The 1153433-nt window shown below is 34.7% G+C and overlaps 15 protein-coding genes and 2 long non-coding RNA genes across 33 annotated transcripts; 8 read left to right on the forward strand and 9 right to left on the reverse strand.

Annotated features, from left to right (window-relative positions):
• The first annotated feature begins 3947 nt into the window (after window positions 1–3947).
• On the forward strand, window positions 3948–10779 carry Ube3a (ubiquitin protein ligase E3A). Of its 2 annotated transcripts, none has more exons than XM_065349546.1 (14): window positions 3948–4334; window positions 4396–4612; window positions 4689–4860; window positions 5001–5203; window positions 5262–5448; window positions 5524–5873; window positions 5953–6132; window positions 6224–6583; window positions 6655–6799; window positions 6885–7090; window positions 8790–8957; window positions 9027–9182; window positions 9307–9524; window positions 9601–10779. In XM_065349546.1, the coding sequence occupies exons 1-14, from the start codon at window positions 4288–4290 to the stop codon at window positions 9719–9721; spliced, it is 2730 nt and encodes a 909-aa protein (XP_065205618.1). In that variant the 5' UTR covers window positions 3948–4287; the 3' UTR covers window positions 9722–10779. The 2 variants fall into 2 exon arrangements, with proteins under 2 accessions (XP_065205618.1, XP_065205619.1); XM_065349547.1 differs by having other exon boundaries at window positions 3949–4334; window positions 4399–4612.
• A 2669-nt stretch (window positions 10780–13448) lies between these two features.
• metro (membrane palmitoylated protein 7-like protein metro) lies at window positions 13449–20333 on the reverse strand. 3 transcript variants are annotated; one of them, XM_065349549.1, is made up of 11 exons: window positions 19978–20333; window positions 19626–19909; window positions 19410–19541; window positions 19293–19322; window positions 19064–19231; window positions 18793–18989; window positions 18611–18720; window positions 17755–18117; window positions 17476–17678; window positions 17258–17398; window positions 13449–14610 (listed from the first exon to the last, which is right to left on the reverse strand). In XM_065349549.1, the coding sequence occupies exons 1-11, from the start codon at window positions 20015–20017 to the stop codon at window positions 14434–14436; spliced, it is 1845 nt and encodes a 614-aa protein (XP_065205621.1). In that variant the 5' UTR covers window positions 20018–20333; the 3' UTR covers window positions 13449–14433. The 3 variants fall into 3 exon arrangements, with proteins under 3 accessions (XP_065205621.1, XP_065205623.1, XP_065205622.1); XM_065349551.1 differs by having other exon boundaries at window positions 17755–17934; window positions 19978–20331; XM_065349550.1 differs by lacking the exon at window positions 19293–19322 and having other exon boundaries at window positions 19978–20332.
• Window positions 20334–22252: 1919 nt separating this feature from the next.
• Window positions 22253–23465, forward strand: LOC135835344 (autophagy protein 12-like). Its single transcript, XM_065349554.1, has 4 exons — window positions 22253–22522; window positions 22704–22862; window positions 22946–23082; window positions 23177–23465. The coding sequence occupies exons 2-4, from the start codon at window positions 22727–22729 to the stop codon at window positions 23297–23299; spliced, it is 396 nt and encodes a 131-aa protein (XP_065205626.1). The 5' UTR covers window positions 22253–22522; window positions 22704–22726; the 3' UTR covers window positions 23300–23465.
• An 881-nt stretch (window positions 23466–24346) lies between these two features.
• On the reverse strand, window positions 24347–27721 carry unc-119 (unc-119 lipid binding chaperone). 2 transcript variants are annotated; one of them, XM_065349552.1, is made up of 6 exons: window positions 27473–27721; window positions 27244–27324; window positions 27039–27155; window positions 26854–26965; window positions 26590–26762; window positions 24347–26502 (listed from the first exon to the last, which is right to left on the reverse strand). In XM_065349552.1, exons 1-6 carry the CDS (start codon window positions 27543–27545, stop codon window positions 26390–26392), a joined length of 669 nt encoding a protein of 222 aa, XP_065205624.1. In that variant the 5' UTR covers window positions 27546–27721; the 3' UTR covers window positions 24347–26389. The 2 variants fall into 2 exon arrangements, with proteins under 2 accessions (XP_065205624.1, XP_065205625.1); XM_065349553.1 differs by having other exon boundaries at window positions 26854–26962; window positions 27473–27720.
• Window positions 27722–33930: 6209 nt separating this feature from the next.
• LOC135835345 (uncharacterized) lies at window positions 33931–44523 on the forward strand. Its single transcript, XM_065349555.1, has 2 exons — window positions 33931–34941; window positions 41604–44523. Exons 1-2 carry the CDS (start codon window positions 34927–34929, stop codon window positions 43866–43868), a joined length of 2280 nt encoding a protein of 759 aa, XP_065205627.1. The 5' UTR covers window positions 33931–34926; the 3' UTR covers window positions 43869–44523.
• Window positions 44524–49687: 5164 nt separating this feature from the next.
• LOC135835348 (eye-specific diacylglycerol kinase-like) lies at window positions 49688–749791 on the forward strand. 6 transcript variants are annotated; one of them, XM_065349562.1, is made up of 19 exons: window positions 49688–50504; window positions 110554–110757; window positions 614800–614953; window positions 676897–677100; window positions 708361–708490; window positions 709203–709330; window positions 729342–729526; window positions 729634–729808; window positions 730245–730455; window positions 730553–730745; window positions 736980–737076; window positions 737445–737635; window positions 737744–737982; window positions 738056–738215; window positions 743130–743276; window positions 744522–744585; window positions 744698–744855; window positions 747571–747734; window positions 748342–749791. In XM_065349562.1, the coding sequence occupies exons 1-19, from the start codon at window positions 50452–50454 to the stop codon at window positions 748389–748391; spliced, it is 2907 nt and encodes a 968-aa protein (XP_065205634.1). In that variant the 5' UTR covers window positions 49688–50451; the 3' UTR covers window positions 748392–749791. The 6 variants fall into 6 exon arrangements, with proteins under 6 accessions (XP_065205634.1, XP_065205632.1, XP_065205629.1 ...); XM_065349560.1 differs by lacking the exons at window positions 49688–50504; window positions 110554–110757 and adding exons at window positions 128458–128728; window positions 237429–238003; XM_065349557.1 differs by lacking the exons at window positions 49688–50504; window positions 110554–110757 and adding exons at window positions 436069–436366; window positions 571817–573336 and having other exon boundaries at window positions 748227–749791.
• Window positions 287439–304740, reverse strand: LOC135835346 (uncharacterized). The gene is made up of 3 exons (XR_010556868.1): window positions 304479–304740; window positions 294118–294405; window positions 287439–287724 (listed from the first exon to the last, which is right to left on the reverse strand). It is a non-coding gene; the product is annotated as an uncharacterized LOC135835346 (long non-coding RNA).
• Window positions 602235–610594, reverse strand: LOC135835349 (trifunctional purine biosynthetic protein adenosine-3-like). Its single transcript, XM_065349563.1, has 17 exons — window positions 610220–610594; window positions 609010–609099; window positions 608668–608915; window positions 608400–608571; window positions 608109–608319; window positions 606465–606595; window positions 606262–606388; window positions 605957–606176; window positions 605638–605860; window positions 605358–605556; window positions 604966–605214; window positions 604243–604446; window positions 603956–604096; window positions 603117–603259; window positions 602909–603028; window positions 602546–602803; window positions 602235–602451 (listed from the first exon to the last, which is right to left on the reverse strand). Exons 1-17 carry the CDS (start codon window positions 610298–610300, stop codon window positions 602266–602268), a joined length of 3003 nt encoding a protein of 1000 aa, XP_065205635.1. The 5' UTR covers window positions 610301–610594; the 3' UTR covers window positions 602235–602265.
• A 17321-nt stretch (window positions 749792–767112) lies between the features above and the next one.
• On the reverse strand, window positions 767113–770417 carry LOC135835350 (uncharacterized). The gene is made up of 2 exons (XM_065349564.1): window positions 770148–770417; window positions 767113–769976 (listed from the first exon to the last, which is right to left on the reverse strand). Exons 1-2 carry the CDS (start codon window positions 770401–770403, stop codon window positions 767689–767691), a joined length of 2544 nt encoding a protein of 847 aa, XP_065205636.1. The 5' UTR covers window positions 770404–770417; the 3' UTR covers window positions 767113–767688.
• A 4-nt stretch (window positions 770418–770421) lies between these two features.
• LOC135834052 (uncharacterized) lies at window positions 770422–771827 on the reverse strand. Its single transcript, XM_065347890.1, has 5 exons — window positions 771757–771827; window positions 771520–771610; window positions 770820–771427; window positions 770502–770729; window positions 770422–770429 (listed from the first exon to the last, which is right to left on the reverse strand). The coding sequence occupies exons 2-5, from the start codon at window positions 771588–771590 to the stop codon at window positions 770422–770424; spliced, it is 915 nt and encodes a 304-aa protein (XP_065203962.1). The 5' UTR covers window positions 771591–771610; window positions 771757–771827.
• An 85086-nt stretch (window positions 771828–856913) lies between these two features.
• Window positions 856914–882745, forward strand: LOC135835352 (peroxidase). Of its 3 annotated transcripts, none has more exons than XM_065349566.1 (14): window positions 856914–857291; window positions 869451–869601; window positions 872255–872474; window positions 872582–872754; window positions 873192–873371; window positions 877640–877830; window positions 877961–878159; window positions 878247–878444; window positions 880919–881066; window positions 881148–881304; window positions 881406–881576; window positions 881659–881857; window positions 881936–882041; window positions 882132–882745. In XM_065349566.1, the coding sequence occupies exons 2-14, from the start codon at window positions 869463–869465 to the stop codon at window positions 882247–882249; spliced, it is 2199 nt and encodes a 732-aa protein (XP_065205638.1). In that variant the 5' UTR covers window positions 856914–857291; window positions 869451–869462; the 3' UTR covers window positions 882250–882745. The 3 variants fall into 3 exon arrangements, with proteins under 3 accessions (XP_065205638.1, XP_065205639.1, XP_065205640.1); XM_065349567.1 differs by lacking the exon at window positions 856914–857291 and adding an exon at window positions 857546–857579; XM_065349568.1 differs by lacking the exon at window positions 856914–857291 and adding an exon at window positions 863819–863841.
• LOC135835353 (septin-2-like) lies at window positions 882598–886021 on the reverse strand. The gene is made up of 9 exons (XM_065349569.1): window positions 885809–886021; window positions 885582–885699; window positions 885368–885510; window positions 885090–885283; window positions 884897–885008; window positions 884616–884808; window positions 884232–884359; window positions 883388–883561; window positions 882598–883291 (listed from the first exon to the last, which is right to left on the reverse strand). Exons 1-9 carry the CDS (start codon window positions 885836–885838, stop codon window positions 883121–883123), a joined length of 1263 nt encoding a protein of 420 aa, XP_065205641.1. The 5' UTR covers window positions 885839–886021; the 3' UTR covers window positions 882598–883120.
• Window positions 886022–886183: 162 nt separating this feature from the next.
• MED14 (mediator complex subunit 14) lies at window positions 886184–898787 on the forward strand. Its single transcript, XM_065349565.1, has 26 exons — window positions 886184–886315; window positions 886647–886810; window positions 886881–887013; window positions 887085–887258; window positions 887345–887470; window positions 887547–887679; window positions 887751–887991; window positions 888066–888183; window positions 888260–888401; window positions 888487–888700; window positions 888768–888927; window positions 889016–889226; window positions 889302–889462; window positions 889542–889794; window positions 889867–890010; window positions 890141–890287; window positions 890356–890543; window positions 890663–890860; window positions 893252–893494; window positions 893579–893840; window positions 893919–894080; window positions 894167–894375; window positions 894472–894774; window positions 894856–894990; window positions 897700–897960; window positions 898038–898787. Exons 2-26 carry the CDS (start codon window positions 886662–886664, stop codon window positions 898152–898154), a joined length of 4584 nt encoding a protein of 1527 aa, XP_065205637.1. The 5' UTR covers window positions 886184–886315; window positions 886647–886661; the 3' UTR covers window positions 898155–898787.
• Window positions 898788–922384: 23597 nt separating this feature from the next.
• On the reverse strand, window positions 922385–1042810 carry LOC135835356 (brain tumor protein-like). Of its 6 annotated transcripts, XM_065349571.1 has the most exons (7): window positions 1042521–1042810; window positions 1042020–1042042; window positions 990478–990537; window positions 981216–981272; window positions 963836–963900; window positions 948656–948674; window positions 922385–931060 (listed from the first exon to the last, which is right to left on the reverse strand). In XM_065349571.1, exons 5-7 carry the CDS (start codon window positions 963870–963872, stop codon window positions 928057–928059), a joined length of 3060 nt encoding a protein of 1019 aa, XP_065205643.1. In that variant the 5' UTR covers window positions 963873–963900; window positions 981216–981272; window positions 990478–990537; window positions 1042020–1042042; window positions 1042521–1042810; the 3' UTR covers window positions 922385–928056. The 6 variants fall into 6 exon arrangements, with proteins under 6 accessions (XP_065205643.1, XP_065205642.1, XP_065205644.1 ...); XM_065349570.1 differs by lacking the exon at window positions 990478–990537; XM_065349572.1 differs by lacking the exons at window positions 981216–981272; window positions 990478–990537.
• An 8394-nt stretch (window positions 1042811–1051204) lies between these two features.
• On the forward strand, window positions 1051205–1052638 carry LOC135834053 (platelet glycoprotein Ib alpha chain-like). Its single transcript, XM_065347891.1, has 5 exons — window positions 1051205–1051215; window positions 1051298–1051460; window positions 1051539–1052112; window positions 1052255–1052446; window positions 1052544–1052638. The coding sequence occupies exons 1-5, from the start codon at window positions 1051205–1051207 to the stop codon at window positions 1052636–1052638; spliced, it is 1035 nt and encodes a 344-aa protein (XP_065203963.1).
• A 40824-nt stretch (window positions 1052639–1093462) lies between these two features.
• On the forward strand, window positions 1093463–1094722 carry LOC135834054 (GATA zinc finger domain-containing protein 14-like). Its single transcript, XM_065347892.1, has one exon. It carries the CDS (start codon window positions 1093463–1093465, stop codon window positions 1094720–1094722), a length of 1260 nt encoding a protein of 419 aa, XP_065203964.1.
• Window positions 1094723–1095379: 657 nt separating this feature from the next.
• Window positions 1095380–1097105, reverse strand: LOC135833679 (uncharacterized). Its single transcript, XR_010556511.1, has 3 exons — window positions 1096736–1097105; window positions 1096529–1096644; window positions 1095380–1095577 (listed from the first exon to the last, which is right to left on the reverse strand). It is a non-coding gene; the product is annotated as an uncharacterized LOC135833679 (long non-coding RNA).
• Between the last annotated feature and the right edge of the window lie 56328 nt (window positions 1097106–1153433).

A 1153433-nucleotide genomic window follows, 5' to 3' on the forward strand; every position in this document is an offset into this window, starting at 1 on the left:
ATGATCAGTAAAAATGATCAAAATAAGTCCTAAAACTGATATTTATTCCCCAAATCCAAATTTCACCCTTTCCAGCCATTCTGGAGCCTCCAGCGCGATTTTTCAATTTCTCCAGAATTTTGAATAAGCTTCAGAAGGCATAAATATGAAGTTGGGCAGCTAAAAATCGAATTCTGTGTTATACTCCACCTGTTTAACGAGTTATCCACATTTGAGTCGATTTTGGGAGGGACACCTCAAGAGTGGTTTTTTGACCAGCTTTTTTTCATAATAAAAATATCTAAAAATTAAAAGTTTACCGTTTGCGAGGAAATTTTGGAAATTGGCACTAATCGCTTTTATCGAGTTCAGAATCAGCCACCCTCTGACCAAATTTCGCTGTTTCGAGCTCTTTTCGCAGCGTCCAGTGTGATTTTCTGAGTTTGTCCTGCTTTGAATATGATGGTATGGTCATTGTATGACATATAAAACAGGACAAATTCGGAAAATCACCATGTTTCCAAAAACGATTCGAAACAGTGAAATTCGAACTGAGGGGGTGGTTGGGTGGTTCTGAACTCTATACAGCGCGAGCGGTTCGTGCCAATTCTCAAAATTTCCTCGCAAACAGGAAACTTGATTTTTTGGATAGTTTTATTATGAATAAAGCTGCTCAAAAAATCCCTCTTTATTAGGTGTCACATCCAAAATCGGCTCAAATGTGAATAAATTCGTTAAACAGGTCGAGTATAGCACACAACTCGATTTTTAACTGCCCAATCTTCATATTCACGCCTTCCGAAGCATTCAAAATTCTGGAGAAATTGAAAAATTGCGCTGGAGGCTCCAGAATGGCTGAAAATAGCAGCATTCGCTCTCGTGGAGAGTTCTGGACGAAATACGGCGATTTGCGCAAATTTCGAAAATTTCCTCGCAAACGGGAAGCTTTTGATTTTTTGGATATATTTATCATGAAAAAAGGCTGGTCAAAAAACCACTCTTAACTGTTGAAGTGTGTCTTCCAAAATCGGTTCGTTTACTGATCAACTCACTCAGATCAAGTACGTACTTTTTTTTTAAAAAAGCATAAATCACCAAAAACAGTCAATTTTGATTTTTCAAACGTTCGCCAAAAATCTAAAAAGAGATAACTTGTCACTTTTGAGCTAATTTAAATTGACGAATTTTGATTTTTAGAGAACTTTTATTTATTTTTTGCTTTATTCCAAGCATAGGGCTCGTGTAATCAAAAAATGATAATGACAAAAGTTGTTTAGAATGCCGACGAGTACTACTGGAATGCAAAAGTTTTGAATGCTAATTTCTTACTTTCATTTACTTACTCAAGTTGAAAGGAAGTAGGTAGGCGAAAGTAGGTAGTTAGCATTTGAATTTTTGAAACCTCTGTATTCTACTAGTATAGTTGACATGATGTTGAACAACCTTTGTGATTATCATTTTTTCAATTAGATGTGTCCTATGTTCAACTTCAAGTCTTGAATAAAGAGCGTAGGCCTAAAGGAACTTTGAAGAAATCAAAATTCGCCAATTCAGTGAGAAAATTCCACAAAACAGTTGAAAAGGGACAAGTAATAATTGAGTCAAAACTAGAACAAAAATCAATTTCTTGGGCTGGCTGTAATGATGTTGATTATTTTTTTTTTTTGTTGTTGAAAGAATGGCAATTGTATACGTTACGTACCTACAAAGCAAGCTCCAGGATGTATTTGCAATTCGAATTCTGTATTCAAAAATAATAGGTATCTATGATATAAATATTCGAATACTTAGGTACTTCAGTTTCAAATATGCTAATTTCTTTTTTAAAATTTGATTGTTGAGAATTGAGATTGAGAATTCAGTGAAGTCATTGCTATAGTAAGTATGTAGGTATAGGTATGTACCTGAAAATTTTTCTATGTGATAAACTGAGGATAATAAATTTGGTACATTCTTCAAAATGCAAAAGTAACTGGCTCATACTCGTAGAATGCCTCGCATCAAAATAAATGTAATTAGGTATATGTTTTTCGTTTTCAATTAGAATTTAAAAAGCATTAAACAACGTAATTATTAATTCTCTTCAAAAACATCCAATAGGCTGATAGGTAACTTGAATAACAGAGATTCACTTCCGAAATATGGGTCCCACTCCCATTATTAATTATTAATAATGTATTTTTCTTTTTCTTCTTTTTTAATTTAAAAAATTTGAAAGTAATTCCAGTTCTCAACTAACGTAGGTTGGTAACATTACATTCAACAGACCATTCATTTCGTTCACTACATATGCACGTCCGCAATACCACCTATAGTAAAAGGCCTGAGCGCTGAATCGTTATCACCTTCTGACGTCACACCTTAAGGGGACTCGATTGTGTTTACCATTTGAATTTTAACGTATGATTAAATGGCGAATTCGTGAAATTGAGTAAAACTTTCGTTGAAAAAGTTATTAAAATGATGACTAATTAATTAAATTCGTTCTAAAATGTGGTACAGTGATGAAATATTGTTGTTTTTATCTACTGGTGGTGTTGGATTATCATTTATTTTTGTACAAAAGTGAATTTTTCGCGATCTGTTTGTGTTGTGACTGTTGTGTGATTTGGATGTGTAGATATCTTGTGAAGTGAATAAAAATGAAAACTGATGTGTACTAGTGCCTGTGTTTTACTTGAATAACGTTGCAGTGAAATGAATAGTGCACCATAAAATCTACAATGAGTTTTAAACCTGCATAGTGAATACAAGAATACAACCATCCAACTACAATGGATATCTGATCAAGAAACCATCAAAATCTCAAACCAATTTGCTGAAAGTGTTCGAATCATCAATTTTATCACTCAAGTTGGTCAGCAAAATCAGAGAAATTGTTTTTATCGATCATATCACTGCTGAAGAAACTAAACAGTTATCTGTCCTGTGGTTTTTTACCTGTAGTTGAAAATGGAAATGGAATACACACATTGGAATTAGAGTTGATATCATTTTAATTTAGTGGGATTTGGACAAATTCGACAATTATTCATTATATTTCACCAGTGAGTTTTGTAATATCTTCCAAAAGGTATAATTTTGTCATGTGTATGCATAACTTTCATCTTTAATGTTGAAAAACAGTGTTGTTTATCACCTCATTTTTTCATTTTGTTCATTTAAATCATTCCTTAGTGATCTTAAATTAATTATTAAATATCAGAATGTGATTTAAAACGCAAAATTAAATGTTCTTGGGATTTATTTCGTTCTAGTGCATTAATATTGCATTCATTTCTATAGTGTTATCGGAGTATGTACTCCCCAATAGTGATGACGTCACAAAACAGCGCTCAGGCCTTTTACTATAGGTGGTATTGACGTCCGCCGTTCTATTATGATTCTCGTTTCTCCGAGCGCAGCGTTGCCACAGGTTACACCATCCAGTTTGTTGGGGGTCCTTCGTCCTCATTCCCGAAAAATCTGTAAAAAGTGTAAACATTCGAACGAACGAAATGAACCTAAAAAGACAGAACACAGTTAAGCAAGAGCTGTTTCATTCTTACGAACAAGAAGTGGTAGTGGTATAGTCTGTCTCATTTAACTTGACCTCTCAAAAATTTCCTACGTTGCCAAAATGTGCAATGTTTTGATGTTTACAACTGCATAATTTCGTTACATAATACAACAAAGTCAAGCATTGCCCATGAAAAATAATATTTACTGGCTTCCAAAAATGAAAATACTGTAAATGTAATGTTATCAGTACCTATTTTCACAATTAAAATTACATTTTTCGTGTCATTTTCCATTATTATTATTAAAGATCGTGCTTATTACTTCAAATTATCTTCAAATAAGTACCTACCTAAGTTTCATTTTCATATTTTTCATTTAAAAAAAAAATCAGCATTGTTCATTTGCTTTAATTTGCCGCGTAAGGTGATGTTGACTTTTTGTTTTCTTTTGAAATTATTTGTGGCAACTGTGCCTTGTATTTACACAATGCGATAGAGTAGTGTGTAAGTATTGGTAATGGTCAAGTTAAATGAGACAGACTATAGTGGAAGTGGTAAAGCTTTCAGCTTTCTCAACTTATGTTCAAGTTGAACTTGAAAGTTCAAAGCACGCGTGAATATATGTGGCAATGTTGCTTTCAAACTTCGGCGATGAATTATGAAACGAAGTAATCTCATCTATCGGAATCGTAATAATAAATAATCAAAGAGTTTAGTTACAAGTAGAGGTAGAAATTCAACAATATGGATTTGAAGTTATGAAATTCGCAATTCCAGCACTTCGTCGTTAGACAGCTTATAGTTTTCTATGAGGGCAAATAAAAATCATATCAACAGTACGAATGGAAATTCTAGGTAAGAGACTGTAAAATTTAATGTTTACCGAGCTGATTACTAATCTTCTGCGTTTCGAAAGCAGGCAAAACTCGAACGAAAGTGAATCGCTGCAGTCATCGCTGTCAAATTTAAGATCGACTTCGACGGAATTATCCGATAATAAGCTCTCAGTTCCTACAGCCGATGTAATGAAGCGAGCCACAGTTGAAGAAGAAATCAAAAGCTATTTCTACATGCTTACTGATGGATGCGGTGATGAAAATTGTGATAATGAAAACTGCGTTTCCAGTGGCAAGGTAAGCACATCTAACTTGCTCTTGATCGATTTTCCCTTCTCTGTCGAGTAATTCGAGTGTTTTTCATTTCATTCAGATCACACCTCAATCTCCTAATCGAGCTGCTGCTTCTGCTCTTCATTTACAACGAAATCGAGCCAAATTATGCGATCGTCATGTGTCGAAGATTCCTCGTACCAAGTCACCTACACCGTCGCAAGCTTCTCAATCGACAAATAATGCCAGTAATGCAGAAAATGTAACGTTCGGTTAGTTTGTTCTCGCGCAGATTACAATGTTTACATTCGTTTTATCGGTTCGATAGCGGATACGATAAGAATAATGAAGAAAAATACGAGATGATTGTGTCCATTTCGTTTGTTTTAATATCACCGAATTAATATTTCAGCTTACATGTTCCTGACTGAAAATGTGGTCAGAGGGATTGTCAACACGTGCCAAAACGAATCAAGGTATTCGCAGTTGGTTGCTACCTTATTGGATGTATTTTCAAAAGCGGACACATTGGCTAAAAGTTTCCTCAAAGTTGAATGCCCTCTTAGGCTCGATAATTTCTCACCCGAAGATCTCGTTGGATTGGATAAAGAAAAAGTAAGCCGATTAATTTCCATTTGTTTGACTCTTGACTGATTTTTTTTTCAATTCGCAGCTCAGGGAACTTGAAGGTGAAATGGAAAAGGATATAGACTGTTCCCAAAGTTCTCGTAGTTTTGATTGGACTTCTGATGAAATTCGTATCGATTTTTTCGCCTTGAAGAAAGCTTACGAAAATGTTTTCGAACTTCCTAGTCATGTTTACGAAAGTGCATTGATTAAAGCTTTAGGTATTTTTGCAGGTAAGCCTTCTATATTCTTGTTCGATATTATCGTTAGATTTCGTTTCTAACTTTCGTTTTCTTTTTCGTATTCAGAGAACACAGAATTAGAACTAAATGTAGAACTGAAAGGTAAACTGAATAATCCGGAGGAGATGGAGAAATACGTTATCGCTTTTCTCATCGTATTCGAAATACCTGCTTTAAGCAGTCCTGAATTTCTACAGAAAGTGTTACCTCCGCTTTGTAAAGCTATGAATTACTTACCGGTGTCAGCTTTGGCCAGAATTTGTCGAGTGTGGGCTCGATATTGTCGTGACAGTTTTAAAAATATTTTGAATTTGTTACACCAGCTGATTACAATGAGAACTATCGAAAGTTGCAGTAACAAGAAGTATCTTTTGCAAGATAACGTTGACATTGTTTCAGCTACCAAAGTTATGAAAGTGAGTAATTCTATACCTATTTTTTAATCGTAGTTTTTTTAAAACTGATGATACATGATACCATTTTTTATCACGATAGGTTTTGTATTACGCTAATGCCCTCGCTGGACAAATGGAATCGCCTGAGACTACAAAAGATGAAGATTACGATAAATACGAATCAGAATTGAAAAATGGTCTTTTTGGCGATATCGACTTGAGATATTCGTATTACCAAAGCTTCACATTTACTGAAGATCCTTTAGCCAAAGAATTAAAAGTAAGCTGATTGATTTTATGAAATGGAATTTTTTTGCCTGAATATAAATTCCATAATGGCTAACGTTAATTTATGAATGATTTTATTCTAGCTTGATCTCATCGATTGTATTACACCTTTTCTACCATTTACCGAATTTTACAACGAACCACTCAGCGATGCCATTGAAATGGATAAAGATTACTCCAACTATAAAAATGCTTTGCGTAACGAAGGTGCGTCATCATCTCGTTCCGAAAGCAAAAGCATCGATCAGCTGTTCAGCTTCATGACTCATCCTTTTATCCTAACACCGGCCACGAAAACCCTCGGGTTATTTTACGATAACAGAATACGCATGTATAGTGAAAGGAAAATCTGCGTGCTTCAAGCTATGGCTGGTCATCCTCCTAATCCTTACTTGAAATTGAAAATTCGTAGAGATCATTTGATTGAAGATGCTCTTATGAGGGTGAGCGATATTTTGCATTCTTGAATAATGAAATTTTTTGAAAAATTTAAAATGTTTTTGCGTCACTATAGTTGGAATTATCGTGCCATGAGAGCCCTCAAGATTTCAAGAAACAGTTGATGGTTGAATTTGAAGGTGAACAGGGAATGGATGAAGGTGGAATATCCAAAGAATTTTTCCAACTCATTGTCGAAGAAATATTCAATCCGGATTATGGTATTAATCTAATTTAATATTCAAATCAAACCAAGTTTTGTTGGAGTTGCCTAGAAAAAATAACCATGTGTTTTATTCGTTCTAGGAATGTTTGTTTTCGATTCCGATACGCAAACTTGTTGGTTTAATTCGACATCTTTCGAAAACGAATCTCAATATAAGTTGATTGGCCTGGTGCTAGGATTGGCCATTTATAACAGTATTATTCTAGATGTTCGTTTCCCCATGGTCGTCTATAAAAAATTACTAGGAAAGAAAGGCATTTTTAGCGATCTAGAAGATTTTAATCCGGTAAGCGTTGTTTATTCCATAGAATCGGCGGTGTAATCGGGGAGCCTACTTCAGGATCTATTGCACCCCCCGTCGATCCTCCGGGACAGCTTTTTTCTTAAAGGGAGAGTCCTAAGGAACATTTCTAGCCCTTTCACTCAAAAAAAAAATGTGACCCTACTTACAAAATGGCGGCCATTTTGATTGACAGGTCAGCTGTAATCGCATATTTAGCGTTCCTACATAGGCCTTGCACAAAATTTTTCAAACCGTACAAAGGTAGATCGAAAGATCAGGCAAAAATTTATCACTTATCAAATTTTCAAGTGGTAAAGTGCGTTTTTAGATTTTTGGTGAATTTTTGAAAATCAAATTTGGGCCAAAAATGAGAGAAAAAAATCAAAATTTTATCAAATTGAACGATAAAGCTGAAATTTGGGATATACCATATTTTCGACATGCCAAATCGATTGGAAACTGTTTCAAGCCGTTTTGAGCAGTTCTGGAGCCTCCAGCAGATTTTTGGAACTCGAAATTTCCACAAAATTTCGTGAAATTTATTCTGCAAACTAATTTCAATGCGCTACGAAGTACCGCAGGTAAATTTAAAGCCGTTTTGGAGCCTCCAACGACTTCTTGAAAATTACTGGAGCCTCCAGCAGATTTCTGAAACTTTAAATTTTCACAAAATTTCATCAAATGGCGATGGAAAGCTGATATTTACTCTACACTCCAAATTTTAACACCCTGTGAAGACGACTTCAGGTGGGTTCAAGTCATTTTGGAGCCTCCAGCGACTTTTTGAAAATTACTGGAGCCTCTAGTAGATTTTTGAAACTTGAAATTTCCGGTTTAAAATGGTTTTAAAGCTTCCAGCTACTTTTTGGAAATTCCAATGTTCCAAAAAACGCCATACGACCTTTCAAAAAGTCGCTGGAGGCTCCAAAACGACTTGAAATCCACCAGTAGTCGACTTCGCAGCGTAGGGAAATTAGTTTGCAGAATGAATTTTGACTTTCCATCTACCTTTGAAAGTTTCAAAATTCTACTGGAGGCTCCAGTGATTTTCAAAAAATCGCTGGAGGCTCCAAAACGACTTGAAATCCCCTTGCAGTTGACTTCGTAGCGTATTGAAATTAGTTTGCAGAGTAAATTTCGGCTATCTAACTCCATTTGATGAAATTTTGTGGGAATTTCGAGTTCCAAACATCTGCTGGAGGCTCCGGAACTGCTCAAAACGGTTTGAAACAGTTTCTAATCGATTTGGCATGTCGAAAATAGGGTATATCCCAAATTTCAGCTTTCTTGGTCAATTTGGCAAACTTTTGATTTTTTCTCTCATTTTTGGCCTAAATTTGATTTTTAAAAATTCACCAAAAATCGAAAAACGCACTTCACCACTTGAAATTTTGTCAGGTGATGAATTTTTGCCTGCTCTTTCGACCTACCTCTGTACGGTTTAAAAAATGTTATGCTAGTCCTGTGTTGGAACGCAAAATCTGCAATTTCGGCTGACCTGTCAATCAAAATGGCCGCCATTTTGTAGGGCCACTTTTTTCTGAGTACAAGGGCCAGAAATGTTCCTTAGGACTCCCCCTTTAAGAAAAAAGTTGTCCCGGAGGATCGACGGGGAGGGGGGGGCTTGCAATAAATCCTTAAGCGGGCTCCTCGACTAGTATCATTGATTTTTTTTATAACAAAATTCTGTTTTTCTCTTCAGGTGATATATAATTCGTTGAAAAGTTTGCTCGATCATCAAGACGACGATGTTGAAGACGTATACATGCAAACTTTTCGTATAAGCTTTACGGATATTTTTGGCAACGTTGTGTACCACGATTTGCTCCCGGAGGGTGATAAAATTCCAGTATCGCTATACAATAAAAAGGTAATCGATTGAAAACGTAATAGGAATATTATCATCGAGTATCGCGGGTTCATTTTGACATTTTTTCAGCATTTTGTCGACTTGTACGCTGATTTTCTTCTCAATAAATCGATCTCCAAGCAATTCAATGCGTTTAGAAAAGGATTCCGTATGGTCACAGACGAATCTCCGATGAAGTATTTATTTAGACCGGATGAAATTGAAATACTGATTTGCGGTAGTAAGGTAAATTTCCTAATTCCTATTGATCAGTTCATCGTAGTTGGATTTCAAAAATTGTTTTTTGAAATGAATTTGAGTTACACTGTACTTCTGTTCACTAATTTTCTTCTGGTACTGTGTGTTTTAGAATTTCGATTTCAACGAATTACAAGAATCAACTCGTTACGACGGCGGTTACGATTCATCGACCCAAATCATCAAAAACTTCTGGGAGTTCGCTCACTCATTGTCGCTCGAAAACCAAAGAAAATTATTACAATTTACCACCGGTAGTGATCGAATTCCAGTTGGAGGTTTAGGCCAATTACACATGATTATCGCCCGAAACGGGCCAGATTCCGATCGGTAAGCTGACATCTAGTTTTTAATTTTTAATCGTCGTTTTTACTCGACCTTTTGCTAATTACATTTTCATTTTTAGGTTACCAACTGCTCACACATGCTTTAATGTACTTTTATTACCTGAATATAATACCAAAGAAAAACTCTGCGATAGGCTAATGAAAGCCATAAATTATTCCAAAGGTTTCGGAATGTTGTGAACAAATCGCTCGGATTTTCAATTCATTCCAAACTACTCGTTCTTTTGCTGCTATATGAACAAACAGAACAGGAACGATTTGTTAGAAAATATGTACGTACATCGAATTCGTAAATTTGATAATTATTTACTATATGTATGTAAAAGTTCGTGTGTACAACTCATGAACGAATTTATTTTTGAAGTTGAAACGAAACATTCGGTTAAAAATGAAGTTCAACTTTCACTGTATTCAAAAGTACAAAAGTTTTTGCTTATTACACATTTATGGTTAAAAAATTAATGTGGCACTATTACTTCATAAGCAAACTGTATCACATTTTAATAGTTAGGTATATTTTTATTATTCATCTGGCTGTGTTGATTCATCAAAACATTTTTATCATTAGGAGTTTACAGTCGCGTATAATGTTTTTTTTTATACGTTTAAACGCCAAAAGCGATTAAGTGTGATGTTATATTGTATAAAGCTTTTAAATGTCTGTTTTACTCATTATATATTTTATGATTTTTAATTTATATTACGATACCTGGTGACGGACTGTTTCTTTTTGCCAGTACCAAGTATAGCCTAAATGAACTGAAGTTTGTAAATTAATGTTGCGATTGCGAAAAATTGATAAGGAAAGAAAACAAAAACTCCTTCTTACGTCAGTTACGTTAGTGAATTTATTTTTAAAAATCTCAAAATATTTCTGTGTATTACACAGATATAGCCTCATGCAAAACGATGGCATTTAATTATTTATTATCTATCTAACTAACTAACTAACTAGGTAACTAATTAGTAATTAATTAAGGACGAAAATACGAAAGAAAAGAAGAGAAGGAAAATTTTTCTGTTATGTATTCTGTTCGCAACATTAACGTCATCTATGCAAAGTGCCCCTGATTGCCAGAGGTCCTGGTTTTTGCCTGAAGTCCCTCTCCCTTCCCTTTCCAGTATTGTTGTTTATTTCATGGAGTTCTCGAAAGTGCAGTCCGTTCCAGCGCCTCGTGTTTCGTTTTTGTGTTTGTAATAATTTGTGTAGCTAATATTGTAATAAATTTTAATAAATATTCGTGGTTTGATTCGTGGAAAGTATTCGCGATTTGTTAATTGTTAATGGTGAATTGATAGTTGAATGATCGGTAAGTAAGTATTTTTAATGTCATAGATACGTACCTACATACATATAAATGCAAACGTTTGTAATCGTTCATTTCAAAACGAAGGTGAGAAGAACGTACTTTTTTCTCACGTGTGGTGGATTGTTTAATTCATTTTATAATTTTATCAACAAATGCGAAGTAAAAACAATAACACTCATACTTGTCACTTGAATAAAAAACGACAAACTGCAACACACGTGGAAAAATGCAACTTCTGGAGTACTTTGTGCGTGGATGTTCGGTTATATTTCAACTTTTTTCTACATGAAGGCAAGAGGCAGTCCCATTTCTACGCAACTCCTGATCTCTCACTTTTTCTATGTTCGAGAAAGTAGTCTAATTGTTTCCAAAATTTTGATAATTCGATTTGTTAATGAAAGGATCCCCATTTCCATTTCCAACTTATGGTAGAAAACTTGTTGAATATTGTTGATCTGAAAAAAAGAGAAAAATACCCCACGTAAATTTTTGAACACTTTTTCCAAGTTTTGGAAAGTCAGCTGTCAGACATTCGTTTCTGAAAATTCAACATCGATAATTTCAGCAATTCATTAATTGAGGGGCATCGTGGAAAACGGGCCTTAATCAATTTTTTTTCACTGATTTTTACAAGTTCAAAAAGACTTAACCCCTTGAAATGCCACACTCCGATTTGAACGGGACCGCGATTTTTGGAAAGAGCATGGTCTAAAACCCCCAAAAACCAAATTTTCAGCTGCCCAAGTTCATTTTTCGATTTTTGGCGAATTTTTGAAAATTCAAAATTGACTGTTTTTGGCAATATAGGCTTCTTTTTAAAAGGACGTACTTGATTAGTAAAAATGGTCAAAATAAGTCCCAAAACTAATATTAATTACCCAAATCCAAATTTTACCATTTCTAACCATTCTGGAGCCTCCAGCGCGATTTTTCAATTTCTCCAGAGTTTTGAATTTGCTCCAGAAGGCGTGAATACGAAGTTGAGCAGCTAAAAATCGAGTTGTATATTACACTCGACCTGTTTAACGAGTTCATCAACATTTGAGCCGATTTTGAGAGTGACACCTCGAAAGTGGCTTTTTGACCAGCTTTTTTCAAAATTAAAAAATCAAAAGTTTCCCATTTGTGTGGAGATTTTTGAAATTTACGCGAATCGCTGTATTTTGTCCAAAAATTAACCCCCCAAATCCAAATTTCACAATTTCCAGCCATTCTGGAGCTTCCAGCGCGATTTTTCAATTTCTCCAGAATTTTGAATTTGCTCCAGAAGGCGTGAATATGCAGTTGGGCAGATAAAAATCGAGTTGTGTATTATACTCGACCTGTTTAACGAGTTCATTTACATTTGAGCCGATTTTGGGAGTGACACTTCAATTGTGGTTTTTTGACCAGTTTTTTTCAAAATTAAAAAATTCAAAAAATCAAAAGATGACCGTTTGTGAGGAAATTTTTGAACAGTTATCTTTTGATTTTTTGGATTTTTCAATTTTGAAAAAAACTGGTCAAAAAACCACAATTGAAGTGTCACTCCCAAAATCGGCTCAAATGTAAATGAACTCGTTAAACAGGTCGAGTATAATACACAACTCGATTTTTATCTGCCCAACTGCATATTCACGCCTTCTGGAGCAAATTCAAAATTCTGGAGAAATTGAAAAATCGCGCTGGAAGCTCCAGAATGGCTGGAAATTGTGAAATTTGGATTTGGGTAATTAATATTAGTTTTGAGACTTATTTTGATCATTTTTATTGATCAAGTACGCACTTTTTAAAAAAAAAGCATAAATCGCCAAAAACAGTCAATTTTGGATTTTCAAAAATTCGCCAAAAATCGAAAAATAAACTTGGGCAACTGAAAATTTGGTTTTGGGGGTTTTAGACTATGCTCTTTCCAAAAATCGCGATCCCGTTCAAATCGGAGAGTGACACCTCAAGAGGTTCCCTTGTTAGCAATTTTTCTGCAAGCAAACATTTTCCAATTTCTTTTTTTCATGGAAGAATGGAAGAACACTTCAATATCACTGAATATAGTGAAATTATTTTTAAAAAATTTTAATACATTCAAAATATTGTAAAAGAAGAAAAAAACAAAAAAAATGACTAAGGCCCTTTTTCCATGGATCCCCTCAATTTTTTTAAATTTTTGGCAAATTATTCATTAGTAACTTTTGGCGAATTTCCGGGCTCCATCATCAAAAATGTGAGCTGGTAGTTGGTGAAAATTCTGGGGGGGGGGGGGGGGGTTCAAATTCATACCCGGAATTGGAAATTTTTGAAAAATCACTGGTGATTAACATTTTTTTCTTTTGGCCTAAATCGTAAGAAAGGCGGTGAATTTTTTTAAACCGAAAAATGGTCTTGAACCTTCTTTCGACAAACCTCAATCAAAATTCAAACTAATTTCCTCTCAAGTCTTGAACCAATTTCTTTCAATATAACTCAGAAGTTGAGTATTGAATTTGAAATGATTAATTACGAAATGTACAAAGATGGATAATTCACCAGGAAAACTTGCTAAAAATTTTCAAGAAAATCAGTAGACCGAACAGATTCAGAATGCCCTCACAGAAATGAAATCGAAACTCAAAACACTCGACTAAAGAGATAAAACTTTGCGTATATTTATTCGCTTGTTATTAAATGCACAACAAATAAAATAATTAAATGAACAAAATGAAGAGGAAAAAAAAGGAGATTATCAACTAATATAACACGTAAAATATCTAAAATACAAATAGGTGGGAAGAGAGCTTGATTAAGAATACTGTTAATAACAACTCTTTGGCATAACTAATACTATGTACGTAGATACGATTAAGTAGCATTGATCAGAACAATGATATTACGAGGCAAAAGGGGGGAAAACACTCGGTTACATAGGTAAATTTTAACTCTAGGTTAATTTTAAGGTACCATTATTGTCATTTGAAACGACAACACACGTGCTTTTTTTCACCTATGCTGGACGGTTACTCTGACAAAAAAAAATATGCGGGAATGGGAGAAAAGGTAGTAGTAGAGAACAGTAAGTAAAACATGATAAGAAACCGCCACCAAGGAGAAGCTATCTAAGTAAAAATTTTCCTTTGAGGAAAAAAAAAAGGTACATAAGGATTGTAATTACAAGCAAAAATATACAATCACCGTACGGTACGAACGCTTTAAGCGCATTTTCTCTGTACTTTTACAACGAGCACATTTTAATAGTGATATCTTCTAAATGAAACGAGAAAAAAAAATAAATAAAGAAGGAGGGGGGGGGGTTATAAACTTACCGCGATAAAATGTGGTGTTTAAAAATAATAAAACTGATTTTTTTTTTAAATAAAGCTAATTTTTCGATGAGATGCGTCTTGCAGGGGCGAAAGAAACAAAATTACCTAAATTAAAAACATTTTTACTATCAGTCTTAGAACAAAAACAAAAAAAACGGTACTTTTTGCACCGGTGTGGGGGTACGACCGGTTCCACCTTTACTACAGGGTCATGGCAGCTATTTTTTTTTTTTTTTTTTTGAAAAGTATAACAAAATTTTCCCGCTCGCGGAAAGGTAGACGAATGGAAAAAGAGTGAGTTTTTTCCTTACTGGACCCATGTGGCTGGCACCCATAATGGTTCGTTTTCGATTTTATAGACGACTTGAAGTAGCTGTTCGAAAGCTGTGGGAAGGTCTGCGTTTACGATCGTTTCGTCGAACCAGTGTCCGTATAGGAATTCGATTCTGCGAGAGCTTCGGATTATTTCGTTAAATTCTTCGTCCTGTGTAAAACGAACATAACTTAGTTAGTGATCAGATCTGCAAAGTATAAGTGTAGGGGAAGGAGCTGGCACAGAGAATTGGTTATTACAACTCGAGCATATTTTTTTCAGATTTCAAAGGTTAGATTTTGGGAATTCTCAAATAAATTAAAATATTACAACGAAAAATTATGTCTTTGATTCAAATGAAAATATGTAGAAAATGTTGATTTTTATTCCTCAAAAATGGAGCTTTTTGTAATTTTTCGAAACAATTCTGAAGTTTGTGTTATTTATGAAACCCTTTTCTAGTGAACTAATGAGACTAAATACCTGCTGGGTCATTCCACGTAAATTCGACTAAGAAGCGGCAAGAGGGGTCGGCGATTTTGTCAACGTTTTTAGTGAGCTTGAATTTGAAATATCAGCGGTGGATTACTCGATAATCGCGATACCTACCAAAATGGAACTTTTTCCAATAGTTAGGGGTTGTGAAAAGCTTTTTGGGTATATCATAAAAATCAGCGTTGCCACTTTTTTTCGTACGAAAAATTAGCACGAAGAGTTTCAAAACGTAGTTTTCATATCATTCCGACTCTCAAAAATTCTGAAAAAAATATATTATGGACAACTTTTCATGATGAATAACATACCTAGTTAAAAAATTAGGATGGCATTATTTTGTAAAATCGATTTTATAAAATTGAAAGTTTGCGGAAAAATGTGATTTTTTGATTCAAAGCATGAAAAAAAGTTTTGATTGGTGAAGTTGACCCATTTGATCCCTATTTTTACGTACCTGTTGAACAAGTTGAAAAAACCCTTTCACTCAATGAAATAAACTCATCACCAAAAAATCAAAATTCGAACAAATTCAATTTTTAATTCCAAACATCAAAAAAAGTTTAAATTCATTCAGTTGTCTCACTTTGACTTCTTTCGGATGTATTTCATGAAAAAGTTAATAAAAAATACACTAACCGCAAAAAAATAAAAATTTGTTCACTTTCTCAATTCACTCAAAATTTTAATTTTTTTATGAGTTCATTTCATCGAGTGAAAGTTTTTTTTAAAACTTTTTCAACGGGTACGTAAAAATATGGGTCAAATGGGTCAACATCATCAATCAAAACTTTTTTTCATGTTTTAAATCAAAAAATCGCATTTTCTCGCGAACTTTCAATTTTTTAAAATCGACTTCACAAAATAATACCAACCCAATTTTTTAAAATATTGTTTAGCATGAAAAGTTGTCCATATCATAGTCGGGGAGCCCACTTAACGATCTATTGCACCCCCCCCCCCCGGTCGATGGAGTTGGATAGCCGAAATTTACTCAGAAAACTAATTTCAATACGCTACGAAGCCAACTGCAGGGAGATTTCCAGTCGTTTTGGAGCCTCCAGCGATTTTTTGAAAATGACTGGAGCCTCCAGTAGATTATTGAAACTTGGAAATTTCATCAAACGGAGATAGATAGTCGAAATTCATTCTGCAAACTAATTTCAATACACTACAAACTCGACTGCTGGTGGATTTCAAGTCGTTTTAGAGCCTCCAGCGACTTTTTGAAAGGTCTTATATTGAAATTAGTTTGCGAAGTAAATTTCAGCTTGCCAACTCCATTTGGTAAAATGTTGCGGGAATTTCAAGATTCAAAAATCTACTAAAGGCTCCAGTAATTTTCAAAAAGTCGCTGGAGGCTCCAAAACGACTCGAAATTCCCCTGCAGTTGACTTCGTAGCGTATTGAAATTGGTTTGATGAGTAAATTTCGGCTATCCAACTCCATTTGATGAAATTTTGTGGGAATTTCGAGTTCCAAAAATCTCCTGGAGGCTCCAGAACTGCTCAAAACGGTTTGAAACCATTTCCAATCGATTTGGCATGTCGAAAATTGGGTATATTCCAAATTTCTGCTTTCTTGGTCAATTGGGTAAAATTTTGATTTTCCCTCCTCATTTTTGGCGTAAATTTGATTTTCAAAAATTCACCAAAAATCGAAAAACGCACTTTAGCACTTGAAATTTTGACAGGTGATAAATTTTTGCCTGATCTTTCGATCTAGCCTTGTACGGTTTGAAAAATTTTGTGCAAGTCCTATGTTGGAACGCAAAACCTGCGATTTCGGCTGACTAGTCTATCAAAATGCCACTATTTTGTAAGTAGGGCCACCTTTTTTATTTTTGATTTTGAAACTTTTCGAGCTAATTTTTTGTACGGAAAAAAGGGGCAACCCTAATTTCTAGGATATCACCGAAAAACCTTCAAAACCCTTAACTATTGGAAAAAGTTCCATTTTGGTAGGTATCGCGGTTATCGAGTAATCCACTGCTGAAATGAATGATATTTCAAGTTCACTAAAAACTTTTGACACCCCCTAGCAGTTTTTAAAAAAGGGCCAGAGGTCTGCGATTTGCGCAATTGATCATCCCTTCGGTAAGTTTTTCCACAGGAAAAATTTCAAAAAAATCGTCGACTCCTCTTACCACTTCTTGGTCGAATTAACGTGGAATGACCCTGCTAGAATATTTATTGCATGGCCATTCTCCTATTTAAAGTAGATTAATGGGAAACCTTTCAGGGGCCGGTTCCCTCAAAAACCAAACCGGAGGACTCAAGGTAGATCACTGGATAATTCAAACAACTGATCAAATATCATCAATTACCGTAAAGCCTCGAGAATTTGATTCGTCAAAGGTCGATCGAGCGAAGGCTGCATTTCGGGTTTCTTTCAAAGCGTCGAATTCCGGCGGTTTAATGAACACTACGTATGGCTTGACGTCGCTAGTTCGTAACATTTTCAACGCCTACACAAGCAAAAAATCGAAACACAATCAGTACAAGATCATTTAACTAGAATAAACTCAAGTTGTGCATTATTTACTTGATAGTGAGGAGTTAGAACGCAGAAGGATCCTTCGCTGATTAAAGTTTTCACCGTTTCGGCCGACGTACCGTAAAGATTACCTTTGTATTCGCCGAATTCGATGAATTTACCATCGCTTATCTCTTCTTCCATTTTTTCCCTTGATACGAAGAAGTAATCTTTACCGTGCATTTCTCCAGTTCGAGGTGGTCGAGATGTATCTGCAGATTATTAAAATAATAATACAACGATAAATAAATGGAAACTGCAGACAAGGACTGTCAATGTACTACTTACAAGGAGTAGGTGTCTTGAACTTATCCGGATTAGTGATCATTAACCTTCTCTTGAGCTCATTACGTCCAATACCAGGAGGACCAATTAATACCAACGGTCTCAACATGCCAGGCCGCGGATACAACTTGACCACTTCCTCGTACGTTGGTATCTCTTCACGATCAAAATCATCGTTTTCAGCTGTGTCATAGATAATCTTTTTAGTTTTGATTTTAGGAATACATCTCGGTGACCCCCCAATTTCGCCCCGGTTTAATAAAGTACACATTTGCACGCGTTCTGTAACTTCCTCAATAACGGGAGCGACTTTTTCAGGTAAACAACTATCGGGTGTTTTTAGACAACTGGTAATGATCTTTTCTCCTGTTAACACACAAATCCGCGCTAATTTTAGTCACCTCGTGTAGAAATTTATTTGTAACAGCATGCTCTACCGCGCTCTTAAAAATTTCTTCTATAAAAAAACACACACAAGCGACATGCAACCTTGTGACCGAAAATTTCCTACAGAAGCTCGTTTTTTTTTACAAAATATTTCGCATGCTACTACGATATTTGTTTTTTAAATACATATTTTTCAGTTGGATTAATATCGGGGTTACCGTATGCTTCCGATCATACCAGCTCCGTTATTTAATTATCCTTAATTAGAACATACAATCGAGTTAAAAGACTTTTTTGTTTTAAACTAATAGAATTATTACGAAGTATGTATTAACTATATCCATTTAGCTTTTACTATGCATCAGCCGTTAAGAGATACGAATTCCGTCAAGCCAAAATGTTTCGAGGTTAGATTTACATAAATAAATTCGTATCTCGAACGATTGCAAAATAAACCATAAAACTGGCTGACCTTTGTTTTCAGAGTTGGCTCTTTCTAAGAGTATTCTACGTTCTTGCAGAAGTCTGCTTGGGATTAATCCAGCTCTTAAATTTTTATCGCCTTCTTTACGAGCTTGCCACCTGAAAATACCACAATCAAGGTTACAACAGAAGAAAAACATCGAAGTGGGTTCAAAACTCGACGAATTTTACCAGTATTTATCTTCTTTGCTAACAATATGAAGTATATCTCCTCTAACGAAATCTAATCCAGCCTCTTTGCAAGGAATATGAACATCGTTGGCGGCCTGGTAATCAAAATGAGCTCGAACTCTGACCCTGCTTTCTCTCAGACCGTATTTACCATCGGCTGGGATTAATTTGAAGGTAATGGTGCCTTCGGAGCTTTGCTACGTAAGAAATCGAGTCATTAGATCGAGTTATTCGAACGATAGCAGATAAATCAGGAGTCAGAAACACTCACTAGTATCTTGAGTACGTCGTTGGGTGTTTTGCCTTCGACGCAGATACCGTTTACTTCGACGACTTCATCGCCAACGTGAATTAATCCCGAACGATCGGCAGCACCGCCATGCATTACTCTCGCTATGACTATTTTACCAGTTTCTTCGTCGGTTTTAATGGTAGCACCCTGTAAAACGAATCAGAAACATTAGTTCGAGGTATTGTAACACTTCGAATCAAATACATACCACTATCGGTTCAGTAGACCTTTCGTCAGCCTTCGTAAGCATAACACAGAAATATTTTCGAAATATAATACCGATAATTAGTCTCTTAAAACACTGACTAGGAATCGCATCACTTACCAACGGTTCGTTACTTTTCACTAGCTGAACTATTTTCACAGTTTCTTCGTCTTCATCGACATCCTGAGGTATTTCGGGTAACCTTGGGTAATAATCTTTTTGAGCAACAGCATCGTGAGAACAAAGTAATCCCTAAAAAAGATACGCCGGAAACACACAAAAGTAAGCACAGATAGAGAAATAACTCGTACTACAAAATGATCGATATTCCATTACTTGTAAATGAGGTTTCTGTAAATGGAAAAATAATTCTTTACAATCGTCGCTTTCGCCTAAATACGGTATAATGGCATCCATAATTTCTAACACGATCTGCATCGAACTAGCCAACACAGGGCGGTACCTTTCGTTTCGTTCTTTCTCCAAGATCTTATTATGGACTTTAAACAAAGCGTGAAGTTCTTTACTATGAAGCATATTACTCAGGAAATTAAACTCTTCGTCTGAAGTGCAAACATTTCCTCGAGATTCTTCTAACGATGCCAAAAGGCCGGATAATGCTATAGATAAGAAAGACGAGATTAGTCATTGATTGGAATGCTCCATTTACGAATAAAAGCATACTTACATGGATCCCAGTTTCTTGAAGCCATCACTGCGGTGGTCATAATGATTTCAGAGGCACAAAGAGTGATGATGGTTTCAGCGAATTATAAATGGGATTATATCGATAATTATACTATTGGGATAATACTTGAATTAGTAGGGCACCGCTGATATCACTTTTGTGTCATGAAATTAACATTCTTACACGAACTAACGAGTGGAATTCAACAAGGTGTGAATGTAACGAGTGTTCGAGGGTAAATCTAACATATTATAATACTTTGAAACCTAATTAATAGCGAATAATTACTAGAAAATGTCTCGAACAAATTGAAAAAATTTTACTCAAAAGTTGAGTTTTGAAGAAATTCCATTGAAATCCAAGGTGTTTGTGATCAAGGTAACAAAGGATGTGTTTGCGGTGAGTATAGAGCTGTTTTCGTGATATCCAAAATTGAGAATGTTATGATTCTAATTTTTTTTTAATTCGCAGTTATTATTTTCGTTAAGAAGCGATCAATAATTTTAAAGAACATGAGTAATTGTTTAAAATTTGAAAAAATTCTATACGGTGAAGCATTGTTGAAAAAATTATCGGAAATTCACTTTCAGGAGTTTCAGTACTGTGACGTCATACTTGATTTCGAAATCAAATTTTTTTTTTGGAAATTCAATATATTTTTGAAATTTCAAATTTGAATTGATGTTTGTTTTATTGATTTTTTTGATTTTTTTGATTTGATATTGAATAGAAATAAATATATATTGGCATTATTGGCACGACAGAAAAAGTGATTTGAACGACAGGAAATTTGATGATTCGAACGACAAAATAGGGTATTTCGACGACAATATTGTTAATGTTAACGACAGTTCACTGTTCACTGTTCAGTGTTCAGCACGACAATTTAGGTAATAATAACTAATAAGAACGACAATTCGATTTCATATAACGACGAACCACGTCCAAACTCTAAATAAAATTTTGACCGCCAAAAAAATGCTTCAGAAAAATAACTCATTTTGTAATTGAAATAATTTTTCTAAAAATGAACAAATAAGTAAGTAAATTCTACGAATGGTTGGTAAGAACATTTTTTGAAAAAACTCCTTTTTAAAGTTGAATTTGAAAAAATGTTGCTTTTTGAAAAAATTTGATTTCTTGCAGAAATTGCTAAAAATTATGATAAAGTTGTGGTTTTTTTAGTTGCTAAAAATTGCGAAAAAATGTCATTTTTTTGGTTAAAATTTTCAAAAAATAAGTCTTTTTTTCTCTTAGAATTACCAAATAAATTTTTCTTTTTACAAAACTACCAAAAATCCTGCTTTTTTAAAAAAAATTGCCATAAGCTTTCTATTTTTTGAGAAAATAGTCCAAATCGCTAAAAATTGATGGAAAAACTTCAGCTACGTGGAAAGTTCTTGTTTTTTTTTTTTGAACAAGTTTTGCTTTTTTGGTTGAAACCTCCAAAAAGATCTTCTTTCTCATCGAAACTATCAAAAAATGTTTTTCCCTTCCAAAATAACTGTCAAAAAATCATAATTCTTCAAATTACTCCTTTCTCCTCTATGTATTAGCAAGAGCGAAACAAGGATGAAAGTTTTTGAAAATTTGATTTCGAGAGGCCTAAAAACGATGTTTTTTTAGGAATTCGATTTTGAATAAAAAAGAATATGTAGAACCTCGAGCGAAAATTTTTGAAAATTTGTATTTTAAGAGAACTAAAAACGATGTTTTTCTTATGCGAGGAGTTCATTTTTTGACTTTTAAACTTGTAGAATTTGAAAGATTTTTTTAGGATGTTTCTGTTGAAAAAGAAATAAGAGCCCATGTGGAAGCGAAAACTCTTGAAAATTTGTACTTGCTTCACTTCAAAATTTTAAAATTTGCATAATATTTTTTTTAGAAATTTCAATTTTGAAAAAGAAAAGAAAATATATAGCCGAGCGAAGCGAGAGCAAAAGCTTTCAAATATTATTTTGTGTTTTAAGAAGTAAAATGAAAAGTTTTTCTTTCATCACAGGCCCTTCTTTTACCGGGCTCTCCAGAAAGCGTGTGACGGGGCAAACTGCTCTCTTTGCCGCTTTCCTCCTCTCTCGACAGCCCTAAGTACAAGAATTTTAATTCAAATCCAAAATTAATTGCAAAAAGCAGTAAAAAATTGATATCAAAAGAGTTGGGATTCCTCCTGCAATTAACAATATCTGCAACTAAAGTGTCATTTTAGGTAAAGAGATTGCTCGAAACTCGAAAGAGAAAGGGGATTCTGTTATCATTCTGTTCTACGTTCTACTGATAAGAATTTTTCATAGCTTTGCATTGCATTTTAGACAATAGACATTTCGTTTGCAAATTTTATTTTTCAAATGTGTTGAAAAAGGAATTGTCTTTCTACACATTTTGTTGATTGTTTAAATTACGTAATTAACGATTTCGTTGTGATATTTGAAGTTCGACAATCCTACTCCATCTTTTTTCATGGTAGAAACTAGGAATCGAAAAGTGTAGTTCTTGATAACAAAATTCTGAAGCTTCATTAGTTCATTCTTCGCACTTCGAATAACTCGTAAGTGGATATTATTTCAAGTTCTCGATTTATTATCAATTTGCTTTGAAAGTAAGATGCAAGTTTCACTGACGAAGATATGTACCTAATTGATTGTATTTCACTTTACCATCTATGATTCAAGATCCTGACTTAGTCGTTATTTCACAATCAACTAATAATTATTGACTCTGTTGAATAGTTGCCATTTCTGCTGACACAATAATGGATGTTACCGAAACTAATTTGATCACTGGAATAAAGAATATCGAAGTTGAAGATAAAGGCGATGATAATTTCCAAGAGCCCAGTTCTCCTACTGATAAAGATGATACCAAATTTTCAAATTCCTCCGGAAAAGGTAGAATAATATCTCACAATAGTAAATTTGTTCATCGTCGTGTTTTATATTTTCATCTTCTAAGGAGTGTGTTTCGATTTCAGTGGACTTACTATTCAAAGCAACCGGCAATGCACCTATAATGAAGACAAAAAAATGGAAAGTTTCTTCTAGTAAAACTATCGGTGGCATAACTACTTTCTTGAGAAATTACCTAAAGTTGAGTCCTTCTGAGAGTTTAGTACGTATTATTCTGAATTCTTCCTCGTTATTTCCGTATTTGGTAAGCATATGTGGATAGGTATTCGCAACTAATTGCATTGTTGTATGTTTAGTTTTTGTACGTGAATCAGGCATTTGCTCCTGCACCTGACCAGATAATTAGAAATTTATACGAGTGTTATGGAGCAGAAGGTACACTAGTGATACATTATTGCAAATCACAAGCATGGGGATGAATCATCAAATTCGCAATTAAAGGACAGCTATTATTATTACTTATATAATTTGTTATGCGTTACACTTTTGTTACCTACGTGTTCATTTCAAAACATTTCCATCAACTTTTAAATCAGATGCAACGTATAATTGAGATCATTCATAATGACATTCTGAGAAATAAGTTTAATGAAAAACACATTTAATGATCGTGTACGTTTTGTTAAAACCTTACAGAGCTTTTTAAATGAAAGTAGAATGGGATTTCATTCAAAAGAAAGTCTTTCTTAAACAGAAAAACATATGTAAATATGTTCAGTTTTTCCAACTAAGAAATGTGTGTATGAAAATATTGATAAAAGTAATCCTAGTCAGTTCTGTTATCTACGAAATTGGTCAGTACGGTGTAAGTATTTTGACTGTTCAGAAAAACGAAATCAAGAAAAGATAAGATCAATTATTGTAATAATGAATATTTCCTAGGAAATTTTTTTTTCAAATGATTATATTTTTACCTAGTATATGTATTGTAATAAAATTTACGAATCATTAATGAAGATTTTTATTCAAATCATTTTTTAAAATCTGAATTATTTACAAAACACTTGAGTACACTTCATTGTTGAGAATGGAAATTTTTCGCTTAAAATTCCATATTATTGTAATATTTATAAAAAATGAAAAATTTTAGATATGTTTGGGTTGAAAAATGTTGACAGGAATGAAATTAAATTTGTATCCGCGTAAAGTTGAAAAGCTCAATTTTGAGCTGTCGTAGTTAATTTAACGATTTCTGGGGATTTTTAAAAAGTGAGCGTGAAACAAATTTTCAATTTGGGGCGTAACAGTTCGGGTAGTTTCCTTGTAAGGAAATCTGAGAATTGGGTTTCATACCAAAGTTGTGACCGCTTTTGAGCTGGTCTTCCAGAGCCTTCGACAAGATAGACTTCTCTCCATCGACCTATTTTTTTTTCGATGTAGAAGCTTTGGATCGTTTTCAAAACCATGTTTACCTAGCTATTTAAGTACTTCTCTTGTCACTCATACATTTAGCAAAAAAGTATGTCTAAGGATTAATCACAATTTATTTCACCTTAAAGCTATCATATAAAATGAACAAGAACATACACGTTATATTTGTGCTAAGTGAATATACAGGGTGTTCCAGAATAACCTTTCACATTTGTTTTTTTCATTACTCTGAGAGAAAAACGTTTACAAAAATTCTTTTACAACCAAAATGAAGTAGAAATATGCCGTTTTTAGACCATGTATTTGAGTTTTCATTAAAAATTAAGTTTTAAAAATTTTTCCATCGAGATATTTTCCATCATTTTTGACACATTCGATCAAACATTTTTTCGAATTATTGAACACTTCTCTTCCAATCAGTCTCAACTCACGAATAATATTACCTAGAAGATGTTTTAGAGTCCTAGATTCATCCTGATACACTTTTGACTTGAGGTAACTCCATAAAAAAAATCAGGGGGAAAAGTCAGGGAATCGAGGTGGCCATTAAATTTCTGTGTTCAACGAAATTATTCAATGACCAAAGTGCTCACACGCTAAACATAAATTGTGTTTGTCTCTGAATGACAGGTTGCTCCAACATACACCTAGTAAGTAACTCTAGATACATCGTCACGTCTGCCTTTCAGTTCAGGAACAAGAAACTCGTTTAACATTTTGCCTTACCCCTCACCGTTACTGTTTCATTAAACACACATGGTCCCACTACACCAAATTTAGCCACGCCCAACCAAACAGTCAACTTAGCAAAGTGTAGAGGTTTCTCGAGTATTATCAACTGATTCTCTGTACACTGGAAGCGCACATTCTGTATATTCACTTCACTGTTTGGATAAAAATGAGCTTTGTTACTGATGGGTAAAGAGTAAAGAGTTCCAGGACCCTATATTTTTAAAAAAGGCCTTCACAGTAAAAGCACACTGTACAGCCATATACTTCTCCAGGGCAAAAAATAACTATTGAAACATAATTCGGCATGCTTTGGCTACCTAGAACCGCCTTTACCATTCCCCTAGCTCCACTTGAACACAGATCAGTGGTTACCAAAATGTGAAAGGTTATTCTGGAACACCCTGTATGTGACGTTTAAAATCACCTAGTCACCTATTAAGTCTTTCAGAAAATTACTTATTCATAAGATATTCTATCACGATTTCACTCAAGATCTTCTATAGATTCATAATATTTATGTTCAATATGTAGATATTTTTTCAAATAGCTATTATTCTAATATTTTTAAGCTGATAGATAATCTAACAATATCTTTCTTCTTTTCCTACACAGCAACGAAAATTCTTAGTGTGTAATGTACATAGTACATACCTATACCTAGATCTACCGTAACAAAAAGCAAAATCCAACATTTGTGAGACAAAACGACTCTTACGCATATTTGATCAAATTGATGTAGTACAACTAACTATAAAAAAATGACTTTACAGTTCACAATAATACTCATTCGTTCCTTTTTTTAGCACTCAACAGGCTAATACAAATAACTGAACGAATTATTTTTCTCTAATTTCAACACAGACTTATTCATATAAATCGTTTCTATCGGTTTGAGCAGCGTTGATAAAAAAAAAGTAATTTTAAAAAGCTAATAACAATTACGTATAAAACACTATTGTCTGTAGATTTTCTTGAATGTAGCACATGGCAGCTTTGAGCGTTTTAATCTAATCACAAATATTGCGCATTTTAACACCTACTTAACATTACATCTAAGTACGTAATCAAATTGAGTATCTAATTTTTGGCATTGATCTGAATTAATCACATTGCATCGTATAGTAATATTGAATTCCACGATTACATACTGGATGTTCAAAAAAAATCGAAACACCCTTACCAGTCACGAGTTCGAAATAAAAATGAAATATCGCAGCAAAGGCAAATGAACTCGAACTGAAATTCAACTATGCTCCAAAAATTACAGCAAATACGAGTAAACCTTACGAAATTTAAAGTAGGCATGGAGTCTATAGATATCATTTTTCAGATGAGATAACTTCAAAAAAGTTAGCATTCACGAATGAATTTCCACATTAGCTTGTAGGTAATCATTTCAAACTTCATTACAAGCCACCATCGTAAGCATAATCCGCTTTATTATGCATCATCAAACGATTATCAACGAAGTAAAAGCTATCGGATCGTGTTTCAAATGGATTTTCTATCATTTCTTGCACTAAAACACACAGCAGTGAAATAACGTAGAATTAGGTATATCAAAAAACTTGAAATCTACTAGAGAGAAATCGATGGCAATATTTACTTTGTTTTTCTGAAAGAGCAGGGAACTCGTAGATATGTTCACATGTATTTTTACTATTAGGAATACAGTATCCGAATTCGAAATCGAACGTTTTCAATAGCTTATCACGAAAGAAATGCCTTTCAATCATGCGGAAGTTTTTGACAGGAACATTACCCACGGTAAATTCAACACTAGAAATGGAAAAAGAATTCAAATTAGACTAACGGGTATCTTTCTAATACATAGGCTACTACATTGATCATTCAAAAATGCATAACTTACGTTGCTCCAACTAATTTGAGCTTCAAGAATTGAGGAGTAAATTGATAACGAACAAATCGACCAGCGTTAGGGTTCGTATCACCGTTTTCTTCTTCTAGGCATCCATTTTCTACTACGTACATTGAACGATAATTTGTTTCATAATATTCAGAAAATATGAACATTCGAACAGATTCAATACTTACCAGAGGAAAATGTCGGTTTGGCAATTTCAAATAAAGTAATTCCGGTTTCGAGATCTCTTATTTTGAAGCGTACGAAATCAATATCATAAACATTCATATTCGGTGAGCACAAGTAATCTGTAAGCATGGATGAAAGTGTTAGCATTGTTTCAGATACAGTATATAAAAGTCTAAATCACATCAGTACTAAACCGTAGACATTTACTTTCAGTTATCTTATTCAATTTCATCACATCCTCTGGAGCAACAAATTTTTTCTGAAGGAGTGTTTCTTCAGTAATTTGACCTATATAAGAATGAAGTACAAATGAAATTCAGAATACAAATTTATTAGAGAAAACACACAGGTGCATGTAGTGTGGGTACGTAATGCGTGTAAGAAAAGCGAACAACTAATCTAGGTAAAATCAATTTGAAATTAAAAAGAAAATTACTTGTGTTATCAGAATTATTTTCATGCTTGAAGTTATCCAGTAGTGAGGTTTTCGAATTCGTTACGATGTTCATGTTTGAATCAAATGGTTACTTGGTTGAATAGAATGAGTTTGAATTAACACATCAATCATTCAGAATCATTTTTTCCTTCAATTTTTAATTATATTTCGCTAGATGTTCGAAAATTACGAAAATAATCAAGTGAAACAACTTCAAGAACAGTCATTATCATAAGTTTCGTGTTTGTTTATACAATTTCAGTGCTGCCAACCTATATCTGAAAATTCTCACAAGGATAGGGCACTCCTAACAAGGACAAGGGTTCTTGATCTAAAATTTCAAATTTTTTCCCAACTTTTCCGCAGATTCTCTCAAGTTTGTACATTTACCCCCAGATCCCCCTTCCAGGATTTATTCAGCTAATTAACCAGATTTGGTTTGAACAAATTTTGAAAGTGGGAGTTGATTGTAAACAAAAATGTCAAAAACGATGCCTTCATAGTTCATACTTCATACTAATGTAATAAAATAAAGAATCTTTTTCGTGTATTTTTTTTTAGACGTTTAACATTTTCTTTAGCTAAGCGAAGCAAGAGTTAGAAAATTCACAACTTGCGTGCTAAAAAAAAATTATAATTTCGCAATTTTTTTGCTATTTTCTCTGTTGATTTGGTCGTGTTTTTTTGATTTTTCATTCTTGAAAATTTTTTGAAAAATTGCGTAGTGGAATTTCAAATCTGACCGAGAGTGAAACCGGAGCAAAAACTTTGAAAAAATTTATAGTTTGAAAAGTTAAAATGAGTGATGCAAAAAGTTGATTTTCATGGCTTCAAAGTTCTAAAATTTCAACAATAGTCTTTGGGAGATCACAATATTTTCGAAAATTTGAATAAAGACCCGAGCGGAGCAGGGGCAAAAGCTCTCAAAAATTCACAATAATTCTTCATTTTTTTAAAGGCATTATTTTTTCATGCTCGTATTTTCAAAAAAACAAATTTTGGCAAAAAATTAGAAATTGTTTCCGAGCTTTTGTCGAAAAATAGGACATTTTTTGATATTTTTGCAAAAGTTTAGACTTTCTGGCAGCTTTGATTGGAATACGTCATTGTAGAGACCTTTTTTTGGAAAATTTTTGATGTGAGAAGTCAATTTTCTTACTCTATATAACTTTGGTTAATGGTTATGCAGGCATGAAATTCGGTCACTTGAAAAGTGACTTACAATTAGTCACTAATTTCACTTACAAATCACTGCTGTCACTATTTCGGCGAAAATGGCCAAAAAAAGTGTATTTGGTCACTTTTTTAAAAGAAAGTGCACAATTTTAGGAACTGATCAATATTTTTCATGAAAATCCATCAGAATCATATCTTTAAAAAAAATTAAAAATCAACTATTATATTCAACATTTGAAAAGTAAGACGATGTCGATGTGATTCGATAGATCCGATATTTTCTAAACCGTACAAAGGTAAATCGAAAGATCAGGCAAAAATTCACCACCTGCCAGAATTTCAAGTGCTAAAGTTCCTTTTTCGATTTTTGGTGAATTTTTGAAAATCAAATTCAGGCCAAAAATGAGGAAAAAATTCAAAATTTTACCAAATTAACCAATAAAGCTGAAATTTGGGATATGCCCTATTTTCGACGCGCCAAATCGATTGGAAACTGTTTCAAACAGTTTTGAGTAGTTATGGAGCCTCCAGCAGATTTTTGAAACTTGAAATTCTCACATTTCATCAAATTGAGATTGAAAGCCGAAATTCATTCTGCGAACTAATTTCAATACGCTCCGAAGTCAACTGCAGGGGAATTTCAAGTCATTTTGGAGCCTCCAGCAGATTTCTGAAACTTTGAATTTTCACAAAATTTCATCAAATGGCGATGGAAAGCTGATATTAACTCAACACTCCAATTTTAACACCCTCTGAAGATGACTTCAGGTGGGTTGAAGTCGTTTTGAAGCCTCCAGCGACTTTTTGAAATACACTGGAGTCACCAGATTTTTGAAACTTGAAATTCCCACATTTTATCAAATGGAGTTGGCAAGCTGAAATTTACTTCGCAAACCGATTTCAACACGATATGAAGTCGACTGCACGGTGGTTTCAAATGGTTTTGAAGCTTCCAGCTACTTTTTTGGGAATTTCAATTTTCCAAAAAACGCCATACAACCTTTCAAAAAGTCGCTGGAGGCAGCAGTCGACTTTGTTGGTATTGAAATTAGTTTGCAGAATGAATTTTGACTTTCCATCTCCATTTGATGAAATTTTGGGAAATTTGATCAAGTTTCAAAAATCTACTGGAGGCATAGTGAAGGCTCCAGTAATTTTCAAAAAGTTGCTGGAGGCTCCAATACGACTTGAAATCCACCTGCAGTCGACTTATTCGTAGTGTATTGAAATTAATTTGCAGAATGAACTTCGGCTTTCCAACTCCATTTATTGATGAAATTTTGTGGGGATTTCGGGTTTCAAAAATCTGCTGGCGGCTCCAGAACTGCTCAACCATTTCATCTTTCTAGGTCAATTTGGTAAAATTTTGATTTTTCTCCTTATTTTTGGCCTAAATTTGATTTTCAAAAACTCACCAAAAATCGAAAAAGGCACTTTAGCGCTTGAAATTTTTACAGGTGAAATTTTTGCCTGATCTTCCGATCTACCTTTGTACTGTTTAAAAAAATTTCATGCAAGTCCCATGTATAAGTAGGGCCACTTTTTTTTGAGGACAAGGGCTAGAAATGTTTTTCAGAACTCCCCCTTTAAGAAAAAGTTTGTCCAGGAGGATCGACGGGGGGGAGGGGTGCAATAGATCCTTATGCGGGCTCCCCGACCGACCAACATACGAGTAATAGTACCTACATATTTTTTATACTTTGATCTCATTTCTCAAAATTTTGGTCACTTTTTCTCAAATTTGTGGACACTTTTTTGCTACTTTTCAGTCACTATAAATGTCCCTAAAAAAAATTGAATAGTGGATTTCATACCTGGTTATGAGAAAGAACAAGTAAAATGATCTGGCTCGAACCCTCAAGCGAGACGAGGGCAAAAACCTTTAAAAAATTCTAATTCAAGGAGTACCTAATAAAAAACCATGGTTTTTGGAAATTCTTTGATTTTCCCAGCTTACACAACTTCTTCCCAACTTTTTCCAAATTTCTCCAACGTTTCCCAAAAGCCCGAAAATTCCCGACCTTTTGCCGACATTTTTCTGGGACGGGGGGGGGGAGATACCTCCCCCAGTTCGGCACGCCTCTGAATGTAATTATAAATACCTATTCTATTACCTATTGTTCAGATTTGACTTTTTTTTCAGTTTCAATTTTTCCTCGATGTTGATGATTTTAATACTAGAGCAGAAAAACTCAATTTTTTGGGAATTGACCCCCGTTTGAGGACTCATAATTATCATCTCTCCTGTTGGGTGGAACTCCGGAGTATGTATTCGTTTTATTTATTTTCAAGCTTATGTTATGTTAAATACGTAAGTCTAGGTACCTACTAATTTTCTAATTGCCGAAGAAGATCCTTTTTGAATTTTATGTCGCGTGTCGCATTGAAAACTCATGAACAGTGCTGCATGTACATATGACAACTTTTTTTTAATTCTCAAAGGAGCTCTGAGATTTGTGATTTTTAAAAATTTGAAAAAAAATTTAAGATTGCTCAAATTTGAAAATATTTACAAGGAAACACTTTGATTTGTTTATATGTACCTATACTGTTGTTACACTTACACCTCTACTTACCTATACTTATGTTATTCATGGTCAGTTTTTAATTACCTACCTCACTACAATATAAACCACTTCATTGCGATACATATGTAATATGTATGCCACTTATACGCATAATTAATGTCTTATGGTCGCCTTTTTCGAAAATATCCACGTATCCTCTTGTCCTTGTTTTTGGAAACTTTTAATTTCGACGTACTTGCGCACAAGTCTAGCTGATGATAAGCGGCGACCGGTAGTGCGATAATTTAAATGACACATTAAACTAGCCACTACCAGCCTGCCCAAGTATCGAGCAAAATTTTTCATTTCCGGTACGTAACTACTTCATATACATTTGCTCGTAATACATAAATGTATATTCGACAATGGTGACGACCAGCACGATACTTAATTGCGTTAGAAAAAAGTGAAAAAAAAAGAATAACAGCGAAACCGGTACAACATACGTGAAAATAAATATTTAAGGGTCTCCCTCTTCCCTCCATGTGGACTCGTGCGTGTTTTAAAACAATACCCATGGTGCGACGTACTTGTATACCTACCTATTATTTTATCGTATCGTGGGTACCTGTAGCTGTACGACGAGATCTTAATGCATGTTATGTTAATGTAGTGTGGCCAAGTGAGTATTGTCCTCACCTTCGTTTACATTTTATGTGTGTGCTGTCTGTGATTACTCGTACGGCTACCTGTTTTAAACCAGGGCATGCAAATTGCAAATGAATATAAGGTTTAGGTACAAATTTGCTATTCGAGTGACGAAGACGTCACCAACTTGGGCTGCATGGGGCTACTCAGAATAATTATTCTTCTTTCTTCATGATGATAGATAACCCTACCTGTGGCTGTGGCTCGTCGTGTGGTAAATGCGTATTTTTATTTATATACAGGGTGTCCCAGTTTTGGTGAAACCACGGTCTAGAAGCCAAAGTAGTCCTATCTGTGGTTCGAAATAGTAAATGTGATTTTTACCGGCTTTTCGAAGAAAAGTCAGGTACTGTATTTGTCTCAACTGTGACAGTTTCGGTCCGGAGTAAATTTTCTTTGCGTTTTGGGGTGTTGGGATCATTGTGGGACCATTAGTTTTTTTTCAGGTTTCCTTAAAGTTTATATATATATAGATTTAAACTTAGTCATTGTGGTGCCCGTTTTAAGTATACCTAGTCATTGTGGTGCCCGGTTTTGGGCTTGTGGCGCCCAAATCGGGCACCACAAGGTCTTTTTATATAAAACGATGTAGAATTTGATGAAATGCACTCTAAGGTGAAAAAAAATTTTTTGAGGCAGGCACCACAAGTACCAAGTTTATATAACGGGCACCACTACGACTAAAAAACTCAAAAAAAATAAACTGCTCCAAAACACCTTTATCATACATATATATGTGATCCTCTATGTACGCGGGCACCACAATTACCATAAAAGACCCGGGCACCACAAGGTACTAGGTACGTGTATTTATATATAGGTATTAGTATCCAGACTTGTCAACTAATCAATGGGTTAATTTTACTATACAAGTGGACTGACCTACTTGTCAACTATAGTTGACAAGTCATGGGTTAATTTTACTATACAAGTCAACTATGAGTTTTCAGAAACTTCCACCAGAGGGCGCATGGCTTAGAAATCAAGGCGCGAGGATGAACGCAGGGTCTAAAGTCAATTTGTAGTAAGTAGAATGTGATGCGCTGGTGGATATTGTAGTATAAGTACCCCTTGCTATCGTGGGATAGACTGTACTTATTACATGAATTCGAGGAGCTTACGTCAGAGAATAAATCTAGAGTGGGAAATGGAAAAGTTTATGACGCTAGGTACTTACCTACCTAGTGGCAGTATGTTTTTATTCGAGGTAATAGTAAGAACGTGTGATATATGTTCGACCGTTTTCTTTTTATCTTTTATTATTCAATTTGCAATGTAAAGTGTTTCTAATTCGAATGATTAATTAAACTATTTTTCAATGATCTAATATTCGTGTCGTGAAAGTTAATTTGCTCAAAGGAACATGTTTTTCTGATTGATTCGAGTATTGGATCTAATGGAGTAAGTCATATTTTCGAGTACACCGGCATGGTTGGGACTTGATCCCAAGCCAGTTCCGGTCAGAATATAGGTCTTATTTCATAGTTAGGTTTAGAGATAGCCAAGGTAAATGGCTCCGTTAAAATCTGAGTACGAAATATCCAAGGTAATGGTTTAGTGGTTAGATTCAATTAGATAGTCTAGTTAAAGACTTAATAGGACCTAATTAATAAAATGAGATGATCTCGGAGTAGATCTATTAAGACAGTACCATCTATTTTCTCCCTTGAGGTTGAAATGTACGTAATTCTTAGCTAATTACAATTCGAATTATATAATTAGGACAAGTCCGAAACATGATTGTCGTTTTGATAGGCTCTGCCTATTTTGTAAATAATGTGTAAATCTCCCCTCTCTTTTGGTTTCTTGCTTGTTAATTCGAATCATATTATCATTATTTTCGATAGAGCTTAATTTTATGTTGATAGGTAGGTTTCCTTTTATCCTAAATACCCATCCCAATAATCCAATGTGTGAATCCTTTTATACCTACAACACTCGCTACTCTCCCTAGTCTAAAAATATTCATCAATTTCCTAATACCTATCCAACATAAAATTAAAATGGCGCCCAACGTGGGGCTAGGGCTTAGTGTGTGTAAGTAGGCTTAATTACCTAATTAAAATTATTAATTTTCGATCTTCTCGTGTCAAAATTCCATTCGAACATGTGGTTCAAATTTTAACATGAAAATAGGATTCGAATAACAAGTAGGCCTAGATTAGTTTTATCTCGTTATCGCAATGTGCCATTCTCTCGCCTATAGGAAAGTTCGGTCAGTCTCGGATAGGTAGGTACTGAATTGGTAGGTACCTATCTTCCTAGGGGTATTTGCGTGTGAGAGAGAATGTTTTAACTCGTGCATAATTGTACTAGCCTTCTAACGCGATAAAATTGTAACAGAAAAGTACCAGACCATCGAATGCAACGAGTACCAACGAGAAACGAACGAGATAACGATTACTCTTCAGCTGCTACAAAGTACCAGAATTGCTTAGCATTAGAAATAAAACATGTTACAACTAGATTTACGTTCAAGTACGTTGTATTGCTATGGCAAGGCAGGGTTTGAGTAATAAAGGCCGCTAAATTATTTTCCCCTCTCCCGCATATGTTCGAACACCCGAGTGTTTGAAATATGCCTTAATATTAGTATGTGTTTTTATAATAAAATCATCAGAAAATCAAATAAAAAAATTACGTGTAGAAAAATCGACACTCGCGTCGACTAAATTCCAAGAATCGTAGGATATTTTTTCTAGGTATTGTTATTGTGATATCGAGTCGCCATTTTGTAATGCTTATCTCTATTGTCTATTTCCAAACGATCGCAGTGTTTTGATACAAGCTCTTTGAGTATTCTTTCTACTTTCATTCGATGAACATCGTTGATTTTGCGTCGCGTAATTTTTCATCTATTTATGCTTTGTTTTTTGCGATTTTTAATTCGAATAAATGATGCGATCGTGTAATTAATGAGTAATTGATTAACGTAAAGGATTTTGTGGAGTTAAGTGCGATTTATTCGTGTTATTGTTCGATTTCGGTATCTCATCAGATCCAGCCGAATACGTTATCTTTGTTTACCTTTTGGAATCGCTTGTTTTCGTATTGATATTTACTATGACTTCGATTGAGGTAAAGATTTTGGAATTTTGTCTAGAGATGTGTTGTATTTTTCTTTTGTGTGTATTTATGTAAGCTCAAAAGTATTTTACGTGCCAAAATTGGTTATGAGAATAACCTGGCGCCTGACGTGAGTATTTGTTTCCTTTTAGATTTGTTTCATGCACGTCAGGTATTTTTGAGCTGTTAGGTTAGTTTGTGTTAATGTTAGAGTAGAATTCGAATGTAAAACCATTACCTAAGGATTCGAATAGTTAGGGAACTAGGTTCAGTTAGGGATTTAGTTAGTTAGGAATATTCTGACCGGAACAAGCCATTGGTGTGCTTGAATCTCCATTAATTCGATTTGTATACAGTGAATAGAGAAGAAGAATTCAACGTTGCTGATATCGACGATTCGATTGTAGACATTCGATCATTCGATCCAGCTATCATCAACTTTACGATAAATAGTAGTGATATTAACCTCGAAATTTCGAATAACGAAGAAAGCGACGATTCTGTTAAAACGATAACCGAAGCAGACGATTCAATTGAACGAGAACTTCGCGGTATTCGAGACCAGTTTAACGAAACTCGATCCAATTTCTCCGACGACGAATTCGAATTACCTAAAAAGTCCAGAAAATCTCGCAGTTTGTCGAATTCATCATCATCATCGATTGCTTCTGCATTTCCGACTTCGATTACAAATAAATTTGAATTATTATCAACTGAAGAAAAGAAGAGCAAGCGTCAGTCTCGTCATCGTAGAAGAGCTAAACTTTTCTCTCCAGTTGGCCCACATTTACGTGCGATTTCACATCCGCCTGGTTTCTATAAAGAAACAAAACCAACATTTCGACCTCGTACAAAAAAGACGTACGATTCTAACGACAGTGATTATCACGAAGGTCGCGAAGAAATACCTGTTGAAGAAATTGCTGAAGTATTCGACGAAGTCATGCAAGCTGAACTCGAGGAGTTGAGAGCTAAGTACGCTGATTTGCAAGCGACTGAGAAGTCTCTTCGCGAGAGATTGAATACTCGAGAATCTCTCCAGAATGATCCAGTTCCAGGAACGTCAACTGGAACCGGAGGTGTCTCTGCCAAACAATTATGTGATATATTGGCTGTTAATAATAGTACTTTTGCCGAAGAAGTTGCTAAACAATTCTCTATCTACGTACCACAACCTCAACAACAAGGTGGACGTGGAGGTGGAGGTGGAGGTCGAAATCAAGACTTTGTTCCTCAACCTACTTGTTTGATAATACCGAAACGCAACTATAATTTAGCAGCTGATAGCGAAGAGCTTTCTTTCGGTATTCCTGGTACTAGATCGTTATTGAAAATTTCACCAGTTGTATTTTCCAGCGTCGATAATTCGAATCACAACAAAGCTACCAAGACAATTCTTCAAAATGCTCGTTTGAAATCTTGGACAGCTGGAAAAGACCATCGTTGTGTCGAAGAATTCATCGTAGAATTCGAAAACGAGATTCGTCAACTAGTTAAAACCAACCAAGAATACAATATTGGATTTGATCATTTTCTCGATTCTCCAGATTTATTGAATTTCAAGAAACAAATGAAAGTAGATACTCCATGGCATGAGAATGCGATCAAATTGATTCAAATGTATTCGAATGTTCGTGAGCATTCTAATGAATTAAAATGTTTCAATGAGAGTGTCAAAAAACCTCAACAGAGTGCTGTTGATTATGCCACTTTTTGGTTACGTCGTTTATATTGGAACTCCTCGGTAGAAGCGAAATACGTATCTGAAGTTTTATTGGAAGACAATAAAATTGGAATGAAATATCGAGAAATTTTCAAAGAGTGTTCACCAACCGACTCTATTGAAGATTTAATTGAAAAAATTACGAAACTTGAATTCTCCGGTACTTCTAAAGAAAAGAATATTGACGCATCTTCGTATTATCATCAAGTCACGAAACCTATGCTTGACAAAGAGAAGAAATCATATTCGAATAAAGATGGTTCAAGTTCCAGTAAAAGTTCCAGTGGTTCCAGTTCGAATAAAGAGCCACCAAAGCCATCTTCGAATAAGCCGAATCCTTTTGAAAAGTTTAAAAAGGGTCAGCTGCTCAAATACGTCAGTTCAAAAGATGGCAAATACCAATTGAAGAAAATCGAGAGCATAAAGGAAGTAGAAAATGAACCTAATGCTCAAATTTACATCATCGATCAAAATCATCAATTAGCCGATTACGTGAAGCCGAAAGAACATGAACCAGAACCTGAAGGTGAAGCTTTCGATTGCGAATTCGATCCAAATGATTTAAACTACTGAAAGGTGCTACCAAAGGTCGCAGTAGTACCTTCACTCGAGTCAAGCCGACCAAAAAGTTCACTTTACCGAATGCTTCCATTGTAAATACCAAAAATGCACCGATTGTACCACCAGTTATTCCAGAAATTCCAAAACAGAAAGAACCAGTTTATTTGTTTTGTGATGGAATACTTTACATCGGTAGCAACGTCATGTTCCGTTTCTTGCGTCAATATGATAAGAAACCCGCTTGTAATTTGGAAAATTACAAATTAGTTGGTGACAATTTAACTGCTAAAAAAGTCAATCAGTTATTCGATGAACACACCTTCGATATTCCGCCCGGCGTCGAACATGCAATTATCCATCTAGGATTGCAAGAATCAATATTCAAGAAGCTTGATAGTTCGATTTTCCAAATGGAATTGGAAAAATTGATCATGCGATTACGTGATAATTACCAACTTAAGCACATTGTTCTCGCTTTGATCGCTCCGACTAACTTTGCTGTTCCAACAGTAGAATATTGGGAAACTCTCGAAGAAGTAAATAAAACGATTTACTTTACAGCAGGCAAGCAAGATAAATGCCTGTTTTGGAACGCGTTTTCTCCATTTGTAAAACGTAACGAACTAATTCCAAATGAAAAGCGATGGTTTAAATACGTGGCTGAAGGAAATATCTTGTACGATATAAAACGAGAATTATATCAAGGTGGCGTTAATCCGAAGACCGCTAAAGCAGATTTGGCAGGTTGGAAAATATTCGAATTAAATAAACTACAATACGAAATGTGTAGCTTTATGAAGAAGTTTTGCCATATCAACATATTCGAATCTACAAAGCCACAACCGAAAGATGAAAATCTCGATCATCTTTATGGACGTACAGATGCTCCAGTGGTATTCAATTTGAATGACAGCATCATCGACGTATTACAACCAGTCGATATTGAGTATTCGAATAAAGACATTTCACCTAAAATCAAAGTTCAATTTGGCAAAATTGAGATCGATGCTCTGATTGATAACGGGTGTTCGCACGTTCTAATGAACGAAAACGCTTACGAGCGTATTTTAGCAGAATATCCAGAATACAAGAAAAGCGAAGTGAAAGCTGAAGGGATGGGCCAGAAGTTTACATTGGCTGCTACAAAATCACATCCTAAGATAAATAAAATGGCATATTTATCAATCAGCTTTCCTACTCAAAAGCCAAATAAGAGCGTCTATAACATTCAAGTATTCATTGTTAAAGACCTCAACGCTCAGCTTATCATCGGTCGCAACCTAATGCGAGCATTCGAAATGGTCATCTTTACGGCGAAAAATTATATCGAATTAACTGATCCTGCCAATACTTCCGGTAAAAATCGAACGTTCACGATTCCGTATCAAGAAGCTGAAAAAGTTCCAGTCAATTTCGAATTAAAACCTGATCCTAAACAACAGCCGTTAAAAGAGGTTCATTTCATCAACTTCATCAAACCAGAAGAAATATTTTCGATTAGCGAGAATCCTGAGTATGTCATCGAAACTGAGCTTCGTTACAAAATCGAAGAAGCTGTCGAAGGCACGGAATTATCTCAAAAACACAAAGGTACGTTGCGTAAGCACCTATATAACAATTATGAGCCATTTGAAAACAGGATAGGTCTATGTAATTGTTACGAGCATAGGTTTGCCTTTGTGGGAAATAAACTTCCCCCTCCTCATAAAGTTTGGTGTAAAACCAGGCCTATTCCACATCGATATGAAGATGGAGTTCACGAAATCATCCGAAAGTGGAAAGAAGAGGGAAAGGTAGTTGAAAGACAGTCTCCTTATAAATTAGGATTAGTATACGTTGACAAAGGAGGTGGTAAAGTTCGAATCTGTCTTGATGGTCGTCCATTGAATGAATTTATCTATCGTCATTCTACAGAACCTCCGAACATAAACCATATGCGTATGAAGTTCAAAGACGCAAACTACTTTACGATATTCGATTTCAACAATGGTTTTATGCAAATCAAAGTAGTCGATGACCAACAATGCGTTTTATCATTTACTGTCGATGGCATTCCATTAGTCATGACAGTAGTTGGTTTTGGTACGGAGGATTCCCTTGCAGCATTTGTCTACGCTTTGAGATTGGTACTCCGCGGATGTGAAGATTTCACAGGAGTTTACGTAGACGATGTAATTATCTATTCGAAGACAATAGAGGAGCATCTTGAGCATATTCGAATCTTTCTCGAAAAAGTCAAAGCTGCAGGAATGACTTTAAATCTCCGCAAGACACAGTGGTGTCGAAGAAAAATAAAATATTTGGGAATGATCTTTTCTGACGAAGGCGTACAGGTAGATCCGGAAAAGATAGAACCGATATTGAATTTTGAGCTTCCCAAAGATGTAAAGTGCCTCCAGCAGTTTCTCGGTATGTTTCAGTACTACCGAGAATATATGCCGAGAATCAGCCTGTTGTGTGAGCCTTTATATGCGATGATTGCTAAAAAAGGTGTTTTCATTTGGACTGAAGAGAACATCCAATGTTTCAATTTATTGAAACAAGAATTAGCCAATGAAACCCTTCTCACTTACCCTGACTTTTCCAAGCCCTTCTATGTGTATACTGATGCGTCTACGAAGGCAATTGGAGGTGTTGTTATGCAACCGAATAGAAAGAATGGGAAAGAGCTTATGATGCCGATAGCTTTTACTTCCAGAGTCTTAAAAGGATATGAAAAATCCTACTCTGTGATGGAGCTAGAATTATTAGCCGTTGTACATCTATTGGCTAAAAATTATTATTTGCTCGCTGGAAATGAGGTGAACTTGTATACTGACAACATAGCAGTCACCTATTTAAAGAAAAATCAATTACTTCCGAATAGAATTATAAAGTGGTTACTTTATCTGGATAATTTTCGTATCAATATTCGTCATATTGCTGGAGCTGATAATTCGATCGCAGATTTTTTGTCTCGCTATTCATTTAACATCACTGAAAACGATAAGAATTTCACCATATTTCTATTCGATTATGTAACACCGAAGTGTTTGTATACTGAATTTCGAAGACTTCGTTCGATTCAAAATAATGATACAGCAGTTCAAAATTGGATCGCAAAAGCACCAGAACGAGTTCGAATTGATGATGATTTAAAATTAATTGTTTTCCAAAATCAAAATGACCAAGAATGGAGAATTTTTATTCCAAGTAATCTCCAACTTGATATCATTAACCATTATCATTATGACTATGGACACGTTGGAATTACAAAATTAATTCGAATCATTCGAAGGCATTTTGACTGGCCTGGACTGACATCTCAAGTGCAACAATACGTTAATGGTTGTATATCTTGCCAGGTGTCAATGCGAACTACGTCAAGAATGTATGGTCCAATTCAATCGATAACATCTGACAATTTTAATCACATTCTTTGTCTGGATAATTTTGGCCCGATTCCATCGAGTACAGCTGGTGTTGACCATGTATTCGTAATAGAGGATCATTTCACCAAATACGTTAGACTTTACCCAATGAAAGTCGTGACCTCTACGAATATCATTGATCGAATGGAAAAATGGATGGCTGAATTTGGTTGCCCAAAGATCATTTTGAGCGATAATGGACCGCAATTTTCTTCAAAACTATGGAGAAAATATTGGCTCAAAAAGAATGTTCAAATACGTTATACATCGCGTTATACGCCAAATTCGAATCCTGCCGAACGTATAATGAGCACATTAGGTTCAAGTATTCGAAAATACCTCAGTGATAAGCAGAAAGCATGGTGTCGTATTATTCCTGATATTGAGCGAAAACTCAATTACACTGAGAGTGCTGTGACTGGATGTATTCCCTATGAAGCAGTTAAAGGTAGACTCGTTCCTGATCCACTCGTTGAAATTGTAAAGAAACGGAAATTACCTGAAAATCTCCATCAGAAGATATTCGATAATCAACGTAAAGAAATCGAGAAAAGAAGAGAATATTTTAGCAAAGTTCATCCTCCAGTTCGATTAAAAGAAGGGGATCGTGTCTTCGTAAAAAACCGAGTCCAATCTTCGAAAGAAAAAGGTGTCGCCGCTAAACTGTCTCATCAGTGGAAAGGTCCTTATAAAATAGTCAGTAAACCTTGGATCAACGTTTACGAGTTGGAAGACGAAAATAGACCCGGCTACATCATTCGTGAGAACATTAGACATCTGAAAAAATACGACAAGGCAACTGATGATCCAGAAACGCCTCCTATAGAGTAGTGTCTTAAGTCTCGTCTTGTCTTAGTCTTCTTTTCTCCCTCTCTCTTTTTTAATTATATTTTAGCGTTATGAAATAGTTTGTATTCGAATAAAAAAGTCTCGTAGAATTATTCTAATCTATGAAAAATGGTATTTTAATTTGTTCACAGAATAACATGTACGCGAGTTGTCTCGAGGGACACGTACATCCTCTAAAGAATCAACAAATGCAGAACATCGCTGCTCATACTTGCACAGCAGATGACCTTGATCTACGAGTAATGTACGTACGTGGAAAACAGCAGCGGACATTATTGATTGTTTTCCAAGAGGTCACCTGTCCGATTAAAACAACCATCCGCCGCTATATCGATCGTCTCAATCTTCATCCTGAACTGGCAGAGTACTACAGAGAGAGCGAATTTCAACGAATCGAGCTGTATATCAGAGAGTATCTCTTAACCATCTTGGCTGCTGATCTGATAAAAGGTTTCAAGCGCTGCGTCATACCCGATCCGGCTCCGAAGATATCTGAACAGGTGTCTTCCGTTGCGGTTGAAATCATCAATTTACGATCGTTCTTAGTTGACTCAATCACCTCGCTTTGGGTACCTTCGCCTCCTCTCGCTCGTCCGAATCTTTCGATAAATATCCGAAGAGCCTTCTCCGTCGACGATTTGAATCTGCCACCGTACGTACTTCCCGCCGTTCATGTCGAAAATGCTGAAGAAGTCATCGCTCCTATTCGAATTCCAGCAAACGATAACGTCGCAACTGCTCAGTCCGCCGAAGAGAACTCCGATAATGTCTTTGATACGACTGATGGTGACGATGACGATGTGTTCGAATCAAACTCCGAGAAACTAAATAAAACATTCCACGATCTCAACGTTACTCTTTCCGAAGACAATGTTCGAATGATCAATTCAACGAAACGAGAATTATTCGTCAGCCTTACCCGATGTGATACGAAGAAATCTGAGCTGAAAAGCCCAGATGAAAGTTTGCCAGAAGCCAAACGTCATGAGCCCGAAGTGTTGCCTAAGCCACCGAAATCAGTAACATTTCACTTTGCTGAAGGTGAACTACCATCTCATCGATTAGTCACGCCCGACGAACCGCTACCTTTCACTCTTGAAAGCATGTTGGCCCAATTGAAGGCAAATTCAGATAGCGCACCTTCAACTTCATATTTGGTACCTCCAGTGATTGCATCCTCAAGTGATCACATCTTCGTTCGACCGCCGCCTTCAGATGCTGAGAATGAAAAATGCAACGATAAATCCGAGAATTCATCTGATAACAAGAAGCCTGTCGATTCGAATGATGTTGAAAATGTAGTCACTGATAGATCTAGTAATTCGAATGTTCCAGCGGTGATTCCTGCAGCAATTCCAGTCATCCCTACCAACGATCGTGCTTATCTTCGAGTAACTTTTCCACGGTTCAATTACGCCGAAATCGATGGCAAACAATACTTCGCTCGTGATCTTATCGATTCGAACAAAATCCCAGAGCAGAGATTCAAGACATACGTTCCGCCTTTTTATCCGAGAAATTATGTACTTATGGCATTCGAATGGAACGGTCCAGATTTTTCTTCACTCTACTTACGTCTCTGGAATGGCCTCAATAGAGGGACCACCGTTAATTACCATATTGTGGTACCGATTTTTCTACGTTATGTGCGTAGACAGACGTTTGAATGGCCTCGTACCCGAGTTGAAGCTTTATGCTGGAGAAACCACTTGAACTTCGTGCGGAAAACGGTTTCTGAAGAAATTTTTCCTCACGAGTACGTCGATTTCCCGAGATGGAGCTACGAAGACAGGAACCTGGAGGTGAATCATCTTCTCACCATACTCGGTAATGTACGTGGCCAGGAATTGGAAATAATATTTGATGCGACGTTGCCAGTTTCATTAATCAGCCAAGACGCCGTCGACAATTTAACACCTTTTGTCGATTTTCAATTCACCGAGTTACAACATCCACGCGCCACATACGTACCGTGGAAAGATTTTGTTCGAGTGCTTTCTCACAAACGTACTACCGTTCCGATTCGATTAACCCCTAATATCAGATGGCATGTCGAAGAAGAACATTTGTTCAATTGTTACGTCGCCGATTTCCCTGTATCCAGAGGACGTGATCCAAAGTTAGGAACGATAATTCTCGGAAGACAATTGATTCCGCACATTAATCGATTTGACCCAGATAAATTGGATATGTCGATCATGGGTCCTGAGGAGAATCGAAGGTTGCGATCAATTCGTTGTAAAGAAAAGGTCCCAGAGATTCGAATTAGGGGATTAATGCGAACGTTACGGGAAGCGACTCCTGATGACATCAAGGCTGAATTCGAACCTGTTCAGAATTATTGCATCGAGAAGATCAAAGGTTGCCGTTATGACGAAGATTATGTCGACTCTTAATTCGATTTTAGTATTTCTTCTTCTCGTGTATTTTGTACGTGTTCCTCGTGAAAATTGTGAATTTTGTGTTCTGTTTATCGATTGCGACTAAATTTACCCGGATATGACTCTGTAAATATTTTATTTTTCTTTTTTCTTTTTTATTCGAATTATTGTTATTGGTGTTTAGTTCGATTTGTTTCGTTTTGTTTTTGTTTAAAAATCTGATCATTGAATAATTTTTCCTTATGAAGGTTTTGTAAAATAGTTTATTAGTTTTGTTTATTTGTCATTCGATTTATCATATCAGTAGAAAAATTATTGTATTTTTGTTTCTTACTTGTGTAGTCTAGCTTTTCCTTTTCCTACTCGGCGATTTCTTCCTTGTCGGGGGGAGAGTTTATGTAGTATAAGTACCCCTTGCTATCGTGGGATAGACTGTACTTATTACATGAATTCGAGGAGCTTACGTCAGAGAATAAATCTAGAGTGGGAAATGGAAAAGTTTATGACGCTAGGTACTTACCTACCTAGTGGCAGTATGTTTTTATTCGAGGTAATAGTAAGAACGTGTGATATATGTTCGACCGTTTTCTTTTTATCTTTTATTATTCAATTTGCAATGTAAAGTGTTTCTAATTCGAATGATTAATTAAACTATTTTTCAATGATCTAATATTCGTGTCGTGAAAGTTAATTTGCTCAAAGGAACATGTTTTTCTGATTGATTCGAGTATTGGATCTAATGGAGTAAGTCATATTTTCGAGTACACCGGCATGGTTGGGACTTGATCCCAAGCCAGTTCCGGTCAGAATATAGGTCTTATTTCATAGTTAGGTTTAGAGATAGCCAAGGTAAATGGCTCCGTTAAAATCTGAGTACGAAATATCCAAGGTAATGGTTTAGTGGTTAGATTCAATTAGATAGTCTAGTTAAAGACTTAATAGGACCTAATTAATAAAATGAGATGATCTCGGAGTAGATCTATTAAGACAGTACCATCTATTTTCTCCCTTGAGGTTGAAATGTACGTAATTCTTAGCTAATTACAATTCGAATTATATAATTAGGACAAGTCCGAAACATGATTGTCGTTTTGATAGGCTCTGCCTATTTTGTAAATAATGTGTAAATCTCCCCTCTCTTTTGGTTTCTTGCTTGTTAATTCGAATCATATTATCATTATTTTCGATAGAGCTTAATTTTATGTTGATAGGTAGGTTTCCTTTTATCCTAAATACCCATCCCAATAATCCAATGTGTGAATCCTTTTATACCTACAACACTCGCTACTCTCCCTAGTCTAAAAATATTCATCAATTTCCTAATACCTATCCAACAATATGTATGCAAATACATCAATCCTGAGTGTACACGACAACAAATTTGACTTGAAATTTTTCAGTATTTTATTGACCCATGGAAAAATTAAAAATATCAAAAATTTTTATGGTGTCCAAGCTTTCTTGTGGTGTCTTAACTTTTTTTAAATTCAAATTATTTCAACTCCATTTTCAAAATTTTTCTTCAAAATTTAGCCTAAAAATCTGAATACTTTTTTCAACACATAGATTTTTTAAATATTAGATTGAATCTGCAAATGAAATTTTGGTAAGTGATTTAGAACAGAAATTATGCCAATTTTAAAATTTTGTTCACTTTTCAGCATATATGCCATGCATAGTTGACATGTCTGGTCGCGAGCAAATATATATATATACATATATATGTGTTTATGTACCAATTTTGTGGCAGAGTCAACTCGAAACCTATGAAATTTTGAACAAAGTGCTTTATCCCTCCCGACTGGTGTATTGCCGAAATTTTGAGATTTCGATTTTTATTAAAATCGGTCCAGGCGTTCCCTCGATATTTCAGATTAAGTGATATTTTTTGTCATTTTTGCGTCCTTTTGCAGACTTCCTCATCAGTTTTGTTTTTGGTATACCTATTTTTTTCTAAGAATAAATATTTTGCTTAGCAATAATCAGTAACATCTGTCTTAATATACCCAAACGATTTCTCAGTTTATTTCTTGTTAGGAACTCGATGGAAAGTCGGTTCACGTGTTCCTCTGACAGTTCAGCTTAGGTAGGCCTAATTTATTTTTGGTGGCATTTTTGCAGACTTTTGCAGACTTCCTCATCAGTTTTGTTTTTGGTACACCTATTTTTTTTTAAAGCATAAATGTTTTGCTTAGCAAACACCAATGTCTGTCTTAATACCCAAACGATTTCTCAGTTTATTTCTTGTTTCGAAATATTTAGGTTTCGAGATGGGACTCTTTGACGAAGGGGGAGCACCCCCACCCCCAATTTTGGGTGAAACTTTCAAAAGAAAATCTGGGGCATGTGATATATCGAATTGTATGTTTTCGGTGACGCTGAACACGAATATGACGTCAGATTTTTGATTGGACCCCGTCCATGGCCCCCGGCACCTCCCCAAAGGGGGTAAAAATTAAATAAAGTGTTTTGTTTGTGCGACACATGAAATAGTACGTTTCTTGTAACGCTGAATACGAATATGACGTCAGATTTTCTATCTATTAAATTCTAAAAGCAATTTAATACTAAAATTTGCATATTGAAAGACATTGTTATGAATTCTATTTGAAAAGAACAATATGAAATCTCCAAATTTGCTTTATTGAGATTTTATTTGTTTTTTAAATTTATTTCAATGAATTGAAATATTATGCAAATTTAAAATTAATTACGCTATTGAAATACTTGAGAAACTAGTGAATAAATAACTGACCCGAAGTTGATTACGACGTGGTAATGTTTAAAATCACAATCAAAAATTAACCCAAGAAATTTTAAAATTTTCCAGTCATAATTGAATTATGAACACCCTCGAAAAAAAGAACAATATGAAATATCCAAATATGCTTTGTTGAGATTTTATTTGTTTTTTAAATTTATTTCAATGAATTGAAATATTATGCAAATTTAAAATTAATTACGCTATTGTAATACTTGAGAAACTAGTGAATAAATAACTGACCCGAAGTTGATTACGATGTAGATATTTTTTTTATATTTATAAAACTGTTATACTGATATAAATATAATTAATATGTTTTTAATACGTTTTTCAATTCTGAAAAGCCGGTTATCTCACGCTTTTTTGCGTGAGTGTTTTTTCATTTATATAGAGGGTGTCCCAATTCTGGTGAAACCAAGTCCTAGAAGCTAAAGAATTTGATAATGAACAGCGTTCTAATACTTCTGAAAGTGTTTTTTTTTTTTTTTTTTGGAAATGTTTTACTTGTTGAATCAGACGAATTCTTACCGAAAAGTTTAAATTATTCTCGAAAATCCGTTTTTAATGTATTTTTTTGGTGTTCCAAGTCGATTAGGTGTAATCAATGCAGTAGCAAAATGTCCAAAAATTACTCCAATACTAATTTTCATCATTTTTAGAAAACTTCCCAGTACCTACCTCCCCACTCCTTACTTTATCACGAGCTTCTGACATCTATAATATGATTAAGAAGCAAATTCAAGTTTTTTACTCTGAAGAATTCTTGAAGTGAGATTTATTGTTAGCTATCGAAGGCGATATAATTCGAACTTTCGCTGAAATTTGGAATAATATGGCATCACTCGTCCTGTCACTCATTTATTGTGTAGGTACCTAGCAGGCATCTCAATTGGTCCTTTTTATAAGGAACTTGTCCTTTTTTTCAATCATGGTCCTATCGGAACTGATGGTGAAAATTTGAAAAGTATATTTTCAACGTTGAATACGTCTGAACCCTTTTTTTTTACAAATTAGACTAATGTATTTTCAAAAACTTTCGCCCTCGCTTCGCACGTGCATCATTCATTTATTTTATAGGTTATTTTAAGTACCTACTTATGTACTTGAAAGTGAGATTTTTGACTTAACTTTCAGAATTATCAAAGATGGTCAAAAAAGTGGCTTTTCTCATAAAAATAACGTTGTTTTGCATCTCGAACCCCACCACACGTTTTCAAAGCTTTTGCCTCGCTTCGCTCCGGTCAATTTTATTTTCTATTCTAGAATTTAAATTTCTGAAAAATTATTGTTCCAATTTGAAAAAATGTCACAGGTGAGAAAAATGAATTTTCTACATCAAAAGTGATCTTAGATATTTTTTTTTGAATTATAAACATTCAAAATCGTTTGCCCTCGCTTCGCTCGGGCCAATGATTTTCTTTTCTGGACTTATTAAAAAATTACTGATTGAATTTAGGATATGTCAAGGACTCCCAAAATCGACATTCTTGCCTAAAAAATAATGCTATTCAATTTATCGATTATCGAATTTTTGAAAACTTTCTCCTTCGCTTTGTTGGGACCAATTTTCTATCTCTTGTTTAAAACTGAAATCTACAAAAAATTAGTTAAGTACCTACCTACTGTTCGAATTCTAAACGTGCCAAGGCCAAAGAATCAACTAGTGAATCAAAAATAATAGTAGTGTTGAGTTATTTATTTTTTGAATTGATATAAATTTTGGAAAACTTTTGCCCTTTCGGAGTTTGTGATTGCTTTGAAATTAACAAAAGTCACGCCAGTGTTCAAACGTAACGTTCTCTGAATAACACAAAAAAAGTTGGAGAAAAGAAGAGGGGGGGGGGGGGTTAAAATTGTGTAGAAATGTTTTTTAATGCTAGTGAAAATAGAGTGAAAAAAACACGATTTTCGCTTGAAAAATTATGTTAGATACCCTGTTTATAAAAATATTCCAAATAAAAGTAATTTCAAAGTTGTTTTTTTCAATTTTATATTGCAAATAAAATAATTGTATTAATATTGGGTCAAAATACCTACATAAGTAAAAATCGATAATATTAAGGTCCTTTTTTATTCCTTTTTTGGATGAAAAATGTTCCTTAAGTTCCTTAAATTCCTTTTTTTTTTTTTTTTTTTTTTTTTTTTTTTGAATTCAATTGAGATGCCTGTACCTAGTTGATCTTTGAAAAATTAGAAAAATTGGTGTAGAAATCTGTGCAGTGGCCCAGTTGGTGAAAATTGTTCCTCTAAAAAACTGCACCTATAGGTACCTTTGAAGTGTTCAAATTCTATTTTGTTGAGTATTTTTTCAAGCAAAAATTTGAAGCAAAATTTTACATTTTTTTCTCCAAATTTTTCGGTGTTTTTATTTTATTTTTATTTCGTGGTTTTTCATATTTTTTCTGTATTATTTTAATTGTGTTTGTGAAACTGATCAATTTTTTCAGACCCTCATGTATTTTCAAAAAAATTCTGTCGTTACTGTCTTTGAAACATTGTTGTATCCACGACAGTCTTCCCTCTTCCTTCCTCCTGTTTGCTCAATACCATGTCTTGGTACCTGTACCTATAAAATTGCATTTTTATTTCAGATTTTTTAATTCATTGCACTTTCAATTTCAAAACAAACACCTCATTAATGCACGAGTAATTAATTTTCTCGTTTAGTTGTTTCTCACTTTCTCGTTCAACCTGGTTGATGGTTTATTTGTATTCAAATCTGAGATATACTGACGATGATTTAATAAAATATTCGGTACTTTACGAGCAAAGGTTACGTACCTACTAATTATACCAGAATTAGATAATAACTTGTATAAGTGTGGCCGAAGTATCTGCCTTGGAATGCATTTACGTATATCCGATATATTAGTACCTAGACCTACACATTTCTTCATCTATTCCACAATTATTATATAGCGAATGCTGAATGCGAATTTCCTCTGAATATGTGTAGAAAATCCAGTTTTTTTCAATGTTTCAAGGTTAATAACTAATTGAAGGTTAGTTCGGTTTCACGTTATGTCGTGTTTCTCGTCATTTATACTGTTAGATAATAATGATGTACGGTGTGCTAGTTTTGGTTCGAAGTTATCCGAGTGAAATTGTGTCGAAGAGAGTCGAATTCGATCAGATTAATTTCCTCTGTGTCTGTCAGAGAGCTAAAAAGAAAATTTTTCACGAATGTGCCTGGCGCAGGAAGTGTATCGTATTGTGTTGTATCGTGTCGTGTAATTTGAGCATGCGCGTTAGTCGTAATATGCGGTCTTCGGCGTGCAATTGGTTTAGTTTGAGTGTCAAATAATTGTGCAAGTGGTTTTTCACGTTGTATTATGTGCAGTTTTATGTGTATTTTTAGACTTGCGGTGTGCTAGGTTCATTGTGTCGAAGCCTAGGTATATTGATAAGCTTCGAGCTTCGACTATCGAGTTCTGTTTTTCTAATTTTTACTTGCTAGTTCGTGAATTATGGTTCGTCGTTCGTACGTGTAGTGCCGGTTTTATCCAAAATAGATAACGAATAAACTAGTATCTTTAGTAAAATTTTGGGCTTGCCAGCTTTTGAATAATGTTCGTATTGGTTTTCAGTGTGTAGTTCGATCAGTGCGTGGCGAAGGATCGTATAGTTTGGTGTTTTTCGCGATATTTTGAGTGATGAACCGATGATTTTTCGTGTCCGGTGTTTAAATATGATACCGACTGGCGACTTGTGCGAAATTCGCGATCGCACGTGAGTTTGACGAGATAAATCTGATACAAATTGGAATTATTCGAGTAATTGGTCGAGAGTTTCGGTGTTTTTTTTTTCGTCATCTTCATCTTCAAGAATATCAGTATGTTTTCCCTCAATTGCTTCGGATATAAGAAGAAGCTCAGCATTACTAAAAGGTACGTTCTAGTGTTATTTGTTTTCTTCTGGTTTTTTACATACAAGTGGTGGAATTCATCCTTTGATGATTAGGTTCTTGTCGTGGAAAATGTTTCTGCTCGAGTCATCATGGTTTGAAACATGGTGGTTCTTCAACATCCAGAAATATACTGCGATGCAAATGATTCTAAGAAAAATGTGATTCGTAATTTGCGAAGCTATTATGAGAGATACGACAAGATGACGAAGGTTTAGGGCAGATGATACAGAATTATTTTCATTTTTGTTTTGTTCAGTTCAGTCTCATGGGTCAGGGAATTTCGCCTTTAAAGGGAAATGAAAAGAAATTGTGTAAGTGTAATTTTCACTTGAAAATTAATTAGCTGGCTTTTTACATGGTTACCTATACGTAATATAATAATTGCTACGAGCTTTCTCGCATTTTTCCTCATCCACTGCATTTCGAATAATGTAATGATTGGGATGAACAATTACATCGCGATGGTTAATTTTCGTATTTTTGTCGTTGAATCCTGTGCAACCCTCTGAGGCTCTGATGGCAGTTGGTCTTCGTAATTAAACGTTGCCATTCTAAATAACTTAATTACCAAGGGGTGGTGTTATAGCAATAGAACGAGTAAAAGAAATGCTTTGATTTGACAATAAACTAATTGCATTTGTGACGAGATATGTTTGTGATTTGAGTTGAGTAACTGTGCAAATACCTACCCAGTTTTTTGAGTAGAGTGTCTCTGATGAGCGAATCGATGCTGGTTCTGAATTGGGCGTCGTTGGAAACTATGTAATCGATATGTTGGACGATTTTTTATCAATTTTTCGAAATTCACCCCTTAACCCCTCCCCCTCCTCCTCCTTCTCCTTCACATTACAACAGTGTTTGTGTGACGTTTTTTATGAAGTTTTGGAGAAGATATCGTTTTTAGAGATAGTAAAATTATTGTCAAATGTTCTTGTTTGATTTTATAGTAGTTATGGGAATGGGAGGGGAGAAAAGGGGAGGGGAGGGGGATGGATATAAGGGGTTAAATTACTTGTGTGCTTTATTAAAATTATTATTTTATATTTTCAAATATTTTGTTTACGTTTTTAACTAACGAATTCAAATCGTTCGCGAATGATTCGCCAAAAATTAGGTAAATGATTCGGGTCGTTAGCGAACGAGTCACTTATACAAATCAATTTGTTCGCGAATGATTCACTAAAAAATTCAATTCGTTCCCAAATAATTCACTAAAAATTTCAAATCGATCGCAAATGAATAACTAATAAATTCAATTCGTTCGCGAATGATTCACCAACTACGCGAACAACTCACTTAACGTAGTCGCTCCGGTAATCGGATACTGCAAAAAGTGTACCCAATGATCGGCATACTTCTAATTTGGAAAATAAAATTTGTTGCATCAGCCACAGCATTGTGAGGAATATTGTAACTGAATCTACAACCTTTTTTTCATCAAATAAAACAAGCATGGATGATCCAGGATATGGGCAAGTCTTTCAAAATTACACTTTTTAATGGCTAGTGATGAAATATGATTTTGCTATGTGATTTCATGAGATTAGAAAATTTGATGCCCGCGCATTTTGAAGTTTTTAATTGGAAGTAAATTCATTTTCTAGCTGGAACTATGTTTTTACCTAATTATCATACCTTTCTCGACATATTTTACACTTGACGTATCATCATTAACACTTCATTTATTATTAATAATCGAAAAATGAAAAGCCGATTACTAGTACTTGAAACGAAATGCTTGGCCCAATGATCGGAATACTGCCGATTATTGGAGCATTGTTTTCATAATAGAAATTCATTTAATCGGAGTTAATTAAATGTTTTTCCAATGCTGTAAATTTAAAATGATTTGTATTTGTGAGATGAAATAGTATACCAGTGATCGGCACAAATTTACTCAACACTTACAATAATAAAGTTGATTAAATTTTTGCCGATGACTAGTACGCCGATTACTGGAACAGTAGTTTACATTGAAATTTGAAAAAAATGAAAAAAAAACTGCCTTCACAAGCCACTTCCAAAGAGTGGATTTTGTACAATAAAAAAAAAGAAGAATCAAAATTTTAAAAGCTCAAGAAATTGAAAATAATAACAGGACAGAATTGAGGCTAAAAAAAAAACACGGAAATAAAAAAAAAGATTAAAAAAAAAGGTGCTAATAAGCTGGAAGCAAAGAAGAAAAAATTAGAGGAAAACCTCAAATCGAAAGAAAATGTTGAACAAACAAAAAAAGCTAAAAAGGACACTCAGCTAATATCCCCCAGAAGTCTCAAAAGTTGCTCAAAAACTTCTTGAACATAAAATTCCCATGTCCGATTACTGGAGCAATTTTGCCGATCATAGGAACATTTTTGTCGATTATAGGTACAAGCACAATTTTTAGAAATGGAAAATAAAAATTCAATTATTCAATAGTTATTATCACAAAAACGTATTGGAATTTTTTTTTAGGAAACAGAAATGGTTACTCTACACAAAAAAAAATTCAAATTGTTAAAATATATTGTTCATTCTACATAATCTGCTGCCAAAGTCTGATTTTTACATTTCAAAGATTGCACTATGCCGATTATTGGGGCGACTACGTTATACAAATCAATTTGTTCGCGAATGATTCATCAAAAATTGAGTAAATGAATCGATTCGTTCGCGAACGAGTCACTTACACGAATCGATTCGTTCGCGAATGATTCACCAAAAGCAGAAATTAGGTAAATGAATCGGGTCGTTCGCGAACGAGTCACTTATACAAATCAATTCGTTCGCGAATGATTCACTAAAAAATTCAATTCGTTCGCAAGTGATTCACTAAAAATTTCAAATCGATCGCGAATGATGAATGAATAACTAAAGAATTCAATTCGTTCGCGAATGATTCACCATCACCAACACCAACTACGCGAACGAGTCACTTACACAAATCAATTCGTTCGCGAATGATTCATCAAAAATTGAGTAAATGAATCGATTTGTTCGCGAACGAGTCACTTATACGAATCAATTCGTTCGCGAATGTACTTCTGTAGTAATTCAAACAGATTTTACTCTGTTTATGAAACTAGGTGTAAAAATTGATATTTCCTCCATTTTCGAATAAGTAAAAGTATATCTTTTTCCGCGCTGAATTTGTTTTGCTCCCAAATTGAATGAGAAGTTATGTCCTCCTAAATGCAGAAACTCAACGTAGCTTTCAACTGGTTTCAAGTCCTAGTTTGATGGTAAGTTTTTTGTAATCAGTGTGTATATACCAAACTGACCTGGCAATATATCGTTGATCGTTACTTCATTACTTCATTAGTACGTTTTGACCAGTCTGCTGTCCCTACCCTCGATTGTCGAGGCACCAGCTCCCTGCCAGTCACACGAATTATGATGAATTGATTCCTTTATACCTAGTAACCTAACCACGAAATAAAAATAACCTACATTGCACCTATTGGTTACAGCTGTAAAAAAATTGATACGTATATTAGTTCCTTCGAATGGGGCTTTTATGATCAAAATAATTCTGAGAGAGTTTGTTTTATCACCTACCTAGGTGTATTATTTTTCACTTCTTTTGTGTCGAAAAAGTTGATACGATGCTTAAATGTGAAACTAGGTACTGCAATAATAACTCTCTGCCCTGTGGACATTCAACTTCTCCTCATTCCCTAGTTCGTGTCAAGATTCAAATACTCCCGATGCGATGACAGTTTGATGGTGTTCCTAGGATATATTGGGAGGGAAATTGGTCTCAGTGATAGCTTTTCCAGGCTCAAGTGCTACACCATTAACATTTTAGCCGCCAGTTGTACCTAAGTTTAGCTCTCATTGTTAAATTTTGAATTTTAAAATTATTGTCAAAAATCGCTACCCCGACGGTCAGGTTTTTTCCACGGTGTTGTCGTGGGAAAATTCTTACCCCTCGCGCTTGTCAGGGACTTGTTTCATTTTCCAATTCGACTAAAATTTTCATGCTACATCTTTCAAACATTATTCAAATTTTCATAAAAAATGAAGAATATGAACCATCGTTGAAAAATATTTCGAAAAATTTAGTTGAAAAGGAAAATAAAACATGCCACTTGGTCAAGCGCGTGGGTCAAAATTTTGCCACGATAACGCCGTGGGAAAAACCTGAGCGTCGGAACGGCGGTTTTTGAAAATTTGAAAATTCCAAATTTTACTATGGGAGTCAAACTCAAAACTGTCAGTTTGAATTTTAATGGCGATGGCGTGGTACTTGGGCTAAGGGCTACCACTGAGACCACTTTCTATCCAAATCCCTGAACTTGGAGGGACACTTCGTGAGATTCGCTGGTCAGTAAAAATCGTTCATCTGAAAGACTGATCACGTTGTTGTAAAAATAATTTAATGGATTTAATGCTTTACCATTCGAAAAAAATATCTAAATAATTTACTTCAGTATTAATGCGATTAAATCTTAGTATCAAAATAATTTTTTTTAATGTAATCTAGTTAGTATCAAAATAATTTAATCTATGTAGTTCAATATTAATTTTCACCGCTACGGTTGGTACGGTACCTCATCATTGCGAGGTGCAGTTTCGTCAAATATTTTCAGAATTATAGGAGACTAGGACAACATTTCTGAAAACTTCACTATATGGTACCCAATTATTGTTATACAGTCAATTTTTTTGCACCAACCAGTGGCGTAGCCAAGGGGGGGGGGGTGAAAGGGGCCATGGCCCCCCCCACTTGCGAGCGAAAATTTGAAAGAAAACATGCAAAAATGGATGTTTTTTTGTTGTTCGGACTCATTTTTTGTAAAAATTTTCGCTCTCGCTTCGCTCGAGCAGTAATTTTGCCTTCATTTTCTTGAAATCACCACACATCAGGACAGGTTTCCAGAAAATTACCCCTCATTTCGATTTTTTATGCCTGAAAATCTGGTTTTGCCCCCTCCTTGAGAAAATCCTGGCTACACGCCACTGGCACCAACTAATTCCATTCATTTGAAAATACATCGAATGAGGGTATTATGTGATTTTGGGATAAATTTTAGTTACCTACCTAATTTTCTGCAAAATTTTGAACCAATTTTTCAAATCTTTTTCAAACTAAACGTAAGTGCTTACTTCTCGATATTCTTCGAAAATGTCGATTTTCATCTTAAGCTTTCCCGTTTACTTTCAAATGTCTTATCGACGAATGAAGGAACAGGAAAAATAAGGATTTTTTGAGATTCGTCTTGTCGAGTGAATGACTAGTTGGTTTATGGAGTTTGAAATCGTTGAAATTTCAGTAACTGCTAGCTAGCCTGAATAATATGGTAGAAAATTGTTAAACTACCACGAATTACAATATGAGGCAATATTTTGAAAAAATAATCTTGTGATGTATTTTTTTTCATTTCTAAATTTAGCTTCGAAGTTTTTTATTTGGTTTTGCCAATTTTTTTTTTCTTCTGCTTCCTATACAAACCATGTTCCTAAAGCTACTTATAATTTTGTATGCCATGGACACTGATTCTAGTGGTAATAGGTAATCGTACTCCATGCCCAAACCCCAAAAACCGCAATAAATTTGACGATTTTCCTCATTAGCCGAGATGAATCAACAAAAGTGAGCTAACCAGTAAGCTGGCCTTTCCTGTGCTCAATGCTCATGAGTGTTTGAATGCGTATGATAATGAATTTTGGTAATTAGCTACTGTATGAAAATGTTTCAAAAAAAAAAAAATTACTTATTGGGACTTGATTTACCGCTGGACCTCAATATCAGGTATGATGGGATTTTAGGTATGATGGGATTTCAGTTTGAAGTGCTGGATTGATTCTGTACCAAGGATTTGATCGTCATTGTGTATAAAATAAAAATCCAGCAAATGAGGAAAACGTTCTGTAATTGAAAAAAAATAATTATTTGTCATTATCTTAATTTAGTTCAATTTTTATTACAAGTTATATTAATACAAATTATTTTCCGCTCCCAAAGTTCATTTTTGGATTCTTCTTATCATTTTACAATTTAAAAAATTCAAATCAGCTGTTTTAAAGGCGATTTTGTACTTTATGAAATATACTTGAGTGCATATGACTAAATTTTTTCAGCGAAGCGAACCAATGTGAGTAATTTTTTTAATTCAACTCGCCGCATTAATAATTAAATTATTAACCAAGTAATAGGTACCTATTACCTAACTTGAAATTTATATTGTAAAGGAAAACGAGAGTAAAATATTCACAACACTGATCAGTAAAAATCAAATAAACAAGAAAGTTGAGTTCTATTATCCTTTGCAGCTTACATGCTTATACCTATGTATGTTAATTTGAATGTATCTACTTCGTCCTCAATAGGGGTAGAAAGTAAATATAACGGTTTTTCGACTTCTCTTTTGCTCTCGTGGGTATGTCTTCTTTTTGAATTTTATGGTCTGCGGACCCTTCGGTATGATATACTTACCGGAGGGCGAATTATATCATCGACATTGAAATCTGCCCATGACTATAAGAAATTCAATACAACATCTGCTTCTGTAAAAAAAAAAAACAAAAATAATTCTATCGATGTTTAAACCTCCACTCAAATGAATGAATAAATAAAAAATTGCTTATTTTTCCACTGATTATTTAGTTACTTAGTGAAAAATAAATGTCGAATTAATGCAAAAACCAACCATTAGGTACATTACGTAATCAGTTTTTAAGTACTCAAAAATATCCTAAAATTGTCGCTATTCGCATCATAGTAATTAAGATGGTCAGCAATGGAGTGATATATTATACCTGAAAAATGCTCTAATTAGAATCGTTGTGACGCTGGCGATTATTTTTCAACGTCAATTTGATACACGTTATCCCCTCTTGCCCTTACTCAGCGAATATTTTCACTTCTAAAAGTGTACATTATGTCATATTTTCTTCGCCGGTTTAGCCCCTGCCTGCCGTCTCATCATCATGATCGATCGACGCCATAACTATACATATATGCAGTATAACTATACCGTGTGAAAATAAACCGCTCGTCGCTACAAAGCACGTATAATGAATTCGGTTTAAGAATAGTTGGAAACCATTTACGTCAATGTGGACTTATTTTTACCATTAACGAATTCGCTTGAAACAGAAACGACCGACTATGAAATTATTATTGACACGTGATAAGAAATATCCGCGGATTTCGAGCGATTTATCCTCGCCTCGACTTAGTCTTTTCCCACTGTCACCCTTGGGAGAATTCTCTATCTACTTATACGCGGTTGTATGGATGTTGTATCAGTTGTATGTATCTGCTGCAGATCTCATAGACATGTTATACTCGTAGTATCAGTGCAGCGAGTGTTTACAAGGAGATCGAGCTTGTATCGATGTTAAACAAACGCGTGATGATTTTTTTTCCAAGTATTTGGCATTAAACTTTAGGGCTATATGATAAGAGGTGGCTGGATGAGCAACCATCTTTATAGGTAATATGATGAGCAGATTCATACCAGTTGACCATCAAATCTACGTAATTATAGATTAGTATAAAAGTCAAAACAAGAAGAGAGTTGAGTTCTGTCCTTTGCGTCCTTTCGTTAATTGGTAGAAAGTAATTCCCTTTTGCTCTCTTTCTGAGTTTTATTATTTAAATGGGAGGTACAGTTCTAATTTAATTCCAACAGCATAACAAAATATGTATATTCAGTGGGTTTCATAACAGTGGCCCGAGCATCGTAGTACTGATATAACGTATGTACGATATACCTAACCTACCTATTCCAACTCATGAAATGCATCATTTCCTTAATCATTCCTCGATGTGATTCATCGTACATATACCTACATACAACGAACAAACCAAATGCTTCGCGAGATGAATACAGATGGTCACATTTGATTGACCATCGTCTCCATCGATCTCGTCTCGGACAGTTCGGATTTTTCAGGTACCTATCTACTTGATATTTTCTGGGTAGTCGTTTAGGTATTCATGTAATTCAATTTTATCCTCATACTTTGGCACTTCTGAAAGAGAGAGGACTCAGGACAGGATTAAATTACAAATAATATATATTGAATACGTTTCTGTGTTGATGAAAGTATACCCACTAACGATGAAAATGCAAGAATGAAAAAAATACGATTCTTAGTTCATTTTTCTCATTAGTGAATAATATACCAATAAACAAATCCTTTCAATTTATCGAAGCTTAATTCAACAAAAGTTTGAAATCTTTTGAAAAACACGAGGAACTTTTGTGTTACTCCTAGTAGTATCTAAAAAAGTCAACATGAACAGTTTAAATAGCTTACCTACTTACAGTTGTCTTTTTTGTACATATTTTAGTCTTGCGCTCGCTAGCTGATGACTCGCTGATGGCATCACTGCTTTGATGAAAATATGAATTTATTACTTAGCAATCATTTTTTAGTTATACGTACTTACTCTTCAACGGACTTTCCACAACAATATCTCCACATTTTAGCATAACAAAGACCCAATTTTGTAATTGATTTTTTATTAATTCGCAAAATCAGATTCGAAACACACAAATACTGAAAAGTGGTTTCTTTTATACTCATATGTACAATTGTATATCCTCAACAATTAATGATAGTGTAGTCCAATGAAATATGGGAAAGAAAATTGTGAGGGAATTGATAAAACATAAAACACTGAAACCGCATAAAACCATTCTCAACAGAGATTTTATTGTGATCAGGAGCCTGATTCAACTCCCTAATGGAGAAAGAATAATACTGTCGTATAATATGACTACCAAACACTCTGTGTGATAAAAGAATCGACATTTTTGTAGAGTTGTTCACCATCTCACCACAATAAAAGCAAAACGATCGGACGTCCCGATGTTGATATGTACCAAAAAAATAATGAGACATCGTATAAATTAGATTAATAAATTGAAATAGGACAATCTTGATTATTGAAGGAAGTTCTACAACTTCATTTTAGAAATTTTAAATTTTCAAAAATCTGCTGGAGCCTCCAGTAAATTTTGGAAAGTTGTAATTTCCGCAAAAAGTTTACCCAATGCAGTTGGCAAATTTAATTTGACTTCGTACCCTATAACTTCAACATGCTTAGTCGATTGAAAGTGTTTTCAAGCTGTTTTGGAGCCTCCAGGCATTTTTTTTTTGGTGCAATTTATCGTTACTTTAAAAAAGGGGGTTAGCACGATAAATAAGTATTCACGATGAAAAAGGGGATTGCACGATAAAAAAGTGTATTTCACAATAACAAAATGTATTGCGCCATTTCTTAAAAAATGAACGATAAATTAGGTGGTGTCCACGATGTATAAGATAGTAAGAACAATAAAAAATTGACAATTTCCACGAGAAGTTTTTGATGGAATAAAAGATAAATGATGCCCACGATAAATAAGGATAGTGTTCCAGTAGACACTGACTTCAATAAAGCTTAACGAGATAACGCCGGACGACCTCGTTTACATTTTTGACCCAATGGGATCGATTGTGCTGCCAACGGTGCCTGCACAATATTTAATCGAATTTGAAGGCCAAGCACATGCTTGCAAGTCAACTTCTTCATGTAGTATGGACAAGTACATTCTTTTGGACGCGAATCGGGGGTTTCAGTGCTCATTTGCCACACTCCTCTTGTCCATTTGCAAAATTCATCGACATTGTTCCACTTTCCTTGCTTGGAATTGGAAGTTTTGACGATTTTCAGCGTGATCGCTGATTTGAAGGTACTTGAAGTAGTGTAGAAGGTATCGTTTTGTAGAACCCATTTTGTCACAAAGTCAGTCAGTCCTCGAAGAAACTGTCCTACAGGTAATCTTTCCCTTAAAGTATGTTCCCTCTTTATAATTGCGTTTGTGGCTTCCAAGCCATTATTGGTTGACGGGTATCCTAACCCTGCGCCCCTTCAAACCATGAGGAATTTTTCTGTAGTACTAACTAATCTAACAGAGAAATTTGTAGTGCCAATGCTTTCTTTTGTCAATGAGAAACATCGTGCTAACAATGAAAAATATCGTGTTTATCAATGAAAATTATCGGGCTAACATCCTTTTTCAGTGATAGAAAAATGCTGTGCTTACCACCTAAACTATCGTTACTAAGCCTCGTTTCATCGTTCGATTATAATTTCCTTTTTTTTTTTTTTTTTTTTTTTTTTTTTTTGGAAATTCCAGCTCTCGAAAAAAAAAACGCTCTCAACTTGAGAAATTTTAAAAATATGGCTGGAGACCCAGAACGTCCTGAATTCACTTCTTAGGGACTCGGGATGCAAAAATTATGATAATGTTAGGGTTTCAACTCCTTGGGCTAACATTTCGTTGAAATTTTCAACTTGCAAAAATCTGCTGGAGCCTTTAGTAGATGTTTGAAAGTTATAATTCCCACAGAATTTTACCCAATGCAGCTGGAAAATTACAATTGGCTTTATACCATTTAATTTCAACATGCTGAGTCGATTGGAAGTGCTTTCAAGTTGTTTTGGACCCTCCAGAAATTTTTTTGAAAATTCCAGCTCTCGTAAAAACGCACTAAGTCGATCTTAGGTCTAATTCAACCCTGGGTCCACCTCTTTAACAGTCATAGCGCTTCTATTCTTATCAAAATTATCATCATTTTCAGATGAATCTGAAAGAAGAGATACTTCATCCATCAACTGTGTGAAACGTTGAATCTCTGACTTAATAAAAATTAACATTGAAAATCATTTTTAAAAATTTTGGAAATAAAATGTGATACTTAATTGATTAAGTATGTTATATACGCTCAGAAGTAAGAAAAAAGTTTTTGATTTTTTTCAACTGTCTTGGGGGTTTGCATAACGTGCGAAATTGAATTGATAGGTACGATTTTTGACATATTCAAAAAGGTGAAAAAATGTCAAAAACTGCGTTCTCGCTTCTAATTGAATAATATACTTAATCAATGAGTAACGAAATTTTTTGAAATCATTTTTTCAAAATTTTCAATGTAAATTTTGAAATTTGACCAGATAGAAAATTAATGGTTGAATCAAGTCAAGGACCCAAGATTTTTCATGCAGTTTTTTGAGACCCCCCTGCAACTTTTTATCGAATTTCCTCTCAAATTTTACATATAACAAAAAAAAATCAAAATCGACTCACCCTAGTACCCAATGGCGGAAGGTAGATATTGGTATTATGTATTCTATTATGTACTATGTACATAGATTAAAACTCGGATCTATTTTTAGCATGAGTTTGCTGAGCTTTAGAGTCAAGTATAAGATTTTTGGCCATCATTGTCGCCATTCGCCACACTTGACACTCGTCTGTAATCGATGAATGCCTTTGCAAAATATTCGAAAAAGGCTGCTACTGTCATCTAACCAGACCCTGTGACTTTTACAAACCAACTTTCTGGTAATGTTTTTTTTTTTGAAAAACTATTACTACCTATATGCAATTGAACCATATTATTTTGGTTCCCTAGGAATACAAAACTTCGAATAGTATGCAGCATGTACTGCTTTTATTATTTCGATTAAATTGTTCGAAGAAAATGTAAAATTATTTACTTACTTGAAATGATTTCTGTGCTTAGAAAAAGTTATTCGAAAAACCTTTCAATCACGTCGATAATGCTCTCCAATCGACGATACTTTCTAGTCATCCTGTACCCGAATATTGTATTTATTTATGTACTTATTAGATAAAGATTGAAGAGCACAATATTCAAAGTACCTCTACGTTTAACCATTTCGACGTCATATGACGCGACATCGCGTGTAAAATAATTTTCAATCGCGGTTCTTGCGTGGCTGTCTTATACCTAGGTACTTTTTTGCGAACACATTTGTTTGTACGTATAAATTTAACTCACATGTTTTCGTTGAAGGTAATTTTTTCCATGTAGTTTTGCTAGCAAAGTTATCACGATTTCTGGTACCTATGATATTTTTTGTGCTGGGTAATTTATCGCGAGTATAATTTGCGTATATATGGAAGGTATCACCGACGAACCAAGTCGAGATGTGTGGTGAGTCGTCGTTTTCTGTATGCACATTACGTTAGGTACATGTATGTACAATATATGCTTACTTGTATCGTATTATACGCGCGAAGAATGGGATCTAACGAACGTATAATTTAAGTAAATTTACTCGGCTATTGTGATTACGTGAGCACGTCATCCGTATAGTTTGTCGTCTCGTCAGTTCGACTTACCTACAGTGTATAATACGAGGCTAATTTACTCGAGGATTGTTTCGATGTATGGGATTTTAATCAGATGGAGATGTATCCGCAAATTTTGACGCAGGTGGCGTGAAGTGAATTGGTTTCTCGTGTCAGAATACGCGAGCGAGTTAAATTTTCAGCTTGTTTGGAGGTTTTTTTTTGACGTAATTGTGCTCGAGTGAGTTGATAAGTTTTGGTTTTAGAAAAGGTGGAGGAAAAAGAGGGTAAAAATATGGAGACAATGCGGATGATTGTTTGAGAATTACTTACTGAATTTATTATTTTTTCTGTGTATTTTCATCTGTATCTATATAGTTCATTCTTTCTCTTTGTGGATTTTCATTTCAGGAATTTTATTACCTAAGTTTGTTTTTAATTTACACGGATTTTGACTGCAGACTCTCGAGAATCTGAATTCTGGCAGATGTATAATCAACAAGAATCTACCGGGTAGTATAGCTTTTGAAAATGTATTTTGGATTTCACTGATTTTACTTAACCCTTAAAGGCCTGGACCAAACTGGAAGTGATTCAAAAAAATGCTTTCAATTTATTGAATAGGACTTATATGAATATCACTTTAATGTGTTGTATGCCCCCCTGCCCCTCAAAACTATTCCGTAAATGAGGGGTCAATTTTTTCATTTTTTTGTAAATTACGAAAAAGCAAAATACTTAATTGGCCCAAATTTGAGGTAATCTTATATAAATCGCATTCCACACACCTGATTATTGAAAGCGAATCCTTGATGAGTTCTATTCCATTTTTAGTGGGGCATAAATAGGAAAAAGTTGAGGTAACATATGCCCCAATATGCTCCATTTTTAAATTTATGAATTTGTTAATATGCTTTCATAAAATATAATCACAAAGGGTATACATAGGGGGTTACAGAGCGATTTTTCATTTTTTGATCAACTGGTTTGGTAAAAGTGGCTAAAACATGAGATACGAGTACATCAAGTACTGCATATAATGAGAATACACTTTACTTGAAGTAAAAAGTACAAAAATTATAAAATGTGTACATAAGCATGCCTCAGCTTACTCAGGACTTTTCACTTTTAGTTGCACAAATATCTAAAGCTCATCAAAATAAATTTCACACATCATTCGTAATTTGTGTGAAGTTTTTGTGTGATGATGCAGGTTACTCAACTGGAATCAATGATTAGTTATGAAAAATAATAACTCCTTACACATACAAGAATGCCTGAGCTTTTTCAGGACTTTCAGATGTCAGCTTCTCATATCTCTAAAGCACAAATGAATAAATTTCACACTTCATTCGTAACGTTCTGCTCATGCAATTTTCATGATGTAGAACTACATTATCTTTGATCAAGGAGGGATGATGACCTCTTCATGAATGCCTGAACGCTATGAAACGCCAGAGAGTGCTGCAATTTGACTATGCAAAGCTTTTCACAGCAGTAGATAAACCTATTTCGATATTTCTGCAGAAAAACAAGCCTGCTGCTAACCTTTGCAAGATGTTACTATTGGTTGACAAATATCGAGAAAGAATATCGACTTCAGCAGAAATTTCTCAAAACTGTCATAAGTTCAGAGTTGTGATTGAACAGCAGTTGAAAGCTTTTTACTGAAACTCAAATCCTCTGAATCCAGTAGGTAGTCATAAGCTAGACACAATCTCATGATTGTAAACGACGACTTCTGCTCGTGCAATTTTCATGGTGTAGAACTTCATTATCTATGATCGAGGAGGGATAGTGACCTCTTCATGAATGCTTGAACATTATGAAATGCCAGGGAGTGCTGCAATGTGACTGTGTAAAGCTTTCCAAAGTGGTAGATGAACCTATTTCGATATTTCTGCAGAAAAACAATCCTACTGCTAATTTTTGCGGGATGTAACTATTTGGTGACAAATATCGAGAAAGAATATCCATGGTGTGATAAACAGATTTGATGACTGGATTGCAGATTTTCTGAACATATGTATGTCCCGTTAAGAGCATTTTTTTTCCAAAACAAGTTTACCTATCAAATTTGTAAAAAAACGCTCTGGTCCGCCCTTACATACTTTTCGTGATTTCATTTTGTGAAAGCTCCACCATCAATATGTTCATCCAAAAATGGAGCATGGGTTCCTGTATTTTATACCAACTTTTATCAATGTGTACCCCCCCCCCCTCCAAGGGGGTGAGGTGTTCTGTGGAATTATGATTTCACTCATTCATTACATCTAATGAAACTATATCATTCAGTTCCAAGATTGACCCAGTTGGGTTTTTTGCTTCCTCGATTTTTGACGATAATCAAATAAATAAGTCTATCATTATCGAGGTGACTTCAAGGGGCTGGGGGGTGAACTGTGAGTGAAAGTGATACTTGTGATGATCCTATTCAGGAAATTGAAAGAATTTTTTCATTACATCTCAGGATTTGCTTGGGCCTTTAACGGTTAAGGGTTAAAGACAAAAGACATTGAGGTTTTGAAGGTTTGTGATTGGAATCTAAAGAGTGTTTTAAAAAAAGATTCAAAAAATGTCCAAAAACCAGATTTTTGAGAATCCGCGTAAAAATCATACTTATACCTACTCATTTCAGTTGGTCACTTCTTGATCTAAAAAATATTTTCTTTTTTGAAAAAGAAATGAGGTATGGTCATAAAAAAATTGAGAAATGAAAAAAAATGAAAATGTTCAAATTCCACGGGAGTCTCAAAAAAGAATGATGAAAGAATGAAATTTATTTTGTCCGAAGGATATTCAACAACGACTTCATACAATTTTTCAAGTGTACTTTTATCATCTTCTTCAGTTTAATCGCTGCATTTTATTTTTCCCTTTTGTACCTAGGTAATTCACTTGGAAATATTTTATTTTTTTCATGGAGGTTGCAGATTCATTAATGCTACCATTTCACTTTCTTCTCTCTCGCCATTTTCTCCCGATTCCGTCATTTTATCTATTTTGAATTTTAATGGAAGTTCTGTGAGGAAATGTTTTGAATTTCCAAGTTGTGAAGCTTATTAAATAATTTCCTTGTTGAAATAATGCGATAGGGCCCTTTTCAAAGCCGAAATAAACATTTCAGCATTGAGCAAAAACCTTCTTGCAATCAGAGAATAGCACACAACTTGGGTTTTATTTTTATACGTTATTGCATTTTAGGTTTTTTTTTTTCAAATTCACTATTTTTTTCTCAGTGTTCTACAGTGATTCGAAATTACTCAAAATATTACATCTAAGTATGTAATTTTTTGTGTTATTACTTTATACAATAGCAATAGCTATATTAGTACCTTTCAACCTTTGTGATAGAAGATTTTGGATTGAGTTAGTTGAAGAAGAAAGAAGGGGTAATAGGAATAAGGGACGATATTAATTTTTCTCGAAAGTTATCTCATTCAGAAAACAAAGTTCAAACCCTCGATTCTGTATTATTTTTACTACCCTTTGTTTTATGTAGCGTTCACATTATGCGATTGCGATGAAAATTTTCAGGGTGTCTACTGTCTACTGTGTCTACCAGGTCACGAAAGTTGCGATTTTTACCAAAAATCACAAAAAACTCGCTGAAAATCGTCGCAATTTTAAATTTTAAAAACCATTTTCACATTTTTTTTCATATTTTTTTAGTAGAGTAGGTACAGAGTAGGTATGTATTTCATACATTTTTTCATGTCACATGGGAACTATTGAAAGTTGGCCAAAAACTCCCTAAAGGAAACCAGTCTTTATTCGTTGAAAAAAGGGAGTACTGAAAAAAAAGGTCGCGGAAAAGGGTCGCGAAAAGTCGCGAATTTTTGAATATAAAATTTTGATAGACACCTTGATATTATCAAATTTTGTCACCCTGATCTCTTTTGGGCACGAGAGAGGAGCACGGTGCATCCTAATAGAATTTCGATGATATTTGTAATGGGAGACCTAGTGATAATAGAATGTCGTATTTGCTTTGGCATGAGGTGACTTCCGTGTTACCTAATCGGCGATGCGCCAACAGGTTTAGTATAAATTGAGCTGGTGTGCAAACAGATGGGCAGATTCAACGATGAATGGCCATATATCGCTGAAACAACAGTACAGTATAAGTATAGGTTGTTACCCCGACAAAGACCAGCGCAGCGACGAGTTATCCTTTACCTTGATTTCGCACGATGATTTCACCTTGACCTCGAATACTGGCCATTTTATGCGTCTCGCTGCCCCGCCGTCGCGCCATCCTCCCGTCATCGCTGCGTACGTCATCGACATGCGATCGCAGAGGAGAACAGCTGATGACCGACGCGATGCGAGATTTATCGCTATTCTTTTTCCTTTCTCTTCGTTTGCCGACGACGCTGATTTAGAAGAAAAAAAAAATTATATCGTTTACGCGAACTCGCAATTTATTCTTATAAGCCTTATTAATGCGTTTAGTCGCGGAAAAATTGGCCCAGAGATCGTCAATGATGGCGCATGAGGCATGATCGCGCAACTGCAGCTCGCCGGAATATTTATTTCGAATTATCTTACATTCTGTACATATACCGCGTAATTTTTTGGCAACGATATTAGACAGTGACAAAGAACCGAGTGTGGGAGAGAGAAAGATTGAGAGGAAGAGTCGAATAGTAGAATTTTTCTCTCTACTTTCCGTTGTCTGGTCGTCTAATCAGTTTGTTGTAGGATTTCGTAGTTGCATATTATGATTTTCATCGCGATTCGCGAGTTAATGACGATGTTTTTTTGAAGTGCATTATTAGATTGGTGCCTACGTTGACGTGATTTTTCTTCATTCTTCCTTCGAAGACGTTGGAATTGATTAATAATCTACGGTCGTTTAAGGTGCCTACGTATATTTTGTGCCCTTGGGAATCTTGTGCTGAGATTTCGATCGGTTGTGATAAGTGAGGTGAATTTGTGCGGAAATTTTTTAAAAGTGTTGTGTTGGTTTGGGTTTTTTGGTGGTATTTCAAAATCTGTTTTTAAAGAGAAAGAGTATTATTGCGGAATTTTGATCGGGTGTTCTTGTAACAGGAGATGAATTGAACACAGAAGAGCAAAAGCCTCTGGTATGTATTTATTTTCAAGCTAAGGGCACAATACTGTATATTGATAAGTATAATGTGAAATTTTAGTGAAGATTTCTCTTTTTCCCTAAAGTGCATGGTATACTTTGAATATTCCTTTCATTTTAATTACGTGCCATTCATTGATATCGAAAGAATAGTGTTTTTTTGAGGAGTGTGTGAGCTGTGAAGCTGACTGTTTCGTCACCTTGTTGAATAATAGAAAAAAAGTAGGTACCTAACTATAAAAAACGCAGGGGGTTATCAAAAAAAAGATGTTTTAAAAGGTGTTTTAGACAATTTCTATTTTACGTTTCCACTTTCCGGCTACAAAAAATAAAAAATACAATAGAAACTCGAGATTAGTTGGAAATTGTGACCATTCAGAAAATCATGTAGCAGCGGACTTGATAAAGTTTCTGCTCGATTCTCTGTGTTGATTTCATCTTTAAGTATTCTTCATTCAGTTGTCTTCAATCAAGTAAGAATAATCATCCTGGACAAATTTCGAATCACTACTGCGCTCATCCCGTATCAAAAATTACTTGCTCATGTCAGGCAAAGAATAATTCCATTAGTGTTGATGATATTATTAAAAACGGTTCTTCACTAGCTGGTTTCTAATCCTTTTAATCGTTGGTTGATGTAAAAGGTTCAAAGTATCTCCTAGCGTTTAGAATTTTTTTTTTTTGACTGATGTCAACAGGGGAGAAGCTATTGAAAAAACATGATTGTTCGATCATCTAAGACTTTTGAAAAATCCCCGTTTGTGAATTTTTTTCTACAGTGTGTCTCTAGAATATACTTATGATTACTATAATGAACTTGAATCGATCAATCAGTGTGAGGATCTTATTCGTGGCTAAAAATGCCATAGCTTTGGCAATCCGACGATTAAATATGAAATAACGTCGATTCGCTGAAATTATTTTCCACTGTATAAGAATAATTCCTTTATAATCAACAAATAACTCTGGGGACAGCATCCTCACACATTGATGATGATTATTCTTTCATAGTCGATTATTGTCCATACTGAGACCAGGGTCCGGCGCGGATCTCGATTTCTTGAACCGAATCAAGGTTTTCTATTTTAACGAGTCGGATCGTAAATAATGCATCCAGATCACTTAATCTCTCACAAAAGTGAAAAAAATATCCATGGTCCGTGAAATGATCCAAAAATGACTCAAACTAGTGATCTGGATCACAGATCAAGGTCAAGTTTTTTAAAAAATGAACCGGATCGAAGTGATGCGGATCTTACCGGGCCCTGACTAAGATATCGTGAAATCAAGCACCTATGCAAACTTCACAGTTCGCACCTGTGCTTCTGTGTGCCCTGGTCTGCATTGCAGCTTGAAAGCACGAAAATAGTACAGACAATTTCTTCAGAAAGCACGAAAATTTCTGAAAAAAATTGGCGCCATTTTCAAAACTTTACTGTCGTTGTTTTTAATTTTTATTCCATTTACTCTTGTTTTGTATTTCTTGAATTAGGTATAAATTTTCAAAAGCTTTTGCCCAGGGCTACAAGAGTATGAGTAAAGAGTAAGAAAGAGTATGTTTTTTGAGGGTTTTCGGAAGAGCAAAATAAGAGCAAGAGCAGTTTTTTTGTGGATTTGAGTAGCTCTGAAAGAATACTCTTTAAAAATCCATTTTTGAAGAGTATAAGAGTAGAGGCTTTGCTCCTTATCTTTTTGTGAAAAACGATTAATATTGTTCATTTTTCAACGTTAAAGATGATGTTTTTGACTTTTTACTTAAATTTTGGGTGTTTATAAAAGCCATTTCAAACGTTTCATTCAATTCTAACAGTTTTTTGGCCCAAGTTTCAAAAAAAGTGGAGGAGTAAGAATGATAGTAAAGAGTAGAGTAGGAATGGGAGTATGGCAGGAGAAGAGCATAGTAAGAGTATGCTAAAAAGAGTAAGGAAACCGAATTTCATGTCAAAAATTTTTTTAGAATCATTTTTCGACCGGTAGGTATTTGTATACCGAATAATATTTAAAGCAGAAATTTCAAAATCGCATAAGAAAATATAAACCACTTGAATAACAAAAAAAAAAAAAAAAAAAAAAAAAAAAGGTGCTTTACCCTAAGCTGTAACTTCGTCAACAATGAACATTAAACATCATGAACAAGGAAGGAGCAATGCAATATGCTTCACGTATACCGTATACGCTGCAATTCACTCCATTTTAATACCCGAAAAATTTTGGAATACCCGTACCCGATCCTCAGAAGAAAATCTGTACCCATTTCCGTTACCCGATACCCGTACCAGGAAACGTTTGGGTAGGAAGCCCTATGAAACTGTTTGCTTATCTATGTGTTGAGGAAAAATTATGCAATTGAGTAACGAAATGTAGATATATGTAAATACGTATTTTGTAATTTTAAAACCTAAAATTTTGCCAAGAATAGAAACAAATCCAGTTTGTTACGACACTTTCTTTTTAAATTGGATGTTTTTATGTATATGTATGTAGCCTACTTCAAAATGTAAGAAAATTATGTATGGGAAATTCGTAATTTTGAAAAAATTGTGCAATTCTAGCAACTAACTTTTGAAATTCAAAAGTTTTTTTTTACGAATTTAACAGTTTGTTGATTGCCAATGTTGTAAAAAAAAAATTCGCAATTCATTCGATATTTCGAATTTTTCTCAAATTTTTGTCACAAGAAAAATAAATGCTTACTTATATCTACCTACAGAAAAAACCATTTCATTAATCATTTTTTCGGAGATGGTTTTAAAAAATCTTGAGTAAGGGAAGAATAAATGAAAATTACTCTTCAAATTTGGATAAAACCGGGTACGACTACCTAAGAACGAAGGATACGTGAAGGTGTGGCCTATTTGTGGGAAATTTTAAGCAGATTTAAGTAAGGGAATTTTGATTCTCAAAATGAACATAATATTGGAGTATTTACTATTTACCTGGTAAAAACTAAACGAATTCTCTAGTTCAAATTAAATTTCTTCTGGTGAGTCAAATAATAAATAATCTTCTAAACTGATAGTTATCTTCTTCTAATAAAGTGGAGTAATTAACGAATTAATTACTACGGCGTCTGGAACCTGAAAGGGGGCAGGCAGAAAAAGAACACAGGGCCTAATTAGTTTCATTGAAACTAAGTGAGTAAAATTTAAACTGAAAAGGCAGAAGAATTTTGTGGAAGCGTTTTTGGGTCCTAAAGCAGTTTCAAAAAAGGACCAGAAGGGGGATCTTAACCCAGGGAGCCGGAAAAGACATCTCGTGAATTTGAATGCATCGTGTGCACAACTACCAAATCTATCAATTTACTAAAAATTTATAATAATTAATAACTCACTGTTGGCGTTGTTGATTTATCCTGCTCCATCTCTGCACTTTTTCCAGTCTCAGGCAGCTTATTCGATAAAATTTTAGTGAATTTTAATTTAAAAAAGGTCAAGTTCAAAAAGAGCACTATAATTATTACTAGTTTAAAAGGCTAAAGGCAAATGGCAGAGTTTCAAAGAGCAATAGTTTTTTATTGTGGGGGGGGGGGGCTGAGTCATTCCCAAAGAAGATTTTTGGTGGCCATTTTAATAGTTGACCAACTCATAGGGTGAGTCACCCTTCCAAAGAGGTCACTATCATTCTGAAATTGAGGTGGAGAAATTAGGGTAATTACCACTTAATTTACCTTCTCTAGATTTAGGATTCAAGTGGAGCGTCAGTGTAGCCATTGAAGTCAATTTTTCGGCACTATCTTCAAAATTGAAGGGGAGAAATACGTTTTCAAAATCCAAGAGCCAAACTTCAATTTTGATCATGGAGGTTTATGTGGATTTTTCGTTCCCAATTGCTTCGATTTCAAATTCAATTCTGTTCGTGCTCAACTCATCTGCCTTCGTCGTTCCTCGTTGTTTGCACTTTGCAGCGATCACGTTGAAAAGTGCATCATGTGTTTCAATCGGTTTCTCTGCGGTATTTTTCTGGTGAAATTTTTCAATTTTTTCGATTATCGTCGCAATTTGGTCGAGTTATTCTCGCGGATCGTTTGCTGAATATTTTTCGTGATTTTTCGAGCAGTTCGATGTAAATTTTGGGTAGAATTATACAAAAGATGGTTCGGTGCCGGTGGTAACTTTTGCCATAATGGTGAGTGGTTTTTTTTCAGTATTTAATCTAAATGTGAAATTATTAGTGAGCTTGATGAGGTCGTAATACGAACGACTAAATACTTCTGGGTTACGTGTTTTTGATGTAGGTACTCTTGGTTTTTTGGTCATTTACGTACTCGTATTTTGTAACGAATTTTCGCATTCATTGTGCATAGATTATGCCTTTACCTACTTATGACGTAGATATGTAGGTCTATTTACATTCTCACCCTCTTTCTTCAACCTTATTTTTATTTTAAATGGAAAAATTTCAGTCGATGAGTCGAAGGTTTCCTCTGCAAAACATTGTAATCCATAGCAGCCAGCTATTATCGTATCGTTTAATTCGTTTCGAGACATTTGAGACCAACAAAATAAACACGAAACTTTCGCGTAACATTATTCACTCTCTTCACCATCGCCATACCGTACCTTAAGGTCTTTCTCGCTCGCACTTAACAACACCAAAGTATTCGAAACTATACGTGCCTCTTCCCCAAATTTACACAATGTCCGGTCTTCGCATCTCACTGAATAATGTATCCGTAAACACGAACCCACCACCAATGACCAAAGGTCTAAAGGTGCGCATTAATTATTCATTTATGTATTTCGCCAAAAATATCGCGAGTTAATCGTCTCTAAAACGAACGAATTACATTATTTTGCGATGTGCCTTTCTCATTCATCGCGATATCTTGGAAATCGCTGTACGATAAGCTACGAGTAAATTACGGAAATGCGTTGAATTACACGTTGCGTACGTCTACGTACGTAAAATAAAAGATCGTATAAAAAACAAAATGATGTACGCCAATTACAACTTAATCCATTCCCGAATCGCTTCTTCTCTCTTGTTTTATTAGGTATATGGTTTTATGTATTCGAGCCAGCAATGCGCCAGACAAAATAACAACTTTGAATAATTCGCGACATTTTTAACGAGATCGTAACGTATATTTAATTATTTACGAGTATACGAGAGAGGTTTACGAAGAGAACGTCAGCCACAACCACGCTGATATAAAAATAAAGCCGATACGACGCGTGCGTTTATTTTTCCCTTCCTTAATATTTTTCTTGTTCGTTTTACGAGTATACGCACTTGTTGAATACTTACGTCGTCGTCGTCAGTTGTACGAAGAAGTGTTACGTAGAGGTATTTTATTGTGTCTGGAAAACCGCAGCGATGGAAAGTTCGATTGAAAAGCTCTCAGTTTCGTGAAATTTTTACGATTGTTATTCAATTTTTGAGATGGGAATTTCTGAAATTTAAATTCTGGTTTCGAATCGCATGATCTGTAGTCTGTACTTATACTGAAGGTATCAGTTCTGCAATTCTTCTTGTTGTTATGAAAAAAATTTAGTAGTTTGTCAAATGAGAATGGTACGAATTATTAATCAAGGGTATACATTACTTTGGTTTTGGAAAATATCAATTTACAAAAAAAAGTCTCGTAGACCAGTTTGAATACTCGGTCAGAAGGATTTTTTACTGCATTGTACATACAGGGTGTCCCGTACAACTTCCATTCGCCAGTAACATGAGCTGCAATTCATCCTACGCACACAAAGTAGGTATAATATGCAAGTTTTCCTATCATTGGATTTGAAGGAACTGAGTTAATGCTCTCGTCAAAAGTTATGCAAGATGAAGCGGAGACATTTGAAAAAATTGATTCAAAAGTTGATTATTTTCACCATTTTTTTGGAATACTTCTTTTTAAAAATGCTATCTTTACATATCATTATTATAAATGTTTCTTGAAGCTTGAATTACGCAAAGCCATCGTCACCAAGTCAACTCAGCCCCATTAAATCCTAGGGTAAGGCAGGCAATCTTACGTACTTGTGCATAGGATTGATTTTATGTGTTACTTCTGAAATATTGTACCTCTACCTACGGTGGGTTCGTCATTTTATTCAACTTGGATTATATGTACCTACACGATGAGGAAAATGAATATCAGATAAATGAGCTTACATAGGTTGGCTCAAAACATTTGCGACTGGTCTCGTAATTTTTGAACCATTTGACCTAGCAACTTCAACAAAAAAACAAATGAAAGCTCATTTAATTACGAACAACCTACTAAAATTTCAATTTTGTATCACGCGTGAAAAAAAAGTTTCCGCGAATCCCGCGCGGCATGTTACGGTACCCCCTCCAGGTTTTTATGAAGAAAAAAATGACGAAAAATTTCATAAGCAGAAAACTTTATTTTTGAATATTTACAGGTATGTTACACGTTGTTTATGCTTTCTCAAAGTACCTACCATCATTATTGAGACACTTGTCACATCTCTCCATCCATTTGTGGAAAGTTTTGCCAAATTCGGAGGGGGGTGTTTCATTGAAAACCTTTTGACATTTTTGCAGCACTTCTTCGTTTGAATGGAACTGGTTCCCACGAAGGTGTTTTTTTAGCATTGGAAAAAGCCAGAAATCACATGGTGCAAAGTCTGGAGAATATGGTGGATGCGGCATGAGCATGATTTTCCATTTTTTTAAAAAATTCTACAGTGAATTTTGCAGTGTGGCGGTGGGCGTTATCATGGTGAAGAACCCATGACGATTTGAGCTCCGGATGTTTCTTGGTGATATGCTCACTGCACAGTAGTAAGCCGCATTGACAGTTTGATGAGGAACTGCATGTTGGTAGATGACTCCCTTATGGTAAAAAAAATGCAATGAGCATGACTTTTCCAACGGACTTTGCTTGACAAATTTTTGCTTTTCTTGGGGAGCCACAACTTTTCCAATGGGCAGTTTCAATTTTGGTTAATGGGTCGTAATAATACACCCATGTTTCATCACAGGTTATCACACGTGATAAATAATTTGGATCATGTCCTATAAGTTTTTTCCATTCACAACACACTCATACACAGTCTTGCAACTGCTCTATAGTCAGATGATGAGGGACCCAGCAACAAGAAACCCGTCGCATCTGGAGCTCGTTTTTAAGGATTCTTTCAACGGATGATTTTGATATATCCATAATCTCAGCTATCTTTCGACAGGATTAAAAGTGATCTTCTAATATCAGTGCCTGAATAGTGTTGATGTTTACCTCTGAGGATGCTGTAGATGGTCTGCCACCATAGGGAATTGGCTATCGGTTCTATGGACTGGCATCCACCCTGCAACAGTGCATGCCAATGAAAGATCATGGGTCGATCCATTGTATTTTCACCATAAGCCAGCCGAATTAAATCGTATGTTTTTGTAGCACTTTACCGAGCAAAAAAACAAAACTGTACATTTGCTCTTTGGTTACATTTTCACTTGGAGGGGTTCATTTTGTCACGTTATCACACAAACACACTGAATCAACGTTGAAAAAAGACAATTCAACTTCACAACGGCGCCTACACTTGTCGCCATTATTCTGGTCAAACTGGTTCTACAGCCTTGAAATTTTAGCACGTGGTACATAGCTGAATGTGTGCTCTTTAAATTGGTTTAAAAAACAGTTGATACAGCACGTGGTTCTGGAGTTACAAGGGGCTGAAAAAGCCTGGAGGGGGTAGCGTAACACGCCGCATGGGATTTGCTGTAACTTTTTTTTCACGTGTGATATGAAATTGAAATTTTAGTATGTTGTTTGTAATTAAATGAGCTTTCATTTGGTTTTTTGTTGAAGTCGCTAGGTCAAGCGGTTCAAAAATTATGAGACCAGTGTTGCAAATGTTTTGGGCCATCCTATGTATTTTCAGCAAGAAAGGTGTAGGTATAGATAAGGTACTTAATTTGTGGAATGTTATTACATCTTTGAAGCTTATAAATTGCAATGATAAATATTTCAACTTGCTTACTTGGTACTTGAAACCAAACAAATCACTACATAACGTTGACTGTTATAATATTTTTTTTTCATAATATCAGCATCAGCTGGCATCTATTCGTGTTTTTCTTCAGAAATATCTGAGAATATGCATTACAATTTCAATAAACGTTTAGACAATTCTTTATCATCTCGTATGCTGGATTTTCTGGGAATAGTCACCAAAACTATCCTTCAGTCAACCTATCGTTGAATCTCTTTCTGCCAGGAACCATTAGTGTACTCTTGGATGTTTTTGTCAAAAGGCATTCAACGTAACAAATTCAATTTTTATTTGTGGGCGCTAGAGCGCCGTGCAATTGACTGCATTCTTGTTTGTTGAGGATTTTTTATAACCTACCTTTTTTCTCAGGATGTGTGGTTCGATTGTTTTTTTTTTTTTTTTTTTTTGTTACAGCAAGTGAATCGTGTCTCTTATCAACTTCGGCAGCATGTATCTACTGCTGATAATCCCAGCAGGTAGTAGGTACTTACTGTAATTGTCCGCTGAAAATTCATATTTGAAGTTCATAAGTGAATCTAAAGCAGCTTCGTTGTGATTTTTTTGTCTGAATGTTTCGCAATTAATTTCATCGTCGAAAACAACAAATTCAAATTTCTGCACTGGAGTTGAAATTAAGGGCGCAGTCTAGGTTCATATTATGTTGAATGACGAAACTTGAAACAGTGAACCTTCGAGGAAAACGATTCAAAAGAACTAATAATAAGCAAAGATTAGAAACTCTCCTGCAATCAGCAAATAATTAGAGTGATTCATTCAGTATCATTAAGATATAGTAACATTACTCTTAATATGAGAAGTCAATTTATTTACAATAAAAGTTCAAACCATGTGGTAATTTAGAAAAAAAAAACATTCAGCTTGAGCTAAAGGAAGGTAAAAAGCGTTTGAAAATTCATAATTCTAAAAGTAGAAGAAAATTGTTTTTTGATGTTGAAAAAATATGTACCAAAATTGTTTAGAATTTCGCTCAAATCGTCAAATTTTTGAATGAAATTATCCCCCCCCTTTGGTCCCTTTGTCAAGTCGCCTTTGGACATTTGAATCGACAATTCGGGTAGGTACTTCGATATGGAGATTTCAGCTGTATACATAGTAGCCTCTTTCAGTAACAATGCTGTGAATAAAAAGAAAAGAAGCTAAAGGTCTCTTGCAATCAGAATAGCTGATATTGGTGTTGTTTTTTGGAAGTCATGGAGATACGTTTCTGGCATAATTTTTTGAGACGAAAAGATATCCAAGCTCTTTCAAATTTCGATGTTAGACGATATACATTCTTTGTTTGTCTTGAAATATGAGGAAAATGAATATCAGATAAATGAGCTTAATATTTTCAACAAGAAAGGCGTAGGTCTAGGTATGGTGTACTTAATTTGTGGAATGTTAAATGTTGAAGCTTATAAATTGAAGTGATAAATATTTCAACTTGCTTACTTGGTACTTGAAACAAATCGAATCACTAAAAGATGGCTACTTACCAATTAAGTTGAAGTTTTCATCGACAATGATTACCATCAGCTGGCGAATATTCATGTTTTTCTTCAGAAATATCTTAATATTAATGCCTTACAATTTCGATAAACTTGAGACGCTTCTTTGTCATCTCGTACCTAATGCTGGATTTTCTGGGAATACAACTTACGAGTAGTTACCAAAACATTACCCCAGACTTCAGAAGAACTTTAATAACAAATAAATTCATCACAGCAGCTTCAACCAATCACTCTCACCCACTCCAATATTCAATTCATCTACCCAACCCTCAGCTTTTTGAACATTTAGAAGGACCTATCTGTGATTTCATTAGAACATTAACCAATCTTCAAATAGACCCCAAAACTCTCATTCAAAAACCAATATCCTACCCTCCATGACTGCAGCTTAAACCTCTCCAAATTGACTACTATTTAAATAATTATTCAAAGAAAAGTCATTCCGCATTAGTATAATTAAAAATAACTATCTGGGATTTTTATCAAAATATCCTGAATTCAACCTCTGTTTCACAGATGGATCAAAAATACCAAATCATCATTCTGGATATGCATACTCTATAAATGGTGCAATTTCAAACTCCCAAACTGTTCATCTATTTACCCTGCAGAACTCACTGCTATCTATCATTACCTCTGTGATATAATCACCTCTGAACCAGATAACAAACATTTTTTGATCCAGACTGATTCCTTAAGTTCATTGATTTCTATACGAAACCTATTTTCTGATCACCCTATAGTTCAAAATATTCTTAAAAAACTATTTGAGCTACAAAATTCCCACTTTATTATTCAGTTTATGTATGTTCCCAGCCACATTGGAATCACATGGAAACGAAATTGTTGATACTTATGCAAAATCTGCAACTACTCTTACCCCCCTTACCATCATCACAGCTGGCGACATCAAATCTTTTCTCACTCAAAATGCATAAATGAATTGGCAAAATTGCTGGTCCCAACAAACAGCCAACAAGCTCTTTCAACATAAAAAATCAGTTCATACTTGGAAAAATCTCTCCCACTTAAATAGACTTGAGGAAGTTGTTCTTGACAAGACTGAGAATTGGACACACCAAAATTAGGTACACATAACCATCTTCACCTAAAATCACCTAAGTCCTCATGTCAATTTTGCTCATCTGAAACCATATCTGTTCAAAACACCTACTATTCTACATGTTGTCCCCAATCACGCCAAGATCGATGAACTCTTCAAGTAGAAGAAAACTCTCTCCATTCCTGACAGCCCCTCCGAATAAATAGAAAAATTTATTACTCTTGTTAAAAAACACAACCTGACAAATTCAATCTATAATCTGGCGTAGGGTGTAATAATCTAGTAATTATAAACACCCCCAACAAAATTTAAAAAAAAATCCTTCAGTCACCGTACACTTTATTGAATTCTTGTTTGTTGAGGATTTTTTTATATCCTACCTTTTTTCTCAGGTGTGAGCGTCGATTGCTTTTTCTGTTACAGCAAGTTAATCGTATTTCTTATTACTTCGACGGCATGTATCTACTGCTGATGATTTCACTACCGTAATTTTCATCTGAAAATTCATATTTGAAGTTTGTAAGTGAATCTAAAGCAGCTTCATTGTGATTTTTTCGTCTGAATGTTTCGCAATTATAATTTCATTGTCGAAATCAACAAATTCAAATTTCTACGCTGGATTCAATATATTTGCATTCAGTTTCGTTCTAAGACTGAATCAAAAATGAAATTAATGGCGCAGTAGGTTCATTTGTTGAATGACGAAATTCGAAACATTGAACCTTTGAAAGTTTGAATAAGTAAATGAAGATTCAAAAGAACTGGTACGCAAACTCGCTAAGATCAAAAGCCCTCCTGCAATCAGCAAATAGCTGACAATTAGCATTTTAATTTAATACAATTTAACGGTTCAATTGCAGCACTAAATAAAATTTGAACGATAGTAATCTAGAAATTTATGTTTCCAAAAGAAAAAAAATTAAACAAATAAGCTCGAGTAAAGCGAGAATAACATACAACAATCCAAAAAATGTATAATTCAATTAGTAAAATAACATCAACATCACTCTTGGTATAAGAAGTCATTTTTTCTACAATGAAAACAATTCAGGTCAAGCTAAAGGAAGGTAAAACCTTTCGAAAATTTATTCGCAGTTCTAAAAATAGAAGAAAATTGTTTTTGATGTTGAAAAATTATCTACCTAAATTGTTTCGAATTTTGCTCAACTCGTTAAAGTTTGTCACGTCGTTTCTGGTAATTTGAATCGCCAATTTTGATACTTTGGTATGGAGTTTTCAGCTGTATTAATAACCTCATTCCGCAACAGTTCTATGAATGAAAAGAAAAGGAAGTTGAAAGTCTCTTGCAATCAATAGCTGATATTGGTGTTTTTTCTCGAAAGTTAATCGTGGATCTGTCGTGGTGACACTAATGTTGAAAACAAAATCGTCACTAGGTACCTATGTAATCAGTAGTTGTTGTCCTCTACAATATGTACGAATCTTGGTTTTTGGGCGGAAAATGGTGCTTTAGGTGCCTTTTTATTTTCAAAATTTAATTGAGATACTTTTTCCTGCAAAAAATGAACAATTGCTCTGGTTTTAAAAATGAATCATATCGAGTCGAGTGAATTGTTCATAAGTGGTTAGGTATATCTATAATACATATATGATATGTAATGTATACAATACATTGTAAGTACATCGGAAATGACTGGAAATGATGTAAGTTAATATCATTTTCTGAATCACAACGCTCTTGCTGTGCCTCATCACTCCTTCCTGAGCTCTTTTCTTCCATATAGAATATTTGCTGCGATACCGCAGTATGTTCCTAAAATCGTGAAGACCGGTAGGTATTCAACAGGTAACGATTTTGAGATGATTCGACCTGCTGGTGGACTTCTTTTCTAAGGTGCTTTCAATGTCGTTGATGTCGAGTCCATTCTCACATTCCAAGTATATGTTTCAAAAACCATAAAATGGTTGTTTTTTTCATCAAGAAAATCAGTATAAAAAGTGAGTTTCTCGACTGTCTTGTGCGGTTTTTTTTTTCAAATTAAGCATGAAGTAAACCAAGAAATCCTTTCGGTGATCTAGTCATCACTTGGCAGCTGGAAAGTTAATCAAATTGTTGTATTTTTGTTTCTCTTGCGTACATATTCTGTATTTCTGATTTATTTTCAATTTTAATAATTTTTAATCGATTGGGCATTTAACGAGAAGTCCTGTATGAAAGGTTACTTACTACTACAACGTATGTTTGGGAAATTTCGCTGACTGTGTGCTTCCGATATTTTCTGAGTGGGAGCTCAGCTAAAAATTATTACATCGAGTTCTTCCCCTCGAATTTCTCGGATTATTTTCTTAAATTTTTGGCCTCTCTGTGGGTGGGTTTTGAAATCAAAAGGAACCGGTTAGGACGTACAATACACAATATGGTATACCATACTGTGTCTACTCAAAAAATTATGTATGTACTTGAAACTTACGTCTGCGTTGATATTTTACACGTATTCTGCACTGTAAATGAAGAAAATAGAAGGGAAAAGTAAGCTGCATATAATTTTAGAATTCAAAATTTGCATTCGATTTTGATACGATCACGATCGACTATAGGTAAACGATTTTAACGAGTACACATATCACTACAGTAAACAAATTCGACGTTTATATTATACTCGTAAATCGACTCGCAAATCAGTGTAATACTATTTTTGCTTTCCTCGAGATGAAATAATATTACGTTCGAGGAAGGCCAGATCAGCGGGAGGGACGGGGATGCTGTATCTCTCTCTCTCGCACACACACACTTGATGTCGAGTTGGCTTCTCTCACTCTCTCTTCTGTGCTGTACCGTACCTTTTACGCGAACGTACGCCGAATTTTAATTCAGCCGATACGAAAAAGACACACAGATATCAAGTCCAAGTGTCTATAATTAGCATACACGTACGTACACACATACGTAGTAGTACTGTACTATCATATGCTAGTATGTTTAGTTCACCCAATGGTAATAGTGGTAGTACATACAACTCAACAAACGTGTCGTATCCATATGTATGTGGTGTTCTATAAGCGACGTATCTACCAGGAAAATATTACGTACGTGTAATGTTTAACGTACGAGGTATGTAAATGTACGTAGTACATTTGGTGCATAACACGGATATATACGTTTACGTATGCGAATATGTGGTGGGATTTTTCAACGTTACGCGGACTGTAGTTAGGTAGGTACGCGGAAAAAGGGCGTTTGAATGCAGCTTACAAAAGGTAGTAAGTAGAGGTGCTACAGGGTACTTCTACCTCAGTCTCTTCATAGTATGTATCGGGCTCGTCTCGAACACATGTCGCAGAATACGATAAAAATTTCACGCAGACGTTTGTTTACCTACATTAATTTCTACGTAATGGTACTTATTACGCATAAAATTTAGCGAAGATGATGGAAAAACACAAGTAGGTACTTATTTATTATGTGCAGAGAAAAGCAAGCTAAAATCGGATTATCGTTCAAAATGGTGACAGAAACGTTGGCCCAATTTTTTTCAATTTTCTTCCGTTTTGAAGGATTAGAAGTTATGTGGTCTCGGTTCATTTGTGGTCAAGTTTTTCCCCAAGTCAATATTTTGATACAATTATTCATTATTTCCTTTTCGGAAACTTTCTGTTGTAGACCAGCTAGTGGGTACTTGAGAAGTACTCCAGATTTTCCTTATTTTCTCCGGATCAGAAAATGAATTACCTACTTTATGTACCCCTGTCATGTCAAAAATTAGATGTAATTAGTTCGCCGTTTTGATGATTACTCAAGTATTTGAGTAGGTATTTTATTATCGAATTCGGCTAATGCCACGGTGAATAGATTTTTCTTGGGATAATTCATTTTGTAGTATAGTCTGAAACAATGATTCGTACGATTTTCAGTGGGTACTTGTGAAGTGCCCCAGAGTTTTGCCTCAGTTTCTACGCTATCAAGGGATCAGAAAATGAATGGGTTCGTAGATTTTCAAGTTCAACATTCTAATGATATTTGAGTAATGATTCAGACTATTTTCACTGGATACTTTGTAAAGTACTCCGGAGTTTTTCCTCATTTTCTTCCCTCTGAAGGGATCAGAAGATGAATGGGTTCATCCATTCATAATGTTCAGTGGGTACTTGTATAGTGCTCCGAAGTTTTTCTTCATTTTCTTCCCTCTCAAAGGAGGGAAAATATGCGTAGTTCATGCATAAGGTGATGGGAAGGCGAGGAGGTGGCAGAATTCATGGCGTACATGAATATAGATATTTAATTCGTGATCTGAATAAACAATATTAAAACCATTTCCAGTATTTTTTTTCTCTCTTATTACTTGTGAACTCTTTCCTCGACTCGATACAAGCCAAATTGTGCTCAAAAATTTTAATTCGACATTGTGTGGTGTGGATATGTTTTTGGGGCTCCATCGAAAGATGATAACTGAAGGTGGCTAGCGGAAATAATCTGTTTTTTCGAACCATCTCTGTAAAAGCTATGCTCATTTTCGGTATTTTTTTCAATTTCTCTAAAATTTTTGAACTGTTTTTTTCTGAAGGTTTTTTGGGTTTCAAATCCTCATGCTTACCTTGCTGCGCACATTAGATTGATCAGAAGAGTACAATTTATTAAGCAATTTTGAAACACGAGAAACGAATTTCCTTTGGAATTAGGCCTGTCTTGTTGGGCAGCGATATTAGGTATTCATTTTTCACGAAATTGATTTTGTTCGGTTTTTCTTCCCGATTTTCTTGTTTAATGTAATCTGAAATGGAATGTTTTCCTTCATTCGAGACTGATTTGGAATTTAAGTTTCAATGTTTTTCTATTCATGTAAGTTACGAATGATTTTCTGTATTTAGTTGAATGTTCGAATTTACAAGAAATTTATTCGACTTCATTTTAATAAAAGTAGTAGGTCTAGGTACATTCTAGGACTCTAGGTACTTTATAAATTATAAAAAATATGAAGAAATGAAAAATTAGCTTATTCATGGTTTATGGTTCAAGTTGATATTTAAAAGCAAATTTAGCAACCAATGCAACGATCAATCAACAAATAACTATGGTGAAAGCAAATGCAAAAACTATCTTGCAATAAGCGAATACGAGTAAGTAGCTGATGGCTTGTTTGTTGTTAACCCATGGGATTAATTTCCAAATTAAGGGGGTTTTTAAAGGTTTTGAAAAGCAGGTTGGGATTTTTCAGGGATTTTGTAATTTTCTGGGATTTTTCTTCATTTTTAGGGGATAAAATTGAAATTTTTGCATCTGTTTTGCTAATAACATGAAAATTTGAAGAAATAATCGTAAAATTGATAGTTTATCGAATTCAACACCTATTTTATGGTTGCGCATTACTGCCCCTTACTCACTTTTACATTTTACGATTTATCATTTCAATTTTAATTAATTTTTAGCGATTAGTCAGAAATTTGGATTTTTTCCAACATTTTTAATGGAGAAACTTTTGATAAGAACTAGCAGATTTTGTAAACATAATGAATCTGAACGTGAACAGGAAGGAGGAAGGGAAACAACGCCGTACTGGAATGATGAAAAAAAAGGAAAAAGTAATGATGTATTACATACCTACCTAAGTGAATAAAATAGAGAAAAAACCAAAAAATGCATTTATAATATCGAATTTCTAGTTCATTAATTTAATTTTTAAATGAATTAAAATGCTTGAAAAAGTGATTTTTTCATGATTCATGCACCAAATCATTTAAAAAACTTTGAAACGTGAAAAAAAATCTATGATTTTTTCTTAATTCTTGGATTTGTTTTTCATCAAAATTGAAGAAAATGAGGGATTTTTGAAAATTTGGCCAATAAATTCATTTTTTTCCACAATAAAAATTTATCACACTATCGTAATAACATATAACAGATTATATTTCTACTTCGTTCTCTACTTGAGATTACTTTGATTATTCCATCGAACGTTGTTCAGTTGGATCTTCTAATTTATGAGAGATTTCGATTTCATTTTTGATAAAAGTAGTAGGTACATTCTATCTTATAAATTATAAAAAAGGTCAAGAAATGAAAAATCAGCTTCAAGTTGATACTTACATATTTCAATGCGAACGGCAAACTTCGCAACCATTAATGCAACCATTAACAAACTAATGGTGAAAGCAAATGCAAAAACTATTTTGCAATCAGCGAATAGCTAATGGTTTGTTTTTTTTTTACTCTCGATTTTACTAAAACTCGCCTTGAAAGCAGTAGGTAAGTACATTCTACCTTATTGATTGATTACAAAAAAAGTCAATAAGAATAAGAAATGAAAAATCAGCTTCAAGTTGATATATAAAGCGAACTGCAAACTTGGCAACAAATGCAACCATTAACAAACACAAACTAATGGTGAATGCAAATGCAAAAACTATCTTGCAATCAGCGAATAGCTGCAGATGGCTTGTTTTTTAAAAGAACTTTGATTCTACTAGATGAAACTGGGCTACTTTGAAGGCGACTTTGAGCTTTGAATAAGCCCATCGCCGATTTCACTCGTACCTACTTGGTTGCAAATATGTATCCAATAATTTGTCCGCCACCTTTAGAATAAGGATCAGGGTGCGACCGGACAGTCTTAAAAAAATCCCTATATGCTTTTCGATAACACCTTACGCAAAAAAGTAATTTCTAATCGAATAGTCAGTAGAAAACTCGAATTCGTACGAATTTAACGATCTGATCGTCAAATGTGTTGAGAGCATAAATCAAAGTACTGAGCACATTTTGAAAATAATGCGTGGAGATTTGAACAGGCCCGCAATTCTTGAAAAGAGCATTGCTTGAAACCCCCAAACCAAAATTTCAGCCGCTTAAATTGAAAATTCAAAATTGACCATTTTTGGCGATTTAACCGGTTTTTTTAAAAACAAAAACATATACCTGTTTATCAAGTGAAAAAAAAGTCCTGAAGCTAATACGTATCAAATTTTCCTACCTGAATTGCTCCATTTCCGGACATTCTGCAGCTTCCAGCGCGATTATCAATTTCTCTGCTATTTTTAAAAAATTCTCTAGAAGGCGTTGAAGGCAGACACAGACACTTCACGAGTGCGAAGTTTTGACCAGCATATTTTTAAAGGTAAACTGCCGAAAACACTGGTCAAAAAACACGTCCTGGAAGAGTCCGTGTTGAAATTTTCGCACATACCAGGGGCGGGCATATACAAAACTCAAGTTCCCTATTTTACCACGGCAGCACTTGGTTTCAACCAAAATGAATGAGATTTGGAAGGTGTAAAGAGACATCCTTTGTGCTTCATTTAAGACCAATACCACGTTTCTAGCGTTTCAGCAACTCGTGTAGTGCGCGTTAAACCATGAGAACTTTGAAAAACCGCCGTCCAAAGGTGTGCCTCAGCTTATCACCCAAATTTTGAAATTTGACGGCAAACCCCCAACTGAAATTCATCCAGAGTTGACCCAGAGGTATGGATGTTAGGGTACAAGTGTTCAACATGTGCGTAAGTGGTGGTCTTTGGTCCGTGAAAGGGCCATAAAGTTAAAAGACAAAAAGGCTCCCAGGTCGCCTCTTTGGGCTGGCAGATGCACTTACGCTAAAATAGTCAGAAAGAGCTTCAAAATCACTGTATCTGATTTGGAGGGTGATTTACTGGTGAATTACATGCATTATTCGCACTTATTCAGCACATAGCGGGGAAAAATAGCAATATTAAAAATTGTGTGCCTTATGGGGTTGGACGCCAATTTTTGAAAGGAGGCATTTTAAAACTTACACCAAGGTGTGACGAAATGCATTAATCACTCGAGTAATCATGTCAAGAAATAGCTGAAAGAATGTAGTTTCTGAAAATATATTAGTTTTTTACTTTATCTTATTTCATCATTGAGAAAAAAAATAGAGAACCTTAATTTGTATACAACCCTCGTACGTATTCGAAAACGAACCACAAACTTCGCAACCAATGCAATCATTAACAAACTATAATGGTGGAAGCAAAATAACGCAAAAACTATCTTGCAATCAGCGAATAGCTGATGGTTTTTTTTTTGTTACGCCTGATTCTACTAATACTCGGCTACTTTGAAGTAGTCAAGTTAACGTTTGAACAGTCATTATTTCAATAAAAGCTGTAGGTACATTCTACCTTCTAAATTATAAAAAAGGCCAAAAAATGAAAAATCAGCTTCAAGTTGATATTTAAAAGCGAACTGCAAACTTGGCAACCAATGCAACCATCAACTAATATGGCGAAAGCAAATGCAAAAACTATCTTGCAATCAGCGAATAGCTAATGGTTTGTTTTTTTACTCTCGATATTTGTATACCTACTTCTTTCGCAGATCTGAGTGGTTAGAATTTTCAAACTACTTCCAATTTTTTCTTATTTTGACTCGTCGCTATGTTCAGAAGAATTGACCACTCACCTTGAATGTCTGATTTAATTTTTTGCAAATAAAGGCTTTTCTTTGTCTTACTTAATGTATAATGTACCTCCTTCTGCATCAGTGTATTGTAGAAGCTCGAAAACCATTATGTGTATGAGTAGTTGAACAAGATGATCTTGAAAATATTGAAGTTATACGAATATTACGCAATATAACTTTTCTTCTACGTTTCAAGATGGTTAATTTTGTACTGAAGACCATCTTCTTGATAAAAATATGTACTTTTTTCATCTTCGAGTACCTACATCAGCGAGGTGACTTTGAGCTTGAATAAGCCCATCGCCGATTTCATCTTGGTTGCAAATATCCAATAATTTGTCCGCCGCCTTTGAAATAAGGATCAGGTCTGATCGGACTATCTTAAAAAATTCCCCAAGCTTCTCTATAACACCTTACCCCAAAAAGTAATTGCGCATATGTACTAATAATCGGTTCTTTTTAGTAATATTTCAAGTATAACTTTTTTATAGCAAAACCATCTGTCTGCTTTGGCCAAACGTTTGCATTTTCATTATCATTACTACGCACATATGCGTAAAAAAAATATCCGCAAAAGTATAAGTACGTAAAGGTACCGCGAAGAAAGCACATTTTGTGCACTAATGTAGGTAGGTACACATCGCCCCCTCCACACCCTCTCATGACCTACACAACGCCGCCGCGATTTTCTACGTCTTATTTTTCGATTCAAATTTTATTCCATTTTTATCGTCGTCATCGACGATATTGTCCTATTACGTACACTACCATTACACATTCTAAACCTTCCACCACGCTACGTTCTCCGCATTCTACTGTATATTTTTTTTATTTCCTTCTTCAAAGTGAAGTTTACTCTATCTTTTACCCACCACGATCACGTCATTGTCGCTCGTGTCGAGGAAAAGAAGAGAAAAAAGACACGTTTTTTACGAGTTTTCTCAAATCGCCTTCGAAACAAAAAAAAATTTACGAGTTGATGAAAACAAATACACGATAAAAAAAAACACGAAACGGTCGTAATTTATATCGTTCATTTACTTTCGAAATGAAATATACAGAAGCTCAGCTCCGGCCGATCGAATTTCTATCGCCAGTTATTCGATACTTTTTCCATTTTGAAATTTGCGGGGGTTGTTATGTGTTGTTGCCTTGGATTCCGCCAAACCGAGGCAAAGTTGGTTAATGCTACAAAATTTTTGAAGCGATTAACTAAAATGCGAGTTTTTCTGGAACATTCCAAATGCGAAAGTAAACAGAAGAAATAACCAATCAGATGATTTTTTTTACCTATAAAAAAGATCAAGAAATGAAAAATCAGCTCCCAGTTGATATTTAAAAGCAAACTTCGCCATCAATGCAACCATCAACCAATATGGTGAAAGCAAATGCAAAAACTATCTTGCAATCAGCGAATAGCTAATGGCTTGGCGAGCTGTGCTGTGTTCTCGACCCGTTTGGATTTATACACATCACAACAAATTTCCACGTTGACACTTCGAGGACATGTTTTTTGACCAGTATTCTGGAGTTTATCATTAAAAATACGCTGGTCAAAAATTCGCATTCGAGGTTTCTGCTTTGAAATTTGCTCAAATATGAATAAACTTGTTCAATATCAATAGGACGAGAATATGCAAAAATTCGATTTTCAACAGCTCAAATCAATTTCCACATCTTCTGGAGAAGTTTTTAAAATAGCGGAGAAATCGAAAATCGCGCTAGAAGCTGCTGAATGTTCGGAAATGGAGTCATTTGGTTAGGAAAAGTTGATATTAGTTTCAGGACTGGTATATTTTTTCGTTTTTAAAAAAGTGGGTGAGGTATAAATCGCCGAAGATGGTTAATTTTGAGTTTTCGAAAATCTGCCATAAACTGAAAAATCAAATTTAGGCAGCTAAAATTTCGGGTTGGGGGTTTTATATCCATTATCAAATTTGACTTCATAGTGAATGTCTTCCAGCTTCCTAGTGATGCAGAATCTCTTTCCAGAGATGTTTTTTTTTGTTTTTTTTTTTAAGCCATCATGCAAACCAGTTTTATTTAGAATGGATTCATTCGAGATATGCATTCAATATGGCTCAAAACCCTAAAAAGGCTGTTAACTTTGAGAGATCATTAACGCAATTTGAAACCTATATTCGCTCATTCATTTTCCCTACCGTATCGTTTAACATTTTTATCGTCGCGCGAATATATACGTTCGTTGCCGAACCGAGAAAAAGCTCAGCCTTTTTAACGATGAAAAAGTGAGAAAAGTACTAGACGGATGAATTTCAAGGCTAATAACATCGTATAATCGTTGCGTATCGTACGATGTTGAAAAGGCTGTATACGGTGCATCGTCTCCTTAACGTCGGCACTTCACCCCCTCTTCGCCATCTTCTCGTTACCCTTTTCATCGTAATATGACGATAATTGGCTGAATTTATTTTCGAATCGAGAACGTTTATTCGTTTTGCCATAAAACTGGAAAACAGCGAAGGCAGACTTCCAATGACAGTTTTCTTTTCAAATTTAATTATACCTTTTGCTTCGTTTTCATGCTTTTATTTTTTAAAGACGAATATGATTGTGAAGCTGGTTCTATGCAAGTGTGAGAAATATGAAATACCCTTTCTCGTGGGAGTGTTCACTCCTCTCCCCTCATCAGTATTTTTCATGCTAATTAGCCAGATGTGGTTCTACCAAATTTTGGAAGGGAGAGTTGGAAACAAAAATGTTTATAAAGTTCAAAAACGATGCTTTTATAGGTATTTGATGAAATCCAAAATTCAAAATTTTTTGGCTTTGAGCCTCAGAAAATTTACATTTTTAGTACCTATAAGAAGTTTCAAACCTATAGAAAAATGAATGGTAACTTACTAATAGACAGATCCCCTCATCGATATGATCAGAGTTTCGGCCTGAATCCCGTTTTTACTGAAAATTATTAGTACGTACTTAATACGTACGTATGTAATGTACATTGTACATACATAAGAAAAGAAATGTTTTAGGGGAAAAGTGGCTACTTCCATCAAGTTGGAAGAAAATTATAGTATGTATACTCACGTCGGCGTCGCTGATAAGTGGGCGAATTCCTCGCAATATTGTAACTTTAAGTTTTATGAAGGATAGGTAGGATTCCAAGAATTCTTTCACTACCGCATCTGCAACAAAAAATTACATTCAAGGTCATGCAATTATCTACAAAATTGACGAAGCTAATTTTAGAGAAGGAGATGAAAAAATTCAATTTTACAAACCATCCTTTTGTGATTCCATTCGCTCTGGTTGAATTGTGATCGTATTTCGTTTGAAGGTGTGGGCGAATTTCTGCAACGGGTAATTGTATTTTTTAAAAATTATACCTAGGTAGTAGGCCTAGTGCAAAAATAAACGTCTCTGGATACTTACCACGTCTCCAGTTAGCAAAAGTTCGTGTGCTGTTAAAACTGACTTAAAACAGTCGGAATCTGACTTGGTTTTTTCTCTTTCATTACGTTCATCTTCAATTTTTAATTTTAATTCGTCGCATAACATTTGTACGGTGGTCTGGTTGGGCGCGTTTCGTATCCAGTCTTTCAAATTTTCCAAATTTTTTATATCTGGCGAATGCTTATCATTTATGGCCGCCGCCTTCAAATCAGCGATCCAGGCGGATTTGGTCCTGGTAGGCCTGCCCGTCATATCGTGCTGGAACAAAAAAAGTGCAACGTAAGACAACGACGACAAATCTCGAAATATGATACTCATGTACCTATAGGTTGTGGAAGTAATAGGAAGTAAATACGAGTACATATGTGAGGGCGCATACAAAAAGGGACCATACGACCAAAAGTAAAATTTCACAGGAGGGGGGTTTAAAGTTTTGCATTATTTCCCTTATTTTAAGGTAAGATTACGTATGGCTATTCCAACTTCGAAGGTCCTACATATGTACTACCACACATTCACCCACACCCTCCAATATGACATGTACTGGTCAAATTAGGCACTACAAAGTTAATACAGTGAGCAATTCAGTTGATATTATCAAGAATTTTAGAGTCTTACTAGGGAACCTCAAGAAGTGTACCCCGGAGATTTGAATAGAAAGTGGTCTCAGTATACCTTTAAAATTTTAGCCGCAAGTTGTGAGTTGAGCTTCCTCGGTAAAATTTTGAATATTGAAATTTTCAAAAATATTACCCTCATGCTTAGGTTTTCTCTTCGGCTTGTCTTGAAAAAATTTTGACCCTCGCGCTTGAAGAAGGGAATTCTTTTATTTTCTCTTCAACTAAATTTTTCAAATTACATCTTTTGAAAGTATTCAAATCATCTATTTTCAATGAAAATTTGAATAAACCTAGAAAAATATAAGACGAAAAATTTGGTTGGATGGGAGAATAAAACAAGCTCATTGGTCAAGCGCGTGTGTCCGAATTTTCCCATGACAACTCCGTGGAAAAAACTTGAGCGTCGGGATACTAATTTTTGAAAATTTTTAAATTCAAAATTTTTATGAGGGAGCTAAATTCAAAACTGGCTGCTAAAACTTTAATGGCATTGTACTTAAAACAAACTGCTACTAACTACTGGACCCTTTTTCCATTCAAACACCTGGGGGACATTTCATGAAGTTCCCTACTTACATTAGGTAACATTATTGCCTGTAGGTAAATGTATTATTTGTGTGATGGAATCTTCAAACAAGAACTGTCCACTGTTTACGGTATATAGGCCAGTGAGTTTTCTGTCTGAACTGAAGGTACTGGAGTGCCAGTTCTAATTCTCTTTCAAAACACTCCGATTGCTGGTGCGGCTCACCTTTTTTCTGTAACGATTCGATTAGATGACAGTAGGCTATTTGCTGAAAAATTAATTAAGGTATAGAGCGGCACATGTATAAATGTAGGTAGTAGGTATATGAGAAGGGTAGGTACTTACACCCTGACTTATTAGATAAACCCCTCCGGTAAATAATAAGCTGTGTCCCGTCAAATAACAATATACTTCCCCCACCAGGCAAGTCCGGACTGGGGCACCATAAAAAAAAAAAAAAAAAAAAAAGGTACTTACTTACAACGGAGTAACTGATTATTTTTTTTAGAATATCGTCTAATCTCTTATTCTGATTATTTTTTTAGAATATCGTCTAATCTCTTATTCTTCGGTCGATCCTTCGGTATGTATTCTTTCAGTTCACTTAACATTTGATTTGTGGTCTCTGTATTTCGCTTTTGCTTGTATTATCTGCCTGGAATCGTTTCTCACAGAAACTGTAAACATAAGTGTACCTTGTATGTAGAAAATTCGACTCAGGTAATACATGATGTGTAATATACTGTTAAATTGGGCCTATACTTACCAGCGGAGAAATTAGACAAATCTGGTACTGTTCCATTCATAGTACATATATGTCCAGCATGGAGCGTTTCGTCCACTGAAATGGACATCCGTATTTGCGTCACGTTCAAGCTGAATTCTTCATTTCTGGTCGACTCTAAATAAAAACTAAACATAGTTTTTTTTAATAAGAAACAATACAAAACACTCACGCAAGTAGCGTGAGAGAACCGACTTTTCACTTACCACACAATTTTGCGACCGGCGCGTTTACCAACAACTCGTGAAGAAAGTCTCTCGTTCGTTTGCTTGTATTGATTACTTCGGACATAAAATGCGCTTTCCTCAAAGCGGAATTTTTGACAGCTAAACAATAATTGAAAAAAAATCATTTCATACTTAGCAATAAGCATAATTTTTTGGCAAGTGTTCAAAAAGTGATATTTTTTTCTCAAAGGCTATAGGTGGATAAGTATGGCGAATTTGCCCCCGAGAGTCTCAGGGTTGATATTTGCATGAAAGGTGGGTAGTGTCCAGAGATCCAAAAATCAACTTCAGTTGCTAAAAATGGAGAACTGGAGGGAGTTTGGAAGTATTTTTTCATCATTTTTTTTTAGTTGCGTTGGCATTCCTTTATACATATTAATTTACAATTCACAATAAATTCTCACTTGTTCTGCTACAATGTGGAATGATTTCATTACATAATCTTGAAGAATCCTTCCACAATCGAGAGACTAAATACAGGATTAACTTTAAAATTTTGCGTAAAAAGACTACCTTCGTGAAAAAAAAATACAAAAATTTTGAGTACAAACAACGACCAAAAAAACACAGAAAAGCATCTGAGATACCTACTCATTGATGTTATAATAATGGGAGACACTTTCATCCTTGTATGGTAATTGCTTAAGGAGAATATTTTTTTTTTGTCTAGAATGAATGTTTGGGGCCCAGAAATTAATTTTTCCCAGATTACCGTAATTTATGTTACAGTGGATGAGGTCGTAATAATATAGGAGCATTACTGCAATCAATTTCAAATCCTTCTAAAAGTTCTTTTTGTGAAAGGTCATAAGTACATATGTATAATACTAAAATGTCTTCAAATATATAGGTATTTTAGAAATATATTTTGGATTTTTTCAAGTTCTTTTATAAATTTTTTAGTATGAGGGAACCAGATTAGTATCCCAAACTCGAGGATTGATCTTATGAACGAAAAGTATAGAATTTTGAGTGTACTTATCCTCCTGAAGTGCACAGAATTTCTAACCACAAAATATGCTATTCTTCTTGCCTTAGCCAACACAGTATTGACATGATCCTTGAAGGTAAGCCCTACATCAAGATTTACACCCAGGTCCCAAACCCTAGTTGAGTGACAAAGTTCTTCTCCACTAACTGTGTACACTACACACCTTGTAGAAAGCCTCTTTCCCGAGTAAAGGTCATTGTTGCACATTTGGAAACGTTTAAGGACAGCCTGTTAACAATACTCCGATCTATAAACCTATCCAAATCTGCTTGAAGTTTTTGGATATCATTTATATCTTGAATTTTTCTGTATATTTTTACATCATCTGCAAAGAGCAGCATTTCTGAATCTCTTATCACAGATGGGAGGTCATTTACAAACAAACGGAAGAAAAGGGGACCCAAATTGGAACCCTGAGGGACACCAGATGGACAGGGGTATATCTTGGATATTTTGCCTTTATAAGAAACATACAATTGCACCCTTCCATCAAGATAAGACCAGAACAAGCTACATAGGTTGTGGGAGAAATCAAGTTTACCTAGTTTTTGTATTAGTATCCTATGGTTGATACTATCAAACGCTTTTTTAAAGTCAGTATATTATATTGTATCTACTTGATCGCCACATTCAAGCGAGCTTACTTAGACAATACTTAACAAAGTTGATTAGATTTGTGCTCACTAATCTACCCCAACAAAGCCATGCTGGTTTGATGAAATAAGATTTTTTATTTTAGGATGTAATCTGCTATAATTATATTACCATTTCAAATAGTTTTGCAGGGATTGGGATGAATGATATTGGCCTATAGTTAGTAACTTTTTCCAGTGCTTCTTTTTTTGGAACAGGAATAACTTTTGAACATTTCCATCCAGTTGGGAATTTATTCTTCTGAATTATTAAATTCAATAAAAAAGTTAGGAGGTCATCGGGTCAATCAAGAATTCTCCCACACCCTTGTAAAAATAAGAGAGTACGTTATCTGGCTCTAGTGTACGCTTAGCCTTGAGCTTTGAGATGGCAAACTGACATGGTTGTAAATTACAAGAGTACTTACATTTTCTGTTTAACTTTCAAAATTCTAAAGTTCCATTGAATTTGAAAACCAGTCTGAAACGGGGTGACGAAGGTGACTATCATCAAGTATCAACCTTCTCCTATGATTTCTGAAAGGGAGAATAATCTGTTGGCTGGAGGATGAACTTGCTCTTCTCTGAAGGTTATTTTGTGTGCTGTTATTACAGCAAGCATTGGCGGCCTCTGTTGCTGTTGAGAATTAAGCTGATGAATGAATCACCATTTTTTTTTGCCAGTTCGTGTAAACGATATGCGATTACTCGATTAGAACGACGACTACATATAACGGTGCAACTGTGGTATGTACTTTATTCATTATTGTGGTCGGTACGATTAGAGCTCGAGAGTTTCGTGTAATTGGGCTCTGCTTTTATAGGAAAGTTGTGCGGTGGCGGTGTTCGCGAGTAGTTACACACGCGGTTATTTTTCTTATTGTTGTGTATATACGAGCTTTCGATAGTGCGGTGTGCTATAATATTATCAAGGTACATATTACAACTTATGCATAAAACTAGCTCCGGCGTTTGATCAATAGGGAGAAAATTTACCTTTTTATTTGCGTATACCTTGCTCTGTAATGCGAGCCAGACACGTTAGTGAACGATTTCATGTCTCTTGAAAGTTTAGCCGGCGCGATGTTGTCGGTGTGCTTTTTCGCTGACTGGCTGGTTGGCTTTTTTCGAACTTTGTGTACTCGTATATTATTCCGGAAAACTCGCGATTAATTTACCTAATTGACGTTTGTGTTCGGATCGAGAAGTACGCTCGACGTGTTGTCTAGTTCTCTATCTCGTACCATATATTTGTACGAGACGCGGTTGTGTTTGTGATGGAGGTGAATTGCCATTGGTCTTTCGGAAATCGTACATCTGCTGCTATTGTCACAATTTTTGGAAAATTGCATGAATTTAAAAAGGTAAATTTACCTGTATGTTTGAAAACCACGTTATATTTTAATATGTAGTTATGAATGCACAGTGTGTTTGATTTGAGACCATTGGAAAGAATGGTGATGTATGTCGCCGGTGTGACGAGCATGGAGATGGAATCGTGAGGTAAAGGGTTGGTTCCACTTACCCTGTGTTGATAATTAGTCGGTAAATATTGAAATGATAGTACGAGGAAATTACGAGATGGTTTTTTTTTTCGTTTTTTGAAGTCATATTTACTCGTTAGTAAGACTCATTCATGTGGTGTACATCTAGGTATCGATTAAAGTCGACGAGGAGCCACTACCGCTGTCGCGTCTCGTCGTACTGTATGCTCGCTCTTTCTCTCACTGGTTTTTTTTTCGTTCGTTTGTACTCGAATAAACGAGAACCTTTTAATCAATAATTGCATGATTTTTTATCGCTGTACGTAAACGTGTATATGGTATGTGCGTGTGTGTGTGTTGATTACTTAAATAGGTACGATACGTCTATGTACTGTACCTGTAAGGATAATAATAATGTTTCAGAAATAGCTTACTTACGTATACATACTTAACCTACCATGTCCATGGTGTGTTATTTTGGTGTGCTGATTATTATTTTACTCGTAAAGGATGTGCTATATACGAGTAAATTTAGTGTTTTTAGAAGGAACCTTGTCCCCCCCCCTTACCAAAAAAAACCTAGAAGGATGTATTTGTGGAAAATGATTGAAAATTGTCTCATTATCTAGAGATCCTTTACTCGATCGAGCCGAAATTTGGTTCACTGGAATAGTACGTCATCGACATCTCACTCTCAGAATCAGATTCTGCTGATGTTGATTTTTAAATTTTTATCGAATTTCTGAATAAACGCTTGCTTAGGATTTTTCCAGAAGTACAAATTGTCAACACTTGGCCAATCAGCGATTAGTATTTTCAAAAATCCCATTAACGAGGAGTATTTTTATCAAATCAAATCAAATCAACTTTATTTTTTGCAATAGACAGCGTTGCTGCATTTACAAAGTCGACTTATGTACTAACAGTATAGGAAATAATCAATACATAAAAGAATGAATAATGAAATTAAATAACATGAAATAAAATGAAATAAATGCGCCATGTACAGCACCATACAGGCATAGGATCAGCACAGATATCCAAATAGACGCATTCAATGAAAATAATAGAAACCAAATAAGAAATAAATAAAAAAGAAAAAAAAACAACATAATTACATGAATCAGAAAACAATACATTATAAAAAAAAGTGAGATTTCATGTACATTTATAAAGATTCTTAGAATTATTTACCACATAACATCCAAGAATTATCGGTTATACATAAAAATAAAAAAAGAAACAATGACGCTAGATGATAAATCAAAATTTCAAGTAGTTGCTGAAAGTTCAGTTGCTAATGTACTCAGTTATGTAACAGTGTCCATATACTCATCGATTGAATAAAATGCTTTTTTTAGTAGCCATTTTTTCAGAGTTTTAGAAAATAATTTTGTGCAATTGATAATTTTAATTTCAGTTGGGATTTTGTTATAAATTTTTGCAGCCATGAAGTCTATACTAACTTGGTGAAATTTAGTCCTGAATTGTGTGCTATGTAGTTGTTGGCTATTTCTAGTATAATGACTGTGTTGAGGGGTATGTAATTTCACTATGCCTTTCTTCACAATTTGGGATATCAGATATATGTATAAGCAGGGCAGGGTTAAAATTTCATTTGAAAGAAAGATAGTCTTGCATGATTCTGTGACTTGCATTCGATAGATGATTCTTATTGCTCGTTTTTGTATTACAAAAATTCTCTGCATAAGACTGACATTACCGCCCCAAAACACTAAGCCATATGACATATTAGACTGGAACATTCCATAATATGCCATTTTTAATGTTTGCACATTGGTGACACCTTTTAATTGCCAAAGGAGATAATTTATTGATGATAGCTTCCCAGCTAAATAGTCTATGTGATCAGTCCAAGTAAGAGTGGAGTTGATGTATACTCCTAAAAATTTTAGACATTCAACTTTGGTAATTGGCAGTGCCAAATTTAAATTTTGTGAGCTGTGACCAAAATATATCAGGTTTGTTTTCTCAACATTTAATTTCATTTTATTTATTCTGAACCACTCTACCAAATCATCCACTACCTGCTGTACTGAGATACCCATATTCATAGGAATCAGTGCTGTAGTGTCATCTGCGAATAGGATCAGATTACTCCTTACATTTTTTGGAAGGTCATTGACATAATAGATGGTTAGCAATAATATTTTGGCTCCAGAACTTAAAAAGATGATTTTTTTTTTGTTGAAAAAATTGATGCTACTCGTAGGTATGTAGATGTACATGTACAAGGTGAGATTACTTTGATTATTCCATCAAAAGTTGTTTAGTTGGATATTCTAATTATTTATGAGCAATTTTTTCAATTTCATTTTAACAAAAGTAGTAGGTACATTGACATTCTACTTTATAAATTATGAAAAATATAATTATCAAGAAATGAGAAATCAGCTTCAAGTTGATATTTAAAAGCAAATTTAGCAACCAAGGTATGATGAAAGCAAAATGCAAAAACTATCTTGCAATCAGCGAATAGCTGCGATGGCTTGTTTTTACTCGGTGTTTACTCGAGGTTGAAGTTATCTCGAGTCACTTTCAACGTTTGACCAAAGTTGGTTGCGACAGGACTTCAAAATCGAATATTTTGCAAAAATTTATGCTATCCTGCTTGCTATAACCGCGAATGTTGAGAATTGTAGTAGATAAATGCGACGATTTTCAAATTTTTATGTTAATAGCCGATTCTTAAAATTTTATGAGAAAATTAATTTTCAAAAATTAGATGGAAGCTTCACAGCTGCAGTTTCGAATCGATTTAGAATAAATGAGGAGTAGGGAAGTGTCAATAGAGAGAATGCACATCAATTTTCAGCTTCGAGCTCAATTGAATTAATTTTTTTTTCATCTTCAGTTCAAGTTTATTTTCGGAACATTTCGTAATATCCAATAGATGGGCTCAGAAATCTGAAATACTTACTGCCAAGGAGGATATTCTAGTACGTTTTGCTTAGACCCAACATTTTTACCAGTTTGGGTACCTCTCTTGTTTAGATACATATACCTGCAATGCTTGTCGAAAAATTGAAACACTTATTGACCGAAGTCAATAAATTGAAGAAGTTCATCTGGTAATTTCTTTCTGATGATTCGAATTGTCTAATAAACAGAAAAAATTGAAGAAAAAAAAAATACTTACTCACCGCACACTGGCGAAACATTCCCTCGAAATCTCGAATATCTAACATTAATTATATACCGAAGAATCACTTGGAACGTTTTTTTAATCCAATTTTTTTTTCAATTTTCAGCCTTTCCTTTTTTTTCTCGAATATTTCAATTTGTTTTAGTAGAGTGGGTTGAGATACTTGATTGATTTCTCTCAATTTTATAAACATCACCGAAGTTGAAAAATCAGAATATTTCAAAAGAAAGAGAAAGTGAACAGGAAATTTCTGAAATGGAAAATTAAGATAATTTTTTGGATTATTTCAATGCTTTTAAGGGGAGCCATACCAAAAAAAAATGAAGAAAAACCAGTCAACAGTTTTTTCAGATTTTTTTCCTGCAATTCTATACTTTTATCCCTCAAGAAACAAATTTTCGAAATTTGTAAAAAATTGAAAGAAACATGCTGTTTTAAACAAGCAGGACAACACAAAAAAGTTCTAAAAAGCAAAACTTTCAAAAGGAGATTTTTTTTCAAATATTTCAATTTTTGAGGAAACGGTAAAAGAGTAAAAAATTTTCATAACAATTTTTTACATAAATTTTTAAGAAGGAAAGAGTAACTGAAAATTTTGAAGTGTTATTGAAAAAATGATAAAAAACGAGACATTTTTTTTGAAAATGTTTCCCAGAAAAACTGGGCAAAAGCAAGATAGAGGAGAACACATAAGCAAAAAATTTGACAAAAACGAGATCAGCTGTACATGTTTGACACTTGGTGATCCCAGTTGTTCTCGAACGTTCAATTTGTAAAAAAATGCCTCCTAAGTTTTCCAATTTCCAAACTTTTTCATTGATTTTTTTGTCAGGTATGAAAAATAAGCAAAGAAACTTCAGTTTCATTTTCATCAGGGGTTTTGTGTGAATGTGAGAGAATCCCTATTTCAATGAAATATTCATCTTCATCACTTTCATCAGTGATTTCATTTTTTGTATGTGTAATGAGTCAATCATGCAGTAAACAGTGTATCATGGATTACATTTATTTAATCATAAAAAAATTTGAACTCTTTTAATTGAAAAATGGCGTTTTGAAATATTGTATTTTTTTCTATTTTAGATTTTACTGGTTCAATTTTATGTTGGTAAAAAGTAGCGCATATTTCAATTCATGAATGAAAATTTGAGAAATCATGATTTTTTTTAATAGGTATGTTAAATTTCTGCGGCTAAAGCAATAAAAGCTGCTGTACCTTTAATGCTGAAAATTGAAATCAATCTAAAAATAATATAGCCAATAAGCTACTAGCGAAGCAAAAACCTTCTTGTAATCAGCGAATAGATGATGGCTTGTTCTGCTAATCTTGAAGTTTCTCTATTTGATATTTGCTTATTCACTCGTAATACTTAAATGGATGGTTCATATTAAAGAAAAGATTTTCAGTGGAAGCTCTCCTCCTTCCCTAAACTGACTACTTTGAGGAAAAAACCATGAAAAAATCAGTTTTTCGCATTTCTGAAGGATCTTTTACCGAACCAGGTAGTTACTCACAAAAAAATGCTTACCCTTCGTGATTCTTGATGAGTTGCATAGCTTATGCACATATTTTAAATTGCTTCTACGAAAGAAATTACCAAAAATACCACCGAAAAAATAAAAATGATTTTAAAAAAATTTATTAAAATTTCAACAAATGGCCCGAGGTACTTGCTATTTAACATCCCTGCAAGTTTAAAAAAAATCCGGTAAATAGTTTTTGAAGATGGAAATTTCAACTAAAAATTGAAATTTTATTTCTTTTAGAGGAGTTGAGGTAATATTGAAATATTCAGATGGGATTTTGTACCATGAGCATTGAGCAACAACTTTAACTAGCGAGTTTGAAAATCCGAGGAGGGGGCCATTTCACTCTCCTCACTCGGTAATACGTTTTACTCTTTCTATTTTTGCCAGAAATTCGAGCTCCTTTTTGAAATTTTCATGTACCTGCTCGATGAGCGAAATGCTGGCTTTATTGGCAAGCATGAAGTATTACATGATAAATAAATAAAAGATTACCTACTCCTAGACTACTTTTTTAAACTTTGTTGTCTTATAGGTATAATAAACAAGAGAGAGTCAAAAATTTTCATAACAATTTTACATTATAATGATTCACTCAATTTTTAAGAAGGAAAGAGTGGGTAAATTGAAATTTTGAAATCATGTTGAAAAAATGGTAAAAATTGGGACATTTTTTTGAAAATTTTTTTCAAGAAAAAAACTGTGCAAAAGCAGGATAGAGGAGAACACATAAGCAAAAAATTAGACAAAAACAAGATCAGCATAACATGTTTGACACTTGATGATCCCAGTTGTTCCCTATTGTTCAACTTTTAAGAAAATGCCTCCCAAGCTTTTCAATTTCCAAAAATTGTTTACTGTTTTTTTGTCAAATATGAATAATAAGCAAAGAAATTGCATTTTAATTTTTATTAAGGGTTTCGCGTGAATGCGGAATTGCGGGAGAACCCATATTTCAATGAAATATTCATCTTCATCAGCAATTTTATTTTTTGTACACTGAGCCAATCATACAGTAAACACTAAACAGTGTACTTATCATGGATTGTTTAATCATAAATAAAATTTCCACTCTTTCAATTGAAAAATTGCATATTGAAATTGTATTTTTTTTACTATTTTATGTTTTACTGGTTCAATTTTATGGCAGTAAAAAATGAAAAGTGAACAAAAATAACCAAAATAAGCTGTATTAGCGAAGCAAAACCCCCCTTGTAATCAGCGAATAGATGTGGCTTGTTCTGCGTATCTTCGAAATTTATTTTGAGTTTTCAGTGAAAGAAGCTCTATTCCTTTCCTAAACTGACTACTTTGAGGAAAAAATCAGTTTTTTTTTTGTATATTCCGAAGGGTCTTTCACTGAACTAGGTACTCATGAAAAATTCTAAAAAAATGCTTACCCTTCGTGATTCTTGTGGGTTGCATAGCATTATGTACTTACTTACGATTTTATTTTAAATTGCTTCTACGAAAGAAATTACGGAAAATACCACCGAAAAACTAAAAATGCTTTTTAAAAATTTATTGAAATTTCAATAAATGGCCGGAGATACTTGGTATGTATTTAACATCCTTGCATGTTTGAAAAAAATCGGGTGAATAGTTTTGAAGATGGAAATTTTAAATCAAAATATTGCAATTTTATTACTTTTAGAGGAGTTGGGGTAATATTAAAATATTATGATGGGATTTTATACGATGAGCAACAACTTCTACTAGCGAGTTTGAAAATCTGAGAAGGGGGCCATTTCACTCTCCTTACTCGGTAATACTCTTTCTATTTTTGCTGAAATTTCGAGCTCCGTTTTGAAATTTTCATGTAGGTACCTGCTCGATGCTGTTTTTATTGATACGCGATACGCATGAAGCATTACATGTTGAAGAAACAAAAGATTACCTACTCCTTGGCTACTTTTTTGAAATTTGATATTATCGAGCCTTACGCGACTTTACATGAAATTTAACACATCTTGCATATTTCGAACGTTTGCTTAATATCTCTCAAATTGATAAGGAAAAACTCTGTTCTGTTGTACCTTGTAAGTAGGAGCCAAAATAAGGGAAGAAAAGTTACAGAAAATTGCTTGAAATTCCATGAAACGACATAAGTAATATCTTTACATTTCGTTATTTGTAATTTGAAGGGTCTGAGTTTCAGTAATCAAACGTAAATTTGATTACACGTTGGCTCCTATCGACGACGTTAACCTTGAAAAAAAGGGGGGAAATGGGCACTGAGACGAGGAAAAAAAGGATAGAAAAAATACTGCGAACGATGAAAAAACACCTCACCGTCGAGTACCAAACTAATAATTTGCGCGTTATGATCGTATCATTAATATCTATCGTTATTATAGACGGGACTCGTGTGCCTGCGCTTTTATTACCCTTTTTTTTCTCCCCCTCCCCCTCCCCTCCCTCTGCCTTCGCGTATCCTTTGCCTCGCGCCATATCGGTTTTCGCAGCCGAGTCCTTTTATTATACTCAAACTTTAAAATCCTTTTCGTCGAAGAGAAATTTCGTTTCAAATGATACGATTCGTTTAATTCGAACAGTTGCAAAGGGTATTCCTGGTTAAGATAGGTGAAATGGCCCTAATCTCAGATTTGGAAAATCATGATGGATTATTGTTGGGTACCTCCAATAAAAATTTTCGAGCGGAATTTCCGCCCCCCAACCCACCCCCCTTGGTCAGTATAGCCAAAAAACGTGTTTTTTGCGAGAAAAATTCTGTATTCATGAGTAGCGGGGAAAAAATTTTGGTACCACGCAGAATGTGTAGGGGAAGCCTGGGCCTTTCAACACGATTTTTTTCAAAAATTTTTATTGTAGTGGTGGGGGTCAAATTGACAAAAGAAAACTTTGAAGCGCCACAGCTCCGGAGTGAAGGGTGCTACACAAAAACTGTTTTGGCCAAAATATGTTGTTTTACAAGTACTTTCTTCCTACCGATCCGTAAAATTATAATTTTGTCTGCAAAAGGCTCGTATTTGCAAAAAACCCTGAAAAATACGCGTTTTTCGCGTTTTTTTTGCAAAATTATGCAAAATATGCGAAAAATGTATGGAACAAAAAATATTGAGCGTCGAATTTCACCCTAGAAAACGTGTTCATAAGGTTGTCAAAACGCTGATCTACTGAGCTAAGCGCGCGCACACATATCAGATCTTTGCAGCATGTCACGTTGGTCATGTCGCTACATAGTATGGGGCGAAAAATTGCTACTGCAAACTTGTCAAAAATTCCTACCTTCGCCAAAATTATCAAAAAAGTCACTTTTTGGTGAAATAAAAAAACCCTAACTTCTATCGAAATTATCAAAAAAGCAATGTTTTTGGTCATAATTGTCGAAAAATACGTTTTCTTCTGAATGACATTATCAAAAAATCCTAATATTTTTTGTAAAAATGAACGAAAAGACCTGTTGTTGTCCAAAATTTCAAAATTCCAATTTTTTTGCCATAATTATCAAAAAATCGTGACTTTTTGTAAAAATTGTCAAAAAAGTACATGTTTTACGCCAAAATGTTCAAAAAATCTCATCACCAGAATATGTAATTGTAAAAAAAAGTCTCATTTTCGCCAATATTGTAAAAAAAATTATTGAAAAATCACAACTTTTGACATTTCTAAAAAAAGTCCCGTTTTTTGCCAAAATTGTTAAAAAAATACCTTTTTTGACGTTATTAAGAAAGTCATAATACGTATTTTTGCAGAAATGACCAAAAAACTTTGTTAGTAGCCAAAATTTCAAAATTTCTCCTTCTTTTGCCAAAATGATCCTAAGAAGTCCGTGCTATGTTTTTTGCCAGAATTGTCTGCAAAGTTCTGTTCTTGCCTAAATTGTCAAAAAAATCTCGTTTGCGTCAGAATCGTAAATAAGTTCCTTTTTTGTCAAAATTATTAAAAAAACACCCAACTTTTGTAAAAATTGCCAAAAGAAAACTCCTGCTTTTTGACGAAATGTTCAAAAAATCTTGTTGCTTAAACTGGCAAGAATTCTTTATTTTCCCAAAATTATCCTAAAAAAATCCTGTTTTTTGCCAAATCATTCAAAATAAATAGGTAAATTACATGCCTAGGTGTTGTAAAAAGAAACTTTTTCCATTTTTAAAATCAATATTTTGTAATTTTATATTTTTTCTCTTGATTTCCTTTTCTATTCATTTTTTCTAGTTCTCTTTAAAAATAGAAAAATTCTGACCCGAAAAAAATATTCAATTATACCTACTTGTAAATGAAATGATAGGTAGGTACCTATGTTTATCACATCAATCTATGGGTAAGATACACAACGTATATTTTTTTTCAGAATATGTAGTAAGTATGGGTAAAGGATCTTCAAAAATGCTAAAAAATTGACGATTTGTCCCTCATGATGGGTCAATTTTGGTTGAAAATTGTTTTCCTCCAGTATAGGTAAAGGATCTTCAAAAATGCTAAAAAATTGATTTTTCAAACCATTTGTCCCTCATGATGGGTCAACTTTGGTTGAAAATTGTTTTACTCTCATTATCAAGCCTGGATTAAGTTTGTCAATTTTTTTATGGTTTGTAACTTACATTAAAAAGTATAAATACATAGTATAATTCATCATTCGGTCATTTTTGGAATAACTTTTTTTCATTCATTCATAAGACGTTGACCTGGTTTTTCTATAACCGGGTAAATTACCCCTTGATTTTGGGACATCAATCTGATTTTGAACCAATCCATTTTAGATGACCTTTTAGTACAATTTTGGGATGTTTTTCAAAGTTTTTGAATTTTGGTAAGATCGAAATTTGTACTCGTATTTTCTACAAATACTGATTTTGAGTTAGATTTCTGAACAATTTTTGGGTAATTTGCCCATTCTTGGTAACTTTTTGTAAGTTTGACTTGCGATATTTTCATTTTTAAGGATTTTTTTGACCAAGCATTGTGGAAACGTGTTTGAAATGAGAAGACTGAAAATTATAACTGAATCGCTCTTTCCTCAATTTGAATTTTTTTGGTATTTTTTTATTCAGAGTTCATGATTACAATCTAAGCTAACTTCAGTAGATGAGCGTTTTGACAACCTTATGAACACGTTTTCTAGGGTGAAATTCGACGCTCAACATTTTTTGTTCCATTCATTTTTCGCATATTTTGCATAATTTTGCAAAAAAAACGCGAAAAACGCGTATTTTTCAGGGTTTTTTGCAAATACGAGCCTTTTGCAGACAAAATTATAATTTTACGGATCGGTAGGAAGAAAGTACTTGTAAAACAACATATTTTGGCCAAAACAGTTTTTGTGTAGCACCCTTCACTCCGGAGCTGTGGCGCTTCAAAGTTTTCTTTTGTCAATTTGACCCCCACCACTACAATAAAAATTTTTGAAAAAAATCGTGTTGAAAGGCCCAGGCTTCCCCTACACATTCTGCGTGGTACCAAAATTTTTTCCCCACTACTCATGAATACAGAATTTTTCTCGCAAAAAACACGTTTTTTGGCTATACTGACCAAGGGGGGTGGGTTGGGGGGCGGAAATTCCGCTCGAAAATTTTTATTGGAGGTACCCAACAATAATCCATCATGATTTTCCAAATCTGAGATTAGGGCCATTTCACCTATCTTAACCAGGAATACCCTTTAATTTTACTACGTCCATATAATTCGGCGGCTCAGCGATCTCGTACAAACGTTCACGCCTTCTACCACGGTATCGTATACGAGTACTTTTACCCCTGCATTTTATTATGTTCGAAATCGAAAAACTTTTAATTTATATATCAAGCGACTTTGGTAAAATGTCATAGTATAAAAATGTCGACCTCTTCGAACCCATATTTTTTTCCTCTCTTTTTCGACTCTTCTTCCCATCCCTTGGCCATAAAATCGCCCACTTTTTGCGAGTCCTACGCGCCTTCCCTATCCCTATATAGTTGGCGTAGCATAAGTTATTTAAAATTACTCTCGGTTTCACGTCACACTTTCTTACTTGCGAGTGCCTTTTTTTTGAGGCGACAACAAGGTGTTCTTTCGGTGAAGAAGGGGTGAGCAAAGCACTAGACCGAAATAATTTGCGATAGGTATCGGATGCGGCCCAGTGGACAATTTTTTTACACGTGTTATTGTTTAAGAAACTGATGTGCTGCTTACGTAATAGGTACGATTCTTAAAAATGTACCTGTCTATGGCATTGGATATTTTTTTCGATGGTTTTATTTGTACCTGTTGTTTTTATGATCGTATTTCTTTTTGAATTTTCATTTTTACTGTCGCGAATTTTTGATAAATTTATGGTCTAGCCATCTTGAAAAATTGAAATTACTTACTGGTGGTATGTTGTTTTGCTGTGTTATGAGTTCGAATCTATAACGTTTTTGCACAGGCCCTCAAAATTTAGGTTGAAATTTGAGGAAAAAGAGATCCATGTGACGTATTATTTGTAACATTTTTGAAATCGCCGAGCTTAATTCTGTACTCCTGAGCAAAAAGGATGGAAGTCCATTTGGGGGGGGGGGGGAAGGAATTTTGCAATTTTTACGCCATTGGAAAGAGATTATGCGAGAGCTTTCCAATGATGTAAAAATCTCAAAATCCATGAAAGAAAATGGACTTCCATCATTTTTGCTCTGGAATAAAGAATTATGAATTGAGCCTTCTCCTCTGCACTTCCCCTCTACCTATAGCCAAAAATTTTGTAAAAAAAATTAGGTAAATCTGTGACATATAATTTGTAATATTTTAGAATATATTAAAGTTGTTTGAATATTCGCTGAATTTTGTGACAGAATCGTTGAACAGCTTCTCTATTTTTTTTCAACGTTTTAAGTTGTAGTGGTTTTTTCAAAATTTCAGACTGTGGTGGTCGGAGAAGACCTGCATAGTTGATACTCATTTAAACTCAGTATTATGCTAAATTCAAGTTTTAGATAGGTAGGTAGTACGTACGACTAATTTTTCTTTTTTTTCTGAATTTTGAGCATTATTTTGAGACTTGGTGCTCTTTTATGATGAGTACTCGAATTTTCTCAAAAAAACTTACCATTTCGATTTGGTTTGATTTTTGTAAATCGAGTTTACGATTTTGTGCCTGATGCAAAAATTTAAGTGATGACACTTTTTTATTCATATCTATTTCCCAACTTTCTTTTCAATTACTTATTCAGCCTTCATCGGGTTTCTGAGATAATCTTGCGTATTCTGTATCATTATTTTGATTACTTCGAGCTCTGTTAATTTAATTGAATTCATTATAAAAGTCCGATCTTCCTTCCTTCGTACGCCTGCATTGAGAACATTTTAGAGAGCGTTTCGCTTATTTTTTTCTGATGTTGTTTTGAACTGCTTTAAATAGTAGGCATAATTAAAATATCTCCAGTACTAATAAAGTAATTTTTTTCAAATTTAGGATTATTGCATCAAGAGCATTTTATGTTTTGCACTTCTTTACTTTCACTAAATGATTTTCTTTAAAAAAAACTGATAAGGGTCGTGAGTAAGTTCTCCAGACTTTTCTTCGAAATTTAGACCGACACTGAGATTTATTTCTGGTTTGCACTTCGAAGAACAGAACAAAATGAGGTGCGAACTGGCTGTGTTAGGAGGTCCTAGACTCCAGAAGGTTGTAAAAATTGGGACACTAATTAGTATTTTTGAAATTGATAAAAAATCAAAGTAAACAGTGATTTGTATCTTACTTGATTACTACAAATAGAAAATTGAATTCTTGAACGTTTTGTCTTTTGTATTTTTTTCGGTGAAACTCTTTGATTCTTAAATCAAGTGATTCGATAAATTTCATCAATCTAATCCAAGTTTACTATCGTCACTCTTCAATGCACATTTCATGCTTTGCAACTTCATTTCTCTTCATTTTTTCGCAGGTCTTTTCATTTCCCTCAGAATCGTTTTTTATGATGTTGCGAAAAGTTGAACTTTTTCATCATCATCACAATGAATCCATTTTTGAGATAAATTAAGGGAAAACAAAGTTGTAGAGAATGAAAATTCTGATTCGTAGAATTTGAATAATTTTCTGCTAAGAGGTTTTGTTGTTGTTGAAATTGTACGAGTATCTCAAACGAAGATTCAGAAGCTCAATTTGATTATTGAGAAATTTTATTTCCATTTTTGGACTTTTGAATGAATAGTGAGCCATTTTCTTTATTGATGAACAAATTTTTCAACTCATCGATCAAACAAAGAAGGTTGTATGGTGCACCTTACATTTGATTTTCCTAATGCGTATGTGCCTAAATCGGAAATTGGAGGAGCTAGAGTTCATGACTTTTCTAAAACTCAAGGTTTTAACCATGCTTCTGGTGCAACTTTTCAAGGCGAACAAAAAAGATCCTTTTATTTCAAAGTCGACAAATTTCAACTTTCAGAAGAAATTTGAAATTTTACAATTTACGTAGCCCTACTTACTCTTTCGATTTTATGAAAAAACTTGTACGACACGTGACCAAAATTCAAATTCAAAATTGAAATTGCTAGTCAGTTTTTCACGTAAAAATATTTTTCATTCGAGGTAATTATGCTCAAAATTCTGAAAAGATGCAATTTAATTGCCAAAAATTTTTTATCCAAGGCGATAAAAATCGCCATTTTGAAAAATCGGAATTTTGACAGGTCTTGTTTCATTGATTCCAAGAAGTTGAATAATTCAAAAATAAAAGTTTGTTCTTACCGCGAAGTACGTATCTACTTCGAACGTAGTTTACGTGTAAATACACTGATTACGTGTTTGGAAACATTTTTAAAATACGAAACATTAGATTTTACATCACAAATGCAACCTCATTTAGGACTTATTCTGGAATAATCAATTACCCTGCATTTGAAGATTGTTTATCAAAATTGTTATTAATGACTTTCCTCGTTGATGTTATCTGTGGATTTTGTACCATTTGAGGTACCCTTTTTCACCTCAGCTGCAAAAATAAGTGTCCAAATTGCTGACTTGAGACAAAATGATGCGATGCTTGTATTACTGCATTTTTACTAGCCTTCAAATTAATCTGTCGGCAACTATTTTAACCTCATAGTTGATCTGTTCAGGAATCGTTTCGTTTAAGGATATTCGTATCTAACTTTTCTTTACGAGAAGAATATTTGAATAATTTCAGATTAAGGAAAAATGATTTTTTTTTCCAAATCGCGGAATTGTCTCCAAAACACATTACTTACTAATTTCATCTTTAATTATTGCAAACAAGAATTAGATACATAATAATAGAAGTCGATTTTGAAATTTTTTAAAAATTTGATTTTTTCAAATCGCGAAATTAAGTCGCCTCAAAGCACATTATTTGTTGATTTCGTATTTAATCGTCGAAAGAATAAAAATAGGTACTCGAGTCTTGCGTACTTATTCCGTAGCCATTTTTTTAAACAGCACAACCCTCATTCTTCATAAAAACCTGCCCACGATATTGTCGAAGTGATCCGTAGATAAATTTCAACTTCTGAGAGAGTGAGAGCTTGGTTTTCGAAATCAATGTGAATATTTTTTCTTCATTTCAATTTTAAGAGATCTCATTTTATTTCTATGGGAGGCTCTCCACATCCACAAGTAGGTACTTGTCCCTGAAAATTCCTGATTTTGGAACCTCGAATTAGGGAATAAAATTTTGAATATTTTTTTCTGAAAATACGTAACATTTGACCTACATACGTAGATACATAAGTACCTCAAATCCATAATTAGAACCTTTTGGATCCTGTAAAGAGGAAAATATACTTACTCCAAAAAACCAAATTTTGGAATCATTATACCCCAACACAATTTTGGAAACGAATCATTTGTAACCATGACATCTCTCAAGCGTTTATGGTATCTTTAATATCGAAGCAAGTATACGAGGAAAGGGGCTCCTATTGAAATAATTAGCAAAGAGTACTTTACATATAAAAAGTATATAGAATCATGCACAAATGAGGAAGCTTTCTCTCTTTGAACTTCTCTTCTCTCCTTCTCGGTTGGATCATCTTCACGTTGTAGAAAATACGTCCTTTTTAACGACATCGAAGAAGATGGGAAAAAACAGATTAAGGGTAGAGGAGGATTTGTTATTTCGTTATATCTACAGATGCTGTGTTATTAAGAGAAAGGCAGCGGAGAGGAAGGATGAAAACTCGCGTTAGCTAGCTCGTCGCGTCTCGATGATAAAATTACGTATTAAACTTATCTGGTATACTACAAATATATAAGAGAGAAAAGGCGAAAAGAGAGAACGTGGTTCAATTGAATTTCAAGCGCTCGGGTGCGTTTTTATAAGCACACACACAAAGTTCGAGCGACCTTTTTTTTTCTCCTCCTTATACTTACTACTGTACACTGTATACATTTGCAAAGCTGCTGGAAAAAAAAGTCGATTACTCGGTACATACATATTATACTAAAGTCGTCGACGAATGGCGGACAGATAGAAGGAAAACCGGGAACCCAATATCGAATTGCATTTTTACTCGTATTTTAAAGAATGTTTTCTTCAACTCTCGTCTCTCTGCGTTCTTTGCGAACGGAACGTGATGATGACGATGGTTTTCAATTTCGGCGTATCTACAATTTGGCTAGTTTTTTTTTCTTACAGGGGTATGCCGAGTTTGAAACTGAAAAACCACCATCCATCGATGGTACCTGTGATAAAGGTCGACCATTATGCGGATGCGCCTCGTAGCGTAGACTCGATCAGGAGTTCTGCGTCCTTGGCGCATTTCGTCTTTCCTGGCAGGTCGTACAGTTTCGATACAGGTCGAACAGCTGCTGAAAATGGTCTACTGCCGATCAGCTACAGGTAAGGTGTTTGATGGATGATTTTTTTTTGGCCTGAGAAGGCGGCTTGCTTTCATTTTTATGCTTGATTTGGTTAAGAGCAGTGGTGCTCAGGTCCTCCAAAGAATCTCTCCCCTCCCTCAATTTTTGTAGTCTTGAATGATCAGTTCTTTAAGAAAATAATTATTTATTTACATTCAGGTGGCACATCAATATATCTGAGAGCTATCTCAAATTTCTTGTGAAGCGATCAATAATCTTATCATTATCTATCATTTTTTTAAATAATCGATTCAGCAGCAAGAATTAACATTGAGCTCATGTATGGATCTAACATAACACTACGTAAATAATTTTTAGTTATTTTATCCTTGCAACTAGTTACTGGTGAAGTTATCAAGATTTAAATGAGAGATTAAGATCTCTCAACAATTAAGAAAACGTCAAAAATTGATAAATTAGACTGAATGGTTTGCAACTGCTTATCCACAAAGGTTTAGAATTGAATGAATCTTTCTCCTCTGGTTCTGGCTCCTAGTTGTCATCCTCATTCTCATCATTCTAATTTTCTTTAGGTTTGGTACCTTGCATGCCTTCATTGTTATCGTAAAAGACTGCAACTAAAATGAGTTGAAACAACATTATTAGGTACACGATTTTGTTTTCTTCATCTTTTCCTTTGAATCATTGGGATGAAGATCAGAAACACCATAAATGTCGATATTTTATTCAAGAATCGAGTAATTTTTATAGTTAAAAGAATAATTAATTACTGCGGTGTCTGGAACCTGAAAGGAGGGGGCAGGCAGAAAAAGAACACAGGGCCGAATTAGTTTCATTGTAACTAAGTGAGTAAAATTTAAACTGAAAAGGCAGATGAATTTTGTGAAAGCGTTTTTGGGTCCTAAAGCAGTTTCAAAAAAGGGTCAGAAGGAGGATCTTCACCCAGGGAGCCGGAAAAGACCTCTGATGAATTTGGGTGCACCATGTGCACAACTATCAAATCTATCAATTTTACTAAAAATACAAATATCTAATAACTCACTGTTGGCGTTGTTGGTTTGTCCTTCTCCATGTCTGCATCTCCTCCAGTCTGAGACATCTTGTCAGATGAAATTTTGAGTGTTTTTAATTTTAAAAAGGTCAAATTCGAAAAGGAGCACTATTACTACTTTAAAAAGCAAAAGGTAAATGGCAGAGTTTCGAGGAGGAATAATTGTTTATTGTGGGGGCCCCGAGTCATTCCCAAAGAGGATTTTTGGTGGTCATTTTAATAGTTGACCAACTCATAGGGTGAGTCACCCTTCCAAAGAGGTCACTATCATTTCTGAGATTGAGGCGGAGAAATTACGGGTAATTACCACGTAATTTACCACCTCTTGATTTAGCAATTTTCAAGTGGAGCGTCAGTGTAGCCACTTGAAGTCGATTTTTTGACAAATGCTTAGCAATAATATTTTGGCGCCAAATTTGCTTCCCAAGATTAGAAATTTTAGCACTGTATGTATTCATCAGAAATTTCTACACCATTCTTAAATGGCAATAAATTTATGAATTTTCAGTTTATAACCAATCAAACAGTTTTTTCAATAAAGCCAATCTCTAATCAGCAATTACTATTTATTGAAATTCAAAACCAAATTCGAGACTGATTTGGAATTTAATTTTTAATGTTTTTTTATTCATGTACACGAATAATTTTATGTACTTATTTGGTTAGTTGAATGTTCTAATTTACAAAAAATTTATTCGACTTCATTTTGATAAAAGCAGTAGGTAAGGTACATTGACATTCTATAAATAATAAAAAAGGTCAAGAAATGAAAAATCAGCTTCGAGTTGATATTTAAAAGCGAACTGCAAACTTGGCAACCAATGCAACCATCAACTGATATGGCAAAAGCAAATGCAAAAACTATCTTGCAATCATCGACTAGCTGACCGCTTGGTTTTTCTTCGGAAAGCTTGAATTCTCCTAAAACTGAGCTACTTAGAAGCAGTTAATATTTGAACAGTCAAAAAAAATTTAACTCCCTATAAATTTGTACTTTATACTTACTTCTTTCACAGATCTGAGTGGTTAGAATTTTCAAAGTATACTTCCAATTTTTTCTCATTTTGACTCATCGCTATGTTCAGAATCGACTGCTCACCTTGAATGTCTGATTTCATTTTTTGCAAACTAAGGCTTTTCTTTGTCATACTTAATGTTCCTCATTCTGCATCAGTGTATTGTAGATGCTCGCAAACCATTATGTATGCGTAGTTGAACAAGATTATCTTGAAAATATTAAACTTCGCGCAATATAAGTTTTCTTCCACTTTTCAAGATGATTTATTTCATACTAAAGACCATCTTTCTTGATGATGAAAATATGTACTTCTTTCATCTTTGGGTGTCTGCAAGATGACTTTGAGCTTGAATAAGCCCATCACTGATTTCATTGATGAGATATGGCACTTGGTTGCAAATATCCAATAATTTGTCCACCGCCTTTGAACTAAGGATCAGGTCCGATCGGACCATCTTGAAAAATTCCCTAAGCTTCTCTATAACACCTTACCCGCAAAAAAGTAAATTCTAATCGAATTTATTATATGACTGTGAGAAGCTACTACATTATTTTGATGGTCTGATCGTCAAACATGATGAGAGCATAAATCAAAGTACCTAACACATTTTGAAAATAATCCGTGGAGATTTGAACAGGCCCGCAATTTTTGAAAAGAGCATTGCTTGAAACCCCCAAACCAAAATTTTAGTCGCTTAAAATTGATTTCTCAGTTTTTGACGGATTTTTGAATTCACAAAATTAACTACCTTCGGGCCAATTAGAGATTAGGATTTTATTCTTAATGCTCAGCAATAGGTATTTAGGCGCCAAATTCGAAGGAGTAACTAGCAGTTGTTTATGTCAGTGATGATTAGAAATTTTAGCTCTGCATTCATCAGAAATTTCTACTCAATCTTTAAATGGCAATAAATTTATGAATTTTCAGTTTATGGCCAATCAACAACCAGTATTTCGACATGAATGCTATCAGCAATTACTGTAGTGTTTCATCATAACCAAATTTAGGACTGACTTTAAATTTAATTTTCAATATTTTTTTATTCGTGAACGAATGATTTTATTTAGTTGAATGTTCTAATTTACAAGACATTTATCTGACTTCATTTTAATAAAATTCGTAGGTCTAGGTAAATTCTATGTACTTCATAAATTATAAAAAAAGACCAAGAAATGAAAAATCAGCTTCAAGTTGATATTTAAAAGCAAACTATGCAACCAATGCAACCATCAACCAATATGGCGAAAGTAAATACAAAAACTATCTTGCAATCAGCGAATAGCTGATGGCTTGTTTTTAAATCAATCGTGTCCTTTCTTGAGCGACTTCATTTAAATAAATTTTGTAGGTCTAGGTAAATTCTATGCACTAGGATGGTCCTAGATAATACATGAAAAAACAATTGCGATTTCTTCTGTTCCCAGCCCTCAAAATGGTGACCTCTGGTGAGAAAATAATTCCCTATTTTTAATGTTTTCCATTTTTGAAAAACTCGGCCTGTGACAAGCCTATCAATTTTCAAAAATTTTAAGTTCTAACACGTTTAAAAAGTCTCTTTTTGAGCACAGTGAACTCTCATGAGCATATTAACCTTATCCCTAGAAAACCAAGTCGGTCCTTGAGAATATAGCTGAAATTTGTATTTTACATTAAATTTCAGCTATTTTAGGGAGTCAGCTTGGTTTTCAATGGAGGGGGCTAAAATCGTCACGAGAGTTTATTTTACTCAAAAGGGACTTTTTAGAGATAACAGAACTTGAAATTTTGACATTTTAAAATTTTGCAGCAAATTTGTATTTTATTAAATCCATGAAAATTGAGGAACCCACACCGCAGCCCGAGTTTTTCAAAAATGGAAAAAATAAAAAATAAGGAATTATTTTCTCACCAGAGGTCACCACTTCTGGAGTTTGGAGGGAGGAAAATCCCAACTTCGAAAATAAGGACCACCATACTACTATGTAGGTACTTTATAAATTATAAAAAAAAGATCAAGAAAATATGAAAAATCAGCTTCAAGTTGATATTTAAAAGCAAACTATGCAACCAATGCAACCATCAACCAATATGGTGAAAGTACATAAATGTAAAAACTCTCTTGCAATCAGCGAATAGCTGATGACTTGTTTTCAAATTCTGTGTTTCCGGGGAATCATCTAGATAGAGACATTTTCTCTATCTAGTTAGATCTAACCATTTTATTGATCAATGTTAAGTTTTAATCATTTGCATAGAAGTGTTTTTTTCCAATTTGGATCCTCGCCCTTTGATATGTAATGTAGTTTGTCTCCAAAAAATGGGTAGATCGAATAATAATGGAAATTATAATTTTCAACAGAAGTATTTTTCGATCAATTTTACTACCTATAGATGGAACCATGAAAAGTTAATTTGGAAGTTTGAGCCTTAAACCCTATACTTTATAGGATTCTGCTCAAGACTTTATCTGTGAGTACTTAGCCAAAACGACACACTTTTCAAGCATTTTAGATCCAGGTTGATCTTCATAGATCTAACCAGATATAATGAGGCCCATTCAGATATAATTTTATCAAATTTGATCTGAACAGACATGTTCGCAAGAAATGCGTTTCAAACATTTTAGATCCAACTGGGTCTTCATCAGATCTAACGAGATATAATGAGATCAGTTCAGATATAATTTGATTAAATCTGATCTGAATAGATATGTTCGCAAGAAATATGATTTAAACATTTTAGATCCAACTGGATCTTCATAGATCTGACCAGATATAATGAGATCAATTCAGATATAATTTTATCAAATCTGATCTGAATAGATATGTTTGTTGGTAATACGATTCAAACATTTTAGATCCAACTGGATCTTCATAGATCTAATCAGATATAATGACATCAATTCAGATATAATTTGATCAAATCTGATCTGAGTAGATATGTTCGTAAGAAATACGATTCAAGCTTTTTAGATCCAATATGGCATTAAGTGCTTCCTGTACTTTCACTTAGGAACGTTGTTAACCAATAATCGGTACCTAGATTTTGTACCCAGACTTACCTACATTGTAGTACCTACGTATAAACACACAAACCCTACCTTCTCTCGTTCGTTAATCGCAGTTTCGCCGAAATTCTCGACGGGCCTGGAAATTAATTAAAATTCGATCGAAAGAGAAAGATTTTTTTCCATCGTGTACACATTGTGTTGTTTATTCAAGTTAAAATGAAAACTTTCGTCCGATACTCGGCGATTCGTGAAGGCAAAAACACAATAATGTCGCGAATATTTTCCTCTTCTTACTTCCACTCGCCTATAGTTGTTTTATATATAAAAAAATTTCCTTTCAATTTCGTAATTCTATTCGACCCCTCGTATCTCCTGACGGGTTCTTTTTCCCCTTTGTTCGTTCATTATCGTCGAGTAATTTAACATTTTAATACGACCGACGACTTTATGTACATCGAACGAGCTGACAAAGTTGTGTTTGGTTAACGTACACTACACACAAACACTCGTATATACCTACCTACATATAGATTGGGAACAGAGCAGGGTTGAAAACAACGCAAAAACTCGTCGAAAAACAATAACAAAAGCTCGAACGAGCGAGCGAATCTTCCATCGAGGCGCAAAAAAATTGGTCGATCAAAAGAAAAAAAAATCAGTTGTTTAATAAAAAGAAGTTCGTATAATTAATCAGATTTTCCGTCGCTTTGAATTCTCCCCGTGAACTGTGTATATTTGAATGGGAGATGACGCGAGGGGCGGGGGGCAGTTCTTCGCCGTAGGAAGAAAAACAAACAAAGAAATGTGGAATACGCGACGAAAAAAAGTTTAGCTGCTTATAGGGAAATTTCGAAACATTCGTTCGTGAGCCAGAAACTACCCTTAAACGAGGAAAAAAATACATCGCCGATGGTTGCATTTCATCGTTGTGGTGGTCGTCGTCGGTTTTCAATTATTGCCGCAGGTTATTAATGACGATCGTACGGCCAATGCGGTTTTGCGGCGTTGAAACGATAAAAATTGCGATGGCGGTGCGATTTCGATAATATAGTAACATACTACGGTTTGTATCGTCGTAATTTATGTACGTACGAGGTGAAAATTAAGGTATAAAGCGCAGAAAAGGCCGCAACGGATGTCACCGAAAGGGATATCCGGCGCACGATGAAATATTGCTCGCGATTCCTACGTATTAAAGGTCCGAGAGACATTATGCTGCTGGTTTTTGGTTTTGGCGACTGCAGTCGTCGTCGTTAGTTGAATTACTCGAGCGAGGTGAGAAAAATTCTCATCAGGTAAACAAAAAGTATGCATGTGTGTGGATTCTTGATTTGGTATCTCCATGAGCTTGCATGCCTGGTATCGCTCGCTCAGAATAAATACAGAATATACATGATTAAAATTTTCAAACTAATACATACAGCACATAGCCTATGCGCAGAGCGCGAGTGGCCAGTGACTCTCATTTTCAGAATACATAATGACATAACAGCGAATATAACACCCAATAGGTATACAGAGATATAGAGAATTAACTGAAACTATGAAATAAATGCAATAAAACAGCACAGAATTGACAACAATAGACTATCTTTAGAGACAAATAAATAAATAATAATGAAATGAAATGTATTTTTGGAGCAATAAACAAAATATTAATTACATGTATGCTTAACGACACCCCTATGCCAGTAGGCGAGCAGAGTGCCGGTGCAACTGTCACTTAAGAGGCAGGTCATACTCACACTGGATCAATGTTGTCTCCAAGCAACCACAGCCTTAGAGCCTTCCTAAACCTACACCTAGAGGACAACCTAATAGGCTCTGGCAAACTGAGATAAAATGAGACAGACTTGAAGCCAAACGCTGTATGTGGGAGTGATATTTTTTCCAATTAGGTGTTTGTTGAACACCCCTACCATACCTATGGAATCCACAGCCTAGCTCTAGAGAGTATAATTTTTCAAAATAATAATAATAATAATAATAATAATAATAGCCTTTATTTTACAACAGTATTAACAATCTTAAAATTATAACACTGCCATGGCCCTAAGTAAGAGCATAGGCCTCCCCCAACCATATCCATTCTCTTCTGTTCTCAACTTACTATTCTGTGGAAGTGGCTGCATTTTAGTCTGGATTTAATAAATTTTAGTTTCACCCTATCCCTCAATTTTAAGTTCAAAATAGATCATTCCATTCAATTTTGTGTGGTTCAAATTCTGTTTACAGATTTTTTATCAATTGCTTACCTTTGTGCTCCATAAGTCAGAACTGGTTCAATACATGAGTTAAAGATCATACTTTTTTGGTTTTCTGTAAAAGGTCCCTTAAATGATGTGTTTTAATGACCAAAATTCATTTCATGATAGTGCTATTCTTCTTTGAACCTCCCTCCCTTCATTAAAACCTTCATTAAAACCTCCTATGTTTACCTGTTGTCCTAAATAAATAGTTTCTTTTTCACCTTCAATTTATTGACCATCAATCTGTAAGGTAGTGTTATTTTTTGTATTGGTTATTAGTTTTGTTTTGCCAAAAATAAATAAATAGGTAAGTACATAATAAATAAATGAAGTAGATTATCGTGAGAGACAAATGGATAAATTAATAAATAGTAAACAAATGAATATTGCGAGACAAATAACAAGTGAATACACGATAAATAAATGAACACAATTGAAATAATTTAAAAATTAGCAGGAGATAATAGTCTGAAACAAGAAGCAGCAACACCAAATTGGCAACAATATTTAAATTCCAGCAAATTATATCACACAGAAATCAACAATTTATACACACCAGGCAAAACCCTCATTTCTATCATTCCTCCAGTGATTTATCTTTAAATTTTTTCCGGTAAGTCTCTAATTTGATTTTTTCTTTTATCTCTTTGGGTACAGCATTATATAGGCCAGGGAATCTGTTTGGGGCTTGCATGCCGGTTCTCGTAGTACTCTAGTTTGGTTTTTCAGCTACCAATTCTCTCCCCCTGAGGCCAGCTCTACAAATTTTCTCTACTCCAAATTTTTCCTTTCTTTTTTGAACATACGGGGCTGCAGTTAGGGTGTAAGCTTTTTTAAGAGGGAAGAATTCTCAATCTTTTAAATTCATTTTGGGCGGTGTCTCAACGCTCAAGTCCCACTATATCGTTACCTTAATGCCAAATCCGTGTAAGTATGTCCATCAAAAAAAAAATTGTTTTTTTGCATCATTGATAAGACTCTGGGATGCCCTGAATTGAAAATTTTGTATCCGAGTGCTGTAAAAGTGCACCATGAAAGATGCACAAAGCCAACTGATGTTCAATCTGAACTCAACGAACCCTTCCGAGCACATCTGAACCTTATCAGTGATGGGTAAAATCATTTTTTTTTTGATGGACATACACATGATTTGGCATTAAGGTAACGATATTTCGTATTGCCCATTTTTGAAGGTTGTTCAGCCGCACCTCCCCATGCCAAAATTCCACTTATTTTAAAACTGAGTCATATAAAGCAAAGTAGATTTTTTTCAAATGAGATTCTGTGAAAAAGCCTGATAGATAATGTAACAAATAAATTAAAACTGGATAATTTAGACCGCAAATACTCAGAATGACCACCACAAATCAATTTTTAATCAAAAATTATACTTACCCAAATATTTCACCCTGGTTATATAAAAGTGGTTTATTTTTGAATATTATATTATTTACATCTTATCTTATAATTATTTATCCCTGAGGTGAGGGGGCGGGGCCTCTTCCGCAGAAATAATACCAGTACAATCTTAAGTTTGAGGGGAGGGTGATGTAAATTCTAATACTAAATGACAAACTTAATACTAAAATTTAGCTATAAAAACTATGTACAACTTAAACTAAGCCAAGATTGAGAGTGTTTCAATTTTGCTTAAAACTAGGAGTAACCTGCTCAACAGGAGCTCAGTCACAATTATTTTTGCAGTTTACTTTTTTATGTAGAAAACATTGATTCTCCAAGTCTGGAACTTCACGTAGGCCATACTCCATAAATTTTGGTTTTACTGAGATTTGGAGTTAACTTATGGATGGAAAACCACCTCTTCAAAACTGTCATTGTTGCATTGATATTCTATATAATGATGTTAAGTGAATAAGACTGAAATAAGAGAAGCTGTCCTTCCGATCAAATTGAAATTGTCAGAATTCGAACCATTAGGTTCACCAGATGGAGGCATTACTGTGCCCATGAAAACTAAATTTGCGGATAGGGTTTTCAAGTTTAGTAACAAAGAAGTTGCAGAAAGGTGGTCTAATTTATATGTTGACTTTCTAGAAAATCATATAAAGTTTTGGAAAAGATCCGGTGCATGATTAATGTTGTAAACGTAAACAAAGGAAATATTGTGTTCAGTTTTTATTTATTTGTAATAGTTTGCTAAATAACCTGGAACCTGCTATATCGAGTTTAAAGATATCATTAATCAGTGGCGAGGCGTGAATTTTCCTGGTAGGGAAGCAAAAACTCAGTTGAAGTAAAAATTTTCGAGAAATGTGAGTAGGTATATGTACTGCAGAGACAGAATCACATTGAAAAAAACAATCGCAACAATTTCATTAATTATAATGAAATTAAAGCTTTCGTGATTTTTAAATCTAGGTACCTAATTCGTACATGTAACAAAAAAAACAACAAAGAAGTAAAAGTAACATTTACATATTTTAACATTTTGAGAAAATTAAACTTTGTATATTAGGTCAATGCGGCGATCTTTCAAATTTACAAAAATATCAATCACATCATCCATAAAATTGATTTTTTTTTTGGATTTGACTTACATATTCACTTTCAATGTTTATCATATTAATATACATACTATTTACAAGAAAAAGCAAGGGACCCAACACACTACCCTAGGGAACTCCCATTCTTATCTTCCTTTTCTTTCCCACATTTTTTGCTATCTTGACCATCTGTTCACGACCACTTAAATATGAACTTAACCATTTTTGTGTACAATACCACGAAGCCCACAGTTGTTCAATTTGCCCAAAAGTACTTCATGATTGACTGTATCAAATGCTTTTGCAAGGTCTATGTACGCAACAGCCACCCTTTTACCTTGATCTAAGCAGGTAGTTATTTCTTAGATTTTATCATAAAGCGCATCATCACTGTACTTTTATGCTTGAGAAACCCACACTGCCTTTCTCCAAAGTAGTTAAAGTTTCCAAGAAATTTTGTGAATCTTTCTTTCATAATTTTTTCAAATATCTTCGAGGCAACAGGCAACAGAGATATTGGTCGATAGTTTAGTAGTAATTCTGAACTTCCTGATTTATAAAAAATATTAGATAAATGGATGGGAGATAAGTGTCCTCAAAGAGATAACATTTTTGGAAAAATTGTTTTTTTTTCACTCTAACTCCTATATCCAACCTGTTTTATGAAAAATGGCCAGTTTCATTTGAGATTCTGCGTCGACTTACAGGACATTGCCATAAAAATCCAGAACCACTTCTATAGGATTCTACTCGGCGTTTGAAAATTTAAAAATCCCTTATTTCAAGAAAAAAATCGTGTTTCGAAAATATTTTCTTCTCAAATATTTTGCCTCAAAAAACATCGATGGGTAGCGTTTTTGAAACTGGGGAATATTTTGGAGTACAGGAATGCCAATTTTTTTGTCATGATTGCCAATTTCAAAAAATTAAAAAATTTTCTATGTTTTGGGTATTTTTCTTGAATTTTTGAATTTAGCAATAATGACTAGGACATTGGCATCTCTGTATTGGAGAATAATTATTATAAGCAATGCGAAATATGTATTTGGGAGGGAAATATTTTTTTCAAAACGTGAATTTGCCCTAAAATGAGCGAATTGTAAATTTTCAGCTGCTCAGTAGATCTTCTTTTGAAAGTGGTTTTGGATTGTGTTGGCATTGACCTGGACCGATGCAGAATCTCAAATAATATGTTTTGGAAGTGGACAGTTTTTCAAAACAGGATTGAGTAGGTGCTACAGGGAAAACCCACGGGGTTTTTCGAAAATGTCCCCTCTTCTAGGGTCAATATTTCCCTTCCAAGGGACATCCGGAGCCGACATTTTTTCGGAGTGACATCTATCTCAAAATGATGCTTCTAAGCCACATTGAAGTAGACTCTTAGACCTCAAGTCTGACTTCTCTAAGAAGCCGGAGAAAAAAATTGTCGGCCTTTTGGTAACTTGGAAAAAATGATATTTTTTCTGAAATTCACTGTTATAATGAAGTAGACTTTTAGAGATTATAGACCAACATAACGAGGATGTGGTGCTTGATGGAATTGGTGTGTATGGTTATGCACACGTCGTTGTGGTTTATGGGTTCTGAACTGGATCATCTGTAATGACTTCTTTGTCAGATGATTCAGAATCGTGGATAGGAGAAGGTTTACCCAATCCTGAAGGCACGGCTCTTGTTTGGATTGGATTCAGCTCCAGTTTGTGGTGTTCGAGCGCAGGAAAACTTGAAAGACATTGAATAGAAATTTTACAATCGAACCTTAGGCAACATCTCCATCAACAAGGAAAACATTTTTTGAAAATATGTATCTTGAATCCGGAAATCATAGACCTACATGATTTAGTGTTTGATCAAGCAAAATGAGCTGAAAATGTCATTTTCTAAAAATATTCTGGTGTACTTGATAATTACTCAAATATCTATTCAATTTTTCAACTACCTACCTCTAAGTATCGGTACGTCTAGTCGTCTAGTGTAGGTATCTCAATTTCAGTCTTTTGATAAGTTAATAAGACTAATGTGTAATGAGCCTATCAAACTGAAAAATAAAAATATAAGGTTACTTGCTTTTATACTTACCAAATCATATTAATATAACTGGTAAATGAATTTCAAAAGATCGTAACGTGTGATAATTATAAAGAGTGCCTCAAAAGTGAGGATTCCGATTTTCACAGTTCAGAAAGCTTTAGTTTTTTGTAAAAAAAAAAATCAAAAACCAAGCATCCTAGCAAAAAACTAATGACATCATGTCGATTGGAAATTTAATTCTCTACAGTTTTCCTCGACTCCATTTTTCCTTAGAATGCTTTGTTCCGCCTCCCGATCGATTTTTATGAAACTCAGTTTGCAAATTTTTCAAAGTTTCAAAAATTTCCAAACTGAGTTTCATAAACATTGATCTGAAAACGAAATGAAACGTCCTACGAGAAAATTACATCGAGGAGAATTGTAAGGAATTAAATTTCCGATCGACGTTATGTCGTTAGTTTTTGTTTTTTTTTCCTTACAAAAAACTAAAACTTTTTGAAATGTGAAAATCAAAATATTGACTTTTGAGTCATAGCCACTCTGTTTCATTACTGCTAGAGCAAAGCAAGAGCGAAAATTTTTCGAAGAAATGGGTCCAAAAAACAAAATAAAGTCCATATTTGCACTTTCATTTTAAATTTTCGCTCGCAAGGGCGAAGGGGGGTAATGGTCTCCTTCTTCCCCCTTGGCTATGTGATTGGGAGATGCTATAATTTTGGAAAAATAGAAATTCCGAATTCTAATGAAAAAAAAAAAAAAAACGTTGAATAACTCTGAATTTTCCAAAACTATGGTTTTATGCAGAAAATTTGAACTTTTTTTTATTGATTTTATAAATTGTCTGTAATGTTTTCCATTCTTGAAAATTTTTGGAAATTTGTACTCAAAATCAACGCAAGCGAAGCAATCCTTTTGAAAAATTGATAACTCGAAATAAGTAGAATGATGCATATTGCATATTCAATGCGAAAAGTTGATTTTTACGACCTTGCCATTTTCATTTTTTAGCAATACTTTTCAGGAAATGTTTACTTATATTTTCGGAAATATGAGTAGGTAGGTAATTTTGACTCTGAACGAATCGAGGGCAGAAGCTTTCGAAAACTCACATTTTTTCCAAACGCAGTCCTTTTGATTAGAAAAAGGAAAACGCTCTGACATACTCACATAAGTACATCGACCTCAAACAAAATTTATAACGGAACAAAAAATTCTCGTTATTCTCTTATCGTTTTTCGAAATTACGAATTCGATTAACGGTTCGCGAAAATACATACGAGTATAAAATTCGTCGTATCATTCGTAATTCGTAGAATTTCACGCTGAATGGATCGAGTGAGGCGAATAGTATCGAAATAAATGGAAGGCGCGTTTAAAATCGCATCATTCAAGAGGAAAAAACAAGCGAGGCGGTGAGGTAAAGGGAAGTACCTACGCTTATCGAGGACTCAAACCTATAGAGGGAGTGAGAAATGATTAATGTGTCGAATACAGAAATGGAATGGTGAAAAAACCATATCGTACACGTTGATAGATAAGATTGGGAATTTATATAATTATTGTGATACCTACCAACGTGTTGTACTTGTACTTGTACATGTATTATCCTAACGACGATAGTGACGTTTCGTAATTTTTATACGGTTTGAGTCCTTTTTTCTTCTTCGAAATTTTAGTTCAGTTGTGATCGATCATAAGCGACCGATACTTTGATTCGTTTTTCCCATTCGTTCGTGTCATTTTTGGTTTTCGTGGAAAATTTTTCCAGTGATGTTTTACATGATCGTAATCACTAAATGGAGACGTGGTCGAAGAGTAATACACAGTCATGTAACGAAATGCCTTCTTACTAGCAATTCGCGACGTGTACTTTAGCAATGCCATGTATAGAAGATTATCTGTGAAAGTTCGTACAAAGAGTAGAGGTTCGTCACTTAAACGGTAAGTACTTATGTACTGCGTTGGAATACTTACCGGTTCGTATTTATTTTATCATTGTTTCTCTAAAGGATTTTGAAGTTTTCTACGCGAAAGGTCTACTGTGTGTACATTACACTTGACAAATTTCTATTACGATGAGGAAATTAATTGATAAGCGTGGCTTTCTTGAGAACTTCTCACGATAGCTACTTGTATTATAAAAAGTCAGTAGCAGAAAATATACTAGCCAACTGGATATTTATTTTTTCCATTAAACATATGGAAATTTAGTCTTCCTAGTATGGGTGAAATTTGAAACATTTTAGTTTTATTCCCTAAAAAGTTTAGTTCTCTTTATAGCTCTCTGCTTTTTATGTATATTTAAGCAGGTGTATTCAATGGTAGTTTTCATGCTCAATGTGAATAATTCATTCGTATTTTCACATAGGTAGTTTCATCTTGCTTGACAACGATTACGGTGGGGACATTTTTTCAATCGTGATTCATAACCAGAGTGAGATAATATCATTCAGTGATGAATCCATTTCCACGACAAGCGTAAATAGTGACGTAGACAAATTCTTTGATGGATTTTATCAGTGAAATCATAATTTTTCAAAAACGTTTTCTGGTTTGCTATGTTAGAGAGTGATTTAGGTGCCATTTTTTCTCATCAGGTTGGTAACTTTGATGTATTCACGAAGAACGATATATCATTCTAGTTTCCAATGCAAAGTGATTGATAAAAATTGAAAGTGAAAGAAAAATGTAAAAATCTATAAGTGAATAAAAGGATTGAAATTATTACCGGAATTGATCGTTTACTGAGTATCAATCCATTCTTGCACCTTTGCAGGATTATGTTTAGCACTTAAGATGCCATAGTATTTCTCGCTTTTTTTTCCTTTCTGATTTACGAAAAAAATTTGGTATTCCTGATTTGTATTTTCATTTCCTGTTGGGATTAGAAGTTTTAAAATTTTGAAAAAATTCAAAAATGAAAATGAAGATTCACTGTATGTAATTTACAGTCATATATACAATATAGGTAGCAATAATTATAACGAAGAATTCCACTGCTGCTTCTCTTTTCAGAGGTTTCAAACTGCTTGGGTATTCTAAAGTTCTAAGGTGGCTCATTGGCTCGTGTTATGAAGAGTTTTATGAAATTAAAACAACTGGCTGAGTATTCATTGAAGAAAAATCATCACTTACATACAAACGATATATTGATTTCAATTCTGTTATACTGATTGCGTTTTATGCTGCTCGGTTTCACCTCAAAAACCAATGATGGTTCCTATTCAGAGGTACTTCGCTTTTGTTCTCAATTCACTGAAAAGGAAAACATCTCTGTTTTGGGAGCAAGGTCGTCCACAGCTTCCGAGCCCGAATCAGTCTTCCTATGTGGCTTCGTTTTGTGTGGCTAAGACAATGCTGTCTATTCTGCTCCCATATTTGACCCTCCAGTGAGAGACTATCCAGAGAAATGGCTAGCCATGAATGGGGCTGAGTCTAATGTTCTCAAAGTGTGACCATTTCCTAAAAAAAATTTTGTCACTCTTGGGTAGTGTAACCTGTGCTGTTCCTCGGTCACCCTACCCTCTTCTCAAAAGTCACATTTTGGATTTCTAAACTTACACATGAACCATTGACTAAAAATTCAAAACCACTTTTAGACCCTTGTCTGGCGCTTACATTAACGAATCGTGAAAATTATTACAATTTTTCGTCTATTTTATAGCATTTTTCCATCACGGATTTTTTTTTTTTCATGAAAAAATAACACCTCATTATGATAGTGCTCATCAAATTGAAATATCCCAATACACTTTTTTCGCGATCATTTTGATTAAGTACATTTTCAAAATTCGAACTTTTAGTTATTTTGACGAGTGCTCTATGTAGAAAAAAGTGAATTTGGTCAATTCGATCGAAACGACCGTAAACAGTGTGGTAATCGGGATATTTTGATCTGCTGAACACGAATTCAATATAAGATTTTTCGTAAAAAAGATTTTCCACGGTGAAAAATTGTCGAAAATTAGCTCAGAAGTCGTAATTTTTGCGGTCCGGTAATCTTCGAGTGTCATATGGAGGACTAAATGTCACATTGAATTTCAGAGTCAGTGGGTCAGGAAAATTTAGAAGCCTGATTCGCGTTTTTGAGATAGCAGACCGAGAACGTGCCCTGGTTACACTATACCGAAGTGACCAAATTTTTTCTCTAGAAATGACCCCTCGTTGAGACTGTTGAGGACCGTTGCTCTGCCCCCGCCCCCTGTACGGTTGAGAGGGCTCGACATTTTTCTGGGTAGTCTCCATCTCAAAATTCGTCAAAATCCAGAAGGGATATTTTTCTCACTCTACTCGATTGATTATTTCAGAAAATGATTTTAAAAGTGTCAAAATTTTAACCTGTACAAAATTAGGGGCTCTAATGTAAGATTCTACCTTTTTTTTCGAAGTCTTCTGATACCACTTTTCAACTTTTTTTTGTTCCTATCTCTCTAAAAAAAACGAAAATATTGCCAGTACCAAGGTCTTTGCTGTTTACATTTATTCATGCCTTGATTATGGGAAAAATTGTCGAGGAAGTCAACTTCGAGTACATAGGATACTCGAGACTACCCCCAAAAATGTTGGTTTTTTTCCCATAGGCGTACAAAAGACTAAACCAAGGGTTCTCAAATAGAATTCTTTTGAAAAAGTAGTGTTTTTTTGCACATTAGGGTAGTGTCACCAACGCTATAGTTTCGGTTTCAATATCTACGTATCCACCTCAAAGTTCGATTTGAGTTCTCAAACAACCCTCGCGGGTGGATCGCAAAACTTCCGATTTCTTATCAATTTTTTGGCACTTTTTACCATAAAAAATTCAATTTTTCAAAAACCAACGCCAGATCCGTTATAGTGAATTGAAGACGTCGGTTATGATTAATTGCTGGAAGAGCACTGAAAGTTGTATCAGATTTCAAAGTTGATGAGTGACGGGGGAGGGGTGGAGGGGGAGACTCGCATCGTGCTTTTTTGGCAACACGGGCAGGGAGGTGATCCTCTGTGCTACAGAGAAGCTCAACATTTTTCTGGGTAATGGGTATTCTACCCTTACTCAGATTTTATCAATTCTTTCTTCCAAAGTATGGGATTTTTTGCACCATCCTCGAATTTTCTCCTAACAGGGAGCCAAAAATTCGTCATAGGTAAATCATAATCAAACAGAGCGCAGTAAACTAATACCTTACTTACTGGGGTGAAGAAATCGAAGAATAAAAGTTGACTCCAATAGTTTTCCTATCGCGAGACAGAAGAGTGGGTCCTTAAAATAACCCATACGATTTGTCTATACACGTAATATACCATACTTACGTACATTTTACGTATGCTATACGCACAATTGGTAATAATTTCGACATAGCTCTACATCCAGCAGCGAGGATGCGAACTTTTGAGCGACGCCGACGCCAACGCCACCTCCACGCCGCCTCCCAATCGGGCGCATACGAGCCGAGACGAGACGGCGCGCGCGGCGAAAATCACAACTACAGCGTACGTATTTTCGGAAGAAATTTGCACGATAGTCGTACTTATACACTTGTTCTTCAGTCGCGGATTTTTCACGTCGACGGGCACATCGGGTAATTTTCGAGTATCGGTCGCCGACCGAAAATTTCGTCCGGACGCCGGTTTTTTTCTTTTGCGCCAATTTTTCAATTTCAAAAATCGCGGTTTTTTACCTTCGCCTGTGCGAATTTTTATAGTGTAAAGGCGATGAAAATACAATAATTGAGTTTTTCCTTCAATTTTTTCCTCTATTTTGAAAAAAAAATATGTCGTGAATTTTTTATAGCATACTCGTCAATGTCACGGCAGCGTTTACTCGTATAGTATAATCGATGATTGTGTGTGTTCGTGGTTTTCATGTTTTTCACGAGCTTTTACATCGTTGTATTGTATTGTTTTTTTTTTTTCATCCCTCTTCTATAGTCTTACCCTAGACAGTGTGGTGTTACGATAGTGTTGTTGGACGACGTCGGTGACGACATGACGTCGTAGTGACCTGCTGCACAATTTACTCCTCGATTTGTTCTACTACGTGTACGTGTAGTTTACACGACGACAACGATGATGATGTTAATGGTGTTATTATTGTTGCGTTCGGGTGCATTCAACAAGTTCGAACTTTTGTAACGTGGTTGTTTGAATCGACGATTTGGCCGTTGTAAGGTTAGTTGAACCTGTATTTTGGTAAATTATTTTTCAATTTTTTATTTTATTTTTTTGCGTCAATATCTCTCTCTCTCTTTCTCGTCGATGTGGGTGTATAATATCGTGTGTCTCGTGGGTGTCACAAATCGTGCTCTTGTTGCCATTATGTTTCTGCTCTCTCATCTCGGTTGATTATTATTTGGGGTTTCGTCAAAGGTACATATACGATATTTTGTAATATGCTATATGAATATTATTCCACGTTTACTATCGCGTCGACGACGTACTCGTGGATGGAAAAACTCGTCTAAAATGATTTTCCGCTGTCAAAGGAAAGACAAACAACAACGATGCTTTTGAATCATAAATGAGAAGACAATAAAATGTCTTTGAACAAGTCGATGTGAAGGAAGAAAAGGAAGCAGAAAAAAAACTACAGAAAAAATATACTGTACGTGAGATCGTGCAGCAGCAGTACAACGTCGTCGATGACGACAAAGAATACTATCTCTGGCGCGAGTACGAATATCAATTTGAATAAATTTTCGATATATTTTCACATCTTTATTATATGTACGTACGTAACTTACGTCTACGTACAAGTATGAGAGTAATATTCTCTTGTGATGTGTGGATACGTAACATTTCGCTTATTACTCCACCACGACGACGACGTTTCGCGAATCGTGTCGAGAAAACCACCAACACCATCCCCAATTCGCAGATATATATACGAGTAATATCGTTGCATGGATCATTTGCTTATTATGGTTTCGTGTCAAAGGAGCAGAAAGATATATGATAGGAGATGAAGACGAGAGAGGAAAGTGGTCCATTTTGAAAGAATCAGCTAGATACGAATTAAGATGATCTTCGAATGAGTAAGAAAGAACATTGCTCTAGGGAGCTCTTCATCCCCATACTGTAGCTCTTTCTAGGTCGAAATTAAACGTTCCGTAGATAAAATACACGAGTTGTACGTGTGTGTTTTCTCGTACGGTATCGCCAACCTATTTTCTTCTGTATACGCTCGTACTATATGGTACGTAATGCGTATTCGTATTGTTGCGGTAATTGTCTCGAAGTAAATTGTACTACTGTCGATGGTATCGGGTAATTTTTATTCTAGTTGGGAAAATTATCTCGAACTCGAGCCCGAGCCGATCTCATACTCTTCATATAGACAGCAACAACAACTTTGCGGCGGATAGTTTTAAACGGTGGTTTGTTTGGCCCGAAGCTCGCAGGTTAAAAGTTGATTTGGTCGAGTTGCTTTTATGTGTGTTTGACTAGTTACGTATGCTTGTAGATGAAGTCGATATGCTTGCAAATGATAGTTGTTGTTTGCAACTTTTTGAAACTTGTAGAATGCGCTGGCAGAGAGGAAATTGTCGAGCGTGGAGAGGATTAGAGGTGAGAGGAATCGATATCTCGATGTTATCGGAGTCGTGTATTGAGAGGAATGAAGGGAGAGGGGTGTTTTTGGAAATTGGTCTTGATGTGGAGGAACTGAAAAATACGCTGGAAGATGACGAATAATGGTGTGTGGGAAGTTGATTTTTCCGTGTGAATCGATTAGTTGATCGAAATGATCGAATCGACAGCTTCAAGAAGTTTTATACAAACTTGGAATGTTGAAGGAAAAAAAGCTTACTTACTTAGAAAATTTGCAGTGAGAATCTTTTTGCTCTGGCCTCATGTTTTATGCGTGCAGTAAGAAATTGGAAAGAACGAGTTTTCGATGTTGAATACTTTTTGAAAAAGAAAATACAAAATATCGGTCATTCAAGCTCTTGGCCTACCTGATGTCGAGAAAGAACGTCTAGTTTCACACTTTCTGATGTAAGTTTCTTGATATAAAAAATGTATTTATCACTTTGATAGTAAAGCACTAACTTCTACACACAAACAAAAGTGAACAAAATTATGAGACGTATTTACACTTCACAGTCTCCAAATAAATGAAAAAAAAAGTCTTCAAATAAATTTAAAAATTGACAAGTAAAGCACTAACTTCTACACACAAACAAAAATGAACAAAATTATGAGACGTATTTACACTTCACAGTCTCCAAATAAATGAAAAAAAAATCTTCAAATAAATTAAAAAATTGACAAGTAAAGTACTAACTTCTACACAAAAAAAAAGTGAACAAAATTATGAGACGTATTTACACTTCACAGTCTTCAAATAAATGAAAAAAAAAGTCTTCAAATAAATTAAAAAATTGACAAGTAAAGCACTAACTTCTACACACAAAAAAAAGTGAACAAAATTATGAGACGTATTTACCCTTCACAGTCTCCATAAATGAAAAAAAAAGTCTTTAAATAAATTGAAAAATTGACAAGTAAAGCACTAACGTCTACACACAAAAAAAAGTGAACAAAATTATGAAACATATTTAAAAAAACCAAAAACAAAATAAAAATCCATTTTGTGTAAAACTCAAAAACCAAAAATAAAAAATATTTAATCAAAACCAATTAACCAAAAACCAAATATAAAAAATTTAAAATTCAAATCATCAAAATATGTGTAATGTTTTTGACTTTTATGCATTAATTGATTAGTAGAAATGAATACAATAATTAATAATATTAATACTACCCAGAATTAATTGGCATAATGTGATAATTGGCAGAAAAAAACCTGAAAACTGACGTTCGTTACAGTTTCTGTGCAATTGACGATTTTTTTAGGTCCTCTAAAGAATAACAAACGCAACGCTCAGTCTTGGGATAGCCATGTCTCCAAACGTGAATCCAGAATTCGTCAATTTTCTTACATCGTCATTGACGTTCTTGAGATATTGGCACGCGAATTTGTTTTCGTTGCTGAAAATTAACGAATATTAAAAATGCAATTTATCTTTCGTAGGCTCTTTTAAATTAAAAAAAGAATCACATGCCTGTGAGGTTTCCTGATTTGCGATGTAAGAAACAATTTACTGATGAAATTTTTCATCTCAATCGGTGATAAATCAAATCTTTGTACGATGACGTACCTAATGAAAATCTTGACTTTGAATTGGGCGTATACCAGGGCGGATCTCGAAAAGAAAGTCGACAGATTTTGGCCAAATTGAATGAAGGCCTTTAATTTGAGTTGGAAGCCACTTTCGAAAATTTTCAGCTCTGGAGGTGCTCCATAAAGTGGAGATACATATATGAGTCCTCGAGGAGGCTGCATTTTTGAAAAGATCGTAGTTTTTTCGCTCTAGCACCTTACCCAACCTGTTTGGGGAAAGATGACTCAATTCCAGAAGATAGTATTTGAGATTCTGCGTCGACCTAGGTACTCCAAGACCACTTTTAGGATTCTACTGAGCAGTTGAAACTTTCCGAATTGAATTATTTTTAGGTGTAGATTCGTGTTTTGAAGATATTTTTTTTTTACAAAATATGATGCATTAATTATTATGTATTTAGAACATTGAAAAGTATCATTTCGGAAACTGAGGGAATGTATTTCTGAGTAGGTACAGTGTTGCGATAATGCCATTGTTTTGGTGATACTGTGTTCCAAAATATTGGTAAATATTTCCCGAATTTCAGAAAATATATTTTCCAATGTTTTGACATAATTAATGTGTAATATTCGAGAGGAAAATATTTTCAAAACAACACGTGAACTTTCTCAAAAATCATGCAATTTGTAAATTTTCAACAGCTCGGTATAGAATTCTAAAAACGGTCTTGGATTTTAACAGCAATGGCCTAGGTCGAAGCAGAATCTCTAGTGCCATCTTGTGGAACTGACGAACTGACGTGAGTTATTTTCTCGAAAATGCATTCTCTTTTAGGACCCGTATCTCGGATCCAGTGCCACCTCCCCACCTAAAATATTTCCAATGTGACTTTCTACTCGAAATAAATGTCTCCACTGAAGTTGGTCAAAAATCCTTCGTCATTTTTTTCGCGATTTATTCTACGAGCACTTTTAGTTGAAAATAATTCTTCACTATGATGGTATTTGGTACAATTAGATTGAGAAAGTCTACACCTTCGAATAATTGTTATAATAAAAATTTCAGTTCGTAAACGAATATTGTAAATTTCAATAAATCAACAAATTTGCCATTTTGATTCGGCATTCTTAACGTTGACAATCACGTTGCAATTTATTAAAAAAAAAAAACAAAAAACATAAATATGTAACACATTGACAAATTAAACTACAAAAAAAATTAGAAAAAATTCACCTGCACGAAAATTCGCAAAAAAACATATAAAGGAACTTTTGCAATTGTGGTTTGATATTCTTAACAGTGGTTTTTCAGGTGTTTGGACGGGAAATCTTTCGGCCATGTTGAGGTGAAGTGAGCGTTAAGTGATCTGAGGAGCGGCTGAGGTTAGTGTTTAGGGGATATGAGTTGAAGAGCAGTGATTGAAAGTTAGCGACACACAAAAAAAAAAAAAAAAAAAAAAAAAACATTCACAATCACGTTGCAAATTATTGAAAAAAAAAAAAAACACAAATAACACATTGACAAATTAAACTACAAAAATAATTGAAAAAAATTCACCTGGACTAGAACAGCAAATACGTAGAATAATGTGTACCATAATGATCTTGCTTACTCTACGACCTAGCTCTGTTACAAACCCCTCGTACCTTCTCTTAGTCAGTTGGGCGAAACAAGCGTAGGTATCTTTGAATGATGATGAAATCAAAATGTAGAAAATGATGCATCACCATGGATATTTCTTTTCCAATAATTTAATTATTGTACTGAGAAATACCGTAAAATTTGGTAAAAAGGATCAATTTTGATATATCTACGCGTTATTATGAGAATTGCTCCAAAACAAAAAATTGTGAAAAATTCGTTCAAAAGCATTTGGGTGTATCTTTATGTCTGTAGAATCGTAAACCATAATTACTTTTTACACTATTTTGAAGAGGATCGTCGTCGTCGTCGTCAACACGTATGTATTTATCCAATAAGTGATTAGTATTTCAGCTATAATCCAATCAGTGACTAGATATTTGAAATGCTAAGCAATATGCAAAAAAAAATCTATTTAGGAAGCCATTAGCGGATCGGTGATTGGAAGACAGTTTTAAATTTCAGTTTGAACAAGGGTCGGGAAGATTCGTTTTTTTAAATTGTGCAATTCCCCACGAACACATTTCTCCAAGTGCCACAATTGTTGTTAGGAATAGGAACTCGATGGGTTGGTAGTGATGTTTTTTTTGTTTCATGATTTCAAAAGGTTGTTTTTTCAGCAATTTTGAAATTTTTCAATTTTTTTAAAGATTTGATGAAAGAGACGAATATACGCCGATAAATTTATGTCTATTCGATGAAATAAATTATTGGCTATTGTTTTTATTCTTGTGCTTTGATTTATGTTTACATCAAACATTTTGGTGAATCCATATGGCTATTGTTTTTATTCTTGTAAAAACCGCAAAAACTCTCTTGTAATCAGCGATTAGCAGATTTCACCACGATGTAGTGGTGAGGTATAACGCAAATCAGTTTATCATCGGTGGCTTTGTTTCGAACGTCATCGACATGACAAACTTTTGAGGGGGGAGGTTCGTCTTCGGGTGTTTCTGTCGCGCCGAACGTCTTGAAAAAGTGGCATTCGATCGGCACTCGATCCCCGAGAATCTGAAAAAATAATAAATATAGGAACCCTAATTAGTCCGGCATACGACAATAAGAGTAATTGCCAGTTTCCAAAATCTACTGGAGGCTCCAGTAATTTTCAAAAAAGTCGCTGGAGGCTCTAATATGTATGACTTGAAAGTCGTCTTCAGAGGGTGTTAAAATTGGAGTGTAGAGTAAATTTCAGCTTTCCATCTCCATTTGATGAAATTTTGTGAAAATTTAAAAGTTTCAAAAATCTGCTGGAGGCTTCAGGAATTTCCAAAAAGTCGCCGGAGGCTCAATTTGATGGAATTTTGTGGGAATTTCGAGTTTCAAAAATCTGCTGGAGGCTCCAGGAGAACTGCTCAAAACGGGTTGAAACCGTTTCCAATCGATTTGGCATGTCGAAAATAGAGGTATATCCCAAATTTCAGCTTTCTTGGTCAATTTGGTATAATTTTGATTTTTTCCCCTCACTTTTGACCTAAATAATCAAAAATTCACCAAAAATCGAAAAACGCACTTTAGCACTTGAAATTTTGACAGGTGATATATTTTTGCGTGATCTTTCGATCTACCTTTGTAAGGTTTGAGAAATTTTGTGCAAGTTCTATGTTGAAACGCAAAATCTGCGATTTCGGCTGACCTGTCATTGGGCAGGTTTGCTTTAAAATGATATTCCTTAGGATGTCCCCTTTAAGAAAAAAGTTGTCTCAAGATTCTTACCTCGATCCATTCTGCCATCTAGATCGTCGGGTTGGTCAGCGTAAACGCAATCTAATACGTTTCTTCTTCCTACTTCTTTAGTGAATGTAATAAAAATCCTTTTTGTCTGAAAAAAAATTACAATTTAGTACCTAATGAGTCACACAAAACTAGGTAGGTAGGTAGGTATATATACATATATACTTACTCTAAATTTCACCGACAACTTTTTTATTGCCCAACTGCGGGAGGATGGCAAATGTAGCTGATTGATAAAGCTGTCGATTTCATCTTTCTGAAATAGTAAATTATAAAAATAAAATTCTGCTTTAATGTGGAGGTAGTCTCCAGTCGTTTTGAAACAGCGAGGATCACAACCCAATTTTTACAAAAAAACAACACAATAAACTAATGAGCGTTTATTTTAAAAAATAATGAAACAAGATTTTGTAAATTGAAAAAAAAACCAATAACTTCTTTTATATAAAAACTTACCTACCTAAATCTAAAACAAAAAATGAATTCGTTCTATATTCATAATCTTGAGTAACAAATTACTCCAAATGAGTCGGATCAGTGTGAAAGCGGTAGTTTCCTCTTTTGATGCTCAAAGGAGCTATTTTTCTTTCAAGGTATTTAAGAATATGAAGTACTCAATTTCACTGAACCAAAATCTACCATAGGGTCATTCCACGTCAATTGGACCAAGAAGTGGTAGGGGGGTTCGGCGATTTTTTTGAAGTTTTTCCTGTGGAAAGACCTTCCGATGGGATGACCAATGGCTCAAATCGCAGCCCTCTAGCCCATTTTTAAAGGCAGCCAGGCGGTGTCAAAGTTTTCAGTGAACCTAAAATATCATCCATTTCGGCAGTGGATTACTCAATAACCCCGAAACTTACCAAAATGGAACAATTTCCTATAGTTAGGGGTTTTGAAAGGCTTTTTGGCGATATCATAAAAATCAGTGTTGCCACTTTTTTTCGTACAAAAAATTATCTTAAAAAGTTTCAAAATGTAGTTTTCTTATCGTCCCGACTCTCAAAAAATCTGAAAAAAATGTAATATTATGGACAACTTTTCATGCTGAACAACATATTAAAAAATTGGGATGGCATTATGTCGCAAAGACGATTTAAAAAATTCAAAGTTTGCGAAAGAATGCGATTTTTTGATTTAAAACATGAAAAAAAGTTTTGATAGGTGAAGTTGACCCATTTGACCCCTATTTTTACGCATCTGTTGAAAAAGTTGAAAAAACCCAACCCTTTCACTCGATGAAATGAACTCCTCACAAAAAAATCAAAACTCGAAAAGATTCAAAAAATGAACGAATTTTTATTTTTTTGTTGTGAGTGTAATTTTTATCAACTTTTTCATGAAATACGTCAGAAAGAGGTCAAAATAAGACAACTGAATAAATTTAAACTTTCTTTGATGTTTGAAATTGAAAATTGAATTTTTTCGAATTTTGATTTTTTTGTGAGGAGTTTATCTCATCGAGTTAAAATGTTTCATTTCATGATGAATTGCCAATTTTCAAAAGAAAAGGTGAACATGTCTTGTATACTCAGATGTGTTTTCTTCTTCTTTTTAGCCCTTTTTATCAATCCACTGCTGGATGAAGGCCTCCCCAACTTCTTTCCACGAGCTTCGGTCTTGGGCTGTACTCCACCACTCTCCATCACATGTCCGTATCTCATCCTCCCACCTCCGTTTTGGTCTCCCCAGTGCCCGTTTTCTATCTGGTCTCCACTGAGTAGTCTTTACCACCCATCGTTGACCCCCACTTCTGGCAACATGACCAGACCAGCGCCACTTACTCCGCTTAGCTGTCTCCATAATGTCAGTCACCCCTGTGGTCTCCCGAATTTTCTCCACTGTCCATTTGTCTCGCAACGTTATCCCCAGCATTGACCTCTCCATACGCCTCTGCATCTTGATAATTCGATCTTCCAGCTTCTTTGTCAGTGCCCATGTCTCACTAGCATATGAGGCCACTGGGATGATGCATTGATTGGCTACCTTCCTTCTCAGACACATTGGTATTGATTTCTCTCTGATAATTCCTCGCAGTCTCGAGTATGCTGCCCATGATGCCTTTATTCTCCTGGATATCTCCCTGTTGAAATCATTATTCATAGTCATATCTTGGCCGAGGTACACAAATCCATCTACCATTTCAATTTCATCATCCCCCAGCTGGACACACTTTTTATCAGTTACAAACCCATTGCACATAGTCTTGGTCTTCCCTTTATTAATTTTCAGTCCTACTTCAAGGCATGCATCTCTCACCTTGTCCAGCATTCCCTGAAGTTCGTCCATATCCTGTGCTATCAGCACCACATCATCTGCATATGTGACGCGGTGAGCGATACCATACCATATGTCGGCAAAAATTTTTTTCGTTTTATTGTGGTTTCTGGTAGTGTTTTTCTTCCTCTTTTCAATGGTGCAAACAGATTTTCAAAATATTAAAATCTGACAAATTTTCAAAATTTCAAAGTTGCGTATTTTTTGGAATTCAAAAACCAAAATTCTGAGAAAAACGTGTTTGAAAGTTTGGGTTATTTTTGTAACATTTTTAAATTTTTTTTTTTTTTTTTTTGATTTTCTTCATCTTTTAATGGTTTTACATCATAATATTTTTTTTTTTTTTTTTTTTGACATTTTTTTATGAAAAGCACTTTTGTAAAACCGGTTTTTCACCACTAAAACGACGTGTTTGAGATCGGTGGGTACACCCATTCCAAAGTATAGGCTTCATAGTATATGAATCGACAAAAAAAATTTTTTTGATATTTTCTGACTTTTTCCATGAAAACGCGATTATCTCAAAAAAAAGTTTTCCGACATATGGTATGGTATCGCTCACCGCGTCACATATAGCAAATGGGTCAACTTTTCTCCAGAGATCTCCAGTCCTCCTTCTCCCCATAGTATATCTCTGATGCTGTTATAGAGTGTGGCTGTGAACAATTTAGGTGAAAGAGCATCTCCCTGTCAGATGTGTTTTACTGTTGGATAATAATTGATAAGTCTCGATTTTTTTTGCTATTGTCCATTTTTTGAAAAAAAAGACTTACCTATCTTATCAGTTGTGTTGACTTATTACATTACTAGACTTTTGTTACTACATATTTGTATTTTAATGTTGAAAAGGGAATCTGCTGATGGCATTTCTTTGGCATTTTCCATTATACGTTGCAAATTTGAACCCCTTTAATCGGCGTGGAGGGGGATGGACTTCAGACAATTTTAGAGGCTGAAAATTCGTCGAAAGACGTTAACAAACAAATAACAAATTTTCAAATGCCACCTGTAAACAATTAACAAAAAAACAAAAACCTTTTTGCAATCAGTGTTGGAGTAGTGGCTATCAGTACTTAAATAATTGTCATTCTAGAATAGGTTTTTGTGCGATATTTTTTTATTATTTATTTTTTAAAAAAATGCGATTCATGTTCTCCCACTTGATAAAATCTTATCACGAGAATTATATAGGAATACTTCACCATATTCGAGAAAATCCAACTCACAAAGCTAATTTTCAACTTGTAAGTTACGACAAAAATACTCGTACATCGCCTAAGATGGTTCTCGTGACTCAAAGGTGCGTAGGCGTAAATCAAAAATACGCTTCGTCGTGTCCACCCTCGCGTCCTCGTCCTCGTCGAGTATAATCACCTCGAATTTTCAACTTGATTAATTAGTCAAAATCGAGAAATTTAATAACTTCGAAGAAAGCACCCGCCCTCGTCCTTGTGCTATGCTTTTAAGTATATCGAAAAATTATGTGTACAAAACGTCGACGACGCGATGTAAAAATTATCGGAAAGGAAGCTTCCTTTACTTTTCGCTCATCGTTTAGCGTAACATGAAATTAGGGAAAAACTGGCGTCTAGAATCGACGTCGTCAGCGTAAATATGCACTGATTTTCTTCTTGTTTCTGTCCGAATTAATTGAAAAATGGAAATAGGGCGAATTTCTTATGAAAATTAAAATATATCTCGGTGTACAGTATGACGCGAAAGTATGGCGTCAGATATCAAGTAGACTGGATGATTTCGATATTGATCCTCGTGAGTGCTTTGAGTTGAGGATTAGGTGAATTTTTTGCATCATTTTTGAGTATTGGTGGAAGAGGTGGTAGGGTTTAAAGGGGTTTAATCGAATAAATGAGCCAATATTTGGACACTGAGTCTTTAAATTAGTACCATCAGTATTCTAATGTGTTTTTGATTGGGGGGGGGGGAGGAGGGGATGATTTTTCAGCAAAGCTTGAACTCTTGTGCCTCCTGAAGTGTTGAGATTCCATTTTGAAAATTATAGGATGTTGAAAAAAATATGCCTATTTCACAGGTGTATCTGAAATTACATTTCTAGTCTTGATATGTCTATCATCTTCTTGTGACCGTAATCACCTTTTTTGTCACCCACTTGGGCTATTCTTTCGAAGAATGAAAAAACGATACCTATATTTTGCCATTTTCAATTTTGAAATCCTATTCGTCGATGTCGATTTCGTATTAAGAAAATCATTCGACGATAATATATAATTTACCGAACTGTCTATCTTACTTAAGGACCCTCACACGTACCCTACATACGAGTAGGTAACTGGTAAATTCAACAAGTTGATGCACATAGCATACAACACGTCGCCTTGTTTTTATCGTATTGTTGTCTACTGAATATATAATACCTATCGTGAAGGGGTGCAGAGTGTTATTAACAAAGCTGTCGGAAAACGCTTAGCATTGTAAAGTGGTTGTCATCTCACGGTACTCGGCCTGCGAAAAGCTCTAGGTATTATTTAAAATTTAATTTAGACTCTTTAACGAAAAAGAATGCCACGGTTTTAATTTAGTATACCTACGTGCGTGCTGTTTGTAGGCTACGATACGAGTCGACGACGTAGAGATTAAAAAGGATAAAAATGCGAGTTATGAAAGCTGTTGCAGCTCTTCATCTCTTCGTACACGTATTACGTCTTTTTTCCCTTACTCTTACGTAACTGGGGATTTTTTTCTCGCTTGTACATACGTACGAAGATTTATACTAGCGTATGTTTTCTCGTTTTGTGTGAAACGTAGGTACCTACTCCTGCGTACGTACGTATTCTGACAACGTATGATGACGAAAATGATGATAATTTTCGTATAATTTACGCGCAGTTGTAGTCGGATTTTCTAAACCTCTTGCTACTTAGTTGCGTGGGTACGTATTACGTAATTCATGTACTGTACGAGTGCAGAAATATGGGTATATATCCTCGCGACTCACTCTGGTATCCTTTTTTTTTACGCTGCGAATTCCACCGGAATTAACGATGAAAAGGGCGAGGTTTTTCTCATAGTAACTTGATGGTGAATTTTATTTATTTTATGTTGCTTAAAGCTGTTTAATCTACGTATTTATACTGTGTGTTTTACTAGTTGTTTTATCCTTTTGATGACATTCGTCTTTGCTCATTACTTACTAGGTACTCATCATGTTAATGTTAATTGCTTTTGATGAATTTATTGGAGTACCTGGTTGGGCATTTATGGAGATTTATTTTACTCATATTACTCGTAGACGTACCTAATTGATCATTGAAGTCATTTGCGTTGGTTTCAGAGACAAATTGTCATAGACAGGCAAACTGTAGTTATACGTACTTATATAAAATTTATCAGAAGATTTGTTTGTTGAAGAGGAAATAAAGGACTAGCGAAATACGTGTGCACTCAAAGAAAGCTTAGCACTGACTGACGTCAGTTTTGGCTCGATTATGACGTCAGTACTTGTTTTTTTTCCAACTCCGGAATTTCTGTTCAATTTTATCAATTCTACGTGTTTCTTGATTTATTTCTCTTAAATGTTATGTTCGTTAGAATGATCACATATTTTTATTTCAAGAGAATGAAGAAATTAGTTTCAACCATTTAACTTGGATTTTTCTGATCGTGAGTGTCATTCATTTGTGAAAGTGTTCAAGCTCTAATAAATACACTACCTACTTGAACAGAATTTAATTTGCCAACCAACTTTCAGAAAAATTGAGATAATTGATAGAGTAATTAATTGAAAAGCTAATTTTTAAGATTAAAAACAGAAAAACACCAATCATAAATTAGGTATGAATTGAAATAACACCCTCTGAAATATTTTAATTTAAAAAAAAATAATAATAATAAGTCAGAACCATCAACCAATATGGTGAAAGCAAATGCAAAAACTATCTTGCAATCAGTCGTCCGTCGTCCCACCATTCGATTGACTCGGTCCGAATGGACGCTCTGGCATTCATCGTTTTCTGTATGAACTCCTTAACGAGTCTACTGTTTTCCTCAATTCGTGAAAATTCTTCAGCTTCTCTTAAAAGGGAATGTTCCGCCACTATATTTGATAACATTTGTTGCGTGGCCTTTACCGCAATTTCCCTTAAATCATGGCACAGAATGCCGAAAGCTGCATGATATACTGCTTCATTCATCAGTATGGGTGAAAATTGAAATGCAGTTATAGCTTCTAATTCCTGCAACACGTATGGTTTAACTGCTTCTCTCATGGGGGCTAGCAGATGTGGACCTCTGCGGCGATAAAAGGCAATTTTCACCTCCGAAGTATCGTTGTCGTGCTCCGACACATGCGGTACTTGTAAGGAATTAATACTAGGTCGAGTATTCATTTCGAAATGTTCTTCTTCTCGAACCGCTTCGTTTATTACAAGAGTCCTAATTTCCACTTGTGATAGGTCGTCCGTCGTCCCACCATTCTATGCAACTGTTGACTCGGTCCGAATGGACGCTCTGGCATTCATCGTTTTCTGTATGAACTCCTTAACGAGTTTACTGTTTTCCTCAATTCGTGAAAATTCTTCAGCTTCTCTTAAAAGGGAATGTTCCGCCACTATATTTGATAACATTTGTTGCGTGGCCTTTACCGCAATTTCCCTTAAATCATGGCACAGAATGCCGAAAGCTGCATGATATACTGCTTCATTCATCAGTATGGGTGAAAATTGAAACGCAGTTATAGCTTCTAATTCCTCCGTTGGATTTTGGTTGCTGAATGGGTCAGCATCTTTGCCTGCTTTTTGGTAAATATGATCCATGTATTTTTCTACGAATGTTTTTTTTTCTGATATCATTTTGTTCATTTAAAATGTATATATTCTTGAAAGTCTAAATCTATTTTTCTTTCAGAATGGTATTCCCACCTTGGTTAGATGGTCTGTAATGACTAATGAGTTACATCAAGCATCAAATGTTCTTTCAAAAAAAAAATGTTGAACTTCTAACTTCTTCAAGTGAAAGCTAATGTTTACCTCAACCCACTTCCTAATGCTGGTATCAATGTACATTACCCATAAGGTGATAAATTTCTTCAAAAAACCCATAAATATGTGCAGAAGAATTCAATGCTGAATTATTTTAAAAATAGAAAAAAAAAGTAGCTCATAAATGCTGCAATGTTTTCTATTTTTATTGAATGAATAATTATTCTAGTCATTAGTTTAAATATTTTATTCTCCTTTATTTCTCCTACTCATCAAATTATGGCACTACTAGAAACATAAATTCCAAAATATTTTAGATTTTTTATAATTTTTGTTTTCAAAAAAAAAAATTTTTAATTATTATTTCATATTATGCATTTTATGACATTAAGAATTTAATCATGTAAAAAAGTTTTTATCCTTAGAATTTTTTTTTGCACTTTTTTTTGTACCTAAGTAATTTTAATTTCAGTTGATTGAGCTTAGAAAGTGAGGTCACTTTCTTGAAAGGAAAGGGTCAATTTGTAATGAACAGAAACCTTCTCAATATGAAAATTCCTGTTCTCCTTTCAGGAGCCCCTTTTATTCTCACGTCACGAGCTCCGAATCATTGGCCTAGACGGACCATAACGTTGTTTCTCGCACTGGGAGCTTTTCTCAAAGTTCAACGATCTTTTGTCGCTCAGCAACTTCGTTTCTCGCTCAGCAACTAACGTTGTTTCTCGCTTGGCGAATAATCCTCACTCCACCTGAAAATTCCCTTTATAAAAAGCTCAAGCGACTGGCTACATTGATGAGAATGATCTTGTAGTTTTACAAGCTTTGTCAACTAGTGTTGAATTAAATAAAAGTTCGAAACGTTTATCCAAAGCTTATTTAATTCATCACAGTACTCATCATGTTAATGTTAATTGCTTTTGATGAATTTATTGGAGTACCTGGTTGGGCATTTATGGAGATTTATTTTACTCACATTACTCGGAGACGTACCTAATTGATCATTGAAGTCATTCGCGTTGGTTTCAGAGACAAATTGTCATAGACAGGCAAACTGTAGTTATACGTACTTATATAAAATTTATCTGAAGATTTGTTTGTTGAAGAGGAATAAGGGACTAGCGAAATACGCGTGCACTCAAAGAAAGCTTAGCACTGACTGACGTCAGTTTTGGCTCGATTATGACGTCAGTACTTGTTTTTTTTCCAAGTCCGGAATTTCTGTTCAATTTTATCAATTCTACGTGTTTCTCGATTTATTTCTCTTAAATGTTATGTTCGTTAGAATGATCACATATTTTTATTTCAAGAGAATGAAGAAATTAGTTTCAACCATTTAACACGGATTTTTCTGATCGTGTGTGTCATTCATTTGTGAAAGTGTTCAAGCTCTAATAAATACACTACCTACTTGAACAGAATTTAATTTGCCAACCAACTTTCAGAAAAATTGAGATAATTGATAGAGTAATTAATTGAAAAGCTAATTTTTAAGATTAAAAACAGAAAAACACCAATCATAAATTAGGTATGAATTGAAATAACATCCTCTGAAATATTTTAATTAAAATAATGAAATGAAATGAAATGAATTTATTAATTTTCCGAAATAGTACAATCTACACTAGTACTGACGACCCCTCTATGCCTGGTGGCGAGGCAAGGAGCCGGAATATTATTACTATACAACCCAATTGATACAATGACCAAATAAGAAATAAATAAAAACATAAAAAATGGCATAAAGAAGATAATAGAAAACAAAAGAACAAAAAGACAAACAGATATAAAAATTTCCCCATCCCCTCCAACCCCCTTCCCGTCCAACGAGATAACCGCTTAACATAAACTACAAAAGGAGAAAGATTTAAACAATGAACACGCAGGTGACTATTGGAGATATAGGGTAGCAAAAAAAAACAACAAATAAAAAAAACATAACAAGTACACAGTAAATGAGAAAATGTGAGCACAAAACCACATAACACCTAGACACGCACCATGACACTTACCAGGCACTGACCTTCCAGTGAAGTTGATCAGGGGGGCTCAAAAGTACCACCCAGCAACCATAGCCTCAGACACCTCCTAAACCTATGTCTTAGAACATTACGTAAATTAACTGGTAAGCCCAGCACAAACGCATGACCTACTCCCTTCCCAAGTTTCCAAAAAAATTCTATATCCCTCCAGTGGGTACCTATCCAGCTCATCTCTGGTAATCCAAGTCTCGGATAGTGCTATAACATCAAAACTGCTCGTATACTGGTCAAGGTGCCTGGTAAGGTCATCAAAATGTGCCCTAAGAGACCTCACATTCGATGAAAATAATAATAATAATAAGCCAGAACCATCAACCAATATGGTGAAAGCAAATGCAAAAACTATCTTGCAATCAGCGATTAACTGAATGGCTTAATGTTAAGCTATGATATCACATTTTTTGACACTGCACGAATTGCGTCCCAAAAGTACAAAAAGGCACGAATTGCGTCCCAAGAAATATTTTGCTAGGCACGAATTGCGTCCCAAAGCAACCCTTTCAAGATCATTAGAATTAGACACGAATTGCGTCCCAAGGTTGGTGTGTTGAATAGATTGGATGGTCGTTTTTAGAGAAATAGGAAGAATACGTACAAATTAACGTATACAAATATGCGTTGTCCTGACTTTTCTTTTTGAAGCTGAAATTTCTAAAAAAAAATCATTCAAATTATGAAAATTTTGAACCGAAAAAATCAACCTCCTCCCATGAAAAATCATTGTTCTTTTACTTATAAAAGTACAAATTTTCAAAAGCTGCATTTCTGCCTTTGAGCGACTTAGCAATATAGTAAATCTCTCTTCGCCTCTGTTGTTTCTTACACATTTTTTTGTTATTAGCGGGGATGTATTACTTATGTACTTAGTTTAAATCAGTGTGCATGACTATGCTGCTGATTTACTTGGTAATTTTTGTAAACATAGGGTAGGAAATTATCACATTGTCTTATGAATTAGAGTAAAAAAAAAAACAAAAAAGAGCGAACGCATTGTTTAGCCAGGAGTGTGGTCTTTCTTAATCTAACGAGTATCATATCAAACGTGAATGGCACTGATATGTATAGAGCGACTGAACACAACAAAACAAGATCAAAACCTGCAGGGGAAAAAATGCAAAAGAATACTGCACCCAGGCTTGTCAGACCGGACCAAAAAACCGGAACAATGACCGTGACCGGACCCAAATATGTTCACAAGGCCAAGCGGACCGGACCTTGGACCTCTAAAAAAAAATTATGTAAATATTAACCAAACATAATTATGACCTTTTCAGAACAAATAACAGGGACAGACTGAGACCAACGACCTTTCTAAAAAATCGGACCAATGACCGCAGTTTGGACCTCAGTTATGTCCAATTTTCAAATTTATAATGCCATTTTAGATGCCTATTTCAAATAAATTTCCATTGTGATTTAATTTCTTTCGAAGTTTCAATGTTTTGAAAGTAAAAATCCCATTTTTCAACTCATAGGTATCTTATGTGTTAGGAAGCTTTTTTCTTTCTGAGAAATGAAGACTGTTTTTTGGACCTGGGCTGACCCATGACCACGATGAAAATTTCTGGTCAGCACCAGACCAGACCAACCTGCAAAACCTGAGCGGTCCTACAAGCCTGAGTCTGCACTGCACCCTTGATTTCACTTCCGGGTTCTCGCAGTTGGAACTCTATGAAGAATCCAAACCATATACAGCCTTTATTGTCAATGGCCAAGTATACGAATTCAACCGGTTACCTTATTTCTCGTTCATTGGGTGGCTCTAAGGGCTTATCTGATGGGATTTCATCTTTTTCGTCTGTTTATGGTTGTTTATCATGGATGCTGACGTCATCAGTGTCATCTTGTGATTCACTTGACGAGTTGTTTATCATCGCATTTGATGAGACTTTCTCGACTGATGAAGACTGGGTGTTATACGCTGTTGTGTGAGCAACCATGATTTGGTTATTTTTGAGGAGGTTGTACCAGGAGTCTGAAATCAATTGGGAGCCATTGTGGTGGGAGACGGGAATCTGATGACGATGGTAATCAAAGTTACCGGAATATTGAAGGGTCTAGCCATGTCACCGCGATTCGGGGATTTTTGGACGTTGTACCTGTCTATGAAAAAAATTACATGTAGGTATGTTATTCAATTTTTTGAAATCAACTTACTTTTTCTGTTAACCTCCTAAGAGGACTGAACCTCACTATTTAAATTTTAAATCAATTTAAAGAAAAATTATCAATCTCATTAGTGGGAAAAGTAACTTAAGTAATTTAAAATTGAAATAAATTCTGTTCAAGTATCAACTGAACTAAAAAAATATCAACAAAATAAGATTACAATATAATCTTCACTTTCAAGGTGTTGGAGGAGGAATAGGTGGTGTAGGAGTATGTAACTCCGGAAGAATAAAAGTGAAGGAAATGATTTCAATACAACTTTTTTCTTTCTCAGGAAACTGAGGAATATCGTAGATCACATCCAATAAATACTCTATACTACAGTTACTTTTAATGAACGTGGTCGAAGCCGAGTTATTAAGTTTACAAGCCTTAATATAACTTGACTTAGAGTGTAAAATGAATTGCTCATTAATTTCCATGAGATACTTACATCATCAACGCAAAAGAGGCAACACCAACATAAAGGATGTTAGCCCAAATACCCAATTCGGCATAAGGGTAAGCGTTGATTTGTACGCAATACCACCTAGAGCAGTTATACAACTAGATGATGAAGACCATGATTACCAATAGATGTTTTTACCGTTTTAGCGCGATAGAGGCAACACCAACATAAAGGATGTTAGCCCAAATACCCACTTCGGCATAAGGGCAAGCGTTGATTTGTACGCGATACCATCTCGAGTGGTTATACAACTTGATGATGAAGACCATGATTACCAATAGATGTTTTTACCGTTTTAGCGTCAGAGTTGGAGTTGTCTTTTAAAAACAATTCATATAGAACGGTCATTTTTTCAGCAATGGATAAGTCTTTCTAGGGCACTATAACAGGGGGTACCTATGCTGGTCCACCATTTTCTTGCAAAAGCCAATTTTCTATATAAGTCAAAAACTATGACATTTGGAGAAATTTTACAAGAAAGCTTTTGTGTAGAGAATGAAAAAATATGACCAACTGTGCTAAAATCTTGAAATTTCATACAGTAGAACCTTTTAAATCTAACAAAATGAAAAAACAAAAAAATTATCTCAACTTTATTTTTTCAAAATTTTAAGTTCTACTGCATGAAATTTCAAGATTTTTGCACAGTTGGTCATATTTTTTCATTCTCTACACAAAAGCACGACTCTTGTAAAATTTCTCTAAATGTCAATAATGTCATTAAATATAGCACTAGGTGCTGGATGCCAAAGGGTGTGCGATAGTATTCAATTGAAATGTTACCCCAGTGAAAGTTCTAATCGCACTGATCCCAAATTTGGATTTGATTATTAAAGTTAACGACGTTTGTAGAGGGGGAAAATCCCACCTGCTAGGTCTTTCATGCTCTTTTCAACGTAGTATTTATTCAGACGTGTCTTCTTGAAGCGACCCATCATAATCTTTGTTTCTGCGTTGTCTCGTTTCCGAAAAAACTAGACAGAAGTCGTCCTTGCTACAAGTAGACAACAACTGAACCCCCCCCCCCAAAAAAAGTATGATTAAACATCAACGTATCGATTAGTTGTCGAGCTCGAACCAATTGCGAATTTTTGATGTCAATTGGGTATCAATTTTGATACTTCACTTACCAGTTACCCCAAACCTATTCGAATTCATTTTAATAAAAGTACTAGGTACAATCTATTTTATGTGTGAAAAGCACACCTTAGCAACTAATGCAACCACTAACCAATATGGTGAAAGCTAATGCAAAAACTATCTTGCAATCAGTGAATAGCTGATGGCTTGTTTTTTCTTGGCGTGACGATGCTGAGAGCCTACCTCTTCGGCGTTTAGGTAAAGAAAGGATGGAGTTTAATTTGCACAACAATGCTGCTACAGCAGCTATTTGAAGAGAGAATGATAATTATTCCTTACTTATACCTATTCGTATATCCCATGGGTTCGATATCGAGATGTTGAACAAATTTTGGGAAATGAAACAGTATAGATACAATTTTTGGCATAGTTGAATAAACTCGAGCTTTTTTACTTTACGTTTTAAAAAATAATAGTCGGCAGTTTTTTGTCAATATTAGTGTTTACTTAATCGTCCACTTAACAACATAATGTTCTACATATAGAAAGTTCTACCTTCTGGGGGTTGAGTGTTCCCCAGGAGGTTCGGAAGGCGGTTCCTTCACTCAAAAGCTTGTGATTTCACACAAAAATATCTTTCCAGCTGGTGTAGAGAACCTGTGGCGGTGCTTTTTATCACCTATGTACTTCTTTCCTCAAGGTGTGTGAGAATTTTTTGTTGAAAAAGTTCTGATTCATCTTTGCAACTTCTCAGGCAGAAGTTTTCAAGGAGAACAAAACGCGTTCTTTTACAAAATGTGTAGTCTATTTCTGAAACTGAAGCCGATATATGTGCAATCAACCAACCATTAAAAAAAACGTTTTGCTCGTCTCGACGAATTACACTATAATTGACCTTCAGAGTTGATGAAATTTCGATCTTGCGAAATTTTCTGGGACTTGAAACATACATTGAGGAACTTCCATCTTCCAATTGTACGAGATGCAGATGAAATTTAGAACTTCTTTGAGTAGTTTTGAAATGCTATTTGCCAAAATACAAACCTCTTTCGATTTTTGATATTAGATCATTGTGTAAGAGACGTTTTCTAAATTGACCTTGAGAAGTTGTGCCCTGAAAATTGTTCAAAAATTTGTTTTTTTTTTTGGAAATTTAGATGAGTTTTCAAAGACTTAACTTTTTCAGCAAAAACAATCTTTACACACCTTGCAAAATAAGTACTCGTACATAAGCGATAAACAGCCACTGCCTTAAGTTTCTTGCTCCAAGAGCATGATGGTCAATGAATTCCTCCCATTCGGTGCTTGCTTTTCGGGGGGGGGGGGGGGGAACTGCTTTTTGATTACAGCCGCTTTTTGAAGAGAGAATAATAATAATTCCTTACTTATATTCGGTGTCGTCTCGCGATATAAGTAGGTTATCACTGTGATATCCCATGAGTTCGATATCGAGATGTTTAACAAGTTTTGGGAAATGAAACAGTAGGTACAATTTTTGGAATAGTTCAATTTTGAAATAATTTTCGCATAAAATGTAAATTTAGAAGCGGATTCTGCACTTTGTGAATGGGGGGGGGGCGGGGGGCGGACGGCTTCAATCGATTTCTCAGGCATTTCCGGTCCCGAATCCGTCAAAAAACGTTTTTAGATTTATGTCACCCTTTTAGATCCTTTTTTTTTCCTGGATGATCTCATAATAATAATGACTCCAATTCAGCATCTATGTACATATTAATATGCATGATTGATAGCATTATTGAGCCTCTCAAGAAAATAATTAAATGAACAACCTTTTCGCGCAGTTGAAGACGTGTGTTGAACGTTGTTTAGATTTATATTTTTCTCGTCCAGCCTCTCGAGTAGGTTTTCAGGGAAAGAAAATCGCACAATACGACTCAAACAGCACTCTGCGGTACTCTATGAGCAATTTCGCGACTACAATAGTACGTCGTCACACTGATGGAATTAGCTGCTAGCTTTTGAAATGGGCCAACGCCAACACTCAACCGAGTGGTAAACGTTTCTCGTCTAGGATCTTTTTGTGTTCGTCTCATAAGCTAGGAATACATTATATGTACGACGACGACGTCTACAATGCATACTCGTACCCCTTACCTGTGCATCTTAAATATTCAACGCTGATCTGCTTTAGCTAATTTTAATAAAACGAGATACAGCGAACGAGTATACACTAAGGCCAAGAGCTTTAAGGATACGATGTGCTCTACTTATACATAGGTAGGTGTAGGTGTACTACGTTGTAAGAGGACGTGATTTTATGTAGTTATATATGGTACCCTTCTCTACATTGGGTGTCGCTGTGTACCTGATAGCATACCTAATACCCCTTCTACGTATCTAAGTGTACGTATTTCGTCTTGACAGCGGATAATTCTATTTACTACGAGTAACGCGCGTTAGATGAGGTGTCCTTTCTCGGCCATAATTGTGTTATAAATGAAAGGCACTCTCAGACAGATACACAGGGATTTAGTACGCGGACGAAGTGTGTGCCAAAATTTATAGCGGATTTAGAGAAATGCTTGCTTTTTATCTTATTTGGATTACGGAAGGGATAATTAATATCGATTTTTTTTTTCCTCGACGAGTATCACGAAGTGATGAAGGACGAGGTGATGCTGATGATGATGATGATGGGGTAGGGTATATAAGGTGTTTAATGTTTTTATGCAACGTTTTTGTAATAATTGAATTTCTGTAGCATGCAAGTTGTGGTGCCTCGTTTCGTTGATGAGGTTTCGTTGAGCTCACGTTTCATTGAGCATGGTTTCGTATGGCTCAGTTTGGTTGTGCTTTGGTTTATTGAGCTTAAAATCAGCATTTAAAATAGCGATTTTCTCCTACTATTTAGTTGTGCCTTAGTTTATTTCTTAAGATCGGAAATTACGATTTCTTCTCAAAATATTTATTACATCGTTAAAATAACGATTGCATTTCAGTTCACTGTCCCATTGTTTGAAAGTCAAACAAAATATTGTAGAATTTTTGTTTCTGAAAATCTCAACATCTACCTCTGTGTAATTCAACAATTTGTATTTTGGTTTATTAAAAAAAGTGTATCGTGTAAACAAATTAATTTACTTACTTATGCCACTAGCGCAATATTAGTATTCAGAAGGTTATGTAGGATAATTGTAATTCTCATCTATACTAAAATCCAGTAGCAAGAGGAACGCGAACTTGTTAGGTTCAGATATAGGTACATTACCTACCTGTATAATTGTGCGGAGGTGGTATTCGCGTGTAATAAATTTCCTCTGCTCCTTGAGCTAAAAGTGAAAGTTGTGTTGGTCGAAAAATATATACTGGATGACGAGAAGAGGCGCTGGAAAACTGACTGAATACGTACGATGGGAAACTTTTCTTAAATTGAAAAGGTGAAAAGTTTTTAATTAGGAAATTTACGTAGGTAACACGAAGATGAAACACAGCGTCTCATATAATTGAGAAGTAGGTTCAGATGTATTCGCGAATTCTACACAGAATCATCGCTCGAAATTTTAATTTTCGCAGAAAAGACGAATTTTTGAAATATTTTCATTTTTTTTTGTCCGTTATATTGTTTTACTCGTATTAATGTACACCTTCGCGGCACACCTAAGCGAGTGGGTATATAAAATCATGGGGGTTTATTTTTATTATTAAGTTTCGAAATTAATTGCTTCAATGATGTTGTCCTCGACCCTTCGGAGGGTCTCCTGGTTTCCATGTTGGGTAAACAAATTGCTTTGATTTTCATAAACACAGTTTATTTTTTAAAACTGACAGAATCATCGCTCGAAATTTTAATTTGCGAAGAAAAGACGAATTTTTGAAATATTTTCATTTTTTTGTCCGTTATGTTGTTTTATTAATGTACGCCTACGCGGGACACCTAAGCGAGTGAGTATAAAAAATCAGGGGTTTATTTTTATTATCTAATAATTTTCGAAATTAATTGCTTCAATAATGTTGTCCTCGACCCTTTGTAGGGTCTCCTGGTTTCCATGTTAATTAAACAAATTGCTTTCATTTTCAGAAATGTGATTTTCATAAACATCGTTCATTTTTTAAAAACCGAGTGGGCCAGCTTGAAGTAATTTTTTTTGGTAAATTTTGAGTAAGCTAGGTAGTTACTAAAATTTGCACATGGTGCTCTTTAAATTCAACACTTTGCCACAGTTTCATTTGTATACTTTTACATAGGGGCAGTTTTTTCCATGTGTGACTTTTGGAGATATGCCCTTCAATACGATGTAGCGATTTTTTGACGACTATCTTCGTATAGTGACGTTAACGAATCATATAATAGTCAACTCGCTATCCAGACACCAAAATAAAATTTCAAATCATCATTGACGGAAACAATTGCAGATAATTTTTTCGAATTTCGAGCAAAAACTCTGAAAACTCGTATTATGCTTCCGATTCGGAGTAAGTTTTCTTGGTTTTGGTTCTTGTAAATTAGGTACCTACATACAGGGTGCCCAGAAATATCGAGTACCCCTAAGAAAGTTTTTCATTGAAAATATAGGTTGGCAACGTGAAATAGATGCATATGATTGGTGGAATGTTACCTCTCCTGTCCAACAGCCAATCATGTGCTATCATTATTATCATTCACTGTGACCAACCGAAGTATTTTGGTAGAAAACTTTTTTAGGAGGTAGTCCAATAAAACGGCTCGTTGCAGATACAAGAATATCTGACAGATCGTCTGACGTCATCAAAATCAAAATCGAATAGTCGTCCTTAAAAGCGATTTTCATATTTTCGAAATCAAACTTGAAGAATGGAAAAATTCACCTTACCTTCATTCCAATAATTATGGAGAGTCATTGTATCCGTTGTAGCATTTTTGCAGCTTTCTTTGAACCAAGACATTCAAATACATACGTTTTTTTTGAAGAAGCAGTAAGTTACTCATAATGCCATGTACTTGAAAAAAAAATGAATCGCGAAAAAAATGTCGGTGGATTTTGTCCTAATTTAGTGAAGACCTTCATTTTGAGTTGAAAGTATCTCAGAAAAAATGTTAGCTCCGATAGTGCCGCTGGAGGGGAGATGTGGGTTTTCAAGAAGGAGATATTTTGAAAAAAAAATCGGATTTTTCGCTCGAGACCCTAATCAACCCTTTTTTGAAGGAAACAGTCCATCGACCTAGGTCATTCATTACCGTTCGAAAATCCAAGACCACTTTAATTCTATTCAGCAGTTGAAAATTTGCAAATCACTAATTTTTAAAAAAATGCACGTTTTACGGAAATTTTTACTTCAAAAGTGAGTTAAGTCATCGATTTTTCAAAGTGACTTTTTCAACAAGCAAGTGTTCTATGTCCAAAGAAAGGAAATGTGCACCGACCTTTCGAAACAAAACATATTTTAGCAACAAAAATTTTAAACGCATTTTTTGGTGAAAAAAATGATTTAATCCACTTTGGAATAGAGCTCTTCAATTATGCATTAATTAGGGCAGAACATGAAAAGATATCATTCCTTGAGCTAGTGAAATATTTTAGAATTTTTTTACTTCACTGTTGCCAATTTAAAAAATCGAGAATAATTAATTAATAGCCAAAAACTTTTCTTTTTCGAGTTTTTGGAATTGGCAACAGTGACCGAAAAATTGCTGTAATTTTACTCAAAAATATTTACCCAGTTTCAAGAATAATATCTTATGATATTTTGACCACATTAATGCGTAATATTCAAAAGGAAAATACATTTCAAGAAAACGAATTTACCTAAAAATTAGTGATTTGAACATTTTTAACCGCTCAAGAAGTGATCTTGGAATTCAACTGCAATGGCTAGGCCGACAAAGAATCTCAAATCCCATTTTTTGAAACTAATTTAATATTAGATAAAGCTATTGCAAAAAGAATTAACTACCTACATAGATAAAAATGGCAAATAAAAATACCTAGTTAAAATTCAGATTTTTTTTTAAATTGATAATTTTCAAACAAAATTTTAGAACCATTACCAATATGGTGAAAGCAAATGCAAAAACTATTTTGCAATCAGTGATTAGCTGATGGCAGTGATGTTTGACCGTTGTGGGTGCCCATCTAAAAATTCTGCATGGCCATTTCGTTTTTTAATTCGTTCGAAGGCAGTCTGGTTCAACGGAATGAACTCATTATAAATAAATTCCTTTATTGGCTTTATGAACAAACATTTGATATAAGTACAGTTGTCTTTCTATACTATAGTAAGCCAGGCCCAAATCTTGAGCAAAGGATACTTTTAGCATTATTATTGCCGAATCATTTCATGTTTTCAAAATCAGATGGCGAATTTGTCAAGAAGTTGCCTGATTAGTGAATAGATAACGATGAAGAAAATTTACCTTACCTTGATTCTAATAATTATGTAGATCCGTGTAACCATTATACTATTCTTTCAGCGTTGTTTGAGCCAAGACATTCACGTACTTATGTGTTTTTTAAAGGTGCAGTTACTCATAATGCCATGTAAAAATAGAATGAATCGCGAAAAATATGTCTCTGGATTTTGACCAAATTCAGCGAAGGCCTTCAGTTAGAGTTGAAAGTATCCCAGAAAAATGTTTAGCTCCGGTAATGCCGCTGAAGGGCAGGTGTGGGTTTTCAAGAAGGGGTATTGTGAAAAAAATTGTGGATTTTTCACTCGAGCCCCTAATCAACTCTTCTTTGAGGGATACAGGTTCATATAAATTGGGTAGTCCAATAAAACGGCTTGTTGCAGATACAAGAATATATCTGACAAAATCGTCTAACGCCATCAAAATCGAATAGTCGTCCTTTAAAAGCGATTCAAATCGGAAAACGAGTTTCATTACTGAAATATCACCATTTTGAGCAATGTTCGGCGGAATTTCAACGACAGACAACCCATAGGTACAATAATCGTCGAACAGACACGATAATAATATTATCTGATGCAATACTACATCTGGTAAGGCCGTTTCTTCAACGAGCTAACATCCGAGTTTTTTACACAAATTCGACATTAATGTACGAAGAGCGGGAAATTTTGTAAATTGGTTTCATGTTTTCAAAATCAAATGGCGAATTTGTCTAGAAGTTGCCTGATTAGATGACGATGAAGAATGGATAAATTCACCTTACCTTGACTCTAATAATTATGGAGATCCCTGAGTAACCGTTGTAGGGCCGGTTCCCGTTTGCGAACCATGAATAGGAAAATTGACAGCCGAAAAGCAACCCGTTTGCGAACCACAATAGGATAGAGATGGCGAAGAAAAAGAATCATTATGCTCATACATTTTAATTCAAAATGTACCAATTTGCGAACCAACCCCCAAAAGTAGGACTTTTGCGAACCACTCTGTTGTCCTTTTGCGTAAATATAATGAGAAGTAGGAGAATACCTATCATATTGCAATCGCAATTTTTGAATCTACGAATGCCCCAGGGGGACTTTCTTATACCCGAGACTCGGGAATAAAAACGCCCCGCTTGGCTTGGATGCGAATATTCCCCCGAGGAATTCGTAAACCCACGACTGGTATGAAAAAGTCCCCACAGAGCATTTCAGGCCCGAATTTCGAGTTCTTATTGCACGCTAGGACTCAAATTTTGAATTTTCACTCCCCTCCCTACAGTGATTTTTTGCCAATAGGTAGCATCTGTAAAGTGAGAGTGACCCAACTGCAAAATTGTGATTTTTGAGATACAAGCAGTTCAAGGCATGTAGGTACTATTTTTTTTTAAACTTCACTTTATCCAAGTACGTAATTGTGCATGGTGATTGAACCATTCCACTCAAGATAGATTCAATATCATATTTTCCTGCCACAGGATAGGGTCGTCTCATTTTTGCGGGGAAAAAATTTGCAATTTTAGGTCACTCTGCTGTTGAAATCTTAGTTTTGAAATGACCCTTTGAATATTCGTATAAGTTATGTAAAGTTTTGAAAAACAGTTCAGAGGTATTAAATTTTAGCTATTGGGGGACGGGGTGTTTCTGGACCACTGAGTTACGTGAGTTATTAGGTGAAGTTTTATTTTTAAGCCAAAAAGGCGTTGACATATTTACACCTAACTGGTTGGTATTGGTTCGCAAATGTCTTACATTGGCTTCAATATGAATCACTCGTTCGCTCGGAGTTCATTTTCAATTTGGATCTCGTTGGTTCGCAAATGTCTCAGTTTTAGATCATTAATCAACGCAACAAAAGAGGAATAATAACAATAGGGTGGTTCGCAAACGTCCTACGCCCCCGTTGTAGTATTTTTTCATATTTTCATCTTGTTCTGAGTCAAGACATTCAGTATGTGCTTTTTAAAGGAGCAAGTTACTCATAATGCCATGCGAAAATAGAATGAATCGCGAAAAAAATGTCGGTGTATTTCGACCCAATTCAGTAAAGGCCTTAATTTTCAGTTGAAAGTAACCCAGAAAATTTTTTAGCTCTGGTGGTGCCGCATGAAGGGGAGATGTGGGTTTCAAGGAGGGGGCATTTTGAGAAAAATTGTGGATTTTTCACTCGAGGAGCCCTTAATCAACTCTTCTTTGAGGGAAACAGTCCACCGACCTAGGTCATTCATTATCGTAAAAAATCCAAGACCACTTTAATTCTACTCAGCAGTTGAAAATTTGCTAATCACTTATTCTTGGGTAAATTCGTGTTTTGAAAATATTTTCATGTAGAATGTAGGTAATTATACATTAATCAAGGCAGAACATCAAAAGATATCATTCCCAAAACTGGTGAAATATTTTAGAATTTTTTTTAGCTCACTGTTGCCAATTTAAAAACTCGAGAATAGGTAATAATTAATAGCCAAAAACTTTTCTTTTTCGAGTTTTTGGAATTGGCAACTGTGGCCGAAAAATTGCTGTAATTTTATTCAAAAATATTTCCCCAGTTTCAAGAATGATATCTTATGATATTTTGACCACATTAATGCGTAATATTCAAAAGGAAAATATTACAAGAACACGAATTGACCGAAAAATTAGTGATTTGAACGTTTTTAACTGCTCAAGAAGTGATCTTGGAATTCAACTGCAATGGCTAGGTCGACAAAGAATCTCAAATCCCATTTTTAAAAACTAAATCTGTAATTGGTTCGTGGGCAGTCTAGTTCAAATTTCTTTGCGCGTAATAATTTAAGGTAGGATTGAGAAATTCAATAATAATGTTGTAGTGTAATTTTCCGACATTCGCAAATAGACGAGTAAAAAAATCTGTTGCATTTCAAACTCGAATCAAACATTGTTATCACTTGTATGCCATAAATAAGAAATAACTTGTTTGGTATTCGTGAAAATCTCGAATTGTTGAATTTTTTATTTAAATTTAATTATGACAGCAGAACTATTCGTGTCAACTGAATGTATTATGCGGCCCTGATACTCATTGCTACAAAGATCAAACTAGATTTTTCGTCAAAAAACTGGCCAAGTATTAGATAAAGTTTTGGTGACTGACACATATTGCAAAAAGAATTAGGTGAATACCAGAACTAGATGAAAAAGGTAAAGAAATAGTTATAATTCAGATTTTTTTTTTAATTGATAATTCTTTAACAAAATTTTAGAACCATCACCAATATGGTGAAAGCAAAAATGCAAAAACTATTTTGCAATCAGCGATTAGCTGATGGCAGTGTTGTTTAACCGTTGTTCGAGGCTCGTGGCTATCCAAAAATCCTGCATGGCCATTTCTTCTTTAATTACATTCGTAGGCAGTCTGGTTCGCCAACATATGTATCCGAAAAAATATCTCAAAGGAAGATAAAAAAAAAAAATTTCAAATGCAAACTGAAATTGTTAGGATAATTGGGAGTACGTTGTTCAAGAAGTGAGTGAAAGTTTTAACACATTCTGATTGGTGGAGTAAAATTAAAATTTTTTGTCCCAAACGACTTGTGAGATTTGTACCCAAATTCGACATTAACGTACGAAAAGCCGAAAATTTTGTAAATTGGAATGAACTAATTATTATTACCGAATTAACTATTTCATGTTTTCGAAATCAAATGGCGAATTCTTTCTTCATTTCCTTTACAGAGTCTAAGATATTCTTTTGGTGGGCATCCATAAGTTTGAATCCTCTGCGCTGTAAACTATCGGCTCTCTTCACGCGATTGATCTGTGTTAGAAAAAATAAAAACCAAATTTAGCAATTTCTACACATAAAAAAGCATTTATTTAGGACAAGCCAGCATGTAAAAGAATTTCGGAATTTGTCAAGGAAGTTGCTTGATTAGTGAATAGATGACGATGGAGAATGGATAAATTCATCTTACCTTGATTCTAATAATTATAGAGAGCCGTTACTAGTAGCCATTATACCACTGTTTAAGCTTTGTTTGAGTCAAGACATTCAAGTATGTGTTTTTTAAAGCAGCAGTTACTCATAATGCCATGTAAAAATAGAATGAATCGCAAAAATATATGTCGGTGGATTTTCACCAAATTCAGCGAAGACCTTCATATTGAGTTGAAAGTCACTCAGAAAAATGTTAGCTCCGGTAATGCCGCTGAAGGGGAGATGTGGGTTTTCAAGTAGGGGGAATTTTAAAAAAATTGTGGAATTTTCACTCGATGAGCCCTTAATCAACTCTTCCTTGAGGGAAACAGTCCACCGACCAAGGTCATTCAATATCGTAAAAAATCCAAGACCACATTAATTCTAGTGAGCAGTTGAAAATTTGCTAATCACTTATTCTTGGGTAAATTCGTGTTTTGAAAATATTTTTATGTCGAATTTAGGTAATTATGCATTAAAGGCAGAACATCGAAAGATATCATTCCCAAAACTGGGGAAATATTTCGGAATTTTTTTGGTACACTGTAGCCAATTTAAAAACGCGAGAATAATTAGTAGCCAAAAACTTTTCTTTTTCGAGTTTTTGGAATTGGCAACAGTGACCGAAAAATTGCAGTAATTTTATTCAAAAATATTTCCCAAGTTTCAAGAATGATATCTTATGATATTTTGAGCACATTAATGCGTAATGTTCAAAAAGAAAATATTTCAAGAACACGAATTTACCCAAAAATAAGCGATTTGAACATTTTTAACCGCGCAGTAAAAGAAGTGATCTTGAAATTTAACTGCAATGGCTAGGCCGACAAAGAATCTCAAATCTCATTTTTAAACTAAATCTTTAATTAGTAGATAGGATTGGAAAATTCAACAATAATATTGTAGTATAATTTTCCATCGTTCGGAAATAGACGATCGCCTGGTTGGCAAAACGGTATTTTTTAGACAGTGCATAATGACTGCGGATCTGACTGCCAAAAGGGCAATATCTGACTGTGGTTCCGAGTGTGGATCTGACTCTCCACTCAGTCTTCTGACAAATCAGTGCCACCTTGGAATATCAAAAAAGTACTTTTTGTGATTGGTTGATTGTACATAGTCAGACTGCAAATCTGGCTGTCAAAACGGCAATTTCTGACTGCACAAAATGAGTAGTCAGATATCACCAGAAATGTGCAAATCGGGCGAGTGACGAGTAAAAAAAAACTGTTGCATTTCAAACTCGAACCAAACATTGTTATCAGCCGTATGCTATAAATAAGAAAAAAACTTGTTTGGTATTCGTAAAAATCACGAATTGTTGAATTTTTTATTTAAATTTAATTACGACAGCAGACCTATTCGTGTCAACTGAAACTAGATTTTTCGTCTATAAATGACTGACCAAATATGTATTAGATATAGTTTTGGTAACAGATACCTATTGCAAAAAGAATTGGGTAGGTGAACCGGAACTAGATAAAAAAGGTAAATGAAGAGTTGAAATTCAGATGTTTAAAAAAAAAATTGATGCTCAACTTTTAAACAAAATTTTAGAACCATCACCAATATGGTGAAAGCAAATGCAAAAACTATCTTGCAATCAGCAATTAATTGATGGCAGTGCTGTTTGGCCTTTGTTGGTGCCTATCTAAAAATCCTGCATGCCATTTCGTCTTTAATTAGTTCGTAAGCAGCCTGGTTCAACATTTACTCATATTGTACCATTTAAAAATAACTTTGCAATTTTTACTGATCTCGACACAAAATCTGCAGATAACTTTTTTAAATTTGGCGCTAAAATATTATTGTTTAGCATTATAATAATGCTACAGGGTGCCCAGAAATATCGAGTACCCCTAAGAAAGTTTTTCATTAAAAATATAGGTTGGCAATGTGAAATATATAGGTACATACGATTGGTGGAATCTTATCTCTCCAGTCCAACAACCAATCATGTGCTATCATTATTATCATTCACTGTGACCAACCAAAGTATTTTAGTAGAAAACTTTTCTAGGGGTACTCGATATTTCTGGGCACCCTGTACTCGTTAATTGCCTATCTAAATCTTTGAAAAAACTACTCGCTGATTGGCTATGTGTTGCATCCCTGAAGAAAAAGCAATTAGGTACCTACAATAGAGTTTTTTCGTGCTTCGTGACCTATCCAACACATTCTGATTGGTTGGAATAAAATTACAATTTTTTGTCACAAACGACTTGTGAGATTTGTACCCAAATTCGACATTAACGTACGAAAAGCAGAAAATTTCGTATATTGGAATGAACTCATTATTATTACCGTACTGAATCATTTCATGTTTTCAAAATCAGATGGCGAATTTGTCAAGAAGTTGCCTGATTAGTGAATAGATAACGATGAAGAAAATTTACCTTACCTTTTGAATCTAATAATTACGGAGAGCCGTTACTGTAGACCCATGATGTGATGATACCATTGTTTAAGCTTTGTTTGAGCCAAGACATTCAAGTATGTGTTTTTTAAACCAGCAGTTACTCAATAATGCCATGTAAAAATAGAATGAATCGCGAAAAATATATGTCGGTGGATTTTGACCAAATTCAGCGAAGACCTTCATGTTATTGAGTTGAAAGTATTCCAGAAATTTTTTTAGCTCGGGTAGTGCCGCTGAAGGGGAGGTGTGGGTTTTCAAGAAGGGGTATTTTGAAAAAAATTGCGGATTTTTCACTCGAGCCCCTAATCAACTCTTCTTTGAGGGACACTGGTACTTGTAAATTAGATAGTGCAGTACGGCTCGTTGCAGATACAAGAATTATAAGTATCTGACAGATGAATAGTCGTCCTTTAAAAGCGATTCAAATCGGAAAACAAGTTTCAATACAGACATATCACCATTTTGAGCAATGTTCGGCGGAATTTCAACGTCAGACAACCCATAGGTATAATAATCGTCGAACAGACACGATAATAATATCTGATGCAATACTATAGATCTGGTAAGGCCGTTTTTTCAACGAGCTCACATCCGAGATTTGTATGCAAATTCGATAATTGGAATGAACCCATTATTATTGTCGAATCATTTCTTGTTTTTGAAATCAAATGGTGAATTTGTCAAGAAGTTGCCTGATTAGATGACGATGAAGAATGGATAAATTCACCTTACCTTGACTCTGATAATTATGGAGATTCTTGATATCCATTGTAGTATTTTTTTATTTCTTCTTGTTCTGAGCCAAGACATTTATGTGTTTTGTTGAAGGCCTTCATTTTGAGTTGAAAGTGACCCAGAATTTTTTTTAGCTCTGGTGGTGCCGCATGAAGAGGAGATGTGGGTTTCAAGGAAAGGGTATTTTGAAAAGAATTGTGAATTTTTCACTCGAACCCCTAATCAACTCTTCTATGAAGGAAACAGTCTACCGACTTAGGTCATTCACTACCGTCAAAAATCCAAGACAACCTTAATTCTATTGAGCAGTTGAAAATTTGCAAATTAGACTACTCATTTTTGCGAAAATTCTTCTTTTGAAAATATTTTTATGTCGAATATTATACATTAAATTAAGGCAGAACATGGAAAGATATCAATTCTGAAACTGGTTGAATATTTTAGAATTTTTTCCCCCACTGTTGCCAATTTAAAAAATCTAGAAAAATTAATAGCCAAAAACTTATCTTTTTCGAGTTTTTGGAATGGGCAACAGTGACCGAAAAATTGTCGTAATTTTATTCAAAAATATTTCCCTAGTTTCAGAAATGATATAATTACTGATCACATTATTGCGTAATATATTCAAAAAGAAAATATTTCAAGGACACGAATTTGCCCAAAAATAAGTGACTTGAATGTTTTTAACCGCTCAGTTAAATCCCAGAAGTGGTTTTGGAATTCAACTGTAGTTGCTGGGCCGATAAAGAATCTTGAATCCCATTTTTTAAACTAAATAATTTTTACCAAAACCGGTTTAATATGAGGTAGAACTAGAAAAACTTGGTTTTCTCCCAAAAATTTCCTATCTTTGAGGACCCATATTTTAGGGACTCTTTGGAATACCTTTGAAGCTAATTTTTTCTGAGTGACTCTCAACTTGTAAAGGCCCTCCCTGCATTTCAATGGTCAGAATTTTTGTAATTTTTTTCGCGATCCATCCTAATGTGAAACAGCTTCATTATCTATAGCTATACTTTTTAGGTTTTTTGTCTGTATTTTCAATCAGATGATTTGTGATCGATTACTTACAATTAACCACTTCTGTTATTACATTGATGATTACTGAGGTTTTTTGATTTACCTTTTACTGGGATAAACTGGCGGCGAATTTCGTGATCTATAGTTCGTCATTGTGCACTAAGGGGACTGCATCGATGTCAATATTTTTCACTTCGTTTGAAACACAATAGGAAAATTCTTAAAAAATTGACACATGATTATTGATTTAAAAAAAAAAAAAAATGCAAACTGTAATCATTAGGAATGAACTCATTATGATTGCCAAATTATTCCATGTTTTCGAAATGAAATGGCGACTTTGTTAAGAAGTGGCTTGATTAGTGAATAGATGGCGATGAAGAATAGAAACATTCACCTTACCTTGATTCTAATAATTATGGAGAGCCTTTGATCGTCGTTGTATCATTTGAAACTTTGTTTGAGCCAAGGCATTCAAGTAAGTATGTGTTTTTTAAAGGAGCAGTTACTCATAATGCCATGTAAAAATAGTGGAGTTTGACCAAATTCAGTGAAGACCTTCATTTTGAGTTGAAAGTATCCCAGAAATTTTTTTTATCTCCGGTAGTGTCGCTGAAGGGGTGATGTGGGTTTTCAAGAGGTGGCATTTTGAAAAAAATTGCGGACTTCGAGACCGTTTCTTCAACCAGCACACATACGTGATTTGTACATAAATTCGATAACTAACTTTGAAAAATCCGGAAATTTTGGAAAAAACTCATTATTATTATACCTAATCATTTTATGTTTTCGAAATCAAATGGCGAATTTGTTAAGAAGTGGCTCGATTAATGAATTATAAAAATTCACCTTACCTTTTTAACCGTTCAGTAAAATCCTAGAAGTGGTTTTGAAATTCATCTTTAATGGATAGGCCGACTATGAATCTGAAATCCCATTTTTTAAACTAAATAATTTTTACCATGACCGGTTTAATGTGGGCTAGAGCGAGAAAACCCCGGATTTTTTCCCCAAAAATTTCCTGTCTTTGAGCGATCCATATTTTAGGGACTCTTAGGGATACCTTTGAAGCAAATTTTTTTTCTGAGACACTCTAAACTTGTAAAAGCCTTCTCTGCATTTCATTGGTCAGAATTTTTGGGCTTTTTTTCGCGATTCATCCTAATGTGAAACAGCCTCATCATCTAGTTATACTTTTTAAAGTTTTTTGTCAGTATTTTCAATCAGATGATTTGTGATCGACTACTTACAAAGTTACAATTGACCAGTTCTGTTATTACTCATCAAGACTGGAGCTACAGGACCCTATTCATATGAGAGACTCGATCAAAACTAGGCGAGGTACACTTTAAAAAATTTGTAATTCTAATGATATTCTCGAAGTGCAGAGTGCAGACATTTTGGAAAAAAATGATTTTTATAAGTATCGAATATTCGAGCAGTTTATTCGAGAGCAAAAATGACTCTTCATTCGTTTAAAATTGAGCTGAAAAAATAGTCAAGTACTGTTTTGAAAGATTCCCATCTCAAGTTGGTAAAAAAAGTAAAATGTGAAACATCATCCATCGAAATCTATCATTCGTTTGATTTATTTTACTGTAATATTATTTTTGGCATCGTTGATGGTAAGTTAGGTGCACAACATCTGAACACTACGCTTACTTTTTTCACCAATGTTGAAAGGTGAAACGCAACTCGCTATGTTCCAATTATTTAAATGACGAATTTTCAAACAGCTCGTAGGTAGCTTTGGCTTGTGACGTTGAAAAATACAATACACATTTTGTGTTTCTGAAGAGAAGAGTGTAAAGTGTTTTACTGCATATTATGTAGAATACGTTTAGTCTATTCAAGTTCACGTATTAAAATTGTGTTTCGAGGTGAATACTTTATTTTTAAATTTTTAATCAAATTTTAACGAGAATATTAAATTGCAGTGTAGGTTGATCAAAAAACTGGAAGAGCATCTGCAAAATATTGCACTTCATCTTATGAAATTTTAGTTTCTTAATAATTCCTCCTCAATCCTCATGCTTGACTAAATTACTTTAATGTTCCAATAATTGGAAAGTTCAGGTCTTTTGCAATAATTGAAAATCGTAATTTGTGCAGGGATTTTCCTGTCGTTGAGATAATTCGGGAGTATGTACTTACATCATAATCTTTGAAAAAAATGGTCACGTATTGAAAATCGGCGGAATTGTTTGTTTTATGGTCTTCCACCTGTTTAATTTTTCAGGATGAGGAGAAGAGGATTTCGTAAGCAATCCATTCCGCCTTATTTTTCTCTCCTCAGTAACCAATTCTACTTCTTGCACCTATCAAACCGAAGAAGTTCGTGTATGAAATTCAACGATTCCAAATCAAGATCTATCCTCTCCATTCTCTCATATTTTTTTCACCACCGCAGAAAACTGTCCTGTAAAATGAATGAGAAGGCAGTTCTCTACCCTCGTATCTCCACGAAAGGACATGAAAAAATAAAAAATTATCCTCCATTCTGTCGAATACTACGTTACAGTCGCTTCGCGTAGGTCGTGAGAAAAAACACGATAAAGAGGAAGTGGGGGGGGGGAGGACGAGCAGAAAGGCGATCAGAAGAGGAAACAAGGAAAGAAGATGGAAAAGTACTACATAGAGAAGTTAAAAAACTGCCTTTAGATCGAATAAATAAGATACTAAAAGGACCGCAATGTTTTTGAGTTTTTTTTTCTCCTCTCCTCCCTGGGTCTTTTACGCGCGCCGGTTCAGAATAAGAGAGGCAATTCTATCGTACAATTTTACGCATTTTATTTTATTTTTTTTTCTAATGTATTTTGTTCGTTTCGATACCCAACGTATACGTAATACGTATTTCACCGAGTGTGTATGTCGGTTTCGTTTCTCGTCCGCCTACGATATTTTATAAAACTGGCATTTTATTATTTATTTCGCGTTTAGTCTTCTCTCTCGTCGGTTTTTTTCCTTTTCCTTTTCTTTTTATATGTGCGAAAACGTCTCCTGCGCTGGGTCCTAAGAGTATATTCTACTGTCTATCTTTTACATAGCTCGAAGCGCTTTTATCGTAGTGGCGATTTGCAAAAACGTTGCTATTTAAGCGAGGGTTTTGTTTCTGACTGAGATGAAGTGAGGAGTTCGGGGTCGAGGTACCGATTTTTTAATACTCCTCTATGTTTTTCAGCCTCGAGATAAGAAGCCGAATAGATTACGGTGTTTTTTTTCTCATTTCTTTGTCGCGTGATGTATTCTGCAGTCGAAAGCAATCGAGTAGAAGAACGTTTGTCGGCGTATGGATGGATTTTATGGAGATATGCGGGCGATTTTTTTGACTGCTTTTTCGCTGAAGGGGTACTTTGACGCTTGAATTTATGAATGGGTATTGGTGGCTGTGTGTTGGAATTTTTGTTCCATTGTGGAACTTTCACTTCTCACAACAGCTTTTTGTTATCCATTTGCACTGCCTCCTCCTCTTTTCCAATCATTTTTGGTGATTGGGGAATGGTGAAAATTTTACAAAGTGACGTCGTTTGAAAATTTAGGATGCGGATAGCTCCGGTTAGAATGCTGCTGTAGCCATGAAATTTTTCAATTCGCTTAATAAAGAGATATAGGTCCTTAAAAAAGATAAGATTTTTTTAAAAAGTATTTTTTATCGCTCTAATCTCTACCCACGCTGCTTTAGAAAAATTGCCCTGTTTCTAAAAATATTAGATAAATATGTATTTGAGATTTTATGTTGACTGTGGCCACTAGTCAAGTGGCCATTTATCATCCAAATCCAAAACAACATTTTGGGTTCTGCTATAAGCTGCTGAAAATTTGCAAATCGCTCATTTTTTGGATAAATTCTTGTTCTGAAAAAATATTTTCTTCCCAAATGCAATTATTATGTGTCAACTGTCAATCATCGAAAGACATCATTTCTGAAACTTGGAAAATATTTTGGAATACAGTGTAGCCAATTGTCTACTCATGATCGCTAATTTCTAAAAATAAAAAAAAAATGATTATGGTTTTTTTTCGATTTTCTGGAATTGACAATATGTGACCAAAAAATTGGCACCTCTGTTCCAAAATATTCCCAGCATTAGAGATGATACAATTGATGTGTAACAAGTATTCGAGATCAAAAAATTTTCAAAACACGAATCAACCCCAAAGCGAGCGATTTTTAAATTTTCAATCGCTCACTGAGTGAACAGAACTGTAAGTAAAAGTTGTCCTGGATTTTGATACCTGTATTAATGCTCTGTAATTTCAAGCATTTTATTCAAGTTTGGCCTCATGTCGATGTTTAAATTTTCGTGAGAAAGTATTGAATTTTTCATAGTACGTGTTAAATTTTGTTATTCAAGAAATGAAAAATCAGCTAATGTTGATATTTAAAATCCAGTTTAGCGACTAATGAAACAATCAACAGATAAGATGAAAGCAAATGCAAAAACTATCTTGCAATCAGCGAATAGCATGGCTTATTGGCGTAGAATATTATAGCATCTATCTCGTGTATGTCTTTGGCATATTCATAAAACTAAAAACACAAATAGATGTCTTTTTAAAAAACAACTTGAAATAAGGAAAATAACAAATACCTACTTAACAAATAACAAATTAAAAATATAACACATAATGAAATTAACAAAAAAGGAATTTAAAATCATAATTATGTACTTTCTAAGAATTTTCGTTTTCACTTTCATCATCTTCATCACTTATGCTTTTCTTCAATTCATCGCTATCTCGTAATAGTTTGCTTCAGGTGGTAAATCTTCAACTGTCTTTCTTGGCAAATCGATTTTCAAAATAACTGGATCAGATTGAAAAATTATGCCATGGAACACATCTTCAGTTATATGGTGCATGGATTCGAGTGCAATCTCACGTGTTGGTTTTTCAATTTCTTGTTCACAATGTGTTAAGGAGGTTATCACTTTTAGTGCTTTGCATAATGACGAAATAAAGATCACTTTTACTATGATTCGTTGATACGATTTTGACTTTATATTTGGATGTTGAATTTTTCTCTTCGAGCATTTTTCAAGATGTTTTTACGCATAATAAAAGGTAATACACAATTAACAGTTTTTTGTCATTTTATTCGATCTCGTATTTTGTCCTTAAAAATTAATATCACAGTTCGATTAATCTTCCATTAATTTTTCTAATACATAGTCGGCTGGGAATAACTGTACTTGGTGACGTGCTGGTAGCCATCTCGAAGATACTACGGTATGCGAACGATTAATTATCGTTATTGTGTTCACTTTTACTCGTGGAGTGATCACATGGACACGTACGAGATCTTGATCTGAAACAGACGAAGAAGAGAAATCTTTATTTCGTCATTCTTGTTCACCTTATTGCATGACTCCTGTGTCTCTTCTGAGAGCATACCAATAGGTAAAGTCAACGCATCTGCTGTTTCAGCTCCATGTATGAGGATTTTGTGGATGCTGGGTGGAAGTCTGTACCTACCAGTTGTATTTTTGCACGTATAGCTTCGCAGTTTCTTTTGTATAATTTTCAAACGGGGCAGTATCTAGTTCTTTACCACAAGATAATGTTATCATTATGATGTTAGAGGCGTTTAATAAATTCTTCATCTACCTATTCCAGTAATTCTTGAAAGTTGAAACTACTTCATTTTTTTGAAGGGACTTTTGGCCCACATTTCCAGTATTAGATGTACATACCTCTACCTTGAACTACGTTATCAATTGTACTTAGTCTAAGAGCCATAAATACTGACCCTATACTTTGAACACTTATAATACAAAAACAAAATTTTAAAAACGTAAAAGTGATTATATGTTTGGACACTAGATATGAAAAAAGCTGCAATTTGATTGAACTTAACTTCAACTTGCTAGTCAAGGGGCTTAACAAAACAAGAATGGCACATGAAACAATAGAAGACCCATGTATGCAAAAAACCAAAAAAAAATGTGCAGTAGAATTTTTTTTTGAAATTTTTTCATGTGCATCAATTTTGTTTTACTAAAATAGTAATTTGGTGATCTTGGAGCACAGAATTATTATTTTGGTTAAAAAAAATTAATGTGTCTTCAAAAATTTCAAAAAAAAAATTTTGCAATTTTTTTGACTTTTGACGTGCATGGGTGTTATTTTGTTTGCCTTTTTTGTTTTGTTCAACTCCTTCCCCTGCCATAATGTTGCAGCAAAGTACAGTCAAATTGTAGCGTTTTTCATTTACTTTTTGAATGTACAAATAATCCAGTCTACGTTTTTAAAATTTGGTTTTTGTGCTACACTCATTTAAAGTTGATAGCTGTATTTATGGCTAGACTAAGTAATTTCAAGTTCTTTCTGAAGCATTTTTATACTTGCCTAATATTGGAGGCTGGACAGTTTTTTGCTTTGTGGCTTTCAGGCTTTTGATCTGTTTTACTGAGTGTGAACAGTTTCACCTTTTGGAACTAAAATAGTATAATTGATTTTAGGGTGAAACTAAAAAAAAAAAAACAAGGATTATGATTTTCATCGATTATATACCCCGCTACAAATCTGTTTTGTCTCACATTTCAATCACGATTTTTGGACAGCAATACTGTCACATCACTAAAAAAATGAAAGGAAGCAAAAAGCAAAAACTTTCTTACAATCAGCGAACGCGCCGATACCCGTACCTATGATTTGGGGTTTCTCCAGTAGGTACAATTTTGCTTTTGAAAAATTGCGAGTTGGCACTTAAGTTTTTTGTTTGTTGGTACCGCATGTGATTCAGAATGGATCAAATAATGCTTTTTCCTTTTGATTTCAATGCGATGGATTCTTTTCTCAGCAAAGTTAGCTTGATATTTGCAAAATGACATGCGGTTTTGTGATCGGTTTCTTGGTAGAAAATCACAATTATTGAAAATACGACTTTGCTTTAAAACAAATATAAAATATCAGTAAGTTTTTATTTGGTCTTTTGAAAAGAAACTTGAAATGAGGAAAATAACAAATGAAATAGGTACCAAACAAAAAATGACAAATAATTTAGGATAACACATATGTAAGGAAATTAATAAGAAAGGAATTTATAAGGAAAATAACAAATAACAAATAACAAATACCTAATTTAAATTAACTCATAGTAAAATCATACGTTTTGAGAATTTTTGTTTTTGCCAGTATCATTTTCTTCATCGCGGTCTCGTTCAGCTGTGGTAGATCTTCAACTTTCTTTGGTAAATTGATGTTTGAAATAACTGGATCAGAATGAAGAATTATACATGGAACACATCTTCAGATATATGTATAGTGCATGGAGTCCAATCTCACCTGTTGGTTTTTTAATTTCTTGTGGTACCTTATTGCAGGACTCCTGCGTCTCTTCTAACAGCAGTGACAGCATACCAATAAGTAAAGTCAACACATATCTACAGTTTCAGCTCTGTGTATAAGGATTTTGTGGACACACTGGGCTACCAGTTACATATATATATTTTTGCACATACAACTTCACAGTTTCTTTTGTGTAATTTTTAAGCATGGCAGTAGGTATGTAATTCTTAACCACAAGATAATGTTACCATTATAATGTTAGAGACATTTGATAAGTTCTTCATCTATCCCATTAATTCTTGAAACTACTTCATACTTTTGAAGGAACTTTTGGTCCACATTTCCAGTATTAGATGCGCATGCCTCTACCTAGGATTACTTTATCAATTGCAATTTCAAGTGGAGGCTGGACAGTTTTCTGCATCATTGGCCTTCATGCTTTTGATCTGGTTTATTTGCATCTGCGCCATATACAAGATAGCTGGAAGTGTAATTAACGGTTTCACTATTTGGAACAAATGTAGTATCTGTTTACTGCATAATATCTTAGGTACATTTCAATCACAATTTTTAGACAGGAATACTGTCAAATTACTAAAAAATAAAAGGAAGCAAAAAGCCAAAACTTTATTACAATCAGCAAATGGCTGAAGACTGATTGTTCTTTTTATTGATACCTACCTAGGGTTTTTTTGATTCTAACAAAAATTCGAACATGTTTTCAAGTATAGGAGTACCTAATGTCATTGTTAATTCTTGAGTTGAGTCCACTGAGTTAGTCCTCAGTGTTATCATTAATCAGGGTGTCTGATGATGGTGGTCCTGCAAAAGTCCTGCATTTCATTTCAAACTCAAACTGAACAATTCATCACATTGTTCGCCGCTGCACTGCCGCGATCTTCAGGATGGGCGGAGCCGCTTGCAACAGTGGAATTGCCAGTGCATCAGTTTGAGTAGTTCGCCAGACAATTTATGGAAGATGAACTTGTTGATTGCCTTCATATCAGAGTCACCAATGGGTATTACTGATTGGCCCCAATGCGCTGATGTGTCTTCATGATGCTTGTAGTTTTCTATCCTTTCTCACAAGGTACTGTATACATTTTTTTCGTTATTGTATCACGAGATAAAAAAAATTATTAAAAATTACTGGTCAAATGGGTAATTTTCACTATTTCAGCGTAGTAACCTGATCCCATTCAAAAATATAGTGATTTTTACTCAGCCAAAAAATACATTTTACCTAGAATTAGGTAAAATTTATTACTCTCATAGTAACATTTATTAATCTCATAGTAAAAATCACTATATTTTTGAATGGGATCCGGTTACTATGCTGAAATGGTAAAAATTATCCATACTTTTTTTTTGTGTATATTTTCTACTTGATCGTGCATGTTGGATAACATGGGCTTGACATGTTGTTCACACCAATACATCAACGAAATGTTGAAAATCAAAAATTTAAGAAATATAAAGTTCACGGTAAAAATACACCAATATAAATGTTGAAAATTGAAAATAAACACAAATTTATCATATTGTAAAACTATACTATGCGTAAGTAGGTTTAGAAAATGCTTCAAAATATCACAAAATATTCAAAAAACAGCAACAAATACTTACTTCGTTCACATTTAGACAAGGGCGCTGTTATTAAGATTTATTAGTTGCAACCGTTGAAGATTCAGCAATTTGCATCATAGTACAACTTGAATCAAGTTGTTTCCGTTTACCTTGAAAGAATACATCATTGATTAATTTTTCTGCAAAAATTCGTTGATTTTCGTCGAGTTCGCTCAATTGAATTCTCCAATTTCTTCCAGTTGATTCATATCTGCTCTATTTTTCTTCCATTTTCTTCTTGATGTACGCATTTACTAGCTACTGTTGACTGGTTGTTTTGTGTTCGTAACACTGTAACTCGCCGTATGGTCTCTGGAACCTGAATCTATACTTCGACGTGCCTTTCGTGTGCTTCCATTTCTGGTATAATCGCTGTCGTCTAACCTCGTCTTTGTAGTTTTCTTGATTAATGGGGAATGTCGGGGACCACTTCTCATCATTTTCAGTACGAGATGTCTCTTCTACGTCACTCGGTTCCCATTCCATCGATTCTTGATTGAGCTGATCTTTATTCGGAACATGGACGATCAATTGTTCGGATATATCTACTGATCCGGTGTCCGCTTCCTTTTTGAGCTGCATTATCGCCCTTTTTTCCTCTTCGAGTTGGGCAAGTTTTTCTTTTCTATCTGCCGCGATTTCCTCCGCGCTTTTAACAACTGACTTAGATTTGAGTATCGATTTCAAGCCCGGATTTTGAAAGTCATTTTCGGTTTTCGCTTCATTACAGGCTTGCAGTATAGCGTGTTTTTTCTTTTCAGACAACTGCATTTTGGTTGTTTTGGTTGCTGGTTTCTTTATCGCAGATGGCAGCTTTCTGTTAATCGGAGATTGCTTCGTACTTTCATGCGTTTCATTGCTACTATTCCCAGCTGCGTTGAGTAGGTCGGTAGTACTGGCTTATGAACTGACCAGCTTTCCTCCACTTTTCCAACTTGTCGTTCTTGGCGGCTACCTGCACTTTCATTTTCTCCATCTGTTCTGTCAGGCTGTTGATTTGTGTCCTTATCAAACACATTCCATTCGATGGTTTCGAAGTCAACCCATATTTTATCTCTTTCGTTTACTTCCATTTGACAGTCAGTCTTTCTGCACTCGGAAATTTTACTCCTCCAATCCGCTTCCGGTGCTCTTGATCGAATGTGAGTCAGCAAAAAGTGGCATCTTCTATGGTACACGTGGCCGCACAATAATGACCGAACTGCTCCCGACGATACTTTTTCATCCGGAGACGGCTCCACGATAGATAGACGAGAAGACAACATTTCGGACAAATCGCGACCGCAAAATTCTCACCTTGAATTGAAGACATATTCGCACTAGTTAACACTAATTTGCTCGAAGTCAGAATCTTTTATGGACCAGTTGTGTTCGTGAAACTTGTAACAATCAATTGCTCTTATCTACAAAATTCTTCCCATTGTTAGATACAGTTTCAGTAAATTATATTGTAAAAGAATAGGTGACATCCGAAAGGATAAACGACTAAACGAGTCTTTTTATTAATTGTACATAACAAAATTAAATAAATAGGTAGGTAGTTTAAATTCAGTTTTTTTTTCAAATTGATAATTTCTTAGCAAAATTTCATAACCATCAATCAATATGGGGGGAAAGCAAATGCAAAAACTATCTTGCAATCAGCGATTAGTTGATGGCTTGTTCAAGTTTAATAGTGAAGTTTAATGGCGATCGTAGTCTATAACGTTCATTACTTGTTAAAATAAATTTTTAATATAATTTTATATTATAATTAATTTAAAAATTTCAGTTTCTAAAATATTCATTTCATGGGTAAGAAGCTCATTATTGCCATGAAATGGCCTCGTAGTTTTGGATCTGGGACCAATACTGGCAAATCACGAAGATGGCCATACCTCATTTTGCTGGTAGAAAGCACCCCCGCATATTTTTTTTGTTATTTATCGAATTCGCGATCAAATTACAATTCAATTACTCTCGTTTCAAACGCGTTGGTCGCGTTTCTTTCCATTTGTTTCGACAAATTGTACGCGATGTATAAGTATATACGAAGCGTATACTATAAATTGAAAATTAATTGAACTGTTGCCTTTTTCATCCCTTCCTTCCGCCTTCGGTCTTTATTTAATCAACGAGCACGAAGTCGCGTCTTCGCGTCGAGGACGATGGCGACATGGACGTGTTTTATCGTCGTCGCCACCGATGAAACTTTTAAAAGGCTTCTCGTTTACAGTAATTCTTGGTCTAAGGGCGGTGGCTGGTAGACTTTAAGCTCGAGTACAGGGCAACCAAGGGAACCCGAACATGGACAGCTCTGAGTATAAAAAATTTCCCCAAATCACGCCGTCGACTACGACGACGAAGACGACAATGAGCTGCGGAGGAGCAGCTATGCCTACGCACGTATCATAAAATCTCGTCGCCGAAATTATCTTTGCCTTCGATGCGAGCGACTCGGCTCAGCGGTAATTTCGTACCGCTAGCCTGCGAAATTCGATAAAAATATATTTTTTTAAATACCCACCCGGACCGCACGGAGCAATCGAATAATTGTTATCGAGCTTTCGCGCAAACGAATGAAAATGAGGCGAAAAGCTCTCCCGCGGCAGCGATGGTAAATACACTTTGCTATAGTTGGGGCGCTTTTTTTCGGGCGTTATTTGATTAAATCTCGGTTATTATTTTCTCTGCTTCTGCTTCTCTCTTGCGGCGTAGGACGAAAAACGCGACTCTTCCAGAACGAAAACGTTTTAGATTTAATCATTCGGGTAACGAAAAAAATACTAGCATGAAATACGTTTAACGACTTTATTACGACGTGTTTTCGTGCTGTATTTTCTCCTTCTTCTTCTTCATCATCTTTTTTTTTTTTGAAATGGAGTAATGTCTGTAACCGCTCCTCTCTCTCTCTTCCTTGAGTATAGTTTTCTTTGAACGAGAAACTCACTTAAGGGGAATTTGATGAAAATACTTACTCGTCAGACGAACGAGTCGAATTTTATTCGAATATTTTTGTTCATTTTATGTAGTTTTCTCTCTCTCTGTCGCTCTGTGACTGGATTTTTGTATGTATATCTACTGGTATTTCTTTCAAATGTGAAATTTCTCCCATCTTTCTGTACATCATACGTCTCGTTATTCAGATATACTCGTATGCTGTCCAAGGTGTGAACAAGGATTATGGAGCTTTTTTTTTTTGGTGAACTCGAATTATCTATGAGGATATTTTTATCGCATCGTTAACGTTGAAACAGTGAAGAGATAGCTTTCGAAGTAAAAGTGAGGTAACACGGTTTCGTGATGGATCAAAATCCACCGAAAAAGTTTATCCGTATAAAATAACGTGTCTGGTGAGAAGGAACAAAGAGGTTTTTTCTCATAATACCAAAAGGTACTGGCTTGAATTTATAAGAATAAGGTTCCGTCAAATTTTTATAAGCTGTATTTTTTTTATTTAGAAGATATCGAGTTGATTTTTTGTTGATGATGCCGGAATCGATGTTGTTCGTGGTCGTGTTTTTTTACTTAGGGAGATGTTCTGGAATATCTAGCGTTAGATGTTCCGGATATCGTTTGCCAAAATTCAATAGGCATTAGATAGCCTGGTACTCAAGGAGAGGAACAAAAAACCTTACTGTGACTGGTTGCCTATCTTGTGAATTATAGACGGAAATAATTCGCTGTGGATGTCGTAGGTTTATCTATTTCTGCATGCTCTTTCGATTTAGTTTTAACCAGTTTTAATCCATTGGTGGTTCTCAAGGTTCCCATGTTGTGGAAACAAATTGCCTTGAAGGGTGTAAAAGGATACCCTGCCCATTGCCCAATTGACAGAATCCCAAAAAAGTTGAGCTTTCAAAGAGAAATCATTCTGAAAAATGAAAGTGTTGAAAAAGCTCGAATCTTTCATTTCTAACAAAACACATTGAGTATATAAATTGGATTTTCGGACTTTTTGAAAACATTTTAAAGAAATTGATACGAAAAAAAACATCGTAAGAACGATGGTTTAGAAGATCATCTGGCATGTTTCCCCAGTTCAGCAAAAATGAAAATTTGGTTGATGAAAGAAGTGTCTATTGTCGAAAAAATGAAGAAAACAAAAATCTTGATCCCAAAGAGGGGATTTTTTCTTATCAAGTCGGATTGAAATATGACACAAAATTTTGCGAAATTGAGAGATTTGTAATTGTGGTAACTGGTAACTAATGATAAAGCCATTTTTGCTTTGAAGCCGGCTGTGGTCGATCCTTTACTTGTGATTGGATACTGTCTGATGAATCAGAGTCATCTGCTCTTAGGTTTAAGTTGAGACGCTCGATGAAATCAGCGCTGAAATAAAACAACAATTACAAACATAAAATGAAAAATTTAATTAAAAAAGAATGTAAACTTACCACTGAGTCATTGCAAACTGGACAGTTGTAGGAGACGTGTTGAGGTAGAAGAAAAAACATGGAGTCTAATGTGTCCTAGTCAAAGTCCTGGTCTTTAAGATCACTCGGGAGAGGGATTTGAAAAGTTGTATAGGTATGGAAAGTAAGATTTGCATGAAGATGAACACAGAAAGAAATGATAAACAAAAACACAAATCCATCGAAATTACAGACCGAACTCGCAGATAAATTTGTAGTTTGTACATATGTATTTTTGATTAAGATACTTTTTTACTATTCCTCTTTATGTTCATCTTCATATTCTAATAAGTATCTATTTCTTTCAATGAGTTTTTATTTTTGCTTAACTTGAGAAACGCCAGAAGATTTTTTGTTACTATCGTTATTATACGATTTTTTTCTTATCAATTTAAAAAAAATGATATACCAACCTATCCAAAAAGTGTTTTTGACTAATGTTTTTAATTTATGTTGTTGTATAATTATTTTTGAGAAAATTTCCAATTCATATTCATCTCTTTCGTTAGAAATAAATGATTTGAGCTTTTTCAAAACTTTCATTTTCCAAAATGATTTTTCTTTGAAAGCTCAACTTTTTCATGATTTGGCCAATTGGGCAAAACACCCTTTTACACTCTTCGAAGCAATTTGTTTCCTCAACATGGAAACCTAAAGAACCTTCAAAGGGTTAAATGTTTTCTGCTGGTTGAAATACCTCTCTTGCCATAGTGAAAGTGGTCATGAAAACGCGATAGTTTCTAGAATATATGTATAATCAAAGTAGAAGATGTTCAAAATCTAAGTAGCCTGTTCGCGATTTTGAAATTAAATGTTTCTTCTTTTTTTTTTGAGCACAAGTGAAGTCTTGTTCTTCTCTTGAAATTATTAAACTTTTGAGGAAAGAAAAGTGACAAAACCACGAAAATGCTGATCTCATTTCTATGTACTACCAAATACAGGTGATTAAATCGCGACGTTGAAAATTTTGAATTCATTTATATCTTAAGCTTATCATAATGAGAGAAAAGGGTGTCTTTCAAATGATCTACAAAATTCTCAATATTTTTAAAAAATACAAAAATACTTACTAATACAGGAGATTTAAAAGAAGTCATAATAAACGATTTTAATTTTAATCGGTAGTTATAGATGTGAAGGATTTTAAATTTTCTCCTGTGAAAACACAGATTCCGAGGTTTTGAAAAAAGGGGCTGAAAAATTCGTTGGTTTCGTTGGAAGGCTTAGTTTTCTGATAAAATCAATACCTATTTTATGCTAAAATATATGAAAAAATGTGAAAATTCAAAAAATAATGTTGTTCGGGAAGGAAAATGTTGAGCCCTAAGAGCCCTGTTCTATACATTTTTTCCCCCTGAAATGCTAAGTTTGACTATAGTTTTGAGTTTGATGTTGATAAACAAGAGGAACTGTGAAACATTTTCATTGTTAGTTGCTGTAATCCTGGATTTATGGAAGAATAAACCGAAATATTGCGTCATGTTTTCTGTTTTTTTGAGAATTTTTTTTTAAAGACTGCTACTTTCAGCTAGGTTGAAATAAAATATCATTAAAAATTCGAAGAAATGAACTTTTATACATTTTCAGCATTTTTTCATCATGCGTTGACAGAGAAGTGAAAAAAAATTCCCTCCACTTCTCATTAAATCATAGATGCACGAAAAATTCTATTGTTTCATGAATATTTGCAATCATGAGGGAAAATCATGAGGGAAAATCATGAATTTTCTGTAAGGTAGAGTGGGGTAATTGCAAAGCACTATTTGATTAGTGACACTTCGAGAGGGCGCTGTGAGAAGCCTATGCACGGATGAAGAATTTGTACCACTTATACTTCAGAGGGTTCTCCATCAATGGTAAAATTTTGGTACAATTTGGTCCACAAGTCGTGGAGAAAATTGCAATTTTAAAATTTGAAAATCGACTTTTGCATTTACCCTTTAAAAAAACACCTCGTTTACTTTATTTATGAGTGGTTTCAACATGCTTTGATAAAAGTGTTTGCTACGGAGCAACAAGTTGAACCCCGCGAGTTGTGACCAGGTGAATATGTTGGTAAAGGTTGTTGCTTCGACACCCTCTAGTTGGCACAACCAGAAAATTGATATTTTTTTGCATGAGGTCACAATTTTGCAATTACCCTATTTTTGCAACTACCCCACTCTACCTTAGTCAACAGCACTTTTTGAAAACATTGTAAAGAAATTGATACGAAAAAAAAATCGTAAGAACGAATAGTTGAGAAGATCATCCGGCATTTCCCCAATTCAGCAAAAATGAAAATTTGGTTGATGAAAGAAGTACCTATTGTCGAAAAAATGAAGAAAACAAAAATCTAGGTCGCAAAGAGGGAATTTTTTCATCAAATCGGATCGAAATATGACATAAAATTTTGCGAAATTGACGGATTTATTGTTGTGGTAACTTGTGGTAGTTGTGGTCGATCCTTTACTTGTGATTGGATACTATCTGATGAATCAGAGTCGTCTGCTCTTAGGTTTAAGTTGAGACGATCGACGAAATTAGCGCTGAAATAAAACAACAATTACAGACTTAAAATGAAAAATTTAATTGGAAAACAATGTAAACTTACCATTGATAGTCATTGCAAACTGGACAGTTCTGGAGAGGCTTGTCTTTTTTTTTCCAGTTTGATAGATTTGCATAAAAATATCGGTCACGAGGAAATCAGAGCTAGGAATTTATTTTATGTGTTGTGGATACCATAATGCATTATGTATGTATGTAGGGAGTAGAATAAAGAGAAATGGAGTCTGATGTGTCCTAGTCAAAGTCCTGGTCTTCAAGATCACTCGGGAGAGGAATTTGAAAAGTTGTATAGAAAGTAAGATTTGCATGAAAATGAACACAGAAAGAAATAATGAACAAAAACACAGATCCATGTAGCGCAGATAGGTAAACGAAATTACAGACCAAACTCGCAGATGAATTTGTATTTTTGATTGGATACTTTTTTACTATTCCTCTTTATGTTCATGTTCATAATTCCAATATCTATTTCTTTCAACGAGTTTTTATTTTTGCTCAACTTGAGAAATGCCAAATGAGTTTTTTTTACGTACTAAGTACGTTATTATACGATTTTTTTTCATCAATTTTTTAAAATAATATTCCTATTTGAAAAGTGCTTTTGACTAATGTTTTTTATTTATGTAGGTATGGTGTAATTATTTTTGAAAAAATTTCCAATTCATAATCGTCTCTTTTGTTGGGAATAAGATTTGAGATTTTTTAAAACTTTAATTTTCTAAAATGATTTTTCTTTGAAAGTTCAACTTTTTCGTGATTTGGCCAATTGGACAAAATACCCTTTTACACTCTTCTAAGCAATTTGTTTCCTCAATATGGTAACCTATAGAACCTTCAAAGGGTTGAATGTTTTCTGCTGGTTGAAATACCTCTCTTGTCATAGTGAAAGTGGTCATGAAAACGCGATAGTTTCTAGAATATATAATCAAAGTAGAAAATCCACAAAGTCTAACCAGCCTGTTCGAAATTTTGAAATTTAATGTTTCTGCCTCTATAAAAGAAGTACTTATGTATGTACAAAGAAATCTTGTTCTTCACTTGAAATTATCAAACTTTTGAGGAAAGAAAAGTGACAAAACCACGAGAATGCTGATGTCATCTCTATTGCTAAATACTGATGAGTGATGATTAAAACCCGACGTTGAAAATTTGAATTCGTTTATACCTTAAGCTTATCAGAATGGGAGAAAAGGGTGTCTCTCAAATTACCTACCAAATTCAATACCCATAACCGAATGCTATTTTTATAAAAATACAAAAATACTTACTAATATGGGAAATTTAAAAGAATGCGATTTACCTAAGTGTGGTGGATTGGTTTTCAGTAATTTGGCACCCCGAATGAGTCATAGTAAAGCTATTTTCATACAAAATTGACAGTGTTATAAGGATTTTAAATTTCAGCTTGTGAAAATATGGTATGCCGAGATTTTGAAAAAATTGACTGAAAAATTCGTCGTTGTTCCTAAATATTTTTTAAATTATACATCCTGCTCAAAAACTATAGATACCTGATCGTTGGTTGCGAAACAGAAAGGAAATTTTCTGCTGTGCGATTTCCGTTTCGTTGGAAGCATTATAATATTAGTTTTCTAGAAAATCAATAGGTACCTATTTTGTGCTAAAAAGTACAAAAATGTGAAAATTTGAAAAATAATATTGTTCGTGAAATAGTTTTAAAACTAAGAATTCGACAAAGGTTTCTAATTGGAGAATGTTGAGCTCTAAGATAGTCTTGCTCTATATATTCCCCGTTCACCCCCCCCCCTCAGAAATTCTTAGTTTGACTACAATTTCAAGATATGAATTTTTATACATTTTCAGTATGTTTTCATCATACGATTGTCCAAAAAATGTGATTGGGAAGCTATAACTTTGGAAATTGTTTTTTTTTTCTAGTTACAAGCACTTGTTTCTTGGAGTTCGGACGCAATTTCGAGTCTGCCCACTCAAAAAAATGTACTTTTAGGGATTTTTTTTGTTGAAAATTTTAGTTTCGAAAAAATACTCTTTCGTATGCGCAGGCTCGAAATCGTGCCCAAATTTCAAAAAACTCGTCGAATTTGTGGCTAGACAAAACGATTCCTAAAATTATAGCTGCCCGGATGCATTTTTCCACAATTTTTGGTCAATTTTTTGAAAATTTTGGGCTGAAAAGTTATCTTTATTGGATGGACAGACTCAGAATTGCGCCCAAATTCGAGGAAATTTCGTACATATTTTGATCTTATTTGTAATTACTACAGGAAAATTTAAGAACTGGTTTGAACCTTTGCATAGATTGTTTAATCTTAACTATTTCGGAAACGATATCTGAATTGCCTTTGATTCGGGTTCAACAGAAGAAGTGAATCCAAATATGCTCATTTGATGGAATTTTCATCAAAACGCTCATTTTTTATAGTTTTCTTATAAATTATTGTTTTCAATTTTTCATGAAGGTTTTCAATTCAGTAATTTTCAAGGTATAGCCAATCAGCGAATCGCGTTTCAAAGAAGCCAATCGGGATCAGCGAATTCGAAGTTCCAGTGTTTTTATTCATTTTTTGAAGCTACACGTCATCGTCATACATAATTTGTCAAAAAAAAATTTTTTTAAATAAGATTTATTTTTTCCACTTGAAAATAACAAAATTAAAATAATGATTAACAAAAAGGAGTTGGCGATCTATTAACCAACGGATACTGGGTTCATAACCCCCCCCCCTCCCTCCCAAAAAACCCAAACGCATAAACTATTTTGCAATCAGCGTTCAGCTATAGCTTTTGCTTATTTCAATTCTTTCTATCTCTAGTCCAGTCAATAAAGAGTTTGACCCAAACAAAATTGCGACAAAAGATTTTTTTGCTTTAAAAGGTCTATGATGATGTCCTAAACAACATATCCGGAGCCGCCCCCGATCCACCTGGTGCGTTCCCCCCCACAGTGGATTTTAGCCCCCCAAAACACGTTTTTCGCTATTTTCTCCCCCGCATTGCATTTTAGCGAAAAATGTGTGGATAAATTAAAAATCTACGTCAAATTTCCGATCTAATGATGTATCAACTTCCCTTGTTGGTACAAGGGGGGTGGGACTACAACCATTTAAAGAAGGGGGGTTTTCTGAAAAATGCCTAAAGGCAATAGCCGCCTAAGAGGGGTGAAATGGTCTCCGAGAGCGTTTAGATTGATATTATCATGGAAGGTGGGTACCATTGAGAAACTTCCGCGTGGAAAATTTCAGATCCACTGCTCCTCCCCTTTTTGGGGAACCCCCCTTTTCTAAAATTTCAAAACCATTTTTCTCAGCCCCATGTGGACCGATTTTGAAAATTTTTTAGTATGTTGTACACATCCTTAGGAGGTACACCCACAAAAATTGTCAGCCTCCTCCCCTCATATTTGCCCCTCAAAATGATGTAAAAATGTGTCGTAAGGAGGGTTGGGGTAAAATGGGAATTTTGCGGAAAATAACTAAGTATTAATAAATAGGGTGTCGTTTTCTTATGATTCGATACCGCTGAGCACGAATATGACGTCAGCATTTTTCCTACCCTCATCTAGACCTCTCCAGAGCACTTATAAATCATATATTGTTTCATGAATTTTTGCAACCATGAGAGAAAATCATGAATTTTCTGTATTCATCATTTTGTGGTTTATTTGGTGGTGAGGGGATTTTTTTCACTTTTCGATCAGCACATGATGAAAACACGTTGAAAATGTGAAAAACATAATGTTTCTTGGGCCTTTTAATCAAAATTGATTGGCTATAGTTCAAACTCTCCATAATGGTGACATTTCCAATCCAGCTGGAAGTTACATATAAACTCATGTCAATGTCATGTTGAATTGACCTGCCACGAAAACCACGATTAAGTATTACATGCGATCTTATCCTTGAATTAACGAATTGTTCCTCCATGGTCGATCTGCCTTTCGCTTACGAGTTCATAAATTTTAGTCTCAAAAAAGGCCTCTCGATTCTCAAACATCTTTCGGGTCTTTTTAGCCGCAATGGCCCTAATTTTGAGACGTTATAAAAGTTTTAATTACTGTTGACAAGATTCTTTTCAACGACTAAGTATCATGATTACGCCTTTCCTTCATAAAACCTTTCTAAAAAATTTGGCTCATATAGAAAAGCACTCATTGAAGTGCTTGCATTCGAGTGTTTCGTCTTTCTTTGGACCTTCAAAGTGATTGACAGTGTAGTCAAGATTTGAGAATTTTGATAGATTGCTTCTAAAGGGGTTTGCGAATGAATCAGAAAAATTACTTACTCGTTTCTTCATTTACTTGATAAATTTTTTAAATAGTCGTGGATGGTCGCTGTCTGTCGATCTGAAATTAATTTACCTAGGTACTTTCAAATTGTAAAATTCCCTTCCCCAAAAAATGAAGCTGCGAAGACGTTTCAAAGTTCTACGATTGTCTGCCATCCTTTTTCGATGCTCGATTTTTTCATGTATTTAAATTACTCAGCTAGTCCAAGAGATTATCAACATCAAAAGATACCACATTGCTGTAATGAGCCCTTCAACAGTGCGTCTACAGAATGTTTCTCTGTGCTTTGGATACTGCTGGCTGAGACCACAGCTATGTTTGTCTTCTTCCTCTTTGGCGCTCGTTCGGTCTCCTTTTTCAAAGACAAATAAAACACCCGCGTGTTTAATTTAAACAAATAGGCCGAGTTTTTATTTAGAGGCGAAAGCGTTTACTATTATTTTTCGCAAATGTCGAGGAAAAAGTCGTTTGTTTTAAAGAAAGCCACTTTAAAATGGTCGTAAAACAGACTACAAATACGTAAGTTTTCTCCCCTACTACGATGCCAACGTTGTATTTCTTTTTTCGCTTTCACTTTCTGTACGATTTTCAAATGTAGTTTGCAGAGAAATAAGAATGAAACGAGGTGCCTAGAAGTGCCGGATTCTTATTTTTACGGTGAAGGCTAAGTAAGTAAGTTGATCAAAGTGAGGTTTTTCTGATGGTTTCTGTTGGTATTCCCTCCCATTTTTTTTCATTTCTCGATCCAAAAAGCTCTCTTAATGCTTAGAATATGTCCACGAGCTTGGTTGAAGACTTTCAACCACTCTTCCCACCTTTCTGGCCTGTTTCAAGCCCCTACTCTGTCTTCTGATATTTTGTGTATTTTTTTGAAAAGCGTAACAAGTGCTGCATTATACCATCTGAAGTATACATATTTACTCGCCAATATATGTAATGTTGAAAAATTGGTCGTCGACTCGTCGTATCGCGTGTTTATTCTGATCGACGAGCTTATCGGCGAATAAATATTACATTAAAGAGTGTTTGGATAAAAGAGGTGTAAAAAAAACTCATCGCAGACTCGTGCAAATTATGGGAATTATTTCAACACACTCGGATAATATTTATTTATTTTTCAAAGTGTTTATTTACCTACGTGAAAATTTTACTGGTGGATATTTGTACGTAAAACTAAGTAGACTTTGGGAATTTGAGCGACTGAGAATGTAAGTGTGTAGGTAAATGTCCTTTGAAAATATTTCAAATTTCGATACCTCCTACGCACACGGAGTACTGCTATGGCTCGAGTTCCAATTAAAATGCTTACGAAGAAGGGGGAAAATGCCAAATGCCGGAAGATGGAAATGTCTTCGGGGAATCATCGTCAACGTTGAGGGGTTTTACTTTTTTTTTTCCGTTTTTTTTTTTTTTATCTTGAGAATCGAGTACTTCATCATATTGCCAGACTCTCGTCTGTTGCGCTGAACATTTTTCGTTAGGAATCGAAATTATCGGTTTTATTGTTGAAAGTACATATATGAGTAGGTGTGTACGATTAAGTAGACTTGGGAGTTTGTTCGCTATTTTGAAGTGTTGTGTGTCTCACTGCAGTATGGAATAGCTTTAAAAATGGTATTTTTGATTATTCAAGCTATAACGGGAGCTTGGACTCGTGTATTTATCTTCGTGGCAAGGAAGTGACTATTTTCTTGAAAAGATGCAGTGTGAGTTTCAGTCACACACACTAGAACAGACAATTACTTCAATGTCGTAGCTTTTTTCGAGAAAAAATTCAAGTTTACTTACTATGTTATACCTACAATGTGTATAGTCGTTCTGCAGTAATTTTTTAAAGGCGGAAATCTGACTTGTAATAATTGAAATTTGGAAATATGAAAAGAGTTTCGAAAAGAGTGGATCACTCAATTTGATCAAATGATTTCTGAGCTATTCTCAACAATACATCTCTAATGTGCTGATTTTTTTCTGCAAAGTAAGATGCCCCCTAGGTTAGGCTATAGTCTACTTGAAAATTTGTAATTTCCCAATCGCATGTACTAAATGTTGTACGTATCATTCCGCTAAAAAATGAAAAACGTAAAAGGTGTTTTTTAATAATAAGTTTCTAAAACAGTAAAATAGTGATTCCCACTCCACCATATCAAGCTTCAAAAGGTCGTAGGGTCCATAGGGTACTTTTGTGCCGAGAAAAATTGCCCAAAAAATGTGATTGGGAAGCTATAACTTTGGAAATTGGTTTTTTTTCTAGTTACAAGCCCTTATTTCTTGGAGTTCGGACACAATTTCGAGTCTGCCCACTCAAAAGAATATACTTTTAGGGATTTTTTTTGTTGAAAATTTTAGTTTCGAAAAAATACTCTTTCGTATGCGCAGGCTCGAAATTGCGTCCAAATTTCAAGAAACTCGTCGACTTTGTAACTAAACAAAACGATTCGTAAAATTATAGCTGCCCAAATGCATTTTTCTACTATTTTTGGTAAATTTTTTGAAAATTTTGGGCTAAAAAGTTACCTTTTTTGGATGGACGGACTCAAAACCGCGCCCAAATTCGAGGAAATTTCGTACATATTTTGATCTTATTTGTATGTAATTACTACAGGAAAATTCAAGGTTTGAACCTTTGCATAGATTGTAACAATTTGGGAAACCGAATTCGAAGTTCCAGTGTTTTTATTCATTTTTTAAAGCTATAATTTGTCAAAAAAATATTTTTTTACGTAAGATTTATTTTTACGACATGAAAACAAAATTAAAAATAATGATAAACGAAAAGGAGTTGGCAATCTACTAACCAACGGATATCTGGTTCATAAAAACCAAACAAAAAAAACCAAACGCATGAACTGTTTTGCAATCAGCGTTCAGCTTTGATGCCTCAGCTTTATTGTACATAAGTCTGTAATAGTACTGATTGGAATAAATACGATAGGGTGAAATTGTGATAATTACATCGAGGGAATCATTGCAAGAATTATTCCTTTGAGAAGGAATAATTCCTCTCCCAAACTAGCTCAAAATTACGGAGAGTCTACACCCTTCCTATCCTTACTATTCATTTAATTCAAAAGGCTGTTAATAAAAACACTCAGGTGAACATTTCATGTCCCAAAAGTCGATGTATTCATGAAAATGTTACAGATAGGTTGCTATTCTCTACGATATGATCGAAAATAACGTTAAACAGTGCAACTTAATAGTACAAGCTACCTAGACGATACTCCTGCGTCCAAGTAGGCTTGGTTGCATAACCTAAGTTACAAAATATATGTTTGTTAACAATAAGTATAATCAAGGAAGTAATTAAAATAGGAACGCCTGATGAGATTGCGCCCTTCGTCGTTCTACCTACGTCCATGGTTCACACTAAATCCCCATGTCCGCAAGCAGGCTTTTGATCAACATAAAAATAAAGAAGTTAATCTAAAGGAGGTACCTATTTAATCGGGGTAAAATCCCATTATAAAATGTACGCATTAATCTACTCACCTGTGGGTCCCCTAACACTAGGCCCGAGCGTAGATTCTAGTTTTAGATACACTTTCGTAGGGTTGCCACTTCTACCAGTCCGGATTCTGGCGAAGGGTCCAAAAATAGAGGGATATTCAAAGGATCCCCATCGGGGGTTACGTTAAGCATTTGAATTAAAGTTGTTTTAACCACCGAAGGTGGATTGAAATAATAAAAGAACTAGCACAACACATTCTACATTAAATGGGTAAGATCGAAGACAAGACCTTGCCACCGAGAATAGCAGGATTCAAGTAAGGAGGCGAGCTCGACGTTCTCAGAGAGATACCTCGAGTTCGCGAATCGTCTATGACGTCAATAGTTCACACATTGTCATTTACTGTTGAGGTAGAGAGATACCCAGGGGGATTGTATGATCGAAAGATCTAGAAGAACCAAAATAAGATGACCTTCACGAGGTACATCTTCGAAATATTGCTTATGCAATATGTACGACATGGACTACCTATGGCAGTCAGGGCATATTTCCTCATTACAAGTCTATTGTTATTGGTTTTTTTAAATCATTTTCCATCATTTTCAACACTTAGCTAATCAAGGAGTAGTATTTCTACTAACAATAAGAAAATCAGCGATTAGTGTTTACCAATGTCAAATCCGAGACTGATTTGGAATTCAATTATTCGTATATTAATGCTTTTCGCTGGTATGGGTAAGTACTCATTATTGGAAACTATCAAAAATTCCAAAAAATGCATAATCAAAAATAGAAATCAATTCCGAATACCTTATTTTAGAGGCAAATACGAGTATACATTGCCAAATATTTCTGCCTAATGTAGGTACATTAAATTAAATGTCAACACTTGACCAATCACCGATTAGAGAAGGAAATCAGCAATTACTAAGTACTACCTATTTATTTATCGAAACAAAATTCGAGACTGATTTAAAATTTAACTTATAATATTATTAATTTTATTAATGTGCAAACGCATTCATTTAACTCGATGGTCGATGATCTAATTGACAAGAAATTGTAGATAGGAACGTTCTACTTCAAAAAATAGTGAAAAATATCAAAAAATTAAAATTCTGCTTCAAGTAGATATTAAAAGTAAACCATGAGTGAACTTGGCAAAAAAAATCAACCAATATGGTGAACGCAAATGCGAAAACTCTTTTGCAATATTGTTTATGGATAAACGCTTTATTGAGAATAACACTAGGCAACGGCATATTTGTTTTTGGGTCGAAAATGAGCTTAATCGATAGTTTAGACCCTAAAACAAAAAACAGAGTGAGGTTTTTCAATTTGAGTTGTTTTTGTAGTCAGGAGAGATGATCAAAGTTGCAAAAATGGCCGTTTTTGCCCTATTTCACGAGTCTGTGGCGACATCAGTATCATGTTTCAAAAAAAAATGATAGAGTGAGATTAGACATAACTGTGATAGAGGGAAATTATCATCTTTTCCTATTTACGTATTTGAGACTAGAAATATTCCTTAGAGAAGGAATATTTGCCTTGCCGTGGATAGCTCAGTTCATAGGAGAGGTTCCAGTGTACGCCAGTTCACCCTTCATATAATCACTCATATTTACCAATAAATAATACACATTTGACTCGGAGAGATTACAATGTGATTTATTGATAAAAAGAATAATATAAAAGTACAAATTAACAGGATATGGTTAGTTCTAAATATAAAATATCTACGAGAAACATTTTATAATGGACATACACTCTGGTGTATGCCACACGACTCGCGTTAGTGATTAAATACATATTCGACTATTTTACCATAATGATAGGTGTTAGTAGGTTAAATACTAAGTACCTTTATGAGTACCAAGAACAAATAACACTGTACGCTTTTTATACCTCTTTCGCGGGAGCTCACTCATACTAGGCTCGTCGGTATAAATGGATTACATGAAGTACCTTTTGTCGAGAAGCAATCCAGATGGCTAGCAGGATCTGGTGTTGCCCAATAAGTTCCACGATAATTGAACTTACGAAAAACTATCGCGTTAAATTGCACATATTAACCACTTCATAAGGTGGGTACCTCGAAAATATAAAGCCCAAGGAGAGAAGACGAACTCCATCATCCTTAAGCTGACTGAGAACCAGCATTCGCGATCTGCCGAAACTAAGTAAAGTTGCTGGTCAGAGATCCGATCCACGGAGCCTCCAGCTACGTGTCGCGGATGAATACATGCCTATGATCTTTTCTATGAGACATGCGCATTGTTTCTAAAACATAGTTCTCACGTTGACCTACTTGCAGTATAGGCGGGAGATATTCTTAGAGATATTTCTAATAAGCATCGCTTACGCGATGAAGGCATATTTCCTCATATCATATGCCCCTCCGGGGGTTGACCCCCTCCGCAGGTCGCGGGGTAAAGCACGGATCATGAAAAAATAAGAGGAACGAATATGCCTCCTCCCGCCCCCCCCTCCCTTACAAGACAAGAGAGGATGCATCACCACTGCCCCTCCGTATTTTGCCGCGCTGATCTGCAGGCGATTTAGAGGTGACAGGTTTTCAAAAGATGGGTGGAGGGTGCAGGCTACTGCTATCGACATTTATCTGATATCATATGATATCAAATGAGCAGTATTACGAGAAGAAAGGTGCATCAAAAAGTGGTCAATACTGAGTCTATGTTTATAATTCAACCAACAGGGTTGAGAAAAGCAAGAATTGAATAGGGTTAAAAAAAAATCCTAAGTTTTTGAGTATCAAAAAGAGTCCCCCCTTTTTTTATATAGATATCCAAATGTATAAGATTGGGTTAAGTCGCGACAATTTCCTAACAATTTAGATGGAATAAATACTCGAAGTATGTATTCTGCCAACGAAGGTGGTTCTCGGTCAACTTAAGTATACAAATTTGGCCTATAATTTTAGAGAAAACTTTCAAAATGCCAGCTTCTTTTCTAATCCTATCTAAAAATTTGTAATATTTTTGCCCTCAATTTATAATTATTGTTCCCAATTTTCCACCCAAATGTGACGATCAAAGAGAAAAATTGAAAAAGCGAAATCAAATTAAGAAGGCCCTAAAAAATTGTTTTACGTCACTTGATATTTTGAATTTTTTATGTAATCCATCACTACCGCCCTAAGAGAGAGAAAGCGCATTCAGTGTTATTTGAAATTTAGCGTAACTCTAGGCACACACATATGTACAAGATATAAATATAAATGCATAAAAATCAAACAAGAATGCATAATGATGTGAAAAAATGCAAAATATTATGACAAAAGGAAAAAAAATTGTAAAATTTGGACTATTGCATATGATATTTTAACATGGATTGAAATCGAAAACAAAATATGTGAAATATTGTGAATAAGAATTTTTGAAATAAGTACTATGGACTATTGTAAAAAAAATATCGTGGAAAAAGGATAATATTTTCGTTGCTGGTGAATTCATTTAATCGCCGACAGTATCATTATCAGAGAATCGCCAATTTGTAGTCAAAAAGTCGCTCTACGTCATCTTTTCGCAGGGATTCGCTGCTCTCGAGTATGTTGTTGTATACGTCATATAATAAATCTGTAGGGAATCAAACGATTAGTAAGGGTTTTTAGAAATACTTACTTTGAATTTTGTTTATAGATGATTACCTGAAAATGCCATTAATGTTCTATTTTATGCCTAATTTATCGTAGAATTAATTAAGTATATTGATAGAATATAAGATAGATAATTAGATATAATATTACTCGACGATGAACAATTAGAGATCCAGAGCTCAGCACTAATTATTTCTGGCATTATCGTTTTCTTTATTCTCGTCCTCTAATGCCGCCTCTTCCGCCCAAGTTGGTACACGTTGGTCAGCTGGGTTTCTGGAATTAGATTCAAAAATACGCTGCGAGCGTTCGCTCGCAATACTTACAGGCGGCGCGCTGTCTGGGTCTACGCTTGCCAACGCCTGTTCAACCATCCGCACAATGGGGTCGGTGCGACGTCGAATATTACGCACTTCGTTATTATCGGTGGAATGTTTTCGCGTGCGACGTATTTTACCTAATCTACCCCTATGTTGTGGTTCGTCGGATGGCGGGTCCATATTCTGTACCATGTGTGACAAACCTTGGAGAGGAGAGGTGCTTGCAGTAGCTGAGGAAGTATTAATGCTTTGTGTCGATTCCGGCGACGAGATTACTGTTTGCCTAGGTGTTATTTGCACAGGGGTTAAACAGATTCGGGGTACTCGTAGATCAAGAACGGACGTGGGTGGATTATTTTCTGGGGGTAGCTCGACGTCAGGTGTGTGAGGTCTAGGGACTGAGGGAGAGCGTGGTCTGCGAAACATTGTTGGAATAAATTCGTCTCGAAGAGTTGATACTAAGTCCGCATATGAATTTGAGGGGTAAAATGGGCCAAATTGGTCCATTCCTGCTGCATTTCGGTGGATGTCATCGAATAAGTGGGGAACTCTCGTGATTCTCCCATTCAAAACTCGTGCCCAATCGAAATTCAAAGCTCTGTTAATTGCTGCAAAATTTTCTTGGTTTGAGTTTGGATGGGGGATTAGTGGTAAAATTACCAATTCTCTGATGTTCAATTTGCGAAATAGTAGGCAAATTGCCTGAAATGTGTTGAAAAAATGGGAGTATGATGTGCCTTGGAGCACATCATAATTTCCAATAGAGATCATAATCCTATTTGGGAGCAATTTAAATGTCTCTAAATACAGCTGGAGTTCCGACGCGAGTAAATCTCGTCTGTACATTTCGATATCGATGAAAATTTCATATGGTCGATTTAAACCTAGGAATCTCGCCATTCCGTCGGCGTGTCCGTCGCCCATTAATAGAATCTTGTACGCGAGAAATACCGCGACGTACGTATCTTCCATTAGCTCGTACCCCGCAGCAGTAAAGCCGTAGGGGTACGAGTTTAATGGGTAGAACGGTTTGATTTCAGCTGAATCGGAGCCGAACCGAGCCTTATAACGACGATGAAAGAGAGGTCTGTCAGCAGAGGTACCTTTTTTCATCGGTGGCGGGGGGTTTTTCAAACGTTTTCACGTAACTATTACGCGAGTAGAAGAATTGCCAGGTCGTACATCTGGAGCTCTGAAGCTGCCGGATGACGTTGAGGGAATTGGATTTGTTAAATCGATAAAAGCAGTTTCCTGATTCATAGACGAGGTTGAAGGATCATGTTGTATTGTTTGATGCCGAGGTGTGACAATTGTTGGGATGGGAGTTGGTGCAGGTTGAGGTCGTTGAACTGCACCGATTGATTCACAGGGAAGTACCTGTACTGAATTGTTATTATTTGAGGTCGATGATGGTTGAGATTGCTGACTCGAAGGTGAAGGGGGTGTTCTTTGCGAATTTGGAGTTGGGGTCGAAGATGGCGGTGGAACAGGTTGAGGGTTTGAGGTTGATGGTTGGGGGTTTCCACCACTGCGAATGTTCGAAAATAAATTTGCGATTTGATGGTCCAGGACCATATTATATCGCGTCATCAAGTTGGCGTATTCCTTTTTGTAGTCCTGAACTTGATTACGTAACGAGATATTTTCGTTTAACATAGTTGTCTCCACTCGCGTAACGTAGTCACGTTGTAGAGCCAACTGGTTGACCAAAGATTGAATTCTTGAATCAGTTTGTAGAACTTGGAAAATTCGCAATGACTGGTCCACGAAGTGGAAGTCGGATGCGAGGATCATACGAGTACATAAAGGGTGCGGGCATGGGACGCATTGAAGACCACGATCGTTTCGAGATGTAGAATTTACGTACATCCTATATAGACATCCGTAATGAAAAAGGTGTCGACAGGCTGTAATGTACACATTATCATGATCGGATTCGGCAAACGGCCCTGGCAGGGCCAGGGACAGCTTGCATTGGTCACAAACAATTTCGCAATATGACATATTGCAAATTGGAAAATGGTCTGGGAAAATCCGAAAAAATACACGAATGTATTTCGAAAATCGGATGGGTTGAGAAAAGGTTGAGCCAAAATCGATTAAATTTGAAAATTGATCGAATGAATTTTCAATAATAATCCACTGGGGATTGAGAAAATTGATCGAAGAATTGATCTCGTGGATATTATCGAATTTTTGGACAAGTTTAGAAAAAAAAATTTTGATGAAATTGAAAAAAATCAAAGGGATTTTGGGAAATTTGCACAAATAACACTCGCGAATTCGAAGCAGCGAAAAGATCTAGCGGACTTACTTGTTGTATGCCAACTAGATCAAGTTGTTTGAAAATAAGCAATCTCGGAATCGAAATATAATAAAGTCAAAAACTTACCACAGCTAGAGAGACGAGATGTTGTAAGGAACTCAGCAATATGGAAAATGGTCTGAGTTTTAAAAGGAGGTAGTGCCTTTGGTCCGATTTTTGTCTATCTTATGATGATATAGATAGAAGTACAAATCGGCCCCCACCTTTAAATCCATAAAATTTTGGAAGATATGATTTTAGAGAACACTTGTTCGTGAGAAATAGATAAAAAGGCGAGGTAATTATCGAGTAAAATAATCGCGTAAGAGAGAGAAAATCGACACCTAATATGAGTGACAGAGTTTGTCTTCGTCTTGATATCGTTTTTATTTCTTTTTGAATGGGTACCGAATGGTCTCTACATCCTACAGCGCTTCGTCGGAGTTTTGTGACGATTTCTCTTCGAAATAATTTTTCAAAAAATGCTGACTATATGCAAAAAATTCCACATCGCCAGACGATTAAAATGAGTGGAATTATGCATATAGTGCACTTTTCTGCAAAGCAAAAAATTCGTAGAGATTGTAGCGAATCGTCTATGCGGTGCATGCTTGTTGCTTGCATCGCCGATAATTATTTCATCTTTAAATGCTGCCGGTGTTACTCGTAATTGGTACCTTACGTGAACGATTATCTTAACGAGGTGTGTGTGTTATTTTTACGAGCAGCTCGAATTTCTATCCTCGCGCCTTTGACCAAAAAATCCGTCATCTTCGGTATTCCACTGGGAATGGTGTAATTATTTAAACTCTTAACGACGATCTTCTGGTATTACGAGGGGGTATGGTTTAACACCTTATACGAAGATAATATTTACATTAGGTGTTAGAACATATCACAGCCGGCTTGAACTAATTAGTATATGAAAATATTACATACAAGTATTTCACTGCTCTCAGGCTGAGAATACTGTACTGTAATATTTCGATTATTTTTCTTTTTATGTACAGCTTATAATATACACACGATTACGATTCTAGCAGTTTCAAAAAAAAAAATTCGTTGTTTTTTATAGAGAGAGAAGGAAAGAAAATTATCATTTGCCATACTGCGAGATACACTGGAGCATATGATGTGGTGTTTGTCTACCTCCGAATATACAAATGCTGTTTGATTTGGAAATGCACTGGTACAGATGATGGGTTATTTTTGGTGGAAAATTCAGTTGCAGTACTCGAAGACACGTTGATTTGCATCTCTCCGAGTATGTAGGTATTGTGAAGATTTTTTATGTAGGTTTGAAAATGTACTGGCACAGGTGATAGGTGGAATTTTGTACATTTTCGGATTGTAGAGTGAAGAGGTCACCTTGCTGTACTGGAGAAATATACTGGAGCATATGATGAAATATTCGCATATTCTTCAGTTATGCAAGGGATTCAGTGGGGTGTCGTGGTAGTATACTGTAGTATAGCTGTATGTTGTTGGATGTTTTGATGAGTAGAAATTGCGAGGAAGGATGAAAATAAATGTTCGTGAATCGTGTATAGACTAGTTGCGAAGCGTATTTCTTTCCCTGAGTATTGTGGTAGCGAATTTCGGCTCACAGATGCGTGTGTATTTGTTTGGGTTCGTATTGGTGACGTATTTATTCTCCAGCCGATGCATTCGAGTGTCAACGCACTGTTTTGACGAGGTGTTGCAAGGTCAATGTTGGGCTCGCTTACTGTGTCGCTGGAGTAACGAACTTAGGGTAATAAACTCGTTGTTGTAGTTTATTTTTGTATACACGACGCATAGGGTTCCGGATTCGTCTACCTGCTGTAGTATTTTACTTAGAAATACGCGAATGCGATGTTTTTAAATGCTAAGGGTTAGTAAACGTATTTTTCTATACATTCTTATAATAATTCATGTGTGTTCGTTTGGAAATACACTGGGACATATGATAGGGTATTTTGTCTATCTCCAAACGATTTTGATTTGTATGTCTTCTAAAAGAATTTCGTAAATACATGAGTCGTTCCTGACAAAACATGCATTTTTATAAAGGTGGTCCAGAATTTTGAAGACATATAGATTATTAAAATTATGATTATTAGAATGTTTATGTATGTACATTACGTAACCTAGAGGTACAATGGGACATATGAAGAAGTTTATGTACCCCCAAGTTACGAGTGTTGGAAATTAATGAGTTGCTTATTGCAAAACATTAATTTTACAATTTTGACGAATATGGTGTAATATGATAGGACAAACTATTTATACCTTATCCTATCATATAAACAGTTATGGTTGAAAAAATGTAGCGAGACATCTGAGTTCGTGAAATCTATACATTTTTTAGCTATGACGTATTAATGAGTCACTTGTTGCAAAACATTAATTTGACAATTTTGGGAAATAATGTATGTTGTGGTGGGACAAGGTAATGGGACACATGATATTTATACCTTATCCTATCATGTAAAGAAGTATAGCCAAAAAATGTAACGAGATATTTGAATTCGCGAATTTTCTACATTTCTCGACTGTATCAAGTATTAATGAGTCGCTTGTTGCAAAACATTAATTTGACAAATTTAACAAACATACTGATAAGACAATATAACGGAACATATGATGAAATATTTGTACTTTATCCTATCAGTAGTTGGTTGTTTCTATTGTGACAGGACAACATAATGGGACATATGATGGAATATTTATACCTTGTCCCGTCACAGATGGTTCATTTGTCAGGAATTAATTTTTCCGTGATTGGATTCCTTCATCGTCAGATTTTTCATCAGGAACCATTTCGTAAAAGCGAGCGAGAGGTTCTTGATCGCTATCTGATACATAATTTAGGAATTTTGACTCAAGCTGCTTTTTCCAGTGAGTAGATGGTTTTGTACGTAATCTAGCGAGGACTCGTTCGGACCGTTTTCTTATGGGTAGTGAGGTAGGTCTTTTTGCACTTGCCCCAGTCCGAGATGCGGTTGGAGTTTCGCTAGGTTGCAAATCTGGAATAGCAGAATCGGGTGGAGTATCCAATGGATTTTGATCATTGGAAAAGTCATTTTCGGGTGTATTTTCAGGTGCTTCTGGAGCATCCATGAATATGTCGTCATCAGTATTTTGGCTATCTTGACTATCTTGGCTATCGTCGATTGTTGAGATAGTTTCTTGAGAAGAAAATTCAACTCTCCTATCTTTTCGAGGACGACCTCTTTTTCTCTTTATAATAACTGGAGGGGTGTCCTGTGCCCCAGAAGTGGAAGGTTGGGGTTGTAAGATAGTTGAATTTTGAGACGCCTGTGTTGTAGCTTGCGTCTCATTAGGTCGCTTATTTCGTGCCGCAGCACGCTTTTCACGAGCTGATTTTGCTACTTCTTGTAGAACCACTTGAGATGCTTTTCGGAAATCTTTCCTACTGATCACAATTTCGGTGTCATCTTCCTGGTCTGAGTCGAGTTGTACTTCATCATCTTCACTGTCGATTTCAGACTCGTTCTCATGATCAGTAAGAAATTCCTTGATTCTCTGTTCTAAAGAACGAGAATCAATGCTGGATTTGAAACAAACTTCGCTTCTTAATTTCTCCAGATTCTCTTTTGTAATAAATAGAGTCAATTGGCGAATGTTTGCTACTCGGTTGATCTCAGTTGTATCAGTGGGCTCTAGAAGATAGCAATTATGACCATTTCTTTGGATAACGATGTATGGTCCAGTTTTCTTCTCATACAATTTGCCAGAAGTCTGCTTGGCGTATGAAGATTGTTTATGATTAGTCATTAAAACCCAATCTCCTTTTTTGAAAAATGTTGGGTCTGGATGACTTTTATTGAAGGCGTATTCTTCTTCAATTTTCTTCAATTGTCTTTTCTCTCGTATGAATGACTCAATATGTTGACGTGGAGTCATGTCTTCGATTCTTTGCGTATCCTGTTCGATTGTGTATACAGCTTTCTTGGCTAAAGAATCAGCAATGATGTTGGTAAACTCATGCTTTCTCGCAAAAACGTGAATAAATTCGACGTTATCGAATTCTTTGCGAAGTTCAAGAATTTCTTTAAATAGATGTTCGTGATGGACTGGTTTGTTTCTTGAGTTTTTCCAATTATTCGTCTGCCATAACGAACAGGTGTTGTTGAGTGCTTTGATAGCATAATTGGAGTCGCTCAATAATTTGACCTTCTTGATTTCGTTTTCTTTGAGCACTTGTAAAGCTGTACGGATCGCAATTAATTCAGCGAGATTGTTTGAAATTGGATATTGAGTATTCGTTATGCGCTCAGAAATATTTAAGATTGAGTGTGGCGCAAAACAAATACCAATCCCAGCGATTGCATCTGCGTCACCATTTTTTGAGCAGGCTCCGTCTGCTGTGACACGGACATAACCATCTGTATCGAAAATTAAGTCAATATCGGGATTTAATGTCTCTTCAAGGCATTGTTCAGTTGAAACAGATGGAATTTCGCGCTTTATCGTTTTTTCGCGAATTTTGAGGAGTTCTTTCTTGAAGTTGAATTTTACGCTGGTTTGGGGAATTTGTAATCCAATCACATCTGAGATGCCCCAGGCTTCATTTGGTTTAAAGCCGAATGATGTTGGCGTATTGTTCAATTCATCCTCTATTTCAGCAATTACGTCTTGCCATCCGAGATGTGAACGTAATGGATTATGAGTTTTGTTGATCTTGACTCGTAATTTATCTCCAATCCAGCGCATCGTCCTTTCCACTGATGAGGATTGTGGATTGTATGCGCTAGTATGAGCCACTTGGATTTGATGTTCATCAAGTAGTTTTTTCCAAAGGTCAGAGATAAATTGAGAGCCGTTATCGGTGATTATTTTCTTGATTCGGACTTTGTGGCTTTCAATATCAAAAATCACCGTAGCCATTTGTTGACAAACTGACTTCTTTTTGATATTGAAGAGTGTTCGTAGCCACGTTCGGTTGGTAAAAACGTCTTTCACGACCAGGAGGTATTTTGGGTCGTTTTTCATAGCAGGTAAAGGTCCTAGCAAATCAACCGATAAAACATCTCCTAATGAATACGCTTCAATTTGTGCATACTCAATGGTTTTATGATTTGCATAGTTTTTATTGACCTTGCAGACTATGCATACGTTGCAAATTTCGCGAATATACGCCAATGAATTGTTGTGGTAAAATATTCTGCGAAATATTACGTCGAGTTTGGTCGCTCCTACATGGCCATATGCGCAATGTAGGTAATCGATGGTGTCCTAGAAAAGCTCATTTGGCAGGCATGGAACTTTTGCACCGTTTTCTAATTTTTTGAGTAAAATTTTCTCGCCTTTGGCGTTTCTGAAGATCTCAAATTTCGAAAGTTTGTTCTTTTTAGCATCTCTTTGCTTTTTATTATTCGCCGGAATTTGTTCTTCAAGAATTGAAATGAGTTTTTTGCACGTTGTATCTGTCTGCTGATATGACGAAATATTTCTGAGACGTCTGTGGAGCTCAGGAATATTTTCAGCAAGAAATTTGACTTCCAGGGGTTCAATTCCTGTCTCAAATTCTTGTAGTTGAAGTTCAGCTGTCTCGGACTCTGTTGATTCTAGGTCGTTAGCAACTTCAACGTTATGAACTTCCAGCTCGGGTGCCCTTATCTTGTACAGGGTCTTGTTGGAGAAGTTCATATCGTAAACAATATCATAGCAGTTCAAAACGGTTATCCAATGCGCCGCTTTTCGATGGGTTTGAGCGATTTCGCGAAATCGATTTATGATTGGTAAAAGATTTGATCTGACGTGAATTCGTCGTCCATGTAGCCATATTTGAAGCTTTTGAACGCATTTTACCAAGCACATGATTTCTCGGTCAAATAAGGTGAAGTTTTTCTGATGATCTTTGAACGCTATTGAGATGAACATGATGATGTGTTTTTCGTTCTCGACCATATAAAATAACACTCCGTTCATTGCGTCATCAGAAAGTTGCGTGTCTAGGTACAGGTCACCTTCCTTTGGAGCTTGTTGTAGTTTGAAGTCCTTCTTGAATTCAGCTTTCAAGGTCTCAAAGGCTTTTTGTTGTTTCTCTGTCCACTCGACAGGCACATCACCTTTTGTTAGATGGTAGATAGGGTTTACAATCTGAGAGTATTCAGGAATAAAATCCCTGTATAAGCCAGTATTGCCAACTAAAGCCAAAATGTCGTTCTTTTTGGATAGAGAGAATTTTCCTCGTTTGGTGTGTTTCTTCTCAAATTCCTCTAGTTTTCTAATTTTTTCGCTTTGTTTTCCAACGCCTTTGTCAGAAATCACAAAGCCAAGATGGTCAGCACGATTTTTGAAGAATTGTGTCTTTGTTGGATTTAGTTTCAAGCCGTGTTTTCTTATTAACTGGAAAACTTTTTCGAGTCTCTGTATAGTTTCTTCGAAAGTTGTTCCAGAGATTTTTATGTCATCGACGTACTTCGTAATTCCGTCCTCGTTAGGGATGACTTGGTTGATCATATGTACAAATTCACCGGATGATATTTTCAATCCGTAAGGCAACCTTGTGAATTCATACACCTGCCCCTCAACTTGGAAAGCAGTAAATTTACATGATTCCAACGTAAGTACAAGCTGCCAAAATCCCGCGGTGAAGTCGAGGGTGCAGAAGAATTTATCGCCTGCATTATCGTATAGCATGCTTGCAATCGTGTTGGGTTCAGTCAAAATGTTGAGTAGGAATTTGTTAAGTTCGTCGGCATCGAGACAGAGTCGAATGTCTCCGTTTTTCTTGACTACAGGTGCTAAGGTGTTAATATAGCATGAGTGTGAGTATCTGATTATACCAAGAGCGAGCATTTTCGTTATTGCTTTGCGTAAAGCTGGCAATAATTTTTTGCTGGGTCGAAATTTTTCACCTCTCCATGGTTGCAAGTGTTCGTTTCCTTCTTGAAACGTGAATGTAACTTGCTCGCCAGTGTATTTACCAGGATTGAGGTCAAAAATATCTGCAAAATGCTGTAGTCTATCGAACCCGTGGGTCGCTTGTTGTAGTGTGATTGACCCATTTTCGATAGCCATATTTAGGTCAGCTCGCAGATTTTCTTTGAAAGTGCGTTGAGCTGTCCTACGCTCTTCGTAAATCTCTTGTTCAGTGATGTCGTAATGAGAGTCAGACATATCATCGGAAAATGTTTCGTATTCTTGTTCATTTGCACCCAATGCGAATACTGTTAATGCACTTTGGAATTCGTCGGTGTGCATAAACGGTATTGTGAATTTTTCGCCAAATTCTGGTGCGCATTTTGCGAATCTCTTATGGACATTTAACGTCATTCTCAGATAATCCATCGTGATTCTGCCCATAATGAATGTCTGACCAGGTGTGTCTATGATGTAGAATGGCACTTTAATTTTTTCATTTCCGAGTATCATTTTGAGCTCGACAATGTGGGTTGCGGATGGAATTAGCGAATTATCAGCTAATTTGAGTTGGACTTGTTTTTGAAGCCTGATAAACTTCATCCAATGCGGAGCTTCTTCGAGGAATGTTTTGACCATTAGTTTAGATAGCACGTTGGGAAGTGCCCCTGAATCAAGTTGTAACGCAACTTTTCTTGTACCAATGGTGACAGGTATGACACACGCAGGGTCATTGGTTTGTTGAGTCACTAATTGAGATGAAGTCGCTGGGTCAGGCTCGTTATTGTTGAGTGAAGTATTATCAATTGCTTCAATGAACTCGATGTTTTGTTTTTTCTTCAATTTTCTGATGTTTCTATGACTCGGTCTAAGTGGTCGTTGTTCGTTAATTTTTTCGACGAGTAATTCACCCAGACTCATAGGGTAATCAGCGAAAAGTTTGGGGTCTTTCATGAGATTACGAATCGCGTTTTTAATTCTTTTCTCCGGTTTGACTTTGTATAGTAAGTCAATAGAAAGTTCAACATTTCCAATTGGCATAATTGTGGAGATTGGAGCTGTATTAGAATCTCCACCACCTCTTGGATTTTGTTCCACTTCTGAATCGGTGGTTAATGTAGCCAATTTCTGGTTAAACGATTCGATTTGTGTTATCTCAGAAATAAGTATCTTACGAACATCGCGATATTCCAAGATGGAGGGGAAATATCGTCGAATTGAGGTGACATAATGGAATTTGTGTTCTATTGGTCGCAACTCTTTACGTGGGCCAATTTTTGGTCTTGTAAATTGTTTACCACGACTATGAAGAACTTCTGTTTCCAAAAAGGTCATTGCAGGTGTTCGTAAAAATCGTATGTAGGGGCTGTTGGCTACTCGTACATAGATGTTCTTGAAGTCGACATACCGAGGTAGTCTTACGTCGAGGTCTTCTGGTGCGCGTGGTTTTAACAGAGGGAATAATAATATTATGCTCTGTGCACCTTTGTCGAGTAGTGTGTCAGTGATGTTTTGTAATTGTTTTTCTATGACATGATATGGCTTTCGGGAATAATTGAACTCCAACTGTCCAGCAGAAACTATGAAATGCGATTTGTCGGGAAATACCGCGTTTATCAATCTACGATGTAATTCTTCAAGAGCTAATTGATCTCGTAAATAGTCTGGTAGATCGGTAGTATAGGTCTTTTCGCCTCTAGCCATGTAATGGCTTAAACCATCCCCAACCCATATGTATTTATCTAAGCACGTTCCTGAAGGGGCGGAGGAGCCACTAGGAGTTGCCCCTTGGCTACCTAGTGATCTTCGTTTCCCGAAGCCGAGCTTTCGTCATCAGTCATATCTGGGGAGGCAGTAGTCATTAATTGCAAGGCAGCCGTGATTGTTTGCATATCAAGTTCCTCTGGCGCGTCTGCGAAGATTGTATTTAATATGTTGCAAGTAGCCACCTGATCATTTATATCTTCTTGAGGTGATTGAATCACAACATATTCTGCGAGTTCTGGATCGAATTCTACTGTTTGCACAGCAGCAGCCGCAGGTGCGTTAGTTGGAGATTTCGGTCTAAATTTATTCATTGTCAGATTCCCATTTCTGTCGACATTAAATTGCCTAGGATTTGGAGACACAGTCATAGTTGGGTTTTTCGCTTGATTTGGATTTTGAAGTATCGTTTTTGGCTCTAGCTTATCCTTTGGCGGATGAGTCGTTATAGGAGCCCCGACGGTAGTTGGAAGAGAAAACGTAATCGGTTCTTTGTTTTGAACAGGCTGACGGTTAGTGTTGTTGTTATTTGCACTATTATTATTGTTGTTGTAATTATAATTTCTCGGAGTCGCCTTCTGCGTGAGTAAATTATAAATTGCAAGCAGCTGTTCATTTGTCGATGTACCTTTGTTATTGTATCGCGTGTTATTCTCAGGCGCGGGTACAACATGGTCATCGAATTTACGTTTATAATTGCGTCGAATCATAACAGGTACTTCATTCTCAGGATCGTGTTGAATTCTAGACAAATTGGTCAATTTTTCCAAAAATTGATCCATTGTCTGTCCTTCTTCCTTCAAGCTTTGTTGATAATTTTCTGGTGTTTTTCCAATGAGGATATCGATGATTTCATCCTCACTTCTATGGCGATGATGACGTAGTGATTTGGCCCATCTGGCCATTTTATTCGCCAAGTCCTTGATATCTTCAGCGTGTGTAAAATCGTATCTGCAAGCTTTCATCGCTTCATTCTGAGCTCTGCGATCCCAATAAAAGTCCAAAAATTTGTTCTTTAATTCGCGATAATTCTGCACGTTTCGTACAGTTTCCAGGAATATTTTGCGAGTTTTCGTCGCAATTACTCCTTTGAATGCAAGGATCTTGTGTTTTTCAACTGCATTTGTCTCTTCGAAATACGCATCAAATTCGTCTAAGAATTCGTGCGGGAAATGCAGTTGATCGTCAGTGAATGTAATTCCTGCATTTTTTATAGACCCAGCATCAATCGCAAGAGATTTGAATTTTGAGCTGCCAATCAACGGAGTACGTCGGAGAGAATCTTTGATGTTATTAATTTCTTCGATGACCTTATCGCAACCATCATCACGTTTCTTCGTATCTTGATGAATTTTATTGATCGTCGTCGAAATTCTCCGTATCTCTGACGTATTTTCCGTCGTTGCATTATTGGTCTCATTCAGAGCAATACGAGTGGCTTTCAATTTTTCGCCGAGTTCGTCGACCCAAGAACCTGCTTCTTTTAAGTTGTTGTGTGCTTGGATCGCCAAGTCTGAAAGCTTGGTATTTACATACGCTGCAGCACCTTTTGCTTCAGATACCGCTTTTGTGATATCTTCAATTTCTTGTTGTTGTTGTTGAAAATTAATTTTCACCTCGGAATGAATTGCTTCATTCCAATCCCATGTTTTCCGGAAAATCGAGTATATGTGATCATTCGTTGTATCTTTCCACATCTCAGGATCAAAAGGACGGGTGTACTCTTGGGTACCCAATCCTTCATCACTTGATGATTTCTGGTTATCGACATCCTCATACTCATGCTCTTTGGCATTGGTCTGGGATTGGTCGCTAAAGAATGAATGATGCGAATCTTGATTTTCCTTGTCCATTTCGAGGATTTTGTTTAATTTGGAATTACGACGATGTCGAGTAATTTCCAAAGTTTTGAAAGTATTTCTACTCACCCTGTTACGTGTATTCAGTGCTGGAGGAGTGTACATGAATCGCGAAAATAAGACGAAGGTCCGATGCACGCGAAGACGACACGAAATATGATCGAAGGTTTGAGCTAAGTCTTGAGCTTGGGTGTCCAATTCGATAGAAAAGTGGAGGTGGAAAGAAAATTGGAGATGGAAATGAAGACTTGGTGAGAACCTTGCCTTTATTACTTTCCCATGGAATCTGCTGAGAACCTCATTGTAATCATTTTCTCACGCTAGATTTTCTCGCTTTGAGCTATAAAGTTGCTCAATTTCTCTATCTTGAGTAGTTAAATTAATATTTTCTACATCCAAGTTCATGCCCTAGATCATAAAACTAATTGGTACAAATAAGATCATTTTCCAAATTGATCAATAAAGTTTTGTCGAAAATAATATTTTGCAGGAAATCATAACAATTAAGAAGTCGAGAGCCTCTGGTTACTGCAATTTGCTGGTACAAGAATATTGTGGGACTATTAGATTTTATTTTCTACTATACGAGTATGAAAAAATAAAAATTTAAAACCAAATGTGAAAATATTAAAACTGAAATTAAACTGAGTATTTAGCTATTGCAATTAAGTAGGGCTTGATTATCTTATGTATTTAAGCATAAGAGAAAAATAGAAATTTGGAAATAAATGTAGAAATATTAAACTGCAATTGGCTGTGATTTTAATATTGCAAGTATGTAAGATTTTATTATACGGTGCTTAAGGCATAGAAAAATAAAAACTGAATATTAAAAATGTAAAGAAAAAATTAAAAATGAAATTAAAGAGACTATTTACGTATGTACGTAGATGCTTATGTGTTTGCTTTCTTATACTCGTAAGCATAAGAAGGTATAAAAATATGAATCTATTTAATTGGTGAAAATATTAAGCAGATCATTTAATGTTAATTGCGTGAATATTATCATTCTCCTATATGGCCAGTATAGAAAAATATTAAAATTAATATTCAAGGGAAATATTAAAGAAAAAATTAAATCGAATAGGTGGCTATTGGTTTTATTGATAAATATTAAGAGAAAAAATAAAAATCTACGCTTTTATTTTTCTAAGCGTAGCTCAGTAGTTACTTTAATCACTCAAAGCGGAGCATCTACATATGCAGGGGAGGCGGTGGGGAAAAGAGGTGTATCATTTTATCTATTTACATATTAACGAATTCGTCGCGAGAAGATTATTACACTGAACTAATGGTAAGGCAGTAAAAATAATATTTTTCTATGTACCAACAAATAGGTGTAATAAGGCTCACGCTTCTGTTAATTGTTTTGTGCAGGAAGTACAGCAATTAAGAGACACGCGAGTATCACCAAAGGTGTAAAGGTCTTCTACATAGACGATGATGATTTCTAAAATTAACCACTGGAGTTATGATTTTGGCTATTATTTTTGATTTCTATAAGAATACACTATGAGAACTCGTTGATAATTTCTTTCCCACAGTGGAAACTATGATTTCGAAAGACTTTATGAAAATTCGGCGCGTGTGTACAGGTGAATGCACTTGGCATCAAGAAGAATGAAAAAATCGCGGTCTTTTTCAACAGAGAACTTGATATTTTTGTCTCTTGTACTTCGAGAATATTTTTTCCTCGGAGATTTCAAAGTTTAAAAACGATCTTTTTAGCACTGAACTTTCAAAGTTTTTTGCAGCAGAATGTTCAGAAATTTGTATGAAAAAACAGCCAGTTTGTCATTCAATCAAATAGACCCTTTTTATGCAGGTTATTTGACCATTTTCTCATTGACAAACTGAGAAAATCTTACGAAGATAGAAATAAAAATAAGCAAAGAAAAAATGTACAAATTGAATTACTTTCTTATGGAAAGAAATTCGTCCCTAAGTTACCTAACTGACTAGAAAGATGCTCTCAAATGTTTAAATTTTCGAGTGTTATAATACTGTATGAAGGTGTATTATTTATCTAAAATAATCTACATTATTAGATAAATGTAGCCAGAATTTTCTGAAAATTTGGCACTTTACTGTATTTAAACTAGGTGTGATTCACTCAAGTTGTCATTGTTTTCCATAGGGGAAAATATGAGTTTGAGTGAATTTTTCTTGACTGAACTACACATTCATTTTTTCAAAAAAAATTCAAAACTTGCATTTTTCAGCATTGATGGGAAATTTTACAGTCTTTGTGGCAAGTAGGTGGATTTTCATCTTCAGACTTGACCAAAAAACCATAATTTCACCCAAATTTAGGTTCAAGACCATTAAGTAATTATTTTATTCTACTGGAATAAAACTGGTCTTGGAAGAATTTTGCCTTCATTGTGGCATATTTTCAGATTTTCACCATCATAATTTATATAAAAATGTCCGAAAATGCACCACAATGAGGATTAGTTAAGTCAAGAGGTGATTAGAATTTGATTTTCTATCATTAAGTATAATCTATTGGTGGGCAATTTTGCAACTTTTCTGCCAAGTATGTGGATTTTCATCTTCAGACTTGGCAAAAAACCACAATTTCACCTAGTTTTTAGGTTCAAATTCATCAAAAAATTATTTTACCCCTTTGGAATAAAATTTTCCTCGGAAGAATTTTCACCTTGTTTGTGTTATATTTTCTGATTTTCGTCATCATAATTTGTACAGAAATGTCCGAAAATATATCACATGGGTTTTTATTAAGTTAGAAAGCAATAAAAATAATTTTTAAACTAAATTCTATTATTTCTAACAAACTTGAAAAATTCATACTTTGGCGTTGGTATGCAATTTGACAGTTTTTCCAATAAAGGAAAAACCAAAGACTCTCGTGATTATAAAGTACCCACTTAGGAGACAACCTATCCAGGATAAAAGGGAGTACTTTCATTCTCTGTGAGTAAGATGATTTTCATGAGAGTCAATATTTATTGCAAACTGTGCCAAAAGAATGAGTTGAGATTTTCGACTCGGATGTGTGTTAAGCATAGATTTCCGTGATGATAAATTACCCACTTACGAGACAACCTATCCAGGATAAAAGGGAGTACTTTCATTCTCTGTGAGTAAAATGATTTTCACGAAAATCTATGAAAGCACAAATCATGAATCGAACTGTTTGATAGAATTTTTAATTGATACCCTCGGAAAGTACATAATTGAGATCTCATGACTTTGTTGCGATTTTTGAGATGGCTATCATTTACGAGACTGGTCGGGTATTATAACCCTGCTCATGTAGATAAGTCATTGTTCTCGATTGTCACAGTATATGTCAAGGTCCCTCATCCAGCATGTACATCCGAGAGTATCTATTTTTAGAATTTTTGTAGGTTAATGTTCTCTAAAATACATGACAACCAGGAGACCACAAGTGCACCGCGATTCTCGAAATAACTATCTCCCATGAGGCTAGTCAGGCTTTGCACCTTGCTCGTAGAGAGGAAGTTGTATTTTCGATAGGTACAGCACACATAGCAGTACCCCAATCATCACGTACGTTAGAGAAAAGCAATAAAACTAATCTTCTAACTAATTAGATTATTTCGGCTCGGAGTTGTATTGCTACGTATCCGAGTCTGTTAGTATGTTAGAATTCTTTCTTTCCTTTTCGTAATTTATGTACGAAAGAGTATTGGAAAAAATTCGTTCTATCTACAATATGTACATTAAAATAAACTATGTCATTTTAACAAAAAAGTGTAGGTAAGTAGCATCCACTGAAACTGTTTCTCACTATAAGATGAGCTACATTTTTACCTCGAGACTTACGAATTCGAGGTAAAAACGTGATTTTTGGGTGTTAAAAAATTAAAAAAAAAATAAAATAGAAAAAAAATCAAAAAATTTTGGATGAGAAAAATTTAGATTCATTCGAAACGTAATTTTTAGCTTGAATTTTGCTCGTTTTTCGAGCTTTTTGGACTCAAGCAAGATCGAAAATAGACTTTTTAGGAGGGTAAGATTGAGACAAGTACCCCTTGATAATTCTAGGGGGCACAGGCTCACCGGATCGCGGGCGCCAATATGATAGAGTGAGATTAGACATAACTGTGATAGAGGGAAATTATCATCTTTTCCTATTTACGTATTTGAGACTAGAAATATTCCTTAGAGAAGGAATATTTGCCTTGCCGTGGATAGCTCAGTTCATAGGAGAGGTTCCAGTGTACGCCAGTTCACCCTTCATATAATCACTCATATTTACCAATAAATAATACACATTTGACTCGGAGAGATTACAATGTGATTTATTGATAAAAAGAATAATATAAAAGTACAAATTAACAGGATATGGTTAGTTCTAAATATAAAATATCTACGAGAAACATTTTATAATGGACATACACTCTGGTGTATGCCACACGACTCGCGTTAGTGATTAAATACATATTCGACTATTTTACCATAATGATAGGTGTTAGTAGGTTAAATACTAAGTACCTTTATGAGTACCAAGAACAAATAACACTGTACGCTTTTTATACCTCTTTCGCGGGAGCTCACTCATACTAGGCTCGTCGGTATAAATGGATTACATGAAGTACCTTTTGTCGAGAAGCAATCCAGATGGCTAGCAGGATCTGGTGTTGCCCAATAAGTTCCACGATAATTAAACTTACGAAAAACTATCGCGTTAAATTGCACATATTAACCACTTCATAAGGTGGGTACCTCGAAAATATAAAGCCCAAGGAGAGAAGACGAACTCCATCATCCTTAAGCTGACTGAGAACCAGCATTCGCGATCTGCCGAAACTAAGTAAAGTTGCTGGTCAGAGATCCGATCCACGGAGCCTCCAGCTACGTGTCGCGGATGAATACATGCCTATGATCTTTTCTATGAGACATGCGCATTGTTTCTAAAACATAGTTCTCACGTTGACCTACTTGCAGTATAGGCGGGAGATATTCTTAGAGATATTTCTAATAAGCATCGCTTACGCGATGAAGGCATATTTCCTCATATCATAAACAAGGTCATATTCGGATTCTACGCATCTTTACCGGATTTTTGATTTTCGAACATTCAAGCGCATACGGAAGATTTTCGTTTGTAACACGAAATTTTTACTGCACGAGAACCTCGTCCGCGCGAACACGGTTCCGCGCCACGATTACATCGTGGAGTAACGCCAGCGTCGCGCGCTCCGAGTTTTAAAATATGTTACAAACAAAAATCTTCCGTATACGCTTGAATGTTCGAAAATCAAAAATCCGGTAAAGATGTTTACTTAAAAAAGTGCGTAGAATCCGAATATGACCTTGGTTTTTTTCAAAACATGATACTGATGTCGCCACAGACTCGTGAAATAGGGCAAAAACGGTCATTTTTGCAACTTTGATCATCTCTCCTGACCACAAAAACAACTCAAATTGAAAAACCCCACTCTGTTTTTTGTTTTAGGGTCTAAACTATCGATTAAGCCCATTTTCAACCTGAAAACAAAAAAAAGGTCAAAAATTGTTGCCTAGTGTAATTCAATAAGGCTTGATGACGTCTCTTTTATTCAAGTTCTTTTATACTCGGCTTGCCAGTAGACTTATTATCATACTTTAAATGTTACTAAAAAAAATGTTCCCTGATTTCATCAATTAATATTGAATGAGAATATGAATTTAACAGCTGATGAATAATAAAGATTTTGGAAAATGAAAATAATTAATAGGTAAACAATCCTCGTTGTAGATAAATGTGCAGTTGTTATAAAGTCTGAAATGGTCCGTTGAATGTATTTATTCGTACCTTGATAAGATGATACTGGTTTGCCTTTTTTTATAGCAGAAACTGCAAATAAAAAGCCGAATGAGGACATACCTAGATATGTTTGGAGATGATAAATATTCGTACGCTCAGATTTCCTTCGTTTGACATGATTTTTTCCTTATCACGATCATCATCAACACTACCAACAGACGATGAATAAAATGTGGTAGGCCTACCTGTAACTTATTTAGTTCAATATTCAACGATTTGAATCTTTGAAAATGACAATCAAGTATTTTGTATTCATGAATCAGTGAAACCCCCGAATAATATTCGAATAATTTGAATATTACGAATATGGTATTCGTTTCATCTTTTTGCCAAAATTTTTATTAACATTTATAAAAAAAGCTGCCAAAATCAGGCGTTTTCAATTATTTTTTGATAATTCGAATTTGATGTTCGACTTCAATTTTTAAAATTTCGCTCAAGTTTTTGAATTTTTAGAAAAAATCTATCTACAATTTTTTAATCTATCTAATATCTTGTACCTTGTATTTTTGCAAAAACTCTATTGTAACCACTTTTTCATTGTCGTCGTCGTCGTACTTTCATCAATAATACATTATCCAATCAGTGAGTAGTATTTCGGCTATAAAAGCCAATCAGCGAGTAGATTTTAGAATGGTAAGCAATATGCAAAAATATGTTTATGTGTGTTTCTAAATTCCGAATTCAATTCAAGATTTTATTGTTGATAATATTGATATAAAAGTCGTCGGAAATCTTTAAAAAATCGGCCATCTTTCTAAGAATCTATAAATAAGAATTTTGAAATGGTAAATTCAGAAAAATCAATTCTCAAGTTGATGGTAAATGTCTGAGGTGAGATTACATTGATCATACCATCAAGATTTGTTGAAAAAATATTCAAAATCATAGAGCATTAGATCACCCAATAAGCAAAAAGTAAATGCAAAAACTCTCTTGCAATCAGCGAATAGCTGATGGCTTGTCATTTATACTTTTGATGCTTTTACGTGAACAAAGTTGCCATGAATAGATTGAAAAATTTCTGAAAAAAAGAGGATTTTTTGTCCAATTTGGGGGAACTCTCTTGCCAGGACCTCGCTTATTTTTTCTATGTAAAATGAATTATAAATTTGATATTTTTCAATGTATCATGAAGTGTGATGATTGAATTCTTAAATATTGATGTTGATGTGTGCGGTTATTTTATTACGTAATCATGCCACGAAGGAGTTCTTGTTTGAAAATAGGAAAAAAAATTGAACGCATTACGCAATTGACTATTATTGCGCATTAACCCTTTGGAGGTTCTCTAGGTTTTCGGGTTAGAAAATTGAAGTGCCTTAATGAGTGTGATAGGGTACCTCGCCCAATTGGCCAAACCACAAAAAAGTCGAGCTTTTGATGAAAAGTTTTATAGGAAAATGAAAGTTTCCAAAAAACACAAATGTACGTGACATATCCTAAAAAAACATTGAATGTATGCAGAATTTTTTTTGAAAAAATGAACCAAAAACATGTGTCAAAAACATTGAACAAAAGCACTCTTTCAAAAAATGAAATAAAAATTGAATTGGAAAAAAATAAAAAAACAAGGTTGAAAAAAAGTCATCTGGCAGTTCACAAATTCAGCGAGAACCAAATCTTGTTGGCAAAAATGCCTTTGTTTAAAGCATGAAGAGAAGAAAAATCTATGTCGCTAAGAGAGGATTTTTTATCAAGTCATAAAATCTTTTCGGAAATCGAGCCGAAATATGGGACAAAATTTAGCAAAATTGCGAGCTTTCTGGTAAGGAGTAACTAATTATAAAAACATTTTCGCCTTTATCGACGAGATGTAGCATAGAATTTTCTTTCATTTCGGGAAAAAATGAATATTTTATCACTTATTGGAGTATAGGAATATGAAGATGAAGATGAAGAGAAATAGTAAAAATAGTAAATAAAAATCCAAGTTCATCTACGAGTTCAGTCTTTCATTTCGTTTACGCTGTGGATTTGTGTTTTTGTTCACTATTTCTCTTCATCTTCATCTTCATATTCCTATACTCCAATAAGTGATAAAATATTCATTTTTTCCCAAAATGAAAGAAAATTCTATTTTGTGTTTTTTGGAAACTTTCATTTTCCTATAAAACTTTTCATCAAAAGCTCGACTTTTTTGTGGTTTGGCCAATTGGGCGAGGTACCCTATCACACTCATTAAGGCACTTCAATTTTCTAACCCGAAAACCTAGAGAACCTCCAAAGGGTTAAAGCAGTTAAATCATCCAATGGGCGAAAAGCGAATTCAGAAACTCTCTTGCAATATCAGGCAATACTCTTCTATTTCTTTTTTTCACAACTTGTTGAATGATGCAAAACTGCATGAAAAAAAAATATGGGTAATTTTTACTATTTTAGAATCGCAAATCAGAGGTGACAAGTTCAAACTTGTAGGTATTTTTAGCAAGTTGAATATTGAAAATTTACTTGGAAGTAACTGTAAAAATTACCTCAACAATTGCGTACTTAGGTAATTTTCACTTGGACATAATAATAAAAATTACCTCTACAACTGTGTAATTTTTACTCGAACAGAATAGTAAAAATTTACCATCCGTAAATACAAGTAGTAAGAATTACATTAAATTCTGTAAAAAAAAAAAAAAAAAAAAATACCATACAGAAAAGTAATTTTTACTTTCATCCCGATTTGAAACACACGTTGAGTGATCTTTACTATGAGATTAGTCAATTTTACCATGAGAATAATGAATTTTACGTAATTCTAAGTTGAATATTTTTGGCTGACATTTATTATTATTTGACAAGTAAATTTTGTTACGATTTTTTTCCGTGTGGTCATCAAAGAATAAATAAACAATCTTTTTAGATCATCATCAAAACGAACGTACTGACCAATGCTAGATTTAAATTTGATCACGTAATCTGGAGGAGGACTACAAAATTTTTTAGACTTTTCCAAAATTGAAAATTTTTTGAACTAAAAATAATATCTGAAATTCATTTAAAAGTGCTGTAGGTACATATGTATCCGGATGATATGGATTCCTGCTAGGTTCATTTAAAGAATCATATTCATCTGAGAAATACCGATCACTCCTCCTATTCGACCTTTTATCATTCCTCCAACCTCGATTATCAGCACTATCAAAATGATTACGATCATGATGTGGACGACTAGGAGCATTACGATCATGCTCATTGCTCATCAGATCTACTATCAAATTGGTTCACTCGATGAGGGCGGATTATCTTCAATACCAGTCAACGTTTTAATTTATTATTCGATTCAAATTTTGAATTTTGGCTTGTATGTAATTTCTTGAATAGATGGATAAGTATTGTTCTGATCAGATCTCGATGATGGGGATGGCTGGCGTCTGGACAATGAAGGAGTCAGGATGACGTTATTTATCGAGTCCTTGATATGTCTATTACCTGTTTTCAATGTTTGTTCTTATACATATACACAGCGAATCGAATCTCCTTAAATTATATGGCATTAATTAATAAACGCAGTATACCTAACTAGAGGAGTTTCATCGAAAGTAATAATTTAGGGACGCTTGAATTTGAATTTTCCGTTTGTAAGGAAATGGAGAACAAAGAAAATAGCAATGGAATGTCATCTGTTACGAATCCATGTTGCAAAAACAGATTTGAGTACATTTCTTCGAATCGTTCAGTACTTTTCCTTTATATTTCCTCCTTCATTTTTAGGGAGAAATGTGCTAATTCCGAAATGAATATTTTCACTTACTTACTTGAAGTTTGATTCGATTTGAGATAATTTGGTATCACTTTTCTTTGTAATATTTCCTCCTTCATTTTTGTAGGGAGAATCGTACAAATTCTGAAATGAATATTTTCACTTACTTCCCTCATGTTGAAAACAATTGACGATTTCGTATGATCAGATTCAGGGACGAGACGATGTGGTTTTTCTGGGGAGGGGGGGCAAAAATCCTAAGATTCCCAACTAATTTGACTGAAAATTTCCAACTTATTCGACTGAAAACTCCCACGTTGGGTGAAAAAATGGGGTATTTAAGTTACCAGTGGTGAGTGGATTGTATCACGACATTTCAGAAGTAAAAAATTTGCATTTTTTATATGCTAATGAATATTATGAATATTTTAGGAATTTCTCTGTTCAGTTTTCATATTCTTGAAATATTTCAAAACAGAATTTTGAATAGCCCGAGCGAAGCGAGGGCAAAAGTTCTGAAAAATTTATGATTTGAAAAGTAGAATAACATCATTTTTAATGAAAAAATTTGGTTTTTCTGATCTCAACATTTTTCAAGTTCGATCATAGATTTTTTAAAATTGTAAGTAACCACATGTAAAAGAGAACCAAGTTGGCCCGAGTGAAGCGAGGGCAAAAGCGTTGAAAAGTTTGTAGTTTGCAAAGTAGAACAACATTAATTTCAATGTAAGATTTCAGTTTTTCTGATCTCAACTTTCTCTATATTTTATCAATGGTTTAGTGAAATTTTTAGTGTGAAAAAAAGAAACAAATTGGCCCGAGTGAAGCGAGGGTGGTAAAAAGCTTTGGAAAATTCGTAATTCAAAAACTAGAACAACATCAAATTTAATGTTACAAATTCGGGTTTTCTGATCTCAACTTTTTAAAAATTCTATCAATAGCTTCTTGAAATTTTCAAGCGTGAAAAAAAGCAAATCGGAACGAGCGAAGCGAGGGCAAAAGATTTTCAAAATTTGTAATTTCAAGAAGCAAAACAGCTGTAATTTTGATGTGAAAAGTCACAACAATTTGGCCCAAGCAAAGCGACGGCAAAAGTTTTTGAAAAAATTTGTGAATTTTTGTTGGGAAAGTCATGGATTTAGAACCAGATTTGGCTTCAAAAGTTGGGAAAGTTGTAGTGATTGCCTAGATAAAATATAAACTTTGATGATTGTAGAAAATTTTAATTTTTGAACACTCTAAACCTAAAATATTGTCGGAATTTTTGTATTTCCCCAACTTTCTTGAATTGCTTACAATTTCCCAACTTTTCCCAACTTTCGCGAAACACTAGGGGGGGGGGCTTGGGGGGCAAGCTGACCCCCAAGCCCCCCTTCGCTTCGTCCCTGGATATGATTTCTCAGCACTTTTCCTTTAAATTTCCTCCTTCATTTTTGTAAAGAGAACCGCGCTAATTCCGAAATGAATATTTTCCCTTACTCAATGTTGGAAACGATTGACGATTTCATATGATTTTGTTGCTCTTTACGATTTTCTCATTCATTTTTGTAGGGAGAAACAGGGGCGGACTGGCCATAAGAGCTACCGGGGAAATCCCGGTAGGCTCCGGGAAGAAAGTGGGCCTTTGAGTGGAAAGTGGGCCTTTTTTTTGTGAAAAATGGGTATACATTTTTGATAAAATTCAAAAGTATGCAACTTTTTTTGGCAATGAATGAGAGTTTGGGGGCCCCATGATCGGAAAGACTACGGAAAATGGGCCCTTTGTGTTCAAATAGGCCCCAATTTCTATCATTTTGCGGTAGGCCATTTTAGGCTAGTCCGCCTCTGACTGGTTTAAAGCAGTGTCTGTCACAACCACTGGTTATAAACAGTGTCTGTCACTACCACTGGTTTTAACAGTGTTTGTCACTACCACTGGTTTTAAACAGTGCCTGTCACAACCACTGGTTATAAACAGTGTCTGTCACTACCACTGGTTTTAAGCAGTGTCTGTCACAACCACTGATTTTGAACAGTGTCTGTCACAACCACTGATTTTGAACAGTGTTGGTCACAACCACTGGTTTCATACAGTGTCTGTCACTACCACTGGTTTCAAACAGTGTCCGTCACTACCACTGGTTTTTAACAGTGTCTGTCACAACCACTGGTTTGAAACAGTGTTTGTCACTACCACTGGTTTTTAACAGTGTCCGTCATTACCACTGGTTTTTAACAGTGTCCGTCACTACCACTGGTTTTGAACAGTGTCTGTCACTACCACTGGTTTTGAAGAGTGTTGGTCACAACCACTGGTTTTAAACAGTGTCTGTCACTACCACTGGTTTTGAAGAGTGTTGGTCACAATCACCGGTTTCATACAGTGTCTGTCACAACCACTGGTTTTAAACAGTGTCTGTCACAACCACTGGTTTTAAACAGTGTCTGTCACTACCACTGGTTTTGAACAGTGTTGGTCACAACCACCGGTTTCATACAGTGTCTGTCACAACCACTGGTTTTAAACAGTGTCTGTCACAACCACTGGTTTTTAACAGTGTTTGTCACAACCACTGGTTAGTGGTTTTTAAACATGTGTTTGTCACTACCACTGGTTTCAGGGGCGGACTGGCCATAAGAGCTACTGGGGAAATCCCGGTAGGATCCGTGAAGAAAGTTGGCCCTTGAGTAGATAGTGGGCCCTTTTTGTGAAAAATGGGTATAAATTTTTGATAAAATTCAAAAGTATGCAACTTTTTTTGGTAATGAGTGAGAGTTTGGGGGCCCAATGATTGAAAAGAGTACAGAAAATGGGCCCTTTGTGTACAAATAGGCCCCAATTTCTATCCTTTCGCGGTAGGCCCTTTTGGGCTAGTCCGCCCTTGGGGAGAAACGTGCTAATTCCGAAATGAATATTTTCACTTACTTAATGTTGGAAACGATTGACGATTCGATATGATTTTTTTATCACTTTTCCTTTATATTCCCTCCTTCATTTTTGTATAGGGAGACACGTGCGAATTCTGAAATGAATATTTTCGCTTACTTACTTAATGAGAATGATTTGAGATAAGTATATGCTTCAAAGGGAATCGTAGTATACAGGTGTTGGCTGTATGCCTTTTTTACAGAAGAAAAGTATACCTACAATTTATTGAGACTCGACTCAGATGCCTATTTCACGGGTTGTTCTATGAAAATTGAATTCACCCTCCATAAGTAGACTTGGGAGTTTGTTCGCTACTTCGAAGTGTTGTGTGCCTCTTCGCAGCATGGAATGTGTTCAATGTCATATCTTTTGTCGAGAAAAAAAATCTAAGTTTACTTACTACATGCTATGCATGCGCATTGTGATCCTCAGTGGGGATGGCTGACGTGTGGGCAATAAAGGATTCAGTATGACGTTATTTATCGAATCCTTGATACCTATGTCTATTGCCTATATTTTCAACGTTTGTTTTCAGATACACAGCGAATCGAATCGAATCGATGACATGGCAATTGACATAAATTAATAAACCCTTGCGAAAACAGATTCGAATACGTTTTTTCGAATCTTTTGACAATTTTCTTTTATATTTCCTCCCTCATTTTCGTAGGGAGAAACGTGCTAATTCCATAATGAATATCTTCCTTTGCTTACTTAATGTTGGAAATGATTTGAGATAAGTACCTATAGATGAAGTAGATTGGTTTATTCATCGAAGCAGAATCTACGAGGAACTGGCCACATACATCAAAGTTATTTATCGAATTTTCTTCAAAATATTGTCGCCTATCCTCTGTAAATACCTTTGAATTATTCATGCGAAAAAATGAACACTTATCCAGATTTCCTATTAGCTTTATTTCGTCGTAGCTCACGTAAATATGTGTAAGTTTGAAAATTTGTTACGAAATTTTCCTCAGCTCGTTTGCTAATAAAGTCACGTTCTACGAACACGATAGGTCTAGCGGATTTTTTATGTCAATATACGCGCACCCTTTTTTTCCCTCCAGTGTTCGATAGGTTAAGGTATAAAGTAAATATGTAATTTTCTATGGTCGAATAATACATATACGACAACGAACGACACAACGACCTGCTGCTATGTGTATCTTGAATGGCGCTATAGTTATGGTGTTTGCGTACTCGTAGATTATGTAGCAGGAATACTTGGTCGGTACTTTACCTATATTGTATGTACCTTACCTTCGATATACGAGTATACGAGTACCAATGCAAACAACACGGTAGTCGTGAGATTTGACCGTGTAGGTGCACTCTATCTACGCCCCCGTACCAGTCGCCTTTCCCACGCGAGCTCGTAATCTTTTTTCCGCAATAGACCCTATATACGAGTAGCTATCCCTGTCAGGTAATATCCCAGTCATCCATAAAATCCGGCATTATTTGTACAAATCTTGGCGACATTATTTTTCAACACGACGCAGCGCAGAATTGAAAATAAACACAGCACAGATAACGTGTTAGGCAAAATAGTACCTATACTATGAGAGTAGGTATGGTTTAGTGGGCAAAGGGATGATTTGAGGAAAAAATATAGTTTGGCTTGTGTATCGACTATCGAGTGATATTTTACGCTCGAGTGTGTTTTGTTTGTATATTGTAGATTTTTTTCTGTGAGATTTGAATTCTCAAAAATCAGGAAGAATAATGATAGATGCAATATCAATCCTAGAAGAGCTATGTATGAGGGATTGAGAGCTAAGTATATAAAGCCAATAATCGTTCATTTTACAAAATTATCAATTACTGATCCTTTGACCTATACCACGTCCAACAAACTTTTCTTTCAACAAAGTACACCCATTCCTCGAAAACGTGTTCGATGTGCTGTGAAGATAGCCCATTTGAAATCATCTCTGAAGCCTTCACTTGTACAACTTAGATAGAGGGAAAAGTCCTCTGGAGTCGTGTTGGAATTATTGGTACAGTGGATAGGGTAGAGTACCTACTCGAATTTTAGCCTCTGTTTTTCAATCAAGAAATTAAAAATCAATTGAAATAAGCTTATACTTAGTATTGCATAGTGCGTTTTGTGTATCTATGCCCCCACCCCTCAAAAGTGTTGAAATTCAAAGAAACACTAAAAAAGTTCAAGTACCAAAAATAATTAATAAACAAAAAGCGAAAACCATCTTGTGATCAGCGTTTCTTTCTTAAATGCTGCCGGTGGCGTTGGAGCTGCACATTTTCTTTTTACTTTAAAAAATATTGCGTCATCTTCTAGCATGACTACAGTGAATTGAAACAGCTTATTACTTCTGATATCCTTCAAGTAGGTAGTATGTTTGATCGTTCTTGTTTGTGAAATTAATTTTCTCAAATGAGAATCTGCGATTGTTTGCATGGCTTTGCTACGCTTTTAAATCACTTAACTTAAAAATTAAACACCATAATCTAAAACGTTGAAAAATCTATGAAAAAGAAGCTCAAATTTATGAAAACATTTCAACAATCAAATAAAAATCCTTATTCAACTGTTTTTGTAAAATTTCAAGTTCGAAGCTAAATTTTTATTTTTTCCAATCATGCTCTTCTTGAAGCTACTGTTTTTTTAATTCACTCAGTTGGAGCTCTTGACCGATCAATTTCAATTTTTTGACAGTCAACTCCTCGAAAGGTTTACATAAAAGGCAGAAACACAAACTGAGTATGGTGATTGAATGAAGCTACATGTATTTGATCAAGTCACGATATATTACAATTTTTTTTAGTCCCACAGGAAAAAAAAATTCTTACTTTAGGAGTATGATTTAAAATCGCCTATTGAATGCTGATGCAGACGTCATCTATGTAGGTACAAGATGCTAGAAAGTAGGAAAACAATGTTTTGTGTGACGAAAATTACATTTTTAAAAGTTTTATTGGCTAAATTGAATGGCTGAGGTGACATTTTTGTTGAGCAAGATTTAAAGATATTAAAATTTACCACCAATGGGTGTGAATTTTTTCAAATTTTGTGCAATAATTGATCCTTAGATTTTCACTGCATGCCAACTTCATACGAAAATTACACAAAATTGTCAGCGAGTAACTAGACGTTTCAAAATACCTACCAAAATGTTTGGAATTTTTCGCCCTTTAATTTGGTTTTTATTTGAAGCTCTGTACAGTGTACCCTTTATCGTTCAAAAGTAATTTGGCCTGTAGCTTAAAGTTGTACAAAAATGTTGCCGCATTAAAAATTCAACTTGGAGTTTAAATTACGCGAAATTTTCGGTGAGAACCTGGATGTCTGGAAAAATTAGAATTTTTCATTCTGTAATTTGGTGTCTTGTGAAATAAAAAAAATCCATCTTTAATTAATTAAAATTACCTACACAATGGGTTTTTTAAAAACCAGAATATACAAAATTTTATTCTCTTTAACGTGATTTTTTCCCTTGAAACACTAGTTTAAAATATTCAAAAGTTATTCACGTTCAATCAAAGTTACAAAAAGTTTGATAAAAAGCGAGATGGTTTCATTTCATTGTAATTTAATATTTTATAATGATTTTTTATTTGTTTAAATGTGTATTTTACCGGATTTACTTACAATTATATTGAATACGGGTAACAAATTCCGTGTTGTTTTTTTCTTTTTTCTTTATTTCTTATTTGGTTTCTATTATTTTCATTGAATGCGTCTATTTTGGATATCTGTGCTGATCCTATGCCTGTATGGTGCTGTACATGGCGCATTTATTTCATTTTATTTCATGTTATTTAATTTCATTATTCATTCTTTTATGTATTGATTATTTCCTACACTGTTAGTACATAAGTCGACTTTGTAAATGCAGCAACGCTGCCTATTGCAAAAAATAAAGTTGATTTGATTTGATTTGAACAGGTTAGGACGATCATGATGTAACACTCATAACATGTTCCCACTGAAAATATAAATATTGCGTAATTTTAATTCAAAGTTGAATTTTTGATGCGCGCGAAATTACAAATTCGAACTTTTACTACGAGTATTTTTGAACGATAAGAGCTAGCGCTTCGAATAATAAACCAAATTGAAGAGCGAACATTTTGGTTCTTTGAAATACCTAATACTAGCTTGAAAATCGAGTAGGTTATTTTAATATAAAGTTGGCGTGCTGTAAAAATTCGAAATTTAAAAAAAATTAGAAAATAATGTAGGTAGATATACCTACTAATCGATAGGTAATCTTGATATCTTTAAATCCTGTTCTCAACAATATTTTACTAAACTTTTTCATTTTGTTAAAAAAAAAAAAAAAAATTGTAAAACCATAAAAAATTACTTACGTGAAACTTACCATTATTGTAATATTGTGTATTCATCGGAGGTACCTAGCTTCGTTTTTTCGCGTAAAACGGGTTTTGGTGTAATCTCTTTTATATGTAGCTGTATTGTATTCAAATTTCTGAATAATGGAAAAAAACAGCTCTTAAATTTTCTTTGAACGATTATTATCTATTTTTAAAAACATTGATTTCTTATTATTTTTTGCAAAATTGAAGATTGGGAACAATTTGAATCGTGATTGGGATCAAAATTTTTTTAGTTTGATTCGTGATTAATAATGATTAACTTATAATACACGAATCATTTTCTTCTCTTCGTTCTCTTCATCGGACGACTATTGATCCTTGCTAATAATTCCAATTTTGAGATATTTTATCAACATGCAACTTTGAATGGCGCTTGGAAAAATTTTATTGACAAGTTCAACTCAACAATATTGAAATTTCATTAATTTAAGGAAATTTTCAGTTATTATCATGCTCATCTTGCAGTTTTTATACCTACTTCATGCTTTATTACGCAGTTTTTGCCAAATTCTATTCCACTTTGGTGATATTCGATTAGCCACAGCTTTTGATGCAACCACTATCAAAAGTACTCGACTACCCTGATTTTTAGATTTTTTTGGCCACTGCATGTATAGGTACTGGAGCTCTTTAATTTAGGAACTATATCTTTCCTAGGAGTTTTCTTTTGGTGGTTTTCATTTGTTGTTCTGGCATTTTTTTTTTTTTTTTTAGCCAATTGTACTTACTTTCTGGACAATCTCGTCTAGTTTTTTGTCAGTATAAATTAATTTTCTTCTAATGAAAATTGATCACATCATCGTTAAAAGGTTCTCAGTTTTGTTTCTACTTCGTTCTCTACTGCAACATTTTCTTTCAAAATTTCCATTTTGAATAATTACTTACTTCGTCTTTTTCATGATGAAAAATATAATTAAATATGATGTTAGCCATTCGATTGTTATTTGTATAAAAACACCAGTTGAAAATTCAAATTGTGAATTTCGAATCACTTCAAAATTTTTTGATTCGAATCAGGTAAAAATATGTACATATATTCGAATCGTAAATCGTTTAAGTGATTGGTGTGATTCGAATCAATTTTCATTAATCACGAATCGTTGTTCCTTTTTTGGCGAATTTTGAAATCAAAAGAAGTAATTTTATAAATTATTTGTCATTCGTTAAATTGAATTTGAAATACTTATTTTTCTTTACGAAGTACATTGCCAAATGCCATATGGAGGATGACGCGACTTTTGAGTGATATTCGAGTAGTTCGAACATTCTCAGGCGCAGCTTTTTGAAAAAAGTCGGGATTCGAATGGCGGTTTGTACGAATCATGGATTTTTTTTCGAATCAAGAATCATTTGAAAATGTGATTCGATTCGTTTCACGAATCATTTTTATCGGATCGTCAATTTTTTTTCTTTTATCAAGGTTTATTACAATCTTAAAGAGATCTTAAATAAAAGTAATACTTTAAACAAGTTAATTACATGGCATGTGCAGGGTTCTCTCCAGTGAGAGTATACTCTGCTATTTTATAAAGTATCTCTCCAGTGAGAGTAGGTACTCTATTTATTTTTTATAATATTAATATCTTTGACTAAGTAAGTCGTGAGGTTTTAAGTGATGGGTGTTTCTTTGCTTTGAGCTTGTTTTGTGAGTTTTCAACTTGAGAAATTCTTTTATCCATTTTTTAAAAGCAGTTCCCAAATGTCACGTAAGCTTGGCTGCTCTTCTAGTTCCACTGGTTCATCTGATTCATCGGTGTTATTCTTTGGAACGTTTCTTTTGACAATATTGGCTTGTTCAGGTTTCTGAGTTGTTATCTGCTCCTGGCTTTGAGTGGTCCTTTGCTTGACACGATCAGTTACGTCATCTTTGGTTTAGATATAGCAACAATTTTTGCTTGATATGTAGCTGTATGATGTCAAAAAATGATTCGAATTACGAATAAAAAACACGATAGGGATTCGAATTTCCAGTGTTTTGTGCTGACCCTATTTTGAGAACTATACAATACAAAGTGAAGCAATAAATAACTCATCGAACTGTCGCAAGACAATTGTGTCAGGTATCAAATTAATCAAATTAATGTAGATAAAAAAAAAAATAAAAACAAGGTAATAGATACCTAACGGTAATATATTTTTCAATAAGAAGAGGAAAAATAAAGAATCATTTTACCCTAAATTTCGAATTTGTTACGGAGCATCTTATTTAAAAAATCATGCAAACACGTTTGGATGTTCTGATGGGATTAGAATTTTACTTCCGTTAATTTTTCGATTGCATGGTCCAGAAAATTGATTTTTAATTTCTAAAAATGTTAAAAAAAATAGAGAGAGAAAGGAATAATTGATTTGTCTACTGAAAGATAGTTTTTATTGTGTAGGTACATGATGGGATTTTTTCGATGTGTATCATATGATTTCCGAATAATATTCAATCAGAATTTTCGATGGAAAATTTGTCAAATAAATCTTAGTCGCGAAGTGGAACCTCGGAGGGTCCGTTGAGAGGCCTGAAATTTTGATTTTTTTACTCGTCTTTTTTCATCACCAATCATTTTCAGAGTCCGTTTTCTCAAACAATTTGGAATCATTTTTTTGAAAAATAATTGTTTTTGCCTTATAGAAAGAGTCGAAAAAAATCGTTCTGCAATTTGCTACAAAATTTTCGAAAAAACACGAAAAAAAAGAGTGGCAAGTGTAGCTAGAAACACTGGTATTTTCATGCTATCATTTCTTCTGTGGCACTGTGCAGTATACAAGAATGTGTTTTATGGGAATTCTCGACGTTTATGCGGTGTCGAATCACATAAGCGGACTTTGGATGAGGACACGTGGGGGGGGGGGGAGAAAAATCCATCTATCGTGCTTCTGTGTGCCTGTTGGTTGAAAGAATGCTTTTCATCGGATTGCTTTAATAAGCACGCGATTCGAACTATGTAGTATGCTACCCGCATTACTCGTATGTGAAATATATAATCTACCACACACAGTACAGTACAACGTCGTCGCGATGAAATTTAAATTACGTTGATGTAGTAGAGATACCAATATAATGGTGGTTTCTTTTTTCTTCTTTTTTTAAGCTCGATTCAGTCTTTGGTCGTCATCTAAAACCATAATACTTATCGCACTATGTGTACTACGAAGGCGCCGATAAAGTTGGCTTCGCAGCTAAATTTTCTAATCTTGGTTGTAGTACTGTGCATATCGCAGCATCGCGCAATTCACAGAACAACGTATAATATAACGGTGGAAATTTTTTGTTTATTCCTTCCACCCTTTTTCCATCTACTCGAGTTGCTCTTCGTTTCCACCTCCGGTTCTATAGCTCGCTGTGTTTTGTTTCAACCATAGGATCCGGTAGCTTCGTAGTCGTCGTCGTCAGTTCCATCCTCTTTCTCTGTTCTTAGAGTAATTTCGCGCCGAAAAACGACAACGACAGGAATGAAATACTCGTAACAGCAATTTTCTTATACAAACGATATGAAATCGTGGCTGTCGCATTGTTTGGTTGGGAAATTTACGCGATTAAGTCGTCGTTGTATGTATACGATTTTTTGCCTATGGTGCTCGCAGATTCCAACTGTGCAGATGATTAGAGCCGGAGAATCGTGGGAGGGGGAGAGGGGGATTAAAGATCGTATCATTGGAACGAATTTTTAATTGTGGACGATGATTTTTTTTATGGATGGATTGTGCTCGAGTTGCCCCCTCAATGAAGTTTCGAAAGGAGTCGTGGTCTATGTTTGAGGATTTTAATGGACAACTTTGGGACTTCCAAAAATATTACTTTAAGCATCAGATCATTTATAAGAGATTGTAGAAAGGCTATTTTTACACCTCCTCCTTCCTTCACCTCTGATTGGTGTAATTTCAGTTTTTTGGCCATGTTTTGGTGATGTATGTAATATTAAATCTTTGTGATAAGTTATGTAAGTAATTCATTTTTATTTCAATTTGACTCCATAATTTTAGGATTGTTTCTGTCTTGATTCCTGTTTTTAAAAAAAAGATGGGTTATGCAATGGGCTGTAAACTTCTTTATTTTGATTAAGAAACAGAGACTGAGGGCCATTGTTCAAAAAAAAAAAAAAAAAAAAAAAAAATAGTGTCTTACCTGTTTCCTTGGTGTGTTGATTCCTACTTTTAGTTCTCTGTTTCTCTGAAAATATAGCTTCTGTTTTTTTTTTCAAATATTTGCCTTATATAGGGCTTCTTGTTGACTCAAGTGATCTAATCACTGTACTATTTCATTTAGATACGACAAAAAAAAAAAAATGAAAAAATCTCTCGAAAACTCGATTCACGCTTTACCCGAGATAAACTCCCCAGTAATCTACTTTGTGTAATGTGTACCATACCAAACATACTGTACCAGGCTATATAAAACTGGTAACAAAGGTACACTGGTGTGGGCTATATAGAAAAAAGGACAGGACACAGGGTACGAGACAAAACGTAAAACATAGCCGGCCACGACCCATCGACCAACCGCAAAGAGGCCAGTTCTAAATTCGCTTTTACGATTCTATTGAAATTCCACGCAACACGGTGCCATTTTCATCCTTAATTTCCCTCAAGATTTTAACCACCGACACGATAATATTGGAGGTAACCGCGCGCGAAACGCGAAAAGGGCGAAATGCGAAATGCCACAACATTACTAGTACTTTGACAACTGGAACAAATCTGTGCTGTGGGCTCGCACCCTATCCCAGTGTGCTATGTACACTATGAAATCACCGAATACCGTTGATACGACGAGTACAACGATGAGGAAACTTAGTATACAGGGTGTCCTGTTTCAACATGTACCCTTAAGTGTCTCTCGCTTATAGCAGTTATGAGCTTGATTTTGTTGGTGGTGTTTGATCTGGCATTGGAATTACAAAAGCTGTTGATGGTGGAGAAAAAAATAATTTGTGGAGAATTTGTGCGGAAGGTTAATTTGAGTGTAGAGAACTCCTACACAGATGGGTAATTTCAGCCTTCTAATCGTGTAAAAAGCTGATCCAGAGGGGGGGGGTCTCCAAAATATGGTCATTTTTTGAAGAGGAAGAAAACTGGATTTTTGTCACTTGATTGGTTTATCCATGTTGTACTACCGTCATCTGTTTTCACCCCCTTCTCCTCTTAAAAAAAGTGCAATTCAAGTTTCTCAACCTTTCTGAAATTGTAAGCATTTTTTAGCCCTGTATTCGAGATTTTGTGAGATCTTGAAAATATAATTTCTTATCAATTTTATTGTGACACTTTTCAATTACTGAAAATTCCATTCTGGAAACACCTATGTTAGAATTTTTGCGTAGTAGGTTTAAATATCTCGATTTACGCACTTCTTACAATAATTTTGATCAAGTTATTCAATTTTTTTGATCGGATTTTTTCTAAACATTCGCTAAAAATTGAAATAAATTTCAAGAACACGAATTTTGACAATTTTATCGAAATTATTGCAAACAAAAGTGGCTCATTAAGATGTTTCATTCTTTTATTGGTAGAAATTTTTTTGAAAAATTGATAACAAATCGTAATTTTTACGATCTACTTCTCGTAAAATCACCAGTAGAGGGTCAGATGTGGTATCGAATTTCAAGTTCTATGGATCAGGTTGGTGTAGAAACTTGAATAGCATTTTTCTACAGACAAAAGAAGGGCCACACAAAAATGCCAAAAATCGATGTTCTTTCAAAAATGACACTACTTTGGGGACCCCCCCCCCGGGCTCAGTGGTCTGCAAGCCTTGCAGGCTCAAAATTTCTCTGGATGGTCTTCCACTCAAAATAGCCTGAAATCCTTCACACATTTTCATCGAAATCTTGAGATTTTTTGAGTTGGGCCAATTTTAAAATCACGAATTGATTTTTTCATTACTGGTTTAATTTCAAAATTGTTGATGTTTTTTTCTTTTTCAAATAAGAATAATCCTTAGGGACTGCGTAACGAAGCGTTCGTGACCGGAAAAATTAAATCATGGCATGTGCATTTATTAAGATATTCAAATTTCAAACTTGGGTTTTCTTTACTTACTCATTCTTACAGTGACAGAATGTCAAGTTGTGTCATTTTAAATGATCAGGTGTTCCAGATCGGGCTCATTGTAGACCTCCATATCAGAACATTATAAAATAAAAATTAATTTTACCTCAAAAACGAAACCTGTATAGTCTTGTTCATCTCTGTTTGTTATTTTTGTTTTTAAATTTCACTTTGTTTAGAAGCAAACTGGGAAAATTAAAATTGAAATTGACTTCAAATACCATATTGCAGCTCAAATGGACGAATAAAAAAAGTTATTATGACGAATTGCATATCTTCAAAATTGAAGGCACAAACAGGATTTGAAAATTTAAAATCATCAAAATTTGAAGCATCCCAAATTTGGAAATTTTGAATCAAGTGTACCCCTTCAATTTTAAAGGCGGGCCCCAAGGCTCAGTTGTCCGCATGCCTTGAAGGCTTAAAATTTCTCTGGATAGTCTTCCTCTCAAAATAGCCTAAACTCCTTCACTCATTTTCATCGAAAATCCAAGATTTTTCTTTACATCGCTCTGTCATGCCCATTTTAAGTGAAATAATTGTGAAATTTCCATAGAATGGAGCTGGTGTAAAATTAGAGGCTTGAGCTGATTGTATGAAAATGTTCATGAGTTAGGTCAATTACAAAATCACGAGTAAATTTTTTTTGTATCACTGATTTAATTTCTTCAGAATCGTCGATGTAAAGTTTCGATGTTCAAACAGATTAATTTCGTGCAGATAATTCTGTGTGGTGCCAAGCAGCACAAAATGGTTTTGTAGTGGTTTTTTATTTTTCAAAGAAAAATAATCCTTAGGGTCTGCGTAACGAAGCATTCGTGACCGGAAAAATTAAATCATGGCTGTCTGTACATTTATCAAGATATTCAAATTTCAAACTTGGGTTTTTCTTTACTTACTCATACTTACAGTGACAGAATGTCAGGTGTGTCATTTTAAATGATTAGGTGTTCCCAATCGGGCTCATAGTAGACCTCTATAATATCAGAACATTATAAAATAAAAATTTATTTTACCTCTACCTATTGCTTTTTCAACATTCTAAGATTTGAGTTTAAACAGATAAACGAAATCTGTATACAGTCTCGTTCTTCTCTGTTTTTGTTTTTTTTTCAATTTCACTTTGTTTAGAAGCAAACTGGGAAAATTAAAATTAAAATTGACTTCAGTAACCATAATGCTCAAATGAATGAATAAAAAAGGTTATTATGATAAATGGCTCATCTTCAAAATTGAAGGCGCAAACAGGATTTGAAAATTTTAAATCGTCAAAATCTGAAGCATCCCAAATTTGAAAATTTTGAATCAAGTTTACCCCTTCAATTTTCAAGATGGACCACTAGGCTCAGTTGTTTGCATGCCTTGTACACTTGAAATTTCTCTAGATGGTCTTCCAGCTTCCACTCAAAATAGCCTGAATTCCTTCACACATTTCATCGAAGTCTGGGATTTTTTTTTGCATCGCCCTGTCATGCCCATTTTAAGTGAAATAATTGTGAAATTTCCTTAGAATGAGCTTGTGTAAAATTGGAGGCTTGAGCTAATTGTATGAAAATGTTCACGAGTTGGGTTAATTTCAAAATCACGAATTGATTTTTTTTTATCACTGGTTTAATTTCATGCAGATTATTCTGTGGAGTGCAAAGCAGCACAAAACGCTTTTGTGATGGTTTATTCTTTTTTAAAGAAAAATAATCCTTGGAGGCTGCGTAACGAAGCTTTCGTGACTGGAAAAATTAAATCAAGGCTGTACATTTTTTATCAAAATATTCAAATTTCAAACTTGGGATTTTCTTTACTTTCTCATACTTTCAGTGACAGAATGTTGAGTTGTGTCATTTTAAATGATCAGGTGTTCACAATCGGGCTTATGGGTCTCCATATCAGAACATTATAAAATAAAAATTGATTTTACCTCTATTATACCTACATATAATGCTTTATTAATGGTTGGTTATCTCGTTTGATTTCTCATTTAGAAGCAAATTGGGAAAATAAAACTTATAATGATCGACTTTTTTTTCTTCAAAATTTCACTATTGTTTATGTAGATATTTACTTTTAGAACTTTATTCAAAATTTTATCAAAGTTGAATTGGCAAATTTTTTTTCTCAACTTACTCCATTAAGTAAGGTACCTTATCATTGAAAAAAAAAAGAAGAAAATTGTAAAGCTTTCTACTCTCTATAAAGCTCAATCATTAGTGATTTATTCATGAATAAAAAACACGAATAGAGTGTGATTTTACTGATTTTTTATTATGTTGGTAGATTTCTCAAAAGTCTTAATTTACATTTAGAAAATATGCTTTTCTCGCGATAGGGATATATTTGTACATACTTTACTCGAACAATGAGTTGTGGGGGAGGACCATCTTGCAATCAGTCAAATCGCCTTGAGGAGTCTGTTTTCGACGCTGTCATCCTTTATTTCAGTGAGTGATTTTGGAAGAATAATTCTACTGATCTGAGTAAACTGACGAAATAATCAAAAGAAAAATATTACTTTTGTGGGAAATGAATTCCAGATAATTTCGTTTTTTTAAAAAATGTTTAAACAAATAGTAATTTTAAAAATAAGTGTCTTTGTTACTTCAACATACAAAGTTTGGCCTAAAGAGCAACAATGAGCTCTTAGAGCCTCAAAGGGAAGGTTTGAGCCCGAAATTTTGAAAAATGCAGTATGAATATCATAAAATAAATTTCAGAGAACTCTGATTCCGATTCTGAAACCAGTTTGACTCCGAAATCTAAATTTAGTCTTTTGTAGGATGGCATTATTAGGCCCAAAATTTCGAAAAATGTAATATTTGTATCGAATTGCGTTTAATTTAAATTCTAAAATCACTTTTAACCAAAAATCAAAATTGAGCCCTTCCCAGAGGCTTTTTTGAAATTTTGTGCTCCATTTTACCTCTAGATTGTTTAATTTTGGTTTTGGGGTCAAACTGTTTGCAGAATTAGGATCAATGTCTGTGAAAACTTTAATTTCAATACCCATATTGTTTTTTTTTCGTTCCCCTTTCCCTTTTGCGGCTAGTATATACATATTTCGAAAATACGTTCTGAAAAAAAATGAAAAATACGATAATAGGTCTGAAGCATTTTTTTAAAATTAATGGTTGGTATTTTTGAGAAATGAAGTTATTTCCTGCCAAATTTTATTCTGGCATACTGTGCCTCTTGTGTCGCTGTTCGATTGTCGTCTCGTATGAGTAGAAATTATTCCACTAACAAATTTTGGAAGAAATATATAAAGTATTTAAGGCCTTGAGATACAAATCTAAGTTTCAAATAAAATTGCAAAATAATGGTAATCTTAGAACAGTAGAACACATTAGCTTGAGCTATAATATTTCGTTTTATGCGTTTCATGACAAATTGCTTATCTTAAAAATTGAAGGTGAAAACATAATTTGAAAATTTGAAGCGTTTCAAATTTGGAAATTTTGAATCAAGTTTATATCTTCATTTTGAAAATTGGCAAATTGTTTTATTAACATTTTTTGTTTGTCTACTGGAGTTCAATGAGCTATGGGCATTATTTGAATCATTTAAACATTTTTTTGAACAATTTTTTTTTTTTTTCAATATTGGTAAAATTTTTTGCGAATCAAGTGGCTCTTTCAATTTACACTTCGAGTACAATCTACAGTTGAATTTTGACAGACGATTTCCGGAACACCCTGTAGTATTTTTTCTATGTACCTACACGACGTATGAGAAGAAAAAACGCTATTTTTCGTTTTGTCAAACGCGTCAACTTCGGTTCGATGTCTGGTACATATTTTCTTCTCACTTCTTTTCACATTACTAAAAGAACCCCAAGTAATACGTCTATCTCGACTCGCGTCTCTTTGTGGATGTAAAAATTTGCTTAGATCGACGAAAAAATACGTACTAAGAACTCGGAGTATATTAATATCTAAATAGATCCCTTCCTCTCTCATCTCTGCCCCCACCTCTAGACCGGTATCGTCGTCTTTTCGCCTTCCTACCACTTTGTCCGGTGGTGGGTAATGAAGAGGAAATAGAAATACGCCGTGATAAAGATGAAGAAAAAGAAAAAAAATTTCGTACGTAAAATAGCAGCTTACATATAGCTTGGAAAAAACTAAAGCTAAAAACTGCATCGACTCCTTTTCATCATCTTTGACTTTTCACCATACACGGTTTGGATAGTGGATACGTTTACAATTTTGTCTTTTTCCATCTCGTATTTTACTTTAGAATAAACATATTACATTATGATGGTAGTTGAACTGAAAAAAAGTACGTAACTTGGCGCTTTCACGTTGATAAAACTGTAAAATGATGAAGGTGTTTCGCTGTTGAAGAGGAGAGGAAAAGCCACGTGCTCGAGAATCGTCTCTATACCATAATAATTACGAATGCGGTGTAAGATTAATTAGCTATTCAACCTTTGGCATGAGCCACCACAATAAATACTACGAGTGGAATTTGCGTCTGTGTTTTGCAAAGTTATAATCGTCGTTTTAATTGGCGTTCGGGTTCCGCTCGTTTCCCTCCATTCATTTCGGTTCATTTTACACTGATAAAGTTTAAAGACGACTGCATTAGATACCTACCCTTCCCTTACCCTTCTTCGTGTCGCCTGTTGTTCTGTTCTTAGTATCCAGCCTGGAATATTGGGCGTGTTATTTATGCATTTGCTCTCGCGTATTATAGTAAGACGACTATGTCAAAATGGATAATAAATTTTCCATAGTGTCTTTTTGGAAAATTACCCGATGTCGATCACGATACTCACGTGTTTAGGTTACGTCGATGAGCTGGAAAAACAAGAAAACCATACCAGAGGAGGGTTAGTTTATATATTGTGTGGGAAGTTTTCACGTTTACTACACAGATCTCGTGTTCGTTCAAATGTGTTCAAATTTCCTGTTATTGAGATACCTATAGTGTAGCCTATGGTATTCGATACCGATACGCGATGTGGTACTTTACGTATACCTATATACAGCATCGTTTGTTCGTTTGTGGTTTGTACACATTAGGTCGTTATCCGCAACCACCCACGTGTATTAGTCGCCCTCAAAAAAGCTTTCTCGATACTAGATACGTATACGTAATTTAATTGCAACTTGTGTAGGTAGGTATAGTGTAGGTAATGGGGTATGATTGGATTGGGAATCTGGCTCGTGGTATTTGCCCGAAATGCTCGCGGCATTCGAAGTATTGCTGATAAATAAATCTCGCCTTTGGTGTCGTTTTAATGGCTCTCCGAAATGCGGAGCAGATTTTTCCTTTAGATGGCTCCCTTATCTTATGGTTAGCTGTGGGAATAAAGGGAGAAAAATAACTTCGTCGTTGACCAGCATCGTCGTCGTATATTTTACATTGATGTCGTTTTATTCTCAGTTTTTTTTTTGGTGTTTATTTAATCTGGAATAACGTCGTCGTCGTCGTCGAATTTTTTTCTTCGTCGCGAAGGTTTAGAACTGTGATTTTTTTTCACAGGTTTTTTTAGACGATGAGGGTTTGTTGCGAATAATTCGTCAGTGTTGATGAATTTTTTGTACTGGGGAGATCATTGGAAATAATTTTTTTGGAGCTGAATTATGGATTTTGTGAGGTTTTGGTATTATTTGATACGGTTTGAGGAGTTGACTAACGACTTTTTAATTATTTTTTGAGATCTGTGTAATAAAATTACTTACTTACTATGGTGATCTAGAGGTCAGTTCTGGTAAATAAAGGATAGAATCGATTTCCTTCTATGAAAAGATATCAAGTTCACAAAATGGTTTCGTATAGTTAATATTCTCTGATTCGGTTTCAAAAATCTCGCGTGGCTCAACGTGCCAATAAGTCATTGAACATTATAAAGTCTAAAAATGTTCAACTTTGAAGCCCAAACAATCAAATTGTACCAGAGAGCAAAAAACTCATCGCAGCTGATTGAATCCACCTCTGGTTTTTAGGTTACCCAGAAAATTAACTAAAATTCTTAGCTTTTGAAGGTTTCAAAATTTGTTCGCATATATACGTAGATATGTAGGTATCGTATTAAAATTTCTCGAAGATGCTCTTATGTTTTGAAGAAATTTATGTGCAAAAATGACTAATTTTTGACATTTAAACTAGATTTTGAAAATAATCGTTTGTCAAAATATTCCCGTTTGAAATTTTTTTTGAAAAATTGAAAAAAAAATTGAAAAATTCCATTAAGTAAAGTTACTTACATCTAATGCGCACCATACTCTGGTCAATACGTCTGTCTGTAAGCAAGTCATATAAAAGGTCGTGAATTTCGGTAGGTGGTCATGGAAGTCATGAAAAGTCATAAATTTTGCTCGAAACACACTTGAATTTTTTTAAAAATGTAGGTAGCCAATAAAATTTAAAAAATTGAACATTTGTTTAAAAAATCAGAAAAATAAAAAAACTGAAATATATACCCTACTTGCCTATAAATTGAAAAAACATTCCCTCGCAGTTTCAAGTTATTTAATTTTTTCTTTGAGGGGAGGGAGGTATTCTCATGCCGTAAAAATGTGAAAAATAGGTCATGAAAAAGTCATGATTTTTTTTTATCTAGGAGTTTTTCATAGCATTGCGATTGATCCACTTTTTTTCTACAAGTCCTGCCTATTCCCAAGTCTCATTCTCTTCATCATTCCTATTTCCTATTTTCGTCCATCTTTCTCTTCGTAACAATATTTCCCCCACTTTTCCAATGTAACTGTGCTATTAAATTCGGACTGTTATTTTACTTTAGCCTGGTGAACGAACTGATTCAAAAACATACGAATTTTCAAAGTTAAAAAGGAAGACCTGTCTAGTGTTTACTTGTAAACTTGGGAAAAAACTTAAAATAATATTAACCTCAATTACAAAAGCATCAGTTCCTTTAGCTCGATCTTTTCTCCAAAGGTTGACCCTTTGGTTTTTCAAAACTCCAACTTCAGAAGGAACCCAGGGTTTAACTCTTTTTCAAAAATAGCCTCGAACTCTTACTAAGATGAGGCTTTGACGAGTGTTTCAAAAGATGCTTTTATAATTTCCTCTTTTTTTTGACGTCAATTTTACCTGTAGGTATCATAATTTGTTCAAGCCAAGTTGCTGAAAGTGTACGTACATAGCGTAGAAAAAAGGAGAGTCAAGCATCGTTACAATCTCTTTCGAAGCAAAAATAATTGGTCAAGAGTTTGGACTCTTTTATTTGAAGATGAATTGAACTCAAGAGGTCCAGCATTTTACCATTCCCTACATACATTTCAGCAACAAGGGATATTTATCACGTATGTATTGCTGTTTTTAGTGTTGGGGGGCGTTGTGTCTGCTCACCTCGGCTTCGCCTCGGTTGCGCTGGTCGCTTTGTCGTTCATACTATGTCGGTTAACTTCCCTCGGCCTTCGGCCTCGGTGAGTACAATTTTTTTATAAACAACCGCAAGTGCTACATACACGGTAAATGTCCAGCCTCCGTCTGAACTCACCAAGGGGAGTAATGTCGATCGAGTGAAATATAAATTATGAACGGCTCGGCTTCGCCTCGCCTAATTCGGCATACTATTCGAAAAATAAAAATAATATTAATAAAATACACTTGAAAAAAAATTTATGGTAAAAAAAAATTTTCAAAAATTTGGAATCGAGCGGGGATCGAACTCTGGACCTTCCGATTACTAAGCCTTCTGTCCTACCACACCGCCATCGCTGCTGGTTGCAAGAACTCGTTTTCGAACGCTATAGAAGCAGCGGAACAACGACGAAAACGAAAACTACTTATATACGCGTGCGCGCGCATGTACGCGTTGCTGAAACGATGTAGGGAATGCTTAAATGCAGAGGGCCATCTCTTCTAATTTAGAGTTTAGAAGAGAATCGATTATTTTATTTTTTTGAAGAGTATGTATCTTCATTTTTGTTGCTTATAGAATACCTAAACAATGGAAAATTGGGACTCATTTGTTGGCACAGTAAAGGATCTCTGAGTTGACTTTAACGTGGCTATTTTTTGGGCTTCTTTTGACTGTTCTTTCTGCGATTCGTAAAAGGACTAAACTTCAGTATCAGTTATAAACTAAATGAATAAAATTTATTACTTATTAAAAAAATTGGTGAAATAATTAGAATTATTGAAAAAATTGTATTTAAATAAATAAATTGATTAATGCATTGGAATTAGATACTCTATTAGGTAGGTATATTAAATTAAATTTTCTTCAATAAATTAAGAGCATGCTCCTGGCTGTTCGAAATTTCTGCTTAGAAAATCTGCATTTTCAGTAACCTTTTGTCCCTCCTTCCAAGGAAGATCAAAGCAAAAAAATGCATACAAATTCAAATAAATTTAAGTAGGTACATACATTCTAGGCATAATCATAATACAAACAATCACCCTACTCTTCAGCGATCCTCTCAAATTTCTTTATTTATACAGGTTTTTCGGAACGACTGTACTAATCATTTGTCTTCTGTTCCTTCTTGAACCACTATTGTTACATCCTTTCGTACTTTATCGAATTTTTTGTGAGCTTTTCTTAAGGCAGCAAGTCGAGACGTTATTTTACCACGCATTATTTTGTTGTAAGTAGAATAAGATAATCTGACTTTTCAGAAATTGTACAACTGAATTCAGGCCAGGGAATAAATCTTTATTTCTTCATGTTACACGATATTTTAATGAATAGAATTGAGATCGAAGAGCGTTTTGAGCTACGTCTGATCTGATACTACATAATACATATAAAGAGACATTCGTTTGAAAAGAACGTTTGAAATTATTTTGTAATTGGGATGAATCTTTCGATATTGGGTAGGTACAGTGATCAACGCATTCGACTACTTTTGATACACTAAGTACATATTTTAAGTTCAATCATTTTGTGTAAAAATAAAATAAAATCCCCAGCAAACGGCCATATATACATTAAAAGTGGCCATTGTGTGATTGTCTTGGCAAGTTCTGGTAACAACAATTGACTAAATTTTGAATAAATAAATAATTAATTTAGAAAACATTATGGATGTTCATAAAAAACAACCTAATTTTTGACATTTGCATTACGATTTAAAAAATGAATTATTTATCCAAGTAGGAGGAACCAAAAATTTGAACTGTGAAGAAAGGGGCAATGTTGGGAACATACAAGATTAACAAAATAAAACAGAAACAACAACAAATTGCTAACATTAAAAAAATGGAAAAATGTATAATACATATTATTTGTTTGACAAAATACATACCATTTTTATCTGTATTTTGCTTAAGGTTGAGACAATTTTGAAATGAAAACAATTATCTGAAAGATGAAAAAAAAAACTTACAATTCGTATTTCATGTTTACATAAATGCGGAATGTTTCTCAGTGTTGATTCTGGTGAGTTAATCTCAATAATGATTGTACTGGTGGATATATTTGCGCTTGTAATTATTCATGAATCAACAAATCCTTCTAATCCTTCTTCATTAGCTGACGTTGGTACTCCATATGCATTGGTCATGCAACAGTTCCAAATAAATATTTCTTGTATAACTTGTCGGCGGCGTCCTGCATTCGCTGCCAAACTTATGTTTTGGTGCAATTTCTTCAATTTTCTGATTCAAAGTATCTCGCAATTTAATTCAAGTCTCAAAAAAAGGTCAACAGATTTTGACCAAATTCAGCAGAAACCTTCTCTTTGAGTTGAAATCCACTCAGAAAAAATTTTAGTTCTGGAGGTGTCTTCGAAGAGGAGAAATGGGCTCTTGAAGGTGCATTTTCCAAAAAAGAACTCGTATTTTTTTCGCTCCTGTCGTTACCCAACCTGTGTACTCGTATTTTGAAGATTTTTCTTCTAGATTATTTGGCATTAATCATGCCTAAACATCGAAAGATGTAATTTCTGAAACTGGGGAAATATTTTGGAACTGAGTGGTGCCATATTTTATGGATCATTATTGCCAATTTCAAAAATTCGAAAAAATAGCTAAAAAATTATGACATTTTTTCAATTTTTTGAAATTTTTAATCATGATTAAAAAAATTGCCACTATTGTGTTCTAATAATATATTTCCTCAACAATTTCAAGAATGATATTAGTACATTTCGATGTTTTGGCTTAATCAATGCGAAATATTGGAGGAAAAAATTTTCAAAAAGCGAATTTACGTATCCTAAAATAACTGCTCAGTAGAACCCTTAAAGTCCCAAAATATTTTGGGTAGCGACAGGTTTGGAAAAACAACGATTAAAAAAAAAAAATGTCTCTTCTTTGAGGGCCCATTTCTCTGCTCCAGGGGCACCTCTGGATCGAAAATGTTTTATAAGTATTTTTCAACTCAAAATGAAGGACTCTGCGGAATGTGGTCAAAATCTGCAGATTTTTTTGTGGGGCGATCCACCCTAATGTGGGTAATAGGTATTTACGAGATGCTGTTCAATGTTGAAGGTAAGTAAAGAAATGCCTCCTCATGAATTAGTATACCTTCCAGTAAGTGTTTGAGTGCATATTACTTACAAGTTTGGGAACCCCTGCTTTCCAAAAGCTCAATCGATGCATAAAAGGGGAAACAGTTGCACCCTCGGGTCATCTTTATGCAGAATTCGACCTCTGGGTGGAATGGTGATGGTTATACTACGTAGGTTAGCTTTGCAAATGAAGCATTCTGTATACTGTTGCTCGTCATAGCAAATTCGATTCACTCAAAGAAGCATGAAAAAAAGAGGTGAAAAGAGTTGAAAACTCGTTTGAAGCAAAACGAATCTTGAAGATTAGTTCAACTCAAGAGTTCCACTCTTCTGATGAAGAATTTTGAAAAGATTTGAATTCGGAGAGTCTGATTTTTTTCTGCTCGCTCTGCTTCATCATACTTTCCCGTACAGTTTTCCTCAAACATTTTTTCCCACATCAACTTATATGGTTGAATGATGAAAACTTTTGATGGACATTCACTGGCTATTTTGTTTTTTGTTTTAACTTCTGAATTCTAATGGTGATGAGAAGAAGCAAAATCTTTCTTGCAGTCAGCGAATGTGCACTATAGGTCACGTTATAGAATGTCCACTGAGTCCGTGGTACATACTACAGTAAAATGGCGGTTCTGGAATAAATTCTGAGGGAGAAATTCAATGCATTTAGGTATGCAATGTAGTACATAAGTACCTAAGTTCAATACGAGTACATTGAAAAAGTTCTCTGAAATTTCTTGTAACTTACCCTCCTTCTTTGCCTCATCTTACCTCATATCAAGTTTTTTGTAACCCAAACATGTGGCATAGATTGAATGGGACACCCTGTATATTCAACGCATGTGCTATAAAGACCTGTATTCGTGATGGATGGATATTATTGTAAGATGTTTATCCACTTGCTCGACATTTTGATGGTACGTCTACGTACAAGTACATGTCTGTGAAACGTTGAGTGGAAATTAACTAAACACGGGGATGGGAACGCGATATTCAAGTCCGATATTAATAGTAAATTTACATAATTCAGCGGCGTACCTATTACTCGCGTAAATCATTATTCATTATCGTATATGTGTACAATTTACAGCAATGCTTCGTAAGCATATAAGCGGTTTAATTAGGAAATGAACAGACTTCCTGCCTGTGTTAGGTTAGTCTTGTTGGCTGAAATATTCCTAGGTACAGATTCGAGCACACATTTACACCCACATCGTTCAAATGGTACATACTTCTTTATTGTTACAAATATATCAATCGATTCTTGAGTTGGTTTTTGCAACTCCCATTTTTGAAATACTGTCCAAGTTGAGAATATAGGTATCAATCTGACAGGAAAGAAATCACACGAGAGAAGAGATATTGACCAAATTAATTATGCCAGAGATCCCATAAATAGCTGTGTTCCCTTTGATTGTGTTTTTAGCTCAAACATAAAAGTGTTCATCAGAAGCACGAAGATAATTGATCGTCGAATTGAATTTTCACATATCTTCCGATCGTTTTGACTCTTGTGCCTTATATATCGAGACAACATATGTATCCAAATAGGTATCTAGCCAGCTAAAATCGACACAACGATGAAATCACGAATATGGTAGTAATTTCGCCAAATATAGCGATCGCCTCCGGTAAAGTGAGCTACTCATTGATGTCGCTAGCGCTGGCTACAACTTGGAAATCGTCGTCGTCGTCGTCATCAACGTCCTCATCGTCGACCGAAATGATGACCTCAACGCCTAATTCTACCACTGTCATGGCAGCCTCTTCTCTGCCTTCGGCGGCACCACCTCCGCCACCATCGCCGCATCCGTATGGTCGACGTAGTCGTGTACGTAGCTATTCGTCGATGGCGTCTTGTTCGACGACGACAGGAGCTTGCGGAGCTAATTCCTTGAGTACTTCGATGCGATCCAGGAGAGCGTCGTTTACAGCGACACCGTTTGCCAGACGTAGGCATTACGCGGTAAGAAGGAAACGCAGATCGTCGTCTAATCGCAGGTAAGGGTTTAGACTGCATGCGATGATTATTTTTGCAAGAATTTGTCCAACATGTCTAGTTTGTCAATACATTAATGTATTGGTATTGAAAATTCCTTTCAAGTGACGTTGTCTCAGAAAACTGAATTCTAGGATCAGCCCTTTCAGTAGGTGCTCTAAACTCGAAGCTGTCTTAGTTCTTTGAATATTACAGTATGTTGCCTCAGATGTATCTTGACAGCATCGGTAGTAATTTTCTCAAAATGTTAGATGCAAGTAACATTACATGAAAACTCTCGTCTTTAATTACATATTATACATATGTACGAGTGTTAAAATTCTTCAATGCAGTGGAAATTGAGATCAATTTTTAATTTTCTCCAAAAATACTTGTATTACCCATTATAATATTCTGGTTGAAATATTCGAATCCCTCGTGTAATTTCACCCAATTTTGATAAGTAAAGTGACCTTTTTGTCAATTATCTCAAAATCATGACTCAATTTTGAGCTCAAAATTCTCCGATAATACACTCATTGCAAAATTGGAATTTCAGCTGAAATTTTAACACATTTTGATGTGTCGCCAAGTCACTTTGTTGTTTATTTCTCGTTCATCCAGGTTTCAAACACCAAAAAAAAAAAAAAATTCAAATTTGGAAAAATTGAATTTATTCTTTCATAAAATTTAATTTCTGTCGCTGACCCCTGACCAGCGGTGATGGACAATGAATTTACTTACTTATCGCCTGGCAAAAATGGCGAAAATGTTATTCTCGTCTGATATTGATCCCTTAAATCAGAATACTTATCATCGCATGAAATCAATTCGACGTTTCTAGATCAGATTCAGATTTTTTTGCAAATTTTTGAAATCTAATTATAGATCTAGAAATTTATAAGACAAATTGAAATTTGATAAAAATGTTGAAATTTCGCTAGAGACTCCATATTGGCTATAAATGGCAAAATTTAAGATTTTTATTATGAAAGTTGATAAGGTCACATAAAATTTATTTTCTGCTTACTTTTTTGTGCGTTCAATTCGTCCATTGAATTCCAGCCAAATACTTACCTATTTCAAGTATGATTTTCTCGTCGGATTTTAAATGCTAAATAAATTGAAGTAGGAGTGCATATAATAATAGTCAAATTCAGCTAGTGCAATTTAATTCTGTCCTTGCGGTGTCTTCTACTGGAACCAAATTTTATTATTTCCAGCCGATATGGAGGCTGCAGCTTCCAGCGAGATTTCAATTTCATTTTTACCGAATTTGTAGCAGTTGATTTTTGATTTTGGTATCTTAAAATCAGTTGAAACTCTGACTTTCAACTACCTAGCTACTCTTACTATCTAGTTCTCATCAATTGGGCATTTATGGTGAATTTAGGAAATTTAAATCTCGCTGGGGCTGGAGGCTCAAGTTGGCGGGAAATGATTCCCGACAGTAAAGAGCTTACCCCGACAAAAAAAGGATTCAAACGACAAAATAATGTATTGTAAAAAAGAGACATTTTACCGACAGAAATAAACGTTTAGAAATATTAAAATTGTACCAAAAAAAAAACGAAATAAGTGAGGTAAAAAATTGCTGTTTAGGCTATAGAAATACCTACTTAATGCTTTTGTGAACTTTTTTTGACCTCAGGGACGAAGCGATGAAAAAACTTTGAAAATTGTAAGAAATTCAAGAAAGTTGAGAAAATACAAAAATTCCAGCAATATTTTATTTTCTGAGTTTTCAAAAATTCCAATTTTTCACAATCATGTATTTTACTCGTAATTATCGTTCATTTTCCGTCTAAATCGCCTATTTATCCTCAAAATTCTTATTTTTTCCTAAGCTTTTGCCCTCGATTCGCTTGGGCCAATTTGGTTCTCTTCTACTGACAATGAGTTACAATATTTCACTCAAATTTCTTTGAAAAAACCCCTCAGTTGATTTTTTGTCAAAATATGTACAAAATATACCTAACTGTAATTGAATTGATAATGTTCTGTCGTGTATGAAATTATTTTGGCGTTAATACTGCTTATTTCGTTATTAAATCGTAGTCGTTCATAAATACTTTATTGTCGGGCTTCATCTATCGTACAACTTCATAATTTTTCGTTGTTCATTCATCTTTTATGAACCAAAAAATGCTTGTCGTGATGACGGTCTTTTTTGTCGTGCAAATTCTCTACAATTTTCCTCAATGTATTTTTTTCGTAGGACGCTTCGTTTCGCCTCTAGATCGATTTTTATGAATCTTGTTTGCAAATTTTTTAAAAATTCATTTCTAAGAGTTTTGGTTTTTTGTAAAAAAATCAAAAACTAAGCATCTTAGAAAAAAAATAACGACATTAAGTCGATTGGAAATTTAATTCTCTACCATTTTTATCCAGGTAATTTTTTCGTAGGACGCTTTCTTTTCGTCTCCAGATCGATTTTTATGAATCTCAGTTTGCAAATTTCAGTTTTCAAATTTTCAAAATTTGCGAACTGAGATTCATAAAAATGGATCTGGAGACGAAAAGAAGCGCCCTACGAAAAAATTAAATCGAGTAAAATTGCAGAGAATTGAATTTCCAATCGACTTAATGTCATTAGTTTTTTTCTAGGATGCTTCGTTTTTGATTTATTTACGAAAAACTAAAACGTGAAAATCGGAATACTGACTTTTTGGCCACTCTGTATATTATGTTGCCTCAGCTGTATCTGGCAACATCGGTCGTGATAATTATTGTTGAATGCAAGTAACATTACATGAAAACTCTTGATTAACATTTAAAAAAATGAAATTTTTCGAGTCATGAATTCAAATTTTTAAAAATAGAAATCAATTAGGTATACTACAAATTGTCGGCATATGATTAATGGGTGATCCATATGTATCCTGCGAATGCAGGTCTACTAAATGATTTTCATAAATGGACATTTTATACTGAGCTGAGTCGGTTGATCCTACAGGGAACTTCATGAAGGTGTGCCCCGAGGATTTTGATGGAAAGTGGTCTTCGATGGTACCTCTTGGCCCTAGTACCACACCATTAAAATTTTAGCTTACAGTTTTGAGATTACGTAGCTCCAACTGTTGTAAAATTTTGAATTTTAGAATCCACCCCGACACTCACGTTTTTTCCCACGGTATTGTCGTGGGAAAATTCTGACTCACGCGCTTGACCAAGTGTTATGTTTTATTTTATTTCCGACGACATTTTTCATATTATTACATATATTTTTCGAAGATTATTCTAATTCTTTATTTCTGATGACAATTTTAATAATCCTCGAAAGATGTAATAATTATGACAAATTTTGCTGAATGGGAAAATGAAACTTGTGCAAGCGCCTATTAGGTCAGAATTTTCTCACGACGAAACCGTGGAAAAAACCTGAGCATCGAGATAGCGGTTTTTGAAAATTTCAAAATTCAAAATTGTACTGTAGGAGCTTGACTCAAAACTGACAGTTAAAATTTGAATAACGTGGTACTTGGGCCAAGGGCTACCCCTGAGCCCACTTCCCATCCAATTTTCCGGGGTACACTTCATGAAGTTCCCTAGCTAGATGAAAAGTGATGATAACACTTCTTTGCTGAAAATTTTGTGTAGAATAGTTTTGTGAAGACGAAGACGCGAGAAACTGATTTTTAAATTGTAGGTGAGTACATTTATCTATTCCTCGATGAAATATGAAAATTTTCGTAATATTCATACTACCAGTTTTTTTCTCACCACTTTCGCAGCAGATCGGACTACATAATTGAGTATTTATTTGATTTATTGCCAACTTGAGAATTTCCGCAATCGTGTCAAATTAGGAGAAAAGCGTCCTCGTGCCACCAGTTGATAATGAGATGAGTTTCCTTCGTTTTTTTTCATCGTAAATCGCGTAATTTGAAGTAGGTACCTAGTCAAAATTTGGAACTAAAAATTACGTTTCGAAAACGCATTCAAACTTTGATAGGGAGATAATTTTAGAATAAACTTGAGGTACGAGAGAAGTTCCAGGCCCAACTGCTCTCCTACCTAACAAAAAACACTATTTGAGTACCTATTTTTAAAAGCAAAATATTCGAGTAGGTAAACATCCCCAAATAATATTTTCCAAAATACAGGGGTGACCAAAAGTCAGTTTACGCCATCAAAAATCACATATAATTCAAGAACTAAGCCTCCTAAAGAAAAACTAATGACGTTGATCTGATAGGAAATTTTATCCTCTATAATTTTCTTCCTTGCTATTTTTCTCTAGGATGCACCGTTCGCCGGGAAAAACAACTTTTATGTCAAAAAACGTGAATTTTTTTTAAAAAAAGGTAAAAAAATTGGGAAAAAAAATTTAAAATTAATTCAGCAGTTAATTGATAATTAATTCAATTTCAGCTATTTTCAACCTGATTCCGATAGAGAATATAAATTTCAGGAAATTTTTTTTTTTTCGATGAATAAGTTGTAACAAAATATCAGTTATAAAATGCTATTGGTCAACTACAAACTGATGAATTTCCAATAATTCCGTTTTTTTCAATTATTCTCATTTCTGCAATAAAATGTTGTCATTTGTGTGCAGTTTTATGAATTAAAAAATGTGACCGAATTCAACGATTACTTCACAAAGAAAAAAACTGCACCGGAAAAAATTCTAAATAATATGAAGAAAAAATGCAGGGATGAAAACCAAAATTTTCAACACTAACTGGAAAAGAACTAGAATCAACCAGAAAATTTTCGGGGAAATAATTTTAAATTTTTTTCCAATTAGCCTTTACTGAAATCAAAAAAAAAAAAAAAAAAAAAAAGGAATTGGAACCCAAATTTACAATTTTTATGTCTCTAACCATAAGGTTAATTATGGTCCATGAAATTTGAGACAATTGAGACAAATTTTGCCCTTTTCTCTCATTAGTCATCGATTCATTTTTTTTATTTTAAAAATAATATGATTCTTGAATCCTTGACAATGACAATGCATATTGCAATTATTGCATAAATACCTATACATGCGGAAAAAACAAAACTATTAATGAATTTCTCATTTCTCACACTCTGAACTTTGTCTGGATGGATCTGAAAAATCCTTGAACTCCTTGAAGGAGACAACTAATTATATTTATTTTTGAAAAAATGTGCAGTATTTTTTTAAATTTCAAGAAATTGTCTCAAATTGGCTCATTCGCAGATTTGTTATTGTTACCTACACCTGTTGAAAAAATCAGACGAGTGTGACGTCACTTTTAAATGCCCTATTATACACGTATTTCGAAAATATGCATTCAAAAAATTTTTTAAAAACCAAGAAAAACATTTTAAATGCCATAATCTAGGTAAGTGTTTGTTTACTGTTTACGAGCATTTCCTTATTATGAATGAAAATGCTGAACTCTGGTGAGTATTTTGGTGAAAATGTATCATAGATTTCCATGAAAATGGAAATTGAAAAATTTGAAAGTTTCCGGAAAATTTCCAAAAAGTTTCCATTGAAATTTCCTATCATCTCTAGATTCCCATAATTTGATGAAATATAAATAATCTTTTCAAATTTTTTTTTTCACAAATACGTCAGACCCTTTGGGGGGGGGGGGGTGCTACCAAAATCAAATTTTGTAAAAATGAAGAAAAAAATTAAGTGATATGTCAAAATGTAGGTTTTTTGGGTCGAGAAAAACGAATCTGAGGTCCTTTTTCCCTCAAACCCCTTGGGGAGGTGCTACCAAAATCGAATTTTGTAAAAATGAGAAAAAAAATCGAGTGATATGACAAAATGTACGTTTTTTTTTACAAAATCTGACTTTGGTAGCACCTTCTCAAGGGCCCTCAAGAGTACCGAGGAAAATAAGTACCTCGGTTTCGTGTTTCTCGACCCAAAAAACCTATTTTTTGACATATCACTAGGTTTTTTTTATTTTAACAAAATTTGATTTTGGTTGCACCTCTCCAAGGGGTTTGAGGGAAAAAAGGACCTCAGATTCGTGTTTCTCGACCCAAAAAACCTACATTTTGACATATCACTCGATTTTTTTCTTCATTTTTACAAAATTTGATTTTGGTAGCACCCCCCCCCCCCCCCTCAAGGGTCTGGCGTTTTCGTGAAAAAAGATTTTTTGACGTGTTTTTTAAAAAAAAAATATCGTTTATATTTCATCAAATTATGGGAATCATGTTAAAAATAGCTGAAATTGACTGCTAAAATAATTTTAAATTTTTTTCCCCAACTTTTTTCATTTTATTTTTTTTTTTAAATTCACGTTTTTTGACATAAAAGTTGATTTTCCCGGCGAACGGTGCATCCTACAGAAGAATGGCAAAGAAAAAAATTTTATTGTAGAGGTTAAAATTTCTTATCAGATCAATGTCATTAGTTTTTCTTTAGGAGGCTTAGTGTAAACTGACTTTTGGGCTCCCCTGTATCAATATTTCAGTTTTGGGATTTTTGTTTCATCAAGCCATATTCTACACTAAATTTTTGGCGTTTTATTTGAAACCCTCTGACAACGATATTTTTTTCGTGTGAAGGGACGCTGTTCTAAATGAAACATACTGAATATCTCCACCTCTCAAGTAGAAAGCGTCGTAATAATTTTCTGCTGATGTCTAAAAAATTTCAAGCTTTATTTGATGGGGAAAAATTATTGGAGTGGGGTTTTTTGTTCATTCATTTGCAGAAGTCTTAATTAATTTTTTTTTTTTTTTAAATTTAACATCAATGTACATTTTTTAATGAGGTAAGTTTTAAGTTAGTACTCGTATAATGCAGTACACCGTAGGTTAGGTACTTCTAGATCTGAGGTCTAGGCACTGAAATGATTTCATTCGGTGCATTTAATGTACACCCTGTAGTGCTATCGATGTGGAGAAGGAGATAGTGTGTACGCATATATACGAGTATTTTAAAAATGAGACATCAAAAACTTCTTTCTATTATCATATTTTGTACCTCCAAAAGATAAGAAATTTTTACATCGAGCGAATGCGAATCTACGTAGTTGTGGGATTTTTCCTGCAGCATTGTTAATCGCTTATCGCTTCGAACTTCGAAGCGATTAGCAAAGGCAGTTAGTTTGCCGGATTTTTCATGCTTAGTTCGTTTCTATCTGCATTATTCGCTTGTTGCTGTACGTTTTTGAGGGATAAAATTCAAAATTTCGAGTTAGTTGTTCGTGAATTTGTCAAATTGTGTGTCTGGTCGCGTCGTGTTATTGTGTTGTTTTTTACAAATCGATGTTCCTGATTATAATTTTACTTGTATGTCTGAAAGAAGAGTTTGCCAGTATTTATCCATTGGTTTGATGTGTAATTCTCATCTGGTTGTTCAGCTGTTGCTTGTAGAGTATGGTGAATTTAATTGAAATTTTCTCTTCAATTTTAGCGAATTTTTTGTTCGATTGTTCATTCGCGTTTCGATTTTTCAACGATAATGGTTACTATTTTTCCATCGAATGGTGATTTTTTTCAATCTCGATATCTCGCTATGAAAAATGGTTGAGAAGTTTTCGAATACTTACTTGCTGAGTATGAATTTAGTTGATGAAATGTTCGGTTGAACGGAACGAGAAATTGGGATTCTTCATGCATGGATTACATACCTATCCTAGCTGGATTTGTTCGACGTACAAAAATACATAATTTAATCAGCATCGAAAATCATCGATTCGATATTTCGATGGTTGTTTTTTTTAAAAAATGAATCTTTTAAGCAAGAATTTTGTGTTTATATGTATTTTGAGTTCGAATTGTTTCTTCAATGGATATCTCTGTTACGTAAGGTGCTGCCATCACGAAAGTCGAACTTCACATTTTTTACGTAAAATAATATGTAAACTATGAGGGAAAAAAAATGAAAACACACCCAGCGGTGTTTCTCCAATAGGAAGGAAAACATCGACGAAAAACTGATGCCAAGATATCGTGTGAGTAAAAATGCCTTTTTTTCGTCTTGTTTGTTCCCCCCATACATTCTTCGTGTCTTTCAGCTCATCCTCTTCCTCAATTTCGAAGCTCGAAGGTGAATGAGAATAGAAAATGTACAGCTACGTGCGGTGTAACTTTACACATAAGATGACAAGAATACGACAACGATGCATGTATGACGTAGCTATTTATTCGTAAACTCTCAGGGACTACATGAGTACGAGAATAGAGTACATTTTCTTATAAAAAAGTGATTCTGTTCGCGTACCACTAAATCATGTCTCACGGATTTTACACCTCGTTGTCATCGTCATCGTATTCATCTCGCATACTTGGATTTTCCCAGTCATAGTTTGTAGTACTGCTGCTAACCATAGGTTGTAAGTCTAAGTACCTGTCTGCCTACTACTGACTGCTTTGTTGTTGTCGTCTTATTCGCGTCTTAGCTGTTCCTTTACTTGAAGCTAAAGTACATAGGTAAGGTACATACATACCTACATTATGGTGTTCCTTATTTTGTAAAATTTGAATTTTCCACCTCCCACCCCCAAAGTTGTGACCTCGGGTGAGAAAATAACGCACTATTTTTTATTTTCCCCCTATCTGCAAATTAATGAGTTTCACATCCAATTCTTTTTTCTATTTTTTGAGCTTCTCAATTTTTTGATTTTTTTTTTAATTCGCTCGTTTTTAGAGGCGCGACTTACTGCAAGTTCGCAAATTTTTCAATATTTTACTATTTGAACAACTTCGAATTCACGTATATTGTTAAACGCTTGTCTTGTTTGGCCATGGCCACTGGCCAGCCTCAAACGGGTCAGTTTGGGAGGCTCATTTTTAGACACCAAAACGGTTGAAAGACCGGGGAAAGTTTTTTTTTTTGATTTCCTGTCTGGAAGAATACATTTTCGTACATTTTGCTTTAACGTACGTATCACACAGCAATAGCACTGCTGGTTAATGCTTACTTACAATTATCGATACCTATCATTGATTCTGCATGGAATACTATTTGGTTTATCAGCGTGGGTCCGAATTGAAATCCAATGATAGTTTCCAATTCGTCGGCCGGATTTTGGTTGCTGAAAATTAATTCTTTTCATTTCGAGGTACCCATCGCCATTTTTGATTTTTCCTAGCTCTTGAAATTTATCTCGAACGTGCGAGAATTCATTAAGATGGCTAAAAATCGAGTTTAGGCTTATTCTCGACCTGTTTAACAAAATTTTCCAAGTTTTCTTGAACTAATTTCTTGAAGCACGCCTCGAATGCGTTAATTTATGAGGAAAAAATTCAAAAGATGTATCAACAAGTATCTGTTCGAAGGGAAATTGTTGAAATTCGCACGATTTGGTCGTTTCTTGTCTCTAACACCCCCCCCCATCACAACCGATCAAACTTTCACCATTTCGGATTATTTTAGAATCTCCGTCGCAATTGTTTCGGTTTCTGTCCGAAATGGTAAAATTCGAGTTTGCAGAGGGGGGGGGGGAGTTCGGACAAGTTGTGGCCTTTCTTTCGAATTTCAAACATTTCTATAAGAACTGAAAATTTCGTCTTGTATCCTAGGCAGTTGAAATAACACCTGAAAATTAGCTCAAACGAGGATAAAATCATTGAAACAGGTCGAGAATAAGCCACAACTCGATTTTTAGCAGCTTAAATTGATTTCCGCGCCTTCTAGAGAATTTCAAAAATTCTGGAGGAATTCGATAATTGTGCTGGAGGCTCCAGAATGGCCGAAAATTGTGGAATTCGATTCGGGGAATTGATATTACTTTCATTAAATTCAATGCAATGCAGAGTTGCGTGAAATAGACGCGGGTGACATCACAAGAATTCAATCGACTTCGGATGTTTGATGCATTGTACTGATGCGTTTTTTTTTTTTTTTTTTCGTAATTTCATATTGTATTTAATTACTATGCAATCAAAGAGTACGTGCTTAAATAGCAAATATTAATTTTTTCAAATGAAGCTGTACTTACTTGGAACATTCGGGAAAGGAAGTATTTGTGCCATCAAATGATTTTTTGCTCAAATCTCTGATGTTGAGGATAAGGTTAAAATACTGTTGGGGATTTATAAACCGAAACGAGTTATTTCAATTTTTTCATATCATTCAAAACAGGAACTCAGAAACAATAATTAAACATGAATAATTAACTCTTTTTTTTCATTTTTTTCAATCAGTTTCTTGTCTCTACTTCTTTCGCCCCCTCCGGATCCAAATTTCATCATTTTGGGTCATTTTGAAGTCGTCGTTAGAATTTTCGATTTCTGCAGAATTTTTCAATGGTTCGAAATAGTGAAATTTGAGTTCAGTGAGAGGGGGGGGGGATGTGGAAAAGGTTGGAACAAGCTGTGTCGTTACTTTCAGATTTAAAAAAATTTCCATAAAAACTTTAACCATTTCTAGTTTTTGAATTTTGTGCCTTACACCTTGTGCTAGGCAGTTGAAATAACATACTCGTGGTTGCTGCTACCTGGAAATCGGCCCAAATCCCAAATGAGAAGATCAACTCCCTTGAAAACAGACCGAGAATAAGCCACAACTCGATTACGAGTACCAGCTCAAATTGATCTATACGTCTTCTGGAGAAATTCAAAAATTCTGGACGATGAGGATTTCTTTGCGTAATGGTTCATTGTCGTTAGATTGGTTGAAAGACACTGCGATTTGTCAGCTTTCCTTTTGGATCCAAGTTCGGTTCGGAGTATAGTTGATGTTAGTTTCATTTTTCTAATCACGAAATCTGACTTTAAAAATCAAAAATAATACCTTACTTTCAAATGAAAGATTTTCCAAACCTAAACACCTGAAAAAACCGCAAGGCTTAGTCTGGCTTACAGCCGTGGATAAGCTTTATTTATATATTTTCGGTTGAAGGTTAGGTTTTTACAACTTCTTTTTTCCTAGGTTTCAACTTATCACGGAAAATTGTTTACTTGGAAGTATTGAAACTTCACATTGAAAAACATAAATGAGTCATAATAATAAGTAACTAAAATACTTAATATTTTTCGAACTGTTCTACCAAATTCAAAAAACAAAATTTCGTACCTTTTTTGTGTATGAGGATTTCGGATGTTTGATGCACTTTTGTACAGATGCGGTTTTTTTCATAATTTCATATAGTTAATTATGTACTATGCAATCAAGGAGTAAGTGCTTAAGAGCAAATGTTAAAAAAGTATTGGGTAACAAATTTTTTCAAAGGAAGGCACTTGGAACATTCGAGAAAGGAAGTATTTGTATGTTACGAGTATCAAAAGATTTTTTGCTCAAATCTCCGATGTTGAGGATAAGGTTAAAAATTTTAAATCCTATTGAGGATTTTTGAATTGAAACAATTATTTCAATTTTTTCGTAACATTCAAAACAGGAACTCAGAAACAGGAACTCAGAAACAATTAAACATGAATAATTACCTCTTACCTACCTTTTTTTTTTTCAATTTTTTCAAGAAGTCTTCTTCCACTTCCTTGTTCCCCCTCCGGATTCGAATTTTGGAGTCTTCGTCGCAATTTTCAATTTCTGCAGTATTTTTCAATAGTTCAAAATTGTGAAATTCGAGTTCAAAGGGGTGGAGGGGGCAGGTGGAGAAGGTTGGGACAAGTTGTGTCCTTACTTTCAAATTTTGAAAAAATGTTCGTGAGAACTTATACTTACCTAAAACATTTCTTAGTTTTTGAATTATTTGCCTTGTACCTAACCTATGCTATAGGCAGTTGAAATAACATAGTCGACGGTGCTGCCTGGAAATCGGCTCAAACGAGGATAAACCCACCTCTTAAACAGATTGAGAATAAGCCACAACCCGATTACCAGCTCAGATTGATCTAAGACGTCTTCTGAAGAAATTCAAAAATTCTGGACGACGAGGATTTCTTCTCAGAATGGTTCATTATTAGCGTTAGATGGGTTGGAAGACCCTGCGATTTGTCGCCTTTCCTTTGGATCCAAGTTCGGTTCGGAGAAGTTGAGATTAGTTTCATTTTTCTAATCATGAAATCTGACTCTGAAAATCAAAAATAATACCTTACTTTTGTGAATTGTTAGTATGTTTGCTAATTAACAGTTAACACAGCTACTATTAGGTATGCTATTTCATGCGGAGGCATTAATTTATATCTCTAAAATATCAAGAAAAAGTCACGATGTTTCCTTTTTTTCACTTATTTATTAAAAAAAAAAAAAACAGTTTTTGGTACCTACGTATAAAAAAGTGAAAAAACATTGAAATTATAAAAAAATAGAAAATAGGTACCTACGTAAAGAACGTAAAGATCACTGATAAAATTTTAAAAATATTTAAATCAACAATCGAAAACTTAATTACATATACGTAGTTTATTTATTTATTTACCTTCAACAGCATTTCGTAAAAATATGTACCTACATTAGGCTGGATCGCCCCAAAAGAAGTCAGCAGATCACAACAAAATTCAGCAGTGACCTTTATTTTCAGTTGAAAGTTACACAGAAAACATTTAAGCTTCAGAGGTGCCCCTAGAAAAGAGAGGGAATTTTTTTCCACTATTTTTGCTACCCAACCTGTTTTGGGACTTTAGGGGGTTCTATGTAGTATGTAAGTATGTACTATGATCAGTTGAAAATGTGCGAATCGCTTATTTTTGGATGAATTTGTGTATTGAAAATTATGTTCTTCTCCAATAAGTATTTCGCATTGATTAAGCCAAAATATCGAAATTCATCATTCCTGAAACTGGGGAGATACATATTTTGAAAGGCAATGATGCCAACTTTTTATTCGTTACTGAAAATTTCTAGAAATCGAAAAATTTTTTGTGAGTTTTTGGTCATTTTTCTGTATTTTACAATTGGCAATAATGGTCCAAAAATTGGCACTCCTCCGTTCCAAAATATTTCTCATGTTCCAGAAATTATATTTTTCGATATTTTGGTATGATTAATGCGAAATATTGTAGAACAGAAATTTTCAAAACACGAATAAACAGGTTGGGTAGCGACATGAGTGAAAAAACACGATTTTTTCGAAAATTCCCTCTCTTTCAAAGCCCATTTCTTGTTTTCTGAGTGACTTTCAACTCGAAGTGAAATAGTTTATTTTTCTAAATTAAAAAGTTGAGTTGGTTCGTATTCCAATTTGAAAAATGGTAGAGTAGTCTCCTTTTGATTTGTTATACGAAGTACTCCAAAATGGGCCAAGTACCCTGAAAATTTCGTACAAATAGGTATAGTAGTTTCAACTTATGGCCAATCAGCGAATAGCATTTCAATAAAGCCAAATTAAAGATTAGTATTTCATTATACAGTTTAGCAATATTTTGGCGCAAAATTCAAAGAAGTTATCTGTAGTTGTTTGTGTCCGTGATGATTAGAAATTTTAGCACTGTATCCATCGGTAATTTCTGCGCAATTTTTGAATGGCAATGAATTTATGAATTTTTACAACAGTATTTCGACGTAAAGGCAATCAGCAATCACTGTTTATCAAAACTAAATTTGGGACTGATTTGGAATTAAATTTTTAATATTTTTTTATTCATGTACGAGTGATGTACTTACGAATGATTTTATTTAGTTGAATGTTCTAATTTACAAGAATTTATTTCACATCATTTTAATACAAGTAGGTAGTTAGGAGGTCTAGGTACATTCTATTTTATAAAATTATAAAAAAAGATCAAGAAGTCAAAAACCAGCTGCTTCAAATTGATATGTATTTAAGAGCAAACTTAGCAGCTAATGCAACCATCATCCAATAAGGTGAAAGCAATAATGCAAAAACTATCTTGCAATCAGCGAATAGCTGATGCCTTGTTCGTATAGGTAATGCATATTTTCCTGCTTAATTGTTAGACATACAAATTGAGTAATTGGGAATTTTTTAATGAAAAAATAAAATTGTTGTTATAAAAAAAAATGAAAAATAGTAAATCAGGTACGTAATTATAAGTATTAGTACTTAGGTAATATAATGCATATTTTTAAAAAAAAGTAGCAAAGAAATTCAATGATTGTAATATGTATTGTATAATAATACAATAAATTATATATGTAAGTGTATAGAAAAAAAAGAGAAATCAATAATAACATTATGGTTCAGAAAAGAATCGTGAAAATTAGAAGACTACTTACAAAAATATTGCCCAAAAAAAAAAAAGTGGTCGAATATTTGCGAAATTCGACTGCTGAGATGTGCTCGAAATGCAATAAGAAATCACGAAATTCCTATTAATTTTCTTCCTATAGTGCTTTCTTTCATGGTACATACGTTAAAAAATTAAAAATTTGATAGTGTGGTTTTTATCAATTCGAACTTATTTACTTGGTATGTATTCGTGAAATTCTCGTTCGCTGAATTGCCACCTTATAGTGAAAGAAAATCGAGACTGTATCTGCAGATAAATCAAGCACGTGAGGGAACGATGCGTACAATTTTGCGTGTACATAATAAATATTATGTGTGTGCTTTCGTGGTTGAAAGTACAATATCAGTAAAAACGTTTTTGGTGTGAAATTAATGATGGATTTTGGTAGGCTTTCGCTTTGCCACGAATGTGAAAAGATTAAACGAGCGGTATACCAGAAGAGAGGATGGTAACGGGGGTTATTTCTGTAATAAGCCGAAAGCTGAGCGACAAAATCTCGACGTGAGAGATGAATTTATTATTTTCGTATTTTGAAAATAAAGTCTATATGGAGTCAAGGTGAAGATACTCGTATACTTTTTGAAACCGAGTGTTTCTTAAGAACTTGTTAGGATTGGATTAATTTTGGGGGTGGTTTTAATGCTAAGTTCGTTAATTGCTTTACTGGTTGGAAGTATTAAGGGAAAAAGGAGGGTGAATTTTTTGTGATTTTGATTGTGTAGAGTCGAGGTAGTCTGCAGCTACCGATTTGTGATCTGAAATTGGGAAATGGAATTGGTACCTATTTGTAATGGGATATTTGTATCATTTTTGTGGCTCTATCCTCTTTCCTCAAAAAAAAAAACTTAACTTACTTGCTGAAACATGTTACCTATAGGTATATGTAATTGAATCGTTCTGTTCTGCATAGCACTGGATGTGTTCGCTGTAATGACTGGATCTTGGTTGGTTCGAAACAATAGGATGTCTGGAGGGAATGATGGAGTGGTTTGAAAAAAAGTGTACGAGGGACGAGCCTCAAATTTATTGATTCGGCATTCTAGATCAAACCTGTGAATTTGAATACTTACTTCTGAAATTCTACAATTCTTTTGGGATCCAAGGTTGATCTCCAAACAAGAGACTGGTGAAAAGGTAGCCTATACTATCTATGTATATACAGAAATTCACCTCAACCCCCCTTCACCTCGCGACCCGCCTTTTTCCTAGGTACTTCTTTTTTCGATATTTATTCTCTTTATTGAGAAAGTTTATACACGTTTGCAAACACATTTTTCCAACACCTTTTCCCACGAACAGAAAACCCACGACTAGGAGAAAAAAAATTGTAAAAAGTTTTCTCTTACTTTTTAGCTTTTTTTTCTTCTTCTTCTTTTCTCAGTTAAGTATTTCTCCTTTTTCTTTTCTGCTTTTTTTGGTCGCATTTTATCGACAGTTTATCAACTCGGTTACTCTTAAGAGTTTTTTTCCCTCTTTGTTTTCGTCGTTTCCATTGTTGTGCTTGGCGGTTTTTTTTCTCATGACGAATGAAAAACTTTCCAAGAATGAGATTTATTTGAGGTAGAATGAGCCCGCGGTTGATGGAGTGGTTTGGAAAAGGGCGTATGGGATGGGCGAAATGTATATGTATAGGAATTCGATTGAATCAACGAAATATGAAAATACGTTGTACCTTGCATTATTCGTAGGTATTTCAGGTGTTTGATTCGCGGATCTGGATCAAACGTTTTAATTTGAATGATTTTTGGAATTTTTCAAGTATTTAATTTTTCATCTGCTAGGGCGTGTGCGTGTTATGTGCAATTTATGTGGGACATTATGCCACAATATTATTGTGTGTAATAGGTTCGATTTCTGAGCCTATATAAAAACCATCGGAATACGCGATAATTGATATTTTTAGGTGTGGTCTGGCACCAGAAGTCTGTTCTGCGCGTTCGTTTACTAATTAATTTGAATTTTCGACCCTCGAAATACTCAACCGAGTACGAGAGTAATGTGCTCGGTGTAAATTATGTGGGTTGTGGCGTATCCTATTACGCTGTGGATAAACGGAACGAGCATTTAAAAATCTTAATAGTGAAGTCTCGATAACTCGAAGCTGAAGGGAGAAGGAGTTGACTTCGAGTTATCGGAGTTTTCGAGTTATCGGAGTTCGAGTTATAGAGGTTAATTTTTGGTATATTTCGAGTAAGCGAAGTTTTGAATTGAATGAGTGTTTTTTTTACCAGAATGAAATGGAAACACGTATTATACCAATGTATGAGTAAAGTATGGAATAATATTGTACAATAGGTACCATTGAAGATGACCAATATGTGAATTTGAAAGAGTTTTGTATCAATGAGATTCGAATTTACAAGTGTTTTTTTTTCACTATTATGACACAATATGTGAGAAAATTATGGGAATAATTTGCAATATTTTCAATCAATTTTGCATCTTTTTCACTATCTCAGCAACCGACTTTTGAAATTCAAAATTTTTTTGCGAGTTTAACTGTCGGTTGCTAAAGTTGTAAAAAAGATACGCAATTCATCCGAAATTGCGAATTTTCTCCCTGGTTTTCTCTAATTTTTTGTCATAATGGTTCAAAAGAAAGTATAGAAAAAACGTTTTCAAATCACAAGTTTTCTTTTGCTCTTGATTCGTTTGGCCTGCTTGGTTTTTTTTCAAATTTCCTCAAAAATGATTGTTCGAAATCAATGAGAGTTTTACAAATTTTGAGTAAGGAAAGAAATGAAAATTTTGCAGGTCATTGCGTCGATTTTTTTTTTAAATACAAAAAGTGGTCCAAAAATCACTACAATGTCTTGACTATCTGGAATTCAATGAACTGTACGAACCTTGTTAGAGGTTGCTTTGGAAATTCTCTCGTTGTTTTGAATAAAATATTATGAAATGGGCAGAGAGGGGCGAGAAGAAGAGGGCGAATCTTGAAATCATATGTATCTACATGGAGAAAAATATCAGAAAATCTTCTATTACGAGGAGATTGATTGTATTTTAAAAATCTGGAAACACCTTGAAGACTTGATTTTTTGGAGGGGGAGGGGGGATTAAAATGAGTAGCTTTGAAGACATGCATGATTGCATGTGGCACGATATTCAATTTTAAGAGTTCCAAAAAGGCCCGAAAAAACACGAATCCAACTCTCTGGATTTAAACCATTTTAAAAATTCGATACGATTGAGATAGTAGTAGTTTATAACAACGCCTGTAGGTGTTCTGGTAGTTTTTATCTGTGTCTTAGTTTTAGCGGATTGGAAGATGTACGAGATGTACGATGGAGAATAAATTAGTCGTTATGTAGACGAAAACGTGTAAATGTCGTTTTTTATTTCAATATGGTAGAGATGAGAAATTATTTGTTTTCTTTAATTTTTTGATTAAACGTATCTCGTAATTTAATTTTAGTCTCAAAAGAAGAGCAATGTAGGTTTTAGGGTGGATTGCCCAAAAAGAAGTCAGCAGATTTTGACCAAATTCAGCAGAAGCCTTCACTTTGAGTTGAATTTCACTCCGAAAACGTTTCAGCTCCGGAGGTGTTCATTTGAGGGGAGAAATGGGTTCTAAAAGAGGGGACATTTTCCAAAAAATCGTGATTTTTTTCACACCTGTCGCTACCCAACCTGTTTATTCGTGGTTTAAAATTTTGCTTCCAGAATATTTGGCATTAAACATGCCAAAACATGGAAAGGTGTGATTTCTGAAACTGGGGAAATATTTTAGAACGGAGTTGGTGTCAAGTTTTGGATCATTATTCCCAATTTCAAAAATTCGAAAAAAATAGCCATTAAATTTTTTCAACTTTTTGAAATTTTCAATAATGACAAAAAAATTGGCACGATTGCATTCTAAAATATTTTCCCAGTTCCAAGAATGATATATTTCGATGTTTTGGCCCAATCAATGCGAAATATTGGAGAACAAAATTTTCAAACCGCTATAATTTGTCCAAAAATGAGCGATTTGCACATTTTCAACTGCTTGTTAGAACTCCGAAAATTCCAAAACAGGTTGGGTTTCAAAAATGTCTCCCTTTTGAGGACCCATTTCTCTGCTTCAGGTGCACCTTCGGAGCTAAATTGTTTCTTGAGTAAGTATTTTTCAACTCGAAAAATGAAGGTCTGTAGCTGCGGAACGTGGTCAAAATCTGCTGAGTTTTTTTTTTGGGCAATCAACCCTAATGTAGGTATTTTTGAGATGCTGTTGAATGTTGAAGAGAAGTAGGTAAGGAAATGCCTCAGCATGAATTAAGTATACCTTTCGGTAGTTGTTCGAGTACATATTTCTAACAAGTTTGGGAACCCCTGTTTTCAAAAAGCACTATCGATGCATAAAAGCGCAAACAGTTAATAACCTTTTTTAGTGAGCTTATTAGGCATTTAACCCCTTGAAATGATTTCTATGAAGATCGAACTGCAAGGAAGAAATGATCTCACAGAGATGTGTGATTTTTAGCTTTGTCCGATTCTCCAAAAAAAATAATTATTTCAATTTACTTACTTTAGAAAGATGGATAGCGCAAACAATTAACATAAATCACTGCAGTTCATATTTCAGGTCAAGGTATCCATCATGGCTCATAGTAATAAGTTACCATACGTGTACATAGACTGATACATAATTTATATGATAAAATAACAAATTAGTAGATCTAGATAGGTACGTATTTCATATTGGAAAATGAATTAGGTGGATATGCTGGATAGGTGACAACAGAGAAGTTTGAATTTTGCTTATATTTTTTCGAGATTAGTCTTGATATACTTACTTCCTCAAAAATTCAAAATGGACCAATTTTGGCGAGTTGGTGGTAAATTTGATGATTTGCCTCTAAGAATTTTTATAATCAATCAATCAATCAATCAATCAATCAACTAATTATAATTGAAAATAATAATCAAAAATTTAGGTGTATAAATTGAATAACACCCTCTGAAAAATTTCAGTCAAAAATTAATAAATTAAATCATGATTTTTTTCAAGTAATTTTTTATTTTATTACATACTAGGGGGCTGCGCCCCCTGAGCCGCTTCGCGGCTCCAACCCCCGGCTCGCGCCCTCGCTTCGCTCGGGCTGCTCGCATCACCCTCGCTTTGCTCGGTCTTTGCCCCATCCTTTCCCTTCACAGCTCGCGCCCTCGCTTCGCTCGGGCTACTCGCCTGATCTTCGCGTTACTCAAGCCTCTTGCTCTTGTTTTCATACAATCATTGTTAGAAGAAGCTCAAAAATGAATGTAAGAACCCTCAAGAAGTAAGTTTTTTGGATGAAGTTTAAAAATTGTTCTGCAAGAAAAACACGATTTTCACTCAGAGGGGCCGTGGGAGGGGTGGATTGATAAATAATCTATATTCAGGTGTCGTCAGTAAGGTAACTAATGACTCTTGATTATTGAATGGAGTGATGCTATCTAGCAACACTAAGTTCACAGCAATTGGGATTAGCACAGAGAGCTGATCACTTAGTGTTTTCCCTATCTCACAATTGACAAATTAGCAGAAGCTGTTTTACCAATACTTACCCCGGCTAGGTGCGCGAAATAGAGAATATCACAACTATTTATCATAAGAAAGTAAACGAGTAAATAACTACGCACTTATGTACTCGAACTTGTATTGTACACGAAGATAATGAGTTCACAATAACGGATTATCATAAACGAATATAAAAAACTTAACACAAATAATAAACTTAATCGAACTAATAGTATAAAATACTATATAAAACCTTTAACCGAGGGCCTGAGCTCTCCTGTATTTTAGGGTACTATTAACTTGTCAATTCGCGACTCGTGTCGTTTAAGAACTGCGACGAGTTTAGGTAGCTAATTTGGCTAGCCAGCCAAATTAGCACCTTGACCACGCCTATTGTTACCAGATTGGTAAAGGGTTGACATACGAGTATGCTTTATTGACGAATATTGGTAGTGGCTTTAAGGCATATACTTCCTACTCTAACAGGATGATGGGCGAAATTTGTTGAACTCTTTAATTTTTTTGTTTGGTCCTCCAAAAGATACCCTGCTATTTATTAATTTGTTTCACATACTTTTTCTTGAACTTATGAATATTTTCAAAATCTGGGCTTTCAAAAACTTATTCACTCTGTGATGAGATATCAAAATATTGTATTTTTCCTTTCATTATTTGATTTTGGAATCGCGAAATTTCCCACTTTTTCCGATAAAAAATCATGATATATTTCCCTTGGTTTTTCCATTTTTTGAAATTACAATTATGAAAAAAAGTAGGTACCTACCTATTAAAAAAACAATTTTTTCAATTTTTTAAAAGAAAAAAGTGAGGAAAAAATGAAAATCAAAACTGCTGATTGAAAATTTTTTTTTCAATAAGAGTAAAAGCCACTCAAAATCTTTTCACTTTTTCAATTTTTTGGGTAAAATTCCAAAATTTCCTTCATTTTTTTCACGTTTTGAAAATCTTTAAATTTCTTATGTTTTTTCCTATTTCACAACTTCCCACGATATCCCATCACAGAATTATTCACTTATCACAACAGGGATACCCTTTAATGATTTTTTTTGCGTAATAACTGAAAATCTATTTCCATTCCACATAATTTATCTCCATCTATCCTTTATGTCTTTCCTAACTCACTCCCTCCCTCCCTCCTACCTTACCAAATTATGTATGTAGGCCCATGTGATCTGGTTTTCGTAGAAATTCTGTATAATAAGGCTGTGTTTATTGCCTTATTCATACTATTGACGCATGTACTGGTCTTGTGGAGTGTTTTAAAAAGGCAAAAAAAATATTGTATTGTGAAATGATTCAAATGTGGGGTGAAGAGGAAGAGGCGAGTTTCTGTATTGTTGTAAGATACCACTGTCAGGTATTTCGCGAAAAACACCACAAAAGACTCGCCAACCAAACCTGTTTCAGTGCACGATGACGTGTTAAACATCCCTAAATGTTCGAAAACGTTGCTTCACTGGATTCGTCTGGTTAAGTTCTCAACTTTCAACTCGCTCTAGAAGCTTTCCTAATTAACTTTTCAAAGTTTTTAGATTTTTCCTGATATCCTGTTATCCACACCTTTCCACACCCCAAGTTTGAGCTTTCTAGCTATCATAGTTTCTGAAATAATTTCTATCAGTAAGTAAGTAAGTAACATTCGGCGATATATATATTGATTGATTCGTTTTAAACTAAATTCAGTTGTATTTTTTTACATGAAGTTATGTACTCTTTTTTAGGTATAGTTGAAAATGAAACAAGATTCTATAAATGAAAAACTAAGCGAAAAAATTATAATTCGATTTTTCTCAATTGGAAGTTTAGTGGGTCTAATTCAATAGTTCAACTTTATCATTTTCAGTTTTATATTTACCTAATTACTTTCTCAGTTGATTACTTGATTCTGATTGATTATTTTTCTTTCAATCAATTTAAATTTTGAACACTGTTTTATATTTGCGAGTTGGCCCTTTTACCATCACGATTTCTTTTGATGGCGAACCCTGTTCATTTATAAGCGTATTTATCGAAACCATTTCATAGATTTTTTTTGCTTGAGGTTGTGTTTTCAAATAACCTCTTTTTCCCCTAAAAATATCCACGTTGAGAATTGTTCTGGTAATTTTCGAATGTATATTCGAACCGGAATATCGAAACTGGTCCGGGTTATGCGCCAGGAGCCACTTGAAAATAGAAAAAGAAACAGAAGACAAAACTTTATTAAAGATGGGTCGTCGTCTAGCAAGGTGTAGGTATAATTTCACGCTCGCGAATATGTAACCGTGTCTCCAGCACTGTTACGTCGTCTCGACTCTAGATTTTTTTTCACTACATTTTTCTCTTCGCTCGAAAACAAAACCGTTATGGAAATCGAGATTCGAAGCAATTTAAAATATTACCCTACTTTGTCTCGACGAAATATTTCGGGTACTTTACTACACAATGTGAATGCAGCGAGGGGCGAGGGGGATAGAAAAAAGTGGTAAAGGTACGAAATAAGTATACGTATTTTATAGTATAAATCTACGCTATGGGGTATTCCCCTTTCAAGTATACGGTCGTCCGATACCTCTACAACGTGGCAGAGTCGTGTACGATATTTTGGTAGGTTTTTAGTATTTTTTTCACATTTTTTAGCAGGTTGAAAAAAAAAATCGCGTGGTTATTTTTCTTAAATTTTGCCCTCGAGAGTAAGACGTACAACGCGTGGAATAAACGATCGCGATGTACTCGTTATTTTTCTCGCCCTATCTGATAAAACGTATTGGGTACTGGCTTAGGTAGGTGGCGAGAAGAATTAAAAATGATTCATCGACGTTTTTGTGGCTTGGGAAGCAGCTTCGCGTGTCTTTGTGAAATGGATGAATTTTTCAAAGTAGTGTATTTGGGTGGCTTCGATGATATCGAAAATCGTGTCGCTCTCTTCCTTCGTTCGATTTTCTTCTTCTCGAGATAAGTTTGCAGTGCAAACCTTCAAGTGATATTTTTTCTGTGATTGAATCCTTCTTATCAATACCTACTACTTAGACTTTCTAGGTGTAGAATATTCAAATACCCCCATTACATATTTATTTTCAATCGAAAATTAATTCAACGAATAAGAAGGATTCCTTTAGCCAAAATACGATCGATGTACTATTTTTATTGCTATACAAACAGATAATGCTATCGAGAAGATCGTTTTTACATTTCATCGAATGTTGACTTATGTTACCCTCTTCTCTCTCTTGTTTGCTCTTCTCCCTCTAGCTCGACTTATTTGCTATACGATGAGTATATAGGTACATGTAGGCAACCAACGTGTTTTCCTTTCGCAAAATCGAAAGTGTATCTTTACACATTCGAGATTCCGAATTATCATTTTTTTCTCTCGGTTTACGTATTATCTGCCTATTGGTGAAAGGTTCATCGTCGTCGTGCTGATGTTGGTGGTTTTCGTGAAAAGCCTGATAACCTTGAAACTCGACGGTATTCCCCGAGGCGAGAAAATTCGCTTTGATATGTTTTTTTTTTCCTCTCTTGACGTTCGGTTCGGTTCGCGCGCTACGTAGAACATTTTCAAGGATGCTGAGCGAGTATATCTTTTTGTGTCAAAATATGTCCTTTTTATTCTCGCGTGACGTTTGGATTAGGCACCTACCACGTTTCCGAGTGTATTTTTGATGGTTTTAAACCAAGTTTCACCTTGAGAATAGTTTTCGGTAGGGATTTGTGGGAAGGAATTTGACTTTTATGCCCTGTTTGAATGTGTATGTGTTGAGTATGTAGGAAATGATCGGAGAGGGGGAGATAGGAGCCACGATGCGATGTTGATTTGTATATCGTTTTGTTAGACATATGTATTGAAGAAGTTGATCGTATTTTTTGGCGCAAAGAAACTAGGTACCTGGAAAACGTTGCGTTGAGAAACAACATTTGTTTTTTGATTGATCCACCATTTTGGAGTCAAATGAAATGTTGAGAGTCATATTTGCATTGATATGATGGGTATTCGTTGAGGTAATGTTCAAATGTCGGATGCAAAAGATGGAAAATTAAAAAAAAAATTGCTTACTGTTTATACTATTTTTCTACTCGTACCTAGGTTATAATTACGTCGTAGCGATAGCGGTTCTGATTGAAAATTAGTGAAAATTTGGAAAATATAATTTCAACTCTGAATACCCACGTTTGGAACCCTGACTTACGGATTTTCCAAATTTTTCGCCCTAGTTACGCTGTGCCATCATTTTCTTTGTTTTCTTTTAGAATACTCTATAATGGGTAAATATGTACTTTAGAGATATATGTAGTTGACTCAACTTTCAAAAAATATCAAATACAGCTAATTATACTGATCTTTCTCATGAAAATAGCGTCGTTTTACTTCTCGCAAATCTCTCATTTTTCAAAGCTTCGACTACGCTTTGCTCCAGCCAACTTTCTTTCTATTCCAGAATTGAAATTTATAAAACATTATTCTTTTGGTTTGAAAAATCCTTGAGCTGAAAAAATAAAACTTATCACATCAAAAATGATCTCGAATAGTTTTTTGAATCGTAAATATTCGAGAGCTTTTGGCCTGCGCTTTGCTTGGGGGCCACATCCAAGATCAACAAAATCAATTTCTGATATCAGAAATACATAATTGCCACACCCAGACTGGAATAAAAAATACAAATAAAAAATGTTTCTTTTACAAAACAGATTAATTTTGTATGATACACACCGATTAATAATGTCACTGATCATCTTCAGAGTAGTGAAGTGCTCCACATCCACGCATTTACTTATTTCTATTATTGTGCAGATGGATAACTTTTTTATATCAGCTTCGCACTTCGTGTAAGAGGTTGCCGTGTATAATGCGAATGTGTTACGAAGTTTGCTTACAGCAAACTTGTACTCTTCGATTAAGCGGGGGGGGGAGGGGGGCGTACATGATACTGAAATACAAATTTAAATTTTTGCCTGTCTTGAAGATTTCTGTTAACTCATACATGAAGGAGTGCTCTGTGGGTGCAATGACAGGTTCAATGTCTATCATTTGTTTCTGCAGTGCACTTTGCTGCATTTGAGGCAGTACCCTATGTAATATTGTAGATATTGTTTTACATGTAATTTTTGAGAGAATTTAACCTCACTGTGAGGGGAGGGGAGGGGATGGTCCTGAGGAACCTACTAAATGTCCCTACTCCTAAATTGCGAGCATCGCAATGGGGTGGAGTAGAATCTCTTCAAAAGTAGGTTATTGTGTCTCTCCTTCCGCCCCTTATAAGCTTACTGGGTACGATCACAAAATAGTTACAAATAAAATAAGCTTATACAAATATAAAATTTGCAACAAAAACCGTTCTCAATCTCATATTTTGTTTAGACAAACGTTCTTAAAACTTATACTATAGTAAGGATTATTCAATCCAGAAAAATAAGGCGAATTTGAGGAATTAGACTAGAATTATTGTGGAAGATATGGTGATCGAAGTACCTACTATATTTTGATACCCTAACCATAGATTTTGCTGACAAGATTGTTTCAAAATGGAGCTTTTCCTGAAAATTACAAAAAAAAAAAAAAAAAAAAAACGATTATAGAAATGGACTATTTTTTTTTTGAATTTCAGCCTCTTGTGTGAACACGTGGGGCAAATCTACGAGTAAGAAAAAAATGGTTGGTTTGGTTATTTTAAAGATATTTTTGGAATGTAATATTTCTTCATTTTCAAGGCTTTCTTACACCAGAAATAGCCAAAACATTTTCATCGTTTGTTTGCATTTTTAACTATTGAAAAATCCATTTTGAAAAAATCAATGCTGAATTTGTGCTTGTAGGGCATCGAAACACTCCGATTATTTCACCTTTTTGAATAATTTGTTGTCAATTTCCCAAAAATCAGTTTTTTTTTTGACTGAAATTCATCCCAACTGAAGAAAAGCATCAGATTTATTTTTCTCGTAGCTGAGCCATATTTTTGGGAGAAAACACGAAAAACTTACTTACTTTTCTCGACGTCTTAATTACCCTCCTTCCAATCCTGGGCAACGTTTAAAAAAAAATTCCCCCTTTTAGGACTTTTTTGGGTTCAGATGTCTAGAATGACTGGACTGCAGGGCCATTTTCATGAAAAGTTTGTCGAAAGTTATTTTCCATCGTTTTTTGAGCAAAATGTAACGATGGTGAAATCAACACTTTTAATTTCCTCTACGAAGAATGAAGAATGAGGTTCAAATCATCGAGAATTATATTTTTGGTGGAGAGGACGAGGGTGATGATTAGAGGAGTAAGTTGAAAAATTCCACTGTTTTTTTTTTTCAAGAATATTTGACTCATTAGTGAGAGAGAAGTGGATCTTTGTTCCTCTTTAGTAGATGAATGACGTACCTGTTTAAGCGAAAGTGTACCTCATTTTTTCTAAATTTTTCACTCAGGGTATGTCATTTATTTTTTTTATGCTTTTAAAGCGGTATGGTGATTCAATATTCGAGGATAAATACCTGAGTTCACTTACTTGCTAACCTAACACCGACCTAAAGTGGATTAATAGGAATCATTATTATGCAAGCAAAACTGGCATTCTACAAAGCTCTACAAAAGGCGTTTTTTTTGCGTAAAAAATACGTTGAAAATAAAAGATCGCAGCCGTGAATTCCATCAGTCTGTTGGTGAAGATTAATGGATTTCATTCTCTTATGAAAATGAACGGCGACGCGACGCATTCGTGTTGGTGATACGAGCTTTAGAGTTGTTACTGTAAAGCTATACCTATGTTGTTTAATAGAACGCCATCTGTCGGTGTGCTTTGAAATATCGAAAAGTTTGGCGGATTCGACGATACGATGATATTTAGCGACCTCTGTTTTGGCTGCTGTTACGAAAAGGTGAATTTTATGAGCGTAAGAGAGCAGCTTCGAATATGTTTTTCGAGTGTTTCGACTTGGACGAATTTTCCAAGGGGGATTATAGAGGTCGTTGAGAGTACCTAGTTTCTGAATTGAAATAAACGCTTACATGTATGTTATTTATCAGTTTTTTTCTTGAATTGAGGGCCTCGTATTTTATTTTTTGGAACGGTTTTTACTTTCAGTTATTGAAAACTTGAAATTTATTCAAAAAGTCTCCGATGTCAAAATTAACAAAAAAAAAATTGCAGCTTTTGTAGTAGATAAATATTTAATAACGTGACAAATACTTACTGCATTTTCAGAGGAATTTTATTTTTCCCTCAATGGTTTTCAACTTTGAGAAGAGGAGTTTTTTTTTTTACAAATCGGAATTCGTCGAAAAAATCACAATACGTCAATACCACACCTCGGTCAATGTTTTCGTTCGGAAAAATTACAACATTTTTCAAACGTTGACCAAATTTTGTGATCAGGTTGGAAGTACAGAATGACGTTTTCCCCCGTTTGTTCGATTGGAGTATGCAATGTGTATTATTTTTTTGTGTGCTGCAGTGTTAGCTGCTAGAATTTAATTTTTTTCTCTCTCATTATCATTAATAACTTGAGAACACGATAAACAATATTTTTCAAGTAAAAAATGTCAAAGATGTGAACATATTACAAACAAGGTATTGAAGTTCAACAGAGTTGAGATTTTTTATAAATAGATTTTCTAAAAATGTAAATTTTATTGTACGACTGCGAGGAAGAAAATCTAAAATATTTCATTCAGTCATGAGATGAGTTGAGAAATAGGAAATAGTGCAGTCTATGTCAAAAGACACAAGCTGAAACTTCGAAGAGAAAAAAGTTTTAAAGCAGCAGATGCAATCAGTAGTACGCAAGAACCCTCTTGCAATCAGCGAATGGCTTCTGATAGGTTGTTTTACCTGAGTCTAAATTAATGTTCAATAAATTCGTGTGAAAACTGGTTGTTTAAATGAAAGTAGGTATGTGTAAGCAGTGAGATGAAATTCTGTAGAATTCCGACTGATGGTTTTTTCATTTAGAACACTAAAGAAGGTAACTAGGTACCTACCTATCTAAAACCCGCGATAAGTAATTATTTTTTGTGATTTTGAATGATTACAAAATTACCGTAAAGAATTTCAAAAAAAAATTTTACCCGGAATTTCGATGTATTTCATCAGTATCTTGATAGAATATAAGCAAAATACCAGGATGAAAAATCCAGATTTTCTCATATTTTTTTCTCTTTAACTAGATGGTCAATGTGAGACTCTCAATGATATTTTTACTAAGATGTTGTTTTTCGTTCTTGAGGATCTTTTTGCTCAGTCAAACAGTCGGAACATAGTCAATTTTCATCGTTTGTTCGCACTTTATGACTGTTAAAAATCCTATTTTGAGACAATCAATGCTTAGATTCGTGCTAAATAATGTCGAATAACCGTAATTACCGCACCTCTCGTGGTACTTTTGACCAAATTTACCGTTTTCATTTGTATCGAGTATAGTGCTCAACATTATTTTAAGGACGTTAACTACGTAAAAATTCGTCCCATATGAAAAATGACGAGAAGCTTTTTTGTTGCAAATTTCACGTAGAGCAGTTTTTTTCATGATAACTTCCTTCCTAGAAGCTATACCTACGTATTTTTGAGGGAAACGCAAAAAACCTATTTTTGTGAAGAAGTCTTATTTCCTCCTGAGTACGCTTAGCATTTGGAGGGGGAACTTGTACCCGTAGTATAAAAACATTGAAAGCAATCAATCAGCAAAAAGCGTAAGCTCTCTTGGAATCAGTACGTTTTGCTATACGTACGTTGCATCAGAATTGAGATTGACCGAACCAGCCGAAATGTTAACAAGATATTTTTTACGAGTTTGCTCTTCCATCACCATTGAAAAGTCCTTGCAAGTTCACTAGAACCAAAATACGCACGTTTTGGAAAAGTTATGTTTGCATTCAAATCCCTATTCCATACAAATTAGGTATTCGAAGTTTTTTACAAGATGTTAATAAAATTGCATAACCAGTTTGCCGTAAATACACGAATTATTCATTATTTATGATGATGTATCAACTTGAACCAAAAATAAAGTCCGGTATTCTGATTTCGCTGAATTTATTTATGATTATTGATTTATCATCGATGGTTTAGTGAAATAATCATCATATTACTTCCAGGGAAAGGAGGGGAAGAGCCTTGTAATCTTTCAACACTGAAGGCTCATATCTCGAGACTGCAGGTTAAACATGTGTAGAGCAAATCTGTTTGTGGAGTTTCACGATAGACTCAAAATCGATTATTTAAATTTGAAAAAGTTCAAAACTGAACTACTCGTACTACAGTGGGAGCTCAACTTGTGATAGATCCAAAAACTGAAAGCTACAGGATGACAATTCGAAAAAATCACCGAGAAGTTTTTTGTTATTTTTCTTTTTAACGAACTCTTTTGCAAAGTGGAACCCGAATATTCCCAGAGGCACAACGATCCCACAATTTCATCCAAGGTTCCCGAAGATTCACTCAGGCTGTGATTGAATTTTTTTCATTGCCTACGATGTATCCCCTTCGCTTGTACACCCTTCTATTATTTTTTTAATTGGTTGAAATTATCACATGATACGAGCTGAGAGTTTTGTTATTAAAAATCAGTGCATTTTGATAGATATTCAACTATTTTTTTTTCAATTTCTACAATTTACTTGTATTACCCGCTTGTACACCTTTTCTATTTTTTTGAAATGGTTGTGATAAGCACATATGGTACAGTTGAAAGCGCGATTATTAAAAAACTGTAAATTTTAAAAAAACATCTTATCTTTTGCTATGCAACACCTCCTTCATGTTTCACACAAATTTGACAGCATTCCAGTAGCAGCGTTCAAATTACACTTACCTACAGAATATAGGAAAAATTTCTTTGTCACCAAAATACACATCTCTACACTTGATCTGGAAAACTTATTGCAGTAGCTATTTATCACCGAGATACGTCGTTTCGTAATGTGTGTAAGTAAGAATTTTTTTCAAATTTCATCTTTGGAAATTCTCTAAATTTTCGAAAAAACAAATTTTCTGAACGATTTTTCTGGCACGACTGTTTAAGGCGAACTGTAGAATCCCCTAACGAACTATGTAAGCTATGATGATAGTGTGGGCAAATGAAGTTTCGAATTTGTTTTAGCTTCTTCAACTTCAAAGATGGGCAATTTCACGAAACACATGTTTTTTCTTGTTTTGAAAAATAACTCTAAAATTGACTTTTGAAGTTGACGAAATTTTAATTTTCAAAACTTATTCGACTTGGAAAAAAATTCTTTTTTTTTTTGAAATATTTTTCATCATGTCAGTTGAAGTTTCTGATACATTATTTAGGTGATTCTTGCATTAGCTTTTGAAACAAACAAAAAAAGTTCTTTCATAACATGAGCTCATCTCTTTAATTAACTTCAAGAAATTATTAGCACTTACATTTTCTAGAAATGATGAAATTTTTTTATCATACTTTACAAAATTTTCCATAATTGGCGTTTTGTCTATTGTCTTGTTTTATTAATTTTGAAGGCTAATTGCGGGGTAATTTTTCGAGACGAGAAAAACAAATCATTTTGTAAAATTGCCTATCTTTGAAATTGAATTTTCAGCTACATTATAGAACAAATTTAAAAATTTGTTGATTCATACTGCCGTAAATGCCTTCAATTTTAGAGATGAACTATTTTGTAAGAAAATATTTTCTGTCCGGCCTGAAAAGTTGTGCTTGAAAAATTATTCAGATAGTTTTTTTAAAAATTACTCAAGAGAATGTTTTTAAAGATAGATCTTTCAAAAAAAAAAAAATCATACAACTTACGAAACTAAGTGCATTGGCGATGAAAGCCATTGCCACAAGTTCCTACATCAAGAGTACAGATATTTTGGTGAAAAATAAATTCATTCTATCCTTCTGTCATTTTGCTGGGTACCTAAACCTCACCGGTTATATCGATTCGTTCAATATCGATAGTCTGCATGTGTACATGTAACGTTCCCTTCAGCTTTCCCCCGCTTCTTTTTCCTTTCGCATTTAATTACCTGACAAATTGGAAGCGTGTTGCCCCATAATCCGCATAATGTACGAGCTGTAGTCTCCGTTTTTAATACGAAAAGCAACGAGACTTGGCCATATCGTGTCGTTATACGAGCAGATACATCTATTTAATCCAGAGTAATTAGGCAAAAACTTCATACGTAACAACACCACCGCTCCCCCTTAACCCCCCTCCCTGAATAGACTTTTTAAGGGTAAGTTTGCGCTTTCGCGTGCGTATTAATAGCGCTAATGATTTCCACATACACTATACCTACCTACCTACCTACCTACCTACCTATTTGTTACACATACATATATGGGGAAAATAAGACTTTGAATGGTGTACCGATCTGCACGTGTCTCGCGCCGATGATGATGATGGGGTAGGGAGAAGGGAAGCTTATACGAGTGTACGTTGTATGTGTGATGTCGTAGTTAACGAAAAAGGTAATTAAGCGAAGCGATTGTTGTACTCGTATGTTTGGTCGTGGTCGTATAAATAAGCTGGAAAAATTTTCTGTAACGAAATAGGTACGATCAACAGGTTCTCAGCGTTTTGTTTAATGCTCGATTTAGGTTTGAAGCGAGCTAGCTTTTGACCCTGGTCGTTATCAGAGTTGACCTTTTTTACTTTTCGAGTCGATCAAAGTAGAAAAAAAAAACAAAAATTACTTACCATATGCTCGATAGCTCCAGGATGTTAAGACGTTCCAAAATACGACTTTCGTCTTGTTTGGGCATTTCCTGAAAAATAACTATTATTTAAAAAAAAAAAAATTTCTGGTAGTTTTTGATAAATTACCAGTAGTTTTTGGTAATTTTTTTGATGAATTACTAGTAATTTTTGGTAAATAAAATTATTAATTAATAAATTATTAGTTATTTTTGGTGAATTAGGTACTGGTAATTTTTGGTAAGAACCGTATAAGTAATTTTAAACTTTTTTGACTGGTGAAATTGACGCGGACGTTTCAACGATGTACATACCTACTATGCTTAGGCGTAATTAGTGGTCTTGGAACCGTTGAATGAATAATGAAGTGGGGTAAAGTGTTCCAGAATTTCACGCATTTAGCGTGAGAAGACCGACTTTTCTTGAAATAAAATACTTTTACGAACGAATTGATTCACTTTTTTAGAAATATTTGTACAGCAATAATTGATCTGTTTACAATCGAATCGAATCATTTACGAACGATTGGCGATTAAATAAATTGATTGATTTCTTGGCGAATCATTCGCAAACGGATCAATTAATTTACGATTGATTCGGTTTTTGTGAAACTATTGTATAGGAATTGATCTGTTTTCAAGCGAAGTGAATCAAATCGAATCGAATCGTGTCGAGTCATTCACAACAGATTGGCGATTGAACAAACTGATTGATTTCTAGGTGAATCATTCGCGAACGAATTGATTTGTATAAGTGACTCGTTCGCGAACGAATCGATTCATTTTCTCAATTTTTGATGAATCATTCACGAACGAATTGAATAATTTTTAGTGAATCATTCGCAAACGAGTTGATTCGTATAAGTGACTCATTCGCCAACGAATTGAATCATGTTTTGTGAATCATTCGCAAACGAATTGATTCGTATAAGTTACTCATTCTCGAACGAATTGATTCATAAATTAAAGAATTGATCAATTCGTTGGCGAATGGTTCTTTCAAACAATTGATCAACTCGTTCATGAATGATTCACCAAAAATTGAGGGTCGTATTGGTACTTTGTAGGAATAGTGCAGGCCTAGTGAGATTTCAAGTTTCATCGAAATCGGTTCAGCCATTTTCTAGGTAATGAGTTTTAAAAAATGTTGAAAAAAAATTTTGTTGCTCGATAAACTTGAAAACTTTCAGCTTTTGGAACTTGACGATGATGGTGAAATGTGCTGCTAGTATAGTCTAGTTGTAAAATTTCAAATTTGATCAAAATCGATTCAGCCGTTGCTGAGAAATTAAATTTTATGTGCAAATTCATCTCATGCGGATTTTTCACGCACGAATACTTAAACTTTCTTGCAATCAGCGAATAACTGATCCATCGAAAAAATAAAATTAAGGGATACATTGGCTGCAAAAAAGTAATGACTTGGCACACGAATTCATTAAAAATTGAATTAAAAAAAAATTAATTTCTCATGAACGGTTGAACCAATTTCGATCAAACTTGAAATTTCACAGCTAGGCGATTACACTTGACATTTCACCATTAAAATTTACATTGAAAGTGAAAAAAAAATTGAAAAAATATCTTTTTTGTTATAACTGCATGATCATATAACTTATAGTTATGCACTTGAATGTGAGAAAACAGTTTTTGAATTTTATTTACCTTTCCAGGGGTTTTGCATGACTTACAAAAATATGTAATTGAATTTGGGAACTAACTTATTCAAAAATTGCGTAAAATAACCTAGATAAGTGAAAAAAAATCAAAAACTGTGTTTTCACTTCTACCTGGATGAACAAGTTTTTTGTTTACCTAATGCTCGATTTAGGTTTAAACCAAGCTACTATGTACATATAAGCGTTTGACCCTGGTCGTCATCAAAGTTTACTTTTTTACTTTTCGAGTCGATCAAAGTAGAAAAAAAAATACCTACCGTTGTTGTGGATTATCAGATCAGTGTTCCCTGATGAGTTTAATGAAATCTTCACTATGTTTTATATCGTTTAAAATAGAATATCTTTCGTAAAATTTCATCATTACATAAGTGTTCTTGAGGCTATTTAAATACATTTTCTTGGAAGTGTATAATAGGTTGGGTCGTTTTTGACTTTTTTTGGGGAGAGGGGGGTTGGGAGAGAATTTGATAAAAAGTTGTAGGTTTACCTTAAAAGATAGCGGGAAAAATTATAGTTCCCTGACTTGAACAATCACTTTTCTACGTAGATTTAATTTTTGAAATTTACTTACGTTGAAAGTGAAAAAAAATTGGAAAATGTATCTTTTTGTTATAACTGATCAGTTATGCACTTGAAAGTGAGAAAAGAGTTTTGGAATTTTGTTTGCCTTTTCAGTGGTTTTGCATGACTTACAAAAATTTGTAATTCAAGTTGGGAACTATTCAAAAATTGCGTAAAATAACCTAGATGAATGAAGAAAAAAAATGAAAAACTGTGTTTTCACTTCTATGTGGATAAAAGTAATAAAATCATTACCTTTTCACAAAAAAAAAAAAAAAACTGTTTTCAATTTTCAATGTAAATTTTATTTAATCTTAAATCTATGTAGAAAAGTGATGCTTAGTTCAAATCAGGGATCCAAATTTTTTTCTGCTGTGTTTTGTGGTCCCCTACAAATTTTTACCCAACCCTGTCTCCGATTTTCAAGAAAAAAATAAATAAATAAATAAATAAAAAATGGTTGAAGACGACCTTATTTTAGTAGTTATGAGCTAGAAGATAAGGTGATTGGCTTTTTCATCGCAATTATGGAGGATGTACTTGCAGATGTGGAATTTAGTCTCGTGAGAAGCAAAAATTACTCTGGTATTATTCAGATTGGTCGTATTGTTTCATAATACGGATACGTCCTACGTGTTCATACTACCCTTCTCTTCTTCCCTCGTCATTGTTTGAGGTACCTGCAGAATCCTCAAAAATATCGAGCTCAGCTGACGAGAATTTTCACGATAAAATGTGGATTGTCAGCGCCGAGTCATATCAAAATACATCGATCAATGTCGCCAATTCGTGTTTCGTCGAGACAATTCTCGCGAGATGTGCTCGATATTACTGTAGGTACTGAGCTCAAAACGCTATTGCTTGCTGTTATTCTGGCTCTCACCATCATCATTCAGAATATCGATGGGAAACGTACTCAAATGCGAAAATCGCCGTCTTAAAGTATCGCATAGGTACTTCTTCTCATTCATCTGTGTAAATATGCATCTCATTTGCTTGCATTTTGGCCATAAAAAGGTTGCCATTTTATAGTAATCGTGCACGGCTATTTTCTTGTAAGTATTACAATTCTACACAGTGCTGGGCAACATATTTAATTAATGTACCTACTACCTGTACCTATATACTTAGTACCCTATCTGATTTAAGGATATGTTTGGAGCATATTCGATTAAAATAAACTAATTCGTTGTTGTTATTTTTCAAATTTCAGGTGAGTAAGAATTTCAAGGTGAAAATTATATTGCAATATTAATCCGTCAACCTAAATGAGTAAGTTATTTTATATGATACATTCTTCTATATTGTGGAAAAACATTAGAACAATTTTAATACCTTACCTTGCTCGACATGGTCTTTCAGAAATTTCCTGACACCAAAACAAAGTTTCTACAATAAAAATTCGAGGACTTACAATTTAGCAAAATTTAGCTATTTTCATATATAATTTTTTCTCTTCTCCAACAGGGCTGCTAAAAGAACGTCCGAACTAATTTCATGAAATTTTTGAATTGGATTCCATCCGTCAAGTGTTCCCAAGTTTTAGAATCCTTTTAGGGTCCCAAAATTCTAAAAAAATTGAAACCGGTCTCAAAAACTAAGAAGAAATACAATTGAAGCGTGGTTTTCTAAAACACATTAAGTCAATTTTTTTCGAAATTAATTTTTTCACCCCATGTGGTTTCATTGTGACGTCATGTCATAAAGCGCACTTCAACGATTTCACAAAAAAATGAATAGAACATTAATAAATAGGTATTTTAGGTAGAGATGTATTTCTGATGGAATATTATGACGCCATAAACCGAATAGCGCAAAAAAATCAATGAAAAAAATTGACTTAATGCGTTTTGGAAAACCACGCTTCATCGCACATAGGTGTAAATCAGTTTCTCACAACAATTTGAAAAAAAAAGTACTTACTTACTTACTTTATAATCACAGCATAAAATTAAAAATATCGCGAAAAATGGAATTATGTCACTTATTGTCAGAATAAAGAGGTGCGAATATGTACCTATATCAACTGTAACAAATAGAATAATATTTCAAGTCAGGCACGGTTGTATGTGTACAGAGAGTACAGAGTGGTAAACCCCACTCAATGAACACTACAAATAACATCTTGCTAGCTACATTATCTGGTACATACGAGTATGTAGGTACCTATAAACGAATATACAGGGTGCCCAGAAATATCGAGCACCCCAAAGAAAGTTTTTCATTAAAAATATAGGTTGGCAACGTGAAATAGATGCATATGATTGGTGGAATATTATCTCTCCAGTCCAACAATCAATCATGTGCTATCATTATTATCATTCATTGTGACCAACCAATGTATTTTAGTAGAAAACTTTTTTAGGGGTGCTCGATATTTCTGGGCTCCCTGTACTTACGAAACATCAACTCACATTCTAACATGCCACCTTGATGTTTCAATTATTCATAATTAGTAAATCATTAATTTATTTTTTAAATAACACATTAAAATATCACGATGAAACTATTTAAAATAGCCCAATAAAATATTTTCAAACACATGGCATAAATATACAAAATGTACAAATACCTATACTTAGGTAAATAATTTGTAAATTGAAATACATACATTACCTACATACAAATTAAATATTTCACTATAGAATTACCAATTTTCGTTCAATTCAACATAAACAAGATAAATGAAAATAATGAAAGATGTAGATTAATGACAAAACATAAAAACGATAAAGTAAAATGCAAATAGGCGAGACACCCAACGCTCTTGGAACTACTCTCAATCAAGATCGAAAATACCTACCCAATTTTTGTTATGTCAAGACGGTCAAGAGGCTCGGTGACAGAATCAGGGTTGTCATAATATATTTATTAGGTAAATTACCTTTTTCTAATTAAGTACATAAGTACCTTAAAAAACAAATGCAAAAATTATCTTGCAATCAGCAACATTATTCGGTGCGTCGACAAGTTTGTTATCTTCCCCGCGAACCTCGCCTAAGCGATCAGCTGCGTTACTCTCGCTTTCAAACGCAGTTCTAGGAATAAAATGTAGGTCTGCGTCCTGGAAGGGGTCTTAAACTAGGTTAAAATGTATTTTAATCATATGGGTAAAATAAATGATTAAAATATTGATTAAAATGTAAATGCAAGTCTGAGGAACGAAAGATTAGCTCAGACGAACAAAAACCATCACTTTTCAGCACTCATTCAAATCACCATAAGTATACCCCAACCGATGCTCTTTTCGTAAATCAATTACGAATTTCCATTATCAGCAGCCATGTAGATTAAATTTAAAATAAAATTCAATCGAGTGGAGAAACTCCAAATGGTTAAAACTAAAAATTTTTTTTTAGATGATTAAAATTTAAAACAAATCGAAATACTTAATTAAAAATTTTAACAATTTACTCGTAATATTTAAAGTGCATCATCAACGACTAAAACTTGCGTATTTTCATTTTCAAAAACCGGTAATGTGCTCCGATTCCGGTCAGGATGGACTCCTTGCATATTCAACCTTTCGTTTTCTTTGGTTGCTAAAGAAAACGAAACATTTTCAAATCCAAATGGAAAAATTCTGCAATGTTTGAAACCATTTGCAATAGTAGTTTTACTGATTATAATCGTAGACTTTTTTCAAATAAAGGAGCAAAGTTTGCCAACGTTACTCTATCTCCATCAGTATTAATTTTGTATTGACGAACTATTTTATGCATCTTCGATGAATCAGTGAAACATTGCTATGTTGCTAGAAAGTTGTCTATGATATACTCATCAATTAGGATTTGATCTTGAAATGTGGCCTGCCCACTTTCATTTTTTTGGTTCGATTCTCTCATTAGGTCCTTTCTAAGTATATTTCAGTCTACTTGAAGTCATGTGCACCCCAACACAGAGGTCCATGTGCATGTTGAATCTGTGAGATGATAGGAGTTGAAGTAATTTTAAAATTTTGTGTCTTCATCATTTTCAAGGTCTCTCAAAAATCGAGCTAGTTGCAAAAAAAAATTCCTTCATTCGTTTCTGCTATCAGGACATTGAGAGCATCCTAATCAATTTTTATCTTGGAAGGACTCCGTATCTAGATCAAATTAATTACAATCCATTTCTTCCAAACATGCCAGTGATAAAATAATTGCATCTCTGAAGGTCCCATATTGCCGACCACGCGTTATAAAATCCTATTATCTCTATATCAGACATGAATGAATTAGTACGTGCATTTTGTCGTATTTCAGCTTTTGCGTGGGTTTTATTCATCAAAGGATCGGAAAAATCAATCGCATTAGGAAAAAGTTTGAGTATCGAGATTTTAAGGTCTCTTTCTGCTGTTTCAAAATTTCGTCTTTTTTGAAAATATTCCGAGTGTTTGTTTTGTTTAAGCTACAATTTGGCAAGTTCAAATGCCCAAGAAACAAATATGAAAAGGCGAAAGGATAAAAAGGAACTCAAGCTGAAAACTCGTCCTTTAATGTGCATAAATACACCTTGTATGTACGATGTACGTACGTACTACGTATACGTTTAACTGCTGTACATATGACGACATACCTTCACTTAGTAAAGCATTGTTTACAAACACTCTTGACATTGCTGCGCTCTCTTCTTGTTGTCTAGCAGTGTTATCTTTATTATTGCTTTTATTAAAAGAGACCCGAGACGATGGTGGGATACGAAGGAATCGTCAGAGAGTGAAGGGATGAACGAAAGTGACGTGGGAGAGAAAAAGTAGGTGTGCTAAAAGAGCAGGGTAGGTGCAAGTTTAAGGGAAGTATAGACAAAGACAGAGATAGTCATCGTAATAATACCAGTACGTAGTACATCTATGTACGTAATACGTATAACGTAACGACAAATACGCACCATACACAATATCTAAACCTATACACAACACACTACACACTACACACGCTATAAAAATTATTCGAAAACAGTGCTTGTTGTCGGTCACGCATCATCGCGTGTCCTCACGGTATCAAATTTATTAAAACGGACAACACACGTAGTAGAACGATGAGTCGTTCTGCCTTAGTTTTTTCCCATCCTCGAACTACCCCCGGTCCTCACCACTATCAGAATGCTCTCTCATGTACGAATTTTATTTCGATGATTATGACGACAATGTTGTTGTTGTCGTTTTCGTCGAAATGACGCGTATTTATTAGGTGATTGTTAATTGGCTGGGATGTACTTACATTCGGGTGTTGTGATCTGACTTACCTGTTTCTTGTGGTATCTGGTAAGGTGTCATCTGTGACACATGAATTCAAAATTTGCATAAAACTCAAAAATAGCAATGATCTTTACGTTGGCTTCAAAAATGAAATTTTTAGCATCACAAATGGGATATATTGAAGTGAATATTTCCACGATTTGGACAATAAATGCTTCTGACATGTAAAATTGGATTAGAATTTTGCGATGAATTCACATACCACGGTTATTTTTACTTTGGCTCCAAAACTTAAATTCTTGATCCTAAAATTGGCAGTTGTTTTTGTGAAATTTGGTGATTTTAATAAAACATACCCTTTCAACTTGGGTATTGAAATAAATTGATATTTGTCCCTGAATTTTTGAAAATATAACGAGTTTATCTACGATCGTTTCATCTACAATGTAGATTTTTTGTGTGCAGTTTCGTATGGATTTTTTTTCGTCAAAATCTCAATTGATCAAAAAATACTTACTTACTGATTATTGAGTTGAATGATTTCTAAGCGTATGATTACTGTTCGAGTTCGTTGCTTCAATGGATCGTGAAGGCTTGTTTCATTTCCATCGTGAAAATACTAGAAAATAAATATAATTATGCCAAGTTATGGTGAAACATTCATAAGAAGGGGTATCCTTTATTAGATCAAAAAAATTCAGGAAAACGATTTACAATTTTTAGAGTCATTCCAAAGTACAAATTGTCGTCATTTGCGAGTAAGTACAGTACTAAATTTTTACACAATTTAAGGAGTCAAAAGCATATCTACTCATAGTCTTTGTCCAAATCGTCCAAATTTACGAAAAAATGTCATTTTAAATGATAAGAATTTCAGTTTTCAGGCTGGAAATTACTGTTATAGGGGTCAAAGTTCAAATCTTCGTAATTTTCAAGCTCATTGTCAGCTACGAAATTTTTACCTATTTTGATATGTTGGAAGAGCATCTTATATGTATGAAATATGTAGTTGAAACAATGTTATTATGGGCAGTCACGAGTTTAAGGCAATTTTAAGTTTCTGAAACGATGGATGTCGATGAGCTCAAAAATACGTAACGCTGGGGTGAAAGTTGTCGATTCGAATTTCGAGAGGATCTCGACAGCGGATTCAAAGAGAAGATTTGAAGCTTGAGATGTAGGTACCTGAAACGTGAGACTGTTAGGTAGGTAGTAGGTACCTATACCTTTTTGGTAGAAAAATAATTTCTTACTTACTCTATTATATTTTTTGTTTGATGCAATAAAGTTCTTGCAATACTATTTCCATCTAACCACGGTGAGTTTTCTTTGAAGATTTTATAACTAATGTTTTGTGCGGCAAATCGTTTATTTCAAAGTTACCAAAAAAATTAATGTGACAAATAAATTTTGAACTTTTACTTTTGAAAAGATGGAAACTTCGAAAAAATAGGTCCATTCATCGAAGGGAATATTCGAGCCAAAGAATTTCAGACCAACTTACATATAATCGTAGATCCTGGTTTTTCGCTCTACAAAGAGCATTCTGCACCATTCGGATTTTCTAGACCTTTTATTGGTTATTGTATGATTGTAAGTATTTCGTTTTCATCCTGAAAATAAATACGTAAATGTCGTCAAATTATACCTACCTAGTAATTAGTCAAATTAGGTTATATGAGAATTCAATTCGGATTAAATTGGGGGAAATTTTTTGCGCCAAAATTCTCAGGATGGTGTCCTGATTAACATACTGACCCCCCCCCCATCTTTTCAAAATGGTGCCGTGCAATCTTCATTGTTAGAAAGCATAAAATGAATTAAAAAACGCCATTATGAGGGGTAAATATGAGGGGAGGGAGTTGAAAATTTTTGTGGTAATACCGCTCATAAAAAAATGTTCACAACGTACCAAAAACTTTTAAAAAATCGGTTCACATGCGACTGAGAAAATAATTTTTTCATTATACATGCTACGAAAATGTAGCATTTTACCCCCGTTTACCCAGCGCAAAAATTCACTTTTTCCTACTGTGATTGGAAAAATTCCCCTTTCCATCTCTAGGGATGGAAAAGGAATTCTTTTCCGTCACACTGTGATGGAAAAGAATTTACAATATATGTATTAGTCAATGTGAATTCTTTTCCATCTCTAGGGATGAAAAATAATTCTTTTCCATCACACTGTGACGGGAAAGAGCTTAGAACATATAGTCAATGTAAATTCTTTTCCGTCACAGTGTGATGGAAATTCTTTTCCATCCCTAGAGATGGAAAGAGGAATTTTTTCAATCACAGTAGGAAAAAGTTTTCGCAGTGGGTAAATGGGAGTAAATTTGCTCTACTTTTTCATAGCATTTATAATGAAAAATATCTTACAATATAGTAGTCAAAAGTGAATGAATTCACTTTCGTCTACTGTGTTGTAATATACTATTATTGTATTATTGATTTTTGATGAAACTTTCAATTTTCAAAAAGTATTTTAATTACTTACTTGAGAAATAAAACATTAAATAGAAGATGTTTTCACAAAAAATCCACTGTGATAAACTGCAGAGAAAGTTTCTCCCTAAATCGAATATTTCTAGATCGACACCTCGACATTTTATCGCTAATATATCTTTGACGACATACTGTCGATATTACGTATGTCGAGGTGTCAATCGAGAAATATTCGATTTAGGGAAGAACTTTCTCTACAGTTCATCGAATTCGATTTTTTGTCGATTTTCATTTTCGATAATCTGCTGGCTGTGCTGCTCGGGGTACTCAAGACTACTCACCGTATGAGTAGTTATAGAAGTTGAAAATGTTGACAGTTCTTCGTTAATTTTTTTGAGCTTCACCACTGGTAAAATAAGTGATACTTCCTTTGGCTTCTTTATTCAGAAAAAAAAAATTACAATGCATCTTTATTCGACAGTGTGTTTCCACCAATAATTTCAAAACATCTTACAATTTTTTTCAACGTGGAGTATATGCTACTTACTTATGGCTAAACATTTTAATAATAACTTATCCTTCATCAAATGTCAAATGAAGAGAGGAGAAGCTCTAACAGTGACACGAAATCAACAACTGTTGAAAAATGCTCTAAAAGTCATTTTTTTATAGCTGTAAAGGGGCAGTAAGAGCAAAGAGGAGCTGGAAACTGAAAAGTGGATGCTGATAAGAGCACCTTTCGAATCCACTTACATGAAAATTTTTAGCCCTGTATTTTAGTCCCATCATTTTAGGAATTTGAACCCCAAAAAGTATTTGAAACAGAAGCATTGTATAGAGAGAAACAAATTGAAGTAATTACCTACTCAACATTTGAACGAACGTTGCATTTGCTAGCGTTAGAAAATAATGCAAACCCGATAATATTCTTTTCAGCAAGTTGGGTACTTAGTCAGCTAGATTTGAAAATATTTCATTTGAACCCTATTTCCTGCGTTTTCAAAAGCTTCAATATCTAAGAATCGCAGAATTCTTGCTAGTACATACAAGATACGTGGACGTGGAGTAACGTGCCGATCAGAAATAAATATTTACTTACTTACAAAATTGGATTAGCAAGTGTCAATAATATGACTCTTTCAGAAAAGTACCAGTTATTGCTATAATGATCCCAAATGGCTAGTTACAATATCTATCGAATCAATATTTGGTCAGACTAGGTATCAAAAAAGTTGAAGAATTTGACATTATCTGATAGGTAATAATTCCAAAAAAAAAATTTGTAATGCGTGATCCCATTTTATAGTTCATGGATTCACCAAAACCCCTAGTCCTATAAAAAATAAAAACATTAAAAAAATAGATTCGTGTTGCGCAACAAAAAGGTACCTACTACATACCTAGGTACAACATTCGGCCTAAAAGTCTATAAAAATTAGTTTTTACGGATGTATTAAAAAAAAAGAAAACCCATCATACCTATACCTCTTTGTAAAAAACATTAAGTACACCACAGGTGTTGGAAAGTAACGAAAAAAAAGTACCTACGACGATAAAATTATTTTAATGCTTTAAAAACCCTCGAAATGGCGATAAAAAATTAATCCTAAGGTAATAAGAGATGAGCTTTTTTAATTGCTCGGAATTAAATCGAATTACGGTTTTTATGTTTCGACCGTGTTTACCTTATATTTATGTATTTAGTTTTTAGGTTTTTTTTTTCGCAGCGTCTTATTTGTATTTGCAAAGTGTTCGGGTTCACGCGAACCTCTCACGAATTGAATTTCAACATCTTGCATTCTTGTTGCGTTGTGCGGGTTGTTGTGATTTCACGTGAAGGCGAACCTTGACATTACGCATAACGCACAAACAGTTGAAAAAACCTGAAATGGTACAGGATGATGAGAAAAGTTGACGTAATGAGAGAATGAAGTTTTTACTGTGCGTATAGTTTTAGGTTTTTGGATCAGTGCGGGTGATGAGACTGGCTGGAACTTGGGTCCTTCAATTTCAATGATTGGCAATTTTGCCATGAAACATTTTTTATACGTACAACCTGTTTTGAAATGGTGTCTGTGGGACTAGAAATTATATTTCAATAAAGGAAATCTTACCTAATGCATATTTTATGTTTGGAACTACAGACGCAAGATGTACCACTTGACGCGAGATGTGACAATTGACGTTTGGTTGGGTTTATACTGATTTGTTATTTTTCTATTTTTTTGTCTGTGTATTTAATGGCTGTCAGGTATTCCATATTTTGGAGTTGGTATATTTTGTAAAAGAGCCTTTTTCGTCCATTTTGTGGAGTTGAGTGGAAAACCTTATTAAGGAATTCCCATTTTTCAAATTTCAGCTGAGCACCTTCAAATATCGACAGTCAGATTGGACTGATTTTGAAAAAATGATGTCAGATGCAAGTTACGCTTTAAATTCTTACTGCGATTCCCTCAGTTTCATCATAAACCAATCTTGTAGGTGTGTTGGGGTGATGTTTGACTGTTCTTTTGTTGAACAGATTTAGGAAAGGGAGTTATTTTCACTTAATCTGTAGTTCCAATATGGTCTTTTTGTAACACCTTGTATAGCTTTTTAGATATTTTGTACGTGGTAGATATAGATACCTCTACCTAAATAAAATGACGAGAAAAAGGTACCTACCATATACGACACATACACTCTCTTCTGTTTCTTGTCTCACTCCTTAATGCGATTCAGAAAAAGGCTCCGGTAGCATTATTATATTTGAATGTTTTCTTAATGCATCCGTTGTCGTTTCTTCCTCACTGATGCTTATATGAACGAGTCTTACGTGCTAAAATGTAATAAAACCGAATGTAAAACGTTATTACGGTGTAAATTATCAGTCTGGAATTCTGGATATCTTCCATATTGTAAGTATTTTTTTTTTTAAGCGATATGTAAAGAAGTATCAAATAGGTACTATAGAAGTACCTTACCTACTCTTACAAGACTCAGAATGAGGCAGAGACATTTCAGGACCATAACTATTTTTTCCCCACTTATAGCTAATGAAATTGTGGTCCAGGCGAACCTGGAAGAAATAATATCCACTTCCTTCGTCCTCCCCCAAAAATCACCTGTAAAATAGGTTACTTACTAGTATGTAGTTGCTCAATCAAGTTATTCAAATAATGTAGCATCCTTGCTCGTTTGATTTTGAAGATCTTAATACGGATGACTGCGTAGTGACTCTACATCTACCCTTCTTGAAAACCCACCTGAAATTCAAGAATGATGGATGAAGAATAAAGGGATATGAATAAAAATGCAAAGGCAGGTATGCTTCAACTCTCAGTTCAGTGATTAGAAAAAACCAATAGAAAATTTTCATCAATCACTACCTAGCTATACTTGCATATACAATGTATATTTCTTATATTATGCTCAAATCGTGATGATTTTTTGATATTTTTCAAACTAAAAAATTGTTTTGTATGCACTCGTCATGTGTTCTTTCCATCATTGGTAGTGAAATGCCATTTCAAGGGTTATTGGTTGCTCTATCTTTTTGGGTAGTAATATAAAGGATTGCTTACTTTCCTTCTCATCCGTTTATTGTGATATTGTATGTGTCGACTATCGTTATGGTCTCTACTCGTTTTTGATTTTTCAATAATGTTGTGATGAACAAAGTTTTACAGCGTTAAATTTAGATTAGCTTACGTATCATTGTAACTAGAAATTCTATGCTCCCAGGTTCAGCTTATATTTAGATTTGAGTTATTTTCATTTCAGCTCCAGAGAGTGGTCTTTGAGGAATCCAAATAGTGAATTTCAGCTATCCAGTTGCAAAATCCAAGGCCCTACAAATTTTTAAACTTTTTTAGGGATTTTTATGTTCATTTTGCAAAAATTAATCATAAATTTTCTATGGAAGTTTACAAACTTCATAGGTAGGTATTCTTTTTCTTTCATTGTAAGGTTAATTTTTGATACATTGATATAAAAAATATGACTTACCAAGAAAGCTAGCTCATTTTCAAAGTTGAATTTTGTTGAAAAAAAAAACTGAAATGGTGAGACATTTGAATGAAAGGTGATGGTAAAATAAATTATTGCATGGGTGAGTAAGTTTAAGAATGTCTGCCTTGAGTATACTTTAAGAGATTGAGTTTTTCACCCATCATCTCACTCCCTCCTTTTCTGAAGGCTGGAAATAAGTGCATCTTTATTTTAATTCTGGCTGGACCTAAAGTTGCTCTATCTTTCTGGGTAGTAATATAAAGGATTGCTTACTTTCTTTCTGTTTATCGTGATTTGTGATATAAATGGATCTCGTGACTCTTTTTTGATTCTTCAATACTGTTGCGATGGACGAAGTTTTCCAGCGTTAAATTTAGATTATCTTACGTATCATTGTAACCAGAAATGCTATGCTCCCAGGTTCAGCTTATGTGTGCTTATGTTTAGATTTGAGTTATTTTCATTTCTGTTCAAGAGATTGGCCTTTGAGGAATCCAAATAAGGTAAAGTACCAGTTATAGATAGGTTTTTTCAAAAATTTTTTTTAGGCCCAATTTTGAACCTTTTTCCAATCTGATGGTTTGTATTTGTAAAGTGAAGCTTTCTGCACAAAATATATGAAAAACAATTTTTTTTATCGAAACCTGTATTTTACAGAGCCATCCAAAAAACCCTCAAATTATCTGCAACTGGACTTCGGGCCTGGTTGCGGATAATTCAACCATTTCTTATGAAAAAAAATACACGCGTTGAATACACCCTAAACTATCATGCTATCTTGTCCGAACAGAAAAAAAATTTTTTGGTTCCAAGTTTTTCAAGAAAAAAAAAGTACCAATTGAGGATAGAAAAATCCATTATCCGCAACCGGGCCCCATCTGGAATAAGTTCAAATTTGGTGCTATTTTGCTATAAAACGTGTTTTATTGTAATTAAGAACAATCGTAAAAAAAAAAAAAAAAAAAATCAAGAAAAAATTGTTTTTAGAACACTTGAATAAGTGACTAAATCAGCATACTCTATGATGAACATCAAATTTCAACTGGACATAGCGCCCAAATGCGGCTATTTTCTCTAAATTGATCGATAAAATGAAAGCCCGGTTGAGGATACGTCTGAACTAAAAAATTTGGGGCCCGGTTGCGGATAGGTCCCGCTTGAGGATAGAATTTTTTTTTTTCAAATTTAGAAAAAAAATTACCCGAAATACAGTCTACACCATAAATAAGTAATGTTTAAGCCACACTAGTTCTCCAAATTTGAAAACATGCTCAATTATCACACATTTTATACCTCATCAAATAAGTATGTACCAATGTGACTAAACATTCGCGAAAAATTTTGAAACCCTCAAAAACGGTTTCTTTGACTTATTTGCTATCAGAATAGTCCATCAACCGCAAAAAATAACAAATTTATTTACCTTTTTCCATTTTTTCAAAATTTTACAAAATGAAACACCTCGAAAATCACCGAAAATTTTGCACTTTTATTTCAGAATTTTTTTATTAGGACTTCGGAATTGAGAATCACGATGTAAAGCTGTACACATGTTAACCTGATGACAAAGAAAAAGATATCATTTTTTTTTTTTTTTTTTGGTCACATAGAGCGCCACAAAATGATTATCCATAACTGGTGTCGATATCCGCAACTGGTACTTTACCTTAGTGAATTTCGGCTATCCAGTCACAAAATTCAATGCCCTACAAATTTCTCAACTTTATAAGGAATTTTTATGTCAATTTTGCAAAAATTGATCATAAATTTTCAATGGAAGTTTACAAACTTTGTAGGTAGGTAGGTAGGTATTCTTTTTCTTTCATTGTAAGGTTCATTTTTTTAAACACATAAATGTATTAATAAAAAAATATGACTTACCAAAAAAGCTAGCTCATTTTAGAAGTTCAATTTTGTTTGAAAAAAATAGCAGAAATGGCGAAACATTCGAATGAAAGGTGATGGTAAAAATAAATTATTGGGTGAGTAAGTTTAAGAATGTTTGCCTTATTGAGTACTTTGAAGTCATTTTATTGCTCGCTGAGCCTCAATAGATTGAGTTTTTCACCTATCATTTCGCTGCCTCCTTTTCTGAAGGCGGGTAATGAGTGCATCCTTATTTTAATACTGTCTGGGCCTAATTTCTTCATAAGCAATCTGCTGACGATTAATACTTACTTACAAATTAATATTTTTTCTAAAACTAATACTTCTCTAGTAATTCTTTATAATTCTTCAGAAAATGTAATGCACTTAATTACTATTGACAAAATGACCCCTTCTAACACTGAGAAAAATGAATTATAATTACAATAAAATTATTGTAAACATGCTCCAGTTTTGGCATTATAGTCAAAATCACTATAATTATATTAAATGAAATACTACAATTAATTAATTATGATAAAAAATACTAGGTATAAGTAATACATAGTAAATGTTACCATAGTATTTCAGTTACTATAGGTAATTGTAGGATTTTTTACTATAGGCAATGCCAATACTGGAGCAAGTTTTCTATAATTAAATTATGATAATTTATACTATACAAATTTTTCTCAGTGTACACCACTACGTTGCCCGTTTTTTAAAATTTTCATTTTTTCAATTAAGTACTAATTTGGAAATTATGATGTCATGAAAAGATGTAAGTAACGAATTTGGGGTCTCAAACTCAAAATTTGAGAAAAAGGGCTATATGCATATCTTGATTCTTTTATCAAAATAATGAAGAACAAATGATAAAGAATTTTACAGAAAGTAATTAGTAATTACCTACCTACTTATCAAAAGTGTGTGATTTAGTTTGGCCTTGTATTGTTGAAATTTAAAGAGTATTCATTAAGTGAATCAACCAATATGGTAAATGCAAATGCAAAAACTCTCTTGCAATCAGTGACTATTTGATGGCTTTTTTCCTTCAAATTTAGATGTTGTTTCACTATACTTGAAAATACCTCTGGATAAGTGTGAAAAAATACTCCTCAATCTCATTTCCTAATGGTTTCCAGATGGGACGCCCATCGCTTCTCATATGGCTGAAATAGTTCTGGCACGTGTAGAATCCATAATAATGACCTACCCTTTATCCTCTTTCCTCAGTTTCTGGTACATATAGTTACGTAGATAATGCTGTAGGTTTATGGACAGGCACCATATCGCAGCTGGACGAATTCCACTCGTAATACCAACTCAATCTTTGATCCAATAAAGTTTACTTTAGAAGTATAGACGGTCTCGGCATCAACTTTTCAGACATTACTATTTCCATAGACATTGATAATCTGTTCGGGCATACTTATCAACAAACCTGTAACATTTCCCTTTAAATCTAAGAATACTATTTCCACTCTTCTTTGTATTAGGTAATAAAGATGAAATATCCATCGATAGAGAAATCTAATTTCCTTGAACTTTTCTGAAATGGCTATGGCTAAGAACAAGTTCACTGCAACGAACAAGAAAAAAGCGACCTTTTTTTTTGTTTTTAGTAAAGATACACCTTTTTGAATGAAAATATTTGGTTGAATGGCAGCTAACCTTGAGCAAAATGCAGAAATACTTTTGCAATCAGCGATTCAAGCGATTCAACCCCTCATAATTTTCTTGAGCTTTTCCGAATAGCTAAGAATAAGTTGACTGCAATGAACAAGAAAAAAACGACTTTTTTTTGTTTTTAGTTGAGCGATGCACCTTTTTGAAATAAAATATTTGGTAGCATGGCAGCTAACCTTGAGCAAAATGCAGAAATACTTTTGCAATCAGCGATTCAACCCCTCATACTCGAAATAAAATATCGTGCATACATCTGACATATCGCGAAATGCCTACGAGGAAGGGTGCAGTAAATTGAGAGGACCAGCAAGGTTAGAAAGGGTTAAACAGCATGTAGAATAGTGGATGTTGGTTCTTTTGATGTCGTGTGTATAGTAGTACCTACCTATAGCAAAGGATAGAACGAGTGGGACCCGTGTACCTATACCTACCTATGCGGTTGGTTTAAGCGGAAAATCGTATTTACGTCTCGTTTTAACGCGAGCAAAATATCATGTTCGGTTAGTACAACGTACGCATACATAAAGGTAAAAAAAGAATCCGGTATTTGCTTTTTATATCGCCGACTACGAGTATGACGATGTACATCATACGAGAGTGGAGTAGCATTTCATCGTGTCTTTGTGTTAGTCCTTGTAGGTACACCGTACAGCCTATATGTAGTACCTATTTTGTAATATGTTAGACGCTACATACGAGGTACATATTATGTAGTACGATATATTTGAAACGAACGACGATGGCTCTTATACAATGTACCTATGTAATATGTATCTACATTCATAAAAATGCGTGTGAGACTTTCTCAATGTACCATACACAGGGACTGCGAGTACACTGTGCCATCGTATACAAATGAAAGACGCGTAGAAAAACCAAGACCCAAGTGCGTTTTATAACGTTTATTAAAATTCACACAGTGCAGAGAAAGGGCACGAGGAAAAAAAAGAGCAAGAGAGCGAGAGAGTTTCTACATACTAGAAAGAGGCGAATTAAATTTCAAACATGGTTAAAGCGGCGGTAATTTGATTAAATTCGAATCGAAGGGCTTTTGCCAACGATGCGTGTGTTCTTTTCACGCGCTCTTGTTGCCAAAAAGAGATGATCCTTGCGAGCAGCCATTTTGTATCCGTCAGCAGACCAGCATACGTGTGGCATACGTACCCGTTCATTCTGTAACGAAAAAGCAGAAAAATATGCAAATTGGGAAGAAACATCCGAATAGGTGGAATCGATTTATATAGAGAGTGTTTCAAGGTACAGAAATAAGATCGGGTGTTCGCCTGTTCGATGACTATGCAACTGGTGTTTATCACGAGTGAAATGGAAAATTTTGCTATTGAAATTTTTCGATTTTGAATGAGTTAGGAATATTGTTTACTTCGGGTTGAAGGTATTTTTGATACCTGCGAATAATCTGGTGAAAGAAATTACTGTACTGTTTCTGTAGGTTATTCTGACATTGAATTTGTGTCAGAATCGTATATTTTTTAATGTTTTTTTCTCCGAAACCCATTCCAAAAAATTAAGGACTCTAAAGGAGAAATTATCGACATGTTGAACTTGAAGTACTGTATGAAGTAAATTTCAATTTTGTAATTTCATCGGATACAATTTTTGGAAAGTTCAACTTTCAAAAATTTACCGGAGGCTCGAGAACTTCTCAAAACGATTCGAAATGGTTCCAATCGATTTAGGAGGTTGAAAACCGAGTACATACCAAATTTTAAATTTTCTAGATGAATTTGTTAAAATTTCGGTTTTTCCCCATTTTTGGTTTATTTATTTTCAAAAATAATCCAAAAATTCGCTTCAATTTTTGAAATTTTGGCTAGTGATGATGTATTTTTGTACATATTGCTCTTTAGATTTAGGATTATCTGGTTCAAAAAATGTTCTGCCAGTTGCGATACCTCCCATTTTATATGTAGAACCATATAAATCAAATAAGCAAAACGCACAAACTATCTTGCAATCAGCGAATAGTTGAGGACTTGTTCTGTGTTGAGTATTTGGCCCGATTTGACATGTCACCTTTAGATGACTCGACATGTTTAACTTGAAGTACTGTACGAAGTAAATTTTATCGTAGTTTTCCAATTTAATTGGATACAATTTTTGGAAAGTTCAATTTTCAAAAATTTGCCAGAGGCTCGATAACATCTCAAAACGATTTGAAACTCTTTTCAATCGATTTAGGGGATTGAAAATCGAGTACCTACATACCAAATTTAAACTTTTCTAGATGAATTTGTTGAAATTTTGGGTTTTTCCATTTTTGGTCCATCGATTTTCAAAAACTACCCAAAAACCCAAAAATTCACTTCAACTTCTGAAATTTTGATCAGTGTTGTATCTTTGTGTGCTCTTTCGATTTGGGCTTGTTTGGTTCAAAAAATTTTCTGCCAGTTGTGATACCTCCCTTTTTATATTTAGAACCGTATGTCAAATAAGCGAAAAGTGCAAACTATCTTGCAATCAGCGAACAGCTGAGGACTTGTTCTAGACAACTTAACATCTTGAACTTTTAAGTACAATTTTTGGAAAATTCAACTTTCATAAATTTGCCGGATGCTCGACAACTTCTTAAAACAATTCAAAACTGCTTTCAATCGATTTTTGGGGTTGAAAATTGAGTAGGTACATACCTAATTTAAACTTTCTAGATGTATTCGTTGAAATTAACTTCTGAAATTTTGACTATAGTGATGTATCTTCGTGTGTTCTTTAGATTTAGGCTTGTCTGGTTAAAAAAATTTTCTGCCAGTTGAAATATCTCCATTTTTATATGTAGAACCATATAGGGCCATCAAATAAGCAAACAGTACAAACTATCATGCAATCGGCGAATAGCTGAGGACTCGTTCTGTGGTGGAATGATAAAATATCAAAGACGTGTTTGAAACAGTTCTTGACAAAAATGAAAAATGAAGAGAAAACCCCGTTAGATAATTGACCACAAACATTTTGATAATATTTACCAAAATGTATTTGAGGGGCTCCGGAGATTCGGTGAACTGAATTCAGGAAATTACGATTTTTGGAATTTGAATGTGAAAGTTCTCTTTTTTTTTGTAAGTTCGACCGTTCAATTGATACGATTTGAGACGCTGTATCTTGCTGTGCAATTGATTTTTCGATTTGACCATAAGATCTCAAACGTTTACTGAGCGACATTTTTCCGACTTATGAAAACGTTTTTTTCATTGTTCAAAAACTTGAGCTTCCTTGGGAAGAAATTGATTGTAACTCAAGTTGGCGAATTTTTAGAATAATTTTCTGGTGAAAAGGATTACCTACTCATAAGTTTTTCAAAATGTGGATCCATTGTATCTCTTGTTGTTACATTTATTCCTTGTTAACTGAGACATAAGCATTAGGGTAGATCACACAAAAAGAGGCGGAAACCGTCATTTCAAGTTGAGATGTTCCTAGAGGAGAGATACGAGTATAGCCCCCCCCCCCTCCAACAGAATTTTTGATAATACTCAACGAGTTTTTGAAGAAAGAGCTCAATTCCGAAAGATAGCATTTGAGAATCTGCGTTAACTGATACTACATATGGTCGTCAAATTCCGAGACCTGCACTTCTAGAGTTTACTGAGCGTTTGAAAATTTGCAGATCACTAATTTCTGCGTGAATTAGTTTTTGAAAGTGAATAAATTTTCTTCTTTAGTATTACGCGTTGTTTATGCCAAAACATCGAAAGATATCGTATGTAAGATTGGGTCAACATATTTTAAAAATGGAAAGGTACCAATTTTTCGATCATTATTACCAATTTCAAAAAATTCATAAATGTTGGCAAAAACTTCTCAAATTTTTCCGGAAACAGTGGCCATAAAATTGGTGCTACTGTATTTAAAAATATTCTCCTAGTTTTAGAAATGATAACTATCGATGTTATTGCATAAATAATTGACCTTAACTCATAATATTCGAGAAAAAGATATTTTCAAAGCACGAATTTACCTCAAAAACTGCTCAGTGAACTCCTATTATATGAGGTCTTGGATTTTGACACAATTGTTGGAATAGCTAAGTGCTCTCAGAATACTATCTATTGGAAGTGGCCAATTTCCTCCAAAATCGCCGAGACATGACATATATGATCATAATGATTCGATTTCAGAACAGAAGTCCTGTTCTTTTTAGGTGTGATTTCTTTAGGAACCGATTCCTGCACAAAGTTACGTTTGAATATTGAATACGAGAGAACTATAGGTATATTTATCAAAAATGCCCTCTTTTTCTTGGTTCATATATCTTCTCTTTAGGGGCACCTTTTAATGTTTCTAGCTTGAATTTTTTTTTACATGGATCAACCCGTCGCGTAGAACAGGATATCATGTGTTAAAGGGACTTTTCTTTCTTACTTTTTTTCTTGTTCTAGAGAAGAGAATTTTTTCTACTTCCTGGTGGAGTCAAAAAGTCCCACAGATCTGTTTTTAGTTCTACCAACGAATTTTCAGTGTGAAGTCGACCATGTAGAGTGGAAGTGAAACAATCAGTCAACTTTGACGTGAAAATTCTGGGGTGATAACGAATTTATGGAATTTCTTGACACCGTCGAGTTGTATGTAGAGGAGATTTTTTATGGTGAAAAAGTGAATGCTAAAAGCAAGAATGAAAGAAAGAAAAAAATTTCTAGAATTGTTTCATAGATAATTCCTTTGAAAATTTCAGTATACTTCAGCTGCACAGTGCACATTATACCTTGAGGAGAAAAAATAGTGAAAATTTTCAATTCATCCTCATTTTTTCAAAGGTTAATTATTTTAGAACATAAAAAAGTAAAAAATAATCTATAATATAACTTTAATATTGTTTGCATAAAACTAAACAATAATTTCAACTAGGAGAATAAAATTTGAATTTTCAATTTTTCAAAACTCAAAAGTAACAGCAATTAAAGATAACCTTTTTTCAAAAATGGTGGATAATCAATAGAAATAACATCTAAGTATGAAACTATACTCGTAAAAAGTTTCTGTTTTGCTGCCGATTTTCATTTTCTGTAACATTCGGCATCTAATGTGTCCCAATTCTTATCTTTTTGAGTATTTTTGTACTCATTGATACACCCAAAAATGAAAGCAGAAATCTTCTTGCCATCAGCCTTTTGAAACTAAAAAAAAATGGAGTTTGAATCTTGTTTTTTTTTCGGAGAGAAAAAAATTGAAGATTGAAAAATACGACAATTTCTCAAGTTTTCAATGCTTACTCGATTAATTTTGTCATTTTATAAGATTTTGAAAGCTCGATTCTTGTAATTTTCGTTCGAGAATTAGCTCTCGTTGAAAATCAAGAAAACTCTTATCAGTTTCATCATTTTCCTGTGTAATTTCGGATTTTTATGGTGCAAGCATCAACTCTTGAAGGCCCAGGCGAATCCAGAAGTACCTACGACGTAAAAATGCTTTGTATTTCTGGAGTTGGACTAACGCGAATATCACTTTGGATCACAGTTCATGCTCTTGCCCCTTGAACTCATCTCGTAAATTACGAGTATTTATGCTGATTTTTTGACACACCCTCCCATCCCCGCCGAATTCCGGAAAAACAAAAAATTAAATTAGGTCAACTTTGAAACTAAATTATATGGTTTCGTTCAACATAATGGGTAAGTGAAAGCAAACCTTGGATGAGCACGTCTCCTATTTTGGGAGGGGGGTATATTTTAATAGAAGTTGAAATAAATTACAAGGACCAATCCTGTATGTTTGGTTCAATGTATTTCTTGTTGGGCTTTCATAAAATGAGTTAAGGAAAAGAGATCGGATAAACTTTTCGAGTCTTTTATTGTTTGAGGACGGGGAATTATTTCGGAAAATTTTCCAATTCCTTGCAGGGAAAAATAATAAAATCGTAGAATTTTGGTCTGATTGTCATTTTTTCAGCGAATAAAGTTTAAATATTTTCCAAATCATTTCAGAATTTCTTGTTGCGAAAGATGTTGGATTTAGCTAGCTTGAAGCTTTTCTCATTGGTATTCTCATAGGTAGGTAGTATAGGTACTTGAGAAGATGTAGTAAAATTTTAGAATAATTTCTGGTGAGAAAGATTACTTACTTAGGTATGTCTTAATTTCTGTTCTATATCTACGGCCGCGGCATAGTATTGCTCCTGAGTTGGGGCTCCAAAGGATTGAAACAGTTCTCTCAAAAACTTGCCAAAGAATGGACATTTTATTAAAAATGTGTTTTTGAGCATATTTTGATGAGCAAGCCCCTGCAGTCTGCAACTTATGTAAACACTCCTCCACAGACTCACGAAGTGTTGCATAGCTACCGAATTGAAAGGCGTTACTATTACTCCGAATCACTCTGTATCGAATATATCTATGCATATAGTATACGTAATACATAAAACTATATTATAGCAGTACGAAATTGCGATTCCGCGTGCCTCGAACGACATATCAAAGCTATACGGCGGCGTATTATATGAGCATAAATCTTGAAAATAAAGACGATTTTCGATGGCGACATAAACTCTCTGCCAGAGAGCGGCGCGTAAAGCACACGCAATACACAAATTACACTCATAAACAACCTAGATGGGTTTTCGTGTTACGCTTGCTTAACATTTTTTCTCTCTCTATCTCAATGTTGGCCGATGCGTTTTCGAATATATAGAACTGAGGGAAAAGGACCCAAGATTTATTATGAATAAAGGGTCGATTCGAAGCTGTATAGCTTTGTGTTTTGGAAAAAACATCAACGGTGGCGATGGTCAACTACGTAACAGTCGCGAAATGAATATTTTAAAAAAAAGTATAGGTTTTGTTTGCCTGGGAACTACTCAAATACCAACTTACTGAAGTAGGCTGCATCAATTTTTTCCATTGTGAGTGATTCATTCAAGATGGTGTCTGATCTTGTAAGGTACATATTTATAGAATTTTTAACATTAAAAATGTAGAAATGTGATCATTTCTATTTTTCATTATTTGAGAATCATAAGATAAAAATTAACTCGATACAGAACGACTGAATTTAATATGACATCCTGCCACGATGCTGGTGTCTGGTGAGACGACGAAGGGGCAAATTAAGTCCAACTTATCTATCTGACGGTTATAAAGTTTTGAATTTACGTTTATCGAAACTCCTTCAGCTTTAGTCAAGATGATAATTGCAGATTAAACGATGTAAATTAACGCCTTTTAATAAGTCCGTTAACGAATAAGAGTATAATTAATTAACGCGGTAAAACTTTATAAGCAGCGTAATTATCGTTATAATAATTTACTATCCGAGATGAGAAAGTGTCTCTGAAACGGAGCGGTTTCTCGTCGCCATTTGCCCCCTTTTTTTTGGTTGATTAATAGGGTTGTGTTAATGTGCCAAAGATATGGATTTATTATGTGTTTTACGAGGAAGTGTATTATAATATTGATGGGAATGGACAAGGGGGAATTTTCTTTCATGTAGTCCGTTTAAATTCTATTTATCGTAAAATCATTTTGGTGACATGACGTGAAAATTAAATAAAAATGAAATTACCTACTCAACAGATATGCTAAAAAATTAATTATTAGTTGATGAAAACATTGTGCTTACTGCAAGCTCGGCATGGGCAATATGCATTATGAGTCATGAGATCACAAGAGCTGCGAAAAGTTTGAGTGCACTTCTGACACCTGAATACATCGCCGGGCGAAGATTTGCAGTTTTTCTCGTGATCACGCTGAGACCAAATGCTGCGGAATTGCGCGCCACAGCAACGTTTGCAGCCAAAACGATGTTGGGATGATGATATTCCCATGTAAAAATGTTCCAAACTGAGCTAAACTGACAAGAAAGTTCGATTTGAGATGATTTTTGTGGTTAGAATTATTGCTGGATGAGCTGCAAAAAAAAGAAGGAAAAAAATTGTTTACTCGGAGACTACAAGGTCAACAGTAGATTTATTACAAAATTTGCTTAAAAATCACGACGACCGTACAATTTTAAACTTGATGCATTTCGAAAGCCATGATGAGTAGAGAGGTTTGGGGTTTGCGCTAGAAGGAAGCGGATTTACGAGTATGTAAGGTCTTCTTTTTGATATGGTTATCCACCATCGTATGTGACTTGGGAAGAGCATGGTTGAAAAAGATAGAGAGAAAAACCTGTTGAAAGGTGTTTGATTTTTGCGAATTTTTGTCCTTATTTGTTTCAAAAATTTGCTCTCATGAGCTGTTATTATTTAAGATGTTTTTGAAACAGAAAAACTTGGCTCTTTTCATTGTTGCAAATCTCAGCTTTCTATCTTATGTGAATTAAAATGTAAAAATGCATCAAATTTCTGAAATATTTCCGATCTTTAGAGTTTTGATAAATGTTCCCAAGGTTTTAAAACATTTGAAAATTTTTCTATAACTTTTGATCCGAATGAGATGGGAGGTTGAGATTTATGGCATAAAAAGAGCACAGTTTTTTCTTTCAGGTAGGTAGCCTATACTCGTACATCTGAAATGAAGTACACTTCCCCTTCTCTCTGTTGCTTTAACTGTAAGCTTTCCAGTTCACATACGAAGGTGAACAATATTGAAAATTGTATGCTGATTTTGAAGAGAACAAATCAACGTGGTGGTGCACACTGCGCAGGTATGAGTTGCATCGTTACTGGGCAAAATTATTTACTTATATCTCACAACAACGCCCTGTACATATGTTTCTCGGTTACTAATCTAACTTAATTAATATCTATTGGACGAAAGTGGAGGAAGAAAGAAGACTACTTACTACTGGCGATATGACGGTGTTCCTTGGTTGTCCAATAAGTATATGATAAGGATAAGGAAATGTGATTCTAATTCCAAATGTGAGTACTTTCACGTCCACTTTTTTTCAAAGGAACTCATCAGATTGAACGAAATTCGAATGGATAGAAACAGAATGCCAAGAAATTCTCAAAATTAAATTTGCGAACATTGCAATATCATTTAGTAGTGGTTCGTAAATTACTTACTAATGCTCTTTCATCATTGAAGATGGTCGTCATACTACTTGAAGTTGATGACCATTTTTTAAAAGGAAAATTGCCAATTCATGAAGTTCAGGTACTTATCAAATTGAAACCCTGGCAGCAAAGTTGTCACAACGAAATTTTTTCATTTGTTTACCCAAGTAATTATGTAATTACCTACTTACTACTCGTATTCATTTTCTCAAGAATTGACGATCTATTTTCATTTTTCAAAAACCATTTGTGCCTCCTTCAATTTGAAAATTGAGCAAAAAGTCAAGTGTGATGAAATTTTTGAGTAGGTCACTTTGTGGTTTTGCTTTATGCGTTCACTGAACAGTCAACTTGAATCTTATCACATATTACTTTGGATGATGCTGATCGGAAGTAGATGTCTTAACGTACTTACTAACTAAACGAGACATTTCCTCTACCTAACTCATGAGGAATACGAGAACATGGCGTAAAAAAATATAGGGAACTATTGACTCTGTTAATTCTTCAAAAATTAGTCTTTGCGAGATTTTATTGCCAATGCCAAGACCAAGGGAGTCAACACATTCTGCTCAGTCTCCATATCTTTCTCCTTTGACCTATCCCCGTCCACAACTTCTCGTTTGACTATTACTGCTATATAGTTAATCTTTGAATGCGGAGCTTGTGTGGGTAGTAAATGAATGTCTGGAGCCTTCTGACCCACTCGACGTTGTCGTGGTCAAATTTTTATTAACGGAATGATACATCCGTCCAAGTGTAATCATCAACGATATCAATCATTTGATTTAACCATAAATCCAGCCGGTTTTGTGTTTGAAATTTCTCAATTACCATTCTGAAGTTATCGAAATAATCGATTGTACTGTCCAAATCCAGACTTTTACCTCACTTCTTACCTTTTCTAATGTTATAAAATTCAGTGATCTAGTACATACTTTTAGCAGGTTTTGTTCTAGCGTATTTTTTTAAAGTAAGTATGATTCTGAACGACCAGAAATCACTGAAAAATCAACTTTTGGCTTCTTGGAATGTTTTCAAAGCCATAAAATCCAATAACCACTTCCACCACTTTTTTGCTCTTTCGACTGAAATCTAAAATCAAAGGCAAAGCATTTCGAATACAACTAGCTTCAGAGGTGTGAAAATACAAGACTGAATTTCTATGATCCTAGTTTTCAAAAGGTGTATCTACGAGTATTTTTCAAAAAGTGAATATTTTCGAAATCTGAGAGTAAGGTCGGAAAATGGAACCTTCATTATTTCTACCTCCATCAGCTGAACATAGTGACTGAGGAGTTGAGACTGAAAGCGACTCAGAAATGAGAGGAATTGACATTATCAGCTGAGAACATGGTGGAGGTACTTTTAAATCCTTTCGTAGCCTCCTTACTTTTCAAGTTGAGCAAAAAGTAATGTGATGAAACATTGATTTGACTCTCTAAATTTGAAACAGTGAAATTTCACTGCTTAGCAGTCACGACATTTTGGCTTCTTAAAAGCAGTAGTTTTTTACTGCAAAACAGTGAAAAACTACTGCTTTTAAGAAGCCAAAATGTCGTGACTGCTAAGCAGTGAAATTTCACTGTTTCAAATTTAGAGAGGAGGGACTTAATTTTCTGCTCTTTTTAAAAATGAAACTTGGGACTTCATCATAAATACTAAGTCTCGTACATACATACGTAGTTTTGATGTGTATAATAACACGCTGATCCGAGATGAAAATCTATTTACTTTCTTACTTGATCTAAAGTAAAAAGCATTTACTTTTCCATGCGTATCAACCTTGTTATCGTTTTTGCTCCTATGATCCTGCTCAAGCCCTCTGAGAAAACACGAATCCCATTTTACAGAAAATGAAATTTATGCTGTAGGTATAATTTTTTCTCAGATCCTTAGTGTTTTTCTACAAATTCGTAAAAGTTTTGTCGAAAAATTTTACTTTTAAGGGAACCTTTTGAACTTATTCTTTCCGATCTGAATGAAACCATAGCTTGATCGAAAAAATACGTTCTAAAAGCTCTCTCTAAATTTGAAACAGTGAAATTTCACTGCTTAGCAGTCACGACATTTTGGCTTCTTAAAAGCAGTAGTTTTTTACTGCAAAACAGTAAAAAATTTACTGAATTGATCAGTAAAAATGATTTTTACTGATCAATTCAGTAGATTTTTCACTGTTTTGCAGTAAAAAACTACTGCTTTTAAGAAGCCAAAATGTCGTGACTGCTAAGCAGCGAAATTTCACTGTTTCAAATTTAGAGAGCTCTGTAACTAAAACTTCAGGGGCTAAAATTCATTTTTAGATTTTTGTCGAATTTTTGAAAATTTAGATGCTTTAGCTGATTTCAAAAAAACTGATACAATGGTGATTTCCATATCTTTTTCAGAAAATTTGTGTAATTTTTTGAGCCAAGTAAACCTACCAACGTAAATCATTCCCTCAGTTCAGCACACTCACATAATCTATAATTGTTATAGTTTTGGGCCGTTCTGAAACCTCTAGCGATATTTTTAATTTTCACTAGAAATTTTAGATCGCTGTGGCAGGTTCCCAAGGTTTTTAAAACATTTGAAAATTTATAACTTTTGATCCGAATGAGATGGAAGGTTGAGATTTACAGTATAAAAAGAGCACAGTTTTTTCTTTCAGGTATATACATTTGAAAAGGGGTACCTACAATAATTACAAAAATGCAATGTTTTTAAATAGGTACTTTCCTTCTCTGTTTCTACAACTGTGTGCTTTCCAGTTCACATTACGATTGCGAACAACCGTATCAAAAATTTTTGCACAAAAACGATCCCAAATATCCGCTCTTCGTAGCTTTTAAACTGTGTCTGATTGAAAATCGTACGCCAATTTTGAAAAAAAAAAGAATCAACGAGTTTACTATTGTCTCTGTGGTGATGCACAGGTATGAGTTGCATTATGTTTCTGTGTGAAATACCTCATCACTATCTCACGATGTCCTGTACATAATTATGTTTATTGGTTACTTATCCAAGTAATATCTATTGGAAGAAAACGGAGGAAAAAAGTAGACTACCTACTGGTGGTATTCTTGGGATTTCTGATATACACATGGGTAATTCTCAGAAAAAGGTAAAATTCGTGTACATGGCAAATTTCTCAATGGTTTTAGCATGAATTTTTTTTTTTTTTTTGGTCCATTCAAGAATGACCCCGCACACATTTCACACTTGGTATTGAGGTTTTTAGACCCTCCTTTCATTGGTGTACATTTGATTTTATACCCCAAATGTCCTTCGACTTGGCTGTCACACATCATGTTTTTGAAAATGAATGTTATAAAGTGTCATGAACTTCATTTTTTTTTTGGAAAAATTGACACATTCTCATTATCATAGAACATGAAGGTCTCTTATTGTGCAAATTGCAATTGCAATAAGTCTATAGGAAGCTCACAATTCACATTTGAAAACTGTCACACACTTTTTGCGCAAATTTTCGAGCAATTTTCAATTATTTTTGGTAGCTTCCCAATCCAACATTTTTTTCTGGTGAGTGGCTACACTGGTTCACTGTTCTCATAGAAATGTTACCCCGCACAGTTTTTTCAAAAAACTACAGTACAGCTCGTTCTGATCGTACTTATCTGTGAAGTTTTGATATTTCGCAAAATCTGTGTCCTTCGGCTTGCCTTTTTATTTACCCTGATGAACCCGCCAAAAACGATAATTTAGAAAGGGAAGTTATTCTACATGATAAGTACACATTTATTACGTGTTAAAAATCGAATAATGTCCAGTAGGTAAGGTTAGAAACGAAAAAACGTTGAGATTGTCCTTCGGCTTGTCCAGCGCCCATTTGTCCTTCGACTTGGCCAAATTTCAGACAGCTGTACTTTTATCGCGCTAGTCGGCATATTACACGATAATACAAGCAAAATTTTACATTTTCTCCCTCCCCACACTTCACCTCTACCCCTACCAAAAAAATAAGTCCAGATTCGAACTCTGCGGCCTGAAAAACATAAATCGACATATTACACGATAATATAAGCAAAATTTGACATTTTCCCCCTCCCCACGCCTCACCCTCCACCTCTACAAAAAAAATAACTCCAGATTCGAATTCTACGACCTTGAAAACATGTCAATCGACATATTACACATCGATGAGGGTCGAATTCTAATTATCGCCGTTTTAGGGGGGCCGGGGTCCACAGTGGGGGGGATTGAATTGAGGCCAACACTAGAAAAGGGATCTGGGACACATATACAAATGATTCCCACTTGAAATTTTCCAAAAAAATGATTTTCGTTTTTCAAAATTTTGCATATCAAAATCACCCCTTTTTCTGGGTGATTTAATAACTAGGCTAAGAAATACAAGTGATTTCAATTCCATATGTGAGTACTTTCTCGTCCACATTTTTCTAAGGAACTCATCAGATTGAATAAAATTAATGCCAAGAAATTCTCTAAATTAAATTGGCGAACATTGAATATCATTTTCATAAGTGGTTCGTAAATTGCTTACTATAATGCTCTTTCATCATTGAAGATGGTTGTCATATGTATGTACTACTTGAAGTTCATGGCCGTTTTTTTTCTTTTTTTTTTCAGGAAAATTGCCAATTCATGAAGTTTAGGTACATAATAACCTTTTTAAATCAAATCCTGGCATCAAAATTGTCATAAAGAAAATTTTTTCATTTTTTTAAGTACTTATAGGTAGGAAAATAGTTACCTTACCTACTTACTAATATTCATTTTCTCAATAATTTTCATGATGACGTACGATCTGTTTTCATTTTTTCAAAAAACATTTGCGCCTTCTTCAATTTGCAAATTGAGCAAAAAGTCATCTGATAAAACTTTTGAGTATGTAGGTCACTTTGTTGTCTTATTTCATGGGTTATAAACATCAACATCTCAACTTGAATCTTATCACATATCACTTTGGATGATGCTGATCGGAAGTAGACGTCTTAACGTACTTACTAACTATAAACGAGACATTTGTCGCCTCTGGAGATAACAACATTTTTTCAGGCCTTTTTGGGATCATGGCGCAAAAAAATATGGAGAAAAATGAAAATAAGATGTCAGAAAAAACCTCTATAAATCGTACTCATGAGTCGAGATCGATTTTTCCTCTGTGGATTGTTAATAACTGTTTCCTTGAACGACTCTCTATCAGACAAAGCTGTTGACTCTTGATAAGTGATAATTCTTCAAAAATTAGTCTTTGCGAGATTTTATTGCCAATGCCGTGACCAGAGAGGGGGGGGTCATTTCCCTTCTGCTCAGTTCTCATATCTTCCATCTTTGGGCTAGCTATCCCCATAATCTTTGACTGCGGAGCTTGTGTGGGTAGTACATTACATACATAAACGAATGTCTGGAGCTTTCTGACTCACTCGACGTTGTCATGGTCAGATTTTTATTAATGGAATGATAGATTGATCCATCCAAATAAAACCATCAACGATATCAATAATTTGATTTAACCATAAATCCTGCCGGTTTTGAGTTTTGTGTTTGAAATTTCTCCATCACCATTCTGAAGTTATCGAATTAATTGATTTTACTGTCAAAATCCAGGCTTTTACCTCACTTCTTTTACCTTTTCTAATGTTATAAAATTAGTGAAATGTAGATTTGGTAAGTAATTTGTGGAGCGTATTTTCTTAAGTATGATTCTGAACGACCAGAAATTACTGAATAATCAGGAATGTTTTCAAAGCCATAAAATCCAATAACCACTACCACCACTTTTTTGCTCTTTCGACTGAAATTTAAAATCAACAGACAAAGCATTTCGAATACAACTGGCTTCAAAGGTGTGAAAAATATAAGACTGAATTTCTATGATCCTAGTTTTCAAAAGGTGTATCTACGATTATTTTTCAAAAAGTGAATATTTTCTAAATCTTAAAGTGAGGTCGGAAAATGGAACCTTTATTATTTCTTTCCCCACCAGCTAAATATGGTGACTGAGGAGTTGAGACTGAAAGCGACTCAGAAATGAGAGAAACTGGCATTATTATCAGCTGAGAACATGGAGGAAGTATGACTCTTCGAACTGCAGAGATCACCATGTAAAGAGCTGTAAACCTATCCTAAATGCGACTTTGAATGCTTTCATTCATTTTTTTAATCTTATGTTGAATGAATCCATTCTTTCCAGAGTAACTGAATGCGTCAATCGTGATAATTGTGAATCGATTTTGAAAAAAATATCCAACTTTCAAATATGGTCGAGAAAATCTTCAGTTTCCATGTCAAAAAGTGGACAAAAAGTTACTCGTATCTGCGCTTGATATTCACCTATGAACATTTTTTTTTTTTTAGAAAAAGTGCGAATTCACGAAGTTTAGGTGTTGATAACTTTTTTATATTCAAATCCTCGCGAAAAAAAATTGTCGCAGAAGAATTTCTTTATTAATTCTTAACGTACCTGTACCTGATTACTTTACCTATACCTACTTCTCGTATTTATAAAAATTAGGTACTTTTAAATCCTTTCGTAGCCTCCTTACTTTTCAAGTTGAGCAAAAAGTAATGTGATGAAACATTGATGTGAGGGACTTGAATTTGCTGCTCTTTTTAAAAATGAAACTTGGTCTTCATCATAAATACGTTGTTTTGATGTGTATAATAACACGCTGATCCGAGATGAAAATCTATTTACTTTCTTACTTGATCTAAAGCATTTACTTTTCCTATATGGGAATCAACGTTGTTATCAACTTTGTTATCGTTTTTGTTCCTATGATCCTGCTCAAGCCCTCTGAGAAAAAACGAATCCCATTTTACAGAAAATGAAATTTATGCTGTAGGTTCAATTTTTTCTCACATCCTTAAAGTTTTTCTACAAATTCGTAAAAGTTTTGTCGAAAAATTTAACTTTTCAAGGCAACCTTTTAAACTTACTCTTTCCGATCTGAATGAAACCTAGCTTGATCGAAAGAATACGTTCTAAAAGCTCTGTAACTAAAACTTCAGAGGCTAAAATTCATTTTTGGGTTTTTGTCGAATTTTGGAAAATTTAGATGCCTTAGCTAATTTTTAAAAAAAACTGATACAAGGGTAATTTTCAAATCTTTTTCAGCCAATTTGTGTAATTTTTTGAGCCGAGTAAACCTACCTACGTAAATCATTCCCAGTTCAGCTCACTTACATAATTGATAATTGTTTGTTTAAGGCCATTCTGAAGCCTCTAGCGATATTTTTAATTTTCACAACAAATTTTAGATCGCTGTGGCAGGGCCAAAAATTAACTTTAGCATTCGTACCTTCGATCGTTGCTTATTGACCATCTTCTCGGTCAATTTAGGTACCTTTTCCTACTGTGATATTCCAGCAGTATGAGTTCAACAGTGAATTTTTTTTGACCAATTCGCAAATTCCAGAAAAATCGAAAGAATCAAATTTTTAAAGAATGTACGTACCTACTTACGAAAATATGTATCATCCGATTTACTAGATTTTACCCAACTCGACAACGTACCTTCTTTAAAAATTTGTTTTTTCTTCACTTTTTTTCAAGTTTACAAATTGGTTGAAATTTCATTTTTGATCTGGTCCTACTGGAATTTCGTGGTCACCTCCTAAAACGGTCGATAGGGTGCCCAATACTCAAGCATCGAACAAAGTTACAGGCGCCGTTTATTTTTGGGTATTTCAGAGTTGTTTGACATTTTTGGAAAAAAATTTTAAAAATCGTTGGAGACTCCAGAATGTTTTAAAACTAGTACATAGTTGTGGATGTGAGGGAGTTGCATTGAAGAAATTATTCGTATCGATTCTCGTTATCGTCCTCGAAACAGATTTTCTGGTTCATTTAAATTTTCAAAAATTCAGCCAAAATCCAAAAATGAACTCGAGCACCTGACATTCTGGTTCTGGGAGTTTTAGGACATGTTCTTCTGATCTTATTCACCTTCAATCAAATCGGAGAATGTGAGTTCAAAAGGTTACCTTGGCGGGAACTTCTCTTAAATCAGATTTTTTGAGTTGAAAATGAATCATCGTTTTAGCTGGAAGAATTTTAAGCTCTGCATTTGTTTCATTTTTTTCATTTTTCTTGTAAAACCATTTTAAAAAAAAATCATTTTTATGATGATGTATATTTCGCAAAAACCCCCACGAAAAATGGTCAAGATAGACAAAATCGTAGAGCACATTTTATGCCAGTAATGTATCTAGAGTGCATTTATCTGCAGAAACTTTCATTTTTGGGGTAATTTGAAACAAAAATTGAACAACTTAATGCTTTTGAATTTTTTTTCTGGAAATTTGCGTATGGGCGAGTTCGTACCGACATGAAAGATTCAATCAGTAATCACTTTGGAAAAATCAACACTTACCTATTAATAATCAATTTCTCAGATTTAGTATCTTGCTGCCATTTCTTTTATTTCTTTGTAATGGAAAAGGGGAATAAAGTGTATTCATGTATAAGAGCATAGATTACTCGATTTCTGTGCCCTTTTTGGTCAAAACTCCTTGCATAAGGGAAGTGAGACACTGAATAGTCCACGTTGGAGTAAACTTTGATAAACTTTGTCTTGGATATCGATTATGAGGTTTTAGGGGTCGTATGTAGAAAAGGATTTCTAAGTTGATGTTATCCGGTCATATTCACTTGATTTTACGAGTAGTTCTTTCTATTAAATTTATTAGCCTATAACTTGATCACGATGGATAATTGGATATCGCTTCAAATTAGAATCAATGGTTTTTTTATGTATATGTCAAACATATAATCACGTAAAGGAAGGCAAGCATTTGAAAGTGAGTAAGAAGGGCGGAGGGGAAAACTTTTGTGACAGTTACCTACCTACGAAAGATAATCGAATAGGTGGGTAGGTATTATTTTTATATGTAGGTACTTAGGTAGTCGTGTAATGATAAGGCACATGGAAACAACTAAACAAACACTCCAGCCATACGAGGATGTATCATTACAAGGGTATAGGGAAAGAATTAAATCATAATCCTTTACCTTGACTCGATAATGATGAAGTGTGAAAGCCAAAAGATTGAGATGTGGCGTTATGTGATGCTGACGACGACGAAGATGACGACAGGTAGCACAATTCGGTATCACTTTTCTACATCCCTATGCGTATAAAGGTTTGTTGAAACAATATACGGTATTGCGTAAAACGTACGAACGTTCGTTCTTATTGACGTCGTCGAGGTACTAAATGAAAATACGATGACGTTGTCTACCATACGAGTATAGTACGTCGTGTCAGATATATTAATAAATATTCTTATACCTACAGGTACAGTGAATGTTTAATGACGAAGACGAGAACGAAGACGACAATGTGTCGAATTTTGTTGATACGAAATTGCCATTCACGATTAGGTTCTCTGAAGGTCTTTTTGGTCTCACGATGTACTCGTATCTAGTTCCAGTTTCCTTGGTATAGGAATATTATGATTTTAAAAAATTAAACTCCATTGGAGAAAAATGTTGAAAAATTGACCAATATTCAGTTTTCCAATCCCTCAATTGCTGATTATGGGTAGCCCTGCCATACTTGGTTATTTTCATCGGAGCTAGGAAACCCCCCCCCAGTACTTGTAATTGGAGCCCCAGATTTAAAACTAGAAGAATGAAATTTTCAACGTATCTACTATAGGTATGTAGGTCATAAAGATTAGAGAAAAATCAACCAAACGTACGTCATGGCAAAGCTTTTTCTATGGGTTTGATCCGTTTAAGCGATGGCTTCTTTGTACGGCTTCCAGATATCCATTTTACCAATCATAACGTTCTCGATGTTTGACGCGAGTATGATTTTTTTCCTTCGCTTTTCCCCCTTTCTTTTACCTTGCCAGTGTGTCTACGCGTGATTAATACGTACTTTTTATCACATACCGTACCTATTGACTTTTTTTTTCAATTTCATGAGTTGACGATACGCGAGTCTATAGTTTTTTTTATTTTTTTCGCTTCGTTTGAAAGTGTTTGCGATGTCGACCAGGACGAATTCAACGTTGTATGAACAAGATGAACAGGATGGTATTGGTCCTGCTCCTAGTCCGAGGTATGTAAGAGTGTAATTTTATGTAGTCTTGGGGTATAAATACGTACCGAGTTTCTGGGTTTTGGTATTGATGGATGGCGGGGTTATTTTTTATGTTCTGCAGAAGTGCAGTTGCTTTCGCTCTGTGTACGAGTATGTGTGTTTTTTACATAGAAAAATATGAATTCTTCTTACCAGTCAGTGAAGGTTTATAATATGATGGTATCAATTGAAGGTAGATTCGAATTTGGCTTATCTCTTGTCTGATTGCTTATACTGCGTTTGACTATGGTTGACATTCAACTTCGTGAATCTGCCCAGTGCCCACTGCCCAGTAATGCAGCAAATGGCATTAGAGGTCGACGCCATTTTTTTTCCATTAGCCACCTATTATTTGTGTAGTTCGCATTGCAATGATTTTTCATTACAGGATTTGTTCGTGTAGTTGAGTCTTTGTTTCCAAGCTATAGATACTAGCTAATACTACTTTAAGTAGCGATGCTTATCACATATTACATTTTTAACCCTTGATGATTCAGATGATTTATGAAATGCAATGAAAAAAATTATTTACTCAAATTTAAGTCTTATCATTTGATTATCGTGATCGGTTCATTGGTTTCCGCAATTATTGCATTAATTGTAACTGAAAATCGAAAGCAAATAGCCTACTTGATGAGCACCTGAGAAAAGGTCGTCTGGTTCTGACCATCCCAAAAATTCGCGAAAATAAACGATTAATTTATTATTCGAGATTTCCTTCAATCAAAGCATCGCAACCCTCATGGTTGTCATTGCCCCAGGTGCAGAATTTAAGCATTTGTTTGCATTCAAACCACTCCTGGGCATTTTTATTCTCTGAATAAGTAAGTATTACAAGCTAAAAAATGAGAACCCTGGATCGCAATCTCCATTTCGCTATCATTTCCATCAGCTGAAGGAGTACGATTGCTGTCAGAGGTATCCAAACTGGTAAGGGAGGTGGCTTTCCTTGGTCAGATGATGGAATTGGCTTTAGAGTGTTAATTTTTATTTTATTTGATTCATCATCGAAAAATTATTCGCATGACTAAAATGTTTGAAATCGAGGCAGTAGCTGCAGAGAATGGCGGCGGGTGGTTCAATTTAGGCACTGGTCGATATTAGGGAACTTTACTTATCTATTAAAACCAACTCAGTCGGCTCAAGAAGGAATGGGTACAATTTTGAAATTTATTTGAAATTGTGCCTCCTGGAAAAAGTCAGTCACACAATATTTTTCATGGGACCTTTAATTTTCTCCAAAAATAAATGTTTGTGATTAAAAACATTGAAAAAAAAAATGGAATTTTTCATCATAGACAATAGCTTTTTGTTATGAGATTTTTCCAACTTTCGATTCAAGTGCCTGAGAAGCAAATCTTCCCCTGAAAAGGGGCGAAAGTGATTTCCGCACATCACTAAAAATCGTAACTTGTTTGCGCACATATTTTCCTTCTCACTTTCACAGGCTTATAGGACTGCCTGCTTTTTCAGCAGGCGTGATTAAAAATATTTGTATGTGTGACTTTTGAAATAAGTACAGCAAACGATTATTGAGTAGGTAGCACCATTAATTCAAATTTGAACAGAAGTAGGATGAAATCGTTGTCCTAAAATCGATAAGTATCGGCTGATGCTGATTTCTTTATTTTTTATAGCGTTCCTAAGGTTTTTTTTTTTTTTAGAAATTCGTGTTTCTCGTTTGTTTCTTTTCTGACGTACGAATTTGAAAAAGTTTTGCTTTCCAAAAAAATTAGAGTTCTTGCATTGCTAAAAATTATGAAAAAATAGTTGTTTTTTTCTAGTTGCTATAAAATTGTAAAAAAGTTTTGTTTTTTTGGTAAAAATTTTCAAATATTTTTTTTAATTCTTTCTTTTTTCCAGAATTGCCAAATGAATCCTCGATTCGGTTTCTTATAAGTACAGGTTTTTCTAGTAAGATTTTCAGAGTTTCCTGAACATCAATCTTGTGCCTTCCTTACGTTATGAGAAATTTTAAATTTTTGAATTTTTTTTAAGTTGGAAATTGATTTTTAAAAATTCGAACAACTCCAGTATGTGAAGCCGTGGTTCTACCTCTGATGCCTCTGAAATGCTCATTCAGTGGTTGAAAACGGCATCTACGTGGTCTTAATAGTATCGAATTTCACATCTACCAACTGTCCTCACCATTTTACATCCGCCAAAAAGCTCACAAAGGCCTACAAGAATCCCGAATTATGATGGAAAAATGATTTATATTTTTTTGAATCAGACCATCATGATTATCGATTAACTCATTAGTTGCTTAGTAGGGTGAGTTGTTTTTAAATTTTGTTTTGAAATTTGATGGAGCCTTCCTTGCAAATAATTGTGGCAAAATGACCTCAACTGGGTGTAACAATAATTTAAAATGTTTAGATCAATACTTAACACCACCCCCTCCGCCTCCAGAGTTAAAACTTACTCTTATTAATTAAGGAAAAGACCGAAAAGAGAAACAAACTGGCCCTAGCGAAGCGAGGGCGAAAGCTTTCAAAAAATAGAAGGTATTTTAGGCGATATAAAAAATTATGTTATCCTGTGTGATGAGTTACTAAGTATACTATTTTGCTTCAAAATTTTGAAATTCGAATAGGAGTACCAAAAATTTCAAAAGACAACATACCCCCTCCCTTTTCAAAAAAAAATAAAAATTCGAAACTTATGAAAATAACATTTTTTAATTTTTTAAAATTTGAGCCTCTCGTTGGGGACGTGAAACATTGATCTGAAATTTGGAAATTTTCTTACCTACGTCTTGTTGAGGTTATTTGGCCATGACTTTTTGCCAAGCGTTGTCAGATTTAAAAAAAAAAAAAATGAAAATGGCTTACCTACCTTGCTTTTTTTTTCTTCTTTTTTGTCTTGCTGAGCCCTCCGTAGCGTTTTGAGACACTCCAGCGTATCTTTAGGTGGAAAGTAGAGGAAATCGAAGAATTACTATATTAACTTTGAATTTTGTCATCTTCATTTGGTGCACTTGTACGAGTAGGTCTAGGTGAGACCTAATCTCCGAATTTTTCTCCACGTATTCAGTGTGGAGGAATTATTTTCGGTGACATCTCAACCGTAAATAAATCGCCGAACCTAACGAATTAAAAGATAAAAATCAGAGAACAACCAAAAGTACCTACTTACTCCATATCAGGATAAATATTTTAAACACAGTGCTGAACGGGCTTTTTCTTTAGTTTTATTCATTTTATTTTTTTTTAAATTTAAATGTGGCTCAATTTCATTTAAAAAATGAACTACATAAGTCGTTTGATGAAATTAAAGTTGAAAAGATGGAATTTTCATCTGTTGTAAATACATTGCTCTCTTTGTATGAATTTTTAATTAATGACAGTTAGGACTTTAGGAGTCCTGATGAACTCTCGTGCAGATTATTTTTGGATTTTCTTTAATTTGCTAATGATTTCAGAAGGAGTTGCGATCACAATCAAATTATTTAGGGGGTCAAATATGAAACATAAAATCAAATTTCAGCTTTCTACCTCAATTTGATTATATTTTAGTGCTGTATTCTGCAAAAGTTTTCATTTACGGGTACGAGCTAATTAAATGGCACGGTTCAGTTCAGTTCTGATTAGAACTAAGGTTGCCGACCCCAAAATTTGATGGGGCAAAGTTATAAATCACATAATATCCTAATGTTGACTCTTCAAGGTTGTCCAAAAATGTATTTCTGTGAGGACTGTGAGACAGTAAGAAGTGCTGTTTGAGATATTGATTTGAAGAAAAAAAAACCAAAAGAAGACAGAAATACTGCCTATACCTTCTGCCTTCTGGGATTTTTTAAAATGGATTTTAGTTCTCATTCTTATCTCTTCTGTTACTTACTTCAGGTGATGTTCGAAGAAGAGGAGAAACTTGTTGTTGGTTGAGGGATTACTGAGGAGAAGTTCAGCGTTTTTCTATTCAAGTATGTGAAAAGGATGTTGAATTTTGGACTGGAATTAGAAGGAGTCGAACATACAAAGTGTTCCAGGACATATGTTGAATGTTTTACTCATTATAACTGCAACTCAATCTGTATAAGTGTAGGTTGAATTGTCTACCTTAAATATTGAAGGGACAGAGTTGTGGGCTATTTTATGTTAATTTTTCGAGGTGATTAGAATTTCTTGAATATTACAGATGAATTGAATCTGATTGCGTCTTATCGCAAACTTTTGAAAAAACCCTAAAAATAGTGATTTTCATTTTAGCCAGTTTTTAAAATCAAAAAAGCTAGGTGGTCGGTTCAAATTTTCCAAGTGTTCTGATGCCTTCGATTTTGGACGCAGACAAAAATAAACAGAACCTCTCTTGTAGAGCGTTTGAAGTTCTATGTGCATGTTGGGTTATTGGATTGTATCAATTTTGTTTGAGCTCAGAATTGAAAACACTCGAATTTTGGAAAATTGAAAACTGCTTAAATGCACTGCAAAGAAGACAGTGTTCGAGATTCCAGAACAATTTGAAAATTTTAATCTCAGGCCAGAGGCCCAGCTCTTTCAATTTCGAATATACTTAGACTAAAATCGAAAAGAACTGTTTGGTATTTTTAAAAATTCCGTTCATTTGTAATATTCAAAGAGCTGTGATTATAATCTTGAAGAATCAACTTAACACAGTCCAAAACATCTTCCTTCAAGTATTTTGGTTATCAATTAAACTCGTGCTCAAGTACTTTGGGTTGCTGTACTACTAAGAAAAATATTCCACACCTCTCTAGAGATACTTGATATGGTCAGTGGTCACAAAAAAACCTCAAAAATTGGGATAAAGTTTCTGAATTTTTGGTTTTTTGAACTCCTCAATTGGTCGAATCGTATGTTTTGGCTACAAACTAAACACGATCCCCGCGCTGATGAATTCAGTAGATATACGTATAGGTGAGGAGAAGGGAGGATATTTGCGACTCAACTCAAGCAATATTCGACAATAAATATCAGAAAAAGTTACACTCGGTCGCAACTTGGTGATCCTCTGGTACATTGTTAAGTAGATTAGAACGATGATGAAAAAAAGTTACTCGTTCGTAGAGGGATGCGATTGCGATGAGAAAAAAAGCACAGAGAAATATCCGCGAAAAACGACACGACGAAACAATGGTACGAATTTTTATTAAAATAGACGTATGCCATCTTGTCTCGAAGACTTAATATGAAAGGTAATATCCGTTAATGGACGTAGAAGAGAAGCCAGTCCAGTTGTTAATTTTATTCGACCGAGTTATTATTTCGGTCCGAGCACACGAAAGTAGACAGGAAAGGTTTTTGCGAAAAACTCGACGAAAAATAAGCTCAGCATGTGGACAAGGGGTGCACACTGCACAGAGGAGGGGAGAATTATTCGACGTAGTTTTGTACAAAATGGCGATACTATACCTACTCTCCGTATTATTCGATTAAGTTAACGAAGCTCGAGCTTTTCTCTACAGTGCGAGTACTTCGACTTATTGCGGTGACTCGGTGGTTACTGGTTAGGTGCACGTTGCTGTGTCAGGTCGTTTTCAAAGGCGTCGTAGAATTAAATCGAGGAATTTGCCGGGTAGCTTTTTGAAATATCAGCGTAATCGACTAACGCGACTAATTTCCTAGTCGCGTAGGAAGTAGGTAATTGGTATTAAAACCTTATAATTCGAGAGGGTTACCATTGATGTTTTTTTTCCTGTCGTTGGATTTCCGTGTAAAAGAAAGTGAAAAAATACATTTCAAACGATACCTACCAGTTTTAAGTTCGCCTTGGGGTGATTAGATTTGGTATTTGGTATGTTATGACGACTAAAGAGTGAGGAAGGTTAAGCTTAAAGCTGAGCAATTTAACCCGAACACGTTAAATTTCTGCGTCTTTCGATTTGCGAGAAACGTTTCGAACTTCTTCCTGTTTCCTCGGCTAATTTTACGTTTACTTGAGATTCAAAAGGGAGGAGTTGGAGGGAAGGGAGTCAATAGACGTGAATTCCGAAATATTACCGAAATATTCCGTGAGTTCATCATTTTTGTACATTGATGATTTATTATTTACCTGAAGGATTTCATTTTTTGGGCTTTTGAGGAGGTCGGTACCGAAGGGTACCAGAATTGCCTTCCTCTCCCTCTTATCTACAGTTCTGTAGTCAAATGTTTCAAAAAATGATTCAAATAACCATCTTGTAATTTTTAATGCCTTCTTCCTAGAATAAAAAAAAAACGTAGAATTTCAGCAAATTACTTCTATCTTGTTGGGCTCCGAGAAAAATTACACGAGGATAGGCCTAATTAGAGTTTTTGCGCGCAGTGCGAGAAACCCTTATGTAATCGTTTCATCGTCGTCGTCAACATGTATTTATCCAATCAGTGATTAGTGTTTCAAATTATAATCCAATCAGTGACTAGATATTTGAAATGCTAAGCAATATGCAAAAAAATCAATTTAAGAAGTGAGGAGCTCATTGCAAAAGTAGCCCTTGTCACATGAACTTTTAGACACGTTTTACTCGATTGCACCTATTGCCAACTGCGGAGATCATGTTGTAATGATGAAATGACCGTCAAGTTAGTCTACCCTGAGTAGCCCTGAGAGGAATTGCTTTATAGAGTTTACATTCATGATACTGGGTACGCTCAAGGGAGAGCTTTGGAGATTGCATAGGTTCATGTGACAAGGGCTACTTTTGCAATGAGGTCCTCAAGTCATTATAGCGGATCGGTGATTGGAAGACAGTTTTAAATTTCAGTTTGAACAAGGGTCGGGAAGATTCGTTTTTTTTATTGGGCAATTCCCCACGACACATTTCTCCAAGTGCCACAATTGTTGTTAGGAATTCGATGAGTTGGTAGTGATGTTTTTTTTTTGTTTCATGATTTCAAAAAGTTGTTTTTTTCAGCAATTTTAAAATTTTTCAATTTTTCAAAAAAGAAAGGTTTCAACACTTTGTAAATCGATTTAAAACCCGCAAAAACTCTCTTGTAATCAGCGATTAGCTGATGGCTTGTACATATAAGTATTGAGCCTTGAAAAGAAAAATCAAAAAGTCACCAATATCAGCAATTAGAGAAAGCAAAAACAGTCTTGTAATCAGCGTGTAATGTTCATAAGTAGGTACCATATGTACAGTATTCGACCCAATATTTTAAAAAACTCTTATGTAATCACTTTTTTCGTCGTTGTCATCGTCATCGTCATCGTCAACACGTATTTATCCAATCAGTGATTAGTATTTCAGCTATAATCCAATCAGTGACTAGATATTTGAAATGCTAAGCAATATGCAAAAAAATCAAAATTTCAATTTGAACAAGGGTCGGGAAGATTCGTTTTTTTTGTTGGACAATTCCCCACGAACACATTTCTCTGAGTGCCACAATTGTTGTTAGGAACTCGATGGGTTGGTAGTGATGTTTTTTTTTGTTTCATAATTTCAAAAAGTTGTTTTTTTCAGCAATTTTAAAATTTTTCAGTTTTTTTAAAGATTTGCTGAGGGCCATATCACAGAACGTTACTTATGCTTACTTTCAGACTTACATGGCTGCTTAAGCAAATTTTTGTATCATAGATGGATTTTTTCCAACTTGAAAACTGTTTTGTAAACAAAAAACTTGAGAGGTCAAATTTGACGTCTTAAGCTCAGCTTGAGCAAAATGTTTACAATAAAAATACGTTTTGTAGTTACTTTATTATTTTTCAGGGGTGTTTCTTTTTTTAAAAAATTAATTAGCTGCATAAATAGTGTGAAATGTTATGCTGAATTGTTTTCTATGCATTGTTATTTGTTTGAAAAATTTTTCACTACAATTTTCATCGGATATCTGAACTGCTAAACTGACCAATTTGAAGATAATAATAGATGATACAATCGTACGGTAGGAATATATCTCGCGATAATCCAGTGTATATACAAAACAAATACATTATTTGACATTTATTTTCATTTTTTGAGTATTTTTCATTCATCTTATTGTTTGCCCATTTTTCATGATTCGTAATTTCACTATCATTTATGATTTCTCAGTTTATCACGGCAACATTTCTAAATTATTTTTCACTCTTTCATAGTCTCTCATTAAGTATCAAACAAGTAGCAACGTTTTCTCATAAATTTGAAATTATCTCGTAAAATCAGAAAAGGAAAAGAAGAAAACATTGTCGAAAACGCTTATAATTCGACGACCCATGACAGTTACGTGAGCTACGAGTTGATTACTCCTGTAAACAAAAATAAACAATTTTATTTTTTTGGAATTGCCCACTGATTATACAAAATTTTTTCATTTATTAGCAATTTGATTGGTTCTTACAGGATCTTGCAGCTTTATTGTTATTGGCAACATAGCATGATATAGAAAACTTACATTTGTTTTATGATACCAGTAAAAGAAAAACTTCAACTCAACTTTTGTTTACTTTTGTTCTATGATAGCAAATTTTACTTATGACTTGGGAAAATCTCATAGTTGAGTCAAGCATAAGTTGTGTTCTGTGATATGGCCCTGAAAGAGACGAATATACGCCGATAAATTTATATTGTCTATTCGATGAAATAAATTGTTGGCTATTGTTTTTATTCTTGTGCTTTGATTTATGTTTACATCAAAGATTTTGGTGAATCCATACCTACGTATTTTGTTTTGAACCTTTAGACCAATTTTTTCTGTAATATTTACTTGATACGTATATTTTTTAAATTAAAATGAAGTAAACAGAACTACATAATATACTAGGGGGCTCCGCCCCCTGGCCGCTTCGCGGCCTCACCCCCGCACTCGTTCCTCGGGCTTCGCCCTCGGAACTCGCTCTTGGGGGCTGCGCCCCCAAACCCCCCCATCGCTCTCCCTTTTCTCTCTTAGAGCTCGCTTTTTGAAGGTTGCCCCCAAGTCCCTTTCCTTACAACAAACTATATATTACTAAGCAAAATGAATAATTGAAAAGAGAAATACTCGGCTGAGAAGTATACGTTGGATTTTTTGTTTACTATTATTTTGATGATAAATAAAATGCTTAGCAAATTGGAAATATTCGGCTGAGAAATTAAAGTTCAAAGTTATGATTGTTCAAAATAATGCTTTTTTGATTTTTAATTTTTCATGCTTAAACTAAAAAATTTTGAATTACAAATGTTTTATAACATATCTACACGTCATAAGGAATATTTTGAAAAAAAAATGAGCAAAATCGGTTCAGTTTTCATAAATTTAGAGGAGGGGGTCCAAAAATTAGTTTTTGGGCCATTTCTCCCTCTGTATGGGACCAAATTGGTTCAAATTTTGGAATTCGGTTTAAAACGCAATTTGGAAGAAAGTGTATTTCCAAAATTTTTTTATGTTGATTTTAGCCCCCTTTCTCCGAAATTTGAGGCCCTTAAAATTAAAATTGGGCCTTCGCTATAGTTTTCGCATCAAGTACTCGTCGAGGGCTTTCTTTTAAAAAAAAAAATCAGCTTCCTAGGTGTAATGGGGGCCGAATGAGAGCCTGGTGAACTTTTTTTGCTTGTAGCTTTATACTATAGATTGAGTATTATTCAAAAAAGAAAGGTTTCAGCACTTTGTAAATCGATTTAAAAACCGCAAAAACTCTCTTGTAATCAGCGATTAGCTGATGGCTTGTTTACATACATAAGTTATATGTTATCGATTTTTGGTAAAGATCTCGAAAGAAGAAAAATTACTCCAGTATAGGTGAATGATGCAGAAATTGATGAGTATTCCTAAATTTCAGTGTATCTCAAGCTTACTTGCCTTCTTCGCCCCCTTATCTACAGTCCTGTAGTCACAGTGTTTCAAAAAATGATTCAAATAACCATCTTGTAATTTTTAACGCCTTTTTCGAACAAAAAAAAAAGAAGGAAAAAACATGGATTTCAACAAATTACATCTATTTTGTTGGGCTCCGCGAAAAATTACACGAGGATATAAGACGTATTGAACCTTGAAAAGAAATGAAAAAGTCGCCAATATCAGCAATTTGAAAAAGCAAAAGCAGACTTGTAATCAGCGTGTAAAAAAAAACAAAAAAAACTTGAGATCTTGGCGAATTGAATTCATCTTATTGGGCTCCGAGAAAAATTACACGAGGATATACGTATTGAACCTTGAAAAAAAAAATCAAAAAGTCACCAATATACGCAAATTGGAGAAAGCACAAATAGTTTTGTAATCAGCGTGTAACGTTCATGGGTAGGTACCATATCTACAATAATCGACCCAATTTGTTATCTATACGACACGTATATCATCGATTTGCTAAAGATCTTGAAGGGAGCAAAAATGATTCCAGTAGGTGAATGATATGGAAATTGATGAGTATTCCCAAATTTCAGTGGACTTGAAGCTTACTTAACAGTTCAAAATTATTAGCTGGGGTGTGGAGTGAGAATCATTTTTGTTGTGAAATACCTAAAGTAAGTCCATGCAGGCGGCGGTGATGGAAATGTACGTAGCTTCCGTACGTCTCGTCTGGTTTGATTATTAGATAGCGATCATCCGAACCATGGTTTCATATTTTTGGATTTCCATGTTGCAGCATCCGCCTGGTATTTTCCTTCTCGCAGAACCAAATTACCATAGTCGATGTCCATTCGACGCTAACGTTCTTACACCAAAGAAGTGTACATACTCATATAATCTTCAACATTCGTTGCTCAAGTGTTATTCGTTTGATTGAGAACGTTCCAGCATTTTTGTGTAAGTTTGACAATAAATTTCTTCACGCAGTTCTTCTGCTTCAATTCAACGTCAACGGAAATAAGCTGCTTTGTCGAATATTCAACTAGCCAATGTTGATTTTTTCACACATTTTTCGAACGTGCATCTTTTATTTAGTACCTATTTTGTTCCAGTAGGTACTAAATCAATGCAGGATCTGTGGTATACGTAGACGTACTATACGTATAATCACACAGAAACAAGGCCATCAGTCGGCAACGTACCGGTTCGTCTTCTTTCATCAAAGACTGTTCGCTTTTTTATGAACGTATTTTCAACTTAGAGCCAATCAGCGAACAGTGTTTCAATAAATAGCCATCAGCTAATATCAGTTCAAAAAGATTGGAAAATTGTTTGCTGTTTTGTTTTGTTTACATTGCATTTCAAACTCGAGAACCAAACATGTTACTCGTATCAGCCATATGCCATAAATAAGAAATAACTTGTTTGGTATTCGTAAAAATCACTAATTGTTGAATTGTTTTATTAATAGCTGGAAAAGGTGAGTAAATAGTTTAAATTCAGATTTTTTAAAAAAATTGATCATTTTTAAACAAGATTTTAGAACCATTAACCAATATGTTTCGAAAGCGAATGCAAAAACTATTTTGCAATCAGCGATTAGCTGATGACTTGTTTGTAATAATATTGTAACAATCATACCCAAATTTTTTGTCGTTTATGAATTTACACAACAGTCAAAATTTTTGTTAAAATGAAACTAAATCTGGGCAAGATGGAAAAAGAGAGCGAATGACTTCGGTTGTCTGGAACATTTCAAATGAATTTTGAGCTTCTTAGATTCAAGAAAGGTGATGCAAGGAGGAGGAGGTTTCAAAATGTTGAATTTTTTTGTTGAAATGTTTCCTATCCAAAGTAATACATTGAAACGTTTCATTCAAATCTGCGGAATTTTTTTTTTCATCCCTCTCTGACCTCTATATTTGTTTTGTGGAGAATGCTTATTTATAGGTAGCAATTTTCAAATTGTTATAAATTACTTGATTTTCCCTTATACCTATCTACACGTTGGATCAAAATGTCATTGTTGAGTGAGGCATACCTACTCGCACTTGACATCTTCTTTGATGCGCTGCTTCACTTAGTTCACTTGTGGGTTCACTATAAGAATTAATTTCATGTTTTCATGATGTAATCTCGAGATATGGCAATCAGTGCGTTGGATTACCGAAATTCAATGTATTTTTGAACTCTTCTGTCTCATGCATGCGAAAAGGCAAGTTCCCGCTTATTAGCGTACCTACAATCTACATACATACGTAAATTTCAGAACTTCCACTAATATCATATTGTTTGCTCGATATAAGTCAAGGTTATGTCATTGGCGAAATTGGATGTTATGGACATGATAAATATTAAATTTCTTCATTGTTTTTGAAGGGACAGTACACTTTTTCGAAGGAAAATAGTTGGTCGGATGACAGTTACTGTTGAGCAAAATGCAAATACCCTCTTGCAATCAGAGATTTGTCATTTGTGCAATATTGAATTTTCGAGATTATGATTCTGATTCCATGGCATTTTTCACACTGATCTCGAATACGAGACTTTGTAAACATTTTCCGCAAAATCAATTTTCTGATTGAAATTTTTTTTCCATTTTTCATCCAGGGTATAGAACAGGTGTAGAGGTGTAGTGAAAGTAGTGATTTTAAAAATGGGTAGCAATTTGTGAGGTATGTACCATAATATTAATGCTAGTAGTTTCAACTTATATAGCCAATCGGCGAACAGTATTTCAATAAAGCCAATTAGAGATTACGATTTTATTATAATGCTTAGCAATATTTTGGCGCCGAATTCGAAGAAGTAACCAGCAGTTGTTTGTGTCGGTGATGATTAGAAATTTTAGCACTGTATCCATCAGAAATTTCTATACAATCTTTAAACGACAATAAAATTCATGAATTTTCAGTTCATAGCCAATCAACAAACGGTATTTCGACATAAAGGCAATCAGCAAATTACTGTTTATCAAAACCAAATTTGGGACTGATTTAAAATTTAATTTTCAATATTTATTCATTCGTGTACAATTGATTTTATTTACTTAGTTGAATGTGCTAATTTACGAGAAATGTAGTTGACTTCGTTTTAATAAAAACCGCAAGTACATACGTCTAGTATAGGTACATTCTACTTTATAAAAATTATTTTAAAAATATCAAGAGGTGAAAAATCAGCTGCTTGCTTCAAGTTGACATTTAAAAGCAAACTTAGCAACCAATGCAACCATCAAGCAATAATGGTGAAATCAAATGCAAAAACTATCTTGCAATCAGCGAATTCGTTATCTGGTGTACCTTATGAATCCCCAAAGAATGGTCGTCGTTGTCGATAACACAATTTGGTTGGAAATTCGAACTCGAGATCTTATAGTTGTTCAGCTAAATGCTTGAAGAAAGCGTTGATTATAGTCGTACCCGTTCTTCAATGTCCCTCTTGCCTGTGTCTGGAAAGTACATTTCTTTGTAAATTTTAGTCGGAGATTTTTCTTGCAACCATAAAAAATAGATATTTGCGTGTAGCTCTTGCTTGCACGGAATTTTTAAAAACCCACATCACTGATTACGCTACAATTCATCAACACGAAGACCGAATGCAAGGTAAACTATCTCAAGGTCTGCGTGAAGGTTTGAACAATATTTCCACCAAATTTCATCTAAAAATTCCCACCCGTTCGAAAGTTAGAGCAAAATTAAACTTACTTACTGACTGCGCCTCGTATAACTGACGCTTCCGCCAACGATAAATCTCTTGTACTTCTATCGTATCTTGGCTTTCACCTATATTAATCTGACTCGTGAATGTTTCTTGAAAAACGTCGTCGGAAGATGAAGAAGCTAACGTGATCAAAGACTCACCATTTATAAATGTGTGGCCTGCCTACAAAATAAAAAAAAATGAAAAAAACAAATTTAAATGAAAAGAAAGGTTTGAAAATTTTCCATTTTTTCTCTCTTCAGTTCTGTGTTAAATTACCTCCTCCCTTCCCCCGCCACAATAATAATCATTTATAAGATGATTATTCTTCGGGGAATAGAAAAAAAGAACTCCGTGCATATTTTTTGAGGAAGTGCAGGTTGAAGGAGTTGGTTATTCAGAGGCATTTATATGGGGCACAGAAATTGCAAGTGTGGTGCGGGGGACTGTCCGTGGTATTCAGAGGGAGAGTTCTAGTCCACACCAGCATATAGTAAGCCCAGGGAACTAAACTTGCCAGATATCCTTACGAAAGATATCTTAATGCAGAGGTGTAGAGACACCGCACGTTAGATCAAAGATGACCGCAAATGATGTGGAAAGTTTTATTGAAGATTCTCTGATATAAAATATTACGCGAATACAACAATTAAAACACACAAACATTATAAAAAAGCACTTGTAATAACGATTACAAGTGGAAGCTCTGAAATGCAACCGAAGGCTAGCACCAGTGAAAATATACTCGAAGTTTTGTCACTTCTCTTATGGCAGAGTGGCTAAACTCGAACTAATCCGCCAGAGTGCACTACTTAGTCAGTGCTGCCACTCCGGAGGAACACATCTTCCCTCTAGGTGGAAGCTGTGGGCGCATCCCCTATCGTCACACAAGTTCTCAAAACATTTCCTTTATTTCATTTTTATGACTTTTTTATTCAATTTTGCGCATGGTCACACATGAATTACTTTAGGCTACTGCATATTTAATGTTCGGGTTGAAAAAGGGCTTATAGTCGATACTTTAGACCCTGAAACAAAAAACAGAGTGGGGTTTCTCAATTTGAGTTGGTTTTGTGGTCAGGAAAGATGATCAAAGTTGCAAAAATGGACGTTTTTGTCCTACTTCAAGAGTCTGTAGCTACATCAGTATTGTTTTTCGAAAAAAAACCAAGGTCATTTTCGGATTCTACGCACTTTTTTAAGTAAACTACTTTCCCCGATTTTTGATTTCTGAAGTTTCAAGCGCATACGGAAGATTTTTATTTGTAGGTACAAATTTTTGAATACTCGGAGCACGCGATGCTGGCGTTACTCCACCACGTATTCGTGGCGCGGAACCGTGTTCTCCCGAAGTTCAAATTGAATTTTTCGTATTTAGAAAAATCAGTCTTCTGCGTTAGAAACGTCAAAAATCAATAATCGGGGAAATTAGAAAAAGTGCGTAGCATCCGAAAATGACCGTGGTTTTTTTTCGCAATATAGTACGGATGTCGCTACGAACTCTTGAAGTAGGGCAAAAACGGCCATTTTCGCAACTTCGACAGCCTTTCCTGACCACAAAAACAACTCAAATTTAAAAAACTCACTTTTTTTTGTTTTAGAGTTTAATCTAGATATTAAGTAAGCCCATTTTCAACCCAAACACAAAAAAAAAGGTTGAAAAAAGTTGCCTAGTTTTAGTATGAAAGACCAGGAGAAGCTCTTTTGATTGGCTCCAGCTTTCCTTATGTGTGAACTTAGATGAGAGGCGAAACTCTTCCTATTGGTGTAATAGGCGTGACACGAGGGACATCTGTACGGGTATGCGGTTAGTTCAGGATTTTTCCGTTTCATACATTGATCAAGTTGTTCATGAGCTAATTTTTGGTGCTGATGCATTGGAAACCAGGTACTAAATGTGGCATTACAGCCTTCCACCATACATTTGATTCTTGAACTGCAAAATACAAAATGTCAAATTAGAAGTTTGAATAAAATTCAGTATATAGTATGTAATGATTACCTACGTCCTACCTATAGGTTTTCCTCCGCTGAACGCATGACATCCCTGGTAACCTTGCCTGGCTTGCCTTGCCACTTCTCAAATCTGAAATAATTTCAACAGATGGCTGACGATTCTGATCCTCTGAATGGCTGTTTTTATCATGATGTAGACTGCTTTTCCAATCCTCTGAACGGCTGTTTTTACCATAGTGATGGAGATGGTCATCTTCATCATCTTCATCATCAGACATACACACAAACCCATCCTTCTTTCTATTGATAGTCTCAGAGGACTTCAACAGAGCACTGAAAAAATTAATGTGCATAATTAAAATGATTTGCATTATCACTAATGAGCATTTGTTTGAAATATTCACCTCTTACCCAGTAACAGTCGCTTCTTGGAAAATGGTTTCACTCATATCAACATTATTGGCATTCTCATAGCCATTGCCAGGCTGAGAGGTCTTTGAGGTATAACTGAAAAAATCAATGCACAAAATTAGAACCATCACTACTGAGCATTAATTGAAATAGTCTTCACTTACCCTAAGTCAGGCACTTCTTGGAACCATCCGCAGTAGCATCTTTATCATGGTCACTTACAGTTTCAGGTGACTTCAACAGAGCACTGCAGAGAAATATGATCATATGTAAATTAAAAAATTTGAAACGATCCCTTTGGTTTTTTCAACTCTATATTATCGTCCTGATATTTCTGTATTTTTTCTGAGGTCGTTGGCTTTTTCATTGTACCATTGAATTCACCCATCGTGATTCCGCAGAAAGAAGAAAATTCACCATTTACATCACTTGGGAGATTAGTGTCTTGTTTTCTAAATTCCGGCGTCATGTATAAAGATCTGGCACAGAATTTGGGAACGGTTGAGACGTTTTCTGTTCGATTATTATTTTTTGTTGATTTCAATTTTGGGAGGCTGTGTGAGAGGAAGGGAGGTGTGAGTATTCATTAACCAATCTTCGAAATAACGGACCACTCTTGTATGTAAGCTGGTGCTAAGCCTAAAGTTTAAACTTATAAGTCAGGTGATGAGGTGATATGAGATTCCATTTCTTGGTCTTCTGAGCCATACAGTAATCAAACCTCTTTCTACATATAAGGGTAATCGGGGATTTGTCTGCCAAAATTAAACTGTAAATGGTACTTGAGGAGACTCGAAATTAACCAATTTTGAAAAAAATCATCCAAAATAATGAAATGTTTGAATTATTCAAATGATGCCTGTATAACCTATAGTACTCGAGTGAACAAAAAAAATATGATGGCAAATTGCCCATCTTCAAAATTGAAGGGGCTAACTTGATTCAAAGTTTCCAAATTGAAAATTTTGAATTTTCAAATTGTGTTTCGCCTTCAATTTTCAAGATAGGTAATTTGTAATAATAACATTTTTTGTTCGTCCGCTCAAATACTATAAGTTAGTGAAGTCGTTTAAATGATCCAAACATTTTCTAATTTTTGGAAAATTTTTCAAAATTGATAAATTTTTGCCTAAAAATGATGTAACTTCTTCAATTTACAGATTGTAGAAAAAAAATGTTTGCATCATTGAAATGATTTCAATAATCAATAGTGCTCAAATGGATGAACAAAAAAACGTTATTATGACAAATTGCCTATCTTTAAAATTGAAGGCACAAACACAATTTGAAAATTTGAATCATTTCAAATTTTGAATCAGGTTTGCTTCTTCAATTTTGAAGGTGGGCAATTTGTCATATCATAATACAATTTTTTGTTCGTTTTCTCGAATACCATTCTACAGTTGAATTTTTGCACACGATTTTCTGAACACCCTGTATAGAACGACAAAATTAATTCATTAATGCATAATTTTTTTCAATTTTCACTTTGTTCAAGTTATTGCATTGATGTCTAGGAAAACTGATGGAGTTACTGATAGCATGGGATCTATTTGCTATTGAGATATTCAGCAGGTGTGTTTTCTAGAATTTGATTTCACTGAAGGAAAAAAATCAAGCTTACACCATTGTGATCATTATTTCGGTGTTTTACTGGCACATAACTTGATTTTCGGCCCGAATTTTTACACCCAGTTTCGAGAGGTTAGTCTACTAGATTTGATTTGACAAGTTTATTTCTTTGATGACCCTCGGAGTGATTGTCATCTGTTCGATATTGTCAGAAATCATAAAGTTAAGGTCTGAAATGTTCAAGGATTTGCATTTCCTTTTGAGAGAAGGGCAGTAGAATATCATGATGTATTGAGCGGAATTTCATCAAAGGTTTTAGTGTCGTTGTTTTATCGAAGATGAAATTAATGGGTGCAATTTATCGTTGCTTTAAAAAAGGAGGTTAGCACGATAGCAGTAGTTGGTTATCGCGATAAATAAATAAGTATTCACGATAAAAAAATGAATTGCACGATTGCATAACAAACGAACGATAAGTTTGGTGGTATCCGCGATATAATACATAGAAAGAACAATAAAAAGTGAACAATTTCCACGAGAAGTTTTTGACAGAATGAACGATAAATAAGTGATGTCCACAATAAGAACAAATAAACGATAAAAAGTATGGGATTTTCGCGAGTACATAAACCAAAAACGAGGTGTCTTACAAGGTACCTACTTATTTCAATAAAGCTTCACGAGATTATTCCGGACGCCCATGATTGCGTTTTTGACCCAATGGGATGGACTTTGCTGCCAAGGATGCCTGCACAAGATTTAATCGGATTTGAAGGCCCAGTACATGTTTGCAAGTCAACTTTTTCATATATGTAGTATGGACAAGTTATATAGTCGGACAAGTTTAAGAATGCACTCGTTAAATGCCCTTGAATGCACAAGAACTGGTTTTTCAGGGGGTATGAAAATATGTCACTAGAAGAAAACGTCACTATTCGCCAACAGCTCAAAATTCACTGTTTATTTACTATAGGTACCTATTTTATACAACATGCATAGGTAGGTACTGATTAAAAATGTCACATAATACAGGGTGCACAGAAATATCGAGTACCCCTAAAAAAGTTTTCTACTAAAATACTTTGGTTGGTCACAGTGAATGGTAATAATGATAGCACATGATTGGTTGTTGGACTGGAGAGATAACATTCCAGCAATCATATGCATCTATTTCACATTGCCAACCTATATTTTTAATGAAAAACTTTCTTTGGGCTACTCGATATTTCTGGGCACCCTGTACAAGTACACAAATCATAAAACAATAAATGGAGGAAATAAAATTACAAATTAACTATGTTTGATGAAGGGGGGGAGGGGGTGGCCAAATCATCGTCAGAATTGTTGTCATCTTCACTCTCAGCGGATGGATCGTACTATTATTTCACCAAATTGGCAATAACTTCATAAATTTGGTCATCAATTATACGATTGTTTTATTGTAATATTCATCTTCTAGGCCAATTACGTGTTTCATGAACCCTCTAGTATCTTTGGCTGTAACTGAGGCAATAGATTGATGGGACACTTCGTGAAGTTTTTAAAGACATAAATCATGCAGTTACATTGACTTCTCTAGCTTTTGTTTTGATTTTGCACCATGCCATTTCAATAATGTTTAATTCACACACATATTGGGGGTAGTCTTAAAACCTGGTGACCAGCTGCTGTTATCGTTTCATTAGCAATGTATTTTTTCTCTTTAGGCTTATGTAATTCGATTAAATTGTTTAATTCGAATTTTAACATTTTGTCAGTAGGTAAATGGAATTTGGTGTCTGGTAAGCCATTCCTTTTGAGCTGCCTTTGTACAATATTTCGTTGGAACCTTGTCAATTTGCTTTAGTGTGATAGGGAGCATTATCCATAACAATAACGGAGTTCGGAGGTAAGCTAGGAATAAGTTGGGTAGTGATCCATTTGAAAAATAATTCCAAATTCACTTAACCATGGTAATCTCCTGTTGATACATTAGCCCTGTATAATAATTCTGCACCATTCAACAGTCCATTTTCAGAACAAGCATGTGCTAAAATTGATCTGTTTTTTGATGAGGTGTTTGTAATAACTCCCCTTCTAAGCCTTTACCCTGCCAGCATTTCTTAAATGTGAGATTGTTATCATTCCAAGTTTCATCAATATAATAAATTTTTTTCCAGCACGATATTTTCGTATTTGCTCAATGTACTTTCTTCTCCAAGCTATATTTTCAGGACGTTCGACCAAAAACTTTTCTCCTAGTACCACATTTCTTCCTGGAATATCCCATGTGATGCAGCAGTTGACGTAATTTTTCACTGCTGTAAGGAAAGTTTATATCCCTCTGACTTTTGGATGCAAATCTGGTTTTTGAGTACGTATGTATTTGCCACACTCCTCCTGTCCATTGATTTGAACGTGTCTTCATTTGGACATGTTTGAAGCACACTGATATCGTTTTTCAAGTCTTGATGAGTTCTTTCATTTTTTATCACTTTGAGGTATTTTTCAACAACGTGGAAGTGGCATATAATGCGTATTTTAGGCGCTCCAAATAGGTAGGTACAATAGGTACATTACAGTAGCCCAAAGTAATGGCTTCTGAAGCATCAGCTACCAGAATAGTAGGCTTCCAATAATTTGAATCAAAATTGTGGATCGCTAACTAATCTAACAGAGAAATTTGTATAGTGCCAATGCTTTCATTTGTCAATGAAAAATCGTGCTAACACCTTTTTCGATGGTTTAAAAATGCTGTGCTTACCACCTAAATTATCGTTACGAAGTCACTTTTTATCGTTCAAATGGTTATCATGCTAACCACCATTTTTATTTTCAATTATACGTTTCCCGAAATTAATTTTGTTTCGAAATTTTTAGGTCTTGGAAGAAGTGATGTAGGTATAGAAGCTCAATGTATCAATCTACATATAAGAAGTTCACATTATATTTTTAAAAAGTCTCAGAAACTCTAAAATCGCGACTCCATCCCTCCATCTTACTCCAAAATGAACTTGTTACAGCCGTATAAAGTTGATAACTATTTTTTTTTCAGAAGTGAAAAATCATGGCAACTTTTTCACTTCTGAAAAAGCTCGAGGAGTCAACCTTTGAACGGCTTCAAATTTTTTTTCGTGCGAGATACTCGGTCGCGATTTTTGAACTTAATCCGCCAAAAAATCAAAAATGATCTTACCAATTTTTTAGTAACCAACACTGAAACCTTATTTTGACAATAGCCAACGATGAGTTACAAGGCATGTGATATTTTCGTTCACTAATATCATTATTTTTACTCAAATGATTGTGACTCGTGAGTTCTAACCTTTATTCGCTGAAAAATTTGAGAAATATGCCTTCACGTGTGTTCGACCCTTACGAATTTGTAGGTAATACTCCTAAGTATTCGATTTTCTGTTCTTCGCCTAGGAAACCTCTCAACTACAATAATGCACGTAGCCTATGTGTAGTTTGTATGGAATCACGAAGTGGAAAAGAAAGGTATTACCTACAGCCAGCAGTGAAAGGGTGAGAAGCGATATATATAGGCAATAAAGTAGATAAGATATTGTCGTGCAGCTATATTATATCGATTGCGCGATAGGCGCTATTAAAAAGGCCGAATTCAAATCGTACATACGTATAGGTTATTTCTGCTCTAGGTCGATTGATTTTCACGCTATAACGCTCAAATATAGGTATACATATAGCTTCGTACAGGTGTGAAAATCAAATCGCGAAAGGGGAAAAAATGAAAAACCTTTTGGAAATCGGATAAATTCACTCGAATTCGTCTCGTAGCCGCGTTATTTTCGCCCATCAAAAAATGAAATTCAATAGCTTGCGAATCGTCGAGTCGTAGTCGTCGACGTGTACCTCTCTACAATGGAATGGGAAATAGTGGTCGGTGGAAATAGCTGTATCCGAATCATCGTCGTCAGAAGGCTAAAGCGGTGGCGAAATATTTGCCCTCACACACACACACACACACTTCACCCTCTACAGCTTTTGTGCTCTATGACGACGATAGTACAACATGGTGAACGATGAGCGAAAAAATGCGAGTTAAATCTGTTCTGGCGCGAATTATTTTTCATCTTTGAGTGGAAAACGCGTCGTCGTCGTGTTGGCGATGCTGTCATTGAGTCAGAGCGAGAGGTAAAAACTACCACTTTAGTACCCAATTTGAAAGAATCGAAATTCCTTTGAAATTTCATATCGAATACTTTTGTCGTTGTCGTCGAGCGTCGACGAAGAGGACGTTGCGTTGCTCTCATCGTCATCGACGTGGTGAAAGATGAAGCGAGGTACGAGTATGATGATGAAAAAAAAAAATGGGAGAAAACCCAACCGAGAGGTTTTAAAATGGTTAAAGCATTGAAAGAAGATGATGGCGAGGGTGCGAATACGTATCTTCTACTAATGGTATTATATGAAACGCTTCTCTTCTGCTGCTTCATGTGCCCATCCTCACTTCAACAGTTGTCTCGCTGCGAGTCTTTGTTACTCGGGGAATTTCCCACTTTGGTTTGAAGGGAAAGATGAAGCTTGAAGCTTTTGTGAAACACGAATCGCGCTGCCCGCTTCTTTTTTGCTCGAGGTGCTCTTGATGCTATACGATACAAGGCTCTTATTGTTCGAAAGTGTTCAGGTGCCTGGTGCTAGCCAAGCGGTGATTTTAGGATCGTAATTTGGTGAACGAACGATGCGAGTAAGATTGTATTTTTTTTCATTATGTTTACGTGAGAAGCACCTACTTGAGATGTCTGGCTTGGATTTCAACGTTTGTTGAAGTTTTGGAGGGAATATTCTGAAACCCATGCAACTGAAATTTTAAACTTTTTAATTACTTTTTTGATTTTTAGAAACATTTTCAAGACGTAAAAATAATCTTTTTTTAATAAAAAAAAAAAAAGGTAACTAATTTCCCTCATAGAAAATCACTACTAGCGTCATTACTAAAAAAAAACACTACTAGTTTCACTTGTAACTTTTTCGGCAAGTAGCGTCACTACTATTGATGATCACTACTAATGATGCCAGTAGTGTCGTTAGTAGTGTCTGCCAATAGTATCGACGCTACTTGCCGAAAAAGTTACTAGTGAAACCAGTAGTGTTTTTTTTAGTAATGACGCTAGTAATGACCTTAGTAATGACTGTAGTACAGCCTACATATACAATTGATTTAATAGGTACAAAATAAATTCAAATTGTACATAATTATTATGTATGAAAAGAAAAAAAAAATCAATCATTATACAGTCTTCTTTTGGTGGCGGCCAGATTCATAATTGAGCTTCTGTCGAAAGGCAATCTTAAAATCTGCTTCAAACCTCTTGGTGGTTTTGGGTGAAAAACGTGTCGCCACTTGTCCTGAAACAGATCGAACCATGTACGTAAAATAAATCTTACAATGTAATTTTATGTAGATATATTTCAATTTGGATGCTGGCCTACTCACTTCTCACTGCTTCCAATTTGAGTGGACAAAATTTCTTCTTGACTTCTTTATCACATGTCTTATAGAAATTGGCCCCCTCTCCCGTAAGGCAGCTTGTCCTTGGTCATTTTCTTTAAATCGGTGCAACTGATATTGTCCATTTTAGAAGATAGCTGCGGGAAAAACAAAGTTATTTAGGTAGTGCATTTTAACTATTGTTCTGAACAAATATCATGAAATTTACCTAATCAATACATACTTTGGCGCAATATGACTTAATGATTTCTTCGTTTGAAATAGGTGGAGTGGTTTCTTACAATATTGGTGAAAAATTGATTTTTGGGTGTCATCGATCTTCTGAAGGCAAATTTCATCATTTTCAGCTAATCTGGAACGGGGGTTTTCACTGTTTTTATCGATGACTAAGTGATCGCGGAAGTTCTGTTGTCAGCTAATTCTTGACAATAAAGGAATAAAAGCGAATTAGTTTGAACTTCTATTCTAAAAATGTTCAAAAACATTGAAATCACAGTTTTAAAAAAATGTGAATAGAATATAATATATTTCCGATCTTTTTTCATTTACAAATACGAGTAATTAGAAGGCAATAGCCTTTCTGTACCGAAAGGTGAGCAAGGAGACCTTACAAACAGAACCCTTCAGCACGCCAATAAAGAAAGAGAAAAACAAAAATTAAAAAAAAACAAAAACATAAATAAAATACAGATACAAAAGTATAAAAATATAAAAAGTATAAAAAGAGGACAACCACAATAATAAAATGGAAAAGCATCAAGATACTACCAATTTTCAACTTTTGATGTGAGGGGTACACCATACAGACAGCAGGTAGGCAGTGAGGCAGTCAGACAGATAAACAGACGTACAATCAAAACAGAGACAGACTTTTAATCATTCCTCATTCATTCCTCATTCATTCATTCAATCACTCATTCCTTCATATTAGATGTCACATGCATACCAATTTTTTGTATAAATTCACTCAAGCCTATGTTCTTAAGTTCCAACAGCAGGTTTGTATACAATTATACATGTAAGCAGAATGGAAACAAAATTGAGACCGGGAAGTTGACCTTTGCCAATTTGGCAACAAGGCGACCCCCGATGCTGCCCTTCTGGTGCTGGTCTCTCCCACAATAAAACTAAATGCATCTAATGCATCTCTGTACCAATGGAAAAAAATTAACATGGCACACATATACAGCTGATGAATATTGAGCAGACAGAGTGACTGGAATACTGGCAGGGATGGGGTATCCCAGCGCTCTCCAGCCACTATCCTGACGGCTTGTTTTTGCAGCATCAGTATAGGCCAGATCCAGCATTTAGCTGCTCCTCCCCACACTATGACACAATACCTTAATGGCCCCCTCAAAGACAGCCCTGTAGAACCTCCGCAAATGAGCTTGAGACACCATACCAGAGAGGTATTTGTATTTCAATAAATGAACGATTTTGCAAAGTTTATCTCTCGGATTGCCACAATGTACCCTCCAAGATAAACTCGCATCCACATGAACCCCCAAATATTTATGTTGCATGACCTGAACCAGAGGAGCACAGTTACATGACCCATTACAACCATCATCATGGCAATATACTTGACCACTCAAGTCACAAACATACTGCTCTTGAAACCTAAAAACAAGCAATTCAGACTTTGAAGAGTTTATCTTGAGTCCCCGGCTCTTGAACCAGCCTGCAATTGTCTTTAAATCCTCAGTAAACAGACAAACAAGTTCATCTACAGTCTTGGCAGAGACAACTAATACTGAAACAGTATCATCAGCAAAAGCACTAAGAACACCTCTCAAGGGAAGCTTAAGTAGTCCATTGATGTATATTAGAAAAAGTAAAGGCCCCAACAGACTCTCCTGAGGCACCCCTTGTTACACCTGAACCAGCACTGAGAAAAATGTATAGTAGGTATAAATTATTCAAAATTACTATACCTAATTAGTAGAGCTCGGATTTTTATGATTTGTCATATTTTCATTCATCACAGAAGATCGCGCAAATCCTATGGATTTTTGCGAATCACCCAATTTTGAGTAAAATGAGCCCAACTTGATAGCGCATATTTTGTATATTTTTGGTATGAATGCATACGAGTATAAATGCATATTTTAGACATTTTGAGCGCATATTCGTCATATTTTGGTCATTTTTTCAATTTTTCAGACATATTTTGGAAATTTTGGCCAATAATTATTTTTTGGTATCTAGTATTTTTCATTAAAAATGGAAAAACTTGAAAAAAAACTTGAAAAAATATTTAAAAATTTTTTTTCACCACGTTGAGGAGATTTGTATCTTAACCTAAAATTGATTTTTCAAAATAAAATTGAAGACTTTAACCTCTTTTTTTGAATTTCTTAATTTTCTAGCCTTCCTTCACCTTTGAAATGAAAAATCCTTTCTACAGATACCCATATTGATGTTGCATAAAAGTGCATATTATTTTGATGAATAAGAGGAAATTTTGTCATAATTTGATCAAAATAAATGCATATTTTATGCGCATAAAATGATTTTTTTAAGCGCATAAAAATCCGAGCTCTACTAATTAGGTATAGTAAATGAAATACTATAATATTATGATAAAAATTACTATAATATACCTAGTAATTATTACTATAATTATAGTAATTTTGATTATAATTTTAATACTGAAGCACGTTTACTATAATTATGATAATTTATACTATACAAATTTTTCTCAGTGAGAGCACTCAAAACATCTCTAATTCGAACATGTTGTGTCCTTCCCCTAAGGTATGAGTAAAACCAACTAACAATACATTCGTCAAAACCACAATCCCGCAAATCATCAATGAGTATAGTTTATGATCAACTGTATCAAAAGCTTTTGCCACATCTACTCGTATAATATATACTGCTGCTGCCACTATTTTAAATATGAGATTACTTACTTTGAGAGAAACATCTACCAAATAGATTACAAATTGTTGTTTTCGGACGGAGGCCTCAAGTTATCAACGTCTGCAAAAATTTAGAAACAAATGGATTAATGCACGATCAGTCGATCACATGACCTCTTCGATCAATTTGAGAGCAATTTTTCAGAAATCTCTTGATGTCAGTGTTGCAATCCATTTTTTTCGCCTGTATTTAATTTTCGAAAGAAAAAAATGAAAAATAATTCCGAATTCAAAATTGAAGTAACTTAAGTGGATACCTAAGCGTATTTGAAATGTACGTAACTACGTATATGCCTGCATTTATGGGGAAAGATACTCGTAGGAATTTCTGTTCTCACCGATTCAATTAAGGAATAAAAGCGAATTAGTTTGAACTTCTATTCTAAAAATGTTCAAAAACATTGAAATCACAGTTTTAAAAAAATGTGAATGAAAATATTAGATTACTTACTTTACCGCAATCGAGTTGTGATCGAAAGCTCGAGTGCCAGGATGGCAGTTTGGAGACAGAATGGACACGAGGTTTAGTACCGAGGTACACGATTTCTTTTCATTAGAAATTTTCAATTCGTTCCGAACAAAATTGATGAAAAAATCCAAACACCAGCGAGCAATTGCTTTGGAAAACGTTGTTTCTGATCATATTTCACCTACCTAATTATCTCATTTCAGAACCTCAGTTTGAAGTCAGTATCTACTTGAAATAGCTTTTCATGGAATAGGGGAAGAGAGGGGGTTCAGAATTTTCAAAAAGATGTGTGAAGTACCGAAAATGTGATTAGACAGCTAGAACTGTGGCAATTTTGTGTTTTTGCCAAAAACACTGCATTTCTATGACGTTTTGAGTTTCACTTCAGACAAGGGTACTCTCTATATTTGAAACAGTAAAATTTCACTGCTTTTTGACTGACCGATTCAGTAGATTTTCTACTGTTTTCCAGTAAAAAAAACTACCTACTGCTTTTAAAAAGGCAAAATGTGACTGCTAAGCAGTGAAATTTGACTGTTTCAAATTTAGAGAGTAGGATTGAAGAAATGCATTATTTATGCCCTGGAATTTTTTTCGAGGAAAGGTGGCTCCCAAATTAGGGCTCAAAAAATGATTTGTTTCTGACTCCTGTCGAGAGTAAATTACAAAATATTACGAGAATAAAATATTATCAGAGTTCTAGCATTTCAGACTTTTTTTTTGCATTTTCACGCAGCTTTTTGAAAAATTTAAGCCCATCCCTCCTTACCCCACCTCATAAAATGCTGTTTTAAACATTGATTTCAAGAGTGGGCCTTGTAATGTGAATGTACCTACTCGTACATTGTAAGGTGGCTAAAAACGACGTTATCCAGTATGATGAGTAATTACCTGTCATTTGATTTTTTTTTTCATTAATTCATGCAATTTTGAGCAAGGTATATTTGGAAAATTATAAACTCCCCTTAGCATCCTTAATTTTTTGTTGAGAATCTGACATCCTTCTGTGAGCTACATTCCCATGCTGAATTGAAAAAAATGAGTGAAATCGATGGCCGAGTGATCGAAATGTTCTTTCCGTCAGTTGATTTTGATCGAATACCTAAAGAGATATAAATCATCATCATCTTTATTTACTGCTCCAGGAATCAGCTTGAACTTATTATTTTAAAAATGTTCGGAAAGATTGAACTTCGAAAAGTAATATTGAAATCACAAAATGAATTGGAAAAACATAAAAATTGAGATGGAAATTTGAGAATTACTTACTTACTGTTACGTTTTGATCATTTTGATTGGTTAGACATCTTAAGTTTAAAATTTGTCGCTATTTCGAGTTGATATTTTTACGTAAAATTCACTGGTTGCATACTTGATTTGTATACCTACACGTTACATTTTATGGAAAATAAGTTCATTAAACTTTCGACCTGTATTTATTTTCAATAAAGTTTTATTGTTTTAATAACATGAATTCGATCTTCAACTTTTCCTTTGTATCGTAACACTTACTTCAGCTGAAGTAATCTCAAGATTACTTTCTAATAACTCCATAGTGCTGGCGGGACTATTTTGGTACTCGTATATCGGTGTTACTTCAGTCACAAGTTTGTGGCGTATGTTATTGAAATCTGCGTCCTAATTTTGGCCAATGAGGAAAATTAATGCTCAATTATGTGCATACCTAGGTACTTATTATTTCAAGGAATGAAGACCTCAAGTTGTGAAATTGTGCAAATATTGAAAACTTAGTTGATTAATGTGGTGGCCTATCTCTTCGATGAATTTTTGAGGGCTATTTTCGGAAACCACTTGATGCCAATTAGACGATTCCATGCTTAATCCATCAAGCACTTGGGCCTCAAAACAAGATTGTAGTTGGAATGTGTCTAAAAACGACGTCCTCTGGTGTAATTACATGTCATTTTATTTTCTATACAATTTATTCAATTTGGGAGATATCTATGAAAAATCTAAACCCTTCTGAGCGCCCTAAATTTTTCAGTTGTGCATCACAAATTTCTCGTGTCTGCGTTTGTTGCCCGATGAGTCCTCATCTTCCATTGAGAAATCGTCTGTGGGATCTAGAGCTTCCTTCGTCAGTTAATTTCTGACAATTAAGGAATAAAAGCGAATCAGCTTGAACTTGTGTATTTTAAAAATATTCGAAAGGATTAAATTTTGGAAGAAAATATATCAAAATTACAGAATGAATAAAAAAAAACAGAAAAATTTAGACGAAAATTTTAGAGTACTTACTACTTAATTTAGGTAATGAGAAAAAATTCCATTAATTCATCTAACGGTGCGTTGATTTCATTCATTTTTGACTGGCGAAGGCCTGAGGTTAGAAATGAGTGGATTAATGCTGTCGCAGACCCCTTCAATTAATTTTGAAGAAATTTTCAGAATTTCCTTAATGCCTATTGCAGTTTATGTTTTTCTCCAATATCTACCTAATTAATATTTGGAAGAAAAAAAATGAAAAATCATGCCTAAATTTATAGGAAAAAAATGCAGGGCAATTCATGACGATTCAAACAAAAATTGGAATATTAGTCATCGATTTAAAAAAATATTTTGTATGCATGTAAATGCAGAAGTCATAAAATGAGGACAAATAATGGCGCAATCCGGAAATTTCTGCAATTTTTTTTGACAGAGATAAAAGCATTGAAATTAGATAAAAATAGTGTCGTTTGAAAATTTCAGATGCGGATAGCTCCAGTTCAAATTACTGTGGCCATGAATTTTTTTCAGTTTCATTCTACTAACTGGAGAGCTGTTCTCGCATGTTAACAAAAAACCCAGTGTTTCCACTTTTTAAACCTTTTAAAAATCAATGTGAACTTTAATACTTGGTTAGAAAGAGTATGACGGTAACAAGTGAAAATTTTGAAAAAATTCTGGATTATAGCTCTTGATAGCAGTGATAAAAATCTTTCAAAGAATTGTGGTTGCTTTTTTGTTTTGTGTTCTTTTTTCGAGAAAAAATAGCTTGGAGCTTTGTCATTTTCAGCTAAAATACTTACGATTGAAAATGGAAAAAAATGACTCATTAAAACAGTTTCAATATTTTTTTCTCATAATTATGCTGCTGAAGAAGTGAAACAATTCTGCATCGATAACTACATACATATTAAGGAACAGAAAATTCATGGATTTTTTCACTTATAATTGCAAAAAGGTTTAAAAGATTGGAATTTTCTGCACATTTTCGCGTTAGTAAATGATGGAGGGGATTTTTTTCACTTTTCTGTCAACTTGCTGCGATGAAAACTTTTAGAAAATGTGTGAAAGTAATTTTTTTCAATTTTTAATTGACGTTTTTTTTCTAGGTTTTTTCACTTTACTTTCGTGTTAAAACATGCAGAAAATACCTAAGTAGAAGTCATTTTTTGAAAATGTTTAATTATGTAGGTACTCAGTAGGCAGGTATTTTCAAGTTTGAATGCGAATCTTTGGAAATTTTTTACTCGAAAAGAACACAACAAAACAACAAACAACGCTGTTGCAATTTTTTGATACGTCAAGCTACAAACTGAGAATTGTTTCAGAACTCGTTGCTTTCATACTTTTTAAAAAAACATTATTCAAATTCATATTGATTTTTATACCTATTGTTTTTAAAAGTAGGAACGCTGAGGCTATCATCATTTTGTGGGTAGTCCTTTGATAATGGAATAGAATGAAAAAAGAGTTTTCAGACTTCAGCAATTCGAACCGGAGCCAGCCACATTTGAAATTTTCAAACGACGCCATCTTGTAAAATTTCAATTGCTCGTATCTCCAGCAAAAAAAAATCGCAGACCCCCTCCGATTTGTTTTATTCATCATCGTTCTTACTGATTGATTGTACAATTTTTGTTTTATTTGACGCGAAATTGCCCAAAGAAATCAATGACTGGATGATCGGAATGTTCCTTCATCATGCAGTTGACTTTTGTCAAATAAGGAATAAAATTGAATCAGCTTGAACTTTCATTTTAAAAATGTTCAAAAAGATTGAGTTTTGAGAAGAAATGTTGAGATCACAAAATCAGTTGAAAAACCAGAATTATGAAAATGAAAATTTGAAAACGACTTACTTTTTACAAAATCTAAAAACAAGTTTCAATTGGGTTTTCCAGAATTTTGATGTGCAAAGTTCGTTGAGCCAACTATAATGGATTTTTGAAACACAAGAAAATCCAGAAATCCCATAAGGGCTCCAAAACAACTCATAATTGGTCCTAATTGATCTACTCGTATGTGGTATCAACGCAAATAGAATTTGGACCAAATTTCAGCTCCTGTTTACAGCTAGATGAAGTATTTATATTTTTCTTTGGACATGACTGAAGTATATTTTCAAAAAATTCGCATTAATTTCTCAAAAATCCTCGAATCGCTTTGGATTTATCCGTCATTGTGAGTATTCTTTCGAAATACCAAGGTTGAAATTCTCAAACGAACCTACTTTTAGCTTTCGAGTCAGTCAAGACGACTATAAAAGTTCACATTATCATGAGCAAGCTCGCCTGCTCCGCGTTTGCAAGATTTATTAACGACGAATTGAAGAAGAAACCCCATCGCTGGTGAGAGGTATAACGTACTCGTAGGTGTGCTGTGCCGGGCGATTTAAAAATACCGTCTTTTCTAACTCGATAATGGCGTTTGAAATTACATTTTATACGCGATAAACAGCGAAGGAAAACTTTCACACGAGAAAGCGAAGTAATTTTGCTAGAATGCTACGTATAGAACAAGAAGGGGCGGGGGCAGAAGGGAATGGAAAATTGTGTATTTGTTAACATTTATCTATGGCTAGGGTACTCGTCGTCGTCCCCCTCTACCCTCGCTACCTTTTTATTTCCAAAACGCCTGCACCTAAACACAAAAGTGTATGAAATTGATTATATCGTCGTATATTGTCTACCCTTGTCTTCTCTTATCCCCTTTCGGTGTGGTCATTCGCATCTTCATCTCGACGTTGTCGTCGTGGTTAATTTTATCGAAATATTTCTCTTTCTTCTCCTATCATCGAATGTGTGTGAGCTTTCATCAGTCGAATTATTGCCATTTTACAGTGAAAGTCCCAATCGTCGCATGGAGTGGAATTGCTTACTTAAATGACCATGGTCTCGTTCAAGTCGACTACGTGCGTCGAAAAATTTAGCCGCTTCGGCTATACTACTCGTATAAGAGCGAAAGTGACCAAAAGCGCAAAGTATTTAAACCTTAATACACCGATGGGATTTGAAAAAAGGTGGAATTTTTTTCTTTCTTTTTTTGATAATGTACGTTCTCGGAGTGGTAAGGCAACGTCCGCCGTTCTTGCTTTCGGATTTCGTTTACGTATACAATTTTTATTGTTTTTCGTCGACGGCGTTCGCTAGAAGGGCGGTTACCTATAGTCGTGAAAAATGGTAAATCGAAGCCACGTTCATGGAATTTACATCACCGTTTATCGAGTCAGTCCGCCCGCACAAACGGACCGATTATTTATATCTAACTGCTGCAAGTGTTTATGTGCTCACAGCTCAGCACATTCTGCTAGTCTTTCGTGTGGCTGGAAAGAGAGAGTGAGATAGAATTTAAGTTTGTGATTTGTATGGGTAAGTGTTTGGAAGGTAGAGGGGAGATCAGTAATGATTACGATTGAGTTGGGATTGTGAGGTGAGATGAACTTATCACTAATTACATGATGTATCAATAATTGTTATATTTTCATAACTAACGCAATCCACTTCGTCAAAGCGTGAAATCATTAATAAAAATAATCGGTTTCTTCATCGTCGATTCCAAATGATACAATAGCTATTCTTGTGTTCCTTTTTAGTGGAAAGTTTCGAGTTTTTGATTATTACCCATCATTGCATGGCTAACAAGAGCCATTTTTCTTCGCTCCTTGTTCGACTAAATAATATACGTACCTACTGACTTATTGAGAGCAAGTATTGCAGCGTATACTTTGGAGGTTTTCTTTTATCATAATCACAAGAGCCCATGGAGATTATATATATCTTTTTGTAGAGATATTTGTTTAGAACATGTACCGATGTAAGTAAGTTTGTATATGTCGTGTCTTAAGTCCGAAATTGTGCAATTTGCGAATGATGAAGGTGATTCGGGTTCGACAAAGCTATGACAAGATGCCTTTTTTTGACCTTATTCTGTGTGTAGAACATATCATCGACAATTCTTGGATAAAATCAATCAAATTACTAACAAGAGAACCTCTTGAGGTGTCACACTCCGATTTAAACGAGACCGCGATTTTTGGAAAGAGCATAGTCTAAAACCCCTAAAACCAAATTTTCAGCTGCCGAAGTTCATTTTTCGATTTTTGGCGAATTTTTGAAAATTCAAAATTGACTGTTTTTGGCGATTTATGTTTTTTTTTTTTTTTTAAGTAAGTACATACGTACTTGATCAATAAAAATAGTCAAAATAAGTCCCAAAACTAATATTAATTACCCAAATCCAATTTTCACCACTTCCAGCCATTCTGGAGCCTCCAGCGCGATTTTTTAATTTCTCCAGAATTTTGAATTTGCTCCAGAAGGCGTGAATATGAAGTTGGGAAGCTAAAAATCGAGTTGTATATTGCACTCGACCTGTTTAACGAGTTTATCCACATCTGAGCCGATTTAGAGAGTGACACCTCAAAAGTGGCTTTTTGACCAGCTTTTTTCAAAATTAAAAAATTATTCAAAGATCAAAAAATAACCGTTTCTGAGGAAATTTTTGAAATTTGCGCGAATCACTGTATTTTGTCCGTAACTAACCCCCCAAATCAAAATTTCACAATTTTCAGCCATTCTGGAACCTCCAGCGCGATTTTTCAATTTCTCCAAAATTTTGAATTTGCTCCATAAGGCATGATTGTGCAGTTGGGCCGCTAAAAATCGAGTTGTGTATTATACTCGACCTGCCCACATTTGAGCCGATTTTGAGAGTACCTCAAGAGTGGTTTTTTGAGGTGTCACTCTCGCTCCAAAACGGCTAAAAATGGTAGAATTTGCGCTCCGGGGGTTAGTTCTTGAAGAAATACAGCGATTCGCGCAAATTTCAAAAATTTTCTCACAAACGGTTATCTTTTGATTTTTTGGACTTTTTAATTTTGAAAAAAGCTGGTCAAAAAGCCACTTTTGAGGTGTCATTCTCAAAATCGGCTCAGATGTCGATAAACTCGTTAAACAGATCGAGTGTAATAATATACAACTCGATTTTTAGCTTCCCAACTTCATATTCAAGCCTTCTGGAGCAAATTCAAAATTCTGGCGAAATTAAAAAATCACGCTGGAGGCTCAGAATGGCTGGAAGTGGTGACATTTGGATTTGGGTAAATAATATTAGTTTTGGGACTTATTTTGACCATTTTTATTGATCAAGTAAGTACGTACTTTTAAAAAAAAGCATAAATCGTCATAAACAGTCAATTTTGAATTTTCAAAAATTCGCCAAAAATCTAAAAATGAACTTGGGCAGCTGAAAATTTGGTTTTGGGGGTTTTAGACTATGTTCTTTCCAAAAATCGTGGTCCCGTTCAAATCGAAGTGTGATACCTCAAGAGATTCCCTTGTAAGCCCTAATAAAAAATCGATAGAATCAAGAATAAATTCTTATAAAGTAAATTAAAAAGGAATAGGTAAATTGAATCAAACATTTAAATTAAACTAAATCAAATTCAGGTCAAACTTAAAAGAAGTTATATTCTTTCTGGCGCAGCAGACTAGATCGCAATCGCAGATTTCTCCTTTTTTGCTCAATTTTTGATGAAGTATCATAATTGTCATCTTATCAAATTTCAGAAAATATTCATTTTTTCTTGTACTACATATCAATTTCCATCAATTTTCAATCGGTTTTCTCAATTTTTAAAGAAATATTGGATTTTTTAAAATCATATCTTCTTCATACGTAGGTACCTCTCAATTTTAGGTTACCAATTATTGTATCCTAAGCTACTGGAACTGGGTTCCAAACTCGCGAAAACACTTTGGAAATAGTTTCGTGCACCGCTAGACGATGAAAAAGAGCCATTGCACGCAAAAAAGTTTACATAAATCGAAAAGTTATTACAAAAAGGGCAATTTTAAATGGTTCCTGTCCACCGATCGAGTGCTTTAAAGTTTATTTCGAGCATTTAGAACACCATGAAGACGAATCAAAAACTACCCCACAGAAGCCATAACTTCAGACACAATAAGTCAAGAATGTCACGACGCTAAAACAACACCTGACCAAGCACCATCGGATACCCAGTCGGTTAATAAAGCGAAATGGATAAACAGCGCACATAAATAAAACACAAAAACCATTGTTAAAACAATTTTTGCGAGGCCAATGTTTACTTACAGTCATATGAAAAAATACATAGACTGCCAATTATTGTATCTTAATTCCTTTATTTTCTACATTATCTTTTATTTCTAGCTCAGTTATGATTTCCCCATTTCCATTTTCTTTAGAATTTGCTGATGAAAAAAACTTGAATTTTCCAAAGTGAATACATATTTACCAATATTCTGAAGAAAGATAGACGAGTTTCCCTCAACCCCCCCACCCCCTCAAGGATATACATATTGAAGTTATATGTATATCAGCCATTGATCGTACTTACTTCTAGCTTTTAGCCAAATCTTATATGCGTCATTTCATTTTTTAATACAATTTTTTGAAAGCCTACGTGCATATTTGATAAATGTTGATAGCTATTTATCGCATAGATAAAATATTTTTACTTACTTACGGTTTGTTCGTTTTGTTTAGGTTTCTTACACTTTTTGACCGGGTTTTCCTCCGCGCTACCCTGCGCAACCCACGCGCTAACCCGTTTGGTGGTTTTCACTGTGCGAAGTTTTCACTGTGGTAGTCGTAGGTTTGAATTTTTATTCACATCCTAAAAGTCCATGACTCGTTCAAATCAAAATCAAAGTAGAGTACCTGTATTTAAAATTCTTTTCAAGAAGTTCAATAAGAATCCCTATTTCATCATTTTATTTTCAAGAATAAAGAATTTTACAGAGAATAATTATCAAAATTGTGTGATTTAGTTTGGCCTCGTACTGTTGTTGAAATTTATATTTAAAGAGTTGGTATAATCATTAATCGAATCAACCAATGGTAAACGCAAATGCAAAAACTCTCTTGCGATCAGTGACTAGCTGATGGCTTGTTGGTAGATTTCAAAAAATCAATAACAAAATAATACGACAATCACAAAAAGCAACTAACATCGTCACCGAGAAAAAGATGTAAAATCGTGGCTGAATTCGTCGCATTCGTGTGAATATGTCTCATTGAAACCATATCATTATTAATTGAAAATTTTTTGTCGATATTGTCACTGGCCCATTGTGTCGGTGACGATTTACAACTGAAAATTTAATATTAAGGTCATCATGTTTTTACGTTTTTATATTCACAAAAATAAGCAAAAACTTTTTTTCAAATTTCCTCTTTTCCGACGTCAAAATTTTTTTAGGTGATGAAATCACCAGATCTTCAATTTGAGTTCACTCAAACCATGTGAACCTCGAATGGGTTAAAGTACAGGATTTTTCGTTTTTCGATTTCGTTAATTGCTTCTAAATGTACCTAACCATTCGCGATATAAGCTGAACGTTTTGCATGTGACGGGAGCTTTGTGGACGTATAATTACTGGAATGGATTCCCCTGCATACTTAGATACTTAATTTGGGCTTTGGTATATTTTTGTAGAATCTCGAGTGGTTTGTTCTTTGTTATATCGCAAGAAATCTCTTGATATGTGATAATCCATACTTGAGTATCGCATCGATCTCAAATTCTAGGTCTTCAAGTTGTGATCTAACGAATATCGTGGCCCAAATCTGGGATATAGTTCCTTTGTGAGTTAGAAATCAAGCGATTTCATTCGGTGACGTTGCCAAGCTTTCGACACTTGAAAAAATATTCGAAATTAACCTTTTGGGGGATTCCATGTTAGGGAATTGAATTGCTTTGAGGAGTGTAACAGAGACATTGTCCCATCAGCAAAATCACAAAAATGTTGAGCTTTCAACGAAAAATCATGTTGGAAAGTGATAGTTTTATAAAAACTCGAATCCTTCATTTCCGACGAGAAAAATGAACATGGTTGATATTTTGTTCTAAAATATTTCAGCAACAGAAGTACATATAAAACAATAGACAAAAGCACTTACTTTAAATTTTTTTAAAAAACAAATAAGAAAAAATGATAATAATAATTTTTTATAAACGATCATTCGGCATTTCCTAATAGAATCAAAAAAATGAAAAAAAAAACAAAAACAAAACAGAAATCTAGGCTGCAGAGAGACGATTTCTCAAGTAATGAAGTCATGTCGGAAATCGTGCGAAAAAATATTGGTAGAATAATGTATTGAGAACAAGCTTCGTAGTGAAGGTAACTGCGATGAAGATAAAACTGAGCCGTCGCGTTGTTTGCTTTGAAGCGAGTGACATTGCATAAGAACTTTCCTCAATTTTGATGAAAAAATAATCATTGTACTGTTGAATTCGATGTCGCAAGAACTCAAGAAGATGAGCATAGCGAGACTTGCAACTTTTTCAGCCAAAAGCATGAACTCTCTTGCAATCAGGGAACAGCTGTTGACCCAAGGGAGATGAAAAATACGTAGTTCTTTTAAATTGCTCCAGAGCAAAAATTTTTCAGTCGTGTTTAGTTACACCCCCACTACAAAGCTTTTTCTTTATGATATACAATTTCACCAATATTTCGGTCCCCATTTTGACACAATTTATAATTTGACAAAAATTCTTTCTTTGAAACCTATAGATTTTTGTTTTCTCGATTTATTGACTGAGGCATTTTTTTCAACAAGTTCCTATTTTTGCTCAACTTATAAACCGTCAGATGACATTTTAAAAAAATATTGTCATTTTTTAAATTCATTTTTTAATAATGTTTTGAAAAAGTGCTCTGGACTAATGTTTTTTTACTCGTGTTGTTGAATTATTTTTGAAAAACATTTTCAATCTATGTTCATTTTTTTTATCGGATATGAAGGATTTGAGCGTTTCCAGAACTTTCATTATCCCGACATGATTTTCCTTTGCATAAGCTCAAGTTTTTGGTGATCCGGACAATTGGTCAGGGTGCCCTATTACAGTCTACAAAGTAATTGTTTCCCCAATGTGGAAACTTGGAGAACCTCTAAAGGCTTGAGAAGTGAGAAACTGAGGAATTGAAATCGATTCGATGTTAGAAGTCGAAAGTCCTTAGTCAGCATAAAGTGCAAACTCTCTTGCAATCAACGAATACCTAACTGTTGGCCCATATGAGCGTTATTGGCTATGCGTCGTTGGTTATGTCTTGGAAATTTTATCTATAAATTTGATTCCATTTCACAAGCAGTATTCGTGCTCCTTGTTTTTTTTCTTCTAATGCCGAGAGCTACCCGAATGCTGAAATCTACACTCGAATGTGAAATCTTGGCACCTTTCGGCTGTATGAGCAAAAACGAGGTGGGAATCGACAATTCGACCATTTTTTGGTACTGAGGGAATCAACTCTCCAACTCTCCGGCTATCATGTTCTTTTCTCTCTAAAATGTGCCTTATTTTGTTTGAAATTTGATGTATTAAAACCACCTAAGATGATTTGGTAACCTTGGATGGTTTTCAGAGAACAAATATTGACATTGATGTTCTGATACTCGGATCTTGTAACATTGGAAGGTAATACGTAGGTTGTATAAAATGAATCAATGTTATATAGTATCCTGAAATGTGTTTGATGTCCTCACTCTGATCCGTACACTGTCAAATAATTAGGTAGGTGCTTATTTAGTTCTTTGAAACTAGGAAATCTCCATTTATGAATAAAGTACCTACAACTGTCTTACCAAAGTAACCTTTCAGATTGAATTTTATCTAATTTCTTCAGGAATTTTTCACAGAGGTCCTGAGGCTAATATCTCAAAAATTGGATCAAGATTCAAATTCGTTACTTACTCGTACCGTAGATATTTATTTATATGTACCTACTAGGAGTTGTAACTTCAGAAAAAGTCGAGAGCAGTCAGCATCTGTCTGTCTATGCCAAAAACATGGTATAGGTATCATGTATTGATTTACTTATGTATTGAAACAAGAAAAATTACTTACTTACTGAGCAGCTTGAGCGTTGAAGCTGAACTAATGGACAAGTCTAGTAATGTTCTTTACATCTACATTCATAAAGTATGTAGATGATGCGTTACAACGCTTGTTTATAATCACCCACTTTATGAATCAAGATGCAAAAACTGTTTTTAATTAATTAAGTACCTACATAAACCACACTACTATACCTCTTTTGATAGCTTACATTGAGTTTTAATTTCTTGTTTGAGGATAGAGTAATCGAAGTCTTTGGTAAGCCAATTGCAATTCCTTCTCAATGTGTGTATTAGTGAAATGAAGTTTTGAATCGAGCCATACACCCAGATATCTAACAGTCTTGAATTTCCATGGAATTTCGGTGTTATTGATTGAGATACAGTTTTGTGGCTGTCCTCTTCTTAATGTAAAGATCTTTGATTCGCATTTGGAAGGGTTAAGTTTCAGTTTCCATTGATTGTACCAGTCACAGATTCCATTTACAGACTACTGTAATTTAATGATAGCTTCTTCTATAAGGAGTAGTCTTGTGTTGAAAGGCAAACATCGTTATCAAACATCAATTTCATTTCAGGTTCACCCAAAGAATAATAGGTTGGCAACATTGATGTAAACAATGTGTTATTCAAAACATGAATTGCTACTTTATTTGATTTATAGTACAAATTAACAAAAATTAATGGAATTCATTTTGTTTCAAGATGTGAATCGTTATTATTTTGTTGGTAGAGTGCAATAAATGTTGGAGTGGCTGGCTATATTTTGTTGTTGAGAAAAAAATTGATTGAAACTGAAAGTGTTCCTTAGTTGATGTGATTCTGCCGAGCAAAACATTAATTTATTTGGATAAATTAATTTCAAAGGTATAACCACCACAAATTTTCTTACTTAAGTATTGAAAGAACCAAAGCATGCAAAAATAAAATGAAGCATTACTTACTTATGTTGTTGCTGAAGCTCAGCTAATTCTTCTGCGACATGGATCGACGTTTCTGCAAACATTGTGACATAATAATTTTCTTCCATTGGGTGTTCCTCGTCTACGCTTAAAATACGAGAAATTTGTTCGGTGACGTTTTCGTTAGAAGCCACCTCTCTTCATATCCAAATTAGTAAAATACCATAAATACCGTAAAATACCGTATTTTACCAGAGAATAAATTACGGTAATTTAACAGCCCTGCAAGGGACCCCTCTCACATGATAATCTCCAATTAGAATGAAACTTGGACTGGTGGAAAGAGGACCTCAAATAACCCTCAACCACCAATTTTCAGCTGCTGAAGTTGATTTTTCGATTTTTGTCGAGCGTTTGAAGTTATTAGCAACCAGGTGGACAAAAAATTCGATTTCTGTTGATAATTCCAGATCCGGCCGGCGGTAGTATTAGTCGATTGGGTATCAAGCATAGACCTTTCGGTCAAAATTTCAGCTGCTGAAGCTCATGTGGTGGTGAAACAGCCATTTTTCGTATTCACGGAAAATAAGTAAAACAGTGAAAAAATCCTGTTTTCTGACCGTACATCCGGATCCGGGTAATGATAGTATGGGCCGATCTACGTTTGGCCAAAATTTGAGCTCTGGGAGTTGATACGCTGGAGAGATGGATTTGTATAATTTTTCCCTGTTTTTTTGAGTTGAACAGCTTTACCTGTATACACAAAACTACGAACACTCGCCAAAAACTGAAAAATCAACTTCAGTAGGTGAAAATTGAGGGATGGGGGTTTTTGATGTCCTTTTCCCACCAGTTCAAGTTTCATTCAAATCGGAGATTATCACGTGGAAGGGTTCTCTTTTGTTAGATGGTTTTCGGAGAGAATGAAATTCTATCATTGATGTTCCCATACTTGAATGTTGTCACATTGGAAGGTTATAACTATACGATTAACCAATGTTAGTATCCTGAAATTCGTTTGGTGTCCTCTCTCTGATCCATATACTGTCAAATAATTATTTAGTCCTTTGAAACCAGGAAATCTCCATTTTATATTCATTCGTTACTTTAAGAATAAGGTAGGTACAACTGCTTTACAGAAGTAACTTTTCACAGTGAAATTAATCTAATTTCTTTAGGAATTTTTCACGCAGATCCTAGTGCTAAAATCTCAAAAATTGAAAAAACATTCAAATTCGTTTTATAATTTCGTGATTCAATTATTCGATTTTTGCTAGGAAATGAATAGGTACTCTCTAAATTTGAAACAGTGAAATTTCACTGTTTCAAATTTAGAGAGTACCTACATACAGGGTGCCCAGAAATATCGAGTACCCCAAAGAAAGTTTTTCATTAAAAATATGGGTTGGCAACGTGAAATAGATGCATATGATTGGTGGAATGTTATCTCTCCATTCCAACAACCAATCATGTGCTATCATTATTATCATTCACTGTGACCAACCAAAGTATTTTAGTAGAAAACTTTTTTAGGGGTACTCGATATTTCTGGGCACCTTGTACTATTTATTTACCTACTAGTAGTTGTAACTTCTTTTCAAAAAAAGGTCGAGAGCAGTCAATATCTCTATCTACCATACCTAACTAAATGTATGTAAAAAAATGTTGTAGCTATACTTAAATATTTTATAGGTAAGTACATATATCGAAACAAAAAAATTACTTACTGAGGAACTTAAGCGTCGAAGCTGAACCAAAGTAATATCAGGAAGACTTGGCGATTTAGATTTCGTTTCATTGCTCCAAATTACTTCTTTCTATGGTTTCGTTTTCATTTTTGTTAACTGATGGAGAGGAAACAATCAAAATTACTTTTTGTATGTGTTTCCCTCATCTAGAGAGCTGAGACCAACATCCACACTACCACGAGTTCCTTGTCAAACACCAAGCTCATCTCAAAATCCCAAAACTAACCAGTTGTCACGACCTGTGTATTGTATACCAATTCAGTCGCCTAAATTCACATTTTTTCCCAACATTTCGCCAAAAGCCCCATAATGACCCTCATCAAGCCGAATTCCCTGCACCTCCAGTCTTCCACACATAAGTACCTTACACATTCGCAAAGTAGAAAAATACCCATACACCTCAGAGAGCAGCAACGTCATCGCCAACACCTTCCGTCTCTAAATTCAGTCTTCGAAAACGAAATTAATCGTTGACAGAATTAATCCGCCAAATAGCTCCCTCGAGACCCCCCTCCCGCAGCTGGTTTTCGCTCGCTATAAAATATAAACGCAAATCAAATCATGCATTATTAAATTTTTCATTCGCAATTTATGAGCGAAATATAACGCGTTATTCTTAGAAATACGCGACGACGATGGCAGAGACGCGGAACAGAGGTGAGAAAAAAGCAGCCCAGAAAAAGAGCCCGGAGAAAATGGTCGGCGAAAATACAACTCGACGCCGACGGCCACACGGCGGCATCGGCATTCGGGTACGACTTTCTCTTGGGGGTAAACTACGCGAGAGAAACTTTCTATTTACGCCGAATTGCGTTGTTAAAAGCAATTTACATTTCAACCGGAGAAAAATACTATATACGCGGAATACAGGCGTGAGACGAACTTGCACCGCCGAAGCCGCCTCATCGCGGTTAAAAGTTTAGCCAAGTTTTTAATTATTAATACCTATTCTATTCTGTATATATGTAGTAGTACGAGTATTATTCGTGGGCGTGAAAATTTCCACTACTTTCTTATGTACGAGTACGAGTATGTCTCGATGAAAAGTAAAAGTATTTAGACGCCTTCAACCTCTTTCGTATCTTTTTTTATAAATATTTTTCTCGTCACCCTCACGGCTCTTGTTTGCCTCCTGGCGCACAACTCTTCTCGTTGTCGTCATTCGAGACCTAATATATTTCTTCGTTTATAAGGTAGGTAGAGGTACTCGTCGCACGCCGTTTTTCTAATCTTTATAAATTGTCTCGTCGGCGCGCCGAACAAGCAAAAAATGCCTCCTTATTTACCCGTCTTCTGTTCTGTGGCGTAAGTTGTACGAGTAGTTCGCCTCCAGCTGAATTATCGTCACCACGGTATGGTATACGTCATTCCAGCTTGGTATCGGGTACCCCCGTTCGTTATGTCTTACAGAGACAACGACGACGTGTTAATGTGATTGTCGAATTCCTTCTTCACCGACCCTCTACTCTTAACCATTTCATCTTCGAACAAAAAACAGCAAGTGACTAAGTGAGCCAGCTGACATCCAAATTAGACGAATTCTTTCGTCACTGAACAACTAAATTTCCTCGAGAAGAATGAAGAATCAGCTCCTGGCATATAAAGTCAACGGTTTAGAATAATTTGACATTTGTTCCAGAGAAAGCTGCGGTAATCCTTTCGTTTTTTCAACTGACGTCTTCGATGGAAACCACTACGTCCGAGACAAGGTTTTGGGGGTTAGCTGCATTATTTTCTTAGGTCCTTATCTCGTAAAATTTATCTTCTTGGCTTACCTGAACGGTACAGTATGCAGTGTTCTCGTTATCGTAGAAGACTAAATGGCTGTCATATAATTCATCGTCAAATTAAGTCGACCTTGGCCATCGTTAGCAAAGTTTCTGTACCTTTTTTCGGTTCATTATGGAAAAGCAACATAATGCAGCAGTGCAGGATAAACCAACTGTGCTTTCGACTTTGTATTGTTGGGTGGGAGGGGGGTTGATGAAGTGGGAAAAATCCGTTTAAAATAACGATTTTCTCATGGTTATTCACATTTGAGTAAATTGGTCACTAATCAGTATTCTTGATGAAGTGGGAAAAATCCGTTTAAAATAACGATTTCTCATGGTTATTCACATTTGAGTAAATTGGTCACTAAACAGTATTCTTGATGTAGTGGAAGTAGAGAAAAAATTGTGAATTCAGTCAAAAAGGTACAGTTGAAAAAATGAAAAAAAAATAATGAAAAGCTCTATAAAAACCTTCAAATTACATATTGAAAAAAAGTTCATTTTTGATTAAATTGAAGAATACTTTGTATACAAATTTGCTTCCAATTTCAATTTTTTCGAAAAATTTCTTGTAAAAGATTTTATTTTGTTGATTTTTTTGTGTGTGGAAGGAAAGGGGGGTCGAGTGGAGAGCTTTCTGAAAAGTTTGTTGAAAAAAAAATAGGGAAAAAAGTAGTGATTTTTTCAACAAAAAAAAAAAATCCGTTAGATACTTACCATGTCTAATGACTTCTCATATTGTTCAATCTTTCGCTCAGTTTTCTTTTCACACTTGTTTATTTTATCATCAGTAAACTTATTGGAATGACAGTTTCATATTGGGCCACTGTGGCAATAAACTCCAATATTTCTTGAGATGGGGTTGAATTCAAGCTACAACGGTTGAAAAACTCTTCGTTTTTGACGAATTTTTCAAATGAATATTTTCACTCGCTGTGATGATTCTTCGATAGTCCTGATGATTTCCGCGATCTATTTCCTGGTTATTGAAATTCCAAGCATGTTATAAATGAAACATTCTAAGTTGGGTTAGAATGAAGTTACTTTCGGTTTTTTATCTATCTCTTCTTCAAATATAAATACTTCTCGATATACATAAATATTGAATAGTTTTGAAAAAATAAAAATTAATCTTGCCCTACGTCTTACTGTTACTCAAGACATTCTTTTATCTGATTTTCATTCTGATAGTGGAAAGAGTCTCACAAAATAGAAATCGGATCCTGTGTAGTGGTATGTATAAATATGTAGTACCCTATTGAGTATCGCAGTACTCAGCACCATTTGTGAGTACTTTTTAATGTTTTGACAAAAACTAGAAAAATATCTGAAATTCCTGCAAAAATTTGAGTAGGTATTTCTTACAAATTTACCGATGAATTCCTGAGAATATTCTTGATTTTGAGGACTGAAATTCCTTACATACTTATCTATGTGGAATCAAAAATTCGATTTTCACACGTTTAGCTTCATCATAAGGGTAGCTAGAGGGTACTTTTTAGAGTTTTTGCGCGAAGCGCGAAAAAACTCTATTTTAATCACTTTTCTACTTCAGATCAACACATAGCCAATCAGCGAACAGTATTTCTGATAAGTCAATCAACAACGATTAGTGTTTATAAATGCCAAATCCGAGACTGATTCAAAGTTCAATTTTAATTTGGTTGTGTTCGTTTATTAATACCTACTTTTATAAATCTGAATGATAAAATTTAATCGAAATTGATCCTACTTCATTTTAACATAACTAAAAACTTGATCAATCAGCTATTAGTATTTTCATAGCAAATTTCGAGACTGACTTAAAATTCAATTTTTTATTTTTTATTATTAGTACTTATATTAATGGTTTGTTTATGTCAAATGATTGAACATGATAAGAAATTGATTCGATATTTTAATATAAATATTGTTTCCTATATTAGAAATATGTAATTATGAATAACAATACGAAAAATACATAATAAAAAATTGAAATTAATTTGGAGTGTTTAAGTTAAGAAACGCAAAAACTCTCTTGCAATCAGCGATTAGCTTGTCCCATTGTGGAACTCGTAATTTCGCATTTTTTTCCATTCTTGAAATTTCTCTTTTTCCCCACGTTTTTTTGAAAATTTTTTATATTCTCTTGGAATGAATGATGAAACGAAACTTTTCAAGTAGGTATTTAAAAAAAAATTATCAAACAAACAAGACTAAAATCTAAAGCCAAAAGTTTCTCCCATCACCCTGGGAAAATATGGTTAAAAATACAAAACAAAGGATCAAAAAAATTAAAATGTAAGGAAAACGCGAAATTGAAACTTTTTTTGAATGGATTTTCATATTTCCCAAATTTTCCCCATATTTTGTATTTTTTTACTGAATTTCCCATTTTTTTCCTTTTTTCCCACGCTTCCATTTTTCACCTCGAAATCTCTCACGATATGGGGAATTTCCCACGATATCCCAACACTGACTGGCATTATGTCTGGTTTCAACGTATCCTCAAGATAGATCGTAAGAACGTATTCTGAAACTCCCATATCCAAAATTTCAGATACCTACTGAAGTTCATTTTTTAAAGAGCCTCTAAGAATAAGATGATGAAATCCGCACTCTCGCCAAATGTGGCGCCACTGTCAGTTGTGATATAAAACCATCTCAAAACAATTTTGAGTGGACCCTTCCTCCCTCTCCACCATCCGAACTTGAGTAATATGGTCGTATGTGCTCAGAAATCAATACATATTTTCTATTTCTGATGGGGATGGTCCAAAAATGTTTAAATTCTCACAGAAAACTGTTATATCCGTTATCTCATTCTCATCCTCGTCGCGGACTTTTTTGAACTGAGGTGCATTTTTTACAGTCCCTAATCATACGTTTGATGTACATATATTTATCTGTATTTTTCCAATACAGATATTTTCTAGCAAGCTGTTTCATTTTTGTAACACCAATGTGAGTATGGTGGAATTTATTGAGCGCATCTTTTTGAAGCGAACCTGGGATGACGATGCGCGTTTACCCCTGTATACCACACCATCATCGATTGTAAATAAACTGTTTGGGTCGCTAGTTGATTGAAGATATCCAATATTATTCGTTGGATTTCAGTGTCATTTGCGGATTCGTTTTTTGATATCATCATACTAGGTCAATGCATTTGAAGATATTTGGTTTCCAGTGGTGAGAAATGTATACTGTCACCAAGTAGGCGCATATACATATTATGATGCGAATGTTTTTTCAAAAAATAGAGATTTTCTGAGCGGTAGAGGAGGGTTGAATTTGAAATATTTGTGGAAAAAAATGAACAGAGGCCCGGCGCGAACTTGAAAAAAAATTTTATACTTACGCTTAAGTGTGACATATTTTTAAAGCTCAAAATTCGGTGCAACATGCTAAAAAAAATTCTAACTTGTGAAGAACGCGTTCATTTTCGTAGTTTTTCGCTGTAGGAATTTAGATCTTCAAAGTCCCCTCTTATTTTTTTTCGACCAATGTTTGAAATTTTTCAACTTTCTTTTTATCTTGGAAAATCCCCATTTTTTAAAAGAAACGGCCGCATAATAAGTACACCTGCTTAGTTATTATTTTTCAGTGAGAATGTCTACATTTTTGGATCGTCTTCGTCAGAAATGGATAATTAACATTGAATTTTCAGCTCATACGATCATATTACTCGGGTGTTGGGGGATGGGGGAGGGGGGTAACTCAAATGGGTTTTTGAGATGGTTTTACTTCAAAATTAACTTTTTGGATGAGTTGCTCCAAATTTGGTGGGAGTGCGGATTTCATCATCTTACTCCTCACTGAAGGCTCTTTTTGACAAATTTTATGAAAATTTAAAAAGTTCGAAATAGCTAATGATTTTTGAACGTTTTTGTACATTATACATTTTTTGAGCTACCTATGTGAACCAATGTGAGTACTGAGTAGTAATGCTTCAGTACAACTCTCACGCATCCACTCTGGAGCCTCTATAGTAGCAATTTTTCAATTGTCTTCAGAAACTTCAGACCATTCTGCAAGTGGCCAAATATGACTTCAGCACTTATATAGCTTTGGTTGGTGCTTAAGTTGAGCATCCTCCCGATCGTTACAGATGCTTATCGCGAAATTTCAGGAGGGTCAGTTCAAAAATGAATTTTCAACTGATTTGTAGATGAATTCCCAGGTTATCAAAAATGAATAATTGATTTAAAAATTGCATACCATATGCGGTTTTGGAGTCAGGAGGTCATCTGAACACCCGTACGATATCTTGACAAAAAACTGGCTCGTGATATTCTGTTTTTGAGAATTTGATTTTTTTTTTACTTTTTCTGGAATCGACCACTCTTAAAATGTTGTTATACATACTTATACCAAATACGAATCCGCGGTTCGTTGACCCAAAATGACCACTTTTTTGGGCTCCAGGGGTTCCCAAAGTTGCGAATAAAGAAATGATTTCAGGAACCACTGAGTATTGTTTTCAAGCGTAATATATCTGTTTGAATCTGATGAAGGTTAAGCGAGATGATTTTTCTATTTTCGACCCTCAGGGGCAGAAATTGGGGGGGGGGGGTTGATTTTTTTGAAAATTTTGGAACCACCATTTTGGACCTACCCCTTCGAGCCCCGCTAAAAAGCTTTTTACAGTTAATTAGTATCTAAAAGACGTCCATCTTACCAAATTTTGAACTCAATAAAATTTTTCGTTGATACCCAAAAATCCAATTTTCCAATTTTTCGCAATTTCGATATTTTGGGAACCCCTGGAAAACTAGAAACTTGCGATTTGCGCTAAACGTAACGTTTTTAGGTATATATTCAATAATCTACAAAAAGCGTTTATACACATTTCTTCAAATAAATTGAAGGATTTATTTTTCAAACACACCAGGAAGTGCTCGATATTTTTTCGCATGATTTTTCCTGTAACATTCAAAATTAAGCTATTTTGGGTCAAATTCTGAGATTTAACTCTTCGAAAAGACGTGAAAATACGGTTTTCACGATTTCAACGAAGTGAAAATGTCAGAATTTGCCCTCAAATAGCTCAATTTTGAAAGTTACAGGAAAATTCGAATGAAAAATTATCGAGTACTTGCTAGTATGTTTCAAATGTAAATTCTTCAAATTATTTGAAAAAATGTGCATAAACGCCTTTTGTAGGGGTGCCTAAAGTGGGGGGCTCTAAAAAAAGCGTTCAAAATTACGAATATGCAGAAGCTTTATTAAACTTTTTCATTTGGATACTTAATTGAATATATACCTAAAAACGTTACGTTTGGCGCAAATCGCAAGTTTCTAGTTTTCCAGGGGTTCCCAAAATATCGAAATTGCGAAAAATTGGAAAATTGGATTTTTGAGTACCAGCGCAAAATTTTATTTAGTTCAAAATTTGGTAGGATGGAGGTCTTCCGGATACTAATAAACTGTAAAATGCTTTTTAGCGGGGTTCAAAGGGGTAGGTTCAAAATGGTGGTTCCAAAATTTTCAAAAAATCAACATCCCCCAATTTCTGCCACGGAGGGTCGAAAATAAAAAAATCACCTCGCATAGTCGCATAACGTTTATCAGGTTCAAACAGATATATCACGCTAAAAAAGTTTTTGAAAATAATACTCAGTGGTTCCTAAAATTATTTCTTTATTCGCAACTTTGGGGACCCCTGAAACCCAAAAAGTGGTAATTTTGGGTCAACTAACCACGGATTCGCATTTGGTATATTTATTACAACATTTTGAGAGTGGTCGAGTCGATAACTGTCCGGGCCCAAAAAATGGCCTTATTCGATACTCCTCCTTTTTTTCAAAAGCAACCAATAAACATTCAGTAACAATCGAAAAGTCTCTTGCAATTAGCGAAGAGATTATACAAGTAATTAGGTGCGTTATCCTAAATTGTAGTTTGATCGTGGTGATAAACCGGATAGTTTCGAAAATTTTCGTGTTTATGGACCCTGTCTGGTGATTCGATGTTATGTGAATGTTATGAGGATTTGTCTACTGTAGACTAATTAACTAATTCGTGTTGTGTCTTTATTTGTTTCAGGTGAGTTCATATCATGGTCGAAATTACGTACTGCTAGATTTTGTACGTACCTAAATAGGTATAATGAGAGTAAGTCTTCGTATAATTCATTTTGAAAAAATTACTTACTTCTTGTTAATTGTTACATTATATTTACGTATTAGTACATCGTCTCGCAGCAATTTAGATGAGGAGCTTTGCACCTATCTAAAATTCGGCAATTTTAATTTCCGCTCGGTTGCTGTGGATGTGGAAGTTTCAAAGCCATATTCTGATGCTTTATTTCAACCACTGGTAATTTTCCAGAAAGAGTGTTATGACGATACTCTGCTGTTTTAATTCTAAACCCCTCGCTTACTCTTTTTTCCACTCCATCGCACTCTTTAGCGATTCCATCGACGTTTGAATACCCTAAAGTAAAGATACGAACAGCTGGGAGCTACGTACGTTGCCTACACCAATTCGAAAAAATAATAACTCGAAAGAAAAACGGCGCGGCGGGTCGCTTGTCTAAATCCATACGATTGTACGTAAATTTACTCCAAAAACGAACCCTATAGCAAACCGCGATAACCTATCTTTAATCGAAATTTATTTTCTTTTTGTTACATGTTATACGAGTAGTATGTAATGTATCTGAGTACCCACCATATAAATATAGGAAAGGTATACCTACTAGGTAGGTATCGTAAATATAGGTATATCCTTTTACTGGCGTACGTAGAAAATTTCGCATTTCGCCTGTGTAATTGTGAATACCTACCTATACCTTCCACAATTCCACATACTCGTATGTAGTAGCATATCTACAAATACGCGAAATTTTTGTGAATTATTAACCAATCTCGAGCTTTTACCGCTGATACGAGTATGTAAGTATTTGTACTACACCGGAATAATAGTATACTAGACGTACGTCTCGAGAATTTGATTAATATTAGGTACATTACATTCATATATCTCGTAACTCTTGTATCTGTGAGTTTGAGCTGGTGTTGGTTGCTGCCAAGGCGCCGTATATATGTATACCTACCCTTTCAACCCTTGCATTCGGCAGCTTCATACAAAAATATGTACGTATATCGTTTTCTGTCGTACATTACTTTGGTATACGTTTATATTCGTATTTCCTTCCTGTTTCTTTTATTTCTCGGCTATTTTGTATTGTATTTATGCTGAGACGACATCTGTTTATTTAGAACGTGTCGTCGCGTATATCTTACGTGGTAACTTGTGCTCGAAAATGAGGAGCTGAGCTGAGTGCTTCGTTTTGTTTGCCAATTGTTTTTTTGCTAGAAATTATAACCTATGTATGTATACTTATCTATCTTTGCATGCTAAATAATATTTTATGCAAGCTACATAAATCTTTGTTCTTTCAAGTAGATATCCATTACCTATACCTATAATTGAAAAATCGGGTGTTTTGATTTGTTTTATATTGTGCCCTTCCCCTTCAGTATTGTTTCCCCTCTTGGCCCTGTGATCATGTACATTTTGTACCTTTTTTTAATGATCTCCTAATGAATAATTATTACTTTACTTACTAAAATTATCGCAAGACCGAAGCAAGTATGTCGCCAGACGATTCATGATACCACTCCTCCTTCGATAATAGACTTTTTTCCGTGTACGACTGTTCGATCGATCGTAAGAGATTCATCGAGCAAATTTTGAAGTCGCCTCTTAGTCTACGTAGTACGTGCCACTTTTCACAGATGCGTCAAATCGTAGGTACGGAAGGTTTTCAAAAAAAAGCTATAAAATTAAATACCTTTCTGTGCTTGTTCACAAAATTCGTTCGCTCAAATTTTGAAGAATTCACATTTGAAGGAGGCTGAAATTCAAAATACACTGATAAGGAAAGTATCTCAACTGACGCAAAAATTTTTGAACCGTACAAAAGGGAATCAAAAGATAACCCCAAAATATAACACCAGTTAAAATTTCAGGTCCCGAAATTCATTTTCACATTTTTGCCGAATTTTTGAAAATTTAAATTTTGGCCACAATTAGGAAAAAACCAAAATGTCAGCAAATCTACCTAGAATGCTGAAATTTGGTTTATATCCTATTTTTGACATGCCAAATCGATTGGCGACGGTTTCGAACTGTTCTGGAGCCTCCGGCGGATTTTCGGTTTCTCCAGTTTTCGAAAAAACGCTATTGGCACATAAACAGGGTGAAAATAAAATAATTCAGCACCTATAAACTCGAATGTATCATATTCGCGACCCTTTCGATCGATTTTGGCACGTATTATCAACATTTTTTCATGCCGGTTCAAATCCAAAATTTTTTTCGGTGACTGTTTTTGAAAAAAAAAAAAAATCGTCTTCAGCGAAAACGTGAACAAAAAAGCTAAAATTTGGTTTATATTCTATTTTTGACCTGCCGAGTCGACTGATGACGATTTCGAACCATTCTGTAGCTTCCATCAGAATTTTGGTTTATTCAGTTCTCGAAAAAAAAAATCGTAAATAGAGTGATAATGAAATTCAGCATATGTGACCGTCCGCGATAAAACCGACCATCCGTCGCAAAAAATCGAAAAATTTTTTTTCGCGAATTTTTGTTCCCTAAACTATTTAAGGCCCAAAAATAGGCGAAAAAACATTTTTGATTTTTTGCGACGGATGGTCGGTTTTATCGCGGACGGTCACATATATTAACTCGGAGTTTCTATCTTTGTGGCCGATTTGAGCGATTTAAGGTCATATTTTGGAGATCTTTTTGGGCTTGTTCAAATTCAAAATTTTCTCCGGTGATCATTTTTGAAGAAATGAAAGAATCAGAATTCACTAGAGACCCTTGAACTATTCGAAACTGTCACCAATCGACTCAATCGTTCAAAAATTAGGTACAAACCAAATTTCAATTTTTTTTTATTCACGCGTTCGCAAAATACGATTTGGAAAAATTTTGAATTTGAACCTTCACAAAAGATTTTGATAATACGTGACTAAATTGATCAATAGGGTTGAAAATATGATGTGTACATCCGAGTTTATAGGTGCCAAATTTAATTTTCATACTACATATTTACGTACAAGGTGTTTTTGAAAACTGGAGAAACCTAAAATTCGCTGGAGGCTCCAGAACAGTTCGAAACCGTCACCAATCGATTTGACATGTCGAAAATAGGGTATAAACCAAATTTCAGCTTTCTTGGTCAATTTATTGACATTTTGATTTTTTTTCTAATTTTACCCTAAATTTTAATAAAATGAATTTCAGCATCTAGAATTCTGGCTGGTGGCATGTTTTGATTTCCTCTTTCGATTCCCTTTGTCCGATTCAAAAATAGAGACAAGACCAGCGGAAAAGCGTCGTAATTCCAAACGCTCTTCGTTCCTTATTTTTTTAGTTATTTTTTGCGAAAACTCGATATTTCTGTTATTTCATAAGCCATTTTAGTCCCAAAATGATAATTTATGATGTAAAATCATACTCATTAGAAGGTGAAACACGATTATATCGCTGGCAGTATTTTACGTTAGGAGTTGATGATACTGGTTGAACAGAGTGGGTTCGTATTGTCGGTGGGTAATTCATGCACTTTTTGCACAATCAAAAAAAAAAAAAAAAAAACTCACATCAGAAATTTCTGGTTCAAATTACAACATTCAACATCGTCTTGGAACCGATCTGATGACAATGTAGCGAACCAAATCAAGCATACGTTTAAGAATTTAGTGGCGCGAATTTCGAATAAATTCTTCTCCTTGGTTCAGTTCACATCTCGTCGTGTATCGAAGTCGAACGACTCCGACGACGCGAAGTTTAAATAAATTCAGTGCCGATTTACCCATTAGTTCCAATAGTTCCGGAACTTGGACCCACAAAGGTTTAGGAGCCCACGAAAGTTTAGGGGCCCACGAAGCTGACGAGCTTTTTTTTGCTCCCTCTCTAAAAAAAATGAAAAAAAAAAGACGCGAAGTATAAGTATTTTTATTCCAGCACCACTTTTATAATTACACATATAACTATCTTTTTTCACTTATTTATTAACTTTCTGACCAGTACTACTTGGTTTCACTTTTTTAGTTTTTGGTGGAGACATTTCGTATTTTGTAGATCATAGAGTTCTAAAAATTTAGTACCTGAATGAACTAAATTAACATTACGTTACGTTTATACAACTATTGAATAATAACATCATGATTTCAGCTTTCCGGAAAAATAATTCACAATAAAATTTTTGGAAAATGATAGCGTTGAAACCACAAAATCAAATTTAAAGGCCAGACCAGAACGATGATGATTTTACAATGATTGTAGTTACTCTGTTACATATTTGCCCGAGTTGAGCACTAAAAATACTCTTTTTTCTAGTATTGCCAAAAAAATTGAGTTGAAATTTTGTTTGTTGGATGGTTTCTTTTGTGGGAGGGGGGGGGGCACGAAATTTTTGGAATTAGGAGTCAGGGCATAGGGCCCACCGTGGGTTAGGAACTAGGGCCCACGAAACCCTTAATGCGGCACTGAATAAATTGTCAATTCTCGAAAGGGTAATGAAAGAAATTTACGTCACCGGGTTGACTTTAAAAAGTCCAAATGTTTCGAAGAAGCAGTCATTGCGAAAAACTAAAAAGAAAAAAAAACACATCGAAAGAAAAACGATCATAGTAGCAGTAGCTTTGATAATGGATGCTACTAGGGCCACCCGCGTGCTTGCCTTTTCTTTTCCTATAACCCCCCTCCCCACTGCCGTACGTTTACCGCCCTCGGTATTTTCAACAGTTTAACAAGGATCGTTATTCGTCTAATTAATAGGGGCTAAGACATCTCTTATCGTGTATACTGTGGCATCTTCATTCATCTAAGTCTACCCTGCCGACGAGTAATCTCAGCTCGCATTAATCCAACAATGTCATCGTAGCGGAGAAAAATTCATTAATTAGTCTTCCACACGTACGCCTATCAAAAGCATCTAGAGGCACTTTTAATAGGCGTGTAGCTTTGTAAACGATAACAGCAGACGATGGATGGTGTATAGGAGAGCTTTGTTTTTAAATACCAGTACAAATAATGCTATGAGTACAACGTCGCGTCTCTTTCGTAAAGTCGTATTCCGGTTGAGTGAACTTTCGATAGACGATTTTACGATTATGGATATGGTACCCATTTTACCAAGCTTTAAGATACTATACTTGTACGATGTGTTGTAAGCGTGTGTGTGTATGTGTGTCTTGAAATTGTCGATACTTATATATGTACTTGAAAACCAATATCTTAATCCTACCCTCTTACTCGGGGCTTGACAATAAGATAAGCTCGAGTAACGAGCTTGTGTTTTTTCGACCGTTATACCATTGATAAGATTGTAAATGTAGGACCGTAATAACTATGATAAGGAGCTGCCACAAACGTGAATTTTCTTCGGAATTTGGGTTACGTTTTGTTATAGTAGTATAATATGCTGCAGATCGAACGTTATGCAATTATTTTCTCAATTTGATCCCTTCAACTTTCTCGGTCTTTCTTTTCTGAAGATGAAAACTTGAATGTATGTAGAATTGTAAATAGATTGTGAAAAATTCAGTGATATTATTTTAGAAAGATAAATACTTATGCTGCGCTTTCAAAGACACTCAAAGATGAATTTATCGATGAATGCAAATTTTTTGTCAAATTACACAGAAACTATCTTACAATCAGCAAATAAACCCGAACATAAAAATTTAGTAACTGAGGATGCCTACACAGATTTTTCATCACTTGTTGCAAAATAAAATATTAAAAATGGAACAATATAAAAAAATTCAAGTGTTAAAGGTGCAGTTGTCAAGTCTTTTAACGAGAACGTTGAATTTGTCAACGAATTTTGTATTTTTTTCACGACGAGCGATATGATCACAGTGATGATTTTTCCTTGTACCTACTATTCATATAAAATTCTGAAAATTATATAATATGCAATCGACTATGGGTACCTACTCTGAATCGAACTATTGAAAAACACTCCCAACACTAGTCAAAATAAACCTTATCTAGAGTGGATCGGGAAAATTGAAATGTTGGAGGATTTTGACCTAATTGAATGTATACCTGCATCATGAGTTCAATGGTAGCTCTCGTTCCGGAAATGCCTTTTGTAGGGGAGATAATATATTATGGGTCCTCAAAGAGAAGGAATTTTCGCAAAAATCGTGGGTTTTTGCTGTTTTTCCTACACTCAACCAGTGTTTGTTTTCTTTGAATGTTTCATTCCTCACACCTCTTTCCTACTCAACCTGCTGTTAGTAACCGTTAAATCCCAAACAATTCGAGATTATGGTTGATTTCGGTCATTTCCGTCATAATACAAGACCACTTTCAAGTTCTACCGAAGTGCTGAGCATTTGAAAGTTTACAAATTTCTGACTTTGAAGAGAATTCGTGTTTTGAAAAATTTTTTCTCGTATACCTATTTCGCATTAATTATGCCAGAACGTCGGAAGACATAATTTTTGAAACTGCATGAAATATTTTGAAGTATACTTGCTTGCTTACTTGCTTGCTTACTTACTTAGGTACTTTTATATTTACTATGGTATGATGGTGCAAATTTTTTTGGTCTTTATTGCCAATTTCAATGAGCTTAATTCAAAACACATTTTTTCATAATTTTTTTAAAAATTTGTAGGTAAATAATGATCAAAAAACTGACATTGCTGTATTTCAAAATATTTCTGCAATTTCAGAAGTAAGTAACTAATATTTTTCGATGTTTTACCATAATGAGAAATATTGCACGAATTTGTCCTAAAATAATTAGTAATTTGCATATCTATTTTTAATCGCTCAGTGGAACTCCCAAAGTTATCAATTTATTGACTTTCTCAATAGCCATTACGATAGAATGGAAGAAATCAAACGGGAACGAATCGCATTCTTTTAGATGAAGTCTTTCAATTTAATCGATATTATATTATTTTCAACATTCTTGAAAACAAATTCAACATAGTTATGTACCTATATTATCTTTTTTATATACCTAGGTACAGGTACACATTAAAAATAATACTCTACTGCCGATGATTATGTTCCTTTCCAAGTTTCTTTATCGTGTACCTAACTATAGCGTCACATAATTATTATTGTGGCGTTTTTTCTGTTGTAATTTCATTCATTTAGAAAATAGAGACGTATAAAATACAGAATAAAAAATTCACAATTTCAAAATTCACCGTGTAAATAGAATTACTTACTTTTTTCATTCGCAGAAACACACAGAGGTTCTGTAATTCTATGTCTGTGTTGGGGTCCGCTAGTGATATATTTTCGTCCTTAGATTTGGAGTAAAAGCGCGACCACGATTTTCCTAGCCAGCGGTCGGTGGGGATAAAAACACAGTTACGTAGAGTCTCTATCGAAACCCTTGATTTTTCCATATCTTTATCTGGAATTTCGGTTGCTACAGCATAATTTGTTAAAAATAGAGACGAATAAAATACATAATAAAAAATTCACAATTTCAAAATTCACCGTGTAAATAGAATTACTTACTTTTTTCATTCGCAGAAACACACAGAGGTTTGTAAAGCCTATGTCTGTTTTGGGATCAGCTAGTAATATTGCGTCCTTAGATTTTGAGTAAAAGCACGACCACGATTTTCTTAGCCAGCTGGTTGGTGGTGATAAAAACACGGTCACGTAGCATCACTATCGAAACCCTTGGTTTTTTCATATCTTTATCTGGAACTTCGGTTGCTACAGCATATTTGCTTTAATCAGAAACGCAAGCCCTATCTTCCTTTTAGGGTTTTAATTCTTGAGATAAAATTTAAAGTAGGTAGGTATTTTTTGGTTTTTAGCAGTGAAATCTATTCTCTCAGAATTTTTTGTTTCTCTCGAGATTTCAGATAAATTTTCTATATCTAGAAAAATTTCCTCAAGTGATTTGATCCTACTCTTGATCAGATGTTTAGTTCTTCTTGGGTTTGGCAAAGTCAACCATATTTGAGGGCATTGACCTCTGAAACCATAAAATTATGTTTGATCTGTGCATGATTGTTTGAAAAATTGAATTCTTCTACACTTAAATGGAGACTTCTCTTTTGATTATTTTTTCATAGGTACATGAAGAGCTATGGGGCATGGGGCAGTAATCCAAAAAATGTGTATATGGAAGGCCTGGCTTTACTAGTTCATAATAGAGGCGAGTGTCATCGTTAACACTGGTCATCCTAATTACAGGCGAATCTTCCTTTTCTCTGATTAGAACTTTTATATCTTTGACCCAAACAAAACATATCAAGTTGTCCTTCCTGAGGTTCCTGGGCATTTTTGAAAATTGTGGCTGTCTCATAGCCCTCATAGGTCAAGTGTTCACTCGCATAGATCGGTGTTCACTTATGTTTCTGAAACGTGGACATTGTAAAAAAAAAAAAAAAAAAATGAACAAAAAATGAGAACTACTTACTCAAAACCCGATGGAAAGATTCATGCTAAAACTGTTGAAAATACTCAATAAAATACAATTGAAAAATAATCGGAATTCAGTAAAACTGATAAAATCTGAAAAAAAGAGGATTGGGAGGGGGGGGGGTCATATGGTTAGATAACAGATGAACACAAAAAGTCACTTTCTGGTTTAATACAGGCGCAAGAAGGCAAGGGAAACAGAAGGCTAGGTGGAGGGATGACTTTGGGAAATTACTAACTCATCGCCACTTCTAAAGGATTGCCCAAGATGGAAAAGAATGGTGCAGGCTGGGGCCATGAGTGTTATGATACATATCTACCTGTAACACTTGTAAAAAAAATAAAGCTTTTGATTGATTGAATAGAGGCGAGTTCATCGCATATTTATTAGTTGAGGAAATTCTGCTTTCAAGGATAATGGGTAATTGATATCATGTCACATGACATTATCGTAATGCCAGCCAAGATTGATTTATCGCTGAATGCAGTTAATTTTTTGTTAAATTACGCAGAAACTCTCTTACAATCAGCGAATAAATTCGAACTCTGAAGCCGAAATATTTGGAGAATGGGAGCTCAGGGTCAGCTTTTGTGGAGTGACCGCTGCCGCTACAATAGGGTGACCGTTTCAATTTTTTTTTTTTTTTTTTTTTTTTGAAAATTGGAGAAGGCTTTGGAAAAAAGTTGTGTGTGGACCTCAAAAGACTGCGAGGAAAATATTTTGGATATCGAATTTTTACCATCACTTTTCTACTGGGGTTTTAAATTTTGAACTTTATATTAAAAATCAAAACATTATTTTTTTTTGTTATGAGTAATGATATTGTTATATTCATTTTAGATGCATGAAAACCGGTTTTAAAATTTTCCCCTTTTTTCGTGGGTTTTGCACGACTTACAAAAATGATAGATTTTGGACCAATTTCAAAGTGAAAAATAACAGTGAAAAAATGTCAAAAACGGCTTTCTCACTTCCAGATGGACATAAATATTACGACGGCCAATTCTCATAAAAAAATTGAATCAACTTTTTAAAAATGTCAAAATTTGAAACCCTGGTAGAAAAATAATGGAACAGGTTGAAGACTTGAAAAATTTTTCTACAGTCTTTTGAGGTCCCTCTCACAACTTTTTTCGAATCCCAACTCCAATTTTCCAACAAAAAAAGTCAAAGAGGGTCCACCCTAAGCTACGACACAGCGCATCTTCTTTTTTTATCATATATTACAGAATGTCTACGTAATGTCTGCCAAAAGTTGATATTCAAATCCCCCTTTGACTATTTCAAAATCAATGGGTCTAAATCTAACCAGAATGAGTTTTTTAAAATTCATGCAATTTTTGGACAATGGGAAGCGTAACTTGAAAATTTTCCACTTTGTCCCTCTTTTTCTCAGGTTTTTTATTTCTTCAGATAAAAAAGGTAACCTTTGACAAATCAAAGCATAGCTGAGATATGGTTTCAAAATTTGGATTTTCTAATGAACAAAAATTTCATTGCACTTCTACTTTTTATAAGTAGTTTTTACGTTTTCATATAAGACGTTAGTTTTAAAAGATTGCTGAGTTTTTTTTTTTTTTTTTTTTTTTAGTAAAAATTTTCCAATTCCAGGAACACGTCAATGACGTTACAACATATACAAATCAAGTACGCGAGTAGTTACAAATCGAGGTTTTTTATTTTTTTAATAGGTACAATATTTTTCGAGATATTTAGTAGATAACTATTTAGTACTTGTTTTACACGGATTTTTTCAACTTGAAGCCAATCAGCGAACAGTTTCATTAAATAGCCAATCAGCATCGACCAATATGGTGAAAGCAAATACAAAAGCTATCTTGCAATCAGTAATTAGCTTATGGCTTGTTTCCATTCAATGAATGGGAATTTTTTATGGTTCTTTAGCATTAAGCAGCTCATTAGTTTTCAATATCTGAATGCTATTCAGTGAATTGTAGTGCTAATTTGACTATAGTCAATATCAACTGGTGGGTAATGGCCTGTTTCAGTTGAGGTCCGCTTCAATTAGTTGAAGTCGAAGTCGACTTGATGTTTTTCTTCAATAATTTCCTTAGTGTTTTTTTTCTAGTTTTAAAAATTCTTGCTATCAATATTTTCATCTTAGAATATATGATGCCTCAAAAGGCTTGGTTTTGATTTACATAATAATGCTTTTCGGTGTCATAATTGGAAAAATAGACAATTCTAGGTTTATTGCCATTTTTTTGTGACATGAATACTTTCGGAATGTGCGATTTCCAGCAAATTTTGAGTTCTAAACAGCAACCGACCTTTCTCAGTTTAAAGCACTTCAAATATTATCCGTCAGTTTGTCTTGTTGTTGAAAGGGTTAAAATCACTTTTTTTTTCATTTTTGTTTGCAATTAAATGTATACTTATTCAACACAATGAACATAGGTATATGTGAAACGAAACCAAAACAGTATTTTTTTTACAAGTGTTTAGTAATGTAAAAACACACAAAAACATGTAAGTATAGGTGTATATGTAAGTATGTAAGTATGTGTAGGTACTTTGATAAGTGTATGTCAGTGATGATGTGACGACTGACGTCATTGACATGTTCTGTACAATTTTTACTAAAAAAAAAAAAAACAAACTCAGGAATCATCTGAAAATAACGCCTTGTTTAAAACAAAAACTAATTTTCAACTTATAGCCAATCAGCATCGACCAATATGGTGAAAGCAAATGCAAAAGCTATCTTGCAATTAGCGATTAGCTGAGAGGGATTTTTGTAGTTTAAACAATTTATATTACGATGAATGCATGATATTCGTTTCTGTTCAAACACCAAAGTGAGTTATTATTTTTTACAAAAATCTCAAAATTATGTGCAAAAAAACAAAACCTCTACACCAAAACAAATAAGTACCAATACCCAAACATTTGAGCAAAAAAACATAATATTTAAGAAAACATAACAAAACCGACAAAATACCATTACCGTTCGATAGATACCTGAATATTTCAAAACTAATTCCAATACCCGAATACGTTTTATTACCCGTCCCTGGGAATGAGTAGTAGATATACTTTGGAAAATGAACAAATTTTGTCATTATGAATTTTTGCCCAACTTTAAAATTGAAGGGGCTAGAAACATTTTGAAAGAAAAAATTGAGAAAAACGTATTTTTGACCTTGGGAAGTTGGAAATGGGTAGTACTTTGGAAAATAAGAGAATTTTGTCGTTATGAATTTTTGCCTAGTTTTGAAATTGAAGGGGCTAGAAATATTTGTTTCTTTTAAAATATTTCTGACCCCTTCAATTTCAAATTTAGGCAAAAATTCATAATGACAAAATTCGCTTATTTTCCAAAGTACTACCCATTCCCAACTTCCCAAGGTCAAAAATACGTTTTTCGCAATTTTTTTCAAAGCTCGATCGTCCCTTGAATTTTAAAGATATAGGCAACTTGTCCATAAATAACGTTTTTCAAGTCGTACTCGGTTGTATATTCAAATCTGAAATTTTGACATCCACTCACCAGACACCCTGTGTGTCCTAATGAGAAATGAATTGTCAGAATATCTAGTGTTTCAATACATTTCCATCATTTTCCGACACCTTGTGATTGTAATTTGAAATACAACCCGAATAAAAATTATAATTTTGCACCGAGACCACAATTCTCTGCTACCTTGCACCTGATGATATCACTCTCCTTTGCAAAATTCAATCCGACAGCATCCTAAATGTAAAATCTAACAATAGAATATGCAATTTCGAAACACCGTGTAGGTGGGTGCTATTGCTTCACATGAACTGTACGCTTTCTCGACCCAACAACACAGGTTAAAGTATATTATTTTACCAAGCTTTTCCCGGTACACAGATGGTTTTCATTTTAAATTTCTGCTGCGTCTTGGAAAGTTAAAGTTAATGGGTAAAGATAGCGTCTTTTCTAAGACGCTTGTAACAATAGAACTTGCATTAGACCGAAGACGACGAGGACGACGAAGACGGCGAAACTTATCTCGGAGTTAGTAACGGTTGCTCGCGCTTTTATTGCAACGAAAATTATAAAAGTCTGTACACAATTGTCGGTAGGTAGGTCGGTCGGTCGGTGGGTAGCTCTGCGATGACTGATCGCTAATATCCCTATATCCCCCAGCAGCCTGCTGTAAAAATATCTCTTTCGGTCGGATTGGTCGGACGGATGCGGGAATACACCACCTTCGCTGATGCTGCTGCTGTGGTGAATCTAGTCGTATGAAAGAAGCTGCGAATATCCAACCATGATAAAGGGGCAGATAGGGTATTGAGAGGATATGTGTACATTTGATACATACACGGTATTACACCGACAATAGTGTTCTATTAAACCTCATCGTACGAGTATATATACTTAGGTAGTGAACGCCAAACGAAAAGCTAATATGGTTTTGGCGTTTGTATCTATTTGTATCTTGTGTTTCGGATATATAAACGTTAATTGCTCAACGACGAATACACACCGAGCGAGAGGGTTAATCAAAGTAACCGCACACTTTGTCCGGATACAGAGAAGAAGAAGAGACAGTGTCAATTCGACAAAATACAGTAATGACGTTACACGATATTGCACTTTCTTGTTCGCCTCCGATTACGCGACAGTGACGATATTGTTTACGTCATTGCATCGAGATTCTACACTAGTGGTATATGATGCCTTTTCCTTGTACAGTATTACAGATTTTCACGGTGTCAATTTTTTTTTAAAAAAAATGTTAAATTGGTAGATGAAATATAAACGAGCTTATGTGTTGTAGATACTTCTCGGGTATACATTTACATATGCACGTGTATACTCTGAAAATCCCCTCCTGCTTCCCTATTTTTTTTTTTTTCGTTGATTTTATGGCGTTTTTCTAGAACCTAATTCGAGATATTCTACTGAGAATAGGTAATGCTACCGAAGTAGGTTTAAAAAAGAAAACGTGGTGCATTTTTTAAGAATCCAGTGTGTTAAGCTCGTGGTTTTTTTTCTTTTTTTCATTTTCAATTCCATTGTATACTTGGGTATTTTATTCGTCGATATTTTCTTCTCCTTTTTTTTTACCTGACTAAGTATATTTTTACCTATACCAGGTGAAAAAGAGGAAAAAATAACGAACGCGTCGCCAGCCAATGCCGCCATTTTTCCATTTGTTTTTACTTTAGTATTTTGGTAAAAGTTGCAGCATTTGTTTCCGGAAAGCGATGAACGTAGCCTGGTAAACGAATAGATATTACGTTGTCGAATGAGGCTTGAATTTTAAAATACAACTTACCTACCTATATTTAACTTATAGTCTAATAATGTTGTCGGGCGAATTTTCAGCAGATCTACGAATAAAAGAGTTGCAAAGAGAACGTACTTTTTCAAGCAGAGTTGACTCTATATCCACCCTGGCGTGTAATAGTTGAAACTTTTCCATACCGGATGTCAGCATTGATTGAATATTCTACTAGCTTTTGGACACTAGCCCAGAGATCTAATATTCAAAATGCTCGTTTTCTGCTCGGTTTCCCTTTTTACTCTCTTATAGGTAGTGGATACCATAGAGGTGGACTTGGGCTCGTCTTGTATAGGTACGAGAGGATTAATCGAGAAAAAACGTAGCTTTGTATCTCGTAGAGTCGAGTAGTTTTTTCTCCCTTTTTTCCCTGTATTTTTATTTACGTCGTTCGTTTGAAAAGTTTGGCAGCTATGTCATAAAAAAGCTTTTTTTTTTGTTTTTGCTGTATTTGTACCTTTTTTATTATCTGTTCGATATGCCAAAGTGACAGTTATCTTTGGAAAACGCGGTTCGTTTTGGCGGGATTATTTTACGACGTCGAGTGTTGCGGATGAGACGGTTGATTTTACCTGGTTCGACGACGAATCGAGTGTACGTTATTTTTTCCAAGTGTATGTGCAAGTTTTGGAGTAATTTGAAGTGATCGCTACTTTGAGTTGTTTGTTTAAAAATTTAGTTTACATTTGAAGGAAATTTACCGTTGATGAAGAAATCGAGACAAAATATCTTGTATTGCCTCAAGCTCACCGGAAATTTATTGTAATTTCAATTCAAAATTCGATTTTTACTCTGCATCGCTAGTTTTTACAACTTTGAGCTTTAATGACTTTTGAACGGTAAATGCTAGCACTTTGAGTAAAAGAACATTAGGTATTGTAACGGGATTAAATTCTGAACATTTTGGTGTTTTGAAACACCTACACGAGTATGTTCTCACTTTGAAGGTTAAAATTTCGGTTTCAAGTGTGCTAATGAACATAACAAGCCGTGAATAAAAATACTCAAATCTTAATAAAATAGTTAATAAATTTTTTAAACTGAAATTCAATATTATTAAAAACATAAAAGATTTACTTTTACTTACTTTTAACATAATTGACATGAATTCGGTTCTTTCAACTTTAAGCTGTTTTGTGAATTTTTACATCTTTGATGTGTACTTAGGTCAAGTAATAAAATTTTAAATTTTACAGCAATGTTTGCATTGAATTTTGATTGCAAAATTGAGCTCATTGTGACGTCACAAATTGCATTCTTTGCTTTATTTGAAGTTGAAAAGCAGGGTTTGGGAACGATACTAATTCTGATACCAAAAAACCAATATCTACCTACAAAACCGTCTACTTAATTTAGAAAAAAAAAAAAAAAAAAATGAAAAATCGTTAACCAAATACCGATAAATTGACAAATGAAACCCCAATTTACAAAATACCAATTAAATTTTCAAAATTTGTACAAATACTGAAAATTATTACTGAAATTATTTAAAAATTGGTATTTCGGTATTTTCATTTTTTTTCTTTTTGGCAATTTATGCAATCAATTCCTATTAGGAATTTTTTTGCCAAAAAACCTAAATGTTTTCATTTTTTGGCAACATTGGCAAAAAGCTGAACTTACCGATGAAATCATCATTTCGTCATCGACATTTTGTTAAAGATTTTCGTTATCTTGGAGTGTAGCAGCTCCAACTCATTCGCTGAGAAGAATACAAAAAGAATTACTTACTGCTTATTATTTTCTTTCGCGCCATATCTAATAGCTAACAAACTTGTTGAAATTAGTACCTATATCATAAATCTAAAAAAAAGACTTTTTGACAATTACTGGTAAAAAAAAAAGCGAACTAATTCGCAAGTTTTTCGTAATAAAGCAGGACTTTTCAGAATTTGTAGCATAAAAATGAGAATTTTTTCAATTTCTGACAAGAAAGCAACGAGCCTTTTTTACAATTTTTGGAAAAAATGAGGCTTTTTGGATTTTTTTTTTGCAAAAAATCGACAATTTTTAATGATTTTTTGCATGAAAAGTGAAACTTTTTGTACAATTTTTATCAAAAAAGTGAGACTTTTTTCTGGCAATTTTTGTTATTTTTTCTTGGTATAAAACGCAAGATACTTCATCAATTTAGTATGAAAAAAACTCCAAATTCCGGCTGAATTTTTCAAAAATGAAAAATCCAAACTGCTGGAGCCAAAGTCAAATGAAGAAAAAAATTTCAAGAAAAATTTTGAAAACACCAAAAAATATCAATTTTAAAATAATTTTGGTAATAGTTTTCGCCTTTCGGTATTTGTACTAATTTAGAAAATGTAATAATTCGTATATTGTAAATATCGGAGTTTCATTTGTCAAGTTATTGATATTGGTTAACGGTTTGTTTTGAATTTTTTTTTAATTGTGTAGTTTTACTGGAATTAGTTTAACAGTATCGGTATATCGTTCCCCAACCCTGCTAAAAAACGTTGAAAAGTACCGAAATTTCCACCTTTAAAACAAACATTTGCAATGTTCTTTTTTGCAACACTGACATTGTTGAATGATACCATACATGATTCACTTCGTTTTGGTATTCGTCTGTACAATAATTTTATCCCCCCAGGGTGTATGTGCATAGTTTTGGAGTAATTTGAAGTGATCTGTACTTTGAGCTGTTTATTTAAAAATTGAGTTTACATTTGAAGGAAATTTACCGCCATCGAAGCGCAGAGTGGTAACACTGCTCCGATGCCCCACATTACTGAATTTTTTGTTTTGTGCGACCGGCATCACTGTTCTAGTAAACATTTACCTTTTTGACACAAAATATTTTCCCTAATAATGAACGATTCTTCTGTATTTTAAAACCTTAATACTACGTTTAAAACTCTTGTTAAAACTTAAAATTAATTTTAAAAAACGAATTAAACTGTTAAAACCTTAAAATTAATCACGCTGCTCGCGTTTTAAAACTCATTAAGAGCAGTTCTACTTTTAATCGACCGTATTGATCACACAACTTTCTCAGTAATTTTGTTTATTGTGGAAGGATTAAGTATAGATTATTTTCTAAATCTGGTCAATCTGGGAGGAAGCTCTACCCTTTAAAGTATTTTCAGCGTGTTTAAACCGAAAACAAAAAACAAAAAAACAAACATGGAAGCTCCATGAAGCTCTTTAAAGTGAACAATGAACATGAATGTTGAGTTTTTCCCCAGGAAGAATTTTGGCATGTTAACAGTAGGAAATCGAAACAACTTTTTTTCTATGCAATTTTATCTCAAACACGGTTCCAATTCCAAACGAGCCACTGAAAATGAAAAATGTTGCATAAAATTCAGTTTTAGCCAGTGTCCATTTGTGAAAATGTAAGTGTTGCTCAATTTTTCTAAAATTTAATAATGAACTCACTTCACTTTCATCTGATTGTGACAAATATTTCAATAAATAAAAGCCAATTAGACATTAGGATTTTATTACAATCCTTAGCATTTTGGCGCCAAATTCGAAGAAGTTACCAGCAATTGTTTACGTCCGTGATGATGAGAAATTTTAGCACTGTTTTCATCAGAAATTTCTACGCAATTTTTAAATGGCCATAAATTTATAAAGTGTCAGTTTATAGCCAATCAACAAACAGTATATTTTTTAATTCATGTACGAATGATTTTATTTAGTTGAATGTTCTAATTTGCGAAAAATGTTATCAACTTATTTTTTTGAAAAGTGGTACATTCTACTTTATAAATTATATATAAAAAAAAAACAACCAAGAAATGATAAATCAGCTTCAAGTTGATATTTGAAAGCAAACTTAGCAACCAAAATGCAACCATTAACCAATATGGTGAAAGCAAATGTAAAACTATCTTGCAATCAGCGAATAGCTGAATGACTTGTTTATAATACTGACATCCTAAAGAAAACTCTGCTCTGTTTTCAAAGCGATGCAGCTCGAAAACAAAGCATTTTCTCACCAAACTACATGGAACAAAAGTCGCAGAAAATTCAATTCTCTACGAGTAAAGTGTCATTAAATTTGTTGAAAAGTGAAGAATGAAAAATCAGTTCATTTTTACTTGAAGGAACTTTAGCGAACTTTTGAATGATTGGGGGGGGGGGGGACTTTGAAAATATCCTAAAGGATATCGTTTTATTCATTATTCATAATCATAAACTGTGCCTGCCTAATGAATAATGATGAAGAGTGAAAAAAGTGTGCAATTTCAAATTTTGGCCACTGTGTCGATTAAATTGCCAGACAAACGTGTTCTTAAGTATTGTTTGGACGTAATAATTCAATTATACATACATATCAGCTAGTTATCAAAAACAGAAAGTCTCAGTCGAATCGTTGCGGTACTTATCTACTATCTACGTGTTTTTTCAAGGTATTATTGTTACCAAAGTTTTCTTGTTTAGAAATAAAATCGAATGTAATGAGAAATCTGCTAAATTACGTGCGATAATGCGGATCCACTACCTATATTTGGATTTCATTTCCTCGTGAAATTCGCCAAAACACTTTGAAACATTTAGTAGGTACCTCTATGCCTACGAGTAGTACCTATTTCGAAAACAGCCCATTTCATCTTCTAACTGCAGTTCGTTAGTGAATACTTCATCACGCCGTTAGCTTTTTCCTTTTACGAAATCAGAACCTCGTTATTATCTTCCGTTCATTTATTCAACGCTTTCACTTTTCAATCTATACTGCAGATTCCACTAGGGAATTTTTCTGCCGAAGTATACTTTTTTCATCTTTTTTTAAACGAGAAGAATCGTTAGGCGAATTTAGAGCTTCGTTAAGATACTTTTTCATCTTTTCGCGCTCTGGTATGAGTTAATTATTAACTGAAAAGAGTCGATATACAGGCGTTAATATTTTCTCATCTCGAGGTTCTCGCGTGAGTATCGAGAAAATGGCTCGAAAATGGAGAAGCTACGGGGTGCATATTTGAAGAAGAAAATACACGCATATTGCTACCCTGGATTTTTTCAGGTTGGGCAGGGGGTAAGGTGCTAGGATGGGCAAGATTTTAGCAAAAAAGTATGATTTTAATTGCAATCATGTTTCGTTTTCAGTTAACTAGGAACTTCATTTACGTTATTTCAGGTGATAAAAATATGTGGATAAATTCAAGAAAAATTCGTAAGATGCAATGACACGAGCTAACATGAGATGAAAAATAGAACGAAAAAAAAATTTGAAAAAACAGAAACAAATGAGTAAAAAGTCGAGGGTTTAGAATCAAACGAATGGCTAAGCTTTCATTTTCAGGGTGTTCATTCCGCCTAATTAGAATCGGTAAAAGGAGACCAGGTCACAAATTACTCGTAAGTTGAATATTCGTTCCATCGAAACACCCTCATCAGCACTCAGCACTCAGCAGTCGTCGTCGAGTTGAAATTTCCACCATGCAAATGAGATCTACATAGATACTCGTAATTTCGAAGGCAGAATTGTTTCAATTAATTTTACTCGCTCCACATCTGTTTTAAACGTTGGTCAAAGCGACGCGATCTGCTGCAGTCGTTGTTTGGTTTATATAATGAGTATGTCACGTACGATAAAAAATTTTTAAAAAAATTGAAAAAACACTGCGAATTTCATCGTTGATCGAATGCGAAAAGCGTATAAAAATTTCATCGTCATTGGCGTTTGATAACGACGAGAACGACATCGACATCGACATGCTTTGATATTGTTTTAGCCATCCGGCCTTTTCTGGCCGCGGAGCTCATTATATTCGAAATTAAATTTCCATAATGGTACACGTCAGGTATTCATTTGCGGATAAATCGTATTTAAAGTTCAGTTTACCACGACCAAACGTTATTTTACGGTTGTGTAATTAAAGTTGAAAAGTTTATTAAGTAAGGCTTTGGCGTTCGCGTCGTTGTTCTATTCAAAGGAAACTATTTCAAGTTTACCCCCTTACCTACTTTCTCTTCTTTATTCTTTCGACTCACTGTACGCCGCCTGTTTATGGTTCGATGTGTTTTGACAATTTTTTGCGCTTCGTTAGGTCGTTATTTCAATACAATACAGGGTGTTTTTCGTGTATGAACCAGCTATATATAGTTTATTTTTTTTGTAGAATATACTTAGATGTGAAAAATTAAGTTGACTGGTTGTTGATTGATCTTCGAGGTGACGTACCTATCTATATATTTTTATCAATCCCAATTTCTTCTCCAAGTCATTTGATATAACTATTGAAAAATTTTACTTACTTTAGTCTGTGTGGATGTGTGGAATGTTGTTGTTCAACCAAATCCCCGTTTTCACCATTTTGAGTGAAAAAAATTCCCTATAAATTCATAAAAACTCCCTAATTTTTCAAAAACCATTTCCCATCATTCCTAATTAGTAGAAGGCACAATAAATTACTTTGTTTGCATTTTCAAATGTACCTACATATTTATTTCATAGAAATATGATCCAGTCGCTCACTAATAAGTTAATATCAATGTATAATTGTCTGTCCTTTAATTATAAATATTTCTCCATAATTTTAGTATTTAATAATCAGTTTTAGGGCCATATTAATAGACGTTTACTTAGGGATCACTTGGCAAAGTGATGAATTTTGAAGCAATTTTTCCAGGCATGATTGAATTTTTGAAAATTTTTTTATTAATAAATTGAGATATTGTACTCCAAAGTATCGATTTATCAGTTTAAAAATATGACATTTTTACTCGTTTATGAGAAAAATTGAATCAGAATTCACCTTTTAGCCAAGTGATCCCTGAGCAACTTCTAGATATGAATACGACCCTTAGTCGTTTTGCGGCATGTTATTCATAATCATATGAGAGAATGGAGAAGTCGTAGACCTGATACTTCAAGATATTAGATAAGACCACCGCATACACCTTGTTACGTTGGCATAGACAGGGACACACTATTTTGTTACTTACTTAAGATTGGACAAGGACGTAGATTTTTGCAACATTTTTCACTTTTTGTCGACATGTCGATGTTAATGTTGATGTAAAATTTGACATCAACAAATACATCCAGAATATCAACATCACGTCATCTACAACTCCAAACTGTGGAAAAGTGAATAATTTCATCAATTCCCTAAAAAATTTGTTTTCCTTATTGAACAAGATCATATTTTTGAATGTTTACTAAACTTTTAAACACTAAAACAGAACTTTTAATTCTGAAAAATTGGTCGACTTAGTTGTAGATGTAAATTTCAAGCATTGAATTTTACATCTACCCTACATGTCAAAATGGCATGTCAAGGTATCAGAAATAATGAGAAAATTTTGAAAATTTTCATTTACCTGCATCGACCTTTTATTCTCCTCATCTGGACCGCGATTCCAAAGCTTCATTTTGATGCAAACCTCCCAAATCGAGTTTGTAAAGAATGCCTCTGCGCATTGCGCGAACTTGTCTCTTACCTTACCCCTCTTACCAAGTGTACGATCCATTGTACGATCCATGGTACGATCATAATCGCGTGTGGAAGGTGGTTATCTCCTTCCACACGCGATCATGATGGATTAGGATCATACGTGCGGTAAGTGGGGTATGGTAAGAGACGAGTTCGCGCAATGCGCAGAGGCATTCTTCGATGGCTTGGTATAAATACCACGTAAGTCCAAAATCCTACATTTTTCAGGAGAACAAAAAAACGTTTAAAACATTCATATTTTGTTATTTGCAGTTTTAAATTGCATTATTATGTTTTAAAGGTCTTAATGGTATGGCCTGATGATATTTTACAGGTTGATAAAATAAAATTAGTTGATTAAAGCGTTTTGGAAGGACATACGAGGTTTCTAGAGACGACATATGAGATTTTCATCGTACTTATGTACGACTTACGTGGTTTTTAACAAGGACTTATGAGGTTTTCAAATTTACAATTGATGAAATTCATGTACTTACCTTGTAAGTCGGACTTACATGTTTTTTAATGTTGGATTTTCGCCGATTAGAGCGCTAGGATGCGTTTTAGACTTATGAGGTTTTTAAATTCGGATTCCTCGTTGTTTTCTCACTATATTAATTTACTAAAGAAACCACAAAAAAAGCATTTTCAAAAAAATTTGGACTTACAAGGTTTTTATACCAAGCCATCGTCTTTACAAACTCGATTTGGGAGGTTTGCTTCAAATATTTGCTTGAATTCCGATTGGAATCGCTGTCCAGATAGGGAATAAAAGGTCGATGTTTACCTGGCTTTTGTACGGGCAGAATATTCCTACTAAATAATTAATTGATCACTTTTTGATCATTATGTTGGAAAAAAATATAGTCGATGTAAATGTCGGCGTCGACAATTGTTGTGTGGGTATACTCATTGTTCGATTTCCCAGCACATTTGCAAGGTTGTTGAAAGCGTGATTTGATTTCTTTTATCACAATTGGTTTTGGCTTGACCTCCAATCTCACAAGTAGTATCCTCTCTGATTTTGGAATTATGGCACTGATTTTATCGCTGATTCTGGTATGTATTAATATACCCACACCTAGTTTGTGTGTGTCTTTCCCAGTGTAGATCATTTCATAGTCTTGATCTACCCAGTTTCTACCATTTCCAATCCATCGGGTCTCACTTATTCCTAATACGTCAATTTGTAATCTCCTGGCTTCCATAATTACATTAGCAAGTCCCTTGTTTTGATTCCACGTATTCTTAGTACCCTATCCGGCTGCCTTGGCGGATGAGGATCAGCCTGATGGAGACTTGGAGCCGTTGCTAAATTGATGTCCATATAATTCTAGGGAAATGTAATGGTGTTGGTTTCCCATTGCCTTACACCATGATTTTCCGTTGGGGTTTACTCCGTTAGCAGAATTTGCCAGTTTTTAGGTGCTGGTATTCGCCTTCTCACTCTGAAGTTCTTGCGCTTCCCTAGGGCTGGAACGAATGAGTTGTTGGTGTTCTGCAGCTCTTATGCATTCTTGTTTGTAATCCGTATTTATGTAGAGGCTTGGCCTTTGACTTGCCACTCCTCTCCGTCGTTCCACAAACTGGAGAATTCTGGTTTAGGCATGTTTATCGATTCCGAGTCCATCAAACAGCAACATGTTACCACCCCGCACAACATGGACGTGCAGAATACCCCTGGTGTAGTCTTCGCCTTCTCATCTGTCCTGGGGGACTGGCACCTCTTGATGATCCGAGCTACTACCTAGAGACTACCTCTAGCAACAACAACTTGTGCCCTGGCGGGGCACTTTACTTTAAAACTATTATAAAATTTACTTACTTCAGTCGGGCTTTGGAGGGGATTTCCTACAACGTTTTCTATGTAGTAACATCACAAACTTATAATTCAAAACGTAAGAGAAATCAATTTTTTGATTTTATTTTCAACATTGTTGTATTTGTTGTTGTTACTTTTTTAAAAATTTAACAAACACAATTTTTGCACATGTTGCAAATTGAAAATGAAAACCAATCATTGCAGAAATGAAATAGATGCTCGAACAATAGGCAAGTTTTGTTATGATCAATTTTTTACTTACTCAAACTTTTTAGAGTTATTGAGATTCAAAAATTCTCAATTGAACGAGATTTTCAATAAATGAACAATTGAATTTCAATAATTTTTTAAATTTTAGGTTAAGAAAAATATTGATCATGACAAAATTTGCTCCTTTCGTAATGGACTAGGTATTCATTTCGATCATCATTTTTTTCATTGCAATTTTTTGACAATAAAATTGATTCAGTCCGTTGAATTTTGCAAGTTGAGTAATAAATGATCACCAAGCTTCATGAATGCGAATAGTAATCATCAAAAGGAGCTCGAGTTTCATGAATAGGTCACATTTTGGAAAAAGTTAGAAGAGCTCTTGAAGAAGAATCTTTAATTCAACTATAGGTATACAGAAGCGCATTTATATCAATTTAGAATATTGAAACTAAGCTGTAGGATTCCATGTTGGAGATATACAAAATTGTTTGAATACTGTAATAAGTAGAGCTGGGATTTTTATGCTTTGCATACATTTTTTTATGGACTAGAAAAAGTGCATATTTGATAAGATGTTTCTGAGAATCATGAAATTTCCTGATGAATGAGCCCAATATCATTTTGCATATTTTGTATATTTCAGACCAAATTGCATATTTGATTGTACTTTAAGGAAAAAACCTGCATATTTCTGCATATTTGAGCATTTTCTGGTAATCTTTTTTGCATATTTATGAAAATTTAATTTGCAAAAATTGACATTTTGTGATTTTGAAGATTTTTAAAGTTTTTGCGCGCAGCGTGAAAAAACTCTTATGTAATCACTTTTTCCGTCGTCGTCGTCAATACGTATTTATCCAATCAGTGACTAGATATTTGAAATGCTAAGCAACATGCAAAAAAAATCAATTCAAGAAGCCATTAGCGGATCGGTGATTGGAAGACAGTTTTGAATTTCAGTTTGAACAAGGGTCGGGAAGATTCGTTCTTTTTATTGGGCAATTCCCCACGAACACATTTCTGTAAGTGCCACAATTATGGGTTGGTAGTGATGTTTTTTTTTTATTGTTTCATGATTTCAAAAAGTTGTTTTTTCAGCAATTTTAAAATTTTTCAATTTTTTATTTATGAAAACAGTTAATCATATGATCGGGAAACGGTAGTTTCTAGAGAAAATAATTGATAAATAAAGTTTCTATAATAAGAATCATATTATCTTAACCATACAAATTAAATACAAGAGAAGTTTCATTTTATGGCGAAGAAATTTTTTATTGGTCTGCAAAATCGATTTAAAAACCGCAAAAACTCTCTTGTAATCAGCGATTAGCTGATGGCTTGTTTTTTTAAAAAGATCACAATACTGCACATTAAGTATAGTGACAAGAGGCAGAGTTTTTTGATGGAAAGTCTTGATCAGAATGCATTTAATAATTGCATGCAATTCCTTTATTTCCTTTAGTTGAATAATTGCTGATTTTTTTTTTAGTTGAGAATCCTATTTTTTTCTTTTGTTTCTCGATTTTATGAATTTTATGATGAATTTATTATTATGAAATGACTTGTTTTGGCAATTTTTTTAAAAAAAGAAGTGTATCTTTTTATCACTGCGTTCATCTTGTTTTTAATTAAAAGTTTTCAGGTTTTTCAGCTTAAAAACCCCTTTTCAGAGGTACGTTATTCAAACTGAAATTTTTGCGTATTTTTTGCATATTTTATGTGAGAAAATTGCATAAAATATTGCATATTTTCATTTTATTTCTGCATAAAAATCCCAGTTTTAGTAATAAGGCACCGTGTCCAGTTGATCAAATCACAAAAAGTTGAACTACCTGTATAAAAAAAAATAATTTTGAAAAAGTTCGAATTCTTTCAACAAAACAAATGGAATATAAGTTGGAAAGTTTTTTCAGAAATAATTCAACAACGTGTGCAAATAACATTAGTCAAAAGCACTCTCAGAAAACATTTATTTAAAAAATAAATAAGTTAAAATTTGACCAATATGTTCTTCACTCATGTTGTTGAATTACTTTTGAAAAAAAAATTCTATCTTAAATTCGTTTGTTTTGTCAGAAATGAAGGATCTGCTTTCATTTTCCAAAATGATTTTTCTTTGAAAGCTCAATTGTTTTGTGATTCGGTCAATTGAGGAAGGACTTTATTATACTCTTCAAAGCAATTATTTCTTTCCCTAACACGGAAACCTAGAGAACTTCCACCAGATCTTCATACAAATAAAAAAAAAATTTAATAAAATTTCGATCGCAATGTTGTTCAAAACGACAAAAATGTTTCATGTGATTTTCAAGTACATATGTATGAAAATTATCAAAACACAGATGACCCTTCATCCCCCATCTGTACGTATTCATCGAGTCACCATTTCCCCTGCATTCCTCTCCTCATCGTCCAAGAAAGTTAGTCTTTATTCAATAATAAGAAATTGTTGAAGAGAGCCGAGAGATGCATGGTAAACGAGGTGACGAAGGGGTAAAGAGGTATCTAAATGGCAGCCCGGTCCGAGCGGCAAAAAAAAGTAATCATATTAAAATTTTCAAAGATGAAAAGCCAACTTTTTAAAACGGTTTCGTGAAAAGTTTCACGTTTTTTCTTTACCCCTCTCCCTCGGTCGGTCTTTGTATAAAACAGTTTATAAAATGTTTCTACGCGGTATTTAAGGTCTCGCCACACGGTACTTTTTCGCCTTTAAATTCGACGGTCGAGTTTTTTAAATTAATTTTTTAAATATGTTGAATATTTAAGCCGGTTAAAATGTATTAAAACGGCGTATTTTCAGTCTGCTTTATGGCGCATTTTTTTCTGCATTCCCTCGCTTCGCCTTTGTCCACCGTCGGCGGTGGCCGTTGTAATGTTTGACGCGGAGACCTTGGACGATGACCATCGAGCTTTGACGTGTTTGTTAATGACGAAAGAGGTGGTTTTTTTTTCATTCGTGGCTATAGTAAATAGTTGGAGGTTGTTTGTCGTATATGATTGAAGCTTCGGTCGTTATGGGTTCAATTTTTTGATAGGTAGTTTGAGGTGTAAGTAAGTGATGTGGATTTTCGAGTGTTTAATTCCAGCGAGGTGTTTTTCTCATAGCTTGTATTGAAATGCTGGATAAGATTAAAACTCCTTTGTTTGAATTCACTCATTCTACATGGGTCACAAAAAAGATCGATGCAGTCCATCCTAGAAGTTTCTCAGCTGCGAAATAGCCACCTTGTATGTAATTTCACGCATCGTTATTTGCTGAAATCGAAACAAACATTAGGAGAAAGAACGTTTATATGGTCGAACTTGAACTTTTCGAGATTCTGTATGTGTTACCTAGATACTCACTCATGCATAAAAGTCATTTAAAAATTGAAAATCTTTGAAAAACTTAGATTCGTATTTGACTAGAAAACTTATTTTCGTTAGCAAGTTGCCTCAAGTAAAATGTTCTTGCTGAGTTCAAAATCTCAATTTGCCATATTTTTTGCTTTTTGCTTCCAACTTGAATGACAATCTGGTCGAATGGTGCCAGAATTTGCGGAAATGCAAATCGAGTTGAGGGACTACTGTTCATATTTTCTCACCGCTAAATCCTGACATGAATTTTAAAATTTTTAGGAAATTCTCTCTATTACTCTCTAAATTTGAAACAGACAATTTCACTGCTTAGCAGTCACGACATTTTGCCTTTTTAAAGCAGTAGTTTTTTTTTACTGCAAAACAGTGAAAAATTACTGAATTGGTCAGTCAAAATGATTTTTTACTGACCAATTCAGTAATTTTTCACTGTTTTGCAGTAAAAAAAAACTACTGCTTTAAAAAGGCAAAATGTCGTGACTGCTAAGCAGTGAAATTGACTGTTTCAAATTTAGAGAGTACACAATGATTTTTTTTATCTACTTTACCCTCCGGGGGGGGGGATGTTTTAAAAACATTTTCGGTTTGAATAACGAAGTAGGTATTTGAAGTTCTCTGCCCAATTTTTCTTTCATAATCTTTTTTTTTTTTACCAAACTTCATGATTTTAATATCTATGATTTTTTTCACTGATGTTCAATAGGTACGTTTTTTAGAGTTTGAAAAAACTCTATTGTAATCACTTTTTCATAGTCGTCAACGTCGTCGTCGTCGTCGTCGTCAACGTCGTCGTAGCATTTTAATTATTAAAATGCTAAGCAATATGCAAAAAATTCTGATGCCGGGTTCTTCGAATTTTTGGAAACCACTTTCCAAAATGACGTCGAAGAGACCCAAAAGTCGCCAATAATGACTCAATTATTGTCAGTGGTTCATAAAGAACCACTTTCAGGTGACGACGATCCACTGTTTGAATTGTTGCAGTCTCATTACAACCAGATAACCGATGTTACTTTAAAAACGAAGCTGCGCAACACTTTCTTAGACATAATAAAACAAATGGATATAGAAAATGGAAATACTGGAGCTATGTTTAAATTCTTACGAGAACAGTGCAATGCTAGCAACAAAAAGAAAACGTATACATATAAGCGAAAAATTTACGATGTTATAATGGCTGGAACGGTAGATGAGGACGAGTTACTTGACGACAAAGAAGTAAATGTTGATGAATCGACAAAAATTGGAAGTGTAAAAATTTTAAAGTTTGAACCGTATTGATGTCTATAGTTAGTATTTTGTTTTGTGAATTTCCGATTAAATCCATTTAAATAAATTTGAAAACAGCAAAAACTCTCTTGTAATCAGCGAATAGCTGATGGCTTGTTATTATTATTTTCATTTTGAAATATCAGATACATATCTCGAACGACTTTGATTTGATTTTTAATGTTAATTTTGATGTCAAGCATGAAAAAAGTAGGTATACCTACTTAATGAATAGAAATTGCCTAAAATTGATTTGAAATTGAGGTTATATTTACAACGATTGCTTGGAATATTATTTAAAGTGAATAATGTACGTATCGTATCTCAAAATTTGAAAAAAAGGTTGCAAAAATTAAAAGTAATTCGCCTAATGAAGAACGCGAGGAGCAAAAAAATGATTTTTGTGAACGTGATTTATGGCTCATAAGTTATGAATCACGAATCACAGCTGAAAAAATGATTCGAATCATGAATTGAATCGCGATATTTTTGTTTCGAATCGTGCGAATCATCCCTAACCCTGGAAGATAGATGAAATTTTGCATTTTACTAGTCTTATACATGGGTAAGTACATAATTTGCAAAAGAACGAACATTTTTTTTGAACTTCATAATATGTAATTTCATAAAAATCAGGCATCTTTCTATTAAGAAGTGAAAAATGAATTTTTGAATTGATGCTGAAATTGTGAAGTTATTTTGATCAAGCTATCAAGAGTTGTTGAAAAAAAAATTAAAAACATATATGTAGCATCCAAGCAACTTATAAGTGAATAGCAAAGCAAAAACTCTCTTTCAATCAGCATTTAGTTGGTTAGTTTAATCAATTTTGTCTATGGTATTCCGAATCCATAGTTTGAACAAAATTTTTCGTACAATGCAGATTGCAATCAAATTTTTTTTTCATGTTTTATTTTTCCAATTTTCGACATTTTTAGTCATTTTTGAATTAATTTTGCCGTTTTATCACGTTTTTCTCAATTTTTAACCATATAAGTAATGTATGTCAATTTTACTGTTTTATTTTTTTTTGATAGTTTCAAGTACTTTCTTTCATATTTTTGCTACATTTTGTAAAACCTTTTCTGAGTACTTATTCTGTCAAGGCATTTTATCAATTTTTTCCCTATTTTGAATCAGTTTTAAAGCATCGACGAATTCTGATAGGTCGAATTTATTGCAACTTCAATCAACTTTACACAGATTACGTAGCAATGTTTTGAACTTTTGACGCGTGGAAAATATTTTCCATTAATTTTTGAACCTGTTGCATCAATTTAGCGTGATTACGTTATGAAAATTCAGTATAGATTGGTAGATGCGTTATGAAAATTCAGTATAGATTGGTAGATTTGTAAGTACATTCATACATACGAGTAACTACATTAGGATGGACCGAAAATGACGAAATTGGGTTTCACAAGTTCCAATACCTACCGCGGAAAACTTGCCCCTAGGGAAGCATATTAAAAAAATGTAAAAAAAAATCGGATCGAATAATATCTTCCGATTGTGCAAGGGCCATCAATTTTTCAAAAATTGGCAAAAATAAATTATTTCAAAAATTGTAAAAATGACTAAAAATTGTTCAAATAAAATTTTAATGTTTTTGTCTACATTATTTAGACCAGAAATGATGATTGTTTTGGATCTTTGTTTTCAATTTTTAAAAAATAGACAATTACACTTCGGCTGTTATTTTGAAGTAAGTCTCAGAATAAAACTTCGGAAACAAGACTTTTTGCTTAAAAAGTGTCATCATGCTGGTCTAAATAACAAATAAAAAATAACTGAGACCATTTTCAGCCTTTTTTGCAATTTTTGAAAAGGTTGAATTGTGTCATTTTTTGAAAAATTGATTGCCCCTGCGTGATTGGAAGATATTAATCAATCCGATGTTTCTTAGTTTTCCGTGATATTGGAACATGCGAAACCAATTTCATCATTTTCGGGGCATCCTAACACGTACAATGTACGTACTTACCTATGTACCTACTCAGATAGAAAAAAATGGATTTGAAAAAATGAAAAATTGTGCTACTTAGAACTTCCAACTAATAAATTTGAATTGGAACCAACTATCTGTAAATCCAATATTCTGTGGTTTTAAAAATTAAGGACATTTTCATATATGTATTAGTACAAAATGTGTCACTCCTGTCCTTCCTATCATTTTCGCTTAGAACAATATGTTAGTCTTGAATAAATATCTTTACTTACCTACTTAACCCATTTGGTACCATACATTGATTAGTTTACAAAAATTAACGTGAAAAAAATCAAAGATAATCAACGGCTTATTCAAAATCGATGAGTCTATACTTTTTGAGAAGCTGCATAAAAGTTCATAAAAACGAAAAATTGAAGTAGGTACAATAAGGGAAAAATGACACCATCAACACTTTTTGAAGCTTTGAAAGGTGAGTTAGAAAAAATGAAAATTTCGGTCAGAATTTTGGAAGTGAATAGAACATTTTGGAAAAATATATGCACTCGTATTTCTGTTTTTTTATTTTTTTTTATTTTACTGATTTCAAATCTCCACTTTCTCCCCTGTTCAATTCCTCACTACTCTTTGTGCCCAAAAATTTTGGATTTGGCTACCCTAGAATGTCAATAATAATTTTGCGATATTTCCCTTTCCTTTTCAGATGGCAATCTTTCATATTTTTTGTGAACACTCACATCACCCTATTTCTTCGTGGTATCATGCTTATGCCCCGATACAGTAAATGCCAGATCACCTACACCCCCTCCTCCATGAACGAGGGGTGCGTCGGTACCTGTACAACATAAAATTGAACTCATGTTTATTTGGGCACAAATGACATATTGTAGGCATATTTTTAAAACCCCTGTAGTACTCCACGACTTGACCCAAAATCACTATTATTTATGTTGTTGGTCTTAGATTCTGTTAGGGAAGTGACCTTTTCAGTGGTCCCAACCTGCTCGTAGATGTCACTCGACGCCAAAAAGTCTCAAAACCGGTGAATTTGCTTATATCCATGTGGTTCTATGTAGTTGTTGTATTCTCAAAATGCTCAACAATAATTTTTTTCAACTACTTATCCTTCTTTTCGAGCGCCCAATTCGTCTCAAATATCCTCACTTCACCCAGAATAACAACTTCTCGTACTTACTCAACTGATGATCCCTTGATCCTTCGATGCAGTTTCGGAACACCTCCCCCATTCCCCCGTTCTCACTCTCGAGTACAAATGGAGACTAAAAACACTCGACTATGACGACATGTGGCACGTCGTAGGTATAACAAAACTACTCCGTTTCATTGTTTTAACAAAACGAACTAGGCGCTTTAATTAAGAGATAGTATACTCGTACTGTCGTACTACTCGCATATATGTATTTGTAGGTAGAGAGTACCATACGTATAACGTAGTATAATGGTAGTGGTAGCGAGGCAATTATAAAATGTGAAACTTTAATACCAGCTGTAGGTACTATTTCCTTCGATATATAGTTGTACGAATATAGAGAATATAGCATGGAATATTGTTGTTGGTAGGTTCGTATAGGTAGGTTGGGTGGATAAGTAGATATACGTATACAAAAGCGAATTGGCGTCAAAAGCGATTACACTCCTATGGGACATTCTTGTATTTTCTGACGTCATCGGCGGCGTGGTGCGTGCTGTAGAGCCTATGCTTTTGCCGGGACAATTCTCTAGTACGATTTTATGCTTACGTAGCATAACGTACTTATATACGTATGTAGTGTGTCGAATACGTGGCCTGCACTATCGTGTGGTGTAGGTATTTCAAAGCAGTCTGTAGGTTGAAGGTAGGTAGATAGCTGGGTACTTGGTAGGCATAGACGCGTAAAATTATTGGCACATTTACAAAAGACACAGTCGTGTATTTTGACATTTCCATCGCCTGGTTAAATATTATACCTTCGTGATTTTTTGCCTTATACGTTGTGCTGTTCCGAATGTAGGTTCGACATTTCGATGCTATTTGCAAAGGTATAAGATCATAAGTGTGACGAGAGAATAGTTGGTACTATATTCACTGATTTTTCTGTTGATCTTAAAGTTGCAATGTAGAATGTAGGCGATGGAATTGGAAAATTACTAACAAAGGAACCTCGTCTACTCGTCTCCTTCGATTTTGCTGAAATTTGGTACACTGAAATTTCATGTCACCAATACCACAGAATCAAATTTTCAGTTGCTCAAGTTGATTGCAGCACCTTCTGGAGCGATTCCAAAATGCTGGAGGAAAACTAATTTCTGCTGGAGGCTCCACTTCGTCTCGAAAATGATCACAATTGGTTCATGAGTCGACTTTTGGTATTCAAACCCAAATTTTCATCTTATGGTTTACCGTTCTTAAGAAAACCTTGTCAATAAATAAGCTACTTCAGCCATTTTCAAAAATTTGTCAAAATTCGAAAAATTTACTTCGCTAGCTGAACTTTGGTTCTGAGATATGGGTGACATGAACTTTCAGTGAGGTTGATTTCAGTCAATTCGTAGGTGACGAGTTGACGAGGTTCATTTGTAAGAATATGAGAATCGAAATTGATGTTTTCTATCATTGTGAGGAGAAGTTGTCGAGTATTGTAATTTCATGAAAATGATTTTATTGTACGAGGAAAGTTGGCTACAATCATGATATCTATAAGTTGCTTGTTGTGGTGTTAGCGGTGTTGCTGGCAAATGCTGATACGTGTCTTAGTTGTATTGTACCTTATACTTTTTCATGTTCTAGAAATTGAGAAAATATTGAAAAATTTCCAATTTAGTGGTTGTGTTTTGCATGAATTTTCCGAAAATATTAAAGTCATTTTACCAAACATGTGATTTAGTGGTGTAGTTTCTATTGGATTTGTTTGCTTAAAAATGAACTTCACAGAATGCCAGTTGGAAATCCCGTTTTTGCAGATCTCATTATACCAGGTGATATTGCCCTTTTTCCAGATATTGTTCGCATGCATTGGATAGATATTTTTTTCAATTCGTATTAAAACCTATTAAATTGCTAACTTTTCGAGTTCGTGATGGGGGGGGGGGCAGGCAATGAATTTTCTTCAAATGAAACTGGTATTGGTTGGTATCGAGCTCCAGGAAGATTTGATTGGAAAATTGTTCCAGAAATTTTAAATCTATTCGATGCTAGCACGGTTGTTCCCACTTGAAAAGTAATTCTAAAAAAGTGACCCGAAAAACCTCATTTCCCATGAATTTTTTTTTAATCAAAAAATTTTATGAATTTTTTTTTTATTAAAAATGTATTTATTCTTGTATTAGAATTCTACTGAATAAGCCACTATTGAAAACAAAAATTAGCTTCTGTCCCCGAAGCAATGTTGGCTCCTGCTACAGAGTCATAAAAAAAAGCAAAGGAAGAAAATGTTTCAAAAATTCACGTGAACATTTTTTGAAAATTTTCCAATAATATTTTGATTGGGGCTATAAATATGTACCTGAAATGAAAAATTTCTGTGCCCGAGTCAGAATTCCCCTAGAAATACATTTTATAGACCTTTCTTTCGGGTGTTTTTTGAAAAATGTCCTCATTTCATTTTCAAAGTTTATTCTTTAAAAAAGCTTACCTATTTAGAAAAATTCTAAAATAAAAATCACATAAAATTTATTTTATTTTTTTTCAACTGTGTGAACTGGCGCCTTACAAACGATTGTGATTAGGTCTATTTACCTCAAATGTTAATAAAGCAAAAATGATTTACTTATTGTGCGAGTAAAATTTGCTACAATCATGATAAGTTGTTTGTTGTGGTATTAGTGGGATTGCTGGTGAATGTTGATACATTTCTACGTTTGTTAGTTGTATGCTATTGTATATACCTTATACTTTTTTATTTTCTAGAAATTGAGAAAATATTGAAGAATTTCCAATTTAGTTGTTGTATTTTGCATGAATTGGCCGAGAATATTGAAAGTCATTTTACCAAACATGTGATTTGGTGCTGTTTTCAGTATCTTTTAACGCTACCTTCAATTTGTATTAAAACCCATTAAAATGCTTTCTTTCCGAGCTCGTGTAGGGGGGGGGGATGAATTCTCTTCAAATAGAACTGGTATCAAGCTCCATGAAGATCTAATTGGGAAATCTTTCAGAAATTTTAAATCTATGTGACGTTAGCACGGTTGTTTTCACTTGAAAAGTAATTCTAAAAAAGTGACCTGGGAAACCTCTCTTCCCCGTGAAATTTTTTCAAAGAGTCAAAAAATTGGTATGCAAATTTTTTTTTATTACAAATGTATTTATTCATGTATCAAAATTATACTGAATAAGCCACTATTGAAAACAGAAATTAGCTCTTGTCCTCGAAGTATAATGTTAGCTCCTGCAACAGAGCCATAAAAAACAAAGGAAGAAAATGTTTCAAAAATTCACTCGAAAATTTTTCGAAAATAATTTAATTGGGACTATAAATGCCTAAAATTCTTTAATTTCATTTTCGAAGTTTAGTCTTAAAAAGAGCTTACCTATTCAGAGAAATTCTGAAATAGATATTACAGAAATACAATTTCTTTCCAATTGCGTGGAATGGCTCTGTATGAAAGGATTGTGATTGGGGCTATTTATCTCCAATGTTCTTCGTTTTGTAAGATGTCAGAATTTTTTTATCAGTGTTCTGTTGTCTTCAAAAACTTGTTTGAATTTCTAAACAACTTTTCAACGTGAACAAAAAATTATCTCTTCTTACAAAGTATGTATGTAGTTCATCTATATGGAACTGAAACTGGTATTGGCAAATGTAGTTTTAAATTTCTTCTAGCTCTTTCAATAATTTTTAAGCTATGAAAACATAATACGCTACACTTGACCATCAAAGTCGACAAATTTCAATTTTATGAAATTTTGCGAGTCTTGTAAAAATTTTTAGTGTTTTTTAATTCAGTTTTAATGGGTATAGAGCAGGTTAATAAAGAACATTTTTTGTTCGTCTCAGAAATTGGTGTCAGAATCAATGATCTGAATTTTAGAAATTTCACTGAGCAGTGTAAATATTTCAAAAAATCAATATTTTTTACAAGTTGTATAAAATTTTTCAAAAATTGAGATTTTGACGACTTTGAAGGTCTGCTGGTTTTGTGAGATTTCCTATCTTTAGAATTAAATGAGCTAAAATAAATTTAAATCTTAAAGAAAATGAACTATAAGTATTGCGTAAAACAACATTTTTCGTTCGCCTTGAAAAGGTGTTCAGAAATTTGCCTTTTTTTTCAAAAATTCAGACAAGTTTTTCAGAAGAGAAATTGAAAAAAAATCTTATTCGTCTTATGAAATGAAGTACCTACATTGATTATGAATAACAGTCCCTGTTACAAGTTTCCCGCATCAAAAGCAGAGATTTTTCGATGAAAATTAAACTCCTCCCCTTTTATACTTGGACACTGCTGAAAAGCACGCGGGTTCTTGAAAAGTAATCTTGATGCATAATTTGAGAATTTTGTATAAAAAAATGTTCATTTGGTACAGTTTTTTGATTTTTTCAACTTTCAGAAGAGTTTTCTGGCTCCTCCTAATTTTTTGATAAGAAACTGAAATTTTCTGGGAATTTTTTCTGTAAAAAAAAAAAAGAAAACCAACTCAATTGAATTATGAGCAGTGGTGGCAGCCTAGATTTTGCCTGGGTGTAGCGAAACTGGGGTTGGTTGAAAGAAAAAAGTGTCAACTTTTTCTGGGTGTAGCAACAATTTTTGAGGTTCTTAAACTGATCAAAAAAGAACAAAAAAGAGAGATTTTTCACTGTTTATTAACTTTTACCACAAAAATTGTGTCTGTGTAGGTAATTAACTAGCGAAAAACGAACAAAACGAATAGTTATTGCTAAAAACTTGAGTTATATCAATGTAAAATTGGAGAATAATTTTGTTATGGGTGTAGCGAATTTTTTCTGGGTGTAGCGAACTGTTTTTCTGGGTGTAGCAAACTGCTTCTGGGTGTAGCAGCTTGCTACACCCGCTATACAAAGGCTGCCACCGCTGATTATGAGTTTTGCAAGTATAAATGAACATTGCACACCATTTGTCCTACAAGATATTTAGTTATTCAATTTTTCAATTCAAATTATGTAAATGAACTGTGACGTATAAACCCAAAATAACTACTGGAAATTAGGATATAGTCTTTTAAAAAATATGTAGGTACATATGCATAATATGATGATAGGTAATGGTTATTCTTCTCATTGGTTGTAAATGAAGAAAATGCTAAAAAGTGCGTGGTGCGAATAAATAAATCAGAAAAATTTGACGCCAGTTTTTCAAAATGAATTTTTCGAATTTTTGAATTTTGACATCACAACGAGGGAAAAGGTTAGTGTTGAATGTTGGCGAAATGATCTCGTACCTCATCCTCCACGTTATAAGATGAATTCCGAAAAAAATTAAAATTCAACTTACTTACCCTATATCATTAGGTAAACTTTTTATTTCGTGTGGTTGAGTCATTCAAAACTGATCACTTTTTATAAAACCGCCACCAATCAAAGACTATTTCACTTCAAAATGTGGTAAATGGCTTAAAATGTAGGTTGAACCTTCCCCTAACTCGTATCAAAATTGTGGCGTAAATGAATAATCCTTAATATTATGTTTTTTGAATTTTTTTCTGAAACAACTCAAAAATGATGTTTCAAAATTTGGTATCCTAATCCCCACCACCTCCAAAAAGTTGGGTACCCAAATTCCGACCACATTTGAAAGTGCAGCAACCATTAAATACTATTTCACATGAAAATACAGTAAATGGCTTAAAATATAGATTGAACCTTCCCCCAACTCATATTAAAATTTTGGAGTTATAGAATAATTCTTTATGGCTTTTTGGGATTTTCTTCCGAGGCACCTCAAAAATGACTGTTTGAATTTGGTACCCTAATCCCGACCACCCTGAATTTACATGATGTTATGGGTGGTCGGGATTATGAGACCCATATTGTTTTACACTTTTGTAAAAATTTTCTATACATACCTGCGATTGATTACAAGAACGGCAATACCATCAAAATCTCACTTTAATCCAAATCATATTCAACACCACAAAATTAGTTATACATAACAAGTTGAAAATTTTTGGCGATAAAAAATGGTGAAAAACAATTTTTTGATCATGGAATTTCTTCAAATTCAATTTATTTCGCGAGCTTTTGCTCTACAGTGGCCGGGAATGTCTCAAATTAATTGTCTGTGATAGAGGAACACTTTTATGTCACTTTTCAATAGGTAGCGCTAATAACAGACCAGATATACATGGTGGTCGGGTTTAGGCACTGGGCGGAATAGGGGTGTTTTACCCTTACCTATCGCAGTTAAAAAATAAAAATTGTTTTTCCCCCTCAAGAAGCAAGACTTAATGCGTTGAATCTGAATAAAAATGATGTATCGAATCTGAAGAAAATGATAAGATTGCTTAAATAAAACCAAAAACTCCTCGGGTTTCTTGTTGGGTGCAGGTAAGGTAAATTACCTCCTTCTTTTTTTTTACTCCATTAGTTTGTTTGAGGTACAAGACCCATCGTATCGTTAGCCACGTGCCTTATAAAGCTGAGTTCTGCGTGCGATAAGCCTCTTTTCTTCGGTGCTCTCATCAGTAACAGCTTTTTTAGATGCTGATAAGAGAGAATCAGAAATGAGAATCGTATTTTATTGTGTTTCGTTGTTTTATAAGAACTTTTATCAGTCTGGCTACGCTGCCTTGGATTTTCATCATTTGCGATGATTAGGGGCTTCCAGTAAGTATTACCTCAGATGCTCGTGAAAGTACTTATTTTTTTATTTCGTAATGTATCACAAGTGTTGAACGCAGATTACATTGCATGAAAGCTCTGGTTCCTCTCACGTGTGCTTACCTATAACGTATGTATTTACCATTGCAAAAATTATTTGCTGAAAAATTGTCATCGAGTCTTACCAGCATCACGAATCCCGCCATCTGGTGTTCTTTTCCTCTCATCTTGAAAAAAATTTGAGAACTTGAAGTTTGACGAAAATTTTATAGAATAAATCGAGTAGTTGAAAGAATAAGGGTACCTAATATCTATAGTGAAAATTGTGAAGTAAAGAGTAGTAAAAGGATCGTAGAAAAAAAATTCAATAATCAAAACACCTCCGCTCCTTTAACCCGATATCCTGTTGATTTTGATTATATTGACGCAGATTGCGCTGAGCTGCTTAGTTAAAAGCTGACCCAGCATGCGATCGAATCCACCATTTCGCAATACATTCGATATTTTCAATTTCCAGTGTATAATATATCATTATTTTAACCATATACGTGTACATATACTCGTATGTAGTATAGGTACACGAAACTCCACGCACGTATATGTATAGGTCCAGATGCAGGGGGGGATGGGATAGGATGTGGGCAGTGAGCAACAATCCACACACGACCATAACGCGTTCCGCTATACACGCATTAATCATAATTACCCGTCGACTTGTCCGATATTACCTTGCTGGCCACCTATATCTATACGTAAAACGCGTTAAATACGCGAAAAAGATAAAGTAATTAAAACCTGGAAAAAGGGAAATGCTCGCCGAACCCGATGAAAACTTTGTTTATATACCAACCAATGCGATAATATCGTTTCGTATAAATCATTATCCACCTATTTCCTTTTCCTACGTAATAAAAAAATAAACCTCGCGTATAAGCCTGGGGATTCTTCGAAACCCATCGGATCCCTGGTTTGGTATTCGTGTTCGAAGGTTGTGTGTACCTAGACCTTGTACCTACTGTTCCCTTATACGAGTGTATTTGCAACTTATGTACGAGGATAATTCGATTCTTGCGATATTAATTATCAGGTGTCCTGCTACTTTCTCGAGAGAGAATGTAGCCAAGCATAATAGTATGTACCTAAACATTCGTTAATGTCAATTGTGTGTCAATGTTTGAAAAATTACTGAAATGATGCTTTACCTGAGCTGACCTTAGAGTACTTAGCTACTTACTTCTTACAGCTGTCGGCGTTTCCTTTCGACTTTCTCACGTTTTTTAGTCATTGGCACCTTTTTGAAGTCGAATCGTGCGTTTTTTGCTTCTTATTTGAATAATTTTCATCGAAGAGTCGTTCAAAAATTCCACAAATTGGTTTAAGAAATGTTCTTTTTCATTTATTGGAATTTTAGGATCTTTGAAGATGCAGTTTTGGCCAAAAGTAACATGTCATTTGCCTCTTGTTCCTCAAAGATCATATCAGATAATAGCAATTAATCGGCTGCCGACTGGGGTTTCGAAATTGACCAATGAAAGTTGATCTTTGGGGTTTAGAACACTGCTGACAAAATTTTCAGATTGCTAGTTCACTCCTATCCCCTCCAAAAGTGGTAAAATCTATATTTCTGTTGGACTTGTTCACCTGGGGAAGTTTTCAACTGAATTTTTTCTAAGTTGCAAGGATGCCAGACACTAGCAAAGGTAATTCGTGAAAATTGAAATTGATAACTTCCTTTCAACATAACGTATAAAAAAATATAACCGTTTTATTTCAACGTACAAAAACATATTAAAAGTCACGTACAATATTTAGTGAGCTTCAAGGATGGGCTATATACTTTAGCTTGGTTTATACTGAATTTAATGTCCATTAACCTAAAATTTGCCTTTGTTTAACTTCTAAGGTTAAGTTTAAGTTTACGGTTAAATTCAGTATAGCCCCTCCTTTACAAAAGCTCAGAAAAGTTGGAGCAAGTTTTCCATAAAATAACGCTACAGCGAGTAACCTTAAACGGAAACGTATCCGCTAAATAACGTTATCTACTTACCAACTAAAACGCATAAATACCTAAGTATCTAAATATGATATCGATTTACAAATAGTCGATTAAAAATGACAAAATCATCACACACTCATCACCAAAAATATAAATAAATAGGTCCCTACAAAATAATATTGTGCACCGCTTCTGTAAGTATAGGTATTATTATGTGCAATAAAGTGGATTGTGAAAAAAAATTACAAAATATAGAATATTTTGATCAAATTTGGCAGGGATCTTCGATTTGAAAGTCGCTCAAAAAAAATGTTGACCTCTGAGGTGGCTCTGAAGGTTAGATATGGATGCTCAAAGAGGAAGCATTTTCAAAACCATCGCTTTTTTTCGCTTCAGCTTCTGTCGGACTTGTTTTGGAAAAAGTGGATTCGGCTCTGACGTAACCATTGCAATCAAAATCCAAGATCTTTTTTAGGGTTCTACTGAGCGGTTGAAAATTCGCAAATTGTATGCTCTTTTTGGTGAATTCGAGTTATGAAAATTTTATTCTGATATAACTTACATATTTCGCACAAATTATGTAGGTGTGCCAAAATATTGAAAGATATTATAATTTCTGAAACTGGAGAAGTACAAAATACAGTGATATTAATTTTTTTTTGAAATTAATGCCAATTTTAAAAAACCTAAAAAATTTGATGATAAGTTTTCAGCCATTTTTCTTGATTTTTTGAAATTGGCGATGATGACTGAAAAATTAAAACCATTGGTTTTCGAAATATTTCTCCAATCTTACAAATGATATCTTTCGATGATTTGGCATTAATACAAAAACTGAAAAAATGTTCAATACTTACCCAGAAGTTTGCGCCTTTAGGGCCCCAAAAAAGAGTTTTAGATTTTGATGGAAATGCCATAGATCGTCACAGAATTTCTAATATCATCTTTTTAGACTACGCCATTTTTTCCAGAATAAGTTGCTTGTTGGCAAAAGCGGAAAACCCACGAGTTTTCTGAAAATGTCCCTTTTTTTAAGGACTTATACAATTATACATCTCCACAGGGGCATCTCCGATGATAAAATTTTTTCTGAGTGACTTTCAACTCAAAATGAAGGCCTTCCCTTGAATTTGAAACATTTCATCTTTATACCAACGCCTTCAGAATGACGGAAATATCATTTTTGGTGACTTTTTCTGCACCCGACATCGATGAAGACGCCGATCTACATACATCATCAATCTAAATTTGAGGCAAATTTTTCAATTTTCTACACGTTTTGTAATTTTTATTTTAATAATTGAATCGTGCCACTTTGGAAATCCCTGGCCTCTTTTCCGGATAACCTACGTGGCTAAAATTCATGTTTAGACTGTAATGCATAAAAAATGAAGATCCCACATCAAAATTTTAGAGAAATTATGAAATGAGATTTTTTCTCACTTGAAGTCAATTGAGGTAATTGGGAATTTTTCAAAGAGTGACCTGCTTTTTCAATTCTTTTTTCACTATACCTCTGTTATAATGGAAGCTAAAGGGCTGGAATAATTTCTGTCGTGTATCGACGAATACTCATACGATATAAGAAGAAATCTAAAAATTCTACCTTAACGAATTATTAATGCTGCTGCTGCAGCGGAATCAGTCCAGAATGGGTCAAAGGCATCCTGTAATGATTGTATATTTGATTAATTAATTGGTCCTTAGGTATAAATTGCATGCAGATTGCTTCAAAATTGAAAAATTGACCGAAAAAGAAAAAAATTACCTACTAATTTAAAACAAAATGGTGTGCTCTGATTCATTGTACTGTCCTGTATAATCAGATTAAAAAGGAATAACTTCGCCTTGTCGGTCAGTTGATTTTAATACTCCGGTGTATATAAATTGGCAAACATTTCTTCAGCTCTAAATTATCTTCGATATTTTCTTCTTTTGAGTAATAAAAAACACTATTGTCCATTTCAGTTTTGCTAGCGAACTTCTTAAGAAACTGATCCTAAATGGGGCATCCGTTCATTCACAAAATTCTCTAGTTTCCGCTTTTCCTACGAGATGATTTGGCCCTTGTTGACACATTTTCCCACTGCATACATCAAAGACATGTTTCTTGAAATTGTTCCAGTGTATAATAATTCTGAATTATCGAGTGTGTAACGTTGCGAGGCATTATCAAAAAAATTGTACTGAATTGTAATCATGTAGGTCTCCCGAAAAAGCTTCAAGTCAAGGGTTCCCAAAGTGGCTTGACTCTTTGTTTTCTTTCTTTTTTTGATGAAAATTATAAAGCATGAAAAAATTGACAAATTAATACAGGGTTCTTATACTGTTCCTTGTTGCGAGAAAAAAAATCGCCGAAAATTGAAGACTTTATTAGGGAGTACAAATCGTGAAAAAAAAACGTGTTTTGCATTTTTCAAATTACAATTCCACCTATATAAAAAAAATTTGAAAAAAAATTTTTTGTCACCAGAAATTTTGGACCTCGAAGACCAACTTCCACGGGTTCATTTTTAAATCCCAGTGGGGGGGGGGGGTGATTCGCCCTGCCGTAATTTGATGAGAAAATCTACAAAATATTCTTACGCTGAATTGAAGCTGTTTCAATTTCAAATGATTTTTTTGAAGAGAAGGGGAGAATTCAATCTGCTGTTTTAGTCTTCATCTTCAATTGAAAAACTGAATTTTTGTAGGATTTCTTCTCTGACGTCAAAACTAAACCAAATTCAAGTAGTGATAGCTGAAAAAAGCGATGAAAAATTTTATAAGTGGTGTAAATAAAAAACACTTTAATTATTTTATAATAAATTACCATCCCGAGAGGCGTTGGTTGTAGGTATACGAAAAATGCAAAAGCAAGAGAGCTCGTTTGAGCCGTAATGACCATCTTTCGATGTTTTTGACTCGTGTCAAGTACCTATCTATGTAGTACCTACCTATATTGCAGAAGAACTCGCTTCATCTGCGAAAATCATTCTTTATATATTATAAGAACTGTATCTACTCTTGAACTACACGTACTTATCCGTAACGTGCTCGTGTTAAGGGTATACGTATATAAGATTCCAACGCAACTAGGTGGTTTTCTCCCTGCTTTCCTTTCTGCCCCCGCCGCCCGGTAGTCCTGATTTCGTCACTATTTACGTATAATAATCGGGTACACACAACGGTGCGGTGAAGTATACGAACGTGACAAAATATCTTTTGTCGAGGACGTCATCGTGTGAGGGTGGTTTTCGAAAGCTCGAATTCTAGTACTTCGTTAACTTTTCGTACGCGAAGATGACGATGATAAGTTGACGATTGAGAGAGAATGCTGGAGGAAGATGCGAAGACGTTGTTGTGGCCTGGCCGGATATTAAACCGATGAAAAACCGCTAGATGTTCTCGCCGTTGGCTTTTAAAAAATCGTAGAGGTAGGTGCGATAATGAAACGTCGCGTCGAGAGAAAGTGTTCATTTGTGGACGAAATTTCTCATTTTTACAATGTCTGAAGAATGTGGGCTATTTTTCAGAGTTCAGACGACGTTTTCTATGGTGTGGATATTGGTTTGGGGTTAGTGAGGGGGGAAATGGAGGGAAGTGAGAGAGGTAAAGAATGTGATCATCAAGGTGAGATTATTTTCTCATCGGAGTGTGATAAGATTAGGTAGGTAATTGGTGGCGAAAATTGAGAGAAAAATAGGCATTGATTTTAAACTTGACGTGGAAATATTTTTTGAGCAATTTCTGTATATTGATTAATTAGTCTAGAAAATGGTGAAATTTGCTACTATTTTTCCCCTCAGCTTAGTTTAAACAGCTTGAAAATAATTTCAAAGTTTCTTTTTTTTTTTTTTTTAAACCTTTCTTAACAGTACTTCTATGGAATGTACGTCATTGTTTGGAATTTGTAATGTATTTTACTTACTCACTAGTCCATAAAAGTCTGCGTACAAATAGTTCCAAAATTGAATAAAACAATATACTCTGAAACTTTTGGCAAACGTTCAAAAAAGCTCTACATGAGAAATTAGGACCTGACTTATCATAAATTTTTAGAAAAACTTGATGAATTTTTTTTCAAATTTGATTTCACCTTTGGTTCTAGCTTTTTTTCGCACCTGACATTGCTTCTAAGTTGAAAACAATTCTGAAATTTGAATTGAAGCTGAATAAACTCATCAACGTTTGATTTTGAATAAGCATACTTATTGCTTTGAACTTTTCAATACAGTAAATCTAATTTTAAGAACTAGGTATTCTTGAAAAAAAAATTGATGCTCGCAGGAACGGAAAATTCCATATTTAACCAAACCTGACCTCGCAATTTTTTTTGATTTTTTTGATTTTATGTTGATTAGTTGTTCTGAAATTTGATTAAAACCTTGAAATGTTACTCATTTTCTCGAGCAATAAAATCGCGAGCTCTTCTCAATTTTAGCTGAATGTTTTGGAAATTTTTAACTTTCCAAAATGTTGCTCTTTTTCTGATCTACTTTCGCAGCAGAATCGTTATCTTTTTCAATTGTCGAAAAAGTTGATTGTCAGTGTTTTTTGTGAAGTACTGCTAATTTAGCGAATTGTGGGGGAGAGGGGCACAGCTGAAAATTACTCGACGAACAATTTGAAGAAGTCTTCGACCAGAAAGTGAAAATAAAATTTACGTGTAAAATTTGGACCATCCCTCCCCTTTCTGAAAAAAATCGTCACGTGTTAGCGAAATCCCCGCCAAAGAAAAACTTGAATTTTTTAAGTAATGATATATTATTGTGGTTGTATTTCAGTTTTTTCAAAGTTTTCGGGAATGGGTTGACAAATTTTAAAATTTTGGCTTTGAAGGCATATTCTCTGCTCACATCAGGCCAAATTGGTTCAAATTTCGGATTTAAGGTTGAAATAAAATTCAGAAAAAAAAACATTTTTCCAGAAATTTTTTATGTTGATTTTTTATCTCTGTCCCCAAATTTTGGGACCTTGAAATCAAAATAGGCCCTTTGCTATATTTTTCTTGAAAAGTAGGTACATCTACTCATTGTGAGCATTCGTTTTTAAATAATAGGTATTAGTTTTTTAGCTTTGATAGGATCCAAATAAAACTTGTTGAAGTTCAGCATAATTTTTTTCATCCTTACATAAATTGAGCAATGAGCATATCTACTCTTTACCTAGCATAGAATAAAAATCGAGATGGCACCTTACCTAATTGTCTGAAGCTCTAAAGCGGAAATGCGAATAAACCTTTCTGGATTTAATCAACTCCCTCACACGTGTATCGTATCCTGTGAAAGAATGCAATTTGAAATAATGATGAAAATGATATTTTTGGAGGGTGAAAGAGGATGGGGGGGGTTGATTTTGCGTTTGAAGTCTCCAATTTTCAAAATCAGCTTTCGCTTTTGTGCTTTCCATTTTTCAGTATTTATGATCATTTTCTAAAATTTTGTTTGTGGTAATTTTTTCATTTCTTTTTTCGGTTTTCACATCCACAGTTGCTTACAGAGAAACTCGATCTGCTGATTTCTTCGGTTTTCATCCTTCTCCCATCAGTTTTTTACAATTCACCCAACCTTGATACCACATATTTGCAATGATGGATGTGAAAATAAATGATTACTTACTTACTTATTCACTTCCCATGAAAACAATGAGTCGGCTTCTCTTGTTGGATCATAGGATGTGAAAATAAATGATTATCTACTTACTTATTCACTTCCCGTGAAAACAATAACTCAGCTTCTTTTGATGGATCACAGGTATGCGAAAGCTTCATGATGAAAAATTGATGGCAACCAAAATGTAGGGAATTAAATTTAGAGTCGTCTGAATGCAATTGGATTTTCCAAAAAATCAACACGGTACATTTTTGAGGCTATAATATTGTGGTTTTATTCAGATTTTCACGTATTTGTTTGACAACTTCATTTTGCAGCCCTATAGCATTTGAATATTATTGAGAACTTTTTCACAAAGTTAGGTACATTGGATTAGCTATGGCGCACTATAGGGTAGATCACAAGGGGGGAAAAAGATTGGAGGATTTTGGCCAAATTCAATGACAACCTTCATTTTGAGTTGAAAGTTACTTTAGAAAATTTTTTAGCTCCACAGTTGCTCCTGAAGAAGGACAGATATGAGTCCCCAAACAGAAGACATTTTCAAAAAAAGTTGTCTTTTTTTTGCTGTAGGCAGTAGCTCCTACCTAACCATAAGAATTTTTTGATCAAATTTTGATGAAAGTTTTTTCAAGTTTAATTTCACCTTTCTAGCTTTTTTTCACACCTGACATTGCCTGTAAGTTGAAAACAATTCTGAAATTTGAATTGAAGCTGAAGAAAGTCATCAAAGTTTGACTTTGAATGAACTTTTTGCTTTGAACTTTTCAATACAAAAAAATCTAATTTTAAGAACTAGGTAAGTATTCTTGAAAAAAATTTGATGTTCGCAGGAACGGGAAATTCCATATTTAACAAAACCTGACCTTGCATATATTTTTTTTTTGATTGTAATGTTGATTAGTTGTTCTGAAATTTGATTAAAACCTTGAAATATACCTACTCATTTCCTCAAACATCTCAAGTTCAGCCGAATGTTTTAGAAAATTTTCAACTTTCCAAAATGTTGCTCTTTTTCTGATCTATTTTCGCAGCAGGATCGTTTTCTTTTTCAATTGTCGAAAAAGTTTATTGTCGATGTTTTTTGTCAAGTACACCTAATTTAGTGAATTTTGGAGGAGAGGGGCGCAGCTTCCAATCATTCGACGAACAATTTGAACGAGTTTTGGACCACAAGGTGAAAACAAAAAAACCAATTTATGTGTAAAATTTAAGCCATTCCTCCCCTTTCTGAAAAAAAATCGTTAAGTTTTAGCAAAATCCCTGTCAATGAAAAGTTTAAATTTTCTATGCAATATGTTATGGTGTTGTATTTTCAGTTTTTACAAAATTTTCGGGAAGGGGTTGAAAAATATAAAAAGTTTGGCTTTGGAGGCATATCTCGACTGCCCACATAGGGCCAAATTGGTTCAAATTTCGGATTTGAGGTTGAAATAAAATTCAAAACAAAAAAAAACCATTTTTCCAGAAATTTTTTATGCACATTTTTTGATCTCTGTCCCAAAATTTTGGGCCCTTGAAATATCTACTCGTTGTGAGCTTTCGTTTTTAAGAAATACCAGCTTTTTTGCTTTAGTACATAGGAGTCAAATTAAAACCTGTTGAAGTTCAGCTTATTTTTTTCCACATCCTGACATAATTGAACATACTCTTTACCTTGCATAGAATAAAAATCGAGATAGCACCTTACCTAATTGTCCGAAGCGTCAAAGCAGAAATTAGAATAAAACTTTTTGAATTTGATACTGTAAATCAACTCCCTTACGCGTGTATCGTATCCTGTGAAAGAATGAAATTCAAAATAATGGCGAAAATTATATTTTTGTTGGGAGGAGGAGGAGGAGTAGGGGGGAGTCGATGAGCTCTCGTTTTCGTGTTTTCATTTTCAAGTTTTTATAATCGTTTTCTAAAATTTCGTTTTAGTGGTAATTTTCTCGTTTCTTTTTTTGGTTTTCACATCCACGGTTGCTTACAGAGAAACTCGATCTGCTGATTTCTTCAGTTTTCATCCTTCTCCCATCAGTTTTTTACTATTGCCCAAACCTCGGTACCACATATGTATTTTCAATGATGGATGTGAAAATAAATATGATTACTTACTTTTTTTAAGAGTTTATGGAAAAAAAAACGAGAAAATTGACGTTATCGTGATATAAGTAAATGATTACCTACTTACTTATTTACTTTCCATGAAAGTAACATGACTTTGTTTGCGTACTGTGGGCTTACATGGTATGCGAAAGTCTCATGACTAAAAATTGATGATAACCAAGATGTAGGGAATTGAATTTGGAGTCGTCTGAATGCGATTGAATTTTCTAAAAAAATCAACACTGTACATTTTTGAGGCTACAATATTGTGGTTTTACTCAGATTATCACGTATTTGTTTGACAACTTCATTTTGCAGCCCTAGCGTTTGAATATTATTGTGATTTATTTGACGGTTTGTACCCCATAAAACAAACTTTTTTACGAAGTCAGGTACTTTGGAGTAGCTATATAGCACATTATAGAGTAGATCACAAGGGGGGGGGAAAAAGATTGGAGGATTTTGACCAAATTCAATCGCAACCTTCATTTTGAGTTGAAAGTTACTTTGGAAATTTTTTTAGCTCCGCAGTTGCTCCTGAAGAAGGAAATATACGAGTCCCCAAACAGAAGACATTTTCAAAAAAGTCGCGTTTTTTCGCTGTAGGCAGTAGCTCCATACCTAACCTGTTGTAGGGAAGGGAAAATGGCTTAGTACCAAAAGATTGAAGGTATTTTTGAGATTCTGCGTCGACTCGGGCTATTGTCATCAGAATCCAAGACCATTTTTGGGATATTACTGAGCTGTTGAAATTTGCAAATCGCTTTTGTTTTGGTAAATTTTGTGGTGACAATTTTCTGTCATTGATTCCAAAAAAAAGAACGAGGAAAACAGTCAAAAATGTTGGTGATTTTTTTTAGTTTTTTGAAATTTTTACTGCATTCCAAAAATATATTTTCCCATTTTGAAAAATAATATATTTCGACGTTTTGGCTTAATTAATAATGTGAGATGTCTCAGAAGAAAAACTTTTCGAAACACGAATTCCCCAAAATAAACTATTGGAAAATCCTCAATCGCTCAGTAAAATCCCAAAAGTGGTCTTGGATTTTGATGGAAATTGACTAGGTCGTCGTAGAATTTCATGTACCATCTTATGAGACTGAATCATTTTTCTCAAAAAAAAGTTAGGTAGGGGCAAGTGTGGAAAAACAGGATTTTTTTCAAAAATTTATCTTCTTTGAGGACCCCTGTCTTCTAACTCCCCTTCAGGAGCATGTCCGGAGCTAGAATTTTTTCTGAGTGACGTTGAACTTGAAATTAAGAGTTCTATCTACTAAATTTGGACAAAATCTTTCAATATATATATTTTTTTGTGATCCACCTTGAATGACACTCTTCTCTACTCCCAAACTTTTCAGAATCCTGAACAGTTTGAAGCAATTTTTTTTTGGGGGGGGGGGGTGATTGAAGTTCTAAACGTCATTCAAAATAAAAAAGGTAGATCTATTTTGAATTTAAAATGAGAGGGCAGGGTGAAATTGAAGGCTGCATCAAGTCAAAATTGAAAAACGATAACTGAGGTATATGTTTATGTGTTTGTACAATGCGATGGAAACATTTTTAGGTGTGTATTTTGGAAAAGTATCCAAATAATGATGTCGCGTATGTTGAAATACACGCCATGATTTTCTAGGTCGCCGATTTAGTAGAATCTGTATCGTTGTACGTAGGTAATTTTACGCTACGGTAGAAATGATTCCATTAACCGAACAAAACGGGCGTTAATTATGAAATTCTCGTTAAATTTTCATTTTATATAATAACGTCTAAAAATAAACTCGACGATGGAGCGAGCGTTGTCATGCCATGCCACCTCACCGCGGCGGTGTGATATCCATTATACGTGGAATAGGTAGGATACGTACCTATTTTCAAACGAATAAAAATCACATCGCGAATAGTTAATCGAGGTAAATTTACCCACGTCGACGAGAGAGACATTTTTGTTTACAATTACTATATACACTCTATACAGCAGAGCGTACAGTTTTCTCGATAAAAGCACATAGTCTGCGACGGGGACAGGCTGGAGGGAGAGTGAAAAATTGAAAAAAATTAGATAAAAGCAAAAAAGTTTGATTTTTAATTATCTCGGTGGCAAACGATACGAAAAAGTTAAATGGTTCGTTTAATTTTTAAACATATTTTTCAACGGTAAATTACTACAACAATAAACTAAAACACCGCATCTGCTCACCTATCAATCACGATAAAAACTTTTTCGAGTAAAAATTTGCAGCTTTATAAAAAAAAAAAGTATATAAATATCTGGCGCGAATGCGACGTCTGCGTCGAGTTCGAGATCAGCAGAGGGAGGGGTTTGTTGCTCCTTCGCTTATTTCCGAATGTAAATTAAGAATACAGAGAGCTTAATCCGTAAAATCGACTCATTTATATCGTCCCCCCAGTACGTCGACAATCGCCCCTCTCGCGTACATTTTTCAATTGTCATTAAAGTTTGTAAATCTTTTACGACTTTTTTTCTTTTGCTTGCTCTGGCGCAACATTTTATTAAAACAGTTTTGAATAAATTCAACTTATCCTTTTTAAAAGTTCTCAAAAGTAAAAAAGTTTTTCATTTTATAAACCATCACACTGGCGCACATACACGCGCGTAGATTCTTATATATAGTCCGCGGCCACGATGAAGGAAGGGAGAGAAGGGGAAGAAAAAGGCGAAAAATACTCCAACGTCGCAACTTTTAATGGTTTTTTTACGCCGTAGTTTCGTTTTCTTTCTTCTTTCTGTGTTTTTTTTTTCCTCCTCGAGATATACCTAGAGTTTTTTTTTTCCTTTTTTTTACTACCGTGGTAAAAATATGTCTAACATACAGGTTAATGCGCGAAATACCGTACCATCTTTATTGTCGTAGATCACGATTACAATACGCAGACAAGACGATTCTCTAAAGGGCAGTTTGGCGTAGTTATCACGTTCTAAAATTACTTACTTTTCTTCGTCGTGTTGTTGGTGGTCGTATTTTCTTAGGTTTTTGTTATCGTTATATATATTTTTTTCGAACCCCCTCGGTTATTATGACGTCGTATTTAGAAAGCATATTTTTATTATTATTTTTATTTTACATCTTGATACAGGCCTTCTTGGTTTTGTAAAAAGTATTTCCGGAATGGTTTCCAATTTCGTCGTAAACGTGGCTCATCTCGAGAGCGTTTTTTAAGGAAGAGTTTGGTAGTGCGGATTGTGGATGATTGGAGGCTGTGTGGAGAGGAGGACATTTTTGTAGGAAAAGAATAAAGATTACTTACATTTCTTCTGCAATGTGTGACGATGATGCTCGATAGGGTTATTTGACAGTTTATCTTTATCAGGTAAGACAGGACACCAAACACAGTTCATAGACGAATTCAACGTTTAACAAATTAATTATCTTTCCATTTGATTTGGTAGCAACAATGTTTACACTAACAACGCAAAAGCAAATCTTACCTCCTCTCAAGAGTGAACAACAACTTCAGAACGCCAATCATATACGCGTTTTTATGTAAAAAAAAAGTTTTTGACTTGTCCGCATTTAATTTGAGGGCATACAACTTCATCCACCTGACAATAAATGCCAAGTCAGCTTCAATATCTCTCTGAATCTGAAGAGGGAATTTAGAGCAAAGCACTAGTGCGTGATCGTCTGCAAAAGAATGAAAGTCCCTGTCACCCTCAGTCTCAATAGGTTATTAATGTATACCAGAAACAATATTGGCCCCAACACACTTCCCTGTGAACACCCCCTGTATTCTAACAGCTTGCTTCCTACCTCTCGAATATGAGCGAAACCATTCAAGCTTAAAACCCCGGATACCCAAATTCCAAAGTTTTTTCAAAAGTATCTCTTGGCTAATAGAGTCCAATGTCTTTTTTACTTCAAAAAATGCGGCCACAACCTTCTGCCCAACATCCAGAGCTCCTGCTATTCAAGTTACCGTATCAGCAATGGCTATCTCAGTTGACTTTTTTTACCACAAATCTATACTACCTGTCAGAGAAGATCCCAAATACTATGAAGTATTTCACTATCCTATCTTCGATGAGACCCTCAAAAAGTTTAAAAACACTAGACAGCAGCGAATATTGGTCGATAATTTTGAACATCAGTCTGGGACCCTTTTTTAAACTGTCCATGTTTGTGCCCCATCAGTCAAAACTGGTTCAACACAAGAGTTCAAAATCTTGCTTTTTTGGTTTTCTGTGAAAGGTCCTTTGAAGATGTGTTTTAATGACCAAAATGGACAAGTGATCCCGATCTGCTAGACTTATTCGTCTCAGAGGGTATTGCTTCCAACTAAGTACATGGAAATTAAATTCATCTCAACCACAATGCGAGCGAAATCATCAACTAATGAGCATTAAACATTGAACACAGTGTTTTCATTGACTGGTACAGTTTTGGTGAATTGTGCTCTTAAGATGACGATGAATGAATTTTTATTAATTTCAACCACAGGAGTGTTAACTGAACATTAATTACCAGATCTCCAAATAAAACCTGTAACTCTCATGGAAGTTGCCGCAGAAATGGACAAGAACTTAAATCCAAGGAAATCTGTAGGGATTGATATCTCATCAGGAATATTGAATGAGTTATCCAGAAAAAAGGTATTGTGATGCTGATATATGTACATATTCAATACGTGGCTTCGGCTGGAACATGTGCCACAGTGCTTTTAAATTGCAAAAATCATCATGCTGAAAAAACCAGACAAACTTGAAGTAAATGTGGAATCGTTTATGTAATGGGCCAATTTCTACGAGTATATTGCCTGTAATATCAAAATTATTGGAGAAGTTACTTCTGAAATGCCTCAAACCAGTAGGCAAAATACCAAATCATTAGTTTGGATTTTGCAATCAACACTCATACAATAGATCAACTTTTTAAAAAAAAAATCTTAAATGTGTAGTGGGAGAAAAAACTGGAAAAACCCAAAAAAATTATTTTCTCCCACTAAGGTTGGAGAAATACCTGTAATTTTCTCCCACTACAAATGAAAAAATTCTAGATTTTTGGGAGAGGAGTAGTGGTATATAGTTGAATTGGAAATTTGAAATTATTCCTACATTCTGTTGATCTCATTTAGTTATGAATGATTTTTCGCTATAGACTCTATAACATTGAAAAAATAAATAAAAACAACTCACCCTAATGTTCACTCGATGGTAACAATAACAAAATCAGTTGACCCAGGCGAAGAGTGATGAATTTAGATTTTATTCGATCATTTAAGTACATCTCTCCAAAACCCCAAAAATTGAAACAGGTGTCCTTCAGAAAGTTCATGCTTTTTCCCAGTCTTGTTTTTCTTCAAATTATGTACTCTATGTGTTTGACACTTTGTACTTACTTTTTTCCAGTTTTTATTTTTGAACATTGAACAGAAATTTAAAGACTCCCCCTTCTGAAAAATATTGAGATATTTATGGAAAAAATCGTGCGAATAGACATTATTGGTATTACGTCACAATGAGGCATAATGGTCCGTCCTGTGCGCTGATTGGCTGGTTGGTTTGTTATTAAATCATCAGTTAAGATTGGCGCAAAATTAGGTCTATTTAATCAAATATCTCCGTAATTACTGAGAATAATTAAAAAGTAATTAGATATTTGAAATCTACGCATCTGAAAACATACACGAGAAGTTCAAAAATGAATAAAGTGGAAATTCTCGCGAAATAAATCGTTTATCAGTGTTAGGAATTGTGGTTTTTATCATTGTAAACAGAGAGCACAATTCGCGACACTGATAAGTGATTTATTTTCTGGAAATTCCCGATACAGTTTTTTTAAAACTCTTTATATGGATTTTCCGATGCGTAGATTTCAAATATTTAATCACTTTTTAATTATTCTCAGTAATTACTGAGATATTTGATTAATTAGACGTAATTTTGCGCCAACTTGACTGATAATTCAATAACAATTAACAAACCAACCAGCCAATCAGCGCACAGCAAGAACCATTATGCCTCATTGTGACGTAATACCAATAATGTCTTCCTATCAGCGAATATCAGTTCAAAATGATTGAAAAATTGTATGGTTGTGTTCGCTTTGTTTTGTTTACATTGCATTTGAAACTGAAACAAAATTTATCAGCCATTATCCCAAAAATAGAAATAACGTTTGTTTTGAATTCAATTTTATAAAAATCAGACATCTTTCTATCAACAAGAAGTGGAACTGAAAAATCAGAAAAATAAAATTTTTAAATTGATACTTACTACACACATATCTAAAAATGTTTATAAGGTGAAATCATATTGATTATGTCATCTAAAGTTGTTTATTTGGATGTTCTAATTACGAACAATTCATTCGACTCGGTAGGTTGAGGTATGTACATTGTACATTGTATGTATTCATACGTTATAAATTCAAAGTGAGCTTAACAAACAATGCAACCATTAACCAATATGGTGAAAGCAAATGCAAAAACTACCTTGTAATCAGCGAATAGCTGATGGCTTTAGCTTCTAATTCCTCCGTTGGATTGTGGTTGCTGAAAATTAAAAACACATTTTAGATTTTACGTAATACAGTCTAAATCATGACATACTTTGTAGATATTCATTTTCCCACATTAAATTAATTTTTTTTCACAGCGATTTTTTGAAATTAAAAATCATTTGTAGCACCATCAGTTTGCAAGTTAGTCAAAAAGTCCTAATGGGTAATTTTATTCATTCTTCAAAGTACTACCGATCCCCATGGTCAAAATTGAATTTTGACTCTTGGATTCTGAAAACGTATTTTGCTCCTTCAATTTTTAAAATTGGAAACTTGTTCATCTTACGTTTTTTTTACTCGTACCCGGTTATTCGAGTATGTATGTAAATATGTAAATCTGAAGTTTGTACTACTATTCCCTGGACACCTTGTATACCTATGTATAATTATCTATGAATTTCTATCAATTTTGATCAGCTCAAAATCTGAATAAAATTTGATAAAAATGAGATGTATTTCAAGGCAATTTTCATCAAATTTGATGGAATCTTTTTTCCAGGAACCTATCACATCGTCGAAAATCTTTGCAAGACATTTTCGTGTGTGTGAGTGAAGTTGAGAAAATTGTTAGCAAAGTATTTATTTTGACGAATTTACCTACTCTTCAGGGCAACTTTTCGTCTCACTCCTCGTCAGTATTTCTGCTCGTTGGTACAATTTCTTATAGTTAATTATTAATATTCATTAATAACATCGCGCTAGTTCAACTTTTCTCAATACGTAGCATACGTCTAACTCTAGATACGCGTATACAACGTGAAATTTTCTACTTTGCGAGCTATAGTTTTTTATAGGAAAAAAAAAACTAGACGAAGAGGAGGAAAAACTCTTCCAGTAGCGTGGTGCTTTTCACACGTGTATAGCTCACGTCAAAAAAGAGACACACTTTTCCAAGGTCTTTCCGTCGTAGTCGTCGCCGTCGACGATAAACTTTCGCTTATACTATGTGGCTAAAAGCCAACTAATTTCAACGTAAACACGAGACACGAGGACGCCATCGTTTTATCCACCTTTGAATTATTAACCGGGTGAAAAAATTCGCTATTACCTTATCCTTCTCGTCGTCGACGTATTCGCTTCGTATACTGTACTATGCACACCTTTTTGCAGACTGTGCGATATATACTTGTACTTCTACTTACGTCATGGAGTCGTACGTGTGTGAATGTGAGCTATGTGCAGGTATATATCTACTCGTAATAGTCTCTGGTATACGTTTGTGCTCCATTAACAATTCAAAATACTGGTACTCGTGTATGGTACAGAGTGACAGACAGATATGAACAACTCATCGTATATACTGCTGTATTATATAGCTAGGTATTTCTCTATACAGACGTAGTCTAATTATCAAAATGTAAACGGTTTAATTATTTATACCCGTACGACCGAGTATAGAGAGATACTCACTAGTGCCATTGCCATACAAATGAATGTCAAATCGTATCGGTTCGAAATTAGAATTCAATTTCGTATTTAGTTTCTGACGATTTAACATTTTAGGGAGTAGGTAATTCGAGCGATGAATTCGAAAAATTTTTCCATCAAGTGGTAGATTAAATGATTGACTTGACACGAACTCGATATTCTAACAACTTTGAAAATCGTGAAATTCCTCAAACATGACAAAAGTGGAAAAAGTAGTAGATAGGGATTTAAGTTTAGAGGGATTTTACCCTTTAACTATGTAGGGAAAAACTGGAATTTAATTTATGGCAGTTGTTACCTTTTTTCCAGCCTTATCAACTTTCATATGATAAAGATAACATCTCCATAAAAATATATACCTAAGATAGGTTCAACTGTGAACTCGTTTATTTTGAATGTTCAACTGGAAGCGCAATAGTTGCCTCTTTTTTAGTTCGAAGAGGGTTTTTTTTTTGTTTATGTGTACTCCTATACTCGTGCGGCCGAGTATATACTTTACTGGAAAAAGTTTAAATTTATGTAACGAAGATAAGAAGGCAATATTAAAATTGCGCCTTCGTCTTCGTCGCTACCACCTTCACTTATTGTTTTATTGCTATGACCAACTTTCTAACAGGCTGTCGTAAATTTTTACTTTTTGCACAGAAACGCGAGTAGACTTTTTGTTTGCTATGTTGGGGATGACTTCTTCAACTGGTGTGTAGGTAATTCAAGTTGTTGCGAATTGTGTTACAATACATATTTTAGGTCGCGATTTTTTTGCTTGGATTATTTCTTTGGGGGTGAGGGCCCTGTTAGGGTACCACAAAAATGCGATTTCCAATGTCCTGTAAAGGACAAGGAACCACGACGACGAGGGGAGAAGGAAAGGTCGTAGAATCATTATCCATTTTATAAGTTCTGTGAAATCAAAAAATCATCTTACAAAATATAATAAATGATAAAATCAGGTTTCTACTGGAAGATTCGATCCTGGATTTGTCTAAAGAGCTATCGTACTAAGTGTGCCAAATTGTACAAGCACTCTATATTATAAAATGCAATGTTGGCCATTATTAGTTTTATTAATCAGTTCGATTGTTGTGTTTCTGTTTCAGGTGAGTGCCAGTATCATTTCGATTAGTTGGCCTATTCGTACTTGTGGTATGTTATTTTTCCTGTAATAGATTTTTGAAACCCCTTAAATTTTTACGTAGTACACAGCTGATGAGACAATAGTTAGAAATTACGGTCCCGGATTAGAATAAAAAATTGTGGTATTTCTGATCTTGGTCTAGTAATGCTGTTAAACAGTGATTATTTTTGAATCGCGGTACGGATTGCTATTGTTATATACCTAACAAAAGAATTTCTCAAGTTCTCCGCCTCCAATCTGAACTGGACCGTGAGTTTTGGAAAGAACATGTTCCAAAACCCCCATTGGCATTCAAACGACTCCAGGATGCGATGCTGTGGTTCCATCACTTTTAAAAAATTGAAATCCGAATTGGGTTCGGTATCAACGAGTTAATATTTTATTTCTGCTGGTCGACACCTGAGATCAGTTAATTCCTTCTTGTGGTCATCTTGAGTGTTGGAGAAAGAACAAAGAAAATCTGAAAATTTCCACAAAATAAGACTTGTTTATCAATTTTTTATTTTTGTTCTTTTTTGAAAATCAACCCATGATTTTCAACTAGACTCTATCCAAAAGCTATGTTGAATAGAGAATTGAGGTCGAGACAAGAAAAAACTCCGTGTCAATTTTTAAGCTGATTGTACAGGACCCATACACATTACTCGTCATTGCTTTTTCTGTAGGACTGTATTTATTTTTAATCTGCCATGGCAGTTTTAAACGTTAGCAACTTTTATAAACATACTTACTGAGAAGGTTTCATCACATCAAGTAACTACTTCATAAAAAAATATAAATTTATAAAATTAATAAAAAAATATCATTAAACATGATTTATCACAAAAATGTACAAAATTGGTAAACAAAAATGGTATCAAGTAAACATTGATCACAAAAAATTATGAAATTGGTGGAAAAAAAATAGCGTTTAAGATTGGCCTCGCCAAAAAAACGTACAATGTTTATTATAAGTACCTTCATAAAAAAGTACCCACATTATAAAACATTGGTAGGTAATTAATAAACTTGACTAACTTTTTCTGAGGTTGATGTTTGATTAGGTATAATATTGTTACCAAGATCACTTGAAATCTCTGTAGCATAATCATGAATGATCTACATAATGATGAAGATAGGTATTGGCAACATTTTGCATTATTATACCTTTTGCACAGCAATTATTTTTCTTCCACTTAGAATCAATATTATCCAGCATTCTTGAAATGACAATACTTTTTAGGGCTTGATATTTGTAATAAAGACAGCATTTGCGTCTGCCAATTCGCATAGTTGGAGGCTAAAGTGTTTCATTTTTTTTCTTCACCCTGAGCACTTTCTATTATTTCTATTCTCAGTTTTTCATCCAGTCAGTCGGAAAACAAAAGTCTTTGGTAAATGTCCATTTTCACCATTCATCTTGCTTTGAAATAACACTGCACTTCACAGTGAAAAATGACACAATAACTACCCGCATCGCATCGCTGGGTCCATAAGCTATTAATTCACTCTCCATTTCAAACGAAAAATTACTTCAAAACAAATGAAAAACAGAACCTTTATTTTTATAGTTTTTGTGCAATTCGCGAAAAAACATTGTTTTCACTTTTCCTTTGACTAACTTTTCAACTTATAGCCAATCACCAACCAGTAAGCAGTATTTCAACAAATAGCCAATCAGCGATTAGCATGTAGCGCTATATTTATTAGCACGTAGCCAATCAGCAAACAATATTTTGACATAAAGGCAATCAGCAATATTACTGTTCATCAAAACCAAATTTGGGACTGATTCAGTATTTAATTTCTAATGTTTTTTTTATTCATTTACAAATAATTTTGTTTTGTTGAATGTTCTAATTTATGAGAAATTTATTTGACTTCATAATTACATATAAAAAAGATTGAGAAATGAAAAATCAGTTTCAAGTTGATATTTAATAGCAAACTTAGCAACCATAATGCAACCATTAACCTATATAGTGGAAGCAAATAATGCAAAAACTATCTTGCAATCAGCGAATAAGGTAGCTGATAGCTTGTTTGATTTAGATAAGTATAAATTGAATCCTTTTCTTATGTTTTTAATTTCAATTGAAAAAATCTAGACACTATACACACTAGATCACAGGCATAAAGATTGGTTGTATGGTTTGGATAAGACCCATCAAAAAATTGGCCAACAAGCAAATTATGAAAAAACTTTAAATGTCTAATCAACAAAAATGAAGAGGATTGTGGCTCCACATGCTGCACATTTCTCTGCTACTTCAAATTCCAAATTCTTCTGTACTATTCTGGCAACGCTGCTTTGTTGTTGTTGTGGTTTCCTTCTTGGGACTAGGCGCAGACTGGGCCATTCAGGGGCCCTTGGTGGATGCACCAAATAGACCCCTCAGAGTTTTTCTCTGGTTTGGATACTTGAATGCGAGTTGTGAGATTAATTTTTTTTTTTTTTTTTTTTCATTCTTTCTTTCTCAAAAAAATGAGTCGAACTGAACGCAGGGTTCTGAAGAAGCTCCAAAATGTTTATGAGGCTCCCAGGTTTGTGTTCAGCTCTTCTGGGTTGGGATTGAAATCAAAAATCAAAGATTCTGATTTTCATTCGTATTTTTTGTAAGTTTTTTTTCAGATTTTGAACTTTGAAAATTAAATCTCAAGAGAGATGAGAACATTGAAGCACTGTGGGTTCTCGTTATCACCATTTGAGCCATATGTAGATCGTTTTCTTTACACGATTATTTATACGAGTAATGATAAAAATTATATTTTATACCATTTGGAACATGCTACCCTTTGGTCGAGAGTTTGAGCGATAACGAGGTTTATTAAATGGTGAAATAGACCTGTTGTGGGATTGGTGCTGGGTTTTCCACTTGATTTGATCATTCTTTCTTTAATTCCAACGCCATCCCCAGCAGATGCTGTGAGTTGGGCCAACTGTTGAATCATAGCCTGTAGAAGCTGGGTGTTGGGATCTGGGACTAAAGGGGGTGGTGTTGGCGTTGATTTGTTGGCCTAGAATGGACAGCCTTGATAAACAAATTTTTCACTGCAGTTGATCAGCTGCAGTCACAAGTTTGTCAAGCTTATCCATGCTGGCAGTTGTGACAAAGCAATTTTTTGGGGGAGGGGGCATGTCTAGGAATCTCACTAGTAAAAATTTATCACTTACAACAAGTTACAGCTCCTTCTGACAATTTCTGTTGTGTTTGTCATCTTGAAATAAATTGAATTGTTGATTACCAATGGATAGTTGAATAAGTAATTAAATATCTCGTATTGCAATAAATAATGCCAGAAATGTGCGATCAGGTATAGTTAATTGAGATGTTACCCCCATGAAAGTTTTAATCGCACTGATCCCAAATTTGAAATTGCTTTTCGAGGTTAACGACGTTTGTGGGGAAAATCCCACCTGCTTCTCCCTCTAACAACCCCTTAACCAAGCAGATGTTTTACGTCGTGAATCCGTTAACCTGCCGGTGTGAGAAAGATCAGGAGAATAATGGAGTGAAAGAAGGGTAATTTTATGACCCTGATAACACCAGAACGTGACATAATAATGGGCTGGGCAAGTAATAAATAAACTGATGAACAATGATCAGCAGGGGGTCCGAAATTGAACACCTGCTTAATTCCACATGCTCTGGAATTCCAAACACACCTGTTGCCAAGAGAAACTTCCTATAACAGTATTAATTGTCCTTGTATTCTTTTCTTTAGAATCAGTGAATTCTGTTAACAGGCGCTGTTTAATTTTCTGATATGGCTCATTGTCTGATGGACTTCGGCTGTGAGAGCCACACAGGCCATTTGAAGCCTTTTAGGGCCCTCGGTGCTCAGTTCAACTCATTTTTGTGAGATAAAAAAAACAGAAACACAAACAAAAATCAGGATTGCTTCTTTTGCATTCAAGTCTCAAGCATAAGAAACCCCCATCAAGACTAAGGGACCTAGGGATCTTTTGGCGTCTCGGGGCACCTGGCAATCACCAGGTAACATCATAGGCCTGTCTGTCACTACCTGGGATGTTGAGATTTTATAAATTTAGGAAATTCAGTTCTACCTACCTGTTTCCATTTTAAAAGAATTGTAGTTCCATTGATAAAATAAGAAATTGAACGTTCAGGAATGCATTGGAGCATTTGATGGAGTTTCCAGCACAGGATTCAATTTTTCTCGAATTTCAGAGTCAAAAGTTACCTACTAGCATGCCTATTTTCACTTAGAAGCTAATTTCTTTTGGGCTATCATCTCGTACTTTTCTGTTCTCAGCAGAACGTCATCCTAAATGAAAGAAACCTATTTGAAGCATTATATTAAACTCTTTACCAAAGATCAATCGACTTTCTCTCATTCCTGAGGGTATTCGAATCGAGAAAAACAACTTATAAGTATGTATAGAGTAAGGTAAAGGCAGGGATGGGTTAGAAAAGGAGGAAGATATGCCTTCGTTCTGAACTTACTAAAGTTTTAGCAATCTAGGTTACCACACATTCGCGTAATAGAACAAGCAAAAGTGGAGACATTACCATCGTATATATATATGGAAGGCCTATATGTAGGAAAGGGGGCGCAGAAGCCTTATGCTTGTTATATTTCACGACTTATACGTTACGTATAAAATAATATTAATAATTATATTCGGCTGGCGCTTAGTTGACGGCGACGACAGCGACAGTCGAGCGCTATAAGCGAGGCAGATGAGGTTTTGCGTGGTTGGCGGGGGTTAACGCAGCCATAATATCGTCTCGTTTAAATCAATAAAGCCGGATTATAAAATACGTACAATTAATTCTCGAAAAAATACGCTAATAACTAAATAATTAAATTTTAAACATTTCTGAATTTTAATGGAGGCGGCATCGCCGGGCCCAGCCTGCTACGTCACCGTATTACGTAGTATATACGTACGTAATACGACTACACGATACCAAAGTTTTAATCTTTTAGGTGGATGAATGGGTTAAGGGTGGAAATTTATAAGGGGGCAGGATGAATGAATAAAACGGGGCAAGAGGTTCGGTGCACTGCGAGAGCTTGCGCCGCGCGGTATTCGCGTTTAATGAAGTTTGTCGTTAAAACATTTCGCCAAATATCTGCGGCGACGACGACGACGACGTCGACGACAGCGAAGAGCGACGTGGCGCGGCGCGAACGACCAAAAATCACGATTCGCTTTAATTCGGCTTATATTAAATTTTAACTATCAATACGCCGACTACGACTATACATACGGTGGTGTGGTGCCGTCTACCTTACCGAATAGGCAATCCGCGCGCATTCTGAAATAATAAAATGTAGATTAACGGCGGTTTGGCGTCATAGCATAGAGTCGACGTCGACGTCGTCGCCTCTTTCCGCAGCTGTTACTGCAGCCAATCCGTATACTCGTGCAAGGGAAAGAAAGGTCTCGAGGAGTAGTAGCATCTTGCCTCGACATTCGATCGCGTCCTAGCAGCGTTTATTATTTCTTAATTAGATGAAATTTTTTATCCTCCGGTGTCGTAGAGGGTCGTGGGAAATACCGAAGAATTGATGAAAAACAGGGACAGGGGGGAAAGGTCTGAATGAGAGATGAGAAAAAAAGAAAAGAAAAAAGAAGAGCCACGGAGAGCATCGAATTCATTTTTTATTCATAACAATACGCTTATCCAACCCCTCCCCGTCAGGCTGCTCATCCCTCTGTGCTTCAGGTATACCTATCTGTACGAAGAAAAGCTCCGGACCAACGACGACGTCACGGTCAAAGTTTATACTTACACACGTACCTATCGAAATAAAATCTGATCTATGTAAAATGGCAAGCGCTTGTCCGAAAGCTGCCTCGCCCCAGCTATCCCTGTGTAGCTTTTTTCGTCGGTATATTTACATCTATCAATGCCACCACTGAAAGATAAGCTGTCTTTTTTCACAGAGGCTAACGGAGAAACAGTGCTCGTGTGTATGCATACTCTCGCCCCTATGGTTGGATGGGGGAGTGGTAAGGAGGGTTATGGTTAGACAGGTACGTGTATACTTTATAGTGTACCGCTGGTTGCGTGGCGTGGCGCTGCTTCGTCGCTTCTGAACCGTGAGCTTGGCGGATCGTCTACGTCTCATCTTGGAGATTCTTCTTTCTCGTTACCGAAATGAAATAGCGGAATGAATTTTTACGGCGTAAATAAACGAATGAAGGAAATTTGTTAGTGAAATATTACCAACACGAACGTGGCAACGGCAACGTACCGGTACAATTGTCCGTTTGTTTGAAGACGACGATGGGAGAGGGTTTTAGGCGAATTTCCATCCGTGGTTGATGGTGGTTCTTGTCGCAGTGAAGTGGAAATGGAGAAGTGTTCAGATGCAGTTGAGACTTATCGTAAACATATCGAATACAGGGGTGGCAACACTGGCAACCTGAATTTTTTCTCGTGTGTTGCGTAAAAATGTCACTCCAAAATTACTGTGATATAATATCCCTCCCCCCCCCCCCCCTTAAACCGGCAATAAACCAATACTTAATTTGAACGAAAAAAAAAAAGATTTCTTACTACGAGTAAAAAAGTTTAACTTCTGGTTGTATCTTCGGAATTCTAATTCATTCATTGAGGATCTCAGACCTAGTACGTATTAACACAATACTTGACTAGCAGTTTAGGTATTCTTGAAAAGAAAAAGTAGTTGCGCAAAAATGATTTTTTTTTCAAAATGAAAATTTTTTAATTGAGAAAATTTTTTTAGAATGTCCAAAATTATTTCAATGATTTATTGCTCTCTTTATTTTTGTGTCAGTTTGACAGTTTATCATTAACCTTAGTTTTTGAGCAAAACAGTTCTTTGATTCTTTTCAAAAAATTAACATTATTGTATTCTAAACGTTTTTTTCTGCATTTAACCTTACCTATTTTTATTTCATTTTATTCAGAATAGGTGCCTGTGCCTACCTAATTTATGGATTCATACTTTAAAAATTGAATCTTTGATTCGTGTGGATTATTTGTACCCAAGTGAATATTGCAGCGAAAAATGTAAGTAGATACTTATAATGAATTATGGTTTTTATATCTTTGGAAAGAGGAAACAATATTGAAATTTTTGGACTCACAAAAATCGGAGTTTATAATTCAGTTTTCGAATCAATTTCAATCAAACGTTACGAAACACTGAAAATTAAAGCTGAAAATAAAAGAAAGAAAATGAGCTTTTATAACCGCAAAACTGGTCGAAATCTGATTTTTTTTCATGTTAAAAAATAGGAAATTTTAAATTCTCCATAAATCATGAAGAAACAACAATTTCTGGAGAAAGTATCCTGTTCAGTGTTTCTTCACCGCGCCACCAGGTATCAGCCACTTTGAATATCATTGTCAATTCAGCCTACGCAGCTTAGTCTGTATCTAGGACTTCACATTGTGCTCCCCAAATTAGTTTAGAATCGAAAAATACTTAGATTACTTACTGCATTTGCATAGTAGACTATTGCGATATCATCTGCGAGCTGAACGCCTGCATAGGGAACTGTCACTTTTAGCGGGTTCAATTTGGATAGACCTACATCATTAATGTAAGCAGGTAGTTGTGCAAAAATGATTTTTTTTTTCAAAATGAAAAATTTTTAATTGAGATATTTTTTTTAGAATGTCCAAAATTATTTCACTGATTTATTGCACTCTTTATTTTTATGTCAGTTTGACAGTTTATCATTAACTTTAGTTTTTAAGCAAACAAGTTCTTTGCTTCTTTTCAAAAAATTCTATTCTAAACGTTTCTTCCCGCATATATTTTTATTTTATTTTATTCAGAATAGTTACCTACCTAATTTATGTTTTAAAAATTGATTCTTTGATTCGTGTGGATATGGTTTTTATATCGTTGGAAAGAGGAAACAATTTTGCAAGTTTTAGACTCACAAAAATCAGATGAGTTTATAATTCAGTTTTTGAATCAAATATTAATTCAATGTTGCGAAACGCCGAAAATTAAAGCTGAAAATAAAAGAAAGAAATGAGCTTTTATAACCTCAAAACTGATCAAAATCGAATTTTGTTATGTTAAAGAATAGGAAATTTTAAATTCTCCACGAGCCATAAAGAATATTTAATTTTCCAAAACACTCCTGTTTTCTAGTAAAAATTCAAAAACAACAATTTCCCGAGAAAGTATCCTGTTTCCAGTGTTTCTTCGCCGCGCCATCAGATATCAGCCACTTTGAATATTATTGCCAATTCAGCCTGCGCAGCTTAGTCTGCAGGACTTCACATTGTGCTCCTCAAATTAGATTGTTTAGAATCGAAAAATACTCAGATTACTTACTGCATTTGCATAGTAGACTATTGCGATACTAGCGGGATCGGCATTTGTGGAGAACTTACAATTAGCGATTCAATCTGAATACACATTAATGTAGTGCATAGATCAAGTAGAGCAACGATCCAAGCGAACTTCCCACACTTCCTTGCATTTTTTAAAATCACAACTTTTTCGACGTAAATTCAAGAACTATAGGTAGATAAGCTGTTGAAAAACACGATTCCTTCGACGACGTGTATGAATAGTCACTCTAACAGAAATAATTTATTTAAAAAAAAAAAACAAAAAACTCAAATACTTCGCAGACGTTGGGATTGTACTTGAATTTTTCTCAAAAAAAAATTTTAGTAACCAAAAAAGCTGGCAAAAGTAACGAGAAAAAAGCGTCAGCCACTTTGACGAATATCATTGCCAATTCAGCCTACGCAACTTAGTCTGCAGGACTCCACGTTGTGCTCCCCAAATTGGTTTAGAATCGAAAAATGCTTAGATTACTTACAGCATTTGCATAATAGACTACCTATATAACTATGAAGATGAATGTGTAAAAGAATAAAAAAAAACATGAAAAAATATTGTATTCCGGAAACATAATAAAAAATGGTTAAACTAGGTACTGAAAAAAATAGCAAAATTGAAGGATTAGGGGGGGAGAGTCCACTGAAATTTTAGAATGAGAAACATATTAAAATCAAAGGTAAAGAGCATGGAGGGGTGCTTGTAATCGAAATTTTGGAAAATAGTTGGAAAAACTCCTCCAAAAATATTAGAGTAAAAAGTACTACAATTTCAGAAAAAACATCGTAAAAATTGAAAGAAAACTTACCAAAATTCACGATAAAATTGGGGAAACTTCGTGGATACAGGATACGATATTTACGTATGCTTAAAGGAAAACGGTGGCGGGGAATGTTGCCCTAATAACAGGCTCTCCTTTCTGCCGCGGTATCTCAAGTGTTACTGGAAATTATTTTTCTTCTTTTTGCAGCATTTGTGTACAAGATAATTTCATTTTACATTTTTAAAATAAGATTATTAGGACATGCTTGTAAATTGCGAGAGTACTTACATTTACGGTTTTACTTTCAAAACTCAAAAGTTCTGTATACCTAATAAAAAAATTTCTGACGAACAATTTGAAATTTGAAGTAAGTAGATGAAATAGAATCAGAACATTTCTACGTGTCATCAACGACCAATAAGATTCCGGAAGACTCTAGGGAAGATTTATTCACCCAGTGAAAAACGGGGTGACAAAGGTGACAATTATCACCCTTCCTCGAAAATTTCTGAACGGGAGAATTTCAAGTGTCATTACTTTAGGTGATTCAGTAGCTTCTGAACGGCTCGGTGAGAAAATTTTACCCCGTGAAACGTTCTTGAACGCGCCCATGTTAAAGGAATATGACCACTTTCATTTTTTGCACGGCTGATGACAAAATGACCATAAAATTACCTACATTATAACTTGATCGAATTTGCTTTTATTTAAGTCGCATCTTTCATAATTATTCAACGACTAGCAAATACGTATGTAACATGGGTGATTACGTGTTGGCTACTAGAGATGCAACAGAATATCGTCTCGATAGCAGAAATAAAAACAAACAAAACTAAAGCAAAATTCCTATTGAAATCAGCGTAGATTCTTTCACCTGATCAATACATCAGCTCGTCGATGAATGTGAACTATTGAGTAACCTTTTTGTGGGCATCTGGACTGCATTGATCGTAAGTTCGATTTTTTTTAAAAATTTATGTATTTCAAATCAAAAATGAGTTGAGAAGACCGTTAAATTCGGTCTTTTTCTAAATAATGTGCCCAAGCGCTCTTCAACTCTTATCTTGCATGTTCATTTGAATTTTAGCCATTCTTTAAAAAAGGTGATGAAATACCTAATTGGGCGAAACAAATGTCCTGGATTTTTACGAAAATTTGTAAAGAAGTAAGTAGGTCTACATGCGTTGAGAGGGAGACAACCTAAAAAATGTTGAGCACCATAGCCTTATAAGGGACTGAACAAAAGAGTCTTGAAAAATTGAAATTTGAGTTCCTAAACCGTCCTGACTCGTTGATTTTAAAATTCGTTGCCACTTGAAGTCCTCTATACGAAGCACTAAATAAGAGGGTTGTGAATAGCGAAAAACATGATTCATTATAAACTTTGTAGCACTTAAATATGTACTAACTTACCTACTTATTAAAGTTCTCGGCAGGCAAAAATACTCGCATTGACGCATGCAATTGAACCGCTTTTCACGATCATTTCAGTCAAACTGCCCAAATTCACCTTTTTTTGAACGAATTTCTTCCAACATCTAGGCTAGGACCTACGTAACTATCATTCCTACTGAAATATGAATGAAAAAATATAAATTTTGAACATTCGATCAAAATGACCGCGAAAAGTGTTTATTGTGGTATATTTTAATCCACTAAACGTGAATCCAGCACCAATTTGTGGTGAAAGGTATTCTTAGGGCTAGTTGCACCATCATGGTTTAAACTCAGTTTAACGTTAAACTCGGTTTAAATGCGAATAAAAACTGTTGGCTATTTTTTAGCATACCAAAATTTGTATTAATACATCACTTAAACTTGGTTTAACTTGATTCGAGTTTGTTCACAGAATTGTGCAACTATACCCTAATAATCTTCAAGTGCCTGGTACAGGACTGAAAATGGTATCAAATGTTGAAATCGACTGTCTATGGGCCACAGGATCAGGGAGGTTCAGAAACTAAAATTACAACTTTTCATAGGGGAGACAGTCGTCACTAGTTCTGCACAGGTTACATTGTTCAAAAATGGCATAGAACATGTTTTTTTTTTTTTTTTTTTTTTTCAAAAATCACCTCAATATGAGCATCTTTGGTTCGTCTTTGGTACGGCTGTGGAGGTAAAAGTTTTTCTGGGTAGTCTCCCATTTAAAGTACATAAGTAAACTTCCTCACCAACTTTCGTCAAAATCTAGGATACGTAGATATGCTTTTTCCCCCACTCCACCTTATTGTAAATGCATCTGAAAATATTCCAATTTTTGAGTATTAATTTAGGAGGTACAGCAATTTTTGACAGTTGAGTCAAAATTGACCTTTTTTGAGATCCTTGAAAATCTGAAGCAAATCTTCAGATTTGTAGGGATGTAGAATTGTAGACAATGTATTTATCGTTATCTTGGATCAATATGTGACGGAGTTGAATGGCTCTTTCTCATCGTTTATTTTGGTATAAAAATCTTCGTCGTTTAGAGGAATTGAAAATGCAAAACAAAAACACCCACCAATCCTGATGTACTTACTTAGTTACATTGCTATTGTTTATGTGCAAAAGAAGAAGAAAATTATTGAAGACTGGAAATCAAAATACTGCGAAATATCATTGAAATCTAGTTAAAAACACAAAAAAAATTAACTGAAATAAAAAGAATAGTGATGTAAATTTGGATTTCTCATAGAATTATAGCTCAATCGTTGTCTTGAGGAAGTTCTCCCAAAAAACCAAGAAAAAAGCAACCCTTCATAACAATAAACAAAAAAAAAAAATTACCTACTTTCTTCACCGCGATTTTTCGCAGATAAATCTAAGAGGTCTTAGCTGATATCTAATGATTAGAGAAAGTTTTAATATTTAAAACCTTGATCTTTTTTTTTTTTTTGAATTTTTCGTATAGGAAAATATGTTTTTAATATAATAAAATTAATTAATAATATTATGATAATTAAATTTAAATAGATTATTAAATGAAAAAAATTAAAAATTACTATTTATGTTTAACCGGCCATAGGTGGTAGTATGGCAGGCATAGGCGTGTTTGGTACCAACGTGTAGATCTCGCCGAGGCGAACACGGTGAGCTACCTGTAAGACCCTCTATCTAATCATGGGAGGGAGCTACGGGCGTCTAAAGTGTACTAAATGAGCAAAAAATGAAAAATTGTCAAAATGAAAAATTCGACTTGGGGAGCTTGTAGAGCAATCTTTTAGCTAAAAATTGCAATTTTTGGCATTGGCCTACCTTCATTTTTGAAGGATTTATGCAACTTTGAAGTTTGGGAACTGATAAATTTCAGAAAAATTTCGAAATAAAAAATTCCTCAAATTTTACAAAAATTGATCTGTTTTCAAACTTCAAAGTTGCATAAATTCTTTAAAAATGAAGGTAGGCCAATGCCAAAAATTGAAATTTTTAGCTAAAAGAATGCTCTACAAGCTTCCCAGGTTGAATTTCTCATTTTGACCATTTTTCATTTTTTGCTCATTTGGTACACTTTAGACGCCTGTAGATTCCTCCCATGATTAGATAGAGGGTCTTACAGGTAGCTCACCGTGTTCGCCTCGGCGAGATCTACACGTTGGTACCACACCGGTATTATTATTATTAGATATTCATTTATAACGATTTGCATTAGTATGCTCGTATTTCAACTTTTTCTAAAATGCTGCTGCTTCCGCAACGCTATTCGATTTTCCATCAACGATCTTGACCGTTCTACTTCTTCAGATAGGTAATGCTCCAGTTCTAGCCCTAAAAAAAAAAAATGGAATACTTACTACTTACTTACATTGTCTTGTTCAAAAAAGTTTTCTTTCGGCGGAAGACCGGAATATGTAGAAACAGCTGTTTTCAACATTGTCAAAAACAAGTTCAATGTGAATTCTAACCTCATACAGTATTATTCTGAGCAGAATACCTTGACCATTCTTTTCGAATCGAGTATTCCTTCATCTATCTAACGTAGGTAGAGGTACCCAAGTTGCAGGATAATTCGGCCCAAACAGCATCAACGCGTCGTACTTCCTTCTTTATTTTTATTCCGAATTGTATTCACGTTTTATTTTTTCTCCACTGCGTACTTTCGGTTTTACTTTTGATTTGGCGCGGTATAAACCTTCGCATTTATATTACTCGAGGTCTCCAGAAAAAAAAGGAGACCGTTTCGTAAGCTCGGCGCTTTTTCTCATTTCTCCCTTCCGCGTTCCTTATCCCACATCAACCGACGATTTTACGAGAGTAGAGAGAGCCCAGCACCAAAAAATATAAAAATAAAAAAGAAAGCAAATATCAGGTTTTGTTGGTTTTCGTTCTCCTTTCTGTGTGGATTCTTTGTCTCGTAAAGCCTGTTGTTATTTATTTTTTGCAGCTTATATTTTCAAACGGATTTCGTCAAATTCCGGTATACACTACGAAGTACGAAGTACCTACGAACGCGATACTACGTACGTTGGTAGGTACTGTGTGAGTTATAGTATGAAGTTGCTTGTATGGCGAAAGATTTCGCGACTGGGGATCAAAAATACACCGAAAAAGGTGTGGGTAGTGTGTATGAAAAAAAAACTGGAGTTGAAAGAGCATAGTGGTATAAATCACATTAATAAGGTTATGGTATCGTTTTTCTAAATACTGGCAAAAGTTTGACAATATATTTGGGTATGTAAGATGTAAAATAGGGATCATCGTTGCGAGGACTCGACTTGGGCGAGTATTTCCATCGAAGTTCGTCGCCTTTTGAATGCGATTATACGGCAACCTTGACTGAACTGTTGTTAGTAGGGTTAGCTATAGAATTGCAGATTTGAAAGGGTAAGGTATTCGTCGGTATCTTGGGATGGAATTTTATACTCTTGCTGTATATTGAAGATGGAAAAATTCTGTTGAATTTAGAAAAGGTATCGGCGTTTTCAGACCTGCTTTTGCAGACAATAAAGAATTCGCGAAGGGTCAAATAACTTGGCTATATGAGATACCTATGGCATTTTTTTGTTCCATCTTCTTAGAATGCTTGGTTAGGCTTCGATGGATTCGATGAAATCTGATCTGACAGCAGGGTTTAACAGACCCTGTTGTTTGACTTTTAAAAAAAATCTATCTTATTATAGAGGATCGACTATCCGTTTCATTTGGTTCAGAATGGAAGAAAATTTGGATTTGTGATGAACCAAATTAGAACTTTTAGTGCTCGAACGTTACCTTTGTTTTCAATGCACTCATTCCAACTGTTTTTTTTAATTACTTTTTTTTGCCATCTCAGTAATTATTCGCTTCTCAAGCAGAATGGATTCGTTGTTTAGCTTGCATCATGTATCCTTCTAGAAACTGATGATCACGCCCCAGCCGTTGTGAGCAAAGATGATCATTAAAAAAAAATCAACTAAAATTTAATTTTGTTTAGAATGTTCTGAAAGAAAAAATATCACTTACAATATTGAAAGTACTTTCAAAAATATCTGACAAATCGGCTACAATTGTCCAATGTCCATATTACTTACCTAGCGATTTTCAACCTCTAAAATCGTTTTAAATTTCGGAGTTGGAAAAAACTATGTCGCTAAAAGAGGATTTTTGAAATACATAAGACATACTTAATTTGGCGAAAAATAAAAATATTTTGGCTTTAAAGCACCAGATGTAGCATAGAATTCTCATCCATTCTGGCAAAAAATAAGTATTTTATCATTTAATTAGATGTTGGAAAATAAAGAAGAAGATGGATCGAAGAATTGTGAAAAATATAATCAAAAATACAAATTCATCTGCGAGTTTAGTTTGTCATTTCGTTTACGTTAAGTATGGGTTTCGTGTTTTTTACCACTATTTCTCTCTATGTCCATCGTCGTATTCTAACATCTAATTAAATGATAAAATACTTATTTTTTGCCAAAATGGAAGAAAATTCTATGCTACATCTCGTGCTTCAAAACAAAAATGTTTTTATTATTAGTTACTCTCTTAACAAAGCTCACAATTTCACCAAATTTTACGTCATATTTCGACTCGATTTCCGATAAGATTTTGTGACTTGATTTTCATTTTTTGATCAGAGGCATTTCTTTTACCAAGTTTTTATTTTGGCTCAATTTATGAACTGCCAGACAACCTTTTACGTACTGTCGTTATTACAATTTTTTTTTCGTATTAATTCTTTAAAAATATTGTCAAGAAAGTGCTTTTGTTTAATGTATTTTGATTATGTTGTTGAATTAAATTTGAAAAAAATTTACAATTTATATGAATTTGTTTTGTTGGAAATGAAGGATTTGAGCATTTTCAAAACTTTCATTTTCCAACCTGATTTTTCTTTGAAAGCACAACTTTTTGTGATTTGGTCAATTGGGCAGGGTACTCTATTACACTCATTAGAGCGATTTGTTTCCCCATCATGGGAACCTAGAGAACCTCCTAAGAGATATTCTTACCCTGTGCAATTCTGTAAAAAAAAATTGCATTCGTGTCAACAATGTTTTTGTGACAACCGATGGAGAAAATGGAGTAAGTACTTTTGGCTAGCTGAAAAATCTTTGTTTGGCACAATTTTATGTTCGAAAATGTTTCTCAAATTATTCGTTACGGAAATTGGTGAGAGAGGCGGGGATGGATTGGGAAGATGAAGTTGAGAATTGGGTTTCTTGTTGGATGTAAGACTCATCTCAGGACTGACGAATGTTTACAATTTACCACATACAATACATTTCCACTTTGAGGTGTGGTGGAGTATGTGTGAAGCTACCAGTACCCTATTATGAGAATACGCTAGTCTGCTTATAATACGAGTAGCCGAAGGAAAATTAATAATCATATCTACCAAAATAAATTTCTAACGTTGAAAATTTGTTTCACGCAATGGACGAGAAAATTCGAACAAAATTTTTAATTCAATTAAGTAATTAACAGAAATCGAATTACGGAAATACGAGTACTTACCTTAATATGTAATTTAAAAAATAAATCATGGAAATAGGAATTCGTGAATTTCTCTATATTTTAGCATGTGGAAATGAAAAATGAACTGAACTGTGCAGGAAAACTATTCCACATGAATATCAAAATCAAACTGCTACAAACCCTTAACTAAATTCTTTCTTGAATTCGGCCCTCCCTCCTCCATAAAAAGAGGGGAGACATTTCAGCCAATGAGAATTCGGAAAATGATCGTTTGCGCTTCTGATTGATATTACCAGTTTTGTCAGTATAGAAGGGATTCCTAAAATAGCACTAAAATGTCAAACACCTGATTATTTTGTTCATTATAAGTTTGTAGATACATTGACAGTGTGTTATTCAAAAAGTTATCAACCAATCCAGGGTACTTGAATGAATATACAGATTGACTCAATTGCATTTACCCCTACCCGGGCTAATTGCAAAATTCAATCTCTCTTTTTTAGAAAATGCCTTTTTGCATTTTTTGCAAAATATTCGTCTTTCTTATATGTACGAGTATGTAACTTTAACAACACGAGAAAATGAAAAATGAAGACCAAAATCCGATTAACAACAGAAATGGGTAACAAAATTTAATTGATATTATACTCTTATAGTCCTGTTGAGATAACCACCTCATTTTAAGAATTCGATGTCACGACATGATCAAGAGAAGAGCAATGTAGGTTAGGGTGAACTGCTCAGGTAAAAATCCAGCAGATTTTGGTCAAATTCAGCAGAAACCTTCAATTTGAGCTGAAAGTCACTCAGAAAACATTTAAGCCCCCAAAGTGCTCTTAAAGGGGAGAAATGAGCTCTCAGAGAAAGGAAATTTTCTTTAAAAAACTCCTTTCTTTACTCCTGTCGCTACCCTAGCTGTTTTGGGAGAAATGGTCCGGTTTATGAAAGTATATTAAATTCTGCTTCGATCTATACTATTTCCGACATAATCTAAGACCACTTTCAGGGTTCTACTCAGCTGTTGAAATTTTCAAACCGCTTATTTAGAGAACAAATTTTCAAAACACGAATTTATCCAAAAATAAGCGATTTGTAAATTTTCAACTGCTCGGTGTCAGTTACAGAAACTGACGATCACGCCCCAGCCGTTATGAGCAAAGATGATCATTTAAAAAAATCAACTACATTATAATAAAATTCAATTTTGTTTACTCTCTAAATTTGAAACAGTGAAATTTCACTGCTTAGCAGTCACGACATTTTGGCTTCTTAAAAGCAGTAGTTTTTTACTGCAAAACAGTAAAAAATTTACTGAATTGATCAGTAAAAATGACTTTTACTGACCAATTCAGTAGATTTTTCTTTGTTTTGCAGTAAAAAACTACTGCTTTTAAGAAGCCAAAATGTCGTGACTGCTAAGCAGTGAAATTTCACTGTTTCAAATTTAGAGAGTAGAATGTTCTGGAAGAAAAAAAATCACTTACATACAATATTGAAAGAACTTTCAAAAACATTGACACAGCTAGGATTAGTGTTACCGATTTTCAATCTCTCAAATCTTTTTGAATTTCGGAGTCGGAATAAAATTGGTCATAACAAAATTTGTTCATATTCAGACGAACTATTCATTCCTACGATTATTCTTTTTTTTTGCTATTTTTTGACATTAAAATTCTTTCAAGGCCCCCTTCAATTTGCAAAATGGGCAAAAAGTCAATACGTGATTTTGTTTAGTTTTCGATGTTCTATCCATTCCCAAGGACCAAGGTCAAAAATGAATTTTGACTGCTCATTTCGAAAAACCCAATTTGTCTTTTCAATTTAGAGATAGGCAACACCTTTACATAACAATTTTTTTGGTGGTACTACCATACACAGTTGTATCCAAATCTGAAGTATCACTGACCACTCACTGTACAAGTGGACACCCTGTATACAAAAATGTGAAATATCGTGTGATATGTACATCGATTCTTATGTTTTCGAGATCGCTGAATACTTGTAATATTTACTTGCTTTTTCGATTTCACCTCTCCAGCGTCTTTCTGCGCAGCAATTTTGTTCTAATCGTTATGTTCGTATTTTCTTTTATTTTGGTCATCTCTTATTACAGTGATATGAAGGCATAAATTCCTTCCGCAATCTTAGGTTAGCTTATAGGTATCATTTTATATTCTTACCCTGTGCAATTCCGTAAAAAAGTTGCCCTCGCGTCAACAAAGTGTCTGTGACAACCGCAATGGAGGAAATGGAGTACTTAGCTTGCTGAAAAATCGTTGTTTGGCACAATTTTCTATTCAAAAATGTTTCTCAATCATCTTTACGAAAATTGACGAGAAGTGCGGGGATGGATTGGCAAGATGAAGTCGAAAATTGGGCTTCTTGTTGGATTTAAGGTTCATTTTAGGGCATGCTGAATGTTTACAATTTACCACTTACAATGAATTTTCAGTATGAGGTGTCGTATAGGATGTGTGAAGCTACCCAGTACCCAATTATGAGAATACGTGAGTCTGCTTATAATAGCCGAAGAAAAATTAAAAATCATACCTACCAAAATAATTTTCTAACGTTGAAAATAAGTTTACGGTAGGCTATTAATACTAAAAGCAGCGCAATTGGCGGATTATCAAAATGAAAAAATCGGCAAAAAATTGAATTCGATTAACTGTAGAGAAAGTTCCTCCCTAAATCGAATATTTCTCGATCGATACATCGACATAATAATATCGACAATCTATCGTTAAAGATATTGTATCGATAAAATGTCGAGATATCAATCGAGAAATATTCGATTTAGGGAGGAACTTTCTCTACAGTTGATCGAATTCGATTTTTTGCATATTTTTTATTTCAATAATCTGTCGATTATTTCACATCGAAGTGTCAATTATTTCTCATTAGGTACATATCAATTAGGAGTATAAATTAAAAATTTAAATTTAATCAAAAATATCTAATCATTTCAAAGATGTTCTCTGTTTGAGCTTCTTACAAGAGGTACAGATGGAAATTCTGTACCTACTAATTCAAAAAGCAGTGAAATCTTTTTATAGAAAAAGGTGTAAATACAGGTATCTAAGAGTACTGAACTTATTCATTTTTATGACGACAATATGTCGATGTTGTTGCAAGTTTAACTTACACTCGAAATCGAAAAGAAAACGTAAGTTTTTTGGTACAGATTTTCTGTCGATATTTTTAAAAGCTCACTTTCGATATAACAGATAAAAAATCGCGAACTTTTCGATGAAGATTTTTGAAATAATAAGTCGAAAAAGCATCTAGCCTACCTAATACGAAATCATAAGTTTTTCGACACAGATTTTCCGTCGATATTTTTGAAAGCTCGCTTTCGATATAATAGACAGAAAATCGCAAACGTTTTGATGAAGGTTTTAAATAGATCAAGTCGAAAATTCCTCTGATATGAAATCGAAATTAAATCGTAAGTTTTGCGACACAGATTTTCCGTCGATTATTTTTCAAAGCCCACTTTCGATACAGTAGATAAAAAATCGCGAACTTTTTGATGAAGATTTTCAACCGATGGTCAAGTAGAAAATTCACCTGATATAAAATCAAAATGAAATTGACTTCGATAAATCTTCTATTATACTGTTCGTCGATAATACTACAAATAGAAATCGATGTATTATTAAAAGGTAATACCTATGTAGAAAACAATAAATTTTAGATTGTTTAACGAATATTGAATTTTGTTCATTTTGCATAAAATGCAGAATATCTGTTAAAAATAGCTATACTTAAACTAATAATTTATTTTCAATAAATTTTTCTGTAGGGTCGACAGATTGTGCTACTTGGGAGAATTGACGAGAAAATTCGAATGCAAATTTTAATTAAATTAATTAACAAAAATCAAATTACAAAAATGCGAGTACTTACCTACTATGTAATTTGAAAAGTAAATGAATTCATAAAAGGGGGCCGATTTCTTTTTGTATTTGGAAATGAAAAATGAACTGAACTGTGCAGGAAAACCACTCTGCATGAATATCTAAACCAAAATGCTAGGTATGTACAAACCCTCATCTTAATTTTTTTACTTGAATTTGAACCCCTCCCCTCCCCTCCCCTCCCCTCCCAATAAAAAAGAGGGAAAACATTTCAGTCAATGAGAATTCCGCAAATGATCGTTTGCGCTTCTGATATTGTTATTACCAGAAATGCAAAAAATTGAAAAAAAATACATCGTTTGCGCTTTTCCCTAAAACTTTGTCAGTATAGCAGGGATTCCTAAAATAGCATTAAAATGTCAAACACCTGAATATTTTGTTCATTATAAGTTCACTTTGACAGTGCATTATTCAAAAAGTAACCACCAACCAATCTGTATAAAATTTTCGGAGCACTTATTTTGGAGTATTTGGTACAACATAATCAAAAGGAGACTAGGTACTCCACAATTTTTCAAATTGAAATACGAGTCGACTCAATTTTCTTCAATTTCTTATTTTGCATTTACTTCTGCCTGGGCTAATTGCAAAATTTAAGGTTACTTTTTTAGGAAATTGCTTTTTTGCATTTTTTGCAAAATATTCGCGTCTTTCTTGAAGCTTTAACAACACGAGGAAAAAAAATGAAAATCCGATTAAAAACATGGGTAAATAGGTTACAAAATTTAATTGATATTAAGTATATAGTTCGTTTGAGATAACTAACACATAATTTTCTGATTAAAAGTATGCGTATCTCGTAATTCAATTTCACAATCAGTTTCAAGAGAAGAGCAATGTAATCGTAGGTTAGGGCGGATTGTCCAAAAAAAATTTCCCCAGATTTTGACCAAATTTGACAGAAACTTTCACTTTGAGTTGAAAGTCAGTCAGAAAACGTTTGAGCCCTCGAAGTGCTCTTAGATGGGAGAAATGGACTCTCAGGGAAAGGAAATTTCCTAAAACATCGTGTTTTTTCACTCCTGTCGGTACCCAAGCTGTTTTGGGAGAAATGGACAAGTCTCAAATGAAAGTAGGTATTTGAAATTCTGCTTCGATCTATGCAATTGCAGTCAAAATCCAAGACCACTTTTAGGGTTCTACTCGGCAGTTGAAAATTTTCAAACCGATTATTTTTAGATAAATTCGAGTTTTGAAAATTTTTTCTTAGCGAACATTTCGTATTAGGTAAGTAATTTAGAGGAAATATTGAATACTCATGACACTTTTTCGACCTTTTGAAATTATCAATAATGACTAAAAAATTGGAACTATTGCGTTCCAAAATATTTACAAGGTTTCAGTAATGATAGATTTCGATACCACGGCTTGATCATTGCGAAATATTGGAGAAGAACAAATTTTCAAAACACGAATTAATCCAAAAATAAGCGGTTTGTAAATTTTCAACTGCTGAGTAGAATCCTATAAGTCCGAAAACAGGTTGGGTAGCGACAGGAAAAAATGCTCACTCTTTAAGAGCACATTTTTCTCTTCTAGGGGCACTTCTCTAGCTAAAATGTTTTCTGAGTAACTTTCGACTTGAAATAAAGGTTTCTGTTGAATTTGGTCAAAATCTGCTGACTTTTTTTTGGGACGATCTGCCGTAATGCTGGTGTGTATTTACGAGATACAGCGGAAGGCAAGTACAAAATAAACACCTACATACCTTACCTACGTTCCAATAGTTATTTGAGTACATAATTATTGAAAAATATTGCATACTATACATATAGCATCTATCTATACCTACATATATTCTATTTTTATTTATACGTATTAATAGCAAGGTGGTTTTTTTGTGATCGTTCGTTTGGAAGAACCGCCGAACCGATTTTGTTCGACGATGTCTCAAAAAAAAGCTTTTGACCCGTAGATGTGCAGGTTTTGGTCAAAAGTTCAAAAAGTTTTGAAAAAAGCTTTCAAAAGCTTCAAAAAGCTTAAAAATTGATACTGTATAAACAAGCGTGACCATGTATACGCGAAAGTACGTATGGTCCATCTAGAAAGAGCTTGCCAAAAAATACTTTTTGACCACATTTCTTAAGTTTTATAAAAAGCTTAAAGCTCGAAAAAGTTGAAAAAGCTTCGTACATGACATAAACAATTAGAATTCTTCAATACCCCATAAACATTTTAAATTACGTAAGAGGTCTACCTAGAAAGTGCTTGCCAAAAAATACTTTTTGGCCATATTCGTAAAGTTTTGAAAAAAGCTTAAAGCTTAAAAAAGCTCAAATGTCAAATTTTCCTTATATTATTGTGTAATATGTCGATTGATATGTTTTCGAGGTCGTAGAGTTCTAATTTGGAGTCATTTTTTTGGTGAGGTTGTGGGGTGAGTCATGGAGGAGCTTAAAGCTTTAAAAAGTTCAAAAAGCGTCAAACTTCATAAGAACAATTAAAATTCTCCAGTGTCCAATGAATATTTTAAGTATGTATAGTATCCTTAAAAAGAGCTCCCCAAAAAATACTTTTTGACCATATTCGCAAAATTTTGAAGGAAGCTTAAAGCTGAAAAAAGTTCAAAAAGCTTCAGATATGATGTAAAAATTAGAATACTCCAGTGCCCAATGAATATTTTAAAGTATGTATAGTCCACCTATATCGAGCTTGCCAAAAAATACTTTTTGACCATATTCGTGAAATTTTGAAGAAAGCTTAAAGCTGAAAATTTTTTAGAGCGCTTCAGATATGACATAAAAAATTAGTATTCTCCAGTACCGAACCAATATTTAGAGTACTCATAGTCTACTTAGAAAAAGCTTGCCATAAAATACATTTTGACACATTCGCAGTTTTGAAGAAAGCTTAAATGAAATCCTAAAGCGTAAAAAACATGAAAAAGCTTCATACAATCAGTATTCTCTTATACTCAATGATATTTTAATTTGAAAATAGCTTTTAAACTGTAGTTGTGATGGTTTTTATCAAAAGTTGAAAAGTTTCTGAAGGGAGCTTTAAAAAGTTTTTAAAAAACTCAAAACAGAAAAACAACAGTGTTGATGTACACATGAAAAAGTGCTATTTTTAGCACGTTGGGTATCAAAATTAATCCTCTAACCATGGTTTCATTTTTTTGAGTTCTGGAGTGGTTATACCTATCTAGCATCTCACTTTTTCATCAACTTATGCAAGTTTCAGACTATTTGGGAAAATCTCTACTGTTGTATGTAGGAGTTTAGATTTTTCAACTGAGGGGTTGAATATTTAGAGTTACTCATAGTCTACTTAGAAAAAGCTTGCCATAAAATACATTTTGACACATTCGCAGTTTTGAAGAAAGCTTAAAAAAGTTCCCGGTCAAAGTTAAGTGAAAGTTTGAAATTTTCAGTCATACGGTATTAGATCCAATCCGATGTGTTAGTTTTATTTCAACTGTAGGAAAAAAACGAGTCTTTTTGGAATTTTTCAGCAACTTCTGCTAAAAAAGTGATAAGTAGGTAGCCTGATTCGCAATTTTGCCTAAAACATTTGAAATTTTTGCCAACTTTTTGAAAAATGAAACCATGACTTTTCAGGCAATTGTTATAAGAAAGATGATACTTTTTCTCAATTTTTGTAGAAAAGTAGGACATTATTTTAATAAATGATAAAGCGATGACAGAGTGATGGTTTTTAGGATATTTTAGAGAACAATTTACGCTTTGGGTTATTTTTGATGAAAAAGTAAGAATTATTGGAATTTTTGCTTTGAAACAATTTTTTTTCTGTCAATTATTAAAACAGCCATATAACCTTTCACAATTTCCGGCAAAAAGCAACAATAACAATGTTAACAAAAAGCAAGACTTTTTGGGAATTATAGGCGAAAAAAGATACTTTCAAAATTTTCAAAATGAACAATTTACATCGAGAAGAGGAGCGCAGTATGCGCGAAAAACGGGTTATCTAGTAAATTTTTTATCTTTAAGGATTCATTTTTTTGCTTCGGTGTGTTTGCTATTTACTTAATTCTGCAGAAGGAACAGCTGCTTCAGCATTCGGAAAACGTGTACCAACAAGTTAGTTTGGGAACCCCTGCTTTTGAAAAGCGCAAATGATTTACAAAAAGTGTAAACAGTTGATAGTCGAAAATTCTAGATGATTTACACATAAATGATACATATCAGAGTGAACTGCGAGCAGTGGACCACCTGTTGTTACACAATTGACACAGGCAATGGGACCAAAAAAACATGGTCAATCCGGACATAACTTCCAGCACCCATTAACGTTCGTTTTCATAACTCTACCTCTACTTATCTCCGAAATCACTGCTGTACTTGTCTTTTTGTTTTTTAGTTAATGATGTGCCTTGTACGCACACTAAAAATGAAGAAGAAAACCTCAAGTGACGAGGTTCGAATGCTCATATATAATTTTGAAATCAACTAATTCGCCATTTTGATGTTTTTTGTTTCAGGTGAGTACGATTTTTCTCTCTGAGAGTTGTAGCCTACCAAACAGTCTACGTATATGAAGTTGTACGTGAGTCATATTTGTTAATGTTAATTGTGGAAAAATTTCGCATCCAGTTGTATTAATTTTAGCGTTTTTTAGCATTGGATTTTAAAAAATCAACTTGAATTATTGTCTTCAATGTGTTGTGGTGTTCATTGAAATTTGAACATGTTTTTTATGGCCACCTTTGAACATACCTATTCTTGATTTCAAGTTTCTCTCTTCAGAAAAAAATTCTCCCATTGGAAAATTTTCAAAAATTTTCCTTCCAAAGGAATTCGTCTATTGAAGACCATTGATGTCATAAATTGCCTCTTCTCTCGTGTAAGTACTTATCTACGATCGTACAGCCAAAATATATAACTCACCCCCTTCCTGCAGCTATTTATCTTCAATGAGAATTCCAAATTTGGTGACGATGGCGAGATGATAAATTCGCATTAAAATACGAGACGAAAAAGAAACAAAAAAACCCCTCGTAAAAGAATGAACGCTACAGTTGACGTAATATTTTACGTTTATCTTACATTACGTGGATATCTTTAACGAGAGACAACAAGGCTTTTCAGTAAAAAGAGTACACAGAAACAAAGGGTACAGGATGCGGGGACACGATGCTCGTTACGTATTAAGACGACGACGAGAAAACACGACCGAAAGAAAGGCAGAAAAAACAAGGCGCACGTTTAAAAAGTCGTTAGTTACGCAGACGGATTTAAAATTTTTATTTTATTTTTACCAAAAAAAAAAAGAAAAAAGAAAAACGAAATCGCAACCAACAAAAGAATAAAAATAACGTTTTCAATTCATAGCCTCGGTTCAGGTTGCCTGCCCCTTTATTCTCGAATCTCGATGTTTGGCTGTACGCTGCCAGTGCCCCCTCACCGACGCTCCCCTTTGCCCGATGGCGATACCGTCGTCATCCCTCCAAGCAGTACACTATTATTTAAGGAAACGTTGGTCGGTCGGTCTCAGTCGGTCTACGGTGTGGTGGTTTTTGTGAAAAATAAATAAAAAAATACACCAAGTACAATGAAAAATATTTTGAAAAGAAACTTGTGTTTGTGTTACGAGGTGTTTTTTTTCACCATCTCGATCCCGAAGCGCATGCGTTACTCGGAATAGATCAGCGGGTAGGAGAGGTGCGTCGGTCTATTCGTCAGCTTTTACGTACTCGTACATCGACGATGTGGATATATTTCGCTAAAACAGTTCGTCTTACCTTCAGTTACAACCTGTGAATCGTCGAGACCGATTCTTCGAACGGTTTTATCGTCGCGAACCATGTTTTCGTCGTAAAATCACGAATACGTACGCGAAAAAAAGGTTCGTTTTTTCGGTTCTTTTTTTTTTCTCTTTCGGAGTGAAAAGTTGTAATTTTTAAGAGAATTTTTACGATTAGTTTGGTGATGTTTTTTGGTACGTGATGATCATGATGGAGTAGTCTTCGATCGATGTAACGATTTGATCGAGTTCATAGCTGGAAATTTTTTATCAATGACAGGTAGTGAATTTTTAATTTTTCGAGCATTTTTTCATATTTTTGAAAGAGTGTACAACGCAACAAGGTTTGTTTTCGTGGTTTTAGGGAATTTTTTAAGGTACATTTTAATCAAATTTTTTCAGCTAGAAATCTCATTTTGAGATTTTTTTCCTATTTTGAGGAAAAAAATTGAAAAATTTTCCATTTTGGAAAATTTTCATATTTATATCAATATACCTACTCGAATATTTGAATTGATTTTTTCCCATACATTTTTGGGACATTTCTCGTGAATTGATACGTGAAAAAGGCGAGTTAACGTGAAAGTGAATTTTTAACCACCTCCGACCAGTGTAAAAATATCCGAACACGAGTCGGATTTGTAGGAAATTAAATGGCTAACTTGTCGAAGTAAAGGGGAATTTTCGCATTTTGTACTGTGGTCGAGAGTCGAGACTACTACATAAGGTCGGTGTGCCGCAAAAGGTCCTAGGTCGAGAGAGGCCGATTTAACGGCGTGGTTTCTTGTGTACGATATTCTCGTCGTGTAATTTTACAATCTCGTCCCGAACAAGCTACCAAGAGCGACCTTTTAATACACGCGAATTAAAGAGCCGAGACGATCCGGGGAGAAGGCGAATCGGGTCCGAAACGTTAATGAAAAGTGGTATTTGTAGGCGAGATAGCGTTTGTTAAAGTATTCATAAATTTACGTTCCCACGAGTTTAGTGGGAAAGCTGCGATTTATGTGCGCCAGATTCGCGGTATGGATCTTTAAATTGCTTCGTCTCGGCAATTTACATTTCTCTTAGTTCGTACGTATGGTGGTGGTGTTTTCGGAAACCATATACGAGCTTATATACCTTGGTATATACCTATCTTTGATCTAACACTAAATCCCTCTTATACAACTAAGATACCACGTGTTAAGAACAGAATCACCGAGATAGAGAAAAAATTCGTTTTGCTCTAAAGGATTTTTTATTTTTATCGTCTTCGAGGCGAAGCAAAGAGAAAGAGAAAAAAATATCTTTAAAAAGCTTTTCCTATCGTCAAAATGTGGGTTTTTCCTGCCTCCTCTTGAGACGACGACGGCGACAACAACACCAACGTCGTTAGGGCAAGACTCGTCTTTGTATGTCTGAAACAATCACGTTAAATGTCAACTCGCAGCCTCATCGTCGTGACTGAATTCGCAGACATATAAACAAACACACACGTACCATTTTCAAGAAGCGAACTAACATAACGGTGGCAATTGTCATGTTTATAATCCGGCCTTCAGTCGTATCAAAATTTCACCGTCAACCTTTGCAAAAGGCAAAAGCGAAAACGACGTTATTTTTTATTTTCATTTTTTTTTCTCAACGTAGCTATCACTAAAGATGAGTATCTAGTCTCTCTCGTATATACGATGAGATGTGAGTTATCCGGACGTCAATCGAGTCAGAGGAGTAAAAGTACTCCAGATGATTTCCTCGAAGGTGTATTCTGAGCACGAGTCTTTGAACTTTTGCTTCTCTGCGTCAGTGCGTTGACGTGTATAGGTATCGTATTTTCGCAATGAGACAGGTATGGGGAAGAAACCCCTTGAGCTTTGTTTCATGTCGAATATAAGATATGCCAAAATCGGCTAAGTTTCTGCTCGAATATACCCGGTTTTCAAAACAATATTGAAATCTGTATCGTTGAGATGATCTCGGAGTGTATTAAGGTTTTTTTTTGTTTCGGCTGATAAGTCATTTTTTTCGTGTATTTATTCTCGCCATGGTGAGGAGTTTTTTCCTCAGGTACAGATTTATGGTGTTTTGGAAATGAATTTGATGTTCGAGGATACGATTATAAGTTTATTTATTTATTTTTTTTTTCGTATTTTTCATATTAGTGTATTTCGTCGAACCAACTCGTGCATATATTAACTTGAGAAAATATGCTCGATTTTTTTGATAGAAATTTCGTGAGATCATTTTAATTTCAAATGAAGAACGATGTAAAATTCCAATAAGTACATATCATTTTTTCGTAATCATGATCTAATAACTCTTAAAAATTGTGCTGATTCATTTGGATGGTCATTACTCATTATTTTCGTAAAATACGATTAGATTGTAAGTATTTGGAATTTTTCCACGTTGACATGGAAACTTCTCAAGGTGTCTCTCCTGATTGGAACAGAGTCGCAATTTTTGGAAATATCAAGGTCTGAAATCTCCTTTACCAAAATTAAAGCTGCCCAAATTGATTTTGAGGGAATTTTTGACAATTTAAAATTGTCCATTTCCAAAGTAAAGTGTTACGTTGAAAAAATACGTGCTTATTCAGAAAAAATGGTGAGAATAAATCCCAAATCTAATATCAGCTCTCTGGAAGCGAATTTCACCATTCCCGACCATTCTGGAGCCTCCAGTGCGATTTTCAATTTCTTCAGATTTTTTGAATAACTTCAGAAACTGCGGAAATTGATTTTGAGGTGGCTAAAAATCGACTTGCTACTTACTCTCAACTTGATTACCAAATTCGCGTAGTCATTTCGGTCGATTTCAAAAAAAAAAGATTAGGAAAAAATTCAAGAAATCAGAATTTGGTGCCAAGCCTTCTGTAGAAATTTAAAAATTCTGCAGAAACCGAAAATCACACTAGAGACTTCAGAATGACTCGAAAAATGAAATTTGTTTATTTTAAAACAAAAGGCATAAAAACGAGATTTTTAAGAATATACTTACAAATTGCAAGGAGTCTTTTTTCGAGGAAAAGTTTTTGAAAATTTGTATTTAGAGAGGCATAATAACGATGTTTTTTTTCTACGTGAGGACGAGAAGTTCATTTTTTGGCTTTTAAAATTTTAGAATTTGAATGATGTTTTTTTGAAGAAATGGCTTGTAGATGGCTGATTTGTTTCCATAGGAGTTTCTTCTTTGTTCTCATTGAGCTTTGCAGGAAGTTAATTTTGAAGATGATTTGAATTGGTTGGATCTACAACTTCTTTCACCTCAGTAATAGTTACACGTTGATTTTTGACTCAATTAGTTGGTTGCCGGTGGGTGATTTCAATATCCTTGGCAGGAGGTTCCTTGCTAATTTCGCATGATTGTGAGGTATGTCAAGATTGGTGACAGATGAAACATTTGACTACAGCATCATTGTAGAATACCCTGTATTCATCTTCATTATGTTTAATGAGCTCGGAGGAAGGTAATTTGATTGCATCTTCAGCAAGAATGTGCATAAATCGGCGTTCTGATAAGATATCTGTAAGATCCTCCTCTTGTGACAGTCTCAAAAACTTCATTTTTTTGGAAGGAGTGATTCCATGTGAAATTATTAGATATGATAATTTTTTTGTCATTTCTTTCTTGCCTATATACCATCTGGCTTGATGGGCTTACGATTAATTTCAATTTCACCACCATTTGAGAGAAAATTTTCTGCAATTTCTTTACTTCTAACATGCATACGTACACAATTGTTTGATATCTTTGCACAGTGAAGAATGCTATTACCTATTACTCTGATCATTTTTCTGGCATAGTACTGGATTGGGATTCCATCAATGAATGGGAAAATAATCGCTTGGTCAGCAGTTGGGAAGGTGTCGTTTTTTAAAGCTGAAGAGTATGATATCTGGTCTGTACTCAGTATCAGTTGTCTTGAATAAACCCTTATCAGATGAACTAGCTCAGCTAAGCTGAGACTGGCCTGGTTTTGAAGTTTTGAAAATAAATCACACCTGTCAACATGAAAGTATTAAGAGATAACAAACAGGTAGGAGAATGTAAAAGGCACCGAGGTAGGGATTCGGGCTGGGCATCTGCTGGGATCGCTTGTGTTGCACCAATGGACTTTGATTTTTATCAGGACGAAAAAAAGTGATAGAGAATGTTTTGATATACGAGTTCAGTTGAATTTGAGTGTGTTTGTTAATCGTTTTTCTCCGTCTGAACACATCGATCCACACAAAAGTTTCTTCAATACAAATCATTTTGAAAAACTTTGAACTTTATGTATGTCAAGTATCAATTAATATCATGTTTTCGTCCTCATCAGATTCTGAGTCCAAACAGCGACACTAGCGCTACCCAGCCCGAATACCTACTTTTAACAACACGAGCAACAGACAACCATATTTTAGAACACGTTGGTAACAGAACTGGACTGGAAATTGATTTTGAAAAATAAAACAGAACAAAGTTATCAGCTGAAGTACTTATTTATATAAAATGATTAGGTACCTACTACATAAAATAAATAAATAAATTTACTTACTTACTTTGAAAATGAGGTAATTACGTCAACTAAATTTGCCAACGATCTGTCTGAACTTTGAAAGCTGCGCTTCTCTACACGAAAACATTTCTAGTTTAACAGCCCCCCCCCGGTGGGTTGATTTTTATATACTTATTCAATCAAAATTAATGAACCAGAACAGTTTATAATGAAAATGTAAGCACTATTACCATTTTAAAGCAAAATTTGAAGCAGGATACTTGTTTTTTTGAATCCAAATATCCATCAAGTTCTCGATTCCTCTAATAATACTTACTTACTCTTCAAATTCTTACTTGAAGTAGCTGATTATCACTGCTGGGATATGCAAAATCCATTGCACCTGTAAATCGATCCAACAATCTTTGGCGTTAGTATTTTGTTAAAATGATGAGCAGCTGCTGTGATGCCTGTGATTGGTAAATTGAGAGAATTCTGCCATTCTAGACGCATTACCTATGTACTGCCAAATAATTTGAAATATTTTTAATTTACAAATAATAGTACATTACATGCAGCGACTTACATTCATCCGGGCCATTTGTGGGCTCCATTTCGATTGTTATGCTGATTTGTCTGGTGTGACTCAAATTTATTTCTCGCAGGCATAACAAACAAATGAAGCAAGTATGGTGTTAATTTTTTACATTTATAGTTTTGGTTTGAGTTATTTTTCAATTTTTACTTTTCAAGTTTTCATTTTTTTTCGTTTTTTTAAAGTTGTAAATCTCCTTTGAATTTACCTCATTTGAAAAAAAAAATTGTAAATCCGAAAGCTGAAAACTAAAGCCAAAAACCAAGAATTTTTGCAAGCTGGAAGCTAGCTGTGAGAAAAATACGAATTTGAAAAGCTGAAAGCTGAAGCTAAAGTTTTATCTTTTATTGGCTTTCCATTCCTGGAAAGTCGATCAACAATGTTTTCCTTTTTTTTGGCCATATAAAGGGGTTTATGTGAAATTTTTGTTGAGCAAGATTTAAAGATATTGAAATTGACTACCGATTGGTATAAATTTTAGGGATGAAAAGCCGAAAGATAAAACTTTTGGCTTTAGATTTTAGCTTCAAAAAAATATAGGTATGAAACTTGAGCATTATAGCTTTAGACTTTTCAAATTCGTGAAGTTTTCCAACGGCTAGCTAGCTTCCGAAAATCCTTGGCTTTCGGCTTTTAGCTTTCAGCTTGGCTTCCATATTTTCATTTTTTTTTTTTTTTTTTAATGAAGTGAATCGAGAGGGAGCTTACAACCACAACAAAAAAAGTGAAAAAACTGAAAAAAAGATAACTTAAAAAGTAAAAATTGAAAAATAACTCAAACCAAAATTAAACTCGATGAATAATATGCAAAAAATAAAAAATCTCTGAGAAAGCTGAAAAATCATAGCTTTTGGCTAGCTTCTAGCTTTTTATTCATACAGCTTTCGGCTAGCTTTCTATCCCTGATAAATTTTATGCAATAATAACGATTTTATGATCATTTTTATTCTCAGATTTTCACTGCATTGTGTTTTGAGAAGTGAAAAAATAGGGGTTTCTTTCATCATAGGCTCTTCATTTTGCCGAGCATTTCATAAAACGCAGGCTTTATACCCTCTCGACAGCTCTGCCCAATTTTCATTATTGTGAAAGGAATATGAATTAAAATCTTACTCATTCCTTCAGTGATGGAAGTGAGCAAATTATTGCGTGTGTAACATTTTTCATTACGAAAATATTTTTTTCATCTTTGATTGTCAATCTGATAGAAAGATTATCGATTACTTACCTAATTTTCAAATTGTAAAAGGCACATGCTTTCATAAAAATATGTTTTATAATTATTTATTTACTCTCAAGTGAAGGTGAGCTGTATGAATCGTAATTTTGATACTTTTTTTAAAAAAATGAACCTAGATAAATCTTTACCTATATTGCTTTATTTTTGTTACGATACGTGGCGACGTCTATCTTTTCTGTTGCATTTTGAATTGCCAATTTGAGCAAATTTTTATTTCAGTACTTTTCCCCCTTCTTGAAGCACATTTCGTTGAAATTAGCGATTCAATGCGAAGCAAGCTGTGCTGAAAAAAAACTTTCGTTACAAAATATTTGATTTGCAAAGTATCTGGTGGGTGGATAAACGTCAACTCTCGAGATTTAGGTTTAATTGGATACTACTACGAAATGAGTTGCTCGAACGTGATGTCTATCATTCTAAGCTGAAGGGACGAATTCTCCTCGGCAAAAAAAAAAAATGAAGACTAATTACAAACAAATTTTAATCACGGTATTAAAATTATGGTCGTACTTCACCAACTGAGTGAGTTTTTTCATATTTCTATTTTTCACTCTATATTAAGCTACGAGATGCAGTTGTTGAAAAATACCCTTCTTTTTGAAGAAATATGATAATTCGCATGAAACGAAGAACGTTGGAAAAAATGAACGAATTTTGTCATAATAATGATTTTTCATCTGTACGAATATCAAATACACACAAAAATAGTCTGATGACATTTCTCTATGGTAAATCAATTTACATTAAAATTAATTGCTTTCTTTTACGTAAGCAAAAAAATTACCAGCACAAAAGAGCTACAAAAATAAAATTTAATATCACAGAAAATTCATTTCGATCAAAATACCACCTGAAAGAGAGAAACAGCAAAAAAAAAAAGGATTAAGTAAGCGAGTCGCGAGAACAGCGAACTTGGTATTTTTTGATTTGTAACCAGCTTCGTACCATATTTTCTTCTATTTTTGTACCATTGAACTTAACTCAGCTGCGGTTTGAGGTATTCAACAAAGAAAGAATTAAGGTACGTTTAAACTTTGCTCAGGCGAAGTTTTTTTTCTCTCTCTGCTTTTGCTCTCCCGTAAGAATTACGACGTTTGGAAAAAACTTGAACTCGAAGCGATTGCGATAAATCGTATAGTGTGTTTTTTTGGGTACACACTGTTGTGGATTTTTCGTTTTCTTTCGCTCTCTTACTTTTTTTTTTTTTTTTGGGGTGAAATATTTATTCGAGGCTGAGTTTTTTTTTTTTTATTCTTTTCTGTTTCAATTTACCTCGTTTTGTGGATTTTTATTACCGAGAATAAAGTTTACATTTCGCCTTTTTTTTTTTTTGCTTTTTTTGCAAATAAAATATTCATGGAGCATAATTTGAATTTTTGGCGGGTTATCGGCGTCTCTTGCGGTAACGTTGGCGAGCATGGCTCGGTTCTACGTGTTTGGTTACTCCAACGCTATAATCTTTTACGTAATACACACTCGTAATCTCATCATTACACCTCTGTCGCTAGATGCAAAATGTACGTCATTATGAGCGACCTAATGCCGGGTGAAACACGTACGTAATAGCCGTATTATGTACGTGGTGTTATGTGGCAACGCCGCGAAACTCGCCATTACGTACGTGTTACGTTTGGACATAATTTAACAAATTTAACCGGTGAAGTTTGGTCACTCATAGACGCACATTTTTTGCATCTAAACAACAGAAGTGTAAAATGGTGAGGTTACGAGTGTTTATTATGTAAAGCACCTTACATTACGCGATTAATAAAGTGTGTGATTATGAACTCGTGCAAAGTTACAGCGCTCGTCTTCGACTCGCGCAGTAACTTTGCACTCGTTCATAATCACCCACATTATTAATCTAGTAATGTAATGTACTATTACATATCATATTTACATAAATAATGAGAAAACTTTTAAGCATTTAATCATTTATAAATATATGTGTACATATGCTTTAACATGTACATAACATATTACACTTATATGTATACGCGATGATACGAGCAGATAGGACACATATATATCGCGAAGAACTAGAACGACGAAAGAGAGGCAATAATATGAAAGAAGGAAAAAAAAACTCATAAATTTTAGCATATTTTCGAACCAGTCGAATGGTAATTCTCAATCAATGAATTGAATAAAAAAAAATACTCACACTCTAGCCAACGCCTACGTCATTGGCACAAAGTATATAGTCATAAAGAATCGAACAGTATCGCGGAGGCGATGGAAAAAAATTATTTTTTAAAAGCGTTATTCGCGAAGCTGTCATAAATGACGGAATATTCGAGACGAACGAAAGCTCGTCGAGCTTGATTTCGAACATTAGCGTGTGTTACGTTAATTTCACACGGACTGGGGGCTCGAAAGGGATGATATATTGTATTGATTTATCGCCCTCGTAATGGAACGAGGTTATGTCGTTTTGATGAAATACGCGGATTAATTTTTCGATGATATATCCTGCTCGGCTGGAAAATAAGCTCGATGTGGTGAGAAATTTCGTCTCGGGGGAGCTAGGTGAATGAAAATTTGCCTAGTGGAGAGAAAATTACTGGAAAAAGGTGGAATTTTAATTTAGACTTGGGTAAGAAGAAAGTAAGTGGGAGTGGGCATTGGTGAAAGCAGGTATCTAGAAATTGAAAATGAAATATTCAAATATTGAACACTTACCTATAAGTTGAATGATGATACCTACTTCGGTACAGTATCAATGAACTTGCAGACATTTTCTAATGTGATAGTGATTTTAGAGGAAATTATAATTTCTTTCCATTAGAAAAATTTACAAAAAGCACAATTTATTATTTGCTTACATTGATGATGACATAAATTGAAAAAGTAGAGGAAATAAAGAAGTGCACTTCTTAAAAAATTTTGATTGAATAAAAAGTAAACTTACCGAGAATTGTGTGACGCTCGTGATTTTTCATATCTTTATTAAAATATTCTCCTACTGCATTGTTTTTCTAGCAAGTTTTATTTCTTTTCAACCTCTTTTTAAAAAATAATATTATCAATTATTAAAGTCGATTTTTTGAAATCTGACAGAGAAGCCCAAAATCGTAAAGTTTTTTAGCCAGTTTTCAGATTTTTAATTTCAAAATATATTTTATATTTTCCGAATGTAAATTTAACCCTTCAACTGATTCCTTATCAGATTGTCGGTTTAAACGATTTATTAAACACCCTATACACATCTGACAGCAAGATAAGAAAACATTTACGTGTATTTCTGTAGCGTATCTATAGTTTTTATGGGACAGAATTCGAATTTTTTTCGGAATTTGATCGAGTCAGCAATAAAATTATAACGAAAAGATCTAAGATTTGAAATTTTTCAACTCGTAATTTTGGCCTGTTTCTCTTTGGTTTGAAGCTCGGTGTTTGTTGGAAGATTTTAATTTTGAAGTGGAAAAATCAATTTTGGTTCGTTGAATTGAGATGGGATTTTCCTCGTCGAATTTCATTTTCAATTTTCATTTCAGTTTTACTTTTGAATTTACGGTGAATTCATGATTCCGATCACTTTTAATTCATCACGAGCTGTGATACTCTGTTATAAAGTTCAGATTGGATCGGATCCAATTTATTTTTTGGAATGTATCTTCGCTTATTTTTTTCGCAATTAGCAACTCCCGCCCTTACAGAGTGAACCAGTTGCCTGTTCTCCTTTTTTGAATAATAGGCTCTTGAGCCCATTCACTCCTGTTTTGGAGAAGTTTTCCTTACTCACTGTACGATCAGTGTAATCTATAATACATAATTAATTATTTTCTCCTGCAATGAATGAAAGAAAAATGTGAATCGATATATCATCAACAAATTGAAGAAAAACTGCAGCCAGAAACATTCTTGCAATCAACGAGTACAATGAGCATTTGTGATCTCAGAAGATTTTATTTTTCTTGCGCTGAATGTATTCATTTTCGAAAAATTCAGAAACACTGATGGAATGTTTGATATAGTAAGTTGTATGTGTACTCGGAAGGTTAAAATTTAGAATAATCGATATGCCCTTAGATCGCTGGTGGGGCACATGATTCGAGTTTTATACAAGATTTTAGGATTTCATCAGTTTCAAAATGTCATCAAATTTCTTCTATTTTTTTGTGGCTTAGACCTCTTACTTTTGTCGTAGATAATGATAAATCATACCAAAAAAAAAAAAAAAATGAATCAAAAATAAAAAAAAAGTCCATTGATTACTGGTAGATGATCTTTTTTCATTCAATATTTGTGACGTCGGCACTGAAGTCAGATGAAAAAAAAAACAATGAAAAACGTGAAATTTTCAAGTTAATGCCAATGTTTAGATACTAGTAAACGATTACTTACTTATTTAAAATTGAAAAAAATAAAGTTAACGAATAAATCTACATATTTTAACTCATCCTTAACTATGTTGATGTTGATATCTTCTACGGTGGATCGCAAAACAAATAAAATTTCGGATACTTTTAACCAAATTTAGAGAAGACGTAACTTAGTTTGAAGGCTCATTTATAATGGTAATAGAAATTCACAAAAAAAATAAATGAAAAAGTTGAATCTGTGGTTTTCAATAGAACCATTTATAATTGTAATAGAAATTCTCCTATTAAAAACCATAGATTCAACTTTTTCATTTATTTTTTTTTTGTGAATTTCTATTACCATTATAAATGAGCCTTGAGTTGAAAGTCACTCAAAAAAATTTTCAGCTCCACAAGTGCCTTTGAAGGGGATGAGCTACGCTCCCCAAAGAGGATGGAATTATCAGATCCAATTTATTTTTCGGAATGTATCTTCGCTTAATTTTTTCCGCAATACGCTATTCCCCTCACAAAGTGGACTAGTTGCCTGTTCTCCTTTTATGAATAATAGGCTCTTGAGCCCATTCACTCCTGTTTTGGAGAAGTTTTCCTTTTCTCCTGCAATGAATGGAAGAAAAATGTGCACCGATGTATCATCAACAAATTGGGAAAAAATGGAGCCAGAAACATTCTTGCAATCAACCAGTAGAATAAGCACTTGTGATCTATGATCTATGTCTTTTTTAACGAGTTTTTTTGGCTTTTTACGACAAAAATAAGGTGCCTGGCACAATAATGCCAATCGAAAATTCTCCTATTTGGATAAAAATACCTGTATTTAGTACAAAGATGAATTTTCATACAATTTTTTCAAAATGTAAAATTGAAGAATAAATAGAAATCTTTTTGAAAGGTGCTCGAAAGGTTTTCTTAGAGGGATGGAGGGGAGAGTACCTGAAATATTTTACTCAAAATTTAAAATTTATAGCATGGTTTTGGAATTTTATTTTTTGTTTGTTTGTTTATTTGACTTCGAATAGTGTAAAATTTCCATTTGCTATGGTAATCATACGTCTATGTCCACAAATCTTCAAAAACGTGGTATGAATTTTAGATTTTCTTGAAAATATATTGCCCTCAAAAAAAAAAAAAAAAATAGGAGCATTTAATTAGAAATCTGTGAGTGGTCTAGTGCGGCCGAAAAAAGAATGCTGAAATGTGGTATAAATGTTCAGATTTTATGAACTATATTTCACTTCCTGTCCCCTTCTCACCCAAAATAACCCTCAGTCAATTTTTTTCAATTTTGAATAAAAAAAAATTGATTAGAAATTCAACGAAAAAATGGAAGCCCATTGATTACTAGTCGATTTTTTTTTCATTCAACATTTGTGACGTCAGCACTAAGAATTACTTACTTGTTGAAAATTGAAAAAAAGAAAATTGTACGTCCTATTGAATATGTGGATGTCGATTTCTTCTACGGTAGATCGCAAAATAAATGAAAATTTCGGATAATTTCAACCAAATTTAGTGAAGATGTAACTCAAGTTTAAGTTGAAAGTCACTCAAAAAAAAATTCAGCTCCACGAGTGCCTTTGAAGGGGATGAGTTGCGCTCCCCAAGAGGAGACATTTCTTTGAAAATCATGATTTTTTTTCACTCCAGCCCCCACTTTGCTGTTTTGAGAAAATGGCTCAGTTCCAAAAGATTGGTAGTGTTAGATCGTGGCTACACTGGAGTAGGCCACGCCTATATTCTCCGACGATCTGTATATGCGTTGTGTATAATGTTCACGGAGACCAGTTCTCCAGTATGTTATGTACGTATTCGTGTGTGTGTTTTCTGTGTACAAGTGGCGCGATGTTTATCAATTTAATAAAGGCGTTTAAGCCCCTGTTTGTGTTGTTATTTCGCGATCGCGATGATACATAAGTTAGAAACGTATTTTCTAACATGGTGGAGGCGAAGCCGGGTAACCCCTCAAATGGTAATTCCCGCAGTGACGCGAATTTGAAGGTCCGAGGTCCGAGAACAAAATACCTATCTACCAAGAGATTAGGTATCAAGGTGACGATGACGCGAACGCGAATTCGGATGCGAGGAGAAGAACAAGATACCTGCCAAGTGATCAAGTATCAAGGAGATGAGTAAAATATTATCTGGGTAATATGTATCCTTTTCATACTATATTTTTGTGCATGTTAGTTGGCCAACTTAGGTAGGTTAATGTTATTTGCATGTACATGTATATGTGTGTGGTGGGTAGATAGGTAGGTACATATCCACATACGGATAGGTATAATATTGTGTGTATTTTAGATAGGTATATACCTACTTACCAATAGGTATTATATGTTGCATCAGATTGCTTTTAGTAGATCTACGTATTCGTTCGCTGTTGTCTGCAGCAGCAGCGGCGGATACAGGTTAGGGTGACAGATTCTAAAAATAGCATGTGTTTTAGAGTTCCCTTTTGGCGGCATCATTTTACGACTTTGCTTGTTTTACTTGCATGTGTGTGTATAGGTATAGGTACCTATTTTATTACGTTAAATATTATGCAGTGGTCATATACTCGAACATGAGTATTTTAAAGGGGCGCTTATGTTTCGAGATCTGCCGCTTGGCTAAAATAATAAGATTTAATGATGCAGAACTATTTTTTATTGTTTTTAAAAAAATGTCAACCGGCCGGTGATAAAAGGGATGCGACAAGTGTATGTGTATTTGGAGCTGGAATACTGTGTATTTTTCAATTGTGGTGTGCTGTATTTTTCATGATGTATGGAATTTGAAAATTACGAGCTCTTAGTAAATTTTAATACCTAAGATTTCTTTTACCACAAAGAAATCTTGCAGCTGCAGAGTGGCGAGTTGAGATGCGAGGCACAGAGGTGTGGTTTATTCTTTCAAGTGCCTGTATGTAGTGTAGTACCTACTAGGTTTACATTTAGTATTGTGACTGTGACTGTGGTGTATGTTCACGATCTTTTGTGTGCTTTCTTTGGAGATTATTTTTCAATTTTAAATTGATAAAACTACTGAACTATTGATTGTGCTTTGTGGTGTGTACTCTAGTACAGTTCGAGAGTGTGATTTGCTGATTTGTTTATTGCAGTCAAGGTGAGAAATGATATATGTTTACCTAGGTACTACCTACTTAAAATGTGATAAGAGTGTGGGTTCATTGTTACACACTGGTTTCAGGATCTCAATATGAGTGTTCCATATTGCTGAAAATGAATCTCAGTGGGTAACATGAACGAAAAGTGAGCTATCAAGCAAGTTAATAGCTGGGAATATGAGAGTACCATATTCTTGGGGATGGACTTGTGAGATAGTAGGTATAGGTGAGTTTGATATTTCTTTATGAAGAAATTTTATTTGATGAAAATTTTAAAAATGAAATTTTGAATTATGTGAGGACCTTCAATCAGTTCAGTAACTGAAAATAATGAGTGTGCCATATTTTCGGTGACAGTTCTGTTTGATTGTTGTTTTGAGATGTGAAAAATTATTAATTGAATTTTAAATTTAAATTATGATATGAGATCTGTCTTTTGTGTGTTCATCTGGGTACATGAGTGTTCCATGGCTCATGATTGGATGCATGGAAAGTCAGGAGAATTATTTAATAATCTTATTGAGTGGTACTTGCTATTTTTATAGATGAGTAGTCGAGGTCGAGGAAGAGGTCGAGGTCGAGGTCAAGGTCAAGACCAAGGTGGTGACCCAGATTTGATAACTACTATTTTACGACAGCAAACAGAAATCCTAAGGGCCCTGCAAGGAAATCCCTCAGAGCCTGCTTCAGCTTTTCGATTTGGAGATGATAGAGGAGGTGTTTCTCAAGGTCAAAATAGTCGAGGTGGACGTGGCTTTGGAGGACGTGGACATAGAGGTGGTGGACGTGGATTTGGTGCTGGGCGTGGCAACCGTGGTAATCGAAGTAATCGTGGCAGTGGCGTAGGACGTGGAACTGGTCGTGGAAATGGCTATGGAAATGGCTATGGAAATTTTTCAAATTATGGAAATTTTCCAACTCGTGGAGGTTTTCAACATCGAGGAAGGTTTCAAAATCCCAGGCATGGTTCCGAAGAAAGGCGAACGGATTATTGCTTCAATTGCGGTGCAAACAAGCATCGAGCGTCGGAATGCTTCATCGAGCCTGGCAGCGGTATACGGTTTTGTTACAAATGCCACAAATACGCTCAGCACATCTCCTCCTCATGTCCCCTAGCCACTCGAGCGCTACACGAGGTGAGATTAACAAATGAGACGAGTACATCAAATGAGATAAGCACTTCTGGTCAAAGTGGTGTAGTGCTAGCAGCAGGTGTGGAACAAATGAGATCTGAGATAGGTAAGTCAAAAATTACTTTTGTAGCTGATTGTGGTGCGAGTGAACATCTTATTCGAGATTGTGATATTTTGAAAAATAAACGAGATAGGCAAGTATCATTGCGTGGTGCGAGCGAAGATGTTCACGTAGATATTACTCAAAGTGGCGAGTTATATGTAAAAAGTCTATGTGGTGAGCCATTTACTTTGAAAAATGTTATGTATGCTAAAAATGCTTCTGAAAATCTATTATCTCTGAGAAAATTTACTGATAATGGATATTCAATTATTTTGAATTCAAATACTATTGAAATTTTTAATCCTAAAACAAAACGTACTTTATTTACTGGAGTTTATAAAAATAATGTGTGGGTTGTAAATTTTGATTTATGTGATGAGAATGAAAAATCTGTGAGGGGCGCAGCTTTTGTAGCGAAGAAACGTAAAATTGATGAGGTGAGCAATGCAAATGAGACAAGTAACAAACCAGATAAGAAATTTAAAAGTGACGTGAATGTCAAAAGTGAAGGTTTCAAAATTCATGAAAATTTAGGGCATATTTCGCGATCATATTTGCAGCAAATGGCTAAACGTGATGAGAAACTGAAAAATATAAATTTTGATGAGTCTATACTTGATTGTGAGGTGTGCATTGCTGCAAAGATGACGCGATTACCTTTTAAGAATGATAGGAGATTAGCTATTAGGCCTTTAGAAATTATCAATTCTGATGTGATGGGACCTATTAGGCCAATGACCTTTCCTCACAAGTATAGGTATGTTGTATCTTTTGTTGATGAGTTTTCAAGATATGCAAGTACCTACTCAATAAGAACTAGAGATGAGGTTCCTGCTTGTTTTGAGAAATTTCTGGTGAGAGCAAGGAACAAATTGGGAAGTGATGTGAAAGTTTGCTATTTGAGGTGTGATGGAGCAAAGGAATATACTCAAGGTAAGATGAAAGAAATTTGTGAAAAAGAAAAGATTGAGCTTGATGTATCTCCTCCTGATACTCAACAATTGAATGGTAAGTCTGAGCGCTGGAATCGTAAACTTCAAAATACTGTTAGGTGTTTTATGATTGATTCAGGATTACCAGCTAACCTGTGGCATTTAGCTGTTGATGCTGCAACTTATGTGTTGAATAGAACATGTCATAAGGGTATCAATTTTGAAATACCGTTGAATAAATTTGATCCTAGAGAGAAGAGTGGTCTAAAGTATATTTCTCGTTTTGGTTGTCTTGCTTATCGCAAAATCTTGAATAAAAGTGATCTTAAGAAGTTTTCTACTCGAACTTATAGTCAGGAAAAATCATCAAAGAACAAAGATAGTCTGAAGCGTTATTTCTTAGTAGGATATTCTTCAAACAGCTATAAACTACTTGATATTCAAAGTGGCGAGATTATTAATACACGTGATGTGAGACTGAGACCATCAGTAGTTTATAAGGATGTGTGTGATGAGATTAAGACATCTGCTATACCAACTGTTGATGAGACTATCAACTATGATGAGTGGTTTTCAAATGCTAATGCTGAACTTGAGATATTGAAACAAACTAGTTTGAATAAACCATTTACAAGATCAGAGGCGCGAAAATTGGAGATTCAGCAGAATTTGATTGCCTTAGCTAAGTTTGATGATAAAGGTGATGTGTTTGCTTTGATCAACAATGACCCTGTCACTTATTCAGAGGCAATTTCTAGAGAAGATGGCAAAGAATGGCTAGAGGCTATTGAGGAGGAAAAATCATCTATGGTTGAGAATGACGTTTGGGATATCGTAAGGCGAGATGAGTTAGAACCTGGAACTAAGATATTGTCTCACAGATGGGTGTTTCGTAAGAAAATTTGTGTAGGTGGTATTACGAAATATAAGGCAAGGCTAGTTGTTCGTGGGTTTGAAGATACTAATAATTACGAGTTGTATGAAACGTTTGCACCAGTGGAAAGACTACCGAATATTCGAACTATTTTCTCTCTTATTAATAAGCTAGATCTTGAGGTAACTCAGTTGGATGTCAAGACAGCTTTTCTTTATGGTATATTAGATGAGCCAGTTTATATGGAGGTTCCTGAAGGAGTGTTGTCAGATGATGTGCGGGGGGAGTATGTTTGTAAATTGAAGAAGTCTCTCTATGGTTTGAAGATAAGTCCGAAGAAGTGGAATGAGAGGCTTGAATCTGAAATCCGAGAGATAGGTTTGGAGAATACTTTGAATGAGCCATGTTTATTTACATTTCATCAGGATGGAATAATTGCTGTTATTGTTATCTACGTGGATGATTTGATTGTGGCCAGCAACAATGCGGAGAAAATGAAAGAAATTGTTGATAAATTGTCTTCAAATTTTAAGATCAGTGATCTAGGCGAGTTAAAGAAATATTTAGGTATAAATATAATACGTGATAAGAAAAATAAAGTGATGACATTAGATCAGCGTGAATATGTTGATAAGATCTTGGAGCGTTTTGAAATGAGTAATTGTAAATCAGTAAAAACTCCAATGGTTGAACGTGGCGTGATGAATAAGGAGTTGAAAGCTTTAGAAGAGAGTGAAGAGGGAAGTGAAAGTCGAAAAATGTTGGAATTAACAGAATTTCCATTTCGTAAATTGATAGGTTCTTTACGATATTTAACGGATGGTACTAGGCCTGATATTGCTTATGCGGTTCATGAGTTGAGTACTCATATGTCAGCACCTACAAATTACGATTGGATGAGAGCTAAACATGTGTTGAGATATTTAAAAGGAACTCGAGATTACTCATTAAGGTATGAAGGAAAATGTGATGAGTTGGAAGTTTACGCCGATGCAAGTTTTCGTGATGTGCAACCTTCAATGAAAACAACTGAAGGATATATTATTAAATTATTTGGTGATGTGATTTCTTGGGCGGCGCGTAAAAGAAAGAGACGTGTAACCTCAACTTGCGAGGCTGAATTCCGTGCTTTAAATGAAGCATTACGTGAGATGAAGTGGTTGCAAAGCACTATAAAAGGTGTGATGAATCGATATTTATATCCAGTGGTTGCATATTGTGATAGTGATTCAGCTGTGAAATGCACTACTGTTACAAGTAAGCCAAAGTTGAAACATGTGATAGAAACTGAAGCTCAACTGGTAAGAGAGTGTGTGAAATTTGGAGAGGTGAGAGTAGAGAAAGTAACTTCAGAAGAGCAGTTGGCGGATATCTGCACAAAACCGCTACCTATACCTCGTTTTTCTATCTTAAGAGATGAGCTCCTATCGGTTATTTGATTTCTAATGCTTTTGTTGTAAGTTTCAGATACACACGATTTAAATGTGGAATGTTACCTGGATATCGATCTAACTGAAGATGAACTTGATCTAAAATGAAATGATTGTTGGTGAGAAAAAGATTATGTGATGTGTCTCAAAATTCTATTCTATGTAAACAGAGTGATGCGAATATAAATAGTCACAGTGTTTTGGCTTTACTGTGGCGGGGCTTCTGTGTGGTGTGATTTATGAATTTTTCTTTTTCAAAATTTTTTTAAATTGTACATCATCGGAGAATAGGGGGAGTGTTAGATCGTGGCTACACTGGAGTAGGCCACGCCTATATTCTCCGACGATCTGTATATGCGTTGTGTATAATGTTCACGGAGACCAGTTCTCCAGTATGTTATGTACGTATTCGTGTGTGTGTTTTCTGTGTACAAGTGGCGCGATGTTTATCAATTTAATAAAGGCGTTTAAGCCCCTGTTTGTGTTGTTATTTCGCGATCGCGATGATACATAAGTTAGAAACGTATTTTCTAACAGGTAGTAAGTATTTGAGATTGTACGTCGACGTAGGTCATTCCATTACTATCAAAATTCAAGATTGCTTACTTTTAAAGTTCTTCGTTCAGATGTTCAACAATAATTACCATTTCTTTATCATTATCCCAACGAAATTCGGAGTATTTAGTAAAGTCCAGATTTTCTCCATTGAATATGAAATTACTCATATCTCTATCTTGGTGATTTCTTGATTCAGACGCCATTTTTATAGTTTTTGCAGAATTAGGTGAATACCGGAAGGATAAACGAGATTTTTTATTAATGCATAACAAAGTCAAATAAATAGTTTAAATTCAGATTTTTTTTTAAATTGATAATTTCTAAACAAAATTTTAGAACCATCAACCAATATGGTGAAAGCGAATGCAAAAACTATTTTGCAATCAGCGATTAGCTGATGGCTTGTATTTCTGCGTAGGTTAGATATCACGTTTGTCAGGTATCAAGTGATTGGGTATATTAAAATTGATTTTTTGAAAAGTGACTGAGAAGCCCCAAATCGTAAAGTTTTTCAGCCAGTTTTCAGATTTTTAATTTCAGAATAAATTTTATATTTTACCAATGTAAATTTACCCATTCAACTATTAAACGATTTATTGAACACCCTATACACAATTACACATCAGTCCGTAAGATGAGAGAACATTTTCGTGTATTTCTATAGCGTATCTAGTTTTTATAACGGAACGGAAATCGATTTCTTTTTAAAAATTTGGATGAGTCAGCAAAAAAACCATAACGGAATAATCAAAATTTAAGGTTTTTTACTCGTAATTTCGCCTGCTTTTCCCTGGTTTGAAGCTCAATGTTTGAAGATTTTAATTTTGAGGTTGAAAAATTAAGTACTTACTAGACTACTTGTTCAGATTTCTCGTGAAATTTAATTTTGCATTTTTCATTTCAGTTCAACTTTTGAATTTATGCAGTGAATCCATAATTCGGATCACTTTCAATTCTTATCTTAAGCTGTGATCATCTGTTATAAAGTTCAGATTGAATCGGATCCTATTTATTTTTCGGAATATATCTTTGCTTATTTTTTCCCCCGCAATGAGCTACTCCCTCACAAAGTGGACTAGTTGCCTTTTCTCATTTTATGAATAATAGGGGCTCTCGAGCCCATTCTTTCCTGTTTTGGAAAAGTTTTCCTTGCTCACTGTATCAGTAATCTATATAATATTTTCTCCTGTAATGAATAGAAGAAAAATGTGCACCGATATATCATCAACAAATTAAAAAAAAACTGGAGCCAGAAACATTCTTGCAATCAACCAGTACAATGAGCACTTGGCATGTTTTTGGAGCTTCCTTGTTTGTTTGTTTGTTTGACTTCGACTAGTGTGAAATTTCGATTTGCTATCGAAATCACATGTCTATGACCACAAATCCTCAAAAACGTGGTATAAATTGTAGATTATCTTGCCTGCCCTCCAAAAAAAATAATAAGAGCATTTGCAGTAATTGAAAATCTGTGACCTAGTCCGAGAAAAAAGAATACTGAAATGTGGTAATACATTTTTAGATTTTTTTTACATTTTTTTTCATTTAACGTTTGTGACGTCAGCACTGAGGTCAGATGTTTGTACTTGGCGACCAAAATGAAAACAAAATTCAAAGAAAAACGCATTTCTAAATTAATGCAAATATCTGGGTATTAATAAAATATTACTTACTTAACTTATCTGATAGATTGAGATCCTAATTAACGTTCCCAATTCGCCTATGCCCTACCGTAATGCAACGCATACTTTGACGAACTAGGCTGATATCATGTTGGACTGGTCCCTAGCTTCAGTGAAGACGTAACTCAAGTTTGATTTGAGTCACTCAAAAAAAATTTTTACCTCCGCAAGTGCCTTTGAAGGGGAGGTACGCTCCCCAAACAGGACACATTTTTGAAGAAAAAAATCTCGGGTTTTCACTCCAGCTCCCACTTTACTGTTTTGAGAAAATGGCTCACTTCAGTTCCAAAAGATTGGTTGTAAGTATTTGAGATTTTACGCCGACCTTGGCCATTCCATTACAATCAAATCCAAAGACCATTTTTAAGGTTCTACTTTATGCGCTTGAAAATTAGCGAATTAGTGTTATGACAATTTTTTTCCTATAATTACCAATGCTAAAACATCGGAAGGTTAACTATGTGAAAGTTGGGAAATATTTTGGAACACGGGAGTGCCAATTTTTTCAGTTATAATGCCAATTTTTAAAAATCGAGACAAATAGCCAAAAACTTGATAAATTTTTCAGGTTTTTTGAGAGTAACAATGAAAAAAAAAAAAATGACACCACATGTCTCAAAATATTTCTCCAGATTCAGAAATTACACCATTCGATATTTTTGGCATGATTATTGTGAAATATTCGTTTTGAAAAAATTTTCAATGTATGAATTTACCCAAAAAATCAGCGATTTGAAAACTTTTTGCTGTCAGATAGAACCTTAAAAGTGTTCTCGAATTTTAATAGCAATGGTTTACGTCAATACGAAATCTCAAATACCATTCTTCTAGAAATGGAATATTTCCCCCATAACAGGTTTAGAAGGGGCCAGAGCCAAAAGAAACCTCGATTCTATTTTTTCAAAAAATGTCTTCTCTTTGAAAACTTTTATCTTTCTTTTAGAGGCACTTTCTAAGCTTAAATTTACTTTTAACAGAACTCAAAATGAAGGTTTTTACTGACTTTGATCAAAATCCTCCAAAATTTCTCTGTTTTCGCGACCCATCATAATGTGTAGAAACAGTGATGCAAATTAGAATAATCAAACCAATTCATACATTCTATGTTCAATAATTTGCTAGTAAAATACATTACCTACTTAACGATTAGAATTTTTGTATTTTGGACTTAATGCTTTTCGCGTATATTTTTTGAGCCTTTTCTTCTCTGTTTCGTTGTGTGATGCCATTTTTGGCACTGGTGGTTTTTCTATATGCAGGGTTGAAAAGTATTTTTCAGAAAATTTCAGCTTCTTTGGCTTAGATAGATGTTTACTTCGGTATCGAAAAATTCCCACCCACCTTATTGTCTTTCATCAACGATGTTGTATTTTATGTAGGTGAAATTTTCCACTCGAAGTGATCGTCTGTGAAAATGAATTGCCTCTCGGAAAGAAAAAAATACACAATTAAAACGCGTTCGTTGTTCGATAAGGGAACATCATTTTCGAAAATACGAACAAATACAAGAAAAAAAATGCAAAGATGAGAGGAGGGGAAGAGAAGAGAAGACATAGGAACGAATGAATTGGAAAAAACGTCGTTTTTCGCTTGGTGTACACATCTCGTTGATATATATTTAGTTTTTTCTTGAAAAAAAAAATGAAAAAAATACACGTCTCACACCACAACACCGCCTCAAAAACAAGCATCAGGAAAAACAACGATTCGTTTACGTGGGCGAAATCAATTTCGCGCCAATTATTAATCGTTATCAGTTTTATGGGGTTTTAAAAAGGTCGCGAGCACGAGTTTTTTTTCTCTCTGGCTGTCTCTCTTTCTAAATAATAATAGACACAAATTTAGTAGGCTCGGAAGATCTGCGTTGGGCGTTTTAAAAATACTCGTGTATACTTACCTACTTGTGGTGTATTTGTTTGTTTCTATTTTTCATTCCGATTTTCATGTTGGACCTTTTTTTTTGGTCATCTGGTACCCTTGGGTTTATGCTTTTGTAAAAATGAGTCATTCATGGAGCCTATATCCTGAGCTTTTCTTTGGATTCATTCTCCTGATTTCTTTGGTGATTTCAAGGAGAATGAATTTGAGTCTATTTCTGAAGTTTGCACGATTGTCTCCTCACGTGTACAACTAACCCCTCTCTAGTTCGAATTTTACTATTTCGAGTCATTCTGAAGCCTCCTCCAGCGCAATTTTCAATTTCTCCTTAATTTTAAAAATTTCCCAAACGGCATAAAAATAAATTTTAGCAGCAAAAAATCGAGTTGTGGCTCTCAACCTGTTTCAAGGGTTTATATTTATTTGAGCTGATTTCCAAACCGAACCTTATGAATATTTTTTGACCAGAGTTTCCCAGGTATCGTAAGAAATATTCTGGTAAAAAAAAAAAAAAACATTTGAGATGTCCGACCGAAAATCGGGTCAAATATGGATTAACTGATTGGAATGGTCCAGAATAAGCCACAACTCTATTTTTAGCTACCCAAATCAATTTTTACGTCTCCTTGAGAATTTTTAAAATTCTGCAGAATTTGGAAATCGCGCTGGAGGCTCCAACATGACTGAAAATAATGAAATTTTGTTCGAGGGAGTTGATAACATCGGTTTCAGGACGAATTTCTGCCGTTTTTTGTCAAAATGGTCAACTTTGAAGTTTCAAAATTTTACCAAAATAACGCCTTCCCTCTGTTTGTTGAATGATGTATCTGTGAGGTTTTACTTAGATTTTCTTGTACGCTCAGACCAGCCTCCTTCTAATGCCCGTTTCAAAAATAACGTTCTCTTTCAAATATGGCACTCGTTGGTGGCAGACACTTGAAGAGGTTTCCAAATGAATAGAAATATTCACAATGGATAGATAGGTACTTAATTTGAATTTTTTTTTTAAATCACTGTTGAGCTTTCTCTAAAAGTTGAAGTTCAACAATAATTTAAAAATAAAAAATAAATTATTGTGAAGGCTTCTTTTCATACTTTTGTTAACGAACTAGATATGACTTTCAAAATGCTCACTCGACAGCCCATGAATTTCCCATTTTTTTCTTCTTTGATATTTCATTTCTTCTCCGTTTTTTTCTTCTTTCTCTGAAAAAAAATGAAAATCAACGATCAAGATTTCATATACTTGAAATATGATAGGCTTAAGCCAGCATCTTACTAATCTTGCCACAGCCAGCAGTTCAAATTCCGGGCTGTAAATAATTACTTATGGATTACATTTTTAATTATCATTACCTAGGTACTCATTATAGGTATTTTTATTGTATCTACTTTTTTCAGTCTTTTCAATAATTGATGACCCCAGTTTTTTCATCCTTGAAATGGTGAAATTAGCTTTCAACTTCGGATTCATGTCATTGAAAGTTCAACTTCCACTGCAGAAGTTCAGCTTTGAAATTTTTCAAATTTAAATTACGAATTTTGAGTACCTACCTACATAATACTTATTCTGTTTATTTTCTTTGAACATTTGATTAGCAGAATTTTTCCAAAATGAGTCAATCAAGAGGTATGACCTTTTAAAATTTGCTAGTTTCGCGAGAAATTGCAAATGATTGAAATTTACGAGGTCTTTCTCACCCCCTGAACAAAGAAAGTGAAAATGCAGACATTTTTTGGCCAGACCGTTGACGGAAACTCGAAAAAACAAGTTTTGAAATGATGGAATCCAACTTAATTATTGATTTCAGCTGACATTGAGTAGATATACATATGTTGGAATTTATTTTTCATTTTTTATAAGGAGTACTGTACTGATCTGGAATGAATATCTGTACTTTCTTACTTATTGCTTTTGCTACTGAAAAGCAATGATTTTAGTTCATACGAATTGTGCGTGCCTAGAGACCTACATACTCCACTACATACAGGTACCAAAATTAGAAGCCAAAAAAAAAAAGACGCCCTAGTTGACGCGATAGAGCTGGTCGTCGTCGTCTTCTTCGTCATCGACGTTGAAATAATATTGATTCAAGACATTCGTTGGTTCTTTCTCACTTTCTGTTACTCACTTTCTCTCACTCTTTCTGCTGCTGGTGTTTCGCTTTTACTCGTACCTACTGTACGAGTATATATGGTGTATCATTGGTTAACGCGGTGACGCAACAAGTTACCAATCTCGACGTATACTATATACCTATTTTCGAGTAAATATTTGTGCGAAAACGAAAACCATACCGGGATCCTTTTTTTTCCACTATGTATTCCCTTCGACCTTCGCTTACCATGCTTTTTCTCGGTCGTTGGTCGTCGCTCGCGAGTAAATCGTAAAAAGCGACAGAGACAGAAAAAGGATCAAAAAATTTCCAATTGGAGTGTATTAATAACGTGCGCTGCTCCAAGTACGAGATAGGGGAAGAGAAACTTATCGCGACTGAAAAATTTTTCTTGCAGACGCATTGTGCGTAGAATAAACTTACCAAAGTAAATATACGACCGCTTCCGAACTTGTAATAACATTAAAAAGATGATCTTTCTTCAATGCTCGGCTAAAGTACGTTTTTGTGAAATTATTTACCTCGGACAAATATTGATTTTAACACCAACACTGTATTTTTCTTACCTGCGAGGCGCGTTCGTTCGATTTATAGTTAGATCTCGTCTAAGGTTGGGTTGGTTTTTTTTTTTACCAATGGTTTATGGTGTTCGGATAAACTTAATTTTTTTTTCAGGGTGTGTTGTGGTCATTCTGGTCGGTATAGTGAACCGATTACCGATGGGGAAAGTAGAGTGATCGATTGGGGAGTATTCCTTGGGGTTGAGTGAGGCTGCTGATGATGAAGGGAAGGGTTACAGAAAAAAATGATTTTAATAAATTAACAAATATTTCACACAGAAGGCTTCAGTGACGTGGCCAGGATTTTCTCAAGGAGCGAAAAAATCATATTTTTAAGCTCGAAAAATCTAGATTTTAGTATAAAAATTAAAAAACATTATAACTTTGACGAAACCTTACCAAATTTTTGAAAAATTGTCCAATATTTCTGGCTCTTCTTGCTCTGATCTTGATTTGGATGTAAATGTAATGGTTTTCTCAGGCGGAAATCGCTTGACCACAATTGTCCTAGAACAGAACCATAATAAGTATAAAACTTACCAATAAGTTAACACTAAGATTGGTTACTTCGCACAGCTTCTGAAATTTCAGAAAGTAGAATTTTTTCTTGGCTTCTTCTTCGAAATTTTTAAAAAAATTGGCCCCTTCTTCAGTGAGGCAGGATGTAGCCATTTATTTTTTTGGAACAAATGGTTGCCACTCAGTTCTTCGTCATTTTTAGCTGACTGAGGTCATACTTCGAGTAGGTAATGTGAGATGTTCATTTGTAAACTTTTTTCAAAATTATAAATGATTAAAATATTATGAACAAGGCAGAGTAACCCGCCTTCAGGGCAGAGAAAAAAAACTGATTTTAACAAATTAACAAACATTGCACAGAAGGCTTCAGTGGCGTAGCCAGGATTTTCTCAAGGAGGGGAAAAATCAGATTTTTAGGCACAAAAATCGAGATTTAGTACAAAAAATAGAAAATATTATAATTTTGATGAAATCTTACCAAATTTTTCAAAAAATTGTCCAAACTTAATTTGGACTACGAGACTGGGAAATTGGATGAATTTGATAAAATTTATCAAATGTTCCAGTCTGCAAATGGGCCTGTATGAATTTAAAATTCTGAATTCGGCAAGTAACTTGAAAATTCAGGACATGACCTGAAGTGTTACCCATAAACATATCAGTTGGCCAGGAATATGAAAATCAACCCCATATTTAAATTCTACAATATTAACTATTTTCCTGCCAACTGACATGTCGACATGTCACTCATGAATTATAAGCAAGACCTCGATTTTTCTCTTCTTCGCTCTTTCAAAACAAGAATCAATCTATCGAGCGACTTCACAAAAACTTTGAAGCTAAATTGCAGCTTTCTGACAAAGTAAATTTTCGAAAAACCAATTTTTTATGGTTAATCTACACGTTGACGTACCACGAATGCATGGTCGAAAGAAGAAACACCTTATCGATAGTGATGTCGATTCAGTAAAATCTTCCATTTATATTTGCAAATCATTCAGAAAATTTTTTGTATCCGTAAGTGCCCTAGGAAAAAAGATATACGAGTAAGTCCTCAAAAAAGGACCAATTTTCGAGAAAAAAACTCGAATTTTCCCCCCTCTGCAGCTCCTACTCAACCTGTTTTGGTTTAAATGGTCCAGTTCTGAAAGATAGGTACAAATTTTAAATTCTGTATCGACCTAGGCCATTGCTATCAAAATTCTGTACCATTTTTGGGGTTCTACTGAGCGGTTGAAAGCTTGCAAATCGTCTATTTCTGAGTAAATTCGGCCGTTTTAAAAACATTTTATGCTCAAATAATTCCCGAGACTGTGCGGAAAATATTTCGAAATTCAATGGTGCCAATTTTTTTAGTCATTTTTGCCAGTTTTAAAGAACTTAAAAAAAGTTGACTAGTTTTTGACTATTTTCCCCTATTTTTTTTTTTAAATTGCCAATAATGACCGAAAAATTTGCACCACTGTATTCCAAAATATTTCCTTAGTTTTAGAAATGATATCTTCCAATGTTTTTGCCCAATTAATGAAAAATATTTGCGAAAAAAAAAGTATTTTCAGAACACGAATTTACCTGAAAACACCTTTAAGAGATTTGTAAATTTTCAATTGCTCAGTAGAATCTCAAAAGTGATCTTTGATTCAGATGATAGTCTAGGTCAACGCAGAATCTCAAATATCATCTTTTGAAACTGTGCCATATTTTTTTTAGAACCTCAGGTATTTTTTCTAAAACAGGTTGGGCAAAGGCTGGAGCGGAAAAAAAACGATTTCTTCGAAAATTCTCTCCCTTTATGAGGAATTATGCTGTATCGAAGAATGTTTGTATTTTAGGCTCATAACTTTGCTCGTTCAGTTTTCAGGGCTGACAACTTCGTTCACACTTATGTGTTTTTAGTTTCTGCGTTACCAGGCACACTGGCTGCATCTGTTCTGGAATACCCTGTAGTATATTACTTCGTATTTCGATCGAATTTGGGAAGCAAATTCATGCATTTCAAGTTCTTACATCTGAATATTTTTTTATGAAGTATCTTTCCATCCCTTCTTCCTCTTTAAAATCAGCAGAAGAAAATGTGCTTGTTGAGTCTAGAAAGTTGCAGTTGTTATAGTTGTTGCACGCATTGTTTTCACTTTTTCTTTGACTAACGTTTCAACTTAGAGCGAATCAGTGAACAGTATTTCAGCAAATAGCCAATTAACGAATAGCATTTTAATAAAACTAATTAGAGATTAGGAATTTATTATAATGCTTAGGAATATTTTGGCGCCAAATTTGAAGAAGTAACCAGGAGTTATTGTTTGCGTCCGTGATGATTACTGATTAGAAATTTCAGCACTATTATTCATCAGCAATTTCTACACAATTTTTTAATGGCAATAAATTCATGAATTTTCCGTTTATAGCCAATCAGCAAACAGTATTTCGACATAGAGGCTATCAGCAAAAGCAATTACTGTTTATCAAAATCAAATTTGGGACAGATTTGGAATTTCATTTTTTAATGTTTTTTTTTTATTCGTGTACAAATAATTTTATTTAGTTGAAATGTTCTAATTTATGAAAAATTTATGTGACTTCATTTTAATAAAAGTAGCAGGTCTAGGAACATTCTACATCATAAATTATTTAAAAAATCAAGAAATGAAAAATCAGCTTCAAGTTGATATTTAAAAGCAAACTTATAGCAACCAATGCAACACATCAACCAATATAGTGAAAGCAAATGCAACAACTATCTTGCAATCAGCGAATAGCCAATGGCTTGTTATGTATTGTTCCTGGATACTCTTAATGTTAGTAATATGTGAGCTCAACTCTCTGTGTTCAATGAGAATTCAAAATGTAGTTGTTCACGTGTTTGATTTACTTATTTGAGATTTTAGTATTGAAAATTTTTTTCTTGAATGTTTATCAATTTTCAATATTGTAACCAAGATGGTAGTTGTTCGGAGTCTAGCAGAAAGGAAAATGGTGGTTTTATGATGTCTCCAATACTTTGAAAAAATTTCAAAAATTGGTCAAAGTCCAACCCCCCTTCCTGATGAAAGCTAGAAGTTCAAAAACTGCAATAGGTAATTTTTATTATTGTTTCAAAACGAATCTCATTTTTTAAATTTTGACCAACTCTTGATGCTCACTGTCACATAGGCTATAAGTAATGTGAATCAGTTGTTCAATATGTATTTCAAGATGGGTGTGATTTATCCGCACGACAGAAAAAGACGTTTTAACGACGAAAAAAGGACATTTTAACGACAAAAAAAGGCATTGCATGGGAAAAGAATTTTTGAAGGACAGTAAATGAATGTCAACGACGGTATAAGATATTGCCCGAAATCGTGCACGGCAAAGAAATAAAATAATGAACAACATAAAAAATACGAATTGAACATCCAAAAATTGATAAAAATCACGACATTAAAAAAAAAACACAGTTCATCTAGTACGTATTATTGCACAAGTAGTGCTTTTTTGGCTTTTGAGGGACTGCCTCTCTTCCGCTTCTTTCCCAAAGGAATTGACTTCCCTTCAGCAGGAACTTCAATGAGCTTGAGACAAATGTGCATACTTGAAGTAATGCTTGCACTGTGCTGATTTAGTGTTGCAGGGGCAGGAACAAATTGACGTACATACGCTTTCCTTTGCTCGACTTATGCGAATCACCAGGCAGCAAATTGGAAAATCTTCAAACGCATTAAAGTCTGAGCTGAACTGAGCAAGAGGCAGGAGACAGTTCACCTTCCTCCAGAGTGATTATGAAGTTGAAAAATTGTTTAACATGAGGAAATCGAGAAAAATTTTCGTATCTAATTGAAGAAAGAGAAAATAGTGTTTTTAATTGAGGTTTATAACTCAAAATAATTGAGTTTTTTTGACCTTGCTCAGCAATTAGTTCAGTCATTTGAAATCAAGAAACTCAAAAATGAACTTTCTGCATAATCACAAAATGAGTTACTTCTCTGGAAAAAAATTTTTAGGCGGGGAATAATTATTTTTCTGTGCATTTTGTTTTTTTGGCGGGGAATAATTTATTTGGATGTGGATTACATTTCTTTTGTTGTTTGTATGAAATCAAATTGTCGTTCGTATCATCTAAATTGTTGTGCTGGACTCTCGTTGAAAATTGTCGTTAGAATGCCCTATTTTGTCGTTCAAATCACTTTTTCTGCCGTGCCAATATATTCCCCTAAAGTAGCCGGTCTGGGACATTCTACTTAATAAATTATAAAAAAAAAATTAAGAAATGAAAAATCAGCTTCAGCTTCAAGTTGATATTTAAAAGGAAACTAAGCAACCAATATAGTGAATGCAAATGCAAAAACTATCTTGCAAACAGCGAATAGCCAATGGCTTTGTATGGTATCTTCAGTTCTTCACTGTGTTGGTAATATGTTAGCTCAGCTCTCAATGTATGCAGTTGTTCACGTGTTTGATTTAGGTACTTATTCAAGATTTTAGTTTTGAAATTTTTTTTTTGGAATGTTTTATCAATTTTCAATATTGTAACCAGGATGGTAGTTGTTCGGAGTCTAGCAGAAGGGAAAATGGTGGTTTTATATTTCCAATATGTTGAAAAAATTTCAAATGTTGATCAAAGTCCAACCTCCCTTCCTGATGAAAGCTCAAAGTTCAAAAACTGCTATAATTTTTATTATTTTTTCGAAACAAATCTCATTTTTCAAATTTTGGCCAACTCTTTGATGCTCACTCTGTCACATAGGCTATAATGTGAATCAGTTGTTCAATTTTAACTATACAAACTTAGGGATGTTATGTATGTATTTCAAAATCATGTTTCAGATTTTGAAGGAATCCAAAGTGTAGTGTAACTAACAGAACTTTTTACTAAAAATTAGGTGTGAGATTTTGGATGAAGTCTGGAAATTTACAGCGAAAATTACTATTATAAATGTACATTCTGTTGTAAGAATAATTGTGCAGATCTTATTCAAAATCTCATAATTTTTTAGTAATATCTCTACGTTTTTTAGTAAGGTTACGAAGTGTTGCATATTTCTCTCCGTGAGAGAAGTATTATTTTGAGAACCCCTACACTTGATTAGAGTGAACTTTGAGAGCTCTTCTGATAATTGGTTTGAATCGACGTGATGATAGGGAAATACTAAAGACAAAAAGAGCTGCCTGCCATATTTTTAAAAAATTGAAAATGTTTTTGAAGAATTCTCAAATTATTTGGAGGTTGAATAACACTTGCGGTTATTTGACCGCGATTTTTTTCTAGATGAACCTTTTCGAAGGGAAAAATAGTTGATGCAAAAACCTTCTTGTAATCAGTGATCTAACGTCGTGGTGTATCAGTCATAAATTCACTGTTAATCGATTTTATTTTTTTTTTTGATTGAGTACGTACATACGTAGAATGAATGAAAAATTAAATTCTGTAAACAGGAATAAAATTAACTCTTGCAGAAAAATTAAACTGATCGCTGAAGAAGTTCACATATAGAGGAACATTGTTCACTATTCAGTGTAATTTGAATATTCGAGATGGGAATCTCAACTCTTCAGAAGGCGTACTGAGCTAAAGTACTTTTCCACATTAGATTCCCTTTTCTCTCTTCTTTTTTTTTCTCTGTCTCTATTTTTTTGTACTATTGTAGACATTGGAAACATAATCCGCTATACCTACACTGGTACAGTATAGATGTGATTTTATTCGCGAATAAAGAGAGAGAGAGAAATACAGACAAGTGAGACGAGAAAAAAGGCTTGAAAAGGCCGCTTGTCGATCTTACGAGTATATACGTTCGTTTACGTATGTACCAATCGAATGTGTATTTTTTCCATTCGTTGGAATCCCCATAGGTAAGCAGGGACTTGGTTCTACACTCACACATATTGTACCTACGTACGTTACAACGATGACGTAAATGTACCTATCCTTTTACTTTCTCGCATAAAAGAATCAGAAGAATACTGCATAACGAATCCGCGCCTCGAAAAAGTCTACCTATAGCTAGTCAAAGAAGAGGAAAAAAATTAGCCTTAGCTAATACGCGTACTATAATATCGAAGTCATTTAGAAATCTCATTATAAGGGATTACGAGCGAGCTCAGATCTAACGCAGGAGCGGTCCACAGAGCAGAAACGACGTACCATAGTATTAATCGTTAATAATACGCGGATTTTTATTTTTCGGCCGGAATAGTATAGCTTATACTATAAAATGATAATCCTCTATGGTTCTTTTTTTTTTTCGCGCTGTATATAGTATGGTATTCGAGACCGCTGGGTTTAATACGCGATGCCTAATAATAGAGGTACCTCTTCGCGCGTCTCCTTCCTAGATTGGCATACTGGCGTATATAACTTAATGAATAGCTAATAACGAAGCGGCATTTTTTTCCCCTTTATGGAAATGGCGTGTAAAAATGGTATCATGATTTGATATCTGTTGGTAGCTCTAACTATATACTATAGCTGGCTGCGCTGTGTAGTGTATACTCTTTGAATACGAATTTGTAACGTTGAAACAACGATGTAGAATGAGGAAAATGGATGACGACGAGGTTTTTGACCTGTAAAAATAGACGATAAATCACTACCCGTATTGACAAGAGTAAACATCGTTATGTGTGTATCGCATGAAGCTCTCGTCAAGCTGTCATCGGAGCTGGCTCGTCTATGCATATTTTACTCTATTGGGCGGATTTTCTTCGAGGAAATCGTACTTGTACCATGGTGATCGAGTCCATGAAGGATATAGACATAGAGGTGGTATTGGTTGATTTTCGAGGTATTTCGAAAAGCAAAGTAAAAATCCTCTTGCAATCAGTAAAAGTATACGTACATCTTTTGGCCATGTTTGCTTGGTTTAACGCATTATGGTTAGGTCAATTTCCCGAAAATATTTTTAAAAATTTAAAACGTGAAGAACAAAACTGAACTTTAAAAGTCCCTACATAATTCCTACTTTGACCTTATCCAGATATTCATCTACTTACGATCGCAAATTTATTAGCCGGACAAGAAAAAAAATGAGACCGTTCTTGTTTTATACTTCAGTATAGAAAATTGCGCTGACCGCTTCATCTCCTATTTCTCGGTCTTGAAACATTTGGTCCTCATGAATTTGACCATAGTTTTTTCATCTTCACGTGTCGAAATTTTTGATGATATTAATACCAATAAAATGAATAATAACGAAGAAAATACCTTACAGAATAGCCGAGATTTTAAATATGAACATAACAGTATGTAAGAGTATGAGATTTCCAGCGTTTAATTTTCTATTGAAGAACACTGAAGTCTTTTTTAGTTAAGTAAGTATAGGTTCATTAGGGTGACTCGCGATGAAAAAATGTTGAAGGACTTTGACCAAAAATTATTTAAACCTTCATTTCGAGTTAAAAGTCTCTCAGAAATTTTTTTAGCTCTGCAAGTGCCTCTAGAGGGAAGATATTGACCCTCAAAGAGGAGGCATTTAAGAAAAAAAATTGTGGGGTTTTCACTCCAACTTCTACCCAGTTTGTTTTAAGAAAAATGATCCAGTTCCGAAAGATATTATTTGAGATTCTGTATCGACCTTGACCATTTGTCATCAAAATGCAAGACCGCTTTTAGGGTCCTACTGAGCAGTTGAAAATTTGCGATCCGCTTATCCGTGGTAAATTTGTGTGTTGAACATTTTTTCTTCGCAAATATTTCGTATCAAGTATAGCAAAATATCAGAGGATTTCATTTTTCTGAAACTTGAGGGAAAAAATTCTTTGGATTTTTTGAAATTAGCAATAATGATCCAAAAATTGGCACCACCGTGTTTCAAAATATTTCCTTAGTTTCAGAAATGATAACTTCCGATGTTTTGGTATGTATGTGTCTTGGTACCTGCAGCCCTGCGGCTGGATAGCTCTTAATTTGTGAGGTACATATGAATTTTTTTTGAATTAATTCCAAAAATAACAAAACGTTATAGAAAATTTATTAGGTACTAAATTTCAATAAATTTCCCCAACATTGACACGTGTGGCCACCTCCTCTACTGTTGAACTTATATTGAAAAAAGTTAGGGGTCAAGATGAACTTTTTTTTAAGGTTTGAAGGAAAAACGAAAAAGTTGAGAATTTTTTCCAATATTTATAATTGACGCTCGGACTTCAATCTGTTTATTGGCTTCATAGAATTTGTGGTCAGCATCCTTCCGTGTTCCTGTTCGGGATTCGTACGTATTTGTCCAATGACGACGAAATTCCATCTATCACGTCTTATTGACGGTCTTTCAAAAGACATTTATGGCAATTTGGACTACCAGTGGTGTTCCTCTCTCTTCTATATAAATATCAATCCATTGGTCTTTAAACTTGAAGCATTTTCTTACGCTCAATAGAACCCTAAAATTGGGTCTTGGATCTTAATGACAATGATCGCGAGGTCAATGCAAAATCTCAAATAGTTAGGTACTATTTTCTCCAGAACAAGTTGGAGTTACCTAGTATGAAGGAAGAATTTATACAAAAAAATATACTTAGTTTAAAAAATTCTAAAAATGTATCATTTCATCCCAATTTGAAATTTTTATTAGAATTCAACGCAACGAACCAAGTAGCTCATAACTGAGTAAGTACAATATTTAGAAAAAAAAAAAAAATTATCTTACTCGAACACATTTATGTCTACACCCGTCGTCATCGATGTTTCCATTGTTTACCGAACGAAACGATATCAAAAGTATCCCAAATCGGATTCGAATTAGTGACTAAGCTAAACGACAATGAAAAACAAAAAGAAATTCTTGAAAAAATAGTATAAAAGCCTACGCTTAGAATTTATCTAGGTTGCTTTCAATTTTCTTCGTCATTTTTAGGACCGAATTTAAATTTTCAAATATTCGCCAGAAATCGATAAATGAAATTTCAGCTCCTGAAATGAAGTCTAACTTGAAAAATTGAAAATCTTAAAATATTTGAAACAATGTGACTTGCTAAAAAAAAAAAGAAAAAAAAGACCCATAAGCTGAGGAAAGTTGTTCAAAAATAATTCAAAAGTACGATTATGTCAATAAGCCATCGCGTTTTTTAACTCTAAAAAAATACAACACAGAGGTTTTCAAAAAAAAACGTTAAAGGATTTTTTTTTTTTTGGTTGTTTGATGTTAAATGAAAATCTGAAAAATAAAATACGCGTAAAAACGTATAAAAGTGATATTTAATTTCATTTTTCAATCAATCAATGATGCAAAAGACAAGTTAAGCTAACAAGAAATAGAAATTTGCAAATTGCTCTTTTTAGCATTTCAATAAAGCCAATTAGAGATTAGGATTTTATTATAATGCTTAGCAATATGTATTTTGGCACCAAATACGTCCGTGATGATTACAAATTTTAACACAATGTACCTATTCATCAGAAATTTCTACACAATTTTTAAATGGCGATAAATTTTTGAATCTTCAGTTTATAGCCAATCAATAAACAGTATTTCGACATAAAGGCAATCAGCAAGTACCTTTTATCAAAACCAAATTTAGGACTGATTTAACTTTTAATGTATTTTTTATTCATGTAGGTACGAATGATTTTATTTAGTTGAATGTTGTAATTTACGAGATTTGACTTAATTTTGATAAAAGTAGCAGGTCTAGGTACATTCTACTTTATAAATTAAGTACAAAAAAGATCAAGAAATGAAAAATCAGCTTCAAGTTGATATTTAAAAGCAAACTTAGCAACCAATGCAACCATCAACCAATAGGTATAGTGAAAGCAAATGCAAAAACTATCTTGTAATCAGCAAATTTCAAAATTATTTCTAATTTGAATGTAGAAACAAAGTTCTATTGTTTTCCCGGCAAATGCAGAACTATATGGCGAAGTCAGGCGTTTTCTTGGGGACTAAAAATTTTCAAAGGACCACAACGCCAGGTTGTAGTAAAGTTCTGAAAAAAGACCAGTGGTGGGTTGATATATGAGGTCAGGACGGATGGCACCACAATAGTGCCTGCCCAACTGCCCACAACTGTATACCCTCTAGATAGGTACACTTACCTCCATCATTACAAAAGACAGGGAAATGCCTCCGAAAAAATTTGGATAACCAAGAGCGATATTTGTGCTACTGAAATTGGAAAAAAAATACACTCACCGCCAGCACTGTAAACATGACATCTACCAGATAACGGAATTTGTAATAGTGAGAGTGAGAATGACTGATAGATGGATTGATTATGATTATGACTGTGTATGAGAAGAATTCTAATAATTTTGTGATAGGCGAATTCCAAGAAATATTCGTTATAGTGTGAATATTTCCTGGGTGCCTGCTTAGCTTGAGATGGAGAGACTTAGTCAATCGACTTCACTATTTACTTAGAACAATCCTTGGTTACCTTTTTAATCGAAACGAAATGATAACTCAAGGAGCAATTATGTACTTTAATCAGAAATATATACAATAATTGAGATATGTGTACCAAATAATCATACTAAATAAATATAACTATTCTGTATTGCCATGACGTTACAATGGCGGCAGCATAATCTGCCAGGATTATGCAGATGTCTTAAAACGTTCACGAGTAGATCTCAGCAGATTGGGTAAAAGCAAGATAAAACAATAAGAGCTAAATTACAACAGCGTCTTTAAATTAAGTAGATCAATCAATGGGTGATTAACACATCGTCATCCATAGATTGATACAATTACGCTTAACGATAAAATTTACATAATTAGAGTATTTGCGGGTGCACGCAACCCTGTATGAAAGGTTCTACGATTACCTGAGGTGATTGAGTACATTTCTAGATTAACTGTTCACATTGCCTGCCTCTCCCTGGCAACCTCAATAATAGTCGCTTCAGCAGGTATGCTTAGAAGACCCATTTTTGTAGGGATAGTATCTCAGATTTCCGAATAAATCTGGATAATAACCAAAAAAGTACCTCGATTTTACGAGGAAATTAACAAAGTATCGCGTTATTTAAAAATAGTACCATGTCCGTACGAGGGATTAACGACGCAACACGTTATAAGTACGCAACACGTTATAAGTACGCAACACGTTATAAGTACGCAACACGTTATAAGTACAAAATCATCATTATACGAATGTGTGGTTTCCAGAGAGCCTAGGCAGGGCTCCCTGGTCACCTATTTAGCTGGTCGAGCTTAAGAGGAAACTACCGTGGGCTGGTTACTCAGAAGACTGATTTTTTAAATGAATACGAAGCTGGAGCTGGACCCTAGCTAGCTTCAACAGAATTATCGCACAATAGCCTTGAGCGCGCCCCTACAGTAAAGATTCGTGTAATCTTGCCTAAGGTCGGCAAGATCATAAAACTATGTAGCGGAGGGATTATGTTAAGAACACCTACAGGCAGTCAGGGCAGTCCTGCTCATCACAAATTCAAAACATGGCCTGGTCTACGAAAAGGGCGAACATTTTTTTTTTTTTTGGTTTTATTTATGTCAACTTTATATGAACTTTAGTGCTCTTTTCAATGAGCAACACCGCAAATCGCAGAATTTATCATGTTGTCTTCAAAATACATGAAAAAGTAAGTACCAAGATTTCAAAAATCAATAATCTTGAAAATTTTACCTTCAATTTCAGAAAAAAAATTTTTCATCATTAATTCTTCATGTTTTCGGTTTTAGTTCAAGTTTGGTTTTTTTTTGACATTTATTGGGTTCTCGCTTCGTTTTTTTTTTTTACTTTTGGTTCTAGCTGAGAAAATTTTTAGCCTCTTATTTTTCCGCATATACCGGACGAACAGTGCGTCCGTCCTAGCAAAAATCTGATGAGACTCGTACAATGAAACCTCGAAGGAAAAAAAACAACAAATGAAAATATTCCCAAAATTTTGAGAACACATTGAACCCAAGTTACAAGTAAAGCAAGCAATTCTTGTGGAGAGGGTGAAAAATTCAAAAATATTGCCCCATTATTACGTATTTTAGTTACGTAAGATAAACAATTCGTGTGTGAAAGGGTCAACATCGTGTACTAAATTCATCGTTAGATATAACAGTAACACGTGGCGAACAATTCTTGTGTGTGTGGGGTGAGGGGGGGGCAAAATTATCAACTCAATCGCAATTTCGGATTTTTGGCTTTTTCTGATCAAAATGTTCCAATTATTGTAAACAAACATAAAAAATGTTTAGCAGCTGATTCAACTCCGCGACGAATCATCCCTTCATTATTTGTAGCATGCGATTAAAATCGCGATTTTCGAACGGATCCGAAATATTGGAAGAGTCAGATCGACAAGATGGAGGTCGTTACATTAATGTCTCAGACGTACGTATCAATTTCCGCGAGAGAAATGTTGATCCGAAATGAATATCTTTACTTACTTCTTGAGGCGTATTATTGTCATTTTTGTGTTTATGTCGACTTCTACATTTCTGATTGGTTTGAAGCCGTTCACCTTATCTGAAAACGTGTGAAAAAAACTATCGACATAACTATCGAATTTGCTCTCCCATTCCTTCCTTACACCCTTCATTCAAGCTACAGAATGATGAACCAACATTCATCAGTGAGTCCAATAATTATACCATAAGTATAGTTAGGTAGGTACATGCATTTGAAATTCATGGCGAGAAAATCCGGCTCTAGAAGACTCGTAGGTATCGTAACTCCATTTCATTTTGTTTCAAATTGATTAAGAATTACCCTGGCATTTGGGGATGGTTACCTTCTCTCTCTCTCTCTTCCTCGTCCTCCCCTCACCTTCCTACGCAAAGATAGTAGAAAAATACACTCGAAACAGAGGCGGAGGAAATTTTTATCGATATAATAAATCGTACCTGGGGTGGCCCAGCGGTGCGACGGGAGTACTTCGGCGTTGCTGGTCGTAAAAGCCAAATGTCAACATATCGAATACGTCAATCAATCGAAAACTAAAGGTTGGTTGGTTGCCTATATACATATACGAGTAGGTATAACTTGGTACAACAAAAGCTATAGTGGAATTTTTATCGAGTTAATATTTCAGGTGAACTTTTTCTATGACGACGTAGTAGAGAGGTAAATGTATACGGTACGGTACGCTCGCAGGCTACAGTAGGTAGGAATTTCATACAAATAGAAACGCAAAAGGGTAAACATTGGCTGAACGTGGCGCGAAGCCGAAGGGGGTAGACAAGACAGTACGATGAAGGCGTAGAGGAAATACTTCTTTAGTGTATAAAGTGTATACTACGACCATGTCTGACAATGTATACGCGAGTAACATGTCAATATAATATAGGTATAGTCGTCGAAGAAAGAGAAAGCGAAAAGAGGACATGGCAGCGTAAAATAGGCGTTTTCTTGCGTTAAATTATATTTTCTTGGCTCGACGCGAACCACGTCGCGTCGCATCGTTAAGCGAGCCGAAAAAATGCTGCATCGTCGACCGGGAAGTGTATTGTGAAAATAATTGGTTGATATTTGTGTCTCGTCGCCCTTATGTGTGAGCCACACAGCGAAATTCCATCGACTGCGTATAAAATTCACCCCTTTATCGTACGCGTTTTACTCCTCACTGAAATACTTACCCCCCTCCCCTGCCGTTTACCCAGCTTCGTTTTACGTATAAACCGCAACGATAGCAACGAACGGCTACTTGTTGCATGTTAAATTTAAAATTATGATATCGTTCTCGACAGTTGTAGCGAAAAAGAAAGAAGAAAATAACCAACGGAGCAAAAAAAAAAAGAAAAGAAATAGAAAGAAAAACCTCCGGTGAAGAAATAACGAGCACGGTTTTTTTTTCTGCCTATATTCCACGAAATATTTTTCGTAATTTTAAATCATCCTGGACGTATTCTAAATATTTTGCCTACTCATCGCTAAAGCTCTTCCGAAGAAGAAGACGAACGGTTATGGTATTTTTATGAGTTCGCGTCGAATTGCCGATGCCGATGCCGATGCCCTCCTCACTTGCTCGTCATTCTCTCCAATGAGCTTTTTAACGAGCCGATTCTATAGATAGGTATAGGTAACAGGTGATACCTATTAAGTAGGTGAATAGGATAAGTCCAAATAGCAACACAAGGAGGTAATCGAATACTGTGTATACTTTTTAAGTTAGCTACGTGCTGCTATACTCGTATAGCTGCCATGCTTTCGTGTTGTATAATTATACTGCGAGTTCCAGTTGAACGTGTACTATAATGCTTATCTACCGTTTTGCATTTTAATTTACCATCCAGCTCGACGTTTTAAATTGCCGAAAGAATAATGAACAAACAGATAGACGCCGAAAACGGTTATGGAATTCATGACGAGCTCGTTCGTCTCTAGCAGCTCGAAATTATTAAAGCGTTTTCTGATTATGTTTCGTATTTTCAATTAACCTGCGACTTGGTTATAGTACTGGTGCTCCTTGTCTGGCGATACCTTTTCGACTCTTATGTCCTTGCTGTTATTAGTACAGCAGGGTAGGTAGTGGTTCCACCCTTTTAGAACCTGCCCGGTTCTAAATGACCTGACTGACGAAAGACTAACTATACTGTGATTAATCTTTATGAGAAAAGAAAAATTACCAGAGGAGAATGCTCGAATTCGGTATTATTCGTGCAAATTGATTGCGTTTCTGTTTCAATTTATGAACGGATATTTATTCGAGAATTTTTCATTATACAGATTGAAATTATTATTGTTTCGATGTCGCGATGTCTTTTAGAATAAATTGGGCAATAAGATGGAATATTTTTGTATTTACACGGGTTTGTCCGAAATATCATTGAGATTGGTGTTAGTTCATCAGTTTCGTGAGATTACCAATTCGACTGTCCTTTTTTCCTCCAGAGTGAAAATTTGACTACCTCATACCTCTTTTTCTCAAGTTTTTCACATTGGATCTGATACAATTCTAAATGGGTTAGTGGACTTAGTCGAAGCAGCTACCTACGCGTAGGAATTAAATCAAAATGAACTGCAAGACCCCTTCCCGCTTTCTTACCCAATCAATTGTTTTGATTATTTTTCAGCAAATTGTTACTCGGTCATTGATTATTAAGGAAGTTTAATTGAAATTTAGTAATATGTACCAGCAAGTCAACTTACAAGGGAACCGTTCGGGTGGTCCGCCCAGGATTTGAATAGGACCGCGATGTTTGGAAAGAACGTGATCTAAAACCCCAATAATTGAAATTTCAGCTGCCCAAATTTATTTTCAAATTTTGAGATCCTAAAGAATTTGAAAATCGCGCAGGAGGTTCCAGAATAGTTCGAAATTGTGTAATTTGAATTCGAGAAGGGGGGATTAGTTACTAGATTGAGCAATTCGTGCAAAATTTACAATTTTTTGCTACAAACAGAAAAGTTTCAGCCCTTTGAATTTTTTCCTCAATAGTGGGTTTTCTGATGAAAAAAACGCACTTGATGTGTCCGCTTTGAAATCGGCTCACCTTTAAGCTGGTCAAGAATAAGCCACAAATCGATTTTTAACTGCTCAAGTTGATTTTTACGTTCTCAAGAGGAATCAAAAATCGCGCTGAAAACTTCAGAATGGCCATAAAGGGTACAATTCGGCTCAGGAGAGTTTATATTTCAGGACTAATTTCCATCTTTTTTTTGCTAGATATACTTACTTACATTTTTTATTTTCTAAAAAGTCATGAATCACCGAAAATGATAAGTGAATTATTTTCAAATATTGAAAAATCAACTTGATAGATGAAATTTTATTTTAGGGGTTTCAGGCCAAGTTCTCTCCAAAAAATCCATGTAGGGTTACCTATCTATCTATCATAGTAGAATGAGCAGTGTGATATTTTGAAAAACGTTTTCAATAAGATGATCACTTAAAAATATGTAGCCACTTACAGTTGAATAGGAGAAACATTAGAATAATATTAGGTCTGGTTATCCATTATTCTTCGTCTGTTGTTTGTGTTCATTATTCATTCATAAATGAGCTCAATTAGCTACAAAATAATACAGCACTGCACTAGAAGATCCAAATTTTGAGTTCGCTGTATTTGAAGCTAGTGGTGAATAAATATCTAAATGTACTTACCTTTTTTTTTTTTGCGAGTTCTCCAGTCCCAAGGTCTCATGGGTGGGGCTAGTTTATTGTGGAATCATCATCATCATCATCATCGAGTCATATAACCACTTGAGGTAGTATCGCATACAAATCATCGCGTACCCTTATGTCGAATGGGGCATTTGGGCTAACATGGGAGTACAATAACTTACCTAGATAAAATACACAGAATTTTTCCTTGTAGAATCGTTCTAAATTTTTTCCAACCTGCTCATAACACTACACAACTTATCAATATCATAATGTGATTAAGTTAACTTAATTTCAACTTATACTTAATTGTAATGAAGTTGTTGTTCCTCTGTTAGAGGTGTAGTGTAGTGGGATTCTTGGTTGAGGTACATGAAAAATAAGGAATTAGCATTGGTGTGTCATATACATAACAAGATAAACATGGTAAGAAATATAGTAACGACACCAACTGATGACTCACTACTAGGATGCTCAGCATACATTTGCCATTTGGATGCTTGTCATGAGAGGTGAGTGGGTGAGCAAAGTACTAATAACTAGAGAGATTACCTTACAGCTTACAATTGGCGGTGCGGTGTTTGCTTGTAGACTTTCTTGACTTTCCACAGCCCTTGGACTATGCTTTTCAAGAATAAGTTTACTTATGTAGGCAAAACAAAATATTGAAAAATGTCGACCAAAGGGTATTCCTGGTTAAGATAGGTGAAATGGCCCTAATCTCAGATTTGGAAAATCATGATGGATTATTGTTGGGTACCTCCAATACAAATTTTCGAGCGGAATTTCCGCCCCCCAACCCACCCCCCTTGGTCAGTATAGCCAAAAAACGTGTTTTTTGCGAGAAAAATTCTGTATTCATGAGTAGTGGGGAAAAAATTTTGGTACCACGCAGAATGTGTAGGGGAAGCCTGGGCCTTTCAACACGATTTTTTTCAAAAATTTTTATTGTAGTGGTGGGGGTCAAATTGACAAAAGAAAACTTTGAAGCGCCACAGCTCCGGAGTGAAGGGTGCTACACAAAAACTGTTTTGGCCAAAATATGTTGTTTTACAAGTACTTTCTTCCTACCGATCCGTAAAATTATAATTTTGTCTGCAAAAGGCTCGTATTTGCAAAAAACCCTGAAAAATACGCGTTTTTCGCGTTTTTTTTGCAAAATTATGCAAAATATGCGAAAAATGAATGGAACAAAAAATGTTGAGCGTCGAATTTCACCCTAGAAAACGTGTTCATAAGGTTGTCAAAACGCTCATCTACTGAAGTTAGCTTAGATTGTAATCATGAACTCTGAATAAAAAAATACCAAAAAAATTCAAATTGAGGAAAGAGCGATTCAGTTATAATTTTCAGTCTTCTCATTTCAAACACGTTTCCACAATGCTTGGTCAAAAAAATCCTTAAAAATGAAAATATCGCAAGTCAAACTTACAAAAAGTTACCAAGAATGGGCAAATTACCCAAAAATTGTTCAGAAATCTAACTCAAAATCAGTATTTGTAGAAAATACGAGTACAAATTTCGATCTTACCAAAATTCAAAAACTTTGAAAAACATCCCAAAATTGTACTAAAAGGTCATCTAAAATGGATTGGTTCAAAATCAGATTGATGTCCCAAAATCAAGGGGTAATTTACCCGGTTATAGAAAAACCAGGTCAACGTCTTATGAATGAATGAAAAAAAGTTATTCCAAAAATGACCGAATGATGAATTATACTATGTATTTATACTTTTTAATGTAAGTTACAAACCATAAAAAAATTGACAAACTTAATCCAGGCTTGATAATGAGAGTAAAACAATTTTCAACCAAAGTTGACCCATCATGAGGGACAAATGGTTTGAAAAATCAATTTTTTAGCATTTTTGAAGATCCTTTACCTATACTGGAGGAAAACAATTTTCAACCAAAATTGACCCATCATGAGGGACAAATCGTCAATTTTTTAGCATTTTTGAAGATCCTTTACCCATACTTACTACATATTCTGAAAAAAAATATACGTTGTGTATCTTACCCATAGATTGATGTGATAAACATAGGTACCTACCTATCATTTCATTTACAAGTAGGTATAATTGAATATTTTTTTCGGGTCAGAATTTTTCTATTTTTAAAGAGAACTAGAAAAAATGAATAGAAAAGGAAATCAAGAGAAAAAATATAAAATTACAAAATATTGATTTTAAAAATGGAAAAAGTTTCTTTTTACAACACCTAGGCATGTAATTTACCTATTTATTTTGAATGATTTGGCAAAAAACAGGATTTTTTTAGGATAATTTTGGGAAAATAAAGAATTCTTGCCAGTTTAAGCAACAAGATTTTTTGAACATTTCGTCAAAAAGCAGGAGTTTTCTTTTGGCAATTTTTACAAAAGTTGGGTGTTTTTTTAATAATTTTGACAAAAAAGGAACTTATTTACGATTCTGACGCAAACGAGATTTTTTTGACAATTTAGGCAAGAACAGAACTTTGCAGACAATTCTGGCAAAAAACATAGCACGGACTTCTTAGGATCATTTTGGCAAAAGAAGGAGAAATTTTGAAATTTTGGCTACTAACAAAGTTTTTTGGTCATTTCTGCAAAAATACGTATTATGACTTTCTTAATAACGTCAAAAAAGGTATTTTTTTAACAATTTTGGCAAAAAACGGGACTTTTTTTAGAAATGTCAAAAGTTGTGATTTTTCAATAATTTTTTTTACAATATTGGCGAAAATGAGACTTTTTTTTACAATTACATATTCTGGTGATGAGATTTTTTGAACATTTTGGCGTAAAACATGTACTTTTTTGACAATTTTTACAAAAAGTCACGATTTTTTGATAATTATGGCAAAAAAATTGGAATTTTGAAATTTTGGACAACAACAGGTCTTTTCGTTCATTTTTACAAAAAATATTAGGATTTTTTGATAATGTCATTCAGAAGAAAACGTATTTTTCGACAATTATGACCAAAAACATTGCTTTTTTGATAATTTCGATAGAAGTTAGGGTTTTTTTATTTCACCAAAAAGTGACTTTTTTGATAATTTTGGCGAAGGTAGGAATTTTTGACAAGTTTGCAGTAGCAATTTTTCGCCCCATACTATGTAGCGACATGACCAACGTGACATGCTGCAAAGATCTGATATGTGTGCGCGCGCTTAGCTCAGTAGATCAGCGTTTTGACAACCTTATGAACACGTTTTCTAGGGTGAAATTCGACGCTCAATATTTTTTGTTCCATACATTTTTCGCATATTTTGCATAATTTTGCAAAAAAAACGCGAAAAACGCGTATTTTTCAGGGTTTTTTGCAAATACGAGCCTTTTGCAGACAAAATTATAATTTTACGGATCGGTAGGAAGAAAGTACTTGTAAAACAACATATTTTGGCCAAAACAGTTTTTGTGTAGTACCCTTCACTCCGGAGCTGTGGCGCTTCAAAGTTTTCTTTTGTCAATTTGACCCCCACCACTACAATAAAAATTTTTGAAAAAAATCGTGTTGAAAGGCCCAGGCTTCCCCTACACATTCTGCGTGGTACCAAAATTTTTTCCCCGCTACTCATGAATACAGAATTTTTCTCGCAAAAAACACGTTTTTTGGCTATACTGACCAAGGGGGGTGGGTTGGGGGGCGGAAATTCCGCTCGAAAATTTTTATTGGAGGTACCCAACAATAATCCATCATGATTTTCCAAATCTGAGATTAGGGCCATTTCACCTATCTTAACCAGGAATACCCTTTGGTGAAGATCTTCATAAATTGTGTTGAAAGTAACTCAGAAAAAATGTTAACCTGGGAGGTCCTTTTGTAGAGGAGATATGAGTCCAATAAGAGAAGGAAATTTTTGCAGTATTTTTGCCCTAGCCAGTACCCAACCGCGTTGTAAAAAATTACCCATGTTCCAAAAGATAGAATTTAAGATTCTACATTGAAATAGCCCATTTCCATCAAAATTCAAGATCACATTTTAGGGTTCTACTGAGCTGTTAAACAATTTTTGCAAAATGCTTGTTTTTTTTTGGAGTAAATTCGTTGTATTTTAAGAATTTCAAACGCTCAGTAGTACCCTGAAAGATGGTCTTAATTTTGATGGCTATGGTCTAGGTCGACGCCGAATCTCAAATACCTACCATCTTTTGGAACTGAGCCATTTTTTCCTAATCAGCTTGGGTAGGAGCTAAAGCCAAAAAATCATGTTTTTTTTCGAAAACTCCCTCTATTTGAGGATCTTTTATCTCTCCTCCTGAGGCACTTCTGAAGTTGAAATTTTTTCTAGGTCGCTTTCAACTTAAAACAAAGATTTTTATTACTTACTTTCTGACACCAAAAGGGAAATAGAGGAAACGACCTGAACAACTGAAACAGTTTGAATTTGAGAAATGTTGAAAACCATTTTGGAACAATAACCTGAAAGTAAGTTTTACCTTTTGGAACCAGAAAGAAAAACATTTCAAAAGTACATTTGGAAACCATTTGGGAACTAGAACCTGGAATTACTTACTTTCAAAGGATCAGAAAACTACCACCAATAAATTCGATATAAGTTAGCGATTTTCAACCCTGATTTTACTTACCAACCAGCATGCATTTTGCTATAGGTAATACTGCTTTTTCCAGACAAGTCCAGCTAGCTTTTTATGAACCTAGGACTGCTTTTGATGGTGCTGAATACTGTTTCAGTATCATGAAAAATGATGGCAATTGCTAATTCTGTTGACTAATGAAGTTGGAAATCACCACAAAACTTCATGAAAAACATTCTCAAATAATGTTTTCTAACTATTCCATCCAGTTCTGCATTCAATACCTATATCTACTATCTTCTTTTTTTTGGGGGGGGGGGGGGAGGATGCTGATCATTGCCAATAACTACCTATTTGTTCATTCACAAGCTTATCAATAGAATCCTTCGGCATATGACCATACCATAACGTCTGTGAATCAACTCATATTCCTATTCACGAATAAAAGATCTGTTAGTTTCATATACATCTGAAAATGGCGTATTTCCATACCTGGTATCTAATTCACATAACCAGAAATTAAAGGCATAAAATCACCATTACAAGGAGCAAAAATAGTACATTCTCTATCATAAATAACTAAGTATGCTTACTTACTTACTTCACAGCCACCAGATTCCAATTTTTAACACAATTTAAAGATGTGTGCCTTTTAAGGGTAAAAACAATTCTTTAATTCAATTTGAACGCCTAAATTCGAAATTAGATTCACAGAGCCAATTTTATAGTATGGTAACCAAGAGAGGTTTATTTTTATCTGCTACATATTTCAATGGAGACTGCTGATTTTTCAATTTGTATTAAAAGTTTTGTGCAAGTAGGTATAAAAGGTATTTTTCTCAATACTCTCCTCGAGTCTAATGGATTTATAAAACGTTCTATCATCATTGATAGTAGGTATAGTGTTTGTTAGCTCTGGTATAAAAATAAAATGAAATACTTGCATTACAGATGGATGAGTTATTTACCTTAGACTAGGAATCATCAATTAGAAACGAAAAAGATACCGAATCACTTACTTTATTCATGTTATTTTGACTAGCATTATTCTACTCACCAGTGGAGTGTAAGTTGGATTGAAAAGCTCGAATGTTTCGATGTTGATGATGACTACAGTTGGTTTCTATTCGGACATCTACCATAATAACTTCTTTGATACCCAGATGCATTTCCAACGTTATTTTGACTAGAACTGCCACCATATTGTGATCCATTAAACAAACTACAGCTGCCACCAGCCGGATTCTGACTATTTGGGACAATAACCTGAAAGTTACATTTTGGAACCAAAAAAAAAAAAAAAAAAAAAACGTTCAATATAGGTAGTTAGGTACCTACCTACCTACCTACCTACCTATCTACAGGGTGCCCAGAAATATCGAGCACCCCTAAGAAAGTTTTTCATTTAAAATATAGGTTGGCAACGTGAAATAGATGCGTATGATTGGTGGAATGTTATCTCTCCAGTCCAACAACCAATCATGTGCTATTATTATTATCATTCACTGTGACCAACCAAAGTATTTTAGTAGAAAACTTTCTTAGGGGTGCTCGATATTTCTGGGCACCCTGTACTTGAGTATTTTTTTTTGTTTCGATTTTGTGTTTATTTTTGATCAAGTGAGTTCTGTGCTGTGATGTACATATATATGGTTATATTTGATGCCAGTAAGGCAGTAGCATTGCATGAAAACTCTTTCTCAATGGTTTTGTGTATTTGTAAACCATTGTGTTAGTCGTAGGGTTAATTTCACTGGTCTAGATAATTTTACCACCCTCTGCTTTCAGCCTCCGCCTACTCTGGCTGTAAATTACCTAAATCGAATCCAATTCCTGAATGGAATCTTCTCAATATCCTGTATAGCTCTTCACATTAGATCAAAGAGCGTGTAATCGCGTCATTAGTCACCTTTTTTTTTTGGAGCTCGATGCGTGCCACGATGACTTTGTCGTGCAGAAGCAACATTGACAATACTGACAAGGCTACGGTGCGTGCGTATGGTCGATTTGTGCGAGAATAAATTGCTGAAAACGGAATCGCCAAGTGTGCAAAGTTCACGTCTTTAAGTGAAAAAGTACCTATGTTATTTACAGAAAAGTTAGATGGTTGGCTATGTTAAATTGTTAATGCACTAGTACATAGTACTGGTACCTATAATATTGAATGTACTTGAGTTCTCTCTCTCTCTTTCTCTCTGTCTTTCGTGCTGGTATTTTTCTGCGAACAGCATATTTCAGCGGAGTACCCATAAATAAACCATGTTGGCCCGATTTCTGTCGCCGTTCTCATTTAACGTTGTTTCAACCGCCGTCACTCATAATTCGGTTATTATTGATTTTATGTCATATTTATTACATTGCCCTACCGAACTATCGTTTTTAACTTTACTACTTTTTGTATTTTTCTCTCTTTTTCTCTCACTTCATGTATCGCGAATACGAGTATTGCTGCGTCTTTCATACGTCTGTAGTAGAAGAGAAGCATTTGATGAGAGACAGATCATACAGCTTTAGAGGGGCTTAATTGGTTCGAGAAAATCATCATCTAGCTCGTTGTAGGGACCTAATCTGTCGAATAGAGAATTCGAGTACGTAAATCCAATTTAGAAACGATTTGTGTGCGGGGGAAGAGCAGATTTAGAGCGATAATCTTGGCATTTTTTCTAATATAGTACATTATCCTGTCGATGTCTGTGTAAACTGGTAATTCTATTGGTTAAACAGGGGGAAAATCTTCGCAGGGGGTGGCAAGAAAAACACGAGTAGACAGGTGTAAAAAAAGATGTGAACGTTGAGATTCGATGACGATTCGATGACGTCAATTGGTTTTAGTAATTTATTGCTTCGGGGATTTTATAGTCTGATTTAATTTCTTGTAGCGCGGCCCGTCGTTCGTCTCGTTATATACGAAATCAATAGTTATTGGCTAAATATTTTAGTCGGGTCGAGGCGGCCAACGTTCATCAAGCAAGAAAAAAAACCACCACCGGGATCGGATAGAAGACCGCGGGGGCAGAGAGGAGGCAGATGAGACCTTGTTTGATGAACGGTTCTCTTTTTCTTTTTCTCTCTGGCTCTGTCGATGTCGTACTTGTCTCTTTACTCCGTTTGTGTGGCCGTGTCGCGTCGTCGAGGTTTTTTTTTTACAGCGCAATCGACCAAAGAAAATTCGACAAACTTTTCCAGTCGCATGATTCGTATAGTCGGGTATAATAATTTTTTCTTTCCTAGCGAATCCCACACACGAATTTTTTTCCAAGTTTGGCAATGGCTACGGTATGGTAGGTTGTGAAATATTAATGTGGTCGAATTATTCCCAGTTTTAAGGAAAGGTGCTGTGATTGTACGTACGTATAGCGTATAATGGGGTTCCAAGAGCTGGAATTTATAAGCTATATAAGGTTGTCGCAGAGGGAGGGGTTCCTTTTTTTTTTTGCCAATGTAGTCGTATTTTTATTGGAGTCGATGAAGACGAGGAGAAAGTTTGGAAGGAGATTTTTCTATCGCGATAGGATTTTCTTATTTTTTATATCATTCGGTTTTATCTGACTATAAGAGATGTGCTTGTAACTGTTTTCGTATCGGGAAATCGATGTGGAATTTTTTTTCTTCTTTACGATATTGCACGCAAACTGGGCAATGGGGAAAGTTTTTCAGTGGAAAATTATCTGTGGTGTGATCTTCGTTGGCGAGTTCGAGAAACAATTTTGTGGACATTTCAACGACGATGTGGGATCCTCGGCTGTGTGGATTTTCTATCGTATCTTTATTTCAGTAGCATACATAAATAAGGTAGTTTTGGAGTGAAAGTGTTTCCCATGAGGAGTAGGGCGAAAAATGGGAAATCGAAGTAAAAATTTATTGGAAAAAAGAGGCTCGTGTTCACGCCTCTTTATGCTGTTGAAAATTGAATATACATACCTATAAGTATATTTTTTTGGGGATTTTTTTCCAAGTTTTTGGAGGCTTATGTTCCAGTAACCAGAAGTAGTACCTATCAACAATAGTTGGTTCTCAAATATTCGAAAAAAAGAAAATTACTTACTCTATTAACATACTTATTATATGTACCTAACAATACGAATTTTTTCACTATTGTATTTTTAAAACAGTACTTACTGTATGTTTAAAATGTTAACAGTCAGTGTTTAAAACAATGATTATTCTGTTTAAAATGTTTTTTTTAACAAGTTTTTTTTCAACTCCAATTTCCTAAAAAAACACGTTTTTTTAAAATTTCTCGTTGAAAAAATAGTGGAATTGAAGGAACTGAATTTTTAGATTTTCATTCTTCTTCCAATACTTTTTTTCAAAGGCAAATTTTGTGTTTTGATTTCAATTTTTCAATATTTCTTGAGCCTTATAGCTATTTTATGACGTCGCATCTTAAAAGTTGATGACTGGATAACGTAGGTATATGTGTCACCGCATACAGAAAGGGGACACGCAGCCCGAAAATGGATTTTTTTAAATGATTGATTTTCATGTAAAATTCATCGTAGAATCCGATGGAACCATCGTTGAGGCTGGATTTTCACTCTAAACGGATAAAAAACTGCTCTAAAGGAGGTACCTAGAGAAAATTTTTTTTAAAAACCAAAAAGTTGATTTTTTCATTTTTTTTTAGTTTTGAAATCAATCTGGAGGCGAAACGGAGCGTTCTACGAGAAACATACATGAACAAAAGTTGTAGAGAATTAAATTTCCAACAACCTACAAACGATTTATTTTTCTCCAAAATGCATAGTTTTTCCGTTTCTCTCGAAAAACAAAAATCTTACGATGATATTGTAAAATTTTCTTTTTTTGAGCAAAAACGGAAAAAGTATGCATTTTAGAGAAAAATGAATCGTTTGTAGGTTGTTGGAAATTTAATTCTCTACAACTTTGGTTGATGTATTTTTCTCGTAGAACGCTCTGTTTGGCCTCCAGATTGATTTCAAAATTAAAATAATGAAAAAAAATTGAAAAATTTTAAAAAATGAGCACATAATTGAGCCACCCTGTATAATATAAAATTATCCCGAAAAGTTCCCAAAGAGACTACCAGAGAGTGTCTTAAACATACCCAGCAGTAACCATCCTAATATTTCTGAAATTACAACTGTAGAATTCAAAAACAACTTCACAAACTTTAAACGTGTTTTTGTCAAAAACTTGTTTTTGGGCACGTGCCCCTTTTCTGTATGCGATGACACATATTTGAAAAACTGAATCCAAAACTAATAAATTTGTGTTAAAAACGTGTTTAAAACACACGAGGACCCAGCAGTTTAAAACTCTGTTTTAAACAAAATACTTAACCGTTTGTTGTCTTTTTTTTTAAAACCGTTTTTTTTCAACACTGGATTTTTTTGTGGTTTGCCAGGCCTTCTTCTGTGAATTTGAATCAGTCATTTTTGTGACTGTTCCATTTAGTAATAAAATGTAATTACAGAATAACTGAAAAAACAACGATTTTTACTATTTTGACCCATGTTTCAGTCAATTTTGAAAATTTGACTGTTTTAATTTATAATTGTTTTTAATTTTGCAATCAGTTATTGTTGAAATTACTGGTGTAACTGGTGTAACAATGATTAATTAAAAAAGAAGTGGTATTCGTCTCATCATTAGTTTCCTTCGAAAATTTTGAGTTTGTTTGCAAAGGGCGGATTTGAAATTTTGTGCAAGGGTAGGGTACCCTATTTCACCCTTTATAGCAATTTGTTTCCTCAACATGGAAACCTAGAGAATCTGCAAAGGGTTGAAAATCAAGCAAATTCGTGAGGTGAAAAAGTTAAAGGAGCTTTCGCTATATTTACATTTCATTTATATCAATTTGGTGAACTTTCAGTTCCAAAATATGACCTGTTCATTCATAATGACCTAATTTTTTTGATTAGACCTTCTCCCACACCTTCGGCGTCCTTTCTCGTAAGAAGGTCCGGAAAGGGTTGAAATCTGAAAATCGATGAAGTGATGCGATATATCGAATGTTTTGTTTTTACCGCTTTTACAGTAATAGTTTCTAGAGTATCGGGGCTGAAATCATCGACAACAGACATGACGACGAAAATTTAAAATTCAGTGTTTTAGTACGACGACGAGTTCTGCCATTAGCTCCCTATATTGATGCACTCGAACTGGTTACAAATTTTTTTTATGCTGACGAAGATGACGACAGATAGCGTGCTTTTCTGTTATTCCCATCATACCTACTACAGGGTGCCCAGAAATATCGTGAACCCCTAACAAAGGTTTCTGCTAAATATTTCGGTTGGTCACAGTGAATGATAATAATGATAGCATATGATTGGTTGTTTGGCTGAGATGATAACATTCCACCAACCACATGCATTTATTTCACGTTGCCAACCTATATTTTTAATGAAAGACTTTGTTAGCGGTTCACGGTATTTCTGGGCACTCTGTACTTAGTACCTACCTCCTTTGGTACTGCAAAATTCGTAATATCATAATATGTATTGAATGTGCGTTACCTTGCATGAAAACTCTTGAATCTGCATCGCGCATTTATTTGAGATTCTAATCTTTGTCGGAAATTATCTGGTGCATGAAACATCTCTCAGTTTTTCTGAACTCGATAGCAGCTTCATTTTTTTCCCACTCATTCAACAAACAGTAAGCTCTTGAGGGTCGAAAATAAAATATTTGTTGGCTATAAAATCATCCTGATTGAAGAAACACAACGAACAACGATGTTTGCCATGAAGTCACTGAACATAAATACCACTCAATTTTCTATCACACGTTCAAGTTTGCCTCTTCCAACCCTCCATCATATACCTAGTCCATGTTTTTGAAAATACTGTGCAGTCTGTGTCACATTTTGAGCCTATTTTTCCAGTTGGCCGTTTTTACTTTTCTCAGCATTTCAAACAATTTTTCATTCTGTGGTATTTTTTGGGTAAGGGATCTTCTGTCGTTTGTCAGAATGTAAAAGGTGGTAAAGTAGGCCATCTAGTGTTTTTTTTATGGACAGTTGAAGGATGATATTGTATTATAGGGGGAGAAGTTGTAAAATGATGTTGAAAGGACTCGAAGAAAAATGTATTGCTTTAACGTGAGCTTTTCTAAGTCCTGACAATGTTGAAAATTTGAAAAAAAAAAATCTCAAAAAAATGTTTTACCGGTAGTAGATATTTTTATTTGGTAACGTCTTGGTCTCCGAAAAATGCTCGTCGTTTGTTTTCGTTCTGACCCCTTCGCAACGTATTTTGGAAAAAATGGCTCAGTTTCAAAAGATGATATTTGCTATCCTGCGTCGACTTAGGCCATTTCCAAAAAAATCCAAGACCACTTTAATGGTTCTCTGAGCAATTGGAAATTTACAATAGCGTATTTTTGAATAAATTCGTCTTTTAAAAATATTTTCTTCTCGAATGTTAAGTACGTATTAATTATGTCAAAATACAGAAAAATACCTTTTTCTGAAACTGGTGAAGTATTTTGAAATATCTCTAGTGGTACCAATTTTTTTAAAAATCATTATTGCCAATCTAAAAAAAAAGATAAAATTTTACAAATTTTTGGCTATTTTCCTCGATTTTTCGAAATTGGCAACAATGATCAAAAAATTGCCATCCTTGTTCTAAAAAATACCCCCCCCCCCAGTTTCAGAAATTATACCTGCGAGTATATCGATCGATGTTTCGACATAATCAACTCGCATTATTTGAGAACAAAATGTTTTCAAAACACCAAATATTATTATTCAATAGGGCATTTCAAAATGCGAACTTTTGAAAAAATCTAGTTTTTATCAATATGGTTCCTCGGATGTTCCTCCTTCATCTTTGTGAAAGCCGATCGTATAATCGAATAAGTCACCATGGGTTGTTCTAGCGGTTTTTTTATATGTTGGAAATTAATTTCCTCAAATGGGAATGTTGATCTGTGAATTAATCAATTAATTTTCTTACTTTTAAAATGAAAAAGGGTTGGTATCTTACGTTACAGGTTGCTAAATGTCAGTGGCGTAATCTGCCAAATGACACACTGGCAGTCTACGATCTCTCCGTAGCTTTCTACGGTCATTATAAAAAGGGCGGATGGCCGTAGAAAGTAGTAAGTATTCCAAAATGGTCTTGGATGTTGATGAAAATGGCCTAGACCGATCACGCAGTATCTCAAATATAGGTACATACCATCTTTTGGAACTGGGTCATTTTTTCCGAAGCGAATCGGACGTGGGTAAGTGTGAAAAATCACGTATTTTTCGAAGATGATCTCTTTTGAAGGACTTTATCTCCCCTTCAGGAACATCCTGGAGCTAAGGAAAATTCCTGAGTGACTTGAAACTGAACCGACGAGATTCAGAGAACCTGGGAAGAGGGTTCCCATATAATGTTAATTTCGATTCAGCGTTGTTGAATATTGTTAATTTTTGGGAAAATTTCACAGAAATTAGAACACGAAAATTAAGAGTGAAATAAATTGAAGAAAATCTTGGAATGAATCTAAAAGAAATTATTTACTAAAATAAAAAAATTGAAAAAAGTGTATCTGTAACATCGCCTTGGATTGTCTGAATGTGTGGTTCCATACACAAAAAAAACCTATAAGGTAGGTACCATTGAAATATAAAATAAAACACACGATTATTGTTTTTACATCATAACTTAATTCACCCCTCCAATTTTTCAAAAAAAGAATGAATAAATAAAGTAACGAAACGAAGATATCTTGCTGTAAGGTTAAATTCGAATTCCCCCTTCCTCGTGAACGTGCCTTTAAGATGAATAATTAATCTTGAGCCGTTTTCAAGAATTGGTTTCAGGTGCCAGCAAATTACCTATTTCATTCTGAATTCTCCTTTTCTAAACCTCAAAATTGAACTTCTTCAAATTTTGATATGGAATTGGGAGACAATTTTTTTTATATCTTTTAAGATGCAAATTTGGAGAGGATATTCCACTTACATCAGATTGTGAGACATAAGTGGGTTTTTGTGCGCTTCGAATTCCGTTGTTCATGATGTGGTGTACCTTATTTCAGAATTATTATTCATAAACAGGGGACAAAAGTCTGTTCTGACGAATAGCAATTTTGAGATGGATTGGGCGGAGGTATAAGGTACTATAGGTGTAGGTACCTACCGTACGTTCATACAACATCCATCGTGCTCTGTTTTGGTTTTTTTTAATCCAACTTCTCGTCTTATTTTATGCATTATCGTCCGATGCTATCTATTTTCCTTAGCTTTTTATAGTTCGCTTCATCGAAGCGTGTTTTTTTTCTCTCGTAACTCATTTGTTCTTTATTTTATAAATAATTTAAGAATTCTTTTCAGTATAAAGAACAAAGGCAGACTAAAAGTGCTTATTTTCAAAGATGGGTTCTGTAAAAGCTCGATCGGTTCGCTAGGGTAGCAAAAGAGAACGAACGGAAGGTGATAGAAGTAAAAAATAGGAGTACGATGCAGCTTGAAAGATACCGGCGGCGATAGCTGTTTGATGCGGATTGTTTTGTTTTAATACAAGCCTTTTGCTTCTTTCGTTTCGGTTTTTTGGCCAAACTCGTTTCAATTTTAATTCGTTCTATGGGTAAAATTAGATCGGTGTGTTTTTTAGGGCCCGAACCAGCGTTGCCGAATTAATTAACGCGTATAAATTTCGACTGCGAAAAGATGGCGTATAGTAATTTCGAGATGAAAAATTATTATTTTGTAGGTTCGACGAATTCGTACTCGACACTCTGGAAACGTTGAAGGGAGAATTTAATCTTAATTCGGGTAATTTTGCGAGAGTTAATCAAGAGGCAAGTATGGATTGGAGTTGCGTTCCAATGTACTCATACTTATAGATATTTGTAAAGCTATGCGTATTAAGATGCTTTGATGTTTGTGAAAAATGAATTTCGTCTCGAGTTCGAAGTTCAGAAAGGGGGAATTTTAATCAAGACGTTTGGTTTGGACGAAGCTTTGGATGTGGATTTAGAAATATGTAGCTTATCTACTTCGTTGGGTGTGCAATTTCAAAGCTATAGAGTCGTGCATGGATGATAGTATACGATCTAATAATGGGTGTCTCTGTCAGTTTATTGCCAATTTTTAGCTCCATTGAATTTGATTATAAGAAATGATATAATTAAGTAGGTATATTTTTTTCTAAAATACAAAATAGGTAGCTCTTCTCAAAATTTGTGGGCATAGGCAAGACTTTGAAAATCAGCAGAATCATATCACAATGTAAAATTCTTTATTCTGCGGTAAATTTTCTTGTTGTGCTACTATGAAAGAGTAGAGTAATAATTATGTGCCATTAAGTTGTGAGCTGAGAATTTTTAAAAGTCTGTCACAATGAGTTGGTCTAAAATAATTTTCATGGTGGAATCACAAAATCAAATGCTGTGAAAATGTTAAGATCGTTTTTATTACACGTTGTAATAAAAATTCTAAACTGTGTGCAATGAAATATGTAAATCTGCCATTCGAATTTCTGAATTGAAGACGACGAGGATTGCACATACTGAAAAGGGTATCTAAATCCTGGTTTGTAAATTATACCTATATTTCTAACATGGGTTCCCAAAGAATATGAGAAAAAAAAATTATGTACAAAGGTACCAAATACAGACTTACAATAAATCATCGACAGATATTGGTATATCTAGATTATGCTTCTCGGCGATCAGGACTTGATATGACCTTGAAATTTCATTATTGAAATTCGATCTTTTGTGAGAAACAAAATCCGTTTTGTTAAATCCATTTTCAAATTTTGAAAACTTGTTGACTATTTATGGTTCAAGTTGTGCATGCTGTGGTTTGCCGAGGCGTGGAATTTCCCTCAAGATGTAAAAATCGACACGTCGTCACGTCATATTGTTTTTTTGTTTTCAAAATTATAGAGCTGGAAGCGCTATGAGAGATGGTATTTTAGAAATTAATGAATATTTCAACTCAGTCATAAACCAAACAGACGACGTTGCCACGCGTTATTTTTAATTTTTTTGCCATTTTGACCATGCTTGAGAGCATTGGTGAGGGTGTTTGGAGAGGGAAGGGCTCCTTCAAATCAAAAAAGCCGTAGAAGTTGAGTCGAGTACTGCTATGCTACAGCCAAATTTTTGCTTTTTTAAGAACTGTCCGATTCACTTTTTTTTTATTTTTGAAATAAATTTTTTCCACTAGATTTTGAAAAAAAAATCCTCAATCCAACTTGGTTTTGTCTACCTGGCCTCCAGTTTTTCCAATTCTCGACTTAATTGCAACAAATTTTTGTTCAAATTTGGTCATAATTGACACTTTGACAGCTCTCGTGTCCCTGAAAGATGTTGATATCCTATTTTGGAAACAGTTTGATTGGAAATAGAGTGAAAAATGATGATGAACTCTCTTTTTAAAGAGAATTTCTCTAATCATGGGTATGTTTTTTTCTTGTAATTTACAGATTATGAAATTTTGTTTATAAAAACTCTACAGGATTTTTTTTTCAAGTTTCATAGTTTTCAAAAGTCTGACAAAATACTTATCAAACCGTTAATTTTGATACTTGGACGTGATTTTAGTACCTAATTTATTGATTTTTTCCAAGTTCTCAAAAGTCTGTTAATATCTAGAACTTTTCTTCGGTGACTCGAAATGTCATGAATTGCTCATTTCTTGCGTATTTCAAAAAAAAATTACCAATTTCTGACAGTTCAAGTTACTTGTATGCTGAAAATAACTTTCAGATAATAGGTCTCACTCTATTGAGAACTTTGAAAAAAAAATGAATATTAAATTACTAAAATCATGCCAATGCCATCTATCAGGCTTTTGAAGTATTAGAAAAATTCTATCGAGTTCCTGAAATTATGTGTCAGACATGTTGAAGTTTTGAAAATCGTACAAAATTCTTCTGTTTTGTCTGACTTTTAATAACAGAAAGAATTGCGATGAATTTTTGACAATATATGCCCAAGTTTCAAAAACTTTTTCTGACATTTTGAGAGACATCGAGGCAGGTAGACTTTTAGATCTTAAGTCTAACTTTCAAGCACTTAAAAACCCTGAAAGCAGATTTGGTCCCAGTGAAGCCAATTTTGAAATATGGGCCTATCTAGGTTTGATACTCATTAGTTTCTTAAGAAATTGAAATGCTTTATCAATTTTCAGTCCTGCTTCTCTCACTCCGAAGAAAACAATCTTAATACCTGACACATTCCCATCGAATTTCATGGCGTACTGAATGCTATTGTGACATTGTATGTCCAAGTTTCAAAAACTTTTTCTAATATTTTGAAAGACATTGAGGCAGGTAGACTTTTAGATCTCAAGTCTAACTTTAAAGCACTTTGAACACCCTGTAGGCCTGTAAGCAGATTTGGTCCAAGTGAAGCCAATTTTGAAATATGTGCCTTTCAAAGTTTGATAGGTGTTTTCATTATAGATATGTACCTACTTGAAATTTAAATTTTCATCAATTTTTAGTCCTGCTTCTCTCACTTCATGGAAAACATACCGTGATGTATCAACACTCAATTTACCCATAATTGCGAATTTTTCGCCTGGTTTTCTCAAGTTTCTCGCCATAAAGGTGCAAGAAAATACAAAAAAACACCTTTTTCAAATCATAAGTTTTCTTTTGCCCTTGCTTCGCTTGGGCCACTTGACTTCTTCTCAAATTTTCAGAAAAACGATTGTTCAAAAACAACGAGGACAGGTTTTACAAAATCATGAGTAAGGAAAGAAATAAAAATTTTGCAGATTGTTGCAATCGAATTTTTTTAATTCAAAAAAGTAGTCCAAAAATCCCAAAAATGTCTTGATTCTGGATTACAATGAACTATACGAATCTTGTTGGAGGTTGCCTGAAATTTTTTTGACAATTTTGAACAAAATGACGAAATGGTGAAATGGGCAGTGAAGGGCAGGGAGAAAGAGTGAATTTCGAAATCGTATGTATCTTCATGGAGAAAAGTATAAAAAAAATTCCTATTAGAATATCTATTTTAAAAGTCTGGGGACACCTTGAAGATTTGATTGGGAGGGGGAGTGGGTAACTATGGGTAGATTTGACGACACAAAATTTTGGTAACATTTTCAGACCATTTTAATCACATTTTGATGACCTTTTCATGAATGTTTTGGAAATATGTAATTATGTATTTCCATCTATATCATTTTTTGGTAGTATTTTTGTAACGCTTTTGCACCAAAATGCATCGAATTTTTATTAATAACTTACTTTTTGCATTAGGTTTTTTTTTTGAATACGGTTCGTAAACATTCATCTTGATATGTCTGTTGAAGAATTACACTAAGCGTTACCACGTGATGTATTGCCGCATAATTAATCTGATCGAGTTCTCTTACCTTCTTCGGATATTAATGTTGGTAAGCTGTTTCCAGGGTTTCTAACTTACATTGTAGGTACATTTTAAAAACCGTACCTACAAGTTTAACTAAAATAACTGTTTTTCAAGGTATACTAATGAAAGAAATTTCACATCTTTCTACAATAGCTTCCATTATTACCGCAATATTATCAATCAACTGACCAAATACACATAATAATAAGACATGAGTGGGAATGAGAAATAGCATTAGCAGTAAACTTTCTCACGAATTGATGGAAAATAATCTGTTGGTTCTGAAAAATAACCTCTGTATCCAATTTTTCGAACTAAAAATCAACGCAAGTAAATACCTATCTACCTACCTAGGACTAGGTACCTCATTTTTTGAAAATGTTCGCACATGATCAACTAAACAGGAAATGTCTCAAACAATTGTCCGAATTTCCCAGTAAACCTGAAAATACCCATCAGCTGGTCGGTTTCCACATTTCACACATTCCACGACAGCAGCGGCGGCAGCAGCAGTATGTTCTAAATCTATCTATCAACATTATCTACGATAGTAAAAAATAATTGCGGGGGCTAGTTAGGCAAATTATTCGACACATAGTGATGCGTAGGTAGGTAGTTGGCCGGCGACTCGAGCCACGACGACGCAACATAATATAAAGAGAACTCTTCGATCAGGGAAATGCTCATCATTTAATCTGGTCTGGCTATGTGAGAGGCGTTTTTGCCGACGCAAAGGTCGGTGGTTATCTGCAGCTGGCACGATGTGTGTAGGCATAGCGTGTCCCATATACCGCATTGTAGTAGGCTATAGGTAGGTTAGATAGGTACAGTATGTGGTACTCTTATAATGTAGTGTATCTCGTGTGTCAACGGTAGCGTGTGTGTGGGGTGTCAACGGGGTAAAAAATTCCTCGTATTTGGCATATATGAGAGAGTTATGCAATTTGACGTATTTACCGAAGGAATCATCTGTAGGAAATTTCATTTCGCTAACACCTTCGCTTCGCCTTGTGTGTTTTCGGTGTCTCTATAATACCACCGAATTGCGTACTCGTATCTTCGTGTACTTAGTAGGGTGAGAGATGGAGAAGGATCGACAAGACACCTACTCGCGAGAATATGTCACGTTCATTACGTGCTTATCAACGCTACCACCCTCGCTTCCTCACTTCATCGTGGTGCTGTTTTCCATTTGAGAGGGCACTCGATGAGTGGTTGTAGATTATTACGAGACTCGTACATTGTTTCACTATTGTAGTGTTCCATGTTTTACCTGGTGTTATCCTTTCAACTGGTATGTAAATGTCTACCTATACACACGAGTACGATCTACGGTCTCGATAAAGGTATCGAATTACAATAGATGACAGAAGCGTCCAAAAAAAAAGCTCAGCTCTGTTGCTGTAGGTATAGCACATTCGCGAAAATTCGAATTACCTAGTTTAATTTTCTAGTATGGGGTAGAGAGCAGCCAAGTACAGTATATAATATCTGCGTCAAAGATACGTTTTTAATTAGTTTTGACGGTGTTTTTGTTGGAATTACAAAAGTTATTATTCGTTTTGGATTTTTCTTTTCTTTCTTTGTCGTCTTGTACGCTAACGTAGTATTACCTACGTATATAAAACGACGTCGACGTCATCGCGAAACTTGTACGCGGAGGGTTTTCGCTCGAGGTTAGTTACGCTGTTGTACTCTGCCATTTTCATAAGCTCGCTTATACATTTTGCAAGTCGAAGAAAATGCACTCGGGGAAAACTATACATCTTATTATAAATACACGGTGCGAGCTTTTTCTTACCAAAGGAATTGGTTTATTTGCGTCATACGTAATACAAAATTGTGTTGTATTTTTACTTCTTCAATCTTATTATTGCCTGGTGTACGTTTTGCTATTTTTTCAATCTTTTTGTTTGGTGGAAATTTGCGAAGAAGTTGACGATGAAGGATGTACTGTACTGTAGGTATTGTGTTGCAGTTTTATGATGACGTAAGTGTATCGGAAGTATAGCTTTGGTATCGACGTGAATCATTATAATATGACGTCGTCGAGTACATAATATATTTTGCTGTATAATTTTTATAATGGATCAGGGTTTCATTTAAAATGTGTGTTGGTGTTGCTGGATGCTGGAGTATGGTTATAAGTTCGGGATGTGATTTTACATAATATTAAAATGTAAGTTTTTTTTAAAAAAGTGTAGGATGCTTCGAAGTAAATAGTTTCCTGAAGCTTGTAAATTGCGAATATTTTTCCGAACGTAAAACTTGAAAAAATCCTTGATCAATTTTGGAAATTTTCAAACCCATTATGCCGGAAAAAATTCACATTTTAGCAACTTTTTAAACATGTATTTGAATTGAGAAACCATACTTGATTTTTATCGTTTTTCTTACAACGAAATTTATAACTTAATTTGGCAGTTCAACGAAACTTTTACTCGAACGAGGAAACGTAGGCAGTTTATTATAGGTGAAGAAGTTTGATGAATTGCATATTCGAGGTCTCGAGGGACTTGGCTACGTTTTATTCAATTTAGAAGTTTGAATAAGTATGGTCTGATTGTCGCCTGAAAATTATTCATCCTGCTAATCAACTGAGATTTGAAGGGATCAATTATTTTATCAATTGTTCGAGTCATACAGCATTGTGGGACTGTGAAAAAATCATGCGATTGGTCTGCAGTATTTTGAAATTTTAAATTTCAAGCAGTCGAATAAGTAATAGTGTAAAAAGCAGGAATGTATCTTGTAATCAGAGAGAAAAGTTGAACTTTCTGGTATATTTCGACTTGAACACGATGGACAATTACCGGAAAATTTAGTGAAGGAGACCCCGGGTCATTTTTTTGTAGTATTTACTACATTTTATGGTAGGTACACTACATACCTACTAAAAAATGTAGTAAAAAGTACTTTTTCTACTACTTACAGTTCAAAATAAAATGTACGATAAAATTTATTAAATTTTACAAAAAAGGTAGGTACCTACCTAATCAGAGGGCAACTTTACTAAATTTTACAGTAATTTTTACTGAATGGTTATGTCAGTGTACATCTCTGCTTAAATAACAATTTGGAATTAGGAAACAGTTTTTTCTCCAACAACTGAAAGACATTTAACCGGTAAATATTTAGAATTTTCATGAGAGAAGTTAGCCACGAACAATCAGATTGTGATATTGAGGAAACCTGCATTCGAGTGATCGCTCAGTTGGGAAATCGAGAATTTTCCTTAATTTTCTTAAAACGATTACCTATGTTTATTTCCAAAACCAAATTTCATCGTTGCAGACTGAAACAAAAAGCTGAGATGATAAAAATTTTCTTACCAAATTTTATTTTGTTCTTCAACGTCTGAAAGACATTTGCATTTGACTGATTTGACTGATAAATGCTGAGAATTTTCATGAGAGAAGTTAGCACGAACAATCTGATTGTTAGGGCAACCCAATATATTTTTTTGAATCTTTTTTTGTTGCACTCCGTTTACAAATGTAACAAATTCATTTTACGTTTCAGAAAATTGCCTTTCATTTAAGACCTACTTCATTTCGAATATTTTCGAATATTTTGCCTTAAAATGAATATTTTCGCATATTTGATTGCTATTTGAATATTTTTGTCCAAAATTACCACATATTTTGCAATTAATCGAATATTTTTGAATATTTTTGAATATTTTGGAAATTTTTGCATTTTGAGAATCGCAACACAGGAAACGTCATTTTCATAGAATGTTGAAGATGAAAAAAATGGTTCTTTTTAATGATGATGATATTGATGATTGATGAAATAATGATGAAGATTGAATTTTAAATCAAGCTTAGATTTTTTTTCTTTTTTTGACGATCAAAATAGAATTTTAATTCAACAATTTTGTTCCATTTTGCGAAATTGCGAATAGTTCATGTGATTTAGGAAACAAAACCGAACGATGTAGCCATTTTTGTAATGTGCTTGTAAAGGCGAGTGAAACGATACCAAATTTGATTTCGAATATTTTTGAATATTTTAGGGGTAATCGAATATTTTTGTCGAATATTTCACCTCAAAAAATCGAATATATATTGAATATTTTACCTTGAATGAGAGCATATTTTGGGTTGCCCTACTGATTGTGATACCTATTGAAGAAAAAGTGCATTCGAGTTTACTCGATTTTCAAGTTTGAATAAGTATATGGTCTGATTATCGCCTGAAAATTATTCATCCTGCTAATCGGCTGAGATTTAAAGGACCCAATTATTTCATCAATTGTTCGAGTCATACAGAAGCATCGTGAGACTGTGAAAAAATCGTGCAATTGGTCTGCAGTAGATATGTCGAAACTTGAAATTTCAAGTAGTCGAATAAGCAAAAAGCAGAAATGTACTTGTAATCAGCGTGGAAAGTTGAACTTTCTGGAACTCAATGATGCGCTATTTCGAATAAGTTTATTCTTTTGCCATAATTTTTTAATGGTTTATGATTTTCATCAACCTTCCAACGCCTGAAAGAAATTCAACCGATAAATATTGAGAATTATCATGAGCGAAGTTAGCCACAAACAATCAGATTGTGATATTGAGGGGAAAATGCATTCGAATGATCGTTCAGTTTGAGAATTGAGAATTTTCTTCAATTTTCATTAAACAATTATGTTTATTTCCAAAGCCAAATTCATCGTTGCAGACTGAAACAAAAAGCCAAAATGATGAAAATTTTCTGTTAAATTTTATCAGTTGAAAAGATTTTCGATTTTTTTATTTCGATTTTTCTAATAAGATCTGCAAAAGAAAAATACTAGGGGTAAAATAATTTTGGGATTTTCGATTTTGATAGAATTTCATTTTGGAATTTGAGGAAATTCGGTTGATGTACCTTTAAAAATTGATGCAGTTTTTATGCAGTGACATAATTTTTTAATAGAAAAAAATTTTCGTTTCAGAAGACGATAATAAGGTACCTATGGGAAATATTAGTCTCAATCGTACTTCTGTCAAATTTTTTTAAAGGCTCGTTTATAATGGCTTATTCCATTCTTTTCAATGAAAAATCACAGAAATTTCAATTACCATACTGATTATGAACGATTTCATTGAAAAACGACAGATGAACTTTTCAATTATTTTATTCTATGTTTTTCAATTACCATTATAAATGAGTCTTTACTTTCTTTAATAGTTGTTGAAATGTCTTGATTTGACAGTTCATTAGGCCCACAATCAATTTCAAAGCAATATGCTTCAAAATATTTTTTAGGGTTTTTGCTGCTGGCAGCTAAAAAACCTATTGCAATTGATTTCATCATAAGGGTTTTTCAATTTTTAGCCAATCAGTGAACAGTATTTTAGAGAGACCATAGTGTTTATTATTGTCAGATGAGAAATTTTATAATTTGGAATTCGATTATTATTTATTATTAATATCATATTTTTAATTTTTATTATTTATTTTAATGATTTTTTTCATCAATTATTCATTCAACATGTCTTATGTCGAATACCGAATAGTTTTTTAATTTATAAATAGGTAGAGTGCGGATTTTTATGCACGAAAAATCTCAAATTATGCACATAATTTATGCATTGTAAAATCCTGAAATATGTCATTTTTATGCATTTAAATGCTGAAAAATGCAAAATATGCACAATTGAGATGGGTGTTGTTGGAAAGCATTTTTCAATCTGAGTACAATGGTAGGACTCATTTTTTGTTATTTTCCAATTACATTCTATAAAACACACAAAAAAAGGAAAAAATACAAACAGCATGTATTGAAAATCGTCATAAATTGAAAAATCACAAAATCAGTTGAAAAAAATTTTTATTTTTATTTTTTTTTGTTTTGGCAGTCATTTTGATTAAAAAAAAAACTTGGAAAATGAAAATTTTGGTCGAAATTTTTGAAATATGCTGAAAATGGCCAAAATATGTCGCTTTATGCACATTTAATGCTAGAATTATGACGTTTTATGCATTTACAGCCAAAATATGCAAAATATGCACAATCAAATTGGGCTCATTTTACTCAAAATGTTCCGAATCACAAAGATCAATGCGATATGCACAATTATCTCGTACATATCAAAATATGCAAAAAATAAAAATCCGCACTCTATAAATAGGTAACTTGAAAGTTGAAAAATGTAAAAAGTACTTAATATCAGTAGCCCTTATGAAATGGTCATGAGGCAAATTGACCGATAGGTAGATTAGGACTAGGAAACGTACGCAGTTTCTTATAGATGAAGAAGTTTGATGAACGAGGGACTTGGCTACGTTTTATTTGATTTTGAAGTTTGAATAAGCATGGTCTGATTTCGCCTGAACATTATTCATCCTGCTAATCGGCGGAGATTTGAAGGGACCATAGTATGTCGAAATTTGAGATTTCAAGTAGTCGAATAAGCAAAAAGCAGAAATGTACTTGTGATCTGTTTGGAAATTCGATCTTTCTGGTACTTAATAATTGCTAATTGCTGTTAAATGTGAACAAGAAAGGGTTTTTTCTTTTCCAATAATTATTCTTTAATGGTTCATAAGTATGGAGAATTTTCATGAGAGAAGTTAGCCACGAACAATCAGATTGTGACATTGAGGAAAAAATGCATTCGAATGATCGCTCAGTTTGAGAATTGAGAATTTTCTTTAATTTTCTTTAAACAAGAGATCTTAGATTCAAAAAGTAGAATCATTTCCTTGTCTCATAATTAGAATTGAATGTGTACGATTATTTCACATAATTAAAAATAATTAAGGATCGATCAATATCGATGTATAAAAATGGGGAATTAATTGAAGCTCACCAACCCTACAGGTGTAGCATATACATATGTAGCTACACCCTGTTACATGGTATCTCCGGTGCTCTGACTTAGGCTGCCATGTCTGGATCATATGGTCTTTGTGGAAATTAATACCAATGTATCTCAAACTCCCAAAATAATAAATTAAATCATTCAAATCATAATTACTTTTATTCTTCTTATTTCAAATTAACAAAATTCATAACTGGAAAATAATCTCGAAATAACTCGAAAAATTATACTTACTTTTTTCAATCCATTTGTGTTATACTCGTATGTAAATATTAAGGTCACATTAATTGATATTAAGCTGCCTTCACCGTGTGTATGCAATTAAAAATAAAATAAAAATAAATCTTTCCACCTGCGAAAGTGGGAAAGGCAACACATAGGGACTCGATCCCTCAGTCAACTCCAATTATTTTACTCTCTTCAATTATTTATTTTTTGCTTGACAGAAAAAATGTATAATGGAAAAGTGTAAAAATAATCGAGGCGAATTCAGGGAGCATGTTGCTATATTATGCTTCTCAAGACTTTTTTTTTACATTTATTTTAATTTCTTATTTTAACGCGCGCGTTTTTTTTTAGAAATACTCGTAAAATTCTGAATTGATCTTACTAGTTCCTTATTTTCTGAATACTACAGCCGACCGCTTTCAACTCATCTTTCAAACGTTGTGATAGATGTAACGAATCCAAATTTTTCTCAAGGATGTCATAATCTCGTTGCAATTTCATATTTTCTTTCCTGATCGAGCTTCATATTATTTTGAAGACATGAAATAAATATTCTTTTCAAAAATCATGTATATCATTAGCTCTGATGAAATGATCATGAGGTAAATTGACGGATAGGTAGAGTAGGCCTAGTATTTTAATTTCAAGTCCTAGATTTTTTAGGTAGATACATTATCAAATCTTGACTTCTGAAAAATTGAAAATAAAAATGCATTGCTATAATTATCCACGCGAAAATTTTATTAACGACTTTTTGATCTTGTCAGTCTTTTATTCTTACTTGAAATTCTACGTGAACATTATGTACCTATGTAGAAAGCCAAATTCGTGTTTTTTTATCGTGCCTTTTTCGTGCACCCAAAATGAAATTTCATACTTATATCACGTGTCAAGTTTACACACTAGGGTGGTCCTTATTTTCAAAGTTGGGATTTTCCTCCCTCTCAACCCTCGAAGTGGTGACCTCTGGTGAGAAAATAACTCCTCATTTTTTATTTTTTCCATTTTCAAAAAACTGGGGACGCGGTGGACCCCTCAATTTTCAAAAATTTTATTAAATAAAACTTCACTGTAAAATTTTGAAATTTCAAGTTCTGTTATCTCTAAAAAGTCTCATTTCGAGTAAAGTAAACTATCATGACGATTTTAGCCCTCTCCATTGAAAACCAAGGTGACCCCCTTAAATAGCTGAAATTTAATGTAAAATACGAATTTCAGCTAATCTAGGGGACCAACTTGGTTTTCTAGGGATAGGGTTAGTATCCTCATGAGAGTTTATTTTACTCAAAAGAGACTTTTTAAACGTGTTAAAAAACTTGACATTTTTGAATTTTGAAAATTTTGCTTTAAAGTTGCACTTTTTTCAAATTTTTGAAAATTGATAGGCCCACCGCAGCCCGAGTTTTTTAAAAATGGAAAAGATAAAAAATAGGGAATTATTTTCTCACCAGAGGTCACCACTTTTGAGGGCTGGGACTGGGAGCAGAAGAAATCACGATTTTTTGTTTTTGGTCATCTATTTAAAAACCACCCTATTACACATAGTCTCCCCACCCCCCCCCCCCCCAAAATCAAGTTTTCAGGAAGCCCCAAATTTTAAAAATACGTATTCTAAATAGGAGATTTTTTGGGATATTCTTCTCCATGAACTCATGAAGGTGCATACGATTTCAAGATTCAGCCTCGTCTCTGTGCCTCATCCCATTCCTTTTATCATTTTATTCGACGAAAGAACCTCTAACAAGGTTCGTACATCATTGAAATCACGAATCGAGACATTTGTGTCATTTTTGGGTTACTTTTTAAATTAAAAAAAATTTGATACAATGGCCAGGAAAATTTTCATTTCTTTCCTTATTCAAGATTTTGTATAAAACCATCTTATTGTTTTTAAACAATTATTTTCCAGAAAATTTGAAAAAAAAACAATTGGTCCAAGCGAAGCGAGTGCAAAGAAAAACTTATAAATAAAAGCTTTTTTCTGTATTTTTGCTGTATTATTATGGCAAAAAATTTGAGAAAATCAGCGAAGAAATTCGCGATAATCTTTTTTACAACTTTAGCAACCGACTGTTGAATTTTCAAGAAAATTTTGACTCCAAAAGTTAGTTGCTGAAGTTGTGAAGAAGATGCACAATTCACTTGAAAACACGAATTTTCCCATCATTTTCTCACATTTTGAGCCATACGTATAACTGCACATTGTTCTTAACAAATTTGTCACTTGTTGGTTGTCATTTGAAAATATTTTTCATCATCTCCAAAATTTACAGGTTTTAAGTGAAAGTTTTCTTTCTGTTCCTGTGTCTCAGCTTCATCACGTAAAATTTCAGTACGATGTAAATTAAATTGTGTAATTTTGGTAGTCTTATTTGAAAAAAAAATTGTTCATGTCCATGTGATGATCGTGTAAAACTGTAAAACTTTTTAGGGTATAAGATTTTTAATCATAAATATAATTTCAATCAAAAAAGAAAGTACCTAAGTACCTGTCTATCAAAGAAATTAAAAAAAAAATAGTACATGGGTAGGTCTAATTTAAAATTATGAAAAAGTAAACTTACTCGTACCTACCTATCCTCGACGTTATGTAGGGAAACGTTATTTTTTGAGCTTCAGTTGATTTTTTTTTATTGATTTCCGAGTATGAAAATACGAATCCAATTTCTGCATATACGACTCAGTATGTTCGATTTTTTTCACTATATTTAGTTATTTTTTTTTACGCTCAAATAGTAAATATTTCCTCTTCGTCTTTTTTTTCCTCCTCTCGCGAAAGGAAAATAAATTCTTTGCAAATGAGCTCGACGATGAAACAGGAAAGAGCTGAAACTAATGAAGAATAAGGAGAAAACCGATTAAATAATTCCACGTCGTAGCGAATTTCGTCGAAAGTTTTGTATTCAAGCGTCGAGATACGAAGCTATATAGTCGGAAGAAAGGTACAGACGAGGGGGTGACTGGAGGTGATTTTTACGCAGCTTGACGGCGACGGGGTCCTCGAACAGCGAATAAGTTATCCGAGTAAATGGACCGCGTTGAAAAGGTCCGTGTGTTGCGGAAACGTGTTAATTAAGCTTTTGAAACTCAGACGAGGCGCGGTGCCCGGAGCAAAGGCGTTGCAGCTGACGTTGACAGATAGTAAATTAAAGGTATTTATTCAAGAAGGCGCGATTTTTTTACTAGTCGTTGGTGGGAAAAGTTGACGGAGTGGAGGCGGCGTGTCTCGACTTGGTTTGCTCAGAGTAATTATCGGGTGTAGGAAAGTATGAGGATGTAATGTATTTCATAGCTAAACGAGCCCCTTTATGGTGCCCCTCCTTTGCAATATGGGACGAATTTAGATTGGAGGATATACTTACTTACTTTTTGGGAGATCAATTCCTTATCTGTTAATGAAAAATTTGGTGCTTTTTTTCTTACGAGGGAGGTATTCCAAGGCACAAAAATTTTGAACCAGGTGAAGAAGAATCGCAAGAGGACATCAAAACACACCTCCTTCAAAAATTTTAGAAGCTGAAAATTATTTTTTCCATTTTTGACAAATTCAAAAATTCAAATTTGGTCCATTTCTCATGAAAAAATCAAAATTTTGATCTAATTGGTATAAAAAGCTAAAATTCAGTTTTTACCCTATTCTTGACCTCTTGAGTGGATTGGTGATGGCTTCGAACCGTTTTGGAGCCTCCAGCAAATTTTCGAATTCTCCAGTTTTCAAAAAAAAAAACCGTTGTAATGAAATCCAGAGCATATAAACTCGGATGTACCTATGTATCATTTTCGTGACTCTTTCGATCAGTTCAGCACCCATGAATTTGAATTCATCATTTTTGGCACCCATTCAATCGATTTGGGCACATATTTTCAAAATGTTTTTGCACCTGCCCAAATCCAATATTTTCTTTAGTGATTATTTTTGAAAAAATGGGAAAAATTCATCAAAATCCGCTGGAGACTCCAGAACGATTCGAAATCATCGTCCATAAAATTTTTTTGACCTTTTTCATGAGAAATAAGCCAAATTTGAATTTTTAAAAATTTGTCAAAATCAAAAAATGAATTCCAGCTCTCTAAATTTTTGCTGAGGTATATTTTGGAGTCCTCTTTTGAATTTCCTTTGTCCAGTTGAAAAATTATTGTGCCAGTTTGGAGCTGAAAAAAATTTAAAATCGTCATTTCTTTTCCAAAGTTTTTACTCTGATGTGAAGTGAGGGGGGTTGGGATCGAATAAAGATTAATACTTTGGTAACTTTCATCTTCAGTGTGGAAATATCTCGTACTATACTCGAAATTTTTCATGTTTTTCTTTCTCCATCGTTCATGTCACCGAAGAAAAGAAGACTATATAAAAGTAAACCGAATACCATCTCGAGAAAATACTGTTATTATGGTATTTTGTGTGTACAGTGTTATTCTATGTGTACTGTACTTCGTCATTAGCGCGCTTTAAGCGGCGCCTGTCTTTAGTATTTTCTCATCGTCTCGGTGAATTTTCTTTTTTTTTTCATTCTTTTTTCAGCGGGAGCAGATTATACGTAATTTTTTTCGGCTTTATGATCGTCGCGACGACGGTTACGGTCTTATTTTCGTCTCTCTCTTTAATACGTTTCTATGGCGAGATTATATATACTATAAGAAGAAAGGCGAAATTACGTAGGGATGCGGAAAGCCTTGATTTAAACGTTTCCGCATGTCTCGTTTTCAGGCCATGTCGACGTGCATCCGGCATCGTGGAATTTTATAAATTTTTTCTAATCTAGTTTCCCTCCATCTTCTGTTGTCTCTGGGTTTCGCTCATCATGTCTTGCGGAGTTGGGGTTGTTTTTTACACTCCGGTTTGTGCGACTGATCTTGCGTAAATGTACGTTTATTTGGACTTGAACATTCGTCCTTTATAAGTATTTGAGCCGACGATAGACGATATCTTATTTTTTTTCGTATTTTTTTAAAATGGAAATTCGGTATTCGAGGTTGATATTTTTGGCATGTGGGATTAAAATTTTGGAATTTGATTAAAACAATCACGTTTGGTTTTCCGCAAATGGAATTTTGAAGATGTTGGTTCGTTGATTTGGGATACTTACTTTAATTCGTTATTGTTTTTTTTCTTCGACTTGGTTCGGATTCAGATGAGATGTAGCTTGAAAAAAAAAATGCGATATGGGGTAATTTGGAAGTGTGTACTTACATGAATCGCATTTTATGAAATCATGTTGATTGATGGCGTTACTTTTTCCCTTTGTTTCTTTCTCTCCTCTACCTCTTTCAAAAAGAAATAAAGAGTGCTCAAGATTTTAAAATTTTGGAAATATTTATTTTTTCATTTCTGAGTTTGTGGGGCCGATCAAAATTTAGTGTTCAAGGTCGACATTTTTGGCAAGTGGTACTTAAATTTGCAAATTTGATGCAAATAGTCGTGTTTGGTTTTCCAGATGGAATTTTGAAGCTGTTGGTTCGCTGATTTGGGATACTTTGATTTGTAATTTTTTTCTTCAACATAGCTCGGGTTCAGATGTGATATGTAGTTTGAGAACAAATGTGATAATAAGGGATAATTTGGAAGTACATACTTACTATAATTGCCTTTCCCCGAGCAGTACTTCATAAGCTGTAATGCGTTCATTTGACAGGATGCCGCTAACAACCCTTAAAAAAATATTATTGTGGGTGAAAGTCCTACCCTTCAAGAAAATTTTGATGTGTTTGAACCAAAATAGAAAATTCCAAAAGCTCTTCTTGAAGAATCGATGATATTTTTTTTCAAAATTGTTAGCGGTATTGTTGTAGTGAGGTTTTGAAAAACACTGTAATGTGGAGGAGTTTGCTATTGTCCTCACTAATTTGCACACCACTTCAACTTGAGAAAATCCTGTGAAATCGTCTCCCTACCCCCCTCACGTAAAACATGGAATAGGTATATGAAAATAGAAAATGAATGACAAAATAGTCTTGGTAAAAAAATACTCTTATTAGGTATTTCTGGACGATTTTTTCTAGATGTATGGTATCTATTTTCATAGTTTTGAAAATGAGCGTCTCTTCATACTTGAGGCGAGGAGTGAAAGATGGAGGAAGAGGTAATTGAAATCGAATTTTTGTCACATATTTTTGAGCTTTCATCACAATACATTTCAAATACATATTTAAAAGCTATTGGTGTACATCGATGTAACCAAAAAGCAATAAACAAAAACCTTCTTGCAATCATGACAATGGATTGTTGAAAATACAGATATCGGAAACATTTTTTATAGTTCTTGCGCAAGCGAAAAAACTATATTGTTTTCTCCAGAATGATTTTTTCAACTACATGAAATTCACGAATTTTACACTTCTAGCCAAAAGCCAATAGCCAATTAGCGTACAGTATTTGAATAGATAACCAATCAGAGAAAAGCGTTTCTGTAAAACCAATCAACGATCAGTATTCGTAGAAACCGATTGCGAGACTGAATTTTATAAACTGAGACAAATTACATTTTCAATATATTCATATTTTTTTGTACATTTAAATGAAATTAACACGATGAAAATTGAAACACAGAATTTATTGTTGTCAAAGTTATTTATTATTTCTTTTAGTAAGTCTTATCAATTTGTAAAGGTCCCAGTCCCTTTTTAGGGTTCCCCTAGCCCCGCCTCGGGAAACCCTATTAATTATTTTTTTTTCATATTCCAAACGACGGTGATACAAAACGGCAAAGTTGAGAACAAAAAATTCAAAATTCCCTTCTCAAGTTCTCACTAAGAAACAGTAGCAATTCGCATTTTTCCCCCTGCCTGACAGGTGTATATTTTTGAAAAATCTCTTTTCTCATTTCTTAACAGCACCGAGGCGATAATTTAATTTTACTCCCTAGTTGAATAAACTACTATTTCTCATAAAAAGAAACACAAAACGCAATAAGGCAAAAACTATCTTGGACCAGCGGGTACGCTGGTCTCTTGTTTTTTTTTTAGTGATTGCCAGTAAGAAAAGGATGGAGGGTGTTTCAAATGTATCCTACTATGGTTGATAGATATTGTATAAATTAAATTCAAACTACCAAATAGAGCAGAAGAATAAAGAAATTCATGCTACATCAAAGAAAAAATATTGAAAAACAAAGCTGGGGAAAATTCACAAAACTACTCAGATCTCTCACAAGAAAAAAATGGTGTTGATTTGAAAATGAAAAGTGAATTTGTAAAGGGTTAAAGTGGAGAGAATGCTATTGGGGGTGATTATGATTATCAGTCTGATGGGTGAATAAGGTCAGAATATACTTATTTACAAAGAATAGACGTATCATTCCCTTTGGTTTTCCTGGGTAGCTTACGGGATTCTCACTGATTCAACTCTACATTATTGTAGTCTCACCTACTATAACTATACCTAACTATCAAGTATATGTTAACTGATATGCTACTCGTAGTAAGAGTACCTATTTAATTGAAGGTGTCTACAACGAAATAAGAACTTGGAACTACTATATCTACACTCGTATATTTGCAGTGAATTCACAAATATACACCTTGTAACAGCACATAGATTAGCTAGATGTAATTATAACTAACTGTATCCCAAATTAATAGAGACTATACACATACCACAACAATGATGAGAAAGATGAAAGAATCCGTGTTCGCAGTAGACCTTTCGAAATAGTAACATATATCACAACAATTTAAGGGCTTGATGTAAAAAACATATATCGCAACAATTAATAGAATCACATATCACAACATGACACGCACAACGGGCTCAAGTATTGATCAGGTACCCGAGATTACCATCTTTGGTCACCTATAGTGCGAGGACAACAGGACATACATAAGCATCTCGAACTGTTCCAGTCACTTTGGAGTTTGGCTTAAATGGGAGTTAACACATAGACCAAGGAGGAGATCATACAGTCACGATCATACTTATCACATACTGCTATGGATGCTACCTCACAAATTCAGAGAATAGTCTCAAGTAGAAATACTCGTAAAATGATTTCTGCGAGATATTATGCAATATTTATCTAATTTTGTAGTTGAGAAAATGAGTAGGTACATGTATTTATGATTGAAGGTACAAGAGAATAATTGAAGAGGGAGTACTAATCATTAAATTTTCATAACATATTTTTGGGGTTGTATCACAATATTTTTTGAATTTAGTTTTATTATGAGGAAAAAACAAATATCTTTGACTCGGAGAACTTCCTCCAAAAATTGAGAAAAAGGTGGGAGTGTGTTCAAAAACGACAGTTGGAACTTGGAACTTTAAATGTTTGCAGAAAAATATTTAAAAGAAACCAGTTTACATCGAAACACTTGATTAGTAATGAGAGAAAATCAGAAACCCTCTTGCAATCAGTCAATTGATGACGTCAGTCAGTTCCTATCTTTCTTTTGAATATGGAGATGCACTATTAGTGATACAATAAAAAAGTTTTGAATCAAAGTCCTGTATTGGAATTAATCCAGGTTTTTAAAGTGGATCTACAAGAATCAATTAATTCTGTCTAATCAGATCTGCTAGTTTTGGATCCAAAACTTTCATCTGACCAGCCCGGTCTCATTTCTTCCTCCTCGTGTCATGAACAAAATTCATCACCCCTTCAATTTATTTTACAGAGCCTTCTGAGTAGGTAATATAATTAATTTTCGTTTTTTATTTACTGGTAAGAGAGTCCATGTTTGAGCAGTGTATATTACCTGTGGAATTGATGCAGCCATTCATTGTGTTCAATGGCTCATTCTTTGATACTTTCCAGAATAAATTTCAATTTCCAACATGTTTTCCATTCTGCTGTTATTTTGCTGTCGATTTCTTTTTTCATTTTGTTGTTAAGGGAAATGATATGGCCGAGATGTTCAACATCTTCTATACAACTTCTAGGTAATTTGTTCCCACCAATTTAAACAAATTGATGTCATTTTTGTTTTGGAAATATTCATTTTTAACCCGGGTTCTTTCACCAACTGTTTGGAATTCTGCAATAATTTGTTGGGGGGGATAAATTACTTTACCCTCCCTGAGGGCCCTTTTTGTCCCAAGTCTCACGAGGACACCACTAGCATCGGGGTCTGAACAGACTAAGGGTGGCCTTAGCCTTATGTAATCACCCAACCAATGCACACTCCTACCAACACACCAATAAGAAGACAAACATACTGCTTATGGAAAGGTATATTGAATAGTAGTGCACAAGTGTCAGATGTCACACATCTGACAGATACAACTAATATAGTTCAATTCTGCTGAGCATTTAACTTACGGCTTGCACACAGCAAGAAACATGCTTCACCAATATAAAAGATTAAACTGAGCAGAGGCAGGCATCTGCGGCTCCGGCTACATCTGAGTGGAACTAATCCACCAGAGGGCACTGACATGATCAGTGTAGCCTCCGCCTGGGCATAAATTCTCTTCTAGTTAAGTAACTTGGAGTCCCTAGTCCCCACTACAAATTTCTGACAAATTTCCTTTATGTTAGAGCGTAACTTACTCAGATTTATTTTCCATTGATTTTTATGCCCTTGTTTACCTATCCATTTTAATTCCCTAAAAATTTCTTCAAGGATGGAGCTAAACAGTTCAGACAAGAGAGGGTCTCCGTGTTTCATCCTATCTAATGAATTAAGATGGAAGTTTTACTCTTTCCAGCTGTTTGGAATACTTTGCATAAGTATTTATTCATTTTGTTGAAAAATTTAAGCAAAAACCCTCTTGTGATCGGAGAATGGATTGGCAATCATTTTTCATATTAAATCGGGAAATGGCCTTATCCTTTGCTGGGAAAATATTTATAGGATTAGCCTCAAATCATGGATTTCTAGTTTATTATATTCTCAAACATTTTTTTTTTTCAGTTTCTCTTTATTTTAAAACATTAATTGTGGAGTACGACGTTGACTTGGAAATTTCTTTTCACGATGTTTTACGATATGCGAGTGTCATCTTGTCCAATTTCTTCCTAATTACTTTACGGTAGCAATTTAGAAATCATTATAGATACTATAAAATTTTGACGTGCCTAATTTTTTATTTCGTCGCCGTATCTCTTTTCATATTTCTTCGTCTACAATTTCTTTTCTTCACCTTGAATTTTAGGTTTTTTTTTCTTTTCTTTTTATTCCCTCATGGGTGGCAACTAGACGTAAAATTTCAGTCGCCATCGAATTTTACGCCGAATATAATTCCTTCTCAATTCATAAATTACCTAATTTTCCATTCGGTTAAAGATTCTTCTCAAACTGCTCCCTTCAACTCGCGAATTTATATTACTTGAAAAATCACACGACGCGACGCGACGCCTTCTCTGTCGCATCGTCTTATATTCTTAATATAAAAAGACGTCGATATGCCTTCAGGAAAAAAAATGTAAAATAAAAAAAAAACTATAATCTCTTCGTATATACGAAAAGTTGCGACTAATCGATTGTTAACGGTGATTTTTGAAAACTTGAAAAGTTTTTTTTTATTTTTACCTCCCTCGTTTCCTTTCCCTCGTGTTTTTTTCTCATTCTCTTCCTTATACTTCGCGACACGAACGTACAAATTAAAATAGTTTTTTAATTACGTTTCTGGTGCCGAATTCCATTCTATTCGTTCTCTTTCTCGTTGCGTTGGTTGCATGTCTTTTCATATAGAAAGGAGCAGCGAAGCGGGGAACACGTAGGCTGGGAAAATTTCCAACGAATGGATTTTTCTTGTTAGAAAGGAACAGAGAATCGAATACCTCGTATGTAGATTTTCAGACACGACGACGACCATGTTTGTAATTCGATAATGAAGTTTGTTTTGTGTGTATGAGATCGACGAGGTTTCAACCATGGCTATATGGTTTTAAAGCATCGGAAATACATAGAATGGCGATCGAAATACAAATGGTTGGGTTGTGAATGCGGTCTCAATAGTGTGCCTTTTATCTATAATGCTACGTTTGCATTTTGTGTACGGTATGGTTGGTGTTTTCTGTGTGCTTTTGTGATTTATATCGTAGTGTTTGACGATGTGTATTTTATGCGTGTGAGACTAGGATCACCTGGAGAGAAAGACCTCTTACATCCTAGATTTAAATTGATTACTTAGTTTTCGTGCACTTGGCGCTTTATTTCTGTTTACTCAGGCTTCAATGCACATTCGATTGGTACCACCTATTTGTAATTGCCTTTTTGCAAAGAAGAAACAGAAACTACAAAAAATGAATGTGGTGGTGTGAAACAGACAATCCAGATCTGCAGCTCGACCAAGGAGTGAAATAAATCACCAGAACGAACGAGTAAAAATGCACTACCTTTTTTTGGCGATGGGAGTAAAAAAAAAGGGCGGAGGGTGTTTCAAAAGTATCCTACTTGCGTCGATAGGTATCTTATAAATTAAATTTAAACTACCGAATAGAGCAGAAGAATAAAGAAATTCACCCAGTGGGGCGATAATTTACAAGAGTATTTGTTTTGAGGGGCGGGGGGGAGGGGGATACGAGAGAGACGAAGGGTTATATAGTATATACATACGTATACTGTGTATGAATATTGAAAAAGCAATTTGCAATAACACCTTTGAGCAGAACAATTTCGATGAGCTTTTAACGTTTTTTTCGAGTAAAAACAATTTTCTGTTCGAGACGTTGGCATATGCAGGCGCGGCCGTGTATATAAATTTACATAAAAATAACGCATATGTTCAAAAAAAGTGTTACAGGAGGGGCATAGAAGGGCTGAAACAAAGGCGTTAGAGTGAGTTTGCGTTTATATTATATATTTTTTCATATAAAAAGACTATTTCCTAAGGCCTCTTCTAACACAAAATATATATCGTATATAGTTTGCAGCGGCATGGCATTTCTCTCTTTATTTCGCGTGTCTATTTTTTGTACTCGTAGGTACTCTGTTTTCCTCGATGCTTTCTTTTGCAGGCTGTTTTTTCCCCCATTTACTCGGCATTTATTTTTCGTAAATATCGTAACGATGTGACAAATATTGATATTATACGGTTATAGGTTTCGAAGAAGATGTTATTTCGATATAGAAAGCGTATTTAGATTCGAGCTAAACGTGTAAAGGGAGGGAGAAATTGTCGCGAAATGACTGTTGTTTAGAGGTTTGTTCAATCACAGCAGGTGAGCGAACGAATGGTTTGGTTTGTTGTGTACTATTCAGCTTGGAAGGAAGGAAATACGCGAATATAAGCTGATGAGTGTTTTGAAAAACTCGTCAAATATTCGATAAAATTGTCTGTAAATTTTCGAGTATTATTTGGGTTGAAGAAAATGAAGTACGTAGACGTACCTACAAGAAGAGGGACTAGGGTTTAGATCACTCAGGTCGATAAGAATTTATTAAAATGTGTTCACTGTTCAGCTAGACAAGTGTGGTTAAATAAGGATGATTCTTAATTAGAGGAAGATTTGAATTGATAACTTACTTAGGTACTTCAGTGATGATCAGAAAGATAGTGGACATGGTTTTTCGGGATATCGGTTAACGTTCAATTTTTTCCCCAAGTTTATTAAATGATACTCGATTATGCTTTTGAAATGGATACAAACTGCCCCCCCCTCAATCCTCGGGAAAATTCTGAAAAAATGAATTTAGTGGTTCCAAAAATGCATAAGGTAGAGTGGGGTAATTGCAAAAACGGGGTAATTGCAAAATTGTGACCTCATGGAAACAAATATCAATTTTCTGGTTGTGCCAACTAGAGGGTGTCGAAGCAACAACCTTTACCGACATATTCACCTGGTCACAACTGTTCAACTTGTTGCTCCGTAGCAAACACTTTTATCAAAGCATGTTGAAACCACTCATAAGTAAAGTGAGAGGTGTTTTTTTAAAAAATGCACGTGAAAAAGGAAAAACTGTCGATTTATCTGGAATTTTCGCAATTTAGGGTCATGAAGGATTGAAGTTTAAGGTAAGATATCAAAATTTGATTTTTTTTTTCTATTTCGGCCATAAATTGCGTTTTTGCAATTACCCCAGAAAAAATTGACTCGGGGTAATTGCAAAAACGATTTTTTTTTTCATTTTTGCACTTACCACAAATATTTTTTTGCCCAAAATAACTTGAAAATGGTTCGAAATTACAAAAAAAATAAACTTCCACGGTCACATGATGAGTTACGCATTACAGAAGTGATTAACAGTTTTACTGAATTTTAAAATTATTGCTCCTTTCTAACGTTTTACTAATATATTTGAGGAAAAATATGTTTCTATGACGAGTTTTTTGCATAAAAAACATCAGAAATGACCAATAGTTGATTTTTGGTTCATTTTAGCGAGTTTAAAAAAAAATTATTTTTCAACATTTTTTCACTCCCCTAAAATTTTGTTTGGGAAGTGGAAAATTTATCGAATTTTTCACCGAATCAAGACCACGAATACATCAAAAGTTAGCAAATGACACGTAGAATACAGTGAGTGTGTTGAAAATGCAAAAAAATACAAAAATAAAAAAAATATTGCCCACTTTTGCATTTACCCCAACATGGGGTAAATGCAAAAGTCGATTTTCAAATTTTCAAATTGAAATTTTCTCCACGATTTGTGGACCAAATTGTACCAAAATTTTACCATTGATAGAGAACCCCCTGAAGTATATGTGGTACAAATTTCAGCTTCATCTGTGCAATAGTCTTCTCACAGCGCCCTCTCAAAGTGTCACTAATCAAAAAGTGCTTTGCAATTACCCCACTCTACCTTAAATGATTTACTTAAATGCAGCAGATTTTCAAGATAAGCTAATTTTTTAAAGGCGTTTCGGTTCTTTTTTTTCTGAAGGCTGGAGGGTAATTTTCATTTGTTTTTTTATTGAAATTTGATTTTGAAAACGATGAAATTGGTACTCGTATATTTTTCAAAATTTTGAGTCCTACCTCTCATAAAGATCTGAGTTCTGAAACTTGTTGCGTGTTCATTTGAACCCATCGACTTACCTCCCTCCCCTCCCCTCTCAATTACACTCTTGTTTTCGAAGTTCGAAAAATAATCTACAAGCTGCAGGTCGCTCAGGTCGATTTTCTACGAAGATGTCAATTGTCAACCGTCACAAAAATTACTAGACGAATTACCTGAATGATTGATGGCTAGGTAGAACAAGATCACTTTGTTCTGATTCCGGTAAAATTTCAAGTATCCAGTAACTACCATCGAATACCTATGCGAATACCGCTGACACTTTTATGTTGAAGATAAAGACGATGGATCTTCGAATTTTCTTAATATTTTGCACGAGTGTAGAGGTCGTTCAAAAATGACAAAAATGACGTAAACCGGAATACCTGTTCGGCGATTTTGTTCTGCTAGATTTATAAGCATTTTAAAATGTTTCCAAAATGGCGTCGCAGATAACTCCGGTTTCAATTGCTGTTGTCATAAACACCTTTTTTTTTTTTTATTCTACTACCAAAGAGCTAGGTACTCGTAATTAGGTATACACATTCAGGGTGTCGAAGTGAAATGATATAAAAGCGAAAAAACCTTACCTATCGAAAAAGAGAAATCATCAGCTCAAAAAAATTATTTGATGATCAAAAATCTACTAAATTGATTAATCAACTTCATTAAATATCAACATTTTCAAAAATTGAATGTTGGAAAATATTTCCCATAGGCACGTTGAAAGTGAAGAATTTTTCAAAAAAAAAAACTGAAATTGAATGCTCTGTTTTCCCCCAATTTTTTTCTCTGAATGATGATTAACCACGTTGGAAAACTTACAAACAAATCAAATTGAACCTCAATAATTGAATAAAAATTTGAAGGTACCTAACCAGTTGAAATTTTGAAAGATATGTGCAGGAATAATGTATCCGAAAATTGCGATAGCGTTTTCTGTTTATTTCGAGAAAAAAAAATTCAAAGATTGCTATTTTCAGCTAAAAAATCATTTTAAATTAAAAAAAAAAAAATGACACTATAGTAAGTACTGATTTTTAACATTTTTCATCTTAAGTTGACAGAAAAGTGACATAAAAGCCCCCTAGCCTTGAAAAAAAAACACAAATTCACAGAAAAATTACGTATGATATTTCACATTTTTTTGCCATCTTAAGAGAAAAAAATCACGAATTTTTTACACATTTTTTCTTTATTGAATGACGAGGGGAATTTTCCTTTATTTTCTGCCAACATTATGATGAAAACATGTTGAATATTTGTGTAAGACATTTTTTGAATTTTTAGGTAATATCATTTTATCGTAATAAACGAAAGTAGCAGTTCTGAAAAAAAATCTCTCAAAAAGAAAACCAACAAAAAACGTTATTACATACAATTTTTTGATGTATCATTCCATTTGTGATTGGGTACAATTGATTGTGAGAATTTTTTTCATAATTGCAACCCGTTGTCTTCATACTTTTTTTTTGCCAATTATTGATGAAATTGTTTTTTCTTATAGGTTTTCCGAAGTGGTTGGTAACTCTGATTTTGTCACATAATACGTGGATAGCTAAAAAAGAATAAATTGAAGAAAAAAAATTTCTATTATTTCGTTCAATTGATTCATCAACACAGAAATTAATCAATTCGTTCGTTAATGATTCCCTAAAAATAGATTATTTCCTTCGCAAATGATTTACCAAAAAATTATTCAATTCGTTCGCGAATGATTCACTAAACTAAAAATGTTAGATTTTGAAAACGTATTTTGCTCCTTCAATTCCCAAGATGGACAACTTCTTTATCTCATTTTGTAAGATTTTAAATAGTCGTATTTCTGGCCAGGGATGAAAAGCCTTAAAATGAAACTTCAGCTTTTGGCTTTTTATACATAGCTAGAAATTTCAAAATTGAAACTTTTGGCTTTAGCTTTCGGCTATCTTGATTTTGAAGGCTTGCTTTAGCCAAACTTTTGGCTTCCAATGGCTTTCCCTTATATTTTCAAGTCAACAATTTTCAGCTATATATTTTCATTAAGCTTTTAGCTTCAAAATTTTGGCTGTAAGCTTTTGACTTTAAACTATTAGCTGACACACCACTAATTTACAAAAAAAGGGGATTAAAAATTAGATCAGGTACATTGATTTCATAATTAGTGATAGTGGAGAATATTCATTTCTAGAATTCTTTACTTTTTTTTTTTCATTTCATTAAATCACATTAAAATAAAATTGTATGCAATTTTTTTCATTTTATTGTTTCTTCTGAATTTAGAGAATTCAATTCTGCGAAAAAGCCTTTGAAAAAGCCCCCCCCCCAAAAAATGAAACTTTTGGCTAGCTTTTGGCTTGGAAAAAATGAAACTTGTAAACTTTTAGCGTTTGGCTTGGTGCGAAAATCTGCTCGGCCTTCAGCTTTCGACTAGCTTTTCATTCCTGTTTCTGGCGCAAAGAAAAAAACGTGGATATCTCCGATTGGCGTCATTCGTCATAATTTGATGACCTCTACACACGTGCAAATTTAAAAAGTCGATTACCCATTGCAATTTTTATTTGATTTGTCAGGAAATTGCCCACTCTATAGAATCGCTGTAAGAAATTAAATTTCGAGACAAATTCTTCCTTAAGTGCCCAAAACAGTGTTGCCTTCCCTGTTCAGAACAGCTATTTTAAGCTAAAAAAAAAAAAAAAAGAAAAAAAGAAAAGGAATAAAACTGGATGAGTGATATTTTTCAAAAATTTACTCCAATGAGAAAATATGTACCTACGTAATTCTTTGCATTTTCTGAACACTTTCTTTGAGCTGAATCTTGACGTTTCTTTTCAGATCTCTATTTCAAATTTTTCCATTGATAATCGTAGTTCTTTTTCGAGTTCCTTTCTTCCTCTAATTTTCACCGGCAATTTTTTCCGAATTTTCTCCTTTTGTTTTTCCATGACTTGTATTAGCTATTCTCAGAAACTTAAGCATTTGAACGAATAAATATTCAATGTTTATTTTCAGGTTGAGTACGCACAAGGAAACAATACCTTTTAAAGGAGGGGTTTTCTTGAAAGTGGGGTTGATAGAATTCAAACGCATAAGTTGAAAAATGTTTCAAAAAAAGTTATTTTTTCATTTTGCTATTCCTACTTTGAAGGGCTTTGTAGGCATTGTTTAGGATGTCAGGGGAGTTTTTTTTCTTGAAAAAGGGATCATTTAGTGTGATTAAGGAGTACGTGAATCGAATATATTATAAACATTTGCCACTGTCTCATTTTTTAAATGTTTTCCAAGTACTTACGGCGATCAGGGCAGATCGGTTTATTGAAAAACGAAATAATATGTATGTATTTGAAAGCATCATGATGCATGAAATGAAAAATTTTGAAAAATCTTCGCTTGCTTTCGTTGAAACTCTTTTTTTTCTTCATTTTGTTTTTCAACTTCTGGAAGCTCCCGACACCCCTTCATTTCTTGCTAAAGTGTTGAAATTTTTAGTTTTTCTTCCTCATGATCTATAAAAATTTACTGGAGGATATAAATTGTCTGAAACATCCACCGATCAATTTGGATGCTTGAAAATAGGTAAGGATTAGCTAATAATAAAAATTTCAAGCTTTCTTCATTTTAATTAGGTAAAACTTTAATACATTTTAAATGCTGTTCAATTTTTTTTTTAATTCTCAAAATTTGAAAAACGAAAAATTACCTACTATTTTAATTTGCATACCACTTTTCTTATACGAGTACGATTTTTTCTTATTGGTTGCTTAGTTTCAACCTTGACCTAAAATCATGCCATCAATTGGTACACCTTCTTTACGAGTATGTAGGTTAACAAATTCGATTAAATTTCGACATTTTTTTACGCACCCGCCTCCAGAAAAAAAGGCATCCGCTTCGACGACGACTACGACGACGTCCGTCTACGATGAAATTTCGTATTAAAATTTCCTTCAACAAAATTCCGCCGCGCTTGATTGATGTTCTAATCGAGTCGAAGAGTGAAAAGGCGGTGAAACGATTTTATCACCGGCACAATGTCCCTTCGACCTTGACAATGTTACTTCTCCAATCTCCATCCCTATATTCGTCGTATTCGGCGAGAATTTATTTTAAGCCTTTGGTCGTCGTCGTCGTCGTCTTCTTTGTGTAACGATGAGAAAACGAGGACAACTCGAAAAAGCTGTTTGAAGCATTTCTGCTGCCGCCGTTGTCGATGTCGTTCGCTGCTGCTTTATCACGTGTACTCTCGTCTTCGCTCGAATAAATATACATCGGATGGACGAGCCTATACATACCTATGTATAGAATAGAGTTAGCCAGGTACAGGGTTATTTCGTGTGACCCATAGACCCCTTCTTATATATTTATATACTATAGCGATGGCCTCTCATGAAACGCCTCCACGGGCACAGCTTTTCGCGCGCTTTTCAATGGAAAATAAAGAAGGCGACAGGGACACGGCATATAGGTACGCGGTGTGCTGGTGGAAAATTAAATTCTATTATTCGCTTAACGAGCATCTTATGGCGATGTAGTATCTCACAGAGTGTATACTTCTGTGTGTTTTCTGTACTACTTACTGCTGTAGGTTGTGTACCGCACGCCTGCTCCTCTTCTTCGTCTATACTCGAGTCTTGTTTTAAAACACGACGACGACGATGCTCCGCGGTTAAGTACGCTCCTTGTAAAGTTGAATATAATTTTTATTAAGGAAACCAAGGGTAAAAAAAAAGAAGAAAAAAGAATTTAATAATTAAAAAGAGAGAAAATTAACCATAAAATTAAGGGTAGTTTTTCGAGCGAGTATTACTCCCCTTTTTCACCTCTCTTGCTCGCTCTTTTGGTATTTTACGACAACGATGGTATACGGAGGAGAAGACAGAAGAGGATGATAAGTGAGCAAGAGGCAGAGGAGACCGAGGTGAAAGAAAATAAAACCCGAGAGCTAGCGAGAGTAGAGAAAAAAGTACGAAGAGCGTTTTCCTATGGATGTTCGGTGGCCGTCTCGTCGCGCAGCGTTCTCGTTACATCGCTTCGCAAACAGCGAGTAATTGGTTTTTTACGACGTTAAATACATTTTACCGCTACTTGACGACCAACGACGACGATTCTTATGCGAGCTAACACGTAATAAGGTTCTATCTTCGATGTTCGCTTTTTTACCCTCGTATTTTATCCAATAAACGGGGTCTCCCTATCAGCGTAAATTTACCTTCGCTATGCTACCTAGTCTGAGTCAGTTTGGATAGAATGCAATTTGGATCATTGAGAAAGCGTGGATCTCACATCTGAGTACAAAACTTTCAATTGTTAGAGTTGATCGTCAAGTTTTTAGATAATTTTTGAAAATGGAGGAAAAACTTACCTACACCTACAAAAAAAGGAGTCGACTTCGGCGCCTAAAAACTATTGAAATTATTGCTTGTGAATTTAATTATCATCTCATTATTATTTCAATCTCGTGATGAAAAAAATTTGTGTGGGACAAATTCCCCATTTCTAGAAATTTAAAGATCAACTTAAGAAGCTCAGAATCTGATTCCAAGGCACTCTTGCTCCTTATGCGATGCTGATCATGATATCATAATTAATTTTTCATCACGAGGAAATCATTGATGGAATTTTTTGTATGAATTCATCTTCGGCTTTCAAGTTGGTGAGATTAGAGAAAAAAAAAAAAAAAACTTTACCTACTTTAAGTGATGTTTGGATGTTTAGATAATTGTAAATGGAGCATTACAGTCATCTCGGTTTTGCAAATTTTTCTCTCAGCCACCTGTTTTTAATGAAAGAGTCTTGGCCGAATTTAGGGACTTCATTTTCAGTTGAAAGTCAAAAGGTCATCCATAGGAATTTTTTACCTCAGGAGGTTTCCGTAAGGACATTGAGGGTCCTCAGAAAAGGGACATTATCCAAAAAAAACATCATTTTTTTGTTTTAAGTACTTAGAGCCCCTTTTTTAGGGCAAGTTTTGATAAAATTCAAACTATGCACCGTGAGAATAATCGAATGTATTTATAAAACAACATATTTACAATATGTACACAAAATTAAACGGACAGAAAATCACCATAATGCGAACGGAAACGAGTAAATGGTAATAATAAACGAATGGATTTGCGGATATTCGAATAGTAAAAATATAAAAGTCATGATTGATGTTTGTTGACTCCTCAAATACAATGTATCACGATAATACGAAGAATTACCAGTAAAAACGCTGTAATAAATAATTACTGATAATGACACAATTTTTCATTATTTTTAACACTTTCCCTAATTCGAGAATTATCGAGCAATAAATTTAAAACAAAAAAACTGCTCCTTCATATGAACATGAAGAACGTTGATCATGTTTCCTTGAATTTGGTCGATGTTGAAGGAGCTTCGCTAGCGGCGATGAACTCAGATAAGCAACGCAATCAGCTACCTGGATCCACAATTCGCCGCATCAGCATTTTTGATAAGTATGCCAGTTGTTGAATAAAACGTACTCAGACATCCGGCGAAATCAGCATAGCTGGAACGTTGGAGCTGTCTTTGAATCGCGTTTTAGACAGCTGATGTCTTTGGTAGTAAAATTTTCCAGAATTTTTGATAACACACTGGCTACTTCGAGGCGTACGTGTCTCTGGTGACATAATGCAGCTTGTTTGTTGCTGCTTGATGATCGATATGGAGTATCAGATGTAACGATGTCTGATCGCTTTCCCCAAGGTCTGAAACCTACATTCAGCGCGTCATTAGCAACTATGGATTTCTTCGAAGTATCCATAGTAAGTATGTTTCAAATCAGAACGGTTTTGGCTTCGAACAGCTTTGGCGTACGATTTTAGTGAAGCTTCTTCAGCCAGGAAAATCTCGATTTCAACGCAATTAGCGTGATTGTTGAGAATCAGAGATTTCGAACAATTTTGGTCACGTAATAATCGTCATTTTGTCAAGTCTGTAACTCACACAGAACCGCCTTGACTTTCATCGTTGATATCATCGTTAGCGTCATGTTTGAGTTCTGAAAATATTTTCTTCTCAAATAAAATGCATTGTGACTTATGCTAAAACATTGAAAAATATGTACATATCATTCATTTGGCTGGGTGAATATTTTTAATTGCAGTGGTGTCAATTTTTTAATTACCCTTGCCAATTTTGAAAACTTGTGAAAATTTGTCATATTTTTGCCCATTTTTCTTGATTTAGGTATCTGAATTGACAACTGTAATCAAAAAAATTGACACTATTTATATCAAAAATAATCATACCTTCTGAAAATGCGCAGTATCTTTTGATGTTCTAGCATAAGGTGTACGCAGCTTTTTTAAAAGTGGACTTGGTTTTTGCCCTAATATTCAAGGTCAATGTAGAATTTCAAATATTATCTTTTAGAGTTTGATCATTTTCCCAAAACAGGTTGGGTATGGTCCAGAGTTTTCAAAAATGTCACCTCTTTATTACTTTTTAAGGGCCCATACCTCACCTTCACGGATGCTTCCGAGGTTACAAGTTTTTCTCGATTACTTTCAACTCACACCGAAATACTGTGCTAAATTTTATCAAAATCCGGACGTTTCACTTTTTCCCCCAATCTACTTAGATTCATATTACAAAAATTGTGGATTCTTCTATGGCCCCCATTGCATCGCTCACGCCTTACAGTGATTCACGACATCAACTGCTACCAACCACCTTCATTTGTGAATAAACTATTATAACTTCTGGTCAATTCGCATTGTTGTTTGATGCGATAGTGCTCTCTGAAGGTGCTGGAACTGGATGCAGATTCTCAAAATAGATACCTACTTCCTTGATCCATTTTTTAAAACCATTACTTAAACCATCTTCGTGTAAGTTTCAGTTGGGATCCATGATAAGGTGCAAAATTAGAGGAAATTACCAATTTGATGCAATTGGTAAGTGTATATCTTCAAATTGAATTTACTATACTTACAAGGGAGCTACCCAAGGTCTGACACACAGATCGCGGCGACTTGTCCACCATAAGTCGTCATATATCGATGGTAGATCGTGGCCAAAAAATTAGCTGCTGAAGCGAACAGGGTGCCGAATGATTTCAATTTTTATACTTTTTTCAGCATATTTTTGCGTATTTTTGTGATTTTTCGATATTCAAACCCCCGTGGTTTCTCCCCCTGTCAACTTCAGCAGCTAAAATTTTGGCTCATAACATATTTTTTGATGCTCTATCCGCCTGTGAAAAATTTTTTTTGATCCGCGTGTCAGACCTTGGGTAGCTCCCTTGTTAGGTGCGTATAATGGGGGAAGGGGGTCGTTTCTGAATTGTTTTTGTTGAAAAATTAAAGGGAGATTCGGTAGAAAGTTGTTGTTGAACTGGGAACCTCAAAAGACTGCGAGATAAATTTTGGATCCACAACTTGGAACTATCACTTTTCTGTAGGTGTGGGTTTCAAATTTCAAAATTGACGTTAAATTTCAAAAAAAAAAGTCATGATAACTGATCGTATTATACATATATACCTACTTTTATCCATTTAAAAGTAAGAGAACTGTTTTTGAATTTTTTCAGCTTTCCAAGGGTTTTAATGACTTACCAAAATGATAATACGATTCTGTACCCATTCAGAAGTTCTGTAAAATAATCTACTCGTAAAGAAGTGAAGGAATTTGAAAAACTGTGTTCTCACTTCTAAGTGGATATCCATGATCAATGACAAGCCAAAAAAAAATGTTTGAGAAATTTTTTTTCCAGACTTTCAATGTGAATTTTAAAATTTGAAACACTGATAGAAAAATGATAGTTCTGGTTAAGGATCCAATATTTTTTCTACCGTCTTTTAAGTCCCCCTACAACTTGTTATCAAACCCCTCCTCCAATGTTTCTAAAAAATTCCAGCCTAGTATTCAATTAATCATTGCATACTGATAGCATTCATAAGTAGGTACCTAAAACATTGGTGATGAATGCATGCCCGTAAGCCATGTAACATTACATGAAAACTCTCGAGTCCTCGGACCTTAGAAATATTAGATAGAATTTACGCAGCAAACTGAGTTTATAGTTTCGATTTTTTTCAAAAACTGAAATTAATAGCCTACATTTATTTGATACTGCTTACAATTCTATATTTTAATTCATCAAGTTTACTCATGCACAGGGGCAGCTTTCTTAGTAAAATGTTTAGTATTTCTGACAGATCATGAGGATTCTTTTTTTCTTAATCGTGATTTGGTCAACTATACAATTTTCTTATATAGATACAAAAAGCCAAATTTTTATATTGCTGCAAGTAATTTATCGTTAGGTACCTTAAAGGCAATTCCATGTATGTCCAGAAAAAAGTACGATTTCATGCATCACAGATAAGGTTTGGATATGCTCAGAATGTGTGTTTTGTTGAGTCCTGATTGAACATCAGTTAGCTTCATGCATCTTCCATGGTTCACTTTTACTGCACCCAGATGGAAATTTTCCATTTCAGGGCATCCCAGAGTGTTATCAGTGACGCACAAAGATGATTTTTTTTTTATGGACATATCTACACGGAATAGCTTTGAAGGTAACGATATATAGGTATCTAGTTTATGGTGAACACCAGACTATATTTTTACAAATGCCTTCCTTCTCACTTCTGACCAAAATGAAAGGTATTGTTGCAGTTATTTTTATGGTAAACATGAAACAATAATGGCTGAAGAGACTAAAATTCTCCTGGAGTAGGTATGCTTCAGCAGACATTATGTTTACAATGTATTTGTGAGATTTGATAACCATCGACAAAAACAGCATTTTTTATATTACATTAGTAAAATTGTTCTCTTTGGAATGATGTCAAATAAAGTTGGAAATTACTTACTCATTGATGTCAAATAAGACTGGAAATTATAAGGACGAACAATTACAACTAAAACATTGTGATTCTTTTCTCTATTTCCACATTGATGGCCACTGGCAGTCTGGCACAGTCCCAAACCATCTTACCCGGGTTTACCTTATGCCTATACCTACTAAACTCTAAAATAGCATTTTAAAATGGACTGAAAAAATTTAAATTTTAATAATAATTAATGAGCAAAGATTTTTGCAACTCACAAAATAGAAATGATTTTGAAATAAACTATTTTCAGGTTGTTGATTTTGGTCACTAAGATAATTTTGTATTTACCTCAACTTTACTTGGCAGTGTTTGGTCTCTAACATGTTGCAATCAATAGGTCCTGGTGCTCTGATGAATAAATGTAACATTACATGAAAACTCTTGCGTCTATGATGGTATTTGAACCAGTACATTCAAAAAATAGCAGGTTATTCTATAGCCAATGGTCATTAGCTATTAGCCATCGGCTTGAGCTGAATTTTTTCATTGGCTAGAATAAAGCTGGCTATTGGCTAGCAATTTTTCATTAGCTAGTGATTGGCTGGCTATTGGCTAGTTTTGACCAAAGTGAACTGACCCCCTCAAATTGCTCGTAATGAAACCCACGTCATGTTTTCAACATCTAAAACTTGTTCCCCAGTAACAATTATGGAATTTGTGGAAGCTGTACAAATAAATTATTCCAACAAATGAAAAATATCACATCACAGAGCTCACTGAAGTATTTTTATTTGTTTGGATCATTTTTTTTTCGATTATGTACTTAGGTATCAAAAAAACAAAAAAAAACTTCAAAAAATTTTGTTTTACTCAAAAAAATGAAACTAGCCAATCCATTAGCTGGTTGAATTTTCATTGGCTTAAAGCTAGCTATTGGCTGCCGACTAGTCGCATTAGCTGGCTATTAGCTATCAGCTGAAACAGCATTGGCTAGCGTTGGCTATTGGCTATTAGCTATTAGCTATTGGCTGGCTGGAATGCCCTGAAAAATTGTGAGTTTCTTTAGGGTTTTTGAGCGAAAGTGACAGACATAAAGCCATTTAAAAGAAATTGATATCGATTTTTCACATTTGAAAATAAATAGTCCATTGAAAAAAAAAATTGGTAAAATTTAATTGTGTAATATTTTAATCGCCCTGCAAAAGGAAGGGGCTACAGATTTTACAAAAAAATATTAAGAAGATGAATGGTTTGCCAAAACGCAAGAAAAATTCTATTTTAATGTTTCTTTTGCCAATAACTGAAATTTACCATTGTGTATTGCTCAAATCTAAATTTTAATCCATCAAGTTTGGAGTTGGTAAATTCACTATTTGGTGAAATTTTTTTTTTTTTTTCAGAAATCATGCATTTTCACTATATGTACTTTCAAAAATTAGGATCATTTAAAAAAATCGATTCATCAAGTATCTACGTATACCTCTTCATTTTGTGGGTCGAGTAAAAATCCGTGCAATATTATTTTTTATTCGCTCTTTCCCGAGGGATGTTTTTCTGTAGTAGACACCTACTCTGTGAAGATCTTAGTTTCAATTTAGTCCCTTTCTGTCTTTGTAGGCTGCTATCAACAAGTCAATTTGTTTCTCAGAAGACGTTTCATCTGTGTACTTCTAATATGTATCATAAATGTACTTATCTACTGGGTTCTAATCGTCAATCAGCAATTATTTGAGCAACATTCTAGTAGGTACTAGGTCTTATTTTATTTGGATGATTCCACAAAATACCATGAAACGTGAAGTATTTCAAGAAAAAAGAAAGATTACTTAGGTACTTGCTTTGCTGAGCCGTCATCGAAAAAAGATTATGGATGAATCCACACCATTTTTCGTACACTCCCGACTCAACTTCTTCTGTTTTATGTTCTTAGAATTGCATGGAATACTCAATTTCCCAAAAATTAATTTTTAAAAAAGATAATTTCTCTCACTGGTGCTCTTTTATTTCAATATTCATCACCAACATCTTTCTGACGAATGCATGAACCGGAGAATATCTATCGATGTTTTTATTCTCACTACATTTACAACGATGAAGACGAAGCTTGGAGAGTGGAGATGGTTAGTTTTAAAATTCATCTCCGCTACAACGTCATTGTCGCGTAAAGACAGAGAAAAGGTTTGAATTGAAAACAACCAGCGAACGTTTCCTGTTTCGTTGCGGGTATTGTTTTTTATCTCATTCTTTTTTCACTCATCTAATCTTCTTATACTATACCCTCATTTCGCGTATATTCCAACTTTCGAAGCGTCATTTTTAATTGGCGAGAGAAATTGCTTTCTCGCGTATACAATCGAATAGATTAACGCGAAACATGAAAGAGCGAAATGCGAATCGAAACGTTCGTCGTCGTTGTCGTTTCATCATCAGCATTTGCAGCTGGTGGAGCTGCCAATATGCTATCTTTATACCACCCTCCCTTTACCCCGGTACATAATACTCGGGAAATGCTATTTACTCGATTATAAAGTATTATAGGAAAAGAAAAGACGTTGAAGAAAAACTCCCATCGAACGTAGCTGTATAGAACTCGCAACTTGGAGTTGTTATTTGTACGCTTTTTTCTTGTGCGAATGACGATGAAGCAAACGATGGTGGCGTTTTTTTCACTTTGCCATTCCTCTCTGCTAGGTTGCTGTTCAACGTTCAACGTACATACTTGAGAAATTATAGGCGATAAAAAGAAGCGAAAAAAAGAGAAGAAAAGAAATTTCGTCGCGTACAATAGCGTTATCGTATAAAAGTACTTTTGATTCTTTGGGCTCGACGAAAGTTCAACTTAATATACCGTCAACTCGAATACAAAGTAAATATTTTGCTCGATATATTACACGTATGTATATGTATAACCTTGTAAATTATATAGGTGTACGAGTTTTTATTCTCGTATGTAGCTTAGAAGAAAGAATACTTTTTGTGTATGTTTTCATTTGAATGAAAAAATTGATTTTAAAAGGGGGGTTAACTTTTAAGATGGAGATAGTTTTAGAGTTAGAGAGTTGATTGGTGATTTTGTGCTAACTGGGAACCACCTGAGATGTCAGGTTTCAATTTTAAACAAAATTATATTTTTGGAAAGTGCACATACTTAGGTACTTTACTTACCTGTCTGAAATCTGGGTAGGTAATTGGCTAAAATTCCAAGTGATCGCTGCTGGAATCGATTTTTCAATGATTGCTGAACATTTTGCGATTTAGTGATTGTCATTTTGTAAGTGAAATTTCCCGGTGTTATTTTTGAATATTTATTCACGAATTAGTGTCGATTTTGAACTTTCTCTGAGGTTTCAATTTCATTAATAAATTTTCTAACGTCTACAATAAGTTTGGAAATTTCTCTCGCGGTAAGATATCTGGAATCGATTGAACCCACATTATCACCTATAGTTCTACTGCAATGCATATTATGTAATCAAATAATACATACTTACAGGAATTTTCAAATTTATTATCACACTTTCTTTTAATGGGAGTACCTACATTTCTATCTCTTCAATTTTTGTGGATCAAAAAGACACTAGTGCCCAAAAACGAGGTCAACTGTCGACAAGTAATAATTTTCTACGTGTCGATTTCTACTGCAACGTTGACGGTGGAATTAAAAAAATAACGCGCGTGTCTTTACGATAAGATTGATAACGTTGTGGTATTTTTGATGTGACACCGATTACTTCTACCACCCCCTCCATCGTATCGTTGTCTAAGGTAGCCACATTTCCTTATGGCCGAAAAAATACATACATATCATAATAGGTGCCTAAAAGTTACTTCTTGAAAACATGGCATTACAAAACGTTATTTACACTACGTGGTCAAACGAATTTTAAAATTAGTTCTGGATGATTTGATGGATTAGCTATGAAAAATACTGTTGACCTGCTTCTATCACTGTCATCCTCCTTCTTTTATCCTACTTATATAATATTTTAGTTTTTCTTTTTATTATCGTTGTCATTTTGAGACTTTACTGTATAATTAAAATCTGAACGATTGCATAACGATTGGACAATTTTTTTTTTTTTGAAAACTGCAGATCAATTCTTCAGTAAATTCAACTCATTTTGATGCGAATCGATGACACTTTTGAATGGGTTCAACTTTTAAAAAAATCTTTTCTTGCTATGTTCCCCAATTTTTAATATTCTACGTACATACAGAGAGTGTGAATTCGAAAATGAATTCGAAGTACCTTCTTGTATGTCGAATGGTGTGGAAAGGAAAATTAATGCTTCAAAACACAGCATTGAATTCTTTTTTTGAGAACTTGAACAGCTCGGAAGGAAAAATTTTCACATCACAAATGAATTGGAATGGAACGTAGTCGAATGTCATGAGGATATTTGATTCTGAAAAATTTTCATGTTGAAGTTCTTAGAATTTTGGCTCGAGTATGAAAGCTTTGCTTCTTAAAAAATAGACTACTTTCAGTTTTTAGATACATTAAAATTAGATGCCTAGCTTTCAAATTCCAAAATGAAACCAACAAATTATCGAAACTTTTTCGCTGTTGCTCTCTACACAAATGTTCAATTTATTCTGAATCAATTTTTTTTTCCAATTCAGAAATATTTATGTAGGTAAAAGCTTTGTTTTTTTTACACATTAAAAATTTCTAAAAATTGTAGTTTTCCATCAATTTTTTTCTGAATTTTAAAATTCCAAAATAAAATTTATCCGAAACCAAAAACTCATTGATATTTGACCCAATCTCCTTACAATTCTGTTCTGATGTTGAAATTTTCCCCTGAGAGCTGTCAAAGTTGTCAGAAAACGTGAATGAAATGTTGCATTTGCTTTTCCGTTGAGTCATGGAAAAATTTAGGAGTAAAAAATTAAACTAATTTTCGGGGGATAAAATTCTATCTTAACGAATCTCCGTCAAAACTTGGTTTTTCGTTTCCGTCTGCATCTTCAAATTTGATTTTGAAAATCAGCATAGGTAGTTACTTTTTTGAGAAAATTGAGAAATTGAGAAAATATCGAATTTTCAAAGTGAGTGATGACTTGAATTTAAGTTTTGTTCCAGAATTTTTGAAAATGAAATCCATTTTTGTTGAATTATTTTGCGATGTTGAATGGTTGACTACTTACTTTTTTAACGATCAAATTTAGAAGTATAATTAACAAGGTCTGTAAGATGTTTTTGTTTGGCTTTTTTTTTCAACTCATTTTTGGAAGGGGTCAAAGGGTCAACTCTGATTTGAAGTTCGAAAAAACTCTGCCCAACGCGAGTTTCTTTAATAATTGAAAGAGACTTGAGGTAAGCATTTTGGCAGGTTTTTGAACCAAATGAAGCTAAATCGAAAGAGCTAGAATATCAAAATACATCACCAACCAAAATTTAAAGTGCTGAAATGAATTTTTCGATAAAAAGACAAATTTGGGTCAATAAATAATGGTGAAAAATAAAAATACCTATTATCAAAATTTTGAACCTGAAATTTTATATGTAACTATACGAACATTATTTTTGGCTCATTCCCAAATCGATCGGAAAACAGTTTCGAACTGTTTCGATATAAGTTTTAAAACCTTCAGCAGATTCAGTCGTATTTTAGAAAATCCAGATTTTCAACAAATGTTACAGAATCCATCTAAATCAATTTTATCACTTTGCAATAAAATACGATTTTGGTTCTTGTTAGTGACCTACCTGATTGATTTACACACAATTTTTCTAAAAATATATTTCTGCCTGTTCACTTGTTCAGAAACAGTTTTTAAATTTTCAATTCTGAATGGAATTTCATTGAGAAATGTACGATTCTGAAGTGTCGGAGACAAATTTTGGAAAAATGTGGCATTAATCAATCAGGACACAATAAACACCAATCACATTTATACGTGCTAAAGTTAATTTGGAAGGTTTTGTATGGCACCTTTATGAATCCTAAAATTTTCAAACTATGCCCGGAGGCTTCAGAATGGCTTGAAATCCTCTCCAGTCGACTGAGCACATTGAAATCAGAGTATGATGTGGATTTCAGCTTTCCAACTCGATTGAGTAAAATTTTGTGGAAATATCAATTTTCAAAAATATACTGGAAGTTCTAGATCTGCTCAGAACATCTGGAAACCGTTCGTATTTTAGGGGTTGAAAATAGGGTACATGCCAAATTTCAGCTTTTAAAATCAATTTTGTACTTTTCGCCTATTTTTGGCTTGAATTTAATTTCTAAAAATTCTGCAAAAATTGAAAAGTGCACTTGGCACCCGAAATTTGAGCTGATGGTGTATTTTTTCGTGCCCTTCTAATTTTTTGTCCAGCTCAAAAATGTTTCTGTCTATTGGAAATTTTGAGAGTTTCTCTTCCCCCTTGAATGGCGAGCTCCATAATTAGCTTTTACTTTTGAGACAGAATATGAACTTGGAAAAAACAGAAAAAAATTGCTTACGAAGCATTTGGGTGAAAAAATGCTATTATTTTCTCTGGTTGGGATGGCTGATGCAGTAAAAGTCGGATTCTCTTGTCAGTGTTTCATCGCCCTTCTGATTCTTCCTGCTGCACATCATCGATGTAAAAGCAAACATGTATACTTAGAGTACTTTTACTTACTCCATAATGGCTTCGACACTTTAATGTTGGCTGTTTCGGGCGCCGCAATAGAAAGCATTTATAAAATACCGAATATACAATCTACATTACACGATAGGTACCATTAGAACTACATTTATCGCACTTTAATATTAGTTTCGATAATAATAAAGTTTAATTCAGCAGGTTTATATTATACTCGGGGCGCGACGCGACGCATGGTACCATAAAATTACTCGCTTCAGAAGTACATAAAGATATGTTGTAGTACTACATACTTACAAGCAGATATTTCGCAAGCATTCCATTTCGCACCCTCTTCCCTGTTTCTTCCCCATTGCCATGGCACACAGCCTTCTTTGTAGCGCTGCTCGCATATTACGACACAAGTATTCGTTTAACGACAAACACCGCGAATTGTTTAATCGAGTAATTCGCGTCGATGTGATTTACAACGCTCTGCGGCAATAGTGAAACTTTATTCGTGTGTATAGTTTCTATTGAATGGAAACGCGATTTTAAAAGTTTTCACGGTGAAGAGACAGAAACATAGAGAGGGGAGGAGAGGTTCACAGACGCCAACTTTCTGCAGGCAGTTTCCAAATGAACGAGTATGCCTGTTGAGAAACTTCCAACGAGGTGATATTTCCTCTTGTTTGGGTCCCATATGGTGTATTACGAGTAATATCGTTAATTATGTGATCGAGTCGAGGGTGTTTTATGCGCGAATGAGTGCAGGTTTCTTAAGTATGGGATTTTGAGACTATAGAGATGTTTGTTTCATACTGACGTGAGAACTGTACTGACTTACTATGTTGTCAAAATAATTTCAAATCGATAGAGTACCTTACCTATTACTCAAACAGAATTATTCAGGATACTGATTGCTGCGATTCCTCATGAAAATGTGATAATTGCTGATGATTATTTTCAATTCAATTCAATTATTTATTCAGTACGTTTATGCCTTTTGGCTTTGTACTAGTTATATTTACTTATATATAGGTAGGTATTAAGTATGGGTAATAGTATTAAACTAAGAATTGGTTACAAAGTTTGGGGGCTTAGAAGTTTCCTGCACTGTGTAGAAAGCCTTTATCTCTAACCATCCTTTTAAATATTTTTTAAAGGTTTTTACTGAAGTTATGTTTTTTAGATCAGAGCATAAAGCATTATAGATTTTTACTGACATCATATCAATATTGGATTGTAAAGTTGTTATTTTAAAGTAGTTTACTGCGAGGTTGTTTCTACTTTGTGTGGGGTACTGATGGCTTATTGTGGATGTTTTTATTGTTCTTTTTCTTCACCGTAACTCCAATTTCAAGAATGTATAACGAAGGAAGGGTTAATATTTTCTCTGACAGAAATAGATCTTTATATGATTTGGTACAAGTTAGGCCATAGATTTTACGCAGAATTTTTTTTTGTATTAGAAATATCCTGTTTAACAGAGTTGGACCCCCCCCCCGCGCCAAATGCTAAATTATAGGTTACAATGGATTGGAATAGTCCAAAATATACAAATTGTCGCGTCTGAGTTGAAGTGATATGGTGTAGTTGTGTCATGATGTACATTGTTGTAGAGAGGCGACTTGCAAGTTTTTCAGTTTGTACTGTCCACTTTAGGTTATTAGAAACTACAGTTCCAAGGAATGTGGTATTTTATTTTCACAAGTTTGGGTGAGACCAAGAGAAGACATCAAAGATGAGGGATGGGTGATGGTAGATATACAAAATGGCATAATTGTTGTTTTATTAAGGTTTAATTCCATGCCATCCACTATAAACCAAGTCTGCATTTGTAAGAGGTCCTGTTGAATCCTTTTGTAATTGCTGTGGTGTCATCTGCAAATTGTATAGTTTTACTTTTGGAGCAGTGCAGTGAGGAATAGTATATTACGTGACAGGAGCGGAAAGTATGCGATTAATGAGTGTGAAGTTTAAGGAGCGAGGCGAAGCTGAGCGACTTGATCGCACAAGTTAATCGCGTTACTGTCCAATCCTGTCGCGTATACTATTTTAATTCCATATGAGAGGAAAATAAATGCTAAAATTTTAAAAAATGACTGATTTTGAATTCGTAAACATGTGCGGAAAACAGTTACTTTCCTCCCTAGGGAGGAAAGTACCTAACTGTTTTCCGCACATGTTTTGATAGATGCGTTAAAGACGTATTTTCCAAACACAAAACTGTCTAGGAAACTACTCATTTTCCGATCATGTGAAATTAATAGTAAGTATATTACATGGCAGGAGCGGAAAGTATGCGATTAACGAGTGCAAAGTTTAAGGAGTGAGTCGAAGCCGAGCAACTTGAATCGCACAAGTTAATTGTGTTACTGTCCAATCCTGTCGCATATACATACTATTTTAATTTCATATGAGAGGAATAAATGCTGAAATTTTAAAAAATTGTCAATTTTGAATTTGTAAACATATGCGGAAAACAGTTAAAGGGAGGAAAGTAACTACTTTCCGCACTTGTTTTGATAGCTGCGTTAAAGACGTATGTTCCAACCACAAAACTGTCTAGGAAACTACTCATTTTCCAATCATATGAAATTAAAATCATTTACATACATAAGAAAAAAGTATGGCCCTAGGTTTGAACCTTGTGGTACTCCTATGATAATGTCTTCTGGGTCAGATATAGCAATCCCTTCTTTAGAAACTAGTTTTACTCTTTGTGTCCTATTGGTTAGATAGGATTTTATAAGTTTTTTGGCAATACTCCTAATATCATAATGTTCTAATTTAGCCTCAGGAATATGTTTTATTCTGTCAAAAGCTTTGGAGAGGTCACAAAATATACCAATAGGTTTTTCGTTATTTTGTAGCGTATCAGAGATTGTGTTGACTAGTTCATAAATGGCATCTGGCCAACTAGATCTGTAAGAGTACTTGAGTGGGTTCTGCTTCACTTTTTTCCAAATGCTTCAAAGGCATTCTCCAAAGTTTAAAATGAATAAATAAATTTACTTACTATGAATGAGTAATGTGACATTTTTTTAGTCCAGAGAGTGTCATCTGGAGTTGTGTGTCACTGTGCACCAGGTACAGTTGTTCATTTTCAAAAAAAAAAAAAAAAAAATGAATAAAAATTAAAATTAATGAGTAAATTTACGTAGGCCTACTTGAAAATTTAAAAATTTGAAATAAAATAAACGCTGTGTGTAAAATTTTTTGCCATTGAAAATGGATCACACAGCACACAGTCAGTAGTCACATGTCAGGATGTCACTTTCTAAGAATCTATTATTCAAACGAATCTAAATTTGACAAAAATTCACTGTTTTGTCGGATTTTTTGTGAAACATGTCCATCTTTTATGATTTGTTTCAAGAAGTCAGGATCGAGTTTAACAAGTGAGAAATCCTGTAAGGAGGAAGACGTCCCCAACTGTGTGAAAACTTTTTGAACACGACAGAGCTGAATCGAAAGAACATGAGAAAATACATCGCCAGCTGAAATTTTAGGTGTTGAAGTATAAGTATTTTTTGAGTATCAAATTTAGGCTAAAAATGTGGGAAAAAAGAAATTTCACCAAATTGAAGTAGAAAGTTGAAATTTGATTGTATGTATTTTATTTTCAACCTACCGAATTTAGATTGGAAACAATTTCGAACCATTTTGAGCAATTTTGGAGCCCCAGAAGCGCTTGGAAAGCTCAAATTTGCTTCAAGTATACCCTAATTTTAATGCTCAGAATCGATTGTGGATAGATTCAAGGCGTTCTAGAGCCAACAGTCACATTTTAGAAATCTTGGACTTTCAAAAAATGTCATATACCGTCCAGTGTTTACACGTGCTAAAAAGTTAAATTGGACAGTTTTTATGACACTTTTTGAAAATCTGGAATTTCCAAAATATGGCTGGAGGCGTTAGAACAACTTGAAATTACCTCCAATGAATTCGGCATGTGTTGGAATTAGGTTATAAAGTTAGTAAATAACTTCTCAACTCGAGCAAACTTTTGCAGAAAAATTTCAACTTTCAAAAATCTGCTGGATGCTCCAGAACTGCTCAAAACGGTTTGGAAACAGTTTCCAATCAATTTGGAGAGTTGAAAATTTAGAGAATTTCATTTGTCAGCTTTCTTGGTAAAATTGACAAAATTTTAATTATTTTACCATGTTTTTGGCCCATTTTCAAAAATTCTCCAGAAATCTTAAAAAATGCATTTTAGCTCTTGAAATTTTGGAAGGTGATGTACATTTTCATGCGTTTTCTATTTAGCTTTATCATGTTCAAAAATTTTTTAAAAATTACTTAGCAATTAGCATACCTGCTTTATAAGTATGTACTTACATAATATGTGAGGACGACAAGAAAAAGGGACCTCCCGACCAAAAAATCGTTTTTCGTTATTTTCGCTTAAGTGACTTGTAAGGAGCTTAAGATTTTCCTGAAAATGGGTTCCCAACGATCGGAGGCTATTTTTACAGCGCAACTGAGGAAAGGGGCCTCTCGACTAAAATGTTGTTACAATGATTATTATTATTAACCTCAAAATCCGATCATTAAGTATATATAAACAATGCACATAAAACCTGAAAACAGTATTATTCAAAATTTAGTACCTATCAAAGAAAATATCATTTAAAAATAGGTAGGTAACTAATTATAAAATATTTGCTGGTAATTTAAAGTCTTTTGCCTCTTTGAATAGGTTGGCAAATTTTCTAACTTTCTTTTTGATGTTTACGACATTTTTAGATCTTCTTTAGGATTTTTTTCAGAGTCTGTGGGAATCGGATCATCAACCTTTTCGGAGTCCGATTCCTCAACAGACTCTGGTATTTCATTGGTTGGCTTCGGCGCAACAGCATCCATTTTTGATTGATCTGTGCATAGATCTCTCGCGTTTTTATATAAATACCACTGCCTTTGCAAGGTAAGTCCTTTCGGTACGATCTCATCTGGATCTGACAGTAAAACTGCTGACTGCGATGATACTTGGAGTTGTGCATCTCCGTGGTCATCGGATTCGCTCAAAGAATTGTTTGCGGAGTCACTGGATGAATTTTTTGCATCAGTTGGAATTTTTTCACTTAAAAGTATGGATGCTGTTGTCACTTAATAGTTTGCAAGGAGTTTACTACGGATCGCTGATTCGCATTCAAATTCAAAATGATGATATTTTGAAATTCCTTTCAGTATTGTGTATTTCTTAGACAAGAATGACTCAAAATCTTTTCAAACAACGTTGTACTGCTCCGAATCTTGATTTCTGTGTCTCGTCCTTGATGAGACGATGCACGTATTATATTCTGAGATCGCCTCCCATGGCGAGAGCACCATGATTATTTTTACCATACGTACTTATACTCGCTGAAATTAATACAGACCAGGAAAAAAATTGCTTACAACCCACATAGTCACTGATAAAGATGATTGAGTACGTAGTTTGGCGGTTCATTGTTAGTCGATGTTAAAAATAATTTTTTGATGGTTTTTTTAAATTATTTTTTTCAAGAATACCTAATTTATATTACAATATTGATACCTACTGCTTGTACTTCAGCATTATGATTCGTTTTTTACCACCATCTTCTAATCTTTAACTGGCGTTCTTCATTTTTTTCAAGGAAAGAGTGAGACCCTTGGAGTAGCTTCCGAAAAAGTTTCAGCAACTGAATAGAAAATTGAGGCACCTGCAAAATTTTAACTCTCCAAAGTAGTCCAATACAGTATTTCATTTCTTGAAAAGTAAATTTTTTCAATAAGATGCTTGAAAATAACGAAATTTGCAAATGGGCAACTACATTCTTACTCTAGGAATCGTGTTTCGAGGTCGTATTTTCTACTTCTAACGTCCTTTATGAACCACTTTCATCATGGGTGACATAAGCAATGTCTTTCAGCTCGTATTTTGATTCAAAAAATGCCCTAAAATCTCACAATGTGTGATTTATTGGCTAGAGTTCTGTGTACTTACGTACAGTTATAATTTTGTTTGTCAAAAATGGCGATTTAAATCCACATTGAAATATAAAAAAACTAATACATATCTCGAATACACAAAAAGCCCACTCGAAGCTGTAAATAATATTTTTATTACCTAGAAAAGTCCAACTCAAACAGGAAGAAAAATCACGATTACGAGAAATCAAAGTCGTAAAAACCACCCTGCTTCGGTTCGTTGGTCGTTCGTGATTTGCGAGTAAAACAAGACTCGTCTCGTATCCGTACGTATTTGAAAAAAAAAGAATAAAGCAAGTGTAAGTATACCCAACGAGGGAGACAATATGTCATCATTTTACGCGTTGTTGTAGGCAAAAAAAGGAAAAAAAATACCCACAGAAAGATATTTTAACGAAACAATAAAACGTAAAAGCGAATCGACTATTAAACAATAGAGTGCTCGGGAATATACCTAAGGTGAAACGAACCGAAGGGGGTGAAAGCTCATCGTGAAAACGCAGTGTATACGACTGTTAACGAGTAAAGCCTCTCTATAAAATGGTATACTGGCGCTATAAAAACCATGATACTACATAAGCACACTGGCGATGACGACGAAGATGAGGTTTTCAAAACAAGGCCACCTCGTGCCCCCTGCAGCCCAACGCCGTTTTACCAATTATCGCCACATAGTCTGACGTGATTCAGTCGAGTAAATTTTTCTCTTGCTAGGCTATTTTACAATTCACGTCGCATAAAACTGAACGAAAATTACGGTTTTATTTTATATTATAGTATATACGATACGATACTCTACGATACTTCGAAAATTGTACGAGTACGTCTTACCACTTTTTCTCTCGAGAGACTTGAGATGTGGCTAAGGGATGGTGAAAGATAGACGGAGAAAACAACTATAAGAAATGAAATGGGGTATTCGTAGACATGATTAATGACGTCGAATACAAAATGCTCGCGGTTTATTCGCATTTAAGCACCTACGTCTTATAGGATGTTATTAAAATAAACAAATGATGTCGAACGAATCAAATCTGGACTGTTGAGGGGTTGGAATTTTTCCAAGTTTACTTGTAATTTTCTTTCTTAGATTGTCTACCTTTTTTACCTTTGAAGTATTAACGTCTTGTTTACGCGAGGTGAAGATTTGGAGGGTATTTTCACTTGTGTGGGTGAGTTTAGGAGTTCGCTTTAAGCTTTATAAAATAAAGGTGCTCCAGGCTGGAGAGTTTTGAATTCTGCATTAACGTAAAATATCAAGATGTGAAAAATACATTTTTAAATGTATGTTGGAAAAATGTGTAAGATTTTTTCATTGATCATGCCTCAAAAAGTGGTTTAGAAAAAATTTCGAAAGCATTCGGCAATTGAGCATTATCTGAAGCACCCAAGTCCCAAATACGAGTATAGCCTATCAAATAAACAAAAAGAAAAAACTATCTTGCAATCTAATAGCTGAAGACTTGTTCTGTGGTGGGTGAGCTGCTTGATTACACTTGACGGTTTTCAAAGTTTTCAAAAAATTGAAACAAGGAATTGAAAAAAAAAACAAAACTACGAAAAATTAGTTTTTTACAGGTGGTAAGGTTCCCTGATCAACAGAAAAATTTTCGAACCGGACGAAGCTTAATCGAAAGAGCATGCAAAAATACACCAAAAGCCAATATTTTTGATCCTCGAACGCATTTCTCGATTTTTATCGAATTTTTGAAAATCAAAAAGCCAAAAAATGGTGAAAAATCAGAATTTTGTCAAATTGACTTGGAAAGCTATAATGATTAAAGATAGGTTTTACACATTGAACAAAATCGTAAAAGATATACTCTTCACTATCATAGCTATAAACAGTCTTCGATTTCTCTAGAGACGCGATAATTTCTCCCAAGCAACATCTGACATGTTGTCTGTTTTAGCCATCTTTTAGATTTCCTCCATTTTATAGTATCTTCACGTCAAGTTTGTATGGTTTTTTTAGGCTGCTATCTGCCCTATTTTTGACCTCCAAAATCGATCAGAAACGGTTTCGAACCATTTTTGAGCAGTTTTGGAGCCTCCAGCTGATTTTTGAAAATCGAAATTTCCATAAAATTTTTCTCAATGAAGTTGAAAAATGTCAGATTTACGTTTTATACCTCGATTTGAACTTGCTGAGTTGGTTGGAGTAGTTTCAAGCCGTTCTGGAGCCTCTAGCCCTTATTTTGAGAACTCCAAATTTTCAAAAAGTGTCGTAAAAACTGTTCGAATTTTTAATCATGAGATCATTTGAGAATACGGTTCCAAATTAGCAGAAATCGATTTTCAAAAAATGGCGTGTGATCCATAAAGTAGTTTACAAGCGCGCACCAATCGCAAAAATGCGAATCGGGACGGTTTTAAATAGCATTTTTTTCGAGACAATGGAATTCTCTGAATATGACTGGAGGCTAGCCAGAACGACTTGAAACCATCTCTATAGTCGACTCGACACGTTGAAATTGAAGTACCCGTACTGTATGAAGTAAATTTTAGTTTCTAATTTCATTGGATATAATTATAGGTACAATTTTTAGGAAGTGCAACTTTCAAAAATTTACCGGAGGCTCGAGAACTTTTCAAAACGATTTGAAAGTGTTTCCAATCGATTTAGGGAATTTAAAATCGAGTACATAGTGAATTTAAACTTTCTTGATGCATTTGTTGAGGTTTTTCACCATTTTTGGCTTATTTATTTTCAAAAATAATCTAAAAATCCAAAAATTCACTTCAACTTCTGTAATTTTCTGGAGTGACGTATCTTTGTGTGCTCATTAAATTTAGGCTTGTCTGGTTCAAAAAATGTTCTGCCAGTTGTGATACCTCCCTTTTTACATATATTCAGAATAAACATATGTCAAATAATAAGCAAAAAGCACAAACTATCTTGCAATCAGCGAACAGCTGAGGACTTGTTCTGTGGTGGATGGGCTGCTTTCAAACTAATTGTCACCTTCAGACGACTCGACATGTTGAACTTGAGTTTTCTAATTTCATTGGATGAAATGTTTGGAAAGTTCAAATTTCAAAATTTTTCCGAGGGCTTGATAACTTCTCCAAACGATTTGAAACTGTTTTCAATCAATTTATAATAATAATAATAATAATAATATTAAGCCTTTATACATATTTGTGAGTAATATGTGCATACAGTAGACTCCCGATTATCCGACCTATTCGGGGGGGTAAGGTGAGTCGGATACCAAAAAAGTCGGATAATCCGAAATGGATGTTTTTAGCATAGAAATTAAGTGCATAAGCTTGAGAAGACAATTTTTTATTCAGAAAATCAAGTTTTGGCTCAAAGCAGGAACAAAAAATCAAAAAAATGATGAATAAACAAAAATAATGTACTTTTGTACATAAAAGACAATGAAATACTGACTCAAATTATAATTTTTTGAGATAAGTTGGATCAATTTCAAGGAAAATAACACCGTTAGAATACAAAATGCTGCATACTGCACCATTATTTACACTCCAAAATCAAAAATTAGGGGTTTTTGGATTATCCGACCTTGGTGGGTCGGATAATGCGAAAAGTAAGTCGGATAAATTTTCACCGGATAACCCGAAAGTCGGATAATCCGGAGTCGGATAATCGAGAGTCTACTGTACACAAATATTAAGAAAAGATATCAAATAAAAAACAATCCATTATACATATGTCATACAATACCCTCACTGCTCTAGAGTAGAGCGTAGGCCTCCCCCAACTGACTCCATTCCTTCCTATCCTGAGCCAGTCTGTGGAAATGTTTGTGCCATAGCAAATGGTCAAAGTCGTCTCTCCATCTGAATTTTTGTCTGCCCTTCTTTCTCTCACTGTAAGGTTGCCAAAAAGTAGTTGAATATGCCCCCTGTTTGGGGTTTGATCTAGATATGTGTCCAGCCCATCCCCATTTTTTGAGTTTAATTTCTCTTGCCATGTTCTTGTTAAGTTTTAGTTTGCGTTTTATTATGGATATTTTTATTTTATATTTTAGTTTTACATTGAGGATTGACCTTTCTATCTTGTTTTGAGTAGATTTTATGCGGTTTAAAGTTTTTTTGGTTAGTGTCCAGGTCTGTGAGCCATACAATAATACCAGATCTATACAAGTATTGAAAATCCTACTTTTTTGTAGATTATCAAATGGGCCTTTAAAAATGTGCTTAAGTGACCAATATTTTGTCCATGATAAGGACACCCTTCTCTGTACTTCTCTTCCTTCAATCAATTTAGGGGATTGAAAATCGAGTACATACATACGAAGTAAGCAAAACGCACAAATCATCTTGCAATCAGCGAATAGCTAAGGACTTGTGCTGGGTTTGCGGCGTATCTGATTTCTCCCCTTCAGACGACTCGACATGTTGAACATGAAGTACATGTATGATGTAAATTTTAGTTTCTAATTTCATTGGATATAGGTACAATTTTTGGAAAGTGCATCTTTCAAAATTTGCCAGAGGCTTGAGAACTTTTCATAATGATTCAAAACTGTTTCCAAATGATTAGGGGGTTGAAAATTGAGTACATACTCATACTAAATTTAAACTTTCTAGATGAATTTGTTGAAATCTTGGTTTTTCCCATTTTTGGCCCATTAATTTTCCAAAATTACCCAAAAATTCAAAAAAATCACTTCAACTTCTGAAATTTTGGCTTTGGCTAAGGATGTATCTTTGTACATTGCCTTTTGGATTTAGGATTGCCTCGTTCAAAAAATTTTCTGCCAGTTGCGATACCTCCCTTTTTATAAGTAGAACCATACCTAATTATATCAAATAAGCCAAAAGCACAAACTATCTTGCAATTAGCGAATAGCTGATAACTTGTTCTGTGGTGTAAGAGTGCGAGCGACTTTTTGTTACCTTCAGACGACTCGACATGTTGAACTAGAAGTACCTATGTATAAAGTAAATTTTAGTTTTCTGATTTCATTGGATAAAATTTTTAGAAAGTTAAACTTTCAAAAATTTGCCGGATGCTTGGTTGAAATGTTGGTTCTTCCCCTTTCTTGACGTATTGATTTTCAAAAATCATCAACTTCTGAAATTTTGGCTGGTGATGTGTCTTTGTATGCTCTTTGGATTTAGCATTGTCTGGCGCAAACAATTTTCTGCCAGTTGCGATACCTCCTTTTTTATATGTAGGACCATACATACATATATTAAGTAAGCAAAATGCACAAACTATCTTGCAATCAGCGATAACTGATAACTTGTTCAGTGGTGTATGGGGGCTGTATTGTTTCCTTAGGCGACTTGACATTTTGAACTTGAGCTGCTGTATGAAATTAATTTCAGTTTTTAATTTTATTGGATGAAATTTTTGGAAAGTTCAACTTTCAAAAATTTTCCAAGATCTCGATAACTTCTCAAAATGATTCGAAACTGTTTTCAATCGATTTAGGTGGGTGAAAATCAAATGGATACCAAATTTAAACTTTCTAGAGGAATTTGTTGAAATTTTGGTTTTTCCCATTTTTGGCCCATTGATTTTCTAAAATTACCCAAAAAGCTAAAAATTCACTCCAACTTCTGAAATTTTGGCTTGTAATGTATCTTTGTACATTGCTCGTTGGATTTAGGAATATCTGGTTCAAAAAATTTTCTGCCAGTTGCGATACCTCCATTTTTATATATATGTAGAACCATACCAAATTATATCAAATGAGCCAAAAGCACAAACTATCTTACAATCAGCGAATACAAGTAGTTGAGGACTTCTTCTGTAGCTGTTCGTGTAGGCTGTTTTATCGCATTTGTTTCCTTCAGACGACACGACATGTTGAACTTGAAGTACTGTATGAAGTAAATTTCAGTTTTCTATTTCAGAATAACATTTTTGGGTAGTTCAACTTTCAAAAATTTTCCGAGGGCTCAATAACTTCTCAAAACGATTCCGAAACTGTTTTCAATCGATTTAAGCGGGTGAAAATCGGGTACATACCTTCAAACTTTCTACCTAGATGAATTTGTTGAAATTTTGGTTTTTTCCTTATTTTTGGCCTATTGATTTTCAAAAATTAGGCTACACCTTTAACTAATGAAATTTTGGCTATGTGATGTATCTTTGTATGATCTTTGGATTTAGGATTATCTGGTTCAAAAAAATTGTCTGCCAGTTGCGATACCTCCATTTTTATATGTAGAACCAATATTATATCAAGTTGGCAAAATGGACAAACTATCTTGCAATCAGCGATTAACTGATAACTTGTTCTGTGATGGATTGACCTCGTCGTTTCGTTTTGTTACCTTCACATACCTCGACATTTTGAACTTGAAGTACTGTGTGAAATAAATTGTAGTTTTATAATTTCATTGGATAAAATGTTTGGAAAGTTCAACTTTCAAAAATTTTCCGCAAGCTCGAGAACTTCTCAAAACGATTCGAAACTATTTCCAATCGATTTAGGCGGGTGAAAATCGAGTACCTACCGAATTTAATCTTTCTATGGATGAATTTGTTTAAATTTTGGTTTTTCCCATTTTTGGTCTATTGATTTTCAATACTTGTAATTATACTTCAAATTCTGAAATTTTGGCTAATGATGTATCCTCGTATGCTCTTTGGATTTAGGATTATCTGGTTCAAAAAATTGTCTGCCAGTTGCGATACCTTTCTTTTTATATGTGAAACCATATATCAAATAAGCAAGAAATACAAACCTATCTGGCAATCAGCGAATAGATGAGGACTACGTAATTGCTCTATGGTGTGTCAGTGATGTATCTTTGTATGCTCTTTGGATTTAGGCTTCTCTGGTTCGAAAAATTTTCTGTCAGTTACGATACCATTCCTCTTTATGAAATCATATATCGATGAATTTCAAATGAAACTATATATTGAATAAAAAAAGTTTCATGATGTGACTTTTTTATTTACTTGTTTATTTATTTATTTTTGGTCTTTCAATTCTCAATTTTTTACAATGTGGATGCAACTTTCAATGAGCTGTTTTCTTCGTATTTGTTGTCAGAATTCAACTTGTAGACAACATTACACCAAAAATTCAAAGTTTTGAAGCTACGTTGGACGAATCCAATATTTTTGGATATAGCATGTTCTAAAATTATGAAACTTACGAAATCGTAATTTTGAATGGTAAAGGTGAAGAGTTCTTTTCAAATTTTCACGAATTTTTGCAAATTCACGAAAAACAACAACCAGAACCTCATTTTCAAAAAACTCGAAACTGATTGCTAGAAAACCAATTCAAAAATCGTAACCAGAATCGTATGAAAATATTATCAAATAAATACTATACAACTATGTATTTAAAAAATAAATGAAACTTCTATCACATAAATAATATGTGGCCATTGTTTGCAATTTGCAACCATCAATCCGTCAATCATCCACTGTAACGGTTGAGGTCAAGGGTATTATGTTGGGGCTTGGGGCTGGCCCTCAGAAGCAGTCCGTGAAAAAATTAACGATTACTTAGTGTTGCTTGCCCTATTCAACTTTTACACTTTTTCCATCTCCAAGTAAGTTGCGATACCTCCCTTTTCATATGTAGAACCATATCAAATATAAGCAAAAAACACGAACTAACTTGCAATCAGCGAATAGCTGAAGACTTGTTCTGTACACTCGGCATGGTGAATTTGAAGTACTGTTTGAAGTAAATTTCATTTTTATAATTTCATTGGATAAAATTTTTGGGAAGTTCAACTTTCAAGAATTTGTCGATGGCTCGATAACTTCTCAAAACGATTCGAAACTGTTTTCAATCAATTTAAGAGATTTGAAAATCGAGTACCTACCAAATTTAATCTTTCTATGGATGAATTTGTTGAAATTTTGTTGTTTTTTTTCATTTTTGGTCTATTGATTTTCAATAATTACACTTCAACTTGTGAAATTTTGGCTAGTGATGTATCTTCAAATGCTCTTTGGATTTAGGATTATCTGGTTCAAAAAATTTTCGGCCAGATGCGATAGGTACCTCCCTTTTTAATGTATAGAACCATATATCAAATAAGCAAAATGCACAAACTATCTTGCAATCAGCGAATAGTTGAGAGGACTTGTTCTGTATTGTGTGATTGGTCCAGTTGAAATGTCACCTTTAGACGACTCGACATGTACTGTACAAAGTAACTTTTAGTTTTCTAATTTCATTGGATTCAATTTTGGAACGTTCAATTTTCAAAAACTTGCCAGAGACTCGATAACTTCTCAAAACGATTTGAAACTCTTTTCAATCGATTTAGAGGATTGAAAATCGAGTACATACTAAATTTAAACTTTCTAGATGAATTTGTTGAAATTTTGATTTTTCCTATTTTTGCACCATTGATTTTCAAAAACTACTCAAAAATCCAAAAATTCACTTCAACTTCTGAAATTTTGATTAATGTTGTATTTATGTATGCTCTTTGGATTTGGGCTTGTTTGGTTCAAAACATTTTCTGCCAGTTGCGATACCTCCCTTTTTATGTATAGGACCATACATATGTACATACGTACATATTATCAAGTAAGCAAAATGCACAAACTATCTTACAATCAGCGATAGCTGGTAACTTGTTCTGTGGTGGATGGGCCGATTCGTTGTACTTGACATGTTGAAATTAAAGCACTGTATGAAGTAAATTTCAGTTTTACAATTTCATTGGATAAAATTGTTGGGAAGTTCAACTTTCAAAAATTTGCCGAAAGCTTGATAACTTCTCAAAACGATTCGAAACTGTTTTCAATCGATTTAGGCGGGTGAAAATCGAGTACATATACGTACCATTTTGAACTGTTTAGATGAATTTATTGAAATTTTGGTTTTTCCCCACTTTTGATCTATTGATTTTCAATAACTACGCTTCAATTTCGGAAATTTTGGATAGTGATGTATCTTTGTATGCTCTTTGGATTTAGGGTTCAAAAAATTTTCTGCCAGTTGCCATGCCTTCCTTTTTGTGGAATCATGTATCGATGAATTTCAAATGAAACTACAGATTCAATAATAAATAGTTTCATGATGTGACTTTTTTAATTACTTTGTTCATTTATTCATTTTTGATCTTTCAACTCTTCATTTTTTACAATGTGAATCAATGAGCTGTTTTCTTCATATTTGTTGTCAGAATTCAACTTTGTAGACAACATTACACCAAAAAATTGAAGTTTTCGAAGCCCTGTTGGACGAATTTAATATTTTTGGGTATAGCATATTTTAAAAATATGAAACTTACGGAATCAAAATTTCGAATGGTAAAAGTGAAGTGTACTTTATTCTAATTCAGAGAAAAAACAAACAACGAGAGTCATCAAAACCAATTGAAAATTTCATCGGTTTTTTCCACAGTCGCAAAAATTATGACAATAGGTAATGGAATAAAATCCTAAACCACCTTCATACCTTGTCAGAAAAAAATGTACCTAGTCCTTTAAAAAAAATTCGAATGTAACTGTAACCATTTCGGGGCGCAATTGAAAACCCAATTCAAAAATCGTAATCAGAATTGTATCAAAATCTTGCCAAATAAATTATTAGTATTAAAAAAATAAATGAAACTTCTATCACAATAATATGTAGCCTTTGTTTGCAATTTGTAACCATCAGTCCGTCAGTCGTCTATTGTAACGGTTGAGGTCAAGGCTCTTCTGTTGGGGCTTGGTGCTGGTTCTCAGAAGCTGTCCGTGAAAAAATCAAGGATTACTTACTGTTGCTTGCCATAATCAGATTACGCCTTTTCCCGTGTCAGCTTCGATATTTATTTATTTCATCTTTAATCGAAAAAATGACTAAATTTGCTCAATTTTTCTTGTTCTCAAAAAATCTCCTTTTCGAAGTAAGACCAGGGTTGAGACAATAACCTCTCGACAATTTATTTTACCCTGGTGTGAGTTTTCTCATACCCCTCCATCTCTCCTCGCAAGAAAAAAAAGTAGATACACAAAACCTGATACTCGTACGCTGTTTCTTGGGTATTTTCCACGTAGGTACATCGATATTTGCAGGCATCGATTGCAGTAAATCTTCGTTTTATGCGCATGAATAAGCAACTAGTCGAGCTGAGCGTACGACATGTTGCATTTTAGTCTCCATATTTCTCTGTGAAAAATAAATTTTTCGGAAATTTCGAATCGCCGGTTTTCAAAATTTATCCCACACATGTTTCAAGAATTTCGAGACAATTTGAAAACTGTGGAAAAAATTTTCACGCTCGATGAACTCACCCGAATATGGAGAATATACATAGACGTACGTTACCTACATTAAAGGTATTATGCAAATATAGTATGTACTCAGATACGTTTAGAGTCGTTCTACTATACGTATTTGCGTATCTAGATAGGTACCTACCTACGTTTCTCCCAGTACATATTTGGCTTTCAAAAAGGGAGTAGATATTTCGTTAAAGAGAGCGATGTACCCTTTTCTACACAGTATAGGTACAAATATGCTACATATAGGTACCTACTGGGTAGATATATTTGGCAATGGGAACACGAAAACTAGAAAGACGTCGTCGTCGTCGTGAGAGTAACAGAAACACTACAGACATAGACGGCGGGGACAGAGGAGCTAGAGAGAAATTTTCATCTCATTAAATTTACAACAGAGGGAAAATGGTTATACGTATTAGATATATAGCTAAGAAGGGGTGTAAAGTCAGCGGTTACTCTACCTGCGTATGCCTTAAGGTTAGGTAAACTTGACGTCAAGTTGGCAAGTTTACTATAATCTTAAGCCGCTTAGTAAATAACAGAGACAAGAGACGAAAGAGGTACAGGGCGCGATATTTCAAACGCTAGCTATTTCCCTTCGTCCCTTATTCTCGCGTATCTCTTATCCTCATTTCGGATGCATAATTTAAAACATCGTTTTGCAATTGTCTAACAGATCGTGTACATGGATCAGAGGGGGTGTACAGGGGGGGTGGAAAAAAACCTTCGCGAGATAGAGAATCTGGTACAATATAGGAGATTGTTGTTGCCTCCATTAGATTTACACGGATTGTTGGGGAAAAGGTATTATAGGTAGAGAGAGAGAGTGAGCCGATACCCAACACGATCGTAGATTATCCCAAACACACGCCGAGTAAAGTTTTACACCGTCGAAGCGAACTTACCCTTATAATTAACTGCCTCTATAGCTGAAAATTTCCTAATTCGATTTTATTGGCAAATTGAAAATTGTTGCATATTTTAATCCCTTTGGACGTCTCCTCGACCTCATCTCGGTATTGTGTGGATATCGACTTAGATAAAATTGCCACGTTTGAAAGGATGAGGTGGTTTTTGAGGTCGAAGTGTGTATTAAATAATGTACCAGACCTATCCTTTTGTGAGCGTGTGCTTTGTAAACACCGTTTTTAAATTTGAATATCATTCATGTAAGTATCTGCTGGGAAAGAAAAGAAGTATTATCGGAGTACCTAACAAGGGTGTCTCTCGAGGTATCAGACTTCTGATTTGAACCGGATCGTGATTTTTGGAAAGATCATGGTCTAAAACCTCTAAAACCAAATTTTCAGCTGCCCAGATTGATTTTTTGATTTTTGGCGAATTTAAAAAAAATCAAAATTCATCTTTTTCAGCAATTGATGCTTGTTGGTGAGGATCAGTAGTTTCCTGAAGTCATCCCTCCACTTAGCTTTCTGTTTCCAGGTTGCATTCTTGCCCCTGTATTGAACCAGAAGGTGACTTTTTGTGTCCATCTGTTATCCCTTAATCTAGCCACATGACCCCCCCCCACCCTCACCCCAATTTTTTATAATTTTATCAGTTTGACTGTGTTTCGATTAGTTTTTAATTCAATTTTAATTGTTTTGATTTTAATCCGATCTTTCTTCTTTAAATTTAGCATGGATCTTTCCATTGAATATTGAGTAGTTCTTTTTTTTTGTTCTATTTTTTTTTTGATAATGTTCACGTTTCAGAACCATACGTGAGAGTTGGGAGGACACATGTGTTGGAAGTTTCGCTTTTTACTTATTTTGTTTGAAAAAGGAACTTTGAAAATGAATTTTAATGGCCAAAATTTGTTTCAAGCCAGAGTTATTCTTCTTCCGATTTCTTCTAATTTGATAACTTTTGCGTGAAATTTTTTGTCCAAAACATTCTACAGTTTTAATTTTTTCTCCATTAATAGTTTGTCTGAAAGCAACTCCCAAACCCAAATTTCATGATTTCGAGCCATTCTGGAGCTTTTAGCGCGATTTTCGATTCCTCCGGAATTTTTAAGTTTCTTCGAAAGGCGGAAAAAATTAATTTGGGCAGCAAAAATCGAGTTGTGGCTCATTTTGGATCCATTTTTTTACGAGTTTATTTCCACATTTGCGTTTTTTTCTCACTAGAACATTTTTAATCACACCTAACTGCAAAGTGTAGGTCAAAAAACACCTTCCAGGTAATCGCCTGGAAATCGGGGCTAATGATGAACGCCTTGAACAGGTTGAGAATAAACCTTAATTCGATTTTCAGCTACTCGGATTAATTTTCATGCCTTTTCAGGAGAAATTCTATAAATCTGGAGACATCTAAAATCACGCTAGAGCCTCCAGAAAGACCGGGATATGGTGAGATTCAGTTCGAAGGGGTTGATACTCGTTTCAAGTACAAATCGCCTAAAATGGTCAATCTTTAAGTTTTTAAAAAATTTCCAAAAATCGCAGTTCTTTTCAAATGGAAGGTGGATACCTCGAGAGGATCCATTGCCAGAGTAGCCTACTGAGAAAAGTAGTGCCTGATAAGTTCGAAATGGGAAGCGTATACTTTCACAAGGTGTTCGCATTCAAATATCATTATAATTTGGTACCCCATGTCGTTTTTTGGTTTACATGATTCTAACTTTTTTCTTGTGTATTGAGACTGGAGTTGTTCCCCTGAAAATTGGCTCGAATGAGGATAATGAACTAATTTCCATGCCTTCTGGAAAAATTTCAAAATTCTGAAAAACTTGAAAATCTCACTGGAGCTTTCAGAATTACTAATTTCCTTGCTAAAAATGGCCAATTTTTGAATTTTCAAAAATTCGTCAAAAATTGAAAAATCAATTTGGGGAGCTAAAATTTTGATTTTGATGGTTCTAGACCATGCTCTTTCCAAAAAGCGCGGTCCCATTCAAATCAGGGACGGTCACCTCGAGAGGATCTCTTGTAAGTGAGGTATCAGAGTATTGAGAATAGTATTGACTGATAAGTTCGAAATGGGAAGCGTATACTTACACAAGAAGTTCCCACTCAAATACTATAGTAATGTTGTCCATCGTTGCAGAAAAAAGAGTTGACCTACTGCATATTTATTTTGGTTCACATATAAAAAGAACTCTGACTTACGAGCTTCAGTTTTTTGATTGTAAATGCATTAAACATTTTTGTAATTTATCAAAATACCCAATAACTACCTTACCTAGTGTATAAAGAATGAGGATATATTGCGCAGTGTTGGCGGCGACAATATCGAGGAACATATATCGTACAGGGTTGCTATGTACGTGACCTGACCGCACGTATATATAAAAACTCTGTATACAGTCTGAGTTTATTAAAGAATGTCGAAAACTTATACAGGAAAAATATATACTAACATAATGGAAAGAGGTAGTTTTATCATTAAGTTTAGGTTATTGAACCCCTATATCTGTTTCTCTCTCACAGTAGCGATTGGAAAATTCGTATACGTGCAACTCGACGAGCCAGATGGCGTCATTAAATAGGTATCGAGAAATGAAAAGGGTCAAGTTAAGAAGAATTTAAGAAAGGAGCGAAGGGAGCGGGGGAGCTGTCAAAAAGCACGTAGCGTCGTTTTTAGTGCTCGACACTTTCGTTCATTCTTTTTAGACGGATTTTCTGTAGGTGAAGGTAGACTATTGTGGAGTGTTGGTGTGTGTGGATGAGGTGGAGGGGAATGGGGTACATTTTTTAAATGACTACTTTGAACGGGAGTGTGGTCATTTTCGAGTGAAATTTGGATATAAGTATACATGTTGAATTATTGATTGCGTGAAAATAACTGTGTTTTTTTTTCATTACGTATATTGTAAAAATTTCATTTATTGGTTTGAATTTCATCTACCAGGTTGCATCGTTCAAAGGAGGTTGTTGATAATTTTTTTTAAAAATCAATTTGTGAATCCCCATCAAATAAGGAATGAAAATGAAATGTGAAATCACATGACCAAATGAGACGACATCGACATATTTTGTAAGAAGATACCTCTCTACTTCAATTATTATTGAAAAAAAAAAAAAACAACTCACATTCAGATATTCTCTCAAGACAGTTTTTCGTAAAATGTTGGTGCTTATCGAAGGAGCTGACGAAAAAACCCAGCTCCAATCTTTCGTATCGGATTTGAAAAACATTTTCGTCTTTGAAAAAATCTCGTAAAAAAATCCAAAATTTCAGTTGCCCAAGTTTATTGATTAATTTTTGACATATTTTTGAAAATGTCAGAATAACCTAACAGTTGATTTTCTGCACAAATTCTGTTCTCTCCGGAAATTTTAAGTGAGTTAAGAACGTATATTCTGTGATCTCAATATTCCACTCAAATTAAAAAAAAAGAAAACTTACCTTTTTAGATACACTTCCCTGGCTAATTTCGGCTGCTTTAGGTTCCATTTGGTGGACTACCCTCGCTGCAAAAAAACAATTTATGATTATCAATGTTTATCACAAATATACCTATATATTTTTAAAATCGATTTCAACTCAACACCGAAGACGTCTTCTTTCAAGCGTTCGAACTTCATCTTTGAAGTCGTCATTTTCCTCACTTAGCTTTTCAATTTCCTTTCTTAAAACTTCCCCAACACAAATTCAGTTTTTGTCGGGGAAGGAAGTGGGAAATTCTAAATACAAGGGATGTTCAAAAAGTACAGATTCCCAATCCTGTAAAATCAGCTGGATTAATCTTGTTGGAGTGGGAGGGGTCTCATTAAATCGCCTCATGGCATGTTTTTTAGTTTTCTGGTTTCCATGTGTATGAATTTCTCCTGAATCTTGTTAATTTCATAACGCGGAAGAACAACTTCAATCAGACAAACTGGTACAAAAAGTTGACAAAAATTTGCAGGATTTTCAAACTTGTTCTGTTGCCTCCAAATTCACAGCATAATTTTTTTTGTCAAAGAAATGCGATTTATAGTTTGAAAAAGTAATTAATTTAGCGCAACTTGTTGTTGAACGATCGTTTTAAAGAAAGGTATTCATGAAAAATTCATTCAGCTTGAAAACTAAACAATTCCAATCGATTTTACAAGAGTAAGAACATTGGGTTTTCAACGTCCCTCGTACCTCGAGATTGACTGGATATTAATTCAGGTCTCTAGAACTTCGGTTTTGGCCTTATTTTTGACTAGTTCAGTCAAAGAATGAACGTTTCCAGCTAATTCCAGCCGTCCTGGTGAAGGATTTGAGTGCATTTTTTCAGCATAATAAGTACTATGCATCGTCTTTTTGATGAAAATTTGAGAATTTCATGAGACCAGTCGTATTTTTCCAGTCGCTGAAACCTCGTTTACTGCATAATATGTATTGACAAGTCGAATCCGTTTCCAATAATTTCCAGTAGTTATGATGCAAATTGATTTGCTATAATTCTAGAAACTGAAATTGCTCGACTCTTCAGAGTTGCCCAACTCTTTGATATTGCCAATAGATTTAAATTTGATTGTGATTAAGTCCTACTGCAGAGCTTTAAAAGAAACCCAGACTGCTTTTCAATTTCAGTCCAACTTCATTGAAGAGGTTCAGATTGATTGGAATTTTCAAAATACTACAACGCTTTCAATTTTTGACGCTAGACAATACTTTATGCAACTGAATGCTGTTCAAAAAAGCTATGTTTGAATTTTCTTGTGTCCAAAATTGAAGGCACTAAAGCAATTTGATGATTCAATCGTTTGGTACACCTCAAATTTTTGAAGTTGACGTGAAGTTAAAAAGGACCTTTTTTGTGCTCTTTCAAAAATTCTGCAACATGGCGTAATTACATTCAATTTATATGCAATCTTTAAGGTATTATGCACCTGAAAGAATCACGACCCTCTTCCTGTCTTACCAGACGAATATTATTGGGTAGGTATAATAATAATGAAACACTCAGTACAGAAAAGTGATCAACAATCGATTACATAATTATTATGCAAATTAAATGACAAATTGCGTTTTTTTATCAGCTTTGACCTTGCAAATCAAAATTTCAAATTACAAATTAAAAAAATTACTTACCTATTACGTTATTTTTTTGAAGCAACGTGAGTGTACCGTTTTTTTCTGTCATTTCCTTGTGTAAAGAAACCTTTTGGCCTCTCACTGAACTCAGAAGAACAGAAACAAGAAAACGCCAGTACGATTAATGAATCATTTGGCTTAAAAATAGTGAAACATTTTCAGAATCTGAAAATGACGAAGGAAATAACTAATCTAAATTTAGTTTCACTCAACTAAGACTTAAGAAGGCTTGAAAAATCATATTTATGTACATAACTAGATTACGATTGATACGAACATCTCCCTCTCCTCGAAATTCATCTCACTCTTTCTCAGCCCACGTGAAAATAACCCACCGGAAAAAATCCACCTCTAAAGACATCGTCGCATCTGCGATGTTTTTTTCAATTCAGAGTCGCGTGCGAGGACGACGACGACGACGACAACGAGAAAATGGAAAATACACATAGACAGTATACGCAATAGTTTCATTATAACGAGATTTCTCCAAAGAGTAATAAAACCAGACAAAGATTAATTTTCTGCGTGAAAATCTCCAAGGAAAGCCGACAAAGTAAAGATACCTTTCGCATTTAAACTTTTGTACGTCTACGCGCCACAACACATAGCCTTAGTTGTACTCGTAGTAGGCAGGAAAATGCACCAAGTGCGAGAAAATATTAACCCAAGACCGGCAAGAAGATACGTAGCGCCAACTCGCACTTGTCGATGTGGATCGAATGAGACGTCAAGAAGTAAAAAGAAAGCGACGAATGAACGAAAGGGACGTTGTTACCTTTTTTTTCTTCTTATTCTTGGGGTATTTTTTTGGGGTTGTAGTACTAGGACCGAACAAGTGAGAAAAGAAGGAAAAAGTGGTAGGAAAAAAAATGAAAAATCTGGTCCCGAATATAAAGCAATCACGCATTTTGAATTTTTAACGAAAATTCATTTCGCCAGCCCAAGTCTAGCTGAGTGGAGACGGCTGGAAGGGTAAAGGTGGCGGAATTTTTATTAAAACAGAACACACAGCGAGGAAAACTTCCCCGTGTACTGGTGAACTACTCTATTTTTATACCTTTACTTACTACCTAGTGCTATATAAAGTTAAAAAGTCGATGATACGCGCCCACATCTCTGCTCCTCGCCTCCTCTCCTTGGTCACAAACATCACAGCTTCAACGGAGCCGCGAAACTTTAATGAAGTGGATTTGCTGCGTTAATAGAAGCGCTCGAATTGTAAATTATGATGTTTTTTTCTCGCCTCGACTCGATTTTTCCTCGAGCCGTTCGACGTTCCGCTTTTATTTACCTATTCTCAGACGAATAGGTAGTTGAGTAGTTATTCTCTTTGCAAATTTGAAAAAGATGAGGGCAATTTAATTTTATAATGCTTTTTTATTTTCTGTACTTGATAGAATTTTTTAGTATTTACGCTTCAATTGAATCGTATTTTTTATATTGAAATTAAATCATGGCTGGAATAGAGTTCTCTATTGAATGCAATGTACTTCTTGCTCTCGACACTTTCATCTTCGCGTTCTTTTAATGAAGAAACCCGTACAACTTGTCAACTCGAATTGAAATTTTTCGCATCGATGAACCTCCAATAATTTAGGTGAAAAATTCCGTGACTTTGACGAGAGAACTTTTTTGTTGGAATTTTTTTTGATTGTTTGTTGAACTGTTTCTGTACAAAAAACGAAAAACAAAAAAAAACACTAAATTGGTAAGCGATTGATTATGGACATAAGAGAACCGGTATGCTACAAAAATCGTGTATTAAAACAAAAGGTACCGATAAATAATCATTACCTACATAAGTATAATTTTGGAATTTTAGTTTCATTTTTAATCAGTTATTTTTAATCGCTGTTACTTTTTTTTGATTATATGCTTAATTTTTTCTGTACCAAAAATGAAATAAAATAACTCACTAAATTGGTGGTTCTTAAACACTAGTTAGCGAATTGGAGAATGGTGTTACGTTTTTTCTCGTTCTGCCTGCTCATGTGCTTATTGTTAGTTGAGAACACCATTCATTGTATAAAGCGGTTCAAGTAACTGTTGGTAATTCGAGATGCCGGCGAGGCATATAAATTCTAGCACGTCTTTTACGTTTTTGAGCTGGAACTTATCCTTGCACATAATATGCTTCTTCTTGAAAGCGAACGTTGAAATTTTCCATCTTTTTGCTTTGTTTCTTCATCTAGCCCAGCGCTATAGGTTGAAGCGCAGATTATCCATTTTTTATTGAAAGAATCTCGACTTGAGTGGTTTCAATTTGAAACCATTCTCACACAGGATTTCTAGAATTGTGATAAATAAATCCAGCATCTCTTCGAAGGTGAGTGTGCAAAGGCAGATATTGTCCACACACTTACTGACTCCTAGTTTGTCAGGAATCATTTTGTTTATCAACATTACAAACTCGGCTGATAAGATCATCAATCCATGCAGAAGCCTGATGGATTTATTTTGTTTTTTTCAAAACAAATTCATTTCCTTTTACAAAAATTTGTATTCCTGAATATTTTTGGATCTGAGAAAAAAAAAGGCAGCTCACCAGTTTATTTCCAAACTTTGGTCGACCATGCTGCATTACATAAAATTTCATTCCGTATCTTTTTTTCTACACATTTTATTCCTCTGAATATTATCGATTTTTCGCAAATATATGTACACAATTGATGGTTACTTTATCCCCACTTCATAAACCTTGAACAGCAATAATTTGGGTTTTGTTTGTTGTATGTAGTTGCTCCAAAATCATAATCTGTGTTTGGAGCTTTTAAGCAGTCTGGTCTGGTCATTTGGTCATGTTCAAAGATGTTTTAGGTTATTGGTATGATCATTTTTTGTCCCTGAAAATTTCTCTCGTAGCTTAGGAGTTGTATTTTTAGAGAAAAACGTAAAAGTCCGATTTTTGGAGAAGTCTTACCCTCATCCGAAGACGCTCACCATTTGAAAGTGATGATGATCAGGTTGTACAGGCACTTCATAAACAAGTCTCCTTTGTTCGATTTTTTTTAGTGGAAAATGCTCGGAATCGTAACTGAGCTAAAATATAATTTTGCAATTTTAATTTCATTTTTAATCAGTTCTGCACTTTCTTAATGGCCAAACTGTTCGTTAGGAAGTTGGTATTTTTCAATCACCGTTACTTTTTTTTTGATAGTTTGTTAAACTTTTTCTGTATCTACAAAAAGCGAAAAAAAAACAACTCACTAAAATCAGTAAGCGATAGGAAATATGAACTGCACTGGATGTGTGTAGAATAACATGGCGACTTACTCCAAATGGCCAAACTTTCAAATGCTAATCTTGAAAAAAAGAAGAGAACAGGCCCAAGTGAGGGCGAAAGCTCTTGAAAATTAATACATATTTCAAACCTCAATACGCTCATCATTTAATTGTGAGGACTTCAGGTACTTGACTAGGATGGATATACTGTGCTTACAGGCACTTTATAAAAAAAAGTCTCCGTTGTTCGATGTTTTTTAGTAGAAAATGTTCGGGATAACTGAGCTATAATATAATTTTGGAGTTTAAGTTTCATTTTTAATCAGTTCTGCTGTTTCTCAATGGTCAAAATTTTTGTTGGAAAGTTGGTATTTTTCAATCACTGCTACTTTTTTTTTGGTTCTTTGTTGAACTCTTTCTGTACAAAAAACGAAAAAAAAAAACTCACTGCATTGGTTAGCGATTGATTGTTGTTATATTTCGTCTTTTTAGGTATGTATTTTATCGTAGATGGTAATTTTGAAAGAAAAAGAAAAAGAACAGGCCCAAGTGAGGGTGAAAGCTCTCAAAAATTTGTACTTCAAAAAGCATAAAAACAATACTTTTTTTTATGAAAAGTACGTATAATTTTTTATTTTAAAACTTTATAAGTAGAACGATATCTTCTTTTATCGGGTCCTCCAGAAAGTACGGACCCAACGTACTAAACTGTTCCTTTTGCCCCCCCTCTCGTTGGCACTGAAATGGAGAACCACTGAACAATTTTTTTCTGAAAATCACATGGTTCTATTCTCAGTGAGACCCAACAATTTATTAAAATTTTAGCTGATTTGGTCAACTATTTACTTCCTTTTTTAATTACCTACTCATTTTTACATTATTTTAAAAAATTATTTTTTGTATTTTTTTTACATTATAATAGGTATGTAATTTAAAATTAATCGATTTTTTTATTAATAGGCCTATTAAATTATTAAATACCTACTTTTAATTAAAAAATTTTAATTTTATTTATTATAAAATATACATTAAATTTTAATTTAATTATACTTATTATAAACGTATCTAATTATTCAATTTAAGCAGTGCTAAAATTTTTCTGAAGAGGGTCACTTGTTTGATTAATAATGACTAAAAACAAATTGGGGTCCACAAATAAGAAATAACTTGTTTGGTATTCATAAAACTCGCAAGTTGTTGAAATTTGTATTTAAATTTAATCATTACAGCAGAACTATTTGTGTCAACTGAATGTACAATGTACGTGTTGTGCGGCCCTATACATTAATTGCTACAAAGATTAAACCAGATTTTTCTTTAAACGACTGACCAAATGTAAGATAAAGTTTTGGTAACTGATATTGTAAAAAGAATAGGTGAAAACCGGAAGAATAAACGAGATTTCTTAATACATAAAAAAGGTAAATGCCTATTTGAATAGTTTAAATTCAGATTTTTTTTACAAATTGATAATTTTTAACAATAATGTGGTGAAAGCAATGCAAAAACTATTTTGCAATCAGCGATTAGCTGATGGCTTGTTTTTTGTTTGTCGCGCGATGATGACGAGTTCTACTCTTGCAAAAAAAGATTCACTGAAAATTAATAATTCTGAAACACACAGTCAAGGCCGTCAAGGGTCAAATTTTTGTACACTGATTCATAGGTACCTAGGTAGGTAGTTACATGATATATAAAAATTTGACCTTTGGCTTGTACCTATGTATTTATTTTTACATTGAAGTATTCACTTTCATCGAAACTGTTGTAACTACATAGATCACAAGATAAGAAAAATTGAACAAATACATTTAAAAATACTTAATGAAAAATAAAACAAGACGGGGTCATTGACAATGTACGTTTCAGTATTACAAATGACACAAAATTGAGGGTAAGGGCACCAATTATGGACCAGTCCGCAATATGGACCAGCGCCAGTTCTTGTCGGTAATTAGCGCAATCTGTCAGGAAAAAATGTTTTCCAATGTAATTTTCACAAAAAAAACGAATGAGACAAAAATTAAAACTGTAAAGTCAAAACTCGCTGAGAAAATTACAAAAAACTGTTTTGAGAAACTGAAAATTTTTTTAGTGTGTTTTTCAAATTTTTATTAAAATACATTACATATATACCTATGTGGTGTAATTTTTTAAATGTTATTGACGTTTATAATATCAAAAAAGGACGTAGTTTCTGCTGGAGTGATCAGTTTTTGCTAAAAGTGAGGGTATGTACAGAAATTTTTGGTGCAAAAATTTTTTATGGGGTACGCTAATATGGACCACCTGTGATATTGAATTTTTCTACTCATTTTCATCATTTCTTACAGCCGCTGAAAAGGGGAATGCTTGAAATACTTTTTTTTGTTCATTTCTACAAATAAATATGATGTTTTGAAACTTAAAAATATGTTCATTTGGAAATTCTTTAGGTGGTCCATATTAGGCGTCCAAAATTTTGAATTGTCATTTTGACACTTGTCATTCGACAATTTAAAAAAAATATATTTAAAATTAACCTGCACTGCTTAGAATACGTTTTTTATTCATTTCTACAAATAAATAACGTTTTGAAAAATGTAAAGGTAGGTAGGTATGTTTATTTTAAAATTTTATAGGTGGTCCATATTAGGCGTCCAAAATTTCGAACGATCATTTTGACACTCGTGACTCAAAAATAAAAAAAAAAAAACGTACTTAAAGTTGACCTTTACCCCTGAAGTTTTGTACAGTGTTAGTGGAAGGATGGAACTTCATTTTAAGCCTTTGTGGAGGTTTCTACACCCTATAGTTTTCAAGTGGCAATCCTACAAAAAAAAGTGGTCCATATTTGGTGCCTCTACCCTCCACCCCATTATGACGTCACATCCCGAAAAATTTTACGTTCAGTCGACATTCCTCCAGAAACCATATTTTGCCTTAATTACGTGTCGGGGTAAATACAGGCGGCATTACCTCGACAGCCGAAATACACACGAATACGTAGGTACATATTTAAGTGAAAAAGCGAGCCGATCGCGCGCATCTATCATGGCTTTAGCCATCGTCACTTCTCACTCGCCGCATAGAGGCTATAGCAGAATTAGTATATTTCATTTAAATATTTTCACATTAGCATAATACATACACTATACCTACAGTACGTACAACAATTCGTCGAAATTAAAGGCGAGTTTTCATGTTAATGTTTTTCCGGCGTAATAATTTTCGTAAATATTTCACTTACTATTAATAATTCATTGAGTAAACGTTTGAATCGAAAACGCACCTCGTCGAGTTCCTATAGCTCGAGCTTCGCGCTATATTATTTTATATAGTATAGGGGTGTTTGTCTACGCAGTCGAGTCGGCTTTGGCAGGGGGCAGGGGGTTAGAAAAGGGTGAAACGATGGCGACGTCGAAAATACGACGTTAGCGAAATGTAAATTCCTCGTACCTGGGCTCGTGTTATGAATTCTTTACCGAGAAAATAGTATATGTAGTGTACGAGTAGGTACCTACCTCTCTCTCTCTAGCTAGAGCTATGGTTTTGTATACTATAGGCGAATCTCGTCGAGGAATATCGGGGCACCGTGGTTCGTGCGTGTTGGTTTTAGCGGTTTTAACGGCGAGAGTGCGATTTGGTTGGAGCGCGGCAATGGTGGAGTAATTTTTAGCCAAAATTAGCAAAATTATTACACTATAGAGGAAGAGCGCGAGAGTAGGTAGGCGAATTAAACTAACTCGACGTGCTATACCTATTTCGCGATGTTATCGAAACTCTCAAGTCGAAAAGGTATTATTCGACCGAAAATAGGTTCCGGTCTGGTGCTGCGGCGGATCGGAGGTGGTTGTAATGTTGTTACAAGGATGTTTTGAGGCTTGTTTTTGCACAGCCCGTGGCCTTTTTCTTTCCTTGGGGATTTATAATGTGCCGGTGTCACGTCCAATGTATTGTTGTGACAATCTTCTCCACACTGACTAGAGTGTTGTTCTCACCGACGAAAGGAAGTTTTCGCCCGGTGTTTTTCGAGGATTGAATATCTTTTTGTGAAGGGGGGCAGAAGGGAGAAGTGTGGTTTGTTGTCTGATGACGAGTCGAGGAGTCGAGTGTGTACTATACAGATGGAATTGGTCTATATTTCTCGAATATAATCTCTCGTGTGGAAACTGCAAAGTTATATCTTTGAAAGGTGAAACGAAGGGAAAAAGAGTGAAAGTGATTTTAATATGACGGTTGTGCACTCGTTTGATGTGCCATGCTAGTGGTTTTTTTCTCACTCGGTTACGAGAAAAAGGTTCACGTGTACGAATGAGTGAAAATGAGGAGAAAGGAAAACCTGAAAAAGCTATGCAAACTATTTTGTAAATTGATTTTCATTATTTAGCGAGCAGCATTTCCGCAATATTGGAAACACGTCGGTAAAAGTGTCGGTTGTGCACCTTTCTATTCGGTGAGTTTTTTCTCTCGCTCGTACGAGTAGCTCGCGTGAAATATAAATTCGTTTGAAGGTATTTTATTTACGCCTATTTTTCTCTATTTAATCGAATTTTGTAGCGTAAAATCGTTTAAAATAATGTCTCTCGTGTATACCCTGTAATCTCTCTTTTTTTTGAGCTGATTGGTGTCGACGAACTTCAATGAGTTGTGGATTTTTTGGTCGCTGAAGGACTATTGAAAGATATAAAGGGGGACAGGAGATCATTTGATAATTGGAGAACGATTATCTGTCGTTTTTTTTTTGATTGATAAAATGGTGAAAAATAGAATTGATTGAAATGAGGTCAGCTTAGTGGTGCGCACATATTACGAATAAACTAACCAAAAAAAAAGTACTTACTTACATTATGAGGACGCATACGGAAATACTGCGGAGATTCGATTTTTGATTTCGAAATATTTGAATAAATCCTGTTTATGTTTTGATACAATACTGAAATGCCTATTCAGTCCCAGAAAATTCATCACCTAGTTTTATTCAAATACTTCAAAGTCATAACCAAATTTCTCACTGTTGATAGCAAAAAAATCAGCATACTTACTTAGATTTTCATTAGAATTTTTTGCTGGGTCATGCAAAAATACTACAAAATGCAGATAGAAAAATAACGAATGCTTTTGTTCAAATAAAAAATGTCTAATACAATGTTGTAAATTCAACAAAATGTACTTAATGTTCATTAATTTGTCGTTTTTGTATAATTCCCGATGCTAAAATATTCAATTTAACTGTTATTTTGCGTAACTTGGGTAGTTCACAAGCCGCGTCTAAGGTTTGTGTGTAGTTTGAGCGTTGCAACGAATTCGTTCCACGGTACCACCGTGGGAGATAACATATTGACGCGCTAAAGATACTTCGCAACTTCAATAGCTTTGATGCAGGGGTTTAAATTATTTTTGAGACTTGGAACTTTCAGGATATTTGTATTTCACTGAAATGAGCACTTTTAGAGGGTCCCGCAATAAAAAAGAATAGATTTGAAAAATGAGGACTACTTACTCTACTACTATGGTAATGGTACATATTTCTGTATGAATATTTGTATAGAAGAAAAATTATTTTTTCATACTTATGTAGGTATTCTAATTTTTAAATGTTGAAAATTTCAATCAGATTTACATTGATCAGAATTAAAAATTACCTACCTATTTCAAGTTCATCTTTGATCACATTCTACACATGCCTTATGTATTTGAATTTAATGTCATCGAGTAAAATAAAATTGTGTGCAAAGTTTATTGAAAAAATTCATTTACTTTTTGGATTTGTAACAAAAACTTGGGATTAAAGTTACTTACTGATCAAAAATTATGGGGTACCTATTTATGAATTGATTAAAAATTAATAAATAAACGTTTATTAGTGTATGACATGTACAAACAATCAAACATTTCACCAAAATGAATTATTTTTAAAAAGAAACTAGCAAACCCGTTAATCGCGCATACTGCGCGATTCTTCAAAACGTAATTGTATATTATTTTTAAAATCCTCAGTAACTTTAATACCTACTTAGAATGATCACAATTTTTTTCACTGTTATTAATTTTTTTAAATTAGTGCAAATTCTTTAACTACTGGGAAAAAATAGGTACACGGGCAGGTATTTAAAAATGTATTTGAATTTTGAGCTTTCGCTCGACTTTTCATGCAACTTTTTGATTTTTTGGAACTAACAATAAGAATAATATTTTTATGTCGAAGCTGTTTGTGCTGATAACACATGCGTTTTTCGCATTAAGGCAAATAAGTTGATTATTAAACACGTTTTCAGTGATTGATCTAATAGTGTCGTTCCTATAATTTTGGCTGTAAAAATGGCAGGTCATCCATATTTTCTTTGCAGCTTGACACTGGGGTCCAATTCTGCACCTCCACAAACTTTGCAATCAACTTTTGAACTTTGTATGTATTAAAGTACCATATGTTCTCATAAAGCTTATAATCCCATGTGTACATTGAGTGCCTGCATATTCATACCATTGAATTCTATACATATAAAATTTTTTAACGCTTCCTCAACTTTGAAATCAGCTTTGGAACCTCTTGAAATCAAAGAATTATCTTCTCTAAAAATATAGCATAGGAATTTGAAAAAATGAGCTTAGCTTTTTCAAAAAGAATTGCGAAAAGGTATTTTTTTGACAATTATCGTCAAAAAGCTTTTTTTTTTCAATTGTAAAAATTTTTCTTTTTGGCAAAAATTGATTAAAAAATCTTGCTTTTAATAAAATTTGTAAAAAGTCGTTATCCTACTTTTTTCCCCAAAAAATTGTTCAAAATTCTATCTGTTTTGCCAGAAATTGTTGATTGATAATCACTAAAAAGTTCAACTTTCTTCTCAATACATAATTGAAGCGTGGAAATGCCAAGTCGGCTAAGTACCAAAAACGTTTTTTTACAGGAGAGCGTAAATACGTGCTCGCGTAACACGTACCTCTTATAGAAAGTGCTATCTTTCAGTGTTCAATAGTATAACTTGGAGATGTGTTTTCCCTAATGTGAAGCTATGATTGCATGTGTGACAACACTTAGTACACATTGCACTGAAAAAACGCATTTTGAAAAATTGGCACTTAGCCGACTTTGCATTTCCGTGCTTCAATTGTTGAAAGGTCATGAAATGGCCTTTCTTTGCTTATATCTAATTCTCAAAAAGCTCTCTTAGCTAACATTGTGATTCTTGCTTTCCCCAAAAATGTGAAAGATAATGTCCCCTTTTTAATTTCAACTTTTATCATCAAAAATTACTCTGAAGCATCACTTTTTCTCCAAATACGTATTCTAAAAACACTCAATAACTCTCATCAAAAATCAAAATAATGTCCCATTTTTCAATAAAAATTTCAAAAAAGTAGGTATTACCTTTCTTTCCAACAATTGGCTAAAAGTCCTGGTTTCATTTCTTAACGTTTACAAAAATGTTCACTTTTTGGCAACATTGCAAACTCTTACCAAAAATACCAAAAAAAAAAACTCGTTTTTTACCCTATAGTTACCTAATAAAAGTGAAAAAAATAAGCACAAAAAAAGTACATAATTTTTTTTGTTGATAACTACCAAAATAGCTATTTTTTGCTAAAATTGACAATGTTTCATGTTTTTCACCATGTTTTTTTTAAATATTTACAAAATTGTTTGTTTTTTAGTAAAAAAAAAAATCATTTTTTTTTATCAGAAATCACCAAAAATCTCACTAATTCTTTTGCTGTTTGCTAAGATTGTTAAAGCCTCGACTAAAATGATTCAATCTGCAACACCATCTACATACTCGTACATTGGTAAAAGAATCCGGTCATAATTTTAATATATAGATTATAAGCTAAAATCAATTATTGAGCTTTTTTGAGCTTTATGGCACAACTTTTTTGTAAACTTTTTTTTTGACATTGGACTTCTTTTGATGCTCTTTCAAGGTATAACAATCGTACTACTGTGTATACATCGAATGCGCTACATATAGGCTAATATCAACTATTGAGCTTTTTGAGCTTTAAAGCACAACTTTTTTGTGAACTTTTTTCTTCAACATTTGACTTCTTTTGATGGTCTTTCAAGGTATAATATACGTACTACTGTGTTTACGTCGAATGCGCTACGTATAAGCTAAAATCAATTATTGAGCTGTTTTGAGCTTTATGTCGCAACTTTTCGAACTTTTGATAAAAACCTGCACATCTACGGGTCAAAAGCTTCTTTTGAGACATCATCAAACAAAATCGGTTCTGCCGTTGCTGAAATCTCAGAGTCAAATAGGCTAAAATCAATAATTATTGAGCTTTTTGAGCTTTACAGCGCACCTTTTTTGTGAGCTTTTTTCTTCAACATTTGACTTTTTTTGATGTTCTTTCAAGGCATAACATACGTACTACTGTGTATTCATCAAATGCGCTACACATAGGATAAAATCAATTATTGAGCTTTTTGAGCTTTACGGCGCAACTTTTCGAACTTTTGATTAAAACCTGCACATCTATGGGTCAAAAGATTTTTTTTGAAACATCGTTGAGCAAAATCGGTTCAGCCGTTGGTGAGATCTCAGAGTCAAAAGAATCCAGTCATAATTGAGCTTTTTTGAGCTTTTTACAGCTCAGCTTTTTTTGTAAACATTTTTCTTCAACATTCGACTTTTTTCTATGCTCTTTCAAGGTATAATATACATACTTCTCTATATACGTCAAATACACTACATAGCTACATATAAGCTAAAATCAATTATTGAGCTTTTTTGAGCTTTATGGCACAACTTTTTTGTAAACTTTTTTTTTTGACATTGGACTTCTTTTGATGCTCTTTCAAGGTATAACAATCGTACTACTGTGTATACATCGAATGCGCTACATATAGGCTAATATCAACTATTGAGCTTTTTGAGCTTTAAAGCACAACTTTTTTGTGACAACTTTTTTGTAAACTTTTTTTTTGACATTGGACTTCTTTTGATGCTCTTTCAAGGTATAACAATCGTACTACTGTGTATACATCGAATGCGCTACATATAGGCTAATATCAACTATTGAGCTTTTTGAGCTTTAAAGCACAACTTTTTTGTGAACTTTTTTCTTCAACATTTGACTTCTTTTGATGGTCTTTCAAGGTATAATATACGTACTACTGTGTTTACGTCGAATGCGCTACGTATAAGCTAAAATCAATTATTGAGCTTTTTTGAGCTTTACGGCGCAACTTTTAGAACTTTTGAATAAAACCTGCACATCTACGGGTCAAAAGCTTTTTTTTGAGACATCACCGAGCAAAATCGGTTCAGCCGTTCCTGAGATCTCAGAGTCAAAAGAATCCGGTCATAATTTTAATATATAGATGAGCAATGATATACTTACTTATGAGAAAAAAGAATGTACACGTCCATCACATAGTTGACAGTAGTGCAGTGGACTAAAGTCTCTCTCAGCGTATTCTACTTAGAGAGATCTCGAGCTACACTCTCAAACGGTCTGTTTCCCAAGAAATTGACTAAAGAATCTCTCCACATTGCCTTTCATCTAAGTACCTTTTTTCCTTATTTTGTGGGGGGTTCACAACCCTATGTCTCCTGTTCATTGCCCATCTCCAAGTTTTTGAAACATGATCCTGCCCAACTTCAAATTTTTCTTCTTACTTCTGCAAAATCCAGATTATTTGTTTCAAGATTTTTAAATTTTCCCCTATCAAAAAATTCAATTGATTTTTGGATTTGTTTTGAAAACCTGGAATTAAAGTTACTGGTCAAAAATGATTATGACTTACCTATACATTTTATATCCGTGGTTATACTCGTATATCCATGTACCTGCACAACAATTGTTGACGTCGACATTTGCATCGACCATGTTTTTTTCCAATATAATGATAGAAAAGTGAATTTAGTAGGAATTTTCTGTCTGTAAATAAGCCTAGTTAGTAAACATTTTTGAAATCTTCTCATTATTTCTGATACCTCGACATGCGATGTTGACATGTTTATGTAAAATTCGATGCTCAAAATTTACATCCACAATTAGGTATGTCGACCAATTTTAAGAATTAAAATTTTGTTTTAGCGTATAAAAGTTCAGTAAATATTTTAAAATATCATCTTGTTTGAGGAGGAGAACAAATTTTTGATGGCATTTACAAGATTATTCATTTTTTCATTGTTTGGAGTTCTCGATGATATGTTGATGTGAAATTTTATGGTCCACAAATACATCAGTAGGTACCAACCTCTACCTAATTTTCAATGATTTCTCAAATTTTGAAAATGACGTTGATATTGTGGATGTATTTGTTGATGTCAAATTTCACATCGACATTAACATCGACATGTTGTCAACGTGAAATGTATTAGTTCAGTACTCTTAGATAAAGTATTGCACCTTTCCGATGTAAGGAGTTTATGTTTAACTTCTTATTTTGTGTAGACTATACATCTGTACCTCTCAGAGGAGGCCTCCGCGTTGATGCTGCTTTTAGCACGAGTAATGGCCACCACTAAGGAAATCATTTTTGGAAAAAATCTCAATTTTGGAAATTAATTTTTTCAATTTTTTCATAGCAGGAGATTGACAAACATGTCGATGCAAATGTCGATACATCCACATCCGTCACATTTGGATCCCACATGTTGATGCAAATTTTGACCCTATGTTGGACCAATTGTCGATATACTAAATGTCGATCAACATTGGTCGACAATTACATCAACAATTGGGTCAAAATAGGGTCAAAATTCACATCGACATGTGGCATCCAAAAGTGACGACATTTACATTGAAATTAGCATGGTCATTGTTGAAAGGGGCATACCGTACGTGTTTGAATTTGATTTCATCAAGTAAAATTGTGTATACAAATGTTCATCGAAAAAATTCAATTGCTTTTTGGATTTGTTTCAAAAATTTGGAATTAAAGTTACTTACTGGTCAAAAATTATGGGGTATTTAATACTTCGGCAGAAGTGAAAATTCCGACCGGGCACTCACGTAGAGGGCGCTAGTGAGCTGGCAAATGTTTACATTTTTCAGACGGGGCTTTTCTTATCAGCATTTACGAAAGCATTAATTTCAAGGGTTAAAACTGAAAAAAAAAATTCGATGTACATTATTTTTACGATTATTACTGCATATTAATCATGACCGAATTTTTTTTTCATTTTTAACTCGTAAATCCAACGTTTTGGTAAAATACAATTATTGATAAGAAAAGCCCCGTCTGAACTGTCTGAAGATGGTGGAACAATGGGCATACTAGCGCCCTCTACATGAGAGACCAGTCCGAATGCAAAGGGTGTGATTTTCAACCACTACAAAACAGGCTGTCAGCACTACAATCATAGGCAATAGGCATTTTCATGTCCGATAAGTCATTACCACGACTAAATCATGAATTCCCAACAAAGAGATATTTTACTGACAGAAATAAACGTTTAAAAAATATTCAATTCAAAAAAATACACAGAGTATACTTGAAAAATTGCGGGTTGAGGGAGCAGTCTGCCCCCCCCCTTCCACAAAAGTCGAGAAAACATTAGCAATTGTAAGAAATTAGAGAAAATTGGGAAAATACCAAAATTTCAACACCTTATTTCAGTTTTGGAGTTTTCAAAAATTCAAATTTTTTACAATCATGTATTTGATTAGATATTCTTCATTTGCTGACAAAATCGTCGATCTATCCTCAAAATTTTATTTTTTTCCAAGCTTTTGCCCCGTTTCGCTTGGGTAAAGTTGGTTCTCTTCTACATGAGTTACAATTACACTTAATTTTTTTTGTAAGAAATCCTCATTCAATTTTTTGTTGAAATTTCTACAAAATATAACTGTAAGGTCGGTACAACCAATAATCGAACTGATAATGTTCTGTCCTGTATGAAATTATTTTGGCATGAATATAAGAGTAAGTTAGTTTCAAGTTTTACTTCTTTTGTTACACTGATCCTTATTCATTTCTTTCAAAATTTTTAAATTTTCCGCTATCAAAAAATTCAATTGTTTTTTGGATTTGTTTTAAAAACCCGGAATTAAAGTTACTTACTGGTCAAAAATTATGTTCGTGTTTATAAGTTCATGTATCTCTGGGTGGCATTATAAAATGGCTCTTTGTGCGCAACTGCCTTATGAAGCTGCCACCACGTAGGGCCTATGCTATTGCGTGATATCAGTTGGTAAAATTATCATTTCATGTCCTATTGTCCTATTTTATCCTCCCCCATCTCGAAAAACCTCTAGTTTTGTGTTCCTGTCAGTTTGACTTATTTTTTGTCTGATTGAATAACAAAAACCAAAAACAAAAAAGATTCTGCAGGGGAGAGGAATCGAATTCTCAAATTAAAATCAATGTTGTTCTACTTTTTGAAGTACAAATCTTTTATGACTTTAGCCCTCGCTTTGCTCGGGCCATTACAAACTGTAACTCTCATTAAGTTTTCAAAAATATAAAAGTGCGAATTTTTCATTTCTTCTTAACAGAGCCATTAAATTGTGCTCAGGTGAAAATGTAACATGCATGAAACATACACCAATCGCTGTTTTTTGGGGTTTCAAGCCAATTTTTTCAAAAAAATTCCACTCTCACTTCGCTCGTGCAGTAATTTTGCCTTCTTTTCAAAAAAAAATCAATCATTTTGAAGAGTTGTTGGAAAATTACCTAGGCACGTTAAAATTTCAATTTTTGTCTAAAACATCACAATTTTTCATCAGGAAAATTACATGATACACCCCCCTTTTTGATTAAAAAAATGACCTGAATGGATGATATTCTGTCTGGTGCCAAAAACAGTCAAGCTCAAGCTGCTATCAATGAAGCACAGAAAATTCACAATGCGCATATGAAAGCTCAATTTCCTTTGAGGAAATATGTCTAAAACTCGCCCAAATTTCTCACCTCGCTTGCTCCTGAAATTGTTGAAGATTTAAAACCAGTATCATTTTGCTTACCTGGAGTCGCAAAAATACTTGGTCTTCAAAGGTACCCGAACTAAGATGTTCTATAAATCCATCTACAAACAGCGGGTATTTCGAAAATCACTCTCACAAGTCACAAAATGAGTGATATCAACGTTAATCGCTAGCATCTTTGATCCGCTTCGTCTCGCGAACCCCATCCTAATTCGAGGAAAAATCTTGCTGACAAGAAATATGGCGGCAAAGTCATTGAACTAAAATTTGGTAAAAATTGCGGGAAAAAGTGTTGAAAATAGGTTGAAACTTCGAAAAGTTATGAAAAAAGTATTGAAAATGATGTCAAATCAGAAAAAAGTTCTGAAATTTCAGAACAATTAGGCAAAAACTGGGTGAAAAAGTGTTTATAAACATTTAAAAATTACATACTTAATAATGCAAAAAAAACACATTAAAATCAGTTAACAATTATAACAATAACCGATACTCCAATCACAATAACCAATGGCCGCTATTTTGTTAGTATAAAGTCAAGTTTTTTTTTTTAGACCAGATTATTTTAAATGTGCAAATATCCCCTATTTCATAATATGCTGGACTTGATGATTGAGTATTGAAGTGATAATTCATGATTGTACATATGAAAATGTATGATGTAGACCAGGAGATCCTTGTTTTCACTCAAGTGTACCCTAATGATTCATCTGAATTGTTTTGAAATTTATTTATGAAGATTTAGTACTTCATTACATGCATACGTAAATTTGTAATAAGATTACTTACCAATTCATTCTGGAGAACCTACTCCTACTTGTTGTGGGTGTATATCATATACTGCATTCACAAAACCACGAAAACAACCTTTAATAAACCAAGCGTTGGTTATGCACTCTTTCAAAGTTTTCAGCTAGAAAAAAAATACTTACGTAATCGTATTGTCAACAGGAATGATTCACCATCGGTTGTATTGACTCCCCGAGTGGCTGAGTCAACCAGGTGACAAATCAGGAGGTGCTTCATCAGCCTCGGTGTATAGAGGGAAATAATAAGTGAGAGAAAGAGTCTTACATTAGTAACAGATAGCTCGTAAAAATGGATTCAACAACGAGCACGCTGTCTACCATCCTCGATATCGATTCCTTATTCGGTACGTGGACCAAAGGAGTTGTAAGATGAAAGCTCGTACTCGTAATTCGCAGTAAAGTGGTAGATTTCATCATCGGGCCCTCGGCTGTCGGCGTACTCGACAGCACCATCATCATCAGCTCGCCAGCGCCATCGCCATCGCCACCGACGACAGCAACGACGACGACGACGACGACGGTGTGTATGTAGAGTATGCAAAAATTTAAACACACGTTTAAACGATCTAAAACGCCGACTGGTGCCGAGATGAAGATTCAAAGTAGCCTGGAGGTGCCGAAGCAAATTCGATCGGCTTCGTTCGACGAGATGAAGTTGGGATCGCATCGAACCCTGTACGAGCAGTCGTCCGTTGACTCGGGGACGGCCGGAGGTGGTCTGCTGCAAGTACCTCTGGCCGTGTCCGCCAGTCAACGCTCTAAGAGCTTCGACTCGTCCGGAACGGGTGGCACGACGCCGCCGGATGACACTCGTATGTTCCTGGAAGTGCCATCGCGTCAGCTTACACCGCGTCGTAAAGCATCGAGTGAGAAATCACCGGTGTTCTGCGTGCATTGTATGTATCTTGAGGAGTTGAATAAATCCGGTAGCAGGCAGTCGTCCGGCGAAGACGGGCCGAGTAGTTCGAGATCGTTGACTTATAGCGATACGTCGACCAGCGATGATTTCGATAGCGAGAACGAGTACGCAGACGAAGAGAACAGCACCGACGCTAGCGAATGCGTATCTCCGGCCACGTCTCAGTTCCGTATCACGGTCACCTTGTCGCCGAACACGACGCCCCCTATGCCACCCTCGACGCTGGATATACCGAAATTCGGCGACGACGAAGAGATCCCGCAGACAACCAGTCGGCGCAGATCGATCACGTCGCCGAAGCTAGAACGTCAGGAAGCCTTCATCTTCAACGAATCGGGCGAGAATTTGCTAGATAGCATGGATTCGATGGCCGCAGCCACCGCATCCGCTGCTAGCATACCTTCGCCGACGACCAAATCGGAAGACGTGGTCGTCAGCGAGTTCTTCCTTCAGGTGCCGGATCTGAAACGAGATCGAGCCGTCAGCGTAGACTCGTGTTTCATCAGCAAGAGCTCGCATTCGGGTAAACCGGAAGAAGTGGTACCTGTACCGGCGTCCCAGCTTCTCGAACCACCTAGTTTAACTGTGAATAACGCGGCTAGATCTCGCTCCGTTGATATAGTATTGCCTACCCATGAGCAAGCCAGGTACAAAGCTCTATCTACCAGTAATACTATATCGCCGGCGCCTAGGTTTCAAGATGCCACCGCACCGTCTACCGTTCCTACTGCTGCTACCTCAGGGTAAGTTTCACTTTGTTTGAATATTTGTGGGATTTGTTGTCAGTGAGCTGGTCTAATGTTTATTGTGATTGGATTGAGGATCGAAAAATCCATGAAATTCAGATCTTAAACTTCGCACGATTTTAGAATCTACGGAACTTTCTGGAAGGGATGATTTGGGTCTTGCAGCAGTCAATGTTTCACGTGAGAATCGAAAAATTGAAGATAACTTACTCTCACTATTAGATTATTTCTTGTATACTGCTGCAGATTTCTGTTCTCTTTCTGATTCGGACTTTTTTCAATGGGAAAAAAACTAATAGGTACATACACAGGAACAAAATGTACATAACTCCTTTAAATCTCTTACAGTACCGTAAAGTGGGGTCACTTTGATTTTAGGGGGTGACTTTGATAGCGCTTACTTTTCTGTACGTTTTGTTCTGTGGAGCGTGTAAAACATCGAATTACATTTTTTTTTTCAAGCGAAGTGGTTACACTGATGTTGAATTGATACGATAACAGTGTCGAGTTGGTAAATAATTATTTTCGTCCATACTTTTAAGTTTTAATCGAGTTTTTTAAAAGTGGCAATTTTTCAAGATTTTCCATCACTCAACAAAAGTTGATGTTATAAATAGTATCGTATTTTCAGATGCATAAGTATGTAATAGAACATTGGCTGATAGTCTATCGTAAAGCTACACTCCTTGGGAAATACATATCTCCAAAAATTTAGAGTTTCTAGGTTGAGGTGCCTCCGATCCTTGGCCCATTGTTCTCAGTGAGATGTCATTGATTTTTAATTTTTGAGGCTAAAAATTTAAGTTTCGAGACTAAAGTAAACATCAATGCCATTTTCGGATTCAGTGTGAAATTCCATCCCATTTTGATAGGTCGCAAAGGTATTTTATTGAATATCTAAAAATTTTGTTAAAAAATTGAGGAAATACAGAGGCTTTTATCGCTTTTTCTATAATATCATGACTTCCTCTCGGCCAAAGTTGATGAAATTTTGTATGCTAGGTCTAAAGGTGGTGAGAAATCATTTTTTTTTTAAAAAAAAGTAGCCCTATGAAAGTGACCCCATTTGGAGGGTAACTTTGATAGAGCCTTTGAGGGCAATTTTGAGGCACAAAAAAAAAGGTCATTGGGTTAGTTTTTAGGTACTTTTTGAGAACATTTTTCGACGCCGCACAGAGCACAAAACGTGTTTTTTTTTTTCAATCAAAGTGGCCCCACTTTATTAGTCCAAGAGCTATACCACTGCTATTGGGCCGAAATAACTGAAAGCTGGGGATGGTCTCAAAAGTTAGTATACATACCCCTATTTTGAAAACCAGCTCGGTCTGCCGATCCGCAGCTGCTGCTTTAAAGCTCAGTGAAAGCTCGAAAGTTCACAATTTTTCTGAACTTTCAGCTGAGAAAACTAATGGCTAAAATTGGTGCCTAATTATAGCATTTCTCACGCTGAATCCGAATATATCGGTCTGCCGACCCATAAGTGCCGCCAAAGCCCCGCCAGACTGGGTCAAAGGGGGAACCAATTATATTCGGATTCAGCGTGAAAAATGCTATAATTAGGCACCAATTTTAGCCATCAGTTTTCTCAGCTGAAAGTTCAGAAAAATTGTGAACTTTTGAGCTTTCACTGAGCTTTAAAGCAGCAGCTGCGGATCGGCAGACCGAGAGTTTTCAAAATAGGGGTATGTATACTAACTTTTGAGACCATTCCCAGCTTTCATGTCAGTTATTTCGGCCCAATAGCAGTGGTATAGCTCTTGGACTATATGGTATGGGAATTGTAGATGAAACTTGAAGAGGAAATTCACTACAATATTTTTATGCAATACGCTACATTATTAGAAGAAAAACGAATTTCTACATTCGTCAATTTACATAAGTAGATGATTTCATTTTTGAAAATATTGAAACAAGTTTCCTTCAATATGTCTATTCAAATAAAAAAACTTCATTTCCCTTGTTTTTTCTATGCACAGGCGACACTGTTATTAAACTTGCAAGATATGCACTTTTTTCGTCTGAAAACTATACTTGAGTTGATTAAAATTGTTCAAAATGCGTTGGCGATTATTTTAAGGTACAACTGACGAGGAACCTCTTGAAACGCCCGTCTTCGATTTTAATGGGATCTCAATTTTTGAAATTGGCATGGTCTGAAACCGCCATAATCAAAATTTCATCTGTTCAAATTGATTTTTAAATTTTCGGTGAATTCTTAAAAATTCAAAATTGACTAGATACCAATTTTTGACGATTTACCTATGCTTCAAAAAAGTACGTATTTAATCAGTGGAAATGATGAAAATTAGTCCAGAAATCAATACACCCCCCCCTCCCCGACTTTCATCATTCACGATCATTCTGGAGCCTTCGGCGTGATTTTCAATTTCTTCAAAATTGTAAAGTTCCTCCAGAGATATGGAAATCAATTAGGGTGGTTAAAAATCGAGTGCGTTGGCTTATTGTAGAGTTCTTTGAAGAGGTAATTCGCATTTGAGCAGATTTCCAGGAGGACCTCTCCGGTATGTTTTTTTGACCAGCATCCTCCAGCTATTATCAAGAATATGCTGTTCAAAAAAAAAACTGGAGCTGTCCATAAACAGACCTCGATAATAATCCAAAACTCGATTACTAGTTGCCCAAATTATACGAGTAATTTTCATTCCTTCTGGAGAAATTTAAAATGGTGATAGAGGTTCCAGAATGACCAAAAACATCGAATTTCGAATAACCGGAATTAATTTATCAGTTTCTGGGCTAATTTCCATCATTTTTACTGAATAAATAGTAGGTATATTTTTATAAAGACCATAAATCCTCGAAAATGGTCAATTTTGAATTTTCAAAAATTCTAAAAAATCGACCTAGACATCTGAAATATTGCTTATGGAGTTCCAGACCGTGCTCTTTCCAAAAATCGCGATATCGTTCGAATTAGAGGGGGACACTTTGGAGGTTCCCTTGTGAGAAACATTTTGGGTTTCGACACTAGCAGTCGTCTCCTGCTTCGTGTGTATAGCAAATTGATTTTTTTATGGATCTGAAATTCTATCATTCACTTTCCTTTTCTTAGTCGAATTTCAGTTGAAGTATTCATTACCTACTTTTGTACTTTTATAAAGCCAGTTCATTATCATAGTTCAGTCGTTAGTGCTTTCAGTGACAAACAGCACTGACATGAACTTAAAGGTTAGGACGTGCGTACTCGATAATAATTCACCTTCTGTTTCATGAAAAATAGTAAAATACTTAGGCAACGTGCAAAATTTCGGGCCAAAAATGTCTACTTTGCCACCTGTTATAACGAAAATTGCAAATACATACCTTCGATTGGCTGAATTGGCGTGCATTAAAAATTTGTAAAATTTTAATGTTTGATTGAAAAATTGAAGATTACTTACGTTGACCATATTTCGATGATTTTCCACTCCTACGTGTTTTTTTTGTCTCTTTCCAACCGATTGTTATCTATGTTTCTCTTATTGAGTGGTCAGTTGGGGGAAGGGGGAAGACAGTTGGCATTTCGTGGGTAGTCGGATGGGTATGTGCGAGAACGAGTGCCTTTTAAATTTTCATAGTGGCACAATAGAGGGCCGGAACTTCAACCCCATACCCCTCCCTTCCGAAGTTGATTTTGTGATTTTTTTTTCATTTGATGGAGGGCACTCATACAAGTCTAACAATGTATTATTAAGTGGAATTCGAGCACACTTGCGTGATACGGCCATATTCCCACAGGTTCAGTATTACATGCGCAAAAAAAAATAAGTTGCTTCATAAGCAAAATTCATCAAACCGCTCGCTGGCACAATAGGCTGCAGTGAATTTTTGAAATTTCACATTCAGAACATTTCAATAGAAAAAGTGGTTGCTTATAATCTTTAAAAAGCCGTCTTGCGACCTATTAAAATGAGTTAGAATTTCTCGTGAAAAACAAAAATGTAATTTTTTTCTGTTTTGTCCACTTAAAAAAATTCTGAGCACAAAAGTTCATAAAATTTTGAAAAAAGTGAAAAATCATCACGCGACCTATCAATGCGGCGCAAAAAATACGAAAATTCCAGTTATTCTTTGTTCTAACAACTTCCAAAAATTTCAAGCTCAAAATTTCATCGAATTTGGGGACAAATGAAAAATCATCTCACGACTTTTTCAGCTCTCAGGAGGCAATCAGCAGGTATTTCGAAACACAATCAAGTATATTTAAAAGTACACATCTGTTCCTATAATAATCCACCAAAAACCGAAAAAAGATAATCTTGACTACACATTTTACGTACGAGTAAAATCGCGATTATCTCGCTTTCTAAAGGATCAACGAAGTGAGACCTTTCTTCATTTATTCGAGTACTTACGTACACTATAATAAGCATTTTAGTGTTGCATGCAAATGTCCCAATTTCTTCCATAAAATTCATCAACTAATTCGGCCCAAAACTTTCTGTTACTGCTAAAAAAAAAGCAATCACTGACATTTTCGTTTTTCTCGAAAAATTTCAATCTACATTGATAGGTTACTCGATGACTTTTTTTTTTCAAAATTTAATGAAATTTTTTGCCCAACATTTTTTGGGGGTGTTTAAAACAGAAAATAACTCACATTATCGTTGTTCTCGCGAATTCTTAACCGAGTTTGATTGGTCGTAAGACGACTTTTCAAAGGTTATGGGCGACCACTTTTTCTGAAAAAATGTCTCGGATGTGGAAATTCAAAAATTTACTGCGGCCTATTGTGCACGTAAGATTGAGTCTGTGGGAAAGTCTTGTGCAAAAAATTGAGAAAATTCGCCAAAAATCGCATTTAAATGGCCACAGTACTCAAGTGTGCCCGGTACCTACTGAAAGAAAATACTTTTTAGACTCGATTCATCGAACGAGTGTCCTGTATAAAATTTAAAAAAAAAACTTTTCCCAATCCACTTCGGAAAATGGAGATTTTGACGCTCCAGTCCCTTATTGAGCCACCTCGAAAATTTAAAACACCCATTTTCGCACTTGTCTAACCGACCCCTACAAAATGCTCCTTTAGGGCAATGTTCAACAATATACTTAGGTAGAAAATACCTAGCTTTTAATAATCTTTTTCAAGCTGAAAGCAAAAAAAAAAAAAAAAAACATTTTAATAATGAGTTAATATTCAAGTTCTTTATTTGTGATACATGCGGCAGCATTGCTGCCATCGTATCAAGTTAAGCATGTAAGTACATAGAATACAAATTTCAGATTAAAATATAGGGTAAAAAAACTTGATTAAAACATAAAAGATGAAGCTTTAAAACTATGGGTACGTAAAATCTACTCCAGGTTATTTCAAAAAATTTGAACTCTTATTGATCCGGGGAGCTGAGATATTCTTCCAGGGTATAATAAGCCCTAGTTACCAGCCATTCTTTCAGGACATGTTTGAATTTTTTTGCAGTTGGCTGGTTTTTTACACTCCCTGGAATCCGATTATATACTTTTGCAGCAGATGATACAGTGCTACTCTGGAGAAGTTTTATGCGGTGGTGGGGAGTTCTGAGGTTACCTCGTGATCTGGTACTGTACGGATGGGTAATTTTTGGAAAGGTTATAACCCCAGTATAAACCATGAGAGATATGTCCAGAATATATTGTGATATTGTAGTGAGAATTTTATTATCAACAAAGGTGGGTCTGCATGTTTGTCTTAGAGGTAGTTTATAAATTGTTCTTATCGCACGTTTTTGTAGTGTGAGTATTTGCTTGACATAAGATGCATTACCTCCCCAAAAAACTACCCCATAGGCCATTGTGGAGTGGAATAGTCCAAAATATGCAAGTCTGAGAGTTTTTTGATTTGTAATTTGGCGTAGCTGAAAGAGTAAAAAGTTTATAGATGACAAACGACTGGTTAATTTAGTGATGTATACATCCCATTTTAAATTGCATTGAACATCAACCCCTAAGAACTTTGCAGCACAAGAGACATTAGGTAGAGTTGAGAGAGTTTCTGCTACCAGGTCTGCCTCCTTGGGGGTTACATTGAAAGGCACTGTTACTGTTTTTTCCAAGTTTAAGCTCATGCAATTTGCATTAAACCAGCAGATTAAGTTTTTGAGAACATGTTCTGTTTTTTTAAGCAGTGTGTCCCAGCTACCACCTTTTAAAAACATAGTTGTATCATCTGCAAACTGGGTTAGAAGTGCATTAATGTAAGATGACAAATCGTTAACATAGAGAATAAACAATAAAGGTCCAAGTATGGAACCTTGGGGGACTCCTTTGTCTATTATTTTCTCTTCAGAAAAGGTGTAAGTCTCGCCATTTTGGATTTTGACTATTTGTACCCTATTTTCAAGGAAGGATTTCAGCCAACTGTGGATTGGACCCCTTATTCCATATTTTTCCAACTTTCCCAGTAGAATTCTGTGGTTTTTTTTTTTTTTTTGCCTTTTAAGGGTATATTTTATCACAGTTGAAATTTTTAACTACATTTACTTAATTATCGTTAGTATAAAATACGCTAAATAGTATATTTAATATAATTATTTAAGTTCACGTGGATCCTTTGGCATGAAAATCTTTATTCAGATAATTCTTCGTTGTCTTCCTTAGCTTTTTTTACCTCTTCTAGGACACCGATAGTTACTTTAATAGACTTCAACGACAATTTTCTTAGACGTCGTATGGCCAGAGACATACTTGCAGATGTGTCATTGTGACTCGACGACGTTTTTCTATTTTGAGATCTATCTGGCATTTGATGCCGTTTCTCCAGGAAACTAGAAGTCATCCTATTTTCTCCCAAGAGTAACCCATCATCGAAGGACTCGTATGATTCGAATGAATCTTCCCTCGCTGAAGCGTAAGATACCTGTGTTTCTTCGTTCGCTTCGGAAAGTGTTAAATGAGCTGGGTGACAGCAAAATCTTTTACACGAAGAACGCAGGTGTTTAACTTCCACGAATCGTGTCCAATTTGAATCGTCTTCCTTGTCCACGAAGACTTTGAAGGCAAACTGAACGGGCGATATTCTCATTAGAGTTTTTGCGCGAAGCGCGAAAAAACTCTATTGTAACCACTTTTTCATGGTCGTCATCGTAGTCATCGTAGTCATCGTAGTCATCGTCCTCCTCGTGTAGATTTTTAAAATGCTAAGCAATATGCAAAAATTAAATTCCAATTTCAATTCAAAACTTTATTGTAGATAATATTGTCGTCGTCGTCGTCGAGTAGAATTTTAAAATGCTAAGCAATAAGTATGCAAAAATAATTAGCTACGTTTATTTGTTTCTAAATTCCGATTTCAATTCAAAACTTTATTGTAGATAACTAATATTGATATGAAAATGAAGATAAAACGGTGAGGAAGTATGTAATAAGCCAAAACTGAAATTGTAGATATAACTTTGGCGGGTACTTTCATTTTTTTTTTCAACAAAGAAAAACAAATCAAATCCGTGAAGATTGTAATTTTCCAAAATAAAATATAACGATATTTCGTGTAGCAAAGTTCCAAAGATTATTTTGAATTTAATTTTATAAAAATCGGGCATCTTTCTAAGTAGGTAGCTATACAAGAATTGAAAGGGTAAATTCAGAAAAATTAATAATTTTTCAAAATAAAATAAATTACGATATTTCGTGTATGTCTGAGGTGAGATTATATTGATCATACCATCAAGATTTGTTGAAGAACTATTCAAAAGCATACAGCATTAGAATTTAGATCACCCAATAAGCAAAAGGTAAATGCAAAAACTCTCTTGCAATCAGCAAATAGCTGATGGCTTGTTTTTTGCGTAACGTATATTCTGTAGTTGGATGAATTTTCATATTCTATGCAAGTGTCGTCTATGTTACGCTTCTTGAAGTAATTCAGAAATGCGTACGCGTGAGTAATCGACTCGAATTTTGACAAGAAATTCAACATTATGATTAGTTTCAGCATCATTTGTCTCTCTTGAGGAGAACTCCATTAATTCCAAAAACTCTATTGTAACCACTTTTTCATGGTCGTCATCATCGTCATTGTAGTCATCATAGTCATCGTCGTCCTCGTGTAGATTTTTAAAATGCTAAGCAATATGCAAAAATTAAATTCCGATTTCAATTCAAAAAATCGGGCATCTTTCCAAGTATCTATACAAGAATTGAAAGGGTAAATTCAGAAAAATTAATAATTTTTCAAAATAAAATAAATTACGATATTTCGTGTATGTCTGAGGTGAGATTATATTGATCATACCATCAAGATTTGTTGAACTATTCAAAAGCATACAGCATTAGAATTTAGATCACCCAATAAGCAAAAGGTAAATGCAAAAACTCTCTTGCAATCAGCGAATTAATCCCTTCAGAGAAGGTTTTTCGACCGGCTCCTTTCGTACAAGCAGGAAACTCAATGGACGTATTATGTGCCTTTAATTTGCAGCGCATTTCTTGGTTATTCAACGATATCATTTGTATTAAACGAATCAAATCAAAAGAATCTTTCATGTCCCGGGTGAATGGTAGTCTGTTCATCAATTCTTGGGTTACTCGCTTTCGACTCGTATCCTCGCAGCAGTATAGTAACAATTTTCTAACGTGAGAATCTTCTTTACTACTATCCTCAAAATCCAAATATTTCAAACTATTTGTGATTGCTGCAGTGATTTCGTTGGACACCCGTAAGCTCAATTGGCAACCATTGTTCTTACTTCTTCTTTCTCTGCTTGACATGATTATTGAACACTCAACAAACCCGAAATGAAATTATTTAATTATTAAATTATAAAAACCAATGACTAGAATCAATTTATTTTGATAGGAGCACAACTTGTAACATGCTTACCTATGATGAATTTTCATAAATTACCTTAATGTTCCAGAATCCGATGATCAAGACGTTGTCTAGGGGGGGGGGGGATATTAAAATTTTTAAAAATCGTTCCGGTCGAATAATAGGTATCTTCCAATCTCACAACAGCCATTGATTTCTCAAAAAATTGCAAAAAACAGTAATTTTCTTAAATTGTAATAATTTTCGAAAAATATTTTTTCTTCTTCATATTGTGGACCAGAAATATAACTTTTTTTCGATTTTTTTTTTCAATTTTGAGCTGTGGAAACGATGAATTTTTTTTGTTGAAATTAAGCATAGACCCCGAAATCCTCAGAGTCGTGCCATAAGATACCTAAGTACCTACTTGTTGCAATTCTAAAATAATTATTAGCATACCTATCAATAATTCGAGGGAATTCAGCTGCAACTAGAAGTATACGCTACACGAGTGTTATTCTGCTCAATTTTTTGGAGCTTTCTCAACTGATACTTACCTTATTTTTAGAAAACGTGAACCGTTGATAAATAATCCAAAAAATGATCTCAAACCCAGATGAAGATGCAATTTCCTCCACATTTACGTATGTATTACTATCCCACCAAACCCTACCAAACTTTCCACTTGCCTCCGTGTCCGATCCCATCTCTCAACTCGAGTATCCTTCTACATCTACGAACTTGAAGTACGTGTACATACAATAAACCACCTTACGACGAAATACCCGCTCCCCGGTCTAATTATATAGAGGTGTACGAAAGATACCGCGGACCAGGTATCCTTTTAAATTGCCCACAAATGTAAAATGCCCCTATAATGGTACCCCATCACCCCCTTCGTCGTTTCGAGATCCCGTTAATTGCTTCGAAAAACGAGATCGGTCCGTTGCGTTGTACATGTACATATACCTACGAGTACAACGCGAGGTGAATTTTCTCGCGTTGTTAACGATACCGTGTCGTAAATTTTATCTTCATTCAACGGTGCGCGTATTTTAAACGCTCGTGAAATACGGCTTTGTTTAATGGACCCTGTAACGTGTAACTTATATACGTGGCCCTGGCTCTGGTCCTGGTCCTCGTCCTCTTATTCTACAGCGTTTCCCCCTTTTGCCCCCTGCGATGTTCAGTTTATGCGTAGGTACTTTACCTATACCTACCTACCTACTCTAAAGACTATATCTACGATGTATAATTTTGACCTCAGTAAGGAGTTAATTATTGCACGCATTTAACGCGTCGTATTATAGCTATACGTATTACGTACCTATATACTCCCCCGCAAAGGTACGAGGGAAGTGAGCCACCCCGAGATGAACGATACATTACGTAATTGCTTAATAGAGAGTATTTTTATCGTTCCGCTAGATTCGCTATGTGTACGAGTACCATACATAAGTATGGTTTTCAGGTGAAGTTTTTGAAAGCTGCACTATGTCTTTTATCCTCTCTTTACTGCGTTATACATATAAAGTTTCTAAATCTGATGCGAACTTCGGCGATAGATGATTTAGAACAAATTTGGCAGATACCTTTATTTTGATTTGAAGGGTAATCAGAAAGAATGTAAGCTGAGAAGGAGAGCATAGAGGGAAGATATTGAATTCTTTGCATTTCTTTCGGTCTGCCCCTTACCCAACATGTTTCGAGAAGAATGGCCCAGTTTCAAAAGTGTATTTGAGATTCTGCGTCGACTCAGGTCATCGCCATTTAAATCCAAGACCACTTTTACAGTTCAATCTGAATGGTTAAAAATTTTTAAATCGCTCATTTCTGAGTTATTTCGTGTTTTGAACATTTTTTCCTCTCAAATATCTCGCATGAATGATCCCAAAGGCCAAAACAGGGAAAAATATCAATACTTAATGGAACTTGGCAAATATTTTGGAACATCAGTGCCAATTTGTCGGTTATTATAAATTATTACAGTTTCCAGAAAATTGAGAAACATAGGTAGCTATAATTATCAGGTTTTTTCAGTTTTTTGAAATTCGAAATAACGATCGAAAAATTGGCACCATTGTGTTCGAAAATATTCGCCAAGTTTTAGAAATTTGTAATTTTCGATGTTTTTGTATAATATTAATGCGAAATATTTGAGAAGAAAAACTTTTCAAAACACGAATTTACCCAAAAATCAACAATTCACACATTTTTAACCGCTCAGTAGAATCCAAACAGTGGTCTTGAATTTTAATGGCGATGACCTAGGTCGACGCAGAATCTTGGATACCATCTAGGAACTGGGCCACTTTTCCCAAAACAGATTGGGTAGGAATCTCAACCTCTTCACTGTCGAATACATTTTTGGTGGTTTTTACCTTGATCGGGGTCTTGACGACCGTTAGCATTACTGCAGACTCATCGATTTATGGGTTGTTTATCGCTAACGCCGTGCCGCTAACAGACATTACAGATATCACTTTTGGAGCGTCGACTAGCTACGAGAGGGAAAAAACTACGATTTTTTTTCAAAAATGCCTCGTGTTTGAAAACTTATATTGCTCGTACAGAGTAAAGAAAAATAAGCTGAGCATTTACCTTACTTAGAAATTGAGCGAGTTATCAATAAATCATTATAAAATGGATATTTGCTTTTTTGGTAATAAAAAATTCTCACTACAATATCTCAATATATTTCGGACATATCTCTCATGGTTTATACTGGGGTTATAATCTTTCCAAAAATTACCCATCCATACAGTACCAGATCACGAGGTAACCTCAGAACTCCCCACCACCGCACAAGCTGCAAAAGTATATAATCAGATTCCAGGGAGTGTAAAAAACCAGCCAACTGCAAAAAAATTCAAAAATGCCCTCACAGAATGGCATGATAACTAGGGCTTATTATACCCTGGAAGAATATCTCAGCTCCCCGGATCAATGACCATTCAATTTTTTTTTTTTTGAGATAACCTGGAGTAGACATTTTTATGTAGGTACTTTTAGTTTTAAATCCTCATCTTTTTATGTTTTAATCATGTCTTTTTATCCTATTTGAAGCTGAAATTTGTATTCTATAGATAAATAAGTATTATTCAAATATTTTGTTTCAACTATGTAATGCTTAACGTGATATGATGGCAGCAATGCTGCCGCATGTATCTCAAAATATAAAGAATTCGGCCTTATTGTGAAAAGTGAGAAAGTTTTGTGATCACATTTTTCACTAAAGCTTAAACTTGCTGGATTCATTCCCAGAATTTTCCATCCTCATCTTTGGCGCTAGATTACGTTTTTTAGTTTTAATGAGTGCGAATAAATTATGTGAATGTATGTAGTTGTCACTGCAGAATCCAAATTTGTGGTCAGTTTTTAGGTTCGACCTCCTGGAAGGTGGTGGTGGTGGTGGTACCTGATTCAAAATTGGTGAAAAATTCTATGAACCTATTTATTTATGGGTGAAAAATATGATTTTTAAATTTATTTAGTTATTGAACCACTTGGGGCCCAAGGGAGATGAGACCAAACTCAAATTTTGGGAAAATGCAATAATACTCGACCTACATGGTGTCGCAATATAGGTAATTTTGAGGTGAAAAAATACGATTTAGAAGTCGATTCAGCTGTTGAATCCCTCAAAAATCATCCTAAAAGCAATCCAACAATTGAGATTTTTATCCGAAGTAGAGATTTCAGATTAAGCAGAAAAAACTTGAATTTTTTATAGCGACAATAGTCGATTTTCTGAACGAAAAAGTTGCGTTTTTACGTCTTGGTTGTGATTAAATATGAACCGGAGGGGGGGGGGGGTAATCAATGTAGCAGCAAAGTGTTCCCTTCCTCCAAAATGTATCCAAACGGCGGGACCAGACCGTACTACCACAACGGACACTATACATTTTTTGGCTCAACCGTGCGTTTTTTTTTTGTTTCTGGCCTAGTGTGCTGCGTTGGTTTTTCTAATGTTTTTTAAAGATCTTGGTAAGTCGCAATGATTGCAGTTTTCCACGTTTCAAACTGTTCGAAACAGATACATAAATAGCTTACTATGCCTAATAGCCTATAAAAACGACTGGGTTTGAGTCTTTTTAGTTCACTTTTAACCTAATTTTCAACTTTTGTATCAATACGTGTTGTCACGTGGCGTTGGAGAAATAATTAACTGAAATAACTAATCCGCATTATGTTGATTTTTTTTTCAGGTGAGTACGAATATTTGCTGTTGGAAAAATGAAATACAATATTTTGTGTCCATGTACATACGTATGTACCTTACCATGAATGAAATTATGAGTAAGTCGTATCATTTTATAATAATTCCTGCCAAGAAAATAACACCCTTGCGAAATATACAAAGTGAACTTTCTACATAAAACGGATAGTTACCTGCGCAAAAACCATTGTTCAGAATTTCATTCATTTGTAAGGTGGAGGAGGGAGAGAGGGTAGTATCAAAGAATTACGATGAGTTTTTGTTTTGTTTTTTGTTTCTTTTTTAGAGAGAAAAATTCTTAAAAGAAACAATTCCAAAATTCCATAAATACAACTTTTCAACATTTTAAACATGCTTTCATAAACTTTGACAGAAAAGTGAAAAAATCCCCCCTCCCCCACTATTAATGCAAATGTTCGAAAAAATTCATGATTTTTTCCTCTTACAAATAATTTTCAAAAATTTATGGAATATTGGCATTTTCTGTCAAGTTTTTTTTTTTTTTTTTAACACGTAGGTAATTACTATTCCTGACGAACCCTGTAAAATACAAAAATTCATCACCCCCTTATAAAAAATATTTGTAGAACATAGAATCATATTATGTTGGTATTCACATAATTATTTTACATAGTGAATTTTGAATTGTGGCAAGACCTCAAGCTCAGTGAAATGCAGTTTAATCCAAAGAAATTGTTGATGAGTTCAACATAAATGCCCTCGCCCTGCCCTGTCGAGCTTTAGTGTAGAAAAGCCTCCTCCCCCCCCCAGCAGCATAGCTGCGAAGAAAATACAGCTCATGAGGAAAATGTGGCACATCCCTTTGTGTAAAAAAAACTCTCGGAAATTTTTCATTATAGTTTTTTTATTTGAAGTCACATGCATTGAATCTTATGACGCTCGAGCTACCAACTTTGTAATCAAAGCCGATTTTTTTCCATAGTGTTATGTGGAAAAGAAGATACAATCAGAAAAAAAGAATCAAGTACATATACAAATTATCTGTCGGTTATTTTACTTTCTCTAATGTATTAATTACTGTATCGGTCATTGCATTGAATAATATTTGAAGGCAATAGATGAATTGGTTATTTTGTGATGAATGAATAAGAATAACTTACTTACTTATGTTTTGTTGAAATTCTGCGCAGTTCCACTGCTTCGGGAACCATTACTATTGCTCTCGAGTTGTTGTAGATTGAGTTTCTAAACCTCCCCAACCCATCGACTTGGATATTCGATACGATTTTCAGTCGTGGAAACTATCTTTTTACAAAAAAACCTATGCCGAATGTGTTCCCTACTTCGGGGACCCTAGCTTAGCTTCTTGTATGGCTAGGAAGCTCAGAATTTTTCTGGGTAGTCCTCCACTCAACGTTAACTTCTCTTCTAATTTTGGTCTAAATTCAGGACATGTTTTTTTTCACTCCATTTTAATGTACTGTAGAGCGAATCTCGAAAAAAAAAATATCGGAGGATACCGGCCAAATTCAGACTTGTCCTTCAATCTGAGTTGAAAGCAACCCAAAATGTTACAAACTAGATAATGTACCTAAGTCTAAGTATAGGGTATTTTAAATATTTGTAATTGATCACAGAGCCGGCGAAGTAAATTTTTCTGGTATGTCGCAAAAAAATTACATATGAGAAGTGTAGCCAAGACCCCCCCCCCTCCATAAGCGTAACTGAACCTTCCAGTAGGGTGTGCCAGTTTTTCATGTGTAAAAAGAAGGTAGAGGGTTCAAATTTTAAAAATTTTCAATTCGACATCTCTTTATTCATTTTATTCATTTTTTGTGAACAGTTTAACATGCTTGGGGGGTGTACCGCACGTCATTTTGCCACAAAAAGTCGTAATTTTTCGGGCTACACTTGATCAAAATTTGAATGTGCTGTGTTAAAAAATTTGAAAAGCTAATGAATCATGAATCTGTTCAGAAAAAATGATAAATTTCCATTTTTCATGTGCTTTGAGTATTATGAGTTCCTATTTCTATAATTTTTCTATTTGGTTTTCATATTCTTAAAATTTTTGAAATCAGTATCTTGAATTCCAGACCGAAGCGAGGGCAAAAGCTTTGGATAATTTGTGTTTTGAAAAATAAAACAACATTGGCCCGAGCGAAGCGAGGGCTAAAGCTTTCAAAAACTTGAAGTTTCAAGAAGCAAAACAGCTGTAATTTTGATGTAAAAAGTCAGTTTTCCACTACTGACATTTTTAAAAGTCTAAATAAAAATACTTTCCAAGCACAGTCATGCAGAATTTGAGAAATAGAAAATATTAATGTAGCCCGAGCGAAGCGAGGGCAAAAGCTTTTGAAAAAAAATGAGAATTTTGAGGACAGATTGGTGATTTTCTCGGAAAATTAACAATTCTGCTACCGAATTGACGTTTTTTTCAATTTTTCAAATTTTCTCCGATTTGGCGACAGATTTCTGGTGTGTCGCATTTGCGACAGTGCTAACGCCGGCACTGATTGATCAATTTGTTCTCTGGTTTTTTAATTATTTATCTGACTTTAGACCCAGAAAAAGGTTTTCTGAGTTTTCAGAATTCATTAAACGTAGATTGTCACACTGATTTTGGATAGACCACCAACACAAAAAACATATTCATGTCAAAATTGTAATTGTATTTTTGAAAGATCACATTTTTTCTGCTAAAAGCATACTTTTAAAACAATATAAAATTACTTACTAATATCTACCATGACTATGGAGAAGTACTACTTGCGTTAGAGTATGCTCTTCTGATTCTTCACGACAATTCAGCATTGGCACTTTATTATTTCTGATGAGTTTTCAGAAGTAATTAAACGGATTGTCACGCTGATTTTGGATAGACCCTCTACACAAAAAACATATCCATGTCAAAATTGTACATATTTTTAAAAGATCACATTTTTTCTGCTAAAAGTATACTTCTAAAAAATGTAAAATTACTTACTTATACGTAACACGACTGTGCTTCCATTGAATGAATATGTTCTTCCTTAGTGCTTCCATTCAAGATTTACACTCTTCTGGTTCTTCATGACGATTCAGCATTTGGTACTTTATTATAATCATTAATCAATCTGCATCGCGATTAATCGAAACAATTGTAATTTCTGTTATGTACAAGGATTCTGGAATGCATTTTTTTGAAAAATTCTCTCTAGGTAGAATTCAAAGCGATTAGTTTCATTTTTGATTGTTGGTGTTGTTAAAAAATTGATAAGTACATCGATAATTTGTTTTAAAAAAAAAAAAATTAATAAAAAATTACCTCGAATAACATTTCAATAGGAATCTGAGTGAAGTGTTGTTCATGCGGTATTTTTGATCCGACCTTGCCTGTGCATTGATCGCAGCTTACATAGTCACTCTGAACCTCCCCACCAGATTTTTGAAGGAGTCAATTCTTCAAAAAATGCTGTAAGTACAGATTTTAAGGGTTTGTGCTCAAGTTGATTAGGGTTGCGAGGGAGCTCAATTAGAAAGTAAAAAGTTTATTTATGTTTGGAATATTTCAAAAATTTGTGATGGAAAAAATTGAAATAAGGTAAGTTTGGTCTTCAACAGCATTTGATAAAATTTCGTAAAAATTCAAGTTTTAAAAATCTGCTGCAGACTCCAGGAATTTTCAAAAAGTCGCTGGAGGCTCCAAAATGACTTGAACCCACTTGAAGCCGTCTTCACAGGGTGTTAAAATGGGAGTGTAGAATAAATTTCAACTTTTCATCTCCATTTGATGAAATTTTGTGAAAATTTGAAGTTTCAAAAATCTGCTGGAGGCTTTAGGAATTTTCAAAAACGTTGCTGGAGGCTCCAAAACGACTTGAAATCCACCTGCAGTCGACTTCGTAGCGTATTGAAATTAGTTTGCAGAATAAATTTCGGCTTTCCAACTCCATTTGATGAAATTTTGTAGGAATTTCAAGTTTGTAAAATCTGCTGGAGGCTCCAGAACAATTCAAAACAGATTGAAACCGTTTCTAATCGATTTAATAGGTCAAAAATAAGGTATATCCCAAATTTCAGTTTTTTAGGTCAATTTGGTAGAATTTTGATTTTCCTCTCATTTTTGGCCTAAGGTAAAGTGGGGTAATTCCGATATGGGGTAATTCCGATAGCAAGCCCTAGCTTTGTTGCAAAACACATTTTGGCACAAATGATGAAGAAAGTAGATAGTTTTAGTGCTAACCTACACCCATTAATGATCAGATGGTCCATCTGATCCGTTTTGTCAAGTCTGTGCAGTGTTCAAAATCTGAATGCCCAAAACCTTTGCGGCAAAAAACAGTGCATTTTTGAAACTCGTATTTACCATTCAAAACTTGTTGAAAAATTCTGTTTAGAAGTTGAAATTTGATGGATACGTATTAAAGTGTCAGTACCTCTTTTGATTTTGCTTTTATAATTATTTGTTTGGTGGTATTGAATTATTAAACATGTCGATCATTTTTCATGCCCTAGGGTAATTCCGATAGTCTTAGCAAAATTGCCCTGTAATGCTTTTTTCTCTGTTTTGGTATAGTATTGTTTTGGGGGGTCAAAATTATCAACAAAAACCCTTAGAAGGGAGCTTTTTTCTCTAGTTAGTCTAGTTTTCAAAAATTATGCCTCAAAAATGCATATTTGTAAAAAATTTCCAATTTTTGTTCTAATGATTCAATTTACCTGAAATAAAAACCCAAGTATGCAATAAATGGTATATTTCAACATTACTGGCTCAGAATTACCCCAGGAGAATTACTTTCCTTATAAAACTCAAATTAACTCATTATCGGAATTACCCCAAAAATGGGGTAATTCCGATAACTCAACCTTACAAAATGTTTTTTAAATTATATGTATGAAGCCCCCGCACAAATCACTCTTCAATATAGTGAATGTGTAGCTGAAGGACGTAGGAATAAAGTTGTTTTATCATTTTTGCCCCAAAATGTACAGGAAATCCAAAAAATGAGAAATTGCTAAAATTTTGAATTTTACCATCGGAATTACCCCACTTTACCTTACCTAAATTTGATTTTCAAAAATTCACCAAAAATCGAAAAAGGCTTTTTAGTACTTGAAATTTTGACAGGTGATGAATTTTTGCCTGCCCTTTCGATCTACCTTTGTACGGTTCAAAAAATTGCATGTAAGTTCTGTGTTGGAACGCAAAGTCTGTGATTTCGGCTGACATGTCAATCAAGATGGCCACCATTTTGTAAGTAGGGCCACTTTTTTTGAGGACAACGGCTACAAATGTTCCTTATGACTACCCCTCTAAGAAAAAAGTTGCGCCAGATGATTGACGGAGGAGTGTGATTTGCAATAGATCCATATACGCCCCCCCCCGACTATGATTTGTTTTACAATTTTTAGCTGTCAACTGGAATATCTCCCTTGTTGAATCTTTTTTGAACCGAGCTTTATCGCAATAGCCGCTATTTTTTATAACAAATTCGACCAAAAAAAAAAAAGAAAAAAAAACAGAACAAAAGAATTAACGAGGCTAGATTCAGAGTTAGCCGTGTATTTCCATAGGTTACTACCTATCGATTTATTCGCTTTATTCAAGGTACGAGTAATTTGGCCCTTTGACGAGCGCATATTTACGTACATTGTACTATTTTTTTGCTGCATATTCCATTCATGGTAGTTGGAGTGTTTTTAAAAATGAACTCAGCCTTCTCGGTTGTATAGCTTTTTTTTCTGTACGTTGGTTGTTCGAGTATTTCCGGGCCCGTCGGTCGTCGTGCGAAATATACGTAGGCATTATTATAATAGAATTATTGAACAGTATTTTGTATCGCTGCCGGGTCAATTTTAACGAGCTCTCTTTTCGACGTATTATGAAGAAATTTTTTACATTTTACGTATATTTTTGAGCCCGCTCGACGCAGCCGTCCCCATCTCGAGATCGTATCAAGAAAAATAGCGGCGCTCTGCTGTCGAATAATTTCGCGTAGTAGTTGAAATACCGTATTTAAATTCTGATCACGTTTTTTTTCTTCAGCTTCCACTCTTTTCTCTCTGTTCACTTTTTTTGACTATAAAAAATATATACCTATATACGACGAGGTGTACGTTTTTTTTTTGGTAAACTGAGTCTGTAGTATGATTAAACTTGAAACTCGCTAATTGGACGGGTAAACTTGGTAATTGAAAGGAATTTGTTGGAGGTATATAAAGGATCAACGAAATGTATAAAGCTCCTCATCCAAAGATGTACTCAGACGTAGATTCTCTCTTAAATACGCCAAATACGTCGAAATGAATTCATTACCGAGTAAATTAACTTTGGCATTTGATTGGTACGAGTACTACGAAGTACGACGACAACTGACGCGGTGAAACAAAAGAAGCTCGTATACGTGTTGACTTTTGAACGAATCAAGTTTGCTTAGTAGGTACCTACCTATATGTGAATTGAGACAAACGCACTGGTATGAGATGAGAACCGAAAGCATAGCAGCGAATTGAAACGAATTCGCATTCGAGCGAATCGTTACCTATGTGAGGCTGATTGATGGTGACGCAGATGTGAATTTCAATTAACGTGTACGTCTCGATTCTTAATTCTCTTTTTCAAATAGGTATGGTACCTACCTACATGCGATATACTTTAGGTACCTACCTCTACCTATATAAGGTCGAGCATAGCGAAGCAATAAACGTACCGACACTACACGTCATTTTCATTTTCGTCAACGCTTCCCCTTCTCACCTTTCTTTTTCCAAACACTTATTTTTTTTGCACCCGGTATGAGCTTTGGGTACCGTTTGAAGGGGCAGAGGAGTGAAGTTTTATACTTCGAAAGCTACTATAAACTAAGGTTAACGAAGAAAGCCATCTAGGTATAGAGAGTAAAGTGAAAGGAAGCACGAAAATTCAATTTTACCGACGCTAGAGAACGTGTTAGCGACGATTTTGCCAAGCGAGCTATTTTAATTTTCGTATTTTCAGCTTTTTAAAAATATTTTTCTTTTAATTTCACGCTGCTTGGTCTTTATCCGTTTAAACGTAAAATATACTACCGTTGCTTTGGGGTCCCCTTCCCTGCCTTGTGTTTTGTACGGCGCCTCGTGTATTTTGTTTTCGTTTTCTCTCGTGTACAGATACCTTGCTCTCGTATCTTTGCTCGTGGGTTTTTTGATGCGTGTGTTTTTTTTCATCTAAAAATAAGCGAGTCGTTTCGATTACCTACCTATGTGTAATTTATCTGTTTTTAATAAATTTGATCAAGCTGAACTGCTGCGTCGAGACTTGGTTTTTTTTTGCAAATGTCGAAAATCTTAAGTTTTTCGTTGAACAAAAACGTAGAGGTTTTTTGTGAGGGGGGAGGGGTTCACTGAGAATTTGCTGACTGCAGATATAGGGAAAAAATACCAATTTTGTCGATTGATATCATATTCGTATGACTTATAAAAAATTTCGTTTACTGTTTTGGATTTTTGGGGGCCCAAATGTGATTTTTTTTTTTGTTTAAAACAAAGAATAAATTGATCCGAGTGACTCAAGGGTGAAAGTTTTTGAAAATTTGATTTTGAGAGGCCTAAAACCGATGTACTCGTATTATTGGGAAGTTGATTTTAAAAAATAAAGAGCACATCCGAAAGAACTGAAAGCGTAGAAAACAATTTGTACAGAATCACAGGTAAATATATATATTGAGGCACTTTGTCAATCTGAAAAAAAATAAAAAACTTACCTACCTAGGTAATTCTCAAAAAAAAGGTCAATTTTGATGCGCATAATTTTTAAAAACAAAAATCATTTTTTGGAAAATTTCAAGTGGGAACCATTTGTATAGGTGTCTCAGATCCCTTTTCTAGTGTTGGCCTCAATTCAATCCCCCTGTGGGCCCTGACCCCCCTAAAACGGCGATAATTAGGATTCGACCTTCATTGATGTGTAATGTCGATTAATATGTTTTCGAGGTTGTAGAATTCGAATCTGGAGTTTTTTTTATGTAGAGGTGGAGGGGGAGGCGTGGGGAGGGGGGGAAATGTCAAATTTTGCTTATATGTATTATCATGTAATATCTCGACTAGCGCGATAAAAGTACAGCTGTCTGAAATTTGGACAAGTCGAAGGACAAATGGGCACTGGACAAGTCGAAGGACAATCTCAACGTTTTTTCGTTTCTAGCCTTACTTACTGGACATTATTCGATTTTTTAACACGTAATAAATGTGTACTTATTATGTAGAATAACTTCACTTTCTCAATTATCGTTTTTGGCGGGTTCACCAGGGTAAATAAAAAGGCAAGCCGAAGGACACCGATTTTTCAAAATATCAAATTTTCAGAGATAAGTACGATCAGAACGAGCCATTGCGTAGGTTTTGAAAATAACATTGCGGGGTAACATTTCTATGAGAACAGTGAACCAGTGCAGCTACTCACCAGAAAAAATGTTGGATTGGGAAGCTATCAAAAATAATTGAAAATTGCTCTAAAATTTGCACAAAAAGTGTGTGACAGTTTTCAAATGTGAAATGTGAGCTTCCTATGGACTTATTGCAATTGCAATTTGCACAATAATGGACCTTCGTGTTCTATGTATAATAATGAGAATGTGTCAATTTTTCCCAAAAGAAAATGAAGTTCATGACACTATAACATTCATTTTCAAAAACATGGTGTGTGACAGCCAAGTAGAAGGACATTATTTGGGGTATAAAATCGAATGCACACCAATGAAAGGAGGGGCTAAAAATCTTAATACCATTTGTGAAATGTGTGGGGGATGATCCTTGAATGGACAAAAAAAATGCATGCTAAAACCTTTGAGAAATTTGCCAGGTACACGATTTTTACCTTTTTTTGTGAATTACGCACTTTTGAATTTTGCATTTTGCCAGTGTGGGAAAAGAATGAAATTGCTGGCTGTTACAACTTTCTGAACTTTCTAATTCAGTCATATTTGTCAATGTTAGGTTTTCACCATCCGTGCTTTGAACGTATAGTGTTGGATAATAGTACACGTGCAAGCGTCTTGGCATGCGATTGGCAGACCCCAATGCTCTTGTACTTGACAACTTTCCTCTATTCTAAATTTTCAGAAAACAATTTGTACAGAATGACAGGTATATATTGAGGCACTTTGTTGACCTGAAAAAAAAATAAAAAACTTACTTACTTTTAAATTTTGCATTTTGCCAGTTTTGCGAAAAGTATGAAATAATGTAGCTGGCTGTTACAACTTTTGAATTCAGTGATATTTGTCAAACTTAGGTTTTCACCATGTATGCTTTGAACTTACAGCATTGGATAATAGTACATGTGCAAGTGTCTTGTCATGTGATTGGCAGACCCCAATGCTCTCATACTTGACAACTTTCCTCCATTCTAAATTTTCAGAAAACAATTTGTATAGAATGACACGTACGTACTTATACGAGTCACGGCAGGCTTATGAGCCAATTTTTCAAAATTTCAAAATTTTTAAAATTATTTTCAATTTCTGTTCTAATTAACTAATCGAAATTCTAATTGCACAGTCATTGAAATATATAATTTATCTGTATCAAGAAACAGAATAAAAAATTTTTGGAGACAATTTTTTCAAAAAAATTTTAAAATTTTTTGAACTATATTGAATTTTGTGAAAATTGCTTGGTTGTCAAAAAGTCTGAACCACATCAAAATTTTTGGTATCAACAGTATTCCCATAGAGCAATAAAATGCAGAAAAATCATTAGTCAAATTTATCATCGTGCATACCCAATTTCAACAGGGCTTTGGGTATGCCGACCAGTACTTCCTATTCTATAGGCCTCATGTTAGTACTACATCTAGCGAACATCTCTGAGAAACATTCGGTGCGCGCAGCTAACTTTGACAAAACTAGTTTGAAACAGGTGGCTCACTTGTTATGTAACTTTAGCCTTTACGAAGTGAGCCAGGCTGGTAAACCTACTGGTTCACTTCTTATGCAAGATTAACCCATACATGGGTTCATAAGTGTGCTGTCGTGAACATATATATATTGAGGCACTTTGTCGACTTGGAAAAAAAATAAAAAACTTACTTACTTTTGAATTTGCATTTTAGTCTGGTTTGTTACAAATGTAAACGCTGGCTGTTGCAACTTTCGAATTCAGTCATATTTGTCGAACTCAGGTTTTCACCATCTGTGCTTTGAACTTACTTACAGTGTTGGATAATAGTACATATGTACAAGCATCTTGTCATGCGATTGGCAGACCCCAATGCTCTCATACTTGACAACTTTCCTCCTTTCTAAATTTTCAGGAAACAATTTGTACAGAATGACAGGTATATATTGAGGCACTTTGTCGACTTGGAAAAAAAAAATAAAAAACTTACTTACTTTTAAATTTTGCATTTTGCCAGTTTTGCGAAAAGTATGAAATAATGTAGCTGGCTGTTACAACTTTTGAATTCAGTGATATTTGTCAAACTTAGGTTTTCACCATGTATGCTTTGAACTTACAGTGTTGGATAATAGTACATACAAGCATCTTGTCATGCGATTGGCTGACCCCAATGCTCTCATACTTGACAACTTTCCTCCATTCTAAATTTTCAGAAAACAATTTCTGTCATCAATTTAATTGCTGGTTCATCAGTTTGTCAAATGGAAAGTGTTAAAAATGAATAAAAGATGTGCCATCGGCGGTTAAAATTGGTCTCTGGTGAAAAAGCATTTTCTTTGAATGTGTTTCATCTGAGAATGAAATTCCATATTCTCTGCTACTCTAATAGCATTTTCATTATCTATGTATTAATAAAATAGGAACTTCGCATAGATTGATCAGTTCATAAAACAACTATGAGATCCAAATAACTTCTTTTAAAGCTGTCAACACTTAGCCAATCAACGAGATGTATTTTAGCTAAGCCAATCAGCGACTAGTGTTCATCAATGCCAAATCCACTGATTTACTACAATCCAATTTTCTTTTTTTTTTAATTCCCATATTAATGCTTTTATAAATTCAAGTGTTCAAATTTATTGTCCATGTAGGTATTTGTATTTCTGAAACCAACCAAAAAAATTTTTGATTGCTCAATACTTTTATCATAAAAATATTGAACAGTTATCAAAGAATTTTACACAAAGTAATGAACAAAAGTGTTTGCTTGAAATGGATAGTAATTTAATAATGGTATGATTTATCATTATAACAGGAAAGGTAAATCACACAACAGAAAAGGTGGTTTACTCTGGAAGGACCAAAAATGAACTTTGGCTCGACAGTCAAGATGAGCGTTCAATTCAGATTTAAAATTAGATAATATATACCTAAGTATTGTTGGGTTGTTAAAAATTTCATTTTGTCGCTTGACATGATTTTTTGTCAGAAGTTATCATGATTCATAATTGAAAATGGACACGCTGACACATTATTGTCGTTGAAAACCTGTCGTTCTATGACTTGACTTGTTGCTATCACACCTTTTATTGTTGTTTGCTTGTGGCGTTCAAACAACCTATAATTTCATTCAATTTATTTAGGTTTGGCCTCATGTCAATGTTGAAATTTTCTTGAGAAATTATTTAATTTTTCATTTTGTTAAATTTTGTTATTCAAGAAATGAAAAAGCAGCTTCAAATTGATATTTAAAATCCAGTTCAGCAACCAATGAAACAATCAACCAATAAGATGAAAGCAAATGCAAAAACTATCTTGCAATCAGCGAAAAGATTTAGTGGAATTAAAATTTACAATACAAGATTGATGCCAGCATTTTTTACCATTGTATAGGGTCCTAAATATGTATTTTACATCAAATTCAGAAATTTTACCCAACAATTGAGATTGTTTTCAAGTCATGGTTATCATGAAAACCTATCAAAAGATATCTTGCCGAAAAATGACTCATTACCTGCCTTCTTCGAAAATTTTTTTTCACTTTTCCTGGAATTTGCAATCAATCAAAAATTAACTTTTGAACTTGCACCCCTGGAATTTCATGATAACCACCCAAAACGATTGAGGGGTGTCCAATAAGCGCTGACCAAAGTTATACTCAGCCTGCAACAGAAGTGACATGAAATTTCAAATCCTAGTACTAACTCTGTGAAAAACCTATCCAAATTCCACCCACTTTCACCCCTACGTATTCTTTTTCTCAAAGTAGGTAAATTAAACTTCGCACCTGAAGACAATAGCGTTAAAACCTTTCCTCATTGTTTCATTTTTTCGGAACCCCATCGAGGGACAAGAAACAGGGCCAAGGAGACAAGAAGGGATACTAACCTCGTACACGTGAACTTGATGTACACGCTCGCGAATAAGAGAGAAAAAAACACCGCAAGCAGGAATAATTAATGTATCATTAATTCTTCCCTCATTTAAGCGTCTCTGTCTACGTCTCTGGCTCTGTGGCGCGCTTTATTTAGTACATTTTTCAGCGAGGCTTTAAATTAATATCACACAGCTACGAAATATGTCAGGTCTCATTTCTTCACAGAAAGTGTTATTTTTTTTTCGTTGTTAAATTTGCTTTCATTAAGGGAATTTTTTTTTTGTCGGAGTTGTTGTTTGGTAAGTTTGAATATTTTTTTCATATTCTTTCCTCTTGTTTTTTTGTACTTTAGATGTTACAATTAAAGTGATATATTTTTTATTTTTTTCTTGTCCTGAAGAACGTGGGTTAATTTATGAGTGAATTTGTCGTATGAGTGATGAGAGGGGCGGAGCAAAGGGCGATTTCTTTTTCATAGGTTGCTTGACTACCTATTGTAAATCTTGCAAAAAAATCTAAGATTACTTACTTTAAGAGAAATCATAGTAACAGGAACGCGTTTCTGGTCATTGTTAGTGTAGCGAAGTGCAATAATATGAATGAAATTATTTCATTATCTCCTCAGTATCATGAGTTTCTTTAACTATACTCTAATAGACTCAACTCTGGTGTAAGTTCAACGTACCTATAGGCAATTTTTCCGCCTTCTGTCGGATGATGATGTCGTGGGTGGTTGTTGTGAACTATTCGGGTGTTTCCAACACACAAATACATGCACACACCATCGTGTAGCAATGACATTTCTGGTCGTATTCGTGCTACGACGTCGGCATCAATTCCTCCGAGGATTGTTTTCATTCTATTATTATTAAATTTGGCAACGACCTCATATACCTGTCTAGTATCACGACCCCTATACAAAATAATTATTTTTTCCCTGTCTTTTTATATTAAGTATGTGGGTACAAGCTTTCGCCAGTGTTTTTAAAAACCTCAGTTATACTGATGCTTTAACAAAATGTTGAAAAAATACCTACATTTATTTTTTGAAATTTTTTTCAAGTCCACTGGAGGCGATATTTCGCGAAAAAATTACTTGAATTTAAACGCACAAATGTTTCAAAATCTTTCTGTTAAGTAATGCAGAAGTTGATAGGTAGGTAGGTAGGAAGGTAGGTCGGTAGGTAGATGTGCAACGAACTGCACGTTGATGAAAATAATACGAATTATGTGATTATTCAAACGTCGTTGCTATGCAGCTACCCAGCTAGCTACTTAACGAATGTTTTACATTTATGATCTCGTTGTTGTAATATTTAAAATCCGACCGAGTTAACTTATATTCTGCATAAACCTTTCTCTCGTTTCCGACCGCGCTAAGGGCACTTAACGAATACGCGCTAAAATACCTCTCGTTCAACGAAACTATGCTACATCTAGTGTATAAGTTACTACGAGTACGTGTATGGGGGAAAAATGAAAAAATGAAAAAAACGAAAAATAGAAGGAAAAAACTTCCATACTCGAGATTGTTTTTTCAATTTTTACCATAATATAGCAGGCAGGCAGAAGTGGGAGGGCTGTTGTTCTTCATCTTCGTCGTTGCTGGTACTCATCGTATATAATAGCAATATGCATAATAAGTATTATGTAGATCTTTGGAAATTATTGTACCTTGTGCTGATGTACAAAATTACTTGTATGTACGTAGTTTAAAATGCGCTCGGCGAATGATTTGAATTCTCATAAAGCGAATGATTTGAATTCTCATAAATTATCAATTGTGTCGATTTGAGCAGAGAATTTCATTTGTTAGGGGTGGGGGAAAAATATGATTTGTTAAGTATCCATTATCCATACTTATAGTATTAATGCTTCTCGAGATATTGTAATTGTTTTTTTTCCCACAATTGTCAATACTTAGCCAATCAGTGAGTAGTATTTTCAAAGATCCAATTAACGAGTAGTATTTTCATAATGCTAAGCAATAATATTTTGGCACCAAATTCGAAAAATTTACCGGCAGTTGTTTCCTTCTCAATGATTATCTGGAATTTTGTAGCGGGATTCATAAAAAATTGCCAAGCAATTTTTATATCACGGAAAAAAAATTAATAAAAATTACTATTTCAGTATAGTAACCGGATCCCATTCAAAAATAATAGTGATTTTTACTCAGCCAAAAAATACATTTTATCTAGAATTAGGTAAACATTTATTACTCTCATAGTAAAATTTACTAATCTCATAGTAAAATTTACTATTCTCATAGTAAAAATCACAATATTTTTGAATGGAATCCGGTTACTGCATGTAATAGTAAAAATTATCCATATTTTTTTTTCGTGTGGCACAATAAATTATTTTTTGGATTCAATTTTATAAAAATCAGGCATCTTTCTATCAACAAGAAGTGGACCTGAAAATCTGATTTTTTAAAAATTGAGCTATCTACATGTCTAAGGAGTTGTTTGATTGAATGTTCTAATTTACGAGAAATTTTTTCGACTTCATTTTAATAAAAGTAGTATGGTAGTGACATTCTACTTTATAAATTATGAAAAAGATGAAGAAATGAGAAATCAGCTTCAAGTTGATATTTAAAAGAGAACTTATTAGCAACCAATGCAACCTATAGGTATGATGAAAGCAAATGCAAAAAATATCTTGCAATCAGCAAATAGCCGATGGCTTGTTTTATTCACATAATGAGCGAAACAAGAGCAAAATCTGTGAAAAAATTGATAATTCGAAAAGTAAAATCGGTAACTTACGCAAGAAGTTGACTTTCATGGTTTTAACATTTTAAAATTTCAAAAATGATACCTAATAAACGCTCGATGATGAAGCAAAAAGTTGGTTTTTATGGCTGCATCAATTTTAGTTTTCAGGAAACTATAATGTTTTTAAAAATATGAATAAGGCTTGAGCGAGACGAGGACAAAAACTCTCAAAAATTCACAATTCTTAATTTTTTTAGAAATTCAGGAAATAATTTTTATATTTTCAAAAAGACCAAAATTTGAAAAAAATCGGAAATTGTTTTCAAATTTTCGCCTAAAAATATGGCATTTTTTATTTAAGCAGAAGTTGGTACTTTCTGGTAGTTTTGACTAGAGTGCTCGGGAAAATCCTTTTTTGGAAAATTTCAAGTGAAACAACATTATTTTTGATGTGAGGAGTCAATTTTTATACTTTCCATCTTTGGTCAGAGAAAGATGAAAGAAAATGATCTTGGTTTTTGGTCATTTTTTGATTTTCCCTGCTTACACAACTTCTTTCCAACTCTGAACTTTCCCCAAATTTCCTAACTTTTTCCAACTCCCTGAACTAACTGATCATTGAAATTACTCCACATTAAAGGCCTACTTTAGCTTCCAAAAATTTGAGAAAGTAGGTACTTACCTAGTTGAACCTTTTTTTAGAAATACGTGAATGTTCGATGTCATTCTTTAGACCAAACAAAAAGATTTCAATCAATAAAAAAATTGTCTTTCGGTTTCCATAAAAATTTTAAAAAATAAATGACATTTCAAGTATCTTTCGCTTCTAATTTCATTGAAACAGAATTTATTTAATGCACCTAACTTGAGAATAAATGCAGCAAAAAGAGAAGAATGAGGAAGTACCTAGTGAAAAATTAAATAAATAAATGAAATGAATTATGCAGATGATGAAGTAATAATTGCAGAGACGGAAGCTCAGACTCAGAAAATAATTGATCGAATATAAAGGCGTTTTTTTCAATGCAAAGATTTTATTTAAGTATAATATATATTTTTAATTTCAATGCCATATAACTTTCTTAGTTACGGAATCGAGTTTGATTTTTCCTGATGCAAGTAATTTTAAAGCATATGGAAAAACTTGATGCTCGTATTCTTTAATACGTTCTACCAATATTTCTTCCGTATCATTGGAGTAAATTGGTACCACTCTCTGATCAATAATTCCTCCAGAATCGACTTCAGCCTGCCAACAAAACATTCGAGTGAAACATTATTAGAGTACCATATACCTATCAAAAGTGTAAAAAAATATGAATTCATTTTGCAATTTTGCTCACTTCAACGAAATGAACTGTACATCCAGTAAATTTTACTTCGGCGTTTAAAGCTTGCTTTTGAGCAGCTAATCCTTTGAATGAAGGTAACAAGGATGGATGTATGTTTATCATCTTTCCACTCCACTGCTTAACAAACCAGTCGGATAAAATATGCATGTAGCCAGCTAGACAAACTATATCAATCTTTTCCTTTTGTAATGCTTGTACTATTGGTCTATCATTGTCTTCGGTCGAATGTTGCCTGTTCCTTTGAATTACCTGTGATGATTATTTTTTACTCGATTAGTAATTTTGAAATGTAAGTACTTATATACCTATGACCAAGACGTTCTAATAAAAACCATAGATGGTAAGTATAGTTACTTGATAAGGAATTCCGTTTTCTTCGGCAATGTCAATTCCTTTTACATTAGCTCGACTAGAAATCACGTACACAATTTTGGCTGGCGAATGAGGATCATTTATCGTACTCTCTATAAGAGCCTATAAATCAATTCGGGTTTTGAAATTGTCATTTGAAAAAAAAAATAAAATAAAAAAATTACGTAGTTAACAGAAAAATATTCATTACTTTCAAATTTGTGCCAGTTCCAGAAATCATGACAGCTACACGCTTATAAGCAGTGTACTTAGGACTTAATAAAACAGGAATCAACGGGTTCATCACTTTTAATATGGCTTTTTCAAAATTTCGTACCTGTACTTGTCGTTCGGCTGCAAGAAAAACAGTTCAATAATTCCCATTACAAACAGAACGAAATCAAACTATTCTAATAGATACCTAACTTGTAAAGAAAATCAGGGCCTTAGCGTGCACGAAGGCGAAATTCAGACCAATAGAAATTTTTCCCTGGCTAGAAAAATTTGTGTTATCAACTTGCTCCTTTCTGAAAAAATACAATGTGTCCCCAAAAAAGAAAAAAATTGTGATTTTTTCTGAAAATCAATGACTTAGCTGGGGGAGGGGGGAGGGAGTAATTTCAAGGGTAAAAATTCAGTTTAAAACATAAAAATGAATAATTTTTGCTTTGTGAATAGATTTTTTGAAAAATTTTTGCTTTTGCTTCATCCAACTAATAATACATATTTCATCTTCAAAATCACTGTAAATTTAGGCTTTTTTATATCCATCTAAAAATCTTGTTGTCTTCTCGCCTTGGAAATATTGCAGGCTTGGCCACTTTCAAAAATTGTTCAGCTTTGAGAAGCCTCCTACAAACTTCCTCTGCACTTTTTCTCAAAATTCTGGATATGCTTCAAGTTCAAGTTTAACCACGTAGCTCGTTTTGATCACTCAAAAGGCCCGAAATGTCCTATCCCTGTTACTTTCGCGAAATATATATCCGTACTCTGGCCTCTGGCTGAACTTATCGTCACGCTATGGCCCTAAGAAACCTCATATTTACTCACTTAATCCTTTCACTTTCACTTCTCCAATTACATCTGTTTGCAAAAATTCAATTATTTCGCCAACATTTTCTGGACTAGCAATAACTACACCGCCAACTCCGCAATTGAAAGTTCGTAACATTTCTTCTTCGTTAACGCCACCTTCAAATCATGAAAAAAAAAAATAACGAATGTGTGCTAGATGAGTAGGTATGAATAATGAGCATGACACGAATAATAAAAATTGAGACAGATAGACAGAAATAATCTGCATTAAATGAGTTTTTTTCTTTCTCAAGAATATTTACCTATTGCTGCTATCCATCCAAATACTGGTGATATATTCCATGCCAATGCATCCAATTCGACTTTATGATATGGAAGCAGCACTCTACCAATGTTTTCCAATAAGCCACCGCCAGTTATGTGAGCAAAAGCTTTGATTAATCTCTTTTCTACCAATGGTAAAATCTCTCTGGTGTAAATTTTAGTTGGAGTTAGTAATTCTTCCCCTAAAATGGCAAAATAGAATAATTCAACACATCAAATGAGACACATCTAATGAAGATAACATAGGTACATATTTATTTATTTTTATTTCACAAAAAGATTTACAGTCAATGGGGTGGGGTGAGTTTGATCACTTGAAATTATATTTCATAAGATAACTGAGATAGGTACCTACTGAGTTTACTTTCCATTAATATGAAAGTTTTGAAAATAATTTTATGTAAATTAGGTAAAATATAAAAAAATTGTCTAATTTAATTTTTTTTTTAAAGTTGTTGTTTGGGAATAAAATAAGAAATTCCAAATTGACAATTTCTCTGGTTTAATTTTTCTGGAAGCATCATCTTTTATATGGGCTTGAATGCTTACCGCCCTTTTTGATGATTTGAAACGTGAATCTTGGAACAAAAATTGAAAGTGATCAACTCACCTCACCTGATGGGAGTGGTGAGACCAATTCAAATTCAAGTGGGTTTTTATTGAAGTCTCGCCCAATTGACTGAAGAAAAGTATCTACCTACCAAACGTTTTCCCCTCAGAACTGAAAGGAGCAACAGTAGATAAATCTTCTGCAGTATAATCGGCAAATATTTTCTGAACAAGGCTGTATCCATTTGAATGAATTCCACTGGATGGTAAATAAATTACTTTGTCCCCTTCTTGCACACCCTGAGGTAACATTACCTCTTTCTCCACCACACCAACAGCAAAACCAGCTAAATCGTATTCGTCGTTTTTATAGAATCCGGGCATTTCTGCAGTTTCTCCTCCTGAATAATAAAAAAATCAAATGTTTTACAAAGATGGAGGTAAAATAGTGGCAAACAAGATTGGTTCACATGAAAAATGAAACATGTACAACGATGAACGAGATCTTTATGAAATGAAGACATTAATAATCAAAGAAACTTACCAACTAGCGCACAGTCAGCTAATTTACAGCCTTTTGAGATACCAGCAATAACGTTACTAGCTATATTTTCTTTCAATTGACCACAAGCAAAATAATCGAGGAAAAATAAAGGTTTAGCACCTTGAGCTAGAATATCATTGACACACATAGCTACCAAATCTTGTCCAATAGTTGTATGATTTTGGCATTTTTGTGCAATCTGCAACGAATGAAAAATAAAATATGCTGACGTTCGTGAATCCTCAAAAAAATTTCTTTCAAAAATTATCGTTATAGGTACCTTTAGCTTTGTCCCAACTCCATCACAACCGGATACCAAAATAGGATGCCTGTATTCGCTAAATTTGGCATCGTAAAGTGCTCCGAATCCTCCAATTGATGAGACAACATCGTCGTTGAAAGTTGATTCGATTTGAGTTTTCATGGATTTAATGAAATTATTTCCAGCAGTAATATTAACCCCGGCAGACTGATATGTGCTTTTTCCATGCTTCAAAATAGACCTGAAAATATGTACAATCAAACACAAGGAAATATATTTCTCAATTTATATTATCATTGAATTTTCAAGGTTCAAGTATGTATTAAGGCACCTTTACCTTGTAATTCCTTTCCAGCCTATATCTGTTCGGAATTGAGCACCAGGGAATTCAACTTCCCCACAGGCTCTAGTTGCTCTAGCTGAAGCTCTAGTCAAAGTAGAATCCAGAGCTACAACGTTGAAGACACGACCTCCACGTGCCAATACACCTTTTTCGGTTAAGGATGTATTTCCATGAAAAATGTACAAATCGCGATATTCTTCGAATTTGGAAAAATCTGAAAAGTGATGAAAATAAGTATCTTCCTACGTAATCATTCACCTCTTCGAGCTGAATGTTGGTAGGTGAGTTCCTGTTCCTACTTGAAACTGGTTGTGGTTGGCTGCTACTGTATGGATATTCTTTAGAAGCGATTACAACTCCAACGCACGATGTGTTTTGTTTCCATTTCACAGTTCTATTTTCTTGTAAATGACCAGTGCAGCAATCCTATAGAGACACTATCGAGTATTTAGCAACAAGTGTGCCATGTTTAATAAATACAAATGAATTCCCTACAACATACTTCGAAGATTTTGTACAGATCGCTGTCCAATAAAGGCATCAATACTTGCGTTTCAGGATCACCAAACCTGCAGTTGAATTCCAACACCTTGATTCCATCTTTTGTGATCATAAGTCCAGCATAAAGTACTCCTAGATATTTCAATTTTTATTTCATTTTTTTTCGACCGTTGGTCAAAAAAATCCTCAAAATAATAGGTCTTAAGAGGTTTTATTTTCATTTTTTTCTCTCAAAATGTTTCCACTCTGGTCATCTGCCAAGTAAATCCGGTCCTAGACTAGGCATTGAAAATTTGAATTTTGGTGTGTACCTACTCGTATACCTATTGTTATTTATGTAGGTAGGTATTTATTTATCCGCTACTTGGTTACAATACACCTTAATGATTTTGTTCTTTCAACCTTGAAAATAACATTTGACAGTGTGCAAGGTGTGCAATTGAACTAAGGAACATCCGACCCAAATTACGAGTACCTATTTTGCAAAGTTGAAATTTTCCACCTCCTACCCAACAAAGAAGTTGTTACCTCAGATGAGAAAATAATTCTCCATTTTTTATTTTTCCTCTATCTGCAAAAAGAAATAGTGCCCCGTAGGGCTGCAGACCCCCTCCTTAGTTGAATGAAAAATTCAAGAAAAAAAAGTTGAATTCATCAAAATGTTTTGTTTCTGCACTAGAATTTATCTAAATGATCCCCCTTTCTAGATAAAACTTTTCCCGTCGCCTTTTCTTTTACATCAGAATTATTGTTCTACTTGCATAACCCCCTTTTCAAAAAAAAAAAAAAAAAAAAAACTTTGTTGGACCTCTAAATGACGTTGGTTTTCTTGTATAAAGCCCCCCCCCCAATTTAAGGGAAAATAAATTAAAAATGGATGTCTGTATGTAGAAATTTGTTGAAAATTTTTCATTTATGGGCAGGATCTTTCTAAATTACCTCCTTTTCAAGAAAACCTTTTCTTTGGTCTCCCAAATGATATTGTTTCCCTATAATAGGTAAAGCCTCTGAAAGTCGAAAAAAATCGTTTAAAAAAATGTTAATTACCATACCTATTTGTTACTACGAAATTAATCTGTCCGTAAACCAAATAATTTTTAGAAACTCAGGTAGGGACCAAGTAAGTTTTACTTTTTCATTGGGAAGGTGGGGGAGGGGGAATACATCGAAAAAATGAAATTGTGCTCTTCTGATGAAGATCGACCAAAAATTCAAGGATTAAAATTTAGAAGGAAAAAAAACGTAAAAATATTCGTTTTTTTTTTCATTTTTGAGGAAGGGACAAGTTCCACTTTTTCATCATGTGGAGGGATTAAAAATATTCTATTGTAGGCTATTTCTAGTGAAAACGGACCAAATTTTAGGATTAGAGGGTAAAAAAACGTAAAAATTTCAACTTTTTGGGTTTCTTATAATTTTGAGAATGGGGGGAGGGGCCTTCCTGGCACGACTTACTTTTACCAACATGATTGGAGAAAATTTTTCATGAAATATTGATTCATTTATAATTTTCAATTCAACATTTTGGCAATTTTTCATCTGTATGTTCCATGGTTCAATCGCGCACCCTGTAAGCCCACCTGGCTTGGGTGTCATGAAACGATAGAATGTTCCGAAAATACATACACGTAAATGTGGTTTTTACCTACGAATTTGTTTAATTCACTCGCCAAACTTGACACAGTATGTTGCATGATTTCACATTCGATGAATTCCATCTCATCTTTTGTCAAAGCATAAGGACAAAAAGCACCCATACCTCCGGTATTTGGACCTTCATCATTGTTCAGAAGTCTTTTATGATCTTGCACCGGTAACATGACTTTAACAGTGTTGCCGTCGGTAAATGCGAGTACCTATTCAATATCTACACACTGTAATTTATTTCATCATCGTACGTGCAATCAAACAATGAAATACTCGACATATTGCTGACCGAGACTTCTTCGCCATCTAAACGTTCCTCGACAATGATAACATCAGCGGCAGATCCTTGTTTTTCGACAGTATCGACAGCGTCACAGGCTTCATCTACATTATTAGCCACAATAACGCCTTTACCAGCGGCCAATCCGGCAGCTTTGATTACCAGAGCTTTAAAAGGTGCGCTGCAATGAGACCAAGTTGGATTTAATCACTTTTTACGTATAACGAATTGTCTCTGAAAAATTACCTTAGATAGGATTAGTATTTATAACACTTACGTTTTGATGAAATTTTTGGCTTCATTAGTATTTTTGAACGATTTCCATTGAGCAGTGGGTATGTGATGCCTGTTCATGAACTGCTTAGCCCATTTTTTATCAGATTCTATTTTAGAAGCTTCGGCAGTAGGACCAAAGCACATGATGTTATTTTTCCTAATAACGTTTGATATCCCGCTAGCTAATGGGACCTCAGAACCTACGACGACCATCGATACATCGTATTCTTTTAGCCACAAGATGAGAGCCTGGGAAATTTTCACAATTATTTTTCTCGATTTCCGATCTATGTAGCGTTCTATGTTGGTTTCCTTTGCAGGAATTTTGGGCTTAAGATCTTACCTCAAAATTAGTAGCATCGATATCTACATTGGTGACTTTTTTACACGTAGCTGTTCCGCCATTACCAGGAATGGCGAAAATTTTGGAAACCTTTGAAAATAATATTTAACATTAAAATAGGTAATTTCCGCGATGAACCAAAAAATGTACAATGTGTCAGTAATGCGACAAATCTTGGTAAAAAAAATTGCACGAATGTGTTGAAATCGTGTTGAAATAATGGAAAAATACTCCAAAAGACATTTAAATATCTCTGAAAATCAACAAAACAACCATGTAATTTTGCTTCAATTTTGTTTAAAACGTGTGAAAAAGAGTTAAATTTGTGTTAAAATGATGAGAAAACATTCACTGTAAATCAAGAAAAAGCACTGAACTTTCAGTAAACATGGTCAAAATTGCATGAAAAAGTGATGAAAACGTCGTAAAATGGTGTAAAAATGCTCTACAAAAAAGCAGTGAAATCATCGTAAATCATCCGAAAATGAAATTTCAATAAAAGTTTGTGAAAAGTGCATGAAAAAGTGTTGAAAAACGTTGAAAAAAACACTCAAAAAAAGCACTGTGATCATTATGTAAATCAACAAAAAATAAAAATGAAATTAAGTATTCTCAAATTTTGTCAGTGATATATGAAAAAGTGTTGAAAATTTAAATTATGTAAAAATATTCAGTAGGTAAGGCATTAATAAAATCACTTTCAATCAACAAAAAATACGAAAATTTAAGTGAATATAAAAATGGTGTAAAATAATGTAGCTTAACTTTTTTCTGGTGATGAATGAACCAGCTTTCAAAAGACTGGGATACATTCTGTTGCAATTTTTCAATTTTTTATTTTTTGTTCATTTTACTTACCTACCTAATTGAAAGATCCAAAATGGAAAAACATTCAACTGATTCAACTTTTCATTAATTTTTTTGGAAACTTTGACAGCTCACGAAAATGAATTTCTACACCATGTCCAAATTGACAAAAAAAAGGGTCAAACGTTACCTTTCGCAGGGATTTTCGATTTCGAAAAAATTTTCATGTTGGAATTTGGGTTTCATTTTACCTTTGCTTATGACGAGCGTTTGTTTTATAAAGATGACGTTAAAGGGTTGTTGTTTGGATCTTCGTGGATATGTCATGTGACTTTCTGTCGTGATCGCTCAATTATTTAAATAGGTACGATTTCTCAAAAAAATATTAGGTATCAAACCTTACCGTATCAGATTGGTTCAGTTTCCAACAAAGTGTGTGCTCCCGGCCACCGCTTCCTACAACTGCAACATTTTTATTCAACATGATAATACCTAATATTATTATACTTGCATTTCGAGCAGTACTTGATCAAGTGCACTGTTCACTCCGAAATCAAAAAATTCCGAAATTTTGAAGAAAAGAGATACTGTATTTTTGATCACTTCATTTTAATTTAGCAGATCGAACGTATGATACAAAGCACCGTAGATAGCTAACAGCTAACTAAAAAAAAAAAAACGAACTAAAAGAGAACTAGTGACTAGTGAGTGTGTGGGTACTTGCGAACGGTGTGCAAGCATGTCGCGTGAAGGAGAAGGATAATAGAAGAGAAGACATTTGAGAATTGTTGGAGAGGGTGGTGGAGAGGGTTTCAGGGTAGTAAATAGACGATGGAATGTGGATCTTAGGAAACCATGGAGAGTTGCGAAATCGTAGGAGATCTTTCTTTGGCAGGTTTATTCACCTGATCTAAAGCAGTGCGGGTATTAAATACAGAATTACTTACTAAACGAGATCGTACGTAGAGAGAAGCAACAATTTTCTAAGTATTTGGAGTAGGTGGTGATATCATGACTTTGAGAACCCAGCTTTTGTCGGACGACGATTGAAAATTTTAGAAAATTTCAGTCGCATTTTATCACTTCATTTTTAATCTATTATTTGAAATGAGCGATCGAATACACAATGGAGAAAGGGTGAACCTTAAATATCTTAAATTTTTCAAAACACTTTTTGTCCAACATTTTTTTCAGATATTATTGCTGGGTACTGCTCTCACTCCAAATATATCCATGTTTACTTAGTCCCAAAACGTTAATAGGACCATGCGATGCCTCAAAAATGTTGACAAAAGTTTAGGAGAATTCAAAATTCTTTTCACTCGCCTATTACAATCAATTCTTTCATGCCTCAAATCTGGATATAAAGATTTTCGAATTTGGCAAATTGTCATAATTTTCTAAAATTTTGGACCTACTCAGGTTTGGTTATTTAGAACTAAAAAAAAAGTGAATCGGTAAAAGAATTGTTTGTGAATGAAATAATATTGTTTTTTAAAATTCTGATAATTTAGCCCTCCCAGTGTGGTTTTTTGCCCAAAGTTATCTCCAAAATGATTACACACAGACATCATTAAATCGTAGGCCAAAAAAATCATATCAGTGTTCGAACCACGTGCATTAAACCAAAATTTGCAAAAATTGCTTGCGTAATACGGCACAGTTGAATTTCAAAGTGTCTGCTATATTCCCCGCTCCCATTAATTTCGAGTAAAAAATAACCCATTGTAAAATCATTAAAAAGTTACTTACTTAAGTACCTAAAATTTTGTGAGAAATTCAAACTCTTCGGCTATTCTATTTTGATTAAAATGCTTTTGAACATTTTTTAAGAATCTCCGGCCCAAAATTGGGTCATATTAGGATTTTTGAAAAAGTGCGATATGACCTACGAAAATGTGATAAAATTTAGTGAAAAATTAAAATATTTCGATAAAAATGTTTTTTTACATAAAATGAGCATTTTTGAATAATTTTGACTTCAAAATAATGAGTTATTACCTGTACGATTTTTAGGGGTTTTGAAAAAATGCCATGATTAAAATGAGTTAAAATGTCGCCAGACCCTGAAATGTCTCGATGAAAATGTATTTTGATCATTTTTGAAGAATTTTAAGCTCAAAATTCGGTCGTGATTTTCAGTATTTTTGAAAAAGTGACATGGGATGGGTCACATGAAGTTTGTCTGTATTTTCTGAAGCGTTTTAATATTTATGTACTTGTACTTACCTATCTACTCATTTATTTGTTTCCAAAGTTGTAATCACTTTTTATTCTCATTTTTTCCCTTTTTTTAAATAAATAGCCAAACAGAGAGTAGCATTTCATCAAAACGACTGTGAGTAAAAGTGGTACTTGTGATTATCTTATTCAGGAAATTGAAAACATTTATTCATAACATCTCAGGATTTGCTTGGGTGTTTAAGGATTAAAGCATTGATTTAAGCAAAAAGCAAAAATAAGAACTCTCTTGCAATCAGTAATAGCTGATGGCTTTAAATCAACCAAATTGAATCGGTCAATAAGCTTTGTGGATTACTTGGCATTTTTTCAAAAACCCCGAAAATAATGACCCAATTTTGTGCTCAAAATTCTTCATAACTGCTCAAAAGAAGTTTTGGTAGGTAGGCAGGTATTGTTGTTTTTTTCCTGGAATTTTACTTCATTTCAATAGGTCGTATGATACCTTTTTCAAAAATCTTGAAAATTGTGTTCAGTTTTGAGAACAAAATTCTATAAAAAATACTTTAAAAAGTTTTGTAGAAATTTTTGAATACTCAGAAAAAAATAGTGAAATGTCCATTTAAATTATTTTCCAATGACTTTTTGGTTCTTATCCAAATATTTAAATAATTGAATCAGTTTTCATTGATTTGAATTTGAGTGATACTTGTATGACTTTCTTTAACTTACATTCAGTAGGTACTACAAAAATAATCGAGTTGACATTTTCAGTAGGTAACTGAAATGAACTTTTTAAATTCTGATTCCAAAACATCGTAAAGCTACCTAATTAATTATATACCCTATTTGCAAAAACAATTCTCATTCTTGACTAGCACTGTCACTGCTGTCAGTGTTCATTGTAATGTCACCTTTCACATACTCGTATATAAGCGAATCGCGTGTACGAGTATAGGGTTGTAAAAGGTTAAAACGAAGTATTTACCACACACAGAGAAACGCGAAGAAGCGAAACGTACTCGAATTTCGCGTGTTCATAATGACAAAATTGCGGCTAATTAGGATAATAATCGAGAACAAAGTTTAACGTTTTCTATACTATATGCTCGCTACTACATACTCGTATAAACACAGTTTGACGATGAGGATGAAAGTAATAAAATGCGCAGCTTCTTTGTTACTTTGATACCTAGCTAGACTTTACGTTCGCTCGTTGCATTTTCTCGTCTTATGTTTACACGTTTATTTATGACTTCATTACGTAACGTCGTCGTCGTTGGGTCGTGTCTCATCTATGGAGGTAATTTCAAAGATTTCGAGAGCTTTTTGTCGGTGCCCGGAGGAAGTGTAGAGAGCGGTGTGTAATGAAAAGAAAACTACATGCATAGATATAGCACGTTCGAATTTAACTCTTTGGAGGTTCTCTGAGTGCCCAAGTGGGGGGAAAAAAATTGCTTTGAAGACTGTAGTAGGGTCGGTACCCTGCCCAATTGACCGAATTACAAAAAAGTTCAAGTTGAGCTTTCGAAGAAGAATCATTTTGGAAAGCGAAAATATTGAAAAGACTCAAATCCAAGATTTCCAACAAAACAAATTAATTTAAATTGGAAATTTTTTATAAAAATTTTAGCAAACAACATAAGTAAAAAATATTAGTCAAGAGCACTTTTTGAAAATATTTTTGAAAAATTATTGATTTTTTAAATTTTTTAGCCAAAGGCATTTCAAGTTTTTATTTTTGCCCGACTTGGGAAATTCAAGATGATCTTTCTTACTATCGTTATCATCATTTTTTTTCCTTATTAATTTTTTAAAAATATTTTCAAAAAGTGCTTTTGACAAACCTTTTTCACTCACATGTTGTTGAATTATTTTTGAAAAATTTATCTAACGTATTTTCATTTGTTTTGTTGTAAATTAAGGATTTGAGCATTTTCAAAATTTTTATTTTCTAAAATTATTTTCCTTCGAAAGCTCAACGTTTTTTTTTGATTTGGTCAATGAGGCAGAATACCATGTTAACTCTCTTTAAAGCGATTTGTTTCCCCAAACCGGGTACCTAGAGAACCTTCAGAAGGGTTAAAAACACGAGCTTCTGTAAACCGAAATGAAAAGTGTCGAGACGATGTACTACTACCTATAAGACGATTTTTTAAATTTTCATCGCGAGTGAATTCGAGAGAAAAATTAACCACTTTTTGTGGCGTGAAAATTGACTCTAATTTCAACTTTAATTATGACTGCGAAATTAAAAATATGACTGATCGTTTTTTTGCGAGATGTCTGGATGAATTTAAGGCTCAGGACAGTGATGAAAGTATATCATTCTACGGTTAAAACAAACCGGAAACGTATACTTCGAATAAACGAGAGACGATGTAATTGGTAGATTGAATTAAAGACCGAACTGGCGAAGGACATGGTCTGGTGTTAATTATATTATAACTGTGTACCTGTCGAATTGGAAACTCAGTTTATACTTTCGTAGTTGTATAATTTCGGTATCAAGGATTAGTAATCATCGTTTGCGTCGCTTATCATACTCAAACTAAAAATATTGAAAAAAAAATAAAAAAATACTTACCCGAAGGTGAGAGAAAATAAGCTATATAATTAATGAAATATTACTTTTTTTTTGGTTCGTTTCATGGTTGAATTTATTTCCGTTGGGAAAAATTCACCACCAAAAATTACTTTTGACGTGGATTTCAACGATGACACAGTTTCCGAAGTGTCTAATTGAGTATTAACTGTCATCAACCGTATTTATCATTTGCTTTGGTAAATTTTGTCTTACAGACGAGGAACACATCCTGATACAATCGGCGAAACTGTTACCAGATCCATTAGATCAACTCCAGACTGGACCGATCAAGCTGTGAATGGAGAGCATCTTTGGGTTCCTACCTCCGTTTCGGGGGATTTTTGTTATGCCGGCGAGCAAGATTGTATGGTAAGTTATGCCATACCTATATTCGTGTTCGTTGAAATTCTGCTAGTTTTGTATTCGAATTTTTAACTAGTTTGAATCAATTTCTCGTGCAACAACTTTCAAAATTTGATGATTTGTGTAGAAGAAAAAAGCATTTAAAATTTTAGAAAAAAAATATAAGTGGCTCTCCGAAAAGCTCCTTACCTAAAAATGTTTTTATTGTTTCAAGGACTTAAAAATGAGCACCACTTTTGACAATTTCTATTTTTTTTTTTTTTTTTGCTCTTCTATCTACTTTTATACGATATTAGATACACTACCCTAGCGGCCACGAATAGCCCATAGATGTCTTTGAGATATAATTTCCAGACATTCAAAAGGCTGTGGAATATCTTTAATCGCTAAAAAACCATCAAATTAATAGCGTTTTTGCACCATTTCAAGCTAATACATGTCTCATACATCGTTGTAGGATATACAAATTTCCAAATAATAGATCTATTTTACTGCCTTTTGAATGTCTGGAAATTATTTCTTGTAGAAGTCATAGATATCTATTCGCTATTTGTCAATCATTATTTTATGCGCTTTAAAATATACTATGGATAACTGATGAGTAGCTTTCCCAAATGGCGTATGTATATATGAAATGAACGTATTTTAGCGATTCCTTTGAGATTATATGAATCGCCCATAGATATTCCAAGCTGGCTATACGCGATTCTTTTCTATATTTTATGAATCACGCACAGACATTCCAATGTAGCTATACACAAGTGCTATGAAGATGTTGTATACGAACAGAGAATGGTAGATATTTGTAGGTACCTAACAATGAATCCCACTGTACATTTTTCAGCTTTTATGTAAAATCGTGATTTTCTCCAAGAAAACTTTTGTGGATCTTGAAATTTTAGTGCCATTGGAAAGAGGATAAAATTTTCTATAATTTTGCACCTTGAAATAATATGGTTGTCGCAGTGGTTCAAAAATTCTGGTGTGCGAAAAGTATAAAGTTGAGACAATAATCACAAAAACTTTTTTACTTGTAAAATCGTAATTTTCACAAAAAAGACTTGCAGATTTCAAAAAATTTAGTACCATTAGAAAGAGGCAATATGGTGTTAAAGGCACTGACATTTTTGGCAATAGTTTTCCCCTGTTGAGCACTTTGTTTGATTTTCACATAGCTTATTTAATTAAAATCACTCTCGATCGTGAGTTTGCACTTCACATATTTAATTAAAATCAATCGCGAATAAAATTACTTTAATTACAAATCAAATAAGAATCAAATTGATTCCACTGCACACAAAAAGACACCATCACTGTGCACACTCAACTCTATTACTGACGATGATGATAAATTCAAATTTAAAACATAACGTTTCTCTAAAACGATTTGAAGGATGTCTAATAAATCGCCTATAGATATTGAACAAAATCTATTAGGTAAATTCAAATTTTGAAAATAACCGTTTTCCAAAACCATTGAACAATGTCTAATAGATCGCCTATAGATATTAACAGATGTCTATAGGCGATTTATAGCATATTTTTCGAATCCTTTTGGGTAAATTGCTATTTTTGAAATGGGTTATTCATAATAGCTAATGAATGAAGAATAGATATACACTTTTTCTCAAGTTGGAATTCTAAATTACTGGTGATATTGATACATCCATAGTATATTTCTCAGACATTCAATTTTAAGAGTCAATTTAAAGCAGAAAAAAATGTACCATAGATATTAGAATTTGGTCAAAATTTATCCATTTAATTTAATATCCCTCAGATATACATTTACTATTTTCCTTGGAATACTTGCAAATGAAAATTTTGCTGTAGTAAATATATATCTAATTGATATTCTAAATCACCATAGCTATACTTTTCCATTCCGCTTTAAATGATATATCTATATGCGATTCGTGGCCACTAGGGTATAAAAGTGTTAACCTGGGTATATCGCACGTATGTGGCACTGTGAACATCACGGTTGAAGGTACATTTAGTACTTGGAACATAAGCTTCAAAGTTTTCATATTTGTTCTGAAAAAATTCTCTGAATTACATTCCAATTGAAGTATAATACATATACATAAGACGTATGTTAGGTAATATTATGCGGAATTTTGTGGGAAACACCAGCGTATTTTGTGTTTGAATTCCTCAATCTACTATATAATATCAACTTCAGCATTCTAGTTTGCTTTTATTCATATTTGCATCGTACTCGTAGGAGATGAAGAATGTGAATTTAATCTGTTCTCAGATTTAGTAACGCTATTATTGGCTTATGATGGTATAACAATATCTACGTATGATTGTGTACATTTGATAATATTTTTATTGCATTAGAGAGTATGAAAATATGGTTCACGTTTTGTTGCAAAAAAACAACAGTGTTGTCGTCATTTTTTGAAAGAAATGAATTCGATTTTGAAAATTTTTTCTTATTAAATATTTCGTATCAACTATGGCAATACAATTAGTACATCTAAAGGATATCTTTCGTTTTGCGTAGGTAAATGTGGCAATAATGACCAAAAAATTGACACCCTTGCTTTTCGAAATATATGCATTCTCAGTTTCAGAATGATGTACCTGTCTTGTTTTGGCATTATAAATACGAAATAATCGAGAAGATAAAATTTCCAAAACACGAATTTACTCAGATAAAGATGATTTACAAATTTTTCACCACACAGTACAACCCTAAAAATGTGGTGTTTGATTTTGATGGAAATGACTTGGGTCGTCGCCAAATCTCAAATAAATGTACCTACATTACTAATTGTTGGAAGTACACCATTCTTCTTAAACCAGATTTTGGGTGGGGGCAAGAGTGAAAAAACCAACAATTTTTTCGAAAATGTCCTTCTGTTTGAGGACTTACTGTAGGTAAGTCTGGAGCTAAAATGATCATCAAATCAAAATAATTCTGAAAAATAGCTTACCTCATCATGGAATATATCAGGGTCATATTCCAAAGGTGATTGATATACTAATACCTGTACAAATACAACCATAACCAATAAACTTCGATTGAGCTGAAATTTAGCTCACTGAAAGAGCATGTCACTCAGACCTCAGAATCAAACTTTGAGCTGCCGAAATCGATTTTTCATGTTTTTGGATAATTTTTGATAATGGCTGCTAAAATTCTATTCCTCAATTTTTTACAAAAAAAAAAAAAAAAGAAAAGAGTAAGTAGGTACAAAGATGAAAATCCAAAAATCGGTGTAAATTGCCACCATTTTCGAGTCCATCTAGAGCCCCCAGCAGAAGTTGAATTTTCTTCAGTAGTTTCAAATCGCTCCACAAGGTGTTGCAATCAACTTCGGCTGCTAAAAATTCAATCCTGTCACAAGTTCGACATTCCGAATCGATTATGTCAGGTAAATAATAAATTTTAAGTGACGATTTGAAAATGTGTACCTACTTATTTTTTACCAATTTAAAAATTGAAATTTAAAAAAAAAATCTAAAATTGCGTGCCATGTATTTTTGCAGATGATTCCACTTTTCAGTACGCTTGAGAATCATTTCAAAAGTGATTGAAATCGAGGGGAAATAAACTAGTAAGGTAGAGGAAGTTTTGAGTAATTTCATGCAAAAATAAGCAATTATGGAATTATTTTGAGATTTTCAACTTGTAAAAAATACACTTTTCAACGTGTCAACTTGAATTTTTGTGATTCACTTGTCCTCAGAATCGGTTCAAATGTCGAATTTATGCGAGATGAAATTTTCAGCAACCGAAACTGATTGTAACGTGTTCTGACGACGATTCGAAATTTCTGGGGAAACGTCAACTTTTGCTGGAGGCGCCAGCAATCGATTCGGTGGGTCGATTTCTGCTCGTAGATACCGATTTTAAAATTTCTGTCATTTTAGAGTCGAAAAACTCTATTGTAACCACTTTTTCATTTCGTCGTCGTCGTCGTCGTCGTACTTTCATCAATAATACATTATCCAATCAGTGAGTAGTATTTCAGCTATACGTATAAGCCAATCAGCGAGTAGATTTTTAAAATGCCAAGCAATATGCAAAAATAATTGGCTATGTTTATGTTTGTTTCTAAATTCCGAATTCAATTCAAAATTTTATCGTGGATAATATTGATATAAAAAAAGTCGTCGGAAATTTTGTGAAAATCTGGCATCTAAGAATCTATAGGCATAAGAATTGAAACGGTAAATTCAGAAAAATCAATTCTCAAGTTGATGGTAAATGTCTGAGATGAGATTATATTGATTATACCATCAAGATTTGTTGAAGAAATATTCAAAAGCATAGAGCATTAGTTTTCCCAATAAGCAAAAGGTAAATGCAAAAACTCTCTTGCAATCAGCGAATAGCTGATGGCTTGTTTGTTCACTTTTCACTCTGAAAATCATCTATGTAATTTTGGCTATCAATATTTTGATAGACCAAAATTTGATTCTGTAATCTAACATAAGTGACATGCTCCTTTAGTAAGCCAAAAAGTTCAGCTCAATCAGAGTTTACCGATTCAGAATGTTCACCTGTGAGTTGCGAAGTTGAAGTGAAAAAAAAATATTGGCACGACAGAAAAAGTGATTCGAACGACATCGACAGGACATTCGAACGACAAAATAGGGCATTTCAGCAATAAAGTGTTAACGATGGTTCAGCATGGCCATTTAGGTAATACGAATGAGAATTCGATTTCATTTAACGATGAAAGAAATGTAATCCACGTCCTAGTAAAATCTTTACTGCCAAAAAAATTATTGCTCGAAAAAATAAATGATTCCCTGCTGAAAAAATGTTTTCAGAAAAATACACTCATTTTGTGATATTTTTTTTGGTAATAATAAACATGTAAATCTTACAAATATTAAGTCCTTCATTTTTTTCAAAAAACTCCTTTTTTTTAAATTGAATTCAAAAAAGTTTTTCTTGCCAAAAAAATTTTATTTCTTGCAAAAATTGCTAAAAATTATGAAAGGCGCAATTCAAATTTCTGGCATCTGGCAGAGCTGATGTAAAAACCAACTGCACCAGCTGTCTTTGTGCTCCACATCTTTGACTTTACAAAGTAGTTCGTATCCGCTTGAACAATTACCTTGCGTTCTTGAGAACGTATTTTTGTTTTTTTGCTTAAAAATTCGATTGTTGCAATTTTTTGCCGGAAGCTCTTCCAAATTGGTTTCATTACTCAAAGTGACTGAAAGTATCTTATCATGTGCGAAATCTCATCTACTTTTTAATGCGCTACTCAGTTTTTTCATTAGTGTTTATGTTCATTTGAAATTGACTAAAATTTGAATTCGTATAACCAGTCCTATGATAGCACAGCCGCAAAATCAGGAGCTTTTCATCAACAAAAACGGGTAGATTTTGGTGAATCATGTAGTAGTGTATAGTGTGCCTAATGTTACACGTTTCTGTTCAAAATATTTCATAAAAATGTATAATTGAGAAAAGATTGAAAAAAGCGGGATTGTCAGCCAAATTCAATGAAAAAACTCTAACCGCGCCTTTAATCAAATAAAATGGGGTAAATTAAGGATCCTAATGCATTCAACATGATGATTTCAATCAAATTCAAACGATATAGTTACAGTTTTATTTTAAAATTGGATTTGCACTGTCTTAGGAATGAATTTGCGCTCACGGCGCATTTGACCTTACTTACAATTCATTTGATTGAGACAAGAGTTAGAAACCAAAAGTTTTACGTTTCTCCTTCCATCAAATTTTCGTCCATTTTGGTTGGATACTTTCGGAGTACCAGGCTTTCGAAAAAATTGTGCCGTCTTATGGCAGAGTCCCCTACATAGCTTTTTTTGTTGCAAAAATTGTGAACATGTTTTGCTTTTTTGGTGAAACTAACCAAAAAGATCGCATCGAATCTACATAATTATCAAAAAATCTTGGTTTTTTGCCATAATAATCTTACTTTTCATTAAAATTGTCCAAAAGTGCGTTTAAAAACTCTCTTGTGAAATTTTTGATCCTCCAAATTACTTCCATCTCCTCTTGTTGCCCAAAAAAGCAAAAAAAAGTACTTACTACTTGTAGAGTTGATGAACTGTTTTTTTGTTGACGTGCTACGATCAGGTTTTCAGGTTTTCAGTTTTTCAACACTTCGATACTATAGCGCTATCTGGAGTACCAATGTCAAATCCGAGACTGATTTAGAATTCAATTTGTAATTTGTTTACATACGTATCAATGCTTTTATAAATTTGAATGTTTAAATCTAAAAGAAATTGATCCGACTTCATTTCAATAAAACCATGTATACTCTTTTTTGGAAATTATCAATTAATTCCCAAAGATTGCTGTAGGACTAATCGTATATTCGAATAATAATAAACACATCGAGAAATAAACGGAAATATATTCGTTATAAAAGTATAAAAATATCATCAATCAAGAATATCATCGAAGTCGCGTCTATAAACTAAATCAACGAGGTAGTAAACAGGAGAGCACCCGGATAAGAAGAACAGCCAGGTAAGTATCGCATCGAAGCTGAGATTACTCCCAGTACTGCCAACGCCAACACACCCCTTTAATCTTAGCGGAGAGGCGGAGATCAATAACGTACATCGTAAACATAGGAACTAATGGAACTATCGTCTTCGAATTAATAATGGCCTGAAATACAAAAATTATGTTACATATTGAGCAGACAGCTGCAATGTTCTTGAAATCGACCTGAGGCAAGAGCTTTCGTGAGGGCATCAGCCGGCTGATCTTCCGACTTAACGAATCTCAAAATAATCTTGTTACCCTTGACAAAATCTCTAACTATGTGATAATTGAGTTTAGCTATATGCCTGAGCTTGGGAGCTCCAGTTGTTTTAGCGATAGCGAGAGCAGGCTGACAATCACTATGAATGAGAGCTGGTCCATGTCTATTCTTCGTTAAACGTTCTAATAAATCTACCGTAATGACAGCATCCTTCGAACACATGGATAGAGCGAAATATTCCGCTTCAGCTGAGGAACCCGCTGGTACCGACTGTTTTCTCGTACGCCAAACAACCGGATCACCGTACGCTCGCACAAAATAGCCTGTAATAGAGCAACCTTCTTCTCCAGTCCCTAACGACGCATCGGTGTACGCATCTACAAATACACCTTCTTTCTTAATCACCCCTCTATAAGTTAGCCCTAGCTCTGCCGTTCCTTTCAGATACTGAAGAATTCTCTGAGCACGTTCCCAGTCTTCGGGCTGAGGATTACTTTGATGTTGACATAGCACATTCGTAGCGAACATAATATCTGGTCTAGTACCGTTGGCTAGATGTAATAACGAGCCAGTAATTTCCCTAAACAAAGACTTGCCAGGCGTAGGCTTACCAGGATTCCATTCCGGTGTTTTCTTCTCTGACTTACTTTTCTTTTCACAATTTCGAGTTAAAGCTGGAGTATGAACAGCTGGCAAATTCAACGCGTTAAAGCGTTTCAACACACAATTAATAAAACTAGTTTGAGTCAAAGTCAACGTTTGATATTCTTCCGATCTAGCAATTTCCAAACCAAGAAACTTTTTAGGAGAACCTAACTCTTTTACTTGAAATTCCTCTTTTAAACGTCTAATCGTCTCAACAATCTTATCTTTACAATTACCTGTGATTAGGAAATCGTCTACATAAAGTACTAAAATTACCACCAAATGTTTCCTTCGCCAGATATACACGCATGGCTCATTTGGATGATTGGTAAACTGCATTTTCTTGGCTGCTTCATCGAACCTACGAAACCAAGTTAACGGACTAATCTTGAGCCCATACAAAGCACATTTTAAAGCACAAACCAGGCCTTCATCAACTTCCATTCCTTCAGGCGGATGCATATATACCGTAGTTTTCAATCTGCCATTAAGAAAGGCAGTAATAACATCTAATTGAATAATCGACCAACCTTCTTTATTTGCAAGCGCAAGAATTACCCTAACTGTGTGTTTACTAGCCACCGGAGAGTACACATCTCCTATATCGTACACTTCTCTATCTTTGAATCCACGTATAACCAAACATGCCTTATATCGTATTGAAGAATCATTCTCGTTAGTTTTCCTACAAAATACCCATCTAGAATCTAAGATATTCACCCCTTTGGGCGGTACAACTAAATCCCACGCATCATTTCTTTCTAAAGACGCCATTTCATCTTCCATGGCTTTTATCCAATACTCACGATCAGTACGGTCTAAAGCTTCAGCGTAAGTCATTGGATCCTTTTCATCTTCGAGTAAGCATGCACGTAATGCTGTAACACGATCAAAAGCTAAAAACGTATCGTTAGACGAGTCATCAAAAATCACAGTTTCTTCGACGTTCTCAATGTCAAATTCATCAGAGTCATCGTTTTGACCACTAGTACTTGGGACAACATTCAATTCACCAGAAGTCTTGCTGGGTACTTCTACACTTACCTCTTCGTTGGTAGTTTCTCGTTCTACCGTGTCGTGCCAGTTAATATCAGTTTCAGTTTCGTCTGAACTAAAATCGAAAACAACATCTTTACTTTTCAATAAATCTCTATACGTAATATTTTCAATAAACTCAACATCTTTACGTTCTATAATTTTCCTCGAAGGTAACAAAATTCGATAACCACTTCTAGTATTGTTCAAAACTACACCTCTAATACCTCTTTCATCAAATTTCTCATAATCCTCTCTAGTTTTCTTCGGAATGGCCAGACAACCAAACCGGCGTATAAACGATAAATCAGGAGTTTCACCACAAAATACTTCATAAGGTGTCTTAAAACCGTTCGATTTGTGAGGAGTTCGATTGTAGATATAAACAGCCTGAGATATAGCATGGTCCCACAAGGACATTGGGATTCCCGAATCGCTCAGCATCGCTGTTGTCTTTTCGCGCAAAGTCCGATTGATTCTTTCTGCAACACCATTATGAGTTGGGGTATCCGGTTCAGCTACCTCTATCTCAATCTTCTCCTGTTTCAATAACCTTCCCATCTCACCTGAATATTCGGTACCTCCGTCCGTACGTAAGTACTGTACCTTAACATCTTTTCCCAACATTCTACGCATCTCATCTAAGTACTTTCTAAAGCAGTCAGCTGCATCACTTTTATAACACATCACAAATACCATTGCGAACCTCGAGAAATCATCTATAAATGTTATCACATACCTACGTTTACCTGGGAATGATAGAGGTGTTATAGGGCCCATCACGTCAGAATGAACTCGTTGTAAAGCTATCTTACTCCGCTGACGTTTCTTCTTCGAAGGGTTCCTGTGAACCTTAGCTAACGCACAAGGTTGACAATCCATAATATCCTTACCAAAAGTTACATTTTTCAAAATCGCCATCTTCGATTTATATAGTTCAAGATAACCTAGCGAAGCGTGCGCCAATCTCGTATGCCATAGAAGACCCAAGTTTTCACGAATCGTGGGAAGCGTTGGACTTGGACCTCCTCCATCAGCATTAGCTAACATAGCCACTTCATTTGGATTACGAACACGCAGATCACTGACCCAGAACGGAGATTGAAACTGAGCTCTAATAATTATGTCACCAGAATTTCCATCTCTGATATAAAAATATAGCGAACTTCCATCAAATGTCGCACCTTGTTGTACCAGCTGCCGTAAACTCAGCAGATTTTCAGAAACTTCTGAAGAATATAAGACATTTGTAAAAGTAATTGGCTTACCTAAAACAGTGTAAGTATGAAACTCACCTAACTCCTCTATACTCAGAACAGACTCCTGTCCTTTCTTAGCGCAATCTATTACCGCTGGTTTACTCAACTTTCTTACCTTGGAGAGAATTCGCCGCTCATTTGTCAAATGATAACTTGCCCCAGAGTCGATTATAAAATTGACTGACAGTACTGCTGTCATGAAACACTTACCCGCCGAGTTAAGGCAGTCGTCAGGATAATAATACTTCGAATTTAATTCGAAATTTCTATCGCCTCGGACCATCATAGATTTTCCACCGCTATCGCCTTTCCCTTGACCGGACCCAGATTTACCAGACTTTTCATCGGATTTACGCTCGGGGCAGTTCTTCGCAATATGATCGGTTACTTTTCTGCAGCAGTAGCAATAAGACCCATTCGTCTTGCAGTCTTTCATCGCATGACCTCTCATGTTACATTTTCGACACCTTCCATAATGGTTGCCTTCGGATGAGTTACGGTTCTGATAGGAATCTCTCGAGTCGTAATTGCGCTGATAGGAACCACGTCGATTGTCTTCACGTTCACGTCTCTCGCCACGTCGATCGTCGAATTGCTCACGTCTATCGCCACGTCGATCTCGATCATCGTATTGTTCACGTCGCTCCCCACGTCGATCGTTGTTTTGTTCACGTCTATCGCCACGTCGATTGTTTCGTAAATTTCTTCCTCTTCCATTCGAGTTCGAAGAATTGGCAGAGGCAAAATGAACCCCTGTTGAAGCCGCCGTTGAGGTTACTGCCTTGAGCTCCTTCTCAGTCGCCTCTTCGTCACATAGCCATTTTTTGATCATCTGGTAGTTGGTTTTACTCGTTCGGTTGGACATCGATATGTCGCTGCGCGCCTTCTTTATTTTATGTAACAGCATACTCTTTTTGAAATCGTCCGTCCACACCATGCCTGCTTCTTTACTTCGTTCGAATAAATCCTCCAATTGCCTGGTAAACTTCGACGGCTCGTCAATAAACGGTTCAAAACGTAAGTTCGTGATTTTCTGAAAGAGAGCTTCTCGTAAGTTCTCCGATATTGGCAGTTTCTCATTATCCAACCATTTTATGATTTCGGCCGGTTCCCTGATGTTTTCGACTAAACGCTGGTGGTGTTCGTCAAGGCGACCTACTATGAGTAAACGAGTAGTCGCTTTCCGAATGGAGTCATCGAATCTTGTATTCGGTCGCGGAACTGAAGCATCCACAATATCATTAAGTCTGCGTACTCTTAATTCGTCAAACAGCATCTGCCGCCAATTTCGGTAGCTACTTTTCTCCGTCAGCTTATAATCGATATTCGGGAACATAGAATTGAAGGTTAGCGGAGCACATCCAATATTTCCCACCGGTGGTGGCATCGGTACTGCGGAGGCACCCGTTGACATGATAGGTTGCCTTAAAGATGCGGATGTGGTGCTACTCGAAACCACATTTGCAGCAGTGGTATGTAAATTCACCAATTTATGAGCTGTCACATAACGACCAGCAGGTTTACTAAACGTTGTCACCGTAAGTCGCGGCATATCAGATGCGCTGGATGTAATTGATACTGATATCGGAACTGCCGAAGTCACCGGAACAGCAGATGTCACCGGAGGTGGTGGTGGTGGCGGCATGAAAAAGTAGTTTGGCAAATTGCCCACTAACGAAATCGGATTCGCATTCGAAATCGGATTAGAAATCTGATTACTTACTGAGCTGCTCACAGGAACACTGATTGTCGATCGCATAAAACTTTCCAGCTCAGCTTTGATACGATCCACTATAGGATTTATTATAGCCTCCATCTTGTCCGAATGAAGTTTACACAAGTACACAATCACTACCGAAATGTTAAAAAACAAGCAACGAATCAAAACCTACGCTTCTGTCTACCATGTAGGACTAATCGTATATTCGAATAATAATAAACACATCGAGAAATAAACGGAAATATATTCGTTATAAAAGTATAAAAATATCATCAATCAAGAATATCATCGAAGTCGCGTCTATAAACTAAATCAACGAGGTAGTAAACAGGAGAGCACCCGGATAAGAAGAACAGCCAGGTAAGTATCGCATCGAAGCTGAGATTACTCCCAGTACTGCCAACGCCAACAATTGCATTATCAAAAATCGAAATTAATTTCGAATATTTTAGAGACTAATATAAACATGGCCAAATATTTCTACTATGAATGTATATGAAAATGGAATGTCAACACTTGACCAATCAGCGATTATTATTTTAATACCAAATCCGAGACTGATTTAAGAATTCTATTTTTTATTTTTTATTATCACTACCTACTAGGTACCTAGGTACTTAAAATTTATTATTAATGCTTTGTGTATGTCAAATTTATTTAATCCGATATTTTAATAAAACTAGTGTACCCTATAACCAAAAAACTCTTGTCCGAATTGAATATTGATTTTTCAATTTTTGCTTTCGGATTTTTGAATATTTGGATTTTTAATTTTGAAAAAAATCTTATTGACGATTTTGGACTTGGATTTATTTCATAATTCATTTCAGTGTAGTGTAAAACAGAACAGAGAAATAGCAAAAATTAATCACTTTGGTTAAATATACATATAGAAAATTTTAGAAAAAAGAGGACATTTTTATCAAATCTGGGGAACTCTCTTGCCAGGTCCCCCGGACCTCGCTTGTTTATGTCATCCATTATTTCATGTTTTTGCCAGCGCACAATTATTTGATCGATAAAAATGTATTATATAAACGTGCATTGAATTATTCTGTCGGAAAATATCTTATATCGTCGTTCAAATTCATTAACTGTCGTTCAAAAACTTTTTTCGTCGTGAAATGGTCTTTTTCCCGTGCAATATTTTTTTTAGCGTTTAAATGCCCTTTTTTCGTCGTGAAAACGCCTTTTTTCTGTCGTGCCGATAAATCATACCAAAAAAATCCTCTTCGAATATGCACATTTTCTTTTTGGGGATATCTCTGCTGAGCACATTTCGGCTAAAAAATCCCTTTAGTGAGAAAATTTTTTTGCGATCCTTTCTGTTTGATGAAAGAGTGATGGTGGAAAAAATTACTTACTTAATAATGATCTAGACACAGATAGGTATACCGCAGTATCACGGATTTTTTGCTTTATAGTGAGTTTAGGTATAAATGTGTGTCAGAGATGGTTATTTTTCTCCTCCCTCTCCCCTATAGTTCAAAGAAATTACAAAACCTCTCAAAATCGCTTTGTGAAAAATAAAACATAAAACTGAGCGCTTTATTGACTCACACTTCCATTCGCCAGAGTTTCGTCTTTAGTAAACTACTCGTACTATACGATGTTTCGTACTTAAAAACTCAAATATCTTCTCAAAACATTCCTTCACGTGTCATATATACCTAGGTATGTACTTGTAAAGTGATACTCGAACACGAAACGGTTCAAAAGTGAAGTAGTCTGTAGTCAAAAACAAAGAAATTGCCACGTAAAGCGTGTTCGCATTTCGTATTACAAAAAGTTCTACAACATGGACGATTTCCACGTTCTCTTTCCACCAGGTAATCGTCATCTACCAGCATAATATTGCTCGGCAAAGCGCGAGTAAGAGTGAAAGAGGAAACAGTGCATAAAAAGATGAGAAAATTTATAAACTTGTACACAGCAACGAGATAACGAATTGGGCCGCGTGATAAACGTAAAGTTGTCAACTTTGACGCGAACGTCAGGTGCGTGTGGGACCCCCCCCCCTCGTGTACAAGTTGGCCGATTAGAAAAAACGGCTGGAGGGGGAAGGGGCTGATATTTTCCAAAACAACGTACTACGAGTATAGTATTTTCGCGCAGTGAAAAATAACCCGAATGCTGTTAGGTTGGCGGGACGAGAAGGATTCGTGTGCAAACCTCAACCTCTGTTGAGTCAGCCTGCTGCAAACGACACATACGCGTGCACCATCCGGTTATGCAATTTATCTGACTCTGAGAGAGGCTATACGAGCCCCTAACACTCTGTTCTGTTCATCGGAAGCTATCTCCATACTCGACCCACGTTTACAAAATGCTGTAATTAGACACCCTTCTCTTCCTCCCATCTCCTCCCTTCTTTTGGTATGTTAAATGCATAACTACCTATATTGTCCCCGTTGTCGACGCGACGACGACGTCGTCATTAATTATGCGAATTTTCACTAATTAGTCCTACTTTTTCATAAGGTCACGTTAACGTAGCTGCGAATTGCGAAAAGATTCGATTCCAGAGTAAGCCAGTTAAGGGAGAAGAGGTGTAAATTGGGTGCGTTTATTAGCTAACGTAAGCTATACTATAAGCGTCGACGACATTTAATTTGGGCTCATTTTAGCGCGTAAATTGTAGTAAAATGGAGTGAAGGGGAGGTGGAAGGGTTGCTGGAAAAATATCCTCGCGAACGTCTTCTCGTATAGTGTATTTAATCAAGGTTGAAATTCCGTATTCATGGTGTCCAAAGAGGTGCCCGGATTACTACTCGTATACGAGCATTGGGTCGTTTTAGGTGTAATTATCGCGAGTGTGGCAGCACATTCTTGATGAAAAACAATCAAGTTGGGAGTGAAGGTGCTGAAAGACGCGATTTGAGCTGTTTTTGGTAAAATACGAGTATACTTAATAAGTCGACGTATTTAGAGCAAGCGAGATGTTGAGTCACTTTGAGAAGATTAAAGGAACTTGAAGCGTTTTTGAAGATGTTCGTAGACTTTTGTCACTTTTTTTGTTCCTGTTCTTGCCTAATTAGTTGGGGCATTGTTGATTAACCACATAATAATATTAAGTAGGTATTCACTGAATTGATGATGACATAGGGATTTTTTTCTTTCTGGCTGATTCATGTTGAATAGGTATTTGGAAATTACAAATATTTTTAGACTAGAGAAAGTAGTGAGTGGAATAGGTGTAAAAGGATTCACAGATTTGGATGATTGGGATGGGTAAATAGGAAGAAATAAAACCTACCTATCAACAAAAAATTAAGCTCTACTGATTTTTAATGAAAAGAAGATTCGAATTAACAATCCAGAAACCAAAAACGAGGGGAGAAAACTACACTATTTACATAATAGGCAGAGCCTATTTCAACAAGCACATTTTAGGACTTGTCCTAGTTATTTCTTAATTCGAATTGTAATCACTATTCATAATTATGAACATTCCAAACTCTAGGTAGGAATTAGATGGTACTATCTTATTAAATCTATCCAAGATTATCTTTGATTGTTTAACTAGGTCCTATGAGTCCTTTACTAGACTATCTTATTGGAACTTAATTACTAAACCATTACCTTGGAAATATTTTAATTAAATTTCAACTGAGCCATCTACCTTGGCTATCTCAAAACCTAATTATGGAGAAGAACCTATATACTGACCGGAACTGGCATGAGACCTTGGTCTCAGCCTAGCCGGTGTACTCGATATGATTACTCACTCCATTGGATCCAATACACGAGTCACGAAGAAAATTAGTCCATTTGGTTCAAATTAAAATTCACGACGCGAATATCAGATCATAAAGAAAAGTTTTAATTCATTCGAATAAACACAATTTACATTGTATTACAAAAGTAAAATTTAAGAAAGAAAAAATAAAGCGTTCGAACACACACGCGTTCTTATTATTAGCTCGAATAAACTACTACTGAAGCTAGGTAGGTAAGTACCTAGCGTCATAAACTTTTCCATTTCCCACTCTAGATTTATTCTATGACGTAGGTTCATCGAGTCCAAGTAGCAAGTACAGTCTATCCCATGATAGCAAGGGGTACTTATGCTACAATTCAGATTTGAACTGTTTTACTTCGAATTGAAATTTGCTTAGTTATTATTCCTCCAGTTATGACCTGACCTCGATTGGATTTCTGGACTTGTTGAATTCGAATACCTACCTAACAATATTGAGACACATGGTCAGCATTATTACAATTGTGAAACATGCTACAGTTTGAGAAATTTTCTCGACTATTTCCTTATTTCCTCTACAATTGAAGTTAAATTTGCTTCTATAACTTTTTCCTTGTTCCATGCTGGACAATCTTTGATTTTTTTTTCTAAATTGAAAGGCGGATGGAGTTTTAAATTTTAAAATTTACCTACCTGTATATTACAAATATATCTAAGTATGTACTTATTGTAAGTAAGAAAACCGTTTCAAACATTTTTTCACATTTTTCGGTCACCTTACATAAGTTTGGAATATAATAGGGCTAAAATCATACCTATCATTTTCATAACTCATGCAAAACCTCTAGAAAGATGGAAAAAATTCTAAAATGGTTTTCATACCTACATTCACGTAAATATTTATGGTACCTTAATGATCAATTATCAGTTATCATCAGAATTTTTTTTTCAAAAGTCACTTTTTTATATTTTTTATTTCAATTTTAAAATTTGAAATCCCAGTAGAAAAGTGATGGTAAAAATTGGACGTTCAAAATTTTTCCCACAGTCTTTTGAGGTTCTTTCCCAACTTTTTTCGAGTCCCTCTCCAGTTCTCCGAAAAAAAAAAAAACAAAGACAACTCACCCTAGCTCTAATCCAAATCTGAAATTGTCTGAAGGTTATAATGTTTTTTACAGTGGTTGCTTTCAAATTGAAGCATTGAAAACTTTTTAACGATGGTACAGGAAGTAAAAGATGGGTACTTTTAGCTTTAATTTTTTCTACGAAATTCTTTGTTTTAATGTGTAAAAAAATACATCGTATATACGAGGGGAGTTTAAAAAATAAGTTTAACGATGCTCGTGCTCCTCCCCCTGAAGAGCTAGGGGTACAAAATTTTGGGAGGATATTCTCCAAGGTATACTGAGCAGTTTCATATGTCAAACATCGCGGTAGGTCATTTCGTTCGCGTTTCATAACGATTTGAAATGGAAATGCCAAAAAAAACTCCGTCCAGTTTTTTGAAGTAATTTGTGACCACTTCAGGTATCTGATCTGTTGTCTGAAATCGCTGGCCTCCGAACGCTTCGGTCATCACCAGGAATAGGCGGGGGTGACTACAGGACTAAATAAAGCCTCTTATTCCCACGCAGACGAATCCATTTAACGAATGAGCGGCATCCAAGTGCCACTGTTTGTGTTTAGCTGTGAGCAGCCAAGGCAGCGAGTGCGCTCTCAGTTTTCGCATGTTACAGATGGATGTTTCTGACCAACTTCGTCTTTCCGCCGTAGTCTTTCGACTATTTCATCGGGATACATCGTTTATCCTCGTCCATCAGCTGTTACACGCGTTCTAGCGTTCACCCGTTTGTTGGACGTCCTTGGCGCGCTTCATCGTTCACACTTTCGCGCCGTTTAAGATCGCTTAGTGCCATGTCACAACCCTTTTGAAGGCTCCTGCAATTTTTACTTCAAACTACACACATTTCTTCATAGATTTGTGTAGGTTTCAATTTTTTTGGAGTCAAAAATTTTTCACTCCACTCACTGCAAAGTTGGACGGAGTTTTTTTTGGCATTTCCATTTCAAATCGTTGTGAAACGCGAACGAAATGACCTACCGCGATGTTTGACATATGAAACTGCTCAGTATACCTTGGAGAATATCCTCCCAAAATTTGGTACCCCTAGCTCTTCAGGGGGAGGAGCACGAGCATCGTTAAACTTATTTTTTAAACTCCCCTCGTATATACATTTAGGAGCCTATTTTTTAAATCAAATTCTCAGAAAAACTTGTATTTTTACGAAATCCCAATTAAAATTTTATGCAGTCTTAATGAGCTCAACTGATTCATGTAAATTGAGGAAAAAATAGACAAAATAATGGAATGAAAAAATTTCTTGGACAATTTCCATGCCTTGAAAATGTTTTATTCAATTTTCAGATTAAATGAGCCATAGACAATTGAAATACGAAAGTTATTGGACGATGCGATAATATCATTTTTTCATTAAAGAGCAAAACTTATTGAAAAAAAAACTGCTTACTTACTAATTTTTTCCTGTTAGGCAAAATATCTCAAAGATTTTCAATTGTCATTGGTATTTTTGAAACCATTCAAAAACCGATCATCTTGAAGAACGGATCGATTTTTACTTTCTTGGTGGCATGAAATTTTGAACGACGTTCCCAAAATCGGTTCTTGAACTGTCCTCAAATCATTTAAATTTAATTTCAAAAAATTCCTTACAATGTACTTATTTTATTTTATTTTTTTTTAAAATTGAAAAGTGGAAAAATAATTGTGAGGGGACCTCAAAACACTGTATGAAAAATATTGGGCCTCCAACTTGTACATCACTTTTCTACCGAGGTTTCAAATTTTAAAATTTACCTACCTGCAAGACGTATTATATCTTTATCTACTTGCATCTGAGTAAATCGTTTTAAACATTTTTTCACATTTTTCGGTCACCTTATACATAAGTTTGGAATAGGTTCAAAACCGTATCATTTGCATAAATCATGCAAACCTCTAGAAAGATGAAAAAAATTAAAAAATGGTTTTCATACATTTCAAGTGAATATTTTTAGTAATGATCAATTTATCAGTTATCACCAGAATTTTTTGAACTTTTTTTTGATTTTTAATTTCAATTATGAAATTTGAAATCCCAGTAGAAAAGTGAGGGTAAAAATTGAACGTTCAAAATTTTTCCCACAGTCTTTTGAGGTCCCTTCGCAACTTTTTTTCGAATCCCCATCCAGTTCTTCGAAAAAAAACAAAAACGATTCACCCTATAGCCTTTATAAAAGGGAGTGCTTCAAGTTCCTGGCGTCTTCTTCGATCATAGGAAAAATATGCAAATGCATGAAAATCTTGCTGTCGAAGCCTCAAAGCAATACATTTAGACCAATTTGAAATTCTTCGAGAAAATTTGAAATTTGCTGAAGGATCTGAAATTTTTTTAAAGTGATTGTTCTCAAATTGATGCATTGAAAACTTTTTAACCATGGTACAATTATTTCAAAAGCTTTTCGGAAAACTTTTTCAAGGGAAGTAAAAGATGGGAACTTTTAGCTTCATCAACGAAATTCTTCATTTTAATGTTTAGAAAAATATATCATGTAAATATTTTCATTTTTCAGAAGCCTATTTTTAAAATCAGAATCTCGGAAAAACTTGAATTTTCACGAAATCCCATTAAAAATGTTATGCAGTCTTTATAAATTGACCTAATTCATGGAAAAAATAGAAAAATTGTGAAATAAAAAAATTTCTTGGCCAATTTCTAAGCCTTGAAAAATTTTGTTTTCATTTCATTCAATTTTCAGATTAAATGAGCCATAGACAATTGAAATTCGAAAATAATAGGACGATATAGTCATTTCTCATTAAAGTGCAAAACTTATTGAAAAAAAACTACTTACTTTCTTACTAATTTTTTCCTGTTGGGCAAATATCTGGAAATTATTGTTCCGTTGTTGTACCATTTTTGACACCATTCAAAAACCGACAATCTTAAGAACGGATCGATTTTTAGTTTTTTGGTTTTTCTTGGAGATTTTTAAAAAATGTCAAAAATTACTTCATGACTTTTTTAAATAAGTAAATAGTTAATAATGTTTTCCATGATACCTAACAACTATAGCTACAGTAGCTTGGCTGAATTTTTGGTAGTGAGTCCTCGCTTGGAACTTGAACTTTCACAATCCAAGTCCAAAATCATCTCTTTTTATGTAGTTTTTCTCCTCTTTGAAAACCGCTCACTAGACTACCGGTTTAATTTAAAAATTGAAAGGAACCCTCTCAAAGTATCCGCGTCCGATTTGATCAGAGTCGTGATTTTCTGGAAAAAGAGTGGTCTGAAACTGCCATAACCAAAATTTCAGCTGCCTAAATTGATTTCATGGATTTTTGACAAATTTTCAAAAATATAAAATTGGCCTTTTACGGCTATTTATGCTCCAATAAAAAATATACATATGTATAGGACTACTTAGTTATTCAATACATGTAATTAAGTGATAAAAATTAGTCCTAAAACTAATATCAACCCTCCTCGAACCAAATTTCACCATTTCTGGTCATTCTGAAAGGCTCCAGCGTGATGTCCAATTTTTCCAGAATTATAAAATTTCTCCAGAAAGGATGAAAACTAATTTGGACACCTTAAAATAGTTCCACCATAAAACTGTAATCAACTAAGCCACAATCGATTTTTTTTTATCTGCCCAAATTAATTTTCACACCTTCTGGGAGATATTTTGGAATTCTAGATAAATCGAAAATCGCGCTACAGGCTCCAAAATGGTCGTAAAATGTGAAATTCGTTCTGAGAGAATTGATATTAATTTCAGAACAAGTTTTCGTTGCATAAAAAATTGCTGAAATTGAGTATTTAGAATTTTTAAAAATTCTTCAAAAATCGAAGAATCAATGTAGGTAGCTGAAATTTTAGTTTTGTCAGTTTCAGACCATGTACTTTTCAAAATCGTGATCGTGTTCAAATTGGAGACAGGCACCTCGAGAGGATTCCTTGTTAGTTTCGTTCAAGTTACAGTGTGTGGGAAGCGAATCTTTACCTTCTTACTCTCACCTCTCCGACATCCAGCAAGAATATTGTGTCGTGTTGATATTCTCGGTAGCGTAATTTATTACTCTTTTTAGGCTCGATTTCACTCCGTTTTTCAAACCTACTTCCATCCATTACATTAGCTTCGGAAAAGAATCCGTTTAATTAACAATTCTGCTTCGTATTTCGCGTAGCAGCACTGGCAGTGAGAGAGCACAATGAGCGATAAAGAAGAAAGGTAAAAAGTACACCGTAGCACAATTGTACAAATACAAGGTACGTCGCTCGTAAATTAACTCGACGAGCATGCGTTTTAGGTGGCGCTAGCGGACTTTTGCAAAACGTATTTGACACGGTGTACTCATTCGAGATACGGTTAACATTTTTCTGACGTTTGTCAAAAACAATACGAGCTCGCGATGTATTCGCTAAAGGTGGAAATATTATGCAGGCAGCACACAGTACAAACTACCAACTGTATTGTGCCTAGTGTAGTTGAAAGTTTTACTTGGGAAATAGTTGGATAACTCTATAGCAGAGAGTTGAAGGAAGGTGAGAGACAGATGAAACGTTCTTTACATCGGTTACCTACGTATAGAAGTAGGTACAAGTGCACAGCACACCTTATTACGTGTAGCATCAGCTGCCATGTATTCGGGCGCCAACAATGCTAAAATACCAAGTATACGAGTACCTACTACTACATACGTACGCGATGTAATTAAATTTCATCCTAGAGAGTATTCGTCGCTCGCGGTAATCTGAGAATTTCGGTTCGCAGTTCGACTTCACGTACCTCATTGCGTTCAAGTTTACTGCTTCCTGGCGCAGAACCCGCCATCGAGAATGAAACTACCTACCTACGTCACCGCTCTATAAATCGAATAAAACATCGCGTGTCACCGAACAGGTTTTGTTGTAGGGTGAAACAGGCCAACTATACGATAAGCCTACAGGTCACACACGAGCTCCATTCGCCCAAGATATCTTCCTTTACCGGTGACCGTAGGCGAAGGCGCTGTTAAATTCAATTTGTTTCACTTTTACCTTGTAATCTATCGAATTGAGGGAAAAGAAAGTCTCGATACTGCGACCGTCAACTCGTTTACCTGTCCCCAAATCATATTAGACGCGACAAAGTACAGAAATGGAAAATTAACCTTATTACGTTAGTGTGTGGCAAACGCCTAGTATAAATGTACCTTGAGCAAACGTAATATTTGTGCGGGGCTTTTACACCTTACGATATTTCCTTCTATGTTGATGTAGCAGGTAGCTGCAAACGAACCAAGCCTGCCACAGGGTCGAGCAAACAAACCGTGATAAGGTTCGGTGGCTGGATATCAATTCGCTTAGCTTTTTTTACGTTACGTTTGTTTTTGTTCCTGTGGGATATTTATATAATCTGATTTCAAATTACCTATGCTTTTGCTGTGTGATAGAGAACTTTGAATTTACGATGAGCTTTAGAAAATATGAGGGTGTGCATTTATACATATAACATTGTGAGTTGTTGTGCAACTTTAGGATTGGTCAAAATAATAATTATGGTAACCTGACCAGTGTATGGTCAGCAGCCAGTAGTTGATCATGTGGTGAGAAAATAAGCTTACCTGCATTTTTAAGTGAATCTAGTCCTGTTCACGTGGGTTATATATTTGTTGACTGCTCATCGTTAATTGATTATACGATGATAATGTTTTATAACTATCCAGTAGCTAAATTCTGTTTCTCTGAAATCATAAATGGTTTAGAGCAAATTCATTGAAAAAAAAGTTAAACAAGGATGAATTCAAATATATTTTTAAAATTAACCCTTGCGAGGTTCTCTTACGTAGTTTGAGTGAACTCAAATTGGTGATCTGGTTAGTTTATCATAACAAAATTCTATTCTGGCTTATATAATGGGAATCCAAGCTATGCTCAATCTCTAAAGACTCTGGAGAATCAAAGACTGGAAGAAAAGGTGCCTCCATTTATTCGGGAAGAAATAGATTTAGTGATTAAAAAATTGAAATATGGAAAAGCAGCAGATCCTAATGGAATCACAAACGAACAAATTAAGTATGGGGGTGAAAAATTGAGGGAAAACTTGTTAATATTGTTCAATAAAATTCTGGAAAAGCAACAAACCCCAAGTCCTTGGAAAAACTCCAATATCATCCTGATTTTCAAAAAAGGAGACAGAAAGAAAATTGAAAACTATACAGACCAATAAGCATTAGCAATACCATAGGAAAAATATTCTCATCAGTTTTAAATAATAGGCTCAAAAATATCCTAGAAAGTCAACAACCTATGGAACAGGCAGGTTTTAGAAAGGGTTTTTCAACCACTGACCATTTACATGTTTTAAACCATATCATTGAAAAGAGTAATGAGTACCAACTAGAAATTTACCTACTATTTATAGACTATATAAAAGCCTTTGATTCTCTAGAACACGAGTTCATGATTGAAGCACTAATTAATCAAGGTGTGCCTATCATGTATGTGAAAATGATTATAGAACTTTACTCAGAACTGAAGGCAAGAATAATTACAGAAATGGAAGGGGAATATTTTGATGTGGGAAAAGGAGTAAAACAAGGGGATCCTCTCTCGTCACTGTTATTTATCTCCTCTTTGGAAGAAATTTTTCGCAAATTAAACTGGGAGAAAAAAGGAATTGTTATAGATGGGTCCTACCTGAGTGAGTTGAGATTTGCAGATGATGTTGTTCTTTTTGCAAGTAGCATATCCCAACTACAATGTATGGTTGAAGAACTCAATAATGAGGGGAAAAAAGCTGGTCTACATATAAATTTTGGCAAAACAAAACTATTAACCAATTCAAAAAATAACACTACCTTACAGATTGATGGTCAAAAAATAGAAGGTGAAAAAGAAATTATTTATCTAGGACAACAGATAAACATAGGAGGTTTTAGTGAAGGGAGGGAGATCCAAAGAAGAATAACACTATCATGGAATAAATTTTGGTCATTAAAACACATCTTCAAGGGGCCCTTTACAGAAAACCAAAAAAGTATAATCTTTAACTCATGTATTGAACCAGTTATGACTTATGGAGCACAAACGTGGGCAGTTGATAAAAAATCTCTAAACAGAATTCGGACCACACAAAATCGAATGGAACGATCTATTTTGAACTTAAAATTGAGGGATAGGGTAAAGTTGAAATTTATTAAATCCAGACTAAAATACAATAAAGATTTGGCCAAAGAGGTCAGAAAGAAAAAATGGAAATGGGCTGGCCATGTTGCAAGGAGCAGCTCACTGAGATGGACCCATCGGGTGACCTTTTGGCAGATGTATGGGAAAAGAAATCAGGGCAGACAGAAAATGAGATGGAGAGACGACATATGCAAACTTCTTCAACACAGCCACTTCCACAGAATAGCTGAGAACAGAAGAGAATGGATACGGTTGGGGGAGGCCTATGCTCTTACTTAGGGCCATGGCAGTGTTAAAATTTAAGATTGTTAATACTGCTGTAAAATAAAGGCTATTATTATTATTATTACTGCTCGCTCCAAAGTTACAAAACAGAAAAAAAGAACATTATAAAAATTTTATGTCTAAAAAGAGAAAATTTGAAAAAAAGTTTTTATTATTTCCGACTAAAAAAATGAGCAATGGAATGGAATTTTTTTTCTATTTTTTATTTACAATATTGAATTACAACGACCTTATGGGCCTTTATTAATTTAGTTGAATTATTTCGATATTAGAAGCTTTGGCAGTGCCCCATAAACTGGTAGTCATAAGTCCAAATTGGCCGAATTATACATCTGTATAAAAGTAGGTAGTTTATTTTCCCAAGAAAGTTTGGATTTTCTGCCCAACAACCAGTGCATTGTCTTAGGTAAATTTAAAATCTATGTAATAGAATGGAAAAATGTAGGTACGTAAATAAACACAAAAAAAAGGGCAACCCTTGTTTCCTAAAGTTACCATTATTATATCCGGAGAATTTGGAATTGGCATCTGGTGCAAAATGAATAAATGAAATGTGAATTTATGTCGCCAAGAGAGCTTTTATTTCCATAAATCGCAAAATCACATCGGAAATTAAAAAACAACATTTTTTGTAATCCTTTCCTCAAACCAAAAAATTCAAAATATCGTAATTACCTAATCTGGTGATTTCAGAGGCCAATACATTACGATTGTTTGAATGAGGTTTGCAGACAGCACGTGAAATGTACCACTAAGTTGAAAATCAAGCATAAAACCCAATTTAGCTATGAAAAATAGACAATTGAGAATTTAAATTTTCACCCGATGAATATTTTTTCATGGCTGAGATTTAGATTGGGTACGAGTATAATCGGCTCTATGTGTCATCTGAAAATCTCATTTAAACAGCAGCAAAGTGCTGGCTTCAGAAACCATTAGATAAATTACATACTACTTATTCTTCGTAAATTTTCAATTTCTAAAAATTGAATTAGGTATTAAAATTTTGGTTCAAGATTTCTGACGTGTTTTTGCGATTTATGCAAAACATCTCTCTTGGCGATATGAATTCACATTTGATTTATTCATTTTTCTCCGGACGCCCATTCCAAGTTCTCTGGATATTGGTAACTTTAGGAATTGAGGATTGCCCTTTTTTTGCATTTTTATTTATTTTTTCTGCTAAAAATTTATTAACATCATGTTTTCAAAAGTATCTGGTGATTTCTAATTTTAGTTGCTGTTACTTCGTAATTTACACACTTTTTTCATTCCATTGCACAATTTGTTTAGTTGCAAATAAGCAAAAACTTATTTTTTGAATTTCCTCTTTTTCGACGTGAAAATGTTTTTTAGATACCTATGATTTTTCTTACTCTGTTTTATAACTTTTTGGAGTGGTGCTCTCTAAATTTGAAACAGTGAAATTTCACTGTTTCAAATTTAGAGAGTGCTTTATGATGAACTTGGCAGATCTTAAATAGAACCAAAAAAAATACGCCAATATCACTGATTTGGATTCTCTCAAACTATGAGAAATGAGAACCTCGAAAGGGTTAAATAAAAATAGTGAACAAAATTATTTAATAATATACGTGCATATTTGCAAAAGTTTATTAATAATTTAAAAAAAAGTAATCAAGAATTTTAAAAAGAAGGAATTTTATTTTTTCAAAAATACGTGTATGAACGAATAAATTGAAAAAACTAACAAATCAATTTAAAAACTAACAATTTCTTACTGGCAGCTTTTTTGCCAATCAATAATAAGTTAATTGCTATTCTTACTTCTACTTTCTTTTCATTCTTCTCATTGCCTTTTATTTTTCCAAAACTTCTCGAGATGAATTCAGCTTCAAATTAGAAAATTGATATGAGAGTCGGTTTTTGTTCTCAAATGCTCTGGGTAACATTGAAATTTGGTGCAAATGAAGTAGTAGTGTTATTTATAACTATAAGCTATGTTTTAGACGTTACGAACGTCTAGCTCAACTTTGATTAAAAGTGCCTGATGTAGAAACATCATCTTTACATTGTATACTTAATATTAATTAATGACAAATTTATAGCCTTTTTCTGCGAGAACCTTTACCCTTTTGGATGAAGAAAAAAATGCATTGTTCATCTGCATTATAAATTCTTCTTTCATCTTGAAAGATGTCGGAGTGGACAGCTTTTCTTTTGTAACATAAGTATGATTCAACTTTCCTGAATCAGTGTTTGATTTCACTACGCTCAACGATTCTACTTTTGATCAGATTTTGACTAACTGTGAGTACGTAGTTTTTTTTGAGGCATCATTCTCATGTCTCTTTAGAAATAATTTCATCCTCTTTTCACCTATTCAACAATTTAGAAAAAATGAAACCAATACATTGGGTATGTTACGTGATTGTACATACTTTTTTCAATGAGTTAGATATTTTGTTTCTTGAAATAGGCAAGACCTTACCTGGTCGATTTTTTGTAAATGTTTTGGGTAGGTACTAATATGATTCTTTATGACAGATTTCTATCCTGTATCAAGTAATTCAGGATCCATTAGTAAACAGTAAACACCGCATATGTTTTTTAAAAAGTTGGTTTATTTGCGAATAAATCTGTAGTAGAATTACTTACTGCTCCTTTTTGCTGTCGTCGCTGTCTTGCTGGATTATGTCTTATCATATTTCTTCATCGATATATGGATAAGAGACAAGGCTTAACAAAAACGTTTCAAACTTTATCGGAAATAATGAGGAAAAAATTGGCATAACTGCGTTCCCAAATATTTTTCAAGTTTCAGAAATGATATTTTTCGATGTTTTGGCGTAATTATTAATGTGAAATATTCAGGAATAAAAAATTTTAAAATCACGAAATCGCTCAAAAATTATAGATTTGAAAATTTTTAATCGTTTTTAGTTGAACTCTGATGGCATTGGATTTTGATGGCAATGGCCGAAGTCGATGCAGAATCTCAAATATGTAGATTGTACCTACATACTATCATTGGGAACTAGATGGGCGAAGTGCGAAAAAAAATAAGTAAAAGAACTTTGACCAATGGTAGTAAGTAGTTGTAAAATAGTCCGAGTTTTATGACGTTACACTTTCTTTTCCATATGATGTACGTACATAGAAACATCTTTACATTGTATACTTACCTAATTAATGAAAAATTTATAACTTTTTTCTGCGAGAACCTTCTCCCCTTTTGGATGGAGAAAAAATTCAGGTTCATCTGCATTATAAATTCTTTTTTCATCTTTTAGAATGTCGGAGTGGCCAGTCGGGCTGCTCTTCTTTTGTACCTAATCATGTGATTCAACTTTCCTGAACCAGTGTTGAATTGTTGATTTCACTATATTCAACGATTCAATACTTTTGATAAGATTTTGACGAAGTAGTTTTTTTTGAAATATCATTCTCATGTCTCTTTAGAAATAATTTCATCACTTCTCACCTATTCAACAATTGAGAAAAATAAAACCAATACGTTTGTTATGATTGCACTCTTTTCAATGAGTTACATATATTTTGTTTCTTGAAATATGTCACACCTCACCTAGTCGATTTTTTGTAAATGTGTTGGTTACCAATACATATGAGTCTTCATGACAAATTTCTACTTCGTATCAAGTAATTCAGGATCCCTTGGTCAAAGAGGGTGAAGCTACGAGTGTAAGTTCACACAATTGTTTTCAAAAAAGTTGATTTATTTGCGAATAATTCTGTATTAGAATTACTTACTGTTCCTTTTTGCTGTCGTCGCATGTCTGGAGTATCTGGGCGTAATTGCAAACCACATGGAAAGAACCAGACAAGTCAATAATATTTTTCAAAAATGAGTTCAGGGTCGAATTAAATTCACAATCAGAATTTAAAAAATATGTAAGTAGTCTATTGGGATTTTGAAAAAAAATGATTTTTTGTTGTAAAAATAGCCTTTAAAAAATGAATGAGGGGAGAGAAATGAGCCGAAACCAAATCTGAGACAAAATGAAGAAAATTTCAACATTAATAAGTAGGTAAGTATTTAGAATGCGAAAATTTTTCATTTTGTCATCATGATAGTCGATTTTCATCGAATTCAAGTTGTTGCAAAACACTAATCTTTCGGTGTTTTGCTTGATTTTTTTTTCACGAAAAGGGTGACTTTTCAACTCGTAATGTAAGTCACGTATGTACCTCTTCATTTTTTTTTCTATTATGCCTCGAGTTGTGTTTATGGGATATTGTGTGATAAGATACAAATATTTCTGGTCATTCATTACTTTTATGAAATTCAAATTCACTGCAAGATTAGAGCATTTTGATATGTACTTTGAAAGAAGAAGGAAATTGAAGAGTGATCCATGGAAAGAACCAGACAAGTCACTTTTTTAAACTTTTGTGTTACGGCGTTTTAAACTTTTTAGATTTTTCGATATCGAAAATAATGAGGAAAAAATTGGCATCACTGCGTTCCCAAATATTTCCCAAGTTTCAGAAATGATATTTTTCGATGTTTTTGGCATAATTATTAATGTGAAATATCCAGAAATAAAAATTTCCAAATCACGAATTTGTTCAAAAATTATAGATTTGAAAATTTTTAATCGTTTAGTTGAACTCTGATAGCATTGGAATTTAATAGCAATGGCCTATAAGTCGATGCAGAATCTCAAATAGGTAAGGTAGGTATATAATATCTTTGGGAACTAGGTAATTTTTCCAAAAACATATCAGATAGGGGCAAGAGCGTAAAAAACACGATTTTTTCAAAAATATTCCCTTTTTGAACACTCGTGATTTTCCGAGATTTTTCTGCGAGAAATGCTTTTCGAAATTTCTTTCTTGTATAGGGTGTTCAGAGAGTGGTGGTACAAGCTTCAGATTTGGATACATTCGAGTACGACTGAGAAGAAAGGTTATGTGAAGGTGTGGTCTGTTTTCAAAGTTGAAGAGGCAAAATACGTTTTCAAAATCCAATTTCGACTATGGGGGTCGGTAGTACTTTGAAAAACGAACAAAATTACCTGTTATGACTTTTTGCTTAACTTGCAAATTGAAAGAGTTACAAATGATTTTCAATTTTAAAAAATCGCGATGAAAAAAATGAATGTGAAAATGAATAGGTACTACGTCATGAAATAAACAAATTTTGATGTAATCATTTTTTTCTTACTCTAAGATTTAAGAAGTTTTTGAAGCTCAAAAATTGTAAATTTGATGAAATTTTTAGCAAATTGAAAATTGTTGAGCTTCGATAACTTTTTAAATTTTGGAGTCAAAAAAAATGATTATAACAAAATTTGTTGATTTTTTAATGTAAGTAGTATTTATTTTCGCATTCATTTTTTTCATCGAGATTTTTTGAAATTGAAAATCATTTGTAGCTCCATCAATTTGCAAATTAGTTAAAAAGTCATAATAGATCATTTTGTTCATTTTTCAAAGTAACACCGACCCTCATGGTCAAAATTAGATTTTGGCTCTTGAATTTTGAAAACGTATTTTGCCCCTTCAATTTTCAAAATAGGCAACTTATTCATCTTTCGTTTTTTTTGCAAATCTGAAGTTTGTACCACCACTCCCCGGACACCCTGTATAGCTTCATTTTGACAAGCGATTTTTAACGTCCTTCACACTTTTACGAATTATGAATGACTATTTTAAGATCGCTGAGAAAAATTCTGAAATTTACATATGAGAATGAGGAATCAGAAAGAATGTTTTAAAAAAATAAAAAAGTTTACTTACTAAGAGGAAAATACGTTTAGCGGTAAATTATTTACTAAACGAGTAGAGTCGATCCATGGGTGATCACGAAAATGATCGAAACCGAACTGTTTCAAAACTACCAGTGCAAATCGAAATTTAAGAACTCAGAAAAATTTCATAACTTTTCGATCATATTCGTCAATTTTTTGAAATTAGCAATCAGTTCAAAGCTAAAACTTTTTCTGAGTGATTTTCAACTCAAATTAAAGGTCTCTGCTGAATTTGGTCAAGATCGCGCTTGCGACATTTTTTTGTTTTTCACGATCCAACTCAACTCGTACCAGTATTTAGACGAAAGTTGTACCAATTCTGAGTTATTTTTACTACTTAAACGTAGCTGCGAACACTTAATGCTAGAATTTGTGAAGTGAGATTTTTATCGGTCGGATATCGAAGTGTAGTACGCGATAGGAAAGTCTATCGTAGAGATTTGGCCGGGTATTTGAAAGCGATTAAGTCCTGTTGGACTGACGACGATGAGAGGATGAAGACGACAACGAGTTTAAACGAGTACGAAAAGGCAAAGGACGCAGATACTACGATGGATACTTTAGCCTTTAGGATAGAAGAAAGAAGCTTAAACGGGTAGCTTTTACTATACGTATACTATATACCCTACCGTGTTAGTGTATAAACTTTTACTCGTCGAAAGCTCATCGAAGCGTTCGCGGCGTTGGTGAAGAAGGCAGTGAGAGAGGGAAAAAAAGAGCAAACTTTCGACGGATTGAAACACAACATCGTCGTTTGGGAAAAAACTTTTGGGGCGAATGCTTTTTACGAATAAATTGGCGTGAAAATTGTGTCCGCTGTTCTTTATACTGTATACACTTTAGACTTACCTACCTCGTAGTATTACGACACGTTTGCGTAAGTCTTTGTCTTCTTGGTTCATCGTATTTAAAAACTTTTCTTCTTCTTTAACTTGGTGGTGTACTAATTACTGGAACATTCGGTGCTTATAGCAGCCTCCGGTTTGACCTCGAATTCGCACCGAATGAATCTGCGAATTATTAACGATGCGGCGAACTCGCCTCATCTATGGCTGGGTTGATGATGAGCGACAAAGGGGTCCTGGAAAAAGAAACTTTCACGATGTAGTTTAGATCCTCGGCCTCGGGCGACCCTGAATTCTTAAAAGGGGACTAGTCGAAGGTAATGGAAAATTCACGCAGCTTTGATTTGACGCGAGTTCGTTGGTGTGTTTCGAGTACAAGGTACTGGGAAAAGGGTGTTTTCGACGTATATTTTCCATCGTCGAGCTTTCATCGCGAAAATCACGGAGACAACTTCCTGTTCGAATGTCTAACCGACGAGTTTGATATTTTTACCCGATAAGGTGTCTTTTTTCCCCATCCTTTTGCTCGTGTCTCGTTGATGAGATGACGCGTCGAAGGAATTTTTCTTCGTGTCGAGTGTTTTTTTTTCTTCAACTTTTTTTTTCGTTTTCAATTTATCGTAAGTGCGAACGATGAGTAGAAATTTTGGCGAGAATTCAAAAACAAAAGAACATCTCTCAGAATGACGTTAACTTAATTAAATCTTGATATTTATCGAATGGAAAGTGATTCGAAGTGTGTCACATGATATCACATCCATTGAAACGTACACGCCGCCATGTCGTGCCACAGATGTGAAGTCGAATATCGTTTCGAAAACGAACGAGGTGTGGTTTCGCAAGCGAACGTGAACATATTTCATTTATATCTAAAGTTTAAAGCAAGGTGTATAGAGGTACCTACCTAAAGTAGTATATGGTTTCTCGGGTGATTTTTTTTCTTTCCCTTCGCAGCGTAGGGTACGGTTTTTTCCATTTGGAAATAATTGACGTTTTCGAATCTCATCGAGCTCTCTCGACGACGACGACGACGAATAACCGCGATGTCGTGGGCTCTAAGCGCAATAACACGTGCTAGACGGTAATAATCGACGTGTCGAAATTGTCTGAAAATTTCCCTAGTCATGGCTAAGGTCACCCAGACGACCTCTTTCGGTTAATTTACTCTGCTCACTTCGTATAGTCTGCGTAATCAATCTGTTGAGAAAATTGAACGCGGTTAGGAATACCTACGTAATGTTATCTGACTGTGTTTGGGTATCAGACATTACCATTATTTAGTTAGACCTACCTGAAAAAAATATCGACGAATTTGAATGTATGTAACTGAAAGTGGAAAATTACTTACTTACTGCAATATTTCTGCACCACTTTTTCGTTATTATCCCAGGGTTGGTTGACTAGGTACAAAAACTTTCTTTAGTAAGTTGTCTACACGTATTTGGACGGATTTGTGTTTCCACGGTTTGCCTTTTTAGAGTTTTTGCGCGAAGCGCGAAAAAACTCTATTGTAACCACTTTTTCATTGTCGTCGTCGTACTTTTGTCAATAATACATACATTATCCAATCAGTGATTAGTATTTTAGCTATAAGCCAATCAGCGAGTAGATTTTTAAAATGCTAAGCAATATGCAATAATAGTTGGCTATGTTTATGTTTGTTTCTGAATTCCGAATTCAATTCTAAATTTTATCGTTGATAATATTGATATTAAAGTCGTCGGAATAGAAGCTTTTTTGACTCAATGCTCAGCGCAGACTGTTGTGGCCCAACTAGCCAGTACAGACTACATAATTTTTCTCTCATTTGCACCTTTTTTTTGCGTTGATGTGCCTGCTCCATGTGAGGCGCGAATCCAAATGCATGCCCAAGTATTTTGTCTCCTAAATCTGGTGAAATATTCTGGAACGCAGTGGTACCAATTTTTTGGTCACTGTTGCCAATTTCAAAAAATTATAAAATATAGTTAGCCAAAAAATTAGGTAAGTATGAAATTTTTTCGATTTTTTGAAATAGGCCGTAATGACCTGAAAATTGGCAACACTGTATTCCAAAGAATTTCTTCTATTCCAGAAGTGATATTTTCCAATGTTTTAGCATAATTTATAAGTACGAGTAGGTTCCACATTAACGAAGATGTACTTGTATCTTGTGCCAAATTCAATCTCGAGGAACAAATCCGACGACACGTGCGAAGCCGTGACTTACCACTTACTATATTATTGGTTTTGAGATCAGACAGATTATGATAAATCGTGAAGTTGGTAAATTTTATTTAAGCTTGAGAACTGAGGAAAAAAATGAGAGTTGATGAGGATAAGAAATCTTGACATTCGAATTGTATGCTTTAAAATGTTGGTCCCCAACTTCCCACCGCTTTCTTCCTTATCTGAGAGACAATGCTAAGGGATGTCAGATCGAGAAATAGTGAATTTGAAAACAGAGATGTTGACTCCTATACATAATTTTTGTAAATTTTGAAGTACAACGCTTGACCTCTTTCCGGAGCCGGAGGTTCTATTGATTTGGAGGTTGAGCGATTTTCGGAATCAGAATCATCGCCTTCAAACACCTCTTTTTATCATTTGATACTTAAATTGTTTTTTAGATGGTCTGAATTTTTCTTTTTTCCTCTTTCAGTAGATAGATTTTCATGATATATTTCTGAAAAAGTTATAGAAAATGTTTCAATTCATTGGAATGTCAATAAAATGTCTTCATTTTGGGAAAATACATGTATGTTAGTGTTTTCCTGTTGGTATTTTCTATCCCAGATACCTATAGGTACTTGATACCTGTCGCATTATTTTTTCCTAAAATTTAAATAAACAAACTGAATTAGTAAGTAAGTATTGTTGAATATTTTTCAAAAAGTCACACTCTTTTCATTTGAGAAAGAAAACAAATTTATTTTTTAAAAAAATGATTCTATTGATTTGTTTGCTTGAATAGTTTTCAAATTATTTATAGTTGTTTTTTTTTGAGGGGAGACGGGTGTACTGTACAAGCACAGGTTGTACTACCTAAAAAACGCAAAAAAAACAGCATTTAAAAAAAAATTGACCTTATTTTGAAGATCCCTGGCTTATTTGTACTTACTTTGCTTATTTTTGTTCGAAATTAAAAACTAGATGTACGATCACTGAGCTAATTTTTATCAATAGTGAGCAACTATCAGTAAAAAGAACCAAATATCTACCCTTTTATAAAAAAATTTTTCACTTAAAGAATGAGAAATAACGTGTGTGCAAATTGTGAACGTTTGAAAAAAAAAATTTGAGACACTCGTGCAATAGCCTTACAACTAATTTACAAAGTACATACATCAGTGCTACCGCAATAATGAGCAAAAAGCAGAAATCTTTTGCAATCAGCGATTATAGGTAGCGATAATGGAATATTTTTCGTAGCGTAATTTTCCAGAGTTGCCCTATCTATAAAATACTTTGATGGAGTCGATCACAAAACGAAATTCTGAGAATCTAATGAAAACCTTTATTATGAGTTGGAAACCACATAGAGAAAATGTTGCTCCGGGGCGGCCCCAAACTCTGTCCCTGAGAGAGAAAAATATGTCCTCGAGGAGTGTAGAAAAATCATTATTTTTCGCTGTAACCTCTTCCTAACCTGTTCAAGAAAGAACAATTCAATTTAAGAAGATAATAATTTTGAGATTAAAATGCCACTGTCGTCAAAATCTAAGACAACTTTTAAAATTGAACCAATAAGTGGTCAAGAATATTAAAAAATTTAAATCGTCAATTCTTGAGTACCTACCTAATTTTATGTTGTAAAAAAATTTCTTTGCAAATGTACCTACTCGTACCTACACTAAAAAAAAAAAAAAAAACTCGCCCTGCTAAAACATTAGAATATAGCTGGTACATAGTGTAAACATTGTTGATTACCTGTGGAAATTTCAAAATATCGAGAATAAAATTACTAATTCGTTAGAGTTTTTAAATTTTTAAAATCAGCAATTGTGTGCAAAAAATTTTATAAAAATCAATTTTTTGATATTGCGCGATAAATGAATAATATTCTCTGGAAGTAAATATAAAAAGTGATTTTTAAATTTTCAGCTGCTCAAAAAAAAAGCCTTATTAACGTGGAGTTGAAGAAAAACTACGATTTTTTTTTGAAAATATGTAAGTACATACCTTTTTTAGAGGGGTTGTTTTCCTCCTTCAGTAACCTCTCCGATGCTAAAATTCTTTCTAGGTATTGGTAAAGTCAAAACAAAGATCTTTGGAAAGTTTGGACGGTTGAAAAAAAAATTAAATGGAAAAAAACATTTAAATTATGTACGTAATAGACATTGACTATATTTTCTTTATAATTATGAGGCTGATTACCGTTCTTTTTCCCGAAGCCTGTACAATTGTATTCTTGTTAATATGAAATTTATTTCAAGATTTCATCAAAACATAATATAAAACATTTTTTGAAGAAATCAATGACGATCACCTCTTAAGAAATGGGTGAAAATGTACAAGACTGTACATGATGTCTTTTAAGGAAACGTTTCATTCGTTCATTATTCGTATTTCATTCATTTTGCTTATCTCAGTATGTGGCCTCATATAGGTACTCGTGCATATATGTATTAGAAATTTGAATAGGTTCGTGCATGGTGGAGGGGGAGAATACGAGCAAAAACCCTCTTGCAATCAGTTAATCTTCTCTTACGTTTTTTCATGCGAATAGGTGATTTTTTAGCGCTTTGAAAGTTTAGAAGTTAAAAGATTTTGTCGGATGTTAATTTTGAAAAAAAAAGAAAACAGGTCCATGTTTGAGGGCGGAAGCTCTTGAAAATTCGTTTTATAGGATTGCAACGCTGTATTGGTGAAAATTACAAGAAATTTAGTGATATACCTAGGTGATCTATCCTATGGGAGAGCACCGGCCTACTCTCCCAAATTTGGGCAAAACTTTCAAAAGAAAAGCTGGGGCATGTGATATATCGAATTGTATGTTTTTGGTGACGCTGAACCCGAATATGACGTCAGATTTTTGATTGGACTCCATCCACGGCCCCCAGCACCCTCCCAAAAGGGGGTAAAAGTTGAAAAAAGTGTTTTTGTTTGTGCGACACATGAAATAGGTAGTACATACGAGTACAATGTTTTTGGTGACGCTGAACACGGATATGGCGTTAAATTTTTGATTGGACTTCAGAATATGTTTTCGACATCGCTGAACACAAATATAGCCTTAGTTTTTCAAATTTATCTCACCCATGGGCCCCAGAACCTCCCCAAATATGTAAAATTCCAAGAAATAGGTAATGATTTCCAATTTCCATAAGTACATGAGGTTCAATCAAAGTCTGACTTCATATATTCGTGTTCAACGTCACCAAAAACATACTATTCGATATTATTATGACATACCCTAGCTTTTCTTTTGAAAGTTTTGTCCAAATTTGGGGGAGGAGGTGCTCCACCTCCATTAAAAGATCCCATCTCAAAAATTGAATATTTTGAAAAAATCGATCGATCTTTTGGTAGTGAATTTTAATTGAAAAGATTTTTTTTAATTTTCTATTTCGACTGATTTTTGGCAACAAACCAAAACTTTTGATCAATTTTTGACCAAAAAAAAAAATTGGACATTTGAATTAATTATATCTACCCACTTGACAATAGATTCGCCGCTTTAAGCCGAAACGCCGGCTGATTTTTGTAAATCTGCCACTTAAAAGGCGCTCAAAAATGACAGTAAATTTGCCGGTGAAAAAACGCCAGCTAGAAGCGGCTAGTTTATAAAATCAGCCATTTAAATCAGCCGCTTTCCGCCACTTTTAGAAAAACAGCCGCTTTTGAGCCGGCGTTTTAAGCAGCAGTTTTTTATTTTGTTGATTTGCCGATTACAATGCACATGCGCAACCTTTTTTTTTTTTTTTTTTTTTTTTGTGTATTCCTATCATACTGTACTTCGAAAACTGCTCATTTCTCCTAAACACCAACCTCACCTACCGCTCAGACCACCTCGCGCTCACTGCACCCAACATGGCCGAAAAGTCCCAAGCCCAAAAACCTGAAACCCACAACTCACGCGGGACAACTCACACCAGGGATCCACGGCCCCATGAGAAGGTGCCGAGAATTTGCATTTATTATTATTTGTTTATTCAATTCTGCCCCTTGGTAGAGGCACCCAGCAGCGGGCCAAACTCGGTGGCTACCGACGAACGGTGTCTTGCCTCCGGACAGCAAGGTTTGCAGCGGAGTGTGGTTCTACCTGGAACAGTTTAAACAGATCACATATCATTAAGTACATATCACATAAAACATAAGGCATAAGCATATATAAAAACAACAAGAGACTTCGTACATGGTAAAGCTTCCCTAGGGCACCGGACTGTGCCTTGGACAGTGACTACTCCCACCACACAGATGACCCCTGTCGCAGATCAGCATGCCGGAACGGGAACGCAGGAAAAGCATCACGAAACCCGAAAGTGGACCCAAAGGCCCACTAACTGCCGCAAAGACTTGACCGACGTGACCCCGAACAGCCAAGGGCTCCATCACTGTGGGTCACTGACCGGACCAATAACGAGATAAATGAAAGGGAAGCCCTGCTAACCGGAGTAAATGGACCGTCACATGCCTAGCCAAGGACCACCCCTGTGTTCAGAACTCATTTTCAAAAAATTTAAAGGAAAGTACGAAGTGCGGTACATGTATACCACTTGAAAACGAAGATTTTATTGTTGCTGTGATAGCTGAATGGTGAGCGCTCTGGACTTCCACTCAGGAGTCGCGGGTTCGATCCTACCTTGGGCTAGAAATTTTTTGTAGCTTGATAGATTTTTCGGCGTTTTAATGAATTAATCAGCCACTTTAAACAGCCGCTTTTGGCTGGCGTTTTTTTACCGGCAAATTTACTGTCATTTTTGGGCCGGCTTTTTCACTGGCTTTTTCGGGCGGCGAATCTATTGTCAAGTGGGTATCAAAAGTGCGTGATAATATAGTGAAAGAATCAACCAATATGGTGAACTCAAACGCAAAAACTCTCTTGCAATCAGCGAATAGCTGATGGCTTATTGTTTAATACGATATTACGTAAATTGTTGTTTTTAGTCATTTTTAACATTTTGTAACGGTGCGATATAGTTATCTTCTTTGAGGAAAAATTGGAGTTTGTCTGCATGAAAAATCTTGACATTTGGATTGCATTTTTCATAATTTTAAGCCCCTAACCTGTCCCTCCGTTTCTTTCCTCTGAGAGACGAATTATTAGTTTTGAGATATCAGACAGATTTCAGAACGAGAATTAGCGAAAAGCGTGAGAACTGAGAAACAAGGGAGTTGGTTCGAATAAAAAGTCTTGACGTTTAGATCGTACGTTTTAAAATTTTGGACCCAAACTTCTCGCTTTTTTCTTTCTTCTCTGAGAGGCTTGCTAAGGGGTGTCAGAGGTAGAATTAGCGAATTTTAGAACGTGTTGATAGATTTTGACTCTCATGCGAACTCATCCCGTACCTTACCCCACTTACCAAGCGTACGATCATAATCGCGTGTGGAAGGTCGTACGCTTGGTAAGTGGGGTAAGGTACAGGACGAGTTCGCGCAATGCGCAGATGCATTCTTTACAAACTCGATTTGGGAGGTTTGCATCAGAGATTTGCTTGAATTCCGATTGGAATCGCTGTCCAGATAGGGAATAAAAGGTCGATGCTCTCATACCACATTTTTGTAAATTTTGAACTGCAACTCTTCTCTTTTCAAAGCTGGAGGTTCTATTGATCTGGAGGTTGAGCGATTCTCGGAATCCGAATCATCGCCTTCAAAAGCCTTTATCCTTCATTCTCATTCGATACCTACTTAAATTATATTTTCGATGGTCTGAATTTTTATTTTTTCCTCTTTCTTCAGAAATATTCGAAGAAATGCAAAATGTGATGAAAGGTTCAATATTTGCAGCTATAAGTGTAGTGTACTGAGGGTATGACATGAGCAAATCAAGAGATATTCATGATATACTTCTGAAAAAATTACATTAAATGTTTCAATTTATTGGAATGTCAATTAAATGTCTTCATTTTGGAAAAATACGGGTATGATATGCAGTTTTTCTGTTGGTATCTTCTATCCTAAATAGGTACTTGATACCTGTCACATTATTTTTTTTCTAAAATATAAATAAACAAACTGAATTAGTAAGTAAATATTGTTGAATATTTTTCAAAAAGTCACACTCTTTTTATTTGAAAAAGAAAACAAATTTAAATTTGAAAAAAATTGATTCTATTGATTTGTTTGCTTGAATGGTTTTCAAATTATTTTTATAGTTTTTTTTTTTTTTTGAGGGGAGGCGGTTGTACAAGCACAGGTTGTATTACCCAAAAAACGCAAAAAAAACAGCATTTTTTTCAAAATTTACCTCATTTTGAGGATTTTTGGCTCATTTGTAACTTACTTTTCTTAATTTTTGTTCGAAATGAAAAACTAGGTGTACCTATCATACGATCGTTGAGCTTAATATGTTTTATCAATAAAAAGCAACCATCAGCAAAAAGAACCAGATATCTAGTTACTTACCCTTAAATTTATAAAAATTTTTTCACCTAAAGAATGAGAATTAACATGTGTGCAATTGTGAAAGGTTGACAAAAAAATTAAGACAGCCAATAGCCATACAACCAAATAATAAGCAAGAAGCAGAAATCTTCTTGAAATCAGCGATTAGGTAGCGATAATGGATTGTTTTATTTAATTTTTTATTGCCTCTATGTACATATGTGTGTATGTATCAATCATCTGTTTCCCTGTTCATATGTAGTTGATTTTTTTCAATTTATGCCTAATTTTTTGACATTTTGTACAAATTATTGAAATAAAACAGTGTAATTATTAGGTAGGTACCCAAAAACATATTTCAACAAATAAAAGTGAGTATTTTTATAATTTTTCAAAAAATGATTTCAAATAACTTTCCAGAGTTGTCCCATCTATAAAATACTTTTATGGGGGTCGTTGGGTCGATCGCAAAAACGAAATTTTTGAAAATTTAATGAAAACTTTTATTATAAGTTGAAAACCACATAGAAAAAATGTTGCTCCGGGGCTGTCCATAACCCTGTCCCTGAAAGAGAAAAATATGTCCTCGAGGAGTGTTGAAAAATCATTATTTTTTGCTGTAACCTCTTCCTAACCTGCTCCAGAAAGAACGATTCAATTTAAGATGATATTAATTTTGAGATTAAAATGCCATCTGTCGTCAAAATCTAAGACAACCTTTAAAATTGTACCAAGTGGTCAAAAATATTTAAAAATTTAAAAATCGTCAATTTTTGAGTAATTTTATGTTTTAAAAAAATGTTCTTCGCAAATGTACCTACAGTCAAAAAAAAACTCGCCCATGCTGCTAAAACATTAGGGCCTAGAATATTGGTAAATAATTATGTAAGATTCTTTGACTACCAGTGGCAATTTCAAAATATCGAGAGTAGAATTACTAATTTTTTTGAGTTTATGTAAATTTTTAAAATTGACAATTGTGGCAAAAAATTTTTTATAAAAATTATATCGTTTGATATTACTGCGTGATGAATGGTGATCGAATAATATTCTCATGGAATGAAATATAAAAAATGATCTTCAAATTTTCAGCTGTTCAGTATAAAAAAGCCTTAAGGTGCAGTTGAAGAAAAACCACGATTTTTTTGAAAATATGTACTTTTTTAGAGGGTTTGTTTTCCTCCTCCAGTCACCTCTCCGGTTTTAAAATTCTGTCTAGGTGAGGTAAAGTCAAAACAATGATTTTTGGGAGGTTTGAACAATTGAAAAAAAAAATCAAACGGAAAATAAAAATTTGAATTACCTACTTACATAATGGAGATTGACTTTATCTTCTATAACCGCATGCTGTGTTGAATTTTATTCTTGTTAATTTTTTAGAAAATCTGTTCAATTTTTTAATAGAATTTATTTTATGATTTCTTTAAAATAAATCAAACATTTTTTGAGGAAATCAATAATGATCACTTCTTAAGAAATGGGTAAAAATGCACAAGACTCTACAATGACTTTTAAGAGAACGTTTCATTCGTTCATTATTTCATTTATTTTGTTTAGCTCAGTATAATCTTCTGTCCTTATACAAAATTAGGTAAGGTGCACCGGGGCAAGTCAGAATGATTTTTCGCAATTTCAACTTTGACCAGCTGTTACTCCCCTTCTAATGAACCAATATGGATCAAATTTATTATGTAGGTCCCCATAAGGGTTCTTAACCTATGGTAAAAATTTGAGCGCGATTGACACAGTAGTTTTCGCTCAGTGGAATAAAATATAAACTGTCCTGACTTACCCCAATTGGGGGGAAGTCAGAACAGGCTAAACTTTGCAGAGGCGTAGATCACAAACCGAGCGTCCTAGAAAAATTGCATTAGAACAAAATTGTAGAGAATTTAATTCTCTTTGCGATCACTCTCATCAGATTTTCACTAGGACGCACGGTTCGTCCGCTATATGCGAAAAACTAAGAAATAGAAAGCCTGTATTTTAGACCAAATTCAAAATAAGTTTGAAACAACAACAAAATACAATTGAACCAAAGACATCTAAAATGAAACTGAATCACGAAAATTTTTATGCTGTGATGAAGTAGGGGTAGTACCCTCAAGTCACCTTTAGTGGCACTTTGCCAGATATAAACCTCTAGGCGCTAGAGCAAGTTTTCTAACTTACCCCGAATTCCAACTTCCCCCGGTGCACCTTACATGAATCATGCGATAAGTATGTGTAGAATGGATTTTCGGTTTTGATTTTTTATTTACTTACTGGTACTTATGTGGTCTCATATAGATACACTCGTATGTTAGAAATAGAAATTAGTTCATGGGTGGAGGAGGGGGAGAATATGAACAAAAACCTCCTTGCAATCAGTGAATTATATAATTATAAAAATCGGTGTTATGCACGGGTTATTTGGCGAACTGTGGATCAACTACGAGTATCTACCACTTCTCCCCAGCCTATAAAAAAATACCTCGCTATATTCGAGAAACGAAAATAAAAACCTAGAGACAAGTTGAGCGAAAGTAATTTATATAAAGTACGATTGAAATTTGCATTGCGAATGCAACGACGTGCAATTGTTAAGCCGTACGATTCCATCAACCCCAGGAGGTTGGTTATTTGTGAAATTACTTCGAGCAGAGCGAAATACCAGCAGTAACTCGAAATGGAAATTAATTTAAAGTGGAAAATTATTACACGGTAAATACTTCATCGACGATGGAATAGTTTAATCGCGAAACGCTAGCTTTTGTAAAGGCTCATGAATAAGAGCCCCCGATTCTGCTTCACGATTCTTGATACGAGTAAGCAAGTATCTAACGTCATGACAATAAAAATAAAAAAAATATTTGTGCATTCGCCGGAATGTAAAGAAGCTTTTTTCTCCTTCTTTTTTTTAATAATTTAACTGCGCGAAAATAAATACGACGCGTAGTACTCGACAATCTGAAATTATTACTTCTCTTTTCGTCGAAAAGATCGTTACAGTAGTTGTGAATATTTTAACAACTTTCGGCGAGAGCTTTTTCTCGAGTATTTTAATTTAGTATGTACGTTGAGAGTAGATTTCTGAGCTTTGAGCTTTGAAGACTGAACCGAAGTTGCACGTAAAAAACAATCTTTCGGAGTTTATATACGAGTAAGATATCTACTGTATAGTATGGTGAATGATTGATTATGTTTTGATGAATTAAGATGCCTGCATCGGAGCTTTTTTTTTTACTAATGGTCATTTTGAGAGGGTGATCAGAAGTAGGTCTAGGTACCTACCTATATCAATTGTTTTTTTTACATTCTTTACATTAGCATGAATGTAACTGAAATGAACAAAACACAATAAATATAAAAATGTGTAAAAGGACCTACCTACAAACAAATGGGCAAAATAAATAAATAAATAAAATAACAGACAGAAAAATGTTGCAAGCCATAATTAAGGGTAGGTAGGTACGTAACTAGGTAGGTTTCTTTGGCATTTTCAAAAAGGTTTTCCTATAAATTGATGGCAAATTGCCATATTTCTTTTTCCACAGGTCTTCTGGTGCAGTGAGATTCATCATCAACAGTTGAATGTATTTAGAGCTTATACTACATATTAATTATTAAAATTTGCGTTTTCATCATTTTACTCGTAAAGAGAAATTAATTGTGTCGATCATATCAATGTATATGCTTTTCTTAAGAAATCTTTTTCCTTTTAATTTATTTTATTTTACAAACAAAACTTTATGATCTATACTAATGTTATTCCACAAAGGATCTAACCAAAGTTCATAATGGGGAGGGCGGTATTCACTATTCGATAAAAACGAATCGTAAGTATGAAAAATTACTTACTGCATTACACTCGATGATAAATTACATAGGTAATACTGTATAATTTATCTGTCTGCGGGGGGTTGTTTGACCGTTGATGGAGATCCACTAGTTGGAGTTATTTTTGAGTGAATTTGTATTTTGATAATTTTCAAATATTTCACATCTATTATCTACTTATGCCAAAACATTGAAAGATAATATCATTTCAGAAACTGGGGAAATAGGCTTATTTTGAAACGCGGTGGTGTCAATTTTTTGGTGATTTTTGTCAACTTCGAAAAAAAAAAATTATTTTTGAATTTTTTTGTTTTTTTGAAATTGAAAGTAAGTAATGACTAAAAAAATTGGCACCACTACGTTCTAAAATATTTTCTCAGTTATTGTCGGCGTAATTATATAAAATCCCAGCAGATCTTTTATTAGCTGGCAACGCAATAGAGGTATGCACTTTCATTATCCTTCTTCTCTAGGAAATCTTTGACAAACTGCATTGCCTGCGCATACTTCCATACCTTATATCACTTGGCTGGGAGATTATTTTTAGATGGTTCCGATAACTATCCTTTAGTTTCTTCCACATAATAGTGCTTTGGCTGATATCTTTCAATGTTTTAGCGCAATAAATGTGAAATATTTGAGAAAAAAATTATCCAAAAATGAACGTTTTGCAAATTTTTAACTACTTCGTGGAACCCTAAAAGTGGCCTTGGATTTTGTGGCAATGGCTCTGGTTGATACACAGATTTTCAAGTGCTATCTTTTGGGTTTCGAGTTATTTTTTTCGAAAAATGGAATGGGTTAGAGTGAAAAACCACGATTTTTTTTTTTCGAAAATGCCCTCTCTTTGAGGAACCATATTTTTCCTACAGGGGTACAGGGGTTCCTCTGCAGCTAAAATTTTGCCTTAAGTGACTTTCTTTCTACATGGAATGAAGGTTTTCGCTGACGCTTTGTCAAAATCCTCTATCATTTTTTTTATTTTTTATTTTTAGATACTTATCATACTTGTTTACAATAATGATCAATGAGTTGTTAAGAACTTAACCTAAAGTGCTAAAATACCAACAGAAAACAAGTGATAAATTTTGTCTTCTGGTTGATGGGATACCTCGGTTTTAAGATCTGCTTATTTTCCAAAAAAAAAAAAAAATGATCACAGAGTTGAACAACATTTTCAAGATTGTTTCAATTTTAAGCATTAATGCAATATTATAATTTAAAATGAACCATTTGTAACTGAGAAATTATCCCTTTCTTTGCTCGAAGAGGGAGAAAATCTGAGCACTAAATAGCCTATTGGTCCATTGAACGATGATGATCTCATAAAATTTCACGAGTATAGGAACTAAAGGAGGTGGAAGCATTGAAAACGAAATTTTGAAATAAATGGATTTGTAATCAAGATCTTTCTGGGTACTTACAGTATTCGATCTTAACGACTCCACACTGTGAAGCTGTTGCTCTACCGCTAATGAATTACTCTGTTGAGTGTCTTTGCACCACCATCTCTGATATTTTGTGAAATAGGTAGTCACAATGAGCTTTACGAGCTTGACTGTTTCTTCGCCCCACAAGTACCATGTTGAGATTCCATTTTAAAAATCATTCTTCCAAGAGAAGGGTTTTTGGCCCGTAAGACATATTCTAAAGTGTGTTGAAGAATGTTATCTATCTTTCTGAGGAAGAGACTGCTGTTAGCTAACTCGGATACCTGCGTGAATATTTTTCAGTATTGTTCTGGATTGCAAAATTTTTCTTCTTCCATCATTTTTGTTTCTGTTTCTAATTGATCTATCACCCATATACAGGGCATCTGGGGAGTGGTCGTACAAACTTCAGATTTGGACACAACCGTGGTTACGACTAAGAAAAGAGGTCATGTGAAGGTGTGGTCTATCTTGAAAATTGAAGGGGCAAAATGTTTTAAAAATTCATGAGCCAAAATCCAATTTTGACCATAGGGTCGGTAGTACTTTGAAAAATGAATAAAATTACTTACCTATAGTGACTTTTTGCCTAATTTGCACATTGAAGGGGCAACAAATGAACAAATGATTTTTAACTTCGAAAAATTCCAATGAAAAACATGAATGCGGAATTGAATACTACGTCAAAATATAAACAAATTTTGTCATGATTTATTTTTTTTCTTACTCTAAAATTTAAGAAGTTTTTGAAGCTCAAAAATTGTAAATTTAATGAAATTCTTAGCAAATTGAAAATTGTTGAGCTTCGAAGTTTTTTTAAATTTTCTTTTTTCTACTTCTTTGTGTACTCAATTCTGAGCAATGTGAATCATCATTGGTGCCCCTTTTTTTGGCCAGATTGGGCAAGTAGGCTAACACACAATGTGTTACTGTTGCCTGCTTCACGATGATTGTACATGGGAGTTTTTCTGCCGGGTATTACGTAGTAGGGGTCCCTCTCCTTTCTACGCTATCTATTGGGAAACTGGCTGCATCACTGGCCCATTACCCACTACAGATACAGCCTGGAAGTGCAGAGCGGCAACGTCTCAAAAACCATACGATGTAGTCCTATACGGCTGCATTGTCTTATGGGATATTGCCCAATTTCAATAGTTTTTCTTGGATAATTTTTGAATGGTTAATGCTACAGATTTGAATTAAAAACCAGCTTGTAGAGGAAAGAAAGTAGATCATTTTTCATTCTTCAAACACCTATGTGCTCGATCAAAATTTTGATTTATTTTAATTTGAATGTAAAAAAATTTCAACCTTGAAACTTTGAACTTTAATAAATCGAAAATTTGATCGAGCACATAGGTGTTTGAAGCATGAAAAATGATCTACTCTTTCTCCTCTACAACCTCGTTTTTTCCCCCAGAGCTCTAGCGCTTTTCGATCAAAAGTTGTGAAAGTTCAAAGCTTTGAGCTTTAGAAACTTTCGAACGGTAACAGCTAGCGCTTTCGGTAAAAAACCATTTGAAAGGGGATGAAATTCTGAACATTTTGGTATATTAAAGTACCTATGTCTCCACTGAAAATTTTCCGTAATTTCAATTTAAAGTTGACATTTTAAAAAATCTGTCCATAAAAATGTTTAAAAAATCGCCATTTCTGTACGAAACTCGAAGAAAAATATACCAATCGATAGGAAATTTCATCCTCTTCAATTCATGTTCAGACAAAAATTTTCCTAAACCCCTTCAGTTCCGAGAAAAATCCGAATTTCAACGTTACGCATGGATAACTACATACGTAAGAACAATTGATAAAGCCGGACTAGATGCGCAACGTTGCCAGATTGCACTTCCAGGCTGTATCTGTAGTGGGTAATGACTGGCCGCATGTTTTAGAACGCTGAGTTCAGCCGCCAGCTCCCTCTAGGCGCTCGAACCAGTTTCAGCTTTTTAGATTCCGACACAGATGGCGTGGTTTCTGTTATCTCAGCTGTCACTGGATCATTACACACATAAACCTGCATCTTTGGCGGGTATCGAACCCAGGACTCCTGTGTGCGCCCATGGCTTTACCCACTACGCTACTGAGCGCTCTTTTTTAAATTTTAGATAAAGAAAAATATGATAATAACAAAATTGGTTTATTTTTTTTTCCGCAGTAATTTTTTTCATCGCGATTTTTTGAGGCGATCCTCGGACCCAGGCATGTGAGTGAAAAGTACATTCGCTTACTAAATCTGTGGTTCAGCTCCACTGGATACTGATTAGAGAGATTTATAGACCCCGGTTCTAAATCTGTATTGACAAATAAATTAACTAGCTTACTGTTTTTCTCACATAGTCACTTGAGTCGTTCTTTCAATATACTGGCAAAGAGCGTCAACTGTGATTGTTGGGACATTGTTTTGGTTTTGGAGATCTTTTACACTAGGTATCTCTCGATTTTTCATACTTGGCTACTATGAGAAATGTTGATAATGTTTGTTTTCTCAACAGAGTCTTGAGAACTGCTACTTTTGCTTCTTCAGTTAAGGCTTTGTTAACAGATTCTGGGTCTTTGTCACACTCATTTAAAATGCTTCACTTTTTACTTAGTATTCTCATTTATACTCAACTGGATAATTCAACTAGATATGATACCCATCATTTGAATTATAATGAAGGATAATTTTTTGTTTTCAAAGGCCTACTGCCTACTTCTTATGATTTTTTGCCTAATTTGCAGATTGAAGGGGCTGCAAATGATTTTTGATTTCAAAAAATCATGATTAAAAAAATTATTCTGGAAATGAATACTACATCAAGAAAATTAACAAATTTTGTTATGATCACTTTTTTTCATACTTGTAAATTTAAAAAGTTTTTGAAGTCAAAAATTGTAAATTTAATAAAAAATTTTTAGCAAATTGAAAATTGTCGAGCTTCAAAATTTTTATAGATTTTAGAGTAACCAAGTAAGAAAAAAAAATTACCTTAATAAAATTTCTTTATTTTTTGAAGTACCTAGACCTACCCTACGTACGTAGTTGATATTCATTTTCGCATTCATTTTTTTCAACGAAATTTTTTGAAATTGAAAAATCATATTCTGTAGCCCCTTCAATTTGCAAGTTGGGCCAAAAAGTCATAATAGGTAATTTCGTTGCATTTTTCGAAGTAATACCGACCCCCGTGGTCAAAATTGGATTTTGGCTCTTGGATTTTGAACTTATTTTGCCCCTTCAATTTTCAAGATAGGCAACTTGTTCATTTTACGTGTTTTTTTTTTACTCGTACCTGGTTGTAACCAAATTTGAAGTTTGTACTGCCACTCCCCGGACACCCTGTATAATTTGGAATAATTCTCGTAAATTTCTCGGAATTCCTATACATAACGAGTAAGTATACATAATAATAGTTAACGAATGGAACACAAGTAGGTACAAGTTGACGAGAAAACTCGACCGTATAAATATCGACAATTACTTCGAAATAAACCCATAAAGGGACTATTTCCTTTTTACGAAAAGGTTTTCCGAGTTTTTCCCCCTCCATAAAAAACGGCTAGAGTATGTGATGAAGGGTAGGTAGTAGGTACGTATAAGTAATTCCCCATATGCAAATTATATTTATACGGTACCTATTTTTTTAACGACTGCTTGGAATCTCTCTCGTTTGGTGAAATAGTCAAGTAGTAGGTACCTACTCGTACATGTGAAGGAAGCGGAACACATCTATATAGCGGAGCCGTATCGATATCGGGTACTCAATTGTGTCGTAAATGATGGCTCTAGTCTCTAAATATGTTCAGGAATGCTGCCTAGATATGGAACGTTCTTTTACCGATACTTAATTTTATTATACTCGAGTGAGGATTAATGTGCAATGAGAAAGAGCCAAGCAGAGAAATTACATTTACTATAACGTCATTTTTTTTTGCAATATTGGAAAAAGGACGTGACGTAAGCATATTACTCGTATTTATGCATATTTGCGAATGTACCTATGAGCGAGTTCTTTTTTTTATGTCTCTTTTCTGACTGTTCAGTTTCATCGTGATATGGAAATTTCTGTGCTCAATGGTTGCCATGTTGTCGCATATTAAGTTATTGAGAAATATGTATGAGAGTGAAGAATATTTCGCCAGTATCTTACCTACTTAGTGTCTCGAGTTATCGATATAATTTGTTTTTTGTTTGTCGCCAAGTTTCCGATAGTTCGGCTGCGAGTGCTTCTACTTGTCATCGTCATTATATATGGTGATGTATTTAGAGCGAGAACAAGATATGATGATGTCAGATTCGAATCGACTGTGTTTGCTATTCAACTCTTATGGTAGTTATGGTATGTCTCGAATTGCTAAATGAATTCGAGATGTGATCTTACGTTGACGATGAGTCTTTTCTTCGCATTTGAGCAGTAAGTATTTGCATGAAGTTTCCTACTACTGTAGTGTTGCAAGTTACTGCGAGACTATTTTTCTTCAATGCATTTTCACTTCTGAACAGAACGAAGAAACGTTGAAAATTTGACAAGATGGCGCTATTTTTGATTTGGGAGGGAAGGAGGGAGGGGGTGACAACAATAAAACCCGAGTACAGAACTCTGGATTTGGACCCCAAAATAATTTGACATTAAATCAAAATTCAGAAACGTTTAGAATAACGCAGCTGTGGTGAATTTCAAATTGTTTCATAATCTTATTCCAAATAAATAAACCAGTGTGAATAATTACCTACTTTTCTAAGATGTGATGATGTGCTACTATAGGGCCTATTGTAATTTTTGATTTTTCTTTGCTGTGATTTGTACTTGACTGCTGTATTTACTCGCGGTGTCGTACAATATAGTCCTATTAATCTGTCAAGTCGCGCTGTTTCCAAGTCAAACTTTAAATTTTGCAATTCATTTTCCTTTTTTATACAATTTTTGCAAAATCCTTCATTTGCCAACCCGCAAAAAATTAAACATTTGCCAACTTTTCAAGAATTGCGAAAAGAAGATGGGGCAAATCGTCTCTTTCCAGCTTACACTTTAAAATTAAATTTTGGAAGTTGGTCTTTGGGTTTCAAAAAACCACCGCGACAAAAATTTCAATTCACCAGATCACTCCTAAGCACGCCAAAGCAAGTGAAATTGACATATATCTGTTGGAAACTTCTATTTTTGACAGTTTTAAGTTGGATTTTTTCGAAGGTCATTCGTGGAAATTTTTAAAAAAATTTTCGAACGTATCTTCCAGTGAAATGCGCATTTTTTATGGAGTTGAAAAACCTGTAAAAATGAAGAAACTGCTTTTTTAAAGATTTTTTCCGCCTTAAACCATTGGTCAAAAATTATTTTTCTCTCGATTCTGAAATACACCATCGACCTGAATTTGGGCCATGATTTTTATTTTTTCATTTGAAAAATTAAATTCCGTTTTCGTTTTTAGCCTGATTTTTTTTACATACATAGAACAATGGAAAAATTAGCTGCTTATACAGCCTGTGATTATTTGGGTGTTTGGGATGGGACCACCCACAAAATCCATCTTAAGATGCTCGGAAGTCCATTTCCATCGATTTTTTATCATTACAACACAAAAATATAAAATAGGTAGGCCTACATCAAGACTACCAGAGAATAAAAAAAAAATAAAAAAAAAACAAATTAAACAGAGCTAAAATAAGCCTACCTAACGCATTTACTTAATTTTTTGTTGATGTATCTTTGGTTTCATCAGTATTCCTGCCTATGATGCCGCACATATGGGATAATGGAAAATTCTTCACTATCGGTGGCAACTGCATTGGAATAGGAAATCAAAAGTTGTGTGACATATTTGTATCTGAGAACCAGCCTCCTAGCGCAATTTTCAGGGAAAAAACTGGGCTTTTGAGTTTTTTGACTATAAAAAATCTTGTGTCACGCCCCCATGCGTGACACAAGATTTTGGCCTCATCTCTCTAAATTGACCTATGAGCCTAAAATTTTGTATATACATCGGATCATGTGGAGAGGGGATTGACCGATATGTGCTTTTTAGAGGTTTAGACTAATAATCTGCTGAAAAAGTATGACATCGCTCGAGCAAAAACATATTCCTTTCCCTTTTTTTTTTTTTTTTGAAAAAATTGATTTAGAACCTTAAGAATTTGAAAAAGCGAAAAATTGACGTGCACAAATTTTGACCATATCTATTATACCCAAAAAAGGTCGTGAAGTGTTTGCGAAATGTCCTGCTAGAAAAAGTTTGATTGATACGACCCTTTACGATTTGAATGAAACCAGACTAGATGGAAAGAACATGTCCAAACACTCGCGTGACTAAAATTTCACATTCTAAAATTCATTTTTGTATTTAAAGTGAATTTTTGAAAATGTAAGAAATTGAAATAAGCTCTTTTTTGGAAGATTTTTAATTTTTTTTTTCTTGAAGTATAAACTTTTAGAGCAAAGTGATCCAATGTGAACAACTTCTTCAATTCAACTCCATCGCATGAGCAACTACTAGTTTTGGGCCATTCTGTAGACTCCTGCGATTTTTTAATTATCTCCAGAAACTTCCAAAAGGTCAAAAAATAAACTTCATGACCTATAAACTTTGGTTGGTGCTTATTGGGCACTCTGCCAACCTGCCAGTTATACAGAGAATTTTTAACCAATTTGTAAATTTTAGATGTGAAAAAATCAAATTGTGGCGACATCTGAACGAAAAAACGACTCATGAAACACCTTTTTTGAAAATTTGTTTTTTTTTTTAATTTTGTAGAATTCACAAATTGGTCAAAACTTCAATTTTGAATTGGCAATTTCGGAATTTAGCGGTAACCTGAAGTTCATTTTCGGATTATCCACGCATCTAGAATGATTTGAATTTTCTGGAGAAACTTTAAAAATCACTGGAGACTCCAAAACTGCTCTAAATTACTAGTCGTTGATGTGTGGGAGTTGAATTAAAGGAATTATTCACATTAGTTCACTTTACTCAAGAAAAATAAATAGGTACTTTATGAAAGAAGTTATACCTAAATCGTCTTCAAAATAAATATTTTTTGAATTGTTTTCAATGTTCAAAAATTCGCTGAAAATCCAGAAGTCAACAGCTTTAGGGCTTGAAATATTAGTTTTGGAGATTTTAGAACCGATTTCCTTAATCTTACTTGATTTCGTTAAAATTGGAGTGTGTCAGTTTGAACGGTTCTGTTTTCAGGATGAGTTTTGTATTCTCTCGTTTTGAACATTTACTCTGTTTGTGTCAAGTGCTGATCTAAAATGAATATCTCATGCTTATTTACTCATTAAATCATGATCTAAAGTTGACCAAAATTACCGCGATGGCTTCTTTTTATTTATATTCCAGTATTTTTCGCTTAGGTATGAATAAATATACCATACCTATTATTGAAGTTTTATCTAGGTATATTGGAATACTTCGAGGAGCTCAAGAATATTTTGAGCCGTTTCGATTACTATTCCCTCAAAGTACAAAATAATTAAGGTTACCTTGGAAAAATACCTTTTCTTAGCCTATATCCTAGTAAATCTTATTCAACATGAGCAATTTTTTTCAAAAATATTTAATACGCTTCAAAAAACACAGCTTTGTTGACGTAATTGGCTGGAAAATATTTCATTTCAATTTTTCAGGCCTCCATCACTCATTTTTGATTGTTTTCCTACTTCCTAGCACACACTGCGAGCGAGTGAAGAGAGTCGAATTTCAGGCGCCTAATTATGCACAAAACCGGCTGAAATGCGTAGGAGGTCGATTCGAGTGTATTTGGATAAGATTGTTTCGTTTCGACGAAAAAACCATCGTAATTTATCGTCTTTAAACGAGGCGTTAATGCAAAATTCACGTCAGAACTCCCCAGATAGACGAAACATTCGACGTAAATTAACGCGTACGAAATGCTCGATTTCCGTAATGGAGATTTTTCAAGAGTATCACTCGAAAATCGATACGAGTATTTACCTTTTCTCTGAAGTTGCGGCGGAAATCCTGCTTTAAATGCCAAAAGATGGGATGGTTTAGAAAAAGAATCAGAAGTGTCGGTTTAAAACGAAGTGAGAGAATTAGTACCTACATAGATAGGCAGAGAAATCGATGGTAATTTTGCTTTTTTGTTCGAAAATTCAATTTCGAATCGAGTTCTCGTTGGAATACGTACGTCAATATTATAGTCTTGCATCTGTATGCAATTATGCATACCTATTAATAAATTTATATCGTATTCTTGTTGATGACGTAGGTTTTGGTAGGATACCTGCATTTCCCGAAACGAGAGCATCAATACATAATCGAATAACTTTTAATGACGTTATTATATTCGTCGCTGAAAACAGGGAAGTAATTTTTTAGCTGACACGGCGTGCGAGAGAGAGAGCAACTCGACTCTCGCGAGGATCGCAATAAATAATGTAATTTGTTTCGATTTAAAATTGGCAAAGGGTTGAATTAGCAGATATATGAAACGGATGCGAGGGGTGTGTTGAGACAATGAAGGTGATTTTGCTCTCATTCATATATTTTCGTTGTCGTACTATAATGTGTTGTCTACAGCAGCATAGAACATCATCGCGCCCCCAACTATATGGGAAATTCCGCGCCTATATAAATTATATTTTCACCCTTTTCCTTTTCGCGCCGGCCTCCTGCAGCTTCATCGAGCGCAACAGATGTCAGTCACGAAGCCTGACACTCTTTGCTTTCTGTGTGTATCCTTGCCATCGTTGGGGATTATGGTATAGAGGACGTCGACGATACGACGGTGAAGTTCCTAATTACCTCAGACGAATGTTTAGCCCTGTTCGATGGAAGGAAATTATGATAAATGAGAATCGATTACAGATTTGTATTCGTCTCGAATGAACGCGTTTCGACGAACACCGAACAGGTCGAATCAAGGTGAAAAATCACCCGGATTGTTGTCTCTCGTCGTCGTTGTTCTTTTATATACTCGAGAATTTGACGACTGACGCTACAGCATCAGTCAAAATCTAGCGTTAATCAGAGCGAAAAAGTGAAAATGTGAAAATGTGTTGATGTATTCGCTTATGTATTGTATTTGTGGCCAAAAAAAGAATGGAAAAAGATTACCTACTTGAATGTACCTGGCGAGAAACATTGTTTATAAAATAACAATACCTATGTGTATATGTGAAATGATTGATGATTGCTTTGCTTACTTTATTATATGTACTTACCTACCTATTTAATTACAACTTACAAGTAATACAACTCTTCCTGCATATTATTTCCAACTCTAACATGCGAAAAAAATGAAAGTTTGCTTGAATGTTTGACAAAATTACTCATCCAAGTACACAGTTAGGCACCTCATCAGAAAATTTGCAGAAGAAATGACAAAATTTTAATGTTTGTGGAGCTCAGCTAGAAATTATCATCATGCGAGGTACTCAACAAAAATTGAAGATGATGGAATCTTTGAAAAACCAAAATGTTGTAACATCGTAAAATCAGAACTTCCCAAATCGTATCATAAAACTTATCTCAGCGTCAAACATAGGAACAGATATCACTTATTTCTAGTTTTATTGCAAACAACCAGGCAGATTTCAAAGATAAAGTATGTAAGGTGCACCGGGCGGGGCAAGTCAGAATGATTTTTCGAAATTTCAACTTTGACCAGCTGTTACTCTCCTTCTAATGAACCAATATGGATCAAATTTATTATGTAGGTTCCCATAAGGGTTCTTAACCTATGGTGAAAATTTGAGCGCGATTGACACAGTAGCTTTTGCTCAGTGGAATAAAAATAATATAAACTGTTCTAACTTCCCCCAATTGGGGGAAGTCAGAACAGGCTAAACTTTGCAGAGGTGTAGATCACAAACGGAGCGTCCTAGAAAAATTGCATGAAAACAAAATTGTAGAGAATTTAATTCTCTTTGAGATCACTCCCATCAGATTTTCACTAGGACGCACGGTTCGTCCGCTATATGCGAAAAACTAAGAACTAGAAAGTCTGTATTTTAGAACAAATTCAAAACAAGTTCAAAACAACAACAAAATACAATTGAACCAAAGACATCTAAAATGAAACTGAATCGCGAAAATGTTTATGCCGTGATGAAGTAGGGGTAGTACCCTCAAGTCACCTTTAGTGGCACTTCGTCAGATATAAACCTCTAGGCGCTAGAGCAAGTTTTCTAACTTACCCCGAATTCCAACTTCCCCCGGTGCACCTTATTGAGATATGATTGGCGAGGCTATTCACGAGAAATTCTTCTCAAAATTTCCTTGCTGCAGCTTCATTTTGACGAATGATTTTTTGGATCCTTTACACGGTTACAAAATTATGTATAACGGACTTTGGCGAGTGTGTTTTAACAGCTTCTGCAGCTGAATATTTTTGAACAAATCTTTGTCGAAGCTTTCACCTGCTAAGGTGCGAAATTGGCCATACACAGAAATCCATATCTTTGCATCCGCTGCATTGCCAGTTACGTCACATAACAAACAATGCTTTCAAAAAGGAATAATTAAAAATTTTTACTTACTAAAATATGTATTACTGATGTTAACTTGGAAAAAGCACTAATAGAGTGAACTGTGGAAAAAAAAATCGGTAGAAAAAACGTTGACCAAATTCAGCAATGATCTTAGGTTCTGAATAAAAGAGCATTTTTGAAAACATTGTGTTTTTTCCACTCTAGTCTTTACCCAACCTGTTCTGAGTAAAATGGTCCTGTTCGAATAGATAAGGTTGAGATTCTGCACCGATTTAGTTACTTTCCATCAAACCTCAAAGCCACTTTTAGTATTCTGCTGAGCGGTTGAAAATTTGAAATTTGCTTATTTTTGGGTTAATTGTGTTTTGAAAAAACTTAGTTTACTTTCAAATACCTAGGTATTACCTAGGTACGCATAAATTATGCAAAAACGCCAAAAAGTATAATTTTTGTAACTGATTAAACACTTCGGAATACCTACTGTGGTGCAAATTTGCAGGTCATGATGGCCTATTTCAAAAACTGAAAGAAATTTCATAATTTTTTGACCATATTCCTAAATTTTTTGAAATTTGCAATACCTAATGACCAAAAAACTAATACCACTATGTTCCAAAATATTTTCTCAGTTTCAGGAATAATATCTTTCAATATGTTGGCTTAATTCATGTGAAATATTCAGGAAGAAAAAATTTTCAAAACACAAATCAACCCAAAAATAAGCGATTCGCACATTTTCAACCGTTCAATAGAACCCTAATTAGTTCTTAAATTTTGACGGGAATAGCATAGATCGACGCAAAATCTCAAATACTTTCATTTAGGACTGGGCGATTTTTCCCAAAAAATGTTAAATTGGGGCTAAAGCGAAAAAAAACCATGATTTTTTCGAAAATGCCTTCTCTGTGAAGCCTTACAATATTTCCTCTCCTCAGGCACCTTTTGAGCTAAAAAATTTTTCTGAGTAACTTATTTCAACTCAAAATGAAGTTCTCTGACGATTTTTTTCTTTGCGATCCGCCCTGTGGTAAGATCGAATCTAATCCAAGTAGATCCAACAATGATCCAGCTGGATGATTTTTTGCCCGAATAAATCTGATTGGATTTCAATTTGAAGCATCTAACCTAATTTTTTTTATATGGACTAGAGTGAAAAAAAGGGAGTTGGTGAGTTGGTTCCCAAAATGAAAGTGTATGAATTGATTCCCACCTTTTATTTTCAAATGTACGAATTGATTTGATTCACACCTTAAATTTCTGCCTGTATTACCAGGAGAACGTCAATAAAATTATTAAATGCTGGGATGGGAGGAATAGAACTCGGAATTCAGTTTAGAAAGGAAACTTTCACAGGAATTGGTCGTCCTATTTATGGTTGCAGCATACCCAAAATGCTGGGTGGAATTGAGAGATGATGTTGAGATGTAGTTTTCGTAGACATAGGTCTCAAATTCAGCAATCTTGTCATCCTTCATTTTCTTTTTACGAAGCTCAATTAAGTTTTTGAAACACTCAGGCACATCTTCAGGAGGGAGGAAGGAAAGATCGAAGTAGTACTTTAATAATGTTTCCCATCGTCATTGGTATTTTTGTAGGTTTTGGTTAGGCCTAGCTGTTTCAACGTCGTGCAATGCTTAATGATTGAATCAAAAGCCACTTTTCTGCGTTTTGCCATTTAAGAGGAAGTAAACGAGAGTTACGAATACTGAATCTCTGTATCCACGAATCTACATAAGAATCACTTCGCACGTCTGTCAAAATGACAGGAGAATTAATTCGTATACTTCAAAAAATGAGGTGGGAATCAATTCGTACACTTGAAAAGAAGAAGTGGGAATCAATTCGGACACTTTCATTTCAAAAAAAAATCAAACGGTAATCAACTCACCTACAGCCGAAAAAACGATTTTTTCGAAAGTGCTCTCTTTCTGAAGGTAGTCAAGGTCCGCATAAATATTTCTCTTTTGAGGACACCTTCAGAACTACAATTTTTTCTGGGTGATTTTCAACTGAAAATTAATGTCTCTGCGGAATTCAGGCAAATTCTTCGTATCTATTTTTGAAATGTACAGGGTGTTGAATGTAACGTGTGCTGCAATTTAAGGTAATGAATACATTTGTACAATTATTAGCTTGGTAATGGTAAATATACTCTAGATTTTTTTTGGATACCTGATTTTTAAGAAATTTGAAAAAAATAATTAATAAAAACTTGATTGAGGCGAGTGAAAATGTTGAAATTGAAAGGAAATACTTACAAGCAATTTCTTGAGGTGTGATTTTTATTTGTGTGTCGTTCTGTAGTCATGATATTTGTTTGATCCGTGACCGTTTCATATTCTTTGACTTATTTACAGAAAGGGAACAATTGAGAAGTCATGTTTTTCGCGAGAATATCGAAGAATGCTGGTATGACAATATGCATTGTAGAGCGGATTGTTTTTGACCTTTTCCGTGAAGTTTGGGAGGAGTTCTTGAAAAAATGTGTGGAGTGAAGTTCAAACACTATAGAAAACATTTCAAGGCTTTGGATTCAAAGTTATATTTTTCTAGCAAAATTCGAAATACAACCTAAATTCTAAATCCAACACTGATAAACTTCGAGGAAAATTGTGAAGAATTCGTGTTATTTGAGCGAATTTCGAAAATAGGTACCCCCTTATCTCCAATCTTCAAGTTTCCAACAAAAAAAATAAAAAACGACTCACTTTTTGTGTATAAGGTTGAAATAGGTATTCTGAAATGCGAAATAAATAATTAGTTTTGAATTCTGGAATTCTATAAGAACTAAGGATGTTTTTTCAAAAAATTGTCTTTGTAAATATTTTCAACACTTGAGAAGAAAAAAGTGGTTAAAAATTTCATCTTGAAAAAAGTTGCAGCTAACAGTAGCTTTAAAAGAAAAAATTAAAATAATAATGGGAGTGAGTACCAGGAACACCCAGAAAAAATTTCAGATCCACTTGGCTCCACATTAGTTCATGAAAACGTTCTTGTATTTGAATCCAAATTACCTGAGTATACCTACACAGATTAAATTGGATATAGTCAGACGCGATTTGATCCCAAAATTGTCGAAATTCAAACAAATCAAATAAATCCATTCAGATCCGTTTGGATTGCATCATTCTCAGGACTTGTTTAAATCTGATTAGGTACCCAGGAAAGGTGTTTTGGGTAGAGTGGAATCCAGATTAATCCAGGTTTTGAAAACAAGCTATTCTGATATTGGTAAATTGAAGTCGGATCCAAGTGCCACTGATTGTACAAGTATCTGCGATCAAGTATAATCAGATCTGATCACATACCATTTGATTTGAAAAAATCTCGAGATTCGAACAGATTTGAATGGGTCCAATTTAGTATGCTTGGATTGGATCCAAACAAACTCATCAAAACGTACATGTTTACCTAGATCGATTTGTACTGCATCATTTTTTGGAGAAATCGTATCAGATTCGATGTGGTTTGGATTTAATTGTAGATTCAACCTGAACCTAGTGGATCCAACATTAATCCAATTGTATAAACATTTTTTTTTCAAACCGACAGTTTTTTCCTGGGTAGATCTAATTGAATTCAATTTTATATCTAATTTAATTCATTACCTAGTGAATCCCACATACGTGATCTCGAAGAATAACTTTTTGGATGAATTTGGATCCAATGAATCTGAAACTTTTTTGAATGACCATTCACTTTTTCCTGAAAAAAATCTTCTTGCGTAAGGTTTCATGTTTTTTATTTTTAAAAGTAGGTAAGAGTTGAAAATGAGATCTGAAAAGAAGTTCAGTCAGATGACTAATTTTGATAAAATATTTTTATATGGTGAACTCACTGAACCTTCAATTTCATTCTAAAATTAAACAATTCAAGTACATATATCTGTAGTAGGTTTTTTTTGTCTGTTTGAATCCTTCATTCCAGAGTTCCTTCATTCTTGAGTTTTTTTTTAAAATTGTCGTGTTGCTTTTCCATGTTATGCTACCGATCTTCATTTAATTCAGCTCACGCGAATGGTTAATACATAATTACACCCCTTAAAGAGCTCCTTTAGATAACTCTCGCATTTTACACTTCGTGATTTGCCCCTCACCACGCGCCATCACCACCGAGAGCTTTTTCCTTCACGAATCGTTATGTGAACTACAGACTGCGGCGAAATTTAAATAAACCTTAATTAACCGTCGAAAATGGCGGATTTTTTTGGCATATAGATTAACGGCGATGGGAGCCGAGGTTCTTAATAAATATTTATGTTTAAGCGTATTAACTACTTACTAAAGGAAAACTTTATACTACGGTAGGTTTCCGCGCTCCTAGCACCATCGTCAGTTCCTGGTTATGGTTTTTTTCTCTCTTTTTACATCTTTAATTATTAATAATATTAATTTTAGCGCCGTTTAAAAATTCATATCGCACGGTAAATAAAGCGAAATACGAGTAAAAAATGGAGGGTAAAATGAATTTCAAAATGGTTATTAATTTAATTTCTCGGTTTGATTTTATTAAGCGGTAGAGCCAGCGTGCAGCGTACTGGTTCGTCGAGTTTTGGTAAACCTGCTACGATGCGAGACGACAAACAGAGGAGGTTCGAGGGGAATATGTACTCAGTTATTTTTCCCCCTGTTTCTGGATGAAATTTATTTTAAAAGCTCGATGCGATTAAATTGAATCAATGGTGGGGTAAATTAGGTACGTCATTGCGGATAGTTTGGATGTATTTTTAGTCGCGAATACCCCGAAGAAGAGAATTGCCTTGTCAGACTGATCTGCAACAGGAGGATGGTGGAGAGATATTAATCTGTTTCATGACTCTCCAAACGGAAATATATTATTTTAGGCGAAATGTTCTATGGCATCGTGAAGTGTTTTAGGTGAATTTTTCCCAAATGTTATTGGGAAATGAAAAATCTTTTAGTAGTTCAAGTTGAATTGATCAAGTTCACCTTTGGATTGGATTTGCCTGATAATGCAGCAACTCAATCTACCTGAATGTAAGTTGGATTGTCGACCCTAACAGCTGGAGAAGCAATGCTTATGGACTGTCTTATGTTGAATCTTCGGGGTTGTGATAAACTGAATCTCATAGTGTCGTATTGCAGAGTTTTGAAAGGAGCATATAACAGGTGCTTTTCAATTTTAGCTTATCTTCGAGAGTAAAGGAGCTTAAAATTGATTAAAATTCAGAGAATTTTCCAAAAATTTAGAATCCCTTTGAATTTTGCATTTTTGGAAATTCTCAAAAAAAAATTGAGCTTCTACAATTTTGAATTAGGTAAGACAAAACAAATGCAAATCGTTCTGTAGATCTTTCAGTGCTCTTAGCATTTTGAAAATTTCAATCAATCGTAGCTCATTCAATTTCAAAACTAAGCTAAAATTGAAAAGAACTCTTTTTATCCTCTTTTTGAAACTTAGCAATTTAGCTCCATCAGATCCAGTTTATCTATACCCGATATTCAAGGAATTAAACAACTTCGGAGATTCAACATAAAACAGCTCATAGCAAAATATTCGACATTGGGCCTGGAACACCCGTTATATTGGCGACAAAGTCGTGAAAAAAAATTTAGTATGTATAACTGATGCTAGAAATTGTTATTGTGTTTCCAACATTTTTGACTTAAAATACACACAATTGTGCTTCTACAATCCACTATTTTTGATAATTCGGGCATTTCCTTAGCCTTGATGCGGTGAAGTCGTTGATATGTATTTTAGGAGTCTAAATCGAAAAAAATAAGCGAAAATGGGACTTTTAGTTGCTGGAAAACAAAAAAAGTTGAATGAAATATAATAAACTCAACTTGTAATGTTGTGAAACATCATTTCAATTTAAAATGAAAATTGTTATTCGCCGAATCAAAATTAATCAATGAAAAAATACAGTGTCTAATTTAAATTAATATTCCTTGTAGCATTTTGCCCAGTATCAATTTAGTGAAATTTCATCCTAAATGAATCTAATGATTCTAAGATTGAAGATTACTTACTACAGTGAAAATGTGGCAACAATATTATACAGGTAAATTGAAAAATTGAGATTATTTTTTTTTGGGGGGGGGGGGTGTTTGTGATCAGTTCAAAGTTTGGAGAATGTTGAGCACAGTAAAGTTTTGCGTTAAAATTCATCAAATTCTGATTTTGTGTAAGTTTTATTCCATTTACATTTGAAATGAAAGTGAACACAACTTGTGTAAAAATTCATTTCTTGAATTCGAGATTTATCTGAAGAGGAATAAAATAATTATTCAATTCAATTAAAATTTTAAAGTGAATTGATGAAAAGTTCATGGGTTTTATTAGCGTATCCACGATTGAAATTCAACTCTTAGTAAAATTTAAAATTTAAATTTAATTCCATTTTGTATCAAAATTTTAACTTACTAGAGTTTGATTCAATTTGAAGGGGCAATAAAAATTTACCTATATTTACCTATAGAAGTTTCTTTTCTTTCAGTGTATCAAAAATTGGGTATGATATTCTTCTTCACCATCCGTAAACTGCTCGTATATTGGTTCTAGGGAAATTCTATTTTAATGAAAGATTTGACTGAATTCGAAATTGAAATTAAAGTTGGAATTTTCTAAATGATTTCTGAAACATTTCAAGAGAAACTGAATGAATTCGAAATTTTTCAATGAAAAATCCAATGGAAATTCGGTTCAAAAAAGTTGAAAATTTAATGCAGGGTGGGTCATCTTTGATTTTTTTTTTTTGAAAAATTGGAGAGTGTTTCATGAAAAGTTGCAGAGGAAACTCAAAAAGATCGCAGGAAAAATTTTTGATCTCTCACTTGAACCATCACGTGATGATTGATCATATTATGCTTACCCTATTTGAAAGTCATATCACAGTTTTTGACATTTTTTCATTTTTTTACCTAAATTTTTTTATACAACTTTTGAATGCGTCCAAAGTCGTATCTACTTATTACATATTTTTGTAAGTCATGCAAAACCTGCACCGGAAAGCCGAAAAAAATTAAAAATGGTTTTCTTGCTTTTAAGCGGGTAACTACAAAATGACCAATTATCACAACAAAAGAAAAAACTTGATTTTTAAAAAAATTTTCAACGTAAATTTTAAAGTCTAAACGTTGGTAGAAAAATGATGGTTCAAATTAGGCATCTTAAGTTTTTTCTGCAATTTACAACTTTCTATCGAATTTCCCTCCAATTTTCCCCCAAAAATGTCATAAATGACTCACCCTATTCTGCACCAAGAGAGTATGAACAACTGTTGAACATCGAGGGAGGGGGGGGTGGATTGAATGGTAAACGTTGGCTAGATAATAAACAGTCACTCAAGAAATTAAATCATCTCAAATGTAATTTTCCTTCTCGAGAAGAGCAACCCTTGCTAAGCTGCATAAACTAATTTTTATTCAGTACTTAATAATTTTAGAGTTGAAATTCTCTGAATAAAAATATGACCTACCAAGTCCATAATAAATAAAAAATTGTAGTCAATTTGATATAATTATTTAAAATTCAAATTTGAAAAAAATACCAGTATGTGAGAAATTACTTCAATTATTTTGGTAATTTACAGAAACACGGAAGTCGTTACCGATGCTCGTCGTGTAAAATAGTAGCTCACCAGAATTGCGTACCAATCATAATGGAAAGGACGAGATTCACGTGCAAACCGAGTTTTCGAGACGTTGGCATTAGGCAATACAGAGAGCACACGTGTATACATCACCATTGGGCACATCGCAGATCTCAAAAAGGAAAATGCAAACAATGTGGAAAGGTAAATATTAAAACGTTATAATTACGTTATTTTGCATCGTTACAACGGTCAACGAATTTATACCTACAGTTAACTCTCATGATCCTATATCTACACATGTACGAGTACCTACCTAATCTTGGTCCAGTGCGACGCGACGTAGGTATACTGAATTCACATAGGACGAAGCCGAATCTCATTAGAGGAGAAAATTTTTTCATCCTTTTATTTTTACAACCGAGGCTTGGCATTTTTAGGTTTTTAAAAATTCAATTTTCCTACCTACCTAGGTATATATATCGCGTATAAGCCATTTATTTAATTAAAAATGTCCGAAACAGTGAAGCGTATACTACGTAGACGTACCTCTCAACCTACCATGTATATACTTATACTCGTAGAGAGCAATTGAATATTTTATACGGAGCTGCGCTGCGATTTTCTCGAAAACGAAAGTTGGGTTTTTTCGCTTCGTATTTTGGCTAAGGTATATATATGTAGTCTCTGTCTCTCTCAGTCGTATGTATACGGTATCTTGATTCACTGGCAAGGGAAGAAGTAAGGATGAAAATGGAGAGACTATGAATGTATTATGCATATTTCGAAGAAAACTGAACGAACGAAAGCTTGGGTAGACAGACAGGCCAAGTTACCCGATGGATTCAACAATGTTTTTGTTACTTTGGTAACAGCTGTTTGCGTATGAGGGCGCCTCAACATCGCTGAGACGTCTGTCTCATTTTCATTCAGAATAAACCATCGAAATAATACGAGTTTATACGGTTTTGGAAATTGATTTTGAGGTGTTTTTTCTTTGTGTAAGAGACGGTGTAATTGCTTAGTTCTCGAGGACATTTTTTCAGTTTCTCTCAAGTTCACTAGCGAAGCAGAAAAAAATAAGACATGGGTTAATTAAATGAGGGAGAATGTGACTCGGGTTTAAAATGTAAGTTCCTGTGATCAATGAATAAAAAATGGGCACCAGAAAATTTCAACGTAATCTTATCTTTCATTCAATGATTCAATCAAGATCAAGAGATGAGAAATATCACACAGTGTGTTGAAAAACGAAAATTGAAACTAAACGTCGGAAGAAATGATTCTGAAGCAATCAATACAATAGCATAAAGCAAAAACCCTTTTTCAATCAGCGAATAGCTGATGACGTGTCGAAATATCATTGCTGGTGTGAGTACATTTCCAAAAAAAATTGACCAGTCATCATTCCTGAAATAAAAATAGATATGTGAGTAGGTATGTACCTACTCATTTAAACTGAAGGTATTTTAGAACACATTGGTGCTATTTTTCCGGACATTTTTGCCAACTTCAAAGATGTTTATCAAATTTTTGATATCATTCAGAAATTGACAATTGTGATCAACAGATTGTTATCTCTGTATTTCAAAATATCCCTTATTATTTTCCTTTTCAGAAATGATATGTGTCTTCTAATGCTTTAGAAATTGTTCATAATTTTTCAGTCATTCAATTGAACTCTAAAAAGCCAAGTATTAGATTTTGATGACAATGGCTCACATAGGTCTGTGCGGAGTCCTAAAAACTATCTCTTGGAATTCTTCCACTTTTTTCAAAACATGTTGGGTAGTGATTAGAGTGTAAAAAACTATAGGTAATTTTTTCTGAAAATTTTTCCTAATATTGAGAGCTGAAGTCTCTTCTCTACAGACACCTCCTGGGGGAAAAAAAATTCTGGGTGACTATAAACTCATAATGAAAGTTTCTATTGTATTTGGTGAAATTTATTCTCTATTTTCTTGCGACCTGTATAGGTATATCTCTGTAATATCCAAATATACCTACTCATATTTTGTTACTAAACCTCGGTACCTACCCTTAAAGCTGGAAAGTCCAAACATAACAATGATAAGTCAAATCACTCTAAGCATGATATGAGCGTTTGAAACCTTTATATGTATGTACCATGATGACATCTCTAAAATATCACTGTTTTAATCCATTTTTTGAGAATTGAAATTTTGCTTTATCCAAAAATTAAAGAAAGAATACTGAAAAGAGTGTTTTTAATCACTTTTAAAATGCAATCAGATTGTCCAAACATCACAATGACAAGTCAAATCACTCTAACAAAACGACTAAAAAGAATTACCTACTTGTTCAGATTACAAACATTTGAGATTATTTGTCAAAATGGGGTACAAATTGGTTTCCGCCTTTTCTTTCCAAGTGTCCGAATTGATTCCAGCATATTTGCGTTACCCAAGAGACACCAAGACTAGGTTTTGCTGGGTCGTCTCCCAAAAAATATATTATTGTTATATAGCTTTTGGAAAAAAAATAAAAGTGAGAGGGATGGATATGAATGTAATGAAATTAACTAAACGCTTGTTGGCAGAAATTTGAAACATAACTGAGAAACAAACTCCAATGATGTGATCTCATTCTTCTTGTATCGATTCATGGGTTCTTCAATGAAATTCAGCTTTTCGTTTTTCTGTTTGCAATTGCGATACACTTTTGACCGGAATTTAATATAAGTTTCTGCCTGTATCCCAGGGAGAACATCAATAAAATTACACTTAAATGCTGGAATGGGAGGAATGAAAATTGGAATTCAGTTCAGAATGTAGTTTTCAAAGACATACATGTGTCTCAAACCCTGACATGAAATGGTATCAATTCATTCATATGCCATAAAAAACTATACTGCCGTCAAAATACCACGTCCCAAAATGAAAGGAACAACACCAAAAAAGAATGTTTTTAATCACCGTCTTTTAAAATGCAAAGTGTCCAAACATCACATTGACGACTCAAATCACTCTAAGCATAATGTGAGCGTTGGAAATCTGAGTATAATGAAATATTTGTCTAAATTACAAACACCTGCTATCAATCTTTAGTCAAATTTAAAATCACCCCACAGTTTGCTTTTAATTTGGTTAGAGCTTAGGAATGGATAATTAGATAAGGTGCTTACTTCAAATAAGTTATTCATTCATAAATCGGGAACAATATAAATTAAGAAAACACTATAATCACAATAAAATTGAAACATCATACAAATTTATGTAAGTATTGCACAAAGAGTAAACTTTGAATTTTGATATTACACGGTACATCATCTAGCACAGATGCAACTTGGTAAGTAATCTTTAATCTTCAATTTTAATTTTATTTAATTTTTTGTTATATTAGGCCTAATAAGTAATTAATTAACCACGGGCTCACTTCGCTTGAGTGAGGGCAGCACTATATCAAAGCGCCCTTCCACTGCTAACTCTTCAGCAGGCACACCATACTAGTCTGCATTTTTGAGATTACTGTCAAGGGGTAGTGTGCTCTACCACAATTAATTAACCACGGGCTTGCTTCGCTTGAGTGAGGGCAGCACTATATCAAAGCGCTCTTCCACTGATAACTCTTCAGCAGGCCCACCATACTAGTCTGCATTTTTGAGATTACCATCAAGGGGTAGTGTGCTCTACCACAAGACTCTGTAGACTAGGAAGCTGCTGGATAGGTACCTCAAAACTTGCAAGTTTGTTAATCACAATCAAATTTTTGAATGCAAGTTCCAACTTGCAGCTGAAGGTAGGATCAAACCATGATTACCGAGTCAATGGAATCCATAGGCGACTACTTAACCAATTCGGCTATCCAGCATGATATCATATGACTATCACAAAACGGACAAAGAGTGTTCATGTTAATAAAATAATCTTCACATGATAATGAAATGTTGATTCCCTAGAATAGTCGCAGTGGCATAGGCTTTCACCTCATCCTGTTAGGGTACCACAAAAATGTGATTTCCAAGTAAAGGATAAGGAACCATGACGACGACGACCTAATAAATAAACTTCCCAAATAAATTTACAAAACGTAGAAACTCGCAAATTAATAAATCAAGACATAAAAAATGAAATAAGTTATTGGTCAATTTGAATTAAATAAATTTCTCAAATAAATTCAATTTACAAAACATATGTACAAAGACAAACACACAAATTGATAAATAAGACATATAAAATGAAATATTGTTTGATTTGAATAAATAAACATACCTACTTACGTCTATAGAATAACAAATTTGCATTGATAAGTCAACATGATATAAACAAATTAAATACGAGTATCCTCAGTTAATCACATTAAACAAAAATATCCACTTACAACAAAAAGCATTCAGCGCTTCAATTATTGAATTTAACCATCATTTTAAATTGTTCAATAATATTTTGTATGATTTTGTATGTTTTCTGAACTGTTTTGATGCGAGTTTTCTCTAATCTCACATGAAGTTCCAAATTGAAAAAATATGAGAGATATTCAACAAGAAAGTGAGGAGTAAGACAAGGATGCTCTCTCTTCCCAAGACTCTTCAACATATCACACCTTCGGAGTGATAAGGTTACATTGCTTAAAACATCAGTTTGGAGATTTCTACATTTTGGAGGGTTATTTGACTATCCATCCAAAATATAGTTTTTGAAATTAGACATAGGTACTCCCAAAATGTTAATAAAATGGAAAAGTTACAACTTGAAATTCCAAATGAAGTAGCAAGTAATAATTTGAAGTTTGAAATGTTTCATCTCAAAAAGAAGGTAAGATTGGTGAATTGTTCCTGTTCCCATATTTGGGAAATTATGAGGTCAAATCAAAAATTTTCTCACAAAAATTTAAAAAATCAAAATATGCTGGAGGCCAAAGAGTATAGTTTGAAACCATCAACAATCAACTCGAGAGATCTAAAATAGGCTATAAACAAAATTTCAGCTCTTTTGGTAAATTTGGTAAAATTTCGGTTTTTCTTATTTTTAGACCTTTGAATTTGAAAAAATTCACCAAAAATCAAAAAATTATTTCATCTCTTAGAATTCTGGCTGGCGATATGCATCCTAGAAAAAAAATTAATCGATGTGCAGTTTATTGGAAATTTCATTCTCCACAATCTTGCTTGATGTTACTTTCTCGTAGAACGCTTTGTTTCGCTCTTAGATTGATTTGAATGAAACATTACTACTCAAAATTTCACCCAAGCATTTAAATATTAATTTCTCTGCAGTTGCTCATTTTTTTTGCAAATTCTTACGCTGCTCGCGCTGAATGAAAGTTTTATATCCAAACTTGAAATGAAGTACTACGTTATCAGAATTTTTGGATCGCACTGTTGCCCCTACCTACAGGTTTATAGAAAAATATTCAAACAGTTCAGACGCATGTAACAAGTGAGACGATTTTCACATTCGCTCGAAAAATTCGTCTTAAAAATAACATCCCAGGCATCTAGATGCAGAAAAGGCAGGAGGAGCGGAGCTGAGGATGAATTGCAGATTTTATTAGGTTGTTTTACGTACGTACTCTAGGTTTCTGGCCGCCGCCACCATCGCTCTTCACGCTAGATATACGAGTTTTTGCGAAATAAAACTATAGTCTATCGTCATAAAAACGCGAAAAAAAACTACATATAATCGGCGAAGCGTGCGAGAAATCCTGCATCGAGCAGAACACAAGGGGGTAGGATGGCACTTGCGAAAGTACCTATATTTTTATTTATTCAATTTAAACGCCTATCAAGTCGAGAAGAGGTTCGCTCGGAAAATGCGGCTGTCGCTGCTCGAGAGCGAGATTTTATTAAAATTTTATTATTCGTTCGGTTTATATGTGCATTTAAATTTCTATATCTGTTGTAAATATACTACGATCTCGAGACGAAGACGAATCCTCGAACATTCGCGTAAATTGGAAGTTTTTAGATTGGATTTATTTCGCTCGCGCCGCTCCTCGCCGCCGACGACGACGACCTCGAAACAGTGATGTGGCAGGTGGCGAAGAAGAAGGGAGGAAAATTCGAATTTTACGACGAAAATAACATTTTATATATAAATTTCACCTCTCTCGTTTATGTTTTCATCGGCGTAGGTACTCTGCCCTTCGTCTCATTTATACTTCGTGTTGATTCGTCGACCACCGCTTACCAACCCTCCTCGAGAACGCAGTTGTATATTTGGGATTATAAATAATGGCTCGCGGGAGTACCCTGCGGTAGTGGAGGGTCGAAAGGGGTAGAAAATTGGTTAGGTGACGAAAATCGAGCTGTACGGGTTTATCGCCCCCGCCTCCACCGCCGAACCGCCTGTGTCGAATGCAAAGTAGGTACAACGACGGATTTTAAATTTCATCTACCTTGTTCGAAGCCCAACTCTGGCCTTGTCAGCGAACCGGAGACCGGAGATTTCGCCTGTTTGGTCTGCTCTGTCCAGATATATTCGTGTTCGCAGGATCTACTCTGTGCCTCGCGCTTAACTCGGCGTTAGGTAAATTTTGACGTATCGTATTGGAATTAGTTCGACGTTCGCGTATTGTGGCCAATCGCGATCTCCGAAAGGATTATGTAGATTTTACCAACGAATTTTCATCGTAGTTTTATACCTGTGGGGGTAGTTGGATGGTTGGGTTTGCGATAATGGAATTCTTCAGACTTGAATGGATAAAAAATATCGACCAGGTTTGACTTTTAGGCGTTGATTTTGTATTATACGTAGGTATTATAATACCTGGATTCATTGCAGAATTTGAGGTAATGGATTTATATCGTAAGATTTAACCACCTGGCTGTTCGAGAGTCTCGTGAGAAAATTACTGAAACTGTTGCAGAGGTATTGAAATTATTGTTTAAACGTTGTGGTGCGTTTTGTTTTGCTTTATTCAAAATTTAATACGCAAGTACCAGTACCTACAATATAAGTATGTTTCAAAATTTTAATAATTTAGCTTACTTACAATGAGCTTAATATAATCTGTTGTTGCTCGCGAAAAACGTGAAAATGTGGACTCTGTTTGACCCCTAAAGTAGAAACCATCTGAATGAGTTTACGTGAGGAAGATGAACTCTACTTAGAGATGTGCACTTTTCAGAAAAGTAATTTTAGTGAAATGAAAAGTGAAAAGTTCATTGAAAAGTGTGAAAAGTTGTGAAAAGTGTGAAAAGTAAATCGTGTGAGTCTCATTTTAAAGCTCTCTGTAAGAGCTTCAAATTGATGTATTTTATGCCTATTTAAAACACACAAAAAAACAAAATCATTTTTTCACCTACTTAATCGAATAGTGGTAGTTTTGAGCCTTTCAAGAGCCTCTAACATTTTTGGGTTTTTCAGTTTTGAAAAAAATGTTGAGAAAAATATCAAAAATGGGTGTGGACTGCGAAGGGGAGGAGTGGAGAGAGTGAAACTTGATATTTGACTTCATCAATGAGGTCAGTGATCTCTGATGAGTAAATTGATTGGTCACTCGCTTTTTTTTTTTTAGTAAAAACTGAAAAGTGAAATGAAAAGTAGGAACTTTTCTTTTCAACTTTTCATTGAAAGAAAAGTACTTTTCACTTTTCACTTTTCACACCGCACATCTCTAACTCTACTTAAATGCGTGTTGAAGAAATTTGAGGATACATGGGGAAAAAGTTGTTCAACCATTAATGCGGCAACTTCACCGCCATCATAAATTTGTGCTGAGTGAATAAATCGACAATCGTATGTAAAATGTACGTACAACAATAGGGTGGATCGTGAAAAGAGAAAGGTCGTAGATTTTGACCAAATTTTAGTAGCAACCTATACTTTGAGTTGGGAAAGTCACTCAGAAAAAAATGTATCTGAGGAGGTACGCCCCTGGAGGGGAGAGATAAGTTCCCAAAGAGAGGAATTTTCGGAAAAATCGTTGTTTTTTTTGCTCATAGGCCCACGCCAACCTCCTCTGGGAAACTGGTCCAATTCCAGAAGATATATGACACATATTTTGAGATTCTGCGTCATCCTATAAGTGATTAGCATCAAAATATAAGACCACTTTTAAGATTTTACTGAGCGTTTGAAAATTTGCTAATCGATTATTTTTGGGTCAATTCGTGTTTTGAAAATATTTTCTTCCGAATATTTTACTTGTGATGAAATATCGGAAGACATAATTTTTCAAACTGAAGAAATATTTTAGAATGCAGTGGCGCCAATTTTTAGTCATTATTTCCAGCTTTTAAAAACTTGAGAAAAGTGGCCAAAACTTGGTCGTTTTTTTCGAGGTATTCTATAATATTTCCTCAGTTTCAGACACATGTGGAATCATCTTAATGTTTTTTTCAATGTACGAGTATGAACTCTTCTATCTGATAAACGGACATGTAAGTTGAACAGAATTTGTTTTTAGCGAAGTCTTCCTGAGCTCCCGGTGTCGTGGATAAGGCATTGTCGGTCATGTTTTGTGCAATGCTGTCACCTAATATCCAATAATTTCGGAAACTATTATGATTTAGCCAGTTCCATAGTAACAAAGGGACTGTGTGTGAACCATAAGGTATGAACAGTCTCCGCAAAAAAGATGAATACCTACATAAACGATTATCTCCGGCATCCCCTACCCGAGCCAGATGATCCTCAGTGTGAGATTCCCTAAGCAAGTGGGTTTTCAGGTTTTTGGCGAGGCCATACGTGGTAACTTTCGGCTTAGGTGAAGCGAGCGTGGAGTGGTTAGAGGGAACGAGCGAGGTTAGTGTTGAGGAGAACTGTCCGTTGTGTCCGGGTTACCTATTAAAATAGAATAATAATAATAATAATAATAATAATAAATAAAAAAAACAGTTCACCAACACGAATTGACGTAATAATATGTTTAGTGTTAAAACTCGTGGGGTTCAGTAGGTACTTGCGAATACTATCTTGATAGAAAATTTTACAATCTGCACGGAGATAGTCTGAGGATATCGTGAAATTCTCCATTATGACCGGGAGATGGACCATCTGCAGGCCTACAGCAGATTCCTGGTTTATAAACATGCGTTGGTGCGAAATGCGAAATTCCGGTTCGTTTGAGCAGACTCAATTCTACTCGCCAGATGGTACAAATCTATTCGAAGGAAATGACCGTTGGCTTGTTATAAAAGTGCCTCGATTAATCATTGGTCTGCCACGACCACGTCCTATGCGTAGCTCGTCTTCTCGACTTCTCTTCTTTAGGGTTGATGTTTGTTCAACTTTAAAAGTGGTCTTGGATTTCGATGGCAATGGCTTAAGTAAGTCGATGCAGAATTTCAAATACATACCATCCTTTGGAACTGAGTTATTTTTTCCCAAAACACATTGGTTAGAAGCTAAAGTGGAAAAACCACGATTTTTTTCGAAAATGTCTCGTTGAAGACACCAATCTCTATACCCTCCAGGGCCATCGCCGTAGCTGAAATTTTTTCTGAGTAACTTTCCTTATTCAAAATGAAAGTTTCCACTGACTTTGGTCAAGATCTTTCGATTCCCCCCCCCCTAGATTTAACCTATGTAGCAGGTACTAGCTTTTTTAGAATTTTTTATACGGTTGGAAGACCCTTAAATGTAGGTGCAAAGAACTAATTTCTTGTGATTTTTCTAGTCTAGAGGGGTAAGTTTTTAGTCAAGTTTTTGTTATCTCGCATTGCATCATAAAAGACGCCAAAATGTCGACTAATTTCGTAATTTTTTTATTCTATATTTTTTATAGTAAGTATGTATTAATGCAATGAAATCGTGTCATTTTGGGAACCCCCCCACTTCCAAAAATTGTCACAAATAATCTTTAGTAGCGTCTCGCTGTAAGTTTGAAAAAAATCCTCATCTCGGGGATCTTGTAGACCTTGAGGAACCACGTAGACGGGTTAATTACAAAATCTCGAGGAATTATAGGACTATATTTTACCAATTAGTTAAGTAGTACATGATTCAATAGGAAGCATGTCTTTACTAAGATAACTACGCACTGCTCTCATTCTCATTGGAATATGAGTGCCGTGGTGTGCTAAATCCTAAAAATTAAAACTTGAAATTGAAAAAAAAAGTTAAATAACAATTAAGCAATTATTTTAGCGATAAAGGACAAAATAATTAGCAAAAACTCTCTTGCAATCTCTTTAGATAGGTGCATCGTGAATGAAAATACAACGTTGACGTTGGTATTGTGTAGCAGATTAATCTCAACTGAAATTCTAATTATTTACCAGTCACTGACTTCTTGTTCTTGTTTTTTTGTTTCACTTTGTTCATTACCGATATAATCATTTGTCTTTTTTCTGCTAATAGCTGCAAATCATCAAGAGGTACTTGGCGGTTGCATTAAATTAAATCTTATGGGTGAAAAAAAAAACAGTTTTTTAATGCATTTGGCAGGTTTTTAAGCAAAATTAGCGTTCAGTAGGTTTCGAGGGGGAGAAATCAAAAATTACTTACTCCTAGTAAATTTTAAAACATATAAATTTCAGCTGGCGAGAAATGTTCATTTTGAAACTTTACGAAAATTCACGAAAAAATAGAGAACGTATGGTATCGAATTTAAAAATGATGACTGTAATTTTTACATAAATTTACACAAGAAAAATTCCAACATTACGAAACACAAACTGGAAAAACGTACATTGAAGGAAAAATAAAAAAATATAAGAATCCATCGAAACTTAATTTTTGATTTTTTCTTCTCTTAGGAGGCTTTGAAACGAAAGCGTTCACTTAGTTGCACAAATGCCTATATTTGCATTAAAGATGCATACGAAGTCAAGAATAACACATGCTTCAGATGAAGATCTTCATTTGAGTTGGAAGTCACTTAGAAAAATTTTAGCTTCGAAAGTGCACTTGGAGGAGATACGCGAGTTTTCAAAGAACAGGCATTTTCAAAAAAAAATTCTGTGTTCTTTGCTCTAATCCTTATTCAACCTGTTTTAAGAAAAATGGACGAGTTCCAAAAGTTTATACTTATGTGGTTGAGATTCCGCGTCGACCTAGGCTATTGTCATCAAAATCCAAGACCACCGCTTATAGAATATTTTACTGAATGGTTGAAATTTCGCAAATACATAGGTAGCTCATTTTGAGGAAAATTCGTGTTTTGAAAATTTTTCTTCGCAAATGTTTCGCATTAATTATTTTATCATACCAAAACATCAAAAGATATTGTGTCCGAAACTTTGTAAATATTTTGAATTGTAGTGGTGTCAATTTTATGGTCATTGTCACATTTTAATAATTCTTGGGAAAATACCCAAAAAAATCATCAAATTTTTTTAATAGTTTGAAAATGGCAATAATGATCATAAAAATGGCATCACTGCATTTGAAAATAGGCTATTGTCCCAGTTTCAGAAATGATATGTACTTCTCGATGTTTTGGCTTTGGCATAATTGAAAATATTTTCAAAATAGGGTTAACCCTAAAATAAGCAATTTGCAAATTTTCATCTGTTGGGATTTTAACGGTGAAAGCCTACGTTTGATTTTGCTGACACACTTGAACAAATAATTAGTGCTAATTACTTTTTGGATAATTTCAACAGTGAGTTTTCAAATTTCTGGTCAAAGTTACTTTTATGAAGTGTCCTAAATTCGACCACAATTGTTTTCAATTTCAAGACTTTGTTTTTTGCTACAGACATGCCAAAAGATCAACCAAATTCGTAAGAAACGAGCCGACGTTTCTGGCAAAATGTTCTAATGTACTTTTTATGTTGATGTGCCAAGTAATAAATATCTGTTTTAATGTCTTCAGACTTTGATTTTGATGTTTTTTTACTCATTTTTGAATTTTAACACGTTTTTTGAGGGGGTTGATATTACAGTCACTTTTTTTTTGGTAAGTGACCAATTTTCAATTTTCATAAGTTGTAAAAACGTTCTAAATACTTTATATTCAGGTATTAAGTACCTAATAAATATTTGTTTTAACGCCTTCAGACTTTGATTTCGGTGTTTTTTTTACTCATTTTTAACAGATTTTTTTAGGGGGTCGATATTCGGGTCACTTTTTTTTTGTTTAATCTTTGAACTTTTTCGGAAAATATAAAAAAAAAGATATCTAGTAAATGAAAATGTTGGGTCTTGGGGCTTTGGAATGTTTAAGTAGACATATCGAGCTATCGTTTAAGCTATCACCGACATTTCCAGCTCAATTTGGCACCGAGAAATTCAAAAAATAAACTAGGGGGTCGATAATTGGTACCCTTTACCCTTAACTTTCCACATTCAAAATGAAAAATTACACTGAATTTGGTCAAGATCTATCGATTTTTCCCCCTAGATTTAACCTATGTAGCAGGTACCAACTTTTTTAGAATTTTTTATACGGTTGGAAGACCCTTAAATGTAGGTGCAAAGAACTGATTTCTTGTGATTTTTCTAGTCTAGAGGGGAAAGTTTTTAGTCGAGTTTTTTCTCTCGCGTAGCATCATAAAAGACGCCAAAATTCAGACCAGATTCGTAATTTTTTTGTTCTGTACATATTTTGTATAGCATGTATTATGCAATGAAATCGTGTCATTTTGGGAACCCCCCACTTCCAAAAATTGTCACAATCTCATTGTAAGTTTGAAAAAATCCTCATCACTGAGGAACCACTTAGAAGGGTTAGTCACAAAATCTGAGGACAGGGCTATTTTACCTATTTTAACGGGATATTATGCTCTTTTTATAAATAATCTTGATTTTAAAAAATGATTTTACCTGATGGCATAGCAATTAATAAACCTGTAAAAGAGTAGGGTCATTTTCGATATTAATTTCGATTTAGTCGAAATTTGAAAATTTGCGTGAAAATGTATCCCTAAATTGTTGGGGTTAGGTATGGCACCCAACACATTTTAAAAAAATTTTATTTCGTGACACAATTTTGAAGAATTGTTCTCGTAGATAAGTATTTAGCTTCGAGTCATTTTAGAAAATTACAACATGACATGTTTTAATGGGAAGCATGTCTTACTGAGCTAACTACGCACTGCTCTCATTCTCATTGGGATAGAGTGCTGTAGTGTGCTGAATCTGCAAATTGAAACTTGAAATTGAAAAAAAAATTGAATAATAATCAAGCAATTACATATTTTAACGATAAAAAGCAAAATTAGCAAAAACCCTCTTGCAATCATAGCAAATAGGCTGGAACCAATTCATTTTCTTCGGAATTTACCGGAAAACTTGGAAAAATAAGATTGGAATCGATTGGACCATTTTTTACATTTTGGGAATCAACTCACCAACTCCTTTTTCGACACGGAAAGTAATACTTTCCACCTGGAGTTGAGAAAATTAATTTAAATTAAATGGGTGAAAAAATGTTTTTTTCATTTGGCACGTTTTTGAACAAAATTTGCATTTAGTAGGTTTTGAGGGGAAAAAATCTAAAATCACTTACTCGTAGTAAATTATAAAACAAAAATTAAATTTGAGAGATTAAACAGACTTTTTCAATCGGAATTTTATACAAGTTTTAGTCAGTTTTAACGAAAATTGGCTGCACCATTCGATTTGCATTCCACAAGGTTTGAGGGGAAAAAATGTAAAATTACTTACTCTTAGTAAATTATAAAACAAAAATTGCTACTAAGATGCTCACGTTGAGGTTGTAGCCAGTTTTAACGAAAATTGAGTGCACCATTCGATCTGGGAGGTCAAAATAAGAATCCATCAAAAACCTCATTTTAAATTTTTTCTTTTTTTAGGAGGTTTTGAAAGGAAAGTGTTCAATTTGTTACACGAATATCTTTATTTGCTATCTACCTTGAATTTTTCTGTAACGGTCTAAAACTCTATAGAGAGTTTTTAATGAACCCCAACCTCAGTTGTAGATGCCACAGTTCGTTTTCAATCTTTTCTAGAAATAAGTATTTGAAGTTTCTGAGAAGAAAAAATCACAAACTTGTTGAAGGCACATTAGAACAACTCAAAAGTGATTTTCAAGTTGAGATGGTGGTGGCGAATTACTGAAATATTTTCAGCGTTGTTTCATCGTTTTCTTAGAAAAAAAATCAAAATTCGCCATTCGAGTATTTTGTTTTTTAATTTTTTCAATTTTTTAAAAAATTCGCCGACAATTCAAATACTTTAGCTCTTGAAATTCTCATTGTGATGATTTTAAGAATTGTTCTTTCCATCTTGCTTGGTTTTGTTGAAATCGGAGTGTGTCAGTTCAAGTGCCAAGTGGTTCTTTAGTGTTATTGGGTTGTGTACTATTACTGAGTTGTGCTTCGCGACTGAATCAAGTGTAGCATTTTTCATTTTCATACCAACTTACTAAACCCAATCCAGCCATCCGCCGATTATTGTATCATCACTCTGTCATTTCCCTCAACTCAAAATACTTATACTTGAAAAAAACTGAACGAAATTGAAAGACTCGAGGTAAAGTCAAATTTCTGTGAAACGATGCGACTTACTTGTTTCTTTCTTTCTTTTTCTGATTCACTCATTTCCTATGATTTTTTTCTACTCTACTGTCTTATGTCCTGTTGTTTTTCTTTACAAAGGATAATGGTCTTTCACTCTAATTCTTGTGCTCTAAAGGCGAGTTTTTCTTAATGAGAGCTCACGCGAGAAATTTCAGTGACCATTTAGTTGAGGTACGTTTTTAATACTTACTTAATTAATTGGGTCTAAATTTAGTTACTTTTGTATTTTAAAATTATAAAGAGCAGGGTACATGATACGACTCGACGCGACGTTCCGATGAGAATATCGGAAGAAGAAGGGTACACATTGCGCAGACCCTACCCTATCTTCACATACGCCTACTACATCGTACATCTGCAATATGGGTACGTAAACGTATACGAACATTTGTACATACCTTACTGCCTATTTTCGGACACGAGAGGAGGCAAAGTAGAGAGAGTAGGTAGTAGGTAAAAGTACATAGGGCCAGCAGGAGTGTATAATAAATAACGAAGTACAAACTGATATTTTAGATTGCGTGCTTGAATTTTCGCGTTAATAAATTTCAAAGTTCAGCCTTAGCTGTTGTTTACTTTGGTCGAAAATTTTCGCAGCATCGTTACTTACACAGTTTTACTCGATGTGTGCGTGTGTGTTTTTTTTCTCAATCAAATGCCCTAGCATATAAGAAGGAGCTTTGGGAAAACGAAAGTGTATTAGATTTGGGCCATTTTGTACTTCGCAACGAATGCTTTTTTCCCCTATTTTTTTGATTTTGGAAAATTATGGCGATTTTTTTTCTCGCGCAGCCAACGAAACGTTAAGTTGATGGTGAATTGCTTTGAAGTATTTGCCGATAAAACGGTTGGCTTTTTATTCGAGAGTAATCGCGATAATCAAACGTCAATATTGTGTGTGTATAGAGAGCTTTGACTATAAGCTATATGAGCGCGAAGGCACATGCCTTAACAAGCACCATGTACCTAGCCTTTTCTGTTTCATTCAAAGCGGAGCTGTTTTGTTTGTAGATTTGTATCTTCTCCGGTGTGGAAGGTTCTTTGCGTTAAAATATATCATTTGAAAAGCGCACCATCGGCATCGCATCGCCGCCGCCTTCAATTGGTATAATATAAATACGCTATATACGAAGAAGAGAATTGAATGCGTGCAACGACGATGAAAGAAATAATTCGCTTTAACATGTACGACGCGACGTACGACGATGAACGACTGAAGGGTATACACAACACGTTTGCGTTTATTCGAATACTTTTCCAATCTCTGTACATAATTTTCGCGCTTGTTTCTTTTACTCTCGCGATGTACGAGTATTCTTTCGCTCGAACGGAGTCATTCATTCGGTGTGGCGAAATTTACCAACACGGTACCAACCAAGTGTCGAATTTATTCGCGAAAAGACTCACGATGAGGAGATGAAAACATACGTATGTAGATGAAAGCGAAAGAAACCAGGGTATGTACCTAATGGTTCACGGTGTACGAATCGTATGTGCAGTTTCCATTAGCATTTGACTTGAAAAATCAACACACGAGTCTGTGCTGTGACTATAGTTACGTTTGCTGAGGCGTGTGTTATTGTGAAAAGTTACGAGTTCTGAAATTTTCCTCTCTTCAGTTGCCCTTTTTGATGAAACGTTCTGAATATAGATGCCTTTAAAGAATACCTCTATTGGGTAATTGTTAAAATAACAAATGAGTAGACGAATCGAAATAAAACGAGGTTGTACTTGCTCAATCATGATGAGTTTTAGCATAGAAAGGGTTATTAGAGGGGGAGGGGGGATTACTTCTCGAAAAATGAAACTAAAATGAGAAAAATCATAAGCACGAAGTTCGGGTAAAAGGTTGAATTTTTGACCTTGAAACTTGAAAAGGAGGAGCATCGATAAGGTCATTTTTTGGGCCCGGGCAGTTATCGACTCGACCACTCTTAAAATGTTGTAATAAATATACCAAATACGAATCCGTGGTTAGCTGACCCAAAATGACCACCTTTTGGGCTCCAGGGGTTCCCAAAGTTGCGAATAAAGAAATAATTTTAGGAACCACTGAGTATTATTTTCAAAAACTTTTTCAGGGTAATATATCTGTTTGAACCTGATAAACGTCATGCGAGATGATTTTTCTATTTTTGACCCTCGGGGGCAAAAATTGGGAGGTTTTGATTTTTTGACAATTTTGGAACCACAATTTTGGACCTACCCTTTTGAGCCCCGCTAAAAAGCTTTTTACAGTTAATTAGTATCTGAAAGACGTCCATCTTACCAAATTTTGAGCTCAATAAAATTTGCGCTGGTACTCAAAAATCCAATTTTCCAATTTTTTGCAATTTCGATATTTTGGGAACCCCTGGAAAACTAGAAACCTGCGATTTGCGCCAAACGTAACGCTTTGAGGTATATATTCAATTATCCAAATGAAAAAGTTTAATTAAGCTCCCTGCATATTCGTAATTATGAACCTTTATTTTAGAACCCCCCACTTTAGGCACCCCTAAAAAAGGCGTTTATGCATATTTTTTCAAATAAATTGAAGAATTTATTTTTGAAACACACTAGCAAGTGCTCGATAATTTTTCATATGATTTTTCCTATAACATTCAAAATTGAGCTATTTTGGGTCAAATTCTGACATTTTTACTTCGTTGAAATCGTGAAAACGTTATTTTCACGTCTTTTCGAAGATTTAAATTAAATCTCAGAATTTGACCCAAAATAGCTCAATTTTGAAAGTTACAGAAAAAATCAAATGAAAAATTATCCAGTACTTGCTAGTGTGTTTCAAATGTAAATTCTTCAATTTATTTGAAAAAATATGCATAAACGCCTTTTTTAGGGGTGCCTAAAGTGGGGGATCTAAAAAAGGGGTTCAAAATTACGAATATACAGGGAGCTTTATTGAACTTTTTCATCTAGATTATTGAATATTTACTTCAAAACGTTACGTTTGGCGCAAATTGCAGGTTTTCATTTTTTCAGGGGTTCCCAAAATATCGAAATTACGAAAAATTGGAAAATTGGATTTTTGAGTACCAGCGCAAAATTTTATTGAGCTCAAAATTTGGTAAGATGGACGTCTTTCAGATACTAATTAACTGTAAACAGCTTTTTAGCGGGGCTCAAAAGGGTAGGTCCAAAATTGTGGTTCCAAAATTTTCAAAAAATCAAAACCTCCCAATTTTTGCCCCCGAGGGTCAAAAATAGAAAAATCATCTCGCATGACGTTTATCATGTTCAAACAGATATATTACTGAAAAAGGTTTTGAAAATAATACTCAGTGGTTCCTAAAATTATTTCTTTATTCACAACTTTGGGAACCCCTGGAGTCCAAAAAATAGTCATTTCGGGTACATTAACCACGGATTCGTATTTGGGACATTTATTACAACATTTTAAGAGGGGTCGAGTCGATAACTGTCCGGGCCCAAAAAATGGGCTTATCGATACTCCTCCTTTGACCCAAAAAATTGAAATAAATGAAAAAGTACTTAGGTACTTCAATTACATAACTGTGAAAATTCAGTCGTTGTTACCACCATGATCGAATTCGCAGATATTCCAAAATTGTTGAGTTAAAAATATGATGAAAATGATCAAATATTACCAATATGGAATTAAAGTTCTCACAAATTGCATAAAATATGATGAAAACGGTCAAATTACTGTATAAAATGGCGAAGTAAAATTGAACCAAAATTGAAAAAGCACCAAAAAACACTACTAAAGCTCATTAAAACAATTAAAAAGGCTTAAAAATCTATAAAATATCCATTAATGGATCTATAATTTATACCTACTTGAAAAAGTAATACTTGTCTTACCTTATGGGTCATCATTCTTTGTGCATAGGTAGCTATATTTTTAATTCACTATAGATAACTTAGTTTGTCGGGGCTTTGCAATAATTCCTTGCCATTATATGAGGCTTCGAAGAACTCGAAAATATTTTCTCTGACTTTGAAAAACTTGAAAAAAATTATGATTTTTCATTGCCAAAGTTTTATAAACTTGGGAAAGAATTTGTTCAATTTCAATATTTATAAAATGTACTTACCAATGTACTGTGATCCCATTTAACAAAATTACTGGTAAATTTTTTCTTTGATTATTAGCAACTTCTACTAGTAATTTTTTGTAAATTCCTCATATATAATGTCTTGTAAATTACTAATAATTTTTCGAAAATTAAGTACCTACTGGTATCTTTTTTGTGAATTACTGGTAATATTTTCATAAATAATTACTGATCACTTTTTTGTAAATAACTGGTAAGTTTAGTAAATTATTGGTAATTCTTTTCGTTAATCACCATAATTTTTCATTGGATATGGTAAATTACTGGTAATCATCAGTAAATTTTTGGTAATTTTGGAAATTAGTGGTAATTTTTTGGTGAATTGCTGATGAATTTAGGCAATTTACTAGTAACTTTACATGAATTACTGGAAGCCTTTGGATAAATGAAATGAATACTTGTAATTTTTGAACGCTTAGGGAAAAATTGATGAATACTTACTTGATATTGTAGTAAACTTTTCAAAAGTTTATTCTTCGTCTTATTGTAAGATTTCGGAAGCTGCAAATTTTGAGTGAATATGATTTTAAAATTTCACTTTGACTTTTTAGGAACTTTAAAAGAATAATCAATTTTTGAAATTTCGAGGTTCAAAGAAGTGAACTTTTTTGGATTCAAAGCCTGCCTTTCGAATACTTGAAAAAAAAATCAACGAGTTTCCAAATTATTATGTGAATCTTTCAGAAAGAAATGAACAAATGACTTTTTGACATTTTGCCAAGCTTTTGAAAACTGGAAAAATTCTATCGAGTTTCTGAAATTATATCAAACATTCTGTAACATTTTTTAAAACTTGAAAAAAATTCTGTAGAGTTGCTCTTAGTGAAATCAAGTTTCATGTAGAAAAAATATCCACGATTCAAAATTTCTTTGAAGGGAGGGCTTTACCTTCATTTTATTCAAGTATTTTTTATGATTTCGTTTGATGATTCGATGAATTTTTATTTGTGTTTATTTGAAGCCTGAAGCATTTTTGGTGGAATTTTGATTATTTTTGCAGTGTTCATCAACTTTTGTTCATTTTTTACTATTTTTTTTGTAAAATCTTACTCGATTTTTCTGATTTACAGTGAAATTTTATTTTATTTGAGAAAAGGAAGCTCTAGACAAGGGCAGCCTAATGGAGGGGATGATGAACTATTTTTCTTAGTTTTGAAACACTTTTTGCTATAATAATGAGATTTTGGATGTACTATGAAAATTTAACAATTTTCATTATAAATTATAGTAATTTTTGCTATAAGTACTGTACATATTTTATGGAAAAAATTGGAAATTACCATAATTTACCTATAGCAAAAATTGTTAAATTTTCAGAGTACATTCTAAATCACATGATTTATGGTAAAAATTCTAATAAAAATTTCTCTCAGTGTAATTCGCCTGAATGCTCTAAATTTTCATTTTAGTGTTAAAAATTTGTCATATTAGCTGCTTTTTTGAATTTCCAAAACTTCCCCGAAAATCCAAAAGTGAACTAGATTCTAAAAATTAGGTTACATGGGGTTCCAAGACGTGATCTTTTGATTTAGCTGGATTTCGTTGAAGTCAGATGTGTGCCAGGTAGATGGTTTCCTTTGTTGGTAACCATTCTTGATTAGATCAGGGAGAAAATGACAAAATACATACTTACGATGCATTAAATTTTCAGGAACTCGATTCATAAATGTAGGAATTTTCTTAAGCTCATAACTTGAAAATTCATGCTGCATTGTGCATTGGTAAATTACTGGTATCTAACAATAGGTAAATGTTTTGCAATCTTTGGGAATTTGCGGTAATCTTTTAGTGAATTGCTGATGAATTTTGGCAATTTACTGGTAACTTTACACAAATTACTGGATGCTTTTGGTGAATTACATAATACATAAATGTACGTAGTTACTTATAATTTTTGAAAGCTTGGAGAAAATATAGTTGAATACTTACTTGTAGTAAATTTTTGAAAACTCATCTATTACGAGATTTGGATTTCTGAAGTTAGTGGCATGGCAGCGTGTTTTGAGTGTGTTTGATTTTAAAATATTTCACTTTAACCTTCAAGAACTTTTAAAAATGATCAATTTTTACAGTTTAGATTTTCACAGAAATGAACTTTTGGATTTAAAGTCTGCCTTTTGAATACTTGAAAAAAAAATCAACGAGTCTCCAAGATCATGTCAAACTTTTAGAAATGAGCAAATGACTTTTTAACATTTCGTCGAGCTTTTGAAAACTGGAAAAATTCGATTGAGATCCGAAATTTGGTTAGACATACTTACTATCACCACTTCTGAAAAATTGAAAAAAATGCCGTAGAGTTGGTGTTGCTATCAGTGAAATCAAGTTTCAAGCAGGAAAGATATTTATCCATTTATCCATAGTTTGAAATTTTCTTTGAGGACGAGAGCACTTCGCCTCAATTTTTTCATTTTTTTTTTTTTTCATGATTTCATTTTTATGTTTGTCATAGATGTGTAGGTACATATTTGATGATTTTTTAAACATTTTCTTCAATTTGGGTGTCATTTGAAGCTTGAAGCATTTTTGGTGGAATCTTGACTGTTTTTTTTTGCTATGTTTCATCAACTTTTGTTCATTTTTCACCATTTTTATGGCGTTCTAGCGAATTTTTGTAAAAATTTCGCTGTATTTTTCTGATTTTCAGTAAAATTTCATTTTCTTTGAGAAAAGAGAGTTGTAGTCAAGGGCAGCCTAATAGAGGAGATGAGATGATGAACTAATTTTATTAGTTTTGAAAAATATGTTTTTCACGGCGAAAAACGTATCGCACTTTTTGCTACCTTTGTGAAATTTTGGATGTATGTTCTCTGAAAATTTAACGATTTTTACTATAAATTATCATAATTTTTTCTATACACTGTAGAAATTATATGTACTTACTAGATATATTTGTTAGAAAAAATTAAGAATTACTTACTATACCTAATTTATAGCAAAAATCATTACACATGACATGTGAACTATTTGTAATGATGCTAAAATTCAGGTTACCTACTGGTGTTCCATGACGCGATCTTTCAATTTAGCTTGATTTCGTTGAAGTCAGAAATAATGTGCCAGGTAGAGAGGTTCCTTTGTTGGTAACCTACGATGCATTAAACTTTCAGAAACTCGATTCACAGTGTAGGAACTTATTTCTAAAATAACTTGGAAATTCATCCTGCATTGTGCATGCATTATTTCACTTTCAATAAAAAAAAGTCAATTCCAATTGCTTATACCTTGTTGAATGAATTGCAATCTTGTGAGATGAAAATTTTTCCGAAATTCCCATCATGTTTCTGTACTCTTTTACCCTTCCAACTTCCTAGACTAACTAACTCGACCGACTTTCATTTTGAATTGTTGTGTTTAGGGTATATAAGTATTGTGCTACCAAATTGATGATTACAAGGGTTAAAAATCATATTACAAAGTTTATTTCTTTGAAACTTTGAATTGGCACTCAAAAATCTATGAGCAATTCCTAATTGTTTTTATGATTAAGTTTCAATAACAAATTGTGCTGGATTTTAGCAAGCAATGGGCAGAAGAACTACGAGTACTTCTAAGGATTAAAGGATTTATGAAGATACACAGATCCTGCGCTAAATTACTCAACTTTTAAAATTAAAAAAAAAAAAGAATTTCTTACTTGGCAATTTAAAGTCAAATTACGCCATTCCGGAAGGGAGATAGATAACATTTGACATCTGTAGCCATTAAATTACGATTACAAACACCTCAAAATTATCCATACCGCGTGTTCTGATGAAAATGGTATTCTCTGAGTAGGCAACTTATTCGACACGAATGTATAAAAGGCTACATACCTCAAACTGGCAAGAAAACCATTAAAATATCATTTGAGACGACACACGATGGCATATTTGACTGGTTGTGTGGATCCTTATTTAGGGTATCTATATACGTACCTATGTCGTGTTATGCAACTTATTTTACACGTACGTGAGATGAAAATATCATAAGGTATTTTTGGCAGTCGAGCTCGCATCGTCCTGGTCGTTAGGATGGAAACGGAGACTACCAGAGCACGTTTCGTAATACGAAATCCTCGTGTAATCGATAACGATAACGCGTCACGAATCAGGTAAATGGATTTTAATGTCAAGGCTTCTGTTCGATGCTCATCCGGATACCAAAATTTGACTCCAGTCAACTTCCAGTTTAGGTAGGCTAGCTCAAGCTTGAAGCTGGAGAATTATAAGCAACCCGTTTCGCATTAAATCGCGATAATTTGCCTAATACGTAAAGTTTACGAAAGAGCTTACGCACGTAACATATTATCTAGCCGATGACGACGATGCTACCCACACGTCGCTCGTCGTATATGTGTCTCTCAGTAAAAAAAAAAAAAAAAAAAAAAAAACGCCAGACTTGTGACGAAACGCTAGCAAAGCACGAGAAAGGTGTAGAAGAGGGGTATTGCGCGTCGGGTAATTTGTAATTACTTCGATGTCGCTGTCGCGAGCACCCAACTTTGAGTTGGAAATTTTTTTTACGACCTACGCGCGGATATACATACTTATATCATCTAAAATGCGACCAGAAATGCCCGCGTCTACCCTGCACTGTCAAGGTAAGGCCAGATTATTAATACGAGTAGATACGTATGCTGCCGCGGAAAATGGTGCAAAAAAATATGTGTTTGGGATATGCGAAAAAATGACACATTTTCCGGCTCGTTGCCGAGGTCGAATTAATTCGTCGGGATTTTCGTGTTCGCGTATGCATACATCGAGTTTGTAATCTCGTATTCGGTATGTATAAACACAAGATGGAAATACACTCCGGTGATCCTCCAACCCTTATGTGTATTATGGTACTTTGGATCCGAACGCTTTAATTATAGAGCATTTTTTTTCCTCCTGTGGCGTGTCCAGGCTTTTCGTGGAGTCTTCGTGTGGGATTTTGTGTACGTTGTGGAAGCTTTTATAGTAGGTTTGTGTATTTTTTTTATTAAGGCGTGGAGGGAGGGGAGGGGAGGGGTAGAAAGTGAGTGATGTGAAAGTAATCGTGCCATTTAAAAGGTCTATGATTATCAAGGTGGATAATTATTTATTGTGCTTTATGGGAATCTAGTAGGGGTACCATGTCGGTCTATCGTTTCAAAATCGCAAAAGAGTGGCATCGGAAAGATATAAAATTTTTACGATATTCCTTCAAAAGGGGACCATTTCCCGACCCCGAAACCACCATTACATTTTTGAGATCGAATTGCAAAACCGATCCAGGGGTTCCCAAAGTTGTGAAAATTGAGCACCTTCGTTGTCATCTGTTTTGGCCAATAAATCCTAACCAAAAGGAGGTAGAGGGGTGCTTGTGGTCCCAAATAACTCGTATTGGATCACTCTTGAAATATCTACCCACGGCCGTTCTCATTTAGTGATACCCAACATTTCAGTGGTTCCCAAAGTTGAATCTTTGTATTCCAAGTTTTTGAAGTCACGCATTCAAACGAATATTGTCAGTAAATGAATTATGCAATCAAAAAATGTTTCAGATAAAAAATTTGCAAAATTGAATGACGATTTCAAAAATGTGCCATTTTTCCCTTAGCATTGATAGGGGCCGAGGTGAGGGGGTTGGAACGTCAAAAAACGTAATCTAACAAAGTTGCATCCAAACCTGTATTTGAATTTCTCACGAGGTTTTACTGTTGAACTGTTCTCTTCAGTTGCACTTAAGATTGTTCTCGATACACGCAACCACAATCCACTCCCCCACGCCTCACCCCCTTCCTCGCTAGAGCTTCAATAACTACTAAAAGTGCACTCCCTGAAATAGCTTCACCTATGAGGTTAATGTTGCTAAAGTGTTGACTCTAATTAATGAACTTTACATATCGTTTCCGATGCATGTATCCACAATCAACCCCCTCACCCCCACTTAAGCCTCCATAATCACTCGAAGTCCACTTTTGACCCCAAGATTGCATTTCACGCCAGAAATTGATAGAAAACATATACCGACGGCTACACTATAGTGATTTAAAAGATATAAAATTTTCGCGATATTTCCTCGAAAGGGGGCCATTTCCTGACCCCAAAACCACCATTACATTTTTGAGATCGAATTGCAAAACCGATCCAGGGGTTCCCAAAGTTGTGAAAATTGATGTCCAGTGTGATTTTTCTCTGTAAATGTGAATTTCAATTTTCAATTTTGGAGTTGCAGAATAAAGTTGGAAAAAAAATTGAAATTGATTAAAAATTCTATTTTTGAAGACATCTCATCCATCTTTTATTTTTGAGGTAAAGTGAGTGGAATAAATTTTCACCAGTTCCACCGGAGCTTATTTTGTGAGGGAGACAGGAGTGCAGTGGAGGGACGCAGTATAGCAGTTTGACCAAAAGGAAGGTTCGAAAACATCGAAAAATTGCCATACAAAACTAAAAAAATGAAAGAATTAAAAAAAATAGATTCTGGTAACTTTTTCCAAAAATTTTGAATTTTTTTTAAGTCAAAATTATCTAAATACAAAATCTACAAAGTTTGCCACACTGAGAATTTCGAATTATGGAATATTATTACCGGAATAGCAAAATGAGTGACCAAAATTTTTCATTTCAAAAAGCTTATATATTATGTACTTCTGAAAATATTTTTTAGGTAATTGATTTTTTTCTCAAAACAGTGCCAGCCACCAGGAGGGGTTGTGAAAATTGGGGAATTGAAACTTCAATTTACGATTTAGCGTTCCCTAAAGAAGTAAATACAAAAAAGATCTGATTGTCTTGTCATTATACAAAATACATGTATATTTAATTTCAGTTTTCAACCCCTAATCCTATCCTATAATTATTGTTTTTCTTTTTTCATTTTATTTCATAGAATAATTTTGTTGTAGAAATATTACAACTTTCAAGTCAAAAAATGTACTTTTATTGATAATGGAGCAGTAACAGAAGGAGGGGGATATCATAGCCAAGTGCATCGAGAGGTATCTTAAGTTCATTTGGAGTCAACTCTTCAGCAACATAACCTCATATGTGAAGCTATTTCAGGGAGTGCACTTTTAGTAGTTATTGAAGCTCTAGCGAGGGGGGTGAGACGTGGGGGAGTGGATTGTGGTTGCGTGTATCGAGAACAATCTTAAGTTCAACTGAAGAGAACAGTTTAACGGTAAAACCTCGTGAGAAATTCAAATTCAGGTTTGGATGCAACTTTGTTAGATTACTTTTTTGACGTTCCAACCCCCTCACCTCGACCCCTATCAATGCTAAGGGGAAAAAATTACACATTTTTGAAATCGTCATTAAATTTTGCAAATTTTTTATCTGAATCATTTTTTGATTGCAAAATTTATTTACTGACAATATTCGTTTGAATGCAAGACTTCAAAAACTTGGAATACAAAGATTCAACTTTGGGAGCCACTGAAATGTTGGGTATCACTAAATGAGAACGGTCGTGGGTAGCTATTTCAAGAGTGATTCAATACGAGTTATTTGAGACCACAAGCACCCCTCTACCCCCTTTTGGTTAGGATTTATTGGCCAAAACAGATGACAACGGAGGTGCTCAATTTTCACAACTTTGGGAACCCCTGGATCGGTTTTGCAATTCGATCTCAAAAATGTAATGGTGGTTTCGGGGTCGGGAAATGGTCTCCTTTCGAAGGAATATTGCAAAAATTTTATATCTTTCCGATGCCATTGTTTTGATAATTTTCACTTTGGTACCCCTACTAATCATTTTTTTGGATGATTTTTTTTCCGTAGAAGTTATCTGTTTTTATAAGAGGCGAATCTACGTATCTTTTTTAGGCGGCGGGGGTGTTTGTAATTGAATCTACATATCTGTCGAATTTCAATTTCACAAGATCAGGAGCCTCCCAAAATTGAAAAAAAAAAGAATTATTTACTAGGAATAAACAAGTTTATGGTAGCTGATTGGTCGTCCTGCTTTCTACAGTCGTTGTTTTTTTCAATTTTTAATTTCGTCTTCTTTTTTTTTGTAAATTCAAATTTTATTGTGGAGAAAAATCAAACACTTCTCAGTGCGATTCATTCATGAAATGAGAAACAACCAGTAGTGTGTTGAAAGAAGAAAGTTGCAAATTCGAATATGATGCAAACATTTTCTTATACTATCTGTAAATTGAAGAAATTACCCCATTTTCGGGATAAAAATTACAAATTTTGAAAAATTTGCCAAAATTGAGAAAATGTTTGGATCATTTAAGTAACTTTACTAACTCATAGTATTCGAGTCGGCGAACAAAAAATTTATCATGACAAATTGCCTATTTTCATAATTGAAGGCGCCAACACAACTTGAAAATTTAAAATTTTCAAAATCTAGGGCACTACAAGTTAGGAAATTTGAATCAAGTTTGCCCCTTCAATTTTGAAGATTGACAATTTGTCATAATAACATTTTTTGTTCGTCTACTCGAGTACTATGAGTTATGGGCATTATTTGAATGATTCAAACATTTCCTTATTTTTGATGATCTTTTCAAAATTGGTAAATTTCAAGTTTTCCCAAGCATTCAGTTCCTTCAATTCACAAGATAGGCAACCACCAGTCATAAAAAAACGTTTTTTGTTCGATTCCTCGCGTGCTATCTACAATTGAATTTTGGCACACAATTCCCGAAACACCCTGTATTTATGGAAACTTGAAGCATGGTTATTTTTGCTCGTTTTTATGAATTCGTGGAAAGAAACAGAAAGACTGATATGATAGCAGAATTTGCTTTTCTTTGAGTTTATTAGTCAACGTGGGATCACTCTTTCATTGATTCTGTAATGGATCACTTCAGATGAAATATTACATATTGATTTTGATGGTTTTGCTCAAAAGTACACGGGCACTAGGTACATACAAAATTATTGTGATTTGCAATTTTTTTTCAAATTTTTAATTTCATCTTTCATTTAGGTACCTAATTTAAATTTTATTGCGGAGAAAATCAAACATTTCTCAGTGCGATTCATTCTTGAAATGAGAAACAACCCTTAGTGTGTTAAAAAAAAGTTGCAAATTTAAATATTGAGAAAAAAATTTAAAAATTACTTACCTGCCTACCTATCACTTTCGATTGTAAGTTTCAGCTTATGATATGTAGGAAATCTCACATACAACTGGTTCTTGCGTCTATAGGGGTCAACATTGAGGACCTCAGGGTCACTAAACAACCCGGCTAGCTTCAAGGTGCTTGTATAGATGTCACTAGCAAGCAAGAGGGAAACTACTAGCGGAAGCTCGAAGGTAAAATTTCCACGAGATACATAATTAACGTGATAGAGGCAACACCAACATAATGGATGTTAGCCCAAGTACCCAATTTGGTATACGAGTACGTCGAGTACGCGTTAATTTTTCTACGCGATACCCCCTCCAGAGGTAGTACATAAGTCACGATGGTGATGGTGATACTAGAAATATCCACTTTTGAGTATGAACGATGAAATTTCCTAACAATTTTTTTTCAATTTCATACAAAAATGGCAATTTTTACATTTCTTTTATGGACAGATTATTTTTGTATGTTAACTTTGAATTAAAATTACGCAAAATTTTGAGTGAACACGTGTAGGTAGTTTAATGAACCAAAATGTTCAACATTTTATTCTCTTTCAAATGGTTTTTTTACCAAAAGCGCTAGCGTTTACCATTCAAAAGTTTCTTAAGCTCAAAGTTTGGTACTTAATTTAGTTTTATTGATTTTTAATAAACTCTCAATCGCAAGTTTCAAAACATTTTTATAGGAATATTTTTCAAGTTGAAGTACAACAACTAATATAAAATTATTCAGCATTGAATATACATTCAGTTGGAAAATCCTTGAACACTCAGTGTTATACCTAACAAACATTTTTTTCATTCTGTTATTTTGTTATGTTACAAAATTGCGATTTTTAGTGTTACGTTTTTCGCTAAAATAACTTAAAACACCAAGCCAGGCAAAAACTATCTTGCAATCAGCGGACACGAAACAAAGTTCAAAAATTTTAAGGACGAAAAAGATATTTTTGACGTCATGCAAAACCCTTGAAAAATTAAAACAAAATTCAAAAACTGTTTTCAGACATCTAAGGAGATATAGGTAATAATCAATTATCAGCAAAAAAAAATCAAAAAAATTTTTCCTGATTTTCAGTGTGGGTAGGTACCTACTTGAATTTTAAAATTTGAAACCCTAGGTAGTAGAAAAGTGATGGTAAAAGTTGGAGATTCATAATTTTTTCTTAGTCTTTTCAGGTCCCCCGCGTCAACTTTTATTTAAATCTCATCTTTACTTTTCCAAAAAAAAAAAAGGCAAAGACAGTAGCCTACACCTTAGGGTGTTCTTTTACGTGGAGAATGTCAATTCTAGAAATATATTTTAAACCAACACAGAAGTAATAATTTTTTATCAAATTCGTACTCGACGAACATACGATAACATCGCCACGTTGTTTCTCCTTCAAATCTCTGTAACACAAGGACCGTATTTCGTATTCCAAAGATGTTGATAAAATTGCATAACCAGTTTGCCGTAAATACGTGAGGAAGTACAAAACAATTGTTTAAATGCATACCTATTAGTCTTAATTTATATAATTTCACGTGAAAAAACATTATAGGTATGCGATTTAATAACGACGCGTATCTGATTGATCAAACGAAACCTTCTCTGAACTTGAGTAAGGAAAAAACGATTGTTATTTATATGGAGAAGAAAACGAATCGTTTAGTCTAGATACACTTACTCAACAATTTAATAACATCAAAAAAGTAAAGCATGAAACATACCTTACCTTACATACAAATATGTTATTGAAAAGTACAGAAGAATTTATTGACTCTGCCGGTTGAAAGGGAGAAACTGTAATTTTCACGTATTTGCATTTTGTATGAAGTGAAGCTACAAACTAATTGAACGTGGAGCAAATCTATTCGCGTGGTTTTCAAGGAGAATAAAAACATGAAGGAAATTGGAAATCGTCGATCAAAATTTGAAAATATTGTAAACTGAAATTTTACAACGGTGAAAGCTCAATTTATTACATTGAATTTAAATTTCCAGAGCTACATATCATGTAAAAACTTGACAAGGAATTTTATTATACCTTGGTAGCATATATCGATGGTTACTAATTTTCAATAGTAGGGTAAGGTGACCGATTATCGACCACTCTATTTGTTTTTTGAATTGCTCGGCCCCAAATTCGCCGAGAAAAGTTGGAAATAGCTCGAAATCACGACCAACTATCCTAGTTTCAACCCCTAAAATTTCAACCCCCCCCCCGAATTTTTTTGGAAATTTGCTGGCCGTTTTAGTGAAAGTATTCAAAATCCAATTTTCAATTTTTGGGTCCCTAATTCCGACCACCCCATTTCCCCCCCAAAAATGGGTCCCCTAAATTTTGGAAAAAATATTTCCTGGCATATTTTTCACAGACAAAACGAAGAAGACCATTTCGAAGTTCCTAAAGCAAAAACTCACCGAAAAATTAAACAAAGCTGTTTTTTGAAAACCCAAATTAATCCCCTAGTGCAAATCTATGGTGTTCGCGTTCTTAATTTGGTAGTTGTACAATTTTTCCAACTACTCGTGTTTGTTCCAAAAGTAAATTTTCTACTGATTTCAGTGTCGTAATTGGTTTTTCGAATTAATTTGAGTAAGTACGAGTAATTTTTGGTCAAAATTCATAATAAAAGAATGTCACATATCAGGTGGTCGGAATTAGGGCACTCTTCATTTCAAAATTTTGGTCAAAAATTACTCATACTAATTGAAATTGCTTTGCAAAATCGATTATGGCATCGAAATTATCACTATATTTATTATTAAAACGAATAGGTAATTTAAAAAATCGAACACCAACCACATTGAAAACCGAGTGAACCAAAGTTACATTTTTGGGCTTTTGAAAAACAACATCGTTCAATTTCTCGGCGAATTTTGGCTTTTGGGACTTTGGGATGGTCTTATTCGTTTTGTCATTGAAAAATACGTCTGGAAATATATACCTATTTCAAATTATTAGTTTACGAGTTAGGCGGGTGGTCGGATTTAGAGCACTGGTCGATAATCGGTCACCTTAACCTACTGAGTTCCTAAAAAATCAGTTTATTTTTTCAATCTGATTTCATTGATTCCTTCCTCTCTTTTCGTTAATGGTTTCTTAAGACACTTGACCGTTGAATTCAAATATCTATATCCACTAATTTCTTCGGATTCAAAACAGACGACTCTGAAACTGAAATTTACTGTTCTGCTGTTTACACATTCTCTTTTTATTACATTCAGCTACTAATTAATTCTGATTCTAATTTTCAATTGAGATATTTTGCTGGTCAATTCACGTTTTGATCTTTAGGAACATTACTTACCTGTTATGCAATCAAACCATGCACTTTTGAGAAAAAAAAATGAAAAGTATGAACTTTCTTGCAATCAGCGAATATGGAGATTGTTTTATACATGTTGCTTCATGGTTAACCGCAGTATTTTATGGAGAGCACTGTTTTCAATTCTTCTACAAATCTGGGACTAGGCAAATTCACTACCAGTTATACAGCTTGAATTACCTTACCTACATATTTCTCAACGAAAGACGCCAAACTACCCCTAAAATGAATACTTTTCCCTTCAAATCTCAGTCTAGTCAAATTTACTAACATTTATTCAGCCTGAATTGCCACACCTCCCACCACCGGCAGGCGAATAAACTTCATCATAGGTATACTTCTCAAACAAGCGCCGAAAAAAATAACGATAATTATTCGCATGCGTTGCTCTTAAGCTCATTTACGATACTGTAAAAGCAACGAAATGAAATATTAATCCTATTCAGCTCGTTAATTATTTAAAAACTAGAAACAATTCCGCGTACTCAGCTTCTCTCTCATCGTATCTTGGTAATTAGTTTATTCATAAGGTTGTATAATCGTATTTTTCATCAACGCCTCGTGCGAATACAAACGCTGCTGCGTTATTCTAACGAAATATTCATTCCGTTCGTTTTTTCTTTTGTTTTTTTTTCTTCACAGTCCTTCCAGTCCAAATTGTCTTTCAGTTCAAAGGAAATAGTGGCTATAAGCTGTTCATGGTGCAAAGACGCTTATCACAATAAGGATTCTTGCTTCAATATGAATAAATTAGAAGAAGAATGTAATTTAGGTAAGAAAATCTAACGACGTCATCAATTAGAAAGTCATTTTTATTCCTTCTTTTTCCACTTTTTCGAAAGATAAATTGATAAAGTATGAAAGAAGAAGGAAAAAAACCGAAGCTCGCTTCGCAATACAGCGAAATACTATACCTAGTACGTTCGTTTTAAATTTATGTCAACAATTTTTTTTTTTCGAGAATTCGCGGAAGCGAAAAAGTGAAAAGAAAGAAATAAAATAAACGATTTTAGTAGTCAATTCGTCGTCAACGTCGTAGTATATCCTGAAACTGTACAAACAGCTTGGAAACCAAAAAAAAAAAAAAATAACGACAAAGGCGGAGTAAATTATACAGTTTATAAATATACACGATCGGACGTATATAAATTTAAAGCAGCTTTGCTCGAGTAAATATTTAATATAACTTGAAGGAATAAAAAAAAAGCTAAAAAAATATTGTTCTGGTTTTAATTCCAAATGATTATTTGCTCAGAAGAATTCGTTACCGAGTTTGTTTTTTTTTTTTTTTAAATGAGCTTTGAAAAATTAACTTACCCTAAACGTACTAGGTACCTATATAAAATCTTGTCTCATTTTAGGTGAAATTTGTTTTCCTCGATTCTCAGAGGGTATCTATTTTTCACTTAGACGAATAATAATTTAATTAATGTAGCAATTATCTTATTTCTAATTTTTGTATTTTTCGGTGACCATGTATATAGGAAAGCATAGCAGTATTATTGTACCACCATCGTGGATCGTCAAGTTACCGCGAAAAGGTAGTTTTAAATCGAGTCTTAGAAAATCACCCAAGAAGAAGCAATCGAGTAAAAGGAAGAATAAAGAAAAGGTAAGAGGTTTTAACGATAGTTGCAATTTTTATTTTTATTTGTATCTGTTCGCGTTCGTTGGTTGCTTTTACCTCGACATACGAGTAGGTACACGTAAAAAGAACAAGAAAGGATCAAGAAAAGGCCCGAAGCACGAGAAAATTGTGTATAATGCTCCAGGTCTAGGTTTTTTCCCCTCTATGTGTAACTTTTCTTTTCTTTTTGCTCGGTACTACGTAATCAATTCGCGTGTTTTTTTGGCTGTATGTGTCTTTGGTGCTTTGTGCGACAAGATTTCACTCTATCAATAAGATTCGAAGTCGACGTAGTATACGTGGTTTTGGGGGTTTTTCTGTCGTAATTGTCTGGAAAAGTTGGTCTTTTCAAACGTCATCTTAAACGTAACATCGATTACTCTCTTAGTCGAACGTACCTACTACATAAGCCACATGAAACGATTTATATTCGTGTAATAATGTTAGTACCTACCTTTGGTACACTACATAGAGTCTAAGGAAGTTACCTGGCTTTTTCATTTTTTTTCTCTCTCTCTCTCTCTCATCATGTAGTGTAAGTCTCTGGTTTGAACATGGTCGTCGTAGTCGTCGTTGTGAATTACCAAAAGCCCATAATACGTGATACAGAGTTTGAAATAACTTTTGAATTACTCGCTATAACGGTGCAAAGGTTACCTTATAAAGCTCATATAGTGTACAAAAAAGCTTGTATTAAAAAACATAACTTAGTTTTGCGTAGTCGTCGTAGTCGTCGTTTTAGCTCGTCGTGTAACATTAAAAAACTTTTTATTACTTGCCCGCCGACGGCGATATGTGGCTCATTTTAATATTAATCTGTCGCTAACACACACAAATATCCACACACGCGAATATCCCCGTCCCCCTCGTCCCTTTTCCCTGCTCCTTATGACTCGCCTCGATCCTACTCGTCGCTGCAATGTACCTACTCCTAGCTACCATGTACATTGTACATGTATGTAGGATTGATAATAAAAGTTTGCTAATTTTCTAAGCAACCAACTTCGTACATATATGAGTATTTTGTCGGGAAAAATACGCCAAAATTTATCGTAGCGTGCGAAAAAATTTACGACCGATTGGTTGTGAACTGTTGTTTAGAAAGTACCTGCAACGACAACGACCCCTGAATGTAAAAATATCTTGAAAAATGATTCATGCCCTTTTGTGTGGGTGCTCAGTTGCTTGAAGTAAACAAAATCTTGTCGTGTGCCGTGTGTCTTGTTGTTTGGGGTAAATGAATTGTGTATCTTGGTAGAAAGATGGGTAAATTATTTGATGTGTAAGTTGTATTGTAGGCATATTTTCATTTTGTATGGAATAAGGAAGGCTACTTACTTATGCTGTTGCGAAACAAGAAAGGCAACTTAAAGCACTCTTAGTTTATTTCGAAATCTTACTCTAATCAAAATTTGATTTTTTTAGCCATAAATTGATGGAAAATCAACACATCTAATTTTTTAGCAAACACTTTTAATAGTTCAAGAAGTTTGTTAAAACTTGATAAAACCCTTTAAAAATGATGAACAGTTGATAAAACACAAGATCATTATGTGAAATGACTCAAAAATTCTTAATAAGCATCAAAAAGCTGCAGAGTGCAGACAACATAAAAAATTGAATAAACTGCAAAAATTACAAAAAAAATTAATAAACTCTATGATAAACAAAGCATTTTTAAAAATAATCTAAGAATGAATGGAGTTTGAATGAAATCGAGCAAAATTTATTGAGAGTTGAATCAGAAAAAGAAATTTCCTCGTCAACAAGCAAAATCTATTCCAATTGGTCAAAAAGGGAAAAGAGGTTGTCCGTTGCGCCAATACAGCAATACTTTTATAAGATACCTATTTTCTTTTTTTTTATGTAGGTACTTAGTCTTTTTCAAGTTCGATTTTAATCCGTTTTAGAACATTTAATTTCATCGTTAAAATGCCAATTTTTGGCCATCTGCCCCACGTTGGGCGCCAATGATTAAAATGCCAATTTTTGGCCATCTGCCCCACGTTGGGCGCCAATGAGAGATAATCTAAGGTCTAAGTCGATGGGAAGGATATGTGAAGATGTTGGGGTATTCCTTTCATTGAAACTCCCGGAATTGTTCTCCAGAGAAAGGGAAGATGTCCGCTAGCGGTTGTAAATTTTTTTATCCGTTGCTTCATAAATTTTTACATTGGTTGAAAACTTTTGTTGTCTGGGTAACATTTTTGCTGATGGGAGTTTACGATTTAGTCGTGGTAATGATATTTTGAAAACATGTTGTTATGCAAAAAAAAATGGGCAAGCTGTATTTCTTAAAGTTACCTACCAGTATCCAGAGAATGTGGAATAGGTGTCTGATAAAAAATTAATACCCAAATGAAATGTGAATTCATGTCGCCAAGAGAGCTTTTCAATTGCAAAATCATGTCAAAAATCCAAATACGACTTTTTTGTAATTCTCTTCTCAAATCCTGGTGATTTCTGAGGCCAGTACACTGCTGTTGTTTAAATGAAATTTTCAGATAGCGCGTAGAATGGATTACTAAGTCGGAAATCAGGCATAAAATCCAATTTAGCTAATGAAAAATATATAATGAATAGTTTCCATTTTCACCTAAGGCTGAGGTTTAGATTAGATTTCTTGTCCGATTTCCGACTCTGTTATCGACTCTGTAAGTACATACAACATCTTGTCTGAAAATTGCATTCTAACAACAGCAAACTTTTAGCCTCAGAAATGCCAATTGAATTATGCACAATTTTTTGTAAATTTTCATTTCTATGTAAATATGTAATTGAATTAGGTAGGTACTTACCTATCAAAAATGTTGCTTTTGGAATTCCAACATAATTTTTGAACGTATGGAAAGAAGCTCTCTGGGCGATGTAACTTCACATTTTATCATGTTTATCTTTAATCTTCATATTCCAAGATCTGATTAAGTGGTAAATATTTGTCTTCTCTCTTCTCTCTGGAAGTTATTTATTAGGTATTTATTTTATTTATTTATTTATTTATTTATTTATTTATTGCTTCAGTACTCAAATACATAGTTATACAAACTTACATACTCATTAAAACTGGTTCCAAAAATGAATTTTAACCATTTGAATGGAATTGCGATTTTTGGAAAGAGCACTCCCATACTCAAAATTTCAGCAACCCAAATTCATTTTTCGATGTTTGGCGAATTTTTGAAAATCCAAAATTGACCATTTTCTGTGGATTCGTGCTATAAAAAAAAATAGTAATGAATTGATTGAAAATTAGTCCTACAGCGAATACATAAATCAACTCCCCAAATCCAAATTTCGTCGTTTCAGCCTTTCTGTAAGTAGTCTCCAGTGCGATTTTCAATATTTCTCCCAAATTTTGAATTTGCTCCAAAAAGCGCGGATATCAACTTATGCTGCTAAAAATCAAGTCGGGTCTTATTTTCAACCTGTTTAACGAGCTTTTATCAACATCTGAGCAGATTTTAAGGCGGAAACCTCGAGTGTGTTTTTTTGGCCAACATTCTCCTCTCGTCATAAAAAATATCTTGGTCAAAAAACACGCTCGCGGGGTGTCCGCCTGGAAATCGGCTCAAATGTGGATAAACTCGTTAAACAAGTCGAGTATAAGACACAACTCGATTTTTAGCTGCCTTAGTTGATATTCACTGCTTCTGGAGCAAATCCAAAATTCTGGAGAAATTGGAAATTGCGCTGGAGGTTCCAGAATGTCTTAAAACGATGAAATTCAAATTTGGGGGTTAATATTAGATTCAGGACTATTTATTAATTACCAAAAATTGTCAATTTTGGATTTTTAAAGTCTCCAAAAATCGAAAAATGAATTTGAGCAGCTGAAATGTTGATTAATGGGGGTTCCAGACCCTACTCTTACCAAAAATCGCGGTCCCGTTCAAATCGGACACGGACACTTCAAGTTCCCTTGTTAGTTGAAAAAATTTTAAATTAAAAAAAACTCCAAGATCTTTTTTTTTTGCAGAAAATCACCTACTTGAAATGTTGTTTATACTTACTAAAGCTAATCCCTCGAATCAATTATCACCATTTTCAGACCGATCTGAAGCCTTTAACAAAAGTTGATTATCGCCCTCAATTACTATTTACCCCAAAAACAACAGGACAATTCTACTCGTATTTGCACAACGTTTCTTTTTTTTGTTATTGTTGAAAATGTGCTCTTGAGTCACACCGTGAATAAAGGTAGGGGTTGATTTTAGAAATAGAAATTTGTTGCAAAATTTGCTTATTTTGGATTTTCTTTTATTTCCAAATTGAAAATAATCGTCATCTGGTGAATATCGAAGATTTTTACTGTACTAAGTATAGCCTTTCTAACCTACAAGTCTTTGCGTGCTAAGCAGTAGTTCTACCACTGCACTTTCTTTTCCCAGGTTGGTCTATATTCCAAAGATTGATTCTGGCTGTAGACTTCAATGTTCTGAAAAAAATCAATGGAAGAATCAAGCAAAGATGATAAAGTCGAAATTTTAAAGTCACCTATCTAGATTTTAAACCCACCCCGAATGACGGTATGCCTTTTTTTTAGACTTGCCAACTCGGTTGGAAACTGTTTCGAATCGTTTTGTGTGGTCTTGTAGCCGCCAGCAGATTCCGAAACTTGAAATTTCCACAAATTTTTATAAAATGAAATTGGAGAGCTTAAATTCACTCTGTACCTTAATTTCAACATCCTGAGTTAACTAGAGGTGGTTTGATGAAGTCATTTTTTAGATTTTTTACCGATTAGGCTAGTAGTCAGTTTTCCAAAATTGATGCGTTCAAGTAGATATATTTTTGCAGCTTTTACCTTATGAGCAGGAACATACCAATTTTGGAAAAATGGTCACCAACAAGCACCATTCTCGATCATACGTGCTGAAATTAATATGGGCAGATATTTCTGCATTTTTTGAAGAACTAAAATTCCTAAAAAAAAGTCGCTGGAGGCTCAAAAATGACCTGAAACCACCTCCAGTTGACTCATCATGTAGTAATTCAGATGCTACTCGTAAGTAAATTTCGACTTTACAACTTCATTTTGGTGAAATTTTGTTGAAATTTTGAGTATCAAAAATTTACTGAAAACTCCAAAATGGCTCAAAACAATTCTTAACTTTTTCCACTCGATTTGGTGGGTCGAAAATAGGGTCGATCCCAAATTTCACCTTTCTAGATCGATTTGGTGAAATTTTGATTTTTTCTCATTTTTAGTTCAGATTTGATTTTTTTAAAATTTAGCAAAAATTCGAAAACTTGCTTTTATCCTTTGAAAGACTGGTTCCCTGAACTGTGGGGGGGGGGTCCGAATTACGATTTACGATAGTATTTTTTATTCGCTGAAAACGTCCTACTCGTCTTTTTACGGAGTTCTCGACAAATTCTGACGTATTATTGACATTTGCCTCGATTCATTACCGAATAAGGTGCAAAGTAGGCCAATTTATTCGGCACGAATGTTATTCCAGTTGCATTATTCATGAAATTCGCTCCTTGAGAAATCGGGTGGGCAACTTGTTCAACTCTTGTGAGTTGTGTGATTATAAACCTGCTTATTACCTACCCTGTGTTATAATTTTCCTTCTAGGAAGGAAAATGCGGGAAATGGGAAGACAACGAGTGGGAAAATTGAAGTTTAACGAAAAATTCCACCTACTTAACCCTTCAGCTTATGTAAAAGCCATAATACTCGTACGACAATATCAAAGCTATTGATTGGTTTTTGCGTAGTACTCGTTGTACGTTTTTTTTTTTTTTTTTTTTGTATTTTATTCTATTTTTTCGTAACGTACGTACGTATTGTACGTATACGTATATTCTCGTAGGCGTCTAATCCGTCGTGGCGATCGTCGCCAACGCTGCTACCGTCAATGTCTCCATCGTCGTCGTCATCATAGGCGCAGCAACGCCACCATTCCAATATTTCAAAAGCGTACGAAATTGGCGCTAGTAATAATTAAAACGTTATTATCATTTTTTTTATTAGAATAATACCGCAGCGATGGGCATACGTTACAGTCATATAGTACTATATACAACGTTATTAAAAAATGTGCAGACGGAGCGAAGAAGTAGAGTGGTAAAAAAAAAGGCCACACAATCCAAAGGCGTTGGTGACGCGGCGTGGCGTCCAGCTAATAATATTTTTTATATGACGCGAATAATTACGCTCTGTACGTATAGCACCAGAGCCGGCCGTTTTCTCATTATCTTAATAACACATTGGCCGGAATATTTTTAATACGGCGCACGAAAATCCGCGCCCGAGTCGATTCCGCTGTGTTGCGTCGAATTAAAAACCAATTTAGCAAATTAATTTCTTATTGTGGACGTAACCGCGTCGTCGTCGTCGCGCCGGGTGCTACGTTCACCCCGAAGTAGGTGTTATGTGGAAAGCTCGACTCGGTTCTCAGCGTGATTAAATTTTTTCGCAGTTATTTTTTTTTTCGCTTCGCGCCTCGAAGTACGTTATTGCTATTGGTCGTATATAAGTGTACGTACGTACGTACGTACGTTAATTCGTATAGTTATACGATGAACATTTTTTTCCTTCCGAAATGGTTATTTACCAGAAAAGAAGTGTAGGAGAAGTTGGAGCCGGATTTTCTCTTATCAGTGGTGCTGAACGGTTGGTTTTCCGATTAAAAGCCACTCACAAACTTAAAGATGGGTAAAATATTCCAACAAGTGGGTTCAATTTTTTACAAACAATAAAACTAGGTAGGTACATATAATATTAATTACACAAACACATGTATGTAAAAGTAAGTCCTGAAAAAGAACTAACAAGTAACAAGTGAAAAGCCAAAGCAAAATCCATCTTGTGATCAGATTTTGATTTTGTTATAATTTCAAGAATTTCTCGTGAAATCGCTATTTTTTATAAGACTGTGACCGTCCAGGAAAAAAGGGACCTAGTCACGAAAAACAAAATTCCGAGAAAAACGCATTCAAAGTTATCATCGGCGACTATGGCGTTTCAACACAATTTGGTGTGTGGGCATGGGGGGATCGTTTTTTGTTGTTGTTTGGCAACTTGTATACAGTTGAAAAACACACCTTGTTTAGGTAACGTGGTAGCTCTGTGGCGAAGTAACTGAATTACCACGCCAGAGGTACGTGGTTCGAATCCCTCAATTGGCAATTTTTCCAAATTTTTTTTTCAATTTTGATTTTTACAAGTTGATTTTGGGCAAAAAATATAATTTGAATGTTTTTTTTTGCTTTTGAAAATGAATAATGAATTTTTGTGCAAAAATTAAATTATTAAATATGACTGATTTTTTCAAATTTTTTCAAATTCAAAAATGAGCTTGAAGATCTGCCGATCTCAAAATTATCAAAAATTTCTGATGTTTTTAGATGAAGAAATCGAAAAAAAATCATCAAAGTAAAAAAAACGTGTCATGAAGAAGAAAAATTGAGATTAAGTTGAAAAAATTTTTGTTTTTGAGTTTTTTGCATCAAAATTTTGTGTATGTGCTTGTACAAAATGTTCATTTGAGGTATGATTTAGCAATCTAGGAACTTCAAAAATGGTTTCAATCAATTTTTAAGTGTTTTCAGGTCCCGAATCCAAAAAAAAAGATTTTTTGAAAAAGTGATGCTAAGGTCCCTTTTTTCCTGAACGGTCACAGTTCTTGAAAGTTGGACAAAATTTGAGAAGTTTTCAAATTGAATTTGTATTGATTTGACTAGGGTTGTCCACATTTTACACGGAAATAATTTTTTCTTTAATTTTCACTGTCTCACGTTCCCGATTATTTTTTTTCTTTAGGTGCAGGTAAGGTAGTTCACAAAAAAAAAAAAATCCGGCCAAATCGGTTAAGATTAACCTATGCCTTTCGACCCCTCAATGTCCTTATGGGAATTAACATAGGATTTTACATATTATTGTGAAAAAATAATTTTTATTAAAGTGACCGTTTGAACCTTGAAAAGTTCAAGTGTGAACATGAACAACTTGAAAGTGTTTTGATGAATTTTCAACATCTGATGGGTAAATTATTGAGGAGCCACGAACCCCCAAATATTGTGAAATTCGCCATTTTTGGCCTGTGGGGGGTTTGTAACCGCCCACAGTAGGCTACCTCACCCTGCAAGTCAAAAATGCATTATAATTACTTGATTTTGTTCATATGTTTGCTTCGCATTGTCAAAACTTTCAGGGTGTCTACCGCCTGGTAGTAAAAGTAGTGAAAAAGTAGTGATTTTCAGACATTTTGCTTAAAAAGTAGTAAAAAATGAAAAAAAGTGGAAAATTGGATTTTCTACGCATGAAAAATATTTTGTAGAAAGGGGGCTCATTTATCGACTTTGTTGGAATTTGAATTGGACATTTTTGAGAGCTTTTGCCCTCGCTTCATCGCTCGGGCTATTTGTTCTTCTTTTTCTAAATGAACAACTACCTAATTGTTCAAATTCCAGAAATATTCAAAGTTTGAATAAAAAAAGTAAGCTCCTTCCTGCATAAAGAAATTTTTTTTTTTGCTTCTCAAACCATGAATTTTTGAGAGCTTTTGGCCTCGCTTCACTAGGCCACGTTTTCTTTTCTTTTTCTAGTTTGATTTTTTTTTCTCAAATCATCATTCAAATTTGATAATTTTGAAGCAAAATAATGGACTTCTTATAAGTAACTCTACACACACACAAAAAAAAACATAATTTTTATCCCTCTCCAAGTACTTATTTTCGAGAGCTTTTGCCCTCGCTTTGCCAGGGTCAGTTCTTTCTCTTTTCCATAATTAAAAAATTCTAGACTTGAAACAGAAATCAAAATTTTTATACGTTACCTACATATATGAATATTAAGCAGAATTATACCTTTCAAATGACAAAATTGTTACTTACGTATCTCTTACTCATACATTTTACTTGAAAACTGGCCGCGTTTTATTTCGAAAAATTGGAAATTTTTTTCACAAAAATCGTTCAATTTTTTCATTGAATTTTTGCATATTTTTTGGAAATTTGTTATATTGTAAAAAGTTTTTTTTTCGCCCAATTTAATTACATTTAGCTGAGAACTTTGAAGGTAAAAAAAAATAAAAAATTGAAATATCAAAATTGTATTTTTGACATTCGTTTGCTTGAAAAAAATCTGGAGACATTTGAAGACATCAGAAAAGCAGAAAATTTGAATGTATGTAAAATTTTGCCTCGCCAACCCCCTCCCACTCTTGAAAAAATTCCAAAAATCTTAAAAACGTCTTGACATAAGTCCTGCTTCAAATTTTGATTTTTTTATTTTGAAATTTTGTTGAAGACACTCTGAAAAAGGAGAAATTGATCTGGGGGGGGGGAATATTTTGGAAGGTGATGATTATTTTTGAAAGGTAGTGAAAAAGTAGTGATTTTCAGTCAACAAATTTCTGTAGACACTCTGCTCAATTTTGGAGATATTCAGTCAGAACTGCAATTTCACTATTTTTCATTTAATGTAAAATCTCATGTTAAATCCCATAAGAACATGGAGAAACTGAGAGACACAGGTTAATCTGTACCGATTTGGCTGAAATTTTTTTTGTGAACTACCTAGTAACCTACTCCTGCAGGAAAAAAATGAGGGGCTGAGACCTGAACATTTCAAAAATTTTGTAATGCGGATAACCCTAGTATTGATATAAATGTACTATGTAGTATCAAAAATTCAATTTTTTCCAACTTTTCGAAAGCTTGACATAATGTCAGAAAGTCAACTAATTTTTAAAAGTCAACCTGACGCGGATTCAGGATAGTCAAAGAGGGGATGGGTAAATGAGCCAATTTGCCCCGGACCCTTGCTTCTTGGAGGGCATGGCAAAAGAAGGGCCTGTGATGAAAGAAACCCCTGTTGTAAAGGTATATCGGGATTCTAACTGGCCGTCCAAGACAGGACAAGTTAGAATGTGGATCGACTTTCCCACCCTTCCTAGCCAAAGCTTAGCAAGGTACCTTTAACTCGAATATTATCAAGAAAGAACAATTAATACAATTCCATTGTTTATTGGATTAATCGAAGATGAATACAAGATAATATTTCTATATCGTATTACGACACGTTACGCCTATGTACAAAGATAAATCGTTGCACTTCTGCATGAGATGCGACCAAGACCAAGATAATTTTAATAATGAGGCCACAGACGTCCGTCTCGTTCGTCCTGCACTCTGTCCGAACTAGTCCGTCCAGAGTGCACTGCTACGCAGTGCAGCCTCGACTACAGGGCATAAAGTTCCCTGCTATGGCGAGTACTTTGGGTCCTCGAATACCCTCTACACTGTTATTTTACTTCCAAAACATTAAAATCTTCAAAAGTTTTTGCCCTTGCTTCGTTCGCGGGCTTGTTTTCTTTCTTTTTTCACGAATAAAATTTCTAAAAAAAAAATATCTCGAACTTTAAAAAATTAACTTTTTTCTTGAAAATTTATCGTTTTTTATGCTTCTCGAAATTCAAATTTTTAAAAACTTTCACCCTCAATCGGGCCTGTTTTTTTTCATTTTTCAAAATAGTTCTCTCAAAACACAAATTTTTAAAAGTTTTTGCCCTCGCTTCGCTCGGTCCTGTCCTCTTTAACTCGACGAAAGAAAAAAAAATTACTTCCTAAAAAAACATCGTTTTTAAGCATTTTTTCTTGATCGACATTTGTGTCATTCCGCAGGTAAAGGGCCCATTTGGTCGATATTGAGTTAGGGGTGGGGGGGTGGGTGAAGTAGACCTCCGGAGCAATCATATGAGCTGGATAGAAGCCCAAAAAGTGCAAAAAAAAACTCCAAAAAAAATCCATAATTAAAAATTTGAAAAACTCAACTTTTGAGAAAATTGCCTTCAAAGTTTTTTTTCTAAAAAAAACTAACTGAAATTTCACGTAATCCGAAAACCTTCATACCTAAAATTGAAGATTATTGTTTCTGATGTCAAATATTACTACCCACCTGCAATAGCGATTTTTTTTACTCAATATTTTCATGTTTATGAGTATTTTAAGCCTGAAAAACAATGAATAATAAATTTAAATTATGCATAAAAATTCATTACCTACTCTGTTCAAAATCAAAAAAAAATTATTAAATTACATTATTTTTTAAATTTACTGTTGTATTAAAATAAAAAAAAAATTCCCGTTTGGGCCCCCAAAAATCCAAAACAATGAATGAAAATTTTTATAAGTCATATTATAAATATGATATCAATTGGAAAAATTATAGTATTTTTGCCCTGCATTAGCCGGCAAACTTTCGCTCAGTCGAACCGCCTACCCAGCTCTTTCTCTCTCGAAAAACCTCTAGTATATAGTTTCGTCCCTGGAAATGGGTCCAAATTACATTACAGTCCCGGGTCCGCATGGGCTCTCGGCGATCCTGCGCGGATCAGCGTTTACACGAATGAGCGTCTTGCTAATTTCAAAATTACCCCTGACGTGAAAAACATATCCATGTCAAAACTCAAATCGCAACTTTTTCTTCGGGAATGTGTTCGGATGGACCCTCTGAACTACCAGAAAAAAACCGACTCTCCTACCCCTGGAGGAAAATTTTTTAGGGGGCTAAAACCTGTTCCGATTCACGTTTTTTGCGTTTTAACTCCGTAAATATTCGGTTTCTGAGAAAAAACTACCATAACGAAAAATGATTCCCTTCAAATTCTCGATAATTTGATACTACGCTCGATACCCATCTCTCAAGGGGCGGGGGGTGTCTAAAAAAGGGGTGGAAAGAGTAGGTGTTTCCAAAAAGGTCAGTCCAATAAATTAATCAAAGCTACTTAATATGTATCATTCGTTTTTGCTCAAATTTTTTTTAAACAAACTACTCACCCAACTACTAATCAAACCACCGTCGATTGGTCGTCAACCCTCCTCAGGTGTTGGTGGGGGATGGTGGATTTTGCAAGTAACACACAACTGAATCATGTATTTGAAAAACGAATCTGGACTTGTGATATATCGAATAGTATGTTATCGAGGTCGCTGAATATGAATATGAACTTATTTTCTGGGTCTGACCCCTCAAAGCCCCTCTGTGCCCCAAAAAAGGGGTAAAAATTTTGAAAAATCATGAAAAGTCGAGTGATATATCGAATGGTATGTTTTTGAGATCGCTGAGTACGAATATAAAATTATTTTTTGCTTGCTGGAAGAATCGGATTCCGGAATCAGATTCGGAATCGCCCAAGTCTGGTTATTGTTTTTACTTCACCCCCAATGTACCTACATTCATGAGTTACACATCAGCCGAATTATAAGCTGAAAATTAGATTTTCAATTTTTATCAAAGTGATGTTCTTGACAGCCTAACAGAGCATACTTATATTTTTTTATTATTTTTTTGTTGTTAATATTTTTCCGTGTAAGACATGATTGAAAATAATCCTTAGATATTCATTTTAAAATTCCTTTGAATGATTTCAATCATATTTTCTCAGATAAGCACTGAAAATGTTGAAGATTGATTTTTTTTACCAAAAGCTCAGCTTAAAATATTCTAAATGAGTTTCTGGGATCATGAAACAAAAATATCACTTCTCAGAATCTGTTCTCGTTTCTTTCCTTCGTAGCCTTATTTTTTCGCAGAAAATCCTGCAAAAAAAAACAGTAAATATAGGTAAAACGTAAAAGCACACAGTACACAAGTATATAGGAAACCTTAGCTACGCTGTGTAGACGAGTATAGAAAAGCTCTCGAAAACTAAAACGTTATACGCTGTGTAGTCATGGTGAGCGATGTTATGGGCTTATTTAGATATCAGTTCTAATTGACGCGCGTTAAAAACTATACCTACCAAGCTACCACCCTATACTATGTAGATGTACACTGCACAGTACTTAAACGTACATCTACTATGTACTTAAGTAAAGTCAACTTGGCATAAAAGGTCGTCGGATTTATCGTAGTACGAATGACGTCACTAATCCTCATCGTTGGTTGCAATTCTCGCGAGAACGTCGAACAACCGAGAGAATTTCAAGCTCGAATTAATTTTTCACCTAGCTAATTTTTTCAGCCCGCTTTTGATTGATGCTGCGAGCTGAATACTCTCATCGTCGTCGTCGTCAGTGTAAAATGTCGACAAGACGACGAATAATTTGGCGTATTTCAAGAGTCCTTTTCACTACGCCATTCTCTGCCTACCTACTCGTTCTCTTCGCTCAAGTATATGCTCGAGAAAGCTTTCCTTTGCCTTTGCGTCGTTTTGGAGTTTGTGGACTACTGTAGAGTAGATCCTACTCGTACTCTCGTATATCGAAGTCGAGTCTTCAAAACGTCACTTTTCGTTAGTTTTGTATTCCATTCGCACGCAGACGAATAGTATTATAAAGCTGTTTAAAATGTAAGTCCGATGAGAGAACTTCAACACGAAGAGGTGCGTTCGCGTTGACAGATGAGTAGCGGAGGCAGAGAGGGGGGGTCATTTTACTCGCAGTTTGTAATTTAGTTTTGAGGCTACGCGTTCGCTATTAGCGCGAATAAGCTACGTAGGTATAAGTTTTGGTGTGCGTGTCGGGCACGGTATAGGGAAGTTGATCAACATTTTGAATCAAGCTGCGTGTTAAAATATGGCCAACTTTCTTGCATAATTTTTGTTTGGTCGGCGGCGCGCGATACTACGCTTTATGAGGAAAAGTAAACCAGAAAGAAATTATCGAAAGATATATTTATAATTTAGTTATAGAAGAAACTTGACATGTAAACGTCGAATTTGGAGTAGGAAGAGGGGAAGGGGAGGGGAAAGAAATACACTTTTTACAACTTCGCAGCTACTTAATGTATATAAGCGTCAATTGTCGACTTTGGTACGAAATTTAGGGCAAACGAGGGGGGCTAAGAGGGTGTTATTGTAGCTCTAGCCATGGTGTATAGGATTGATTATGCACACGTTCATCGTACCTAAAATCTATCGTGCGGTGTACTGTATACCTATACTACAGTTCGCGTCGGTAATGGTTTTACATTTCACGTCGTCGATTCCATTAGCAAAATAGAGAGAGAAAGATGGAAAGCGAAGTGTAATCTAATCGAGCAGAGTATTTCCATCGCACACGTGGTCGACGCCTTCTTTTTTCCCTCACGTCCGAGTGGCTCAGGGGTCGTGTAACCGCATTGATATGTACCTATATTATACACATGGATGGGGCTCGAGCTTTGAATATAGGTATACTACGTACAATATGTATATATACAGTGTGTGCTTTGCTTATGTAGCGTAGAGACTTTGAGTACACATCTACGTGCTCTGTCATGAGTTTAGAATGCTTGGTACTGGTTCGTTCATACCTATTACACAAAGACGATAATGTACCTACCTACATTACTATGATGGCATGAATTAGGTGTGGGCAAATTGGTTAAGATGAGCTGTGGTAAATATACGAGTAGTACGTGAAGAAGGGATACTCTAAGGGAAAATACCTGAAGAGAAAATCAGATGAAAAATTACTTACTAAATATCTCAATTTCTCTAATTGTTTTGTAATTACGTTCCGTTATCCGTTGCTCTGATCTTGTAGTTCAGTTGCATTCTTTTAATACTTTTTTCATGACTAATAATTTAAGTTTCAACCTAGTAGGTATTTTCAACACTTTTTCTCGCAATTTTTGCGAAATTTTAATTCAGTGACTACATAACTATTGATCATGTAAAAATTTCTGACATTAAGTGGCTTTCACTGTATAGAATTTTTGATTTAAAAAAGTTGAAATCATTTTTCGTGTACTCGTAGAATGAATTGTTGCTGAGATAGATGCGAATATTGAATGTTGAAGACAATTCAATTCCAATAAAAAAATTGAATTTGAAGTTGACCAAAATTATCGCGAAAAGTAGAATAATCAGGGTATTTTGACACTCTGAACACTGATTTTTAATAGTCAAAAAGTGCAAAAAAAAAAAACTATAAAAATTGAACATTGGTTTTTTGCAATTATCGCTCTCACGCATTTGAATTCACAAAAACTGAATGCGTAAAGTGAATCTAAATTTAAAGAAACACGCTTTAAAAAATATTTTTGCAAACTGATAGATTTTTTTAGTTTTTGCGCAATGTGCAAAAAAACTAGGTATATTGTTTTCACTTTTTTATCAGCTGATTTTTAATTTATAGCCAATCAGCGAACAGTATCTCTACAAAAATAGCCAATCGGTGATTAGCATTTCAATTCAAGGCAATTAGAGATTAGGATTTCATTAATGCTTGGCAATAATATTTTGGCGCCAAATTCGAAAAAGTAACCAGCAGTTGTTTGCATCCGTGATGATTAGAAATTTTAGCACTGTACCTAATTCATCAGAAATTTAGAGGCAATTTTTAAATGGCAATGAATTTCAGAATTTTCGGCTTATATTGTCAATCAACAAACAGTATTTCAATAATTACTGTTTATCTAAACTAAATTCGAGACTGATTTGGAATTTCATTTTAATGTTTTTTCATTCCTGTATCTCCTGTACGAATGGTTTTATTTAGTTGAATGTTCTAATTTTTGAGAAATTTATTTGACTTGATTTCAATAAAAGTATTAGGTACGTACATTCTACTTTATAAATTATGTATGTATATGAAAAGGATTAAGAAATGAAAACTCAGCTTCAAGTTGATATTTAAAAGCAAACTTAGCAGCAATGCAACCATCAGCCAATATGGTGGAAGCAAATGCAAAAACTATCTTGCAATCAGCGAACAGCTGATGGCTTGTTATTTTCTTCGCAAATTGTTCCTCAGAAAGCTAAAAAAACATCAATTTTCATCGTTTGTTTGCACTTTTCAAATATTAAGAATTCGATTTCGAAAAAATAAATTCCAGATTCGTGCTCGGCATGTCCAAATACACCAATTACCACACTTTTCACGATAATTTGTGGTCGAATTACTCGAATTCACATTTTATTGGAATTAAATTTATGGTCCTCAACATTCAATATTTTCTACCTACGAAACAATTATTTATCTTTTATGAAAAGTGATGAGAACTTTTTTGAGATACATTTTATTTAGAACAATTTTTGTGATAACTATTTTTCTCGCAGGTGCCGCATTTCCAGAGAAAAATGCGAAAACCCTATTTTAAGGGAGGTCTTACCCCTCCAGGAGATGCTCACAACCTAGGAGTAGGGACTTTTGGTATCTTGTTCAGGGAGATATTCCCAAAACATTTTTTATAAAATCCCCAGCTATTAGAATTTTTTTGGATCGAAATATCTAACGATCTTTCACTATGGCGTACTTTGCTAGGATGGAATTTCTCACCTCCCAATCCCATCCATCAAAGGTGATGAGTACCTTGGGAGAGAAAATAATTCTGCATTTTTCAATTTGACACGGATATATTTTTGTGGAAAGGAAGGGCTGTGTATCAAAAATTTTAATGCGTTAATTCACGTCCCTTTGACTTTTGAAAACTTGGTAAAAAATGATTGAATTCTTCATCATGGAACTTAAAAATTTTGGATTACTTACTTACTGCATTATTATATTTTTGGAAATTTAAGAGACGTGCAAAGTATGCTTAACATCCGCAAGTTTGTGTTTGGGTTGAAAATGGTCCTAATCGATAGTTTAGATACTAAATCAAGAAACAGAGTGGGGTTTTTCAATTTGAGTTGTTTTTTCAGTCAGTGGAGATGGCTAAAGTTCTGAAAACGGTCGTTTTTGCCCTACTTCAAAAATTCATAGCGACATTCGTATTATTTTGCGAAAAAAACCATATTCATTTTCGAATTCTATAACCTTTTCAAATAGACTAATTTCTCCGATTTTTGATGTTCTGAGTTTCAAGGGCATACGTAAGATTTTTGTTTGCAGGTGTTTTGAATGTGAAAAAAAATATGCTCCAGTGCAGTAATCAGCCTTCGATAAAATTTGGCATATTTTTTGACTTATACATATTAATAAAATATGATTTTTACAGCGCATATGAAGTGGTTTCATCTCACCCCCAGAGGGCTGGAGCCCCAAACTACATATATGATTTTAGGGGTAAACGGGTAATTTTGTGAGTTTTGAACTGACTGATTTCCAAATTTGTGTACAGGTGAAGGTGCTGGAGATGAGTGTTGCAGAATTTTTTTATTCAATTTCAGATCACTGAATTGACCTTGAAAGTAACTTTATAAGCTAAAAATCACAAATGAAATTGTTTACTTGGAAAAATTCGTAGAATCCGAGAATGACCTTGGTTTTTTTCGCCAAACAATACGGAGTCGGATGTCGTTATAAATTCTTGAAGTAGGGTAAAAAAGGCAATTTCAGACTGCAAAAACAACTCAAAAATTGAAAAATCTCACTCTAATTTTTTGTTTTAAAGTCTGAACTATCAATTAAGCTCATTTTCAACCCAAACACCAAAAAAAAAGATTCCAAATTGTAGTACCTTTTGGTAATCTGCTGATTATTTCCCGTTCCAGTTTGTAAAAAATATAAAATCGTATTCTTACGATTATTTTCACAACATGGTAAAAGTTATATTTTTCGTTTCCGTTATTTTAAAATTTTTGAATTCAATTAAAAACGAATTTACTTACTCTTAACATTGTGCCAGAGCGTGGTTGTGTTCTCATCAAGCTTATTTCGTCGAAATTTTAGTAGGTGTTCAACTTTTGACAAATTTTCGAATAGGTAGGTAATTCAAACTGACTATTTTCTATGAAAAATATTGAAATTTGATCAGAAAAAAAATTGTGATTGGATTGCTGAAATTCGGTCCATGTTCTATTTTTGATCTCTCAAATCGAGTGACGATAGTTTTGAGCTTTTTCAGAGGCTTCTGCAGGTTTTTGAATTTAGCAGTTTTTGAAAAAATCGCCTATGTAAAGGCCAAAACGAAATTCAGATTTCTCGTAACATAGGAAAATCCAAAAAATTTCTGAAGCTCTGAAAGTGCTCAAAACCTTCGTCAAATCATTTGATAGGTTGAAATATTGATATCTAACTTGTTTTAATTTTTTCATAGAAATGTATGGGGCAAAATTTAAATGTTTGAAAAATCACTAAAAATTCAAATGAAGCATACTTACAGCATCTGAAATTTGGCTCAGTGGTGTAGGTTCTGTGGTGTATGCCTTTGAGGGGTTTTTTTTTGTTTATGCGAAAAAATTTCTATCAGTTTCAACTTCTCTTTTGTGTGATTCTATGTATCAAGAAATGAGAAATATGTATGTAGATAGTAACATGTTGAAAGACGAGTGTACTCGTATGAGCATAATTAAAGAAAGAAATTTAAAAGTGACTAATAACCTGATGCGGCGTGGAGACATTTCATTGGTAGTCTGAACAGTGGCTAGTGACTAAGTCTTGAATGATGATGAATATAAGCAGAATGCAAAAACTCTCCTGCAATCAGGTGAACTGCTGTACACGAGTATAATGATAATACGATAAAATACTTACGCATTTTTGGGGTTTTTATGACCCTCCTTAACCAAAAATAACACTTTGAGTTGGGTACATTCTCTAGATCTTATAAAAATGCAAATGGCCTAATTCAAAATCCTAACAACAACATTGCAAGTTGTTTGGAGTTATAAGGGTACATCTCAAAAAACTTAGTCTTTTTAAGTAAATTTCGTACACATACAAAGTGTTAAAAAACAGTTTCAATTGTTTTGAATGTTTGTCAAATAGAAATAGTTACAAGAAGTGTATTTTTTATTGGTTTGTACTGAATGGAAAAATTTTTTAAATTGATCACAAATACACGAAAAAGTGATAACTGGAATAAAATATTGGATTGAGATGCTAGCAAAAATAATTAAAAATTGCTCTGACTAAAATTACTGCAAAAACTGTGTAAGTAACAATTTTCAAATGTGAATATGAGCTTCCTATGGACTTATAGAGATTGCAATTTGTAATATACCTTTGTGTTCTACTATGATAATGAGAATGTGTCAATTTTTCCAAAAAAAATGAAGTTCATGACACTTTATGACATTCATTTTCAAAAACATGGCGTGTGACATACAAGTCGAAGGACATTTGGGGCATAAAATCGAATGTACGCCAATGAAAGGGGGGGGGTAAAAATCTCAATACCAGATGTAAAATGTAAGGAAGGTGATGCTTGCATGGACCAAAAAAAAATTCATGCTAAAACCGTTGAGAAATTTGCTGTGTAGGTACTTACACAAAATTTACCACTTTTTGAGAATTATCCACCTATCAATTTATGAAAATTTCTATTTTCTTTTTTTTTATTCTATTTGATTTGTAACTTTTTTGGTAAAAATAAGCGTGTTGATGGATTAAAATAAAAATAAAAACTGATGCGTTGAAAGATATTTCTGTCGTGATTTTTGTTTTTTTACTATTGTCGTTCAAATTATTTAACTGTTATTCAATTTTTCATTTGTCGTGGACATTTTTTATCTGTCGTGCAATTATATATGATTGTCGTTCAATTTCTTTTTTGGTCAGGCACTTTTTTATTTGTCGGGCCTGTCGTTTAGACCATCTTTTCTGTCGTGCGATTCACCTATTCTGTCGTAACGATAAATCATACCCTATTTATTTATATGTAGAGGCTCGTCTGGAAGAATTAACCCTGTGAAGTATACAATTTTGCCCTTTCAACTTCCTATATCGACCAATCAATTTACCTACGCTTGTGTGGTTTTGATTGCATGTTGTAAAATTAATTTTTTCGACACCGGTTACAGAACACCCTGTACTGTGAATCTTACAAATAATCTTTTGCTGAGTCTGTTTCATAATAAGTTATATCCTTGAGAAAATTTTAAAAATAAGTACCTAAATATAATATACTTAATAAACCATCAAAAAATGAGTAAAAATTGGTATTTGCCCATACTTACTGTCTCCTTTCTGCCCTCTCCCCCATGGTTCGTGTGTAGTAGAGAGAAAGAAAAACTTCGAGCGATTTTTTTTTACTTTTTAAATTAAAAATTACTTAACATCTTTGCTACAGCCTTTGGCAATAACGATCGTTGTATCCATGAGATGCTGATACCCTCAATTGTATTTCTTTATTTCAACTCATCATTTCCTTTCTTTGTTTTTTTCGTTACAGAGCGAGAAAGAATATCAAAGAGCTTTCGTCATAAAACCAATTCCCACCGCCAACGTAACACCTGTGATAGTTTTTATAAATCCTAAATCTGGAGGTAACCAGGGAGCCAAGTTATTGCAAAAATTTCAATGGCTTTTGAATCCGAGGCAAGTTTTCGATCTGAATAACGGTGGCCCGATTCTTGGGTAAGTAGCTCTGGTGTTGTTGTGTTGCTGTTACTCGTAAAGCTATCCCTCGGGGGCTGACAAGAGTTTCGCGACGAATGTAATTTTTTACCGTTCTTATTTCACAGGTTGGAATTGTTTCGTAAGGTACCGAATTTAAGAATTTTAGCTTGCGGCGGAGATGGCACAGTCGGATGGATTTTATCGGTATTGGATAAAATTCAATTCATACCTCCTCCACCGATCGGTGTCTTACCACTTGGCACCGGTAACGATTTAGCCAGAGCTTTAGGATGGGGAGGGGTAAGTGAAATGAAAATATCTAGATTACCCCTACCTAGTATTAGTATCATTGCGCGTAAAGCAAAAAGCACTTTGGAATGTAAATCTACGAAGAATTATTTTCATTAATCTTTCGATAATATACCGAGTTGGCAAATTCATGGGTGTGCCCGATGAGTTCGAGACCGGGACACATTACCGAGCTCGTTTTCTTCTTTTAGCCTCGGTAAATGGAATGTAATTTTAAACGAAACGCGTCGAGCCTCCATTAAAATTTCAACTTTTGCGGCCTGTCATACGATAATTTAATTGCAATTACGATATCTACGTCGAAATGTTATCGCGAAAACGTTTTCATTTTCAAATTACTTCGCAACGTTGCCACCTATTTCGTTTACAACTAGATACCTACCGTTTGAAAGTACTATAATGGAGGATAAATTTTGTGTTTTCAAAGGGCTACACTGACGAACCGATATCGAAAATTTTATGCAATGTAGCCGATAGCGAGATAACCAGACTGGATAGATGGGAATTGAAAGTAGAAAAGAATACAGATTCTCAAGCCAGCGAAGACGGTAAAGATAATCTGCCTTTGAACGTGGTCAATAATTACTTCTCGTTCGGAGTCGATGCTCATATCGCTCTGGAGTTTCACGAAGCCAGAGGTTTGTATGCCTATATCTATAAAGAATCATTAAATCGCTGATGAAGTGAAAAATATCCAGTGCCTGAGTACAATACGCCTATTGTGGAATTTTACAGAAGCGAATCCGCAAAAATTCAATTCAAGACTGAAAAACAAAATGTTCTATGGGCAAATGGGCGGCAAAGATTTGCTGAAAAGGAAATGGAAAAATTTAGCCGAAGTTGTTACCTTAGAATGTGATGGAAAAGATTTAACCAATAAGCTTAAGGAACATAAGGTCCATGCTGTGGTGTTTTTAAACATTCCAAGGTAAGCATTTTGTTGTTTTATTATATTCGTCTTTAATTTCAGGTTAGGTAGTATTGCAAAAGTATGAGTGGAAGTTCGAAATCAACTCCTCTAAAAACTCAGCTAACTAGAAGATCACAGGAATTATTTTCCAACTTGTAAAAAAAAAATATATTTGAGGGTTTATTGTAAGGATTAGGAGGCTTGTGTCAAAAAAAAGAGCTGAAGTTCAGAAATACGAGTAGCATTTTTGAAAACCTAGCACCTAATTGATTTTTATGAAGTTTGGAGGCTTATTGTGTTGCTCAAGAAGCTTGTATCAAAACAGTGAATTGAGATGTGAAATTACCACAGTCAAAAACATGAAAAACAATATTCCACGTGTTTTTTTTTTTTGGCCTGAATTGAGAAGAGCACACCTCTACTGTATTTTTTTGCAATTTTTTAATGGCACCTTAGCCCTCAAATGTGGCGTGTATTTTTAAAACCGAATTTTCCTAAGAAAAGTGTACCTTGAACTTTAATATTTTTCAACATACATTTTTAGGGCTCCAAATTAGGGCGAGTCTTTAAGAAAAATTGGAAATGTACGAAAACATTGTGACCCCTTTCCAAAATCTCTACTCGGCAATTGGAATTTGTACGTAGAATATTTCGAGTAAAATTAGAAAATTGAAGGCTATAAGTTTCTCGTTTTGGTCTCTGATAAGTGATATCAGTTCTACTGATTAAGATGGTATTCCCATTTGGCTGAAGTTTTTTGCAGCGTTTTTGCCCTGCAGAGAAAAAAATCCAAAGAGGAACCCAAAATACGCCATCAAACAAAATGTTATAATAATATTTTTTATTTTTTTAGAAAATTTCTGATAATTCGATTTGACCCAATTCCTATGAGAAAAATTTCACCTGCGTAGATCAAATTAAGATAGGTATATTCTCCCAAATCGTTCACCGGTGATTTCAAGCAATTCTAAGGACTTTTGTGAAAATTAAATTTAGCATTCGATCTACGTAGTGATAACGATTTAAAAAATTGATTTAATTGATACTCAGTAAAAGTGACCTTCAGAAATCAGATTTTCGAGTTGTGATTCAAATCGATCAAATAATGTTCTGATTTTTTCGGATTCTGACTCTGTGCAAAGCAAAATGGTCAGAATCACTGCCCAAAATTTTTTAAGAGTCGCTCAAAGCTACCTACCATACATTATTTGTGGGAAATGGTAAAAAATTAGTTATAAACACCAAAAAGAGCTATAAGTTGTGAAAAACTGGAAAAAAAAAATGAAAATATTTACTTACTTTTATGTGAATCAATTGTTTGAATTTACTTCGTCTGACACTGGCTCCAAATCTATTTGTTGAATGAATAAATCTTTATTTAAGGACGCCTTAATTTCATCTAGGCATTTTGTTTCTCTGATCAAACTTGGTATAATTTTTCTAATTCCGTTTCGTCTTCGTTAAAATTCAAATTAAGTATACCATTTTTTTTTTTTTTTTTTTTTTTTTGAAAACTGGAGAATCCGCATAATTTGTCAAAGGCTCCGGAATGGTTTAAAAGCAATCTAAATCTTTTTGAAGGTCTGAAAATAGTGTATAAAATGAATTTCAGTTTTCTACCTCTCAAGCTGCTTTATTTCCACATAGGTTTCTCAAAAATCTCATTATTTTGTAGAACTTGAAAAAAAATTTACTTACCGAACATATTTTTCATACCTGTTTATATGTTTTGCGCCTAATGTTTCGAATAGGTAAATAAATTGCAAACCCGATAGGTTGGTGAGTATTGAGTGAGAAGGGTAAATTTTTTCTCGAGACCTTTCGTGTTTTTATTTGCATAGGAGATGTTGCACCCCCATTTGGGACCTTGGGAAAATTATATGTTATACCTTAGGGTGTAATTCAATTTCTGAAAAATTTCAAAGAACCCTACCAGTTTTTTTTCTACGAATTTTCAAAATTTTGAACCCCCCCCCCCCAAAAAAAAACCTTCTAATATGAATTTTTTTTGAAAAAAATTTCGCATGCGCATCTACCTATTGACTATTTTCTGTGAAAGTTTCAAAATTTTTGAACCACCCCCTCTGGAGAGCTGGAATTTTGAATTTTGGGCGTGTATAGGGGCACATTTCTCGAGTGTTGGGGTGGGGGGGTTGTGGGTGGGTGGCTCAAAAAAATGTTTGGGATGGTTTTACATCCAAACTAACATTTTGGGTGAGTTTCGACCAAATCGGAGAAAGTGCCGATTTCATCTATCTTACACTGAAAGGCTCTTTGACCTAAATTCAGAAGAGCATACCTTTACTGAACTTTTTTACAATTTTTTAATGGTAGTTAGCTCTCAAAATAATGTAGCATGTATTTTAAAAGCTGAATTTTCGTAAGAAAAGTATACCTTGAACGTTAACATTTTTCAGTGCTTCAAATTGAAGCATTTTAAAGAAAGATTGGAACTGTACGAAAATATTGTGACTCCTTTCCAAAATTTCTGCTTCGCTAGTGAAATTCGTAAAAATTTGAGTAAAATTGAAAAGCTGAAGGCTATAAGTTTCTTTATTTTTGGTCTTTAATATCAGTTCTACTTATATTAAGAATGGTATTTCCAACTGGCTCAAGTTTTTTACAACTTATTTGTTCTGCAGAGAAAAAAATCAAAAGAGGAACCCAAAATTCATCACCATAACAAAATGTTATAATGTTTTGATTTTTAGAAAATTTCTGAAAATTCGATTTGGCTCAATTCCCATGAGAAAAATCATAACTGGGAAGATCAAATTGAGATATATTCTCCCAAATCGATCATCGGTGATTTCGAGCAATTCTAAGGACTTATGAGAATACTTGGGTCTTTTAGTTCTCAAAAAATCGTAAAAATTGCACAAATTAAATTTATCATTCGATCTAATAATATTGATTTAAAAAATTGATTTCACTGATTGATGCTTAGTAAAATCGACCTTCAGAAACCAGGTTTTTCGCCGATTTTTTGTAGAATCGATTTTGTTCTCAGTTCTGATTCAAATCGATTAAGTGTTCCGATTTTTTTTCGGATTCTGACTCTGTGCAAAGCAAAATGGGCCAGAATCACTGCCTCAAATTTCTAAAGAGTCGCTCAACGCTATCTACATTATCCGTGAGAAATTTTAAAAAATTAGTTATAAAAACCAAAAAGAGCTCAAAGTTGTGAAAAACTGAAAAAAAATCAAAAATGAAAATATTTACTTACTGTTATGTGAATCAACTGTTTGAGTTTATCGGGTTTTTAAATCTTGAATCGATTTTTTGTTAACTTGGTACAATTTTCCAAATTCTGTTTCATTCTTCGTTAAAATTCAAATCATAGCTATTTTTTTTTTAAACTGGAGAATCCACATATTCGCCGAGGGTTCTAGAATAGTTCAAAAGCAATCCAAATCTTTTTGAAGGGCTGAAAATAGTGTACCTATATAACGAATTTCAGTTTTCTATCTCTCAAATAGCTTTATTTCCACGCGGATTTCTCAAAAATCTCATTATTTTGTAGAACTTGAAACAAAAATTACTTACCTACCGAAAACAATTTTTCTGGAAACCTTTTGTGTTTACTTGCATATCTGGGTAGGAGATAGGTGCATGTAGCATCCATACCATCGAGGACTATCCGTGAGGAGAGTTTCAGGTCCCTCGACTCTCTGGTTTTTGAGATGTCCGCTTTTTTCTAAAATTGAAAAAAAAATTCATATGCCCATGTGAGTTGTTTTCTTCATTTTTTTGTGTGTTGTGGACACCCACGAGGGGCATTCTCGTAGAAATTTACACCCCAATTACCCCAAAATTTTCCTCTCTAAATAATTTTTTCGAAACTCTGTTCATTTTTTTGATTAGCAATGTGTTGATGCTTCTTCCCCCCCCCCCCCCCCAAAAAATGAAGTGGGCAATTGGGGAGGTGAAAATAAGTTTTTTTTTTGGAAAATATCGCATCTGAACAGGATTTTGTTTTCGTATTAGTCGACTATTCTGAACATTCGTTCACTTATTCCTGGGCTTTAGTTCCTCCTCAACACACTTAGAAATTCCACTCGTATTATTGTGGCAAAGCATTATTACTGATGCAAAAAAATCAACAAAGTTGAAAAACGACGTTTTATAAAGAAAATGTGGGAGATGGGGGTATACATTTTTATGGGAATGCCCTACCCTCATAACATGTCTGAACATACCAAAAATTTGAGAAAATTGGCTCTTATGAACCCGATAAAAAAATATTCCAATTTTAGAAAAGGGAAATGTCTCAAAAACCAGAAATGGAACTTTCCTCGCGAAAGGTTCTCAGTTATACATATGTATTTACCTTTCATGCGAATATCAATCCGAAAGCTCTCGAGACCAAATTCACCCTTTTTATCAAAACCTGTGGTTTTTTAATATTTTTTTTATTTTTTGGTTAGCTTTTTTTCATGTGAAAAAATCAGATTTCTTATTCCCACTATTATTGAAAAATATCGTGTGCTGGAGACGACAAGGAAGGGAGAAGAGATCGGGGAAAGACGGAAGCTTGGATAGGGGGGAAGGAAGGCCATCGCGTTGTAGACTTGTGAAAGTGCATTCTCATCTTCTTTTCAAGTACGATATTTACGGCAAACTGGGTAGGCAACTTATTTCACATCTTTTTCATGCAGGATTTCTCATTAGATAGCACAGCTAGAACACAAATTAAACAATTTTTTTCTATCCTTTGGTAAAATTTAATTAAAAATTTAATTCTAGCAATTCAAAGGGCACGTGAAAAACTCATTTGAGAATTTACCACTTGATTTTTTTGCTAAAATTACGCATCTAATGGGTTTCTCGTTTACCTACCTGTTCGGCGTGAAATTTTTTTCTTGTTGCAAACTTGGACTTGAAGTTTTAAAATTTCGTCGTTTTTATGTGATATGGAGCCATCTTGTCAAGATTTCAATTTTTCTCATTAATTTTCACAATTCTACTAAAAACGTGCAACTTGGATATGTGAGTCACTCAATTCATTGGAAAATTCCACCGTTCCAGAAAATTCCAGCTGCAGATATAGTTCGAATTAAAATTTTGGACACAGCTGAAATATTGGCAATTTTTGAGTTAGGTGTTCATTTGTCACGATGATGGCTCCAAATGTCCTAGAAAAATCAAAATTTCGATTCGAAAGAAGGGATGAAGGTTAACATGTGATAATAAATTAATATTTTTATCGCCAACAAGCAAGATGATCAGGTGACTGATTGATTTGAATGTTTTCAAAGGAGAAAATATGTACTTGAAATCCTGTTGAAGTCTCCCGCACAAATCGGCTGGAAACGATGAAATGGATGAGAGTGGGAGGGAGGGGTGGGGAGTCAATATTGAAAGAGAAACCAATTTTCGTATTTTTTAGTTTATTTTTTCTCCATTATCCAATATCCATTAACCTGAGAAATTATTGAACATGGAAACTGAAATATTGATTGCGAAATTTTTGGAACACATTTTTAAAAATTCAATGAATGTCTTAAATAGAATAACCCCTTTGTAAGTTATTTAAAAAAAAAAAAAAAAAAAAAAAAAAAACTGAAATAATGTAGAGCAACATAATATCCACTCTTTGAATAAAAAAAAAAAAGACTCGATAAGATATCCAGAAAAATGCCAGGTACTTTTACAAGTTCCCGAAAATTTCGCCCAGGATTGTATTCGGGTTTACGCTCCCGGCCACTTGTTGAACTTGAAAGTCGCCGTCCAAATCTCGTATATGCAATTTATCGCGCATTAATGTACCTACCCAGACCCAGAGTACTTTGTTTCGTATAATTTGCGTTTATAAAAGGGGTAAACACGTGAAATATATTTTTAAGCATCTGTTTAGGAAACAAGATACCTAATATGCTAATTTTTATTCTCCGAGGTACGAGTAATATGCCAGTTGCATAATTATCCTGTTTTAGGTGTTTAGTTGAGAATTGTGTTAGCAGGAGACTGAATGAAGTGGACTACATAACGTTTTATTAGTTTAACAAAACCGTCTGTGTTTGTGTTGAGCTTTTATGTACCTACATTACATATGCTCTGTATCTATTTATAATGCGTGGGTGTGTAATGTGCGCATCCTTTTATGCATTTTGTACCTAAATGTACGTAATATGTGTAGTGTTAAGAGTTGAAAGCGTAGAGTTGATGTGGGGAATAGTGTATGCGTTTTTGTTACGATTATGTTTTCAAAATAGTGATTAAAATAATTGAAATGAACTATTAAATTTTCAGTTACGGAGGTGGTACTCATCCGTGGAACAGAGCTTATAACGAACAAGCCACAGATGACGGATTAATAGAAGTAGTTGGCCTTACCACTTACCAATTAGTAAGTTTAGTGTTTTTTCGAACTTTCTTTCTTGAAAACTAATTTTTATTTATCATTTTAAAACTGACAGATCAATTTTTTTTTTAATGAAATAATGTAAAATAATTGTAAGTACCTAGTTTGACTAATAAAATATTTACTTTTTGTATTTTTGTATTTTTTTTTTTTTTTTTTTTTTTTTTTGTAAAAAATTCTAAATTATTTGATTTTATTTTTCAACTGTCAGAATCTTTCAAAAACTCAAACACACACAAAAAATTTATTTTTCCTTCTTAGATGAAAAATTAATTAAATTTTTAAATTATTTCTCGTATCTAACTAGAGTTAAATTGGACATGTTAATAAATTTAATTCTTTAATTTTTGCAGCCCCTCTTACAAGCCGGCGGCCATGGAACCTGTCTATGTCAATGTAAGACTGCACGTATAGTGACGAGTAAAACGATACCGATGCAAGTGGACGGCGAAGCTTGTAGACTTAATCCTTCAATTATTACGCTTAGTTTCCTTAATCAAGCTCAAATGCTCACCAAATGTAAAGGAAGTAAAGTATACATCGAGTAAGTTTCGAAAACTTTAATACTTTGGGACATTTAAAATCCGCAGTAAATCCTCGTACGTGCTTCATTAATGAGCTATTCGTATTTTTTCATTAATTTTCCACGCAGACAAGCGCCCGAGCAATTACATTTACCAATATATAAAATTAGTATGACCGATTACGAACAACACCATTACGATAAAAATCGTCTGAGAGAGACGGCTGTATATTTAGGTGATATTAAAGCGACAGCTGCTACAGATTTAGAACAAGTACGATCGATAGTGAACAAAATGCTAATAGAGGAGAAAAATGCCGAATCGGATGCTGCAACCAGGCTATCTTCAGATTGGTGTTTCGTCGACTGTGAGTATAATTTCTTTTTCAATTTGTAATAAGTAATATTTTAGGTTAGAATGTAATAATTTTTTTTCTGCAGCTTGCACAGCTGAGAGATTTTTTCGAATCGACCGAGCTCAAGAGCATCTACATTATTTGACGGATATCGCTCACGAGACGTTATTTGTACTCAATATGTTGGCTCAAACTCCAGATGAAGATGGACCTTTCCCTACCCTTGGACAATCGCCGGAACTCAGGTAATTTTGGTCTCCTTTATCCCTCATATTCTCCGGTGTATTTCATATACATACGTTTACGTATCTGTCGTATTTGTATTTTACAATATGTACAAAAGTACTATTTTATTTTATTCGTTCTTTTTTTGTATACTTAATCCACAATATGCTTGAAGTTACTATTCGCTTTCAACTTCAACATTTTTATTTTATTTCATTCGTAGAAGCAAAACGAAATCAGATCTTAAGCCTGGAATTTTAACCCTTTAACCGATATACTTAATTGAAAAATTTACCCATCCTTTTTTTGAAATGAGTGAAAGACTATTGGATTTGATTTGATATGAGATGACCGTATAAAATAATTTGCATGTTTTTTTTTCATATTTACTTATTACTATTATCGCTATACATACAATTATACGTTATCTCTATCGCATGGCACATCTAGATTGATTATTATTTATTTTTATATCGTAATTTAAAATTATTAAAAATTGAAAAAAAAATCGTTTCCTGTATATTTATACAGTATGTTGGTCATTTTTTTCTAACCCATTTTCCCTCAAATATATTTATCTAACGTTGGATAGTTTTTCACTATGAAAATTAGGGCCGCTCAGAAATACCTAAGGTAAGATTAGTTTTGATGGGTATTGTGTTTCTGAGCGGCTCTGCGGATAAATTATTACTTGAAATTATCGTTGGCCATGTAACGGTGGAAAATTTCAGTTGCTGGAAATCATGTTTCCGTCAACAAGACCCCGATGTGTGTAATGAATATCGGTGAAATGAACGAATACCTATTTTGGGTTTATTTTTCGATAAATTTTACGTTTATATAAAGATGGCATTGTAAAGTGTATTATTTTAAATTAGTACTAACCTAATTAATGCTAATTAACAATTGAAATAAAAATTTCGTTAGTTTAGATTTTTTTATTTTTGTTTTTGAAACTTTCTAATTCTAACACGATGTTGGTTACTTTAGTAATTTGTCAGTTTGGTGAATTAGTACCTACTTCCTAGGTTTAAAATGCTCCTAAAAGGCTATTTTAAGAAACAGTAGGAAATGTGTTTTTGTTTTTCCCTTCAAAATTGATGTATTTTTCATTTTCAATTTTTTAATATCATTTCATCTATAATTTTTCAACTTTTTTTTTAAAATTGTTTTTTTTTCACATCAAGTGTATCTTTTTTGTTTTTACTAGCTTTCTTTAGAATATCCAAAATTGAAATATGTAGGTAGGTACTTATGTATTTATAGCCTTTTCATCTCTTCCTATTCCCTCTCTCGGTCCCTATTTTCTTAACCCTCCTTAGCTCTCGTACACTTATTGTACCTAGTCGTACTAAGTATGCCTCAGGCAGGTACTCTATTGCAATCAATTTTTCTTAATTAAATAGGTACTTCTACATCATGCAGATCGTGTACGAATGACTAAAAAAATGTGCTGAACGCATCATACATACCTACTCGTTTTTAATTGTATTTTGATCGTTATTTTTACTGAATCTTTCGCGAACGAAAACCATTTCTATTGAGTTTAATTGCTTATTGCTCAACCCAATCATTATGGACGTTTGATTTTCGGCTGATTTGAAATGAATAGATCTGTGTGCGAATGATTCAGTTTGACGATTCGTTTGAGAACGATTGAGTTGTCGAACATTTTCTTTTCGGATCACTGGATCAGTTTTAGTAGGTATATTCGACTTTTTGAGCAAAGCTTCATTTTGTGAACAAATCAAACGTAAAATTACTACGTACTTTTTCACATTTTCGATTCGTCTTCGATGTTTGCATTTCTAAATTAATTTTCGGTAAATGGCTCGTGCTCAAGTGAATTGTTCACAAAAAATTCGTTGCTTTATTAGGAAAAGGTCGTAACTACAATTTTTAAAAAAAATGAGATAGTGGTATCATTGGAAAGAGAATTTTGTCCTCTACATGATGCAACACTTGAAATTGAATTTCGATGTTTTTTGTTCTCGCAATAGCCGAAAACAAATGGTTTTAAATACACGTTTTCAAAACCGTTACAATGAAAAGGTTTTAAATGATATTGTTTCTCAGATTGAACCTATTTCTTTTGATTTTTGTAATTTATTGGTAAGAAAAGTCATTATAAACACATAATTTCACGTAATTTCACTGATAAATTGCAGAAAATCAACCTCATCACCTTAAGGATATCGTTCCTGTGTATTTCTTATGGGCTTTTGATGAAAAAAGCTTGACTTAAGGTGAAAGTTCCTTTGTTGAATTTTACTTTTTTCAGTTCAGAGTTCCTCAAATAAAAAAATGAAAAATCAGTGCTACCAGGATGTTTATTTTGAAAATTAGCAGGAAAATGATTGCGATAACCAAATGTTCTCTTACCTCATCTAAAACTATCAAGTGTACTTGATAGAATGCTCTTTAAAAATTAAAATGCGTTTTCTGAGAAATCAACTTTCATGTAGTTACGACCTTTTCCTAATAAAGCAACGAATTTCAAATTCATTGATCCGTTCAAACTCAATAAAATTGTTCTTAAATATTTCCCATTTGATTTAATCGTTCGAAAATCAATTCTATAATTCGATAAAATCATTCGTGAATCACGGTGAATGTCTCATATTTGATGGAATCGATCGTGGCTAATTTTGGATTCACGTAGCATTGGATTGAAGCCGTTCGAAAAACGATTCACTTTTAATCGATTCGATTGCGAACATGTTGTCGCATTTTTTATGAAAAAATTTACGTATATGTTCACTTTTTTGTTCTTAAATAATTTCAAATGGATTCATATTTTTCATAATCAGCTGAATCGTTCGCGAACGATTCTTGCATTTTTTTTCAAATAATTTGCGATTTGCTCACGTAAATGGCTGGCGAGGTTGATCAGGGAAATTACAAATGATTCCCAATTCGTTCACGTTTTTCGTATCCGATTGAATCGTTCGCGAATGATTCATTTTCGGTGATGTCGTTCGCGAATGATTATTGTATGAAATCTTTTGCTTATGCGACTCTTGTTTGATCATATCGGATGCGAAAAATTCCAGGTTCATTAATAAATGTAGGTAATAGGTATACATCCTACTCGTGTATGTACATATTTCATGTTAAATCAAATCGTTCGCGAACGATGCTTGGTCAAAATCTGGAATAAACGATCCCTTTTATTTGATCATATCGGTCGCAAAAAATTACCGATCAAGTCATATAAATTCATAATTCATATCTCTCATTTTAGATAGAATCGTTCGCGAATGATTCAGTTTCAAGTTATATCGTTCGCAAATGATCTTTGAGCTAAATCTTGGGTCAACGGTTTTGGTCAGATCACATTCCTAACAAAAAGTTGTGTATCAACTCATCACAACGTCTTAACTAAATATTTTCTCTATTGTATCATGTCGTTCGCGAATGATTCATTTTTGGTTGCATCGTTCTCGAATGATTCTTGTACAAAATCGTTGGAGAATGACACATGAATTATTGACAACAGAAGCGAATGATTCGAATTTCATTATTTTTTAATTCGTTCGTGAACTACTGAATCAAATAAACATATGCACCGTTCGCGAACGAATGAATCACCTCGCATGGTTGATCACAATTCAACTCCAAACTTGATTATTACAGAATCATTCAAATCATTTATACTACATACAAGCAAATGAATCGAATCAGAATTAAATATTACAGCATTTTTCTACGATTCGTTCGCGAACGAATGAATCAAAATTCAAATATTTTAGCTCATTACCACCTGCTCTCGAGTTGAAACTGAATCGAAGAAGTATTTAAATCATTAACAAAAGAAGCGAACGAATCAAATTTTATCATATTCTCTAATTCGTTCGTGAACGACTGAATCAAATCAACAAGTGCATCGTTCGTGAACGAATGAATCAACTTTCAATATTTAATTGCAACCTGCCTTTAAACTTACATGAAGAATCATTCAAATCATTTACAAACGAATAAATCCAATTACAAAGCATTATTTTTTAATGATTCGTTCGCGAACGAATGAATCATTTCTTTTAATTCATCATACCTAATTATTTACTTTGCTTTATTTCAAAACTCTATCGAAGCACTTTTGACTTTTCATCATGAAAAAGATGCAGGTTCACTCATTATTTTTTCTATCAAATCAAATCGTTCGCGAACGATTCATTTTCAGCGATGTCGTTTGCGAACGAATTTTGCACAACGTTGTTGGTAAACGATTCATGGTCGATCATTTTTGTAGCGAAAAATTATGTATTCTCGAATGTACGACTACATGCAAATATTTTCCAAATCAAATCGTTCGCGAATGATTCATTTCAGTTACGTCGTTCGTGAACGATTCTTTCACAAAATCGTTGGCAGTTGAGTCTTGAGTCGTGTCTGATTTAGGATACAGGTAGTGAAAAATGAAGAACTTTTCTCTCAAGTGTTTCACCCTGAGATCAAATCGTTCGCGAATGATTCGTATCTAATATGATTCTTGATAATTGATTCATGGTTCTCGCATCTTTGATCAGACTATTTTTAAACAATTTCTAATTGGATAAACATGACTGCAGACGATTTTTTTCCCCTTCAATCGTTCGCGAACGATTTGTTCATTTTTGAATCGAATTGTTCAGTTAATGATGGATTACGATTCTGCGGTGAAGTACCTATACTTATCAAAAATCGTTGTTGACTCTTATACCTTCATTCACCTACCTACCAATATCCTGCTCAAAGCTCTATTATACCTACTCTTAGGTTGAGTATTTTTTAAGAATTATCTTATCTAACCAAAGGCAAATTAGAAAGTTAACCAACATCGTATCTTAAGACCATTTTTTCTTCTTTTTTTTTCTTTTTTTTTTAACCAACACGTTTCGATACGTGATACTCGATAATAACGTATATCCTGTTGTTGGCTTTACCTCCATTAGCCCCAGCGAAGAAACATCTAAAGAATCCTCTTTGGATAATAGTATGCATCAAGAGCACGCTTGCGTGGATAAAGTAGATCAGGCCCCAGATGTATACAGCGTCATATCGAACACCTCTAGTACTGGTACAACGGAAAGCGTGCCTAGGTATGATACAGTCTCGTCAAAATAAACCAATACGAGTATAATAAAAGTAAAAAGTATTACCTACTAAAAAAAAAAACGAGAAAAAAACGCGTGTGGAATTTGTTGTTTTTGCGCATTGTTTGTTCGCCGCCGCCGCCTCAGCATCGCATAATAATATTTTTATTAAATGTGTAATACAAACTGACGTTCATTTAATTTGTGATGGACGGCGCGACACAAATTTGAGAACAAAACCTCAAAATGAATTGAAAATCGGTTTGCGGAGCTTTAACGTATTTTTAGAGCGAGAGAGCGAGTGATAAATAAAAGAACGAAAGAGCCCGTGAGCTGAAGCTTTTTGCTGCCTATCTTTTTCTCTGTCTTTTGTCTGTCTACCTATGTCTTGTTATAAGGTGGGTGATGGAGTGCGTGGTTTATCGGTCCTGTCGCGTGCGCTTGATCTATCGCTTTTATTGGTATTGTAGGTAATTTAATACTTTTTTTTTTTGGTGAAACTTTTTTTGTGTAGCGATTTTTCTCTATTCTTTTTAGCAGTTGGCTTGTAACTAGAATTTTTCATGTTTCAATATATTTTATAATATACTTGATACATTTATATGGATTGTTGCATGTCGCATGCTATAAATATTCGCTCTGGCTGCTTTTTAATCGCATGTTGCCTTTTTCGATGTATTTTGTATTTAAGTTGAGTGAATTTTAACACATTTTAAATGGCCTACGCTATGTCGCAGCCTATCAGCAATCTACATTATGTATGCTTCGATATAGAGTAAGTCGATTTTCTTAATAATTATTACTTTTTTTTCTGGTTGTTAGAGTCGCTTTTGGCTTACGCGAGTATCATGGTAATGGTAATGGTAATGGTGAAGTGAACGTGGCTGCGTCGTTTTTCCTTTTTCCTCAGCAACGTACGTCCGTCGCGTCGTCGTTCAGTTTACACGAAAGTGACGCGAGCGATATGGTCGTTGGCTCGTGGTACGAATATCATTATTTCCATTCTATTCGAATCACGAAGAGAATCGAATCGAGCATTCGAATCACGCTCGACGACGCGACGACGATACCGCGTAACGTCATTCATTAACTTTCATTCGTTCATGTTATTTAACAAAACGTGACGTTAAATATGAAAAAATATGCGCACGCAGCAGCGTATACGTATACTTATTATCAAGAGTATATAGGATAGGGTACTCGATACGAAGTTGGGAAATTGAAAATTTTTCTGTTTTTTGTCCTTTGCAGCGAACCCAGCGAAAGAACCAGTGAAAGGGTGATCCAAGCTGCTAAAATGGGTGATTTGAAAACAGTGAGTATCTGCATGAAAAACTTCACTCTTTAGTTCGAAAACGAGACGAGTAGTAGGTATGCCGGAAAAGGAGGCATTTTTTATAACCTTTGTGGTAATTGCGTGTTTGCAGATGAAAGAATTACATTGTAATGCGGGATACTCGTTAGAAGGTGTGGACGAACTGGGTCAAACTTGTTTACATCACGCTGCCGCATTAGGTCATCGTGACATGGTCAAGTTCATTTTGAACTGCGCTCATCCTTCATTAATTAATAAGAAAGATATCAGGTATGGTAATCAATATTCAAATGAAAGCTTAGTGGCATATTTTGTAACTATTCCTACAGGATGTTCTGTGTGAATTGGTGTAGGAAATTTTGAAGGAGCGAAGTAATGATTTTTCAAAATTTGCATAGCTCCTTAAATATTGCAGATAGGCTGAATGTGTTTCGACATGGAAATGAGCTCAAAATTTATCATCACTCTGTAATTTTGCAGAAAATTGAATTTTTCTCACAAAGAAAATTCTTCATTCAAAAAAGTAAGGAAAGGACGAGTGCCAAAACCTGGCACTGAATTTTAATTCAATAACCTCGAATTAGTTTTAGTCAAAAAGCACGTTCATCGTGATTTTTTTGGAACTTGAAAAAATCCAAAGTCGTCTTCTTGAGGAAAAAACTTTTGGATGCGAGGGCTGTTTGGAAAAACGAATTCTTTCTTCCGGAAATGGCGAATTTTTTTGCCAAAATTTTATTCGTTATTAGGTTACCTTATTGTTTTGAAGCCAATGAGCGTGAAAATGTGCCAAAAATTGATTTTTTAAAAATTTGTCATTATTTAACAAAAAGGAGCAGCGAACATCAAAAACTAACACTGGATCTGGATTTGAACTTAGCGTCTTGAAATTACACTAAAATCGCTTTCGTCTTGATATTTTTGAAAATCAAAAAAATAGATGACAAAATCGGAGTAATCTGTTCTCTCAAAAAAGGTCAATTTTTGAGTAAAAATTTGAGCGGAATTTTATCCATTAAAATACTTACCAACTACTAAATTTTAAACATTTTCTTGAAAATGGTCCATTTTTAAGATCAAAATAAAATTGTGCTTGAAACTTTTTTTCAGAAATACGAGTTTTTAGAAAATTTGCTGACTGATTTCAAGTTAATCAAATTGCTGAGCTATCAAAACAAAAACTTCGTATTTTTTTTTTAAATGAAAAATTGGCCTCTCATTTTGTATTTAGCAACCTAAAATTAGCCATAGAACACTTCCATCTTGATTTCTTTGGGAATCAAAAGAATCAAAAACAAAAAGTAACCCCTCAGATTTTTTTGAGGAAAAAATTTGGTTTCAAATTGAGTAAAAATTGTGACTTGGGATTTTTCAGATCGGCGAATTTATTCCCACGGAGCGACCTGTTTCTCCCGAAATGAATTTTTAGTGAAAATTTGAGCAACATTTTTGCCATTAAAATATGTAGGACGTAGGTATACTATCTTTGTGCAAAGTTTTCTGACTAATTCTAGGTCGCTGAGTCACTTTATCACTGAAAACGAAAATGAGCTCAGAATTGTGTACCGTTTTATTTGTCGTTCTTTAATCAACGAATGACAAGAGATCAAAATTGACGCCAGGTTCAATTGGCCAAAAAACTCTTTCTTCTCAATTTTTTTAAAAATCAAAAAATAGAAAAGCAGCAAAAAAATTGACCCTTTTGATTTTTTTGAAGGAAAAAAATTGGTCACCAATTGAGTTGAAAATTTGGTTTGAAGGATTTTTTGGGAATCCGGGTGCATTTTCAGAGACAAAATTTCATCAGAATGAACTGTTTTCTTCAAAATAACCCATTTTTAGGATCAAAAAATTGTACCGGAAACTTTTTTCAAGAATTTATGTTTTTTTTTAAAAAAGTTTACCGAGTGAAGTTTTTTGAGCAACAAACTGACGTAAAATTTGAGCTTCGTTTGGTATTTTTAAAGAATTTCAAATTTGTGGAAAACAAAATTTTTTTTCGATTTTTATTCCTAAAATAAAAAAGGAGCAATAAAACTAGAAAACTTTCTTTGGATTCTGATTCAGTGACCAAGAATTAGTAATTTTTGAGAAAAATTTTGATAATCATGACTCAATTTTGGCTCAACATTTTTCAAAACTCTTCAGAAAAAAGATTATCGTTTGAGAAAAATCTTGAAAATCATGATCCAATTTGGATTCAAAATTCTTCAAAACTGCTCAGAAAAAGTTTTAATGGAAATTTCTGATTTTTTGCCAAAATTTTTGTCAAGTGTCAAAATTAGTTTTTTAAAAATGTCTAAAATCGTGATCCAATTTTGAGACTCATTATTTTCAAAATCACACAAAAATATTTTTTTAAAGATAATTTATTGAGGAAACTCCTGAACGCATGATCCAATTTTGGCTCAAATGCCTAAAATCATAGAAAGGTCGTTTATTTTGTCGAAGATACTTTTTTCAGAAACCCTGAAAATCATGAGATCTAATTTTGGCTCAAAATTCTCCATTATAGCTCGAAAAAAGTTTTTATAGCATTTTTGGATTTTTCCCCAAAATTTTAATCTGTTTTGATGTGTCCGGTGTTTTTTTTTAAAATTCCAAAAATCATGACACAATTTTGGATATAAACTTCTTCAAATATGCTGCAAATACATTTTCGTTGAAATATTTCGATTTCACGCGAAATTTTAACCCATTTTAATGGGTTGCATGATATCTTTGAAAAATCATAATCCAATTTTTGGGCTTAAAATTCTTCAAAATTTGAAAAAATCAATTCGAGGTGCCTGATCCCACTTGTGAAACCCATTAGACCCCTAGAACTGAAACTGAATATCTGTAGTACATAGTTTGCTGTAGTATCGAGCGAATTATTCGACAAAATGTTCTGGAACATCCTGTACTCCAATAATTTTCGTTCACATTGCAAAAATAATTTTTTTCTGTACTTACCACATTTTCATGTTTTTGATATTTTTTGTGCAGAAAGCAAACCGCTCTACACAAAGCAGCTGCAGTAGGCGAGAGAAAAATATGCGGAATGCTGGTGGCAGCCGGCGCGTCAATTAGATCTCCAGATGCCGATGGCCAGACTCCTAAGATGCTTGCGTCCAAATTCAGAGATCTCGATTTAGCGGCGTATTTTGAATGTGAGTATAAAAAACTGACTAAGGGTATATGTATTGTACAGTATTATGAATATTGGTTGATTCAAGCAATGGATCATTCAATATGGTAGCAGAGCTATTAATCAAAGTTGACATTCAATTGATATTTTTCAGCCGAGTAATTTTAAAAATGGATTGGAAGGGTCGAGGATAATTTTTCTGAGCCTTCGACACCTTCCCAATCTTGAGGCCTGCAAGTATTTAGATTTTTCGAACAAAATCACATTGAATTTCATTTTTGTTGAATATTTTTTTTATTTTATCAATTATTTAGTCATTTTTGCTGGCTTAAATCTTTCATTTTATACGTAGGTACATTTTTTAAAAACTGAATTGTAAATGCATATTTTTTCATTTTTCTTCTAAAAATGCTCCACTTCCTGAACCTTTTCTCTAAAACTTTTTAAAATGAATATTTACTCTAATGTATTTCTAAATTTGTTAAAATTTCCAACTGTTCTCCTATCTTACCAGGAATTCCGCTCACTTTGCTTCAGTCAAACGTTACTCTGCGGCTCTGTATCAGATGAACAACTGAGAAATAACCTAAACAAATGTAATGATAATCTACGAATTGTGTTTTCTACAGCCCAAGAACACTTCCAGATCGTTTCGAAAGACGTGGAAACGAACGTTTAGAATAATTCATTACACCATTATACTACAAACGAGTACATAATACATCGATCAAATGTCTTCAACTTGGAGGATAAGTAACGAGTATTTAGCTTACAAAGGTATCTTCGGTAGAATAATCCAAGTTGCTGATTCCTGTAGCTTCTCAGCGTGTTGATTAAAATGCCAATACGTACTTAGGCAAAGGAAACCGAATCAAATTTCCATCAGTATTTTACATACACCGTGTATTCATAATTAATCAAATTTTACCTACTTACTGTTGTACCTATGAGATGAAATTTTGCCAATTTTAATCGTCTATTTTACTTAGTAAATGAATTTACTTACCTACCGTTTATTTAACTTTTTTTTTTTAGTATTGTAATACTTTTTGAATTGTTGACTTCTTTTTTCCTTTTCTTTTTTTGTTTGTACGATAATGTAAAAAAAAGTAATTTTAAATTTATTTGGGAACACCAAGTGTAATTTTTCTCTCGTCATCTATACCTACCTATGAATTTTACATTCTATGATACTATTCTATATATGTTTTGGTTTTGTAATGTACCTATTTTTACTGTTATTTTGTTTCGTTTTTTTCTTCATTTCTTCGTTTTGTTTGAGGTTTTTACTTGTAACTTATTGAAATGTCACATATCATTGCACCAATTACCACTTGTTACGTTTTTTTGTTTTTGTTTTCGTTTGTTTTGTTTTAATATTTTGAAAAATGCTTTAAAATACCCTACTTTACTTTCTGCCGAGCAAAAAAAAAGCTTGTAACGCGTCTAAAAAAATATGTAAAAATTGAAAACAATCGCTTTGTAAAATAGAACGATTGTGTTATGAGAGCGTTTTGGTGTTGAATAGGAGGAAGGGGTGGAAACCTATAATTGGAAGTATTTAGTTCGCCTAGAAGTACCATTACGAGTTGCTAAAATTGTCGCAATTTTTCGCAGCGATAAGTGTATAAATATTTTTCTGTTTAAAAAGTAAAATAGACAATCATATTAATTTTATTTTTGAAGAATTTAATTCTTTTGTATGGAAATGTGTACTTACTTGTATTGTTAAAAGTTCTCTCTTTCGTTTGTCTGTTTTGCGTTTTTTTGATTATTTTTTACATTTTAGGCGTTTTTTTCTCTTGTCTGTCGTTGTTTGCGGGTCCAGTGTAGTTTCTTGTTAGCTTATTCTGGTTTATAACATTTTTGTATTGTGTAGGTACGACGTCTTGTTTTATTTTTTACCTTTTAGCATTCAAAAAATTCTGTTGTTCAGTATTTTTAGCTCACCTTAATGTGTACTTGTACCTATGTTTTTTTTTTTAATGTATACGACATTATAGGATTATAAAGCAATAATTACTATTTACTATGAACAATGTAATTGAGCATGAAATACAGATCGTTTTAATTTCCAAATTGGCGATATTCATTTCCGTTGAACGCTTTCGAGGTTGAAAACGTTAAAATAAAAAACGATAGTGTTATTTAAAAATGAAACATGAGAGATTTCAAATTTTTTGTATCAAGTAGGTACGTAGGTAAGTATTAATAAGTATTAGGTACTTAGCAATCAAATGCCTTCTAAATGAATATTTCGGTGAGTCGTTTGGGTAGCCTATCTGTACAATAATTAGGAGAAAACGTGAAATTGAATTTCAATCTCGATTTTTAAACACAGAACAAAGTTTCTATTCAATTCCAACAGATCACGCTGAGGGTCCATTGACTTGTAAAATTCGATTTCCTCATTTCGGTTGTTTCCTTTGAAAATTTATAGATGGCCGAGGAGTACATTTTTTTAGTGCATTCAAGTTATTTCGAAGCTGATCACGATATTGATGTTATTGCTGCATTTTAATGCGGGTTCAGCTTGATTTGAGGCTGCTGATTATACGTATCTAAGATAATAATCAAAGTACGAATACGAAAGATGATTTGGTAAAGAAATAAAAAATCCTAAATTAGATCATTTTTTTGAAATTGAAACCAAATCGAGGTTCCAAGAAGATGGGTCAAAATTTAAAAATGAACTTGGTCATCAGCTGAGTCATCACAATCTGTGTTTTTAAGCCCCTCCCTCCTCCCTCCAATAGCTGGCAAAAAAGTGTTGCAAGAATCAAATTTGACTGGAATTTTTGTGGCTCAAAAATTCAGTGGGCTTTTTGTAAATAGATATGGGTCTGAAATGTTAGAAAAGATGTACCTATTTTGGATTTCTAGGTGCACAATAGACAGATGGAGCCATCTAAAACCCCCGAATCTGCAAAATCGCTTGGGCTCAACGATTGGCCTATCAAAATGGGTTAAATTTTGTGAGAAATTCAAATATTTCGACGACAATTTTTTGAGCCTTTTTTTTTAGGAATTTCGGGCCCAAAATTGGGTTATGATTTTTAAGGTTTTTGAAAAAAAAAGAGGTGTCATGTGACCTATCAAAATGGGTTAAAATTTTGCGAGAAATTCAGTTTGTTACAAACTAAATTTTTTGAGCAATTTTGAAGAATTTTGAGTTTAAAATTTGATGATGATTTTCGGAGTTTTTTGAATAAATTGGTATGCAACCTATCAAAAGGAGCTAAAATTTCGGAAGAAAGTCTAAAATTCTTATAAAACATTTTGGGCACTCCTGAAGAATTTTGAGAACTGAAATGAGTCAATTTTCTTCTGGTTAAATTATTTGAAGAGGTGCCATGCTCCCGATTGAAATGGGTCCGAATTCCGCGAGAAATTCAAATATTTCGACGAAAATTTTTGTGGACGTTTTTGAGCAATTTTGAGCCAAAAATTTGACCATGTTTTTTGACGTTTTTGAACACATTGACGTGCGACCTTCAAAATGGGCTAAAATATTGTAAGAAAGTCTAAAATTTCTGTAAAAACATTTTTGAGCATTTCTGAAAGATTTTGAGCTCTGTAAATTGAGTCAATTTTCTTGTTCAATATGAAAAAGGGTAATTTCTACCTACCAGATGAGTTAATAGTTTGAGAAAATTCAAACATAACGATGAATTTTTTTGGCGTTTTTGAAAAATTTCGAGCTAAAAATTAGTGTATGATTTTTGGAGCTAACAAAAACCATAACATGCGACCTATCGATATTAGATATGGTTAAAACGGGTCCAATATTCAGAATATTCTGTAATGACTACTTACCTATCTTTTTTGGGCATTTTTGAAGAATTTTGAATCTAATATTGAGTCGATTTCCTGGTTAAATTGGTCTTCATGTTTGAAAACGTTTTAGTAGCGGTAGGCTAATTTACGTACTTATCAAATTTAAGGCTGTAATTTTTTCAAAAATGCTCGAAAAATGTTTAGATACAATTTTTTGACTTTCTGTCGAAATTTCAGCCCATTTCGATCAGTTTCGCAATACTTACCTTTAAAAAAAAAACAAAAAACAAAAATCATGAGTTTCATGACCTAATTTTATGCTCAAAAATTCTTCAAAAATGTCCAAAAAAAAGCGAAATTTTCACCCATTTTGATCGCATAGGTTATGATACTTTTTCATAACTAACCAGAAGAGTCAATTTTGCGATCGAAATTTTTCAGAAGTTATCAAAAAATGTTTCATGGAAATCTTAAACTTTCTTTCAAAATTTTAACCTATTTTAATTGGTCGAATGCCAATATTTTCAGAAACTTTCAAAATCATGGTCTAATTTTTAGAGATCAAAATTCTACAAAAAAAAGCTCAAAAAATTCCGTTGAAATATTTCGATGTTTTCGCGAAATTTTACCCCATTCTGATTGGTAGCATCCCAGTTGACCAAGTGCTAGCGGATTGCTAGCATTTTACTGACGTTTTGGGAAAGTGCTAGCATTTTTCTAGCTTTTTGTAGCTAGCATTAAATCTTTCGCAAAAAGCTAGCAATTTGCTAGCACTTTTTTTCTGGCAAATTATGTTCTAGCAATTCTTTAGCAATTCTCTCGCTTTTTTCAGCTAGCATTTGTATCACACTAATTGTGCTTGCTTAATGCTAGCGTTTTACTAACGGATAATTGCTTGCTTTTCTACACTAGCAATACGCTTGCATTTATCTGCTTACATTTATCTAGCAATCTAATGCTAGCAAAATGCGAGCAGATCTCTAGTCTCTCTCGTCTAGCTTTTACTTTGCATTCTAGCAATAGAAAAACGCTAGCTGATTGCCCTCACTTTTCAGCTAGCTTTCTGTATGGAATTAGATTCTAGCAAAATGCGAGCAAGTATGTGGCATTTTTTTCCTAGCATGTTTTTCACTGGCATTTCCTTCATAGCCTACTCATGCAAGTACAGAAAAACTTCAGTGAATCTCTTTCACCCATTTTTCAGAAAAATACTTCCATATCTTCATTTTTTAAATGGAATTTTTAAATATTTTTAACAGATACCTAAATACGTAATTTTTCGTTTCTCAATGATTTTTTATTTTCATTTTTAAAAAAATTTCAAATTTGTTAATGCTTTTCATTTTAACAGGTAGGTATTTTTCCTTTCCATTTTGGCTACTTTTCAACTTTGAACAATAATTTTGAAGAATATTCCATTATTGAAAAATCATTCTTGTAATTATTTCATTTTTTATAATGTATAATTTGTTCATTAAAAATGTTGTTCAAATGTTTTTGAAATTTCTTATTTTTAGTTTGTTTGATATTTCATTTTTAAATTTTAAATTTTGGCAATTTTTTAATTTAAAAAAAAAACTTTATTTTTCAATAAAGAGACTTCTAACCCAAGCGCTAGCTTAATGCTAGCAAATTGCTAGCGTTGTTCTCTCTCATGGTATACTTTGCTACTCTTAGATAAAGTATGTAGTCAATCTGAATATAAGCTCAAGGTAGTATTTTGTATGATAGTAAGAAGAGTGCTACCACTCTACTTACTCTGGCACACCTCACTAGCGCTATGCTAGCGGTGAGCTAGCGTAGGAGGTCAGTTGCCTATTTTTGGATATTGGAGAACTACCTTGACCTGATTGAAAACACCTCCTAGTATTTTTAAAAGTTAATTAGTAAAAATAATTTTCCTGATAATCAAACTTTTCCTGCGCTAGCAAAATGCTAGCCTCATGCTAGCAAATTTTACGCTAGCACGAATGGTGCCGGAATTTGAGACACTTTTTTTAAAAATGCTAGCAAATCAGTCGCGATTTAGTCGCATTTACGTAGTAGAATTGCAAGCAAAGTGTTAACAAAATGCTAGCATTTCGCTAGCTTTATGCTAGCTATACCCTAGCTGTTTGTGCTCAATTCTGCTACGTTAATGCGACCTAATCACTACTGATTTGCTAGCATTTTTAAAAAAAGTGTCTCAAATTCCGGCACCATTCGTGCTAGCGTAAAATTTGCTAGCATTTGGTCAACTGGGATGACACATTTTTCAAAAATTTCAAGAATCGTGACCAATTTTGGGCTCAAAAATTCTCAAAAAATTATTGTGGAGATATTTTATATTTTTCACGAAATTTTAACCTATTTTAATCGGTCGAATCAATCAGTCGAATTCCAATATTTTCAGAAACTTTCAAAATCATGGCCTAATTTTAAGAGCTCAAAATTCTACAAAAAATGCTCAAAAAATTCCGTTGAAATATTTCGACGTTGTCGCGAAATTTTACCCCATTCTGATAGATAGCATGACACATTTTTCAAAAATTTCAAGAATCGTGACCAATTTTGGGCTCAAAAATTTTTCAAAAATTCTCAAAAAATTATTGTGGAGATATTTTACGTATTTTTCACGAAATTCTACTCCATTTCCGAAAAATCATGATCCAATTTTGTACTCAAAATTCTTCAAAAACGCTCAAAAATCATTTTCGTCGAAATATTTGAATTTTTTGGCGAAATTTCAACCCATTTTGATGGGTTGCAAAATCGCTTTCGGATAATTCTACAAAAATTCATTTTTATATTCAATATTGGGGGGGGGGGTGACTTTGAAATTCCACCACGCCCTATTGTGCGATCTGTTTTCCGTTGACTTTGGTTCAATTGCTGAAAACCCAACTCTTTTATATGCTATGGTCTGTTCGTGTAGTACATATTTCGATATTTGAATTAGATACCCACTAGGTATTCATTTTGGAAGGAGAAAAGCTACATTAGATAACACTTGTGTCAGAATAGTTGCATTTCAAATTATTTTAGGAGTCATAACTGATTCATTTTCAAGTTCTGCCTTTCACTCTGATTGGACTATCTACACCATGTCTAGCAATTTACAATTTCAATATATAAATTTTTTCAAAAAAATTTTTACAACTCTGATGTTGATCAATGAATTTTTATCAATTCAAAATCGGTTGATTTCAAACCATATTTACAACATTCCGAAATCAAATAAGTATACAAAGGTAAGTGAAGCTATAACAAAAAAAAAAGTAACTACATATGTGACGTGACCAGCGATACCATACCATAAGTCGGGAAACTTTTTTTTGAGATAATCGCGTTTTCATGGAAAAAGTCAGAAAATATCAAAAAAAAATTTTTTGTCGATTCATATACTATGAAGCCTATACTTTGGAATGGGTGTACCCACCGATCTCAAACACGTCGTTTTAGTGGTGAAAAACCGGTTTTACAAAAGTGCTTTTCATAAAAAAATCTCAAAAAAAAAAAAATATATTATGATGTAAAACCATTAAAAGATGAAGAAAATCAACAAAAAAAAAAAAAATACTGTTCACTGGTTTTTAAAAATGTTACAAAAATAACCCAAACTTTCAAAAACGTTTTTTCTCAGAATTTTGGTTTTTGAATTTCAAAAAATACGCAACTTTGAAATTTTGCAAATTTGTCAGATTTTAATATTTTGAAAATCTGTTTGCACCATTGAAAAGAGGAAGAAAAACACTACCAGAAACCACAATAAAACGAAAAAATTTTTTGCCGACATATGGTATGGTATCGCTGGTCGCGTCACATATGTACTTAGGTACCTAGGTATTTAATTACTCGGATCATACTGTATAATTATAAGAAACAAATGAATAGGTACATATAGTTACCGAGTACCCACATCATTCTCATCCGCAACACTGGTTTGTATTTTTCTTTATTGTTTTTTTTTCAGCTTCATTTCATTTCTTTGCTTTTTTTCACTTTAGAAAAATGCACTAATTAATCTATTAATTAAAAAATGGCCACCGTTTCTCAACAAGCAACCTAGTAGAATTTCAACTCGAAGCATTTTTTACTTACAATTCTCACAAAAAATTCAACTTTTTCCGATTCCATTGCAATAGGTAAGTACATACTTAGATCAAAACAAACGACGTCTAATGGTATTAAATTTTAATAATTAGAACGAACAAATAAGCCAATCGATGAAAAAAAAACTGCACCTTGTACGGACATTTCATGTGACTAGGCTCCAGAATTATTTAACAAGACTTCATGTTCATCGCTGTATTACATGTAAAATCTAATTACCCTGGTGTAGGTCAATTTCTGCAGGCTTTTTGGTCGATACAATAATTAAATAAATCTCCGATTACCGGAACGCTGAACCTGTTTTATGCATTCATGTAGGTTTAATTAATAAAATTCTTTTGATTGAAGTTGTCGAAAATTATGAAATAGGTAAACGAGAATAATCGAACTGATTTTTCGGAGAATAAATCCCATTTTTAGAGTACTCAACTAGTATAAGTGTGTACCCATTTCTCAAGAACTCAATTTGTAAATGCTTCTTCGCCAGGACCTAGGTCACTGTATTGGTGATTAACCGTGATGCCATCTGAATGATTGAATCTTTCGCATCAGTCAATCATTTCATGAGGTATTTCTGTCTACTGCAGATCTACAAATCAGATTACATCCAGGTGTTAACCCTGAAAAAGAAATTAATAGGTTTGAATCAATACTTTGTGGACTCAGTCGTAAAAATTTACTTACTTATTCGCAGGACTGCGTATTATCACAGCAATAATACCGGCAATCGGTATCTTTAATCTTTTAATGATACCTACTCAGTAGTTAGATTGCCTATCTAAATTACCCATGTTGAATATTGTATCATACCATCAATTCACCTCGATCATTAGCCAAATACTTTTGATTCTAGATTTGCGAATTGGACTCGCGTGCAAGCGCCCTATTATTTTAAAATTTAGATCATTTCGACGAATAATTTAAAATCAATTTAATAAGTATCCGATTCACCTTGAATTAGGGTTAATAGCGAACGAATTAATGACCAAGTACATACGAATACGTAGAGCTTCTCGATATCTATTCGTAATGTAATCGTAACTGGGGTTACAGAATCGAGGAAGAATGGAATCAAATATATAGGTAAAAGCATGCAAGTGCAAATGCATTGATCTTTCCGTCGATGCAGTTTTCACCACATGATGAGATAATTATCGCGGACGTTTCGCGAAAATACCTAAACCTATGACAATTTGAACTGGTATTTGAATTATTATAAGTACCGTTTACGCGGTCAATACGAAAGTGCCGAGAAAAAAAAAAGCGATAAAAAGATATTACCGATATTATTTTCATCGCGACACGTAAACATTTTCATTTATAATGAAGCGTAAACTGTGTGTAAATTACGCAGTTTATTGCATATGTTATCACCTTCATGTATATGGATACGGCGTGATCTAAAACTCGAAACTCGACGAATGATGTAAGATCGTAGGTATATGTGCACCTCATACACCTATTTTTTTTTCTTTTTTTTATTATCCTCAGTTCTGGGTTATCAATTATTATCGTAATGCACATGTGCATGTAGGAAGATGGATTCGTTTTATTGACGATGACTTAATTAATTGTAGAGGTATCGGTATCGTTGAAGAAATAGGTACAGGTACCCTTAACCGTCTCTTTATCCATTCAATATGCACCTTGTCCTCATTGAACGTCGCTGTCGTTATTGCAGATTTGATACGAATGCAGTTTTCATCTTTGAATCTGAAAGAATGGAGGGGTAGTGGTTTTGAAAATTACACATGAACCAAATTCCAAAGTTTCAACAAAAGTAGTACTTTTGAAATACCTAATTGAGAAATTTTTTTCTGAAAGGGACATAGGTAGCTTTCAAACCTTTAAAAAATATGGTCCAAGTTGGAAACTTTTGCATTACGTACACACCTTTTGATAATCAATATTTTATAATCTTTTCTCAATTTTTAGAAATTTTTATTTTATTTTATTTTAAATTAAATTAGATCCAATTTTAATTTATTTTGATTTTCGTTTCTTTCATTTTTCATCTATTTTAATTTCCTTCCATTTGAATTTAATTTGTTTACGCTGAAATTTAATTTTAGTTTGATTTAATTTACATATTTTGCTAATGCAATTTCAATTGATTTTAATTTTGTTTCAACTATAATTTTTTTTAAATACCTACCATTTATTTCTGTTCTTATCCTAAAAAGGTTATTTACAAGTTCTTTGATTTTAATTTTGATTTACCTAAGTCATTTTAATCGTACATTGTGTTTAGATATTATGATTAAAATTTAGGCATCTAATTTACAAATTTTCAATATGTATAATTTAATTAAATGTACTTAAGTAGATTAGGATGGATCGCAAAAAAAAATATCGGAGGATGTTGACCCAAGGGTTCTCAAAAAGGTGACATCTTCTAAAAAAAAAAAATCGTGTTTTATTCCTTCAACTCCTACCCAACCTGTTTTGGAAAAAATGGCCCAACTCCAAAAGATACATATCATTTGAGATTCCGCGTTTTGAACATTTTTTTCAAATAATACGAGTATTTCACATTAATTAGGGTAGAACATCGAAAGATATCTCTGAGGTTAGGAAAATGTTTTGAAATACTTAGTACTTACCTGCAGGCTGCAATGGTGTCAATTTTGTGGCGATTATTGCTAAATTCTATTGATCGAAAAAACGATTTTTTTTTTTCTTTTTGATGAATGGGAGATTACGAAGAGGAGGAGGTGGTTCAAATATACATTTTTGATGTGTTTGTTGGAGTTGGAGTTGAGTATCTGAATAAGTAAATATTTGTCGACCGTCTGATTTAAAATTTTTCAACGATTTCATCTATGCAAAATATTGACATTGACTTGCAGTAATTTCCAAACTGTTTTTTCTTTTTTCGTTATCATATTTTTTCATTCTCGAGTTTTTGATTTTGTTTTTCGTCAATTTTTGTTTCCGTTTACGTTTTTAGATTTTATGGTTTCGGTTTTCGTTATCGAAAGCGTTTTTCTTCAAATTTCGTTTTTACAGTTTCTTTTTTTTTGTTGCAGTGTCTTTGACTTTTACAAACCTTTTCTGTAAAAAAGAATAAAATCAGAAACACATTCACGAAAATTCATTTCCTTCGATTTGCTAATTTAGGCTTAAGATTTGTCATTTGTCAATGCCTCAATCATTTTTCATAAAAATGAAAATGAAATTGGAAAACAACATTTTTTACGGTCATCAATTTTTGTTTTTGTTTTTTGTTCAATTTGATTTTCTTTTTTCGTTTATTTTTTCAGGTTTTTCAGTTTTTGTTATTTTGTTTACCTACCTTTTGTTTGCACGGTTTCCTCCCCTTTTTTTCGTTTCGTTTTTTTTTGATTTTTACAACCCTGGCTCTGAAGTCTGGGATAAAGATGAAAGATGGAAGTGAGAAGAGGGGTCCTCCGATACTCCCTATTAATTTTTGCATCAATATGCCTATATTTAATTTATTTCCATTCAATTTCAATTTGTTTAATTTATTACAGTGATTCGCAAAACTTTTACATTTCAGTTTCTGTTTTCAGTTTTTAGTTTCAGTTTTGCTTTTTCAACTTCTGTTTAGTTTTATAGTTTCAGTTTTACTATTTCCATTCATTTTTCCATCAAATTCGTACTACATATTTTGTAAATTTTGAGAAAAAATGAACTACTTAAATTTCAATTTTGCTTTTTTCAGTTTCAGTTTCTTCACTTCAGTTTTAGTTTTAGTTCCACTTATTTTTCCACCAAATTCGCTGTATAGAGCGGGAAAATAACGTAAAAAAGCGAGGTTGAAAAGGAAAAAATTGGCACATCAATTTTTTCTTCGGGAATGTGTTCATATGGACCCCCTGAACTACCAAAAAAAACGACCCTCCTACCACTGGAGCTAATTTTTTTAGGGGGCTAAAACCGGTTGTGATTCACGTTTTTTGCGTTTTACTCCGTAAATATTAGGTTTACGAGAAAAATTACCATGACAAAAAATGTTCCCCTTCAAATTCTCGATAACTTGATACTACTTTTGATGCCCATCCCTCAAGGGGGGTGCCTAAAAAAAGGGATGGAAAGAGTAGGTGTTTCAAAAAATGTCAGTCCAATAAATTAATCAAAGTTACCACTTAATATTATTCGTTTTCACTCAATTTTTTTTACAAAGTCTACACACCTAACTACTAATCAAACCACCACTGATTGGTCTTCAACCCTCCCCAGGGGTTGATGGGGGGGGGGTGCTTGATTTTTTAAGTAACACACAACTGAATCATGTATTCGAAAAACGAATCTGGACGTGCGATATGTCGAAGAGTATGTTTTCGAGGTCGCTGAATACGAATATGAACTTATTTTCTTGGTCCAACCCCTCAAAGCCCATCTGTGTCCCAAAAAGGGGGGGTCAAAATTTTGAAAAATCGTGAAACGTCGAGTGATATATGGAATGGTATGTTTTCGAGGTCGCTGAGTACGAGTATGAACTTATTTTCTGAGTCCAATCCCTCCAAGCCCCCATGTGCCTCGAAAAGGAGGTCAAAATTTTGAAAAATCGCGAAAAGTCGAGTGATATATCGAATGATATGTTTTCAAAGTCGGTACCTACCTAATTTACTTTTAATTTTATTCAATTAAAATTTAATTTCTATTTTATTTTATTTCTATTCAATTTTATTTTTAGGTACCTATCGTATTAAATAATTTAATGAATTTTGAATTGATTAAAATTTGCATTATTTAATTGCAGACCTACATATTTTAGCGTTTTAATTTGATTTCGAGTCTTTCAATTATTCAGACTTGAGTAATTTAATTTTGATCCTTACCAAACGTAGTTTTACTTCTCAGTGGAAAATCGTTGGACTTATTGGATAGGATCCGATCAGATCCAATCATTTTCTGGATCCGATTTGGCTGGTCAGATCAAAGTTTCGATCGAATTAGATCTGTTTAACCCGATCAAACCCAATAGAAAGGAGACCTGATTAAATCTGACCAGATCTGATCTTGATCAGATTCAATTTATTTTTCCCTGGGGCTGGGTTGTTGCAAGTTTGTAGGTACCTAACTAGATTCAATTTTAATTCAATTTATTATTCCCTCTTGAATTCGGTTTCATTTCAATTTTTCTATATCATTTTGATTTAATTTAATTCAATTTTAGTAGCAAGTTTAGTGGTCATATTTTACAACTTTTCTCGGTGAAGTGATGATGATGAGAAAATTTTGCAGAAGTTGTTCTGCTGTCTGGACCATGTTATAGAACTAGCCACAGTAGGTACTAATCCATTATGCTACACACGACCACATAACTTTCAATTTTTCTCCAAGAGAAATTTTATAAAATTAAAAAAATCCCCAAAGGTTGACATTAGGTAAACTGGAACTGTACCTACCTACCTTCTCCCATTAATTATGATCTACGTTAATATACATCCGATTCGCTACATAGCAGGAAATTTAAATAAAACGTGGAAAATCCCAATACATTACATATGTGTACCCGTACAAATGTACACCAATCACCTAGTCAAGTCACACATACTCGATTGTTTCTTTTCCGGTTCATCGAGATCGAGAAAGGTGTATCCATCTTGTTAGGGTTAATCGCCACACGTTATCACCATAAACCCAAGACGAACATACCTAAATAATGCAAATTGCCAATGTGAAGCACACAGGTAAATGATACTTACCTAGGATTACCTCTCACGTGTTTATGAACGACAAACGACTTGGACGCGATGAACGAGTGAATGTATCCAATATGTAGATGAGATGGTCATACCAACCTGCATATTACTCTTACTCGATCGCTATATCTAGGTATGTAAAACGTAGGTATATGTAATACGCGTCCAGATGAGACAGACGCGGGGAAATTCCCACCAACACGTCGGTATGTAGATGTACGGCTTTATTTGCATTGCATAATGAAAACCCGATTTAATTCTTCCGATTTCATTAATAGGGTAATAATTTTTATACCGAAGCAATTAATTTGAGGAGAAAGACGCGGCAATAGTGAATCTGCGATGGCGATTTTTCAGTAGCTCCAAGTCCAACTCTTAACCTTCTTTAGCTAGCGGCTAACTCATCTCATTGGTTATGCAATCGAGAAATGGTATTCATCGGGAGCGTCTGTTTTTTTCAAAACGGACTCCATGTCGAACAAAACACGCCTCGAGTGTATTCCTAATTTGCTACCAATGTAGTAGGTATGTAGGCTCACATTGGGCGAATATTGATTGAGATTTTTTCACCAAGCAAGTTGGTGAAATACTCGTGCTGATTATTAAATTGCATAGAGCTACAGATTTTTTGAATCGATTATTCAACCAATATACTCGTAGGAATAGTTGAGAGCATGTAAAGTAGGTAGCTGGACACCTCTCTACCTATCGCCTATTCCACGAGGTGTAATTGCAATTGCAAATAACATCATTTTGTTGGAGTCGAATTCGTATAATTATAATACCAAATGAAAGAGTTGATCTGATTTGTATCGGGCAAAAAAAAATACCATTTGCATAATTTAATTAAGATCAACAACGGTCAGTGCATTTTTAAGTGTACCTACTCGAGAGATTAATACCCCACCACCGTACAAAACTTCTCCAGTGTAGTGCTGTATCATCTGCAGCAAAAGTATACAATCGGATTCCAGGGAGTGTTAAAAACCAGCCAACTGCAAAAAAATTTAAAATTGCTCTCAAAGAATGGCTGATCAATAGTGCTTTTTATACCCTGGAGGAATATCTTGGCTACTCTGATCAATAATTGCTTGAATTTTGATTCTGTATATATAGTTTCAAATCTTCATATTTTTATGTTTTAATCATGTCTTTTATTTTATTTAAATCTGAAAATTGTATCTTATACGTAGATAAGTAATCAAAAATTTTTACAGTTTTCAATTATGTAATGCTCAACGTGATATAATGGCAGCATTGCTGCCGCATGTATCTCAAATATACAATTTGAATTTGAATTTGAATTTGAACCCTTTGGATATAATATCATCGAGGTGTACAAGTTGACAGAAAGTATTAAGCCAGCCACTGAGCACCAAGTATAGGTTTTTAAATACATCGTACACCTGTTACGACTTCTCGTTCATATTCAGATAGATACCTATCGTTGCAGTAATGCAACTCATTCAGGAAAACCAGTCTCTAGTCTCGGTATTCATTCGTGATACCAATCTTCAATAGGTTGATTTCGAGATGATTTATTTTTAGCGCGATTTTCTCATGCTGCTGAAAGTGAGTGTTACTCTGTGAACACCGCGTAGAAAGTACGAAGAATTTTTCTCATCAACATCAGCAAAAAATAAAATAAAATCCAATCGTCAGCTGAGAAAATTATTTCCATACAACTTCGATAATTTTTATCATTTTTCATAAATTTTTTCTATATTATTGCAATGCTTTATTTCTTCATGAAACGTGAGACGAGTCGAAAAGGAAGTGCGCACCTGTTCAACTGTTACAGTTAAAAATGTGAAGATTCATGGTTTTGAAATTTCTTTACCAACGTGCAACCTTGCAACCGCTTGTTCTTGACAGAACGCTAGGCCCGGTTAATCATCGGTTACGTTACATTTTATTTGTTTTCCAACCTGATTCCTTAATTGAGTTATTTCGTCTTCTTTTTTTCGTGTTTATAAGATGTTGTGCCTCTGCTTATAGCAATTTTAGCTCGATTGCGATCTGTACAACACCTAAATGTTATACGATAGGGTATGTTTACCAACATGTACGTAGATACCTACATAAGTTTAATTTTGCATTATATGATGCATACCATACCTTTACTATAGCTATTGAATTAATCTCGTATTATATAATGACACGCAAGAGAAATTTGAAGAGAAGACGATGAGGACGCGAGCCTATAGGTAAACTATATTCAAGATGTGTGAAATTTTTATGGTACCTACCTATCATGATAAATAAGTTCATTTCGGTTGGATAACATGCATCGAGATATGTACATTCTGGCACAGCTCAATAATTTTGAATATTATGAAGGAGGGAAGCGTCATTGTCGTGAGTTCAAAGTTAGGTAACCAAAACGTTCAAAATAATCCAGTATTGATTTAACCTTATACGAGGTTAAGGTTGGTTTTCGATCAAAAAGCATAGATTCGTCTTTATATATGTACAATGTACTTGTACATATGTACTTACAAGTGAGAGAATTTTTACCTGCTAATGGTTATCGATATTTTTCAGTTTCTTCCCCTCTCCCTCTTTCTCTCCAAGTGGGTTTTCGACTTTTTTTCAGCTGAATTTATGATGAAAAATACACCAGAATGTCCTGATGACCCTAGAAATTGATTTCGAATTCTGGTGACTTCTGGTGACAGATTCTCCAGAACTCACCATGTGAGTTTTTGACTTTTTTTCAGGTGAATTTATGTATGGTGAAAAACACACCAGAATGCACATACGACCCTAGAAATTGATTTCGAATAACTGGTGACTCCTTGGTGAATCCTGTGACTTCTGGTGACATATTCGCCAAAATTAAGTCACCGCGTGAGTTTTCGAATTTTTTTTCAGGTGAATGTATGGTGAATAAGTAACAAGAATTCCCTCAGAGCCGTTGAAAACTTTTTTCAGTACTTGGTGACTCCTTGGTGAATCCCGGTGACCTCGGATGAATCTGTCATCAGAAGTCACCAGGTGAGTTTTCGACTTTCTTAAGGTAAATTCGTGTTGAAAAATTACAAAAATGTCCTTAATCTATGGTGAAAAATACACCAGAATGCCCTGATGACCCTAGAAATTGATTTCGAATTCTGGTGACTCCCTGGTGAATCCTGGTGACTTCTGGTAACAGATTCGCCAGAACTCACCAAGTCAGTTTTTAACTTTTTTTCAGGTGAATTTACGGTGAAAAATACCCCAGAATGCCCTAATGACCCTAGAAGTTGATTGCGAATAACTGGTGACTTCTGTTGACAGATTCGCCAGAAGTCACCAAGTGAGTTTTCGACTTTTTTTCAGGTGAATTTATGGTGAAAAATTCACCAGAATGCCCTAATGACCATAGAAATTGATTTCGAATTCTGGTGACTCCTTGGTGAATCCTGGTGACTCCTTGGTGAATCCTGGTGACTTCTGATGACAGATTTGCCAGAAGTCACCAAGTGAGTTTTCTACTTTTTAAAGCTGAATTCATGTTGAAAAAATCACAAAACCGTCCACGGAGCATTTGAAACAATTTTCCATTGCTCGGTGACTCCTGGGTGAATCCTGGTGAGTTCTGGTGACAGATTCACCAGAAGGCACCAGTTAAGTTTTTCACTTTTTTAAGGTGAATTCGTGTTGAAAAAATCACGAAAATATCCTCAGAGACTTCGAAATTTTTTTTTAGAACTCAGTGACTCCTTCGTGAATCCTGTTGAGTTCTGGTGAATACGTCACCAGAACTCACCAAATCAGTTTTTGTTTTTTTTTTCAGGTGAATTTATGGTGAATAAGTCACAAGAATTTTCTCAGAGCCGTTGAAAACTTTTTTTAGTACTTGGTGAGTCCTGGGTGAATCCTGTCACCGAGTGAGTTTTCGACTTTTTTAAGGTGAATTCATGTTGAAAAAATCACAGAAATGTCCTAAGAGCATTTGAAAAAAATTTCAGTGCTCGGTCACTCCTGGGTGTATCCTGGTGACTTCTGATGACCCTAGAAATTGATTTCGAATTCTGGTGACACCTGGGTGAATCCTGGTGACTTCTGGTGACAGATCCACCAGAACTCACCAAGTCAGTTTTTGACTTTTCTTCAGGTGAATTCATGTTGAAAAAATCACGAAAATGTCCTCAGAATCTTTGAACGTTTTTTTTTAGTACTCGGTGACTCCTTGGTGAATCCTGGGTGAATCATGGTTACTTCTGGTGAATCGGTCACCAGAAGTCTCCAGGTGAGTTTTCGACGTTTTTTCATGCAGGTGAATTTATGGTGAAAAAAACACCAGAATGCCCTGATGACCCTAGAAATCGATTTCGAATCCTGGTGACTTCTGTTGACAGATTCACCAGAACTCACCAGGTCAGTTGTTGACCTTTTTTCAGGTGTATTTATGGTGAAAAATACATACACCAGAATGCCCTGATGACCCCAGAAATTGATTTCGAATTCTGGTGACTACTTGGTAAATCCTGGTGACTTCTGGTGACAGATTCCCCAGGAATCACCAGGCGAGTTTTCGACTTTTTTTCAGATGAATTTATGGTTGTTAGGGTAAAACTAAGGGTTCTTATGGTTTAGGGGAAAAGTCTTACTTATGCCACCTGGTACCTTAACCCTAAAACAACCCAGTTCGTATAGAACACTGAACCCACAAGGTATAAATACCTATCTCAGTCTACCCAACTACTACTCTCCACAACTCGTCGTAAATCAATGATCAACACAAATACATACGTTTTACCATATATTGATATCTCTCATTTGATGTACAGTGAATAAGAACGTTGCTACGATAACTATTCAATACCATTCGTTTACACGAAAGATTCTGCTGGTGATGAGGCGTTTCCTAACAGACAGAGTTGGCATAAGCCAGCGTTAAACTTATTACTACTCTTTATGAAGATGGTTAGAAAACTGCAAGGCGGCTCGCTTCGGCAATCTCGGCCGTCGTCTCCACTGAACCAGTACACCAGATGGCGCTGTACCGGTTGCAGTGTTGCCGCCTGCCTGGGCATCAAATTACCACTGTAGAGTGGTAACATGGAGTCCCAAGTACCCTCTACATAATGCCCCGGCTGGGTATAGCTCGGGGGCCCGTCTGGATACGCAGCCTAAAAGAGGCCTACTCAGCGTCTCGTAGAGTACTTGGGCTCCCCCTGCCCCGCCTCGTATCACAGATGTGGCCTACTCGTCCTAAGACCCTATCAGACCCTATCTGGCTACTCGTGCAGAATCTTATAACAATACGCGAACTTAAGATTAACATATCTAAACATGTTTACATGAAATCATAATCTAATTACATTACTATGTTAACCTTAATTCTACACCATCCTTGGATTGGAATCTTGTCTGGAGCTCTGGATTGCTTCATTAATCTGAACTGGAACCTGTGACACTACTCAGGTGAGCTTCTCACTAACCTTGCTCTTTCTTCTTTCTGTTTCAGATTCTCGCTGGAATTCTTCTCACTGGGGCCAGACTCAGGTAACTACTCATATCTCTACTCATAATTTACCTCAGAGTGCTAACTCTTTATTTTCACAGATGCTGGCACTCGACACGTCTGGACCAGTTTAAACGTCTCAATTCCAGCTGCTCACATGACTACCTCAAGCTATTCACGATCATTTCAAGTTACTCATGAGATTGCTCCAATCTACTCATCGATACCTACCACGGGACGTAATATTTTTACTTCTTTATTGCTCAAATTAAAGAAAAACTTTGTACTTTGTTCTTCGTTTTTCTTTTCACAGGTACCTCTGAGGCGTTTTCGAGCTACTCAAGATCGTTATTCCAATACTCAACTTCTCGAATGGTGATATTCGCAACAAATAAAAACACCGTCTATTCCAACACGTAAGTTTTTATTTTATTTATCACAGCAGATTTAACTTCACCTCGTATGTTTGGTTACTCAATGATCTTAATTAAATTCCAAAAAACAATTCACAAAAAACATTGCTTTCGTAAACTAAACTACTCATTTGCCTGCACAAATTCACACACAAATTCACACTTATTTACATTTCGGCATACTCTACTTATTAGCACGCCTCAAAATTCAATAAACAAAACTTCATCTTTTAATTTGGCAAATGGTAGAAACAAAAAACAACAAAACAATAGTATAAACAACAAATACCAAAAAAAACTGCTCTACTCGAAAAATTCTCTTTTCCTCGAGGAGCTTACTCGTAATTACATCAGAAAATAAACAACAATAATAATAAAAAAAATTTGAGACCACGATCGAGAAAAATAAAAAATACAACATCAGGGGGGAAAAAAAAAATTTACAATTTTTTGGAACTACTTTCGTTCACTACTCGTAATACTGCAACGAATCGCGCGTGAGACAAATTTCACATCGAGAAAACAAAACTAAACAGACAGAGGCGACTCTTCGAAAATTTTCACCGCCTTTTAGCGTGCTTCTCTGCCATCATTCTGGTTCTGTTCGTTCTGAGGGTTTTGTCTTTCTTCCTCCGCCTCCAATCGCATTCGCTCGCGTCTCTCCGCCAGCCTGCCACGACCTCGTCCAAATCCGGCCAATCCAGGTGCTCGTGGTATAGCCACCTGTAACTGTCTTCCTTCTTGTGCCGGCTGCTGGCGACTCGGTCCAGCTTGCGGCTGCTGCGGCGGCTCAGGCATCTGTCGGTTCACCTCGTTGACCAACTGCGCGGCTCGCTCGGGCAGTAGTTGACGATCTGCGCCAGGAAGGTGTCTCATCTGTCGCTGCACTCTTTCGATCAGCTCCCTCTCGTGTACTTCTCGTTCCAGCTGCTCGCGGACATTCCTTCGTTCATGCGCCGCCAAGGCTGCACGGTCTTGCCTCAACATCTCCTCGATACGTTGGAGTTGGTTTGCTTGGAGCTGCTCCACCGGACGCGGCGGATCCTGCTCTCGCGGAAACTGACCGTACCCCCATCTCCGCTCGACCGTTGCGTATTCAAATATCCTGACTAACGCCTCCGACGCTTGGTGCTCGTTCAAATACGGCGTCTCACCACGGAACGTCGCTGGAGGGCATCTCTCGATCGTTTCTTCTAATGCCTCCATATATACGTATCTGCCATCGAACTCTGCTCTCGTCGGTCCTTGCCGTAAAAACTCCCGTATTCGGACGCGTATTTCCGGGCAGTGCGGCCACGTCAGCGGAGGCACCATCAAAATGTGTCGCGTACCCCGCCGATGCATCGCGCGCCAAAGTTCGAGGATTCTCTCGGTTACAATTTCGAACGTCTGCGACTCCATGCAAAACTGCCCCGCCGACATTACCACTCGCTGCGGCGCCCGCTGGACCAAGCTTCGTAGGTTTCTGCACATGGTGGTAGTTGGAATTCGTGAGCCCGCGAGCGGGTGCACACTCCACGCTCGCCTCGCCGCTACGTTTTGATAGATCACCTCACTTACCACCGCATGCGCGAGAGCATCTCCGATGACGACGAACGAGTTTATTACGTAATACGTAGCGCCTCCACGGTATACTCGGCCCAGAATCCAAGCCCCGCCGTCTCTCTGATAATATAAGTCATCTCGTACCGTCAACTCATTATTGATCAAAATTCCTCGGCTCTGCATCGACTGTTGAATCGTGTCGCGCGTGACCGGAAAAAACATACCTCGAACGTATCTCTCGCCGCGCGGCTCGTACCGAAACTCGGCCATCAGCCACACTGGCGCTGGTGGCGGTGGGCAATTTTCCAGCGGCTCGAAATAATCTTCTATTGGTCCGAGATCCATTCTTCCTTCACGTACTCTAGCGGCTTCTCGGTCGTGATGTCGCAACGCTATTTCCATGTTTCGTCTAAACTCGCGCTCTCGTTCTTGAAAGGCGCGCTGCGCCCGTTCGCCCGGCGTTAACTGCGCTAGACCAGGCTGCTGGTCCTGTAGAACTCGCTCTGGGCTCGGGGGCGGCGGCTGCTCAGGTGCCGGTACGTTCGGTAACGGTGGTCTTGATTCGGGCTGCTCCTCGAACTCACTCGCATCTGCCGCAAGCTCGAGCGTCTCTTGACTAGATTGGGTAACTTCGCCTTCCTCTACCGATTTCGACTCGCTTCGCGTCTGGCTACGAGTCTTCACTCCTTCGGGCGGTATTTCCGGCGTCTCGTCTCTCGCTACTGGGAGTTTACGCTTTACCGCCGGTTTCGTCGTCGCCGGTTTACGTTTTGTCGCCGGTTTCTTTTTTGTCGACGTAACCTTTTTCTTCTTCGGCGACGCTTTATTCTTTGAAGTTGATTTGCGTTTCGTCGCTGCTCGCTTTCTTGACGACTTCGACTTTCTAGACTTCTTCGGTGGCGTTGACTCGGACGAATCTGAATCCGACTCGCTGGACGAGCTCCTCGATGACGACCGCTTCTTTTCAATCGACTCAACGCCGCTTACTCTCGATCCGCGCGAACTACTCGATACATCCGTCTTTTTTGACGAGGAATCACCCGTGCTCGTGTCGCGCCTCCGTGACTCGCTCGTGCTTCGCTGCGATCGACTCGCTGAATCGGACGCCGGAGTATTCGGCGTGGCGTACCGCGGCTGTTGTTGCTGCGTCGTAATCGGCGTGCGCTCTTGATTTTTCACCCGCGCCTCGAGTATCGATTTTTTGACTACATTCTCGGAATCTTGGGGCGTCTCGGTCTTTACCGTTGATGTTTCGTTGTATGAGTCGAGTATCCCTTGAATTCTTTCTTTAAGGTCTCCACGCGCTGCTCTTTCTAAACAGATTTTTAGCGAAGCATAAATAACCGAATCAGGTATAACCTCCTCTAGCTTAGGGCTTTTTGGCGAAGAGCTCTCTTTAGACGACTCTGTACTCGTTCTTTTACGTGTCTCTCTTTTCGCACGCTCATCGTCAGATCGAGGGCTTTCACCGTCGTTACTCTTACCGTCCGTCTCGATTCCGTCCAGGTTTACGTCTGGTGTGTTCGGGACCGAAGACCGCTTCTCTTTCGACGTTGATGGTTTCTCTTCGGTCTTTTGAGGCTTCTCAACTACCGCTTTTGCCGCCGGTTTCGTAGTTTCTTTCTTTTTCAGCGACTTTCTGGCTTCCAGACGCGCTCGCTCAGCTTCATCGTTGACCACTTCGAACACGTCGTCGTAACTTATCTCGAGCTGCTCGAGACGTCTGTTGAGTTCAATCATCCTTTGCACCGTCGGCTGCTAGATACCTAAAAAAGAAATACCCAGCGTGACATCTCGACTACTCATATTTTGCGACTCAGCGTTACTCAATTTCGTACCTGTCAATGACGGTAGCACGCTAATTCCATCGAGAACCTCTGACAATCTAACTTCTTTGTCCAACGCTTCTCTGTCGATGTCGATCAATACCATCATCCGTGCACTGTCGACCTGCGTGAATACTCTTTGTCGGTCTATCGCTTGCAGCGCCTCGTCGAAGTTCATGTTATTTTCTTCGATTTTCTCCGTAAACTGTCGGTAGCGCCGGTCGCGTTCTTCTCGGTTCACTATTGAAACAAAAGACACAAAAAATGAACGTAATTAATCTACTCATCGCGACCGCATTCACTTATGCGCTCCTCGAATTTTACACTTACGTCTGTCCAGCGATGACTCGAAACCGCGTCTCTCCGCCTCGGCTGCAAAAGCCTCCTCAGAGAGTTCCTCGACTGACCAATCTCTTGGACCTTGACTCGCGAGCAACAGCGCATCGTTCTGTACCACTAGCGTCGCAGCTCTTTGCTGTACCTCTGCCAACTCCGACTTGAGCTGCTCTATTTCGGTTTTCGCGCAGTTTAACTCAACTCGAATTTGCTCGGCTTCAGCACGCGGCGACTCTCTCGACGACTGAATCAGCGACTCGTTTTGCTCGATCAGCAATGTGTTTTGCCGCATTTCTTTTATTAACCGCTCGCGCAAGGAATCCTTTTCTTCTTCCGCGCACTTTGATACCTCGGTAGTACCGCCGCGTAATTTCCGCCACGTCTCAGGATCGACTCTGCCATTTTTCCGGCAGCCATTAACGAAGCAATCACACGGTAACTCTGCTTTCTTTTTCTTCAGGCACTTTTTGTGAAACTGGTGCCCACACGAGACCGCAAACGCCGTCGTATTCGATTTTTTCTTTTTCGGCCCTTCACCGATCGGCTTACCACATATCTGACACCGAAAAATTCTATAATGTGTGGCTTCCGTCTCCGAATCGCTAAACATAATACAAAACGACCAAAATTTTACTACTCAATTCTCACTCGTGTATTTCCATTTTATTTTTAAATAGGTACTCAAAATCTTTACCTTTCAGAATCGCTACTCTCGTCGGTATCATCCCAATCAGGTTGCTGCGGCTTATCGCTTTTCATCGCCATCTTCTCAGGTCAAAAAATAGCTGCGAACAGTTGAACAAGTATAGGTAAGTTTTTTTCCTCACGAAAAATGCACCAAGTTAGCTACTCGAAAACTAATACATGTACATATCTACTACGCTACTCATAATTCTAAATATCGTGCTCGTAATATTCCAACTCAACTCACCTATTTTTCAGCGTCAAAAAAAAACTTCGTCACACGAATCGACTTCAATTACAACGTCGAATTCTTCAGCTGAAACCGGCAATCGAGACAAGTTACTACCTGAGTAGTTCACTTTCAACATGATTACAAAAAAGCTACTCGAGGTGGCACGAAACACATTGGCTTATGCTAAGTTCTACTCACCTTTTTCCAGCGTCAATAATTCTCATCAAACGATCAAAAAAAATAACACTCCGTCCAATAATCAGCTGAAACAGGTGACCAAATGAAATTAACACCAATCTTGTTTTACACCTCGCCACTCAACATGCACATTTATGGTAACGTATTATTGTAAAAAAGCTACTCAATCACTTCTCTTACCTTTCCAATAAAAGCTTCGTCCAACCAAAGTCGCAATTACTAACCGAGAAAAACTTTCTAGCAACTCAAAGGAATTTCCAACCACGTTGCTGCTCGTTTTGTTCTTTCAGCTACGCAAAAAAAATACATTACATTACAATTCACGAGCACCGAGCCTATTATTTACACACGTGGTTACTTCATTTCAACCTACCAAGCACACGCGACGAGAGCTTCTCGATTTTTGAAATTTCCACGATTTTTGGCTAACTACGCACTCCAAATGTACGAAACACAATACTTCTCGGCTATGAACATAGAAAACCGCGTATTAATATTATTCTAAATTGGACTTACTCAAATTTCGGCAAGAACATTTCTGCTACAAAATTTTCCAACACCAAACCTGCACGAAGCTGCTCATTTCGCGAAAAATCACCGTAATTCAAAATTTCTTACCTTAATCGAACCGCAAATACGATCACAAACACGAAAAATTACTTTTTATTCACCACCGATCGCAATTTACCGTAATAATTGCCAAAAAATCACGAAAAAAATTCACATTTCACCAATCAAGCACATTTCGACATATTTCACAACTCAACGCAAAACACAATAGCCAAACCATCTGCCTTTTCATTCGATCGAAATATTTTTCTAATCAGTTGGTTGCCTGTTACAATGCAACCGGCTCGTCGCATTCGGCTCGTCACCACTCCCCGCCTACTCGCTTACACGCAAAACGACTCTTTGCTTCGTTGCAATGGTACGAGGGGAGCCGTTCCTTTTCGTTCTCGTTGCGTTGGGTTTACCTCTACCCCGCGCCTACTCGCTTACAGTACTCTTTTCCTATAGCTCATAGGCTGCTCGGGTAAAAACTCTCTCGCTTTCGTTTGCCCAATACTGATGTAATGAAACCGATTAAAACACTTGCACGAGTAATTTTTGAATAAAATAAATTGTTTACAGGTAAAAAAAAAATTTACAAGTTTTGACACTGCAGAGCAATGTCTGGAACTCCAGCTACTCAATCAACGATTCTACTTCGCAATATCATCGTAATTTAAATACAGCTCGACGAAATTTATTCTATGGTGAGATTCCAACTTCTCTAACGCAATAAAATTGGCTGTTTTCTTTTTTCGCCTTTTCATACTCGTTGGAGGTACGTAATCAGGATCAGCTGATCCTGGTGGCGTCTCACCTGGCTTTAAAATTTTCGTACGTTTTCTCTCTTTATCTTTCTTTTTCGCATTTTCAATAATTTCTCCAGCCTTTTTACTCAAATTTACCGCTCTTTTTATACAGTCTTCGATTTTTTCATTCTCTTTATCATCCAACTTGCGCCTCGCATGTTTTTTGAGTCTCTGAAATTCCTGCAGTTTCTTACTTTTATTTTTCTCAACCTCTTCGAGTTCTTTTTTACGCATTTCTCTAGCTAGTAGCCTAGCTGCTCTTTCCGCGACTTGATCATGTATTTTAAGGTCAGTGACCTCTTCTTCGACCTCTTCCTCAATTTCTGACTTCTCGATTTCCTTCGGCGTTACTTTTTCTCTTATTTTCTCAATTAGGGGCCTATTATCGGTTTTTGACTGTAACTTAGGGTCATTTTTGAGCTTCTCTTGTTGTTCTAAACTCAAATAGATCGTCATTTGTCTGGCATTTACGATTTGTTCATCAGACTCATTAGCGATGCTTCTCACTCGGTACGCGTTATCACCAACGTGTTTCATGACCATGTAAGGTCCAAAACGCTTGGGAAACAGCTTTCTCGAGACCCCTTTGTCGTAGGAGCTCTGCCGGTGCTCTGTGAGCATAACTAGTTCCCCCTCCTCGTAACAAATGGGGTCACCCTTCAGTTTGTAAAATGCTACTTCGTCTCTAGATCTCTGTAGCTTCCTTCTCTCCCTAATGTACGAAATTAACGCCTGCTGCTCAGTCATCTCATCAACTCGTAGGTCTACTAATTCTTGGGTATACACCGCCTTACGTGCAAGCTTATCAGCTGCATGATTATTACGATCAAAGCTTCTCGCGGGGGTGTGCTTTAATTCAAACTTCTCAAATTTTTCTTTCAATTCTAAAATTTCTTGAAAAATTTCGCGGTGCACAACTGGTTTTCGACTCGCATTCTTCCAGCTGTTGATTTTCCACTTCTCAACGTTATAATTAATCGCGGTTGTTAAATAGCACGAATCAGAAAAAATTTTCGCGCGTCTCGCACCTAACTTAAGCAACACCTTCATAGCTTTACTCAGAGCTACCGCCTCAGCTAAATTGTTGGTATTTCGGTACCTAGGGTGGTCAATTCTTTCAGAAATGTTGAATTCTCCATTAGGAGTCCAAGCCACCCCTATACCTGCGATGGCATCACTGGAGCCGTTGTTAGAGCAAGCTCCGTCAACAGCAGCCCAATAATAACCATCTTCGTCTCTTATCAGGTTTGAGAGCTCAATGGGTTTTTCCATGAGCGTCTCGCTAGTCACAGATTTAGGATTCTTTTCTAACATATCCTGCTGCAACTTCTTGAGCAGGTATTTCGAATTTAACTTAGCCAACTTGGTTGGCATGTTGGCAGAAAACTCATCTTCGATGCCCCATACCTCATTCGGTTTTATGCCATACTCAGTAGGGGTGTTGTTTATCTCCGACTCAATTTTCTTAACATGTACATGCCAACCGTGGTGAGTATACTCATCATTTTCCGGCTCATTGTTTAACTTCGCTCGCAATCTATCACCAATTATGCGCATCGTGCGCTCAACCAGTGATGACTGCGGATTGTACGTCGTCGTATGGCCTACTTTTACGCCATTAGCTTTGAGCATCTCATTCCAGCTTTCGCTTCTAAACTGAGTGCCATTGTCCGTGATCACTTTACGAACTTTATGACCGAGCTTCTCGATATCTTCTAGTACTAACTCCATCGCGTGCACCACTGTCTCAGCTGGAATCGACTCCAATGGAATTATCCAAACTTTGCCAGTAAAAACGCACTTAGCTACAAACATGTACTTTGGTTCTCCTTGCTCATTCGCGATTGGTCCACATAGGTCCGCCGAGATGACGTCCGCTATGTTGAACGCCTCAATTTGAGAAAATTGCAAGCGCTTCTTCTCGCTATAGCCTTTGGTTTTTCGACAAGTAATACACTCACTTGTAATAATCCGTGTAGTTTTTACGATATTGGGTGAGTAATAAAGTCTCTTAAATACTGCCTCCAATTTGTGAGCTCCAATATGACCATACATCTCATGCAGGTATACAATGGTATCCCTGAATAACTCGTCAGGCATCACTGGAATTCTCGAGCCATCTTTGAACTTTCTGTAGAGCAACTCTTTATCCTTCTCTTTGATCACTGCATACTTCGCCTGAATTCTTCTCTTCGACTCTAACTGCTTTGCAGTCATATCAAGCTCAAGAGCGTTCAGTTTGCGCACAATCTTTGTACACATCCTATCACGACTCTGGAAGATGTCCAAGCGTCTCAAGTGATCCAAAATCTCATCTTTGACCAACTCTACGAATGATACGTTTAACGGTATCATGTTGGACCAATTTGTGTCATAAATTGTCAACTCAGGCGCCTGAATTCCATACCATTGGCCACGTACTTTGTGTTTCAAATCGTACGTGAGATCGTAACAATTCAACTCTGTTATCCAGCCAGCCGCCTTTCTATGCACCTTAGCCAGAGTTGTAAACTTGTGCACGACTGACTGGAGGTCTCCTCTCACATGGATGCGTCTCCCATGAAGCCACAACTGCAGCTTATTTATTACTCGAACCAAAGCATACATTTCGCGCTCAATTAACGTGTAATTTTGTTGGTGTTGTTTAAACGCGCTACTCACGAACATTACAATTTTATCTTCTCCTTTGATGTTTTGATACAAAACACCATTGATCGAATGCTCAGTGGAGACTGTGTCCAAGTACATGTCTTCTCCATCTACCGGTGTCATAAGCTCAAATTCTTTGGTAAACTCCTCAGTTAATTTGTCTACCGCCTCTTCTTGAGCGGTGCCCCATATAAATGGTACACCTTTTCGAGTTAAGTCATAAAGAGGCCTCACTATGTCTTGGTAATTAGGAATGAAGCGACTATAGATACCAGTTAAGCCAATCAATGCCAACACTTCTCGTACATTTCTTAATTTTACTTTACCAGTTCTAACGTTTGTTTTCTTTTTCAAATACTCCAAGTAACCTTCAATTTTCTTTTTTTGTTTTTTTATGCTTCTCGTTGAAATGTTGAAGCCAAGATGGTCCGTGGAGCTTGCAAAGAACTTACACTTGTTGGCATTCAGTCTCAATCCATTATCACGCAAGATGCCAAATATATAAATCATCAACTTCAGCATCTCGCGAAAGGTGAGTGACCTCAGTAGCAAATCATCTACGTATTTTGTCACTCCCTCCATATCCGGTATAATTAAATTAATAACTTTTACAAATTCCGCAGACGATATCTTCAGACCGTATGGCAACCTAATCATTTGATATACTCGGCCATCAACCTTAAAACCACAATATTTGCGCGACTCTGGGTGCAACACAAGCTGCCAAAAGGCTGTAGTAAAATCCAACGTTGTGAAAAAACGAGCGTCTCCATCCGAGGTAATAATTCTGTCTAGGAGGCCCGCCTCATTATAATTAATCTGTAGTATAGGATTTAACTCTACTGGGTTTAAACAAAGTCTAACGCTACCGTCCTTCTTCTCGTTAGGCACCAAAGGGTTAATGTAAGTTGTGTCAGACGGCTCTGCTACTTCCTGCTCGATCATATCAGCTAATGCACGCCTAACTTTTTCTAACTGCTTGTTTGAAGGTGTATACTTTGGGCCTACGAAGTTCGGAATTTTGTTGGGGTCAACGAACTTTAATTTGACCATTGCCCCAGTGTATTTTCCAGGAAAACGGCTAAAAACATCTTTAAATTGGAGTAGCTCCTCCAGCGCCTCTTCCGACTCAGCTCTCGTGATTCTCCCTTCTCGTACCGCCTCACCCAAATACCTCTTAAGATTTCTCTCAAAGATATCTGGACCATCATCCTTAGGCCTACCGTCTCTTCTAAAAAAGCTATGTAGGTCTGCTCGAGATACAATCTCAATGGACTCAGGTTCGTACTCGTCTACAATCTGAATTTGGTTTGCAGAAACATCCTCCTCCCTGTACTCACTTCTCTTGACAAAAGCTACTTCTTCTGCTCTGTTCGTACCTGGGGGCTTACATTTAGCAGTACCTGTTTTCATGTTTGTAGTTATTTCGAGCTTCTCGAGTGATTTGGAACCAATCAGTAACAACTTGTTGTCACCAGGCATCACGAAAAATGGCACCTTAATTTTGTGCTTACCAAACTTTAGAGGCACTACTATCGCTTTCTTCCAAGTTCTCACCGTTTGATTGTTCGCCAGTCTGCATTGCAATACTCTTTTCAAATGAATAAACTCGATTTTATCTTTATAATTATTTATTAACATATTTGCACATGACTCAGACATTATATTAGGTGTAGCACCGGAATCCAATTGTACGTACAATTTTAAATCCGCGAACCATAATGGCACCACGCAAGACTTCGCTTCTTCAAAGTTCTCGATCTGGCTTCTCACTAGTGGCTCGACAGTACTTGGATCCGTACGCTTCTCATCAATTACGTCATTTTCCAGCGGGCTGCTCTGAACTGCATCCGCCTGATTGACCGTAACTGCTTCTTGGTTGACTCTTGCCCCATCCGATTGCGTTGATTCTTCTTCTCCAGAACTTTCTTCGATGGCTTCGCCTTTTTTGTTTTTCCAGGCTTTACACACCATTTTCACTTTCTTCTGCCAATCAGGTGACAGCTTAACTTCCATCTTGGTGAGGTCTTCAATGATCTGCGCCAACGGCCGGCTACTCTCTGGCATTTTTGCTTTTGTTTTTTCAACCGACTCTTTGGTGGTTACCAAGTAATCACCATCCGACTCAGTAACAACTTCCGCAGACAAGTTCGTGCTTGTTTCGACACATAAATTCTCAGAGTTAAAAACTGACTTTTTTGGTTTAAACTTGTAATTGTAGCACTTTTTCAACTCGAATAATAGGTCTTTCTCGCCAGTTTCATTAGGCATGTATCGACTCCCTTTCTTTTGAAGTCTGTTATCTCGCGGAATAATCTTGCCATCTTTGTCAGGCTGAAACCTCAACCTGCCATCTTCGAGCTTGTTCAGTCTAATGAACACTGCTGCCGGCGACCACCACAATGTGACGGTTTCATTATCACAAACCTCCTCAAAGATCCTCCTCCAAGCATAATAACGTTTCGCCGTCACTCCTCGATTGTTTTTTCCAGCTGGAAAAATCATAGGAAAAAGCAACTTAATATCTTCAATGCCTTTCTCCTTCAGAGTGAAAATTACTTCTCGTAGTATGCGTCTCATATGGCTATCTCGAATACTACCTTTATTTATTTCATACGTGCCCAATGACAAAATTACTCTTTTTTTAGTAAATTCTCTTTTTTTTACATGTTCACGCACGGTTGCCATCGTGCAGTTCTCAGAAATTTTTTCAACGCTACTCTTGCTTTCTTTTTTAGCATCGTCTCCGCTACCGTTGTTTTTAGCTCTAGCTTTTGTGATTTCGGTTAATAATTGCGCGAATGCGTCGCCAACTAAGTCAAACTCTTCGTAGGGGAGATCGGGCTCGGGGGGGGCTGTGGCTCTTTTCTTTTTTAAGCCTGCGTCACGTCGTCGTTTAAAGACGACGTCTGAGAACTGTCATCGGACACCTCATCCTCAGAGTAAGGTGGATCATCCGGATTCATCTCAGCATAGCCTGCATCAGCCTCATTGGTGGTACCACCGTCTCTCGCTCTACGATCACGTCTGGCATCTCCTTTGTTATCGTCTCTTTTTGAGTTTGAGCCAGAAGCTGCGGCTCCGGAGTCGTTAGTACGTCTTCGCGAATCTTCTCTGTTCTCGCGGTTATCTCGGGAGTTGCGAGTATCCTCGCGATTGCGCGTTCGGTTGTCACGGTTCTCCCGTGAATCTCTGTTGTCACGAGTGTCGCGGCTGTCACGTGAGTCTCGATTATCACGTGTATTTCGAGCGTCTCGGTTGTCAGATCTAGCTCTGTCGTCTCTACGGCCATTGTTGTCATTTGACCTATAACCACCGCCATTGTTACGTCTCGTATCCGCCGAGTTTGCTCTAGCGCCGTTGTTGTTACTAGCGCCTCTCTGCCAGTTATCGTTCGTACGATTTCTACGATTAACTTGAGGTTGAGCATTATCTTGAACTCTGAGCTGCAAGTTCGGTACTCCTTCAATGAACTCCTCGTTTTGAGTCATTTCTATGAGGCGTCTCGCAAACAAAACAATATCGTTACGCTCCTCATTCGTAATCCTAGTTCTTAAAATTGGATTAATTCGCGGATATACGGCATTTATCATTTGCCATTCGGTGGTTTGCACATTCGAGACTACTCGCAACCAGCGCAGCGCAACTGTTGCCATATCAGTAGAACGTGTAGCAGGAAGTACTACTGCTCTAACATGACTCATTGCGTCTTCCTGACGCTGCTGGCTCCACATTGCTTGCAAGAACGATTGTCTCAACGCTTTGTACGATTTTTCGGTACCGGTGTTCGCTTTCCAGGTAGCCGCTTTCGGGTGTGTTACTAGTTGCCTAAACATACTAATATACATCGTCTCATTCGCATACATACTCTCCATTGCCTCCTCAAATTGGCGCACGAAGAGATGCGGCTCAAATTCATTACTTTCATCATAAATAATTTTCAATACTTGCAGCGTGCTTAACTTTGCTGCACAATTTCCGGCACCGTAATTTACATTCTCATTTAGCGGCTCGTATGCAATTCTCAGCCCTAATGCATTGCATTGCATAGATCTTATCAATTCAGCTTCGCTTCTGTGAGGCTGCGCATCGTTGCTCAAACTTCCAAACGAATCTCCTCGACCCTCAGGTCTCGATTGCGCACTGTTCGATTGCGCATTATTCTGCTCAATTCTCACATCTTGTTGCGAAGCTTGTTGCGGTCTCATCTGGGGACCCTGCTGCCATCTTGCAGGAATGTCCTGCCACTGAAAATGGTTGTCAAACCCGAATCTTCGGCCATCGGGTGGTACAGGGTCACTCTGGGGAATACTTGAGCCCGCTTGAACTTGGGAGCGTGGCCTCCCGCCTTGCGGCGCCTCGGCCTGACGCTCATTTTCCAACTCAACGACTCGCTGTGTTAATAATCTAATTAGACCGGCGTCTCGTTGTCTCGCTTGCCTTTCAACTCGAATCTCATCGGCCAGCACCGCTACCGCGTCCATCGTTTGTGTCATTCTCAGACCTTCATTATGAATCTCATCACCGATACGATTTATAAGCCTAGAGTGATTGGTACCCCATGCCTGTGCCATTTGGCGCATTCGAGCGGTACTCGCTGTATCTCTATCAATTATATTATTTTGAATCTCACGGTATATTGTTTCCAAATCAACGCGAGTACGCGATAATTCAGTCTCAATGCATTCGGTTCTATGGTCTAAGATTTCGCAATTATCGCGCAAATTAGGTATTTGCGCATTAACGTACGCGTCTGTAGCAGTTTCCGGTCGTCTATTTTCTACTCGGATAAGCTGGTGCTCAACGCCTAAATTCACCGGCCTAAAATCAAATCTTCGAATAGCTACGTTCACGCTCGGACGTGCGCGTGTAACTGCTGGTCTAGTCATTGTTTCAACTTCCTGTTGAAAATTATTTTGAGCTCGTCGCGACGCGTCTCTAGTGCCTACTGGTGGCTGAACATTTGCGAGGGGGTCTACAGCAGAGTAGGGAGGAGGTGCACTCGGATCCCTAGGTCTATTCTCGGATGGTAAAAAACCACCAAATAACGTCTCTCGGGGCCTAGTTCTTACGTTATTTAGGCTCAACTCCCTAAATCTACTCGCCATTTGCGCTTGCGCTTCTTCCTCGATGCTCATGGTGACATTTTCGACTGTCACCCCATAGACAGGTTCGCTACTCGCTCTTACACTTCGAGGGGGTGGTAGGGGGCTGATGCGCCTCGCAGTAGGCCTTTGCACCGCACTTTGGCTACCACTGGATTCACGACGCGATTCGGGGTTGTCTGAGACAGTCACTGTTCGTACAGACTCCCTAGAACTCGATCGCCTCGGATTTATCGTCCTATTTAGTAAATCTTCAGCTTGCAGGTTTTGACCTGCAGCCGAATCGACATTATCTTGGTTTAAAGCTTGCTGTACATCAGCGTCGAGGCTATCCAACAGGCTTTGCATTGGGTTTGGCTCAGATCTACTCACGACAGGTTCAGACTCAGCTTCATTTTGCGCATTTGGAGCGGGTTCGATCCTGCTCGTATTTGCCAAATTGGACATTGCTTGATGCATGTTCAATTCTGCTTGCGCCTCAGCTTCGTCTCTGTTCGTCTCACTACTCTCATTTTCAAGCCTCGCTTGCTTTCTAGGTGCTTCCGAGCCTGCACTGTTCTCATTTCTTCTCCTCGGAAAAGTTTCATGAATTCTTTGGGTACAGGCCACTGCCGCATCTCTCGGTTGTCTTTGAGGGATTTGGGAAGCACTGGGAGTAGCTACACGATTACCATTAACGTTAGAGCCTATATTACGACGATAATCCTCTAATGATTCTAAATTGTTTCCAGAATTCGATCTACTCAAAGAATTAGAGGAGCCACGCCCACCTCTGTTGGAACTCATTTTACTCAAAAATCAGGTAAATAATACTCAAATTAGGTAAGCAAACTTTCGTTTACTTCAAGAAAAATCCGGCTAAACAACGTCTACTTTCTTTGTTGCAGGACAGAACTGCACACAAATCAAGCATGAATGGACCTGACCAGGTTAGTACAATCTTGCACCAAAGTGCAAATTTTCACTTTTTCACTATCAAAAAACACTTCGCGAATTACGAACGATCGCGAATAAACGAATAACTTAACGAAATAATAAAACCTTCACCACTAACCTGGTTACACATGGGTTTGTCCGATCCGCATCCGAGCAACTTCGTTCCACTTTGCACAGTTGTGCAAACTTTCACTTCTCAACCTGCTCAGAACTTCTCAGAAAGAAACACCACGTTTATGGCGCCAATGTTAGGGTAAAACTAAGGGTTCTTATGGTTTAGGGGAAAAGTCTTACTTATGCCACCTGGTACCTTAACCCTAAAACAACCCAGTTCGTATAGAACACTGAACCCACAAGGTATAAATACCTATCTCAGTCTACCCAACTACTACTCTCCACAACTCGTCGTAAATCAATGATCAACACAAATACATACGTTTTACCATATATTGATATCTCTCATTTGATGTACAGTGAATAAGAACGTTGCTACGATAACTATTCAATACCATTCGTTTACACGAAAGATTCTGCTGGTGATGAGGCGTTTCCTAACAGACAGAGTTGGCATAAGCCAGCGTTAAACTTATTACTACTCTTTATGAAGATGGTTAGAAAACTGCAAGGCGGCTCGCTTCGGCAATCTCGGCCGTCGTCTCCACTGAACCAGTACACCAGATGGCGCTGTACCGGTTGCAGTGTTGCCGCCTGCCTGGGCATCAAATTACCACTGTAGAGTGGTAACATGGAGTCCCAAGTACCCTCTACATGGTGAAAAATACACCAGAATGTCATTGATATATATTCTAGGTAGGTACATACATAATTATTTTTTCCAGGTTTTCAAAAGTCAGACAAAAAACCAGACGTAATTTTTTAAAAATTGGCCTGGCTTTTTAGATAATTTAATTTGATGATTTTTCTTTTCAAATTCTTGAAAGTCTGACTTGACTGGAGATCTAATTGGTCATTAAGTATTTGAAAACTTGGAGGTTTTTTCCAATCCAATTATATAGCTATAGGTAGGTAATGTAGGTACCTACTCTAAATGCATTAAGGCGGATCTGCAAAGAAAAAAAATATTGGAGAAGTTTGACCAAATTTAGCAGAGTGTCTTCATTTTGAGTAAAAAATCACCCAGAAAAAAATATGTGGACGTTTTATTAAAATACTGTACCTACTAAAAAATTAGGCTTTATTCTCGCATCAGTTTTTTCGTTGCTCAAATATAACGTGTTGTGTGAATACTCAGGAATAAAAATACCTCGATAAAATTCTTACACCTTTTTCGAACATACCGGAGAAAAATTACGAAAATAAATTGGCTAGGAAAGGTGATTAAAATGACGAAATATTATAGCACTCGATGCATCGAGAGCGATAACGTTACAGCTAAAATTTAATTACTTATCTCGTTTCGTTATAAATCAAAAAGGGGAGGAATTCGCTATATCGCGAAAATATCTAGGTACGACTGAGTTCATTGCCGAAATTCTATCCATCTTGATGCAATCAAACCCGGACTATGCAACTGCATCGTTCGCCTATTCGTAATACCAGCGATACCAGTAGGTAGGTATATCTCATGACAAGTCGTCCAATGCTCAGACATGCTGACGCGGGTAGTGGGTACGAGTACTCGTATTTTATGGCACGTGTTTCATAGACCAGACCACGTGCTCGCGAGACGCATCCGTACGCGATTTTATGGCTAATACCAGGTATCAACGAATAAGTACTAATAAGTATCGCTCGAATGAAGTAACAAAAAAACACATTTATATTCGACTTGGAGGTGATTGTCGCACGACAATCGAATCCAATAGTTAATCGGTCAATCTATACGCGTTTTGACAATAGGATAACACTCTTCACGCCTGACAATGCTAGATAGGTAAGCATAAATTGTAGGTACATGTGGTTACAATACACCATATTACACTCGTATTGTGTGTAGACAAATAATTAAATCTTATAGAGGTATCCGTGCAAGTAGCCCCCTCGTGTATCTGTAGGTACGCTATAGCTAAGTAGGTAGTGACTAAGGCGATTTTTCTATCACACATAGTGACCCGTATTAACCAATCATTCTATTTTAAATTGACAGCTTTAATTTTTAAGCGCAAACTCGTAATTTAAAATAATATATTAAACGTTTATAAAGCGTTAAAGAGTACGTACAGAGAGCTACGCATTTAGCAGTATGTATTAGCCTGAAGGTTACCAGTAACACGACTCGCACATTTTTTATATCGAGACATATTTTTAGAGGGGAAATATGCATACCGTGTATAGGACCTATAAGCCAGCTCGATACAGATATAAAGAGGGACGTCGATCGTTCAATCGCGACCTATGCCAGTATTCGAAATAATTAGTCTTCTATTGTTGGAGCAAAAAATTTTCGATTATAACCTATGACCGTCTATGCAGCAGTCATGATATTGAATCGTGACGAGTATCTCGAGCTGGCGGACGACAAGTTCATTCATTCAGCCGCATATTGACATTGCGCCCGTATTCGCCGCCGAGCTTTTACAAATTAACAACCCAAGTTTAAGTATTTTTTTTTTCGTTAGTCTGAGATTAAAATCTATCATTCGACCAACGCCAGTCGCCATCGTCGTGTTCCGGACCTCCAGCGTGTGCTTAATCGTTTCTACACGAAGAATATGAGCTGCCCTGCACCACCACGCAGTCTGCAGAACGTGAAAATTACCCGAGTATATTATTATATGGAGTATGGAGACTGGAGAGACGATGTAATCGATTTATGATGTTATTTGTTAACGTCTGTCCGTCGTTTGTCCGAAATGACATATTTGGTTCTACATATATTTTCACTCATCCTTGAGACACAGACTTCACAGCTCTATAGGTACCTATATAATTTACTCCATCTCTGCACCTACCTGTACCTACGTATTTCAACAATCACCTCGAAAGATGACGAAAATTTCATCCAAATGAAAGAAAATTAGCTACCTCAGCAAGCATAAAGGAAGCTACATCGAGAAAAACTGACCTAGGCCGTGAGAAAAATATACGACTAGCCATCGCGAGCACAAAGATATATACGATCTTTGACTTTCATGGTAATGAAAAATCAATACCGATGGTCGCGTCTAATTCGAGACGCAGCTGTGAGCTGCTACCAATATAACTCGAGCAAAGTTCACGATGGGGGACGAAATAATTAAATATAGCGAAATTTCTCATAACACTGTGAGGTCTTCCACTTTAGTTACGGAATACCGTGATTATGTTTCATAGATCACGGATCTTAACAACTTGTTCTCTCTGTCTCACTCACTGTGGTGCGCACAGTGCTATGTGTGTTGATGTATTAAAATGACGCAATCTATCATAACCAATAATAATTGCTGTATAGCGAGACGTGACTTACAAATGTCTATAACAAACGTTGCTGTACCATCTTACGTACAAAGCTTTCCTCCTTTTCGTGAATCCACTTTCCTTTTATTAGTATAATTTTTTATCAAGTCGGCCCAACGCCCGAATGTGTTTCGAACATGTAATATCATCGTCGTCGCAAGTTGGTAGCCACAGATGCCGAATGAAAAAATAAAAACGCACACACCTCAGATTCATCTTATATCTATCTACATACATTACAAGTAGTGTAGGTGAAAATGTATCTACCATAGCTTGGTAGGTAGAGTAAAGTCCTCGTGGTCATCTTTTATAGTATGTACAGAGAAATATGTTTACGTTGATAAGAGTCGCGTGGAAAATTACCACGAGTTGACCTAGTTTCATTAAAAGTGGGGGGTAGAGGGGGACAGAGAAAAAAAATCATGGGTTTTGAAGTGCTTTTTAGAAGAAGGGTCATCGTACAACATGCGTAAGTAAGTATCGTGTGTTGTGTACCATAATGAAACATGCAGCATCGTGATGGATCGAGAAACATGTGTTGGCAGGAGGAACGTCCAAGGCTCAAGGGCAGGGTGATCAGTGATCATCGGCAGAGGAGATAAAGGAATTACTTGGGGGCGCATAAGGATTACCTGCACCCCCTGCCGATCTTCCGGGGCAACTTTTTTCTGAAAGGGAGAGTCCTAAGGAACATGTGTAGCCCTTGTCCTCAACAAAAAAGTGGCTCTAATACTTGCAAAATGGCGGCCATTTTGATTGACAGGTCAGCCGAAATCGCAGATTCTGCGTTCCAAAATAGGACTTGCACGAAGTATTTTAAACCGTACAAACGTACATCGAAAAATCAGGCAAAAATTCATCACCTGTCAAAATTTCAAGTGCTAAAGTGCCTTTTTCGATTTTTAGTGAATTTTTGAAAATCAAAGTGACTCTCTTAGCTCCTTGATATCCATACAAAACATTTTTTCGGATCACCCTATTGTTCAAAATATTCACAAAATTCTGCTAGATCTCCAAAATTCAAACCACACCATCTATATACCTTATGTATACTTACTCCTAGTCATGTCGGCATTGAAGGAAATGAAATTGTTGACACCTATGCAAAATCACCCACTAACCCCCCACCCTTCACCATTTTCACCACTGACGATATAAAATCCTTCTTTACACAAAATACTCACTCTAAATGGCAAAACTTCTGGTCATCACAGACATCAAACAAACTCTTTCAACACAAAAAAACAATCTACCCCTGGAAGAACCTTGATCACCTAAACAGAAGAGAAGAAATAATTATCAAAAAAACCCTGTCAATTCTGTGAAAATGAACCTACATCCATCCAACATTTACTATTCACCTGTCCTAAATTACAGCAAAAAAGACTATCTCTCCAAATGGACCCAAATTCAATGACCATCCCAGACAACCCTTCTGAAATCCAAAAATTTATAACCCTACTAAAAAACACCAACCTAATAAACCAATTCTAAATCCTCCTCTCCTCGGGTGTAATAATCCTGCAATTATAAACACCCCTCCCCTCCTCAAAAAAAAATAGGCCAAAAATGAGAGAAAAAATCAAAATTTTACCAAATTGACCAAGAAAGCTGAAATTTGGGATATACCCTATTTTCGACATGCCAAATCGATTGGAAACTGTTTCAACCCGTTTTGAGCAGTTCTGGAGCATCCAGCAGATTTTTGAAACTTGAAAATCCCACAAAATTTCATCAAATGGAGTTGGATAGCCGAAATTTACTCTGCAAACTAATTTCAATGCGCTACGAAGTCAACTGCAGGGGAATTTCAAGTCATTTTGGAGCCTTGAGCGACTTTTTGAAAATTACTGGAGCCTCCAGCAGATTTTTGAAACTTTAAATTTTTACAAAATTTCATCAAACGAAAATGGAAAGTCGAAATTCATTCTGCAAACTAATTTCAATACGCTACGAAGTCGACTGCTGATGGATTTCAGGTCGTTTTGGAGCCTCCAGCGACTTTTTAAAAGGTCGTATGGCGTTTTTTTAGAAAATTGAAATTTCCAAAAAGTAGCTGGAAGTTTCAAAACCATTTGAAACCACCATGTAGTCGACTTCATATCGTATTGAAATTAGTTTGCGAAGTAAATGTCAGCTTGCCAACTCCATTTGGTGAAATGTTGCGGGAATTTAAAGTTTCAAAAATCTGCTGGAGGCTTCAGAACTGCTCAAAACGGGTTGAAACCGTTTCCAATCGATTTGTCGTGTCGAAAATAGGGTATATCCCAAATTTCAGCTTTCTTTGTCAATTTGGTAAGATTTTGATTTTTTCCTTCATTTTTGGCCTTAATTTGATTTTCAAAAATTCTCCAAAAATCGAAAAACGCACTTTAGCCCTTGAAATTTTGACAGGTGATAAATTTTCGCCTGATCTATCGATCTACTTTTGTACGATTTGGAAAATGTTGTGCAAGTCCTACGTTGGGACGCAAAATCTGCGATTTCGGCTGATCTGTCAATCAAAATGGCCGCCATTTTGTAAGTAGGGCCACTTTTTTTTTTTAGCACAAGGGCTAGAAATGTTCCTTAGGACTCCCCCTTTAAGAAAAAAAGTTGTCCCAGAGGATCGAGGGGAGATGCAATAGATCCTTAAGCGGGCTCCCCGACTAATAACTACGTGATTTGAGGAAATGCATTTCATGTGTTGGAACCCATTCAAATGCTGTGCAGTGTGCACGAGCAAGTTGGGCATGAGCACATAATTGTTTTAACCCCTCAAAATAAAGAAGTAGGCTATAACTATGCCCAACATGAGAAATTGGTAGTGCAACCTTTACGCATCCCTTATGGGTACCAATATGTCATACCATGAAAATTTATTATTCAATGCATTTTTTAAGCGTTGAAGAGCTAGGGCAAGGGAACCTCTTAAACTGACACTCTTCGATAGACTATATTATGAAAAAAACAAACTGCCGACATCAAAAGAGAAAGTCTTAAAACTATCGTAACCAAAATTTCTGGTAGAGTAAGTGGTAGTAAAATGGACCACCTAAGCCTTTTTTGAGATTACTCTTCACCAAATTGACCATTTTTGGTCATCGAGGGCTTAAATGATAGATACATACGTCTAGTTTAATACTATTTAATAAAACTACCTCACAATTTATATATAGGTGGAGCAATTTTCATTTTGGCGAAGGTATCAAAAAAGGGGGTCTGACTTTGTGGGGTAGTAAAATGGACCACAGCAAAAAACACCTTAAAAAACGCATGAAAACACTTGAATGGTAGAAGAATAGAGCACCTTAGCTTTTTTTATTTTTGTGATTACTTTTCACCAAATTGGCCATTTTTGGTCATCGAGGGCTTAAATGATAGGTAAATATGTCTAGTTTAAGAAGATTGAATCAAATTACTTCGCAATTGCCTAAATCAAATCAAAAAATAGGAATTATTGTTGTGGTCCATTTTACTACCTCACAAAGTATGACAGATACAAACATTACAGATGAAATTCATTATGAAAGCTCGAGCCAAAAAAATATGTCCAATAGATGAAAATAAAGCTGAAAGTATGTACTACTTAACTCAAGTTATCATTCAGCAAGAAATAAAGTACAATTTTGAAAACTTGAAACTTCTCCAAAATTTCATAAAACGGAGATGGAAAGCCGAAATTCACTCCGCACTCCAAGTTTGACACCCTCTGAAGACGACTTCAGTTGGGTTCAAGTCATTTCGGAGCCTCCAGCGACTTTTTGAAAATTACTGGAGACTCTACCAGATTTTTGAAACGTGAAATTCCCACAAAATTTTATGAAATGGAGTTGGAGAGCCAAAATTCAATCTGCAAACTAATTTCAATACACTACGAAGCCAACTGAAGGTGGATTTCAAGACGCTTTGGAGCCACCAGCGACTTTTTGAAAATTACTGGAGCCTCCAGTAGAATTTTGAAACTTGAAATCTCCCAAAATTTCATCAAATGGAGATGGAGAACCGAAATTCATTCTGCAAACTAATTTCAATACGCTACGAAGTCGACTGCTGGTGGATTTCAAGTCGTATTGGAGCCTCCAGCGACGTTTTGAAAGGTTGTATGGCGTTTTTTGGAAAATTAAAAGTTAAAAAGCTTCAAAACTATTTGAAACCACCATGCAGTCGACTTCATGTCACATTGAAATTAGTTTGTGAAGTAAATTTCGACTTTCCATCTCCGTTTGATGATATTTTGGAGAAATTTAAAGTTTCAAAAAACTACTGAAGGCTCCAGTTATTTTCAAGAAATCGCTGGATGCTCCAAAATGACTTGAAATTCCCCTGCAGTTTACTTCGTAGCGCATTGAAATTAGTTTGCAGAGTGAATTTCGGCTATCCAACTCCATTTGATGAAATTTTGTGGGAATTTCGAGTTTCAAAAATCAGCTGGAGGCTCCAGAACTGCTCAAAACGGTTTGAAACAGTTTCCAATCGATTTGGCAGGTAGAAAATAGGGTATAACCCAAATTTCAGCTTTCTAGGTCAATTTGGTGAAATTTTGATTTTTTTTCTCACATTTTGGCCAAAATTTGATGTTTGAAAATTCACCAAAAATCGAAAAAGGCACTTAAGCACTTGAAATTTTGACAGGTGATGAATTTTTGCCTGCTCTTCCGATCTATTTTCGTACGGTTTGAAAAATTTCATGCTAGTCCTATGTTGGAACGCAAAATATTCGATTTCGGCTGACTTGTCAATCAAAATGGCCACCATTTTGTAAGTAGGGCCATTTTTTTTCTTTGAGTACAAGGGCTAGAAATGTTCCTTAGGACTCCCCCTTTAAGAAAAAAGTTGTCCCGGAGGATCGATGGGGGGGGGGGTGCAATAGATCCTTAAGCGGTCTCCCCGACTATTTCTAAAATTTCGTTGGCACGGTTTTCCCCCTATTGAGCTATTCTGGAACTTTTGATCTTCGAGTAAACGATTAAAGATGGACATCGATATATGAATTTGAATCCACAGAAACAATTTTTGAAAATTTATGGGTACCAAAAGTCAAAACTGATGGAAAGAATCATAATTTAAAATTTTACCAAATACTATATTTTTTTATCCATTTTCGATTCATCTTTGTCTGCTTCAAGTCTTCTCAATGTTGAAATTTCATTTATTAAATTATTTATGGATCTCGAGTAGCTGATTACCATCTAAAAATTAGTTACCTAGGTAATAGTTATAATATTCTGGTCTACCATTTAGACACTCAAAGTTACATTCTCCAGCATCAACGTAGTTGTTCTAAGCAATGATTCGTGAACAAATAAATCTGACAGTCACCTTTCAAATTTTACACTTTCGATTTCAAATTAGCCATAAGAACCAGCAATTTTTCACCCAACAGTCCAAATGAATTTATCATGCAGGGTTCGAACAAAAAAAAATCAATCAATTGGTGTAAATAACAAGGCTATCGAGGTGTCTGTAAATTGTACCTAGCATTGGGATTTTTCATACCTACGAGTATCTATAACAAACCTAATTAATATATACTAGGTACTTGAATCTATAATTAGAAAATTTTCGTCCGAGTTCAACCTCATAGAAATAAATAAATAGGTACAAAGATCAATTTGGAGTATTTTTTGCAGGACAAATACATGTATAGGTACCTATAATATAGGTGCTCTCACCTGTGCCATTACGGTAAAGGTTTTTCGCAGTATGAGTATTACCATCATCATAGGTAATCTATTTATTGCCGGACAGACGTCCAGAACTACAGGTACCTACCTATAGCAGTTTGTAATGCGCGAATTATGAGTATTGCAGTTGATTATTTGCCATAACCTTCGCAAAGCTGCCACTTATATTGTTAATTTTATTATTACAAATGCGATGAAATTACCTATACACGTCCGATTTACGAGTATGGGGTCTGCAGAGGAGGGAAAAAAATATCATTATCGAAATGTTGTTATCGAATCTGAACCTATACGATGCGATAATTTACTGCGACCGTTTAATCTCTGGTAATTAGGGGGTTAAACCGATAATAACGTATATTTGGCGTTAAATTACGCCAAATAATACGACGATAGATTACAGTCTTTTGTTTTTTGTCGTTTTTTCTTATTTTTCGGGAGGAAGGTGTGGGACTGCGTGCTTTATAAAGTGTATCTATGTGTATTAATTAATATGTGTCTAATTGTCTATTCCCTTGACCTAAAACTTCGCGTCGTACACCTCTATAACTCGGATAAACGTATGTGTATGTATAAATTATGAAATAGTTAATATAAACTAGAACATTATCCAAGGTACATGGCTTAAGGAAAGAGCGTAGGTACGATATTTGTTCCGCTTTGGGCAACTCGAACCAGTGTTTCAATAAAGCTTCGGTTTCATTCGTGTATAATTGGCGCTTAATGTTCAGCAAACTTTCGTGTCTGACAAATTACCTCTCCCTCCCTCGGTACGCCGAGTACCTACAAAAATCAAGTAAAAAAATTGTAACAATTTCCGCAAAATGACCGCGGGCTTCGTACGACATGATTTTGTCCCAATACAGGCGACTCGCACGTACCCTACCTACCTTAATGAGATGGATCACCGTGCTGCACCAAACAGACGTAGGTACTGGGTATGGTACATATAAAGGTCCAGCATATGTTGTATAATTGGCTACCCTACCCCGACCACATATACGGGCCTCGAATTCGCATATACAAATTTTCAGATACGTTACAAGGTTAACTAAGGCGATGACGACGACAACAACGTCGTACACGTTACTCCGATGGCTATATAGGAACTTGACAAAAAGAAAAAAAAATATCTAGATTGATGCTCGAAGGTGTATTCAACTGGTGTACACAAGTGTGCCCGAAGAGACTATTTCAGGGGCGAAAAAATGGTGCGATAGGACGTGAAAAATATCGTGCTTGGTAATTACCGGCCACCTTTTGCCACCACCGCGCCGCTTATTACAATATAGGCAATAGAACACTGTGTATCTATCATCGTACTCTCTGGCAAACAAATAAGAAATAATATAAATCTATTTTATAATCATACTTACCATTTTCTAATCTGTCCTTCTTTTTCTCTAGCCATACTTATATTCCAGTTAATAGAGTACTTGTTAACGGCGGTCTCTCGGCTCGGCCTCTACGCTCGTTATTACATTCATTCAATTCATCTTACACTTGGAATTCCAATTGATATGGCGGCCTTTACCGGTAGCTCATTCGTTATGTCTGAAGAACGTTCTCAAGTCAATCTCGATGTACGTGAACTTACAGGCTAGGCTGTTGTATCGATTGCGTATATCGATCCGCATTTGGTTTATGGTTAAAATTGGTTCGACTTAAGCAGACTTGCATTGGTTGGCATTTCGTGGAATTTTTTCCCCATTTACTTCTGTAAATCCTTTGACTGTTTGTTAATTTCTTTGATATTTCAATATGTATTACTATACCTTATTAATTAAAAAGGCAACTATTGTTCATGCGAAAAGGCCCTTGAAAAACTAAACTAGTCTACTAGAACTGCCATGCAAGCTTTTCTCCATATCTTGTGTGCTCCTCTTACCTCTCCTTTGTTTCATCTTATCAATACTTCACTCCATATAACTTGATTTATGATGTTACAATGCATATTACACTGCATACGTAAGTAGGTATCTAGTATACCTACCTACTTTATTCAACTATTTTATACCCATGTTACTTTGCATGTTGTTACATATTGCTTATTACCAACTATACAACACCATTCTTAACCTTTGGCAGCCAGCAATTGGCCCCTCCTCTTCGACATTCATTACGCTTTTTGTTGTCTCAATGCAATTATGCAAGATGGACTGCCTTATTCTGCAGTTCTTTGTGCAAACTCTATACATTGTGCTGACAAGATAAACACTATATCCAGTATCTAGACATATTTAGCCTCGACTTTAACAATAATAGGATTTTCTGAAAGAACATTTTTTTTGAAAAAAAATCCAAGTAAGTTTCAATTTATTGCAGTGGCCCACATCCAAAAATATTACGCGAATTTATCCAAAAAGTAAGTGATTTCATCATTTGCAAATTTTTAATCTTTTGGAATTAGACCATTTTCCCCGAATAGTCCAGGAGCCCAACCTGAAAAAATGTACGAGGGGGGTTGAAATTGGTGGCCTTTTTCACCCCTTTAAAGTAGTCTGGCACCCCTTTGGAGGCACTTAGGGGTTAGCAGACTGGCATATTTGAATTCAGCGCGAAAAATTCTTTGAAAATTCGCCACTTTTTGTCTTCTATTGGATTTTTACAAAAATTTATTGAAAAATTACAGCATTTTTTGCGATTTTTACCCCTTTAACCCATTCTGGCACCCCTTTGGGGACACTTAGGGGTTGGCAGACCGGCATATTTGGATTCAGCGTGAAAAATCCTATAAGAATCCCCCGGTTTCAGCCATAAAACTTTCCAAGTTGAAAGTTCATAAAAATTGTGAACTTTGAGCTTTCGTTGTGCTTAAACGCCCCACCTGCGAATTGCCAGAGTGGCATTTCTGGAAAGAGGACTACATATAGTAACTTTTGGGCCGGGTCCCCAATTTCAACCCCCCTCGTACATTTTTTCAGGTTGGGCTCCTGGACTAGAAGAAGGTTGGGAATAGAAGCTGAAGCGAAACAACACAATTTTTTCGAGAAATCCATCTCTTTGAGGACCCATATTTTCAACTCAAAATGAACGTTTCCGCCAAATTTGGTCTAAATCTTTGTGACATTTTTTTTTTGCGATCCGCCATAGATACTATACCTTCCACCTATACGTATTACGTGTACATACACTCTACCTTCAACTTAAAAATACGAGAATTTCGTCAAAAACGAAGAAACTTCAAAGAGAAAATCGAACTTTTGTGATAAAGTCGGGTAGCCCGCTCAAGGATCTATTACACCCCCCACCCCGATCCTCTGGGACAACTTTTTTCTTGAAGGGGAAGTCTTAAGGAACATTTCTAGCCCTTGTACTAAAAAAAAAGTGGTCCTATTTACAAAATGGCGGCCATTTTGATTGACAGGTCAGCCAAAATTGCAGATTTTGCGTTCCAACATAGGACTTGCACAAAATTTTTCAAAATGTAAAAAGGTAGATCGAAAGATCAAGCAAAAATTTATCACCTGTCGAAATTTCAAGTGCCAAAGAGCGTTTTCGATTTTTGGTGAATTTTTGAAAGTCAAATTTAGGCCAAAAATGAGGGGAAAAATCAAAATTTTACCCAATTGACCAAGAAAGCTGAAATTTGGGATACACCCTATTTTCGACATGCCAAATCGATTGGAAACTGTTTCAAACCGTTTTGAGCAGTTCTGGAGCCTCCAGCAGATTTTTTAAACTCTAAAATGCAGCATGGAAAGCTGAAATTTATTGTGCAAACTAATTTCAATGCGTTACGAAGTCAACTACACGCAAATTTCAAGTCGTTTTGGGGCCTCCAGCGACTTTTTGAAAATTACTGGAGCCTCCAGCAGATTTTTTAAACTTTAAATTTTTACAAAATTTCATCAACCGGAAATGGAAAGTCGAAATTCATTCTGCAAACTAATTTCAATACACTACAAAGTCGACTGCTGATGGATTTCAAGTCATTTTGGAGCCTCCAGCGACTTTTTAAAAGAACGTATGGCGTTTTTTAGAAAATTGAAATTTCCAAAAAGTAGCAGGAAGCTTCATACAACCATTTGAAGCCACCTTGTAGTGGACTTCATATCGCATTGAAATTAGTTTGCGAAAGCTTGCCAACTTCATTTTGGTAAAATGTTGCGGGAATTTCAAGTTCCAAAAATCTACTGGAGGCTCCAGTAATTTTCAAAAAGTCGCTGGAGGCTCCAAAATGATTTGAACCCACCTGAAGTCGTCTTCAGAGGGTGTTAAAATTGGAGTGTAGAGTAAATGTCAGCTTTCCCATCTCCATTTGATGAAATTTAGGGGAAAATTCAAAGTTTCAAAAATCTACTGGAGGCTCCAGTAATTTTCAAAAAGTCTCTGGAGGCTCCAAAACGACTTGAAATTTACCTGCAGTTGACTTTGTAGCGCATTGAAATTAGTTTGCAGAATAAATTCCAGCTTTCCAACTCCACTTTGATGAAATTTTGGGGAAATTTCGAGTTTCAAAAATCTGCTGGAGCTAGGCTCCAGAACGGCTCTAAACGGTTTGAAACAGTTTTTAATCGATTTGGCATGTCGAAAATAGAACATATCCCAAATTTCAGCTTTCTTGGTCAATTTTGTAAAACTTTGATTTTTCCCCTCATTTTTGGCCTAAATTTGATTTTCAAAAATTCACCAAAAATCGAAAAACGCACTTTTGCACTTGAAATTTTTACAGGTGATAAATTTTTGCCTGATCTTTCGAGCTACCTTTGTACGGTTTGAAAAAATTTGTGCAAGTCCTATGTTGGAACGCAAAATCTGCGATTTCGGCTGACCTGTCAATCAAAATGGCCGCCATTTTGTTTGTAGTGCCTCTTTTTTTTTAGTACAAGGGCTAGAAATGTTCCTTAGGAATCCCCCTTTAAGAAAAAAGTTGTCCCAGATGATCGACGCGGGGTGGTGCAATAGATCCTTAAGTGGGCTCCCCGACTAAACCTTTTTTTTTTTACGTGATTTGAGGAAAATGCGTTTCACGTGTTCGAACCCATTCAAATGCTGTGCATGAGCAAGTTGGGCATGAGCACACAATTGTCAGTGAGAAAACAATATTATGATTTCACCTAATGTTGATCTTAAAAATAAAAATATCTATAAATGTGGAAATTACAATTAATATTTTTCTCTTAAAATTGTTACACCTCAAAATAAAAAAGTAGGCAATATGTCCAACATGAGAAATTGGTGGTGCTGCCTTTACGCACCCCCTCAAGGGTACCACAATGTCACACCGTGAAAATTTATTATTCAATGCATTTTTTAAGCGTTGAGGAGCTAGGGCAAGGGAACCTCTTAAACTGACACTCTTCGATAGACGATATGAACAAAACCAAACTACCGACATCAAAATAGAATGTCTTAAACCCCTCGTAACCAATATTTCTGGTGCTAAAATTTCAATTTTGGAATTTTTGAAATTTTAAAAAATTCAAAAAAATCTGCTTCAAAAGTGATTTTTTTATGAAATATAAATTTTTTTGAGAAAATCGAACCATTGTGAATGATTCCTTCAATTCAACTACTACTAGGTTTGAGCCATTCTGGAGCCTACAGCGATTTCTCAATTTTCTCCATAAATTTTCAATTGCTCTGGAAAAGCCAAAAATGAACTTTTCAACTAAAACTTTTGGTTGGTACTTGTGAGACATTCTCTGGATGGTTTTAAATTTTACCAACCTAAAAATTTTACTAGGGGTTTTGGACTATCAGAAACAGCTTTTGTGGGGGACTGGGGGATCATGCACTGTCAAATAGACGAGCTTTTTGTACCTCGGGCGGTTACCATGAAATTTCGCGAGTGTGAAATCATAAAATGAATTTTAGACCAACTTATTTTCCGAATTTTAAAAACAAATTACATCTATGTACTTTCATATTTTTCTAGAGCATGCTTTCATCATTATACCTACATACTAGGGAGGTAATGTATACTTCAGGGACTCTTTTTCGAAACCACTCTAATTTGGACACTGACCAGAATTATATAAGATACATACTTACCTATCTGCAATACTACCAAAATGGTGATTGTGCACTGCTTTGGTTTTAATCTCGCATGTGTAACACCTCAAATAACACATGGTTGAGTACGAAATATGAAAGCTCTCTACGTTAAGGATTTCGAAGATTCGACTGATTCGTAATCATTCACAATAATACCTAAGTACACTTCCAATAATGTGCGGTTTCACCTGTTTCTACAGCTAACCATAAACAAATTTAATTTTGGACGAAAGTGCTATCCCTGTGGGCGAAGAATTACGATACAAATTTCGATTTGTGACCGGTTCTTTATACTTTAATCGAAAAAGAAAAAAAACTACCTAATCGTAATAGGAAATCATGAAATTTCTAAACACTGGTACGAATTTGGAATATACTTACATTCTACATAGGTACCTATAGGTGGGTATTCATATGTGTCGAAAAATCAATTACAACGTTTAATAAGACAACGTTGATAATAATTAAAAATTACGAACGATGATTTAATTATTGGACAGAAAGTTTGTTCAGATTTTATGCCCGAGAGCGACGTTTTGGTTAGTTCATCAAATTCATACAGTCTTGCTACCAAAATACGCGTTGTTCTTTCAAGAGGCACATTACATATTAGGTAATTCGATAGGTAGCCTATCTTACAAGTATACTGGATTAAAACTCCAGAGAGGTATTCTTTTTGAAATATTGCATCTGTTGAGAGACATATTTTCACATATATTAGGTATATAGAGCAAACGAACGCGTGCGAAGATTTACCTTTACCTTTTAAAGCGACGATAGATACCGCTCATTATCGCTAATGCACATCGACGTGTTAACTTGGCGAGCAGCGAAAAGAAAAGGTCGATGTGTGATTGACTGCTGTAGGGATTAGGTCACTGGTCACTACGTGTAAATTAATATATCCAACTAAAACTAGATCGATATGAGATTTTGAAAGCTTATACTATCATGTAGTATATCGAAGCTTTCGAAATTATTAAATTTTAATCGTGTGCAGTGTCTTGGTATGGGCTACAGTGTGTGCCAAAAGTCATGTAAGTAGATATCTTTATAGATTTTTAAACGATTGGGGTGATTCAAAAGTGGATGGATTTCATTTACTTAGAAGATACTTTTAATTCTGATGCAGAAAATGTTTGATCTGTATACAGGGTGTCCCACTGGTCCAGTGATCACAAAATTTGATTTTTTTATAAGACATGTTCTTGTTGTTTTTTTTTCAAGAAAAAAAGTACCTACATTAAATTTTTTTAAATATCTCCTCTTTTTAAAATGAAATCATCAAAAGTTGCTTCGAAACTTGAAAACCGGTTTTGTAATCTTTGTAACACCCTGTGATTGGATCAAAAATTCTTTACATCGTGATTGAAAGCGTATTTCTCACATTATCATGTCACTATCAACAACTCTAGAATGTACACAATTCCTGAGGACTTTTGGAACGTACTGTAAAGGTACAGGTACCTATCTTTTTGGTCATCGTAGCAAAGAAAGCACACTCGTGTGTTATGGGAATAAGTATAGGTAGGTACTTATACCTATACAGGGTAATTATTTCGTTTCGATGCAATATTAAAAAATTAATGCAGGTCACGAAATAGATTATTTAATGGTCGAAGTTGCTGCATTTAGATATAATAATAATATCGAATAAGTATCAGTTGGCTGGCGTAAGTATTCCTTCTCTTTTTTTTCTGAAATGTCCCGCCTTTATAGAAGGATCCGCTCCGCGAACGAATGGTTTGTGTCCAGTGTGTCCGAACCAGCTTCTTAATTCGAATGTGATGTCTTAACTGATTGAATTATTTACCTAAGTTGACCCATTTAGAGATATTAATTCTAAAGAAATATAAAATTTAAAATATACTTAATCAGTAATTGACGTACATAATAGACACTCGCAAGTTTCCCCATACATATGGCGCTTGTCAAAGTCACAACAGAATCGCGTATACGCGCTTTCATTTATCAAAGATAAATTGTCCATTGAGTGTAATTATGACTCAAGAATTGATCGATGTTAATCTCGTTGGTAAGTTTACGTAGGCATAGGGCATAGCCTATCTATGCAGCGCATTACATACTGAGTTAGACATAGTCTGCTGCATATTATAGCCCAATCTGAAATCCGCAGCAACTGAATGGCTGTTCAGTGTTCAACATTCGTACACTGATTCTCGATTCAATCCGTCTACAAATGTTTTACGGCTTGAATTATTCTCTCAGCTAGTATACGAGACTACGAGTATGTGTATCTAGCGATTTAAAATAATAATACACATAAACGTCACTTATGTAATACAAAGTTGCCGCTCTAACAACATGCATCTTAGATGTAGGTATCTATTCTCCAACTACTAGGTGGTTTTTTAAGCGCCGCACTCGTTCTATAAGGACAGATGGATGGATGCGGACGTACCTAGAGATGTGGACGGTATACGGTAATTCTGATTCGTTTTGAATTGCATATCTGTGTGGTATATCTAAATGGACGTTAAGTATAGGTGTGTGAATTTCAAATGCGGAACAGTTTAATCGAGTCGAGAAAATGCCATGATATAGGTTCCATTAAAATTGGTGCAAATGGTTTGCGAAATAAATTATACATACGAATATGGTATTCTCATTCTCTTGTGTAAAAGTTAGGTAAGGCACCAGGCACCATGTAATGATTTTTTGAAGGAAAACTATGTGAGTACATAGGGCCACAAGGAGCCCGAATTCAAACGAAACAAAAATGGGTTGAAAAACCTCTTTGAAAAATCCCATTCAAGTACCTACATCAGATTTCAGAAATTAGCTCACGAGTCAGATAATTTTTAATATTCAATATTTTCTCATTTTTTGTTTTTAGTCTAAGTACTGAGTGATTGAAAACCACATTTCAGCCTTTCCAGAGCCTCCCATGGATTTTCACCTATTTGTCATTTCGAGTAGAAAAATTGATTGAATTAAGGCAGAGAGCTGAAATTAAATTTAATAGATACCTACCTACTAAAGGCGATTTTTTTAATTTTTTTACTTGAAAGGCTCCAGAAATGGAAAAGCCTCAGGCAACGATAAGACTAAGAGATTTATTCAAGAACGCCACAATAACCATTAAGAAGAGACTGCTAGCTTTCTACAATAAAATACTATCAGGTGCTACCATATACTCAAAGACTTCCGTACTGCAATTGTAATACCCATTTTCAAAAAAGGAGACCAAAATGACCCAGGAAACTACTGTGGAATTAGCCTAGGTAGGTACTAATTACTAAATGCTGCTTACAAAATGCAGTGGAAATCGCTTACAATGAGATTCAAGGGATCGGACATTTTGCTCGTTGTATCCGGTCTCTCGTACTAAAAGGTTTTGCATTTATAACGAGTATCTTGTAATAACCGGATATAGAGCTTCTTGTTATAAATGATGCTCTTAACACATGTAGCAAAAAAAATTGCACAATTTTACTACTGTTTTTGACTTGTCAAATTGATTGGAAACCGGTTTGAATTGTTTTGAGCTGTTCTAGAGCCTCCAGCAGCTTTTTAGAAAGTTCTGTTCTTCAAAAAATGCCAGAAAATCTGTCTGAATTTCAAAATTTTACCAAATTAACATATGTGACGCGGCACAACAAAATCGACCTTCCGACTGAAAAAATTATTTTTCACTTTTTGACGGATTTTTGGTCCTCGGACATTCAAAAATCATTTAAAACCACCCAGAAGTCCCTATGATTTGCATAGCTCCATATACATGGTAATCCAGTCAGAAGTGTGCTCATTTTTTTGATTTTTTTGATTTTTTAAAAATTGTTTCATTATTTCAACTTTTAAATCGACCTGGAGGCGAAACAAAGCGTTCTACGAGAAAAATACATCGAGCAAAGTTGTAGAGAATTAAATTTCCAAAAACCTATAAGAGGTTTATTTTTCTCCAAAATGCATAGTTTTTCCGTTTTTCTCAAAAAACAAAAACCTCATGATGATTACCATAAAATTTCTGTTTTTTGAGAAAAACGGAAATACTATGCATTTTGGAGAAAAATAAACCTCTTATAGGTTTTTGGAAATTTGATTCTCTACAACTTTGCTCGAAATTTTTTCTCGTAGAACGTTTTGTTTCACCTCCAGATCGATTTCAAAATTGAAAATAATGAAAAAATAAAAAATAAATTGAAAAAATGAGCGCAATCATGACTGAGCCCCCTGTATCAATGTAAATAACCATTTTACCCAGTGATATTCACACAAAACAGGCAAGAAACGTTATCCAAGACTATGTTTAGCTCAGTTCAGCCGGAGAACGTGATTAGAACGCAAGCGCTTCCGCTAAACGAGCAGAACTGGACTGAAAACTTTAACCCCCCATAACTCAAAAACTTTTTTTCAGTTCGAAGGTCGATTTTGTTGTGCCGCGTCACATATGAAGCTGAAATTAGGGATTTAAAGAATGTTTTCTGCATGAACTCTCGTTATAAGCGAAAGAACAAACAATAAATCGAACCAAAGTTCAAGAATTTCAGCTCGTACTATCCGGATTCCTCGTTATAAATGAGCTCGTTCTAACAGGTGCCATATTGTACATGTTTAAATGGTGTTGTGCTCGGGACCGCGCATTTTGCTCGTTGTATCCGAAATCTTGTACTAACCAATCTCATTATAAGCGATTTCCACTGTACTTGCAAAGATGCTAGCGAGAAGAATCAAGACTCAAGAGCCATGCGGAGCAAATAATATTGGAATGCCAAGATGGATTTCAAAAGGGAAGATCAGGCATAGATGAGATATATGCTACAGACACAGAGCTGCTGATGGAGAAGAGATGAGAATATAACCCAGAAACCCACATGTGCTTCGTTGATCTGGAGAGGGTGTGCAATCGAGTACCAAGGAAAAAGTTGTTTGAAATCCTGAGGAAAAATGAAGTAGAAATATACACGGGTAATGTAATAAGAGTAAAATCTGGACACATGTCAGAAGCAAAGACGATAGGAAGAGGAGTAAGACAGGGATGCCCAATGTCATGTATAGTCTGTTCAACATCTGGTTCAACGACATGATCAAAGAATGGCTGAAAACCAAGCCAAAAGGGCTAGATATCAATGACACCCATGTCAATACCCTGCTATTTGCTGATGATCAGGTGGTCTTTGCTGACAACGAAGATGACTTGCAGAGAGTGGTGCACAACCTTCAGAAAGTAGCTAATAAATATGGAATGAGAATCTCGTCGTCAAAAACAAAAGAGATGGCCTTTGAGGAGAAAGAGCCAATATGCAGTAAAATTGTTGTAACCCGATTGGCACATTTCTGGTGATATCTGACTAGTCATTTCTGCGGTCAGAAATTGCCGTTTTGACAGTCAGATTCGATGTCTGACTACAATCAACCAATCAGAAACAAGTATTTCTGAGCGTGGATCTGACTAGTCAGTTAGATCCACACTCAGAACCGCAGTCAGATATTGCCGTTTTGGCAGTCAGAAAATACATTCTGACTGATATGTGGTGATATCCCTATTCAGATGCACTGTCTAAAAAATGCCGTTTTGCCAACCGGGAAATGGACTAACAAGATAAAAGCTTTAAATATCTTGGATGTGAGCTATCATATGAAGGAGAAGTCGACCCACAACTTAAGATCAATAAATTCCTGAGAGTAAGCGGAGTGATAAACCAGAGCTGTGGGACCAAAACAATCCCAAAACTGGAACCAATTAAATCCCGATTCAAATCCGATCCCAAAACCAATCCCAAAACCAAAATCATTATTTTTCTTGATCCCAAAACCGAAAAAATCCCAAATGGCCAAAACTGATATAATTTGGAACCCAAAACAATCCAGGAACCAAAACAAAATCGTTCTGGTTTTGGAATTTCAATTTTTGCTTTTTTCCGCGATTTCATTTTGAAAAATGGTCACTTTACATCATTTATTGTAAATCATTCAGATTACAATAAAAACTACTCAACAAATTCAGCAAAATATGCACTTAAAACGTTAAACTAATCACTCCATTGGATTTTTCACGTCAAAACCTCCCATTTTTTAGACTCCTGCAAGGCCCATTAATGAATTTTGGCTTGAAATTGGTTGAAATGAAAATCCCAAAACCGATTCAACCTGGAACCAAAACAAATTTTTCAATCCCAAAACGAATCCCGAAACCGAAATAAAAATTTGAAGAACGAATCCCAAAACGAATTCAATCCTAAAATGAAAAATTTTCAATCTGTAAACCAAAATCCAATACTGAAATCGGTTTGGTCCCACAGCTCTGTGATAAACCGAGCCATTCGTTTCCTCCAAGAAAAGTTGGAGCCAAAACTCAAATAAGAATCTACAATATGCTGGCAAAACTAATGCTGCTGTATGGAAGTGAAACATGGACAATGAGAAATGATATAAAAAGCAGAGTAACCGCAGTGGAAATGAGATTCATGCGAGCCATGGCAGGATATACAAGGCAAGATAGAAAAAGGAACGAAGACATGCTGAAGGAGCTAGGAGCAGAGCCAATCATTATAGACAAGTGAAAGATTACAGAAAGAAATGGCGAAAACACGTTGATAGAATGCCTGATGAATGGTCCCCTCGAAAAGTCAAAGAATACACTCCAACCGGCAGGAGGAGCAGAGGAAGACCGAAGAAAAAACTTGATGATACATTCGGCAAGCAATTCTTCTACAGTTTCCCAGACAGGCTGAGCAGCTCACTGGGTCAAAGTTCAATGATGATGATGATGACAAATTTTAATACCAATACTTAATCTGCACCTTCCAGGCAAGAAATGATGAAAAATCAATATTTCCATTTCTTTAAATTTTTGCTTAATCCAAGTGGTCTTCTTCAGTGCTTCCACATCATCATATTATTTTGAATTACCCATTGGAAAAACTCCAAGTTCATTTTTGCCTATTTCAGAAATTTTGAATTGGTGGCCCTTTTTATTCAACTTGAACCCAAAAAAAAAAAAAAAAAAAATTAAAGACAGTTTTAAAACCTACGGAGAAACTTTTTAATTTTTCAAAGTCCTTGCTAGGAAGGTTAGTTACTGACCTGAAAATTCGAAATATTTCTTTGGTATTGTAGAAGTAACTTGACCAACATTTTTTGCTACACTATCAAATTCCAATAAGAAAAAGAAAACTCACCCTAGTTTGGTAGGTATGTGGAGTGGATTAAAGATAATTTCCAAAAAGTGGAGGGGTTCTTATTTTTTCCAACAGACCGATTTAAAAATCACGCTGGAGGCTCCAGGATGGCTCAAAATAGTAGACTTCGGTTGAGGGAAGTTGATATTAGTTTCTAGACTAATTTTCGAATGGTCAATTTAGTTTTTCAAAAAATCGCTAAAAATCGAAAAATCAATTTGAGTGAAAGAAATTTTGATTGTAGAGGTTTCAGACCATGCCCTTTCCTAATCAAATCGAAGGTGGACACTTAATTATTTTTTGTTTCGATCTCATCAGCCTTGATATAATTTTATGCATAACTATTAGGCCCATGCATAGGCCACTATACATGCAATAAAAATACACACACCACGTCGAAGAGAAAAAGAGAGAAAGAAAAATAGGCACGAAAGAGATGAATTTATTAAAATGTGTTAAGACACCGTGTTAATAATAATTACGATCTGATTTTAAACGATATACCTGCCCATGATCTTATATACATAGATCAACGAGCTGCAGCGTACAACGACGCACAACACAGACACGAGTATCACCCAACAAAGATTTAGCAATGTCGTGTCTGCTCTGCACCTCTACGCAGTTACTCACAAAGCTCGACTAGGATTTCATACTGCGATAACACCATAGGCTAAGTACTTGTTCGTGATACATACCTATCTCCCAAGATTCCCAATAATAGATAAAACAGTGGCCAATTCGATCTGGTGCATTTCCTAATGACATCACAGCATCCCCGAAGCGATTAGCCATTTCGACGTCGAGTAGGTGGACCAACTACTGGTTTACTCGGTTACATTTTTGGAATACCTATGGTGGCCTTTAGAATACAATATGGCCTACCTAGATCATATTCTTAATGAGATATTTTAAATGAGAAAAAAAAATCAACTCGATGAGACATATCATATACTAGACACGTGCGTGTTATGAATTAATTTTTTCACAAGTACATATCTAGGTATAGGTAGGTACTCGTATAGTTTAAGAGTACGAATTACGTAATACATAGTAAAATGTGCACCTTAAGGTTTATGCTTAACTTATATGTATGTGGTTCTTTGCTGTGCTGTCCTGTTAAGTTGAGCACCAATGTTTAGTAATTCATTGTAATAGCAACATTCGATGATTTTCAATAAACTTAGCTGATATTGCGGCTTTGTACTTGATATGCTGAAGGGCACACTATTCCCTCATTTTTACGAGAGGTGATCTTATTTGCATCACTTGATTCAACATCTTTAAATAATGCAAGATGCAAGAAGTATCTAGATTTGTTTTGTTTCATTTTTTTTTTTTTTTTTGCAAGATTACGTACATCTACTCGTACCTAGTTCAATCTTACCTACTTACACTTTTGGTTATTTATCATTTTTTATGAGATTGACAATATTGTACGCGTTTGAATAATACTTACTTCAACTCGAGATTATTTTATCATTGTTACGACATTTCATTCAGTCCTTTCTAACGATGATGAGTTCTTAAGCATGTAAGCTTGTTACGAAGGAGAGAAATAAGTCAATCTAGGTATGTTGATTTTAAAAGACCTCGCGAATTAAAATGAAATTCACATAGAAAAAAATGGGAAAAAATATTAACAACTTATGCATTCAAAAATGACAACGAGAGAAAAAAGGATAAAAAGAACGAATCGTAATTTTTAAAAAATAACTATTAAATTAGCCATAAAAACGAAGGTAAGTAGTCGACACAGGTGCGAGAATGAAGTACGTGCCAAGTGTGAACCACGTGTCACACGAATACCTGTTGAGCACAAAACAGGAATTATCACGTAGATACAATAAAAGTACGGTACCAGATGTAATGCACGAATACGGTCGTCGAGACACGTGCGACAATCGTATAAACGTGGTATTATGTTATTATGGAATATGGATGCTATAAGGAAGGTAGATTAGATATAAACTGTTGATTGCAGTTTTTGGATGAACTAAAATTGGATCAAAAATTGAAAAAAAAAGAAAAGAAGGATTATTCTAAAATGTTAAGGCTTTTTAATCAAAAACATGTTTTTAATACCCTTCCAAGTTCCTTTAACCCTTTTTCAGATAATAACTAGGTATCCATTAAAATGTTGGGAAAATCTTCCTTGTGCTGAAGTAGATTCAAATAATGTTGGTTGATATTACAGGATAAGTAAAACAAAAATTTTCCAATCTCACATATTACAATTAGACGCAAAATAATATTTCGAAACATTTATGTAGGTAATTTGTGTCAATGCTAAGGGGTCATTTCCAACATACTACATACAATTGAATTTCATTTCCAGCGATGTCAAAAAAGTACTGAACATGTCGCTATCTATAACAACATAAGAATAAAGTGCAATTATGTAATTAATTTATACCTACATTTTGAATAAATGAAACACCACCGAAACCTCGAGTGCACGTGTACCTATATAAAGTAGTAGACCTACCTAATCAATAAATAATGTGAAAAAAAACCACAACCTATTATACAAGTATGTGCCTCTGCTTACCTATATGAAATTTAATCGATCTAAATTACGCACATAGTGTTAAAAGTTTTCGCCATAATAGGAAGTCCCTTCAGGATTCGTTGATTTGGGCGAATCCATTCAATTTTGCGGTAAGTGTAAGCCTAGTAATGCGAATAAGTGTCGAAACAATTTGCTTTTTGAAAGATCAACGTGAAGTAAATGTTTCTCAAGCTAGACTCGCGTACACAGCATCTCTCAGATCTTCTTGTCGATGTTTGCATTTTATCGCAAATTGAGTGAAATGCCGCATAGTCTCTCGTGTGAGAATCTTCCAGGCTGGGAAAAATTATCATTTATTTAATCACGTTCTTCGATTAAGTGATGTAATTCGTCGCGTTCGTTTCGTATCTCGTTTAATTGGAATAACAGCACATTATTATTAGCTACGTTAATGATAGCATCGAATGACTGGCCGTTGATTTTTGCTCGCTAAATTCTTTCAATAGCTTGAATTATCTTGGAGATGAATGTGATACTTAATAAGGTGGATGGAGGTAACTCAATGCAGGAAAATTTTCAGACTAGACGTAGAAAAATTCAAAAAGCATCAGATCTCATTTAAGATGCTGCAGTTCTTTTCAGGTTTTTTGCGAATTTTTGAGAAATTAAATGTCCATTTTTAAATGAAAAACTAGATAAAAATTTGATCAAATTGAGATATAACATGGAAATTGAGCTTCTGCTAGTTATTTTTGACATTCTCGAATCGATTGATGTTGATTTTGCATCCGTTCTGGAGTCGCGAGCAAATTTTTAGATTTTCTAGTATTGAAAAATATTGCCATCAAAAAGGTCTTTGAATTGAGTACGTATATAAGCTCGGATTACCTTAATCCCAAACCAATTTTTGGTGCAGAGGGCTCTTGTGCTCCAAGGGTAAATAATATCGGGGGGGGGATAATCGGGTAGGTAGGTAGTAGGTTGGTTCATCATGTGACTCTTTCTCATGGTTAGAAAGAAGGCATGTTTGGCAGACAATTTTTTGGATCAATCAAAAACAAATCAAAAACACGTTCAAGATTCACCAACAAATGGAATTTCAGGCACTAAATTTCATTCCCTCAAATCCTGATGTTTGGAAAATTACAATTTGTCTCTTTTTCTTTGAAAAATCAAAAAAATTTCGGATTAGTATCTACTAACAAAGGAACCTCTTCAGATGTCCGCCTTCGATTTGAAAGAAACCGCGATTTTCGAAAAGCACGTGGTCTGAAACCCCATAACCAAATTTTTAACTGCCTAAATTGATTTTTCGATTCTTGACGATTTTTTGAAATTTCAAAATTGATCATTATTGGCCAATTATGCTTTTTTGAAAAAAATGTACCTATGCATATTTAATAAAAAATTATAGAAACCAGTCATGAAAAACAATCTTGAGAAACTCCTTCGAACCGAATTTCCCGATTTCTGATCACTTTGGAGCCTCCAGTACGATTTTCAATTTCTCCAAAAGGCATGGGAATAAATTTGGGTAGCTAAAAATCAAATTTTTGAGATCAAAGATGAGCCACAACTCGATTTTTAGTAGCCCAAATCGATTTCATGCCCTTTATAAGAAAGTTCAAAATTCCGGAGAAATCAAAAATCGCGCTGGAGGCTCCAGAGTCCAGAATTACTCGAAATTGTCAAATTTAGACTCGGGAGGGCGGAGGTAGACAAGATACAGCCATTCATGTAAATTTCAAAGTTTCCCCTCAAACAGAAAAGTTTTGATATTTTGAATTTTTTCCACCTAAATTTTCTAGTCAAAAAAACGCACTTGAGATGTTCGAATGAGGCCGAGGATATGCCTTAATTCAATTTTTAGTTTCCGAAATTGATCTCCACACTTTCTGGAGAAATTTTACAATTTTGGAGAAATCTGAAATCGCACTCAGAAATGGTAAAATTTGGTTACAGTAGAGGTAGTTGATATTAATTTCAGGTCACCAATTAAGAAACAATTTGGGCTGCTGAAATTCTGTTCATGAGAGTTCTAGAACACACCATTTCCAAAAATCGCGGTCACGTTGATATCGGAGGTGGCCACTTCGAGATCGAGAGGTAGGTATATTCTTGTAAGATATTAAGAACCTTTCAAACTCGCACTCTAATTTAAACAAAATCAAGCTAGATCGAAAGAGCATGTACTAAAACCTTCGTAACCAAAATTTGAAGAGCTCAACCTCATTTTTGGATTTTTGGAAAATTTTTGAGAGTTTAAAAAATTTTTAAAACTGTTTTTTAAAGAAGAATTTGAATCTTTTTTATGATTTTTTTTTTTTTTTTTGAACAAGATGAACCAAAATATGAATAAATTTTTTCAATATGTATTCAATTCTCACATATCAAGAACTATCACTTTGGGGGTCATTCTGGAGCCTCCAGAAATTTTTCAGTTTTCTCCATGAAGCTTAAAATCACTCTGGTAGTGCCAAAAATGAACTTTAAAACCTGTAACTTTGGTCGAGGCTTATTCAACACCTTTTCGATATTTTTAGGTTGGTACGACCGCAAAGTTCCCAAATATAGCTTGTTAGAAAGAAGATTAAAAAGAAAATCTTGAAGGCAATTTTGAAAATTTTTGAACGGTAGCTCTATACCTATAGCATTTAATTTGTATGCTCTAAAATATGACTCATAAAAATTTTCATTTCCTGTTTTGGATTTTTGGGGGCCTAAATATGAATTTTTAATTTTTAAGACAAGAAGCAAATTGGCCAAAACGAAGCTAGAGTAAAAGTTTTGAAAAATTTGATTTCAAGAGGCCTGAAAATAGATAATGTTTTTTTGAGGCAGCTGATTTTCAAAGAAAAGAGGATAAGCCCAAGCAAAGCGAGAGCGAAAACTTCTGAAAATTTACATTTACTCGTAAGTATTTTGAGAGAACTAAAAACGATGTTTTTTAATGCGAGGGATTATTTTTTGGCTTTCAAAATTTTAGAATTTGAAAGATTTTTTTAGGATGTTAATGAAAAAGAAAAGAAAGCAGGCACACGTGATGGTGAAAGAGCTCAAAAATTTGTATTTTATGAGTCATAGAAACAATACTTTTCATCCGAGAAGTTTATTTTACCGACTTTGCCGTGAAACGGAAAAGTAAGGTATTGTATTTGTCATGATGGTTGAGGATTTGGGTGGGGGTGGATTTTCTTGACGTTTTGGAGTGTGCTGATCACGATAAGACATATGGCGCAAAACGAGATAAGTTTACATATATATTTATTTATATATTTATTTATTTATACATATATCAATTTATGTATAAATTTGTGTCACGCTGAACTAAAAAGCTCCGAACTTTAAGTCGAAACTGATGATGGCAAAATATTGCTTTGATACTGAACTAGAGAAATTTTTAATTTGGTCGAAATCGATTCAGCCGTTTACGAGATATGAACGTTTAAGTGTGTTTCAACGTTATGGATAAGCAGAAATTTGTGTAAACCCTTATATCTCGCAAACGGCTCACCCCCAACAAACAGATGGGGTGGTTAGGTGTGTAGGTTGCAGATTGGTGCGCCGGAGGTCGGGTGTTCGAATCCCGCGCGAGTCAAGAGGAGAAAATTTTTTGTTGATTTTTTTGTTAATTTTTTTGTTATTTTTATCCATCCAAAATTTTTTTGCCATAAAAAATCAAAATTTTTCAAAAATTTCTACTGTAATTTTTGTTTTAACAAAAAACATTAAGTTTTTTTTGTTAATTTTTTTGTTATTTTTATCCATCCAAAATTTTTTTGCCATAAAAAATCAAAATTTTTCAAAAATTTCTAGTGTAATTTTTGTTTCAACAAAAAACATTAAGTTTTTGGTGAATAGCCAGTAAATTTTGATAATTTTTTTTTTTTTTTTTGTTAATTAATAGTAATTTTTAGTAAATAAAATGATTAGTTATTTTTGGTGAATTACTCGTAATTAAAGCTGGTCGAAAATTTTGGTAAATTGCCTGGGTAATTTTTGTTTTGGTAAATTAATGGCGTAATTTTTATTGGTAAATTGGTATTCCAATTGGTAAATTTTCATAAATTGCTGGGGTTATTTTTGGTAAATTGGTAAAGTTTGGTAAATTGGTAAAAACCTTTGGCAGTAAATTACTGGGGTTGTTAAAAAAAAAGTCGGTAAAAATTCGGTAAAAAATTGGTAAATTAGTGAGGAAATGTCTGGTAAATTACTGAGGTGAATGTTGGTAAATTGCTGGGGTAATTATTGGTAAATTGGAAAATTGTTAAATTAGTGGGTAATGTCTGGTAAATTACTGAGGTAAATGTTAGTAAATTGCTAGGGTAATTTTTGGTAAATTCGTAAATGTTGGTAAATTGGTAAATTTTGGTAAATTGGTAAATTTTGGTAAATTGGTAAATTTTGGTAAATTGGTAAATTTTGATAAATCGGTAAATTTTGGTAAATTGGTAAATTTTGGTAAATTGGTAAATTTTCGTAAATTGGTAAATTTTGGTAAATTGGTAAATTTTGGTAAATAGCTAAATTTTGGTAAATTGGTAAATTTCAGTATTTGTTTTGTAAATTACACGCCTCAAATTGTTTATAAAACCAATTGTTTAATTGTTTGTTTATTTTCCTGTATAACAGAGCAAAGTCGGTTAATCTTGCCTACTGCGCAAGATGTTTTTTTCACTTGTAAACTTTAAAAGTTGAATGTTATTTTTTTTTAATTTCAATTTTGAAAGTTCGAGAGAAGTGAAGGCAAAAGTTTTCAAAAATTTGTGTTTTGAGAATGTGAAAAAACAGGTTTTTATTTCACGACAGGCCCTTCTCTTGTCCGACCTTCCAGAAAGCGGCTGTAGGTGAGTTGATTCCCGTTTGATTTTTTTTAAAATGAAAGTGTCCGAATTGATTCCCACTTTTTATTATTTTTCGAGTGTATGAATTGATTCCCACCTTTTATTTTTGAGTATACGAACTGATTCCCACCTTTCATTTTCGAGTGTACGAATTAATTCCCATGTACTTTTTTATTGCGTATGAATGAATTGATTTTGCCCCAGAGGAAGTGTTTATAGATTTTGAAGCGGCGATACATGGTGCTGTGAAGGAAGTTTGGCCACAAAGCACAATACGTGGTTGCTGATTTGATCTGGCTCAGTGTTGGTGGAGGAAAATCCAGAAACTAGGCCCAACCAGAGCCTAAAAAAATACCAATGACGATGGGAAACATTTAAAGTACTTCTTCGGTCTTCCCTTCCTCCCACCTGAAGATGTGCCTGAATGTTTCAAAACCATAACTGAGATTTGTAAAAAGAAAACGAACGATGATAAGATTTCTGAATTTGAGACATATGTCTAAGACAACTATAGGTATCTCAGCATCATCTCAATTCCCGCCAGCACGTTGGGCTCAGTATGCTGCAACCATCAATCGGACGACCAATTCCTGTGAAAGTTTCCATTCTAAACTAAATTCCGATTTCTATTCCTGCCATCCCAGCATTTATAATTTTATTGTCTCCTGGGTAACGCTAGTAGGCTAGAATCAATTCATACACTCGAAAATAAAAGGTGGGAATCAATTCGTACACTCGAAAATAAAAGGTGGGAATCAATTCGGACACTCGAAAATAAAAGGTGGGAATCAATTCGTACACTTTTTTCATTTTGGGAATCAACTCACCAACTCCCCAGAAAGCGTTGGACTTGAGGGAAAATGCTCCCTTTGTCCCCCTCTCGACGGCCCTGTTCACCAATCGACCAGTTGATCTTTTTAAATCGATAAAAATGGAAGCTCTGCAAATACAAGTTACCAATTTCAACTCCGGGCAAAAATAAAAATTGTCATGTTCACTACAGAGGGTTTGATGTAACTGAGACATGAACGAATATGTCGAGAAGGTAAAAGAGATAGATAGGTACTTATGCTCATGTTACATTACGTCATTGTTACATTACTCATTACACGAGCTGAGCAAAAATTATATCCAAAGAGAATCGACCAGACGAAAGAAAGATTACCTAAACTAATAGGTAGTCAAATTGTCCGGTATGACATCATTTTCATTTTCTTATAAGTACGTATGTATTATTGACGTATCGTGTGCTGTTTTGCTGGTCTGGTACGCATATATGCTTATGAGCTACCTGGTACCTGCCTATACCGAATATCCAAGCACCCTTTATATGTATTATGATAATGCATTATCATTTACTCGTCGTTACATCACGTAAAAGTAAGATAATAACTTTATTTAAGTAGGAACATCGATTACAAATTTTTCTTTTTCAGATTCGTCGGACTGAAGAAAAATATTACCCGCGATACCGCAAATTATCTCGACTTAAGTACGCCCATAGGTAGGTCCTAGTACCCACATTTGAATCAGCAAACGAATTGGTAGGTACCTTACTTACCTTACGTCGGAAATATATTAATCACTGGATATTAATTATGTAATACTTTTATATGTACCTGTACTATGTACCTACTAGAGAATAACGCTACGTATTAATCAAATCCTTCGTATTCAATGATTTTGCTGCACTCAGAAAACCACACATGACGGCGCGAGGAGAATGATATAAACAAAAAAACTTTATGACAAACATGATGCAATTAAAACGACGTTTGAATAACTATATCAAATTGTAAGTTACATATAATAAATACCGAACCATTGAATAAATTGCACAAAAGTCCAAAAATTACGTCATTCATCATACTATTCAGATACGGAAGAATACCATAATTTTTAAAATACCATCAACGATAATTATGTCAGGTACCTAAATATTAATTATTCGCATGTCAACTCGCTGACCGCGGTGGCTGGCTATGCGGATTTTACCTATCCTTAAAATATGTATACTTGGGTACTCGTACAAGTATGGTCAACTTGGAGACCTAGGCTGGACGAATTGGTTCATGTGCGCGATAATTGTACGTATACGTTTAAATTATCGGCAATGGAGCACGATTTAATATCAACTTTTTTCAGAGTCACGCTCACGATACGCGTATAACCATCTATACTACTATAAAGCTCATGTAGGTTATACTTAGCGAAAATAATCCCAACAGCTTATTTCACATAGGCAATAGGTATACCTATTTGGTATATCTTATGGTAGCTCGTTAGTTCAGCTCTTGCGATCGAAAAAAAATTTTCGTTTCAAATATTGCCTCATATACCCGCAGACTTCTTGAATTAAATGACGTCAACGTTGGTGCTAAAAACAGCAGCCCGTGGAGCCCCGAAAATCCACCTCTGGCTATACGTACCAGACGATTATAACGCACTGCTGGTAAAAATTTATTGTTTTATTATATTCGTGGTGCCTATAAGCATTTGGGTTACTGGATCAATGGCGAATTGATAAAATCTTTTCTAAATAAATAAAATCCGCACTCTCATTAAAGTCTAAGCGTGCTGCAAGGGACACAATTTTTATTTTTATTTTCTACGAATTGCGTGAATTACGTCATTTTAATACTAGTAACATTGCCTACCAGATGTGCGAAAAAGATAGACCGAATTTTGAAACTACCTATAAATCTCGCTGCAGGTATATTAACCTCCTGACTTCGCCCTTGGATTTGTCTGCTCTCCTCTGCAAGAGCTTCAAGCTTAGGTAAGTATCCTGTTTTTAACCAAGGAATCGCTTCACCGATTAAAAGACAAAGGCCTATGAACGAAAGAAAAATGAAAAAGTTGACAAGAGCTTGGAAAAGGAAGAATAACGAATTAATTTCCTTGACATTGTGAATTTTTTAATGAAATTTTTAAAAATTAAAATACTTCCAGTTCCAAAATGCTTTTTAAAAAGGAATAGAACATCTTGAAAATATGAATAAATCAAGTAACAAAAAAGAAATCCCACGCGACCAAAAAATTTTTGAACTCAAAATTTCAGACATAATTTGAAAAATCGTCAAAATTTTTAACGCTAATCAAAATTTTCAAATCTCAGATATAAAAGTCGCATTTTCATAATATAGGTATGTGAATATGATATCAATTGGCAACACTGGTATTTTTTCCTACATCATTTTGCAAATTTTCTGCAAAACCCCCTCCCCTCCTCGTGACCATTGACGAGAAACTTTTGCACCATGATGAACGAAAATCCAAAAATGCGAGCATTTTGGTAAGTAGTGATTTTGAGTTTTTTTAAACCTCTGGCAGTTTCAGAACCTATCTTTAAGAATCTTGAATCAATTGTTCTCCTGTGACCTTTTTGATCAACTAGGCTGAAATTTCCATAATGTATTTTGCATTGCGATTTCAGTGCAAATCAGGGGTTCTCAAAATAGCGTGATTCAATTTTTAAATAAAAAGTAGGTATATAACATGGACAAAATCGACGAATTGCGTTCAAAATCTGGTTGATATTTGCAAAGGGAGCCTCTTTTATCCAGATTGGTTTTTCGATTTTTGGTAAATTTTTGAAAATTCAAAATTGGCTATTTTCGAAGATTTGTGCTTTTTTTAAAAAATGTAATTTGCTGATTTGTATTTATTCATAAAAAATTATGAAAACTCGTTTCTTAGATCCTCCAATCAATTTTTATGTCATTGTGGAGAAATTTTACTTAAAATTCTGAAGAAATCAGAAATATCTCGCTGGATGCTTTAGAATGACCGGAAATGGTGAAATTCAAAATGGTTGCTTGATTATTGTATTAAGAGAAAATAAATTTTCCACTAACAATAAGAATTGAAGACTCAGGGTGGAAGAAATATTAAGGTATGAAAAAAACTCTCACGCATTTAGTTTGAGAAGACCGACTTTTTACAAAATAAAAATCTTTTACGAAAGAATTGATTCACTTTTTTTGAAACATTTGTACAGCAATTGATCTGTTTATAATCGAATCGAATCATTTACAAACGATTGGTGATTGAACAAATTAATTGATTTGTGAGTGAATCATTCGCGAACGAGTTGATCATAGGTACTAAATCATTCGCGAACGAATTGATTCGTGTAAGCGAACAAATTGATTTGTGTAAGTGACTCGTTCGCGAACGAATTGATTCGTATAAGTGACTCGTTCGTGAACGAATTGATTCGTGTAAGTGACTCGTTCGTGAACGAATTGATTCGTGTAAGTGACTCGTTTGCGAACGAATCGATTCATTTACTCATTTTTGATGAATCATTCGCGAACGCATCGATTAATTTACTCAATTTCTGACGAATCATTCAAAAACGAATTGAATTATTTTTTGTGAACCATTCGCGAACTAACGGATTCGTATATTAGTGAATCATTCGCGAAAGAATTATTCGTACCTATATGTGACTCATTCGCGAACGAATTGATTCATAAATTAAAGAATTGATCAATTCAATGGCGAATGGTTCTATCAAAAAATTGATGAATTCGTTCATGAATGATTCACCAAAAATTGAAGGTTGTATTAGTAATAAGGTCTTACTTTGTAGGAGATTTCAGGTTTCATCGAAATCGCGGTTCTGCCATTTAAAAAATTTTGAAAAAAATTTTGTCGCTCGATAAACTTGGAAGCTTTGAGCTTTTGGAATTTGATGATGATGACGAAATGTCCCCTGCGATGACGTAGGCCATGCCATCGAAATCCAAGACCACTTTTAGGGTTCTATTGAACGATTAAGCATTTGCAAATTGCTTATTTTGGGGCAAATTCGAGTTTTAAAAATGTTATCCTCTGAAATATTTCACATTAATTATACAAAAATATTGTAATAGGTACATATATCTACTTATCATTTTTGAAAGTGTGGAAATATTTCGGAAAATAAAGATGCCAACTTTTTGGTCATCGTTGCCAATTTTTAAAACCCGACGAAATTGACAAGCTTTATGGCTAGGTACTTTTCTCATAAGAATGTTCAACAGAAAATGCCAATTTTAACCCCTTTTGGAGATGTTTAGGGAATCTAGTGATCTGAACATTTTTTCATGAGTACGAATTTCTAATGGAGAATCCAAAAAAATTCAGTCAGCGGTGGATTCGCCATCCTAGACTCGCTATGCTCTTTTCCTCAGCCTTTTTCATCTCACGTTATAAATTTCCTCACCGAAAATTAAGTACCTATGTAAAAAAGTTAAAATCACGCTAAAGGATCTGAATCGGTTCAAAATTTTTGAAACATGATTCTGGAAATTTTACTGAAAAAGAGTTTGGTTTCAAAAATTTCACGTCTTCCTCGGATTGGATAAGAAATCACGATTTTTAAATTTTCCAAAAATTCATCGGGACAGTTCTCGAACGTTTTGGAACATTTTCGTTCAAAAAACTCCTTCGATTTCATAACTGTGGAAGGGGAAAAAGGGGATGCAAATAAGCCACTACACACAAATAATACCTCCAAAAATAAAACCCAAGCGGTCACAATGCCTTGAGGCTTTCCTCTCTTGTCAAAAGACTATCTTCTTATCAAAGCCGCCGGCGGCGGCACACCGACTTAATATTTCATAAACCCATTCAATAAAATTATAAACCATATGGAATGCGGCATTACACAACATTGTATCGTATCTATTATATACCTCTTTGGTGAATTATGTGCGCCAGTCAAGAGACGGTGCGATAAAATCATCGTCATGTACTCCAACTACAGTACGAACATTATAAGACAGATAGTAAGTTAACTTTTCAATGAACCGCAACTTCAATCGGATTATTATTGCTGTTTTTATTGCATATACCTCTACTTGGTCGACTGATACATTTAGGTAGGTAGGTTTTACACAGGCACGGCGGCTGTTGAGGCTGCAGTGGCGGAGAGGAATTTTATCATTTTAAATAAATCATACGACGTATAGAGCCGGTCGTGTTAAACGACTTCTGGCATTCGCTATATCATCGTAATGCGCTGTTTTCCATTTAGAGGAAGATCACGATGAAAAACGAGATCTAGACTCGAGATCTCTGAAATCTCGCTTACAAAATCATCGCGCGTACTCGTATTTAGCTTCGCCGCATAAAGTGTTACTTTTATCGGTTAAAAATTACGCGACTTTTTTATTTAATCAAATCATCGTCGCGTACTAGAAACATTTTGTAGTCAAGTACAAGTTCACACTGCTAATGAACTTGAGTATGATGAGATGGCATATAATGACTCAATTTCAAAACTTCCTTCCTCCCATACACACCAGACCAAAAATGTCTTTAGCCGATGACCGGTTAGTGTAGGCTTTTACGATCGAGAGGGGAAAAAATCGCCTCTTTTTTTTATTTCTCAATCTCGTATTATACGAGGATAGGATAGTATATTATTCACAACACGATGTGATCCTTTAATTCCGAAATTAATACCCAGCAATGTCGAAAAGCAGTGGGCGTAATGCGAATGTAAACTGCGGATTGTCTCTTTATGTGGCAGATCTATTACAATCGTAATTATAATAGCTGGCGCATTAAAATATTGCTCGCTTGATAGATTACATTGTACGATTTTTGAGCGTGTGTAGTATGTAATGTGTGCACCTCTCCTCCTATATGGTACCTATAGAGGTACGTCTTGGTAGATATACCTATACCTTTTTGTACACCATGGTACATACGCTGCGTTGGAGGAAGTCATTTGGGCGTCAATAATCTGCCAGTGTAGATATTAGCGACTATGAACCGATGTATAATGGCGCGCACAAGCGCAGGCACAAGAGCTCACACACACGAATTAGCAGTCTGTCGGAGTTCGTGTCTGCATTGTTTGAAAAGCGCTATGCCTACGAGATGAATACTATAAAACAATTTTTAACGGCAACTTGTGTAAACATTACAGAGTAGTATGTCAAGGTTATGGAATTTCTTTACCATTTTTCTCTTAGATTATTATTTGTGTTTACTTTTTCGTCGCGTACCATGTAGGTCTATCTGCAGACTTGCAGACCCGTAATGCCTATATGCAACATTCGATAAAGTGGAGCACCTGATGCGGCGCGGCGATGCTCCCTGAGATCTTCAAGATGGACAGGAGGACTGGAGAAAGGGGTACCTCTAAGCTCCAGTAGGTTTTTAATACTCGTATATTTAAAAATGCACGGAGATATTCCAAGACCGCTATACTAAATCCTATAATGCTGGAAATTCTTGTGAAATGAACCTAATTTTTGGTTAGGTACCTAAATTTCTTAGCCCAATTGTTGAATCATCATTCAGTCATCTTCGAATATTGGATTATTCACAACATTCTCGTGGAAAATGTGACGTAACTTCAAGCAGCATCACCTCTCAGTGTTTCTCCAGCCTCACTCTCCATTCGAAAAAAGAGGGGTCAGATGGAATCAGTAACGCTGAATGTGCTAATTTATAGTCGGGGAGCCCACTTAAGGATCTATTGCACCCCCCCCCCACCCCGTCGACCCCCCGGGACAACTTTTTTCTTAAATCCTTAAGGAACATTTCTAGCCCTTGTACTCAAAAAAAAGTGGCCCTACTTACAAAATGGCGGCTATTTTGATTGGCAGGTCAGCCGGAATAGCAGATTTTGCGTTCCAACATAGGACTTGCAGAAAATTTTTCAAACTGTACAAGGGTAGATCGAAAGATCAAGCAAAAATTTATCACCTGTCAAAATTGCAAGTGCTAAAGTGCGTTTTTCGATTTTTGGTGAATTTTTGAAAATCAAATTCAGGGCAAAAATTAGGGGAAAAATCAAAATTTCACCAAATTGACCAAGAAAGCTGAAATTTGAGATACACCCTATTTTTGACCTGCCAAATCGGTTGGAAACTGTTTCAAACGGTTTTGAGCAGTTCTGGAGCCTCCAGCAGATTTTTGAAACTCGGAATTCCCATAAAATTTCATCAAATGGAGTTGGAAAGCTGAAATTCATTCTGCAGACTAGTTTCAATACGCTACGAAGATGACTGCAGGTGAATTTCAAGTCGTTTTGGAGTCTCCAGCGACTTTTTGAAAATTACTAGAGCCTCCAGTAGATTTTTGAAACTTTGAATTTTCACAAAATTTCATCAAATGGAGATGGGAAAGCTGAAATTTACTCTACACTCCAATTTTAACACCCTCTGAAGACGATTTCTGGTGGGTGCAAATCACTTTGGAGCATCCAGCGACTTTTTGAAAATTACTGGAGCCTCCAGTAGATTTTTGAAACTTAGAATTCCCACAAAATTTTACCAAATGGAGTTGGCAAGCTGAAATTTACTTCGCAAACTAATTTCAATACGATATGAAGTCGACTATATATGGTGGTTTCAAATGGTTTTAAATGATTTTGAAGCTTCCAGCTCCTTTTTGGAAATTTCAATTTTCCAAGAAACACCATACGACCTATCAAAAAGTCGTTGGAGGCTCCAAAACGACTTGAAATTCGCCAGCAGACGACTTCGTATCGCGAATTGAAATTAGTTTGCAGAATGAATTTTGACTTTCCATCTCCGTTTGATGAAATTTTTAGGAAATTTAAAGTTTCAATATTCTACTGGAGGCTCCAGTAATTTTCAAAAAATCGCTGGATGCTCCAAAACGACTTGAAATTCCCCTACAATTGACTTCGTAGCGTATTGAAATTAGTTTGCAGAGTAAATTTCGGCTACTTTGGAAATTTCGAGTTTAAAAAATCTGCTGGAGGCTGCAGAACTGCTCAAAATGGTTTGAAACAGTTTCCAATCAATTTGGCATGTCGAAAATAGGGTGCATCCCAAATTTCAGCTTTCTTGGTCAATTTGATGAAATTTTGATTTTTTCCCTCATTTTTGGCCTGATTTTCAAAAATTCACCAAAAATCAAAAAACGCAATTTAGCACTTGAAATTTTGACAGGTGATAAATTTTTGCTTGACCTTTCGATCTACTTTTGTTCAGTTCGAAAAATGTTCTACAAGTCCTATGTAATGTATATTCAGGTCGAAAATCCTCGAAATGAATCAATTCGGCTGCCTTTTTCTCTACAAATTTTGTATGATCCAAATTTGACTTTTTTGGGTTTGGGTTTATGTAAGAAGTAACGGGTGGTTCTAGTGGCAGTTCCCAGATCTATTCAATCCAAGTCAACTCCAGCTCAATCGGCCAAGAAACCATCGAGTTATTGCAAAAAACAAAAATGATACCAATTCAGATGAGTAATTTATCCCCGGAACTTCAACCAGCAAATCTAAAGGAAAAAAAAACGAAGAAGAAATCAGCTGCCAAAACTCATTGCATCGCCTTCTGGAGCGATTTGAGGTTGCTGGAAAAAAGCCAACTTTTACTGGAGACCCTAGATCTGCATGATGTCAATCGATTCGAGGGGTCGATTTCAGGCGGTAGGCAAAGTTTAAGACAATTTGAAGCAAAAATTGACGATTTAGGAATTTTTTGAAATTTTGAGATTTTTCCACTTGTGCGTAAAAAGATACATTAAGTATTCAAGTACCTAGTCACTTCTGCTTTGTGATTCGCCAGTGCTAATCTATTCAGAATATAGAACTCATGATAGGATTGAATTTTCAGCTGCCAGAGTCCATCACATCGCCTTCTGAAGGGATTTAAAGTTGCTGGAGAAAATCCAAATTTTGCTGGAGGCTCCAGATTTGCTGGGAAATGGTGCCAATCGATTTGAAGGGTCAATTTTATGGGGTAGGCGAAGTTTATGACAATTTGTAGCAAAAATTGACGATTTAGGAATTTTTTGAAATTTTGAGCTTTTTTCACTTCTAGAAAAAATACACTTACCTACCTATACACTATTCATATCAAGTCGTCACTTTTGATTCGTGATTCAGCCTAATCTATTCAGAATGTAGAACTTACGATGGGATTGAATTTGCAGCTGCCAAAGTTGATTGCAACGCCTTCTGGAGCGATTTGAAGTCGCTGGAGAAAAGCCAACTTTTACTGGAAGCTGTAGATCGGCTGGAAAATTGGGCCAATCAATTCGGTGGGGTCGATTTTAGTGAACCAACTAAATTTCAGATTTTCATTTCAATGCTTGCTGTTTTTGCATGTAAAAAATCAATAGTCCAATATAGGCTATTTCCCTCATTTTCAAAAGTCCGCCAAAAAGCGAAAAATCAATTTCAGCAGCTGGAAATTTGGTTCTGAGGTGTGCTTTCAATTGAGCCAAATCTCTGCTCGAGGTTCCCATAACTGGGTTTAGATAGATGCAGGTACTCAAGTATCTTATTTTCGACCTCCCGAATCGATTGATAATGGGTTTTCAGCTTTTTTGAATTTTCAAGAATTTTTTGAAAATCCGAAAATGGACTTTGGCTCTTAAAATTTTAGGTATGTAGGTACATATTATCTAGAGGCTTCATGGACACGCTCTTTCGACCAAGCTTAAATTCGTTTCATTGAAGTACCAAGGTGTGCCAGTTCACTAAACAAGTCTTCAACTTTTTTCCACCCTCACTGAGCATGGATAAACAGCTAGACCTAGTAATTTTTCTGAACCATTCAATGGAATTTGAACTATAACATTGTACATAAACTCAAGATGTGCAATAATTTCCAGGTAATTATTACCAATTCGAGACTTCTTCTTAGAAAAAAAAATTCACAATGGTATAGGAAGAAATGGTTGCACGTCTGCAGCATGAGCACGATGAAAATAAAAATGAGAAATTCTGCACCACTTAACGGTGAAAATACCATCACCGTAATTACTCACAATACCAACATACCTTAACTAATCAATTAAACCAAATACGACGATTGTGCGATACTTATAAAATACTTCAACTTAATATAGGCTCACTGCAGGGATAATTTATGCTCTATACACGTCCTCGTGTAATTACCGTATTTAACAACAAACTGTATAACACCTACGAAGAATTTCAATTACCGTTTTATAAAACGATAAGGGGTAGAAATTCGAGCGACGATGAGATAGAAAGAGCAACAAAATATCATTACATCATCATTACTCGGATGAATTATTATGTACCGCATCACTCTCTGTTCAAGTACACGATTTTATAAAGTAGATACTTATTAAAGAATAATACCAATAAAAATATAATCTCGAGACTATCATCATTTCATAAGAATTAGTTATTATAAAAACGGACGCATAAAAATTCTCATTCTTTGGCTGCAGCAAAGTATGCGGCGATTTGAAATTGTTATTGATTAATAGAGGGACATTAACATCAAGCTCATAATTTCCATTAACCGGTCTTACAAATAAATACTCTATTAACTGGTTACATATTGGACGTAGCCGCGTAGCGTGCGCGGCTGCGCGCAGATCTGTATCAGCGCGTAGACAAGAATACCTTGGTTAACGACGTTGGTAACCTAGATCTAATTCTGTCAGTCTTTGCACCCAATATTTGCCCTTTGGCTACTCTTTCAACAGTATCCTCAGGTATTTTATTGATTAGCGGTAACTTTGTCATAAGCCTTTTTTATTGAAATTTATCATTATTGACGCATTATATGCACCTATATGAGTGTAACTATTATTCATTAGTATCTCTACCTAGACCTACGTATAGTACCTACTACCTAGGTTATGTACATTATCTAATCTACGAAACCGCGTGTATTACGGGTCGAGAGTTGCAATGTCACTGATGCATGATGAAGGTTGGTTTATGATCTGGTGGCTTGGTTTGTTTCCTTCCTTCCTTATTCGAGGTGTTGGAATTTGCAAGAAAATTATACATTACTTATAGCTAGAGCAATGAAAAGCTGTCTATGAATTTATGTTGGTAATTTTGTTGGTATGATAATCAAACTGTTTTGAATTGTCCACCTTCAAAGATTGTGTGAACATACTGATTTTTTTTTTTTGATATCAGGGTCGATCATGCTTCAATGAAGGAAAGTCGACAATTTGGACATTTTGACCCAAAAAAATCACAACAGAGGGGACTTTTTTAATACCTCCCCGAACAACATACCCTCTAAAATCCGTGTCCATGAAGCCTCTAGGTATATACCTACCTAAAATTTTAAGAGCCAAAGTCCATTTTTGGATTTTCAACAAATTCTTGAAAATTCAAAAAAGCTGGAAACTCATCATCAATCGATTCGTCGGGAGGTCGAAAATAAGGTACTTAAGTATCTATAGGTATCTATCTAAACCCAGTGATGGGAACCTCCAGCAGAAATTTGGCTCAATTGAAAGACCATCCAGATCCACACCTCAGAACCAAATTTTCAGCTGCTGAAATAATGATTTTTCGCTTTTTGGCGGACTTTTGAAAATGAGGGAAATATCCTATTGGAATATTGATTTTCTACATGCAAAAACAGCAAGCATTAAGATGAAAATCTGAAATTTAGTTAGTTCACTAAAATTGACCTGACCGAATTGATTGGCCCCATTTTCCAACCGATCTACAGCTTCCAGTGAAAGTTGGCTTTTCTCTAGCGACTTCAAATCGCTGCAGAAGACGTTGTAATCAACTTTGGCCGCTGAAAATGCAATCCCATCGTAAGTTCTACATTCTGAATAGATTAGTACCGCTGAATCAAGAATCAGATGTGACGACTTGATATGAATACTTGAATAGTGTATACTTACTTAATGTAGTGAAAAAATCTCAAAATTTCTAAAATTTCTAAATCGTCAATTTTTGCTACAAATTGTCATAATCTTCGCCTTATACCTCATAAAATTGACCCCTCAAATCGATTGGCACCATTTCCCAGCAAATCTGGAGCTTCCAGCAAAAGTTGGATTTTCTCCAGCAACTTCAAATCTCTTCAGAAGGCGATGTAATGGACTCTGGCAGCTAAAAATTCAATCCTATCACGAGTTCTGTCAATTTTTGCTTCAAATTGTCATAAACTTTGCCTAAGTCCTGAAAGCGACACCTCGAATCGATTGGTATCATTTTCCAGCAGATCTGGAGCATCCAGTAAAAGTTGGCTTTTCTACAGCAACTTCAAATCCCTTTAGAAGATGTAATGGAGTTTGGCAGCTGAAAATTCAATCCTATCATAATTTCTACATCTGAATAGATTAGGTCCGATGAATCAAAAATTCGAAGTAACGAGTTGAAAAGTGTATTTTTTTACACGATGAAAAAAATATTGACAAATTGGGAGAGGGAAGAAGGGAGATTTTTTTACATGTCCGTCTACAAATTGGTGAAATATTTCAAAAATGCAAAAATATTCATTTTTTAGGTTCCTGCTTTTATTTAAAACGGTGGCGAATTTTTTTCAATGTTTCACTCTTAGATTATATAGCACGAAAAATGATATTTCTCATCAATTCGTTGACAAATTTGAGGGGGAGGGATTTTTTCACATGTTCGTCTACACATTGGTAAAATATCTCAAAAATTCAAACATTTTTATTTTTTAGGTTTCTGATGGTATTTTTTCAATAAGTGTAAAACTTGTCATTTTTTTCTTGAAAATGAAAAAAAAACAGTTATTCTACATAAAATGGACTGAAACTGAGAATTTTTTCAGAATTTTTACTCGTCGAGATCAAGGTTATATTGAAGTTATAATTTTTTAAATCATTTATTTAGGTTTTTGAAAGCAGCGACACTGATTTTGACATCATTCGTCGATTACCCTCTCGAAGTACTACAATTTTAAAAAAAGATCAAAATTCTGTACCACGTACAACCGGACCAATTTGCAACTGAAATTTTCCATTTTCGGCCATTTTGCGTCATTCGCCATCGTTTGATGACCTCTCTACATATGACCTGATTTTGAAAAAAAAAATCGGAGACCCCTCGTGCAAAAATCCCCCGATTTGGGAAAAATATAGGAATATCACCCGAGCAAAGCGAGGGCAAAAGCTTTTGAAAATTAATAATTTTTCAAAAGTAAAACAGCACTATTTTTGATGTGAGAAGTTAATTTTTCAACCCTCCAACTTTGATCAGAGAAAAGAAAAGGAAAATGATCTATCCATCCCGAGCAAAGCGAGAACGAAAGCTGTGAAAAATTGATACTTCGAAACATAAAACATCATTCTTGAGTTTTTGATGATGGCAAAATTTTGTTTCTATGGCTTTGCTTTTAACATTATCAGTTTTCAGGAAATTATATTTTTTTTAAATATGAACGGAGCCCGAGTGAGGCAAAGGCAAAAGCTCTCAAAAATTCACAATTCTTCATTATCTTTAGGGCATAATTTTTATATTTTCAAAAACAGCAAATTTTGACAAAAATGAGAAATTATTGTTTCAGTGAAAAATAAGTAATTTTTTTGATATTTCAGCAGAAGTTGGGACTTTTTGACAGTTTTGACTGGAATGAATTAGGGAGGCCGTTTTTGTGGTGGAAAATTTCAAGTACCTAGGTGCCTAAAACAACATTATTTTTGATCTCCAATTTTGGTCGAAGAGAGGAAAAGGAAAATGATCTGGCCTGAGGGAAGCGAGGGCGAAAACTTTTGAAAATTTATAATTCAAGAAGTAAAAATGCACGGTTTTTGGTAATTCTTTATTTTCCCTGCTTACACAATTTTTCCCCTAATTTTCCATCTTTTTCCAACTGCCCCAATTTTCTCCAGAAATTCTCAACTTTTCGTCTAAAATTTTCTGTCATTCCCGTACCCCCTCCATGTCGGCACGCCTCTGATTCTTTGTTATGGCTAGGTACACCTAAATGCTAAAGATGAGCAAAATTCCAATTAGGTACCTACTTCGTTCATTTCATGCAAATTTTTTATAAAATTGCAAAAAAATCTTGTCTCCGGTAACTTGTGCCCATACGGTTTATAATTCTAGCACCGCATATTTAGGTACGAAGTTGCTTTATCCAGAGGAGAAAAAAAATCATTCAATCACGTTCGCATTGTTAACCTTCCACCCTTATCTCCAAGTAGGTAATTTTCACCGACCAAATGCCTCAGCCGCACAATGCCTAACGCAATCGAACTCTGGCAATAAGTTAAGTAGGTAGCATTATTCGCATCCATGTAATCGCCTGTAATTATTATTATTTTCTCGTTGATCTGTCACGATTCGCATGTTCGCCAAATTAATAACATCTATTACACGGGCCCATTTTCATCACAAAGTTGCAATTTCTAACTATACTACCAAAAAATGCAGTAAAAAAATTGCCAATAAAAATTGAAACAAACGAACGGAATTTCTTTATTATAGCAACGGATTAATTGAGGTAACTTGGATCGATCGATTGATCGAAGCAAATCAGCAATGCTTTCGGCAACGATAATGAAATTTTTGGCACGTATCAATAACTCAATTCAGTTCGAGATAATTGACAGCTTTGGAAACATACTGATAAGCACACATACCTATCTTGCGAACTGGAAAAAAAGTAGTTGGGAATTTGACAAGCGATGAATATTTCTTTTTTCTAACCTACGTACTTATGTACCTGGAGCTTGGAGAGTCGCTGTGGATTATTACGTACTATAAGTGGTGTTGTCAAGACAAAGGCGTGACCAAGCCTGCAGCAAGGTGCGACCAGATTATACGTGTACCTATAGAAGAACAATGCTAATAACTGTCACACAGGGTCAATGATTAATTAAATTAATTTTTAACGCGAATCACTGATGAAACGTCGCCTCGCTCTTATTGACATAGAGTTGTTTCATTACAACGTTGAAATATTACTCTTTATCGAGTCCGCGAAGGCGTTAGATAATCGAGATGTAAATATGTAACCTATGAAAGTTTGATGATTTAAAAACGATAAAAAGTTCGCGTTATCGCTTTCACTGGTCGAGAGTAAAATTTGTTGGAATTTTCCTCTCTCGTGTCACTTCGACTAAAAGAAGCTTACAAATTGGTTTTCGAAAATTTTTTTACCAATTTTGAAATAATTTGGTCTATTTTTGAGCGTATGTTGCCGACTTTATTCTACTGCTTCAAAAAAGTTTCAAAAAAGTAGATATATCGTGTTGTTTGGTGATTTTCAAAAATTTGCCAAAAATCAAAAAATGGTCTCAAATGAATCGAAAGATGTGAGAGATGGTCATACAGTAAATTTCGTACCAGGCATTGAAAATTTTCACGGCCAGTTGCACACTGGGTAAGTAGGTAGATACAGCTTTGCATACATATGGACTGGGTAAAGTGTACCTAAGTATTTGGGTAGATAATCGGGAGAAAGTTATGATCGACTGACCGCCTACATTTACCTCAAGTTATAAAATTACCTACCCAGAATGATCTAACAAATTAATCACATTATTTTTACTATTTACATTTGCATGTATGTATTTTGAGGAAGTCGAACTCGTAATTCTCTAGGCTGTAATTAAATCGCAGTTAAAAAAACAGCTGCGTTTAAAGTGATGAGGAATTTTCATCTGGCGAATAAAAAACTCTTACACGTACTTAAAAACGATCATAAACCTATGTAGAATCACACCTCGTTAGTAAAGAAAGCCATTTAACCTTCGTCTTGCCATATTATCCGTATAGGTACAGCCAAGTTCGGCGCGGAAAGCAAATCAAATGCAGTAAACTTGTACGTACCTAAACCTATAGATATAATTAAATGCGAGACTGCGTGCGAAAAAAAAAACGAACTCCAACTGTATTATAAAGATCACACTGGGTTGTTTAAACAACTGCAATGTCCATGCTGGGTGTATCATCTTACGGATCTCAAAAGCAAAAGACGCTATTCATTATGGAACTTGAGCGCAATCTATTGATGACTTAATCGATTAGAAAGAAGTTAATTGCTCTGCTCGTAACAGGCTAATTGTTCGATCGAATCGGAAGTGCGGAGTGCGTGTTGAGATGATTACATTTGTGTAGGTATTTGTGATGGATGATCAAGTTGTGCACGGATTTTTTTTCTGTGTGCCAATAGATAGATGCACTCTTCCGTTCAGCTTTCTATGTTTTGATGGACGGTTTGAAAGATGATCTATGTAGGTGGTCTGTTTGTTCGAGTTGGCAAAACAATTGATTAGGGTAATGAGCTATAATGCAACGGATCTCGAGTGAATAATTGAACGTGATAAACGTGGTCACTTATTGCATAAACGTTGTAATCTTTGATTTCAGAATTTAAGTTTTCATAATAGTTCTGAAAATGGTCAGAATGTTCGATATCTACATATTATGTACAAACATCTTCTGATCATACAGTCAGTTTTATTAAAGCATGAAAATCGATAGAGAAGCCCCCAAAAACTTTTCAGCTAGCCAAATAGAAAATTAAGAGTCCTGTTTTTTTTTTTAGATGTACAGTACTTAGTCTGTAGAAAAACCTCGATTCCAAGAATTTTCAATTTTTTCCATTTTTGGTTGGAAGTTTCTAAACCAACAGAATTTTTATTAAAATTATCTTCTGAATTTTTACTCGATTTCAATTTCATTTAGAATGATACTTACTGGAATTTTGAAAAAGTATGAAATAAACTTGGCTATTTCAGTCATTCTTTTTACTAAAGTACCTAACTACCTATCAAGAAACTGCTTGGTATATCAAAAAAGCTTCTGCTGTCTGATTGAGAAATTGAAGATTATGAATGATTTTTAGCCAAATTTTTGTAAAAAATTGGGCTTTTGGGCTATTTGCGGTAGGCCAGACACTTTTATTTACTTATCAGTTTCAGCATGACGAACGATCGTGATTTTTACAATTTATGACCTGGAGCCTGTTCTAATTAATCAAATAAAGTCAAACTTGAGGAATGGGATTCTCTTGGAACCTAAAATTGACCCCTGCAATTGGGAGGGTCAAAGTTGAAAATTACAGAAAGGTCATTTTTTTGGGGAATCATAATTTGGCTCCAAATTGATGAAAAGAGTCCAAATTCATATCATTGGTGAGTATCGCCATTGTGAACAACATATCCAAATTTCAGCTTCCTAGGTCATCTCCACCCCATTTAAGGTGGGAAAAATGGATTTTTTTTTGTTTAATTTTCCAAAATGATCCAAAATTAAGGTGCATTTCCCCGCCCCCCACCACCGCCAAGAAGGGTCTAAGTAAGGTCGTTCGTTTGTGCTTGTTTGTGCTTCAAGTCCGGTCGTTTGTGCTTTAACCCTTTCGGAGATATTGAGAAAAGTTTGTGGGGGGCTGGGGAAACGTGAGCCTCCCCACCACCGTCAATCGGATTGAAAATGGTGTCAATCGTTTGTGCTTCGTTAGTACTTGTTTGTGCTTCAACTCCCGTCGTTTGTGCTTCGCCCCTTCCCAAGAAAATGAGGGTAACTTGTGGAGGGGCTGGAGAAATGGTTTTTGTCTCGATGTACTCAACTTCAGCAGTGCATACCTCCAAAGCTACGATACTTTGATCAAAACTGATTTCACAGTTCGAAAAGGCATTGCATTTTGAACTTTTTAAGCATTTTGAAATGTTCAAAAGTTGAAAGTTGAACTTTCAAATTGAAAGTTCAAATTTTAAAATGACGCTGTAAGTGGGAGCTAGCTACCATTTAAAATTCTGAAAAAATTTCCATAGATGTACCTGTCGATGTTTTTTCGAAATACATATTCAAGTGTCGAGATGGAATCTTTCTATGGTAATGGAGTACCCCCTCCCAAAAGGGCAAAACTTTCAAAAAGAAATCTGGAGCATGTGATGCATCGAATTGTATGTTTTTGGTGACGCTGAACACGAATATGACGTCAGATTTTCGATTGGACCCCATCCTCAGCCCTCAGCACCTCTCCAAATGTGGTAAAAGTTCAAAAAAGTGTTTAGTTCGTGCGACACGTGAAATAGTATGTTTTTGGTGACGCTGAACACGAATATGACGGACGTTAGATTTTCGATTGGACCCCATCCATGGCTAAGCTCTATAAAATTTACGTAGACTGCTGCGTGCATAACTTTGGTTTATGCTTTATTTTCATGCTCCCAAATCGGTTGATTGTAGTTTTGAGCAATTCAGGAGTCTTCAACAGACTTCTACTCTAGATCTTCCATGTTTGAAAAAAATTGTACAGAAATTGGCTGGAAGCTCCAGAATACCTTAAAACCACCATCAATCGATTTAGAGCTACAGTTTTTTTTTTTTTTCAAAAATTGGGGTGAGAACAATTTTTGGTTTTCAATCAATAGAAACAAATTTTCAAGAATTTATGTAAAAAACGTGAACGCAAGAAACTACAAGAGCGGTTAATACGAGTTTCAGGAGTGGGCAGAATTGTGTAAAAATTGATTCGAATCACTTCGAATCGCCAATCTGGAGAATTCTTTGTAAAATAATTCGAATCACGAATCGTGAATCGAAATTTTTTTGAAAATTTTAGTGTTGTCCTCTCGTTGCTTTTATCTGTCATTGTTTTTGAAGATTGGCAAATTTATATACTGTAAATTCACCTAATCGAAATTTTTAACGCTATTTGTATCAAGGATGGAAAGCTAACTGAAAGATACCTGAAAGCTAAAAGTCGAAGAAGTTTAGGGTTTTCGAAAGCTGAAAGCTAGCTAAAGCTGTATGATTGGAAAGTCAAAAGCTAGCCAAAAGCTTTATTTATTGAGCTAATTCTTTCAGCTTTTTTGCAAATTCATTTGGTTCAGTTTCTGTTTGAGTTATTTTTAGATTTTCACATTTTACTTTTCTCCTTTTTTCAGTTTTTTCGTTTTTTTTTTTTTTTTTTTTCGTTGTGGTTGTAAATTTCCATTTTCCTTTCAAGTTCACCTCATTAAAAAAAAATGAAATAAAAAAACCGAAAGCTGAAAGCCAAAAGCTAAAAGCCAAAGGACTTTTGGAAGCTAAAAGCTAGTCGTTAGAAAGTTTTACGAATTCGAAAAGCCAAAAGCTAAAGCCAAAGTTTTATAAATTTTTTAGAAGCTAAAAGCTAAAGCCATAAGTTTCATCTTTCAGCTTTCCATCCCCGATTTCTATTGGCTAGAAAGAGTTTGAAAATTGAATTGAAAGTGAGAAAAACTGATTCGAATCAGGAACGGGAATTGTTGAAATTTTCGAATCACGAAACATTACTTGATTTTGGAGATTCGATTAATTTTAAAGATGCTTCGAATCACGAATCACGAATAAAAATAATTCGAATCACCAATCGCACCCAATCTTGGTGATTTTACAGGTGTAAGACTTCAATTTGGCCTTTTCCCTTCCCTTTTCAAACAATTTTTTTAGAAGAGGAAAATCGAAAAAAAAATTGCTGGTGGCTCCAGGGCAGCTCGAAATTACCACCAATCGATTCGAGACATTCAAAATAGGGAATTATAACTTTTCGAATTCTACAATACCTATTCTACTTTTATTTTTATAAAATTTTGATTTTTTTTCTTGGAAAATAAACAAAATTTGAATGTTTAAAAATTCGTTAAGGAATTTAGTTTTTGTAATTTAGACTGTTGATATATTTTTGGTCACTCTTTCAATTTCAATTTACCGTCTCAGAAATATTTCTGCTGATTAGGATACCTACTTGTACTTAGCTATCTTCCAACCTTAGAGAAAATGTAAAAAATTGGAATCCAAAATTTTTCAACGATTTTTTTCCATTCATGTTGAAAAATTCTTTGACTATTAGAATATATGTATATGGCCAAGACCAAATGATTTTCTTTTTTTTTAATTTTGGTGATGAAATCCGATCGTAAAACAGGTTATTTTCCTATGTTTTTGGATGAGTTTCGAGCAAAATTAGAAGTCCTATCTACTTGGAATGTGGCACTTTTTGGTTTACAGAACTCTCAATTTTTCTATTGGGTAGCACAATTAGGATTTTTAGATCCTATTTTCAATGAAAGAATTAGTGAAGTCGATAACTGAGTGACCCAGAGATTCCCTTGTAAAAACTTTTGAATCACACTGTACCTATCTAGCACCTAGCATTAAGTAACCATATCCTAAACAGTTGTCTCATCAGCAAATTCTTAAAATCCCATTCACAATGTCTATGAAAAAAGTGCATAAAAGAAACAAAAAAGGGAAAAATACACTCGATATAAGAAGTGAAATGACGCATGCCAAAGAACCCCTTCCGTTTACACGAAATAAATAAAATTAACATGAGAGAAGAAATTGGAACGATGTTGTGTGTTTTTCTTTTTTCTTCATTCGGATTCGCGCACGTCAAAGAAAGTTCTTCTATACAGGTTAATATTTGACAATCGCCCGAAGGTTTGAAAAAGTAACGTGATGCATCGTAGGTGTACTGAGAAGAAGATAGATAGAAAAAAAAACCTGTTGCTTTCTTTTGTTGTGCTTTACACTTACGTAACGAGAGCTGACCAGTTTTAAGTATGTTTGGAGAATGAAAAAAATATTCGTAATGGTCAGTTTACGGACGAACCGGAATTTCAACAGTTTACATGCTCATCCTTAAATTAAATAGGAAATATTTAGTAACAAGGTTAATTACATCTTATGTAAAAGTTTAACATCTCATCATCCATCAAAAAATTTTTTTGCTTGCACATGATTCGATCATTAGACCATCTGCTAAGCGCTATGTCCAGGCCTATACAGGTAGAGGTACCCGTACACACAAATACATTATAGATTTTTGAACAAATTTTCATTCTTAATGTTTCTCGCTATTTTTAAATAGAGAAGATAACAATAAAAACCCACCTTATGCAATAAATGTATCGTGAGGACTTTTAAGAAGTAGACAAAAAAAAACAAGTAATTGGTATCATGTACCGGTTACGTAAAGGTAAATTTTTTTTCATGTTACTTTCTACCGTGGTAAAGAAGAACAAATGCAGATGATCAGGAAATTACCGATACACACGATGGCAGAGATCGGCGACTAGACCTTTGTACTATCAGCCCTTCGGCCACAGATTAATACTATTCAAGGGTGTTGGGAATTGATTTATGGGTTTTAGACGTAGGTACGCATGTTCTGGTCTACTATCCTGTTAAATGAATATTTTACCATCACGTGTAAGTGTATAGGTAGGTACATATGTAGACCTATGGGACGGATAATCTCTATTCTGCATATCTCAATATATTCTAAACAGGTTTTAAATATTTAGATATTTCAATATAATCGAGAAAAAAAAAGTTCATTACTATTACTCGATTAATCAGTATATTTATAATGATTTGCCTAAAAATATGTATCTACATTACATAAATTTGTTTTATGGTCGACTTTCTCATGCTGACGGTTCTATGGATGTTTATAGGTAGGTACGAGTATAAGTGCAAGGTGTAATACCTCGTACTTGCCTACTGGGGGGGTAAAGAAGATCGTTTCAAAATTCACACCAAGTTACGAGTATTTTGTACTAAAAAGTGAAATCATTAATTGGGTGTAATATGACACCGATGTTACTACCGGGTTGTACGTACACGATTAGGTGTGTAAGTGTATGATGAAAACATATTATACGAGTACCTAAACTTATACCTATTATACCAATATGTTGCTCATCTACATACGCATTACACCTAGGTACGTTTAGTGAAATGATTTTTTTTCTATAAGGTGCCATATTTGCCCCACATAATTCATTATCCATCTGTCAAGATGAGGTTATAGCGTTGGTGGGCATGATGAGCTGCGATTTCTTCCTGGACAGAAATTAATTTTTAAATATGTAACGAAATCGCCCTAAAGGTGTTGGATGAATATGTTGATTTTTTTTTTCTTTTTAGTAAGATGAAGTGTTCGAGGGAAATACTTGTCGAGGTGCTATTTGATGTGATGTTTAACACGTTAACGAGATAAATGAGGAGAAAAAAGCATAAAATTGAAATGGAACATGCGATTGCTAAAAATTTCATCGTTACTTTACCAACATTGATTAGATATGTGTGTGGGTTTTAGAAAAATGTTTGACGAACTGACAATTCGTCAAATCGTCGTCCTAAATTAACACCAGGAAGAAATTGAGGTCTTTTTTCGAATGTGGAAGAAATTACCTTCCTATAAAAATATGTGCGATTTTATGATCATTGGTTACCTATGTATTTTTGGATTCGACCTTTGAGTGTCCCCAATTTCGGAATTACTGAGCAACTGTAGAAATAAGACTGAACGATCATATTCAAAATAAAAAATAAATAGATTCGACCTCGCTGACCTTGGATAAAAATGGAACTTACATGAAATATCACTTTTTAAGAATTTTTTCAACTTTTATCCAAAATTAGGGGCTGGAAGGGCACTAACCAGACAAGTATCCTCTCTTGCACAAAAATTTCTGAACTGAACGGAGGGAAATCAATAGGGGACTTCAAAATATCCAACCAAAATTTCAGGAACAGAAGTTCATTTTTTGATTTTGGGCGAATTTTGAAAATTTAAATCAAAATTTTACCAAATTGACTTGGAAAACTGCAATTTGGTTTATACCCTATTTTTGATCTCCAAAGTCGATTGGCGATGATCTCGAACTGTTTTAGAGGGTTTAACGGATTTTCAGATTTTTCAGTTTGTGGAAAATCGCTGTGTGCATCTCCGGTGAAAATTATATTATAAGAACCCATAAAATCAAATTTACCATATTTTGCGATCCACGCGATCGATTTGGGCACATATTTTCAAAATCTTTTACCAAAAATTTTTCTCAGTGATTATTTTTGAAAAAAAATCAAAATCCACAAAATGCTCCAAAATGTTTTGAAATCATCACAAATCGAATCAAAAGGTCATAAATAGGGTGTAAACCAAATTTTATCTTCTTTCCTTTGTGCATTCACAAAATGATGATTTTCCTCAAAAATAATCACTGGAAAAAATTTTTGGATTTTGACCTTCACAAAGGATTTTGAAAATACATATGTGCCAAAATCGATCACATAGGTCGCAAATATGATGTAGGTATTCAAATTATAGGTGTTGAATTTCATTTTAACCCTATTATAATTACAGCGTTTTTTCAAAAACTCAATAATTCAAAAATTCTCTGGAGACTCTGAAACGGTTTAAAACCATCACCAATCGTCTCAAGAGGTCTAACATAGAATACGAACAAAATTTCAGCCCTTTAGGTCACTTTGTTGAAATCTTGGTGTTTTCCCATTTTGACCCAAATATTCAAAAAATTCGCCAAAAATCAAAAAATGAATTTCAGCTCTTGAAATTTTGTCTTTTGATGTGTTTTGGAATCCTCTATCGATTCTCCGGTGTCCGGTTCAAAAATGTTGATGCTAGTTGGGATACTTCTCTTGTGACGGACAGGGATCAGAAAGTAAGTTGGAGAGTCAGAGCAGTCTGATCAAAAAATGGGCTAAAATTCGAACTCGTCGCCTTTATAAATATATGGCACTTGACCTCTAAAATTCTTTTGAGAAAACTTGAGATACTTGCCCCCTCCCTCTTGAAAGAAATCTTTCAAAAAGTAGAACATTTTTTGGGCCAGACAAACAAAATAGTAAAAAAACAAACAAACAACCAAAAATACGCCAAGAAGCTGAGTTTGATTTTTTGGTTCTTAGTGAACTTGGGATAGAAAGCTGAGTTTGTTATGGTGCAATCTGCCTCCACCTGCTAGGTGATAGATCTTAGGGTAACCCTTTACGCGATGTGATTTATCGCTATTTAGTAAAGAGGGTTCCAGTAACGTGGGAAAATATTATAATGATAGGGTGTGAACGAGACATTTCAATAGTCAAGGAGGCACGAGCTTCTGTCTATTGAAATGTATCTTCACTTGGTTTTTGCGATCGGCCGTGGCAAGATCTTCGTCAAAATATGTGGTCAAGGAGTAATTTGTATATGAAAACAGGCCTAGGCCTAAGTAATATTATTTTTAGTTAACCCACTACGCGTGTGTTTAAGATGATATTTTGATTTAATTGTAATCGTTGGTATTAATTAATTATTAGTACATCGAGGTGATAATCCGACGATTATACCTTTTGCGGTCATGTCAAGATATTCCTAGGTATCTTGAATGATGCGTGCAATATGTGTGTCTCTTTGTAAAGCATCCACCAACAGCCACTATTATTGGGGTAGGCTAAGAAAAGTGGTGGAGAGATGGTCAGCAGTGTTTGGTAAGTGGGTACTTACATGGTGGTATCTCCACTGTATTAATTATAGTTTTATCGTAATTAATAGATGACGTCCTTCATCGTAAGGGATGGAGCAAGGGTTCCTCACTTACGCATATAAGAACCTATTTTGCATACATAACTATTGTAAATTGCTTAGTTAGTAAGGTGTCAATTCCACTTATAATTGCCATGATATGCCGGGAGAAGTACCTTAAGTACTATCCTATTTGTCTAGACTGAGCACATTTAGTGAATAAATAACATATCACAATATGTTATAAATAACGTAAATGTAGTGAATGTCTTGACCGAATAAATCCTTTGTACATAAATAGTATTTGAATGTTGATTATTCATGTACTTGATGACTTAGAATTTGTATTGATTACTCAAGAGAACTCCCATCTGAGCTAGCTAGGAGTCGAATAAACCTTAGGTGATATTTATGAGAGAAACCATTAACGCAGTAACGACCAATTACACCTTCATCGCTAATCATTATCATTTCTAAGATAACAAGTTGATCTTCCATTTTCCACCTAACGAACTGATTAGGTATTTTTGTCTATTTTGGAACTTCCAGCGGGTTTTTTGATTTTACAATTTTGGGAAATTTTCCATAGAAGGTCTAAAATGAAAATTATATATTCCTGAATTACCCAAATTTGGATTAGTCATTTTTGTGACTCTTTCGACAGATTTATAAGCATGAATTTTCGAAATCCACTGTATGTCGATGCAAATTTGAAATTTTCTCCAATAGGTAGCGATTCTTTTTGAACAAAGTGTGAAATTTCTCGTTCACAAATACTTCAATATGAAAAACTGAAATTTGGTCTACACCTTATTTTCGACAACCGAATTCGATTAGTCGGGATTCTGGAACTTTTGGAGGATTTCTGGCTTTTCCAGTTTTGGGAAAATTGCAATCAAAAAGGTTCGAAATCAAATTCAGCATCCTTATGGATTTTTTTATGATCTTTTTGATCGATTTAAGAACAAATTTTCGCATCAAAAATATCTACGTTCTTTTTTTTCTACTTAGAATTGGAAAGTTTTAATTTCATAAATGTAAAAGAGATTCTTCCAGAACAAATCGCAATCACCGCTTCAATCAATTTTAGTGGTCTCAAACAGGGTTTGAACCATAGCTCCTGCATGTTGGAATCCCATCCTTTCTCCTCCTCACTCCCTCTTCCTTCTCCACCTACAAGGAAATTAATGAAAAAATTTTAGATTTAGACTAATTTTGAAAATTTTTACATAAATTAATCGAAAGGGTCACAAAGACGATAAATCTGAGATCATGGATGCTGAGTTTCATCTGGTCTATTTTATGGTGCTTTTTTCCAAAATTGGAAAATCCAGAAATCTGCTGGAGGCTCCAGAGAAGCTTGAAACCAGCATAAATTGACCTGAGAGATTGAAAATGGGGTATGAACCGAATTATCAGTACCTACCCTACATCTTATATCAAAAGACATCATTTAAAATTTATCCAAAATTGAAAAATAAAATTTTTCGTCACAATGCAATTAGTGAACTTGAAGATAGTGTTGAATACTTTTGGGACATACTGTAAGAGTACGAGCTCTTTTCCATAATACATACATCTTTATGCATGCACGTATCCATATAGAAAACCACATAAAGACGTCACATGTTTGAAATGCTTAATTATTATGGTTAAATTGTACGCTCATGTTAAACAAAACACCAATTTACACCCCAACGTATGCAGTTTGATTTGATTCGCGTTGAAAATTGTCGCGAAATAGGTAATTAGTCACAGTGCGTTTTAAATTTTCAATATAAACATAGCTATGTATAGTCTAGATATAGGTTGATAAACTTTGCTTTGCTATACGAGACCATGGCATGGCGCACTATAATATTAAAATATTATATGCTTTAAAAAAAGAAAAAAAAGAGTTAACGGGTGTTATTCAAACATAATATAATAGATAGGTAATTGCGCAATAATGAAATAGAAAAAACAATTAACATATGCATATGATTGAAATGACCTATATAAAACGTGAAAAGAATAAAATATAATCAGCGCCCAAACACGAAAAAATTTAATTATTAAATTGAAAATAATACAACCTTGCCGATTAAATTGAACGACCACCTTTAGCTTCGATTTAACTAATACGTCGTAATTAATATTACTCAATTTTTTCTAATTACTGCGTTTAGCCATTAATCATATCGCGTATAGGTTCGGTAGACAGAGTGGCCAGAGAAAGAGATATAGACTTGGGTACTTCCGAAACAAGCGTGTCCATAATATATCATTTTTCTGGATAAAAATCACGACCGAGAGCTGATTTCTTTATGTTCTTATCGTTGTTTGAATGAATTGGGCGCGTGCGAGATAAATCTATTCATTTAGGAATTATGTTAACTCATCGTTTATAACCTTTTCTGGTGATTGTTTTTTTCCTTTCTTCGGTTCTTTGCGGGAGAGAGTTTGAAGAAAATATTATTGTTATTGAAAATCGATTTGCATACCTACCTATGTAGTTGTTTGAGTAGAATCTTTGGTAGAAAATTGCATTAGGGAAGGAAACTTTCGGAAATTGATCTCATCTTAGAAGCTCACTTGTACACTCTTTAGGCAGATCAAAATTAATAGGTACCTATAATATTTCTTGGTCGACTCGTAGTTAATTCAAATGATCCTAAATTCAAAAAAATCTTCAGTTCTTTTGTTTGAAATTCCAATACTTCGATTCAATAAAGCTCTGAAATTTAATTCAACATACCTATATCGATTGTCAAAAAGTTCATCAAGTTCACCAACATTTCAAATATTCAACGTCCTTGAACGACTTTTTCACCATTTTCGTTCTGAAAAAATCCTTGAATACGCCTACGAATTCTTTAAGTCAGCCTAGACGACAAAAGTTCTTAATGTCAAGGAAACTGTTTTACTCGTAATTCGCTGGAAGCTAGTTCAACGGAAGTTAAATTTACTTACCTATAGAAAGAATGCACGGATCACACGCCGCCGTGATAAAAGGTGGAAACAAGGTTCACATCTATTTATTGTCCTGAAGTAAAGAATTTTGGTAGGTACCTACGTAATTGGGAAATCAAATTTTTGTGATATGCTTCTAAAGTAAGGGAAGGGGATGGCTTAAGGAATATAGGAGCCAGGAGGAATGTTTGGCACTCAGTGAGTGGCATTTTTAAATCAAATGAATCGAACAAATAATCTCGATTTTAAAATTAGAGGTGAATGAGTCATTTTCATACCAAAAAATAGTATTCGAGTCATTCGAAACCGAAATACGTATTTAAAATCCTGAACCAAAATAACCACAATTTTTCACGTTACCTCATAATTGCAACCTCACCCATCTAGATATTTATCTTCCTCGTTGCAAGAAATTTTTATATGTAGGTAAGTACCAAGTTACTCCTCTCCTCTTTTTAGCTACAAGTACAAGATTTATACCTATTTATTTTCGTTCGGTAATTCCAAACCCAGCGAGACTAATGCAAATAAAATTGTGGTATTGTTCTACGAAACATGATCTCGTATTTATAGAAATTACTCAATTAAGACTTACAATATAATGAAATACCTACATCGGTTTGGAATTTTTACATCTAAAAGTAATTTATTATCTCATCAAAGAAGTACCTACCAACGTAAAATCCAGCTGCTGGCATTATGCATTCAAATATTAGGTACAAAATATAATACGATGACCGCATAATGAGAAAATCGTGTTGTTAAATAATTCGAACAGATTTGCTTATTTTTGCTTACGCATCCACTTTCAAGTTCACACAGGTGCGAAATAAGGAAAATGGTTGCATACTCGAGCAAATGACAATACTGGTCTAACCTAATATGATATACCTAGACCTAGGTACTTGTATGGTTTCTAGTTTGTATTCGTATATGTAGATCTTCTCGCAAGAGAGAGAGAGGTCGATTGACGTTATATGTATTCTCACATCTTCACATAATATGGACAATAAAGTACATATCTTCTCAAAAAATTTATCTCTACATAAAAAAATTATTGGTTCAGATGTAATAAAACAAGAAAGTGCATCCAAAAAATAGCCCACCAGTCAAGCAAGTTTTAAATTTCTAATGTTTCAACTAATTTTCAACATTTTTTAAGAAAGAAAATCCAAAATCTGATTAAATCAAGATGGAAAGTTGATTTTTTTTTTTTTGCAAACATAATTTCTGGAGAGACAATTTGTATTTGAATTTAATCCTGCATGAAACGGATTTCGTAAATTATTGGTAGGTAAGTACCTCACTAATTTTGGTTTTTTTTTGTGGTACGAGTAATTTTTACAAAACTGAGAAATCCGAAGTTCCGTTTGAGGCTTCGAAACGACTTGAAACCTCCACTACTCGCTTTGAGAGAGCTCAAAAACTGGGACATATTCTGAAGAAATGTGAAACGATGAGAAAAGCAAGATAATTTTGTACTAGAGGTTACAGATGGGCTATGAAAAAACCCTTTTACTCGATGAAATGAGCTCCTCACAAAAAAAATCAAAATTTGCAAAGATTCAAAAAGTGCACGAATTTTTATTTTTTTGTTGTGAGTGTAATTTTCATCAACTTTTTCATGAAATACGTCAGAAAGAGGTCAAAATAAGACAACTGAATAAATTTAAACTTTTTTTGATGTTTGAAATTGAAAATTAAATTTTTTCGAATTTTGATTTTTTTGTGAGGAGTTTATTTCATCGAGTAAAAGGGTTTTTTCAACTTTTTCAACAGATACGTAAAAATAGAGGTCAAATGGGTCAACTTTACCTATCAAAACTTTTTTTCATGTTTTAAATAAAAAAATCGCATTTTTTCACAAACTTTAAATTTTGTAAAATCAACTTTGCAACATGTTACCATCCCAATTTTTTAATATGTTGTTCAGCATGAAAAGTTGTTCATAATATATTTTTTTTCAGAATTTTTGAGAGTCGGAACAATATAAAAACTACGTTTTGAAACTTTTTGAGCTAATTTTTGGGCGAAAAAAAGTGGCAACACTGATTTTTATGATATCACCAAAAAGCCTTTCAAAACCCCTAACTATGAGAAAATGTTTCATTTTGGTAGGTATCGCGGTTATCGAGTAATCCACTGCTGAAATGGATGATATTTGTTGGACGAAAAAATCTGAAAGTCAATTTTTGACCCATTTTTGACGTGTCGAGGGGACTAAAGTTGGTTTTCCAAGTCGTTTTGGAGTATCTGTAAAATTTTTGCAAATTCCAGGTTCCCAAAAAATACCTATTTTTTTAAAATTTGATTTGGACAGTTTTTGATGACAGTTTTAAAATCTGGAATTTTGAAAATATCAATGGAGGCTTCAAAATGGATTGAAACCATCTTCTACGGAGTTGGCGTGTTGAATGCTTAAATTTGAGTACCTACATATGTACTTAATAGAGAGATCTCAGCAAAAATTGAGGTAGCTGAGTATATGGTTTACTTCTACCCGCTCGACAAACCGACTACTGACGGGCTTTTTCTTCCCCTCGAGTCATCAAAATCCTTGATCTCTTTTGATGTCACGACCATGTTACTTTATTAAGGTCGCAACCTAAACACGTTGATTTTCGCTGCGAAATTCAAATCGCGCAGTCTCTTTAAGAAACTTGAAACCGATGAAAATACATAAAAAAAAATTTTCTCGACGTACAAATTACTTACGATCTAACCCATGTACATACATAAGAGAACCCATACCTACGTAAGCCACGAGTAAGTATATAAGAATCATTAATAAAACACTGCCTATGCGGTATTGGACGACCTTGATATAGTAGCGACTTGTCGCGACTTTTGTAGCGTGATGAGCGTATAAAAAGCCCCCCTATCGGAGTTCGGTATTTAATAAACCGTATGTAGGTTTAATAAACATTGTAAAATTTTCGAGTTCACGTAAAAACTACCTACGCTTTATCTGATTAAACGATCGGTATAGCGAGATGGCGATGGCGGCGGCGGTATTCGCATAGGTATGCATTGCATACGTATAATTATAATGTCAACGAAACGTGAATGAGATCGTGACATTTTCGCATGAACTTCGCCAACTTTATCTTCATCTGGTCGAAGAGGTGATAAGTATATTGTACAAGATGCAAAACTTGAGTTTAATTTGCTGCCAATTTTTTTCTTCAAATTTTCAATTCAAATGTAGGTACAAAAAGTCTCGAGGCATTCTTTAAAAAAATTCATAGGTTAGGTACGACCTGTTTTTAATTAATAAGGGACGGACGTCTGGTCACCAAGATGTATTACACCTGTTATTGCCAAAAAAAATACCTCCATAATTCACTGATAGATAACTTTCGACGAGTTTATTGAACGCTTCACGAGAAGCTGACCAGGTCCAGGAAGTACCTATTTCAGATGAAATCGTGAACAAATAATTTCATGATTCGTAAAATTGTGTATTCGTTTCCGTGACTGAATATTAAGTTGGCTTAATATTTCGTTTATATACGTTTACGTACTACATGCGAGTATGTATCATACAGTCTGTAATTTTTTTACGCATTTTACGACCAATACAGTCAATATTACATCAACGAAACGATTCTGGTGCCCCATTTTTTGCATTATCATAATTTCGTGAAACCTTATAAGTATAGGTGATAACAATTTCATTTAGATAAGTTACAATATTTATAACAAGAAGCGGGCAAAAGAGACCAGGGAGAAGAATAAAAGTAAGAGTGTTTCTGCAGAGCGTCAAATACCTACTCGTATGACTGTCTATATGGCCGCGTGTACAGCATCGGGCACTGCACCGATCATATGCACGAGGTACGTAAAATACGTACTAGCCGTTGTGTTAATATTTCAATTTTCACCGCAGCCGTGTAGGATATCGAAGCTATATGTATAGTGAGAGAGATAGGTTAAAGAACCGTAGGTCATGTAGCGCAAATTATGGCCGTACATCATCGCCGCCGCCGTTGTACAGACTCAAGACTGAACGATCCATAAACGTAATACATCTCCCACGTTACAAAATCTGGCACTTAACTAATTTATGGAACTGCTTTACTTGGTCATTTTATAACTTAATCAACGCCAACAACGTAATTCTCACTCTATGTATTTTATGCATGTAAGATAGGCAGAGGTGCTACGAGCACCGTACTGTACACTATTGTGCAGTGTACACTGTACACCCCGCCTATACGCGGAATAAGTACGTAAGTACCTATATTTTGAGTACATTTCGTTTGATTTTTACGCGCCTTAAATAGGTCATTATGTGGGTGATTTTGTACCTTGATCTGAAATACCCAGGTGGTTACGATGCTGTGAAGTTCAAATGAATCGTTAAAGGTATAGTACGTACTGACACCCTGGGATAGGTACCAATGGACAAATTAGGCACTTAATTTTTCAAATATTACGTACGAGTTTACAATCAAATCGTTTCCTTTTAAAGGAACATACACATACAATGATATTCATCAGAATTGCCTACTCTCAAAGTGACCCAGCACCCACATTTGGGTGGTTCGCGAAAAAGCAGTTTCGGAATATTTCGACTAACATCTGGAAATGCCCTAAGAGGCGAGAATTGAGTCATCAAAGAAAGTAAAATTTCTAAAAAATGGTAAGTTTTTTTTTACTCTAACCCTTACCCAACCTGCTTCGGAAATTCGGAAAAAAGGGCCCAGTCTCAAATTCACTCGTATATTTGGTGAAATTTTGATTTTTCACATTACATATTGTGATTCTTTGGTTTTTGAAAATCCACCAAAAATCGAAAAATAAATTACACTTTAGACTTCAGCCTTCAGCGCTTGAAATTTTAGCTGGTAATGTTTTTGTATGCACTTTTGATTCAGCTTTGCTCAGAAATTTGTCTGCCAGATATAGATACCTCTCTTCTGAAGAAAACATTACATAAAATTGCCTATCCCCCACCCACCCCCCTCCCCCCAAAAAAGAAAAACCGCAAGATTTCAACCAAAGTCAGCACAAATTTTAATTTTGTTGAAAGTACCCAGGAAACAGTGTCTGTCTCAAACACAGGCCTTGCTTGGGTCTGAAAACATGCACTGATTGTGTAATTGAAACAGTCCCGTACAACAATGACCATGCTAATTATTTAGATGTGAATGTCGACCCATCCACATCCGTCACTTTTGGATGCCACATGTCGATGTGAATTTTGACTCTGTGTCGAGCCAATTGTTGATGTAATTGACGACCAATGTTGATCAGCATTTATGTCGACAATTGGCTCGACACAGGGTTGAAATATACATCGACATGTGGAGTCCAAATGTGACGGATGTGGATGGATCGACATTGGCATCGAAATTTTACGTCGACCTCCAGCTACACAAAATTGTTGAATTTTAGTTTCAAAATTGAAATTTTTTTCCAAAAATAATTTTCTCTTACACACTTAGGTGGCCATTGCTCATGCTGAAAGCGAAAGCAGCATCGATGCAGAGGCCTCCTCCGAGAAGTACAGACAGAAAGTCCATATTCAGTATAGTTGAACAATAAACTCTTTATACTGAAAGGTGCAATAGGTTATCTAAGAGTACTAAACTTATACATTTTAATGTCGACGACATGTCAATGTTAATGTTGATGTGAAATTCGACATAGACAAATACATCCACAATATCAACTTAATTTTTCAAATTTGAGAAATCTTTGAATATTTGGTCTTGGTCGATGTTAGTGTCAATGTATTTGTGGACGATCGACTTTCACATTGACATAACATCAACAACTCCAAACTATGGAAAAGTGAATAATTTTATCAAGGCCATTAACAAATTTTTCTCCCTTCAAACAAAGATCATCTTTTCAAATGTTTACTGAGCTTTTAAACACTGAAACAGAAATTTTAATTCTGAAAAATTGGTCGACATAGTTGTGGATGTAAATTTTGAGCATCAAATTGTACATCAACATGTCAACATCGCATGTTGAGGTATCAGAAATAATGAGAAAATTTTGAAAATTCTCATTAACCTGGCTTCTTTACAGACAGAAGATTCTTATTAAAACTTATTGGTCACTTTTCCATAATTATGTTGGAAAAAAACCGTGGTCGATGTAAATGTCGACGTCGACAATTGTTCTATGGGGTGTTTGTCTAAGCCACGGGTCCTTAGTTCCTTACTTGGGTTTGAACACACCCACTGTTTGAAATAGTATCTGTCTCAACCACAGGTCCTTACTTGGGTCTGAAAACACCCACTGATTGAAATGGTGTCTGTCTCAACCACAGGTCCTTATTTAGGTCTGGAATCACCCATTGATTAAAAACTGTTTCTGTCTCAACTAGGTAATTTACAAGATGGAAGTATGGATGAATGGATGAATGAATGGATGGATGGCAGAATGGAAGAAAAAATAAATAAAAGAATGATTGAAAAAAATGAATGAAAGAGTGAAATGAGAGAATGAATGGAAGAATAGAACAGAAAGAACAGATGGAAAGACAAAAAGATGAAAAGGCTAATAGACAAATAGACAAATGGGTAGAAGAAAGGACAAAAAGATGAGAAGATGAAATGATGAAAACATGAAAAGACAGAAAGACAAAAAGACTGAAAGGATGAATGAATGAATGAATGAATTAAAAAAATAAAAAATGAACTAAAATTTCAGCATTCAGTTTAGTATTAGTTCGGTATTCAGTTCAGTTCTGTTCAGTATTCTGTCCAGTTCAGCATTCACTTCCAGCAGCGGTGATGGATCTCAGCTTCACATCCGCCAGTGTTCTCAATGACGCATCCAAGGTAGGAGACTCTTTTCCTTATCAACAAAAATTATGGGATAGCATGCTAAAATGCATGCTTTTATGCATAACACAAGCAATGCATGAATTTGGACTTTTTTCAAAAAAAGCATGAAAATCAGCATGTGAGTATCATACGTAAAAGTACCTAATGTTAAAGCATGTAAAATGAAAGAAAAATTGAAAAAAAATGTTGCCATGTGTGGGGATCAAACCGGGGACCCACAGTTTCTGTTTTTCCGCATTACCTAACCCACTCAGCCACTTCGCTGCTTGCAAAGAGTGGAGTTATTTTCCCATAAATGTTTGCACTTTTTGGACTTGGAAGAAAAATTAAAAAATTTAATAAGTTCACGACACACAAACATTTAAGCGGAAATAACTCCACTCTTTCCAAGCAGTGAAGTGGCCAAGTGGGTTAGGAAACACAGAAAAATAGAAACTGCGGGTCCCGTGTGTGATCCCTGCCCACATGCCCAGGGCAGAAAATTTTTTCAATTTTTTATTAATTTTACATGCTTTAACATTACTTTTACACATGCTATTTGCAGGCTGAATCGCACGTTTTTTTTTGAAAAAAGTCCAAATTCACACATACGCATCTACACGCCTGTTTTTATGCATAATTTTGTCAATAGAGTTCACAACTTCAATTCCGCCAATATCCTGGATCTCTGGCAAGTTGTTGGCTGACTGGTGAATTACCATCATCTTTGTTTTTGTCATGTTGATCAGTAGGCTGTATTTTGCACTGACTTCTTCCAGGCACTTGAGTAGCACAGACACGTATGTACTTAACGCTTGAGGCCACCAAAGTGGTGTCGCTGGCCACGGCATACCAAAGGTTGGTGATCCGTCAGCCACATATTAGGACACCTCCGGGCCATTCATTGGCTCCATCCGAGTCATCTATGATCTTCTGCAGCATTTCCCAGATGATGTACTCTCCGTAGATGTTAAATAGAAGAGGAGACAGTATGCAGCCTTGGCAAACTCCTTTTTCAGGGTGAAACTTCCCCAATGTTGTCCTGTTGGCGTGGACATTAGCTGATCCCTTCTTGTACAGTTGTTTGATCAGCCATACGAGATGTTTTGGAGCACCCATCTCCAACAGAATATGCCATAATTCCTGCCACTGGACACAATCACATGCTTTTTTGTAGTCCACACAGCGCAGCACTGCAGGAACATTGTGCTCACAAGCTTTTTTGATGAACACTCTGATGTTGAAGATTTGCTCTCTGGTACCTCTTCCTTTGGTAAATCCGGCCTGTTCTTGTGGGATTTGAGACTGCATTAGTGGATACAAACGATCATAGATGACCTTCAGGAGCACTTTGCTTGCGTGTGAGATGAACAATCTGGTGCGATAATTTTCACAGTTCTCTGATTAGACTTTTTTGTACAAAGTGAAGTTATAAGTTGACTGCGTCCAATTCAGAATTCATTTCAGGTTCCAATGAAAGATGTTTGAGGGTACAAATAAAAATTTTAAAAACGTTGTAAAAAATGATGTTTTTCTAATTGTTTGATTTTGGCCAGAAAATGGAGTAGGTTTCTCGTTGACTTTTTTGAAATTTTTGAAAATATTGAATTTGAAACTCTCACTGTTTGTCTCAAACACTGGTTCTAAATCTACAAACATTTTTAGCCCTCAAAAGGTGCCCTGCAGAGGAGATAATGAGATCTCAATGAAGGTGTGCAGTTTCGAGAAAATCGTAGTTTTCTTCGATCCTGTCGCTACTCAGTTTATTGATGGGAGGGGGGGAGGATGGCCCAGTCTCAAATGAAAGTATTTGAGATTCTGCGTCAACTTAGGCCATTACCATGAAAATTCAATGTCACTTTTATGGCTCTACTGAGCGTCTGAAAATTTTCAAATTGCATTTTTGGAGTAGGTAAATTCGTGATTCGAAAATTTTTTCTTTTTGAATATTACACCTTGATTACGTCAAAACACTTCTGAATCTGAGGAAATATTTTGAAATATTTATTGTGGTGCCAATTTTGTGTAGGTGTTATCGCCAATTCCAAAATCTCGAAAAAAATATGATAGGTAGAGGTACCTGCACCTACATTTTTGGTGATTTTTCTCGATTTGTTGAAATTGGCAATAATTTGCATTTTTCGTGGATTTTTTAAAATAAAATCTCTAGGGCCAAAAATCTGAAAAAATAGAAACACCAAATTCATCTAAAAATCGCATGTTTGGTCAATACTTCCCTGCTATATTTCTGAACCCGCAAATTGATTGGAAACGGTTCTGAAGACATTTAAGAAGACTCACTTTTTGAAGCTGATGTTCTTGAAGAACCTACTGTTTGAGCTATTTGTTTGGCATCTATTTCTGTCTAGCAACACTCCAAACGTATTTTCCATTTCAAAAAACCATATTTCACGCTATTACATGATATAATGAAGCAACATCCAACACCTACCGGTACTCGTAAGTACCATGCTACCATTAACCAATACACGAAAACTTATAACCCTTATAATTCACGCTCCTACTCGTTCTATAAAAAATGAAACAAACCATCGAACTGCCACTGCAATCGAGGTGAACTATTAAAATCATATTTTAAATATTTTTATATACCTACCAACCTATCTATAGCACTTTCGAAAACTCCAACACACGCATAGTACGTACCTATGTGGAGTTTACTTCACAAAGTAGCCTGATATGGTCACATGTTAGCGAGCTATTAAAACAATAATATATTACGAACCTACCGCAACAATAAGTGCGTGTCGTGCCGGTACATTGAGCTGCAGCGAGCTTATCTTTTGATATGACATCACTGTTTTTTCAGAACGCTGCACCGGAGACTTTGATTTATTTATTACAGAGATTGCAATTTAACTAGAGTGTAGGTATTCTGATTATTTCGCATCACCTGTTGTGCTGTTCTATACGAACATAAACCAAGTATCTAATCTGATTTTATGTTTCTTTCACCTTCCAAGTTATATTTTCGCGCTATAAATTAAATCTCGCATGCTTCTTTATAGACTTAACTATAGACCTGAGGGCAGGGGTCGAAGGGTACGATTAAATAAACATTACGTCGATTAGAACGCAGATGATGGATAGATTTTCGAAAAACAAAAACGTAAATTTCTCCAACTGTGATGCAGATGGACGTACTCGTATGTCTATGTACCTTACGTCAATCGTTATAAAAAATGAAATCTTTGCGACGTCCTTGTCGTTGGTGGCCTACAAGGATATTAGCGAACTGCTGACCACCACGTGAACTGATTCATTCGGTGTAAAGTCGATTATAGTAAATAATCTAGTCCAGAATTACATCGATTAATGTCATTAGTTTATTGAACGTCCTCTAATTAATGATAATTTATGTCTTATATTTCATCTAAGAAGCCGAAAGATTATTGCCTGCGGACTGCAAAGTATGTACGTACAATCGTAAGCTACAATTCGTTATAGGTACATACCTGATGTAGGTATCTCTTGTACGTATTCTAGTCTACTACTGTATAGGAAGGTTGATAGGTAAGTATAGGTATCTCTACAAATACTTTCCTCGATGATTAGAACAAAACTAGCAGAAAAACATGCGGCAAACTCCCCGCGATGTTGCCTGCGGCGATTACAACTGCGAAGACAGGGAAATTAATTCAACAATAAAAGTTTTCGATCGATCGCTTCGATTTCCATTTCATGTGTAATTTTCGAATTACGGTATATACGATACACTACGTACACGAGTATAGGTAGGTATACGTACTCGTAGGTGTAAATAAACGTAAACGTAGGTATACGATTGATGGAGAAAGGTGATTCGGGGTTCGCCAATTTTACCAGGTACGTATAACTGCACTGCCAAGATACTGTGTCGAATTACACAATCGTAGCTAAGTATCATAGGTATCGTTTCAACTCGATTATGAATATTTGTAAATATTGTAATAACGTTTGCTACGTGATTGAATTTATCCTTTATGGCGGATTTTTACATGCTTTCCAATGTACGCGAATAAACTTGGAAAATTTTCTCGTTTCGCACGTAAGAGTTTTTCGGTAGCTGAGCTCGTTGTTTTCAGCTGGTCATTAGCCGCGTGAAAACTTGACCTTATAATGGCAATTTTCTGTTTATGCATCATCGTGTAGGTAGCTACTACCTACTATAACAAGGAAAGCTCTCGAGATGCCCGTCTCCGATTTAAACTAGACTTCGATTTTTGACAACAGCATGGTCTGAGACTCTTATGATCGAAACCTCAGCTACCCTAAATTGATTTTTCAATTTTTGATGAACTTTTAAATAATATGTAAGACTGGCCAGTTTGGGTGATTTAATGTTATTCTTTTTTCAAAAAAATATAATATAGCTACGTATTTATTCAGTAACAATGATGAAAAATTAGTCTTGAAACTAATATTGGCTCTCTCAAACCGAATTTACTGTTTTTGGTCATTCTGAAAGTTCCTGCGTGATTTTTGAATTTTCCAGAAATTTGAAATTTCTCCAAAAAGCATGAAATATATTTTGGGCTACAAAAAATCGAGTTGTGGCTTATTCTCAACCTGTTTGAAGTACGTTTATCCTCATTTGAGCCGATTTCCAGGAGAACACCTCTAGGGTGCTTTTTGACCAGCAGTTTCCACTTATCATTAAAAATATTCTGATTCAAAAAAATGCACTATGTGAATGAACTCTTTATAAATCTGCCCAGAAAGAGCCACAGTTCGTATTTTAGCTTTCCAAGTTCATTTCTACACCTTTTGGAGAAATTTTGAGATCCTGGAGAAATCGAAAATCGCACTGGAAATTCTGGAGTGACTCAAAATGGTGAAATTCTGATTTGGAATGTTCGTTTTAGACGAGACAAAGTCATTTACGCAAATTTCAAAAATTTCTTCATGAACAGATAATTTTTGATTTTTTGACTTTTTTCCTTGTAAAATAATTATTGTGATTTAAAAAAATGCTCTTCTGAGACATGCCCACCTAGAAATCGAGCCAAATTTGGATTTCAATTATCAAAGATGATCTGCTAAAACTTCTCAACTTTTCAAAATAATTCCAAATCGTTTCCAATCGACTTTCAAGGTCCAAGGTAGGGTACATAGACATACATACCAAATTTTGGATTTCTAGGTCAATTTAGTAAAATTTTGATTTTTTTTCAAAAGTTAAATTTTTAAAAATTTACCAAAAATTGAAAAATGTGCTTTAGCATCTGACAATTTTACTGGTGATGTATTTTTGCATGCTCTTCGATTTAGCTTTGTACGGTTCAAAATGTTTCTGCTGGTTTAAGATACCTCTCGTTTCTCTTAATATTTTCACTATTATTCTCAGAGTTTTCACCTTTTTTTAATTGTTTGATTTCTTTTTGAAATCTCTTAATTTTCCTTGTCATCTTCTGTAATCGTTCAATGTATCACTTCATGATGAGAAAATCCTCAAACCTACCTACCTACTTCACACTTTTGATTAATTTTCATTTGGAGAAAGGTGGATATGGAGGTGTTCAAAATTGGTGAAGGAAAGATGGAGATTTGAAACAAGATCCACTGAAATTTTGGAGCCATTCGAGGACAGGGGAGACATTCAAACGAGTAATAAATTTTCGGACCTAACAAAAAATGCACTTGTACATCACAAAGCTGTACCATTGGTATTGAAATTCATTTTTCGGTTTTTTAGAAAAATTTTCGGAAAATTCGAGAGTGAGAAACCTAACAAGCTGAGCTCAATGGACTTTTCAAAATGAATAGAAAATTCTTTACCTTTTAATCGAATAAAAGGGGATTTTGAGCCATATACATATTCATTGAAAAATTATGCACCGCCTTTCCTCCCCTTCCACCTGAACCGAATAGAGAAGAGAAACAAAAAATTTCTTGTTAAAAATTGTTTGGGAAAATAATTCTTGGCTTCCATAACAGAGAATAAAAAGATTTTGGACCTCCGTTATAAAAAAATTCTGGACGTTGTCAATTGAAAGAAAAAAAGTCGTAGCAGTCTGCCGCTACGTAAGAGCCAAATTTTTGTGCCAGAAACATTGAGGACTCTTGAACTACTCGCACCCTCGCTTTGCTCCTGTGCTTCGCCTGTGTTCCTGAACCCCCCTTGGGCTTCGCCCAACTCTCTCCTTCCGATGTTTCCTTCCTATATTCGCGGGGGGACTCCGTTCCCCCTGCATCCCCCTCGGGCTTCGACCAACTCTTTTCTTCCTGCTTCAAAAAATGTGGTAACAAACTTGTCTTAACCCTGAAACAGGTCAAATGGGGTTGGAAGGTTGAAACTAGCAAAAGGCACTTCGGGCACATCCTCCCATTGTACTGTGAAAATTTGAACCCTCTAGGTCAATTAGGAGGGGCTGTAGGCTTTCCTAAACGTCAAAAAACAGATTTGACCCTGGAAAGGGGTCAAATAGGATTGGAAGGTTGAAACCTGCAAAAGGCACTTCGGGTACATCCTCCCAATGTACTGTGAAAATTTGGACCCTCTAGGTCAATTTGGAGGGGCTGTAGGCTTGGCTATACATCAAAATTTTCAAAAAACATGTGAAATTGATGAAAAAATCCACTTTTTTGGCCCTGGAGAGGGATCAAATGGGGTTGGAAGGTTGAAACCTGCAAAAGGCACTTCGGGTACATCCTCCCAATGTACTGTGAAAGTTTGGACCCTCTAGGTCAATTTGGAGGGGCTGTAGGCTTGGCTAAATGCCAAAAAACACGTAAAAATCCACTTTTTTGACCCTGGAGAGAGGTCAAATGGGGTTAGAAGGTTGAATCCTCCAAAAAGCACTCAAGGGGCACCCTCTGATTGTATGCTGAAAATTTGGACCACCCAGGTCAATTTTAGGGGTGAGGGGGTCAAAAACTGGGTCAAATGTGATTTATCCCACCTCAATCAGAGTGGGGATGACCTAGGAAGCTGAAATTTGGATATGTTGATCACAATGGAGGTACTGACCAATGGTATAATTTTAAACTCTTTTCATTTATTTGAGGTCATATTATGCCCCTCCAAAAAAATGACCTTTCTGTAAAAATGGGGTTGGAAGGTTGAAACATGCAAAAGGCACTTCAGGTACATCCTCCCAATGTACTGTGAAAATTTGGACCCTCTAGGTCAATTTGGAGAGGCTGTAGGCTTGGCTAAATATCAAAATTTTCAAAAAACACGTCAAATGGATGAAAAAATCCACTTTTTTGACTCTGGAGAGGGGTCAAATGGGGTTGGAAGGTTGAAACCTGCAAAAGGCACTTCGGGTACATCCTCCCAATGTACTGTGAAAATTTGGACCCTCTAGGTCAATTTGGAGGGGCTGTAGGCTTGGCTAAACGCCAAAAAACACGCAAAAATCCACTTTTTTGACCCTGGAGAGAGGTCAAATGGGGTTGGAAAGTTGAATCCTCCAAAAAGCACTCAAAGAGCACCCTCTAATTGTATGCTGAAAATTTGGACCACCCAGGTCAATTTTAGGGGTCAGGGGGTCAAAAATAGGGGTAAAATGTGGTTTTTCCCACCTAAAATGGGGTGGGGATGACCTAGGAAGCTGAAATTTGGATATGTTGATCACAATGGAGGTATTGACCTATGGTATGATTTTGGACCTTTTTCGTTCATTTGGGGCCTCATTATGCCCCTCCAAAAAAATGACCTTTCTGTAATTTTCAACTTTGACCCCTCAAACTGCAGGGGTCAGTTCTAGATCTTAAAAGAACCCTATTCCCTAATTTTGAGTTGATTTGATCAATTAGAACAGATTCCAGGCCATAAAATGTAAAAGTCAAGGTCGTGCTGAAACTTATAAATATATATCTATATATCTAAATATTCTAGGGGGTAAACTCGTAACTTTTTTATAGATTAACCAGCAAACTCATAACGTTTTGACAAACTCGTAACCTTTTTAGGACGTGACTTTTCGATGAGGTGCCATATGAATCTACAAGGTGTGGGGAGTCTACTGGCAAAGTTTCAGCAGGGACGTGAGATTGCCGTTTATACACTTTCTCTTTTGACTCAATTTTCAAATGAGTGCATAGCCTAAGTATTATGTACAAGGACATGAGGAAAAGGTGTTTATTGCCAAGAATCATTTTTTACGTTTTTTACGTTGTTTTTGGTGATTTTGGTGGTTGAAGATGTCCTCTTTCACATGGCGTGGTCAAAAATCGTCTAAAATAAATTTTTGACTGCTCAATTTTAATTTAGAGTTGATTATATAGGTCCGTATTTTCGTGTTTTTCAGTCTAAACAGTGATTTTATGGGAAAAGTATGCATCCTAGGAAAAAAATGCCATGAAGGAAATTGTAGAGAATAAAATTTTCTTTCTGCTCAGAGCTGGTTATTTTTCTGTGGGATGCTTTGTTAAAAAGCTATTTGCGAAAAACAGAGACGTAAGGGACTTTTAAAAAAAAAGCTTTTCTGAAAAATTGATGTTTCGGCAATGAGATACCTCTCCACAGGTCACCCAAAAATCAAGTTAACGAATATAACGCGGCCTAACATCGAGTACTATCAGGCCTATGGGGTGGACGCGTCGAGCGCATGCACAGCAACGAAGTTATAGGTGGGACGTGAGTTTGTATTTTATACAAAACGTTATGAGTTTACCTGTATGCGGCTATATATATCTAGATTTAAACTTAGTCATTGTGGTGCCCGTTTAAAGTATACGTAGTCATTGTGGTGCCCGGTTTTGGGCTTGTGGTGCCCAAATCGGGCACCACAAGGTCTTTCTATATAAAACGATTCAGAATCAAGTGAAATGCACTCTAAGATGATAAAAAAATTTTTGAGGCAGGCACCACAAGTACCAAGTTTATGTATCGGGCACCACTATGACTAACTATGATGAAAAATCCAAACTGCACCAAAACACCTTTATCATATGTATATATGTGATCCTCTATGTACGCGGGCACCACAATTACCATAAAAGAGCCGGGCACCACAAGGTACTAGGTACGTGTATTCATACACATATATATAAAAACTGACACACCGGGAATCGTCTAGTTTGAGCTCAAAACGTCGAGAACTATCAAAATTTTTCATCCCCGACCTTTTTATCCAAAGTTGGGCCTACCGCAATAGCCATCATTTTTTACAAAAATTTGGCTAAAAAGGAAATTCTAATTACACCAAATTTCCATTTTTGACAAAATGAAAAACCTGCAACAAACCTAACGAATCTTACAAAATTGATTGGAAAATTCTGAACTCTCTAGTCTCTATAAAACAAAGAAAAATAGGAGGAAATCACGCAGCCACAATGAAAAAATGATGAACTAAGAATAAGAAACCTTAAACAATTCATTTAAAAATTCTGGACTCTCTGAATTGAAGAGCAAAAATTCTTGACCCTCTTCATAGAAAAATCTTGCACTTTCTGAACAGAAAATCGAAAAATAAACCTTCTAAAAAATGATTGATAAATTCGGACCCTCTTAGAATAAGAATATAGGAAAAACTACCCGGTTTAAGATTTCCATTTCTGACGAAAACAAGACTTGCGAATTCGACTGAAAAATTCTAGACCGCCCCCCCCCCGAACCCTTTTATTGAAAAAAAAATGATCCTGAACCCTATAGATAGAAAACGTTTAGACTCTCTCAATAGAAACGGAAGAAAAAAGGAATTCTTACACAATTTATTGAAAAATTTTTATCTCTCTTGATAAAATCTCAATGTCAGCATCCGCTAAATTCAAGATCAAGCAATTCCTCTTGCATTTAATCAATTCTCAAAACTGATTTCGATCTGGAGCTTCCATGCTGCAAGTTAATTTTTTTCATTATTTATTACATCATGGCTCTCAAGAACGAAGCAAAGGAGATCCCTAGAACTGAATTTTCTATAAAGTCTTGTGGGGGGCGGGAGGGAAGCACTTTTTCACCCACTTCGTTGAAATTTCAATTCGCCTGTTCAGAGCTCATCCAAAATTTGATTTCAAGCACAGGACTTCTTTCTACCTATTTCTTTGTTTTACTGAATAAATTATTACAACACTTTAACAGGTACCTAAGAGTATGATTCATTTCTCGCACTAACATAGGTAATTGGAAAATGCAGGAGAACGAGCTACATACATTGTTGATCATTCAACTCGATACATATTTAAATAGGTACATAAGCACAGTTACTCGTACCTTACAAAACACCACCCGGAGCAAATCCGTCCTTTTACATTTATTATAAATTGCAGGGGAGAAAAAAAATATTAAATATTAATATTACATACGACATGTAATTCACAACCTTGACCAATGCTGATTAAATTTCGCGAATTTTGAAACCACCCTGAGTGTGGTCGATATAATTCACAGAAGGTACCTACGATGGCTACATAAAAATGTATCATTCGCTCGAAGCTATAATCTTGCCCTCCTACTACCACCTCATCATCTCTTCGTGTAGGTACCTCGCAGCGAGCCACCGAAGTTGAAGAAAAAAAAAACATAAGTACCTGGAAAATTACGAAATATCTGCGATACACAAACGTCATCGTCGTCTTATACTCTTAGAGCGACGACGACGACGTTACAATAACCAATTAACGTGGTCATTCGTTAACCCACTAATATTTATTTTGCGACTACTAATCCGGTGTAAATTGTCGTATCGGCGGCGTTTGGTGAACGAACAAAGAGGGGCGAGCTAGAGATTTTCAACCAGTTCGCAACTGGATCATATCGAGACGACTAGAAGCATTTTATACTCTGGAAATGTAAATAAGTCTTGCGAATAGATTCGCGCGTACAGTATTCATTTACGTCCTCCTACGTGCGCGGATTTCAAATTGTTTAGTTATATCGATAATCATTTCTCATGTGGTCGATACGTGTGTTATAAAGATTTTTCGGTAGTTGTGAAGTTCGCTTGTTTTAATTTTAATTTTGTTTATTTATTACGCGAATTTCGCTATCGCGAGTGTACATGTGGTGTCGTGGTCAGTTTTATTTTTATTAAAAATTTTTTTCTTTTTTACATCATCTTGTGTTATTTTTATTTAATTTTCAGGTTCGTATTTTTTGTACGTTTTAATATAGTTTTTTTTTTTAATGATGAGATTTTGATAGAAGTGATTTTTTTTTGGTTGCTTTAAATGGTTTACTTATGCTTTTGTTTTTGAAAAATTCAAGTTTTGAGTGAATTTGCTTATACCAATTCGAGTGTTATTTTGGGTGTTGCATGCTTTAAATTGCTTTTTTTTTTTTTGAGTGACGAGTGAATATTTATTTTTGCATTTTACGTTTTGAATTTTGAAGTGTTTATTTTAGAGAGAAGAATTAATTGTATCGTGAGAAGGTAAACTTTTTTTTTATCAACTGGTATTTTTTTTTCATGTCACTTGTGTTTTTGAATTATTTATTTATTTTATACATTTAACGATGAAATAGCCAGAAGAATTGATAGTCGTAGATTTGAACAAAATTTTATCTGTCCCTATGACATGAACTTAAGGAGATCTCATGAGAACCTATCTTCATTTTTTGAAATTGGCCGGTTGGTAATTAAAGGGGATTGTTCAAAATTCAAATATACTCAACAATACACATCTCAAGGCTGGATTTTGGAATAATTTTTAAATATGAACAAAAAAAGTTCTCAGAAAAAATTGTCCATCACTGAAACAAGCTGTTGAAAATTACTGCAGAATTTCAAAAAATTCAAAATGGAACCTTTTGAGTGTTGAACATTAACTTGGGCACTTGCGAATTTGAAAAATGAAAAAAAAATCAGCCACAAGAACAAGATGACAAAAGTTTGAAATTGGAGATTGAAGGAATTTAGTATGCTGTAAAGTTACTGAGATTTATGACTTACCTACTTGAACAATTTGAGCCCAAGTTGCATCAGTTTTAAGGGGTACCTACGTAGGTATTGAAAATTTCCATTTTTGAAAATTCTTGGCTCTTTGCCCTTCAACTCTGTTGCTGGGCAAATTTCAGTCAAGTCTGAAGAGAAAGACATTTATTCCTTCTATTTTGAAAAAAAAAACAATGAAATCGAATTTTCGATTTTTTTGAAACCAATAAAATGAAACCATGTTTTTCAAGTTGGTCACTCATAAAGCTGGTAAAATTTTGAAAATGCAAAAATCAAATAGACCTAACCGAAAAGCTGATTTTCAATACATATTTCAAAATATCTGAAATGTAGAGCGGTACACAATAAACACCCCTCACACCTGCCAAAAAATATCCTAGGAAAAAAATGACTAAAAATTCGTAATTATTCAACACAAAAAAATTGGTTTTCTGAAGTGTTGACTTTTTTTGGGGCCAACAAAAATTTTCAGTTGGTACTTAATTCTTGATTATCCTTTGGACCCTCCCTAAAACACCAATCTACGTTTCTTTGAATCATTCAAAAAAAATTATAGCCCAAAAGTTATACCTCTTTGTTATGTCTAAAATTTTTTTTTCAAAATTGAAATTTTTTATGTCACATTGTTGGTTTGTAAACTAATCAAGCACTTTTCTGATTTCAAAGCGAGACCCCTCCCTCTATTTCTTCAGGGATTTCTCATTACCAATTTCTATCCAATTTAGACCTCTCGATCAAACATTGATCACGATCGAAAATCGATTATTCAAATTCCAAAAATCGATTAATTTGTCATTTTTGATTCCATATGGTAAATCATCCGCGATATATGTACTTTTCGATCAAAAATTGATCATGATTGAAAATCGATTAATCGAACTACAAAAATCGATTTATTTTCGGTTTGCGATTTCACCTGATCGATCATGTTCGAAATGAAAGATCAATTTTCAGCTTCGAAAATGGATCAAAAATGAATCAGGATCAATATTCGATTAATCGAACTACAAAAATCGATTTTTTTTGAGATTATTGATTTCATATATTAACTCTTCATAAATTCGAATTGAAAAATCAATTGTATGCCCCCCCCCCGACCTACACTTTTTGATCAAAAATCGATTAATCGAACTCCAAAAAATTGATTTACTCATTTTCGATTTTTTTGATTTCATATGATCGATCGTGCTCAAAATTATCGTTTTTTTTTTCATTATTTATTTTTGTTTTTGTTAGACAAAAATTTACCAAAAATTTGTGTTGTTCTTCGCAAAACGATTTTTTGAAAATCGATTCGATTTTTCTCATTCTTCATTTTGATCTTCAGGAGTGATTGATCTTTTTAAAGGTGATCGGGAGGTCTAATCCAATATATGACTCTTCTAACTTTAGAATTTGTGAAAAAAGAGAAGCTTCATCAAAAATTATTAGGTACTCATTTCACTTTAATCTTATGAAGCAGTAAGTGTCACAAATTCATCTAAAATCTTGGTATTAGGTGCTCTAATTCTATGCATCAGAAGATGAAAAATAGGAACCCACGTTTCTAACCACACCCGAAAAAAAATTTCGAGCTGAGCATTGTTTTTAGAGTCGAAAAAATTCTCATTAATATAGTTGGTATTTTATATTCATCTTCGAATAGATATTACATAAGATAGGTAGTAATTAAAAATGACACAATTTTCTCCCATGATTCGATAATTTTAAACGTTTAAAAAATGTATGAGAAATATAGAGGCAAATCATGTAAGCTGAAACATTTCGGAATTCGAGTAATTTTTATCGACTATCAACCTATACCCATAGGTATTTAAAATGCAAAAGTCGATCTTTCTCATGCAACCATTAGATAGATAAATATTATCATCATCGGATTCGGATCCTCAACTCTATAAACTCACGTCAAACACAATGAAAATCCATAAAGTAAAGATCGTAGGCCTACGCCAACCGATACTCGATATCTTGCGAAGTCTCAAATTATCCAGTTCCTATTTCTATTCCAGTACCTACGTTTAAAAATGTAATTGTATTCCAGCCAGCAGCCAGCATTGTATTTCCTGTTGAGTTACACACTATACAGGCGAAATGTACCTATGGTACGTTACGTAAATATTCGATCGTTTTCAGTGATAGATTCGAAGCATTATTGTCTTGTCTGTCCGAGAATACAGGTTAATCTTTGTTTTTGGGTTTTCCACGTTTTGTAAAATGTAAAATTATTGGTAGGTACAAGCGAGAATGAGAATATGAATGACGATGTGACTTTCGCCGCCGAATAATTTCGTCGTTTATTTTTATGGCTGGTAAAGAGTTCCGGTATTATGGGATATTCCCGGATTCGTTGTTTTGTTTGCCTACTGGTTGTTCGAGTTTGGAAAAGGGAGTCTGCGAGGTTTTTTTCGAAATTGGATAACTCAAAAATCTGAAATTTACTTACCTAGATAATCGAATTTCTTAAACAAATCAAGTCCGATGTTTCAAGATAGAAAAGAATAAAGCTGGAGTTGGATAAAATACTTATGGGTTTTTATTTTTGAAAAAAAACCTACTGATCTGCAGAGTATTAGGAAGGATCGGAGAAAGGGGTGGGGTATTCCTTTGCACAAAAACTGAAAAATATGAAAAATGAAGTAATCTTTTCTAAAAAAAAAAAAAAAAAAAAAAAAAAACGAAATGATTTGAAACAAATTTTGATTTTTTTTTAGAAATGACAGAAAAGTTGGATTATTTTGGTTTTTGATTTACTGGCTGTCAGTTTAACAGCACTTCCTTTTTTCGAAAATCATCCCACTTTTTAGTTCACGTTGAATCTCTCTAATTCTTGATTTTTTTGAACTTTTTGTAATCTAATCATATCTGAAAAATTTCCCCATTCCTCTTCTTTTTACCATAAATTTTTTTAAATTTCAACCGTATGGTTATTGATTTTTTTAAAAATGTAAGTACCTTTCCCTTTTTCTTCTGTATTAAAAAAATGGGGAAAAAAATGAAAAAAAACTATAGCCCTACCTCCCATATAGTATTGAAATCTACTTATAGATATGAATTCAAAAAATTGTTCGCTTTGTCCTTCTTTCATGTATGTATTTTCTTCGTTCTTTTTTCCACAACCAAGTTGATTAAACGAGACGTATCGATTCATGAGACAGTGTTTTGATTTTGAAAGTTTTCAACGAGCTATTAAAGTAAAACGATAGCAAAGTGAAATTCACCAATAAATAATATCAAAGTTTTCAACTTACGAGTATAAAATAAGAAGCAAAAGGTTTGGGAAAATCAATATTTGTCAAGTAATAAAAGAAATCGAGTTTTGACTGACCTTTGAGGGGAAAAAACTGAGGAGCATGATGTAGTATAATAGGTAGTAATAAATGAAATTAAATAAATACAAAAAATAAGGAATTAATGTGCTGAAGTTTGTACTTTTTTTTTTAAAGAATAATCTGGTGCGATTTAAAAAAAAAAATTAGGTATCCAATTGTGAATTTTGATAGCAGGATAGATTTTTGAGGACTTTCTAGTTTTAAATTATGTCTTCAATTAATTCAGCATAGTTTCGTCAAGATTATAGTCAGGCAGGCTTCTCTTTACATGCTGATTGATTAAAATCAAAAAATCTAGAAAAATAGCCAAAAACTTATCAAATTCGATTTTTTGAAATTGGCACCAATGATAGAAAAATTAGCACCACTGCATTCCAAAATATTTCCTGAGTTACGGAAATGATATCTTTCGATGTTTTGGCATAATTAATGCGAAATATTTGAAAAGAAAAAATTTTTAAATTCGAATTTACCCAAAAATAAGCGTTTTGCCAATTTTCAACTGCACTGTTGAACCCTAAAGTGGTCTTTGATTTCCATGTCAATGACCTAGGTCAACTCAGAATCTCTAATATTATTTCGTGAAATTGGGCCATTGTTCCCAAAAAAGATTAAGGAGAGCTGGAGGGGAAAAATCACGTTTTTTTTTTAATCAAAAATATCTCCACTTTGAGGACCTAATATATTTCCCCTTCAAGTGCATTTTCAATGAAAAAAAATTTCTGAGTGACTTTGACCACGAATTATTCAAATTTCAGTCTTGAAAAAAACTGCCATAACGAAATTGAATTTCCTAAATTTCAAACGCATCTGTCCATTCATTTGGTCATTATTCAAATTTCGATTTTTTTTCTAAAAATCTGTTCCCAATACATACGTTCAATTTTCAAGTAGAGTAAAAATAAGTGATGAAGAGAAATTTTGCTAATTTTTTGATGCACTGTCCTGTTCTGAGGTCAAAAATGAATGTTACATTTTATTTCATAAAAACATATTTGCCCTCAATTTTGAAGATTGGGTAGCCAAGGGGGTAAAGGGGGCCATCGCCCCCTCCTTGTAAGCAAAAATTTTAAAAGGACCCATTTTTTCGAAAAATTTTGGCTACCTACACTAGAAAATGTTTTTAGAAAATTACCTCTAAATTTCGATTTTTCGTGCTTAAAAATCTGATTTTTCCCCCTCCAAGATCGACAACTGTAAATTTGGTTCTGATGGTTTTCTCACATACTGTTTCTATTTATCGAAATTTCACTCTAGTCTGAGATTACGAGATCGAGAGGTTACCTCATGAACGATGAGAACGCACATCTTATTTAATAGGTATCAACATTCAGCTCGTAGGTACATAAAAACTATAAAACTAATTCATCATAAATCTTTTCCAATTCACGTTCTCATATTTGCAGTGAAATTCGTCACCATCATAAATAAAAGACGTCGCGACGATGGTATAATTTTACAAAAAAAAATATACACACAGGCACTCGAGTCCAAATTCCAAATGGTTCTCTCGAGGTCTCAACGGTCACGCCGGAGATATTTTCGATATAATAAATAAAAAAGTGCACATTGTTTAGTGGTGGGCAAAATTAAGCAATAGTCCAGCTCGTGGTCTTCAATTACATCACATTTGGCGTTTATTTTTTCTCCCTGCTCTTTCTCCTCCTCCAATTATAATGGGTAAATTTATCCCCGAAAGTGAATTTTCTGACACGACTGAAAAAACGTGCCAATAATAACTTCAACTCGGTCACTCTATTTACCTAATAATAATTTGACTAAATTGCTGTTAATTTTTGTATAAGTACCTACGAGTTGTTGATCCCTCTATTTACTGAAAATATTAACTTGTAAGTATGTTCGGTTCGCCTACTTGGGCGTGCGTTTGCACCTATGTATCTTTAGGCGTATCGTTTTTGCCCTTTTCGCAAGTTCTCCATTGTGTAGCTACCCATAAGTAAGAAGTAGATCAAATTTCAGATTTAATCAGGCGCGAAAGCGCTACTTGAAAAGGGCGTTAGTGCATATACTCGTATATACTGCATATAGGTAGAGGTACTACACAGATGTACTTTCTTTGATAATAGCTGAAAACCTTGAAATGTTGGTAGATTATCCAGCAGGAGGCAGGGAGTGGGGAGTGGGTAGTGGGTGTCCGGTAACCAGATGAATTTTTTTCTATGCGGGTGATTTAGCCATAATATCCAGGTAGTTAATCATTCGTAAGGCGTTAGTCCGGCAACACGAAACATTCGCGGAATTTCTTAGGCATTCACCTGGGGGTTTGTCACTTTTATTTTCATTGGCCGGCGTCTTACGTACCTACTCGTATAATCAGTCAGTGACGTGAGGAAGTCTTTTCACGCGGTGGTATGACATTAACCTATATTTTATGAACGCGAGTTAAAATAGTAAGTAATGAATTTAAATGCATATGTAACAAGTGTGCGATTGCGACGTGAGATGGGTATGAAATTTTTATCTTTCGTTCGACCAAATTAACTCTATTCACTTGAAAATTGTAGCTCGATTGTGTTTTTAAACTCTCGCTTTTTTTTTCTTATATAGGTGCTCGGTTCTTTTTAATATTTTTTGTTTTTTAATTTCGAATTTCGTGCGATCGTATTGTGTGTTCGTGTGTTGTGCCTTGTTCGTATTTAACGTAGTTCGGTTATCTCGTGGGTGTTTTTTCAATTTTTTTTTTTTTTTCGTTTTTATATCTATTAATTGAAAATGAAGATTAATTTTGGCCGTTTTTTCGAGTACTGGAATATTGTTTCGATGACGTATTTTTATATGTTTTTGTGATAAGCTTAAAAAGGTGATAGATTTTATACGGTTTAAAAAAATTATGAGAGATCGTTATTTAATTTTTATTTTATTTTCAATCTTTTTGGTACCTACTAGTAGATAATTGCGAAATGTTTTTTACTCCTATTAGACTCCAGTTCTTTGATCGATTTATTCTTAAAAATTTTATTTTTTTAATTTGGTAAAATTTAGTATTTTCTGTGTAAGTTTTGTTGACGATTTTTGATTTACATTTTTTTTCCTTCAATTTTGAGTATCATTCGTTTCTTTGGAATTGAAGTTGGCTTGTGTTTTTATTTACTTATTTGGATTCCTAATTCTCTAGTGCTTGCGGTTGTTTGATGAAGCTTTGTACATACCTATTTAATTACCTACATTTATCTAGATCTTTAATTTGAGCTTATATTCCACCTTTTAAGATAAGAAATCAAAACTATATAATTGAATCTAAAATCAGTTGAAGTTATTCATTCCAAGTTTTAGCCCTTTAAGCCCACATAATTTTTGATTCCAAAAATCTACCTAAATAAAATAATTAGGTACGTAATTTGAATTCTACTCTAACTTGATTGGGAGGTTTGAAAATGGAACGATCGAGCAACAAAAATCAATTTTGATGTGTATTCTCATTTTCTCCATATTTTTTCAGTTTCCTTCTCAACGACTCAGAGTTGATTTTAGAATTATATTGTCCCTCAATATCAGAGCAGCTTCTATCAGTGATTTCAACACCTGAAAAGGCATCTCAACAAAATTCGATCCATCAGTCTCAATTTTATCGAATTGTCGATCTTATTTGTATTTATTCAGTTCATGATAAAAAAAATCGCTCGTAATTTTTTTTCTCCTGGGTTTGGACTACCTACGTGGTTCATTGACCCATGCTTTAAATTTAAGATAGGTAATGAGATCTGCCCCATCTTGATTGTGACAAAATACATCCAAAATATTGGCTTTTTATACGAAACCACCGGTAAATAACTTTTTGATTCAATATCAATTCTCTCATGAGAGTTCTATGATCATGAATGCCATGACCATTTAAGCTTCTAATGTTTCCATCCCTTCAAAAAAATCTTTGAAATCTTGCAAAAAGTCGTGAGGAAAATGACGCATTTTGCCAGAGAAAAATATTCCTGCATTTTTAACACATAGTTCGGATCGATCATTTTGTATTTACAAACTCGTACTTCACCTCTGTCTGATACGACAGTAGGTCTTTCCAGTTTTTGTTGAATTTCATTTATCTCTTTTAACATCTTTTTGCACCCTTCATCCCTGGCTTGAGTGGAATGTTCGATGTCATTTTTTGTAGAGTGCAAATTCGCCGCAATTTCTTTGATTGTTTTTTTGTTGTCTTTTGTTTTCCGCCAACTTCTTCATGCCACAAACTAACGTCTTGAATTATTTTATTCATTTTCATTATTGCAGTCTCAGCGACTCTCAGCTTTTTTTTTTGGCTGTTTCAGCTTCAGCTCTGGCTTCTCAGATGCCTCTCTAGTTTTTTTGAATTCTTTGATCATTCATGTCAAAGTTGATTTTAACTTCTTGATGAATGTCATCTGCCCATTCCCAGGTTTTATAAAAGCAGTTGTATACTTCATCATCAAGACGATGCCATTTTACCAACTCTAAGTTTATTTTGCTCAGCTCTCATTTGCAATGCATCGTGCTAAGCCAACATAGGTATCTACTCGTAATTTAACTTGACGTGCTCCAACTCAAATATTACAAATTTGATATTTCCTATCAAAGAGGCTGGTCCAATCAAATTGAAATTTTCATTGAGTAGGTTCTGCAAAAGTAAACATGTGAATATTTTTTTCAACATTTTTGTTGTGTTTTTTTCAAGTTGATCGATTTCAAATGTCAAATTTTTTCCGAGCTCGAAAAGAAGTGCAAAATGGTCAGTGAAATATTTCTCTCTATTTTCCAGGAGATTTAAAGAGGATATTCTAATCCAAATTTTAATATCTCGAAAGGCACTCTATGGTTTCATTTGTCGAAAGAAAGGAACTGAAAATCAACTTCTGCAGTTATTTAATTTTTTCTACAAATTGTACATAGGTACATTGGGCTATTCTATACTCATTTTTGGGCTCCGAAAACAATGTGGTTTATATTGTGCCTATTTATACAAAGGAAATTATCTGAACCGGTAGAAAATTGTTTGAATCAGACAGAGTGAGATCAAAAATCATCTAGAAGATGAATTTTCAGGCAATGAATTTCATTTTTTAATTTTCAAGAATTTTTAAAAATTTGATTGAATTATGGTGCCTATATAGAAAACCTAAATTTTGTTTAATACTCCATTTTTGAATTTTCTGTATTGATTTATGGTGATTTCAAGCTGCTCTGAAGCCTCCAGCAGATTTTTGGCCAGCCCATTCAGAAAAATTGCTAAATAAAAGAAGGAGAAAAATTGAAATTCAGCGCTTGTAACTCTAATTCGTGATCGTTCTGATCGATTAAGGCAGAAATTTTCAAAATCCGTTTCTGTTTGTTTAAATCTGAAATTCGCTCCAAAGATTTTTTTGCGGAAAAAACGAAAAATTTATTGTTTACCGATACAAAAACCACAAACAGCTTAAATTAAATCTATAACCCATTTTTGACCTTCTGGGAGTCGATTCATTTCCGTAGTATCGAGTTATTCTGGAACCTCCAGCGAGTTTTTGAATTTTACAAATAGATATCGCAAAAAAAAAATATTAAAAAGGCCGGAAGACTGGAATCTGTAGAAATTTCTTTTGAAAAATTTGTGCCTAAATAAGTATCCAAGTAGGCTTGTAAATAGATCCAAATAGTCATAAAAATGGTAAAATTGAGTTCATGGGTTCAAATTCAATGTTTGCTCTCTCTATGAGCATTTTTTTCTAAAATTGAGAATTCCACAAATCCATTGTTGGTTATAAAGTGCCTCAAACCCATCACTCATCGATTTATTAAGTTGAAAATAAGGCATAAATCAAATTTTGAATTTATACCTCAATTTGGGTCAAGGATGAACCAAAACTAAGGAGTCCAATACCCCAATTTGATCAAATTTTGATTTTTTTCAACCAGGAAACGAGCTAATTAGAAATTTTTTAAAATTCGAAAAATGAATTTGAGAATTAATTTGGCTTTGTAATGTAGATAATTACGTAACTATCCATCGTCAACAATATCGAGGACCATAAAAATTATATTCAATTTATTTTTCATTTCTGCAGGAAAAAAACTGCAGGATTGCATTGAATAAAACCACAAAAACGTTAACCTGAAGGAAGTTTGAAATATTGTTCACAAAACATGAAAGATTTGGTACTTTTTCTTATCAAAAGATTTGAACATTTTACCACAAACTATTGAAAAATGAAAACTAGAAGAGTCTTTAAACAAGAAAATCAGTGATTGAAAAAATCAAAGAAAAAAAACAAAAATTCATTTTTTTGCTTCCGAAAAAAGAGACAAGGAGGGTTAAAATGTGTAATTCGAAACGAAAAGAAAAAACTGTGAATCCAGCCACAATGTACATGCCAAATTTCAGCATCCCAGTTCAATTTGGAGGGGAGGAAGCGTGACACAAGGTGTTTCATTATCAATATCATTGAAATGTCGAAAAGTTGAAAAAACTTTACAACATTCCAAAAAACAAACATTGAAAAAAATGTGAATAAATCCTATCAAAATCCACAAATACCGAACAATTAGACGAAAGATTCCTATTCATACCAGGCGACCCTTCTGAAATTAAAAAATTCTTAGATCTAATAAAAAAAAACTCAACCTTACCAACTCGATAAAATCTCACACGATGGGTGTAATAATCATGTAATTATGTACAAATACCCCCAAAGAAAAAAAAAAATTATAAAGATTACTTGAATTTTCTAAAAAAAAAAAGAACGTTTTTCTCAATGTGTTTGCATTGTCATCTTGAAAATTTTCTTGTATGTGTAACTCCAAAACCCACCAAAGAAAAATACGCAAGCATCGAGTAAATTTCATTTCCTGTATTTATACTTTTAATTAATTAATTTTAATTTCATTGTTTTTGTTGGTGATTTTCTAAAGATATCGCCATTAATTCGAGTTATCTTTGCAGGAGAATAATTTTTGATAATATTACCTATTTTGTTTTCGATTAAATGGTCATCTAATTACTTCAATTTGTTCAATTTCGATTCGAAAATTAGTTAAAGATTATTTTTCATCTTCCATAGAGGTCATCGTTTCTTTAACATCAAACCAATTAATTTTTTCCACATCACCTGGATTTTTTCGTAAATTAATAAATCTTTGTGTTTGATCTTTAAAAAAAAATATAAGCCCACATCGAGTTGTAATTGAGTACATGCTTCAAAACTTCCTCCTTGAGAAGTATAGATTATTAACAAAATAGGTACCATCTAAAAACATTGTATGTAAGTACCTAAATTGTAAAATTACATAATGTGGACACGTAAAAATACTAGATAGGTACTCGAATTAGCCGGCGCTAGTCGCGAAAAATTACCCATTTCCGTGATAAAAATCGAAAATTCGATCGTCACGGATTCGAAACGCACCTTTCATTTTTCCTTGAACCGGTTCGTTCAAGTTCATTATTATTTACGGCGTTTTGCGTATGCAACTTTAATAACACTCTCATACTCGTATTAAGCACGATACATAGTGGTTCGAAAACAAGGACGTTCGTTGCTGCGTTCGTCGTCGAGTCGTTGAACTAATCGTATAAGCTGCGATAAACGCTACGACTTCGTCGAATTAATTTGACAGTTTACCTGGATAGTTTGTAGAGGATTTTTGTGTTTGAAAAAGAAACAAATGCTACGTGCTTGTCGAATTAATTTGACAGTTTACCTAGTTTGTTTGTTAAAAGATTTTGCCTTTAGGAATAAAAAAAAAAAAAAAAAAAAAAACATGTCTCATGAGCTTGAATTACTTATCAGAAGATAATATGATAATTAGTACCCGTTTATCAATTACGATTTGAATTATTTATGCGAAAAGTATTTTAGATAACTTAAGTTGACAGTATTCGCGAAATCGTACTTTATAATGCGTAATGGGTAGTTGAGTACTACTTATTTACTAGTTTTGTATGTAGATTTAACTTAGGTACACGTGTAATTACTCGTAATTAGCTAATGAGTACCCACGTATAGTTGTACATATATCTAATGGTCGTGGTTTTCTTTTTTTTTTTTCTATGTTGCAGACAGATGACAAGATGATGAAAACTACTCGTAAAAGATATTTATTTAGCTTAGTCGCCGTGTTACAATCGGTTCATGTTTTATCTGTATTTAGTCCAGATTCATCGTATAATTATTACGATAGAGATCATTTTAATCAATATAATTTAACAGGTAAATTTACTTAAATTTTTTGTTAGTGGTTATGTGTATTTTTAATGCAAGCTGGATTTAGATTGTGATTTTGATTATTTTGTTCTCATAAAAACTGATATCAATATCATCAACATCTTTTCTGGTTCAAATTTCAAAGTATTTGTTTTGGTCATATCGAAATACCAATATTTTCTGCTAAAATCATTCATAAAATTATAAAAATTGAAAAAAATGATCAATCTTTTGACTTACAAAGAGGAATAAGAAGTTGAAATATGAAACATTATTTCATTTAAAATCTTATGTCAAGGTATCAAAGGGTTGAGAAGACGTTTTAATTTTTGAAAAATCAATTATTTCAATTTTTTATCAGGCTTACAATTTTTTCAAAATAAAATCAAAAGATGAATTGAAATTTAGAAAAAGGAAATATTAATTAAAAGTAATCGGATATAGGCCCATTATAATTTATAAGTAGATGATGGAATGAATAATGAAATGGGTAAAATTACTAATTAATTAGGTACTCAACAGATATTATTTTAAAATTCTTATCAAAAATATTTATTTAAAAAAAAAAAAAAAAAAAAAAAATGTACCAACATTTACGGAGAAAAAATACAAAATAACATTTTGGGAAGCTATATTTTTGAAGATTTAAACAGAAAATAAAGTTACATATTTGTATTTTGAATCATTTTCTAAAAAACTATGACATTTAATGGAAAGAAATCGTTTTTTAGCAGGAAAACAAAAGTAATACAAGGAAGCTAATAGGTAAGAAAAAAAAGAGATTAAAAACTCAAAAATAATGCGATAGAATGTGAATCAATTTGAAAATTTCTCCAATTAGATTACATTTTATTTTATTTAAAAAAAAAAAAAAAAAAAAAAAAAAAAAAAACTTGATTACCTAATAATAGGTACTTAATTAAGTTGTGACAGGGTAAAGTTTATAAAAATAATCGTTTGAAGAAAAACAAAAAACATAAAAGCTTGAAAGTTTTGACAATAATTTAAGAAAATGAAATTTAAGATTTTTTCAAGGTCAATTTGCTTAAATGCGGTTCTTAAACATTTAAATAAAATATAAGAATCACAAATAATTAGGAAAGTAATATGTACTGTAATATTGTGAAATTTTATTGAAAAAAAAAAAGATAAAGATAAAAAAAACAGAAAAACTTTTCAATTATTAGGTAGGTACCTACATGTGATTTAAAAAACGTATAACAAATCATAATTTTTGAAATTGGTTGATCAATTTTTTCAACTCTGAGGTGTGCTGGGAAAAATGATGAGGTCTGATGCTTACTTTCATGTCTGATTGTTATTTAATTTAATTTTTTGTTGAGGAAACTTCAAAGTAATAAAGAGCGTTGAAAATTTGTTGAAATCTTCACAATTTTTGTACTCACAGAGGTTTCTAATCATAACTGAAAGAAAAAAAATCGACCAGACCAGAAAAATTGACAAAGCATCTAAAAAACAAAAGCTGAATTTCATTTTTGGCAAATTTTTTAAAATTTAAATTTTGCTCACTTTTTTTAAAGAATGAAAATTTGTTCAAATTGGCCTGGAAAACGGAAATTTATTTCATGTGCTATTTCTGACTTCATAACTCGATTGATGGTGGTTTCGAGAGCCATTCTGAAACGAAAATGTGGATTTTGGATTTTTCAGTTTTGAAAAAATTACCATTATGAAGGGTGAAAATGGTATTTTAGTACCTTTGAACTCGAATTAGGTAGAATAAAATAATCTCAATTGTTTGCAATAGGTATCGTCTTCGTAGCCTTAAGTATACTTTTCAAGAATTAAAAAAAAATCAAAAATCCACTGGAGGCTCCAGAATGGCTCAAAACCACCAGTAATTGATTCGAGAAGACAAAATGGAGAATAAATAAAATTTCAGTTTTTCATTTTGATGTGTTCGTTTAAGAAAAACTTTCTAAATTTTTTGAAAAATAATCGCTGAAGAAAATTCTGAATTTGAATCGATAAAAATGATTTTTGGAAAGAGCCAATAAAGTGACCAAATTCATAGGTTATGGATTCATTTTGACGATTTTCAAAGACATTTTTTCAAAACTGGAGATTCCAAACATCCACTGAAGGCTCCAGAATGGCTCGAAATCACCATTAATTAATTCAGCAGTCCAAAAATAAGGTAGAATTCAAATTTCTGATTTCTACTTCTATTTGATCAAATTTTGAGTTTTTCAAAGAAAAAAGGGGTATTTGAATTTTCCAAATTTTTCTGAAAATCAAAAAATTAGGTTCTTCTGGTAAAATTTATCTCGGTGGTGTATTTTTGGATAAATTTTCGATTTTTATGTACCCACTCGGTTCAAGCTGATAATTATTACGCTCATATTTTTGACCTATGAACAAAAAAAATCCATTTTTGAACTGTTTTGGGATCATTGATTATGATTTACACAATACATCTGTCTGTGAGTGCCTAAGTATTTTTAAAACAGATTTTAGACTTCAGATTCGAATCCAGTTTTAATTGTATTTTTTGTATGTAGTTCTGTGGGTAGGTAATTACATCAATTTTGAGATAATATGTATCTTTCAAAAACTTGACTCTCGTCTCATTCTCTCCTCTCTCCAAAGAGTTTAATTCCATATAAACCAACTCTTAATCACTGTTTGAATTTTCCAGGCATTTACGCCGATGAAACCTACGGTCCACCACGATCAATAATCAACACACATGGACCCAGATCTCCGGTCGTTTACGGAGGTTTCAAACCATCCTACCCTGTATTCCCAAGCATACCTCATTTCCGACCTTCATTCCCACATCAACCATACCAACCTCCATTCGAACAACCTGCTGGTCCTAATCCTGGATTCGGACAACCGGTCACTCCACCAAGTGGGTAAGTAAAAACCAAATTGAAAAAAACCTATAGGTAGAAATCTAATCGAAAAACTTGACATTGATTGAACGAGTACCTAATTTTATTTTTTGATTCCTCTTTATCAGTCTGGGAGCACCGGAAACCGCTCCAGTAGGAGCCGGCTGCGCTCCATTGAGCACTCCGTGCGCCAACAGCAAATACCGTACGATCGATGGTACCTGTAATAATTTAAAATACCCGACTTGGGGTGCCGCGAATACCAAATATGGTCGATTGGTTCGTCCTAAGTATGCCGATGGTAAGTCACGTGTTTAAATGGTTACGCGATACGTAGTTTAATTTGCTTACTGAAAGTTAATTCTTTATTCGTGAGATTTAAAAATTATCTTTCGCGGTTAATTCGTACGTACCTAGTACCTACTATGTACTTATTCTATATGCATAAGCCAGAATTCGATTTGAAAGCAGGCAGCAGCAGCTGAGGAGGAGAATTACTTAATAAATAATGTGTTCGTATATCAAAGTGGATTGTATATGTGCACTGTATGAATTGCTGATGCATATGATACCTACTCGTATAATATGTATAGCTATCTAGATGGAGTATTTTTTGTTTCAACCTTAACCCGTATTTTATAGTAATTTAAAGATTATATAATTCGATTACTTACTTTATTAGTTTTTCAAACCGATAAAATGTATTTACCATCATTATCGATATTATGTTTTGATTAGGTGTCCACGCTCCACCAACTTCGGTCGCCAGCCATGAACCTCTACCGTTGGCTCGTCTAGTGAGTATCGTCATGTTCCCAGATTTACCGATCCCAGATCCTTTGTGGACTCTAGTCACTATGTCGTGGGGTCAAGTCATCACTCACGATATGTCTATGGCTTTGGGTACAGCTCAAGCGAGTAAGTGAGATTTTTTTAAAATTAATCGTAATGCAAAATATAAAGATAAAGTTACCAATAAGTTCCTACGATTTACATAATTTGACAAAATGAGTCAACTTCATTATCATTTCCAAAAGTAAAACATTGACAAAGTAACTATGCATGCGAAATCTCATATTTCATGCGAGTAGATAATACTTTGCAAAACTGCATCCCAAGTTCACTTTCTAATTGCGTTCAACTGATGCCAATTTCGTTGTAATCTCTATCTATACCATCATAAGCAGTTTAATTCTGTCAAATATTGCTGCAAGTGGGACATACGTACTAGCTGATTTTACACGAGGGTTGTACCAACTACCAAGTAGCTCGGACGAAATTCAATTTTCTGCATTTTCATTTTTTTTCCAAAGTGACATATCTCCTTCAGTTTTGAATATTTCGAAAAGTAGGTACAATGAGTGTTTTTTGGACCTAAAAATTATATTCCCTGCAAAAAACATTTTTTGTATATTTACAGGGTGTGCCAAAAGAAACTTGACGTGTGTCAAAAGAAACTAGACATATGAATTCTAACATTTAATTCACATAAAATTCATATAAAAAAGAACGAACGAAAAGATGCAAAGTGACATATCGTTCGAACCGTTGCCACAAATGCTATGATGACTCCCAATCGGTTTTTGAAACTCTCAGCCTTTTTTTGTTGTCAACATTTTCATTTTTACTCATTCATATCTTGTGCTCAGAGCCATAAAGGAGAGATTCTACCACCCAGTGGGGCCAGCTTCTGTGTCCTCCCTGCTTCCATACAGGGAGTACCTATATAAAGCATCAGTGAACTGCACACTGGCAAACTGACCCCCACTCAGGTGAAGAGTATACTTGAACATATCGAAAAGAACGTGAGGATCTTAGAAGTGTCAAGTCGTTTTTGAAAATTGTCAAGTATCTTTTGGAACACCCTGTACAGTATGACATGACACAAAAGTAGTGCTCGGTGGCTTTTATTTTCAAGTAGACAAAGCTATCTAGCAAGATGAATGAAGCGGCGTTGAGTAGGGAAAATAAAGGCTTTCAAAAGCGATCTTGAAAATTTCAGGCCCATGCACAGGGTGTTCACAAATTGAAAAACCGGTTTGGTCAAAAAATTCTAACTGGTTTTTATTGGGCCAATGTATTCTACACACCAAGGAGACAAAAACATGATATGAATTTTTTGAAACCGGTTCATTAATTTGCAACCAGTTGGCAAAAAACACCCAAACATTGTAGATGGAGAAAAAAGCTTGAAACAAAAGTTGTAGAGCGTAAAAAATGGTACCATTTTCACTGATCAGATTTTAAAACCGGTTCATTAATTTGCAACCAGTTATCAAAAATTACCTACGAATTGAATAGAGAAAAAATTTTGAAACATAATAAGTTGTAGAGTGTAAAAAATTGAACTATTTTTGCTGATCAGATTTTAAAATCAGTTCATTAATTTGTAGCACACTATCGAAAGTTACCTGGCTGCAAATTAATTAGCCATTTACAAAATCCGATCAGCAAAAATAGTTCAATTTTTTACGCTCTACAACTTTTGTTTCAAGCTTTTTTCTCTATCTTCAATTTTTAGGTGATTGTCAAAAACTGGTTTCTAAATGCGAACCAATGACCGGGTTTCAAAATGTTATTGAACAGAATTGTGTAATTTTTCACACCCTACAACTTTTGTTTCAAGCTTTTTTCTATCTCTACAATTTTGGTTTTTTTTGTCAACTGGTTGCAGATTAATGAACCGGTTTCAAAAAATTGATATCATGTTTTTGTCGCCTTGGTGTGTAGAATACATTGCCCCAATAAAAACCAGTTTGAATTTTTTGACCAAAACGGTTTTTCAATTTAATGAAACACCCTGTGCATCGCCCTGAAATTTTCAAAGTCGCTTCTGAAAGCCTTTATTTTTCCCTAGGTACTCAACGCCGCTTCATTCATCTCTCTAACTCTTTCCACTTAGAAATAAAAGCCACCGAGCACTACTTTTGTGTCATACTGTATTGTCAAACAAATGATTTTCCCTGAGATCCCCAGTTTTCCAGAACAAATTTCTCTAATTTTCTTTGCCCTTCAAATATCAACTACGCTTACCTACATAAATTGGGGAAGTAGAGGGTAGATAGTTGAAGGAGGCTTTAAGTTTATTCAAGCCAGCATTTTTGGGGGTAAAAAAAATCTCCATTTTCTGAGGGAACAATGAACAAAAAAATAAGTACAATCGTTGATTGAGAAAAAGAAAAACAGAAAATTGTGTGGACTTTGACAATTTTATCCAAAAATGGGACCTTTTTCGGCATTTTTGGCAAAAAAAAAAAATAAGACTTTTTTTCAAAGACAGAAAACAGGACTTTCTATGGCACTTTAGGCACCAAAAAAAATGGTCATTTTTCGACAGTTTTGGTGACAATTTTACCGAAAAACTCGACTTTTTTTTAAAAGCAAAAATGAGGATTTTTAGTTGGCAATTTTGACATAGATTAGGTGGAACTCTTTGACAATTTTGGTTAAAAATTGGAACTTTTTCGGTAATTTTGGCAAAAAAGAGGATTTTTTCGACGTTGATAAAAAATAGGGTTTTTATGGAGTTTTAGATTAAAAACTAAATTTTCTGACAATTATTTCAGAAAAATGAGGCTTTTTGACAATTCTTCCCAAAAACCACGACTTCTCTTACAATTTCGAAAAAAAAACGGAAGTGTTTTTAATAAAGTTAGAACTGCCGATTTTTAAGACAGTGAGTGAGGGTAGTAGGAGGTGAGGGGGTCAACATTTTTTCAAGCTAAGATTTTTCAATTTTCAAGAAAGAGAAAATAAATAAAAATTTGTTAATGTTTGAAAATTTTGGCAAAAAAACAACAAAATTTCGATAAAAAGTAGGTGGGATTTTTTTAGTACCTAATTTTGGCAGAAAATGAGGCCTCTTTTCAGAAATTTTAGAAATAACTGGACTTTTTTGACAAAGCAAAGGTAGACAAAAGACAGGACTTTTTACGGCATTTAGAAAACAGAATTTTTTGGTTATTTTGACAGAAAATAGAACTTTTGGACAATTTTTGCCAGAAACGAAACTTTTTAGCAAGTTTGACGAGAACTAGGCTGGTGAGACTTAATAACAATTTTCCAGAAAATGGGACATTTCTTTCAGAAATTTTGGAAAAAACTGGACTCTTTTGACATTGACAAAAAATAGGACTGTTTATGACAATTTTGGCAAAAAAAAATGACTTTTTGACAATGATGGCAAAAAGTGTATTTTTTGTGAATTTTCTCAAAAAACGAAACTTTATTCCATCTTTAACAATAATTGAGTAAGTGAGACTTTTTAACAATTTTGGCAGAAAATGGGATATTTTTTGATGATTTTGGGGAAAATGGGACTATTTTGATATAGACAGAAAACAAGACTTTTTCTGGAATTTTGAGCAAAAAACTTTTTTTATTGTAATAATTTTGTCAAAAAATGGGACTTTTTGACAATGATTGCCAAAAATGTAACTTTTTGACAGTTTTTGCAAAAAACGAAACGACAATTTTGTCGAGAATTAGGTAGGTGAGACTTTTTAACAGTTCTAACAGAAAATTGGGCATTTTTCGCTGATTTCGGCAAAGAATGAGACTTTTTTGACATAGACAGAAAACAAGACTTTTTATGGCATTTTAGGCAGAAAACGGGATTTTTAGACAATTTTGGCAAAAATCGAATCTTTTTTGGTAATTTTGGAAAATTATGAAATTCTCTGATTTTGGAGTGAAAATTTTCAATCTCCTTGAAATTTCTGCGATTTTTCTAGGAGGTTTAAATTCTCCAACTTTTTCCAGTTTTCCAGAGAATTGACATTGGACAACTTGGTGAACTTTCCCTTCATTGTTTTTTTCGAAATCTTCGAGTAGCGCTAACTGCACTATTCAAGATAGACAAAAAGGGATACCTACCTAATTATTCTTTTTATTTTTTCAATCGTCTTAGAATAAAATTTTGAAATGTAGTCCATATAATGTCAGAATCGAACTCAAGTTATACCTACACTTATCTTCTTCACATGAAAAAAGGGGGCTTACTCGAGGTGCATTTCTCTCCAGACGGTTCAAGCTACAAGTTGGCACTACCCTCGTGTGAATTCATCGTATCACCACTTACAGTTTTTACGTAGAATTTCGATTTACTCTCGTAATACTTCAGCATTATATTAGGCTTATACTCGTAGTTATCTTTAAATATCTCTAAATTAATTTCTTCTTTATAGAACGCCACTCAACCAGATGTTGCGACGACGACGGTCGTCTACGCTCCAATAACGGTCCTAGCTGTTTCCCTATTGTATTACCCGAAGATGATCCGGTCTTTTCGAAATATAAACGTATGTGTATGAATTTCGTGCGATCGACCACTGATTTAGATACCGGTTGCAATCCGGGTAATCAGCCCGCCGAACAAGTACGTGCTCGTGGGAGTTTTTAGACTTATCGTAGATATGTACTCTCTGTTGCGTAATACCTGTACACATAGGTACCTAATATTTGGCGTATTTTTTCTCATTCCTACAATGCTTTTTTTCTTTTTATAGTTGGTCTCTGTTACCCATTGGATGGACGCTTCTCTAGTCTATGGAGCTACTCAACAAGTATCCGATACCGTAAGAGAACGAGTCGGAGGCAGATTGAGAGTAGAATTGAAAGATCATCACAGACCATTCCCTCCTACCGCCAGAAATAAGACAGCTGTTTGCGATATCCTCTCCGAACGTGAACCTTGTTACCAATTCGGTTCGTAAAATTGTCAAATTATATAAAGTACCTACAGAATTGAGACTATAAAACAAAGAGGTGTGTTGGTTTCTGTTTTGCTCGCAGGTGACCGAAGAGCCAATCAAAATCCACAATTGACCGTTTTGCAAATTTTATTACTGAGAGAACACAACAGATTAGCTACGGTTTTATCGCACATCAATCCTCATTGGGACGACGAAACTTTATACCAAGAAGCTAGAAGGATTCTGATAGCCGAATTCCAACACATCAGTTATTACGAATATTTACCCATTATATTAGGTAAGATGACCTGGATTTCGTTGTCGATAGGTCGATGGTGTACTTGAAAAATGAATCGAGTCTAAAATCAATACAATATGGTTCGGTTGTTTGCGAATTAAGTATAGCAGAAGATAAAAGAAAACGGTTCAAGGAAAGGTTTAAACTGTATAAAAGGTGTAGGTACCGAGCTCATTATCTAGTCTAGGTACCTATTTTTTAGTTCCACCTCCACGATAGAACGTTTAATAATTAGATAGGTTCCTACTAAGAAGAATAGTGTTTTCCAACTGGCAAAAAAATTTTCAATCGGGGAAAAAAAGTAACAAAATAATTTTTAATTTTTCAAGTTTTTGAATCTCATTTTTAAAAATTTTAAAAGATTCTAGGACTGGGGGATTGTGTCGAAATTGATTGAAAAAGTTACCAGAACGATTTATATGTATTGTATTTAAATTTGGGTGTCTTTTGTGGAATTTTTTGAAAACTAGAAGATCTAGAAATCTGCTAGAGAGCTCCAAAAAGGATTCAGAGATTAGAAAATAGGATTCAAATTTTTAACTTTTCTGCTTCGATTTGATTATTTAAAATTTTTTTTTTTTGTGATGAATAATCCCAACAAGGTAATTCTGGTGCTCTCCAATTTGATCAAAATGAAGCTAGACTGAAGAGCATTATTTTCAAACGAAATGAATTACCATCTGCAAATTCATTTTACACCCTTCATCCCCAAAAATTTCGTAAAATTTCAAATGATGCTTAAAATTCACTATATTTTCGTCGAACCTGTTCAGAAAAAAAATAGTGCCAGGATAATTAGCCCTACCATAATGCTTTGAATGCACAAGTGCAACAATGTTTGCCTATTTGAAGGTTTTCAGGGAAGGGAATTCACCCGAAGCCATGTTCTTGAAGAAATTCATTTTCATGTTGTTTTTGCAACCATCAAAAAATTAAAATTTAAAAATTTGATGTCTTCTTCTCCGTCCAGAATTGAATAATCACAAGAATTATCAAGACGAATTAAACGGAAGTTTGATCAGTGGTGCCAAAGGTTGATCACCCTTCATTATTAACTTTCGATGTTCCCCACAATAACTGATATGGTGATCAAGATTTGGCATTTGGTCTTATGGAAGAGCTTTTTAGATATTTTGTGGAAATTTTTTGTTTATTGCTTTATAAAAATTCCATAAATCATAAAATTTGTAAAAATACCCAAGTTTGAAAAAAATATCAGCTCTTCTGAGATTTTTGAATTTTCCTCCCACAAAAATTTTGTGAGTTTCAAAAGTTTTTACGAAATTTTTTTCTGAGAAAATAAGCACAAAGCAATCCAAACTTTTCTTCAGGTCATTTTAGAATTAAATATTTTCTAATTTCAAGTATTGAACATGGGCTTTGAAATTTCTGAAAATTTGATTACAATTTGTCGAAAAATGTTCGCAAGTTTATGAACATTATTTTAGGAATGTTCACAATTTTTAAAAGAGTTTTTGCAAAATTTTCATCTTTGTCAGTTTTCTTTCATTACCTATAGTAAAATTTTAACTTGAAAAAAAAAACAGTGTTGAAAGTTTGAGTTTGAGTTTGAGTTTATTTTGGATTCCTGAAATTTTTTTTCAAATCCCAAAACAGTTCTGTTTCTCAAAATTTTTTCTACAGAGCTCAAAAATTCCTGAAATACAGTCTTTTTCGAAATTTTTTGGTTCTTAAAAATTTTATAACAAATTATTGGAAATATTTCCTTGCAATGTTTTAATAAAGTAGATATTTTTTCTCAAATTCTTATCACTTTTTAAATTGAATTCCTAAATTGACACATATTATGCAGAAAATTTGAAGTTACATAATTTAAAAAGAAATAAATGCTCAAATTTTTCAGATGCTTTTGAAATTGTTAGTAAAAGATATTTTTCTCGATGGAATTGTTTACCTTCGTACTAACAAAGTCTCTGATTTCTTTAAAAATCAAAATAATATTGAGCTTCTCTACAATTTGTTTTTATTTTTCCAAAAGCCTGAACTAGTTTTTTTTCATGTCTTGCGGCGCCTGTTTCTTTACTTCTTTCACCTCATTTGAAAATTTACTCAAAAGTCCAAATCTCTTTTCGAACGATTGAATCTAAACCCCCATATCATGAAATCTGTCACAGCAATTCAACTTGCCATGCCCTTCACTCTCAAGATCTCTGGCGATTTCTCAACAGCAACTTTTTAATAATTTTTTTCGCAAAATATTTCTAACTATCTAAGCCTTTACCCACTTCTTATCTTTAAAAAAAAAAAAAAGAGAGAGAGAAAAAACTAGAAGGCTTATTGTAGGTACCTAACATAAGACTTGCAAATGAAGATCTTCTGCCTACTCTGCAAACAACTGAACCTCAGGTTGAAATTTAATCCTTTTCAAGCTATACCTACATTTAAATCTAGCCCCCAACTGGGACAATTTAACAAAAAGCAACTAGAAACTAATTTTCATTTACAAATTCAAGGAACCGACAACATGTTGAAATACAAATTGATCTACAAATCCAAAGGATTCACCAACGACTACAATGACCAAGTAGACCCAAGCGTATTGAACGGACACGCCACCGCTGCCTTCAGATACTTCCACTCTTCCATCCAAGGACAATTCCAGTAAAAATTTCAGCTCACTTAAAAAACCATGACTTCGTAATTACTGGTTGATTAACAAAAACTTCTTGTACAATTTTACAGATTGATCGATGAAACTAGACACGCTTTGGATTCGATCAGATTATCTGATTTCTTCAACAGACCAGTAGTAGTTGAAAGTGGAAACAACCTTGATCATTTGACCAGAGGATTAGCCACTCAAAGCCAAGAAGAAGTTGATCCATTCTTCACCAGCGAAGTGAGTGTTGATTTATTAGTACCTATTTGAAAAGGATGCATGAAAAATATAGGTAACCCAAATTAACATACCTACTTAATGTGATATGATTGTGATTTCAGATCACCGACTTCTTATTCAGAAGAGATAGACCTTTCGGTAGAGATTTAAGAGCCATCGATATCCAAAGAGGCAGAGATCACGGTTTAGGTTCATACAACGACTACAGAGAATTCTGTGGATTACCCCGAGCTCACAAATTCGAAGATTTCCTCGACTTCATCGATGCTGAGGTGCGTGAAATCTTCAACGCTGAACCGAAAACTACAAATTGAAAATAATAATTCATTAATGTATTTTTTAAATTTTTTACAGAGAGTAGAAAAATTATCCATTTTATACGATCACCCAGATGATGTAGACTTCACCGTAGGAGGTTCGTTGGAAGCTCATGCTCCAGGTACCTTGGCTGGACCCACATTCTTATGCATCTTATTAGAACAATTCTACAGAACCAGAGTATCAGACAGATACTTCTACGAAAATGGAGGAGACATCGGATCCTTCCAACCAGGTTAGTAATTCACGATAAAATTCGCTGTGAAAAATAGAGCCATCACTAATCCATATTCCATGTTTTATAATTTCGCAGAACAATTACACGAAATCAAAAAATCCAGTTTGGCTCGTCTATTCTGCGACAATGGTGATGATATCCATTCGATGCAACCGAGTGCTTTCCTCGTAATATCGGACGAGTAAGTAGTATTCTTCGAATAAAAATCATTAATAAAATAATCATAAACTCGTCTTACTAATTACCATTTGTTTTCACTTTCTCCTTTCAGAAATCCTGTCGTATCTTGCAGTGATTACGATAAAATCCCAGCCATAGATTTGAATTACTGGAAAGAAATCCCACATAATGTTCCATATTTGAACGAAAATAATTATTATAAGAAATAGTCATTTTCATTTTAGTTACTATTCAATGTGTTTATTTTTCAATTGAAAACTGCCAATTAGAACTTGAAAATGCACTCATTACGTACCGTGCGATATAAATTTTCAAAAAGCATGGTTTTTAGATCCGCGCAATTTCGCGCAAATTTAGCATAATTTTTTCCAGTGTATATTTTTTTTCATAAATAATCAAAAAGAAAAAGGTGTTTTGAACATGATGATTATTTTGGACTTTGAAAAAAATTAGGGTTTAAGAGTGTGAGGAGAATGCGATTAGAAGCATTTTAGAATTAGGACAATGATGAGTGTATTTTCAACGTATATATTTTGTTTTAAAATAATTTGTGTATAAAACCCTGTAAAATCTTTATTTATTAAAATACAAACCGAGTAAAATTATTTATATGTTGTGTGGTAGCCTATAAGCCTCTTTTTGATGTAGTCAAACTTGATGTATTTGTATATAAAATGTAATAAATTATTTTATTGAACTTTTTCATCAGCTGTTGGCTTATTTCAAATAGTAGAACATTGAAATCGACACCAGCAGGGCTTTTGTTCGATATAAAAAATCTATTGAGCACATTGACAGCTAGAAAGGAAAATATTTCAAATATAAGGGATAATAAATAAGTAGATACTAAATTTGATTTGTTTTAAATAAAAATTTAAAAATAACCTCTCTAGAAAAATATCGACGTATACTTTCCACGTACGCGTACAACCAGTGTCGTTTTATAAGAGAAATGCTGTGCAATATTACTTACAATTCTTCGGTATACGTCGATAACTAAATAGAGCACTATAGTAAAGTATAAAAAAAAGTTTTAAAAAAGTAAAAGTATTTTTTGGTTGAATTTCTGTGGGAATTTCTCTACTTCTTTTTGCTTTTTCCCAGAGTTAGAGTATGGTGTCCGATAGAAGCGAATTGTAATTTGCGTCTGCTGAATTCGTTTATATCTTCTTCGTATTTTTTACGATTTTCCTCCAGTTGTTTCTTTTCTTCGGCGTGTTGACGTTTTAATTTATCAAATCTATCTTGCAGCTGAGGGCAAAAACATGTAAGGTTGATTTAGATTTATCGTATTAGCTGACTTTTTGAAAATCAAGCAGCGAAAATGCAATATTGGGAGTAGCGTACCTCTCTTTCCATTTCTTTCAATTCCATTTCCTTTTCTTTTACGCGAACGACGAACATTTGCCTCATTTCGTCTTCGTCGTGTTGTAATTGTTCTAAATGAGCGCTTCGTTTCGCTTCAAAAATTTGCTGAAAACTGATCGGCTTGTTGTCGCTGTCTACGTCCGTGAAACCCATCTGGAATCAATGTCAATTTAGTGAAATGCGAACCGAGAAGTAAAGTGCATTTACTTAACATCAAATAAGGAACGAATGACAATAGATCATGGATATTTCAGCTGCAATGCAATGTGCTGAATTATCCGTTGAATAATACGTTTTATGGAACACTCTATACAATACTCATTCATTAGTTGAATAAACAGAACACGTACTGAAACAATTCTACCGAGCCTTACGCTATTATAAAAACTGGTTCAGTGATTCCCAAATGAATCCCATGCTAAATATAGCAATTGAAAATGAGAAAACGAAGGGACGTTTTAAAACAAAAATTGCAGAAGACCGATCAAAAATTAGATTAACTTATTGAATACAATTTTGCCCAAATTTTTTATATTAAAAGATTCGCCAAAATTCGAAAAAATGTGCTTTAGCATCTGAAATAGAATTTTCTTTCTCGTCCTGGGTATTTCAACCCTAAATACACGACATACTGAAAAATTCATAAAATCTTCTTAATGCAAAAAAAATTCGCTTTGGTCGGCTTCGATTGATCTTCTCAAGTTTTTTTTATAAGGCAGAGCTTTAAAAAATGTTGTTCTTCCTGTCATTCGATTCAGAATTGTCCAACAGTTGAGAATTTTCATATCACTTTGAATATGTACTCATTTTTCAATTAACTCACTTGTTCAAGACGCTTTTTGCGGTATAATTCGTAATGTTTGGTATGAGTCTTTTCCCTCATATCTTCCATATTCGTACGAATGAGCATTTCTCTTAGTTTAACGAAATCGCAATGCGATTCATTTTCAACTATAACAGAAGAAGAAACAAAACATAAAAAATTGCATCAATTGAAATAGTTCAGAAATCTCGAGAAACAATCGACCGAATCGGTGTAAGAAAGAACACCAGAATCGAGAACTTATTTCTCGAGTATTGAGTAAATAATCACACGAATGTAATTCAAATATGGAGCGACGTATTGTTTGATTACATTTCAAAGGATGAAGGTCGCGTTAAGTCGTGGAATTAAAATAATTATTAAAACGATAATACTAATAAGCACCTTGCACAATTCCCCAAGGGTATTGCCGGGATCTCATCATTTTATTGGCAATTTTTACGAATTCTGTACTACCGACGACGGCGAATGGAATGACCGAGTTCATAGCAGCGTTCGTAACTGAGACGGTTTCATCGTCGGTGGGGAATTGATAGATTTGGATTCCGTTGCTGTTCAATTCGGATAATATTTTAGCCTGTGAAGTCACATATCGTTGCATTAAATACCATCCATAATACATATAGAAAGCTCGAGAAAAACACGAGTGTGGAGATTATATGTACCTTGAATTTTGAAAGTTCGGTTTTAGAAATAGTATCAGCTTTGGCAATTATTGGAATGATGTTTACTTTGGTGTCTAACTGCTTCATGCAGACTAAATCCAGCGATTTCATACTAAACAAATACAACGATTTCATTTTAGAATAACGTAGGCTAGAATTGGTGAAATTAAGCGACGAAATCTATATTACGAACCCATGACCGGTGGGACAAATGAAATATAAACAAACGTGGATTCTGGTATCGTGATACGAATGCAACGTTCGTTTGATTTTCAGCTCTTCTTGAAGATATGCCTCGAACTGGTTATCGATATAGTCAACGACAGCTTTGTAGCTATCTTCTTTGTTTATCTGATCACCGTATCCGACAGTGTCGACGATAGTCAACTGTAATAGCGAACACCCACATGTTAAAACAATTTGGTTTTGGTATTTTTACTCAATGGGGCGGAATACAGAAGTACAACTTACTTTAAGGCGAACGTTGCTTTCTTGTAATTCGTAAGTGTGAGCTTTGAGTTTAACATTGGGAAGAGTATGAGGAGCTTGATTCGACTCGAAGTTAGTATTGAACAGCGAATCCATCAGCGTAGATTTACCAAGTCCAGTTTCACCTAGGAATTGAAATGCTCTTTTGTAAAGTAGTTCAACGTTATTACTTCTTCACAATCTCAGTTCTACTTACCTATGCAGAGGATATTGAATACGAAACCATTTTGCACCGCTTTGGAGACAATTTGATCGGGAAGAGTTCCGAAACCGACATTGCCAGTTAGATTGAGAGTTCTAAGGTGATTATCAACCTGTAACAGTCATTTCAACGGTTTTAGGTGGTGTTTGGAATCTTCATGTGGATCTAATTCTGCGAAGTGATAAACATTAAAATACAGTAAGAGAATAGAATTATTTTACCTTTGCTCTTTCGACGTCGGCTGCAGCCATTTCGTTCTTGAAGTATTACAGGTGGATTTGGGTATTCGATCGCACTTTGTATGGAATTCGAAACACGTATTAATCAAGATAATTGCAAAATGAATACGTTTTAATTGACATAACACAAACAAACAGTACGATTGTGAATCATTCCACTTTTCTTTGACACCGTCCCTTCGTCCCCCGTCCTGTGTGCCGATTTGCCGAACTCTCACCGCCCTCACTTCACCTCACCCTGCAGCTTTCACTTCCCTTCCCATGCAAGTGAGACCGTAGTAAAGCAAAGCCACGTAAATGACGTAAAAGCTTTCGTAAAAGATGACGAATTCGAACGAAATGATTCTTTAATTTGATCGAAAAGTTGGTAAATTTCGTTCGTTTATGATTTCCCCTCACTTCTCTGTTTCCTGCTTCATCCATCCATTTTAGACAATTTTGGAATATTTAGAAAAACACCAAACAGCGAAATCTTCGTACATCGTCCAGGTAAGATTAATTTTATAATATATAAATTCTATGAACAATATGCTAGTTCAATTTTAATAATTTCGGTACAGCTAAGAGCTAAGATCCTAAAATATTAGAATGATACAATACTTGACGTCCACCATTACTGTATCTTCGCTCACCGATATTCGAATGCTTATCATTTGATAAATCCAAAGTTCAACTTATAGTACTGTCTATAGTTCAACTCTTCTACATCTTCTACGAAGTAGATGACGAGTTGTTAGATTTCAATTTTCAGTAATTAGTGTACGTTGAATGTTATAATTAACGATAATGCGATTATAATTAAAATTTGTTTACATTGTAGGATTTCGCTGGTACGATGGCGCCTGTACCGCTGGATGGAAACCAAACCCCGATCGGAGGCAATATGATTCAAGAAAGTGCCAAAGGAGGATCCATATCGCTCGGATTGCTGATGGATTTCATTATACAACGAACGTATCACGAATTGACTGTTCTAGCTGAACTGTGAGTATTTCTACTGATCTGACGTAGTACATTTTATTTATCGTAGCTAAACTTCATTCATTTTCACCAGATTACCCCGAAAAACAGACATGGAAAGAAAAATTGAAATATTCAACTATGCCAACAGAACAAGACAACTGTTTATAAGGCTTATGGCATTAGTTAAATGGGCGAACAGTGCTTCAAAAGTAGACAAGTCAACTGTAAGCTATTTTCATCTCACTTTAGCGTAAAATGATCGGAATTCTCGATTACATAAAGTACTAAATTTCAGCGTATAATGGGATTCCTCGATAAACAAGCGATGCTATTCATCGATACGGCAGATTTGTTGGCTAGAATTGCCAGAGAAACTGTGGTCAGAGCTCGTCTACCAAATTTTCATATACCAGCTGCAGTGGAAGTTCTCACCACTGGTTCTTATTCTACAGTACCGTCTTGCGTTAAAGTAATTGCATATGCGATTTTAGTTTTCTATCTTTTCATCGATGAACGTAATTTTACCATTTTTATGGTGTTTTTGAACTGTTTCAGGATCGCATTGTTCCTAGTGAACCGATCACTGCTTCTGAAAGAAGATCGGTGTTGCTGAAATTGAATCAAGTCATTCAGCATCGTCTGGTATCCAGCGAGTTACTCCCCCAAATGAGAAATTTAAAAGTGAGAAAGGATAATTGAAACAATACAGTTTGGATCGGTTTGATTTTTATCTCATTCTGTTGCGTTAATTTTGTAGATCGAAAACGGACGTGTGACTTTTCACGTCGAAAACGAGTTCGAAGTTTCATTAACGATAATGGGAGACGGACCTCTAATGCCGTGGCGTTTATTGAACATCAGCATCCTGGTGGAAGATCGTGAAACCGGAGGTAGGTCTAGAAGTACATACGTTTATTCACACTGATGTTTTAAAACGAAAACTGACGATGAAATTTTTCAGAGGGAAAACCCTTGAGTCATCCGTTACAAGTGCAATATATTCAGCAAATTCTTCAAGCCAGGATCGCAGACTCCGCTGATCCATTAAAAGAAGTTTACAGTTTTTTACACTTCTTCTGTCAGTCTTTACAATTAGAGGTATTTTTCTCGCAGACTATAAAACTGTGCAGAGATAGACTGGATGGGCACATCGCAGTAGATGAATATTGTCAAGGAAAATGTCTATCGGTTTCATATTGGCGGTAAGTTGTTCGAGATAGTCATCGGTTTTCCAAATCGTTTGAAATGTACTTCATTTGTGTGTTGTTGTTTGCAGAGAATTGACCGCAAAAGATCCTAAATCCGAGTTAGGTTATACGTTAACTTTACTAGTTGATATGAACAGACCAGACAGGCCGTTGAGTATTGTTCACGTTCCTTCGTTAGGATGTTCGGTTAGTACGAAAGTTGGAACTTATTTCGTACGTACGTTTTTAGTGTTTTTTGATTGAAAATTCATTGTTTTTACAGGAAACTGATATGGTAGAAGAAACAATTAGTACAGATCATTTATCAATGGAGAAACTATTAGTTCATACGATTTATATTCGTACCAAGAATCGTTTGGTCGAATTGAAAAAAGAAATCAAGTCCAAAGTTAAAGGCATTCAATGTAAGACATAATTAAATCTGAAATTACTCAAGTACATTGTACGATATTTGGCTAACGAACGGTGCATTATGTATTTTTGTTGCAGATACTTTACAAGGAACGCCAGCTATTCTATCGTTATCGATATTGATACCTTGTTTACGAGCTGAACAACTTCTAGTTACCGTTGACACCCATACCGGTATGATACAGTGTCACATTCCTCAATACAGTAGTCGGTATCCGCCAGTCGTGTCCGAGCTGCAACACTCGTTCAATACAGATAGATCTAACATTCCTGCTTTAATATCAGATATAAGGTACCCTGCGTTGACTTCGTAGCATTAATAGAAGTGATTAGAAAATTTAATTCGATTTTTTTTGCAGATTTTGGTTGACTAAACAACGTTGTATGAAAACATTGCAACATTTGCCCGTTACTGTGACCGAGCATTTGCCTATAATAAACGATCCGACGCAATCGATCACTTTGATAAGTAAACGAAGGATGTTCGTTACATTTCATCGACATTCGAATTATATTTTGGTAAATACTCGAAGTCCGGCGTATTTATGATACTTGATTCAGTTTCCTGATTATAAATTAACCTTTTTTCTCTGTTTTCTATTCTTAGGCCGTTGAAATGAAGGAAAAGTTGAAAAGTCCTTCCGATATGGAGTACGGTTTTTACTTGTTAGAAGTGAAACGAACAACCATTAAAGAAAATGCTTCGAACGAGCCACCTTGTAGTGAAAACGACGCTCCGAAATTATATTTGAAAGCTTTTACGAAAATTCAACTCGATACTTTCGTTATTACTCACGGCTCGTTTACATCAGTCATAGGTAGAGTTAACGACCTACACATATTCAGATCAGTTCAAGTACGAGTAAATTAACGATTTTTTCCCCATTTTGCAGACGCTATACCAAATAAATACGCCGGCTTGAAGCGTAAAAACCTTATCGCAGTTGAAACGACGAATAAAAAAGCCAAACATCCGGCCTACTTTATACCGGAACTCGCACACGTCGTCGCTTTATGCGACGAACGTATACCATTTACAACGCTAGCTCAAGAGGTAAGACAACTTTCTTTGGCTAGTTTCAATTTCCACCTACAATTGCTATTCTACTTTCGCATTTTCATTTGTAACGCAGCTGACGAAACGAGAAATTCCACATCAAGGTATCCAAATAGAAGCGAACGCTACCGCGTTATCGTTGAAATTGGTCCAATTACCACCACCCGAAGGTATTTCTGTGACCAGCCCCGGATGGATAGCGTTGATGAAAAGATTGCTGTCTGTATCGATTCGATCGATTTTCAAAGGCAACGGACATTTTTGGGCTGTAGAATTCGTAATGTACGGTACGCCCATAGCGACAGCTAATAGTCATTCCAGAGAACAAGGTACGTTATCGATGTGTTGTTGTTGGTTTGATACGATGATAATAAATTAATGGTGGTTCGTTTTCAACGTAGGTATGCGAAGGCCTGTGTACTTCCAGTACGAAATGAACAGTTCGGAATCGGCGAGCAAAATGGTCGACTCTTTGATGCAAGATTGGTCTCAAATCGTTCATTTGTATTGTCTGATAGAAGATATGGCCGAATATTTGAAATTAGGTGAGTTGATCCGAGCTTACGATCGATACCCCCTTCCCCCTCACTCGCCAAATTCCAATTTATTACTACGAGAAAGAAAACGTTGGCATCTCACCCTGAAATTTATACGAAAATTCGATATTTTGTTTAGGAAAATTCGATTTGACGAAAATCGCAACCGTAAAGTCGTACAACTATAGCAAGTTCGTGATTTGTTACGGCGGCTCTCCTCCTCAAAGACAAGCCACTGCTACATTCCAATGGAACGCAAATACAAAGTCTTTTAAAATTTTATTCGGTAAGTGTTTCTCATTTTTACTCGCAACCTACTCGACATTATCAATTTACAACCAATTTCTTTTCTAGGTTCCATGGGTAACAGTTCGAATGCTCATTTACTCGTCGAAGAACAATTAGAAGATCATTTGAATCGAAACAAGAACCTAGCGCAATTGATTCATATTCTTCACGAAACATACCCACCGTTAGTTTCGGTTAATAAATTGCCATCGATGCCTCACATTGTATACCTTACGAATCCGGTTACAAATCCGGTACGTTAGCTGTGAATCGATATTCTGAGACTATTCTGTCTCCGAATATGTACATTACCCTCTTCTTTGATTGAGATAGTCATTTTTACCATGCGATTGAATGATTTGTGATTTTATAGAAACCGTCGTTGGCTCCGGTTATAACGTTTGTAGTGATTGTTCAATCACCTACTGTACTACGAGTTGTTTACCAAGGAACGTATTGCTTGGAATTAATGTTGCTGAGTGACGGTTTGATCAGCGTTCGTGACGGAGCTTATTGTCGTTTTGATAGAACCAGTGCTGTCTCTGACTATATGCCAACAGGAGATTTGAAGGTACGAAGTACAAACATTATGTAGCTATTCGTGTAAGGAGGGACCGCGTTCAATATTTTTCATGTCCGTTTTATCTGTTTGAGAATTCACGAAATTTGGCCTCTTTAAGGTCACTGACCTACCTGTTTAGCCTCTCGTGGTCGCCTGCCTGGCTGCCCAAGATCGTTTATTGGTCTGTCTGGCCTCTCAAGGTCATTGACCCGTCTTTCTGGCCTCTCAGGTTATTTGTATTTAATCTATTGTCCGGCATATGGCAATAGGAATAATTGCACACAAGCAAAAATTTATCACCTGTCAAAATTTCAAGTGCTAAAGTGCGTTTTTCGATTTTTGGTGAATTTTTGAAAATCAAATTCAGGCCAAAAATGAGGGAAAAATCAAAATTTTACCTAATTGACCAAGAAAGCTGAAATTTGGGATACACCCTATTTTTGACGTGCCAAATTGATTGGAAACTGTTTCAAACCGTTTTGAGCAGTTCTGGAGCCTCCAGCAGTTTTTTGAAACTCGATATTCCCACAAAATTTCACCAAAATGAAGTTGGATAGCCGAAATTTACACTGCAAACTAATTTCAATACGCTACGAAGTCAACTGCAGATGGATTTCAAGTCATTTTGGAGCATCCAGCGATTTTTTTGAAAATTACTGGAGCCTCCAGTAGATTTTTGAAACTTTAAATTTCATCAAACGGAGATGGAAAGTCAAAATTCATTCTGCAAACTAATTTCAATACGCTACGAAGTCGTCTGCTGGTGGATTTCAAGTCGTTTGGGAGCCTCCAGGACTTTTTGTGAGGTCTTATGGTGTTTTTTGGAAAATTGAAATTTCCAGAAAATAGCTGGAGGATTCAAAATTATTTAAAACCATTCGAAACCACCATGTAGTCGACTTCATATCGTATTGAAATTAGTTTGCGAAGTAAATTTCAGCTTGCCAACTCCATTTTGGTAAAATGTTGCTGGAATTTCAAGTTTAAAAAATCTACTGGAGGCTCCAGTAATTTTCAAAAATTTCCACAAAATTTTATCAGGTGGAGTTGTAAAACCGAAATTCATTCGCTTTAAAATTTTCCTAAGGATGTCCTCTTTAGGAAAAAAGTTGTCACAGGGATAAGGGGGTTGCAATTATTCCTGCTGCCATATATCGAACTACTGATATTGTGTACAATGCACACTACTCTGCTCGTGTAGACAGTTCAAAGATGGCTTTGAACAGTCGGAATATTTTCATCTTCCTTTCTCCCCTTTTGCATAATATGATTTAAGTATTTTTTTTGAAATAGAAAAAAATTGTAAAAGGTGATTTTTAAAAAAATGTTTAGATAATTTTTCTCAGTACGATAATGAAAGATAATTCTTTTTTTTATCAATGTGAAAAATTGGGTCCTTTTGATTCATTTTTTGAAATAAAATAAAACAAGATTTGAAAATCTATAATACGAAAACTGGTTTCAAAATAAAATTGAATTGATAAACTGAATTTTTCGGAATGAAGAAAATTGTGCAAGTTGATAAAAAAAAGTGACCATTTTTGAATAATTTCTTCAAATTGAAAAAAAAATACTTACAGATGAAAATACTCGTTTCAAAATGACAAAGAATTCGAATGAAAGTAGAAAAATTTTTGGAAAGTGAGGAGAAATTTAGTTTCAATAATTATTTTTTGTTCTACGAGAACAACCTAAAAATTGAAAAAACAAACACTTTTTTATTTTATTTTTTCAAAATGAAAAAAATTAATTTATATTTTCATTTTTAACCTAAAAACCTTATAAAAATTGAATTAAATGTTCAGCTATTCTTTAAGTAAAATATAAAAATACATATAAAAATAAAATTAGAAAACTTAGGTAAGAATCAAATAATATCAAATATGTTTTGAAATTTTTAAAAAAATGGAAAATTTGAAAAAAATAATTGTTCATCTCATAAATAAGCATTACTGAACAAAAAATCTGTCTTTTTTTATTTTTAAAATTTTTTTTAACCATCATCTTTAAATTAAGTTGCTCATTTTCAAAGATTTTGTACTATTTCCGAGGAATTTTTTAAAAATTACAAAAGGCAATCATTAAACAATTTTTTTGAAAAAAAATAATTATTATTTCCAATTCTGAAAAAATTTGCTTGTTTTGAAAAATGATCAATTTTTTTTAGCTTGACGAGGCAGACTGCTTGATTTTATTATCGAATACTAACTGCGCTCAAATATTTCAACGTACCCATAGCTCATTAGAAAACAGGAAATTCTCCAGTTCGTCGTGATCCACGTGGAACTGTTGAAAAATTGTTTTAGAACAACCGGGAGGGGGGGGGAGATATCCTAATTTAATTTGTACGTACAAAAATAGAAATTCGTTTGTAACACAATTTTGTTTTTTCTCACGCAGGCTTTCTTATCGAAATACGAAGACCAAACATTAGTTTTACGAAGACGTTCGCAGCTGGAAGATGATGATCCGCCATCCCCTATTCGAGCAGACTCGGTCGACAGTCCAACCAGCTTTTTGAGCCATCACCGAGGTCCTCAATCACCTATTCAGCGAGGTGAAGGCGGTCTTCGTTTCCATCCTCCAATGACACCTCCTAGTAACCCACATACTCCCGCCAGTCCACATACAGGAAATATGCAGGTAGAAAATTCACTTCGTTATTATTTTCGTATCACATCGTTTCGTATTTTGCACGAAAGGTAACTTTTTCGTGTTTTTTTTTAGGGCAACACGTCGCATCAAACGTTTTCTTCGAGTCCGTCTACTTCGTTTAATATGGCGTCACCTCCCGCGTTATCTTCGAATATTAATTCTTCGCCATCTATGTTACCGCATCCATCGCCCGGATCTGGTTTACTGGCAAGCTCGCCGTCTAATCCAATGCATGTCTTGAGCCCCGCTGGATTAATGCCTACTTCGTCGCCGGGTCCATGTTCCAGTAGCATACCCGTTGGTCATTCGCCTGCTGGGTCCTTTTTAACGCAAGGTTCGTCTTGCTGCGAATTTTTTATTCATTTAGTGTCGAACTATTGAAGATTTTCATTTGTTCGTGTGTATTTCGTAGGTCACACCGATGGAAGTCCATTCACCAGCGCTCAAAGTATGACGTCGCCAGCAGCTGTGAATTGGCCCGGATCTCCTGGCATGCCTAGACCTTCTCCAGCCAGGGCAGGTCAATCTCCCGGAGGTCATTCTGCTCTGCATAGTCCGGAACAGCATAAATCTGGTATGATGGAATTTTTTCACCTTATATTCGATCGAATCTACGACTTGTGGTTTTAATCTTCTTTCTTATTTTTGTTACTCTTCAAGTTGGCCAGACGTCGAGAATATTACCGCAGAAACCTTGGGCTGGTGCTGTTCCAACTTTGTTATCTCACGAAGCTTTAGATTCTTTATGTACGCCGTCTCCGCATCCGCAACTGCTACCGGGTTCGGAACTCTGTCCTTTGGAAAGATTTTTAGGATGTGTATCGTTGAGACGACAGTTACAAAAAAGCATAAAGGCGGATAAACAGGCTGTTAGTATATTTTCTATCGTGTTTTTTTTTTTTTTTTTTTTTTTTGAATTGCTGGTCGACTAATTGTTTATTTTTCGTTGTTTTTGATCGATGTAGTACAAGCCAACTCAGAATCCTGAACAGGGGATGCTAAACTTCAAAGTAAACGGTCTGCAATGTCTCGTTTGCCTGAATCGAAATCACTTTCAGTCTCTACATATCAAAATAACGGTAGCGCCTGAAAACAAAGAACCTTGGAGTGTAGAAGACCCGCAAGATTTACAAGTGCTGGAGAAATTTTTCGACATGAGAGTCGCAGCTCCGCCATTTAAATCGCATTCTGTTGACATGTTCGCCAAGCTGTTAACTTGCCAACATCACTTTTTGAAAGACTTCATTCAAATAATGAAATTAGATTTAGTAAGTGGTACTTCGTCGTACTATTGCTCGAAGAAAGTAGTTGTGAAAATAACGATCAATTTTCTCCTCATTTTGTTACAGATTCCTAGCTTAGTTCAGCAACAGGGAATGAAATGGATGCCGCAGATTTGCCTTTGCGTACCACCATCGGCGTTTCCGTTTGTAAATAAGGGTGTACTCGCTTTCCATATTCATGGAACGAAAATTTTATTTTTCGTAAGTTGAAGAATATTTCCAACTTCACTAATCGACACTGATTATAAGAGACGAAACCAAAAAAGGACGTACAGCTTGCCCCTCCACCTCCTGGGCATCTATAGAATGACACAAAAGTAGTGCTCGGTGGATTTTATTTCCAAGTGGACAAAGTTAGCGAGATGAATGAAGCGGCGTTGAGTAGGGAAAAATAAGGGCTTTCAAAAGCGACCTTGAAAATTTCTGGCCCATGCACAGGGTGTCCACAAATTGAAAAACCGGTTTGGTCAAAAAATTCAAACCGGTTTTTATTGGGCCAATGTATTCTACATATCAAGGCGATAAAAAACATGGTATAAATTTTTTGAAACTGGTTCATTAATTTGCAACCAGTTGACAAAAAACATCCAAAAATTGTAGATAGAGAAAAAAGCTTGAAACAAAAGTTGTAAAGCGTGAAAAATCACAATTCTGTCTTATCACATTTTGAAACCGGTTCATTGGTTTGCATTTTAGCAACAGTTTTTTGACATTCACGTAAAAATTGGAGATAGAGAAAAAAGTTTGCAACAAAAGTTGTAGGGCATAAAAAATTGAACCATTTTTGCTGATCAGATTTTGAAACCGGTTCATTAATTTGCAACCAGTTGATAAAAATTACCTGAAAATTGGAGATAAAGAAAAAAAAAACTTGAAACAAAAGTTGTAGGGCATAAAAAATTGAACCATTTTTGCTGATCAGACTTTGAAACCGGTTCATTAATTTGCAACCAGTTGATAAAAATTACCTAAAAATTGGAGGTATAGAAAAAAAAAACTTAAAACAAAAGTTGTAGGGCGTAAAAATTGAACCATTTTCGCTGATCTGATTTTGAAACTAGTTCATTAATTTGCAACCAGTTGATAAAAATTACCTAAAAATTGGAGATATAGAAAAAAAACTTGAAACAAAAGTTGTAGGGCATAAAAATTGAATTATTTTCGCTGATCAGATTTTGAAACCGGTTCATGAATTTGCAAGCAGTTGATAAAAATTACCTAAAAATTGGAGGTATAGAAAAAAAAACTTGAAACAAAAGTTGTAGGGCGTAAAAATTGAACCATTTTCGCTGATCAGATTTTTAAACCAGTTCATTAATTTGCAACCAGTTGATAAAAAATTACCTAAAAATTGGAGATATAGAAAAAAAAAACTTGAAACAAAAGTTGTAGGGCATAAAAATGGTACCATTTTTGCTGATCAGATTTTGAAACCGGTTCATGAATTTGCAAGCAGTTGATAAAAATTACCTAAAAATTGGAAATATAGAAAGAAAACTTGAAACAAAAGTTGTAGGGCATAAAAAATTGAACCATTTTTGCTGATCAGATTTTGAAACCGGTTCATTAATTTGCAACCAGTTGATAAAAATTACCTAAAAATTTGAGGCATAGAAAAAAAAACTTGAAACAAAAGTTGTAGGGCGTAAAAATTGAACCATTTTCGCTGATCAGATTTTGAAACCGTTTCATTAATTTGCAACCAGTTGATAAAAATTACTTAAAAATTGGAGATACAGAAAAAAGCTTGAAACAAAAGTTGTAGGACGTGAAAAATTACACAATTCTGTTCAATAACATTTTGAAACCGGGTCATTGGTTCCCAGTTAGAAACCAGTTTTTGACAATCACCTAAAAATTGAAGATAGAGAAAAAAGCTTGAAACAGAAGTTGTAGAGCGTAAAAAAATTGAACTATTTTTGCTGATCGGATTGTGTAAATAGCTAATTAATTTGCAACCAGGTAACTTTCAATGGTTTCCTGCGAATTAATGAACCGGTTTTAAAATTTGATCAACAAAAATAATTCAATTTTTCACACTCTACAACTTATATTTCAAAATTTTTTCTCTATCTTTAATTTTTAAGTAATTTTTGATAATTGGTTGCAAATCAATGAACCGGTTTCAAAATCTGATCAGCGTAAATGGTTCAATTTTTTACGCTCTACAACTTTTGTTTCAAGCTTTTTTCTCTTTCTCCAATTTTTAGGTGATTGTCAAAAACTGGTTTCCAAATGCGAACCAATGACCCGGTTTCAAAATGTGAGTAGACAGAATTGTGTAATTTTTCACGCTCTACAACTTTTGTTCTAAGCTTTTTTCTTCACCTCCAATTTTTAGGTAATTTTTGATAACTGGTTGCAAATCAATGAACCGGTTTCAAAATCTGATCAGCGTAAATGGTTCAATTTTTTACGCTCTACAACTTTTGTTTCAAGCTTTTTTCTCTCTCTCCAATTTTTAGGTAATTGTCAAAAACTGGTTGCTAAATGCAAACCAATGAACCGGTTTCAAAATGTGAGTAGACAGAATTGTGTGATTTTTCACGCTCCACAACTTTTGTTTCAAGCTTTTTTCTCTATCTACAATTTTTGTATTTTTTGTCAACTGGTTGCAAGTTAATGAACCGGTTTCAAAAAATTAATATAATGTTTTTGTCGCCTTGGTGTGTAGAATACATTGACGCAATAAAAACCAGTTTGAATTTTTGGCGAAACCGATTTTTCAATTTGTGGACACCCTGTGCAAAAAAACACCTCTAAAATTTTATTGGGAGAAGTTGGATTATTTTAGTTAGAAGAGTTGGAATTTTCAGCGACCCCCCGCCCCCCTTGAGAAACCACTTCGATTCGTCTCTGCTAATTATCGACCGTTTAAATCCAACTCAACTATGTTATTTTTTATTTCAGTTACAAGTGACCCGAGTAGGATTATCATACTCGACCGGTGATGCTCCATTTCTCATATTGCCAGTTCTGTATGAAACCCAATATAACCTGACCCAGCTGGTGGAAAAGAAAGGATCTCCTCCGACAAATGCACTATCGCTAGCGAGTTTGCACATCAAACGTTACGGAGAATACAACAAACAGCCCAACAAATGTTCACTGTTTCCTACAATTTGCGATTTCTTGACGAACTTCTCGCTGCCTTCAGATCCGCCTTCTCAGGTAATGAATTTTTCCATCTTGTATGAAGATCCATAAGGAGAATAAAAATTGATAGTTTTACGTGTACGGTTTTGCAGATGATTCAGACTGCTGGGGGACAATCGCCGATGATGATGAGTGTTCCTGGAGGCCCGCAAATGAACGCACCCGGTGATCCGTTACAAGGATACTCTGTTGGACCAATGGGAATGTGAATACCAGAATTTGTTTGATTGACGAGTGTACGCTATTAATTTTTTTCGTTCGAGTGCGTTTACGATGAAACTATAGGCGACAATTACGCCGGGAAATAAATTCACCTACGCACGGAGAAATTTCAACTCGCTCCGTTATACGATAAAAAAGCCTATAGACGGAAGTTCTAGGGTGATATACTCGACCCGGCTGATTCCAAGTTTGTGATCGTTCTTTAAATTTTGTTCAACCAAAGAGGAACATGTATTCAGATCACCGTTGTTGGAGAAATGAACTTTCGGTCAACGAAAAGCGTTTGCAGGAGTGAGGGTACTCGTATTTTTATCAACTTTCGTTATTCTGAAGAAATAATGAGACTAGTAGAATAAAAAACCTATTCTGGAATATGACCTCGCGACTTTATCCAATGACTTAGAGTGGTCAGCTCGAGTTGGTGTGATGAAAAAAAAAATCAAACAAACTAAAATGAAATGATTCAAATCTAGAACTAAAATCACTTTTTCGAGTAAAAAAGTGGAAAATATTTTTTAAATAGTTATACGAATATTTTTTATTGTTGTCAGTGAGGACGATGTTTATGTACCCAATGTGATGATAATAACGAGTAAAACAATATAATTCAGTTACAGTTATTGCGCTTTTATTTCAATTTTTTTCACTCGTCTAGCTCACATATGAAAACAATCTAGAGAGAAATTTCATATCCGAAGATGTCATGCTGATTGATAGAGTGTAATTCGGCATCAGCAGCTTCCCTAAGATTCTGCTTCCTGCTCAGGAGAGGTAGAGACAAAACTAAAGGGGGTGCCCCTCTCCTAAAAGATGTCAAATTTTGGTAAAACTGGCCAAGTTCGACAAAATACGTACAAACATTTCAGACTTGATAAAGCAGCTTTTTTGTCGACATTATTGGAGCTTGAATTACACAGTTTTCATTTTTGAAACGTAGGTATGTTGTCTTTAGGTGTACATATTTGTGAATTTCTGCACGTGAAAAATGTCTGTTCTGGGTAGATACTTATTTACTCAACTTTCAAAAATGTCAAATGTGGAGAAGAGAAACAGAAATTGACTTCTTATCTTATTAAAAATGAAAAGTAACCGAATGTTTGAATCAAAAAATGAACTACCAAGTCATATGAAAATAAACGTTTTTTTAGTTTTCGAAACTCAAATTTTCGAAAGCTTTTTGCCTTCTTTTTTAAAGTTGGAATTATTTCTAAAAAAAAAAAAAAACATTCAAATTCTAAAATTTTGAAATCAAAAAAATAAAACTTCTTATCCTAACATTTCCCCATTCCAAAAAAAAAAAATTACCTCTTGTTCAGGGATGTGGCCCAAACGATTCTTTTTCGGGTTCCGGGTTTCGGGGCTTGGGGTTTCAACCAAAAATTTATTAGGTCTTGGGCTTGGATTGGGGTCGGGAAATTTTTGGGTTGCGGGTTTTGGGGCTCACTCTAAAATGATATCAAATTCGTACTCGGGAGCTTCAAAACCATACATTTTGCTGTGTCACTTGAAATTTAGGGTAATTTTTTGAATTTTGAACCCCCCCCCCATTCAAAAGCCAATTTTTGGGTTTTCCTCAAGATGGTATCAAATTCGTGTTGAGGGGCGTGAAAACATCTATTTCGATATGTCTCGTGATATTCAGGCCAATTTTGGAATTTTGAACCTTCTCCTCCTCCTCCTCCTCCTCCTCCTCCTCCTCCTCCTCCTCCTCAAAAGCCCCTATTGGAGTTTCCTCCGAAATAAAATCAAATTAGTACTTAGATTCCCCGATAACATATTTTGATGTACAACGTGATATTTAGGGCCATTTTTGAGTTTTGAACTCCCCCCCCCCCTCCTTCTTCAGAAACCCATTTCGGAGTTCACGTCGAAATATTATCAAATTCTCACTTAGGTCTTCGAAAACGTGCATTTTGATACGCTACATAATATTTGGGCTTGTTTTTGAGTTTTGAACCTCCCCTCAAAAGCTCTATGTAGGATTTCCGCCCAAATAATATCAAATTCGTGTTCAGAAGCCTCAAAAACATATTTTGATCAACATGATATTTAGGCCAATTTTTGTATTTTGGACCTCTCCATCTTAAGCCACTTTTTGATTTGGGGCTGAAATATTACGAGTACCAAAATCGTGATCAGCGGGTTCGTAAACATGCATTTTGATACCTCGCATGACGAGTAGGTAAGCTCATTTAGAAATTTTGCGCCCACCCCTCCTCGAAGCTCCTATCGACTTGAGCGTCAAAATAATGTCAAATTCGAGTTCGGGAAGTTCAAAAACATAGAACATTTCTTCAAAGTGCCCACGTAATACGAAGATTTTTCAGCCATAATATTATGCTCCTGCAGAAAGAAGTTTTAGGCGACTGGCTTTCAATTTCCAGATGCTGAAATTCGAACATGGTTGCAAATATCCAAAAATCATCTTCAAACTGTATGGTAAGTAACAAAATACAAGATTTATATTTTTTTATAAAGTCGAAAACGCCTTCGAAATACTCGATAGGCAACTTAAATAAGTGATCGAAGTCAAAACGCGGCAATTTTTCACCCATCGCCATAATGAGTGCCCCTGCAGAAAATATTCCATAGGCAACTCAAATAACAGAGCCAATCGGAAGGTTTGACTGCAGGCTTGTTAACTGAAAGAAAAAATACTTCCAGTCAAGGTTACCTACTGTTAAAAATTTAACAAGAAATTAAAAATTTAGGTTAAAGGTTACGGTTAAGGTTATTAATTTTTCAAACTTGAAGGTTAAGGTTCAGGTTACGGTTATTGGTGATCATTTTTTTCGGTTAATGGTTAAGGTTAAGGTTACAATTTTTGGGGGTAATTTTTCCAGTTGAGCTTAAAATTTTGGCTAATGGTTAAAATTACAGTTGAAAATTTGAAAAATTGCTCAAACTTTTCTCTGAGTTCGTAATTTTGAAGTTTAAAAATTGAAAAACTGGTAACATTTGAATTCAAAATTTAACAGTTCTTTTCAAGAAACAATTCTTTATCATCTCTTATCATTAAAATATCATTTAAGATCGAGCCTTAATAGTTTAATGACTAATGAGTATGATGCAACTATATTCAAATTTTTTGAACTTTCTATTCACGTTTTTTTATTTGATCTTTTGATCATTTTTTTAAATTGAAATTTCAAATTACTACAAATCACATTGAAAAAAACCACAGTTATATAATATAAAGAAATGAAAAAACAGCACTTTTCAATTTTTTTTTTAAATTTTCTGGTAAAGGTTACAGTTATGGTTCATGTTGATCTCAATAGTTACAATTGAAGGGCTAATTGTGAAAGTCGCCTTAGTCAGCAGTGATTTTTGTACAAATCAATGAAAACGTTGTTGTCCTGCTTCAGTGAGTCCTGCTTCAGTGATAATGTAAAAACTTCATGGTCAAGTATTAAAAAAACATCTTCAACTATCCCAGAATGCATTACAATACTCATTTTTCCCTTTAAAATTGATGAAATATGAAAAAAAATGTTCAAAGTTGTGTGAACAAAAAAATGACTAAGGTGACTTTCACCATTAGCCCTTCAATTACAGTTATGGTTGATGATATTTCTAAAAAAATTTTTTGGTCAAGGTTAATTTTTTTCCTGGTTAATTTACCGGTTAATTTGCGGTTATGGTTAAGGGCAGGCTTGTCAGACCGGACCAAAAAACCAGACCGATGACCGCGATCGGACCCAAAAACGCACACAAGACTGAGTGGACTGGACCGGACCTTGGACCTCTAAAAAAAATTTATGTAAATATTAACCAAACAGATGACCCTTTCCAGAAAAAATAACAGGGACAGACTGAGACGGAAGACCTTTCTAAAAAATCGGACCCATGACCGCAGTTTGGACCACAGTTATATACATTTTTTAAAATTTATATGCAATACCATTTTAGATGCCTATTTTGAATAAATTTCCATTATGATTTAATTTCTTTCAAAGTTTCAATGTTTTGAAAGTAAAAATCCCATTTTTCAACTCATGTTATGTGTTGGGAAGCTTTTTTCTTTCTGAAAAATGAAGACAGTTTTTTGGACCTGGGTTTACCCATGACCACGATGAAAATTTTTGATCAGGACCGGACTGGACTGACCTACAAAGACAAAAAATGCAGAACTGAATGACCAAACTGGACCGTATGAAAGCTCCAAACTAAAACCTTGATTTTGGAGCAACTGCAAAACCTGAGTGGTCCTACAAGCCTGGTTAAGGGTTAAAAACCGGTTAACAAGCCTGGGGGATGGGTTTGAGCCTTGTGCTGTATGGCGAGACATTAGTTTTTGCTGTTCAAGTTCAATGGACACACAGCACCATCTATCAGAGAAAAAAATTAACTTTATTATGTTTTTAGTTTTTTTGACTTTTTTTTAAAAAATTGAGGTTGAAGTGGCGAAATGAGCGCTAGATATGCGTGTGGCGCCATCTCTCGGAATATTATGGAACTACATTGAATTGGAGTGTTACAAACCACTATTCTCATCGTAGTTCCATAATATTCTGAAAGATAGCGCCACGCGCATATCTAGCGCTCATTTCGTCACTTTTTCAACCTCAATTTAAAAAAAAACTAGACAGCTGCGCTAAGCGCAGCTGTAACAGTGTGCGTAGCTTATTTTGTTACAAAAGTAAAACCCAATTTCAAAAAGAACAACGCAATTTTGATTTTGAAAGCACAACGCGATTTGAAAAACCAAGCACAACGCGGTTTTGAAAAAATGCAATTGGGATTTCAAAAGCAGAACACGATTTTGATTTTGAAAGCACAATGCAATTTTTAAAAAAACACAACTTCCAAACAAAGCAGAACACGATTTTGAAAAAAGAAGCACAACAAGATTTTTTAAAAAAGAACACACAGCGCAATTTCAAAAAAAAAACAAAGCAATTTTGAAAAAAAAAACGTAATTTTGAAAAAATAAGCACAACACGATTTTGGAAAAAAAAACATCCTGTTTGAAAAAAAGCGCAGCGCAAATTCAAAATTAAAACGCGATTTCAAAAAAAAAGCACAATGTGAATTTGAAAAAAAGCACAACGCGATTTCGGAGAAAAGCACAACGCGACTTCAAAAAAAGCACCACGGGATTTCTGGAAAAAAAAGCACAACGCGATTTCAAAAAAAATCAAAATAAAGCACAACGCGATTTTGGGAAAAAGCACAACACGATTACAGAAAAAAAGCACAACGCGATTTCAAAAAAAATCAAAATAAAGCACAACGCGATTTTGGGAAAAAGCACAACACGATTACAGAAAAAAAGCACAACGCGATTTCAGTAAAAAAAAAGCACGACGCGATTTCAAAAAACAGCACAACGTGATTTCGGTAAAAAATAGCACAACGCGATTACAAAAAAAAGCAAAATAAAGCACAACGCGATTTCGGTAAAAAAAAGCACAACGCGATTTCGTTTAAAAAAAAAAGCACAACGCAATTTTGGTTAAAAAAGCACAACGCGATTTCAAATAAAAAGCACAATGTGATTTCGAAAAAAAAGCACAACGCAATTTCAAAAAAAAGCAAAATAAAGCACAACGTGATTTTGGGGGGAAAAGCACAACGCGATTTCGGTAAAAAAGCAAAATAAAACAACGCGATTTTGAAAAAAAAGCAAAATAAAGCACAACGCGATTTTGAAAAAAAGCACAACGCAATTTCAGTAAAAAAAAAGCACTACGCAATTTCGGAAAAAAGCACAACGCGATTTTAAAAAAAAAAGCACAACGTGATTTCAAAAAAAAAGCACAATGCAATTTCAAAAAAAAGCAAAATAAAGCACAACGCGATTTTGGGGGAAAAAGCACAACGCGATTTCGGTAAAAAAACAAAATGAAGCACAACGCGATTTCAAAAAAAAGCACAACGCGATTACAGAAAAAAAAGCACAATGTGATTTTGAAAAAAGCAAAATAAAGCACAACGCGATTTCGAAAAAAAACAAAATAAAGCACAATGCCATTTTGAAAAAAAAGCACAACGCGATTTCAGTAAAAAAAAAAAGCACAACACATTTTCGGAAAAAAAGCACAACGCGAATTCGAAAAAAAATGATGTGATTTCAAAAAAAAAAGCACAATGCGATTTCAAAAAAAAGCAAAATAAAGCACAACGCGATTTTGGGAAAAAGCACAACGCGATTTCGGTAAAAAAGCAAAATGAAGCACAACGCGATTTTGAAAAAAAAAGCACAACGCGATTACAGAAAAAAAAGCACAACGTGATTTCAGTAAAAAAAAAAGCTCAATGTGATTTCGAAAAAAAAGCAAAAAAAGCACATCGCGATTTAGAAAAAAAAGCACAACGCGATTTTGAAAAAAAAGAACATCGTGATTTAGAAAAAAAAGCACAAGGCGATTTTGAAAAAATGCACAAGCGATTTAGTAAAAAAAGCACAACGCAAATTTGAAAAAAAGCACATCGCGAATTTTAAAAAAAGCACAACGCGAATTTGAAAAAAAAAGCACAAGCAATTTAGAAAAAAAAGCACAACGCGAATTTGAAACAAAAGCACATCACGATTTAGAAAAAAAAGCACAACGCGATTTTGAAAAAAAAGCACAAGCGATTTAGTAAAAAAAGCACAACGCAAATTTGAAAAAAAGCACATCGCGAATTTAAAAAAAAGCACAACGCAAATTTTAAAAAAAAGCACAAGTGATTTAGTAAAAAAAGCACAACGCAAATTTGAAAAAAAGCACAGACGATTTTGAAAAAAAGCTCATCGCGAATTTTAAAAAAAGCACAACGCAAATTTTAAAAAAAAACACAAGCGATTTTGAAAAAAAGCACATCGCGATTTAGAAAACAAAGCACAACGCAAATTTGAAAAAAAGCACAACGCGAATTTGAAAAAAAAGCACAACATGAATTTGAAAAAAAGCACAATGCAATTTGGAAAAAAAAGCACAACGTGATTTTAAAAAAAAGTACAACGCGATTTTAAAAAAAAGTACAACGCAATTTTGTAAAAAAAAAGCACAACACGATTTTGTAAAAAAAAAGCACAACGCAATTTTGAAAAAAAAGCGCAACCCAATTTAGAAAAAAAAGCACAACGAGATTTTGAAAAAAAAGCACAGGCGAATTTGAAAAAAAGCACATCGCGAATTTAAAAAAAAGCACAACGCAAATTTTAAAAAAAAGCACAAGTGATTTAGTAAAAAAAGCACAACGCAAATTTGAAAAAAAGCACAGACGATTTTGAAAAAAAGCTCATCGCGAATTTTAAAAAAAGCACAACGCAAATTTTAAAAAAAAACACAAGCGATTTTGAAAAAAAGCACATCGCGATTTAGAAAAAAAAGCACAACGCAAATTTGAAAAAAAGCACAACGCGAATTTGAAAAAAAAGCACAACATGAATTTGAAAAAAAGCACAATGCAATTTGGAAAAAAAAGCACAACGCGATTTTAAAAAAAAGTACAACGCAATTTTGTAAAAAAAAAGCACAACACGATTTTGTAAAAAAAAAGCACAACGCAATTTTGAAAAAAAAGCGCAACCCAATTTAGAAAAAAAAGCACAACGAGATTTTGAAAAAAAAGCACAGGCGAATTTGAAAAAAAGCACAACGTGAATTTGAAAAAAAACACATCGCGAATTTGAAAAAAAAAGCACAACACGAATTTGAAAAAAAGCACAACGCGAATTTGAAAAAAATTACAACGCAAATTTGAAAAAAAAGCACAACACAAATTTGAAAAAAATTACAACGCGATTTAGAAAAAAAAAGCACCACTTGAATTTGAAAAAAAAGCACAACGCGAATTTGAAAAAAAAGCACAACGCAAATTTGAAAAAAAGCACAACGCAAATTTGAAAAAAAGCACATCGCGAATTTGAAGAAAAAAACAACGCGATTTTGAAAAAAAAGAACGCGAATTTCAAAAAAGCACAACGTAATTTTGAAATAAAAAGCACAAAGCGATTCCGAATAAGTACACTATGCTATTCTGAAAGCTCCAGAGTTGAAAGCATATGCGACTCCAAAAGCACTAGGTACTGAGAGAACCTCTTGGGAGCACAGCAAAATCACAAATAACTGGTGGGTTTTGATTCCAGAAGGGTAACCACCTGCTTTCGGTTCCGAAAGGGTAACCACCTGCTTGCGGTGTCTAGGTACTGAATGTGTGTAAATGAAACACCTGCAGGTGTTCTAAAAACCTTTCTCAAAATTGAACAATAGAGAAATGTTTAAAATTGAACAATGGGAAAGATAACACTGTAGATAAGAATATTTTAGGACACCTGCGGTGTTACATTTTAAAACAGATGTCCCTTCGCTTTTGATAAAATCTTTTCCATTATTCAATTTTGAAAATTAAATTCTAAAATTGAACAATAGAAAAGATTTTAGAACCCCTGTGGTGTTACATGAATTTCAAAATTTATCTGACGTCGGCTTTGCTTTTGTCGGCTTCGCTTTTGATATGGCCCTTTTCCCCTTTTTATTCTTTTTTTGGTACAAATTTTCGTAATTAATTGCAATTACTCAAGAAGCTAATTGAGTAATTGCAATTATAATTACGGCGTTCCATGCTTCACGTTAGACCACATCTACGTGTGAACATTTCAAAAAAATCCGCCCATCCATCTAAGAGAACATTCGTTCCAAAGAATTTTTCCACTTTCAGACCGAAACTAATAGTGTGCTACGCACACTAAAAACAGAACAAAGTTTATTTTTTTCTCAGATAGATAGCTCTGTGCGTCCGTTAACGAGTCGAATCAAAATAAGGTGCATGGGGTAAGTCCGAATGGGTTTTTCACTATTTCAACTTTGATCAGCTGTTACTATCCAACTAATGAACCAATATGGCCCAAATTTATTATGTAGGCTCCCATACGGGTTCTTTACCTATGGTAAAAATTAGAGCGCGATTGTCACAGTAGCTTTCGCTCAGTGGAATGAAATGTACATTGTTCTGACTTACCCCAATTTGGGGCAAGTCAGAAGATCTACAAAATTAATTGGTGATAATTAGGATTCGATCCTCATCAATGTGCAATATGTCGAATAACATGTTTTCAAGGTCGTAGAATCCGAATCTGGAGTTATTTTTTTAGGAGTGTGGGGGGTGAGGCGTGGGGGAGAGAAATTTTCAAATTTTTCTTTATATTATTGTGTAATATGTCGATTGATATGTTTTTGAGGTCGTAGAATTCGAATCTGGGGTTATTTTTGTAGTTTACTGTTCTGACTTACCCCATATCATATCACTAATTACGGATTTAGTCAGAACAAGCGATAGAAAAATAATGAATAATTAAAAATTGAATAAAATTGAATACTTGGGGTTTTACATTGATGTTTTAGGAATGCTTACAGCTATAATATCACGTTTACTGATCATTTCTTCTGAGGTAAAAAGCAGTTTGAAAAATACTGGTTACAATTTGAAATCAAAATCAAAACAGTAACTAAAAAAGAACCAACAAAAACCCAGTAAAATGAAACTGGATCGCGAAAATTGTTATGCTGTGATGAAGTAGGGGCAGTACCCTCAGGTTACCCCTAAAGTAGCGCTTCGGCAGATATAAACCTCTAGGAGCTAGAGCAGTTTTTCTGACTTACCCCGGTGCACTTTAACTTGAAAAACGCCGTGTTTGGTGTAATTTTTATGCCTTGTGAGTAGGCAACTTCTTCGACACGCGTAAAATTCAACGCCTTTTTTTCTATTTAATTTTTAAAAGGCCTATTTTATACATCTGGAGAGTGATTTTCAATTAAACAAAGGTCGCTCAGTTCAATTCTACACTTTATTTTACTCAATGATGCCAACTTACGTGCAAAAAAAAAATAATTACGTAAGTCCATTTTTCACTTTTTTGGAAAAACTTTTTGCTGATTTTAGCTCACTAAATACGAATTTGAGGTCACTACGATTGTTTAATGAGAGACAAATTTGGAAAATCAGCATGAATAATGTGTGAAGTATCAAATTCCTTGTGTTTGACCCTCCTCAATACGAATTCGATGTTATTTCAGCGTTATGATCACTATTTTGAGGTCATTATCGCATGTTAAAGAGTCCTTATGCTGATTTGAGGTCGCTGATCACGATTCTGAGGTGATTATCACATTTTGAGGAGACCTTCTACTACCTAATTTTAGGTCGTTGATCACGATTTTAAAATCATGATCATATTTCAAAGAGACCTCAATACTGATTTGAGGTCACTAATCACGATTCTGAGATCATTATCACATTTTGAGAAGACCCAATACTAATTTAAGGCCTCTGATCTCGATTGTAAGGTCATTATCACGTTTTATTTTTTTGTTTTCAATTTCTTCACATTTCTGTGGCTTAAACCTTCATCAAATTATTCGCAATACAATTCCTTTTTTAAAACATAAAAACAAAAAAAAAACAGAATAAAAACACACAAATTTTTTAATTTTTTTTATTTTATACACAATGCGCATAATGTAAAACTTTGGGAAAAACAAACAATCTATAGCGTTAAATTTAAAAGATTTGAATATCAGATATACGAAAGGGGAAACTCGTGCGCAGCGGATACATAAGCATTTGTCGCATTAAAAGAGCGCGTTCAACAAATACACGATGATAATTTTAATTAAGCGAATAATTCGACACCTTTTTAATTCTCCTACATACATACACATATATCGTAGGTATAGGTACGTTATTATCGTATTATATAAACATGGGAAAAACGAACATTAAACACACAATCACTCTAATAAAAACCACTGCGCACGTGTATATCAATTTGAACGTTCATATAATCGTACACAAACACTATAAATTAATTAATACTACTTTAGAACATTAAAATTCAGCACGGTTTCACACAAATACAAGCTTTTAAATTATAAAAGAATACAAAAAAAAACAACTTATCAATTAATCGTAGTACACAATAAACATTAAATATTCTAGTTTTTTTTTCGTACGTACGTAGCTAAAGCATTATGTATTTATTTTTTTATTTTCAACGGCGAACAAATAATAAAAATGCCTACCTAGTTTATATACTATACGAAGCGATTACATATAAAATATATGTATAAATATGGGAGCACACAGGAAAACAGATATTCTAATTCTAAATAATAATGTAAACGTATCTAAATGTATCATTATATGCAGTATCTAGATAGGAAGGGAGGGAAAAGCGTTTGGAAACATTGACGACTAATGGCAAAAAGTCACACAAAAAGCTAATATCTATTTAGATATTTTTTTTCCAAGCTTTTCATATAGGCTAGTCCAGAAAAAAAAATCACTCTTTCTCTGTCTTATTTGGAGGGAGAAATTGTTCGAAATATCGACATATTTTACGCAAATTTCCAACCACCGAGTAAGTATTATTATTTATGTAAAAGCTTAAATAGGTAATCGTAATAATTATAATGCATTAAAAATTCTCTTCTTATTATTTAGTAGTATAACTTACAGCTAATAATTTTTTTTTTTCATGTTTTCTTAATTTCTTGGTCCTTATAACCAGCATATAAGACAACTTAACATGCGTAAAACAATCCGAGAAAAAAAAGTAATAATTTTAAACAATTTAACAATATTTAAAAAAATGCCGAAATAGAAAAAGAATTTCAATAGAGTAAATATTTGTCAACAATAACAAAATAAAACCTACACTTAACCTGAGCACTAAAAACTAGTTTTCTTACAATCATGGAAAAATAAACTTTGCCAAAACAACAGCATCAGTCTTAATCAATTACATTTAAGTATCCGATACTTTCTTAATAAAGTAAAAAAAAAAAAAAATTGCAACAAACAGAAAAAAACACACATACACACACAAAATAACGTTGTGATATTTTGAATTCGTTTTTTTTTTCTTCAAATTCAAATTCAAAAACAACCTCAATTGAAATCTTACATATTAAATCCAATGATATTGTATTTCAACTGAAGAGTAATTCAAGCTTATGGATTTTTTTTTTCACAAAGGATAACAAAACGAAATAAAAAGGATTGGAAACAAACAACATATTATTGTACGATGAGCTCTTTTATATTTTTAATAACAAATAATTTTAATCGACGACGAGACCGTCGTAAATGAGATTCCGTGTATTTGTACCGTTTATGAAATAAAAATCCAATATGGACGATTAAATTAGATTCTGCTCGGTAATGCGATATACGTGGGGTAATATTGTCACATGTGTCGCTTCTTCTACTCCATATTAGAGAGATCCTTTGATGAAATATTATCGAAGATTTTTTGTTTAAAATTGAATTTATGCATCTGCGACGTATATTGTAATTTTATTAGCCATGGTTTGTTTTTCTATATTATAAGGAAAATAAAAATGAAAATGTTTTTTTTTTTTTTTAAATCTCATAAACGGTATAATGCTACTTTTCCACAAAATATCGTCGGTTCGGTTAATTTGAAATCACAACAAGACGGTATTAGATATTTTCATATAAAAATAGAATACAATATGATATGTAAAGAGAAATACCTTTTAAAATAAATATGGAATTTGAATACGATTTTAAATACACGATATCGAATCATCTGGTATATTTCGTGGAAAAGCTTTCATTCAAATATAATAATACAGGCTCAAAGCACAGCGCAATTTAAAAAACGAAAAAAATTATAATAACGTATCGTTACCTTTCAGCACCTCACATATATAAAAAAAATGTATTTTAGATGAAGGATTTTAGAATGAACGTATATAGGTAGCTCAACTGCAACAATATTTTTTAAAAAAGGTACTGGTTTTATTTATAGGTATTTTTAAAAAAAACGAAAAAAAATTTTGATAATGAGGGATTTTAAAAATAAACATATATAACTAACTTCGTAACATATTTGATTAAATAAAACACATCATCAACGTTATTTTAAATAACGAAGAAAAACATAACGTTAAAAAGAAAGTAGAAAATTAACTTGAAAAAAAATCGTATTACTAAAACTATTGACTACAAACAGCTCTGAAAAAAAATATCTACATTATTAGATCTCAGAAAGTTAAAAATTTACTCATTGCTTGTCCCTGTGCTTATTTGTTTTTACAGAGTCACGTATTTTTTTTTTGTTTTTTTGGTTTCTTTAATACATAAACAACCGCGATGATTTTTTTTTCTTTTACTCTCTTGTATTAATAATATATAAGTAATAATATACGTGGGGGAAAAAAACAACACATCGATCTCGTGTTCATTGCTTTTCTACTCCATTAACGAAATGGTTAACAACATGTATATAATTGAAAGAATGTATATAAAATTTAAGCGTAAAATTCAACGTTGAAAAAAATACTTTCGAGGATTATAGTTTTCAGTATTCATATAACGAAATAAAGAAAAAAAAATTAAAAGAAACACGTAAGTAGCTTAATGTATAAATAAAGAAAACATAATTAGATAAGTTATACATAAAAAGTATGTATATTATCAAAGAAATAATACGACTATGTACAAAAGAACATGTCTAAAATTGTAGAGTTTTCAAACATTATACACATTTTTTTTTTTTTTAATTTTAATATTTTGGTTAATTTAATTACACGACGGAAGAACGTACATATATAATGGACTGCATATTTTTTTTTATTAAAAATTGTGAAAAATTCGCCAAATGTGGCGCGAATTGTTTCTTTTTTTTTTTGATACCTACGTTTCGAACGTGGTCCCACACGCACATTTAATAAAAAGCTAATTTAAAAAATTAAATTAAATAAAACAGAACAATTAACATGTCGAGAGGAGGGAACCGATAATCTGAATCAATATTGTAAATATATTATGTACATACAACGTTTCTGAGAAATTTTATGCGTATATTTTTTTTTCGTAGATATAAATAAGTACCTACTCTGCGAAGGTGTGAGATTTCTTTTGGATTTTTGCAAATTGAATACGACCTGATGGTTACACTGAGTTTATATAATTTTTTAATTTTAAAGATTAAAAGAAAAATACTTTTTTACCAATTTTGATACAAATTTAGCCAGCTTTAATTTTTATTTTTAAATAAGTAAACTTTTTTTTTCTCTCAATGCCAAGATCCACTCATTTGATTATTTTGATCTTTGCTTCGTAATACTGCCACTCAAGCTACGTAAATGTAAGTCGGGTTGCAGACCCTGAAAACTGAAGGGACGAGGTTATGGACTATTTTATAAATGCTGAATATACAGATAAATCGGATCTGATTGCTCCATCAGGGTGAATCATAAACAAAATGTCAGAGAATCTTGGCCAAATTTAGCAAAGACCTTCATTTCGAGATGAAAGTAACTCCGAAAAAAATTCAGCTCCAGAGGTGAGTGTGAAGGGGAGATATGAATCCTCAAACAGGGAGCATTTTCGTCTTTCGATTACAGAAATTCAAGGGCCTGATGTATGGCTCATTTGCGTGACTTTTTGTACGAATTTGCAAGATCTTTTCTCCTGACAAAATAGTAATATGTAGTGAGGTAAAACATGTTTGATTGAAGTCCCTCTCCCCACCCCATAAAAATCAAAATAATAATTTTTTTGTTGTTTGAATTAAAAAAAAAAAAAATGGGTACAGATTTTCAATGAAAATTTCCCCAAAGAGAACTAAAAATTTCAAACAAAAATGGTCATTACTTTTTAATAAAAAAGGTGACAATTTGTCGGGAACAAAATACTGGAAAGATAATCAATAAAATTTTTCATTACAGCGGAAAAAATACATACAATTTTCTAGTAACAAAATTACGATTTTAGTGGAAAAAATGTGGTAATTTTTAGTAAAAATTTTGTCTTCTGTAAAATTGCCATTTTTAGCAAAAAAAAATTATTATTTTCAACGAAAAATAATCAAATTTAATTTTTAAAAAAATATTGCCACATTTAGTCAAAATGTACTATTTTCAGTAAAAATTATTAAATTTTGTATTGAAAATGTTTTTAAAAAAATTACCTACCTACTATTTTTGATGATACAATTTTTAGTAGAAATTACTACATTTTTGATTGAAAACATTTTCAGTAAAAATAACCATTTTTAGCAAAAGTTACGAAATTTTTGACTGAAAATGACCATTTTTAGTTTTAAAAAACTTACTATTTTTGATGATACAATTTTTATTAGAATTACCACATTTTTGATTGAAAACATTTTTAGTAAAATTTGAGACATTTTTTTCGTAGAATTTCATGATTTTCTGTTAAAATTGCCAATGTCAGTCAAAATTTAGCATTTTGAGTTGAATTTACCATTTTTAGTAAAAATTACAATATTCTTGATCTTGATTAAAAAGGGCCATTTTTAGTTTTATAAAAATTACTATTTTTGGTGATACAAATAATACGATTTTGAGTTTTAAAAAAATGCCAATTTTTAGTACTGTCAAACCCCCTAATTTCGGACACCTTTTTCACGTTTTTCGTAAAAGGCTTTAAAACGAGCGATTCAACTTGGTGTTGGTCTTCACATTCTCATAGAATGTCACCGTGTGAACAGTTTTTGAGCATCAATTTATTAATTTTACGTGATTTTGTTTGTTTAATTTGAATTCGAAAAGTGTCCGAAATTAGGGTACCTTGGATCTAATTTCGGACACTTTTTCTTTAATGTGGGAACTCGAAAATTTTAGTTGAAAAAGAAATTATTTACCCCTGAAAAACGACTCCAATCAAAAACAGCTCGAATCATGATGTGAAATGTAGAAAAAAAAGATTTTTCAAGGAAATGTTCAGCACTCTCATTATACACTTTCTTGTTAGAAAAATAAGTTGGTAACATTGAACAATTTCTTATCAAACTCCTTGTTGATGATTTTACGGCTCAGATCTTTTACTTTTCAGTATGGTTTTTAGGAAAATGAGTGAAATAATAGTGCAATTCTTCATCAAAACTAAAAACACTTGAAAAAAATACCGTTGAACTCGAAAAATACACATTTGCAAGTGCATCAGTGTTACCCTTCCAAACTCAGTAATGCGTGATCCAAAGTGTCCGAAATAATGATCCGTTTCGCGACTTTTTCAGTTTTTAGGATTTAAATACTAGAAACAAAACGTGAAATTTGAGGAATGAATGTTATTTTTAATTACCAGTGACTTCTTGATATTTTAGAGCGATTTTCATGGTTATGAAAGCATTTGGATAGACCCTGTGAATAACTTTTTCCTCACTCTTCATATGAAGCACTTTGTGAAGTCCATTTTAATGATTAAAGAAATAGCGTAAAATGAAAATTCTTACATCAGGGAGATTGTCCGTGATCTAAACTAATAGAAGAAGTGTTCACTTTTACTTGTACCCTTAGTTCTTATCAATAAAATAGCAAAAACATCAAGTGTCCGAAATTACGTACCCTGTCCGAAATTAGGGGGTTTGACAGTAAAGATTTAACAAATAACCATATTTTTGTGAAAGAAATGATACCTACCATTTTTAATTGAAAATAAACTTTTTAAAAGAAAAATTGCCATTTTTAGTGAAAGATTAGGTACCACAATAAATTAGAGAAAAAAATCGACAATTTTACTTGAAAAATCATGGAACCTATTAAATGTTTTCAAAAACCAATTTTTACACCCAACTTTTGAAATTAATTCAGGATGTCTGCCAGGTCGCGAAAGTCTTGAAAAAGTCGCGATATTTACGAAAAATCGCCATAAGGTCGCTAAAAAACTCCATTGAAAAAAGTGTGAACTTTATTGGAACCAAACCAGTTTTTTTTGTTACAAAATGAGGGGGGAAAGGGTCGCGAAAAGTCACGATTTTTGAATATCAAACTCTGCTGGACACCCTGTAATTTTCAATGAGGGGAAATGATCGCGAACTTTATTGGAAACCAGTTTTTTTTTGTTGAAAAATGAGGGGGGAAAGGGTCACGAAAAGTCACAATTTTTGAATATCAAACTTTGGTAGACACCCTGTAATTTTCAATGAGGGTGGAAAAGATCGCGAACTTTATTGGATACCAGTTTTTTTTGTTGAAAAATGAGGGGGGGAAAGGGTCGCGAAAAGTCACGATTTTTGAATATCAAACTTTGGTAGACACCCTTTAATTTTCAATGAGAGGGGAAAAAAGGTGGCGAACTTCATTGGAAAGCAGTTTTGTCTTGTTGAAAAATGAGGGGGGAAAGGGTCGCGAAAAGTCACGATTTTTGAATATCAAACTTTGGTAGACACCCTGTAATTTTCAATGAGGTGGAAAAGATCAAGAACTTTATTGAAAACCATTTTTTTTTTTTTTTTTTTTTTTGAAAAATGAGGGGGAAAAAGGTCGCGAAAAGTCACGATTTTTGACTATCAAACTTTGGTAGACACCCTGTAATTTTCAATGAGGGGGGAAAAGATCGCGAACTTTATTGGAAACCAGTTTTTTTTTGTTGAAAAATGAGGGGGGAAAGGGTCACGAAAAGTCACAATTTTTGAATATCAAACTTTGGTAGACACCCTGTAATTTTCAATGAGGGGGATCGAAAAGATCAAGAACTTTATTGAAAACCATTTTTTTTTTTTTTTTTTTTTTTTTTTTGAAAAATGAGGGGGAAAAAGGTCGCGAAAAGTCACGATTTTTGACTATCAAACTTTGGTAGACACCCTGTAATTTTCAATGAGGGGGGAAAAGATCGCGAACTTTATTGGAAACCAGTTTTTTTTTTGGTTGAAAAATGAGAGTGGAAAGGGTCGCAAAAAGTTACGATTTGAGGGGAGGGAAAGGTCGCAAACTTTATTGGAAACTGTTTTTTTTTTTTTTTGAAAAATGAGGAGGGAAAGGGTCGCGAAAAGTCACGATTTTTGAATATCAAACTTTGGTAGACAGTAATTTTCAATGAGGAGGGGAAAAGATCGCGAAGAGTCACAATTTTTGAGTATCAAACTTTGTGGTAGACACCCTGAAAACCCATTAGTGTTAGTATTAACATTAACTTATCAATCAATTATTGAATGACGAACAAAACGTTACAATTCAGTGAGAAAAAAATGATATATTTTTGGTTTTAAAAAAAAATGGCAATTTTCAATGAAAAAAATTCATTTTTATCTAGTATCTGGAATCGCAAGTGAAGAGTTATTGTTGCTGATTTATGGGGGGAGGGGTGGTCATCATTGATGAAAAAAGAATGCGGTTACCATTTAAATAGGTAACAAAAATGAAAAACTGATTTATTCAGATCATATTGTTTATTATATTTTTTTTCAACTTTTGCATGACTTACATGACTTGAGAACGACACCCTGTTTTTCCTATAACACTTGTGAAAAATTTTATCAGGTCTTGTAGGTATTTTTTTTATTGGAATCAAGAAATTGAGATTTTTTACGTGCGTACTTAATATGTACTTGATAGACTGATTTCGATTAAAACAATTCTGCCCGTTGAAATTTCAAGATCTGCGAACCAGCGAGCATGAGAAGGAATTATAGATAACTGCTGACATATTGTAAAGCCAGATCAAAAAGTCACACAAAGAACAAGACGAGCGTTATCAAAATACCCACAGTAGAATTGCTGACTTCGGATGTTATTATTTTACAAGGCATGATTTATCATAACTTCATTTCTTGTTGCAGAAAAGAAACCTAAGCAAATATTTCAGTATTTATCGGTAATCAGTTCATTCGATAAAAGACTATAAGTACATACAAATAATAGGGTGTGCCAAAGAGAACAGCTATCGAATGTAATATTTCAAGAATTCAAGACGATGGTAGAACGATTACAAATTTTTCAACCAATTCAGGAGGCCTGTATCCAAGATTTTGAACTTTTTAAACATTAATCCTGCGGACTGTCAAAAAAATGATCAATCATTTAAAAAAAAAAAATTGTTTAAAAACCTAATAACTCAGAGCTTGGGACACCAAAACGACTCGTTTTTCGACCCAAAATTCCATCGAAATCACACCTCAGCGAGTACCTTGAACTTACCTTCTCGTCGCTTTCCAAAATACCGAAACAAGACACGCAGATACGATTGAAAATCTTTGCAAGCACACACAATATTACATTATTATTACATACAACACAACACAATATATTTTATGAAAATAACTAAACGCTCTCGTTTTATAATACTTACTTTTTATACGACTAGATATGCTTATATAAAACATTCAACAATAGAAATAAATAAAATTTGGTTTTGGTGTTGTACGAAGACTAGATAACGAGAAAAATGGAATGGAATTTTGACAAAACATTGCCATCGCAACGCAACTCTTGTGTGGTTCACATGTAGAAAAATTCTCAGGTAGTTCTACGCTGCAGTCATATAGCGAGCAGATTTTTCAAGCTTCGAAAACTGATAGTACGATAGAAAGAAATAAAAAAAGGGGGATAAAAGTAGGGATAAAAAAACAAGGGGTACACATAATAGAATAGCTTTTTCGAAAAACCACTAGTCCTGGTATAAATATATACGGTAGTTAAAAAATCGTGATGTTGCACTCGAGTGAATTATATAGAAAAAGGAAAAAAAGAACAAAAAAAAATCTAAGAAAACGAAAAAAATCTTCTCACATTTTGTTATCAGGTAGGTATTATGTAAATACGTATTGTGCCCCATCAACCATAATTGACATGAAAACTCACGCTGACTAGCATCATTTTGATTTGATTAGGTAATATAATATTTTGTCTGGTCGCGAAAACCTGGTGAAAAATTTGAGAATTTGTGTTTTTTTTGCAGTATGAAAGAAAAAAAAAGTAGGGAAATCGAGAATTAAAAGAAAAAATTTCTAATAAAAATGTGTATAATCACAGAAAGATTATCACAGAAATTAAAAAAGATAGAATATGGAAAACTACTGATTGTTTAAAAAGGCGATTAGAAAATAATCGAAAAACGCGCGAAGATAAGAATTACACGAAAATAGAAATTTTTTTTGTCTCAGTTATGGTTGACATGGAATTTTTTTTTCAAACTTCGATTTAATAGGTATAAAATAAAAAAGAAAAGTATATCGATGTATTTTGGTGTCAGCTTGGTTTTTTTATGACAATTCTTCGTCGTTATTTCCGCATCCAGATTTGGAAACAATTATCGAGTGTTGCGTATTAAGAACAAAGCGTGGTGTCATTCTAGTATACAACTACGTACAAAGTGTTCGCGAGAAGCTTAAAGCGTTTCTCGAATGAGTGCTAAACTACATTTCAAATTCCCTATATAACCTTTTTGATATCGTAGAACTGATAATGGTTGAATTTAAAGTTTTGCCAAATGGCACGAATGATGCCGTAGATGATGGCGGAATTCCGCCTCTTCGAGCTTACACGCCGCTTTTACACACAGATCAAGACTTTAATAACTTTCATCAGCAGCATAGCGCAGTTGCGCTTCCTCATTTCCTCGCCAACAGTTTAACACGAACTGATAACGAATATGTTGCTTTATCGAGAGGTTATTACGTGTGTATTTGTAAATTGCTGTAACCGTGCGAGGTGAAAGGGAGCTTGGAAGGGGATGGAAAATGAGTTGAGGACAAAAAAAAAAAATGAAAAACTACGACGATTTTCATTTCTACATCTTCATCACCCTGCAGTCTTCTCAAAGATCATTTAAATTGCTGGTCAACATTAATTTGGAAAGAATGGATAGTTGCCCAGTATACAGGGTGTCCGGAGATCAAAATGATGAAATTGAAAATTCGAATGGGATCGAATATCACTGAAAAAAAATTCAAGATGAATAAGTTGCATACCTTGATAACTGAAGGGGCTAAAGATCTTCGAAGAGACAAAAGCTGTTTTGATCTGACTCATTTAATCAATTTTTTTCGAAACACTGCTCATCCTGAAGTGAAAATTTAATTTATGTTCTTGAAAAAAAGTAACTCACCCCCTTCAATTTTGAAAGCAGGCAAAATTTAATCACACAATTTCTAAACACCCTGTTCTGTTTCAGGGAAAAATTTTTACTTCAACTTACATCAAATTCAAAGCTGTTTTTTGACATTTTTACAGATGAAATCGTCGTAAAATTACCATTTTCAATGAAAATTCCTCAACTCAATTTCAAAAACTTTTTTAAAATATTGGTTTTTTTAAATTTTGAAGAAAAAAATTTACAAACCTCACAAAATTGAATAAAATAATTTTTTTTTCAACAATATTTTTTTTTTCAAACTCAATTCTTAGGTAATTTATTTTTAATTGTGAACTTCATTTTTATAACTTGAAAATGAAAACATATGAAAATAGGCAGTTTTCATCCAATTAATCAAATAGGATAAAAATGAAAATGGATCGCAGGAAATTTACGAACGAATTAAATAAATTTCCAACTGTTGTTGTTGTTTTCTTTTAAAACAAATTGATATTTTTATCAAGAAAATTCTGAAAATTCAGAATTATGAACTTTCTAGTGAGATGTGGAAGACAGCCTGGACTTCATGAAATTTCAAAAAAAAAAGAAAAAAAATGAAAACGAAAATTAATTTATTATAGATTTTGATAAAATTTTCACCTACAGGGTGTTCAGAAACGAAATCAGAATATAGTCAAAATCTATACGAATACGTGAATGGCTTGTTGTAAAATTATAACTAACAAAGGATGAAAACGAAAATAAATTCATTATAGATTTTGATAAAATTTTCACCTACAGGGTGTTCAGAAACGAAATCAGAATATAGTCAAAATCTATACGAATACGGGAATGGCTTGTTGTAAAATTATAACTAACAGAGGAGAGGGGCAAGGGGAGGTTGATCCAAACCAGTACAAAGAAAATTTGAAAGAGAATCCAAAAAAATTACTGGACCACATTTTAATCGGCCGAATTTTATTTTTGAAATTTTGGAAAAAGTTTTGAAAATTCGAACTTGATCTGTAATATTTTAACAAAAAACAAACTCAAAATTTCATTTTCATAAAATTGAGGTACAATGCTGAAAATAGGTCTACTTCTCATTTTCAACCTCCTGAATCCATTGGTGACAGTTCCGAGTGGTTCTGGACTGAAGTCACTTCAGTGAATTTCTAAATTTCCAATTTTGAAAAAATTGCAGGTTGGTAAAATCAATAAACTTGAATTTGTCGTTTTGGAGACCTCTTTTTCGAACGTCTTGGGAGCATATTTCCAAAATCTATTTCAACAGGTTCAAATCCAACATTTTATCCAGCGATTATTCAGAAACTATTTTGGAAAATTGGTCTCCAAATTAATCTAATTTTTAAAAAACTTAAAAACAGGTTAATGTCTGAGATTTTGAATGTTGAATTTCATGCTTTGAATTTATTAATAAAAATTTTTCCAAAATTTAAAAATTTAGACATTTGCTGGAGGCTCCAGAATAGCTTAAAATTACCATAAATCGATCCAGAAAGTTGAAAATACGGTATAAAGTGAATTTCTTTTTTTTTTCTTTATACATTAATACATTTGTAAAAATTTTTGTTCTTCAAATAATAATTGGAGAAATTTTTGGGTTTATCTTGGTTTACCAACAAAAATTTATGCCTGAATCAATCAGAAAGGTCGCAAAAGAAGGAAAATTCGAGTTTATAGGCACTGAATTTCATTTAAAGTCTTTTTATGACAACTTCTCCAAACGATGGAAAATCCAAAAATCTGCTTGTAGGCTTTAGAACGACTCTAACCCTGGCCAATCCATTCAGGAGGTTGAAAATAAGTCTCATATAAAAGCAATTTCAACTTTCCACCTCTGTTTTGATTTTGATCAAATTTCATGAAAAATGTTGCAAAATTAAAATTTTCAAAAAAATCAAGAAATGAAAATATAATTATTTAGTCCCTGGAATTTGACCTGGTATATTTCTGAAAAAATTTTTAATTTTTTTTTTTTTTTGTCTGGTACAAAGATTATCAACAAATTCGAGGGCAAGAGGAAGGTTTACAGCATTAATTTTGTTGAAAATTCTTCCTATATTAAAAATTGAAAGACATCTATCAGTTTGTACTTGTTCAATTTTTCAGTTTCTTGTTTCTTTTGTTTCATTATTTTTCTAAAATTGTATCAACTTTTCAATGTTTGCATTTTTTTTTTCACAAAAAATATACATAAGTTAAGTATATTTTTTTTCAAAAAATTTTCCATTTTTTTTATGATTACAAAAACAGAATATCTACAAAAAATGCAGAAAAGGGTATATTTTCTGGGATTTAATAAAGTTTTTACTATTACACGAAGTCCTTCAATTTTGACTACTCCAGTAGAATTTATTCGATTACGTTCTTTGACTATCCCTCCTCCCTCCTCCTAAAAAATGGTCAATTTTCAATTTCAAAAATAATAATTGCAAATCCCTTTCAAATTCGAAGAAAAAAACATAAAATTTTAAAACGTAGTTAGGTTACAGATACCTAGACTCAAAAAAGTGGATCATTTCCAAGAACTTTCATTTCGTTTTTGAACATGGAAGATCACTTTTCTCACTTCTATCGTGGCCAAAGATCATACTTACCTACTCAATAATAAACTTAAATAAGAAAATTTCCAGTGTTGCCACGAAACTCATTATTATTCACCTTCCACCTCAAACTCTTTCACGTCGCACGTTCACATTAAAAATGTACCACCAAAAAAACCTGCAATAATGAACATGAGTAGCTCAGTGGTGCTGAGTGCGAAATAAAGGGACCACTATATGAATTTAATAAAGAACCAAGAACCATATCAGCAAAAAAAAATAATCATGCAAACCATCACCACCATCATCTTCGATAACAACCTGTCCATTTTCAATAAAAATGCCATAACAGCATCTGCATCATCATCATACGTGCAAAGCTTCGTGTTAGAATAAAAAATGAAAAAATTAAACGAACATTAAAGCCACCACGAACATATAAACCAAAAAACAAAAAAACCAAGCGAAATGATAACATGAAAAAAGAAATAATTGAAATAAAATGGCAAAAAGAATCGCAAATCAAATTTAATTACCGCTTAAAAAAAAGAGAAAAAAATTAACATAATATCAATGAAAATTAAAAAAGAAAAAAAATAAGAAAAAAAACTCGAGTGACTAGATTAATTACAGAAGTATAAATTATTAATAGCTTAGACGATATAATTAATTCTTACGATATTTGTTAATTTGAATTAATAATTACAGATAGCGTTAGTAGGATATCAGACCAGAGTATAATGCTAATGTTAGTTTCATTCAATCATTCAAAAAAAAAAAAAAGAGAAAAAAGAAAATAAAAAACAGAACAGAAAAGAAAAGAAGCCATATAATATTTTGTTCGCAAATCATAAAAAAATAAAAAACACGAATAAAATGCAATAATGAAATATATTAAACTGAAAACAATTTACAACAAAACAATAAATCCAAACATTTATAATAGCAGCGTATAACGAAAAAATAATACTAGTACGAAAAATATAAAATATGAATCGTGAAAAAAGTTTTTTTTTCCAATAACAAACAGCAAAAAAAAACAAAACAAAACAAAATTTTCGAGTATAGGTCATAAAACTTACAAAATAATGGTCATTTGTAAGAAATTAATGTATAAGGAGGAAAACAGCAAAGAGAACAAAAAAAATTTTAAAAACAAATAAATAGTGTTATTTACTTTATATAAATAAATGCAATTTAAAAAAAAAAGAAGAAAAATAAATTAAATAAATTAATAATCGATAAATACCAAGAAGCAAAAAAATAAAAAAAAATTAATGGCTTAACAGTACATTTCATAGTCAACTTTCATCAGCCTCATTCGCGCGACGCGTTTAAATAAAAAAAAACCGTCCCATCATCTCGGCTCTTGCTTCGCACATCCTTCACTTAGACAAAATTTTCCAATAAAATATAATACTATTTTCTCAATATATCGATACCGTATTTTAAAAATTACACAACCGAAATCGCCACGTTTATTTTTTTCATCTCTATCACACACAAAACCTAATCTAATCATTATTTTTATCCGCTCTAGAAAAATTTACCTACTCGTTTTTTTTCCCTTCGTAAATAAAACAAAAATAAAACACACATACAAACAAAAGGCTCTAAATCAAGGCACTGTAGTCCATTTTAACGTTTAAAATTTCCACGTCAATTTTAAACCATCCGTAAATAATAGAAAAAAAAACCTCGAGCACGTAAAAAAAAAATTTAACTAAATCGAAACCTTAACTAACCCTTTGAAAAACCGTCGCCGTTGCTTTACACACGCCTCTCTATTTATTCTCGAAAAATATACACTAACCAGGCTAAAATATTCAGTCATCTTTGCTAATTTATTCGTAAAAAGACACAAAACAATGAAAATAAAAAAATTAAAAAATTCAAACGGAATACAACAACGAAGGCAGTGGATTTGAAGAGAGAGAGAGAAAGAGAGAAAAAGAAAAATTGGACAGATATGAAAAAAATTCAACAAACACAAAAAAAAAGTACAGATTATCGCATTTATAACTTCGTATAAAAAGCAAAACGAAAATAACTGCAAAAAATAATAAAATGAAAAAATTCGAAAAAAAAATAAAAACATAATAACATAATAAAAAAATAATAACATTAGCATTATTATCTGATATCCTACTCGATTATACACGTTAAACATTAAATTTCAATGTTTTTTTGTATAATTTTTCTCGATTCTTTTCACTCGAAAAGTTTCAGCTTTTTAAAAATTTATTTCTTCTCATTAATCGAATCAATAAACAAGAAAAAACGAACGAAAAAATACAAAATGAAATCAAAAAATAAAAACATCAACTTCGCAAGTATTTTTATCTAAAATCAAAATAAAAAAAAATATTACCAAGTAAGCTAATCCTTCGGTTATTTTCTTTCGTAGTACTAATAATTTATAAAAAGGAAAAAACTACATAGTAAGCGAATAACGTATTTTTTTTTTTGCATTTTACACCTTCATCTTTCGCCTTAATTTCGTACTATGCAATCTATGTGATCGACGGAGCGAGGAAATATTTAGATACTTATTTTAATTAACATTTAATTTACAAATTCGTAATTTTAAAACCTGGAAGAAGAGAAAAAAAAACTAAAAAAAGGAACACCATTACCACTTCAGTCGAATCGTTGAAAAATTACTCATCGCAATTCTGAACTCGAATTAATTCAACGTCACACCTTCCCCCTCCCCTACAAATGGAATTAAAAATTCAAGAGCATTATTTAAGACACGTATGAGTTGTTCGAGAAGAAATAAAAAATATCAATCGAAGTATTCAGTTGATCTCGAGACTTCAAATTATTTTTTTTTTGGATATCCAGCACCTTTGTATAGCCCAAAACAATACAAAATTATGAAAAAAACTAACAGAATCGAAAATAAATTACTAATAGAAATTATTTTTTGTATTGTTTTGATTTGGAAATCGTTCAAATCAAGTCTTCGTTTATATTTCTCTCGGTTGAATTTTTCTTCGGATGGTCTCAAGATCAAGTAAACACTTCCCATAAAAAAAAAAATTAAAAAAAAAGTTGAAAAATACTCCCACATTCAAAATAATTTTTTTCGACATTTCCTTTTAGAAAAAATTAACCACATTTACATTTAGGTAGTTCTGTTTTCTATTTTTTTTCAGTCTAATTCGTCGTAAAAACTCGTAAAAGCGTGAAAATGCCATCGCAACGGAGTAAAATTAATAACGAGTTGAAAAATTAGTCCTCATGTCGTTTACATGTTCCATATACATCTCGACTACAGGTCGATTTTTTTTTTTTACTCCCAGAACATCCATTCGAATTCCTCCCCCTTCCCCTCCCGTAGAATTTATTTTTTCCCAACGAAGGTAATTTTTTTCTCGTTCGTTTCGACGATTACTTCTCGAGCACGAGTTTAATTTTTCGAATAAAATTTAATGCGACGATTTCGAAGATGTTTTTTATTTTTTTTTTCGTTCACGACGACGACGGTGAACTTGACGTTTCTTTTTCGTAATGTTTTCTTCGTAGTAATTTCGATAGAGGTAACGATATTTTCGAAAAATTCTGCAACAGGTTCCACGTGCTTTTATTTTTTCGACGAAAAAAACACGTCGATTCGTTCGACGAACAACGTAGTAATCTGGCAATTTTGAAATATAAACAGAACAAAATAACAACGTAAAAATCAAACTGTAACGATCGAATGTTCGTATAAATAATCCGAGTTATTTCGAGACGATTTTTTTCAGCGCAAAAAACATCGAGACCGATATCAGAAAAAATATAAAATTTCCAAATGGAAAAATAACGCGTCCCAGAATAATCAGATGAGCCAATTGGATTCATCTTCGTCAACTGATGGGATATTTAGAGCCGAATTACAAAACTGAAGGGACCAAGAGGCAGGTAAATTGCGAATTACGAAATAATAAATTCCTCAATTTGAATTCATCGCTGAAAAAAAAACCAAATGAGCCATATAATGGAAAAAAATAATAAAAGTTCAGAAAACCACCAGTCTGCTTGATAATTGGATGGAAAAATTCAACTGATATTTCCATTCATTACCTACAGAGGGAGGTTTTCGAAACCTAATTCACTTCAAGAAATCCAAATTATCCAAATTATTGCCATCCATTGCCTACAGAGGGCAGTTCAAAATCCACCAGTCTGCTTGATAATCGATGGGAATAATTTTTCATCTCATTAGTCTTCTTGGCAATGAAGATTCGATCTTCCAGTATCATCACCAAGAAGAGTAAAATTTAAAAAATTTCAGTTTCCTCTTTAAAAAAATAAAAAAAAAAAAATGAAAATTGAATGCCTCATAGTCCCTTTAATTTTGCAAATTTCATCATTTAAGCTTTTCCGGAAGCTTACCAAAACACGACTAATTCGACTCTCAACTCATTTATGCCATCAAATAGGACACCCCATCCCCCCTTCTTCATAATCACCCTCGAAAACCGGTTTCTCTGCAAAAATCATCGACATGTACACAACTTTTTAAAAAATTTCCAACCCATACGTGTCTTAAAACTCCATTCGCAATCAACGCCCTGATCGTCGTACACTTCTACTCTTTCCCCTCGCCCTCCCCCATCCCCACCTCAAATCACAGTACACCTCGACGACCTCTTAAAAAAAATCACATAGATCCAACGACGAAATACACGCGTAAGATCAAGATCATCTCTACATGGTTTTCGATCAATTGTGCGTTTATTCAATTACTCCGATCTTCTATCTATGTATATCTTCTAAACTAAAATTCAAAACGAAAAAAAAAAAGAAGTGCAAACGTTCGAAACCATCCCAACAACAACACAGGCTTGACACACAGAGGGAGAATAGAAAAAAAAATTTTAAAAAAAAATCCGATCCATAATGCAATTCAGCTCGATACATTTCTTAATACGGCAAAACTTCCAGGTCGACTCGTAAAAAAAACTAACTGACTAGGTTGCGTTTGAAAATAATCGCTCAACAAGTAAAAAGACATTTAAAAAAAAGGAATAATATCGAGAGTCGCCGCCGGCATAAATAGAAAAATCATCATAACAAGCAAAACTAACAGAGAAAAGTACAAAAAAAAAACATTAATAATTGAAAAAAAACACACACATATATATAAATCGTTCCTATAAATATTTCTAACTACAGTAGTAGCAAATTTATTACGGGATTTTTTTGCTTTTTTGCTTTCGCTTTTGTAAAACCACCAATTTTTTTTCCATCAAAAAGAAACATTCAATTCGCGCGAGACAAATAACATTTAAATCAAATTCCTTTGATGTAGTAAGAAAAAAAATAAATAAAACGAAACTGGGAATATACTCAACTCATAAAAACACCTAGGGAGAGACAAGAAAAAAAATTGAAAAAAAATTATGGGAAAGAAAAAACTCATTATAAACGAACGAAAAAAAATATAAATCACATTTAGAGACACAATAAGCCAAAAAAAACACGTAAAAAAACATGAAAAACAGAGGATACTTGATTGCCCAATTTGTAAATGTGCGTTTTAACAATGTAATAAATTATCATATTATATATATAGTAATAAATTCATCACCTCTTCGATTAACATCATCGTAGTAATCATCATCATCATCGTATCAAAAAGTAATAGTAATGTAAAATGATAAAAAAAAGAACCATCTGGTCTCGTAGTAGTAGTAAGAGTTTCGTTTCACCACACGACTTTTTTTTCAAACAGAAAACAAATAAGAAATATTACGTAATAATAATGATAATAATAATTAAACCGTAATAATAATGCGATAATAATTAAATATAATAAAAATTTTTCGAAAAAAAAGGAGAAAAAAAATTAATTACGTAAAATAGAACGTGTATAACAAATTATCGTAGATATAAAAAAAATTAAAGGAAAGAAAAAAAAATTCAAAATTCATCTCATCATCGTACAATTTTTAAAAAAAAAATCATCATCATCAGAGAATAATAATAATTAATAATTAAAGTAATAAATCAATCGATAAAAAAAATTCAAAGAGAAAAAAATTGAAAAAAAATTAAATAAATTTAAAAAAAACGACGACACGACACACAAAAAAACACGACGTTACAGTACACCTCTCAATTGAATAAAAATTAGAAAGATTATACAACAAACACGACGAGGGCATCAGCAATAATAGGAAAAAAAAGAAAAAAAAACACGAAAAAATCGATACAGACCGCTCGTTTAATTTTTTTCCTAAGTAGAATTTTGAATAGTACAATTCGTAAAACACATTTAAAAAAAATTAATCGTATATGGCCAACCAGAAAAAAATCAAGTCAAGGGGATAAAATGAAAAAATTCGAACCCCGATGATAAAAAGATGCGATAGAGGAAAAAAAACGCTCGAATTCGTAAAAAAAAAAAAATAATAGAAGAAAAAAACGTAAAAAAATAATAAGAAAAACAAGAGAAAAAAAACACGACGAGAATTGTGAACAATTTGTAAAAGAAAAAAAAATGAATAAGGGAGGAATGGGCGAAAAAAAGCAGCTTAACCTGAGATCGATTTCAAAGTCCGATGGGCGGTATCTGTATATAACGATAGATATAGAGCCGGTAATCTTTGCTGGCCAGGACAACGGATCCGTCGTCCATAAGCGCCACATCGAAGCACTGAGCATGTTTCACCTTTGATTCGAGCGCCGAGACGAGTTGTCCGTCTTGGGTGAAAATGGTCAAGTTGAAATTATTGTGATTGTCCGCGATTAGGATTTCGCCAGCGGCGTTGATTCCGACACCGATCGGATAATTGGTAATACCTTCGCTGCCGATTTGACGCAGAAAGACGCCCTCGTAGTTGAACACCTTGACGCAATGGGCGCGATTATCCGAGATGAAGATCTCCTGGTGATCGTTGACGACGACGCCGTTCGGGAACTCGAGATGCTTGGAGCAGCCGAACTTCTGCAGCACGGTGCCCATCTGGTCGAAGATGATGACGCGCATCACTTTGCATTCGACGACCACGATACGTCCTTTATTGTCGACGGTGATACCGCGCGGATGCTGCAGAATGGTGGCGCCGAATTTGCGCAAGAATTGACCGTATTGGTTGTAGATCTGGATTTGATGGGTAGGCGAACGTTCGGTTACGATGATATCTCCGGTATGTTTGACGACGGCTACACGATTCGGGTACAGAAGCTGACCGTCGCGTTTGCCGCATTCGCCGAATTGGAATTTGAATCGGCCTTCTTTGTCGAAGATCTGTATACGATGGTTGTTGGTGTCGGCGACGATGATATCGTTCTGCGCGTTGACAGCGACGCCGCTCGGCTCGGTGAATTGGCCTTCGAGGGCGCCGAATTCGCCGAATTTGCAATGGTATATCATCTTTTGTCGTTTGATTTGCGATTTCGGCGGGAATATCGAGGTCGAGAGTAGTTTCGAGGTTAGATCCAGCATCGAGTCGTTGTTCAGCGAGAAATCGTTACCGTTCTGGAAGATGTCGCCGCCGCCCGGGCTCCATTTCTCGTACGGCGCGATCGGATTCAGTCCGGCTGAACCGTTCACCACGCTACCGTTTCCGGCGCCGCAGCCATTCTGAGACGAAGTGATGTCGCCGATGATGCTGCTGAAATGTCCCAAACTGCCGGCCGACTGCATCGAGTTATTCGACGAACGTTTCGAGCTGTGGTGTACCGAATTCGCGTTCATACCGCCGCCACCGCCGCCGTTCAGATGATCGTAACTGTTGGCCATACCTGCCGCCGAACTCGTATCCAATCCGTTCAAATAAGGTCTATCGAGTAACCCGTTCAAACCGTTGAACAACGAACCGCCTCCACCGCCGCTGCCGTTTCCATTCGACACGCCGCCACCGTTACCATTTAGCTGGCCGGAAGATACACCAACGCCGCCGCCATTGGTACCATTATGAGTCGCGTATCCGTTCACCGTACCGTTGCTGTTCATCATGAAAGAGTTGGAATTACTGGTCATATTCTGCGGTCTAGCGATCGGCGGCTGTTTAGCCGGACCGACGTTCACTTCGCCGGAACTACGAACGTATCCGAAGGTGTTCCTCACGCCTACTTGAATAGCTTGATAGTTCGAAACGAATTCTAAATCGCTAGCGTTCTGCAAACTGATCTCCGGCGTGTAGCTCATTAGACTTTGCAGCTTCGAGTCGAGCAGCTTCTTGAACAGAAGGCATTCGGTGATACTGGCGTACTTCATTAATCGATCGATGAAGTCGCACGTTTGATATATTTTGTCGACGGTTTCTTGAGCTTTCTGCCCTACCACGTTGATGGACAACTGTTTGGCCGAGAACACGCTCTCCAGCTCTTTCAATATCTCTTGCTTACGTTCCTCCAGCATCGATCTGTAAAACAGGAAGGTATCGTTGACCTCGTTCTGCGCTTTATGGAATTGTACCTGCAGTTTACCCGACGAGTGATCCAGGTTTTTGATTATGCCGCGTATATCGTTCGCCTTTACTTTGCTATCGATGACAGACTGATTAATCAAGTCCAGCTGTTTAAGGCCGGCTTCGTTCAGCGATTCGAAATCGTGTAATCCGGACGGATGATCGAGCACGGTGCATTCTTTACAAATAGGAACGTTACACGTGAGACAAAAGTATTTCAAGTAGTCAGTCTTATGACGCGGACACGGTACAACCTTATCTCCGCCGCCGCCGCCGTTTCCGCCGCTCGATATCAGCCCATTTTTGCCACCGCAGACGCCGCCGATCGTCGAATTCTGCTGCGTGCTGCTCGTGTCATCTTTGATTAAATCCAAGCCGCCGTCCGGGCTGCTCAAATTATAGATACGATGGCCGTCGAAGTTGACCAACTGATGAGCCATCATACAGTCTTGACATAGGTAGTGATTGCAGTCGACGCAATGCACGATGGCCGTAACACTGAGATTTTTACAACTGGTACAATGCGACGACGACGACGTTAACGTAGGCGTCGACGTGATGAATTCGCTGCTATTACAACCGTTAACGACGACGCCGTTGTTGTTGTTGTTGTTGCTGCCGCCGACGACGACGTTATTATTCTGCGTAATCTGTTGTTGTTGTTGAGGCTGCGTATCCTGCTGTTGCTTGCAGACGGTGAAATCGGGCAGCAGTCCGGTGATGCCTCGAGACGACAGGATGCATTCTTGCTGGCATCGCGAACACGTGATTTTGCCCGGATGCTCTTGATTGCGTTCCAGACACGATTCGCAAAACGTATGAAAGCATGGAAGAACTTTAGGATTAATGAAAGTGCCGTGGCACAAGCCGCACTGCGACGATGATAAGTTATTGCTGTGCCCGTTGACCAATATGCTGCTGCCGTTGTTGCCGCTACTGCCGCAGCTGTCCATCGGATTGGTCGCGCCGCTGTTGCTGCCTCCGCTGCTAAGCGACGTCGGCGACGCCGTCAGCGGCGAGTGCGCCGAGCTCAGCGAATGGTATTCGTTTTGATCTATCAACGAATTCAGCGAATGCGTTCTATCGGTCGAGCCTAACGAAGGTGTCGGTGAGGCCATTTTAAAGCTTGTAAAATCTTTTCTGTGAACAAAAAGAAAACAAAAACGGTGTCGATTAGTAAAGTTGTCAAGAGTAAACAGATTCAAATACAGCAATGTATTAATTCGAAGTAAATATACGATAAATAACCTAAATTAATCAAAAAGTAACCATAAGGTTGTACGAAGATTGAAGAAAACTGTTTAGAGCTGGTAAGAAAATCTCCAAACAATGCATGGCCTACGTAGAAGTTTTGTGAGCCTTTTCAAAATTCTCCCAAGGGCTCAGAGTAACACAGTACTTTCCCCTTGCCCCTTCCAAATGAGCTCCTGACATCTGAGAACGCTTTATGGATCTTTATTCTCTCCTACTTCACCTCTCAAGGAGTAGCAAAACCTTTCAAAAGTTCCTTCTCACAGGATCTCGAGCACTTTGGCAAAAATCAGGCACTATTTGGGATTTTGTCAAAAATTGGGATTTTTTGACAATTTTAGGTAAAATTAGGAAAAAGTGGGACATTCATAAAATTTTGATAAAAAAATTGCCAAAAAAAATCCTTACTACTTACTTCTTATGAAGTTTTTCAGCAATTTTGTTAAAAACTGAGAACTTTAGCAAAAAAGAGAGACTTTTTCATAATTTTGTCAAAAATTGGAAGTTTTTGACAATTTTAGGTAGAAATGGGACATTTATAAAATTTTGATAAAAAATTTGGCAAAAAATCCTAGTTACTTTTTTGAGTGTTTTAGCACAAAAACAGGAATTTTTCAGAAATTTTGTTAAAAATTGGAAGTTTTTGACAATTTTATGTAAAAATGGGACACTTGTAAAATTTTGATAAAAAATTGGGCAAAAAAATCCTTGGTACTTTTTTGGATGTTTTAGCACAAAAACATGCATTTTTCAGCAATTTTGTTAAAAACTCAAAACTTTAGCAAAAAATGAAACTATTTCACAATTTACGACTTTTTTGAGAATTTTGACCAAAATTAAAATTTGTGGACAATCATGGAAAAATTATAACTTTTTCACAACTTTGGAACAATTGGGACTATTCGACTATTTCGACAAAAAACAGTACTTATTTGACAGTTTTGGCCGAAAAAAAAAGTCAGCAATCAAGACAAAAAAATTGACAGGATTTCTGGTATTTTGTCAAGAAGCAAAGCTTCTATTTGGCAACTTCAATAAATAAAAAAAAAAAAAAACTTTCAGGTGATTGTGGCAAAAACAGAACTTTTCAAACAGACAAAAATCATTTGGTAAAAATTCAGGCATTTCTTCAGAAATTTCAACAGAAAATGAGACATCTGACAATCTTGGTATTTTAAAGGCAATTTCGGAAAGAAGGGAAACTTTTTATTAAGAATTTTGAGATGAATAAGAATTCTAAGGAAATTTTGAGCCAAAAAATTAAGCTTTCTCAAAAAATAGGATCTTCAAGACAGTTTTGGGAAAAATCAGGATATTTTATTGAGAAATGGAAAAAACTGGCATTTTTGAATGATTTTGGAGAAAATTTGACTTCTGTACAATTTTGGAAATAATTTGATGATTAAGCAAAAAATGAGCCTTTTTGACCACTTTGACGAAAAAAAAAAAACAACACTTCTTTTGACAATTTCAACGTGAAACAGTTTTTTTTTTAAATTTAGGCAAAAAACAATTTGGGCATTTCAGGAAAAAACAAAGACAAAAAACACGACATTTCAGGCAATTTTGGCAAAAATTTAAAAAAAAATAGCATTTTTCAGGTAAAAATGAGGCACTTTGGAAATTTTTTCGCAAAAAGCAAGCAGTTCTCGGCAATTTTTGCTATCATTAGTACTTTTTTTACGTTTTGATTTTAAAAGTTGAATGTAGAATTTGAAATGATGTTTCAAATCACCCCCCCCCCTCTCTTCCAAAAAACCGTAAAGATTGAACGTCGTCACAAATGCTTTTTTTGGGTGTTAGAAAATTCTCTCAATTTTTCCAAAATTCTCCTTAAAATCTGAAGCATGAGCAAAAACGTGAAGTTTAGAAACAATTTAGTTTGAATTTACTAATTTGAGCAAAAAAATTGAAAATGGACATATTTTTTCAACTCCCCCTACCCTTCTGTCCCAAAAAGTGAAGACTCAAAAATCACCAATAATGTTTCGATCTGAGTAATTTATGGACGTTTTGAAAAATTACTGATCTCATTGGGCCACTCATAGAAAAAAGTAATAATGATAAGGTGTGAAGTAAAATTCGTAAAGAAAGTATTTTTAAAAGCAGCAAAATCCAACCCTTTTTCACTCATTCCCTGGCCAATTTATAAACCTGACTTTTCGTCAAATGATACAAAATTTCTCTCTTTTCCAAACTAACAATACCTTCGAAATATACCATTACACAGTTCGAATACACAGCGTACTCTATGTCTACGGTAAGCTACACGTCGTTTATTTTATCGCATTTTTCCATCTCAAGCCCTCGTCGTCGTTGTTGTTGTTATTCTTCAATACGTACGTACTAACACAACCAACATGAGAGAGGAAAAAAAACACCGAACCGAAGGATAAAAAGGAAAAATAATAATAACGATCTTCTTAACAATATAAGGTGCCGTCACTTTAGCGAGTTAATGAGCGAGCTTTACACTGTTTTTGCTATCGCCACCGTAGCCTCCGCGTTCTCTTCGCTTTCTCTCAAGAGAACGAGCCGAGCAAGTAGTAAAAAGGATAGATGGATACTTCAACTAAATCCTTACACCATAAGCGCGCTTGTTTTACGCGCCGTTCTCTTGCCTGCCGATGCGATACCGTTCTGATCCTTAACGCTACCATCTTGCTTCTCTTTCTCTGCTACTGCCCTTCCTCACAACAAAACACTCCTCTTGCAGTTCTGCTTTATCGTGTGACGACGACACTTTCAACGGGTAAAAGATAAACAAATCAGAACTGGTAAACTTTTCCGCTCTTTCGCCTACTACTCCCTATTCCTCTTCTCCTTCAGCCTATCATCACTTTTATTCCCTTTTGGAGCGTTGTGTTTCACAACGACGACGACGACGACGACGACGCAAAAAGCTCGGACATTCGTATAAAATACGTCGCGATTCTCGTTAACACTAATGCGACGAATGGCTTAAAACACCTGAGGTCTCGTAAGCACGAATGCTCGTCGTCGTTGGAAAAACACCGTCTTATGTAACCAGAGACTTGAGAATTGCCTATCGCGATTAGGCATCCTATTATAATAAAGGATAGCGATAAAGATCGTGATTTCGCTATACGAGAAAATTCCCTCGTACATAAATTTTCTTCAGCATGATTGCGAACGTGTTTCAAGTCGACCTTTTGTTTTCCAAACGAAAAATTAAGCTTTGAATTTGCCGGTGGGTAGGATCAGCTATTAGTAGGAGGGCGGAGAGGAGAACTTTCCTAGGTTTCGAGAGATCCATATTCATTAATATAGCATTCAATAAAATTCAGACTCTTTCAACTTCCTTACGAAGGGGCAAGAAAAAGAGGGGTAACTCTGAATTTCAAAAAAATTTCAAATTTGACAACTAACTATGTACTCGAGGTTTTAAAAAGAATCATTTTTCATAAAAATAAATACAAAGAAAAAAATTTTCAAGTTTATTTCTTCAAGTTTGAACCTCTGAGGGGTCCATGGAATAAGCTTTTTGCTCCAATTTTCAACCCACATCTTTCTTCAAAAGACGTGTTCAACTTCCAAAATTATAATCTGATTCAATTCGCTCAATTTATGTCATAATTTATCAAGTTATTGAAACCAAAAAATTCAAAATTGCCCCAAAAACATATTTCAAGTTAAAAATCAACTCAAAATCTAAGAATAAAATAAAGGGAAAGAAAAATAAATACCATACGAAAACCTTCAACATTCGAGACCACATTGTAGCAGCAAAGTAATGACACTATTTTCCAATTAACAAGCAAACTACGTCATTTTCACCGCATCCATTCAACTATCTCATCGAATAATAATAATTCAACGGAGGAAACTAAATCGCTGTATTTAGATTTTGAATCATATCAAATTTCCTATCAGACAATCTACAACGAACAATACCTCCAGTGTTGGAGGGAGGGGGAGATGTTGTCAGTCAGGAAACCATAATAATACGGAAGTTGCGATAAAGTGTTCAGTAAATCTCGTCTTCCCTTTTTAATCATATACAGGAGGGGTGGAGGGACCGGGGGTTGTATCGTAATAGAAAGCACCATCCTAAAAAATAATTTATTTCACCGGATAGATTGGATACGAGTATTACATACTTTTGAGACGAGAAAAAAAAACCAATGTCCATGAAACTAGAACTGAGGTTCTGGGAGTTCTACCTACTTTTATTCTACCCTTGGCTTTCTTCTATACACCCTGTCTGTCTCCATGTTGAACTGTAAATTAAGGTGGAGACGTTGATTGGCGCCATTTTTTGACAGAAAGAAGTGATCATGGTTGAAATTATTCATGCAGAACACGTTTCCCAGACGTATCTAGTATCTCAAGGTAACAAAAACGTCTCCAGGCGAAGGATGTGAAAAAAAGTACATTGCAAACAACCGATCTTGAAGTAAAAAGAGAAATAAATACTTAGCTCTCGTGATTTTCAATAGTTTTGGAATCGAATCCCAAATTTTAATTCCATGACTTATCATTTCAAACAGACTTATCAAATAGGACAAAAATAAATTATAGGGAAATTTCAAAATTCTAATGTTGACATCAAAATTACTCAAATTTTCAGAAATTTTTAAATGTTTCAAAAAACGTTGATGAAACGCAGAAAATATAGAATGAAATTTCCAAAAAAATAGTTGAAAGAATTCCATCTGAAAATATTTAAAAATCGACTAAAAAATTAGAATTCGTAAAACTTTTTCGAAATAGTTTCTACAATTTTTTCAACTCATTGAGCTTTCTAATTTCTGCTTCAAAATATCTCAAAAACAAGAGAAAAAAAGTCAAGCAGACTTCACACGTGAGAAATTTCTTTTTCTACAATTTGTTGGTTTCTCTTTTTTTTTTCTTGTAAATCATCGATTTTTTTCAAAAATTCAATCTTCGAGGTAAAAGTCAAATTTCTTCAGATTTTTTCATCGCAAAAAAAATAATTTCTGACAAAAACGGAGGATCCTACGAAAAAAATTAAGAAGACCGAAATTTTACAGAATAAATTTTCCTCGTTTTCAAGAAGATAAACTTTTTATAGGAGGCTTCAATTTTTGAAATATTTCGAGCCAAATCGAAAAACTCAATTTTATTTTATGATTTTTGAGACTCAATTTCAATCAACGATTTGTAGATTTAAAAAATAATCATTTCAACCCATTTTTGAAAAAAAAAAAAAAAAAAAAAAAAAAAAAGATTCTTCGTCATTCAAGCAATGTTTTCAACGTAGGAACAGTTCGAAAGATTTTTTTCAACAATCTACGCTAAATTTCACCAACTACTGCAATAATATTTCGAAAATCTCCTCTATAATCTCACCATCAAAATATAAACCCAATTAAAGTAATTAAATTTCACTTTCAACTTATTTTTCAAACTTTTTTTTCCTCCTGAAAAATCCAACGACTGAAAAATTTTCCACAACTTCGCCACTTTTTTCAACGTCGTTGAACAGGTCGAAAGTAAAATTAAATATTCAACAGCCTTCCGTCGTTTCGGAACTTTTTATTCCTGCTTATTATATGCTTTGTTTTTTCCCTCTCTCGATAAACGAATCGAAAATACAAATTTTCTAGCTCGATTCTGAGATAAGAGAGGAAACAGGAAAAAAAAACAGAACGAGGGGTAAACTTTGAATTTATATATTTTTTTTTAAAACAACACTACTCTTTTATTAAAAGTGGAAAAAAAACGAAACAACAACCAAAAAAAGGTAGAAGGCTACGATACCTGATTTCATTACTTATTCTTTCACTACGAAAATATCTCTGGTAAACCTTTTTCCAACCCCTAAATTACCCAAGTAAGTATCTTTCCTTCCCTACCGATGTGTTTCCAGGTATCAATTACTATGATACGCAATATTGTTACAATTATAAAGCAAATTAATTCCTTACTAAGCCCATACATCGCTGTAACCATCCGAAGTAGGCCAGTTTTCCAACACTTTTGCCCTCCGTTCAACCCTCACATACCTCAAAATCTTTCTCCCTTTCGATAAAATAACCTCGGTTCTCTTTCTCAGTTTGTTTCAAAGCTTCGAGCCACGTAAAACGATACAGAAGGAAAGGAAGGGAAAGGAAACGTACACGTAGACTTGATGTAACGCCCCCGCTCGCTAATAAATCGCCATCTACGACTACACGATTCATCGAATCTGGCCATTACATAATAATTCTCGGTTGTAGGTAAGAATACGAATACAAGTACAGTACATAAGTATATAAGGGTCAGGTATATACTAGATACGGCACTGAAACTGCAACTGAACCGCGTCCAATCGCTATTACCAATGTCAATCTATCGGAGGTAAACTGATTTTCTCTCATCGAATCGCGCGCGCAAAAAAAAAACAACCTTACGAAGGCTAAATCTCTCTTTCTTCTCTATTCGTTTGTTTCGCACAGACAGACGTAGATTTCGATACACCTTCCTGCGTATAAACCGTCCCTATATCTCTTCTATAAGCTGACTAGCTTTACCTTTGGAGGCGTCCTTCAATTCAATCTTCATGTACCAGAAACAGACGTCTACAGGAGAGAGAGCAAAAAAAGGAAAAACTCGAGCTAATTCGTCGCCTTCAATATGCACCACATACAATAATTTCCCAACGAGATGTCGTCCATCGTCTACAATTAATCACAACCGACGATGGAGGCCGGAGAAGTGTAGAAAAAACGCACCTCTTCGCGACACAATTAATCGCGTATGAAGGAAGTCATCTTGACAGACAACTCGCCTAAACCTTTCCAAAAAAAAATAAACCGTTTCCTTTTTCAACTTAGCTTAGGTATACCAATTCTTCTGCCATGTAGCCCGTTACAGATTCTTTTTTTCTCTTTCTTACTTTTTTTTTCTCAAAAAAAAAAGGCACTATATGGCTAAAAGACACACACTGGCTCACGGAGAGAGATACAGACAGAGACAGAAACACAGCAGATAAGATCTCACAACCAAACTCTCCACAATAGAACTGTCAGCATCAGGTCTACACGACTATAGTATATTCTTTTGTGCAAATTAAACGTTTGCTATTAACATAAACCCGAGCACAGCCATTTACGCAGAACAAGAAACAACAAGAAGCAGCCTCACAGTATCGTCTCAAACAGCATAGCACATAGATGATGAAAAGAAAAAAAGGAAAAAAAAATTCACAGAATAGCAAACCCGAAGGCGGTGTAAATTATTCGCCACATCGTTTCTCGTATACATAGTTAATACGAATTAAACCTACTAAATACCTTCTATTAACGAATTTCGCGTATATACTTAGCACAAAAGTAACCATCTATACTACCTAGCTCTAAAGATACTCTATGGGGGTACCTTTCACCCTCAGCGAGCCCCTTTTACATAATACACAATCATTTACGTACACCAATTTATAATCATATGATTTCCATCTCCCTTTACCATTTTGTAGCCTCTCACAACACCAACCCCAGTCATCCTCTTATATACCTTGTCAAACGATAACATAACTATTATACTATTTTTCGTACTAGAATAATGATGTTTTTTCTACTTCTACCATCCCTCTTTTTGAAAAAGAATACGTACTTTATAAATTCTAGACTTATTTTTAGTATACGTAGCATGCTGGTGGTTGGTGGTAACAAGCAGAAGCACATCTGCCATTGCTGCATTACCACCAAAGCCAATTTCTCACCCTTGTTGAGTTTTGGCTAAAGATAGATCATGTTTGGGATGTTTCAACGAAATTTTCAAAAAACAATTTCATCACTTTTTCATAGTTTTTTTGCAATGAGGTAAATATCAGAATCAAATCTGTTCAAAAAAAAAAGTCATCCCACTATTCAAAAATATTTTCAATCACCTATAAGTAAGTACTTCAAATTTCGCCCTAATTCTATCAACTCTGAATTTCGAGGGGTTGGTAAATTGCTGCATCGTCAGATTTTGCTACCGAAAGGCTACATCTTTAGATTGTGTCACCAAAATGCAGCATCTTCAGATTTTGCTACCAAAATGCCACATTCTCAGATCAAGGGTAAGAAAAATGAGTTCTCCAATCTCGTTTGAATCTCGATTCAGGCAACAAGGATCACGTAAACTTGAATTTAAAACATTCAGAGCACTTAGAGAGGGACTGCAAGTGTCCCACGACAGTGTTTTTCAGGTGTTTTTAGGGTATTCAACAAAATCTTTAAATAATATAGGAGTTCCACAGGATTTTTTCGAAATTTTTGTAGGACCTTTCACAGAATGTTACTCACATTGCAACCACCTCAGCTCTGAAAAATGTTCACTCTTGAAATTTCAGAGGATTTTTCTGATCCCTCCCTTCTCTCCATCTATACCTAATATGGTTACAATATTAATATTTTTGAAGATTTTCACTCCTCCAGGAACAGACCTAAAACTTTTTGGATTCCCCCATCACCCTTCTCTCTCCCAAAACTTAATTTTTCTTTGGGTTTCATAGCGCCAAATCATCAGATTTTTTCATTAAAAAAATACAAAAACAAGATGAATGAATTTTGAATGAAACTGCTGAAATTCAGTCTCAAATACAAAACTTATTGGACACTTTTTTAAAAAAATTGAAATTGCAAAAATAGTTCATTCCTATATGAGTGACAGCCCCTGAGAATCAATTTTTTCAGGCAATAGAACGTTCATTTCATAATTTTTTGAGGGTCTTACACCCTCTTGAAAGCCTAAAAAAAAAATGAAATCGAAACACACAACACATGAGGGTTTAAAACCTTGAAATGAGGAATTCTAAAACATCAAACATGTAAAATAAATTGAAATATTCTTTAGAAACCCCTTGGATGAGTCCCTCATTTTTTCAATTGGACAGAATTAACCAAAAATCACCCATTAACATGGAATATGTCGAATAAAAAATTATTTATGAGTTTTGAGTCTCAGATGAGTAAAAATTTGCATCAAAATGGAAGGGAGATTCTTCACAGTACAGTACACTAAATACGAGTAGATTCTTTTACACTCCTAATTTTTTATGCAAGTCTTCTGGAGCTTTCGAGGCATATTAAACGTATTTTTCAGCACTAAAACGAGAATTCGAAAACATTTCCCTTCTTTTCAAAATTTCTTACATCTCGTTGCTGCATATGCATAATGCAAAATGAACGATCTCTCTAATCATCACCCTCCTTCTTCCTTCTCTCCTAGGCTATTTACTCAATTGATCGAATAAATTAAAAAAATGAAAAAACTCGAATATCCTAGGTCTATTCAAAAGCTATTCCTTCAATCAATGCCTTCATCGTTCTGGAGCTTCAAAATTTGCAAAAAAAAAATGTCCATTTCTCATGCTTCAATTGATTATTAATATTTTTGGGAATTGGTAATACCACGTGGTTGTCAAAAATTTCGAGTTAGATTACTTGATTTTTCAAAATCAACATCTCCTCCCTCCTTCACCAACGAGCTAATTTTGTATAAATAGACATCTCATTAGCAGTTCACCACGTAAAATTGACCATCAACAGTATTCAAATATTTCAAAATGAACTGATTCAAGCAGACAACGAGCAATTTTGAGACAAAATTTTCACATTATTAGTCTATTTTCTCGACTTTTTCAATCTGGTTAAAGATTCATGACTCGACATTTTCGTGACCACCTACGATTTTCTCAATCCCTCAGCATTTAGAGTTAGAAAGTACAAGACACGTTGATACATTAAACACAACCATTACGAATTAGATGAGGATCATAATGCAAAATTTATACGTACCAAGGTAACAAAACAATTCAAATAACAACAGAAACGATTAACAGGAACAGGAGTATACAAACGAAAACTCAACGAAATAAAATTATATCAACAAATTGCTTAAAATTCGAAACGAATCTCGTCGCGTGATCTCGAAACGATAAAAACTCGTGCAACAAAAACCATAATAACTGATTCGCGAACCAACACTTGCTTTTCCATCACTTCGACTTCGTCATTTTGAAATTATCTTTACCGTACTCGTCGTCGTTAATAATTATTCACTTCGCGAATGAAAATTTTCTATTTTAACAGTAGGGTAATCGAAAACGATAGATAAAAATTTTCCAATCGGTTTTATCAATGTTGATATTTTCACGACGACGAAACGACTGAATAAAAAAAAACTGCAACGTTTCTCAACCACTTATTTTTACTATACGAATACGAAATACTCCAACTCGCGCATGCGTTTTACCATTATTTTTCCCTAAAAACTCGCGAAAAATCAAAACGCAATTCTATCGTTACGAACGTTAAAACTTGATCGAAAAAGTTCACACTTCGTGACACGTCGAGAACTACGTTCGTAATGATTTACAAGATGAATAAAATCCATGAAAATGCCAGTCTTTTGCGAGCAACAGAAAAGAAAACTACGTTGTCGAATCAGATGCCAGAATCAAAACGAAACCGGTTCCTGGGTCATTGGAGTGGGAGACACAACCAAACATGATGCGCAAACAGTTACACGCTGAAACATCTGTACTTCAATTTTCTTCCCTCCGTTTTACCATTACCGCTTTCACCCTTGGCATTTGTTTCTCAAAGGCGTTGAGAATTTTTTTTCGATTTTCACGTACGTATTGATAGCTATTTTTTTTGGTACACGAATACAAAATAAACTCGCGCGATAAAACAACAAACACGATTCGCTTATAAAAAGCCAAGTTCAATTTTGAGGAGAAAAAAAAAGAGAAAGAAATTCCAAATGAAAGAAAACAATCGAACGAGTGTTTCGGCTCTACATGTTGTAATCGAAACAATACAGTTTTCATTCTATCGCAAAACAAGATAAGACAAGAACCGAACTACGAATGAAGATTGGAGAAAAAAGAAAGTCGAGATTTTTTGAACCCTCTTCCAACGCAACAATATCTTTCAAGAAAAAAACTTTTTTTATTCAAAATGATTTAACAACAGATGGTCTCATTTCAACGCTCGCTCGTTGTTGGAACGTGAAAATCATAAAGAGTTTCTTTACCTGTTCTCGACCTTTTCGTTGTTATACGCTGTTGATAAATAATTATTTGATAAATATAGACTAAATAAATTGAAATATATTGGATATGGATACGATATCGTAATACGAATGAACTACTATCTCGACTGATATGAGAATTCAACTATGCCAAGAGTGATACAAACAGCACAACGCCGGAAGTATTATTTTTTGAATTAGAATATCACTATTAAAATAATGAATATCCATCTCCTTTTGGGCAATGATAAATTCAAATTTCGAACAAAAAACTCAACAACTAACGCCAGCCCAATGAAAAATTATTTTTCTCCCTTTCCCCCTCAAATCGTAACGCTTTTCGAAATACATCTCGACCTTGAACTCAGCCATACCAATCAAACTGAATAAAAGCTCTTCCCAGCTGAGCATATCTGCCCGCAGAATTTCTGACTCTTTTTCATTTAGAAATTCGAAGACCAAGTCGAAGAAAATACCTACAATTTCGAGAGCTTTCTTCGCATAAACCGAACTATTTACCTATTTTCTCGTCCTCGAAAAATCCACAACACGAAAATCTAAACAATATTTCAAATTACGAGAGTAATTTTATTCACTCAGAATAATCTTTAGATTACCAATTCGCTTATCAAAGTCGCCGTATTCTCGCGCCATTAATTTCGATTTCGACATTTAATTGAATTTATGGCTTTATTTACGCGATCAAAGGTATAGGTAAATTAATATTTTTCGAAATCAAAAGAATCCGCACGCGGGGATTATCGAAACAACGATTTCTTTGAAATATTAAATACCCACGTCTATTGCTAATTTTCACCTAAAAAGAACGATTCAAATTGGAATTTCGTGAAAAAAAATCTGATTTTTTTTTCAAATTAAAAAAGTTGTGTTTTTTTACAAACGATTTTCACTAAGACGTGGTTATCTTGAGCCACGCGAAGAACTTCCAGAGGGAGGGGGAGGGGGGAGATCGTCTAGACTATAAAAAAAAACTTTTTTACCACCAAGGAAAATTTATGAGAAAAGAGTAAGCTAAGTTAAATTATATCTAGGCTACAGAAAAAAAAAATGGCGAAAATGTGAATTTATTAAGTCGTAAAATTTTCAAAAATTTTCAAATGGAGTTTAGATGAATTTTTTTTTGAAAAATCCAAATTTACCCACCTTATGATTGTGTACTCCCTTTCGCATGAAGATATCTTTTAAATTTATCTCTCACATTTTCATCGTTCACTTTCAAGTCCCCCCCCCCCCACCCCAAAAATAGAAATCTTCAATGAATCGAAGTAAGTACATATGACCAGGAATTGATTTCAATTTAAATGGTGAATTTTCTCAATAAAACAGAAAAATCGATCTTACAAGCTGTTAGTTGTAATCTAACGTCACCACAAATGGCGTAAAATTTCAATCATATGAAATTTGTAATTCAGTATCTCTTCGTGATCTTCAAAAAAATTGACGGATCATTTGAAAAAATAATGTGCAAAGATCAAAAAGTAACAGTCCAATAATACACAGAACCGACTCCAATAAATCATAATTTCTCTCACTTTTCGTCAGAAAAAATTTAGAAAAATAAGATTGCCCAATGAGGCTGTAGTGATGGGATAAAATTTTCGATTTTTCAGTCAATTTTTTGATAGAAGCATTGAAATATGGAACTATTTACGTACGATTTTTTGATTTTTCCTTTCCCTTAAAATGCTGAAAATAAAATTCAAAATTCTTTCAAATTTTTCAAGTCATTTCGCATCTATGTATTTATTTCAAAATTGCCTTTAGTTGATAATGTGATTGTTGAAAACTCAAAGTTTTTTTGCAACTCATTTTTCCTTTCTTTCTTCTGCCTCCTTCCCTCCCAAAAAATCAAATTATTATTAATACTTTATCATCTTATGAGCCAGATTAAATTCTGAATGCACTATTATCATGTTTCCATTCAAATTGAAATATTTAAAAATAAATACTTCTGAATACCTACCTATTCCATTTTTTATTGTTTTTTCAATTTAAAAAAAATTGTAATGCCAAATTTTCGAGAAAAAAAATTGAGTTTTTAAAAAATATAATTTTTTATGCTACTTTTTTGGAGCTTTTATCGTACATTCGCACTAATCTACCAAAATCTCGAGTAAAAATGTTCAAAAATGCATCTGTCAAATTTTCATGAAAAAAATTCAAGATAAACATAAAAAAAAATTGCGAAAAACCAATAGGTATCGAAAAATTGTTAATCAAAAAATTACTTACGTACGAAATGATCAATTTGAATTTAGAAAAAAATCGCCATCAAAATCATACTCAATCCAGGGTCAACAATAAAGTAAAATTTTACCTATTATAACCAATCGGAATCTTCATATCTGAACGAAGGTATCGCTATCGTCACGTCAACCGAATCTCATCTCTTTTCAACGATCCACCAACACTTCACTCTTACGAGTATAGCACACCGCGACACATATATTCAACAAAGGCTCGCGTTGGCAAGAAATTGCAAAAGCCGACCAACACACAACGACGAGTAGGAGGGAAAAAAATTGCGCAAAAAAATTCACTTTTCGTAACAGCGAAACGGACACCCCGATAACGTTATTAATACTCTTTATACTCTCGTATCTCGTGCTCGTACTCGTATGTGCACATTTGACGCTTCGCAAAAGCCGACCCGACCACGACCATCACAGACACAGAGTGCTTTGTAACTCGTATTTTATTACTGGCGTACGTATGTAGCGTTGTACGTAGTTTTAGAATTTAGCAGCAGCAGCCGGCCTCGAACCGCACAAGCGACTACCTTACCACCTTTTAACCAACTGCATTAACACACAAGGCTCTCTTGGTCCCCTCGACCCTTTCTCTTTCCGTTTGTGTGCCGCGACTAGTACTTACTTACTCTGTAGGTCTCTGTGATGCCAGTTTTGCCTTTGGTCTACTGAGTACTTCGCAGATAACGGTTTGTCGTGTGTACGTACTGTGTATGTGCTATCGACGACGATACATACACCAAGGGTGGTAGAGCGTATTTAAAAGGGTTATTTTTTTACCGCCGTAATTCGCTATACCCCTTCTCGTCCCTTCACCTCGGTACCTTTGTTGTTGGCTGCCTCCTGCTTCGTGATACGTATTTCCGATACATTCGCTCATACCAACTATACGTATAGCTCTAGGTTTGAGGAAAGATGAAAAAAAAAAAGCGCGCAAACCAGAACCCCAACGAGTGGAACCCGGTGGACAAAAAATTACATAAGACTCCCCTCGAGTCCTATTAGCGTGTGCAATGGGTGTACACGAGCATACAAATATACGATACTCGGTACACATAGGTTACATATTTACGAGTACATCGAGCAGTCATTTATGTAGATCTAGGACGTTAATTTTCATTCAATTCGTTGGATTTTTCAATCACGATGGATGTCCAACCATGAGCCAACGTCTATCGAGACCAGATTGCAATCGTGATGCCAATTCAACAAATGGTAAATATTATGCATAACGAGCTTGTCGATTTATTAATCGATAACTAAACGTACGTTTTTCCCTCTTTCTCTTTGCCATTTCGAACAATCGATTTCCGTTATTTCAATCGCGTATAAATAGTCGCGCCAATTATAAAAATTCAGCCATTTCTGTATACTTATTTGACGTCTGGTAAAAATCATTCGTTAAAACTAACAATGAAAATGTGGTCGATTATTTCCCATTCAAAGATGTTGTTTGTTGATCGAAACAACGGTTAACTGATGAATCATTACGAACATCAACGATTTACGTCATTGTCAAAAAAAAAGAAAAAAGAACCGATCAGCGCCTCAAAAGAACGCATTTTGAGGTAAAATCAAAATGGTCCGAATCACCCTCTCCCGCTCCTCCTCATCCACTCCAATAAGACGCAAGAATTTGAAAATACATGAGGAGGTGGATAGCAAAACGCAATAACTCCATTTTTGGTTTTTTTGGGAAATTAGGAAAAATTGTCAGGAGGGGAAGGGCGGGGGCTCGAGTTCCGAAATTGGTGTCAAATGAAAGGGGAAGGTGCCACAAATAAAATTTCCACTCAATTTCAAAATTTTGGTCACCTGGGTAAGCACAGTGAGGAAAAGAAAAAAAAGTTATTGCGTTTTGAACGCAAAATTTTTTTTTGGTGTTTTTCTGCAAAAAAAACGTACTTTTTATTTGAAAAAATTGAAAAATTATAGAAAAAAACTTATGTTTAATCGAGAATTTTCAATAAAAAACAATTAAAAACCTGGAATGTTAAATTCAAACAATTCCTGTGTGTGATATGGCATTCAGAGAGTGACAACAAAAGCACCATTTTTTTAAGTAACTCCTACCCAACAATTTTCAGTACCCACCCGATGAAAAAAAAACAGTGTTACCACATCTGCGCAACTGAAATGTATAAAAAGTAGTGGAGTTATTGCGTTTTGCAAACAAAATCTCATTTTTTAATGAATTTAGCTCTAAAATCAGGCTTATTTTCCTCGATTGCGCTATGATATTCAACTGATGGACAAAATCTGACACCGGGAATGGATTCCTCGTTGAATTTTACATAAGGATAGATATCAAACTCAATTTTCGTAATTTTGGAGTTATTGCGTTTTGCTATCCACCTCCTCACATAGTACTTTTGCAGAATCGATAGACCATCAAATAATTTGAAAAGTTGAAAAATTGTCAATTTCGTTCGACAGATTTCAAGAAAACAGCAACTTTCAGAGTTTCACCAACTTAAATCGAGTGAGAAATGATAATTATCATGATCAGCAATAGCTTCAGCTCAAACCAAATTATTGAGAGTCGAGGATAGGAGATAAGATCAATCAAATCAATATTTTCAAAAAACCAATCTTGAAAATCGACTTTACAATAAGTCGATTGCAAAAATCGATTGAAATTCACTTCGAGAAAATCTACATAATTTCCACTTTTCAAAATATAGGAACACAATATTCTCAAAAACTCTATCTTCAAACCTCCTGCTTCAAAGTCGATCAATCGAACTTCAATCATCGATTCATTTGCAATTTTTGATCTTCCGGATCAAAAATCGATAAATTTGCGATTTTAAATTAGAAATGGGAAAAGCTTGAAATGAAATAGGTACTGCATTACAATTTGAAAAAGAAACGATAATTATTAAAAATCGATCAATCAAACCACAAAAATCGATAAATTTTCAATGTTTGATTTACAATTGAAAAAGCTTGAAATGAAAAATAAAATCAAACTTCAATTTCAAAAATAAACTTTTAGATCAAAAATCGATCATGATTGAAAATCAATCCATTTTCAATTTTCGATCTTCCAGATCAAAAATCCATTAATCGAATTCCAAAAATCGATAAATTTGCGATTTTGAATTAGCAATTGGAAAAGCTTGAAATGAAATGAATTGCAATTTCAAAAAGAAACGATCGTGATTAAAAATCGATAAATCAAACCACAAAAATCGATTCATTTTCAATTTTTGACTTGCAATTAAGAAGCTCGAAATGAAACGTAAAATAAAATTTCAGGTTCAAAAATAAACTTCCGGATCAAAAATCGATTGTGATTAAAAATCTATTGTGATTGAAAATCGACCAATCAAATCCCAAAAATCGATCAATTTGCGATTTTCGATTTGAAATGTTGAAAAAGCTCGAAACAAAAAATAAAATAAAATTCAGGATCAAAAATCGATCATGACTAGAAATCGATTAATCGAATTCCAAAAATCGATAAATTTGCGATTTTAAATTAGCAATTGGAAAAGCTTGAAATGAAATAGGTACTGAATTGCAATTTGAAAAAGAAACGATCGTGATTAAAAATCGATCATTTTTCAATTTTTGATTTGCAATTGAAGAAGCTCGAAATGAAAAGTAAAATAAAATTTCAGGTTCAAAAATGAACTTCCGGATCAAAAATCGATCATGATTGAAAATCGACCAATCAAATCCCAAAAATCGATCAATTTGCGATTTTCGATTTGAAATATTGAAAAAGCTCGAAACAAAAAATAAAATTAATTCCGGATCAAAAATCAATTAATTTGCGATTTTTGATCTCATACTCGTAGACAATCAAACATGTTCGAAATGAAAAATCAAGGTACAATTTTGAATTTTTTCTATCTTGGGCCGAAATTTAACTGGTAAAAATTTCTAAGAAATGAACTTCACATTCGAAATATTTGCTACCCTAGTGGGGTGTTTTTGTACGTTCTCTCGATTGAACTTTATTGTAAAAACTTCACCAATATAAACTTTCACGAACTGAACAAATGAAATGAAGCAATATGTCTATCATCTTCATTATCCTCAATTCTCAACAACTTCAGTTATTAAATTCTTATCGAAATTTCAACAGAATATACGATAGAAATAAAGCAAAATTAACATTACATTACACATACTAGAAGCACTAAGCTCGTAATTCTCGTATAATCCATAACCTAATACATATTAATTCAATATTATAAAATTTGAAAATACTTACACATAACAAGATTCAAGTTCTGAAACAGAAAAAATAAAACAAACAATTAGATAAATCGTTTTTTCAACAAAAAAAAACCATATAAATAATAGATACACAAAAAATACAATTCCATAACGTCGACAGGGGTAAAAAAAAAGCTGAAAATTCGACGCAGGAAAAAACTTCCTGCGTCTTTTTGTTTCGCGGAAATCATTATTTTTTTTTTCTCACCTCCGAAATTCCTCTCAATTTTTCTCCAGGCGGACTTCGACGAACGAAAAAGAGAAAGAGAAAAAAAAAAGGTAAAAACTTCTCATACTTGGAACTCGATTTTACGCAATAGTGTGAAAATTACGTTTTCCATCTTATTATATCCTTTTCCTGAAGCACATCGCAATATGTAACGGAATTTCGTTATACAGAGAAAAGGCCAGTAATTGTAAGGTTTGTCTTTGTCAAGAATTCAAGAGACGAGAAGAAAATAGGGCGTGAATTCAATTTAACGAAATTAATTTAATATAATAATATTACGTTAGAAGGGTTTTACGACGAAAGGAAGACGTAAGGAGAGGGGAATGATATCGAATACATCATGCGACGAGTTTCGGCATCCTTCTTCGGAAATTTTGAGCCATGAAAAAAGGTTGATGAAAGGAAAAGAACGCGGATTTAAAATTCTTACCGTGTAAAAAAATTGAGAAAGAGAAGAATAGCGAGTCGATTAAGTACCTCAACTGAGTAACCTTGGAGAAAAAATTACTCCCATGAGCTAAGCAATATTTACACAGTTTTAGCTGATCCGGCATAAAAATGCTGTATCTTATCGTATCGGTTTAATATTATGGTACATGGTTTTTCGTTCGTTCATTCGTCAAAAACTTATGGAAAAATACCGTCGAGAAAATTTTCCTTTCAAAATTAATCACATCAACGACGACGAGAATGAGAAGAAACCTGACGTGGAAAAATTCGTCTATATTTAACCCTCAAATACGTCAACCCAATTGGAATAATTTAATTTAAAAATGATACAATTTGATTTCGCTTTTATTCTCCTAAAATATTGAAGGTATAGTTTATGTCATCTCGCGTAAAGCTCGTTCTTGCAAATACCAGCATCTTTTCTCTTTTCGACGTTGTACGAGCATAGATATACCTTTAAATTTAATTTATCGCGTCTCTGGCTTCTCTATGTTGAAGTACCTCAATCTATACCTCTACTAGTATACTCATACAAGACGATAAAAATCTGCTCACGAGGCGGACGAGAGCAGCGAAAAGTCTCGTCGCGACGTCGAAAATTTCTGCGTCGTACCTTGGCTCGTTCACCGTAGTAGATACACAGGGTACTCGTTTATTGTACACGTAAACTTTGACAAAGCAACACGAGCCATATACTTAGGTCAACGTCCCTTTCGCTTTCGAACCCGACTCCGACGACTTCGACTTTCGCGCCACCGTCGTCATCGTCGTCGTACCCTGTTTTCTATATCTGCGGGGTTTATTTACCACCCCACCGTAAACCTAGCCCTCGTGTTTTACAGCACTCTTCGGTGCAGTACACTGTACCTATCTATGGTACTCGCTATATACACACGAAAAAGCCAACCTTTCCTCTTCCTTTCGTGTACTCTATACAGTATAAACTCGGTGTTATGCCTGCAAAACACCATCGTCGTGTTATGGCGCATAGTACCAGGATAAAACACCGTGTTCGTATACCCATAGTGTTGTACTGTAACTCTCTCCGACTACAACCACGACCATAGTGTGGCAGCTGGACTACATTATTAACAACAATCTCTCCCCCGAGTTTCTACCCCGACGGCGACCACCACCGCCTCCTCTACGCGAATTTTCCGCAAACGGAAAATTAGGGTCGGAGCTGACATCTGCTGCTGCTTTACCTTCGGAAATTGGTACCACTGTCGCCGCTACCGCCGCTTTATTTCGCGCCCCAGCCACCCTCCTATCCGCGTTAACCCCCACAATTCGATGTAGTAAGTTACATGTACCTCACCTATAGTATAGACTATAGAATCGTGTACAGCGTAGTAGACGCAGTGTAGTCTCCGAAAAACTATGTACGAGATGGAAATTCAACTATTTGACTGCAAGATTCGAGTAATAAGGGAGCTTGCGCTGCAGCAGTGGAGTTGTCTTTTATTTTCGATACCTACGTGGAAAATAGTATCAAGCAATTCTGCAGTTCGCGACCACAGCAAAAACCGTACAGAGAAACACCCAAATGCAGTATAACTTCATCACAGATATGCGAATTACGAATATCACGTGTACAAAGTTTATACTTACGAGTATGATGTGTTTTCTGAGTATCTTGTTTGAAGTAGGGAGGGAGGGGGAGGGGTCCCAAGAGACTAGAAAATTTATGGGCTAAGAAGAGAAAAGTTTTACGAGTAAAAAACGTACAAAAATTTGATACTCAATTCTTGACTTTCAAAATCGTTTATATTTGAGAACTAAGCAATTTTCAAAATATGAATTCACCCAAAAATAAGCAATTAGCAATGGCCTAGGACGATGTAGAATCTCAAATACTTTCTGCCATATCTCCACTCCAGGGACACCTCCGGAGCTAATTTTTTTCTGAATGGATTTTAACTCGAAATGAAGGTCTCCACTAAATTTGGTCAACATTTTATGAAGCATTTGTTCAACATTGCTGGATCTGAAAATTCGATGACAGTAGCAGAATGGCTCAAAACCACAGCTAATCCATTTCAAAAATTGAAAATAGGGTCTAACACTCAATTTCAGTGTCCTCGATTTTCTTTAACCTTCGTTTGTCGCGAATAAATGCTTCGATTACCTAGCGAGGAGTCTATGTCAAGGCTTTTTGGCCAAAGAATCTGCAATGATGTTAGTGAATTCATGTTTTCTTGCAAAAACGTGAATAAACTCAACATTGTCAAAATCTTTACACAGCTGAAGAATTTCTTTGAAGAATAAGAACTCATGATGCACAGGTTTATTGTGCGAGTTTTCCAGTTATTAGATTGCCAAAAGGAGCAGGTGTTATTGAGAGCTTTGATAGTGTAATTTGAACTGCTTAAAAGCTTCACCTTTTTGATTTCATTTTCCCTAAGTATTTCGAGGGCAGTACGAATCGCAATTAACTTTGCTAGATTGTTCGAAATTGGGTATTTTTTGTGAGAAATATGCTCAGATACGTTTAAGTCCAAATCTGGTGCAAAACAGATACCTATCCCTGCAATCACATTGGCATCTCCATTTTTGGAGCAAGCACCATCAGCAGTTACTCTGACGTAACCGTCTGTATCGAAATAAGGCCAATGCCTGGATTTTATTTTTCCTCTAGACACTTCATAGAAGTAACGGATGGTAATTCGCATTTAGACATTTTGTCACAAATTTTGAGAAGTTTTTTTGAGAAATTAAACTTTAGACTTTCCTGAGGAATCTGCAGACTGATGGTATCCGAAATGCCCCAGGCTTCATTGGGTTTGAAACCGAAAGATGTAGGGGTATTGTTTAATTCAAAATTCCAAATTTAATTTCTTAAAAATACGTCAAAAACTGGAAAATGAAATTCAACAACTGAAATTTTTCCAAAAATTTGAAAAAATTGAAAGGACATTTATAAATGTAATTACCTTACAAGAAATCTTGGATTTGTTCCTAGAACCCTTATTTGGCAACCAGGGTTAAAAATTGAAAAATTTTCCAAAAAAAAAAAAATCAAAAAAAATTTAATGGTGGATTTAAATTTCCACTGTTCGCAACCGCTCTTGCAGAAATACCCCCCCCCCCCTAAAAATACAAAACTACGATTTGGGGTAGGTATATTTCAAATTTCATCGAGCCTCTTTTCTCCATCAAAAACTACATTCAACAACCCACTAACTCACAAAATTAAATAGTAATTGCACATCTTTGCAGGAAAAAATAATTTTTCCAAATTACCAATGATTATGGGGAAAAAATGGGTGTTTGGCGAAAAAAAAACTAGACTTTCTAATACTTTTTTTTTGCAATTTCCATCACAATTTCACCAAACACAGGACTATTTATTTTTACTTTCAGAACTTGTCCAGTTTTTTTTTTGCGCTTTACCTGTTTTTTTTTTGATAAAGGGTCATTTTTAGAAGACCAGTGATTCTCTCACTCGCTCATGTCACGTACAACGGAAGAATCTGAAATTTGGTCTGTGGAACTTTCATCTCAAAATACCTCACCAACAAAAAAAAATTGGTCTCATCATTCTGTATCAAGAAGAACCATTCCCGGCTTCAAGTCTTCCCGGCTTGCTCGAAAGTTAGTACACGGGCTCCACCTGTAAAAGAAGGACCGTCACTGCATCAAACCACCCTCTCCCCCCCTTTTGGCCAAATTGTGAGCAAAAAATCAAAAATCATGTAGCCTTTCGTTTGTCAAGTTTTTAATAGCGATGATTTCAAATTTCAACTTACTTTTTCGATAGGAGTCTTCGAGTCTCATAACATAATGAGCTCTCAAATTTAAAAAAAATTGAAAAATTCATGTGACCTGTGGTTTTTTCAGGTTCTTAAAGGTGCTAATTTAGAATTTCAATTTTTTTTTTTTTTTTGAAAGGAGCTCTTTTGCTTTTTGAGCAAAGGCCCATAAAAGTCCAAATTTCAAAAATACTGAAAAAATCGTGTGACCTATGGTTTACTTGATTTTCAAAGGTGCTAATTTTAAATTTCGACTTGCTTTTTTGATAGGAGCGTCTCAAGCCCCACAAAAACCATAGATTTCAAAAAAATTGAAAAATTGGTTTTTGGAGGTGCTGATTTCGAATTTCCATCACTTTTTTTGATATCTCCAACTGAAAAAATGTTTCGCATAATTTCTCACCAAAAAATGACCTCTTTTTCACTACAAGGCCTTTAAAATATCGAAAACAAATATAGTCTAGACACGCCATTCGAAATTACAAACGTAATTGTGCTCTTGCTCCTCCTTTCCCGCTTTCTCTCCATCTACTTGTCATTTTCGTTACAGGTCATCCCGCATTTATTATGTATGTTTGTATATATGACACTGTACAGTACACAGTGCACTGCACTGCACACTATGTCACCCCGAAACCGAAAAAAAATCCTATATCCGCGTCGCAAAATCGTTCCTAGTAGATATATTTATTCCTTATCTATTTGGTATATCGGACACATCTACATGTAATTACTTATAACCCGCTAGCGTACTTCTATAATACGACATTATGTATATTATATGGCGGAGCGTATTGCGCGACACTACACGTACGTACGCCGCACCGTACGGTATACTCGGGCTGCGCTCCGCTCCGCTCCATTCCGCAACTCCGCCACACTCTTTTCGCCTTACTCGTACTCGTCGTATACTCGTACATTATATTCGACGTACGTTTTACGTATTATTATGCTAATTACGTATACCATTCTGCGCCCGATCTCTCACGCTGCGTTATATGTCGCGCGTTTTATCTTATTATACTATAGATTATTACGTTTTATATACAGCGCATATAGTATATTTAGTTCGACGATGAATTTACTACATATACATACGCAAATAGACGACACACATTCGCATATAAATATGCACACATACGACATACAAACGTAGTAGAGGTATACATACATACGCGGAAATCATTACTAATTTAGTTGCCCCACTAGGTGCTGCGAAGAAGACGCGACACGAGAGCTGGCGTACCTACCATACTACAGGGGGGCGCATGAGACACTCCGTCGCGCAAATACGAGGACAACCCTTTGAAACACGCCGAAGGCGAATATAAAGCTTTTCAAAATGCAAATGCACGCGTATCCTATCCTTCGCATGTTGTTCTATGGCAAGGTTTCTTCTTACCATTGCTCACTGCTCACTGCTTTAGGTATAGAGGTGCTCGGACGCGACACGACGAGACGCGACGTGCTATTATCGTACAAATGAGTGAAAAGCACTCGTTATCAAGCTTTTCTTCTTTTTCCTCCGCGAGAGAAAAATAATAACACGAATCTCGAATATTAAAATATTCTCGAACGAGGAAACCAAGCAAGGGAAAGGGGGTAACTTGAACGTAAAGCTCTCGGATAAAAAAGCTTTTTTGGCTCGCCGAATTATCTCGTTTTAAAACTGCTCGCCATGGTATTAGTCGAGATTTGGTTTTTCTTTTTCCTTCGATTGTTTTAGAAAAATGCGATAGTAGCGGGCGAGAAAATTAGAATTTACTGGAGGAAAAAGCTCGACATTTTTTTGAAGAACTCAATTATGATAACTCGACTTACTTCATTTCCGTGATATTTCACGGGGGGGGGGGGGGGGGGGGAAGAAAATTGGACACAATTTTCCCATTTTCAAAAAAATAAAAAAATAAAAAAAAAATAGAAAAAAACGAAAAAACATTTGAAATAAAATACAATACTTAAATACATAGAAAATTCCCCAATTAAGACCTATATTGAGGCAAAAAAATGGGGAAAACATGATTTTTGTCAAGAAATTCTTTTAAATGTTTAAAAGAAGGAAGGAGGGAGGGAGGGAGAGATTGTGCTTTGTTTTCAAAATTGGGTTGTGCTTTCTTTCAAATTCAAGTTGTGCTTTTTTTTCGAAATCGTGTTTTTATTTTGGAAATTGCGTTTAGCTTCTTTTTCAAAATTGCGTTGTGCTTTTTTTAGTCAAAATCACGTTGTGCTCTTTTTCAAAATTGCTGTTTTGATTTTCGAAACTGGGTTGTGCTCTTTTTTTAAAATCACGATGTTTTTTTTTTAAATCGCGTTGTGTTTTTCACAGTGTTGTCAGTTTAAAACAGTACTGTGTGTTTAAAACGTTTAAAACAGTGTTTTAAACGTCGAGAAAAAAACAGACAGTGTTTAAAACAAAATTCTGTTTAAAATGGTTTTTTTTTGTTTTAAACAAGTTTTATTTTCAACTCCAATTTCCTAAAAAAAACACGTTTTTTTTTCAATTTCTTGTTGAAAAAGTAGTGGAATTGAAGGAACTGAATTTTTAGATTTTCATTCTTCTTCCTATAATTTTTTTCAAAGGAAAATTTTGTGTTTTGATTTCAATTTTTCAATATTTCTTGAACCTTATAACTATTTTATGACGTTGCATCTTGAAAGTTGATGACCGGATAACATATATTTGAAAAACCGAATCCAAAACAAATGAATTTGTGTTAAAAACGTGTTTAAAACACATTTTAAACATGTTTAAAACACGTTTAAAACACATGAGGATCCAGCAGTTTAAAACCATGTTTAAAACAAAAAAAACGTTTTAAACAAAAACAACCGTTTGTTTTGTCTTTTTTAAAAAAAACCGTTTTTTTTCCAACACTGGTTTTTCAAAATTGCGTTGTGTGTTTTTTTTTCAAAATCTTGTGCTTTTTTTCAAAATCGTGTTGTGCTTCTTTTCTCAAAATCATGTTGTGCTTTTTTTTCAAAATCGCGTTTTCACTTTCGGAATTGCGTTGTGCTTCTTTTTCGAAATTGTGTTGTGTGTGCTTTTTTTTAAAATCATGTTTTGCTTTTTTTTCAAATCGTGTTGTGCTTTTTTTCAAAATCGCGTTGTTTCTTTTTTCAAAATCGCAGTGTGCTTTTTTTATAAATCACGTTGTGCTTTTTTTCAAAATTGCATTGTGCTTTTTTTGAAATTGTGTTGTGCTTTCAAAATCAAGATCATGTTCTGCTTTTGAAATTCAAATTGCGTTTTTTCAAAATTGCATTGTGCTTTTTTTTCCAAAATCACTTTGTTTTTCAAATTTGTGTTGTGCTTTTTTTTCAAATTCGCATTGTGCTTTTTTTAAAAATTGGGTTTCATTATTGAATTTGTACTTTTCTTTCAAAATCACGTTGTCCTTTTTTTCTCAAAATCGTTTTGCTTTTTATTCAAAATCGCGTTTTCATTTTTGAAATTGCTTTGTTTTTTTTTGAAATTGCGTTGTGCTTTTTCTGAAACCACGTTGTGCTTTATTTTTCAAATTCGCGTTGTGCTTTCAAAATCAAAATCGCGTTCTGCTTTCGAAATCCAAAATTGTGTTGTTTTTTTTTTTTGAAATTGGGTTGTACTTCTGTAACAAAATAGGCTACGCACACTTTTACCGCTGCGCATTGTCTAGTTTTGAATACTTTTGAAATATTTTTTGGAAAATTGTGATGGGTGGGGGGGGGGAGAAGGATCAAAATTCAACATTCATATCGAATGTTTTGTTACAAAGCTTCAGATACAACTTTCCACCCAAATTACACCTTGGAAACCGTGAAAAAATATAACTTTCAAAACACGTCAATTTCAGCTCATTCAAAAGATCTATTGAACTAAAACACACGTTTCGCCAAATTTAGCTTTAAAATTACTCTTTCAACTATAGGAATTCGATGACAACACGCCCTTGCAATTATTTTACACATTTGGTATTCGCGTAAACACATGTCTGGTAAAAGAAACTATACGTAGTACGTTGTACATATCTATTACGTATAGTAGATAAGTACATAGGAGCATTTTTAACGGATGTACGCAGTTTCGGATAAGCGATTATCGCGGTCTCTGAGGTCCAGCGGCGCTGATGGCGCTAGAATCAACAACGAACGTATTAATCCGAGTGCGATATTCTATTCCCTCCACATCAAAGTGTCATCTGGTCGACTACTACGAGCACGTTGAAATTCGATAAATATGATAAACAGACAGATAAATATGTACTTACATACGTATAAAAAGAGGTGAAAAAAATAACACACGTACGCGTAATCAGGTCAAATATGCGAGAGATTTTCGCGCGCGTCACTGGTACAAGGTGAAAATTAATGGAACCTTCGGGGTGGCGAAGCTAAGGCGCGCGTTTTAGGGGCTTGGCGTGCGTTAGGCGCCTACTGATTTACGCTTATCGACTGCATACTACATATAAGCTACGCCAGTTTAGAATTATCATTTTTCCCTTTCTTAACAGACTGATGATGGAGCAGCCGTGTCCAAGGTTATCTGTCGTTAATTATTATTACCGCGAGGAGTTAGTCGGCCAATTCCGGTAGCATTGAGTGCATTTTTCTACGGGCTTCGATTAGAAATCGCGCGATTCGTCGAGTCGATCGGTAGACCTCACGATGCATTCGAAGCGTAATTTCGACCAAAATTTTCATCATTTTCGCAATAATTGAAGGTTTTTGGCTGCAAAAGGTATAGTATTTGGTCAACTGTACCCTCTACGCAGAAAATCGCGTCAAATTCGAGTTCAGCATCCTCAAAAACATATCAATCGATAGGTCGCACGATATATCTACGATGTTTTTTTCTCATTGGAGCAAGCAGGGGGTGGGGAAAGGGGAGGGGTAAACGTCACGAAGGCGGTGTTCACCATCAGCTCGAAATTCATTTCGAACGTAATTTTCAATTTCGTAGCTCCGCTTTAATCAAAGCTGTTTTTCACTCGACCGTACAGATGAAAAAAATTCAACTCGAATTTGCAAACTTCACGCTGACTCATTTTTGTGGTTTTTTTTGTGGCGAATTTAAACGTTACCACGCTGTTTTTCAACTCGACGATGAAACGATTCCGGAAAAATGAAATATAATCGAGATTTTTACGTAGGTACATAGAACACGAAGAGAGGACGAGGTGAAGAAACCCCAGCAACGTGATATAGAAAAAAGCACGAATGAACGCGGGCTTCCGACGCGTGAAAAATTTCGCCAAATTTAGCTGCTCGTCGTCATCGTTCGTGTACGTACATATTTCGATAACGAATCGACTGTAAAGTGTGAAAAGCTGTAGACTAGCAACGTCGAGCAAGGGTGTTAACCGAAGAAAGGGGGAAATGGATTTACGTAAAAGATGGAAAATACACGTCGATTAGCGACGCAGCTTTTGCCTCGCTCGTTCGCCTCATCTTTCTCGCTCTCTAACCCTCTACGAGGGGTACGCTTATTTCCGTATTTTGGTGGGGAAACGCTTTCGTCAGCTCGAAACGATTTCCAGGCGAAGATTTTTTGAAAATACACAAGGCGAAGGCGAAGGGTTGCGTCGTGCTCGTCGTATACCACTTAAGGGTGCGTACGTATACATCGTTGTCTCCGACGCTTTACTCTCGTCATATTTCTTGCCAAAGAATTATGATACGTGAGTAGATTTCCCTTTGCAAATGTTGTCGCGTTATATGGCTACCCTTACCTACTACTCCTAGCAGCGTACGTTTGTATACGTGAAAAAGAAATACCTCACATTTTTGCGGTGGTATAACGAATCAGCTGCAGGAAAAAAAAGGTTCTCCGGTATAGTTATTGGTATCGCACAAACGTACGTACGAGTATAATGCGTTTCAAGTGTAAAAATGGTCAATATGCCTATAAGTACATACGTGATAATAAACACTCGTATAGTTCAACAACTCGTTCGTACTCGCAACGATGAAAAGAAAAAATGAAGAGCAATTAACCAGCTCTAATCAGCAGTATCTTTACAGTACGTCATTACCGGGCCCATTGATGCTTCACTTCCCTTTCTTCGCTATTATTTCTAACTAATGGTTTTAAAGTATATCTATAAGCGAGGAAAAAAATGAATAGCAGCGCCATTACGAGTGTGGAATATTTCCAAATTTTGTAGATGCGAAGGAGGAGGAGGGGTCAGAATGAATAAAAATGTAAAACGTGTACGAAATGCAGGATTTCGGTATTTTTTGATCGACCTCCACTTTCTGGCTCCAATGCACCCGAGATTTGGAAGTCATTTTCAGGTTTACCCGCCCCCTTCAGCTCAAAAATTTCGATTCAACATACAAAAATATTTCAGATTTAACCCCCCCCCCCCCACAATGGCTAGGCATGAAATCCACTATTTATTTTTTTAAGCGACTTTAGTGACTGAAAACTAGCAAAAAAATGACCAAAATTTTGAGAAATGAGAGCAAAGTATATATTATGTTAGTCGAGGAGCCCGCATAAGGATCTATTACACCCCCCCTCCTCCAGGTCGATCCTCCGGGACAACTTTTTTCTCAAGGGGGGAAATCCTATGGAACACTTCTAGCCCTTGTCCGCAAAAAATTGTGGCCCTACTTTCAAAATGGCGGCCATTTCGACTGACAAACATAGGGCTTGCACGAAATTCTTTAAACCGCACAAAGGTAGATCGAAAGACCAGGTAAAAATTTATCACCTGTCAAAATTTCAAGTGCTAAAATTATTCCTTTTTCAATTTTTGGTGAATTTTTGAAAATAAAATTTAGGCCAAAAATGAGGGAAAAAAATCAAAATTTTACCAAATTGACCAGAAAGCTGAAATTTGGGATATACCCTATTTTCAACACGCCAAAACGATTGGAAACCGTTTCAACCAGTTTTGGGCAGTTCTGGAGCCTCCAGCGACTTTTTGAAAATTACTGGAGCCTCCAGTAAATTTTTGAAACTAGGGAAATTTCATCATATGGAGAAGGAAAGCCGAAATTCATTCAGTAAACTAATTTTAATACGCTAAGAAGTTGACTACTGGTGGGTTTCAAGTCGTTTTGGAGGCTCCAGCGACCTTTTGAAAGGTTGTATGGCGTTTTTTGGAAAATTGAAATTTCCAAAAAGTAGCTGGAAGCTTCAAAACCATAAGTAAATTTCAGTTTGCTAACTCCATTTGATGAAATTTTGGGAAATTTCGAGTTTCAAAAATCTACTGGAGGCTCCAGTAATTTACAAAAAGTTGCTGGAGGCTCCAAAACGACTTGAAATCCATCTGCAGTCGACTCCGTAGAGTATTGAAATTAGTTCACAGAATGAATTTCGGCTTTCCGTCTCCATTTAATGTAATTTTGGGAAATTTCGAGTTTCAAAAATCTGCTGGAGGCTTCAGAACTGCTCAAAACGGGTTGAAACAGTTTCCAATCGATTTGGCGAGTCGAAAATAGGGTACATGCCAAATTTCAGCTATCTTGGTCAATTTGGTCAAATTTTGATTTTTTCCTCATTTTTGGCCTAAATTTGATTTTCAAAAATTCATCAAGGTGATAATTTTTTGCCAGATCTTTCGATCTACCTTTGTACAGTTTAAAAATATCGGCTCTATCCAATCACATCGTCTTACATTTCTAATGCTGAACAGTTGATTTTCAATTTTTTTTTTTTTTTTAAAGATGATTCTGAAGGATTTTCATGAAAAATATTGATCATTTCCTGAAATTTTGCACTTTATCTTTTTTACACGACAAATCTTTTTTGGCCATTTTCGCCGAAATAGTGACAAAAAGTGACTTGCAAGTGAAATAGTGACTAAGTCACTTTTTAAGTGACCGAATTTCATGCCTGTTATACTTAACTCAAATTAGTGAACTAGCAGAATGAAAAATCAAACTCAGTGTTGCCATTAGGAGAAATATCAATTTTCGACGAGTTTCCAATGAAAATACAGAGCTTTTTCGATACTTTCTCAATTTTTACCATAATCTTTGTCAAATGCAAGACTTTCCACGCGATCTCGTACACAAAAATGTTCATTATTGACGAATTCTTCAGCCAGATGCAACTACGTAGGTACTATTCTCGTACACACGAATAAACGACTCTATAGACGAGAACCATATGCGCGCGTGCTTACTGCTTTCAACTTCAGGCTAGGTACTACTAATTTCCATCATGTTTGGTTTTAGAATTGCGACAATGCACATAAGGAGGCGATATTACGAGATATTTTTGTACATATTTATGTTGTACATAGAGGTTGTTGCGAGCGACGACGACGCTGACTGAAGGAACCTCCAGCTCGGCTGCATGGGTATGGCATCCATGCGATCGACCGACGTCGAGTCTGTGGGAGAGATTACCAACACATACCGCATGTAACAACGTTACGTAATTAAAAGAATAAAAAAAATCTAGTCCAGCATCTCTTTCTTACTCTTTCTCTCTATAATAACCGGATAATGACGCCGCGTGCTGCGTGTTTCGTGCTTCGGTTATCTCTTATATGTACAGTACACAGAACAACCAGCAGCCAAAGACGAGGAGGCGGCGCGGGGAGAAAAAGCCGCGCCAAATATTTTCAATCGACGCAGCGCGTTGTTGGTTAAATACTCTCGAAGGACAAAAACCTCATCTCGACGACGTTTCAAAACTAGGGGCAAAAGAATCACAACGACGACGACGACGGCTAAGAAGGCGAATAATAATAAAAAAATCCACCGTATCTATGAGCTGAGCACAAGGGAGGGGAAAAAAAAGCTCGACGACGTTTGGAAAAAAAACACGCGCAGCACGCGACAAAAAGATGAAATTCAATTCCGATCACGTACGTCGGTTGCGCTACACGAGTCGTCGGGGAGTGCGCGGGTACTATACTCTCAGTCGCGTATAGTTTTCACAAAATAGAAGGGAAAAATCCGGCCCGGACGCGGAGGACGCGACGGTGCTCTCTCGACTCCAGCATCCTGCTTATAGCTCGCTTATCTTTTGAATTCTTAATTTGTTCGATTTCGTAGCTGTTGAATTTTCCATGTAAGAATCCGAATGCGCCGCCAACGCCGTCGTTTATTTGAAAAAAAAAGAAGAAAAGTACAGGAATAATAACGGGATACGTGGTAGTAAGGGCCATGCGCACCGAGCTCGTCCGCAACAGCCACCGATCTACTAAAAAGTCACGATACCAGCTTCACGCTGGATTTGAATAATTTGATAGCTAGGGGAAAGATAGGTCTATTTTTTTGCGCTAGGGTTTTGGAAAATTAATTAAAAGTATTGATTCCTGCAGTCTGCGAATATGCGGTAACGAAATTAATTTATGCCCAATTTTGGACCTGACTTTGAGCAGATTAGCTGATTTTCCGATTTTTTTCCAAGGTTTAATGCTGTTGCCTAAATTGCACCGGGGATACGTTCTCGAAATTTCCATTTGGTTTTTGATACGTTTCTGTAAGGTTTCTAATACGTTATTTTCAGTTTTCGTTACGTTACTGACAAATTTTTGTCAAGAGTTTCAGTTATAGTGTTATGTTAGGTTATGGTTACGTTTTTTGATGAGTTTTTGTAGAGTTATTGTTACGTTTTTGTCAAATTTCAAATTATGGTTATTTTTCAGTTGAGATTAGGTTTTCGTCAAGTTCTATTTTCGGGTTTCTATCGAGTTTTTGTCAAGTTTCTGTAGCGTTTTTGTTACGTTTTTGATGGGTTTCTGTTGAGTTATACACATTGCATTCTTCTTTTTTTTTACCAAAATTATCCATCTCCTTCAGTTTAGAAGATACCAAAATAGTACATGATGAGCCATTTAGCACGAAATCAAATTTACTACCTACAAAAAAGATGCCCTGCACATTTTTAAAGCATTTTCAAAATTAAAAGAGGTAATTTGCTTTGAAAAAAAGAGAAAAACATGCATTTTATTTCCCTTTTGTTTCGTGTAATGGACCTCTCTTTTTCTACAAAAAGGATTCTTTGCACATTTGGGTATCTTCAAAACAAAATAAGCAGCACTGATTCGAAACAAAGAAATTTTTTTTCTATTATCAGTTAGGCTGCTTTGATTTTGAACATGCCTTAGCACATTTTTCGCACAAATTAAATTTTCAAAAAAAAAAAAAAAACACTTTCAAGGTACATTAGAACTGAAGGGAATAGGAATGCTTGAAACGAAAAAAAGAAAGGATGTCCCACATCCAATGTATCTACTTTTCATCCTGGAATTTTTCAAATTTCTTTGAATACCGCCCATATTTTTGAGGATGGACAAAAAATAATAATGACCTTTTTTTGCTGGAAATTATCGTACATACATGACCAATTAGATAAAGGAATCGTTTTCTCAATCATCTCAAAATTTGAATCCGTAATGTCAACTTGAAAAAAAAAATCAAAAACAATTTTTGTGAGGGCTCATCAAACATTAGGTATCGTTCTCGTGCCTACAAATTAAGATCTGCGAAAAAACATTTCAAAATCAGGCTGGGACGAAGTCAATCCTACATATTTACATTTAAATCCAAGAACCGAGACTTGCATCGATTCCATATCTACATGCATCTAAAAAGTAAGTAAGAAACAAATCTGAATCCACTAATTCAACTTCTGCAGCATTTTTTTTTTTTACAGATTTATTCCAATGCAAGTGGTTTTTATCAGAAAGTATTAGTGAATTTTCAAAAACAAAATCCATGACTTATTTTTGAAATGTATTAAATTATATTGAATAATTAGTCATTCTCCCACCTAAAAATCATAAAATTAACTTACTCAGATCTTCGTACGTGAATATGTTTCCAAATTCCATTATTTCTACAGCAATATTTGTTACTGACCTGGAACAAAAAAAAAAAAAAAAATTGATTAGTTAATTTTACTCAATTGTTTTACAGTTTAATTTATTAATATTAGTAAGCTAGGTCTGCCTGTAGAGGCATTGATCAACATTTTTACAATTCTTATTGCAAAACTAAAGCCCCTTCTAAAGTATTATTTTGATAATTTTAAAACAAAAATTCTTATGTTTTCTTTCTGAATTGTTTCTGTCAATCTACCCTCCTCCCCCGCTTCTCCATAAAAAAATCTGGAAAATGTTTTTTAGATTTTATCTAATTTTTTAAAAATCATGTCTCTCATTTTTTCTCGATTCCTTTCATCTGGATCAGGATAGAGTAACATCAGAGCTACTTTTTCGCAAAAATAATGCCCCTCGTTTCTCCTTCCTTTCCTTGAAATAAAAAAAAAATAAAAAAAAACTATAACGTAATTAAAAACTACGAACGAAACTCATCTCTCTAATAAACTCGCCAAAGCTGAAAAAATTTCAACCCACTTTATTTTTCCAGCACGTGAATCAAAAACCAAAGACTCACTCCAAGTTCAAGTCAGACAGACAGAAGAAAAAAAAGCAACAACAGAACAAATACCTTTTAAGAACCATAACCACTTCCCCTCGCACGTGTTCTCGTCGTCGACTTGGGAAAAAACCCTCGCTCCTCGTACCAATTGCCCTTTACGTATCGACAGACAGCAGTCAATATCGTCTCAGGACCTTGCAAAGGACATTCGCAGTCGTTTTCCGTCGTCGACGTTGTCGTCGTTGTCGTCGTCGTGGTGGTAGGATGTTCACGAAGCACAGACTGAGACAGAATACACTTATACACTCGGAAGGAAAAACACAATGGATCGAAGGATAATTGTAGCATTCCATTGCGCGCTACGACGCCGACAATTTTTTTGTTTCATGGTTACTGGTGCGAATAAAGACGACGCGAACGGACGGAGGCGGTGGAGACGGCGAGGCGGAGAGGGGCCACTACACTATAACCAAGTACCTCTCTTTTCTCTATTCCTCTACTTGTCTGTCTCACTCTTTCTCTTTGGTTCTTTCTGTATAAGACCCACAACCTTGTACGGGGCCAACCACTTTCACTAGATGACGAATCTCGACGTTACGATGGCTGGTCATTTTACGAGGCGACGTCTGTATCCTAGTTTGGGCGTTAGTTGGTAGTCTGGCTCAAGCCTATGGTCCCTTGATCTTGATATTGTTTCGTAATATTACGAGATAGGTACGCTAGGTATTGTAGTTGCGCACGTGTAATAACTCTCGAGAGCGAGAGATACATTAATGACGAGATATCAGAATGAAAAAAAATATTACGAAATATAAGCAATCTGCAGTAAGTTGTAAGTACACGGTATGTTTTTTCTCAATGTATTATTTCTTGCTTCGTTTCTATATCAAGACGAACGCCGCCGCGTTATTTATCGAACAAGTAGGAGGAGTAAGTACTACATTCGTTATAGTACGAACATGGAAAACATTTCGAAAACGGGTACGAATGAAAAAAAAAGAGATCAATTTTTCAATTTGCGAAAAAATGAAGCGATTTTGTCTCGCTGGCTTAATTGTGCGCGATATCCATTTCAGATAAATTATTTCCGGGTATAGTCGGGTAAAAATTTTGCATTTATTTGGGGTGAATGAACGCCAAGCAGCGTACACGTTCCATTAAAGCTATACGAGGACGACCGGGACACCGCCGCCGCCGAAACCTCACCGTGCACCATCCCTCTGGCTGTGTCTCTCTCATTCTATTCACCTCGCTCGCTCGTGTCGGACTTTTATACTAATTCGACGTATTCGAGACAATATAAAAGCTGCTTTTGGTCTGTCAACAAATTGCAAATACGTACACAAACGCCAGTATCCCTCGTCGACCGAGCTCGTTCCTTGCACCTCCCCGTGAAAAAAGGGTGCCTGACGCGACAGGCGGCGAAACCAAAACCCCGAAGTAAAGGAAAAATGATGCAAAAAAATATCGCTACGTAATGGCATCAACAACCGGGGGGAAAATTCTAATAAATCACATTAATACCACTACACCCTACCCGTGACCTGGCCTGGTGTGGTTTCAAATGCTTCATACATACGTGAGCTTTTTTTCCTTCATTATTCTCGAGTTTTAATTTTTTTTCCAAAAGATACACGGACAACGTGTATAGATCTAGGTACGTATACAAATAACCATAGGGGGAATCTGCATCTATTCGTGTCAATTCATTTATCATTCAATTCGGACTTCTGTCAGTCCAATGAGTACCTTCTAGAATACAACCATATTAGTAGGATACTGCATTTGACGAAATCTTCCACAGTCAACCGAGTGGGTTGTATATTTACACACAGATTTCGACGTCGCCGATTCGTTCAAATATATACCTTACGTATCGTGTCGAAGAAAAACGATAAATCGCGTAACGTGCTAACGAAGCTTACTGAAGGACGACCGAGAACTGCTCGCTACAACAGCCATACTATAAGGAAAAGAGGAAGGTTAATGAAGAATGACGCTTTGAAAAAAAAAAAAATGAAAAAAATTTCCGCAGTTGAGAAACGAAGCTCGTTGGGCACGGAAACGTAATAATTTTTTGCGTCGAAAAACTTTATCGTCGTTTACCTGCCATCTCCCTGTGTATCGCGTTGTACCTCACCACCTGGCCACCTCGTCACTTCACTTAGCAACTCCTCGCAACGTCAGATACGATAACTATGCTAAGCAAGGTACAGAATATCAACGGCGAGAAAGTATTTTCCAACTGCATTTTCTCCATTATTACGTTTTTATAACGGCCAAATGGAAAGATAAGCTTCTGCTGCTCGTTTCAAAGACTACGTACCTCCACTACTAGCACAGCGCGAGTCCGAGCTTTCCATCGTTGCTGCTATGAAAAGTTTTAGTACGTTTATTTTGTAGATACGTCTAATGCGATGGGTATACCTAACCGTATGTACGTTGTACGATCATTTTAACATTACGTCATGTCATAATATTCGAGTCGTAAAAATTTACCATTGTTGCCAAATCTAAACTGCAGTGATAATTTGAAAATATACAGGGTGTCCCGGTACAGAATAACGCCGTTTTACCAGTAACATAGGCAACCCATACTGAGTACAAATATGTATGTTTGCCTACCCTAGGATTTGAAGGGGCTGAATTTTACTCGCGTATTAAAAATTTTCTATTATAGATTTTTCGAGGCAATTTTTTTGGTCACGTCATTCAAGAACCTCGATAAATAGAAAGTTTACGTTACGCTGCGTTGAATTTTTCTTGAAAATTTCAAAAAAGTGTCCTCTTTACACACCATTATTATCAATGCTTATTGTAAGGGAAAAGGTACTCTTTCTAATGGCTGAACGCCCACTTCTCTATCTTGATTAGTTGAAAAATCAAAAAAAAATTGCCTTCAAAAGTGGTCAAAACGTATAAAACGCAATATGGGTAAAATATTTACCTACAACATTTTTTAATGAATTTTCATGGTATCTAATGGAATTATTGTTTTTTGAAAAAAATCGCTACTTTTTCTACTACCCCTCTCCCTGCCCCTGCCCCACCCCCAAAACACAAAAAAAAAACAAATTCAAATTTTTTGCAGGAAAATTTTCAAAAAAAATTGGAACTGGGAGCAAATTTGTAGGTATACAAAGTATTTTTCAATTTCAATCAAAATTATTCTGAAAAAACAACACAAATGAACGCATTACAAAGGTACATTATTTAAGCACTTGAGATTTTATCAGAAAGGGATCTGGGGGGAGGGGTGAAGCAAAATTTTACATCAGAATTTTTTGCTTTTTCAATTTTTTCAAACATTCCAGGATTTTTCTCAAGTGAGCGGATGTCGAAAATATAATTTTATAATTTGATTTTTTGATTTCATTTCTACCTTTAAGGTTTTTGCTAATGTAATAAATTGGGCGAATAAAAATCTTTTTTCAACATAACATGACAAATTTTTCAAAAATATACAAAAATTTGATGGAAAATTCGAACGACATTTGGGGAAAAAATATACCAATTTTTCCAAATGAAATGGCGAGTTCTAAAGTAAAATAAAGTAAGAGATAAAATATCAATTATTCTGTCATTTGAAAGGTAGGTACAATTTTGTGTCTAGTGTCTAGTATTCATAAAAATTTCGATTTCTCTTTCAAGTCTGGAAATAATTTTTTATTTGGGGAAAAGAGAAACAAACTGGCCCTGGTGAAGCGAGGGCAACCGCTCTCGATAATTAGTATTTTGAGAGGTATAAAAAACAATGTTTTTTTTTTTAGGGGTGATGAGTTAATTAATTTATACAAAGTTTATTAACCCTACTTTGCTTCAAAATCTTGAAATTCAAATGATGATTTTCTTTTGAAAAATTCAAAATTTAAAAAATAGCAAACGAGTCCGAGCTAAGTGAAGTCAAAAGTTTTCAAAAATTTGTGACATTTGTAACACATTCAGTATTAAACTTGAAGCAAATTCACTAAATCTTGCCTGAATAGTATGATGTAATTGAAATTTTCAGGTATACCGCTCTTTTTAGGTATTTTTGTGTATGCTTGACTCAAGTAAAAGCAAGAAATATTGTGATGTCTGCCTCTGAGGAAAAAATTTGCAACTTTATCTTGCTTTTCAGTCAACAAATCATCGAGAATCACAATGGAATCAATTTCCAAATCTTCAGGTTCTGGGAGTGATTCAACTTGCAGTTCTTGAATATTAATCATTTGCTTTCGACTTTTCTTATTTTTATTGTGCCCCACTATGAGTTCACACAGTGTTCCATACTTTTCCTGATAACTTGTTTTTGAACATAGATACAAATTTTTGTATGGTCTCATGTGTACCAACATGGTAAGAAGCAAGTTTGATTTTCCAGAATCACTAGGGCCAAACATACCACAACGGATCACATCAGGAAACATTTCTACTTTACACAGTTTTTTCTCAATTTGATTGTCAAAATTAATCACAGTTATCAATTTTTTCAATCTACATTTATCCATTACTTATATTATTATTAGTATTACTCATCAACTTTTCACTCAGCAATGTAACCATAAGAAACTTTATCAAAATTATCACACATTTATCAAAGTGAAAAAAAGACTTCTTCATACAGAGAAAAGTTTATTTTTCTGATTCAAACTTTGAACATTTCTCAAATTTGAACAATAATTTTTTTATCTGGGCAAAGGCTCTCAAAAATATATAATTCAAACTCTAAAAAAGTCAACAATCAAGCTCTTTTCTATGGAATGAAAATTGAGAAAGAGGAACATATTTCAATTTTTTCGCTAAATTCACTACTTGTCAGATACCCTGATTTTATCAATTTTTTCAAGGTAAAAATCCCGCTCAAAACAGTCTCAAAGTTTTCCTATGACCTCAAAACACCTAATTCTATGAAAATCTCGAAATCGATTTTTCGGTCAAAAACAATAATACTTTCCTTATAACGCTAACCACATCCCACAGAACAGCTCATATTCCTCCATCACATCAACGAGACCGGACACCACGTGAACAAAATATCAATTATAAACGAAAAAAATCCTCCACTTCCCTTATTCTTCGTACCTACCCTTGAATACTGTACCCATCGAAGCCAAACGCCATGTGCTGGAACTCCTCGCCGCGCCGCCCTAACCAAGGTCCTTTGTACTCCGAAGCTAATTTCCCGTCTGGGTGACCAGCTCGTCATCACCATCATCAACACGATCACACAACACAGGACGACCATGAGTATACCATACGAGGATACACACAAAGTCCATAGTTTATTCGCCACTTTTACCAGCATTCCATCCATTAAGGATCCTCCCTCTCTTAATCATACCCAATATGTTGGTACATAGAAAAAAGGTAACTAGCCGGAACTTCGGTCTAACAAGAACGTCTCAAATATGCGTGTGCTTTTTCATACCCTCACCTCGCATTCTCAACATCCTTTCAACGTGACTAGATCCATCATTCATTTCACACAGAACGAGCTCCGAGCTCCGCAGCGCGGTGGCCCGGTGGCTTTGGCGGAGGCGGTCGCCGCAGCGTCCGTACTCGCAGAGAAAAAACACTACTCGTAAACAAGCGTCTCTCAACGTACGTATATCGGGAAAAAATACACTTTGACGGGCATACGTGCGTGTTTTTTTTATCCTTTTTCTACTTAAAACCTCGTACTTCGTCGCTTCCTCATCTACTCGTAGTTACAGCAGCTCGCGATATACATAAACATACAGAGTACGTTTCATATACGTAAATACGCCTGCCTTGACTTCACTCTCTTGTTTTTTTCTTCGTATCTGTTCTTCTGGTTTCATGCGTCTGAGCGAGAATATGTACAAACACAGATGATACGTATCAACGAAAGGCGGTTTTTTTCTCTCTTCTAGACTTTTTTTCTCCTCAAAATATATCGTATCAACTGTTTCTTCTTCGATTAAACAACGCGAGTCTGCGGTACGTTTCGCTCTCTCCTCACACACATACAGACACAGACAGACACATACATGCTCCGGAAATAACTCTAAAACAGATATAAATGCTACTATATAGGATAAATAGTAATAATACTATAAACGTCTCTTTTCTCTCTGCGTATAATTCTGCTGGTGCTGGTGCTGCTTTCCACACACAAATAGTACTCTACACACCACCATCGTCGCAGCGCGGCGTACATTTTAGATATACACAACGATGTAATTTCTCTCCACGCCTGGCTTCTGTCTGCCCGTTTAATTTACTACATCCTGCGTGTATATCATCGTTCGTCCGACCATACGTCCTGAAAATAGGTACACAGTATGTACCCAGGCACGTACCTTACGCATAGGCTAACCTATAGGCTCTCACCCCCCTCTGATACCTCTTCATTTTCGACGAAATGATTTCGTTTACGTAAATTACATATTATTACCTATAGCTATACAAGTGACGTAACTAGACGGTCTTACGACGAGCAAATTTTGTCATCTAGACCTGCCTGCATTATGCGACAGGGACAGATGCGTGCCTGCGTACTTGTTTAGCACGCTAGGTACCTACTCTCTGTACATAGATGTGTACCACATACATACACTACACAGTATACACATTACACATACGTAAGTAATGTGTACACAGAGCTATTTATAATGATCTACGACAAGCCACATACACATTGTGAACAAGCACACTCTCTGCACATTTATACGATTAAACATCAAAGAGACCTATCAAGTCTGGATGGCGCCGTATTTATTTAATCGAGCGTGCGTCCAGTCCAGTATATATACTGTATGTACGATGGCGTAGCATTAATACGACGCGATATGTCGCCTCCGCAATGCGATATACTTCATTACACGATACGATGCACGATGATGCTCGTATCAGCCAAGGTAAAGGAACTCTCGTTACTCTACACCTGGTTCGTCCAGAAGAACCAGCCACGTTCCAAGACTACATAATATTGGCACTGGCAACCAAGATCATACCTAGATTAACTCCGTATCACTAGCACAACAGGAAACCTTTGAGAAGGTCTCACCTTGGATATTTCCTCCACATCACACCACTTCGATCAAATTCTAATCGTGAGGTCAACAGCCCCCATACAATAACAAGCCCATTACCTCAAAAGGGACTAGCATGATCTTGAAGTTCAAGAAGTGGAGGAGGAGGAAGGAAGCAAACCAGACTGAAATCATCCCAGGTACTTTCAAAAGAAGGCAATTTCAAGGTTCGAGGACAATACCTCGAGGGCTAAATCCACACTTCACAGTCTCCGAAAAGAAAATCCAATGGTGTTTTAAGAGCCGATGTGTGGGGGGAGGAGAGAATAATTTCAACTTTCGTCACTTTAAACCAGAATTTGAAGCTGAGATAGCGATTTTTGAAAAAATCCCATAAAGTATCTTTACACTGTCACATCATTTTTGAGACAACATAATTATGGCCATGGGCTATTTCATGTCAAATCAGCCTGGTTTTGGGTTCAAGTCCTACAATTTGGCTCGATTTTTTTTCGCAGGCTCCTCGCATGAAGAGAAACAAAATCGTCACCATTGGCTCCCTTAACCTCCTTGGGGCAGGTACAATAAGGTTTGGTTTTTTTCAGCAGTTGAAATTTTTTGTGATGATGCCATGATGAGGCACAGTGTTTTGGTGCTCAGGACTGCTAAGTATTACTTGAAAAAATTCGTTTTTGGCGTTTGCCTGGGTTTGGGTTATTGAGATTTCAAAAATACTGATTATAATAAATAAAATATTATGAGAGTTTCTTTTCGCATTCTAAAAATCCTTCAACTTCAAAGATGAGAATTTTTTACACGATCACAGCGTCAACTCACAAAAAAAGGCAACGCCTCCAGTCCTCTACTCCTACCCAACTTGAATATAAGCAGAAAAGCTAAAATTATCATTTACAAAGTCTCAAAAAACTATTACATAACGCCTTCGATGTATTTGAACCAAGCAGAAAAACACCCATATACTCGACGCAGGAAATTTCAAACACCAACCATAGAGAGATTCACCAAACAAATTATGCATGAAATTCGCGTAATATTCCAAATATTGAAGGAGTTACGAGCATAGAACGTATAAACTTTCAAAGCTTTTGAAACGATACATCTCCTTCGATATATGCGAAATAGCGAACATTTTTACATAAAGTATTTTTCAAAGTATACCCACATAAAAATCTACAAAAGAGTTCGTATATGAAATTTCTGCCTAGAATCAATGTTGGAAGGCGTTAATACAACGTTTCAAACCTTTGAAAAAAGACAGCGCGGCGAGTCGAGCGCTCAATTAAAATAATTTAAAATCGTTACATTTTTCATTTTTCCAAAGTCTTTATCGCCAATCTTTCCCCTCCTCTTAACCCTCTCTATTCAAACGTTACTACGTATAGTAAAAACTTTATACATACATAAAAGGCAGCATTTGCATAATAAAATATGCGTTTTTTTGGTAACTCGAATACTTTTTCATTCGTATAATTTCTATAGAAACTCGCCTATTTTTTCCCTTTTATCAAAGTTCAGCTTTTGGTCTTGTTTTCAAACGAAAAAGCATCAAACTCGCCGGAATCTGAGCTTCTCTCTCTTCAAAGCTAAGGAAAATGGTGACTCGCAGAAAAGCGATGCGGGGGGGGGGTGAAATATAAAATACTGAATTTGCGACAGATAACGATATTTAATGTACTTGCATGCAAAAATGTAATTGAATTTCAGTCTTTCAAAAGGTTTCCAAAAAATTTTGTAAGACTTTGGGCACAATTTTTCTCGTATTTCCATTTCCCTTTACAATAATTTTCAATGCTGACCCCCCCCCACCCCGGTAGATTACTTCTCGCCTCAATTTCTCTCAAATTTTTTCAGTAGGTTTTGAAAGAACACTCTTTTTTTCTTACCTCAAATAGTTCAATTGATTCAGTTGTCTCGCAGCTTTTTAAGCTCCAAAATCCGGATTTTCCAACCTCGCCCCACAAAATTGATGGAAAATTAATTTTGGGCAAATTGAGCACTTGAATTAAAATTTACGAAAGGATTCAAGCCATTGTGAAATAAAAATTGCTTCATCATTATTAAGTCAAAAAATGACCAAATATTCTGGGCCATCTTTTTAATTGTACTCTGCACAACTTTACAGTATGGTGAATACAGCACAAGCTTGGAGACTACTTTTTAATGAACTGAAGGGAGAAAATTGCATGCAAAGGGTTGAAAATACCAACTTGTTGAATAACTTTTTTTTCCACAGTGTTCCCACTCTGAAATGTAATTTAAACCGAATCTACTCCGGTTCCGACCCAAATGCAAAATTAAATAAACCACAGATTTTCAACAAAAAAAAAAAAAAAAAAAAAAAACTTCGCAAAGCAAACTTTTTTTGTTTCGATCCAACCATTAAAACAGGTGGAGGGGGAATATTCACGAATTCCAGCAATTTCTTCAACCCAGATACCTCACACGTCAGCAGCAGTAGAGTTTTGAAAAAAAAATCGTCTTCAAAATACCATTACAAGTGTCATTGCTGACACCACGTTCGAACAACCTTTCCGACGACGAAACAATACCAACGCAACGTAGGTAAATCCATCAAGGTAGATTTGAAAGGCCACATATACGAACAACGATATAAACCTCCTCCGGTTCTGCTAGAGAAAGATACATGTACGTACGTATAACTCGTAGCTCTAAATACAACTACGTATATATTTTTACTAATCGTAAACCTTCTCTTGTACGATGAATAAATAACAATACACACGATGCATTGTGAACACGAGATAAACATCCTTCGACCGTACATAACAAACAAACCACCACTCGACACACCCTACCCTGCCCTGCCTGGCCTACATTTCACCGTAGTACACAACACACCTTTCGACTAAAAATGTAATCCAGCTAAAATCCTACCCCCTACCCCTCCTCCCCATATGTATCCAATCCGCTTGTGAAAACTACCCTGCTAGTGCTACCTGTTCTCTCGTCGTCGTCGTCGTCGTTGGTGAAAATCGCAGCATCATCGGTCGTCGCTAAACTATACGACCGCGTTCTACCCCCTGGTACCCTGCAGCATCAGACTTTCGCGCAAAATTTCCATCTCTTCGCTGCCCTGCACAAAATTATACGTACACAACCAGGCGCACGAGACGAGCGAAATTTACGTAAAAGCTACTCTCTACCAGAGTATAGTATACGATTCGACGAATGACATGCGCCTCCTACACATACTGTATATTTCAAGCTAGAGCTGCTGCATTTTAAATTAAACCAAATAGAGAAAAACACACAAACACACGCAGCATCCAGACTCCGACGACAATCTTGGTATAGTACAGTACACAGACTCACAATACGCCAGTCATATTTCCATGCCAGCCTCCTCAGCAACTTGCAGACTCCTTCATCTCTGCTTCTTCATCTCTCGTGAACGTTATAGTACGTACTGCGATTAGATGCGTGTTGTTACAGACGATGAAATCGACACGATTACACTATACGAGTACATGCTAGCCTCTATAATGCAGGCAACCGCAGCCTTCAATATGTATAAGTAACGTTGGCATAACACACACACATAACATGTAGTATGCACTCTATATTGGTAATGCACGTTCCATCTGTTACATAAATATCGTCGTCGTAGCCGAGAGTACACGTTCTCTGGGCTGCGACTACTCCGGCTCCACCGCCAGCCACCGTGATCTGCGTCCTACTCGCCTCGCCACACCACCCTGTACGCTCTAATTGCGTTAACGAGAAGGTGTAGTATGTGCGATGGTTTCTTTTCATATATATTTTTTTCCCTCTCTCGATATATCTACATCTCGTCGTCGCGTACACCTTCATCATCTGGTCTCTCTATTTTTTTTCCTTCGATTTTTTTTTTCATCTAATAAGTAGATAAGTCCAAGTACACATACATGCGGCGTATACCTACTCTCACAGAGATACCATACTTTTAAATGCGATTGACACAATTGCGTAAGCTTTTAGAGTACCATAGATTTGTAGTATGCCTTCTACCTTCGTACAGTACACACACACACACATACACACAAACGAATAACTAGATATAGGTAACATATTACTATAAGCCTAGTCTGCTATTCCGACCATGCCATGGTGAACTCTTCCCCTTTCGTCATCGTTACGCTTTAATATCCACATCCTACCTACACGTATCATGAAAATCACATCAGCTGGCTTGATTCGGCTAACCTATGCCACACTATACCATGGCATGGTACATGGCGTCATAATTTTATACTCTACATACAACTTTATCGTAAACAGAACACTATTTTTTATCGCTGAACTGCAAATACATAAATTCTCGATTGCATATTTTTTGGAAAAATTTTTTCCACATTACGTAATATTGATTTGACAGTGGTGTAGTTGCACATCGTTGATGTGTTACAATTTACACCAATTTCCTTGGAAAATTTCCGTTTGGAGGAGGGGGAGGGGGATCAAATTATTTCAAATTTGCTCAAAAAAACATTTGGAAAAAAATTCAAAATTCAAATGTCATCAAATTTTTTCCCAATTCATCGACATCGCCGAAAATTACTGACAAAAAGGAAAAATTATACAAGGGGGGGGGGGTAAAGTTCTATATTGGCTCACTCGAGAGAAAATTTGAAAAAATGAAAATTCCGGAAAAAGGAAAGAACAAATTCAAACTTTTGAAGACTAAAAAAATGAATTTTTGCTCAACTCCAAAGAAAAGTTTTCGACAATTTTTTAGAATTTTCTGAGTAAATATCCAAATAAAAAAAAGCATGAAAATTTTCAAGACAATTTTTTAGAATTTTCTGAGTAAATATTCAAATAAAAATTAAAGACATTATTGACACGAAATTTTTCAAACATTTTCAAACCGGGGTTTAAAGCATAAAAATTTTCAAAAAAAAGGTTCTGTGCGCTGAAACAATTCGAGGGTCCTTGGGTAAAAATAGTTTTCGAAAATTAATTTATTTTTTCGAAGATGACAATCTCACGAAAAACCTCAAATTGTTCCCACTGATTTTTTTTTGTGACATCACATTCAAACTTTTTTTCGAGTTACCCTCGCAGTCACCCTTCTACATTTTCAACTTTTTTTTCATGTTTCAGAATTTCAAAATTCTGAATGACTTAGGAAGGGGGGGGGGGAGATGGAGGACAAAAAGTTGGAAAAAAACAGTTCAGTAGCAAGAAATTTTTTTGACGAGAATAATCTAAGTACATAACATAATTTCATTTCCATCCAAACTATTTCGAAAAATTATTTCAAATCACATCAAATATGATCGAACAGCGTGAATTTCTACCTCATTTCTTTTCTTCTATAAAATCAAACAATAAGTACACTTCAAGCAGCTTAAAACGTCCGTAAACTACATAAAAACACTCGCAAATCTGACAAAATTGATTTTTCGTCAACTTCTGTTGAAATAACTTAGCATAATTTTTCAAATAATAGCCAAGAATTATTTGTCGTACTTAGCATAATTCAAATTTCAAGTATGTATTTATTAGCATCGTATTTTACATAAACTTTTTCGGTGTTTTTGGTTTTGGCATTGTTTAGCATAATTTCCGATGAAATTTAAAATCAGCAACTTGAAAGGTGATCTAATAATTCGATCAATCCTTCTTAAAAACCAAGCAAGAAGACATTAAAACGTGAATTTTCACAAATACAACTTTCAAGTGAAACAATAAAGAAGCTGCGAGTAGGAAAAAAGCCTCAATTTTTGGTACTTTTCGACAATCTATCTAGAGAACACCAAATAAAAATACAAACCCTCGAAAATCAAAGTTCAAAGAGTTTACATGGCTGCTGTAAAAAAAACTCTGAAATTGATATTTCATCCATTTGAAGTTTGAAACACAATTTTTGATTTTTCAATTTTCATTCATTTCCATTGCTCTTGATTCGTCAGAAAAATAAAATGGGGACAAGATATTTTTCAATGATTTTTCTTTCCATAGCTCCCAAAATGGACGAATAATACAATTAGTGCAACATGCATACTTTTACACCTGTGTAATGTTAATGTACCATCGCTCGATCATTTCACACTCTATTTAATAAAATATACATTCTCTTTCAACTCGAAAATATTCTCAAAAAAGTTGGAAATATGCCATCCAAATTTGACAATTTAGTAAAAATTTACACTCCATAAAAATTCTACAATTCGACGAATAAGGCGTTGGAATGTTAATACTTGGTTCAATTCTACGTGAAATCAACTATGGGCTCGATTCGTTTGTTCTTATTCTTACAGATTATGTACTAGAAAATCCTCCACTGATTTGATACTTCATTCAAAGGATGATTTTACCAGATTTGGTCTGATTTCTTTCCACATCCTATTAGCTTTCTGCTCAACAAATGACCTAATGAAAAAACAGAAAAATAATTTTCAAAAAATGAGAGCACAACTTCCAAACATTTTCCACTTTTCCAACCTCGTTAAATTCCTCGCAAATTGGCAAAATTTTCCACAAAACGTAGCAATCTAGTTAGACCAGAATTCATTCCAGATTCGTCCACGAAATCCCATATCAACCGCGATCTTCGCGCATACAGATTGGATAAATAACCTTTTTATTAACGCGATATATGTATACGATGCTGGCGCATCAAAATAAATAAAATTACACGTTTTTTTCCACTGGTCACGTAGCAGGTCACAATAAAAATGACCCTACTCGCCCCTCATCCCTTACCCCTTCCCTTTCCAATCCACCTACGTCGACATTACATCTCTGGAAACGTCCTCTCGGTCCATTCAGTCTATTCGCAGGCTGCATCGAACTCGGTCGAAGATACCCGAACAATCTCCTCTCATCTCTCGTTTAAATTACAAACGCTCGTATCGAAACAAAGGATTCGACGACGACGACGACGAACTACGTCCATCTCCATCTCCCATCATCATCTCATTCTCGTATCTACTCAGTACAAAAAGAAAGCCCTTCGTACTCCGAACCGAGCACATAACACATTTTCCAACAAAACTAAACGACCACACAGCAGAGAGCTATATTCGCGAAGAAGCTCTACCTCTCGGCGCCCGCCGCAGTTGAAATTTACACAAAAATCTCCACTGATATTATATTTTCTCAGGCACGATGGCGAAAAAATGTAATTACCAACCTACGCGAGGCGAGAAAAATCTCATTTTGATTCAATTGTAATTTATTTATTTTTTCGCCCCAACAAAAGACGGACACATCGGGCGATATAATCTTTTGTAATTCGAAACTCGCCATCGCCCGTTCAAAGATACGACACTGCGTCATCTTTTTTCTTAATAAACGTCTCCCTTGGAATCGTTTAAAGCGTATAAGTCTTCTCATGATACAATGTATGTGTACGTTCGGCCATCATCATTACGACCATATTCTAATTAGCGAAAAATTTATCGACCTCTTCTCCTCCTCTTCCATCGAAAACCCACCCACGCGACATTTCTGATAGACGTGGACATATCTGGAGACAAACCCTAGGGCGCGGCGGGGAGAAGGGCAAGTCTAAATCATAATCGTCTGTTATCACGCGAATTACAAATAAATTAATAGCCGACTGACTGGACTCCTCTCGGTAGCGAGTTTATTGGCATACGAATATTTGGCTTCGGCGAAGACTGCGACTAACTGCGACAGCGAGAAAACAAGTTTAGGGTACGTTCTTCGATCATCATCACGTAGCTCAACGTACGGAGCAGAAAAACTTGACGAGACCGCGTCGTCGTCTAAATACATAAACCGAGAGCAAGCAATCTCAGCGATGAAAATTTAACGCTCGTAAATTACTCTGGACGCGGTAAAATTTTTCATTTACGTAAGAAAAAAAAATTATTACGATTTACCATACGATGACCCGACCATCAGGCATCAGCGTCCGCGACTTCGCTGACCACCGCGGCCGTCGGCCATCCATCGTGCGATCGAACTCGACTGAAGTAGGAAAAAAAATATGGACTGATATCTCGCAGGTCACAATAACTCCTACGACTCCCTTGAACCTGTTGGTAACTTCTCAAGTAGTTTAGAGTATATCTCGTATATACATATATACAATTTACAACCAACAGCACGACCGAGACCTGCCGTGAACTTGTTCTTCGTGTGTTGATGTTCGCCAAGTAGACAAATTAAAAAAACCAGCCGAGCAGAATGGACTACACGAGAGAGACAGAGAGCGAGAAAAGAAGAGAAGAAAAAAAACAGACGTACAAGGTTGTACGCTGAACATCTCTCTGTACTGCGAGAATATTATGCTAAAGAATACATAAATACACTCTCCTCTTCGTCTCCACCACTGAAGCGCGAGTTCTTTGAACGATTCACCATCTCGCTCTAACAAACGCTGCACCAAGACTGATTATTCAGATAAACCCGAGGCTCGCCCGCGAACTCTAAGTACACGAAGAGCAAGAAAAAATTGAGAAAAAGAAACAACATCTGAAGGGGGCAGCAGGGCCGGGGCGAGCAGACCTAACGACTGATTTTTTTTCTCTTTATTTTTAACGCCGTCGTAAAAAACAACAAGAATCTTCGAAATGTAGTAAAATTAACTAAACATTAGTACGAGTTTATTTTACTATAATCTTTTCGATGAAGACTATATTTTCTATAAGAAGAAGACGCACAAAAAACGTGGTAAAAATAACATCCTTCTCTGTAAATCTCTTTCCCCTTATATGCCAGCCACCGGTATCTCTTATTTTCACCATATTACCAAACTGGGAACCACCAGCAGCCGTCAGCAAGTTATCACATACAATAAAGGTGAGGTGTAAAGGTAAAGGAACGTTCGATAATAGAACATGCTTCGAGACTTATACACCACAAAACATTGCCCTCTTCGCAAATACAACTTCTCTCTTACCTACACGTATAATTGTTCGCCGATACATTCGAAAGAGAGAATTATTACATAATCGTCGATTATACTCGATACACTATTTTTTCTTCTGCATCCGAACATCTGCGAAATGAAAATATTCGTTTCTCGGGGTATTTTTTCCTCTTTTTTTCCTGCATCCCTTATCGGCAGGTACCAAATTTAAATACCATTAAACGAACCGTAATCGAAAACGATTTAGATAAAGTGTCAAAAACAGCGTTGAATTCTCGCCTTTCATTCAATAACGCGACGATGCTGAGATCAATCATTTTATTAGTTTTGAAAAATCGCGAACATATTTTCTCAACTGAACGTTGCAACCTCGTCGATGGTATAGGCATTAATAATTTTACCCTCAGCACACAACTCAACTAGATCTGGTTATTCTTGGATAATTACGAAATACCATTTTCGTACTGCGAGCAAGGTTTATTCCTGCATTTTATACATAAAAATGGCATTATCGGTATCGCTTTGCTTGATTAATACGCGAAAAATATTATAATCTCGAGAAGGATATGAGTTACCGAGTATCTCTGTACCTTCGTAAGTTCAAGGCCAGTTAAATGAGCGAATAAAATTCATCCGCTATGCTTTTCAGTATCCCTCAAACGTACCTATACTTCTACAATTCTACATTCATCAATCTTTAGTATGCGAATCGTGCTGTTGCGCGGGTAATTCTCTCGATAATTTTGCAATGCCATCGTCTCATTCATCGTGGAACAGAATTAATTGCGGATCTAGTGTGCAAAGATCTGCTCAATGCCCATCTAAATCTATTTTTCTCTCTAATTTTTCGTTATTTTTCTAAGAGCTGGTCGGGCTATAGAACAGGAAGATCAAGAAAAATGGAAACAAATCCTTAAAACTAATGTTATATCGGTTCAGTGTGTACTTACTAAAGTTATTCTGATAATAATGACGTCGATTTGGTAAACTGGATCAATGAAACTCACCTGAAACATAAAATAAAAATTCTCAATTAATTTCTTTTCAACACATTTGTTTCTTTTGAGGTCGAATTTTCAACTTTTTACAATCGAACACGATATTTTACGTGGAAAATATTACGTATTAGAAGAATCGCTCCCCTTCCTCAATTTTTATTTTTTCCAATCTCGAAATTTTTCTCCAACTCGAAAAAAATACATCCAAACAAAAAAACGAATAGTGTTTTTTTGAAATCTCTCCCTCAAAGTCATAATTCTCTAAAAAAATCAATCATTCTATTTCGAAAGAAATTTTTTTCAATCAGGAGAACAAAAAACCTGACAAGATAAGCACCTAACTTTACCATTTTTTGAAATCAATTTATGCAAAAAAAAAGTCACATACGAAGTAGGTATCAAAACTGCCACTGGCCACTGACGAAATGTAATTTTGGAAATTATCTGAAGAAATATTCTAATCAAAATGCAAGTTTTTTTGGGAATTTTCAACAATTTTGCAGAACCTGAAGCACAGCATCGGCTTCAGATTTTTTCATCCCCCTCACCCTCCCCCCTCCCGTTACCACCAGATTTTTTAAAACTTGAAATTTTCATAACATTTTATCAACTGGAGATAGCGAGCCAAAATTTACTCTGCAAACTGATTTCAAATACAATATGAAGTCGACTGCATGGTGGATTCAAGTGGTTTTCATTTAAGCTTCCAGCTACTTTTTGGAAATTTCAATTTTCCAAAAAATACCACATATGACCTCTCAAAAAGTTGCTGGAGGCTCCAAAACGACTTGAAATCCACCAGCAGACGACTTCGTAGCGTATTGAAATTAGTTTGCGAAGAAAATTTCAGCTTGTTAACTCCATGATAAAATTTTGTGGGAATCTCAAGTTTCAAAAATCAGGTGGAGACTCCAGTAATTTTCAAAAAGTCGCTGGAGGCTCCAAAACAATTTGAAATCCAGCAGCAGCCGGCTTTGTAGCTTATTGAAATTATTTCGCAAAATGAATTTCGGCTTTCCATCTCCATTTGATGAAATTTTGGTAAATTTAGAGTTTCAAAAATCTGCTGGAGGCTCCAGAACTGCTCAACACGGTTTGAAACAGTCTCCAATCGATTTGGCAGGTCGAAAATAGGGTAAATCCTAAATTTCAGCTTTCAAGATCAATTTGGTAAAATTTTGATTTTTTGCAGCATTTTTGGCCAAAATTTGATTTTTAAAAATTCATCAAAAATCAAAAAAGGCACTTTAGCACTTGAAATTACAAATATTCTACATTAGTAACAAAATCGGAGTAAATTCGATAAATTAGTTGAAAAAGCATCATTTTAGGTCAATTTGACGTCTTTTTCGTGTTACGAAAATGGCACCGATGCGGCTGTGTTGCCGGTGCAGTGTATCGACCTTCGAAGAATATGCCCCTGACTATTATGCAGACCTAACTCAAATAAGAAAGTACCTTCACCCAGAAACTCTTCAACTCTGAAACTTCTCCAAAGATGAAAACTGCATCACTCAAAGTCAAAACTGTCTCCTCAAATCTCTATCAACAGTAATTTGTGATCTGTGATGATGAACGAAGCAGAGGAGCGATACAATGTAAACCAAATTAAAACACTTCGTTTCACAAGGGTACATGCGTAAATAGTAGATAAGATACAAAGTATAACGACAAACGTATAATTAATACATAATTTATAACCATAGCGTGGTCACTCATTACGAAAGATTGAGAAAAATTACACAAATTACAACCGTTTCGAACGATTCCTCTTCCTCCTCTTCCGAACAAATCTAATTTTTATATTAAGCATAGGCCAGGTCGTATTACAATTTAGCCAGCGATCGAGTGACCATTTTACCAGGAAAATCTTTAGGGCTATAGAGTATCTACGTGTATTTTGCGCACGTTTCTATGTACGACTTTCCCATCGCGAGATACTAAAAATATCCTCTGAATTCCAACCGACCGGTTGTTGGTTGTTATTTTCAATGATGAACAATTGAACAACTATATGTACATTGACGTCCGCATATCGACTACTACGACTCGTAGTGATACATTAATACATTTATATACATAATATAGAAAGGACGATTTAAAAAAAAAAAAAAAAACAACCACAGCACACACAATACGTGTGTACTTGAGTAATACGTATTTATACTACGTACAGACGTAGTAGGTACTACATGCGTGATGTTTTTTTCTTTTCTTTCCATTAAACAACCGACGAAGCGTATTTGATTTCGATTATTTGAATATTCCCTTTATATGGTGTTCAATAAGAAGGGAAAAAACACCGACCTATGGGAGCGATCTTGTCAACTCAGCTGGAATTTCTTCCTACGCGACCACGATGACGATTTGTATCGAAAAATACACATCGGATCGCACTTAACCTCATTTTCTGCATCTTCATCCAGATCCACCATCGGGCAAAATTCACTCACTGTTGAGCTACTCTTTGCTCAAATTTCCCGCATCTTTTCTGACATCATCGTATTGATGAAATTGACGTCCCTAGACCTCCCACAATATACTACTAGAAACTCGAGTACACGCAATCGTACGAAACGAAACCGGATCGAAAAAAAGAGTTGACGTAAATACGTAAATTCGACCGCGATACTTCTTTCATTTCGCATCATCGAAGTACATCCAATACCTCCATTACGTCATTGCGAATGCATTAGAGAAAATTCTCTCGTATCCGCTTCGCCGTCACCTCTTTTTTACAGGTCTTTCCGATGGTCGACAAAGCAAATAGCCGCCGCGACGTCGTCTCTTTCTTTACATTGCACATACACACGCACACATCGGCAAAAAATCAACTTGATGCGACGTCGTTTTTAATATTATTCACGTAATGACGTATATTACGTTACTCCATATCCAGCGCGAAATACGCGTATACGTCGTCGTCGGTCGTAGGTACGCTCTCATAGCGACGTTTTTTTTTCTCCTTTTTCTCTCTCTTTTTTAATTGGACGAGAATACATTATTTCGCGATGTCAACAACGCAACGCCATCGCCATCGCGTCGTTTCCTTCTTCATCTATTCGACGTGTAACTCGATACGAACTTTTATAATTTGAAATTTCCAACTGCTAGAAGAAAATTGATTTTTTTTTCTGCTTTCTCGTCGTACTTACTACTCGCAGTTTCATTCGCGATGCAGGTAACGTCAATTTACTCTAAGCAGTCAGTCGTGTAAAAGTCAAAAAATTCCTCTAACGAGAGAAAAAATCGAAGTGCAACTTGACTTGCGGTATTGAAAAGGAACTGGAAGAATAAAAAAGATTTCAAGAAACATCTCACATTTAAAAACTTTTGAAAAAAACCCAAAATTCCAATGATTGAGAGATTTTTTTGAAAGTTTATACTTGACACAAATTACCTACAGAGTTTTGAAAAAAAAAGTTTTGATATTATTAAGTAAGTACGTACTTACTTCAACCCTTAACGATCGTGTATAAACAAAATCTTCAAGTTTAGGTGTAAGACTTTTGTAAAACCAGTTGAAAATTTTCTTTAAAATCAAATTTGGACCAAAAATCGGGGAAAATGAAAAGTTTACCAAATTAATCAGCTTTTCATGTTCTTTGGGCAAAATTTTGTGAAAAATTTTCAACTATTGAAAGTCTGCTAGAAGCTTCAGAATTTCTCAAAGCAGTTCGAAACCATTTCCAATAGATTCTAGGAGTAAAGGGGGGGGGGGGAAGAGGAGTCGAACATTTTTTTAGTGCGACCAATTAAAAGTCTAATGATCAAAATACATTTTCATTTTTCACGAAATTGTAACCCATTTCGATAGGTTACATGAAACTTTTTAGAAAATCCAAAAATCATAAAACGTCCCCTCCCCTCCTCATTTTTGGATCAAAATTGTTCAAAAATGCTCAAGAGACATTTTCGTCCAAATATTTGAATTACTCGCGAAATTTTAACCTATTTTGAAAGGTCACGTGACTTTTCTTCAAAAATCATGACTTCCCCCTCTCATTGTAACCTCAAACTTCTTCAGAAATGCTTAAAATACATTTCCGTCGAAATATTAAAATTCTTCACGAAATTTCAACCTATTTTGATAGGTCGCATGACACTTCTTCCAGAATCCAAAAATCATGAACCCCCCCCCCTCATTTTTGAATCAAAATTGCTCAATGATAATCAAAAAACATTTCAGTCGAAATATTTGAGTTTTTCACGAAATTTAAGCCTACATATTTTGATAGATCGCATGATACTTTATCAAAAATCCAAAAATCATGACCCCCTCCCCCCCACCTGTGGCATGATTTTGTCAAAAATGCAGTATTTCTTCATATCTCTTAGGATTTCTAATATGCACACTCTGTGAAAAAAACGAAAAATGCAATGAAATTATCAGACTAAACATTTTTCAAAAAGAAGCTATCTCGATAAAAAAAATCCATATTTTCCAGAAAATCAATTCAAAATATTCCTACTTGTCGAGAATATTTTTTAAAAAACTTATTTTTCGAATAATTTTGTAAAATTGTTGTCCTTTAAATACAATTTCTCGTACCCCCCCCCCCCACCCATGTAAATTTCTTCCCTTCGCTACTCACTGAAGCCATCCTGTACTGAGCAACATTATTTGGCCATTTTCTCCCCATCTATCTACATTCTACATCAGCATAATTTCATCACGATCAACCTCACTCGACTTACGTCACCGTCAATTATGTATTATCGCGAATTACACAGCTGGTGACAACGACGACGACGATGAAAACGATGTCATCCAAAGAGAACGTGAAAAATCCCCGAAAACGAAGGAGATATTCGGAAGCGGACGATATTGTCATCGCGAGCTGCTATATCGTCATCTCGAACAATCGAGAGTGAAAACGTAATCATAACTGCAGCGTAATTCCACGCGAGCCTTGAGGTAATCCTCGACGCGGCGTCGCGGAACACGCACACCAACCATCGCTCGCTCATCTCATCGTAACAATTCTTCGCTCATCGACCAGGAACGTCAGTCAAGGATCTTTTCCTTCTTATTAATTAAATCAGCGATGCTGGAGATATCGGAAGATACACCATACTTCTAGTTATATCAGCGATAAATGAAACCAAGCAGTCGCAAAAAACACAAAAGACTTTTCAAAACAACCTTCATTTCGTTTCGGTTCGTTTCCAATAAAAAATTTCGTTCGAAAAACAAACATCATTTCGCAGTAGCAAAATTTCACCGAATTACGAACAGGCTACGTATACCCTTTACATCGTGTGTTTCTGTTTCGCGAGAAAAAAAAATACTTCGAAGACCGCTGGGTACATTTTGAAAGAGAGTAGAGAAAAAAAATCAACAACAGATTCTTAACCTCAGACAAGACGACACACCGAGAAGAAGAAAACGCTCGTAGTAAAATAAATCAAAATCATCGCTTCGTACGGTACACGCCGTTGCCACAACACAAAAGATTCCGAAGCACATGTTATTAATTTGAAAAGCGGCCCGTCATTATTCTCGTATTCTTTTCAAACCCATTTCCAGCGTTCGCATACTTTTTCCCTTTACTCGATTCTTTCTTCTTCGGAGCCTACACCAAACAATCCTGCTCCTATTAGTATTCTCTAATAAATCATCTTTCATCTTCTTCTCTTTTTTTTTTCTTCTCTTCTTCATCTGTGACGAGCTCGAATCTTAGGTCAAATATGCGGTCGAAAGAACACTATATTAAAATATGTGTTTCAAAGAACACAGCGAAGACGATATGAAGATGATGATGATGATGAAGGACAAGGGTGAGGACGAAAACGAAGACGACACAACGAAAGGAAACGTATACCACCAGCATCATCATCATATGTAGTATTTGAAGCAGCACTGCATCCCAATCCCATTGCACTGTACACTTTAACACCATCCATGCTTCATTCTTAAACATCGTCATCGTCATCCTCATCATCATCATCATTTTCTTCTTCTTCTTTTCCATCATAATATAGACAAATCAACCTTAAACTCTCCCCCGCCTCCTACTCACGATGGATTCCATCTCCATCTCCGACCATATCTAACCATCCGAGAAGAACGCGGCAAAAGAACCCATTAAGAAAAATTTCTATGAAAGAACGCAGGCAGCTACACGCTCCAGTCTGCCGCACCGCGTAACGCACAAGGACATAGAAACCAGAGAGAATCGACCCGATAAACCGATTCGTCGTTGGATATTTTTTCCCAAGTTGATGGCGTAAATCCGCGACCAATGTTTAAATCTCTCAATTCAAGGTCGACAAAATGTAGCTGCAGAAAATTTCATCGAGAAAATTTTCATTGATTTTCAGCGACTTCTTTTTGACCTCCTTCCTCCCCCTCCCTTCGACCCATTCATTGCTGTAAAATGTTTCGCTGCTCGGTAAAAGTAGTCGAGAAAAATAAAAAAACCACTGTGCGCACAGGATGCTCATCTCTACCTCTCTACAGGAGAAAAAGGAGGCATTAGAAGTAACAAAGAAATCAAAGATCCATATTAATTCTAAAAAACAGACTAATATCTTGTGACAAAAAAAGAACAAAAACTGACTTTAAAAGGAACAAACGAGCAAAAGTTGAAAAAATCATTTTTTTTTTAACTTTACAAACGAGTCACCCTGAATAAAAAAAGAATATTCCACCAGTACGATATACTTTGAGTACCCCTACATCGTTTCCATAAACAAATATCCGCCCATATGTGAGTTTTTTTGTTTCTCTTCGTTTTCCTTGGCTAGTTCTATCAACTAGTGAAATATTACGAAAACATTTAAAACTGCCCAGAATATGCTTGAACGAAACAAAAAACTTGGCTCATGAAAAAAAAGATTTCGGATGCTTCAATTTTTAAAAATCTACTAGAACTATTTTGAAAAAGCTATTTGATCAATGGAAAATCTGAAAAAAAAGGAGGTAAATCTAATTTAAACCTCTCTGATTGATTTGATATTTCTAGCATGATTTTCCTCAAAACAAAGGCAAAAAATAAGGTTTTCTAAAAATGGCGTTTTCTGACACTTTTTCTCATTTCTCATTTTTTTTTTCAAACTACAAGACCATTTTAGCCGAAGGCATTTCAACAAAATTCACTCAAATTTGTTTTTTTGGGCTTGATTTGGGGTGGGATCGAATGAGCTCAAATACAGATCACCTTGCATAAAAATTCGTGTAGGTTTGAATTTTCAGGAAGGGGTGTAGAGGGTTGAAAAAAGGTCAAAAAAATCCAACTACGAACCAATCTAGAAAAAAATCAAAAAAATATAACATATCTAAAAATCAGCCTCTACAGTGACTAGGAGGGGAGAAAACGTTTTTTTGTGTTTTTGTGACTTTGAAAACCCTTTTACAATGCTCCCAGCACTCCGCGAAAATGTTTCGATCAAAATTTCCATTCCTCGTGAATCTGAAAAAAACCGTCTGAAATAAAATACTGAGAGTCTCCTCCCCCCCCCCCCCCAATTCACTCATTTTCTGTGTTGAATCCGTACCATCTGAACTACCATGGCTACTTCTAAGAAAACAAGATACTGCATCCGAGAAGCAACTCCATTTCCATCTATTTTCTTCCTTGATTATCCCGATTTTCTTCAATCCAACCCCATTTAACCCCAAGAAGACCATCTCATACACTACAAAATTCCCCTCTCAAGTTCCTTCATCTAATTGACGAACCGTGAATAAAAAATCAACTTCGTAACGTCGTCGCCATTTGGTCGTGTACAGTACAAAAATACACGCGCAATTGACCCACCAACAACCATCAAAAGAAAGAAAAAAAATCGTTACAACTTTTCCACACGCATATTATAACAGCAGTCAACAACACGAAAAAGAAAAAGAGAAATGAAAAGCGAAAGAAAGAAAAAAAAAGGGATAAACATCCAAATTATCGTTATGTCAAGAAACCACGTTAAAAAAAAAAAGAAAACTATTCTGGTCGGAGTGCATGCTGTAATAATGCAAACAATAGCTTAAGCCTTTTGGCGCATAAACACACGACCCATTACAACCAGATATACAAATACGGGCATGTGAACCAAAAGTTGATGTCCCTGGATGTGCATAATGTGCAGTCTGAATCAACTATACCCAGACCTACCCTCCCTTAGCTGTAGGTATATACCTGATTTGAAATTTACTCTCCTAGGTATATACCTATATACCATCATCACCATCATCATCATAAATGCACGTCGTCGTGCAGCATTGCATTGAGAATACGCACCATTCGACCGCTGCACCTTTTCTCCCTTGTCTCTTTACCTGGCCATCTACTCCTTCCTATATAGGTACTTTGCGGTCGAGATGGAAATTTACTCCGTCCAATAAACCAGTTCTCTGGGTATACCGATTGATACCGTCGACTACGACGTGGAAGAGAAAAAAAAATTCTTCTTCGTTTTGAAATATGTATTAAAATAACACGTTGAGAGAGCGTTAAACAAAAGAGATTAGAAGGCGAGTTAAAAAACGCCACGCCAAGCCGCGAGTACTCGCAGGCTTGTAAATATTATGGAAATATAAGACGCGTTTCGCTTTACTTTCCACCCTCTTCCCTTCCCTCCTCCTCCATCGGGTACCTTTCAACGCAGCTTAACCGCGAATAACAAAATATGCGATACGTAGAGTAGAGAAAAAAAAACAGCTTTATACCGAGCTAAAAGAAGCGTAACGATGAAAACACCTTCGGTACGATGAGCTTTTCAGCGTGTGAAATGCATACCATACGACTACGACTACGAAAACGTCGATTAGAATTTTTTCCCCGGTTTTCCTCCGAATGTGAGTGACCTATTATCACTTCAAACCGACGTGGTACTCGGTGTAAATAAGAATTTCAAATACTAGTTTCAAGGTCAATATGTTTAAAGATATTCGTATTAATAACCGCACCGCGTACACAGACCTATAGCATTGTGATCCCTCTCTTTACCCTCCTCCTCACCGCAGTCCACTGACAGTCTAACTGGGAAAGAAAGAAAAATGAACCCGTAGCTCTATAATTAGGTGTGCCCGATGACAAAAACTTCCTCAACACCTCGATCCAATTCCTAAAAATTAAGCAATCCGCGTCAAAAGTCAAGTTACCCAAACTTTCCGGGATCATTTCAAAATACTCGTTTAAAATGTGATTTTTTTTTTTTTAATATTTGATAAAGAATCCTTCTAAATAACGTAATATTAATTTAATTTTCTACGTACTGAAGTCGTTTCAATAATATGTTGATGACAGTTCGATACGATGGACATATGAAAACTCACCTGAAACATAAAATGATACAATTCTCAATTAATTTTTTTCAATAATTCAGTTCAAATTTACTAAATTACAAGCAATATTACTCTTATTGTCAGAATTCAGAAGTTAAAGTTCTGCATGATTAAAGCACAAGTTTAAGAGTAGGTATATTTGGCATAGAGGGGGGAGGGGGAGGGAAATTTTGTCTTAGGGATTTTACAAAAGAAAAAAGAAACTAATTGATCTTTCACACACTGAGCTTTCCTATTCACTTATATGTAAAAAGAATAGTATACATTTCAAGACTTTTAATGAGAATTCTGAGGGAAAAAACACAAATATTTTCACTTTGAGAACTACAAATACCAATCAGAAATAATGTAGGAGCTTTTCGATAGTTCAGAGGAGGAGTCCTCAAGGAGCACTTGCTTCGAATTCCAAATTTGTTCCATTTTTGATGAGGGCGGAATTTGGAATCACATCACGAGGACAAAAAAATGAAAGAGTCGAAAAATGACAAGTTTTGGGCAATTTTGGAGCCTCATAAAATTTTTTTAATTCTTTCCGGAAATTTAATCCATCGTGGAAAAGTCAAAAATGAACTTTGACTGGCCCTCTTGGAATTTCGCAATCAACATCACTCAAAACAGACGAGAGAATGTTCAATAAGCACCGACCAAACTTATTTATAAGTGCCAAAGTTAATTTTTGTCCCTTCCAAAATGATTTGAAGTTTCTGAAGAAAATCGAAAAACCTCTGAGGGGCTCCAGAATGGTCCCAAACTAATAGCTTTCTATGTGAGGGAGTTGAGTTGAAGGGATTATTCACATTGGTTCATTCTGCTCAAAAAAATGTATATTTCATGAGAAGGTTCAAAAACCGTTCTAGAAACTGCTTTTTTGAATTTCAATTTTCAAAAATTTATCAAAAATCGAATAAAAACTTGACCACCTGAAATTTTGATCAAATCAATTGAGGGTTTTGGACCTTTTTTTTGTAAAGATCTGGCTTGGTTTCGTTCAAATCGGAGAGTCAGTTCAAAACGTTCCCCATCGTAAATGAAACAGCATTTTTTTTTCACTCTCAAAAAGCAATAGAGAAAACGAGTATGTAGCCAAAATATTGGATTTTTTCAAATTTTTTCAAGATTGAAAAAAAACTGGGAAAGCCAAATTGACTTCATGGGAAAAAATCGAGTTTCACAATCACTGCAATTTCCGAAAAAATGGGTTCAAACAGCAAACAACGTTCATTTTAGAATGCTTTATACCAAGTTATCATCTGCAATGAAAGTAGTAAGTAATGGCCACATTCCACCGCTCCTGGCTACTTCACGATTCCGAACAACAAAGACGAACTTTCAACTATGTTCAAAAAAAAAAACTTCACACTTCATTTTCTAGCACTTCATCTCTCAAATTTTTCTTCCTTTACACGATCTCATCCTCAAAGAACTCACCAAGCATCAAAGCTCTCTTTTTCAGTCTTTTTCTTTCAAAATCACCTCTGTCAGCTTAAAAAAAATAAAAAACATCCACGTGAAAACTTTTCTCCACAAAGACGATAATGAGAGGTGCAGGCGGATCACAGAAAGGCAAATGGCCTGCAATGTCGTAATCATCGTAATGGAAACCGCAAACACTGCGTAGTAAACAGCTTAGAGAGCCGGCCATCGTCGTGTGTAATGTGTAATGACCACAGAGAACGCGAATCACGCTGACAGAACAAAGAACAAGGTCCCAGGTATACATATATAAGATGGATAGAAAGAGATAATCGTAGTATCGTGTCAGAAGCCTTCATATACTAACATATCTTTCGAAAAGAACAAAGCCATCGGTTTGGACCGTCCACCTGCGCGGAAGCGGAGCAGAGACAGGGCATGGGCAGCGTTCAAGAGGAAGAAAAAAACGGTCAAATCTTTCCAGTTTGCCTATATCATTGCGAAGAAAGTCCATTTCAACATTTCGAACGATATAGGCAGGTAAGATACGTACATTATGAAGCAGAAAAAAATTCTTACTTCAAGACACATCGAGGAAGTATTCAACAGAAGGTGAATTAGCGCAAATATACCGAACAAAGAAGGACGATAATGAGTCACAGCGAGAGAGAGAGAGAGATAAGTATCGTCGCAAAATACACGAGTATTACCTGATCATACCACGCAGCAACCAGTAGGTATATTATGTAGTATAATACGAAATGAACTTTCAAGTTGAACATCGCAAGTACATATAAAAGTAAATAAGCACATATCTTATTGTAGCAGAAGGTACACTCTTACGATTAAATACAGTATTGTACTTCTATTTTTTATTGAAATGTATCGCGATGACAATATTGACTCATGGGTAGACGGGCGGATCAAGGTTATAAAATACGTAAAGAAAAACTACACAACGTTTTCAAGACACGTCCATGATAGCCAAGCAGGTAGATAGGTAAGGTAAGTCTACGTACAATCTACGTATAAAACATTTTGTTTATCAGCCGATGGCTATTGCTATGTATTTTTTCAACTGTACGTATACGTACGAGTACATATTCTGGTCGATGGGTACTTGATACTTATACTTGGTGTATGCTTATTACACACAGCAAAGAGGTACCCAACTAACCAACTACCTACGCCGATGATTACAGAATGGCTTTTTCTATATATATCTAACCTACCTAGCTATCCAATGATAAGTGAAAACGTGATAGATGAGGAATACCATTGACATGAAACATACGAACGAATTTTTTTCACTTTTCAGGGTTTCGCCAATTACGCATTCTAACGCAAGGTCCCATCAATTTCAAAAAATATAAATAATCCAAGAATCGATAACGTGAAAAAAGGACATCGGCGTAGCGTATTAATTCCGGCAGGGAAAAAAATTCTATACGCAGACTTGCTACTTTTTATATATCAAGTATCACAATAATTCCAAAGGTCGAAATTAAAATGAACTAAAAAGAACTTCAGCAGAAAATTGAAGATGAAGATGAATTATTCCGCGAAAAATATCTCATTTCCGAACTCTAGATTCGAGGAAAAATTGAGAATACGATTAGAGCATCACGTTCTCAATTAATTTCGCAGTAGGAAGAGGAAGGAAAAGGAAAGACTTCAAAAAAAAAGCACATGTTTCCATATCGACACGCCGAATTTTCCGAATATGGTTCTAGATGTAGGTAGGTGCTAGGTGTAATGGATGAACAAAATTATAGCCTAGAACTGGTTATTGCGCGTGTTTCTTGACCTGCCGTGACTCCTCAAATCATGAACAATTTTCTTCGAAATTTTCCAACTCTGGTTTTCCCACAAAGAAACAGCTAAATATACGATAATGTTGGAAAATATGCTTCAATGATGAACTAGCTAAGCGTGAAACCGCACCAATGCTATTCATAATGATCCCTCAAAACATCGAAATACCTAATATCTCAATGAAGTTCCTAGTAATTATCTAATCAATCATAATTCATCACAAAAATTCTTACTTGTGGCAATTTTTCTTAATCTAAACATCTAATTCTATCAAAAAATTGCATAAATTTCGCAATATCCACACTTTTTGGACATATGATCTGCATGATTTCTCCATTAAAATAAGCAATCAAACGACTGCTGTTATTTTAAGCATTAAAATTTCACCAATTTTTCATTCTTTGGCCCCTCCCCTCCCACAAACCGATAAAAATCCTTCAAAATAGAGCTCTTAATCGAAAATCGGACTCCAAAAATTGATTTCATTTGCAATTTTCGACTCCATGTAGAGGTACTTGCGATCAATCATGTTCAAAATGAAAAATCAATTTTTTAGCGTTGAAAAATATTCTGAGCAAGAGCTAATCATGAGCCAGAATTGATTAATCACCCTCCCCCCCCCCGAATTCTTTGCGATTTTCGACTCAATGATCGATCACGTTTAAATTAAACAATCAATCAATTGTATAGTCTTAAAAATAAACTTTCGATCAAAAATTCGATATTCGATCAATCGAATTGAGAAAATCGATATTCGATCAATCGAATTGAGAAAATCGATATTCGATCAATCGAATTGAAAAAATCGATATTCGATCAATCGAATTCAGAAAATCGATATTGGCGGTTTTCGATTCCATATGATCGATCGTGTTCAATATGAAGTCAAGTTTACATCTCACCCAGACATTATTCATCAAAAATTGATCAGGATCGAAAATCGATAAATCGAACTCCAAAAATCGAATAATTTTCGATTTCCGATTTCAAATGATCGACTAAGCTCGAAATTATAATTATTTTGTTTTGTACTTATTGTATCGTTCTACCTACCTCGCTTTTTCTCCAATAGAGTAAAAAAAACTTCAACCTTGAAATAAAAAATCTTAAGGGCAGTGAAGCAAAATGTTGCAAGATTTGAAACTTCATCAGATTGGGCACATAAAAATAAAAATAACGAGAGGCATCACCCTCTCTACCCCTTACCCCTCTCTTCGCTTCTACTACCACAGACCGCATTGAACCTGAGCATAAAGAAGCACGTTTCAATACCTACTTCCTCCTCCTTCATTGTTTCTCTACATCAAAATTTGCTCATCGTCATCAGTTTTGACGTAATATGACGCAAATGATGAAAACCCTATTTCAATTTTCAATCATTTCTGACGCAAACTCGACAAAGTTTTACGAAATCCTCATTCTTTTCCAAACACTGAAAATACTCTATCGCATTCTTACTTTCAGGAGGATGAAGCCAAATTGAGCAAATTTTTCAACCCGATTTGTAACAAATAGAATTTTTTGCTACGTTCAAAATTTCTTAAGATACATTTTCTTCATCTTCAGTCGACCACGAAGACTGAGAAGAGATAGAACGGGGCACAATGACCATTCCATTCACCAATAAAACCTCACAAAAACCGCCACCGGGTCTGAAATATAGAGGCACGTCATGGTGGAGGAAAAAAAAATAAATGAATTTCATCCGCGTCGTTTCTTTTTTGGATACCAGGTACCTGGAAATTCTTTTCAGTGAAAAAAAATCTAACATTCGTGAGATGTTCTCGCTACGAAATAGTAGAGAGGTACGCACCAATAGTACAAAGAAAATACCGCAAAAAGGAATTGGAATTTACACTCGCCCTGTCATTCAGTGAGGTCTACAAAAAGGCGGACAAATAACAAAGAATTAAAATGGGTAAGCAATTAAGAGTCGTCAGTTGCCTCGTCGATATCGCTACATGTAGAGTTCGAAACCTGATTATTATTATTCTCACGATTAGCGTGAATTTTTTATTCGAGAGGAAAAAATCATTTTTATCGATCACGTGTACCAGTACCTAGGCTGTAGTGAGTAGGTAAAGTATAATGTACCTGTAGATCCGCAGCAGCAGAACCTACTCACGTAAGCGACTGCTAACGTAAGTTTAATCAACTCGAATAATAAAAAATTCAAATCCACTTCCATTCCACACACAATCATTTGCAAGTGTGTTTCTTGTATTCATCGCAGGCGATCAAAAATTATACCCAGAGCGGAGGTTTTCTTTTTCTTTATTTTCATCCTTCACTCCTTCGCCTGCGTATGAAAAAACACGCTACACGCCGCGTAATGAGCGTGAAAGAGAGAGTGGTGGGCCGAACTTTCAAGGTCGCGACTATTCGTTAAATTTACTCGTACCAAGAGTAGGTACTCGACGAGTCGACGGGCACGGCTGATGATGGTAACGGATGAGAGGTATTATATCATTCCTCAGTGTGGTCTCCCTGACAAGCAGCGTCTATTCCCCCCACAGCTGATTCTTGATTCTTTCTGTGATCATCGTGTTCCAACATCAACGTGAACGTAGTCCCGTAGTCGTCTCCATTTAACAACGCACGTTCGCCGGAGTTGGTTGGAGTTCTACGCTCGTTTTTCCACTCCTCCTACGGCTCACCTATCAATTCCCCGGACGAACCGAACGAGTTGAACACCAGCGAGTCAGCGACAAAGAAAGAAAGAGTGCCAGAGAAGGGACCTCTCAATGCGTATGTGTATTTATACGTTTCGAGAGAGTGTGAGCGTGTACTAGTAGTACACACGTTTATGTATACACGATGTGTACGTACACTTACGTCGTAGTACGTAATACGTACGTATGTATAGATACAGCGTGAGCAGCATCGTTGAACCGAGTCATTACCTTGATGGAACAATGCCCTAACACCGTACCCTTTCCTCTTCGATTATAATTGCAGACGGTTACAATTCTACGTGTGATTACCATCTGGAACTATTTCGTTCGAAATATAGCGCGAACTCTTGAACAAGGAATACCTAACAAGACGTGTAGTGACGCTAAAAATATCAAATAGTACTGATAAAATCTACATAAATTCACACCACTGGTATCGGATTTCAATTATGATAAGCGTATCAGCATCAAAACAAACAAAAAAGGGCAAAAATTAATGCTCTAATAATGGAAATTTTCAAACCAAGATCATCGACATGTCAAAAGTAAAGACTGTATTATAAATTGACATGTGCGAGGAAACCTACATGTTGAAACCAGAAGTTTTCTTGCCAGCAATACATACAACTAGCATAGGAGATTCCCTTTGGAAGAGTCAGTAGTTGAGTTAATTGGAAACATTCTCAAGGGAGTTAATGCTGGTCTTGGAATTTGTTTTTGGGTAAAAGATCTGGCATTTCGATAAAAAATTAACCAAGAATGTCCACTGGATAGCCCCAGTGGCAAATTTCTCTCTGTGGATCAACATGCAACCAACATAGTCGGGGAGCCCGCATATCTATTGCACCCCCCCCCCCGTCGATCCTCCGGGACAACTTTTTTTCTTAAAGGGGGAGTCCTAAGGAACATGTCTAGCCATTGTCCTCAAAAAAAAGTGGCCCTACTTACAAAATGACGCCATTTTGATTGACAGGTCAGCCGAAATCGCAGATTTTGCGTTCCAATATAGGACTTGCATGAAATTTTATCACCTGTCAAAATTTCAAGTGCTGAAGTGCCTTTTTTCGATTTTTGGTGAATTTTTGAAAATCAAATTTGAGCCAAAAAAAAGGGAAAAATCAAAATTTTAACAAATTGACCAATAAATCTGAAATTTAGGATATACCCTATTTTCGACACGCCAAATCGACTGGAAACGGTTTCAAACCGTTTTGAGCAGTTCTGGAGCCTCCAGCAAATTTTTGAAACTCGAAATTCGCGACAAAATTTCATCAAATGGAGATGGAAAGCCGAAATTCATTTTGCAAACTAATTTCAATAAGCTACAAAGTCGGCTGCTGGTGGATTTCAAATAGTTTTGGAACCTCCAGCGACTTTTTGAAAATTACTGGAGTCTCCACCAAATTTTTGAAACTTGAGATTCCCACAAAATTTTATCATGGAGTTGACAAGCTGAAATTTTCTTCGCAAACTAATTCAAATACGATATGAAGTCCACTGCATGGTGGTTTCAAATGGTTTTAAAACTTCCAGCTACTTTTTGGAAATTTTAATTTTCCAAGAAACGCCATATAACCTTTCAAAAATCTACTGGAGACTCCAGAATGACTTGAAATCCACCTGCAGTCGACTTCCTTCGTAGCGTATTGAAATTAGTTTGCAGAAGAAATTTCGGCTTTCCATCTACATTTTGATGAAATTTTGGCAAATTTCAAGTTTCAAAAAATCTACTGGAGGCTCCAGTAATTTTCCAAAAATGGCTGGAGGCTCCAAAAAGACGTGAAATGCACCTGCAGTCGACTTCACAGCGTATTGAAATTAGTTTTCAAAATTAATTTCGGCTTTCCAACTCCATTTGATGTAATTTTGTGAGAGTTTCGAGTTTTAAAAATATGCTGGAGGCTCCAGAACTGCTCAAAACGGGTTGAAACAGTTTCCAATCGATTTGGCAGGTTGAAAATAGGGTATATCCCAAATTTCAGCTTTATTGGTCAATTTGGTAAAATTTTGATTTTTTTCCCTCATTTTTAGCACATAAATTTGATTTTCAAAAATTCATCAAAAATCGAAAAAGGCACTTTGGCACTTGAAATTTTGACCGGTGATAAATTTTTGCCTGATCTTTCGATCTACTTTTGAACGGTTTCGATATTTTTCAGTGATCAATTTTCGCTTCACTCCCAATAACTTTTCTAGTTTTGGTTTGGTTTTACAACAGATTTGCTGAAAATTTGAGTTCAAGGATTTCTTGACACGTTTATCCCCTCGGTCTTGAGTTTCAATCAGTTGAACGAACTTCGATGGTGGTTTTACTAGTAAATTGAATTTGCTCTTCGACGTTACTTTCAACTCGCTCCAACAACTCAACATTAATAAATTCGGTGTCGAATCAAACGTCAAATTATTATCTCGTATTATTGGACGGCGCGGTTATAAAGTTGACTAAATTTTGGTGGACGTTTATATAAACAGTACGGAAAAGACGAAGCGTAATAGGAAAAGCAAAACTAAGAAGAGAATGTCGAATTAGAAAAGATTTTAAACTACGTAATGAAAATTTTGCGACACGTTTTTTTCAAAAGTGACTGCAAAGAGTTGGGGAGGAGTAGAAGGCGTTGCGGACGGCGATACCTCTCTCGCTCGTTACTCGGCATCAGGTTTGACGATAACATTGCCGGCAGCGGTGGGCTTTTTCCTTCTTTTTCTTCTCCCTCGAAGAATAGAGAGATTTCTCTCGGCGGTGGTATTTTTTCTCGACGATTTTCCTCATCGTGTAGAGAATTAATTTCCGTTAAGGCTCTGGGTAAGAAAAGTAGCGTTGGCGAATTCCTCGGAGACCGATAAACGCGGCATCGGCAGCTCGACGCTGGGAAAAACTTTTTTCCTTGCCCCGATATTAAATTTAAAACTAGCCATTTTTCTTTTGATAAGTAAACCCGCCGCCGCCGCCGCCGCGCCTCGGAGTCGCACTGGGCGCGCAGCACGACGCGTTGAATAAATAAAATTTATCGGTTCGTAAATATTTATTTTTTGCAAGTTGAAAGATTTTTTCTCCTCTCGTGATGTGGATTTTCAAATGTGGTGATGCTACCAAGCCACCACACCGCTGCCCCTCTGCCCCTGGTGAACTCGTCGAAAGTCGATTCGGCGTGTGTATTTTTCTCATTAAAGTGTGAAGTACGTTGTATATTTTAATCGATATTCGACTCGTTTCGTAGTATTTCTGGTGAGATGTCATGTTGTATTAGTGTCGTCGTCGTCGTCGTGACGTTCCTTATCTGTGCTACGTTGTCGAAGATGATTCCCAGATTGGTATTGTGTGCTGGTAATGAGATGAGCAAGCGATTCGATTTTCTATTGACAAACGCTGATAACATCGTTATCGTGGTAAGTCGCGGTCGCATTGCGAGCTTCTTCGTAGAGCAGAGTCATTAAAAACCTTGGGATTTTTTTCTTCAGGTATAAGTATTGTTGACAATATGTTAGGAGGTTCTTGGAATTCGTGCTGAAGAGGTTTCCGATTAATTGAAAGTTTTCGAGTCGGTTTTTCGGTTGTAATGTCAATACTTTGATTATATAGCTGCCTTTGGAGGTGTAAATAGAAAGATACGAGGATTATTTTTGAAATTTTGAGATAATTTTCGAGAATAGTTGGCGGAGAAAAAAAAGAAAACCATCCTACCCTTGATAAATTGCAACAGATTACCGTTAAAATCACTTAGGAAAATTTATCCTGGTAGATTCTCTCCCATGTCCTCGTCCCAGAGACAGAAAAAGAGCGAAACAAGACTAACACGATGTTCCAAAAAGTCTGGCACCTACATTTGAATAACGACTGCGTTTTTAACGCAATGTGTTGGACATTACATCTTTCCTGCTGTTAATTGAATTGGGACCAAGGGGGCGTTTAATTATAAATACGAAACAAGCGTCAACTTTACTACATAACCGCGTGTAACGTATACTATGAAAAATTTCTTCAACCTTCATAGGACAGCTGTTGCTTTGCTCGTGCCATGGCAACCCGGCTATGCAGTTGACTTTTAACTCAGAACCGAACCGATCTATGGACGCAGAGCCACTGGTTTTTCCGAACCGTTATTTTTAATTTATGAGATGACTCTTCCGATACGTTACCAGGGCTAGCGTCAGTTGCAACTCTTGAAGCAATAAATAGTCATGGATGGAAAGGTGTTAATGCTTTGGTTGTGACTGTTGATGTTCGATGGATCGAGTACGGGAGGGGGGGGGGGGTCTTTCTTTATTGATGGACGTTACGAGTTCGGATGTGAGATGTTTTCTGCGTCGTTCGATTGACTTTTTGATAGCGCAAATGATCTGTTGAAGTGAATTTCAAATTTCGGACAATGATAAGAATTTCGAGTACGTGTTTAATATACCCTGCTCAAGTATCCACTCCTCCGGTCTATTGAGAATCAAAACACTTCAGCACTGAGATAAAAAATAAATTCGCAAATTCGTTTCTTCATTCTAATAAATCCAATTAAACCAATTTCAATCTTTCAATACAAATCTGTACGCTAATTCACAGCACATTTACCCCAAATTCTGCTTTTCCAAGGGGTTCCTAAACCATCATCGTAATTATAATGGAAGAAAATGGAATATCAAATTTCCTTACGTGTACACCGAAGCAATTATTTTACGAGTTATTAATCGAGGCTAAGTCGAGGCCCTGAGAAGAGCTGCACCTAGAGGAAGTAGAAGAAGAAGGGATCATCTGAAATTTCGTCTACTTCATCAATTCGCTTCATTTTCCCGTTGCGAAATGAAAAATGACGGATTTTTGAAAGCTATACCGCTGTTTTGAATTTTTCTTTCGTGTTTCAACTTGTTAAGGTAGGTATAGTTTAGGCGTGTGCCGGAATTAATCGTCGAAGAAACGATGGCTTATAATGCTATTGTGTTCGGTGTAGGTAATTGATTACTTGCATACCGAAGAATTAATTTTAATCCCCATTGCCACTAATACGTTCGACGACTCTGTTTACGCAGTAAAAATAATACCATTCATGAAATTCAAAGCTAGGTACACGATAAGAATATGTAGTGTGGGAAGGGCGCTATCAGTGCGCAGTCTTGTGGCAAATTCAAGTACCTACCGAATGCTTTATCGAAGGTGTTTCTTTCGTCGAATCTAAATATTTACATTTAATACGCGATAATTTACTCTTTTTTTTGTCAAGAAGTCGAAGTCGATGCCGATGTATATCTAACCTAAAAAAATGAAAGAAAGAAGAAAGCGTAGGTACACTTCTCGATGTATTTTCAAAAATGGTGTACGTAGTATTACTTTTGCCATCGCGTTGAAGATTACAACGTCACGTCAAAATGGTATATTCGAGTTAGGAAAATGCCTTCATCTAACTCTTTATAAAAGATTTCTCTCTCTTTATTTTCTCGCGAGACCGAGTCCATTTTCCAATATGTGAAAATTGTATGTGTGGTATTTGGAGCGCAATCCCAAGACTCATTTCGAGCGGATGAAAAAGTCGAGAAAAACACGCCAACGTGGTGCTGTTTGGAAAATAAGAAGTTCATAAATACGATATATGGAGCTACGTACACTGAAAGAAATGATTTTCAAAACGCGTTATTCAGTCCCGAAATTGATGCAATGGTTACTGCACAGTACAGTAATTTTCAAATTACCTCATTTTGATGTAATGATTACATAGTTTAAATCAGAGAATGCATCAAATAATGGAATGAGTACATCGCCAGGATGGATTTATTGCATCACTTTTTAAAATTCATTTCTATGTTCTCATTACATTTCTTTGGGGACTCAGTCCTGCAAACATGGTATTCAAAACATCGTTTGGTGGGTAATAATTACATCATGTAGTAAGCAATGATTACATTCCTTAAACATGACTGAGAACCTTGTAGTGATTTACTGAATACAGTAAACGATGTACTGAGTACATCGCTGTACTGCAATGAAATCCTTTATTCCCAAACAGTGAAAAACATATAAATACTTCTAGGGCCTGAATCAAATATTCTACTCGCGGCCATGTCGTTAAGTGCAGGTAGTTAGGAACGAGAGGTCGCAGGTTCGAATCCCAGTTAGGTCGGAAAATTTTCGTAGGTAAATAAGGTCTTGAAAAATTCGTTCCAGTGAGGCTTATTTAGATGTGCGGAGAAACTTGAAATTGGTATACCCCTAATCCCACTTTTTAAATATTCTTGAATATAAACGATGTAATGGTTACCGCACTTCTGTGTAATAGTTACTTCTCTAAATATGTACTGATTAATGCGTTTCATTCCTATACCAAAATTACCGCGTTTTAATGCACTGAGTGCATCATTTTAATGTAACAATTACCGTTTATTTCTTTCAGTGTAGTACAGTATGTACGTCGTCTTTATAGTCTACACGTATGTACGTGGGAAAAAATTTTGAGAAACTTGCGCAGCCAAAGCCAATGTATTCGAATGTATCGTTGTGATGATGATGTTGATGTGCATACCTAGTTATTGAGTGGAAAATCTATATTGATGGAATGAACTATGCCATGTTGACATTTGAAATATTTCTAATATTTTTTAGAATACTCGTAGAATTTCGAAATTTCAACGAGTCTATCTTTTTGACTAGCACAAATTTTTTAAGAATGATATTAGTGTCACACACCGATTTGAACGGGACCGCGATTTTTGGAAAGAGCATAGTCTAAAACCCCCAAAATCAAATTTTCAGCTGCCCAAGTTCATTTTTCGATTTTTGGCGAATTTTTGAAAATTCAAAATTGACTGGTTTTGGCGATTTATGCTTTTTTTTTGAAAAAGTACGTACTTGATCAGTAAAAATGGTCAAATTAAGTCCCAGAATTAATATTATTTACCCAAATCCAAATTTCACCATTTCCAGCCATTCTGGAGCCTCCAGCGCGATTTTTCAATTTCTCCAGAATTTTGAATTTGCTCCAGAAGGCGTGAATATGGAGTTGGGCAGCTATAAATCGAGTTTACACTCGACCTGTTTAACGAGTTTATCCACATTTGAGCCGATTTTGAGAGTGACGCCCAAAAGTGGCTTTTTGACCAACTTTTTTCAAAATTAAAAAATCCAAAATATCAAGTTTCCCGTTTGCGTGGAATTTTCGAAATTCACGCGAATCGCTGTATTTTATCCAAAACTAACCTCCCAAATCCAAATTTCACAATTTCCAGCCATTCTGGAGCCTCCAGCGCGATTTTTCAATTTCTCCAGAATTTAGAATTTGCTGCCATTCTGGAGCCTCCAGCGCGATTTTTCAATTTCTCCAGAATTTAGAATTTGCTCCAGAAGGCGTGAATATGCAGTTGAGTGGCTAAAAATCGAGTTGTGTATTATACTCGACCTGTTTTACGAGTTTATCTACATTTGAGCCGATTTTGGGAGTGACACCTCAGGAGTGGTTTTTTCACCAGTTTTTTTCAAAATTAAAAATTTGAGGAAATTTTTGAAATTTGCGCGAATTGCTATATTTGGTCCGTAACTAACCCCCCAAATCAAAATTTTACAATTTCCAACCATTTTGGAGCCTCCAGCGCAATTTTCAATTTCTCCAGAATTTTGAATTTGCTCCAGAAGGCGTGAATACGAAGTTGGGCAGCTAAAAATCGAGTTGTATATTACACTCGACCTGTTTAACGAGTATCCACATTTGAGCCGATTTTGGGAGTGACACCTCAAGAGTGGTTTTTTGAGGTATCACGCTTGCTCCAAAACGGCTGGAAATTGTGAAATTTGGATTTGAGAGGTTATTTTTGGACAAAATACAGCGATTCGCGTGAATTTCGAAAATTTCCACACAAACGGGAAACTTTTGATATTTTGGATTGTCAGTTACTCAAAAGTTTCTTCAGCACAAGTGAACTATATTGGAATGAACTCAGCTTTCTTAGTTCATCGACATTCATTCGCATTGTACGAAAGAACTTCAAGAAAACAATTCTGACTGAGCCCTTCTGAAATAACTTTTTCCAAATTTTTGAAATTTTAAGGACAACTTCTCCATCCCAAAATCTGTTTTCAAAACTTTCCTGACATGTGCTTCCTACCCATCCAAGTTCCATTCAAACTGATCCGACTCGAGTGGTTCTCTTGTCAGGTGGATTTTCTAGTAATATTCTCTTTTCAGAAGAAAGACATTCTAAACATATAAAAAGCGCGCGCGGAAACTGCTCATCACAGCTCGTCTGTCTGTATCTGTGTAGTTCTGTACCTCGTCGTCGTATCCAAACAAACATAACAAATGAAAGGATAGACAGACGCATACGAAGGCAAACACACATGCGAGTATTTACATATAAAAACCTCGATCGAACATCCCATCTTCGGTCGAATGGTAAACAACGACGTTATTAATTGCGTTTCCAAGTTGGTTTTATTTCCTTCAAATGCGCATCCATGGTACAGTACTACTGATTCCCGATGAGTGGGCAGAGATGGTGATGGTACTGCCGGGGCTTCGATTGCACGTATAGGACGCATCGTATCATATCGAGATGGTCAAACTACTTATATCTATCTCAACTACACACATACACCATCGACTGGCCGACCGGACGATCCGATTGAAATTTCTTTTCTTAATTCTTACACAGCTATAAGTATTTCGTATATACCTACGAAATTCTTTGTCTGCGAGCATTTATCGAACCAACTTCACCATATATACCGATACATCTACATCCAGGTGTCTCGAAAGCGCACAGGTTCGGTGGGATGGCGGTGGCAGACGGAAGACATATAAAAACCTTAAAATATACCTTTACCTATCTTCTCCTCTGTCTCTGTCGCGTCTAACAAAGCGTCTTCCTCTTCCCCTGCGATTCTAGTCTCGCTTCCTCTGATGGTTACTCTGTTCCCGCTGCTGCTTTTTTTTTCTTCCTTCGATTCGTCAAACCTGTTTTTATAAGCTTCCTCTCCTCTCTTTCTCACTCTCTCACTCTTTCTCACTCATTCGAAAACCATGGTTGCTGCTTATACGATTATATTGTACACACATTTTAAACTGATTAATCGTGCACGACGGATACACCACGTCATGCTAAAAACATTACATATTACATACGTAGCCTCAGCAGCCGCCGACGCCGCCACCTCCACCTCCGTTTCCATTGCTGTTGCCATCCAAGAAGACGACCAGCAAAGCAAGCAACTACTTTGGTAAAAAAATCATGTCTCTTCGGCGCGGTCTTTACCTTCTCCGAAGGACTCCTAGGACCATTCACAACGTGATACGATAAAGAAAGCATTAACACTATACCTGAACCTAACACAGGCAACCCAAACTCGTAGTCGCAAATTTGTTTCCCTTCTCTTCCTCTCACGCCACCATCATTCGAGCGCACAAACAAAGTAATACCATCAAAAAATCGTATAATTTATGCGAACAATCTATCCATCGACCAGGCGCCTCGAGCTCGTGATAATTAAAACATAAACATCGACCTTTTTTCAACGCACGACTATAAAAAAAATTCTCAAATTGCGAAAAAACCTGCGCTAATAGTTCGGGCTAATTAGCTCGCTGGCTAACGAGACGAGAACGGGCAGGGTAAAATCTAAATTCTGTTATACGTATTCTTTTCGGCTTTTCAACCGACTAAGCTCTTAAAAAAAGCTTGAAAATCGAGCTCTCGTTTTTCTTCCCTGGTTACTTGTTTCAAGTATTATTTACTTTTTGCCAACGAGTAGAGCAATCTTTTAAAAGACGTTGTTTAAACTCAATTTTCTACTTACTGAAGTCGTTTTGATTTGTTGATAAATCGATACAATGGATAAATGGAAACTCACCTAAAACATAAAAAAATACAAAATCTAAATTAATTTTTTTCTAATATTTTAAAAAGGTGACATTTTACACTAGAAAATGTTTCATTTCATGCATAACACTCAATTTTTTTGAATCAAGTTCAATACAAGTTTTAAGAAGTTATGGTCCTTTCCCTCTTCTGAAGCCTTCTTCAATTTTTTCAATAAATTCAAGTACAATTTTTTACACAAGATCAAAAACAGATTAAAATCAACATATTCTCTACACAATCTTCGAATATAAGCTAAACGAGGAAAAACTTTGAAAAACAACCAGCTGACGATGAATATTAAAAATCCTCGTCTAATAGCACATAAATAATCCTTAATGACTATTTCGGTCCAAGAATTCTCATTATCAATTCGACAATTAAGCGATATCGAATTAGATAAACGTGAAAATTTTCCGTTTTACTTCGCAATGTCAATAACTCGCACGCTTAAAAATACTGCCAACTTTTACTCGAACGGATTACCAGCCAGCGTTACTGTTAGGTATTCTTAATCCAGAATTTTCTCCAAAAGATTACGCCAGAAATAGCGCTTTTTTTCCTTCGAGATCCAGTTGAATAATTCATTTATTCGCGAATTTCAAAAGCAGCTCGAAAGCGAAGACCTCGACCGATATCCTTCACTTTGAAACAGCAACACCTTATCCCCATAATATAAACTTTTCTTAAACTAAAGCTATGTACGACTATGATTGATGATTGTCTTGTTTTTTCGTTCTGCTTCTTCAGATCACTTCGGCCACTTTTTCGAATGCTGTTTTCGAAGGATACCCAAAATATGCCTTAGATGTGCTTTCCAAGACCCCCCACACCGAGACGTATTAGGAATTCTTGCTACATACGAAAGAAAGTGAAGGAAAAAAACGCACCCACAAGAATCTGCGAGAATGGTATTCATCAATCGTGAATTACCATAAAGCTAACGAATTATCGCCGTATTGTGTAGATTTTGAATAGGACCTTGTAACAAAATGGCGCCGTTGTTTTCTCAACTTTTTTTTCGAGTCATTTTTCATCACTATAAGCCTACAAATCTTAATCATTTTTTCAACAGTAGGCGAACAACTTTGACGTTTTCATCGATCCAAAAATCATCCTATACCTCAAAATCTCATATGTACCTTGCCAGCCTAGAATACTCGAAAAAAATCACACCAAGCCTCGACGAAACAGATATCGATAACCAGTCGTAATAGTAGATCACGCCACATCGTCGTACCAATGAAAGAAAATAATTCAGTCCTATCCGGATAAATACCTGGAAGCGGTTTCGATGTTGCTTTTTTTCTTTGTTTTGTTTTATTGTCTCAGATTACCTGTTACCGAGAGAAATAATACCTCGCTGTTTGAAACGGTAACGAAAAAAGAAACATACGAACTTGTAAAATATTATCATCACCCTAAACCTAAACCGTAGGTACAACATAATTCGATTCAAGGTAGATTTTCTGCATTCTACCCAGCACATTCTCCCAAAACTGAACAAATCTTTTGAAAAGATACACTCTCGTACATTAGAATCTAATTCCATCTTAGGTATATTAAGAAAACCTAACCGTCGAAGGAAGAAACATCATTCATAAGCAGGATCGCATGCTCTTGACGACCTTTTTCTCGGTGGCAGCACCAAAGATACACAACACAGGCTGACTCTAAAACCGCACAAGGAGAAAAGGCGGGTGCGGGGCAAAAATATTACAGATTTTGGCACACATCCGCTAGATCGTCGTCGGTATTCGTTTCTTCTAAATACGCCACGTTGTTCGGTTTTGAGTTGAACTGTGTTCTTTTTTTTACCTACACCCGACATCATCGAGGCACACATAACTTATTACGTACAACTGGCACGTCGCTGGTTAATTATTACCAACTATCGAAACTTATTAGTAAAATGCCGCAACGAACAAAAAAAAATACGGCGCGGTTGCGTCAGGATGGAAAATGCCATATAGTGTAAAAATAAAATATGTGCTACAAAATACAACTAACAAGGTGTTCACTCCCGTGAAACATCTGCCAGGTACTCTGTATTTAGATATAACTGAATACGAAAAGCGAAAACAAAACAAAAACTTTGTACGCGCAAATTGCAAGATCTGAAATTCGTGGTGAAGAAATTATCTAAAATTTTGGGGAAAAAAATAAATTCCAAATGAGAATCTTACACGTTATGTAGTACACACATAAATAAGCTGACAAGACTGAAATCGCCCATTTTGCGAGGGAATTGCTTATCTCCGAAAGACTGTACAAAAAACGACAAATGAGTAAAGTTTCGCCAATGAAAAAAATAGAAAACTTTCACTCGCAAAGCACATTACGAATTGCAGAAGAGAAATTTGAACGTTGATGGGATATCGTATAAAGAGGGGGGTCTGAAACGTGAATTCTTTCCATCAATTTTTCTCAAAATCAAGCAAACTGTGAAAAAAGCTGGTCAAAAAACCACCTCTTGAGGTGTCACTCCCTAAATCGTCTCAGATGTAGATAAACTCGTTAAACAGGTCGAGTATAATACACAACTCGATTTTTAGCTGCCCAACTGCATATTCACGCCTTCTGGAACAAATTCAAGATTCTGGAGAAATTGAAAAATCGCGCTGGAGGCTTCAGAATGGCTGGAAATTGTGAAATTTGGATTTGGGGGGTTAGTTTTGGACAAAATACAGCGATTCGCGCAACTCTCAAAAATTTCCTCACCAACGGTTATCTTTTGATTTTTGGGATTTTTCAATTTTGAAAAAAGCTGGTCAAAAAACCACTCTTGAGGTGTCACTCCCAAAATCGGCTCAAATGTAGATAAACTCGTTAAACAGGTCGAGTATAATACACAACTCGGTTTTTAGCTGTCCAACTGCATATTCACGCCTTCTGGAGCAAATTCAAAATTCTGGAGAAATTGAAAAATCGCGCAGGAGGCTCCAGAATGACTGGAAATAGTAAAATTTGAATTTGGGTAAATGATATTAGTTTTGGGAAATATTTTGACCATTTTTACTGATCAAGTAAGTACGTACTTTTCAAAAAAAAAAGCATAATTACCAAAACAGTCAATTTTGAATTTTCAAAAATTCGCCAAAAATCAAAAAATGAACTTGGGAAGCTGAAAATTTGGTTTTGGGGGTTTTAGTTTATGCTCTTTCCAAAAATCGCGGTCTCGTTCAAATCGGAGTGAGACACCTCAAGAGGTTCCCTTGTTAGATTTATAAAAATCATTACGTAACCAAATAAATACGTTTTTGAAATTTTATTGAAATTCGACAAAAATTGGAGGAATTAGGCCTTTGAGAAATGTTGAAATTCATATTCTCGAAAAAAAAAATAAATAAATAGAAAATTACAACCGTCAATTCAGAAAATGAAAGGAAAAAAACTGTAGAGTGGCAATGCTGGAGAAAATATGACTTTTTGACAGTTTTCGAAAAATGGGACCTTTTTCGTCAATTTTAGCTAAAAACGGGATTTTTTTACACACACAGAAAACAACAGAACTTCCTACGCTGATTTACATGAAAAACAGGATTTCGCTCGGTATTTCAGGCAGAAAACAGCGAATTCTGACACTTGGAGGGGGGGGGCAAGAACTTTTTGACAATTTTGACAAAAACTGGGACGTCCCTTTTTTGGCAATTTTGGCGAGGGATAGAACTTTTTTTACTACAACAGAAAAAAGAACTTTTCATGGCATTTTAGGCAGAAAACCGGTTTTTTCGACAATTTTGGTGGAAAACCGAAACCTTGGACAATTGAAGCATGTGTTTCCAAAACGCACTAAGTCCATTTTCAAAGATTCTGAGGTTGCAAGGCCATCTAGCATAAAGTTGCGGCCCAAAATGGCTGATTTTTTGATATGTTGTGTCTAAGGGTCTTGGCTAGAACATATCAAAAAATCAGCCAATTTGGTCCACTTCTACGTTTCCAAATTGTACCAAGTACCATGAATTTCTTATCAATATTTTTTTGGACTTAGTGCGTTTTGGAAACACATGCTTCAATTTTGAGAAACAAAAACTTTTTGATAATTATTTTGACAAAAAAAAATTGAACTTTCTTCAGACATTTCGGAAAAAAACAAATTCTTTTCGACAATTTTGACAAAAAAAAATGAAACTTTCTTCAGAAATGTTGGCAAAAAACAAGAATTTTTTGACAATCATGATAGAACATTGGTCTTTTTTGGAAAATTGAAACCAAAAAAAAATTGAAATTTTTCACATTTTCATTTTAAAAATAGGAGTTTTCAACAATTAAACAAAAACAGAACTTTTCGACAGCTAAGGCAAAAGTTGATGATTTTTGCATGTTTGGGCAAAAAAGCTAGAATTTTTTTCAGCAAATTTGGCAAAAATCAAAAAATTTTGGAAATTTTGGCAAAAAATGCAACTTTTTGATAATTTTGACAAAGAACAGAACTTTTTCAGCACTTCGGGTTTCAGATGTATTAGCAGAAAAGCAGGACATACGAGCAAAAAGCAGAACAAAAGTAGGGAAAACAGTGAAATCTTTTTCACAAAAAATGAAACCATCCTGTCCTTGAAAAGTCTGAAATAGCTTCACATGTGCAATTTTGAAAAAAAAAGAGCCAAAGATGGATATTTTTCATTGCACATACACTGAAAATCATCTCACTACACCGTAATAACTCACTTTCGTCATCCTACAATCAAATACACAACACTATCACGCGTCATTACGACGTTTCGACGTAGAAAAACTCTCGTTAATTTCGTCGTAACAATATAATCGTTCATCCAAACCAAACGCACTTCAGTAATCCATAATCCGTAAGCGTAACCTGAATTTACCCCCACATATTATACAGAATAGAAAATCCAGCAGCTCGGTTCGTCAAAAACAACCCGCGAGTAAAATATATCGCACGCTGACAAATTTTACTCGTTTCTCGTGTATTGATTAATACATAATATACCGTTGTCGACGCGGCGGTCACCGAGTGTAATTTTGATATAAGCGCAGAGAGAGACATGGGACACAGGGACAGAGACAGAGACGAGATATATACAACGAAGATGGGTGCATAAGATACGCGAGGAGGTATAAATATAATACACGTTATAATGGAAATCAATGGAGCGTGTATTTCAAAAGCTACGAGTATATAGCGCGTTCTTTCTTCCTCAGCTCGGTCTGCCTGAGCTATACCTCTGCACTTCGCAGTCTCACTCTTTCTCACTTTCTCCTTCTCTTTGCTCGCAACTATCGAGTTGGTATACACTAATGCGATACATTAATCTGGATGTCGCGAGGTTCTTTATAATATACATATACGCGACAATTGTTCGTTCTAACAACAACAACAGCACCACCAGCAGCAATACATAGCAAATAATACCTACTATACGTAAGTACGTCGCGTCGTCGTCGTCGCGTAATATACCCATCTATATACATGCATTACACATACAGCTTAGGTGTGTAAAAATAGTACCATTAAGCACGCATACGTATATGTAATACCGTATAGGAGACCCTCCTGCAGCACCTCGCCATCCAACGCAGGTGTATCATCGCGCCATCGAGGAGACCAACGACGACGAGCGGAAAATTCTACAGGGGTATCGGTCGTCTATAGGCAGGAGGGGGCCAAGGGAAAAAGGAAACAAACAACGCTACGTGTTTTTTTCCTCATCCTGCTTTCGACTTTAAAACGATGGAAAATTTACGAAGCAACATGTATACTAGCGAGAAAAAGCAACAGTCTGTCTTTATGGCGGCGACCGACGACGACGACGACGACGATACATTCTCTCGAACGCCATTTAATTTCGTAGCCACCACCTCGTTGGTAACCCACCCCCTGGCGAACCCCTCGCACACACACATACACGGTCGTAGTCGTCGTCGTCGTCGTCGTCGTCGTCATCACCACCACGTACATGTGTACACGCGCACCGCGTCGCCACGAGGAAAATCGTGGCGGCGCTGCGCTGGCTGCGGAAGACGAGCTTGCAGGGGTTTTTCGCCGCAGCAAAGACGGTGCAGGAGGTCGGGGGGAGCCCAAAACCAAGGGTGCGATTGGAAAAGGCGAGGGTAGCGAGAGAAGAGAGCGTCGCACGGAGTGGCTTGACGGCGTACACGAAAGCGGCGCGCTCTGCGCAATAAAAAGCTTCGCGACGTAATCACCCTACCGTACCCCGCATATCCAAGGTTAATCGATTACCAGTTGCGACGGATACCGGCGCTATAAGAGGAGGTGCAGTCGAAAACGAAAGTTTCGTCTGGATAAAAAAACACACACATACACCAGCAGAGAGAAGCATATCGTAGCCTGCGGCGTGCCAAGGGTTGTGTGGAGGGGGAACGGGGGGGAGGGTCAGGTGGTCGTTTATTACGGGGAATTTGCGAGATTTTTTTCACGACCGGAGCACGGACGGGTTGAGACGATTTTCATTTGGTAATTAATTTTCCACGGTGGGTTGGATGGACGCGGACGGCCACCAACCAATGCGATGTGACGCAATATGATTTTACGAAATTGGCCACCAAAAAAAGCACATGGAACGTACCAGGAACAGAACGAACGAAATTACAGACATGGGGGTTCTCACAAGGTGTCCATTCTTTAGAAGGATTGATTTTTCCTGGTTTTCCAGACCAATTTTTACAATTTTCTAGACTCGTCAAATCTACACTCAAAACATTAAGGGGTGGGGAGGGAAGGCGGTCGAATTACTATTTCCTTGTGAGGATAGAATGATACAGAGTGACTTTCCCTAACGTTTCCCAACTAATTTTTCCAATTTTCCAGACCCTTCAAACATCTATTACACTCAGATACAGAGGGTGGGTTGTATTACCATCTCTTTATGAGACAAAAGAATGATGAAAAATTTTTGAGAGAAGAGATGTAAAATTGTATGCATTTTGCAAAAAATTGAGTAAAATCCGAAAGATTTACAAAATTATCAATTAAATTCCCTGATTTTTGAGCGAAAATTTCAAATTTCCTTGACATTTCTATGACTTTTCCAGAAGGGCGAAATTACCTGACTTTTCCCTACGATTCTCTACTTTCCAGGTTTTCCAAAGAATATACGCCTCGTCTCAAATAGACTACCTATTGTAACACAAAACCAAAATTAATTTTGAAATTCACAACACAGGATATTTTGTGAAACGCAGAGAAATGTTCGAAATCATTCAGGAGGAAGAGGAAATACTCAGGTGGTTGAAATCTTGCACATTTTTATAAAGCTTATTTGGAACTAGAAGACGGTGATATTTATTTGTCTCGACTCTCGAGTCTGAACACATAAAGCAATGTGATCATGATTCAGTGACAATTGAATCAATTCCCATGATTCACGATTCATTAAAAATTAGCTCGAATCAATTCGCATACTTTAAATTCTTTGCCCACAAACAGGTCAAAAGAAACTTTCATTCATATAATTTTTGGATGATTCATGAACATTCCACACACAAATTAAAATGTTTGGCTTTTTGAAGTCCATGGGACTACATTTTGAACTTGAAATGTAATTTTTTTCAGATTTGAGTTCAGGGCGTTTTTTTTTTTGGAAAAGTGAAGTTTTTAAAAAAGTCGTTGAAGGCTCAAGAATGGCTTAAAAAATCCCCCATCTCAAGTCAACTCAAAATCTGCAGAAGCTCCGGAAATTATCAAAAAGGCTCGAAAACCGTTTTCAAGTGGTTTGGGAGCAGAAATGGCCCAAATTAGGTACATGCTAGATTTTCATCTTTGCAGGATTCAATAATTCGATGAAATTCTCATTTTTTAGCCCAACATTTTTTTTTAAATTCCACAAAACTTCAAAAATGAATCTTAGCACTTGAAATTTTGGCTGATGGAGAATTTTTCTGGCAGTTCGGATACCTCAATCGTCCTACTTCCTTGTCCACTCAAGACCACATAAAAAGCAAAAATGCACGTTGATTTGGTTAAAATACCTATAACAACCAGCAAAGAATCGTTTCTAAAATTTTGTTATTCATACGCGAATTTTTTCCCCACACGTAAAAATTATTCACACCGAACTTAAATCCGCTAAAAAGAAAAGGAAAACCAAGGGTAAAAGCCATTACGTTCTTAAGGCAACACACCGAAAAAAACATCTGGATTATTTTAATCGCACCACGATCCAGGAAAAAATCCACCAAAATGGCTCGAAAAAGCGAACCAATTGAATTGGTAAACATTTTTTTGCTCATAGGATCAACGTCAAAAGAAAAAATATGAGTTTCGCAAATTCCGTATTGCGGAGGATTATATTGGTCGTGCTACGATTCAAAAATAACGTACCTCTCTATCTACATCAAATTGCAGGAAAATGGAAATCAATTTCGAATTCCGAAGTGGTATGAATTAAAATTAAACCGTCAAGTTGCTTCGTTTACCATATTTGCTTAGCTTTTCTTTTCTAATTTAATTTTCTGACGTCAATGCTTTTCTCGAGTGTTTCTATCTTTTATTCTGTTCATTTCGTCTCTTTCGTACTCCATAAATTTTTTTTTCTCTTCAACAAGTCGTAATGTACGAATAATACGAGTATATTGGAAATCGCTGCAGCATTGAAAGAACTAATACCTAAATATACGATAAATGACAACACAAGCGAATTAAAACGAGCGACGACGATGCAATTTTCATATTTTATAATTACTTTTCTAATACCCACGAGCATCTGTAACTGTACACTTTCTCAACTCTATTACCCTTGTTTACACCCTTTTTATACTTCCATCATCGCGTATATTTTCAAAGTCTGCTTCAAATACCAATTTTCTCGCTCTCGTCCGATCTGCTTTCCTGCAGTATACAGCGAGACAGATTTTGCATAAATATGAAGAAATTATGCATTTTACGTTAAAAACTTGTTAATTACAAAATCCTTTTAATTTACCAAACTTGAAAACTAGAGACGATGAATCTGAGTAATTCGACGATTCGTTTTGACATCGCAGCTGTATAAAATGTCATGTCAGTCTCGAATTTACGTAAATAAATGAAACTAGTTCATAAACTTCGCTGCAAAAAGCACGTCAAAAACGTTCTCAACGCAAAATTTTCATTAACTAAAAGTTCGTGTTTGGATTTTCGACGAATTTTTCCACGCTAATCTTTCTTCCTCGACTCGCATATGAAAATCTGCAGTGGAAGTGGAAATTCGCTGGAAATTTTCGCATTCCCTTCGCTTCGCTCGCGTGCTCCTCCTCGGTAGTTTCGCCCTGTCGCCCATAATTTCGCCATTTTGAGAAATTTGCTATTTCCTATGGCAGAAATCGAGACTTTGGCAATTTCAGCAACAATCAGAACTTTTTAATGATTCTTGATAACAAAACAGCGGAATTTTTTGCAACTTTTACCAAAAAAAGGTGAGAATTTTTGGTAAAAAAAAGTAAGAATTTTTGGTTAAAAAAAGTGAGAATTGTTGGTGAGAAAAGTAAAATTTTTTGGCGATTTCGAAAAGCCAGACTTTTTGATGATAACTGTCAAAAAATAAAACTTTTCTCCAATTTGTCGAGAAATAATAACATTTTTTCGCAACTTGATGTTTAAAAAAGTAATGATTTTTGGCAACTTCTAGAAAAAAGGAAGACTTTTCAAGAAATGTTGGCGAAAAACGAATCTTTGATCATTTTAGTCACAAATATAGAGCTTTTTGCAATTTCTGTCCAGAAAAGAAAGACTATTGGCAATTTTTAAAATTAAAATTTGGTTTCGAGAAGGAAAAATGCTCTTTCAGTAAGTCAAATGCCAAATTTTAGCTCGCTCAGAGTTGATGAATAATCAGGGTTCCTTCCTTTCTGCACACTTTCTCTCTCACTCTCATCTCATCCTCATCATTCAAATTTTTCAAAACATTTATTGCTCTAAACAATGAGCTCCAGGTTCCTCTAACTCTTTCTCTCCCACACAATCAGAATTTATCCCATTTTCAACTCTTCTTTCCAACTTCAGTAAGTCATACAATCAAAACCACACTTCAAACTACGTCGAAAAATCCAATCAACAACTCAGTCATCGAGCACACTACTCGTAAATTGTGAACAAAAAAAATCTCACGATACTTTGTATTCGAATAAAAATTTCCAAACCAATCGACAAATTACATCATCGATTTCTATGTATACAGCGTTAATAAAACTCCCATAGCTAGACCAATAAAGAAGAAACCACACATAGAAGGTAAAATTCTCTTAAAAAGATTTTCCTCGAAATGGATGCGGCAAGGTATGGCGTGGCATCGGATCGCACGTATATTACACGTAAGTCGTAAATGTACATATTATTACATACTCGTACACGTTGTTTAGCGAGTATAAGCAACGCACAGAGCACATTAGAGAAGAGAACATATTACAGAATAATACGCGCAGAAAGACACACGAATATACACACACACAACAAATAAACGGCATAATATTTTTCATCGCGTGGTTAAAACAAGAATCATGCTGTTGGTGGGGGAGGGGGGTGAAGGGGGCACGATGGTTGTATATAAAGTATAACGACACAACCACGCATTCGGTATAGAAAATTCTCATTAAAACACGCAAACGCGTCGCTCGTGTTGGAAAAAAAAATACTGCACCATTCTCTATACATGTACTATAGCCACATCAGATCAAGATGGGGTTACATACCCCTTCGCTCAGCTGTACATACGTAGGCAGGCACTTATACCGCACATACGTACACTTCTCTAGTACATACACACATAAGGCAATGAAAAAAGAAGAAAAAGACAACAAAAAAAAACCTCTGTCGAAATGAAAAGTAAAAGAAGGAGAAAAAACCTCGGTAAAATGGAAATACAGCACACGCGAAATGCGAAGGATTTTCCAGCACTAAAACGTGAAGAAATTGAAGCCGTTTCTATGGTTACACTTATGTAACTCGGTGCAGTAGGTATTATTTAACGACGCGTCTCGTAAATACCACCGTCACCGTCACCGTCGGTTGTCGCATTTCGCCAGGATCAGCGACGAGGATGAAGCAGCCGGGCAAAAATTTTTAAAAACACGTTAAAAATGTCAACAACTTTGAACTACGACGGAGTGTAAGACAAGGTTCAAAGTGTCGGTAACCCGGACGTCTTCGTCGGTGGCGGGCGATACAAGAAGACGATGACATGCCTCGTGGTACTATGTAGATGTACCCAGCATCCCTGATCCCTTTTCAGCCCCATCTACACGAAATGTTATTCTCAATTTACTAACCCGTCATATCGTGTCGTGATTTTCTCAAAAACTTGGTGGTTCCTCGATTCATTCGACGAATTAATCTCGCCACTTCGGGCCAAACAAAGCTACTTCGAATAAGATCGAAGGGTACGTCGACCCAGGGTTCGGTAGTTCGGTACCTTTCGAAAGATACACAAGCTTTTGCAGCAGTTATATCGTTCGAACGATCCCGGTAGTCGCGGACGGAAACACGCTATCGAAATCTTAACAACCGAAAGAGAGAGCTTCAAGATATACACGCATGCTCTTGCAAAGTTATTCAACTGTGGAGTTCATACGTGAAAAACACCGGACTCGTGCAGTACAAATGTTTACAGTATATACACCGCAGAAAAGGGCCGAGCGCGGAGCTGGGGCAAAGGGGTCGTTTATGAGACGAGACGAACGTTGCGCAGCATCATACTGTACAATGGAGAGCGAGAGAGAAAAAGCTCGTAAGACGAAATACGTACATCTCGCAACAACGCGAATAAAAACACTCGTAGAGTGTAGTCGTTTTGCTCTCGCAAAAAAACAAAAACAAAAGCGAAATTGACTTACTAAGGTTAATGGTCTATGTACAAGTACATACAGAGAGCTACGACGGCGGATGCAGCGTCAGTAGCGGTGATATTACCGCCATGTACGAAAACTGGCAATGAGAGCGGGTAAAGAGGGCAGGGCGCCGGCCAAAATTCCGTCGAGATCTTTCACTCGTTGCTTTTAATCGAGTCGTCATAACGTTCGACGATGTCGGAAAATAGATTCTCTATAGCCATTCGAACATGACCATAAATTAAGGAATAGAAACAACAACAACAACAACAACATGCATGTGCGATTTACGTAACGTAACCGTTCCGCACCATCATCGTCGTCTGCAGCTTCTGGAACATCAGCATCATCAGCAGCACGTGCCCTGCTCTAGCGTTTCTGTTTCTGTCGATGATTTTTTTTTTCCATTTCTCGCAATATCGCGTGCAATTCGAGAGCATCCACAGCTCGATTAAATTCCAATCCTAAAACGTCCGCTTTCGTAAATGTAACAGAAAGCGATGAAATAGGTGTACTCGTTAAATATATCGCCAAAAAAGGCAACACAAGTGCAAAGACTACGGTTGAAATTTTTCAACGTCGAATTTCCAGCAATATGAAAAAAAAGGGAGGATCGGCTACTTGAAACGTGCCAGGATTAACGTCAAATGGAGAGGCGTTCGTTTTGACAGTTGTTTGAGAAGGAAACCCGCCGCTACGTCGTTTCCCCTTCCCTTCGCTTCGTACGTATATACGAACGAGTTGGTGTGAAAAATAAAGTCGACGTTTTCCTTTTTCTATGCCTTTTTCCCTCGATGCGAGTTGTTTAAATGCGCCAATGTAAATTTTTACCATTTTGGGATAGTTAAAGCGGATAGATATAGGTAACTGACTGGCTGCCTGCTGCTTGCCTACCCACCTACCCAGCTATACATACTACTAGAATTCCATCATCATCGCTCGATAACGCGTGATTTTTCTACCTCCTTTTTCCATATAAGCACGAAATAGCGTAGTAAGTACGCGAATATTTTGAGGAAAAATAAACACCTAATGCAAATATTGAGAAAAACTTTCTGCCGAGTGGAGTTTTCATTTCCGCCAGATATGACCTTTCAAATAATCCTTTGAACTTTTCATCTTTCGCTTTTGAATACAGCATTTTAGAATGCGGAAATCTCCGAACTTAAGGAATATTAATCAAACGTACAAAATTTCAACACATCAAAAAAAATCGGATTGGTTTTTCCATCCCTTCTTTTCATCTTATTTCAGACACAATAAAAAATTTAAAATATACGCAGGATAATCTGGGAATTTTCTGCCAAAATTCAAAACTGAAGAAGTGAACTTGATTCAAAATTCGCACAGCATGGAAAATCAGATATCAAAATAACTTACGTAGCATCCATGCTCATCTACACATTATTCTATTACATATTCTTGAAATGAAAATTCGAACTCACCTAAAACAAACAAAAAATACAATCATGGATTAGTTCTTTTCGGAAAAACAAACACACAATTTAAAAAACACTCACGCATTAAGCGTGAAAAGAAAAACCGACTTTTCTCTAAATAAAAATATTTTACGAACAAATTGATTCGCTTTTTTTGAAACACTTGTACAGCAATTGATCTGTTACAATCGAATAAAAGTCATTTATGAACGATTGGCGATTGAATAAATTGATTGATTTCTAAGTGAATCATTCGCGAACGAATTGATTTGTATAAGTGACTCGTTCGCAAACGAATCGATTCATTTACTCAATTTTTGATGAATCATTCGTGAACGAATTGATTCGTATAAGTGACTCGTTTGTGAACGAATTGATTTATTTACTCAATTTTTGATGAATCATTCGCGAACGAATTGATTCGTATGAGTGACTCGTTCGCGAACGAATCGATTCATTTACTCAATTTTTGATGAATCATTCGCGAACGAATCGATTCATTTACTCAATTTTTGATGAATCATTCGTGAACGAATTGATTTATTTACTCAATTTTTTATGAATCATTCGCGAACGAATTGATTCGTATGAGTGACTCGTTCACGAACGAATCGATTCATTTACTCAATTTTTGATGAATCATTCGCGAATGAAACGATTCATTCACTCAATTTTTGGTGAATCATTCCCGAACGAATTGAATTATTTTTTGTGAATTATTCGCGAACGAATTGATTCATAAATAATGAATCATTCGCGAACGAATCGATTCATATGATTAATTTTTGGTAAATCATTCACGAACGAATTTATCAATTGTTAGTAAATCATTCGCGAACGAATATTGTTGATGAATTATTCGCGAACGACTCGATAGTTCAATTTTTGGAAAAACAAACGCATAATTTCAAAAAAAGGAGCATAAGGGTATTTAAAATGTCAAATTTTAGGTCGCATTTGCCGTCTCTCTGGGAAGCTCACTTTTGGCATTGAAAGCAAATGATCATCAGAACAAGAATTAGCACCTCTGAAAATTAAAATATCGACATCTTCAAAATTTTGAGCTGAACCTCCCCTCTCCTTTTTCTGAAGGGTCCAACACAAGAAGAAAACGTTTCGCCGAATTACTCATAATAATATGTATGTATGTACTATGTAGTTCAATCCCATTACACTTTCTTCGGTGCATTATTTTGGAAACCACTACGGCCGGGCCTTTTTATCTATCCCCTTGTTGCGCTAAGTGGAAAAACCATAGGATAAAAACTACGGGAAATTCAACGGAAAATTATAAACTTCCAAGTTACTTCAACTGTGAAATTCAAGTGAACAGATGAATTATAGTGTATAGTATAAGGTAGGTATTCTTATCAGATCAAAAAATACCTGAAAAAATTGGCTCAAAGAAAATAAGTTGAAAATTTCCAAAAAATTGTTCAAATATCTATCGCTTCCGAAAATTTTACGAGATAGAGTGTGAGTGGGAAGGGGAAGAGGAAAAAAATTTCATATCACGAAATGAGAAAACATTATCAATAATTACATGATAATGACCATTAATCACCAGTCATACGAGACTTATCACAATCACATGTACACAAACCAAACAAATTGCTAACGTCCTAACCACGCGAACAGTAATCGATACCGCACTCGTACCATAAACTCGACTTTTCTGTTTTCCAAACAAAAGAAACCCCTATCTATTTGTAATTTAAACAAAACTTTTAAAAAAGAATACTTCGATGATAATTTTACGTAAAAATTTTGGGTAATATCTCTCTAAAGACTAAAGAGGAAAAACTTATTAAATATATTATAAATCAAGATTGTACATAACGAACTACCGTGAAACTTTTATTGTTACCAAAAAAAAAAAAGCACTTTAAATATATTATTTCTCGTTCTCTCATTCTCTCCCTCATCGCTTTCTTGCTTGGCGCATAATATCGAAAATATCAACATAGGTACCAGAACCCATCCAGAACCCTAACGTCGTTTTATCGATCAATACAGCCATCGCATCGTCGGTCGTCGCTTTTGCACCCTCTTTTTCGAATAGTATTTTATTTTTTTTTGGGAAGGCAACGAACGTCTCTCTATCGTGTACCATTCGAATAGCGACGACCGACGCTGCGTAGTTACAGCTTTTCAAGCAGGAACCCACCTTCAGAAGGGAACGAATAGCGAATAAATAAGAAAATATTACAATTTGATGGGTTTTCAAACTGTACTAAGGTTGAATACGTGTCTAAGAGAGTTAGCAAATATCACGCGAGCAACTTTTCAAATAAACATAATGCGCTAATTAGCGGCAGATTGTCGGATTACAATTCATCAAGCTTTGTGTCATGAACAGAATCGTGGGTGAAATATAAATTGAGCGGAGATCGTGTTATTCAAGTATAAAGAAACCTAGAATGCCAAATAAGTCAAAAATTAGAGGGTAACGAAAAAGGTGGAGATGTCTCCTGACCAGCTCAGCAATCAAGTAGGATAATTTTAATCAAAAGGAGAAGGAATGACCCCCCCTCTCCCCATTGAGGAAAAGTAAACTCGACCATCGATCATTTTCCTTTTAAATATGTACACAATTTGGCAGTTCTCATTGAAAGTCTCAACAGTGATGAAAATATCACTGATAACAGATCAATTTTGTAATACTTATCGTGTATTGTTTATCTGTCACATCAACCAGAAGAGGGGTGAAATACAAAATCATTTCATATATCAACTACTTCCAACCTCTTTGTTGTCTACCATCCATCAGTTTCAAGGATCCCTCCCCTCCTCCACCTCCTTTCAACTTCAATCAACCACTCCAAAGTACCGACAAAAACAAACCTCCCTAGTCGATGCAAAGCTTCAAAAACATACGCAATTAGAGGAGGAAATCCACGTACTAGGTACGCAATTGCCATCGCAATACTCGTATCTCGAACAGCGCACACTCGCTTGCTCCATCAACTTACACGTCGTTCTCACAGCATCTCACAGCTCTTTTCGTGTTGGTCACAGAAGCGCTCCCCCATGTACACGTATCAATCTTATACCTATATAACCCTCGGGAATGAAATTTCAGCTACAAATAAGACGAATAGAAGAAGACGGCGGCGGCGACTACCAACACACACAGCGTATACCTTCGTTTTAATTAATCGTATTGACACTAAAATGAAATACGATTTTAATTAAGTTTTCACTTATTATCTAATCGCAGGGATTCTCAATACGCAACAAGTCTTTTGTCTCGCAGCGATTGTAATCGCGCTGGCTGCGCGGCCACGTTATGTTCGAGAGCTATACGCAAAATAGAGAGAAAGTTCAAAACGTTACGTTATCGTTTCTCGTAATTTCCTAGCCGATATGTTATTTATCTCGCTGCTTCCCTTGCTGCCCCCCTTCGTCCGTCCTCCTTCTACTTTGGCCTGCTCGTTGCTCTTTATCAAAAACAATAATCCTCGCATCGACGACCATAATAAGTGTACTTGCATGTAGTGTACCTAACCTATGCAAGTACCTACAAATACACACACTACTTAGACTTACTTACCTACGTGCAGGTAATGGTATACTGAAGTGTATTATACAGTTCGCGAAATACGGTCACCAGGTATATTATGTTATGTACCTTCTTATCTCATTCGGATATACGCTCATTTAGATAGCTATGTGCTTTCTGCTTTAGCTATTTTTTTTTTCATATCTTCTCGAAATAAGTTACGATTACAACAACCAACATTCAGTTAATTTTCTCACTTCATCCTGTTCGGTCTCGAAGGTTTTGCATTGAACAATACAGAAGCTTTCAAAAAATCGAATATGTAGTTCAAAAAACACACTCATAATTCCATTTTCTTTTCAGCTCAAAACGTAGTGAAAATAATGATAAAATCATTCTTCAAACCTTTTGACTAGACTTATGTATTTTTCCAATTGGAATCACATTTTTGAAGATTCTGTTGGGACCAAACCCACGATTGAAGAACACAAAAACCAGATACCCACAAGAAGATGGAAAGGCCTAAAATAGCAACTGGGAACAAAGCCAAAATTACAAATTATGGGACGGACTATAAAACCAGAACTACAAGCAAGACTGAAATTCTTGAAAATGAAATCTTGAATTCGAATTGAAACCCCCAGAACTAAAAATAAGCTCAAAATGAAAACTAAAATCGCCTCTGTCAAATTACGTGAACATAGATAGGATCGCCCGACTCGGAGGACCATATTCAAAACTCGAAAATGTAAGGCACTGCTTTTGAATACGAATTCATGGTATCTAACGGAATTTTTTATGAAAAAATCACTACTTTTTCATTACATTTTTTCAACCAAATTTTCAAAAAGCTCTACTGGAACCCCCTCCCCTCACAAACATAACAAATTAACAAAATCAAATTTTTCACAGGAAAATTTTCCAAAAAAATTGAAATTGGGAGAAAATTTGTATGCATGAAATTTTTTATTTTTTCACTACCTTTTCAACTAAATTCTCTACTTTTTCACTACTTTCACTACACATTCTTAAAATCACTACTTTTTCACTACTTGCACTGCCTGTTAAATACACTGGAATTAAACACATCCTCTAACAAAAAATACTTAATCGATCTTAAAATTGAAGATGCTACCGTCCGGCCCGAAGGACCATACTCACATCTCACCATCGAGCTCAACAGTGAACACAATGCGCTATTTACATCATTCTAAATGAGTGAAAATGTACTGAACGTGAAACCCAACAGAGCTAGTAAATAAAATTTCTGCGTTGAAAAATTGTCCTATCTCCATTTTTTTCACGATAAAAAATAAATTTTAGAACAACAAGAACGCTCAATTTTCCAGAATACGTTTTTAAAAAAATGTAATTCTCATATGGGACTTCCTATACAGCAAACAAGACATGTAACTGAGCTAAAATAAAGTCTACACATCTGTATGACCTTCCAATCGAAAATTTCCAACTGGAAATTTCATCAAGGCCGCATCTAAGCACATAAGGGAATTCTGCATAAAATAGACGATCCCTCAGAGAACACCAGCCTTGAAATTCAAACAACCTATTTCAATTCGATTATAATATACATACGTGCTAGATCCAGGAATCAATGGCGAACTGCTTTCAACCCTCGCCCCCTCCCCTACATTTCAATCAAGCTCGAACGGCTCTTTTATTACGCGTAATTAATAACATCGCTGTATACTCTTTCGTCACTTCATAGACACCCTGTTTCACTCTATACGCACAAAATCAACTGTTAACTCACGCGGTTCGTTATATAACGTGTAAAGAATTAGGTCCATCGCACGGCGGCGGCATATCGTGCGGTGTGTATCAAACCGCAGCCTATACATATATCTTCGCCATATACGACCAAGTTCGAAAGTTTTCTCAGCCATTGAACGTACACAAGAGTATACGACGAGAGCTTGATAAAATTCAATTCGACCCGCGCCGCCTTCATCGAATAAGTACCCGGATACCAAGGTGAATTAATCAAACGGAAAAAATGTACGATTTTACAAACGATCGAATTTCATCATCTAAAAGGCAAGACAACAGAACCATTTCCGGTTAAAAATACAAAAAAATACCCATCCACCGTTTTCCTCTCTAAAAACAGTACGTATACTATACGGAAGTAGAAAATCTTATGAATTTTCTTCATTAAATTGAACGAACGAACGAACGAGGCAAAAAGACCCAGGAATTTTCAAAGGCAACGTGGAGAACTTCGGCTGATAAATGAATTTCGATCTGTCGTATCCCCTTCTTCATCTCCTCCTCGTCTACCAGTAACTAAAACCAAATAGAAACGTTTCAACCACACACATACGAATACGAGTTGAAAAAATTGTAAAAAATCGAGTAATACGTCGTCAAAGAATTTGGCAACACTGATACAACTTGAAGCTTGAGCGCCGCCGGTAAAGCGATAGTTCATTCGTTCGTTCGTTCGAATCGAGCTTTTCACTTGTTGTTCGACTCGCTGACTCGGAGTCGGAGTCAACGCGTCGAGAATTTTTTTCAGGGATTTGCGAAACCGAAACGCTCACCATGAGTCATCGTCCGACGCTTCATGACTAATCAAGGTGCTCGCTATGGTGACGCTGACTTTGTGGTAAGCACGATATTGTTTCGCGCCGCTATATTTTTCACCAATCGAAATAAATTGCGCTAGTCATTTTCGTAGAATTTTTCCAAGTCTTGTTGAATCATCATCGTCGTTGAACTTTTTCAACTCACATAGACAACATAAACTTTCGATGAAAAAAGCTTCGTATATTTCTCGCGTGACCGTACCCACGTACTGCACGAATACGAACAACAGCAAAAAATACCCAATAAATTTCACGGTCAGAGTGTTTAAATGTCTGAAATAAAATCCCTCTCTCCATACCTCTTGGGACAAAAATTTCCCAATTTTTCGTCTCGATTTCCACATCAAGAGTAGAGGAGGAAGCTCTGCGGGAAAAGCTCAACTTGTTCCATACGTATAATAACGACGACGACGATGACGTAAGAAAATGACGATGACGATCTACATATTATAGTTGTATAGGCAACCAGCAAAGTAGGAAATTTTCGCTGCTGAAATAGGTACCTTGAAATGAGTAATGGAAAATGGCGTAAAGTACACACACAGGCGTCGGGTTAAGGAATTAATTACTTTCAAACGAGCGGCAGAAGGCGGGCGCGAGCGTTTGAACCGCAAATGGCGGCTCGATTAGAAATTAATTTCGCGTCGCGGCCGTCGCCGCCACCGCCACCAACGCGACGCGACGCCGCAATTGCGTCCTTATAACGATAAAAATTTCCTCACCGGTGTGTTGTGGTGGTGATATACTATAGTACGTAAAATTTTACCAGCACAGTATGCCCATCTGTTTAATTACATCGTATATTAGGTGTACCTACCTATAGTCCTATACACAGTTACACACCTCTGCATGTACCTACTCTACATACACGTACTACATCCTACCTAATACCTCTACACGTGTATGCAAATCTCCAAAATGGGCACATGTAATCACCCCATACCCTGAATCGAAAACCGTTTAACAAACGCACCGAATTTCTCAATTTCGGACTCAATTTTGTATGTACATGTCCACGTACTTCACCAGCAGCATTTTTTCTCATTTTGTTCAATATTCTCGATCCTCCCCATCCCCTCCTCAACCCTCTGCTTCCTCGAAAGTCCATTCTGTTCGTTTAAAAATATTCCTGAAATGAGATCTCCTGAAAGCCGTTGACTGAAAACGATCCTTTTGAAAGCACATACTGATGAAATAATATCAAGAGGTTGAATATGTACAGGTGTTTTCAAACATTTACGTCGACCGCGCACAATCGCAATTTCCCACGGCGAGCTGGTGGGAATCGAGACGCATCTCTCGAGGTCGATATAGTGCATACCTATGAAGAAGCTTTTCTTCAACTACTCGTACATACCTCTATAGCTGGGTGTCCTCTCTTTCGAGAAAATGATTTTCCCTGACTTTTCTCGGTTTTTCAGCTCGTTCAAATATCATCAACACTCAAATAGCAGTGAGGGAGGAGGATTCAATTCGGAGGAGAGGAGGCTTAAAATTTATTCGAGACCGAATAATGAAAAATTACAAAGGTTGATGGAGGAAATGAAAAAAATTAGAACTGGCAATTTTGGCACATTAGGACTTTTTGACAATTCTGGCAAAAAATGGGATCTCTGAGAGCAATTTTGGGGAAACCTGAGACTTCCTTCACATGAACAGAAAACCGGCCTTTTTGACAATTTTGAAAGAAAATGAAGTTTTCTGAAAGTCACGACAAGAACAAGAATCTAACTTCAATAATTTTGGCGAAAAACATAATTTCTTGGCAGTTATGATAAATATTGGATTTTTGAGGGGGAGGAGGGGATCAGGACCAAAAAACAGGATTATTCTGAACTTCTGTCAAAAAACAAAGTCACTTTTAAATGGTAGGTAATTTAGAAAAAAAAACGGGGCTATTTGGAAATAAAAGATGAAAATCAATACCTTTTTGAATGTTTAGGCAAAAATGCAGGAATTTCTCAGCAATTTTGGTCAAAATTCAGGCATTTAGACAATTCTGGCAAAAAATGGGATCTCTAACAGCAATTTTGGGGAAACCTGGGATTTTCTTCACATGAACAGAAAACAGGCCTTTTTAACAATTTTGAAAGAAAATGGAGTTTTCTGAAAGTCATGACAGGAACAAGAAACTAACTTCAATAATTTTGGCGAAAAACATAATTTTTTGGCAGTTACAATAGAATATTGGATTTTTTGGGGGGGAAGAGGGGATCAGGGCCAAAAAACAGGATTATTTTGAATTTCTGTCAAAAAAACAAGGTCACTTTTAAATGGTAATTTAGACAAAAAAAAAACAGGGTTATTTGGAAATAAAAGATGGAAATCAACACTTTTTGGATGTTGAAGCAAAAATGCAGGAATTTCTCAGCAATTTTGATAAAAATTAGGGCATTTAGACAATTCTGACAAAAAACAGAACTTTTTTGGCAATTAAGGCAATAATCATCATTTTTAGCACAGTTTGGTAAAAAAAAAAACAGCAAAAAACAGCAAAACTGAGCTCTTTATTGCTTTTTTTGAACCAAATCTGATTTTTTTCACTTCATCCAATAAATTATGAAAAAAATCGACGTTGAACGATTTTTCAACAAGAATAAGGCACTTTTTTCGTAAATTCTACACTCTGAAAATTGTTTCTGCACGTCAAAATCGCATAAATTTGGTCCTAATTAATCTGAAAGCTGAAATTCAAACTTGAAAGATTCTACAACTACGTCATAAGCCACCGCATTCCTTCGGGGCAGCGTGGGAAATGATATAATTATTATGCTATCGAATGCTAGGCTCATGTTTCTTCTAATGACTACGTCCGGACTCCGTATCAATTCATTATAACGCGAAACAAAACTATGAAAATTCTATTTTCAGACCAAAATGAAACCGAACGAGAAAAGCTGAACGGTATAAAAGTCAATTCTTCCCTTCTCCATTGTCATCCTTATCTCAGCACAACGAAAACGAAGAAAAATACTTCGAAGAAAAAAACAAACTCAACAATCAGCTAAATGAGAAAATCACACCAGTAGCACGTCGCTGTCACACGAACATCTCTCGTCAGCGAAGTAAACGATATCCATAATTTAGCAGACTAGGCTCATTACCGTTACCTTGCCTTGACGACATCAAAGCCAAGGCCGACGATATGATTATCGTCATCGTCTTCGTCTTAGATGAATAATTCTATTCGCCGCAAAATGAGAGAAAAATTGCTCATCTGAGAAGAGCAGAGGGATCGAAAAGATACGCGAATGAAATAACAAAACTCTTACAAGAAATTCTCAGTTCGTCTTCGTTAGAAAATTCTTTTCAAAAATACAACTACACTTTATCAATATGTATAGAGGGAAAAAACTCGGGGTCAGAGAAAAATTCGCAGAATGTGACAAATAGGAGAAGACGATGATGCGGAAGAGAAAAATAAACCAATAATTTTCGTCGAAGGATACTACTGTTTTTCATTCAATTTAAACTGCGAGATAACAAACCCTACGTGTACATTACACACACACAAACACATCGTACATATCCGGAAAACAGTAGCAAGCATGGCATTCTGCTTGGTAACTTGGCGCGCTATTCGTTATTATAGAATAAAATATCAGCTGCGATAATGATAAGAGCTCGCGATATCGAGGTTTTTCTTATCACGGTGACCATAGAACTATGGATGGAGGGGCTAGCAGAGGCAAAGAAAATATACTAAGTATCAGTATACAAGTACATACAGCACATACTATACGAGCATTGATAAATATGTACTCTATCCACATACGTACATATCAAACACATGAACAATTTATATCATACAACGACGCGAAAAATTACACGGAAAAAATATCGCTAACAGAATAACAAATATACAGACTGCTAGAAGAGGAAAGAAGAGAAGAGCAGAGCAAAAAAAAGACTACACAAGTAAGTGTCGTCGACGAGGCAACGAAATAACACTCTGTTGCGTTGGTAATGACCGTTTAGAAAGCCATTAGCCTATTTCTATTAATTCATTATAATACGCGTCGCGGCGTATTATAATTTATTATGTGCTGCCCACCTCGTCCTCCGTCGTCGTTATATACGATACGAACCGTATAATAAAATCGAAGCGATATTTTCCAAATAGGTATTGGTCGAGAATATATGTGCTCCCTCGAGGGTAGTATATTTCCCCCGGTTTTTCTCAAAACATACATACATAGTAATGAAAACGAATCAAAAGAGAAGTCGAGATCGTCGTGTCTTGGGATTCGTCGAGCAAACTGGAAAATTTTTCTCGCGAAATGAGCGTCTCGATGGGTACTTTATTTTAAAATTATATCACTAGATTTTTTCCCCCCACGAATTCGAGAGCAATAGCACGACACTCCCTACGTGGTAAGATATCCTACACGAGTGGATAGGTTACGAAAAAAAGTACTCGAGATTATATTAAAAATATTTCCAAGATCAAAAAGAAACTTCGAGTACCTACAGAAATATAAATTCCATTTCCGCGAAGCGATAGGAAGTCGATGAATTCAAAAAAAACGTACGAAAACATAGATACGTACAACGAAATAAAAATGGGATCGTTACAACATAATTACACGTATTACGTTATTTAAACGGTATTATAAGAGAAGCCCTTCAGAGACAGGTGCATATTGACATATTTTTAAAGCAAGGATTATCTCAAAAGTTATGGCTTTTTTCACTTCCTACTCCCTCCCTCCCCTCCAAATCACCAGAGACTTGAAAATCATAAAAAAATTGAACGAGCCAAAAAATGAAGAACGAAATTTCAGCAACATGTGGTCGAACTACAAAAATCATCATCGATCATTACTCTTCTCCTCCAACAACCAAAATACCAATTTTTATTCCAAAAACATTGTTTTCTTTCTTCCAGCAACCATAATTCATTCTCACACCTTGACATTCACGACAAACTCTCGCCATATTAGTACAAACTTTCAACCCCTACCCCCGCACTCCTTCCTCCAAAATATTTACACCTACCATCGCAACAAAAAAAAATCGATTTCGTTTCAGTCGTTCACATTAAACTCGAGTACGTACTTCAGACAATTTTACTCTCTTTTGTTTCAATAAAAGTGTTCATTATTCATGCTTTAATATATTTATGAGCATCTTACAGACGTATTTTGGATAAAACTTCTTCTATACTGCAGTCTTATTTCAATCAACTAGCTCCCTGACAGGAAAGTAAACGAATGCCCCATAAACAAAAAGAAGCCTTGAAATGTCAGCGAAATTGCTGTTGCAATTCACGAAGATGAAAAAAGATCGAAGATATTACATCAATATTTCACACTTGGCAACATAGGTAGTATAGAGAAATTTTCTGAAATCAATTTAAATGAAATGAGACCATTTATCTTGAAGTATTCTTGTTGTTTTTCATCCCACGCTTAACCTCCGATAGACGTGAATTTCTCTTTTGTTTTCTATAATTTCTTTAGAATACGAAAAATAAATACTACTCGCTGTTTGTCCATTCGGGATCAAACGCCCCCAGCACTTTGAATTTCCTTCGAAAATTCATTAAAAATTCGAAAAATATAACATTTATAAATATTTATTCATGAACGTAGAGTGATGGATATAAAATTTGGATATTTTTTTTATACCTCACTCCTTTGCCTTGAAAATTTCATCTTCATTAGTTGCCAATTTCAAACACCCAAAAAAAATTGTCAAAAATTGACCGAAATTTTTCCACGTTTTTTGAAATTGGTGATGATCTTTATTCTTTATAAAAATTTAATTGTCATCACTATAATTTAGAAAAAAATTTCAAAATTTCAGGATTTGCAGAGTAGAACCCTGAAAATAGTCTTGGATTTCAACGACCATAGCCCAGACTCACTCAGAACCTCGAATACCATCTTTTGGCACTGGACCATTCTTCCTAAAATAGGTTGGGCCGGGGTTAGAACAAAAAAACACGATTTTTCCGCAAAAGCCCGCTCTTAATGAGCCCAGCTCCCTTCAAGGGGTGTCTCCAGAGTTCGTACTTGATTTTCGTCCAGACGATCCAGTCAATAAGAAAATCTCTGTTTTTTCTATAGATTTTTTTCTACAAAAAAATGGCCTTCTTCAGTTGAACTTTCACGAGTTTTTTACAGCTACTGAATTTTGAGAACTTTTTTTCCAATTTGAAGGCTAATGAGTGCACCAGAAGCTGAAAATCAAAATTCGATGAAAAAGAACATCTTTTTGTAAAATTTTTCATGACTGAGAAATTAAGATAAAATCTTCAAAAATTCAACTAGAGTCCAATAAAAACCACCTGAGGCAATTTTACCTAAAATTTCCAAGAATAATTTCGCTTAATTGAACTCGATGTCTATAAGGACGATGATCTCAACATGTGAAAAATTACGAAATTCATCCTTGAAATATTCAAAACGCGTGCCACGATCATCCTTGAACGTACCCAACGCAAAAATTACCCATACCTCTTGAAATTTTTTTACATACAATATAATCCACATTACATAGCTCGGTAATAATTCACTCGGTACCGGTAATAACGGGTTTTACATCTGTGCGAGAGTCATTCTTTGAAAATAATGCGGGTATTAGTAGTCGCTAGTCGAGGTATACACGTACAGAGAAGTGTTTTGAAAAGACGCTCAAATTCTTTGTTTCTTTTATAATATTTTCTCCAACAGCATGGTCGGTCTGGGTACCTCTCTACCTTCTAGCAGTACCTACTCGGAAACTCGAACCGAGTCGCTTACTGCTATATTCCTACATGGTACACAGTACACACCTCTCTGGTCGCATCCACTCATTACACACATATACGCACAGACCATGCAGCAGCGAGCACCGAGAGCTGTACAAATAGTCCATCATAATATTCCCACACAAATTAACCACCATCCGGTTTCGTTTGGTAGAAGAACAGTCTTCACCTCGTATCGTATCGCGCCATTTATTAACCTTTCCACGCGGTCATCGAGCAAATAATATTCTATGTACAAACGCTGCCCTGCCATGCTCATGCTCGGGCACAGCAATTCAAAACCGACGAAAAATTTCACCGACGGAAATTAAAGCAATTTTTTTTCTTCGACGAAACTTGTTCTCGTAGTACGGAAGAGAAGGAAAAAAATTCGGCGCCAAAGCCACAAAACGGCGTGCACAGCCACAAGAAAACACGTGTTCCAGCGGCCAGTCGGCCTCTTACAGTTTCCTTGCCCTTCACCGCATCGTATTCGTATCGTATCGTATCGCGAATAATATCGTTTAAATGAGAAAACCCCAACCCGCGCAACGAGTTACCGTCTAATTACCCGGGCTTGGCTTAATTTGATTCCGCAGCCGCACGTCCACGTTTCCAGACTTACGATGAGTCGTCGTCGGCAATTAGCACTTAGCGAGAATATTTAACAGCGCATGGTTAATTTTTTTTTCGTCTTAGTTGTCTTCCCGTAATATGAACCAAGATGTGCTTTTCTATGAAATCATCATCGTTCGGTTAGGGCGAAATTGAGACATAAGACGAATTGCGCAGTCTGTACGAAACCGATTGCACGATTTTGCGGCATTTTTGATCCGAAGACTGGTAAATTTAAATTTGGAGCTGCCAGAGCAATTTGAAATTCTAGGTGAAAATTGAAATCAGACAAAGGGCTTCACAATAGCTGATCAAAAAAATGCACTTTTAGGGTGTCCACAATTTTTGGAAAGTCATTTTCCCTAACTTTTCCAAGTTTTCCAGACCAGTTTTTCCAATTTCCTAAACTACTTATCCCATACTTTAATTAAGGAAGAAGCTTTTTTTTTGAGGGGGGGGGGTAATTTTTTCATAAGTTTCTCTTCGAACTGGATACTTCTTCGTATTAAAAAAAAGCTATATTTTAATCAACTGTTTTCATAAAAAAAAAAAAAAAAAAAAAAAAAAAATGAAATGCTGAATGAAAAACTAAAAATGGAGAATAATTTTTACTGACAGAACTAAGAAAAATAGCAGAGCTGATGCGGACCCGGGACAGATATCATGTTGGGCCCATTTCTGAAATTGAAGCTATTTTTAGGTTTTTGAGAGGGGGGTATGTTGAATGTTTCATAAGTCATATGAATATTGTATGTATCAATTGGGCAAAATTGATGATTTTCTACCACATCAATCCACAAATTTTCATTTTTTTTTTTTTTTTTTGAATTTTTGGAGACCTCAAAATGTGAAATTTGTTTATTTGAAAATGAGAAACAAATTGGCCCGAGCGAAGCGAGGGCGACAGCTTTTGAAAATTTAAATTTCGAGATTGAAAATTTAAATTTCGAGATGCCCAAAAACGAGGGGGTTTTCAATACGAGGAGTTTATTTTTTGGTTTTTCAAATTTCAGAATTGGAATGATGTTTTTTTGAAAGAAGTTACTTATGAAAAAAAAGCGAACAGGCTCGAGTGAAGCGAGGGCGAAAGTTTCTGAAAATTCGCATTTCGAGAGGCATAAAAACAAGGTGTTTCAATGCGAGGACTAGTAGTTCTTTTTTGGCTTTTAAAATTTTGGAATTTGAATGATGTTCTTTTTTAAGGAAGCTTGATTTTGAAAAAGAAAACAGAACAGACCCAAGCGGTGGCGTAAGCTCTAGTAAATTTATATTTTGAGATGCATAAAAACGATCGTGTGTTTTTTTTTGGTAAGGACTTCATTTTTTGGCTTAAAAATTTGATTTTTACTATCGAGAAATTTTCATTTTGCCACCGAAAAAGAAAAGAAAACATGCCCGAGCGAAGCGAGATCAAAAGCTTTTGAAAATTTGTGTTTCGAGAAGTAAAAAATAATGTTTTCTTTAATCACAGGTCTTTAATTATCCAAAATTTGCTATTGATCGTTTTTTTTTTCAAAATTCCAGGGATTTTCAGTGAAAATTACGAAATTCCCTGACTTTTCCCGATTTTCCAGGCTTGTGGACACCCTGACTTTTGAACTAGCACTCCTGGAATTTTTTGATAACCACCAAGTATGGCCAAAAGAGAGCCCAAATAAAAACTAACCAACGTTTTAGGTGCTCAAGTTCATTTTTAATCCTCCTAGAGAATTCAGAACTCGCTGGAGGCATTAAAATGACGGAAAATGGTAGTTTTCAAGGGGGGAGGGGTAGAATAAAAAATTATTCTCACTTTTGTCAGTGAAAAAATACATACCTACACGAAAAATTTTGATAAAATTCACAAAAAATTAAAAATGAACTTCAACACTTGAAATTTTGGTTACGAGCAGTTTAGCCAACTCTCTTTCAATTCAGCTTTGTTTCATTCAAATCGGTGAGTGCCAGTCTAAAAAGCCCCCCTCCCCCCCGCAAAATCCTCATCATTCAAATGACGACTTCTTTTGCAAAGGAATTTTTTTTTGGAACTAAGAATACCCAACGAAAATTTGTTTGAAAAAAAAAAGTTGCAGATGAGCAGACAACAAATAATGAAGATCATGGAGAACATTTCAGTTGACACCCCCCCCCCCCCACCTCCACCCCCGCCACTTCCTGGTTAAAAACAAAGCTACTCGATATTGGATTCGATTTGAAAAAATGGAAGGTAGATTCTTGCTAAAATCGTTCTTTCAAAAATGCATGTTTTTTCAAAATTTTATGGGTGAATTATGTCTGAAATCATCATATTTTTCTCATCAGATGAGTAAATTTTATGAAAAGAAAAATGGTGAATTTTGAAAGTTTTTTAGAATGAATACGCCAAAGCTAGTATCAAGAAAAAATATTAAACTTTTTTTGAAAATATCAAAATATTTAACCTCAACGTCAGTAGGAAAATAAGGCTTCGAGTCGAAGACCCTAAAATTTTTCCACAGTCTTTTAACGTCACCTTACAATTTTTTGTTCAATTTCCTCTCCTCATTTCTACAAAAAAATCAGAGACGAGTCACCTTCTTGTAGACCCCAATCAGAAACGTACTCTATCTGAAAACTTCAACTTCAAGTTCATTCATGTGAGTAGTATTAATGGAAATGATTTGCATAAAATCTTTGCTTGCCAAAATTTACCTATGCAAAACGTTCTCAACGTTGTAAGAAAACATATTTTTCTATGATATAATACCTAAGTAACTTGACCAGTTATTCCAATACTGAGCATCGATGGACTGTATAATATCTCGCACGTGAAACGAGCATGAATGGAAGATGAGCGGGGGGTAGCCTTTATTTCAAGTCGAGTCACTGGCTCGATAGTCGAAAAAGTGCAATACGATGTCCATTAATTAAGCATTTACTCTAACAGCATCACTGTCAATCTATTGTCTTATTTAGACGAGGTCGAGGTCGATTTACCGAGGCTTAAACGTCACAGGAGATAATCAACGAGCAAGACGAACAGACTTCAGTTTCACAGACTGGGCAGGATGAACTTAACGAATTTCTAGAGAGAAAAAAAAATTAATTCGCGTTGTCCAGAAAATGGTGACCACGTCCAAGAAGAGTGCGAGTAAATATTTGTAAGACGTTGAGGGATTCGAGACGTGCGGGCGTGCTTCAGTTCGTCTAATGCAATAGCGTACATATTTCAGTATTTACGACGACGACGACGACTGCGACTGCGACTCGACTACAAATCATGGAGACGAAGAGAGGACGCCAAGTACGAGTAGGTACAACAAGTACACAACAAAAACGTGTTGTATTCATAGCATGTGCACGGTCGCTTGTCGTCGTCGACGTCGCCGAAGTCGAAGCCGAAGCTAAAGGAAGACGAGAGTAGAGGAGAGACGATAGTGAAAGTACGTAGAGCTTGAGACGGTCGCGGTGGCACGTCAACGCCGTCGTCCGACTCCGACGATTCGAGTTCCCTTTCCGCGAGCCCAAGCAACCAGATCCGAATAGCACGCCGCACAAGTTACTCAACTTTATCTCCTGTATCGCGAGCGTTATTACGCGAACGTTACGTTGTGCTGTGTTCCTCTTCTCTAACTAAGCACCGAAACTTATCCGTAGACGAGGACTGAGAGTGAAATGAAAAAGCAGCAGCTGCGAAAACGGTGGTGCTAACGATGACTATGGCTCCCTTATACGTATAGCATTAGCGAGGGTGGCGCTGGGGCTGGAGTTTCCCGATGTTTTGTTTTTTCACCGTGTGGCATGCGAAAGGTGTGGCCAACCAAGTACACACTCGATTCGATGAGGGAAATTCCTTCTCTCTCTTCTTAGTGCACGAAAACAACGAACGTCTTCTTCTCTCCAAACATATAAATCATCGTCTTCGTCGTCGTACAGCTACACTCACTGCAAGTGATACTCGAATTCGCGACATCCACGTTCGACGCTGAAGACACGACGACGACGTCGTCGAGGTGTAAACTGCAACAACACCGGCGCGAGTTGGGTGACAAGTTGATAATCGCGAGGTGAAGAATTAAACGATTCCGGTGACGTAACCTGTTCCGAGTGCTGTACGAGCAGGTGCGAGCTATCTTCGTTAATGGGTTTAATAAAACTCTTCGCCGAGACGACATCGAGAGTAATTTTTCCGTCGCTGCACGTCGCCACGCCGTCCTGCCATCTTCTTCTAAAGTAATTCCAACCGAACTCGTACATCGATTCCTTTCTTCCTTTCCATTTTTCCATTAAAAACGTCGCTCAGCTTTGAAGAAACACCATCGATCGAATACTCATTCAGCTTACGTATATATGAAAAGGTACCAGCACAACACCGCTCACAAAGCTGCTCCTTTCAACATCTTCGTCGTTATGTCGAAGCAAAAAATCACCATCTCGAAGCAACCTGCACCATTTTCAGTTCAATCCGACGAAGATACAGATAGCCAAAGGCAACCCAGCAGATCGTCAAGAAGTGTTCTGTAGTTCTCTATAGCACAAAACATACACAATCGGAATCCTGTAGCTAAATCGAAGAAAGACGAGACGAGAAAAAAAAGAACCCGAGGAGATTAAACGCATCAACGAAATATAACAATAACTCGAGACGACGTTGTGAATGCGTTAAATTCGAGGAAAAATATTACGCCAGCGAAGCAATATTTTTCAAGACCAACGAGAAAAACGTCGCCATCGTCGAGCAAAAATCCATCTCTACACAACGAACAACTCACCTATGGATTATTTTACTCGTACAATTGCAAAAATATGGAAATACTTGTACATTGTACAAGAAGACTCTATAAATATGTATCAAAATAGTTCGCCCAAGTTGCTAGAAAGAACTGACCGAGAGAAGGAAATAAAGCTTCGTGTAAACCGTAGCTATTTTTTCGAGGAAAAAAATACAGTGGTGGTCAAATTTCACCGTGGTAGCAGAGCACGTGTTGCTTCTTTGAATAAGACAATTCAACGACGAGATGATCCCCAGTGCTCTTAATTCATTACAGAATCGCAGAAATGCTGTTGAACAATATTCGCTCAATATTGTAATGCTCAAAAATGCTAGAAAAAATAAAATTTTACTGGCCCTCCATAAGTAAGACGATTAGGCAAATTTCACGAAGATCGTTTCCATATAATGAGAACTACTATACATATACACAGAAGATATACTCATTTCAAGTGAAAATCCCCCTCTCCTCCTCCTACATCTCGCACTTGATTCTTTCCCCCAAAAAAGTAACTTTAGTAACCAAAAAAGCTCGAAAAAGTAATTCAAAAAGTGATAAAAGGCGAGCAAAATATTTCAATGAAGAAATAATCATTACTTAATCACCAGAAACACAGAACATTACAAATTGAAATGTTCTGCAGTTTGACAACAAAAAGGGAACTTCCGCAATTTTTGACAGAAAATAAAATAAAATAAGACCTCTACAATGTTGACAAAAGGCAATTTCTGGTAAAAAGGCGAGACTTCAGAACAATTTTTGAAAAAAAAGGTGAAAACCTTTGGCAATCGTCAGCATTATTCAAAAAGAAAAAACTTGACAACTTCAACAAAAATCAGCAACTTGGTATTATTACCAAAAATATTGCACTTTTCACGATTTTTCCCGAGAAGTGAAACTTCTTTGAAGTTAGATATGTCAAGTAAATGAACGACACTTCTTTGTAATTTTTGGCGGGTTTCGGTAAAAAGCAAGACCTTTGTACAATTTTTGGAACACAATAAGGTTTTTAGGAATTTTTTTCAAAAAAAAACACAAATATTTCTGCCAATGTTTGGTAGAAATCAATACTGACAATTTGAGTGAAAATAGGGCTTTTAGCAGGGTGTCTAACAAAATCTGAAAACTAAAAAGAAGGACCTTGGAAGGACATTTTCAAAATTGAAAATGTACCAACTGATACCCCCTCCCCTCAATCAATTTTTACAAAATTGCCAAAAAAACTTCAAAAATTCATTATTTTTTTAAAAAAACGAAAAAATCAATAATATTTAGATAGACCTGATCAGCTTCTTCTCTAGGGTGTCTGGATGTACAATATCAAATCCAAAAAACAGAACTTCACACCTTTTTTGTATTTTTTTCATATTTTTTTCACACGCCATATTTTCAAATTCTTTTTAGACATAAAAATAGAGTAATTATTGGAAAACTATTTTGATAAAAATTTATAATATCAGGGATTGTACTCAAATTTTTCTGAAAAAAGTAACTTAAGTAACCAAAAAGTGATCAAAAAAGTGATTTAAATAAATGTTTAACGTGAAAATCAGAGGTGAGCATAAAACGTTCCATACAAAAGATTGCATTTTATTTCCAGAAGCGTGACGAATCGATGTGTGGTGGGAGATTGGGGGGGGGCGTGAGATTGAGAAATTCTCCCTATTTTTCGAGCTAAATTTTCTCCATTATTTACTCTGCACTCCCCAACTTCACACCAAGATTTTTCCAACTAATTGGCCAGATGTGGTTGGGACCATTTTTCAAAAAAGGAAGTTGGAAACAAAAATATCGAATAAAATTTTTTTTGAATTTTTTCATTGATTGGATTATGTTTTTGGAATTTCTCGAGTTGATTTGAAAATTGTTGTAGTATAATAATTGAAATTTGATCGAGGGATGCTAGGGTGAAAGCTGTGAAAAATTGATCATTCAAAACGTGAAACATCATTTTTTATGCAAAAAGTTGATTTTCATAGCTTCAAAATTTTCAAATTTCAAGTTTTCAGAAAATAACATAAGGTAGGTATTTAACTCATCATCTTTAAAAATATGAGGAAACGCCAGAACGAAGCGAGGGCAAAAAATTTTGAAAATTCACAATTCCTGAGGAGTAACCCAGCACCGTTCCTGATTTTGATTAAATGACAGAATTATTTGAAAATTTGGAAAAAAGGAGGACCTTCGGGAAGAAAGGAGAACTTCTTACTGACTTTTTTGAAAAGAATGACTCATAGGCAAAAAGACAAACTTTTACTGATCTAGAAGGACCGGAAGGACTGTTAGACACCCTGTTTAGGCAATTATTGGCAAAAAATGATACTTTTTTTACAAACCTTTGTCGAAAATGGGAGCCTTTTTTTCAATGTTTCGGTTAAAAAGCGAGACTTTCTGGTATTTCATGTTTAAAAGCGCCCTTTTGATCAATTTTTAGAAAAAACTAAAGACAATTCAGTTTCTTTTGTACAAAAAAGCAACAATTACTGAGCAAAAAATTTGTGAGATTTTTTGACACTTTTGGCAGAAAACGAGACAGACAGTTTCAGTTAAAGGCAGCCAAGGCAGGGCCAGTTGGAAAACAATGAAGTGCATATTTTCGCAAATTATTCTTTTATAGATAATACTAGTATTATTTTTTCTGAAAGAGGTTTTAAAAAAATATCATTTAAGGAAACTTGTACTTAAAAGGTTTTAAAAAAATATCATTTAAGGAAACTTGTACTTAAAAAGGGACTTTAACCACCAAAAGTAACCGAGTACGAGCCCTGCCCCTTCTCAACCCCCCCCCCCCCTATTGAAATCCAGAATCTCAAAGTTTTCGATTCTGAAGGATAAATTGAATTTTTACTCAAAAACATAACATATTTTGTGATTAATCAATAAATTCAACAGACCATCTGCCGAAAACCTACATCACTTGGAAAAGAAAATTAGTGTACTTTAAACCCTTTCCAGCTCCTAAAATTGGAAGGAAGGCTGGACAAAATTGACTCCAAGCCACTCACATACAACCACAACTTTCAATGATGGAATTGGCAAGTTTGAAAAACCCACACCTCTGCTACCATGCGCACTCTCATGAATGATCTATCGCTTTGACGAGGCTTTTTTTCCTTCCCTCGACTAGTTTCACGACAATGGAAAAATATTACGAAAAAAATACCGAAGTACAATGAACGTGACCTTAGAATCGTGAGCCAACGATGGCTGAAGTGCTGATCTTCATACTAACTATCTCTAAAGATGATAATTGAAAATAATTATTATCTACGTAAAATGCAATTTTGACACTCTGAAAATGATGAAAAAAATTTCACCACCCTAAAGTGTGATATACTTGATCGCTTCACTGAAATGAAAAGTTTTTTACAATCTCTGAAAAAAATACTCAGATAGCAAACAAAGTAAACCCACGACTACGAGTCTGAACTCTCACACAACACACATTTACACATCATATTGTGTCAAACACATGATTTCCAACCCAAAATGCTCAACATATTGTACCTTAGAATGCACCCAGATGCATTTCATCGACGAAAGAACGCTATTCTGTCGAGATTTTCAGAATAGAAATTCTTCATCGAGGTGGTTGATTTTTTATTCGGTATTCTTTTCTTAAATAATTCATTCGTGAAGGTAATAAAGAACTGTACGAGAAAAAGGAAAAGATGGCGAGTCGGTTTATCGAATTCGGTAAAAGGTATCTCGCTACAATAAAGGTATAAACGAAAGGTTCTTTCACAACAAACCGAACAACGAACCTTTGAAAGAGAAGAAATCCCGGGGAGATGATCGAATGCGAATCTACGTGTAGCTATCCATAGGTACTGAAAAATGTAGTGTATCAAACACATCGGGGTGATTTTTTTTTCACTAGATTAGCCGATGGAATTTCTACAATAATGACGACGTGATAAATAAACGAACGCTGCCCAAATATCGGTATCGAATTTCCCACTATATGGGTCCAGAATAGGGATTTTTTTCACTCTGTTCGACTCTGTTGCGAAATTTAGACGACACCGAATGACGACCTCGTGGAAGCACAAACACGCGCAAACACTCGCTAGAATTTAATTTGCCAACTATCAGGTGCCTAGAAATGGACGATATCACACGACGACAGGTAGAGTAGCATAATTATATCGATAAAATACACGATTAGAACAAGAATGACGATTAATTTACCATTTATATCGAAACGTATGGTTCGAACAAAGACGACTACGATACGAGCACGCCGCAGCAGCCGCAGGCCACAACTTGGAAATTTTCGACACACGAGGGGACGAAATATGGTTAAATTTAAGGAAAAACGTCGTAAACTACGGCTTACCTTTAAACAGTTTCACTTCCATCCTGCAACAAGAGAAAAAAATTGCACTCGTTAGTACAAGCAAAATACTCGATCGAACACTGTACTGAGAAAACTATTCGTAATAATCGTGACGTTTGAAAAAATAAAAATCATTGATCAATACGACGATAAAAATCGACATTAAAGTAAGCACATTTATACGATTACAGAAAAGTACTCTTCGAAGGTATTTTATCTATGGCACTAGCAGCACATTTGTATATACTAGACATAGACATACACTACAAGACAGTAATAACTCGATCAACTTTACCTCCTAATGTACGTTTCCAAAGACGACGGAGAGAATCGGTTCGCACGTGGTACGATTTTTAATATTGCATCATACGAGTTAGTTAGATTATTCTATAGACACTCGAAATATCATCGACTGAATATAATATTTTTATAACAACAAGTCATATACAAGGGGTAAAATTGAATAAAAAATCAGCCGGCTAGACAAGTAGAAAAACTTACCAATAAAGTAAGTAACGAACATAACCTACACGAAATATGGGTATTTAACCAACAAATATAATAACAACACAACCACGAATTTCGATAAAAATATTTAACTCATATACGAACAAAACGTGACGTTAAAACGAGGAATTTTTTTAAAAAAATAAAGAACTAGTGTTAAAATATTTTTAATCACATTAACCGAACAAAGACCGCAATAAATTTCAACGAACATCACACTTGAACGACACGCCAGTACGCTACTACGCAGTACGCACTAAGCAGTCAGAGACAACTGCCGAACCGCCAAGCAAACAAAGGAGTGAGTTCCGCCAGTGTTACCAACCGAACGTGGCCAAAGTACCTGAACACGTTGCGCGTCGCGGCGCGCTCGACGGCTCGACCACGTTTTTTACAACATGATGAAATTTAAATGTAATCGAACGTGATCTGATTGAATTATTTATCGAGGCAAATTAATTACAGAATGGGTAATTTTCTATTTCTACATGTGTAAGTTTTTATTTTGGATTTGAATTTCGAAATTATTGAATATTGAACGAAGAAGAGAACAGTGATTTAGATTTCCCGAAATTTATCAACGTGCTAAGTTCGGAGATAAAAATAAGTAGAAGGGATGCGATGGGAATCGGAGATAGGAGAATGAAGCACGTTGCGATGAAGCAGAGTTGCCGGAATAATGGCGCGAATTGTGTTCTATCAGGTTTTGATTGTGTGTGTGCGACTGTGACCAGTCTGTCTGGGATTTATCTAATATCTATCCATTATCATTCATCATCAAATCTACAATTTTTTTCTATACTGTTCACGCAATATCTTATCAGCATGTCGTCATGTCGTTACTTGACCGCCGATTTTGATTTTGAATAAAGGAAACGAGGAATGAGCAGACATGTGATTTTGTGCTTATAAAATTTATGAAAATGTTGAAAAGCGAAAAAAATTCCCGAAATTCTGCTGGTAACTGTGGTAAATTAAATTTGGGGTAATAGTCGGGGAGCCCGCTTAAGGAGCTATTGCACCCCCCCCCGTCGATCATCCATGACAACTTTTTTCTTAAAGGGGGAGTCCTATGGAACATTTCTAGCCCTTGTACTCAAAAAAAAGTGGCCCTACTTACAAAATAGCGGCCATTTTGATTGACAGGTCAGCTGAAATCGCAGATTTTGCGTTTCAACATAGGACTTGCACGAAATTTTTCAAACTGTACACAGGCAGATCGAAAGATCAATCAAAAATTTATCACCTGTCGCAATTTCAAGAGGTAACGTGCGTTTTTCGATTTTTGGTGAATTTTTGAAAATCAAATTTAGACTAAAAATGAGGGGAAAAATCAAAATTGTACCAAATTGACCAAGAAAGCTGAAATTTAGGATACACCATATTTTCGACATGCCAAATCGATTGGAAACAGTTACAAACCGTTTTGAGCAGTTCTGGAGCCTCCAGCATATTTTTGAAACTATAAATTATTCGCGACAAAATTTCATCAAATGGAGTTGGATAGCCGAAATTTACTCTCCAAACTAATTTCAATACGCTACAAAGTCAACTGCAGTGGGGTTTCAAGTCATTTCAGAGCATCCAGCGATTTTTTGAAAATTACTGGAGCCTCCAGTAGATTTTTGAAACTTGAAATTCCCCAAAAATTTCATCAAAAGGAGATAGGAAGTCAAAATTCATTCTGCAAACTACTTTCAATACGCTACGAAGTCGTCTGCTGCTGGTGGATTTCAAGTCGTTTTGGAGCCTCCAGCGACTTTTTGAAAGGTCGTATGGTGTTTTTTGGAAAATTGAAATTTCCAAAACGTAGCTGGAAGCTTCAAAACCATTTAAAACCATTTGAAAGCACCATTTAGTCGACTTCATATCGCACCTTGGGAGTAATAAGGTTAGGTACATCTCAAAAAAAATCGATTTTGACATTTTTGCATTTTTGGGGTTTGTATGACCTCCCTCAACCAAAAATAACACTTTGAGTTGGGTACATTATCTAGATCTTGTAAAAACGCAAATGTCCTAACTCAAAATCCCAACAACATGGCAAGTTGTTTTGAGTTATAAGGGTACATCACAAAAAACTCCGGCTTTTTTGAGTAAATTTCATACATACAAAGTGTTGATAAACAGTTTTGATTGTTTTGAATGTTTGTCAGATAGAAATAGTCACAAGAAGTGTATTTTTCATTGGTTCGTACCAAATGGAAAATTTTTTTAAATTGATCACTTTTCAGAAAAATGAATTTGCACGTATAATGAAATTTTAGTTTTTTGAGAAAAACTCAAAAACTAAGCACTTTAGAAAAAAACTAACGACATTATGTCGATTAGAAATTTAATTCTCTACAACTTTGTTGGCATGAAATTTTTTTTGATGCTTCCTTCTGCCTCCAGATCAATTTTAATGAAAGGTTATAACTCAAAATGTTTTCCAAATATTGAAAATTTCCTCTTTAAGATTTTATTTTTCAAAGTGTTCTTATGCTAAATGAAGGTACGATACCAGATCTTTAAAACGAGGTGCTGCTATTCATTCCTCACAATCAATTATAAGTTGATGAAAATAATGAATCAAGTTTTAAAATTTCACTTTTTTGAGATGTATGTAACCTTATTACTCCAAAGGTGCGATATAGTATTAAAATTAGTTTGCGAAGTAAATTTCAGCTTTCCATTTCCATTAATTGATGAAATGTGAAAATTCAAAGTTTCAAAAATCTGATGGAGGCTCCAGGAATTTTCAAAACGTTGCCGGAGGCTTCAAAACGACTTGAAATTTACCTGCAGTACTTCGTAGCGCATTAAAATTGGTTTGCAGAATAAAAGTCAGCTTTCCAACTCCATTTTGATGAAATTTTGTGGGAATTTCGAGTTTCAAGAATCTGCTGGAGGCTCCAGAACTGCTCAAAATGGTTTGAAACAGTTTCCAATCGATTTGCCATATCGAAAATAGGGTGCATCCCAAATTTCAGCTTTCTTGGTCACCTCTAAGAAAAAAGTTGTCCCGGAGGATCGCCGGGGGGGGGGGGTGCAATAACTCCTTAAGCGGGCTCTCCAGCTATAACTGAGACTGAGATTGAGATTGATTTGAGATGAAGTACATATAACATACTACATAGTAAATAAATTTATCAAAATAAAAAAATCAAAGTTTCAGCAAATTTTAGAGTCAGTAATTTTACATAATTAAGCATTCCATAGGATGCATTTTTTAGTAGGTAATGGTATTCACATGAAATGAAATGAGTAAGTAGATTGTAGGTAAATCACACGAATACCATTCCACACTCTTGAAAAATCTGATACATACCTACAATTCGTCACTTCTATTTATTAAAATCATGAATGATTAAACATCAAATTACTCGACAATCAACGACAGAAGAAAGCTTTCAAATCGAAGATTTCAGCAAAATAATAATCACTGATAAAAAGTCAACTTTGTTTCTATTTTTTTTTTTTTTTTTTTTTTTTTCATTCATTGAAGATCGTAAAATTTACGAAATTTTCACTAACAAATACAGTGGCGTGCACACTAATACTTTACCGGGCAAATGCCCGGTAAAGTTTTGGGGGGGTGGTGGTGGTGGTAGTGGGCAGATATTTAATGAGTTCATAAGAAAAATTGTAGGAAACAGAAGAAAAATTTATCTTGAAATAAATCGTTGACTTCACTAAACACAGCGAGTTGATAATTGCTGCACACACTCGCCATAGAATAGTACCTAGGTACCTCTCTATAGTACGAGATAAGATAACTTGAATGAAAAATAAAATCGTAAAAATAATTGGTAAGTGAATGTCGTATTTCACAAAAATTTTGAAAAGTGATCAGAAAGTCTTAGGGGCGGATTTAAGGGGGTTTAGGAGGTATTATACTCGTATCTCTCTCATTCATATTTTAAAAATTCGGAATTTGTCGGCAAAATCGTTAATTTGCAGACAAAATCACTGATCTATTCACAAAATTCTCATTTTTTCAGACGCTTTTGCCTTCGCTTCACTCGGGCTGAATTGTTATTTTCTATTTCTCAAATTATTCATAATTGCGAAGGGCTCTGAAACACCAATCAGCCCCCGGGGCCATGTTTAAACCAAAAAAATATGATATTTGGACTATCTCCAACTAAAATTTTTGTGAGCTTTTGCCCTCGCTTCGCTCGGGCCAGTTTTCTTTTCTTCTCTTTAAAAATCTAAATTTTCAATTTCAGTACATTCAAATTCTGAAATTGTGTGATCAAAAAAATAAACTCATCAGTCACCACAAAAAACATTGTTTTTCCACTCAAAATACAAATTTTTGAAATTTTCTGTCCTCAATTCACTTGGGCCTGTGAGGTTTTTTTTCAAATTGAGATCGAACTTTTCTGAAAATCTATCAAGTAGGTATCTAGATATTCAAATTTCAAGGAATTTTTTAACAAAAAAACACACTTTTCACCTAAAAAAAAATGTTGTTTTTCTATTTCTGGAAACTAGGTTTTGCTTTCACTCGGCTCTGGGCCTGTTTCCTTTTCATTTTCAAATTTGAAATTTAAAAAAAATGGTCATTCAAGTTCTAAAATTTTGAGCTAAAAAAGTGAACAAATTATTCAAAAACATCGCTTTTTACCTTTCGAAATATACATTTTTAAAAGCTTTCGCCCTCGCTTTGCTCGGGTCAATTTATATCCCTTCTTTAAATCGAAAAAAAATACATTTTTGAAACTTTCATAAATTCAGAAGGGAAATAAGAATTTTTCATCAGCCCAAATATGAATTACGTACGTATATATCAATTACAAAATTGTCATTTTTATCTTTTATTTCACTTTAAAAAGTTCATTTAATTCGGCATACTTGATTTTTTTTCTTATGGCAAATTTCTCCTCTGTTCTCGCCCCCTTCAAAAAAAATCGGTTCTTCTTGCTATTTAGGTACCAACTACCCACAAAATAAATATTGAATAAGCAAACAAAAGCAAAAATCAATCGCACAACTTACATTCAAGTATCCAAACCTGGGAAAAAACAGAACAAGAAAGATTCTTAAGGGGAAGGGAAAAATTTTGGGGACCTCATTCGGTGCATCCACCAGAGGCCCCAAACCGACCCAGTCCGCCACTGAGTGAGTGATGGAAAAACTAGAATTTCATATCAAAATTACTGTTGTTTTGCTTCTTCAAACTAAAAATTTTGAAAAGCGTTTGCCCTCGCTTCGCTCGGGCCCTTTATGATTCTGTTTTTTCCCGCAGAGAACCACTAACTCTTCAAAATTGTTTGATACGTACATTAACATTACTTACCAATGTGCTAAGCTGGTTAAAATTTTAACTATTCAATCATTTCAACAAAAAAAAAACAACAGATTTTTCATTCTATACTCAAAATTTTCAAAACACTTTGAATACTTGATTTGCAAAAAAATACTTCAAGAAACTGAAAGGTTTTTCAAATTAAAAAATGTTTACAAATTGAAATTTTTTAAAAATAAATGAAATTGAAAATCTTGAAAAAATTTAAAAGAAGTGACTAAAGTAAAACATCTTTAGTGACAAGCTGATAATGATAATCATTTTCTGGCATGGACGAAATCCAGTTGCAAGATTTATCATGGGTAAATTAACAAAGAAACCTCATTTTTTGGAACTTGAATAAGACATTTTTGAAAGCTTTTGCCCTCGCTTCGCTCGGGCTAAATAATTTACGTATTTTTCCACTTTTTGAAGAGCCCAAGATAGAAAAATTTACTTCACTTAGTTTTCCTTTTTAAAATTGAAAAAAAAAACAGAATATTCTAAAGCCAAATAGGTAAATGAACTCATCACAATATAAAAAACAATGTTTTTTCACATCTCGAAATACGAATTTTCAAATGCTTTCGCCCTCGCTTCGCTCGGGTCTATTGTTTCTCTTTTCCACAATACAACATTCCATATTTGAAGCTTCTATTTTTTTTTAAATGTTAACTTTCATCAACAGTCATAAATCTGAATTGAATACTACTTCAATCAGCGAAATTGTCAATTTTTGCTTCTTATTTCACTTTAAAAATTGACTGTTTTCTTGGCAAAATACATATTTTTTCGTTGGAAAATTTCCGCTCAACCCTATACCCCTTCCTAAAACGTCTAGTTTCGTCTTTGACTTGAAAAAAAATTGGCTTGCTGGGGGGGGGGGGTGGGTGGTGGTATCGTCATGAATGAAAAATGCCCGGTAATCTTTCAACTCTGTGCACGCCACTGAACAAATAAAATAAACACAGCACTAGGAAGCGGGAATTCAGTAATGAAACAAAAAATTGAAGCATCATCATTTTTTTTTTTTAAATCCTGAAAAATTTTAAATCCTACAAAATAACAGAATGACTTCATTTAGTGAAAAAAGGTCCAAATTGGCAAAACGATTTAAAAAAATCGAATCTCGTACAAAGCGATAAAAACCATACTCATGCCAAACTGAATAGAAGGGGGGGAGAAGAAGCAGTTCACCCGCAAAATGAATGCAATTGATTTCAAGAGGGAGAAATTAGATTTTAGTGAGAAAAAGGTTTATAAAGGGTATGGATCGAAAAAAATTGTATACGAAGATGCGAGAGTGGGAAAAATTGTCATCTTGAATAAAAAAAGATGAGAAAAATTACATACTCTTCACTCGTAATTTTAATACATTTGTTTCTTGCACCTCCTGCAGATTGCCAAAAAGTTGAAATTACTTCGAACGAAACAAGACAAGCAAATAGTTGAACTATTTTTCTTTTCAATATTTTCACAAATTTTTAACTCTATTTCTGTGGTGTGTTTTTTTTTAAATTTTGTAGCCAAAATGGATCTACTGAACGCAAATACGAGTAATTTGTCCATTCACCTTCAACTTCACTTCACCTCTAAATAAAAAAATTTTATCAAATTATGAAAACTCAAAAAATTTCAATTTTTTTAATACTTACCAATTTTCACCACTTCCATCAATTTCAAGGTATTTTTGAAAAAATAAAAAAAACGATTTTTTTTTTGTAAAATAATTAATTATTTTAACCAAATTGATTAAAAATTGTCCAACACTTCAATTCAACACTTCGTTACCTACTTAAAATTGATGAATTGTGATGTGTTTTTTACATTATTTTATTAATTGATGCGTTTTCCTTAAAAAATTACGTTTTTATGAATGGCTCATTTTTTAAAATGAATGGAAGAAATGGGGGGCCGAAAATTCTTGACTGCCTGGGGGCATGAAAATGTTAAATCCACACCTGCATGAAAGTATCAATTCTGTTTTTCTAAAAAAACATTTAAAATGATTCAGAAAATTGATAATTCTAAGAAAATTGGAACCAAGAGCGAATTTCCCCCTTGTCTCTCTTTTTCCACGATCACACTTGAAAATGTCAAAAAATTAAAATAATTTTCTTTTTCTACATTTCCTCCAGCCCTGTCTTGTCCGTCGTGAGATTGTGTTCAGGAGATTTTTACGATCTCGTTTCAGTATATTTTATGAAGTACATATTTTAAATTGAATTTCCAAACCTCCAGATGCCCTAATATTTTCCAAAACGTCGATATTTCACTTTTTTCACAAATAATGCTATTTTCAAGTAACAAATTTCACTCAACACTAAAATATTTGTTGTTAATGTTGAAATATTTCTTATTAATTTGATGCTATTAAATTTTTTAAAAAAATAAAATTTTATAATATGAAAAACATTTTAGAATTTAATTCCGTAAATGTTTTTTATAAATTTTCAACTCTCTTGGTGAAAAAAAAAAACGAGAATTTCGATTTCTGTGACTTAATGTAGCAAAATTAAACGCTCACAACTTAAAGACCCTCAGGAGTTTGAATGAGGCGTATTACGATGAGAAATGAAACGTTAAAACTATTGAAACTTTTAAAGACATCTCAATTTTTGAAATGTACTCGCAAAAAATTAAAAATTTGGAAACTTTCATCGATGCTGAATATTTTTTACCAAATTTTAAAGCATTTTGTTGTTCATTACAGTTTTTAAAAAAATCCACAACATTAGTCATAGTCGCGAAAAAAAAAATTTCCAACGAAAAGATACCAACGTTCCCAAATAAAACTAAAAGATAGGTACCTATTTCATGGCCATATCCCTCAACCATCTATATAGTCTAGAGAAACACCTTCAAAAGACTAATACACGAAATTCCCCGTATCTCCGTTTGTGCATTCTTACACACAGCAGAAGGGTAGAATCATCCCTTTTGGAAAATTCACCCCAAATTATAGAAAAAAGTTGTATAAGGGGGAGGTAAGGCGCTTGCGCGAACTTTCCTCTCATTTCACGTAGACGTGGTACCTACTTACAAAAATATACGTTACGGTTTTCCTATTTCGCACGTAGATTTTCCCGCAACATTTAATATCGTCGAAATGATTTGATACTTTTGCTTCCTTTATTTTCATTTTTTACAAAAATAAATTCATCTACCATTGAAATTTATCCAATCAAAATTTCAAAACAAGAAACTATTGGCTATAATCTTATTGTTTTCAAAAATAAAATTTTCTCAGCGATAGTGTGTTTGATAACATTTTGATACGCAATCAATCTAATTCAGAATTTGAAAATTTTCGCAGAAATTTACTTTTTAATTGGGAAAACTATGTACAAATCGCAAATGAAAATCGGATATCGCCAACGAGTATTATTATGAACAATGATACGAAATGGTTAACAGGTAGATAAGAACGTGCTTACAACATTTATATAAACTCGTGAAGTATGGTTCGATTGTTCTACGACGATTTATTGTTTTATAGATTTTACATTTTAACTGCGATTCTGCTGGTAAAAAATATAGCATTATGCGATGAAAGTATGCAAGAATGTCCAGTCAACGTAAATGAAAACGGATTACTTCAAGCATACTGCGCAAATAGAGGTTTACCTCTGGTACCATCCAAGATACCAGCTGACATTCAGGTATACTTACTCGACAAATAGGTAAATTATTCCTCGAAAACATTAATTCGCCATACAACCATCTTTCTCGTATACTAGGTTTTAGATTTATCAGAAAATTACAATTTACGTTTTACTCCGAATGCATTTCGTCGTTATGGACACACGTTGATACACTTGAAACTCAGCTTCATCCAGAACGTAACCCAACAAAGAGCCAGACATCTAGCCCCACTGGACATGTTCCTAACTTTATACAAATTGGAAATTTTCCAATTCACAAAGTCAAATTTGACAGACGACGAAATGTGGAGATTTCCAGCCAGTTTACAAAAACTCGTGCTAGATGGTAACTGGTACACGTATCTGGACGTATCGACCAGTTACAAATTACAAGAAATCAGCGTCAACGATAATCGATTGAAAAAACTGCCCACGTTGTACCAGCCTCCCATCCACATGATGAAATGCAGCCTGAAAAATAATCCTTTGGACGATCTCGCCGTCGAAGATTTAGCGCCTCTGTGTAATCTGAATACATTAGAATTGGAAATTCCACAGGGTGCTTTTCTAACCCAAACGATAGGAAATTGCAGATGCCGACAAATAATGAAATGGGCCGAACTGTTTAATATTTCAGGCGCGTATCTCGCTTGTAGTAATAATCTTACCGGTAATTATTTTGTAATTTCACCTTTATCCGTTTCATTTTCAACACCACAGCTAAGTATTTAAACGATCCCACCGCGTTTCAGAGTCCAAATGCGATTTCAATTTTGACAAATATATCAAAATACGTGAAATGTGTCCTACAGTCAAAGATCTAACATCTACGACTACTCATGCGCCAGAAATAACGAATACTAGTAGCTGGGTGACCGTATTTACCAAGAAAATACTCAGAGAAACTTACACGAATATGATAATAGGGTTTTTCTTAGCTTGCGTATTGGTTCTTGTTGTCTTCAAAGTAGCTCAGCGATTTAGAAGACCACCGCCTAGATCGAGTAAGTACAATGATAGTTTGGTTTATTTTTATTTTTTTACTCATCTATTCGTGCATTTGCATCATATGTTTTACTATTGTGTTGTTCATCCGTATAGGAAGAAAAAGTAGTAAAGCTAAGAAGAAAAAAAACAGGCGAATTGAAGTCGAAGATGATGAAGAAGAAGACGACGAAATTGGTCACAGGTTTTGAGATTTTTCAATTTACAATTTTTCTTCGCGAAGTTGGAAAAAAATTGTACCAAAATATTTAATTAATAAAATTGTTTTCTTTAATTAGGTATAACGAAAAGTTGTGATCAAAATGAAAAATTCTCTCTTATTCTCAAATTTTCATTACTTAACCTTAATAGGAATACTCTACCAACATTCTAGGGTGTGGAGGGGGGGGGGGGGTGGCGGCATACACAAAGCTGAATTTCATGGCACAGAAGTCAATTTTCATTGATTTTATGTGTCTGATTTTTTTTGAATTTTTCCCCCAGGCTTTATAGAGAACATTTCAGACTAAATACTCGTATCATTTTAATGAAAGAATTTCTGAAATATTTGAAAAAGATGTTCTTCAGAAAACGCTTCTTTTTCTCTTTTTTTTCATGATGTCTTGTTTGTTCGACACTTTGTACTCCTTTTTTCTATTTTTAATAGTGGAGCAAAAATTTTGAGACTCTCTTCTGAAAAATATTGAGGTATTTTTGAAAAAATGACTTGTTTTTTCATATTTTATTAAATAAAACATTTTTGAATTTCCCATTTATACTTCCCTTATTTTGAAATTTTGAGTTTCTAAAAATTTTCTCTCAAGTGGTGATGAATGTGAGCAAAAAGATCTAAACATCTGAAATACAAATGCTTTTTGTATAGTCGAGGGACCCACATAAGGATCACTTGCACCCGCCTGCCGATCCTCCGGGACAACTTTCTTCTTAAAGGGGAGTCTTAAGGAACATTTCTAGCCCTTGTACTAAAAAAAAAGTGGCCCTACTCACAAAATGGCGGCCATTTTGGTTGACAGGTCAGCCGAAATCGCAGATTTTGCGTTCCAACATAGGACTAGCATACAATTTTTTAAACCGCACAAAAGTAGATCGAAAGAGCAGGCAAAAATTCATCACCTGTCAAAATTTCAAGTGCTAAAGTGCCTTTTTCGCTTTTTGGTGAATTTCCAAAAATCGAATTTTGGCCAAATGTGAGAAAAAATCAAAATTTTACCAAATTGACCAAGAAAGCTGAAATTTGAGATACACCCTATTTTCGACATGCAAAATCGATTGGAAACTGTTTCAAACCGTTTTGAGCAGTTCTGGAGCCTCCAGCAGATTTTTGAAACTCGAAATTCTCACAAAATTTCATCAAATGGAGTTGGAAAGCCGAAATTAATTCAGAAAACTAATTTCAATACACTGTGAAATCGACTGCAGGTGAATTTCAAGTCGTTTTGGAGCCTCCAAACATTTTTGGAAAATTACTGGTGCCTCCAGTAGATTTTTGAAACTCGAAATTCCAACAAATTTCATCAAATGGAGTTGGAAAGCCAAAATTCATTCCGCAAATTAATCTCAATACGCTATGAAGTCGACTGCAGGTTAATTTTAAATCGTTTTGGAGCCTCCAGCGATTTTTGGAAAATTACTAGAGCCTCCAGTAGATTTTTGAAACTTGGAATTTCCCCAAAATTTTATCAAATGGGATTAGCAAGCCGAAATTTACTCTGAAGACTAATTTCAATACAATATTATGAAGTCGACTGCATGGTGCTTTCAAGAAGTTTTGAAGCTTCCAGCTACTTTTTCGAAATTTCAATTCTCCTAAAAACGCCATAAAACCTTTCAAAAAGTCTCTGGAGGCTACAAAATTACTTGAACCCACCTGAAGTCGTCTTCAGATGGTGTTAAAATTGGAGTGCATACTGTTAATTTCAGCTTTTCATCTGCATTTTGATGAAATTTTAGGGAAATTTCTAGTTTCAAAAATCTACTGGAGGCTCTAGTAATTTTCCAAAAATGACTGGAGGCTCCAAAACGACTTGAAATTCTCCTGCAGTCGACTTCATAGCGTATTGAAATTAGTTTGCAGAATTAATTTCGACTTTCCAATTACTTACATTTGATGAAATTTTGTTGGAATTTCGAGTTTCAAAAATCTACTGGAAGCACTAGTAATTTTCCAAAAATGGCTGGAGGCTCCAAAACGACTTGAAATTCACCTGCAGTCGACTTCACAGTGTATTGAAATTAGTTTTCAGAATTAATTTCGGCTTTCCAACTCCATTTGATGAAAATTTCGATTTTCAAAAATCTGCTGGAGGCTCCAGAACTGCTCAAAACGGTTTCAAACATACGTATAAGCAAGTAACACATTTGTGGAATTTGCGCGCAGATGTGCGCAAATGCTCCTCCTTGCGCGCATTTTAACATCACTACTCTCAAGGTTGACTGCGTGACTGTCTGGTTTTGTAGGGTCGTCTGTTTGTCTGTCTTTCTATCAAGGTCATCAGGTTTTCGTCTGTCTCGTTTCTCAAGTTCGCCTGCGCGTCTATATCTGGCCTCTCATTGTTGTCGGTCTCCTGTCTGGCTTCACAAGATCATCTGTCAGCCTGTCTGGCCTATTAAGGCCATTGACACGTCTGTCTAAATTTTCAAATTCGTCTGCTTGTCTATTTATATGGCCTTTTAAGGTCATTAACTCGTTTGTCTGGCTTCTCATAGTCGTCTGCTTCCTGCCTGCCTGCCTGCCTGTCTGGTCTCTCAAGGGCTGGTTTCTTGAGGTGACTGACCTATGTGACTGTCTAGCCTCATCACGGTTGTAAGTCTCCTGGTTTAGCATCTCTAGGTTGTCTGCGTAGAGCGTACCTTTCTGGCTTTGCAAGGTCGTTCGTCTGTCTGTCTGTTTTCTCAAGGTCATCGGCCCGTCTATCTCACTTCTCGAGGTGGTGTCCCGTCTGTCTAGCTTCTCAAGGTTGTCTGTCTTTCTGTCTGACCTCTTGAGGATATTGTCCCGTGCATCTGGCTTCTCAAGGTCGTATGTCTTCCTGTCTGGCTGCTCAAGGTCGTCTATCTATCTGCCTGTCGTATTTTCAAGGTCATTGACTGTTCTGTCTGACTTCTCAAGGTCATCTGTCTTCCTGACTGGCATCTTAAGGCCATTGATCCGCCTGTCCTCTCAAGGTTATTAATTATTGAGGTTGAAAACATTAATTTAAAAAAAAAATCAAGATCATTGTTGCATTCCAGTAGTACCATCACCTTTATCTTACATACGTAGTTCTTTAAATGGTTGAAATAATCTGCTAAAAATGAACTTTGGTTTTTGTAATTTTACTGATGGGTGTTTTAAGGCAGTGCTCTTTCAATGTAGCTTAGTTTCTTTGAAATTGGAGTTTCATTACCAATAATTCCCAGTTTCCTTAACTCAACTAAATCCTCGTAATAAAATCAAAAACCATGCAGCTATGTACATTTTTATGTATAAACATAAGCGATGTATAGATAAATTGAGCAAATAGGTAGAGTATTGTGTTGACAACGAACAACATTATCAAAAACCACCTGAAGATGACACGTATCTTAGGTACTGAAAAATGAAAATGTTCGAACAGTATTGTATGTACATTAAATTACTTACAACCTGCGTGTGTAGGTGGGTAAAAAAATGAATGCGAAATTTGTCAGTATTTTTACATTTTTTTTATACCCTATCATTAAAAATAATATTGGTTTAGAATGAAATACCAAAAAAAAAAAATCACTCTCCTGCGGACATATTTAGTAGGTAAGTATAGGTATACGTAGGTAGGAGCTAGAGGTACTCACGTATTGAACCATACAAAGACAAACCTATTACTCCGCAATATTGTTCATGTTACGTACCACACGCGTGATTAATTACGAAAGGGAAAAAAATATCAATTTTAATTATTTATAGATTATTGTTACGATGGCTAAAAGCAAAAACCTAAAGTAAGTTTTTGCCATTACCTCGGTATGCTTCGATACTAAATAATTACGTTTGCGTTATAAAAGCTTAACAAGAGGTACCTCAATACACCGGTATAGGTCTATATTTTTTTACGTAGGTAGTTCTGTACACAAGGTAACATTTAATTAACAACGGCATGGAAATAGGTTTAAAAATTCACGGCATTTTTAACACGTTCGATATCTGGTCAGCCATCGCGTCTACGTTGAAAAAAAACCAACCCTCGGATTTGTGCAAAATTTTTTACACTACGAAGGATTGATTATTATAATGAGCTTTTCTTTTCTTTTTTTTATGTATTCGTACTATGGTGGAGAAACCCGGTGAATGAAGATCTTTGTTGATATAATTACTCGAGTAGATGGATGCTATAAGAACTTGTAAGATTTTACGCATTAGGGTATACATAAAGCAGAGCAAAGGTGATTAATATATTTACATTGATGAATTGTACAGCTTTCGCGAAATAGGTACCTATCTGTACCTATTGTTGTGTGTATCTTTGCCTTTGGAGGTAAGAGCGATGAAACGGTCGGGTTCAGAGAGCTTTGTATAAGTTTACATGCCCAGACGTAGGTAAATGAATAAAATTGATATTTTCTGCTTTACAGTTGTCGAGGGTGAATGTGAAAATTACTTCGGTTCAACAAACCATTATAGAGCGCGGTTTCCATTCGAACTATTCTCTTCGTATTGTAGAACAAGACTAAAGACAACAGTACAGAGCTCACGCAGCCAAGCCCCATACACTCAGAGATTTTATCAAAGATGTAAGTATTTCCTTATAAATTGGTAGGTAACCTTCTCTCGTCGAGTGTGTAGTATTAAATGCTATACGAGAATTAAACAAGCTTTGCAGCTCTAATCTTCAATAGAATTTTATGATGTGAATATACAATATATAGATATATAGGTAAGGTACGTCTACGGTTTACGTTTACGTATGTGTACCATACGCAACGACGAGATTATTACGATTAGTAAAGACTGGTGAAAATGTTACTTAATAATTTAAAACGTACGGATTAGCAAAACAAGTAAGTACATATAAGTAGGGCTTGTAAAAGTATCGCTGAGATATAAATTATTCGTAGCATTTGCGAATTAGTCGTCCTACATTCGACGCCGACATTCTCTTTACACAACGTACTATATACGAGTACGTATATATAGCCTACGTACTTTCAGAAAACAAAACGTCAAACTTGAGACGTGAACGTTGAATTTTCCAAGTGGGTGTAAAATTTTGAATCAGGCTTGAGCAAGTTTCATGCTTTGGGTCAGAATATCTAATTACGTGTCTATTCATTATTAAGATCGTTTATTTAAAGATGGAATTGGCGGAGGAGGGTGAAGTATCTCGTTAATGAGGGACGAATTGATAAGATTTAAATTTGTTTTTGTTATGTTGACTATTTTGTTCAGTGATACATTTTAAACATTTTATCAAGTATTGAATCTCTTTTTTAAAAGTACCTCGAATGTTTTTGATGACGCTGAACACGAATATGACTTTGGATTTTTGATTGAACCCATCGATGGCCCACAGGACCTCTCCAAGTGGGGTAACCTAAAAAAAATGGTTTCAATCGTGTGACACATGGAATCGTATGTTTTCGATATCGCTGAACACGAATATAGCCGTACTTTTTCAAATTGACCTCATCCATGGCCCCCAGAACCTCCCCCAATTGGTAAAAAACCAAAAAAATTGTTGGAGGCCGTAGATAGGATCCAACCAAAAATCTGACATCATATTCGTGTTCAGCGTCACCAATAACATACTATTTGATGTGTCGCGCACGAAAAAAACCTATTTTGAACTTTTACCCCATTTGGGGAGGTACTGCGGGCCGTGGATAGGGTCCAATCAAAAATCTGACGTCATATTCGTGTTCAGCGTTACCAAAAACATGCAATTCGATATATCACATGCCCCAGATTTTTTTCAAAAGTTTTGCCCCAAATTGGGGGTGGGGGTGCTCCCCTTCCATTCAGAGATCCCATCTCGAAACTTGATTATTTCAAAAAAGTATCAAAAAGTACATCTATGGACATTTTTTCAGAATTTTAAATGGTAGTTCCCACTTACAGCGCCATTTTGAAATTTGGACTTTCAATTTGAAAGTTCAACTTTCAACTTTATAGAAAATTTTCAAAATGCTTAAAAAGTTCAAAATTCAATACCCCTTTGAACTGTGAAATCAGTTTTGATCAAAGTATCATAGTTTTGGAGGAATGCGCTGCTGAAGTTGAGTACCTCGAGACAATGTGAAAATAATGGAAGCCCCCACACCCGCCCCCTGAGGGGGCTTGGACCAAACTGATTGCGGGTTTCTTACTTACTGGGTGGGTAGATATTGTAAAAAAAAATGGAGTGAAATCGAAAGATATGACTCAAAAACGTTGGTCGAATTAACATGGAATGACCCACGTCATTCACACATTATTTTCAATTTTCTGGGGTGGGAGGCTCAGGGCAGTGGGATCAATCTTGGCGCCCTGTTTACAACAATTGAAATGCTTCTTCATTTTTGTATTTTTTTAAAAATTTAAACCAACTTTGGAAGCCCTTGTGCCTTAATAAAATGAAAAAATTGAATCATAAAATTAACTTAAACTTAAAGAATAGATTTTAAAATTATACCTAAGTATTATTTAAAAAGCGTTGAGCAATCGATTCAAAATTAGGACGTCATCCCGAAATTGCAGAAAAATTCAATCAAACACACGTTCACAACTTCACATTCTTTAAAAGTTACTTAATATGTATAACGACTAAAAATTACCTGGAAACCGATCCAAAATCATTTGGAGAAGAACTCCATGGGAAATCAACTGAACAGTGAACAATCATCTTGAGTGCATCTGGATATCAGAGCAACGTCCTAAAATCGTCGGAAAATCGATGTAAAATCGTACGGAAATCCATTGGAATTCACAATATCATCTCAATCTCAACATTATCTGGAAATCAGTTGAAAATCAAAAATTTGAAAATTAGCCCAGAATGATTAAAAAATTTTTCTACAGGTAAGTAAGATTAGGTACATATATGTACGTAATACGTCTTTGAATAAAAATCAAAACAATAAAACAGAAGAAGAACTATGATAATTTTTCCTCGATTCTCCAAGAAATATTAATACTTACCCTGTACAAAAAGTGCAAAATCGAAAAGATGAGAAAAAGGAAAGAGAAAAGTCGACGATGAAACAGAATTTCTTCAAAGTAACTATCTTTTTTCAGGAAAACCCTTCTCGCTCTTCAAATTCAAATTTTCCCTGAAGATTCGAAAAAAAAAACGAATCCAGGAATCCATTGGAGGTTTCCAACTAGGTATTGAAATCGTCATCGATCACTTTGAGAGAGCGAAAATGGTTTTCCTGGCTCGTACTCGTACGTTCCTGCGTTCATTATAAACGACGATTTTTTAACTTTTTTTTTTAAATTTTGAATTTTACCCGGTTGGGAACAAATTTTTATAATTTGTACCTAAATTGATCAAAAAAATTTCCAATACAATTAGGAGTTCGTATGTAATGGATTTTTGTTGAAATTTCAAACTTCAAAAAGTTGCTGGAGGCTCCAAAACGACTTGCAATTCACCTGCAGTTGACTTCGTAGCAGTTTGCAGAATGAATTTCGGCTTTTCAACTCCATTTAATGAAATTTTGGGGGAATTTCAAGTTTCAAAAATCTGCTGGAGACTCCAGAACTGTTCAAAACGGGTTGAAACAGTTTCCAATCGATTTGGCAGGTCGAAAATAGGGTATGTCCCAAATTTCAGCGTTCTGAGCAATTTGGTAAAATTTTGATTTTTCCCAGCATTTTTGGCCAAACTTTGATTTTTAAAAATTCATTAAAAATCGAAAAAGGCACTTTAGCACTTAAAATTTTGACAGGTGATGAATTTTTGCCTGCTCTTTTGATACCTCACCTTTGTACGGTTTAAAAAATTTCATGCAAGTCCTATGTTGGAACGCAAAATCTGCGATTTCGGCTGACCTGTAAATCAAAATGGCCGCCATTTTGTAAGTAGGGTCTTTTTTAGGACAGGGGCTAGAAATGTTCCTTAGGACTCCCCCTTTAAGAAAAAAGTCGCCACGGAGGATCAACCGGGGGGGTGCAGTAGATCCTTATGCGGATTCCCCGACTAATTAATAAAATTTCATCTTTCTACTTCAGTTTTATCAAAATTTGATTTTTCCCACGTCCAAGGAAAACACACCTCTTTTTCAAAAAATTGGTCAAAAATTGATAAATGATGTTAACTTATCAAGCTTCTGAAATGTGCCATCTCTTTTTTCGAAAAAACACTCATCGCAATGTCGCACAATTTCATTCTTGAAAAAAAATGATTGAAAAAATAAATTGACTTTGAATTTTAAATTAAAGAGGTTGATTCACTTTTACTTGGGACATTTCACCCTCCCCCCTCCTCCTCATTCAAGAAGCCCATGATTGAAATTCTTTATTTTACCTATTTTAAAAATTATCCAAGTACCTACATATTTTTCCCCCTTCTCCAACGAATAAAGCACCCACTGCGAAATGTGTTCGTCAAAATGTACTTTATTACTAGGTAAGGTACTCATAGGCTTTATAGGCATGGCAATGCCTCTGGTTCATCATTAATACGGTCGTGAATCGTTCACCGTTCGTACTCGTAGCAATGGCATTGGATGCGGATGCATTGAAATGCAATATAATTCGAATTCTATTCAGGATGCATTTAGTCGTACTTCATTACATTCTATTTTCTGTAATTCTTCTTCGCATCATGCCTCACACTCATTACGTCATATTTCATAATTTGTCTAGTGTTAATGTTATTTCATGGTGCTTCGTAGGTTCATTGCCGCGATGTTTTCGTGATTCAAATATGAATACAGCGAGTTCATCAACAATGAAAAGAAATGTTTTATTTAATAAAACTCGATAGTAGCCAACTCATGGTATTCACTATCTAGTATCTACCTTCGTTGTTATATATTTATACCTAGATAGGTACATTTTTGAAAATAAAACTTAGTACGTATATGTGACCCGCTCTGACAAAACCGACCATTTCGACAAAATTTCAAAAAATGTTTTTTTCTCAAAAATCTGATCTTTCAACCCTTAAAACTCATTTTAAACATCATTATTTTGGACACTTTTTTTTGTCGAAACGGTCGGTTTTGTCAGAGTGGGTCACATATATATTTTCAAGCCTATTTCAACACATGCGGAAGATTGAAATTTCTTTCACTAGAATAGTTTTTGTTATTACTTTTACACATTTTGAACACACGTTTTTGTGTGTTTTCAAAAAGTACCCTCATCAAAGACTTTGTTTACGCATATATCTATATTATCAACTCGTATGTCACTCGCACATACGATAATATGGCTTACATTATTTTATTTTCAATTCCAGTTAATTAAATCGAATTTTTCCACAAGATTCGAGTGAGTATTTCTCACGTGTTGTGGATTTTTTTCATTTCATACGTATATTTTAATAAGTAGATACCTACCTACTTACTACAATAATTTATGGAATACCTATTAAATTAAAACTTTATCAACAGATCACATAAAATATGTAGTTTCTTTTCAAAATCAAAAAAATGCGCCATTTTGATCTAAGAAATTCCAATTAAATTATCATTTTTTAAAAAAATTAGGTAATTTTAAATTTTTATCGCTGATTTCGCTTTTTTAGTAGAAAATTCAGAACTCTGCCTTGTTCATTCAGTTCATTCTACAAATTACCAAAAAAAAAAAAAAAAAAAAAAAAAAATGAAGGAAGATGGAGACTAAAAGAGGACAAGAAAGAAGAAAACAAATCCATCAGAGACACAAACTCCTTCAATATACAGCCACCCACTTCACCATCCATACGTCGGCTTAATCCGCCTTGGTGACGTAGATATCTGCGCAACGTTTAAAAAAACCCACTCGACAAAGTTGACAGATTTTACAAAACTTTTGGAGAAAACCTTTCACTTGGTTAATGAAACAGATCCATAAGTGGAAAAAAAGAACACAGAACGATGAAGGAAAAATACGAAGCAAAAAAATCGCAAATCTGTTACAATCCATTACGCTTAATTAGAGTTTAACCAACAAAACCAACGCTCTGGGTCAACCATTAAAGGATAAATGCGTTTCGTCGACGAGTAAAGAATATTTTCTACGAAATAGATATCTACCTCGTATTTTGTTAAGATTTCTTCGCATTTGTCATTTAGGTACTTACGGTTCTTGTAAGCGAAACGTACTTACAGTTGACTTTTAGACGAATTTCTTCCGGTGGAAATGTGGCTATTTTTGGAGCGGATTTCAGGGTGAGGGAGGATTTGGTTCGATTTATTTCGCGATACTGGAAAACCATTTTGACTCGCTTTGATAAAACTTTTAGATCGCCAAATCACCTATGACCCCTTCATCAAGTGGGGTGAAATTGCAATTTCAGTTAAAAATTTTCCATTTAACAGTTATCATCCAATTTTTTTCAAACTTGCAAGTATGTTAGGCATTACTAAGGGCTAGTTGTGTAAATTTTTAAAAATTAGTTCAAGCATATTTTCTGGTCAAAAAAGACCTATTTTTAGTCTTTCAACCACATTTTGGACAACTTGCTTCAGAGGTGCAATCACCAAAAAATAATACCTATATTGTGTATCTCACCTATAGGTACACGTACAATATTGTATTTTTTTTCAGAATTGTTTATATGGGTGGAAGACCTTTAATAATGCAAAAAAATGTTGTTTTTTTTTCACAATTTTAGCGGTAGAAATTAATCAATTTTAGCCCAAAAATTTTTTTCGCAATAGGTATATTATGAAAGATGTCCAACTACACCATCAACTTTTTTGGACCAAATTTGTAACTTTTTTTGTGTACTGATAATTTTTACTACAGAAATAGAATGCATAATTTTGGGAACCCCTGAGCCCCCTTCCGGGTCACCTAAGAAGTCAAAGTTCATGTCTAAGTAGATTAATATCAACTCGAAGTAGGTACATCATACATTGCAATTTCAGAGAAAAATGTTTGATTTTTTTTACGTGTCATGAGTGCATTTTTCCAAATCAAAAGAAAACTAACTTTGACAAAAATGAGCAAAAAAATTAAAATATTTTCAATTAAAAAATAGACTAACAATTTATTTTTGTAAAATCTTCAACATATCCCTCCCCTCTCCTGGCCAGTGCCTCAAAATTATCAAAATTCCTACAAAAAAGATTAAAATATTGGGTGACATTTATCGTTTTTGAGGTTTTCTACATAATTTGGGACGTCAAGTCCAAAATTGTTAAATTTTTAAAACACGTCGAGAAGCTGCAGGTCGAATTTGACGCAATGTTTGAGATATTTGGAAAAAAAAACACATCGGCAAATCAAGCTATTATTAAATCTTGAAGATCTAAAATTTTGAATTTTCAAGATGAATGAAGCTCAACTTTTCAAATTGATGCAAAAAAGTTGAAGGCTATACTACTTGAGAATTTTAAAAAATTACAGTAACAAACTAATTTCAAAATAGGATTTCAATACCCATCAGGGGCGCAAAGGCCTCCAATTTTGACAAAATTTTTAAAAAAAATCATTTTTTATTTTGTTTATTTTATGTAGAGTGACACTCCTTCCCTATACTTTTCCTTCTTTTTACCTTGTTGATTCTACATAGTTTTCCTTTGTTGGTCTGGCTAAGAATCCAGTAGATTTTATGATTGGGAAGATGAGGGCAAGGTCCAATGAGAGCTTAGCTCCATGATGCGGCTTGATTTTAATGTATGCTATCACACATACTACTATGTACTACAATCGTGATGTCATAGTGGGACGTACATCCTTTCTTATCATCCTTATTATCTGGGTGGTGTCTGGCGCTGCTGCAGTTATGCTCTGGCTCTTTGTACCACACATTGGTAGGCATTCATGTTCACAAGTGTTGCCTTTACTCATGGAACAAGTGTATCCTGGTGCCAAATTAGCAGCTGATCTGCAACAGGGGCCTTCAGGGTATTGAAACTCATCGTCCATCTATTCCATCTCAATTTTGATAACTTAGTGATTTACTTATTAATGTAAAGCAGACTGCGACAAATACAGGAGTACCTTGCCTAATCTAAGCCTGTGAATCCACCTTGTGCTACATACATATTGTTGTGCTATATCACTATTTTTATGTTGTATATCTACCAGAGCTCGAACTGGTCCGAATACCGAATCCGAATATACCTGGTCCGTGGTCCTGAGTCAGGCAAAACTGGGACTGAGTACTACCCGGGTATCCGCTTTAACCGAGTACAACACCGTACTCATATTTGGTTCAATTTTTGCTGACAGATATGGTTGGTAACCGAGTAGTCCCGGGTACTGGGTTATTATCAAGTGTCAACTCGCTGGTGTATTACGTCACTCAATGCATTTATTCATTCATTTCTTATCATGTACATCACACAAACATGTACACAACACACACAATCATACAAATTCTCATCATTTGATTCTAAATTGAAATGAGTCATAGCTGATGTGTACGTTGTCAAAGGCCAACCTGGGACAGGATAGTTCCGGTCCCGGGTTTGTCTTCATCAAACTGGGTACCCAGGAGTACTCAGTATTCGCTTCAACCAAATATGAATTTCGAGTATACCCGGGTACTACTCTGTCCTGGTTCGAGCTGTGATATCTACCATGATTGAAACTAATAAACATGTCAAAGCGTTTCAGGTACTCTTTTCTAGGTAATATTGTGTAACGGTGTCCTTTGTAGCAGTACCAACAAACTTAACCCTTCTGCCTGGAGGCAAGACACTGCTGGTTGGTAGCCACTGAGTGGGGCCCCTGCTCCTGACCATCTCTGCTGTGAAACTGATCAGGATTCATGCAGGCTGCCTTCTGTCCTAGTTTAAGATTGTACTTATGTTTTTATGTTTAATTTTTTAAAAAATTAATATGGAAATGTATTAACAGGTTAGGGACCTGTGAAGTGGGGCTTGTAGTGATGGTGTGAATGGTTTTTTTCAGAGAGGCGTGTGTGGGGGTGGGAAGTGCAAAGTTTTGTGAGAGATCTCAGTAGGTATCTTATGTTCACCGGGGTCACTTGCTTGAAGCTCGCTTCAACTACACCCCTTCCACAAAAAAACAAAAAAAAAGTTGTATATTTATCCTTGTTAATTCAAATGCACCGACTTCAAATCCTTATTTTTGTTAATCAAATTTTTTGAATTCTCCACAAATTTCACGATGATCAAATCAAAATTAAGCCAATGTAATTAGAAAGAACCACAATATTTTGCATTTTAAACTCCTGAAAAATGGGAAAATTCACTTATAATGAGCAGAAAAGTTAAGTAATTTTCAAAGATCACCAATTTTTTATTGCCAAAAAAATGACAAAAATACTCGTTTATGTTTTAATTAAGTATTTCATTGAAAAACGAAAAGAGGAGGAGCTAATTTCACTCCAAAAATGGGAAATTGTATAGTCTAAAATAGATTCTTTATATTTTTTTTCGCGAGATCGTTTTAATTTTCCTCAAAAATTGATTTTTCAATGGTAAACAATAATTGATACAAGTTGAACTTTTAAGATATTATTCAAAATAGGGTACCTATCTCAAAAACAAATTCTCACAGGGAAGAATGAATCAGACTCTGCTGGTGAAAATTTTTAGTCTCTAAAAACCAGGAAGGATTAAGAGTTTCATAAAAAAAAATGAACAGGAAAAAAATTGAAAAAAATTGAGAACCAGACAACATTATTTTGAAGTTTTCAAAACTTGGAAAAAATCGAGGAAGTGAAAATTTGTTCCAGAGCAATAATTTCCCCTCCTGGGAACACCATTTTTGGCCTGTCCAACCCCCCCCCCACCAATAATAAAAATACACCTTAGTTGAAAATCGTTCAATAATTCTTCTCTCATGTTGAATTGCAACACTGCGGAAATTCGCTAGAAGCAGCATAACAGCTGGTTCAAGATGCGACATCGATGCTTTTTCCCTTATGCCTTTCATCTACATTAACATGGTACTGGCGTAGGAGGCAAGAATATTATATAAGAGAAAAACATATTTATTTGCTCGGTTCCAATGTTAACAAGTTCGTAATGGAAGATCTATCGCAGACGAGTTCATCGTTTATGGTTTCACTGTCTGCGTCTGCAGCGAATTACCCGACTATACCTACCTATGTACTTGTACAACAATACAAAGTGCCTGGAATCCGTACATCTACATCCAACAACCATGCTACAAGCGTATAGTTACTACACGAGAAAAAGGAATAGAAAATTTTTCGTAAAAATTCTTTCAAGCTGCAGGTGAAAAGAAATTCTAACGAGTCGATTCTACCTTACATCAAACGATACCCCATCCGATAACAAAGAAATTGAAAACAAACAACCAGCTAGAATATCACAATATCACGACGACGACCAAGAAGAAAACAGATACAACATACAAACATATTACATAATCCTTGAACTACACGAGCCAGTGAGCGCAGCATCCACACACCATACAGCATAAGAAGAGGTCTGCTTCATAGTCTTCGGGATCAACAACAACAACGACCGTCTAATTCACATTAGCATTTTTTAAAACCTCTCGCTTATGACTCACATATCACACTAAATGGCTACGGCCGCACATTACGTATCGAACGTCTGTAATTAGGTATACCGTTCTGCCATAAAACACAGCCCACCCACTTGGATACGAGTAAAAGGATACCGACACCTTGTATACGAAAAAAAAAATGCCCAATATTTCGATTCGCCTTTCATTTATTTATTTTCTATAAATATCTCGAGCAGGTATTTTAGGTTAGAATACTCTGTACATTAAGGTCTAGATTAAGTTTACCTATTTTATATTTATGTTTTTACCTATCTTTGAAAATCTCAGCGTAAGAGTATGATAGTGTTGTAAGGGTGCCAGAAATAAACCTGCCCCATCGCCTGGGACAGGAGGCCCACAAAAAAAAGTAGATGCTCTAGATTTGAAAAACTCGACACTGTAGTCTTTTTTTCAACCACCAGTACTTCCTTTATTAATAATATCGTCTAAACTTTCTCTCTCTTTCTCTCTCGAGTTATAAACATTAACATCACGAATTCAATTTAAAGTATAAGTTTTAAAATGTGCGGTAAGTTTACCACATCGGAAGTTATTTACCTCTTAGCGAAACCGAAACGTTCGCGAAAAGATTAGCGATGAATTTTGAAAATTTTCATCTTACGTAGTTTATACCTACCTTTACCTACCAACCTGCCTACCAAAACCTACGCTTCGAAAAGATTAATTTTCTCATCTAAAACGATCTACAACAAGTTCATCGTGAGAAAAACAACGCCAAACAGTTCTGCTCTTATAGGTAAGGTACAACGAACGGAAATACCATACGACCCATGTAGTACCCTATACCTGACCAGAGCTAGAGTGTAGAAGAAAAAAAAGATCAAATCTCGCCAATAAAACCGGCTCAGATTTTTCTCACATAATAGCGCACCGAACTAGTAATTATGTGGATCGATTTTTTAAAAATAGTATGACAAAAAATTACTAAAGTAATGCCCGATGCCTTGTACGTAATATGTGAGGTTCATATACCTACCTATCAACTTGTACAGCATGTTCGAAAAGTCATAAAGAGTTTTAATGATTTTTCAACGATTCGTGATAACGAGATGATTTGATCAAGGTTACACTTTGTCTGAGAGATGTTTTTAATAGCTGTGTAATAGGGCGGGTCGAAAAAAAACGTAGATCTCAGAATTTTCTGAAATTCACATGTGTGGTTCCTTTTGAGTTGAAACCACCCCAAAAAATTTTTTAGCCCCCCGCGGCACCATGGGGCTGAGCCACGTGGCCTCAAAGTGGGGCCATTTTGGCTAAAAATTCACGTTTTTCAGGTTTAAAGCTCCAAAATCGATTTTTAAAATTTAGCCTTAGCACTCAATTTGTAGAGTTTGAGATGCTGAATCTCCCTGTGGAGTTCATTTTTTGTTTCGGTGGTCGCTTACGTCCGCACAAATTCGTTGAAAGTATGATAATTGCTGATTTTAAGGTGTCAGGAAAACGTTTCCGCGAATTTATGCCCAAATGGTGTTTTGTAGGGGGACATATCAATGTAGTAAGTTGTATATGTAATCGAGGGGTTAAATTTAGAATCATCAATATGCCCTCAGATTGCTGATAGGGTACATGATTCAACTTCTGTACAACATTTTAGAATTTCATAAATTTGAAAATTTCATCAGATTGCTCTACCTATTTTTTTCGAATGTTTCCAAAAAAATTTTCATTTCATTTTTTAAAAATTCAATTTTGAATGAGATATGTATCTTGGAAGTACACAAAACCTTTTTTGAAAAATGTGAAAATACTTAATTCAAAAATATGAAAAAATGATAGACCATCAAAAAACGACAAAAATCGAAAATAAATTGAGAAGCATCAATGTAATGCCTAAAGTGGAATCAAAAAAGGATTTTTGTGGTCTTTTGAGTTTTTTTCCCAACTTGTTTAGGGTAATTTGTACTATGAATTTTGAAAATAAAAACTGGTTTTTTTTTGGCTCAATTTTGACAATTTTCATGACACTTTTCTGCAGTTTTGACAAATCATCATTCAATTTTGAGAATTTCCGATTAATTCTTGCTAGGTATACTTTTCAATAAACCAAGCCGTCAGTGCAAAATTTTACGCGAATGAGACATTTTCTCAAATGTTTGTCGTTTTTTGATTGTCTTATCATATTCACATTTTTCAAAAAAGGTTTTGTGTACTTCCAAGATACATATCTCATTCAAAATTGAATTTTTAAAAAATGAAATGAAAATTTTTTTGGAAACATTCGAAAAAAAATAGGTAGAAGCAATCTGATGACATTTTCAAATTTATGAAATTCTAAAATGTTGTACAAAAGTTGAATCATGCACCCTATCAGCAATCTGAGGGCATATTGATGATTCTAAATTTAACCCCTCGATTACATATACAACTTACTACATTGATATGTCCCCCTACAAAACACCATTTGGGCATAAATTCGCGGAAACGTTTTCCTGACACCTTAAAATCAGCAATTATCATACTTTCAACGAATTTGTGCGGACGTAAGCGACCACCGAAACAAAAAATGAACTCCACAGGGAGATTCAGCATCTCAAACTCTACAAATTGAGTGCTAAGGCTAAATTTTAAAAATCGATTTTGGAGCTTTAAACCTGAAAAACGTGAATTTTTAGCCAAAATGGCCCCACTTTGAGGCCACGTGGCTCAGCCCCATGGTGCCGCGGGGGGCTAAAAAATTTTTTGGGGTGGTTTCAACTCAAAAGGAACCACACATGTGAATTTCAGAAAATTCTGAGACCTACGTTTTTTTTCGACCCGCTCTACTGTGTAAGGTAATATTGGTCTGTATACAGGGTGTCTCGAAGATTACAAACGTAATTTTTGAAGAAAATTCGAATAGAAAAAGCATGTTCATTGTTCAAAAATCAGAATTGATAATATGCTTTCTCACCATCAGTGCAAGTTCTACCAGCTCTTCTCTCATTGTGAAAAAAATATTCAATTAAATCATACCTAGGTTTTTTGATAGTATTTTAGCATCAAAATGTGAGTCGTTTTTTTTATTTTGAAAAATCAAGGACCTAAATAGTTGAATCATGAATAGTAGTCAAATATACCTAGACTTGAATAAATGTAGCGAAAATTTCAGATCTTCAACTCTTAACCAGGGTCAGGATTCAATGACACCAAATTTTTCAAAAATACCTAGGTTTTTTGATTTTTTCTCAAACTGCAGAACTCCAAAAAACCGCATTTAGTGGTTCCAAAAATACGTAGGTAGGTACCTAAGTATGATTTATCCAACACATGAAATTTTCAATGAATTCAGTTTTTCGACGTTTTTCGAGAATTTTCACTTCTCTGAGAGCTGCTGAGTGATTTTTATTCATTTTCACACAAATCATTTGAAAAATTAAGAATACAATGAAAAAGTAAACGCTGACACAGACTTTTTTCACTACCTAATGAAATTAAAATGATCTATATTTTTCACTATAGTGAAGTTTTTCTTTCAAGAGGGGATATTATTCCTTTTAGTTTCCCCCTCCCTACATAAAAAACTCTGGCTAACTCGAACCAATTATGCATTTTTGAAACTGGTTTCATGGCCTTGCCCCTTGCACTGACGTGAGTTACAAATACATAATATTTAATTTTTTCAAAAAAAGAGAGATAATTTGAAAGCTACATTTTTTCATTACTTACTTATAATTTTTTTACCAAGATTTCAAATTGTTTGGTTTTTCAGTTTTTCACTTTTAATCTTCCTCCCTTCCCCTCGCCTCCAGATTTCTCTCAGAGCTCAATATTCCTCAATTTTTTTATCGTTCCACAATTATTGCTTCTTTCGAAAGATGATTCTCAAGTAAATATTCAATTGTATACCTAACCCTTCACCCTTCCCACAATAGCTAGTATGGCCAAACTTTTGAAAAAAAACTACTAATAGACCTGATATGAAAAATTGTATCCCAAAATGTTTTTTTGATTGATTTTCGTATTTTCAAATTCATCATTTCTAGTAGGTATCAGGAAAGAGAGATAGCTATAAGGGAGCATCACAAAAATTGATATTTTTCAAATTTTAGAAATTCTTGACGAGGAAAAAATATTTTGAGCAAGTTTGAGTAGTATAATGAAAAAATGATCCGAATCACTGATCACGAATCATTAAGCCACTCAAAAAATTGATTCCTAAAAAGTGATTCAAATCACACAATTTTCTACTTCCTCATTATCACGTATTTCATCAGTAAAAAATGTTGTAATTGATTCTACTGTTTTATAATCTTCTTTGTATTTATTCACTTGATGAATTATATAATTTTCAGCCAAAAAAAATTAAGTTTAAAAAACACAAAAAAGTGAAAAAAAAAGTACCTACGCTAGTATCCAAAATATCAGGTGCTCAAATCCACTTCTCAAATGAGAAATTTTTAAAAATTAAAATTTCATCCAATCAATTTGAAAAGCTGCGATTTATTATCACAAGTATTTCTGATCTCACAAATCAATTGAAAGCAGTTTCGAGTCGTTTTAAACCATTCCGGATAAGCATCCTGTACATTTTTGGAAATTTCAGCCCATCAAAATAAAAAATCTTGAACTCTTAGAGCTTAATTGGCATAGAGAAAATTCACTGAAAAATGTTTTAAAACTTTTTTGCATCTATCTAACATTACATCAACTAAAAAGTTGTTTTAAAAACACATTTTTAGGTACTTCACGAAAAAGAGAAGCAAAAAATTCATATTTTTTTTAATTAGTGCGTTGGCGGTTGGACTCACCTTAAAGTAGGTATGTACTAAAATTTTTAGCACGTCATTTGAGGCCTTTCAAAACAATTTTTGCAAAGCTCTTTCAAGTTTTTGAATAATTTTAAAATCAACTCCTCTTTCTCAGTTCCATTTTTCGGTTCTTGAACCTTTATTGAAAAGGACATCAGAAAGGAGAAAAAATTATATTTATGGTTGCATTTTTGGTTCCCTGCTACGTTTGGATTTTTGAAATACATGCTCACATCAGAATTCAGAAAAAGCAGCCAACACTATGCTACACGATTTTTCAAAAATTGAGGCATTCGTTTCTTTTTAAATCGTCAAGTTGAACATTCCTTTATAAAGCTATTGTAAATGCTGAATTTTTTAGATGAATTTTTGAAAAATAGTTCTGAACTTCTGTAACTACAGCCTACACTAAAGAAAAAAATCAACTTTTGCTCAAAAGAGTTCAACCCCAAATCTTTCAGAGATTATAAATGTGATTTTGAGTTTCCTTTTAATTGTTTTTGAAACAGATTGAACCAGATTACTCCAAAGTATGATTAAGGAGTGAAAAAGGGGTGATTAATTTCGAATGCCAAAAAATGGCCCAGCTTGCTGCACAGAGCCATAAAACAACCTACGATGTACCTACCTATTCGTAGATTTCACGACTCCTTCCTTTTTGCCCCATGTTTGCTAATCTAACGAATGCAAAATATTGTATCTATTTATCAACTTAGGTAGGTACTTCTTTACTTTATCCGACAAAAACGTCGAATTGGTATAAGTTGACACGATAAAAAGTGAAATGAAAACACAGCTTTGCTCATACCTACATAAATGACGTTGACCTTAAGTCGAGTTCCTTTGTGTAGGACCGGCGCACCAGAGCAAGTAGGTATATGAGCATAAAAATCTATCGCTCAAGGACCTTGACCCTGCTGACCCTGGAGAATGAATTCATAATTTTGTTTTCTTATATGTAATAGGCATTCGCATTGATATCAGGGGATCTATATCGATAGTGGCGCAATTGAGAAATACTTACTTACTCTCAAGAAGCAGTAAAAGAAGAAGGGGTATAAGCAGCAAAAAAAAATTAAAATCAGTACAATAATAACAACACCGCCGCTGCATCCAACTCACAACCCACCTCTGTGGCAGAGTAAGTAGTTTTTTGCGATAGGAATTTAACCATTGGAAACTACAGTTCAGCACCTCGTTTGACAAGTTCGGAGCGCAAACGACCGGCAATAATTCACCTTTGATTTATGCGATGGCGTTATTTTTACACGCATAGCAGTTTGGTTGCATTTTACACTTACAACTAGTTTTGCGATGTACTCGAAGAGTGAGAGAGACCGCGATAGTTCGAAGAGTAACTGAGAAAATACATAAACAAAGACGCTATTACCAATTCGTCTGCAACGTGTTGCATGTTTCCCTTCTGGTATCATTGCAGCGTGCATGTACGAAGGTCATCCTTTGGTGTCGGCTTCTGTAGACAATATCCAAAGTGCAACGACTCCTATAGCTTTGCAGAAATGCTACACAGCCAATAGATGTGTGTATAGTACTACATACGATGCTAGATCGGGGACGGACCAAACAGAGGGCAACATTTGGCGACAGAATAGACATGCACATTCGAGTGACTATACAGTATGACCCTAAAGTCTTCAGTCTTGGAATACCCACTTCTTGTAGCTTTTGATTCATTCATGGTTGATCTTTATCCAAAAAATTTTCGATCCACGCATGTACAATGTGTCCCGAAAATTTGACATTTTTTAGGAATAAATTTTGATTTTAAAACTGGTTTTCATTGTTCTGTAATATTAAGTCGATAATTTTTTCAATTTGTCGATAGAATTTTCTAGCAAATTTTTCAACAGGTACAGTTGACTTTTCTCCAGCAAGTTCAAATCACTCTATAATGCAACTTCGGCAGCTGAAAATTATTTAATTACTAGTATAAGTTCGACATTCCGAATCGATTGAGACAGGTGAATCAAAAGTCCAAGACAACGTTGAAAAATGCATTTTTTTTTTAAATTGCTGATGAAAAGTCAACTTTTGCTAGAGGCTGCAATCGGTTCAAAAATGGTGGCAACTTCAAAAAGTAGGATAAAAATTGGGCAATTTATTGCAAAAATTTTAGATTTTTTTTTAAATCTGAGATGTAACTTGCAAAAAAATACACGTTATTTCAACTCGTTACCTAGAATCTGCAATTCACATGCCTTAACATAATTTAGAATGTCGAACTTATGACATATTTTCACTTTTTAGCAGCCTAAATTGATTACAATGCCTTCTGGAGTGATTTGAAATTGCTGAAGAAAAGTCAACTTTTGCTGGAGGTTCAGGTTCATGCTGAGATTTTCCGCAGCTTGACACCCAGTTCTGGTCGGATGTGTTTGTCTCTGTACAGACGCGAGTTATGTAACAAAAATTTGATCTGATCAAGTCTCGTCTGGTCTCATCATCCGGACCAGGTTTTCAGCGTATTGACTTGTCTGTCTCGTTTCTCAAGGTCGTCTGCCTGTCTGTCTGGGCTCTCTAGGTTGTCTGCGTGCCTGTCTGGCTTCCCACGATCGTCTCGTCAGCCTGTCTAGCCCGATAAGGTCCTCGACGCGTCTGTTAGGCTTCTAATGGTCGTCTGTCTGCTTCTCTGTCTTCTCAACGACATTGACCCTTAGCTTATTAAGGTTATTGACCCGTCTGTTTGGCTTCTCTAAGTTGTCTGTCTACCTATCTGGCGTCTTGAGGTCATTGACAAGTCTGTCTGGTCTTTTGAGGTCACTGAGCCATGTGTCTAGCCTCTCATGGTTGCCAGTCTTCCTATTTGGCTTCCCAAGGTCTTCTGCCAGCCTGTCTGGTCTATTAAGGTCCTTGACCCGTTTGTCTAGATTCTCAAGATCGCCTGTCCACCTGTCTGGTCTCTTGAGGTCATTGACCTACCTCTCTAGGCACTCGAGGTTGTCAGTGTTCCTGCCTATCTTTCCAAGGTCGTCTGTTAGTCCGTCCAACCAATCAAGCTTATTGACTCATCTGCCTAACCGGCTTCTCAAGGTTACTGACCCACCGGTCTGGCTTCTCATGGTTGTCTGTCTGCCTGTCTAGCCTTTTAAAACATTTTCAAGTCAGAGCAACATGGATCAGCGTGACGCGGGTCAGCGTAATATAAATTTTGGACAGACCCCCTCCCTCCCTCCTTCCTTCCGGCTTTAAAAATAAAAACATATCCATGTCAAAATGCAAAAATAAAATCAGCAGAATTGCATAAAAATTTTGCGAAAATTAAGGGTAAGGGTACCAAATATCGACCCCCCTTGAATCCGACCCCCCCCCAACTCGCCTGATAATGGCACAAAATTTTTGGAAAGACATTTTTCTTATTTTTTTTTCACAGAAAAAGCGAATGATACCAAAATCACCGCTGTAAAGCCAAATGGTGAGAAATTACAAGCAAAAAAAGAAAATCAGAAAGCCAACATTAAATTTTAAATTTTGTTCAGTGAGGTTGTAAATATGGTTTTTGGCGGATAAATTTTGAGTTAATTTTTATTTAAAGCTGACACTTGAACTAATAATTAGAGCTAATTACTTTTTGGATAATTTCAACGGTGAGTTTTCAAATTTCTGGTCAAAGTTACTTTTATGAAGTGGCCTAAATGTGACTCCCCATTGTTTTGGCAATTTCAAGACTTTGTTTTTTGCTACAGACATGCCAAAAGATAAACCAAAATTGTAAGAAACGGGCTAAAGTTTCTGGTAAAATGTTCTAAGGTACTTTTATGTTGATATGTCAAGTAATAAATATCTGTTTTAACGTTTTTAGACTTTGATTTTGGTGTTTTTGACTCATTTTTAAATTTTAACACGTTTTTTGAGAAGGTTGATATTGGGGTCACTTTTTTTTTGGTAAATGACCAATTTTCATAATTTGTAAAAACGTTCTAAATACTTTATATTCAGGTATCTTTAATCTCAGTGTTTTTTCAGTCATTTTTAACACATTTTGGGGGTCGATATTTGGGTCAATTTTTGTTGTCGAATTTTTGAACTTTTTCGGGAAATGTAAGAAAAAGATAGTAAATGAAAATGTTGGGTCTTGGGGCTTTGGGATGTTGAAGTAGACAAGTCAAGTTATCGTTTAAGCCATCATTAACATTTCCAGCTCAATTTAGCTCCGAGAATTTTAAAAAATAAACATAGGGGGTCGATAATTGGTACCCATACCCTTACCTAAGTTTAAAAGAAAAACACTTTGAAAATGACTACAAGCTGATGAAATTTTAAAAAAATCTCATAAAAGATGGAAAAAATATGTAAGTATGGATTGGCTTAAATGAGCGACAAACGTGTCCAAACGATTTACCCAAACGCAGAAATTTTCCAATGAATGCAGTTTTTTGACTTTTTTGGGAACCTGAGAGTAATTCATTCATTTTTATTTAAAATATGGTTTGAAAAATAAAAAAATAGGTAATAAAAAAGTATCATAGATAATCAAAATTTTGAAGCATGGGGATTCTAGCTCCAAAAGGGTTCGTTGTCCAAAATATTAGACAGTAGACACGTTTATTTTGAACCAAGCTGACCACTGTTGATACCTTCACTCCAGAGTTTCTTTTCAATTTTGTAATAAAAACTTCTCCAGCCTAAATCAAGTACTGAACATTTCTCTTTTTTTTTTCAGGTAAAATATTTCTTCTAAATTTTTTTAGCCTGTTTATAGAATTTTCCTTGAAGGAGAGGAGGAGGCTGAAATATTTGAATAAACAACTCCACCTTAAGTTTCTTTACAGCTAAAGTTATTTCGGAATTAATGAGTAGGTATCTAAAGATATTAAAATTTGGAACAATATATCAATATTTTACATTCGGCAACATGGCATGGCTAAATTCTCAGAGTTTCAGTCAAATGGGATGAGACAGCATGTAAAGCCTATAAACATGGTGGATTTAGAAGTTTTTAAAATTTTTTCGTTCACTTTGAGTAGAAAATATACCTTTTTAAATTTCGCCAGGGCGAAGGAAAAAAGTTATCATAATATAAATTGTTCGCGTTCTAACGCACTACATCAATTTCTCGATCATTTTTCAAAATATGTGGAATTCTTTCTTTCTAAAATATATTCGAAACTTGCTGGATTTTCAGACTGGACAAAAACTCCTTCCACAAAATTTTGCCCAATTTTCAACCCAATTTCATCCAAAAAAAATTATTTCAACTTTGTGTTCTTAAAATAACGTATCCTCTGCCATTTTCACGATAGGCAACAAAATGCTCATTTGGTGTAGGTTTTCAGGGTAATTGGGTGCATGGTGTTAAATTTTCAGTTTGGCGATGCACTTTTTGGACACCCTGTAGTTTAAAAATCTTCAAAATATAAAATATTGAGATCATATTATGGAATAACTTTTAAATAAAATGAAAAATCGAGCTCCACAGCGGAAAATTTCCATGCTTACCACTTCCCTTTTCTCCCTTATTCTATCTATAAGCCATCCCAATAAGTATACTTATGTAATTTTCTTTCATTAGTCTCGAGAAAATATCGAAAATTTCCACACTTACACAGCCAAAGCACAAACATCACGTAGATACCAATATACCAACTTAAGGTAGGTACCTACTAATGTGACAATGTACGAATATTTGTGTCCCTCGTAGGAATATCTCGTGTATCGGTATCCTCTCGGTCAGTTTGGCAACTTTTGAAAAGTTACAAAATTAACCAAATATCCCGCGTATTGGCCAAACTCGACCATAACTCACGAAAAGGTATTCGAAAACTAGTAAAGAGCGTAGTACAGCGCCGTTCGCAGTATTTGAAATTATGGAATTCTATAGCATCACGACGACGCTCAGTTGCTCAGTTGGTATTTTCCACTTGGAAGAATCTTTGAAAGGTGACGACCATAACGTTAAATGCCTCGACAGAGCTCCACGTGTGTGCCCGAAAACCATCACGATATTCTTGGAAAAGTAAAGTAAACCGAGATAACCATCAAAGCATACCTCGACACAAAATACTATTGTTAAATCTTCACGTTGAAATAAATAAGAAAATTCCTGTAGCTTGAAAAGTTCAACTTTATAAAAACAATGAAAAATTATATTTCAATTCTGGAAAAGTTAAAATTCTCGGAATAATTTAGTTAAAATATAAACGTATTTTTCAAACAAAAGGAAAACTTTTGTTATAGTGAAAAAAAAAGAAAAAAAAGGAGGAGGAGGAGGAGGAGGAAGAAAAAGTACACGATAGAGAAAAAGAGAAATAGTATAGAAAAAGAGCGAAAAACTCGTTAATAATAAACGAATGTAAAGAAGTAAACTGTAAAAATAAAAAGTACAGGAGAAAAAGGAAATCCGTAGTAGTAGAAACGTTTTCGATATAGCTGGAAGCTTTAAGTTTAAGGTTATTAACATAAGGGAGTACCTCTGACGTCCCTGCTAGAGCGAGTGCCATACAGACGATTCTGCAACGCCATTCGTCTGAAGTTTTCAGATAATGTTAGTAAAGTTTTATTGCTATTACTGCGGATAAACGCGCGACGAGGAAGCAACTTTAACGTTTTCCGTGAACTGTTAGGATGCTTTGATCGAATATAAAGAGAAAGACGGAAGAAGGCGATAGCAGTGCGGGGGAGACGCGGGATGGAAAAACACAGCGAAGTTGGTGTTTTCGACGACGACGACGGTTCACAGCCCCTTATGAAGTTTTTGGAGGTCAAATTTTGAAGGTCGATTTCGACGGGGGAGGAAACGAGCGACGAGCGACGACGACGGTGGCGTAGCAGGAGAACAACGAGCGGCGAGAGAGCGACGATAACAAATCGATACTGTTCCGACAGCAAATAGGGTTGAAAACGAAAACGTAGGTGGTGAATTTCGTCTGTAAAACGTGTGTATCTCGACGGCGGCGTTTACACTACTTCACTAAAGTACACAGGTTCTTTTTCACTTTTGCAGCCCTTGTATATTGTATGCTCTGCTCGAAGCTTCGCTATATACCATACCTATAGCTCTGGCTCAGTTGGCTTTTTGTGAAAAGCCTTCTCGTATACGCCTGGACGAATTATATTTACCAGAACGTCGAACCGGAAACGTGTAGCGTTGTTTTCAATTTTACACCTATTTTTTAATCCCACGGGATGATTTGCACAAAGAAATAAGGGCATTTTTGACACGATAGCAAATTAAATATTCGCCATTCGGTTTCGTTCGTCTACTGCTCGTACATCGAGCCCATACAATCAACTACCTATATCGAATGAACGATGATGATTAGCCAACCGAAACTGTATTTTCTCATCCACTCTTTCCAGCCTACATCCCTCGAGAATGTATATTGATAAATTTTAATGTCAAAATTACAACAACGCCACCTTTTCACTCGAAGAATGTTAAAGCAGATGGTGAAAATTAGCCAAATATCAACCTACGCCTCGCCGTATTGTACGTTGCGTGCGACGAGCATTCAAATGGCTTGTTTGTTCGTACCTTTGGGAATTATTAAAAAGTGCGATATGTGTGTATGCGAGTTTGCTATAAAGGTGTAATTATTTTATCCTGCATGAGTAACAAATTTCTTCAGTTGTAACCATCATTATTTGATGTTGTATTCATCTGGACCTAGATTGTTTACGAGGGGATACCTGGACCGGAAATGGCGAATTTCAACATGCTTTTCTTGAGGGCACTTTATTAAAGCATTTTTCCACGGATCGTTCAAATGTAAATTTAACTGAATTTTCGTTACTTTTTTTAGAGTGTTTTTACGACACTATTTCATGCACTTTTGACGAATTTGACGAGACTCGTCATTTTTTTGTTATTTACACTGCTTTCAAGACTTTTACTTCTGTTCAGGAGAGATTTCGACAATATTTTTTTTAACATAAATTTCATTGAACTTTCATCACTTTTTGAGAATTTCCGACGATTTTATTGCTTCAAATAGGTGTATTCAAGTACATAATTTTAACGATGTTTTATAATAATTTTGGCTGCATTTTGTGAAATTTTACAAAAAATTTGTTATTTTTGATGATTTTCAGTGATTTTAATGTCAAAAAGTGAAAATCCAATAAAATTGAATTATTTTTAGTCGGGGGGCCCGCATAAGGATCACTTGCACCCTCTGCCAACCCTCCGGGGCACCTATTTTCTTGAAGGGGGAGTCTTTAGGAAAATTTCTAGCCCTACAAAATGGCGGCCATTTTGATTGACAGGTCACCCGAAATCGCAGATTTTACGTTCCAACATAGGACTAGCAAGAAAATTTTTCAACTGTACAAAGGTAGACCGAAAGAGCAGGCAAAAATTCACCACCTGTCAAAATTTCAAGTGCTAAAGTGCCCTTTTCGATTTTTGGTGATTTTTCAAAAATCAAATGGCCAAAATGTGAGAAAAAATCAAAATTTTACCAAATTAACATAGAAAACTAAAATTTGGGATATACCCTATTTTCGACCTGTCAAATCGATTGGAAACTGTTTCAACCCGTTTTGAGCAGTTCTGGAGCCTCCAGCAGATTTTTGAAACTCGAAATTCTCATAAAATTTCATCAATAGAGTTGGAAAGCCGAAATTAATTCTGCAAACTAATTTCAATACAATAATATGAAGTCGACTGCAGGTAAATTTCAAATCGTTTTGGAGGCTCCAGCAATTTTTTGAAAATTACTGGTGCCTCTCCTGAAAACGCCATAGGCTCCAAAATTACTTGAACCCACCTAAAGTCGTCTTCAGAGGGTGTTAAAATTGGAGTGTAGAGTAAATGTCAGCTTTCCATCTCCATTTTGATGACATTTTGTTGGAATTTCGAGTTTCAAAAATTTACTGGAGGCTCCAGTAATTTTCAAAAAATGGCTGGAGGCTCCAAAACGACTTGAAATTCACCTGCAGTCGACTTCACAGTGTATTGAAATTAGTTTTCAGAATTAATTTCGGCTTTCCATCTCCATTTTGATGACATTTTGTTGGAATTTCGAGTTTCAAAAATTTACTGGAGGCTCCAGTAATTTTCCAAAAATGGCTGGAGGCTCCAAAACGACTTGAAATTCACCTGCAGTCGACTTCACAGTGTATTGAAATTAGTTTTCAGAATTAATTTCGGCTTTCCAATTCCATTTGATGAAATTTTGTGAGAATTCCGAGTTTCAAAAATCTGCTGGAGGCTCCAGAACTGCCCAAAACGGCTTGAAACAGTTTCCAATCGACTTAGCAGGTCGAAAATAGGGTATATCCCAAATTTCAGCTTTCTAGGTTAATTTGGTAAAATTTTGACTTTTTTCTCACATTTTGGCCAAAATTTGATTTTTGAAAATTCACCAAAAATCGAAAAATGCACTTTAGCTCTTGAAATTTTGACAAGTGATGAATTTTTCGCTGCTCTTTCGATCTACCTTTGTACGGTTTAAAAAATTTCATGTTAGTCGCATGTTGGAACGCAAAATCAGCGATTTCGGCTGACTTGTCAATCAAAATGGCCGCCATTTTGTAAGTAGGGCCCCCTTTTTTTTAGGACAAGGGCTAGAAATGTTTCTTAAGACTCCCCCTTTAAGAAAAAAGTTGTCCCGAAGGATCGTCAGGGGTGCAAGTGATCCTTATGCGGGCCCCCCGACTATGTCAAAAAGTGACAATCCAGTAAAATTGAGCTATTTTGGGTCAAATTCTGAGATTTTTACTTTGTTGAAATCGTGATAACGTGATTTGAACGTCCTTTTGAAAAATTAAATCTCAGAATTTGAGCCAAAATAGCTCAATTTTGAATGTTACAGGAAAAATCATATGAAAAATTATCGAGCACTTGTTAGTGTGTTTCTGATATAGTGTAATATGCCTTCACCCTCTAGGTGGACATTCTCGGAAAGATTACCTGGTTAGGGGAGTCGTCGTAACGTGGGAACTATCGGTGCATAAATTATTATGCACGTAAATCACTTGGTACGTGTATCTTTACACAATACACCCGTTTTGTACATAAATCTATCAATCATGTACAAAAGGGGTGAGCTCAGATCTTCAGGATCGTGGCTTCTCTGTATGAGAATTCGCCCACGAGCCTCACTTGTTTTCTATCGTCTGCAGCGTAAGGTATCAAGTGGCATTGTGATCACATAGTGTCGAATTTAACGTAAAATCTCCGATGAGACCAAGAACTCGTGTTTAATCCACTTCTAGCGTGGTAATTCTACCTAATCAGTTTAATCATTCGCCGATCGAGTAATTAATGTAATTACCTTCCGTATCGTTCGCGTTTACCTAATTATCTCCCTTTTGCGGCTATCTAAGATGATTCCGGACATCTACAAGATAGAGCGTGTGTTACGTGTGTCTCTTCGTAAAGCAGCCACCGACAGCCACTATTATTGGAGTAGGCTAAGGGAAAGAGGTGGTGTGACAGTGAGCAGTGTTTGGTAAGTGTTACTTACATGGTGGTGTCTCTACTAATTAATCATAAGTTAGCACAATTAATCGATATTATTATGCATACTCGAGCCTAGGACATAGATCCAGCCTCGTATGATGGTATATTGTTTGATACCTATTTCGCCTAACTATGCTCATTTCGATAAGTATAGATGTTCCAGCGAACTACATGATCTGCAACAATCTTAAGGCACTGATCTTAGATTGAAATATTGTTATGAAGATCGAGAAGGCTATAATTAATTCATTAATAATAGTTGTATTGATGACTTTAAATACAATAAAGAGTAGCACCGGAATAATGATGTTAGGTGTTCATTTCATAATTATTCTAACCTCTAGTTGTTCTCGTTAATATTGGATCGGATACCCATGTCTAGTGACATTAGAAGACATAGGCCAAATTCAACCCCCTTAGGTAGTTTCTCATGTAACCCCCTTTTTAAGCAATCACGATTATCTGAATCATCCTATCCTAGTAATTCACGTTTTAACGATAACATCTTTGGCGCCCAACTAATGGAGTCTTTTAATTACTTTATGCAAAAATAAATTAATAAATAGGCTAGAATCCTACTGATGTTTCAAAATTTTTTTTTTACAAAAATTAGATTTGAACACAAAAAGCTTTGAACACAAGCACAGTTCAAATCTAAATATCTCTCTATCGCGAATTCACGTAATTATTTTTTATTATAGTAGATATTTCATTATAAAAATATTACGTATTCGAACGCATAAAATTAAAATTTATAAGAGATTGATGTTGGGTTTTTCCAAGAGTAAAAAACAGTTCTGTTACGTGAATAATGTAAAAATTATATTACTTCACGCAAATTGCAAAAAAAAAATCATGTTTGTGGAATTTTTTCATAATTTTGAGTAGAAAAATTCCAGAAAATATGATAGAAACAAAAAACTGGATACATAAGACACACTTTCTTGAAAAAGAATAATTGTGTCGAAAAATCTAGGAATAATTCCTATGCAAAGAACAGACGTTTTTTGGTCCTGGTGAAATCGAAACAAATCTCTCCATTCTTAATTTTAACTACAATACTTAACCCACCCAGCCATGTATGATTAATTTTCGAATTGATTAGGCATGGTTAGAAATGGGATTTTTTGCGCCCCTTTGACTAAATTTAATTTACGAAAACGAGTGTGAAAAGTTTCAATTCATGACAAAAATATTTTTCTGTTGCTTATATAAAGTTTCGTATTATTTTGCAAAATCATGGTGATCTCGGATTTTTTCTACAAAACGAAGGGGTCCGAGAAACATAATGAAAAATTGTTTTATGATTCTAAAAGGGGCATGTTTTTTAGCCTAAAGGACAATGCCTTATGAATCTTAAAACAATGAAAATGCAAAAATAATCGAAACTAAACAGAAATCAACGGAAAAATACTACCTACCACCTATAAAATTATTAAAATGTATTTATTAGATATGAAATTAGAATATTTTCGTCGTAAGAATAATCTACGTAATAGTTATTTCTAGGCTAGAAAATATTCTTCATTCTACTCCTTCTAACCTCGTGTAAAACCACTACAAAAAGGCGCGAGAACTAAATAGGTAGATTCTTCTAGAATCATTCCTTTTCTCATCCACGAGGAGAGAAAAACAGCGCGCCCTAATACCTACCAAAAAGTACATAGGTATTGTTCTAGAAAAGAATAGAAGTACGCCGATTGTCAATTACATTGAAAGCAGAGAACAGATGGAATTTGCTACTAAGCGCCATCGCCTCATGACCCTTTTGATAGAAATTTTTCTCACGATCGCGTGCTAGTCAGGTGAACAAACCCTCGACGACACGAGCCTATACAGCAGAATAGGGTAAAAAATCACAATTCAATAAGTTAAAAATCGTGTGAAATACATCTGTCAGACAGATGACATGATCGAAGGATTGCATGAGGGCGATGTATAGAGACGTATTAAGATACCTCCCGACCCCATCCGCCACCCTAGACATCGCGCGTACGATGCGCCTTTGCGGCAATAAAACCATCCGGCAGCTGCTAGCCATCGACTTCTAGCGGTTCCCACGATTGGAAACAATGATCTCTACCAAAACATCGTTTCCTAGAAACATCGTGAATAAATTAGCTATAAAATTGACAAAAGCATCGCAATGCGAGGGCGATCCGAACCCTTCCGTATAGCGATTCTTTACGAGTATACAGATTTATAAAATGCCAAAAAATCATTTTACTGAATGTTCTCGTGCGTGTCGGAAGTATTTATGTTCGGATAGGTACCCATCGTGTACTTAGACCTAGCAATCCCTCGACGAATTGGTAAGCTCTGTATAGCTATTCTCACCATACTTGCATTACATCTTATATACAATTAATTAATTTTAGACCTACTTTAGTTAGTCTATTATTTGCTTAATTGGTATTATTGGCATTATTATCTTTTGCTTGCATTTATTTTACGTATTATTATTTATTTTCTGTGTTGTTCTGGCCCTTCTTTTCTTTGATTTTATCAAAAATGGAAAATAATAACAATAACGTTAACATGAATAATCAAAATTTTGGTATTAAATTTAATAATGAAAATAGAATTATCGAAAGTCCGAAAACTCCACCTCAACCTACTACAGGTCGAGACACTCCTTATCCTTTTCTGACAGTTGAGGAACTCGAAAATAGAATGCTTGGCAATTTAGCAAGTTTCAATTCCCCGGTAAAAATTGAAGTCGAAAGAGAATTCAAATCGCCGCCCCCTGGAATTTTTCACAAACTCGAAAACATGAAAGAGGAGGAAGAAAAACCGCTAGATTTGAGTAGAAAGAGTGAATCACTTGAGGATGAAACCTCAGAGTGTGAATTTTCGGACGATGACTTGTTAGATGATGAGGAAATCGATAGAGCTATGAATTTACTGTATACTGAAACTATGCGTCAGTTAGAGAAAAGAGCCAGCGAGGCAGCAGTAAATTTAATGACGACTGAAGTTTTTTCTGAGTGTGAAGACGATAAGCAGGCGGGAAACGAGAACTGCTAGAGGCTCGAGGGGCAGCTTCTAGTGATAATTCAGCCCCTCCTGAATCGATTTTCAAAAGATATACTTGTATAGGCGATGGGCTCGCTCATTTTTTGAGAAGAGGCGAGGTCATCATAAATACTACTCTACCTGAATACTTACGAGACCAAATCGCATTAGATACTATGTTCGATAAAATTCTGCCTATTATTTTTCCGAAAAATGCGAAAGTTATATTATCAGCTGGTACCCTTGAATTAAATTACTCAAGGAAACCCTATAGTGTGATCGAGCATGAATTGAGAAATGTGGTGAATTTACTTTTTGAGAAAGGTGTCGAATCGATAATTATTTTATTCCCGATTGTTAAACCGAGAGTACATGGTGATTTGGACGTGAAGATGACCAGATACATAGATTTTAAAAATATGTATGTACGTGTAGCTGAAGACTCACGTATTACGTTATGGAGAGGTCCAGCCTTGAGATTTTTAGAGAAAGAAATTACTCATAAAAAAGGAGAATCTTTTATTAGACCAAAACAAGGCCTGAGAGGTGAATTATTACCTATCAGAAAAATGTTTCATTACGCTCCCATTCTGAAAAGATATTTTCCGAACACAATGGAATATCGAGAATGCAAAGCTACGATTATGGAAGCGATTGAGGAACTGGAAAATGCGCAATCTACAGCTCAGAGCTATAGATCACGCAATATTTCTGGCGGATTGAAACAATTATACGACCCAAAAACAGCTCCATACATAGATCCTGGCTATTCCGAACCTGAAATCGAAATTTTCAAAATTTCTCCTGTGAAGGAATCCTCTAATCTGAAGTTACAACTCAGACCAGAGAAAAGAGTAAAATTTACCTACAGAGAAATTTACGAAATTCCATCTAGAAAATCTGAGGAGTATAAAGAAGAAAATATTCCACAAGAGTTAAAGAATGAAGGTTTGAGAATTAAGATTAAAAAGAAAAAGAAAAAGTCGAAAAAGCCAGAACTTTTAGACGAGATTATGTTAGGATGCCCTGGGGTAATATCCACTACACAGAAGAAAGATATAGACCCAGAAGTCAAAGCTCAACTTCTTGACGAGAACACGCTAGACCCTACGTGTTTAATTCCTGTGAAAATTGGAGAAAAAGAGGTTGCATTACAACTAGATACAGGGGCCCTACCCAACGTAATTTCGCGAGAATTATTAAAAACCCTTCAGAAGGAAGTGGAAAGAGAATTATTATTCGTCAAACTAAAAAATAAAGTCGAACTGAGAATAGCTGACGATAATACGGTAGTACCAGCTAAAGAGTCAGTAGAAATTCGTATGAGATTCGGAAAAGAGACCATTCGTGTTCCCTTCTACATCATTGAATCCACAGGAAATTTATTTATCATGGGAAGAATTTTGATGGACTTCCTAAGAGTGAATATAAATTTAAAACAAAGAGTAATGACCTGTAGGCCTCCTTTCTGTGCTCCTTTGATTATACCTTTTATTGAGAGAAAAGGAGATATGAAAGTAACCTCGGGCCTTACCTACCAAGATTCGATCCTACCTGTATTTTCAATCAGAATGCCTGAAATAAGTGAAATATTTGAAAAATTCAAGCAAAAAGACGAATCACACTACAAATTTGAACCATATAAATTTGACGATGAACTTGAAAAATTGTGGGAAGACGAAGAAAAGGAACAAAAACCACCCACAATTAAATTATTCGAAATGCCTTTTTACAAATTCGAAAGATTGTCACACGAACCGATAAATCCATGCCCACAAGCTACTCGAGATTTTACATCAGCTTTAGGCAAAATAATGACCACAGAGCGTGAGAAAGAATGGTTCAAACAATGGCAAAGCGAAATAAATAAACGATTCAGACGTAGGGCACGATACCAACCCCTACAACCCGAAATCTTCGACCAGGTGTATGCAAGAGAAAGACATTCGTCGATATTTTTAACACCACCGCAATCACCTATAGACCTGTCAGACAATGAGGAAGAGGAAACAAATCGATTAGCTGACAGAGCACAGCAAATCTCCCTATATGTCGATGACATCCGCTTAAATCGAGGGTCAAGAAAGGGTGAAATGCTATAAATTTACAAATGATAATGAGCAAAAAATACAACACTCGCGTGCACATATCATTCCAAGCTAATTCCCCTAAAAAAGATGTCGAAGACTCAATATTAAAATATCTAAAAATTAAAGAAAATAATACGAAGCGTAAAACATCAAACCAGCTGCCTAAAAGACCCTATTAAATAATAAAATTGCTGTACTAATAGACACCCTCTTTTCTGGCATCCACTTCACATTATCTTCTCACAATAAAAATTTAACTAAATCATAAAAATAAAATTACAAATCACTCGATTAAAGTAACAATAGCTATTCAATTTAATAAATACAGGCACGAGTATAAAGCAATGTAAATCCCACCTGTACTTATTCATTTCTCTCTTAGGAAACTAGTTACCTGCATTTTAACGTAAACTACCTGGCAGGTAACCAGCGAACCAAAAAGGTGAATGAACTACGCTATTCATCTACCCATATTATCTTACGATTAAGATAAAATTGAAATAGAACATACACATTTTTATTGTAAAAACCCATTTATTTTCTAAATTATCAACCATCCTAACGTAAACACACTGAAGTATGCCACAAATGAGGGAAACAATAGCCTACGATATAGCATAATCAGCCAAATACACCAACGCAAAGAGTAAAAATAAATACTCTATACAGCTCGCTTCTCGTTCATGAAACAAATAATACGAAAATAAGGAAAGAAATCGTATTCTCCCTATAATCGCGGATTAAAATTTCAATCTCGGATAGTTCCAGAAATTAAAATTCAGTACTCAATTATTTGCATATCGTCACATGCAAATAACGAACTGAAAACATCAAAAATCACCTTACCAAGGGTAGAAAAGAACAGCAAATAATCTTCGATCGATACGTTTGCAGAATCCTTTAGAAAAAATTTGCATACCAACTAATCCAACGATCTCAATCCAAACAGCATCTTAATTCACCTCTATACCGAGAGATGGAAGTTTCATGACGAAAACCGTTAAAAATTTAATTTCCTAAATCATTCAAATTAAATAAAATCAGAATCCATATAAAAACAATTACGATGAACAAAAATAATAATTGAAACGTAAAAATAAATAACGCTTATGAAATTAATAAAACAACCTTAACAATAAATTAAAATCAAAATCACAGACTTCTTGACTAGTAACTGCCCTAATAAATATTTAATTATTAAAAATAAAATAAATACCCCTAAAATATTAATTAAAAATTACCTCTGGCAAGTATAATACTGAACAATTAATATAAAAAATAAATACCATGAATAAAAATAACTTAAAAATAATTTTCATCGTAAAAAATACACATTCAAAAACCAATTTTACTAAATAAACAATATTTCCCCAAAAATCAATAATTCTAAATAAATTACCCTTCTAGATTACATAATCACCTAAAACAATGAAGCTAATTAGCATAATTATTAAAATAAATTAAAATAAAAAATGAAAATAACCACATGTGTCTCAGAAACACATTTTTTTGACAAAAATAAACACATTCCCCCTTCTTCCGTATAAAAGCACGTGTTGCTTCCCATATGAATTTTTAACTTGTTGATTCATTCATCTTTCTGGCTACAATTCCTGAAAAAATACGAATTTTGGACAAAAATTTTCAACAATTAAAAAATTAATAAATCGATGAATGACCGATCCGAAAACATGCCTCCTTCCGGTTACGTCATTTTACGACCATCTCCACGACATTCCTGGAAAAGATAAGGAATGCTACAATGATGTTAGAAAATTAAAAGTATCGACGACTAACTTTTGGCAATATTATAATAGCAAAACTACGGTTGGTTATAAAGATTTTTGTTTCCTTTTTTCGAAATCATTTGAATAAAGTACCGGTACATAACGATAAGTAAATATGAATCCAGAAGATCTTCATATGGAAGGTAAGTGCAATACAATCATCTAGCAGACTGTAAGTGGTATGCTGCATATTTCAATATGTAGCACCCTTACCTATAGGGAATGTACAATCTTGTCTAATTTAGAATTTATCCTCACAGTAGATGAACGTATGCCAGTGACAGTGACGCCTATTACTGTAACTCCAATCGATTGGACAACAGCAGATCGGCCAAGGCACCAAGCATACATGTTAACGACCCCATCAACAATGGAAGTCAAATGGATACCTCCAGGAGAAAAAGAGATTGTCAACAGATTCCTACAACTCACAACGAATCCAGATCATACGGCGGAGGCGGAAACAGTCGAACGGATGGAAATAGAAGAAAATTGGCGGTTAATTGCATTTGATAGAAATACAGCGGTCTCAAACGTCACAGAATTAAAATATGGACACTTATGCCAACTAGTGTACGAGCTGAGAAATGACAGGCTAAAAGAAATGTGGCTTCCGATACCTGTCGCACAAGAAGCTATTCAGCAAATAAGGCAAAATAATGCGTTATAAAACCTCTCGTACTTATGCCCTTACTCGCCGTCTATCCAAGTAAAATTAATCATTATTATTAAATAAGTATATCTATTAAATGGTAAGACGCAACGGCGTTCTCACTACTTATGACAACTGATATACATTAAGTTAATTCCTATCTTTCATTATGTCATATTTAACGACAACAAAATTGAAATACTCGACTGATATATGTACAGTAACTAGATATAAGCTCCTATCGTGATACTATACTTTATTAAAGATCTTGTTCATATGTATATACCCTGAATTTTCCTTGTTTTTTGATAATCATTTGATACAATACACGTTTTTTGTTATGCTCAACGATTTAGCATTTATTTCAAAATAAACTGAAAATCACAAACTACAACGAGCAAGGTAGTACGAATACAAATAAAAATATAAATAGCAACATACTCGATGAATGAAGGTAAAAGAGCTAGAGAAATACATGATGGTATGAGACAATTCGATCGAGAGTGTAAGCTTGAAAAGAAACTGCATTAATTTGAAATTTTTCTTGTTGAAACGAAACTGATTCAAGAAGAAAATAATCCCAGCTATGGTACCTGTAATCAGAAGGAAAAATACACAAAACTAATTACAAAGTATCGAGTTTCAATTGAAGGTAGGTAGAGTGAAAAATTACTTCCCGTGAAAAGATTCCGAAGCTTGTAGCAAAATAGTACTCGAAGATCTCCAAAAAGAAATGAATGAAATTGATGAAAAATGCTACGCAGAATACTGCTAGATCCTCCATCTAACCCTCGAACACGCTGAAAGTAAACAAGTAAATTAGCGTAGGAATGGGGCAGGTGATTAAAATCCAAAAAGAATACTAAAAATGAAAATTGAATTACCTGAGTGAAGTTCAAACAGCTACTTCCTGGAACGAGCGGTGTAAAGTAGGAAATCCCAACGTCCATCGAAAAATCTTCCTCCAGGCGCGACGGCGATACGAAATTCTCACTGTAGGGACAGAAAAACACAGAAATTAATTAATTAAACATACCTATAGAATACATTAGAGCTATTATCTAAATTTAACCTAAATAACCACTAATTAGTCTAATTTCCTAGCCATTTTGAAAATAAACACCGAAAAAATTGAAAATTAGAGATGATAAAAAAGGCAATGCTGCCAACCAAACCGGTTCAATTTGAAGTTCCCAACCGGTAAAACCTGTTAAACTGCACAACTGCCTAAATTCTCAAAAGCCCAATCCCAACAAAATTTAAAATTTCAAAACTAATTCTCTCTCTCTTTCTAAAAGTATAAATAATGAATTTTCGATGTTATTATGCAAGTATCTTAATGCACTTTTTGATTAACTTATGCGATTTACTAAGTATCCGTTTGAATTAGATAGCTTTACAAGCAATATAGGTATGTAAAATGAACCACTCTATTCGTACATAGTAAGAAATAAAGACCAAAAAACTAATAAATGTAAAATTTAGTGTTCCAGCAATTTACTGAGCAGGTCGAAACGCAGCCTGAAAGAAATTACCCAACGTGTTTGCCGTCAATACAAGTAATGAGTCGATAATTAATATGTCATCGACAATTGTCTGACAACCAACTATGCAGCAATAAGCTAATACATCTGTCTTATATTTGATTACTCTAGCTACGAAGAGATGACGCAGATACGCTGCGAAATATGTTTCCAGTTTATTACCAAGGTAGGAGTCCAGGAGGAGCCCTACATTTCGACGTGCGGCCACTTTTACCATTATCAATGTTATAGTCGCCTGTTACAAAGTTCAAGACAACAGAACAAGCAACACCAATATATCAACAAATGCGCCCATCCTCGTTGCGTAGCGATCCTATCTCCAGCCGATTTCAGCCGATTCCAAACTCGAAATGACCCGCGACTGCAATACAACGAACTGAACCAACTACGCGACCAGAATATGCAGTTAAATACGATGGCGAGTAACCTCAGCATCGAAAATGATATGCTTCGAGGACAGTTGGCGGAAAATTTACTCAATCAATCGAAGCTAATGAAGGATTATACGGCGCTAAAGAGTAGTATTTCCCAACATGCTTTTGCGAATTGGAACCAGGCTACGACGAATAATACGATGGGTCCTCTGCCAGGAATCCCGCAACCATCTACGTCGCGCCAGAACGAGTCGATAGCTGATCGTACGCCAACAGGACTACACATTCCTGCACCCGGCACGAATGATGTAGCCCGACAAACGCGTCCTCAAATAGACTATAACCGGAGCCAATACGATCTTTCCAACCAGGAAGACCTTGGAGTAAAATACAATACCGAAAAACAGACCCGTACGGTTCACCATAGTCAATATACAATCGGCGACAGGTATGAATGTACGGACGTAATGAAGCGAAGATCGCCACCAGACGATAAAAGAGACGATCCGCCGAATAAAACGTCGAAAACGCACAAACCCTGTGACCGGGAAATGGAATGGGAACAAAATTACGACAGTTTTTATCCGCAATGTAACAACAATTCGCGAGGGGCACCCCCACCCGGATATATACCCGACAGAAGAGACCACAGGCGACCCAGTCACCGAGAGGAGGACGGAGTGATGACCAAAAGGGACTTCGATGAGCAACGAAGAAGGGATCAACGACGATCCAGCCACCGAAGTGACGAATGCGACGATGTCATCACGCTGCGTGAAAAAGAAGAGCTAAGACGCCAATCGCAGCAGAAAAAGAACAAAATCCCTCCACCAAAACAGCGCAAAGGGACGGCGGCCTCGAAGGGCAACTATAATAGGCGCTATCGACTCAGATATGGGAAAAGTGCTAGTGAGCTAGCACCTTACTACCAGTGTTGAAAGAACGCGAAAAAAATTTCCGCGTTCTTGTTCTTTGATCTTGTTCTTGATGTATCAGGAGCGTTCTTGATCTTGTTTTTGTTCTTTGTTATCAAATTATGTTCTTGTTTTTGTTCTTGTTCTTTACTACCAAGAACGCCCGTTCTTGGTTGTTTTTATTTTTGTTCTTGTTGAGTTCTTTCCTGGCGTTCTTGCGTTCTTTCACTAGCGTTTTTCACTAGCGTTCTTGCTGGTTTCAAATCTGCTGACAATTTTATCAATATTTTGCAAAAATTACACCCTTTTTTTACCATTTTCTCACAAATTACAAAATTTTTTGCATAAATTTCCATAGAAATTCGTAGCTATGACAATGGCGTAAGAAAAAAATGAAAGAACATTTAAGAACAAGAACGAAGAACAAAGAACAGATCAAGAACAAAGAACATGGGAAGTTTTCCCGTTCTTGTTCCTGTTCTTGTTCTTGAGGAGATTTTGATTCTGTTCTTGCTCTTGTTCTTGTTCTTGAAAAAATTTGAATTCTGTTTTCGTTCTTGTTCTTGTTCTTCAAAAAATGTTCCGTTCTTTTAAATTTTGTTCCGTTCTTGTGCTGTTCTTTCAACACTGCTTACTACCCGCTTAACAGTTACCCATTCTACTTCACGGCTGTGGGCTACGAACACTATGAGGATACGTACAGCGCAGCGTTCTGTGCGCACAACATTCTCTTGATGGGCGACGGCCACGTTACAGGAATGGCGCAATTGATGGCGATGGGGAGACCCTATGAAAATATCCTTGATAGGAACCTTTACGAACGCCGCAGGACGATGAAAGATTTATTAACATACCTACTCGGAGTCAAGATGCTACCACAACGTATTATGTTAGCGATCGGAACATTTGATATCCAAATGCAAACCCCATTCCCCGAATTATTCGAAACTTTCCAGCAAATTATCATCAGATTAAGCCAAATTGGGGTCACTGAGCTATATTTGGTTCCACCGATACCACCACCTCAGGTAAACGCAACCTATGATAATGTTCGTAGAGTGCTCGGGTATAATTGGAGGCCTCATTTTAACGGCGACATCAACCCACTCGATGAACCTTTCGACGAACTGCATCAATATCCCGCAAATTCTGACCGTGACGGAGCGTTTTACCCGCCGCTGATGTATACAACAATTCTAAATACAATTCGAAGACAGCTCATACCGGAAATCCGCACCAGAAATACAGCAGCTTCCCAAGAAAATCAAGAAACTGATGAGTATAACTCTGATGATGACAGATCGTGTACAACCGACGGTGAAAACAAAGACCGAGAAGTAGATGAATTCATGATCGACGCTGGAGCTAATCACGTAGCGGTAAACAACGAAACCAACCAGCAACCACCGGTTATTCCTCAACCAACGACAGAAAACAACGAAGAATCTGCATCGAACGCAGAAAATGATAAAATCGAAAATACCACATCATCAACGAATAAAAAAGAAGATAACGCATCGACATCGAATAATTCTACTGAGAAACAGACTGCAAAAATGCCTCCGATGAGCCAAATCTTGAACCAGCAGCCGATACTGAGGGTACCAAGAATCGGCTTCGTTCCCAGAGCAGAAAGCATTCCATTAGGTCCACATCTGAAACCGAGCGCATTAAACACCGAATATCTAAGAAAATCGCCTCCGCACCAATCTCAGGAAGAATACGACAAAATAGCGTCGGAAAAACCGAAGAAATTTTCAACACAGAGAATCGGAGGTATAGAAATCACCGCAGTTCACAAAACACCGGCAATCGACGCCGCCAAAAGCCTCGAAAGAATGGAAAAATACAAAAGAAATGCGGAATTGAAGAAGAAAAAGGTCAACGAAGATATCGACGATTTAGTAAAGCGAACGGAAAAACTTTGTAGCGACGACGATTCGACAGAAACGACAACACGAAACAACGAACAGACCGCTGCTGTACTCGAACTGACCAACCGAATCTTAGGTTCAATAACCTCATCAAATTCGAACAACGAAGTCGACGATCGTAATCAAGCCGACAACGAAAATTCAAAAAACAACCCGAACAAAGGTGAAGAAAATAACGAAGAAAAACACGACTAGAAATCTCACCATCGTCTGACCCATTTATATCCCTTAAATTTTGCTATTTTTCGAAGTGAGTTAAATTAAAATAAAAACTCGAATATCCTAACTGTACGCAGTACAAAAAACCCGATTTTGACTTTATAAATTATTTTTCTCGTTTGTGAATTTAGTTATATTATAATTATTAGTATTAATTGTTATTTTCAATTTTGAGTATAAGTTCAAGTGTAAGACACTATCATGTTTAATGAGATACAAAACTAGAATTATCATGACTAGATTATTTATATTTATTGTTTTGTTTAATCAATTATTTTTTACTTTTGATATTTTTTTTTTTTTTTTGAGATAATTATGAGTTATTATTATCTTTATACCTATTATCGTTATCGTTTATGAATTCGTTGTTCGGAATAATATCAAGGATAAGTGAAAATTTGTGTGATTTGAATAATTTATTTATTAGAATTATATTACGTTATGTTTCGTTAAGAAATATTTATTTGTCGAGGATTAAAATATACCTTCGAAATAGCACTGAGTCAAATTTACTAATAACAACAAAAACATTCTGAATTTTTGAATTTTTAGGTAACCAAATAATTTCAAAGTCAGTAAATAACAACAGATTGAAAGTCAGATCCAGAAACAAATAAAAAATCAGAAAATAACAACCAAAAATGGGATACAATAGTTCAAGTATCAATTTATTTACATAAAAACTTAAAAATACCATACGCTAATAAAATCCTATTTAGGTAAAGAAATTCAAATTACCGATATACGACGCATAGCTGCCATCTACGTAGTTTCAACTGTGGTGCAGAGAGGTCCTGCCTCCAGCCACAAAGCAGATGACACCATCCGTACCTGAAAAGAAAAACAACACAAAATTAATGTTAAATCGAAAATTTTAAAATTAAAACAAAATCAAAAACTGTGATACTCGGGCAGAATAGATCCGGAAGCAGTACAATGAATTCGCAATGTAACAGAATTCTTTTTCAATTTTTAAGTATTCTGTAAAATTTTTTGATTTTTTTAGAACTTTCATCTTAAAATTTTTTTTTATTTTTTTTACCATATACTTTATATCAAAGAAATTCCTCACATTGTTGATTATCGTATGCTTCAGACATTGATTTGAACAAATACAAGTGAAGGAAAACAATCACAAATAGACTTTAAAATCCTTGATATTAGAAGTTATAAATAACAATGACGATTAACGAATACGATTCATTGTTAGTAACAGAAACAATGTATAAGCCACAATACTCTTCGGACACTAGTTCTGAACAAGTATATGTGTGATAAAATAGCATCGATACATAGATTCAAACTTATTTCTAATACCCTAGTAATAATAATTTTGCTTAACAAGCCCTCAAAATTTAAAAATTCATATCAGAAGGGAGAGGCAAACTACGTTCTTACTTATATAAGCCCTTAAATTTAATTTAAATTTTTCCTATATCTACCTAATTCTTAAAATCCCGTTAGAATGTAATTAATAATTTTTTATTATTTTTTTTTATATAATTAATTTAAAAATTTAAATCCCTTACCCATACCTAACATTGCTCACACACGACGCTAATTACTCTCACTTTCAATTTTTCAAAAGTCTTCAATCATAAAAGATCATCGTATATTGTTTTTCTCAGGTGTGATATAGGGATAGAACCATAAAACATAGTTCGTACTCACTTTTTGAAACAAAAACCATTATTCTCTACCGAATATTCAAATACATTTTTTCAAAGTTATTTTACAAAAATTCAACCGTAACGTACACGACACCATAAATTATATATTTACCGTTAGAATATGGCACGTCATCGCGTCTCGCCATATCCGCGATAATTTTTTCTTTTTTGGCTTCGTCAGTATCGCGCTTCTCGGAATTGAAGACCGCTATTCGCTGGCTATTGCACCTGAAAAATAGACAATAAAAACCGCGAGTTTATTCATAAAAATGTTACAGTACAATACAACAACAAAAATTAGAATCATTGAGGTACTTACTTGATAGGTCTTCTCTTTTTCAACACTTCTTCATCCGGAAATTCTTGATCTTCGTACCTGTAACAAATAATACACACGATTAAAAATTTATAGTCTCATTTAATATGCACATACCTACCTGCGATACTTCAACCATACATTACCGTACCAACAGATACCTAAGTACCTACGTTACGATGTTACCCAACCTTCAACTTAAAAATTAGCTAAGTTAGGAAGAGAATTCCCACATTCTTATATTTTTTTTTAAAAATATTATTCTTTTCGAATTCATTCCACAATCTTCCCTCAAACTCCACTAAAAGATGACGTTTTTGATTTTATACGTCCACCATAAACATACATACTACCTATATGCATTCCGTTAGGCAACTTTTCACACCCCTATGCATACAGCTTTAAATACCTACTTAAAACATAGATTAACATCTTTTCAACTTCAAACCCAATTCTATATACGTCCTTGAACAAAAATTATAGATCATATATCGTATACAGAACTGATTAAAGTCAATACATAAACTAATCCAATTCTAGAACTATATTACTCTTCAATTCAAAACCTTTTTCACGTAAGATAGGTACCTACCTGATGACAAATACCATTCAGTGTACATCTTTCTTGTCGAATACCCAATTTTTGACCATGTCCAGTTATTGCTGATATACTTTACACTTCACGTTCTTAAATTCATTGTCTACAGATGATGAATTAGTGCCATTGGCGCAAAAAATCATTTCTTAAGCAATAACACCTCGAAATTTGTTATTACTCCCACCCTCTAAAACTATTTTTGAAAACTGTCATCTAGTGATGAAATTGATCACTCCTGAAAGTTGACTGCAGACAAATGCAGATAAATACGGGGGGGGCAGAGGGAGTATCCAAGGATAGCAGGTTAGAGGATGACGTCATCATTACCTATATTTTCTTTTTGACCCGTACTTTTCTCCATAGGTCCGCGTCCCCTTGAATAAATCCACGGAGGGCATATGATATAGTGTAATATGCCTTCACCCTCTAGGTGGACATTCTCGGAAAGATTACCTGGTTAGGGGAATCGTCGTAACGTGGGAACTATCGGTGCATAAATTATTATGCACGTAAATCACTTGGTACGTGTATCTTTACACAATACACCCGTTTTGTACATAAATCTATCAATCATGTACAAAAGGGGTGAGCTCAGATCTTCAGGATCGTGGCTTCTCTGTATGAGAATTCGCCCACGAGCCTCACTTGTTTTCTATCGTCTGCAGCGTAAGGTATCAAGTGGCATTGTGATCACATAGTGTCGAATTTAACGTAAAATCTCCGATGAGACCAAGAACTCGTGTTTAATCCACTTCTAGCGTGGTAATTCTACCTAATCAGTTTAATCATTCGCCGATCGAGTAATTAATGTAATTACCTTCCGTATCGTTCGCGTTTACCTAATTATCTCCCTTTTGCGGCTATCTAAGATGATTCCGGACATCTACAAGATAGAGCGTGTGTTACGTGTGTCTCTTCGTAAAGCAGCCACCGACAGCCACTATTATTGGAGTAGGCTAAGGGAAAGAGGTGGTGTGACAGTGAGCAGTGTTTGGTAAGTGTTACTTACATGGTGGTGTCTCTACTAATTAATCATAAGTTAGCACAATTAATCGATATTATTATGCATACTCGAGCCTAGGACATAGATCCAGCCTCGTATGATGGTATATTGTTTGATACCTATTTCGCCTAACTATGCTCATTTCGATAAGTATAGATGTTCCAGCGAACTACATGATTTGCAACAATCTTAAGGCACTGATCTTAGATTGAAATATTGTTATGAAGATCGAGAAGGCTATAATTAATTCATTAATAATAGTTGTATTGATGACTTTAAATACAATAAAGAGTAGCACCGGAATAATGATGTTAGGTGTTCATTTCATAATTATTCTAACCTCTAGTTGTTCTCGTTAATATTGGATCGGATACCCATGTCTAGTGACATTAGAAGACATAGGCCAAATTCAACCCCCTTAGGTAGTTTCTCATGTAACCCCCTTTTTAAGCAATCACGATTATCTGAATCATCCTATCCTAGTAATTCACGTTTTAACGATAACATTTCAAATGTAAATTCTTCAATTTACTTATTTGAAAAAATATGCATAAACGTCTTTTTTAGGAGTGCCTAAAAGGGGGGGGGTTCTAAAAAAGGGTTCAAAATTACAAATGTACAGAGAGCTCAATTTAACTTTTTCATCTAGATAATTGAATATATACCTGAAAACGATACGTTTGGCGCCCCTAGTTTTCCAGGGGTTCCCAAAATATCGAAATTACAAGAAATCGGAAAATTTTATTTTTGAGTATCTATCAACGCAAAGTTTTATTGAGCTCAAAATTTGGTAGGATGGAGGTCTTTCAGATACTAATAAACTGTAAAAAGAATTTTATGTGGGCTCAAAGGGGTAGGTTCAAAATGGTGGTTCCAAAATTTTATAAAAATCAAAACCCACTAATGCCAACCCCCCAGGGTCGAAAATAGAAAAATCTCCTCGCATAACGTTTATCGTATTTAAACAGATATTTTACTCTAAAAAAGGTTTTGTAATTTATATGTACTCAGTGGTTCCTAAAATTCTCTTTTCATTCATAACTTTGGGAACCCCTGGTGTCCAAAAAATTGTCATTTTTGATTAACCAACCACAGATTTGTATTTGGGACATTTATTACAACATTTTAAGAGTATTTGAGCCGATAACAGCTGGGGCCAAAAATGGCCTTATTGCAACTCCTTCTTTAGGCACAATTTTTGCTTTTTTAAAAATTTCAAAAATACAATCGCGTCGCTGAACTCTCCTCTTTTGAAACATAACGAAGTTTTTTCGAATGTTACTTTATAATATTATTGTGTGCTAAAATCATTTTTTTTTTTTGATGCAGCATTGGCTAAAGAAATTCTTAAGCATTGACACTATTTTTGAAATGACTTGAACATTGGCATCTAAACGCGTTATAATTCATCATACACATGAAAAACATTCAAATAAGATTTTTTCACGGGTTCCCGGCGGTGGGCCCTCGAAAAGCTCGAGTCCGGGTGGGAGGGAAACCCCCCTTCCCCTCTCTACACAGACCTGTAGTGTTCACAGCGCTCGCTAGAAAATTTTTTCAATTTCGCTCCATTCAATTCCAACATACTCGATAATTTTTCCTTTTTCCAGTTTTTCTAAAAAAATAACTAATTATTTCTTAGGCTAAATAGGTAAGTAGACATTTTTTTTATTCAATCCAAATTGATCCCAGTTTCAGAATAAGAATGGAGCATTTTTCTCATCATTTCATTTTCTTTTCAAAAATGAAGTACCCTTTCTCAGAAAGAGAAACGTGGGAAATTCTTATACATAGAAATAAAAGTGAAATGTTATTTCTGTGCTCACTATCATTTTAAAAAATATTATGTATACTAATGTACAGAATTCGCAAAAATATCGAGTACCCCGAAAAAAGTTTTCTACTAAGTAAATGTTTCAATAATTGGTCACAATAAAATAGGTAGTGAAAACCCCGTAATGATGATAGCACATGATTTCTGGTAGAACTGAAGTGATAACATTCCACCAATCATAATACATATATGTACATCTATTTCACGTAGCCAACCTATACCTAATATATATTTTATTTTCTAATAAAAAACGTTTTTTGAGGTACTCGATATTTTTGCGCACCGTACCTGTACTGTATAATTGCATCACACGCTGACCCACTCATTGACTCATATCAATTCAATAGAAGCGCTGAGATAAATTATTAGAAAACATACGAAATATTTTTATCTAATTTAGCACTTTATGACTAATTGAACCATCTGTGATTCGAGTTTCGACGAACAGTTCATTATTTTAAAATCATTTTTGAGTGATTTAAAGCGAATAAATTCGCCACAGAATTGGAAAATTTTCTCTTGCTAACGCGGTAGTTGATTCTTGATAGGTGTGTTTTGTGTTATTGCAAACTGAGATTGATTAACGTTACGACTACGCGGTACCTACTTATTGTACGCATTATCGAAACGCTGGTTTGAGTTTGGCTCGACAAATTTTGTGATTTGGAGTAGTATTTTCAAAGTAAAGTAAGTTATAGCCAACATATCTTAACTATTATTATGTGCAGAGTACAGTACAGTTTCGTTAGCAGATGGCATGATGTATGAGATGAAAGTGAACTAGTGGAGTCTGAATTCTTCAACTCTTGACTCGATATCTGTCAAAATACAAATTTTTGAAATTTTCTGCCTTCACTTCACTGGGACCTGTGTGTTTTTTTTTCAAATTGAGATCGAACTTTTACGTATAAAAATCTATCAAAATAGATAGGTATTCAAATTTCAAGAAATTTTCTAACCAAAACAAAAAACACACTTTTCACCTAAAAAAAACGTTGTTTTTCTACTTCTCAAAACTAGTGCTTTTGAAAGCTATTGCCCTCGCGGTGCTCGGTTCAATTTCTATCTCTTATCTAAACTAAAAAAAAAAAAAAAAAAAAAACATTTTTGAAACTTCCATAAAATCAACAGAAAAAAATGAGAATTTTTCATAAGCCCATAATGCGAATTATAGGTATCAATTGACAAAATTGACATTTCATCTTTTATTTCACTTTAAAAACTTGTCATTTTATTCGATAAAATTGGTATTTTTTTTCTTATGGCGAATTTTTCTTCCACTCTCTCTTAAAAAAATCACAGAAAAAACAGAACCCATGAGTAATCCAAAATCTCTAAAAAAAAAAAGATCGCTTATGTTAAGTAAGTAAAAAAAAAAAAGACAACTTTAAAAAATAACACAAAAATACAACTTTTTTTCATTGAATTGCTGTTTAATATTAACATAAAAATGCAACTTTTTTTTCATTTTTTTCATTACAATGCAAATCCCACATTCTGTGTTCAACGAAAAAATTCAATAACGATAACAAAATCATCGAATATTCGATGCTCGTGATGTCATTTTTAAAAATTATCATTGGCATGGTAGTTTTAAAGTTGCAATGGCGGGCAGGTTTTTAGAGGAAGGTTTGAATAATAAAAATATGGATTCCACTCAAAAAGGACATATGCGTCATATATGCCCCTCTGCCCCTCATGAAGTGATATAATTATTCAATTCCGAGAAAAACGAATTAAAACTTTTTTTCTAGAAAATGTTTTTCTGTTACGTTACGTCACTGATTATGAAATAATAAAAGGTTGTTCCTTATCTAATTGTTAGTGCTGAATCCGATTCTGGGGTCAATTTTCAATGAATTGTGCCCATATATATCAGAAATTTTGGAATTGAAATGATATTTAAAATTAAGAAATTTCCAAAAGCTCACAAAAGCTCACCGTGATAAACTATGAGAAAATTCTTAGTTTTTTAGTATCCGATGACAGTGATCTGAAAGAGAATTAAAATCTCTACAATTTTCAAAGAACCGAAATTGTGAAGAATTAAATTATTTTTCAAATCACTGTCATCAGATTTCTGCTAGGACGTACGGTTCGTCCGGTATATGCGGAAAACTGAAAGACTACGATTTTTCTTGTTTATTTCAGAGACTTCTTGTAAGCTTCAGGGTACTTTTTGGAAATTTTAATTTTCCAAAAAATGCCATACAACCTTTCAAAAAGTCGCTGGAAGCTCAAAAACGAATTGAAATCCACCAGCAGTCGACTTCCTACCGTAGCTATTGAAATTAGTTTGCAGAATGAATTTCGGCTTTCCAACTCCGAGTTACAAAAATCTGCTGGAGACTCCAGAACTGCTCAAAATGGTTTGAAACCGTTTTCAATCGATTTGGCATGTCGAAAATAGGGTATATCCCAAATTTCAGGTTTCTTGGTCAATTTGGTAAAATTTTGCTATTTTCCCTCATTTATGGCCTAAATTTGATTTTCAAAAATCCACCAAAAATCAAAAAAGGCACCTTAGCACTAGAAATTTTGACAGGTGATAAATTTTTGCCTGCTCTTTCGATCTACCTTTGTGCGATTTAAAAAATTTCATGCAAGTTTTATGTTGGAGCGCAAAGTATACGATTTCGGCTGACCTGTCAAAGTGGCCACCATTCTGTAAGTAGGGCCACAAAAAAAAACTAAAACTGCTTCCTATATGAGGCGTTTCCTGTATCAAATTGCTTATAATTAGTAGGTATATCTAGGATTTTGGATTTTCAAAATATGTACTTACAATTTTCATGTTTTTATTTTTACAGGACATCGAAAATGAATTCCGTTCCTCAGCCACAAGTTCAGCTCAATATGGGTACACCTCATCTAGGTGAATGCCCAGTTCGTATGATGTGTCCAAATTGTCGCAATGAAATATTAACCAAGGTGTCGACCGAATGCACAGCCAAACAGCATATAATATGTTGCCTCATGTTTATAACCGCATGCTGTACGATTTGCTCGTGTCTACCATACTGCTGCTCAAATTGCAAAAATTATCGTCATTATTGTCCTGAATGTAAAACGCATCTTGGATCGTATCAACCATAAGGTGATGTGTTGTTAGCTTGGTCATAGTCATGATAATTACTTACCTTACTTCCACATTAATCTTTGCTCTTACTCGAGATTGAATTCATTATTATTAAGTATGTTCATTTTTTTAAAAGAATATTTTTAATTATTGTTCATTTCTTATTTCAAGCTTTTTATTAATTCTTTGTATTTTAACTATGCAAACGTGCATTCTTCGTTGAAAACACTCAATTTATAATTTTTATTTTTATGTAATCTAATATTTTCTAACCTGATTACAGAAATAAACTAAGATATTCTTTATGTACGAGTTGATTAATTATTTGTAATGGGCGAACATTTTAGATTTTTTTCCCAATTTTTGAGCATTCAAAAAACAATCATCATCACTTACTCTCACCATTTTAAATTCACACATAGAACCTCAAATAGGTATGAAAAATTTAATTTTTTATTAAGGACCAAAAACTGATTTCTGAGCATTTTGTAAAATATAAAATTCTCACAAAGCACTGGAATCAAGTCAAATGAAAATTTTGGGGATCAAAAAGTGGTATTATCACGATTTTGAAATAGAAAATTGTCACAAAAAAAACAATTCTGAAAAATAAAATTTTCAAAATCAAAAAGTGACCTCCACGCTTTTCAAAATTGAAAAAAATGAAAAAATTATCACAAAAAAAAACAAATCAGAGGAACTAAAATTTTTGAAGACCAAAAATTGATCTTTCTAACATTATTTTTTGAAATGGAGAATTTGTACAAAAAAACCCAAATGCGGCTTCAAAAATGTTCAAAAAAATGTGCGATAGAATTTCTGACTGTCTTTCAAAATTTCAGTATACTTCGATAAGCCACATAACGTTTTTTCAAAAATTCCGAAAATCATTACTTCAGCAAAAAATCAAACATCCTAGAGGAAATTTTTGACCAGTTTTGATAGGTCGCAATAAGGCCATTTTTGAATAATCCTACAACTGTTTATTTTAAATGCAGAGTTCGCACCTCCCATTTTGGTGCTAAAATTGACTAAAAATCATTGTCAAGAGGCATCTCCATCTCCATCACCCATTCACCCCATTGTGTAACCAACTAGCTAAAGTAAACATATCATTTGGAGTGAAAAGAGTGTTCACAAAAAGTTTAAATCCAAAACATTTTGAAAATTAGAGGTTTTAGGCTCCCTCCCCTCTCCCAATTGGACAAATGTGAAAATCCAAAATCCACATTTTCTGACATTTCCGCCTCATATCTGCATATCAGAAGCCAACTAAAGTTCATGTTCCAAAAAAATTCCAGCCAAAAGAGGAGTCCCGATAAGGCCATTTTTTGGGCACAGACAGTTATCGACTCGACTACTTTTAAAATGTTGTAATAAATGTTCCAAATATGAGTCCGTGGTTAGTTCACTCAAAATGACTATTTTTTGGGCTCCAGGGGGCAGGGGTTCCCAAAGTTGTGAATAAAAAAATTTTTAGGAACCACCAAGTATTATTTTTAAACACTTTTTTAGCGTAAAACATCTGTTTGAACCCGATAAACATTATTCGAGGTGATTTTTCTATTTTCAACCCTCGGAGGCGTAAATGGGGGGGGGGGTGATTTTTGAAAAATTTTGGAACCACCATTTTGAACCTACCCCTTTGAACCCCGCTAAAAAGATTTTCACAATTTATAAATATCTGAAAGACCTCCATCATACCAAATTTTGAGCTCAACAAAATTTTGCTCTGGTATTCAAAAATCCAATTTTCCAATTTCTTGTTATCATCATTGAACTTTGACCCAGTGAGCTGTTCAGCCCATCTGGGAAACTGTAGAAGAATTGCTTGTCAATGTATCATCAAGTTTTTTCTTTGGTCTTCCTCTGCTCTTCCTGCCAGCTGGAGTGTATTCTTTGACTTTTCAAGGGGACTGTTCATCAGGCATTCTATCAACGTGTTTTCACCATTTCTTTCTGTAATCTTTCACTCGTCTAATGATTGGCTCTGCTCCTAGCTCCTTCAGTATGTCTTCGTTCCTTTTCCTATCTCGTTTCAGTCATCTCATATACCCTGCTGTTGCTCGCATGAATCTCATTTCTGCTGCAATTACTCTGCTTTTTATATCCTCTCTCATCATCCATGTTTCACTTCCTTACAGCAGCATTGGTCTTGCCAGCATATTGTAGATTCTTATTTGAGTTTCAGCTCCGACTTTTCTTGGAGGAATGGCTCGGTTTATCACTTCGCTTACTCTCAGGAATTTATTGATCTTAAGTTGTGCGTCAACTTCTCCTTCATATGATAGCTCACATCCGAGATATTTTAGATATTTAAAGCTTTTAACTTGTTCCACTGGCAGTCCATTTACAACAATTTTACTGTATATTGGCTCTTTCCCCTCGAAGGCCATCACTTTTATTTTTGACAACAAGATTCTCATTCCATATTTATCAGTACTTTCTTAAGGTTGTGCATCGCTCTCTGTAAGTCATCTTCGTTGTCAGCAAAGACCACCTGATCATCAGCAAATAGTAGAGTAAGTATAAGGCTTTTGACATATTGCGGGTTGCATATCGGTTTGTCTGAACTTTCAGTTTGGTGGGCATTCTTATCAGTGAGTATCAAAATTTCATATTTTGAGCAATTTTCACAAGGTGTTTTTGAAATGTATAGCTATTATTTAGTTTTTTCTTCAATTTTAAACACTGTTAAGCCCTGTAATAGAAAAGGATCATTTCTTTGTCGAGTTTTAAAAAAGTAGACAAAACGTCTTTGAACTTCAACAAAGAGCGGATATTTTTCCATCACAGGATTTAACAGTGTTTAAAATTGAAGAAAAAACTAAATAAAAGCTATACATTTCAAAAACACCTTGTGAAAATTGCTCAAAATATGAAATTTTGATACTCACTGATAAGAATGCCCACCAACCGGATAAAGTTCAGGCAAACCGATATGCAATCCGCAATACGTCAAAAGCCTTATTGACATGGGTATCATTGATGTCTAGCCCTTTTGGCTTGGTTTTCAGCCATTCTTTAATCATGTTGTCGAAGTAGGTGTTAAACAGACTACATGACATTGGGCATCCCTGTCTCACTCCTCTTCCTATCTTCTTTGCTTCCGACATGTTTCCAGATCTTACTCTTATTCCATTATCTGTGTATATTTCTTCAATTAAGCGTACTATTTGTTCGCTCACTTCAATTTTCCTCACGAGTTCAAACAACTTCTTCCATTGTACTTGATCATACGCCTTTCAATATTTTGGGAACCCCTGGAAAACTAGAAACCTGCGATTTGCGCCAAACGTAACGTTTTGAGGTATATACTCAATTATCTAGATGGAAAAGTTTAGTTCAGCTTCCATGTATATTTGTAATTTTGAACCCTTTTTTTTAGAGCACCCCCCCCCCCCATTAGACACCCTATAAAAAAGGTGTTTATGCATATTTTTTCAAAAAAATTGAAGAATTTACATTTTAAACATACTAGCAAGTGCTTGATAATTTTTCATTTGATTTTTCCTATAACTTTCAAAATTGAGCTATTTTGGGTCAAATTCTGAGAGATTTTACCCTTTGAAAAAACGTTAAAATCACGTTTTCTCACGATAGGGTATCACTTTACGAGGCAAGTTGACCAAATTTTCCCTGCTCATGGTGTTCTCGAATTTTAATCATCGCTCCTTCAAAAAAAGGCCATGCAATTTTCCCATTAAAAAAAAAAACGAAATGAATAAATAAAACCGATTTGATCAACGTACAACTTGCCAAATAATATCAGATTTGAACATCTCTGGTAACAATTTGAACTGTAAATTTGTAGTTATCAGACTCAACCTTCCTGTCAGTGTGTTCGGTTTTTTAGAAATTTTATAGCTTTATTTACCGGACTAGAAAAAATTCACATCCGGTGGAGAAAAAAATTGAATAACTATTCCACGCACGGTACGATTACTTCGTCGAATTGGCACAGCTCCATGAAATCCAGTAGCATACGGAGCGTATGACTGTATTGTGTAGAATTTGGTAATAACACAACGGCAGCATAACGGCGACAAAATCAAAGCTAATTAGGCATTGTAGCCTACACGTAGGGAAAATACATAATCCGAGTAAATATGTCGTATATAGCGAGCTACACATCGACTCGTAGGTACGTATAATACATGGTGACGCGTGTTAAACTGTTATATATTTCCTGAAAACGTGAATAGCTACTATACATACACCACCAGTGTGAATTTTCCGTTTTGGCAATAGGTGGTACCACAGCTAGCTACGTATAAACCATATAAAGCTATAGAGAACTACATGCAATATGCATAGATGGTGAAGGTGGCAAGTTTAGCGTACATATTAATCTTTGTCAAAGTACGAAATAAAATTTATCCAGGGTTCAAAAGAGAGCTATGGCAAACAAGCGACCGAAAGTGAAATCCATACGACAACACGACAATCTGCACTCTCTACTCCAACTCCTGCTTTGGTATACCTCTTATGATGGGTCTGGGTACACGATACGTAAACAAAGCGGAATAAAAGCGCGCGAACCGGAGCAATGGCCCCAACCTTAGAGAGAAGAAAAACAACGTGTAACCGAGCACGGGACACAGAGCAGCAGGAGGAGGAGGTGCAGAATAAAAGTGCAAAAAAAAGAGTCGCTTTTAGGAGTTCGTTAACACCGCTAATGTGCTAGCGGGTGATAAACAATTTCACCATTGCCATTCGGTATAGCAAATTCGCCAACCACTAGCACTAGTGCCCTGCGCCCTTTCGGTTTCGGTTTCGGGTTAGAGGAGGAAATTTAATTGCGCGACTTTACGGGCTCGTTAACAAAAAAATATTTCGTCTTAGAGATTAATGACGGTGTAGGTCGCGTACCGGACCCCGGACCCCAGACCGCGGACCGGAGACGGGACGCGGGATCGTAAATGGTGAAAATGTGTAAAATTAATGGCGCTTCGTAGTTTTTTGAATAAAATTTCGCCTTAAAAAGCATTCGAAATGGAAGAAATGACCGAAACGTGCTGCCATTCTGGTACATATAATTTCGAATCGCCTCGAGATTTGAAATTAGTAAACTACGCGAATTTTACTCGCACCTCGCGCGCTGACATACAAATTGGCTGCCGCGATCTTTGCGAGGGCGTTTGCGTTACCATTACGCCAATTAATAGCGTTAGTTTGACCATAAATCATGAATTCGGCGCTGCTTCTGGTGGCCGTCGACTCGAGCCCGGGCCTGGGCTCCGAGCAGGGGGTTTGGTTGAGCCGGCGACGTCCACTCAAACTCCCCAACCTCCTGACCAAGCCCACAATTAAAATTTTCGATAAAACCGTACAGCAGTAAATTACTGGAAATGGTAGACCACTAGGAGCTCTCTCGATACACAATATACCAACGTGTATAATGTGTATAATATTTCGTTAAACAGAGGACGACCATACCTAGTACAATGTTCCCGTCATGGGTATACAAATTAATTAGCATTCGACCTTGATATGAGAATTTCTTCTTCTTTTTCCTCTCTATCAACGCATGCACAACCTACCATTAGTCTTCGTGAGACGGTTCACATAAACTTGTTTTTTTTTTCTCGCTCCTCTCGAAGCCAGACGAAAAGCACATGTTTCATTTCGCTTTTATTCGAAGCCACTGAAACAGCACCGAATTTCCACCTGGATTAGACTGCTCACGCTGCTGTATAGTGCTATTTAATAACGAAAAATTGTCTTCTTCGTGATTGTATTTCACGTTGTTCTTACGTATTCAACGAATACGACGACGAAAACGACGACGACGAAGTCTTCGCTACAAAATACTACGTAGGTAGCTAAGGTATAGGTAACCCGATACATCTGCCAATTTTGACAAACATTTCCATATATCTACGTACATTTTCTCTTAAACTATTTGTTTTGTCGTTCTCGCAAATGTATACGACGTGTACACATAGGAGAATACCTAGGTGAAAAATCCACATAACCAACATCATTTCAATATTAAATAATTCAACGAAGCTATCGATTTCCGTAATGTAAGCTTTGCAATCATAATGGAAATATATACGCGAAAAAACTACGTCGTTATTTATAAACTTTTCAATAGCGACATCGTATCTTGAACTTTGTACCGACTCCAACTTCACTCTGGCGTATACTATTTTCTAAACACTAAACGAATTTTACACACGCTTCGAATAACTACTGAATAAAATATAGTGTAACTACAACGTGTCGAATTATCGCGCCAAATGTATAGGGTGTCCTAGAATGCGAAACAGGTAAACAGCTTAGGTAGTTGATGATGAAACGTCAAAGAAATTCTTCATACAGGGTGTCCCGTTGAAAGTTTCATAATGGGAGAACAATGCTGCAACTACAGCTACGAACATGTTAGCTGCGTTGCCTATCTTGAAAGTTGAAAGGGGGCAAGCTTGCAGGATTACATCATTTTCTTAATACTGAAAAGATTTATTGACTTGTTTCACAAAGAACTCAAAAGAATCAGATCAAATGCGATAGGTAGGTACGTAATACGTTTAGAGAGTCGAGGCAGAGGAGGAAAACTTCAATTTTGTTTTCAAATTTTTAAATCCTCCATAGAAAAAATTAATTTTAAATGGTTTTGAATTTTGGGATTTGCTTGATCGTAAAAATAATAAGGTTAATTCAACACGTACGAGTATTTTCAACCAACGAGCTCATCCTGTTGAATTTTTCACATTTACTATCTTATCTAGAGAAGCCTAAGAAATTCCATTATTCAAGTTATACTTCTGGACCTCGAAATTTCAAAAGCTGGAGCTGTTTCCTCTAGAAGGAGCTAACTCAGGATCGATAAACAGAAAAATCAAAAGAACATCCAAAAATATACCACGATCTAGATGTACTAATATCAAAATGGATTGAAATTTCTGAAAAAATACAAATACATATTTCAATAAATTTTTTTTGAGTATTTTTGAAGAATTTTGAGCTTTACATTTAATATTACGTGTCGCATGACACTTCTTCATTCATAGCTACCTAAGAAATTGAGTCAATTCTTCAGAAATGCTCGAAAAATATTTTTGTCGAAATATTTGAATTTCTCTTGAAGTTTTAACCCATTTCGATACGTCACATGACAATAATCCTTCAAAAATCTCCAAAATCTTGACTCAATTTTGAGCCCAAAATTCTTCAGAAATGCTCAAAAAATATTATCGTTGAAATAATTGATTTTCTCTTGAAGTTTTAATCTATTTTGATAGGTCACATGACAGTTCTTCAACAAATATCGAAAAAAAACTCATAAAACTTGACTCAATTTTGAGCTCAAAATTCTTCAGAAACGTTCAAAAAATATTTTCGCTCAATTTTTTTATTTTCTCTTGAAATTTTAACCTATTTTGATAGGTCATATAACAATCCTTCAAAAATCTCCAAGATCTTGACTCAATTTTGAGCTCAAAATTCTTCAAAAGTTCTCAAAAAAACATTTTTGTTTAATATTTGATTTTCTCCAGAAGTTTTAACCTATTTTGATAGGTCACATGACAGTTCTTCATAAATTTCAAAAAAAAAAACTCAAAAAACTTGACTCAATTTTGGGCTCAAAATTATTCAGGAATGCTCAAAAATATTTTCGTCCAAATTTTTGATTTTTTTCTTGAAGTTTTAAACTAATCTGATAAGTCACATCATATTTCTTCAAAAATCTCAAAGATCATGACTCCATCATTTTGAGCTCAAAATTCTTCAGAAATTCTCAAAAAACATATTCGTATGAATATTTAATTTTGTCTTGAAAATTTTAACGTATATTGATAGGTTACATGGCAGTTCTTCAAAAATCTCAAAAACCATGACTCAATTTTTAGCTCAAAATTCTTCAGAAATGCTCAAAAAAATGTTTTGATGAAATATTTGATTTTCTCCAGAAGTTTTAACCTATTTTAATAAATCACGTGACACTTCTTCAAAAATCTCAAAAAAATTCAAAAATCATGACTTAACTTTGAGCTCAAAATTCTTCAAAAATGTTCAAAAATATTTTCGTTTAAATTTTTGATTTTTTCTTGAAATTTTAACCTATTTTGAGAAGTCACATCACACTTCTTCAACAATTTCAAAGATCATGACTCAATTTTGAGCTCAGAAGTCAAAACTCTTTAGAAATTCTCAAAAAACATTTTCGTCGAAATATTCGATTTTCTTTTAAAATTTTAACCTATTTTGATCGGTCACATCAGACTTCTTTAAAAATCTCAAAAACCATGACTCAATTTTGAGCTCAAAATTCTTCAGAATGCTCAAAATTCATTTTCTTCGAAATATTCGATTTTCTTCAAAAGTTTTAACCTATTTTGATACGTCACATGACAGTTCTTCAAAAATCTTTAAAAAAAAACTCAAAAAATTTGACTTAATTTTGAGCTTAAAATTCAGAAATTCTCAAAAAATATTTTTGTCAGAATATTTGATTTTCTCTTGAAATTTTGACCTGTTTTGAAAGGTCACATCACACTTCTTCAAAAATCTCAAAGATCATGACTCAATTTTGAGCTCAAAATTCTTCTGGAATTCTAAAAAAACATTTTCATCCAAATATTTGATTTTCTTTTGAAATTCTAACCTATTTTGATAGGCTAAATCATACTTCCTCAGAAATCTCAAAAACCATGATTCAATTTTGAGTTCAAAATTCTTCAAAAATACTCAAAAAATATTATCGTCGAAATATTTGATTTTTTCTCAAAATTTTAACCTATTTTGAAAGGTCACATCACACTTATTCAAAAATCTCAAAGATCATGACTCAATTTTGAGCTCAAAATTCTTCAGAAAAGCTCAAAAAACATTCTGATTGAAATATTTGAAATTATCGCAAAATTTTAACCTCATTTGACAGGTCACAAGGTTATTTTTGAATAATTTTACAACATGTTATTTTCACTTGAAATAGGAAGCAACCCAAATTAAAAATTCGACTGCGCACTATTATGCTAGCGGTTCTTTGGAAACAACAATTTTTTTGCACCTTCGACTTTTTTGACACCTTCGTATAGCAAAGTTTGTGGTAAATTTTTCTAGAAATTACACTTCAGAGACATGACGTCTCATTGTGCAACTCACCATTTTACCCCTCTTTTCCCATCATGTAAGAGCGAAAATCCAAATACCCATTTTCTGCTATTTTACACTCACTCCTACAAAAAACCAACTGAATTTTTTGTGCCACAAAAGTGCCAGTCAAATTTGATTTTTGGAACACAAGTTTTTAAAAGTCAGAAAATCAATGAATTTTTTTCCACGTTTTTTCCAAAATTTCAGACCCCTGATTTAATCACAAAAAGTCAGTTTCAAAAGCCTGTCATACCCAAGTCAAGTGATTTTCTTCCAAGTTTTCAAAAGTCGGAACATTAATGAATTTTCCCCTAAATTTTCAAAAAATCGATCCATTTTTTTCCAAAGTTCCATCTAATTTTGAAAATGAGCTACATATGTACCTATGTATTTTCAATTATGAAACTTTTTTAATCTGTCTTCGAATATTCGATGCATCGCGTTGGACTCCATATTTTAGAATATTTTTAAATCACAGACCCATCAATTCTGTATCCTTTCGTATTTCAATAAAATTAATCACATATCAATTTTTATTTCTTCACCGCTGTCAAGACTCCTTCCACATGAATAGAGTCATACTTATTCATTTCATATTCACAAAGCATACATCCCTTATGAAAAGGTTCATTTGAAGACCTCAAATACGTGCCCCTGCAATTTACATATTTAATTTTATCAACGATTCAAACGACTCAACTCGACGCTACATCGACTAATTAGCTCTTTGCAGTACCTAACATAATGTTCTGCCATCTAACATGTGGTTTTCTTCTTGAGACCTTCGAAAAAGCCACGTCTCATGCTAAATGCAAAAAATAAATACCTAGCTACTAGCTACCTAACCGTTTATAGTTTATACGTAGAAACTGCAGGCAAGGCTACAAGTATAATACCGAATACGCGAATGCTTCTTCGAGCATTCGAAATATAATTACGTGATAAATACATGTAGTAAAAGGGTATTACGGAAGTGTAATCGTAATGAAACTTACACCAGCTAAAAGTTAATGTGGTAAAAGTATATTAAGGGTTAAAAGCCTTTCGTTTTAATTAATCATCTGCGCTCTATACACACTATACAGGGTGTCTACTAAAATCTAGAACGTCAAATTCGTGCTTTTTTCGTACTTCCAAAATAAAATGTCTACTGCGTCAACTGCCAACTTCGTCAACTTTACTCATAATTAACCCCCCCCCCCCCCCCGGTCTCAAGGGAGTCCCCGGATTTTTAAAATATTCTAAAATATAGGAGATTTTTTTGGTATTTTCCTTCATGGGGGTACATCAGATTTCAAGATCCAATCCAAGAAGCACGTATTACAAAACAGAGAAAATTGAATAAAAATTGAAATTAATTTGTCAGAAATTCCCGGGCTTTCTGCAGAAACGTCTACACTATTTTCATGCCTTTGTGCCATTTTCATGTCGGTAAACACCCTGATATACCATGTACGTACATAGACTAACACAATTATGGTTTCAAGAACCTAAACGCAATAATCTTATAACAAATCATAAATTATAGGAGCACTCTACAAGTTCTTCATCTAATACACAATTTATACGCGTTTGACAAGATGAAAGACGAATCTGATATTTTATTGCGTCGTTCGTCGTGTCATCAATCAATGGAAAATTTGCATTTACCATACGAGTACGTTGAGCGTTCTCATCTCGTCTCATGCATAGTGGTTTATATACGAGTATGTGAGTGCCTAATTAGAAGGGATTTAAGTTCTGGGACGTATTTTCATTTTAGTCACTTAACGAAGCGAATGAATAAATATATTAAATGGTTTTCATCGTCGCATCTAAAACTCAAAGCAGTATCAAAGCGGAGAGAAACTTGCTTGAAAAATTGTGACATAGAGAATTTTCTTGTAATGAAAATTTCTCTATACAGAAATTTCAACCGAAGTTGTATTTTTACCGTTTACAAAGGATTTAATGGAAAATACACGTGGGAGGAGACATTATTAGATTGAAATGTCATTATCTTCAGAGTTTTACCAATTCTTGGGAGTTTTTATAATATTTTTCAAAAGAAAATTGCTGGGCTAAATATTTCTTAAAAACTTCAAACTACTTGCGTGGTCGATGTAAAAATTCTCGTAATTACAAATTATCAAGTCCGGCCCTCAATTATGCAACCAATATGGCATCATCTCATTAAAAATTTTGGTTTGCGAAACGAAGGGGACATAGCGCATGACCATGACAGGGACGGCTTTTAGCATTGGAAAGAATAATATAAATGATGGCAGAAACTCCTCTAAAGGAGAATCATATACATTACTTCATAAATTATTTTTAAAAACATGCATTTATCAGACTTACCTTTAAAAGGCTGAACTTTCCAAGTTTCGAGTTGGAATTCAGAAAATATTCCTCTTCTATTAAAATGTATTCGTCAACAGAACCTGAAACAATAAAATTAAAAGAAATAAAAATTATTGAAATGGTTTAAAAACAGACGAATTTTCATACAAAAAATATGCTACATGATTTTAATTTCAATCTCCCCCCTCTCTTTCTTCCTATAGTTTGGTACGAGAACACGAAGTTTCTAACACTAGTATTTTTAAGACAAGATTTCAATACAAATATTTTTCAAATGTGAGCATAGATATATGTAGTTAAAATTTGTAAACAGACTTTTCCATCTTAATTTCAAATTCCTCAGACTTTGTTTTCTGCTTTTTTTTTTTTTCATAAGAGTACCTAATCAAAAAAATATATCTGGGGTTCAATTTTTGGCAACACAAAAATGTAAGAAATGGCTTGGAGGCGCTTGGAAATGACAAAAATCTGATTGGACGGCAGCAATTTTACAGTTCGTTGTTTTTTTTCTGAACAAAAAATAGAATGTTCAAGTGGGATAAAAATTGAGCCTCCAAGCACCTAGAAATCAAAAAATAACTACAAAAAAAGATAAGCGAAGTAGTTAATCAGCTTATAAAATTTTTAGCCATTTTCCTCAATGTTTTTCGTAGAAATAATGAGCCTCAAAAACGCCACTTCAGTCACTCACGTTCACAGAGAGCCTCAAAACACCTAAAAAAAAGTAAAATAAAAATTTTAAAAAATTCAATTCGCGTTCAAATTTGATTTTTTTTTGCAAAATTGGCTAAGATAGGTATTCTAGTTTTGGAAACTTCAAAAACTGTTTAGACTTTGAATTTTTCATTGAGCTGCAAAAATTTTTAAGCAGACTACTCCTTCGCTTTTCCAGCTTCAAAAAAATAAAATTAAGTTGAACTTTGAACTTGAGTACAAGAAACGTTTACTTGTGAGTCGATTTTTGAAAGATTTAAGCATCATTTTTCCTACGTGAATGTGTTTTAAGACATTTTTCGAAAAAATTTCGCCATAAATTTGGCATTTTTAGTCTGAATTTTTGTTGAACTTTTATATGTAGAATTTTGAGTGTTTTATATTTTGATTGTTTTTCAAAATATTTTGAGATTTAAAAAAAATTCCAAGCAAAAATAATTTTGAGTTTTTAAAGAAGTTTTGAAACTAGGTACAACTAGCATCTGATCTGATCAGGTCTGATTAGGTGTAATCAGATCAAAGTTTTGATCAGATGAGATCTGGTCGGATCAAATTGGATCGAGGAAATGTCCGGTTCAGATCTGATCGGATTCAATCCTATTTTTGTGAATGATTTTTTAGACTATTTTTTGAAAATGTTGGATGAGTTTCCACACGATTTTACAATTAATTAGTAGAATAATCAGTATTTTTTGCATAGAATTTTCTGATTCAAAATCAAAATGAATTTTTCGTTAGGTAGGTAATTTTAGTAAAATGTTTTGATTTCGATAGGATTTTCCATCCAATTTCGAAATATTATTTAGAATGGATCTTTTCACACAGCACAGATAATTCATTTTTGGTTTAATCTTTTACTTACCTACTCATAGAAAAAAAAGTCTCATTTGTGAAGTGATTTGTATCCTATGTACATTGCGGCTTATGTAAATAATTACAAAAATAGTTTCGTTCAATAAAGTTGAGTTTACTCATTTTTGCTCAAAATATCGTGGAAACATCTCCTATCAAAGAAAAACCAACTGCACAGGGGAGAAATTTCATTCTCTACACTTCACATTTCTTCTCATTTTTTTTTTTTTTTTTTGTAGGACGGTTGGTTTTTTTCTAAAGTAGATTTTTTTATGATAAAAAAAAATTATAAATTAAAACTTTCTCATAATAAACAATCGATTAAAGTTGAACTTGACTATATTTTGCTCAGAATATCTGAAAAACAAAGCCTCTCAGGGAAAACATATTATATCACTTTACTAGTGAAGAGTTTTATGTTCTACAATTTTGTTTTCATTGTTAGTTTTTCAGAAAATTAATTGTTTCTGAAGAAAAATTCAACATTTTTTGAACGTAAAAAACGAGTGAAGTTTTGAGGAAAACAAAAGATCTAATTCCAAAAAAAAATTGTAGACTATAAAATTTCTTGCTATTAAAAAACGATCAGTTTTTTCCAGGGGGATTTTGTCTTCGAGAAATTTCAAGCAAGAAATCAGAAATTCCGACTTTATTGAATGTTTTTTTGGCCACTTTTCAGATGGGCTGCCCATTCAAGTCGTGATCCAAAAATTCTCAGATCCCTTAGGAAATGTAATTTTAGCCCCTTCATGAAAATTAATTCATAGAAAAATTATTGCCAATATTTTTTTTAAGTTGATCAACGTTTTTTTTTAAAATATCAAAATTGAAATTTTTGATAATTTTTTTTTTTTGGTGTTTGTAATTACTTGATTATTACACCCGTCGTGTGAGATTTTATATCTAGTTGGTGAGGTCACATTTTTTAATTAGGTCTAAGAATTTTTTAATTTTGGAAGGGTTGTCTGGGATGAATAGGGATCTTTCATCTATTTGTAGGGAATAGTCTGTGCTGATGTAAAGAGGGACAGTGAAATAGTAAGTGTTGGACAGATAGAAGTTCTGACAAGCAGAAATGGCATGTGGGTTTTGTGGCCTTTTTATAGAGGTGATTGTGGGTGATTTTTGTGTGGCCAATTCTCAATCTGGTTATAATGATTTCTTCAAGTCTATTTAGTTGAGATAGGTTTTTCCAAGGATGAGTAGTTTTTTTTTTGGTGAAAGAGCTTGTTTGATGTTTGGAGGGACTACAAGTTTTGCCATTTCTTAAGTATGTTTTGGGTGAAGATAGATTTAAGGTCGTCAGCTGTGATAAATGTGAGAGGAGAAAGAGTAGTGGCGGATTTTGCATTTTCATCCACAATTTCATTTCCTGTGATTCCAACATGGCGGGGTACATACATAAACTGGATGGAGAAGTTTGAATTTTGTAAATCAAATAGAGTTTTATGAATATTTTGAATTAGGGGGTGGTCAGAAAATAGATTTTGGATAGCAGTTAGTGAGCTGAGGGAATCACTCTGAATTAAGAAAAACTTATTTTCTGATTCATAAGTGAATACCTATATCACAGAGGCAGTGGAAAATAGCTGTGAGTTCGGCAGTGTAGATTGAAGAGCAGTTACGGATTTTAAAATTTGAAATTTTATCATTAATAGAGTAAGCATACCCTGAATGAAGTGTTGGTATTTTTGATCCATCTGTAAAGCAGAGATTGAATTTTTTGTATTCTGATAAGAGTTCAAGATAGTTTTGTTTTATTACCAGCGGAGAGTGGCTATTTTTTGAGTAGTTAATAAGTTGTGTATTGACTTGAGGAGGCCTGAGGAGCCAAGGTGGATATAATATTGGTTTTTGGATGAGTGTTTTAGGATTGATTTGAAGATCATTCAACATTGTGATGAAATTAGAAATGGATCCTTCTATATGATCAAAATGTTGGGGGTTCGGTGGGTTAATTGAGTTTTGGAGTGGATGGGAAGGGTTGATGGATGCATTTGAGATGAATTTGTTTGTTATGAGAGTTCTTCTAGAATCTGGAGGTAATTCTGCTGCTTCACAATAAATGCTATCTATTGGAGAAGAATAGAGGGCTCCTATACAGATCCTTAGGGCTGAATTTTGAATTGTTTTTAGGATATTAGAAGTTTTATTTGAGATATATTTGCAAAACATGGGCTTCCATACTCAATTTTACTGCGAATTAAGAGATTTATATAAGTGAAGTAGGAGTTTGAGAGATGGATTATACTTCGTATTTTTGATTATTTTCAACAGATTTGGGCGTTTCATGAGATCTGATTTCTGAAATCTGGAGGAATCTTATTTTTTTGGTGAAAAGTATACAGTGGGGTTTTGACTCTGAGAAGGTTAGACCATTAGAATCTGCCCATGATTCAATTTTTTCAAGGGTTTCTTGGATTACTTGAAGGGCTAGTTGAATATTATTTGAACAAAAGGAAATGTTTATATCATCAGCAAAGATTCTCAGAGAAATGGGTCTAGAAACAACATTGGAAATGTCATCAATCAAAAGTATAAATAAAACTGTGCTAAAAACTGAACCTTGGGGGACTCCATTTTCAATTTAAAAAAATTCTCTAAAAGTATGGTTTGTTAAGAAATTCTGAATAAAGTAGACCAAATGTCCTCTAATTACAATGGAATGTAATTTTTTGAGAATTTTATAACGCCAGGCTTTATCAAATGCCTTTTCAAAATCAAAAAAGACTGAAAGAACACTTGAAATTGAAATTTTTGATAATTCATAATTTATTTTAGGATTTTGATTTTTTAGGCCCTCCATAAAATTGAATTCAGGTCGAAAGCTCTCTTCATGCCTCTCTTCCCTCCCTCTTTCTCTCTCCACAGTTTTGAAAATCACCAAAATGCACTCTTAAGCTGCCTAAGTATCTTCCTCCTAAAATGAGTTTTCACTATCAAAAAATGCAAAATAGGTACTTGTAGTCTCTCCTCCTACCAGATGCTCTGGAATCCAGATTTTCAAAAAATATATCAATCCAAATCCACTCATGCATCAATTATTACACCCAACCTGTAAATTTCCAATTAGCTTAAAAATAGACCACTCGAACCGTTAATTGGATGATGAGCATACTTCCCCTCTTCACTTCCGATGTTAGCGCGGATATAGACCAATAATAGCTCGCATTTTGTACCAAAAATCGAGCCAAAAAGTAAACAAAAATAAAGGAAATGTACTTTTACTCGTATAATAGGCTAGCGAACATCTCGGCCGGAAATTTCCAACGAAATTCGGGGTAAAATAACAATAAAACGAAATAAACTGTTTGAACAAAGATAGGAAAATAAAATTATCATAGTAAAGTACCTTAATCCAGTATACAGTCTGGGTATAACGGAGAGCATATAGTGAGAGTCGAAGTCGAAATAATTCTAGATTTCACGTTGAACGTTACTCAAAGGTTGAAGAGTGAGGGGTGGTACGGGAACGGTGGCGGTGTTATTTTGTAAAATATATGCAAACATGCAGTATCCATACATTACGGGGTTAAATTTATCCTTATAACGGGGAGCCACACGTCCGAAAAAATATTCAACCGTTTCACGGGCACGGGGCACGGCGCGGCGGCGGCGTAACCGTTACCGTTGCCGTAACCCGTAACCGCTGACTCGTGTAAATCTCGCTTGTACGGACAGTTCAGTGTTCACCGTTAGAAATGGTGTTTCGCCTCCACCAAAATGGAAACCTCCAAACAACCCCTATTTGGTCGCTGTGAATCGGTCTTCATACATACAAGCCATTTCTTTCTCTCATTATTTATCTAGAATTTTCTCTCCCCGCTAAATTACCTTCTCTTATTTTAAGTAAGGGACGCGTATTTTCCCGCTTTTTTTTCTTGCACGTTGTACTGTACTCGTATACCGTATTATAGACGTACGTACGTTTCTTTTTTCCTTATTTTCTATTTTCATCCCTATCAATCTTGTTGGATTTTTTACGTTATTGCTTCTGTATGTGTGCGTGAGTATTCGTGTTGGCTCGTTTCAGTTATTGAACTTTCCTTTTACTTTTTCACCCTCCTTAACAGGTTGAAGACCTTTTGTTTCATTGCTTCCCGAATTATTGTACGGATGCGGTATTTTTTTCTTCGTCTGGGATAGGTACACAGTTACACACTGCACACAGGGTGGATACGAACCTTACTTACTTTGTAGTATTTAACAAAAAACGTAAGCAGGAGAAATTAAAGCAGATGTATGCAAATATCGTGTTATGTATTGTGAAGGTTTTAAATCATAGGTAGATGTGTTTTTACTCAAGATATCTTAATGCTTTCGAATTCCAAATTATAAAAAGTCTGACAAAATATCAGAAAATCATTTATGGAAATTTGAAATGATTTTGGCTACTTGATTTCTTTTTTCCCAAGTTCTAAAAGTCAGACTCGATGGCAAATTTTTTTCAAAGTCAGAAATAGGCATTTTTTTGTTTCTAAAAGTCTGACATAATGCCAAGAATTTATCGTAATTTATTTGAAATTCTTAAAAGTTGGGAAGAAAATAACCATATTACCAGTGAATCATAAATGAGTAATAATCTACCATAAATTACCAGTAATTTACCAAAAATGTTCAGCTATTCACAAAATATGATCAATTTGCCAAGATTTCAAAAATCTTAAAAAAATTTGTTCCTAGAAATTTTTTTGATTTAAAAAAACTGAAATTCTGTTTCAACTGATATACTTACTCGTATTTAAAAAAAAAAAAAAAAAAAAACATTTTTTCAGGTTCTAAAAATAAAACAAAGGCTATAAGTAGGTAGGTATGAGGCAAACGGAACATTTAAAAATTCGTATAATACTTAGGTAATCCAGTAAAATAAGTTCGAAAAACGACAAAGTGCGGGAAAAATTTCCATTACAGAAATTTCTGCCATGGAGATTACTGATTAATATTTACTCGTATGATAAGTACGTAGGGTAGTAGGGTAAAAAAGCTATGAAGTAGGTAGTTTTTTGTCGTGTAGGCAGTATGAATATGAACTACCTATAGTTTGCGAATTTTCAACATTAAACGCAACCAAAATTCCGAATGGACAAATTTTCCCAGAGAGAATTTCACGAATAAATACTTCATCTGGATTCATTTTTCCTGGGTGAATTGTTTTCCAGATAAGAAAATGACAAAATTCCAAGTTATTCATTTTAAATTATACAGGAATGAAAAGTTAATGAATTTGATGATGTTTAATTTCTGGGATCCTGACCATGTTGCCTATGTTATTGATCAACTATTTACGAATGGAGAAAATTCAATTCAATCATCATTCTCAAAGACTTTTTGTATGGCCCTAAAATTTAAAAAATTGAAATAAATTTTAAAAGTTGTTAATAATTTTATTTTACAATTTCACAACATCCTTCAAATATTAAACTCAACTACATAGTTCGCTTATTATTCTAGAATTTGATATGTACCAATGAACATGAAATCCCACGTACTGGATGTGTAGGTAGTTGGAAAATGTATCATCGGAAATTAGTCATTGCAGATCACAAATCTGATTTCTCAAAAACACAGCTGTTTCAGCATGCGATAAAGTTTTATCCCGAAGCCTTATGATTAAATCAAAAAAATTTCAATAGCAACATACTAGTACGTAAATATCAGTTGTTACGCGCGAAAGTACATATGTATTTCGTTAAACTTTGAGCACCAGAGGCACTTTCATAATTTTTGGTAAATTGGCATCAGTATGTATTGTTCAAATTTTAAAGTGGCCGGTTACCGTGAAAATTTTAGAAATTTTACTCATTCGTAAAAATAAATAGATACTTACGCGAGTTATAAAATGAAATTTAATTTGCGCGCAATTTAAACTGTGTGAAAAAAATCAAAATGTCAACTCCGTCAACTAATAAATTACTTTGTACTCGTAGATCCAATTTTACGAAAATTGGAGAAAATGATGCGACCAGTGCACTCGTATATAATTACGTGAACATTTCGGTGGGCGTAATTAGTGCGATTTTCAATCTTCTCAATTTATTGGTATTCACCAGGAAGAATATGAGTTCACCGGCAAACACGATATTCACTCAGTTGGCTCTTGTGGATTTATCGATTTCATTGCTCAAAATGTCAATTTCGTGGATATTTCAATTCATATACCTTGATAATAATTGCGAAAGATGTACTTACAAAGTAGCACTTACTTTGGGGTACATGATTGCGTTTAGAGACACTCTTCTTGGCATATCAGTATTCCTTACAATGATGTTGATCGTATGGAGATACGTAGCAGCAGTACATCCACTAAAAGTGCGACATTGGTGCAATATGAAAATTACGCGCAATGTTCTGATAATTGGTTCCATTGTAACTGTTTTGCTGATGATACCTAGAGACTTGATGTGGAATGTTTGCAAAATGAAACATAAAGAAATTTACTTCCTTGACCTAAAACGAAACTTGAGTCGTCTGCACATCATTGCAATTCGCATTACCGGAACACTATACATTTTGTCGATAATTGTTGTGCAAATAATATTTACTCCGAGGTAAGCACTTTAAAGTAAATGGGGAAAATGTTATAATGAGTAATTAGCCTGATATAAAGCGAAAATAACGCCCCACCGCGCCGGTTTCTAAAAGTCACTTATCATCTCAGTCGAAGACACTTCAACGAAATTCGCTCAAATTTGATTTTGTGCTTAGTTTGGCGTTTAAGGGAGTGGAAAAGGTCAAAAAAGTCAAACTTCGGAATCATATCGATAGAAAATCAAAAATAGTTTACTTAACATGACCAAAATTCAGCTTCCTTCAGCAATTCAGAAGCGAGAGATTTTTTCATGTTTTTCCATCAAGACAAACCTTGTATTACGCCTCCTCTACACCTCCAAATTGACACAGAAGGCTAAAAATTCTCATGTACACTCTGAGAGTGACCTAGATGTTCTTTTAACTCCTTCTTTTTTCTTCACAGCTGCAAAAAAAAAAATGGATTTTTGCCCTATTTTTCAAAAAAAGTTTTTGATTTTGTGTCATTGCGGGAGCCTCCCCTAACTGACCAATGAGGTTAAAATTTGGCAAACACATCTGTAAGATGCCCTAGATATGCCTTTTCCGTGTGTCGACGTTTTAACTCCTTTTCGCCTATCTTAAATAACAAAATAAGTAGTGGATTTTTGCCCACCTGTACGGTTTTAGATAAAAACTAGTCTCAAAGAGAAGCTATCTACATATTGTTGGGAGAGTTCTGAGTGAAGCGAGAAACGACCCACGTTAACCTATCGTGGATGCAAAAGCAGGCGCTATAGGGGTGAGGGTGAGTAACCTCCGCGAAAAGAGAGCGACGATTCGAGCGAAACGACGAGTGTTTCAATATAAGGCGAGTCTCAAAAGAATGAGCCATCCAAAAAAATGAGAGGGCATTCCGAGCGAAGCGAGAAACAATCTGAAGTGCGCACAGGAAAATCTAAGTTTTTCTCAATACATCATACCTAGCTACCTACAGAGCTGAAAACTGAAAAATTAAATTTTCAGTTTTACTTTTGTAGTTTTTAGCAGAGTAGGTATAAATAGTAAAAAGAAGTAGCTCGTATAGACAAAAAACGGAATCTTATTCTCACTGAATCGAAGTTAGGACAGACTTTGGTGTCTTTGGTAGGTAAAAACATAACAAACAACGAATCTAGCAATAACAGCTAGGTTCCAAAAAACACGAATAATAGTGGGGATAAGTTTCCAGTTTTTGTATAATTTTAATTTCAGGTAAGCTACAGTTTTTATTTTCCAGCCGTGAGCACGCATAAAAATTTGATCATCATCAATTATTATGCCTGATAAGGAGAGCAATAATTATTGCTTAATTAATATCTAATAATTGTAAGTGCAATTTGCTTTTTTTTTGTTTTTCCAGACTGATTGTTGCTCTAATTGCTAAAAAAAAGCACCAGGAACAGCTAACTCAATCTTCAATCATCGGAAATAGCACGAACAGCCTCAGAACGGTACAACAAACTGATCGATCGATACTTATATTGTTGATAGTTATGACTTTACATTTGATCATCGGGATCCCATTATTAATAATTTTTTTCATTCATGCATTTCTTTACTCCAAGATGAATAAAAATATCGTGATATATATGGATTACCTAGTATCGATACTCGACAGTTTGCTTCTCCTTAATATATCTATTACATTTATCGTATATTACACTATGAGTGAAAATTTCAGAACCACGTTTAAATCACTTTTCAACAAAAATTATACTTCCTTACAAAAAAATACAGCACTTGCATTAAATAATAGGCGAAAAATTGATACAGATCCAGAAATTGATCAAGGGCAATAAAAATAATTTTTGTACTAAGCCAAAATGCACATAAATACAACTTTTCAAGTAGAGCGTAAGCTTGAAAGTTGTAACTTATGGTATGGTGATGACAATAATAACAGGACACAAGGTATAAGACTAACCTCATTAACCGACTGCTTAGTATACCTACTCTCTAAAACTGAAACAGTCAAATTTTAATATTTCAAGTAGCCAAAATGTCGTCACTCGGATAAACAGTGAAAAAGTACTGCTAAAATCAGTCAATTAAAATTTCTTACTGCTGACCACCGTAGTTTGTGACTGATCAATACAGTAAGTAAATGATTCATTTTTGACCCCACTGGTTCAGTAAATTCAATTTTGACAGATCAGATCAGATCAGTAAATTATTTGCTGAAAATCCAGTCAAAAATTACTGTATTTAAGAAATTAGAATGTCGTTAAATCCTAATGTTAAGCAGTGAAATTTGACAGTTTCAAATTTAGAGAGATAGTCTGTTGACATCACTTCAACCATCTTCAATCTTCATGTTTGATTATGAAATGATAAATAATGCAAAATGTTAATCAAAGATATTACATTATTAGGTAACTACCTAGTTGATTTTTATTTAGGTACTTAAATGTTTATTTTATTGACTTAAGTATGTTTATTATTATTATCTCGTGTTGGAATCACTTCTAATCCTTCAAACATTTGCAGTTTGAATAACATCTCTAAAGTCACATGCCTTGTTTTTCTTCAATAATTTCTTTTTTTACACAAACTTATTTTATTTTAGCTCATCTTTTTTTCTAGTTTCAAAAACGCTTGTTATCAATATTTTCATCTTGAAATATCAGATGCCTCAGAAGGCTTGATTTTGATTTATAAAGCTATTCGGTGTCATAAATGGAAAAATAGACAATTTAAGGTTTATTGCCATTTGTGACATGAATACTTTCTGAATGTGCGATTTCCAGCAAATTTTGAATTCTAGGCAGCAACCGACCTTACTCAGTTTAAAGCACTTCAAATTTTATCCGTCAGTTTGTCTTGTGGTCGAAACGGTTAATAAAAGTCTGAAAAAATATCAGAAAGTCATTTCTGGAAGTTTGAAATGATTTTAGCTGCTTTATTGCTATTTTCCCATGTTCTTAAAAGTCAAACATAATGGTAAATTTTTTTCGAAGTCGGAAATTGTTCATTTTTTGTTTCTAAAAGTCTGACATAACGTCAAGAATTTCTCGCAATTCATTCGAAATTCTTAAAAATTGAGAGGAAAATAAGCACATTACCAGTGAACCATACATTACCAATAATCTACCATAAATTACCAGTAATTTACCAAAAAATTATACTTATTTATTCACAAAAAATGACCAGTAATTCACCAAAATTTCAAAAAATTTTGTTCCTAGAAATTATTTTTTTGTTACAAAAACCTGAAATTCTGTCTTCTTTTCCACATTTTTTTTTCTAAAGGTAAAACTTATATACCTATTTTTGAAAAAACGAGAACAAAATTTACAAAAAGAAATTTCAAGTTCTAAAAGTAAAACAAAACCTGTAGATAGGTAGGTATGAGGCTAACAGAAAATTTGAAAATTCGTTTTCGTAACATTGTTTGTATTTATTGCCAATCACTATTCCATCAAAATAAATCAAAAAATTAAACAACTGTCAGTTCCAAGTTTACAGAGGAAATAAGTACCTAGGTAGTTTTTTATTAGTACCTAAGTAGGTACATAAGATGTGTTGAAAATTTCATGGAATCCTGACCATGTTGCCTATGTTAATTAATCAATAAATTAGAATAATGAAGGAAATTCAATCATCATTCATCAAAGATATTTTGCATGACCCTAAAATTTAAAACTTCCTTCAAAGATTAAATTCAACTACGTAGTTCCCTTATTTTAGAATTCCACCTATAAATCATGAAATGCCATACACTGGATGTGTAGTTGAGATAATGTACATATAATCGGAGATTAGTCACTACAAACAACAAATCTGATACCCCAAAAGCACTGTTTAGCCATGCGATTAAATTTTATCGTGAAGCATCATGATTGCCTCAAAAAAATTCCAATGGGTAGTACATAAACGAGTAAATTTCAGTTGTTATGCGCGATAGTCCTTCGTTAAACTTTGAGCACCAGCATGTTACGTATACCTATTTTACTTTGAGATAGGTACCTAGTACCTACATCATTTTTAGTAGATTGACTTTTGTGTGTATTGTTCAAATTGTAAAGTGCCGGTTACCGTGAAAGTTTGAAAAATTTTACTTATTCTTAAAAATAAACAGGTACCTACCTACACGAATTATGAAGTAAAATATTATTTGCGCGCAATTTAAACGTTGTTATTAATCCAAACTCTAGATACGATTTGTATTTCTTTTAATATCTGTTCTTGTGTGAAAAAAGAATCAAGATGTCAACTCAGTCAACTGAAGAATCATTTTGTGGAGATACATTAATGAAATTTGGAAAAAATTATGCGCGCAATGCACATGATTACGTGAACATGTCGGTAGGCGTAATTGGCGCGATTTTCAATCTCCTCAATTTATTGGTATTCACCAGGAAAAATATGAGATCACCGGCAAACACGATATTCACTCAGTTGGCTCTTGTGGATTTAATGATTTCATTACTCAGTATTACAGCTTCGTGGATAGAATTCTTTATATACATTGATGAAGATTACGAAAAATGGACTTACAAATTAGCACTAGCTGTCATATTCATCTGTGAGTTTACAAGCACTCTTTTCCACATATCAACATTCCTTACAATGATGTTGGTCGTATGGAGATACATAGCAATAGTATATCCACTAAAAGTGCGCCATTGGTGCAATATGAAAACTACGCGCAATGTTCTGATAATTGGTTACATTGTATGTGTTTTGCTGAGAATGCCTAATTACTTCAAGTGGGATATAGTAACACATTATAATTTTTACTTCCCTGAACAAAAACAAATTTTGAGTCGTCTGCACATCATTGCAAGTAACATTACCGGAACACTGTACAGCTTGGCGTTAATGGCTGTGCAAATCATATTTACTCCGAGGTAAGCACTTTGAAAGTAAATGAAGAAAATATAATAATGAGCAATTTGCCTGATTTTCCTAAAAATAAGGGGAAAATAAAACCCATATACAAACACGGATTTAGGATAAATTCAGCAGAGATCTTCATTTTTGAGTTGAAAGTTACTCAGAAATTTGTTTAGCTCTGGAGGTGCGCCTGCAGGACAGATAAGCTGCGAGTTCTCAAAAAGCTCTACCAAACCTATTTTGGAAAAACGACTCAGTTCCAAATGAAAGTGTTTGAGATTCTGCATCGATTTCATGCTATGTATATTGCTATCAAAATCCAATACCACTTTCAGGCTTCTACTGAGCGATTTAAAATTTTTAAAACACTCATTTTCAAATAAATTCGTGTTTTGAATTTTTTTCGCAAATATTTCGCATTAATTCGGCCAAAATATTCAAGGAATCATTCTTGAAAAAGAAAAACTGGGAGAATATTTTGAAATCCAGGGAGCTAATTTTTTGGTCATTATTGTCAACTTTAGGAAAATAAAAAAAAATTATTAATTTTTGACTATTTTTCCTGATTTTTTAAAATTGACTACAAATCCTAAAAAATTGGCACCACTGCAGTTTCCAAAAGTCACTTGTCATCTTGGATGAAGACATTTCAACAAAATTCGCTCAAAGTTGGTCCTTGTACATACACGTATTTGGGCTTGGTGAGGCGTTTGACGTTGGATTGAAGGAGTTTGATTAAAAGAGTATGGTAGGGGGTGAAAAAGGTAAAAAAAAAGTGAAACTTAGGAACCAATCGATGGGAAATTAAAAGTTGTATAACACATGACCGAAATTCAGCTATCTACATACAGCAATTTGGAAGCGAGTAAAAAGATTTTTTCATGTTTTTCTACCTTGATTAACCTTGTAACGCCCCCCCCCACACCTCTAAATAGGCACGGAAGGCTAAAAATTGACATGTACATTCGAAGGGTGGCCTAGATGTGCCAAGTTTTTTTCATTCCTTTTTCACCATAATGACATGACCTATTTTAGACCTATCCATAAAACCATCTTTTCTGAAAATTAAGTTATATCCAAAGGCGAGTTTAAAAGGAATGAACCACACAGCCACCCGAATTAATTTAGAGAGCCTGCGGGCATTCCGCCAGAACCGAGAAACAATCTGAAGTGTACACGGAAAAATCAGTTTTTTTAATGTGCCAAAGAACAGGAATAATAGTGGAAAAAAGCAGTGCCGCATTAGGGTAAATGTGCCTAAGTTCGCGCACCTAATTTTCGAACAGTCACTACTTTTTATGAAAAGGAGCTAGAATATTGAAATTTGTACAGAAGGTTCTTCAAACATTTGGCTATGATTTGCCTCAGAAATAAATTTTTTAATCGATTTAGTTTTTGATATTTTGACCAAAAACCAAAAAAAGTCAAATGCGCAAACTTAGGCAGATGCCTTCCTAAGATTGCGCATTCACCTTCCCAAGATTGTGCACCAGTGAAAAACATAGAAATTCGTCAATATTGTTTAATTAATGATGAAAGCAAACAAAATGTCTCACAAGAACGTACATTTGAAACTTCTGAGTGAACCACACTGGAAATGCGCTCATATCTAATATTTCCAGCATTTCACCCATTTCTCCCTAGCTTTTGACAAGGAGTAAACTCGATACACGTAAGGTGTCATTTCATTCAAATAAATTGAATTCTTGACGAAAATTTCAAAAAGTATCATGATTAGTTTAGAAAAGTAGCAAAAACTAAAAATCGCAATCTTAGGCACAGGGGTGTTTTTTAAAAAATTGAAAAATTGAAACCTAATTAAAGCAGAAAATAATTGAAATATGTGCTTGTTATAATCCCCAGACAATGACGAAACTAAAAATAGCTTATTCAGATCTCTACTGCCATTTCCATAAAAATTGTCGCGTGCGACTTTTATTGGAAAAGTTATAAAAAAATTTGAAAAAAAAAGTTTTTCGCTTGTCAGTTGGCAACACTTGGTGCTACCATCACCAAAAAGCGTCAAGTATGATCATTTTGATTCTTCTTTCAAGTAAAGGCGGTATCAATGTTGTAACTCTCACTGGTTCTGAGAAATCGTTACTGCGCAATCTTAGGCACATTTACCCTAAATGTTTGGTGGGCCCTATGCCCTAACCCCTAATTCCAAAAATTTCGCCCCCCCCCCCCCCAAAAAACAATTCAACAAGAATTGTTCACCCAATTTTTTTTGCAGGGCTTAAAACCATCAAAACCAAAACAAAAGTGAAACCACCATAACCATGTTTTTCAATTGGTTTTAACCACTACCACAACCATTTCAACTTCTTTTTGTAAATTTCAAAAACAACAATAACAAAAAACCAATATGTTGGAAAAAATGAAAACCAATTCATTTAAAAACAACCATTTAGAAAAAAAATTGAATTGAAAAAACCAAAACCACTGAAAAGTTGTATTCTTTAGAGAAACCCACAACCACAAGAACCATTTCAATGAATTTCAAGTGTAACCATAACCAATAACAACCAATTCATGAAATAGTTCTTTTTGGTTTCTGCGATTTTTTCAATTTTTCTAAACGTGACGGAAATTTTCTGTTATTTATTTATTTTTTTTTGTCTCAAATCAGATTTTAGGTATTTACCTAGTCCTGTTTATATACTCGTAGGTGCCTTAATTTGTTTTTCGGTAAATTTTTTACGAGTAATTAGGTTTTTAGAAAAAAATATTGAACCATTTGAAAATTCAAAATGGTTTTATTAACTTTAGGTACCTGGTACGTGATACGTGTTACCATATACCTATTAAGATTGGGTAATAAAAATATACTTTGGGTCTTCTTTTTTCAGTTTTTTTTTTCAGTGAGAGAGCAATAAAAAAAAAAAATTGTCAGCTTCGTGGGCCCCCCAAACCTTCGAGGGAATCGTGGGCCCTAGCGCTAGTTCCGGAACTATTGGAACTAATGGGTAAATCAGCACTAGAAAAAAGTTTCCAGTGTTTGTATTTTAATTTCAGTTTTGCTACAGTTTTTATTTTACAGCCGCGAGCACGCATAAGAACACAACATGTTTGATAAGGAGAGCAATAATTATTGCCCAATTAATATCTAACGTACTTACCTCAGTGTAATTTGTTTTTATTTTTTTTTGTTTTGTTTTTCCAGACTGATTGTTGCTCTGATTTCTAACAAAAAGCACCAGGAACAGCTAACTCAATCTTCAAGCAACGAAAATAACATAAACAACCTCAGAAAGAAACAACAAACTGATCGATCGATACTTATATTGTTGATAGTTATGACATTACATTTGATCTCCGGGATACCAACATTAATATTTTATTCCGTTGAAGCATTTCACTCCAAGATGAATCAAAATGACGTGAGATGTATGAATTACCTGGGCTTGATACTCAATAGCTTTCTTCTCATCAGTATATGTACATTTACATTTATCGTATATTATACCATGAGTGAAAATTTCAGAACCACGTTTAAATCACTTTTCAACAAAAATTATATTTCCTTACAAAAAGATACAACCCTTGCACTAAATAATAGGCGAAAAATTGATACAGATCCAGAAATTGATCAGGTGCAATAAAAATAATTTTTGTAAGAAGTCGAAATAAGGCATTCAACTTTTCAAGTCAAGTGTAGCTTGAAAATTTAAATTTATGGTGATGATAATAATATGGAGGAGACACCAGTTAAAAGGCTGGGTTACATCATTAACTGACTGCATGGAACATTCTATAAATGTACAAGTAAAACAGTCAAATTTTACTGTTTCAAGATGTCAAAATGTCGTCACTGGGATAAACAGTGAAAAAGTACTGCTAAAATCAGTCATTTGAAATTTTTTACTGCTGACCACATTCGTTTTTGACTGATCAATACAGTAAATAATTCATTTTTGACTGATTAATTTAGTAAATAATCCACTTTTGACATGTTTTGACTGATCATTGAAATTATGAATGCAAAATTTCAATCAAATATAATATGTTTAATTGTTTATGTACATTGTAACAATATCATAGTTAAGTTAATTGTTAGTTACTTTAATTTTTATTTTATTGACTCATATTAATTATTACTATACTTCGTGTTGAAATCATTTCTAAAAATATCATCTTTCTGTGCAATGCATCATGCATGCACTATTTATGATTAAATGATGTAGGCTAGGTATCTACTTATGTACTTACTTAGAATTTTAGTAGGTATACCAACTACCTAAGAAGTACTAATAAGCTTCTGTCTCAAATAACAAATACTGTAAGTTTTTTCTCAAGTTATTTTTGCTTTTTATTTTATGTAATTAACGTAGTATTACTGTTATTAATTTCAAGAGTTTGAATTTAATAAAAATATAATTGAAACATCCGTGATGTTATATATTCTTTGTTCAGTGTTGCAAAAACAAAAACAAACACGATATTTTCCAAGGAACCAAACACAACCAAAAATTGTAAATCATAATTTTCAAATCACTTTTTTTTGTCAAGCTAAAGGAATGCTGGTGACGTTTTTCTATGTGTTAATCGTGGCAGAGAGGAAAGCCATAATTTAAATGGTGATTTTAATCATATGACAATTATAAAATAGAAATCACAATTGGATCATTTTTCAACGGATTTCGAATGTTCAACATCTAAAATGAAAAATTCTTCACAGAATAATATTTTCCTCGTGTGAAAATTCAACTGAGAAGTGCCTGTTTGTGAATCAACATTAAATTTATTTCCTTATTTGGAGAATCATGAACATTGACGTTTTCACGAGGACCTCGAACAATAGTTTCTACGAACTCTTTTCGATTGAAATTAAAAATAATTTTTGTATGATATGAGAATACATCCGTTAGTTTTCCATTGAGTGATTAATGATTAAATTGATAAATTAATTCGTCACTCTCACAATGTACGTAAGTACCTATCTCCATATTTCGTTTGTAATTCCTATGAAAATTAATATAGATAGATAAGTGCACATAATTAATACGATACATAATGTATATTTTTTAAAGGATTCTCTACAAATAATTTTGTAAAATTGCGGGTTTAAGACGTCGAATAAACGTGTTTTAAAAATCATGCGAAGATTGTTAACCTAGTGTGAAAGGGTTAAGTGTACACAGCACCCTTTAGATACTCCAATAAAATAACTTCGCCATTATAAAAAGAACACGAATAGTTTGGCATTCTTTCGTCACGAAATAGAGAATATTGCAGACATGGGTAAACTCAATTTATAAAACGAAAGTGAGAAAAATTCGACTTCGACATCATACTTATCCTCGCCAGGCTAGATTCGCCCTTTTCCATATTTTCCCTTCATTTTGCAAAAACGAACTAACTAAACGAACGATGAAAGGCCATCGCCTTCTCTGACACAGACCAAATCTCGTCTCGCTCAGGTCCAAAAATACGTAAAAAGCACCTTGTATTATTTCGCGTCCGAAATGTTGTGCAGCTTTCGAAACAAATAAAAACACAAGTTGGCCAGTTGGACGATTGTAGATTTTTCCACAGGAATAAAAGGGCTTCTCGTTTGTATGTTTACCTAAGTAAATACAAGATGTTGGATTTAGTCGGACAAAATAAACAGTTTTTCGCCGAACAGCGCAATTTTTCCTTTCTTTGGTAAAATAATTAAAACGGTGACCGTGAGGTTTACCAAAGTCTCTCTATATTTTCAACGATATTGCTTTTTTTTTTTTTACTCGTCGTATACGTAGGTATAGGTATTTTTCAGGTTTACGGTGATTGATTTTCGCTTACGTATATGGCACGATGTGTACGAATGAAGGTGAAAATTTTCGGTAGTTTTGCTTTTTATTTTTATGGAAACGTAAAAATAAGAGCGGTAAATTTATGGACGAACATAGCGGTGCATTATTTTTGCAATTTTCCTCCCTTAAATATACTCAAATTGAAATTTTATTGATATTTCTTCGGGGTAGATTCCAGCAGACGTTTAGGTATAGATATAGTATTTTGCTCAAACGACAGATTGATTTTCAAACTCGCGTTTGCCAACACACGCGATAAAAATTTTACGACGTTACGCATCGTCTCGAGAAGAAAAAAAGTAGGAAAAATGAAACCACGCCAAAAATTAACAGGTACCTGGCTCGTCACGCGAAATTAATTTTTTATGTTTTGTGGAAAAAAAAAAGAAAAAAAGGTAGGTAACCACCACGTCGTCGTATATTTTCCACGCATCTGAAAAACTTTTAATAAAAATAAGAAAATTTGCGGCCACTTGGAAACAATAAAAAAGTAATTAAACAAAATTAAAACCCCCGAAAGAACAAATGTATTCGTAGCACGTGAACAACCAAGCCAGACAATGTTTCCACCGGGAATTAAACCAGAAGGGAGTTAAATGTGAAAAAAAAACCTCACCGTCGATACAAACGTCATTTATCTTGTAATGTAACAAATTACGAACAATTTTTAAACTTCATCATTATTACTCGAGGTTTGCCTCACCCTCTATTCGGTTATAGGCCAACTCACGCCGCCAAGAGGGTGTATGGGTAATTACGATATACAACCGAGTGTTACATTATATCAAAATGATAGAACTCGTTTAAGATGCACGCGTTCTTCAAAACGAGCTCGTCGTAAAACCGCACAGCTCATTTTAAAAATGTAGCTTTTTTTCTGATTAATTTCATCGAATTTACGAGAAAGAAAGAAATGGAAAAAAATAACATCGAAATTACGTACGCATCTCTCTGTTTCGCCTGCAAATAATCACGTATGAAATCTAAACACAAGACTCCATCAACTGTTGATTTTCGCGAGCTATATAATCAAATAGTTTATCATGTAAGACACGCTGTCTTTAAAATGTAATTTTTTATCGTATACGTATGAAATTTTTAACGCTTGACAGAATTGCGTCCCAATCGAACGAAATGCGAGAAAAAGTCGTGTAAAATCGTTAATCAAAAGTATCTAATTTTTCATTTCTAGAACTCGTAACGTGAACAGCGTCCGTAAATAGGAATAAATCGAGGACAAAAAACTTTTAGGTAATTTCCCAAGAGGTTTTTTTCAATGTTATATGGTATTAGTATTTTATAAGCATCGAATCTTACCATCCGGAAAACAATCCGCTTTTCATTTGTTATTCACGTTGTAAAATTACGTGTCTCAGTTATAAGCTGCGCGACATTGGCGCAGCTGAAATAATTATTACCTGCTAAAATCTCGTTAAAGCGAGTAAATTAACGTGAAAATAAAATAGGTAGACGAGAGGGAGAAAAAAATGCTTCGAGAATTTACTGGTAGGTAGGCATGTGAAATATCACCATGTAGAGAATTTTGCCAACGAAACTAGACAGATATTGGTGTAAGAATGATAGTAATTGTCGTTTCGAATACCATAATCGGAAATGAAGTGAAGGCTAGAAGAAAATCTCCCCTTGAGTTTTTCAAAATTGTAGTTGGACCCTTGTACTTTTATCCTTTGATAGGCTTTTAAGTTTTCGCGATTATTTTCCTCGCGTTTATAGCTGTTTTTAACGTAGTTATAGGGAAAGCAAAAATACTCCCAGTTGGATTAAAATAAATATTTTTTTTTTACAAATTTGACAAACACAAATCGAAAAAATACTCGTTACTCAAAATTCTAAAATTAGAATTTGAAATATCGTAGAAATGATCCATAATATGGCATAAATTTTAAAATTATCATACTACAAAAAATGGAAATTCTTCCAGGATCGATTTTTTAAAAGCACGTTTCAACCCTCTCCCATCAAAAAATAATTCTATTTATTTTTGAAAAAATTCACATAATAAAATAAACCCAATTACGTAGGTAGAGTTAATTGAAATTAATACCTATAAAATGAGTAGGTAGGTATGTGTGCCTTATTTTGCAAAGTTGGAATTTTTCAGCCACCCCCAAAGTTGTTAACTCGGGTGAGAAAATAATTCCATTTTTGAAATGTTTCTCCTATCTACAAAAAAAAAGTAGTGGTTTTGATACCCCCCCAAAATTTAAAAAGTTCAATATATAAAAATTCTTTGTTTCTGCATCAGAATTTTTCTAAATATGTAATCCCTTTTCAAGAATAAACTATTCTCGACTCTTCAAACTATATTGGCTCCCTCATAAGGAGCCACTCAAAGTTGAAAAAATGAAAAAAAAAATGAGTATAAATCAAAATCAGAGAAAATTTTTTGAAAATATTTCATTTCATCCACATTAGAATTGTTCTACATAACCCCCTTTTCGATAAAAAATTTTCGGTGCACCCCCAAATGATGTTGGTTCTCTTGTATGAAGCCCCCCCCCCCACAATTTGGAAAAAATGAAAAAAATAGATAAGTATAAAAAATTGATGTCTGTATTAGAAATTTTTTGAAAATATTTCATTTATGGGCAGAATATTTCTAAAAAAGCACTTTTTCAAGAAAACCTTCTCCCGACTCTCCAAAATATTGTTGGTTCCATAAATAAAGCCTATCAAAGTCGAAGAAACCAACAAAAAAAGATAGAAATTGATATCTGTACACATTTTTTTGGAAATGTTTCATTTCTGGGCAGAGAACCACATTTTCAAAAATTTATGTCTGTAGGTAACAAATGTATTATTCAGAAATTTTTCATCTCTGAGTGAGCAGAATTCTTAAGTTTTCAAAAGTTTTACACATTACAAGATGCCAGAATGTCAATAAGAAGTCTATGAAAATCTGACATCATTTTATTACAAGCTCTTGAAAATTGGACTTGAAATCTAAATGTCCACTTCAATGGTACTCATTGTCAAAATGTCAGAAATTGATCATTTTTATAAGATCACGGCATACTTGCATAGGCAGATTCCACCTGAGCAGGCAGGTTTTATGCCTGGAAGAGGTATAAAAGAGCAGATTTTGAACATCAGACAAATAATTGAAAAATTCCGTGAATTCAACATCCCTGTGGTACTATTCTTTGTTGCCCAGTTGAGTGAAAATCTGCCCTTCTGCTAATAAAAACGCCTTAAAGAGCAGTTTAATTGGCGTTTTATACTTGAACGTCATCAATTCACGGGTGTAATTTGAAGCGACTTTTCAGATTGTTACATTTTCTGCACTGCAGAAAAAATTTCTGCTGAAAAACACGCTACAAGAATATTTTGTACCATATTTTTGTTGTGTAAGGCGGCTACGCTTTTAAATTGAGTGGGGTATTTCTGCACATCAAAAGAAACCAGCTACAAAATATGCTACAAGAATGTTTTATAGTGTATTTATTTAAGTACTCGCTGAAAAACGCGTGTAAATGTGATATTTTACGCATGTGTTTTAGCTTAGTATGTAAATATTTATTCTCTAGATATCATCTGCCCCGATGGTTAGGGTTTGAGAGCTCTCACCCTCTGATCCAGAGATCCGAGTTCGATCCCTGGCTGAGCCAAAAAAATTTTCATGAACTAACTGCAATGACAGATTTTTACGCTTAGGGGCAGAAAAACCAAACACGCGCTGATTAATGGACAGATATGTATTGGCGTAAAGTGTCGGAATTCCTGCCCACATTTTATGTTGCATAAGGGCAGATTTTCACCCAACTGGGTGGCTATGCAAAGGCATTCGGCTGTGTTAACTGGACAAAGCTATAATATGAGATACTATATGCCAAATGGGAGTTCCAGAACACCTAATTGAGCTGATCAAATTGCTGTGTAACAAGAATGAGATGATGGTGAGAGTAGGTGGAGAAGAGTTGAACCCATTTCAGTCAGAATGGTGAGTAAGGCAGGGCTGCATACTCTCACCTCTGCTGTTTGACATCTATGGCAGTACACCATGCAAAAAGCCTTGCAGAACTGGGAAGGCGGCATCAAGATAGGAGGAAGAAGAATCTCCAATCTCCATTACCTATGTTAATGATACCACCTTAATAGCCACAAGTGAAGAGGAACTGGCAGAACTGATCAAGCAGGTCAGGATGGTCAGCGAGGACATGGGACTCTCATAAACATGGGGAAACCAAGGTCATGGTTGTTGATGGAGTTGGATACTTATCAGAATTTGAAGCCCTGAATGAATTTGAAAAAGTGAATTCATTTATTCATTTGGGTTCACTTGTGGATGCTGATGGAGGATCATTCAAGGAAATTAGAAGAAGAACAGCTCTTGGAAAAGCAGCAATGTCTCGGTTGAGAAAAGTCACCACCAACCAGAAAATCTCCATAAAAACAAGGAAGAGACTAATCAAGACGCTAGTTTTTCCAGTTTTCTTATATGGAGCGGAAACCTAGACATTGAAGCAAGATGATCGAAGAAGAATTGATGCCTTTGAAATGTGGGTATGGCACAGGATGTTGAAGATACCATACACTGTGCATTGAACAAATGCATCAATTGAGGAACAACTGCAAGAACCAACCAGGCTAAATAAAATATGTGAAACCAGGATAATGAGTTATTTTGGACACATAGCCAGAAGCAGACCGGAAAACATAGAAAAAGGAATTCTCTTTGGCAAGGTCCCTGGAACACGAGGCAGAGGAAGATCTCCAACAAGGTGCACTGATACAGTCTGGAAAATAATTGGCTCAGTTGTGAATGCGGCCACACTAGCTCAAGACAGAGAGGAGTGGCGGTCGTTATTGGGGGCACACTAGTCGCTTGCGACTATGATGTTGATGATGATGATATTTTGAGAACTGGAGAAAGGGGCTCCTGGCACGACTTTTTTTTACTAACATGCTTGGATAAATTTTTCTCATGAAACCCGACAGTTACAAATATTTTTTTTCACAAGTAGGTATAAATAAGAGCTCTTCCTTTTGATCCACTGGTTAGTCAAGGGTGGAGATATTATGGAGCTAAAATTGGTATATAAGTTGATTTTACCTAAGTAGGGTCTTGACTGAAGTGTTCGAACTAGAAAGTTCACAATTTTGAAGATTTTGTCTGAATTTCGATTTTTTTATATTTTGTAAAATTGGAGGGCTCACCGGCACCACTTATTTTTTACTGTGGGGGGGGGGGGTGAAAATTTCATGGCGTTTTTTCTCACCCGAGGTAACAACTTTAGTGGGTGGGGATGGAAAAAAACGATAAAAATTCCCTTTAAAAGTCTTACGTGAGAACCTTTCTAGTCTCTTAACCTCCAATTTTACTCATTTTTTCACCAAATCATGAGAACCTACCCATATAGAGCAGCTTTTAGAGTGGGTTCATTTTTCAACATTTTTTTTTGAAATTTTATGTAACTTGGCAAAAAAATAATTTCTATAAAAATGACCTCAACAAGACGTAGGAAAAATTTCAAGTTTTTGAGTGAATGCTTATATTGCCTACTTCCCTTACCTCTCAGAACCCTTCTTTCCACAAAATGTAGGTGTACGTATATATGTGATCAAAATGTTGTAAACACGATTGAAGGCATTGTATGTATTTCGATATTCGGTTCATCTTTTCAATTTCAGTGTCCTTTGTTGCCCTTGAAACGTTTACAAAATTGATCTCAGGGATCCTAAAATCCGTTAAAAATAGCCGAATCTTTTATGCGAGACTCTTTCATGCGGACAACTCGACTGCTGGAATGTCAGAACAGGTTACATAATTTACGCAGGTGACCCTAAACTGTACGAATATTTCGCAAAGCTTTATTGTACATAGTCTAGACTATAGCATAAGGAAACAGATAGCAGCATAATACAAGCAACAGCTGACAGATGTTTAGACTGTTCTAAGAAATGGTACAAATTTCACCGGCTGAACATCTCTCCATAGGTAGGTAAAGGTAAAGGTATATCCTCGTGGTATCGTAAAATAGCCCAAAAGGTGATTTTTCATCTCTTTGTACGGTAAGATACCTCTATAAACCTACCTGTACCTTATTCAATTATTCAAGTCTTTTCGACACTGCGTTCCCTATAGGTAAGTATATTTGAAAATTGAATCACGATGAAGAAAACCTCTAATCTCAGATTTTGACGAATTTTTAATTCGATTAAAATAATATTTCGCGTTTCAGCGACGACGACGACGACGACGATAGTGAAATACTAAAAATGATATTAACATCGAGTAAAATGCGAAAAAGTTCGACGAACTTTTTAAAAAATTAACATGTAACGACGGAAATTTCTCTTTCAGCCTTGATGCAAGATTGATGCCTGCGATAAAAAAGTTGAAACTTTTAATACTTTATTTATTTTTGAAGAAACAATTTATGTGAGACTCTCAAATTCTATAATAGCGAAGAAAGAGTTTTGATCGAGAAGAAAAAAAGTGTTTTTTGATAGCGAAACGAGATAAAATAATAAAAAAAAATAAATAAACATTCGGGCCGACTACGCGCGTAATCTACGATTGATTTTTTTTTCGCGACTGCTCTCTTAATAATTCTGTACACGCGGTAATGAAATCGAATATGAAAGCATGTCAAATATAGGGACTGACAGTTTTTAACGAAGTTGGCGTTTTATGTATACGGGGTACGAACGTTATTATATATGCTCGCCTTTTTACGTTAGTTTTTTTCCCCCTCGTCTTTTTTCCGCTCAGAAGTCTTTTGTATTCGACGAAATGTACAACGAAATTAGTAAACAAAGTGTCCATTGTTGTCAAATACACGAGTTTCTAATACTTCCAATATCGATGAAAATGAATTTTAAAATTGGGTTGTTGCGAAAACAATCGACGTCTAAGGATATCGATTACTTTGAAATGAGAAAATTTCCAATACGAGGTGTTGAAATTTGACGCCGCATCGTTTTCGACGTTCTATACTCGAAATTATTGTTTGTATTTTATTAGCGGTTCGATTCGCGTTGTTAAGCCCAAGGAAACATAAAATATCGACAGTTGACGGCAGTACGACGAATAAGAAAGAAAAAATACACTCGAAATTGAACCCTCGCCTTTGTACAGATTCTTTCTATTAACCCTGGGATATTCTTGACACGAGCTTAGAATGTTGAACCTTTCTTCGAGATTTTTTCTTTCATTCGTGCTACTGTAATTGTACATCTGCCAGTAATTAGCAATTATTCTGATTTTTAAAAAAATTTCAAGTTCAGGAACCTACCTAATTAAAAAAATTAAAAATAGGAAAAAATAAAAACATTTTTGACTACCAAAGCTTTTATGGCGAAAAATTGTCAAGGGTAGTCCCCTAAATAATTCCTGAGAACTACAATCCCACAGACCTCTAGCTAAATTTTTTATGGGGGGGAATGAACCCCCTCAAAATTAGCCCCCGCAATGAGGTTTTATGAAGTTTTTCACCCCCATTTCCCCAACTTGTGACCCAAGCACAAAAAGAGGTTTTATGAAAGTTGTTCTACATCAAATTTCTCATCAGACGACTTATGAACCAACTTCATATCCTTAAAGGGTGTGGACCTATACAGTCGATCAATCGCACATTTAGAGGGCTAAAATCCACAATTGGGGGAAAGCTCACTAGGAATAGTTGGGGACACCAAGATTCGTGTTCAGGGTATAAACATAGGCCAATATAACAAAATTCAGCTTGTCTTCGAGCCTTTTTCTATGACACCCCCCTTTTTTGCTAATTTTCGTTGGCTATTCTTGGACTTTCCTACCTTCTCTCCTGTTGATCCTACGAAAAAAATCTTCAAACAAAAGTTGTAGATATTTTAATGTAGAACTCAAGTGTATACATATATGTACATTACTATTTTTTTCAATAAAATCAAACCCTGGAGAGAAAGCGAGCAAAAATCCATGGGGGGGGGTTCATAAAAAATTTAGCTAGGGGTCTATGAGGTGGTAGTTCTCAGGAATTATTCAGGGGACCACCCTTAACAATTTTTCGTCTTAAAAGCTTGGGTAGCCAAAAATGTTTTCATTTTCAAAGTATGATGCTAATTAGTAATTTGCCTCCACTAAAATGAAATTCATGTCTCATTAACTTGGATTCATCGTATTTGTCTCCCTTTCGATTGGTTTAGTCAGGATCAAATCTGAAATTTCCTCTGTATCTATTGATTAGGTAAGTAGGTACCATCAAGGCGAACAAAAAAGGTCCTTTTACAAAACAGACCATCTCTAAAACTGAAAGTGAGCTATGGACGAATGAATTTAAAAGGGTGCCTTTAAAAAGTTCCTCGAAATCGCAATAGATTATAGCCTTTAGCTCATTCAATTTCAAAGATAGGCAACGCAATTTCACAAGATGACATATTTTGCTTATTTTGAGAAGTTAAACAGACACACGAAGTCAGCTTCAAAGTTTACAAAATTTCAATTCTGGAAAATTTTGCAGAACATGAGGGGGAGGGAAATTTTCAATTTTTTTGAAATATGTATTTAAAAAAATGAGTAATTTTCTATAAAACTAATTCTTTAAAATTGAATGAATCATGACTTTTTTGCATTTTTTAAGAAAACTCTTAAAAATGATTGGTACTTTTTAACTTCAAAGAGAGAAAAATGCAATTTGTAACGTTACTATTTATGAGCTTGATTTTTAAATCATGATTACTAGTAATTAAAATGTGAAAACGAAGAAGCCAAACAAATATTGAAAAAAAGTCTAAACGCAAATAACAATAACAACAACACTATAAAAACTTGAAAATTTGTTTGAATTCAAAAAATATTATTTTACAAAATCATCATTTTCATACATTTAAATAAATTGGCTCAAAATGAAAGATTTTTTTTTTCGATATTTGAAAACAAAAATTTTCACATAAAAAAATGAGAAAAAGTCAAGAAAAGTTTAGGAAAAAGTGAGGACAATCACTGGTGTTTGAAAAAAATTGATAGAATTAAAAAAATTGAATTTTATTATTTGATAAAATGCTCAAGTACTGATTCTTTAAATTTATTGACGAAAAACACTTTTAAAATATAAAAAAAAGAACTACAACTAAACATTCAAAAAAACGGAACATTGTAAGCAAAGTAAGTACATATTTTTCTGTTGTTTTTTTCTTCTTTTTTTAAAAATATTCCTGTGCCACTTTTGAAAAATTGTAGTTTTTTGAAAAAAGTTTACAATTTTGCGATTCTTTAATGAAATGTAAGATTTATCATAGGTATTAATTTGTAAAACTAAAACATTTTCTTATTTTCTCTGATTTTTTTTTTGTCATATTAGAACATCTTGTTTTGTTTAGTTGCCTTTTTTGTTTCCTAATTTTGTTTTCAATTTTTAGATTTCAATGAAATGCTAATAATATCAAACTTGTTTGGGTGTGTATGTATTTTTAAACATTTTTTTTAGCGTTTCCTTATCCAACTCTAAAGTTGAAATTGAAACCTTTTTTCATTTTTTCTGAGTATTGAATTTTTTTTAACGTGAGGTAAACGACCTGGAAATTTTCAAGCTTAAAACTGAGTTTCAATTTTTAATTAATGTTTTTTTTTTGTTTTTTTGTAATTTGAGGTTATTTTTTGGGTGGCTTTTCCTCTTAATTGAATTTAGATATTTATTTTCTTCTAGAAATGACACTTTCTGATTTTAACGAAACCAAGCTAGATGGAAAGGGTATGCCCTAAGACCCCCATAACCAAAACTTCTGGCCCCAAAATCAATTTTTAATTTCTGTCAAATTTTCGAAAATTAAAAAAAATAAAGGAATTTTTTTACGGTCGATTTTCAAACCTTTTCATGTATTTCGTATAAATTGTTTGAGTGTCAATGTGGATAATTCTTTCAATTCAACTTCCACACATCATCAACCATTAATTTTGACTTTTTGAGCTATTCTGGAGCCTCCAACGATTTTTCAATTTTCTCCAGAAACCGAGAATGGCCTTAAATTATCCTTACAAGGGAACCTCTTGAGGTGTCACACTCCGATTTGCACGGGATCACGATTTTTGGAAAGAGCATAGTCTAAAACCTCCAAAACCAAATTTTCAGTTGTCCAAGTTCATTTTTCGATTTTTGGCGAATTTTTGAAAATTCAAAATTGACTGTTTTTGGCGATTTATGCTTTTTTTTAAAAAAAGTACGTACTTGATCAATAAAAATGGTCAAAATAAGTCCCAAAACTAATATTAATTAACCAAATCCAAATTTCACCATTTCCAGCCATTCTGGAGCCTCCAGCGCGATTTTTCAATTTCTCCAGAATTTTGAATTTGCTCCAGAAGGCGTGAATATGCAGTTGGGCAGCTAAAAATCGAGTTGTATATTACACTCGACCAGTTCAACGAGTTTATTCACATTTGAGCCGATTTTGAGAGGAACACCTCAAAAGTGGCTTTTTGACCAGCTTTTTTCAAAATTAAAAAATCCAAAAAATCCAAAGCTTCCAGTTTGTGTGGAAATTTTCAAAATTCACGCGAATCGCTGCATTTTGTCCAAAACTAACCCCCCAAATCCAAATTTCACAATTTCCAGCTATTCTGGAGCCTCCAGCGCGATTTTTCAATTTCTCCAGAATTTTGAATTTGCTCCAGAAAGCGTAAATATGCAGTTGGGCAGCTAAAAATCGAGTTGTGTATTATACTCAACCTGCTTAACAAGTTTATATACATTTGAGCCGATTTTGGGAGTGACACCTCAAGAGTGGTTTTTTGACCAGCTTTTTTCAAAATTAAAAAATCAAAAAAATCAAAAGATAACCGTTTGTGAGGAAATTTTTGAAAATGCGAATCGCTGTGTTTCTTCAAGAACTAACCCCCGGAGCGCAAATTCTACCATTTCCAGCGGTTTTGGAGCGAGAGTGACACCTCAAAAAATCACTCTTGATGTGTCACTTTCAAAATCGGCTCTAATGTGAATAAACTCGTTAAACAAGTCGAGTGTAATATAAAACTCGATTTTTAGCTGCCCAACTTCATATTCACCCTTTCTGGATCAAATTCAAAATTCTGGAGAAATGGAAAATCGCGCTGGAGGCTCCAGAATGACTGGAAATGGTAAAATTTGAATTTGGGTAAATAATATTAGTTTTGGGACTTATTTTGACCATTTTTACTGATCAAGTACGTACTTTTTAAAAAAAAGCATAAATCGCCAAAAACAGTTAATTTTGAATTGTCAAAAATTCGCCAAAAATCGAAAAATGAACTTGGACAGCTGAAAATTTGGTTTTGGGGGTTTTAGACTATGCTCTTTCTAAAAATCGGGTCCCGTTCAAATCGGAGCGAGACACCTCAAGAGGTTCCCTTGTTAGGACCTTTTCTGACTGATTCACTTTGCTTTAAAAAAAAAGAATATTTTTATGTACTTCATAAAAAGTTTGAAAATCATCTCAAGTGTACGTAAAACAGTTTTTTTGATTTTTTTTTAAATTTTCAAGATTCTTCATAGTTCATACACCCATTTAGAGCTTGAAATTTTTTTATTGGAGTTTTAGAACATGTTTTTTTGATCTCACTTTATTTTTATTTTTATTTTTTTCAAATCGAAGAGTAGTGGGTATACCGGTTCAAAGATTCCCTTTTAACGATAATCGTCTACTCTTTCAACTAACATATTGAGAAGAAAATTCACCAAATTGAATTACATTAAAATTTATTCAAAAGAATGCATTGAATTTTCCGATTATGAATTTATGATTAAATTAGGCTGAAAATAATGGAATACCGAGTTGTTTCTGCGTGCAATGTAGTGAAAAACTCCCACACTTCAGTAGTTATTCGTCCGAGAATAATAAGATCGAGTTGAAAATCGATACTTTTTAAATAAAATATCGCCTTAGACAACTACATACCTAGACCCAACCTACCTATACCTACATTTGAAAAATTCGCCACAAAAAAATCCTACTGCTTCATTTTTCATCCACTCACCGTGAATTTTCAGCCAATAACCATATTTTCCCCGCAGACAATGAAATTTCACAAACGCGATAATAAAATTTACAATCTGCAATCACCTCGTTCAACCTATCTATATAAAGCCTACCAGCGAAAGTTCGAACCGTCGTCGATAAAATTACAGATACAAAAATAAAATACAATTTACCGCACAAACGTTGAAATTTTTTTCATTCGTCTTAGCCGAAGTTTAATTAACTTAATTCGATGATTTAGCAATAGTTTACAATTCAATATCCGTTGGCGCGGATTTAATCAGGTAAATAGAAAACGTAATTTTTGTGAATTCATCGTTACACACGTTAAAGTTGCATACTTGCGTCGCCGTAAATAATTTACCTCGAGTTGTTGGATGCAGGAGACGCCTACGCCAGAAATCTAATTATACTTAACGAAAGTATTTTCCACCGTCTTCAACGCGCGTATAAGGAAAACTTTTTCGTGAGAACGAACGGTGACGAACGTCGGGTGAAATTGGTTTTTCGGGATAATTTTCCTCCATTTTTTTTTCCTTCGCCGTTATTCGCAGCTCGAAGAGCGCGCGGGTGAGCATTTTTCTGGCGAGTGAAAAACTTGCGTAACAAAATAATGAATATTCTTTGGTAATTATTTCTGCGCGATAAAACGTTTAAAAGAAAAGCTGTTTATGGAGATGGTCTTTCGGGCTTTCGAGTATTTAATCCGGTATATCTTTCGTTTCGTTTTTATTGAAATCGTTGCTGGAGATAAGAATTGAATTAATATAAATAATAATCCCTTTTTTAAATATTATTTTTTCCAGATTCATCGTAATATCGTAATACGCTTAAGTCCTTGTCCTGTGTAGTGGAAGTATTCTGTTACTTGATCAATGACAGAGGGAAAAAACACATTCTATATAGCATCTCTATGTAGGTACTTTGGTTATCTGTCGTTTTATACTGTAAGTATATAAAAATACCTCTCGGACGATTTATAATTCTGCCATAAATAACGTCAAAGGACACGCTATTAGTTCATTGACCATGTTATAAATTAAAAACCACCGGCTTGGCGATGGAGATTGGCGACGAGCGAAAGTCTTCGATGAGTTTATACATACTGAAGTCACCGTTGTCTTCGCAACGTTCTGCAGTCTCCCAAAGATCGACAAATTTCCACTAATTGGTGGTCTTTTGATTATACTCAGGCAGTTGAAATAGGCTTTTGTCTGGTACTCGTTTTTTTTTCTACCTATAGTATCAGGCCGGACGTCGAATCGAGTTCGAGGGGGTAAAAGGTACCTATATGGAAATTTAAACGATACGCCGAAATAGCGATCTAGGTATACCTGTCGCAGTGGCAGCTCTGCCTGCCTCTCTACTTCATGGGTGAACCCGTCTCTCAGAGCATTCATTAATGTCTAGACAAGAACGAGATCGAATCACAGACGACCTTGGTCGCTTATACCATTTTACAGCGGTTCCGCTGGTTTCGTTATGCTCATACTCTCTGGTCACTTTTTTTTCTACGTCCTCCGACCTAGGTAGGTATACCTACTGTACCATCTTACAATACTCATCCAGCTCCAGCTCCAACTCTCCAGCGAGCGTCCCTGCTGCAACATTCATTTTTCAATTGGATACGAAGAGCTAGTTTGAATATACATATAAAAGTATTCGTCGTTCTCGAGAACATCGACGAGTATTGTATGAAGAGAATATTCCAAATAGTCGAGCATTTTTGAAATGATGAAGATCGACGATGACGAATATCTAGACGATCCCATGCGAAGTGTAAATTGAGCAGGTCAGTTCTTCGTCGTAAGTTGTGAGCGCAAGAGTTGGTGGTACTAATCTGTAGAAGAGGTGTACCTTATGTATTCGGATTCTTCTAAACTGGTTTCTCTCACACAAAAGATTACTAACCTCTTCGCCATAGTGAATAGCATTCGCCTTACAGACGTTCTTTCCACATTATAATTTTCGATTGTTTTTTTCTTTCTTTCATATTATTCGAGTTACGTAAATAGTCTCGAAAGTTTGACTTGAGCGTTTTTAACCGTTTAGGTAATTGAAATTCATTATAGTCTGGGAATCATAATGCGCGAATTCGAAACTGCAGCGAACCAGTTTTTTTGAACGTATTATTTTCGACTGGTATGGGTTTTCTACGAGCAAACACGAGTGTCTCGATGAAAAGTACGGCCAAAAATCATGGGCTCATTGATTATGGAGGGCGGAGAGCTGAGAATCAAGCCTCCACTTTTTTTTCTACAGGAGAATTTTTGTAAAAATTGATACAACAGGAAAGAAGTTGAGAAACCTGCGGGAAAAGTAGTGAAAATATAATGAAAGAATGAGGTCAACCCTCAACGAATTCGGATGGAAATTATGATGGTAATTTTGCTGGATCATCCATGATCCAAGGGAACAGGTGACAAAAGTTTGAGTAAAATTGGAGAATGCCACTTCACTTTTGGTCCGAGTTGATGTAAAGTGGTCCATATTAGGTCTATGCCTACTTAAAACTGAACATGGCTACCTTAAAAAACACTCACGCATTATGCGTGAGAAAACCGATTTTTCTTCAAATACAAATCTTTTATGAACAAACTGAATCACTTTTTTGAAACATTTGTATAGCAATTTCATCTGTTTTCAATCGAATCGAATCATTTACGAACGATTGGTGATTAAATAAATTTATTGATTTCTTGGTGAATCATTCGCAAACCGATCGATTAATTTACGATTGATTCGGTTTTTGTGAAACTTCGAATAATTCACAACCGATTGGCGATTGAACAAACTGATTGATTCCTAGGTGAATCACTCGCGAACGAATTGAACTTTTTAGTGAATCATTCGCGAACGAATTGATTTGTATGTGTGACTCATTCGCGAACGAATCGATTAATTTACTTGATTTTTGGCGAATCATTCGCGAACGAATTGATTCATAATCGCGAACGAATTGAATAATTTTTAGTGAATCATTCGCGAACGACTTGAATTTTTTTAGTGAATCATCCGAGAACGAATTGAATAATTTTTGATGAACCATTCGCGAACAAATTGATTTGTATAATTGACTGGTTCACGAACGATCGATTCATCTATTTAATTTTTTATGAATCATTCACGAACGAATTGGATAATTTTTGGTGAATCATTTGCAAACAAACCAATTCTTGGTGAATCATTCGTGAACGAATTGATTTATAATCGCGAACGAATTAAATAATTTTTAGTGAATCATTCGCGAATGACTTGAATTTTTTAGTGAATCATTCGCGAACGATTTAAATTTTGTAGTGAATCATCCATTTTTGATGAACCATTCGTGAACGAATTGAATAATTTTTGGTGAATCATTTGCGAACGAACCAATTCTTGGTGAATCATTCGCGAACAAATTGAACAATTTTTGGTGAATCATTCGCGAACGAATTGATTCATAATCGTGAACGAATTGAATAATTTTTGGTGAATCATTCGCGAATGACTTGAATTTTTTAGTGAATCATTCGCGAACAACTTGAATTTTTTAGTGAATCATCCGCGAACGAATTGAATAATTTTTGATTAACCATTCGCAAACAAATTGATTCGTATAATTGACTGGTCTGCGAACAAATCGATTCATTTCCTTAATTTTTGACGAATCATTCACGAACGAATTGAATAATTTTTGGTGAATCATTTGCGAACGAACCAATTCTGAATTCTTGGTGAATTATTCGCGAACAAATTGAACAATTTTTGGTGAATCATTCGCGAACGAATTGATTTATAATCGCGGACGATTTGAATAATTTTTGATTAACCATTCACGAACGAATTGACTCTTATAAGTGACTCGTTCGCAAACGAATCGATTCATTTGCCTAATTTTTGATGAATCATTCACGAACGAATTGAATAATTTTTGGTGAATCATTCGCGAACGAATTGAACAATTTTTGGTGAATCATTCGCGAACAAATTGAATAATTTTTAGTGAATTATTCCCGAACAAATTGAATAATTTTTAGTGAATCATTCGCGAACGAATTGATTCATAAATTGAAGAATTGATCAATTTGTTCGTGAATGATTCCCTTAAATGAGTTAATACTCTAACGAACAATTCGCTCAAAATTGAATCAATTTATACGTAAACAATTCGTTTGAAAACAGATCCACTTGTTAATAAACCTTTTCTGCTCTCGATTTGGTCTGGCCAATTTCTAGGTGTCTCTTTCCTGAACTAAAAAAAAATCCATTTCTGAAACTTCCTTCCATTAATTCAGAAAAGAAAACAACAATTTTTGAAGAAGCCTTAATGTGAGTATATCAATTGGTGAAATTGTCATTTCATCTCGTATTTCATTTTGGAAACTCGTCATTTTATTCGACAAAATTAGTATTTTTTTTCTCATGTCGATTAGCAAATTTTCAGTCATCCTCCCTCGGTCCCCCCACCTGAAAAATCCTCATTTTCGTTTCTATCAGTTTGACTTATTTTTCACGAAATTGAATAAAAAATCTACAATAAAATTCAATTGCAGAACTAGCATTCAAGTATCCAAACCTGATGAAAAAAGACAGGAGGAGGAAGATTCTGAAAGAAAAGGGGTAAAATTTTGAGGGTCTCATTCAGTGCACACGCCAAGGGCCTCCAACCGACCCAGTCCGCTCTTGAGAGTAAACTTCAAGCAGGGAGTCCAACAAAATCCCATACAAAAAATCATGACTTTTCTATTTGAAACTGCAAGGATTTTTTTAATTTGCCCCTTCCCAAAAAAATGAAAAATTGAAAGAAAACAATTTCAAGTTCAAGAGTGAACTTTAAGTTATTATAGTGACCAAGGTGAGAGGGAAGAGGGAATGGTAAGTACGCAACGTGAACCATTTAGAAAAATTCCCCCTCCCCCCAACATAAGAAATCTCTGAAAATTTCATCGTAAGTCCGCCTTGGGGTATATCTCCTCCCATTCATAAAAAACAGTCTAAAACTTGGTAGGTATATGCGAGTGATTGTCTCCTACTATGGTGTGTTTGAAATGCCAATGCCATGCCCAGTATAACTTTACTTTATATGTACTTGCATAGAGTAAATTCGCTTTCCATCCGAAAATTGAAGTGACCAGAGTTCATGAGCTTTCGAAAACCAAATTCGATACTCATGAAATGGCCTATCTCTAAAATTGAAAGCGACATGGGTAAACAAGTCTTCCAAGAAGGCTCAAAATTGAAATTAATTTTGCCTCTAGCTCTTTTAATTTCAAAAATAGGCAATTTCGCGGAATAAAATTTCTTGTTTGTCTCAAGAAATTACACTCTAAATTCACCTTCAAAGTCAGCAAAATTTCAAATTTCAAAAAATTCGAGCGACTTGAAGAAAATTTACCTTTTTTTTTTGAAAATTTGATCGCTTTAAACTCTTTTAATTTCACAAATAAGATATTCTGCGAAATATGTAATTTCCTTTGTTCGTTTCAAAAAATTGGACCAGGAATTGCAATCAGAAATTTTAAATTTTAAAAACCTACAGTCCCTTCCAAAACGAACGATTTTTCATCACTTTATACGCTCGTCTCACTGGATTACCTTGTTAAGTCGATGAGTAAAAATTGAACCATCCGTCGAATTTTTCATCACACACCGACGAATGAAAAAGACCGCTGGAATGTGGCACGCAACGACCTCTCGCCCAGATAACAGCTGCGTATCAGCTGTTAGGTAATTCGAAACAGAAGATATGCACGCATTTACAAAGGAAACGGTAATAACTCGCGTATTTCAGCTGGGAAAGGGCGTTTTTAGCTCGAGTGCTACATACTCCAAAAATAAGTACCGCCAGAATATGCATAGGTAGGTATAACACAGTACCTAGTACAAAGTGTATTGAAATACTCGCAGTATATTACAAACCGAGAAATTATGAACGGAGGAGCGAAGACGTAGCCTAAATAATGATCTTATAGGGCGACTTGGAAGTTGGAAATTCGATAAATTCGCGCCTATTTGTCATTTTAATAGGCTGGCAAGTTAGCGCGCCAGAAAAATTTCCTATCGTCGGTGTAGGTAACAATAATAAAGGCGCGCGTGCCACATCTAGAAAAACCAGAAATACCAGGTTATTTGGAAGCAGATGGTGTTTTCGGGGGTTTAATATTGACTGTGTAACAGCTGCCTTATTATACTCAGCTTTATTTAAAAACCTGGCTTTTTTTTTTATCAGACGCATAGGTAATAACCCTTCATCCTCGTGTATAGCGAATAGCGCAACACCCTATTCGAAATGTTAACAATAGCAAATTATACAAACTAGATTTTATACATACCTACTGTTTTTGTATGGACAGGTTTTTTTTTTTTTACATACTTGATAAATTTATAATATGTATAAGTTCATCTGTGTATAGGTAAACGTATGGTATAAAATTAGCAAAGGTGCTAAATTGTGTTTCGTGTTATGTACATAGGTACATATATTCGACGATAGGACGGGATATAAGCTCTCGTCGTGTCGTTGTGGAAACAACCCAGCGACGACGACGACGGATGAAAGTATATAGAATAAACTCAGGTGTTGAGTCGAAAGCGTTGAAACGCGCCAAATTTTTAATTAATAGTTATCCCCGAAGAAGAATGACGAACGATGGAAGCTATTCGAGTCGAGCAACCGAAAGCACAGCGCTCTGGTGTCAAGATTGATGTAACGAAATTATAAATTACACCCAGCGCAGCAAATAATATTCTGCGTCGTTGATCAAATTCTGTTTCTTTTTGTTTTAAACACTGTCGTTGATAAGGTTAAGAGGCGAAAGCAAATTGAATTTAAGTTACTCGATAGACGACGACGCGGAGAAACGACCGTCAGCACCAGGGCGACACCCACTTTTTGTCTTATATTTTGACCAATGTAGTTATATGATAATTTTCTGTCTCGTCGACGACGAAGACGACGTCGTCGCGAATATGCATTTTAGTACTATAACTCATTTAAGTTGTTCGCTTTTCTCGCATGTAGATAAAACGACGATGGTGGATTGAAAATTACTATTAAATCAGACGATGGAAAAGTCAACAATAGAGGTACCTACAATGGTGTCGAGCTTCGGGGTTTTAATATTTAAACATCCCTCTTCGCCTTCGTAAAGGGATTTGTTTCGGATTTCTACGTATCACGGTGTATTTAATTCGTAATTTGAATTTTAGTTTCCATGTCAAGACGCATGTGTGTTCATGTGTCAACAGATGAGTGACCTTATTGTGGAAAATAACCAGGTACAATTGAGAAAAACTTCAAATGAATAGGTTATATTGTATATCTAAAAAATTTGAAGGGGCAAACGCGATTTGAAAAGGAAACACAGAAATGAGTTTCGAAGGTACATATTTAAGAAGATCATTCCCTAATTTGTCTATACTAACTAGAAACTAGAAATCTCATAAACTGCCTCTCTGGGATTTTTATGAAAATTGGTCCCCAGTCGTAGCCCCTGTACCAGTGGTCACATACTTACGCTTTGCCACCAAAAGTCGTGCTTTATTTCAAAAATTGTACAAAAATCTCGTTCTTTGCCAAAAAAAATTCAACTTTTTGCTATTAAAAAGGTTTATCTGAAATTGCCAAAAAATGAAAAAAAATATACTCGAGTGTATTTTTCTATGGCCTAAAAAACTGCATATTTGATAAGATCTCCACGAATCATGCAATTTCCTAAGGAATGAGCCCAATATTATTTTGCATAATTATTTCAGACCAAATTGCATACTTTGGCATATTTTAGGGGGAAAACCTGCATATATCTGTGTATTTGAGCATTCTCTGGTATTTTTTGCATATTTACGGAACTTTTGTAAAAAATTGCGATTTTTTGTTCAAAAAATTGTAAGGCTGCTAAAATGTCATCAAGAAAATTTTTTCCTGAAATAATTTATGAATTTATAAATGACTTGGTTTGTCAATTTTAAAAAAGATGAATGTATTTTTTGATCACTCGGTTCATTTTGTTATGAATTAACAGTTTTCATGTTTTTCAGTTGGAAAAATCCTTTTCAGGGA

Source organism: Planococcus citri, chromosome 2 (assembly GCF_950023065.1).
Source record: "Planococcus citri chromosome 2, ihPlaCitr1.1, whole genome shotgun sequence".
Classification (NCBI taxonomy): Eukaryota; Metazoa; Arthropoda; class Insecta; order Hemiptera; family Pseudococcidae; genus Planococcus; species Planococcus citri.

Bases quoted from the DNA above. Each gene is read 5' to 3' on its own strand.
- LOC135834053 (XM_065347891.1), top strand. The intron at 1,051,461-1,051,538 runs GTATACTTACTC...CTCGTATACTAG, and splicing joins AGATACCAGCTGACATTCAG to GTTTTAGATTTATCAGAAAA. The intron at 1,052,447-1,052,543 runs GTAAGTACAATG...TCATCCGTATAG, and splicing joins AAGACCACCGCCTAGATCGA to GAAGAAAAAGTAGTAAAGCT.
- LOC135835353 (XM_065349569.1), bottom strand. From the start codon at position 885,838: ATGGCTGCAGCCGACGTCGAAAGAGCAAAG. The intron at 885,700-885,808 runs GTAAAATAATTC...TGACTGTTACAG, and splicing joins CCGACGTCGAAAGAGCAAAG to GTTGATAATCACCTTAGAAC. The intron at 883,292-883,387 runs GTACGCTACTCC...TTTTGCCCTCAG, and splicing joins TGAAAGAAATGGAAAGAGAG to CTGCAAGATAGATTTGATAA.
- Ube3a (XM_065349546.1), top strand. From the start codon at position 4,288: ATGAGGGCAAATAAAAATCATATCAACAGTACGAATGGAAATTCTAG. The intron at 4,861-5,000 runs GTTAGTTTGTTC...TTAATATTTCAG, and splicing joins TGCAGAAAATGTAACGTTCG to CTTACATGTTCCTGACTGAA. The intron at 5,449-5,523 runs GTAAGCCTTCTA...TTTCGTATTCAG, and splicing joins AGCTTTAGGTATTTTTGCAG to AGAACACAGAATTAGAACTA.
- LOC135835356 (XM_065349572.1), bottom strand. From the start codon at position 963,872: ATGGAATTTGGAAACATATTCACGTACGAAGATCTGA.
- unc-119 (XM_065349552.1), bottom strand. From the start codon at position 27,545: ATGAACATCGTAACGAATTCGAAAACCTCACTACTGGATAACTTCAAG. The intron at 27,156-27,243 runs GTAAATGTCTAC...CCATGCTTACAG, and splicing joins ATTGAATAAGATAACTGAAA to ATTACTTGTGCTCACCGAAT. The intron at 26,503-26,589 runs GTAAATATTGCC...TGTGTGTTTTAG, and splicing joins TGCTCTTTCAGAAAAACAAA to TGCAAGAAATGATAGAAAAT.
- LOC135835348 (XM_065349556.1), top strand. From the start codon at position 572,210: ATGCAAAAATTTAAACACACGTTTAAACGATCTAAAACGCCGACTGGT. The intron at 614,954-676,896 runs GTAAGTTATGCC...GGTAATTTACAG, and splicing joins CCGGCGAGCAAGATTGTATG to AAACACGGAAGTCGTTACCG. The intron at 730,456-730,552 runs GTTTGTATGCCT...GGAATTTTACAG, and splicing joins GGAGTTTCACGAAGCCAGAG to AAGCGAATCCGCAAAAATTC.
- LOC135835352 (XM_065349566.1), top strand. From the start codon at position 869,463: ATGATGAAAACTACTCGTAAAAGATATTTATTTAGCTTAGTCGCCGTG. The intron at 872,475-872,581 runs GTAAGTAAAAAC...CCTCTTTATCAG, and splicing joins CCGGTCACTCCACCAAGTGG to TCTGGGAGCACCGGAAACCG. The intron at 878,445-880,918 runs GTAAGATGACCT...TACAAATTCAAG, and splicing joins ATATTTACCCATTATATTAG to GAACCGACAACATGTTGAAA.
- LOC135835349 (XM_065349563.1), bottom strand. From the start codon at position 610,300: ATGTTGAATAAAAATGTTGCAGTTGTAGGAAGCGGTGGCCGGGAGCAC. The intron at 608,320-608,399 runs GTCAGCAATATG...GATATTGAATAG, and splicing joins TAGATGGCGAAGAAGTCTCG to GTACTCGCATTTACCGACGG. The intron at 603,260-603,955 runs GTGAGTAAATAT...TTTTTCTTGCAG, and splicing joins AGTGAAAGTGAAAGGATTAA to CCGAACGACAAGTACAGGTA.
- LOC135835344 (XM_065349554.1), top strand. From the start codon at position 22,727: ATGGATGTTACCGAAACTAATTTGATCACTGGAATAAAGAATATCGAA. The intron at 22,863-22,945 runs GTAGAATAATAT...TTTCGATTTCAG, and splicing joins TTCAAATTCCTCCGGAAAAG to TGGACTTACTATTCAAAGCA. The intron at 23,083-23,176 runs GTACGTATTATT...TTGTATGTTTAG, and splicing joins TGAGTCCTTCTGAGAGTTTA to TTTTTGTACGTGAATCAGGC.
- LOC135835350 (XM_065349564.1), bottom strand. From the start codon at position 770,403: ATGATTGAACTCAACAGACGTCTCGAGCAGCTCGAGATAAGTTACGAC. The intron at 769,977-770,147 runs GTAAGAGTAACG...AAATCTGTTTAG, and splicing joins GGACGGAATCGAGACGGACG to AAAGAGCAGCGCGTGGAGAC.
- LOC135834054 (XM_065347892.1), top strand. From the start codon at position 1,093,463: ATGCTACCACAACGTATTATGTTAGCGATCGGAACATTTGATATCCAA.
- MED14 (XM_065349565.1), top strand. From the start codon at position 886,662: ATGGCGCCTGTACCGCTGGATGGAAACCAAACCCCGATCGGAGGCAAT. The intron at 888,402-888,486 runs GTAAGACATAAT...TTTTTGTTGCAG, and splicing joins CAAAGTTAAAGGCATTCAAT to ATACTTTACAAGGAACGCCA. The intron at 890,011-890,140 runs GTGAGTTGATCC...TATTTTGTTTAG, and splicing joins GGCCGAATATTTGAAATTAG to GAAAATTCGATTTGACGAAA.
- LOC135834052 (XM_065347890.1), bottom strand. From the start codon at position 771,590: ATGGCGATGAAAAGCGATAAGCCGCAGCAACCTGATTGGGATGATACC. The intron at 771,428-771,519 runs GTAAAGATTTTG...TATTATGTTTAG, and splicing joins GAGAGTAGCGATTCTGAAAG to CGATTCGGAGACGGAAGCCA. The intron at 770,730-770,819 runs GTAAGTGTAAAA...TTGTTTCAATAG, and splicing joins CGAGTCATCGCTGGACAGAC to TGAACCGAGAAGAACGCGAC.
- metro (XM_065349549.1), bottom strand. From the start codon at position 20,017: ATGACCACCGCAGTGATGGCTTCAAGAAACTGGGATCCAT. The intron at 19,232-19,292 runs GTATGTATTTGA...TTCGTTTTACAG, and splicing joins GGTCTACTGAACCGATAGTG to GGTGCTACCATTAAAACCGA. The intron at 17,399-17,475 runs GTAAATAATGCA...TTGCTTGTGTAG, and splicing joins TTCTAACTCCTCACTATCAA to GCGTTGAAAATGTTACGAAC.